Source organism: Hemitrygon akajei, chromosome 19 (assembly GCF_048418815.1).
Source record: "Hemitrygon akajei chromosome 19, sHemAka1.3, whole genome shotgun sequence".
NCBI classification, from domain to species: domain Eukaryota; kingdom Metazoa; phylum Chordata; class Chondrichthyes; order Myliobatiformes; family Dasyatidae; genus Hemitrygon; species Hemitrygon akajei.
Genome location: NC_133142.1, coordinates 40,883,985 through 42,028,471, shown reverse-complemented (window position 1 = coordinate 42,028,471; position 1,144,487 = coordinate 40,883,985). Strand labels below are relative to the sequence as shown.

General features: G+C 40.3%; 1 protein-coding gene and 1 pseudogene across 10 annotated transcripts; one reads left to right on the top strand and one right to left on the bottom strand.

Moving 5' to 3' along the window:
- The first annotated feature begins 185,949 nt into the window (after window positions 1-185,949).
- chl1b (cell adhesion molecule L1-like b) lies at window positions 185,950-1,106,748 on the top strand. 10 transcript variants are annotated; one of them, XM_073072423.1, is made up of 32 exons: window positions 185,951-186,171; window positions 187,007-187,096; window positions 198,324-198,392; window positions 402,377-402,428; window positions 550,289-550,485; window positions 552,340-552,357; window positions 561,305-561,410; window positions 572,899-573,092; window positions 587,273-587,395; window positions 590,134-590,304; window positions 607,435-607,488; window positions 614,943-615,054; window positions 615,453-615,637; window positions 639,869-640,000; window positions 646,405-646,548; window positions 654,794-654,905; window positions 655,812-655,978; window positions 706,600-706,765; window positions 708,907-709,031; window positions 753,433-753,534; window positions 754,592-754,783; window positions 780,125-780,195; window positions 854,786-855,008; window positions 872,942-873,057; window positions 936,857-937,061; window positions 950,166-950,288; window positions 1,025,078-1,025,257; window positions 1,063,263-1,063,376; window positions 1,063,758-1,063,919; window positions 1,065,523-1,065,654; window positions 1,071,037-1,071,109; window positions 1,103,887-1,106,748. In XM_073072423.1, exons 5-32 carry the CDS (start codon window positions 550,404-550,406, stop codon window positions 1,104,101-1,104,103), a joined length of 3,801 nt encoding a protein of 1,266 aa, XP_072928524.1. In that variant the 5' UTR covers window positions 185,951-186,171; window positions 187,007-187,096; window positions 198,324-198,392; window positions 402,377-402,428; window positions 550,289-550,403; the 3' UTR covers window positions 1,104,104-1,106,748. The 10 variants fall into 10 exon arrangements, with proteins under 10 accessions (XP_072928527.1, XP_072928528.1, XP_072928530.1 ...); XM_073072420.1 differs by lacking the exon at window positions 198,324-198,392; XM_073072422.1 differs by lacking the exons at window positions 185,951-186,171; window positions 198,324-198,392 and adding an exon at window positions 186,571-186,587.
- LOC140741891 (sin3 histone deacetylase corepressor complex component SDS3 pseudogene) lies at window positions 579,346-579,782 on the bottom strand (annotated as a pseudogene).
- Window positions 1,106,749-1,144,487: the final 37,739 nt, after the last annotated feature.

Sequence of the window (1,144,487 nt, the reverse complement as noted above, 5' to 3'; positions counted from 1 at the left end):
ACCTGCTCCTGCCCCATTGAGGATCATTGTAAATTGTCCTGAGAGTAGCCTAGTGTTAAATCAGGGGTTGCTGGTGGTGCAGCTCAAAGGGCCTACTCAGCGCTGTATCTCAATAAAATAGAAGAAAATCTGTGTTTTCATAACAGGATTACATTCTATCCTGCAAACATGAGGAAATCTGCAGATGCTGGAAATTCAAACAACACACACAAAATGCTGGTGGAACACAGCAGGCCAGGCAGCATCTATAAGGAGAAGCTGTCACGATGAAGGGTCTGAGCCCGAAATGTCGACAGTGCTTCTCCTTATAGATGCTGCCTGGCCTGCTGTGTTCCACCAGCATTTTGTGTGTGTTGTTTACATTCTATCCTCCTTGGTTCAGTCCCTTCCCACCTACATCTGCAGCCCCTTAACTCTGCCTGCTCCTACTCCAATGATCTTGCGTCCTCATATCTTGACTTCGTTCTATCCCCCTTGGTTCTCTCCCGCAGATCACCTATATTTGCGGATCTCTTTAGTAACTTTCAATTCCCTGGCCCTGACAGCCTCACCTTCACCATGGATGCACAGTCCCTATACACTTCTATTCCCCATCTGAAGGCCTTAAAGCTCTCCACTTCTTTCTTAATAAAAGAACCAACCAGTTCCCCTCCACCACCACCCTGCTCCATGGCAGAACTAGTCCTCATCCTCAATAATTTCTCCTTCGGCTCCTCCCACATTCTCCAGATTTGAGGCTCCAGCTATGCCTACCATTTGTTGGCTACATAGAACAGTCCATGTTCCCAGCCTTACCCAGTAATGCTCCCCAACTCTTTGTCCACTACATTGGTGAGACCTATCACAAACTGGGGGACCGCTTTGCTAAGCACCTCTGTGCCATCTGCCAAAGACAGAAGAAATTCCCAGTGACCAAACCTTTTAATTCCCATTCCCATTCCTGTTCTGACATGTCCGTCCATGGCCTCGTCTTGTGCCACAATGAAGCCACCCTCAGGGTGGAGGAGTAGCACCTTATATTCCATCTGGGTAGCTTCAAACCTGATAGCATGATTATCGATTTCTCCCTATGGTAAAAAAAAATTCCTCCCCCCACTCCCTCCCCACTTCTTCTATTCCCCACTCTGGCCCTTTACCTTTTCTCACCTGCCTACACCCCCCCCCCCACCACACCCGGTACCTCTCCTTCCCTTTCTCCTATAGTTTACTCTCCTCTCCTATCCAATTTCTTCTTCTCCAGCCCTTTACCTTTACCTTTCCTATCCACCCGGCTTATCCAATCACATTCTAGCTAACCACCTTCCCCTCTCCCCCATTTTTTATGCTGGCATCTTTCCCTTACATTTCTGTCATAAAGAAGGGTCTCGGCCCGAAATGTCGATTGTTTGTTCATTTCCATGAATGCTACCTGACCAGCTGAGTTCTTCGAGCTTTGGATTTACATCATCTGTAGGATCTCCCATGTAAAAACATTATCTGATCATAGTCACTTTTTATTTGCACCATACAAATGACAGTCAAGTACCATCACCACCAAGAGGGAGTATAACCAGAACTTAATGACAAGTAAAGATATTACCATTGCTGACTTCTCCATCATGATCATCCTTGGAGACACCATAGGTCAGAAGATTCAATCTGTCCAGCCAAAGAGGCTAAAAGGGCAGATTACAAGCTGAGTGTTATACACTTAGCAACTCACTCTCTGTTATCCCCAGAGCCTTTTTATTCATCCAGAAGACACAAGTCAGGAAGTGCGATGGATTTTTTGCGTGGGTGTATGCAGTTTGAGCCATACTTAGGAAGCGTAACACGATTCTGGACAACACACCCTAAACAATTTCTCCTCCTTCTCCCAATCATCTAGACTATTTCATCAACATATCCAAAAGTCATGGTACCTTGAATTATGAAGGACAGCTGGTGCACCTTGACTTAAAAATATTTTGCCATTTCTTCATTGTTGCATCTAAATTCTGGAATACTCTACCAAATAGTATTCTTTACAAAAAGGACCAATAATTCAAGATATGATTTACCATACCTCCTCAGTGTCAGTAATGGGCAATGAGCATTCATCTTGCAAGTGATGCCTGCATCCTGAAAGATGAATAAAGAAAATATTTTGCCAGTTAATTTTGAAAGGGTAAATATTAATTCCGATCTTATTATTGTTTCATTATTTAACAGATTTAAAGAAATATAATATGACATTTGTATTGCAGTTGGTTAGCAGTTGGGCTAAAACTAGCTGCAATACAATAGGGCTTTTGCATGAGAGTTGGTAACTGGAGTGATTACCAACATTAAAACCAAGCTGTAAAACTCTACATGAAAATTATAGCCATTATTGCACATTTGAATACAAAATCTTTCTGCGATCTCACAATGCAAAATATATATTTATGGCTGTCTTGCACAGTAAAATACAATTTGCATTTAACTGGTATTTTATTACATCTTCCTACTTTTCCAAAGCCTTTAATTACTAATGAATTACAGTACTGAACTTTTTTGGGAAAACCAGATTTTGACATTTAATTGTCAGATGTGCACTTGATGTTTGGCTACACTAATAAAAACAGAAGATGCTGACAGACCTCCTAAATTTTTGAGTTTTTGACCTGAAATTGAATCCCTGTTTCTCCTTCTCCTGCCTCCGATCCTGTCTGATGAATGTTTCCAGCATTTTCTATGTTAAATTTCAGATTTCCAGCATCTACAAATTTTTAAAATTTTAACTTTTCTTTACCTTGGGATCTGAATTTATATCGTACATACAGTACATTCCTGGAATAAGAATGTACTTTCTAGAACACAGGAGGAAAATAACAGCAATGTATTCAACGTGTCATGTGTCATGTTTAGCTCTTTAAGAGGGTCATTCAAATTCCTAGATTTTACCTAATGTTGTTAGGCATTCAGTTCAATACAGCAAAATATCAATAGTATAACACTTTGGATTGTGGGGGAAACCATGTAACCATTGTATATTGTACTGAGAATAGTCCTTTGTCCATTAACAAAAATAAAAATATTATTTTTAATTTTGAATATTGTACTATGGAAACATTGCTCCATTCAACGCATTCTGGCATTGTGATGATATTAAGTTTGGTGACTACGAAGTTCTAAACTCAAACGAAGCCCTGAAGCCCTATGAAATATAAATAGTAACATGTATACTTACTAAAGGGAGATTATACTGTAACTACCTAATCTCACAGACCAGTTTACTTTCTTGTTTATGGTCAGTTTAGCTTCCACTGTTCAAGAGGTGGGTCTCCTTTCCCTTCCAATGAGAAGATACTTCCAGCTAGCAAAGTAGTTTAAAACAGAGTTCATTTAAATTCAGTGGTACACATTTAAATCCAACCAACCTTCTTAAAACATATTTGAAACTTAGAAGATTTCTACCTTATAAAACATTTCCAAATTACAGACCATTTCTAAAACACAAAGAACCAAGTATTTCCAAAAACACGGATACAATTATGATAAACTAAAAAGACATACCAATGATGCAGATGAAGAAATCATCTGTTGCAGTAGTCAAAGCTAGAGGAATAGATTCCAGTTCACCCAATGTTTGTTTCGTGCTTCTTGATATTTCTTACCCCATTCCTAATAAACCTGAAAAGCTCTCTACATTTATACAGTTTCTCTCTTGGGCGACTTTACATGCAAATGGTATTTGCTCAGACACCATTTTTACACAAAAGGTCTAAAATCTTTTTAGAGACACAGATCTCAGCTACTTACACTTAGTGCTGTAAAGCTAACTTTTCTGAGTACATAAAATTTCAAACATTAATAGATCAGTTATTTGATAAGCTGAGTGATATTCATCATTTGGTATGCAATCTTTCTTGAACTAAGCAACTTAGTCAGTGTGTCTGTTTTCAAACAAGCCAGATCAAATTGTCTTATATTGCAATTCTTGAACAGTCAGCCTTGGTATGAACCAGCAACTCTGAGGCTCTATACTGAGTCTGTTTGCAAAGCTGTGTTTTAATTTCAAGCTGATTACTGCTTGCCACTTACATTTTAAAAACCAAAGACTGACTCCCATTTTACGACCAGAATCCAAACATCTGTTAATCTTGGCACGTGACAGCTGTTGTGTTTAGAAAATGTGCTTAGCAAAACATGAGACCCCCTTGCCCAGGAAGCAAATATCCATCACACACCCCTCTTCCAAAGATTTCTAACCCAGCTCCTTCATAGAGATATCAGCTTGAAGAACAACATTCCTGCCAACACTGCTCTTTGGAACAGACAGACTGTCACTCATCCAATTGTTCCAATGGGTTACCAATGCTAAAAAGGCTCTATTAGATCTGATGCTCAAAGAATTCATTGAGTACTTCCCAACGTAGGGGTTTCTGTGTGATTTTATCTAGAGTATTTACTTTCTCAATCTCAGCTGCACATACCTCTTAAACTTCTGTACAATGTCCTGTGTATGTTTCTCAAAATGGCTTCTTTGGTTTGTTAAGAGTAGGAATGCTTCTTTGTCTGATAAGTGTTTCTCTCGCAGTTGTTTAGCTTTAGACTTGCTGATATGGGGACTGTATTCATTTGTTAACCAATGGGGGAATGTTATTTTGTCTTGTGAGGCTGGGAGCTTGGGGGGGGCCGGTTTTCGCAGGTTTTCAGGAGAGTCGGGAAGAAGATGCTGAGGCAGGTGGACGTGCGCTGCACTGCTTGGTTGACCACTGGGGGTGGTCCCAGGTGCGAAGACGTGGAGGTGGGAGGAAAGTGACGAGGGGTCGAATGGTTCGATGGTTGAGCTCCAACGATGTGCACTAAACTGACTGAACTTTGATAAGTTGGCGCCTTTTGCTTTTTCTTTTCTTTCATATATATTGTATTGCCTAGTACTCTTTTAGTTTTAGTAAACTCTTTAAAGTGTATTCCATAACGGTATCTGGTGTAAGTTTGATATTGTGTGTGTACACACAGCATAAACTTGATTCCCACAGCACCTGCATGTACGTGAGGTGGGGTTGGTGAGTGGCTGGATCTCCTTTTCCCCTAGACATATACCAGCCTGTTGGGTAAGTGTTACATTTGTGGGGGCTCATCCGGGATTGGATTGTCAGGGGCTGTGGAATCACACAGGCAGCAGAGCAGAGATGGACAGAGATAAAATTGTTAACTGGTGCGAGTTGGAAGATGTACCAGTGCAGTATGCCTGTGTAGTGAGCAGAGTGGATTTTCGAGTTTTGGGAGATGCGTTAGTGCGGGGGTTAAATTTGGTAAAAGGTATTGGACAGGTAGAATTGGTAGCTAGATGGTGTGGTAAAGAGGTGGAGTCTAGCTGGGTGTTGGTTCGTACGAATGCTAACATCATGACATTGGAACTGCCAGCGACGGTCAGTGTTCCAGGGGAGGTGGGGCCGTGGGGGCTCCACACTCTCTCCAAGGATGAGGATGAGGAGACACCGGAGGAGGAGCTAGAGCTAGAGGTGCCCAGCACTAGTAAAGGAAGGTTGGAGGAGGGAGGCGTGACTAGGCCCCGCCCCCCAGGTAGGGGGGAAGCCTCGGAGCTGGCAGCTGCACTTAACTCCCTGGTGGGAGTGGCCGAGAGGCCACGGCTGAAGCTGGGGGTGTTCTCCGGAGCCAAGCTTACTCCGGACGGGGAGGTGGACTATGAGACCTGGATCGAGCATATGTCTTTGTTGTTAGAGGAGTGGCCAGGCTCGGAGGAGGAGAAGAGGCAGCGATTGGTGGGAAGTTTGAGGGGTTTGGCAGCAAAACAGTCCGGGAGTTGAAAGCTGAAAAGCCTGGGGCTTCAGTGGAGGAATGCATACAAGTTTTGGAGGGAGCGTTTGGGTTGTCAGAGGAACCCTGGCTGCTTTTAGCAGAGTTTCAACACCTGGAACAATGGAGAGGGGAAAAGCTCTCCGAGTACATATTTAGGATGGAGGGGATGCTCTCGGGGCTGCGGCGCCGGGGGGTAGTGAAGGCGCCTGACGTGGCTAGCGTGAGGATGAGTCAGATATTCAGTGGCTCTCTGGAGGAGGACAAGGTGGTGTGGACTATCCGGCAGGCTTATAGGAAAGGCCCCCCTCCATCGTTCGGGCAACTGATTAGAGAGGTGCGGGAGGAAGAGAGAACGTTGGGGCGGAAAAGGGGCTCGGGCCTACGGGAGCAATCGTCAGCGATACAGGAAGTGGTGGCTGGGTGGAGGACTGAAAACCCCCAGGAGAGTAGGGACTCCCCCTCTGGAGGGGAAGGACAGGGGAGGTACCCACTCCCGGGGGCGACCAGTGCAGTGGGTTGGGAGCGGGAGCTGTCCTGGGAGAGGAGGGGCGGCAGGCAGCATGTGTTTTAACTGTGAGAAAGAGGGGCATTTCAGGCGGGACTGTGGGCGGCCAAGGGTGTGCTATAGCTGTGGAGAGGAGGGACACTTTAGGTGGGATTGTGAGAGACAAAGAGTCCCGCGGAGGGCAAGCCCCCCTGCGACTAAGAAGGGAGAGGTGTCGGGAAACTTAGGAGAGGCTCAGTGAGGGAACGGACTGGAGCCTCTGGAGGAACACGTTCCCAGAGATCAGCCAGGGGACCACCGGGTGCCCACGCCTCTATTCCGGATGGGCTGGTAGGACCCCGTGCCAGTGTGTGTCTATGGATAGAGGGAGTTTACGCGAAAGCCGTTCTTGATACGGGATCGCAGGTGACCTTATTGTACCGGTCGTTCTACAACCAATATCTAAAGCATTTGCCCGTAACCCCATTTGACGCCCTGCAGATTTGGGGTGCGAGCGAGGGTGATTACCCGTACGATGGGTACCTATTGGTGAGATTGGAGTTCTCAGAGGGTGATGTTGGGAGTGTCTGAAGCTATTGAGACGTTGGTGTTGGTGTGTCCTGACCCGGTGGAAACCGGTGGTGCTGCCCTCCTGGTGGGGACTAACTCCCCCGTTGTGCGACGGCTCCTGGGAGCTTGTAAGGAGAAAGGGGGGGGAACACTTTCTGGCGACCCTCTCGGTGCATCCAGTGTTTCGAGCGGTGTTCGAAGAAGGGGGGTGCCCCCCAAGGGGTGGACCCGGAGTGTAAACGAGGGACGGTGTGGTGTACGCAGGCGAGGCCCAAGGTGATCCGACCAGGGGAGGTAGCACTCGTGATGAGGACCCCCAGATTCCCAGGAGTGCCAACGGGCGAAGCCCTGTTAGTAGACGCCCTGGACGATCTTGAAGGGGAGACACGATTTCTGGCGGGGGCGCTGGTGAGGCCTGAAGTGCAGAGACCAGGGGTGGTACATGCGAGGCGTATAGCTATAAGTGTCAGGAACACTACGGCAAGAGAAATCACCTTTAAGAGGGGAATGCCACTGGCACATCTGTTCCTGGTGACGATAATGTCTAGCGCACCAGTGAAGACCCCTAACGGGGAGGGGTTGGAGCATCGAAGGGAGCTGACCGCTGAAGCCTTTAACTTCGGGGATTCCCCTGTGTCGCCAGAGTGGAAACGCAGGCTAGTGGAGAAGATGCTGAAAATGGAAGCTGTTTTTTCTCGGAGCAAGTTTGATGTGGGCTGCTCCAAAAGCACTTGCCACACCATCCAGGTGACGGAGGACACCCCGTTCCGAGAGAGATCCCAGCGGCTGACCCCAGTAGATGTTTAGGATGTGCGGCAGCACTTGTACAAGTTGAAGGAAGCCGGAATCATAGCTGAGTCCCGAAGTCCCTATGCGTCCCCAATAGTGGTGGCACAGAAGAAGAATGATGCACCATCAATAACTCACTCTGAGACGTAAGAAGTGAGATATCGGCTTTTATTGACTGGAAGAATGAACAACACAACATCCTGGAGAATGAGGGCCGGCCTCAGGCCTCATTCGCCTTTATACAGGGGTTTGTGGGAGGAGCCACAGGAGCAGTCAGCAGGGGTCTGTTGGGAGCAAACCACTCTGGTATATGTAGTTCACCACATTCACCCCCCCTTTGTTGGAAAAGAGTCCCCAGGTGGCAAAGTTTCTTACAAGTATATTTACAGGTTAAGTCTATCAGGTGGTCAAATCTGTTGCTGCGATCTGCGTAGTTCCAGCTGTGATTGCACATGTGCTGGAGGTGGTGATTGCATAGATGCCGGAGGTGGTGATAGCTCAGGGGACGGAGGTTGTGCTGGTTCTGGCCTAACTGGAGGTGGCAGTGATCCCTCACGTGTGTGCGAGGCGTCCGGACTATACGCGTACGAGGTGTCTGGTACATGAGTGTCGTGAGGGGTCTGTGCTGGGCACGGTGTGCGCGGTGTCACCTCGGGTACAGGGTTCATAGTTACCGTGGAGTGTTCGGGGTAGTGGTCTGCTGCTCCTGCGGGCGCCAGGTCGCGGACAGAGACTGTGTCCTCCCGCCCATCAGGCAAGACCACGTAGGCATACTGGGGGTTAGCATGCAGAAGGTGAACCTTCTCTACCAGCGGGGAGTATTTATTACTCCTCACATGTTTTCGGAGCAGCACTGGCCCCGGGGACGTCAGCCAAACTGGTAGGGTGGTCCCAGTGACAGACTTCCTGGGAAAAGAGAATAGGCGTTCGTGAGGGGTGGCATTGGTGGACGTACATAACAGGGAGCGGATAGAGTGGAGTGCCTCAGGGAGGACCTCCTGCCATCGAGAGACCGGCAACCCTTTTGACTTAAGGGCTAAAAGTGTGGCCTTCCACACCGTGGCATTCTCCCTCTCCACCTGACCATTCCCCCGGGGATTGTAACTCGTGGTCCGACTAGTAGCAATGCCCCTAGCTAGCAGGTACCGGCGCAGCTCGTCACTCATAAAGGAGGACCCTCTATCACTGTGGATATAGCAGGGATATCCGAACAGAGTGAAGAGCTGGCGCAGGGCTTTTATGACGGACGCGGTAGAGGTGTCGGGGCAGGGAATGGCAAAGGGGAACCGCGAGTACTCGTCAATAATACTGAGAAAATAGACATTGCGGTCGGTGGAGGGAAGGGGGCCCTTAAAGTCAACACTCAGTCGCTCAAAAGGGCGGGTGGCCTTGACAAGTTGCGCCGTGTCAGGACGGTAGAAGTGCAGTTTGCACTCAGCGCAGATTTGGCAGTCCCTGGTCATCATCCTGATGTCCTCCAGGGAGTACGGCAGGTTCCGGGCTTTAACGAAATGGTAAAATCGGGTAACCCACGGATGGCAAAGATGTGCATGAAGGGCATACAGCTGGTTGAGCTGTGCGCTAGCACACGTTCCCCGGGATAGGGCATCAGGGGGCTCATTGAGTCTGCCAGGCCGGTACAGGATATCATAGTTGTAGGTGGAGAGTTCCATTCTCCACCGCAAAAGTTTATCAGTTTTGATTTTGCCCCGCTGTTGGTTGCTGAACAGGAACGCAACCGAGCGCTGTTCGGTCAGCAAGGTGAACCTGTTGCCGGCGAGATAGTGCCTCCAGTGCCTAATAGCTACCACTATGGCCTGGGCTTCTTTCTCCACCGCGGAGTGCCGAAGTTCAGAGCCTTGAAGGGTACGAGAAAAGAATGCTACTGGCCTGCTGTCCTGATTGAGGGTAGCGGCAAGTGCGAAATCGGAGGCGTCACACTCTATTTGGAAGGGAATGGTCTCGTCCATCGCATGCATCGTTGCTTTGATAATGTCCCCTTTAATGCAGCTGAAAGCCGCGCAGGCCTCGGCAGAGAGGGAAAAAGTGGTAGACTTGACCAGGGGGCGGGCCTTGTCTGCGTAATGGGGGACCCATTGGGCGTAATAGGAAAAAAAACCCAGGCACCGTCTGAGGGCTTTGAGAGTGGTGGGAAGAGGGAGTTCTAACAGGGGGCGCATATGGTCGGGATCAGGGCCAATGACCCCGTTCTCCACGACATACCCAAGGATAGCGAGTCGGGTGGTTCTGAACACACACTTGTCCCTGTTATAAGTAAGATTCAAAGCCACGGCCACCTGGAAAAATCGTTGGAGGTTAGCGTCGTGATCCGACCAGTCGCGACCACAGATGGTGATGTTATCCAGATAGGGAAATGTGGCCTTCAGTTTGTACTGGTCCACCAACCGGTCCATTTCCCTCTGGAAGACCGAGACACCATTGGTGACACCAAATGGGATGCTCAGGAAGTGATAGAGCCTGCTGCCCGCCTCGAAGGCGGTGTAGAGGCGGTCCTCTGGGCGGATGGGGAGCTGGTGATAAGCGGATTTCAGATCTATTGTCGAGTACACCTTGTACTGAGCGATCTGGTTGACCATATCCGCGATGCGGGGTAGAGGGTACGCGTCAAGCTGCGTGAACCTATTGATGGTTTGACTATAGTCCACAACCATCCTACTTTTCTGCCCAGTCCGAACAACAACCACCTGGGACTGCCAAGGGCTTGTGCTGGGCTCGATGATCCCCTCCCTGAGCAGCCGCTGCACCTCAGACTGAATGAAGGCCCTGTCCCCTGCGCTGTACCTCCTGCTTTTAGTTGCCACCGGTTTACAGTTGGGGGTCAGGTTGGCGAACAGCGATGGGGGAGGGATCTTGAGGGTGGAGAGGCTGCAAGTAGTGTCAGTAGCACAGCCATCGGCATGGTGCTGGGCGGGACGTGTGGTTCGGTGTGTATGCATGTGCGGTAATGGGGTATATGGCGAAGTCCCACCAAACTGAGGATTCCTGACAGTGAGCGGTGGGAGGGGCCCGTCATATGCCATAGTCACACTTTCAAGATGGCTCTGGAAGTCCAGCCCCAATAGCACAGGTGCTCACAGTCGAGGCATGACCAGTAGCGCAAAGTCCCGATATTCTGTGCCCTGCACCACCAATGTCACTACACAACCCACCCGGATGTCTGCGGAATGCGACCCAGAAGCCAAGGTGATCCTGTGACGTACCGGCCGTGTCACGAGTCCACAGCGTTGCACCGTGTCTGGGTGAATAAAACTGTCAGTGCTGCCCGTGTCAAACAGGCAGCTAGTCCTGTGGCCCTCCACCAGGATGTCCATCATTGACCTGGCAAGCTGGTGTGGGGCGCTTTGGTCGAGGGTTACGGTGGCCAGAGTTGAACTGCCGTCTTGGTGCCCGGTAAACACCGGTGAGTCAAGGGCGGGGCTCGGTGATGCCGGCAAAGATGGCCGCCCACTTCCGGGCATGCAAGATGGCGGCCCCCACGTCTCAAACGCAACGCAGCTCGACACGGCTTTCGATTTAGACTTACAGACTCTGGCGAAATGACCCTGTTTTCCGCAGCTGGAGCAGGTCGCTTCGCGGGCTGTGCAACGTTTTCGAGGATGTTTCTCCAGTCCACAAAAATAACAGAGCCCTGGCTTTTGCTTGGACGCCGCCGCGGACGGGTTCGGGGAGTTCGTGGAATCGTGACTGGCAGCGGCATTGGCGAATTCGCTCGCGGGAACCGGTGGCGACGGAGTCTGAGGCGTCCACGAATCCGATGGGGAATCGCGCGGCTGGACGGCGTCAGCATAGTGTAGAGCAGCCTCGAGTGTTTCGGCCATTTCGATCGCCGAGCGTAAGGTGAGGTTGGGATTTTCCAGCAAACGCTGCCGCACATACACTGACCTCAGTCCCGTCACAAAGGCGTCTCGTACCAAGAGTTCCGCATGCTGTTCCGCCGTGAGTGTTTGGCATTCACAAGTCCGCACGAGTGTCTGTAGGGCTCGGAGAAATTCAGCGCACGATTCCGCAGGCCGCTGCCGTCTGGTAGCCAAACGATGTCTTGCGTAGACGGTGTTCACCGGCCGCAGGTACTGTCGTTTGAGGGCGGCTAGAGCCCCGTCGTAGGTCGAGAGGTCCCTGATGAAGGAATAAACTTTTGGGGTGTCTCGCGAGAGGAGAATCCTGTGCCTAACAGCAGGGTCAGTTGCACTAACCTCCTCCAAGTATGATTGGAAGCATGCAAGCCAGTGTTCAAAGGCAAGAGCCGCTTCAGGGTCCTGGGGGTCCAGATCCAATCTTTCTGGACGTAAAACGGTTTCCATACTTAAATACTTCCAGTCAATAAAATTGATGCACCATCAATAACTCACTCTGAGACGTAAGAAGTGAGATATCGGCTTTTATTGACTGGAAGAATGAACAACACAACATCCTGAAGAATGAGGGCCGGCCTCAGGCCTCATTCGCCTTTATACAGGTGTTTCTGGGAGGAGCCACTGGAGCAGTCAGCAGGGGTCTGTTGGGAGCAAACCACTCTGGTATATGTAGTTCACCACAAAGAATGGGAGGGTGTGCATGTGGGTTAACTACAGGACTTTGAATCGGCGAACTGTCTCTGATCAATATACTGTCCCGAGGGTCGAGGACGCGTTTGCCTGCCTGAGTGGAGCGAAGTGGTTCAGTGTGCTGGACTTAAGAAGTGGGTATTACCAGATCCCGATGAGTGCAGGCGATAAAGAGAAGACAGCCTTTATCTGCCTGCTGGGGTTCTTTCAGTTTGAACGATGCCCCAAGGCATACTGAGGGCCCCAGCCACCTTCCAGAGGCTCATGGAGAGAACTGTGGGGGATATGAATCTGTTGGAGGTGCTGGTGTACCTGGACGATTTGATAGTGTTTGGATCAACTTTGGAGGAACATGAGGAGAGGCTGTTGAAGTTATTAAGCCGGCTTAAAGAGGAAGGGCTGAAGCTTTCCCTGGACAAATGCCAGTTCTGCAAGTCGTCGGTCAGCTACGTTGGCCATATCATTTCGCAAGAGGGAGTGGCTACTGATCCAACCAAATAGAGGCTGTGACCACCTGGCCGAGACCCCTGAAAGTGAGCACTCTGCGCTCATTTTTGGGGTTCTGTGGGTATTACCACCGATTCGTGAAAGGATACGCCAAAATGTGTCACCCGTTGACTCAGCTGTTGTGTGGCTATCCCCCGCTGGGAAAGAAAAGGAAGGGGGACCGGAGGCAAGACGTTGGAGGATACTGGAATCCGGCGGAACCTTTTGACTCGAGATGGGATGATCGATGTGAAGAGGCATTCCGATCTTTGAAAAGGGCGCTGACCCAGGCCCCGGTGTTGGCTTTTGCCGATCCCCAAAAGCCATATGTGCTGCACACGGATGCCAGCCGAGAGGGTCTAGGGGCTGTTCTGTACCAGGAGCATGGCAAAGCATTGAGACTGGTAGCATTTGTCAGCCAAAGCTTGTCGCCCTCTGAAAGAAACTATCCCACTCACAAGTTGGAGTTCCTGGCGCTGAAGTGGGCAGTGGTGGACAAGCTGAGCGATTACCTGTACGGAGCCAAGTTTGAGGTGAGAACGGATAACAATCCTCTCACTTATATTTTGACTTCAGCTAAGCTGGATGCCACAGGACATCGGTGGCTGGCGGCCTTGTCGGTATATGATTTCAGCCTGAGGTACCGCCCAGGAAGCAAGAATGTCGATGCGGATGCTTTGTCACGTCGGGAGCTGGGGGAACAGGAGAAGGACAAGAAGTGGGAGAGTGTCCCTGCCCCTGGAGTGAAGGCGATGTGTCAGTTTGCTATCACCGTGAAGGCCGAGGGAAGAGGAAGGCTGGAGCGAGCCATGGACCATCTGGGAGTTTTTGACGACGCCATACCCCTAGCTTACTGTAACCTGACCGCACTGCGAACTAAACAGTTGCTGGAACTGAGTCCGGGGGAAGTGGCAGCTGCTCAGCATGATGACCCGGGTCTTGGCACTGTGTGGAGAGCGGTAGAGAAAGGGGAGGTGGAGTTGTCTGATAAGGCGAAACACCCGTCCGTGCCTCTGTTATTGAAGGAGTGGTCTCGGTTAAAGTTAAAGAACCAAATCTTGTACCGGGTAACGGCGCCTCCGGACCAACCCCGCCATTGGCAAACGGTCCTGCCGGAGAAGTATCGGCAGACTGTACTCCAGGCCTTACATGATGGTTCTGGACACTTGGGTGTGGAAAAGACCTATGGATTACTCAAAGACCGGTTCTACTGGCCCCGGATGAGGGGGGAAGTCGAAGAATACTGTAGGGGATGCAGTCGTTCCATCCGGAGGAAGACCCTGCCAGCGTTGGCGGCTCCACTGTCGCACTTGCAGAGTGCGGGACCTCTGGACCTGGTATGTATGGATTTTCTGTCGATTGAGCCTGACACCAGCAACACCGCGAATGTCTTAGTCATCACCGATCATTAATCTCGCTATGCTCAGGCATTTCCCACTAAGGATCAGAAGGCGACGACAGTGGCGAAGGTGTTATGGGAGAAATATTTTGTTCATTACGGCCTTCCCAGGCGAATCCATAGTGATCAGGGGCGGGACTTTGAGAGCCGCCTTATCCATGAATTACTAATTATGCTTGGGGTTGAGAAATCCAGGACTACCCCTTATCATCCACAGGGAGATCCTCAGCCAGAGAGGTTCAACAGGACCCTGTTGGACAAGCTCGGGACACTGGAGATTGGGCAGAAAAGTAAGTGGAGTCGTCATATTGGACAATTGGTTCACTGTTACAATTGTACTCGCAATGATGCTACAGGGTACTCGCCCTATTATCTGATGTTCGGGCGGGAAGCGAGGTTGCCCATTGACGTGTTTTGGGGTTGAAGTGGGTGAATTACCCGGGAAGCCCTATCTAAAGTATGTGTCCGACATGAAGAGGGAGTTACAGAGGGCGTATGAGTTGGCCGAGGCGGCGGCTACCAAACAAAATCAGAGGAATAAGATGTGGTATGACCAAAAGGTGAAGTTTGTCCAATTATTGCCGGGCGACCGGGTCCTTTTACGGAATTTAGGACTCCCTGGTAAGCACAAGTTGGCAGATCGATGGGTGGCCAGCCCCTATGTAATAGAGAGCCAGATGCCGAATCTACTAGTTTACCGGGTGAAACCTGAGGATGGGAATGGGCCTATCAAGGTACTCCATCGGAATCACCTGCTGCCCCTGGGTCAAGCAGTGCAGGTGGACAAGGAGCCAGAGTGGGAGGTTGCGCCTAGTACAAGGACTCTGCGAGGGCACGGAGCGAGGGAAGAGGCCGCTGCTGAAGAGCAGGGACGGGTCCCTAACCCAGGAATGGATACCGATTCAGAAGATGACGACTCAGATGAGTGGCCCCTGTTCCCATTCGCTGGCGCTCCAGTACCAGAAGAGGCGGCTCCTGGCCCTTCCCCTACTGAGTTGGGTGAGAGGAGGGAAGGTATTGAGGGTCAGATGGAGAGGCAGCCAGCATTGGGGGGAGAGAGGGTGGAACCCGAGCGTGAGCCAGAGGGTTCTCAGGTGAGGGGGGAGCCCCGTGAGGGAGGGGGTGAGGGTCTGTCAGGTAGACCTGGGGTGTCCGAGGCAGTGGGTTTGCAGGTGAAGAGGGAGCCCAGTGATGCGGAAGGGTCGGCAGAAGGGGTACGGAGATCTCAGAGGAGTAGGCGCCCCCCGGAGCGGTTGACATATTTGGTGCCAGGAGAACCGAGTGTGATTTCTACTGCTCTGGGTAGTTATGTCGCTGCTTTCTGCACCTGGGTTGGGTTTTGTGTGTTGCAAGAAGCTTTGGGGAACTCTAGTAATGCCATGAGGGCATGACATTTGCTGGTGGGTGGAGAATGTACAATGTCCTGTGTATGTTTCTCAAACTGGCTTCTTTGGTTTGTTAAGAGTAGGAATGCTTCTTTGTCTGATAAGTGTTTCTCTCGCAGTTGTTTAGCTTTAGACTTGCTGATATGGGGATTGTATTCATTTGTTAACCAATGGGGAATGTTATTTTGTCTTGTGAGGCTGGGAGCTTGGGGGGGGGGGGGGTTTCGCGGGTTTTCAGGAGAGTCGGGAAGAAGACGCCGAGGCAGGAGGACGTGCACTGCACTGCTTGGTTGACCACTGGGGGTGGTCCCAGGTGCGAAGACGTGGAGGTCGGAGGAAAGTGACGAGGGGTCGAATGGTTCGATGGTTGAGCTCCAACGATGTGCACTAAACTGACTGAACTTTGATAAGTTGGCGCCTTTTGCTTTTTCTTTTCTTTCATATATATTGTATTGCCTAGTACTCTTTTAGTTTTAGTAAACTCTTTAAAGTGTATTCCGTAACGGTATCTGGTGTGAGTTTGATATTGTGTGTGTACGCGTGGCATAAACTTGATTCCCACAGCACCTGCGTGTACGGGAGGTGGGGTTGGTGAGTGGGTGGATCTCCTTTTCCCCTAGACATATACCAGCCTGTTGGGTAAGTGTTACACTTGGAAAATTATTATGGTGACAGTCTTTTGAAGTGTAACACTTACCCAACAGGCTGGTATATGTCTAGTGGAAAGGGAGATCCAGCCACACACCAACCCCACCTCCCGTACACGCAGGTGATGTGGGAATCAAGTTTATGCCGTGCGCACACACACAGTATCAAACACACACCAGATACCGTTACGAAATACACTTTAAAGATTTTACTAAAACTAAAAGAGTACTATGCAATACAATATATATGAAAGAAAAGAAAAAGTAAAAGGCACCAACTTATCAAAGTTCAGTCAGTTTAGTGCACATCGTTGAAGCTCAACCATCGAACCATTCGACCCCTCGTCACTTTCCTCCGACCTCCATGTCCTCGCACCTGGGACCACCCCCACTGGTCAACCAAGCAGTGCAGCGCACGTCCACCTTCCTCAGCATCTCCTTCCCGACTCCCCTGAAAAAACCGCGAAAACCCCCAAGCTCCCAACCTCACCAGTCAAAATAACATTCCCCATTGGTTAACAAATGAATACAATCCCCATATCAGCAAGTCTAAAGCTAAACAACTGCGAGAGGAACACTTATCAGACAAAGAAGCATTCCTACTCTTAACAAACCAAAGAAGCTATTTTGAGTAACATACACAGGACATTTTTTTTTCTGCCTGTTGATGATAACACCTTGTGACCGAATACACAGCAATAACTGAACGCTTATCTGTGTTTGTATTTGGGAAGTAATGTTATCTGTGTAACTGCAAAATTTAACATTATCATTTGGTTTCCAATAGTAACATTTGTCATTGGCTTGTTTCCCCATTTTTCTAAGTCTATCTGAAATAAAATGGAATTCATAAGGACATCAATAATTCTGAGCTAATTTTCATTGCAGGATATTATTCACGCCATAGCCCAAACTAGTCACAACTGATTGATTAAGGGTAAATAGGAAATTCGGTTTGATACAATAGACTATGGGACTATAATCTCTAAAATGTTTATTGCACTTATCAATTTCAGTTGACCAGGGATGAAAACATTTTTGTTTTATCATACAGTCTGCTTCAGTGCATCTTTGCATCTTCCCGTGCAAAAACTCAGATCAAGGTCTTCGCTAAACCTTTTAGAACATAACCCATAAATGTAGATAATAGTCATGTTGCTGTGACCTATAGCGATGTAGTGGAACAGTGGCCATAATTGGACACATGGAAAGGTCTAAATCCTTGTAGTAAGTACGTTCATATACTAGTTGGCCATAAAGGGAATGTCTAATGGAGAAGTCTTTATTAAAAAGGGTATTTTTACAATGTTCTAGTCTAACAGTTTCAATGTTATGCTCCCATGAGTGGGATAGTTCGATGACATAACAGTATCTATACTTTTCTTCAAGTGCAGCGGGATGCATGTCAGGGGATGATTCCTCTATTAGTTTACTTCCAATGTCCGGGCTGGAACCTTTCAGTTCTGTTCGTATTATTAATCATTTCTGCAGCTCATTCTTTACCTTCCCACGAATACATGCTCATTTCATCTGCATTGCAATCAGAGTGAATGTTTAAGTAGACAGGAACAATCGGTTTGCTAGAGGCAAGAATTAAGGGTTCCAGTGTATTAGTTCATATATGACAAAGAGGTAAAGGCCCTTTAGTGATATTTAAATTAGAATCATCATTGCTCTCAGTTCTCTTTAATCTAATATTCTCTGAATCACTAAGTTTCTATGAGATCTTCCTCAAGTGAACAGGAATATTTTTGTTGCTTTCCAGACTTAACTTGTGTTTTATCTTTTCAATATATTCATTCCCCTTCCTGTTAGGGTGTAATAGTTCCATGGTAGAACCATATTCCCTGTGAACTGTACTCCTTGATCTGAGTCCACCTGGACAGGGGGTTCCCATCTGGGAAGGATTTCCTGAACTAGAATCCATGCAGCCATACACGGTGCAGTCCCTTGTTGAGAAAGCCTCTACCCAGGTGAAGTGGTCCATAGTTACTAGACAGTAGCTTTTCCTCCTGCTTTTTGGCAGGAGCCCCGTGAAGTCCATCTGGATGTTTTCCCAGGGTCTCCTCATCATGGCTGGTTTGCCAGCTGTAGCTTTCTGCCCTTACCGTGGTTATGCTGGACACAAATGATGCAAAGATGGTAGAACATCCCCACCCATCCCTGGCCACCACCAGTCCTGCCAGAGGGTTGTGATCATGCTGTGCCTTCCCTGATGCATTACCCCATGATATAACTTCAGAAGCATCTTTCTCATACATGGTGGGACCACTGCAACTTCTTCCTCCCCATGGAGCCAGCTGCCAACTTGTCTCTCTGTTGCTCCCTTTCTCCTCCATTTCTCCTTCTCTTCTGTTTCCACTTCCTCATATAATTTTACTCAACCAGCTACGATCGTTTCTTCCTGCATACTTGCTATTTCAATTGTCTCTTGTTTCTCTGCTGCTGTCTTCACAGTGGTGTCTGCCCACTCATTTCCTCTCCCCTTACTGGTGAGCTTTTATTTTAATTACTGCTACCTCTGCTGGTAGACTCACTACTTCCAGCAGTTCTTGTATTAGGTGCCTGTGCTGAATACCTGCACCTACTGAGGATACAAATCCTTGTCATGTTCAGGCCATCAGGTAATCAATGCACCACCCCAAAAGCATACCAGCTTTCTGTATATATATTTTTGCTTGCCTGTCTTTACTGTAGCACAGTGCTTCTATCAGGGCCACCAGTTCCACTACCTGAGTGGAGCAACCCCCTGCCAGTGCTTCTGAAGCTAACTCTTCACCTGTTTCCTTCACCACGGCTCACCCAGTCCTTGGCTTCCTGTCTATGTATCTCCCAGACCCATCTATGAAAATTTCCTCTGCTTCCTCTTTCAGAGGTGCTTCCTTCACACCAATATTTTCTTCCTGCTCCATTTCCGTTTGGCAATTGTGTGCCTCCCCCTCTGTTAGGATGGTGTTCATGGGATTCATTCCAGTGTCCCTAACTATTGTTACTGTTTTGTGAACAACTGTCAGTGAGTCAGTTTTTATAGGATACTGCTTCTGGGGTTTATGCAGGCCCCACTCTATTTTAACTGGGTTTATCTTTACTCGACCACAATCTTGCTAGATGTGCTAAACCCAAAAATCCCTCTAACACTAGTTATGCTAGCTCTCCGTTCATTTGTTGGTAAGTTGTAATTATTTTTCAAAGCCTCAAACTCTGTATAATAATTGGTTTACCCCCTTGCAATGGTCTTACTGCAATATATGTATGGAATACCATAGTAAGACATCATTCTAAGGCAGTAAATTTCTGTTCTGTTGGGGTGAAATTATTTGGGGGATAGTGTATGGGGGCTTGTATTTCTTCTCCCTCATTATAACAGATATCTACAGCAGTCTTTTGTAGAAACACAAACTTACAGAACGAGATATTGATAGGTCTCCTGTCCAGAAGTTTATTGCTTGCTCCTCTCCAGGGTACCACCTTCTTGTGATGGTGAAGAGGCTTGTTTGATCCTGAGAACCTGAGATCGATGCCGTCTGGAGCTTAGCTCCGGGTAGAGTCACCTATGGCAGTAAGGTCAAGGGGGAGTTTATACTGTGGAAGATGCAACTGCTCCCTGTACATCAACATGTCTCTGCATTCTTCTTTTACTGGCTATAGTCAATCTTTTTAGTACTTCTAGTACATGTTCCCTGGCTTCTGTTCTCCAGACTTCACTACTGATGTGGGCGCTACCTCAAGTGAGCTTGGAAGGAATACACAATATCCCCATGCATTGGGATTAAAATACTGATCACCGGGTTCCATCACTTAAGCATGTGGCCAATTTGTTGTCTTCAGGCATGAATTATGGCTACATTGTTGGGACTTGGTCCAAGTTGTGATGGTTTGAGTCCAGCAGGTTGTACAGCAGGGTTTGGTCTGTCTAATCTGCATCCTACTCGATGTTCAATCCCTTCATCATTCCAGTCTCTGACGAAGAATAAAATATTCATCATATTCTACATAAGGAGGAGTCGGGGTATTAGCTCATATTTCTGATATGTTATTAACACATTCATAATATCAAATGGCTTTTGCCTGCACAACTGCTGGAAATCAGAAGGTCGACAATTTTGTAGCACTAGGTGGTGTACTGTAGCAGTTGTCGCGAGCTCTCTGAGTTGAACAACTGTTAAATAAGAATTATTTCAAAAATAATAATTTTGATATAATGTGACCACATTAGGCACCAACTGTGATGGTATTGGGTTTGCTGACCACGAAGTTCTAAACTCAAACAAAGACCCTAAACTCTACTCAATATAAATAGTCACGAATACTCTTACTAAAGAGTGATTACATAGAATCATAGAAATATACAGCAGATTACAGGCCCTTTGCCCCACAATGTTGAGCTGACCATGTAACTTACTCCATAAACTGCCTAGATTTACCCTACCGCATAGCCATCTATTTTTCTAAGCTCTATTCACCTATCTAAGAGTCTATTAAAATACCTTATTGTATCTGCCTGTCACTGTCACTGGCAGCCCATTCCACACACCCACAAATCTCTGTGTAAAAAAATATACCTCTGACATCTCCCTTGTACCTACTTCCAAGCAGCTTAAAACTATGCCCTGCATGTTAGCTATTTCAGCCCTGTGAAAAACCTTCTGTCTATCCACACGATCAATGCCTCTTGTCATCTTATACACCTCTATCAGGTCATTTCTCATCCTCTGTTGCTCCAAGGAGAAAAAGTCAAGTTTACTCAATCTGTTTTCATAAGGCATGCTCCCCAATCCATGCAACTGAAAATGTCCAATCTTCAAAGACTGGTTCACTTCCCTGTTTATTCTCCATGGTGAATTTGGCTGCTAATACCCACTAATCGAGTGGTGGGTCCCCTCTCCCTACCAACTAGAAGTCACTTACAGCAAACAAAGTAGTTTAAAACAGTTCATTTATTTTCAATGGTAAGCGTTTAATTAAAACATATTTAAAACTCAGGTTTTCCATTTTCTAAAGCATTTCCAAATTATAAACCACTTTTAAACTACAAAGCACAAAGGATTTCCAAAAACACAGGTACAGTTCCTATAAACTAAAAAGACTACCAACGATGCAGATGAACAAATCATTTGCCACAGAAATCAAAGCCAGTGGGGTGTATTCTAGTTCATCTCATCTTTCTTTCATGCTTCTTGATGCTTGTTACCCAAAAGGTTCAAAGTACATTATTATCAAAGCATGTATGCAGTATAAGACCCTGAGATTCATCTTCCCATAGACAGCTATGAAACAAAGAAAAGTGAAGGAAACCGTTCAACAAAAAACACTAACCCCACCCCAACAAGCAAAAATAAAAATTAACTCACAGAAACAGCAATAAACAAGTGCAAAACACAGAATATAAAACACCAACCCACAAAGATATCAAAAGAGGCCACATCGTAACATTAATCACAGAGTCTAATCTAGAAACGGCATCAATTAAACCTTGCTCAAGACTCAGGACTCCAGCACCATCTTCCAATGAGAGAACGATCAGTCGAATGCAGGGACCTTCCTTTCTTAACAAGCCAGAACTGTTCTCTACATTAATGTCATTTCTTTGCCACTTGGGTGACTTCACATGTATATGGTATTGCCTCAGATTCTCTTTTTAGAATCAGGTTTAATATCACTGGCATATGTCATAAAAATTGTTGTTATGTGGCAGCTGTACATTATAATAAAAACAATGTTACAGTAAGAAATATTTGTATATATTAAAAAAGATTAAATAAATAGTGTAAAAAGAGGGGAAAAAACAGTGAGATAATGTTCATGAGCTCCTTGTCCGTTCAGAAATTTGATGGCAGAGGGGAAGAAGTTATTCCTGAATTATTAAGTGTGTGCCTTCAGGCTCTTGTACCTCCTCCCTGATGGTAGCAATGAAAAGAGGGCAGGTCCTGGGTGATGGAGGTCCTTAGTGATGGCTGCTGCCTTTTTAAGGCATCATTCCTTTAAGATGTCTTGGATGCTGAGGAGACTAGTGTCCATGATGGAACTAACTGAGTTAACAACTTTCTGCAGCTTACTTTGGTCCCATACAGTGACCCCCTTACCAGATGGTGATGCAGCCAGTTAAAATGCTCTCCACAGTACATCTGTAGAAATTTTTGAGTGTCTTTGGTGAGATACCAAATCTCCTTAAACTCTTATGAAATATAGCCACTGTCGATAAGGTGCCATATGAAAGTCTTATCCATAAGATAAGGATTGGTTAACTAACAGAAAGCAGAGAGTTGGGATACATGGGTGTTACACTGGTTGGCAGTCAGTAGTGAGCAGTGTGCCGCAGGGATCGGTGCTGGGCCCACAACTGTTCACGATATACTTTAACGATCTGGAAGAGGGGACCGAGTGTAGTGTATCTAAGTTTGCTGATGATACTAAATTGAGTGGAGAAGCAAATTGTGCAGAAGGTGCAGAGAATCTGCAGAGAGATATAGATAGGTTAAGCGAATGGACAAGGGTCTGGCAGGTGGAGTACAATGTTGGTAAATGCGAGGTCATCCACTTTGGAAGGAAAAATGAAAAAGCACGTTATTGTTTAAATGGTAAAAAACTGCAGCATGCTGCTGTACAGAGGGACTTGGGAGTGCTTGTGCATGAATCACGGAAGATTGGTTTGCAGGTGCAGCAGGCTATCAAGAAGGCAAATGGAATGTTGGCCTTCATTGCTAGAGGGATTGAATTTAAGCAGGGAGGTTATGTTGCAACTGTACAGGGTACTGGTGAGGCCACACCTGGAGTACTGCATGCAGTTCTGGTCTCCTTACTTGAAGAAGGATATACTGGCTTTCAAGGCAGTGCAAAGGAGGCTCACCAGGGATGAGCCTCCAAAAATGAGGGGGTTAGACTATGAGGAGAGATTGAGTCACCTGGGACCGTACTCACTGGAATTCAGAAGAATGAGAGGAGATCTTGTAGAAACATATAAAATTATGAAAGGGATAGATAAGATAGAAGCAGGAAAGTTGTTTCTACTGGTAGGCGAGACTAGGTGTGTACTCTATATTTCCAGCATCTGTAGAATCTCCTGTGTGAAGGGAATGGCTTTTTTTTTGTGGATGAAATATTGGTTACCTGACTCTGAGAGCATACTTCCAAATAATTCCATGCCATTCTATTTGTGAATCAGATGTATTCTCAGTATAAAACAACTACATGCACATTACTGTACCAAAGCTCTATTTATGTGCTGAGAGCTGAAATCAACAGCTTCTGACTCAGAGGTTAATAGTACAGGTTAATATAACTGGGAATACTGACAGTTACTATTTCTAGGTTTTTTAATTCATCAAGACAATTAATATCATTGTTATTCCATTGCAGAGATAACAGATGAGCCATGAGTTGCCCAGCAAAAGAAAAATAACTTCCACAGTCCTAAAAAGTAGTAATTATTACTCTCTTCTTTTCAGCACCATTTTAAATACTGTTAACTCTTCTTTTGACTCTAATTAACCTATACAGTCATTTGTCTTACTCTCATCTTTGTTCGTGACATTAGAGTCATAGTGTCATGTAAAAGTACAGCACAGAAACAAGCCCTTTGTCCCATCTAGTCCATACAAACCCATTTAAACTGCCTAGTCCCATCGACCTGCACCTGGACTGTAGTCATCCATACCCTGACTATCCATGTACCTATCTAAACTTTTCTTAAACATTGAAAACAAGCTGGCATGCACCATTTGCACTGGCAGCTCATTCCACACTTGACTAAGTGAAGTTTTCCCCTCATGTTCCCCGTAAATTTTTCATCTTTCAGCCTTAACCCATCACCTCTGATTGTAGTCTCACCCACCCTTAGTGGAAAAAGCCTGTTTGCATTTACCCTATGTGCACCTCTATCAAACCTCCTCTCAATCTTATTTGTTCCAAGGAATAAAGTCCTAACCTATTCAATCTTTCTTTATAACTCAGGTCCTTCAGTCCTGGTAACATCCTTGTAAATTATCTGTACACTTTCACCTTATTTACATCTTTCCTATAGATATCTGACCTAAACTACATGCAGTACTCCAAATTAGCCCTCATCAACATCTTTTACAAATTCAACATAATATCACATCTCCCTTACTTTGATTTATGAAGGCCAATATGCCAAAAGTTTTCTTTTTGACCCTATCTACCTGTGCTGCCACTTTAAGAGAATTATGGGCCTGTATTCTCAGATCCCTTTGTTCTATCGCAATCCTTAGTACTGTACTGTTCACTGTATAAGATCTACCTTGGTTAGACCTACTGAAGTGCAACACCTCACACTTGTCTACATTAAATTCTATCTGACATTTTTCACCCCATTTTTCCAGCTGGTTCAGATCCCTATGCAAGCTCTGATAGTCTTACCTGCTGTCCATTAGACTCACAATCTTGGAGTCATCTGCAAATTTGCTTTTACAGTTAATCACATTATCATCCAGATCATTAATATAGATGACAAAGAACAATGGACCCAGCACCAATCCCTGTGGCAATCCGCTAGTCACAGGCCACCAGTCAGAGAGGCAACCATCTACTACCACTCTCTAGCTTCTCCATTAATCCAATTTGCAACCTCACCTGAATGGCCAGTGACTGAATCTTCTTGACCAACCTCCCATGCGAGACCTTGTCAGATGCCTTGCTAAAGTCCATGAAGACAAAATCCACTGCCTTGCCTTCATCAACTTTCCAGGTAACTTCCTCGAAAACTCCAAGATTGGTCAGACATGACCTATCATGCAGAAAGCTATGCTGTCTATCCCTAATCAGTCCCTATCTATCCAAACACTCATATCTGGTCCCTTAGAATACCCTCCAATAACCTTCCCACTACTGATGTCAGCTCACCTCTGTATAATTTGCTGGTTTATTTTTTAGAGCTTTTCTTAAACAGTGGAACAAGATTAGATTTCCTCCAATCCTCTGGTACCTGACCAGTCACTAAGGATGATTTAAGTATCTCTGCTGGGGCCCCTGAAATTTCTGCACTTGTCTCCCGCAGGGTATGAGGGAAAATCTTGTCAGGTCCTGGGGATTTATCCACCCCCAAGACAGCAAATACCTCCTCCTCTGTAATCTGTATCAGATATTTGACCACACTGCTGCTTTGCCTCACTTCTGTAGACTGTGTCCATCTCCCAAGTAAATACTGATGCAAAAAATCCATTTAAGATCTTCCCCATCTCTTTTGGCTCCACATATAGATTACCATTTTGATCTTCCAGAGGACCAATTTTGTCCCTTGCAATCCTGTTGTTCTTACATATCTGTAGAACCTCTTAGGATTCTCCTACGCTTTGTCTCCAAGGCAACCTCATACCTTCTTTTAGCCTTCCTGATTTCTTTCCTGTTCTTGCATTTCTTATATTCGTTAAGTACCTCATTTGTTCCTACCTGCCTATACCTGTTATGCACCTCCTTTTTTTAAAAACCAGGACCTCAATATTTATTGAAAACCAAGGTTCCCTAAACCTTTTATCCTTGCCTTTTATTCTGATAGGAGCATACAAACTCTACTCAAAATTTAACTTTGGAAGGGCTTCCACTTACCAAGTACACCTTTGCCAGAAAATAGCCTGTCCCAATCCACACTTTGCTAGATCCTTTCTGACACCATCAAAATTGGCCTTTCTCCAATTAAATTCTCAACCTGCAAACCAGACCTGTCCTTTTCCATATTTACTTTGAAATTAATGGCGTTATGATCACAAGATGGAACGTGTTCCCCTACACAATAGCAGATCAAGTATTACACACCCTCTCAATGGGACTTCTATGTACTAATTAAGGAAGCTTTCCCAAACACATTTGACAAGCTTTATCCCATCTAGTCCTTTTACAGTATGGGAGTCCCTACTACTATAACAACCTTATGTTTCTTGTAACAGTCTACAATCTCACTACAAATTTGTTCTTCTAAATCCTGTGGACTGCTGGGTTGTCTATAATTAAATAACTATAATTATTATAATTATAATTAATAATTATAATTGCCCAATTAACATGGTCATACCTTTCTTATTCCTCAGTTCCATCCATAGAACATCACTTCACGAGGTCTCCAGTCTGGCCTGACTGGGCACTGCTGTAACATTTTCCCTGATTAGTAACGCCATCCTACCCCTCTATAATCACTCCTGCTCTGTCACTTCTAAAACAATGGAACCCCATAATATTGATCAGCCAGTCCTGTCCCTCCTGCAACCAAGTCTCACTAATAGCTAAAGTACAATACCATAATTCCATGCATACCCTGAGCTCATCTGCCTTTCCTACAATACTTCTTACACTGAAATGTATACAACTCATAACATTAGTCGTGTCATGCTCAACCTTTTGATTCCTGACATCGTCTGATGTCATAACATTTACCTCTGCAACCTTTCCACTATCTGTTCTGGCACTCTGGTTCCCAGCCCCCTGCAATTCCAGTTAAATCTCTCCAGTGCAGCACTAATAAACCTTTCTGCTAGAATATTAGTCCTGCTCCAATTCAAGTGCAAACTGTCTCTTCTATACAGGAAATACGAGGAAATCTGCAGATGCTGCAAATTCAAGCAACACACACAAAATGCTGGTGGAACACAGCAGGCCAGGCAACATCTATAGGGACGTGCAAAAAAGCTGGATGAACTCAGCAGGTCGGGCAGCATCTGTTGAAAGAAGCGGTCAATGTTTCGGGTCGAGACCCTTCGTCAGGAGAAGCACTGTCGACATTTCGGGCCGAGACCCTTCGTCAGGACTAACTGAAAGGAAAGATAGTAAGAGATTTGAAAGTAGGAGGGGGAGGGGGAAATACAAAATGATAGGAGAAGACTGGAGGGGGTGGGGTGAAGCTGAGAGCCAGAAAGGTGATTGGCAAAAGGGATACAGAGCTGGAGAAGGGAAAGGATCATGGGACGGGAGGCCTAGGGAGAAAGAAAGGGGGAGGGGAGCACAAGAGGGAGATCGAGAACAGGCAGAGTGATGAGCAGAGAGAGAGAGAGAAAAAAAAGAGGAGGGGGAAGAAAACTAAATATATATGGGATGGGGTAAGAAGGGGAGGGGGGCATTAATGGAAGTTGGAGAAGTCAATGTTCATGCCAACAGGTTAAAGGCTACCCAGCCGGTATAAGGTGTTGTTCCTCCAACCTGAGTGTGGTTTCATCTTGATAGTAGAGGAGGCCATGGATAGACATATTAGAATGGGAATGGGACGTGGAATTAAAATGTGTGGTCACTGGTTCTTACACCATCCCTGATATATTTAGTTTTATTCCCCCTCCTCTTTTTTTCTTTCTCTCTCTGCCCATCACTCTGCCTGTTCTCCATCTCCCTCTGGTGCTCTCCTCCCCCTTTCTTTCTCCCTAGGCCTCCTGTCCCATGATCCTTTCCCTTCTCCAGCTCTGTATCCCTTTTGCCAATCACTTTTCTGGCTCTCAGATTTACCCCACCCCCTCTGGTCTTCTCCTATCATTTTGCATTTCCCCCTCCCCCTCCTAATTTCAAATTTCTTACTATCTTTCCTTTCAGTTAGTCCTGACAAAGGGTCTCGGCCCAAAACGTCGACAGTGCTTCTCCCTATAGATGCTGCCTGGTCTGCTGCGTTCCACCAGCATTTTGTGTGGTTTTTTCTTCTATACAGGTCCCACCTTCCCTGAAAGTGAGCCAATGAACCAAAAATCTGACACCCTCCCTCCTACACCAAATCCTAAGCCATGTATTAGCTGTAAATGATCTTCCTGTTTCTGTCTCACTAGCATGTGGCAATCGTGTTCTTTAAATTAGCACCCAACTCCCTGAGCTCATTTACAGAACCTCATCATTCTTCCTACCTATGTCCTTGGTACCTACATGGATAATGACCACTGGCTGCTCACCCTCCCACTTAAGAATGCTGAGGATTCGACCCTGGATGTCCCAGTGCCTGACAACCAGGAATCTCCTTCTCATCCACAGAACCTCCTTTCAATTTCCCTAACTAACAAATCCCATATCACCAAAGCTCACCTTTGTACTCCCCCTTCCCTCTGAGTCACAGAGACAGACTCGATGCCAGAGGTCTGACCACTGCGACTTTCCTCTGTTAGGTCACCTTCTCCCCCGCAATATCCAAAGTGGTATATCTGCTGTAGAGGGATATGGTCACAGGGCTACTCTGCACTGGTTGTCTAACCCCTTTCCCCTTCCTGACTGCCACTCAGTCTCCTGTGCCCTGCACCTTGGATGTAACTATCTCTGTATATGTCCTGTATATCACCCCCACAGCATCCTGATTGATTCGAAGTTCATCCACTTCCAGCTTCAACTCCTTAACAGAGTGCAAGAAGCTGCAGCTACATGCACTTTTCACAGGTGAAGTCTTCTGGTACCAGAGGATTGGAGGGAGGCAAATGTTGTCCCCTTGTTCAAAAAAGGTAGTAGAGATAGTCCGGGTAATTATAGACCAGTGAGCCTTACATCTGTGGTGGCAAAGCTGTTGGAAAACATTCTTAGAGATAGGATCTATGGGCATTTAAAGAATCATGGTCTGATCAGGGACAGTCAGCATGGCTTTGTGAAGGGCAGATCATGTCTAACAAGCCTGATAGAGTTCTTTGAGGAGGTGACCAGGCATATAGATGAGGATAGTCCAGTGGATGTGATCTACATGGATTTTAGTAAGGCATTTGACAAGGTTCCACACGGTAGGCTTATTCAGAAAGTCAGAAGGCCTGGGATCCAGGGAAGTTTGGCCAGGTGGATTCAGAATTGGCTTGCCTGTAGAAGGCAGAGGGTCGTAGTGGAGGGAATACATTCAGATTGGAGGGTTGTGACTAGTGGTGTCCTACAAGGATCTGTTCTGGGACCTCTACCTTTCATGATGTTTATTAATGACCTGGATGTGAAGGTAGAAGGGTAGGTTGGCAAGTTTGCAGATGACACAAAGGTTGGCGGTGTTGTAGATAGTGTAGAGGATTGTCAAAAATTGCAGAGAGACATTGATAGGATGCAGAAGTGGGCTGAGAAGTGGCAGATGGAGTTCAACCCCGAGAAGTGTGAGGTGGTACACTTTAGAAGGACAAACTCCAAGGCACAGTACAAAGTAAATGGCAGGATATTTGGTAGTGTGGAGGAGCAGAGGGATCTGGGGGTACATGTCCGCAGATCCCTGTAAGTTGCCTCAGGTAGATAGGGTAGTTAAGAAAGTTTATGGAGTGTTAGCTTTCATAAGTCGAGGGATAGAGCTTAAGAGACGCGATGTAATGATGCAGCTCTATAAAACTCTAGTTAGGCCACACTTGGAGTACTGTGTCCAGTTCTGGTCACCTCACTATAGGAAGGATGTGGAAGCATTGGAAAGGGTACAGAGGAGATTTACCAGGACGCTGCCTGGTTTAGAGAGTATGGATTATGATCAGAGATTAAGGGAGCTAGGACTTTACTCTTTGGAGAGAAGGAGGATGAGAGGAGACATGATAGAGGTGTACAAGATATTATGAGGAATAGATAGAATGGATAGCCAGCGCCTCTTCCCCAGGGCACCACTGCTCAGTACAAGAGGTTGTGGCTTTAAGGTAAGGGAAGGGAAGTTCAAGGGGGATATTAGAGGAAGGTGTTTTACTCAGAGAGTGGTTGGTGTATGGAATGCACTGCCTGAGTCAGTGGTGGAGGCAGATACACTAGTGAAGTTTAAGAGACTACTAGACAGGTATACGGAGGAATTTAAGGTGGGGGGTTATTTGGGAGGCAGGGTTTGAGGGTCGGCGCAACATTGTGGGCTGAAGGGCCTGTAATGTGCTGTACTATTCTATGTTCTCTATATTCTAATTGAGGTCTCCCTGCCTTCCCACATCCAGCAAGAGGAGCATTCGACCGTCTAGTCTGGCATCTCTACTGTTCTAACTGTGCAAATATAAAGAAAGGAAGCAAATAAACTGGGGGAAAAAATCTACCTACAACTTTTTTGCCTTCTTTCACTCAAGCCTCTCCGCACTGAAGTCTCAAAGAGCTAAACCCTCAAGTAACCACACTAACACTGTCCAGTCCAACAATGGTCGCTCTGCTTGCCCCTGCCTTATTTTTATTTGTTCTTGCCAATCAATCCTGATCACTGATTGGCCACTGTTCAAACACCAAATGGCTGTGAATCGATGCCTTATATATTCAGTTAGGTGACCCTGAGTGAGCTACGTCTTCTCATGCTTCCGATCATTGATTGGCCGCTGCTCAAACACCAACCTGCTGCAAATCTATACCTACGTATTGAATCGGTGAACCAGTGTGAACTTTGTCTTTTTGTGCTTGCATTGATTGATTGTCTGCTGCTCAAAAAGCACAGAGCTAAAACTTGTAATACTACTGATTTGTTATGGAACAACATGCTGCTGAGAGCATGCATAAACATTTGGGAATATTATGTATTTTAAAAAAATTGAATCATGGAGGTACAGCATGGAAGTTGTCCTGTTAGTCACATTTCCTTGAACATCAAACACCCACTTGCACTAATCCTGCATTAATACCATTTCATTCTCCCTACATTTCCTATGTTCTTCCCTTCATCTGCACTGTAGGAGCAAATTGTAACAGCCAATTAAGCCACTTGTTCTAAATGTTTATATGCATGCCTTTGTGGTGTGAGAAGAAATCAAGGCACTCAAAGGAGACACGAAGGGTTGCAAGGAGAATGTGCAAACTCCAGACAGCAACACTTGTCAGGGTTGAACCAGGCCACCGGAGGTGTGCAACAACAGTCTTCCTAGCTCAGCCACTCTGCTGTCCTAAAATTTACTTTTTTCATTGCCGTACATATCGCTTTGCCTTTCATACATAATAATAAGTTAGCAATTTTCAGAAAACAATAGTAAATACTGAGCAGATTAATCAATTTTTCTGCAGGAAAAGAAAATGATGGTATTTCTAGTAAATACTTTGCCTCAGTTCTGATCGCTGGTCCAGCCAGAAAATTTCATAGTCTGGCTTGGCTTTATGAATGTTTGTGTACTACTTCTTTTGTACAATCAGGTTTTATTTTGTATTTCTAAAATTTTTGTTTCTACTAATTTTTGTTTTATTTGAACATTTGCAGGCTAAATGTTTATATGCATAGATTTAACACCATTTAACAGTTCAGTACAGAAATTTTCAAATATTGCAAATGAATGCTTGGATATAATAAAAGTTAAATAGCCTGTAATAAATGGATATAACTACTGTAAATTAGTATGTGACTAGTCCAGTGGTTATGGTTATTGTACCTGCTGGTTATATTGTGGTTACACCACTGGATGAGTAATCCTGGTTCAGTAATTATACAGTCCACTTTATGGCATTTTGATAATCTAAATTTATTTAGTTAAACCTAGTATTAGTAATAATGACTTCTTTATGTGATACTGTTTTTCTCCTTTGAGAAGAAATTAATGGGCATTGCAGAGAAAGTACTCAAATAGCTGGAATCATATCTAACCAGGGTGTTAGAAGCCAGTCATTATTATCCCAGCACATGGAAGCTGGAATTCTCAGGAAAGTGCCCAAGAACCATTCATCTTTGGATGTTTTGTCTGTGACCAACCTGACATCAAAATGTTTGGGTGGCACGATAGTTTAGTGGTTTGAAGTACAGGTGACCTGGGTTCAGTTCCCATTGCTGCCTGTAGGGAGTTTGTACGTTCTCCCCATGACCGCATGGGTTTCCTCTGAGTGCTCCAATTTCCTCCCACAGGCCAAAGACGTACCTGTCAGTAAATTAATTGGCCAATGTAAATTGTCCCATGATTAGGCTCAGATAGCTGGGTGGCGTGGCTCAAAGGGCCCGAAGGGCCTATTCTGCGCCATACCTTAATGAACAATAAATAAAGAAATGAAATGGTGAAGGAGGTAATGTTGATGTTGGGTTCCCTTGTGACTGCTCAGATATTGTACATAAATGATACACGAACGGGGGGAAAAGCTGTGCAGGCTGATAGGAGGCTCAACACACAAGTAGCAGCCAATATACCTGTACAGTTTTTTGTGCAGGACTTTGTGATATGGTGCAACTCAAACTACCTGCGTCTCAATATCACCAAGACCAAGGAGATGGTGGTGGACTTTAGGAGATCTAGGCCTCATATGGAGCCAGTGATCATTAATGGAGAATGTGTGGAGCAGGTTAAGACCTACAAGTATCTGGGAGTACAGTTAGACGAGAAGCTAGACTGGACTGCCAACACAGATGCCTTGTGCAGGAAGGCACAGAGTCGACTGTACTTCCTTAGAAGGTTGGCGTCATTCAATGTCTGTAGTGAGATGCTGAAGATGTTCTATAGGTCAGTTGTGGAGAGTGCCCTCTTCTTTGTGGTGGCGTGTTGGGGAGGAATCATTAAGAAGAGGGACGCCTCACGTCTTAATAAGCTGGTAAGGAAGGCGGGCTCTGTCGTGGGCAAAGTACTGGAGAGTTTAACATTGGTAGCTGAGCGAAGGGCGCTGAGTAGGCTACGGTCAATTATGGAAAACTCTGAACATCCTCTACATAGCACCATCCAGAGACAGAGAAGCAGTTTCAGCGACAGGTTACTATCGATGCAATGCTCCTCAGACAGGATGAAGAGGTCAATACTCCCCAATGCCATTAGGCTTTACAATTCAACCGCCAGGACTTAAGAACTTTTTAAAAGCTATTATTAATGCTTTTTGAGATTTACATGCATATTTAGATGCATATCATATTTTTTTACTGAGTTAAGTATTGTATGTAATTAGTTTTGCTACAACAAGTGTATGGGACATTGGAAAAAAAGTTGAATTTCCCCATGGGGATGAATAAAGTATCTATCTATCTATCAGTTGCAGAGAAACTAATCATCTCCACTTGACATTCCCTTGCTAACCAATCCCTCACCAGATGCAATTTGTCGTCTCTATTGACCAGACACTTAATTGAATTTACTGCACAGCTACACACAGTACACACGGCTAGTTTATTAGGCACACCTGCTTGTTTATGCAAATATCTGATTAGCCGATCATCTGGCAGCAGTTCAATGCATAAAAGCATGCATACATGGCCAAGAGGTTAGGTGTTGCTCAGACCAAACATCAGAATGGGTAAGGAATATGATCAAAGTGACTTTGACTGTGAATGATAGTTGGTGCCAGACGACATGGTTTGAGTTCCTCAGAAATTGCTGATTTCCTGGCATTTTCACACACAACAGACTCTAGTGTGTACAGAGAATGGAGTGAAAATCAAAAAACATCCAGTGAGCAGCAGTTCTGTGGGCAAAATGCCTTGTTGATGTGGGAAGTCAGAGAATGGCCAGACCGTTTCAAGCTGGTGGGAAGGTGACAATACCTCATATAACCACGCATTATATCAGTAGTGTGCAAAAGATTATCTCTGAATGCTCAGCACGTCAGACCTTGAAGTGCATGGGCTACAGCAGCAGAAGAATACACTCTTTGGCCACTTTATTAGGTACAGCAGGAGCCAAATGAAGTGGCTACTGAGTGTATCTTGGCCTTTCTGTGGTGGATGACTTCACAATTGGCTTTCAACACACAAACCAAGACTAAGTTGTTTTTGTAAGGTACTTGCATGTGACTTTGTGGCTTCTAGCATGTGCACTACTGGCTGAGGTCAAATTCAACAGCATTCAGGAACCTCAGTACTTTCTAATATAAAGGAGCCAAAGCAATCGGCCCCATGTGTATCAGCTTCAGTCAATTAATTCCCACCTCTTCTGGTCAATAGAATATGTGCAGTCATTAAAATGAACTACAGCAACACACCAGAACTCCTGCAGTTCTACTTTCAGAATCTGCAGCTTTTACCATCTAGAAGGGAAAGTTATCTCATGCATAGATGCATTGCTTTTGCTCTCTTCTTCCTCTACAGCACCCCTCCTAGCCCATTGTGCACCACTTGAACCTGCAAGTACGTTATTCTTCTTTGGTAGCACACACAAAATGCTGGAGGAACTTGGCAGGTCATTCATCATCTACGGAGGGGAACAAACAGACGGCATTTCAGGCCAATCCTCTTCATCGGGATGGTTGATGCATCTTGATGAACCACCTTGGCCCCATCTTGACTGTTTATTGTCCTCCATAGATGCTGCCTGACTACTGAGTTCCTCCAGCGTTTTGTGTTTGTTGGTCAAGAATCTCTTATGCCTATTGTTCTTTGGTTCCTAGTTGTTGCTGCTACTTATTGTGCCATGGGACCATTTCTATCATACTGCTATGGTTTAAAAAGGCAGTGCTTTCTTCAATTTCATAAGGACAAGTGATGGACGATAATAATGACCTTGTCAGCAATGTTCACATTTGTGAATGTATTAAAAACAAATCAAGCATACTAGTAATTATTTGGTGATTTTCCAGCAAGCTGGATTAATAATGTACAAACACAATGTGCAGTTTTCTATTTGTAATTCCATTCCTGATGAGTTTTTGTCTGCAGCATGGTTTTATATAAATGTGAAAGATAAAATGTCACGGCTACACTAAGCAGCTTTCAGAATCTTTCAAAGTTAATATTAGGGCATCAAAGCAAAAAAGACCCAGCAGCAATTCAAGTCTGCGTCTTGAGTGAAAGGGAAAATTAAAAAGACTGTCAGATTATTTATTTTCTGCTTTTTTTTGGCAAAATGCCTCATGCCTTTAGTTATCTGAAGGAGTAACACAGCTGAAGGTGCGAAGTTAATCATTCCCATGTTATGGAAGGGTTCTGCTCCTGTGAACCGTCTGTAACCCAAACAGTTTACGAGCGGGAAATGTGGTAATGAATCTAATTCTAAATGGCAGAGGAAGCCTGCAGTCCTACAGTAACTGACAATCTATCCCTGCAGTTTTCCAAGGGCTTATTTGTAAATACAGTGTGTTTATATATCAGGTATTCATTCCTGGAGGTCCTATATTTTTGTCTTAAGTACCAGTTAATGTAATTTGTGCAACAACCACCTGAGGGCAGTGTAAAGACAGGAAAAGTTAGGCAAAAAAAACTGCTCTTGGAAATCAGTGGGTCAATACGCTTCTGTGGAGGCAAAAGGATAATCAGTGCTTCAGGTTGTGCCCTTTCATCAGAACTGAGAATGTAGAGTGAAGATGGCCAGTGTGCCAAAGTGAGGGGGATGGGTGAAACAGGTGAATACGTGATCAATGGAATCAGGTGAAGTGGGGAAGAGGGAGAAATTAGAGACCGAGGCCGTTAGGTGATAAGTCAAAACAGATAAAGAAAAAGAGGGACAATCTGCACACGCCCATCTGTTATATTCTGTAAGTCCAAAACATAAAACTAATTGAAGGATAAACATAGAGCCAGGGATAATATGTGTCTACTTTGTTTTCACATTTAGTAAGACATACGCTTATGATGTAGTGGCACAATGACGTGCGCCCTTCACATGTTTTCACATATGGGTTATTTAAACAAATAAGGAATGCTTAATCAAACAATATACTTAAAATATTACTCAAATATTACTGAGATACTAAAAACACAGCATTCTTCTCTGCTTAGCTATGAACTCCAATTCAATACAGAATGCATTTTAACTATATTTACAGTATACTATATAATACAACTTCCATACAGAGATCCACAGCATTGTAAATTTTAAAATGTCCCATTTAGGCGTAAAACTTAACCTCTGCAGAGGATTTCTTATTCTTGTGGGATAACATCTTTCCTGACAAGGAGGTTAACTCTGCTTGGCAAGTGAGACCTGTGGCTGGGAAACTATCTCAGGGTCTGGGGCCTCCTCCGTGGTGGCTGTTGGTGTTGACTCTGGGACTGCAGGAAGTTGTTCTGACAGCTCTGAACATCTTTATTGTAGACATACTGTATTGGCATTCTGAATAGTGCATGGCAAGCTGCTCGATCTGCTAAGGCCACTTGACAAAACTTCAAGCCAGTGCTTTCACTTTGACCATGCCTAGATGACCGGCATGTAACTCCTCCAACACTTTGGGCCTTAGCTTGGATGGTGCAAGAACTCTCAATCCTCACATATGGCAACCCCCATCAAGGGCAAGTTTATCTTGGCTCTGGTAAAAATGGGGAACTAGAGTTTCTGTTCCATATTCCAGCCAAGTTGGGTGGTCATGTAGACCTGAGACAGTGTGGGATTTGTTTTTGTTTCTCTTTGGATCATCTCTGTTGTAATAGGAGATGTTGCTTAAGGGAGAATATGTCAAGAGGAGTGTCCTCTTTTTGTAATTTTTTCAGCTACTTTCTTTTCCAAGGGTATACGGGACGATCTATCCACATTTCCATGATTAGTCATCCTGTTGATTTTGATCTTGTAATTATGTCATCCAAGAAGCAGAGCCCATCTCTGAATTCATGCTGATGCTGTTAGTGGAACATCTTTCACTTGAAAATGAACACCGATGGTTGATGATGAGTACCGAGAGTAAACTCTCTCCCATGCAAGTACTGGTTAAAATGTTTTACACCCCAAACCAGACTCAAGTCCTCACTGTCAATCTGTGTGTAATTTTTCTCCTCATCGGTAAGGGAATGTGATGCAAAGGCTATGGGGCATCCACTTCCATCACTCATAATATGTAACATGAATGCACTTATACTATAAGGCAAGGTGTCAAAGACAAGCTTCACTGAATGATGTGGATAGTAATGTGTCAGTACAGTGTCTGACGTCAACGTTTATCTTTTGGAAAGCCACCTATCACTGCTTTGCCCTTTGTCATTTCTTCCTGATCTGTAGTAATGAGTTCAAGGGATGGAGTACTGTAGTCACATTTGGCAAGAACCATTTATAGTAACTGACAAATCCTAAAAAGGACTGCAACTGTGACAAGTTCATTGGCCTTGGGCCAATGAACAGCGACAAAACATCAAACCCCCAACCTCCTCTTTCATATACAAAAACTGTCAAAATGCCCACACAGAAAAAACACCAAGAACATCAGACCCCACATCCATCTTCATTGGTACGTAGACCCCTGCTAAGTCTACTTTGCTGAAGTGCTTTCCACCAGAAAGTTTTGCAAAGATATCCTCTATCCTGGGCAGAAGGAATTGATCTACTTTCAGTATTGGGTTGATGGTGATTTTAAAATCACCATAGACCCTGGCAAACCCATTCTTCTTGGCTACTGGGACAACTGGTGTTGCCAATGAGACCATTCAACCTTGGAAAGAAATCCTTCAGTACTCATGCAATCTGCCATACATACAGACTATGTTTTCACAGCAAGTATAAGGAACTGGATGTGCTTTGTAAAATTTGGGTGCGGCATTTTCATTTAACGCTAATTTACTCTTGATGTGTTTGAGTTTTCCAATGCCATTCTTGAACACTGCTGTGACAACATCCAGTCCCTTTCTTAATTCCTGTTCAGTCAACTCTATTATAAGGATGTGGAATGCAAATGGTGGATGGATATCCAATCAAGTTTTTGTTAAATCAGAAAATCACAGCCCCAGAATGTTGGCCCTCCTGTTTTTACCACATACAAGTTTTACCAACATGTCTTGTTGATTGTCGTATCTCACTGTTATGAATATCTTTTGCATAGGAGTTATCTTTTCTCCAGTAAAAGTTCTTAGTTGGATATCTTTCTTTCTTCCTTCCTTTCTTCCCTTCTTTCATCCATCCATTCATTTATTGAGATACAGCACAGAATAGGACTTTCAAGCCATGCTGTCCAGCCGTCTTCTGATTTAATCCTGGCCTCACCGATGACTAAATAGTCTACCAATTAACCTTTGGACTGTGGGAGGAAAATGGAGCACCTGGAAGAAACCGATGTAGTCACAAGGAGAATGTACAAACTCTTTAAAGACAGTAGCAGGAATTGAATAAGGGTCACCTGTTCTATAAATTGTTGTGCTAACTGCTACACTACTGAGCCACCCTTATCTGCGGGCTTCAGTTCACTATCTTTGAAATGACATTCAAACTCATTTTGTTGAATGACTGAAACAGCCAAGCCAGTATCCAATTCCATTTTAATTAATTTGCTGTTCACTTCTGCTGTAAACCATATTGTCTTTTGTTAATTTTCACATTTTAAACTCAAGACTACCTAGTGCTGTATCACTTTCACCATTATCAGATTTTTCACCAACAGCATGCAGATTAGTGCTCTTTTTGAAACTGCAACCTGACTTTGTATCCTTTTTCTTCCATGTGTGGACCATTTTTTTTTTTGTCTTCCCGACATGCTCTTTATATTTGTCCAACTTTGTTGCATTTTCTGCAAGTTTTGCCTTTAAATCTGCATTAGTCTGGTGTATGTTAGCCCCTGCTGATGGAGTAAAGAGATAGGTAAATAGGGGTATAGATTAAAAGACAATGATTAGCTAATGATCAATTACCTTATAGGTACCTTATGTTGGTTGCTGTACAGCCTAAAAGGGAACCTTACCCAGCAACAAGTGAAGTACCAGACACTGTTCCCTAATAGTGTTAGACATAGGTCTAAATAAAGAATTGTCTGGTCGCACAAAGCATTTTGAGGTATAACATAACTAAATAGGGGAAGGACGGTGTAAGGGGGAGAGGAGGGTAGAACGTTTGAGAGTAGGGGCAGGTGTCAACATGAGGAACTGAGATTGTATCCAAGCTGGCCTTGGCAGAAATAATTATAACTAACCAATAATGATTTTACATTTAATTGTATCTTAACATGTGATCGAAACTATTCTCAAACTGTATTAACTCACATAATTATAATATTTCCTGTAATGATCAATGTTGTAAATTGTGTGGAATTGTATTCAGGGGGAGCGCAGTGTCCGGACTGTCTCTTTGGGAGATCAGTCCGTAACTTCCCTCATAGCATGCTATGAATAAAAAGTGAAGTTTGACAAAGTATCGCTTGTTTTATGGTTTTATTGAATTTGTGGTACCTTGCATTATTGCATCGGTTTGATCTGTCTTTGACACTGCCACAACAGTAGTAACAAGCTGGAGGAACTCAGCAGGTTGGGCAGCATCCGTTGAAACGAGCAGTCAATGTTTCTGGCCGAGACCCTTCGTCAGGACCATTATGCTTTGTAACTCCAAAACATAAAACAAATCAAAAGAAGAACACAGAGCTGGGGATAACGTATGTCTACTTTGTTTTTACATTTAGTGAGGTGCACATTTATGACATGGTGGTGTAATGAAGTATGTCATTCACGTACTTTTACATATAACCCACAGTGAATTATTTAAACAAAGAATGCTTAATCACACAAAGTATTTACAATATTACTCAAATATTACTGAAAAATTAAATCCACAACACTATCCATTTTGGTTTCTTCTCTAATGGCCTACTTCCAGTCAATGTCTCCATCTGTTTCCATCTGCCCATCATCCCAAACTAATGTGGTTCTACCTTCCCCTTCACCCTCCCCCCACTTGCTTCCATCTGCCCCTTTTCATTGACTCTCTCTCTCACCTCTTTACACTGGCTATCTTCCCTTTACATTTTTAGTCCAGATATAGGATCACAACCCAAAATGTCAACTATTGCTTTGTCTTCACAAATGCTTCTTGGTCCACTGAATTCCTGCAAAAGTTTTTTTTTAATTACTGATTCCAGCATTTGCTGCTTCTTCTGTCCTAAATTTTGAGGGTATTTGTAACCTAAGAGAGATTTGACTGTGAAATTCAATCATATTCATTACAAAACACTTAATGTTCAAAATTAGCCCTCTGTGTACTCAAAGATAAAAATGTAAAAAAACAGGTTTTCCAAAAGAAACCATTCTGCTACATTTTATATTATTGGTATAATCAATTGATGTGCCTGAAGGCTACTTTCTCCACAGAACATCTAATCTTGCCCCAAAAACACTACATTTAGGATAGTGCAAGTATGGCTAAGAATAGCATCAGAGTCCGGATTCTGAACCCCATATGTGGAGCACCTTGTGCTGCTGTGTAGACCTTTCTGTCTGCCTAGGGATTTCATGGCTGTTTATCATAGTTGTGTGTATTCCGCTGCAGGCTGATACTGACCTGGTTCTCAAGGAATTGTACGAGACCATCAGCACCCTAGTGACTGCACACCCAGAGGCTGCCTTCATCATCGCCAGTGACTTTAATAGAGTGTCGTTGTCTTAAGTCTCACTGAAGTTCTGTTAGCACATCCAGGGGAGTTCACAAAGAGATAGCATAGATGATCATTGCTACTCTCCCTTCCACAGTGCTTACAAAGTGCTCCTCCATCCACCATTTGGAAAGTCGAATCACTCTTCCATCTTGCTTCTGCCAACATACAAGCAGAAGCTGAAACAAGGGGTGACTGTAGTCAAAACTGTCCAACCAATAGGTCTCCATACCTCAGAACTGCGTCGACTGGATTGTCTTTCATGATGAGGATGTCTCCGAGTTCACGAGCTTCATCTGGAAGTGCGTCGGCCACGTTGTCCCCCAGAAATTGGTCAGGGTCTATCCAATGCAGTAACCCTGGATCAGCAGTTCCGTGCGAACAGCACTTAACATGTGAGACAGAGCTTACCTTGTCGCTAACCAAAAGGAACTCAAGAAACACAGCTATGATCTACGCAGTCATCAAGGCAGCGAAACGACAATACAGGGACAAGATCCAGACGCAGCTCTCCACCAGCAATACACACTGCTTCTGGCAAGGTCTGCAACCATCACAGACTTCAAAGCTAAGCGTATTGGTGCTTGTCAACATCGCTGCCTCTCTCCCAGATGAGCTAAGTCTTTCTACGGTCAGTGTGGTATCACCAACACTGAGCCCCTGAGGAGAGCTGCCGATGTGACCTGCAACTCAGTCATCTCTGAGGCTGAAGTACGCAGGTGCTTCCAACAAGTGGACAGTTGCAAGGCTGTGGGACCGGACAGCATCCCAGGGCTGGTACTCAGGATGTGCATGGCACAACGGGCAGGTATGTTGACAGAAATTTTTAATCTCTCCCTATCCCAGTGAGTGCCCTCCTGCTTCAAAACATTCACCATTGTTCCTTGAAAGACTAAGGTAACTTGTCTGAATGACTGGCATCCTGTCACACTCACCTCAATAATAAGCAAATGCTTGGAGAGGCTGGTCAAGGGCTATATATGCAGCATGGTACCACCCACACTGGACCCTCTACAAGTCATCTACTGACACAACTGATTGACAGATGATACAATAGCCAAGTCTCTACGCGCTGTCCTTACACATCTGGAGAAGAAGGATACTAATGTGAGAATGCTGTTCTTGGACTACAGTTTAGCATTCAACACCATAATTCCCTCCAGGCTTGTGTCAAGGAAACAACCTCTCCCTTAATATTGCAAAAACAAAGGAGCTGGTTGTGGACTACAGGAGGAATAGAGACAGGCTAACCCCTGTTGACATCAATGGACCTGAGGTTGAGAGGATGAACAGCTTTAAGTTCCTTGACCTGCACATCACTGAAGACCTCACTTGGTCTGTACATACTGGTTGTGTGGTGGAAAAAGCACAACAGCGCCTCTTTCACAATTGGGAGCAATTGAGAGTATCACTGCCTGGTATAGGAACTGTATTTCACCCAATCGTAGCACATTTGTAGATGTGACTTCCCACTATTCAGGGCATTTACAGAGATGGGTGAGTAAAAAGAGCCCAAAGGATCATTGGGGGCCCGAGTCACCCCCCTTACGAACTGTTCCAGCTGCTACCATCTGGGAAACGGTACGACAGCATAAAAGCCAGGACTAATAGGCTCCAGGACAGCTTCTTCCACTAGACCATCAGACCGATTAATTCACATGGATACAATTGTATTTCTATGCTATATTAACTGTGTACATTCTACTTATTACAAATTACTATAAATCGCACATTGCACATTTAGACGCAGACTTAATGTAAAGATTTTTACTCCTCAAGTTTGTGAAGGATGTAAGAAATAAAGTCAATTCTATTCAGAACCAGCCTAATATTATTGAATAGCTTTACGTGTTCACTCCTCAGGCCTGAGGATGAAAAGTGGACACTTTGGTGAGTTACCTATGGTTTGTCAATGGCAGTAGGGCTATATCCCAGCAATATTCAGCAAGCGAATGTGAGAGCAAGATAATTGTAGCAAGCTATTTTCAGTGTTGTTTTTCAAATCAAATTAAATGGGCACACATTTTTAAGTTCTTTTCCTCACAGGGGTTATCTTTGGATAAATGTAATTTTGTTTGTTCAGTTTAAAGATTGTGTTATGCCAGTGATGTAAGTGTCAAATTACAAAACATTGCAATATGTCAATTTGCAATATGTCAATTTTCATATGATAAAAAATCAGAACTTTTGAATGAGATGTATTTTCATCTCCTAATTTCATCTAATATCATCAATTTCTCATAATGGGATACAGATCAATGGCGGAAGATGCTTCATCTGATTGTGGAGGGGGAGGCATGTTTGAGTTTTCTGTACATTTTATGGTAGTTTCCCTCAAAAGAATCTCACAGTAGGATATCACTGACTTGTTGCTAAGTGATGCTGTCAGAGAAATGCTCTTTGTCTCAGTCCGAGTATGTTGTCATGGAAAAATGAATGTATGTCTTACTGTTTGCAAATAAATCTAATCTGAATCCAACATTTGTCAGGAAGCACTTAACAAAGGTTCCAGCTGTTTGGTCACTGGTGATCCTGTGACATACAATTCTCCTCTCATATAGGTTAAAAATTGTGACAAAGTGTCTATTAACTTCTATTCACTTTAAAGGTTACTTTAATATCTGAAAATATTTTGACTATATGTGTGCAAAATCCAGTTATTCAAAAAAAAAGTTGAAATCATCCTTTTGTTTTCCATTTTAAATCGTGCCATGGCTTTTCTTGTAAAAAACAGGTTCTTGAATTCATGCCCAGTGGGAACTTCAGGATGCTGGCTACACAATTCAAACAGTCTTTGCATACTAAGTGGAGGACTTGCTTCACAAAATGCATGATAAATGTGAGAGGGCAATAGTAGACATTTCAAAATTTTAACTTAACTGCTTATTTCTTGATGCAGAACCTTGCTCCCAAAGAACTGATTCTTTTTACATGCTTAAATCGCATTTGTTTGTCATGAGCAGTAAGGGATTCCATCCATATTACATACAAGTCACCAACATAGATTTTAAAGGAATGTAATGTGAATTTCTATCACTCATATCAGAAGTCATAAATTAGAACTACTGATGCAAGAATACAACAATCCATCTTGTTTATTGGCATGCAAGCACACTCTTGAAGAGACCTGAACTTAATGGTCACCTCATTAGGTATATCTGTACACCTGCTCGTTAATGCTCCTATCTAATCAACCAATCATGTGGCAGCAACTCAATGCATAAGAGCATGCAGGCATGGTCATGTGGTCTGGTTGTTGTTCAGTCCGAACATCAGAATGGGGAAGAAGCGTGATCTAAGTGACTTTGATCATGGAATGATTATTGGTGCCAGACAGATTGGTTAGAGTTTCTCAGAAACTACTGATCTCCTGGGATTTTCACACACATGTCTCTAGAAGTTACAAAGAATGACGCAGAAAACAAAAGAAAAATCTAGTAAGCAGCAGTTCTGTGGGTGAAAATATCGTGTTAATGAGAGAATGCAGAGGAGAACGGCCAGACTGCTTCAAGCTGACAGGAAGGTGCCAGTAACTTAAATAACTACAGTGATGTGCAGAATACTTTGAACCATAAAGTGGATGGGCTACAGAAGCAGAAGAACACGAACATACACTAAGTGGCCATTTTATAAGGTACATGAGGTACCTAATAAAGTGGCCACCGCGTGTATTTATGGCTATTACCAAAAAAGCTATCTGATGGATCTTCTTAAGCAGGGTGAACTCCAAATTCCACACAATTCAAGGAACCTAAAGTTACTAAATCAGCAGGTTTTCAGTCTAGTCTTGAATGCAGCCAGCAGCTTTGAAGTTTCTCTTCCACAGTGAAAAATATTACAGAGCCATAAATATATTCATTCGTTCATTGAAAATATGATAACCCCCAAACTAGTTGCTTCTTTCTAATCTGTGCACTTTTCTTGCTTAATGTTTCATTGAATGGAAAACTACAAATGTCCTGTAGTAATGCAATTGCCTGAAAGATCAAATTGGGGGATCAAATTAATTAATATATAATGTGAATTATTATATAATTCATACAATATTTTTTATGTTCAATTTATAAAGGACCTCTTTTTCCAGAAGTCTTAACAACTGTTGACATTCTGATTGAGAAACATGTCCCCCATGACTCTATTTATTTATGTAAATTGTAATTTGAAGAATTGTTATGAACCTAGTTGATTTTATTCCGAACAGGTGAAAATAAATTATTGGCTGTGAATATGTTCATATCTTCAGAGGGAAGTTGGGAGCATCAAACATAATCAAAGTAATAAATGAAGAGAGAAATTGCTGCTTATTTATTTCTTTGTGGTTGCAATGGTGTCTAGGTTCTGTCTCTTTACCCCCGAGGAGACTGCAGGACGGTGGGGGCAGGGGAGCTGCAATGGTGGCGTGCTTAATTGTGAATGTACTGGACCGAGCACACTGGCTTGATAGATCAGAAGGTCATTTCTGTCTTGAATTCTAAACTCTCTAATGGTAAGTATAGAGAGTAACACACTTAACTAAAATAAAATTGCAATGTCGATCTGGTTACTAAAATCAATTAAACAGGCACCCTGCAATGTAAACTTAAAAGAAATTGATTGGAAGAGATCCCTAGAATTTGAATTTTTGTACCATCACACATGAACAAAATGCACCATCGATTTTTTTTTTGTTTATGCAAACCTCGGCAGCTGTCACACTTATTTGGATGGGGTGTTTGTTGGAAGTCCAAATACATCTGAAATCAAAAAGCTTCTGGCATCTTCTTTGGAATGAGCCTTGACATTTCGCATTAAACATTCTGACCCACCAGCTGACACTGGAACATCAGCTCTTGAATTCATTTTCTAAAGCTATTTTCCAAATTAAACTGAGAAGGTACTGACTTCTGTTATCCAGCATAGAGTTTTGTTATTCAAATGCTTTTCCTTTAAATGTCAACGTACGAAAGGTGGGACATGCTTGTGTTCTGTCATGTTTTAGTGAAAGCAGATTGTACAAATCTAGTTTCTTTTATAATATTCCCTTGAACTCAACTTAAATTTATTTTGCATTCTGTATAAGAGGATGTCTTGTTGTTAAACCCTGAAAAAGACCATCCTTTGCAGCAGTATTGTGCTGTTTTATATTAAGCGCACAACAGCATCTGTGACTAATAAGTGATAATGCAGAATTCTGGTGCTGTTGAAATTAGGAAGCAGATAAAATTTCATTAATGTGGCATCAGAAGAGCTATCGATGGAACTGTGGCCTTTCAGAAACACAAATGGCACAGAAGAAATCTATTTTTCAGCTAGAGTGTAGTGAGGCACCATTATCTTGTTTCATTCATTAAATGATGTACAGATTATTGAAGAGACAGGAGGTTTCTGTTGTGAGCCTCTTTTACAGAATCATTGATTGCTTTCAGTGCAATAATAGTTGAGCCAGGCCTCCTTTTCTAAATACTAGCATTTCCAATTAGGCAATAAATTGGAAAGTACAAAATAATATCCCTTCTTTGTGCACATAGGCTTGCTATTTCATGTTCCAAAACACATTACATTACACTTATCTGAATTAAAATCCATCTGCCAGCCCATCTGCTTCATTGGCTTTCTATCCTTTAGAATGCTGTTCATCCCCCTTGCATCTACCTATTAACCATATAGTGTGTCTATTTTTAAGAATACTTTCATAGGACGTTATGAATACTGGGCAAGAAGCAATTTCCTCCTCTCTATTTTTCAGGACCAGTTCATGTGAAGCAGCTATTGTTTGGGTATTTTTGATGTTAAAAAAAAGGAAAGTGACATTTGGAGCAATAGTTTAGTACCTGACTTCTACTGAATGATTCCTCCATCAGTTCCAATCCATCCCCACAAACCAATGTATTACTACTCTTACCTATCAGCATCAATTATTCATCACCAGGATTAGCAACTTAGCAACTTTCTTAGCAGCACATCTCTAGCTGTCCCACCACATGTAATTTATGAAATATGGGTATATCTTATAACCTGCACCATTTTTCCCCTAATTTAATTTTCCATTATTTGGTGATGATAATAAGCAGCATTCTCCTTAGTGAATGTTGCATTGAGGACAACAATTTTTACTTGAATGATATAACAACTTTGCTGTAATTGACTTTGAGTTGATATATGGAATTCCAAGTGCAGTTTAAAGGCAAACATCTGAGCTCCATAACTAAAATCTTCAGATTAAATAGAGGCATTTACAATGATTTGAAGGTGGAGTTCTCTGGAGTAGATTGGATAAATTGTTTAAGAGGTCAGTGAATAAGCAATGATAAATAAATGGTTCACGAATTTCAGCAGTATTTCATTTGAATTTGAAAGAAATAGTAAATTAAATTAGGAATAATTATGTACTATCAAAAGAGGCCGAGGAAAATATTAGGCTAGAGCATATAAAGACCAAGGAGCTGATTATAGACTTTAGGAGAAGGAAACCAGAGGCCCATGAGCCAGTTCTCATTGAAGGATCAGAGGTGAAGAGGGATAGCAACTTTAAATTCCAAGGTGTTATTATTTTCGAAGGCCTGTCCTGGGCCCAGCATGTAAGTGCAATTACGAAAGAAGCTTGGCAGTGCCTTTACTTCTTTATGAGTTTGTGGGGATTCAGAATGACATCTAAAACTTTGACAAACTTCTCTTGATGTGTAGTGGAGAGTGGATTGACTGGTTGCATCATGGCCTGGTATGGAAACACCAATGCCTTTGAATGGAAAATACTCCAAAAAGTAGTGGATATGGCCCAGTCCATCACAGGTGGAGCCCTCCCAACCATTGCACACATCCACATGAAAAGCTGTCACAGGAAAGCAGCTTCAGGAACCCTCACCACCCAAAACATGCTCTCTTATCAGCGCTGCCATCAGGAAGAAGGTACAGGAGCCTCGGGACTCACCACCGGGTTCAGAAACAGTTACTACCCCTCACTCTTCAATAGGGACATTTAATGTCAGAGAAATGTATACAATATATATCCTGAAATTCTTTTTCTTTGCAAACATCCAGGAAAACAGGAGTCCTCCAAAGAATGAACAACAGTTAAATGTTAGAACCCAACTCCCCCCTTCCAAGCATAAGCAATAGCAAAACAATGACCTCCTCCTCCCCCACCAGCAAAAAGCATTGGCTCCCCCCACCGAGCACTCAAGTGTGCAGCAAAGCATCAATAAAGACACAGACTTGCAGTACCCCAAAGACTACTTGTTAACCCGATATTCAACATACCACTGTCTCTCTCTCTCTCTCCCCCCCACTCCCTCCCTCTCCCCCACCCCTCCCCCCCAATAAGGGACAAAGAGATGTCCCCTTTTCGCAGTGAGAGGGGAGACATAACAAAACAACTCACTGATTTATGGTATTAAAAATCTATTCAGTGGCTTTTTCCAAGCTCTGTGCCCAAGGAACTTGGGTCTCTGGGCACATAGCCAGCAGCCAGCTCACTGCTTTTGATCTTCTGTGTACTCCCACGACACATCAGTTGATGGCGGCAACACCAGTCTTGGATCAGCCCGTCTCCAGAACCTAGAAAGTCCGGCACCCTGAAAGCGTGCTGGTCTTCCAGTCTACGTCCTTGGTCTATCGAAAGCAGCAGGTTGTGAGTCCCTGAGAGCAGGTCCCATTTCCACAAAGAACTGAAGTCAGCATGTAACTCCAGGTAAGGGTCTTCAAAACAAAAACAAAGAAGATAACTTCACTCAAATTCAGCAGTTCTATCATTGCAATGTTTCCCCAACCAATGGGCTTACTTTCAAGGACTCTTCATCTCATGTTCCTGATATTGTTGCTTTCTTACTTATTAATATTATTTCTTCTTTTGTATTTGCATAGTTTGTTGTCTTCTCCACTCTGGTTGAATGCCCTAGTTGGGCAGTCTTTCATTGATTCTGTTACGCTTATTATTCTATAGAGTTATTGAGTAAGCCTGCAAGAAAATGAATCGCAGGGTTGTATATGGTGACATGTATGTACTTTGATAATAAAATTTACTTTGAACTTTGGAACTTTGAAAATGATAAAGGCGAACGATACATCACAGAACTGACAACTTTACAAAAATTGGTCGTGAGGAACTTAAAAAAATGAGGGAAAATGAATTTCGAGAGATGACAAGAAATGTTGAAACAGCAGTAATTTAGATATATACAAAAAAAGAAGGTAGTTAGTATAAGTGTGAGGCCTGAAAGAGCAAGACTTTTGGAATTAATAATGGGAAACAAGAAAATGGCAGGGAAGTTAAGTCAATATTTTGCATTACTCTTCATGGTAGAGGACACTGCAAACATCTCAAGGGTATCTGAAGGGATAACTTCAAATACTGTGCAAAAACTTGAAACAACTGCTGTCATGAGAGACAAGGCATTAGAAAAACTAATGGAACTAAAAGTAGACAAGTTGCCAGGTACCAATGGGATGCACCCAAAGGTTTTAAAGAAGGTGGCTGAAAAGACAGCGGAAAATTAATTGAGATTTATCAAAACTCACCAAATTCCAGGCAAGTACCAATGGATTGGAAAACAACAAAATGTGTCTCCATTGTTTATGAAAGAAAAAAGATAGAAAATGGTAACAATAGACCTGTTACATTAATACCTGGTGTCATCAAGATACTGACACCTATAATCAAGGAAGAAATGGCTGGCCATTTAGAATGTAATCAAACTGAGTCAACATGACTTTATGAAATATAAATCATGTTTGAAAAAATTGCCACAATCCTTCAAGGATGTAACAGGCAGAATTAATAGAGGAGAATCTGTAGATGTAGGGTGCTTGGATTTTTCTGAAGGCATTTGACATTAGTAATTGTACAGATGGCAGAGAAATTAAATAAATATATAATTTCCAGGCTGGAAGGATGTAACTATCCGAGTGTCTCAAGGCCTATAATTCTCAAGGCCTACAGTTTTTTTTATTGGCAGGAGCTTAATGTGTAAGATAAGCTAGTTTGCCCATGACACGGGAATATGTGGGAGGGTTGTGGCGGAGGGAGTATTTTGACTCCACAATGGGTTGTAGATATGCTGAGTGAGTGACAATGAGCAAATGAGTTATGTGGGAAAGTATGAGTTAATTCACTTTGACATGTGAAATCTAAATGCAGATAGTTATCTAGAAATTTGGTGTATAAGCAAAGAACAGAAGGATTTTGTGTATTATTCTGAATGCAACACATAATCTAGCAGAGAGAGAAAAAAATAATAAATAAAATAAAACATAATAAATAAACAAGAAAATCAATTGCGTATATTGAATAGATTATTTAAAAATGTGCAAAAACAGAAATACTGCGTTTTTTAAAAAGTGAGGTAGTGTCCAAAGCTTCAAAGTCCATTCAGGAATCGGATGGCAGAGGGGTAGAAGCTGTTCCTGAATCACTGAGTGTGTTCCTTCAGGCTTCTGTATCTCCTACCTGATGGTAACAGTGAGAAAAGGGCATGCCCTGGGTGCTGGAGGTCTTTAATAATGGATGCTGCCTTTCTGAGACATCTCTCCCTAAAGATGTCCTGGATACTTTGTAGGCCAGTGCCCAAGATGGAGCTGACTAGATTTACAACCTTCTGCAGCTTCTTTCGGTCCTATGCAGTAGCCCCTCCATGCCAGACAGTGATGCAGCCTGTCAGAATGCTCTCCATGGTACAACTATAGAAGTTTTTGAGTGTATTTGTTGACATGCCAAATTGCTTCAAATTCCTAGTAAAGTACAGCCGCTGTCTTGCCTTCTTTGTGACTACATCCATGTGTTGGGACCAGGTTAGATCCTTAGAGATCTTGACACCTAGGAAATTGAAGCTGCTCACTCTCTCCACTTCTGATCCCTCCATGAGGATTCGTACGTGTTCCTTCGTCTTACCCTTCCTGAAGTCCACAATCAGCTCTTTCGTCTTACTGATGTTGAGTGCCAGGTTGTTGCTGCAGCACCATTCCACTAGTTAGCATACCTCACTCCTGTATGCCCTCGTGTCACCACCTGAGATTCTACCAACAATGATTATATTGTCAGCAAATTTGTAGATGGTATTTGAGCTATGCCTAGTCACACAGTCATGAGTATACAGAGAGTAGAGCAGGGGCTAAGCACACACACCTGAAGTGCGCCAATGCTGATGGTCAGTGAAGAGGATATGTTATCACCAATCCGCACAGACTGTGGTCTTCTAGTTAGAAATTTGAGGATCCAACTACAGAGGGAGGTACAGAGGCCCACATTCTGCAACTTCTCAATCAGGATTGTGGGAATGATGGTGTTAAATGCTGAGCTATAGTTGATGAACAGCATCCTGATGTAGGTGTTTGTGTTGTCTAGGTGGTCTAAAGCCATGTGAAGAACCATGGAAATTGCATCTGCCATTGACCTATTGTGACAAAAGGCAAATTGCAGTGGGTCCAGGTCCTTGCTGAGGCAAGAGTTCAGTCTAGTTATCACCAACCTCTCAAAGCATTTCATCACTGTCGATGTGAGTTCTACCGGGCGATAGTCGTTAAGGCAGCCCACATTATTCTTCTTTGGCACTGGTATAATTGTTCCCTTTTTGAAGCAAGTGGGAACTTCTGCCTGAGGCAGTGAGAGGTTCAAAATGTCCTTGAATACTCCCGCTAGTTGGTTGGCACAGGTTTTCAGAGCCTTACCAGGTACTCCATCAGGACCTTTTGCCTTGTGAGGGTTCACTCTCTTTAAAGACAAACTGATATCAGCCTCTGAGACGGAGATAACAGGGTCATCAGGTGCAGCAGGGATCTTCACAGCTGTAGTTGTGTTCTCCCTTTCAAAGTTTCCATGGAAGGTGTTGAGTTCATCTGGTAGTGAAGCATCGCTGCCATTTATACTATTGGGTTTCTCTTTGTAGGAAGTAATGTATTACAGTCCCTGCCAGAGTTGCCGTGCATCTGATATTGCCTCCAACCTCATTCAAAATTGTCCCTTCGCCCTTGAAATAGATTTCTGCAAATCATACCTGGTTTTCGGGTACAGGCCTGGGTTGCCAGACTTGAATGCCACAGATCTAGCTTTCAGCAGACGACGTACCTCCTGGTTCATCCACAGCTTTTGGTTTGGGAATGTACAGTAAGTCTTTGTAGGCACACACTCATCCACACAGGTTTTAATGAAGTTGGTAACAACTGCAGCATACTCATCCAGATTCAAAAATGAATCCCTGAATACAGTCCAGTCCACCGATTCAAAGCAGTCCTGTAGGTGCTCCTGTACTTCCCTTGTCCAAAGCTTCTTGGTCCTCACAACTGATGCTGCAGTCTTCAGTCTCTGCCTATACTCAGGGAGTAGAAGTCCAGCTAGATGATCAGACTTCCCGAAGTGAGGGCACGGAATAGCACAGTAGGCATTCTTGATAGTGGCATAACAATGGTCCAGTGTGCTGTTTCCCCTGGTATTGCAAGTTAACTGTTGATGGTAAGTGCTTAGTGATTTTTTTCAGAATGGCCTTGTTAAAATCTCCCAAAACGATGGTGAAGGCTTTAGGGTGTGCTGTTTCGTGCATGTTGATCCCATTGCTCAGATCATCTAAAGCCTGCTTGACGTTGGCCTGAGCTGGAAAGTAAACTGCTACCAGAAGACCCCAAAGAACTCCTGTGGTAAGTAAAAAGGATAAAACCTTACTGCTAGATATTCCAGGTCTGGTGAGAAAATTGGGACAGCACTGGTATATTCGTGCACCAAGAAGAATTGATCATGAGGCACACTCCTCCACCTCTGCTTTTGAGAGACTCTATACATCTATTCTGATGGTGTATAGTAAACCTGTTGATCTGAATCGCTGCATCCGGTACAGAAGGGGTTACCCAATATTCCGTGAAACAAAGGGCACACGCGGTCCTAATGTCCCTCTGATTCAGCACCCTGGTTCTGAGAGCATCGATTTTATTCACCAGAGACTGCACGTTCGCCAGGAAGATAGTTTAGGGAGTTTAGGGAGTTTAGGGAGTTTAAAACCCCGTTTTCTTAAATGCACTTGTAATCCTAATCTTTGTTGTTTCCATCGGTTTTAAGAAGCAATAGTTCATTTAAACACATTAAGACAGCTTTGTTGACTGTACTGACCTTGGAAGCAGTTGTGCTTTTTATCTGTAATAGGCTGAAAGGGGAATATTTAATCGTATCCATTGAGAGTACTGCTGCTACTCGAGTCACACCTAGGTGCCCCAGAACTTGTGATACATAGTTATGATCTCTTTTTTTTTATCCCCACCCCCAATCATTCTGTGTTTCAAGGAGGAAGATAAAGTTGTGAAGAAAAAAGATTAGAAGCCAGGTGAGTTTTATGCCTCCAAGCATCACCCAGACTTGCAGATGTCCACCTCATAAAGTGTGCAACTGAGGACCACTAATCTTTTTCTCACAGGCCCTGTTTGTCCCTCATTTTGGCTTCTTTACCACCAGAAGGAATGCCTATTTTGTTGTAAAAAAACAGAGAACTTTTCCATGTTGAAGTAGCCTCTGGTGACCTTAGTCAAATCAGATGTCAACAGTTCATCATTCCTTGTTCCTGCAAATTTGGGCTTCCAACAGAGCACAGGAAGAACAATTATTTTCTTTTGAATTCATGATTCCCACAAGAGTCATTTTTACTGCTTCTGTGGCTTCAAAGGCCATGTCCGAAAGACATCTAATCTCTGAGGTGACATCAATCCACTAGAAAGAAACAAAAAATAAAAGGCTTTGTTTCCCTGTTATCAAATTGATATTAAAGAAGGGCTCAATGAAGGCATATCCAACTCAGCTGACCTAATGAAATCCAGCAGTGGGGGCTGTTGCTTAATCCAGACAAAGAGCATTAAGCTTACCTACAGAATCAAACTTAACCAAAGGTACAACTTGCTGGTATCTGAAACAAATAAAAAACCTCAGTGAATCAAACTGTGCAATGGTTGCCTCTCTGGAGCCAACAGGTTGATACTGAGAGGATAGATTGCCAGTGCACAGATGTACAAGGGAGGAAGGGGTGAGACAGAAGCAGTAGGTGATGGATAGAGCCAGGTTTTGGTAAGGCGTAATGATAGCCAGATAGTGCCAGTTGAGGGAAGAGATTGGTGACAAAGATGATGAACAAAGGCTGAAGAAATCTTAATGGAAACACATTTCCCATCACCTCCTTCTCACCACCATCTAAACACTAAACACCTAAACACCTAAACACCTAAACACTCCTTCCAGGAGAGACAGAGAATGACCTGCAGCTCTTCCATTCTGGCCTACTGCATTTGATGCTCACAGTGTGGCCTAAACTTTGGTGAGTCCAAGTGTAGACTACGCAATGGCCATCTGGAGCTTTGGGTTGCATATTATTTCAACACTTCATCCCACTCTAAACTGTTTGGTCTTGGTCTTTTCCTTTGCTATGGTGAGGCCGAATGCAAGTTAGAAAGATGACACCTTATATTTCACTTGCGTAATTTAATGGTACAAACACTAAATGTAGTGATTTCAGATAATCAACATCTCCTTTATTCTTCTCCCATGCACACTCATCCCTCCACCAAGTTCTCTTCTTCCTTTGAGGACCTTCTCCAACCTGGTCCCTTTTGCCCATCACTCCCTTACTTCCCTTGTCTGGTTTTACTAATCATCTACCTGCAATCTTTCCTTCTCCCTATCAGTCCCAATGTAGGACCTTGATCCAAACTGCAAGCAAACATCTTCAAAATGATTCTGAAGCACAACTTTGACTCCATGATGGTGCTTGGTGCTGTGTAATGTGTCAGGAGCTCATGGGACAGGTTGAGTTTGTGTATGCTGCACAGTGTATATCTGTTACATGGACACACTGTGATGAGAATTCTTAGCTATCTATCTGATCTTTGCTCAATGGCCCCCTGTCTTGAACATTTGGTTTCTGCAGGTCCCTTGACATTCATGCATGTCATCTGTGAAAACATTTGTGTGTTACTGAAAAAGGTGCCCTTTTATGGTCTAACACACAAAATCATTAACAAAATGATAATAGTAATTATAGAATATAGAATCTGATTATCCAAAGACTGCATCAAGCATTATCATTACAGCTTCATCTCATCAGTACGTCACAGTTCTGAAGGTTGATTTTATGGTGAATGATTAGGTTTCTGACTTTGAGCATGAGTTAGGACAATAAAATTACCTCAAGCTGAAGACATTTATTTTATGATTCATGGCAGTTCAAGTATCAAAATGATTCATTAATTTTATTAAAAATGATAATGATTATTCTAATTCCAGTGATGATATAAGGTTTGTATTGTATCCAGAAATGTGTAGATTGGCACCCCACCAGGGTTAAATTACTTTCTGTGAACAGTTAATTGTAATCTGCAGATTGTGTATTACTTATTTTTTAATTATTATGAGAGAAGCAGCATGGAACATGCCCGTCCAGCTCGAGGAGCTGTTCTGCCCAGCAACCCACCTATTTAACCCTAGCCTAATCACAGAATGTCCTGCTTGGTGGCACAATACTATCAGCACCGGACTCCGGAGCGAAGGTTCCTGAGTTCGAATCCAAGTCGGGTTGAGTGTCGAGCTAGCAACTCGGCCTCGTAAAAACAAGAATAGCTTGCTATGGAAACACCGTCATGCTGGTGCCCTGATAACTCCACTGCTGAGTTAAAGGCTTCTTCTGCTTCTTCTAAGAATGGTTTCACAGAATAGTTTCCAATGACCAATTAACCTACTAATGTCTTTGGAATATGGGAGGAAACTGGAGAATCCAGATGAAACCCACACATCCAAGGGGAGGAAATACAGACTCCTCACAGACAGTGCCTGAACTGCACCCTGAACTCCAAAGCCCTGAGCTGTAATAGCACCACGTGAATTGCTACACCACCATTCTGTGTTACCTTCTCTCTTAGATTTTGTACTTGCTTATTTAATCTGAAAATGGAGTTACCTAAAACCAAGAGAATACATGGGATTTTTGACTCTTGAAGTAAACTGGATCAAGCTGCAGAATATAGGAAATTAAGTTATTTAGTTGCTAAAATCAGGGAAAATAATATAAGAACACTGTAGTGAACAGTGCAGGCATTTACATCACAGTCCTTGACCTTTAAAGAACAGATTTTCATTTTAATGCAGGTGCATTGCGTTCACATCTGTCAAAGGTTATACAGGGTCACATGGCAAATGAAATCATTAAAATGTACCTCAATCCATCGGAAGGAACAGGAATAAAGGAAAGCCTATTTGTTTTGTAAATATCACGAAGTACCTCAAGATGAAAAAGATACCAGCTCTATTGTTTGCTGCTTCTTACTCTTTCTTTTTTTACATTATTTTAAGTCTGAAAATGAAAACACAAAAAGCTGCAATATCATAGCTGAAGGACTTGTTTTACGTATATAAATCTCATTCTGATTTGGAAGTTATGGCAATGTCCTTCTTCATTAATTCTACATCATTCCCAATAAAAGTAAAATTCTGAAGGTATATTTTGGATTATTTGGAAAATAAAGCACATTCTGAAATATCTGAGGCCAGTATTGCATCTCACATTGATCACTGCCTTTTACTAGAAGTGCAGAAAATGCTGTGGGATTGTATGAGGACGCCTGTGGAATATTATAAGCTTTCCATTTCCTCATATTTATTCTAACAACCTTGAGACAGGCAGTGATTGTTCATTAAATTGAACTTGCAGATACAAAGAACAGTTGAATGGTATTACCTTTATTTGGAAAACCTATTTAGGCAGAATATTTAAACAGTTAAAGGACTGGGAAATGAGAAATATATCTCTTGCCTTTGCCTTATAAATACAAAGCTGAAATGCATGCCAGCAACTTGCCTCTAAAGTTGAAGATATATTCAACAAAATGCTTAAAAATAGAAAAAACCCATGCAGTCATAAGATCCCAAAATAGGAACAGAGAATAAAATTAATTTAAATGAAAGGAAAATCTTAATGTACATAATTACTTCAAAAGCTCTGTGCTGTGCTTGTAGCTTTCATTGCACCTCATCAGCATTTTATTGGGGAGGACTGATGAAGGTCTGGAGTTTTAGCAATCAACGATTGATATGGAGTAGGCAGTATTTATCAAATTTGCTGTGACACTAGGATTCAATTTGCTGCACAGTTACTATTATTTGTCTCAGTGGAACAGTCATCTCACCAGTGATAAGTGGGACAGATCTTCCTTGAGTCGTTCCAATCAAACACTCTAACATAGTTCATCTTTCCCAAAAGTTCACACTGTATGTTGATTCATATATCATATGTGTGTGTATATATATATATATATATATATGAATCACAATGTTTTTATTTCAAAGAGGCATTCAGTGCAACACTATTCATGTAATTAAAACAACCACCCCATTCCAGTTTTTATGTTATTTAAAATTGGATTATAATTGGTCATTTACCTTCAGCCTTTGTTCAACATACTAGACCAAACTAGACCAAGGTAGGAGAAAATGTAGCCTGGATATACAGATGGTTTATGTTATATTTTGTAACTTCAAAACATAAGATTAATTGAAAGAAAAACACAGGGGATAGGAGATGCTTCTACTTTAGTAAGGCAGTCCAAAACGACATTGAGGTGTATTGACTTAAGCCAATCATATAGTTCTTACAAATAACCCATAATGAATTATGTAAACAAAGAATGCTTAAGTAATATATTTACAATATTACTCAAATACTAAATACACTACATTCCTCCCTGTAACTATAAACTCCAACTCAATATAGAATGTATCACAACTCAAATATGTAATGTATTGCTTTCTAGTCATATATATTGTCGCGTTCAGGCCTAAAGATTAAATTGTTGAAGATTTTTACTCTATTTTTACTCTTGTGAAATAATGACTTTCTTGTTGGGGGGGGGGTGACGCCGCTTGGCAGTCGAGACGTGGCTGTGAAACAATCTCTGGTTCTGGGGCCTCTCCATGGTAGTTGTAAGAATTGACTCTAGGATTGCAGGAAATGGTTTTGACAGCTCGGAACATCTTTCTTTCCTAACAATTGACTCTGCCAAGGCAATGCAAGCCATTCCTGGGGATGGAGAAGCATCTTCTGGACATGCTGGCATCCCAAACAGTGCATGGCCAGCTGCTCCAACTGCTGATCTATCCCTGGCCACCAGATAAAGCTGTGAGCCAACACTTTCATTTTAACCATGCCTAGATGACCAGCATGTAGTCCCTCCAACACTTTAGCTTTCAGCTTGGATGGTACAACTCTCAATCCCCATATAAGGCATTGCTCATCAAGGGCAAGTTCATCCCAGCGCTTGTAAAAAATGGGGGAGCCATTTTTTTTCACTTATTTCACTTATTTATTCACCAATATTCCAACCATATTGGATGCCATGTAGATCTGAGACAGTCTGGAGAATTTTCTGCTTTCCCTTTGGATCATCTTTGCCATAATAGACTTTTGATTTGCATTAGGGAGAAATTGTTAAGAGGGGTGTCTTCTGTTGTAAATTTTTCAAGTATTTCTTTTTCCAAAGGTCAACAGGGTAATCCATTGGCATTTCCATGATTGGTTTAATTCTTGAATTCAATCTTGTAATTATATCCTCCAAGAAACAGAGTCCATCCCTGCATTCATGTTGCTGCTGATAGTAGAACACCCTTTATTGGATTGCAAATGGACACGAGTGCTGAAGATCAGGAATGAGGGTAAACTCTCTCCCATAAAAGTACTGGGTGAAATGTTTTACATCCCAAACAAGACTCAAGGCCTCTCTGTCAATCTGTGTGTAATTATTCTCTGCACCGGTAAGAGAACATGATGCAAAAAACTATGGGGCATTCACTTCCATCAATCATAAGATATGACATGACTGCACCTATACCATAAAGTGAAGCATCACAGACAAGCTTCACAGGATGATGAGGATCATAATGCGGAGGTATAGTGCTTGATGTTACCATTTTCTTTTCCTTTTGGAAAGCCACCCTGTACTGCTTTTTCCATTTGCCATTTCTTCCTGATCTGTAGTGATAAATTCAAGGGGTGGAGCACAGTGGCCAGGTTTAGCTAGTACCTGTTATAGTCATTGACAAATCCAGAAAAAGACCGCAGCTGTGAAATGTCCATTAAACCTTGCGGCATCCTCCATTACTTGAATTTCTTAGCACACTTGGGAAATCCGTGTGCATCACTGGTGTGACCACAGAAAGTGATCTTGGTTTATGGAATTCACACTTGTTGTGTCATGCTCTGAGCCCATAATCTTAAAAACTATTCAACACTGTCTTGAGATTCTTGGGATGTTCTCAGTCATCATCACCGGTAACAATGATGTCATCCCGGTAGCACTGCGTGCCTGGGCAGCCTTGCAGCACCTGGTCCATAGCTTTCTGCCAGAGTGCAGGTGCAGATGCTACTCCAAAAATAAGCCTATTTACAATATTACTCAAATATTACTGAAAAATTGAATACACTACAGTTTATGCTTGGAAGAGGAACAATATTTCAGCAGTGCGTTGTCTCCTCCATTGACTTAATTATCAGTTGACCCTACAGCATTTGTTTAGTGTTCATGACCAAAGGTGAACTTCTGCTCCATTGAGGGCAACCATTTCATAAGAATGTTTTTGAACAATAACAAATACTGTGGTTATTTAGAACTAGTGACTTGATGACTTTTTACTTTCTGAGTATGTATCACTTCTGAGCGGGAAAACGCAAAAATGTTTAAAGTTTAGAGTGGGATCATGCAAGCTTTTCTGCTTTTACTTCAGATTTCCCATTTTGTAGCATTTTTTAAAAAATGTAATTACAGTCCAGATTTGTAATGTAGAGGCTGAGTAGAATCTCTCTATGATAACTGAACTAAAGGATGAAAGTAACATTTGAAGCTAAATATCCATTTCTGTTATTTTTAATTCTTTTTCTACAGGGAAGTAGTTTCAACAACTTCATTTTAGTGAGTATTGGTAATTGTTGTTGTATCCTGATTCTCACCAAAAATTCCTGAGCACAGCCTATCATCTCTTTTTATTCACTGGCCAATTAGAATTTGAAAGAGAAATAAATAGGTTTTTATACAATTATTGAATGGTTCCCTAGAACAATAGGATGGACTTTTAATCTCATAATCTATCTTATTATCACTTTGCACCTTATTGTCTACCTGTTCTGCACTTCCTCTGTAGTTATTGCACTTTATTCTCGAAGTTTAAAGTTCAAAATAATTTTATTATTAAAGTACATATATGTCACCATAAACCACCTTGAGATTAATTTTCTTGCAGGCATTCAGAGTAGAACAGAGAAGTGCAATTGAATCTGCATTCTGTTATTGCTTTAGCTTGTACTACCTCAGTGCGATGAATAGATCTGTATGAACAGTATGTAAGGCAAGCTTTTCACTGTACCTTGGTGCGTGTGACATTAATAAACCGATTTTAGTTTCAGTCATAGTTTGCATCCTTATCCCACCTCACCTTGAAATATTTATCCAGTCGGCATTATTACAGTGGGAAACTTCCCAGTAACAATTAGACTGTTCAATGTATGAAAGAGTTACTAGATTTTTGACTGATAAAATAATATCAGAATTCCTGCTATAGAAGTTCTGCATTAATAATTTATCACTTGAGCTTTCTTTTTGCATGAATTTTAAACTAATGTTTATTTTAATACACTGGTATCCTGCTTGCGCTACCCTACTGAGTGCTGTTTTATTATCAAGCTCTTGTTCCTCTGGTTTGAAGGTTCACAAGTATGTAGTCCCTATGGTTTATAAAAAGACTTGAGTGGCATGTTTTACTGTGCTGAGAACGTATTTAGCCTTCCCCACTGTAGTAGGTCACTGATTACTCATCCCACAGCAATGAACCACATGTGTTCTTAGCTGTAAAGATGATGAGTATTTCTACCCGGGGTGTGTGATGCTCTGTCAGGGTTGCAGAAGTTAAGAGCTGTCTGCGTGCCATCAAGACAATAAATATAGCAGTGTTGTACCTGTCGGTAAAATGCAGTACAACATTTTGTAAATACAATATCAGAATCAGAATCAGGTTTATGTTTATGCCAGCATGTGAAGTGAAATTTGTTAACTTAGCAGCAGCAGTTCAATGCAGTATATGGTCTTGTAGAGAAAAAACTAATAATAATAAATAAAATAAAAATAATAATAGTAAATAAATAAATCAATCAATTATGCATATTGTATTAGATTAAAAAATGTGAAAAATCAGAAATACCGTATATTAAAAAAAAGTGAGGTAGTGTCCAAGGATTCAATGTCCATTTAGGAATCGGATGGCAGACGGAAAGAAGCTGTTCCTGAATCGCTGAGTGTGTGCCTTCAGGCTTCTGTATCTCCTACCTGATGGTAACAGTGAGAAAAGGGCATGCCCTGGGTGTTGGAAGTCTTTAATAATGGATGGTACCTTTCTGAGACACTGCTCCCTAAAGATGTCCTGGATACTTTGCAGGCTTGTACCCAAGAAGGAGCTGTCTAGATTTATAACCTTCTGCAGCTTCTTTCGGTCCTGTGTAGTAGCCCGTCCATACCAGACAGTGATGCGGCCTTTCAGAATGCTCTCCATGGTACAGCTATAGAAGTTTTTGAATGCATTTGTTGACTTGCCAAATCTTTTCAAACTCCCAGTAAAATATAGCCACTGTCTTGCCTTCTTTATAACTACATCAATATGTTGGGACTAGATTAGATCCTCAGATCTATTTACACCCAGGAACTTGAAGCTGCTCACTCTCTCCACTTCTGATCCCTCTATGAGGATTGGTACATGTTCCTTCATCTTACCCTCGCCGAAGTCCACAATCAGCTGTTTCGTCTTACTGACATTGAGTGCCAGATTGTTGCTGTGGGACCATTCCACTAATTGGCATATCTCATTCCTGTACATCCTCTCATCACCACCTGAGATTCTGCCAACAATGGTTGTATCATCAGCAAATCTATGGATGGTATTTGAGCTATGCCTAGCCAATCTATATGCCTAGTCATGTGTATATAGAGAGTAGAGCAGTGGGCTAAACACACACCCCTTAGGTGTGCCAGTATTGATTGTCAGTGAGGAGGATATGTTATCACCAATCAGCACAGACTGTGGTCTTCCGGTTAGTCAGTTGAGGATCCAATTGTAGAGGGAGGTACAGAAGCCCAGGTTCTGCAACTTCTCAATCAGGATTGTATGAATATTGGTGTTAAATGCTGAGTTATAGTCAATGAACAGAATCCCGATGTAGCTGTTTGTGTTGTCCAGGTGGTCTAATACCGTGTGGAGAGCCATTGAGATCACATTTGCTGTTGACCTATTGTGGTGACGGGCAAATTGCAATGGGTCCAAGTCCATGCTGAGGCAAGAGTTCAGTCTAGTCATGACCAACCTCTCAAAGCATTTCATCACTGTCGATGTGAGTGCTACCAGGTGATAGTCATTAAGGCAGCCCACATTATTCAAAGACTAACTAGTAGAAACATTCAGAACCTGAAAAGAGTACCCCACCTATTAAATGTTACTTTAAAAATCTTTTGTAAGCAATGGAATAAATTCAGGTTACTAAAATTTCTAAAGATGCTCTCATATTTGTTCCTTGCAGCCATTTCTTCCAATTTGTTTGCAATTATCAGGAAAGTTGGGCTAGTTTTCACTTACTGCAGTTTTTTTAGGCCTTTGCGCTGTGTTTGTTTTTTTTACATAGTTCAGTCTAGTTTTTGTACTGTGTCATGTAACACCAATGTCCTGAGAAAACATTGTCTCATTTTTACTATTTACTGTACCAGCAGTTATGATCGAAATGACAATAAAAGTGACTTGACTTGACTTGCAATAGATGGGGAGGTGGTACACGGTGTTCATGAGTCTAGCAAGTGTCCAACACCTGTCAGCAACTCAAGTACTTTTCTGCTTTGCCTGTTCTGTAAAATTCCAGACACCCCATGTTTCCATATTTTCAGAAGCACATCAAGCAGACTCATGAACCAATTCTATTCCACTCTACTTTTCCCCAGGTAATTTGTTCACCACTTTCCATAGACAGCACTAGAGATCAGAATGAAATCCACATCACTGGAGTTCTAAGGCAGCAGCTCTGTAATTCCATTATGTCGCTTAAGAATTTCTCTCTATTCCACCTCAATTAGCACTACCTTGCACCACTCTGTTGTTTTTGCACTTGTCACTGTATTTCTTCTTGTAGTTATTAATACCACGCAACTGTTTACATTGTGAGCTTCATGTGAATAAGGAATTTCATTGCACCCTGGTGTACATGACAATAAACTAAATTGAATCTGCATCTGAATCATTCATTTCACAACAGTGTATCCCTTGTCTTTTGGCATTTGATGGTTTGGTACCAGTATTTAACTGGGAGATTTATCCAAAACAAGTTTACCTATTTTATTAAAAACACAAAATGTTATTTCCAGCATCTGCAGATTCACTCGTGTTACCTATTTTATTGATGTTATTACAGTGTACATAGTGGCACTGCATAACTAAAACATTGACTTGTTTTTTGCTGATGTTGTGATTGATATGATGGTAGAAACAGTATATATTACATATTAATTTGTTTGTATTGCTTATTTTCTATTGACCATTTGCTTGGATTATTGCAAAATTATTCAAAATTATGTTTCTAGTGGAAACATTGGATCACTTTCAAATCAAATATGGAATTAATTTACAAAAGAATTTAAGTTATTTTGCAGACCAATTACTTCATGGCACGTGCAAACGTATAAAGCCTTTGATTCTTTTTAAGAAATTTGGAAGTTAGTATAGAGTTTATCTTTTACTTTTAAATCCTCATATTGATGTAGGTCTGAAAATAATGCTTACAGCATTGTGTATTCATTATTACTGTGCTCTTTTTTTAGCAGAGGATAATTGGAATCCTATAGTTCTTGCAATCTACCTCGTTAATCCGTGAACACGTGATCAAATTATAAAAGACCAAAATGAAGTTTTCTTTTGATGAGTTCATCTAATTCCAAAGGATATTACATTGTCAAATAATGGCTTATTTAGAGCTAATTCAAGGCTTTTGCCAAGGTCATGTTATGGATTATGAAAGGGTATTTCCAAATAAACATTTTTGAAATTGCCAGTTTATTATATTCAGTTAAACAAATGAGAAAATTAGATTATTTGTATTACTGTTGTAATATCTAACCGAATGTAGCCCTATTATTCAAATATATATTTCTTGATACAGTTGACAGTAAAAGCAATTTAAGCACAAAAAAGAAAAGCAATCTTTGAGTGTGCATGGCTTGAATGTTGAGAGGAGCAAAGCAACAAAAGAATGGGAAGAAATGCATCTCGTATGACCTGTCTGATATATCAAAAATACCTGCATAGTTAATTCTACACATTGATACTTCCAACCATTATGGGCAGACTGGCAACAGAAATGCAAACTTACAGAAGTATTTCAACTGCTTTAAGTACAAGAGCTCATTTGACAAAGGCAAATAAAATTATTAAGATGTTTTGATTTTAACATTAAATTGATAATTATGACAAAAACATTCAAAGTTTTTTTTTGCTGTCACATTAAACTAGAAGTTTTTCTTTCCTGTTCCCTTCAAGTCTCTGATACTGCATGACTGCATGTGTTGATTAATATATTCCAACGTTGTGACAATGCCTCTCTCAGCTGTTGAAATATGGCATTTTTCTGTGCCTAGCGGGAAACACAGTAAGTATCCATCTCAGACTATAATAAACTGGGAACTCAGATCTGCTCCAAGACTTTCATATTAGTGATATGGATAAATAAATATATATCATAAATATGTCATAAAACTATCATAAATAAATATTTTATTTTATTGAGATAAAGCATGAAATAGGCCCTTCTGACCCTTTGAACCATGCTGCCCTGCAATCCCCCAATTTAATCCCAGCCTAATCACAAGACAATTTACAATGACCAATTAACCTACCAACTGGTACATCTTTGGACTGTAGAAGGAAACTGGAGCACCTAGAGGAAATCCATGCCATCACGAGGAGAATGTACAAACTCCTTATAGGCAGCAGTGGATATATGATTGTTCTGCCCTACAGATCAATTGAAGGCAAGACCACAGCAATTTTGTCAAAATATTTAAATTTAAAATGCAGCAATTAATTATATCTATAAGCTGCACCTGCTTTGACCATTGCATTTCAAAACACTATTTACCCATAATTTGAAGAATTGTGTGAAGATCTAGTCACCCATTTGCATGAAAGATATAAAGAAAATTGAAAAAGTACAGAAAAAATTTACAAGGATGCTGCTGGGATGTGACGATCAGAGTTATAGGGAAAGGTTGTACAGGGAAGGACTTTATCCTCTGGAACGTAGGAGAATGAGGTGAGATTTGATAGACGTATGCAAAATTATGAGGGGTATAAATAATGTAATGGTAGCAGGCTTTTCCCATTGAAGTTGGGTAAAACTACAACTAAACATCATAGGTTAAGGGTGAAAGGCTTAAGAGGAACCTGAAGGGGAAATTCTTCACTCAGAGGATGGTGCAACTGTGGAATGAGCTGCAATAAAAAGAGGTGGATATGGGTTTAATTGCAAGCTTTGAGAGAAGTTTGGGTAAGTACATGGATGGGAGGAGTGTGGGCTCGCTGCAAGTCTGACAGAACACCATTTTGGCATGGACTAGATGAACCAAAGACCTGTTCCTGTGCTGTAGTGCTCCATGGCTCTATGACAATGTATTAGTGTTGCAGGCTGCTAATGTCTTGGTCAAATGAAGTACCCATTTTTTGCTGACTCCTATTTAGAGTTATTTCAGGCACATAGAAGAACCAAAATAGGTGATGAAACAATTACATTGTTGGGATGAATACAATTCAAAAGGTTATGAGTAGTGGCTGCAGTTATAATGCAGCTACTTGGAAATTAATTCAGTGTGAATTTGTTCCCTTGATATGGTCTTATATGGCCGATACATGTAACTTTCTCTTTATCTCTATTTTCAATGAGTTACCATCAAGTAACATCAAAAATACTTTGCATCCAGGCAAAAGCACTTGTACTGAAGTTAAAGAGAATGTTTTTCTTCTCGTATATAGCTTTAGTGTAATGATTCTGTTGACTGATATTTTCTCCTTATTTCATATATCAGTGAGTATTACATTGGATATGATTGCAATTGATGGCAGTGCTAATCTGGAGTCAATGGCAGATGGGTTGAAGGAAATGAAAGCCTGATCATGTTATTCTTTGGCTGTTTGGAGACACAAGTGTGTAACCACTGTAGCATCTTCACACAAAGCCTGTGGACATTATCTCAGTGTTATGGTCCAGTCTGGAGCCCGCATTCCGGGTCTTGATCCGGTCCACGGTCTCTGGACTCTGGGTCTTGTAGCCCTCCCTCCTTTCACCCTTGAGACCAATTAGTCACACCTGTGAATCATCGTGGCTTGTTGGGGCTCAAGGAGGTGCACCAAGGCTGGTGGTGTATATAGGGGGCTCTGGGACTGTGGAGTTGGGGGGTTGTCCTGCTTATCCTGTTCCTCTGGTTGCCCTGGCTTGGAGTTCCCCTCGTTAAAGATGAGTTCTTTGAGTAATTCTGGCAGTCACCCTGGACCTAGTTCCCTTCCTATCCCTTGCCTCTGTTGGGCAAGCCTGGCCGGACTGCTGTTGCCTGGTGGGAGACTCGGCCCCTTTCCATCCCTTGCTGCTGATGGGTTGTGCCCCACGACCTGCTCAGGCCCCCGTGTTCCTGCCTGGGAGGTCCGGGCCCTGCCCAGGAGCTATGTGGCCTGCCCAGTGAACTCCAAGATCCTGCCTGGCCTGAACTCCAAGATCCTGCCTTGCCTGAACTCTAAGATGCTCCCGGAACCCCAGAATCACCTTGAATGTCACGTCCCTCACGCACACCATGGTCACCACATCTTGCCTATAGTTTAGTTGTTCCCATCCTGCCCCTAATACTTCAGTACCTGCTTCCTGCACTTGGGTCCAGCCTCTTGTCCCCTTATGACACTCAGAGGGATATCAGATCCTGGGCATTTTGCATATATTGTAGGAAGCTTGAGCAGTCCAGTTTTGGTACCAGTTGATTCCTCCTGTTATATTCAGTTTTGCAGTTGGAGCATTTCACAAACTATCTGACACCAATTTGAAAAAGAACCTGCCGGTTGCGTTTTAGATCTGTAGAAGTGTTGGTTTTTGAACTGCTGTAATAAATTATGTTTGAAATTCCATTTTTCAAAATATCATCCTTTTCGGTCATCTTTCCACTCTGATAAATTATTTTAAGTATTTCATTTGTAGTTGTGATTCTACAGTCAATATCAGTATGCTGTTGTAGTAATGTAAATATTTCATATATTTTGATATTAACTCTCATTTTTATTCAAGATTGTCATTCTAAAGCAACTCTCTATGCACTTTGTATACTGAATTCATTTTAACAGCTGTAAACGGGTTGAAGCTCAGTTAATTTTAGTACCAGCCATAATCAGATGCCATTCCTCCTTCTCCTCCAGGAAGGCTGTTACAATAGTGGTGATAACAGGTTATATCTGTGCTGGTGTTTGCATGTCTATAGCAGATTGAGTGAAGTGAGTTGTACTCTGTGAAACCTAATTACAATTGTTAATGCACAAAATACAGTTGAAGGACCAATATTATTATATTGTAATTAGAATTATGTTATCGCTAATGATGCTCATACAAAGAGGCTCCAGGAGTGCAATCAAAATATCAATAATGTTTGTCATTGTAGTTTTTAGCTGTCGATTTTAATGCAGTGCTCTATTAACTCTACAATTAACAGGATATTAAATTGGCAGTTTAAGGATCTAATGAGAGTTTTAAGAATTTTATATTAGATTAAATGTATCACCATGATAAAATATTTTTGATCTCCAACATTTAAATTTTTTAAGATAGATGTCCCATATCCCATAAAAGGTGGATGTGGTATTGTGGGCCCATCCTGAAACAATCATACTATTTCAAACCCTGTCATGGGGAACAAAATGCCAGCAGACAGAAGCAAACATTAAGGCTATGGGCAAAGCTTCCTTGAAGAATTGCAACATCCTTACTGATGCCTGGGAATTTCTGTCCATGAGGACTGCAAATGGAGATGGAGACTTAAGGATGGTAATAAGAATCTCAGGGCAAGGCACTGGAGTCCATAGTGGCCACAGTGGCAGAAAAAGTGACCCACTTCACAAACCATTCACCTTTACAGGCAGCAACCTTCAGTCTCATCTGTGGATGGCCCTGTGGTTCCCACATAGGCCTCATTAGTCAACTCAGAAGCACAAAGTCATCTTTGATTCCAAAAATCTTCTGGAGAAGAAAATGTTACCTGAAGCGGTGACTTGAAAAACAAACTAAAACCACTGAGAGACTGAGTAAGGGATTTGACGCTGTATGACACACTTCCAAACAACTGAGTTCCAAGGCGAAATAAGTACATTTGATCCTTTATTATGAAACCAGCAAAGCCGGATGATCTAATAACGACATCAGAATTAATGTCACTAGCAGAATTAATGAAATAAGCAAAGATCATAAATAAGCAAAGTTAGTGTAACCAAATTAGCGGTCAACAAAAAATATCCACGTCCCTTAATTGGGTTCTCTCTCTAACTAAAACTAATGGCGCAAAGCAAATGACTGTACTCAAATGACTGTACTCATTTTCTTCTACTATGCCCCAACTATGACAAATTACTGTAATAATAATAATAAAAGAAAATACAATACAAACAGACAAAAATAGATATATGGCTCCTACATTACCTTTGATATCCAGTACCATTCTGATGAAGTATAATATATACAATCATATTGACAGTTGATATATATCCAGGTTTTGACAATGCTTGGGTACACCTTGCCTACAGTCATCAAATTTTTTATTATCTTTGTATTAATAGTTTATCCTGCAGGCAAAGAAAATAATTTCTTTACTGAAGTTGTCTACTTACAAATCACAATATAGAGAAATGCTTGTAACTGTGGTCCATTAAAACTGAAAAGATTTGATGGACTATAGTTAGGTGCCTTAATACCAGTTCTCAGCAATGGCTTGAATTTTACTGACAAGGGCTCCGCACTCTTCAAATTTAGCTCAACCAGATCCTGAAGGCTAATCTCACTTGAATCTAAATGCCAAGGCTTTAGAGCATGCAGTGGAATGAACAGACCCTGTCCACAAAACTCCTCTGGCAGCCTTTATCAGCCTGTGAAAGATCGTTCAATTTTTCTGTTTGTCTCCAACATTCCAAAATGATTAAGCATAAAATATTTTTAAGATGGTTTTTAATCAATTCTTCTTTAGAAACTGCATCAATTAAAATTTTAAATAGAACATTAATCAAAATTGCACAACTTAAAAAATATATAACAACTTGTTTCCTTCCTTTTTGCCAACTGCATTCAAGTGACTCGTCTTGCTGAATCTGTGCCAGGTACAGCTGAGAGTAGACTTACCCACAATTGCACTGTTGTGCCTGTTTAGTGCAAGGCTGTTAGTAATTCCTAGAAAAATCCAAAACAATACTTATTATTTAATGAGATTGAGAATGACAAAGAAGAAATGAATAAAATACTCATTATCCTTTAAATAGCTGTAGTAATTTAGGATTAATTTGTTGTTCTGAGCAGGGCTAAAACTTTTTTAAGTATTTCTTTTTGGACCAGTTTTCCAAAACACTTCTGAATTTGTGTTTCCTAATGCTCAATAGCATTTTTTTCTAAATGAGAAATTTATTTGCCTTGGGAGAATCAAATTTAGAAAATAGTTTAGTAGTTGGAGCAACTTAGTTGAAATGTTGATGAAGATAAATTGACAGACTGCATTGGCCTGGCTCTATTTGATCAGAATCTTAGTCCCTTGGAAACGCTATGATCAATGTGAATCTTCCACGTGAAGGAAATGTGAAATATTCTGAAATTTAAATACATATGAGTTCTTAATATACTAAATTTTGTTTCAATGTGACATTGGAGCTTTTTAATTGCAAATATATCAGCTGTGGTTGATTAATTGTAAATGTAGAATGCTTGAATAAGTCCTAATTTTCAGCAAGCATGCAAGGACACCATAAATGTGGATAACAACTATGATAGCTTTGATTTAAAAGCTCAGCTATTTTCACAAGACCATTCTGTAAAGCATTTTGTAATCTATTGAAGAGTGACGTAAGTATTGCTTCAGAATCATATGGTTCCATTTTTGTTTTTTTTTCTAATCTCTGAGTAAACTTAATTTGTGTTTATACTCCTGCTTTTGTGATTATTCTCCCATAATCACATGTTCCAGTTAAGATGGCACTACTGAATATGTGTGATAGCTTTCTGGTAGTCAAAAAGATATGAAATCTGACTAAAAACATAACTAAACTATCTTTTCTGAGGTAAATTGTGTTTTATTATTGCTGCAAACAGAGAAGTGGTGAGTGATGGTGAGGTGAGTTCGAGGGATAAGCCGAGATAGTGAGTTACAGAGTCATTGTAGGTGGCATTCAGATGCCCATACATCTGACCCAAGAGCGAGGTTGGATCACTCTGGGCACCAAAAGTAGAAGTCAGAGCCCAGGCAGAGAGGTTCCAATGTTCATTCAACTGGCCTGCTTGTGAGATTGGATTGCTCTGGGTCCCAAGAGGAGTATTCGGGGCTCAGGCAGCGGAGGTTTGGTGCCCATACAACTGGCCCAGGTGTGTTGGATCACTCTGGGCGCTGAGCTGATTTGAAGAGCTTAAGAACAGCTTTGGGCTAGGTGATGGAATCTGGGCCAGGAGTAGATCGCTGGGCAATGTGGTCTAGACCTGAAGTCTTTCGCAGCAGCTGGGTCCTAATGTGAAATATGATAAGCAGTTTAGACAATTTAGAGGCCCAAGCTGGAGGTGAGAGCCAACTTTGCCTGCTCTCCACGATCTTCACTCCTCTCTCCAGGGCAGCAGAGCCTTCCACTGCTTCATTGTTGGGTCAATTTAAACACCAGCCCGGATAGACTGGAAAGACAGGGTGTCAGTTGGTACGAGAGCTGATTTTGCTCATTCTCCACTATGGTCTTTTCCATGGTGATGAGGCTGTGAAGACTGCCCTGGCTGCTGTGTTCCGTGCCTACTAATATGATAAACTGATAAGTGAGAATTTGGCCTGGGTAGCTGCAGGGTTCGGATCTGAGGGCTTAATTTTGGTTCAGAGTACTGTTGTTCGCTTCGATTGTTTGCATGATTTTTTAAAAAATTCTTTCTCTCACACATTGAGAGTTGGTCTTTTATGTTTAGTTTTTTTTATTATATTGGGTTCTTTCGGGTTTCTTCCTTTGTGGCTACCTGTGAGCAGGCAAATCTCAAGGTTGTATAATTTATACAATTTTTGGTAATGAATGTACTTGAATAATTTTCTTAAGCAGTTCTCCCAAGATGGAGGATAAACTTAGTTCTACTCCAGTTTGGTGGGTCTAGAGATAGCTGATGTGGAAACCATGGGCTCTTCCAAAAACAGGGAAGGAAGTGCCTAATAAAGCAGGTGGGTGAGTAGTTTGTGAAGTGCTGATATTCTTAACATATTTATTCAGGGCTTCTGTGTGCTCCATTTGCATGGTACTGAGGTTTGCAACACTGATCCAGATGCACTCTACACTGTGAGAGGTGATGGACTGGAAGTTCCTCTGAGTCACTGGGATGAGGCATTCTGGAAAAATTGGAACCTTACCAATGCCCAAGTGAGAGAAAAGCTACAATCTAATTATTGGTCCCTCAATCTGACTGTGAGAATTGCCTGAAAACCTACAATATAGAATTTGGATGTATTTGTATACTATAAAAAAGATGAGTATAATTAAATGTTTTGAGGAATCACACTGACATGGAGCTGTGAGAGGGAGAATGTCAACAGTTAAATATTGAACTAAGACCATTAGTTTTTGCAGACTCGGGACAGACTTTATTTCAGCCACTTGCATCAATTATTAGACACTGAGCACAGATATTAGTGATGTTGCTTTTGCACCATGTCATTCTGGCCTGGACCCTGTGATTTGTCATACTGTATCTTTCACCTACCTGTTGTGAACCAATATAATCTGACAAACTTGCACAATTGGCACTGAGAACATCAGGCAAGATGTTCAGAAATGGAGCAGGAGCCAAAGATTAATCCAGGCATTCACCATGGCCTGACCATATTGGTGAACTGTAGTTACATGGAAGGATAGCTAAAAAGCCTTTTCCAATAGGTACCTTCAAAGGCATTCAGATAATCTTCTCCAAACTGTCAGAAAACTTTAAATGCACCTATTACAAAAATATACTATATTTTAATAACCAAATTACTTAGTAAATTATTGCAGTTAAAAATAATCCTATTGTGACAGTACTGAACATGCTATTAGTTTTAATTCTAACCACAAATTTCTCATTTCCTCTTTCCTACGATCCCCTTGTGGTAATTTGGTACTGCTAATTCACTGATGATCAAATCACTATTTTATAATATCTTATTGAAATCCATGAGCTCACCAATCCTAATTAGTGCAGGAGATTCCTGTGAAACTGTTAGGATATTTCAACACGATTCATACCTCCTGCTGGAAGCCCCGACAGAACATACTGACAGATTTACCATTCAGAATCAGTCATCACATTTAGGCCTTTTGTAAGCAGATGTGTATGCGCTGAGGGCTAGGGTAAATGCCAGCAAATCTCCATGGAACTCCTGATATTTATCAGCAAAATCCTGTCCTTTGCTCTAAACAGTAAAGGTGTAATGGGCCAATTACAGTTAACCCAGCCTGCATCTCATGTTCCTCCATATGGAATTAGATGGTCAGCATCATCGGAGGTCTAACTGACCTTGACATGTCCCTGCCATGACAATCTTTTGAAGAATAATCCTGCAGCAGCAACTGGAAACCATGTCCCAGACTGCTCTGATGACCTTTTTAGAGTTCATGTTCTCAAACACTTTGCAATTAAGTCTTTGTTTCTGATAATCGAAGACATGTAAAATATCTGAAGTTAAGTAATTGTGAAACTAAGAATTACTACAGCAATTTCAAAAAATATTAAAAATAACTAATGTAAATTTATTGTGAAGCATTTTCTGTACCTTATGTATAATTTATGTTAATTTATATAGCTTATGTTTGTAATGTAGAGACAAAACAAAAATTTCATGGCATTTATATTCTGTGTAGGTAGGTCACTCGTGGCAATAAACTTGAATTTAATATTAAATTAAAAACAAATGTGTACTTAAGTTAAATAAAAACACAAAATGCTGGCAGAACTCAGCAGGCCAGACAGCATCTATGGGAGGAGGTAGTGACGACGTTTCGGGCCGAAACCCTTCGAAGGGTTTTGTGTTTTTATTTATTTCCAGCATCTTCAGATTCACTCGTGTACTTAAGTTACCTTTTCCATTCAGTTTGGGCTGATAAGATGTGACATCCTCAGCTCGTGGTGTTAGTGCTGTGCCCTGGATGCAGAGCCGAGCCCAGTGGGAGAGCAGGAGGACAGGTACACCAGCACCTAACCTTCAGCACTTTCTGTACTCCCTGTTGTAGGACTAGATGGGGAAGTCAAGAATGTGCTGAATGGTCAGCAGATGCTAAATATATTCTGGCCCAATTAACTGAAAGCATCAGGAAGGACTGCAATAAATTGATAAGATATTTCCCAGTTGCCTTTCCAGAAGAAAATGCATCTATTTCTTCTATTTCAGTTTGCAATTGTCTGCTTTTTGTCTGGTGCCATTATCTTGAATCAACCTGTATTATATCACCAGCACTATACGCGACAGTACTTTTTGATAAATGATGAAAGTTGAAGCAAATATAAACTAAAGCTTGGATATCGTTTCCGATATTGAACTGAGCTGATGGTCTCATTCACCCAGTTGGACTCAATGAAACTTAATTGATGGCATGCATGAGGAAGTTAGATAAAGAGATTTCAGTGAAAAGCTGATCTGAAAGATGGATATGACAACTCTGGCAAAAATCATATATTTTGTACAATAAGGCAGGTGCCCTATAGTTGTGACCTTTTCTCCATAAAACCATGCTAAAAGATGTGAGAAAATTGACTGCCATCCTAAGCCTCATTAGTTTTCTAGCATGACCAAATGTGGAGCTGTACCTTCTGTGGAAGCTGCAAAGAAATTTATCAAAGTACTCAGTTCTTAAAAGGATTCAGAAAATCTGCCCTCATTGCTTTGATAGGCAGAACAAATTAACAATGTTTTCTGTGGCTTTGGTATATTTAAATATGAATAATATAGCCCTGAGAATATTAACAGAATGCTCCTACATCATATGTTCAGAATAAATGCACCAAATTAATATTGATAGATATGTTATTCTAATTGCTAAACTTTATTAAATTATGGAATAATATAATTTACTTTGGCTTGTTCAAATTAAAATTGGTTAAGTTTATCACAAAGATCAAAATATTTTCTCTTGCAGTCTATGAATTTTCCACTGTGAGTCAGTAACAATTGTATTTTTTTAGCCAACTGTACCTCACCGTTTATGGATGCTTGTAATATTCTGTACAAATTACTTTTAAGCTATTTAATCCCAACTGCAAGGCAGGATTTTTATCATTTTGTTCCAAAGAGAAGTGTCAAGCATGACATACAATTTAAAGTATGACTTTGTAGATCCTCAGAAATTGTTATTTTGAAATAAGTGACATTGTTGAGTGATACATTTTCTTCATTCATGTCGCAGCTTTCTAACAAGATTTATTTCATCTTCACATTTCTTGTAAATTTGTTGTATGTAGCATAACATTTTAATTAGATTTGAACATTATTGTATCTGTTGAGGCAACTTACTTTTGGTTATTAAAGTATTTGTCATGCTGGGTTTCTACAAAGTGTAAGGCAAAACTCATCCATTTGGAATAATGTGTCATACTTCCAATGCGTCCATTGCCATTATCTTTTCATGCCATTTTGTTACTGCTGGATTTATCCTTAATCGGCAAGAATCCTGCAATCCTCTCTGATAGTCATGGAAGGCCAAACAACTTAATTCTTGGCTAGTCTATAACTGAATACCAAAAATCTTTCCTTTTTAACATGAGTAGTTAAGTGATCCCTTGCAAGCTAACTCTTAAACTCTCTGTCCTGCTCCTGCTTTTCTTTACCACCTTGAATATGTGAGTGCATACTAAATCTACACACATCCTTCCCGCATTTCTATATTTGAGACTTTCCAGTCTAGTTTATTATTCTACTCTTGTACCAGAGCTGCTATTCACAATGCCGTAAGGGATCCTCCTCTTCTTGGTCCACCTGGAGTCCTTTTATTGCTCGGCCACAATATCCTCCTATGACATCTTCCTTTCATTGTCCAGTTGACTGGATCTTTCCTCTCCAGGCTATTTTCCTAACTATAGATATAATTATGATCACTTCTTTTCCCACTCCAACAATAATCCTTTTGGAACCCTTGACCCCTACCTATTTATAAACTGCAGGATGCACATTATTAACATACCCGGGTGATTGATAAGTTTGTGGCCTAAGGTAGAAAGAGATGAGTTATACAGCTCTCGCTACATGCACGTGCAGTTCAAATCTGAGTGAAAATATAGAAAGTTTGAAGTTAATAACTCATCTGCTTCTACCTTAGGCCATGAACTTATCAATCACCCCATGCTGTGAACCACTTCTGGAGGTCCAAGACGCCGACTTCTACAAAGAAGGGATCCGTATGCTCCACGACCACTGGAAATGTAGGAAAAATAAATGTGCTAGGTTTTCTAAAATTGACTCCTTCTACCTTAGGCTACGAACTTATCATTCACCCCTCGTAATTGGAAAGCATATTTGTGTACAAGTGGAACGTGACAATACCTAGTCGAACCTCACTATCACTTTACTAGATTTCTCCTCTTTCACATATTATTCCAAGTTGTTTGCTTGAATGCCATCGGCTCCAGCTCCGATTTCTTTTGCTATCACAGTCTCAAGGCTGCATTAGACTGCAATAGATCTTCTTTAGATGATAGTCAAATTCTCATCCTTCAAGTAAGCCTTCTGATCGTTTGACTTTTGTTTTTGCTGAGGTCCAATTTGGTTTGATAACACTCATGAGATGCTCCTTGAGTTATTGTTCAGTATTAAAATTGCTATGAAAGTGCAAGTTACTGCTCCATATTGGCAACAATGGTGTTAAATGTTGGAATATGCTTTGATGAGTGATATTGCTGATAGTATTCAGTAAAATGAACTATCAATAAGGGATTCATTTGAAGCTGCAAAGTTTGTATGATAAATAGCGGTACAGTATTGTACCGCTTTACAATAGTCTATGTGCTAGGTTTTCTAAAATTTTAGTCTATTTTTAGACTATTTAATAGTCTAAAAATATTTTTGACTATTTAATCTATTTAGTCTATTCAATATATATATACTTACTGGAATTGATTTGCTTATATATTTATTTTTCACTTTCTATATTATCATGTATTGCATGGTGGTGGTGCTGCTGATAAGTTAACAAATTTTAGGACACATGCTGGTGATAATAAACCTGATTCTGATTCTGAAGAATGAGGAGTATAGCATAAAGTACCCATGTGAAATTGAAACCTGTAAGCATCAGAAAGAAAACGGAATTGGTATTCCCTCCGTCATCAGAGTTATTCATGACACAAAGGCTGATGGTTGTCATTGTTGGAAATCAATCATCCCAGCCTCAATACATCATTGCCAGAGTTCCCCAGTGTGGCATCTTAAACTCAACTATCTAAGCTGGTTTGTTAACCAGCTTTCTGTCATATGGTCAGGTTTGGAGATGCTTGCTGATAGTTGCACATTTAATTCCACTTGCAACTGAAAAGCAAATGAAGCATTTCCATAACTGTGTGAAACATAATCTCGATAACATTCCAACATAAAGTGATAAATGACAAGTGTCTTTTATACCAGACAATCAACATCTCCAGCAAGAGAGAAATTAATGACCTACCCTAGACCTTCAATGGGATTACTATCACCAAGTGCGAGTGGTCACCATTGACCAGTAGCTCATCCAGACCATCCATAGGATATACAGTTAGATGAAGTAAGAATCTGAGTATTCTGCAATGAGTAACTTACCTCTGGACAACTTCCCAGTATTTACAAATTGAAGGAGTATGAAAAAGTGTTCCAACAAATCCAGAGAGGCTCAACCCCTTCCAGAGAAAACAGTTCACTTGAATGTTATTCCCTCCACTTCAGAACACAATGGCTGTAGTGTGTGCCATATATAATATACACTGCAGTTTCTTACCTGTGCTACTCTAATGAAGCCTTGGATCTTGTGACTTCTGCCATGAAGGAAGTCAAAGGCTTCAGGTGCATGGGACATTTATTGTCATGGGAAATTTATCACCATTGTTGCTGCGATTCAATATAATAAAACAGAAGAGGTAGAAGAGAGAAGTAGACCATGGCACTGCTCCTACAGCTCAGTCTGCCAATAAGATTTTGGCTGATCTTTGATCTCAGCTGCCACTTTCCTGCACTAACTCCCTATTTCCCAATGTCCTAAATCTCGAAAAACTATATTGATTACTATATTGAATATAGTCAATAATGGAGTCTCCACAGTGCTTGGGTAGGGAGTTCGAAAGATTCACTATCATTTAGGTAAACACATTTCTTCTCATCTTTATGGTCAATTCCTTTTGAATTGGGAATCCTGATACTAGGAACTACAGACAAGAGAAATATCAATTTTGCATCAAAGGTGCTAAGTACTTTTGCCTTTACGTGAGATAACCTCTCCTTCTTCTGAACCATTCTTCAACACCTGAAATTCCCACCCATCTACCAACACTATTATAGGCGTTCCTCCACCAGATCTTCAAGAAGACAGCTCACCACCATCTTCACAAGACCAATAATAGAAGGGCAGTAAAAGATATACCAGGATCTGAATAAATAAATTATGGGTTTATTTGCACTTTGAATTATTTTAAAGCATTACAAATGACTGAAACACTTAGTAAGCAGGAGAGTGAAAGTGACTTTCCGTTGTTGCACTTTTTATCAATCTTTTAACATTATAAATTCTTAAGCACATGTGCTTTTTCTATGTAAATGTCAAAACTATTATAATCTCCTTTAAAATGGTGTGATGGCCTTTCAGTTTTGCATTCATCAGCAATTTTAACCGATACTACTTTGTATCTCATATGCGACACCCTATTCTTCTACTTCCTAAATTGCAGTTTGACTGTTTAATTGTAAAAATATATACCAAAGGTATTTTACATTATCTATATATTATTTTGAATCCACACTCTAGAATTCTGTAGATGACTTCTTGATTTATTTAATTGACTCAGCAATGGACAGATGTGTTTACACACGTTCATTGTTCTCTATATTTTCTTTACATTTTGGTTTTACATTTTAATAGATTTCTATTTGACCTCACCTTTTCAGCAGATGACTGTGATCAATTTTGTTTTATTTCATTTTAATACTTGTTAATGAAGTAGTATGATATACATCTTTGTCTTCAGTGCTGTGGAATTGCTGTGGGAATGAAGTTAAAGAAATTGCCCCCTTCACAGTGAAGAAAAGGTCTCAGTTGTTAGGTTGGTAATCATGCATATAAATTCGTGATCTGAATGTGACCCCATGACAGTTACCTCAGAGATGATTGTTGTGAACTTGCAAAGTTAGGAAAAGTTTCAGTCCTTCTCTCCATTAATCCTCTTGTCAGTCAAGTGAATACTCCTTGAATTTGAACATATTCCATCAGAATTTTATGTGTACTGACTTTCCAGTCCTTCTTTCCCCTTCTTTCTCAGCCACGTGCACATTAGCAACCTTTCAGTCACACTACCTGCATATTTTTGATTCCCATTTGACCCTATCACCTCCTCCCTTGCTCAATGTCACCTTCCCATTGGAGCTTGACTCCCCCAAATCAAAACAAATGGGCCTGACTTTTAATGCCAGAGACACGTAGAGTCAATTTTTTATTCGAGGTCATTTTGTGGTGAATCAGCTCTTTAGAAACAGATCCATTACTTGATCAATTTTTAAACATTAATCCTTGATTTTAGAATTGGAACTTGTCACATGTACCAAGGTACAGTGAAGAGCTATCTTTCATACCGTTCATACAGATCAATTTGTTAAACAGAGCATTGTGATAGAACAAGGTAAAACAATAACAGAATGCAGAATAAAGGGTAATAGCTACAGAGAAAGTGTAGAGCAAGTAGACAATAAGGTGCAAAGTGGTAACGAGATGGACTGTGAGGTCAAGTGTCCATCTGATCATACTGAAGAACTATTCAGTAGTCTTAGAACAGCAGGGCAGAAGCTGTCCTTGACATAAAGCATCTTCTGCCTGTTGGAAGAGAAGAGAGAAGTCCGGGATGGATGGAGTTTTTGATTATGCTGGTGCTTTATTGAGGCAGTGAGCAGAATAGACAGAGTACATTGTGGGGGGCGGTGGGAGAAAACTGGTTTCTATGATGTGCTAAACTCTGTCCACAATTCCCTTCATTTTAATGCGGTCACGGGCAGAGCAGTTACCATACCAAGCTGCGATGCACCCAGGCAGGATGCTTCCTATGGTGCATCCATAAAAATTGTTAAAAAGACAACGGGGACATGCCCATTTTCTTTAGCATCCTGAAGAAGTAGAAATATCGATGAGTTTTCTTGGCTGTCCTGCCTGCATGGTTGGACCAGGACAGGCTCCTGGTCATGCTCATTCCTGGGAACCTGAACCTCTCAATACTCTTCACGTCTGCACCACTGATGTACACAGGAGCACGTGCAGAGCAACCCCCCCCCCCCCCACCACCACTTTCTGAAGTTAATAATCAGCTCTTCATTCTCCTGACATTGGTGACATTGAGGGAAAAATATTGACATTGAGGATTTAAAAATCTTATTTTTCACTCTAGTCATTGACATCACTATATTTCACCTCATTATTTCTATCTTTGTGCTTTGTGTGATTGTCCCGCATTCTTCGAATTTCTCTGTTTATTCCATAAGAGATCTCTCCTTAAATTATATAACTGTATCTTCATTATTTTCATCACTTATGAGTAGCTGGCTTACAGAGAAAGAAATGTTAATGGGATGGCAAAACTTTAAACAATGTAAGTGGTTGTTGAGAGAAATAATGAAGGGAGGGGAAAGATGCTGCTGGAGCTAAATATTTCCTACTGAAATGATTTACTTTCCCAACCTCAGGAAATCCATTCTTTTCATTACCGATCACTATCTACATGAAATAAAGGAACAGAAACAATAAAATAGGAGAGAAAAAGATATGTTTGGAGACAGAAGCAGCAAAAGACGACAATGAAATGCTTCAGTGTTCGGTGTAATGGAAGATTGATGTGTAAGTGTGTGCATACACCAACATCTAGAAATTTTGTGCAACCCAACTACATGAGAAGTTATTACGTTGCAATTACAATGACATTTTATGTTAAATATAATATCTAAGCTACATTTTAGAAAGAATCTTCTGTTCCTTAAGGTCAAGCTGGAAATATTGAAAGAGTTCACATCAGTTTTTTTTTTATCAGTGTAGGCACAAATAAAGATAAATGAGTGTGGTTTAAATCAGAATGGTACTTTTTCCCACAGAAGATACTCTTATTTAGCATCAATTTAGTACCAATTAGTTCCAAATAATTGAATGTTTGTTTTACAGATGAATACCCATTAAGAACCGTTTTGAGACTGCGCAAATTAATTACATTTTGTATGCTTTCAGTCAGCAGGGAGAGGATCTTTCATCACATTATTTCAGGCTGGATTTAAGCCAAGTACCAGGCATCAAAAGTTAGAACTTTGACCTGATTTGCTATGTAGGTCATTGGTTATTTATTTTCCTCTTTGCAATTCCAAGGCTTTTCAGTGAAAATGGCGATATTGTTTTGAGAATGAACCCATCCCTGGTCCATTTTATGAAGCAGCATATGTATTCTGTTGTTAAGGCTGAACAGCAAATGGAAACAAGCAGACTTTTGTCAGAAAAGTCATAGTTTACTCAAGTGCATCTTCCCCTTTAACTTTGTTGAATTATTATCAGAAGCAGGATATTTATCCAATGGTTAATGTTAGTTGTGGTAATCATACTGCAAAGTACTTTAAGACAGCTGTGTACATTACACAGAAAGCGTTTTGAGCAACTGAAGAAAAGCTCACTCCAAGTTTAACATCTCTTGTATCCCTTGCATCTTTGTTAATAACATAATGCCATTCAAGCAATTTGCAGTTTATAAATTTGTAATATATTTGCAAAACTTTGACGTCTGTTCTGTGTGAGAACAGCATAGGTCAATCATCTCTGCCTGAAATGCCACAGATGATCTGATGCCATTAATTTTACAAAGAGTGAAACTTTCCAGTTTTCTGTGTTTTGTCCCAGCAGTAGAAATGGACTTTGACTGGAATGCTAATGTTGTTTTAATTTATAAGGAGTTAGAAAGTTAAGTTACATCTGTTTATATAACCAAGACAGTGTAATTTGCCTAATGATCTCTGATTAGGATTTTCAGAAAAACTCTGCCAAAAAGTACAATGGATCACCAGCAAGACTTAAATGTTGATGAAATTGAGCAACACACAAAATGCTGGAGGAGCCCTACAGGTCAGACAGCAGCTATGGAGGGGAATAAATAGTCAATGTTTCAGGCCAAGATCCACGACCAAAGGAGGGCGAAGAAGGCAGAATTAGAAGGTGGGGGCGGGAATAAAGTGCAAGCTGGTAGGTGATAGGCAAAACCAAGTGAGGGGGAAGATGGGTATGTGGCAGAGAAGGATAAAATGCAAGGCTGGGAGATAGTAAGTGGAGAAAGTAAAGAGCTGAAGAAGAAGAAATATGATTTGGAGGGGAGAGTGGACCATAGGACAAAGGGAAGGAGGAGAGGCACCAGAGAGAGGTAATGGCAGGTGAGAAGAGAAGGGGAGCCAGGGTTGAGAATGGAAAAAGAGAGAAAGGGGAGTGGAGGAGAAATCACCAAATGTTAGAGCAATAGATGTTCATGCCATCAGGTTGGAGGCTACCCAGTCTGAGATGTAACTGAGATGTTTCTAAAAGAGGATTTGGCAGCTTTTGCTTTTCAAGTGTCAAGCAGGTGAACCTTTTATATCCATAGAAAATTTGGAAAACCAAGATTTTTTGTTTCATTTTTTTCATTTAGGAGATGTTGATATCTGTCATGATGTGCGCTGGCAATGTTGGAACCCAAGTGTGGAAGAAAGACAGACTCAAATGTAGAGACAGTGAACAGAGTTTATTCATAAGAATATCAACAAACATCGATGGCTTGGCTGAACAACACCACAAGGCATAACATCCTTAAACCTAGGCCTGTGATTAGTGCTAATCAGACGTCCACTTAAATATTGCAAGTCACACAGAATCCCAAAGTTTATCAAAATAAACTTAACAAGTTTAAGCAGAAAGCACCAGAAGACTGCTTTACAAAGAAGGAATTGCTTGAGAAAAGGCACAAGGAACCCTAAACGATTAACAAATTTCATTAAACAACAATTAACCAATTCGGGTGTTCTGAAACCTCGAGCCCAATGCTTTCTAGCACCCTGCACCAGCTCAAAGAGATCATTACAATGTCACTGGCAATGCTTGGCTATATTGTCGTTCCTCTTTGCCCTTCAACTGAAGAGGTAGTTATGATCAACTACATTTGCAGGTTGATCAGACCAAATGGATGAACCAAATTACTTTTCACAACAGTTTGGTAGTTTTGATCATTTTTGACGCCAAAGTTATTTAATGACATATGTTTGTATTCCTAGCTGCTTTAGTGCAATTCATGTCTTCATATCATAGATCAAAAACTCAAGCTGCCAAACCGTTAAGTTATTCATCATGTAACCACATCCTCAATTTTTCGAGAGCTTTCCAATGTTGCAGAAAGGAAAAAGAGGATATTGTTTGTGTTTATAATCATTAATCACAAATGGAAAAAGGAACAGATAAAAGCTGTTTTTTTAAAAAATATATTCCTGGAAACATGTAATGGCCCAGTATTTGAATGGCTGTCACAAAGAAGCAGTTAACGATTTTATACTTGGCAGAAAATATTATTTTAATTTGAAAACTTGCCTGAAGAAGTATAAAAGAGACTAAGTACATAATTCAACTCCAAAATCAATGACAACATAAGCAGGAATATGTAATTCAGTCTTCTGTTGTACACACCATTTAGTAAGTTTAATGCTGATCTTTGTCCTCAACTCTGCCACGCTATGTACTGTATATTTAAATGTTTGCAGTAGCATTTTGTTTCCTCACTGAAGTTATTAATATAGAATATATTTAGCTGAGGCCCAATACCTTCTGTTCATTAATGAAACCAGCTTTATTTAAGAAGCCATTATCTTAATCCTGTTTACTTCTCTCTCCAAGGTGCTGAGGCTGTGAGCTTGCTCTGGCTGTTATGCACTTCATGTCTGCGAGCTTTGCGGAAAATTCCACCGCAAGATGATGAACTGAGACCAAGACTTTAGGCCTACTCTGGCTGCTCAAGGGATTCGGGTTTGTGGACTCAATATGGATCGAAAAGCTGTTGCTTGCTTCTACTGTTTGCACGATTTGTGTTTTTCTCTCTCTGCACATTGGGTGTTGGTCTTTCCTTTTTAAATTGGGTTCTTTTGAGTTTCTTGCTTTGTGGCTGCCTGTAACCAGACAGATCTCAAGGCTGTATAATTTATACATACTTTGATAATAAATGTGTTTTGAACCCTTTGAATCCTCTGAATTTAATTATGTCTGAGACAACTGCTTCTAAATAGGTGCTTTGTTAACACAAAAGGCAGGATGTCCCGGCAGGTGCCCATTTCAATTTGACTTCCCATTCCCATTCTGATATCTCAGTTCATGCCCTCCTCTACTACCATGATGAGGCCACACTCAAGCTGGAGGAACAAACCCTCGTACTCTCAAATCTGATTTCCTAATTTCTGGTAGTTAGTCCGCACACCTCCCTTCCCTCCTTTTCCAGTCCTCTTTCTAGTTACCCTCTCACTCCTTCTCACCTGCCCATCACCACCTTCTGGTTCTCCTCCTCCTTCCATTTATTTCACAATCCACTAATTCCTGTTTCTTTATTAATTTATCTCTTCCACGTATCACCTCCTAGCTTCGCACGCGATTCCCCCACCCAACACATCTACCTTCTTCCCCCTCACCCAGTTTCAACCATCACCTGCTAGCTTCTACTCCTTCATCTTTTCTGATGAAGGGTCTTGGCCCAAAACGTTGGCTACTCTTTTCTCATGGATGCTGCCTGACCTGCTGAGTTCTTCCAGCGTTGTGTACGTATTCTTTGATCCACAGCATCTGCAGTTGTATTTTTGAGCTTCTACTCTTCTCCCAGTCCCACCTTCTTACTCTGGCTTTTGCCCCTTCCTTTCCAGTCCTGATGAAGGATCTTGGCCTGAAATGTTGACTGTTTATTCCTCTTTATCATTGCTGGACCTGCTGACTTCCTCATTTTGTGTGTGTTGCTTCTAAATGCAATGAATTCTGGTTAATTGAGACACATTGGAACCAGTACAAAGTGATCCAATTATGTGGCTGCCTCAATTAACCAAAGTTTCATGGAAATAATTAAAAAGGTATTAAAAAATGAACTACCATTTAACTGAGTAACAAATAATGTATTTAAATGAAATACAGAACAAATTAGAACACTGCCAATATTACTATATACTATAAAACTGTGTGTTTGTTCCTAATAGTCATCAATGGAGGAATTCATCCAGTGTATGCTGCTGTGTTCTTTTAGTTAAATGTAAATGAACAAAATCAGCGCAGACACCTAGTGCAGATAACTGACTGCCTTCATACAATGTTTTTGATGATTGCATCCTCCAAATCTTCATTTTCATGGTAACATTCATGATGATTGTCGATACCTTCAATTTCTTCATATTATCTAACTTGTGGAAATAATGAAATAGTTTAATTTTTCACTCCTGGCCATTTCTGGCATTTCCAAGCCAGAATGCTTGAAACTACGGTGAGCGAAATAGTTTTGAATTGTCTTACTGCTTATTTCTCACCAACTATCAATGACAAAATTCACTACTTTTGAACACAAATGTGCAACTGATGCTATTTAAAAACTGTTCACTCTGAGCATAGTGTAGTGTCTAACAGCCACACAAGTGCACATGAGTGATGCTAGTTAGAAACTGTCCAGCAACAGTCTCATGTTCCAACTAAGTGGTATTGTGTCCTAAATAAACAAAGAGAATCTCAGCTATTTTTATGATATTCATGTACAATTTTGTATTATTGTTATGACTCATGATGTGTAAATTATTTTGTGTAAACGCCAGTTGGGATGAAGTTTGGTATGAACATGTAGATTTAATAAGTGTGCCCACTTCTTAGAGGGTATAGTTATAAACCACGTAAGAAAACTAAACAAAAATGTTCCTTCCTTCAATGGTGTGCTGTGATTGTGTGATAACGCAAGGCTTCAAGTCATCTGATGTCCTAGAATGTTGAAGTCAGCTCAATATTTTGTACATGCTGCCAACTTTAAGGTAATTTAAATATTTAAGCAATGACAGGCTTTGTTGCCATTTACACAATCACTATTAATTCACAACCATTTCTAGCAGCCTTGTATAGCAGAATATATCGGTGTAGTACAGCTCGGTATTGCTGAGAGGACATACACCAATATTTTCAATGCAAATTAGCCATTACATTATAGTCATCGAGGCAGAATTATCGATCAGATTCATACGAGATATCTGAAGATCAAATTAACCTGTAAATCTATTGGTTCCACGGACTGGGTCTAGACCAGTTTATCTGTTGCCTTGACTACACTAGAGAATAGTTATTGATTCAAAAGGTACAAGGTTTCTATACGAGTAGGTTCTTCACTTTATTTTCCACCTCAGTGGACTTCCCCTCAGAAGAAAGTGTTCTATGTGATGTGGGCAGTGTCTAGAAATATCTTTGTCGGTAACTTAAGCCAAACAACAATAAAGTTGTTAATTGGATTGAATTTGCATGATGATGAAGATGATTATTGTGCCTGTTCAATCCAATTAATAATTCATCATATTACACAAAATGTGAGTTCAGTCCCATTACACAAAATAATATTTGGTTGTTTCTGCAGCTGAGTTGCAGAGTCACTGGAATTAGAAAGGAGAATGCGAAAGAGTTAAGGCTGCTCTTAGATGTTGTGATTGTTCAATTAAAATATCATGAGAGTTAATAAAAATTGACAAAGACAATATATTAGCTGCAACTAGGGCAAAGGAACCTCACAGAAGGTCCAAGAATGTACAATTGTAACCTGCTATAGAAGTAGGACAACTGTCTCATTCTTTTGAATTAAATGTTTCAAGGTGTTCAGAGTAGCAACTTGAATTAACCCCGCTGTGGCTATATCCTTAGATCTACTGGAGCATTTTATTGAAACTCCTTCCAGGTACCCCCATTCTTCTCTACCTGGACATCTCATTAAATCCTGATCTCTGAGGCCACACTGATGATCATCCTCTGCCCTATGAAGCCTCATGCCTCACCCACTCACCAAGAAAACAAGCTCCTCATCCATCCAACTTGTTTTCCTCCTTAAAGAGAGCACCAAATTCCAGCAGAAGGCAGCTCACAGGGGGAGGTGTGGAATGGGTGACATCTGAAGATGCCCACAACGATCCACCAATGATGTAGCATGTAATACTCATGTAAATGAAAGCAAGAGAGCGAAGAATATGCAAGTGCAGAATGACAACCCTCACTATTCTCACTCTGACAGCTCTAATTCATGCCTTTAATCTCCATTGGACCCTAATGTATCCCACAGAAGGGCAATGGCAATGACTTCTAGAAGAATCTTTGTACCTTAAGGGTGCACTTTCACAGGTCTGATGTCTAGTATACACCAGTTGAGGTGCTTCTACTTTGGTCAATTATGAAAAATACCGAACTTCACAAATAAGAGCAGGTGACAGAGTCAGGGAAAGCAGTGAAAAGTTTAAGGAGTGTGGAGTCCCATATGTAGTGCATTCAATATTTCAGTAATATTGGACAGCAGTACTGGGGCCCCACAGACACTGTATTAGCTCCCTTCCTATTTACCCTGTATACCTTGGACTTTTGATACAACACTGAGTCATGTCATCTGCAAAAATTCTCTGATGACTCAGCATTCAGTATTTCTGTCTCCATCTCTGGAGATGGCTTATCTACTGATATCTACAATAAGCCTACAGACTCTCACAGCTACCTGGACTATTCCTCTTCCCACCCTGTCTCTTGCAAAAATGCTATCCCCTTCTCACAATTCCTCCGTCTCCGCTGCATCTGCTCTCAGGATGAGGCTTTTCATTCCAGGATGAAGGAGATGTCTTCCTTTTTTTAAACAAAGGGGCTTCCCTTCTTCCACCATCATCTCTGTTCTCAAAAGCATCCCTCCCACTTCCCGCACATCTGCCCTCACCCCAGCTGCCCACCACCCCACTTGGGATAGGGTTCCCCTTGTCCTCACCTACCACCCCACCAGCCTCCAGGTCCAACGTATAATTCTCCGTAACTTCCACCACCTCCAACGGGATCCCTCTACCAAGCACATCTTCCCCCCCACCTTCTGCTTTCCGCAGGGATCTACATGACTCCCTTGTCCATTCGTACCCCCCCCCCCCCCATCCCTTCCCACCGATCTCCCTCCTGGCACTTATCCTTGTAAGCGGAACAAGTGCTACACCTACCCTTGCAGTTCCTCCCTCACCAACATTCAGAGCCCCAGACAGTCCTTCCAGGTGAGGCAACACTTCACCTGTGAGTCCGCTGGTGTGGTATACTGCATCCAGTGCTCCTGGTGTGGACTTTTATATTATTGGTGAGACCCAACGCAGACTGGGAGACCGTTTCGCTGAACACCTACACTCTGCCTGCCAGAGAAAGCAGGATCTCCCAATGGCCACACATTTTAATTCCACGTCCCATTCCCATTCTAATATAGATAGATAGATAGATAGATAGATAGATAGATAGATAGATAGATAGATAGATAGATAGATAGATACTTTATTCATCCCCATGGGGAAATTCAACTTTTTTTCCAATGTCCCATACACTTGTTGTAGCAAAACTAATAACATACAATACTTAACTCAGTAAAAAAATATGATATGCATCTAAATCACTATCTCAAAAAGCATTAATAATAGCTTTTAAAAAGTTCTTAAGTCCTGGCGGTTGAATTGTAAAGCCTAATGGCATTGGGGAGTATTGACCTCTTCATCCTGTCTGAGGAGCATTGCATCGATAGTAACCTGTCGCTGAAACTGCTTCTCTGTCTCTGGATGGTGCTATGTAGAGGATGTTCAGAGTTTTCCATAATTGACCGTAGCCTACTCAGCGCCCTTCGCTCAGCTACCGATGTTAAACTCTCCAGTACTTTGCCCACGACAGAGCCCGCCTTCCTTACCAGCTTATTATCCATGGCCTCCTCTACTGTCAAGATGAATCCACACTCAGGTTGGAGGAACAACACCTTATATACTGGCTGGGTAGCTTCCAACCTGATGGCATGAACATTGACTTCTGTAACTTCCATTAATGCCCCTCTTCCCCTTCTTACCCCATCCCTGATATATTTAGTTTTTTCCCCCTCCTCTTTTTTTTCTTTCTCTCTCTGCCCATCACTCTGCCTGTTCTCCATCTCTCTCTGGTGCTCCCCTCCCCCTTTCTTTCTCCCTAGGCCTCCCGTCCCATGATCCTTTCCCTTCTCCAGCTCTGTATCCCTTTTGGCAATCACCTTTCCGGCTCTCAGCTTCACCCCACCCCCTCCAGTCTTCTATCATTTCGCATTTCCCCCTCCCCCTCTGTGGTGAACTACATATACCTGTCCGGACACGACCCCTGCTGCCTGCTCCTGTGGCTCCTCCCACAGACCCCTGTATAAAGGCGATTGAGGTCTGAGCCCGGCCTCTCTGTCTCCAGGATGTAGTATGGTGGTCAACCACTGCTTGTTCCTTCTTCCAGTCAATAAAAGCCGATATCTCGCCTTTACGTCTCAGAGAGAGTTATTGATGGTGTATCACCCTCCTACTTTCAAATCTCTTACTATCTTTCCTTTCAGTTAGTCCTGACGAAGGGTCTTGGCCCGAAACATCGACAGTGCTTCTCCTTATAGATGCTGCCTGGCCTGCTGCGTTCCACCAGCATTTTGTGTGTGTTGTTTGAATTTCCAGCATCTGCAGATTTCCTCGTGTTTGCTCAGTGTAGATGATCTTCCCTTTAGGTGTGTAAAGGGAGGATGGAAGGAGGAATTCAGGGTCCTGGTGGTGGACTTTGTCAAATGGTGCAAGTTGAATCATCTGCAGCTCAAAATCAGTAAAACAAAGCAGATGGAGAACACCAACACTGAAGCTGTGTACAAGGAAGTCCAGAGTCACCTCTTCTTCTTGAGGAGACTGAGGTCCTTTGGAGTATGCAGGCCTCTCCTTCACGTTCTACCAGTCCATTGTTGCCAGTACAATCTTCTATGAGGTTGTGTGCTGGGGCAATGGCATCAACAAGGGTGATGCCAACAGGACAGGCTGGCTCTGTTACAGGAGTCAAACTGGACACACTGTAGGCTGAGGTAGAACAACTGACCCTTCAGAAAAACCTGGCAATTCTGGAAAATGTTTCTCACCCTCTGCATGCCACCTTGGCTGAACAGAGGAGTCCCTTTAGTAATAGACTAAAACTGCACTGCTCCAAAGAGCTATATGAGGTTATTCTTACTCTTGGCCATTAGGCTCTATAATGAGTTAACCTACGAATGAGGAAGTGATAACTGTTAGACTAAGAGAACTTTTTTTTTTCTTTCTGACTTACTTTCTAATATTTGTATATCTGTGCACTTGTAATGCTACTGTGACACTGTAATTTCTTTTGGGATCAATAAAGTATCCATCTATCTTTCTAAATATATTGTTTGATTAAGCATTCTTTGTTAATATAGTTCATTATGGGATACATGTAAGAATACATGAATGCCATACACCATTACACCATCACATCATATAGAAGTGTTTCACTAAAAAACAAACTAGGTAGATAAAACATCCCAGCTCCTGTGTTTTTTTTTTCATATTGTTTCTGGAGTTACAGAACATAACAGTGGTGATGTTTTAAACAGTTTTAAAACGAATTCCTAACTGCAGAAGCACAGCATATTTTTCTTATGAAGGATAGAGAGACGTTTAAATTTTACAAAAGCAGAGAAAGGATGAAATTAACAAGCAACACGTACAGCCATGGGTTCATAAACAGAGAGTACTGGGTGATAATGCTAATAATTTTTTTTGAAAAACCAGAAATGGTAGGCTACGTTAACAAGATAGCACAACAGATAACTGATTAATGTTCTATTGCCAACATATAACTGGATGATGCATACTGAATGAATTGAGCAGTATTTTGAAGCAAATGAAATAGCCGATGAAAAATGAGTGCTCGGCTTGCTGAGTGCAAAAGGTGGAAAAGCGTACAGCTTGCTTTGAAGTTTAACTGCTCCAATCATACCAGCTGGAATTAGCTTTGCTGATGTTGTAAACTTAATGCAAAAACAATTAGAACCATAACCTTGTTGATTGCAGAGCACTTTAGGTTTCATGAATGGAATCAAAAGGAAAAGGAGTCCATTTTAGCTGAAGGGGCTGAATTGAAGACATAGTCTGAGTATTGTCAGTTCCGTGATGGGCTTAATGATGCATTGAGAGATTCTTTAGTTTGTGGAATCTTACAAGAGAGCATTCAAAAACAGTTCTTAACTGAGGCACAACTTGCATTTAAAAGAGCAGTGGAAATTGCTGAATTGATGGGAACAGCAGACAGAGACGCAATGGAGTTGCAGTCAGGAATGAAAGAGAGTGTGAACAAAATTGCAACATCTCCTGCCTGGCTGAACAAATTGTGTTATCACTGTGGCAGGGGCTCACACGCACCAGAGCAACGCAGATTAAAGGCAAAACTTGTAGAAAATGCCACAAATTTGGACACCTACAAGGAGCATGTCAGGCAGATAAAAATAGATGAACTGCAGAGGGAAAAGAAAAAGATAAAGAGTCAAGTTGCAGTTTCAAAAAGAGGACTAATCTGCATGTTGTTGATGAAAAATCTAATAATGATGAGAATGGCACAGCATTGGGTAGACTTGGGATATGCAAAGTGAAAACTAACAAAATATAAGCAATGCGACTCATACCAGAAGTGAACCGCAAATTAAAGAAAATGGAATTTGACTCTGGCTTGTCTGTTTCAGTCATTCCACAAAATGAGTTTGAAAGGCATTTCAAAGATACTGAACTCTGAAGCCAACAGGTATCCAAATACGAACTTAAACTGGTGAAAAGGAAAGTGCAATGGAAATGAAAACTGTAACAGTGTGGTAAAAATAGGAGGGCCAGCATTGTGAGGCTGTGATTGGCTGAGACAATTACAACTTGATTGGAGATCCATCTCCAACTTGCATGCCACATTCTCTGCAATAGAGTCAACTGGATGTGGATTAAGAGAAGTATTGGATGATGACACAGTAATGTTCAAAGATGGCATTGTAAAACTCAAATATATCAAGGGTAAGAGAGTGTTAATTGAAAGTACCACACCCAAGTTTTACAAAGCCCATCCAGTTCCTTATCCCATCTGTGATAAAGTACCCAGTGAGCTAGATCGCGCGGAAACTGAAGGAACTCTTTCCAAGGTTGAGAACTGTTTCCAAGGAGAATGGGTTTGCCAGGATCTGTGGTGATTTTAAGATCACCATCAACCCAGTACTAAAGTAAATTAATACCCTCATTACAGATCAATACCTAAAATAGAAGATATCTTTGCAAACCTTTCTGGAGGAAAACACTTCTGCAAAGTGGTCTTAGCTGAGGCCAACATATAGAAGGAGATGGAAGAAAAGTCCAAAGTGTTTCTCACCACAAACACTCACAAAGAGCTTTATCAGCATAATAGGCTTATTTCTGGAGTAGCGTCTGCAGCTGCGCACTGGCAGTAAGTTATGGACCATATGCTGCAAGGCTGCCAGGCACTTAGTGTTACCTGGATGTCAAAATGGTTACAGGTGAGGATGACAAGGAACACTTCCAAAATCTCAAGACTGTGTTGAAAAGAGAAGAAGATAAGACGAGAGAGAATAGGACCAATTAAATGTGACAGTGTATGGAACCGGAGGAGATAACAGAGGTACTTAATGAATACTTTGCTTCAGTATTCACTCCGGAAAAGGATCTTCATGATTGTAGGGATGACTTGGGGCAGACTGAAAAGCTTGAGCATGTAGATAGTAAGAAAGAGGATGAGCTGGATCTTTTGGAAAGCATCAAGTTGGATAAGTCACCGGGACCAGACGAGATGTACCCCAGGCTACTGTGGAAGGCGGGGGAGGAGATTGCTGTGTCTCTGGAAATGATCTTTGCATCATCAATGGGGACGGGAGAGGTTCCAGAGGATTGGAGGGTTGCAGATGTTGTTCTCCTATTCAAGGAAGGAAGTAGAGATACCCAGGAAATTATAGACCACTGAGTCTTACTTTATGAATATTTGGAGAGGTATAATATGATTAGAAATAGTCAGCATAGCTTTGTCAAAGGCAGGTCATGTCTTACAAACCTGATTGAATTTTTTGAGGTTGTACCTAAACACATTGATGAAGGTCGAGCAGCAGATGTAGTGTATATGGATTTCAGCAAGGCACTTGATAAGTCAAGTCAAGTCAAGTCAAGTCAACTTTTATTGTTATTTCGACCATAATTGCTGGTACAGTGCATAGTAAAAGTGAGACAACGTTTTTTCTGGACCATGGTGTTACATGACACAGTACAAAAAACTAAACCGAACTACGTAATAAAAAAACGCAAAACAGAGAAAGCTAGACTAGATTACAGACCTACACTGGACTGCATAAAGTGCACAAAAACAGTGCAGGCATTACAATAAATAATAAACAGGACAGTAGGGTAAGGTGTCAGTCCAGGCTTCGGGTATTGAGGAGTCTGATAGCTTGGGGGAAGAAACTGTTACATAGTCTGGTCGTGAGAGCCCCAATGCTTCGGAGCCTTTTCCCAGACGGCAGGAGGGAGAAGAGATTGTATCAGGGGTGCATGGGGTCCTTCATAATGCTGTTTCCTTTGCGGATGCAGCGTGTAGTGTAAATGTCCGTGATGGCAGGAAGAGAGACCCCAATGATCTTCTCAGCTGACCTCACTATCCGCTGCAGGGTCTTGCGATCCGAGATGGTGCAATTTCCGAAGCAGGCAGTGATGCAGCTGCTCAGGATGCTCTCAATACAACCCCTGTAGAATGTGATGAGAATGGGGGGTGGGAGATGGACTTTCCTCAGCCTTCACAAAAAGTAGAGACGCTGCTGGGCTTTCTTTGCTATGGAGCTGGTGTTGAGGAACCAGGTGAGATTCTCTGTCAGGTGAAAACCAAGAAATTTGGTACTCTTTACGATCTCTACCAAGGAGCCGTCGATGTTCAGCGGGGAGTGATCGCTCCATGCCCTCCTGAAGTCAACAACCACCTCTTTTGTTTTGTTCACATTCAGAGACAGGTTGTTGGCTCTGCACCAGTCTGTTAGCCGCTGCACCTCCTCTCTGTAAGCTGACTCGTCATTCTTGCTGATGAGACCCACCACGGTCGTGTCATCGGCAAACGATGATGTGGTTCGAGCTGTGTGTTGCAGCACAGTCATGGGTCAGCAGAGTGAACAGCAGTGGACTGAGCACACAACACTGGGGAGCCCCCGTGCTCAGTGTGATGGTGTTGGAGATGCTGCTCCCAATCCGGACTGACTGAGGTCTCCCATGGAGGATGCCTATGTAGCTCGTTCTCTGAAATGGCAAGTGCAAAACAATTTTTATCAGGACAGATATTTGAGTTCCCCGGTATATATACTGCAGCAATTTGGGTACATATTGCAAATTCTCAGTACGTGCACCAATACTTGTATCTATACATTGACACAGAGGAAATTCAGAAAAGAGCTGAAGAATGGAATGAAGTATGCGTTTACATTAAATGGACATCTGTGTAGATAATGTCTACCCACAATTGCAATTCAGCAGAGTTTTCAAATAAAACAGTTTTTAAATTATTAGGTTTGGCAAATTAGTCCCCCAGGGTACCCCATGCCACACTTATTGAGAAAGTAAGGAGGCATGGGATCCAAGGGGACATTGCTTTGTGGATCCAGAACTGGCTTGCCCACGGAAGGCAAAGACAGGTTATATTCTGCATGGAAGTTGGTGACCAGTGGTGTGCCTCAGAGATCTGTTCTGGGACTCCTTCTCTTCGTGAATTTTATAAATGACATGGATGAGGAAGTGGAGGGATGGGTTAGTAAGTTTGCTGATGACACAAAAGTTGGAGGTGTTGTGGATAGTGTGGAGGGCTGTCAGAGGTTACAGCAGGACATGCAAAACTGGGCTGAGAAGTGGCACTCGGTGTTCAAACCAGATAAGTGTGAGATGGTTCATTTTGGTAGGTCAAATCTGGTGGCAGAATATAGTATTAATGGTAAGTCTCTTGGCAGTGTGGAGGATCGGAGGAATCTTGGGGTCCGAATCCATTGGACACTCAAAGCTCCTGCACAGATTGACAGTGTGGTTAAGAAGGCATTCGGTGCATTTGCCTTCATCAACCGTGGGATTGAGTTTAGGAGCCGAGAGGTAATGTTGCAGCTATACAGGACCCTGGTCAGACCCCACTTGGAGTACTGTGCTCAATTCTGGTCGCCTCACTACAGGTAGAATATGGAAACTGTAGACAGGGGGCAGAGGAGATTTACAAGGATGTTGCCTGGATTGGGGAGCATGCCTTATGAGAATAGGTTGAGTGAACTCGGCCTTTTCTCCTTGGACCGGTGGAAGACAAGAGGTGACCTGATAGAGGTGTATAAGATGATGAGAGACATTGATCATGTGGATAGTCAGAGGCTTTTTCCTGGGGCTAAAATGGGGTAACACGAGAGGGCACAGATTTAAGGCGCTTGAAAGTAGGTATAGAGGAGATGTCAGGGTTATGCAGAGAATTCTCATTCTCACCATGCAGAGAATGGTGAGTGCGTGGAATGAGCTGTTGGCGACCGTGGTGGAGGCAGATATATTATGGGCTTTTAAGAGGACTCCTGGAGAGGTACATGGAGCTTAGAAAATTAGAGGGCTGTGGGTAATCCTAGGTAATTTCTTTTCACAACCACTGAATCGGCAGCGCAGCAGATACGGCAATTGCGCTTGTGAATGGCACGTGTCAGCTATGTGGGATAATTTGTAGTGGAAAAGGCTGTCAACAAGGTGTCCTATAGACTGCATCTACCAGCATCACTGAAGATCCACCCAGTATCCCATGAATCCCAGCTCAAGCCGGTTACTACCTCTCCCCTGGCCCCAGTCACCCCACCTCCTCCTCCTCCCTGCTTGGTAGATGATTCCCTTGTCTATACTGTGCGGCGCCTCCTGGCATCTTGCAGGGTATGTGTTAAGGTCCAGCACCTTGTGGACTGGGAAGTGTATGGCCCAGAAGAACGTACTTGGATCCCAGCAAAGGACATCTTGCACTATTTGCTGATCCGGGACTTCCAGCAGACACAGGTCTGTGGTGCCTCAGGGACTGCGCCTAGAGAGGGGGCCCTGTCACATCCACGGATTCGGCAGCGCAGTAGATATGGCAATTGCGTGTGTGAATTTGCACGTGTCAGCTAATTATTATTTATTCATGATAGTATTTAACTCCATACTTGGCGTCGTAGTGCTTGTCGAGACTTGGACAGAGCACAACAACGCTTCGCTACCTGTTTGCATTTGGCCTTCCCTGAGAAATTGGATTTTCAAGTCAACTGGCTGAAGGCTATCAGTATTTATTTAATATTTAGATGTTCTTTTCAGCCACAGTGTAGGCTTCGTTTTCCATTTGAGAGTTTTAGTTAACAGCCCTGTTTAGCCTAGCATTTATTGTTTTATTTTCCCTTTAACACTGTTCGCATTAAAGTCTGTGAACTATCGACCTGCTTCAGTGTCTCTCTCTTTATACTTGGGCCATATCCGAACCTGGTACTATTTCTAAAGTAAGCACATGTTCAGCTCAGCATTGTCAGCCAAAGGGCCTGTATTGTGCTGCAGGTTTTCTACATTTCTATGCTTCTAAGTAAGATTATGGGCTCAGAGCACCACAGAACAAAACTGAATAAACCAAGGATCACTTACTGTGGTCACTCTACTAATGCACAAGATTTACACAAGTTTCCTGAGAAAATTCAAACAGTGGTTGATGTCCCAAGGCGAAAGGAAGTGCCACAGTTATGGTCCTTTTTAGGATTTGTCAATTACTATAACAGGTTCTTGCCAAACCTGGCTACTGTGCTCTACCTCTTGAATTCAGGATCGGGAAGAAATGGTAACGGACAAAGCAGTGTGAGGTGGCTTTCCGAAAGGTAAACAAAGTGGTGATGTCAGACACTGTACTCACACATGATCCACTGTATCTCAATAAAATAAAATCAAAAATCAAAATAAATTAATCTCCGTATTGTATATGATGATGTATTTTCACATTGACAAAAAATTTAATTTGTACTTCGTAATCCAGGTTATTCATAAACTGCAACCATAAGTAATGAGTCAGCAAATGTTTTGAGTAATATTTCTCAGCCACTTCTGTCCAGCAGGCTGCAAATAGTTGTAAATACCATCCTGTGATTAAAGAAAAGAGAAATCCAAGGAATCTCAGAGCTGTCTATGGTGATATATATGTATTTTGGTAATAAATTTACTTTGAACTTTGATGTTTTTTGAGCCTTCAATAGATTTACAAATTTGAAAAGCTGGTTAGATAAACTGAGTTGATTTGCTAAGGTGCTACGTAAACAACAGCCAAGCACCATTATTAGCTTTGCAGGCAGCTTTTATAACTGTTCTGATATTTAGTATTCTTTCACAATGCAATTATTCCACCTTACATAAAAAAACAACTACCTGTTTAAAGAACAGTGGCCAGAAATGAAATTGTTCATTTCCGGCAGCATTCAAATTCCCTTTCTTTCTACAGACTTTTCAGAGAACCAACATATTACATATATTAGATAAGAGCTCAAAAACTAACATATTAGCATGATTTAATAAGTGCAGCAAGAAGTGATAAATTTACTAATTTATAAACATTAATCTGATATTTGCCATGGCAATCTTCTACAGATGGAAGAATGTAATTGAATGAAATGCCGAGAGTATTTATTCTGATAGCAAAATAAGTTACTTGTTTTACTGTGAACACCCCACACCACCAATGATAAGCCCAAATATGATCTCTTTGAAAAATGATTAAGTTCATCTGAACAAACTGAGAGATTTAGAATGCTGGACGTACATAAGATTAATATTGATGGTCTTCAATTTGGAGTCAAGTGATTTTGCTGTTTCATTTGCTAACCTAATACAGTTATCCATCTATATTTCATATCGAAATATGTCACACACAAATGCTCACTGATACAGAATCAGGCAAAAGTCATCAAATGGAAAGGTTGCCTCAAACCAAACAACGGTAATAGTTCCTCGTGAATAACAACATTAAAATCCTTAGGGCACCAGGGGTGTTCTGTTGTCTCTTGCTATCAACTGAAAGTGCTGAGCGACATAAAACTGACCAAGCAGTCATATGTTTTATGTCGAGTTCTCAGAGCAAAACTGAATGGGCAATATAAACCTTCTTTATGAAATATGTGGGAACAAATAAAATCCTCCTGTCATTTTAGTAGGAGCATTTTAGGTGAATTCTACCTCATGTTTATTTCATATTATTATTTGACAAAATGACAAATCATCAATAGCAAACAGATTCACATGAACCTATTTATATAGTGTGTCTTGCCTCCATGTACCCTCGACAGTCAGGAAGTAAAGCAGAAACTAATGTAACCGAAATATTCGCTTTTCTTCAGGTAAGCAAATGTCAAAGTATAAAATTAATTAATCCTTTAGTTAAACTGCTAAATACAATGGGAAAGAAATCAGGTAGCATCTGTGAAGAAAAAACCAAAATTAATGTTTCAAGTTGATGATCTTTCATCAGAAATTTCATGAAAACTCAGATGTGGAAAAGGGACATTTTTCAAAGAATATAATCATACACCACATGTACAAGATGCCAGAATGCTTTAAGAGCATAAATTTTAGTTCATCTACTTAAAAAGAGAATTTACCTATCTCACTTTATCATTTGAAAAGTTAAAGTTCCAATTAAAGCTTACCAGGCTTAGCAAAAAATCTTGCTGTCCCAGTAAAGTGGACAGCACAATCAGAGAGCCCACCATCCTGGACATTCTCTCTTCTCCCCTCTCCTGTCAGGCAGAAGATACGAAAGCCTGAAAGGAGAGTTTCTGTTGAATGGTTCCCTCACAGTCTACCTCATTAGGGTCTTGCATCTTATTGTCTATCTGGGCTGCACTTTCTCTGCATTCTGTTATTGTGTACTACCTCAGTACACGGTGTAATGACTTGATCAATATAAACAGCAAGCAAGGCGAGCTTTCGCTATAGATTGATACACGATACAGTAATAAAATAGTTCCAATATGCAGCTTTAGTTAGACCTATTCTCAGATTGCACTGTTTCCAATATAACATGGACCACTAATTCCAATGTAACATGGATGCATCTGTTCCTTTTTAAATTAAATGCATTTTTGCATTAAAAGTTTATGAAGTATTAGCAACAATCTAAAGGTGAACTTTTTCTGTTCAATCAGTCAATTTAGTCCAGTATATTTAGATTAGTTGTACAATATACATTAATAACTTGGAAGAAAGCGCCAAGTCTAATTAGAAAATTTGTTAATGTCACAAAAGTTGCAAGAGAAGAGGGCATTAAGAGACTATCAAACTATAGACAAGTTAAGTGAGTGGCAGAGACCTGATAAATGAAGTGTAATGTGGAAAAATGGGAAACTGTCAACTTTGGCAGGATGTTATCTGAATGATGAGAGATTCCACAAAGTATAAGGTACAAAGTAAGCTTATTACTGAAGCACATATACTGTATGTCACCATATACGGTACAAACCTGACATTTGTTTCCTTGCGGGCATCCACAGTAAATCCAAGAAACACAATAGAATCAATGAAAGACCTTACCTGACAGGATGGACAAACAACCAAAGTGCAAAGGACAACAAATTGGGCAAATACAAAATAGAATAAAATAATAAATAAATAAACAATAAATATTGAGAACATGAGATGAAGAGTCATTGAAAGTGAGTCCATAGCTTGTGGGAATGGTTCAGTGGTGGGGCAAATGAATTTGAGTTGAGCTTGGTTCAAGAGCCTGATGGTTGAGTGGAAATAACTGTTCCTGAACCTGGTGGTGTTAGTCCTGAGGCTCCTGTACCTTCTTCCTGCCAGGAGTAGCGAGAAGAGAGCATGGCCTGGGTGCTGGGGGGTCTTGATGATGGATGCTGCTTTCTTGTGACAATGCTCTGTGCAGATGTGCACAATGGTGGGGAGATCTTTACCTGAGATAGACTGGGCCATATCTTCCACCTTTTGTAGGATTTTCCATTCAAAGGCATTGGTACTTCAATACTAGGCCGTGATACAATCTAGTCAATATATTCTCCATCACACATTTATAGAAGTTTATCAAAGTTTTAGATGTCATGCCGAATCTTCGCAAACTTCTAAGGAAGTAGGGGGCACTGCTGTGCTTCTTAATGGCACTTATGTGCTGAGCCTAGGGCAGATCCTCTGAAAAGATAACACCAAGGAATTTAAAGCTGCTGACCGTCTCCACCTCTGATCCTCTGAAAAGGACTGGGTCATGGACCTCTGGTGTCCTCCTCCTGAAATCAATAATCAGCTCCTTGGTCTTGCTGACATTGAGTAAGAGGTTGTTGTAGAACCACTCAGCCAGATTTTCAATCTCCCTTCAATATACTGATTTGTCACCACCTTTGTTTTAACCAATAACAACAGTGTCATCAGAAGTCTTAAATATGGCATTGGAGCTATGCTTAACCATACAGACCTAAGTACAAAGTGAGTAGAGCAAGGGCCTAATCACGCAGCTTTGTGGTATACCTGTGCTGATGGAGATTATGGAGGAGATATTGTCGCCAGCCAACCTAGTGGGGTCTGCAAGTGAGGAAATCAAGGGTCCAATTGCACATGGAGGTTCTGAGGCCTCGATCTTGAAGCTTATTGATTAGTTTTGAGGGGATGATGTGTTTCCTCTCTAATAAGGATTAGAAGAACCTTTTATTTGTGTAAAAATTTTGTAATCATTAACACATTGTTCCTGTTAGTAAAGACAAAACTAATTATGTAGGGAATATGTGTTTGTTTGTTTGTTCTTTGCACCGTTCCAGAGATTCCTCACAAGATCTACATCTCTCTTTGTTGTGACACCAAAAGGAAAAATAGAGATAGTTTTTTTTTAATATTGTAACATCTTTCATCTGTTGCAACAAACAACAGACTAAAAATTATTGACTCATTCATTATCAATACCATTTTATAATCCCCTTTGTACAGTTCTCTCTTGGCTATTTATGTGCACAACATGCCATTCTTTTTCATGTAGTCATTAAACACCAGAATGTTGCTAGTTCTTCAATATTAGAGTTACATTCCCCAAAATGTTTCCTGGATCCAGCATTTCATTTGAAGAGAGAACAAAAAGCTTGGGTTTGGTTTTCTTCAAGTAGAGAAGGCTAAATGGGAACTTGATAAAAGTATATGGTATAAAATGATGAAACGTTTCGATTGAGTATATGGTTGGCAACTTTTCCTTGGGCCCACCATGTCATCAATACCAGATTCCATAACAGTCTCATTTATCTGAACTGGGCTTTTTTATGCTCTGGCAATTCGTGTGCTTACTTAGTTTTCTTTCTCAGTTCCTCTTTAGGAACCTACTACGTCTTGCACTAAAGCTATGCCTTCTAGATTTATGTATCTTTGCCATGAGGAGAAATTCCTCACTCTCTACCATACCTATGCCCCTCATCATGTTATATACCTCACTCAGGTCTCCCTCAGGTTCCTCAGCACCAAGGGAAATAAACGTACCTAACCAGAATCTCCTCATATCTTAAATGCTTCATCCCAAGCAATATCTTGGTGAACATAACTAAAACACTCCATCCAAGGTAACATCTGTATGAACCAATTCTGCACACCTTCTCCAATCTAATCACATCCTATTTGTATTTTGGCCATTAGAACTGTACACAGTACTCTAGCTTGGACTAACCAATGTTCTATCACCTCCTAAATTTATATACCGGTTTGACTTATAAAGGCATGTCTTATCCAACCGTAATGCTACCTTCAGTGGCCCTTCTACGTCAAGATTTCCCTGTTCTACAGTACTCACTCGGCTCATACCACCCACTGCATATGTTCTACCTGAAGTTCTGTTCTTCAAGCTTATCAGGATTAAATTTTATTTGTCACTTATCTGCCCTTATTGTCAACTGATTATTATCATGTTAGCAAAGAATAGCCCCTTTCACTATCAATAACACATTTAATGTTTCTATCATCTTCAGAGTTACTAATCATAGCTCTACATTCAGACACGATGTCAGAAGGACACACATAAAATGCTGGAGGAACTCAGCAGGCCAGGCAGCATCTATTGAAAAGAGCACAGTTGACGTTTAGGGCTGCGATCTTTCAGCAGGACTGGAGAGAAAAAGATGAGGAGGCAGAGTTAGAGGGTACGGGGAGGGGAGTGAGAAACACAGGCGATAGGTGAAACCAGGAGGGGTGGGGTTGGGGTGAAGTAAAGAGTTGAGAAGTTGATTGATGAAAGAGATACAGGGCTGGAGAAGGAGGAATCTATTAGGAGAGGACAGAAGGCCGTGGAAGAAAGAAAAGGTGTGTGTGGGGGGGGGGGGGTTGTGGAACACCAGAGGGAGGCAATGGGTGGGCAAGGAGATAAGGCGAGAGAGGGAAGGGGGAATGGAGAATGCTGAAGAAGGAGGGAGGGCATTACTGGAAGTTCGTAAAATCAATGTTCATGTCAACAGGTTGGAGGCTACCCAGACAGAATATAAGACGTTGCTTCTCCAACTTGAGTGTGGCCTTATCACAACAGTAGATGAGGCCATGGACTGATATGTTGGAATGGGAATAGGATGTGGAATTAAAATGGGTAGCCACTGGGAGATCCTGCTTTTGCTTCTCCCTCTCCTCCCGACACACTCTAACTCTGACTCCTCATCTTTTTTTCTCCACTCCTGCTGAAGGGTCTCGGCCAAAAACATCGACTGTACTCTTTTCCATTGATGCTGCCTGGCCTGCTGAGTTCCTCTAGCTTTTTGTGTGTGTGACTTGGATTTCCAGCATTTGCAGATTTTCTCTTGTTTGTGATGGGATGTCAGAGGGAGGTTTTTTTTAACACAGAGAGTGGTGGTTGCAATGAATGCATTGCCTGGGGTGTCAGTAGATGCAGATACATTAGAGACGTTTAAGACACTCTTAGATGGGCCTATAGATGAAAGAAAAATACAAGGCTATGTGGGAGGGCAGGGTACGGTACAGTGGCATAGTGGCGAACACAACACTTTACAGTACCACGTGGCCTGAGTTCAATTCTCACTGCTGTCTATAAGGAGTACATTCTCCCTGAGATGACGTGGGTTTCCTTCGGGTGCTCCGGTTTCCTCCCACAGTCCAAAGATCTACTGGTTGGTAGGTTAGGTTCAGAAAGGGAAGAATAAAGACTTGGCAGCAAATAGAGAAAGCTATCCAAAAAACAGACACAAATGTTTTGAAAAAAGTAGGGAGCTAAATGTCTTTGCCAAGGCAACTTTCATGCAAAATGAGCCAGCAAGCTCAAGGGTACTTTATGCAATGGATCTCTGGTAAGAGAATTCAATTTCCTGGGGGATTTCTTTTTAATATTACAGAAGCAATAAAAATACTGAATACTGCTTCTGGGAACACTTACAGACTCATGTCCGTGTCATTCAAATGATAACCGAAGCCCTGAAGAAAGGAGATGTAAGATAAAATGTTTGTTATTTAATGGTAGGAAGTTGATGAGTAGAAAGAGTTCACATAAGTTAAGTTTAACTTTCAAATGGGACTTGCAGTGTAAAAAGAAGTTGACTTTTAATTGAGGTTTGTATGGACTGATATATGAACATGTATGGAGAATCTTAGAAACAGAATGTGAATTGCCAAACAAAAGACTTCCTAAAAGATAAATAGTTTGTATTGGTTTGGAAGTTGCCATGAGGAACCAGAGGAGTGTTGGAGATAATGATTAAGAGGAAGTTATGCGGCCATGAAATAAATTCATGGTCATTGATAAAAGTAAGTATGGACAAAAGGTGAAGAGGACCTAGAAATCAGGAAAAGAACATGATAAAGAGTGACAAGATTTGGATTGTACCAAATGTAACAGAAATTTGAAAGGTCGTTGTTAACATTTTCAAGAAACTAGGCAACAAAGTAAAATACTAAGATACCAAAAGATTCCAGGGAATGGGAGATAATGAAAGCTGACATTAAGGCAGATATTCTCAATGATTAACTTGCGTTGGTACTAACAAACACAGTTGGGGACTATCTTCCTGCTTCAAGATTTGAATTTAAAGACAAGGAGAAGAAACATCGATATATTAATTGTCAACAAAGAAGTTAAGAGCAATCAAAGGACTGTAAGAGACTACAAATCTTTGAGCTTTTATGATTTTCCAAACAGACTACTAAAGGAGGTAATGGATATATCCAGATAGAAGTAATAGAAGATAGGAATTGTATAAAGGGACCAAGGACAGAAATAAATATGCTAATTCATAAAAAGAGATGGCAGTAAAACTGAGGCAACAACTGACTCATGAACTTGATGTTGATAGTCAAAGTAAAGAAAAGTTCTTAAAAGGCACCAGTGAAATGAGAATAATAAATCGTAGCCAAAACAGATATATACGCAGAACATACTTGATTGATCACTGATTCCTTAAGGATACAAATAAATTTTAAAAATGATTTTTATCAGTTTGTTACAGTGTTAACAGAGTACTGAGGAAATTATTTCAGATTATGTAAAATATGAAGGAAGCTCTTGGAGTGAAATCAGAGAATGAAAAGGCCCTAGGGGAACAGGATTTGCATGGAACAGTGAGTTAGCAAATATTGCAGAGATATAGCCCACGGTTAAATGGAACAAATATTAATGATTTGGAAGATGGAATGGTATCAACTCTCTGACCTTGCAGCTGCTGTCAAAACGGGATGGAGCAATATAATAAAGCAGCCTTTATTGAAATCAGACTGGTGAGTAATTGACTGGTCTAAGGATTACATGATTCATTAGGGAACAAAGAAACTGAGCTCAAGTATACACAGGTAGGTTGAACATGGAGGTTCACCTCCATTTTCGTTATTCAAAATCATTCTCCCAATATAACACAGACACTCAGACACTACAGATAACCTGTACATCTGTTTCTTAATGCAAATATCTAATCAGGCAATCATGCGGCAACAACTCATGGTCAGGAGGTTCAGTTGTCGTTCAGACCAAACATCAGAATGGAGGAAAATGTGCTCCAAGTGACTTTGACCATGGAATGATTGTTGGTGCCAGATGTGATGTTTTGAGTACCTCAAAAACTGCAGATCTCCTGGGATTTTTTTCACACAACAGTCTCTGGAGTTTACAGAGAATGGTGCAAAAAACAAAAAAAAAAATCATCCAATTCTGTGGGCGAAAATGCCTTGTTAATGAGAGAGGTGACAGGAGAATGGCCAGACTGGTTCAGGCTGACAGGAAGGTGACAGTAACTCGAGTAACCATGCCTTGAAACAGTGGTGTGAAGAAGGGCATCTGTGAATGCACAACATGTCGATCCTTGAAGTGGATGGGCCACAGCAGCAGAAGGTCATGGACATCCACTCAGTGGCTTCTTTATTAGGTACAGGAGGTATACAGAATAATAATTAATAATTGATGATGAAACATTGTTACCTATGCAGGTTGCAAATCATTCTTTGGCATGCCTTGCAGGTGACCCTGGATATAAGTGAATGTGAATTTTTCTTGCAAAATCAAAGAGTAGTAGATTTATCAACTTAAATGTTAACAAATTTGAGGATCCCAATAGGTGAAACCTATCAATATTCCATTACATTTGTGTGTGGACAGTAGAATGACAAAGGTGAATTAGATACATGGAAAGATCTCAAGAACTTTCACTTTCTGTTTCATTTCTCTTTCCCCCTACATTGAGGTATTGGTTGAATAGCACTAGTGTGAGATGAAGAGAGATGATGCAACTGGAATAAAATATACTTATTGGAATAAAATGCTGGGATCCCAATACAGATCAGATCGAGTCTGTTGAAAGAAAACCAGAGTTAATGTTTCAGTCATCAGAAAGGACTTTTCAAACTCCCCCATCCCCCATCCCCATCCAAAGTTGCTCAGTTAACAACAAGTATTTCCAATGCTATCTGTTCTTATCACATTAGGGTCTTTTAAGATCCTCTTAGCTAGGTACATGGAGCCTTTAAAAATAGAGTGCTATGCGCTGGGGTAATTCTAGGCAGTTTCTAGAGTAGGTTCCATGGTTGGCACAGCATTGCGGGCTGAAGGGCCTGTAATGTGCTGTAGATTTCTATGTTCTATCACAATTTCTCAACATCTGCACTTTCTGATATTTGTGTACTCATTGCACTCTATTGAACGAGAGTTAACCCTATTGAAACATATGGGACTCTGAGGCAGTTTGACTGGCTTAATGCTGAGAGATGTTTCTCTTGTTTGCAAATCTAGAATAAGGGTACAAATTTTCAGAATAAGGTATCACCTATTTCAGGTGGAGTGAAGAAATGTCTTTTTAGAGAGTTGTGAAGCACCACCCCATACAGGTGGTGTTGCTGAAATATCAAAGGCAGAAATTGAGACGCTATCACAAGACTCCCTGTTAATTTGGGTTGAATTTTTATTTTTGTCATCCAGTAGCTAGAGAGCAAATGTGAAGGTCAAGAGTTTAATTCTTTGCTACTGCACAGCACATACTCAAAGACAGTTTGAGTACATGTGTATTAAGCAGTTCTGCACACTTGATTACAACACTCAGTTTGTTCCTTGAGGGTACATGTTGCTGGCCAGATCTCAAATTTGCTCAAAATACATCTTGGGATATGAAACAGAAAACCAAAGCAGTGATCATTACCAGTAATTCAGCAACATCCTTGTGGATATAAGGCTGTTAACCTTAACCAGCTGAACTGAAGGAATTGCCTCACGGATTATTTTTGTATTGATTTTAAACACATTGTTCACTTCATGGGATATGTTGGGGAAAAAATACCTTTTTATGAAAACATAGTTCAATTAGTTATCTGGTTTTGAAAATCAATAGATACCGTTTCAGAGATTTTAGATATTAACTTTTTGCTAATTACATTGACACACTTAAATGTAAGAACATTATGCATTACTGGTCTGTTGTTCTGACCATTTACTTGCTTATGTAATTTTGAAATTGTGGTCTGAACTTCTGGCAAATGTTTCAAATGAAAGGAATCTCTTTTCTCAGCTGCCTTTTTAACTTTTAATAGGAGAGGTCAAAAGAAGGCAACTTCTTGTTTGCACAGTTTGCTGAAAGCATTTCTTCATGGCAATGAATGAAAGTATTTATATCCATGAGAAAGCAAGCCATTAAGTCCCTTAGCTAAAATATCTTGCCAGTGCTTTCCACAATTCAGCTGTTTTTCCACTGCTGTTGTGGTCGTAACACATTGCTGTGACATAGAGTTGGCCCTCACTGTATGATTTCCATCATGAGATACTGAGCTTATGGACAGTCGGTCAGAGGAAATGCTTTCAGGCTGCTTCCTATCGGTTTAACAAAGGACTTTTTGTGAAAGTGTTGTTGCTGCCATTTCACCAAAGGACTTGTCTCACTGACATTTAGTAAATGTCGCTGTGGACAGAAAAATGGCTGCTGTTCACTAGGAAAGAACTTGGACCAATGGCATAGACAATAGCCTCAAATTGGATGTAATTAATATTTTTATGTGATAGAAAATCAATCTAATTCACAAGCCACTTCACTAACTGCAATTCCATGTGACAGTGCAAGAGGAATCTAATGGTCTAACAACCAATCAACTACTCCTTTGATTTAGAATGCAGGACAATAATAAAAATTTTAAAAGCAATTCTGTATTCCACTTCCTGAGGACAAATTAATGTATCACTTTTCTGGAAGTAACTATCAAATTAACTTTATAATCTGAAATTAATATTCATTTGTTCTTCTAGTTTATAACCCAGGTCATGCTTCTTATTCGATATTTGTCATGGTCCGGTCCATGAAATCTGCATTCCAGTTCACGGTCCAGTCCATGTTCCCTATTCCTGGTTTTCCGGGTTTCCCCAGTTTCTGTTGAGGCAGCTGATTCTCATTTGGGCTGGTTTCATAAATAGCTTCAGGATTCAGCCGCTTGCTGCTGGATTGTTCCTGTCCAAACCCCCTGTCTGTATTCCTGCCCTTCAGCTTCCTCCTGGAGCCTTGCCTCACCTGGAGCTGAGCCTTGCCTCACCTGGAGCCTCGCCTTGCCTCGCCTTGGCTCACCTGGAGCCTTGCCTTCACTGCTGTCAAGTTCAACCACCGGAGCAAGATAAGGAACTGTCTGTCATTGTTTTGAACTGTCTCCGTGTCAATGCCTTCGCTAGGTAGGTCTGGCTGTTTGCTGCTACCTAGTGTTGGGAACTGTCTGTGTCCACCCCTTCGTTAGGTAGATCCAGCTGTCTGCTGCTACCTTGTGTTGGGAACTGTCTCGTTGTGTTCTACATGCTCTGTAATGAGTCCTGGCCCCACGTGTTGTACCCAAGGAGGGGTCCTGGCTCTGTGTTCTATGTAATGAGTCCCAGCCCCACATCCTGTACCCAAGAAAGGGTCCTGGCTCTGTGTTCCATGTTCCTGGCTCTCCCTCAACCAAGGCTCTGCGTTCCTGTCTCTTGACCTAGTCAAGGCTTCGGGGTCTCGTCTAGTCCCAGCCTCATCCAAGAACCTTGTCCTGTCTAATCCATGGCTTTGTGTTTTCATCTTGTCCATGTGCCTCGCCCAGCCCGGTACTGGGGTTCCCTTGTCCTGTCCAGGAGTCTCAAGTTCAGTCCTGTTGCCTCTCCTCATCCTGTAGCCACGTCGTGTCCTCGCCTAGTTCTGGAGTCCGAGCCCGAGTCAAAACCCTGGTTCTGGGTCCTTGTCCAGTCTCTGGCTTGGAGTCCAAGCCCAGGCTCCTAGTTCCCAGTTCCATGTCCTGGTTCTGCTATCCTAGTCAAGTCCTAGCCCAGGCCCAGAATCCTTGTCTCGTCCAGGGTCTGTGTCATGTCCAGCGTCCTTTCTTCTCCACTTTCCTTGTTTCCTTGATACACCTAGTACTCTTCCTAGTTCTTCAGTGTCTGTGTCTTGCATTTGGGTCCATTCCCAACACCCCTCCCACTGTCTATGACAATATTAGTTTAAAGCTGTATGGCACTTAGATGTTGTTTCTGACATATTAATGCTTTTTAAATTGTTTCCAGTCATTATCCCTGCCTATTAATCAAAATCAATCTTATTGACTTAATACAAGTTATGAGGTTTTTTTTCATTATTTTGTTGACAGCCATTTGGAAGTTATTTGCTTTTGAGCACCATAGTGAAAATAGGATGACCTTTTTATTGTCAAATTTCCATACAAGCAGCACCTCCGGAAAGAGATATATTGAATGATAAGGATTTTGTTAACTTGATCTGTTAAAATCTTTGAATGGCCAGAAGTATAATTTGTTTCCATTTGTGTGCAGTGATTAAGCGGATATTGGCAGGAGACACTGGATTAGAACATAGAACATAAAACAGAACAATACAGGAACAGACATTTCAGCCCACAATGTTGTGCCAAATTAATTAAATTAGTAATTAAAATCCTACTAAACTAGTCTCTTCTGCCTACATGTCCATATCCCTACATGATCTGCATATTCATATGCCTAACTAAGAGGCTCTTAAATTCCTCTATCATATTTTCCTGCACAACCACCTCTGGCAGTAAATTCCAGGCACCCACAACTCTATCTAAATGACTTCCCCCACACATCTCCTTTGAACAAACCGCCTCACCTTAAATACAAAGCTTTTAGTATTAATATTAGTCTTTTGAACCCTGGGAAAAAGATACTGTTTACTCCATTTATGCTCCATATAATCTTGTAAACCTCTATCAGGTCTCCTCTCAGCCTCCTTCATACCAGAGAAAACAATCCAAGTCAGGATCAGAATCAGATTTAATATCATCGGCATATGCCATAGAATTTATTAGCTTTGCAGCAGCAGTACTATGCAATAAATAATAAAAGAAAAAACTGAATTACAGCAAGTGTGTATGTATTATATATAATATATATAAAATAGTCAAATTAAATTAGTACAAAAAATAGAAAGAATAATGTAGTGAGGTAGTGTTCATGGGGTCAATGTCCATTCAGAAATTGGATGGCAGAGTAGAAGAAGTTAATTCTGAATCATTTACTGTTTGCCTTCAGACTTCTGTACCTCCTTCCTGATGGTAGCAATGAGAAGAGAGCATGTCCTGGGTGATGGAGTCCTTAATGATGGATGCCACCTTTTTGAGGCACTGCTCCTTGAAGATTACCTGGATAGTATGGAGGCTAGCACCTATGATGGAGCTGACAGTTTTTACAACTCTCTATAGCTTACTATGAACCAGTGTAGTAGTCCTCCCACCCTCCCATACCAGATAGTGATGCAGCCAGTTAGAAAGGTCTTCATGGTACATCTGTAGACGTTTTTAAGTGTTTTTTGTGACTTATTTAAGTGTTTCTTCAAACTCCTAATGAAATATAGCAGTTATATATTTGCTTATAGCTGCATCGATATGTGGGGTTCAGTTTAGGTCCTCCGGGAACTTGAAATTATGCACTCTTTGCACTTCTGATCCCTCTATGAATATGTTCCCTCATCTTACTGTTTCTGAAGTCCACAATTTTTGGTCTTACTGACATTGAGTACAAGGTTGTTGCTGCAGCTCCACTCAACTAGCTGGTATAGCCCCATCCAGTATGCCCCCTTGTCACCATCTGAGACTCTACAAACAATGAGTGTATTGTCAGCAAATTTACAGATGACATTTGAGCTATGCCCAGCCACACAGCCATGGGTGTAGAGGGAGTACAGCAGTAGGCTAAGCACACATCTCTCCTCATAGTATAGGCTCTCTAATCCAGGCGGCCTCATGATAAACCTCTTCGGCACCCTCTTCAGGAGCCTCCAAATCCTTCCTGTAAAGGGGAGACCAGAAATGGATGCTATACTCCTGATGCAGCCTAATCAGAGTTCATAAAGTTGCAACATAACTTCCTGATTCCTGAACTCAGTGCTTCGACTAATAAAAGCAATCATGCTTTAGGCCTTCTTCACTAAAACCAAAGTCAAAATTGAGTTTATTGTTACATGCACAAGTGTAGGTATGTATAGCTGCAATGAGAAACTTATTTGAGGCAGCAGCTCAGACACAGAGCATCATATGAGCTGCATTCCCAAGAAAACAATAAATTAAACATAATTTTTACAAGAAAGAATGTAAGTAGAACAAAAAAGGTCAATTTTAGTGCAATATGATCTAAGTGGTCAAAGGGTTGTTGAACTCTGTGATTAGGGTTGTAGAGGTGGTTTCAAGACCCAATAGTTGAAGGGAAGTAGTGATTTTTGAACCTCAAGGTATGGGACTTCAGGTTTCTTTACCTTCTGCCTGATAGTAGCTGAGAGAAGGTGGCATGGCTGGTTAGAGGGGGTCTTTAATGATGGATTGTTTAAACAACTTGTGCTGCCATTCCAGTGACAGGCAGCTCAATGTTCTGTGACTCCATTGTTTTAGACATGATGACGGGGAGGGTTGGCATTACTTGTTAGGGAAAATGTCACAGCACTATTCAACCAGGATGGGCTGGAGAGCTCGCCTATTGATGTTCTCTGGGTGGAACTGAAGAATAAGAAAGGGATGACCACATAAATGGGGCTATTTTGTAGACCACCTAATAGTCAGTGGGTTTTAGAGATTTAGCAGCTTGTGATAGTATGTGATTTTAACTATCTATATTGACTGGGAACCCCATACTATAAAAGGACTGGGTGGGATAGAGTTGTCAAATCTGTTCAGGAAATTTTCCTTAATCAATATATAGAGGTCCCAAGTAGAGTGTGTAATACTATACCTCCTGTTAGGGAATGAGACAAGTCAGGTGACAGAAGTGTGTATAGTGGAACACTTTGGATCTAGTAACCATAATGCTAAAAGTTTCAAGATAATTATGGAGAAGTATAGGGCTGCTGTTCAGGTTGAGATTCTAAATAGGGGAAAAAAAGACCAATTTTGATAGCATCAGAAAGTGTGTGGAAGGTATAGATTGGGATAGGTTGTTTCAGTTAAAACGGTGCCTGGTAAGTGGGTGAAACTTAAGAGTACAGAGGTGAAGTTTTGAGAGTACAGAGTTTGTGTGTTCCTGTTATAATAAAAAGAAAGGCTGACAGGTTTAGGGAACCTTGGGTTTTGAGGGATATTGAAGCCCCGGTTAAGGAGGCGCCAGAGGTGCCCAGCAGGTATAGGTAGCAAGGAACAAATGAGGTGGTGGAGGAGTATAAGACATGTAAGAAAGCACTTAAGATGGAAGGTATGATCTTGCTCTGGCAGACAAAGTCAATGAGAATCTGAAGGGGTTCTGCAGTTATGTTAAGAGCAAAATGTTAGCAAGGGACAAAGTTGATACACTTGAAGATCAGTGCGGTCAGCTATGCATAGATCCAAAAGAGATGGGGTGATCTTGTTTTTGCCTCTGTATTTACTCAAGGGACAGACTGGGAGACTCCACAGGAGTGAGGTTGAACAAGAATGAGGTCATGGACCATGTACAGATTACACAAGAGTAGGTGTTTGCTGTCTTGATGCGAATTAAGGTGTTTGCTCAGACCTTGTGGGAGGCTAATGCAGAAATTGCAGGGGCCCTGGCAAAGGTAATTAAAATGTCCGTAGCCATGGGCGCGGTGCCAGAGATCTGGAGGATAGCTAATGTTGTTCTGTTAATCAAGAAAGGCTCTAGGAAATTATAGGTTGGTGAGCCTGATAACAGTAGTGGGTAAATTATTGTAAGGTATTCTAAGGGACTAGATATATAAGTATTTGGATAGATAGGGCCTGATTAGGGATTGCCAACATAGCTTTGTGTATGGTATATTGGTCGCATATCCATATAGAGTCTTATAGAGTTTTTTAAGGAGGCTACCAGGAAAGTTGATGAAGAAAAGGAAGTGGATGTTGTCTACGTAGACTATAACGAGGCCTTGGACGAAATCCCACATGGGACACTGTATCCAGAGATACCAGCCATGTGACAGATGCACTGCCACCTGGCTGGTCGGAGGACACACCACATGCCAATCAACATTTGGTCCCTCCCAACTAATCAATGCACACCTAAATTATTGGTCACCTTAATTGGATTATCTCGCCCAGCCCCATGCTATAAAAGGCTCGCTCTCTCTTACAGACCACCTCATTGAAGGTAAGTGCATTGATTTATGTTTGGGAAGGTTTATTGTTTGTCCTGGTAAGGGAGCCGCAGCTATCCAAGGTCAAGGGGGATAGCTGTTGTAGTGCTTTTCCCTTGTTCTTTGTATGTGTAACTGTACCCTGTCCCCACACCGCTTCCTGTGTATTGTACAGCCGACCCGACCTTCCCCACACGTGTTAACCCTAAACGTTTTTTTGTTAGAATATTGTAGTTGCTTGTGTTGACCCGACTTCCCCTTGTAAATAAATTCCTTATTATTAAAACTGTGTGTGCCCAGGCCTCTACTGTTCAGACTCAAAGAACCAGTTATTTTCCATCACAACAGACACTGACCCAAAAGGTTCAGTCACTTGGCATTCAGGATCCAAATGAATTTGACCGCCTTGGTGGGAGAAGCCAGAGAGTGGTAATAGTGGTTGCCTCTCTGACCGGGGGACCTGTGATTAGTGGTGTGCAGACAGGTTTGGGGTTTTGCACTTTGGGAGGACCCACCAGGGTAGACCTTACATGATCACACACTGAAGTGTGTAATAGAACAAAGGAATCTGAGAATACGGATCCATAATTCCTTGAAATTGGTGATACAGATAGATAGGGCCATAAAGAGAGGTTTTAGCATACTGGCTTTCAAAATAAGAGCACTGAACATTACACTGAAGTTGTATAGGAAGATAAATTTGAAGTAGTCTGTGCCATTCGAGTCACAGACTTTCAGGAAAGTTATCAATAAGATTGAAAAAGTGCGAACATTTGTGTGGATGCTGTCTGGAATTGAGAGCCTGAGTTTTGGGGAAGGGTTGAATAGGTAAGGAGTTTATTATCTAGAGCATCGGAAAATTTAGTGAGATTTGATAGAGACATACAAAATTATGAGGGGTACATTCAAGCAAGCTATTTCCACTGAAGTTGATTGACATCAAAATCAGAATCAGGTTTAATATCACCGACGGCAAACGATAGCATAGGACAAAGTCAGTATGGTTTCCTTAAGGGAAATTGTGCCTAATGAACCTATTGGAATTCTTTGAGGTTATTACAAGTAGGATAGATAAAGGGGATGTAGTGAATGTTGTATATTTGGACTTTCAGAAGACCTTTGACAAGGTGCCACACATGAGACTGCTTATCAAGTTAAGAGCCCATGGTGTTACAGGAAAGCTACTAACATGGTTAGAGCATTGCCTGATCAGTAGGAGGCAGTGAGTCTGTTTGGCTGCCAGTGACTAGTGGCATTTTGCAGGGGTTGGTGTTAGGATAGCTTCTTTTTAAGCTGTATATCAATGATTTAGATGATGGAATAGATGGCTGTGTTGCCAAGTTTGCAGATGGTAACGAAGACTGGTGGAGGGGCAGGGAGTGTTGAGGAAACAGGTAGGATGCAGAAGGACTTAAACAGATTAGGAAAATTGGCAAGAAAATGGCAAATGAAATACAATGTTGGAAAATGCACGGTCATGCACTTTGGTAATAGAAATAAATATGCGGCCTATTTTCTAAAAGGGGAGAAAATCCAAATTTCTGAGATGGAAAGGGACTTGGGAGTACTTGTGCAGAGCACCCTAAAGGTTAGCTTACAGGTTGAGGAAGGCAAATTCAGTGTTAGCATTCATTTCAAGAGGTCTAGAATACAGGAGCAGGGTTGTGATGCCAAGGCCTCACCTTGAGTATTGTGAACAGCTTTGGGCTCCTCATTTAAGAAAAGATGTACTGGCATTGGAGAGGGTCCAGAGGCAGATCACAAGGATGTTTCTGCAAATGAAAGGGTTATCTTAAGAGGAATATTAGATGGCTCTGGGTGTGCACTCGCTGGAATTTAGAATGGATGAGGGGGGATCTCATTGAAACCTTTTGAATATTAAAAGGCATAGACAGCATAGATGTGGAAAAGATGTTTCCCATGGTGGGGGTGTTTAGGACAAGAGGGCATAGCCTCAGGATAAAGGGGCATCCATTTAAAACAAAGATGAGGAGAAACTTCTTTAGCCAGTGGGTGGTGAATTTGTGGAATTTGTTGCCACATGCAGCTGTGGTGGCCAGGTGTTGGGTGTATTTAAGCCAGAGATTGATAGCTTCTTGATTGGACATGGCATCAAAGGTTACGGGGAGAGGGCTGGGGAATGGGGTTGAGGAGGGGTGAAAATGGATCAGCCATGATTGAATGGCAGAACAGACTCGAAGGACCAAAAGGCCTAATTCTGCTCCTTTGTCTTATGATCTGACATATGTTGTAAAATTTGTTGTTTTGTGGCAGCAGTACAGTGCAATACAAAAAAAATTATTATAACTTACAATAAGAAATATATATGAATAGATAAAAATTAAGTTAAATAAGTAGTGCAAAATAAAGCTAAAATAGTGAGGTAGTGCACATGAGTTGGACCTTTCTCTGTTCAGATATCTGACGGTGGAGGGGAATAAGCTATTTCTAAAACATTGAGAATGTGTCTTCAGGATCCCATACTTCCTCTCTGATGGTAGTACTATGAAGAAAGTATGTCCTGGATGATGAGGGTCCTTAATAATGGATGCTGCATTTCTGAGGCATTGCCTTTCAAAGATATCCTTAATGCTGGAGAGGATATTGCCCACGATGGACCTGGCTCAATTTGTAACCCTCTGCAGCTCCCGCCCCTCCCCATACCAGATGGCGTTGTGACCAGTTAGAATGCTCTCCATGATACATCTGCAGAAAGTTGCCAGAGTCTTTGGTGGCATGCCAAATCTCCTCAATCTCCCAATGAAATATTGCTGCTGATGCATCACCTTTGTGATTGCATCAATATGTTGGGCCCAGGATAGATCATCATAGGTGTTGACAACCAGGGACCTGAAACCTTCCACTGCAGACCCCTCAATGAGGGCTGGTGTGTGTTCCTTTGCCTTCCCCTTCCTGACGTCCACTATCAATGCCTTGGTCTCACTGAGGTTGAGTGCAAAGTTTTTGTGGCAACACCACTCAACCAGCAGGGGTGATGGTCTTAAGAAGAACAAGTATTGCTTGGAACTTCCTCGTACATGAAGCTTTGATGGAGGCTAGGTTTCTTCAGTGCATTCAAGAGGGTTTCTTGAACTGTATGTGGAGAGTCTAACATGAGGAGAGAATATATTTGATTTAGTTTTGGGAAATAAGCTGAACCAGATGACAGATCTCATAGTGGATGACTCTGATGGCAGAGAGGAAGAAGCTGTTTCTAAAACATTAAGTGTGTGTCTTCAGGTAGTAATAAGAAGAAAGCATGTCTGAGGTGATGGGGGTTCTTAATGATGGATAAGGGCTTTTTGAGGCATCGTCTTTTGAAGATGTCCTCAATGGTAGGGTGGGCTGTGCCCCTGATGGACCTAGCGATGTCTGCAACCATCTTCAGGCGCTTTTAATCCTTTGCCTTTAAGGCTGCACATCAGGCTATGATGCAACCAATCAGAATGCTGTCCACAATTCTCCTGCAGAAACTTGCAAGTCTTTGGTGACATATCAAATCTTCTCAAAATTCAAATGAACTAAAGCCACTGATGGGCGTTTTTTTTTTTTGTGATTGAATCAATGTGTTGGGTCCAGGATAGATCCAATGAGATGTTAACACCCAGAATCAAAGTTCAGGATTGGCGTATTCCAATGAGGAGTAACAAAACATAGTAAGGTAAGAAACCTTGGATAAACCAAAAGGTTCTAAATTTAGTCAGATGCGTAAAGGAAGATAAAATCTGTCCATGCCCTTGTGGAATATAAAGTTAGCAGAAAAGTGTTCAAGCAGTGATTAGGCAGGCCAGAAGAAACTATGACATGTATTTAGCAAGCAGGTTTGAGGAGAATTCCAAGGCATTTGCTTGCATTAATCAAATGAGAATAATTAAGGAAGAGGGTAGGTCTTCTCAAGGATAAAGGAAGGAATTTGTGTTTGAATACTCTGTCACATTTACGGAGCAGAAGTTTTTACACAATAGTGAAAACAAAGTAGGGCATGCTAATATTCTGAGTCATTTTGAGATTAAGGAGAAGGTATTGCTGGGTCTTCTGAAAAGCATCGAAGTTCAATAGGTCCTCAAGGTCTGATGAAAAAGAACAAATGAGGAGATTTCTAACAAAGATCTTTGAGTCCTCACTAGCATAAGCTAAGTCTCAGAGGACTAGAGAGTAGCAATTGCTGTGCCTTTGATTAGGAAGGGAAAAATGAACTACCCAAGTAGTATTAAGCCAGTAAGCCTCAATTCAGTGATAGGAAAGCTACCGGAGAGGATCATGAGGGGTAGGATTTATGCACATTTAAAAAGGCATGACCTAGAGTCAACAACACACACAAAATGCTGGTGGAACACAGCAGGCCAGGCAGCATCTATAAGGAGAAGCACTGTCAACGTTTCGGGCCGAGACCCTTCGTCAGGACCTAGAGTCAGCAGGCTTTCTGTAAGGCAGTCATATATTACAAACCTGACTGAATTTTTTTGAAGAGGTGATAAAGGAATTTGATGAGGGTAAGGCATGGACTTTAATAACGCATTTGATGACACGGTATGGTAGGTAGCAGTTAGTATAATGCTCCAGTGATCTGGATTCAACTCCCACCTCTGTTCTGTAAGGAGTTTTTACGTTCTCCCCATGAAGTGTATGTTTCCTCCAGGTATAATTATCCAATGTATAATTCTCCGTAACTTCCGTCACCTCCAACAGGATCCCACTACCAAGTACATCTTTCCCTCCACCCCCCCTTTCTGCTTTCCGCAGGGATCGCTCCCTACACGACTCCCTTGTCCATTCATCCCCCCAATCCCTTCCCACCGATCTCCCTCCTGGCACTTATCCTTGTAAGCGGAACAAGTGCTACACCTGCCCTTACACTTCATCCCTCACCACCATTCAGGGCCCCAGACAGTCCTTCCAGGTGAGGCGACACTTCACCTGTGAGTCGGCTGGTGTGGTATACTGCGTCCGGTGCTCCCGGTGTGGCCTTTTATATATTGGTGAGACCTGACACAGACTGGGAGACTGTTTCGCTGAACACTTATGCTCGGTCCACCAGAGAAAGCAGGATCTCCCAGTGGCCACACATTTTAATTCCACGTCCCATTCCCATTCTGATATGTCTATCCATGGCCTCCTCTACTGTCAAGATGAAGCCACACTCAGATTGGAGGAACAACACCTTGTATACCGGGTAGCCTCCAACCTGATGGCATGAACATTGACTTCTCTAACTTCCATTAATGCCCCTCCTCCCCTTCTTACCCCATCCCTGATATAGTTAACACGAGTGAATCTGCAGATGCTGGAAATAAATAAAAAAACACGAAATGCTGGCAGAACTCAGCAGGCCAGACAGCATCTATGGGAGGAGGTAATAACGACGTTTCAGGCCAAAACCCTTCATCAGGAGTGAAGTAACATGGGATGGCCGAGGGGGGATAAGAAGTGGGGGGAGGGATAAAGTAGAGAGCTGGGAAGTGATAGGCTGGAGGGAAATGGGCTAGGGGGAAGGTGGAGAATTATGGGAAATAAAAGAGAAAGAAAGGTAGGGCTGGGGGGAGAGATTATCGTGAGGGGGGAAAAAGAGAGAGAAAGAGAACCAGACTAAAATAATAGATAGGGATGGGGGTAAGGGGTGGGGGGCAGGGGTATCAACGGAGGTCAGTGAGTTGGATGTTCATGCTGGCAGGAAGGAGGCTACCTAGGTGGGAGATAAGGTATTGCTCCATCAACCTGTGTGTGGCCTCATCTTGACGGTAGAGGAGGCCATGGACAGACATATCGGAGTGGGAGTGGTCTGTGGAATTGAAGTGTGTGGCCACAGGGCGATCCCGCCATTGCTGGAGGATTGAGCGCCGGTGTTTGGCGAAATGGTCTCCCAGTCTGCGGCGGGTCTCCCCAATGTATAAATGGCTACATCGGGAGCACTGGATACAGTATATCACCCCAGTTGACTCGCAGGTGAAGTGGTGCCTCACCTGAAAGGACTGTCTGGGGCCTGGGATGGTGGTGAGGGAAGAAGTGTGGGGGCAGGTGATATAGTTTCCCTGATATAGTTAGTTTTTTTTCCCCTCCTTTTTTTTCTTTCTCTCTCTGCCCATCACTCTGCCTGTTCTCCATCTCCCTCTGGTGCTCCCCTCCCCCTTTCTTTCTCCCTAGGCCTCCCGTCCCATGATCCTTTCCCTTCTCCAGCTCTGTATACGTTTTGCCAATCACCTTTCTGGCTCTCTGCTTCACCCCACCCCCTCCGGTCTTCTTCTATCATTTTGCATTTTCCCCTCCCCCTCCTACTTTCAAATCTCTTACTATCTTTCCTTTCAGTTAGTCCTGACGAAGGGTCTCGGCCCGAAACGTCGACAGCGCTTCTCCCTATAGATGCTGCCTGGCCTGCTGTGCTCCACCAGCATTTTGTGTGTGTTGCTTAAATTTCCAGCATCTGCAGATTTCCTCGTCTTTCCTCCAGGTGCTCAGTTTCTTCCTACATCCCAAATACGTACAGGTTAGTAGGTTAATTGGTGACATGGGTGTATTTGGGCTGTGCAGGCTCATTGAACCAGAAGGAGCCTGTTACCATGTTGCATCTCAAAATTGAAAAAAATAAACAAGGTCCCTCATGGTAGAATGATTCAGAAAATCCAGTGTGAATGGCAAGTTTGGATTCAGAAATGGATTGCTCATAGAAGATAGAGGGTCATGGTAGCAGCTGTTTTTTTGGTTGCAGGTCCATGACCAGTAGTTCTCTGGAAGGATCACTGCTGGGACCTCCATTGCTTGCAATATATATCAATGATTTAGATGAAAATGTAGATGGGTAAATTAGCAAGTACCCAATGCATATGACACCAAGATTGGTGAAGTTGTGCACAGTGCAAAGGACTATCAAAGAATACCACTGAAGTCGATGAGATGCAGATATGGGCAGAGAAGTGGTGGATAGAGTTTATTCTGGACAAGAGAGAGATGTTGCACTGCGGGAGCTCAAATAAAAAGAGAAAGTATACAGTTAATGGTATGCTTGTTAATAGCACGAACAGACAGTGGAATCAAAGTATTCAATACAGGAGATGGAATGTTCTGCTGAAGTTGTGTAAGACATTGGGGAGGCCTAATTTGGAGTATTGTGTGCAGTTTTAGTCACCTCCCTACTGGAAAAATGTAAATAAGGTGGAAACAGAGAAAATTTACAAGGATGTTGCCAGGTCTGGAGGACCTGAGTTATAAGAAAAGACTGAATAGGTTAGAGCTTTACTCCCTTGAAAGCAGAAGATTGATAGAGGTGTACAAAATTGAGGGTATAGAGAGGGTAAATGCAAGCAGGCATTTTCCACTGAGATTGAGTGGGATTACAACCAGAGGCAATGGGTTAAGAGTGAAAGGTGAGAAATTTAAAGGGAACATGAGGGGAAACTTCTTCACTCAGAGCATTGTGGAAGTGTGGAACAAGCTGCCAGCATAAGTGATGCATGTGAGTTCAATTTCAATGTATAAGAGAAGTTTGATTAGGTACATGGATGATTGGAGTATGGAGGGCTATGGTCCTGATGCAGGTTGATGGATGTAGGCAGTTTAAATAGCTCAGCACAGACTAGATGGGTTGAAGGGCCTGTTTCTGTGTTGTACTTCTCTATGGCTCTGACCTTAGAAAACAAGCCCACAGTTCAGTGAAAGTATAGTGCATGAATAAGAGGCTTGTTTGGATTGTTAAGTGTGCTGAGGCTAAGAATAAAGGATTTATGCTGCAGCTATATAGAACTTTAATCAGACAGCATTTGGAGTATCATGTACAGTTCTGGTTGCTACGTTATAGGAAGCACGTGGAGACTGCAGAAACGTGCAGAAGAGGTTTACTGCAATGCTGCCTGGATTAGCAGGTAAGAGCTATGAGGAATGTTTGGATAAACTTGTGTAGTTATTTCTAGAGCATTGTAGGCTGAGGGGAGAACTCGCAGAAATTGTTTTATTAAAATTATAATTGGCATAGACAGACAGAATCTTTCCCCAGGGTAGAAATCATGTTTTTTTATGCAGAGAATGGTAGGTGCGTGGAATAGGTCAGGAAGTGGTGGGATTTAAGATGTTTTTAAATTGACACATGTAAATGAAGGGAATGAAGAAATATGGATAATACGCAGTAAGAGGACATTTAGTATAAATTGACATAATGTCATGAGCTAACTGACCTGTGCAGTGCTGCACACTTCTACTGTATATTCTATGCTAGACATTTAATTTAATATTGACAACAGGATGCTGTGTTCCCAATGGCTGTGATGGATGAATTTATTGAGACTGCAACGATCTCGTCAGAATGAGTTCACCAACTAAAAATAAAGTTCAAGTTTATTGTCATCTGACTGTACATATAAATGTGTGTATCTATCTATCTATCTATCTATCTACATAAATACAATTAAATGGCACACAGCACATAAACCAAAATATTATACTATATGTAAGTTAATAAAGTATAATTCAACATGCATGTAGTAAAGTGCAGAACAGGAAAACAATAAACAGTCAACCGCTGGCTGTCCTAATGATGAGACCCTGATGGTGGCAGGGTATTCATTAGTCTTACAGCCTGACGGAAGAAGCTGTTACCCAGATTGGCAATGCTAGATCTGATGCCTCTGTCCCTACTTTCTGATGGTAGTGGGTCAAAGAGATTGTGGGTTGGTTGGGATCCTTAACAATGCTTTGGGCCCTTTGTCTACAACACCTCTGGTAAATGTCACCAATGGGGGGGGGGGGGGGGGGAAGGGAGATCCCATTGATCTTCTCTGCAGTTTACATTCTCTTCTGTAGGGTCTTGTGGTCTGATGTCTTGCAGCTTCCATACCACACAACAATGCAAAGAGCCAGGACACTTTCGACGGTGCTCTTGTGTAAAGTTGTATGCCTCAATCTCCTCAAAGTGTAGACGCAGCAGTACCTACTTCACCAAGGAACCTTCTGCTCTTCACTCTCTCTATGGCAGCATTATTGATGTGAAATGGAGAGTGGTCAAACCCTGCCTTCCTGAATTCCACAATCATCTCATTAGTCCTGTCCATGTTGAGATGCAGGTTGTTGTTATCACAACATTTGACAATCCTCTCTATCACCTTTCCATATGCCAACTCATCATTGCTGCTGCTGAGGCCAACCACTGTAGACTTGAGGCAACATCAGCAAACGTGATTGTGCATCTTGAGCTGAGCATGTAGTGCAGTCGCAAGTCAGCAATGTAAGCAGTAACAGAGTGAGCACACAATCCTGTGGGCACCAGTGGAAGGGTATACTGGCTTTGGAGGCAGTGCAGAGGAGGTTAACTAGGTTGATTCAAGAGGTGAGGGGTTAGACAATGAGGAGAGATTGAGTGCTCAGTGTGGTGGAGCTTAACATGCAGCTATCAGCTCAGATTGACTGGGGTCTTCCAGTCAAGAAGTCAGCGATCCAGTTGGACAGAGGGGTGCAGAGTCCAACATGGACAGTTTACCCACAGCCTCTGAGGAATGATTGTGTTAAATTCTGAGCTGGTCGATGAACAATATCCTGGCATACAAAGCATAATTTTCGAGGTGAAACAATATGCAGTGAAGGGCTGAGGCTATGGCATCATCAATGGATTGGTTTGAGTAGTAGGCACACTGGAAAAGGTCCAATGTAATTGGAAGGTGGAATTTTATACAATCCATTACCAGATACTCAAAGCACTTCATGATTCTTCAAGTCAGTGCCATTAGGCAGTCATCTTTCAGGCCAGTTACCTTTACTCTCTTGGGCTTTGGAATGATGGTGGCTTCCTTGAAGCCTGCAAGGATAGCAAACTGTTTCAGAGAGATATTAAAGATATTAGAAGAAAACCTAAATCTGTTATTTCGTTGCTTTAAGATACAGGAGGAGTAAATTTAGGACGGAGATGAGGAGGAACTGCTTTTCCCAAAGAGTGGTGAATCTATGGAATTCTCTGCAGTTTGCTTTTCTGCTCATTTTATTGTCATCAGCAAACTTAGATACACTACACTTGGTCCCTCTTCCAGGTCGTTAATGTATATCATGAACAGTTGCAGGCCCAGCACCGAACCCTGCGGTACAGTGCCAACCACAGAAACACCCATGTATCCCAACTCTCTGCTTTCTTTTGGTTAACCAATCCTCTATCTATGCCAATACATCATCCCCTATTCTATGCATCCTTATCTTATTGATTAGTCTTTTATATGGCATCTTATTGAATGCCTTCTGGAAATCCAAGCAAATAACATCCTTCTGTTCCCCTCTATCCACTGCGCTCATAATATCCTCAAGGAACTCCTGTAAGTTTGTCAAACAGGACCTGCCTTTGCTGAATCCATGCTGCATCTGCATGATGGATCCATTTTTTTTCTAGATGTCTTGCTATTTCTTTTTTAATGATAGCTTCAAATATTTTGCCACTACAAATGTTAAACTGGCCTATAGTTACCTGCCTTTTGCCCTCATTCTGTTTTGAACAGTGGCATGACATTCACCTTCTTCCAATCCGCTGGGACCTGCCCAGAGTCCAGAGAGTTTTGATAAATTATCCCCAAAGCTTCTACTGTAACTTCTCTCATTTTTTTCAATACCCTGGGATGCATTCCATCGGGACCAGGGGACTTGTCTATCTTTAGGTCCACAAGTTTACTCAGCACTATATCTTTCGTCATAGCTATTGTATCGAGGTCCTCACCTCCTATCACATTCATATCATCTCTCTTCAGCATGTTTGATGTGTCCTCCACCGTGAACATTACTATTCAAAAAGCCTTGAATAAGGACAGATGTTGCAATCTATCTGATCTTTAGCATGATGGCTTAGCAACAGGCAGATTTCAAAAATTTCAGCCTAATAGGCATGCCCATTGCCCAAGCCAAAAAATCAATGGAATTGAATTTACCAAGCTTTTCTGTTTTAGATGTAATTCTTCAAAGTAATTGGTCAATAAAATGCAGAATGCTTGATAATACAGTTACCTCCAGTAAAATAAGTTTCTAATCATCGCAAATTCCAGTGTAAAGACCGAAGGAACTGGCAATTCTAAGTGTAACAAATGACTGAGATTATTCATTTGCGGTTTACCACATGACCAGACCTTGCTACGTACTAGCACTTGAGTGAAGCTGCATTTAATTGCTTGTCAGCAGGGTTTTGTCATGAATTCAGAAAGTTCACAATATGTTTCACGAGATTGTTCATTAGAAATAAACTGAAATTCATCTTTGGAAACTTTAAATACCTTGTCAGTGAACCAAATATGTTTTGCTTAATTGTATGACCTGATTCTCCAAATAATGGATTTTACTTTTCTTTTGTAAGTTTCATTTTATGTTAATCATTTTTCTCTTTCCCTTAATTATCCAAACCAGCCAGGCAATCATTGGACTACGGATAATTTATTGCAAATATCTGTTCAGCAGCCTCCCCACACATGACAATTTAGCAGATGTCATGTCAATAACTAAGTCACTGTGAGTTAGAGTGTGTCATCACATGAACGGAGCTCAAACAGAGCTGATGAATAATTTTTGTTTTAAAGTAGGCATTAACCATGAATTTTAGATAACAAAACCAAATGTGCAATTGTTTCTCTGGAGATAAATATTTTCTTTCCACTCTCGAAGGAATCCTGGATTTCTGAGCCTTTGAACTAGCATTAAGGTAGACAAAAGCTACAGATGCAGCAATTCAGAAACAGAAACAAACGTAAAAAAAAAGCAGTCAGGCAGCATCTATGGAAGGAGAAGCACATTAATGCTTCAGATCTGATACCATTTTAAAAAGTGAGACAGAGAGAAAACGGGTTAGTTTCAGATATAATGAAGATTGATATGCCAGCTTTCATTGAGTTATAGAGTCATGGAACACTGCAGCACAGAAACAGACCTTTTGGCCCATCTAGTCTGTGCCAAACTATTACTCTGTCTCGTCCCATCGACCAGCATGCAGACCATAATTCACTCCTATTAATGTTGTTATGACCTCAGCCCCCTCCTTTGTGAGAATCGCAAGAGAGAGCCTTACGGTTTGGAAAGTGGGCTGGTCGCTCAACAAGACAAAAGCCTTGGACATAGCCATTGTCTTGGGAGACACCTTTGTGGAATAAGGAACTGGCCTACGTGCAGACCCTCAGGGCAATGTGAGATGGGTGATGGGGGAAAGATTGCCTCGCCCCCCCCCCCCCACCCTGATGGACATCTACAACCCTGCCAGTCCAGATAAAAGGTGGGCTGCCGAGGCAGGGCCGGAGACGCACCAAAGCAACGCACTAGACAGAGACCATCGCTCATTCCTCTCGTAATAATGGGAAGCTGCTCGGAAGCCACGTGTGATTCGGATCCCCTAGCTAGGGAATCGAGTGGCTAATAACCCCGAAAAGGATTTCGGACTGACAACGAGGAACTCCCGTTCTCGATCTCACGCTTTGAGTCCAGAAGGCTGGCAAGTTTATTTTCTCTCTCCAACCCATGAAAACACAGCAGTCCCTCAAGCGGCAAAAAGCCTCCATGAACTGGCGAGACTTTTATATTTCAATTGGACAAATTGTTTAACCCCTAGACAACGATAGAGCTAATTTTTGATTGATTATTACTACACCTGTGCTTTAGATTGAGTTTTGATGAAGTATATGATTTGAATGTTTTGTAGTAACCATACGTTTGTGCCCCTTTATAAATAAAAACGTTTGAAAATAGTAGCACCAGGCTTCAGCGGACCTCTCTATCTTTGCTGGTAAGTCACCCGGTTACTGGGGAACGTAACAATGTGCTTATCCAAATTTCTCTTAAATGCTGAATTTAAACCTTCATACAGCTCTTCTACTAGCAGCTCATTCTACACTCTCACCAGTCTTTGACTGACGAGGTTCCTCATAATGTTCCCCACAAAACATTTCACTTTTCACCCTTAACCCATGACCTCTCATTCTATTCTCACCCAACTTCAGTCGAAATAGCTGCTTTCATTTACCCTATCAACACTCCTCATAATTTTCATACTTCTATCAAATCTCCCCTCAATCTCCCATGCTCCTCGGAAAAAAACCCTTCACCTGTTCAACCTTTCTCTGTAAGTTAGGTACTCAAATTCTGGCAACATCCTTGTAAACTTACTCTGCACTCTTTCTATCTTATTGATATCTTTCCTGTAGGTAGGTGAACAGAAATGTAAACACTACTCCAAATTAGGACTCGCCAATGGTCTTACGCAACTTCAACGTAACATCCCAACCCCTGTATTCAGTACTTTGATTTTTGAAGGCCAATGTGCCAGAAGCTCTTTTTAAGACCTCATCTACCTGTGACACCACTTTCAAGGAATTACAGATAGGTATTCCCAATTATTTTTTATTTACATGAGTTATTCATGCTAGGTATCACCAACTTGTATAGCTTTTATAGAAGATAGCTGTTCATAGTCTGAGTAATAAGACTGAAGTTAAAACTGAGGCCAGGGCACTATCCAAAGAGTAGCTATCCAAATGTATGTGTCCATGCCTCTGGTTCTCCTGAGCCTTTTTGGAAAATGTATGTGTACTGCTATCAAATGAAGTGTTGAGGTCACCTTTGGTCCTTTCCAAGGTTGAATAAACCTTATAAGCAGTCATTGGAAGATTAGTAAATGATTGTGTGGTGAGGAACCAAATAACATCTGGTCTTGTGCACTCAAAAGTTAATGCCTTCATTAGAGGTCAAACATAAGGAATAACAATCGGCATTGGAATTGCGATTTAAACATTAAGGAAATTCATGTTAATTGTTCTAAATCCAGTGTGATGCACAAGGATCATGCTTGCATCACTATTCATTCCATTACAGGAGACAATTACTCAAAAAAAATCTACACCTGAAGTATAGATTTTTCAGTAGGTTATACTGAATGGGATGGTTATAACCTTCGCAGGTTAATTTGGGATTTAGTACTGAAGTGGGAAGGTTTTAGTCTGATGAATTTTTTTTGTTCTTTTCACAATTGCAAGTGACTTTATTTTTATTATTGCCTCACTTGAGTTAAGCAGAAGCTTTTGAAATGAAATTGAACCAGTATAAAAAGCACGCTGGTAATGAGGAACATGTGATTTGCTGAAGTGCTTTTAGTACTTGTGTATGGCCATGAGCTGTAATGAGCTGAGTCAGTAATTCACAGGCCTGGACCGATAAACTGATCCATGAGTTCAAAAGACATTTTTGCAACTGGACAGTTTAAAATCCAGTTAATTAATTGCATAACATCAAATTAAACTGAATGTCTAGTTTCAGTGATAATATTCATTAAAGTACTATATTGCCGTTGAAAGCACCTGGTTTATGACTATCCTTCATATGCCTGTGACATTAGACCTACAACGTTGCATTTGACACTAAATTCCTTCTGAAATGACTCCATGGTAAGTTTTATCAAACTGTTATATTTAAATAAAATAAAAATAAAAGCAATTAGACCACCTGGCATGGACTTGATGACTAGATTTCATTTCTGCCAACCATGTAAAGTCTTTATGAACAATTGGGAAATGGTATCTAAACTGGGCGGGCTGGCCTGGTCGAGACAAACAGTAAATAACTCATTTGCTATCCTTTAGGCTATTTCATACTGCAGCAAGTTTATGAACCTTACTGCATCCTGTCATAGAAGAGGGCAGATTACCTCGAATTAGCTGTCAGCGGAGGTAGTGCGAGCAGATAGAATTACAATTCTGGAACTATGTTTAGACAGGTACTTAGTCGGGAATAGAGTCAAGTGATATGGACAAATTGGACAGGAACAGACTGGCATCACCTCGGGTGAGGTGAGCTGGAAGAGCCCTTTTCTGTACCGTACAGTGGCCTTTCGCAACATTTGTGCCCTGGAGGAACTCTTGAAATAATATGTAGGTCTCAGGGAACCCCTGCATACAAATTATTATATCTAGAGCTCATGGTACATTAGCGCGGTCAGGAACTTGTAGATGTAATAGTCCAAAAAAAATTGTCAATGCTCTTCTGAGCAAAAGAATGAATTTTTAGCCAACCCTTCTTAAAAAAAAAAGATAGTTAAGCTTTCTGGAAATTATTCTTTCTTATTCATAAATTTAATAAGCTCATAAGGCAAACATAATAAATTTCTCAATTCTGGGTCAAACTTGAGATAAGCACACACAGTTTGCACCTTCAAATGAAATGAGATAATTTCTACTCTTTCTGTTGATGCTTGTTGAACAAGAAAAAGACTGCTCACAAACGTAAGGAGTTGGACATCGCACAAAATGTTCATTGCTTTCCTATGGATGGCAGGATACTCTTCAGTAACAGCTTTAAGTTCCTTGACATAACATCACCGAGGATCTCACGTGATCTATACATACCAGCTGTGTGATGAAAAAGACATAGCAACGCCTGTTTCAGCTCTGATGGTTAAAGAAGTTTAGTATGCCCCCCACCCACCTCCAAATCCTAAAAACTTTCTATAGAGGCATGACTGACAGCATCCTGACTGGCTGCATCACTGTCTGGTATGGGAACTGTACTTCCTTCAATCGTAGGTCTCTGCAGAGAGTGGTGCGGACAGCCCAGCGCATTTCCCACTATTCAGGACATTTACAAAGACAGGTGTGAAAAAGGGACTGAAGGATCATTGGAGACCCAAGTCACCCTGACCACGAACTGTTCCAGCTGCTACCATCTGGAAAATGGTACCACAGCATAAAAGCCAGGACCAACAGACTCCAGGACAGCTTCTTCCACCAGGTCATCAGGCTGCTTAATTCATGCTAACACAACTGTATTTCTATGTTATATTGACTATCCTGTTGTACATAATAGTTATTATAAATTACTATAATTGCACATTTCACATTTGAACAGAGATGTAACGTGAAGATTTTTACTGCTCATGTATTTGAAGGATGCAAGTAAAAAAGTCAATTCAATTCAATCCTTTCACAGAAATCCAGAACTTGTCCAGGTGCAAGTCAGTAAATCCCATCATAAGTGCATGATCAGAGTGCAGCTCATAAAGTTCTTCCTCTTCTCTCAAAGTCAAGTTCTTAAGTTGTGCAGAAGATTCAGAGAAAGGGTCTCTCACCTTGCCATACACTTGTGATGAAAAGGAAGAAAGTACTGTTCAATTTTGTTCTGAAGTTCTTCTTCGTAGTTTTCAATAAGACTTGAGACTTTCTGATAGCCTTCCTCACTCTCAAGCCCAAGCAGCGGTGGAAAGATTTCAAGATTTTCTTTTGCAGCGTGACTTTCCAAGAGTTCATTTCCCTTTTAAATCCAAGAATCTAGTCACTTGAAGGCAAAACAATTTTCCAGGAATTTGCAGAGGCTTGTTCAACTGGTTCATATTGTTACGCCTGTGCCCCAACTCTGAGGGGCCGAAGGGTACAAAGTAGCCCCCTCCTTTTTGAGAATCACAAGATCGCTATTAATTCAGGTCAGGAGACGGAGGAAATGAGAGAGAGACATGCAGAATCCACAAGGGGTTTGGAATGTCCTGGCCACTCAGCGATACAAAGCCACGGGAAATGGCCATTGTCTCTTGGAGACGGAATTGTGTATTGAGTACTGTACTATTTATTTGAAGCCCTCAGGGAATGACCAAACTGGGCTGGGTTGAGGGATGGCACCATCCCAACCTGATTGACATCTGAGACCCCGTGAGTAAGGATAAAAGAGGGTCTGGGGAACAACCCCTTTAGACGCACCAGGAGAAACGCTAGAAATCCCGTGACAGCGTAATAGCGACAGCCGGTGGAGAGCCCACGTGCGTCCTTTTCCATTTGCCTCGGAATTGGTGGGCCTCACCACGGAAGAACGGCTTTAGCTAAAAGGAGAAACCAGCCCCAATGACATTTCGAAGGATCGACATCATAAAAAGGAAAAGCTGGCAAGTTCTAAAAATCCGTCTCTCTCTCTCCAACCAAAAGCTGCAGCCTGAATGAACTTGAGTGACTTTTATATTTCCATCGGACAATACATTATCCCCTAGACAACGATAGAGCTATTTCTTGTTGATTATTATTATACCCGCGCTTTTAGATTTAGTATTGATGACGTATATTATCTGTATGTTTGCATTGATATTATTTTTGTGTATTTTTATCAATAAATACTGTTAAAAATAGTACCATCAGACTTCAACGGACCTCTCTGTCTTTGCTGGTAAGTGACCCAGTTACGGGGTACGTAACAACTTGGGGTTCTCGTCTCGAGATTTGATACCAAATTGGGAGGCCAATGAATCGGGCTTGTAAGTCCAAACTTGGATTTGGTTACGTGGGTAGCCAGACGGGAAACCAGAAAAGATGGACGTGGATGAATTTATAGAAAACCCGACTCTGGAGGCGCTAGAGGCGGCCACCAAATCGGACTTGATAAATATTGCGAAGGGACTAAACCTCGCAGAGGTGAGGTTGTCAATGAAAAAACGGGAGGTGCGGAGGGCCATAACTCAGTATTATATTGTGAAGGATGTGTTTTCAGCTGAGATATTGGAAAATATCCCTGAAAAGGTACCAGCTAGTGGGACGGCTCAGTTAGAGTTGGAGAAATTAAGGTTGGAACATGAAATTAAATTAAAGCAGCTAGAAGCAGCTGAAAAGGAAAAGGAAAGAGCTGAGAAAGAGAAAGAAAGGGCCGAGAGAGAAAAAGAAAGGGCCAACAAGCAAAGGGAGCATGCGCTCCAGCTAAAGGAGTTGGAGGTGAAAAGGGAGCATGAGCTCCAGCTAAAGGAGTTGGAGGTGAAAAGGGAGCAGGAAAGAGCTGAAAAAGAGCAGGACAGGGCTGAGAAACAAAGAGAGCATGAAATTCAGTTAAAACGGCTGGAAGCAGCTGAAAAAGAGAGGGAAAGAGCCCAGAGGGAGGCAGAGAAACAGAGGCAACATGACTTGGATATGGAGAAGTTAAGGCAAGAGCGAAGAGCTCAAGGGTCAGACCAAGAGGAGCAGTTTAATGTTAGTCGGGAGTTGAGGTTAGTACCTCCGTTTGAGGAGACGGATGTTGATAGTTATTTCTTGCTTTTTGAAAAGGTGGCAGTGAATCAGAAGTGGCCCAAAGAGCAGTGGGTGGCGCTGTTACAAAGTGTGTTAAAAGGGAAGGCACAACGGGCATATGCGGCATTGTCCATGGAGGAGGAAGAGGCGGAGAATTATGCCAAAGTAAAGGAGGCCATTCTCCGGACTTACGAATTGGTTCCTGAAGCGTATAGACAAAAGTTCAGAAATTTAAAGAAAGGGTGGAATCAGACGTATACCCAGTTTGCCTATGAGAAGGGTGTGCTCTTGGATCGCTGGTGTACAGCAGAAACAGTGGAAGAGGATTTTTTGCATCTCAGGGAGTTAATTCTGATTGAGGAATTTAAAGGTTGTGTTTCGGAGGATATCCGGATGTATTTGAAGGAGAAGCCGAATAAGTCCATCTCTGAATTTGCTAGGTTCGCAGATGAATATGCCCTAACCCACAAGACAAAGTTTTCCTCGAATAAAAGTTACCAGAGAGACCGTGGGAATGGTAGAGAAAGCCTGCCAGCTGAGGCAGAGGTCCAGCCGGGAGCTAGTGGTAAGATTGAGGAGGAGAGGCAAGACGGCAGGAGATTTCCTGGCTTGACCTGTTTTAATTGTGGAAAGGGGGGACAGATTGCATCTAGGTGCTTTGCTCCGAGGAAGGAGACAGGAAAATGGAAAGCAGCAGTCCCTATAGAATGTGCTGTGGTGATCAGTAAATCGACAAGAGAGCCCCGGGTAGACAGAGTACGCGAAGGGTCTGAGACTTGTATGTCAAACGGAACCGTGTCTGTGAGAGAGGGAGACCCACCAGTTCCCGTGCGGATCTGGAGAGACACGGGAGCTGAACTGTCATTGATTAGCAGTAAGGTACTGGATTTTGGTCACAAGACGGGAATGGTAGCTGTGAAAGGAATAGGAAAAGGGACAGAAACGGTGCCCTTGCATAGGATCATTATGAATCGTGAGCTGGTATCTGGACCAGTTGAAATGGGGGTGCGATCAGAATTCCCGAGAACTGACGCGGACATCCTTCTGGGTAATGATTTAGCCGGTGGTAAGGTTTGGTCAGCAATCAAGCTGACGAGACAGCCGGTGGAGGTCCCACCCCTAGATTCCAAGATCTATCCCGCATGTGCGATCACTTGCAGCATGTCGAGAAAGGCAGCTGAGAACGAGAGCAGTTTAAATCCGGCCAGTATCGATTTGGCCGAGATGTTTTTACCGACCCTGTACCACGAGGGTTTAGAGGGTGGTAAAACGAAGAGTAGTAAAGTGAAAGAGAGTAAGGGAGAGGAGGTAGACCTGTCAATAGCGAGGAGAAAATTTATAGAGGCACGAAATAAAGATGAGAAACAGATAAAGCTGTTAAAAGGTCCAGGGTTGGACATGGATGATCTGTCTGGTTTGGCAGAACTGTTTGAAGAAGTTGAAAATTCTAAAGGTGTTCCCGATAATGAAATGAGGGCAGTCCTAGATGAAAAGGGTGCCATTACCTTGAAGAAGTCTGCTGGGTTGGCAGATGAGGTTGTTTCAGCCCGCGGGGTTGAGTTTACTCCAGAAGGAAGTTGCCCAGAGAGTAGTTGGAAGGATCAGGGGAATTTAGAATTTGAACAGGGTACAGGTATTGAAAGCCTGGAAGAGACAAATGTCCCATTTGAGTGTGTCCAAGATGTGGATGCACGTGGTACTGAACCTAGTAATGGAGCTCAGAAAAAGTCTGAGGTATTTGATTCAGTTGAAAAGGAATGCAGTCCTTGTGGGTTAGATGGACTTGGTTCAGTGAAGAAAGGGTTAACCTTGGTAATAGTGGGAAGTGAGAGTTCCCAGGTGTTTGTGCTCGAAGGTGTGTTAAAAGTTAGTGAGGAGATAACAGGTGGTGAGGTGAATATTATTATTGAAGGAAAAGGGAAAAGTGTAGTTTCCAAATCGAATGAAGAAAATTTAAAGTCTGGATTGATGTCAGACGCAGCAACCAGGCTACCAAGACAATGGCTTGGTAACACGGTGCCTGTGAATCAATTACAGATTGAGTTGGAAGGTAAAGGGGCCCCACACGCTATTGTTATTCCAGAGTGTGGTGTGAAACCGCAGAATTCGAAATGCTGTTTGAACAAAGAGGGATCGCTTGCATTGAGAACTAATTGCCCGAAGGGTCCTGAAGAGAAAACTAGCAACTTGCGTAAAATTAAAGAATTGTGTGGAAATTCGGAAAATGGTCTAAGTTTGGAACACATTGTTGATACAATAACTCCTATGAAAGGAGCGGGCGAAAGCCTATTTCGCCAGGGTGCACAAGTTCACCACGTGGGAATTAACCGGAAAAGAGGCGAGGGTTAATGGGACACCATTTTTAAATAGCAGAAGCCGGTTTTAAGGGATTTCGACAAAGCATGTGAATAATAAAGACAACCCCCATGGAAGCTTGACTGTTAAGTTTGAAAGTAACATAAAGATTAGTATTTGCATGAACTTTTGTAGTATACACGTAAGCTAAGATCACAACTCTTTAGTTTTTGTTTGCTGAAGGAAAGAAAATTTTTAAAAAAGGTGGTTATTAAATTGGAGTCTGATGCTACAAGACTTTAGTAAGGTACAAGATGTTAAGATATTAAAGGAAGTGACAATGTAATCGGTAACTGTTTAGATGCTGAATTGAATGTATAACTGTATTACTCTGTAGAAAAAAAAAACTTTTGTATTGTGTTAGATTCTAAAATCCTGTAAGACTCTGTATTGCTTCGTTTTTACCGATGGTAAAAACGCGTTGAAGAAAGGGGGTGTTACGCCTGTGCCCCAACTCTGAGGGGCTGAAGGGTACAAAGTAGCCCCCTCCTTTTTGAGAATCGCAAGATCACTATTAATTCAGGTCAGGAGACCCAGGAAATGAGAGAGAGACACGCAGAATCCACAAGGGGTTTGGAATGTCCTGGCCCCTCAGCGATACAAAGCCACGGGAAACGGCCATTGTCTCTTGGAGACGGAATTGTGTATTGAGTACTGTACTATTTATTTGAAGCCCTCGGGGAATGACCAAACTGGGCTGGGTTGAGGGATGGCACCATCCCAACCTGATTGACATCTGAGACCCCGTGAGTAAGGATAAAAGAGGGTCTGGGGAACAACCCCTTTAAACGCACCAGGAGAAACACTAGAAATCCCATGGCAGTGTAATAGCGACAGCCGGTGGAGAGCCCACGTGCGTCCTTTTCCATTTGCCTCGGAATTGGTGGGCCTCACCACGGAAGAACGGCTTTAGCTAAAAGGAGAAACCAGCCCCAACGACATTTCGAAGGATCGACATCATAAAAAGGAAAAACTGGCAAGTTCTAAAAATCCGTCTCTCTCTCCAACCAAAAGCTGCAGCCTGAATGAACTTGAGTGACTTTTATAGTTCCATCAGACAATACATTATCCCCTAGACAACGATAGAGCTATTTCTTATTGATTATTATTATACCCGCACTTTTAGATTTAGTATTGACAACGTATATTATCTGTATGTTTGCATTGATATTATTTTTGTGTATTTTTATCAATAAGTACTGTTAAAAATAGTACCATCAGACTTCAACGGACCTCTCTATCTTTGCTGGTAAGTGACCCAGTTACGGGGTACGTAACAATATGATTTTTTTTTAAATCTGTTAAGTAAGCTAGTTTCTGCAGCCATTCTTCATCTTCAAAGCCTTCATCAAAATCTGATCTACTATTTTTTTTTAAAGTACTCCTGGAATTCACCTTTCAGCTCAAACACACTGTTGAGAACTTTTGCTCTACTAAGTCTCTGAGTTTTTGTATGCAACGGGAGATTGGTGTGCTCTTTGTCCAGATTTTCAGTTTTTTAAACATTCTCAGGTGAAATGGTCTTACAGCTACTAATTAACTTGCTTCCTGAATCTTTTTACTGACTGTGACTTTATTTTCAAAAGCTTTAAACTGTTTGTATTGAGATTCCAATAGTAATTTAAAATAAACAGCACTTCTACATGTCATATGGCTGTGATTTGTAGTTAAATTTATTTTCAATTTTGCTACATTTGTAAGTTGTCTGCCACAGACTAGGCACAATGGAATAGAGCAACGTGGATCACCAGTTCATTTAAAACCCATTGATTAGTAGTTTTTATTGTAAAGATATGGTACCGGCTGATTACTTCAGTCCCGCCCACTGGTTTTGCCTCCAGGACCCAGAAGAGGCAGGTGGATTTCTTCTAGGGCAACAGGAGGCATTGGGTCTCTGTTGCGGTCCTGAATCTTCTGATCACAGAGGGCAGTCAGTCATTGTTGTGTGTGCGCACCCAGCTGGCAACACTCTGCCTCAGGATTCTGGAGAGATACCAGTATGGTGACCATCCTCCAAGATATCATGCATTGGCGACACACTTTCTCCACCGCGGACAGTGCCTGCAGGAGGGCCCACGGCTTCCAGCTGCCAGCATCAGCCACGCTGCTTTGATGGAACTGCCTCGCTTTAACCAAGAGCTGTTGAAGGTATGGGTCCTAGTTTCACTCAGACAGGGGAAGTGAAGGGGTTCCAGCTGAACCACCACCTGATCGGCCGGAATTGCCTGTCGGACCCAGGCCTTGGGATATCACGTGGGACAGGATCCCACACAGCATGAGCTGTCTCACAGGGATTCCCACCATATCCTTCCTGACGCTCCAAAGCATTTCTTGTTTGGGCTGCTCTCGCACACCTTTGACTTCCTCGCCTTTGTCTGCTGACCAGATTCACCTTGGCGATTTGATTTACCATCTGCCAGCGGAGGAGGTCCCCAGTGGAAACCTCTTTATGCAGGGCTTTTTCCCCTGTACGCTGGGGACCTGGGGTGGAAGGTGTTGCATAGGGCAGTACCGTGCCACAGGTTCACTAAAACCCTATCCACCTGTCCATTCATTCTGTCGCCAGGAGGAGTCAGTGTACCACGCTGACTTGGAGCCCCTGTTTGAGTATCTGAGGGGGCTGCAGCTCAGGTTCTGGTTGCACTTGAGCCCCGTGCTCCTTGTATACGGGCGGCGGGTCACAAGTTGTGAGCTTGCTCCTAGACCTGGCCAAGATGTCTATTCACGGCTCCAGGCGGCAGAAAGTTGGGGGCTCTGTCAGGGCCAACTGCCTGCCCTTCTTCCATGGATACATAGCCTCAAGATTTGGCGGAGTAAATTGAGGACAGAGATGAGGAGGAATTGCTTTTCCTAGAGTGATGAATCTGTGGAATTCTCTGCCCAAAGAAGCAGTGGAATCTACTTCAGTAAATATATTTAAACAAGGTTGGATAGATTTTTGCATAGTAGGGGAATTAGGGGTTATGGGAAAAAGCAGGTAGGTGGAGATGAGTCCACGGCCAGATGAACCATGATCTTATTAAATGGCAGAGCAGGCTTAATGGGCCAGATGGCCTACTCCTGCTCCTATTTCTTATGTTCTTAGGCTATGTCCACACTAGATCGGATAAACCTGTAACCAAAGCTTTTTCTCTTCGTTTTGACCCTCCGTCCACACTGAAGTGATGTTTTCCTCCCCCAGAAATGGAGCTTTTCAAAAATGCTCGCCAGAGTGTGTAAATCTGAAAATGCCAATTGACCGATGTGTGTACAGGATAACCTAAGCTTTTTAAAAATGCTGTCATGATATGCTGGAAGAGATGGTAGCGGCAGCATGGCATTTCATTGTTTTCTTGAATGCAGCCTCCAACAGAGTAACAATAATGGCGGACAGCTTCAGGAGACTGTCCCTGAGCAGAACGTTACGGCAGCTTTGCAGTATGACAGAGAACTTCAACCCCCCACAACCTAACAATTTCAGAACAGACGGCAATGAGACTGAAGCCAGAAGAGTTAGAAATGTACTCTCCAAATACTTGGACCCATAAATTACGGAATAAGTAAGTATACTCACTTTGACCTGTTTTCTGTCCTTGCTTGTATGAAGGTGGTTGACCTATTTATGCAAGTACTTCTCTGACAATAGATATGTAGCAGCCTAATGTAACATTATATGGAGATAACACTGATGCAGACATGTTTTATACATTTAACAAGGTGCTTTATTACTGTTTTGCTTGTGCAAACATTCAGTAGTTGCAATTGTCACTACTTCCAAAATATCATTTTTAAGTAGTAGCTTAAGTTTGGCATAGACGTGAAAATGTTATGGCCAATAAAGGAAAATTGTAAGTTTCACTTTTACTCAGGTAAAAATAAAATCACTTTTGCCCAGTAACTCGATTTATTGCACATGTTAAATACAGCAAAATAATACAGAAAGCCATGGCAAAAGTAAAGGCAAACAAATGAGGTAACATCAAATTTCACTTTGGCCCAGTAACAAGCCTTATTGCACTTAGTTGTAGCTGTCATCCCTTTCATCAGTGAAGAGACTATGGCTGTAGGAAATGTTTCCAGGGTTAGTTAGATTTTCAATGTTTGTCGTCAGCAGGGTCATACTGTATTATTAAGGCGGCAAAAGCACAAGACAATGCTGGTGAATTGTCTCTTGTCAATGTTTATAGGCCAGGCTGAGTGATCGACAGCATGAGAAATGAAATAAAAGTAGAACTGCTTTTCATCATTGCATTTACGTCTCAGGTTAACATTGCAAGTGACTGATTAGATTGATACGATAATGAGAGTATCCAAGGTACTTAGTGATGTTGAAATATATATTATAGTTATTGTGAAATTCACATTTCAAACCTGAAACTGTATTTGAGAATCAGTCTTTATTAATACACTTAGAAAATCAGTACCTGCAATACAAAACCTTTGAGCAAACAAAACTGTGTCTGCTTGCAAAATACAGCCATAAAGGACCACTGCAATGTATAGAACAAGATGTCAGAACTCTGATGTGAAAACAAGAAGATAATGCACAGCTGCAAACAACATCTGAAAAACATATTGAAATTTTGTCATGAAATAGAAATGCTGTAAGATCACAAATGGAAGCAGGACAGTGAGTTGATTAAAATGTACATATATACACACACATCAGCTATTTTAATCCAAGCAACACATAACGCACAGAAAATGCTGGATGAACTCAGCAGGCTATGTAGCATCTATGAAAAAGAGTCAAAATTTTGGGCCAAGACCCTTCTTTTGTTGTTTGTGATTGGAGCTATTTTGACCCCTTTGTTCTTCTTATTCATAAATGCAGAATCACGTGGTTTAATGAGCACATAGCTATATTTTATAAATTGAGTGCAATCATCTTTGAAAATAATTCCATAAAGAAGCATTAGGACAATAATGCTGGTAGTTTCTTTTCTTTCAAAATTAGTTATTAAAATTTGCAGTAATATTAAGTGCATTCATAAACTGCTCAACAATTTCTTAGAATAAATTTACTTCTTACCAAAATCTTAGATTTTTATAGATCTGTTTACAAATATCATTTCCATTGGTATCACATATAATGTGCAGTATTGTACTTAATTCTTTGATAGTAATATAACTGTTTTAACTTCAGTATTTTATATTCTTACAAAGGTCACCCCATGTTACAGGGATGTACTTGACAAGTACACTACACATGCAAAATGACCCTGAAATTCAATAACACGTTTTATTAAAATGCATTTAAAAATCAAGCCTCAGATGTGATATGATCTTTTATCCACATGGTTTGTCCGAGCCATCAAGGAGAGGTGTTCATTGAAGCTGAATTATTTCCCCAGAGAGCAGGCAAAAATGGGTGGTTGGGCTGACCTGTGCTGGTCTTGCATCATTTACTCAATGATACTGGTAAGGATGTGGGAAAAGTTGACTGCCTGCCAATTGTGCCCTTAACTGGGAACCAAAAAGTAACTGTCTGATAGAGATGGAATTAAACATAAATTACCAATTAATTGCAGCCTCTGCATAGCTGATCATGCCTGAAATTAGCCAGTTTGTCATACACAGTAATCACTCTAATTAGTCACTTGTCATGCTAACCTGGGACAGAAGTGAAGTGATGAAAAGCAGTTCCATTTTTATTTCATTTCTCATGGTACCAATCACACTGTTTGGCCTATAAACACTGAATGACACAAAACGTCTAGTGGTACTGCCCAATATTCCGTTTATAACAAGACCTATTTCAGGGAAACTTCATATCATCCATCAAACATTGATGGATCTGGTTTTAAACACAAGAGATCCTGCAGATGCTGGAAATCTGGAGCAACGCACACAAAATGCAGGAGGAACTCAACAAGTCTGACAGCATCTGTGGAGGGAAACAAACAGATTTGTGCTGAGGCCCTTCAGCAGACTTGAAAATCAAGTCATGAGTGTGATATGATTTTTTTATCCACATGTTCCATATTCATAACTTGATGAAGGATTACAGCTTGAAACACTATTTATTTCTCTCCACAGATGTTGCCTGACTTGTACCAGTAGTTTGTGTGGATTTGATTTTGGCTATTGTGCCCAGTAATTTTTGGTTCCAGTGGCTATCGGGTCAGATTGACCTCTTGGGTGTTTGATTAAAAATTCTTTCAAATGTTTATTCTTTGTCTGTTTTTCTACAGTTAAATTAGATATAAATGTACAACACTGTAAAACTGAGGAACAAAAATACCATTGATGAAATGTTTGCATATCTAAATTGGATGTTCTAATCCTTTAATAATTAGACTATGAAATACGTTGTTTTCACAATGAGACACTAAGCAATTGAGCCAGTGGCTGTAAATATGTAAAGCCAGGGTATTAAGAGGCTTTATTGTCCCAAATTTTTAAAGAACAGAATCAGGTTTATTATCACTGACATATTGTATATTGTGAAATTTGTTTCTTTACAACAGCATTACGGTACAATACATAACAAATACTATAAATTGCACCGAAACATATGGAAGGGAAAAAATAAATAAGTAGTGCAAAACAGTAAAAATAGTGAGGGGTTGTTGGCTTATTGTCCATTCAGAAATCTGATGGCAGAGGTGTAAAAGTCTCCGTGCCTTGCTAAGCCTGGAAGGTTATGCTTTAAAATGCTATTTAAAATTACATTTGTCAGTCATACTATAATAACATCAGCTTTCTCCTTGTTTCAACTACGCTTTTAGAGGTCGTCAAAGTTCCATATCCCACATAATTTACAAATCTTGAAACCAAGCCTATATGTTTTAATTTAATAGGTTACTCAAATAAGTATCAGGCAGCCTGTGACTAAATTCATGTTTGATGGTTGGTGAGGCTCAGTGTTTGCCATAAAATTTACTTTGCAAATGCAGTTTTTCACAGACTTATACAAATAAAACAATCACGTTCAAGAACATCAATGTTAATTCTGTTTGTCGCCTGTGTGCAGAATACATGTGCAGAATAAACAACCGGAGGACACATTTCTTGCAGCTGGAAGCTGCAGAAACAAATAATTGCTTACCAATGGGATCACAGCTTTATCTACATCTAATGATAAACTAGGTATGGGTATGCTGCTATCTTTACTGAACTGGCTGATGATTGTGTGATCACACCCCACCTCCCATGTGCCAGAAACTGTGAAATAATACTCAAAGGGATTAACATCATTGTTATGGCTCTGGTATCAAGATGATTCAACAGATGTTTGAAGTCCAGGGACTCCACCAGATGGCATGAACAGCAATTCTCTAACTTGCTGTGATTGCTGTCCTTCCTCTTCCTCTCCTTTTCTATTTCCCATTCTGACTCCTTTTTTTTAGCTTTCTCTTCTCCTCACCTGCCCATCATCCCACTCTTGTGTTCCTCCTCCTAGTAGTCAGGGGAATAGACACAATTCACTGTCACTAGCATCGAGCGTACCAAGGCTCTGTTGTCTGCCTGGTGTCAGGGTTTGGGATATCTCATCTGACTTACAGAGGAATATGAAGTGGGAAGTGCAAGATCCAGCTGTCATGGTTCATATGGGTATGAACTACTTAGGAAGAACAAGGAAAGCAATTCTACTAAGGGAATTTGAGCAGCTAGGAACTGAATAAAAACTCAGAAATAAAAAAGCTATAATCTCCAGGTTGTTTACTTGAGCCATGTGCAAATTGTGATAATTTGTACAGATTTAATTAGATTAGAGAGCTAAAAATGTGGCTCAAAGATTGGTGTGGGAAAAGTGGATATGAATTTATGGGACATTGGCAACAGTTTTGGGGAAGAAGGAAGCTGTTCAGATGGGATAGGTTCAAACTGAATCATACTGCGACCAGGGTATTGATGAATTGCATAATATGAACAAAACTTTAAACTAAATAGTTTAAAGTGGGGGGAGGAAGGCTCTACAGCCTGGAAAAGTAAGGATAAAGTAAAAGGGAAGGAGAGTGTTGGAAATGGTATGGAAGTTTCCAGAATACCAATAAACACAAAGTATTGAGAAAGAGATAGTTGATAATTGATAATCAGAAGCAGTTGATCATCAGCTCTTTGGTTTTGCTGACACTGAGTGAGAGGATGTTGTGGCACCATTTAATGAGAATTTCAATCTCTTTCCAATATGTTGATTTGTTGCCACCTTTGATTCAGCATATATATTTGTCAAAGGGGCTTTCAACATGCAGGTAGATTGGGGAAAACAGATGGTGCTGGGTCCCAAGAGAACAAATTTTGAGTTGCCTTTTTAGAGCAGTATGTGGCAGAGCCTACCAGCAAAAAGGCAATTCTGAATTGGGTGTTCTGCAATGAATCAGATTTGATTGGGGAGTTTAAGGTAAATGAACCCAGTGATTCAGTAAATGAACCCAGAAAGCAGTGATTCATTATACGACAGAATTCACCCTGCAGTTTGAAGGGGAGAAGCTAAAATTAGAATCATTAGTATTTCAGTGTTATAGTGGAATAAAGGGAACTATAGGGCCATGAGAGACAAACTGGACAAAGATGATTGGAAAGGGACACTGGCAGGGATGATGGCAGAGCAGCAATGGCTGGAGTTCCTGGGAGTAATTCAGAAGGTGCAGGATTAATTCATCCCAAAGTAGAAGAAGCATTCTAAATGGAGGATAAGGCAACCTTGGCTTACAAGAGAAATCAAAGGCAACATAAAAGCAAAGAAAAAGGGGGTATGAAATATAACTAAAGATAGTAAGAAGCTAGAAGTTTGGGAAGCTTTTAAACACCTCCCCCCCCCCACCAGAAAGCAAATAAGCAAATCAATAAGGAGAGAAAAGATAATATAAAGATAATATATGAAGGAAACAAATTTCATGTCACATGGTGGAGATAATAAACCTGATTGTGATTTTGAAAGCTAGCCAATAATATAGAAGAGGATAGGAAATATTTTTTTTCAGATATATAAAGAGTAAAAGAGAGGCAAGAGTGGATACCCGACTGCTGGAAAAGGACGCTGGAGAAGTAGTAATGGGGAAAAAAGAAATGGCAGATGAACTCAACAGGTATTTTGCATTAGTTTTTACTGTGGAAGACACCAACAGTATGCCAGAAATTCATGAGTGGAAGAGAATGCAGTCACTATTACTAAGGAGAAGTTGCTTGAGAAGCTGAATAGTCTGAAGGTAGATAAGTGGACTACATTCCAGCGTTCTGAAAGAATTAGCTTAAGAAATTGTGGAGGCATTAGTCGTGATCTTTTGAGAACCACTGGGTTCTGGAAAGGTTCTGGAGGACTAGAAAACTGAAAATGTCACTCCACTCTTTAAGAAGGAAGGGAGTTAGAAGACAGGAAATTAAGGGCCAGTAATTAGTAAGATGTTGGAGTCTATTAATAGGATGAGATTTCAGGATACTTGACATAATACAATAGGCCAAAGTCAGCATTGTTTTCTTGAGGGAAAATCTTGCCTGACAAATCTGTTGGAGTTCTTTGAGGAAATGACAGACAAAGGAGAGTAATTGGATGTTGTTTACTTCGGTTTTCAGAAGGCATTTGACAAGATGCCACACATGAGGCTGCTAAGCAAGGTAAGACTAATGGCTTTACAGGAAAGATCGTACAGTAGCATGGACAGACGATTGCCAGGAAGCAAGGAGGTGTTTTTTCCTGGTTGGCTGCCAGTGACAAGTAGTGTTCTACAGAGGTCGGAGTTGGGATCGTTAGTTTTCACGTCATGTGTTGATGAACTGGATGATGAATTTGATGGCTTTATGACCAAGTTTGCAAATGATACGAAGAAGGTGCAATATGGAGGAAGTAGGGGATCTGCAGAAGGACGTAGCCAGATATGACGATTGAACAAAAAGTGGCTAATGGAATGCAGTGCCAGAAATTGTAGGGTTATGCACATTGGTAGAAGAAATTAAAGTGTAAACTCTTCTGTAAATGGAGAGTGAATTCAAAACTCAGAGGTCCAAAAGGACTTGGGAGTCCTCACAAAGGATTCCTTAAAGATTATCTTGCAGGTTGAACTGGTGGTAAGGAAGGCAAATGCAATGTTAACATTCATTTTGAGAGGACTAGAATATAAATGCAAGGATAAAATGCTGAGACTTTTTAAGACATTTGTGTGACAACACTTGGAGTATTCTGAGCAATTTTGGGCCCCTTATTTAAGAAAAGACATGTTGGCATTAGAGAGGGTCCAGAGTAGATTCATGAAAATTATCCCAGAAACAAATGGGTTAATGTATGAGGAACATTTGATGGCACTGAACCCGTACTCAATAGGATTTTGAAGAACGAGGGGGGAATCTTATTGAAACCTACCTAAAATTGAAAGGCTAAGGTAGATGGGCGTGGAGAGGATGATTCCAATAGTGGGACAGTCTAGGACCAGGAGATATAGCCTCAGAATAGAAGGAAGTCCCTTTAGAACAGAGATGAGAAAAAAGTTCTTTGGCCAGATGGTGGTGAATCTGTGGAATTCATTGCCACAAGTGGCTGTGGAGGTCAAGACACTGGGTACAGTCGACTCTCCTTATCCGCGGGTTCTGCATGCATGGATTCAACCAACCATGGATCGGAAAAACCCAGAAGTTCTCTCTCCAGCACTTGTTGTTCAAGCATGTACCGACATTTTTTTTCTTGTCATTATTCCCTAAACAATGCAGTGTAACAACTATTTACATAGCATTTACATTGTATTAGGTACTGTAAGTAATCTAGAGGTGATTTAAAGTATATGGGAGGATGTGCATAGGTTACCGTGGATCAGGATTGAAAAAAAAATGGAAGTTCTCTTACTAAGTAAGTCGGAGCAGGTACATCCAGTATTATTTAGCGTCAGTTAGTCAAACATTTGTCTTAGTATATAGTATATATTTTACCTTTCTATGCATATAAAACACTTAAGAAACATGTATTTCAATAACTAAACCACTGCATTGCTTAGTAATAATTGTAGCTTTCATCGGGGCAGGGCCTTTCTCACTTTATCCTTTAAAATTGTTCTGATCATTCACTGACTGTAGCCTAATGCTTTTCCAATGACCAATGGTGTTTCACCTCTTTCCGATCGTTTTATTATTTTCACTTTATTTTCAATCGTGATCGTGATTATTTTTGTGAACAGAAACACTGCGGATTCGGAGCTCCACCGGGTCCTAAAGTCCACCGCACCGATAAAAATAAAGTCCAGTGGAGCAGATATGATGGGCTAATAGATTTTATTCTGCCACTATGTCTTATAGGCTTATGCTCAATAAAATTCAAAGCCGATGTATCATTTGGACCATTGAAGGATACCGTGGGATAGATTTAATTTGATTTTCTGGTAGAATTTCCCAGTTGCAAGTTATTTCAATTCCTTTCCCCATTGCCTTTCCAACATGTTGGTCCATGGCCTCTTTTTCTGCTAAGATGAGCCTACTCTCAGGTTGGAGAACCAACCCCCAATATTCCGTCTAGGTAGCCTTTAACCTAATGGCATAAGCATTGATTTCTCCAACTTACAGAACTCCCCCCCTTCCTCTTCTTTCTGCTTTATTTCCCTGCCCTGGCCTCTTACCTGTTCTTTTCTCCTCATCCACCTATCACCTTCTCCTGGTGCCTCTCCTCCTTCCCTTTCTCCCACGATCCAGTCTACTCTACTATTAAATTCCTTCTTTTCCAGCCCACTGACTTTTTCACCTATCATCTCCCAGCTTCTTACTTCATTACCCCTCCCCCACCCACCTGACTTCACCTATCACCTTCCAGCTTGCTCTCTTCCCCAAATCCCAACCTTCTTATTCTGGCATCTTCCCTCTTCCTTTCCAGTTCTGATGAAGGGTCTCAGCCTGAAATATTGACTGTTTATTCATTTCCATGGACACTGCCTGATGTGCTGAGCTCTGCCAGCATTCTGGGTGTGTGCTCTCTGGTTATTATCAAGATGATAAATAAATATTTGCAGTAGCATGTAGATGGTGCTTATATTCTAGGCAAAGGTGCTCATGCCTGACTATGATTAACATTGAAATAAATAAAGAAACACAAAACTCTTCATGCTCTAGTTGTTAAATAATAGTCACCCCGATAGTTAAACAGGAGTCTGTTGTCCTTTAGTTCTTTTTAATAGGAAGACACGGAGCTTTTAAGCATAGAAGAATCTCTGGGCTGGAGAGAGCCATAGAGCCAAATCCAACTCTAAACGATGTTAAGGGTCAGAGGATTTTGACAGAACCAACTGCAAGTCATGTCAAGGAAATGCCATTCTTTATCAGAAAAGTTAAAAGGAAAACTCCATTGCAAGCAACTGCTGCCAGTGGTTCACACTCACCACGCCAGCCCGGATACAGCCATAATCCCCACACAGGAGTGGTAGCTCTACCAGTAGCTCACACCTGCCCTCACAGTCTCTCCACACTAATCTATGGGGGAACTCATTGTAGGGGAGTGAGATTGCATGCCAGTTTCTCAGCACTGTCAGTAATATGTTAGTTAAAGTCTGATTCTTCAGGTTGTCATAGCTAGGGGAGGTAGTGGGGATAAGCTTCCACTACCTATTAAATGCTCCCAATGGCGAGTGTCTCAACTAAGTCCAGCTCCTGACCTTTGTGTGTGGCTTAGCTACTAAACCCAGTGGAACTCTTTCTACTGACAGGATAAGAGGCAAAGGCAGATTACTGGCACCTTAAAACCAGTCACATTGGGCATATGGAGGTTGTCAGCTCATCTAGGAGAAGGAAAACTCAGATCTCAAACATGTGTGGCTATACCCATTCATGGAGGAGGCTTCGGGAGTAAACCCCGAGGAAAGATCCGAAGCTGGTGCCCCTAAGGTAGAGTCCTATGTTGAGTTCAATGTTAATTGGCAACTTCCGTGATGCCATTGATGCCAAACTGTATTGGTCTCTGCTGTTCTTTTGGACTCATCAGCTGCTTGGAGAGGGGGAGCCTGGTGCATGAGCAACAGCTTGCTCTCCATATCGTACTGCTCTGGCTTGCAGACTGTCTTACATATTACGTAGACAATATCCATGGACGCAATATCCATGGTTGAACCTGACCAGCAGAAGGCCCCAATCTGCTGTAAAGCCCTTCAGCATATTTTCCATCAGCTCTCGCACTGCAGAGCACTCACTCTATGTAGTAAATAAGGCACTAGTTTACTATACATTTCCAGACCTTACTGAAATCCTGGTCTAAACCTGGACGATGAACCTGAATACCAGAATCTCTTGGACTGGATCTCATCACCCGATGTGGACGTGAAATAATTATCCAGAGCTTTTGTTTCATTATCTTAGACTTGCCTTTTATCCTTAGTTTGCCTTTTGCAGGTGGCTATATGGTTGCATGAGTGAGTCTGAGGTGTGGCAAAAATGCATGTGTAGGTGCAAGTATATATTTCTTAATATTAATTTAGAGATTTTCTTAGGTGTACGCAATGTTAGTAACAATGAGCTGCCTTTGCAAGGTTCAAAGCTCATTTAGGGCAACTATCCATGGGATCGCCATGAGTTGATGGCGACGAAGAGATGGCATTTACCAACAACAACAGATGCCATCCACTATATTTTCTGACTAGTCTGGTCAATCTGTCATCAGGTGAGTCACTGATCTCTGGTTTGGAATGGCTTATTTCACTTTGTACTGGATTATAGTTTGCTGGTGAGTTGACCTGCTTCTGATATATCTCAATTCCTCTACTAGCTACCTGCCATTAATCTCTGGTACTGATAAATGTGAGGTCTATAAATTATGGCCAAATTAATTGTGGAATGATACCAGACCCTCTGAGTTCCTCCAGCATTTTCTGTTTCTCTGGATTTTCTGCATCTCTAGTGTTCATTAATTCTGGAAAACATTTAGTCAAGAAAAAGCACTGGAGGCGAAAAAGCAAGCTATTAAGTCAAATGTTTGCGCATCAGTGCTCTGCTAATGAATTTTCTGATGATACAAAAAATTCAGTAGTTGAAGTGGGTGATTCAGGAGTCATAGTAACTGAGTAATCTCATTAAAAAACGTTCTTTGGTCTTAAGTAGCAGCCGATAATTAATTATTTAAAGTTACTGTTAGATACTTAAAATCAGTGTACAAACCCAATCCTTTTTAAATTAGCATTGTTGATCATTATAATCTTTGGCAGGAGCCAGTTACTAATTTCAAACATGTTTTACAACCTGGACATGGCATTGTCATTAATTCTGATCACAGAATTGGGTGCAAGTTATGTCAAGGAAATGAACCATGTCGTTCCTTATCAGGGCAATTAAAAGTTGGAAGCTCATTTCCAAAGTGATCTCTGACTCACATCCTATCTCTGTGTTTCTGGAGAATCATAATCAGGGGAGGAAATATAAGGTGAGTTCCATTGCTAATATTTTTAATTATAATTACTTCTACATCCCTTAACATCTGCTGTTATATGATTTCATAAGGCATAATGGTTTAAGTATTAAATATAGGTGAATATTAATGTATAAATATTCATACAAAAATGCCTTCCACATTAACATGGTTGCTGATACAATGTTTGAATTCCATCTGAATGTTTTAAAACATTGTATACTAATGTTGTATTACTTTGTTCTAACTCATTACCTTGTGATACAAAAGCAAGCCATGTCCATCTTGCTTTTCTTTAGCATAAAAATAAAGATTGATGCTGATCCACAATGACGTCTGACAGAATGTTTTAGTTGCTTATTCTTGCACACCTTAAAAAAATACTTTATTTATTAAACATGATAGTTTACAATTGCTGTTATGTGGAACAAAGTATCAGCAACTTGTAAGAAAAAATGCATATTGTTCACAAATTATATAAAAATGAATGACCTGTACATTTATTTTGGAGTAATTTAGTGTTCAAGTATTCCAGCTATAAAAATTTAGTGTACATGATGTTTAATCCTAATGCCAAGCAATATTACCATGAATAAAAAGTCACTTCTACAATTTTTAAATAACAGTGTAGTCAAATATTAGGCTAAGTATTTTTTATATCTCCCATAATTGTTCAGACATGCTCTGCATAATCATTAACAAAGATCCATAGTTTTCTTTTTCCAAAAACGATACAAGTTGGTTTAAAAATAGAAAGGGACAAGTTAAATTTTTAGGCTCCTTTCCAAATATAAAATCTCCTTTCCTATTTTTCATTTCTTACTATTCCAGTTTTTAAAGTTGAAAACTAAGATGAATTTTCAAACCATTGTACAAAAAAAACCAGTCAGGTGATAGTTTTCTGATGAAGTTGGAAGTAAAGTTACATGTTCTTGTTCCTATTCAAAAATTTAAAATGCGTATTTCGCCAGATTTTTGACCAGGGTGTAGTGAATCGGTGGAATTCATTGCCACAGGCAGCTGCAGAGGCCGAGCCTTTATGTATATTCAAGGCACAGGAGTTGATAGATTCTGGATTGGTCAGGGCATGAAGGAGTATGGGGGAAAGGCAGGAGATTGGGGCTGAGAGAAAAAATGAGTCAGCCATGATGAAATGGCGGAGCAGATTCGATGAACCAAATGGCCTGATTCTGCTCCTATGGTCTTATATAATCTTGTGAGAGTTGGGAGTAAAGTCTTATTGATCATAAGTCCTGCAGAAGAGAATACCTTTTGTGCCGCAACTATTGAACTGAGAACATATATGTGGATACTGCTTTGCATGCTTCTTGCAATGACTTTTGTTTGTTTTCCACCAAACAAATAGATCCCGAGTAAGAGAAACATGTGGCTCCAAGAAGTTGTATTCCTTTTCCGAGATATGTGTTGTGTATTGGCCTCTGTCGCTCAAGTTGACCGTGGATGTTGTGTCCTAGCTGTCTAGATATGCAAGCTTGGGTGGTACGATATGGAGAGCAAACTGTTGTCCATTCAGCAAGCTCCCTCTCTCCATGCATGTGATAAACCCAAAGGAACGGCAGCAACCAATACAATTTGGTACTAGAAGCATCACAGGTGTTGCCAGTCAGCATTAAACTCAATGTAGGACTGCCTTAGGGACTCCAGTTCCAGATATTTCCCTCGGGGTTTGCTCCTGAATCCTTCCCCATGAGTGTGTATAGCCGCTAGGCCTGTGGAGGTTTGAGATCAGAGTTTTCCTTCTCCTAGATGAGCTGCCAACCAGGGCTGAGGAGTACCATCTGCCCGAAGTGACTGGTTTTAAGGCACTAGTAACCCACCTTTGCCCCTTCTCCTGTCTGTAGAAATGGTTCTGCCGGGCATAGTAGTTAAGCCACATGTGAAAGCCAGGAGCTGGACTTGGTTGTCAGAGGCTATTTATGGCACACACCATTGGGATCATCTAATAGATAGCGGGAGCTTGTCCCCATTACCACCCCTCTGGCTATAACAACCTTAAAGAATCTGATATGTAATAATAATAATAATAATAATAATAATAGCTGTCTATTGTGCTGTTATCAACTTGTGCAAAGTTTTCTCTTCATGTCAATTTATGTTGGTAGCTACCATTTTATAATCATAAAACTCATAGTATATTTGTTCTAAAGCAGTCAGGTAGATTTTCAAAGTATTTTTAGTCACTCACTTTCTAATCAAGGGAAAAAGAAGATTGATAAACACAAGAAATTCTGCAGATGCTGGAAGTCCAAAGCAACACACAAAATGCTGGAGGAACCCAACAGATCAGGTAGCATCCATGGAAAAGAACAGCTAGCCGATATTGCAGGCCAAGGTCATTCTTCAGGGCAGAGAAGGAAAAGGGAAGATGCCAGAATAAAAAGTTGTGGGGTGGAAAAAGGGGCTAGCTGGAAGGTGATAGGTGGAAAAGGTCAAGGGCTGGAGAGGAAGGAATCTGATAGGAGACATGAGTGGACCATAAGAGAAAGGGAAGGAGGGAACCCAGGGGGAAGTAATAGTTAGGTGAGAGGAAGCAAAAGGTCAGAGTGGGGAATGGGGGGGGGGGGGGAGAGATTTGTTTACTGGAAGGAGAAACAGATGTTTATGTAATCAGGTTGGAGGGTACCCAGACAGAATATAAGGTGTTGCTCCTCCGCCCTGAAAGAAGAGTCAGACATTTGCAGTGCTTGAATTCCAAGCTGACAATTTAACTACTACTCTTACAGCTCAGAAAGAGTCAGATTAAGGTTTATTATCACTGATACATGACCATAAGACCATAGGACATTAAGACACAGGAGTAGTATTAGGTCATTTGGCCTACCGAGTCTGCTCCACCATTCAATCATGGCTGATCCTTTTTCTCTCTCCTCAGTCCCACTCTACGGCTTTCCCCCCCTAACCTTTGATGCCATGTCCAACCAAGAACCTAGCAAACTCTGCCTTAAATACACACAACAACCTGGCCTCCACAGCAGCCTGTGGTAATAAATTCCACAAATTCAACACCATCTGGCTGAAGAAATTTCTCTGCATCTCTGTTTTAAATGGCCACCCCTCTATCCTGAGGCTGTGTTGTGAAATTCGTTGTTTTACGGCAGCTGTGCAGTGCGATAGGTAAAATATACTACAGTATAAATTACAATAAGAAATGTATATACAGTTCAGTAAGAGAGCAAAAACAGAAAGGTAGTGTCTTTGGGTTCCTTGACCATTCAGAAATCTGAAGGTGGAGGGGAAATAGCTGTTCCTAAAACATTGAGTGTGCTACCTTTATGGTGACAGGGGCATTCCAACTTCATAAAGATTCTGTGACCATTGATTGAATTCTGTCACTTCGCTGGACTATTTGTTTCTTTAATATGTTTGCTGAGTACAGTGGCAAATGTTTATGCAAGTAATGCTAGGTGTAACACTTTTTGTACTATAATGCAGGTGTTAATCCTTCAACTACTTTCTAGGTCTAACCTTATATCAATCAGTTTATTATTATTCCTGTCAGATAATGTAGTTGTTAAAAACCATTTCTGTTCTTGCAAGCACTCAAATATTTCATGCAGATACTTCCAATATATGAAGCACTGATGCTCACATGATGCTCTGGTGAATGTTGTTTTTGTTTTAATATTTCATGAAATCTGTAGCCAGTGCAGTGTGAAAATGTGACAGCCATCCACAAACAGCAGTAACCAGGTGATTCACACTGACAACTATCGAGCCATCAACCACAGCTAGTTGAACAGGACAAGTGAGACAATGATTCTTACTCCCAGTGGAGTAATCATGCTTTGTCTTGGACAACATTGCCTGCTTTGTCATATCTGCATTGTCATCCATGTGGACCATAAATCAAGAATTCAAGATGCAAGGTTAGGCAGTTGCATGTAAAGTATCTGTTACTTTTTTGGCAGTGTATCTCTTCCAAACTCCACAAATACAAAATGACATGGCATTTTTCGTTACTTGGCATAAAAGCAGATGATGGTCATATACGATTTTCTGTTGAGTGCTATCCACAAGTCCCACAAACAAATTGTTCAATGCTAAAGTGTTTAATCCAGATCTTGGTAGCAGAACTTTCCTGAAGATTTTCCAACCTTGCTGTTATTACTTAACAGTAATATTTTAAGCTCAATAAATTTAATGACTTGTCCACGACCCACCTCCAATGGGGGCATAACTTTGCAATCTTCTTTCCTATTAAATCTGCAGTGTTTAATAAAAGGTATCACACTGATAATACCAAATAATAAATGTTGTACTCCATGTTTGACATTTAGTATCTGTTCTCTCTTGTTTTGTGACCCCTTGTAGCTTTTTATTTTGCAGCTTACTCATAAAGTACTGTTTACTGCTAAATCATCTCCGGTGCTCCGCTTTTGGATCAACCCTTCTCTACATTTCCTAACAGGATGCATATACTGTTAATTGCCCAACAGAAATTGGTTGCCTAAAGGAAGTTATCCATTGACATGAGCACACAATCCAAAAGCAGCAAGAAACCATGAACCCACTCTCGCCACTCTCTTCCAACTCCTGGTCTCAATACAACAACCCTGCAACAGTCAACCTTTTCACTCCAAGCCTCAGATTCCAGTGCCTGAATGCGTCAACAGATCCCCAACATGATGCCACAACTTCCTATCCTAGTGCATCTTCCAATTCAAGCTTCAGTCATCTCTGTAAACTACAAACCAGCCAGCTCCAACCAGTTGCTCCTAACCTTTGGTTACCTTGTTACTTGTGAGCTTAGTATCCGTTCTCTCTTGTTTCATAGTCTCTTGTGGCTTGTTATTTTGCAGTCTCTTAATAAAGATACTGTTCATGGCTGAGTTGTCTCCAGCTCTCTGCCTTTGGGTCAAGCCTCCTCTACCTTTCTTAACAACTTCACCATGTACTACAGGAAACATGGATCAAAAGATACTTGAGAATAAAACAGAGCTTAACGCAAATCTTTTAGATTCAAGTATTGTTTAATAATTGCTCATAGCTTGATAACATGATCTGTGAAGCCACAGTGATGCCATAATTGTTAGGGATTGATTTGTAGATGTGAAAATTCTAGATAATTAACAGTACTGTCTCTAATTCAGTACTTTGGTACTTAAAAATTACACATTTTATTATTTTGATCAATAAAAGTTCAACATACTGTAGCTTTAAATTCTTCCTTTAACATGATTACAATTTTGACGTATATATATGTTACCTTGAAGACAATGAAGTTTCTGGTTGCTAAGCAATTTCTCAGGGGAGGTGGATGTATTTTGTTCCCATGCATCACGTGGTTTGAGTCGATGGTGATGGCGATGTAGACTGCATGGTCTGGCATTTGATACCGACTAAACTTGGGAAGGGAAAGCTTGGCTAAGTGAGATCATTATCGATGAAACTGAGTCCTTAGTGACTTAGGGACGTTGGGGAAAAAGCAAACATGGAGCACAATATTTATTATTTGTTATTATCAGTGAGATACTTTTCAAACTTTGCAGATGAGTAGCACAGAAGATTACAAATGTTATGCTTCCATTAGAGGTGGGGCATGGAGAAGTCATTAAATTGTTGAGCTTAAAACTTTACTGTTAAACTCTGAATAGCAGCAGGAATCCAAGTTTTGGTGCTCCAATTCCCTGGAGCATGATTAGCTGCTGCTGACTAGTTAAGACCCAGACTGCCAATTATTGCCTGCCACATTCCTTCATGGAAAGTGTGTACTTAAAGGCCTCATGCTGAGCACTCAGTACTCAATCATAAGAGTTCCATTTCTAGTACAACTGTTTGTGATTTTGCCTTTGGACTTCTTTTTTTGTCATCTTGTTTATTTTGAGTCTGAGTTTGAGTTAATTCTAGACCTTACTCTGCACTTTGCCACCATCCATAGCTCTCTCGTTACACTAAACACAACAAGCAACAAGATAGCTGAAGACTAGGGGAAACTAACTGAGGCTGGCTGGTTTGTATGAGTGAACAAAGACTGTGGGTGTGACCTGGGTTTAAATAGGCTGTTGGTGACAAACTGGAAACAAATTGCAGGTGATTCCTGTTAGCTGTGTGGAGACAGGGAGGTGCCTGCCTGTGCAGGCCTGACAGAAGTTTAGACTCCAATGACTTTGTAAATTTCATTTCTTTTGTCCCTTACTAAACACATTTTTGAGAATCACTTTCTTGAATATGTTTTGCTAGAACTAAGTGTCATAAACTGTGATACAGAAATGCTAGTGTATTTGTTTCTGTCAATGACTTTTAGCCTTGCCATAGTCATGGATGTCAGAGCTAGAAAATTAGATATACTTCCAGTTCAATTTGCCATGTCAACCTCAAGCAAGTCTATTGGTAAATATAACCTGACCATAGAAATCATGGAACTGGATCTTTGCCTCAGCAATACATTTTCGTTCCAATTCCATTCACCATCTTGAAGATTATTTTAACTGACTGAGGATTTAAAGAACTTTTTGCTGATTTCAAAACTTCTGCACAAGCGTTTCTCCCCAGCATGAGGAAATTTATACATATTTCCCTTTAAAAAAAAACAGAAAAGCTGCTAAAGGAAGAGAGATGAGGTGGTGGGGGTGTTGTGGAACTGCTCTCAGTAAGAAGGTATTATCTGCTAAAGTGCCCAGGAACCAATTCTCTAATCTGAATTTCAATGAGGAATAGAAATTGAGCAGAATTCACACACCCTCAGTTCAAAGACTGATTCTGTAACCATTAAAGTGACTATATAATTCTCCTTTGGTTGGCTTCAACTATGATGAAGCCTTTAGAATTTAAACTTTTAAAACTTGAAACAAATAGAGAAAACATCAAGTATCACTGAAGTTGTAGCAAGAGCCTGAAGAATTTAGTTTACAAGTATTTGATGTTCCTTCCACGAGCAATAGCAGCGGCCTCTTCCTACTGTTGAACACATGTTGAACTGCACAAAGCTGTGAGCTGATGTCATCTAGTAAACCTTCAATCACTTGCTCAATATATATTTACTGATGCCCTCACAAATAGGGGATGGTTCACTGTGCGTTTGTGTGTCTGCTAAGAGTGTAATTTAGAACTCTGAGAATGTTTATGCTTATTATGCCAAATTCAAACTTAATGGTCTGAATTTTTCACGAGCAAATGTTAAATTTCCACAGTTAAAACATATTACACTTTGAATTGAATTTAAAAAAGCTTGCTCTCTAGATAATTAATAGCTAGTGGGAACCCTAAACTGATCATTTCAATTTTAGTTCTTCATGTCATTCCAATTTGACAGAATAATGGCCACATAAAAAGACCATTTACTATCAAGTTTGCATCAATGTGTTTCCCACCAAATCCTTTTATTTAAACTACCTTTTTGCATCTGTCATTCGATAATATTGTCATTTATTCACCATATCCAGCCTCAACAATAATTTGTGACAGTCTCTCTCTCTCTCTCTCTCTCTCTCTCTCTCTCTCTCCTCTCTCTCTCTCTCTCTCCTCTCCTCTCTCTCTCTTCTCTCTCTCTTCTCTCCTCCCCCCCTCCCTCCCTCCCTCTCCCTCTCCCTTTAGGCAACTGTAATTTTAATGAAGTAAAGCAGTTTCATAACTTTAAATTGTGCTTTAAAATTAATTTTAAAATAATTGAACTTTGGGAGGATCAATCAGGGTAGACCTTACATGGTGCGCAGTAGGGCACAGAGGAGTGCAGTGAAACAGAGGGATCTGGGAATACAGATCCATAATTCCTTGACAGTGGCACCACAGGTCAATAGGGTTGTAAAGAAAGTTTTTGGCATATTGGCCTTTATAAATCAATGCATTCGGTTCGTGAGTTGGGATGTTATGTTGAAATTGTGTAAAATGTTGGTGAGGTCTAATTTGGAGTATTAGATGCAGTTTTGGTCACCTGCCTATAGGAAAGATGTAAATAAGATTGAAAGAGTGCAAGAAACAACAAGGATGTTGTTGGGACTTGAAGACCCAACTCATAAGGAAAGAGTGAATAGGTTTCGAATGTAGAAGATAGAGAGGAGATTTGATAGAGGTATAAAATATCATGAGGGATATATGTAGGATAAATTCAAGTATGCTTCTTCCACTGAGGTTGGGGGGACTATGACTAGAGGTTATGGGTTAAGAATGAAAGATGAAACGTTTAAGGGGAACATGATTGGAAACTTCTTTATGGTGGCAAAAGTGTGGAATGAGCTGCCAGTGGAAGTGATGCATGCAGATTCGACTTCAACATTTAAGATAAATTTGGATAGGTACAGTACACGGATAGGAAGGTTTTGGAGGCAGTGGTCTTCGTGTAGGTTGATGGGACCAGACAGATTATTGGCTCAGCACTGACTAGATTGGCTGAAGGGTCTGCTTTGGTAGTGTTCTGACTGTAATCCAAATAACCTAACAGAATTAGTGCTGTCGCTGAATGTGACACCTTTCATACATATGTGCAAACGTATTCACACATGCACATACAGCACAGGCTCAGGTCTAACATGTGACTTTCATAATTGTACAGTTTGTGATTGTGTCGTAATGCTTTGCAAGTGTTTGTATTATCTTCAGAATTAACTCTGGAGGAGCAATAATGCAGGCTTGTTGTGTCACCCAGATCCTAAATGGAAACGGGAACCAGGTTATGACTACAATGTTTCATTAACTTGTGCCAGCTCAAAACACAGCAGAGAAAATGAGATTTGCAGATTATATTTACATAATTTATTAGTGATGATTAGAAGTTCTTGCTTCAGCTGTCATAATTACAAATTGCAATATCATTTTCCATCATTTAACCAAATTATAAATTCATAAATGTCATGAAAGTAGTTTAGCAGTATTCCAGCCATTGAGATCAATTGTTTCAAATATAAAATCATTCACATAAACCTGCAATAATAATGCCAACAGTTTGAAAAGTGTATTTTTTTCAATCCATGAAATAGTATTGCTGATTTTCATTTGCAGATTTGAAAAGATTAAATGGGACATTATGAGGCATGCAAGACAGGACTGAAACTTAATTGAAATGAAAGAAAAATGAATCTTCCTGCTTCTCACTGATGAGAATGCTATTGTATGCAAGTTCAAGTTATGACACCCACTCAATTATTGTATGCTTCTACTTCACAGTGCAGTCCTATCTCATAAATAGATTTGTTTCTGCTGATGTGGGAAGTGCCTGAAATAAAAGTTTCCTGCTGAATTATTAGAATTATAGAAGAAAGGAAATGCAAACACAAAACTTTTTAACTTTTCTCTGTACCTAATGTTGTGGTGCAACTCTGAAGTAATTTAAATTGTGGTTAAAAGGCCTGAAAATTTGAATATTGACCATTGTAAATTAGGCTAGGACATGGTTGCCTCTACCATGATTAAATAGGTTCTGGATGTTTCAATAAGATTGACTTACTCATCTAGCCTCTATAGAATATAAACCCAGCTTTTTTAAACCTTCCCTCATCAATCAAACCCTTTTATCCTACAAATCAATCCAAGGAACCTTCTCTATGCTGCACCCAAGAAGAATATATCCTCCCTGAATTAAGAGGGAAATTATACGTAGGACTCAACTGTAATCTGGCCTTTGGCCTACATATTTGAAGCAACATTACCCTACTTTTGTACTCCATCCCTCTTGCAAATAAAAGAACTTTGGCTCTCAAATTACAATGTTAGAAGGGCCAGTAGTGGGTCTTTTCAGGAGGAGGATGACAAAGATCTGATCAAGGTGAGGGAACCAAACACCAAGATAACCAATGTGAGGAGGCAGGAAAGAAATCCATACGACCTGTCACTCTGTGAGATTATGATCTCAGTAGCAGTAGATAGTTCATGGCAAGTTTAGCAAGAAAAGACTTTTTGGAAAAGGAAAAAACCAGATGTTCAGGTCAGAGAGTCAAAGGATGCATTAGTTTTGTAAGCAAGAGGAATTCTGCAAGGTATTGGAGAAAAACATCAATGAAATGTCTAAGTCCAAGAGATTCATGAAATCCTATCATACTGACAATTATGTAGAGGAATAAAGGAGGCAGTTGATATTGGGAAAAAAAGCTAATCTGATCATTGCTTTCCAAGGTAACCATGAAGTATTACCTAAATTTGACAAAGGAAAAAAAAAGACCAGTCCTTGATGTGGCGAAGTCAGATCTAATTAAATATCATTAAACCAGTAATACATTAAATCAGTTCAAACTTTCACCTCTTTCACTTAAGGGAATGAAAGAGGCAGTCATTTCAAATAAAACAACACAGATGAAAGACGGAAAAATGTGTTAGTGGAAACAAATGTATTAATTATGAGATTAATATCTGTAAATTGAGGGCAAGAAGCTGAATACTAAAATTTTTGAAAATGCATTTGTAAGTAATCTGATGAGAGGAAATGGTCTCAGAAGGAAATACAATTGGCAGAGGAATGTGAGCATTATGGAGCATGAGGAATATGAGGAAAGGACAAAATAATCTGTTTAAGACCATAAAAAATTGGAGCAGAATTAGGCCATTCACCCCATCAAGTCTGCTCTGTTATTCCATTAAGGCAGATTTATTATCTCCTCAATCCCAGTCTCCTGCCTTCTCCCTGCAACCTTTGACACCCTGTTTAATCAAGAAGCTATCAACCATTGCCTTAAATATACCCAATGACTTGGCCTGTACATTTGTCTGTGCTAATCAATTCCACAGATTCACTACCCACTGGCTAAAGAACTCGACACCCTCAATTCTGAGACTGAGCCCTCTGGACAGAGACTCCACCACTATAGGAAACATCTTCTCCACATCCATTCTATCTAGGCCTTTCAATATTCGATAGGTACAAAGTACATTCAAAGTACATTTATTATCAAAGTATGTATGCAGTATACAGCCTTGAAATACATCTTCCACCCCCCCAGACAGTTACAAAACAAAGTAGTATCATGGAGCCAACCCGTTCAAAGAAAAAACATCAAACATTATACCCCCATCACCATGCACAAAGAGCAACAAAAAAAATGAGAGAAAACACAATATCAAAAGGCGTATTTCAGCACATTTCAGCTCAATATTAATTATCTGCTGACTGCCCTAGTTCAAAAATTGCTGAAAAGTAACAAAGAAAAGCGACCATAACCAGACCTAGAAACTAGAACACATTATGAATCTGAGTTAGTCCAAATCTACAATCTGCATCGATTAAACCTTACTCCAGCACTATCCACCAACCGCACCAAGAGAGAGATCACTTGAAAGCAAGGACCTTCCCTCAGGAGCAGCAGCAGGCGAGAGGCCACCACTTGCAGGCACCTTTTCCAGCAGCAGAGATCGAGAGGCTGGTAGACGGCGCTGAACACTCACTTGCCCTCCGCACCCACCTCAATGATTTCAATCTTCCTTGGCTCTTTAATCAGCACAAATGGTGAGGGATGGAGTTGATCACGGGCTTGCACCCTGTCTCCTGGCTTCCTGGCATCCATGCCATGTGCTTTGGCCATAGCCTCATGCAACTTCGTCGCAGCAAACAACCAGATCACCAGATCAGCTCAAACCCACACGGCCAAAATGTAGATTACAGGCTCTCACAGTAGCAGAACAATATCTGAAATAAAAAGAAGATGTAAAAGAAGTGAAAGGAATTGCTTCATGAACCATCTTGAGGATGTCATCTTTGGTGGCATTGTTCATTGGCGCCATTATCTTCTGGCAAAGTCTTGCCCTTACTCCAGCAAATTGGCAGATTTGCGGCAATGAGATCTCCCTCTCATTTCTCTAAACTCAAATGAGTGTAGGCACAGAACCATCAAAATTTCCTCATATGCTAATCTTTTCATTGCCGTTTTCTTTCTTGTAAACTTCCTTTGGGCCCTCTTCAACGCTAATAAGAGAGCACCTGCGAACAGCGCGACTGATGGCAACGGTCAGCTGACAGGTCACAAATCTGCAGTTTTTACTTCTTCTTTCAAATATGGTTCTACTATTAAGCTGCTTGTGACCTGAACCCACGATTTATATTTTGATGGTGTGTTTTGGAGCTGACTGTGCGATCTGGTGTTTTGCAGTTTCTGAGGGAGTTCTATAAGGTTTGGAGTGGAGTGTGGAGCCTGGAGGCCATGGTCAACTCCATTGCTTCTCTCCCATTGAGGGGCTGAGGGCACAAGCCCGTGGTTGACTCCATTGGTACTCTCTGATTAAGCAAGGTTGAAGTTGACAAGCATGAAAGCAGAGGACAGGCGGATGTTCAGTGCAGTCTGCCTGCATTTGACTGGTCTTTCTTTCTATCTTGTTTGCAGCTGTCAGAGCAAAGTGCTGGAGTATTGGGATCCACATTGTCGGGATTGATCAGTGAGGCTGCGGACTCATTTTGGGGGACCTTAAGGTTCCCGTTGCATGTGGTCCTGGATTCTATTTACTCTTTTCTTTTCTGGTTTTGAGTGGTTTGATCAGGGCTGTCAATCTGGACTAGGAAGCTTCAGTGAAGAATGCCCCTGGGGCCTGCCTTGGCTAGCAGAGTGGTGCTAAACTGAATTAATCTGAATACTCCTGGTTTGATGTTTGATATTCTATATGTTGTTCACTCATTTCTTTGCAGTTTGTGCAATTTGTTCTTTTTTTCTTGCATTGAGAGTTTGATGTTTTCTTGAATGGGCTCCATAATGTTTCTTTGTTTCCTGGCTACCTGTGGGAGAACAAATTTCAGTTGTATTCTGCATACCTGCTTAGGTAATAAATGTACTTCTGAATCTTTGAAACTTTTTCTTGGATAAGCGACCCAAAACTGCTCACAATACTCCAAGAATGGTCTAACCATTTTGTTATAGAGTATCTGCAATACATCATTTGTTTTGTATTCTAGGCATCTCAAAATGAATGCTAACATTGCATTTACTTTCCCTACCTCTGACTCAACCTGCAAGTTAACCTTTACAGAATCCTGTACAAGGGCTAGCAAGTACCCTCACACCTGTGATTTTTGAATTTTCTCCCTGTTTAGAAATTTGTACATACCTTTATTCCTTCTGTTAAATTGTATGACTATGCAGTTCCCTACCTTATATTCCATCTGCCACATTTTTGCAGATTCCTCCAATCTGTCTAAGTCCTGCAGACTCTGTGATTCCTTAACACTACCCCTCCCCACATATCTTTGTATCATCTGTAAACTAGGCCACAAAGCCATCAATTCCTTCATCCAAGTCATTGACATATAATGTGAAAAGAAGTGGTCCCAACAGACCCCTGCAGCACATCACTAGTCTCTGGCAGCCAACTAGAAAAGATCTCCTTTATTCCAACTCTTTTCCACCTGCTAGTCTTCCAATTTTCTATCCATGCTAGTACCGTTCCCGTAATATAATGGGTTCTTACCTTGTTAAGCACTCCTTAATTGCCACGTGATCTGCATTTAGCCAACTTTAACTTTTGATTATATGCAATCTATTGGTGGTATAATCCAAAACCCAGCTAGTTGGGAAAAATTTGACTTTGGACCAGCATTCTGAATTGCAAGCTATAGTTAATCAATATAGTGACTTCAATGAAGTAAAACTTGAGGCAGAAAGAACATACAAATGTTATTATATTATTCAGCATTGTTGCTAACTCAAGGACTAATTTCTATCTGATCATCTCCCACATTTGTGTTGGTACTATTTGGCTGTATCTCTCTCAATCATCCATACTTCGGTATATATTTAGGACAAAGTAGTTTAAGCAAGGAAAAGTCTTTCTGCACCATTAATTGGCCTATTGAACCTATATGAGCTTGCTGCCCATTGTCAGGAAAGGTAAAGGAGGTTTGGCTCAAAAGCAGAGCAGCAGAGATGACTTAGCAGTAGACTAACAAAATGAAAAATAACAAGCCATGAGGAGGCCACAAAACAAGGGAGAACAGATACTTAACTCTGCTAGGCATCAAGGGAACTGAAAGCTTGTGGCATCTGGTTGAGGTTGACTGGTTCAAAGAGTGGACAAGAATTGACAATGAGAGCTAGGTTTAAATAGGCTGCAGGTGATGTTAGAAATGAGTGGCAGGTGACCCTTGTTAGATGGCTGGAGATTGCAGGCCAGATACAATACTCTAAGAAAGAAGATGAGTATTACAGTCTTGGTGTAGAGTCTTTTAACTCCCCATGCCATTTTAATTTTCAGACTGTGAAAATTGCAGTTGATCCTTCCTGAAGCCTGGAATGCTCTAGAAGCATTAAAAGTGATCGGCGATTGTGACTGGTTGCAACTATTGCGCTAGCCACCAAATTTCCTGCCCCTTGGCAACATTTTCATCAGCATCCTTTTAGTGAAGGGAAGCGTGTCTCTTGTAATTTAAAACTCTGCATAGAAATTTCTTTTCATTGAGGAAAATTAATCTCTGGAAATCTCCACCCTGGAGAGGTGTGGAGGGCAAATTATTAGAAGTACTTAAAGAAGTAGATCAACTTTTGAAAGATTGGTGAATTGAGGATTATGGAAATCTGCGACAGAAGAAGAGATGAGTTCAGTGATGATTAGCTATGATCTCACTCAATAACAGGGCAGGCTTGAGGGGTCTGATGGCCTACTTTACATCTGTTTTCTTGTCTTGTGTAGGTTTGTTTCAGTCTTAGGAGATGTATTTCTGAGAAGCTTCTTCCTCATTGATTAATGTAATCAGTTACATCACTACCATTCTGTTTTCAGATGTCTTGTAGCCTTTATCGTGTTTTAGCTACTTAGCACACAAAGAAAACTGTGCATAATTGTGCAGGAAAAGCTATAACTGGCAACACTCCAGTGAAACCCATCTTATTGTGTGTGGATAACACTTTTCTGTCATAAATAGAATGTATGAATTTCTGATGGATTTAGGTTATTTTTATTTAAATTTGTAGAAAGAGGTTTCATACTCGTGCTTTATTTTATTTCAAAATTTCACAGCTTGCATCATAAATACCATAGTCAGAATGATGCACGATAAATCCATGCAAGCTATTGTTTGTATTATTATATTTTGGAATCAAACTGTACAAATGCCCTGTTTTATTCTACTGTCCTAAGAGGCATGAAAAATTCAATTCCATTGTGTAGCCCAATAAAATGATATGACAGTTGTGTGAAAACTATTCATTTTATAACAGTTAAGTCCTATAGAGGTAGAGAGGTGAATTGACTTGAAAGTTGGGTAAATGATTGGGACTGGGATAGTAACATTCAAAGCTCAAGGCATGATTACACACTGGAGAATATTTCTATAATTTGATGGACAGTGGTTGCTCAGTGACAGCTGAAAATTGTAGCCACGGGTGTAGTCTGCGAGTGTGAGTATTGTACCCCTGAGATCGAATGGAAATATTTTTGACCATTTTACATAGGCTTGCTCAATTATTATTAAAACATCTATTAGTAAAAATTCTCTATTTGGAGATAAATTTATCTTTTCTATCAATCAGATTTATCATTTACTTTAAAAGGGTATGTCACTTTAGAAAGGAAGTACATACAGAAATCTCTCAGGCAATGAATTTCAAGTGAGTAATGCTAATAGCTAATTCCATTTTCACCGAGGATGCAGAAAGGCAGATACAGTAAGAGAGTAACATGATCCATCATCCACTGCTTTCCTGAGGTATTCAGGCAATGTTATCCATGTCAGAGAGCTGAAAATCTCTTTAGGATTTTACCTTCAGTGTCTTTCATCCAATTATTCCAATGCTCAACTGACTAGTTTGTCTGATTGTAAGGTAATACTCAGCAGTTCTGTTCTAATGTCCAGTGAATCAAAAATCATCCTGGTGTTTGACCTGATTTAACACCATGGTCATTTAATAATTTTATTGCTGTAAAGTAGCAATAAAACTGACAACTTTTTCACCAAAATAACAAATCATAAATGATGAGCTTTACTACATGTGCAGAAAACAACACATGATATTGTTTATATTTAATTTGTTCATTTCAATTTGACAGATAACCAGAAAGTATCCAGTATATGTATTTTAAGCAAGAGTTCATCCTGTTACGTTATCATAATGCATCTAGTTAATTGACAGAATGAATGTTAATTTATTGACTTAAATGTTAACATTTGACAGGTTCTTAATAGAGTGTGCAACAAATTCAAAAGGATGGATGAAATCTATTACAGAAATCAAAGGAAGCATTTTGCTACCTTTTTTCTAACAATGGCTAACACTTATTCTGTGATCACTCAGTGCACTTCAAGACCAGCAAATGTGGAGGGAATCTTCTACTTTAAACATTAGATCAAAACATTAAAGTACTGCATATTTTGCTTTATATTAGTTCAGCTCAATAAGCTGTAGACTCCTCCTTGAAGGCAGAAGGCTGCCTCATATGGCTCCACGAGTCAGCAAGCTTTGAGGTATTTGCCAGAAGAAGAAGTTATGTTAATCATTCTAATTGTTACAATAATTGGCAAATTAATACAATAATTTTAAGATCAGCCATAACAATTATCTAAATTATTGAGTAAATAGGAGCCAACATGAATTGAAAAGAAAATGCTAATTAGGATTTGGATGTAGGATTAATGGCCTTCTATTGCTTCTAGCACGTCAGCTTTGCACTGGCTGCTAATCCACATGACCGCTGTGCAATGGCAGCACCACTGTACTATCCTCTATGTTTTCGCCTCAGTGGAGATCCCAGTATTGTAAGTGGCTGTTACCACTCAAAGCTAGCCCACTCTAATTAAAATCACCTTGCTTCTATTAAAAGAAATGTGTGTTATGAGCCAAGCAGTTGCAGGCAAGCATTGTGAAATCAAAGCTGAACTGGGAGACATTAATCAAAGACACATCATGAGCAAAATCAGGTTCCCTTATTTTGAAAGTTGCACAGAGATCCAGAACACTCCACAGAAATATACCACAGCAACGGAGAGAAAAAATCGTGCTAGGGTGATAGCAATCTCTTCCTGGGAACTTGTTGCAGTGCTACACGAGATTTAAAGGACATAAAGGAACAGGGAATGCATCATCAAAAGTCATCTCCCACTAGCTTTACATCCAAATTTAAACAGTTTGATACATCACCGAGGCCTGACATGGTCATTCTGTCATAAACCTCGAAGCAGGTGGTCATGGTGGAACTGACAGTGCCTTAGGAAGTCCGGACTGACATGGCGTTTGAATGTAAGAAAGTTAAATATCAGGATCTGTTAGAGCCACAAAAAGGGGTGGAGTACATGATGTGAGCCTATAGAAGTGGGATGTAGAGGTTTTGCTGGCTGATCACTCTGCGGAACCTACTCACTACTTTGTGTTAAAAAATCTGCAAAGAGAGGAGTCATCAGGACCGTCACAGAGGCTGCTCAGCGAGTCTGCAGACCGTGTAACCGTGGGCCAGTGCTGCTAGAACACAAGCCAGGGCCTGATCAACCCTGAATGGATCGCCTGGGTGAGGGTGTCTGATGTTGAAAGACCCGAAACATCCAATGACCCCAGGTTACACCATTGACCTGTGCACCCTAGGAGTATCTCAGCATCATCCCCACATATCAGGCACCTGGAATCTCTGGCAACAGAGCTAAATTTCATATGCTACATCACCACTTCACCAATCTGCATCACTATTCTAAGCTGCACACCACATCTCACAGTCTGCCACCTATTCAAATAGGACAGGGAAATCACCCAGACAATTTGCATGGCACTCTGGTCGAAGTACATAGCATATGACCATCATGAGCAGCAGTAAACCAGCAGAGTCCAAAACTTCCCTCCATCCTCCACCCCTCCTCACCACTCTCCATTTTAACCCAGAAGTGAAGTGGGGGCAGGTTGGACATCAGTCAGCCTGCCAAAGGTCCAGGTTTTATGTGCCCATTAGCACGAGAATCAGAGGTAGGCTTTGATGGAACAACTCAGAGAAGAAGGAAAAAAAAAGTAATTGAGTTGAACCTTCTAGCCCAAGCAGATTCCATCACATCAGACAACACACACAAAATGCTGGTGGAACACAGCAGGCCAGGCAGCATCTATAAGGAGAAGCACTGTGGACGTTTCGGGCCGAGACCCTTCGTCAGGACTAACTGAAAGGAAAGATAGTAAGAGATTTGAAAGTAGTGGGGGGAGGGGGAAATGTGAAATGATAGGAGAAGACCGGAGGGGGTGGGATGAAGCTAAGAGCTGGAAAGGTGATTGGTGAAAGTGATACAGAGCTGGAGAAGGGAAAGGATCATGGGACGGGAGGCCACGGGAGAAAGTGGGGGGGGGGGAGCACCAGAGGGAGATGGAGAACAGGCAGAGTGATGGGCAGAGAGAGAGAAAAAAGAACAACTAAATATGTCAGGGATGGAGTAAGAAGGGGAGGAGGGGCATTAACGGAAATTAGAGAAGTCAATTTGATCCTGAATGTCAACTCTGCTTTTCTATAATTCCCTTAGTGTCTATGATGTTCTCAACTGAACATATTCTGTGAGTGAGCGTCTGCAGACTTCTCCATTGGGTAAATGAAAGGATTAACACCCCACTGAGATCAAAATAATTCTCCATATATCAATCCTAAATAGTAATTAGTCCACAACTTTCAGCCACCAGCTTTATATACAGCCTTTCCCCTCTGTTTACTCTCTGAGGACACTGCCTTGCACCCTTAATCTGAAGCACTATCTCAGAATATTATCTGTCTGAAAGAGACCAATTCCTATTTTTCTTGTCTTGAGTGAGGGCATACCAATCTTACTCAATTTTTTTTCTGACAGGACAAACCCTCCCCTCAAGATTCAATCCAATGAGACTTGCCAGAGAGCCAACATTGACAAGGAGCCGGGAAAGGATCAGAATTAGCCATGCAGGTGGCTCTGCGGAGGTGAAAATCATCATACTGGCATGGGAGTTATGGCCTATCAATCTTACAACACTGGAGGATCAAATCCTCATGCAGCTCCTACTTGCCCATATCTTTCTGTGCTAAATAACTCCATGAATTTATCATAATTTCCTTTGTATTACAAACAGAAGCCACCTGGATTCTGGGTGCTGCTCTGGAGCTCAACCTTCTGAAAATCGAGTCCAGTTACCCTCTGTGAACTGCTGCCAGATCAGTGTAGATGCCAGTACTCAAAGGGGTTTGCAGAGCATAATGGAAGTATTTGAGGCGCTGTACTGAGATGGTAACATCAATATAAAATAAGATTAGATTTATTTGTCACAGGTACATCGAAATGTACAGTGAAATCAAGTGAGTGTGAATTGTACAGGGCAGCCCACAAGTGCCATTTCATTTCTGGCACCAACATAGCATGCCCACAACTCGTTAACTCTAACTGTACATCTTTGGAATGTGGGAGGGAACTCACACGATAATGGGGAGAACGTACAAACTCCTGGCAGTTAGTAGTGGAAATCAAGCCCCCATTTACAAGTGGCGCTGTAAAACAGTTGCATTAACTGCTACACTACTGTGCCATGCTGTCCTTCATAACTATAGAGAATGAATCTAATTTCTTTCATGTCAGCCACCTGGACAGCTCCACTAAACTCTAAACCCATTCGCCAAAACTGTTGTTTTGCCTTTTATTCTAAAAGCAAATTACAAATCTGACTGTTTTGTTAACTTTTTTCAATAAGAAACCTCCTGTTTGAAATGTCCTCCTTCTGGAAACATGGCCTCCTATGGTTGGTGGAGCCCCTCATACGGACTCATATTTTTCTCTTTATTGGACTAGAGGAGAGCCGATACTGGATCTGGTATGAGGCAATGAATTTGGTTTAGTGACAGATCTCTGAATAGGTGAGCATTTTGGAGACGGTGACCACACTTTCCTGACCTTTACCATAGCCTTGGACAGGAATCATAGCAGATAATATGGGAAAGTATTAAATTGAAGGAGAGCAAAACTTGACGTCATTAGGCAGGAACTTGCGAGTGTAAACTGGGAACATATGTACTCAGGGAAATGCACTGCCGAAATGTGGAGGTCGTTTAGTGAGCACTAGCATAGGGTTTTAGATAGCCATGCCTCACTGAGGTGGGAAAAGGATGGTACAGTGAAGGAACCATAGTTGACAAGAGTATTGGAGTGTTTAGTCAGTAGGAAGAAAGAAGCTTACTTAAAATTTAGGAAACAAGTGTCAGGCAGGGATCTAGAAAATTCCAGGCAGACAGGAAGGAGCTTAAGAATAGGATTAGGAGAGCTAGAGGGGAATACAAATAGACCTTGCTGAGTTGGATTAAGGAAAACCTCAAATAGTTCTACATGAATATTAAGAATAGGAGGAAGACTAGGGTGAGGATAGGATCAATCAGAGAAAAAAGAGGAAACATGTGCCTGGAGTCAGAGGAGGTAGGGGAGGTTCTTAATGATTATTTTACTTCAGCATTCACTAGTGAGAGGGTCCTTGACAAAAGTGAGGACAATGTAAAACAGGCTTATACACTGGGATATGTTGATGTAAAGAAAGAGGATGTGCTGAAAATTTTGGAAAATATTAGTATAAATAAGTCCGCAGGGCCAAATGGGAATATCTCAGTTACTACAGGAAGCAAGGGAAGTGATAGCTGCCCCTTTGGTGATGATCTTTGCATCCCCACTGACCACAGGAGTAGTATGAGTTGGTTGGAGTTGGTGAATATTATTCCTTTGTTTAAGAAAGGTAATGTGAGTAACCCTGGGAATTATTGACCAGTAAGTGTTACATCAATGGTGGGCAAACTAGTGCAGAGGATTCTTAGGGATAGGATTTACAAGAATTAGAAGAATTATAGTCTGATTAGGAATAATTAGCATGGCTTTGTGATTGACATGTAGCTTATATGTCTGATTGAATTTGCTGAGGAAGTTACAAAACGAATTGATGAGGGTACAGCAGTGGATACGGTGTATGGATTTTAGTAAGGAATTTGACAAGATTTCCTTTGGTAAGCTCATTCAGAAAGTAGGGAGGCATGGGATCCAGGGAAACTTAGCTGTATGCTTTCAGAACTGGCTTGCCTGCAGTAGGAAGAAAATAATAGTACCTGTAGATGAAGCATATTCTGCTTGGAGGTTGGTGACCAGTGATGTTCTGTAGCAATCTGCTCTTGGTAATCTTTACAAATTACTTGGATAAGGAAGTGGAATTAAGGGTTAGTAAGTGTGCAGCTGGCATGAAGTTTGGTAGAGTTGCGGATAGTGTAGACGATGGGACGCAGATTGGGTGTAGAACTGAGATGAGAAGTGGCACATGGAGTTTAACCCGGAAAAAATGAGAAGTGATATACTTTGGAAGGTCAAATTAAAAGGCAGAATACAGGGTTAACAACTGGATTCTTAGCACTGTGGAGGAACAAAGAAATCTTGGGATCCACATCGATAGATCCCTCAAAATAAAAACACAAAATGATTGGGTGGATCAAAAGGCATATGAGCATTGGCTTTGATTAACTGGAGGATTTGAGTTCAAGAGATGCAAGGTAATGTTGCAGCTCTATAAAACTCTGGTTAGACCACACTAGGAGTATTGTGTTCAATTCTGGTTGCCTCATTATAGGAAGCATGTGGAAGCTTTAAAGAAGGTGCAGAGCAGATTTACCAGGATGCTGAGTTGAATAGAGGGTATGCTTATGAAGATAGCTTGAGCAAGCTTTACTTCTTTACTCTTTGAAGTGTGTTACGTTCCCCAGTAACCGGGTGACTTACCAGCAAAGATAGAGAGGTCCGCTGAAGCCTGGTGCTACTATTTTCAAACGTTTTATTTATAAAGGGGCACAAACGTATGGTTAATACAAAACATTCAGATCATATACATCGTCAAAACTCAATCTAAAGCACAGGTGTAGTAATAATCAATCAAAAATGAGCTCTATCGTTGTCTAGGGGATACTGAGTCCAATTGGATATAAGAGTCACTCAAAGTCTGCAGGCTTCCCCGTTTCGGGAACCGCTGGCATTTCACGTGTTGGAGAGAGAGAAAAGGAACACTTGCCCGTCGTCCTTGCGAAGCAAATCCCTGCTGTTAGTTAAAGCGGTTTTTCCTTTTGGGTCCAGCCACAGACTCCCGATCCGGAATCTAACGCATGTGGCTTCCCGCTCCGACGGGAAGCACTATCGTGTCTTCTTCGTGTGTCTCCTTGGTGCGTCTGAGGCCCCGGCTCGGCAGCCCACCTTTTATCTGGACTGGCAGGGTTGTAGATGTCAATCAGGGTGGGGGCGAGGCAATCTTTCCCCCATCACCCATCTCACATTGCCCTGAGGGTTTGCACGTAGGCCAGTTCCTTATTCCTCAAAGGTGTCTCCCAAGACAATGGCTATGTCCAAGGCTTTTGTCTTGCTGAGCGACCAGCCCACATTCCAAACCGTAAGGCTCTCTCTCTCTCTCTTGCGATTCTCACAAAGGAGGGGGCTGAGGTCATGACAAGTGAAAGACAATCAAACATGACTTGTTAGAGATATACAATATGTTAAAAAGCATAGATAGAGTGGCAGCCAGACTTTCGTAAGGTGACAATACGAGGGGGATAATTTTAAAATGATGGGAGGAAATTATAGGCGGTTAGAGGCAAGCTTTTTCCCCAGACAGAGTGGGTGGGTTGTACATGGAATGCATTGCTAAGGGTGGTGGTAGAGACAGATACATTAGGGACATTTAAGAGCCTCGTGTGTAGGTATATGGATGGAAGAAAATGAAGATCTATGTGAGAGTGAAGGATTAGATTGATCTTAGAATAAGTTAAAAGGTTGGCATAACATCATGGGCCACAGGACCTATAATCTGCTGTGCTCTGCCATGTTCTATGTTCTATGAGATAACACAATTGCTATCTATACCAGTCATACACCTTCAATCTCTACTTCATTTGGAGTTTGAGATGATGTTGTATGTCACCAGAGATTTACAAATTTCTATAGTCATATTCTGACTGGTTACATCACACTCTGATAAATACACCAATCCACAGGACGGCAAAGTGATGCAGATGTGGCAGGCATCATTAAGAACTGAAACAATCAGAATCAGAATCAGGTTTGTTATCACCGACATGTGTCATGAAATTTGTTAACAGGGCAGCAGCAGTACAATGCAATACATGATAATGTAGAAAGAGAAAAATAAAATAAGTAAGTCAATTACAGTAAGTATATTAATATATATTTTAAATTTTTAGATTAAAAATAGTGCAAAACAGAAATAATATGTTTTTAAAAATGAGGTTGTGTTCATGGGTTCAATGACTATTTAAGAATCATATGGCAGAGGGGAAGAAGCTATTCCTGAATCGCTGAGTGTGTGCTTTCAGGTGTCTGTACCTCCTTCCTTCCTGCCAGTAACGATGAGAGGGTGTCCTGGGTGATGGAGGTCCTTTATAGTGGACACACTTATCTCTTTACTACCTTCAGGAAGGACGGACAAGAAACTTCAGCTCCCAACTCAACCATTGAGGAAAAGCTTCTAGATCTCTGCCATTAGATTTCCTAAAGATATCCCAGGTGTGATAATTCACTAATTCATGTGTTGGAGAATTATCAGATATGGGATATCCTTTAGAAATTACAGAATAGGGGAAGCAGGCATTCATACAGACAAGAATCAACTAAAGAAAAGTAAATGTAAAGTAAGAGCAGTAATGAGTTTTGATGTTAAAAGCTGTCCACAGGGCACAGGCCACTGGTCAGCTGAAGGAGTGTGGCTGCTCACATGACGTTAGAACTAACATGACCATGAAACATTCTCGCCTGCATAAGCTAAACATTTATGTAAATTGGCCTACATCAAGCAAGGCAGTGCAACCTACAGGAAGGATGTCAGACCAGACTAAATTTTGTCACTTAGCAGATCAATCCCGACTGTAGGCATGCTGGTTATATCAATAATGGGGGTATTTGTGTCTTGTCGGAGTTAGCCCTCACAACAGAAATTTTGGGTGTCTCGCTCTCTGTCCTCAGAACCTTTTTGACCACCCTTTTGAATTAGTTTGTCCCAACAAAGGTGTTTAAACTTTCAGAGGTTTCTTGTCATTGCAATATGCCTCTGCTGTAATGATGGACTTCAATAGAACCATTTGTCAGACACTAAATGTGAAGTAAACAATGTCATTGGTGTTGGGGTGGACATATGTCTCTACCAAAGTAGGTGTAAGCTTCTCCTTCCCTCCACTAGCGTGCAGGTCACCCATGGGCAAGGTGTAGCACCTGCTTAGCCCCCCCCCCAGTCCTAGTCACATGAAGCCATGGGGGCAGGTGGTGGATGGTTGTATGAGTATGGGCATGTCACATGTCCTGGTTATGTGAACACTGATGCCAGGCAGACAATCTCAGAAGAGTATTGATAATGACTGGGGTCACCTGCCTTGTAAAAACACTGCACAGAAGAAGGCAATGGCAAACCACTTCTGTAGAAAAAATTGCTAAGGGTAATCATAGTCATGAGACCATGAACCCTACATCATACGACACAGCGCATATTGAAGTTGATGAATATCATTGTAGTTACTGAAATTGCATTTGATCAGCTATCATCATCATTGTCATAAAGAGTATTTACTTGATTGATGTTGAGTTTGGGAGGTTTTACTGAAGGGGTCTCCAAGAGAACATCTGTTGGTCATGATGAATAGACTTTCATCTCTCTAGTTTTCCCTGTGTTTTAGTCAGGGTCACAATACCATGACCACTGCCTCATCATTCCTTTTCCTGCCCTACTTATTTCATTCATAACATTGATATTTATGTCTTTGCACTATATTGCTGCTGAAAAACAACTAATTGCACATCATCTGTCAGTGATGATAATTCTGATTCCGATGATCCGCTGCATATGGACACGCTGTGTCTTCCATTGTGAGATTAGAATCCTCTGCACTCGCAGTGCAACTCGGAGCTGACATGCTGTGCTTGTGAAGTGATGTGTATGCAGTAAATAGTATTCAGTGCAATGGAGAAGTTTGAAACCATATGTTTACTCTGTCTGCTGCTCTCTAAACGAGGGAATTAAGGATGGAAACACAAGAGATAAGTAGATTTGGTATGATATTAGGTATACTTTATTTTTTGAATACTGAGTGCCAACAACTTCCATTTGCAGCAATGGGTGGCAAATTGACATATGTTGCAAATGTCTTTAGCTCCTGACTGGGAAAATCTCAATGCATTAAAAAATAATGTCCATAGTCCCTTTGAAAACATGTGGCAAAATGGTCCTTACCATGTTTTGAAATTAGCTTGATCAGGCCAGGTGACAAATTTCATTGAGAATGACATTAGTGAAATAGAGATAATTTGCATGTTGTTCCTTACTGAGGGTGAGTCGGGGAATTTGCACCTGAATACACTGGGGAGATGTGGTCCTATGCTGAGCACATCCCTACTCCCCCTCTGCCTCCTCCTTCAGCTTCTCTACAGATTTACCTACATCTGTGATCAAATGGTTTAAGTGGAAGCCTGTGAATCAGGATAGATTTCTTCATCCCATGACACAGCAGTTCTTAAAGACCTTGGCAATGAAAGTACCGGTAAATCTACAGAAAGTGTTAAGTCATGGTAGAATGGAGGCAGAAGCAAGTAGAATCTAATTATTGTGTACTTGTTGGTTCTCTTAAATCGTATTGATGGAAACTCATCTCTGCAGCTTATCACTTGTTCAGCTGGGCTAAGTGACGATTTGAGGTCCGGTTTGGCAGTACTGAGAACAGCATCAGAATCAGGTTTATTATCACTGATGTACAGAATGATAGTTTTTTGTTTTGTGGCAGCAGTAAAATGCAGTACATAAAATATATGATAAAATTAAGTAAGAATTGCAAAAGAAGATTAAAAGTAGTGGGGTAGTGCCGTGGGTTCATGGACCTCTCAGAAATCTGTTGGCAGAGGAGAAGAAGTTGTTCCTAAAACATTACTGTGTGTCTTCAGACTCCTGTACCTCTTCTCTGATGGCAGTAATGAGAAGAGCACATGCCCTAGGAGGTGAGGATCCTTAATAATAGATGCCGCCTTTTTGAGGAATGTCCTGTTGAAGATATCCTCGATGGTGGGGAAGCTCGTTCCATGATGGAGCTGGCAAAGTTTCTAATACGCTGTGGTTTTTTTCCGATCCTGTGTAGCAGCCCCACCATGTCAGATGGTATGCAACCAATTAAGATGTTCTCCAATGGTACATGTGTAGATTTGTACAACTGTACAAATCTCTTACAACTTCCTTAGATATTGACGTTTGATTAATGTGCTGCCTACGGTGACTTGTGCTATTAATGTGTAAGAATGCGTTGATCACTAAACTGGAGTCTCTGAATTTTATGAGGGCATACCAACTCATTGCTGTGGATTCCTTGATTATCCAAACATTTCAATGAGATTCCAAAATGCTGCCATTGACACTGAAAATGCAAAAAAAAACGATAATTTTAGTGAAAGGAATATAAAAGTTGCTTGAAGATTTATGACAGAGTGTCAGAAGGAGATAATTATACCACCCTCAGATTTGGTGTTGAAAAAGACCAAATGACTTGGACTTGGAACCCAATGCAAATTAGGTGCATTTGTAATTATTAAACCATGTTCTACAAAGTTATAGGAACTAGACAGCATCCTAAAAATCTGAATAAAGCATTCAGAATAAAGTAATGTTAAAAAACATTAAATATAGGTATAAGTGTAGGAAAATAACATCAAACACATTAATAAGTAGATGACATTAATCACATTCTTTTCTTTTTCTGGGTAGTTTTTTTTTAAGAATGGCTTCCTCTTATGCATTCACCTTGCAATACTTGATTGCAACATACCTACCAAAACCCTTGCTATTACTTGGTTTTTAATGAAGATTTGATCAGGTTCAGACACCAGAAATAAGACCAGCACACAGTCATGCAAATCTGGCTAGCAGGTATTATGAAAACAAAAACTGAATTGCAATAATAATTGTAAGATTTTTTGCATATGCACATGTAAGGTCTCACTTCAGTGCTGGTGCTTTGCAATTAACATCTATGTAATGTTTGGAAATAAATTTTAAAGAATTCAGTCTCAAGAAGTGTGAATTACTGGTATTTTCTTTTTGCACAAAATGAGGTTGGTCACAAAGAAGTTAAAATTCCCCTCTGAGGATACCTATGACGTATACAGGAATCCAGAATGTTTCTGAGAATAAACATTCTGCTGAGTTTCAGATGATTGTAGAACCAATTCAGCAACAAATGCCATGCAAAAACACAAATTGTCAAGTAATATTTAGACATAAAGAGTTGGAGATTGCAATGTAAAGTTTCTGTATTCAAAACATTGATTTTATGATCTTCATTTCACAGTTAAGAAAGGATAAAATATTATCACGGTGGGGGGGAGGGTCTACATTGCTGCACATATGCAAAAATGTTGTTGTTCTGTTGTTAGGTAAGTTGACACATTGTGCAACAAAATACAATCAAGAAGAATGCCATCAATCTAAATCGGTTTGGCATTGAATTCTCATCTGCCATTTGAACAACTGAGCTTTAAATGTCCACATGTGATCAATAGCAATAAATGATGGCTCGAGTTAACTCAACTTTAAATTATTCCCTCTTCCTTGGGGAGGCCTTTACATTTATTTATCTCCATTTCCTCCTGAAGTAAGTCAGAAATTTGAAACAAATTACAAATAGAACACGCTCTCTGGCATGATGCATTCACGGATTTTTAAAGTATCCAATTTGAACCAAGGACTATGTTGATTTGAAAATGAAGAAATTAATTGTTTTCTAAGGCAATGGATCAAGAGCTTGGAAGTGGGATTAGACTGGAGAGTTGTTTCTCGTCTGGCATGCCCCAGATGAGTTTACTGACCTCCTTCTGCCGCATAAATTTATAATTCTGTTCTATGATATGATGTTTTCGACTTTACTTCAATCAAACAAGTTCATTTTGACATGTTAACACAAGGAACGAGTTGGTTATTAAAGAGCTTTAATGCAATGTCTTTCTCTTTGTTCTCGTTTTGAAGCCTCATGATATTATGATAATTTCATGTAAAGGACAACACTAATGTTACTCTGTTTCTGTTCTCAATGCTATTAAGAAGCACAAAGATAAGCCTGTATATGATGGGCAGAATAGTCTTCACTGTACTGTAAATATCATTGATTATATGACATGTGTGACATCTTAAATAAACATCAACACTTAAGAACACCAATTGAAAATGACCTTCATTCACCTCAGCAGTGAGAACTGAAGAATAATTATATCCAAGAAGAGGTAAGTGCAGTACTATTAACATGACCATAAATATGTAACATCAGGTGACAGTAGCTTTAATCTACTCTACCTCTGATAAAGCTGTTCTGTATTCTGAATAAATGAGGCAGATGGATCTAACCCTGTCACATATAGTCTGTGAATGACTCAGGGTTAAATAGTTCTGAGATGTAACAGAGAAAACAAATAACATATCTAAAACAGCAATGTCTATTTTTCCATTATGATAATTTATCATTAATTAAAAAAAAGTACATTGCTACCAGATATACAATGCAACTTACTGGATAGATGATTGTTCATAACTGCAAAAATCCTGCAGTGCTTTAGATTGGATTTATGATTTCAGAAACAATTACAATATGTTGCAAAAAAGCAATTTTATTTAATTGAAGGTTAGATGAGAAACTACAATCCACTCTCTATGCTTGCTGGTGATAAATCATTTTACATTTTTCCTTCCTCCTTGTAAACAAATATGTACTATTTTTTTCAGTTCTTGCACCAAATATAAATAAAATGTTAAACAGACTCTGATACAGATCATAATTGTGCAGGTAAAACTTCTTACATTGCACAACTGTTCACCTTCCCTGGTAAATATAGTTATTTCCACATTCCGCATCATTAATCCTATCTTGTCATTATGTTTTCTAGCGCATGCATTAAGAATTAATAGCATAGCGACAAGTTAGAGTTGCAGCTTGCAAATTCATACTTCAGTATATCTACAGAAAATGCTGGAATTGCACATATGCACCTTGAAAGCCTAAAAATGTCATCTGCATGAAAGCATGTATTAAAGCATAATGGGGACCTGTGCAGGTATATCTGATGACAGGGTACAGAATTTTTGTGGGGTTTTTTGCACAATGTATTTATTTTATTATTTATAGTAATTATTACGTCTTGTTCAGTACTTCTGCAAACCAACGAATTTCATGGCATTTGGCAGTGATATTAAACCTGTAACAATCAGGCTCCTGAACCAGCGTGAATAACTTCATTGGCCTCAACGCTGAACTGACTTCACAACCTATAGACTAACTTTCAAGGACTCTGCAACTCATGTTCTCAGTATTATTTATTTTTTCTGATTTTTAATTATTTGCTCAATTTGTGTTCTTTTGCACTTTTTGTTTGTCAGTCTTTGTTTAAGCATAGTATCTTATAAATTCTACTGTATTTCTTTATTTTCCTGTAAAATGCCTGAAAGAAACTGATCTCAAGGTAGTTACGGTAACATTGTTGCGGCAAATGTCAATATTACCTGTACATTGAAAGCTGCTTCCCATGCTAGCTAGAGATTAGTTCATTTAAGGTGCATTGCAGACCTACCATTGGCTGCCGTTTGGTGCCATATGGTAGCTAATGAAATCATGGCGCCAGTCGAATATAAATCTAGCGCACTGAACACACACAGTTTTCTTTTGCTCTCTGAGTCACCGACGGACTGTGTTGTGACTGGTGCCGTGGGAACAGTGGAAGTGTGAGAGGGCCTCGAGTCCACACTTTAGACAAGCATTTGTAACTGGGTGGAATTTAAAGGGCTTACTAAATGCTTAGTGTCTGTCTTGTCCAGTAAATATACTTAACGGTATTGAATGTCTTCCCTCCCCACTCACCAAATTGGCAAACCCAATTTCACACAACAATTGGTGCAGCAAGCAGGGTCTGGTGATTGAACAGTAGATTAATATGTTTAAAGGCAAAAATAAGAGAGACAAACCATGTGTGAGGAGGGCCAAGTCCCGGGGGGACCGACAATAGTGCGGGATTTGGGAGTCTTGCCGCCCTACTGGCAGACAATGGTATGACAAGCTGGACTCCCACGGGGTGAAAACGAGACACCACATCATGTCTTCACATAATGAAGTAGGGTTCCCCGAGAGGAAGGGCAGCCAAAGGGCTGCTTTCTGTCTGCTGGCAGTCATGGTAAAGCAGCAGAATGAGACAATCTCACCGAAGAGGGAAGAAATAGATAGCTTGTGATATCCAGTTGGAGCTGCCTGCAGGCCTAATTGGCGACTGGACCCATTTGAGGTCCAAGTCTTGATGATGCAGGGAAGTGGCCTGATACATGGATGGGGGATGGCGGCATCGAGGTAGATATTGAGAGTGAGAAAGAGAGGTTAGAAGAGAGCCTCAGGGATCCCCCTCTAAATGAGCACCCTTCCCCTATGCAGCCACATCCATACAGAGCAGACTGGTGGCCAGATGGTCCCAGACCCAGCAAAGAGGGTTGACGGCCCAGAGGCCTTCCAGCCTCCCTGAAACAGGGTGAGGAAGAGCAATAGGCTAGGGAGAGAGACCTGGGAAGGATAACACAGTGTTTCTCACTAAGATGTCTACCATCAGAGAGTCCTCCACTAAGGAAATGGTGGAGCTGGGAAACAATATAGGCAGAAGGCAGATGAGCCCTTGCTCATGTGGTTGCTGAGGATCTGGAATGTGAGGGTGCTGGCGTGTTTATCCAAAAGAGAGATGGAGGTCCTGGGGACTGGCATGCCATCACATACTTAATGCCCTGGGAGTGCTATCCACTTCCATGGGAGTGATGAATCGCTACTGGGCAGAGTGATTACATTGGTTAAGATCAGGCATTGCTCACTCTTTGAGTAAGATTTGAAGCCCAGGAGGGAGTGGAGTGCAGTAGAGGAAGGTACTAGAGTTTCTGCCAGTAGGGTCAGGTCATAGGATCTATCATGGCGGTGATAACCCATTATAGAGTTATAGTTTAACCTTGACCATGGTGGTGTATTTAGTTAAAGCAGCAGTTCCCCATTTAAAGAGGTACTGTTGCCCTTATTAGGACCAGTAATAGGGGGTACAGTAGACACTGTCATCAGATTATTGGAGGGATTAGAGAACATGGAGGAAGGTCCCTGTAGTTGGGTTAGCAAGGTTGATAAACAGGATGGGTGTGAAGGGCCCTACATGACATGTAAGGAAATGTTTTCGGCATTGCTCAGAGCCGGGGTCCTGAGGGAGCAGCTAGATAGCCTTTCCACTCCCACCCTCTGAGCCATGTACAGGGAGCACTGCCCAGGGAAGAGAGGTCAGGAGGCCGTTTAAGCCCCCGATAAGGGCTTCTTCTTTCCTCACCACAATTTCTCCACATTCTGCTCGGGATTCCCTGCATCTGTCACTGGAGGACCTGCAAAAGGCAGTAGTGGATCTTCGGGGGCAACAGCAATCACCCTCCCGCATAGGGATGGGGTGAAGGCTCCTGGCGGTATACTTAGCTGCCCTTTCCGAGTTGGGTGACCCAAGGCCTTACATTACCATTGCAGTACATTAGGGGACAGGGAATGTGCAGCGATGGATGGCACTGGTAGTCACCGGTGCGAGCACGTCATCATTCCAGGTAACCCTGATAGGTGGTGGGCGCCCAGGGCTACCATAGAGGGGTTAGGGGGTTCACTTCACCATGCATGGGAGGTTAACTGCAGATGGCCATTGGACCAGGACAGGCAGGTCCAATGACTGTGGTGGTTACCCTGAGTGCATTCTGGGCATGAATATGCTGAGGGGCAAATCCCAGCAAAAAAGTTTCTAAAGTTCAAAGTCAATAAATTACCAAAGTACATACAGTTCATATCACCATTGCGATGAGCAAACCAAGCTGAGATGGGGTCCAGGGTTGACCCCCCTGTGAACTATGCTGCTAATGACAGGGAGAGAAGAAGAGGGGGGGAGGCATCCTGCTGCAGATGAGAGAGAGAGAGACATGATTTAATATTATTGCTTTGGCTGATTGTTTACCTTTGCTCCAAGGACACTTTCTTTGCCTGCTTGTGAGGATTCTTGCTGAGACAGCAAGGCGGGACCAGGTGATGGACGGCCTGATGGATGGCCGGTGCCCCGCAAGGGGAGATAAAAAGCAGGTCTGCGAAGACACAAACAGACACACCACAGGTCACTGAAAGAGCGTTGTGCACCCACGTGAAGGTGGGGGTTTGGAGGATCGATTCGGGGAATCGATCAGAGGCTCACAGTGTGTGAAGGTGTGACCGGTGGGGGCTTGTTTGTGTGTCTACCATTGCCTGGGTGACAGGCCTACCACTGAAGAACAGTTGTGCCTGGTATGGTCACAGTCGGTGACTGCAACAGGAAGACAACGGGAAGATCGACGGCAAGGGCAGCACCTCTCGCTCGCTCTCTCTCTCTCTCTCTCTCTCTCTCTCTCTCCAACGTTACACCAGAACTACCTTGACCTAAACTGAATTGAACTCTTCACCATCGTAAGACTATCCATTTACCCTCAGACTTTGAAAGTGTTTGGTTTTGATTCCTATCTCCACACTTCTGTATATGTCATTGCTAACCTGTTTTATATATATATTCGCATTTTTATAGTACTGTATTACTTAGTTTACTAATAAACACTATTAGTTACAGTAATACCAGACTCCAACATGTACTCCATTTCTGCTGGTTCGGTAACCCGGTCACGGGGTACGTGACACCATCTAAATTCTCAGATTCAGTTTTCTTGCAAGCATATACAGTAAATCCAAGAAACACAATAGAATTAATGAAAAACTGCACCCAACAGGATGGACAAAGAACCAATGGAAAAAGACAGTGAACTGTGTAAATACCAAAAAGAGAAAAAAGCAATAAATATTGAGAACATGAGATGAAGAGTCCTTGAAAGTGAGTCCATCAGAACAATTCATTGATGGGGCAAGTGGAGTTGAGTGAAGTTATCTTCTCTGGTTCAAGAGCCTGATAGGTGAGTAGTAAAAACTGTTCCTGAACTGGTGGTGTAGGTCCTGAGGCTCCTGTACCTTCTTGCTGATGGCAGTAGTGAGAAGAGAAAATGGCCTGGTGGAGGGGCAGGGGAAGGTGGTCCTTGATCGTGGATGCTGCTTTCCTGCGACAGTGCTCTGTGTAGATGTGCTCAATGGAGCGGTAGGCTTTACCAGTGATGGACTAGGCTGTATTCAATACTTTTTGTAGGATTTTCTATTCAAGGGCACTGGTGTTTCCACACCAAGCCATGATGCAACCAGTCTATATTCTCTCCACTGCACACCTATAGAAGTTTGTCAGAGTTTTAGATGTCATGTGGGATCACCACAAACTTCTAGAGTGATAGAGGTGTTGCTGTGCTTTCTTCATAATGGCACTTAAGTGCAGGACCCAGGACAGATCCTTTGAAATAATGACATGGAAGAATTTAAAGTTGATGACCCTCTCCACCTCTGATCATTGATGCGACTGACTCATGGACTTCCAGTTTCCTCCTCCTGAAGTTAATAATCAGCTCCTTGGTCTTGCTGACATTGAATGAGAGGTTTGTATTGTGGCACCGTACAGCCAGAATTTCAATCTAGTGATATTCCAGCGACAGTAGTGTCATCAGCAAACTTAAATATGGCATTGGCATTTGATTCTGACTGGAGGATGTTTTCAAAATTCTAAGATTCATGTGTTTTTTGCACTGCTCTCCTTTAGTTTCTGTGTTTTCTTTCTTGCTTCTGATTGGCGGGTTAGTGTTCTGGGTGGGTGATATGATAGTTTTTGTGAGATGGAGAGGTTGGGGGTTTGAGAGCTGATGAGGGCGATTTGTTAGTTTTTGTGTATGAGAGAGGGGGTCGGGGGTTTTGATGCAATCGTTGCTGTCCTTTTCTGTGAGGGCAGGGATTGGGGGTTTGATATTATTGTCACTTATTTTTGTGAGGGGGAGGTTGATATTTGATGTTGTTAGACTATAAAACCATAGGATCTAGGTGCAGGTTAGCCCACCCGAGGAAATCTGCAGATGCTGGAAATTCATACAACACACACAAAATGCTGGTGGAACACAGCAGGCCAGGCAGCATCTATAGGGAGAAGCGCTGTCAATGTTTCCAGCCGAGACCCTTCGTCAGGACTAACCAAAAGGAAAGATAGTAAGAGATTTGAAAGTAGTGGGGGAAGGGGGAAATGCGAAATGATAGGAGAAGACCGGAGGGGGTGGGATGAAGCTAAGAGCTGGAAAGGTGAATGGCGACAGTGATACAGAGCTGGAGAAGGGAAAGGATCATGGGACGGGAGGCCTCAGGAGAAAGAAAGTGGGGGGGGGGGGAACACCAGAGGGAGATGGAGAACAGGCAAACAACTAAATATGTCAGGGATGGGGTAAGAAGGGGAGGAGGGGCTTTAACGGAAGTTAGAGAAGTCAATGTTCATGCCATCAGGTTGGAGGCTACCCAGCTGGTATATAAGGTGTTGTTCCTCCAACCTGAGTTTGGATTCATTTTGACAATAGAGGAGGCCATGGATAGACATATCAGAATGGGAATGGGATGTGGAATTAAAATGTGTGGCCACTGGGAGATCCTGCTTTTTCTGGCAGATCGAGCGTAGGTGTTCAGCGAAACGGTCTCCCAGTCTGCGTCGGGTCTCACCAATATAAAAAAGGCCACACCGGGAGCACCGGATGCAGTATACCACACCAGCCGACTCATAGATGAAGTGTCGCCTCACCTGGAATGACTGTCTGGGGCTCTGAATGGTGGTGAGGGAGGAAGTGTAAGGGCAGGTGTAGCACTTGTTCCGTTTACAAGGGTAAGTGCCAGGAGGGGGATTGCTGGGAAGGGATGGGGGGGGATGAGTGGACAAGGGAGTCGCGTAGAAAGCGATCAATTCCATCATCCAAATCTTTGACATGTAATGTAATAAGAAGTGCTCCCAACACAGACCCCTGTAGAACACCACTAGTCACCGGCAGCCAGCTGAAAAGACTCCCTTTATTCCCATTCTTTGCCTCCTGCCAATGAGCCACTGATTTATCAATGCTAGAATCTTTCTTATAATACCATGGACTCACAGCTTGTTAAGCAGTCTCATGTGTGGCATCTTGTCAAAGGCATCCTGAAATTCCAAGTAAACAATTCCTTTGTCTATCCTGCTTGTTATTTCTTCAAAGAATTCCAACAGATTTTCCCTTGAGGAACCCATACTGACTATAGCCTATTTTTATCATATGCCTCCAAGTACCCTGAGAACTCATCCTTAATAATCAACTTCAATAGCTTCCCAACCACTGAGGTCAGATTAAATGGCCTATTGTTTCCTTTCTTCTGCCTCTCTCCCTTCCTGAAGAAAGGAATGACATTTGCAATTGTCCAGTCTTCCAGAATCAGTTATTGTTGGTGGGTTTTTTGTGCGGGAGGGGTTTGGGGTTTGATGTTTGGTGTTCTAGCTGCTGTTTTCCATGTGGGTGATCCGTTAGCTTTTGTATGAGGGAGGGTTTGAGAGTTTGGTGTCATTTTCATTTTTGTGTGGGGAGGGGTTTGATGTATTTTCTTTCAACAGCGCCCATGTTGTTTTTCTGTATTCCATGGCTATCTGGGGAAGATGAATATCAGAATTTCATTGTAAATTCATACTTTGACAATAACATGAACCTTTGAACCCTCAGCTGTGCTCAGCCTCATAGTCATAAAGTGAGTTTTACCTTTGGGGTGACATGGGCAAAGATACGATGTGATTGTCTAAGTGGAGCCTTTGTTGATTTCACCCCCCCCCCACCAATAAGGTGTACTAGGATCCCAGACAGCACAAATTTGGGGCAACTGTTGAGGTGTTGTTGTGATGGGGGGGAGGACAGGGTCATCCACCCTGCAACCTCTCTCTACTATAGCCTGGTGCGGCCAGAGTGGAAATGGGGTGGCACGTGGCACATGACCATCAACTATAGATAGTCAAATATGTAAGTATGCACTACTCTTCATAGTGGCTGTCCTGGATGTCATGATCCTTATTGACAACATAGCGTGTAGGGAGGAGAAGCATTAGTACGTGGTAGCAGACCTGGCCAACACCTTCTTCTCTATGCCACTGAGTTTGGAGTCACAGGACTAGTTCACTTTTACCTGGGAGAATGGACAGTACACCTGAAGACACCTTTTGCTGCCTTCCACAGTCCCACCTTGTGCCACAGCATAATTGCACATGTTGAACCCCACCTTTGCTGTATCCTTCTACATGGTCAAAGTGCTGCTACACAAGCATTCGCAGGAGACAGTGAGGTAGACCTTGGATAAGGCTGTCGCCTCTCTGCAGGAAGGGGGATGGTCCATCAACCCAGATATGATACAGGGCCCCAGCTAAAACATAATTTCCCTGGGCATACAATGGCATTCTGGGCAGTAGGAGATACCAGACTGGATAAAATGCAAGATCTTGGGTGCTGAGGTGCTTTGTGGGGTTCCTGGGGTAATGGTGTGTGTACATCCCCCATCTGATGATAATGCTGCTCCCCATGTACTTGGCCTCCTGGAGAAAGATCACCTTCCAATGGGATCCCAAGGGATAGGTGGGCTTTGAAACCGCCAAGCAGGCTGTAGAGCAAGCCCTCCTCTTGGGCCCGAGACAGAGTGGAGTGCAGTTTAAGTTGCAGGTTTCAGCCACCTGCTGGGTAGCTGACTGGAGCCTGCGGCAGGTGATAGAGGAGCACTATGTTTCCTTGGGGCTTTGGACAAAATCCTTACCAAGCTGGAGACCTGATACCAACCACCCCCCCCCCCCCCCATATCAAGATGCAGCCTTTGACCTGCTATTGGACTCTCTTGACTATAGAACATTTAGTCCGCCTCAGAGCCAGACATGCTGTGATCAGAACTTCCTATCATGCAGTTGGTAAATTCTGATAATTTAGCCCACAGAGAGGGCCAAGACCATCAGAAAATGGTATCCTCATCTTGTTTCCCAATAACTACATTGGATTGAGATATGATTCTGGTTTTAGCCTTAATTGGATGAAGTACTTGCAGAGGAGGGATAATTAACTTCTTGGAAGGAACTTTATCAATAGCATTTTGAGAGCACAACTTGAGATTCATTAAGTAAAGAATGCTAGCAGTGAAGAGGAGAAGATTAGGTGAGATTAACTGAAAACTGAAGATAAGAAGTGAGTTTTGTTGAACATCCAAGAGCCACCAAAACACAGCTTTTGATGATCTGAAAAATATTTCTGAATACCAAAAAGTGTATATGCAAAAAAGATGTAAAACATATTTGGAAAGATATGGACTAGCTTATATGGGCATCTTGGCTGGCGAGCACCAACTGGGCTGAAGGCTTGTTTCTGTGTTCGATATTCATTGTGCTGAGTCTGTGTGCACTGAAGGTCGGAGTATGGCATGGGGTGATCAGTAAAACTAAGTGGAAATATAATAACGACTGATAGAGTTCAGTGATCTGGAAATGCAGGTGAAGATGAACAGGAACTGGAATGATGGAGGAAGTATGGGAGAGAAAGAAGATATATCAACTACAGCAAGGGACATATAAGTGAAATGTGTTGCCATCCATTTGCAGATATGAGACCATTTCAGAATGATTAATCTCACCAGCTGGAGATATACAATAAAATAAAAATTTAATAGCTTTTATTTTACTGTGGGGAAATTAGATTCAGCAACTCTCAGATTATTGAGAAACTATCTGTATTTCCTTTTTAGAGATCCAGGATGAAAACGGGACATTCTGGCCAACAAACCCATGCTACCCAATTACAACCATCTGACCTACTAACCTATACATCTTTGGAATGTGGGAGGAAACCCACGTGGTCATGGTGAGAACATGCAAACTCCTTTTGGACATGATGGAAAATGAATCTGGATTTCTGGTGCTGTAGTAGCATTGGGATAGCTGCTGTGCTACCATGCCACCCTGTTTTTGTTGATATATAAACTTATAAACTACAATCCCCTTACAAACAGGATATGTGTGTGTGTTTTGTGTATTTGAGTGTCAGAATGGTGGGATGCTGGGGGGGGGGGGGATGTGTGTGTGTGTGTGTGTGTGTGTGTGTGTGTGTGTGTGTGTGTGTGTGTGTGTGTGTGTGTGTGTGTGTGTGTGTGTGTGTGTGTGTGTGTGTGTGTGTGTGTGTGTGTGTGTGAGAGAGAGAGAGAGAGAGAGAAAGTACGTATACGTGTATGTTTGTGCATATCAGTCAATGTAGATTGAATGTTGTGTTATTGTAGAGGTTCTCTGCATATGCTGGGGATTCCTGTTTGTGAATGCGCTCTTACCAGCAGGAGATGATGTCTACATTTGTGTGTGCAGAGGGAATATACAAGGATGTGTACTGAGGACTTGTGTGCTTGTTAGACAGGTGGAGTCTTCGTGTTTTGGGGAAAGCCACTACCTGCACTTGTTTTTGTAAGTGGGAGTGATCTCTATGTTAGGGTTGAACTTGTGTATGAGGGGGTGTGTCAGTGTACTCTCTCATTTTAATGAAGTATGTTGGAAAGAGGATCTCCGTTTTAGTGTGCATGAGTGCACCAGTTTGTGTGTGGAAGTGAGGGTGTGGACTGGGGGCTTCTATCTATGTGACATTGTGTTGGGAGTGTCTCTATGTGCTGGCATTGTCTGTGTGACAACACATTATGGGGGATCTGTATGTGTGAGTATCAGAGGGGTCTATCTGTGCATAATCTGTATGTGTCCATCTTGTATGTGCATGGTTGAAGGGTCTGCATTGATGTGACTTGTGGGGGTCTATGTTTTGGTGTGAAGTGTGAGTTCAACGTGTGTCTGTCTGTCCAAGGGTGTTGGGTATCTCTCAATAGGCCACTGCCTGAGGATGTTAGAGGAGGGGTTCCTCTGTAAGGAAGTGTGTTGGGGTTACGTCTGTGGGATAGTATAAGGAGGGAGCGTCATCTATATGAGGCCTCATTTTGAGGAGTGATCCCTCTTATGAGAGTAGTTTCGGTTGATGCATTGGTGCTTGTTGAAGCTTCTCTGTATGCTTGCTGGGATGGTCTTGCTTGCTTGTGTCCATGTGAAGCTGCATGCGTGGTCATTCCATTTAAGGATTGGGTTGGTTGGGTGGTGGTTTCCATCTATGGGGAGATTTTGGGTGGGAGCTGGATGGTTTCTTTCTTACGGTGTTTGTTGCTTGGGGTCTGGATTCTATTTCTTGGGGTGTTTTGGGTAGAGGAGAGTTCTGGTTTTGATGCACAAGGATGTGATGGAAGGGGGCTTAGTTTCTGTCTAGAGAGAAGCGTTGGGTAGGGAGGGATTGGTTTCTTTCAATAGGATGCCTTGAGCAAGAGGGGATTATTTCTCTAGGTAGAGGGTGGCTCCACCAATAGTGTGTGTTGGATGGGAGGATGTTAATGCCTGTGGGAGTATTTTGAATGAGGAGGGTTGTTTTCTGTCGCTAGGATTGTTGAATAGGTAGGGATAGTTTCTAGCTCTGGGGATGGATGGGGAGAAGTGAGATCCATCTGTGTGGGTATGTTGAATCTGAAGGGGTATGTTGAGTGTATAGGGTGTGCTAACTGTCTCTGGGGCTGTGTTGGATAGGAAGGAGTGGTGTCTATGAGGCATGTAGGAAGAATAGGGATGTTTTCTATCTATGCAGTGCTCTGGATGGGGAGGGTTGGTTTATTTCTGTGGAGTGTTGGGTGGGAAGGGCGTGGTGCTTATGGGGTGCTGGATGGAGAGGTTCGGTTTATATCTATGTGGTGAGGTAGGTGAATAGGGGTGGTGTCTATCAATGGGGTGTGTTGGATAGCGAGGTGTGATTTCTCTCTATGGTGTGTGTGTTAGGCAGGGAGGGTAGAGTCTATCAATGGGGTAGCGTTCACTTTTCGGATGTGTTAGGCGGAGAAGTGTCTCTCCCTCTGCTCAGCCCCCGAACGGGTTGTCGCGCCTGCCGCCCGAGCGATGCCTATCCCTGACTGACACCTCGATGACGTAACCCGCCTTTGGTGCACAGAGCGGAATTTGACGGTGTGAGGATGGGTGTCTGCGCTGAACTGGCTCACAGGTTGGTGGAAAAAAATAACTGGATATACTTTAAAAATGCTTGCTGTGAACAGCCTTTGTAGACTTGAAATTTCGTAAAACGGGAACGAACAGTTATTTTACCTGATAAATGCAAAACGAAGCAAGGCATTCTTTCTTAAAATATTATAATTGTTCAGTTTTAGTAATATCCGAACGTGCAGTGATTTCTTTGCATTCTCCGAGGAGATATTTACGGCAGTGACTACCAAAATAAAAGCCCTATTCTGTTTTGCGAACATTGTTAAACTATGAAGATTTATTAGTTGTAAGTGGCTGCTAGGAGTGAAATAATTAAATCCGGATCCATGGGGGATTGAACAGATATGGAAGAAGAACTGGAAGCTCAGCGTTTGCTTTTGTTGGACTGTTTTAAAGAGGCACTGTAAAGCAAAGCTGGTTTGTAAGATAAAAACAGTCCAAAGGCACATTTTGGGAGCACTGTGTGCGGGGGGCATTTAAATGCGATCGTTCCATTTGGTTTTGATCCCCGGTCGCAGTTGTTCGGGGTTCTTTCTTTCACCCGGTACATTGCGTAAAATCTCCACCACGCGTTCGTTGAGACGCTCCTGAAGCATTTCTTCGGGATTCTTGCCCTAATTCTTTATTTGGCACGTTGTCATGGATTCCTCCAAACCGCTGGCAGTGGCCAGCCATGCGAGTCACGGTGAGGTCGCCCCTCTTTGTCCAACCCGGAGAAACACACCAGTCTTTGGCCGGCTGGCAGCAACTGAAGCTATTCAGATCATATTCCTCCTGGCCCCTTGTGGCACTTCTCCCAGTGTATTTATTTATTTATATGTTTGTTTTCTTAACAGATTGTCGGAGGAGGAACATACCCTGTGTTGCGAGTGAGCTTTGTCCGTGGTATTTAGTGGGTGTGTGCGCCTGGATGGACTCTATCGAAGGTAGGATTTTTGATTAAAAGAAACACAAGAGGCGTGCCCATTTTTTCACTTGCTCTGGGAACGGGTTTGATTGACCTGTATTGTCAGCTGAGATTCATTAGAGCAGGTGGTCACGTCCAGAAGCCCCCCAATGTGTTGGGGATGAGGAAGGCGAATCACTCTCCTGATGGAGCGGAGGCAGTGCCAGGGATTGGATCCCGTCAGATGGGAAACTTTGCATGTTCCCTTTCGTGCTGAAGGGTGCAACGGGTGGCGGGCGCTGCTGAAAGGTGCAGCGGGTGGCGGGCGCTGCTGAAAGGTGCAGCGGGTGGTGGAGTGTGCCGAGGGGTGCAGCGGGTGGTTGGGACTGCTGAGGAGTGCAGAGGGTGGCGGGTGCTGCCGAGGGGTACAGCGGGTATGGGGCTGCTGGTGGGGTTGGGGGGGGGGGGTGGGGTTGGTGTCGCGGCTGGCAAGGGCTGCTGAGGGACGTGACGGGTGGCGGGGCTGCTGTGGCCTGCGTCAGCCACCAGTGACAGATACCTCCGAGAGAGGCAGGCTCTGCTCATTGTGTCTTGAATAAAACAATCAAACCGAAGATGCAGGGTGGCAGCGCAATTCACGCCGGAGAAGTAAGCCTTTGCACGGATTCGCACGTGATCTGAAATACTGTTTAGTAAAATAGATTATTTTTGCAAGACTTTGGGTCTGCTGAAGAAGCTGTGGCTTTGAAGTTTAAATATATAACCCGGCGTTATTTCGCGCTGTTGGAATAAATCCCTGGAGTTTGAGAGTAGATGCCACCTGGGCTTCGTGACAGCGCCGAGAATGCCTGCAGGTACCGGCGTGGGCTGGGAGCCTTGGCGATGCTGGTAGTGTGCTTAGGGGGAAAAGTTGGAAGAAAATCAAGAGTGCACAGGAGCATGTTGAAAGGCTCGATCTGATTTGTGCAGAACTGCAAGCGGGCAGCTCGTTGCTTAGCAACCCAGCATTTAACTCTTCCTGGTTTACTTTTTACATGGATGTGAATTTCTCAGATTAGTTTTTTATTATCCGAAATGGCAAAAAAAATTAAAATTCATAATTTGAAGTAATTAATGGTTGACACATTTAACTTCAATCAGAATGAATCTTCAAACGCTCAATATATAAAACTGACAGCAAAAAATGATACCGAAGGAGCCGGGGTGAGCGTGGCCGGGGTACATGCTGCAGTTGTTAACAAACGGAAATGGTTTTGTTACCCACATCTTGATGCATGTTGTCAACTCAGATCGAAGCTTTGAAAATAATTGAATATTCCAAATAAAAGAGGATCATAGATTCTTAGTTAAAATCTATGAATGCAGAAGAGTTGTCACCATCTGCAAAGAGACTGTTGATGCTGGAATCGATGTGAGTGCCAATGAAGCGACATGGATGGAAATATAATATGTCTTTCCACTTTAAACATATTATTTGGTTTGTTGTATTTCCGTTGTTAACAGTCTTTATTAAACATTTCCATCATCTGTAGACTGGAAGTTAAATTTCACGTTTTTATATGATCGGAGTTGCGATAACCACAGGAACATCCATTCTTCGTGCACCAGGCATGCCCTCTTGATGATGCAGCGGATGCCGGTTAATTGGGCCATTGGTTAATCAGATCACCTGGTTGTTTGCTTGCACTTCACAAATGTCCCTTTATTTGGGACAGTAGGCCGCATAATTGGGACAGGAGCCAGCTGTCGAATCGTTTCTAACTAGCGTCCATTGCATGCTCTTGCGTGGCCGTTAGACACTAAACCATGCTTGGAGTGAACAGTTTTGAAACAGCACCATTTGCGTGTGTGTTCAAAAAGCAGTAATTTCTGTCACTGATAGTTGGTGAGAGATAAGCAGTAAGACAATTCAGAACTGTTTTGTTCACTGCGTTGCCAAGCATTGAGGCTTCAGATGCTAGAGACGGCTGGGAGTGAAAATGAAATGATTTCCCTACTTCAGCAAGTTGGAAACAACGAAGAATTTGAAGGTATCAACAAATATCTTGAATGTGACAATGAAAATTAAACTTCAGAGGATGTATTTGTCACAGGGATTGTATGAAAGCAGTCCATTATCTACTTTCACTGATCTTGTTCCAGTTGCAGTCAATCGAAAGACCAGGGCAGTACTCTGGATAATTCCTCTGTTGATAACTATAAGGAACTAGTACACAGATTTTTAGTACTGTAGCAGCATTGATAGTGTTATAATTTGTTCTGCTTTTCATAATTTGTCTCTCAGCAAAACAGAAGATTGTCTTTTTATACCTTTTTTAACTGTTTCCAAGAAACTTCGGTTAATTGAGGCAGCCGCTTAATAGGGCCAAAATGTATTCGTCCTGATGCGTCCTGGAATCCACTGTATTTCAGCTTTCCACTGACTTGAACCACTATCATCAGCATTTCAATATTACATTATAAGAGTCAGCATAAGCATCCACACTATTATCTCTAACATGAATGTCGGAGCCTTACCGTTTAAACATTCACCTACCTTTCTTTTACCTTTAGTCTCTTCCTCTCCGCAAATATTCCATTATTTTGTGCCTTTTCTTTATTACTCCATCAAATTTATGAATTTTCTGCTTTCATTCTCCACCCCAGAGCAGGTTTTCTATCTCTGCTTCACTGGCTCTGCTGGTTGAATGCTTTAGAATTTAAAATAATGACTTACTGCCCACCTGCCGACCCTCTTCAAATGACTCTGCGCTTCCTTCCTCTCAGATATCTGTTTTCTAGGTGAGTTGTTTTTATATACTCATCACAGTTTTGATGTAATATTAAAATATGTGTAAATATGTAAAGGCAACATTTCCCATGGTAATGAATTCTGAAATTTTTCTTCCCCTCATCTTCAGCATTGTGAGGAACTGTCACTTTTCCATATTGACTAGCCACTTCCCTTCTCAAAGCATCTTCACAATAAACTACAGAACTGCAACATCTGCCCTTGCCATGAACCAATGTCCCAGCCTATCCTTACAAATCAAACACTGATGCACTTGAACTTCTAGTTGACAGTTGACATTTACTGGTCACTATGCAGCTTCTTCTATGTGAGAGAAACCAAACACAGATTGGATGATGACTCCATATTTTCCCCCGTATCTTCAGATGTTTCTTTCTTTCAATATTCCAATACTCATAGTATTCTGTGTAATTGACATTAATTTTAGTTATTTATGGATATAAACTCAAGAGACGCTGTAGATGCTGGAAATCCAGAGTAACACACAGGAAGTGCTGCAGGAACTCAAGCAGGACAGGCAGTATCTATGGAGAGGAATAAAAAGCCTATGTTTTGGGACAAGGCCTTTCATTGGGACTGGAAATGAAGAGGGAAGAAGCGTGAAGCTGGCTTGTAGCCCTGCCAGCTTGTAACTACTCTCCCCCACCCCCCCCCCGAATCACTTATTCTGGAGTCTGCCTCCTTTCTTTCTAGTCCCGATGAAGGGTTTCAGCCCAAAATGTTGGCTCGCTATTCCTCTCCATAGATGCTGCCTGACCTGCTGAGTTCTGCCAGCATTTTGAGTGTTATTTATGGATATTGAGGAATTGGAGAAACTAACTTTTCATCTGGTAGAGTTTTTTTGCATAAATTATAATAAAATCACATTTATTGTACTTATGGTAATGAGGAGGAGGAAAAGACCATGTGGTTTCTCACCATGTCACTTTTTGAAAGCTTCACATGCAAATAAGACATTGCACTTTTCTTGATTAATCCCACCCTTCAGTTTCAGGATGTGCTGCTTAACATGTTGATTGTTTACTTTACATATTTTGTTTACCAACATGAAAAATTGAAAAGTTGCTATTGAAAAGAGCAAAGTTTCCTAGCAAAAGACTGAGTTTGTTTCAAAATGCCTACAGTCACTTGGATATCTTTTCCTGTTTTCATTTATACAATATTGGTTCTACTCTCAGTTTGCATTGTGTAATTTGATAGTTCTCAACATGTTTGAATGGAGCAGCCACTTTTTCAGCTCTCTTTATAAACATTTGATGATGTCCTGAGCTGCTGCTTTAAAGTGATATAGCTGTTCCAGGAATTGTCAGGAGCTAGAACTCCCAGCATTCTGATTTTAATTTTTATTCCTTATTAACATAATTTGTGAACTTTCTATTGAATTACCTCTCATATCAAAGTCTCATGGTGCTCAGGTTAAGTACTATGCTGTAATTTACAGATATTTAAGTCCAGAGTGGCTTGATGCAATTACTTTGGGAAAGAATATCGTGCATTTACTGAACCACTAATTAATAATCTCAGGTTGAATCATTTGGAAACTTGGTCAGTATATTTAAGGTAGTACACGGTGTGTGGTTCATAATAGGTAAGAGTACATATTTATTCTAAACGGTATTTTTTTCTACTGAACAAGACCCATCACTCACAGATGTTAAATGGTGCATTAGACTTGCTGGAATACTGACTGTGGGTCACTTCTAAATGCTAGTGACCAGTGTCAACATTTTTCCCCAGGAAAACTTGCATCAATATCCTGATTGGCTGCTGTAATTTCCTCTACTAAGCTGTTTACAGGTTGTCTTGGGGACTTTGCTAATCTTCAACTGAATTTATGGGAGCTATTTGGGAGAATCCCTGAGGAAATTCACAGTATTCTTATGAGGATTTGTAAGGGCACCCTTTATCAATGCTCTGCAGCTGACAGCTTGCTGCATGTTCTTTTTTTAGATTTTAATTTTGTTCTCATTCTGTTTGCCATGATTTGATCTACTGTGAAGGATCAGAATTTTCCTTGCAAACAAGACTACCACAGTTATGTTTAGAAGAGTTTAGTTATACACTAATATCCTCAATATCCCCTACAAAGGAAAACATAAAACCAGGAAAGGCAACACAGACACGTTTGCAAAATCCCTGCTTATATTGGGAAGTTAAGGAAAACAGTAGAGAAGGAGGAGTATTTTGGAAAGTACATAAATGGTGAGAGCACTATCATGAAAGGTGTGTAGGAATGGAGAATTTATGAGTAGAAATTAGAAACAAAAAAAATTAAGACTGTGGTGAAAGTGCTATAAGTCTCCTGATTGCAGCAGTGCAGTGGTACTGTGTATAGAATCAGCAATTCAGCAAGCATGTGGTAAAGAGAAATTTTCATCTGGAATTTCAACTCATATGAGTTGGAATAAGTGTGAGCTCAAACCCAAAGAAAGGGAATTTCTGACGTAGTGTATGTTTGGAATAGTTTTCTATACAATATATATAGGAACTAAAAAGGAGATATGTCAGAGTTATTAATGCACAATGACACAGATTTAGTTAAATGTGCATGAATGTTTATCTAATAATGACTCCAAAGTGAGAAACTTTAAGCCACCACTAAGATCACAGATGGGGATGGTGGCAATTTTTCATGCATTGAGGGAGAAGCTGTCTGTGGAAAATTGGGTATATCCATGACAACACTGCAGGTTTCCTATGGGTAGTTTCCAGAAAGTAATTTAACATGATGTGAGAACAGTTTATACAGTGCCTTGTAAAACCCATAAATGAGTTTTGCAACCTTGGATTTTGATCAATTTAATTGAGATTTTTTATTTGTGAATCACATCTCCTTTTTTTCACAGCAGAGCCCCCCCCAAAAAAAAATTGTCAAGCATGAACAACTGAAAATTCAAAAACTAGAATGCCAGCCACCAGTTCAAAAATATTCATCCCCCTTTGCTGAGTATTTAGATTAACCATCTCTTGCAACTATTACAGCCAGCAATCTTTTTGGATAAGGCTTTATTAGATTTGCGCAATGTGAAGGAACAAGATTGGCACATTCCTCCTTGCAAAATTGCTTAAGCGGTGCCAAATAAGTTGGGAAGCAGAGGTAAACAGCAATCTTGTGGTCTTGTCAGAGATGTTCGATTAGGTTAAGGTCAGGACTCTGACTGGGCCACTCAAGGACATCAATTTTCATCATTTGAAACTTCTCCGTGGTTGCTTTGGCAGTGTGCTTTGGGTGGTTGTCCTTTTAAAAGCAAAAACTTCCTTCACAGTTTAAGCTTTCAAACATATTTTTATCCAGTATCTCTCTGTATTTGGCAGTATTCTTCTTCCCAACAATCCTGACCAAATTTCTAGTTCCCTGCTGCTGAAAAAACATCCCTATATCATGAAGCTACCTCCACCATAATTTACTGTAAGGATGGTGTCACCTGGCTGACGTACAGCATTAGATTTACACCATAGGCACCACTTAGTGTTGAGGCCAGAAAATTCCACTTTGATCTCATCCGACCACACAACCTTCTTCCACACCTTTACAGTATCTGCTAAGTGACGCTTTGCAGGGTCTTTAAGGCCAAGTATTTTTTTTAGCCAAGGCTTCTATCTTACCATGAATATGCTTTTGCATGAATACTCTTCCATGAATACGCTTTTTGAGCAAGGCCTTACAGCAGGGGTTCCTAAGCTGGGGTTCACAGACCCCTTGCTTAATGGTAGTAAGACATAAGAGTAGAATTAGGCCATTTAGCCCATCAAGTCTACTCCGCCATTTCATCTTGGCTGATCCAACTTTCCTCTCAGCCTCAATCTCCTGCCTTCTCCCTGTAGCCCTTCATGCCCTGACCAACCAAGAATCTATCAATCTCTGCCTTAAATATATATAAAGACTTGGCCTCCACAGCTGCCTGTGGCAATGAATTCCACAGATTCACCACTCTCTGGCTAAAGAATTGGCCCATGATATAAAAAAGGTTGGGAACCACTGCCTTAGAGATTGTGGAGCCATGAAATTAATCCCCAATTGACTTTTGCAGCTCACTCAGAGTGACTGTTGTCATCATAATAGCCTTTTGTACAAGTGCCATTCTTCTCTGGTGACTGAGTTTAGAGGGGCAGCCTGATCTAGGCCATGTGGCTGTGGTTTCGTATTTTTTCCACTTTTTCAAATGGACAACACTGAGCTCTGAGGTATGTTCAGTGCCCTTGAGAAGATTTTGTACCCTTCCCCAGATTTGTGGTTCTCTATTATCATTTCCCTGACTTGTCTTGAATGCTCTTTTGTCTTCAGTTATGTTGGGTCTGTTGAAAATCTATCATACTGTGTGACTAGAGAGAGCGGATATTTACTTGTGTGATCCTTCAATTCTCCATAGCAATATAGGTAATATACAGTAATGTACCTGAGGAAAGTTAGCATAGCAATTACAAATGGGATGAATACTTTTTCAGCCTCATAATTTTTTATTTTAAATTTCAATATATTGTTGACAGGTTGTGGAAATTTTCTTTTGATTTGACATGATGCACAGTGCTTTCTGGATTAGCCCGAAAAATCCTAATTCAATATATTTTAAATTCAGAAAATGAGATGGTAACATCTAAAAACTGTTGTGAGGGCTGAATACTTTTTCAAGGCACTGTACCCTTAAGGGGCAAAATCCTTTCTTGTCAAAAGACATAACTTTTGATTTGTAGAGGTATGTGACACTTAAGGTTAAAAGCAAAATTTAAACTAAATGCAAAAAAAAAAATGCAGATTCTGATATTTGAGAGATAGAAAGAACACACAGGTAGGAAGATCTACAAAATGGAATATACAAGTAATATCAACATTAATAAACAATTCATAAAATCAAACTCAATGTTTATGGTTATATAATAATGTTATATGATAATATATCATGGTAGCATAGTGGTTAGCATAACGCTTTATAGCACTTGGGACAAAGTTTTAATTCTTGCAGCTGTCCGTAAGGAGTATGTACGTTTTCCCTTTGACCATCTGGATTTTCTTTGGGTTTTCTGCTTTCCTCCCACATTTCAAATATGTTCACCTGAGGATTAGTCCATTGTTGGCATGCTATGTTGGCACTGGAAGCATGGCAACACCTGAGTGCTGCCCCAGCAAATCCTCGGACTGTATTGGTCGTTGATGAATGCAATGAATTTCACTATATGTTTCAATGCTTCAATGTGACAAGCAAAGCCAATTTTTATTAAGAATAAAAAAGCTTAGGAACAATATAGATTAATAAAAACAGGTAATGGTAATATTGTGAATATAAGGGGCTATAGTTATTTTGAAAGATCACTTTCTAACAGTTTACCTCAGGGAAAGAAGGAATTAAATAATGTATCAGGAGCAGGGCTCACAACAACTAACAATGTTTTTCTAAAAAAAAGTATTAAAAAACTGGCAGATCCTTAGGGTCAAGTCTTTATGTCACACAATGTTTATGACCCTGGATATGCAGTATCTGGGAATTTTGTCATCCCTTGGTTTGGAGAGATTTCTGTTAAATGAGAACATTGGATACAACACAATGTTATTTCAGAAAATAGAGGGAAATAGGGGAGTGAAAGATCGGTTAGGTGAGCATATGTTGCCAGGGAATTAAAAGAGTCTATAATAGCATCTGTAATTAAGGGCAGAGTAACAAGCACAATGCACATTCTCACTTAATCGGGGTAAGAACCAATAGGGATTATTATAGGACTGGTATAGATGTTATTTATAAGGACTTAAAAGGGTACTTAGTAATATTTCTTCGAAGATTCTGTTAACTAAAGCTGAAGCTCAAGGAGTTAAACAAAAACAGTGATCCATCTAAGAAATTTATTGATCAATTACAGAAATGGGCTGAATGCCAGAAGACAGAAACCAGGGATAATTGACAGGTATACAAATTACCAGGAAAAAGTGTACTGTAAATCTGAATTCCTGGAAAAATAAAATATCCTGCAACCATTTGCAGGTCAAGCCCCACCTGGAAAGAGAAACCGATTTGCTAGCATTCTCCTGTCTAATGTGATGTTCTCAGTGGTCGCACAGTGGCCTCCCTTACACTAGAGAAACCAAGTACAGACATAGTGACTGCACTGTGGGGCACAGGCATTCAGTCCATAATGATAAGCTTCCTGTTGCTTATCACAGTAATTCTCCATTGCACTCCCACACTGACCCATCTGACTGAGTCCTCCTTACAATGTAAAAACATGGTACAATGCATTATCGAGGAATTACAACCTTTTAAACTCAATTCTACATCCTCTACTAATTTGCTTTCTCTCTGTATAAGAAAACTAGCCAGTTCTGCTCTAAACCATCCGTCTGTGATATCAGCTCAGATTTTCCCAAGTCATTAGCACACTAGGCATGTCTTTCAGTCCTGCATTTTATATTTTATGCTCTTTTATTTTTCTGGCTGTAACTGTTAACTCATTGATGAATACATCTCTGCGGCAGCTCTAGCCTCACACTTTCACAGGTATTCTCTTTGTTCCATCTCTTCCCCAGTCTTCTCTGCAAACTATAATTATCCATTTCTTCTCTTTCCCATGGAGATCTTTGACATGGATTGCTAACTCTGTTTCTCTTTCTATAGATGCTGCTTGACCCGTTGTGTGTTTGCAGCATTTTCTGTTTTGAAATCAAATTGGCAGGGTGCATTTGTTGATGTTCGCACCACAACTGCTTTTTCAAGATAATAAATGATTAGGTCATATACATCCAGATTTGAGGATAACGTAATTCTAAGTAGTATTGTAATCATTGTGTAAAAATATGAAGATTTGAGATATTAATTGATCAAGTCTTTGTGATTTAGAAGATTAAGAGTTGAATTAGCAGATGTTTTTGAGTTCCTAAGAAGTGTAATGGTCTGGGAACTACTGCTGCTGTATGCACACTCCAGTGAATGGAACAGTCTCAATGTAAAAGGAAGACCGGTCAGGACTGAAGCATTGTAGATCTACTTGCATGACAAGTTGGAGGTGTGGAGCCCTTCTCTGCAAATAGTAATACATTATAGATAAACCCCATGGAAACTGCAGAATGACTATCACAATATTGCAACTGAGTTATGGAAAAACTTTGTTAAATTCCCATGATTAGGAGTAAATTACAGAATAAGTAGAGAAGGAGACCAGAGATTTCAGGAATGGCCAGAGATGCCTGTAGTGGTCAGGAGGAGGTCAGAGACCCAGGAATTACTGAGGTAAAATTCAAAGGTGAAGAATACTGCTGACCTTCTGAGGTGCATGTGGTCAGGAGCAGACAGTCCAGCCTATTTTAGCTGAGGCCAGATATGGTGGGATCCATAATTACAGCACAATTACACTTTAGGTAGAGCACTGGTGTTAGGTTAATTATCAATTAGACATCTGAACTTAACAGGGTTTTATGACCAAGGATGTTGAACACTGTGGGGAAAGGCTGAGGATATGCAATGAGATCAAATCAGCCGTCCTCTCAAACAAATGCCACAACATCCTCCAGGGGATGTTAAACACTCCATTTCTGTCTAAATGTTTGTACAAATGCCAGGATTAGTGTAACATTAAGCATGTTGTAATATTGTGGCTTTCAAACTATTTTTGTGTTGGGTATCACTAATCAAAGTCTTAGAAATTGATTTGCTCAAGTGCAGACGAAGTTTTGTGCAGCTGGAATTTGAATAACCTTAGGGCACAACAATTTGAGGAATGTTTGTTGGTGTTTTTGCGCCATTCAAGTTGGATAGAGTTTTTGTTTATCCCAGCCCTTTCTTTTCAGAAACATACAAACATAGAAAACCTACAGCACAATACAGGCCTTTTGGCCCACAAAGCTGTGCCAAGCATGTCCTTACCTTAGAAATTATGTAGGATTACCCATAGCCCTCTATTTTTCTGAGCTCCATGTATCTGTCCAGGAGTCTCTTAAAAGACCCTTGGGTATCTGCCTTCACCACCGTCACCAGCAGGCCTTTCCACGCACTCACCACTCTGCGTACAAAAAACTTACCCCTGGCATCTCCTCTGTATCTACTTCTAAGCACCTTAAAACTGTTCCCTCTCGTGCTAGCCATTTCAACTCTGGGAAAAAGCCTCTGACTATCCACAGGATCAATGCCTCTCACCATCTTATACACCTATTTTTGCAGTTTAAAATTTGACCCAGATGATGTCACCCGTGGTACAACTTGCAAAATTTACCTGCAGTGGGATTTCAGCCATTTTGCTCTGAAATATGAGAGTTCTTGAACAACCAGGTTTTATCAACCCCCTTTCCCCTGAAGCTGTGCTATTTAAAGCACCAGTTCTCAATCTGCATCCTTCCTCTCATCTGTGGTCTCTTGAACCCTCAATACCATCTCACATGTGTCTGGGATACTTTGTTTGTGGAAGTCATTCTCAGCTTCCTAATGTCGAGAGCATTCCAGGCTGTTCCTGCTAACCTTTGTCATATTTCCTAATTTGTTGCTCATGTTTACATTAGGGAACTGACCTCAGCTCCATAGCCAAGAAGAGAAGAAAGAAGTCTTGATGAAGGGTCTCGGCCCAAAAGGTAGACTGTTTATTCATTTCCATAAATGCTGCCTGAACTTCTGAGTTCCTCCAGCACTTTGTGTATGTTGCTCTGGGTTTCCAGCATCTGCAGAATCTCTTGTGTTTAAGAGAAGAACAAAATCTGTTTTATTTTCCCCTTTGGGAGTAGGCAGAGTGGGTCCATGCATTTTGCTATATTGCAAGCTGCCAAAAGGCATTGTTCACAGATCTCCTTGGCATTATCATACAGTTACACCTGATTATAGACCAGGAGGGTCTCTGTAATCTCCTGGCACAAAATCATGCCTGCTGCAGGGTCTATTCTTTATCAGCTTATACAGTTTTCATTGACTCTGTTAGCACTTTCCTGGTCCCATCTCATTATTTCAGTATCCAATTTTAGAGTAGCATAAGTCCTTTTTAGAAGAAAGTTAGTTCCTTGTATTTCCTGGACATATTTCTTTAAGATCAGGCTGTAGACCTGCTGGGTTAAATGCCATAACATGCAAGAACTTGCAGCTCATCAACAGAAAATGCTACTTTGAACTGCAAGTTTCAAAGAGGCATTGACAGCACCATTTTGAGAACATTGTAATTTAAATTCTCAATCCTTATGCACCTTTCACAAGCAATTGGGCTGTTAACATATATATTTTAATGGGTAACTATGCTAAGGGGAAATGCAAAGTTTCTCCAAAAAAATCATAGAACAGTAACTGAAGAATAGGTCGGGCAGCATCTGTTGAAATGAGCAGTCAATGTTGAGTACTGATTAAGGGTCTCGGCCCAAAACGTTGACTGCTCATTTCAATGGATGCTGCTGGACCTGCTGAGTTCATCCAGCTTTTGTACGTGTTGATTTGACCACAGCATCTGCAGTGTACTTTGTGTTTACTATTAGTAGCTGAAAAAGATGTGAAGTACTTTTACAAGAAGAAGGAAAACCTATGTGGAAAACAACTTACTTGAAATAAATTGTTGGTGATGTTTGGATCTTCATGTGCTGGTTCACAAAAACTAATATCTAAGTACAGAGAGCAGTTATGAAGACAATAGAATCTTAGCCTTTATGGCAGCAGGGGTTTGTAACGCAATAGAGCATGACTTTTGAGGCTGCTTCTGGAATACTGTCAGGAAAGATCAATTTTCTTTGGATGCAGTTGAATGTAAATGTGTATTATTGATTCCTTGGACGAGATTCTTCTACACTGTAGAGATAAAGTACTATTAGCCAGGGTTTAGAAGAATGAGATGTGATCTGATCATATAGGTACAATTTTTAAAGGGGTTTGTGAAGTATTAGAGTGGAAAATCTTTCTTAAGGTGGAAATGCAGCTATTTTGGAATAACAAGTTGGTCATCAACTGAAATAAGGAGAAAGCCATAAGTTTTATTTATGTTTCCAGAGGGCTGAGCTTGTTCAGTTATTGTGTACATTCAAAATTAAAATTACTAGGTTTTTCAACAGAATGGAATGAAGTGACATTGATCAGCAGGAAAAGTGGACCAAATAAAATGATATACTGAATGATGGAGAAAGTTTGAAGAGTTTTACAACCTATTCCTTTATATTCTAGTGTTTTTTTAAATTTTAGTGGTGATGAAAATTAATTTGGTATTATTTAAAGATCTTCTTCACAAATTAATGGCTGAATTTTTGATGTAAATGTATTTATTCTATGAAAACCCATTCTCAGCAAAATTAACAAACTAGACAAGGTTAAAATGGTGGACATGCCAATGAATAGACTTTTTATTGCAATCTTTCTAAAGGAAAATTACATTCTAAATGGTATAATTTTACTTTCAACAGGACATGTTTTCAATTAGGTTTGAGAGGAATGTTGTGCAAAGGAAAAACGCTTCGGAATATAATTGTGCTTTTGCTCTAATCCAAACACTGCTTGCAAGGACAAAACTGAATAACAATAGCATTAGCTCATCCTTTATAAATTTGATAAATATATTTGTTTTGACTGTTATTATATTGGGCAAACCAGTTAATGTGGCATATCTGGACTTTCTGAAGGCTTTTATGTGCTATCAAAATGAGATTGATGGACAGAATTCAATCAGTAGGATAGGACTAATATACTGGTCTACATTGTGGATTGGTGCTTCCCTACCAGACATTGATACAATCAGTTGGAAGGCTTTCGATTTTACATCTGTAGAAATTTGCTAGAATCTTTGGTGACATTCAAATCTCCTCAAACTCATAATGAAATATAGCTGCTGGTGTGCCTTGCTCATAATTGCAGCAATATGTTGGGCCCAGGATAGATCCTCAGAAATGTTGGCATCCAGGATTTGAATCTGCTTACTCTATCCACCCCTCAATGAGAACTGGTGTGTGTTCTCCCAACTTCTACTTCCTGAAATCCACAATGAATTATTGATCTTACTGACATTAAGTGCAAGGTTATTGTTGCGACACTACTTAACCAGCTGATCTATCTCACACCTCCTCATCTCATCCGAGTTCTGCCAACAACAGATGCATCGTCAGTGAATTTGAGCTGTGCCTAGCCACACAATCGTGAGTGTAAAGAGAGTGGAACAGCAGGTTCAGCAAGCATCCTTAAGGTGCACCAATGTTGATTGTTAGCAAGGAGGCATATTATATCCAATCCATGATAATTATTGTCTCCGGATAAGGAAATCAAGGATTCCGTTGTGGGGGGGGGGGGGGGGTACAGAGGCCCAGGTTTAGAAGCTCATTGATTAGCACTGAGTAGGAAGTTACAAGATTGGGAAGCTTTTAAAATCCAAGAGGGCAACTTAAAAGAAAAAGGAGAGAAAAGATAAAATATGAAGGTAAACTAACCGATAGTATAAAAGAGGATTCCAAAAGTTTTCTCAGATATATAGAATAAAAAAGAGGTGAGATTGGATATCACATTGCTGGAAAATAACACTGGAGAGGTAGTAATGCAGGCAAAGATGTGGTAGATGAACTAAGTATTTTGTGCCCACCTTCACAGTGGAAGATGCCAGCAGAATGTGGGAGATTCAATAGTGTCAGGAGTTAAAATTGAGAGTAGTTGCTATTACCAAGGAGAATGTACTTAGGCAGCTCTAAGGTCTGAAGGTAGATAGGTTACCTGGACTAAATGGTCTACACCCCAGGGTTCTGAAAAGGATAGCTGAAAAGATTGTGGAACATTACTAATGATCCTTCAAGATTCACTCGATTCTGGAATATTTTCAGAGGACTGAAAAATAGCAAATGTCACTCCACTCTTTGAGACGGGAGGGAGGCAAATTATAGGCCAGTTAACCTGATTTCCGTTGTTGGTAAGATGTTGCAGTCCATTATTAAGTATTCAGTTTCTGGATAATTGGAGGCATATGATAAATTGTCTGAAGTCAGCATGGGGAAATCTTACCTGACTAATCTGTTGTAATTCTTTGAGGAAATAATAGGCAGGAAAATAAAGAAGAATCAGTGGACGTTGTTTATTTGGATTTTCATAAGGCCTTTGACTAGGTGCCACACATGAATCTGCTAAACAAGATAAAAGCCCATGGTTTTATTGGAAATATACTGGCATGGTTAAAAGATATGATAACTGGCAGGAGGCAAAGAATGTGAATAAAGAAGACTTTTTTGGATTGGATGCTGGTTTTGGGACTGTTTCTTTTCACATTATATGTCAACAATTTGGATGATGGAATGGATGGCTTTGTGACCAAGTTTACAGACAATACTAAGATGGAGGAACAGGAAGTGCTGGGGAAGCAAGGAGTCTGCAGAGTTATTAGACAGGTTAGGAAAGTGGACAAAGAAGTGGCAGATGGAATATAGTGTAGGGAAATGTATGGTCATGCACTTTGGTAGAAGGAATAAAGGTGTGGACTATTTTCTAAATGGGGAGAAATTTCAAAAGTCAGAGATGCAAAGGGAGTTGGGAATACTCCTGCAGGATTACCTAAAGATTAAATTGCAGGTTGAGTTGGTGGTAAAAAAGTCAAATACAACGTTAGCATTCATTTCAATAGGACTAGCATATAAAAGGAAGGATGTAATGCTGAGGCTTTATAAGACATTGGTCAGACCGCACTTGGAGTATTGTGAGCAGTTTTAGACCCCATATCTAAGAATGGATGCACTGGAATTGGAGAGGATTCAGAAGGAGTTCACAAACTTGATCCTGGAAATGAAAGAGTTAGTGTTTCAGGAGCATTTGATGGCTCTAGGCCTGTACTCACTGTAAGTTAGAAGAATGGTGGGGGAGAATCTCATTGAAACCTATCGAATATTGAAATGCCTAGATGGAGTGGATGTGGAGAGGGTGTTTCCCATAGTGGAGGAGTCTAGGACCAGAATCAAGGGACATCCCTTTAGAACAGAGATGATAAGGAATTTCCTCAGCCAGGCAGTGATGAGTCTGTGGAACTTATTGCCACAGATGTCTGTGGTGACTATGCCATTGGGTATATCTAAAGTGGAGGTTGATAGGTTCCTGATTAGTGACGGCACCAAAGATTGCGGAGAGAAGGCGGAGAATGCGTTGAGAGGGATATTAAATCAACCATGATGGAATGGCAGAGCAGACTTGATGACAAATTCTGCTCTCATGTTTTATGGCCTTATGGGATGATTACTGAGCTGTGATCAGTGAACAGCAGCCTGATGTAGGTACTTCTGTTGTTCAGGTAGTCCAAAGCTAGGTGGCGAGCAAGTGAGGTTGGACCCGTTGTAGACTGATTGTGACAATAGGTGAATTGCAGTGGGACCAGGTCCTTGCTTCGAAAGGAATAAATTCTAGCCGTGATCAGCCTCTCAATGCTCATTATTGAATTCTTTGCACAACATGATTTTGGAAACTCTGTTAGAGTATATTAAATTGTACGTATTTTTAGATATTAGGCAAGTCAAAAGATTGGTGTATAGAAATCAGCCCTACGAATGGCAGAGCTCCTCCGTGAGGCTGGGTAACACATTCTTGCTCCTATATTTTATTTCTAAAATTCTGTAAAATATGCAATAATTGGGTATAATGTATTTCCCACTAAAATCAGACTTGAATGGAAAATCGTGACCTTGTAAGAAAAGAAATCGTGGAAGTGACAGGTGCTTGCTTTATTTTTCTCAGAAATGTATAAACCTTCTTTGATAAACATGAAGGGGTAAATAAATGGAACACATTGAGACACATTGAGTTTTTGTTTCACTGATGAAAACATTTTTGTTAGACGCAATCTTATTTCAGTTACCAGCAATGCATAAATTACAAATAGGAGATGTATAAAAATGTAAATTTCAGAAATTTCAAAGGTATAAATTATTAGAAAGTTTCCTGATTATTATTGGAGGCAATTGCAATTTTCTTTGTACAAAATTATATCACATTAAAGCTGAAATTAAAAAAAATACCAGTTGCAATCTCTGTTGCCTATTGTTTTACAGAATTGATCAATTGGCTTCTCACAGCTCAAATCTTGTATGATGAGGATGTACAGTATACTAAATGGCATGAATGATATATAGTTGGGGCTTTTCATTATTGTTAAGGGAGATTGATGATGTGGTCATCAATCTCCCTTAACAATACTTTAGAGGTGGGATAAACCAACCTATGTCAGCTGCTTTTTTCACCATTTGACCTAAGTGATGTGAATAAACAGAGTTTAAAGAGTACACTTCACCTCATTACATCCAGTTAAGAATTTATTGAAATGTTTCAATGGTTAGGGATAGATGCTGCCTGACCTATTGAGTTCCTCCAGTATTTTGGGTGTGTTGCTCTGGATTTTCAGCATCTGCAGAATCTTTTGTATTTATGATTTGCTCTTCCACTGTGATGATTCTTCAAAGGATGCCTTCCCCGAAGAAGTTTAACTCTTCTCTTCGACGGGAGTCCTCTGAGATCCTCTTTCATTGCTCCTCCTCTGTGCTCTCTGCTGCCCAGCAACTCTTCGACCATGTACTCATCCAGCTTTTTTCCCAGCCACCTGGATTAACCTATCACCTTCTAGTTAGTTTTCCTTCCCATCCCCCACTTTTACATTCTGACATCTTCCCCCTTCCTCTCCAGTCCTGAAGAAGGCTCTTGTTCTAAAAAGTCGACTGTTTATTCATTTCCATAGATGCTGCCCAACATGCTGAGGTCTGTGTGTGTGTTGCTCTGGATTTCTAGCAACTGCTAAGTCTCTTGTTTTGAGGAAGGAAGCATAACGGCTAATATATACTCAGCAAAGTTCATGTAAAACATATCATAATTATCACTGGATAATTTTGCTTTTTCTCATGTTGATTAGAAGGTAAATATGGGTCCTTTGTTCTGAAAACATTTCAAAGGGAGTAATTTACACCCTTTTGATATATTGTCTAAGGCCTTAATTAACGTCTCACCTGATAGAAGGCCTCACTCCCTCAGTCCTGCACTATGGTGATAGTCCAGATCCTGGGACAATATCAATACACTATTTTTGACTCAAAAGTTGTAGTACCCTTCTATGACTTGATCATTCAAGTGCTTGTCTGGAAGTATAGAAAATCTTGCAATGCTACAAATGATTGCATAGTTAAATAAACAAGTGATTCATTCGAATTTTTGCATGGTCTCACTCATGGATTAGTTGTACTCTAACATAGGAAGATAGAAAATTGGAACTTGTGACTTTCTTATAAGCTCAAGGTGAGGTTTGAGCTATTTTTGCCTGGTTCATGGATGAGTTTAATGCAGGTTTATTAAATGTTACTCTTTATTATTCATTCAGTGGCTGCTTTTCTAGGTACGTCAGTATACCTGCTCCTTAATGCAAATATATAATCAGCCAATCATGTGGAACTTGATGCATAAAAGCATGCAGATATGGTAGTTGTACCTGAGGTAGTTGTTGTCTAAACCAAACATATTGGGAAAGAAATGTGACCTAAGTTACTTTGACTGTGGAATGACTGTTGGTGGCCAGACTGTGGTTTGAGTATCTCAGAAACTGCTGATCTCCTAGGAATTCAACGGGTAACATTCTCTAGAGGTTAACGAGAATGGTGTGAAAAGAGAAAATGAGCAGCAGTTCTCTGGGCGAAAACACCCTCTTAATAAGGGTCAGAGGAGAATGGCCGGACTGTGTCAGCTGATAAGAAGGCAATAGTAACTCAAATAACAACATGTTATAACATTGGTGCTCAGGAAAGCATCTTTGAATGCGCAACACATCGACCCTTGAAAAGATAGGCTTCAGTAGCATATGACCACTAACATACACTCAGTCACCACTTTATTAGGTTTCTCCTGTACCGAATAACCTGGCCTCTGAGTGTAAATATGAGATTCTGCACCTGCTGCAAATCCAGAGCAAAACACACAAAATACTGGAGGAATTCAGCAGTTCAGGTAGCATCCATGGAGAGGAATAATCACTGAATATTTCGTGCCAAGACTCTTCATGAGGACTGGAAAATAAGGGGGAGGAAACCATAACATGAAGGTGGTGGGAAGGGAAGGAATACAAGCTGGCAGGAGATAGGGAGAAAGGGAAGGAGGAAGGGCAGCAGATGGAGGTAATAGTCAGGGGAGAAAAAGAAAAGAGGGGATCCTGAATGGGGAATGGAAAACAAGAGGGGGGGGGGCGTGAAATCAGCGCTGTCTGCAGATATCATGGTTCATATGGTCAGGTTGCAGGCTATCCAGACGGAATATGATGTGTTGCTCCTCCAACCTGAGAGTAGACTCATCGTGGCACTAGAGGAGGCTACAGACTGACAAGTTGGAATGGAAATGGGAAGTGGAATTAAAATGGCTGGCCACCAGGAGATCCTGCCTGTTGCGGATGGGGAGATGCGGTCCCAAATCTGATGTACAGGAGGGAGCACTGGATATAATAGATGACCACAACAGACTCACAGGTGAGATGTTGCATCACCTGGAAGGACTGTTTGGCACCCTGAATTGTGATGAGGGAGGAAGTGAATGGGCAGTTATAGCTCTTTCCCTACCTAAATGGATAAATTCCTGGTGGCTAACCATTTTAATTCCACTAGCCATTTTTATTCCAACATGTCAGTCCATGACCTCCTCTGCTACCACAATGAGGCCACTCTGAAATTGGAGGAGCAACACCTCATATACCGTCTAGGTAGCCTCCAATCTTGACTGCATAGACATTGATTTTTTCAACTATTGGTAAATCCCCCCTCCTCCCCCCCCCCCCCCCCGCTTTCCATTCCCCATTCTGGCTCCACTCTTACCCCTTCTGTTCTCTTTATCTGCCTATCACCTCCCTCTGGTGCCCCTCCTTCTTCCCTTTATCCCATAGTTCGTTATCTTCTCCTATCTTTTACTTCTTCAGCCCTTTACCTTTTCCACCTCACCCCTCCCAGCTTCTTTCTTCATCCCCCACTGAACTGGTCAGTATTCTGCAGCAGCATCCTATCTCTGCATGAGTCAAATGCATTTATGGTTTGTGGAAGTTGAATGAAGAGGAATACTAGACTATGTTTCACACACAAAATGCTCGAGGAACTCAGCAGACCAGGCAGCATCTATAGAAAAAAGTACAGTTGACGTTTCAGTCTGAGACCCTTCGGTGGGATGGTCCTGCTGAAGAGTCTTGGCCCGAAACATTGACTGTACTTTTTTCCATAGATGCTGACTGGCCTGCTGAGTTCTTCTAGCATTTTGTGTGTGATGCTTGGATTTCCATCATCTGCAGATTTTCTCTTGTTTGTAACTAGGTTATGTATCGGATGGTCTCCCTCATTTCTTGAATGTGTTGAAATTCTATTCTGAATCATGCCTCAAGTTTTATTTGTGACTGTTAAATATTAGTTTGTATGTTATGCCAATTTATTGGATGGGAAACAGCAGCTGATGCAAGAATATTGAAGTTGTCAAGCAAACAGAGTCACAGCTGTTTTACTTCTCTGGGTGATGAGAATTGCCTGCTTCTGTGTGGAGTTGAAATATATTTCTAAAGTGAAGGAGGTCAAATCCTTGATAGATAAACAGAACTGAGATGATGTACTTCACAGGGTAACCTCCAACCAGAAACTGGAAGTTGTACCTCAGATATATGTAGTTAAATGTTACTGATATTTTTTGAGTAAGAATGATTTGTTGCAGTATATGATGTGCTCTTGCTTCTATTATGGACTGAATTGAAATTCAAAAAGATGATTTCATTTCAAAGCTACTTTAAGTATCAGATGGAGTAACTTTTGTTTTATTGACCTTGGCAATGGCATTACAGCAATAAGCCTGGGATATTGATTTTTCCTGACATGTTAATCTAAGGGCTTGACCCTTTGTTTTGATGCTCCCTTTATTATTTGCACTTGGTACAAATTCCCCAGGGAAATATGTGATTCCACAAAAAGTAGAGGATCTTGTGTCATGACCAGCTTTAGTCTTATGCGAAATATAATTTGGAAAATAAAATTTCAAGCGCTGTGCATCTTATTTCTCAAATCAATAATTCATGGAATAATGAACCACCTACCTGAAATTTTAAACCATCTTTAAAAATGCAAGGTTAATTCAAATTCAAGAGTTTGAATTTATACAGTATTAATACAAGAGATTCTGTAGATACTAAAAATCCCCTCTCCCAATTTGGAGAAGCCACATTTTATATTCTGTTTGAGTAGTCATCAATCTGGCTGCATGAACATTGATTTCTCTACTTTGCAGTAATTTCTTATCCATCCTCCCCTCTCTCTTTTTCCATTCTCTGTTCTGGCTTCCCTCCTGTCGCTTCCCTGCTCCTCACCTGCCAATCAGCGCCCTCTGGTAGTCCTCCTCCTTTCCTTTCTCCCATGGTTCACTCTCTTATAACCAATTCCTTCTTCTTTGGCACTTTATCTTCACCCCCATCACCTCCCAGCTTCTCACTTCATTCCCCATGCACCGACCGACCTTTCCCCTCAACTGGCTTCAGGATTTATTATGTGTAAGCTTTGTCGATGTCAAAAGGGTGTTAAATTTCTTCCAGTATACTAGAAATAATTTACCATCTTTGGAAGGCTATAATGTCTTTTATTAATGCCTAATCCCCAACAGTTCACTAACGGCAGTATTATATTCCTTTGATACTTCACAGAAGTATCAACAATATGTAGAAGACTATGTAGAACTTAAATTTAATATCGCATCTTCAATATAGACTGATACTTTTTCAGTAAAACTGTAAATTTGAATTAGATGGGGGAGATTACATTTATGAAGAGATAGAATGTAAGCTGCTTTAATGCCAGAAAATGCACAGCAATAATCAAATATTAACTTCCTGGTAATGTAGCAATTCATTAGAGAGGTGTTTTATTCTAATATACATCTTTGTATTTTCAAATTAACAATCCTATTTTCACATTTTGCATTGCTATAGTTTGAAAGCATTGAAATTCATTATTTTTTTTCCAAATGGGTTCATTTTGTTTCCACACTTATGGAAAATTTCCTCTAAAATTGGACAGCTGTTTGGAACTTGATTTGGAACCTGATGGCATGAATGTCGATTTCTCCTTCCAGTAAAAAGCTCACCCTCCTCTCTTCTTGTATTCCCCACTCTAGCTTCTTACCTCTTCTCACTTGTCTATCACCTCCTCTTGGATCCCCTCCTCCTTCCCTTTCTCCTATGGACCACACTGTTCTCCTATCAGATTCCTCCTTTCTCCTGTCATTTGACTTTCCTACCCATCTGGCTTCACCTATAATCTTCTAGCTATCCTCTTTCCCCTCCCCCCCACCTTTTTATTCAGGTGCTCTCCTGTCCTGAAAAAGGGTCGCGGCCCAAAATGTCAACTGTTAATGCATTTCTGTAGATGCTGCCTGACCTGCTGAGTTCCTCCAGCATTTTGATTTAGCCCAGAAAACAAAGTGTTATAGTTTATTTCCTTAATGCCTAAAGTTAGACTCCCTTTTCAAGAGTGTGTTTTTTTTTAGAAATATCTTCACAGTAAGAAAATTACTCCATGTGGTATCATGGTAAATTTGCTTGAAATGTTCGATAATTATACGTATGTTTGCTCTGCAGCAGTCTGAGTCAGCATTCAGAAAATGAACATAGAAAATTCAATCACTGATTTTTATTTAATTTTATCATTCTTTAATCCTTAAGACCTAATTGGGGAAAATGGGATTTAACAACATTTCTTTGTGGGTCAAACAGCCTGGGGAGTTAATACATTCGATATGCTCTTGGGTTAATATGTGGCTGGTGGGGACAGTTTACACTTTACTGGGAAAAGAAATGGCACATTTAGCAGTCACTGTAATGCATTTAAAATAAGAATCATAAATTATAGCTGTAGCTCTCATTCCATTTGTGGTTAAATTGCCATGCATTCATTGAAGGTGTTTTTGTTATTCAAATTAATCTTGCTTTGTGTAGTGACAGAAAGCAAATGTTCTCCTTTTCAGTACTGCATATCAAGAAAAGTTATTAACTCTTATGTTAAATTCAGAACTTGATTAAGTTACAGCCTAATTTTGACCCTGTGTGGCTTAATTTGAATTATGCTAACTAAAATTTACATAGTTAAGGAAAAAGTCCTGTTTGGCTTGAACTAAATTTAACTTTTAGCTTTAAATTCAAAATTTTGAGATCAAAAACAGTTGTGTTAGCTGGAGAAGAGTACAGTTAAAATCGCTCTGAAGCATTATTTTGAATCTCCTGAATGTCATTTAAAGCTATGGGTTAAATTTAAATATAGAAATGCTGGTAACTCCAGACCTATTAGATTTAAGAAAATTAGTTGGTAAACTTGGAAAGATACTTCTGAATTTTTTTTCTGGACTGTATCCAAAGACATATGTCATAATGAAGAAGAACACAATAGTTTTATTACTACCTTCCTAACCATTCTCATATCATCTTTAGTGCTTTTTGTAAATTGTCTGGAGATATTCTTAATCCTGCATATCTCTGGAAGACTTGTGAGACAATAAGCTGAGAAACAAAATCCGTTTGTGCGTGTCTGTGAGATCACTTTCTTCATGGGTTAAATTGTGTTAGCCCTGCAATTCTCATTATTACAGCTGATATTTACCAGTAATCAGTTGAGTAGTTAATGAAATGGGAATTTCTGTGATAACCAAACCATATTGGTGAATTAAGGTGCAATCTGTGATCTGTTTATTAGAAGGCAAAATGCAAGGAGCCAATTCTATAGGAAAAAGTATATGTATTGAGAAATCTTTGAAGTCACATTGATCTTTGACTCTGTCATATTCATTTGTCATTGATCTGTATATATATACAAAAGCATCATGTTGTGGGGCTCTGTCTGACCCTCTGATGTTGACCAGACTGATGAGTTTAAACTTTGCAGTGATGTGGAATATTGGTTTGCATTGGGAGGAGCCATCTCACTGAAGAAGGCGGCTTCCTCATATCCTGTCGCAAACCTTCCTTCCATGGCTAACTTTCTTCGGACTGCCATGGAGCAAGATCTTTCTAGTCTAACCATAGTCTAACCAAGATCTTTATAGTGGGTGTTACAGCAAATGAGCGTGCTGCAGACGGCTTCTGATAGAAGCTTCACAGCTCCTGTGTTTTACATGAATTGGTATACAGTAATCAGTGTGCACGACATCTAAGTTACCTTGGCCCAATTTACAATTTTTTTGTGAGATCTAAATGAGTAATAACACTTACACACAGCTTGTGTTTAGTGCATGAACAAAGGAGGCTCCAGTTTCTAAATAATTATGTTTATTAGTCTGAAATTGGACAAGCAATCTTATAATCAATGAAAATACCCTCAGAGGTCAGACATCGTACTAGAAAGCCATTTCTGTTCCCTAAGTGATGTATCACATGAATTGGTGAAAAATTGAAACATGGGTTCTGCGTCCTGATGACAATTTTGTCTTAAATTTTGAATTATTGCATGCTTTAAGTGGAAAATTCAATTTATCACGAAAATAAAGGCAGACATTAACCTGTCTGTAGCTGCTTGTCCACACAGTTAATCTAGTATAAGTCTTCACAGTTGTAAAGCTGACATCATGCTGCTCTTCCACTATTAATCTAAGTGCTCATTTGAATTCCTTTCTAGGGAGAATTTGAAGGTCTTTGCTCAGGCCGCTATTAGCATTTAATATTGAATTTGTGGGGGGGGGGGGGAGGGGAAGTATGTTCGATAACATTAGGATCCCATTTTTTGGTTTACGTTAGTACTTGAAAGTCATAGTTCAGCTGACTGTTCATCAGTTTGTAGCCAAAGCTATGGGAAACAAAATACAATTGTTGTATAAAAAAAGAGGAATATTAGTTTCATTGATTTTCCATAGAAGATTGAGAATCTCATTTGAACTTAAAATCCGTATACAGCTTGACAGGTGGATGAAGGAGTATGTTGTCTCTGGCTGATGAGGCACAGTCTCAGAGTAAGGGGGTGAGCTACTTAACTCTGAGATGGTGGATTTATTTATATAGAGGGTGCTGAGTCTCTACCTTGGAGGAATTGATCACTAAGTTCATCGTTAACTGAGTTTGATAGATTTCTGCATAACAAAGAAATTAAGGGTTATAGGATGGTGCTGCCTAATGGTATTGAGGTGAAAGGTCTTGATCAGTGGTGGGATAAATTAGAATATTCCTGCTCCTATTTCTTCTGTTTTTATTACTTAAGAATGCCTCATAGGCCTGATTTTATTCTCACAAATCAATGAATATGTTGTAAAAAAAAGATCACTCCCTACTTGTACATAAGTTTTTTCCTTTTGCTTGTTTTCTGTTTCTGCTCTTTTCTATAAGTGTATACCTCAGATAAATACTTTGTGGAGATTTGTGATATATATGATATATATATATACAATGTCTGAAATACATCTTATGGAAATGTTTGATGATGAACTTCAATAAAAAAATAAATTACAAAAAAAGAAAATGCATTAATGTGTTAACGTGTTCTTCTTGCGTCGGTTTATTTTGTGATTTCCTCACCCTGTTGTAATTTATACAATCATCTGCTTACCTGTAGAACTTGCTGCTACCAATTATGCGATTAGCATAAATCTTGAACTGCTTGTTTTACAGATTTCGTGCCATGCCCACAAGGAGACAAATCTCACAGAGAATAAATTTATTTTGAACTGTGAACTTTGAAATAAGCTGTTAAATTGCAATATCGAGACCATAAGGCATAGGAGCAGAATTAGGCCATTTGGTCCATCGATTCTGCTCCACCTGTTCTTCATGGTTGATCCTCTCAGACCCTGTCTTCTACCTTCTCCCTGTATCCCTTCTTGCTCTGACCAATCAAGAATCTATCTACTTCTGCCTTAAATATACATAAAGACTGGGCCTCCACAGCTGCCTATGGCAAAGAATTCCACCACTCTCTGACTGAAGATTTTCCTATTCACCTCCGTTCTAAAAAGAAGCCCCTCAATTCTGAGGCAGCGTGCTTTGGTCTTAGACTCTGCCCCCCATAGGATAGATCCTCTCCACATCCACTCTATCGAGGCTTTTTTTCACCATTCAATAGGTTTCAATGACATCACAGCTCATTCTTCTGAATTCTAGTGAATACAGGCCAAGAGCCATCAAATGCTCTTCATATAACAAGCCATTCAATCCTGGAATTAAATTTGTGAACCTCCATTGAACCCTCTGCAGTTGCAGCACATCCTTTCTAAGATAAGGAGCTCACAATACTCCAAGTGAGGCCTTACCACTGCTTTATACAGGTTTACCATTAGATCCTTGCTTTTATATTCTAGTCCTCTTGAAATGAATGCTGACATTGCATTTACCTTCCTCTCTACAGACTCAACCCACACTAAACCTTTAGGGAATCCTGCACAAGGCTTACCAAGTCCCTTTGCACCTTTTTTTTTTTGCATTTTCTCTCCACTTAGTAAATGATCTACACTTACATTTCTTCTACCCAAGTGCATGGCCATACCCTTCCTGACACTGTATTCCATTTGTCATTTCTTTGTCCATTCTCCAAATCTGTCTTAAGTCCTTCTGTAGTCTCTGTACATTCTCAAAACCACCTGCTCCTTCACCTATCTTCATATCATTTACAAAATTTGCAACAAAGCCATTAATTCCATCATCTAAATCATTAACATCTGATGCACCATCAATAACTCACTCTGAGACGTAAGAAGCGAGATATCGGCTTTTATTGACTGGAAGAATGAACAACACTACATCCTGGAGAATGAGGCCTGGCATCAGGCCTCAATCGCCTTTATACAGGGGTCTGTGGGAGGAGCCACAGGAGCAGTCCAGACAGGTATATGTAGTTCACCACAACATCTAACGTAAAAAGAATCGGTCCCAACACAGACTCCTGTGGAACACCACTAGTCACTGGCAGTCAGCCAGAAAAGGCTCCCTTTATTCCCACTCTTTGCCTCCTGCCAATCAGCCACTACTTTATCCATGCTAGAATCTTTCTTGTAATGCCAGGGGCTCGGTGCTTGTTAAGCAGTCTCATGTGTGGTACCTTGTCAAAGGCTTCTGAGAATCCAAGTACACAACATCAGTCGATTCTCCTCTGTCTATCCTGCTTGTTATTTCTTCAAAGAGTTCCACCAGATTTGTCAGACAAGATTTTCTCTTGAGGAAACTATGCTGACTACAGCCTATTTTATCATGTGCCTCCAAGTACTGTTACGAACCCCGTAACTGGGTCACTTACCAGCAAAGATAGAGAGGTCCGTTGAAGTCTGATGGTACTATTTTTAAAAGTTTTTATTTATAAAGGGGCACAAAAGTAAGGTTAATACAAACATTCAGATAATATACGTCGTCAATACTCAATCTAAAGCGCGGGTATAGTAATAATCATCAATAAGAAGTAGCTCTATCGTTTTGTCTAAGGGTAAAAATATTGTCCGATGGAAATATAAAAGTCTCGCAAGTTCATGCAGGCTTTAGCCTTTTGGGGACCACTGGGTTTCACTTGTTGGAGAGAGAGAGAGAGAGAGAGGTTTTGTGAGAAAAGAAACTTGCCCAGTCTTTTAGGATGCAAAACCGTTGAATCGGGAACGTTGGTTCCCCGTTGTTAGTTCGAAGTCCTTTTCGGTGTTATCAGCCACCTGCTCCCCAGGCCAGGGGAAACGGAACGCACGTGGCTTCCAAATAGCTTCCCGTTATCATGGGAGCGATGAGCGATGGTGTCTCCTTCTGGTGCGTCGCTAGGGGACTGCCCCCTGCAGCCCCTCTTTTATCTTGACTTGCAGGGTTGTAGATGTCAATCAGGGTGGGGTGATGCAATCTCCAGCCCACATTGCCCGAGGGTGTGCACGTAGCCCAGTCCCCAATCCACAAAGGTGTCTCCAAGAAACAATGGCCAATGTCGCGTTATTTTGCATCTCCGGGGGGAACGAGGCATCCAGCACGTCGTTCTCCCATTTCCTGGGTCTACTGACCCCCCCCTCCACTAGGGCTCTTGTGATTCTCACAAAGGAGGGGGCTGCGGTCATAACAGTACCCCGAGACCCCATCCTTAATAATCGACTCCAACATCTTCCCAATTACTGACATCAGGCTAACAGGCCTATTGTTTCCTTTCTTATGCCTCTCTCAAATAGAATGACATTTGCAATTTTCCAGTCTTCTGGAAAGATCATTACTAATGCCTCCATGACCTCTTCAGTCACTTCTTTCAGAACTGAGGTGTACATCATCTGGACTAGGTGACTTTTCTACCTTCAGATCATCCAGTTTCCCAAGAACCTTCTCTCTAGTTATAGTAACTTCACATACTTCAATACCCCGGACACCTGGAATTTCTACCATACTGCTTGTTTCTTCCACAATGAAGACTGATGCAAAGTACTTATTTAGTTCATTTGCCGTTTCATTTTCCTCCATTAGTACTTCTCCAGCATCATTTTCCAGCAGTCCAACATCCACTCTTGCCTCTCTTTACACTTTATGTATCTGAAGAACCTATTGGTATCTTCTTTAATATTATTGATTAACTTATTTTTGTATTCCATCTTTAGGTTCTTAATAACTTTTTTTTGTTGCCCTCTGTTGGTTTTTAAAATCTTCACAATCCACTAATTTCCCACTAATTTTTGCTCTATTATATACCCTCTCTTTGGCTTTTACATTGGCTTTGATTTCTCTTGATCTGTCTTCTTTCCTTTAGAATACTTCTTCCTCTTTGGGATGTATACGTCCTTTGTCTTCCAAATTGCTTCCATAAATTCCAGCCATTGCTGCTTTGCTGACATCCCTACCTGTGTTCTTTTCCAATCAGTTCTGGCCAGCTCCTCTCTCATGCCTCTGTAATTCCATTTAATCCACAGTAATATTGATACATCTGACTGTAGCTTCTCCTTCTCAAATTCCAGGGTGAATTTGATCATATTATGAACACTTGTCCCAAAGGGTTAAGTTTGTCTTTAAGCTCCCTAATCAATTCTGGTTCATTGCGCAACTCCCAATCCAGATTGGGCTCTAGTGGGCTCAACCACAAACTGCTCTAAAAAGCCATCTCGTAGGAAATCTAGAAATCCCCCTGTAATCCGGCACCAACCTGATTTTCCCAATCTACCTATGTATTGAAGTCCCCCATGACTATGATAACATTGCCCCTTTGGCATGCATTTTCTATCTCCCATTGTAATTTGTAAGCCCCATCCTTAGTTCTATTTGGGGGTCTGTGTACAACTTGTATCAGGGTCTTTTTACCCTTGCAGTCCTTTAGCTCTATCCACAACCCTATATCTCTTTCTAATGATTTGATTATATTTTTCACCCACAGAGCAATGTGCCCCATCAGCCTTTCTGCCTATCCTTTTGATACAATGTGTCTTGGATTTTAAGCTCCCAGCTATAATCTTTCAGCCTTGAGTCAGTGATGCCTACAGCATCAGACCTGCCTATCTACAACCTATCATCATTCGTCATACAGACTGCCTATCTAAATACAACACCTTCAGACCTGCATTCACCTTTTCCGATTTTTTTCAACTATAACATTGCAACTTATTCTGTTGACTGCAATATCAACAGCCTCTCCTCACTACACATTCCCTCTATTTGTAAACCAGCTACCTCATCTTCAGCACTATCCTATTGTAGTGTTCTCGCTCAGGTGTAAGAGAACGCTGAACTAAACACCGAGGTAAACCGTCGTCAATGAAAACAGGATCGCAGTAAGATTAACCGTTTACTGTTCACTCTTCCACATTAACGTATGGTGAAAACTGTTGATAAAACAATATAAGATTTGTACAGTATTTGTTTCCTTCTTGATATCACATTTACATCGTGAATACTTGCAAAAGTAAAACTACAACAACTACATTACATTAAAGTGCAGCATACAGTCAGAATCTACTTACGCCATTGACTGCTTTAAATACACTTCAACACAAACTATCCGCAACTCTTTAACTAACGAAAACACAAACCTTATCGACCGTCGTTACTTTTAACAGAATCAGTGTTAGCATTTTAATTCAACATATCGATTATCTCATGAACTTACGGCGTTGCTTCACTATGTTTCTAATGCGTAGAAGACAACTTTTCTTGCGCTGATCTCGCACATGTGAGCCCCCTCCTTCCCGTTTCTCCAAACCGGTATTTTCCCACAAGACGCGGCGAAACCGGATGTGACGTCATCGCATGCCGCGATATATCACAGACAACGAATTTACTTTAAACAATCCAAACTTTAACTAAAAAATGCTAACAAATGAATTACTAAAGCGAAAATATTATAAACTAAACAAATGCCATAAAGGCAACACACCTATGATACCTCTTTCATTGAAATACAGGCAGCTCAGGACACTAGTCAAACCATAGTCAACCTTTTGATTCCTAACTTGTCTGAAGTCTTACCAACATATGCCAACACAACTTTTCCACTAACTGTTTTGGCACTCTGGTTCCTACCCCCTCCAACTCTAGTTTAAACCCCATCCTGCAACATTAACAAACCCTCCCACTAGGATATTAGTTCCTCTCCAGTTCAGGTGCAAACTGTCCTTTCTGTACGGGTCCCACCTTCCCTGGAAGAGACCCAATGATCCAAAAGTCTTATGCCCTCCCTCCTACACCAACTCCCTAGCCGTGTATTTAACTGCATAACCTTCCTGGTTTTGGCCTCACTAGCACATAGCACAGGTAGCAATTTGAGATCAGAACCCTGGAGGTCCTGCCCTTTAACTCAGCACCTAACTCCCTGAACTCCCCATCACTCGACCTACCCCTGTCATTGGTACCTACATAGACCCACGACTTCGGGCTGTTCACCCTCCCACTTAAGAATGCTGAGGACTCGATCCAGGACTTTGGCATGCAGGAGGCAAGTTACCATTCGTAAAACTTGCTCTTGCCCACAAAACCTCGTGACTGTTCCCTGAAATAACAAAATGCTTATCACCACAGCATGCCTCTACTGACCCCCTTCCAAGTCACAGAGGCAGTCCCAGTGCCAGAGACCCGACCACTGTCACAACGCTCAATTAGGTCATCTCTCCTGACAATATCCAAAATGATATTCCTGTTGTTGAGGAGGGTGACCACAGGGGTACTCTGCACGAGCTCCTTAACCCCTTTTCCCTTCCTGTCATGTGGTTTCCTGTGTCCTGCACCTTGGGTGTAACTGACTCTCTATATGCCCTATCTATCACCCCCTCAGCCCTCCGAATGACCTGGAGCTCATCCAACTCCTTAACGCTGTTTGTTAGAAGCTGCAGCTGGTTGCACTTCTTACAGTTGTAACCGTAGTCATCAGTGACACTGGAGGTCACCTTGCCTTGCCGCAAGAGGAGCATTAAACTAACCTTCCTGGCAATTATTCTGTCCTAGTTGAGCAGATATAAAGAACAGAAGGGAAAAAGACTTGAACTTCTCTTTGCTTTCTCTGACTGAAGTCTCTCTTTGATGAAGTCTTGAAGAGCTAAAGCCTCAAGATCACCACCCTGTGTTCAATCATTAAACACAATAACCACAGACAATTAAATAATAATTACTTATGGCATCAGTGTGAGTTAGTTCTAATTGTTAATGAACTTCAAGCTTCCAGTGTGAACCTGGAATAAGATGTGGCTGCGACTCGGTGAGGAGAGATATCATACTATTTTGGACTGACTTTGTGTAAAGTATTACATAAAAGCAGATTCTAGTATTCCTCTTTTTGGCCATCAAAGTGTTGAAGAGTCATTCATCTGAAAATTTGGCAAAGGAATTTTTCCATTTATGCTGTCTAAACATTTAATTTTCTTTTTGAAGGTAATCCTGCCGATGTCATTCCAGATTTTCACAGCACTCTCCTCAGAGCCGGGTCATTGATGTTGTAGCCAGATAGAAGTTGAGCAGTAATAACATGATACTTGGCTGCAACTCAGTGCAGCCAATAACCTTGGATTGCTTGTTGCAGAGTAAAACCATGTGCATGGTGTACCCTGACTCTAGAGCCATTGTTTTCCAGTTCAACAATCATTTTCAGCGAAACCTTACCACTTCAATTACTTTTATGTGCTTTTCCTTTAAATTGATCTTCATTCCTATTACATACAATATTTATTCTCATAGATTAGGTAAATACATTTTGGTGCTTTAAGTGACATGGCATTAATTTTAGAGGCTTCTGATAGTTCAAAGTCAACATGTGCATTGGAAGATTACCCAAAGGTTCAATTATTTGAACTCAAATTGATAGGAAATGAAGTTGTTCTATGTTGATGTCACATTCTAACAATTTGACAAAATGATTTTGGTTTTCACTGGTGCCTTCACTATGATCGGATCGCAATAAGATAAGCTGGTGTTTTTGAAGAATCAACTTGCAATAATATTGTCTAGCTGTGACTGTTCCTGTCCTTTGCTATTGACAGTGATTGTTCTAATATTTTCATTTACCTCATTATCAGGTTATTCTAGTTGGTGCATGACCCTTTCAAGTTGTTGAATCATTCTAACTATCAAACTGCAAAGAGAAAACTGAAGCTTCTACATTCCAAAAGAATTTTTACTACAGATTGCATTTGATTAATGAAGACCCTCACCTTTCTGTCCTGATGATTTTGAACAGCCCTTTGGTAAATTACATAGTGAAATGCTTTGAAAGCTTTCCAGATAATTCAGAAATTTAGATACACTAACAATGATTTTAAGAGGCGTGTGTTATGACATGCAGCTCTATTTTCACCTTTTAAGGTGTCACTGTCACAAAGGTTTGCAGTATTTAAAGGGTGTGTGTCACAATGCATTTAGTTAATGAATTGCATCGTAAGGTAATTGCAGCGGAAATAGTTTAATGAGAAGAATGATGAAGGTATCACAATTCAACATTAGTACGTGTTAATAGGTGTTAAAATCTCATTTGTCATCTGTCAGTGTTTGCATAGGACAATTAGACATTGAATTTTTAAATTTCCGTGTCCAAATCCTTTGCCCATTTGAATTGTATTACTCTTCTATCTGCCTGTTAATACTGGCATACGCAATGCTTGACATTCAGGGTTGTGAATGCACACATAGTTCCAATTTAAAAAAAAATATTGATTGCATGTGAGTGTATTTTAATGTTATGATGAATTTCACTTATTACCAAGCAAACTCACTCCATTAAAATTTACTTCAGCATATGTTGAGTCTCAACCCCTTAGATGTATTTTTGGTGGATGTTTTGAAGTTTTTTTTTCTTTCTGTCTGTCTCCCATCTTCTGGAATTCTTATTTAGCTTTGTGGATATCATTTGGCACTAAATGAATTCTCTTCTATAACCTTCACTTTCTAGTTTCAGTTTCACTCTTTTCTTCACTGGGATGGGTTAAGGAGATTCTTAGCTAATGCTGTGGTCACCTAGTTCCACATCTCATAGATACCACCTGCTTCAACAGGTTGCTATGTAAAAGCATACAGGAGTTCTATGAGGAAGTGTAAGCCCCATGAACAGTAAACATCATGCAAGTGTTGCTGACCGCAGAACTCCTGACCATTAACTTTAATAATGAGTAGAAAACCATATCCATAGAAACATAGAAAACCTACAGCACAATACAGGCTCTTTGGCCCACAAAGTTGTGCGGAACATGTTCCTACCTTAGAAATTACTAGGCTTACCTATAGCCCTCTATTTTACTAAGCCCCATGTACCTATCCAAAAGTCACTTAAAAGACCCTATCGTATCCGCCTCCACCACTGTTGCCGGCAGCCCATTCCACGCACTCACCACTCTCTGAGTAAAATACTTACCCCTGATATCTCCTCTGTACCTACTCCCCAGCACCTTAAACCTGTGTCCTCTCGTGGCAACCGTTTCAGCCTTGGGAAAAAGCCTCTGACTATCCACATGATCAATGCCTCTCATCATCTTATACACCTCTATCAGGACACTTCTCACCCACTGTTGCTCCGAGTTCACTCAACCTATTCTCATAAGACACACTCCGCAATCCAGGCAACATCCTTGTAAGTCTCCCCTGCACCCTTTCTACGGCTTCCACATCCTTCCTGTAGTGAGGCGACCAGAACTGAGCACAGTACTCCAAGTGGGGTCTGACCAGGGTCTTATATAGCTGCAACATTACTTCTCGGCTCCTAAATTCAATTCTACGATTGATGAGGCCAATGCACTGTACACCTTCTTAACCACAGAGCTGTCTTGAGCGTCCTATGGACTAGGACTGCAAGATCCCTCTGATCCTCCATACTGCCAAGAGTCTTGCCATTAATACTATATTCTGCCATTATATTTGACCTACCAAAATGAACCACCTCACACTAATCTGGGTTGAACTCCATCTGCCACTTCTCAGCCCAGTTTTGCATCCTATCAGTGTCCCGCTGTAACCTCTGACAGCCCTCCACACTATCCACAACACCTCCAACCTTTGTGTCATCAGCAAACTTACTAACCCATCCCTCCACTTCCTCATCCAGGTCATTTATAAAAATCACGAAGAGTAAGGATTCCAGAACAGATCCCTGAGGCACTCCACTGGTGACCGACCTCCATGCAGAATATGACTCGTCTACAACCACTCTTTGCCTTCTGTGGGCGAGCCAGTTCTGGATCTCCTTGGATCCCATGCCTCCTTACTTTCTCAATAAGCCTTGCATGGGGTACCTTATCAAATGCCTTGATATAAATGCAATGATAAAACAACTACACATGCTACTTGCAAAGAAAAAAACATATCTGGCAACTTTCTATATGTGACTTGTGTTGCATCAACATTAGGGCAAGCTTTTAGTTGCTGCATCCTCAGGGACTGATTTCCTACAAACAGAATCTTTGTACCCTGCTCGCCAAACCTGGAACATGCACATCTGGTGTGTACCTGTGCATGCACACAGCTGCAATCTGAAGAATTAGGTATGAAAAGAGAGTTTATCCTTGTTCTTGTGCTTTTTGCCTCCCAATTAGTTGTGCATTACACTGTGTTTATGAAATGCTGACTTCAGTGGCTTGAAGATGAAAGAAAACTGAATTTGTCAGGTCACAAACTGCAGTGACCAGCTCAGATAATCTTGGTTATTGCATCTCCAACACAGTGGATTTATCACAGGTGAGTACTGTACAGAGCTTGGATACTTTTGTGGGAGGTGTCAAATTATGACTGCTTGTGCAGTAAAAACAATAGTCATAGTGTGTTGAAGTGTGGTAGAATCCAGTCTAAAGGTATTGCTTAAAATGAGCCAGATTCTACAACTGGGGCTGTTAATTAAATGTTTAGTGAACCAAATTTGCTCTGTGCATTGATAATGCAGACATTAGCAAGTATAAATATGTAAAAGTAAAAGCAAATGTTTTTGCTTCATTCTTTTACTAAATGTAACTGTCACTGGAACTACTTCCTTTTCTCTGCTATCCCGTATTCCAGTTGAGAAGGTCATGGTAAGATGACTCCTCGAATGGCTACACACCAGCCGACTCCTAAATTGTTGGTTATGGAATTTTAGGATTTACATCTGGCAGAGATCTGACAGAAATATCCAAGCCAAATGGTATTTATAAATACTGCACATTGCTACCACTGTTCTACAAGTTGGCAAGTATGCTGGTTGGAGTGTGTATTGCTCTGTACAATCTAAGTATATTTGGAAGTTACTTTTCCTTCTTTATCAATCTTTTTATTAATTAAAAAAGGTATATATATATATATATATATATATAAACAATAGGAGAATTATCTGAGCTATCTATATCGATAACAATTCATATAAAAAGTAAAATAAACATTATCAAGATCTTACATAGTATTAATCTAATAGTATATAATAAAAATAAGATAATCAATTCTCCTCTTATCATTCCATGAGAAGAAGAAAAAAGATAAAGAAACTTTTATAATTTTTATATACATAAAAAAAACCACTAAATGAAAAAAGAACACACAAAAAGGGGGGGGGGAAGGGGACTGGGCAGCCCATACTGAGAGTAAAAGCAAGAAAAAAGAGAAACTTTCTGATCGAATCCAAAGTTACTTTTAAAGTTACTTTTATGCATGTACCTTTTACAAGAGCTACAGAATATAGAAGAGAACTTTTTTTAAAGTATCCTGTTCTGTGGCTATGTCCGTAGTCAATTCACCAGTTCTTGATTTACTCCTGCAAGTAAATGTCTGGGGAACAAAATAGATCTGATGTTATGTGAATGTGATGTGAAAATAAGGATCTTGAAGTTATTAGTGTTGAATTGCAGTAAAAAGCAAGTTTTGAAGTAATTTTCCTGTGGAGTAAATTTAACATGGTGGGGAATATTTTCTGTATGTGTGTGTGTGTGTGTGTGTGTGTGTGTGTGTGTGTGTGTGTGTGTGTGTGTGTGTGTGTGTGTGTGTGTGTGTGTGTGTGTGATGAGCTGCCAATGGAAGTGGTAGATATGGGTTAGATTTCAATATTTAAGAGAAATTTGGATAGGAGGGGTATGGAGGACTATAGTCCAGATGCAGGTCAATAGGACTAGGCAGAGTAATAGTTTGGTATTGACTAGATGGGCTGAAGGGCCTACTTCTATGCTGTAGTGTTCCATGACTATGACTCCATAACATGTTATAGGCACTGAGCTTTGAGGAGTTGTTGGTTAATTACAGAACTAGTTGGTTTCATGGAGAAAATGTGTTTCCAAAATAAACAGGGATTTGTGTTGCAGTAGAATTAAGTGACATTTATGTCATCAACCTCAAGCAATTGGAGTGTTACAATTGTGGCCAGAGTATTAAACAGAAGTTGAGATTTTATTGACTCCAGTACAGAAGCAAAAAGTTTAATAAAGCTTGTCTTAAGCAGATGTTACCTTAGGTAGTCATGTTTGACAAAAGTAATTTTGGAGTTAATAATCAGAACTGTTTACATGAAGAGATTAGCTTCAAAGGATTTTGAAATAGAAATATCATGAGAATTTAATTACAGCGTGTAGTGTGTAATCTGGGGAAATTTGACATTTAACTGAGCATGGCTGTCAATTGTTCTTCAGAGAGCTCAAAAGATACAGAAGGCAAAAAAGCTACTCACTTTGTATAGTTGGGCTGATCATTGTTCTTTTTTATATCAAGATGTAAGTCTGTGCTACAGTATAAAAATTCTGCACTTGCTCAGGACTTTAAAATGAATGAAGTTGGAAGATGACTTGAAGTAGAAATGGAAATTTTGAATTCTCTCAGCAATCCTTCATTTCATTTTCCATTTCTTTCAGGGTAGTGTAAAATATGAGATTGATTTATCTTCGGCTGCATCTACACAACACCTCACATTGGAGCTAGAATAGTTGCTTTATCTCCTTGTGGTGTAAAATTGAATATGAAATTCAGGACTATGAATAGTTAAAAAGAAATGCAATTTGAAGGACTTTACGTTGCTACACTGAAAGGATTTGCTAAAACATTTGGGAAATTGTGAATTTTATAACTGTTCCCTCATTGAATTGTACAGCAATATTTGAAAATTGCAGGTTGTGACTGAAGATTAGTTCTCAAAGATGAAACTTTCTCAACTGACTAGAAAATCCATTTGATTTTATGTTGTGCCACAACAAGGTTTCTGCAATACTGTGAGACGCTCTGTGTCAGTGATCTCGTTGCATTGAAGATTTTTTTAGTGGCAACAAAATTGATGTGATGTCGATGATGCTATCTGAAATGTCAGTCAGATAAATGTATTTGTTCTCTTTGATTCAAAACAGGATCTTTTTTTGGTCTCCTAGATAGATAGATAGATGGATAGATAGATACTTTATTCATCCCCATGGGGAAATTCAACTTTTTTTCCAATGTCCCATACACTTATTGTAGCAAAACTAATTACATACAATACTTAACTCATTAAAAATATTATATGCATCTAAAATCGCTCTCTCAAAAAGCATTAATAATAGCTTTTAAAAAGTTCTTAAGTAGTTTACTTAAATACATTGAGTCCTAACCCCGGCACTTTAACATATCTTTTAGTCCTAACCCCGGCACTTTAACATATCTTACTCCTGGCGGTTGAATTGTAAAGCCGAATGGCATTGGGGAGTATTGATCTCTTCATCCTGTCTGAGGAGCATTGCATCGATAGCAACCTGTTGCTGAAACTGCTTCTCTGTCTCTGGATGGTGCTATGTAGAGGATGTTCAGGGTTTTCCATAATTGACCGTAGCCTACTCAGCGCCCTTCGCTCTGCTACCGATGTTATACTCTCCAGTACTTTGCCCACGACAGAGCCCGCCTTCCTTACCAGCTTATTAAGACGTGAGGCATCCCTCTTCTTAATGCTGCCTCCCCAACATGCCACCACAAAGAAGAGGGCGCTCTCCACAACTGACCTATAGAACATCTTCAGCATCTCACTACAAACATTGAATGACGCCAACCTTCTAAGGAAGTACAGTCGACTCTGTGCCTTCCTGCACAAGGCATCTGTGTTGGCAGTCCAGTCTAGCTTCTCGTCTAACTGTACTCCCAGATGCTTGTAGGTCTTAACCTGCTCCACACATTCTCCATTAATGATCACTGGCTCCATATGAGGCCTAGATCTCCTAAAGTCCACCACCATCTCCTTGGTATTGGTGATATTGAGACACAGGTAGTTTGAGTTGCACCATATCACAAAGTCCTGTATCAGTTTCCTATACTCTTCCTCCTGTCCATTCCTGACACACCCCACTATGGCCGTGTCATCAGCGAACTTCTGCACATGGCAGGACTCCGAGTTATATTGGAAGTCTGATGTGTACAGGGTGAACAGGACCGGAGAGAGCACGGTCCCCTGCGGCGCTCCTGTGCTGCTGACCACCGTGACCACCTGAAACGCACATGAAGATCTATATGGTAGTAGATGGCATTATCCATGTTAATGTTGTTCGATACAGGTCTACAGGTGTTATAATATTCAAGTTTGAACTAAAGTATACCTTTACTTCTCAACTCCAACCCTCAATGTAACAGTTACGTCATTTGATAAGTACATTGTTCTTTGGCCTTTGATTAAGTATTAATTTGAGATTACTGCCAGTTTCTGGAGAGGAAATGAGACCAACAAGGTTAGTTGACAATTTGAACACCTCTTTGCTGCTCAGTTCTCTCCTTTATACCGGATGCAGCTCCATTTCACACAATAATGCTTTTGATTTGGTATCTTGTCAGATACTTGTTAGTGTTAATGGTATAAGTTTTAAAGCATCTTTGACATTTTGATTTTTTAATGTCTTTTAGTTAAACCTATAACTCACTTCTTTTGCTACTCTTTGCAGAATTGTGTACCTGTAGTCAACAGCATTAATGACCTATGGCTACAAAGCAGCAAATTTCACATCATAGGTCAGTGATGATAAATCTGATTCAGATTCTGAGGTGAAGGATATTTGGTTGCATTCTTAACGTGTAGGTAAAGGAAGGGTTTGGGAGACAACAGATGAGCCTCTTCTGTGGAACGCTCTGTCTTTAATCCAGTTTGGTAGCCATGGTATTTGTTTGTCTGATCCAACGATGTGTCTGGTCACTCTCAGGATCATGATAGTTGTGGATTCAGTGAGAGTAATCCTGTTGTTGTTTGAAATGGTCATTGCTTACTTCATGAGAGCTATAAATTTTAGTTGCCACATCATTTCAGGTCTGAGTGTTACCTAGGAGCAATGAGTGAAATTGGCTGATGATTTGGCACTTGTGGTTGAATATTTCATTTGCTTCAATCTTGCTCCAACCTCATTCAGTTGTTTGAAATCCAAGGGCTGGGCCAGACTATGTTGAGTGTCTTTCTGTTCCTTATTGCTGAAGTTAGGTAGTTTTCAAATTATATGTGAGAAGCTGCAGCTATGAAGCAACCACAGAAAAAAAAATCTGCCTGCTCATGCCTGAGGCCTGCATATTTGAATGATGTGGTGCTTGTGAAGCATATCCAGGGGACTGGTGGCAAGTAGAAAAAAAGATAGAAATGATTTAAGAAAAAAATCATTTTGATGGCGGGTAAGTGCACAAATTAATATACTATATAATTCAGGATCATTTTATTTCAGTAAAGATAGGAATTTAGTAAAGTGACATCTTTGTGTAAAAAAACGGGTCTCTCCTATTCTCAGATCTGAAGCAATTCTTGGTTCCTTGAAAATATTGAGTAATTATCCAGAACACAATGAGAGTGGTTTACACCTACAAACCAGCGCTAAAGTGAGACTTCCTTAGTAAGAAAACAACAGTTTTCTGTGCTCCAATCTGAATGAGGAGTCAGCTTTAAAGGTGTGCCCTCCTTGGCAGCAGCATACACTAAAGCTGCCATGGGGGAAGTGAAATGCTGCTCGAATGAAGGAGAAATCCCCTCAGTTTAGTGAACAAAGATGTAGGGAAGCTCATAAATGAGTTAACTGCCAAGATGAGGGTCCTGTGTGAGATGAATGTCATGACAAGAAATGTTTTACATCTTCTTGTTATCTCTGCCTGATTATTTTTGGTAATCGATGGAGTATGGAGAGCATCTCTAAGTTCGCTTAGGGATAAAGGTTTTGCAGACTAAATCATTTCTTTCCTGTGCAGCCTCATATCCTTGGCTTACTCAATAGATAAGGCAGTGGATGCTGAATTAGAACATTCTCCTAGCAAGCTGTTTCTTCCATGGCTTGTGTAGCTGCCTCTGCACTTTTGTCTTGTCTTGCCTTTCTTCCTGATTCCAGTTGTTCTACTGAGTCTTCCATTGAAAAAATACTTAAGTAGCTAAAGGCTGGAGAAAGTACTAATAGTTGTAGCACACTCGGTCTGAGCAGACTGCAGTTGGTTCTGAAGTTAACCAGTCATAGCCTGATCTCATCAGCAACACCCACAAAATGCTGGAGGAACTCAGCAGGCCAGGCAGCAACTATAGAAAAGAGTAAACAGTTGATGTTTTGGGCTGAGGGATTGTCCCGGCTCGAAACACTGACTATATTACTTTCCATAGATGCTGCCTGGTCTGCTGAGTTCCTCCAGCATTTTGTGTGTGTTGCTTGGATTTCCAGCATCTGCAGATTTTCTTTTGCTTCTGATCTCATCAGTGTGTCTTTGAAAAGTAATGAGGCTGCAGATTGTGCTCCTAGTTTGACTGAAGCTGTTCTGCAGTGATCCTAGGCTGGGCCTTTGAACACCACTTTATGGTGGGTAGGGCAGAAATGGGCATTGCATGACTGGGCCATTTTGGATGTGCCAGGAAAAGTTAGATGTATGAGTGTTATTTAGCTCCTGGATCATCCAGTCCAAACCCCTGAGGGACGCATATCACTCAGAAACAATCATTGTGCAATTTACTATGAGTTAAAGTATTACGTTACACATTTAGGAAATGGATAACCTACTGCTATACATCTACTAAATATACTCCCAGTTGGTTACTTCCAGTGCTAGCTCCAATATAATAAGATATATAAAACAGGTGCTGCAATTGATTAAACAATTGTAACTGAAGGGGTTGAAAGAGCATTTCATCATAATGTGCTTTCTACTGCTTTTGCAATATTCTCAGTGTGAGAATTTGTGAAGTATGGCCTAAAACTGAAATCATTTGTTCTGAAGGGTTTTTAAATTGCAGGTTAGCATGAACTGTTTGTGCAAGGAAATGTTAAAATAGCAACATAGAATTTGACTTACAGCTTGTGATTTCTGTTTCTGTGAATACGTTTTCTATCCGTAAATGAATGGTATTCTGGTGTGCTTGTTATTGATCCTACTTTTTTTAAATTATTATGAGAATTTAACATTACACCTATAGGTAGAAAAAAGCTTGAAGCTCAAGAGTTGAGAGCAAAGATGAAATCTTCACAATTGATATACAGCTGAAACAGGCAATGGCAGATGCTTGAGATGTACTGATTCTAATTTGGATTTATATATTTACTTTGTCTGTATGTATACCTAACAATGTGCATTAAGTTCCAGTTTTGTTGTTGAAATTGATTTGTCATGTCCTGTAGGAGCAAGTCATGTGTACCATCAAGTACGTATGTTCCACTGTGCAAGAAAATTACACCTGATCTGACCTTGGCTTTAACTCTATATTCCTCCCTATTCCCCATTATCCCTCATCTCCCAGAGTTCAAAAGCCTGTCTACTTAATGGCATAATAATCTTGGTGATTTAGGAATTTGTGACAGTTTATCAGTGCAAGTTCTCAAGACGAGAATTTTATTCAAACTGGAGCAATAAAATGCAGATACTGGAAATATGAAAGAAAACAAAGGAATACTGGAAACACCTAGCAGGTTAAGGTGCATCAAAACAGCAGATTTAAGTTACATGTCCGTGATAATAATTCTGAGCATGGTTCTTACAGTCATCATACGATATTCAATTGCATGTCCAAACTCCCTAGCTACAATTAAGGATCATTGTTTAGTAACGGGAAGACACCCGATAAACACGTGACAAACCTTTCCTTGATTAAATTTAGCTGAGCATCATTTGGCATGGCATGACTTGGAGCTGAATTGAAGAGGCGGATCTGAGGCAAGGCAAGCTGAACTGAGGCAGAGTCGAGGTGGCAGGTCCTGTGCCTGAGAGCAAGGAGCAAGCTGATATTTGACTGATTTGAGCGCCAAGCAAGATTGGAAGGGTTAGGTACAGGCCTAATCAATGCGACAGGGTCCAGGCCCGAGAGCGTATTGAAGCAGCAGGGTTCAAGTCCAAGAGTGAGGAACGAGCTGAGGGTTGAGCAATTTAAGCGCTGCACCAGATTGAAAAGGTCAGGGTTTTGGGGCCGGAGGTGAGGGACAGGCTGGTGTTCAGCTTGCTGCTTGACGAAGTTTACTCGACTGTGCGCTGGACTGAGGCTATGGCCTGAAATTAACATGCTGTTGGATAGGCTATGCCTGACTTTGCGGCTGTGAACTCACATCCACAAACTTTAGGTCTGAATGTTATTTGCTTTCTTTTTATTGTTTGCATGATTTGTTCCTTTTTTTGTCCATTTTGACAAAATGTTTGACAGTCTTTAATGGGTTCTAATGGGTTCCTTTGTTTAGAGGTTGCCTGTAAGGAATGGATCACAAGATTGTATATAATATACATAGTTTGATAATAAATGTACTTTGAACTTTGAACCCTGCAGAACTGTTAACTGCATTTCCCTGTTTACCCTTGTGAATGTTGTGTGATGAGTCAGCCTCCACATCTGCTGCAGTGTTGCTGGTGATAACACTTCCTTTGAACAGTTTCCCAGCAACAGTGACGGCATGCCCCTGTCAGGATGGTGTGTGAGTTAGACAGGGATTTGTTGATAGTTGTGTTCCATTCACCTCCTGCACTACTACTTCCAGATGGGAGTTAGATTTTAGGAGTTTTGTAGTTTGTTCACTGTGCTGGCAGTGGGGAGAAGGAATAACTAATGTACGGATGTGATTTCAGACAAGTTGGCATTGTTTTTGAGTATTCCTAGAGCTTTGTTTGTTTAGGCAGCAAAGAGTATTGCATCCCACTTGATATGTGATAGAAAGGCCAGGAGATGAGTCACTCATCACAGGAGAACCAGCCTCGGGACATGTTTTATCTGCTGTATTTATGTAATTAGTCCACTTAGATTTCTGATCAATGGTGATATTTAGAAGGTGATTTGGTAATGGCAATACCAGTTATTGTTAATAATACTTAGTTAAACTTGTTCCTGTTGGATTTGGTCAATGCTTTGTGCTCGTGTGACACTGACCAATTCATGCCTGGATGTTCCCCAGATCTTCATATCTGCAGGCAAGAGGTATTGTATCTTCTGAGGTGAGAATGGAACTGAAGATTATGCTTCTGAATTTATAATTGAAGAGGAGTTTTGATGAAATAGCCAAAGATTGTTGGATCAGGCACACAGCTCTGAGGAGCTCCTTCAGCAGTATCCTTAGACTGAAATGATCGACCTACAATTACAAATATTTTCATTTCTCCAAAATGCTTTACTTACAGGCTGAGGAAGAAAATTATTTATTCATAATTTTGACGTCCAGCTCTAGAGTTTTGCTTTTTTCTTTTGTGCCTCTAAGATTAGAATATTTGTCTTGTTTCTTGCCAACTGGGACTTGACCCAGTATTGAGAGTACAGTCTGCTTAATACACCACACTCTGATGAAGACTCTGACATTTACTCTATTGTTTTGACTTTTATTTCAATAACTAATAGCTTTATTGATTGCAGCTCTGCATTGGTTATACAAGTTCTTCAAGTTTACAAGACTCCTGGATCTTTTTCAAATTTGCTCTGAGCTATTTCAATACTTCATATATAGTCTGCACATTATTTTTTCTTCCTTTGAGAATATGTAATACTTAATGTATTCTGAATTAAATTTAATCTGTTATTAGATGCATCATTTATTTAGCTAATTTACATCTTTTGTTTTGCTTGTTCTGTGATTTCTGAGCTGTTCGTTCAACTCCGCCAACTCTGTGTGAGGCATCATTTGGCAGTAAATAACAGATTTACACAGTGTTTCAGATTCCGAATCAGGAATGAAAAACAGAGAACCGAGGTTATTCTGTTTACTGGTGATATAGTAGGAGGTTCTTTAGCCCACCAAGATCACAAAGCAATTACACCATTTTTCTTTCCCCCTATTTCTCTTGTATATACCCATTAAAGTATGGGTTAGTGGATGAATTGGTCACATGGGTGGAATTGGGCAGTATGGGTTTGTTGGCCAAAAGGGCTTATTTCCATGCTGTAAATAAAATAATGACACACGTTGTCCTCTCTGCTGTTGATTCTCTCAGCTGGAGATAGTTAATTTAACAATCAGTTCATTTTTGGAATGTGGGTGTAAACCAGAGTAGCTGGGAGTAATCTACACAGTTAACTGAGTGAATGTGTAAACTCCCCACAGATTTCACTCAGGGTTAGCGTCAACCTCGATGCCACAGTTGTGAGGCAGCAGAACTAGATGCAGTGCCACTGTATTGCCCAAAGTTTCCCACTGCTACTTCAATCATCATGCTCACCCTGATTTTAATCTTTTGTTTCCTGATGTTAATTTCTTATCCAGAGCCAGCTGAAATCCTGCAGTTCTGAGCTTTGTTCATTGTCTTTTTCTTAGAATTTCATTCTGTCCTATGGATGTCTAAATCCACAAAGGCAAGGAGGTTTCCCACTATTAATTAAATTGCCACTTTCTCAAGGATTGCCCAAACAGGAGGATTTCTGCCAAAAAAATGTACAGAGTGTTTTCTTTTGTAATCTTTAAGTTGGCATTGTGCATCTCCCTAAAGCTGATTTAAAAGCTTGACACAGATCTTGTCATTCCACAGAGCATTTAAATAAAATGGCATTGCCAGGGTCCCTGGTACAATGCCATACTGATTCAGAACCAGTGGGTATTACCAAGAAGTTCATCTTCTTGCAGAACTGGCACTAAGCCACATAACAAAAATCTCATCAGCCAGTCCTTAATGGCCCACACAACAGCACTACCAGTAGTCTTCCACCTGCATTCATTACATAGCATTCACCCATTCTCAATGGGTGAAGTGCCAGAAGAATGGAGGGTAGTGAATGTTGTGTCTTTCTTTAAGAGGACTGCAAAGAAAAACCCGAGAACTGTAAAACGATAAACCTAATTTCTATGAAGGTATATTACTGGAGAAGGTTCTGAGGGGTATGATGTACGTGCATTTGCAAAGATAGATTGATTAGGGATATTGAACATGGCTTTATGATGGGAGATCATGTCTCAGGAATTTGATTGAGTTTTTGGAAGAAGGAACCAAGAAGGTCACTGAAGGTGGGGTGATAAACATAGGGCTTCAGTATGGTAGGTTGCTGGGGGAAATTAGATTGCATGGGATGAAGGGAGAGCTAACTACTTAGATGCACCATTGGTTTGATAATAGGAAAAAGAGTGATGGTGAAACATTGCTTTTTGACCTGGAGACCTGTGACTGGTGATATTTCCCAGAGGTTAAGGCTAGGCTCACTGAAGTCTGTACATCAATGATTTGGATGTGAAGGTGTAAGACCTAGTTAGGAAGTTTGCAGATGACACTAAAATAGATGCTGTCAGGCAGTTATGGTGGTTCTCAGGGGTTACACAGGGATTGTGATCAGCTGAGTCGAGAAATGACAAATGGAATTTAATTTGAGTATGTGTGCAGTGTTGTATTTTGGGAAAATAAATGAGGGCAGGACATTTACAGTGAATGGTCAGGCTCTGGAGAGTGTAGTAGAACAGAGTATAAAAGTACATCGTTCACTGAAAGTGACATTGCAGGAAGGGTGATAGAGAAGACTTTTGGCATGCTGACCTTCTTCAGTCAAGACACTGAGTATAGAAGTTGGGATGTTATGTTGAAGTCATACAAGTGTTTGGTGAGACCACATGTAGAATATTGTGCTCAGTTTTGATTGTCTCATCCTGCAATAGGGAAAATGCCATTAAACTAGAAGAAGTGCAGAAAATATTTACAAGAATATTGCTAGGATTTGAGAGACTGTGTTATGGAGAGAGGCTGAGCAGTTTAGGCGTCTATTCTTTGGAGCCGGGGTGGTCCTCAGGAGGTGCATAAAATCATAATGGGCATAGACAGAATACATACAGTCTTTTTCCAAGCATTTGCGAATCAAAAACTAGAGGGCATAAGCTTGAAAGGAACTTAAGAGGCATTTTTTTCACCCAGAATTGTTTAGTATATGGAATTATCTGTTGGAGAAAGTTGTTGACGTGGGTACATTAACAATATTTAAGAGGTACATGGACAGTAAAGGAAAGCTTCAGAGTGCCAAGCATAGTGAAAGGGGAGTATCATAGGTGGGGGTCTTGGTTTTCATAGATCAGTTGGGCTAAAGGGGTTTGTTTTCATCAACTGTGAGTCTGTGACCCAAGACTGAGAGCTGCTGATTGCGTTTGGAAGACTGCGCCAGTTCTAGAGGGTCGGGAGCATGCTCTCAGAGTGAGAGGTTGGTGCGGCTGCTTCTTTGTCTTGCACTCATCCTATTCAGACCGGCACATATATTGATCACGAGAGTGGTAACCCGTGAGTTGCCACAACAGGCAGTGGAGGCCAAGTTATTGGGTGCATTTGATGCAGAGATTGAAAGGTTCTTGACTCATAAGGAGGTGGAGGGTTACTGGGAGAAGGCTGAAAACGGGGTTGAGAAAATGCCCCTTTTCCCTATCCATCCATCTCCCCCCCTCACCCGGTCTCGCTTATTACCTGCCATCTTGTACTCCTTCCCCCCCCCCCCACCCCCCCATTTTCTTATTCTGGCTTCTGCCCCTTTCCTTTCCAGTCTTGATGAAGCGTCTTGGTCAAAAAGTTTCTTTCCCTCTATGGTTGCAGTTTGATTTGCTGAGTTCTTCCAGCACTGTGTGTGTTGTTTGAAAAGAATGAGCCATGATTGAGTGGCAATCAGCATTGATGGGCTGAGTGGCCCAATTATACTCCTTTATCTAATCGTTTTTGGTTCCTAAGGTTATCATAGCTGGTTTGGGGATAAGCTCCCGCAACCGCTTAAATGTCCCTGATAGCATGTGTCTGAAATAGCCTCTGTCTGTAGCCATCCATCTCCTTGCCTTAGTGTGACTTAGATATTAAGCTGAGCCAACTGTTTCTATTGACAGGAAAAGGGGCAAAGGCAGGTTACTGCTGCTTCAAAACCAGTGGCTTTGGCAATGGTTAGCAGCTGATCTAGGAGAATTAAAACTGATCTCAGACCTCTGCTCCTTGTGACTATATCCACTCATGGGGAAGGCTTTGGGAATAAAGCCAGAGTAAATATCCATAGCCGGTGTTCTAAGGCAGTTCTATGTTGAGTTCAGTGCTGACTGGCAACTCCTGCAATGCCATTGGTGCCAAACTGTATCGGTCTGTGCTATTCCTTTGGATTCTTCAGCTCATGGAGAGGTTGAGCCTGGTTCATGGGCAACAGCTTGCTCTCCATATCATTCTGCCCTGGCTGGCCAACTTTGATGCAGACAGCTAGGACACAACATCCTTTGTCAATCCTGACCAATGGAGGACCTTATCTTATGGTCTTATTTTTTCATTGCAGACTCAGCACTCAATTCTCTGTCTCTCTTTACCCTCTTCTCTCTCTCCCCTCCCATACTAAATCCTCATTCTCACACCTATTTCTGTTTCATAAAAATTGTCCAAGAAGTTCTCAGGTGTAGAGCATTCATAATAAGCTTTTGCAATCCTTTTGACCGTAAGCAATGTTTATTAGGAGCAGCAGCCCCTGTATGGGCCTACTTTGGGAGACTAGCTTGATGTCTTTGTTTGGGAGAAGGTGAATTCCAGGGTCCAGGCCTGTGCATGGACATTACCACAGAACCACCTGTTAAAGGATTTTCACACTTTCACACAGGGGAAGGGAAGAATGAATGACAACTTCCTGGCCCGGGGAGCTGAAGGAAATTTTACAGAGCAGATGTCAGGAACTGTAGAGGAGGTTTGACCCAGATGCAGAGCAGCAGAGAAGATTTACTGGGAGTGATAACTTTAATAATAAACTGCAATCTAACAAGCCATGAGGGACCACAGAAAACCAGCTTCCATTTTACTGGGAAGGCAGTGGCTAAGTCATGGTATTCCTGTGGCTGTTTGGTGAAGTCAAGGATTATTTATGTCTCCACAGATTTCCTGGGAAAAGTCAATTAAGGTTGCAGGTAGCTGGTCCAGTAGGTGGTTCTCCAACTCGGCAGTGAAGCAATTGACCAGGTGAAATGAGGGTCGTGTGTGGAGAGCTAGAGGATAACCCAAGATAAGTGGAATGTTAGGTGAGTCGATAATAAGGAATTGGATGGACTTGTGGTGTGCTCCGATGCTGATGTGTGCACTCTGACCATCCCAGACCCCAAGGTTATCTGTTAGTGATCGTTATATGGAAGGGGTGAGAGATAGGCTAGTTGGGGAGTCTGGTCCAGACAGTTGCCTGCTGCACTGAAATTCACCAAAGCTTCCAGTGTGCATAGAACTAGCAGGGTGTGGAGGAGGACAGACAGAGTGAGTCAGGGCCGTGGTGCTAGAATAAGGGTTACCGGATAGAAGGCCACTTGTTTCTATATTGGGTGCCATGAATCTGACACATGAATGATTGGCTAATCCACAGTAAGCGCCCAAGTTGTTTCTCCATCGATGCTCGTGCTCTTGGGAGGTTAAGGGAGCTCCTCCTATCTGCACGGGTTCTGGAGGCATTGCTGATGAGGAACCTGCAGCCTGACATGGTTCTGGGAAAGGAACAATAGTTCCATAAGACACTTGTCAACATGGAGGGCAAAAGTGATGAGACTTTCCAGGTCGGTGAGCATCTCCCAGGTAGGCAGGTTATCTTTCAACCACCTTGAGAGGCTGCGATAGTAATGGGCTTACAGATCTTCCACATTCCAACTGCACTCTGCTACGAGGGCCCTGAATTCTGTGGTATAAACCATCAGTGAGCTGAGTCTTGGAGCAGGTGAAGTATCCAGTCCGCTGCCTCCCTTTCACTTCTTGGATTGTTGAAAACCCAGCATATCGCAAAGGTGAGTTTCTCATATTTATTGCAAATGCTGGTTTTATTGTCCCAGTTAGTGGCGGTCCAGGTCAAAACTCACCCAGTCAAGAGAGAGATGATGAAGGCAATTTTGGCTTGATCCGTAGAATACAGAGATGGCCGGAGTTCGGAGTGTAACTGGACAGAAAGTTGCTGCATTATGTTGGGGATTTGTCAAACCATCTGGGCACTGGAATCTGGGGCTCCGGGAGGTTGACTGGTGTGGATTTGCTGTAACAAGATGCACAATTGGTTGAGAGTGGCAAGCAGAGGATCAGTGGTTTCCTGCTGCTTCTGAATCATGTACTTGTGTCAGCAGATAACTTCCTTTAGGTGAGCAAACTGCTGGTTCACCCATCCTCAGGATCTGTTGAGGAGACTTGACCCACATGCATATCAGCAGAGACGATTTAGTGGTGAGCAATAACTTAATAATAAACTGCAAAATAACATGCCAGGTGTGGCTACAAAACAAAAGGGAACAGTTACTCAACTCAACAAGGCAACAGGATAACTGAAGGCGAGGAGCAACTGGTTGGTTGATGAGTAAATAAGAATAGTGGATAAGAGCTGGGTTTAAATAGGCTGCAGGTGATGAATTGGAAATGAGTGGCAGGTGACTCCCTGTTAGCTGGGTGGAGACTGGGAGGTGCCTGCCTCTGCTGGCCTGACAGCAGGAGAAAATAAGGAAATACTCAATAGAAGAGCTTTCTTTCACATCATGCCAATATGCCTGTTGCTGCAGAGAACTAACTCAGATCTGGACATGGAGAGGAAAGGGAATAGATTATAGATAACAACCCGAGACTGCTGGAGGGGAAAGGGAAATGCTGCCTCATCTTGCAGAAGTGACGAGCTTCATGAATGAGTGACTTTTCGTTGTGCCCTCAGAAACATTTGGAGCTGAGTGTAGCCAGTTGAGTGGCTTTGTGAGAAGACTCCATATTCACCATGGAGCAGAGTTGGGAGAATCTCAGTTTGGAAGAGATCTGTCCTCTGTGCCAGGCAGAAGGAATATTGAGAAGTGAGCTTTTGCTTCAGTTGAAGTACAGTTCCCTTCTTAAGGATAAACAGCAAACTGATTCACAGGGATTGCAGAGTTTTGTTTGCTGACATCAGTGTAGCTGTCAAGAAGCAGTCAGCCACGTTCCAGGATCTGTATTCTAGCCTTTCAGGCTTTTGAAGGCAGTGATGACAAATCATGAAATGTTGCAACATGAGATGGCACCTTGCAGCCTAAAACTACCCATCATGGGCATCCTGAGAAGACATCAGGATCTATAGGATACCTGCCTTCTAGCACCTGTTTACCATATTTAACTGACAGTAAAAGGCACTCTTACTTTACATCCTTCACTTCCTTAATCAAGATTAAATAATTTCTCCTTCTGGTAATAGAAATCCCTCTCCCTCCACTCTTCTTCTCTTCCCCAGTTTGACCTTTTACTCTTTTCAAAATGCCTGTCACCTCCCTCTGGTTCCCCTCCTCGTTCCCTTTCTCTTATAGTCCACTGTTCTCTCCTATCAAATTCATTCTTCTCAAGCCTTTTATCTTTCCAATCCACCTGGCTTTATCTATCAGCTAGCTATCCTGTTTCCCTTTTTCCTACCTTTTTATTCTGACACCTTCCCACTTCCTTTTCAGTCATAAAGAAGGCTCTCAACCCGAAATGTCGACTGTTTATTCCTTTCCATAGATGCTGCCTGACCTGCTGAGTTCCTCCAGCATTTTGTGTGTGTTGCTCTAGATAAATTATATATCTGCATTGGCCATGACACTCTGTATTACATCTGTGCCATCCCTGTGCGATCATTGAATCTGTATATCCTGACTTCCCCAATATGTATGTCAGTGCAAAGCACAAGAATCTCATTGCAATTTTTTTGATGGTAAAGACCTTTGAAAGATAGTAAGGAAACAAGATATGAAGCAGGGACTGTCTTCTTGTATCACAAACATAAAAATGACATCATCCTAATACTTCCAAAGACATGTTAACTCACCAGTTAATAGCTTCGCCTCTGGTATGTGAATCACCATAGCATGATTTTCTACTGCGACCAAAAATAGTGGATATATCTTGCATCCTGTTGCCACATATGTTCTGCAAGCATGTGAAGTTGCTTCTTCGTTCCTTGGACAATTATAGGGTCATCCAGAAGACCTTTATTCTTAGAATAGGAATTTATTCCTAGATCAAATGAAATGATGAATACTTGCATTTGAAGTATTTCATTGAATCAGCTGGAGATTAGTAAGTGATCTCATTGAATAGTCAAGTTCATTTGTATTGTCTTGATCCTAAGTGTTCAGTTTGTAAGCAGAGGAAGATTTTTAAATGGGCAATTATTTGTCATGATGGTATTTGTCCTTAAATTGATTAGTCATGATACAGCAAGCATAATGTGTAAAAACATAGGGAGATTTCTAGATAATAAGGAATAATTATTGATGTTTGTATCAATCAAAAATGGTAATAATAATTTCTTAAATAATCAGTCTTTTCTGAAAGTTATTTTTTTGCTTTGTATTGGTAAATGAGAACTGTCAAAGGACATGCACAATCCAGTTCTCCACTCTGTGCTCAAAGGCGAATGATGTGGGCATCACTGCTCCACTCTGCACTGGAAGCTCAGCGACACAGACATTTGTGCATTTCGTGTTGTTGCGGGTCTGTGGATTGGATGTCTGTGTGAATAGGAGGCACAAGGAGCCCAAGGGCTATCAAGTCGGTACAGCTGAAGTTTGGGCCTTTTCACCTGCTGGTCCAGGAAGATCGAAAGTGCTGAATTCGAAGTCCAATGGCCAAAGACTTGAAGCTGGAGGCCCATCCTGGAGTTGGAGGACTGTCCATGTTTGTGGGAGCGATGGGGAGGGGAAAAGAAAGGGGCTTGTTTTGCTGCTGTTGTTTTGTTCTGTTTTGTTCCAGTAAGATGGTGGCACATTCAATCGCAATGGCTTCTACAGGGTCAACCAAAAGTTTATTGTCCTTTTTAAACATATTTTTTATTATCTCAAGACCTTGGTGGACATTAAGATCTTAAAGTACCTCAGGTCTACCCCGTCAACGAGTTGCTCATTGATGGAGAAACTGAAGGAGTTGGACGGTGCAGATCGTGATGCTGCCTGCATCAGAGAGGTGTTGGAGGAGTCTGCGCACAAAGGCAGTGTGCAGTCTAACAGCAAGTCATTGTCTTAGTTGCTTTTCTTATGATCACAGAACCCTGTTGGACATTGCTAATGTGAAATGCTGCAAGTCCAATTCACTGATTTATTGGCGGATGGCAGGGGAGCTGCATGGCCTGGGATGTAGCAAGGACTAGGCATCAAGCGATGATGACGCCTGTTTACAGCCATCCAGGAAAGAGGCCTCCACTGGAGGTGTACAAGCTGGAGTTGGTGCTGCCTCCCAGTGTTCATTCGGCCGAACACAAACTGTGTTATATTTGACTGCAGACTGCTGCAACAGTCATGGACTCAGGGTCCTGGATTGTATTTTTTTTTGCGTGACTGTATTTTACTGATATTTTATATGTGCTGTATGTACCTTGGGCTGTGTGTGACTTTTGGTACTGTGTTTTGCACCATTGCCCTGGAGTAATGCTGTTTCATTTGGTATCCACATATGGTTGAGTGCCAATTCAACCTGAACATATGTTCTGTGCTGTTCTGCTGAGCACTGTGAGCATACTGTGTTGGCGCCTGGATGTGTGGCCACACTAGTGGGGCTGCCCCCAATATATCCTCAGGAGTGTTGGTTGTTGATGCAAATGATGCATGTTACTGTCTTAACTTGTACATGTAATAAATAAATCTGAATTTGAACTGTGAAATTCAACATGTTGTTTATAGGAGAGAAAGTTCTGCAAAGTGCTGAATATGCTGGATTGGTGGCTGGCTAGATAGGAAAATTCATTGACATTCCACGAAAAGCACTAAACTGCCAGGGCAAATCAGAAGCTATAGCTGCCCTCAGATTAGAGGATATGGCGATTAAGTCAGCAAGAGCCATGCTCTTACACGCCATCGGGAAGGCAAAGCGAGACTACTCACAGGAAATTCACATCTTTCTAACACCAGGGACGTGTGGTGCATGTGGCAGCAGGGTATACAAACCACAACAGATTGCAAATCCACCCTGCACATCATTGGCAGTGACACCTCCCATAAGCTGAGTGCCTTCTACGCATGGTTTGACACAATGAATAATGTGACATCGAGGAAAGCCTCCTCCCCCCGAGGCACCCTGTCTGCCTGCAGTTGAGGTGAGGAGGGTCCTAGCCAGGATATACCCAGACAAAGTTACGCGTCTGGACAACATATCTGGTAGGGTGCTGAGGGATTGCACAGCCCAGCAAACAGATCTTAATAGACATCTTTAATATAACTTGGAAATTCTCCACTGTCACGGCAGGCTACAAGGCATCGTCACACCCCAGAGAGTGACAGTAACTGGCTGAAATGATTACCACTCAGTAGCACTTACTTCAGCAATTGTGAAGTACTGAGTTTAATGAATTGTATGAAATCCCACCATCGAGCTACATTGGACCCTTTCCAGTTCACCTACCACTCACACCTTGGCCCTGCACTCCATCCTGACCCACCTGGAAAATGATGCCTCATATGCCAGGATGTTGTTCATTGACCTCAGCTTGGTGCTTAATACAATCATCCCTCAGAGGCTGGTGGGTAAACTCCTCGTTGGCACTCACCACCCCTTGTTGTAACTAGATCTTGGACTTATTGACAAAAAAACCCAGTCAGTCTGAGTTGGCAGCAACATCTCAAGTTCCATCACACTGAGCACTGGTGACCCCCAGGGCTTTATACTCAGTCTGCTGCTATTCGTTCTGCTGACTCATGACTGCATTGCCAGATCTATCCCAAATGGCATCATCAAGTTCACGGATGATACAGCTGTGGTGGGCCTCATCAGCAACAATGATGATTCATCATACAGAGATGAGGTAGTTAGGTTTGTCAAATGGTGTGAGAAGAATAACTTGAGTCTCAACATGGACAAGGCCAAAAGGATGATTGTAGACTTCAGGAAGGTGCAGGTTGATCTCTGCCACATCAATAGCTCTGCCACGGAGAGAGTGAAGAGCACAAAGTTCTTTGGTGTGCATCTAATGGATGATCTAACCTGGACCCAGTACACCTCTTCATTAGTCAAGAAGGCACAGCAGCGTCTTGTTGAGATTGAGGCATACGAGTTTCTCAGCCCCATACTAACAACTTTCTATAGGAGCACCATCGAGAATGTCCTGTCTGGCTGCGTCATTGTGGGGTACAGAAGCTACAAAGCATCAGACTTCAAGACTCTACAGAGGACGGTAAGAACCACCGCAAGGATCACCGGGGTCTTCCTCCCCCTATCTGTGACATTTACCAGGAGCATTATATACAAAGGGCCCGAAGCATGGTTGTGGATATCTACCGGCCATCCCACAATCTCTTTGACCCACTACCATTAGGAAGGAGGTACAGGAACATACTGACTAGGACAACCATACTGGGTAACAGCTTTTTTCTTTAGGTTTTCAGACTAATGAATACCCTGCTACCATGGAGGTCTAGTCACTAGGACGGAGAGCTGTTACTGTTTGCTGTTTATTGTTTACCTGTGCTGTATCTAACTAGTGGTAACATTTTGTTTTATGTACTGCATGTGATACGTATTTTGTGGGTGCACTGTAGTCAGGAAGAATGGTGTTCCGTATATTTGTATATATGTATAGTCAGATGACAATACAGTTGACCTTGACCTTGAACTTGAAAGGAACTTCAATAAAATATTAATTCCGATATGGTATTCAAGGGAATACCTAGTATGGAAGAGAAGTGATTGACTGAACTTGTTCAATGAAGTCTATTATTAAGTATTGTGTTGTTTCAAATGAACTTGTATGAGTGCTTTAAGAATGAGTGGAAAGTTGTAGGAAGCTTTGGGTAGCTTTTTTTTCCTTCTGAATCAAATGCTGCCTTACAAGATGTCAGATCTTCTCAAGTAAGTCTGATGTGGGGCTGCTAATACGCTTCAGCATCATCTTCCTTCTCCTCCACCAAGTCATTATTATCCCAGTATGTTTCTTCACCCCTATGGCTTTGTTATCTTGGTCCTTCCTTTGCTCCATGGCAACAGGCCATGGCTGAACTCAGCTAATACCTGAATTATGAAGAGCACAAGAGACCACAACACAGTAGAAAGACCCTAGTTGCTGAATATTGAGATAACCACTGCATAATGCAAGCAGCATAAGCTCATGTTAAATGGCCCTTTTGTGGTAGTAGAATGTTTTCAATATCAAAAGGAGTTTGCTTGGTCACATGGGCGCAGCCTATTGCCTGCAGTTAGCATTGCCCTCCAGTGGTAGGGAATTATTGTTCTTGATCTGCCTGCTTAAAAAGGAGGTGGAGTCTTTGAGAGTAGAGTATTATTGATTTTCATAATACAATGGTGAGCAGAAAATGATGATAAATGATATATTAGCAGCTAAGGCAGGAGTGATGTTGTACTTAGTAAGATGGGAGTGATGGTGATCTTGATGTCCACTGTGAATCGAGTACCGTTATCTGAATGAGCTTGTACCTGAGGTCGCAGATACTTGAGAATGACTTCTGGAAACATTGTAAGACTTTGCTCCCCTACGGATGTTAGATCAGAACATTGCTCCTTGTGAAGTCTGCATGAATAAACTCTTGGGTGATGAGTTTTACCATGTTTCCTGCAATATTGTTCATACAAATTCTAAGGTTGCTCGGGGAAACTTTGTTGCATAGCCATCCTGTTCATCAAGAGAAGAAGGTTAGACAAAGCTGTGAACATCAGTTGGTTTTGTTTGCAGGCAAGCGTTCGCAAGGAAGACTCATCAACAGTGTGAATTATGTGCATATTAATTTGTGGGACTGCATTATCGTGTGCAGCAGTTCGACGATGAACTTAGGTTTACAGTCTGAGACATTTGAAGTGACATTTGTGAGGAAGAAATTGAATAATTCAAGTGTTACTCAAGCCCCAGGTCTATTCCAAGCATCAAAAATGTATTATTTATCACCTGTGAAGAAAATACATGTGTGTTCCATAGGATAAAGAGAAACATCTGCTGTCACTCCTTTTTTCCAATTATCGAGTCAAAGAGAAATACAGCACAGAAGCAGGCCATTTTGTGCATTTAGTCTATAATGAAACCATTTAAACTGCCTCCTCCCAAGAACCTAGACCTGGACCATAGCCTTCCATACCTCTACCATCAATGTGCCTATCTAAACTTCACTAAAACATTGAAATCGAGCTCACATGCATCACTTGTGCTGGCAGCTTTTTCCACACTCTTATGACCCTCTGAGAGAAGTTTCACCTCATGTCGCCCTTAAAATTCTCATCTTTCCCCCTTAACCCATGACCTCTGGTTTAGTCCCACCCAACCTCAGTGGAAAAAGCCTGTTTGCATTTACCCTCTCTATACCCCTCATAATTTTGTATACCTCTATCAAATCTCCTCTCTTTCTTCTATGTTCTAAAGAATAGAAACAATCTATTCAATCTTTCCTTATAACTCAGGTCCTCCAGTCCCAACAACATCCTTGTAAATCTTATCTGTACTCTTTCAACTTTGTTTACATCTTTCTTGTAGGTGGGTGACCAGAACTGTGCTACAATACTCTAAATTAGGACTCACTAACATTTTGTACAACTTCAGCATAACATCCCATCTCCTATACTCAATACATTGATTTATGAAGGCCAATGTGCCAAAAGCTTTATTTACAACCCTATCTACCTGTGATGCCACTTTCAATGAATTAAGGACCTGTATTCCCAGATCTCTTTGTTCTACCACACTCTTCAAAGCCCTTCCATTCACTGTGTAAGACCTACCCTGGTTAGTCCTACCGAAGTGCAAAACCTCAAACTTGTCTGCATTAACTTCCATCTATTTTTCAGCCCATTTTTCCAGCTGATGCAGATTCTGCTGCAAGCCATGTTAGCTTTCCTCACTGTCTGCTACACCACCAATCCTGGTGTCATCCGCAAATTTGCTGATTCAGTTAATCACATTTTCATACAGATCGTTGATATAGATGACAAAAAAACAGAGAACCCAGCACTGATCCCTGCGACACACCATTTGTTCCAGGCCTCCAGTCAGAGAGGCAACCCTCTACTACCACTCTGTGGCTTCTCCCACAAAGCCAATGTCTAATCCAATTTACTACCTCACCTCGAATGCTGAGCAACTGAACTTGACCAGCCTTCCATGTGGGACTTATCAAATGCCTTATTAAAGTCTAAGTAGATAACATCTACTCCCCTGCCTTTATCCACTGTCCTGTTTCCTTTCTTCAAAAGTTCTATAAGATTGGTCAGACGTGACCTCCCAAACACAAAGCCATCCTGACTATTCTTAATCATTCCATACCTATCCAAATAATTATATATATTGTCCCTTAGAACACCATCCAATAACCTTCCCACAACTAAGTTCAGACTCACCAGCCTAAAATTCCCTGATCACAAACAAGAGGAAATCTACAGATGCTGGAAATCCAAGGAACAAACACAAAATGCTGGAGGAACTCAGCAGGCTAGGCAGCATCTATGAAAAAAAGGTATAGTTGACGTTTTGGGCTGAAACCCTTTGGCAGGACTGGAGAATAAAAGCTGAAGAGCAGATTTGATAGGTGAGGGGAAGGGAGACAGAAATGTCAGGCAATAGGTGAAACTTGGAGGGGGAGGGATGAAGCAGAGAGCTAGGAAGTTGATTGGTGAAAGAAATGGAAGGCCATGGAAGAAAGAAGAAAGCGAGGGGGGAGGAACACCAGAGGGAGTGATGGGCGGGTAAGGACATAACCTAAGAAGGGGACAAGGAGTTGGGAAATTGGAAGGGGGAGGCATTACTGGAAGTTTGAGAAATTGATGTTCATGTCATCAGGTTGGAGGCTACCCAAATGGAATATAAGATGTTGTTTCTCTAACTTAAGTGTGACATTATCCCAATAGTGGAGGAGGCCATAGATGGACATATTGGAATGGGAATGGGAAGTGGAATTAAAATGGGTAGCCACTGGGAGATCCCGCTTGTTCTGACAAATGGAACGTAGATGCTCGACGAAGCACCTTATATTCTGTTTGAGTAGCCTCCAACCTGATGGAATGAACATCAATTTCTCAAACTTCCAGTAATGCCTCCTCCCCACCAAATTCAACATTTCCCATCCCCTTGTCCCTCTCTCATATTATCTCCTTGCCCATCCATCACCTCCCTCTGGTGCTCCCACCCTTTTTTCTTTCTTCCTTGGTGTTCTGTATCTTTCACCAATCAACTTCCTAGCTCTTTGCTTCATCCACCCCAACTCCAAGTTTCACCTATTGCCTGGCATTTCTCCCTCCCCTCCCCTTAGCTTTCTGATCCACTCCTCAGCTTTTTTTCTCCAGTCCTCCAGAAGGGTTTTGGCCTGAAGCGTGGACTGTACTTTTTTCCATAGATGCTGCCTGGCCTGCTGAGTTCTCCAGCATTTTGTGTGTGTTACTACACTTCCTTGGTTTCTGTTTAAAGCCTTTTTTAAACTGTGGAACAACATTGGCTGTCCTCCAATCATCTGGTACCTCTTCTGTCATTAAGGATGTTTTAAGCATCTCTGCTAGGGCCCTGGAGTTCATCACCTGTTAGTTATAGACCAATAGTAGTTGATTGTATACTCAAACAAGTATTTAAAATGGAATAAGGGAAGTTTAACCCTCTTATGGACAGTTGCTAGGCAGCTCTGGGTTATCCCATGATACCTTCTGGGCACTGAGTTCTCTGTCTCTGAGCCAGAACAATAGTCCTGTTGTTCAGTGACCTTATATTATACATCCAGGATGGAGTCACTTAGTATTAATGTAAAGAGATTCAACTAGCTAGTTCTGCCTGTGAGACCACAGAAACGGTTTATGATCAAATTCCATAATACCCAGTCCGTTTTCCATTTTGTAAGATAATACATGACAATACTCCAGCTAGTAATAGGCCCACTTGTGCATTTCTGTGTAGGTACTTCTGAGATGTTGTTCTTCCGACAATTGTTTTTGTGCATGATCCCCTGAGTGAAAACTATTGGTCGGTTGTCAGACCGTTCTGGTTGAAAATATGGCTGTGACAAATGTTACGTATTGCACTGCTTTAGAAGTGTTATGGGCAGGTTCTACACTGGAAAAGATGCTTAGGGAACATGAAAAATTTAACGATAGAGAGGTAACACAAATACATCAACAATATGTGCAAAATGTCTCTATGTTCAACTATTAGAATAAATTCCTAGCTCTTTGTTGTTCATAGATTGTTGGATAAATAATCCTCAACATGATCCTCCAAGCAAAAAAAAACTATAGGTACTGGAAATGTGAAATAAAGAAAATCAAGTATTGGAGATACTCAGTAGATTCAGCAGAATTCTGAAGATAGAAGCACATATTATATTTTAGTTTCAGGTTAAGACAAGATGACAGATTGATCACCTTTCACGAGGTTATCAATCTGTCATCTGGTCTAAAGCTGAAACTTAAACTCTTATTTCTTTCCCTTGATCTGTTTGCTAAATGTCTCGATCATTTTCTAACTCAAGGTTATCCTGATGACTAAAATTCATTATCAAATGTGTGCAAGTGCCTCTGTCTCTTATCACATATTAAAAGTGGGTTCCACATTTGGCTATTTCTAATTCTCCTGTGCATCCATGTTAACAATGAGTGTTTGTGCCACATTTACCTTGTTTATGTTACTCAAAAATATATTTTCCCCTCTAAATTGGCATGCGATTTCAATGTCATTTATATCAATGTTCTGTATTTTACCTGAGGGATGATCTGTTGTTTGTGTTCCTACTCAGTGAATATTTGGAGTACTCATTTAGAATATTTCAAAGTTCTGTTTATTTTGGTTTTCTTTGATGTAGTAGCACAAACTGAATTTCACTTGAGGTGATAAGATGTGGAAACAGGCCCTTCATCCCAGCTTATCCATGGTCAGCTCATTTTATTTTACTATGTTTTCCTCATTCTTCGAAGCCATTCCTATTCACATCCAAGGTCTTTTAAATATTGTAATTTTACCACTTCCACTGGTGGCTCACCCCGCATACCCACCACACTTTGTGTGAAAAAGATGCCCCTCAGGTCCCCTTTAAGTCTTCCTGCTCTCACCTTAAACCTATTCCACATGCTTTAGATTCCCCTATTTTGGGGAAAGACCTTATCTGTGCTCATTGTGATTTTATATGCCACTGTAAGATGATTGCTCAGCCTCCAATCCCAATAACACCCTTGTGAATCGTTCCTGCACACTTTCCAAGTAAATTTCACCCTAGAAGTGCATGCAGTCCACCAAGTTTGGTCTCACTAGCATCCTGCACAGTGTAACATGATGTCCCAACACTTGTACTTAATGCTCTAACTGATGAAGCCAAGTGTGCCAGCTGTTCCCTTCACTACCCTGTCTACCTGTGTTTCTTCTTTCAGGGAATTATGTATGTGCCCTTTGGTACCTCAGTTCTACAACACTCTCCAGGGCCCTTCCATTTACTGTACAAGTCCTGTCCTGGTTTATCTTAGCAAAATGCAGCACTTCACATTTATCCAAGTTGAATTCCATCTGCCATTCCTTGGCCCACTTTCCTACTTGTTCTAGAGTCTAGATTCTAGATCCTGTTAAAATCTTGGATAACCTTCTTCATTGTCCACTATAGCACTGATCTTGATGTCATCTGTTTACATTCTCATCCAAATGTTTAATATAATGTTGAACAACAGAGGACATACATTGATCCCTATGGTAAACCGTTGGTCACAGGCCTCCAATCTGAATAATGACCTTCATCTACCACTGTCTTTCTCCTACCACCAAGTGAATTTAGTATCTCAATGGCTAGCCTGCTCTGGACCTGATGTTGTCTAACTTCTGGATCAGCCCACCATGCAGCACCTTGTAAAACGCTTTGCTATAGTCCATGTCGACAACATAAATACCTGATGCTCATTTATCCTCTTGGTCACTTCTTCATATGTCATATGTGCTACAATACTGAAACCTATTGTATTTGATTTCAACATGATGCTATTTTTATGTTAAGTAGGACTGATGTGCATAAGGAAAATAATCATAGATTTTCTAAACTATTTAGATTGAAGGGTATTAATTGTGAGTCACAAACAAGTGTAGTTAATTCAGTGTCAAATCATGCAGAAATAAGAGACAAAGGTTAAAAAAATCTAATTACAATCATGTATTTTATATGTCTCCAGCAACACTGGGAAGGACTAGGACTGCATACTTAAAGAAGTTGTTTTTGGTACATTGATAGATGGTTAGCAGCATTTTATGCTTACCACATTGTTAAAACTTCACACAATGGGCAATCCTTAGTATTTTCAGATGAGTTTAGAGCCAGGTGATGCTAAGCCAGTACCTTGCCAGGAGCAATTTAAAGTTAATAATTTGGGAAAAAAAGAACATTTTAGAACAAAACTTGTTAACTAAAGTGCATGAACCACTTAGACATCATTACAAACATTTAGGTAAACTAAAATATTTTTAAAAACATCTTATTTCTTCTTGTAAATCTGTGCCTTATGGACACCACTGAAATACAAATTAAAACTTTCTGTGCATACCATATACAAGGTCCAAATTGTGTTTTTTGCCAGAGTAATCTTGGAGAATCCCAGGGAACCTGGTCCTCAATACCATACCACACTAGGCCCAGAAATTAAGTGAACCAATAGATTAGTTTCTCTGGAACTGCCAGTAATTTGTGCTTTTCATGGTACGTGCTTGGGAGTCTAGGTTTTGATGGGGATACTGATTACAATTGTTGGCCAGCACCATTGTGGATAGGGTGGCACTGTAGTGTGGCAGGTAGTACTGCACCTCACAGCTCCAGTAACCCAGGTTCAATCCTGCTCTTTATATTGACTTATTCATCATCCCTCTGACTGTGAGGGTGTCTCCATGTGTTTCTCCTATGTCATAATGATATGCTAGTCCATAGGTTAATTGGTGCAGTAAATTAGCCCCAATGCTGAAGGGAGTGCCGGTAGGATTGCTCTAAGACATGGCTTGGGTCGAATAGGTGAAAAAATCGTTCCTCTTTATTATAGAAATTTGAGATAAATATAAACAACTCTGTGACCTCTAAAAGCGGTCAAATTTAAATTGAGCATGCTCCTGGTTTTATTGTGATACCTTAGACTTCTTTCTGAGCTTGTCTTCAGTTTAGAAACAAATGGCATTCATACTAGTCTCAGCTTTTCTCTGAATCGTGCTATGATAGTCTTTCAACAAGGCAAGGTGATGATAAATTTATGTTGCTGCATTAACCTTTTTTTTAATGGATCACAGATACCTTTTCCTTTCATTACCTCAAACAATTGTAGAGGTTATTTTCTTTCCTTAATCCATTGTTAATTTGTTAATTCATTTGCACTATTGATTCACTAGATTCTAGGACTTAACCAGGTCTGATAATGAAACTATTGAACCAAGTAGCCACTTACAGATTAAGGGTTAATTTCTATTTGCCAAGTCTGGTAATTCAATTCAGTGTTAACTGAAATCATGGGTTAGATATTGGTTTTAGAATTACTGCAAGCTCAGCTATTTATGCTTTGAAGACAAAGCAACTTCAAGTGAGTAGCATATGCATAATTAAATATGAAAGACAGTAGGAAATGCCAATGACTGACAAAACGTGTATCTGGAAATGTTGTAATGTGATCGATGTGAAGGGGTGCAGGCCGTGAGCTCAAAGTGCAGCACACCAAATTGGAAACAGTCTCTGATTCACCCGGAATGAGTGTTTAGTACCTTATATGATGAGGAAGAGCAAGTGTTACCTTTCCAGTGGTTGTTTGAGGTGTGTTGTGTGAAGATTGAAAGGTAATAATGGAGACAGAGTGCCCCAGAAGGAACAGTAAATTTAGAATGCTGAAAGGAGAGGAGAGAGGTGATGTGTCTGTTGGCATCACGTCAATGGAAACTTTTTATAGCAATGCCTCTTATCACTTTCAAGCTATCTCCCACTGTAAGAATGAGATCTGATTAATCATAGCTGCTTGCTGAGTTACAGAAATGGGTTGACAAAGTATCACAAACCCAAGAAATTCTGCAAATGCTGAAAATCCAGAGCAACACACACAAAATGCTGGAGTATCTCAGCAGGTCAGGCAACATCCATGGAAATGAATAAGCAGCTTATGTTTCCACCCAAGAGCCTTCATCAGGACTGAAAAGGAAGGGGAAAGATGTTAGAATAAAAAAAATAGGGGGAGGGGAAGGAGGACAATCAAGAAGGTGATAGGTGAAGTCAGGTGGTGGGGAGAGAGGATGAAGTAAGCTAGCAGGCCCTGATGATGTACCTGGTAGGGCTCTAAAAACCTGTGCAGGAGTGTCAAGGAGATCTTCAATCTCTCACTGATGCAGTCAGAAGTTCCTACCTGCTTCAAAAAGGTGACAATCATACCAGTGCCCAAGAAAAGCAGGGTGACTTGCCTCAATGACTATCGCCCAGTGGCATTCACATCTACTGTGATGAAGTGATTCAAGATGCTGATCATGGCTAGAATTAACTCCTTCCTAAGCAAGGACCTGTATCCACTGCAATTTGCCTATCATCACAATAGGTCTACAGCAGATGCAATCTCACTGGCTCTCCAGTCAGCCTTGGATCACCTGGATATTAGTAATATTTATGTCAGGCTTCTCTTTATTGATACAGCTTGGCATTCAATGCAATTATATCTTCAGTTCTCATCAACAAGCTCCAAAACCTGGGCCTCTATAGCTTCCTTTGCATCTGGATCCTTGACTTCCTCACCAGGAGATCACAGTCTGTGCAGATTGGAAGTAACATCTCCTTCTTGCTGATAGTCATTGGCGCACCTCAAGGATGCATGCTTAACCCACTGCTGAACCCTCCACCATCACAACCTTGTTGCTAGGCACAACTCAAATGCCATTTATAAACTTGCTGATGACACAGCTATTATTGACATAATTTCAGATGGTGATGAAGAGGCATACAGAAGCGAGATAGATCAGCAGGTTTAGTGTCACAACAGCAACTCCGTGTCAGTAAGACCGAGGAATTGATTGTGGGCTTCAGGAAAGTGAAGTCAGGAGAACACACACCAGTCCTCATCGAGGGAGCAGCAGTGGAAGGGGTAATGCAGTTTCAAGTTTCTGGGTGTTAACATCTCTGAAGATCTACTTGGCCCAAAATATTGTTGCAATTACAAAGAAGGGGTAACAGTGACTAGATTTCATTTGTAGTTTGAGGAGACTTGGTCCGTCCCCAAAGACACTTGTAGATTTCTACAGATATACCATTCTAACTGGTTGTATTACCATCTGGTTTGGAGTCGCCACTGGAGAGGATTGGAAAAAGCTGTGGAAAGTTGGATACTCAGCCAGCTCCATCAAGAGCACCATCCTCCCCACCATTAAGTTCAAAGGGCATGCCTCAAAAAGGTTGCATCCATCAAGGATCACCATCACCATCGCCTTCTTCTCATTGCTACCATCAAGAAGGAAGTAATGCAGCCCAAAAAACACACACTCAATGTTTCAGGAACAGCTTCTTCCTCTCTGCCATCAGTTTTCTGAATGGACTATGAATCCATGAACTCTACCTCACTATTCTTCCCTCTCTTTTTGCACTATTTAATTAAATTGATTTTTATGCAGTATATGTATACTTCCTATTGTAATTAATGGTTTTTTTAGTTATGTATTGCAGTGTCACGGTGTACTGCTGTTGCAAGACAACAAATTTCACAACCTTTGCCAGTGATATTAAACTTGCTTCTGATTCTAATTCTGAAGGTGATGGGTGGGAAAGGTAAAGGGCTGGAGAAAAAGGATTCCGATAGGAGAGGCGAGTGAACCATGAAAGAAAGGGAAGGAGGAAAGGCACCAGGGGAGGTGATAGACAGGTGAGGAGAAGAGATGAGAGGCCAGAGTGGAGAACTGAAACATGGTGAAGGGTGAAGGGAGAAAAATTACCGGAAGTTGGAGAAACTGGTATTAGGTTGGAGGCTGACAGAGTAAGATTTCTGCAGTTCCACCTATCTCTGCAGCCCAAGACACTCTGCAGTGCTGTAAACAATTGTTGAAGCTAAAATTATTTTGTGCTCCTTGCTAGTGCCTTTGCCTCTGCAAACAGTTCCATTAATATCTGTCTTAAGAGTCTTCAAAATGTGACTCTGAAATATTTGTCATCAGACAGAAATTTGCTTATATTTTTGTGTAATGATTTGCAATCATATCGATGATCTTAATCAATCTTCCCTTTCAACATGGCACAATTATAATAAATTCATGCCATTTTTTCCTTTTTTCTTTATACTTAACCCTTCTGCCAATGCAGTTGTGTTAGAGCCCTTTGGAGCCCATCACATTTTGTCAGTGTTCACATACCACATGCTCCACTATTTTCACAAGCCTGTCATGACGCTGCTGCAGTTGAGTAGCTCTGCTGTCAATGTGAGACTATAATTATTCACATATAATGGATACAGAAACTACTCCATAATCAATTAAGGTAAAAGATTGCATATTATTATGAGGAACACTCGATAGATATTGTCAAACATTCATTTGCATTTTTTGCCAGCCTCCCTCAGATGGCAGAAATGAATGCTGAGCATATAGGGAAAGAGAAGACAGAGCCTTTGTAATTCATATCAGTGTCAAATCCCTTTTCAAAGCCAAAGTGTCTGAATATTACTGTAGTTTTCGAGTTAGTTTGGACTCCCTCCACTGATAAACTGCCTTTCATAGCCTTCATGTTGTCACAAAGCACTTGACAGTCAGTGGACGTTGCTGAACTGGAACCACTGTTGTAATATCGGAAACATGTTAGCCTGTTTTCACACAATTCCCTACGTACAGCAATAATGGACCAATATTGTGCAATTTTAACTCTGTTTATTGTGGGATAAACATTACAGCATGCAATGGACTTCTTTAGTCAAGAATTGGCACCCCATTCTTTAACTTTAATTTTCTATTGATTTGTCATCTCCTTCTGAACTTCTTTCTTCTCTGAACTATCACCCTCTCCCCACTGTTTTTGTGGCCATTTATGCTTCAGCACCATCAAGTCAGCCAAAAAAATATCCAAGGCAGTGAATGGCATAGAAATATAAATAGTAAATGTTGCATTTTCAGACTGCTGTAGTCTGACTTTTGTATTGATAACTGATACTTCTGAACATAGAACCAACATAGTTAATAGATCCTAAGTGACACATGAACCCAATTAGTTTCTCTATGAACTGGGCAAAAAAAGCCCTTTGAAAATTGTTGCACATGCAGAGGCATTACAAGCTAAAATTTAATCATATTGCTATATAACATGAAGACATGATCCCTTGAATTGTCAAGGACACAAATTTAAATTCACGTTCTTCAAAATTAAATTGGATCTGGAAATTGCATTTCAGTAATACTTGGGTGACATACCAGTGAGCAGACAAAAAAGGGGTTAGTTAGATGTAGTTTCTTAAGAACGTTACAAATGAAAAGTAAAGGCTCCATTTCTACCCATTGTGTTTGTTGAGAATACCAATATGGCTTCTTCAGTCTTGAAATTGGCAGGGTTAAGTCTTGACAGTGGCAAAAAAATTGACCACAATGGGACTGATTAACTTTGATTGACCTACACTTAATTCTTGCATATTAAAACTTTACTTAAGGCTGTATTGCATAAACATTGAATTTTAATTATTGTTTCTGTTAGAAAATTGACACAATAAACTGGAAGATAATTATTCCTATGCCCGAAGGGAGACATTGAGAGAGAAAAAAAATCTACATTGTAATTGCCAGAGATTTGATCTATGCACTTGACTTGCTAAATTCCTGAATGAGAATATTTGAGCCTAAGCTAATTACAGGGGCAGAGCAATTATTTTCCCATTGATCAACTCTATGTTTCAAACTTTGAATGCTTGGAGTTTAGAATTTTTATTTTGAAACATGCTTCAAGGACAGTTTCAAATCTGGGTGGATATCAAGTAAAATTAGGGAATAATACAACTCATCATGAGGCTGTTGATCCTGAAACAGCTCTTTGAAATAACTCACATATCCTCACATTTTTCCCTGTAACTTCTCTCCCAGTATGTATTCAGTTAGGTTTAAAATATTGTTTCTGAATCTGATCCCGTTTAAATGAATAGTTGAAGTATTTCAGATAATCACAGCTTGCTGTGTTGCAAAATAGGATTTTCCGGATCTCACCTCTGTTTTCAGAAATGTTCTTAAGTAGGTACCATGTGCCTCCCAAACAATGGCCGGTGGCAACAGTTTCCCCAGCATGAACAACTGGCATGATTTGAACATAAAGTGAAGGAAGACCACATATATGTTAAACACTCTTTTCAATGTCTTAACTTAAGAATCAAAAAAAAAGAAGAATCTGCAGATGCTAGTAATCTGAAATAAAACCAGAAAATGCTGGAAAAGCTCAGGTCATGCAGCATCAATTTTGAGAAAATGTTTTGGACCTGAAATATTATCTATTTCTGGTTCCTGATCTGCCATGTTTCCCCCCACATTTTTGTTGTCAAAGTCCTATTAGCTTTGAAATCATTTGCACTGAAAAACTTGTAATTTATTCCTGCAATTTTTAAAGCTATCATTTAGTTTAGAACATAGAAAATAGTACAGTATAGTGCAGGAATAGAACCTTCAGCCACACCCTGTGCCAAATTAATTAAAATAAGAATCAAATGTCCAACTAACCTAATATCTTCTCCCTATGCAATATCCATATCCTTCTATTTCTCACATATTCATGTGCTTATCTTGAATGCCCCTATCATATTTGCCTCCATAACCATCCCAAGCACCTACCAGTCTGTTTAAACAAAGTCCTTGCCCTGCATATTCTCTTTGAATTTAGCCCCTCACTTTAAATGCATGCCCTCAGGTATTAGATATCTCAACGCTGGGTGGAAGATACTTGCTGTCTACTCTACCTATACCTCTCATAATCTTATAAATTTCCTCATTCTAATACTAATGTCACCTGTCTCGTACCAAAACTTCACCTGTCTCTGTCTGAGCCATTGTATTACATAACCAGGGTTTCCAATTAGAATATTTGGTGTGTCAATCTTTTTATCCAAGACGTATACAACTTGTGCTTGTTTGGAAATGTCATGGTGGAAGTAAAAATTCGCAATATTGATGTGTGAATTTGGCAAAGACAATTAGCAATAATGTACCTTCTGGCTGCTTCACCAACATCCAAACTAGTTAAACTTTTCAGAAAAATGCCTGGTGTGATGTATGCTAGATGCTTTGGAAATGACTGAATTTGTAAAGTTGTCAACATTTGGATATGCAGTAGATTACGATTGTGATTTGTTCTCATGTGCTATCTCATGCTTTTGGATCACATGATTCGTCCAACTTCAATTAAGATGAACTGTAATCTATAATAAATCTGGTATTTGCTTTAGGATTGAGCTGAAATAGAGTAGTAAAATTACTGGAGTGAGAAAAGATTTAATTAAAAATTATTACTGATAGTTTGAAATAAAAGCTAGAAAGCAGTTCATTCAGCATCGACAAGAGTAGGAAACTCTAGTCTAATAACAAGTCATATCTAGAAGGTTAACTTTCCTTTCTCTATTAAATTCTGAATAATCTCCTTTGTACTTACAGTATTTTTCTGTTCCGGATGTTTTAATATCTGTGCAAGTCTTTTGCTTCAAATGTGAATATAATTATCTCCTTAGGGAACTGAGGTAGAGAAGTTGCTGAGTTCAGTTGTGTGTAAGATGTAAATTAACATAAGTGTAAATGCAGTGATTAATCTTCAGTATGTGGTTCAATAATCATATCACTTCAAATCTGTAAGTTAATTCAGCACTGTAATACCACCAAGCAGCAATTCTTCCAAGCCAATTTCTGGTGATGTAATTAGAATTGACTGCTTAGTTAAGAAATAGCCTTGACTTTCAGCTATCAACTGACTGGGGATAGATTTGAGCGCTTGTTGGTAAAGACCAAAAAAAAAGCTGCCAAAATATAAAATGGAAGGACATTTTGTTTTCTTTCCAAAACTCTATCTGAAAGATCATGTTTTATACTTCAAATATTTTTCAAAAATTATTTAATTTTATAATTAATTATGTAAGATTTTTGAAGTGTTTCCCAAAGTAACATGAGTCATACCAATTCTGATGAATTTTATTTAGTGCAATGCTTTTTTTTTAGCTTACATACATACACATCAAAAAAGCATTAGAAAATGCATGGAAATTCTATACTGGTAAATATTCTCTCTGTGCTGCCTGTGATGCAAGTCCCAGAGGTACTCATTAAGGTGTACAGTTTTCGATCTACTGCTGTTTTATCACGCGTGCAGTAATCTTGCAGAAATAGTTTACTGATGGGCTTGACTTCTCATGATTAATTATGTGCATTTTGCAGTAATTTGGATATTTCCATCATTAAATATTTTTGCTCAAATCCTTTTCAAAAGCAGTTGTTATTTTGCTCTGAATTATGCAATTTCACACTTTTAAATGTTTTGTTTAGAAAATATTGGCTCTGATTTTCAGTCAAAACAACTGCGATGGTAATGATGTTCCTTTCAATCTCGTGTATTGCTTTTTAATTACCATTTCAACAAAGCAGCAAATGTCCTACAGTGTATACAAAATCTACTGCGGCATCTCACTCTTCTATAGTATATCACAAACCTCTTCGCTGTAATGTCAGGTAGGGTAAGTCAGTAGGCACAGAGGAACTCCAGCATTTGGAGGTTCTCCTTCAGGTCACACCTCAGTCTAATTAAAAACTATATCACATTCTTTCATCCTTGCCTGGTCTAAATCATTAAGACCTGATTTGGTTGAGACATAGGAGCAGGATTAGGCCAGTGCCTTATAAAGCCTCAGTATTGCTTGCTTTTATATTCTAGTCCTCTCAAAATGAATGCTAACATTGCATTTGCCTTCCTCACCACCAACTTAATATATTAGTTAACCTTTAGGAAATCCTGCACAAGGACTCCCAAGTCCCTTTCCACCTCCAAATTCTGAATTTTCTCCCTGTTCAGAAAATAATCTACACCTTTATTCCTTCTGCCAAAGTGCATAACCATACACCTTCCTACACTATTTTTCATCCAAATCATTGACATATAACAGGAAAAAAAGCAGTCCCAACATCAACTCTTGCAGAACACCACTAGTCACTGGCAGCCAACCAGAAAAGATCTCCTTTATTCTGACTCTGCCTCCTGCCAGTCAGCCAGTCTTCTATCCATCCTAGTATTTTTCCTGTATTACCATGGGCCCTTATCTTGTTTAAGCACCCTCGTGTAAAATCCAGGTTAACAACATCCGCTCTCTCTCTCCTTTGTCTATCCTGCCTGTTATATCCTCAAAGAATTTCAACAGAATTGTCAGCTAAGATTTTCCTGAAAGGAAACCATGCTGATCTCAGACTATTTTTAACATATGCCTCCACGTACCTTGAAAGCCCATCTTTAATAATGCATTCTAACATCTTCCCAACCACAGAAGTCAGGTTAACTGGCCTATAATTTCCTGTCTTTTGCCTCCCTCCCTTTGAAAGAGTGGAGTGACATTTGCAATTTTCCATTACTCTGGAGCCATTCCAATATTTTGTGATTCTTGAAAGCTCAGTACTAATGCTTCTGTGTACTCACCACTACCCCCACAGTCTCTTCAGCTTCCTCTTTCACAACCCTGGGATGTTCTCTGTCTGGCCGTGGTGACTTATCTACCTGCAGACCGTTCAGCTTCATGTACCTTCTTTTTAGTGACAGCAACTACACTCACTTCTTCTGCCTTACAGTCCTGAATTTTTGGCATACTGCTGGTGTTTTCAACAGTGAAGACTGGCGCAAAATATTTATTGAGTCCATCTACCATTTCTTTGTCCCCTGTAACTACCTGTTCCTCCAGTGTCATTTTTCAGCAGAGCATTCTGATTTCCACTCTCACTTTTCTTTTACACTTTATGTATCTTAAAAAAAAAACTTTTGGTATTGTCTTGAATATTATTAGCTAACTTGCATTCATATTTCATCCTTTCTTACCTTATTGTCTTTGTAGTTGACTTCTGATGGTTTTTAAAAGCTTCCCAATCCTCCAGCTTCCCACGAAGTCTTTCTATATTGTATGCCCTTTTTACATTGTCTTTGACTTCCCTTGTCAGCCATGGTTGCATCATCTTCCCTTTAGAATACATCTTCATCTTTTGGATGCATCTATCCTGCACCTTTCAAATTGCTCCCAGAAACTCCAGTCATTGGTGTCCTGCCATCATTTCTGCTGTGTTTGTAATGTTTTGTAACTCTAATACATTAAACTAATTCAAATGAAACTCACGGGAGTCTGAAAATATAGGTGTATACTTTAAGCAAGGTATGCACATATCACACCATAGAGTGATGACCTATGCAATTATCTATTTATACATATACCCCAGAATTAATTATTTAAGCAAACAAGAATGCTTTATCAATCAATATATACGTACAAGATTGCTCAAATATAACTGAAATATTAAATACATAACACTCCTCCTTGCTTAGTTATAAACTCCAAATGAATATAGATTGTATCCCAACTATATATGCAATATATTATATAATATGACCACTACATCCACAGCATAGAAAATTTTAAATTGTCCCATTCAAGCCAAAAGATTGCATTGCTGTGGTGGCTTTCTTACTCTGGTGGGATAATATCGTTCCTGACAAGGGAGGTCCTTCTGCTTGGCAGGTGAGAGTAGTGGCTGTGAAAGAATCTCAGTTTCTGAGGCCTCCTCCATGAGGATTGTAGTAATTGACTCCGAGGCTGCAGAAAGTGATTTGGACAGTTCAGGACACCTTTATTCTTTATTTCCTCTTTCAGGATCATTTTCTCTATCTCTTTCCTCATTTCTCTTCTAGTTTGTGCATCTTGATCTTGGGAAGGTCCATTTAGTTCACTGACTACCTGTTGTAGAGCTTTTCTGACATGCCTAAACATAAGAATATAAGAAATAGGAGCAGGAGTAGGCCATCTCTCCTGTCAAGCCTGCTGCACCATTCTATAAGGTGATAGCTGAACTGGCCATGGACTCAACTCCACCTACCTGCCTTTTCCCCATAATCCTTAATTCCCCTTGCAAAAGTGCTCTTACTAATTCTTCTATTGCTCCCTTTTCAATCTGATATCTCCTCTTGGTTTCCGCATCCACAACATCCTCTGATGAATCCTCTGTTTTTGTATCTCCATTGACACCTTTGTTTTTTGTCTTCCAATCATCCAGCTGGGCTTTGATCTTTGCATCTGCTTTTACAAGCAATGTTTTGGCTGCCACTTGAAGTTCATGCAATAACGCACAAAAGCAGATTCTGGTTATTTATACTCAAAAAAGACGAATGCTTGCAATTTTCCTGAAGCTTGTTGAACTCTTCCAGGTTACCACCAAGCCACATTCCCTAGGTCCCCAGCGTAGGGTTGGGTTCAGGTAAGTTCGGCTCTCGAGGGGATTGTGTTGCCGATCCAAGGGGCATAGCCATCCCAGGTTATGCGGTTTGGTCAGTCGGGGTTCTTCGAAAGGACAAAGTAAGGAAAGCGGATACTGGTCAACCTGCTCACTGAACTTCCTCACATTCGTGGACAGTGCACGAAGGTTTTCTGTGACCTCTCTGAGCAGTTGGTCGTGGGCGCACAGTAGGTAGCCCTGGCTGGTGAGGGCCTGTTGCACGGAGTCCGTGTCCACTGGGTTCATTCTTGGCCAGTTTGTTCTGTTGCAAGGACAAGGCTGAGGACAAACCCAAATACAGGATGTAGGCGTGGAGGCAGAGTCGTGAGGTGTTAGCTTGGTTGCGAACGGGGAACTGGTATCCAGGAGAGTCATTACACAGAGACAAGGTTACATAGAGCAACCAGGAAATGATGTAGAGCTTAGAACTGAACTAAGGAATCAGAAAACGAGGTTTATTCACACTAGAGTCAACCAACGAACTGGCAAAGCATGGCTGTGATGCCTGAGTTTAATTCTATGTTCGCTGATGGGAACCAGGTGTGCTATAATTAGTGGAACTGGGAATGTTTGGAAATCAGGGGACATGTTTTCTGCTTTGGTGGTGCATGTGTGAATGTGGTTTGGAACTTGTTGAGGGAAAGAGAGTGGGGAAGGAGTGGGAATTTCTGGGAGGGGGTTGTCTGGGTCTGGTAATGGCAGACAAGGCGAGAGGAGGGGCTGAGGGAAAGAGAGTGGAGAAGGAGCGGGATAGGGATTTGGGATCAGAGGTAGGCAGCTGGGGAGAAATGGATTATTGTGAAGGGAGAAATAAAGGGAATAAGGAGATAGTGAGGGGATGGATGAATGAAAACCGAGACAAAGGGAATAAAAGAATAAGAAATGACAATGGAGAGAGTTCTGAAAGTGAGGAAGATGAACAAGTTCAGAGAGGAGGTGTTGTCATAATTAGGTTTAATGAGAAGGCGCAAGGACACATGAAGAAAATTAACCCGTTTGTGCTAACAACAACTCTGGCAAATAAGATAGGGGAAATAGTATTTGCAAAGTCCTAAATGATGGCAATCTATTGGTAAGATGTGCGAATGAGGAACAACTTGAGAAAGCACTCAAGCTAAAAGAGATAGGAAAATGTAAGGTGGAATATACAGGGAGGGTGGGAGCACGAAATGGTGGTTGTAAAGGAGTGATCACGGGTGTACCAATGAGTATAAACATGGAAGAGTTGAAGAGGAATATCAAAGGGAGGAAAGTAATTAATGTTCTAAGACTGAAAACAACAAAGGAGGGAATGAAAAAGGAAAGTGAAACAGTATTGATTGAATTTGAAGAAGAAAGAGTTCCAAGGAAAGTGTTCCTGGGTTTCATGAGTTACCCAGTAAGGGTATATGTGCCAAAGCCATTGAGGTGCTATAATTGTCAAAGGTTTGGACACATAGCTAAAAACTGTAAAAGGCAGAGGAGATGTGCTAGATGTGGGGATGATCATGAATATGGAAAGTGTGGAACAGGAGTGCAACCAAAATGCTGTAATTGTGGAGGAGCTCATAATGTGGCGTATAGTGGGTGTGAGGTTATGAGATGGGAGAATAAAATTCAAGAAATAAGAGTGAAAAGAAAGATCACTTATGCAGAAGCTGTAAGAATGTCAAGAGAACAGAATAATGCTCCTAATGACCAGAGAGCAATAGGGATGCAAGAGATGCAGCGAAGAGTAAATGACAGGATTTATGTGGAAAAAAAGCTCTAGTAACATTCATTGCAGGAGTCATTAATAGTACGGCAGAGATAAAAAGTGACAAAATTCAGCTGGTGGTCAAAGGGTCATTTAGGGTTATTAGGACTGACATGGGAAGAAGTGAGGGAGAACCTCACTAATCAGTCAAGCCAGGAAGTGTCATAGGTTGGTTAGTACTCATTATGGTGATTCTTTTGCAATGGAATGCAAGGAGCTTACTGGCCAATGGCCAGGAATTTAAGGACTTTATTAAGGAAATGGTTGTAAAACCGGATGTAGTGTGTATTCAGGAAACTTGGTTGAAACCAGCTTTAGACTTTGTGGTACATGGCTATACAATGATAAGGAAAGATAGAAATCTAGGGGGGGGGGGGGGAGGAGGTTGTGCTATGTTAATCAAGCAAAGTATACCGTATAGAGTACCGGAAAAAGGAGACGATCAGGAATACATAGTGGTGGAAATATGGGAGAGAGGAGAGGGAGTGGTTATAATTAACTACTACAATCCATGTAAGAGGTTGGATTTGGACAGCCTACTAAGGATACAAGGACAAAATAGACATAAAGTAGTGTAGTGTGCAGATTTCAATGCTCACAGCACAATATGGGGGGATCCGATTACAGATTCAAATGGAATGGTAATTGAAGATTTGATGGAAGAAAGGGATTAAGTGTGTATGAATGATGGTAGAGGAACAAGGATAAACATAACAACAGGAACTGAGTCGGTATTAGATATTACGTTAGTGTCTAATGTCTTGGCTGGCATTAGTAACTGGGGAGTTTGGACTGCTTCAACAGTAGGCAGTGATCACTACCCAGTTTTATGTTCAGTGGGTGAAAGAGTTGAAATAAGACCAGGTGGGGGAGTCCCAAAGTGGGTGTTTGGAAAAGCAGATTGGGGTAAGTTCCAGAAGTTAAGTGAAGAAGCATTGACAAAGATTGACATTTCTGGAGATATAGATGAATTAAACAGTCAGGTGACTTCAGCAATTATTATGGCAGCAGAAGGATCTATACCCAGGAGTAAAAATAGGATGAATAGAAAACTAGTGCCATGGTGGACAGAGGAATGTTGTCAGGCTGTAAAAAACAGAAATAGAGCATTCAGGCTAGTTAAAAGAACGCATAATATGCAGCATTTGATTCAATATAAGAAGGCGCAGGCAGTGGTGAGAAGAACTATACATCAAGCTAAAAGGGCAAGTTGGAGGAGTTTTTGCAACAAAATAGGAAGAACAACGCCTGTGGGAGAGGTATGGGGAATGATTAAGAGGATGGGGGGAGATAGAAGGGATTGGGAGTATCCAGTAATGATATCTGAGGAGGAAACAGCAGTCTCCAGCAGGGATAAGGCTGAGATCATGGCCAAGTCATTTGTAAAGATACATAGTTCAGAAAATTTGTCTGAAGAAAGGAGAAGGAGAAGGGAAAGAACAATGAGTCAATACCCAGGTGTGTTAAACAGGAGGAAAGAAACAGATGATATAATTGATGATCCATTTACTTTGGCAGAAATGGTGAAAGCAATAAAGAGATTGAGACCAACCTCCCCAGGGAAAGATCTAATATGCTATGTTATGTTAAAAAATCTAGGAGAAGGAGCTCTCTTGAAGTTACTGCATTTTTATAACAGAGTGTGGGAGGAGGGAAGATTACCAAGTGCATGGAGAGAAGCAGTAGTAATTCCAATAAGGAAACCTGGCAAGGATCCGTCAAAACCCACTAGCTACAGGCCAATAGCACTAACATCAAATATATGTAAGGTAATGGAAAGGATGATAACTGAAAGGTTATCATATGATCTTGAGAAGAGAGGAATGCTGGCAAGTTATCAGAGTGGTTTTAGGAAGGGAAGGAATTCCATGGACTCAGTGATAAGGTTAGAGACTGAAATAAGAAAGGCCCAGGCAAATAAAGAATCAGGAGCTGCAGTGTTTTTTGACATTGAAAAAGCCTATGATATGATGTGGAAGAAAGGATTATTCATTAAACTCCACAAGATGGAGGTTGGGGGGAGAGTTTTTAATTGGATTAAAGATTTTTTGTTTGGTAGAAAAATTCAGGTTCGGATTGGATCAGAATGATCAAAACAGTACATAGTGGGAAATGGCACACCTCAGGGTAGTGTGATTAGCCCGTTACTTTTCATCATTATGATCAATGATGTCTTCACAAAGGTACCAGTGGATATAGGTAGGTCACTGTTTGCGGATGATGGGGCCTTGTGGAAAAGAGGCAGGAACACGGAGCATATAATCAGGAAACTACAAGGAGCAATTGATGAAGTGGTAGAGTGGGGTTATGATTGGGGATGTAGATTTTCAGTGGAAAAAACTCAAACTGTATTTTTAACTAGGAAAAGAATTGAAGTAGGGAAGAAGTTAAGGATGTATGGGATTGAATTAGAAAGGGTTGGATCATTTAAATTTCTGGGAGTTATATTTGATTCACGATTAACATGGGCAGACCATATCAGGAAAGTTGAGGAGAAATGTAAAAAAGTAATAAACGTGATGAGATGTTTGACTGGTAGGGAATGGGGAGCAAGTTGTTCCGCATTAAAGAGAATGTATGTGGCTTTAGTAAGATCTGTGTTGGATTATGGAAGTGTAGCATATGGATCAGCAGCTAGGTCTCTTATAAGGAAACTGGATGTGATTCAGGCTCAGGTTTTGAGAGTGTGCAGTGGGGCTTTTAAAACATCACCAGTATCAGCCCTGCAGGTAGAAATGGGAATAATGCCTTTGGAATTAAGAAGGATGCAATTGATGGCAAACTACTGGGTTAATTTGCAGGGACACAATGATTCTCACCCTGCTAAAGGAGTGTTGCAGGAGTCCTGGGAAAATGGGAGGTTTCAGAGGGAAAACTTTAGTCAGGTAGGGAATGATATTGCTAGATCATGTGGAGTGTTTGATCTAAGGATAAGTCCTTCAGTAGTTTATCTGGTTGTAGCTCCATGGAAGCTGGTATGGCCTGACGTAGACTGGCATTTGTTAGAGGTAAAAAGGAAAGGAAAGTATAAAACTGATTTGGTAAGTGCATTTAACTGTTATGTGATGGAAAAGTATAGTGATTATACTCAGGTCTATACAGATGGTGCTAAGGAACCTGAGACAGGAGTGACAAGGTTTGGAGTGGCTATACCAGCAAAAGCAATTGCAATCAGCAGAAGAACATCTGATAAGTTAGAGGTGTATACAGTGGAGATGATGGCAGTGTTGGTTGCATTGCGTTGGGTGGAGAAAACTAAACTAGTCAAAGCGTTGATATGCTCAGATTCATCTTCAGTACTAGCAAGTTTAAGGTCTTCTCACTCAAACAGCCGGCAAGATGTACTTCATGAAGCCCTTCAGTCAGTCACAAGAGTTGCAAATCAGGGAGGTCAGGTTAAATTTCTATGGGTTCCAGCTCATGTAGGGGTGAAGGGCAATGAAAGGGTGGATGAGTTGGCAAAGAGGGCAATAAAGAAAGAAAATATAGAAATGCACATTAGTATCAGTAAAGCAGAGGTTAAGTGTGTAATATGGGAAAAAATTAACCAAATGTGGCAAGAAAGATGGGACAGGGAGAGGAAAGGGAGGCATTTATATCAAATACAAAGAAGTGTTGCAGGTACTAGGGTAGGAAGTAGATACAGAAGAGAGGAAATTGTGTGGACTAGGTTAAGGCTGGGGCACTGTGCACTAAACCAAACATTGAAATTGATAGGGAAACACCAGACAGGACTGTGTGAGGAATGTCAGGAAGAGGAGTCGGTAGAACATGTAGTTCTGAGTTGCAGGAAGTATGGGATACAGAGAGAGATAATGAGAATTAATCTAAGGGAATTGGGGGTGCAGGAATTCACATTAAAAGGGTTGCTGGGCATGGGTGAGAGAACACAGGTCAGGATATTTTTAGCTTTCTTAAGGGGTACAAGGTTTTTTTTTATAGGATATGATGGATAAACAGAAATAGGGTACTAGGATGGGGAGGATAAAGTGTAGGTTAGGGTATGTGTATGTGTGCGATTGGGTGAAGGGATTTAGAATGTGATTCTATCGCATACTCTGGAGCAGAAGGAGGCGGTAATGCACCATTAAGCTGGGTGCCAACTGCCGTAAAACAAGACGGAGAGAGAGAGAGAGAGTTTGGAAATCAGACAAGGGGATTAAGGCCCAGTTATTGAGGTTATAGTTAGATGGGGAATATTAGATGGGACCATGACATGGGCAGGTAATTTTGTGGAAGTAGAGAGGCTACAGAAGGACTTAGTTTAGGTGTATGGGCAAAGAAATGGCAGATGGAATACAATGTCAGGAAATGTATGGTCATGTTCTTTGGTAGAAGAAATTAAACTGGTGACTATTTTCTAAATGGGGACAAAATACAAAACACTGAGCTGCATAGGGGCTCAGTAGTCCCTGTGCAGGATTCACTAAAGGTTAATTTGCAGGTGGAGTCTGTGTTGAGGAAGGCAAACAGCATTCACTTGGAGAGGACTGGAATATAAAGGTAAGGATGTAATGTTGAAACTTTATAAAGCATCGGTGAGACCTCACTTGGAGTACTTTGGGCAGTTTTGAGCGCCTTATCATAGAAAGAATGTGCTGAAACTGGAGAGGGTTCAAATGAAGTTCAGGAAAATGAGTCTGGGAGTCAGTGGCTTGTCATATGAACAGCATTTGATGGCTCTGGACCTGTATCACTAAAATTCAGAAGAATGAAGGGTGACCTCATTGAAACCTATCGTATGGTGAAAGGCTTTGACACAGTGGATGTGGAGAGAATATTTCCTGTGGTGGGAGAGTCTAAGACCATGATACAGCCTCAGAATAGAGGGGCTTCCTTTTATAACGGAGATGAGGAGGAACTTCTTTAGCCAGAGAGTGGTGAATCTGTGGAATTCTTTGCCACAGGTAGCTGTGGAGGCCAGGTGTTTATGTATATTTAAGGCAGATGTTGATAGATTCTTGACTGGTCAGGGTATGAAGGGATATGGGGAGAAGGAAGGAGATTGGGGCTGAGAGGAAAATTGGATCAGCCATGATGAAATGGCAGAGAAGACCCAGTGGGCCAAATGGCCTAATTCTGCTTCTATATCTTTTGGTTTTATGGTCTATGGTCAACTACCTGTTGTGTAATCAAACTCCTCAAACTCGTATATCCAGCCACTTCGATTTATTTTTTTATATATGTTTAGTATCACCTGGTGCTCACAGCTTATGAACCCTGGATTTCTCCCTTTACTGTTTTAAAAAAAAAAGCTCGGTTGCATCTTCCCTTCCAAAGAACGTGTACTGCCTCCTTTCATCTTAAACTTCACCATCTTTCCATGTGCTGGGATGCCGTTTTTACTCACCGACGCTTCTGCCACGTGTTATTTTGTTTTGAATGTCTTGCTACATTTAACAGGTTGGTAGCTGTCTTGGGTTCATTTTAAAATATCTCATTTCCAATGTTGCATTTTGTAACTTAAAAAACAAACTAATTCAAAGGAAACACATGGGAGTCCAAAAGTTCAGGTGTATACTTCTAGTTTAAGCGAGGCATGCATGTATCATGTGGTATTGTGATGATATATGCAATTAATGTATTTATACAGATAACTCATAATTATTTAAAGAAACAAAAATGCCTAATCAACCAATATATATGCAACTTTACTCAAGTATGACTAAAATATTAAATACACACCAGGGTCCCCGACCAATCAACTTTGACCGGCTCCTCTCTCCTGCACCTGTTGTTCCATTTACTTCACTATAATAGATCTGATTTTAGTTTCTTTCTCTCAACTGCAGGGTGAATTCTATTATATTGTGATCACTGCCTCCTTAGGATTCCTTTACCTTAAGTTCCCTAATCAAGTCTGTTTCATTATAAAACACCCGATCCAGAATTGCCTTGTCTTCAGTGGGCTCAGCCACAAGCTGCTCTAAAAAGCCATCTTCCAATAGGATTTACATCCACTGTGATGAAGTGTTTTGAGAAGTTGCTGAGGAAACACATCATCTCTTGCCTGAGAAGCGACTTGGATCCACTCACAAAAGATGCTGTTATATCGGCTCTTCACTCAACCCTGGAGCATATGGATAGTGCAGGTACATTCTTCCAGATATTCTTTATTGTCTACAGCTAGGTATTCAATACTACCATCACCTCAAAACTAATCAATAAACTCCAAGACGTCGGCCTGAATACTTCCTTGAGTAACTTTGATCTCATAGGCATTCTCCAAATCCCTTCTCCTGGGATCCTGCACCATCTTTATTTTCCCAATCTGCCAGCATAATGATATCCAACCTACCTGGATATTGAAATCCTGTAGCTGTATAATCTCCCTGGCAATGAAAACTTAAACAATGGTTTTCATGTTGATGACTTTTTTAAAAAAATCATTCATAATTAAGAATCAATAAATACTCAGCATTTCTTTTCAACTTCTCTCTCTTTAGTGGGTTTCCCTTATCTTTGTTTTTGTATCTGATTTATCATGGAATTTTCTCTTACTAATATACTTGTCCTTTTTGCTTTGTTAATTTTAATTTTTATTGATTTGACGAGGATGAATTGCTTTCCCTGTTTGCTCAGATACTTATCTTACTTTACTACAATATTATCAGTGTACACTCTCAGTATATAACCACAGGACTATTAACTAAACAAAGAAAAATCTAACAGGTGACAGGTACACTGTCAACAACAATGCATTTCATTTGCCAATATCTTCATTATTACAAGAAAAAGATTCTGAGGAGAATTATGAAATGAATCAGTTGGGTAAACACATATCCTTTATGCAAAGAAACACAAATTGATCTTCAAGATATATATTTAAATTTCTTGTCTGCCCACATCAAGTTGAGATTGTCTGTATGCTTTTGACGGGCACATTAGCAAATTTATTTCCTCCGGGCTGAAATATAACTGTGTGAAGGTTTTTGCTTTATCCGGTCAGTAATTGCTTTGAGGTATCCAAGCCCTGATGTTTGTTTCACCAGCCCTCTGCTGCTACTTCCTGAACTCTCTTGTTTTTTGGAGGAGTATGATGTCAAGGAGAATGAATGTATTTGTGCTACACATAAATTATTATCCCTGACATAGGTCATCGGTCCTTTCTTGTCCATGCTGGTATCTGAATTCCGTGTCACTTTCCTTGCCTCTTGCATCCTCTACCTTATCACTCTCATGTTCACTGTAACTTATAGCCATATATCTTAAGTTATGAGTTGTAGCAATATCTGAGCTGCTGTCTGGAATTGTTAAATCTAAAGGTTCTCTGTGTTCTCATTGTTGTCTCCATTACTTGACAAGCTTATACCCCTGTCCCTGTGAGTGCAGGGAAGGGACATAAGAGAGGCACAGTTAGATAATGCAATTTGTTGATCAGAAGAGATGTAAGATAAGAGAGAGGGATTTAACATCAGAGACCGATTTGGGTATGTGGATACAGTCATCATGTGTGATCTCAGACTTGCTATTGACATGTGTTCCCTATTGGTTGCTGATTTGCTAATCGTATCTGTGGACTCACTTTTGTTCTGACTACTAATTGCTTACTTTTACTGTTTGCATGATGTGGTTAATTTTCTCTCTGCACGTTGGGGGTTTGATGGTCTTCTCTTTGTGCATGGGTTCTTTTGGTTGTTTGGGGGCAGCCTGTAAGAAGGCTAATTTTATAATGTATGCATACATTGATAATAAACGTACTTTGAAGTTTGATGCTGGGAATATCGCATATAGTAGAGCGATGCAGCATCTTGGTAGGCTATTGCTTCCTCTGTTTCTGCACCATCTTTATTGTGAGAGAGAAGTTGTTCATACTTAACAGAAGTGTGTATGCTTCTGATAAAATGGCGGCATATTGGAATGCAGTGGCCTTTCAATGCCAAACAAAGGTGCATGTTTCTTTGCAAAATATGTTTTTGTATGATTGTACTGGATTCCAAGAACTATGGGTGCAGCAGGTTTATGGCATCAGTGATTTGCTCATTGTTCAGAGCAGCTGCCAGGGGTTCGAAGGAGCCGGTGGGTGAGTTGGAGAAGGAGCGGCCAGCAGAGGGTCTGGAGAAGGAGAAGCCACTGGATGGGCCAGAGAAGGAGAAGCTGGTGGACGGGTTGCAGAGGGTTCTGAGGAGCTGGCCTGGGTATAGACCATGTTGCTGCCTGCTCCTCGAAGATATCAGAGTTTTTGCATGAAAGCAGCATGCAGTGTAACTGTGAGCAACTGTCTGGGATGTTTCCCTTGCGATTGCAAGATCCTGTTGGACATTAATAATGTAAGGTGCCGCAGGCCTGTTTCCCTTATTCAGTGGGAGGACAGGTGACAAGACAGCAGCGTGGCCTCGGTTATAGCAAAGACTAAGCCTCAAGCCCCAGGCTTACCTGCTGCTGCAATCCAGGTGAAGAGACACCAGAGCCAGTGTAGCATGGCGTCCATGCTTGGTTGGGAGCTGTCTGCAAATGTTCAACCAGTGGAATGACAGGCTGGATTGCCAGGAGCTGTACCATCAATTTACATGTCGCTCAGGGTCTCGGACTATACTTGTCTTTTTTTTTGCATAACCATGTTTTTTTTCTCTCTCGCTATTTTGAATGTATGTTATGCAACTTAGCCCCAGAGGAACACTGTCTCTTTCAGCTGTATCCATGTATAGTTTGAATGATAATTAAACTTGATTTGATTCGGTGTTGTGACTGTTCTGGCTGAATAAGGAATTGAAGGAGGAGTATGCCATTCATACCTTGAGCCATGTTCATCATTCAACAAGGCCATGTTTCTATCTCAACCCCATTTTCCTTTCTGTTCTGTAATTCCAGTAATATCCAGCAATCTGTCAGTCTTTTGTTTTAAATACAATCAAAGATTGACCTCCCAAAGCCCCCCATTTTGTGAAGAAAGACATTTCTCCTTCCTTCACTCCAAAAAATATGTCCTTATTCTGAGTTCTTAACTCATAGTTCCAGGATGCATCTCTCCCAATTAAGCCTCATAGAGCACAGCTGGGTAGGTGGGATATATGTTTAATTGACATAATCTGAAACAGAAAGCATTGTCTTTCTTACTCAATGAAATGATCAAGGTAAAAATGTGACCTTGTCCAATGGGAGAGTGAAGAATTTATTTTATGTCCTCAAATCTATCCATAACTGTATCCACACTTCCATGTCCCTTTATTGCTATCTAATCATTTCATCTTTCTTAATTTCCACATGTTTTGCTCTTCACTGTCCCATTCTCTCCTCTCTCAATCCTCTTTTTTTTCTCATTTTGTTTGGTTTATCTTTGCCTTTTACTAATTTTTATCATTTTCCCTGATTACGTGCCTCTTTGAATTTGATTGTCATCTGCTTTTCACATGTTGTCTTCCTTTCCATCCCCATTTTCTTTATCTGTAGCTTTCTCTTGTAATTTGCTGAATCTTGTCCCTTTTGTTCACTTGCTCTTTCCCACGTACTTTGTCTCTTAAACTTAATTGTCAGCCTTTAATACTGCAGAAACCAGTGATGCTTATAGATTGTGACAGCAACGTCAGTATCACGCCTGCTTTCCCCTGCTGAGCTCCAGAATGGTGTACCATCCCTTACCTTTTCACTCAGGTCACACATTTAGGAAAAGTTACATTATTCGTAAACAATACCAGAACAAAAGCATCAATCAAATTACTGGAAATACAAATTAACCTAATTTGGGAAGCTTTTGTTCCTAGAAGAACCTCAATAATTTCTACAAACAATCAAATTAGTTCATGTATAAATGATACATCGACTGTACTTCCTTAGAAGGTTGGCGTCATTCAATGTCTGTAGTGAGATGCTGAAGATGTTCTATAGGTCAGTTGTGGAGAGCGCCCTCTTCTTTGTGGTGGCGTGTTGGGGAGGAAGCATTAAGAAGAGGGACGCCTCACGTCTTAATAAGCTGGTAAGGAAGGCGGGCTCTGTCGTGGGCAAAGTACTGGAGAGTTTAACATCGGTAGCTGAGCGAAGGGCGCTGAGTAGGCTACGGTCAATTATGGAAAACTCTGAACATCCTCTACATAGCACCATCCAGAGACAGAGAAGCAGTTTCAGCGACAGGTTACTATCGATGCAATGCTCCTCAGACAGGATGAAGAGGTCAATACTCCCCAATGCCATTAGGCTTTACAATTCAACCGCCAGGACTTAAGAACTTTTTAAAAGCTATTATTAATGCTTTTTGAGATAGTGATTTAGATGCATATCATATTTTTTTTACTGAGTTAAGTATTGTATGTTATTAGTTTTGCTACAACAAGTGTATGGGACATTGGAAAAAAAGTTGAATTTCCCCATGGGGATGAATAAAGTATCTATCTATCTATCTATCTATCTATCTATCTATCTATCTATCTATCTATCTATCTATCTATATTTTAAAAATTCAATATCCCCACCATTATTATTGAACCTAGAAAAATGTTGGTGCTGGCTTGGGCCAAACAATGAATCCATCTAAAACTTTCCCAAATTGCAGTACAGGTTTCCCCTCCAACTCGAAGGTAGAGCGTTCCTATGAAACCGTTTGTAAACTGAAATGTCGTAAAGTGAAGAAGCAATTACCATTAATTTATATGGGAAAAATTCTGAGACCCAAAAAATAACCTACCAAATCAAACCAAATAACACATAAAACCTAAAATAACACTAACATATAGTAAAAGCAGGAATGATATGATAAATATACTCCCTATATAAAGTAGAAATATCGTACGTATGGTGCAGTTCACTTATCAAAATCGGGAAGACAGCGAGCCAAAATCGATTTGGAAGAAAAATATTGGCACGTACACGCATGCGCAAACAACTGCCCGCACAAGGTTTCACGGTCATTGTAGTCTTTCTCGGGGTAAACACACTTATAAAACGAGCGTCTTTTTTTCGTAAAAGCAAAAATCCTCTTTGGTTAGCGAAAACAGGTACTAATGTAGGTCTTTCGTAACAGCGAGTTGTCGTAAAGCGAACGTTTGAAAAACGGGGGACACCTGTATATGTTGGTGAGTTCTGAATTTCCACATCTATACACTGATCTCTTGGTCTCCCTCAATGCTTACCATTGTCCCCTGAAGGGACCGATACACTTCATATTCTGCTTCTCAGCTTTATATCACTAAAGCTGGTGCATCTATATGTTTAAAATATTTTTTTAAATCCTCTTTTCTTCTAGCTTCACTCCATTTCTCTATTTCATTTTCTTACTCTGTCTTTTGAATAGGGCTGCTGATCCAATAGAAGTAATACTTACGTTTTGTTTTATGTTGAACTTTAATATTAGTGTTTACAATAAGAAGAATCAACTTATAAATTTATTATTTTTTCTGATTTTTAAGCTTTTTTTTGGACATCAAAGATGTTTAGAAGTAATGTAGTCTTTTCACATGATGAAGAGCTGTCATCAGTCATGTACAGTGTTTGTGGGTGGAAGCCTTGGTTTCTGTGAGCTGTAGCTTCGTTGCCTCATGTGGAATGCCCTGTCTCCTGAAATGTTCCAGTAGAAGCTGGTAGAGTGCTTGGAGCTGCAGCATCATGAAAGATTAACTCAACCTCAGAGAACTTACAGTAGAATTGCTGCATTCAACTCATTGCTAGCTTGATCCAGCCCATCAACTTTTTGTCTATTCCTTTTACTTGTTTAGCCAATCTTACTGAAACTAGCAAAATACATTTCAGAACTTAATTGACATATTAAGCTCTTTGCAGTAGAGATTCATCCTGTGCATTGTAATTTCTTTATGAAGTTTGGACTTAATAAAGTGAAACTAACTGAGAAATTGAGAAATAGAGTTCAGCACATACTCTGATTTCATTTAGTATAATAGGGCTTGCAGCAGTCCTGTATTGTATGTGATTCTATGAATGATTTTGGTATGGAACACAACCAACCAAGAGTTTGGGGTTTGGGACTGCTAATTCCAGGATTCTCACTGGCTAACCTCTCAGAAGGTGGCACAGGGAAAAAAAGGTCATTCATCCAAGCAGTTCAGTGCTGCACTCAAACCTCCCTCTATCTTCTTCTTACAAATCTATCGCGATAACCCTCTGTTTTCTTTTCACATTTACACTTGACCAGCCTCTTCTTTAACCCAGCTGCACCACTTGAACCACTCCAAGTGGTAGAGAGTTACACACTGTCTTTACTGCTTGGCTAGTTTCCTCTGAATTCCCAATTGAAGTTCTTCTATTGATTAACTCTATTTGTGCTCTTCTCCTCATGAGGAAACAATTCAAAGTCAGATTCAGGTTTATTATCATTGACAAATGTGACAATTGTTGTTTCACATTGTCTCTATCAACATTGTGAAAAAGAGTTTTTGGTGATTGCTCTTCCTAGTTGGGGACCAGGATTACTTGCATGGAGAGGAGGGGAGAAGTGGCTGAAGACCTGTGGTTGAAGGAGTTGGGTTTCGTGTAATTAATATGGAGTCCTTGCTTGATGCACCTGACTTCTTGTCTCCCTTAGTGGATTTGGTCTGTTCAGAGTGATGGGACCATATATATCAAGGATATGTGTATTGGCAATCTCAACCCTTGGAAAAATTTATGTTGCCATATAATTAAAATAGTAATCCAAACGTTTATTTTGGTGGTAGGGAAGCAGATATAAACTTTTCTTCCTGTAAACATACAGAATGAAGACACTAGCTTTATTTTTCCTGAAAGTGTACTTTGTTTAGACATCCCTACTTCCTTTCAAACTATTGACCCAACTGGCAAAACCCTAATCACCTGAATTGAGCAACACGGTGACCACAGCGAAATGCTCTGCCCCAGAAGGCAGTGGAGGCCAAGTCTCTGGATGCATTCAAGAGAGAGTTAGATAGAGCTCTTATAGGTAGCGGGGTCAAGGGATATGGGGAGAGGGCAGGAATGGGGTACTGATCGTGTATTATCAGCCATGATCACAGTGAATGGTGGTGCTGGCTAGAAGGGCCGAATGGCCTACTCCTGCACCTATTGTCTATTGTCTATTGAAAAAAATGATTTTGATCACTTTGCTCTAATGTGGACTTCACTTTTTAAAATTCCAATTGTGTTTTTTCTAGTAAAACAAAAGTGTATGTTTTTCTTGTGAATGCTGCATATATGATGTTATGTTCCAGGAACTATGTTTTTCACTGTACCTGTGCGTATATGTGCAAATGACAATAAACTTGACTTTGATGTCCTGACCTTTGTGGAGTTCTGTTAATCTAGCTGATGAAATTGCACACCCAGCTGTGCATTGCTGTAAAGGAGTAATAATGTTGCAGGATACTGCTTTTAAATTGCACGTTGAACCCTTTTGATAGTTGGATTCTCTGAGGGATTCTGTAAATGTGTAAGCTATTTTCCCATTGGCAGATCTGTTGAGATACTAGAAGCTCTGACATGAACGTTTTCCAGAGAGTATTTGACCTTTACCAGCTGAGTTTTGTGACTTGCAGATATACAGGCCAGTGTACTGAACAATAATATCTGTTGATACTGCACTGTGCTGGACAAATTGACGGTCTGTGTTGTTAAATAAAAGAAAATATGTTTTATGATAGTGCTCCAAAAATTATTGGGTCTTTTTCTCCAATACTTTGCAGTGTTTTAGTTTCAAGATATTTATTTTTCTGTTTTGTTAAATCACGTGTTACTAGATTTTTGCTTGCCCTACTTTTGCTAGATGTTCTGTATGAATAAAGCAAGCTAGACACTAACATTTTTAACTTGTGTAGTCATGGTAACAAAGTCCCTTACTGTTAATAATACCAAATTTCTTTGAGCACAAACTTCTTTTTAATAAAACTGTCATCTATGATATAAAAATTCTCTGAACACTCAAAAAAGTAGATGACTTCCTTAGAGAACTTAGAAATATTAGAAGAAGTTTTTATCAGGTAATATGCATTCTGGAATCATTCTCTTTGGATCAATATTTTTTAATGTACTCTGTAGTGTACACTTTCTGCAATTTAGCTGCATTTTGATCTTGGCTGTTTTATTTTCTTCCAAGGAACAATTATTCCCTTTAGAGGTATTTCTTCATTAGTTGCTTTATGAACGTTCACTTGCTTTGAAACTGAATCTGCAATTAACCGATCTCCCGTTACCGAAAGTGAATAATACTGTGCAATTGTTCTGGTGAAACAACTGCTTTATAGTTGCACTATGCTGTTTTATATCTGAAAGGAAAATTTCAGAACACTGCATCAGCATTCAGCCACACCGCTGGTGTGCACTTTACTCTTATGATATTGTGCAAAGAGTATTAGAGAAGAGAAAATTATGTTATTGAATTACTTTGCGTTTCCAAAAGAGAAGTGAAGTCCCTGCACCATAGAGTGGAGGAAAATTCATCACAGAGAACAAGGACCACTTGGCAGCTTCCTGTACTCATTTTCCCCATCTTGTGCTACTTGGTATCTTACTGGGAAAGGATTTAGGATTTAATATGGTTATACTTACTTGCTTTTACTTTTTGATAGGTAATTTTGTTTGAAGGTTGAAGACTGCAAACTGATTTAACATCAATAACAAGGGGAAATGCCTCGATGTGGCTGCAATAAAATGCTTATGAAAGTGAGCACAATAATTTGCACATTTAACTGAAATTAATGGGGATTTAGTGCATGATTATCTTAGCAGCTTGATGGTACTTAGACAACTGTATAATAATGAAACCTGTTTTGTCTGTGTTTCAGTTTCTTTTCACTTAATCACGCACTATAGTTGTATTGTATTGCATAACTGGAACTGACAGCGAGTATCCAATTCAAAGAATTCAGTCTTTCAACAAAATCTCTCAAAGAACACTTAATCTTTTACAGATTATTTGTCCACTTCTGGCCAATGAGCTGAAAATGCCAATGCCAGGAATTTCTTTCAGTGCAGCACTGTTCCTTTCCAAGAAACATTCAAAATGAATAATTGGCATGAAATAATAAACCAACCATGAACTACTTAACCAAAAAGAAATTTCTTTCCTCAGATTATGCAAATATTTTCTTTCTGGACTTCATCCACTTCACATAGAAATTGCAACATGTTTGTGAATACTTTTTTCTGTTTGAGTGAATCCTCAAAATCCACAACACCAGGCAATATGGCAGTGTGTGTGCAACTTTATCCCATGCTCCTTCTCTTAAACTGAAGGAGATATCTATGACAGTAATGTGAGGAGGTGTGATTCCAATTTTACTGCAGCCATTTCATCTTTGTACCTCAGTGCATGTGATGTAAGAATAAATGTCTTCCTTTGATTGGAAAACCAAGAATTGGACATTGTATCAAGCAATAACTAGTTCAGATAAAGCAGAAATAGAAATTTAGAAATCCTGGGGATACCCAGCGAATAATACAGCGAAAAGATAGTGTCAATTTTTAATGCAATGAGCCTTCATCAGAACTAGAAAAGAGTGAAAATAAACATGTTTTAATTTGCAGAGTGTGGCATGGGTGGAGCGAACAAAGGGAACGCCTATGATAGGATGGAGACCAAGCTTGTCCATGTGACTAAAAGAAGGAAATTATTTCACCTTAACCACAATTGCTCTGTGTGGAAGAATTATAGAGAGAACCATGTTCCATGCTGGAACTGAGGGATACAGAATACAACCTCTATCATCTTTTTGGACTCTTACGCTGATCAAATTTCCCAATATAAACTCAAGAAACAGGACATTTTCTTTTTTTGGTAAGCCTTTGTTGCTTAATAAATTCAGCAATTTCAGGAAAACCGTCTTTACTGATTCTCTCAGAGCAATCTAGTTCTGTTGCAAGGTCAGTTCCTGTAACCTTCAGCAGCAAACAAGATACTCGAGGAACTCTGCTTTTCTTTCCGTGAATGTTGTCTAACCTGCTGAGTGTACCCAGCAATTTCTTTTTCTTTTTTTCAGCTTTTGAACAAGGAAAGCTTTTTTACTGTCTTTCAATATTTACAGTTTGAACCCTCACACGGTGATGGTGGTAAAATACAAAAAAAAAGCAGAATTAGGATTAGACCAATTGCCTTCTCAAACTTGCTGTGTTTATTGAATAAAGTTGCAATTGGTCCAGTTTTTGGCCGTAACACCACTTCACCCACTTTGCATATCCATTGATTCTCTTGAAGTTCAATTGCTTGTCGATCTTTGTTTTGAATATATTCAATCACTCTGCCTTTCTGACATAGAAAATTCCAACCCCCTGAAAGAAGAAATTAAGAAAGGAAACTCACTGTCACGGTCCCAACTGTTAATTCTTCTTATTATCCTAATTCCCTTTTCCCCGTGTTCTCCTGGTCTCCCTGATTGCGGCATCTGATTCTCTTCTAAACCTGCTGCATAAAAAACCCAGCTTTGCATCCACTTGTTGCCAGACCATTGCTTCAGCCAGTGCAGTAATTCACGTTTGCAGCCGCTTAGAATGGTGTATTATAAGTTACACTTCAGTACCGAGGTTTACCTGTGTAACTCTGTCTCTCCGTGGCAAGGTAAGTATTGCCTGCCGCTTGCCTTCTACACTCCGTGTCAAGGTAAGTGTTGCCAGCCACCTGTCTCCTGTTTGCCGTTCAGCTCCAGCAACACTGTGTCAAGAAAAGTTTTGCCTGCCTCCTGCTCCTCCGTTCATCCGCACTGTTTGCTGTGTTAACTCTGTCTCTCGGCCGCTTAGAATTGTGTATTCTAAGTTCTGTTTCCACGCTGTTTGTCGGTGTTAACTCTGTCTCTCCGTGTTAATACGAGCATTGCATGCCGCCTGTCTTCCTGTTCATCCTTCTGCCTGCTGTTCCCCTCAAGCCACGCTCGCACCCTGGTCTGCATCCCTGCTCTGCCTCGTTCTGCTGCCTGCCCACACTCTCCATTGGCTCGGTGTTTAAACGCCGCATTCCCACCGTAGCAACCTGGGCTCAATCCCCAGTCAAACCTTCCTCGCTCCTCGGCTTTCCTCTGCCTTATCCTCACTCCCCGGCCTTCCCTGTAACCGTTAATAAACACTTTTGATTACTCTACCTCCGTGTCTGTGTCCTGCGTTTGGGTTTGCCCTGTTCTCCATTGCAACACTCACTGTAGTACCAAATGCAGGAAAACTCCAGTATTTGCTTACCCATTATTTGAAAATCCTGATAGATTGGTATCTAGCTCACAGAGACCTGTTCTCACACTTCCTTTATACATATTGAGTCACATTGCTGCATTCTTTTTAAGCAGAGGGAAGCTTATTTCTCCACCCATTATCAGCATACTGCGGTCTTACTCCTGTGCTGTCTTTAAGCATCTGGACCCATCGCAGCACTCCCTTTCCCACTCTGTTCCCACATTCACTTTAAATACAGCAGGGTTCTCCATGTAAACACCACCTTTAAACTCAACTGATTCACTGGAAAATCTCTTATACAACATCTATCAGTTCAGCAGTGTCTATTAATGTAAGTAATTGTGCTCTACAATTTTTAGTAAGTCATGAATTTTTTTTTAGTGAAGAGTGAGGTAATTCACCCCAACTTAACAATGGCCGAAAAAATGGAAATCTGTCCACTCAGTCTGGGCTGTTGGTAATTTTACTCACCTTTTGCAAAAATTACCTCAACCTTTTTGGTTCAAAGGTAAATAACTTCAGGCTAGCCGCTTCATAATCTCTAGACCTAGTCACATTCTCTTAAATCTCTGCTGTGCCTTTTCTCATGTTCAAGCATTCTCCTTGCAATGCGATGAGCAGAAGTCTATGATGTGTTATTATAAGCTTATTGTAATACAACCTCCTGGCTCTTACATTCTCTGACATGAAGAACAAAGCATCCTATGTGTCTTAATTTCTTTATCTGTCCTGTTGAGTTCAGAGATCCATGGAAATATGCTTACAAGTCCTTCTGTTCCTCTGAATATCTCATCTCTCTGCCATTTATCAAGCTTTGTTTAGCCCTCCCCAGGGACATTACCTCACACTACACTGAACTGAATTCACTTTGTTATCTTCATGTCCATCTGGCATCCTCTGATATCATCCTGATTCATACAGCTTTTCTCCACAATCAGGCACAGTATTGACATTTGTATCATCTGCAAACCTATTAATTATGTTTAAATTATTGATGAATACAAAGCATTGGGCCCGATTTTAAGTTCTGTGGAACCCAACAAGAAGCTACCTTCAGCCTGCCTGCCAGTAGAACAGCTGTCAACCATTATCCTTCGCCTCCTGCTACTTATCACTTTCCCATGTCACTTTTTCTAGCCAGCTTGCCTTTTGCAACCTTGTCGATAATCTCGCTAAAATCTATTCTGGGCTGCATCAAATTTGCCACCTTCATTGATTCTCCCTTGTTTCTGGTTCTAAAAATTAGTCAGATGTGACCTTGCAGAACAAACCATGCAATCTGACCTTGATTTCATGCTCTTTGAAATGAAGATTAATGCTGCCCCTCAGAATGTTTTCCAAGGAGTTTCTCAGCCCTTCACTTCCTCAATAAAATATAAAATTATGACGTACAAAAAAACTGGATGAACTCAACAGGTTGGGCAGCATCCGTTGAAAGAAGCAGTCAACGTTTCGGGTTGAAAGCCTTCATCAGGACACAGCATCTGCAGTGTACTTTGTGTTTAATATAAAATTATGAACTGAAAGTGAAATAATTAGGAAAAAGTAACTTACTTTCTTATTTTCCCTCTAATTCTTTGTGCCGTTAGCTCTCTGGAAATTAAGGTCCTGGACTCTGCAGTATATAGGGGTGAATTGCCCCACCATGATGATGGCATTCCAGAACCCATTGTTGAATTTGTAGTGAAGTGAGCTGACTGATTTGACTTCAGACATTTGTTCATGAGTTGAGAGCTGTTGCATTTGACAGCATGTAGGTGAAATTCCGGGCATCACTGCCATTTTAGCAGTTGACTGCAGGTGTTTCTGTCTGGAACCGCTGCCAGTGGTCAGCAAGAATTAGACTAAGGGTTATATCAAGCTGGGTCTGACTTGCTGTTTGAGTCCCTACTCTTTGGCCCAACCCTTCTTTACTTATCAGGCCAGACGAAGAGCTGACTGTTTATCACCAGGAGGTAATGTCATGGTATTTGCTTGGACCCTGGCCCTCGATCATCTTAACTGCCTTTGACACGAGGGATGGATGAGGTGCCTTCTGTCAAAGCTGGGAAACTACTTCAGAAACTTTAAAACAATTATAATTGCTGCTCATATTTAAAAACATGATTATTTGAACAAAATATATCAAAAGACAGATTGAAACACTAGAATATAAAATAAAAATATAAACACTATAAATGATTAAACTTAATAAAGAATGGGGAAAAAAGCTCAGCATTTTCCTCCCAATCTTTCAGCCAGAAATCCACATTCAGGTAAATGAGGTGCAATTTATTCTGTAGATGCTGGAAATGTTGAGCAACACACAGAAAATGCTGGAGGAACTCTGGTGTCCCTTCATTTTCTCCAGTGGATTCTATGTAGAATTCTGTGGTGGACCAGTGCTTGGGTCCAGATTACAGCAGGATTGTGATGGTTCTAGATTTAGGGGAATGTAGGGAAGCAAGATGAATTCCAGTCATAGCATGATTCAGCTCTATAGTTAGGGTTGTACCTTGTAGGCAAGCTGGCATTTTTTACGCTCATTTGGCAGTACCTGACCTGCATGCTGAGTCACTTCAGAGGGCAGTTAAGACACAACTATACTGGTGAGTCTGGAGTCACATACATTACAGTCCAAATAAGGACAGTAGATATTCTTTCTGCAGAACATTAATGAATGAGATGTGTTGATACAAGTATGAAAAATGCTAAATGATCAAAAACAGTATGAGAAAATGTTTTACTTAATGGCAACTGTTATTTTTATTTCAAAGCTATCTTCAGCTTAAAATCTTAGCGTCCAGGTAAAATACAATATTTTGCAGATCATAAATTTTGAGGGTCAATGATTTGTTATATTAAATGAATGAATAAAAATGGTTGCTAAAGTTAGCTTGAAGAAATCAAAATTCACAGGATTACCTCAAGATTTTTACCATTTGACAATACAATTTTAGATAATTTGCTGTTACTAATGTATATTTCCTTGAATCAGGAACTGTTTGGTGAAAAGGCATTGGTCATCCAGAAGTATACTTGAGTTTGAAACCCCTCAAATAATTGGAATTTGCACTACACACATTTGAGATTCCAGCACAGTTCTACCAACATTACCTTTTGAGAAACAAGGTAAACTGATATAAGTGATGCTGAGAAGGACTGGGGACCGCTAGGGAGTGGGCATCCTATTAAAAATGAAAAGCCAACTGAAGTATTATTGTTGACTGTTGAGTATTCTATTGCATACCTCATTTGTGTTTCACAAATCATAAAGGGGTAGTTGGGGTAATGAATCGAGCCAGTTGTTGTCTCTTACTTGATCTTGCAATGATAAAACTGCTGGACTGTAGCTCTTGGTCAATATTGAAGATTCTGATGAAAAAGTAATCTTTGAGATGCTCAAAAGATAAGGAATCCAGGTTGGATCAGAAATGGAATAATGTGGGAGGTTAAATAACAAAAGCAATACTTGTGACAAAATGCAAAGAGAAGGTATAAATCTCCTTAACTATGTACTCTTGATCTTAGGTTGTCAAATGGGGGTGGGGGAGGGCGGGATGCGGCCCTTTTGGCTGATGGGCTTAGAAATGTTAGGGAGAGAGATTATTAAAGCAATTAAATATTTTTTTCAGGCTTTGAAGTTGGAGTAGGGGTGGTTGGGAGCAGTAACAAATGAGTCTCTATGAAGGTAAACATAAAATCAAATCACTGAATTTGTTTTCCGAATCTTTTCAAAGTTTTATTTGCAGTATTGAGGCATGTCATGATTGAAGATATTGGAGAGAGGTAATTTCCCTTCAGACAACTGAGATTTATCTGGAATTGAAGTTTGTATGGAAAGAATCCTCTGATAGGAAGGCTATGAAATTTACTGAGACCAACTAGGAAAACCCCTTAATTAAATATATTAAATCAGAAATGGTGAAGTCTGATTTTATCATCAGTAGAATAAAAGTAACCTTTTTTTTACTCCAATTGGAAATGCTGACCACATCCTTTTTCAAGTCTATGATAAATTAGATGAAATTACTGTTTTCTTGCCTGAATAGGAGACAGCCATTTACTTATTGAACATTTTGCTTTGAACTCATTGCATTTGAAAATGGGAAAGTACCTCGTTGGCTTTCTGTGGAAAAGATAAAATACAAACATTGTGAAGGAATCGTACTCAATGATGGTCGTACTTTAAATTCACATGAATAAAGCAAAATATTACAGTGCTGCTAAAATGCATTTCTTGAATATTGAAAATGTGAATTTTTTTAACCATGAAGACTCACAGAACCAGATAAAAATGTGGAAAATAGCAGACAGTGGAAATCTGAAATGTAAACAGAAAATACTAGACAAGCTCAGCAGACTCCCTGAGTTTCTGTGGAATTTTCTGGTTTTATTCCAGATAGAGAGATTTTTAGCTTCTATTTAAAATTCCCATGGCAGGTATAAATGTGTCCAATACTTGGTAACTAGGTGCAAGTCATCAATCACAACAACACAATTGTATTTTCACATGGACACACTCAGGCTTGTGTCCTCCATTTTGGTTTCTCTCTTTACTAACTCCATACCACTTCACCACATATTTTAGGCTGACAAGGCAGAGGATTAGATAAATTCAGATAATTTTGTTTGTCTTTCATTCTCCCTTAGTAATTGTAATTGATACCATTTCAGACATACACCCTGCAAAAACTCATTTCAGGGAGGTAGCACCATCAAGTTGCGGGAGACTGCTGGGAGAGGTGGGATGTCTGCAATAGAGTAGCTCCTTACCAGCTAGCCAGCAAGTTTAAATGACATTAGCTATGCTAATGAATGAATGACACCTGTTAAACTCACCTCAACATGTCTTTTACATTTTAACCCGCCATGGGCAATAGAAAAGTCACTGTTGCAAACAGTGCATCGAGCAACACTGTCATTATTTTTGACCCCTATTAGGCAGGGGTACACCTTAGTGTAGTCTGGGGTGAAGTATATTTTATATATTTTTTTGGGAACAGTCTGCCATGTCGCGTGTTCTCGCTCTCTCGCTTGCTCTCTGTCTCTCGCTTGTTTGCTCACGAAAAAATCGAATTCCGGGATATTGTATATATTTTTTTTTAAATTTTTTTATTAGTTTTTCAAAACATTTTACAAAATTAAAAACCCCAAATCCCAATGAGGAGCATTAATACAGTGCAAGATTAAGCATACAATAACAATATGCTACAAAGGAAGAGAATTTAACAAAAAAAGCACCTAAATTAAAGACAAGTGAGCTTAGCGTCCTCCCCAAGCCCCACAACACAAGAAAAAAACAACAATAACTCCAGACCAACCACCACACAGTATAAAGAGTATAAGTCCGGACAGTCAAACTCCCAGACTGTGAATACACTTAGCAACAGAGGATAATAATGCCTACTACCAGAAAAAAAAGGGAGCTGAAAGCAAGGGACCGAAAAGAAAAAAAAAAGAAAAAAAAACCCTAGTCAAGAGGAAGGTTATGAAAGTACTCGATAAAAGGTCCCCAGACCTTATGGAACTTTAGATCCGAATTAAAAACCGATTGAATAGCTAAGGCAGATTTAGTAGGTGATCTGGTAACAGAGGACGATCGGTCCAGTTTAGGATCCAACCAACAGTTGAAATCACCACCCAATATAAGAGAGTATGAGTTTAAGTCTGGTAGTGAGGAAAAAAACCGTTCAAAAAAGTTAACATCATCAAAGTTGGGGGCATACAGGTTTGCTAGTGCAACTTTAGTGTTATATAGTTTACCAGAAACAATAATAAAATGGCCATTTGTATCAGATATTTTATTATGGAGTTCAAAAGGAATATTTGAATTAATAAGAATGGAAACTCCCCTAGCTTTAGCGGCAAAGGATGAATGAAAATGCTGACCCGCCCACTTTGACAGAAGCCGGGAGTTATCAAAACAACGAATATGAGTTTCTTGAAGGAAAGCAATGTCAGCTTTGAGTTGTTTGATATGTGAGAATACCTTCCTCCTTTTAACAGGGTGGTTCAGTCCCTTTACATTCCAGCTCACGAATTTAAGTGCACTAGCCATTATCAATTACTAATGCATAAAAGGCAGCAGGCATATAAAAAGTCAAGCAGTACAATAGCAGTCTGGGAGCAGAGATGTAAACATAGATTCGTAAGGTCAAAATATAAAAACATGTCCTAAGCAATAAAGAGATGTTGGAACTGGAAAATCCACCCCACCCACACAACCCAAAACTAGACGGCTACCAAAACAAGTAGCTAGCTCTACCAAAAAAATTAACCCAAATACAACTTCCAGATCTGTGTCATTAACAACATTTCTGTATAAATATTATAGCAAATAATAACTAGTTTATGCACTAGAAAACATAACTACAGATTAGAATACCTTCTGCAGAAATATACAACTTAATACAGAGAAAATCGGAAGAAAACCAAAACTAACCTACCCGCGAAACATTATAGAAGAATAAAGTAAGAGAAAGGGTAAAAAAAAGTTAAGAAGGAAAAAGAAAAAAAAGAAGAGGAAGGGGAAAGTTATAAATTCAAGACGAGTGTTTATCAACCATTTACAGAGAAGGGAGAAAAAAATTCAGAGATTAGAAAAAAGGGGTGAAGAAAAGAAAAAGATAAAATAAATAAATATTTAAAACAAAGGAAAAATAAATCAGCAGTTGAACTGTGAACCGACAAACAGGGAGGCCTTCACTAAAGACTTCGAACCTCCAAAACAAGTTAGAATTAGTTGCAGAACTCTGTAGGTAAAGTTATACAAGAATAAACATAGATTACACACACACCAAATCCCGGGAGAGATTGTCAACGGCCCTTAAAGTTTCAATGAATAATGTCCGAGTGATTCAAGTGAATTCCGAGTCCAGAGAAAGTAATTTTACTACGAGGAGTACTTATCCACCATTTTATGAGGTCCTATCAGATAGATAGATAGATAGATACTTTATTCATCCCCATGGGGAAATTCAACTTTTTTTCCAATGTCCCATACACTTGTTGTAGCAAAACTAATTACATAGAATACTTAACTCAGTAAAAAATATGATATGCATCTAAATCACTATCTCAAAAAGCATTAATAATAGCTTTTAAAAAGTTCTTAAGTCCTGGCGGTTGAATTGTAAAGCCTAATGGCATTGGGGAGTATTGACCTCTTCATCCTGTCTGAGGAGCATTGCATCGATAGTAACCTGTCGCTGAAACTGCTTCTCTGTCTCTGGATGGTGCTATGTAGAGGATGTTCAGAGTTTTCCATAATTGACCGTAGCCTACTCAGCGCCCTTCGCTCAGCTACCGATGTTAAACTCTCCAGTACTTTGCCCACGACAGAGCCCGCCTTCCTTACCAGCTTATTAAGACGTGAGGCGACCCTCTTCTTAATGCTTCCTCCCCAACACGCCACCACGAAGAAGAGGGCGCTCTCCACAACTGACCTATAGAACATCTTCAGCATCTCCCTACAGACATTGAATGACGCCAACCTTCTAAGGAAGTACAGTCGACTCTGTGCCTTCCTGCACAAGGCATCTGTGTTGGCAGTCCAGTCTAGCTTCTCGTCTAACTGTACTCCCAGATACTTGTAGGTCTTAACCTGCTCCATTCATTCTCCATTAATGATCACTGGCTCCATATGAGGCCTAGATCTCCTAAAGTCCACCACCATCTCCTTGGTCTTGGTGATATTGAGACGCAGGTAGTTTGAGTTGCACCATATCACAAAGTCCTGTATCAGTTTCCTATACTCCTCCTCCTGTCCATTCCTGACACACCCCACTATGGCCGTGTCATCAGCGAACTTCTGCACATGGCAGGACTCCGAGTTATATTGGAAGTCCGATGTGTACAGGGTGAACAGGACCGGAGAGAGCACGGTCCCCTGCGGCGCTCCTGTGCTGCTGACCACCGTGTCAGACCTACAGTCTCCCAACCGCACATACTGAGGTCTATCTGTCAAGTAGTCCACTATCCAATCCACCATGTGAGAGTCTACTCCCATCTCTGTTAGTTTGTGCCTTAAGATCTTGGGCTGGATGGTGTTAAAGGCACTAGAGAAGTCCAGGAATGTAATCCTCACAGCACCACTGACCCCATCTAGGTGAGAGAGGGATTTGTGCAGCAAATACGTGATAGCATCCTCCACTCCCATCTTCTCCTTATATGCAAACTGAAGAGGATTCCGGGCGTGCCTGGTTTGTGGCCTCAGATTCTGTATTATCAGCCGCTCCATGGTCTTCATCACGTGCGACGTCAAGGCAACAGGTCTGAAGTCATTCAACTCCTTTGGTTGTGGTTTCTTCGGTACCGGGACAATACAGGAATTCCGAAGATGACTGGATAGCCGGAAGACTTGTCACAAACGCTTCAGCTTCCTTCGCTGATTTGAACCACTTATATTTCCCGGTATTAAGCTTGATTTGTAGATCAGCAGGGTTACGAAGGGAAGGTTTGAAACCACGATCAAAAAGCACTTTCATTGCGCCTTTAAACTCAGCGCGCATCTTTAAGGTCTGGGGTGCAAAATCTTCCACAAAGTGAATGGTTGTATCCTTGAAGGGAAGCGACCCCCTGCGACACGCCTCTACGATCAGACTGTGTTTTACCTGGTATTGATGGAAACACAAGATTACTGGTCGCGGGCGGGAGCCCAGAATTCCGGGGGGAACGTAAACTCTGTGTGCCCGTTCGAGCTCGGGCGGCTTCGGAAGCAAATCTTTCCCGAATAACTCACAGAGAAACTCGGCGAAAAACTTCACGGTTGATCCCTTTTCAGTCGCCTCTGGTAATCCCAGAATTCTGATGTTACAGCGTCTGCTGTGATTTTCGAGATCCACCATTTTGGAAAGAGGTTTGTTAGATTTTTCCTCTAAGCTGGAACAGAGAGTCTCCAAGTATCGAACACGACTTTCTAAAGCTTCAGAAGTCGAATCGATGCGAGATAAGTGTTCAGCATGTTTGTCCACTTTATCGTTGATTTGATCCAGTTTGTCTTCTAACTGTTTGAAAGCGGTTTTAAATTCCTTTAAGATTTCATCTCGGAGCTTTCCAAGCGCAACCAGCGTCTCGTCCGACGGGGTCATAGCTTCTTTTCCCCCGGGTTTAGAACTCTTGCGTAAGTCCCCAGCAGTTTTAAATTCCTTTAAGATTTCATCTCGGAGCTTTCCAAGCGCCACCATAGTCTCGTCCGACGGGGTCATAGCTTCTTTTCTCCCGGATTTAGAACTCTTGCTAGACATTGTAAGTTAGATATATTCACAGGCAAGTAAGAGATACCGAAATAATTCCTAACTAAGGTTTAAAAAATGGAGACATTTAGTGCAAAGGTAGCGACAGTAACGGAACAAAAGTTCGGAGCAGCTAAACAATCACCATCTTACCGGAAGTCCGATATTGTATATAATTTGTGGGCTTCAGGGAGCCGCTATCAATATGCGGGAGACTCCCGGAACTTCCGGGAGAGGTGGGATGTCTGCTGTTGTAATGTGTCTGGGTACATCCAGCAAAATTGGCTACATTGCACAAGCTTAGACTGTAAAATCAAAATTGAGCTCACAATGACCTATATATCAGATGGTATAGCATTGCTTATTTCAATGTTATATGCAAACTGCTCCATCAAAGTGACCAACCTGTGACTTTAACCACTGGGAAAACACTGTGCAGAAGTAATAGAGCAGGCAGAGGCACATTGAATTCAGTTATTGAGTACACACACAGGTTTACTTAATCCATGTTTGCTCCTGACATGATAAATGAAAATGCTTGGCATGTTGATTTGCTCGATTGTGACTTCCATGATTTATGCTGAAAGGGGTCACTGAAATGATCGGTTTGTCAGTCTGGAGATTTTTTTTTTATTGGTTTTCACATGACCAGTCAGTGTCACTGGGAAGTCAGTACTAACAACAGTGAGGAGCTGCCTTCTCAACATTCTGCAGTTGTTTGTGGTTGGGTAGCTTTGAACTATATTTCTCTGGGGACAGCTCAATATAGTGAATTAAGCAGGGGAGAAAACTGACATGAGGATGTTGTTTAATGTTCTCTGCCTTTCAGGAATGATGCAATTCAACTGGCAGCTGCCCTTGTGTCTCTAGAAGGGAAAATGGTGATTTGTTCCTTCAAATCGGGAGGAAGTTCTGACACCTGTCAACCATGCTCTTTGGAAGCAATGCATATAGAAGTCATTGTATTGAGCTAGTTGTTCTCTTCTGACTGAGGTAAAGATTCTTCGCTGCAGTTGGAGCTGCAATTATGGAGACAAAAGATGAGCATTCTTTACTTTGAACAGATGGATTGTTTTGTGAAGTCAGGAGTGGAGATACTTGCTACATCACAGGCAGCCACTAACTAGCATGCTCCTCACCTATTCCACTTGTTCCTCCTTATCCTTTCCCTGATACTACCGTACAGTGGAAAGTGCTGTGCTCTTATTGTGGAACCGTATGTACAATGCAATCCATTTGGAGTATTGTGAGCAGTTGTGGGCCCACATCTCAGAAAGGTTGTACTCACATTGGAGAAGGTCCAGAGGATGTTCACAACAATGATCCCAGGACTACAAGGGTTAATGTATGAGGAGTGGATGATGGCACTGGGTCTGTACTCACTGGAGTTCAGAAGAATGGGTGGGGGGAGTGGGATTTCAGTGACTTGACCCAGATATTGAAAGGCCTATATAGTGCAAATGTGGAGAGGATGCTTCCAATAGTGGGAGAGTTTTGGACCACAGGGCATGGCCTCCAAATTGAGAGCTCTTCTTTCAGAAGAGAGATGAGGAGGAATTTCTTTAGCCAGATGTGGTGTATCTGTGTAATTCATTGCCACAGATGGCTGTGGAGGCTAAGTCATTGTGTGTGTGTTTAATAAGGAGGTCAGTATGTTTTTGATTCGTAAAGGTTATGGGGAGAAGGCAGAAGAATGGAGTTAAGAAGGAAAATAAATCAGTTATGATTGAATGGCAGAACAGGCTTCATAGGTCAAATGGCCTAATTTTGCTCCTATGTCTTAGAGTCTTAAGAACATCAGACCTTGATGGTGTACCTGACAGGGCACTGAAAATCTGTGCAAACCAACTGGCTTGAGTGTTTAAGGAAATCTTCAACCTATCAGTGCTGCAGTTGAAGGTTCCTACCTGCTACAAAGTGGCATCAATCACACCAGTCCCCAAGAAAAGCAGGGTGCACTTCATTCAGTAGCACTTACATTACTGTGATGAAGTGCTTTGAGAGTTTGGACATGGCTAGAATCAACTCCTGCCTGAACAAGGACCTGGACGCACTGCGATTTGCTACCACCACAACAGTTGACAGTGGGAGCAATTTCACTGGCTCGCTACTTGCCCTTGGACCAGCTGGACAAAAGAAATGCCTTTGTTAGGCGGCTGTTCAAAGCTCAGTATTCAACCACATCACATCCTCAATAAAATGCTTCAAAACCTGGGCCTCTTCATCTCTCTCAGCAACTGGGTCCTTGATTTCCTCATCAGGACATCACAGTCGATACAGATTGGCAATAACATTTCCATCTCACTGACAATCCATACAGGTGCACCCCACTGCTCAACTCTCTCTACACATAACTTTGTGGATAGGCACAGCTCAAGCACCAGCTACAAATTCACTGATGCTGGCTGGCAGAAGCTTAGTTGGTGACAAGGAGGCATGCAAGACAGGGATTGATTGGCTAGTTGAGTAGTGTAGAAACAATAACTTTGCACTGAACGTTAGTAAGACCAAGGAATTGATTGTGGGCTTTAGGAGAACCCACACTCGTTCCCTTGAGGGGGTTAACAGTGGGAAGAGTAGGCAGTCTCAAGTTCCTGGGCATCAACATTTCAAGGATCAATCCTGGACCCAATAGTTTAATCAACCCTAATGCTAGCGGCTATACTTCATTAGGAGTTTGAGGAGAGTTGGTATGTCACCAGTGGTTCCAGCAAGTTTTTACACACAGCCTTCAATGGAAAGCATTTTGACTGGTTGCATCTCTGCCTGCTTTGGTGGCTCCAATGCACAGAATCGAAAGGGCTGCAGAGTGTTGTAAACTCTGCCAGTTCCTCATGGGCACAAGCCTCCTTACTATCAAGGACATCTTCACCTCAAGAAGATGGCATTCATCATTAAGGACTTTCACCATCTTGGACATGCCTTCTTCTCATTACTACCACTGGGGAGGAGGTACCGTAGCCTGAAGACCCACACTTAATGTTTTATGTGTGGGTCTTATGTGTGGGCATATTCCCATCTGCCATCAGATTTCTGAATGGTCCATGAACACTACCTCATTGTTCAACTGAAGCACTTTTTATTTATTTTATTTTTTATTGCAGATATTGTAAGTTATAGAAACACACAACATCATGAGGCACCTAACAGGCCAGGCAGCATCTATGGAAAAGAGTAAACAGTTGACAATTCAGGCCGAGACGCTTCATCAGGACTGGAAAGGAAGCAGAGAAGTCAGATGAAGAATGTGGGAGAGGGGAGGAAGAAGTACAAGGTGGTAAGTGTTAGGTGAAATCAGGAGAGGAGGAGTGGTGAAGTAAAGAACTGGGAAGTTGATTGGTGAAAGAGTTAAAGGGCTGGAGAAGGGAGAATCTGACAGGAGAGGACTGAGACCATGGAAGAAAGGGAAGGGAGAGGAGCAGTGCCAGAGGGAGGTGATGGGCAGGTAAGCTGAGAAGGTGTGAGAGGGAAACAGGAATGGGGAATGGTGAAGGGGGGGCAATTATCGGAAGTTCAAAAAATTGATGTTCATGCTATCGGGTTGGTGACTACCTAAACAGAATATAATGTGTTGCTCCTCCAACCTTAGTGTGGCCTCATCATGGCAGTCGAGGAAGCTATGGATTGACATGTTGGAATGGGAGATAGAATTGAAACAGGTGGTCACCGGGAGGTCCCGCTTTTCATGGCAGATGGAGTGAAAGTGCTCGATGAAGTGGTTTCCCAATGTATGTCAGATCTCACCGATATACAGGAGGCCAGATTGGGAGCACCAGATACAATAGTTGAACCCAACAGACTGCAGACAACAAACTAAGTTATAATAATTTTTTGATGTCTTGCACTGTATTGCTACCACTAAACAATAAATTTTATGACATATATCAAGGCTAATAAACCTGATCGTGATTCTGAAGTGCCATGAGGATCATGATAGCTCTTTTAGTTGTGGTCTGTGTGGCCTTGTGGTCTTCCAGGCGAAGCTCAGAAAGAAAGGAAGAACAACAGATGGAGGTGTGAGCATTTTTCTGGCTTGGTTGCTGAAGTACAACAGACACGACAGATTCCTTCTAGCTGAAAGAGCTGTGCTGCAAGGAAGAGACAGAAAGATTTATTGTCAGTGGTCACAGAGTTTGTGCCTTGTACAAGCTGTGACAGAATTTGTGACTGATGAAACACTTGGTGCTGAAAAGAGAAGCTGGCGCTGCATTTTGGGTTGTTGCTGTTTTACCACTCTCCATACTCTCCATATGTGTGGAAGTCCCATGACCTGGTCAGTTTAAATGATGAGATAAATTGCACTTGCTTCGAGTCGAGATGATTGTGTGTGTGTGTGTGTGTGTGTGTGTGTGTGTGTGTGTGTGTGTGTGTGTGTGTGTGTGTGTGTGTGTGTGTGTGTGTGTGTGTGTGTGTGTGTGTGTGTGTGTGTGTGTGTGTGTGTGTTCATTCCACTTCCAGAGATTTGGTTACTCCCCCCGACCTGTCATGAATAGATCTCACCTGCAGGAGATGCTACATCTATTGACATATATGCCTGTGGATAGCTTGATCTCTTACAAGTGGAGATACTTCACTTATTGAGGTTCAGACCATGCTGAGTAGAGCTCTTCTTCATCTAATCATCTTCCTCCATCGTTCCTGCTCTGAATGCGACCAAAGTTTGGCTCCTATCCTCCTCCTCCTGGTGGCCCAACAGGGCAACTACTATTTCATTATTTCACCCTTAACAAATGGAAGTCTTCAGCTCAGAAATAATTTCAGCCTGCTGCAGCTCAAACCCCTGCTCTGCTGATTCTAACTGTTCTCAGCAAATATTAAATGAAGGAATGAACCTCTTAAACAACACAGGTGCTGGGCTTCTTCCTGCTTCTGATTTCCTCTCCTCCACAATGAATATTGTTTGCAAATGCTGTGCCTGAAACATTTCCAGAGGAGATGTGTCAAATGTCATTGGATGACATGATGTCGCACCCTCCAATTCTGGTTTAGGCAAGAGTTGATGATCTGTAGGTAAAATCTAAGTAAGTGAAACTCTGTGAGGAGGACTACGTGGGAATACACTGGACAGAATGACACTGAACAGGCAATGGCTTGCATTTGAAGAAATAATACATAATTTACTACAGATATATTTTGTAGCCTGGTGAAAAATACATATGCAGGACAACAAATGCTTTTTTTGGGTCTTAAATTCCTTTATCTGTTTTAGATGTTTTATTGCCGAAAGAGGGTATCAAAATAAAAATGACAAAGTAAATTTTTTTAAAACCGTTACAATCTCAGTTTAACTTTAGACCACACCCTTGTTATGTATGCAGAATGAAAATAACTAAAACAAAATATACAAAACCAATACAATAGTGGCAATTCTAAAAAAAATACAATGTTGGAATTCCACCAACCCTGTACCTTATACACAACATCGAAAACATGAATAAATGCATCTCGTCTCAACTAAGAGATGTACTCACATTTGGCACACACGGGCTTAACTTCCAAACACATACAGGCTAGACCTTGAAATGAATTCTCCTCGCTCACACTACGTGAACAGAGATTAACACATTCACGTTACTCTGTTACATTCATATTTGGTCATGAAACAATAAAGAAAGCCAAATAAACTTTTACAATATATTGCCTTGTAGTTGAATTACTAAAAAGACTAACCCAGTAGGCCTATTTAGGAACTTCTTAATCAGGCTACCCAGCGCTAATCAATTTACTCACGAAAATCTGATGCATCCATATGTAAAACATGTCAAATTACTGATATTCTTGATTTACAAACAAGTATAAATGACTATACATGGATATTATCAAATATTATTCACCTTTCCTCACCAAACCTGGGAAAGGCATTCAAACGCTGTCCTTTCTAGAACATGGCAACTCTTCATAATACTCCACCCATGCAAAATGACATCACTGTTTTCTCTTCAAGGCACAGACAGCTATTAAAGCATTACCAAAGTGAAAACATAAGTGCACTTTAACAATAAAAATGATATTCAATGGTCTTCTGGTTACATATATATTCTCTTAAAATACAGTCCGATGCCTTGCTGTGTGTATACCACACAATGATGCAGCTAGGCAGGACACTCTTGATGATGCTCCTGTAGAAAGTTGTTGGAATGGAGGCAAGGAGCCTTGCAGGCTTCAGTCTCCTCAGAAAGTGTAGACACTACTGTGCCTTCTTGACTAGTGAGGAAGTATTGTGGGTCCAGTTAGATAGTCCATGATGTGCACATGAAGGAATTTTGTGCTCTTCACTTTCTCCACAGCAGAGCAATTGATATGCAATGGAGAGAGGTCGACCTGTATCTTCCTGAAGTTGTCAGTCATCTCTTTTGCTCTGTCTACATTGAGACTCAGGTTGTTGTTCTTGCAGCATTTGACAAGCTTCTCTACCCCCTCACTGTATGCCGACTCCTCGGTGTTGATGATTAGGCCATCCACTATAGTATCATCAGTGAACTTGATGATGTAGTTTGAGATTAATCTAGCAGTGCAATCATGAATAAGCAGCATGAACAACTTCATCCTTTATAACATGTGTATTATCAGAACATTTAGAAAATAATAGCATGAATGAGCGGAGTCAACACTGACTTAGGTTTGACTAATCTATTTGAATTCTTAACGAATTCTAGTTGAGCAGAACGGAAGGAAGCAGGTGAATGTGATGCATTTGGATCTTCAGAAGCCTTTTAATAAGGTATCGCAATAGAAACTACAGAACATGATTGAAGCTCACAAAATTGGAGATGATATACTAATATGAACTGAGAATTAATCAATAAGTTAGAAACAACAAATGGGAATAAATAGGTCCTTATTGGCTTGGCATGCAGTGGTTTAAGGGATTTTTCTGAGGGTGGTGCTTGAGTTCTAACTATCCACAATTTTTAGCAATGATTTAATGAAAAAGTCCCAAAGCACCATTTTTAATTTTTAAGTTAATTTTACTTATTTAGACATACTGTACTGTGCAGAACAGGCCTTTCTGGCCCAAGGAGTTGCATTGACCAGCAACCCAACTGTTTAATCACAGGTAAGTTTACAATGACCAATTAACCCACTAACTGGTACTTCTTTGGACTGTGGGAGGAAACCAGAGCACCCAGAGGAAACCCAGCTGGTTCACGGGGAGAATGTACAAGCTCCTTAGAGATGACACTAGAATTAAACTCCAAACACGGAACGCCCCAAGCTAACTGCTACATTACCATGGTGCCCACAATTTGCTAGTGGTACAAAGGTAAATGTGAATGATGATTGGAAATGGGAATTCAAAGAGACAACAAGAGTATAAGGGCAAGCTAACTGAGTGGACTACAAGGCAGATGAAATTAGATATAGAGAAAGGTGACATTAGCCACTTGTCATGAGCCCTGCGGCTTGCTGTAGAGCATTGATCTTCTAGGGTTTTTGAGCGGCTGTATTTACTAATTAATATCTTGACTAGTGTTGTTAACCCCATGTGATTTCAGTTAAATATTGTTAAGTTAATTGTAGCTGGCACATGTTGCCCACATTCTATGATTATTTAAAGAGGACTCTCAGTCAGTGCCTTGGTGGGGTCATTGCATTGGAGAGAAGAAATTGGCTTGTGATATTGCTCAGTCATTCCTCTGAGGCTCTGTGGGTGTTTTGGTGTCCAGTGTCTTTCTGACATTCCTGCCATTTCTCCACACCTGGGTCCAGTCCTTTGTGAGAACATCATGAGACCACCATTGTAGAAATATCAAAATGTCTGTGTATCTTTTTAAATGACAGGAAATTGGGATTTGCTGATGTTCAAAGTAACTTGGATGTGTTTGTTCACATCACTGAAAGTTAACATGTGGGCACTGCAGACAAATTAGTAAGTTAAATAATGACTTTTTCTTGGTCTTTATTGCAAGTGAATTTGAAGACCAGAATGATGATGTCCTTGCACAATTATAAGGGAACTTGACAAGACCACTCTGAAATTTTAGTCTCCTTAAAAACAAGGTACTTACTAAAGAGGGAGAAGAGTGAAGATTGCTCGGACTGGTTCCTTTGATGGTATGTCTGTGAAATGATAACAGTTTGCATAGGCTAGGCCACTCTTCACTAGAAATAAGGAGAATGGAAATTACATCATTGAGATAGGAAAACTTCTTTTGTGGTTAAACAGGCTTGGTGCAGGGATGATGCCTCCAATGTCTTAAAAACTCTAGAACTGGAGGCCACAGTCTCTAAATAAGGAAAGGGCTATTTAGGACCTATGTTTCTTCACTAAGAGAATTATAATATTTTTTAGAAATGTCTGTCCTGCAAGGTGATTGATTTCCAGGTGTTTGATTGCATTCAAACAGAGATTGGTAGGATTGCTTGAGATATGGCATAAGGCAATGTTGTTTTGTATCGATCAGGCATAGCCTTATAGAATAAGGATCAACTTAAGGGTCTGGGGGCGTGTGTGTGTGTGTGTGTGTGTGTGTGTGTGTGTGTGTGTGTGTGTGTGTGTGTGTGTGTGTGTGTGTGTGTGTGTGTGTGTGTGTGTGTGTGTGTGTGTGTGTGTGTGTGTGTGTGTGTGTGTGTGTGTGTGTGTGTGGTCACACATTTGACGATTAATTTGGTGTTACACTTCAGCCTGGAGGACATTTTTTAAAAAACATGCACAATTTGATTCAATTTCTAGATCCAGGCTTTTGTCATGTTTCTCCATATCCCTCTGTGCATTTGCCAGGTTAGGGTTATTCTGTCTATTGATTACATCATAACTTATGAACAACTCATCCCACTACACCTCCATATTAAGCATTTTAAGTCATTTTCAAGGTATAATTTGCAAGAACTGTCCACAATTATGTTGAATGATAAAGAAGAATCAAATACAGGGGCACCCTAGGTTATGAATGATCTGACATGTGCAAATTGTGTGTATTTTCAAGCATTTGTCAGCTAGTAATAGGAAAATGTTTCAAGGCATTCGTTGATTAGAAACTGTATATTTTCTGTTAGTTTAATTTTTTAGGGGATAGATGAAGTGGGGCAGAGATGTCGTCTAAATGGACTGTGCAAGTCCTTTGAGGTCCACATGGCAGGGATTCAGAGAGAGCTGGTGCGTCTGAGTCTGGTGGTCCTGTTGTGGATAGTATATAGATTCTTCCCTGATGGGAGTGGGTCAAACAGTCCATAACCAAGGTGGGTGGTATCCTTCATGCTGTTGCTGGCCTTTTTTCATTGCCTTTCTGTATATACATCTTTGGAGTGGGTTGATCCATTAGGCATTTTAACTACCTGTTATAGAGCCCTTCTGTCCACCATAGAGCAGATTTCATACCACAGTAATGCAGCATAATAGGATGCTCTCAACTGTGCTTCTCTAGATGTCTGCACTAAATTCCAACTGACAACTTTCAGCTCATTTTTCCAGCTGAACCGGATCCTGCTGCAAGCCACGAGAGCCTTCCTCACTGTACTCTACAAACCCAATCTTGGTACCATCTGCAAATTTGCTGATCCAGTTAACCATATTGTCATCTAGATCATTGATATAGATGATGACGTGGATCAAGGCATCTTTTTGTTGTCCTGGGCCATATTGCCAGCCAGCTTGAATATCTCAGTCATTTTTGAACTCGAGCACATCAGCCAGATAAACCAGGACTCCGGCCCCCACATAGTTGTCCTTTCTCAGGAGCCTGTGAACACAGTCCACCAGGAATTGCAGTGTGGCCAAGGACGAGTGAGATTTGGGCTTGCTTTTGGCTCTTAGCCTCCTCATAAACAAGAGTAAGAAAGATTCAGAAACATTGGCAATTGAAAACTAATGCAGAGAGGACCTACAGCCTCAACTTAAATTTTAGGAATTGGCAAAGCTGTGATTAAAATGTTGAGGGACAAGAAGGGTTAATGCCCTGTTATATATTTCAGACAGGCTTGACCCTTGACTACAGAAAGCTGAACTAGGTTGTGCTCTTAACTAGGTAATATAAATTCAAGTTCCAAAGTACTGGTTAACATTCTCAGCCAGCCCCTTCATACAGAATGGATTTCCTCAATCTGGAATTGGTTGTATAAAGCTAGGTTTGCTCATTCCAATTTGTATAAATGTTCTGTTCTAGTTTGGGCTGCACAGTTTAATAAATACACTCAGAATATTAAATGCAAGGTATTAGCTCCCTGTATTTACACTGATGGAATAGGCTGCCTAAATCAGTTGATTGGACAGTGCTCTTTAACAGGTCTGTTTTCCATTTGTGTTTAAGAGGACAGCAACTAGAAGGAAAAATACTGTTGAAAATTGGATAGCTTTGTAAAATACATTATACCCAAGTCAATTTATAGATGAGGGGAAGACAACATGAGATGCAACAAGGAAAATGGAGATGAGAAAAACAATGAGGCAAATTATTAGATTTCCTTCCTGCTGTAATATCAACATGCTGAGTTAACTCTTTTTTAGCTGTGCACAGAGGAAGTCAGTGGTGGGTGAGGCACAGTACTGAGTTAAAAAAAATCATGCTGTCTTATTTTATGGCACATTGAATAATACCATGGATAGTTGGTGTAACCAAATAATGTATTTACTATCCATGGAGTCAAAGACTTCAGTAAGATTGAGAAAGATCATATGTGGTAATTGGTTCTACTCCCATCTATTTCTGTTGGAGTTGTTGTATAGTGAGGAATATATCCACTGTGCCATTTGACGAATTGATTATGCATTGCTGGGGAGTAGCTGTTTGGCTGTTGAGAAGAGATGCTGAAGATGCAGAAAAATGGCAGAGTACTTCCTCTAAATTTTTCTGGCAACAGAATGATGTCTTCATCTCTCAACTGTTTCAAGGTGGCATGCAAACCATAATCCTAATGAATGCAACTGCAGCAGAGCCAATCTCTATTAGGTGCCTGTCAAACTGGGCCCTGTCACTGTCCCAAGATTTTTATCAATCCTCCTTCATACTTGCTCACAGAATTTCTTCAGGAATGAAGCTCATCTTAGAACTAATGGGAAGCTTTTCACTCTACAGAAGATATACTCCAGAATCAAGATCGTCTTAATGTTGTTTATTAAGTTGCAGTATGAAGATGACATAGTGCTTGCACATACACAGAGGTCAAATTCTGGGTCGACTTGTTCACTGAAGCATACTTGAAGATGGGCCTTACAGTTTAATGTCTAGGGGGCAAATGTCATCTATCTGCCCCTTTCACAACAACACCTTCCACCAATAAGGGCAAGGCTCTTGAAAATGTTCAGGTGTCTCTCAAAAAAGGAAGCCATCAAAGAAAGATTCACTGTCATCTTCAGTGCACCAATAACTATTAGGTAACGAAGGACAATGTTTGAAGATTCAAGATCTCAGTCCTGCGACAGAACTTATTATTATATGCACTTTCTTGCCTAGTGGTTAAGAATCCCTAATTAATGTACATGTGATCTCCCATAGTGTTATTAAATTTTAAAAATCCAATGTACGTTGCCACACATGGCAGAACTAATGCTCTCTCTCTCTCTCTACTCTAATTGTTCCTATCAGTCTCCTGCCTTTCATTATGATACGATGACGGTACAGTTACCTGACTGTTGATTGGAAGGGATCTATGGAGATACAATTACCAGATCGATCAGGGTTGATTGGAAGGGGGCACTGCAAGCAGAGCAGCAGTGGCTGGAGTTCCTGGGAGCAGTTCGGAAGGCGCAAGACAGATCCATTCCAAAGAAGAAGTATTCTAAAGGCAGTATGATGCAACCATGGTTGACAAGAGAAATAAAGCCAACATTAAAGCAAAAGAGGGGGCAGAAAATAGAACAAAAATTAGTAGAACGGTAGAGGATTTGGAATCTTTTAAAAACCAATGGAAGACAGTGAAAAAGAGTCAATGATTGAAGTTGAAATATGAAGGTAAGTTGGCCAATAATATCAAAGTTTTTTCAGATATATAAAGAGTAAAAGAGAGGTGAGAGTAGATATTGGACAGCTGGGAAACAATGCTGGAGAGGTGTTAGTGAGGGGATGAAAAAATGAAATAGTAGTTAGCATCACGGTGAAAGACACTAGCAGTATTGTGGAAGTTCCAGGTGTAAAGGGGCATAATTGAATGCATTTGCTATTACCAGGGATATGGTGCTTGGGAAACTGAAAGTTCTGAAGGTAGGTAAGTTACCTGGACCAGATGAACTACACTCCAGGGTACTGAAAGAGGTGACTGAAGAGACTATGGAAGCAGTAGTAATGACCTTTCAAGAATCAATGGATTCTGGCAAGGTTCCGGAGGACTGGAAAATTGCAATTCAAAATTCCGCTCTTCAAGAAGGGAGAGAGGCAGAAGAAAGGAAAGATACTAGCATAGTTAGAGCATTGGCATTGTTGCATTGTTGGAAGGGGGCAAAAAGTGGGAATAAAGGGAACCTATTCTGATTGGTTTCAGGTAACTATTGCTATTTCACAGGGGTCAGTGCTGGGACCACTTCTTTTTGTATTGTATATCAATGATTTGGATGATGTAATTGATGGCTTTGTGGCAAATTTGTGGATGATACAAAGATAGGTGGAGGGGCAGGTAGTGTTGAGGAAGCAGGGTGGCTGCAGAAGGACGTAGACAGGTTAAGAGGGTACGCAAGTGAGTGGCATTTGAAATACAATGTTGGGACGTGGATGGTCATGCACTTTGGTAAAAAGGAATCAAAACGTAGATTATTTCCTAAATGTGGAGAAAATTCAAAATCACGACTTGCAATGTGACATGGGACTCGTGCAAGAGTCCCTGAAGGTATAGTTCAGCTTGAATTGGTGGTGAGGAACGGAAATGTAATGTTAGCGTTCATTTCGAGAGGACTAGAATATGAATACAAGGATGTAATGCTGAGGCTTTTTGTGGCACTAGTCAGGCCTCTCTTGGAGTATTATAAGCAGTTTTGGGTCCTTTATTTAAGGAAGGATGCACTGACATTGAAAAGGGTTTAGCAGAGGTACACAAGAATACTTGGAAATGAAAGCCTTATCGTATGAAGAACAACTGATGGCTCTGGGCTTATAATAGGTAGAATTTAGAAGAATGAGGTGGGGGGTGTCTCATTGAAACCTTCCGAGTGTTGAAAGGCCTAGATAGAGTGGATGTGAAAAGAATGGTTCCTTTTGTGGGAGAGTGTAGGATCAGATGGCACAGCGTCAGACTAGAGAGACATCCATTTAGAACAGAGATGAGGAGGAATTTCTTTAGACGGAGAATGGTGAATCTATGGGATTCATTGCCACAGTCAGCTCTGGAGACCAGGTCATTGGGTGTATTTAATACAGAGATTGATAGGTTCTTGATCAGAAAGTGAAAGGTTGTGGAGAGAAGGCCGATGAATAGGATTGAGAGGGAAATGGATCAGTCATGTTGAAATGGCAGAGCAGACTCAATGAGCTGAATGACATAACTCTGCTCCTATGGCTTATGGAATGATGTAATGTGTATCATATGATATGGACCAATTTGGCTCATGGATATCAGTAGAAAACAGAACCTGTTCTTGATCTGCGGATGTTCTGTATGCTTCTATGACCTGGACTTGCTACAGCGGGCATGAGAAAAGTACTATCAATGCTCTCTGCAGAATCTAAGGGAACAAGCTCAGGACAGAAGACTCAGCGTCAAGGCCATGATAATACTCCGCTCTTTTGGTCGGACAGCTGGTCTGCATGCCTGATGCTAGACTCCTGAAACAGGTAACGCACACAAAATGCTGGTGGAATGCAACAGGCCAGGCAGTATCTATAGGAAGAAGCACAGTTGACGTTTCGGGTCTTGAATTTCCAGCATCTGCAGACTTTCTTGTGTTTGCATCCTGAAAAAGGTACTTCTTTCTGACCTCTGCCATGAAAGACATAACCAGATAAAGAAAACATTTAAATATGTGTTCATACTTAAATAAATTGCAACATCCACTGGCATTTGGGGAATCTTTGGTCCATGACATTTCAAAGTAGAGGAGTATTTAGGATGATATTGAGAACCTTGAGTACATTCATCACCACACAAATACCCTGCATATACAGTAGCAGTGCACCAACTCACAAATCACCTCTTACCCACTGCTCAGGCATCTCCTTCCATCGCTAGAAGAATCTGCAGTTCCAAGGTTGCCCCTTTCATTCAAGAAAGCATATAGCATGCTTGCCTTCATCGGTCAGTATTCAGAATCCAAATCAAGTTTAATATCACTGGCAAACGTCATGAAATATGTTGTTTTGCAGCAGCAAATATATAGAATTATATGAAGTTAAATTACTTAAGTTGTATAAAAGGAGAGGAAAAAAGGATAAAAGGAAGAGTAGTGAGCAGGGTACATGTGTTCATCGTCCATTCAGTAATTTGATGGAGCTGAGGAAGAAGCTGTTCCTAAAACATTGAAAATCAGGCTCCTGTACCACCTCCTTGATGGCAGCAATGAGAAGCAGGCATGTCCTGGGTGATGGGGGTCCTTAAAGACAGATGCTGGCTTTTTGAGGAATCACCTTTTGATGATGCTGTTGATGTTGGGGAGGCCAGAGCCAACGCTGGAGCTGGCTGGGTTTGCAACCCCCTGCTTTTCCGATCCTGCATGGTGACAGTTAGAATGCTTGTCGTGGTACTTCTGTAGAAATTTGTGTGAGTCTTTGGCGAGTTTTTTAAGCAGAGAATGGTGAGTATATGGAATGGGCTGCTGGCGATGGTGGTGGAGATGGTTATGATAGGGTCTTCTAAGAGACTCCTGGACAGGTACGTGGAGCTTAGAAATATAGAGGACTGTGGGTAACCCTAGGTAATCTCTAAGGTAAGGATATGTTCAGCACAGCATTGTGGGCCGAAGGGCCTGTACTGTGCTGTAGATTTTCTATGTTTCCATGACACACTGTCTCCTTAAATTCCAAATGAAATATATCCTCTGTCGTGCCTTCTTTGCATTTGTGTCAATTGAGTATAAAACTGGCAAGTTCCAGATGCAGAAAGCTTCACTTAGGCTACATTTGGAGTACTGTGTACTTTTCTGGTCACTGCACTATAGGAAAGATTAGGAGATCTGGAGAGGGTGAAGAAGAGCCTGGTCTAGGATGTCACCTGGATTAGAATGTATTGACTTCAAGGAGAGGTTGGACAAACATGGATAGTTTCTCTGGAGCATAGTCTGCCTTTTATCTCAAGGTGGAAATGGTAAATATTAAATGGCACAGATCTAAGTTGAGGGGGGTGGGTAAAAGGAAATTTGTGAGGTTAAGCTTTGGTTTTATTCAGATTGTGGTAGGTGCCTGAAATGCACTGCCAGGAAAGGTGGTATATTAAGAAAGACAGGAATAAACATGGAAGAGAGGGCTATAGAATATGTGTAGGCAGATGGAATTAGTTTAGATTGATATCATGGTCTGTGCAGTCCTGGTTGGCTGAAGAACCGGCTCCTGTACTAAAATGTTCCTGCAGTTCTTATGTATTACTATAATCTTAGCACAATATTTGTGGTTGCACATTTTTATTGTAAGTAGATGAATGAACAAATGAAATCATTTCATATGCTTCTTATCTAGGCAATTGACTGCAATGAAGACTTTTGTAGAAACAAGTTGAAAAGTGGTGCAATGTAATAGAACATTATGAACATTTTCACAGTTGGTTTCCTCAGCATACCATCAGATTTGCTCAGTCAGTCACTAGTCTCTACCCATCGTATGTCCAATCTTATTCCACTTTGGATATATCTGACATAATAAACATAATCTTCCAACATTATTCTCTTTTTTATTTACTTTCTTCCAGCTAAGAACTCAAATATTAAATTCTTTATTGCTCACAAGAATTTTCTTTACATGCATCTCCAGGATGTATGAGATAATAAAGTCTCTTAGTATGGCAACTACCACCCTTTAAAGGGCTGCAAACAACTTGCAAGTCGTGCCATTCCCTGTACTTTGTATACTCTTGATAGGCCTCCTCCTTTCTCTTTGTTTTGTTTATAATCTTTATCCAATCCTCTATCTCTTGACACCCAGGGTTACCTATAATTGTTCCAGTTGGCTTTCACCCTTACAGGAGCATGATGATCCTGAAATGTTATTTTCCATTAGAATGCATTCCACTGAGCAAATGTCGTTATCTTTAAGTAATTCCAATCTGTGTTTGCTGTTACTTATTTTTCCTATTACGTCCTTTGTCAGTTCACCTAAAAAATGTGAAATTCTGGGACTGTCTCTTGCGTATCTCCTAGCTGAATTTATATTGTATGCTTGAGTTTAGAATTGCGGTTCAAAGAGTAACTTCTTTATATTGCTGTCATATGTCTTTGTGCACCTAAATATATTAAAGGAAATGTTCCTGTGGTAAGCTGAAAACCTCAAATGAATAAAGCTTTCAAGCTGTCTTTATTTATCCTTGTATCAATCCATTTAACCACCTTGGTCTTTCAACACATTTTGCGATTAGAATTGATTCCAAGTGCAGGTTTTCTCATTGTTTCAATGATTCTTGAAATGTGGTTATCATGTCCTCTTGTAAATATAAATCAGGCTGTACTTTATTACCAAATTAGATCTGTGACATAAATGAGCCAAATGTTATACACTTTAAGATTTTTCATTTTCTCTTTTTTCCTGATTTGTATTCTCTTCTGATGATTCCAAGGAATGTTTTTTAAGTAGATTTTATTGATTGCTAGACTTGGCTTGCCCCATGTGGATTCCTGATATTCATGCATTCAGTTTAGTAAGTCCTAATGCTTCTTAAACATGAGAATGAGAAGTTATTTGGTTTATTTGAAAAACATCTTGTTTTTTGTTTTACTGCTACATTACTGATAAGCCATACAATTAATAGTTTATTTCCTCAGAAAATGCTGATTGAAGTAAAGAAATACATTATATACTCAGTTCTATTTGTCTCCATCTTTTTCTCAGTAAATGAAGTTCAAAAAACTTCATATGCTGGAATTCAGAAATAAAGACAGAAAATAATGCAAACTCTCAGCAGGTTAGGGAGCATAAGTGGAAAGATTACGTACTCAGATTGCTGGCTCTTTGTCAAAACTAACAAAGGGACTTGGAGCTCAAACATTAATGCTGTTTATTCATGTATGCTGCCTGAATTGCTAGGTTTTTGTAGAACTTTCTGTCTTTATTTCTGCCTTTTTTGTTCACTTTTCTGACAATTATTTTCATTTTTCTAATTACCTTTCTCTTATTTTATTGTTTTACTTCCTAGTTTCTTTAATTCTTTTCCTTCTAATTTGCACTAGTTTAGACAGAAATATCATAAACTTCAGAATCAACTTCATTGGCATGTGACGTGAAATTTGTTAACTTAGCAGCAGCAGTTCAATGCAATACATAATCTAGCAGAGAGAAAAAATAATAATAAATAAGTAAATCAATTATGTATACTGTATTGAATAGATTTTTCAAAATGTGCAAAAAACAGAAATACTGTAGATTTTTAAAAAAGTGAGGTAGTGTTCAAAGCTTCAATGTCCATTTAGGAATCGGATGGCAGAGTGGAAGGAGCTGTTCCTGAATCGCTGAGTGTGTGCCTTCAGGCTTCTGTTCCTCCCACCTGATGGTAACAGTGAGAAAAGGGCATGCCCTGGGTGCTGGGGTTCCTTAATAATTAACGCTGCCTTTCTGAGACACCGCTCCCTGAAGATGTCCTGGGTACTTTGTAGGCTAGTACCCAAGATGGAGCTGACTAGATTTACAAGCTTCTACAGCTTCTTTCGGTCCTGTGCAGTAGCCCCTCCATACCAGACAGTGATGTAGCCTGTCAGAATGCTCTCCATGGTACAACTATGGAAGTTTTTGAGTGTGTATTTCTTGACATGCCAAATGTCTTCAAACTCCTAATATAGTCGCTGTCTTGTCTTCTTTATAACTGCATTGAGATGTTAGGACCAGGTTAGGTTCTCAGAGATCTTGACACCCAGGAACTTGAAGCTGCTCACTCTCACCACTTCTGATCCCTCTATGAGGATTGGTATGTGTTCCTTCATCTTACCCTTCCTGAAGTCCACAATCAGCTCTTTCGTCTTACTGATGTTGAGTGGCTGGTTATTGCTGCAGCACCATTCCACTAGTTGCCATATCACACTCCTGTACGCCCTCTCATCACCATCTGAGATTCTGCTAACAATGGTTGTATTGTCAGCAAATTTATAGATGGTATTTGAACTATGCTTAGTCACACAGTCATGATTATATAGAGAGTAGAGCAGTGGGCTAAGCACACACCCCTGAGGTGTGCCAGTGTTGATCGTCAGCAAGGAGGATATGTTATCACCAATCCACACCAACTTGTAGTTGGTTCTGGATATTGTTAAAATATTGTGGATATTGTTAAAATATTCTGATCAAGATTAGGTATTTTTTTGAATACCTGGAACTCTGCCTTGGATGCCAAGATGCCTTGGAACATCTGGACAGCAAAGAAGCATACATCAGGATGCTTTTTATTGACTACAGCTTGGCATTCGGTTCTACCATCCCCTCAGGACTAGTCCTCAATATGTCCTTGTGCAATTGGATTCTTGATGTTCTCACTTGTAGACTCCAGCCAGTTTGGATTGGGAGCACCATCTCATCCTCAATCTCCATCAGCACTGGTGCACCACAAGGCTGTATGTTTTCCCTATGCTCTACTCACTTTATAATTATGACTGCAAGGCAAAGCACAGCTGCAATGCCATATTTAAGTTTGCTGAAGGCTCCACTGTTGTTGACTGAATCAAAGGTGGTGATGAACCAACATGTAAGAGGGAGATTGGAGATTTGGCTGAGCGGTGCCACAACAACAACAACCTCTCACTCAGTGTCTGAATAGAAAATCCTACAAAACTAGTGGATGCAGTCCACTGAGTAAAGCCCTCCCCACCATTGAGCACATCTACATGGAGCGCTGTTGCAGGAAATCAGCATCCATCATCACGACTCCTTCCACTCAGGCAATGTCATCTTCTCGCTGTTGCCATCAGGAAAAGGTACAGGAGCCTCAGAACCCACACACCAGGTTCCGGAACAGTTATTACCTTTCATCTATCAGCCTCATGAACCAGAGAGTTTAAATTCATTCGCCCCATCCCTGAACTGTTCCCATAATCAATGGGCTCACTTTCAGGGACTCTTCATCTCATGTTCTTGAGATTTATTGCTTATTATTTATTATTGTCATTTTTTTTCTTTCGTATTTACAATTTGTTGCCTTTTGCACATTAGTTGTTTGTTGGGTGTGGTTTTTAATTGATTATACATATGTCAAGGGTTATGCTTGGTGCTGGTTACACAGTGAAATTCCTCGTGACAGAGTGTAGCTGGAATATGAAAGTGCTGCTAGATTATTACTATTGCCGCCTCTTGGAGCTTTTGAAAGATGAGCTGTCTCCTTGGGAGATGCCAACAGACCTCAAAAGCCTCATCTCTCTGGGCCTCTGTGTTGACAAGCAACTTTTGGGACAACTTTCCAGATCACCAACCAGAACCCCATTTTCATTCCCAGAACCATTTGAGGTTGCATTATCTGAAGGAATGCCTCAAGAACCCATGCATTTAGCTCCTTTAATACCCCCAAGAGTGTGAGCATCAGGGGAGAAACAACTTAGGTGCTTACTGGGGAGCAACCGATCAGCCACCCATCGGATGCCTATTTCATCTGGGAAAATGCCACCACCCGACAGAGATGAGCAGCCTTCTCTCTGGTAAGCTCGCTCCAGACTCTTGTTCCTTAGCATAGCCCGTTGAAAACTTCTCTCTGGTAAGCTCGCTCCAGACTCTTGTTCCTTAGCATAGCCCGTTGAAAGCTTCTCTCTGGTAAGCTCGCTCCAGACTCTTGTTCCTTAGCATAGCCCGTTTCACTCTCTCTGTCCTCCTCCACACCTCGATGGCTTTGTGCACACAGGAGGCAAGCAGCTTTTTGGACAGGACTCACTACTGAGCCTATCTCTCCCCTCTTCAGCATCATGGCCATTTACAGACGCTCCTTAGCATCTGGGGCAGCCTGTGCACATGAGGAATGCAGTCCACCCAGTTTCTCCTGATGGAATCATCCAAAACTCACCTCATCTTGGGTTCCTTCTGGCACTCCATTCACAACCTTCACTTCACCTGGTCCTCCTGTTCACTGTTGACTTGGGGTCGCACCTGCCTGCAACCTCAGTTGACCTCACCTTTTGAAGATACAGGGTCTAGGCTTGTGTACGCATTTCTGTTGGAACCCTGCCCATGTTTGGATTGAAGGAAATGAGGTGGCAGGCATTCTAGTCAAGCAATGACTTCAAATTAAGGATATCAATGTTGCCTCCAACCTGATGGCATGAACATCGATTTCTCAAACTTCCAGTAATGCCCCCCTCTTCACCATTTCCCATCCCCTTGTTCCCCTCTCATGTTATCTCCTTGCCCATCTGTTGCCTCCCTCTGGTGCTCCCCCCCCCCCTTCCATGGCCTTGTGACTCTTTCACCAATCAGCTTGTTAGCTCTTTGCTTCATCCTTCCCTCTGCAAGTTCACCTCTCGCCTGGGATTTCTCTTTCCCCTCCCCACACCTTTCAAATCTACTCCTCAGCATTTTTTCTCCAGTCCTGCCAAGGGGTTTCAGCCCGAAATGTCAACTGTACTTTTTTTTCCATAGATGCTGCCTGGCCTGCTGAATTCCTCCAGCATTTTGAGTGCATTGCTCAGATTTCCAGCATCTGCAAATTTTCTCCTCTTTGTGATATAAATGTAGTGGTGCCTTTGCTTTAGGGGAGGTGAAAACCATAATTAAAAAGTCTATTAAATCACCATGGCAAAAAAGTTGGGTTAAGGAATTGAAGGGCGACATCTATATAAATGTTGGAAGATGTTAGGAACTCAACTACGGGATGGGTATAAAAGGAGGGAAGAAGATTTTCTTACATGTTTACAAATTGAATGTACTGGATTGAATAATTCCTTGTTCAGAATTAATTTGCATGATACCAGCATTTGTAGGGAATCTATTTGTCAAGAAATGGTGCAGCATATATTGTATGAATATATTCTATGTGGTGCAAAGGAAACATCTAATTGCTAAATTGAGACCTTTGGTCAGATACAGTTTAACATAGAAAGTTTGTTTGGGCATCACTGCCATCAGAATCAGAATCAGAATCAGACTTTAATTGCCAAGTACCTATGCACATACAAGGAATTTACTTCCAGCAGATGTTGTCTCTCTGCTCATAACAATAATAATGATAAATATAAATGAAAATATAGATTATACATACAGGTAGTGCAATCCAAGTAATAGTTAGCTGACAGTTAACCGGCAGTTAACTGTTCAGCAAAGTGACCGCAGTAGGGAAAAAACTTCTCCAGTGCCTATTAGTCTTAGTCTGGAGGGATCTGAAGCGCCTACCAGACGGAAGCAGATCAAACAGTCCGTGCGCAGGATGGGAGGAGTCCTTTATGATGTTCCCCGCCCTCTTCTTCAACCTGGAAGAGTACAGGTCCACAATAGAGGACAGGGAGGCTCCAGTGATGCGCTCGGCAGTCCTCACTGTGCGCTGTAGTCTGGTTCTATCCTGCTTGGTGGTGGCTCCAAACCACACAATGATGGAGGTGCACAGGACAGACTCAATGACTGCAGTGTAGAACTGCAGCAGCAATTCCTGAGGCAGACCGTATTTCCTCAAGAGCCGCAGGAAATACATCTGCTGCTGGGCCTTCTTCAGGATGGAGCTGACGTTCTGCTCCCACTTCAGATCATAATGTATATAAGTGCACATTTGACCTTCTAGGAAGTTTAGACTTTTTGATATGATTTGAAGTATTTTTGGTGGGGGATATTTTTTAGCGGGTATGCATCCTGTCTCTTTGCTCCACACTCTAGCTCAGTAGGTGGCGGTAATGCACCTTATGTTAGTCTACCTCTGGCCTTAAACTTCACAAGAAGAAGAATTCTTGTTGACTCATATGTATCAGTCAGCCTCAGCCAGTTTCTACTAGCCTTCAGTTACCTTTTTGCCTTGTCATCTAAAGAATCTGTTTGCTTGTGCTTTGTGGCTCTTAGTGGCGTGTTATTTTGCAGTTTATTATTTATGTGACCACTCACTGCTGAATTCTCTCCACTGCTCCGCCTTTGGGTCAATCCTCCTGTACATTTCCTGGCATGAGGCTTCTGGAAAGGTTTTGCTTACCTGTTGCCCACTTAAGGACATGTTAACTTGGTCTGCTGGGGTAGTGGAAAGGTGTGGTGTGTGAGGAGAAGATCCAATCACTATGTTTCATGTCATGACTAACAATACAGCTAAAAGTAGATGATGGTTCTTGTTTCGGGCTTCCTGTTATGTGCTAGGAAAAAAAAAGAAACAGGACCTCGATGTTTATAACTCTTGAATTATAACTGCTGGCCCTTTGCAAATTGCCGTAAGGATAAGCAAATAAGAGTGTTGGATATTTGGGGAATTCAATTTTCTGGAGTACTGTCATTGGAAGTGGAGTAAAAGGGAATTGTCTGGAAATTCTAAATCAGAGATCAACCAGAGGTACCACCCATTTCATTTTGTGCTACCTACGAGGGATGACTTTCTCTGAACTTTTTTAAAAACTCTATTAGAAACAGGCTAGTTTAGGATCAGAGAGAAACAAATGTAAGGTCTTACACTGGTTAAAAAAACATGTTAAGTTCAGTGACGGAGCAGTATTAAAAAATATTCTATAACAACAGAGGAGATCAAAAATTAATTGTAAGGAAGTCATTGCAGATAAGGAAAACAAAATATGTAAAACATTAGAATAGAAAGTCAGGTAAAAGTGCTTGGTCCATTTAAACAGGTTTTGTACATACTTGGTGCAGAGGATCAGCCATTCCTGAGCCAGGGCTGCAAGACCATCAGAATTTACAACTAGACCAGGTAATCTAGACTACAGAAAAGGAAAGAAGCGGATAGTGTGGAACCAATGATTTTGGTGATGAAAAAAACATTATTTGGATAAGTAGCATATATATGTTAAAGGGGGGGGGGTTAGTAGATAGCAGAATTCATGGATAAAATTCTATTAAAAAGGTTTTAAGACTTAAAGGGGAGTTAAATAAAGGCCCTTTGAGAGCAGACAATAAATGCAGAAATTCAGACAAGAATGTGGTTAAAGGCAAATGATTTGAAGGTGACATTTTTAACTTTAAGATGGGATAACATACTAACTCATATCTGAAAGACTGTGAATTACTGAAGTGTATTCATGTCTTGTTTCAATAAAATGTGCGCAACATGTTTAATTTGCACACTTACCGTGAGTCAGATTTAGTTAACAGCGTAACAAGGCATGAGGCTGTTCATGGGTAACATGGCAGAAGATAGGCCGGGGGGGCGGGGGGGGGGGGAGAGTTGTCAGAAACAAATTTATGGCAAAGTAAGTTTATATCCTAAAAGAGTAAGAGTTCTACTTGCAAAAAAAAACAAATATGATTATAGAGCTGAGCCACAAAAAATAGTAAAATAAAGGTCCAAAAGGGCAAAAACAATTAGCAGATCTAGGGACTGGCAGATATCCAAAGATAACAAAACATGACAAAGCAGATGGTGAGAGTCTTAAAAATGGATTATCAAAAGAAATTTTCAAAGAAAAATCTTGGCATGCAAAATTGGTGAATCCCTAAGGCAAAACATCTCTATCCCAGGGTTTCAAAGGAAGCTGGTAAAAGCTCTAGATTTGTACTACCAATTCTATTGCAAGGTTCTCTTGATACAATTTTCAGAATTATGCATGTTATTGTACCTTTTTAAGAAAAGTGGATGAGGGAAACTGGGAATTACCGACCAGGTAGCTTAACATCTGTTGTTGGGAAATCTCAAGATGCATTTTGAGTTAATATGAGCCAGAAAGCATTTGAGAAGTGTTGACAAATCAGATTGAACATTTTCAGAGAGGTCTATGGTTGACAGAGGAATGTCCGTGCACTTTATATTTGTAGAGCCCAGGGGGCATCTGATAATTATCCTTCATCAGAGACAACCAAAGTTAATGGAGCTGCAGTCAAGTTATTGGCTTGATGAGAAAGTTGGTGGCATTGTAATAACTGTAAGAATGACAGGTATGTGGACTGATAGCATTCTGTGTGGATTAGAATTTAGCTTGTTGTATCACTGTATTGTTAAATTGTTATCACTATGAATGAAAGAATAGAAAAAGATATTAAAAATCTATTTGCTGATGTTGCAAAGGGAATGTTTTAAACAGATAGCAGCAGTAAATTAACAATTGAGCCAAATGGCATGAGAAATTACAGAAAATAAAGACAGTGCAATTCTGCATTTTGCTTCTAGAGAACTTCTTTTAGGGTGTCAGAGTTAAACTAGAGATGTTAAAAGTCTTGACTGGACTATTGTTTGAGCATGTGGTGAACCCACACATGCAGTAGCATATTGAACTTGGTGCATGCATAGTATTGATTTACAAGAATAATACTTTTAACTCCAGCAGCAAAATTATGAGAAAAAAATTAGAAGCTTGAGGTGTAATCTGAAGAAAACCTTAAAGTTATTTCAAAGAAAAGATAGGGTAGAAGAGAAGCTACTCCTGCTTAAGGAAGATCTTTTAAAATAACTTAGAAACATTTCAACACACGGAGAGATAGAAGTCTCCTGCAAATTGCATTTGCTTCTGAATTAGTCGTTAATGTTCTATCTGCTATTGATTGATTTATGTTTGCTAATTCAAGATTCAGGTTTATTTGTCATATGTACAGTGAAATTCACAGTTTGCATTGACAGCCGACCCACCCGAGGTTGTGCTGCGGACAGCCCACAAATCTCGCCAAAACACTTCACTATCAACATAGCTCATCCATAATGCTCAGCAGAATAGCATAGAACCCAATAAGCAATAAAACAGCAGCAGAAAAACTAGCCCTATTCCTCTCTCCCACCCATGCACATACATACTCTTTCACCCCAAAGACAGGCCTGCCATTCCATTAGCCTTCATTAGACATGGAATCAGGCCTGCAGACATTGAGCTTCTGATGCACCATCAATAACTCTCAGAGACGGGAGGTGAACAATAGACTTTTATTAGCAGCAAAAGGAGCACGGCATCTCGGAGACTGAGGGAGGAGCAGTGCCTCCAATCGCCTTTATACAGGGGTCTTTGGGAGGAGCCACAGGAGCAGTCAGCAAAGGGGCGTGTCCAAACAGGTATACATAGTTTACCACAGCTTCGATCTGCCCAGTGGACTGCATCACTGAGTATGAACAGTAGAAATAGCACACAGTAGGCCAGGCAGTTTCCCGAGCCTGCTCTGCCATTTACTACATTCATTCGCCGACCAAGAACATTCTCCCAGCTTTCCACCCTTTCAGTCCCCTTAATATTATGTTTCAATAAGGTCACCTCTCAGTCTTCTAAATTCCAATGCCATTAGAATTTACGTGTTCAACCTCTCATTAGACGTCAAATTCTTCATCCCTGAAATCAATACAGTAAGCCTCTGCAATTCAAGTGTTAACATACAAGGAGTGTTTGATGGCTCTGAGCTTGTACACGCTGGTGTTTAGAAGAATGAGGGGGTTATCTCATTGAAACCTGTCGAATGTTGAAAGGACTAGACAGAGTGGATGTGGAATGAATGTTTCCTATGGTGAATCTCTTTTGTACCCAGTCCAATACCAGCACATATTTTCTTAGTTAAAGGGCAGAAAACAGGTCAGACTGCACTTGGAATATTGTGAGCAATGCTTTATAAAGCTTCCGAATTACATCCTTGCTCTTACATAATAGTTCTTTTGAAATGAGTGATGATATTGCATTTGCCTTCCTTACAATGGACTCAACCTGCAAATTAGCTTGTGAGGAATCCTGCACAAGCACTCCCAAGTCCCTTTGTAACTCTGATTTCTGAATTTTCTCCCCACTTAGAAAATAGCCTGCTCTTTTATTCTTTTTACCAATGTGCATGACCATACACTTCCCAGCACTATATTCCATCTGCCACTTCTCCCAATTTGTCTGAGTCCTTCTGCAGACTCCCTGCTTTCTCAGCACTACTTGCCCCTGCACCAGTGTTTGTATCATCTACAAAATTGGCCACAGTCATCAATTCTGTCATCCCAATCAATGATTGATAATGTGAAAAGAAACACCCAACACCGATCCCTGGAGAACACTTCTAGTCACCGGCTGCCGACCAGAAAAAGCCCACTTTATTTCCACTCTTTGCCTCCTGCCAGTCAGCACCTTGTTAAAGGCCTTCTGAAATTCTAAGTATACAACATCATCCTTTGTCTATGCTACTTGTTATTTCCTCAAAAATTTCCAACAAATTTGGCAGGCAAGATTTCCCCTTCAGGAAACCACGCTGAATTTGGCCTAATGTATCATGTGTCTCCAAGTAGCCTGAAATTTCATCCTTAATAATGGACTCCAACATCCTACCAATCACTGAAGTTCGGCTAACCATCCTATAATTTCCTTCCTCCTTTCCTGAAAAGTGGTATGATATTTGCAATTTTCCAGTCCTCTATCAGTCTAATGTTTCTTCAAAGATCTTTACTAATTCCTCTACAATCTCTTTGGCTACCTCCTTCAGAACCCTGGGGTAAAGTCAATCTGGTCCAGTTAACGTAAATACTTACAGACCTTTCAGTTTTGTAAGCACCTTCTCCTTTGTAATAGCAATTACACTTACTTATGCTCCCTGACATTCTCAAATTTTTGGCATGCTGTTATCCTCCCACGGTGAAGACTGACGCACAATACATTAACTTTGTTTGCCATTTCTTTAAGCACATTACTATCTCTCTAGCATCATTTCCCAGTGGCCCAATATCCACTCTCGTCTCTCTTTTACCCTTTACATTTCTGGGAAAAAAAACTTTTGCTTCCTCTTTATACTATTGGCTGGCTTACTTTCATATTTTATCTTTTCTCTCCTTATGGTTTTTTTTCCAGTTGCCTTCTGTTGGTTTTTAAAAGCTTCCTAATCCCCTTAAGTTCCCACTAAATTTTGCTCTCTTATGTGCTCCCTCTTTGGCTTCTATGCTGTCTTTAACTTCCCTTAGCCACAGTTACATCATCCCACCTTTTCATCTTTGAGATATATCTATCCTGCGCTTTCAACATTGCTCCCAGAAACACCAGTGATTACTGTTCTGCCATCATCCCTATTTCTGTCACCTTCCAATTTACTTTGGCCAACTCTTCTCTCATGCTTTTGTAATTCCCTTTACTCTACTGTAATACTGATGTGTCTGAGTTTAGCTTCTCACTCTCAAATTGTAGGGTGCATCCTTATCACATTATAATCACTGCTTCCTAGAGGGTCTTTTATCTTAAACTTCCTAATCAAATCTGTTTCATTACACAATGTCCAATCCTGAATTGCCTTTCCTCTAATGGGCTCAACCACAAACTGCTCTAAAAGCCAACTTGTCGGCATTCTACAAACTACCTCTCTTGGGATCCAGCACAAGCCTGTTTTTTTCCAATCTCCTTGCATATTGAAATCCCCATGACAATTGTAACATTGCCCGTTTTACATGCCTTTTCTATCTCCCATTTTAATTTGTAACCCATGTCCAGGCTACTGTTTGGAGTCCTGTATATAACTGCCATCAGGGTCTTTTTACCCTTACAGTTTCTTAACTCTGCCCACAAGGATTCCACATCTTCTAATTCTGCACCACCTCTTTCTAAGGATTTGATTTCATTTTTTACCAAATAAGCTACCCTACTCCCTCTGCCTGCCTACGTGTCCTTTAAATACAATGTTTATCCTTGGATGTTAAACTCCCAACTGTGATCTTCTTTCAGCCATGTCTCAGAGAAGACCACAATGTCATTCCTGTCAATCTCTAACTGTGCTTCCAGATCATCTACCTTATTCCATGTACTACGTGCATTCAAATATAGCACATTCAGTTCTGTATTAGAAACATAAGAAACCTACAGCACAATACAGGCCTCTCGGCCCACAAAGCTGTGCTGAACATGTCCTTAGCACTACCTGGGCTCACCCACAGCCCTCTGTTTTTCTAAGCTTCATGTATCCATCCAGGAGTCTCTTTAAAAGACCCTATCGTTTCCGCCTCAACCACCACTGCTGGCAGCCCATTCCATGCACTCACCACTGACCAGGGTCCTATATAGCTGCAGCATTACCTCTCGGCTCTTAAACTCAATCCTGCGACTGATGAAGCCAATGCACCATCTGCCTTCTTAATTCATCACCTTTTTTACATTTTGTCCCATTGTTACACTTCACCTCATCCCACTAGTTGCTATATTGCCCTGTCGTCTGCCAGTCCTTCCTCACAGTCTCACTACACACTGCCTCTACTTATATACCAACTTCACCACCCTCAGCCCTATTACACCAGTTCCCACCCCACTGCCAAATTGGTATAAACCCTCTCCAAAAGTTTTCACAAAACTGCCTGCAAGGATATTGGTTTCCCTTGGGTCCAGGTGTAACCTGTCCTTTATGTACAGATCATACCTTCTCCAGAACAGATCCTAGTGATCCAGAAATGTGAAACGCTACCCACTGCACCAATTCCTGAGCCAAACATTCATCCGGAAAATCATCATATTCTGCTCCTTTCTGGTGCATGGCACAGACTGCAATACAGATGACTACCTTGGAGGTCCTACTTTCCAGCTTTCTGCCAAACACCCTATATTCACTCTTCAGCTCCTCCCTTTTCTTATATTGTTTGTAGCAGGATATACCACTACTTCGGGCTGCCAACTCTCCCCAATTGAAATGCTGTGGACCCAGTCCAAGATATCCCTGGCCCCGGCATCTGGGAGCAACATACACAGAATCTCCTATCTGCTCCTCTAACTATGGAATCCCATATCACTACTGCTCTCCTCTTCTCCCCCCTCCCCTTCTGTGCCACAGAACCAGACCTACTACCAGAGACCTGAGCACTGTAGCTTTCCTCTGTGAGCTTATTCCACCTCCCCCCAACATTATCCAAAGCGGTTTACATGTTGTTGAGGGGAATGGCCATAGGGGAAATCTGCACTGGCTGCCTATCCCCCTTTCCCCCTCCCGATGGTCACCTGTGTCCTGTGTTCTGAGCGTAACTGCCTACCTGTATATTCTGACACGTTACGTAACCTCCCAAATGATCTGGAGTTCATCCAGCTCCAGCTTTAGTTCCTTATCTCGGTCTGTTAGAAGCTGCAGCTAGATGCACTTCTTGCAGGGCTAGTCATCAGGGACACTGGAGGTCTCCCTGCTTCTCCATATCCTGCAAAAGGAGCATCCCCACAGCTCTATCTGTGCAAGAAGAAAGAAATACTAAATGGAAAAAAATCAACCTCTGGCCTCTGTCTCTGCTCGCCAAAGCTTCTGAGACAGAACCTGAGTTTCCCACACCACCGCTGGCCCAGTCCCACAATGGCCATTTCACTTAAACCTCACTTCTTTTTAGTGGTCCTTGCCAACTGTCTAATTATGCACAATCCAATGTCACATTGTGAACTGTGCCATGCAAAATGTCCTGACTGCCCCACTCACTTCTTTTGAACTTTTCCGGAAAGTAGGAAGGGATGAAAAATGTGAGGAGCTGTGAGGTGAGCAAGGCAGGATTAGGAGCAGCCACTAGGACAATTGGAAGGAAGGACAGAATATTTGCACTGCCAAAGTGGCAGTCGCTGAACATCAACAAAAGAGAGCTAACTGACAGTTGATAGCATTGTCACTGCCAAGTGTCCCTGCTGATTTCATTCATTGTTAAATCAGATTACTAATATGTGTTAGGCATGAATTGACTGATAGAAGGGATGATAGTGCTGGTAACAAAAGCATAGCAGGTGTCCAAATGCAGAACAACAAGTTTAAATTAGCAAACAGATTTTGTACGGAGATTTTTCAGTTTTCCTTTGTTTGCCATCATCCAAAAACATTGCTTTGTGCTGATAACCTTTTTCTTATGAATATTGTGTCTCTGAAGTCATGTGCCTGTGATGCTGCTGCAAGAATGTTTTCATTACACCTTTCCATAACATGTCTTTCTCCATATGTCAATAAACAACTTTTGATATGCTAAAGAATCTAAGTTTCTTTAGTTTAGACTTGATTTATTAAAATTCTGCCATGATTGTGGCAAGTTTAAATTTCACCTGGGAGAGTTTTATTCTTTCTATATGAATGAATAATATGTATTTACATATTATAATGCTACAAAACACTCACTGAAGTAAATTTTGAAGTGGGGAATTGTTGCAATTTTTAAAAAAGCTTATTTGTCAACTTTTGCAGAGTGAGCTTTCATAAAACATATTGTGCAAATGGTCCAGATTCCATTGTTGTGACATTGGTAAAACCTTTCACTTTTTGCTGTTTTTACTCTCTGAAATATCCCATTATTACTTTGAATATAATGCTGCTTGGTATATGAGATTTAAATGAGTTCTTAATGGAAAGATAATCTATAGTTGATGCTCAGAAATCAAACTTTTATTTACTGTAATTTATTGATAAATCCTTCAAATGCTACAAAATAAAACCAGCTTTGAAATTTTAAATTTAATGATTGTTCATTGTACTTTAACTTCTACTTGAGTCTTGTTGGTATGTTCCAATCTATGAATTGGAAGTTGGAAAATTGTTTTTATTCACATCTGGTTTGCTGTGTGTGATTTGTTTTTAGTCATCTTGGTAATATTGCCATTGCTGTATGCTAGGGTTCCTCCTGAAATTATGCAAGCAACCTAGGAATTAGATAAGGGATAAGTATGTGACAGAGATAGAGCAATCTTGGCATCCTTCCTCTCTGTTCAGCTGCCAGCATCATTACTTTGCTCGTAATCATAAAGTGCAAGCCAGAGACTAGATAACCAGTTTGAATGACGTTGTTTGGTCATGTGAAGGTTGGCATCCACATCCAGATATTTTATAAGTGTGGACTCTGTTTAAGGCAAGGACCATTAAGCTTCTCAGATACACAGATGTTTATTTTAACAAAAGAACATAAGAAATAGGAGCAGGAGTAGGCCATCTGGCCCATCGAGCCTGCTCCGTCATTCAATAAGGTCATGGTCGATCTGGCCATGGACTCATCTCTACCTGCCTGCCTTTTTCCCATAACCCTTAATTCCCCTACTATGCAAAAATCTATCCACACTTGTCTTAAATTTACTGAGATAGCGGAGAATTCCACAGATTCACCAGTCTCTGGGAAAAGCAGTTCCTCCTCATCTTCGTCCTAAATCTACTCCCCTGAATCCCCTGAGGCTATGTCTCCTGGCTCTAGTCTCACCTACCAGTGGAAACAATTTTCCTGCCTCTATCTTATCTATCCCATTCATAATTGTATATGTTTCTACAAAATCTCTCTCCTCTCATTCTTCTGAATTCTAGTGAGTACAGTCCCAGGCAACTCAATTTCTCCTCATAGTCTAACCCTCTCATCTTTGGAATCAACCTGGTGAACCTCCTGTGCACCGCCTTCAAAGCCAGTATATCCTTCCTCAAGTAAAGAGACCAGAATTGCACAGAGTACTCCAGGTGCAGCCTCACCAGTACCCTGTACAATTGCAGCATAACCTCCTTGCTCTTAAATTCAATCCCCTCTAACAATGAAGGCCAACATTCTATTTACCTTCTTGATAGCCTGCTGCACCTGCAAACCAACCTTTTGTAATTCATGCACGAGCACTCCTAAGTCCCTCTGCATAGCAGCATACTGCAACTTTTTACTATTTAAATAATAAACTGTTCTTTCACTTTTCCTTCCAAAGTAGATGATCTCACTTTTACCAACATTGTGTACCATCAGCCAGAAGCTTGCCCACTTACTTAACCACTCACTTAACCTATCCATATCTCTCTGGTGACTCAATTTGCTTTTTCCACTCAATTTGGTATAATCTAGTATTTTAGTATTTTAAAACATTAATTAGCCTATAAACATATTAGTCAACAGATGACAGGTATCTGAGGAGTAGACATGATGGTCCAACTTGACCTATATCTGCTCTTGTGTCTTATGGTATCAAATAAAAGGTAAGAAACTGTCTTCAAGTGCAAACTTGAATGCATGGTTTATGTTCAGGGGGAGAAAAAGATTGGGTCCTAGTGGAATCAGAAAAAGATTACTGTATTTCACAGACCAAAGCAATCGTGAGCTCTTTCTTGTTGTTCTCTAAGAGGAGACTGTGGGCTAAGTTCCAAGTATGTGAGTGAGGTCTGCATCCTAGAAATGGACGACTCATTAGCTAAGTGAGACCCACTTCATATGTAGGTGGTCCGCACAGAACAGAGCAGAGCTGAGTATTTTAACTTTTTCATTTGTATGAGGTTCATTTGGGAATTGATGAACTATGGTGTATTCATTTAGCTTTCTATTCTCATGTAGGATAATCACATTTGCTTTGCAGTCATGTCTTTCTAGCATGAATAATTTCTCAGCTGTCCTACTAAACCTGGGAGAAGTATGTGGATTACCCAGAATACAGATCAAGGCCATGTCAATTACTGCATATGAGTAATACATTAACTTAGGGGACTTGAGGTCTATTTCTATAAGTCAGTGAAAGCAGCAGGAAGGTGTTACCTATCAAAATAATTCAAACTGCCTTTTGAGCTTAGTTTTTTAAAACTATGTTGTGAAATGTATTATTAATTTCAATGATATTGACTTGTGATGACAATGGTTAATAAAAATTGATATAAGTATTTGTTGAGAAGGACCTAACTTTTAACTAGTTAAACAGTTACATGATGGTTGTGGTACCCTTCCAACAGCAAAGTTTGCCAAACCAAGTGAGTGACTAGAAATATGCTCTGCTGTAGAAAATAAACACCATTGAATCTACAATCAGTAAGTCTTGAGAAGGGTAAGGGGGAAACCTCATTCAATCCAATATGTGAACTGAAAATTCGGTTGGAAAACCTGGTTGGGGGTCAACTCCCATTGTGAAAGCCACTGCCATAATAAAAATAAATAGGAGAGAAGTTGAGCTATATATATAGGTTGGTTATGTGATTTCATTTGAAAGGAAAGATAAGCATTTTCAGGAAGAAGTGTCATTCCTGATTAACTGGATTCTGAAAACTCACACTCGTTCCTCAATCATACTTTAATTGTTTTGGGTACAAGTAGACCAGCGTGACTCATGTTACCACACTGTTCTAAATTCGGAAGGGAGAAATTCCATTTTTATACAGTATTGCCTAGTAGTTACGGATATTGAATGTTTGGTAAACTATGTTTTAATTCCTTAGCTGGAAGATCAATCACTAAGTCAATAGAAACTACAAGCTAACAGCTGAGGCAAAACACACAAAATGCTGGAGGAACTCAGCAGATCAGGAAGTATTTATGGAAATAAGTAGATAGTCGATGTTTTGGGCCAAGCCTTTTACTCAGGACTGAGAAGGAAGGGGAAGATGCCCAAACAAAAAGATGCGGGGTAGGGGAAGGAAGCTGGTTGGAAGGCAGGTGTGTGGGAAAGGCCAGAGGTTGGAGAAGAAGGAATCTAATCGGAGAGGAGAGTGAACCATGGGAGAAAAGGAAGGAGGAGGGAACCCAAGGGGAAGTAATAAGCAGGTGAGAAGAGGCAAAAGGTCATATAGGGGAAGAGAGTCGTGGGGGGGATTTGTTAACCAAACGGAGAAATTGATATTCAGGCCAACAGTTTGGAGGCTACCCAGATAGGATATAAGGTGCTGCTCCTACATTGACCTGTATTGATACTTTGAAATTAGAAATTTATTGATCCATAGTTAGTATGTGTTCCTTGAATCACGGATCTCATCTCTGTAAGCAAAATGGCTCTGCCCTTCCTCACCCCTGGTGTGCAAAGGGAAGCTATGCTCTTCAAACACCTTTCTTCCATTGGCTGCCTGGACATTATGTTAACCCTTGCCTTGCCAGTTTGCAAAGGAAGGAAGGTAAATTGTTTGGCTTGGAAAATCTTGATTATCTCAATGCACTAACTTCGGTCATCTGATGACATGATGAGACAAGAATGCAGTGATCTGCTGGTATGTAGACCACTGCACTCTTTTTTCCATCTCCAAATCACAAGTGACCTGATTGGTAGGGCCTGCATGACAGGTGTCTCGTTTCTGCTCTTTTCATCTGCCCCTCTTAAGTCAGCTGTCTATATTCTTAAGCTAGGACTCTGCTCATGACGAAGATGAGAGAGAATCTAGATTAAGGGTAGAGGGTCCATGTCACTGCTTTTATTTATATAATTTTCTTTTTATTCACCTTTGGGATCTGGGCATCACTGGCAAGACTAGTATTTATTGCTGATGTCTAATTGCTATTGAGAAGTGGTGGTGAGTTGCCTCCTTGAACTGCTGCAGTCCTTCTGGTGAAGGTACTTCCACTGTTCTGTTGGGGAGGGAGTTACAGAATTTGGATTGAGCAACAAAGAAAGTGAAATGCAGTTGATTCCGGGACACATCGGGACCAGTACATTTTAGCCCAATTAAGCGGCTGCCACAGTTAGCTAAAGTTTCATGGAACTAGTTAACTACTGCTTTAGTGAATAAAAAAAATTTAAATGAAATACAGAACAAATTAGAACACTACCGATAAAGTACCATATTATTATTACTACGTATTAGTTCCTAATAGTTTTTGATAGAGGAATTCATCTCAATTACATAGCTGTGTTCTTCTATTGATTGTAAATGAACAAAATCAGTGTGGAAATCTTGTGTAGATAATGTACTGTTTTCATAGAATGATTTCAACAATGACATCTGACAAACCTTCATTTTCATTGTAACATTCAAGATGATTGTCAATATCTTCAAATTCATTGTAGTTCTTGTTGGAGTTGTGAAGTTGTTTCATTTTCACTCCCAACCGTTTCCGATATCTTCAAGCCAGAATGTTTGAAATTGCAGTGAGCGAAACAGCTATGAATTGTCTCACTGCTTATTTCACACCAAATATCAGTGACGATAATCACGGATTTTTGAACACAAACACACACAACTGAACCTATTTAAAACCTGTTCTCTCTAAGCATGATGTAGTGTCTAAGGGCCACACAAGTGAACGTGACTGACACTTGTTAGAAACTGCTTGGCAATAGTCACTGTACCAATTAAATGGCATAGTGTCACAAATATGTAGGGAGTCCTGGCTATTTTCTCGATTTTGTTTTTGCTCTTTAAGAATTGTTCCAAATAAGCATCTGTCCTAATTAACCAACGGCCCAGTTAACTGGAATCCACTGTACACCCAGCTGGTGTAGCCCAGATAACTAACTGCGATGTATTTTGTAACTAATCTCTCCATAACACTACACTGTGCAATGGTGTTAGTGGGAATGAATGTTAGGTTGGTTTATGTGACATTAGTTAAGCGGGCTGATCTGACTAGGATAATGCCAACAATTCTGGAAGCCTGGACAAGTGGTGATATATTCGCAACCCTGTGGGATGTTGATGGAAATAACTGGGGATGTTTCTGTTAGTCAAGTCAAGCGGAGAGTATTCCTTAGAAGTGCATCATTGACAGTAGAATATGGAAAGGCCTTGTTGTGTCAGGAAGTGATTTACATGCCATAGTGTATCCAGCACATGATCTATTATTTATGTAGTTGATCAAGTTGGGTTTATGGTTAGTGGTATATCCCAAGATAATGCTGAGGGACCTAGTGACAGAAATGACAATGAATGCCAAAACTAGTGGGTAGATTATCTCCTGTTGGAAATGCACAGTTGCACAAATGTTACTTGTTATTAATGAACTCTGCCTAAATGTTGCCAGGTCGTGTTGCATGCAAGCATGGGCTGTTTCATTAGCAATGGATTGTGAATGGAATTAAACCTTGTGCAATCATCGGTGAATATCTGATGATAATGGAAAACGTTTCATTGATGAAGCACTGCCCTGAGAAACACATGTAGTGATATTCCATGGCCTATGTTGTACAATCACAATCAAGGTATGTCTTTAACCTGGGAAATGTTATCCATTTGCAGCTGTGTGACATTTCCTACTGCTGTATGAAAGAGACAACTTCAAGGGGCATTGTCCTGCTCATTCAGAAAACCTGTTTTGTAATGTAGGATCATTCTATTCATGAACAATATCTGCTGGTGTGCAACATCCATAAGCTTGTGAAGAACTGATTATGGGTTGAGTTCACGTGTGCATTGAGAACTGGTTATACGTGGTATCTTGCTGTTCATTGTGGAAATCAAACTTCTCCCACATGAAAGACATCAAACTTCCAACTGGATGAGGATAAAACTGCATAGAATCTGGGAGATTTTGCATGGCCTTTGTCTGTGCTTCCAATGCAGTCATGACCTGGAGGTGCAAGCACTGTGTGAGGGCATGCTGTTGATTCACTAAAGTGAAGGGAACATCACATCGTGTTTGGTGGGTGTAATGCTGGCACTGCACAACTTCCTCTCAATGCTTGCAGATAGACTCATCTGCTTTCAACCAGGAAGACCTGCCATCCCATTGCACCTTTGTATCAATCTGGTCATCAAGGCATCCCCAATGTATTACTGGTCAGAGTCCTCGGTGGCAGCACAGTTTTGTGTATCAACCGTCCAGCGTGCGATTGTGTCAGATTCAAAACTCTTGGTGTCAAACTGCAGTCCATTAGAATATTAGAATATTTCTCTTTGTGATATATGATCTTCTGATCTAAATTGCTCATCTTTCATGATACTAACCCAAGGTGGTGGTGTGGTGGAAGCATTATCATTCTCTTCCGCCATTCTTGCCTCTTACTTTGAATAGTCATTCTGTTAGGAGAGAAAATGTGTTTCTTGCCACGTTGCAAAGACTAGGAAGAAAGTAGCTGCACTTGAAGGCATGGTGAGCACAGAGTACAGTAATACTATTGCACAAATACAATGATGGCATAGAATGTAGATGAAATCAATGAAAATATAATTATCACAATGAAATCATTAATGAACTTTTCTGGCAGATTCCTTCTACCCTCTACTTGAAAGGCAGATTGGACCTCATTGGACCTCACTGTCCATTGAAGCAAAACGGTTCTCTCCAAACTGATGGGATGTTGAACTTGTGAAAATCATCTGCTCCTTCCTGGCAGTCTTCCCAGCAATGAACTTCTATGTTCTCCAGCCAAAGATCTATTTTTACAGTTAAAAGTTGTCTAGAAAGGAATCCAAAATCTAAAACATTTGGTAGAGTGTGAAAAAAGACAGGAAAATTGTCATGTTTTTTGGAGAAAGGAAGTAGGTGTCATTTCAGCTATTCACTTTCTTTGTGTCAAACAAGGCAGCTTGGTAAACAAGCTGTCCAACCTGATGGCATGAACATTGACTTCTCTAACTTCCGTTTATGCCCCTCCTCCCCTTCCTACCTCATTCCTGATATATTTAGTTTTTTTTGTTGTTTTTCTCCCCCTCCCCTTTTTTTCTTTCTCTCTCTGCCCATCACTCTGCCTGTTCTCCATCTCCCTCTGGTGCTCCCCTCCCCCTTCCTTTCTCCCCAGGCCTCCCGTCCTAAGATCCTTTCCCTTCTCTAGCTCTGTATCCCTTTTGCCAATCAGCTTTCCGGCTCTCAGTTTCACCCCACCCCCTCCGGTCTTCTCCTATCATTTCGCATTTTCCTCTCCCCCCTCCTACTTTCAAATCTCTCACTACCTTTCCTTTCAGTTAGTCCTGACGAAGGGTCTCGGCCCGAAATGCCGACAGTGTTTCTCCCTATAGATGCTGCCTGACCTGCTGTGTTCCACCAGCATTTTGTGTGTGTTGCTTGAATTTCCAGCATCTGCAGATTTCCTCGGGCTTGGTAATCTGTGGACATTACTCACTGAAGTAGTTCTTCATTTAGCCTTGTATAAAAAAAATAGGAGGCACAGATAGCATTGAAATTGCTAGGAAATAATGATGTGAAGTGCCTCAGTTGCACTATATTATTAGGAATTTTCCCATGCATGTACTCTGGAACATAAAAATACTATGATAGCTCATGGGCCTGACTAAATTTGATGCATGCTTTTATTCTCTAGTTCAGTGGTTCCCAACTTTTTGTATGCCATGGATTCCTACCATTAACCAAGGGGCCCATGGACCCCAGTTTGAGAATCCCTGATCTAGGTAAATGCCTGCTTTGGCAATTGTACTGTTTGATTTTGTGCACTGTATTTTTCCTTCAATGATTTTTTGTTCAATACCTTCCTATATTATTTTTGATTGTGGTTGACATATAAATAGTACCAGAGTCATTGATGAGAGATTGGGAATTGCTTTGCTGGTATTGTGTGGTGCTACATGAAGCTGCTTTGATAAGAGAGCATTAAGCAAAGTTTCTGCAGTATTTCAGGTGTTCATCCTGTATCCATCACTGCATTAATTTACAGATGCTCCCCCACATACGTGACATGCCATTTGTCCTTCATGCCTCCACCCCATGTGTTGCTCCATCTGCTGCCAGGCGACCTAGAGACGACATCTGGAGCAAGAATGACTTTCATGCTTAATTGGAAATAACCACAATGTGAAAGTTGACTGGATCTGTCTGCTAGGAGCAGTTTATCTTGACAAACTTACTTTTGTTCCTGACTCCTTTTTGTCCTTAAACAGCTGTCTTAGCAGAATCCTCAGTCAGGCAAGTAATATTTGCAATGTGCCAACAATTCTCTTCTAAGGAAGGTATGACCTGTACAAAAGGGATGGGTTACACTTGAACTCAGGTGGGACCAGTATCTTTGTGGGCCTGTTCCCTAGACCTGCTGGAGACGGTTTAAACTAGTTTGACTGGGGAATGGGAACCAGAGTGATAGGGCAGAGGATGGTGCAGCTGATGTAAAGTTAGATGCAGCATGTAGAGAGACTATGAGGAAGGATATGCAGTGGACAGGGCATAATTGTTGACAGCTGTTTGGGTTGAACTCTGACTTTTTTATTCGAGGGGTATCAGGAGAAAAGGTGATAAACGTAAGAGATGGATCAGTACATGGAACTACAGCAGTGTGGTCATTACAGAGATTTGGCTGTCACTAGGGAATGAATGGCTGCCAGATGTTCTGGGAATGAATTGTTTCTAAAGGGACAGGAAAGGAGGTAAAAAGGTAGAGAAGGAACATTGCTAATCAGGAATAGTATCACAGCTGCAGAAAGGGAGGATATTGTGGAGGGATCATCTACTGAGTCAGTGTCGGTGAAAGAGAGAAACAGGAAGGGACCAATAACTCTATTCAGAGTATTCTCTCGACCCCAACACCCAAATAGCAATAGAGACACTGAGGGGCAGATTGGGAGGCAGATTTTGAAAAGGGGCAAAAATAACAGGGTTGTTGTTAAGGGTAAATTCAAATTCTCTAATATTAATTGACACCTCCTTAGTGCAAGAGATTTAGATAAGCTGAACTTTGTGAGGTGAGAGCGGGAAGGTTTCCTGACACAGTTTGTAGACAGGCAAACTCAAGGAGTACTGGATCTGGCAATGAACCTAGTCAAGTGACAGAGCACTTCAATGACATTAACCACAACTCCATGACCTTTACCTTAGCCTTGGACAGGGGTAGGAAACAACTTTATAGGAAAGTATTTAATTGCGGGGAGAGCAAAATAAGATGCTATTAGGCTGGGAGTTGGGAGTTGGGAGTTTAGTTGGGAATAGATGTATTCACGGATATACATTAGAAATGTGGAGGTTGTTTAGAAAACACTTGTGTTGTATACTGAATATGTTTGTCCTTTTGAGGCATGGAAAGTATAGTAGGGTGAGCGAACCATGGTTGACAAGAAATGTGGAACATCCAATCAAGAGGAAGAAAGAAGCATACCTAAGGTATAGGAAGCAAAGGTAAGACATGGCTCCAGAAAGTTACAAGGCAACCAGAAAGAAGCTTAAGAATAAATTTAGGAGAAGTAGAAGGATCATGAAGAGGCTTTGGCGACTAGAATTAAGGAAAACCCCGAAGTATTCTGCACATATATGAAGAACAGAATGACTAGACTGAAGTCCGGACCAGTCAATTTTTTCTTTAAAAAAAAGGAAACATTTGCCTCAAGTTGGAGAAGATAGAGCAGATCCTTAATGAATAATTTACTTCAGTGTTCTCTAGGGAGAGCGAGCTTGATAAATGTGAGGACAGTATAGAATAGTTGATGTTAAGAAAGAGGATGTGCTGAACCTTCTGAGAAACATGATGTAGATAAGTCCTGGGGCTGGATGGGAAATACACCAGGGTATACAGAAAGTAAGATTGCTGCACCTTTGGTGATGATCTTTGCATCCTCACTAGCCACTGCAGTAATACCGGAAGATTGGAGGGTAGCAAATGTAATCTTTTTGTTCAAGAAAGGTAATGGAGATAACTCTGGGAATTATAGCCCAATCAATCTTATGTCAATGATGGGCAAAGTATTGGAGGGGATTCTTAGAGACAGGAATAACAGGGATTTAGAGAAGCATTGTCCGATTAGGAATAGTCAGTGAGAATTTGTGAATGGCAGGCCATGCCTTGCAAGTCTGATTGAATTATTTGAGGAAGTGACAAAACAAGTTGATGGAGGTAGAGCAGTAGATGTAGTGTATATGTATTTTAGTAAGGCAGTTGACAAGGTTCCCTATGGTAGTCTCACTCAGTCAGAGGGCATGACAGGGAAACTTGGCTACATGGTTTCAGAGCTCCATGCCCACAGAGGCTGAGTGTGTTAGTAGATAGAGCATATTCTTCCTGGAGACTGGTGAACAGTGGTGTTCTGCAGAGACTGTTCTGGGAACCCTGCACTTTGTGATTTTTGTAAATGACATGAATAAGGAACAGATCTGCATATGCCATAAAGGTTGTCAGAGTTGTAGATGGTGTAGGTTTTTATAGGCTACAAAGGGATATTGAAAGTACACAGAGCAAAGCCGAGAAGTGGCCGACAGAATTCAATCTGTGAGAAGTGTGAAGTGATACTCTTTGCAAGATTAAACCTGAATGCAGAGTGAAAGATTAATGGCGGGATTCTCAGGAGTGTAAAGGAACAGAGGAATCTTGGGGTCCATGTATGTAGATTGATGAAAATTGCCCCCCAAGTTGATAAAGTGGTTAAGAAGTCATCCAATGTGTTAGCCTTAATTGGGGGATGTAGTTCAAAAGTGGCAAGGTAATTTTGCAGTTCTCTAAAACTCATGCAAGCCCACATTTGGAGTATTTTGTTCAATTCTGCTCATCTCATTATAGGAAGGATATAGGAACTTTAGAGAGGGTGCAAAGGAGTTTTACCAGATTGCTGCCTGGATTAGAAGGCATGACTTATGAGGAAAAGTTACGCAATAATATGATTACAAGAGGCATATAAGATGGTAAGAGATATAGTTGGAGTGAACAGCCAACACCTTTTTCCTAGGGTGGAAAGGCTGATACTAGGGGCATAACTTTAATTTGATTGGAGGAATGTATATGGAAATGTGAGGTTGTTACTTTACAGACTGGTTGGGGCATAGAACACATTGCAGGGGTGATAGTAGAGGCAGACACATTAAGGACATTTAAGAGACCCTTCGATAGGTATAGAAATGAAAGGAAAATGATGGTTATATAGGGGGGAAAGATTAGATTGATCTTAGAGTAGGTTGAAAGGCCTGTACAACAGTATGGGTCAAAGGGCCTGTACTGTGCTGTACTGCTCTATGTTCTTAGTAATAAATCAGTTCACATCTACAAGAATGCATTGAACTTGGTCAAAAAAGTTACTGTAGTTGTATCGATCTGTTCACTGATCATCTTTTTTCTTGCTTCGCAATACACCTGCTGGCATTTAGGGCAACAATGAAAGTCTTCCATCTCTGTCTGCCCTTGGATACAGGGTACCTTTCATCATGCCAATAGCTTCCTCTCAGTTTTCACTACTGTGAGCCATGCAAGTCCTGGGCAGGGACTCAGGAATACCGTTGCACCAAGACATAGAAGTATTCTTCATTGCTGTTTTTGTAGCAGCTTTGTTTGACCGGTCAGAGTTGTTAGCCCTGAGCTGAACCTCTGAATGTGGAACACTGGTGGACCACCCTTAGTCTGGCCTCTACCCTTTGACTTGCCTGGCATGCTGACCATACCAAGAGTCAAAGTCTAAGGCCCCGATTCCAGCCAGTCTAGCTCTCTGGGTCATTAAGGCATACAAGCGTCCAAACCACAACAAGGTTGCGGACCTCTTGAAGGATCTTTATTATTTTCTTGGTATAATAAGGGGAGCACTTGACATGAGACCCACTCTCTGGAGTATAAGGGTGATGAAATTTAGATTAAACTGGTTTGAAGATGATGGAGGAGTTATGAAGTAAGGGCTTTTAGCTCAAGGTAATAAAAGATTCCTATCACGTAGGTGTTGGAAGATGGATGGAGTTAATCAAGCTGCAACTATACTCAGCAACTGTAAGGTGAGGTTCTCAGACTCGATACAATATTTGCGACAAACAAACTTTCTTGAGACTGACCTTGAATGAAACACTAAAAATAAATGTTATTTCTGTTTTTCTTGTTGGGTGAATAACCGGATAACGTGTCTATAATCTGCTGGGTTCACAATCTTACACTTTTTCCTCTCTGTGCAAACTGTGAAGGAAAATGAATGCTGTTTTTCAGGCTCTGGACGCTCACAATGATCATTTTAACAAACTCGAGTCGTTCTAGTGTGATGAGAGTTGGCTTCTTGTGTAGCTGTTTTGCAGTTTTCCTAACTAATCCGGTGAATATTGTTTTTTTCCATTGCTGATAGAATCTATTACCTACCTGGAAGAATTCTAATGCCTTATTCAACACTCCTTGCTAAAGATCTGTGCTTGCCTGCACAATGTAGAGAGCGAATTGTCTGTTTGATTATTTCCAGCTCCAGAACTAGTCCGTATGGTAAAGGGTAGTATTGTTTATATCTGTGTTTTTCAGGATGTACCTTGAGATCTTATCTGCCTTCACATTGTGTGTGTCAGCATTGAGTTTTATTTCGTTTGGTAAAATTTATACTTAAGTACTACATTGGGATCTTTAATTTCAAATGTAATTTTAAACTCTGATGAATATTTTGTTCCATCACCAAGTCTGTGGTTTATAACTGAAACAAATAGCAAGGACAACAGCTTCATTGTCAATAAGCATGGAAAACAGGGAACAGCTGATAGTGTTTCAAACTGTAAATGGCTGTGAGGCGTACAGATCCACTGACATAGATGGCACACGAAATGTCATTAGGTTCCTTGCATTTGGCATTGAGTTCATGAATGGGAAGATTTTTTCACTCATGGTTTTAGTAGTATTTATGCATGGGAACATCATTATGCATTTGAAAAACATAATCTAAAGTGCAGCCAATATTCATTTATTTACTAGCAATCTACTGTGCTTTGACATTTGAGGGAAAATTGAGGCAGGCTATTAGGAGACGGGGCTAATACTTGTATGCCTGTTTTTCCAGCTGAGCAGTCCTTCCAATTTCCATGGATTGTTTTGAACAGGAAACAAAAACGTTTATTTGCTATTAATCTACCAAACCCCTCTGCAGCAGCAACTTGCATTTATGAAGGACTTGTACAAAATACACCACCTCAAAGTGTGTCTAAAGGACAACTATCAATTAACATTTGGCACCTGTTCACAAAAGAAACTAATAAAGGAGCAGCTCAAAGACCGAGGTTTTAGCAAGAAAAATGGTCGAGAATCAGAGAGGGATTCTGTGATGTTCAGAGGATGCATGCTGATTCAGAGGAATTAGTGTGGATCGTTTACCAATTGCAGTCACCTGCAGTGTTGTTTGTGACTTTAAAAGGAGCCATCTGACAGTAATGCAGATAACTTGTATTGATTTTGAACATGTTTGTAGTATCCCATTTATATTTAGTGCCCAAAACATTGTCTCTTTGTTTCCACAGAATTCACTTCGAGGCTAGCTTATGAAATAATTTTTAGAGTAAGTCTCAAATATAGTTTCAAATTATTGAATATGAACAATTGTAGTTTACCAAGTGGATTGATTTCTCTTATGTTGGTATCACACATTTTCAGAAATGTGAATCTCTTAATCTCTTTATAGAAGAGATCCTCACAAAGACTGCACAAAGGGATCCAGTATGTAAATATCTTGTGCATATTATATTGTTTGGGCAAGAGATTGGTAGTTGTGTGCCAGAGAATGTGTGTCTTTCTAATCCTTCAGAGAGAATGTATAAGAACTACTCACTTCTTTTTCAAAACTGTGAAACTGCTTAGACATATTACGTTATTACTGATCTTAGAAATGTGCACATTTCTGGATCGGGAATTGTGAGTTTAGCTGTTGGTTTCAGGATTCTCAATGCCACCCAAAACTGAAACCCCTCTTGCTTTGTTGGTGCAGTTTTAAACTTCCTGATTTGTACACATCAATACTTGAGAGCGCATATGCTGACATGTGCATAATTATATACAAGACCTTGAAAAATTCCTGTCTTTGGGCATCTGCTGATATTAACAATGTGATGAAAGAAAGGTTGCAGGGATTATTTTTCCTGGTTAATAAATAGCAAAGTGTTTATCATTTTCAAGATGGGCAGAAGAAGCAGTGATATTTATATAATATGATCATTGATTGCTCATGCATGTAATATCTGATAGTTTTGTAATATACACCAAATGTGGGAGAGATTTGCCTAACTGTTTTTCATAAAGACAGTAATTACCCACTAATTTCCACATTGTTGAACACACTTATTTACTGTCATTAGAGTGGAGTATAGTGGCTCTGAAACTCAAGTTGATGGATGAATTTCAGAGGTCAAATCAGGATAATGATGCTTCCTTTTGCTGCTTTTGTCCAATTTTAGCCTACAATGTCGTGCCAACCATTTTAGCTACTCCAAGATCAACCTAACCCTTTCCTCCCACATAAATCTCCATTTTACCTTCATCCATGTATCTATTTAAGAGTTCCTTAAATAGCCCTACCATCACACCTGGCAGTGTGCTCCATGCTCTTACCATTCTATGTGTTTATTTTAAAAAAAACCCTCTAACCTTCTGCCTATATAGAGGGCTATGGGTAACCCTAGGTAATTTCTAAACTAAGTACATGTTCGGCACATCATGGTGGGCTGAAGGGCCTGTGTTGTGCTGTAGGATTTTTCTGTTTTTTTGTATACTTCAATTACGTTAAAGTTACGTCCTTTCATATTAGCCTTTGCTGCCGTGGGAAAACGGCACTGTCTGTCCACTATATTTCTATCACCTGTATTTTATACACCTTTTATCATCTACACACCTCTGTCAAGTCTCCTGTCATCCTCTTTCACTCCAAGGAGAATAGACCGAGCACATTCAGCCTATCCTCATAAGACATGAATTCTATCTAAATCTCTGCACCCTCTCCAAAGTTTCCACATCGTTCCTATAATGTAGCAACCAGAAATGAAAACAATACCCCAAGTGTAATTTACCTAGAGTTTTGTAGAGCTGCAAAAACACTTTGTTGCTCTTGAACTCAATCCTTCAGCTAATGAAGACTATTACAGCATACAGCTTCATGTGCACCCTATGAACTAGACTACATTGAGCAATCTGTGGATATTCCTCCCACTTATCAGAATCCTGCCATTAACCTTATATTCTGCCTTCAAGTTTTATCTTCCAAAGAGTATCTCTTCACGTTCCATATTGAACACCACCTGCCACTTCTCTCCCTTGCTCTGCACACTGTCAATGTCCCGTTGTAATGTATGAAAACCTTCTACAGTATCTCCAACTGCACAAAATTCTTGGTGTCTGCAAACTTCCTTCCACTTCGCTTATTGAATTGACTTTATTACTTATATCCTTCACACGCATGAGGAGTAAAAATCTTCACGTTACATCTACATGTGCAGTGTGCAATTTATAGTAATTTGCAATAAATGGTATGTACAACAGGACTGTCAATATAACATAGAAATACAATTGTATCAGCGTGAATTAATCAGTCTGATAGCCTGGTGGAAGAAGCTGTCCCAGAGCCTGTTGGTCCTGGCTTTTATGCTGCGGTACCCTTTCCCAGATGGCAGCAACTAGAACAGTTTATGGTTGGGGTAACTCGGGTCCCCAGTGATCCTTCGGACCCTTTTTACACACCTGTCTTTGTAAATGTCCTGAATAGTGAGAAGTTCACAACTACAGATGCGCAGGGCTGCCAATCATATATAAAAATCTCAAAGAGCAGGGCCCTGTGGAACATCACTGGTCATCAATCTCCAGCTAGAATATGATCCACCAACAACCACCCTCTACCTTCCATGGGCAAGCCATTTCAGAGTCCACACAGCCAAGTTTTCCCGGATCCCCTGTCTCCTGACTTTCTGAATGAGTGTACTATGTGCAAACTTGTCAAATGCCTGACTAGAACATATATTACAGCACAGTACAGGTCATTCATCCCACAATGTTGTGCTGACATTTGATCCAACTCTAAGGTCAATCCAAATCTTCCCTCACTCCAAATTCCTTTCTTCCATTATCCATGTATAGGAGTCTCTTAAATATCTCTAATATATCTATTAGACAACCATTGGAGACATTTAGAGGGCGGGGGAATGCCAGTTTTTTTTTTGCACAGAGAGCGGTGGCTCTGGCAACATCCCCTCACAAAAGTGTATTGATTAAAATCAGTATACGCCACCTTCTCTGCTGTACCTTCATTAGTTTTTTAGTCACTTCCTTGAAAAGATCGATCAGACTCATTAGGCACAACGTGCCCCTCACAAACCATAACTGGACTATTCTTCTCCAAATGCTTGTAAACCCTGTCACTATGAACCCTCTCCAATTGTATGCCCATCACTGATGCAAGGCTCACTGGTCAAAAATTCCCATAGTTATCTCTATTACCTTTCTTGAACAAAGGAATTGTATTTGCCTCCCTCCAATCTTCTGTTACTACACTTTAGCCAGTGAGGACACAAAAATCATCACTAAAGGTTCAGCAGTCAATTCTCTTGTTTTCTGGAGTAACCTGGTTATATCACATCTGTCCCCAGGGCTCATCTATCCTATTGTATTTCTAGCCCATTGTCTTTCTTATCATTGACACATTCCAATATATTAGCTTGTTTTACGCTGTCCTCATATTCATCAAGGACCCTCTCACTGTTGAAAACTGAAGCAAAGTGTTGAATAAGAGCTTCCCCTGCCTCCTCTTACTCCAGGCACATGTTTTCTCTTTCATCTCTGATCAGCATGACCCTCACTCTAGTCATCCTCCTGTTCTTCATATACTTGTAGAATGCCTGGTGTGTTTTTTTTAATTCGACTTGCAAGGCCTTCTTATGTCCCCTTCTGGCTATGGTAGGTCCCTTCATGAGTTGCTTCCTGACTGCTTGTAACTTTCAAGAGCCCTGCTTGAACTCTACTTCCTAAACCTTAAGTATGCTTCCTTCTTTCTCATGACAAAATGTTTGCATTTCTCTTACCAACCATGGTTCCTTCACTGTACCATCCTTCCTTGCCTTAGTGGAACAACCCTCTCCAGAACCCCGTGCAAGTGCACCCTAACCAACCTCCACATATCCGATGCATTTCTCAGAGAACATTTGTTTCCAGTTAATGCTCCCAAGTCCCCGTCTCTTAGCATCATAATTAGTCCTGCCCTAAATAAATATTTTCCCATACCGTCTGCTCCTATCCTTGTCCAAAGCTATGCTAAAGGTCAGGGAGTTGTGGTCACCATCCCTGAAATGCTCACTCAACCTGAAATGCTCACTCACCAAGAGATCTTTCACCTGACCAGGTTCATTGCCAAGTGCTAGACGTACTATGGCCTTTCATCTCATTGGACTGTCCATATATTGTGTCACGAATCCTTTCTGGACATAACTAACAAAATCTGTCCTATCTAAACCTCTGACAGTAAGAAAATGCCAGTCAATATTTGGGAAATTGAGGTCGCACATAGTAACAACCCTGCTATTTTTGCACTTCTAAAATTTGCCAACCATTCTGCTCGTCATTGTCCCTGTTGCTATTGAGGAGGAGGGGCTAATAGCATACTCTCCCAATAAATTGACTGCTCCGTTTGACATAAAACTAATTGGAATGCAGTGGCCATGGAAGCAGATGCAGCGGTCATTTTACAGGAAAAAACATTCCTTTTAGAACAATATAGTCCCTAGATTGTATACCTGAATTGCTGAAAAACAAATCGTTTAGATTTCTAGATTATAGATAGATGACTACTTATGTCATTGCGCCTAGGCAGGCCCTTTGAACGGCCTATCCAATTTATCCCACTCCTCTGTCCTTTTGCCATGGCCAGGCTGCTTTCCTGTCAAAGCCTTCATCCAATTCCCTCTTGTTAGCTGTTATTGCTTTTGCTTCATTAGATTTTGGTGCCTGATGCTGATCTTGCTGAAAAAAGCTTGGGGCATTTTCTGTAACAGAACAGCGTCTATTGCTGCCATGAAGCAATTATTGTGTACGTGCGGTGTGTCGATTTTTACAGAACTTCTCCACATTCACACAACCTCCTGTAACACAGTTGGCTGCAATTTAAAGGAAGACCAGCAATGCAGGAGTGTTGCTTCTGCACAGGATTTCATTGTGCTGAAGGGACAGAATATCATTGTGCGTTGGAAAGTTGATTGATCACACCATTTTTCCAATTTAGGAATGAAGTTCAAATCAACTTTGTGTTTGATTTTACAATGAATTATCTTAATTAACATGCTATTCATGTTTCCTTAACATTTTACATTTCTCACCCTGGGAATCCTTTGAATTTCTGATTAATTAGTGTCACATTACTGTTTGCATGTCTGAGTCCCTGCGCTCTGGGCGTTCAATTTGAATTGATGCAACTCAGTTCAAAGAAGATTCTTGGAAGCACCAAAGGATGACCCCACTGCTCTGTCCTTGTATAGAAAGCTAAAATATGCTTTCAACCAGAGTTATGTGAGTGACTTTCCCTTGCATGCATTTTGAATTGATAAGACGACATTGTATTTTTCTCTGAATAACTCATGTACTGAGCTTTATTTTACCGTAACTACTGAAAGGCAGTCAACTTAATTTTATAACTGGGCAATTGGTATTGTCTCTTGGCATATTAACTATAATCATCATTATCTAGTACTCTTGAGACTTAATAATGTGGGTGCTGATAATTACATACTTTTTGAAAAATACCAGATAAAGGTAACCCAAAAAGCTGATTAAATTTTTCAGCCAAGATGAGCTGTCACATAATAAAAGTGAACAATTACAACTAGCTTAAAATCTAGTTCATGACTGGTTAATCTTTGAAAAAAAAAGATTGACATGACTGAGAGTCCAAAATTGCCTAACCATCAGTATTGGTTTGTTTTGTATAAATTTATGAAGAGATTCAGATACACTGTGGAGATCATATCTTCTTTTCCCCATGGATCGTGATTCAAAATTGTTGAACTTTTGTCTGAGAGTAGGGATGCTATTACTGAATGAATAAACTTCTGATGTGCTTATCTTTTAGTGCCTATTTTTAAATCTCCCCCAGCATCTAAAATACGGATTTTTTCATTAGGTAGAGATGTGATACTTCTGAATAATGATAATAGTGGATTCTGGTTTATTGGGCCATTGGTTAATGGAGGCAGCTGCTTATTTGGGCCCGTTCTTAAAGAACCAAAACTAATTGAAAAATTATTCAGGATTCCCTTTGTTTATTTGGGACACTATGCCACTTAATTGGTGCAGGAGCAGACAAGTTAGGAAAACGTTTAATTGGAGTAAGGGGAAATATGAAGCTATCAGGCAGGAGCTTAGACGCATAAACTGGAGCAGATGTTCTCGGGGAATTATATGGCAGAAATGCTGCAAATGTTCAGGGGATATTTGCGTAGCCTTCTACATGGGTACATTCCAATGAGACAGGGAAAGGATGGTAGGGTATGGTGTACAAAGGCTGTTGAAAATCTAGTCAAGAAGAAATGAAAAGCTTTCGAAAGGTTCAAAAAACTAGGTAATGCTAAGAGATCTAGAAAATTATAAGTCTAGCAGGAAGGAGTTTAAGAATGAAATTAGGAGAGCCAGAAAGGGCCATGAAAAGGCCTTGGTGAGCAGGATTAAGGAAACCCCTGAAGCATTCCACAAGTATGTGAAGAGCAAGAAGATAAGACGTGAGAGAATAGGACCAATCAAGTGTGACAGTGGAAACGTGTGTATGGAACCGGAGGAGGTAGTGGAAGTACTTAATGAATATTTTGCTTCAGTACTCACTATGGAAAAGGACCTTGGCAATTGTAGGGATGACTTACAGTGGACTGAAAAATTTGAGCATATAGACATTAAAAAAAAAGAGGATGCACTGGAGCTTTTAGAAAGCATCAAGTTGGATAAGTCACCAGGACCGGACAAGATATAACCCAGGCTACTATGGGAGGCGAAGGGGAAGATTGCTGAGCCTCTGGCAATGATCTTTGCATTATCTATGGGGACAGGAGAGGTTCCAGAGGATTGAAGGGTTGCAAATGTTGTTCCCTTATTCAAGAAAGGGAGTAGAGATAGCCCAGAAAATTATAGACCTGTGAGTCTTACTTCAGTGGTTGGTAAGTTGATGGAGAAGATCCTGAGTGACAGGATTTATGAATATTTGGAGAGGCATAATATGATTAGGAATAGTCAATATGGCTTTGTCAAAGGCAAGTCATGCCTTATGAGACTGATAGAATTTTTGAGGATGTGACTAAACGCATTAATGAAGGTAGAGCAGTAGATGTAGTGTATATGGATTTAAGTAAGGCATTTGATAAGGTACCCCACGCAAAGCTTATTGAGAAAGTAAGTAGACATGGGATCTAAGAGGATGTTGCTTTGTGGATCCAGAACTGGCTTGCCCACAGAAGGAAAAGAGTGGTTGTAGATTGGTTACATTCTGCATGGTGGTCGGTGACCATGGTATGCCTCAGGGGTCTGTTCTGGGACCCCTTCTCTTTGTGATTTTTATAAATGACCTGGATGAGGAAGTGGAGGGATGGATTAATAAATTTGTTGATGACACAAAGTTTGGGGGTGTTGTGGATAGTGTGGAGGGCTGTCAGAGGTTACAGCAGGACATCAATAGGATACAAAACTGGGCTGAGAAGTGACAGATGGAGTTCAACCCAGATAAGTGTGCGGTATTTCATTTTGATAGGTCAAATATGATGGAAGAATATGGTAAGACTCTTGGCAGTGTGGAAGATCAGAGGGATCTTGGGGTCCGAGTCCATAGGACACTCAAAGCTGCTATGCGGGTTGACCATGTGGTTAAGAAGGCATATGTACTTCATCAGCTGTGGAACTGAGTTCAAGGGCTGAGAGGTAATGTTGCAGCTATATAGGACCCTGGTCAGACCCTAGTTGGAGTACTGTGCTCAGTTCTGGTCACCTCACTACAGGAAGGACGTGGAAGCTATAGAAAGTGTGCAGAGGAGATTTACAAGGATGTTGCCTGGATTGGGGTGCATGCCTTGTCAGAATAGTTTGAGTGAACTTGGCCTTTTTTCCTTGGAGTGGCAGAGGATGAGAGGTGACCTGATAGAGGTGTATAAGATGATAACAGGCATTGATCATGTGGATAGTCAGAGGCTTTTTCCCTGGGCTGAAACGGCTAACATGAAAAGGCACAGTTTTAAGGTGCTTGGTAGTAGGTACAGAGGAGATGTCAGGGGTAAGTTTTTTTTTTACACAGAGAGTGGTGAGTGCATGGAATGGCCTGCTGGCGACAGTGGTAGAGGGGGATACAGTAGGGTCTTTTAAGAGACTCTTGGATAGGTACATGGAACTCAGAAAAATAGAGGGCTATGGGTAATCCTAGGTAATTTCTAAAGTAGGTACATGTTCAGCACAGCATTGTGGGCTGAAGCGCCTGCATTGTGCTGTAGGTTTTCTTTGTTCTATGTTCTATGTCTTTGAACAGAGGGGGGAAGCTGGAGGATGTGGTGATAACCCACACATTTCCTGGGAGGACATACAGAATGGTGCCAGAATCCAGTTCCAGCCTCTGGAGTGCCCCGAGCTGTAATAGCATCATGCTAAGATATTTACCTCTGATGCAGAACATCTTTACTTTCCAAAACTGTAAATAACAAAGGACGCAAGAATTACAAGGAAATTAGTAGTGGATGTATTACCAATATTAGTGCATGAGAGACTTCACAAATGTCTTTCTCAAGCTGAGCTTCAGATGCATTTGTGAAGCCCTTCACACACCATTTATTTGACTTGTTAATAGAAAATTAATTGTTCATTAGAAGTAAATAAAACCAGTTTACTCTATTTGGGTAATTTACGGATCAATCTGTAGGAGTGTGGCAGTAAATTCAGTATACGTGGTGCAGTATAACAGCTGAATCTGATCGCCTCCATTCACATCCTTGGATTTTGATGCTGGTATTTATTATTTTTAACTGTTTCTCCCAAAAGAAAACACTGTAGCATGCTCAGTGCAAACTTAATTGGGCCAAAATGTACTTGGTAATATTCTGCTATTGGCCAGCAGCATTTGAGGATTGTTATGTCATGCAATGATAAAGTTTGTTCCACCTTTTGCACAAAAAATGTATCAGTTCAAATGTAGACAGCTGAAAGTTTCAGAACATAAACTGACTTACTGAATTTTGCTCACTTTGCATATTATTCTTGTAAAAGTTAATTATCAGATATTTGCTGCTTTGAATATTTTCATAGAATTGCCAAATTTCTCATTCTCAAAACCCATAGAGCTATGCCGCAAGTTAGGAACTGGTCTCTCTCATTCAATAAGCTCATCATTATACAGAATAAATGATTGCACCCATCCGCTACTTAAAACTCACCAATTTCTTCCACAAGTACACAAAAGCTGCAGGGTGTGATATAGCACAAAAATACCCTGTGTGATTTTGCATGGACTTCTGTCACAATCCAGTCATCATCTTTTAGGGTATGGGTGAAAGCCAAAAAGAAACATCGCCAAATCCGAGCTGCTCTCCAACTCATACACCATCTTGCTTTGGAAGTACACTAATGCTAGAAAATTTGTGAATCCTGTAGAATTTTCTGTATTTTTGCATAAATATGACCAAGAATGTGATCAGATCTTCATGTAAGTATAAAACTAGATGAAAAGAACCCAATGAAATAAACAACACAATATCAATATACTTGTTCATTTATTTATTGAGAAAAATGATCCAATGTTACATGTATTTGTTGGAAAAATATGTGAACCTCTGGTGTATTGCCTTCTACAAAAGCTATTTCAAGTCAGGTGTTCCAATCAATGAGAGGAGATGGGAGGTGTGGACTGTAGAGGTCCTCTGCCCTATAAAAAAAGATGCACGAAGCCAGGTTACTGACAGAGCCTGATCTTCTCAAGAAAGATATGATTATGTGCATCATGCCTCAATCAAAACAACTTTCAGAGGACCTTAGAAGAAGAATTGTAGAATTGCATGAAGCTAGAAAAGGCTACAAAAGCACTTCTAAAGGCACGAGTGTACATCAGTCCACGGTAAGAGAAATTGTCTTCAAATGGAGGTAACTCAGTACTGTTGCTGCTCTCCCTAGCAGTGTGGGCACCCTGCAAAGTTCACATCAAAAGTACAATGTGCAATGCTGAAGGATGTGAAAAAGCAACCAAGGGTAAAAGCAAAACACCTGCAGAAATCGCTAGAACTTGCTAAAGTTCATGTGTCCACTATAAGAAAAAAACACTGAACAAGAATGGTGTGCGTGGGAAGACATTATGAAGGAAATTGCTGCTCTCCAAGAAGAACATTGCTGCGAATCTTTTGTTTGCAAAAGGCCACCTGGATGTTCTGCAACACTTCTGGGACAATGTTCTGTGGACAGATGAGACAAAATTTGAACTTTTTGGCAGAAATACACATGGTTATATTTGGAGGAAAAAGGGCCCTCTCACACCAACACCAAAATCTTATCCTAACTGTGAAGCATCATGGAAGGAGCATTATGGTTTTGGACTGCTTTGCTGCCTCAGAGCCTGAACAGTTTGCAATCATTGAGGGAACAATGAATTCAAAATTTTATCAATACATATTCCAGGAGACTAACAGGGTAGCAGTCTGTCACCTGAAGGTCAATAGAAGTTGGATAATACAACACGACAATGATCCAAAAGTCAAGAGTAAATCAATAACAGAATAGTTTAAAAAGAAGAAAAATTGTGTTTTGGAATGCCCTAGTCGAAGTCCTGACCTTAATCCTATAGAAATGTTGTGGGAGTACCTGAACCTAGCAGTTCAAGGAAGCCCACCTACATCCCAAAGTTGAAGCAGTTTTGTAAGGGGGAATGGCCTAAAATTCTCCAAGCCAATGAGCAAAACAGTTACTGGAAACATCTGGTTGAAGCTATTGCTGTACAAGGGGGTCACACCAGTTACTGAAAGCAAAGATTCACATACTTTTTCACATAATGGATAATGTTTCTCAATAAATAAATGAACAGATATAATGTTTTCATGTTATTTATTTAATTGGGTTCTCTTTATTTAGTTTTAGGACTTGTGTGAAGACCTGATCACATTTTAGGTCATAATTACGCAGAAATAGAGAAAATTCTACAAGGTTCAAAACTTTCTGGCACTACTGTATATATTTTGCTTCATTACTGGTGGCCAAGATGCTGGACGTTCCTTCTTAATATGTTAGGACCATCTTTCTGGTGAAGCCAATCTCATGTTTATTGAATAAAAACAGTAGCTTCCCTGTCTTGTTCTGAGAATACGATATGATTTTATTAAAGTTCTTTTCCTGCAGTCTGTTTATAGTTTGATTGAATTAGGAGCTTTCAGTGTTCTGAAGAATACATGCCCGATGAATTAAGATATATGAACAAATAGGGAGATTATCAATGGCATTAACTCATAGTGTTGCTGAATTTAGAGATGTTATGATTAGTCTTGGATAATTTGAGAAAACTGTGTATATTTTTCCTGAATTAGGGATGTTGTTAATTAGAGCTTTCAATTGGCATCAATCACCTTGAAATCTCGGATTGGCAGTGGTGAACACTTTATGTAGAAGCAGCATGTGAAGCTGCTGGTGGCCACTTATAATTTTAAGAAAATAATGAATATGCATGGAATAATTAACAGGTTGAGTCAGTGATGAGGAAGGCAAAGGCAACGTAAGCATTCATTTCGAGAGAATCAGAATATAAAAGCAAATATGTAATACTGAGGCTTTATAGGGCACTGGTGATGCCTCACTTGGAGCACTGTGAGCAGTTTCGGGTCACTTTTTAAAAAAGGATGTGCTGACATTTGACAGGGTGTGGAAGTGGTTCATGAGGATTATCCCAGGAATGAGAAGTGATTGATGGCTCTGGGCCTGCACTCACTGGAATTTAGAAGAATGGCGGGGGGGGGGGGGGGGGTGTGGAAGAGAAACTCATTGAAACCTATTGAATGTTGAAAGGCCAGGATAGAGTGCATGTGGAGAGGATGTTTCCTATGGTGGGAGTGTCTAGGACCAGAGGGTATGGCCTCAGAGTAGAGGGGCATCCATTTAGAACAGAGAAGAGGAGGAATTTCCTTCACCAGAGGGTGGAGAATCTGTGGAATTTGTTGCCAAAGGCAACTGTGGTGACTAGGTCATCGGGTGTATTTAAGGCGAAGGTTGACAGATTCTTGATTAGTAAGGACGTGAAAGGTTATGAGGAGAAGGCAGGGGAATGGGGTTGAGAGGGAAATGGATCAGCCATAATAAAATGTCAGAGCAGACTCAATGGGCTGAATGGCCTAATTCTACTCCTATGTCATATGGACATGTAGTCTTATGGAATACAGGGTAAATTACCTGAAATGGCTGCATTCAGTACGGAGTCTTGAAGATTGGAACATGCACAATATTATTAGAAGTCGATATGCTATTCCTCAAGCTCATTCTAGGCCTTTTTAAAAATAATACAGGAAGAAACAGACAGGAGGTCAACTTGGAAATAACAGATAGCTGGAAGCTCTGGTTGATCCTATGGACTGAATAGCAAGCGTCTCTTTGGAAATGCTGAAAAGGAAGGTTTTTGGTGGTGGAACCTCAGTGAAAGTGGCAGAAATTGTGAAGAATTTGCTATTGGATACAGAGGCTGATGGGACGGGGAGTGTGTCCTGGGGAACAATATCCTTACTCTGGCTGAGAGGAGATGAAGTGAGAGCAGAGGTGTGAAAGATACTGTAGATGAAACATGGTAAAGTTTGGTAGATGGAAAGCCATGGTTAAGGGGAAAGAGGAAAACTTCAGAGTCACTGGTGTGGAAAGTCTCAGTAGTGGAGTAGATACAAAGGAGATAGAGTAATTGGGAGAAGCTGCTGGGGAATTGTGCTGCTATATCCTGGTGCAACACATAGAATGTTGGAGGAGCTCAACAAGAAAGGCAGCCCTATGGAGGGAAATAGTCATTTTAAATCAAGATCCTTCATCTACACTGAAGGATAGAGGGAAGAAAAGGTGGAGAGAAAGGGTGGAGTAAGAATGACACTGGGAGCTGGGAGGAGATAGATGGAAGTGACAAAGTGCTGCGGATATTCAACCTGATAGGAAGGGAGGGGGATGTATGGAATACCAGGAGGGAGGTATGGAGGGCAGAGGAGAGAAATGGGGAGGGGAAACAGTAGGAAGAATATATGGGTGATGTGCAGTTGCTCAGGTGGTTGTGGGCAAAGAGACGTGGTGAAGGGGGCCAGATGGATCAGAGATAGTAGAGGAGCAGTTACTGGAAGTTGAAGAAATCAGTGTTAATGCCACCAGGTTGTAGTCTACCCTGGCGGAATATGAGATGCCACTTCTCTAGTTAGCATTTAGCCTCAACCTGGCAGTGACAAAGGCCAAAGGCAGACATGCCAGTGTGGGAATTAAAATGGCAGGCAAATGGGAGATCCAGACAATGGACCGAGTGAAAGTGCATGGCAGAGCGGTTGTCCAGTTTGCATTTTGTTTCACTTATGTAGAGGAGGCACAAGAGGAACACTGGATGCAATAAATCCTTCCGTGGGTTTCCAGGAGAAAGGCCGCCTCAGTTGGAAGAGCTGTTAAGAGCCTTGCTTGGTGATGAGAGAGGAGGTCTGGGAATGGGAGTTACATCTCTGGCAGTTACAGGGAAGAGTGCAGATGGACGGAGGCCACGAGGTGGGGATTGTGAAACAGACCAGGGAGTCAATGAGAGAGTGATCCCTGAAAAAAGTGGAAAAGAGGTGGGGGGGGGGAATGTGCTCGCTAGTGGGGTCTCATCGTAGCTGGTAGAAATCACAAAGAATGATGTGCTGGATGTGAAGGCTTTGTCCTGTGTGCTGCCAATCATCTTAAAAGCTACTGCAGCAATATCTATCTAGGAAAAAATAGAGAACAGCACAGATCTTATTGCTTAAAAGAGAGATTTATCTAATGAAAAGGAATCTGGAATGTCAGGTGGTCGTCCACACCAGATGGAATACCCAGATCCTGAAGCACCATAATTGGTTTGGTATCACATCCAATTATTTGAGTATGCTCAGCAGAGACCCTTCAGAGTCCTAGATTTGTGACCATGCTGCTTCTTGACATTCGGTCCCTGCACAGTTAGAGGCCCCAGTGTAAGAGGCACAAAGTCCAGTTCACAGCATCCATCACAAAGTTTTCAGAGGTCCTGTAATTTTCGTATATTACCGGGGAATACACGGAACCAAAACTGAATAGTTGTATAACATAAAACATAGAAACATAGAAAACCTACAGCACAATACAGGCCCTTTGGCCCACAAAACTGTGCCGAACATGTCCTTACGTTAGAAATTACCTTGGGTTACCCATAGCCCTCTATTTTTCTGAGCTCCATGTACCTGTCCAGAAGTCTCTTAAAAAACCCTATTGTGTCTGCCTCCAGCACCATCACCGGCAGCCTATTCCATGTACACACCACTCTCTGCGTGTAAAAAAAACAACAACTTACCCCTGACATCTCCTCTGTACCTACTTCCAGTATCTCCTATATCTTCTCTGTATATTTGTTACACTTGAAGTTGGTCAGTAGTTGCCTCCTGAATAATGGCCAAAAGACCAAGTAAAAATAATGCCCTTAAATGTTACAATGAGCATGTTAGAAACTTTCACTGAGTTGGTCATTACCTGCCATTGCGACTGATCAGCCCTGATCTTATTGCTTACAGGCATAGAAAGCTTCATTATCAGAGGAATTGAAAATGGATGATAATATTGTGCTTACATTACTGAACAGCCCTGTTTCTGACCTTTTGATTGAAGGAATGCTGCTGCTGAACTGAGGATAGCTAACGACAAAATTGAGAAGGCAGCCTGTTTTTATTTCTGGAATTCCAATCCATAAAAGAGCTAGTCAAAATTTAGAAGTAATAAGGATGGGATGCTCTTGTCCATTTTATGCTGACTCTTATTTAAGGTCGATCAAGTTTTGTTTTGCTGTCATTTCTCCTGCTAAACTTTACCTCCTATAGATACCCAAACAGTGAAATCCAAATTATATGCTCAGGGTTGTTTTTAGTTTTTTTTCAGCAAATCTTTTTTTTAATTATTCTACACTTCTTCCACCTTCTGTGAGCAAAAGATTTGTTGCCATGACACTGTGTGCTTCACAAGACATTTCAGATGTGGGATATAATGATGGTTTCAAACACCTAGTGCCAAAATCATGTGTTTTGACTGGAAGATTGCTATTGTTTTATGATCTAATTTGAATAATTTATTCATCTATGGGGATTGAGTCTACTTTGTTATTACAATTCCAATCCCTATAATTATCTCATCTACTGTCAGATAACATAAAATCCTAGAGCAGATTTTGATGAAATCCAGGAACTTGACCATAATATTGTTGCTAAAAATAGATATACATAACAACAAATTGGGAGATTATCTTAATTTTATGCAGCTACAATCGTTACTTTTTCACTTGTACTCTAAAACTAATCACAATTGTCTCTTTATTTATTATTTACACAGTTTGTCTTTCACACATTGTTTGTCGGTCTTTGTTTTATATCTAGATTTTACTAAATTCTATTGTACTCTATTTCTTTTCTTTCCTGTAAATACCTTCAAGAAAATGAATCTCAAGGTAATTTCTGGCAACATATTGTACTTTGTGAATGAATGTATGTTATCTTTGACTTTGAAGAATTCAGTGTTGGATCACAGAACGGTAAAAGATGCAGGGGAGAGAAGAGACCCTTTGTATAGTAATATATAAAATACTAATAGGAAAGTTGTAAATTTTGCAGCTTTTCATCACCAGTTGATTTTGTCTTTCCTTGAAGGGGCTGGCTCCTTGGTAAATCTGGGAAAGCTCAGTCAGCAGTAACATACATGCCATTACTAAAATATAGCTTGAGGGCAGGATGGGATTAAACATAGTGGATGCTAAAATGTATGGGAAAGATATATAAAAAAATGAAGGAAGTGGAAGAGCAGCTTTGAATGATAAGAGAAAATTTAAAAATGGTTAAAAAAAAAAGCAGGCAAAGGGAACTAAATGAGTGGAATTAAGAATTAGGAAAGGATTTGAGATGATAGTGGGATTTGTCTAAAGGTCTCTTGATAGCTGCCATAAAGAGATAATGTATAAATGCCAAAAGTAGGCTAATATGTGGAAAAGCCAGATTGATTTTAATGGAGAAGTTTGATTTGCATATAGATTGCCTTTCTGACAATGAGCTAGATTGTCTATGGCAATGAATTTTTTGAATGTATCCAGGATAGTTATTTTTCATCAAAATGACTATGAACCAAAAATGCAGGCAGACTATATTCAATATTATAATGAAGTTGATTGAGTTAAAAGGGTAACAAATGGGGCGTGGTTACACAGCAGTTAGCTCACAGCAGCAGGGACACAAGTTCAATTCTGACCTTGGGTGCTGTCCATTTGAAGTTGACACATTTTCCCAGTAACCACGTAGAAATCCACTTTGCACAATCCTTTCCCCTCACATTCCATTGCTGTGATTAGTATCTCAATTAGCTACTATAAGTTGCTCCTAACATCGGTGGGAATGGGAGATTCAGTGAGTATTGATGGGCATGTGAAAGAAAAGATGGCTGGAAAATAAATGAGAAATGTAATTGATAGGAACATCTGGAGTTGGCATATACTCAATGGGTCAAATGGCCTCCCAAGATGTGAGAAATATGGAAAAATATGTAATAAGGGATCAAGTTCAGTGCTGTGTTTTAGAGGAAGAGGCAGGAACCAAATCTTGTTTTATGTAAGGTTGGGTTCAGCAGGATGTAAAATGAGACCATGCATGAACAATGTAATTTTGCTTATGTAATTTTAAATATTTCTGTGATAATATTGACATCCCTTGCAACTCACTTTTCATACTCCAGCTTTTCTATTCTAATATTAAGTTTGATGCCACTGCATCTCTCTCCATCACAAGGATCTGACCTGCAGTAGTGTCTTGGCTGCACCCTATTCTCTATTAATGTTGAGTTACTCTTTTTTTTAGTTGTACCTGGCTATCATTAGGTGGGTAGAGCTCACAAGTTTTGGGAATGTAACCTGAATCTCAATCACATAAAGCATTTTTTTTTTAGCACATTTCTTTGTTTGACTGCCCATTTACCCATGAACAGATCTGAGTGTTCACTGTGGATCAACGTCCCTGGGGTCACACTTACCTAAATCTAGTTTTGTAAGATCTGGTCTCATTTATCCTTTTCAAATAAGATTGAAGTCATTAATGTCAGAAGGCATCAATTCTGCAAATGGGATTAGAGTTGTCTGCATATTTGCAAGCAAGTCATGTTTCTGCTTTGCAACTTCTGCACACACCTCTACTAATGCATTTTTATGATGCCTGATGATATCATTCATGTGTGATTAATTCAGTGTTGGATCACAGAACGGTAAAAGATGCAGCACGTTTCCTTACCAGGGCAGCAGAATGAACGGTGGACAGACCTGCCTCTGTATCTGTGCTGGGTCATGCCATGCAGTGCTGGTTTGACTTGTATATTGATCAGGTTGAGATGATTTGTTTATCTGTTAAATGTACTGTGTCTGAGATAATTATGGAAAGAGCTGGTGAGGTTCAGTTCAGATGTATCAAGTTGGATGCAAGTCAGGGTTTTACTTAATAGCCTAATAGACTTCTGTTTTTTGGGTGTAACAAAATGGTGGTTAGGAGTGGAACACTGACAATCTTTTCTCTCACTCCTCTATGGACATTGCTCTCTGCATAACTTAAAATACCCTGTTCAGAGTTGCAGCTGGGATCTGCTTGGTCTGTAAAACACACCTACACAATGGATCAGATCAAATCAAATCGAGTTTAGTTGTCACTCAAACCAAATGAGACAGTGTTCCTCTGGGACCAAGGTGCAAAGAAAAAAAAAAATCATGGGCATTCAAAATAACGAGAAAAGGAAAAAAAATGAACGATCATGTAAGAAAACACATTTTTAGACCAAGTCCCTGAGCGATAAGTCCTGCAAATTGATGGCTCTCAGCGGTTCAGGCTGATCCAACACTGGAGGGCAGCACCGAAAGGAGAGGCCACCCCCAACCAAGCTTGGCCTGCGCGCTACAATGCAAGACTGAGGATTGAGGCCTGGTCCACATTACAGTTGAGGTGACACTGCTGCCTCGCCACCTGTCTCGCTACCAAACGAGGGAAGCAGCAATCAAAGTTCAACAGCAAAAAAACCATCTGAGACAGTCACTTGTGGTTTCACTGCATGCCACCTTCGCACCAGTTTGAAGACACCAACTCCAGTGTCTCCAAGTAGCACACAGCAGCATGGCCTGCACAGAGTTCAGCTCTTCTGATCCCAATTCAGCACTTCCTGTGGCCCAATGGCCCGACGCAATATCCCCAAGCTCGATGGCCCGACTCGACATCCCCAGGACTGATGGCCCAACTTGCCTTCTCTGAACTGTTGGCTGGCTCTTACAACACCTCGGCTAGCTACTTTGAACAATGAGCAGCTCACTGATGAATGGACCTGCTGTGATGATGATGGCATCCGTTAGTCTCGTGAGACCATGGATCTGCGCCTGGAAATTCTTACTTCAGTCTGTGTTGGTAGAGCGGCGTCTGTCATGGCTGTAGAAGCCCACACAGGAGTGACAGTCTCGTCTGCAGCAACTGCACTTGAAGGCGCTGTCCTCTGGTGTTGTCTTGGTGCTGTTTTCTCGGTGAGTCCAATTTTCTTCAGCAGCAAGCCTCAGCTTCTCCTCTCCTCTTTTTAGACCTCTGCGTAGTTCCAGCCTCCAACGAGGGCAATCGCTTGCAATGTCCTCCCACCTCTCGACGTTCATGTTCGGTGACTTCATGTCTCTCTTGCAGACATCTTTGAAATGGAGATGGGGCCACCCTTGTGCTCTCTTGCTGGAAGCCAGTTCCCCGTACAGCAGGTCTTTTGGGATCCTCCAATCTGACATGCGGTATACGTGGCCCAGCCAGCAGAGATGGTGTTGTTGGAGCAGGGTGAAGAGGCTGGGTATCTGGGCGCGGGCCAGGACCTCATCATTGATGACTCATGGTTATTGGACTCAAGAATAGTCTTATCATGTATAAAAACACACTTAACAGGGAAAAAACATCTCTGGTGGGCTCTCGAGAAGCAACTGCAAGTATACATGTTGCCATCTTACCGGCAGAAAATCTTGTTACCACACAGCTGGTCATAAAGCTTTTTGATGTCAAATATTGTGTTTGAGACTTATTTTTAAAATATGCAAATCATTTCTAAATATTTGCAGTTCGACTGAATCTACAAGCTGAGCAAAGAAAGCAGTACAACTTCACAGACCATTGCTATGAAACAACAGGCCATTTTTCATTAATTATCTGTAGGTTCATGCAATAACATTTATTTGAAACCTTGAATTGACGAAAGCTTAAAGTATATTGAATTGTGTCAAACCATATCATGATGGTATAAAGAGATATCTACTTCCACTCTCTCTTTTGCTCTTTGTATATCAGACCACTGGAAAACTATGCTGAAGCGGTAGTAATGGGGGACAAGGAAATGGAGGATTAATTTAAGTATTTTGCATCTGCTTATACACCAGCAGTATGCCAAAAATGTGAGTGCCCGGGGGCAGAAGTAAATGTAATTGCTGTTACCAAAGAGAAGGTGCTATGGAAGCTGAAAGACCTGAAGGTAGATAAAGTCACCTGAACCATATGGACTGCACGTCATGGTTTAGAAAGAGCTAGCTGAAGAGATTGTGGAGACATGCGTAGCGATCTTTGAATTATCACTAGGTTCCAGAATGGTTCTGGAGGATTGAAAATTGTAAATATTACTCCAGTCTTTAAGAAGGCAAACACAAGAAAATCTGCCGATGCTGGAAATCCAAGCAACACGCACAAAATGCTGGAGTAACTCAGCAGACCAGGCAGCATCTATGGAAAACAGAAAAACAGACTGTTTACTGAGTTCCTGCATCATTTTCTATGTGTGATGCTTGGATGATGGCTTTGTGGTCAGGTTAAAAGATGATACAAGGAAAGATGGAGGAGCAGATAGTGTTGAGGAAGCAGGGTTTCTGCAGCATAACTTTGACAGATTGTAAGAATGGGTAAAGAAGTCACAAATGGAATGTAGTGTTGGAAAGAATGTGGTCATTCACTTTGGTAGAGGGAATAAAGGTGTAGACTATTTTCTGAACTGAGAAAATTCAAAACTTAAAGGGGAAAAGGGATTTGGGAGTCATTGTGCTGGATTTCCTAATGATTAACTTGTAGGATGAATTAGTAAGAAGGAAGGCAAATGGAATGTCAGCATTCATATCAAGAGCATTAGAATATATGAGCAAGGATGTAATGCTGAGGTTTTTAAAGCATTGATCAGACCATACTTGCAGTTTTAAGAAAAGATGTGTTGGCACTGGAGAGGGTCCAGAGGAGGTTCACAAGAATGATTTTGGGAATGAATCTGTTGTCCCCAGTTTGGGGTCCCTGGGAATAGAGGGACATCCATCTAGAACAAAGATGAGCAGGAATTTTTTTAGCTGGAGGGTAGTGACTTTGTGGAATTCACTGCCACATATGGCCGAGGAAGCCATGTTATTGAGTATATTGGATGGTTGATGGGTTCTTGATTAGTCTTTAATTCTGAAGACTACTGGTGATCAATAATTATTGTCAGTGTATTCAAGACAGAATGAAGGATGAAGTTGAGACTATTATGAGAATCAAGGGCCTAAATGATAGCAGAGCAAGTGGAATAGCAGGACAGATGCAAAGGACTGTTTGACTAACTGGAACAATCAAAATAATAGAAGCAAGAATAGCCCATATTTTTCACACCTTCTGCACCATTCATGACATTGTAGCTGCTGTGATTTCAGCCAGGCTTCATTTTCTCCTTATCTCTAAAGAATTTGATTCTGTTATCAACCAAAAAGAATTGTCTGGACCTCCACAGCTTTCTATGGTAGAGAAACCACAAAATCTCTGACCATTTGAAAGAAGTATCATCCTCTTATTTTTACGCCAATTTTCAACAGCTCAAAGGAGGAACATACGCTCAGCATCTAATCTATCTAATGTGTTCAGAATGTTTTGTTTTTTTTAAGGTTGCTTCTCATTCTAAGTTCAAATAAGAATGGAAAAAACCTGGCCTTAACTCACAACCTCTTCAGTTCTGAAATCATCCTGGTGAACCTTCCCTGAAAAGTATTCAGTGCAAGTTAATTCCCTTTTAAATAAGGGGAGGCAAGCGGTACACAATGTTCTGGTCTTGTCTCCGCAGAATTGGAAAGATTTTGGAACATTTCCTACTTTTATATTATATCATTCATGATAATGACTTCCACTTATCTTCTTAATTACTTTGCTGTACCAGATTATACTGTTGGTATTCCAGACAGGCAGATGCCTTGGTACAACATTCTGTTTTTCTTATATTCCTATGAAAATAGAGCATACCATATTTCCTCACTTTATGTTCAGCTGTTACTTACCTCTATATATTTGCAGTTTCATTGCATCTCCCTCACCATTTGGTTTTCCACCTATCTTTGTAACATGATTAAATTTGGCAAATAGGTTTTCCATCTCTTGAAGTCTAATAATCCTGAAGCATTTGTGGACATAGCTTCCACGTAAACGTCAATTTGCTTCTTGACCCTGTCTGCAATTTAGAGATTTATGGATTTTGAGATTCAGGACAGTAACAAGCCCTTTTGGTCCAATGAGTCTGTGCTGCCCAATTACACCCATGTCTCCAAATAACTTGCTAACCATTTGGAATGTGGTAGGAAACTGGAGCACCTGGAGGAAATGAATGTGATTATGGAGAGAAAGTACAAACTCATTATAGATAGCAACAGATCGAATCTGGATAGCTGGCAATGTAATAGTGTATGCGAAATGCTACAGTACCGGACAGCCGCTTATTTGGGACAACTCCTAAAGGACAAAAAATAATTGAGAAATAGCTGGGATTCTGTTTGTTTATTTGGGACATTATGCTGCTTAAGTGGAACAGGAGATGGTTGCTGAACAGTCTCTAACTAGCGTCAGGTGTTGCACTTGTGTGGCCATTAGACACTACACCATGCATAGAACAAACAGTTTTTAAATAGCATCAGTTTTGTATGCTTTGTTCAAAAAGCAGTCATTTTTGTCACTGATAATCGGCAAGATGTAAGCATTAAGACAATTCGGAATTGTTTTGCTCACAGCGGTTTCAAGCATTTGGGCTTAAAGATGCTAGAAATGGCTGGGAGTGAAAATGAACTTCAAGTTCTGAACTATGAAGAGTTTGGAGGTATCAACAATCATCTTGAATGTTACAGTGAAAATGAAGATTTGGAGGATGCAATCATTGAAAGCATTGTATGAAGGCCGTTTATTACCTGCACTAAGTAGCTGCACTGGTTTTGTTCTTTTACAGATGTGACAGAACAGGTTGGCAATAATAACTCTCCTGCTAGCCTTGCCCCTTTGCCAGGTTAGTCACTCCTCCTCGTTCTGTCCCTGGTCTAGTTTCCCAAGTAATTCACACGCTTTGCCCTCCCATTCTGCAGTTCTTGGAAATTCACCATTTACACACCCCAACAGTAAAATAATCATTAGCTTGGCAAATCAAAACAAACCCTTCATGCTCTACTGGTTTATAACTCATAAAAATAAGGATTCTAGACACAGGCATTCCCAACAGTTTCTTTTATTTCCACTCTTACTGTTATCTCAGTTTGTAGACAACAGAATGGCCCCAAAAGACCCGAGGGACAGTTTGGGGCATCTTAAAATAATGCTTAGGTCAGTGGGAGCAGATGCACTACATTCTATGTAGACAACACCACTAATAGAGAGGCATTATTCTTTTATATTTACCTGAGTATGTGGATACTGACTTATGGGTCTAACTAATGGAAATAAAACTGTAGGATGTTAGAATTCCTGTTAAAAATGTTCCAGTTCTGCATCTGAAATAATTATTATGGTCTGGTCATGTGATTATTCCCCCTCCTCCCCTCAGACCAGCAGTAGAATTTCTTAGTCCTTCGAGGCCAGAAGGAGGCAGATTTAAGCCCTCATTTTGGCTTTGCTAGGGAGGTGTGGAGGTTGGATTTGAATATATCTGAAAGTTAAAGACCAAGGTTGTCATGGAGAACGCCTCTGTATATTTGTAAATTTTTGTACGTACGTGTTTGTTTTCATTTGTCTATTTGTAAACACTTCTTTTCTTCACAACTTTTGGGCAGCTTATGCACTTCTTTCACCTGGCACTAAATAAAACCCCTTGCACTAATGTGCAGTTGTGTTTATCATCTGGTATTTTTTCCAAATAGTGATCCTCGTCGGGCACGCTTACCCACACTTGATAGTGACGTGAGACACAGTAGATCAAAAGCATGGCAGCCTACTCTGAAATAATTTTTCCATTGATAACTATTAGGAACTAATACAGTTTTCTAGTATTCTCATATATTACTGATATAGTATTGGTAGTGTTGTAATTTGTTCTGTACATAATTTGTTAAGTACTTAATTTGTTAGTCAGTTAAATGATAGTTGGTCTTTTTTATACCTTTTAAACTACTTCCATGAAACTTTGACTAATTCAGCTAAAATGTACTGGTCCTGATGTGGCGCAATTAACCAGAATCCAGTGTATTACTAAGTTTGGGATAGATTTCGGGAGTATGGAAGTTTTGAGGTTTATAGGGATAGGATTACAAAGAGGAAATGAGGCCAAGATCAGATTAGTCATGATCTTATTGGATTTTAGAATAGGATCCATTAGCTATTTGGTTGTTTCAGCTTCTGCTATTATAAAGCTTTTAAGTGAAATGGCACCAAAATAGCTCTTTTAGCCTGTTAAGTTGCACTAATCAGCTGGCACTCACTTACACCAATCCTACACAAATTCTATTTCATTTTCCGCACATTCTGCTTCTTATGCATGGAAAATTTACTTTACCTTCAAAAGTGAATTCCAAGTAGTTTGATACAATGGCAATGGTGGTGGGGGGGATGGTGGGAGCATGGGTGGTGGGAGCTAGGATGATCTGAAATAGACTCTCCAAATCTCAAAGTTCAGGTACTTCTAATGTCGTGTAGTTGGTCTAAATGCAATTTATATACTCAGCTCTGTTGCTTTTTACATTTTGCAATGAGTAATCTCTCTCTTCTTCGATGGTGCTGGAGCAAGGTCTAATCAACGCTGTTTGTGGATTGTAGACTCTTATTCACATTTATGATGTGTTCTAGTTTCTGGCCACTCCTTTTGTTCTGGTGCTTTTTGAATCAGGGCAGACTACCAAATGCCGAGCTGAACCAAAATACGTCTTCTGATTTTGTGTTTTTATTCTTTGTTTTTGCTTGGTTTTTTTTGTTGCCACTTGTGCAATTTCTTTGTTTTTGCCCAGGGAGGGTATGATGTTTTTATTCTTTGAACGGGTTCCACGGTGCTTCTTTGTCTGTGGGGAAGACAAATCTCAGGGTTGTATACTGCATACATACTTTGATAATAAGTCTACTTTGTATCCTTTAATTTAGCTGCACAACCATAGTAATTGTCAAGAAAACATTTATGATCAGAACTCCATAGTCATAAATAATTAAAATTATATTTCTATCATCTCATTCGATTGTGTCCTCCTGCATCTTTCTACTAGTACTAATAATTTTCAGCAGTGGTGCCCTGAGAACTATTTTAATGACCCAAGATCTGCTGTAAAATGAATGGTCTCCACTTAGATTTTATTGTTATTCCAGCGACTGAATAATTGTGTGCATGAGTGACAAAAAAGTGATGTGAAAGCATTTGTCATTTAGAAGACTGTCTGGATTTCTGCCACAATGCAAATTTGGTTAGGCAGCGCTAATATCCATATCAGCACACATTCTAAGAAACCATGCTATTGATGCTAATGAACAGAACTGAAACCATCCCATACTTATCTCTAGCTGATCCCAGCTTAATTCTGATAGAATGTTATAGTTTATCTTTGGCATTGATGGCAGAAAAAGCAGATGGATTGAACAGTTTATTTTTAGCATATTTTTCTAGGTGCTGTTGAAAGCCTTTAATTTTGATTTGGTTGTTATGGCTAATCTCTCTACTAAATGTCTTCTATCTTTGAGCAAGGATTCTGCCACTCTTTATCAGTCAAGGCACACTGTCTGTCCCACAGGAGATTCTACTGTATCTTCTGTCTCCTTTTCTTCCTAGAGCCAATGAGATGGGATCAGATTTCAGAGGCTTAACGAATTAAAACATTATTAGTCCCAAATGGATTACCTAGCATTAAGCCATGAGAGCATGGATTTGTAAATACACTTGCAAATGTTCTTTTTACCAAATAAGGAGAAGTGTGGAAAGAAACAAGTGTTTTAGACAGATTATGATGTTCTTAAATTATGAAATCTGGAATATCTCTTTTTTTCTGAATTTATATGAAGAACATTGCACTGGATTTGAGCTGAACATAGAATAGTGCAGCACATTACAGGCCCTTCGGCCCACAATGTTGTGCCAACCCTCAAACCCAGCCTCCCATATAAACCCCCACCTTAAATTCCTCCATATACCTGTCTAGTAGTCTCTTAAACTTCACTAGTGTATCTGCCTCCACCACTGACTCAGGCAATGCATTCCACACACCAACCACTCTCTGAGTAAAACTTCCTCTAATATCCCCCTTGAACTTCCCTCCCCTTATCTTAAAGCCATGTCCTCTTGTACTGAGCAGTGGTGCCCTGGGGAAGAGGCGCTGGCTATCCACTCTATTATTCTTAATATCTTGTATACCTCTATCATGTCTCCTCTCATCCTCCTCCTCTCCAAAGAGTAAAGCCCTAGCTGCCTTAATCTCTGATCACGATCCATACTCTCTAAACCAGGCAGCATCCTGGTAAATCTCCTCTGTACCCTTTCCAATGCTTCCACGTCCTTCTTATAGTGAGGCGACCAGAACTGGACACAGTACTCCAAGTGTGGCCTAACCAGAGTTTTATAGAGCTGCATCATTACATCGCAACTCTTAAACCCCATCCCTCGACTTATGAAAGCTAACACCCCATAAGCTTTCTTAACTAACCTATTTACCTGTGAGGCAACTTTCAGGGATCTGTTGACATGTACCCCCAGATCTCTCTGCTGCTCCACACTACCAAGTATCCAGCCATTTACTTTGTACTCTGCCTTGGAGTTTGTCCTTCCAAAGTGTACCACCTCACACTTCTCTGGGTTGAACTCCATCTGCCACTTCTCAGCCCACTTCTGCATCCTATCGACGTCTCTCTGCAATCTTCGACAATCCTCTACACTATCTACAACACCACCAACCTTTGTGTCATCTTCAAACTTGCCTACCCACCCTTCTACCCCCACATGCAGGTCGATAATAAAAGTCACGAAAAGTAGAGGTCTCAGAACAGACCCTTGTGGGACACCACTAGTCACAACCAACCAACCTGAATGTACTGTCTCCACCACGACCCTCTGCCTTCTGCAGGCAAGCCAATTCTGAATCCACCTGGCCAAACTTCCCTGGATCCCATGCCTTCTGACTTTGTGAATAAGCCTACCATGTGGAACCTTGTCAAATGCCTTACTAAAATCCATGTAGATCACATCCACTGCACTACCTTCATCTATATGCCTGGTCACCTCCTCAAAGAACTCTATCAGGCTTGTTAGACAGGATCTGCCCTTCACAAAGCCATGCTGACTGTCCCTGATCAGACCATGATTCTCTAAATGCCCATAGATCCTATCTCTAAGAATCTTTTCCAACAGCTTTCCCACCACAGACGTAAGACTCACTGGTCTATAACTACCCAGACTATCCCTACTACCTTTTTTGAACAAGGGGACAACATTTGCCTCCCTCCAATCCTCTGGTACCATTCCCATGGACAACAAGGACATAAAGATCCTAGCCAGAGGCTCAGCAATCTCTTCTCTTGCCTTGTGGAACAGCCTGGGGAATATTTCGTCAGGCCCCGGGGACTTATCCATCCTAATGTATTTTAACAACTCCAACACCTCCTCTCCCTTAATATCAACATGCTCCAGAACATTAACCTCACTCATATTGTCCTCACCGTCATCAAGTTCCCTCTCAGTGGTGAATACCGAAGAGAAGTATTCATTGAGGACCTTGCTCACTTCCACAGCCTCCAGGCACATCTTCCCACTTTTATCTCTAATTGGTCCTACCTTCACTCCTGTCATCCTTTTGTTCTTCACATAATTGAAGAATGCCTTGGGGTTTTCCTTTACCCTACTCGCCAAGGCCTTCTCATGCCCCCTTCTTGCTCTTCTCAGCCCCTTCTTAAGCTCCTTTCTTGCTACCCTATATTCCTCAAAAGACCCATCTGATCCTTGCTTCCTAAACCTCATGTATGCTGCCTTCTTGCACCTGACTAGATTTTCCACTTCACTTGTCACCCATGGTTCCTTCACCCTACCATTCTTTATCTTCCTCACCGGGACAAATTTATCCCAAGCATCCTGCAAGAGATCCTTAAACATCGACTACATGTCCATAGTACATTTCCCTGCAAAATCATCATCTCAATTCACACCGGCAAGTTCTAGCCTTATAGCCCCATAATTTGCCCTTTCCCAATTAAAAATTTTCCTGTCCTCTCTGGTTCTATGCTTTTCCATGATAATGCTAAAGACCAGGGAGCGGTGATCAGTGTCCCCCATATGCTCACCCACTGACAGATCTGTGACCTGACCCGGTTCGTTACCTAATACTAGATCTAGTATGGAATTCCCTCTAGTCGGCCTGTCAACATACTGTGACAGGAATCTGTCCTGGACACACTTAACAAACTCTGCCCCATCCAAACCCTTGGAACTAATCAGGTGCTAATCAATATTAGGGAAGTTAAAGTCACCCATGATAACAACCCTTTTAGTAAAAAGGTGGGCTGCTGAGGCGGCCCCTCAGACACACCAAGGAGACATACTAAGAAGACACGATAGCGTTTCCCGTCGGAGCGGGAAGCCATTTTGAAGGAAGCCACGTGCGATAGATTCCGGATCGGGAGTCTGTGGCTGAAACCAAAGGAAAATCCATTTTTAACTAACAACAGGGATTTGCTTCGCAAAGACAACGGGCAAGTGTTCCTTTCTCTCACAAATCCTCTCTCTCCAACACGTGAAATGCCAACGGTTCCCAAATGGAAAAGCCCTGCAGATTTCTGAGTGACTTTTATATTCCATTGGACTCAGTATTATCCCCTAGACAACGATAGAGCTTATTTCTGATTGATTATTACTATACCTGTTCTTTAGATTGAGTATTGACGACACATATGATCTGAATGTTTTGTATTAACCATACGTTTGTGCCCCTTTATAAATAAAAAACGTTTGAAAATAGTACCATCAGACTTCAGCGGACCTCTCTATCTTTGCTGGTAAGTCAACCGGTTACGGGGAACGTAACAATACAAACTAGCAAGTTTCTGAATATCTAGTTGCATCTTTTCAAAAGATCAAGAAGGTTACAAGCTTCTGCGAGCAGGTGAAGAGCGTGACTAAAACCACATTCTACTAGATAAAAGGTGGGAAATCCAATGAAAAACAACTTTGCTTTCTCCCAGAGCTGTGGAAACTTATTTTGAATATCACTAGTTATCCAGAAATTTTTGCTTGCTGCAGTTGAATTTAGCTTGAGCTGTTATATTACTCTGCACTTCAATAAGACATTTTTGCAATGTGGTGTCAGCATCATTTATATTTGCCCCAATCGAACCCACCTCCCAATGTGGAATAGGTCTCTGATCTGAAGTTCGATATCAGTGTGCAGTTGTTTCAAATTATTAAGACATACAATCATGTCATCACCTTGGAATTCTATTTTAAGAGTGGCCGGTAAAGGAAATTGCATACATTCGCAATGTCAAATATTGCTGCTGAAAATTTTGAGTTTTCCAAGGAAAGCAGTAAAAACCTCTTTGCATGATATGAGATTGTAGTTTCATCTTTATAACTGTTTGTTTAATATATTCAGTTTTTAAAATATATCTGACAGGTAAAATATGTCAGACTTAGCAACCACAATTTGTTCTCCAAGCTGCTTATCACTTAGAAACGCTATAATAATATGCCAGAGTGCAGCAAAACAACAAAGACAATCACCTTTTGAAAACCATCAAATGCATTAGTAGCCATTCATAATCTTTCTCGTTTTCCTCACAAGCTGGCAAAAATGATGATTTTAAATTACATTTGTTTTGATGAAATTGACAGCCACTATTACAGCAGCCACGGTGTCATGCAAACATGCTCCTAATTTTTTTTTGTAACCTAATGCTGACGGTGGATGATATATGGTATGCAAGAAATATCAGGCACAGCATTTTTTAATGAGCAAGAATCCTCCGTATCTTCTTACCATCAAAACTGTATCATTATACTTTCCAGCAGCACAAGCCATTATATTTGCCTGTGGAATATTGTTTTCCAAGAAACATTCTTGACTTCTTCAAAAATACTTTTACCTTTTGTATCTGTTTTAAGCTTTCGGGCAAAAAACATTTCTTTACTGGCCTGATCATCATTCAAAAACCCAACATATGTCATCAGAAGGGCTTCATTATTATGTAATGTGCTTTCATCGATTTGCAGGGCAAACTTCTTAACTTGTGCAATTAATGGTTTATCTACATCATCTGACATTTCATCAATATGCCTTGAAACTGATGAGTTGCTCAGGGAGATAGCTTGAATAGTTTCATAACAGTAGAAATTATAACAGATCAATGCTTCACCTATGTTATCTGGCTTGCCAGCTTTTGCAATGAAGTTTGAAATCTCATTGGATGCAAGTAAACTTTGACCATCTTTGCTGCTTTTTCACTAAACATTTTCTTTACTGTCGGCCTTGATTGAAAATTATCACATAGTTTTTGAAGTAATGCCGTCTTGACTTTCTTGCCCTTATGCGCTGTCTCTAAGTGTTTCTTCTGCTTATGTGGCCACATGCTTTCATTTGTAAGTGTAGTAGGACAAACTGGATACAGTGGCATCCTTCTGTTCTGTGGGGATGGAATAAAACCATGGACAAGGTACTCAATGCAAGATCGCTGACATTTTTTCTTTACTGCGGTAGCTGATATGTTAAAAAAAAGATGTCTTTATTTATGTATATGAACAATAATGACAATATAATTGTGTGAGTAGGTTCTATAAAAAATTAGTAAATGTCAAAAAAATTATACTAAGTAAAATCTCATGTGGAAAAAGTATCAATATTGAATATACATACAAAAATAAAACTAGCCTTTAGGCAAATCTTAGATATGTGTCAGAAATAATATTTTCAAAATGCTGTTTATATGTGCAAATTCTATGTGGCCATAAAGAGCGTGTATTCATCAAGAAAAATGAATTGATCTTAAAATATGGTAACTATAAGGAAATTAACAGAAGTTGTAGTGGTGGATAATAGTGCATTCTTGCCTCTCTGTCGTTTAGCCAGAGCTGGTAGATGACCCCACTGCAGTAACTGTAGCCTTTGTATAACATTTTATAAGTATTATAACACGTGATTTGTGCGTGGTCCAGCAGGAGCAGAGATAACAATTGACGTGCTGCTCCATCCATACAGACAGGCTAAGCTGTTTTGCTGCCTCATTTGCATCATGTACCATATTTTCCCATTTACTTCATTCAGGGTGCCAATTACATATTCATTTCACTTTTATTTATATATATTAGTAATATTTCATTAAACTGTAAACTTAACATGGCTCATTCAGAAACTCCTGTGGCACCAGTTTCTTGCTTTTTTTAACTTGTGGCCCTTGCAAAATCTGGCATGACCCCTGGGGAGCAATATGACCACGTTGAGAACCACTGCTCTAGCAGACAGGGTGAAGGAGAATCCCAAGGTCTTCGACAGGTATACTAAGAGCAAAAGGATAGTAAGGAATAAAGTTGGCCCTTTGGATGATCAGAGTAGTCATCAATGCATGGTGCTGAAAGAGATAGGAGAGATCTTAAATGGACTTTTTTTTTACTTTGTTGATGGGCACAGAGTCTGTAGAAGTAAGGCAAATCAGCAGTGAGGTCCCAGGTTACAGAGGAGGAGGTGTTTGCTGCTTTGAAGAAAGTTAGAGTGCATAAATCCCCCAGGGCTTGACAAGGTGTTCCTTCAGACCTGGTGTGAGGCTAGTGCAGAAATTGTAGGTGCCTTAGCAGAAATATTTTAAAATATCCTTAGCCACAGTGAGGTGGCAACAGATCAGATGATAGCTAATGATGTTCAATTAGACCACTAGACATAGGAGCAGAATTAGGCCATTTGGCACATCAATTGTTTAAGAAAGAGTTAGGTCTGACAAGGAGAATTTCTTAAAGCTGTAGGAACCCCAATCAAGAATGGCCAATTAAGCCAAGTACTTATGGATGTCATACAACTGCTGTCAGAAGTTTCTGTATTAAAATGTCAAAGCCACTCCAAAATGACTACAATGGAATGTATTCATAGATGAAATTGTTCAAAGGCCTGCACCCTATACAGATTACAGAGGAGCAGACGTTTGCTGTCTTGAGGGAAATTAGGGTGGATATATCTCCAGGATGTTGACTTCTCTTAAACCCTGTGGGAGGCTACTGCAAAATTGCAGGGGCCCTAACAGAGATATTTAAAATATCTTTAGCCATGGGTGAGTTGCCAGAGGATTGGAGGATTGCTAATTGTGTTCTGTTGTTTAAGAAAGAGTTTAAGAATAAGCCAGAAAATTATAGGCCAGTGAAAGACGTGGGAAAGATATTGGAAGGTATTCTAAAGGACCAGATGTTTAAGTATTTATATAGGCAGGAATTGATTAGGTCTTGTCAACATGTCTTTCTGTGTGGTAGATATTGTTTAACTAATCTTAAAGAGTTTTTCAAAGAAGTTACCAAGAAGGTTGCTGAAGGCAAAGCAGTTGATGTCAACAGGTCCTGCATTGGAGGTTGGTCAAGTTCAATCGCTTGGCATTCAAGATGAGCTAGTAAATTGCAATAGACTTTCAATTTGCAGGAGAAACCAGAGAGTGCTAGTAGATGGTTGCTTCTCTGACTAGAGGCCTGTGACTAGTGGTGTGCCACCGAGATCAGTGCTGGGTCCGTTGTTGTTTGTCATCTATATCAGTGATCTGGATCATAATGTGGTTAACTGAATCAGCAAATTTGCAAATGACATCAGGATTGATTAATGTAGTAGAGAGTGTGGAAGACTATCAGAGCTTGCTGTGGGGACTCAACCAGCTGGAAAAATGGACTGAAAACTGGCATATGGAATATAATGTAGACACGTGGGGGTTGGTGTACTTTGGGAGGACCTACTTTGTGAGCGGTAGGACACTGAGGAATATGGTTGAACAGAAGAACCTGGGAAAACATATCCATAATTCCTAGAGAGTGGTATCACAGGTAGATAGGTTTGTAAAGAAAGCTTTTGGCATATTGGTTTTCATAAATCAAAGTATTGAGTACAAGAGTGAGGATGTTATGTTGAAATTGCATAAGATGTGGTGAGGCCTAATTTAGGGTGTTGTGTGCATTTTTGGTCACCTACCTATAGAAAAGATGTCAATAGTATTGAAAGAACTGTAGAGAAAATTTACAAGGATGTTGCCAGGACTTGAGGACCTGAGTTACAGGCAAAGCTTCAATAGATTAGAACTTTATTCCCGTGAACACGGTTCCCAGTCTGGGATCCACCAACCCCTCCATTAATGGTAAAGCTCCATGGCATAAAACAGTTTGGAAACCTCTGCCTTCAAGCATAGAAGAATGATGAGAGGTTTGTTAGAGGTATACAAATTTATGAGGGAGTATAGATAGGGTAAATGCAAGCAGGCTTTTTCATCTGAGGCAGCATACACAAAGTGCTGCTGAATTCCTCCAGTATTTTGCGTGTGTTGCTTTGGATTTCCAGCAGCTGCAGATTTTCTCATGTTTGTGTTTTCATTCTGAAGTTGGGAGATACTAGAAAAAAAGGTCATTGGTTAAGAGTGAAAGATGAAATGTTCTAGGGGGACGTGAGTGAGATTTCTTCATTCAGACGGTGCTCAGTGTGTGGAATGAGTTGCCAGCGGAAGTGGTGGATGTGGGTTCGATTTCAACATTTAAAAGAAATTTAAATAGATACCTGGATAGGAGGGGTATGAAGAGCTGGTCCTTGTGCAGTTCAATGGGACAAGGCAGTTTAATAGATCAGCACAGACTAGATGGGCCAAAGGGTCTGCCTCTGTGTTGTAGTGTTCTATGACTCTATTTCTTACTACTTGTAAGTCTTCCACACAGTCCAGATGCAACTAACAAGCCTTCCCCACCTTTTCTCAGCTGGTACCACTATCATTTAACTTGTCTTGGTCTCCATCTCATCATTGATATTTTCTACATCACTGCCACTTCTCTGCAAATGTAAATATAAGATTTATAACACTTCCAGTTCTGATGAAATGTTATCTAAGTTTCTGTTTCCACAAATGTTGCCTGTGATATTGCATATTTCCTCTATTTCTCTTTTCATCAGATTTTTTCCATCAAGATTGTTACTTTAATTTTCATTAATCATTTTGCTGTTGTCACAAAAAATAATAGGACTTTTTGTAACACTGGTTGCAGCTTTTACTTTCAAAAGCTAATTTATATGCAATTGAAATTGCTCCTCAGAGCTGAGTATTTTACAGAAAGGAATATAATGACAGGTAGGAGTTCAGATTATTCAGGAGATGCTATTGCACCAGATTTATAGAAGGAGGTCAGTGGCCAAAAGCTGGATGGTGTTTGTGCATGACACTGCTCAAAAATACGATTCTATCTCAATTAATTGCTTGTGGTTCATTAACTTGGAAGCTTTCCATTCTACAGTGAGGAAGTTGTTAATGATTTTTTTTGTATGATGAATTTTTGTGTTCATGAATTGAAAGAGATCAATGTTTGAAATGGAGAGGAGACCATCTGACTGCAGGAATAGAAGTATTGTTCTTGTACCAACCCTAATGGTCACAGCATGCTTATGTTTGAAAGTTGTCACCAGATACAAGACATCAAGAAATAACTCCTTGCATGAATGAATGAAATTCATTGTACACCCAGGGATACATTGAAGAATAGAGACTAATATAACATTATTAATATTACATCTTTCTCAAAAGTAATGAATGTTGCTCAGAATCTGTATGCCAACAATTATTAGAGCATAAAGTGAAGCTCTCATTAGACCAAAGACAGACTAGTGGAGTCAGTTTTGATTGATCAGAATACAAAAAAAATGCTCCAAGAATTAACTTAGGAGGAGAGAGCTTGTATTTCTGTAACTTATAAGGGTCAGGTAAGATTGGATGATGATTTGAAGACATTAAGGGAGTATGATATGATGGATAAAGAGAAGCAGTTTACACTGATGAATCCATACCAGGAAACTCGGACTTGAAATTTTAAGCAAAGTCTTTTATTGGGCTTGATAGTCCATTAATTGTCATCAGAATTTTCTTGATGTGTGAATTTTCTTGATGTTGGCATTTCTTCTTCAAATGTGTTCAAAGCAATGGTTGACTACATGATGCATAAGCAGTATTTCACATTCACTCTCTGTGTTTAGTTTTCTGAAGAAGATGGCCCTCCTACATTGTTTATTTTTAATTCAGTGCAACCCATAATCTTCTGTACAGTTTGAATCCAGGCAGATCCTATATAGAGTCTTCAGTTGAATGCTTAATTGTGATTGCGGCCAATTAGATCAACAGAAGTGTTTTCACCTGATTCCAGTTTGCAGCATCTCAACATGGAAATAAGTACTTGTTAATGCTATTTAAGAATAACCAGAGTTTTATGGTGTTTTGATAGAACAGTACAGCACAGGAACAGGCTATTCAGCCCACAGTGTTGTGCAGAACCAGCTAAAAAGCAAATCAAAAACATCCAAACAACTGATCCGTCCTATCTTTATTATGTCAATTTCTCTCCATCTTCCTTACATCCATGTGCCTATCCAAACATCTCTTGAAAGCCTCTTGTATATTTGCCTCTACCACCTGACCAGGCAGGGCATTCCAGGCATCCATGACTCTCTGAGTAAAAAACTTACCCTGCACATCCCCCTTGAACCTACCCCCCTCTCACCTTTCAATACCCTCTGGTATTAGACATTTTAACCCTGGGAAACAGATGGTCTCTGTCCACTCTATCTATGCCTTTAGTAAACTTATCAGATCGCCCTCAGCCTCCAGCAGTACAGAGAAAACAAGCCAATTTTTAATTTTATTTTTAATGCATTTTCTACAACACTACAAATAAAAAAACCCCAAAACAAAGTAGAAAATTAGTACAGTGCAAGATAAACATACAATAGTAATATACAAAATAAGATAATTGAGAAAGCACCCAAATTGAAATCATGTAAAGTTAGTATCCTCCCCAAGCCCCACGACAAAAAAACTCCAGACCAACCAAGACAAAATGTAGAAAATATAAATCAGAACATTCAAACCCCGAAAACACTTGAAAACAGAAGATGATAAGGCCTACTACCAAAAAAAAGAGCTGAAAGCAAGGGACTGAAAAAAAACTTAATTAAGAGGAAAATTATGAAAATATTCAATAAAAGGTCCCCAGACTTTATGAAATTTTATATCCGAATTAAGAATTGAATAATGGATTTTTTCAAGGTCTAAACAGGACATGATATCGTTAAGCCATTGAGCATGCGTGGGCGGGGCAACATTTCTCCATCTAAGGAGGATTAGACGTCTAGCCAGGAGAGAAGCAAAAGATAATATTCGACATTTAGTCGAACTCAAGCGTATATCTGTCTCACCCAAGAAACCAAACAGAGCAATTAAAGGGTTAGGTTCTAAGTGGTGATTCAGAATACAGGATAAAGTTATAAAAACACCTTTCCAAAATTTCTCTAAGCTAGGACAGGTCCAGTACATATGAATAAGAGAAGCCTCGCCACTTTTGCATTTATTACAAAGAGGACTAATATTAGGGTAAAATCGAGATAATTTAGATTTGGACATATGAGCCAATTTTATCCAGCCCCTCTAAACCAGGCAGCATCCTGGTAAACCTCTTCTGCACCCTCTGCAAAATCTCAACGTCCTTTCTATAGCATTCTTGAATACAGCTCTGTCGTGCCAGTTATCTGTTAGTAAGATCATGGAGAAAGAAGTGATGGTGGATTTGAGTGTTTTACTGATCAAACAGCCAAGAAGAGCAGGGTGAGCTGCCTCAAAGACTGTCACACCCAGTGGCTCTCACATGCACTCAGATAAAGTGCTTTGAGAAGGTGGTCATAGCTAGAATCAACTCGTGCCTAAGCAAGGACTAGGTTCGTTACAAGTGGCCTATTGCCACCGTGGGTCGATAGCAGATGCAATCTCATTGGCTGTCCACTCAGCCTTGGATCACCTCGACAACAGTATTATCTATGTCAGACTGCAGATTATTGAACAATAGTGCAGACTGTTATCTAAATGGGGAGAAAATTCAAAGATCAGAGGTGTAAAGGGACTTGGGTGTTCTCATGCGAGACTCCTAGAAGGTCAATTCGCAGGTTGAGTCTGTGGTAAAGAAGGCAAATGCAATGTTGCCATTTATTTCAAAGGAAATAGAATATAAAAACAAGGAGGTAATAAAGCTTATTATCCTGATGAAGGGTCTCGGCCCGAAACATCGACAGTGCTTCTCCTTATAGATGCTGCCTGGCCTGCTGTGTTCCACCAGCATTTTGTGTGTGTTGCAGATAATAAAGCTTTATAAGACACTAGTCAAGTCACACACTAACAGTTTTGGGCCCCTTATCTCAGAAAAGATGTATTGTCATTGGAGAGAGTCCAGAGGAGGTTCGTGAGGATGATTCTGGGAATGAAGGAGTTATCATATGAGGAGCATTTGACGGCTTTGGGCCTGCACTCACTGGAATATAGAAGAGTGTGTAGGGATCTCACTGAAACCTACTAAATGTTGGAAGGACTAGATAACGTGACTGTGGAGAGGAGTTTTCCTCAGGTGGGTGTATCCAGAACTTGAGGGCACAGCCTCAAAATTGAGGGGTGTCTTTTTTGAACAGAAGTAAGGAGGATTTTTTTTTTAGCCAAAGCGTGGTGAATCTGTGGAATGCTCTGCCACAGACTGTGGTTGAGGCCAAGTCCATGGGTATATTTAAGGCAGGTTGACAAATTCCTGATTAGTTGGGACATCAAGGGATATGGTGAGAGGGCAGGTGTACGGGGTTGAACGGAATCTGGGATCAGCCATATTGAAATGGCGGAGTGGGCTCGATGGGCTGAATGGCTTAATTCTGCTCCTGTGTCTTAAGGTGTTATTGATTGCAGCACAGTGGTCAACACAATCATGCCCTCAGTTCTAATCAAAAAGATCCAAAGCTTGGCCCTCTGTAATTCCCTCTGCAAATGGATCTTTGACTTCCTTACCAGGAGACAACAGTCTGTGTGGATCAGAAAAAAACATCTCCTCACTAACAATTAACAATTGTGCACCTCAAGGATGTGCACTGTTCTACACTCTCGAGATCCACAATTGGGGCTGGGCACAGCTCGAATGCCATGTATAAATTTTCCAATGGTACAGCTATTGATGGCAGATTTTCAGGTGCTGACAATGAGGCATACAGAGGTGAGATAGATCAGCTGATTGAGTGGTATTGCAGTGACAACCTTGCACTCAATGGCAGTAAGGCCAGGAAAATGATTGTGGACTTCAGGATGGAGAAGTCAAGGGAATGCACCCCAGCCCTCTTCGAGGGAACAAAGTGAAAAAGGTTATCGGTTTCAAGTTCCTGGGTGTCAACATCTCTCAGGACCTATCCTGGGATCAACCTATTGATGCAACTATAGAGATGGCATAACATTGCCTTGAGTTCATTAGAAGATAGAGGAGATCTGGTAAGTCACCAAAGACACTTGCATATTTCTACAGATGTACCTTGAAGAGTATTCTAACTGGTTGTATCATTGTCTGATATGGAAGGGCCACTGCACAGGATTGGAAAAAGCTGCAGAAAGTTGTCAATTTGGCCAGCTCTATCATGGGCATGAGCCTCCCTAGCATCCAGGCAATGCCTCAAAAAGGCAGAATCCATCATTGAGGACCCCCATCACCCAGGACGTACCCTCTTCTTATTGCTACCTTCAGAGTTCAAAGTAAATTTATTAACAAAGTACATATTTGTCACACTATACTACCCTGAGAATAATTTTCTTACAGGCATACAGTACTCAATAAATCCAAGAACCACAACAGAATCAATGAAAGACTACGTCCAACTGGGTGGACAAGCAAGCAATTGACAACAAAATTATGGAAACAGAATAAAAAAGAAATAATAATAATAAAAACAAAGAATATTGAGAACATGAGATGAAGAGTACTTGAAAGTGAGTTCACGGGTTGTGGGAACATCTCAGTTATGGGGCTAGTGAAGTTATCACCATTGGTTCTAGAGCTTAATGGTTGAGATGTAATAACTGTTCCTGAACCTAGTGGTGTGAGTCCTGAGGCTTCTGTACATCCTTCCTGATGGCAGCAGTGAGAAGAGAGCATGGCCTGGATGGTGGAGGCTACTAATGATGGATGCTGCTTTCCTGTGACAGTGTTCTATGTAGATGTGCTCAATGGTGGGAATGAGTTTACTCATGATGCATTGGGCTGTATCCACCACTCTTTGTAGGACTTTCCATTCAAGGGCATTGGTGTTTCTGTACCAGGCTGTGGTACAACTAGTCAATGTACTCTCCACTGCACATCTTTAGAGGTTTGTCAACGTTTTAGCTGTCATGCTGAATTTTCACAAACTTCAAAGGAAGTTTTTTTGTATGCTTTTTTTTGTAATTGTACTTGTGTGCTGGGCCAAGGATAGGTCCTCTGAAATGAAGACACCAAGGAACTTAAATTTGCTGATCCTCCTCACCTTTGACCTCCCAATGAGGACAGTTTCATGCCCCTCTGGTTTCCTCCTCCTGAAGTCAACAATCAGCTCCTTGGTCTTGCTGATAATTGAGCAGGAGGTTGTTGTTGTGGCACACTCAGCCAGATTTTCAATCTCCCTTCTACCTGCTGAGTCATCACCCCCTTTGATTCAGCCAATGACAGTGGTGTCATCAGCAAACTTAAATATGGCATTGGAGCTGTGTTTAACTATGCAGTCATAAGTGTAAAGCAAGTAAAGCAGAAGGCTAAGCACTCAGCCTTGGGGTGCTCCTGTGCTGATAGAAATTGTGGAGGAGATGTTGTTGCCAATGCAAATTGACTGGGATCAGCAGGTGAGGAAATCGAGGATCCAATTGCACAAGGAGTTATTGAGGCCAAGGTCTTGAAGCTTATTGATTAGTTTTGAGGAGGACGTACATCAGCCTGAAGACTCGCACTCAATATTCCAGGAACAGCTTCTTCCCCTCCACCATTAGATTTCTGTATGGACAATGAACCCATGAACTCTTCCTCACTATTTTTTCAAAGGTCAAATTTAATGTCAGAGAAATGTATACAATATACATCCTGAAAGGATTTTTCTTTGCAAACAGCCACAAAAACAGAGAAGTGCCCAGAAGAATGAATGGCAGTTAAATGTGAGAACCCTGAAGTTCCCCCCACAGCTCCCCCCTCCTGCGCGTAAGCATCGGTGAGAAACAATCCCCCCTCCCCCACCGGCAAAACAAAAAGCACACCCACTACTAAGCACAAGCGTGAGCCAAGCGATAGCAAAGACACAGACCAAATTTACCCCAAAGGCTTCGCATTTCATTCAACATTTGACAAACCACAGCTTCTCTCTCTCCCATTTTCATAGCGAGCGGGAGACATAACAACAGCCCACTGGTTTACGATGTTAAAGGTCTGGTTTGTCGCTTTTGTTGAGCTCTGGGCCCGAAGATTACAAAGACCTCGGGTCTTCAAGCCCACAGTGAAAGATTTTCCGGCTTCCCTGACGACACACGAGTCTCCTGCCGTGACACCGACCCTCGATCCGCCCGTCTCCAGAGCCTCGAGATCTTAGGCTTCCAAACACGATCGAGACTCTCAGGCCAAACCCTTAGTGTGTCGAATAACACCCAGTCCTGGAACCCAAAGAATGGGTCCCATTCCCGTAAAGATCCAAAACCTGCGTGTAACTCCAAGTCAGGGTCTTCAAAAGAACTCTGAAAGGGGAAAAATAAAGATATTAAGGACGGAAATAGAGCAGTTTCCAAAGGTGGAAGCAAAGGAGTCGCTGTTAGGTGCCATTATCCCTCCTAATCTCCTTTTTTTTTGCGCTACTTAGTTAATTTATTTTTTTTATATACAGTAACCTTATTAGAACCATAGAACCATAGAACATTACAGCACAGAAACAGGACTTTTGGCCGTTCTTGGCTGTGCCGAACCATTTTTTTGCCTAGTCCCACTGACCTGCACCTGGACCATATCCCTCCATACACCTCTCATCCATGTACCTGTCCAACTTTTTCATTAATGTTAGAAGTGAGTCCGCATTTACAACTTCATCTGGCAGCTCATTCCATACCACTCTCGGTATGAAGAAGTCCCTGTTAATGTTCCCTTTAAACTTTTCCCCCTTCACCCTTAACCCATGTCCTCTGATTTTTTTTTCTCCCCTAGCCTCAGTGGAAAAAGCCTGCTTGCATTCACTCTATCTATACCCATCATAATTTTATATACCTCTATCAAATCTCCCCTCATTCTTCTATGCTCCAGGGAATAAAGTCCTAACCTATTCAACCTTTCTCTGTAACTCAGTTTCTCAAGTCCTGGTAACATCCTTGTAAACCTTCTCTGCACTCTTTCAACCTTATTAATATCCTTCCTGTAATTAGGTGACCAAAACTGTACACAATACTCCAAATTTGGTCTCACCAATGCCTTATACAACCTCACCATAACATTCCAACTCTTATACTCAATACTTTGATTTATAAAGGCCAATGTACCAAAAGCTCTCTTTACTACCCTATCTACCTGTTATGCCACTTTTAGGGAATTTTGTATCTGTATTCCCAGATCCCTCTGTTGTACTGCACTCCTCAGTGCCCTACCATTTACCTTGTATGTTCTACCTTGGTTTGTCCTTCCAAAGTGCAATACCTCACACTTGTCTGCATTAAATTCCATCTGCTATTTTTCAGCACATTTTTCCAACTGGTCCAGATCCCTCTGCAAGCTTTGAAAACCTTCCTCACTGTCCCCTACACCTCCAATCTTTGTAGCATCAGCGAATTTGCTAATCCAATTTACCACATTATCATCCAGATCATTGATATAGATCACAAATAACAATAGACCCAGCACTGATCCCTGTGGCACACCACTAGTCACAGGCCTCCACTCAGAGAAGCAATCCTCCACTACCACTGTCTGGCTTCTCCCATTGAGCCAATGTCAAATCCAGTTTACTACCTCTCCATGTATACCTAGCGACTGAATCTCCCTAACTAACCTCCCATGCAGGACCTTGTCAAAGGCCTTACTGAAGTCCATGTATACAACATCCACTGCCTTCTCTTCCTTCACTTTCCTTGTAACCTCCTTGAAAAACTCTAATAGATTTGTTAAACATGACCTACCACGTACAAAGCCATGTTGACTCTCCCTAAGTCGCTGTCTATCGAAATACTTGTAGATCCTATTTCTTAGTACTCCTTCCAATAACTTACATACTACTGATGTCAAACTTACCAGCCTATAATTTCCTGGATTACTTTTGGAGCCATTTTTAAACAACGGAACAACATGAGCTATCCTCCAATCCTCTGGCACCTCACCCATAGATACCGACATTTTAAATATTATCTGCCAGGGCCCCTGCAATTTCAACACTAGTCTCCTTCAGTGTCCGAGGGAATACCTTGTCAGGTCCTGGGGATTTATCTACTCTGATTTGCCTCAAGATAGCAAGCACCTCCTCCTCTTAATCTGTATAGGTTCCATTACCTCACTACTTGTTTGCCTTATTTCCATTGACTCCAAGCCAGTTTCCTCAGTAAATACAGACGCAAAAATCCCACTTAAGATCTTCCCCATTTCTGTTGGTTCCATACATAGCCGACCACTCTGATCTTCAAGAGGACCAATTTTATTCCTTACTACCCTTTTGCTCTTAATATACCTGTAGAAGCATTTTGGATTATCCTTCACCTTGACTGCCAAAGCTACCTCATGTCTTCTTTTAGCCCTCCTGATTTCTTTCTTAAGTTTTTTTTGCATTTTTTATACTCAAGCACCTTATTTGCTCCCTGTTTCCTATACATGTCATACATCTCTCTTCTTCTTTATCAGAGTTCCAATATCCCCAGAGAACCAAGGTTCCTTATTCTTATTCACTTTGCCTTTAATCCTGACAGGAACATATAAACTCTGCACTCTCAAAATTTTCTCCTTTGAAGGCTTTCCACTTACCAACGACATCCTTGCCAGAGAACATCCTGTCCCAATCCACGCTTTTTAGATCCTTTCTCATTTTTTCAAATTTGGCCTTTTTCCAGTTTAGAATCTCAATCTGAGAACCAGAACTATCTTTATACATGATCAAGTTGAAACTAATGGTATTATGATCACTGGAAAAAAAGTGTTCCCCTACACACACTTCTGTCACCTGTCCCAACTCATTTCCTAATAGGAGATCTAATATTGCATCCTCTCTTGTCGGTACCTCTATCTATTGATTTAGTAAACTTTCCTGAACACATTTTACAAACTCTAACCTGTCTAGACCTTTAACAGTATGTGAGTCCCAATCAATATGTGGAAAATTAAAATCCCCTACTATCACAACTTTATGTTTCCTGCAGTTGTCTGCTATCTCTGTGATTTATTGAAATGCACTGTTGTTGCAAAGCAACAGATTTCATGACATATGCCAGTGATATTAAACCTAATTCTGATTCCTTTCTTATGGTAGCTTTGGTTTTTCCCTATCACTGAGGTTTGCCTCTGAACCAGAATGTATAATTGCAGTGATGCCAGGACAGCGCATGTGTCATCACCCAAAAAGTTTGCGGACTGTCAGGAGGAACATGACAAAACTCATTCTACGGGATTTAGTGATCTCAGAATCAGGGTGGAAGGTAGAGATCATAGTCTTGGTTTCATGGATTCACACGCCATTTTGAGGAGTGTGAGACATACAACCTTGAAATTGTGTGGTCTAGTCTCAGGAATATCACTTGTGTAAAGATTAATAAGGATTAGTACCAGAGCAGAACTCTGTAATGGTTTGTTATTCACATGGCTGGTTTTTTCTGCTAGGTAGAATGTTAAAATTTCTGGTTGACATGTTGTAATTGGATTGCTGAGGGCTTGAGAGTCAAAGGCCTGGATAGCTTTAGTATCATTTTCTGCCTCACAGAGGAAAGATTAAACCATGTTCAACAAGCTTTAAAATTACATTGATATTCAGCTTTTGTTGACTTACCAGTACCAACAAATATTAATTTATTAAGTTGGCACGCTCTTTTGAGATGACAGGTCTAATCCTTACTTGGAGGTTATGCACCATGACCTTGTAACCGAACTAAAGAGCACAGTATTCTTGACTGGAGTATTGAGCCACCAGACTCGTTCCAGGTTTGAAGAAGACCTTGGACTTCTGCTCTGCGGATAAAATATCAGTAAGGATTGTTGCAATTTATAAGCAAAAGTTTATCATGTTTCTGGATTCTGTTGGAAGTTTTGGAAATCTCCATCGTAATTTGCTATAGAACATAGAACAGAAAGCAGTTCCTCACAGGAACAAGCCCTTCAGCCCTTGATATTGTGCAATGTGTTTTGTCTTCCCAGCTTTGATAGCCATCAGCTTTGACCTGAGAATGGCAGTGGGAGGATGAGAGCTAACACTTGGCTCTTCATGTGTCACTTGTTACTCTTTTTCCCACTTGAGAAATTGGAGTTCCTGAGTGTGTGGAGATAAAGTCAGCACATTATTTTGTTGCTTTGATGGTAAATGGGAACAATTGGGCAGTTCTTCAGCGTGGTGAGGTTTTGGAACATTTGTCTATACAATAAATGCAATTGTTGCAAGTGAGTTGTTAATAATTTTAAATATGAAACTGATCAGTTTTTGTTTGGTACTAAAGGAAGTGAGGAAGGCAGGCTGGATAAAGATGAGCCATAATCTCATGTATGGCAGTGAAGGCTCAAGGGATTTTTTTGCCTTAGTTTGTCATATTAGTATATTAAAGACTTAATTTGAGAATGATTGTGAACTTGTGAGAGGATTTTCTTGATCAAAAAAAATGGTTCACATGTGATAAATAGTGCACATAACCCCAGTAAATGATCTATTTGAATTTCACCTTGTCATGCTATACATGGGAGTTAGTTATCATGGGCATAGATTTCAAGCAGACAGCCATGTTTCATAACTATCATGTATAAATCATTAAGTAATGAGTAATTAATGAGTTATGTTTCATATTCATCATTATTATTATTCAATTCAAAAATTATTATTTGAAATGTCATGACCTCAAGTTAGAAGTATTAAAAATATGCAGATATGAATTAATTGGAACCAGCCTCATAAATTAGTAAGAAAATTACACTGTAGCAAAATGTACCTGTTCAGTCGGTTTAAATAAAATGACACTTAACAAAGCCTTCAAATTGTCCTTGAAGCTTATTTCAAGAGTAATTACTGTTAATAGGTTCACAAATCCTTCCCATATTTCAAACAGTTCTCCAAAGAAAGGATATGCAAAAGGGACCAAGATATAGTAGTTTTCAGTTGATTAGTGTGAGCATGAGAATGTCGTGCACTAACATTTGGACTCTGAGAATTTGAATTAGTTATTTATGACTGCTTAAAATTGTAGCAAATTTACATCACTATTTATAGGATGGAAGAATGAAGTCAGTTCCAGGAGTAAATTTAGCAGCACAGATCAACATCATCACTTTTGAATCATTGGATATGCTGCACAGTGTATAATATATTATCAAGGCACCTTACAGTGATTGCAAAAATCAAACAGCACCTACTATTGAAGTGATGGATATATCCACATTCAATCCTGTAATTATGTTGGTGGTTGTGTCAAAATCATAAATCAGTATGTTTGATTGTCATGCTATTAAGGATTTGTTTAATCTCTTTTATTAGCCTCCAAGGCAGGGAAGGAAATGGTGGGAACCGTGTTGATAGGTTGTTGGAACCACATTGAATGGGAGGTGGCTGATTCTGGGGTTTGTGAGCAGAGTTTGATAGCTATGGGAGCCTGAGCTGGCATGTGAAATCTGGGAGGCAGAAGAAATGTTGCACTATCTTTGATAGTTTAGAGCATGTCAGCTCCCTGATGGAAAAATGGGAAGGATGTTAAGAAATAGCAAGATCAGAGGAAGAAGTCCTGCCCTGTGGGAGCAGTTTCTGAGTGTGCCAGAGATGGGGATATTTGGAAAGTGCAAGCATGTGCTGGTGGTGGTCCTGCGTAAAAGCGTTAAGGAAGGTGATTATAGATTTTAGAAGCACCGAGGAAGGTTCTATGGAACAACACGCTCAGATGTATGCTGTTAGCGATGGTCTTATGAGCAGTGTGAAGAACAGCATGAAAGCCAGGTTTTGGGAGAAGGGGAAAAATATTCAGCATTCTACCTGAAGGTTGTTGTGAAAGGCTCTTGAAGAATTTCAGGCCTGGTGCCAGGAGCAGTTGAAAACACAACTTGAGTCAATGCAGGTGCTATGTTTCAAACTCCCAGTTAACAGTTGTGAGAGCAATTAACAAACTTCAAGTCATTAATCCCCTTATTGTTAAGTGTTCTTGACTTTTATTACAAGGTCAAAAGTTAGACAGAAGTGCTGGATAGATTTGGGCCTTGTTATTGATACCTTTCTGTACAAGATATGAGGATGTGAATTTCAACTTATCTTGTCAGCTGGAGCTGGTGTGTGATTTGGAAAGCTGGAGGACCGAGAGAAAAACAGATAATGTACTGGGAACGGGTGAGACAGTGTTTAAAATACAGGTTGGAAAGCTGGAGACTTGGATTAGCAATCTGCACAGCTGGATTCAACTTCCACCACGGCAGTGATGACATTTAAATATGTAATTTAGTAAAACTCTGATAATTTATGATCTATTTGAAATCCCATTTGTTCACTGGTGATGTTTGTGCCACTCCCTTCCCACTCCATTGGGCCACAGTTCCAGTTCTCCCTCCCTACTTACTCCGTCTCAAGTTCTGTACTTCTTCTGACACACTGAGGTCCTGGTTGCTGCACTCTCTTCTGACTCACTGGGACCCCAGATCCCATGCTGCTTTCAAACTCACTTAGTTCCATTTCCCAAGCTCCCTTAAAACTTTCCGTGTTCTCATTTCTCATTTGTACTGTGCAACATCTGAAAAATGAACAGAAAAATGTATTGGATCCATTTGCCATGCAACAGTCCTGAAAATCTGATTGTATGATACCACCAAACTCTTGTGAGTGCCAGATTAAAATAATTTTACTGTAGCAACATAAAAATTATAACATTGGTAGTTTGTAGTTGCAACCTCAAAATGACTTGATGTTGTGAAAACCCATCTTGTTCATTAATTTTCTTCACAGGAAGAAATCCCTTAATCTTATGCAGTTTGGTCAAAATATGATTCCAAATCTACTAATGTAGCTGACTCTTACATGCTTCTTTACAATTGCAGCAAGCCATCTGTTAAACAGAAACAGGAGATATCAAATATATGATTGGAATGCTCAAACCCTGAATGCCGAAGAAAGAAAATAATTACTGGAATATTTAGTTAAGTCTACCCACATAATTAAGAATTGTAATATTCTTAATTGCAACAATGGCACTCAATGTCAGTCAGACTGAAGAGCTGATTGTGGACTTCAGGAAGGGTAAGACGAAGGAACACATACCGATCTTCATAGAGGGATCAGAAGTGGAAAGAGTGAGCAGTTTGAAGTTCCTGGGTGTCAAGATCTCTGAGGATCTAACCTGATCCCAACATACCAATGTAGTTATAAAGAAGGCAAGTCAGCGGCTATACTTCATTAAGAATTTGAAGAGATTTGGTATGTCAACAAATACACTCAAAACTTCTATAGATGTACTGTGGAGAGCATTCTGACAGGCTGCATCACTGTCTGGTATGGGGGGTGGGGGGTGGTACTGCACAGGATCAAAAGAAGCTGCAGAGGGTTGTAAATTTAGTCAGCTCCATCTTGGGTACTGGCCTACAAAGTACCCAGGACATCTTCAGAGAGTGGTGTCTCAGAAAGGCAGCATCCATTATTAAGGACCTCCAGCACCCAGGGCATGCCCTTTTCTCATTGTTACCATCAGGTAAGATACAGAAGCCTGAAGGCACACACTCAGTGATTCAGGAACAGCTTCTTTCCTTCTGCTATTCAATTCCTAAATGGACATTGAACCCATGGACACTACCTCACTTTTTTTTTAATATACAGTGTTTTAACAAATTTCAATCACATGACAGTGATAATAAGCCTAATTCTGAAAACTGTACCATCCTGAACTGTAATGCTAATAACAAGATGCACCAATAAATTCACGAGCTTGGGAAGTTTTTGCTTAAAGTTACTGATTAGAAACCAACAACTATCCAAGTAATCTCGGGGAGAAGGCTGAGAACTGGGGCTGAGAAGGAGATTATAAAATAGGGATCAGCCATGATTGAATGGCGGAGCAGACTCGATGGGCCAGATGGCCTAATTCTGCTCCTATGTCTTATGGTCTTATGATCTAATTAAATGTGACGCACATAAAACGCTGGAGGAACTTTGCAGGTCAGTTGAATCTAGCAGTTGACGTGTTAGCCAAGACCTTCATCAAGACTGCAAAGGAAGGGTGAGGAAGCCCAAATCAGAAGGTAGGGGATAGGAAGAGTACAAGTTGGCAGGTGATAGTTGAAGGTAGGTGAGGGGAATATTGAGTGGGTGGGGAGGGCGAATGAATTGAGAAGTTGGGAGGTGATAGGTGGAAAAGGGTAAGGACTAAAGAAAAAGGATTCTGATAGGAGAGGAGAGCGGTCCTTGGGAGAAAGGGAAGTAGGAGGTGTGCCAGTGGGAGGTGTTAGGCAGGTGAGGGGAAGAGAAGGGGTAAGAGGAGCAAGAGAGAAGAATGGAAAAAGAGAGAAAAGGGAGTGGAGATATGTGATCTATTTGCTTATTTTTTTTCAATTACCACAATGTTTTGTCAGTGAGTAAGATAAAGCCAAATCTCATGGAGCCAAATTATACAATTTATAATGGTTAAAATGCTTAACCTATTAAGGGTATTACTTTCAAATCAAATGTAACACAGACTTCACTTTAAATGTTTTTTTTCTTTTGGCTTAGCCGCTTGTTCTCATGACAATTTAAGTTTAGCTTTTCTCATGTATGCCTTGTCCCTCTCTTCCCTTTGTTTTCTCTGTATTTCCCAAGTATCTTCATGAAAAAGCAGTTTAAATGCCTGGAGCCTTTACATTTGGGAAGGCAATGTAATTTGTGACTTGGATGTAATGTTTCTGATACCAGTATACAGGAAAACTAATCCAAGGTAATTCAAATATATGAAAAGCGGAATGACGTTGAAAGGTTCACACAAGTGCATTAGTTTGTAAGATAAATATGGCTGCTAGATTTTTACTTATTCCACTGCTATCATTCCTAATTTTATCATTGACACCTATGTTGTGTGACAGTTCTCACACAGCTCAAATCACATAATAGGAGCTTGAGGGTCACTGTGATGGCAATATTATAATGGTGGCCAAGCCAATTTACCTTGGGTGGTGCATGCAAGCATGCTTGGATGTTTAAGAGCCAAAGGGTGAGTTTTATCCAGTGTGTTTTTGTTGTTATAATTCCATTTTATAAGATTTATAAAAAAAACTAGGCTTAGACTTGCAGCATTGTGTCTTTTCACTGATAGAATTTCAGGCCTTGTGCATCTCCATCCTGGATGCAAGTCATTTGAAATCTTGAATATGATCATCAGTGACTGAGTTTTTAAAAAAATAATAATATTGTGGAGATAGAGGATGGTAACTGGCCCTTCTGGCCCAGTAAGCCCGTGTCACCCAATTATACACATGAGCAATTAACTATACCCGTCCATCTTAGGAATGTGATCACAGAGAGTACACACTCCTCACACACAATGGTGGTAATTGAACCATGGTCACTGGTGCCGTAATGCGATGTGCTAACGGTTACACTACCGTACTGCCCAACTGAGTGTTTGTGCTACTTGGATCTACAATTGCAGCCACCTCTGCAGGATTCTTTTGAATAGACTCTCCTTCATGATTTGGACAAGTAGTGCAAACAACATTTCACAAGCTTCCATACTGATATACAATTGATTACCGTGGAGAGCAATCTAACTGGTTATCACCATCTGATATGGAAGAGCCACTGCACAGGATCAGAAAAAGCTGCTGAACGTTGCAACCTCAGCCAACTCCATCATGGTCAGTAGTCCACCCAGCATCAAAGACATCTTCAAATGGCAATACCTCAGAGAGGCAGCATTTGTCACTAAGGACCTCTATCACCTAGAACAGTGGTCCCCAACCTCCGGGCCGTGGACCGATACCACCCGGCACCTAATTAATTAGTTTGTTTATTTCAGCTTTTTTCTTAAAGATGTGCTGGGTGCGTTCCAGCTACCACTGCACCGCTGCATGCTTCGCGGCCCGGTATCGGTCCGTGGCCCAGAGGTTGGGGACCACTGACATAGGACATGCCCCCTTCTCATTGCTACCATCAAGGAGGAGGTACAGGAGCTTCAAGGCACAATTTCTAAGATTTAGGAACAGCTTCTTCCCCACTGCCATCAGATTTCTGAATGGACAATGAACCCATGAACACAACCATTTTGCACTACTAATTTAATTTATATATAGTGATTCAGATTAATTGGGACACATCAGGACCAGTACATTTTGGCCCAATTAACTGGCTGCCCAATCAGCTGACATTTCATGGAAATATTTTAAAAAAGACAATCTAAATAACAAATTATATACTTGAATTAAATACAGCACAAATGAGAGCAATACTAATAATATTACAGTACTATAAAACTGTGTAATAGTTCCTAATAGTTTTCAATGGAGGAATTCCTCCAGTGTACACTGCCGTGTTCTTTTCATTGACTATAAATGAGCAAAATCAGCATAGACACTAGTGCAGATGATAGGCTACCTTCATACAAAGCTTTCAATGATTGCATCCTCCAAATCATCATTTTCATTGTAACACTTAAGTTGATTGTTGATTCCTTCAAATTTATTGTAGTTCCTAACTTGTTGAAGTTATGAAATCATTTCATTTTCACTCCATTCCATTTCTGGCATCTCTAAGCCTGAATGCCTGCAGGCACAGTCTGCAAAACAGATCTGAATTGTCTTATTGCTTATTTATCACCAACTATTAGTGACAAAAATCACTACTTTTTGAACGGAAACACTCTCAACCTTTCCACTACCTCACAACACTACCACACTACTTTCTTATTTCTGTTTCTTACACTAGCTATTTTAACTTAACAATTTCATAGACATATACTGTATATATTTAATGTAACTTAGTATTTTTCTCTATACAGGACCTCAGTCCCTTATCCGAAATCCTTAGGGCCATTTGCATTTCGGAATTCAGAATTTTTTGGATTGCAGAGTCCCTCCTTATTGGTTCTGGGACCTCCCGCAGATACCAAAAACCACGTATGCTCAAGTTCCTTATTTAACCTGTCTCGGTGCGGGTGGACTTTAGGACCCAGCAGAGCTCTGGACCTACGCACATCCTCCTGTATACTTTAAATTAATGGTCGCCAACCAGTTGATCGCGATTGATCGGTCGATCTTTGAGACTTTCCCAGTAGATCCCGAAAAAAAAAGAAAAATAAATACACAAATTCTGTTGTAATGTGAGCATTATAAAAATAAGTAATACTAATTAGGATAATGGTAATATAGCAATACTCCTGCTGTGGAAAACTGTTTGTAAGGAGAGGTTGTTTCTGGGGTTGCGGGGTTTTACTTCCATTCTTTCTGCCCGGCGCACATGTGTGTCTTGCCCCTCTGCCACACATCGCAGTTCAGTGAAAACTTCTGTATGTTAAATATTGGATTTGCCATCCCAGATAAAGTTGTTCCTTTGGGCATGAAGTTGTTGAGTGGCCCTTTTTCAAAGAAGTTACTACAAATGCATTATGCCTGATAAACCTTTTGATGCAAAAGCAAATTTTACCCTTAGCGCGCATATGTGAGTTGTTTTTAACCCACACTTAGTTGCTTTCCCTGGTTACTGTGTTTCTCTGTTTCCGCTGCCCAGCCTCGTGCGTCACATGTGCGCTGTCATCATGTGACTGTTGTATTTTTTTCAGCGTAGCTTGAGCTGCATCAAAGTGACCAATTAGATTAGATAAGAGTACAGACTGTCGCAAACATAAATATACAGCACTTGCTGTTGATATCCTGCAAGGTAGCTAGCTGGCATGGCGGAGGCTCCACGAAAGAACGCGAAAACGTACAAATTCCATCCAGAATGGGAAGAGGAATTTCTATTTACTTTGGTGAAAGACAAGTGTGTATGTATGTATGTTGTGCCACCAAACACAAGCACTGACTGAAAGAGGGAATCTGGAGCGGCACCACAACACCCACCACCAGAAATTTAAAGACACGCACCCCCAAAGAGTGCAATCCGTGCCAGGAAAGTTAAGGAGCTGAAATTGGTTTGAGGGCCCAGCAATCATTTTTCACAAAACATGCTGCTCAAAATATTGAAGCATCATTTCATGTAAGTCACCTTTTAGCTAAACACAAGAAGCCTTTTACAGATGGCGATTTATTCAAGGAAGCAATGGCCGTTTCTGCAGAGACTGTTTTTAATGACTTTAAAAATAAAAATGACATCAAAACCCCAATACGTAATATACTGCTTGGCCCTTCAACAGTGACAAGGAGGGTAGAGTCACTGTCAGAGGACATGGATCGACAAGTGTTAAAGGACTTGACTCCATGACTCCATGACTCATGAATTTTTTTCACTACAGTTGGATGAATCCCTGGATGTAATGCAAACAGCTCAGCTTGTTTTATTTGTCAGAATGGTTTTCCAGGATTTTACAACAAAGGAGGACTTCCTCACTCTTTTGCACTTAAAGGAGAGAACGAGAGGTGAGGATATTTACAATGAGTTTAAAAAATATGTCTGTGAAAATGACATACCCATTCATAAACTGGTGGCAATTACTACTGACGGGGCCCCAGCAATGCGCAGTGTGCGTGTTGGTTTTATAGCACTGTGCCATAATGACCCTGATTTTCCCGACTTCCTGGATTTTCACTGTGTGATTCATCAGCAGGCCTTGGCTGGGAAGCTCATGGATTTTTCTCATGTAATGACACTAATGGTCAAACTAATGAACTTGATTCGAGCAAAAGCATTTCAGCACCGGTTGTTCAAGGCATTATTGGATGAGCTCAATGCTGCTTACGGATACATACTTCTTCATGCTGATGTTCGGTGGTTGAGTCGCGACAAACTGCCACAACGATTTGTTGACCTGCTGCTTGATATAAAGACTTTTCTGTCGACAAGAAACGAGGAGCACGAGGAACTGTCAGATGATGCTTGGCTACTGGATTTAGGGTTTCTGACAGACCTAACGGCTAAATTAAATGCACTTAACAACGAGCTCAGGGGAAAAGACCCACACCTGCCCCACATGATAAGCGCAGTAAATGCGTTTAAGGCCAAGCTCGGTGTTTGGATTTCAATTTTAAAGAACGGGAGGCTGACACACTTTCCCAACTTGGAGAAAATGTTACAGGCCATCAAGGAAAAAAATGCTTTTCGCCCTGAGCGGTACTGTGCTTACCTAGACAAACTGGCAATAGAGTTCGATCAGCGTTTTGGGGAGTTAAACGTCATGAAAGATATTGCTGTATTTATTTCAAACCCATTTCTGCTGATTGATATAGAACAGATAGCAGCCAAATTCCAGCAAGTATTTAGTGTGACAAGTGATATTGAAATGGAAATAATTGATTTGCAAAATGACATTGAGCTTAAAGCAAGATCAAGGGACGGTGACTTTTGGGGGCTTGTCAGCAGGGAGAAGTTAGTGCCTACTTCGGGTCAACTTATCTGTGTGAAATTGCATTTTCAGAGATGAAAATTATTAAATCTAAGTACAGGAGCCGTCTTACTGACAGACTCCTCACAGACTGTCTCAGACTGGCTATCTGTAGTTAGGAGCCAAATTTCAGAGAACTAGCAGAAAGCAATCAGCCACAGTCATCACACTGACTGCAACAGTCAATTTTTATTCATTTATTTTTCGTGTTGAAATAAAAGTAAATAATGAAACTTAGAATTAAAGGTATGAAGTATTGTAATATTCTTAAAGAAATACAGCTATGGCCTCATTGATATGCTAGTTACAGTGTTTTCTTGGTTGAATTAATTTGAAAGTTTGACAAAAGCATTTTATGTAATTCAAATACAATTAGCTCAAATAAAAGGCCTCAAGTTGGAAGTACAATCTGAGCTGTTTTTTCTCTAAACGATTTAGTAGGTCGATCTTGCCTTTCACTAAGGCTGAGGTAGGTGATCTTGGGCTTAAAAAGGTTGGTGACCACTACTTTAAATCATCTCTAGTTTACTTATAATACCTAATACAATTTAAATGCTATGTACATAATTGTTATACTGTATTGTTTATGGAATAATGACAAGAAAAATATTTTATTTCCAACAAAAACATTCAATAAAACATAAAATTGTGCAGCTTCAAACAGACCAAAACAAACACATGGTAAATGACTTGTTGGAATAAATGTAGAGTGTCACTGTCACTATAAAGCTTAAGTAACTTGTCTTTCTGTTTCTCTAAATCATATACAGTGGTAGTTCCGACACCATATTCTTCAGTAAGATGCTGCACAGACACAGTACGTTCAGCTTCTGCAATAACTCCACTTTCTGGGTTATAGATAATGATAGATGCTTCCTTCTCTTTTTCTCATTATTACCCATAGGGGTATCTGCAGCTCTTTTTGACATTTTCACAGTGAAATTAAACACAAAGTCAACAATGAACACAAAATATCAGCAAACAGCAAATGTACGTGTAATCAGTACGAGCGCTGAGACACAACTGACGTCTGGCGGCCTCTGCTAGCGCTGCCACGTCACACCTGAGTGACGTCAGCTGTTGGCGAAAAATACTTTGGGTTTTGGAGCTTTTTGGATTTCAGAACTTCGGATAAGGGATTGTTGACCTGTATTTATTTGTCATGTATTTCATTGTACTGCTGCTGTAAAGTTAACAAGTTTCACAACATATGCTGGTGATGTTAAATCTGATTCTGATAATGTCACTGCCATCCTTGAAGGTAAAGTTAGGGTTACCAATACCTAAATCTGAGGAGTTCTGATCACAGAGAATCATACACTTTCCATATACAGTAGTCTATGGCAATAGTCACACCTCACTATGAATGTTTTATGTCCAGTGTGGTGAACTACATATACCTGTCTGGACACGCCCCCTGCTGACATCTCCTGTGACTCCTCCCACAGACCCCGGTATAAAGGTGATGGAGGTCTGACCCTGGCCTCTCAGTCTCCAGGATGTAGTATGGTGGTCACTCACTGCTTGTTCCTTCTTCCAGTCAATAAGCATACGTCTCAGAGTGAGTTATTGATGGTGCATCATCCAGTGAAGTTGAAAGGCAGTATAGGATGGTTATAGTAGCATCACACCCCAATTCAGATACTTGTTGGAGAAAATCAAAGGACATTGGAGGTCATTTCCTTCCTGACAGGCACCACTGAAATTCGCAGGGTCCATGCAGTCAATGTTATAGACCCTGGACAGGTGTCTGCTGAACTTGCAAAGTCAGAATACTGACACCCCTCCCCCCCCAAATGTTGACCATGCTTCCAACAGTCTCCAGACTCATAATTGAAAGTCTGGTGACATAAAATGAAAAATTCATTCTGCTGAAATTGAGAATGTTAAAATCATTTCCATTCACAACTCCACAGAAAATTAAAAAAAAGCTGTCTATGTGTAGGACGAGTAAGGGTGACCACAATTCAACCGTTACCTCCAAGTGCTGTCTACGTGGAGTTGTAATGTAGTTTTTATGTCTGTTTGGGTTTCCTCTGGGTGCACTGAGTTCATTGTACCGGCTAAAGATGTGTGACTTGGCAGTTCATTGTCCACTATCAATTACTCTTGTGTAAGAGAACATAGGGAGAAGGGGTTTATGGGACACTTAGTGGAGAAATGGGATTACTATATGAGTTGGCATAGAATCAATGTGCTCAAATACCTCCTATGTTGTAAGGAATACGGAAATAATTTGCATTGAACAGTCATGCTGGAAGAAGTGCCAGGCAATCTCTGTCAAGAGGGAGTGTAAGTACCTTCCCTTGGCAATCAGAAGCATTTTCATAGCCAAGTCCTACATCATCAACATTGGTGCAGTATTGACTAGTTTGAAAAATCACAAGTTTACAGGAGCTCATTTTGTGCCAAGTGATTGGCTCCCAAGTCTTCGCACTACATAAATGGTATTCTGTGGAGTATCTTGCACATTGCACTGATGAGGCCAGTCCCAATAATGCTCAAGATGGACAGCACACTGGTGCAGATGGTGGAGCTGCTACCTCTGAGTGCGAGAGATCCATGTTCAATCCTGACCTCTTGTATTCTATTTGTGTGGAGGCTTTACATTCTCCCCATGGCTGTATGGGCTTCCTCTGAGTTTCCTCCCACATGCCAAAGTTGTGCAAATTAGTAGGTTAATTGATCACCTTAAGTTGCCTCTTGTGCATGGTACGATATGGGAGGATCATAAAGGATGTGGGAAAGAATAAAAGAAAGGAATTAATGTAGGACTAATATAAACAGGGTTCGGATGTCTAGTGTAGGCTTGTTAGGCCAAAGAACCTGTTTCTCTGCTATATTTCTCTTGGCCTCTTGACTCCATGCTCTTCATTCTCTTGGTCAAAGAAACACTCTTGATTGGCATTCATCTGTCAGCTTGCATGTTTATTCCCTCGCCACTGGAAAAGTGGGCCACATTGGCAAAATATATGGCAGTCACACAAAAGTACTCTACAACAGCACGTCTCAAATCCACAATCCCGATCAAGAAGCACTACAGCTACAGGACTAAGGGAACACTGCCCACAGTACATCAATCAACATTTGACATTCCTCAGCATGCCCTGTCATCATGGAACTTCCTTATTTTTCAACACTGAATGCTTTTACCTGAAGGAATGCCATAACTGAAAAGGGTCACCTTCACAAAGGCTAATTAGTGATGAGCAATAGGTGTTGGCTTTGCCAGCAATTCCCACATCTTGAAATAGCAATTGAAAAAAAGTGCTCTTAATAGTAAATTGATAGAACTTTAAGCTCTCCTCTGATAGGAAAAGGAACATATGGAAGAGCCAAGATCATTAAATATTCCAAGCCATTAATTGATTTGTTTGGGTGAAGCTTGATTAATCAGATCTCACAGAAACCAACTTGCCAAATGATTTGGCTCCATTCCCACAGCATTTAACACCTTAGCAAAATTACTCTCCTTAAGCTTGGGGAGTGAATTTGTAACGCTCTTTATGAAGTAGTCTTCCTGTGATTATACATCTAAAATTTTTCAATAGAACACTGTTCATTCAAACTTTACTAAGAAATCATGACTTTTGTCCATGTTCCCCAATGGGCCCAGTTGGACTGACAATTAAGGGCAGCTGTTAATGGGTGGTGTTGCAGTGTGGGGCATTGCAGAGAGCTCTGCTGTAGGTGTTGCTTTATTCCAAGTGGATTATATAACATAATTATCCAGAGTAGCTATCCATGATAATTAGTTGATGATCAATGATATCAATGCACTATATGCCAAAAGAACATACTGGAATACCTCAGGGCAATGCATTGTAGGGCTCTTGTATAACCTGTCTCAGTTATCTGCCTGTTAATTTTCACAATGTTATCTGTTGTCTGTATCATAACATCTTAAATCCTTTCATTCAACTCTCTGTCTGCTTGACCTAAATTGCCGTCAGTTAAGCAATAGTGCAGTGTTTATATTTTTTTTGTATTAACTGTGCAATCACTCAATGGCCTTGCTCCTCTCTAACTTTCATATGGTTCTACAATCTTCATAACCCTATCCTGGCCTCTTGATCTCTACACCAATAAGAAAGGAAGCTATGAAACTTTAGCAATCTCTCCATCCTCAGCTTTTTTTTTAAATGACTTTCTTCAAAATTACCATTTTGACCCTGCTTTTGACCCACCTTTAATATTTCTTGAAGTCTCAATTTTTTTATGTAACACCTGGTGGGATATCTTGCAGGATTTTGCTGTGTTAAAATTGCTATGCATGATGAAGTTGTTGTAGTTAAAGATGTTATACTGTTGGAAATAAGATCATAGTTGCCCAGAATCTGTTTTTCGCTCTCCGAAGGTGTATAAAATGCAGTGATGTTATCTGTCAAGACAATGGCAAAATTGGACAAAATTTTACCCATAAGAATGCTGTTGGGACTTCTTTATAGAACTTGAAATTCCATATCAACATCCTGCTCTTCACTGGAGAGGTAAGCTATCAAACCTCAAAGACCTACCATGGCTGCAATGATGCAAGAAAACATGTGAGTTGAGACAACAGAGTAATCTCTTGTCTATGCATTTCCTGAGAGTATTTGTTCCCAATTTATTCTCCTAAATTCCTGCCTAAAATGATCATACTTAGCTCTCCCCCAGTCAAATGCTTTTCCATACTGTCTGCTCCAATCCCTGTCCTAGGCCATTGTAAGGGTCAGGGAGATGTGGTAGCTGTCTCTGAAATGCTTACTCTCTGAGCTAGCTGTCTTCTGACCAGGTTCATTGCCTTGTACTAGATCCACTATGGCCTCTCATCTTGTTGGCCTTTCTACATATTGTGTCAGAAATCCTTCCTGGACACATCTAAGAAATTCTGCCCCAAAATCTAAACCCCTTGTGCTAAAAAAAACTCCAATCAATATTTGGGGAGTTGAAGTCACTCATGACAACAACCCTGTTATTTTTTAACTTTTCCAACATCTGCCAACTAATCAGTTCCTCAGTGCCCCTGTTGCTAAGGAGGGGGGTAGATTTGCATAGAGCATTCCTGTTACGAACCCCGTAACTGGGTCACTTACCAGCAAAGATAGAGAGGTCCGTTGAAGTCTGATGGTACTATTTTTAAAAGTTTTTATTTATAAAGGGGCACAAAAGTAAGGTTAATACAAACATTCAGATAATATACGTCGTCAATACTCAATCTAAAGCGCGGGTATAGTAATAATCATCAATAAGAAGTAGCTCTATCGTTTTGTCTAGGGGTAAAAATATTGTCCGATGGAAATATAAAAGTCTCTCAAGTTCATGCAGGCTTTAGCCTTTTGGGGACCGCTGGGTTTCACTTGTTGGAGAGAGAGAGAGAGATTTTGTGAGGAAAGAAACTTGCCCAGTCTTTTAGGACGCAAACCGTCGAATCGGGAACGTTGGTTCCCCGTTGTTAGTTCGAAGTCCTTTTCGGTGTTATCAGCCACCCGTTCCCCAGGCCAGGGGAAACGGAACGCACGTGGCTTCCGAATAGCTTCCCGTTATCACGGGAGCGATGAGCGATGGTGTCTCCTTCTGGTGCGTCGCTAGGGGACTGCCCCCTGCAGCCCCTCTTTTATCTTGACTTGCAGGGTTGTAGATGTCAATCAGGGTGGGGTGATGCAATCCCCAGCCCACATTGCCCAGTCCACGTTGCCCTGAGAGCTGGCACGTAGTATAGGATCGCAATCCACAAAGGTGTCTCCAAGAAACAATGGCCAAATCCGTTGCTTTGTTTTGCTGAGGATTCTCTCTCATTTCCTGGGTCCAAGACCTGAATTAATAGCGATCTTGCGATTCTCAAGAAGGAGGGGGCTGGGATCATAACAATTCCCAATGGAGTGATTTCCTAATGAGTGATGATGTCCTGCATTCAGATGGATTTTGTTTGGGAATACCAGGGTGATATTTATCTTGGAATGATCTCTGACGCAATCTGACCCAGAAATTTTTTTTTCTTAAGCCTCATTTGCACAATAAAACTGTAAAAGTTTTGTAATATTTCAAGGCAAATTAGTAATATACAACATGCTATGGGGTGAAGAGAAAAGGATCAAATGAAAAATTGACATTTACTTTTTATAGCTGAAACCAATGTAAAAGAAATTACCGGCAGCCTTCACATTTAATTATATTTATATTGTTTTCATTCTATATGCTTATGATTCTATGCTAGGTACATACTTCTAAGAGAAAAGTGATTCAGTAATGAATCTGATTTTATGAACGTGCTTTTAGCTTCTCCTGTCTTCAATTGCACCGGAATATTTTTCCATCTCTGCTCTTAAGCTCTGCAAGAGGCTACAATGGACTATAGATGCAACTAGCAAACACCATAACAGGCACAACCTTTCTCACCATTGAGGACATCTTCAAGAGGCAGTGCCTCAAGAAGGTGACACCCATCATTAAAAACGCTCACATTCTGGGACATGCCTTCTTGCTACTTCATTACGGAGGAGGTACATGTGCCTGAAGACATATACTCACTGATTTAGAAAGAGCTTCCTCCCTTCTGCCATCAGATTTTTGAATGGTCCATAATCCCATGAATTTCACCTCATTATTCCTTTTTTATGCTGTTGGTTTTGTAATTTATAGTAATTTTCTGTCTTTGCACTGTACTGCTTCCACAAAACAATGTATTTCATGTCACGTAAGGGAGTGATAATAAATTTGATTCTGATTAATCAACTTGTCATTCACAATTGAGTTGGATTGCTTATTTATTGACATCCAAATCGCTGCTGTCGCAATATTTTGATCATCGCTTTGTATTTATACTTCTTTGTCAACGTTACCAGGGTATGTTCTCCCAAAATTATCATTCATGTTTTAACATGCCTATTGTCACAAGATATTTCATGTTTTGATTACCAGATTACTTAGAAAAGCAAGTTTCCCCAATCTAAAAATCTCTCACGATTCTGTTGCCAACTGGCAAATAAAAGAAAGAGTTGTATCTTTGAAAGGACTGTGGCCAGTGCTGCAGGCGATTTATTATGTTGTGCATCAAAGATACAGTAGACAAAAAACGGATTATGGTGCATGGAGATATTTACATAGCACGTAGGAGCAGGACTTTTAGCCTCTTTAGCTATTCAACAGGATTGTGGCTGATATATAATCTCAGTCCTTTGCCATCTTCCCCCTAAAATCTTTGGTTAATGAAAATGATAATAAATTTTTATCATTTTTATCAATTAATTATTTATCAACTTCAGCAATTTTTCAATCCTTTCATAGGTTCTTTTCAGACAGTATTTCAGTTCTACATCAAATAAATAAGCCAGAACTGCAAAAAAGAATAGCTGCATGATTCACATTGTAATGTTTTAGTGCTTAAATGGTGTGCCTTTTAACCTTTCTTTCTTTAGCTGTTTGTACAGGAGAAAGCGCAGTTTCTATTGTGTTTCGCCTGTTTATTATTTCATTTCTGAAGGGCCTGGCTTTTAAGTCTATGTCTTGTAATCCCTAACTCCACAAACTGTAGAAATAGGTTTTTTCTCTCTCTCTCTCTATTGATATTCCTAGCTATCCTTTAAAAATACTTGATCCAATCACCTCTCAACTTTAATAGCAGGGTATGCAGTCTTAGTTTGCTTAACGCTGCCTTGGTTTACACAGATCTTGTTCCGCTGGAAGATAATCTCTTTGTTACTGGTATGATTCAGGTGTATCTATACTAAACATACATAGGATGTACTTTAGTTTGGAATATGCAAACTGGGTGACCGCTTCTAAATTATATATATGGGGTCCAATAAGGTAAATGTTTTTCTTTACTAAATTCATCAATAATAGTTAGGCTATTACGATTCAGTCATTGTGAATTAAGAGTTACAGTCCAGGGATTAGGGACTTGGTTAGTTAGAATTGCTATTCACAGTTTTGGGATTAGATTTTCATCAATTTGGACCGAGGTTCAGTAAGAATTTGGTCATTTAGAATAGAAAATTACAATGTGGCGATAAGCAGTTTGTTGGTAAGAAGTTGGTAGAGTCAAAGGATTGGCAGTCAGTTGGAAAGTCTTGTTTGGAGAATAAACAGTCAATCAATTAGCACTGGGTTTAAAGTTTTGGGATTTTGAATTGGTCTGTCAGATTAGGCGTGCATCTCAAAACAAGAGTCTTTCAATTAGAGCAGCATGTCCCACTCTGTGGATAAGGTGCCCAATCGATTACAACAGTGCTTGAACATATGATTGCTGTACACAAGGTAAATTATTTAGATAATAAAGAATTAGATTGTCCATACCTGAGAGCAAGAGTCCACTGAATAATCTAGAGTGGGCCACTCACTATATTTATAACATTTATTAAAGGATTAAGGTAAGAATATTCCCCAAAGGAGGATGATCTGAACTGTCGAGTTATTACCGTACTTGGACTGTGGAAATGGTGGTCTGTTTTGGTGTGTTTATATAAGAACGGTCTTGGTGATGTTCATATCTACTAACAGAATGACTTGAATTCACTATTCACATATATGTATTTTGTTTTGTATTAGCTGTTGTTGCAATGTGTGATTTTGTTGTCTGAAAGAGCAGACTTGTGTTTTATCATGCACAAGCCAGCAGGGTTTTTCCTGAAAGAATATCTGTCAATACATGGATTTGTATACTTCTGAAGCCATGAAGTCATGTTAGTTGAACGTGCCTGTGCATTCAAACAGAATAACTTGATCTGAGATGGAACATGTCTGAATGCAAATCAGTTTAATTGATTACTTTCAGACACCATTATCAGTTCTGCACCAGAAATATTGGATTTCCAATATATATGCCAAGCTATCCAATTCACTTCATTGCATTGTACTCTTCAGATGTATAAAAGGAATGCTCTTATCTTCCATTGCAAATAGATTTGTGCAGCTATCGTTCAGCGCTGCTCTGCACCTAAACAGAAAGGAAGAACCTGTTTCTCCTTGAGCAGAGAGCCTCTTAACTTCATGTGTAGCACTCCGTAAATAGGATGATGTGGCTTGTTTCTTCAACACTGGACTAGAATCAATTTGGTATAAGGATTGATACCAAATCCTTACTTATTTATATCCCACGTGTATTTTCAACACCCATGCTACGGTGCTACTAGAATTTCTGGATTAGTGTAGGTCAAGTTAAAAATATGCACTTCCCTTTTTGTTTACCTGCAGCACCAAAAAGAAGTTTAATAGACAATAGGTTCTTTCAGAACTCAATTCGCTGATGCTGAGAATGGATTACAGATGCCGAACCATTCATTATAGAGGCTAAACATTAATCAGCATGGACCTTTGCATTGACTTAGACAGCTTAAATGATGTTAAACAATCTAGGTGAAGCACAATCTTGACCAGAGATGTTTTAGGCAACACATCAGTAAAACAAAATTTGATACCATGACAATACACATAAAGTGCTGGAGGAATTCAGCAGGCCAGGCAGCATCTAAGGAAAAGAGTAAACAGTTGACGTTTCAGCTGAGGCCCTTCAGCAGGACTGGAAAAAAAGGATGAGGGGTTGGAGTTAAAAGGGGACGGACACTGAGGCATTTCTGTATGTCCCTTGCATTTTAGAGTAAAAGTGATATTTGTACAACCTAATATAAAGTACAAATTTAAAACGTGACAATGTTTACGTTTTACTTTGCAGATACAGCAGTTCTTTTATAAAATTTATGCATAAGGCAATTAATGGTTTTGGATCTTGAATGAGTAATTGGTGTATCATTGTGCAAATACAGAAAACAAGGGTTTATTGTGAACTTCATTCAGTAAACTGTAATGTTAAAAATTCTATCCGGTGCTGCATTCAAAACATTCAGAGATAGAAGCTTATGTGTATGGTTGTTTAGATATTATTACATATTATTTATGCATGCTGGTTTTAAATAACCTGTTCATCAAATGAGGATTGCCTCAGCAAAATACAATTTGACATGGTTAAAAAGTGCAACAGGAAGAGAACAAAAGAGCAAATTTTTTATCAATCATAGCATTGTAGCTTTGAATTAATGACGCATGAAGATTAAGCAATCTTAATCATTTCACATTTCTGGTGGGTCTCAGGAAAATAGGTCAGTATGCCGGATTAGCATCACTTCACAACTTTCAGGGGAGGCACAGCAACTTTGAAGCGGACGGAACTGAATGAAGAACTGGGAATGGTTGAAGTAACAAAAGGTTGAATTGAGCTTTGTCATTGTATGTCCATCCTTGTAGCTATCAAATATAGTTGTCCTAATATATTTCATATTCATAGAGTGCCTAATGTTTAATAAATATGCATGAGTAGTAGAACAGAATCCAGTTACAGTTACTCAATTAAGGGATTAATTAGTAGATAATTAACTGGTCATGCAAGAGCATTAATTGGATTCCCTTCCCTGTACTGTAATAATGTACCAAAACCAAAGCAGTCTTGGAACATCTTAAGTACTCGTGTATTATTCAGATACATAATGTTTACATTTGTCAAAAATATAAAAAAATGGGCCAGGGATATTGTCTTCAACTGTATAGGGTAACGACAACCCTCTGATGCTGTTTCTTTTTGTTCATTTATTCCCATTGTGCCAACTTCGTTGAAGATCTTGTTCAGTGAGGTGATCAATTTTATTTATGCTTCTGTAGCTAGGTTACGTGACTTGACCCAAGTGTTGCAATTTTGCACTGACTTGGCACTGCGTGAGTAAGTACAGCAGCTCCATTATAGTTGTTTACTTTTGGGGAGGGCGAATGTAAGTATTTGCTGTCCTGAAGGGTTCTTGTGCTTTTGAGATTGGATTTTGCAAACTTGCAACAAAGGAAGGTTTGCAACAAAGGAAATGTTACATCAATTTTCCATACTGCTCTTAGGATCTCTGCGTGTTCCTGTTTGGTTTACAAACTCCTTTAATTTAGTAATAAAAGTACCAAAGTTCCAAGTATATAGCAAGCATCAGCTGTTGAGCTTTGAAGTCAGTGTTTGTGGTGACTACATTTAATTGTTTTAAATTTTGTGGTGCAAGTAATCATCCCCACAATTTCTATACACGCTTATCAACCCATCTTGCCTGCTCCATAATGTTTAGACTCAGAACTCTACCTGCTGTTTTAACATTCATTTTGATTGAAAAAATCAAATAAAAACACAAATATGCTATAACCTGCATTACAGCTGATTTCTTATTTCTCAACAACAGACTTCTCCCTGTGTTGTGATTAAAAATGAACCAAGCAAAAAAAGTATGTGATAGCTACTTGTTCACCAATTAGAAATTTGCAATGTATGTCCGTGTATATATTTAAAATGTGTTTTGTGGAGGAGTAAGGAAGTAATAAATAAGAAATTTTTTTGTTTGAAATTTTAGAATTGCACAGTATGCGTTGGTCTCAATGATCAATCTTTTAAAACTGGAAAATTGTTTTCCTTCTGAATAACTTGCTCTCCTTATGGTCTGTCTACTTTGAATTTAGAATTATAAAATAACTTTGAATTGCATGCCTCAAACCTCCCCAGTTTTGAATCATATGGTTCTTTCTCATGCTTTTATCTCATTATCTTCCTCCCTCTTGTTTTGAAGATGCCGGCTTATGCTGGCAATAATTCTTAAGCAGCAAGCATTCCTGGTGCTCAATAGCAAATAGTACTTCTTGTGTGTGTGGAGTGATTATTGACAAGATGTCTGATGTGGATGAGGACATGATCTTTTGAGCCTTCTTAGGAGTCCTTCCATCCAGGAGTCATTGGTGAGAAACTGTTCTTTAGAGTCTCTTAAAGCTATTCACCCAAGATTATTGTGATTTGACAGGTGCCACGGCTAAGAAAAAAATCACTTAATGCGGATTTATTTAAATCTATTCAATTTGTAATGCACATATTTCAGTACTGTATTATGCAGCAATTTTACCATGTAAAGCCATGCTTTATTTAAAAATCGTGTTATGTTAAAGTCTGCCAATTTGACATAAGCTCAACAGCACAGATTATATCTATGGGAGCCAAGTCAGGCATCAAAACACACTACAGATTCTCAGACTTGCCTTGGGTTGGATTGAGCCCATCCACCTTGTGTAAACGCTGTACATACATGGAAGCTTGCTACAGAAATGGGGTTGTGCTAAGGCTGACCATCTTCATGCATCCTGGAGGGCGTATGGATCACAAGGAGCCCATCCTATGTTTCAATGTAAGACTTCACTGAAACATTTCCAATTGAACAAGAGCCCAATGGGACCCAGTTGTGTGCATTGATTCAGGTTGCAGTCAAAATGTCATAGAATCATAGAACACCATAGAACAGAAATGTGCCCTTTGGCCCGTCTAGTCCATGCTGAACTATTAGATAGATAGATAGATAGATAGATACTTTATTCATCCCCATGGGGAAATTCAACATTTTTTCCAATGTCCCATACACTTATTGTAGCAAAACTAATTACATACAATACTTAACTCATCTAAAATCACCCTCTCAAAAAGCATTAATAATAGCTTTTAAGAAGTTCTTAAGTAGTTTACTTAAATACATTGAGTCCTAACCCCGGCACTTTAACATATCTTACTCCTGGCGGTTGAATTGTAAAGCCGAATGGCATTGGGGAGTATTGATCTCTTCATCCTGTCTGAGGAGCATTGCATCGATAGCAACCTGTCGCTGAAACTGCTTCTCTGTCTCTGGATGGTGCTATGTAGAGGATGTTCAGGGTTTTCCATAATTGACCGAAGCCTACTCAGCGCCCTTCGCTCTGCTACCGATGTTATACTCTCCAGTACTTTGCCCACGACAGAGCCCGCCTTCCTTACCAGCTTATTAAGACGTGAGGCGTCCCTCTTCTTCATGCTGCCTCCCCAACACGCCACCACAAAGAAGAGGGCACTCTCCACAACTGACCTATAGAACATCTTCAGCATCTCACTACAAACATTGAATGACGCCAACCTTCTAAGGAAGTACAGTGGACTCTGTGCCTTCCTGCACAAGGCATCTGTGTTGGCAGTCCAGTCTAGCTTCTCGTCTAACTGTACTCCCAGATACTTGTAGGTCTTAACCTGCTCCACACATTCTCCATTAATGATCACTGGCTCCATATGAGGCCTAGATCTCCTAAAGTCCACCACCATCTCCTTGGTCTTGGTGATATTGAGACACAGGTAGTTTGAGTTGCACCATATCACAAAGTCCTGTATTAGTTTCCTATACTCTTCCTCCTGTCCATTCCTGACACACCCCACTATGGCCGTCTAGTCTCATCGACCTTCACCTGGATCATAGCCCTCCAGACCCCTCCCATCTGTGTACCTACCCAAATTTCTCTTAAATGTTGGAATTAACCCCACATCCATCAATTCCACTGTTGCAGCTTATCTCACATTCTGGCCACCCTCTGAGTGAAGAAAATCCCATTCATGTTTCCCTTACATATTTCATCCTTCACCCTTAACCTATGACCTCTTTGTTATAGTCTCAGTAGAAAAACTTGCTTGCATTTATGCTATCTATACCCCTCAAAATTTCGAGTACCTCCATCAAAGCTCCTCTCATTCTACTAAGCTCTTGGAAATAAAATCCTAACCTATTCAATCTTAACCAGTAACTCAGGTTCTAACTCCTGGCATATTCCTTGCAAATTTTCTCTGCACTTGAGTGTCCTTAAGTGCAGGAAGGGTTTAGAGTGACTGTGGGGTCATGTTGAGTTTTACTTTAGACCTTTAATAATGTAACAAATACACACTCCTGAGACTCTTCAGGCTATAGCCTCCTCCTGATGCTACGTTTCTCTTTACACGGCATCTTAAAAGACCCAAAGTTTGATTATCAGGATACACAATACCTCACCAATAGGACCCTGAGAGGACTCACCATAATGGGCTCTGAAGTCAACACAGAAATAAATTATCCATCCATCTGTCAACATGCCCTTCTGGCCCAACAAGCCATACTGCCCAACAACTCATTGATTTAACTCTAACCTAACCACACATTTCAATGACCAATTAACCTACTAGCATAGTCTTTGGACTGTGAGAGGAACCCTGGAGGAAACCTACACGATCACGCAGAGAACGTACAAAACTCCTTACAGATGGCACTGTGATTGAACTCCAAACTCCAATGCACCAGGGTGTATTAGCGTAGCACTAACTGCCACGTTACTGATTCTAGAAAGTTCTATGCTGTGCCGGTACGTAGGCATCAAGCCCAAATACCTGAGAAGCTTTCTAATCGTGTGTTTTATGGGAAATTTTGATTTTAAATCGTGTCATTAGTCATCTTCGGCAAGTATCTGTACCAACTTGTTTCTCAATTAACTGAATACACTACTCCACTGAACTCAATAGCTTCAGGTAGTCCAGTCATCTAAATGTTGATACACCCTTGACATTTCCTGTGATTTCATCCATATGCCTAAGTCAAAAACTGAGAACTTCAAAAATACAAACTAGTTCTGTAGTTAAGCTGTTTTGTATGAGGTATGGTACAAGGGGAAAAAAAATCATTTTCTCTACATTGCCCAACTTTTGATCCATTGCGAGAGTGTTCAGATTTAATTTAAAATCCTATTTTGGTTGTTTTCCTTCCCGTTGAGGCATGGCTTAAACACACACTCAAGACTTTATAAAATACAATTCAATTTGCATTTCTTTTTTTTCCCCCAGTAGTAGTCTCTCAAGGTCAAAGGTGACTTGTTTCCACTCCCTTATCAGTGAGTCACAGGCTGGTTAGAAATCTTTGTTAATAGAAAATGAGTATGTGGTTGTGGGAAATAAAGCCTTTCTTTAGAAATCCAGAAGTTAATGTTTGCTCTTTAGTCAAAAATGGGGCCTGAACTTTATGTGGTTTATTATAAATTCTGACTAATTTCTCCTAACAAATATCTCAGTAAGATTCCGTCAACTTATGAATAAGGAAAAATCATGGTTTCATAATGGGCAAATAAATTCAGAGAGGCTACATCATTTGGTTCCACATGTTCAATGTGAGAGATTTCATGTTGTTTTACAATATGAACCTCATAAATTCAAATGGGAATAAAGAGATTTCAGTATGAGAAAATACTTACTCTGTAAAAACTTCTAGAGTTTGCTCTTACATTTATACCCACTTAAGCTGTTTCCTCTGGATGGCAAATCATTCAAGAGTATCACGTTCTCCAAAAATACACATTAATTGCAAAGACCATTTCCAGAATATTGAATGGTGCCTAAATAGTGTTAAATTATAATGTATGGGAGGCCAAACACATTATGATTGAAAGCTCACCAGCACAAAATCTAAAGTTAACTTGTCTTAGATATTTTCATCATGCTCTTTCCCAAACTGGACATGCAAAGGAAATCAGGAAAGTTTAGGAATTATTGGATAAAGAAGGGAATAGTTATCTGTTGTTTTATTTGCTGAAAAAGAAGAGTATGATCCAAGAAGAGAGACAATAGAGGAATTTTTTACAGAATTAACTTCTAAGGAGACCCATGATGGGAAATCTTTATGATAAATATAATAGGACCAAAAAGTAATATTCCTTATATTGGCAGCCCAATAGTGAAACCTAAAATTCGGTAGGGCTAATCTACCTATCTCTTTATTTCTTTGTAGGTAAACTTTAATTAAATGAGCTTGTTTATTACTCCAAATATAAGATGTTAAAATGGAATCTAAAGAATCAAAGTAGGTCTTAGGAATAAAAATAGGTAAAGCCTGAAAAAGATATAAAAATTTAGGAAGAATCTTCATTTTAATCAAATTAATTCAGCCAATTAGGGATAAAGAAAAAGGAGACCATTTAGAAAGTGTCTTTTTCACATAATTCAATAAGGGGTTTAAGTTTTCTTTAAATAAATTCTTTAAGTTTTTAGTAATTGGCGGGAAGTATTCCATACCTTCTCACAACTTTTTAGGGTCCAATTTGACCCAAATCCCCTTACTGCCTTGTTTGGTATTATTGCAAATGAAGATATAATTTTAAATACTCCTAACCTACAGGTTTTAGTTTTTACCTCTCTCTTAGCAAGGAGAGCAATCTTGCTTAAATGGTCTATTTCTCCTACACATCTTCAATGGCTACGTGATATTATGTCTTATTTAAATTTAGAGAAGATCTGCTGCTCAGTCTTATATTCAAAACAATCTTTTTATGATATCTGGGGACCTTTCCTAAATTACTTTTCCAATTTATAAAGTTTAACAGTGCACAGACTTTTACGTATATTTTTATCTTCTCTTCTTAAGCGAATATTTTTTTTTCTAATTACCCATTATCATCCATCAGCTTTTTTCTTTGGTAGTTGGTAGGGGGTTGACTTTTTTTTAATATAAGAAATTTATTTTATGATGTATGACCTATCTTTAAATTTTTGATTACAGACTGGTATACCTTTATTGTGATATGCTATAATATTTTGATCAATTTTATTACAATATATGAATGTACACAATTTATGTTGAGATGTATCTATGTGTTGCACTCTGTAAATCTTGTTTTTTCTTTTGAATAAAAATACTGTAAAAAGAAAAAAGAAGGGAATAGTAATTGGAGAGATGGTGGTGGTCGTGGGGAAGGGGTTGTTATAAATGAGTGAAGAATGCACTGTAGTGATAAATGTTTTGGTAATCAATGGGACACTTTTAGATATTTCTTTGGGGATGAGGGGCAAGTGGCTGATGGACTGATAGGTGGGATGGAAGGAGGATTAAGCAACAGATGGACTAGTTGATGAGAAGGCTTGCATATCAGTAGGCAGTAGAAAAGAGTCCACATTCTGGATTCTGGAAAATTGCCATGTCAGAGTAAGTACTTAAGTAGGTTTTAAGGTGTGTTGACAGTGCTCAGAATCTATATCTGCCACCTGCTCAGCAAACCCACGTGAAGTAATGGTGAGGAATCCCAGGTGTGTGTATTTGCTGCATTATTAGTTTTGTGAGGACCTGCTTCAACACTGCAGACAGGGCAGAAAAATGATAGAAGGACCATCTGTTTCATTTAATTTCAAATTTATTTAGAGATCCAGTGTGAAATAGGCCCTTACTGCTTTTCAAGCTGTACTGTCCAGCAGTGCCCCCCCCCACCAACAACCCCAGTTTAACCCTAATCTAACCACGAGACAATTTACAATGACCAGTTAACTTACTCAGTAGGTCATTGGACTGTGGGAGGAAATCAGATGACCCAGCGAAAGCACACGCATTCCACAGGGAGGATGTACAAACTCCTTACAGAGGATGCCTGGATTGTACTCCAAACCCTGATGTCCCAAGCTATAATGGAGTTGCACTAACTGGTGTGCTACCATGGTGCCCTATCCCAAGAACATATGTTGAACTCATTTCCAGGTGCTTTCACGTGTTCATCAAAACCCAAAATATAAGTTCCTTGCTTATCATTACAGTAGATCTCTCACTGAAAATAAATTGCATATTACACAGCAGTGCACAATCCTATTTCTGGGCTCTTACCTCTGAACTTTGACCCATATCTAAGTTCAATAACAGGTGTAAATTCTAGTCAGCAGATTTGGAGAGAATGTGTTCCTACCAACCCAGCAAAATTTGAGTGTGTTCAAAAATGCCATTGTGGAAGCAATATTATTGTTGTTGAAGAAGCTGGTAACCTTCTTCATTAGCTGCCCTGCAAGTTAGAAAAGATATTTATTTTCTGTTACACCAGTTTATCTGAACACAATGGTGAAATTGCTTCCACATTTGCAAAATTTTTCTGTGAACTCTTGTATAACTGGAGAATTTAACAACTCTGACATTGAAACCCGTGAATCTCAGCTTGAAACATTTATGCTTGCTGAACTAATATCCATTATCAAAACTATGGTTATGATATGAAGGTGTCTGAATTTTACTCTGCTCTCATGATATTTTCATATAAATAAATCAGCTTTAGAGATTAAAAGCTGAAAATTTGAAGAGTTGAATATTGTTAAATAATTTATGCTAACACTAAAACATTTAATTTGACACTATTTCAAATGCCCAAGTATTTTGCCAGGAACTTAGTGGAGAATGCAGACTTAATGCAGACAAATGTTTATTTGAAATATTTTGCTAACTTCAACAAATGCATAAGGAAAAACTTTGACTAATTACATACATATCTGAAACTGATATTCAAGTCATTGTTTTTGTAACCCTGATGTTTTTTTCCTTTTACACATATCTCCTTCTGTTAAGTGTTTAACCTTTCTTTATATCTTGCAGTATTTCAGTGAAATGATTGAAGATTGAGTCAGTTTATCCAGATGATATTAGGGTAAGTTATTTTATCTCAAGTAATTTGACATGGTGTTTTGGCAGAATTGTTATTTAACATCCAGTGCTTTAGAACAATGATTTATCATTTTTGTAAGTTTTGACCTCCTATACTTCTTTATTAGTATGCTTTCAAATTAATTCTTAGTGTATCAGCAAAATAAATACCACATTCTGTGGCTCAGATGGTAAATCAAATTTTATCTTCTAATTAAGCACATCTGAAAATCAAAATTATTGAATGTTTCATATGTTCACCTATTAATTTAATGCTAGTCGCATTTGTTATCTGTTACCCTGTCTTGTATGTGGTATGAGCCTGCTGGGGTCAGTAAATGGAGGAGGAGATGGGGTGTTGCAAAGCATAAATATACAGTTATTATTGGCAAGTATTTCACTCATAAACTGCAGCTGGGATAAATATGAGATTATATTTTAAGAAAAATAATAACTTTGTATACAGTAATAAGTAAGAAGGACAAAGGAAGCAATAGAAATTTGCTGTACAAAATACAAGAAAGTAATCTTAGCATTCAAATCCAAAGAGTGGTACAGTAGTGTCGCTGATAGCATATCACCATTACAGCAAGAGTAAGCTAGATTCAGTTCTACTGTTTTTTATAAAGGGTTTGTACATTCTCCCCATGATCGCATGGTTTTCCTCCAGGTGTTTCTATTTCCTCCCACACTCCAAAGACATTTGTCCTGACGAAGGGTCTCGGCCCGAAACGTCAACAGTGCCTCTCCCTATAGATGCTGCCTGGGCCGCTGCGTTCCACCAGCGTTTTGTGTGTGTGTCTTTGTAGGTTAATTGGTCACATAGGTGAAATCAGGCAGCATAGATCCATTGGGCTGGAAGGGCCTGTGTTGTATCTCTAAATAAAATCAATAATCACATAAAATAGAACCACAATTTTAAATATTTCAAAGCAAACCAAATGACAGAGTTTGCTGCTTAAAAGAAAAATAAAATGAGAAACATTGGTAAAGTTTACCATATTATTGAAGGGTGCTTCTGAAGCTCTGGGGAAAAAAGTACAAGGACATGTTAACCCTATAGGTTTATCCATTGGGAAATTAATTGTGTCTGTTTTCTCATATGAAGCGCTAGGACATGATCTAAGAGAGGCCTTCTAATTAATTTTTGAAATCCCTTGTTTCTGATAGCCCATATGAAGATGGCTTTCAGTTTTACAAGAGGAGAAAAACCAGACACTAGTGAAATTAAAGCAACTACCGTAGATGTCGGATTATAAGCCGCTACTTTTTTCCCACATTTTGAACAGCTTTGAACTCTGCGGCCTTTAATACGGTACGGCTAATGCATGGTTTTTTTTCATGCCGCCAAAAACATTTTGCCTCGTAACAGTAGACCAATAAAATTGATGAGTAGTTCACAGAGGTCCAATGGAATTGTACGATAAATCAAGCGCACTTTCACAATTAAATTATTGTAAATCAGTCATTTGTACTCACCCTCATCAACATGGAAAACACTCGAAGAAAAGCATTGTGCTGCCTTTATGGCAGTTATTTAGTTTATAATATTTTCGCTTAGTAATTCATTTTCTAGTTAAAGTTAGAAGTGTTTTAACTATATTTGTTTTCTGTACTACATCGCGGGATGCTATGACGTCACACCCGGTTTTGCCGCGTCTTGTGGGAAAAATGCCAGTTTGCGATAAACGGGAAGGCGGGGGGGAGCGGCGGAGCGGCATTGGATCTGAGCGAACGCTGCTTTTAAGTTAAAGGCAATCAATAACTTTTCCTGGTAGGCTGCAGTATATATATTTTTTACCAGTCGTTAGGAGATATTGGAATGTTGTTCAGTAAAAAAGTATATGCAACGTATATTTAAAAGTAGCCGCGTTACAGGCACGGTTCGAAAAAAAGCATTTGCAATATGTATTTGTTTATGTTACCATATGGATTTAATTAAAAGTTAAAAAATCCTCACAAGTAATATCTTTCTGTGTAAATATCTCATATTACAACGTGGGACACCTGCGGCCGAAAATCCGGTGCGGCCGAAAATCCGGTGTGGCCTAAAATCCGGTGTGGCCTAAAATCCGGTGCGGCCTGTACAAGTAAAAAATTGATTTTCTTTCTAAAATTAGAGCCAGCGGTTTTTAATCAGGTGCGCTCTGTAGTCCGGAATCTACGGTAATAAGATAAAATATCTTTTACCAAGAGTAGAGAGGGAATCTGAAACTTTTATAAAAGAGTGTGACTGAAGGGAATAAATTGAATCAAGTTTGGAAAGCACATGTGGAACAGAAGTGCCACATGAAAGGGTTGGACCAGGCAACCACTTTCTTAACTGCATGGTCAAAATAACTTTTGAAAGGCCTTTGATATATTATCTTCATTTGTAAAAGTCAGAACATGTATAATCAACATTCCATGATAAGATGATAAGATGTTATGATGAGTGTGATAAGATGTTGACTAAACAGAAACTGTTATCGGTAGCAACAAACTGATATAGGTGGGACATGGGAGCTTGTATGCATTGGGGCTGTGACAACTGTTGTTCACATTTTGGCTTTGAAATATGAGGAATACTTTCAAAATTGGTGAGCAACATCAGTTTGAGGGTGTTATAAACACAAAGGAATGAGTTCAATAGTTGCTTATTAGAATAATAAACATTAGATAAAGATCAATCTCTACACACCAGAATACAGCAGGCCATTGATGTTCTAACACACATAAATTGGGAATATTAGATATCATTGGGTTACCTGTTTCGATAACCATCAACTGTTGTATTATCACAGTAAATGGTTAGTTATCCTTGCCCACACTAAATTTATATTCAGTAAATTATGGATGTTGTAAGAGGATAGATATTCATTTTCTGGAAATAGTGAAATAAATATTTCTATGTTGTGGTTTCATTTTGGTTGATATGATTTCTGACTTAATTTCAATATTATTTTAAAAGCTGGGTATTGTCATCAATATGCTTGCTTCAGTTTTCTTGTCCCCTGTCGAATCCATCTGGTTGTAGATTGATTATTGCTAATGTTTCAGAAGAAAATTAATGACATGCTTTTTGTGCTAATCACACATTGCAATCTGGCACATATTTCTCAGTAAATAGATTTGTAACTATTATTCATGAGAACATTTTGACAGTTTACAAACTCCAGCACATTTTGTTCATTTAGGTGTTACTAACTTCATTTTATTCCTCCAAGGAAAATGTTTTTCCTCTGGGTCTGAATGGAGTTGATTTTAAAATAAAATGATGATATCATTACTGGTGTAAATCAGTCTGTTGGTTATTGTGATATTGTTTTATATAGCCTTAATGTGTGCACATTAAGAATCCATCACTGTGAATGGAACTTTATTATTTGGCATGTAAAATATTATGTACAAAAGAAATTACATGTTAGGTATTGTAATGTTGTCACTTTGTGTTAAATTTTCTTTGTCAGTTGCTTTAATCCATTCACATCAAGTCAATCAATACCTCTGACAACGTGTTAGACTTCACTATGATATTGCACATGATATTATTAGTGAATGCACCTGGACAAAGAAAAAGTTGATCTCAGTTACGAGTTCTAATGTGATCTTCCTTTTTGAAAGGAATTAAACATTTTGGCAATAAAGATGGATCAATGATGCACAACAATTTTGTGGAGAGAGCCAAAATGTACAATCCAAAGCACTTCCAGGACAACTCACAAAAACATCTTTCATTTGATCCAATGTAGATACAGACTGATATATTGACCTGTGCTCAAACGTCCACCAATATCATGCTCAGGTGCCATACAATGGCATACTTGTTCCCCCAGAACTTGATCTCAGTGTTATACAGTGACAGACCTAAGCCCACCAGTAATGTACATCAGTGTCACACAGTTTCACTACTGTGTCAGATAATTTGCAAAGCCATATCAGTGTCCAATAACGTTATACAGTGTGAGATGTGTACCCACCAGTACCATGATGTTTGTGTCATATAGTATACACCAGGATCTACATGTTTTGTTGCAGCAGACACGTGCCCACCAGTTCAATAAACCTAGGTGCAGAGCTGGATTGAAAGCTGGAATTAGGTGTAGACTAGATTGGCCCTGACAAGATCATGGTCCTGGATCTAGTTGGGTCCCTGGTACAGGGTGAACCTGAGGTTAGGCGAGTATTCCAAGGTCTGGCTTCAGCAGAGATGAAGAGATGTCTTGATTCTGAGTGTTGGATGGGTGGACTCATACCACTTATTGGTTATGGCACATAGTGTTGTTCTTCTGGCTGGAAGTTCACTTTCTATAATTTCATTCATAAAGCATTATGACAAGATAGGCCAAAGCCAGCATGGTTTCCTGAAAGGAAGATCCAGCCTGGCAAAACTTCTACAATTCTTTGAGGAAATTACAAGCGGGGTCGACAAAGGAGATGCAGTAGATGTGGTGTACTTGGATTTTCAGAAAGCCCTTGACAAGGTGCCACACATGAGGCTGCTTAGCAAGATAAGAGCCCATGGAATTGCAGTGAAGTTACGAGCATTGGCTGGTCGGCAGAAAACAGAATGGGAATAAAGGGATCCTATTCTGGCTGGCTGCCAGTACTAGTGGAGTTCCACAGGGGTCGATGTTGGGACCGTTACTTTTTATGATGTATGTCAATGATTTGGACTATGGTATTAAGGGATTTGTGGCTAAATTTGCCGATGATACAAAGATAAGTGGAGGAGCAGGTAGTGTTGAGAAAACAGAGAGCCTGCGGAGAGACTTAGATAGTTTATGGGAATGGACAAAGAAGTGGCAAAAGAAATATAATGTTGAAAAGTGTACGGTCATGCACTTTGGTGGAAGAAATAAACAGGCAGACTATTATTTAGATGGAAACAGAATTCAAAATGCAAAGATACAAAGGGACTTGGGAGTCCTTGTGCAAGATACCCTAAAGGTTAACCTGCAGGTTGAGTTGGTTGTGAAGAAGGCGAATGCAATGTTGGCATTCATTTCTAGATGTATAGAATTTAAGATCAGGGATGTGATTTTGAGGCTCTATAACTCACTCATGAGACCGCACTTGAAGTATTGTGTGCAGTTTTGGGCTCCTTATTTTAGAAAAGATTGGAGAGGGTTCAGAGAAGATTCATGAGAATGATTCCGGGAATGAGAGGGTTACTGTATGAGGAATGTCTTGCAGCTTTTGGTCTGTAGCCCCTGGAGTTCAGGAGAATAAGGGGGGATTTTATAGAAACATTCCAAATGTTAAAAGGCCTGAACAGGTTAGATATGGCAAAGTTATTTCTCATGGTAGAGGATTCTGGGACAAGAGGGCACAACTTCAGGATTGAAGGACAATCTTTTAGAACTGAGATGTGAAGAATTTACTTTAGTCAGAGGGTGGTAAATCTGTGGAATTTGTTGCCATGAGCGGCTGTGGAGGCCAAGTCATTGGGTGTATTTAAGGCAGAGATAGATAGGTTCTTATTAGCCAAGGCATCAAAGGGTATGGGAAGAAGACAGGAGAGTGGTGATGATTGGAGGAATTGGATCAGTGCATGATTGAATGGCGGAGCAGACTCGATGGGCCGAATGGCCTAATTCTGCTCCTAAATCTTATGGTCTTATTATTTTAATATTTTGATTCTTTTGTTGCCTTTTTATTAATGACATGACAATAATTATAGTAGACATTTAACAATAGGTTGCTCTATATTTATACTTGGTGTTCTCCATGAGGGCTGTGGTCACATTTTGAATGTGGATAGTAGGATTTGCCATTGCAAAATGTTTAAGGAGAAAGTCGCACAGAAGTTTTAAGTAACTATGTCAGAGCTTGATTGCTTTTTAAACGTAATTTTCCAACATGCTGTAATTGTATTCCATATTATCTACTTTAAGTCAATTTAAAACAACTTTTTCTGAACAGTATTGTACAGTATGTCTGGCAAAAGTTTCATAGTAAGTGATACTGTTTTGTAGCAATTACTTTGTGTCAAGAGAAACTTTAGTTGGCCTGACTTTTTGTTGTACCTTGCGAATCAGAAAGTGTATTTGGAAGTCATATGAATGATAAAGGAAGAATTAATCCAGTAAATCAAGGGTTACCAGTCTCATTATCACTGAATGTAAATGTTAATTCAATTTTCCTCCTTTTTTTACACTGTTCGCAAAGTGTGATAAAATCATTGTTTTAATTAAACAACTTGCTACAAGGAGCGGGGGACAAAAGCAAACCCAAGTGCAGGACACAGGCGGGTAGAATAAATAAAGGTATTTATTGATGGAAGGACAAACTTCAAGGCAGAGTACAAAGTAAATGGCAGGATACTTTGGTAGTGTGGAGGAACAGAGTGATCTGGGGGTACATGTCCACGGATCCCTGAAAGTTGCCTCACAGGTAGATAGGGTAGTTAAGAAAGCTTATGGGGTGTTAGCTTTCATAAGTCGAGGGATAGAGTTTAAGAGACATGAAATGATGCAGCTCTATAAAACTCTGGTTAGGCCACACTTGGAGTACTGTGTCCAGTTCTGGTCGCCTCACTATAGGAAGGATGTGGAAGCATTGGAAAGGGTACAGAGGAGATTTACCAGGATGCTGCCTGGTTTAGACAATATGGATTATGATCAGAGATTAAGGGAGCTAGGGCTTTATTCTTTGGAGAGAAGGAGGATGAGAGGAGACATGATAGAGGTGTACAAGATATTAAGAGGAATAGACAGAGTGGACAGCCAGCATCTCTTCCCCAGGGCACCACTGCTCAGTACAAGAGGACATGGCTTTAAGGAAAGGGGAGGGAAGTTCAAGGGGGATATTAGAGGAAGGTTTTTCACTCAGAGAGTGGTTGGTGCGTGGAATGCACTGCCTGAGTCAGTGGTGGAGGCAGATACACTAGTGAAGTTTAAGAGACTGTTAGACTGGTATATGGAGGAATTTAAGGTGGGGGAGTTATATGGGAGGCAGGGTTTGAGGGGCGGCACAAATTTGTGGGCCGAAGGGCCTGTAATGTGTTGTACTATTGTATGCTCTATGTTCTATAGCTGCTAAGAAGGCCAGGGAGCAAGGATAAAAAGCCAACCTGGACATGGATGTTGGATAACAAACCAGTAAAACCTGGACTAGGACTTTGGCTTAGACACAATGCCTGGACTTGGACTTGGCCGTGGACTGGGAACCTGGACTTGAACTTGGGCTCCAACACAGAGCCAGGACTTGGGCTTGAACTTGGACTAGAACTCGGACACGAAGCCGGGACTCGGACATGACAAAACAAATGGCCTGCCTATTGAGCTGGATATGGGATGACAAAACAACGACAGTTCATTCGAGTAGCAGCAAACTGCCTGCCTACTCAGCTGGCCATGGAAATGGCAGAATCCATACCTTTGGCTCGGAGTGGCGGCAAACGGCCGGCAACTCCGCTGGGCACGAGAACGACCAAATTCACAAAGCAACCCTGGGCACCGGAGCCACTTGGAGTCCCCAATGAACGGGAACCCAAACTGGGCACAACTGCACTTGCTCAGGTGATGCTTCAGCAGCCGAGTAACTGTAAGCCAGAGCTTTTCTGCTCCCGGTTCAGATGGGAGTCAGCTGCCTTAATCAAGGCACCCGATGGACAACGGGGGAAGGAAATAAGTGGAATGAGGAGTCAATGGACCGGACCGTGAAATAGTGAATGGACTGGACCATGACACTACTGTGCACTACAGCTCAGAACCAGGCCCTTCAGCCCATCCAGAAGTGACAAACTGATATTCTGCCTAGTTCCATTGATCCGCACCTGGACCATAGCCCTCCATGCCCTCCCATCCATGTATTTATCCAGACTTCTCTTAACTGTTAAACTGAATCTGTATCTACCACTTCTGCTGGTAGCTCGTTCCATGCTCATACCACCCTCTGAGTAAAGGAGATCCTCTTCAGTTTTCACCTCAAGTATTTCACCTTTCACCTTTAACATATGACCTCTAGTTTCAGTCTCGCCCAACCTCACTGGGAAAAGCCTGCTTGCATTTAACCTGTCTGTAGCCCTCATAATTTTGTACTCATCTATCAAATCTCCCCTCATTCTCCTACGCTCCAAGGGAAAAAAGAACTAATTTATTCAACCTTGGGTTTGAGGATTACTTGCAGCCTTTCTAGATCTGCTGGTTCTGAGGTGGCTGATGAAGCAAATGCTTGGGCAATGCATGAGACGATGTATTTCTGATATATTCCAGGGTTCTGCTGCTTTCCCAGTGCATGGCTTCTAGGTTCTCAGTAAAATTGCTCAGCTCTCGTAAAGCAGTTTCTTGAAGTACCTTTCATTTACTCGACAAGTAGTGCCATTTAAATTTGGCAACAGGCTAAGTATACTTCTGGTAGTGTAGCTGAAAGAATTCCTGTTTGGATATCCTTTCACAATCAGTATTCAGTATGACCTGAACAGATGATTTGAGATGACCTAATTGGAAGTTAGTTCATTCATCTTTGAAGATTAGCAGCTCAGAAGTACTCCAGTTTCCCCATAACCAAGCCTTTAAATTTTGTTTGCATCATTAATTTTGCTTTATAGTTCAGAACTGATTAACAAATTAAACTTTAGAACAGTGTGATTGAAAAAGAAATGAACTGTGGTGTATATCCAGACTAGTATGGAGGCAAGAGGTACATGGGAAATGAGTTATGAAATATTGAGATAAAGCGTGATTACACTGAACTACTAGAAATGTGTGGGAGGAATGCCATAAGGTAATAATAATGCTTTCCTTGAGCTATTTCTCCATCTTTTAATTTTCTAACACAGCCAACTGGTTCCTATCTCCTAACAATCATAGTGTAATGATAATTTACAGCACAGTAAAGACCTTTAAGCCCCATTGCGCCATCACTAGCCACAAATGATCTTTAGGGTAATTCCACTCCTTCCTTATATCCATATTGATAGGAACTTAGAAGGCTGACTGAAATTTGTAAAATCCTGAAGTGTCTGGTCAGGGTGGATGTAGAGTGTGAAATTGAAAAGAAAACAATAATTAGCAGTTGCTAGAATTCTGAATAAAAAAGCAGAAAATACTGGATAGTCGCAGTAAAGATTTCAGTTTGTAAACCCTTCATCTGATGACTCTGCCCTGCTGATTATTTCCACCATTTCCACTGGATTTGTGGAGGATGTGAGAGAAAACAGAATAGGAGTCAGTTTAAAACAGAGTAAGCGGATACCCATTTAAACTGGAGGTAATATCAGTGTTTCCTTCTCTTAGGAGGTCATGAATCTTTGGAAGTCTCTTGCTCAGAGGGAGGTTTGATCTGAGTCTTTGAATGTTTTTAAGGCAGAAAAGGTTCTTTGTGAGCAAGTAAGTGAAAAGTTACTATGTGTAGATCAGAATATAGGATTGAGGTTACAATTAGTTTAGTTATAATTTAGTTGACGTTCTGTTTCTTAGGTGGAGTGCATTTAAAGCAGAAACCATGCTATTAAATGTTTCTGGTGTGTTGTGCTTTATTAAATATCATTTCTTCCACTACATACTGAAGTTCATTGCCTCAGGCCAGGAGTACAATTGGACTCATTTTCAGCATCTGCTACTGAAGCAGATAAACCTGGGTCTGGAGCAAGGTGTGCCAACAGCTGAGATGGTGATCAGAAATCTCAGGAGCAGTTGAGAGAGAAGCCAGAGATTCAGACGCAGATGTGGGTCAAATGATCTGGACCATTGTGGCACAGAGATAATATTTTAGGATTCACAATTCATACATTGTGGTAACATCTATGCTACTTACCCAGGACATCTTTAGAGAGCGATGTTTCAGAAAAGCAGTGTCCATTATTAAGGACCTCCAGCAACCCAGGGCATGCCCTTTTCTCACTGTTACCATCAGGTAGGAGGTACAGAAGCCTGAAGGCACACACGCAACGATTCAGGAACAGCTTCTTACTCTCTGCCATCCGATTCCTAAATGGACATTGAATCTTTGGACACCACCTCACTTTTTTTTCAATGTATAGAATTTATGTTTTTGCACATTTTTTAATCTATTCAATATAAATAATTGATTTATGTGTTTATTATTTATTTATATATTCTCTGCTAGATTATGTATTGCATTGAACTGCTGCTGCTAAGTTAACAAATTTCACGTCACATGCCGGTGATAATAAACCAGATGACAAATAAACTTCCAGCAATCCAATCCTATCTGTCCCGTTGCTCTCACACTATTTCCCTGAAGCCTTGCAAACAATTTTCCCTCATACACCCATCACTTACCCTTGGGTTCTTTTGCCATATACCCACACTCAGAGTTACTTTACTGTTGACAGTCAATCTAGCAGTGCACTTTGGAAGGAACCAGAGTACGTGATGGAAATGCATTCAGTTACAGGAATGACATACAAACTCCACACCAACAGCACTGGAGGTCAGGATCAAACCTGTTTCACTAACTTCTTCACCACCATACCGCCAGTTCAATAAAAAAAAGTCACTATTTAGACACATTGGCTACTCTGACAGCAAGTCGAATTCCTGCCTTAAACTTTGCATTTTAATACCCCAAACATATTTTTTGTCAAACGTAATATATTGTGGGACTCTTTTGATTTGGTATTTTATGCTTTAATTAAAAACTAGCTGCCCTGAGGAGAATATCTGAATGAATAGTGAGTAGAGATCAAAACTGTTATAATGAACAGAGCTGTGTTTCTTGCTTTCTATTATTTGATTAAAGAATTTGATTGGTAAATATACAACTAAATTTCATCAATGGAAAGGAATTTATCATTAGAAAGTAGACCTTGAGTAGGTTTTGGACATAGGTATAATCAAACAATGATAATTCATTTTCTCTTCCAGTTCTGATCTTCTCTTTTTAGCAGTAATTCTCAGTCTAATTTTAAGAAAATCCCAGTTTACAAATTTCCAGTGAGGTCAGATTTGGGGATTTCAGTGTTAACAATGGTGCCAAGCTAGTTTCCCTTTCTCGTACAGCATAAAATTGAGGCCCAATTATGTTTGCCCTGCGCTGTTCTTAACATTCACATGAGAGCGATGTTTATGTAGTCCTGGGAGACATAACCATTTGGACAAAAAACAAGACCCGATTACAGAGTGGGAGCTGAAAAACAGAAAGTAAACCCAATGAGCATTTGAATTTGCACCTTGCTAACACTTAAGATTTACAAACAGAGAATTCAACATTTAATTATAAATGTGAAGAAAGGAAAATGCCACCAGTGGAAGTTTATATGGTAGGTTTTATTGTTTGAGAGATCATTGCTCAGCATTTTTTCCTGATCATTTTCTACATTTTGGCATCTTTGCCAAAGCTGGCACATGCTGATCATCCTTAGTTGCCCTAGAAAATGTGCTAGTGGCCTTTCTTCTTGAACTCTTGCATGTGGGCCAAATGGTCCCGTGGTGTAATGTCGGATGTGCCAGGATTTTGATCAAGCCGCAGCGAGGACATCGCCATATGTTTCCAATCAGCAGGGTGAATGACTTGGGAGACCTGCCAATGATAGTGTTCCAGTGCATCTGCCGCTCTCTTCCTTCTAAATGGTGGAGATCGCAAGTTGAGACTGTGTTGTTGGAGAAGCCTTGGCAAGTAGTTACAGTGCATCTTGTAGCTAGTGTATCTGCAGTCACGGTGTGCTGAAATCACAGGTGAGCCATTTGCTGCAGTGTCCAGCTCTGCTCTTCAGCACGCTTGCAATATACATGGTTGTTTCAGTCCAGTTTGTAATCAGAGTCTCCCCCCCCCCCCAGATATTGTGGGACATTTGTCAAAGTCTCTGTCCATATCATGCCAATGTTCTTGTTACAGTGCCAGTTTGACATAGCACTTTCAGGTGTTAGCGTGAGGTTTCAGTTTATTCCACTTCAACAGCAAAATTCCACTCAAACACAATTTTTTGATCTCATGTTTTGTACTCCTGAATCTTTTTGTCCTGCTTCACATGAAGGAATTGCCAAAAGCCACAAGTATCTGAAACATTCAGAATAAGCTTGGTCACAATAAGGACTTGCAATGGCCATTCCTACTTGCACTCTAAAGAGCAGATGTATCTATGATAGGCAAAGGATTTATTTCCTCATGCTGGTCCTACCACCATCTCTTGTAAAGCTCATTTGGCATCAAAGTATGTTGGGATTTGGTAGTGCTAGTCAGTGGTTGGACTACTGAATAATAACCTTATCTAACACTTGATGATCACTACTGAACTTCCGGTACCTAAAACAGAGCCAGCTCCTTCCTTATTCTAGGTTTCCTGCTAACGATGATCAGTGTGGAGGAATAACACTTCACCTAAGTGATAAATAAGAACTCCCATTGCCATTTCTCTATGTTATTGTTGTTTGAGATCCTGCTCATTCTGGTGGTGTCACCTACATAATTACAAATAGAGTTGAAGCAAGATTTAACCACACAGTCATGAGTGCATAGGGAGCATTGCAGAGGGACGAGGATGCAGCCTTGCAGAGTACTGGTGTTGAGGGTATTTGTTGTCATCTATCATTATTGATTGTGGTTTGTTGGTCAGAAGACAAGAATCCAGTTGCAGAGGGGATTCTGAGCCCTAGGTCTGCGAGTTTGGAGAAGAGTTTGTTCAGAATTTTGCTATTAAAGGCATTGGAGGACTCTGAGGTAGGTGTATTTTTTTTTACTCAGATGTTCCTGTGGTGATTGCAAGGCCAATGAGATGGCATCTATCTGTTAAGGCAGTAGGTGAATTGCAGTGGATCGAGATTTTCTGGGAAGCTGGAATTGATGTATGCCATGACCAATGAAGGTGGATGCTACCCGGGCAGAAGCCTCCAATGCATGCTATTACCTTATTTGTCTTCAGCACTGGAGTGTTACTCAAAGAAAGAGGGAATGCCAGATTTGTGTAGGGAGAGTCGAAAGCAAATACTCCAACCAGTAGATCCATGCAAGAGCTGAGGACGTGGCTGGGGACTCCATCCAGACCAGATGTTTTCCACAGTTTCACCCAGGAAGGCCGATCTAATGCCTGTGATGGTAATTGTTGGTACAGATGCTTTGAAGTCTGTTGGGATGGGTGGTGTCATTTCACTAAGCCTCTGCTCGAAATGTGCAAAGAAGATATTGAGCTCAGTCATGAGGGACACCTTATTGCTAGTGATACTGCCTAACTTTGCTCTAAAGCCTGTTATAGCATGCAGGACATCGTAACTGATCATGATAACTCTGGTCCGAATTTGTATTTTATTATAATTTTCTGCATTAATCTGATATGAATTTAACAAGTGATAATTTATAATCTGTGCCCTGTTCATGTGTAGCATATTTTAGAAGTATACTTTGATATCTAACCAGCAAAATACAAATATTATTTGAAAATGGTTTGTTCACATGATACTGGCATACTTGTTGAAATGGAAGCCCAGGGCTCCTTGCCTATAACATTAAGATTCTTGCGTAATAAGATGGAATGTTGAGGATGTGTGAAAGTAATACAAATGATCATAATTACAAATTTTGTTATTTTGTGGAACGTTATCACACATTACTGAACAAAATCAATATAAACCAATTCCTTTCTCGTGTTGTACCCAAAAAAGTATATGAAGTGAATGACCTATGCCTGGAAAGAATGAAAATTATGTGTTTTGTTCAGTTAAGAAAACACACATTTGATCTAAAGAGGCACCACTTGCCTGCAGGTCCGCAGCAAGAATATTCGTGAAAATAACAAACACACATCAGGATTAAATATTTACATTATTGGTTGAAAAACATAAATAAAGAAGAGAAATGCTATTGAAGGTAGAGAACAATTTTCCTTCCCAACAACAGGAAATACTTTATAACTGATACTGAGCAGCACATTACAAAATATACAACAAAAACTACATCCGACAATCTGAAAAATCTACTATTTCTCACAGATGGTAAATGCTCACAGAGTTTAACACAGTTGGACTTCATCAGCATAATAATACATCCTAAATTATTTTCTGTTGTGCTGCTCTTGTTATAAAAAAAACATTTGGTAATTTGCCATGGCTGCACGATGTTCTGGCCAATGATATTCAAGATGTGCCTTTATCTCATAATAGCATTTCAAAAGTTAGCTGATCAATGTTGCAGTCATGAACTCTGTCGTGACTTGTAGTGTTTCTTTAATGTTTAAATGCAATTTAAAGTCAAGAATATTTAATTTTATTCTTGGTAATTATTTCAGATTTTTAAAACCAGAGAGATTTTTGTGGCTCTGTGTCACAAATGGCTGAGTTTATTACCTGCATCTAAAGAGTGTCAATGATTGCTTCCCTTTATTGTTTATTGATGATGCACACTATCAAATTGTCTGTGGTTGTTCTCAAATTTTGCCTACTTCAAATGCAACACATGGTAAGCAGAAATGAAGCCAAAGGTTTCTGTTCAATCTGCAAAGTGAAATTGGCTTTTAACATAATTGCTTTTTTTCAACAGATTACATTAGATTCGGCTGAAGAGGCCTAAATATTGCTTTTCCTCGTGCTCTTTGTTTGCTGTTCAGATCCAAATTCTAGCTTTCAGCTATGTCATAATTTCAGTAGTTAAAATTTTAATGTTGTTTTGCAGCCAGAAGCATAATGTTGCATCATGAGATTTCTGATTGTTTGTGTTGTCAAAAGAGTACCAATATGTAGAGAATGTACTTAACTCCAGCTTTAGAGCCGATCGTGATGCACTGTAATTCACTTTCACCAAAACACATCTATAGCAGACTCCATTTCCCTGCCCCTACACTGGTCTCTGGAGCATCAAAACAGTAGAGGCACCTAATGTATGTTAGACTATTGCTTGTTGATGACAGAAAACTGACTTCTAAACTCCTAAACGTGATAATCAACACCTCCCTTTACAACTGGATCCTTGACTTCCTCAATTACAGACCAGAGTCAAACATTCAAAGCACATTTATTGTTTAAGAATGTATAAACCAGACACCTTGAACTTTGCTTAAAGGCAGCCACAAAGCAAAAAACCCAGATAAATCAACTTTTAAAAAAAAGACCGAAAACCAGTGCACAGAGAAAGAGAAAGAAAATAAAATGCACATCATGCAAACAATAGAAGCGACCCAACAGCAACCCGAGCCAGACTGAATCCCAGATCTGCAGCTGGAGTATGCCCCAGTTTGTCACAGCAGCTGGATCAGTTCATAGCCTCAGTGCTGCAAAGAAAGGTATAAACATTTGCAGGAAAGCAAGCAAAATTAGCCCGACCCTCACCTCCGTACCCAACACTCGGGCTTTGAGACTAGTAAGGATGGGCAGCAACGGCTCTTCCATGAGTATTTGTTCATTTAAGTTTATTGCTATCTGACTGAACATATATACAGTACAACCAAATGAAACAACTCCAGACCACAGTGCACTCACAAAACCTATATCACACACAGCAGAGAAGTCAAAATATTACCAAAACTAAGTTAATAAAATATAATTCAAAATGCATGTAGTGTGCAGCCTTGGTATACAGAAAATGATAATCAGCTCGCTATCCTAGTGACAAGACCTCAATGGTGGCAGGGTATTTATTAGTCTCCAAACCGAGGGAAGAAGCCGTTACCCAGATTGGCAAAGCTAGTTCCGATGCTTCTGAATTTCTTCCTGATGCTCGTGGGCTAAAGGGATTGTGGGATGGTTGGAAGGGATCCTCAACAATGCTTTGTGCTCTTTGTATACAACACTCCTAATAGATGTCACAAATGCAGTGGGGGAAGGGTGATCATCCTCTCGGCAGATTTTACTGTCCTCTGTAGGGTCTTGTGGTCCAACGCCTTTTAGCTTCTGTACCACACAGTATTCTTAATACTGGTGCCCCACAAAGCTATGTCCTCAGCTCCCTACTCTACTTGCTCCCATGCACAGATAACTACATGGCCAGATTCTATCAAACCCCAGTGTTTCTACTTCCTCAGCTGCTACTTGAGTCTGCATTCTATTGTATCCTACTGTTGTTCAAGTTTCAAAGTAGATTTTATTATAGAAATACATATATTGTATGTCATCATACACAACCCCGAGATTTATTTTCTCGTGGGCATACTCAAACAATCTATAGAATAGTAACTGTAACAGAATCAACAAACTGTGCAAATGCAAAAAGAAGAAAATATAATAGAAATAAATAACCAAGAAATATTGAGAACGTGAGATGAAGAGTCCTTGAAAGTGAGTCCATTGGTTGTGTGAGCATTTCAATGTTGGGACAAGTGAAGTTGAGTTAAGTTATCCTTTTTGTTCAAGAATCTGATGCTTGAAGGGTAGTAGCTGTTCCTGAAACTTGTGGTGTAAGTCTTAAGACTCTTGTACAATTGTCTTTCCTTGTATTATTTTAATGCACTGTTGTAATGAATTGAGCTGTATGGATGATGTTATAACCTCGGCCCCCTCCTTTGTGAGAATCGCAAGAGCCCTAGTCAAGGGGGGGTTCAACTGACCCAGGAAAGAGAGAGACGTGCTGAATAGACACAGGAAATGGGAGAGAGAGAGAGAGACGTGCGGAAGACCACGTTCTCCCGAGAAGCAGAATAAAGGCGATATTGACTATTGTCTCATGGAGACCACGTGAAAAGCCCTCGGGCAAAGTGGGCTGGTTGAGAGAGAGATCGCATCACCTGCAACCTGATTGACACCTGCGATCCCGTGAAGAAGTATAAAGGAGGGTCTGAGGGGGGGAAACCCTCAGACGCACCAAGGAGACACCAAGGAAGCACGATACCGATTCCCGTGGGAGCGGGAAGCCATTTTGAAGGAAGCCACGTGCGTTAGATTCCAAATTTTGAATCTGTGGCTAGAACCAACGGAAGACTGCTTTTAACTAACAACGGGAAAGCCTGCTCCCCTGATTCCAAGGATTTGCTCTGTAAAGACAACGGGCAAGTGTTTATCCTTTCTCAACCATCTCTCTCTCTCCACAACGTGAAACCCCAGCGGTTCCCAAAAGGGAAAATCCTGCAAACTTCTGAGTGACTCTTTATATTTCAATTGGACTCAGTATTACCCCTAGACAACTATAGAGCTTATTTCTGATTGATTATTATTACACCGGTGTTTTAGATTGAGTTTTGATGATGTATATGATCTGAATGTTTTGTATTAACCATACATTTGTGCCCCTTTTTGAATAAAACGTTTGAAAATAGTAGCATCCGACTCAGCTGATCCCGCTATCTTTGCTGGTAAGTTACCTGGTTACGAGGTTACGTAACAATGATATGCAAGTCAAGTCTTTTATTGTACTGTGATGTACATGATAATAATAAACTAATTTACCAAGTGATCATTATCTTTTTCAATTATTTAGATTGTGTAGCAATTCATAAAATATCATTTAAAATATTAGTTCTGTAATTCTTACACTGATTAAGTTTAACTTGCATTAAAAATTGAATGGTTATAAGCTCATGAAATATTCTATGCAATATGTTTATGGAAACATATAGTTGTGGGCTCTCTCTACATGCACAGAAATACTCACTAGGATCCGATAAATATGGTTTGATTGGAGGATTCTTAGGGTTAAGCTTCAAATAGAAAATGCAGCTCTCATCTCATGGAAGCATCTAAGGTCATATCTATATCAATGATGAGTACAAAATCCACAAAGTGCAAATACTCTACTTGTGTCTGAAGTCTTGAATAATTCCCTTAACATTGCAAAGAAGAATTAAACTGAGCAGTTAAACTACTTTTATCTTGATAATGCACACAGGAGCCCATAAGCTTTTCTTTATTGAAAACAGGATCTTTTGGTCAATGGTGTTGGCTGGGACAAATCAGCATGAAGATGACTCATTTGGCTATCTCTTGGAATGTGTGAGATTTCAGTTGTTTTTTTGAGAGGTTTACATTTACATGTTCAAAAATAAGACATAGGAGCAGAATTATGCCATCTGGCCCTCGAGTCTGCTCCGCCATTCAATCATGTCTGATCCTTTTTTTTGTCTCCTCGTTAATCCCAGCCTTCTCCCCGTAACCTTTGATGCCATGTCCAATCAAGAATCTATCAATCTGTACCTTAAATGTACCCAACGACCTGGCCTCCACAGCTGCATGTGGCAACAAATTTCACAAATTCACCACATTTTGGCTAAAAAAAACTTCTCTGCATCTCCGTTTTGAAAGGGCATCCCTCTATCCTGAGGCTGTGCCCTCTTGTCCTAGACTCTCCCTCCATGGGAAACATCATTTCCACATCTACACTGTCTAGGCCTTTCAACATACAAAAGGTTTCAATGAGATCTCCCCTCATCCTTCTGAATTCCAGCGAGTACAGAGCCAGAGCCATCAAACGTTCTTTTCGTTCCTGGAATCATCCTTGTGAATCTCCTCTGGACCTTCTCCAATGGCAGCATGTCTTTTCTAAGATGAGGGGTCCAAAGCTGTTCATAGTACTCAAGGTGAGGCTTCACCAGTGCCTTATAAAGTGTCAGCATCACATCCTTGCTCTTGTATTATAGACTCCTTGAAATAAATACCATCATGGCATTTGCCTTTCTCACCGCCAACTCAACCTCCAAGCGAACCTTTGGGGTATTCTGCACAAGGACTCCCAAGTCCCCCTCCATCTCAGATTCCTGGATTTTCTCCCCATTTAGAAAATAGTCTGCACATTTATTTCTACTACCAAAATGCATGGGCAAGCATTTTCCAATGTTGTATTTCGTTTGCGACCTTCTTGCCCATTATCCTAATCTGTCCATGTCCTTCTGCATCTTACCTGTTTCTTCAACACTACCTGCCTCTCCACTAATCTTCATATCATCTGCAAACTTGCAAACAAGGCCATCTATTCCATCATCTAAATCAGTTATATACAGCATAAAAAGAAGTGGTCCCAATACCAACCCCTGTGGAACAGCACTAGTCACTGGCAGCTAACCAGAAAAGGTTTCTTTTATTCCCACTTGCTGCCTCCTACCAATCAGCCAATGGTCTAACCATGTTATTAACTTTCTTGTAATACCATGAGCTCTTAATTTGAATGTGTAGCTTATAGACCATTTGTCAAGACTGGGAAAGATGAAACAAGTTTTGCTTTATGTTACAGAGAAAATCAAGGAGGGATTAACTGATGTCAAAGTTGCTATGGTGCTAGATTGTACTGTAGAGATCATCCGGTTAATTGGGCCAGTTGCTGACTGTCTGTGGTGTTCAGAATGTGGTCTTCTGTACAACAGAGAAACCAAACTCAGACAAGCTTATTTTGCAATTAGGAACTGGATTAATTATCAAACTGTTGCCCGCATCAGTCTGCAGTCTCCTGTACTGTTAGGACAAGGAACAATAGCTCATATTCTGACTGGCTAAGTTGCAGCCTTCTGTACTTGTGATTAAATTTTACAACCATCTGCAGAACTTTCTGCTATAATAATATTTTCTTAGCTTTTCTCTCTCCAGAGAGCGAAGTGCTGAGCATGTCCAACAGCCATGAATTTTGAAACTTCGTATGTTCCTTTGACTGTATTTTAGCTCTCCAATGGTTCCCATAGATCTATCAAGTGGATGATCTTTACAGCTTATCCTCATGGTGACACTGGCCATGTCCTGTCACAAACAATTCCTTTGTCCTTTTCATCCATCGTGCACCTTTGCAACTTAAAACTAACTTGTTTTCCGGCTCCCCTGTTCTGACAAAGGGTCCTTGAGCTGAAATTTAACTTTTTTTCTCTCTCCAGTGGTGCAGCCTGATGTGGTCGCTGTTTCCTGCATTTTCTGTTTTTGTCAGGTGTTTTGTGTCTATGCTGCAAATTATTTCTTTGGTTATTCATAATGCAAGTAGTTTGAAAATAAGGCTTACATACTGTTTAGCACAGAGAAAGAAAATTGCTGTGTGGCTTTAATTTAATAAACTGATATTACATACACTCACAAGGAAATCTACAGATGATGGAAATTCAAGCAACACACAAAAAATGCTGGTGGAATGCAACAGGCCAGGCAGCATCTATAGGAAGAAGCACAGTCAACGTTTCAGCCGAGACCCTTCGTCATTAACTTCCGTTAATGCTCCTCCTCCCCTTCTTACCCCAGCCCTCCTCTCCTCTACTGTTAAGATGAAGCCACACTCAGGTTGGAGGAACAACACCTTATATTCTGTCTGGGTAGCCTCGAACCTGTTGGCATGTACATTGATTTCTCTAATGTCTGTTAATGCCCCTCTTCCCCTTCTTGCCCCATCCCTTATTTATCCCCCCCTTTTTATTCTCTCTCTGCCCCTCTCACAATCACTCCTTGCCTGTTTTCCATCTCCCTCTGGTGCTCCCCTCCCCCTTTCTTTCTCTCTAGGCCTCCCATCCCATGATTCTTTCCCTTCTCCTATCATTTCGGATTTTCCCCTCCCCCTCCTACTTTCAAATCTCTTACTATCTTTTCTTTCAGTTAGTCCTGATAAAAGGTCTTGGCCCAAAACGTCGACTGTACTTCTTCCTATAGATGCTGCCTGGCCTGCTGCGTTCCACCAGCATTTTGTGTGTGTTGCTTATATGCACTCAGTGACTAATTTATTAGATACCTAATAAAGTGGTCACTGAGAATATGTTTGTGGTCTTCTGCTGCTGTTTCCAATCCCCATGAATGTTTGAAAAGTTGTGAATTCAGAGATGCTCTTCCACACATCACTGTTGTAATGTGTGGTTATTGGAATTACTGTTGCCTTCTTGTCAGTTTGTACCAGTCTGGTCATTGTCCTCTGACCTCTCTCATTAACAAGCATTTTTGGCCACAGAACTGCTGGTCACTGGATTTTTAAAAAAATTTCTCACACTTACTTTCTGTGAACTCTGGAGACTGCTATGTGTGAAAATCGCAGATCATCAATTTCTGAGGTAGTCAAACCACCCCATCTGGCACCAACAATAATTCCATTGTAAAAGTCACTTAATCACATATCTTCCCCATTCTGATATATGATCTGAATAACAATTGACCCCTTGATCACGTCTGCATGCTTTTATGCATTGAGTTGCTGCTGCATACTTAAATATTAGCATTAATGAGTAGGTGTGCAGGCAGAAATGGGTAGATTAACAATAAAGCATATGCAAATAACTGTGTAAAGTCAGAATGAAAAACACATAAGCTATGGAATTACTTTTTTTATTCACAACTCTTAAAGAACAAAAAAAATTGAGGAAACGGCCAGGATTTAATTCACTTATTTAGGACACTATGTCGCTTAATTGGGCAGAAGAGTATTGCCGAACAGTTTCTTACTAGTGTCAGTCATATACATTTGTGCAGTCATTAGGGACTGCATCTTGCTTAGGGTGAACAGTTTTTAAATAGTGTCAGTTATATGTGTTTCTGGTAAAAAGCAATAATTTTTGTCACTGATATTTGACGAGAAATAAGCTGCAAGAAAATTTAGTTTTATATTTCTGCAGTAGTATTGGCAGCATTCTAATTTGTTCTGTATTTTATTTACATACGTAATTTGATATTCAGTTAAGCAGCAGTTTGTCTTCTTTATACATTTTTAACCATTACCTTGTAACTTTGGCTAATTGGGGCAGTAGCTTAATTGGACCAAAATGTACTGTCCCCGATGTGTCCCAATTCACCAAAATTGACTATTTTCAATTTTAAACTTGGCTGTCTATGTGATTGTTCCTGGTGGCAAAAAGGGGCTAAAATTGCAGATTTTCCTCCTCTCTGCAGTGTGTCAATTATAGATGCAATGTTGTGAACCCCACCCCATCCATACTTGTAAACTTAAGATTTTCAATATAGTGAATGATATATCAGACTGATTGAAGTTTCCTATCTTCTTCTGGCTAAGTGGATTTCAGCGATCTTCCTTGAAGTCAATTTAACTGCAACAAATTCACAGCATTGAATGAGGTTTCTGGGCCAACTAGTTCCTGTCAGCATGTATTAAGGGAAAGCAAACAGTTCTAATTTATTTACCCATCCTGTTTCCATATCTCCTCAACCATTTTATTTCATGTATCCAAATCCAAGCTAATCTTGACAATGAATGTATTTCGTGCCTCAAACTATAATTGTGGTAGCTAGTCAAAAAGACTCTTACAATACCGGTACTTAATGTAACAAGAGTTTCTGAATTGTAAATTTTAAGCTACCACTCAGCTTGAAAGGCAAACAAGATGGCATGGTAAACCGCAGCTTACAAAAGTTGTAAATATACTTCTTCTGAACTGTTGTCATCGCAATCTGCAACCTGTAATCTCCCTTTAAGTAAGAAACTTTTGAGCCATCTTAATGACCTGTCCATTTTGCAATCTTCTGAAGGACTCAGTGTCCTTAAATCTCGAAATGCAGGTATGACACCTATAAGCTGACAAAGGTACGTTGCCATTGCCGAAGGAGAGGGAGGAAGGGAGGATTCCAAGCCAGACTGAAATGCTGGGATATGAAATTCCTCTATCCAGCATCTTGTTATCAAATGTACAGACAGTGGAAAACAAGACTGAGGACTTAAGGGCAAGTTTGCTTTATTGGAAGGAAATGAGAATACTCTGCATTATCTGTTTCATGGAGACATGGCTCACTATGAACATGCCAGGTACATTGTTAAGAGCCAAGGGCTTCTGATCAGATGGCTGACTTAGAGAAGGCAAAAGATGTGGGTCTGTGTTTAATGATTCACTAGAAGTAGGGGACATAGTCTCAAGATTTGGGGGGAGTAGATTTATGATGGAGATAAGGAAGAACTACTTTTTCCAGAGGGAGGTGCATCTGTGGAATTCTCTGCCCAGTGAAGCAGTGGACATTACCTCAGTAAATATATTTAAGACACGGTTGGATAGATTTTTGCTTAGTAGGGGAATTAAGGGTTATGGGAAAAAAGGCAAGTAAGTGGAGATGAGCTCATGGCCAGATCAGCCATGTTCTTATTGAATGGCAGAGCAGGCTTGATGGCCAGGTGGCCTACTCCTGCTCCTGGTTCTTATGTTTTTATGTTAAGCTGTTTGTGGTGGTCAGATATGACAGTCTTGTTGCACTCTTGTTCCTGTGACCTGGAAAGTCTAATGATTAAGTGCCAACCATTCTACTTACCAAGAGAGTTCTCTGTGATAAACTGATTATAGCAATTCCAGACCAAACTTGAATCACTGAAGGATGGATGAAGGCTGTGGCAGGGCTTGAATGCAATCACCTCCTAAAAAGTGGATCCAAGCAATATAGGTGACACCGGGCTTCGCTGCCAGATAACCTCAATGCTTTTTACGCTCACTTCGACCATCAAAACATGGAGGAACTTTCACAAACTCCCACAGTAACCGATAACTCTGTGATCTCTGAGGCTGATGTAAGAGCATCCTTCAGGAGGGTGAATCTACAGAAAGCATTTGGCTTATACGGTGTAGCTGATTGAGTACTAAAGACCTATTCTCTGCTAACAAAAAATCCTGAGCTTCCCAAGTCCTTGTTGCTGCTTAAGGTAGACAAGACCATAAGATATAGGAGCAGAATTAGGCCATTTGGCTCATTAAGTCTGCTCTGCCATTTCATCATGGCTAATTCAATTTTCCTCTCAGCCCCAATCTCCTGCCTTCTGTCCATATCCCTTTATGCTCTGAACAATCAAGAATCCATCAACCTCTGCCTTAAATATATGTAAAGACTTGGCGTCCTCAGCTGCCTGTGGCAAAGAATTCCACAGATACATGACTCTCTGGCTAAAGTAATTCCTTCTCTTCTTCATTCTAAAAGGACAACCCTCTCTTCTGAGGTTATGGTCTCAGACTCTACAACCATAGGAAACAACCACTCCTCATTCACTTTATCAAGGCCTTTCACCATTCTTCTGAATTTTGGTGAATACAGACCCAGAGTTATCAAATGCTGGGGGAACTCAGCAGGCCAGACAGCATCTATGGAAAATAGTAAACAGTCAACATTTTAGACCAAGACCTTTCATCAAGACCGGCAGTGGTGGTGAGGTACTGTTGATAGCTACATTGTCAATTCAGAAATCTCATTGTGGTGCAGAAGAAATGGTTCCTAAAATGTTGAGTTTGTGTCTTCTGACCCCTGTATCTCCTCCTTGATGGTATCAATGAGAAGAGAGCACGCACTGAATGAAGGGAGTCCTTAATAATGGATGCTGCCTTTTTGAGGCTTAGACTTATAAAGATATCCTTAACGCTGGGGAGGCTAGCAACAACGATGGAGCTGGCTGAGTTTCCGCAGCTTCTTCCAATCCTCTGCAGTGCCCCCTCCTTACCAAATGGTGATGCAACCAGTGAGAATATTTTTCACAATACATTTATCGAAATAAGAGAAAATTGGAGGCATACTAAATATCCTCAAACTACTAATGAAATACAGCCACTGCTATTCCTCCTTTGTAGTTCCATCAATATGTTGGGCTCCATCCGGATAGTTCCTCAGAGATGCTGACATCCAGAATCTTGAAACTGCTCACCCTTTCCAATGCTGATTCCTTGATGAGGACTGGTGTGTGTTCCTTTGTCTTCCTCTTCTCGAAGCCCACCATCAGTTCCTTGGTCTTACTGATGTTGTTGTGACAGCACTCAACCAAATGATCTAGCTCATTTCTATATGCCTCCTAGTCACCATCCAAATTTCTGCCAACAATACAGACAGACAGACATACTTTATTGATCCCGAGGGAAATTGGGTTTTGTTACAGCCACACCAACCAAGAATAGTGAAGAAATATAGCAATATAAAACTATAAATAATTAAATAATAATAAGTTAATCATGCCAATTGGAAATAAGTCCAGGACCGGCCTATTGGCTCAGGGTGTCTGACACACCGAGGGAGGAGTTGTAAAGTTTGATGGCCACAGGTAGGAATGACTTCCTATGACGCTTAGTGTGACATCTCGGTGGAATGAGTCTCTGGCTGAATGTATTCCTGTGCCTAACCAGTACATTATGGAGTGGATGGGAGTCATTGTCCAAGATGGCATCCAACTTGGACAGCATTCTCTTTTCAGACACCACCATCAGAGTCCAGTTCCACCCCCACAACATCACTGAATGAGTTTGTTCATTCTGTTGGTGTCTGCTACCCTCAGTTATGTCATCGGCAAATTTACAGATGCTGTTTGAGCTGTGCCTAGCCATACAGTCATGGCCGTATAGAGTCAATCAGTGGGTTAAACGTGTATCCTTGAGATGCACCAGTGTTGATTGTCAGTGAGTAGGAAATGTTATTTTCAATCAGTGCTAACTGTGGTCTCCTGATGAGGAAGTAAAAAATCCAGATGCAGAGGGAGGTCAGAGGACCAGGTTTTGGAATTTGTTAATTAGTACTGAGGGTGCAATGTTGTTGAACGCTGAGCTGTAATCAATAAGCAGCAGGCTGAAGTAGGTGTTGCCGTTGTCCAGATGATCCAAGGCCAAGTGAAGAGCCAGTGAGTTTGCATTCGCTGCAGACCTATTGTGGTCTTTGCTTAGGCAGGAGTTGGTTCTTGCCATGACCAACCTCTCAAAGCACATCATGACAGTAAGTTTGAGTGATGGGCAATAGTCATTGAGGCTGCTAACCTTGCCTTTTCTTAGTCACCGGTATTTATTGTTGGCCTTTGAAACAGGTTGGAACCTTGGACTTTAGCAGTGTAAGATTGAAGATGTCCTTGAACATTTCTGCTGGCACAGGTTTTTAGTGCTGTACCAGATACACTGTCAGGGCATGATGCATTACAAGGGTGCATCCGCATGGAAGATATTCTGACATCAGCCACCAAGGCAGAGATTACACCAGGGGTTCCCAATCTGGGGTCCACGGACCCCTCAGTTAATGGTATGGGTCCATGACAAAAAGGTTCAGAATCCTGGATTACAGGGTCACCAGATGCTGTAGTGGTTCGCACAGGTGTAGTTTAATTCTTCCTTTCGAAGTGTGCATAGAATATATTTAGTTCATCTGGGAGTGTACAATCACAATTATTCATGATATGTTAGGTTTCACTTTGTAGGAATTTCAAACCCTTCCAGAAATGATGTGATTCTGAATCTGTCTCTAACTTCAATCGGAATTGCTTTTTCACTCTTAAGGTACCCTTCTGTAGGTCATACCTGGACTTCTTGTAGAGCTCTGGATCACTGGTCTTGAATGTCTCAGATCTAGCCCACAGCAGACTACGAATCTCCTGGTTCATCCATGGTGTTTGTTTTCACTATGACCAGTATGTTCACAAAGGCTAACACTCATCAACAGAGATCTTGATGAAGTTGTTGACAACTGTGGCATATTCTTTCAGATTCAAAGATGAATCACTGAATATTGTCCAGTCCACCGACTCAAGGCAGTCCTGTTAGTGTTCCTCTACCTCCCTTGATCATGCCTTCTTGGTATGTGGTCATTATTCTGGTGCTGCAGTCTTTAGTCATTGCCTATATGTTGGGAGTAGAAGAACAACCAAGTGATCAGAATTTTCAAAGTGAGGTGTGGGATGTCCTGTAAGCTGTCTTGATGGTAGTATAACAATGTTCAAGTGTGTTGGCTCCTCTAGTTCCACACACTTGTAATAAGTTGGTGGTAGTTGTTCAGAGACTTCTCCAAGTTGGCCTGGTTGAAATCCCTTGCAATGGTAGGGAAGGCATCAGGGTGGATTATTTTGTGAGTGCTGATCACGATGCTCAGCTCCTCCAGTGCCTGATGGTGGCTTGAGGTGGAATGTACACTACTACCATGATGATGATGAAGAACTCTTTCGGCAGATGAAATGGACAACACTTGACTGTTTGATGTCCCAGGTCAGGTGAGCACGACTGTGAACTGCACACCATGGTGAGTTAATCACCAAGCATACTCCACGTATGCTGCCATTAAAAGACTCTACTGACCTATCTTTACGGTGAATGGTGAAGCCATTGGACTGCAGTGCTGCATTCAAAATGGTTTGAAGCGAAGTTCACAACCAACTCTGATGTCCACCTGGCTGCTCTGAGGGCTTCAATTTTATTTTCCAGAGACTGCACATTTGACATCAGGAAATTTGGAAGAGAGGATCTAAGGTATCTGCATTTCAATTGAACCTGTAGTCCAGCATGCCTTCCCCACTTCCAATTTCTTAAGAGTCACCACTTGTCAGCGCCATCATCTAGTTTCTGCTCTCTCAATTCCTTACTTGAGGCTGCCAGCACATTACGAGGGGTGATTGATAAGTTCATGGCCTAAGGTAGAAGGAGATGAGTTGTACAGCTCTCGTTACATGCACATGCAGGCCAGCTCTTTGAGTGATTATGCAGAAATTAACTCACCTCCTACCTCAGGCCACAAACTTAGCAATCACCCCTGCTGTGGACACTTTCTGGAGGTCCAAAATCCATACGCTGCATGACCACTGAAAGTGTGCTAGGTTTTGTAAAATGAACTCATTCTACCTTAGGCCACAAACTTATCAATCACCCCTCGTATAGTAACTGACTATTAGGTGAACTGCTCTCCAGTTTCCATTTAGTCTCCTCTGGAATAGCACATAAATAAATCAATGAACAATCTTTTTTTTTGATTTTTTTCCTTATAAGTAGCATATCTGAGATGAGTAGTTTGCTAAGTGCATACCAAAGGGGGGAATCTATGTATTGTGCAATGTTGTGCTGAATCCATGCTCATGCATATGGATTATTGTTTCATTTGGACAACTATGTCCTGTGCAATCTCTTTCTTCTCCATTGGTTTATCTGAAGTAACACTTCGTGTACAAAGAGCAATGTTGGTGACATTCCATAGATGTCAGCTTAATTCTTTCTCAAGAAGCACAGTGGTAATATGATTGATTGTTCTCAACCCAAGACTTGTGATGAGGGACCATTGATAAGTGATCTTATTATTGCCAATTTTATAATGTTGTCTTATGAAGCTGTCTGTGCTACCTCTACACACTTAAGTTGATTCTTCACACATTGCAGCACCATTGTGGTACCAAATGTGGGTAGCCATCCTGGTGTGCATTGCAAGTGTGCATACCCTCATGTATTGGTTGCACTGTGCAACAAATTTTACATCCACTTAATCTAAATAGCTGCTGGATATTGTGGTCATGATAAGTTACCTTGCATTCCATTGAACTGACGGTATTCATCTGTAAATATCCAAGGAAGGTAGAACATACAAGGTAAATGGTAGGGCACTGAGGAGTGCAGTAGAACAGAGGGATCTAGGAATACAGGTACAAAATTCCCTAGAAGTGGTGTCACAGGTGGATAGGGTAGTAAAGAGATCTTTTGGTACATTGGCCTTTATAAATCAAAGTATTGAGTATAAGAGTTGGAATGTTACGGTGAGGTTGTATAAGGCATTGGTGAGGCCGAATTTGGAGTATTGTGTGCAGTTGTGGTCATCAAATTACAGGAAGGATATTAATAAGGTTGAAAGAGTGCAGAGAAGGTTTACAAGGATGTTGCCGGGACTTGAGAAACTGAGTTACAGAGAAAGGTTGAATAGGTTAGGAATTTATTCCCTGGAGCGTAGAAGAATGAGGGGAGATTTGATAGAGTTATATAAAATTATGATGGGTACAGATAGAGTGAATGCAAGCAGGCTTTTTCCACTGAGGCTAGGGGAGAAAAAAAAACAGAGGCTATGGGTTAAGGGTGAAGGGGGAAAAGTTTAAAGGGAACATGGGGGGGGCTTCTTCACACAGAGAGTGGTGGGAGTGTGGAATGAGCTGCCAGATGAAATTGTAAATGCGGGCTCACTTCTAACATTAATGAAAAAGTTGGACAGGTACATGGATGAGAGGTGTATGGAAGGATATGGTCCAGGTGCAGGTCAGTGGAACTAGGCAGAAAAATGGTTTGACACAGCCAAGAAGGGCCAAAAGGCCTGTTTCTGTGCTGTAATTTTCTATGGTTCTGTGATTTCCACTTTGAAATAAAGAATGAAACAAATGAAGGAACAAAGAAACTAACTTTCCAATGGAGACGTCTTTTTGTCTCGCAGCCTGCATGCACTTTATGCACTTCACTCATTCAGTATTTTGTTTAATAACCACATGATGATCTTTTAATGCTATTTCTAGTTTATTTTTTGAGTATGTTGTTACAGTAAGCCTAACTTCAGAAACCTCAAATAATTGAAGGACATGCTAATTTACATTCCACTTGTTTGCTTGTTCTGGATGATTAAGCATGTATTTAACATTCTATTTTCTGAAAATACAGTGCCTATAAAAAGTATTATTTTGCAGGTTTTCTCCTTGGAAGTTTTCATGTTTTATTGTTTTACAAAATTGAATCACAATGGATTTAATTTGGCCTTTTTGGCCCTGATCAACAGAAAAAGTCTCTTCCGTGTCAAAGTGAGAAAAGTTCTCTACAAAATGATCTAAATTATTTACAAAGATAAAACACAAAATAATTGATTGCATAAGTATTGACCCTCTTATAGTATGACACACCAAATCATCACTGGTGCAGCCAATTCATTTTAGAAGTCATGTAATTAGTTAAATGAAGATCTATTTTTGGAGACCTGTGTGCAGTCAAGGTGTTTCAATTGATTGTAGTAAAGAAATGGAATGTACATGGCACAACTGTAGATCTGCCTAGAACAGACCAACCTCAAAAACTCGGTGGCCATGCAAGAAGAGGACTAGTGAGGGAGGCCACCAAGAGACCTATGACAACTCTCGAGGACCTATAAGCTTCAGTGGGGAGAGACGGGAGAGACTATGCAGACAACAACTCTTGCCCAGGAGCTTCATCAGCTGCAGCTTTATGGGAGAGTGGCAATGAGAAAGCCAGAGTTGAAAGAAAACCCACATGAAATCTCAGCTAGAGTTTGCCAGAGGGCATGTGGGAGGCTCTGAAGTCAGTTGGAAAAAGGTTCTGTGCTTTAATGAAACCAAAATTGAGCCTTTTAGCTATCAGATTAAATCTTATGTTTAGCATAAGCCAAACACTGCACATTATCAAAGCATAGCATCCTTACCGTGAAGCATGGTAGAGGCTGCATCATGCTGTAGGGTTGTTTCACTGCAGCTGGCCGTGAAAGGCTTGTGAAGATAAAATTTATGCAGCCAAATACAGGAATATCCTGGAGAAAAACCTGATATAGTCTGCAACAGAACTGCGACTTAGGAGAAGATTTGTTTTTTAGCAAGACAATGACCATAAGGCCGAAGCTATAGGAATGGCTTAAAAACACCAAAGTTAATGTCCTGGAGTGGCTAAGTCAAGAGTCTAACCTCAATCCAATTGAGAATTTATGGCTGGACTTGAAAAGAGCAGTTCACTCACGATCCCCATGCAATCTGACAGAGCTTGAGCAATTTTGTAAAGAAAAATAGGGAAAATTTACAGTGTCCAGATGTGTAAAGTTGATAGAGACTTATCCACAAAGACTCAAGGCTGTAATTGTTGCCAAAGGTGCATCTATTAAATATTGACCCGAAGGGGTGAATACTTAAGCGATCAATTATTTTGTGTTCTGTGTTTGTAACTAATGCAAGATCCAACTTGTCTGCACCAGATTCCTTTTATGCAAATTTCTAAGTTAGCAGTATTTTATTAGAAAGAGTCGAGTAGCTTAATTATAAGTAATATATTTTATTTATATTCATCTAAAGTCATTTTTTTAAATTTGCACCAACAATTCTGTTCCACTTAAGTTTGTAGATAAATTGAAAGAACCCTTCCTATATCTGAAGAAAACAATATTTAATTTTAAAATCTAAAAATCAGGTCCAGGCACCCACATCATGCAGGCCAAAGCTCTCACACTGAGACATAATTTTTTTAAGGAAATCTTAGTGTTGAATTAATTGTTTGGCATTTGCCCATACTTTCAAAGTTACTGTTGTGCCTGGCTATAAGCGTATTTCATAAAATAAACATAGAATAGTGGTGCAACTAATAGAGCTAGTAGAGTATTGAAGAATCCTTAATATCAACAATGCAAAGGAGATGGTTATTGACTTCAGGAGAACTTGAACCACTCATATCTGCCTTTACATCAGTGGCACAGTTGTGGAAACTACAAGCAGTTTCAAGCTCCTCGGAGTGCATATCATACATAATCTCTCGTGGTCCAAGAACTCATTCTACATGATCAAGAAAGCTCATCAATGCTTCTGCTTCCGGAGAAGGCTGCAGAGAACTGGACTTTGTACATCCATACTCACATCATTCTACATCAGTGGAGAGCACCCTGACAAACTGCATCACTGCTTGGAATGGAAACTGCACTATGGCAGACTCAAAACTACCCAATACATCAGCAGCATCAGCCTACCTGCCATCAAACACATATATAGAAATGTGCCAGAAAAGGGCCAGTAACTTCATGAAGAGGATCCCACACACCCTGGTCATGGACTGTTTGTCCCACTCTTTTCAGGGCGGAAGCTATGTAGCATCCATAGTTATAAAAAAGTTATAGAAGATCTGAAAGGAACTCTTTTCATCCAGAGTGTTGTTGCATTGTGATGGAGGCAGATACTTACACAAAAGTTAGTCAGTATTTGCATGAGCAATTTGATCGCCAAGTCATAGAAGCTTGAATCGATGAGCACTCGAAAGTTGGTTCTGTGATCCTAAAATGAAAACCAGCAACCTGCTAATGCTATATCTGTGAAATTACAAACAGAAAATTCAGGAAAATCATCCTCCACCTTATTTTCAACTTCAACTTGATATATTTTCTCTCTTTCCCAGTTCCAAGGAAGGGTCCTCGATCTGAAATGATAGCTCTATTTCTATTTCCACAGATGCTGCCTGACCAGCTCATTGCTTGTAGCATTTACTGTTTTTGTTTCAGAGTGTTACAAAAATCCTACTTCAATTTATCTGCTACATAAACTGATTAAACTACATCTCATGTACCTCTGTTGTGAATGAAGTTAGACCCCCTCCTTTTCTGGGTGGGCCTAACCCATAGACCATTTGATCACTCCTTATTTTGATAACCAATCTTATTTTATGTTCTCTCTTTGCCTTCTTTTGAATCTGGTACAATATGCATAGTTTTTACTTGTGCTTATCATTTTCTTTGTTCCTGTTTTCATTCTATCTATAGTTGATCAAATTCATATTTATGCGTCTGTCACCACTAGACTGTTGAATGATATGCCACTTTCTTGACTAATTAATCTGGATTCTGTCCATGGCCATGTCACTTAAGTTAGCTAATTGGTAGTCCGAAGACAGTTAACTTCATTTATTTTCAATGCAGACCTAATTAGCTTATGCCCATTATTACTGAGCAGTTCTTGCTTCCAATAATTTACATGTGCTGCTTCATTATTCAGAACAAGATCAGACAAAGCAGCCTTTCCAATTGAAAATGCAATCTGTTGATTAAGAAAGTTGAAGCATCCATACTATGACTTCATCACTAAAATTATGTATAAGACAATGCTGTTCTTCTGCTTCCCAGTCATTCTTAGTCTTTGTATTCACTCTTTACACTATTCCCTTTTGTCCACCATTTAATATAGCTCTTAAAATTTTACAGGCTGGAATATCTTACAAGACAATAACAATTTAGATTTAGTTTTGTGTGTTTGACATAATAAAATGTCTTCTGTGCTTCGTAGGCCATTGTAAAACAAAAGTTGACATCAAGCCGTGCAGGAGGATATTTAGGGAGAGTAGCTTTGGGCTCACATAGTACAAAATATCATCAACAGTGGTGGCATGATTATAAAATAAACCTAGTGTCATATACGACACTGAGATGTAATTCAGATTTCAAATCTGTGTCATCACTAGAATAACCTAAAGTTCTGTAATATTGCTGAAACTCCTCAACTCAGAGTATCTGTTTCAAAAGTCCCCTTGAATACTTTTGTTTCCTTGAGACTTCTCCAATGATCCCTTGGTTAGTCTGTTTCATTAAATGTTCCCCATATCCCATTCCCCTTTTGTGCTCATTTACTTTGCTACAATAGGTAAAGTCATAATTTTAATATTTTGAAGCTTTATTGAAATTCCTCCATGGCCTGGTAAGTCTCTTTCTCTGAATCTCCTCATCCATCTAACTCCCTGAGATTTCTGCATTCCTCCATTACTTGTCCTTTGAACATTAATTGATACAGTAATGGTAAACTTGCTATGACTACCAGGCTCTAAACTTTGGAATTCCTTCCCTAAACTACTCCATTTCATTTAATTCTTTTTTTCAGTTTTTAAGATGTTCCCTAAGAGCTATCTCTTGAGCCAAACTTTTAATTGTCTGCCTCAATGTCTGCATGTGGGTTTTATTAATGTATTGTCTGATTATAATATTTTTGTAAAGAGTATTGGGACATCATGTTGCATTAAAGCTGATGTACAAATATAGCAATAGTGAGAAACCATCAACCTGAAATACTAACTCCATATCTCCAACCACAGTTATTATCTGACTTGCTGAGTGTTTCCAGCAATTTCCATTTTTTGTGCAAATACTTGTTGTGTTTGTAGATAAATGAAATAATTTATGTAAAATTACATGAGAAATAATGCCTTCAACTTATTGATATAATAGAACAAACAATGAACATCTAGGGTATATTTTGATAAAAAATATCCTCAATCGTTTAACAAATGGACTTGCATACTAAAATGTTCAGTATGCCAATTCCGCAAGACTGTCTCATTTTATAATCTCTGTCATGAAGGAATGGATTTTGAAACAATGGATATATCATGAGATTTAACATGTTTCTTCACAACAATCTGAGAATTTGGAATTAAAAAACATCAGTAAAAGATCAATATTAAAATTGCCATGTATAATTAGTAAAGTTTCAATGAAAAATAAATCAAGACTATTGACTTAAAACTTTTGAAAAGCTTTCTCCTTTGGTTATTTGTGTAAGAAAAGCAACTTGCGTTATAGATCCTGCTGAGTGCTATAAGACTGTGATAGTATGTTAAAGGACTTGTCATTGTTGGAAAAGTTGGGCAATGATCATAAATAAGTATAAAAGAGAAGACTTAAAAATGATATCAAGGAAATGAAGATGCTTTGCCTTGGAGATCCGTGCAGCTGAATTTCAGAACAACACACAATATACTGACACTAATTCATCGTGCATTTAGCACAATCACCTGAGGATGAATCTTTAGGCCTGCTCAATGAACAATGCATTCCATTCAACCAATAATCTTAGTTAAGAAGACTCTGCTGCATGTATAATTGTTTAATTGTGGTTATCCTTCTCTTCACTTTACAATTGTTTCTATTTTCTTTGCATCTCTGTAGTTTTATTTGTGTTTCTTCTTATTCTCTTGGTCTGCTCTAGTCCACAGTGTACAATGTTGTTTGATGCTTTTCAGCTTTGGCATTTTTTTCCGTCTGATGAAAAGAAACACTTGCAGGTTTAAACATGTTGATGGTTCTGGGGAAGCCAGGAGTCTGGCCAAGGTGCAGTACAGCATTCATGAAAGCAATGGGAATGCAGTTGCTTCATAACTATCTTGATTTACTGTCTTGTCCTCCAGTGAACTCCTCCTTATTCTGCACATCATTCATGTGGTCCCCAAATTCTTTTGTTCGGTATACTGGTACTGCGTTGTGTTGTACCTTCACTATCTAATCACTTACTCTACAGTAGTCTTTGTAATCTTTCTGATTTTAAAATACCAGTGCTCTTCTCAGTGCTTTCAAACCGCCGCTGTTTATCTAACTGTATTAGATGCTAGAGGATATCACACGTTCCCTGATCCTGTGACATTCCAATACTATCTGAAATTTTAAAATACCTCATCAGAATGTGTAAACTAAATCAGTGCACAGGTGCCCACGTAATCCAATGATAAGAACATGATCATATTCACAATTTTACTCTGAAGAAGGCCAATGCATATACTACATAGTCAGAGCTTTCTGATGTTAACTTTCATCTGCATTTTCAAAAGGGCTCGAGTCAAAGTCAAAGTTACTGAAGTTTCTTTGAATAAGGGCAGTGTTTGGAAGGCTTTTGTACATCATGCATTCCTTTGAAGATTATTTGGCCAGCACGTGAAATCATCTAGTTTCACTTTTCGCCATTTCTGTAGCCGACCACACAATTGTGCTAATAAACAATCAGGTTACTGACAGTAAAACTCCAAAGTAGCTAGAGGAATAGTTACTGTATTCACTGTGAGGTTGTAGCTGATGTATAGGCCCCATCTTTTATTAACATCAAAAAGTCCTATTATTCTTTGTTTTTCAATTGCTTATGAATGGAATTGTCAAAGATTAATTTAAGGCATGAAATAACATAAGTACTGTGAATGACAGCTGCAAATATTTAAATGTATTATCATTATATCAATAACTTTTCAATTAATTTCAAGCAATAATGTTTACCCCTTAGCCTTGAGAATGAAGGTAGTGGGGATCCAATTCAAGTACTGCTGTGTTCCGAGTGAGCGCGTTTCAGTACTTAGATCCAATACTAGTGAAGGAATGGTGATGTGTTTCTAGCACATGATCATTTGCACCATGGAGACGAATCTGTTGATGGTGGTGTTCATTCCACTTATTGCCCTCTAGTGATAATAGTTGCTGGTTTTGGAGATGGTTTGATTTCTTTGGAAATAGCCTAGTTTGGTGTTTATGCAGATGGTATATAAAGATACACACTGCGTTTATAGAGACACAGATATGGCAGATGCTAAAATACATTACAAACAAGCTAGATGAACTCTGCAGGTCAGGCAGCATCCGTTGAAACGAGCAGTCAACGTTTCGGGCTGAGACCCTTCATCAGGACACAGCATCTGCAGTGTACTTTCTGTTTGCTAAAATACATTGCCTTTAACATAGCAGCATTTCTCACTGTTTCCAAGAACTATAAATAAATGTCGATGTTTGAAATTCTTTTATTGTTTTCATTTTAATTCATAAATCAATTAACAATACAAAGCCACAAATGCATACAAACCTGTACTGCTTGTCCAAACTTAATACTTAAGATACCTTAACCTTGAAAAATAATTAGCAAAGAACAGGTACAGTGGATTCCAGTTAATCGGGGCAGCCACTTAATTGAGACAACCCTTAAAGAACAAAAACTAATTGAGAAAATAGCTGGAATTCCCTTCATTTATTTTGGATACTATGTCACTTAATTGGGACAGGAGACTGTTGCTTAAAAAATTCTAACTAGAGCAAATATTTTTTAAATAGCGTCAGCTGCGTGCATTTCTCTTGAAAGAACAGTGATTTTTGTCACTGATAGTTGGTGAGAAATAAGCAGTAAGACAATTCAGAACTATTTTGCTCGCTGTGGTTTCAAACATTCAGGCTGGGAGATGTCAGAAACAATTGTTAGTCATTACGGAGCAAACAGTTTTTTATATAGTTTTGGTTGTAGGTACTTGTGTTATGTTATCCATTTGAGCTGACAGACATCAATACAAAAAGCAATGATGTTTGATAATTTTTTTATTATTTTAACTTTATGCACAAAGGCACAGAAGGTAGTCCATTAACTGCACTAGGTGTCTTAGTGTATTTTGTTTATTTGCAGTCAATTCAAAGAGCAGAGCAGCAATGAATTCTTCTGTCAATACCTATTAGGAACTAATACACCCCTCACCCCTCCTTTATTTCCCACTCCTGAATTGTTATGCAGCTCTAATGAAGAACAATGAGTTAGGTTATCAACAATCGGGTGGACCTCACTGGTTGCCAGCCCTGTTGGGTTCAGTCTTTTATGGATTCTTTTATGGTTATGAGTATGCCTGCAAGAAAATGAATTCAGGGTTGTATACGGTGACAGATATGTACTTTGATAATAAATTTACTTTGAACTTTGTATATGTCACCATATACTACCTTGAAATTCATTTTTGCAGACTCTCCCTGTACAGCAACAAAATACGATAGAATCAGTATAAAGTTACACACAAAGACTGACAATCAATGTGCAAAAGAAGACAAACCGTAATTACAAAAAATATGTCAATATTAAATAGATAAATAAATGATACTATGAACATGAGTTGTAAACATTGTGGAAAAGAATCCATGGGCTGTGAAATCAGTTTAGTATTATAGTGTAACCATGCAAGATCCATGACAGGTATTGCAGGGAGGCCAATAAGACCTGGAAAGGAAGTGCCAAGTTGTCCCAATTAGAGTGAGTGTTGATTGACAGGACTACTTAAGGTTTTTGTCCGTGATACAGAGAATTAGTCTTTTTCCCAGTTTTCATTTGAACATGCACAGCCCATTTCTTTGTCAAATAAAAGTACATTCAATTTTCTTGCCTCAAGTCAAGCTTTGGCTGGTTACTTAAAGGTTAATCATCTTCACTACACCCATCTACACATCTGCCCAATTGCAGATTCTTAGTATTGCCAACACCCGTTTCCTAACATAATGACTTCATTCATGCGGAAATGTTTTCTAATGTAGAAGCATGAATCTGATTTGCAAAGTGTATCGCAGGCTTCAGATGGATTTTCTTTCCGTGGAGATTTAAAATTCAACGTAGTAGGAAGAGCAGAGTTGGGAGCAGTAAAGCAGTTTGGCCTTTCAATCTTCTGGTCTTTTTTTTCTTATGCATCAGGACAAAAGAAAATTGATTTTACTGCTCTGCTAAGGTAACTTTTGCTTAATATACTTTACTCTGTTTAACCATGTTAATAGCAGTCTCATCTATCTTAAATCCAGGTGTGACCATTGATCTTGGTGTATTATTTAAGGTTGTCACAGACAGCTTTTACTACTTGGAAGTTTTTAGCAGTGATTAGAAAGTCCTTGTGGAGTCTCTGCAGGCCAGCTGTATGTTGCTCTGTTTCTTTATCCCCAAATATCACTATTCTTCACTGCTCTATTGTGTACAATGTTATTAATATGTGTTGATCTTAAAATTCTCCCTCTAAAAAGTCCTCTCATCATCTTAACCTATTTTCTTTCATAGAAAGCTGATCAGGGCTTTTCATAATGGTTTGATTGAGAATTGTGATTCAGAAAAATACAGTATAATCACACCTGTAACACCTGTATTTTACATTTGTTACTAGTAGAGGAAATGAGATTTTTTCTAGTAAAGAAATTGCATATTTTGTCTGTTGAAGAGTTGATTATTTGTAAATTTCTGTAATATATGACTTCAACATTATATTAGTTGTTTTAAGATATACATATTTTATCAGTTTCCATAAATATATTGATTTGTTAAAGCAATTTGTTGAACCTTTGCATGGCCAACATCTACTATTTTAATGTTTTTAAAATGGGGAAAAATAGTTTAGGTCCTACAACTTGTCTCTTCAATATTGCAAAATGGTTCTGTCTGTTTTACTTTGTTTTGGGAGGATTGTTTCATAAAATATGTCAAAGATTTCATGATTTATCAAATGAGAGAAGCAGATGCCAGAATACATGTTGTGTAAAAGGCCAATATTCGGAATAATTGTGTGGTTCCTGTGAAAACCTCCGTCTCTCTGGAACTGAGTAATGAAAATGAATGCTTTGGGATGTTCTACAGCTGGATTAAATACACTTGGCAACATAAGCAACTGCATACTATGTCTTCGACTTGTGCTAAGGCTGCCTTTATCTGTCCTCTTTCATTCCCACGAGTGCAGTTCCAGTACAGGAGTTTGACTGTTATAATCTTTTCCACAACAGCTTATTCTGAATACGGTTAAATTCAACTTTTTTTCTGTCTCATGTTCAGCTGACATGGCAAATGCTTTTTATGTAGCTGAAGTCTGCAGGAACAAGGAAACTTTGTGATAGCAATTCCAAGAAGATGAAACCTTTTTAGGTAGTGCAGACTGTTACGCAAAAAGAATTTAAAATGGCATGCCAACAAAAGCTTTTCTCAAAACTGTAATTAATGTTATAGTTAAAGGCTATGTCATATGTTCTATTTAATTTCTTTGCAGCAAAGGTGGAGATAAGTACTGTTTATACAAAATCCATGTATTGTTATTTCCTTTATTAACATTTCTCAGATGCTGGGTGATTGATGCTGGTAGACCTGGTTGAACAGGTTTTACTATAATTTTATAATTGAAAAGGTTTAAAAAAGATTTTCAATCAATCTCACTCATGCATGTACTGTACTGACTGCCTGGAACAAAAAAACACAGAAGTTCACTGTAAATGAGATTGAAAAGGAACTCAATTTTGTTTTAACCAGCACACTTTCAATTTATTTCTTTTTCTAAGTCGAAGTAAATGTATTATCAAAGTACATATATGCCACCACATACTAACCAGAGATTCATTTTCTTGCAAGCATTTACAGGAAAATAAAAAAAATATATAATAGAATTAATAAAATCTTTCTTTAAACCAAGACAGGCAAACAAACAATGTGCAAAAGAAGACAAATCATGCAAAAAAAAATATTAAAAATTAAATAAATAAAACTGAAATATGATTTGTAGAGTCCTTACTATAGAAAATGAGGTTATAGTTTGTGGAGTCATTTCAGTATTGAGGTGAGAAGTTATCCATGTTGGTTTGGGATCCTGATGGTTGTAGCATAACAACTGTTCCTGAACCTGGTGGTGTGGGACTTAAGGTTCCTGTGCCTCTTGCCTATTGCTAATAAGACCCTAAGATATAGGAGCAGAAAAAGGCCATTCAGCCCATCAAGTCTGCTCCGCCATTCAATCATGGGCTGATCCAGTTCTTCCAGTCATCACCACTCCCTTTCTTTCACTCCATACCCTCTGGTGCCCTGGCTAATCAAGAACCTAGCTATCTCTGCCTTAAATGCACCCAATGACTTGGCCTCCATAGACCAGACACTCATGGCAACAAATTCCACAGATTTACCACCCTCTGACTAAAGTAATTTTTCTGCATCTCAGTTCTAAAAGGATGTGTTCAATCCTGAAGTCATGCCCTCTTGTCCTAGAATCCCCTACCATGGGGAATATCTAATCTGTTCAGGCATTTTAACATTTGGAATGTTTCTATGAGAGCCCCCCTTATTCTCCTGAACTCCAGGGAATACAGCCCAAAATCTGCCAGACGTTCCTCATGCGGTAACCCTTTCATTCCTGGAATCATTCTCGTGAATGTTCTCTGAACCCTCTTCAATGTCAGTATATCCTTTCTAAAATAAGGAGCCCAAAACTGCACACAATACTCCAAGTGTGGTCTCACGAGTGCCTTATAGAGCCTCAACATCACATCCCTGCTCTTATATTCTATACCTCTATAAATGAATGCTAACATTGCATTCGCCTTCTTCACAACTGACTCAACCTACAGGTTAACCTTTAGGGTATCTTGCACAAGGACTTCCAAGTTCCTTTGTATCTCTGCATTTTGAATTCTCTCCCCATCTAAATAATAGTCTACCTGTTTATTTCTTCCACCAAAGTGCATGATGATATACTTTCTAACATTGCATTTCATTTGCCACTTCTTTGCACATTCCCCTATACTATCTAAGTCTCTCTGCAGGCTGTCTGTTTTCTCAACACTACCCGCTCCTCCACCTATCTTTGTATCACCAGCAAATTTAAATCCAAGATGGCGGTGCGACGCAGCTTGCAGCGGCCACTCCAGAGCTGATTATCTGTTATTTGTGAAACGGGATGCCGTGTGCAATCATAATCGGATGAAAAATGGACATGGGAGCACGGAGGAACATCTGAAAATCTCCAGGAAGACCTTCTTCATTGCTGCTGCTTCTGCTGTGAGGTCCAGGTCTCTGCAGGGAAGAACAGGCCCCCAGTCCTTGGGGTCGCGTTGCCGATGGCTGTTAGTGGGGTCGTCATAATACGCTCGGCAGAGGATGGTGCTCGGAGAAGCTGTGTCGGAGGGGATGGTCGGAGGCTCGGAGGTTTGACGGACTTGGAGTCCACTGCGGTCAGGTCACTGTCAGTGTGTGTTGCGTCTGTGAGGCTGAGTCGGGCGGCGCCGTGGAAGTCCATAGCGAGGGTATTCTCTTCTGTCGCCGGCGGGAGATGACGAGTCAATTGGGGACCCTGAGGACTTGTGGAAACTGTGTGGTGGTTTCTTTCAAACTTAGTCTTTTAACATCTTTGGACTATTTTTACTGTGCCCATGGTCTGTTTTTTTAAAAATCAATTATGCTATTGTTTGCACTGTTGTAACTATATGTTGTAAGTACCTGGTTTTGTGCAGGTCTTGTAGCTTTAGTTTTTGGTCTTGTTTGTCTGGTGGGATTGGAGCTCCTTTCTGGGGAATGCGCTAAGATGGTTGTGCGATATTAATACGCAGCAGCCTCTCCGGACTCTGGATTGGGGATTGCCAAACGTTATGTGGATTTTCTGGTGTAGTCTATTTTGTCATGTGTTTTTGTGATAACATTCTGGAGGAAAGTTGTCTCATTTTTTAACTGCATTGCATTTGTGGTTTTTAAATGACAATAAACTGAACCTGAAATTTAACCACAAATTCCTTAATACCGTAGTCCAAATCATTATCATATATCATAAAAAGTAACGGTCCCAACACCGACCCCTGTGGAACTCCACTGGTAACTGGCAGCCAGCCAGAATAGGATCCTTTTATTCTTACTCTCTGTTTTCTGTCAACCAGCCAATGCTAGTAACTTCATTGTAATTCCATGGGCTCTTATCTTGCTAAGCAGCCTCATGTGTGGCACCTTGTCAAAGGCCTTCTGGAAATCCAAGTACACCACGTTTACTGCATCTCCTTTGTCGACCCTGCTTGTAATTTCCTCAAAGAATTGCAGTAGGTTTGTCAGGCAGGATCTTCCTTTCAGGAAACCATGCTGGCTTTGTCCTATCTTGTCATGTGCCTCCAGGTACTCCGTAATCTCATCCCTAACAATCGATTCCAATAACTTCCCAAACACTGATGTCAGGCTAACAGGTCTATAGTTTCCTTTCTACTGCCTCCTACCCTTCTTAAATAGCAGAATAACATTTACAATTTTCCAGTCATCCGTTACAATGCCAGAATCTATCAATTCTTGAAAGATCAATATCAATGCCTCTGCAATCCCTCCAGCTACTTTATTCAGAACCCGAGGGTGCATTCCATCAGGTCCAGGAGATTTATCCACCCTCAGACCATTAGGCTTCCTGAGCACCTTCTCAGTCATAATTTTCACTGCACAAACTTCACTTCCCTGACACTGTTGAATGTCTGGTATACTACAGACATCTTCCACTGTGAAGACTGATGCAAAATATGCATTCAGTTCCGCTGCCATCTCTGCATCTCTCATTACAATATCTCCAGCGTCATTCTGTATTTGTCCTATATCTACCCTTGACTTTCTTTTACCCTTTATATACGTATTGTTAATAGCAAGGAGAGAACATGGCCTGAAAGCTGGGGTCCTTGCTACTTTTTTGTGGCATCACTCCTTGCAAATGTGCTCAATTGTAAGAAGTGTTGTCCGTGATGGACTGGGCTGTACTCACCACATTTTGTAGACATTTTCTGGGCATTGATGTTTTCATACCAGGCAGTGATGCTACCAATTAGGATACACTCCACAGTGTATCTATTGAAGTCTGTCAGAGTTTTAGATGCCATGCCAAATCTAAGCAAACTTCTATGAAAGTAGAAGTGCTGTCATGCCTTCTTTGAGATGGCACTTATGATTCATGATACTCTGCAATCGTTTGAATATTCCCTGTGTTTTCTGAGTGTTGGCTTTACATTTCCAACATCCACAACATTTTATTCTTTATTTTAGATAATTAGTACAGTCTACATAAACTAGTCACCCTTTGCTTGTGATCACTACTGATTAGATTGCACATGTGTTAGATGTAAAACACAGACAGCTTAATACATACAATCAAATACAGATTAAAAGCATTAATGTGGATTAGGTCATAATGTTAAAATATAAGTATAGCAGAAGTAGATTCTGTGATTTCCCAGAGCTGCCAAGCCTAACTACTTGCAGCTGATTTCCACGGCATGCAGCAGGGAATTTGAGTTAGGGTTCCACAACTGGCTAGGAAGCATGTGTGTCATCATTTCACATCCCTTTTCTCAGCTATTGAAATTTACATGTAGACCATGAGTCTAGCCTGTAGAGTCTGTGAGAGGCAGAGAACCAGGTGCGCTAGGGTAGAAACAATCATTTTGCTCTTAAGTATGTTGTTCTGGTCATTTTTTTTCAGCAGGCTTTTCTTAATACTTTTGTTGTTTTCTTGGTTTTCTGACTTCATTATTCTTGGCTGCAGATGACTCTGATGTTACGCTTTGCATAATAAGGTAATAAGGATAGTGATTTTTTTAAAACTTTGAACTGAGGGAACATTGTGTAATAGTTGAAGAGATACAGGTACGACATACTTCTTGGTATGCTGGTCATACACAAGCCTTGGAACTTGACATATCAAAAAAATTCTCCACCTAAAGAGCCAGGTTATTGGAACCATAAGTTCCTGTAGATAGTTATGTGCTTGTAATATATTTTATGATAAGGAACTAATGGAATCATAGAATTAGCTAATGCAGCCTGTCATCTGTGTTAGTTTGTGGTAAGGTCTTTCTAACGGCTTTGTGGCTTACAAAAAAAAAAGAGGAAGATTTCAAGTTGCTGGATTCTTATAGACTATTGAGGAAGCAATATGCTTGTCAGATAGTCCTCAGCATTTTAAAAGGAATCAGTCCTGGCTTACCTGCAAGAACTAATCCTTTACATTGGTTTGTAGGGAACAGAAAAAAATCATACAGTTCTAAATATTATTTGCAATGCTCAGATTCCTATTAGTGATTTTTGTTCACTCTTTGTTATTCAGTTCAAAATTTTCACATGATTCTCTTTTTTTAAAAAAAAGTGTTGCCAAAAGCAGCAACTGTACTTTATTAAGTGGCATTCTATGGTGTAAAGATTCTTTGAAAAAGTTGAGGAGAATACGCCATTGCTGTACTCCAGAGGTAAAGGCTATGAAAAACTTGTGGCAATTTGAAACTTTTGTATAAAGAGATTAAATCTATCTTGCCTTACTAATTCATTCTGCTGGTGTGACATTGTTATCATTATGATGATTGAAGATGATAACAATCTTCTTTTTAAGCATAAGCAAATAGTCCACAAGATATATATAATTTAAGAGATAATTTTAACTCTCTAGTAGTTTGTTGGGCATTTAATTATAGTGGTTAAAACATTTTAATTAGGATGGGGATCTCATTTAAATATTTAATTATGGTTATATACCTCAGATTTTTTTGAAACTATTCCTTTCCCCAAATACTGAACCCGTTTGTACTTTGACGATGACAATTGCCCCACATCTCAGCCCCACACTCACCTGTATTATTCACCCTAGCTGGTCTCCCACTGCTGTCCTTTCTGTCTGCAAATCCCACTTTCTAATATTCTCCAAACATCCACATCTCTCTGTCCTTTCCTCTGTCTGGTGCATACTTTCTGCATAGCAGCCGGTCAGGCTGACTGGATACTGGGATGAAAATTGTCTTAAGTAGGTGTTGGGCTCGGATGAGGGAAGTTGAACGATTCCTTTGTTATACCATAACTCTATTACCTCTCATTGATCAAATGGTGCTAAATAGTCAAAGATTAAACACATCAAAGAACATTGAGTTCATGTCTAATCTTAATCCTGATGTTATGCCTAAGAAAATAAGTTGTAGAAACCTTCCTGGCACAGACCAGAAATCAGATAACTTGCTTTTGCTAAGGTAATTATTATGAATTTAATGTAATTAAGTACATGATGTCCATTGGCAAGAGTAAGAGTACAAAGGTGTGCTCACTGATCTATTGAGGATTTAATTTATCTGCCTTTCTCAAAATCTAAACTTATTTTCTGAACTTCAATAATACTGCTAGGATAAAAGTAATGTCTGTGAGTCAATCACTTCTCTAAAGACATGGCAAGGAGAAAAATACAATCGCTGAGTATTTGAGAATGTGATAACTAGGCTAAATTAATAGGTGGTTGTGGGTGTAGTGGATTTTATTTCTTGAATACTCAAGGTATAAAGCTATGTAAAAATTACTGCACAAGATGAGGTTTGTTTAATAGTGTGAGTAGAAGATTGCTTAATAGAGAGAAGCAAAGAATGGGAATAAATGAATGATCTCTAAGTTGGCAAGCTGTAATTAGTAGAAAGCCTCGGAGATCTTTGCCGCGGGTGTACCTATGTACAATATGAACCTTAAGACTTAGACAGTTGGGAGTATTTGCCAGTCAGATATTGTGGAAAGTAAGCTGCGAAACAAAGCATCTTAAATATGCTGGATGGGCAAAATGGCAGATGGAATTTAACCTGGGAAGGTATAGGTAATTCCAGTCTGATAGGAATATTAAACAAAAACAAGGTACTGGTGAATTTGTGAGAGTTTATTGTATGTTGGCATTCAGAAAGCTGTGGGTTTTTGTTTCAGAAGCAATATCTTAACATGTAGGGAGGGACAGCAAGTAAAAAGTTAATGGAACATTGACCTTAATTACAAAGGGACTAAAGACAAGAATGAAAGACTTGCTGTCATTATATTGGACTTGAGATGAGAGCAAGCCTGGTATCGCACTGAGTCTGTTCTCACCCACTTTACAAGCACATACTTGTCTCTTTCTTGTGTCATCAGCACCATGCTTGCGAGCATTTACATAATCGCCTATGTGGCGTTACTTACATCAAATGGCAGGTGGTAGACTTAAAATTGACGTAAACAGCTTATTTTTATATTTTCCCATGTCCTTTATGGTATTCACGTGCTTTACAAAATGAGCATGTCATCACAACCGTTGTTGGGTGAATCACAGATGGCAATGATTCAGCATAGCGGAGAAAGTAGGACACCTGGTTGAATGGTACCACAGTAACAACCTCTTGCTCAGTTGCAGCAAACCTAAAGAGCTGATTGCTGACTTCAGGGAGGGAAAAGAGAGTTAGCATATGCCAATATACATTGGGGGATTGGCAGTGTTAACATATTGGATGACTTGTGCTAGGTTCAGCACATAGATGCAATCAAAGAGAACTTTACCTCCCTAGGATGTTAATGAGGTTTGGCTTCTTCTGGAGCACTCAAACAAGCCTCGACAGATGTACTGTTGAAATTACCCTGACTGTTTGATTAATGGTCCGGTATGGAAATTCAAATGTGCTGGAATGTAAGAAGCTGTAGAGAGTAGTGGACTCTGCCCAATATATCATGAGCACGTTGCTCCCAAACATTGGTAGTATCTACAGGAGGCATTGTGAGAGAGAGCAACATATACTATCAAAGATCCCCACCATCCAACCCATACCATCTTCTCATGGATACCATTGAGCAGGATGTATAGAAGCCTGAAATCCCACACCACCAGGTTCAAGAACAGCATCTTCAACCAATCGGCAAAGCTCTAGTCACCACTATAGTTTAGAAATAACATGACCTCACTGATCACTTGGCACTTTAATAGTCTTAGTTTTTCTTAGTTCTAATTCTGTTTTGTTCTTGTAAAACTTGGGTATAATCCATGTTTCATTGTTGTTTTCCTTACGAATGCTGCTGAAGTGATACTATATGCCTGTGATGCTGCTGCAAGTAAATTTCTCATTGCACCCCTGCATGCATCAACTTGTGCACAAGGCACTAAACCCAACTTTCATCATTTTGTGATTAGTGCAGTTTAAAACAAATGGCTAGTTAATTGATGATTCTTTCCAAGATGGCGGCACGAAACCCAAGCGGTCATGGGGAGAATGTGCAAACTCCTTACAGACAGTGGCAGGAATTTAATCTGTAATAGCAGTATGCTAACCTTTATGCTACTGTGCCACCCCCTAAATTTATTTCTGAGTCTAAACCTTGGTCGCTCCTGTCCAGCAGATTTATGGGATTAACTTCACCAGAAGGGCTTCAGTACTTCAAGAAGGTGGATCGGCATCACCTACCCAATAACAATTAGTGATGAGACTGAATGTTGGCAATGTCCATACCTTGAAAAATAAATAAATAAAATGTATTGTTTTTGTGTACCTGTCATATTCTTAATTAACTGCCTCATTGTATAAGGCATTTCAGTAAATGCTATTAGAAAAGAAAATTAGGTTTATCGGTTTTTAGCTGAACTTAAAATTATCCATATCAGGGCAATTTTGAAATTCATGAATAAATTCAAAAGGGTCAAGTTCAAACCACTTTGGATTTCCATTTACAATTTATGCTCCTTCAGTGGCTGCCTATATTATCATAACTACTTCTAAGAAATGAATTTTCATGGTATTTTGAATCAAGCAAACCTGTCTAATGACATTAGACCTTCTGGCCAGTACTTGATGAAAATGTACTTGCGGACTGTGAAGGAAAAAAAAACATTTAATATAAGAAACCATTTTACGTGTTAGTAACATATCGTGCTATGAATTCTGCAGTTTTACAACATGATTTTGTAAACATTTATTCATTGAGACAATGGCCCCTTAAGTTGCAATGATGAAAATAATCACAGGAAAGAAAATAATCATATCAATGAGGTTCCTTTGTGCTTAGGTCTCTGGAAGGGATGAAAAGTATAAACTAGATTTTTGGGATATAGTACAAAGAGGCGGGCATGTTCTTCTTTCCGTGGTCATTTTATTCTGCCTTTGTACCTCTTTGTATCTGCTGCTTTTTCTTCCTCTCCAGCCCCTCTCTCCAGCATTGTAAACTCCACTAACCCGTGTTCTTTCTCTCAAAATTCTGATGCTTCAGTACAGATTGGTTTTCAGCCTAGCAGAAAGAAGATTGCAATGTTTGATGAGCAGAAGTCTGAGAAAGTTACATTTATGGCAATTTCTGGGTTTAATCATGTTAGTCAGGTAATGCAACTAAGCACTTTTGGTCTCAAGCTACGCTTATAATCATTAGATGATTTCTACTCCAGTGCTGCATAAAATGGTGATGTTCATTATGTGGCTCCAATCTGGAGCATTCCAAAGGAACTTCCACACGTTGTTCTGGATGTGCCCATCATATAACATTCCCAGGACAGTGTGGTGCCACCAGGAACAATTGGCCTAACAATAAACCACTGCTCCTGCCTCCCACATTCCCCCATCTACTTCCCTCTCTTAGTTGCTCCTGCCACACACCCATCATTATCCCACCTCCCCACCAAATATCCATCACTGATCTGATGCTGCCATCTCCTACTTCACTTGGGCATGAGCCTGGCCTCCCTGATTTCTCTATCTCATGATTGTTCTCAATATCATCTCTCCTTCTCATTCTCAAGCAATGCTGGGATCTCATGCTTGTATTCCCACCATCCTGGGCCTGGATTGACCTAACTAACATAGCCCCAAGAGAAGAGAGTGCCATTGATCCATCATGTCATTCCCCAGTCCAGAAACCTTTCATGGACGCAAAGACTCAGGAAACTCAGCAAATTCCTGACAGACATAACATGATCAGATTCTTCAGAGCTGTTAAGGCCACATACAAGCTAAATGCCCAAGGATCCTTTCCACCGAGAATAGAACTGAAATGCACCATCATCTTTAACATGATTGAGGAAAAGATTCTTGAGGTTCTAAACTCCAAACCTTGTAAAAATCCACTGGATCTGTAGGGTATCAGTAATCCGCACCCACCTACTGTACATATATTGTTCTGAGAACCAAGGTAACTACAGCAGACATCTCGAGACACTGGAAAGGTGTTACTTATGTCCTCTTTGCAAAATACTTCATGTTTGCTGGAGGAATAAGTGAACCAGTGTTAGGGTTAACTGCCAGGCCAATATTATGAGCATTAAGTCCCTGGTTATATTTATTCATCTCTTTTGAAGAGGCCAAGTCATTCAGACAACCTGAATCAAGATCCAAAAATAGATACTATATTTCAAGATGTATCTCAAGAAGGATTAATCGGTAGGCAGAGGAAAAGGTTCCAGACTATGTCCAGAGTTTCCTTGCAACATTTCCATTGACTTCTGGGAATTGCTAGCCACCAGTCATTGAAAATGGAAGGGCATTTGGGATAGAAACATAGAAAATAGGTGCAGGAATAGGCCATTCGGCCCTTCAAGCCTGCATCACCATTCAGTATGATCATGGCTGATCATCCAACTCAGAACCCTGTACCTGCCTTCTCTCCATACCCCCGATGCCTTTAGCCACAAGGGTCATATCTAACTCCCTCTTAAATATAGCAAATGAACTGGCCTCAACTGTTTCCTGTGGCAGAGAATTCCACAGATTCACCACTCTCTGTGTGAAGAAGTTTCTCCTCATCTCGGTCCTAAAAGACTTCCCCTTTATCCTTAAATTGGGGCGATGTTAGTTAGGTCAATCCAGGCCCAGGATGGTAGGAATACACGATGGCATTGAGAAGCTTGAGTTTGTGCATCAGGTCCTGAGTAAGTGGCAGAAAGTATGTATGCTTGTCATATGAAGAACGTTTGATGGGTCTGGGCCTGTATTCACTACAATTCCGAAGAATGAGGGATGATCTCATTGAAACCTATCAAATGTTGAAAGGCTTTGAGTGAGTGGATGTGGAGAGGTCTAAGACCAGATGACAGCCTCAGAATAGAGGGGCATCTGCTTAGAAAAGAGATGAATTTCTTTAGCCAGAGGGTGGTGAATGTATGAAATCTTTGCCATGGACAGCTGTGGAGGTCAAGTCTATGTATATTTAAGGCAGAGGTTGATAGATTTTTGATTGGTCAGGGCATGAAGGGATATGGGAAGAAAACAGGATGTTGGGGCTGAGAGGGAAATTGGATTAGTCATAATGAAATGGTGGAGTAGACTCTATGGGCCAAATTGTCTAATTCTGCTCCAATATGTTATGGTCTTATAAACTCCCCAATCCAACACCTCCTTCCCACACATGGAGAAGTCTGCAGTTCCCTCATTTGCTACAATTGTCATGTCAGAAGCCACAAAACTGCTAATCACCCTTGATCCTGAGGTACTACCTCTGAAAAAGACTGGAATTTCCTTTTATAGTAGAGCAGAGTCACATGACAGGAAATGGAATTGTGTAGAATCATGGAGTAACTTGAAACTACTACGTGCGTTGCAAGTAGTTATTTTCAACAAGCGTTGTAATTCAATTGTTCTTTAAGTGGTCCTTATCTGAAGTGTTGCATTTATTCTAAATCGAAAAATAAAACAGAGTGAACTTGCCTTGGAAGTGTTTCCATGATGTGTAGACAGGTCACTACATAACAAAGGTAATCACTGTAAGGTTACTTCAGAATGATAAAAATTTTGATTGCAATTCAATTAACCAGTCCATTCAGAGCCATCAAATAAAGTGGTGATAAAGAGCAAATTGTAGAGTCTACGAACACTGGCGTAAGTTAAAATCTGTCAGTTAAAAATCTGCCGTGAAATGTTAGTAAGCATTCAAATATTAAATGACTAAAAATAAGGATTAAAATTATTTTAGATTATCAATGAATCATGTTAGATATGTTAATACATACACAAAATGCTGGAGGAACTCAGCAGGACAGGCAGCATTTATGGAGAGGAATAAACAGTTGGTGTGTCAGGCTGAGACCTTTACTGATAACGCATTTGTCTCTGGATTTCCAGCATCGACAGAATCTCTTCTGTTTAAGATGCATTAACATTTCTCATTTGTAGGAAATTCACTCTGATACATTGTTGAGTTTATATTAAAATGTTAGTGAGGATAACTGTGATGATCACTACAAGTGTTCCAAGATTTAAACCTGAAAATAAGAAATCAAGACTTTTTCCCAGACATTTTGTTGAAGCTTTAATCACTCTTGAGTTGGGTTTTGAAAGTGACTAATGGGTTTAAAGATTGATGGGGTGTTGGAATCCTGATTTGTACCTGCTGATTTCCAGATTAAAACTCAAGCACATAAAGTTGCCATTAGAAAGACCCCACAGGAGAAGCGAGTTGTCAACTTAACTATGTTAACACCACTCTGGATAATTAATCAGGAGTGCTTCTGAATTTAACTCTGAGTGCATGGATTTCCCAAGCTCACCGGATCTCACCATGGAGAGAGCGCGGCAACACTGAATGGGACCAAGGCAGTTGGCAATTAAGTCTGCCTATAAATACTGCTGTGCCACTCTGTGAAAGAGTGTTATTTCCACAGTCATTGTTTTGATTTCCTAGGGCAGTTACAAAAAAAGATTCTAAAGATTTGCATTGATTTTTTTCTGCATTATAGTTTAGTTTTTGAGCTTTTTGTACCTGTCGATGTGGGTCATTGCACGTTGGTGCTCTCTGCAGCCTGTTTCAATGGCCAGAGGTTATGTGATTATACAGTGGGATGCAGCAGGCAATCACAGTGGGCAGCTATGGGAGATACAGGAACAACAGCAAGCTCCTATTTTTTCCTCACAGTTTCACACAAGAAAAGGGTTCAAGAGGGGCAGCTCAAAGAGGCCAAAGCCCCGAAAGTACTTTGGATGAAGTTGACACATCTGGATATTAATGAAGGTTATTGCCTGTAGAGCCTCGGGTGGCAGCATCCTTACAAATTCAAATAAGGCCTGTTAGACCCAGTGGACATGATTTACAAGTGATTGTAAGGATGTCTACTTTTATGCCTCAGAGTCCTTCCAGGGTTCTGCTGGAGTTACATGTGGGGGATCTTGCAAACAGCTATTCATGAATGAGCCATGCAACTGCTGATGTTTTGTTTACAAGAGCTCATGATGAAATCAATTGTCTTCAATTAATGAAGTTAGTCAGAGTGAATGTAGCCTTTTGTGTTTTTAGTTCTGACTGGTTAACCTCAAGTGCAGGGAATTATTGACTGCATAGAAGTGTCTGTCATGCCAATACTAATCACCCAGTATGGTTGTAGAGTGAAATGTTTAGTGATAAATACATAGAAAGAACTTTTCCCTGTTGTGCACTGAAGTCCCAAGCAGCTACCTGGGTGTATTCAAACATCTAGATCTGCCAGATCTTTCATCTCATGTTTTTGATTTTGTTGTTTATTATCATTCTTTATTTCTTTTGTACATTCACAGTTTATTCTCTTTTGCACACTGGTTGAACACCCAATTTGCTGTGATCTTTCAATGATTCTTTTATGGTTATTATTCAGTCTTACTGGGATTTGGTGTTTTTCCTCCTGATTCAAGATTGGACATATTTCATGCTTGAGTTGCATTCTATCCCGACATGATTGATCTCCCATAAAGACTCATTGATCAGTACTTTTGATTTTGGAACTGCCAACGTCTTGATTCCGGAAACTTCTGTGGTAGTTTCTTCTTTGCTTTTGTGTGAACTTGTCTTGACACGTGAGCTAAGAACCCAAACATACTTGTTTAGCTTGAAGCTACATTCCTTTTCACTTGTGTCATGAGGCTGAACAAACCTGAAGGTTTTGAAAAGATTCACTAAGTATCCGTGAACTCCATGAAAAGATTTAATAGGCGATAGGCCTTAAGCAAGGCTGAAGACGCAGCTTTACTGGCTTGTTTTGACAGGTTTGATTCAAAGTCTTTGTCCAAGCAAGATCAATGAACAAAGCTGTTGCTCTTTCTTTCAACCTGACAATTCCTATGCATTTAGTATGGAGTTCAATTAAAATATTTTCTACCAAATTAGTAGTTCCTACTTACTGGATAATCCAACTTGCTCAATCTGAAAACTGTGGAACAACTTTATTTTTCAGTTGAACATGCATCAGGTTCTGACAATGCATTGTGTGATCATTAACCATTTTCAACACTACACATTTCTGGGTCTTGCCTTTTTGACACAGTCACTGGAAATTCCTCATCCACCACATTTCACGCATTTATCATTTCCAACATGCATAACTATACTCTTCCCACTCTGTCACCTGTAAAAGTGCTATTTCCTTTTCTCAGTATCTTCTCTTCCACTGCATCTGTTCCCAACATGTAGCTTTCCATTCCAGGACATCAGTGATGTCCTCCTCCTTTAAAGAACAGGATTTCCCTCTCACCACTATTGACGCTGCCCTCTCCCGCGTCTCCTCCATTTCCCAAGCATCCATCCTCACCCCATCTTCCTGCCACCTTAACAGTGATAGAGTTCCTTGCCTAACACCTCATCAGCCTCTGCATCTAACACATTATCTTCCACAACTCCTGCCATCTCCAAAGGGATCTTACCACTAAACATATGTTTACCTTCCCCCAATCCACCTCTCCGCTTTCCACTGGAATCGCTCCCTCTGCAATTCCCTTATTCATTCATTATTCCCCGCTGATCTTCTTCCCGGCACTTATCCCCACAAGTGGCCTAAGTGTTACACCTGCCAAATACACCTCCTCACTCACCTCCATTCAGGGCCCCAGGCAGTCCTACCGGGTGAGGTAACACTTCACCTGTGGATCTACTGGGGTTGAAGATTGTGTCTGGTACTCTTAGTCAGCCTCGTCTACACTGGTGAAGCCCATCGTATGTTGGGGGGCAGCTTTGTTGCGCACCTCCGCTCTATGTGCCACATGCGGGACTTCACAGTGGCCAAATATTTCACTTCCCATTCCCCTTCCTGTCCATGGCCTCCTCAGGGTGGAGGAATACCACCTTATATTCCATCTGGACAGCTTCCAACCCGATGGCATGAACATCAACTTCTCCTTACGGTAAACAAATTCCATCACACATTTCCTATTCCCCACTCTGACCTTTTACTTCTCGTCACCTGCCTATTACTTCCCTCACGGTTCCCTTTCTCCAATGATCCACTGTCCTGTCCCATCAGATCCTTTCTCCTCCAGCTCTTGACCTTTCTTTCCATCTGGTTTCACAATCACCTTTCAGCAAGCCCCTTCCCCTCCCCCTGCCTCTTTATTCTAGCATCTTCCCCCTTCATTCTCAGTCCTGAAGAAGGGTCTCAGCTCTCTATTCATTTTCCATAGATGCTGCCTGACCTGCTGGGCTCCTCCAGCAACTTGTGGGTGTGTGTGTGTGTTGCTGAGGTAGGAGTTCTTGTTTTCACTTTGAAGCCACAGAATTGCATATTTGGGACTTGACAGTGATACGTGTTTGCAATAGACTAGCTTTGACTCTGATCAAACAGGATTTGCATTTGTGCTCTGTTATGCCAGTGGAATGCCATATGTTTCCAACACTGTATGAGGATGTGGACTTAGAAGTGTCAGGTTGAATTTCCTCAATCTATTCCCATAGAAACTGGACTGTTTTCATACTTAGTATGGTGTTGGGCATAACTGTTTCTTTACAGTGAGTATCCATTTACCCTAATATAAAATATGAGAGTGTTAGAGTTCGTTTTGTAGGTGTTGTCACCAAGAGCAATTGTCTTGATGCATTATGAAATGGTCTGCAGCTTGAATGCATGTTTTCATGTTAATGTAACGGCATTTTGTGGCCAGTTAAAGCTGTAGACCTGGGTTCAATCCTGAACTCTGATTCTGTCATTTGCAGAGTTTGAATTTTTTTCCTTGTGACCGTTTAGGTTTTCTTTCACATTCCAAAGGAATGCCCTTAGGTTAATTGGTCACAGTAAATTGCACATAGAATAGTGGGTGGCAGGAGAGTGGAGTTTGTGAGCATATAAGAGAGAGCAGTTGCACGGAGGAACGAGGTTGATGAGAATATTTTGAGAACTGCTGAGACCAGGCATCCTCCTTGGTCATGAGAGACTATTGAGATCGATCCTGCCATTCTAGAAGCATTTGGTGATGCTCTCTGGAACCTTGCATGTTGTTGGTGCTGCTTCAGAAATATGATTAGCCTTGAGGTTAATCAGGATAGAACCAGACTACAGCGCACAATGAGGACTGCCGAGCGCATTATTGGAGCCTCCCTGCCCTCTATTGTGGACCTGTACTCTTCCAGGTTGAAGAAGAGGGCGGGGAACATCATAAAGGATTCCTCCCATCCTGCGCACGGACTGTTTGATCTGCTTCCGTCTGGTAGGCGCTTCAGATCCCTCCAGACTAAGACTAGTAGGCACTGGAGAAGTTTTTTCCTACTGCGGTCACTTTGCTGAACAGTTAACTGCCGGTTAACTGTCAGCTAACTATTACTTGGATTGCACTACCTGTATGTATAATTTATATTTTCATTTATATTTATCATTATTATTGTTATGAGCAGAGAGACAACATCTGCCGGAAGTAAATTCCTTGTATGTGCATAGGTACTTGGCGATTAAAGTCTGATTCTGATTCTGATTCTGATTCTGAGGTGCAGTACCTGGTTCTGGTCAGTCAGAATTTGATGTACTGCCTGGGTATTTTTATTTCTGTCCTTTCCATTACTATTTGTTTTGGTTTTCACAAAGGATCCTGAAGTGAAGCATTTTGTATTTCTAGTATCTGCAATTTATTTGACTTTCATGCTTTTGCATAGTCGTCTTTTGCAAGTCACCAGCTCGACCTGATTATCTCACTGAGAATCACTCCAAGTGTGAAATCTGGAGACACAAAAGACTGCAGTTGCTGGTATCTGGAGCAACTCACAACAAACTGGAGGAGCTCAAATGTTCAGGCAGCATCTGTGGAGGGAAATGGACAGTTTCAGGTCAACCCCCTTCACCTGGACTGTAAGGATGAAGGGAGATAGCCAGTATAAAAAGATAGAGTAAAGGGCCACCAGGTAATAGGTGCATTCAGGTGAGGAGGGGTGATAGGCATATGGTGGTGGGGGGGGGGGAGTAAAGATTGTGCAAAAAGCTGGGAGGTGATAGGTGGATGTAATAAACAACTGGGATCTGATAAGAGAAGAGGGTGGAGTGTGGAATGAAGGGAGGCAGGAAGTGAGAAGGGTTAGTGGAAGTATTAGGGAGGGAAACCATTGGGAGGAATGTTTGAGTGTTGGGCAGATGGAGGGTAAGGAAGCAGGATGACACCGAAACATCTAAGCTAGTGTCTGGTAGACATCTAATGTGTACCTAAAGAAAAAGCAACTTCCTTTGAGATAGAATCACCAGTCTACGTATCCTGTGGTATGCTGGAATAAATTAGATCTGTCAAGGTAAGTCCCCAGCCCTACCTTTCTTTCTCTTTTATTTCCCATAATTCTCCACCTTCCCCCTAGCCAATTTCCCTCCAGCCTATCACTTCCTAGCTCTCTACTTTATCCCTCCCCCCACTTCTTATCCCCCCTTGACCATCCCATGTTACTTCACTCCTGATGAAGGGTTTCGGCCCGAAACGTTGTCACTACCTCCTCCCATAGATGCTGTCTGGCCTGCTGAGTTCTGCCAGCATTTTGTGTTTTTATTTATTTCCAGCATCTGCAGATTCACTTGTGTTACCGTGGAAAATATATACCTGTTTTTAGTGTCAGGTGAGGTTGCCTTCAATTTGTAACCAAACTTATTTGCATGTTAATCACAGGAAAAGAACTTTGAAAGCAAAGAAATAAACTGTTTCATGAACGTTTTGGGGGCTTCACTCACAAGTTGCTATTATGCAAAAAAAAGACCATGTTCCCTCCCCAATTCTTCACAATCCAAAAGACCCTGGACAACATGTTCTTTATTTAGTGGTGCATCTATCAGAGCTGCTGCTTCACAACTCTGATAATCCAGAGTCAATGCTGACCTCCAGTGCTCTCTGTTTATATATTCTGTCTGTGACAGGATGATTTCCTAAATATGTTAAGGTTATGACAATTAGTTGGGAGTTTAATTGGCCACTATAAATTGCTTCTCATATACAGGTGAGTGGTAAAATCTGTGAATTTGGGGAAGGTAAAAGGGAATTGGTGTAAATGGTTGCTTGATGGTCAACATGGACGATAGGTTGAGGGACCTATCTCCATACCCTATTAATATTTCCATAGTCCTTAATAGGAGCTCTTTTAGCATCATGGTATAATTGAAATCAAGTTTTATTTTCGGATATGGAGTTGCAGAAAAGATGGTCACATGGAAGGGATTGTGCTATCTTTAAGATTTTTACAGTAAAATGGAGGTTTGGTCGTTGTATTGTGGTGCAGGGTGGATGTATCCCCAACAGAGCAGTGATAGCTATAGAACAGATGAGAGAAAGGGGTCATTGATAAACTCTGATGATTCAGCACCCTCAGTATTTTGGTCTATCAGCAGATTTTATGGACAATTTTATTCCTTTTAAAACCTCAGCATACCTTGAATCCATTTTTAAAGATGGCATAGTAGTAAAATACATTTTCCACTGAACTTGTGTAATTTAAAGGGAGACCAGGTAATTGGACCTCGGTGATCTTAAAGGGAAAAGGTGGGTGACAAGTTCAAGAGAGCGTGAGGAGCAGGACCCAGTGAGCCAGATGGTGAATCACCAGGTGAGATTTATGGAGAAAAAAATTGCTTATGCGGACAGGACAAAGTGGGTGATGTCCTTAGGAGAAAGGGTTGAGAAAATGAGGAAAAATGCAAGCTTGAGGGTGTGACTATAAGGGAATTGTTTCAGACTGACTCTCTGCACTAAGGAAGAAGGAATTAGTAGATATGTTTGAGTGGAAGATCTCATTCTAAGTCAGTAGCTTGCATTTGCTGCTGATAGTAGAGTAAAGGGTAGAAACTTATAGGAAGATGAAGGAAGAATAGGGAAGATGTCAGAGGTAGTGTTTTTGCATGGAGTGTTGGATGCTGGGTGTGATGGTAGAAGGCAATGAAATAGGGACATTGAGAGACTGTTAGGGAGGCATGAGGATGGAAAAAATGGAGGGCTTTGGGCTGTGTAAGAGGGAAGTGTTCGATTGACAGTGGATTAGGATTACATAAATCAGCACAACAATGTGGTCCAAAGGACTCTTACTGCGCTCTATCGTTCCGTGTTCTAAGATGGTTTGAGAAGTACAAAAGAAGTCAGAGGGTTATTGTTCCAGGATCATTCTGGGATAATGATCAAAACTGACAGACTCTCAATCATACCTAGTTTCAGCAAACCAGAGAGAAATTCAAGTATGCAATTAAAGTTATCAAAAATAGAATGTCAGAAGATTGCCAGCATTTCATAATTCAACAAAAGAGGCCAAAATATTTAGGAAGAAATGAAAGATGGATTTTTGGAATGTTGAGATATGACAAAGTTTACAAAAATATTGCCAGAATTCAAGGGGCTAAGCTAAAAGGATAGGCTGTTAATGCTAGTACTTCATTCCTTGGTGTAGGACACTGAGGGATTGTTTATGGGGGTACATGAATTAATGAAAGAGATTTATGCAGTATTTTTGCAGGATCAAAAGCAAGAGGATTTAGGCTTAAAGTGTTAGGATAGAGACTTAATATTAATATGTGGGGCAGATTCCTAAAACAGAATATGATATGTATATGGAACAGGTAACCAGAGGAAATAGTTGAGCCAGGTACAATAACAACATTTAAAAGACATTTGGACAGGTACATGAATAGGAAAGAGTCTGAGAAATATGGTCAGATGAGGCAATTAGGACTAGTCTAGATGGGCATGGGTGAGGTGGTTCAAAGAGCCTGTTTCTGCGCTGTATAAAACTGGAGAAGCTATTATTGGTCTGTATAAAGGTAAGGAATAGCTAGGCATGTGTTGCCGTTTAACAGTCAGACACAAGAGAATTTCTAGTGATGAATAAGGAAATGGGAGAGTAATTAACACTTAAAATGTGTCAAATCTGCCAGATACTGTATGTATTTTGCTCCATTACAAAGCAAATAGAGTGAGTTTGCAGAGTGGTGGGAGAAAAGGAAGTTGGAAGTGATGACAGTGGAGCACTGCGAGAGGTGTTTGGGACGGGTGGCAGTGAAGGCACGTCGGGTTGGGAGTGTGGGTGCAGACACACCCAGTGCTGTGACAACAGGCAAGGTCATTTGATTCCAAACAACTGGTTTATTGATCATTATAGAATGTCTTTCTGAAGCTTCACTCTCCTTTTCGCTTTGCCCAACCAAGATTCCCCTCTCCCTGCACCCTTCCCACTCGCGGTCTGCATTAGAGATCCATAACAAAATCATCACCCCCATATGTCATGAAATTTGGCAGCAGTACAGTGCAGTACATAAAATTACCACAGTATTTTGCAAAAGTCTTAGGTACCCTAGCTATCTATATGTGTCTAAGACTCTTGCACATACATAGTTCAGGTTCATTGGGACACATCAGGACCAGTACATTGGCCCAATTAAGCAGCTGCGCCAATTAACCGTAGTTTCATGGAAATAGTTAAAAGGCATAAAAAAAGACAAACTACCATTTAACTAACAAATTAAATACATAACAAATTAGAACACTAGAAATACTTCATTATTATGTAACTGTGTATTAGTTCCTAATAGTTATCAATGGAGGAATTCATATGCCATGCTCTTTTGATTGACTGCAAATGAGCAAAACCTAGTGCAGATAATGGACTGTTTTCATACAATGCTTTCGATAATTGCATCCCCCAAATTTTTATTTTCATTATAACATTCACTTTTTTCATTATTCCTAACTTGCTGAAGTAGTGAAATAATTCATTTTCACTCCTGGCCATTCCTAGCATTTCCAAGCCTGAATACTTGAACCTACGATGAGCAAAACAGTTCCAAATTGTCTTACTGCTTATTTTTCACCAGCTATCAGTGACAAAAATACTCCTTTTTGAATACAGACACACACATTGATGCTATTTAAAAACAGATTGCTCTAAGCATGGAATAGTGGCTAACAGCCACACAAGTGCATATCTACACTCATTAGAAACTGTTCGGCAACAGCTTACCACCTCAGTAAAGTGGCATTGTGTCCCAAATAAATGAAAGGAATCATAACTATTTTCTTGATTTAGTTTTTGTTCTTTAAGAGATGTCCCAATTAACCAGAGTCCACTGTACAGTATATAAAATAAAATAAGTAGTGTTAAAAAGAAAACTAAAATAATGAAGGTTCTATAATGTTCATGGGTTGGTTCATTACTCATTCAGAAATCTGATGGCAGAGGGAAGAAGCTGTTTCTAAGATGTTGAGTGTGTGTCTTCAAGCATATATATTTCCATTCTGATAGTAGTATTAAGAAGAGAGCATGTCCTGGGTGATGAGCGACTATAATAATAGATGCTGCCTTTTCAAGGCATTGCCTTTTGAAAATGTTCTTGATGCTGGTGCCCATGATGGAGCTGATCAGTTTGAAATTCTCTGTAGCTTTTTCTGATCCTATCTTCCATATCAGATAGTCATGCAACCAGAAAGTATGTTCTTCGCTGTACATCTGTAGAAATTTATTAAAGTCTTTGGAGGCATAACATGTCTCCTCAAATTGCTAATAAAATATAGCCATTGTCATACATTCTTTGTAATTGCATTAATATTTTGGATCCAGGAGAGATCTTCAGACAAATTGACACCCTAGAACTTGAAATTACTCACCCTTTCCACTGCTGAGCCCTCAATGAGGACGGGTGTGTGTTCCCCTGACTTTCCCTTCCTGAAGTCCACAATCAATTCCTTGGTCTTGTTCCACTGATGTTTAATGCAAGGTTATTGTCGTGATGCCACTCAACCAGCTGATTTATCTCAAAACTCTTTGTCACCATCTATTTAGAAGGAAAGCAGAGAGTAAAAGGTAACAACTGAACTGTTAAGCTAATGTAAGTGGCAGAGAAAATGCTGGAATCTGCAATGAGGTTGTAATTAGAGAAAATCTTGAAAATAGGATTAACCAGAACCTATATGGATTTTATGAGAGGAAAATTAAGTTTGACTAGCCTGTTGGAGTTGTATGCAGATGTGATTGAAATAACAGATCAGGAGGATCCAGTGCATTTAGTGTGTTTGGATTTCTGGAAGACATTTGTAAGGTCCTGCAACCGGATATTGATCTACAAGGTTAGAGCATGTTGAACTGAGAAATTATACTGACATTAATTAAGTATAAGTTACTGGACACATGGGCAAGACACAAGACTTGGGATAGATTAATCATTCTTAGCTTAGAAAGCTGTATTTGGTGGGGTAGAGCAGGGATTGGTTTTACTTACATGCGGTTGTTTCTAAACTAGATAGGATTGAGAGTAAACAGGAAGCTGTAAAGAGGTTTTAAGGGAAACGGGACAATCTGAGTGAATAGGCAAGAACATTGCAAATGGAATATAATGTGGAAAAATAATAAGTTAGTCACTTTGGAGAAAAAATGGTTAATGTAACACTAATACAGCATCAGTGACCTGGGTTTATTTCCATTACTGCATGTAAAGACTTCCTATGTTCTCCCCATGATCAATGTGGGTTTCCTTAGTCTGCGCTGGTTTCCTCTCACATTATGAAGATGTACAGGTTAGTATGTTAATTGGTCATATTGCTGTAATTGGGCCAGAATGTCCTGTTACTGTATCTCTAATTAAAAGTAAAAGAAAGAAAAGCACAAGTATTTATTAACTGGATTTTCAAGGAGTTTTAATGATTTAATGAGAGTCACAAACAAACCACAGGGAAAAAGAAAAGGTGGTGTTGTGGGATCAGTACTGGACTTTGGCTTTGAATCCAGCCGGCTCCCTTGCATGCTTTCCATCTGTGCTGGTTTGAGCGTCGAGCTAGCAACTTGACCTCGTAAAAAAAAAAATAGCCTGCTACAGAAACATCAACAGCAAAAAAGTTGATTGCCATTACTCTCTTGTGAGTTGAAGGGCAATTTCCTTCCTTTCTTTTTTTCAAGGAGATCTAATGATTTAATGAGAGTCACAAACGAACTAGAGGGCTTCTAGAATAAATTACTGGGTGACTCAAACCATGAGCAAACCAGAGCAGTTGACAGTCACAATGTGAATGATTCTTCAAATATATAATTATATATTCTCCTTCGTCATAATTATGCTGTTTGGAGAATTTAAGTTTTCCATAGACTGAATGATGTTTTGGATAACACTTAATTATCTGAGGTTGACCTTTCTTGTGCTTGATGGGAAATGTATGAAAATTATTAACTGACTGTCCAATGCATTCAAAAGATGTTTAATGTAAGCTGTGTCCTTGATTTCCTTTTCTGTTCAGTGCAAGAGGTAATTTCTGGGTCAGTATTTCTCCCTTCCTTGTGCTTGTGTACAGAGACCCCAAACTTTCCTATAAATTCTGTGGTGTCTGTCTGATTGGTGCTTGCTGTAGTGAAAAATGGAGATCCTGTGACGTCATGAATGCTGCTGTCTTACCCACTCGTCCCTGATCTGTTGTCCTCCAGTACCTCGAATTTCTCTCCTGCCCTTTGATATTTTGTCCTGTTTACCTTGCTGCAACCCTGTCCAATTAATCTACACTTTCTTTTCATTCTCTACTCTTCTGCTTCTTTCCCTCTCTTACACATTCATCCTTTTTTTTATCTCTGCTTAGAATTCCTTTCAGCTCTGGAGTTCCTTTCCATGCCCTGGTTCCCTACAAACTATGAGTCCCCAATTTCCTTTGTTTTCTCCATGTCCTTTACTACCAATCTTCTCTCCTGGCCCATTCCTTTCCCATCATGATCTGGTTTCTTCCCACACTCCATTCTCACCATCTCACCTACCACTCTGATTTTGCAAATGACTGTTCAGTTTTTCCTAACTGTGCTTTGCTTTCTCAGATGATGTGTTGTGAATACTACCAACAGGGCTGTGGGGTGAAGGTGTAAGGCGCTCCTTACCTCAGCTAGCCTGCAGGTCACCCTTGAACAAGGTGTTTCACCTGCTTAGCACTACCCCCACCCAATCAAGGTCATGGGAGGAGGTATGACCTCCCAAGGTCATGGGAGATGGTCATATGAGCACCTGGTGCATATCACAGTCCTGGTATTGTGACCACTCTTGCCAGGCAGACAGCCTCCGAAGAGTATTGATAATGGCTGGGATCACCTGTCTTGCAAAGACACTGCCCAGAAGAAGGCAATGGCAAACTACTTCTGTTGAAGCATTTGTAAAGAACAATCATGGTCATGGAAAGACTGCAGTTGGTCACATCATACAACATGGCACATAATGAATGGACCCACAGATATAGGATTGAGTGATGAAAATCCAAGGTATGAAAGTTGTATCATTCAAGCATGCATTTCATTTCAGAGGTTTAGGCAAAATTGTTGCAGCAATGCGAATCAGGTATCAATCAGCTCTTTTCAATCAACCAGCCTGCTTTGTTTGACATAAAAGGAATCATTGTTAAGGATTGAGATAAACATATTATAAATATAAATTTATTAAGACATATCTGCAATGTGTGTTAGTGTGAAGAGGTTGGTATGAAACAAGTGCCTTTTTTTATCAAGTTCGACTTATCCCTGTGAAGTATGAACAATATATGTGGTATCACGAGCCACATATGTGAATTACAAGGCATATGATTTTAACAAACTCATATCCTTAATCTGTATTGAGATGGTTCTATGATAAGATTGATTTGCTGCTGTACACAAAATCTGGTATTGTGTATTTATCTATTAGCTGGAATTAGTACACATTTTGTCTTTAATATTTGATAGAGTCAAAACATATGTGGTCTTATTGGGAAACAATGCTTACTAACAGGGAAAAAGTATTTCCTCCAAAGTTCACCCTTCCTCTTTCACCTTCATGCTCCCATATTCTTACTGTGTACCTCCACTGGTTGGTGCCGGAACGCGTGGCGACACTTGTGGGCTGTATTTCACTGTATGTCTTAATGTACCTGTGACAAATAAATATGAAGCTGAATCTAAGTGATCACTTCGATTACTTACATGAATTTCTACCTATTGACACTACTTATTGCTCAAACCTACATATCAAATTAAGTTTGACTTGGGCTTAATGATCATACATGTTTCCTTGCAAAGTCTGAGTAATCAGTTCCTTCTATTATTCAATTTTATGAAGGTTTAGGTTCATAATTTCATGTCATGTTCTATGAATCATTTTAATCAAAGAACTTACCTTGTTTAAGATTTTAATAAAACTTGAAATGATTTCTTATGGATTCCCCAGCCACCAGCTGCAGCAGTAATAGACTTATTTTCAACAGGGATTGGTGTCATCTTCACTTTCTGCTTCTATCTTCTTACAGTTGTGAATAGTGCTTCCTTGTGGAAATGGATTTGTCAGCAGCATTTTTTTGCAGTTGCTGTTTCATCCTGAGATAAACCATTCTAATAAAATGAATTAAGTTTAACCACAATCAGAGACATTGGTATTCAGTCTGTCATTTCAGTTATTGATTTGAACTCAAGTTTGAACGCTATAACACTATTGAGTTAAGACATCAGCAAATGTAAATGGAGAAGAAAATTTTGCTAGCTGGATGTCCGAGAGCTTGTTGCCATTTTTCGATAGGATTCTAGGGTAACTCGTCAGCTCAATGTATGCAAATTATAGAAACCCCTCCTTATATTAGATGGGAAATCATTGAGTGAACTTCTGCAGTGTGTTTAACTTGATCTCAAAAGGATTTCTAAAAGTTATTTACAGGCAGCATTTTTCCATTTAATTAGTGACTGAAATTAATGGGAAATCTCTTCACTTCAATTGTGAGTGCTTTTTTTCCTCTCAATCTTGGAAAATCACAAACATCTCTGTGACACATTTGTAATTTTAGAGGGTTTCAAGACATATGCAGGCCACAGATATGTGGAGCAAAGTGTGTCTTAAAACTTTAGAGTTTTAAGATGTAAACAAATACATTCTTTGAAGAATTGAATCAATTTGTATTTTTTCATCTGAATATTGTTCAGCACAAGAGTATGAAAAAATTAGTTTACATCTTTTGGACTACTGGTTTTTATTCTGTGCATAATCAGGTCACTTTCAGATTTATGAACTTTTAGTTCAGTAGGAAATTAATTTTTACTCAGTTTCATTAATGTCTATCATAGAAGTTGCATAATTTCTGAACAGTGTTTGAAGAGGTTGTTAAATGCTGAATTTGCATATACATACAAATACACTATTCTTCATGTGCTTAACAATCATTGGGAAGCCACCTTGGCCCAACAGGAATAATCCCTGTCCACCCCCATCCACACCCTCATATGTTCCCACAGAGAAAACCCTTCAAAGTTTGCATCATACCAAACCTCAAAATGGATTGAAGCGAGCTCAAAGTTGGACACTGAATGTGCTATTGTTAACCTCATCTGGCAATGGTGACTAATGCACCTCAAATAATAGTTAGTAATCAAACTCACTGAAGGAAAATTACAAATTTTCTAGCATTTTCTTCAAATTCATTACGTATTTTGAGGATGCATTTCTTGACCGGAAGATTGAGACTGCAGGGCGTTCAGTGGGATCTTCAGCTAATTGGTTATATTCCAAAATCTGAGAGGAATGTTCTGAAGGTACCATGGGATAAACTGTATATATGGTCATTGATGCTCGTGAGTGGTGAATGGCCTGAAAATACAGAATCTATGAATTGTAGCATATTGGCATCAACAGCATCCTGGCATATATTTTTGAAAGTAGCATTAATCTGAGGCAGTGGAATGGCTTAGGCAAACATGACTTTGCCTCAAAATGTGTAACTATATTTATTTTAAAGGAGTCGGGTGTTATGTTGGTCAGACTGAACTTGAAGTATTGTGTGGAATCCTGGTCACCTACCTACAGGAAAGATATCAATAAGTTTCAAAGAGTGCAGAGAGAATTTACACAGATGTTGCCTGGACTTGAGTACCTGAGTTATTACAGGGATAAGTTGAATAGTTTAGGACTGTATTCCCTGGAGAGCAGGGAATAAGGGGCAATCTTGTAGAGATATATAAAATTATGAGGGGTATAGATGGGGTGAATGCAGGCATGCCTTTTTCCCCTCAGGTTGGTTGAGATTAGAACATGAGGTCATAGGTGTAGTGTGAAAAGTGAAATATTTAAGGAGAATCTGAATGGAAATTGTTTCACTCGAGGGTGGAGAGCGTGAAGAGAGTGGAGACCGAGCTGCCAGCTAAGTGGTAGGTGCAGGTTCAGTTGTAATATTTAAGAGAAATTTGGATTGATACATGGATGAGAGAACTATGGGGTTGGTCCAGGTGCAGATAAATGGAACCAGGTAGAAAACCAGACTAGCACAGACAAAGTGGGCCAAATGGCCCTTTACTGAGCTTTATGACTCCATCTAAGGATTTCCACAGCCTCAAATCAATAAAAAATGATGCTGCAAATTGTGGAGCAAAACATTCTTACCATTATCATTTCACACATCACTGTTTGTGATATAAAAATAAACCATTTAAGATGATATTGAAATTATCATAAGTTGAGACCATGCTCATTTTTCTTTGCAATTATTGAAGACCTGTTTGTTTTCTTAGCAATGATCACAAAGGGATACTGAATGGTATTTTACTGTCAGGCATGCAATAGTTTGTATTATATTGTCAGTTAGTAAAGAATGAATTTATATTTATTGTCCTTTTTTTTTACTGTTCACCTTATGTTGTCAATTTGTCTAACAAGACTGTTTATGCATAATTGCACTTGTGACAGAAATCATTAAAATATGGCAATAAAATGCAGTGCAGAATATACATGATGAGAAGCTCAGACAAGCATCTCCACAGTAACACTTGTGTGAATTATTAAAATGAGGTGCTCCTTTTTCAGGGATGGTCCAGCAATAATGGCACAGAGTGATGGATGTCATGACATGAAGACAGGCTCATTCCTTATTGCTAAATTAGCTGATCTCAATTGCTGCAGGAATGGAGAAGGCGGGGAAGTCACCCAATAAATTCAGCCAGTGACTGATAAAACCAAGAGCTATTAGTCTTATTTATCAAGTGGCCAGCCCAAGTTGAACACAGTGACCACCTAAAGCTGGTTCAAGAGTGTCAGACAGCCTTAAGTGAGGCCTCTAAGTGACCAGCTGAAGCTGGATACAGAGTCATTGGGTGTTTTTGAAATCCTAAACACTAATTGTGATTAGATTAATTCAGCATTATGGTTGGTGCAGACATGCCGTGCTGAAGAACTCGTTCCTGTTCTGCTCTGCTCTGCTCTCTTCAATATTATGTGTCCCACTAATGCACACTATTAAAATTACACTTCGCAATTCTGAAATGTATCCTCGGGCACATTACCTATTCTATTGAGAGGCAGAAGGATGTTAAGCCAGGAATGGTTATGCACTGTATTTTGACAAGGAGACCCGACAGGGTAGTTAGGCTATAATTCACTTCAGCAGTTCTCTCAATTCTTACTGCATTGCTTATTTCTCAGCCACAAATAAAATGTGCTTTTGCCTTTGATTTACACTGAATCTTTACTTTGAAATGCAAAAAAAAAGATATTTTAGCTGCAGAACTGTAGGTTTGGCCTGATCACATCTATCAATAGTTTTACTTCCATTCATTCTGCAAAGTTGCGCCTGGGAATTCAGTTGCACCGTGCTTGGTGGCAAGGGAGAAGGTATATGAGAGGGTTAAAGCTCTCGTTAAAGCTATGCAACAAAAGTTTGGAAAAGGAGTCCCACATTGAAATGGTTATTGGCTCCCGACTGCAATATTTATTCAGTTTATTTAAATGCACCAGAATTTTTTTTTGTGCCTTCTACCTGTGAAACTTTTTTTATCTGCAGCTTCCTGAGGGGGAACGTTCCTCAACTGTGTTGGCATTTTAACCTAGTTTTCTTATAAGATTATTTTCCTCCAGCATTCCACTTCAGAAGAACCTACCTTAATTATGCATTCCGACTGTAACAATATGCTGTGGTTGTCTGGGATTTGGTCCTAATTCACCTATCTGGTGAATATTGCAGAAAGATAGAAGTTACAAGTGAGAACTTGAAGAAGCTCACTACAGCAAGAAGGGGCTTGGCCTAGCATAATTTAAACTATATACATTGAACATATTGAGCAGTATCAGATGAAACTTTAAAGAGATATAATTACATTGACATGTTTAGTGAACATGATTAGGTTAATTTTGAAGGACTTTTCTTTGATGTTCGTTAGCAGCCTCTGAGCATTTAATCTACATCTGTTGTCTGGTCTGCAAGGAGCTTGGCTAACTCCTGGGACAATGTGTGAAGATTTGTAATTTTATAAAAGGGTCACTGCCTGCAATAGCTAAATGATCAGATGTATCCTACTGGGAAGTCAACATCTGAAGATTAACAACTAGGTTTTGTTAGGTTTGAATTTGGTAAAGAGTTTATGAAATAATCATTCACTTCACAGCTGATGGAAATAAATGTAACTGCTTGTAGGTCAAAGAGATATATTGCTACTTCAATTTGCCTAAGATTGATATAAGGTGCTAAAAGCTCTCTGAATTGGACATCATTGGAGGCCAATCACAAATTCTCACACCTGAGACAGAGCAGGTAGGATCATATATTAACCTTGTTAATCTGGACAGAATCCATAACACTGCAGTGAAAATGAGTTGTCCTCAATACTTGGGGATTCTTCCTGAGATATCTCCCATAAATGAGATCCCTTGCTTTTGGGAATTGGGAGGAAGGATGGATAGTGCAATTTTACTTGTTCATGATTTACTAATTTAACTTTTTTTTAAATGGTTTATTTAATTGATGCTTTCAATTACATTTTAAGAACATTTTTGAAGCAGTTTTTAAGAACTTGAAAATCTGAGCTATGTTAAAGCTGTTATTGGAGGTCCTGCATCTTAACTTCTGTTTAAGATTGTAGGGCATTCAAGAGGCAGGGCACCATGACCTTGAAGGCATTAGCTCATTCAGCTCAGTCAAGCTTGGGTGTATTGGAAGTCTAGGAATGAAATGTGCTGGATTAATTAACTGTCCCTAAAATGATTATGACTGTTTGATGTACATCATGCAGCCATCTAGAAAATATTTCCTTCATGTTGCTCAGTAACTATTGCAAGCATTCACATTTTTGCCTCCATATCTGTTTTTTTAAAGCACCCTGTTGTTTCTCTTTGCTCTCTTACGCGAGTGATCCTTATCGAATCCCTTTCGCTTTCTTCATGTTTACATGTTCTTGCAATCAGTCTAGGTGACTACTTTGCTGATTTTCACCATGACCTGTTGCCCCTCCTCTTTCAATCTTGGTTTGAAGGTGGATCCAGTTTGGTTACAGATGTCCAACAAAACCGTTATACTTAAATCGTCGATCTCTGACCATGATAATAAGCTAGAAAAATAGAACAAATTTAACTTTCTTAAAAAATTAGTCTTTATGGGGTGAAGAATGCCTAGCAGTTGACTGGTAATCAGAAGTATTGCAGTTTGTGAGAGTGTTAAGCCCTGACTTGTCTTTTCAACCATTTAATGGAATGGTTTTGACTGACTTGTTGTTTATTACTGTCAATGCATACGGTGATCATTGAATATAGGAAATCTTTTATGCTTTCATTATCTGACAATCACAATTATTACTGACCATCTTTTTCACTGTGATAGCAGAGGTGTAATTAATTTGAGGTTCACTGAATTACTGTGTTTTACTCAAATCAGTCATATTAAAAATAGTTCTATGATCATTATGCATTTTGAAAGTTGTTCACCTATCAATTGTAATTAAAGTTATTTATTTTAATGTGTGCATTGTATGGTGTAGAATGGGGAAATTAGTTAATATTTGTCTATTCTGCTTCCTATCAATTTAGCATGAATGCTTTTTAAAATGAAATCTGAAATGGACCAGATGCAAATTATATAGGGAAAATTCCAGCTTTTAAATTAATGGAGTTAGTTGAAAATTGTTGGAGAGCTGCAGCTTCAAGGAAATAGCAAAAGGCTCTTAACCCAGCTGTTGCTGTTAGAAGATCTGCACTGATACAGCTTGTTATCAGTTGATGCTGAGATACATCCTAGGACACATCATCAGTGATGTAACCTGGTGTTTTGGGTCTTTCAACATCAGATTACTTTCGCCTCATGCAGGCACCCAGCCAGTGTTGGACAGGTCCTGGCTTGTGTCCCAGCAGCATTGGTCTACAGGTCACACTTCTTGATCCATAGCCATCTGGAGTTAAATTGGCTTTCAAAAATTCATTGGATGCACGTGTGAATGTTTGCCAAACAAAGCTCAAGCTCAATGGAAACCAGCAATGTCAAATGTCTGTTCTAACAGCATATTCTCTGTCAGTGCAGCAGCTGGACTTGTCTCACATCTGCTTTTGGTCATAGATTTCCCTTTCCTGAACAAAATTTCTAAAACTATAAATCATTGGTTGACGTTGTTCCATACTTTACATACAGCATTTGCTTTAAGGCATCTCGTAACGGAAGGAACATTGAAGGATTCAACGAGGGGTGGTGTAAATTGTTTCCTTGTCGTGAAGGTCCAGAAGATGTGATCCAGTTGATGCAGACTGAAAAAGCACATTACTAGCAAGCCAGAGGAGAAACTCTTAATTCAAGTACACATCAGGAATAATGCCATGCTTAGGTTAGAATGAGGTCAAAGCAAAGGGAAATTAGAACTTGGATTCTGTACAAAAAGATATCAGAGGAAGCTAGAAAAGAGTGAAATTGTTCCAAAGTAAATACATGAGAGCAGAACTCTGTTTAGAATGTTTATTCATGAATGGTGATGAATATTTAGTAATAATAAAAGTCCTCAGCACTTGCATTCAAGAAAAGGTATGAAATCTTTTCATTTTACCCAAGCTGTGAGATAAATATGTTAACTGCTCTATATGCTGTCTGCTGCATTTAAATCAACAAGGTTATTTTCACAAAAAGGTTTCTTCCCTAGTAGTTGTATTACTGTGAAAAAGCATTTGGCATGTCATGGGATCTCAATCACTTCCAGACTGACGACAGATCTACACATTAGTTCCTTACTTCCATCTTGTGTAAACTGCTCTGGTTCCAGAATACTTTAAGCTAATGGAAATGGTTTGGATAATTGGATAGGGGTTATTAAAAGAACTTGATGATATCTGTAACTGGACAAATCAATGACAAATAACTGTAATGAGAAGGGTTGTAGATAAAATAACATCAGATTTATGCTGGTGAGATGCATTATTAGCTGAAGATGAGATGGAAACTCATCTGTGACATGGTGGTAATTTTTACGTTTAGCACAAAGTCTAATGTGACTCTGTGCTAATGAATTTTTACATTCAGCACAGAGTGAAGCAGAATTAAGCAAAGAAACTAGTATTAAACCAAAAAAAAATAGGAACAGAATGTATTGTTGTCAATGTAAAATAAAATGGCTAATGTCATGGAAAAATTAGAAAGCTAATCTAAGATTCATGCTGACTGAAAGTAACTTGCTCAGCATTTTTAACCAGCCCAAAGTAGGTAAGTGAAGTAATCTTTGTGGTGAAAGAAGATTTATGAAGTTGCTCTCCAATCCCTAAAGAAGTGAATGATTAGACTTATTGGCTGCAAAAGGAAGTGATTTATGAATGAATATAAATAAATTATAACTGAGAACACTACTATAAGGTACACCATGAAAATAGAAGAAGGAGTACAGGGTAAAGACATTGGGGGAGAAAATGTAAGATACATTAAGAACTGACTACCCTCATTCAAAATGGATAACACAGTCTCTACTGTTGCGGTATACAAGAGCAGCTATGCCTCGAAGGCATTATTGCCACACTAACTTGTTTTAGCATTTTCTCTTTGTTGCTGGATCAAGATTTATGAATTCTCGATCTTAAATTGGTAGCGATGTCCTGGTGATATAAGAGTTGAAGTGGTCATAAGGACTGCAGTAGTTCAAGGAGTATATGACACATCTCTGGAAATATTGCAGTTATTATGGTCACTCCAGAAATCCATTATCCTGAGCATGGAATTATTAATGTTGAATCATTAGTAATAAAATTGAGCAACAGTAAGTGAATGTGAGATGAGGAGGGCAACTGGTGACGATAGAAATCAGAATCAGGTTTAATATCACCGGCATATAGTATGAAATTAATGTAGCAGCAGCAATACGATGGAATACATGATAATATAGAAAAAAAGTAAATCAATTACAGTAAGCATATATATGTATATTAAATAGTTAAATTTAAAATAGTGCAATAAAATAATAAAAACATGAGGTAATGTTCATGGGTTCAATATCCATTTAGGAATTGGATGGCAGAGGGGAAGAAGCTGTTTCTGAATCAATGAGAGTGTGCAAATGACTGCAGTCCCCGAAATATGGAAATACATATAGCTGAACTGTATTCCATTGACCTAAAAAATTGGCAAATGAAACTGGTTTAAGTATCAAATAATATTGGAAAAGGAAGTGATGAAACTTACTTTAATCATCTGTGGATAGTATTAGCTATTTCTGGTGCACACCTTAAGAAGTTAGGAGAAATTGAATCAGAATCATGTTTATTATCACTGGCCTATGTCATGAAATTTATTATTTTGCAGCAACAGTAGATTATAATGCATAAAAATTATTCTAAGTTGCAATAAGAAATATATAAAAATAAATGAGTGGGGCAAAAAGAGAACAAAATAGTCCTCTTACTATCTTTCCGTTCGGTTAGTCCTGATGAAGGGTCTCGGCCCGAAATGTCGACAGTGCTTCTCCTATAGATGCTGCCTGGCCTGCTGCGTTCCACCAGCCTTTTGTGTGTTGTTGTTTGAATTTCCAGCATCTGCAGATTTCCTCGTGTTTGCTCACAAAATAGTGAGGTAGTGTTCATAGCTTCATGGATCATTCAGAATCTGATGGTAGAGGGGAAGAAATTGTTTCTAAAACATGGACTGAGAGTCTTCAGGCTCCCTTGCCTCATCATTGATAGTAGAAATGAAAAGAGGGCACTTCCTGGTTGGTGAGGGTCCTGCATGTTGGATGCCGCATTTTTGAGGCATCACCTTTTGAAGGTGCCCTCAATGGTGGGGAGGCTAGTGTCTATGATTGCAGCCTCATTTGATCCTGTGCATTACTGCCTCCACATCAAGTAGTGATGAAACCAGTCAAAATGCTCTCCATGGTGCATCTGTTTTTAAAAAAAATAATATTTTTTTTTAATTGCTAGAGCTTTTGGTGATATACCAAATCTCCTCAAACTCCTGATGAAATATTGCTGCTGGTGCGCCTTCTTTGTAATAGCAGGTTGGGCCTGGAATAGATCTTCATAGGTGTTGACACCTATGCACATGTGGTTGCTCTCCTTTCCCACTGCTGACTCCTCAATGAGGACTGGTGTGTGTTCTTCTGATATCCCTTCCTGATCTCCACAGGTCTTAATAGCATTGACTGAAAAGTTATTCTTGAAATGCCACTAGTAATCTATCTCACTTCTGTATGCCTCCTCATCACCGTTCTGAGAAAAATAAAAGAATGCGTTATCAAAAAGACTTATTTGAAATTGAAAGTAATTTACTTATTTCGAGAGCACTGTAATGAGCAAAATGGCCTTGTGCTGTTATTACTGTTGATGTTTGTATGCAAGAAATGTCAACAATGAATAACATTATGAAAATCCTGAAAATGAACTTAAAGTATTAAATTAAGAATTGGCCAATAATTTTCTTAAATCAATTGTTTAGAGTCAAATGTGTTGAGTCATTGCTTGCCATCCTCCCCACAATCATTCTGTAAGTATTTCAGATTAGTACATACTTGGGAAGCATTTAATGCACTTCTGTTTTTAGCCTTTGTCAGGGTCACTAACCTTAATAAAATCACTTAAGATCATAAGACATAGGAGCAGAATTAGGCTTTTGGCCCATCGAGTCTGTTCCACAATTCGGTCATGGCTGATTTATTTTCTCTCTCATCTCCATTCTCCCTCCTTCTCTCTATGATCTTTGACGCCCTTACTAATCAAGAACCTATCAATCTCCACTTTAAGTATACCCAATAACTTGGGCTCTGCAGCCATTTGCAGTCACTAATTCCACAGATTCACCACCCGCAGGATAAAGAAATTCCTCCTTATTAATTCATAAAGCAGTATGATGAAGTTAATTCAGCTAAAGGGATTTATGTTCCTTGAGTTTTCCCCACTGTACTTAGCATTGATTAAGTATCAACATTAATTTCAGTTGCAGAAATACCACAAAGTAATATATGTGGTTTCTATAATGGAGTAGTTGGTGTGACAGAAGCAAAATGGAAAAGAAAAATGTATATTATAAACATCATAATTCCAGAAGTACATGGAAATTTACCTGAGAATAAATTTTATAGCTGCATTGATGTAGATAACGAATCCAGAGAATAAATTTTAAAGTAACATTAATGTCGATATATCATTTAAACAGAGACCTTGTTACCCTCACAAGAAAACATTTGGCTTAATTGTCCTTGGACATAATTATTTTTGCTGACTGATTTTGAAGTGTAAATTAGAAAGTACTCATTCAGTTGTTAATTATTCTACATTTACATTAAGAACAAGAGGATAGAACTTCTCATGGATAAAGGAGGGAATATGTGCTTAGAAGCAGAGGATTTGGGTGAGGTCCAAAATGAGGAGGAAGTAGAGATCGCTGTGGAGCACGTGGGGTGTGTTCATATGATAGGGTGTTTTGAGATTACGGAGGAGGCAGTGTTAAATGTCTTGAAAAATATTTAATTCCTGAGGATGTTCAGTAGTTTAAGAAGGGATATTGTGATAATCCCTGTAGTTATACACAGGTGAGTGTCACATCAATGGTAGGGAAACTACAGAAGAGGATTCTAAACATCTTGAGAGCCATGGCCTAATTAGGGACTGTCAGCGTGACTTTGTACAAGGGTAAGTCATGTCTTACTAATTTCATTTAGTTCATTGAGAAGGGTCAAAGGTGATTGTGATGAAGGTAGAGATAAATGGCTTGGATGAAAATGTAAAAGGATGGGTTGATACATTTCAGAGTTCAAAAATAAAATTCAAAGTAAATTTATTCACGAAGTGTATTTATGTCACCAAATACAATTCTGAGATTCGTTTACTTGCGGGCATACTCAGTAAATTCAATAACCATAATAGAGTTAGTGAAAGACTGTATCCAACAGGGTGAACAATCTGTGTGCAAAAGACAACAAACTGTTCCATTACAAAAAAATAATAGTAATAAATAAATAAGCAATAATAAGATGAAGAGTCCTCAAAAGTGAATCCGTATGTTGTGGGAACACTTCAGTAATCGGGAAAATGAAGTTGAGTGAAGTTAACCCCATTGGTTCACAAGCCTGATAGTTGAGGGATAATAATTGTTCCTGAACCTGGTGGGGTGAGTGCTGAGGCTCCTGTACCTTCTTCCTGATGGCAGCAGTGAGAGGACAGCATGGTGTGGATGGTGGAGGTCCCTGATGATGGATGCTGATTTCCTGTGACAACGCTCCATGTAGACATCCTCAATAGTGGAGAAGGCTTTACCCATGATGGACTGGGCTGTATCTGCTATTTTCTTTAGGGTTTTCCATTCAAAGGAAATGGTGCTTCAATGTCAGGCTGTGCTGCAGCCAGCCAATATATTCTCCACCACACATCTATAGGTTTGTCAAAGTTTAAGATGTCACGCTGAACTTTTGCAAAATTCTACAGAAGTAGAGGCACTGCCGTACTTTCATCATACTTGTACTTACATGCTGGGTCAAAGTCAGATCCTCTGAAATGATAACACCAAGGAATTCAAAGTTGCTGACTGTCTCCATCTCTTATTCCCTCAGTGAGGAACGGCTCATGGGTTTCAGGTTTCCTCCTCCTCTTCAAGTTAATAATCTGCTCCTGGTTTTGCTGAAATTGAGTGAGAGGTTGTTGTTGTGGTATCATTCAGCTAGATTTTCAGTCTCCCTTCTATATATTGATTCATCACCACTGTTGAGTCAGCCAATGACAGTGATGTCATCATCAAACTTAAATTTGGCTTTGGAGCTGTGCGTAGCCACACAATTGTAGAGTAACGCAAGTAGATCAGGGGTAAGTACACAGCCTTGTGGTGCTTGTATGGTGATGGAGATTGTGGAGGAGATGTTGCCAATCCAAACTGACTGGGGTTTGCAAGTGAAGAAACTGAGGAGCCAGTTGCACAAGAGGTATTGAGCACAAGGTCTTGAAGCTTATTGATTAGTTTTGAGGGAATGATGGTATTGATTGTTGAGCCGTAGTTGATAGAGTCTCCTGATGTATGCACCTTTGCTGTCCAAATGTCCAAAATTGAAGAGGCAATGAAATGACCCTGTTGTGCCAGATTTAACAAAGATTGTGCAGAAATTTGCTAAAGGATAGACCAGAATATAGATGAATTACAGATATGGGAGAGAAATATCAGATGGAGTTCAATTTAAACAACTGTGAAGTGTTGCTCTTTTGGTGATCAAATGCAAAGGGATAGTACACAGTTAATGACAAGACCTGTAACAGTGCTGCTGTGCGAGGGATCTTGGGTTCCAAGTCCATAGTTCCCTGAAATAGGCTACACAGGTTGATAGGATGATTAAGAATACATATGGCATGCTTACCTTTATTAGTTGAGGCATTTGAAAGTTCATGAGTCAGGATGTCATGTTGCAACTTTGTTAAACCACGGTTAGGCCACATCTGGAGTATTGCATTCAATTCTACTTGCCTCCTTATAGGATGGTTATGAAGGATTAGGAGTGGGTGCAGAGGTTTACCAGGTTGCTGCCTAGATTAGACAGGTGCTATGAGGAGAGGCTGAACAAATCATGTCGTTCGTCTGGAGCTGATAACTATTGGAAGTTTAAAAGATTAAGAGGGGCATAGATAGAGAAAACACTCTATCTTTTCCCGAGGGTCAAAACATCTATGACTAGAAGGCATGCCTTTAAGGCGAGAGGGGTGATTTCAAAGGAGATATATGAGGCGAGTCTTTTACCTGGAGAATGATGGGTGTCTGGAATGCATTGCCTGGGGTGAAAGTAGAGGTAAATATGATAGAGGTATTTAGGAGACTCCTGGTAGGCACCTGAATGTTCAGGAAGTGGAAAGTTGTGGATATTTTGTTGGCAAAAGGAATTAACACAGAGCTTATAATTATTAGTTTAATTAATTCAGCACAATGTTGTGGGCCAAAGGGCCTGTGCATGTACTCTACTTTTCAATGATTTATCACATGAAAAAAACTGCATTAATTTGGTTAATTGCTTCATTTTTTTTTACTAAAGACTTAACTCAAAAGGATGTTAAAATGCACAATGTACATGGTAAAACCCAGTTCAGTTTGTCACAGGGACTATTGGGCTATTACGGTAATTCCATTAGTAAGTGGTGGAAATTGTACCTGGTAATATAATGATATATTGAGGTCTGCTATGGATATCAAGCTATCTTGACAGACCATCTGTGTGAGGCAGGCTTACAACATTAAATGGATCCAGATAATAATCAAATGAGCTGAAGAATGGGAGATAACTATGGTAACATGGTATAGAAAATATGATAATGGGACTTGTTTTCAGTAATCTACCTATCTTAAGTATTAGAAACTGTCAGATAGAATTATGTACCTGGACTTGCAGGTACATGTAATCAGCTTTGAGTCAATGTACCTGTGGTACAGTGCGATATAAAGACTTGCAGCAGTAGTAATGTTCATCGAGTGTGCATCCTTCTGGCAGTTGTTCAACATACTAGGAAGACCTCCAGTCCCAATAGAGCACCTGCTCATTCTCATTTGAAGGTGACATCACCCTGTGGCTTTGTTGCCTTCCTTTCTCAAATTGTCGGAGCTCAGGGGTTGGCTGCAAATTCTTATTTATAATTTGTATGTCTGCTTCAAACTGCACTCTGTCCCAATGCAAGGGGAAGAGGAAACAGAACCCTTTATTATTAATTTCACCTCTTGTTTCTTCATTTGCATAATGTTCCAAGATGCAATGCAACCAGAGGCATTCTTCAGTGCAAGGGCACCTGAAAGGAGTTGGCAGCTTGCAGCACAGAAACCCTGCTTTTTTCCTTCTGTTTAGTATTCAGCAAATGTGTGTCTCACAGTATGAAGTGAAGGAAAATCAGCTCCAGTCAATGGACCTCCAATGTCAAGGCTCAAGAAAGATGTGATTGTGATTATTACTATTAACTCATAATTTTCAATGAATAGGTGGCTCTATCAACAAGACTATTTCAGTATGCACCTCCATTTGCAGAGTATATTATGATAAGTAATATGTTTGTGTGGTCATATTTAGAATTTAGTCAGCTATGCTTTTCAGTGTCTGCTCACCATGGTAAAATTCAGAGAAGTTTGTAAAGGACTGATTAAAGGTATAGACAATTATATGGATTAGCACATGGAATAACATTGTTGATGCCATTACAGAAACCTGGTCCTGTGAGGAACAAGACTGCAGCTCAACATGCTGTGTTTTGTTGTTTTAGACATGATAGGGTAGGGATAAAGGAGGTAGAGGAGTTGTACTACTGATACAGGAGAATGTCACAGTGGCATTCAGCGATATCACATTAGAGGACTCATTCACAGAGACAATTTGGGTGGAGCTTAGAAATAAAGTTTAATTTTGCTAATGGCTTATCCTATAGCCTCCCACAGGCAGTAAGGGGTGGAGGAACAGATATGTAATAGTGCAGTAACAGCAAGGTTGTCATTGTGGGGGACAGCAACTTCCCCAATATCGATTAGCATTCTTTAATACAAGAGGCATAGATGGGGTGGGATTTCTTCAAAGCATTCAAGAGAGGTTCTTGAAACAGTCCGTGGAGAGTCCAAGGAGAGGAGAAAACATACTTGACCTAGTTTGGGAAATAAACCAAGCCGAATGACAGGTATGATAGAGGGAGAATATTTTAGGAATAATAACCACAACTCATTATGTTTTAAGAAAGTTATGGGTACAGAACAAGTCGGATCTTGCAGGAAGATATGGATGGGCAAATTACAACAAGAGCCAAGGGGTATTGATTGGGAGCTGCTGTCAAACATGTGCATGTCTGACATGTGGGAATTGTTTAAAGACCAGATGATCAGAGTTTAGAGCTGACATTTTCTGATAAGGAGTAAGGACAAGGATAAAGTAAGAGAATCTTGGAATACACAAGAGGTTCTAAATTTAGTCAGTAAGAAAAGGGAAACAAATATCAGGTTTAAGAAGCTAAAATGAGACTGGGGCATTGTGGAATATAAAGAAGCAGGAAAGTATGAGAACAGGTGATTAGGAAGGCCAAAAGAAGCCATAAAATATCCATGGTAAGCAGGTTCAAAGGGAATCTCAAGGCATTTCATACTTTAATTCAGAAAAAGAGGATATCGAAGGAGGATATCTTCACTCAAGGCTACAGGAGTGAAGTTGTGATGGAGTCTGAGCAAGTGGCTGAGGTACTAAGTAAATATTTTGCATCAGCATTTACTGAGGAGAATTAATTTGTGAATTCTGAAAACAAAGTAGGGTGTGCTATCGTGCTGGGGAGTTCTAAGATGAAGGAGGAGGTAGTACCATGTCTTCCAAAAAGTGTTAAAGTGAATAAGTCTTCAAGGCTTGATGGCCTATATCTCAGGATATTGAAAGAAGCATGTGAGGAGATTTCACATCTTGATGTGTCCTCCGTTACATCAAGTGAAGATCCAGAGGACTGGAGAGTATCAAATGTCTCCTTGTTTATGAATGAAAATAGGGATATTGCAGGTAATTATAAAGCAGTGAGCCTCATGTCAGTAGTCAGGAAGCTTTTGGAGAGGATATTGAGGGATAGGATTTATGCACATTTGGAAAGGCATGGCCTTTTTGGGGACAGTCAGCATGGCTTTGTGTGGGACAGGTCATGCCTTATACACTTGATTACATTTTTTGAGGAAATGACAAAGGAGCTTGATGAGGATAAGGGAATGGTTGTTATCAGTATGAACTTTTGTAAGGCATTTGATGAAGAACCTCATAGTAAGTTAGTTCAGAAGATAAAGTTGCATGATATCCAAGGTGAAATACAAGTTTATATTCAGAATTAGCTTGTCAATAGAAGGCACAAAGAATGGATGGAAGGCTGTTAGTCTGGCTATAAGTCTATGACCACTGGTGTTCTGTGAGGATCGGTGCTAGGACCTCTGTAATATATCAAAGAATGAAAATGTAAATGAGTAGATTAGAAAGTTTGCAGACACGAAGATTGGTGGATTTGTGGACAGTGTAAAGACGTCAAAGCGAGATATGGGTTAATTACAGATATAGGCTGAGAGCTGGCAGGTACAGTTTAATCTGGACAAGTGTGAGATGTTGCACGTTGGGAAGTCAAATGAAAGGAAAAATTGGATAATATGGTTGACCCCCTTAAGAGCACTGAGGTACAGAGGGATCATTAGGTCTATGTGTATACATAGAAGAGCGCCCTCTTCTTTGTGGTGGCGTGTTGGGGAGGAAGCATTAAGAAGAGGGACGCCTCACGTCTTAATAAGCTGGTAAGGAAGGCGGGCTCTGTCATGGGCAAAGTACTGGAGAGTTTAACATCGGTAGCTGAGCGAAGGGCGCTGAGTAAGCTACGGTCAATTATGGATAACTCTGAACATCCTCTACATAGCACCATCCAGAGACAGAGAAGCAGTTTCAGCGACAGGTTACTATCGATGCAATGCTCCTCAGACAGGATGAAGAGGTCAATACTCCCCAATGCCATTAGGCTTTACAATTCTACCACCAGGACTTAAGAACTTTTTAAAAGCTATTATTAATGCTTTTTGAGATAGTGATTTAGATGCATATCATATTCTTTACTGAGTTAAGTATTGTATGTAATTAGTTTTGCTACAACAAGTGTATGGGACATTGGAAAAAAGTTGAATTTCCCCATGGGGATGAATAAAGTATCTATCTATCTATCTATCTATAGTTTACTGAAAGTGGCTACGTATGGATGAGGTAATAAAGAAGACATATCACATGCTTGCCTTCATTGGGAAAAGGTGTTAAGTGTAAGATTAAGGAAATAATGTTGCTGCTATATAAAACTTTAGGCAGACTGCACTTGTCGTATTGTGTGCAGTACTGGTTGCCACATTATAAGAAGGATGTGACGAGGGTGCAGAAGAGGCTTACCAGGATTCTGCCTGGATTAGAGAGTAAGAACTATGAGGAAAGTTTGGACAAACTTGGGTTGTTCCAGCTGGAGTGTTGAAGGCTAAAGGAAGACCTGATAGAGGATTATGGCAGGCAATGAAGGTGTAGACAGTCAGAATCATTTCCCCAAGGTGGTAATGTCAAATACAAGATGACATAAAGGTTAGAGGGGGGAGTGTAAATGAAATGTGATGGCTAAGTTTTAATGTAGAGTAGTAGGTGCCTAGAATAGATTACCTGGGATAGTAGTGGAAGTAGATAGCATGTTGGAGTTTAACAGGCTTTTAGCCAGACACATGAATATGAAGGAAGTGGAGAAATATAGATGATACAAATAGGACATTTAGTATAAATTGGCATCAAGATCAGCTGAATAGCCTGTCCAATGTCATGTTTAATGTTCATTTTTGTGAGACATCTACGTTTGAGGTGTGAATTTAAGTTTTTCATTTTAAAACACATAGATTTTTAGCTAATATCTCTTTATGCAAAAATTTGATTATGTAATGTGAACAAGAATGATAAATATTAGCATCAGCGCTGTATCCATAGCACTAACTTACAATACTGGTGAAATACATTTAATTTTAGATTCTAATTTGACTAGTTTAGAGTTAAGTGATGATCAAGCATATGAAAATGGAAAGTGCAATTTCACTGCACTTTTCTTGAAAGGTTGGTTAGAGTGCTTGGAGAAGATGGTAGTTAATGTGGAGATTGGAAAATAAATGGGATATCATAACTCAGCAATAGCTCAGATCAGAGGTTCCCAACCTTTGTTACGCCATGGATCAATACCATTAAGCAAGGGGTCCAAGGAGCCTGGTTTAGATGGATTTTGATGTATCAAAGGCATTCAGGTCTTGTTGAAAAATACAAGACATAAACAGTCAATGTAAAAGGGAATAACATATTGCTGCTGTTTTAGAGTGTTGCACAACATACAACATGACAAGTTACACAGTGACAAGTAATTTGGGCCACAATGTCTATGTCAAAAAAAAGACATCAAATTAAACTATTTCCTTCTGCTTGCACATGATCTATATCCCTTCACTCCTCGCATATTTAGTTGCCTATCTAAGAAACTATTATCATTTCTGCTTTCACCAGCACCCCAGTACCATATTTCAGGTACCTACCCTCTCGGAGTAAAACAAAAAGTTGGCCAGATATCTCCTTTAATAATTCCATCCTTCACCTCAAAACTCTGCCTGCTAGTATCTGATATTTCTACCCTGGGCAAAAAGGAGTCTCCTTTAGATTTTGACATCTTTTGACAATTAAGAAAAATACAGTTTTCTTGATCTCATAAGTATTTTCCTTTACAGTTGTTGATATAACTGCACATCACAATGTGATTGACAGCTGGGAAAAGAAAGGAAAATTATTCCCTGAACTATTTCCAGAATCCAGACACATATAAAAAGAATTAATATATTTCCTCTCTGCATTTTTATATTCTGTAAATATGATGGAAACACTTGGAATGTAAAGAATTTTCTATGCAGACGATATTTTAGGTTGATGACCTGATCAGAACTGCAGTCTGTTAGGGAAGGACTGATTTTATACAGAACTGGAGAAAAGGGAATGGTTGGGAAAATGTGGGCAAGAATATGAAAAGTGGTGGAGGTAAGAGGAATTAAGGTTAAGAGAATGGAACAGATATAAGAAAAAGTATCCAGGTTGTAAATGTTTCCATGGAATATTCGATGGCTGGAAAAGCAGAGGAAAGTTTGTGCTTTGTGATTTTAGAATTGTGGTATATCAATAACATACTTGCAGAAAGGAAGCATAATTAGCAGTATCACAGGTAATACAAAACTTGACCTTGTATCTTCTACAAGGTGAAGAGAAATTGTAAATTAATTATTAAAAAAAAGCTATGTTTTGATATATACTTAAGAAATAAAGTTAATCTTTATAACTTTATTTATAATATATTATTGTTCTAGAGCAATGCTTTCAATGCCTGGGTCACTCTAAAGGAGTCTTGTCGTAATTGACATAGCAGATGTCAACCTCTTAAGGGCACTGCTGTCTCCACGTTCATTTAGTATAGTTGAGGAACAGGAGAAAGGTTTGGAGAAAAAAAGTGAGAATCATGAAAAGCAGTTTCTGTGCCAATGAACATAGTTTTTAGAAACCACAGTCTCAATTCCCCAATCGTCCACAGTCTATACTTGCCCTTGTTTGTTGATCTGCTAAGCTACAGAATTAAACCAGAATAAAAGAGGAAACCAAAGGAAACTTGTGAATCAAAGCATGTCGTATCCAAAACACGCAAACTTGTAAATAAACCATTTGCATATCTTTCTGTATTGGCCTTCTTGTGTGCCCCCTATTCATTGTTCTAATAGGGATTGTAGCATATCTGTGGAAGGACGCTAACTTAACATGGAGAAGACTGGAGATGGCTTTGGAGGGTGGAGTACCTGGAGCAGCTTTCAGCTTCAAATATCTAGAAGAAAAAGCACCATTTCTCTAAAAGATGTCAGTAGTCTGGACTGCAAGGAAACTCAACGGAAGAAGTGTAGTGCAATAAGGGGTGGAGGAGGAGGCGATACAAGTTTGCCCACTGAAATATTGCTACACCATTATGGGGAGAGATTTCTGCACTGTTTTAATACATTGTAAGCCTTATTTTATACTCTTTTCCCACAACCACAGGGTCAGCATTGGGTGCCATTGTTTGGGCTGTATTACAGGAGGCAGTCACATTCTGTATCATGGATGGGTGCATAGGTTAGATGGATAATCCATTCAACAAACTTCGTGACAACTGGTGCCAGCTTGATCTGATACTCATCCATACCCTTTGAATACTGAATGCAAAATTGCCCCATAACCATCATTTTGTTGTACATTCTCATCCATCTTTAGGCACAACCTTAGCTTCTGACAATTAGCACCTATGGTAAACTTTCCCTTCGTCCTGGCTGCAAGTCATTCCAGCTCTAAATATTTACAACTCCATCTCTTCCCACTTCCACCTGCTAAAGTATCCAGTCAGCGAACAAGATGGCAAACATGAGCTGGTAGCCATTGTCACCTGGATGTAGATGGCACCAATTCTTTGTTAACTTCACTATTTCTTCACTGAGATTTCACTCATTCTTTCGTACATGTAGTATGAGGATTATTGTGCACCCCTACCCCTATACTTTGGTTGGCGACATGACAACAACTATTCCTTCAATGTTAGCAAAACAAAAGAGCTGGTCAATGACTTCAAGAAGAGGCAGTGCACATGCTCCTCTTTTCATCAATGGTCTGAGGTTGAGTGGGTATTAGGATTCAAGTTCTGAGGTTTGACTATCACTAGTAGCCTGTCCTGGTTCAACCACATGAATGCCATGTCTAAGAAGGCTCACCAACTCCTTTACTTTCTTCGGGAGACTAGAGAAATTTGCCATGTCTGCATCAACCACTACCTATTTTATTGATGCACCATAGAAAGCAGTCCACTTGGATGCACCATCACTTAGTATGACAATTGCTCTTCCCATAACGGCAAGAAACTGTAGGTACAGCTCAGCACATCATGGAAGCTGCCACCTCTCCATGGACTCCATCAATGCTTCTTACTACTTCAGAAAAGCTGCCTAGACAAGATCAAAAACTCCACCCTACCTATTTATTCTCTTTTCTCGCCTCTTCCACTGGGGAGAAAATAGAAAAACATGAAAGCATGATCCATCAGGCTCAAGGACAACTTCTACTCCACTGTTATCAGACTATTGAATGGTTCATAGTACAATAGATGGACTATTGCTGGACTACCTCGCATTCTACATTGTTATAATCTTGCTTCATATTGTCTACCTGTACTGCATTTTATCTTGTTTTGCTTCAACGCACTGTGTAATGATTTTTTTTCCTGTGGTGAACAGTATGACAAGCTGTTCATCATACCTTCAAAGTTCAAAGTAAATATATCAGGATATACAATCCTGAGATTTTCTTTTTTTTGCGGACATACACTGTAAATCCAAGAAACACAACAGGATCAGTGGAAGACTGCACCCAACAGATATACAAACAACCAATGTGCAAAAGACAATAAACTGCAAATAAAAAAAAGAAAAATAAATAAATAAATAAGCAATAAATAGAACATAGAACATTGAATAGTACAGCATATTACAGGCCCTTTGGCCCACAATGTTGTGCCAACCCTCAAACCCTACCTCCCATATAACTCTCCCACCTTAAATTCCTCCATATACCTGTCTAGTAGTCTCTTAAACTTCACTAGTGTATCTGCCTCCACCACTGACTCAAGCAGTGCATTCCACGCACCAACCACTCTCTGAGTGAAAAACCTTCCTCTAATATCCCCCTTGAACTTCCCTCCCCTTATCTTAAAGCCATGTCCTCTTGTACTGAGCAGTGGTGCCCTGGGGAAGAGGCGCTGGCTGTCCACTCTGTCTATTCCTCTTAATATCTTGTACACCTCTATCATGTCTCCTCTCATCCTCCTTCTCTCCAAAGGGTAAAGCCCTAGCTCCCTTAATCTCTGATCATAATGCATACTCTCTAAACCAGGCAGCATTCTGGTAAATCTCCTCTGTACTCTTTCCAATGCTTCCACATCCTTCCTATAGTGAGGCGACCAGAACTGGACACAGTACTCCAAGTGTGGCCTAACCAGAGTTTTATAGAGTTGCATCATTACATCGCGTCTCTTAAACCCTATCCCTCGACTTGTGAAAGCTAACACCCCATAAGCTTTCTTAACCACCCTATCTACCTGTGAGGCAACTTTCAGGGATCTGTAGACATGTACCCCCAGATCCATCTGCTCCTCCACACTACCAAGTATCCTGCCATTTACTTTGTACTCTGCCTTGGAGTTTGTCCTTCCAAAGTGTACCACCTCACACTTCTCTGGGTTGAACTCCATCTGCCACTTCTCAGCCCACTTCTGCATCCTATCAATGTCTCTCTGCAATCTTTGACAATCCTCTACACTATCTACAACACCACCAACCTTTGTGTCGTCTGCAAACTTGCCAACCCACCCTTCTACCCCCACATCCAGATCGTTACTGAAAATCACGAAAAGTAGAGGTCCCAGAACAGATCCTTGTGGGACACCACTGATCACAACCCTCCAATTTGAATGTACTCCCTCCACCACGACCCTCTGCCTTGTGCAGGCAAGCCAATTCTGAATCCACCTGGCCAAACTTCCCTGGATCCCATGCCTTCTGACTTTCTGAATAAGCCTACCGTGTGGAACCTTCTCAAATGCCTTACTAAAATCCATGTAGATCACATCCACTGCACTACCCTCATCTATATGCCTGGTCACATCCTCAAAGAACTCCATCAGGCTTGTTAGGCACGATCTTCCCTTCACAAAGCCATGCTGACTGTCCCTGATCAGACCATGATTCTTTAAATGCCCATAGATCCTATCTCTAAGAATCTTTTCCAACAGCTTTCCCACCACAGACGTAAGGCTCACTGATCTATAATTACCTGGACTATCAGTACTACCTATTTTGAACAAGGGGACAACATTCGCCTACCTCAAATCCACCAGTATCATTCTTGTGGACAACGAGGACATAAAGATCCTAGCCAGAGGCTCAGCAATCTCTTCCCTCACCTCATGGAGCGGTCTGGGGAATATTCCATCAGGCCCCAGGGACTTATCCGTCCTAATGTATTTTAACAACTCCAACACCTCCTCTCCCTTAATATCAACATGCTCTAGAACATCAACCTCACTCATATTGTCCCCACCGTCATCAAGTTCCCTCTCATTGGTGAATACCGAAGAGAAGTATTCATTGAGGACCTCGCTCACTTTCACAGCCTCCAGGCACATCTTTCCACTTTTATCTCTAATCGGTCCTACCTTCACTTCTGTCATCCTTTTGTTCTTCACATAATTGAAGAATGCCTTGTTGTTTTCCTTTACCCTACTTGCCAAGGCCTTCTCATGCCCCCTTCTTGCTCTTCTCTGCCCCTTCTTGCTCTTCTCTGCCCCTTCTTAAGCTCCTTTCTTGCTACCCTATATTCCTCAATAGACCCATCTGATCCTTGCTTCTTAAACCTCTTGTATGCTGCCTTCTTCCACCTGACTAGATTTTCCACTTCACTTGTCACCCATGGTTCCTTCAACCTACCATTCTTTATCTTCCTCACCGGGACAAATTTATCCCAAACATCCTGCAAAAGGTCCTTAAACATTGACCAAATGTCCATAGTACATTTCCCTGCAAAAACATCATCCCAATTCACACCCGCATGTTCTAGCCTTATAGCCTCATAATCTGCCCTTCCCCATTAAAAAATTTTCCTGTCCTCTCTGATTCTATCCTTTTCCATGATAATGCTAAAGACCAGGGAGCGGTGATCACTGTCCCCCAGATGCTCATCCACTGACAGATCTGTGACCTGACCCGGTTTGTTACCTAATACTAGATCTAGTATGGCATTCCCCCTAGTCGGCCTGTCAACATCCTGTGACAGGAATGCATCCTGGACACACTTAACAAACTCTGCCCCATCTAAACACTTGGAACTAATCAAGTGCCAATCAATATTAGGGAAGTTAAAATCACCCATGATAACAATCCTGTTATTTTTGCACCTTTCCAAAATCTGCCTCCCAATCTGCTCCTCGGTATCTCTGCTGCTACCAGGGGGCCCATAGAATACCCCCAGTCGAGTAACTGCTCCCTTCCTGTTCCTGACTTCCACCCATACTGACTCAAAAGAGGATCCTGTTACATTATCCACCCTTTCTGCAGCTGTAATAGTATCCCTGACCAGTAATGCCACCCCTCCTCCTCTTCCCCCCCCCCCCCCCCCATCCCTTTTAAAGCAGTGAAATCCAGGAATATTGAGAATCCATTCCTGCCCTGGTGCCAGCCAAGTCTCCATAATGGCCACTACATCATAATTCCATGTATGTACCCAAGCTCTCAGTTCATCACCTTTGTTCCTGATGCTTCTTGCATTGAAGTTCACGCACTTTAGCCCTTCCACCTTACTATCTTTACACCCTTTATTCTGCTTCTCTTTCCTCAAAGCCTCTCTATATGTTACATCTGGCTTTACTCCATGCACTTCTTTCACTGCTCTATCGCTCTGGGTCCCATCCCCCTTGCAGATTAGTTTAAACCCTCCTGAACCATGCTAGCAAACCTACCTGCAAGGATATTGCTCCCCCTCAAGTTCAGGTGCAACCCATTCAATCTGTACAGTTCCCACCTTCCCCAAAAGAGATCCCAATGATCCAAAAATCTAAAACCCTGCCCCCTGCACCAACTCCTCAGCCACGCATTCAACTGCTATCTCCTCCAATTCTTACCATCACTATCATGCAGCACTGGCAGCAATCCTGAGAACGCCACCCTTGAGGTCCTCTTCTTCAGCCTTCTGCCTAGTTCCCGAAACTCACACTTCAGGACCTCATCCCTCTTCCTGCCTATGTCATTGGTCCCAACATGTATCACAGCTTCTGGTTGCTTTCCCTCTCGTACCAGGATGTCATGCACCCGGTCAGAGACATCCCGGACCCTGGCACCCGGGAGGCAACAAACCATGTGGGTTTCCTTCTCACATCCACAAAATCTCCTGTCTGCTCCCCTGACTATAGAGTCTCCAATGACGACAGCTCTCCTCTTCTCCATCCCATCCTTCTGCACCACCAGGTCAGACTCAGTGCCAGAGGCCCTGCCAGCGTGGCTCACACCTGGTCGGTCGTCCTCGCCAATGGCATCCAGGACGGTAAACTTATTATTCAGAGGAATGGCTACAGAGGTGCTCTGCACTACCTGTCTACTCTCCTTTGGTTTCCCCCCTCAGACTGTCACCCAATGACCTGCTTCTGACAGCCTAGGTGTGACTGCCTCATTCTCCCTTATGAGTCGAAGGTCATCTAACTGCTGCTCCAGATTCCTCACACGGTCTTCCAGATCGCCCAGCCGCAAGCACTTCTGGCAGATGTGACTCTGCGGGAGAGGGGAGTTCTCCCAAGACTGCCACATCTCACAGGAGAGGCACATCACTGTCTCAGGAGGCATTGCAAAGACTAACTGGGAACAAACTCGTCCTCCGCCTCTTCTCGTCGAAGCCTCTCGAGTCAAAGCCTCAAATCTCCACTCCTTCACTGGCTGCTTACCAGAACATGTAAACAAATATCCAACAAACTTCCAAACAAATATCAAGAACATCAGATGAAGAGTAATTGAAAGTGAATCCATAGGATGTGGGTACAGTTCAGTGATGGGGTGAGTGGAGTGAAGTTATCCCCAATGGTTCAAGAGCTGAAAAATGGAGAAGAGTTAACTGTCACTGAACCTGGTGGAATGGCTCCTAAGGCTCCTGTACCTTCCCCCTGAAGGCATCTGTGAGAAAGGATCATGTCCTGGGTGGTTGGAGTTCTTGATAATGGATGCTGATTTCCTGTAACAGTGCTCCTTGGAGAAGTGCTTAGTGGTGGGAAGGGCTTTACCCATGATGGACTGGGCCATATTCACTACATTTTGTAGGGTTTTCCATTCAAAGGCATTGGTGTTTCCATACCCAGTCAATATACTGTCCACCACACATCTATAGAAGTTTGTCAAAGTTTTATATGTCATGCTGAGTCTTAGCAAACTCCTAAGGAAGTAGAGGTGCTGCCATGCTTGCTTTGTAATTGCACTTAAGTGCTGGGCCCAGGACAGATCCTCAAAAATAATAACACCGAGGAATTTAAAGTTGCTGACCCTCTCCACCTCTGATCCCCCAAGGAGGACTGGTTCATGTACTTCTGGTTCCTTCTTCTTGAAGTCAATAATCAGCTCCTTGGTCTTGCTGACATTGAGCAAGAGGTTGTTGTTGTGGCACCACTCAACCAGAATTTTAATCTCCCTCCGACACGCTGATTCACCCGCACCTCTAATTTTGTCTCCTCTAGTCATGTCATCACCAAATTAAAATACGTCATTGGAGCTGTGCTTAGCCTCACAGTCAGAAGTATAAAGCAAGTAGGGCAAGCGGCTAAACGCACAGCTTTGTGGTGTATCTGTGCTGATGGAAATTGTGGAGGAGATGTTGTTGCCAATCTGTACTGACTGGAGACTGCAAGGGAGGAAATCAAGGATCCAGTTGCACACGGAGGTATTGAGGTTTATTGATCAATTTTGAGGGGATGATGGTATTGAATGCTGAGGTGTAGTTGACGAAGAGCATCCTGCCAAATTTATCTTTACTGCGCAGCTGTTCCAGGTTGAGTGAAAAGGCAATGAAATGGCATCTGCTGTGGATCTGTTATGCTGGTAGGCAAGTTGGAGCAGATGCAAGTGGCTTCTCAGACAGGAATTGAAATGTTTCATCATCAGCTTCTCAAAGCACTCCATCAGAAAGGATGTAAGTGCCATTGGGTGATGGTCAGTGAGGCAGGTTACCACATTCTTCTTAGGCACTGATATAATTGAAGCAGGTGGGTCCCTCAGACTGCCAAAGCGAGTGGTTAAAGATATGGGTGAACACTCAAACCAGTTAATTAGTACAGGTCTTTAGTATTTGGCCAGGTACCCCGTCTGGTCCAGATGCTTTCTGTGAGCTCACCCTCCTGAAAGATGCTGTCATGTTGGCCTCGGACACTGAAGGTCCTCTGGTACATACACCATGTGACAATAATAAATCAATTCAAATTCCAATTTACAGGGCCATCACGTTGAGCTTTATTCAGCCATACAGAATGGAAGTTAAGATCACCAATTCCTTGCTGACATCTAAATAAACAAATAAAACATCTTTTTTAGACCTTGGGTATACAGTTAGTATTCAATTACTCAGTTACTACAGATCAGAAACATGTAGCACTGAATTGTGGAAATGAAAGTGATTGCTCAGTTTAGACTGGAATTATTTCTTCTTGTAACCTTGAATAAAACTGTTGCATGTGATTAACTGTTATGATTTGTAGTTACAAATGAATCATTTTGTTAAAATTTACAGTAAACGCTTGTTATCCCAGTATGGTATATCCCTGCCTGATGATGTTTTCAAGAGTAATTATTTAAAGAGTTAAATGCTTTTCTTTGCATTTTTCTGAACCAAAGGATTCTAATCTTGATTAGCTCCATCTGCCGGTGTGTTATTTGACCATCACTAGGTCTGTAAGTCTCAAAATTAATTTGATGATTCTTAATAGAGCAGCTATCTTGTTAAAAGAATTCATGGAAATGTTATGTTTAAATTTTAATCTGAAGAATCTTCGCTAAGGTATTATTATAATACCACTTTTGATTTAAGAAAGGAAAGAAATATTGCATTTATATAAGGTCTCTTTTCACTCATCTTAAAATGTATTCTGGTGGCCACTTAGATAGGTACACCCTTAACACCTGATTGTTAATGCAAATATCTAATCAACACAATACATAAAAGCATGGTCAAGAGGTTCAGTTGTTTTTCAGACCAAACACCAGAATGGCAAAATAATGAAATCTAAGTGACTTTGACCGTGGAATGATTGTTGGTGCCATAATGGGTGGTTTGAGTAACTCAAAAAATGCTCATCTCCTTGGATTTTCATGCACAACAGTCTCTAGAGTTTACTGAAAACAGTGCAGGAAACAAAATATAACATCCAGAGATTGGCAGTTCTGTGGGTGAAAATGCCTTGTAAATGAGAGGGGTCAGAAGAGAATGGCCAAACTGACAGGAAGGAGACAGTAACTCAAATAGCCATGCATTATGACAGTGATGTACAGAAGAACATCTCTGAACACACAACACATCGGACCATGAAGTGGATGGGCTACTGCAGCAGAAGACCATGAACATTCAGTATGTGGCCACTTTATTGCTACAGAAGGTACCAAATAAAGTGGCCACTAAGTGTATGTCTAGTTTATGACTCCCCTATATGAGGGAAAAGACTGTGACCATACAATTGATGAGTTTATTCTATGCTTCTTAAGATTTTATATACCTCTATAAGGCTTCTATGCTCCAGCCTATCCATTCTTTAACTCAAGCCTTTCATTGCTGGTAATGTCACCATGAATCTTTTCTGCGCTGTTCCAGCTGAAGTATTTTATAATACTTTTCATAATTCCTTAAGGATGACCCAAAGTGTTTTGGAGCTCATATCAAACTCTTGAATTGTACACAAAATGCAAGAAACATGGCAGCCAATTTGCTGTCACCTACTGACTATAATATGATGGTTACCAGATAATCTATTTTGATAAAGTTAATCTCCTCTGCTCTTTGAAAGAATTTTAACAGCTTCCAGAGTGAAGAAGCCCATCAATTATTGTAGTAACGTGCAAATGGCAGAAATGCTGTGGGTGGGTAGGAATGTAAGAGAACAGTACAGAAAGCATTGACTGAATGTGAGAATGAAAATGTTTATGCGCAGTTTGTTCTTGTAAGTATTTTTTAAATTATGAATAAAACTTACTTAGATGTTTTAAAAAAAATCCTGAGAGAATACATAGAGAATACTGAAAGAATTGCTGAAGATCATTCAGTAAATGAGGCTTAATTTTACCATCTAATCTGATAAATATGTGATGATAAATTATTTTGGTAGCTACCATGTGTAATAGCAGTTATGACAATATAGAAATGTTCCTTGTTTCTTGGTCTTAGGCTCAGGATTATTACCTTATCAGGGCCACCCATTCCAGTTTGAATGATGGAGACACAGTCTGTGGGTTAAAGAAATAAGTTATTGCAAGATTTTTTTGGAGAAGGTATCTTGTAGTTAAGTGTTAAATTTAAGGGCAGTCAATCCCTCTGATGCTGAGGTAGGCACCTACTTCCAATTGCTGTTGGTAGTGTATTGGCATTGTTGGGTGTTACAGCAAAGTTCAGGGGTGCCCCTGGATTTCTCTGCCTTGACTGCCCCGTATCTTTTCATAGTCTGAGTGTACCATCATATCACACGGCTTCAGAACCAGACGGTTATGGTCTAATTCTCATTAAAAAGAATATGAGCTTATCAACAAATGTGTCAGGACATGTAAAGACATTTGTAGTGAAATTTAAAGTCTGCTGCAAAGCTAACAGATGTGAGTTAATAGGAGCTGGAATGTGTTTGTTAGTTTTCTGGAAAGGCACATCTGCTGTCCAGGTGTTGGGAAAGATAAGAGAACCAAAAATCATTATCCCCGAAAATACCGAAAAAGGAGTGGAATTTAAGGGGCAGGACTTTGATTTCAGTAGACTAATGTTCAATGAGCCTAACTAATAGGAGAGGATCTCCTCGTAAACCAAGCTTAATCGCATTTGATGGATTATCCTTCATAATTTCTGTCACATCCAATGGTGACCCAGTCCATCGTATCCAATGGAATTTCACCAATAGATACATCTTCCCTTACACTCCACTGTCACCATTTTAGACAAAGTATTTTCTCGACGACAGCACAGTCCACTCTTTCATCTTAACCACCCACTCCCCATCTCACAACATTGTTGGTTATAACCTCAAGAGATGCAACATCTCTTCCATTCCCACCAGGAAGCCAAACAACACCTATAAATGAAGCAGCAACTACTTGCACTTTGAATTTAGTGAGGTGCTCATGATGTGATTCTTGTCTATCTGGAGAAGCTGAATGCAGATTGCAAGATGGCTTGGCAAAATGCCTCCATTCACTCTGCTAGAATGGCCTCACACTTCTGTTTGCACTTCTTTATTCCAGTCTCAATCTGACCTCTCCATCTTTGCTCCAGTGAGACCTAGTGTAAGTTCAGGTAACACTGTGGAATATTTTGTAAAGCCAATATCTAATTTAACAATTGCAAATAATCCTTTTTTTCCTTCAGTCTTCACAGATGTGGATTAATCACTCTGTTTCAAGTTGTTTGGTCTTTCTTTCCAGCCTCTCCTACTGCCAGTTCAATCAAATATTATTTTCACAATTTGGGCCTGCATCTTTTCACAGACATTTCCGCTGTTCACTACACCTTCTCCTACTCTATGACATAAAACATTCTGATCTCCTCACTTTCCCTGTTTTGACGAAGGGTACTTGATCCAAAATTTAGATTCTGGATCTTCCCCCCACTGAGAGCTCCATTTTTTTTTTAGGGAATGTCCTCATCTGCAGTCTTTGCTATAATTAATGATATTATTTTAAGAACTAGTAGACAGGACTTGTGTAAATGAGCATTAATTAGGAAACTACAGAAGTGAAATAATAGTCTTTCTCTTTTACTGCAGTTTCCAGTTGCAAATTGAGAAAGCGTCAGTGTATTTATTTTGCTGGGATATTTACTGCAAGTGCAGTTCACATTACTGTAAGACAATAAGATTATAGGAACAGAATTAGGCCATTCAGACCATCATGGCTGATCCCAGATCCCACTCAACCCCATACACCTGCCTTCTTGCCATATCCTTTGATGCCCTGACTAATCAGGAAACTATCAGTTTTCACTTTAAATAAACGCATGGTCTTGTCCTCCACAGATGTCTGTGGCAAAGCATTCCGCAGATTCACTACTCTCTGACTAAAAAAAATTCCTTGTCGCTGATCTAAAATGTCACCCCTAAATTTTGAGGCTGTGCCATCTAGTTCTGGACACCCCACCACAGGAAATATCCTCTCCACATCCACCTTATCTAGTCCTTTCAACATTTGGTAGGTTTTAATGAAATCCCCCCACATTCTTCTAAATTCCGGTGAGTACAGTCCCAAAGTTGTAAATGCCCCTCATGTGTTAACCCCTTTATTCCCAGAATTATCCTCGTGAACCTCCTCTGGACTCTCTCCAATGACAACACATCCTTTCTGAGATATGGGTCCCAAAACTATTGTCAATACTCAAGTGTGGCATGACTGGTGTCCTATAAAGCCTCAGCATTATCACCTTGTTTTCTATTCCCCTTGAAATGAATGCCAACACTGCATTTGCCTTCTTTACCACATACTCAACTTGTAAATTAACCTTCTGGGAGTCTTGCACAAAGACTCCTCAGTCCCACTGCTCCTCTGATGTTTGAAAGTTCTTCCCATTTAGATTTCAGTCCACACTTTTGTTCCAAAATGCATTATCATACATTTCCCAACACTGTATTCCATCTGCCTCTATTTTGCCCATTCTTTCAATTTGTCTAAGTCCTTCTGTAATCACATTGCTTCCTCAGCACTACCTACACTTCCTCCGATCTTTGCATCATCTGCAAACTTTGCCAGAAAGCTGTGAATATCAGGCTACAATATTAGCCATTCTACTCTACAATATGTGTATTTTTAAATATTTATTATTTACCTGTAATTATGAAAATGAAGTTAATTCAAAGATTGTAGCAATGGTAGAAAATGCTATTATGTAATACTACTGAATAGAAAAACAAGAACAATAGGTATCATAAACAGGAGAAAGTCTGCAGATGCTGGAAATCCAAAGCAACACGTGTAAAATTCTGGAGGACCTTAGCAGGTCAGGCAGTATCTACGGAGGGGAATAAAGAGTCAACATATCAGGGTGAGACCTTTCTTCAGGACTGGAAAAGAAGAGAAGAGACATGACGATAAAAAGTGACGAAGGATAGCTAGAAGGTGATAGGTGAAGCCAGGTGCGTAGGAAAGGTAAAGGGGAGAAGGGAAGGAATCTGATAGGAGAGGAGAGTGGACCATAGGAGGAGGGAACCCAGGGGAGGTGATAGGCAGGCAGGAAGAGGTAAGAGGTCAGTGGGAAATAGAGGGATGAGGGAGGGAAACTGTTTTTTACCGGAAGGAGAAATCAATATTCATACCATCAGTTTGGAGGCTACCCAGACAGAATATAAGGTGTTGTTCCTCCACCTTGAGGGTGGCCTCATCATGGCACAAGAGGAAGCCATGGACCAACATATTGGAGCAGGAATAGGAATTAATATGTTTGGCCATGGGAAGTTCCACTTTTGGCGGATGGAGCAGAGGTGCACAACAAAACAGTTCCCCAATTTACAATGGGTCTCACAAACATAGAGGAGACTGCATCGGGAGCACTGGGCACAATAGGCTACCCCAATGGATTTCAGCAAGAAGGAATATTAACCTGCAATGGTATTTATAGCAATTGTGAAGTATTACAGCTTGCTTGTGCAAGCATCACATGAAGGACCCTGAGTCAGATGCATTTGAACTAGTCTCTTAGCAAATATGTCAGGGCCAGCATGAATTTGAGAAAACAAATCCCAAATCTGCATTGACGCCAACAGATGTGAGTTAATATGCACTGGATACTTCTTGTCTATTCCTTGGTGCTGAGCATCTGTAGAAAAATGCAAGCTTGGGAATTGTCAGGCTTTTTTTTCCATTTTATTTGATGTCAGACTCAAAATAGCAATAAGCATGTTTTTTTTAATATGTGCAATAGAGAGTAGAAAGCCTTGAGGCATATACCAATGTTACAATTCCCTGCCCAAGGGAAATTCAATATTTTGCAGGTAATTTGCAATTTTACTACTTTGATGGGAAAAAAAGTAGGCACAGTCTGTGTGCATGCACATCACCCACTGAACTTCTTCAAAAACAGAGCTTGGACTGCTGTTAAATATCAAGCATATTTCACATTAGCATATCCACCTGGAAACTAATTAAGAGAATTTTTTTGTAAAATAAAGAATACTATATATGCATGCAATGCAATTTTTCATATTAATATGCATGTAACACATTTCATTAATCAACAGGCATTAAGGTAAAATAAAATTATGTTACTTCATAATTGTCAGCTACAATATTTAAATAGCATGACACAGCCATATACAAATATAGATGTCCTCAATGGCAGGTGTTCCCAGTCTGGGGTTCATGAATCCCTTAGTTAATGATAGGGCCCATAGCATAAAAAACCTGCCTAATGGTAAAGTAGTCCTCAGTTTTGTTTATGTAATGTCCTGGTTAAGAATTTTTCTGCTAATGCTATAGAGTATTTCATTTAGTAGCTTTCTGTAGAATCAGTGTGTTCTGCTGTTAGTGTTTGGGCTTCACATACAGGTAAGTGACTGTAATGTTTAACTGTGAATGCTGGGTCAGCCAATCAGGATGATGGAATTGGGAGAAGGTTCTAGAGAAAGCTGGGCGGAGAGGGTTTTGTGACGTACACTGGTGGGGTTTGAGGTCCTTTGCCGGGAGGTGGAGAGAGAAGATGATTGGGAGAGATCACTATACCATTTGATTCAACTGGAATGTGCGATCACTGGAGTCTGAGATGGGAAGTTCTACCAGTGGCTGGTGATAAGGAATCAATGCTATAAGAAAGGGACATATGCAGCTATTGGAAAATATGAACTTCAAAACTGTGCACATTTAGACTTGTTTAATTATAAACCTTTTATTTTCTTTTCTTTTTCTTCTTTTAATAATTGTCCGATTGAGCTGACATTAATAAATATGCCTTCTTTCTAATTGTATGCAGTGTTCGATCTGTTATTTCTTGCTGACAGATAATTGTAAGTGGGCAGTGTTTACACTGTATTCGCTCAGATTGGGGCTTGGGTAGCTGAAACATCCTGGTTTCTTGGTTTGGTGGGACCCAATCATACCAACCTGAGATGTACGGAGTTCAAGAAAGTTGGCTTTCTCACCGCTGTCCGTTAGCTTGTTAGCAGAATGACTAATGAGCCGTGTTTCTATCTGAAGGGCTGGGGGGTTCATTTGTTTGTTCAATTTGTTGGTACATTGTGCAGTTTTGGCATGATTGACAAGATGATGTGAGGAATAAAACCACCAGCTGTAAATTTAGTGACCTTTCCACTTTGATGTCTGTAACCTGTTTGCTTCTGTGAATGCTGCTGATGTTAACAAAGTCATGGACTACTTAGCAGTTATTGATGCTTATTGGAGGGGTGTGCTACTAGCCATTTCATTTTTGTATCTGCAAAGTTCAGAGTGAATCTTTGTTTAAAAAAACACTGTATTCTTTCAGTTTTTGAGATGAAGTCTGTGATCGGAGTTGTTGTGGGCTGACAACTTTGGTGAAGGATTAGGCTCTGAAGTGTTGTTGGTGAGCACGATAGGCATTGGAGAGGAGTGGAGCAGGGTTGTGTGTGGAGCTGATGTTTGATGGCAGTTTGATAGAAGGACTGGAGCTATGAAGGTCAGATGTCTGGAAGCGGAGTTTGAGAAAGTGTCTGAGAAGCAGAATGGTGTGGGTCAATGCCAGAGAGTGGGTTGCCTTTGGTACTAAAAAAAATGGGTTGATGGGTTAATTAGGTCCATACAGAATTAACTTACTTTTAGAAAGTTAATCCACAAATCCTGCAAAAATCAGTTTGTCTCAGGCTATAGAATGTGGCAGTGATCATTTCTTTGTGAAATGCTGCCCTTTCATGCACTATTAATGTATATTTGTCTTGTGTTTTCTATTTCTGGAAACAAATGCTTACCTAATGATATTTATAAATTCATGATACCCATTCCTGTCATCACCGACATAGAATGTAGCTTAAAGGTGCAACTCATTCTGGAACAGTGTCAGCACAAATCATTGTTTCTCTGCTGTTACCTGGAGACTGAACTGGGCATCAGGCTAATGAAAACTTCCAGCTGCACTGGATGGCCACATTAACAGGAAGTCCTTGCCCCAGCACCGACCTCAGGAGTTGAATGTCTGAAGTTGCATGCAGTGTCTCCATGGACACCATGTGGGTTTCCTTTCACATTCTAAAAATCTATCAGCTAATAGGTGATTTGCCCCTGGTTTGTTGGTGAGTGGTGGAATATGGGAGATATTGATGGGAATGTGAAGAGAATAGGTCTAGGTTAAGGTTAAGGTAAGATCAGTGTAAAAATAGTTACTTGGTTAGTATGGATTTGATGAGCCAAAAGGCCAATTTCTGTGCTCCATCTCAATGACTATGATGCTATATAACACAAATTAGTCCACAAATGGAGCATCGTTTCTAGTTCTGGTTTCCAAACTACAGAATGCACATGATACCACTAAAGAAGGGGAAATGTTGTCAGAACTGAACTATGTCATTATAATAAGAAACCTTAGTTACTTTCTATAGACCAAAGGATGTTGTGTGAGATTGTATTGTGAGAAACCTACAATAAGACAAAAGGAAAGGCTCATTTCCTTTAGCACAGAGTAAGTGGACCACATATTTAATTGATACAAGCATTATAGGGGATTCAGGGATTTTTTTTTAAATCTAAGTAGCTGTGGGCTTCTGAAGCATGTGAGCTGAAAGGACGGTGGTGGTAAAAATCACTTGAAAATGTACCTCCATGAACACCTTAGCAGCAATTGTCTGCAAAGCTGGAATGTTGGATTAACCTGTGTAGCTACGTTTTGCACTGCAGCGTTTGGATGGAGAATGGCTCCTGCTGTAAATTACTATGATTCTACAGTGTAACTAGTTAAATTAAAATGAAGGTACAGTCATGTTTTTATTTGTAATATGCTGCTGGTACATATTAAAAGATAGAAAGAACACTAACAGATTGTGCTGGATAACAGTTGAACAATTACCCTTTCTTCAGGCATTCTCTTGTACAGAACCTATTCTTAATCACGTTAGCAAATTTAGTATGTGAGGTAACCCTGCTTTTTATGTGCCTCTCCTAATTCTCCCTCATAACCCACATGGCTACGATGGATAGATATGAATTGTTGAGTGGCAAGCATTCTCGGTGTGGCAGCCCAGTGAGTCTTCCAGTTAGTGTTCCTCTATGGAGAAGTTCAATAACGTGTGAAGTTTAAGTTGTTGGGTGCTATTTATACATGTTGGAGCTCACAAAAAAAAAGGTAATATCTGCTGCACCTGAATCTGGGAGATTGCCAGAAAAAAAAGGGCCAGTATCTCCATTTGCTTAGGATGGGGGGAGTGCGCAAAAGAGTCAGGACCTGGGTTGGATTGAGACAAGACAGATTTCAACAAAATGGCACGTGTTTGGTGTGACAGGAAAACACAGTTGCTCGGGAGTAATTTTCATGGGAGGAAGAGAAGGCTTATAACCATGGGGCAAGGCAGATAGAGGGTGTTGCTGAGAGTTTGTAGAGATAGTGACATAAATATCCTGAGTAATGCTTGTGGAACCAACTTTGTTGTTTTGCTGAAAAGAAAACAATGCTGTGAGTATCTAGTTGTATAAAGTATGTTGAGCAAAGGGTTAACACAGTTGTATTTTCTCATTGACACAGTAAAGGCACCTTGGAGGGATAACAAAGTCTTTGAGAGTTCTCAATATAAATCACAATTGCAGCCATAACTCATGACCAAAAGTTCTTGCTTGAATTTTAGAGAGTAACACTCAGGAGTAAGCCATTTGGCCCTGCTCATCTAGTTCACCATTCAGTGAAAAAAAATATTTGTCTCAATGCCTGTTCTCTCCTGATACCCCTTGAGGCCTTTTCTATCAACTAATTTATCTATTTCATTCAATGTGATTCTTAGTGAGCTACAGTTAAAAGTGTACCCAAATATATTTGATAAGCACATTGATGTGAGAGAGAAGGCATGGAAATATCCTGTTCTTCAGTTCTGTCGTCTGTCACTATGTCTGCACCAGAGCGAACAAGACAACGTTACAGGAATTATGCAGTGTCTCCTTCAAAAGTCTTAGGGCAATAAAATCCAAAGATGAAAATTATTCAGTGCCACTGCTAAAGTTGAATAGTGAACAAGAAAGCATTATAATCATGTTCCAGATTATCTTTCACATAATGGCTGTAAAAATAGCACCACATGTCTGAATTTCCAAGGTATAAATACAACTGTAAGACCAGAGGTACCTTTCAGAGAGAATTGATTTGTTCTGAGCATTTAAATGATTTTTTTATTGTCCATCTGACTTGCTAATTGTAATTTAACAATACATCCTAATGTTGTTAAACAGGAAATGCAGAGCCTACAGTTCCCAAATTTAAAGAAAGATAAATTATTTATGTATACATGTGTGTGTTTGTGTTAATGAGGCTGGAAGACAGAGTGATAAGAATCTTGCATTCTTTTATCTCAAACAAGTTACATTTCCAAAGACTTTTGTGGCAAACCTTCATTCTTTTATTTCAAGTCACAATCCAGAGTTTGCAAGAAAAACCTCCTTCATAATGGGGGAAATATTCTATACTCTGTCACATTGTCAACGATTAATGATTTGTACACTCTCGTGTGAATGATTTTGCTAAGGTGGTTCATTTTAAATAGCACTTAAGTAACATTCAATGCCAGGCAATTAGTCAATCCAATTTATAACAGTGCATATATCTGGAGTATTTTAACCATCTGATGTTTTCATTCGTTGTTAAAATATGTTGGCTTCTTGGAATAGAAACTCTATGAAGCATGTTGGTCTATCACTAGAAAGTATCTTTAGAGTTGTACTGTAGTCTGTGAGCAGATTTTTAAATGTTGCTGTTGACCTTTATTTAAAGTTGATCCCAGTCAAGGGAAAGGTTAGCAATGACAAATTTTCTAATTCCCATCTAAAACTGAATGGATTAGAAACCGCAATGTGTGAACTGTCCAAAATGAGTCAATTGTCCTTGGGGAAATGTAGGTTAAAGATGAGGAAAAACTGAAATGTCATATGATATTCCTGGAGTGCATTTCTAATATCTGATCTGTGATTGATAAAACTATAATCTTTACAGGCTGGCAGGAGAGAGCATAGAAACATCCTGTTCTTCCGCTTTGTCATCTCCCACTATGTCTGCACCAAAGCAGTATCAGTGGAATTATGCAGCGTCTGCTTTAATGTCTGAAGGCAATAAGATGTGGAGGTGAAGATCATTCAGTGCTTGTCACTGCTGAAGTTGAATATTCTATGATGCTACCAATATTATTTGACAAAACTGTGAGAAATGGGCTGGCCCAATAGATTCAGTTTAGCTTTTTATATTAACTGGTTTTTCTACACACCACATGTTTTACTACTTGGTAAATACAAACGTTGTAAGATGGCAAAACAAATATTAACATAATGAATGTACAGCATTTATTTAGAACTTTCTTCACTCCTCGTATCATAATTATTATTCTTATCCTTCATGATTGTGATTAAAAAAATTAGATCTTCTAACCCAGGGACAGCTGAAAAGCTTCCAACAGACCATATTTTGATCATGTTGCTGTGAAACATGCTCAGAATTTGTGAGGGACCATCACACTGTCGTGCGTATTAATTTCCCTTGAGTGATCCATCTGAGACTGGCAAAACCAAAACCCCTCCTTCAATAGAAGTTTAAATGATTTTCACACCCCCCCCACATTTAAATTTCAGTAATTTGTTATTATAATTTTATCAAAATTATTTTAGTTTTAACCATGCTGCAATGATTGTGACGTCCTTAGTTAAAGATAGCAATTTAATTTGCTGAAAAGAGTGACAAAAACAACTAAAAAAAAATCAGATTTCTACAATATGCTGTGAACACCTGTAAATGTGAGGTTATTCACACCAGATAACTGATGCCAGATGCAAGAGAAAAGTTAAGCATCCTAACCAAAAAGTCTGCTTAAAAAGGCAGATTTGATGAGACCTGCGAAGGCAAGAGAGAAATCATATGGTGATGAGGTTCACCGAGAGAGCTCCAGACACTACTGGGGGATTAAGTGAAGTTGATGCTGCCAATGATCCAATGAATAAGAACGTGCTCAGGAAATAGAAATAAATCAATAAGAAGCCTTAAACTTGGAATGTTAAGGAAGCAAACACAAAGAAAATGGATTAGTTCATTTATATTATGCCTATCACATATTAGAGAGATTGCAAAGTGTTTGCAGGGCATTTATTTCATTAGTTGCTTTTGTTTTGCACAACAAGAGTTTTATAAACAATGCTGACAGTTTGAGGTCAATACCTTGGCACTCAAAAGCAAATATAAATCTAAAATGTGTGACCTGAGTTAGACATGAGAGTGTCGCCTAAAACCTGGGACCAACATATTGTACAACAAGATGATGCCGCACAAAGAAGTGTAGAACAGAATTGAGGATTTAGATGTTGACAGAGACTGGAAGCCAGTAAGGTCCATGAATACGTCCTTTTGAGCTTTGAATGATAAAGGTCCGAGATGATGGGGATGACAAGAACAGTGAGAGAAGGTAGTGTGGAGACAAAAAATGAAAAGCACAATTGCTGCCTGACAATAGGGGTGTGATGAACTCTGAAAACTAATGATAAATGTAATAGTCTCAACTGAAGATCAAATAGGATTGTGTTTATTCTTGAATGAGGCAGAGCCATGTTCTGAGGTACAGTATTTTCATATTCCAGTTTAAACTAGTCTGTTGAACTTCATCAGGTTTTTTTTTATAAAGAAATTACATTTTGATTTGATATATTCAAAATTTATCCTTGGATTTTTCTGTGTGTGAGGAAGAATGCTCCCAAGAATTCCGGAAGTGGTTCAAGATTGATAGGAACACAGTGTAGAAGTCTTAAAATAGTAGGTGCTATTTCAAATAATCCCACTCTATATTTAATGGGAGTCTGAGGGAAAGTATGCCAGAATCAAAGCTTCCATTGAATGTATTCACAATAGGCATGAAGAGAAAGTGAAACTATTTATGTTTATTATTTAAAAAGGTATTCAATGATTACAAGCTGGTTGCCATCTTTAGAAAGCAAAGAGGTTATTTTTTGTTAATAAATGGGGCTGCCACTGTAGCACAAAGAGCAGTCTCAGTTTGGTCATGCTCATTACTGAGGTGTCATACATTCAATGTTTTCCTTTCCCTCTCTTTTAATTAAAGATACAAAAATCTGAATTTTTCTTGTAAGGTTATCAAAGATAATTAATGAAGAAAAGCTGCCAAGTCTTATTTCAATGCCAGGTTGCAATTGTTTCTATGACAACAATTTTTAATTGACAGTGTGTCCTTTACACATCTGACATGTGTCAATGTTATATTATGCATGTGCTGTTATGACATCACCCTAATTGTTGATGCCTGGTCACCTTAATGGAGATGGCTAAAATGCATCATTAGATTCTTATCATCATAACACATTTTAGATTGCTATTATAAACAGCAGCATTTCTTTCAGCCACATTTGAATGACCGCAAAAGCAAAAAATATTTTTGAATCAAAGAACAAATAGATTGTACTGTAGATTTAGACACTAGCCTTTATCTTTAAATCCGAGGAAGCATTGCTTTGCATTTTTATCTGATTTTGGAATACAGGATGTTGATTCTGATCTAATTGATACAGCCATGTGCAAAAATTGGAATGAAAATTAGAATTACCCAAGCAAATTAAAATGAAGCTTTTATATGTGAATTAAATATCAAAAACAGAGTGATATTTCTCAGCAACTGTCAGATGTATGTGCAACCCATCAGATTAATTTTGCAGAGGACACTAATTATTTTCATGTAAAATAAGTGCTCAGTCAATAATATTTATAAAGGTGAAGGAGGAAGACAGAGATTAGAGGTCATGAAGATTAGTGTTCAGAACTTGGCTGTAATTATGGGTAATTGTAATCTTCCAGGCATGGGCTGGGGTTTTTAATGGCAGCAATCAGTAAGCACCAGGGAATTTTTTGAAGTACTTAATGGAAATTGCTTCTTAACCTGATGATGTGGGTACCCCTAAAAAAGATCAAAGTTACTTTTAATAGTTGAAGTGGGAGTGATGAGCCAACTTGAAATAAGTTGACTTTTGGGATCTGACCATTATTGTTTTAATTTTAAGGTCAATATAAATACATACTAGGTAATAAAGAAGTTATATTTAAAAAAAAGTAGATGGGAAGAAGTTAAAACATTATTATGAAATAAATTAATGAACTAAATAAAGATGGATCCAGCAGGAATAGTTTTGACAATGCCATGGCATTTCAGCTTTGAATTTTATTCAGGCTTGGAATGACTGCATGTTGGGCTGCAAAAATTTTGGACTTCATGACTGATAAGCTATAGATGTTTCAGATAGGACAGGGAGGAGGTCTAAACAGCTGGAGGCAAAAGATGTGGGGGCATGGCACTGTTGATCAGAGATAGTGTCACAGCTGCTGAAATGGAAGAAGTCATGGAGAGATTGTCCACTGAGTCTCTGTGGATGGAAGTTAGGAACAGGAAGGGGTCACTAACTCTACTGGGTGTCTTTTATAGACCATCCAATAGTAACAGGGACATCGAGGAGCAGATAGGGAGACAGATTCTGAAACGGTGCAATAATAACAGGGTGGTTGTGATGGGAGATTTTAATTTCCTCAATATTGATTGCCATCTCCCTAGAGCAAGGGGTTTAGATAGGGTGGAGTTTGTTAGGTGTATTCAAGAAGGTATCCTGCACAATATGTAGATAAGCCTACAAGAGGAGAGGCTGTACTTGATCTGGTATTGGGAAATGAACCTGGTCAGGTGTCAGATCTCTCAGTGGGAGAGCATTTTGGAGATAGTGATAACAATTCTATCTCCTTTACCATAGCATTGGACAAGGATAGGAGCAGACAAGTTAGGAAAATGTTTAGTTGGAGTAAGGGAATATGAAGCTATCAAGCAGGAACTTGGAACCATAAATTGAGAGCAGATGTTCTCAGGGTAATGTACGGCAGAAATGTGGCAAACATTTAGGGGATATTTGCATGGCAATCTGCATAGGTACATTCCAATGAGACAGGGAAAGGGTGGTAGGGTATAGGAACCGTGGTGTACAAAGGCTGTTGAAAATCTAGTCACGAGGAAATGAAAAGCTTATGGAAGGTTCAAAAAACTAGGTAATAATAGAGATCTAGAAAATTATAAGGCTAGCTGGTAGGAGTTTAAGAATGAAATTAGGCGAACCAGAAGGGGCCATGAGAAGGCCTTGGCAAGCAGGATTAAGGAATACACCAAGGCATTCTACAAGTATGTGAAGAGCAAGAGGATAATTTGTGAGAAAATAGGACCAATCAAGTGTGACAGTGGAAAAGTATGTATGGAACTGGAGGAGATAGCTGAGGTACTTAATGAATACTTTGCTTCAGTATTCATTACAGAAAAAGATCTTGGCGATTGTAGGAATATCTTACAGCAGATTGAAAAGCTTGAGCATATAGATATTAATAAAGAGGATGTGCTGGAGCTTTTGGAAAGCATCAAGTTGGATAAGTCTTTGGGACCAGATGAGATGTACTCCAGGCTACTGTGGGAGGCAAGGGAGGAGATTGCTGAGCCTCTGGCAATGACCTTTGAATCGTCAATGGGGTTGGGAGATGTTCCGGAGGATTTGAGGGTTACAGATGTTGTTCCTTTATTCAAGAATGGGAGTAGAGATATCCCTGGAAATTATAGACCAGCGAGTCTTACTTCAGTAGTTGGTAAGTTGATGGAGAAGATCCTGAGAGGCAGGATTTATGAATATTAAGAGAGGTATAATATGATTAAGAATACTCGGCATGACTTTGTCAAAGGCAGGTTGTACTTACGAGCCTGATTGAATTATTTCAGGATGCAACTAAACACGTTGATGAAGGTAGAGCAATCGATGTAGTGTGTATGGATTTCAGAAAGGCATTTGATAAGGTGCCGCATGCAAGGCTTATTGAAAAAGTAAGAAGGCATGGGATTAAGGGGAACTTGATTTGTGGATCCAGAATTGGCTTGCCCACAGAAGACAAAGAGTGGTTGTTGACTGGTCATATTCTGCATAGAGATCAGTGACCAGTGGTGTGCCTTAAGAATCTATTCTTGGACTCCTTCTCTTTGTGCTTTTTATAAATGATCTGTATGAGGAATTTGAGGGATGGGTTAATAAATTTGCTGATGACACAAAGGTTGGGGGTGTGGTGGATAGTGCAGAGGGCTGTCAGATGTTACAGCGGGACATTGATAGGATGCAAAACTGGGCTGAGAAGTGGCAGCTGGAGTTCAACCCAGATAACTGTGAGGTAGTTCATTTTGGTAGGTCAAGTATGATGGCAGAATATAGTATTAATGGTAAAACTCTTGGCAGTGTGGAGGATCAGAGGGATTTTGGGGTCACACTCCAAGCTGCTGCACAGGTTGACTTAAGAAGGCATACGGTGTGTTGGCCTTCATCAACCGTGGGATTGAGTTCAAGAGCTGAGAGGTAATGTTGCAGCTTTTTAGGACCCTGGTCAGACTCCACTTGGAGTACTGTGCTCAGTTCTGGTCACGTCACTACAGGAAGGATGTGAAAACTATAGAAAGGGTGCAGATGAGATTTACAGGGATGTTGCCTGGATTGGGGAACAGGCCTTTGAGAATAGGTTCAGTGAACTTGGCCTTTTTCCCTTGGAGCGGCGGAGGTTGAGAGGTGACCTGATAGAGGTGTATAAGATGATGAGAGGCATTGATCGTGTGATCAATTGAACAGTCAGAGGTGTTTTCCCAGGGCTGAAATGGCTAACATGAGAGGGCACAGTTTTAAGGTGCTTGGAAGGAGGTACAGAGGAGATGTCAGGGGTAAGTTTTTTTTTAATGCAGAGAGTGGTGAGTGCATGAAATGGGCTGCCAGCGACGGTAGTGGAGGCAAAAGCGATAGGGTCTTTTAAGAGACTCTTGGATAGGTACATGGAGCTTAGAAGAATAGAGAGCTATGGGTAACCCTAGGTAATTTCTAAAATAAGTACATGTTCAGCACAGCTTTGTGGGCTGAAGGGCCTTTATTGTGCTGTGGGTTTTCTGTTTTTCTAAGTGAGTGAACAGTCAGGAAGTGCAAGTTGGGTAACTCTACATTGCTCAATGGGTTTTTGGGCTGGGCACAGTGAGGAGAGAATGTGAATGCGACTAGACAACCTGGCACTTCAAACTTATCTGTCATTAGCTAAGAATCATATCTGTACTTCAATCTCAGCACCTATTTTCATCACTACTCCTTAATCCATAGAATTCAAGTGATTATATTCTGAATGAATAACCAAAGTGCCATACTTCTCTGTGGTAGCATATTATATAAAGGAGCAGTTTGGAGCTCAATCTAAACAGTGGAGATTGTTGACCAGTCTAGTAGTCTGTCTGCAAGTAAACTCGTTCATCCTAAAAAAATGTCCCTGTTCTCAAATCTGTCAAAGCTACAAATAAAATTCTTAAATTCATTGTGCTGAAAGGCCTGTATCCATACATCACTATATGATTAGCTGAGGGTTCTCAACTTCCTTACAAGATGTTATGGAAGGATTTTTTTCATTGAAAACTTGTTTGGATCAGGTTAAAAAACTTTAATATCCATTTCTGTAAAAGTTGCAATTAAAATTTATAATTATTTCTATGAGCAGCAAACAAACTGAACAATGATGAAAATTCAATAAAGTGAGAAGTTAGAGAAACTTGTAACAAGAATAGAATTCTTCCCAAATTTCAAGTGGAGGCTAGGAGAAGAGATTCCAAGTGGCATGAAAGAGAAAGTGGAAAATATTATAGACACGGTGATAAAGGGGTTTCCAATCAAATATATCATGACTCACAACATACGACCACCAACCAGTTGGTACTGCAAACTAGTTTATAAAGTGAACAGAACTGAGGTGAAATGAATTTTTGTTTATTAACTATTGAAAGGAAAGGGGTGTTGCTTAAGTTGGTAAGACATAGAGAAGATAGGCTTTCTTTTAAACCAGGAAAAATCGTTAGAGAGTAGAAACCTCATGATGTGCCCGTGAAGCTGCTGCAAAAAGTCTTTCATGGTACTATATTTGTATATACTTTCAGGTGTAATCATGCCGTAGGAGATTTGCATCTGTGAATTTATGGCATAGAATTGTGGCAAATGACTCAGATTTGCAATTGTGTTGAATCAGTTGGCCCCTTTATTTAATTTGAATGACCATAATTTACCAATCCTGATTGGAACTAGCAAGCTCAGGATAAAAGACCAAAATGCCTGTTTTCTTAAGAGTAGCTGCAAAAAGAATTGGGAAGTTTTGTATTCTGAATTCAAAGGTAAAAAAATAGGTCAAAATAGATGTTTAATTGTAAGGGGGAAAAACTTTTGTAATAGTTATTATTTCTATTATAGTTATTATTTGAAACTTTAACTATGAATTGGCAGAAATCATTGAAAGGTTAAGCAGAACTTGGATGATAATTGTTTTTTTAACTAATCATACTATACAATTCTAATGTATTGTTTCATTCATGGTGTACATTCTCTGCAAGATGAGTTACAAGAATGCTGTGCAGTCTATAGATACTTTCTCTTAATGGTTCAAAGAATAAGTTGTAGCTTCATTTTCCTAGTGATTCTGAGCTGGAATTTCCAGGGCTTGATCTTGGTCTCGGATAGTGATAGATGCTGTCTTGGTTGAGGAAGCTGTAAATTAATCTGTTTCCCTGTTGTTAATGGTTGGACAGCAACCCCTGCTGAGGTTGCATAATGAGGATAACGTTGTGGCATTGTCTGATGCCACCTGTGATTGGGAAACCTGCTGACAATCACTAGCATGGCTCGTTCCTGAAGAACAGCTACATGAAGAGTTGCATCATCTACTGTGGATAGCAAAGGTCAGGTGCCTTTGAAGGAGAAATCAAGAATATCAACAAAGAAAGGTGGGAAGAAATGTTAAGCAGTTTTGCTTTTGAATGTAGGCTTTGCCCAAATAAGGATAAACTGAATAAAACAATAATTTCAGTAGAAGTGTGCTGGATAAACAATGGAAGTTAGAATCTAAAATCCACAAAGACAAATTTGATTTCTATTAAGGACAGTTTATTTAAAACCCTTTGCCATTCACGCAGTCTGTACTATTTCCAATTAATATTTTCAGTAGAGGTTTGATGAAAGACTGAGCAAAGTTTATATGTGCTACAACCTTAGCCTTCTCTCTGAAGTACTTCTGTGTGATGTTCAGTCAAAGAGCATAAGTGGTCTCCATGGCAAATCTTGCAGTGCAATAAATATTTAACATTGGTGTCCATGGGAGACATGAAGATCGTTTAGGTAAGCTGAATGAACAATTTTCTAAAAAATACTCAGATCCTATGACCCAATACTTGACGTATATTCCAGGCGCAGCTATTTTTATATTTTGTGGCTTTTTGAGATTTTCTTTCAGAACTCTACTTGTATGACCTCTGTGTTAATACACAGAGTTAACGCTTTGATTAGACTAGGTGGTAATAGACTTGGCATAATCACTAACGATGAAACCAGCAATATAGCAGTACCAGACAGGTGCAACTTATTGGTCGTTTGTTGTACTGTGAATCCAGTGCATCCAGTTGTGTTTGCTGGATCGCTGGTCCATATCCCTCAATTCACAGAAAGGTTGTACTGTTAAAGAGTGAGTATGATATAAATACACCTGACTGCTGCTATTTATAGAATCTCAAAATAGTTCTGGATGGTTACTAATATATCACAGGAGTGGGAATTAAATGTGGTTTACCAATATAGGTTAACCTCACTGGGGATAATTTTAACATTGGGTGATAATAGAAATATCAAGTTGAAAGCCTACTTAAAGACTCTGCTTGATTTTCAGCCATTGCTTTCAATTGAAGGGAAAATCATTTGTATGAAATATTAAGACTGATTTTACACAATGCACAAAATTATAGTTACTCTAACTGAGCCATAACATTAAAACATATTTCCCATGTTGCTCCTTCTTTCAGAAGAGGAATTCTCATTCTCAGTGGATCTGAACAGACAATACAATTCTCACAGTAAAATTGCCACAGGAAAGTACCAAAGAAATCTCAAGAGAAATTAGATTGCGTTGGGGGGAAAAAAACTGAACCATGAACTCATCATTCTGGTGTTTGGGTGTCAGTGTAAATCACTCACATCTTACATCACATCAGTGTGCTTTTCATAATACTTGAGCGCATTGTAGTAACATATTCCCAGTCATTACTTTCTTCTTGCAGCACTGCTATTTTTCTTGAAGTATGTGTATTGCAACGTGATTCCACTGCAAGTACACACATTACATTCAAATGGAAGGGCATTCCGTCCAATGTGTCAATGTAGATGGTTGATTTCTTTCAGAAAGTGAATCACTTGAATAGCTGTCTGATGTTTCTTCCTTGCTCTGATTGTCAGGGGTATAACTTGCTTTCATTAGGCAGGCGGCTTGCAGGGAACATCTGTTACCTGATTGAATTCCATCCCTATTGACTTGTCATGTGGCGTTGCTCACTTGAAACCTGGGTTTTTGACCAATTTTGGCTGCTACAACTGAATATTTTATGGCAATAGAATTACAATTGAAAATCAAAGGGAATTTTACATTAATATTTAGTGACTGATTGAAAGTTGACGATAGGTGTTGTAACATCAAGTATTGGTAAGGTTACTTGCCTACTGTTTGAGGGTAATCTAAGTGTTTTGTAAATGCTACAAACATGATATTCCACCCAAGGACAATGCAGATTAGCAATCAAACTCAATTACTGCCACTCAGCTACTTGTTAGATGAATATGGTAACTTAAAACTGTTCCTCCAGACCAGGTAGATATAATCTTGAAATGCTACAGAAACCTTTGATTGAAGGTTGGTTAAGACATGGACAATTATGAAATGTATAATCTGGTTTTAAATTCTAATGAATTTCCCTATTTGTTGAGAAACATTGAACATAGAACAATACAGCACTGGAGCCGACCCTCTGGCCCACAATGTAGTGCTGAGCCAATTATATTAGTAGTCAAATGGGCAAATTCCCTCTGCCTACACAATGTGCATGTCCTTCCATTTTCCTTATATTAATGTGCCCATTTCAGCATCTCTTAAAAGTCTCAAATACAGAACCTATTCTATAGAATAGAGGAAACTGTCCACTAGCATTTTGTCTGTCAGAAAGGATAGAAATCAGGATATGGAAGTGAAGTTAAAGCTTCAAGATTAGCAAAGTGTACACGATGATCTCATAAGGATACAGCAAAATCATACACGTGTGATTGATGTGTGGCTAGAAAAAACATCATCAAAAATTAAAGCACTGGTAAAAAGAAGGGGTGAAAATCCAGGATCTCTAAAGTCTTAAACTAGAAGTATTAGTGCACCTATAATTCGTAGAAGTAGGAAGTTAATAGAAAATTGGTGAAAGGAATACAACTCAAGTACATTATATTGTTATAGATTATTCAGAAATGCTAGCTGCAAGTATATTGCTGGAAGATTTCTTTTTACAAAAAGTAAAAGCATGACATTGTTTTAAAAGCAGGAAGTTAAAGGAGTATTGGACAAACCAAATCTTGTTGGATTTCTATTTGGATACAGTACTATAACCACTTTTTTTTAACCATATAGGCTGATTTGGAATTGCTTTCACTTGTGTCGTGTCTAGTGCCCAAAGAAGCAAATAGACAGATATGTTCAGATTTTCAATATGATTTTCAGCAATGCTCCTGGGAAGGAAATATAATTATTTATTTTGTAGTCCATGCCCTTAGATATTTTGCACTTTGGATCATGATGTGAATGTTTGACAATGGAAGCGGTTTGTTGCATTCTGGATCCTAGATTAGTTTATTGTCATATATAGCAGTGTGTAATGGAATTCTTTGCTTGTTTGGAAGCACACAGTATAAACGGATTTCATTGCAAAATAACAAAATACAATAACTACGGCAACAAGAACAAAAAAAAATGGAATTGATGCAGATGGGAGCGCAGAAAGAAATGTCAGAGTGGTAATAATTTAATAACTGAGAGAGGTAGAATTAAGTGTCTGAGATTGTGGAAGGGAAAATGAAGGAGGTGATTGGTTTAAAACACTGAGAGTAGAGGGGAAAAGGCTGTTCTTGAGTCTGGTTGTTTGGGCTTTCAAACTTCAGTTTCTTCTCCCAGAAGGTAGAAGTGTAAAAAGGGAAAGGCCCAGGGTGGTAGGTTTCAGGACAAAAAAAAAGCAGCATCTGGTGACCCAATCACAGTAATTCCACTCCTAAACATTCTATGAGTGTGAAGCATCGACTGCAACAGAAATATTGCAAGTAAGGTCAGAGCAAATGACATAGGAACAGAATTAGGCCGTTCTGCCCATCACCTCTGCTCCATCATTCTATCATGTCTGATATATTATCGCTCTCAACCACATTCTTCTGCCTTCTCCCCATAACCTTTGACAACTTGGCTAATCAAGAACCTATCAATCTCCACTTTAAATATGCCCTCTGACTTAGCCTCCACAGCTGTCTGTGGCAATGAATTCCACATATTCACCACCCTCTGTCTACAGAAATTCCTCCTCACCTCTACCTAAAGGAATGTCTCTCTATTTAGAGGCTGTGTCCTCTGATCCTAGACTCACCCACTATAGAGAACATCCTCTCCACATCCACTCTACCTAGGCCTTTCAGGATTCAAAAGGTTTCATTCTTCTAAACTCCATTTTTACAGGCTTAGAGCCATCAAATAGTCCTCATACCTTAACCCTTTTATTCACAGGATCATTCTCATGAACCTCTTCTGGACCCTTTCCAATGTTATCACATCTTAGATAAGGGGCTGAAAAATGCTCTCAATACTCCAATTGCAGCCTTATAAAGCTTCAGCATTACATCCGTACATTTATATTCTAGTCCTCTTGGAATGAATACTAACATTGCATTTGCCTTCCTTACCACTGATTCAACCTGCAAGTTAACCTTTATGGAATCCTACATGAGGACTTTCAAGTCCATTTGCAACTCTGATTATTGAATTTTTTCCCCCATTTAGAAAATAGTCTACGCCTCTCATCCTTCTGCAGACTATATGACCATACAGTATACTTCATATGCCACTTCCTTGCCCATTCTCCCAATTTGTCTAGGCTCCTTGCTTCCATGGCACTGCCTGCCTCTCCACCTATCTTTGCATGGTTCGCAAACTTGGCCACAGAGCCACCAATTCTATCATCCAAATCATTGACATTCAACGTGAAAGGAAGTGGTCCCAAAACTGAACCTGCTGAAAACCACTTGTCGTCAGCAGCCATCCAGAATTGACCCACTTTATTCCCACTCTTTGCCTTCTGCCAGTCAGCCTTTCTTCTATCTATGCTAGTATCTTTCCTGTAATAGCATGGGCTGTTATCTTGTAAAGCAACCTCATGTGAAGTACCTTGTCAAAGGCCTTCTGAAAATTCAAGTGTGTGCCATCCACTGACTCTCCTTTATCTATCCTGTCTGTTATATCCTCAAAGGATTGCATCAGATTTGCCAGGCAAGAATTCTCCTTAAGGAAACGATGCTAACTTTGGTATATTTTATCATGTGCCTCCAAGTGCCCCAAAACCACCTCCTTAATAATGGACTCCAACACCTTCCCAACCTCCAAAGTCAGGCTAACTGACCTGTAATTTCCTTTCTTCTGTCTCCCTCCCTTATTAAAGAGTAGAGGGACATTTGAAATTTTCCAGTCCTCTGAACTATTCCAGAAGCTAACGATTCTTGAAGGGTCATTACTAATGCCTCCACTGGTCCATCTGATCCAGGTGACTTAGCCACCTTCACACCTTTCAGCTTCCTAAGTACCTTTTGTTTAGTAATGGTGACTACACTCACTTTTACCCTCTGACACTCTCAAATTCTGGCATACTGATAGTGTCTTCCACAGTGAAGTCTAGCACAAAACACTTATTAATTTCATCTGCTGTTTCATTATTCCCCTTTATTACCTTTCCAAATTTGCTTTCCAGTTGTCTGTTGCCCACTCTAGCCCTTCTCTAAAGCTTTATATTTCTGAACAAGCTTTTTGTATCCTTATTTATATTATTGACTAGCTTATCTTCAATTCAACTTTTTTCTCCTTATGTTTTTTTTTCCAGTTTCCTTCTGTGGTTTTTAAAATCTTCCCAATCCTTTAATTTCCCACAAACTTTTGCTATATTGTATGCTCTCTCTTTTGCTTTTATTCCACCTTCTGAACTGCTCCCAGAAACTCAGGCCATTGCTGTTTTGCTGACAGTGTTCCCTTCCAATCAGCTTTGGATAGTGCCTTTCTCATGCCTTCGTAATTCCCTTTGCTCCACTTTAATGCTGATTCAAACTACAGGGTGAATTCTATCATATTATGATCACTCCCTCCTATGGGTTCCTTTACCTTAAGTCCCTAATCAAATCTGGTTCATTGCTGTTTTGTGAAATCAGGTTTGATGAACAGGGACAGAAAACGTTCACTACCATTAAGAAGGTTATTTATTTACAGGACAAGACAGACACAAAGCATTCAGTGAAACCTTCAAGTTGCACTCTGCTACAATTACTCATCTAAGCTGAGTGAAAAGAAGCCATATGGTTTCCGCCTGCTAGATTTAGACTCTGCTGGCATCGTGCGCTAAATGGCAGGTAGAGTTAGGGGTTGCATTATTTGCCATACATGGGCCAATCCCCACCTCCCACAGGGGAGAGTCTTTTGATGAGCAGGTAAGCTTGACATTCACTGCAACATTCCACCCCTCAAAAGACACAACACGGTGACTCTTGGCCGGCAGGCTAGTAAAACCCTTGTGGAAGCCCTACTGTGCTACACACAAAACATAAATAATATACATAGAATTATCAGCCCATCAATTACTAACCAGTATACTGCTGTAGTCCACCAGGCTCCCAATTCCCCAAAAGAGTGCCGGCTTCTCACAGAGTATAGTAGCTATGGAGCTGGCCCCCTATTTTTCTGATCTTATTTACTGACTGCTGGATCTGATCAGCCAGGTGAGTAATGTTCCCAGACTCGTCTTGAATGTAGGTGCGGCGCTCCTGACCAATCACATTACAGGTGCCACCTTTCTCTGTGAGCAGGTACACTAAGGCCATCTGATATAGCAAGGCCGCCATCCGAATAGCCATCATCCCAGCTAACACCCTGTATACTTGAAAGTCATCTTCTGGGCCAGTGCCTCCATCACGCATGCCATGTGTATCAGTCCCTGGGTCAGCCTGGCCTCTGTGATAGGCTCTTACTGTGTCGACTGTCATGGGCAAGGTGCTCATCCAGTCTATTAAGGCAGTGGATGTATGGTACCATGCACTCCAGATAGCAGGAGCCGTAGCATCCCACAGGAAGCCATGGGTAATGTTGGGTGCCCCATATCCAGTATGTACTGTTTAGCATCCAGGGAGTGCCACCTTCACACCACACAGTCATCCCAGCCTACTGCTCCTGCTCACAGTCACCGTGCCCCAGTGACTGGTTGGATCAGCCCGTAAAGCACTGAGACTCAAGTTCTTTTAGGCCATTCCCATACTGTGGGGTGAGGTTGCATGGAATGGCCTCCCAGCATTCCCCAAAACAAAATGCCAAAGCCTGAGAAGCTGGACAAGAGAGATGCAACCCCTCCCTGGACACACCATTTTCATGAAATGTAGGGAAACACAAACTCACTCCCCTCCTGGTTAGTCACTGGGTATTTAGACAGACTGTTCCTCGTTCCCCTGGTAATACCATCCATCGCATATTCCCTAATCCATGCACCACAGTCAGTCATTCAGAAGCACAAAATACTCCGCGGATGCTGGGGTCAAAGCAACACGCACAACACGCTGGAGGAGCTCAGCAGGTCGGGCAGCATCCGTGGAAACGAACAGTCAACGTTTCAGGCCGAGACACTTCCAGTGATGGTTGAAGTCTGAAATCAAATCAGCAAATACTGAAAATACTCAGGTAGAGTCCACGAAGAGAAGAAGGGGGATAACTTTCAGGTCAATGACTTGCTGAGTTTTCCAGCATTTTCTGCTTTTAGATTTGGAGGAGAAAAATTGAAATTGAAGCAGTATAAAGCTTGTAATTCGCAAAGGCAAAGATAAGGTTTGCAGTTAGAGCCATGTTAACAACATTGAAAGAGACAGTGCTTGTGATGTTGGATGCTGTTTGCAGGTTCAAATGTGATGTGAAAGCTGCAAACAATCTGGATCTCTTTCAGGTAGAAAAGCAAGCAGTGTAATTGATGCCAGGGAAAGGGAATTAGTGAGAGAACAGCCATAGCTTAGATATTCTCAATATTTAGTTGACAGATGCTTTAATCATTCACTTACTGTTCAATATTTGATAACTTTTAGATGCTGAAAAAGTCAAGAGAAGTCTTTATAAAATTTTTTTATTGAATTTTCAAATGGTTACAGAAGAAAAAAGTCTTATCCAGACATGTTTTGATAAGTACACCTGTGAGTGTTGTTACGTTCCCCAGTAACCGGGTAATTTTCCAGCAAAGATAGATGGATCCACCGAAGCCTGATGCTACTATTTTCAAACGTTTTTATTCATAAAGGGGCACAAACGTATGGTTAATACAAAACATTCAGATCATATACGTCGTCACAACTCAATCTAAAGCACAGGTATAGTAATAATCAATCAGAAATAAGCTCTATCGTTGTCTAGGGGTAATGTAGATATATATCGTTTGCTGGATATCTAAAAGTCTTTTAGATCACTGCAGTTCCACCAGCCGCCGTTGGTTGTGGTGTCGCGTTGGTGCACTTTTGTTAGAAAGAGAGAGAGAGAATGAAACATTTACCCAACAGGTTTTCCAACCTGTAGGAGGTAGTCGGAAGTCTCGTTGGGGAATGGACTCTCATCTGTGGCTTCCCCTGTAGCTAGGCTGTTCTTCCGTGGTGAGGTCGCCAATCCCAGGCAAGGAAAGGACGCACATGAACCCCACCACCGGCTGTCGCTCTCAAAACGCGGTCGCAGGAATTCTCGCGTATCTTCTGGTGCATCTGGCGCCCCGCCTCGGCAGCCCACCTTTTATCTGGACTGGCAGGGTTGTAGATGTCCATCAGGGTGGGGGGGGGCGAGGCAATCCTTCCCCCATCACCCACCTCACATTGCCCTGAGATTTTGCATGTAGGCCAGTTCCTTATCCCACAAAGGTGTCTCCCAAGACAATGGCTATGTCCGAGGTTTTTGTCTTGTTGAGTGACCAGCCCACTTTGCCCAAGGGCTTTACACGTGGTCTTCATGAGACAATAGTCAAAGAGTCGCTTTATTCTGCTTCCCGGGGGAACGTGGTCTTCAGCACGTCTCCCTCTCTCTCTTGGGTCATTTGACCCCCCCTTGACTAGGGCTCTTGCGAATCTCACAAAGGAGGGGGCTGGGGTCATAACAGTGTGTATGTGTATATATATCAAAATTGACAGTGTTTTCAAATGATGTTGCTACTGACTAGCAGATTGGGGAATCCTTGAGGAATATCTGAGGTAACAGTGTAAGGGCCAGGAGAAACGATTACATGTGATTCTTCGGTCATGACTAACCAGTAGTCAAGTATGGCCCTTCATTACCCAACGCACATCCCATACATTTTGCCTGCTGACATGGATAGATTGCAGAGACAAATAGTGTATTCAACTGTGCCAAAAGCTATAGATGTGTTGAGAGCAATGAAGACAGATTATTAGTTTTATTACAATAGCATTGAATATAACCAACGACTCTGCAGAGCTGTTTCAGCACTATGCATGTATGGAAACATGATTTAAAGTTTGGAACATTTCAATATAGGTTTGGAAGTCCTCATTTAAGGACTCGAGAGGAAAAGGATGTTGATTTTCAAGAAGGTTGAAAGGAAAGGTAGGTTCAAGGGATTTTTGTTTAAGGAGATGTTTGTAGGAGATTTGTAGAGGGGTGGCAGAGTAACTGAGGAGAGAGTAGAGTTGGCATTATCAGCTGTCATGGAGCAAGGTTTGTGGTAATAGGGAGCAGCGAGTGTGTGACGAGAACGTGTGAGCTCAAAGAGGGTGCACTAGGGAGTAAAGAGAGAAGCTAAAGTAAAAATTGAGTTTATTGTCATGTGGGTAAGTATAAACTTAACCTGCAACAGCATCACACACATAGCATCATATATTCAGCATTCACATGTAGAATTGTATACCATTTTTACAGGAAAGTACAATTGGAACAAAAAAAAACATTCATCTCAGTGCAAAGTGGTGGAAGTAGTCATGAGGTGTCTAAACTGTCGTAATTAAGGTGTTGATGGTTCAAGAACTAAATGGTTGAAGGTAAGTAGCTGTTCTTGAACCTGATGTGACTTAAGGCTTCTGTGCCTCCTGTCCAGTGGTGATTGTGAAAAGATAGCACCGCCTAGATGGCAGGGATCTTTGATGATAGATGTTGCCTTCTTGAGGCAGTGTCTTTTGTAGCTATTGCCAATGATGGGAGGCATGTAATTCTGATATATTGGGCAGAATGCACTACTCTCTCACAAGGAAATCTGCAGATGCTGGAAATTCAAACAACACACACAAAATGCTGGTGAAACACAGCAGGCCAGGCAGCATCTATAAGGAGAAGCACTGTCGACGTTTCGGGCTGAGACCCTTCGCCAGGACAGCTTCTCCTTATAGATGCTGCCTGGCCTGCTGTGTTCCACCAGCATTTTGTGTGTGTTGTTTATACTACTCTCTGTCGCTTCTTATGTTCCTGTGGATTTGAATTGTCATTATGAGGTTATAACCATATAACAATTACAGCATGGAAACAGGCCATCTTGGCCCTTCTAGTCAGTGCCAAACGCTTACTCTCACCTAGTCCCACCGACCTGCACTCAGCCCATAACCCTCCATTCCTTTCCTGTCCATATACCTGTCCAATTTTTTTTTTAAATGACAATGTCGAACCTGCCTCTACCACTTCTACTGGAAGCTCGTTCCACACAGCTACCACTCTCTGAGTAAAGAAGTTCCCCCTCTTGTTACCCCTAAACTTTTCCCCCTTAACTCTCAACTTATATCCTCTTGTTTGAATCTCCCCACCAGTCAGGATACACTCAACAGTACATCTGTAGAAGTTTGTTAGAGTGCTCCATGACAAGCCAAGCTTCCTTAACTTGCTAAGAAAATCAGACGCTGCCACACTTTCTTTATGATTGCACCTATGTGCTGGGCCCGGGACAGGTAATCTGATATGTTAATGACCTGGAATTTCAAGGAGACAAACTGTGTCCATTGCCATTCCCCAGTGTAGACTGGCACATGCTTGCTCACCTTTCCTTCCCTGAAGTTAACAACCAGCTCTTTAGTTTTGCTAACAAGATGTTGTTGTTGCACCACTCAAACAGATGTCCTACGTTGCTCCAGTAAAATGACTCAATGCCACCAGCGATTCATCCATCAACAGCAGTGACATCAGTGAATTTGAAGATGACATTGGGGCTGTGCTTGGCCATGCAGGTAGCTAAGTGCATAGCCTTGAGGTGTACCTGAGTCAATGATCAGTGAGGATGTTGTTGTCAATCCTCACTGACTGAGGTCTGCAAACGGGCAAGATGAATAACTAGTTGCAGAGGAGGTACAGATGCCCAGGTCTTGAAGCTTCTGAAGAATGCAAGCTCCAAAATGGGGCTATAGAATACTGCAGAGGTTTGATATAACACTGAATAACAATATGATAATTTGTTGAGGTGTTGAACTGCACAGTATATTGCAAAAAGTGCTGACGATTTAAAATATATGGCATGCTGATATTTCAACCAGAAACATCGACAATTCCTCCCACAGATGTTGCTCGACCAGCACAACAATTTTAAGATGATGGGTTTTAATCATATTCACAACTTCTAGAGCTATGAATTATTTAATACTACAATTAGCTAACTTAAGTATTCGGTTAAAATCCACAGACATGATCTTGACTGTTTATTTACTCTCCTGTCAGGCTCAACTTCCATGGACTTTCTTCGTACTTCTCTTTCTGTGGTCCTGTTAGTTTGTTCAATATGATGGACTACCAGAGCATGGATGAATTAAATCTGCTAATAATTTGGTCAGATTCAGGATTGAATGCAGATCCATCATATTCTTGTTGTCATATCTTAAAAGTTTGAAAAGTAACAAATTTTTCACCTTACAATTGCTTTATTTTCTCCTCTGCCCCAACACAATGGTAATAGAGATAAAATGACCATTGTACCTTTTATTCTTCTGAGTGATATGTCTGCAACAAGTAATCAAATTGCCATAGATGAAGGTCCTAAAGGTTGAATACAGATCAGCATGTTTCTGCACGAGATACAATCATCCTTTAGAAAGTGTTCTTCCTTTGGCTATGTGTGATTTACATGAATGTAATAATGGTCTAAGAATGGTATTATCCAAGACACTAGAACAGGTTTTCTGCTAAAGCCCCAGGTTAATCAAGATGCAGACCCTGGCATCAGAGTCTTCACTGGGGAGGAAAATGTTTGATCTGCCTGCCTGAAATGTCTCTGCTAAATGACTGAAGCATTCACATCTAACAATGGTTTGGCAAACAAAGGAAAAACAATCGTGTGCAGGCAAAAATATTCTGAGTAATGGTTGACTTCAATATATGGGAGTCTTGTTTAAAAAAAAAAGTGCCCTTCAATAAGAATGGATTAAAGCTGATCAGAATGTTGATATTTGAAATAGAAAAAGTTACGGTTTGGGGAAGTTATATTCACTGGATAGATAGAAATGAAGATGATCATACTGCATTCAATTCTGAGTGTGGTGCAAACAGTCAGGGATAACATTCACCTTTGTGTACTCTTTGTCACAGGATTGCATTGACATTTCAATCATTCCATATATTCACACTCCTGAGGTAACAGGAAGTGTATGCTTTTATTTTGATAACTTCTGTACTCTTTTTATTTTCTGGTTAGATAATGCAGCATGATGTAATTTTAATGTGCACAATGTTCTAAAAATCATTAGAAGGTAATTCAATTCAAATTAAAAAGGCTTTACCAGTAAATTTTCATAACTCATTTCTGTCACGTTACTAATGAATGTTGCTGCTCCTCACTACAATCTCTCCAGAGTTGACAAGTCTTATGATTTGATCAGAATTGCAAAAAAAATCAAAATGTCATCATTTTAGATCATTATTAAGCTTAAAATTAAACTTCTCAGCCTTCTATTTTGATGCTTCAACTGTGTGGTTGATGCACCATCAATAACTCTCTGAGACGGGAGGCGAGATATCGGCTTTTATTGACTGGAAGAAAGAACAAGCAGTAATTGACCACCATACTACATCCTGGAGACTGAGGGCAGGGCTCAGGCCTCAATCGCCTTTATACCGGGGTCTGTGGGAGGAGCCACAGGAGCAGTCAGCAGGGGGCGTGTCCAGTCAGGTATATGTAGTTCACCACAGTGGTATAATTGATTAGCTGTCTTCTGCAATCGGAGTTTCACTCAACACACACAAAATGCTGGAGGATCTCAGCAGGCCAGGCAGCATCTGTGGTACAGTCACGTTTCAGGCCGAGACCCTTGGGCAGGACTCTAAGTAAAGTACTTCTTTCCATAGATGCTGCCTGGCGGGCTGAGTCCCTTCAATTTCAAGTTGGAGAGGGTGCAGAAGAGATTTGCGGCTGCTGCTGGACTAGAGTTATAACGAGAGGTTGGTTGCACTGGATGTTTGTTCCTTCGAGCATTGGGGAGTGAGAAATGATCTCATAAAAGCTTAGATGGATTGTGGATAAGGTAACCGCTTTAGTTTTGTCCCCCCAGGGTTGGAGAATCCAAAACAAGCAGGCACAGATATAATACAAGAGGAGAGATTTGAAATAAACCTGAGAGCTAACTATTTTACACAGAGGGAAGTGAGTATCTGGAATGAGCTGCCACAGAAAGTGGTCAAGGAGGGTAAAATTCCAAAATTTAAAAGCCATTTGGATAGTTACATGGAAGAGAAGGTAAGAAATCGGAGGACAACAAGGACGAGGAGGAAGATAGCTGTGGATAGCATGGATCATTTGAGTCAAAGTGCCTATTTCCATGTGCTATCAATTGTCCACCATTGAGAACATCTACCATAAACGCTGCAACACACATGCTGCCTGGCCTGCTGCGTTCCACCAACATTTTGTGTGTGTTGCTTGAATTTCCAGCATCTGCAGATTTCCTCGTGTTTACCATAAACGCTACTTGGGCAGGGCAAAAAGCATTATCAAGGATGCATCTCACCCTAACCATGGACTTTTTACTCCCCTCCCATCCGGTAGGCGCTACAGGAGTCTCCGCTCCCACACCAACAGGCTCAGGAAGAGCTTCTTCCCTGAGGCTGTAACCCTGCTGAACCTCACATCACAGCGTTAAGCTGTATTGCACCCATATTGTACTGTTGCAGTACTTTTATATTTGTGTGCTGTAGCACTTACTTTTTATTCGCAGTTATTTTGAAAATAATACTATTCTTTGCATTTCTGGTTAGATGCTAACTGCATTTCATTTGGCTTTGTATCTGTACTCGGCACAATGACAAAGTTGAATCTAATCTAGTTTATTGTGATGTGTTTTGACACTATTTTTAGTATGTGAACTTTACATATCTTCTCCAAGTTTATATCAACCATGGCATGTATAAATTTGTATCTTCCTGCTTAATTGAATCATTTTCTTTCAATGTTAACAAGCTCAAACTGATTTAGCATTCTGCTACTCTCGCTTAGTTTTGTAGTTCCCTTCCCTAATGTCTCAGTGATTTGAATGTTCTCTGCCTTCACAAAGAGAATTGGATGGAAAACCCGCAGATATTTTCCAGTAAAACTGCTTTACACTTGACAAATGATCTCGTGCTTCAGTATTTTTGTTTATTCTTTTTTAGGTTGTATATTGATTACAGTTGTTCAGTGAGTGAACATGGTTTCATATCGTTTTACAATATTTGTTTGGATTTAGTTGTGACATAGGGATCGTTTGATGCACTGACTAACGCCTGCACTCAGAAATCTCATCACAACTTAAATTGTAATAATAACACTTTTTGATCTGCTATGATGTAGAAATTTAGATTTAAATTTATAAATTTATAATTCCAAATTTATGCAATTGCTGCCAGGATAATCAAGGACACGACCCACCCAGCCAACACACTTTTTGTCCCTCTTCCCTCTGGGAGAAGGTTCAGGAGCTTGAAGATTCATATGGCCAGATTTGGAAACAGCTTCTTTCCAACTGTGATAAGACTGCTGAACGGATCCTGACCCGGATCTGGGCCGTATCTTCCAAATGTCCAGACCTGACTTGCACTACCTTACTTTCCCTTTTCTATTTTCTAATTATGTTTTATAATTTAAATTTTTATTATATTTACTTCGATTTGTACTGCAGGGAGCACGAAGCGCAGAATCAAATATTGCTGTGATGATTGTACACTCTAGTGTCAATTCTTTGGTGACAATAAAGTAAAGTAAATAGGACAATTTGGCCCATGGAGAAACCACCATTCTTCAATGAGGATTTAACAGCAGTGTCTGAAAAGTAGGCTTGATAAGAATGCATAAGTTGCTCCCCAGGCTCTGCAGTGACTTTCAGCAGTGGCGGTAGGCAGTGACCATCTCTTCTCTCAAGAGTTGAAGGTACAACTTTGAACAGCTAATGTACATGGGTCTTCTGCTGGACCCTTCTATTTTCTACTGAAACGGAGAATTTCAAATCGTTAAATGCAAGGAGTTCATGTGCGAGATGCAATGGAATAGACTGCCCTGTATGTGGCTAAGTTAGTGGATACTTTTTACAGATCTGTCAATCTTGTTTGCAATTTAATGTTTGCAGGAATTAAATATTGCTGGTAAGGTAAGAGATTAAAGAGCTTATATTGTGGAAGGAGAAATGAACTTAATTAAAATGAAACATATATATTAGAAAGTAGAAAGATATCATCTATGTTGTGAAAAATATTTTTGTAGCCTCCAAAGTAAATAAATGTAATGCACAGAAGTTCTGATAGTTTCACGAGGACTATGGTAGAGCAATACCCTTTCATGCACAGCGTAATTCCACATGGACATAAAGGCATTATCTTTCAAAGTGATAGCTTTGACAAGTGACACCTTTCATGCGATCTTCTGCATCATTTGCTGGGATGCATTTGAGGCAGACTGCTTTGAGTTGTATGTAGAGGTGAAAGTGGATGTTCTGACTGGAATGTGTCTGGGGATGCAGTATGCTAGCAATATGATTATACCAGTAAGAAATTTAAACATACCAGAAAGAAACCTAATTTAATGTTCCACTGGTTACAGTTCAGAAATGGGATAGGTCTTCATTTGTCTCTGATGGATAAATGAGGCATGTTCCTATTGGGAAAGGGGGTTGAGAGCAAGTACCAGAATGGTTACATTCTCCCCCACCAAAAAGAAATTGTGTTGCATGCAATATTAGGACACGGAAATTGTCCTAATTGACATGGAAATTGATGTCTTTGATATGCTTCCAAAGGTGACTCATACAAGGATAATTCATTTAACCAACAGTCAAGCAGGCTTCCTTCCTAGAAACGATTGTTACTACTGCACTTAAGACCTACATAGAACATGAGGACACACTCAACTGCTGCAGCACCACAACAGGAAACATTTTACATGTTGATTGACTCGATTCCACACATAGTGGTTGTTCGGCATGTAAGGGAATGCAATGTACAGCAAACTGCCTTCCAATTAGTTGCACATGCACGCAGATGCAGGAAAGGCTGACTGCATTTTATAATTAACCTTGAATTTCAACTCAGCTGTGTGACGTATGAAATGCATTCTGTTCACCAGTGTCCTCATCCATATATGGATTATGATTGAAGATGTAATGAACCAGTACAGAGTATAGCTGAAAGTCCAAGGTGTAATATAATGTGATACATCTTTCCATATCATTATTTTAAAGTGATCAGCAGCTCTTTACTAATTCAATAGAGGTAATATTTAGCTGACGATTTTAACTTGTCAGTCAGCTACTGACTGACAGAAGATGTTGGTCTTTTAAATCATTGCAGCCTGCTGATCCATTAAGAGTGTGTTCCAATGATTCTCATGAAATATTAATAGTGCTGTGATTGATTTGCTTTAATATTTTAACTTGGGGAGTTGTGTAAACGAATACTGAACAGCTGTGATGGTGCATTCAGTAAAGAAAGGTTAATAATACCATTGTCAGTTTGATGCTTGAATGTTTCTGCAATGTGCACACATTGTTTGGACAAATTATAGGGTTACTTATTATTTGTAGTGATTTTTCTTTTACTTGAATGATATTTATCTGCTAGTGATGTTTAATGCATCATTTCCTTAATTGTCAACCCCTGCAGATCTGCAGTTCCTCTTATGAATTTCTCTTAGCTAATAGTGAGGCAACATACAGTATTCAGATCACTACCAAAATCGGATAAGGCTAACCACTGTGAGGCACTAGGAAGTAATTTACTGCTAATTCCCTTATTTCTCCTCCTTGGGAAAAAGTTGTCCTCTCCTTGGTCCATTGCCATGTGTTGTTGATATTGAAAACTGCATTCCAATGCCTTTCAGTAAACATGTTACAACTAAATAACCCGATACATGCTTATTACATAGATATTTGTGTGAAATATAAATTTGACACATTGATGCACATTTTATCTTAAGATTGCATCTAGCATTCTCATTAATAAAAGCTGGGACTATTAATTTTCTTTTAGCGAAGCATGCAAAACAGGCACAGGCTTTTACCTGTTCTGATGCAGGTTTTGACCTGAAACGTTGACAGTTGCTTTTCTGCCACAAGTACTGCTCGACCTGCTGAGATCGTCCAGTAGATTAGTCGTTATGTTGACCTACTTTTGCAGGAGTTTCCAAAATGAAAGCATTTGTAGATTGCACTTGAACCCTTATAGAGACCACCCACACTGGCATTTATGAAAATACAACTGATTTAAGATGGCATCCAGATAGTGCCAGCGCACAATGCTCTCTCGGTTGACATCTTCCAGATAGCAAATGATATAGCTTTTTTGCTGCTTTTGCGTCTGCTTTTTACCTTAAGTGTGTTCTTGGAACTGTTAGAACCTGTGATTTACAGCTTAGACTCTGTTGGAAATATCCCCCGCTTTGCTGTCTCCAAGAAGATTATGGGAAGCAAGCTTGTACTTGGATGGCCTCGATGCAAAGAAAATTTGAGACCGAGCATGAGCTGATGTTTGACTTTGTTTTGCCATTTAAAGCACCCGTTACTCACCAATTAAAAATGTAGAGGAAGACTGAGGCATTGAGGGGAATGCAGAGGGCGAGTGAGAGTCTCAGCGCTGCTGAAGGAGTTTGTGAGTGGCCTATCACTGTGTGGCTCGCCATGGCAGGCAGGTCGGCCTCTCTGCTTCATGTGGTGTCCCTCTCTTTCGGTGAATGTCGGTGATATCGACATGGTTCTGCATTTATGGATTACACTATTCCGTTTATGGAATGTGGACTCTTTCAGAATTATGGTTTTGATATTCTGTGTTTTTCTACAGCCACTCCTTTTCTGTTTTGTTTTGTGGGGGTGGGGGGGGGGTTGATGATCTGTTGGAATCTGATAGTTTTTTTGTGCAGGGAAGGGATTGTTTCTGGGGGTCAATATTCTATTTCCATTTTGTTCGGGGGTGGGGGGTTTTGGTGGGTTGATGATCAGGCCGCCATTCTTCTCTGTAGTGGAGGGTGGGTTTTGATGTTTCTCTCTGAATGACTTTCATGTTCTTACTTTGTTTCGTGGCTATCTGGAGAAGACAAACTTCAAAGTTATATATGAAGACATATTTTGATAATAAATGAATTATGAAGCTTTAAGGTCAAGCCTATCCTTTCAAATCCCCTTCATATTAAGGAATTAGCAGGCGTCCTATCAGCTGTCTAACATTGGTCAAAAATTTCTTTTATCCTTCACCTGAATAATTTTCAATTAAAGACCAAGCACAAGAAAGTAATCATTGAGTGTCCAGAATTGATAGAGACACATGATTTGTATCCCACAAATGATAGTTGGGGAAATTAAATAAGAGAAGTAAAGCAAATCTCAAATATGATAAGCACAAAATTCTGTTTTATCCTTTTAAAAGGGGAGAAGAGTCATTATGCCCTGCTTTGGCTTTTATGTGATTCTAAACCTGCAAATGAAGTTCATTTTTGTCTCCTCAGTTCAACTGTGGGCAACAGGTATGACGTCCATGCCCCATGCTGGTATAATTAAACCTAAGGAAATTCTCCAGACTAGATACTTTGGAAGACCTTGAATTCAATAGTAAAAGTTCTTTAAAATAGTCCAATACTGTTATTCTGTGAGAAGTTATCATCACCAAGGTTCTTTCTTGGCCTTGATCAGCATCCTAAGTTTGCAAACAGCAGCAAATAAACTTTAACATTGTTATCCATGAGAATTTAGTGGACTACGGACTATGAATTCCAATTGTGATGACCATGAGGTTGACACCATTTGCTGAGGAGCAGAAATTGAAGTTAGATTGTGACTGAAGGCGGCACAGAAGTTTAAAGCTTCTTTGAATCAAAACAATGATTCTGACTGTACTGAAGCAGTTTGGGCATTCTCAGTATAATTTGCTCCCAATTCTCCATGCTGTCCTATTTGTAGTGCAATTCACAGCAGCTGTTCTGTTGGGAAGAGTGCCAGAAAACTTCTGCAGATGCACAGTGGAGAGTATTCTGACTGGTTGCATCCTGGACTGGTATGGAAACACCAATGCCAAAGAACAGAGAAGCTGAAAAGTGGGTGTAGTCCAATCCAAAGCATTCTCCACCATTGAAATATCTACAAGGAGTGCTGTCACAAGGGAGCAGTATCCACCATCAAGGACTCCAAACATCCAGGCCATGCTCTCTTCTCACTGCTGCCAGCAGGAAGGAGGTACAAGAGCCTTAGGTCCCACACCAACAGGTTCAGGAACAATTATTCCCCAGGAATCATCAGGCTCCAGAACCAGCATGGAAAACTTCACTCACCTCAACACTGAACTGATTCCACAACCTGTGAGCTCACTTTAAAGGACTTTACAGCTCATGTTCTCAGTGTTATTTATTTATTTTTTAGAAATTTGTTTGTACTTGCATAGTTTGTCTTTTGCACAGTCTTTATCATACTTTGCTTTGGTGTAGTTTTTCATTGATTTTATTCATTTCTTTGTTCTACTATTAATTCCTGCAGGGAAATGAATCTCAAAGTCATATATGGTGACACATATTTAATTCAATAATAAATTTACTATGAAATTTGAAGGCGTGCACCATTGCTGACTTTCTAATGGGACAGAGGTAAATAGTTTGTGCTCATGTGTGAACTCTAAATTCTATTGGAATGAAGATTGTTCATAAATTTTCCTCATGGCAAGGGCCAATAACATGTTTGGTTTAAGCAGCACAGTCACCATGAGAGTGGGCAGTGTTAGAGTGAGGAGTTCAGAGTTTGGCTCAAAGGTGGAGATGTTAGGTAGATATTTTCAATGTTTAGATTTTCTTTCTTTCTTTTTAAATGCACAGCTACAGCACTGGGGGTACCAGGCAGAATAGTGGAATGTTCTACTTACAGAATATAGGAAGGCAGGGAGATCTCCAGTGTCCCTGATGACTACACCAGCAAGAAGTGCATCCAGCTGCAGCTTCTTTCCAATCATGTTAAGGAATTAGAGCTGGAACTGGATAAACTCCAGATCATTTGGGAATTGGCAGGACATATAGGGAGGTAAATACACCCAAGGTGCAGGACACAGGTGACTGGGTGACTGTCAGGAGGGGAAAAGGTGCTAGGCAACCAACGCAGAGTACCCCTGTAGCTGTTCACTTCAGCTTTGGGTTCTGTTGAGGGAGAGGACCTAGCAGAGGAAAGCCACAGTGGTCAGGTCTCTGGCGCTGAGATCAGTTCTGTGGTTTAGCAAGGAAGGGAGAGAAGGGTTGTGGTGTAGTGATAGTGTTACGTACCCCGTAACTGAGTGTCTTACCAGCAAAGATAGAAGTGTCCATTGGAGTCTGTTGATACTATTTTCAACAATATTTATTAACAAGCATATACAAAATAATATCAATGCGAATATACAGAGAATATATGTTAGCAATACTAAACCTAAAAGTGCGGGTATAATGATAATCACTAATGAAACAAGCTCTATCGTTGTCTAGGGGATAATGAATTGTCAGATGGAAATATAAAGTTCAGTTCAGTTCATGCAGGCTGCGGTAGTTGTTTGTCGATGTGTTGCAATTGTTGGAGAGAGAGAGAGAGAGAAAACATGTGAACAGTAACAGCTATTATCTTGCCAACCTTCCTTTACGATTTTGATCCGTCGATGCGTTGTTGTTGTGGCCATTCAAGTATGACCGTTAGCTAGACCGTTCTTCCATGGTGGACTCGTCACCCAGGCAAGGGTGGACACACACACAAGCCTCCACCAGTCTCGCTACAAAACACAGAGTTAAAATTTACTGACCCTTCGTTCGGTCTCCGGTCTCTCACCATCTCGTGGGGGTTCTGATGCTCACTAGCATTTCTCCTGGTGCGTCTGAGGGGTGTTACCCCAGACCTCACTTTTATCCCCACTCACGGGGGTCTCAGGTGTCAATCAGGTTGGGATGATGTAACCCATCAACCAGATCTCTCTGGTTGCCCCCTGAGGGGTTTCAATGAATAGAACAGTACCAAGTAAACAATCCTTCTCCAAAAGACAATAGCAGTAATCAATGGTTCTGCTCCTCTTTTGTCAGTTGTGTCTCTCTCTCTCATTAATTTTCATGAGCAGTTAACAATAACAACTGCCCTGGCAGATTTCCTTTGTCTCTCTTACTTCCTTGATAACAGCATTGAAATAGTAGCGATTTGCGATTCTCCAAAAAGCGGGGGGGGCATGGGCGACTCTGCACCCTTCTGCCCATCAGAGTTGTTCATCCTTCGTAACAATAGGAAGTTCTGTGATTAGGGGAACAGAAAAGAGATTCTGTGGATGAGAACAATATTCCCAGATGGTATGTTGCATCCCGAGTGCCAGGGTCTGTGATATCTTGATCAAGTCTAGAGTTTTCGTAAGTTTTGCGAGGGGGAATGCTGAGCAGCCAGAGACTTGGATACGTATCTGTACCAATGACATGGGTAGGAAGGGTGAGGAGGTCCTGCAGAGTGAGTTCAGGGAGTTAGGTTCTATGTTAAAGAACAGGACCTCCAGGGTTGTGATCTCAGGACTGCTACCCATGTCACATGCTAGTGAGGCAGAGATAGGAAGATCATATGGTTTAACACTTGACTAAGGAGATGGTGCAGGACAGAGAGATTCAGATGTTTGGATTATTAGGCTTTCTTCCAGGAAAGGTGGGACCTATACAGAATGGATGGTTTGCACCCAAACTAAAGGGGGACTAATAACTTTTCGGAAGGGATTGCTGGAATTGTATGGGAGTGGGATGGTAATTTATAATGGAGTTAAAGGAGAATGGGATCTAGACTTCCAGAGCTGATAATGGTGTGGTTGTGGGGAGAGTTAAACCTACAAACAAAGTCAGGAATTGGAAAGTTGAGAATGGCGGGACTAATGTTCTGTGGATGATCTTGGGACTTGGAGCGGCACAGGGAATTATGACAAAGTAGCTGTTAATAAGACTTGTTAGCAGAAGGGACAGGATTGGCAGCTCAATGCTCCAAGATGCCACTGTCTTAGACGTGGTAGAGCTGGATGGATTACAGAGGGATGGAAGGCATTACTGGTGTTCACTGCTCAGACAGGACAGACAGGAGAACTCATTTAATGAGACAAAATGTGTGGCATTGAGGAATGAGAAAGGGATGAACACATTGTTGGAATTATATTATAGACCACTTAACAGTCCATGGGATCCAGAGGAGCAAATTTGTAATGATTGTAAGAAACATAAGCTTGTGATAGTAAGTGATTTTACCTTTCCACATATTGACTGAAAGTGCTGGATGGGATTGTCTGTCAAATGTGTTCAGGAATGTTTCCTGAATTAGTACTTTGAATTCCCAACTAGAAAGTGTGATACTAGATCTCCTGTTCAGGAATGAGACTGGGCAGTTGACAGAAGTTTGTGAAGGGGAGCACTAAGCATCCAGTGATCATCATCCCACTAGTTTCAAGATAATTATGGAAAAGGATAGTTCTGGTCCTTGGTTTGAGATTTGAAATTGGAGAAAGGACTATTTTGAGGATCTGGCAAGTGTGGACTGGGACAGGTTGTTTTCTGATGAAGACATACTTGGTAAGTGGGAGGCTGTCAAAGTGAAATTTTGAGAGTACAGAGTTTGAATGTTCCTGTCAGAATTAAAGGCAAGGATAACTGGTTGAGGAAACCTTGGTTTGAGAAATATTCTTTAGAAAAGGAGGTGCATAGCAGATAAAGATAAGTAGGAGCAAAAAAGGTAAGTTTAAAGAAGACAATATCACCTTTGCTTGGTCCCCTAGAAGCTGCTGTGTCTGAGTGCATTACAATCTTACCAGAAGTCCATATAAAGTATGTACGAATTAATATCGAATCAAAACAATGGCCAAAGCCATGATACCTGCTAAGAGCTCTTACCCGAATAAAGCATCTCTGTTTGATAAAATTAATTTAAAAAAAGGTCCAGACAAAAAATACCTACAATGTTAAGTTTATTAACATCCAGAAAATGCCTGAGGAAAACAAAAATCCTGGAATGGGTGCTACTGATTTAGAGATGACACCATGTGGTTGGTATGATTGAATGTGCAAGCAAATTAGAGTTGACAAGGTGAGTGAAGATATTTACTAATCAAAAGAAATGCAAAATATGCAATAAACCACAACAACACCATGACTGAGGCAGTAAAATGTCTTAAGAGCAAATCTGCATTAACCGAACAAGTGAAAAACATGATAAAATTGAAGTGCAGTATGCAGGTTTTGAAGTTTCAAAGCGAACTGAAAACGTTTGGAGAGACGATGCAGACGCAACTTCAAGTGGGTGGTCCTGCCAGTGACATTGTCAGTGAGGTGACTGGTGGAGTTCTGCGCTGGGAAACACCTCATATATCGAACCATCCCCAGAGTCAACAAAGCCATCCAAACTCTGAGGAATTACAGCCCTCATCGAGGCAGTGCCACCATCTGAACTCAAGGAACTACATAATGGACAAAAACTCAATCAAGACAGGATGTCATGCACACATTGCCATTGCTGACTATTCCTAATAAGTCCATGGGAAAGTGGAAATCTTATCCATCTAAAGGTCTGTGTCTTTAAGGGGAGATCTTATGGCACTTGAGTGGATTCAATGGTGACCCATACTTGAGGGAAGCCAGCGATGTTGCAGAATTCTGAGCTGCTACTTTCTTCTCACTGACTCAAACTCAATGAAACAATGATTGGATGACCTCATTGATTCTGTACTAAGCAGCAAATTGGAAGAAATGTGATTATGTAGTGATGATGTTCATGGTCAGAGTTATATTGACCTCCATAGAGAGAACATTCCAACACAAGAGCTTAACCAGTGTGCTCCCTGCACCATTTCACATATTTTAATGAAGAATATCTTGGGAAATTAGAGCATTTTTCATCAGCGAGATTCAAGTAGGTAAAACCATCGCTGAAGGCTTTGTGGGAATAAGTTCCTCACTGGTTGACATTTTGACTTTTGACCTGAGGTACCTGAACCATACTAAGTGACCATGGATATCCATTCTGATGTAACTCATTGTTGGAGTGCTTAAAGTGCTGCCATTACTGAGGTTGCCGTGAAATGATTATCTTGGCAGTTAAATGATGTAGAAATTACTTTCAACCATGAGCAATCTAATGAAATCTGAAGCTGCCCAATCTTGCCTGCTGATGTCAGAAGGCCTTGCCTTTCAAGAGTAAGGCAAACTATTCAATGTACTTTTAATCATTCTTTTTCTTACAGAAACATCTGCATGATGGTTTCAGTCTGGAACGTTGAGTTTCAAATCGATCTGAACAGAAATATGTGATGTGGAAATAGTGCTGTCATTATGACCAAGAAGATGCAAGACATGCTTGCATGGATTGTGATCTGGTCCAGTTTTGCAATTGCCATTATTTTTTTAGGGGGGGAGTTACTATTTTGAATACAATTTGAAAATCCTTGGCACACTTAATAAGCTGATCACGATATCCTTGTTGTTTTTGATAACTACCTTCACTGTCTAAAATACCACAATGTAGTGTATATAATATTTCTGTAATGTTTGAGTAATATTGTAAATATTTTGTTTGATAAAGCATTCTTTATTTAAATAATTGAGTTAAAGCATATGTAATTGTATGTGAATGCCATATGTCATCACTCTGCCACGTAATATGTGCCTGCCTCAATTAAAATAAACGCGAAGTTAGACTCACATTCCCAGCTCTCTGCTTTTAGTGTAATCTGCAAACTTGCTAACCGTGCCTTGTGTAGTCTCATACAAACCGTTTGTATGAATGACATACAACAATGAGCCCAGCACTGATCGCTGAGGCACACCAGTAGTCACAGGCCTCTAGTCCAAAAAAACAGCCTTCAGCCATCACCCTCCTTCCTACCATAAAGCCTGTTATGTTCAAAGTTCAAAGTAAATTTATCATCAAAGAAGTACATAAGTTGCTGAAGTCCCTAAGGGTTAATTTGCAGGTTGAAGGCAAATGCAATGTTAGCATTCAATTCGAGAGGGCTAGAATGTAAGTGCAAAGATATAATGCTAAGGCTATATAAGGCATTACTCAGACTGCACTTGAAATATTGAGGAAAACTGTGCTGATGTTGGAGAGGATTCAGTAGAGGTTCACGAGAATGATTCTTGGAAGTAAAGGGTTAAGGTATGAAGAGTATTTGAGGACTCTGAGCCTGTACTCACTGCAGTTCAGAAGAATGAGGGGGTGAAATCTCATTCAAGCATCAAATATTGAAAAGCCTGGATAGAGTGGTTGTGGAGGGGATCTATCCGCGAATGGGTGAGTCTAGGACCAGATGGCTAAGCCTCAGAATAGAGGGATGTCCATTTAGAACAGAGATGAGGAGTAATTTCTTTAGCCGGAGGGTAGCGAGTCTGTGGAATTCATTGCCGAAGATGGCTTTAGAGGCTAAATCATTGAGTACATTTAAAGCAGAGATTCATAGGTTCTTGATTAGTCAATGCATCAAAGGTTACGGGGAAAAGATGGAGAATGAGAGAGATTATTATCTCTTATTAGCTATCAGGGAATAGCAGAGCAGACTTCATGGGCTGAATAGCCTAATTGTACTCCTATGTCTTATGGTCTTATATCACCATGTACAACTCTGAGATTCATTTTCTTGTGGGCATTCACAATAGATGCAAATAACACAATAGAATCAGTGAAAAACCACACATGACAAACAAACAATATGCAAAAGGCAACAAACTGTGCAAATACAAAAAAAAAGCAAGCAATAAATATTGTCAACAGAAGTTGTAGAGTCCTTAAGAAGCCACCCTGCCAACACAGAGAGACTTGTCAGCTTCAGAGCTCAGTGCAGGCTGTTCAGATGCTCTGGGAAGTCCACTGGGTATGCTCAAACAAATAGTGTTAAGCTACTGGGATACTCAATCAATAGGTGTGTCAGTACAACCACTGGCACCATTCCACTGTTGTCACAATAAGAGTTGGCCATGCAGAGTAGGGAGAGGATCCTTGGGACAAGAGGCAAATATATGCCCAGTGTGATTCATCCACTTCCAAAGAGTCCTCTAAAGCACCACATGCTCTGTTCTTCCTGAGGTAGAAGGTATTTCCAAGCCCTGTATTTCCTAGGCACTGAGATGTGTACCACTTTGTTTAACTCTGAGGCATTCAACTTCTTCATTTCAGGAACTTAGCAAGTTCTACGTGGGGAAACAGGGAAGAGTAGTAGTTGGCCCTCATGACAAATAAGTGCAAGTAATTGAAAATGTTTGACACTTTAGTGGATGATGAGTGGTGTCATTTTGCTTTCTAGTCGTATGGTTTACAGCATCAGGAGATTTTAATGCCCACTCAGAAAGTTCAGGGAAGTTTTGGCAGCTGTGTTTAATTGAGTCTCATCCAGCCAGGAACTGTACAGAACCACACAAATGACATTTCAAGCATCTTATTGGCCAATTTCATGACTATTTGCTGGAGATCCAATTAGAAGATAACAAAAAAAAATATCACCATGATTTAGTGCAGAAAAATTTGATTTTGTGGCATTTATCATTATTGGATTAGATTTATTTATTCATCACACATACATTGAAATGTACAGTGAAATGTGGCTGTCATTGCGTTAGCAGCCAGCAAAATCTGAGGATGTGCTGAGGTGGCCCATATATGGTATTGTATATGGTTTGCTGAATGCATCAAAGTAATTTTAGTAATGTAGTTGGCAGCAAGGCACAGTTTACTCTTCTCATGTTAACATTTTTTAAAGTTGTAGAGTAATTTGACAAAGTTATTCGAACTGTATCTAAAAATGAATTGGAGACTAATTTCTTGATTGAAGATGAAATAATTGTCACTCATTGTATTTCCAGTAATTTTGGCATTGTCTTAAAAATATGGCTGTTTTACTCTTAAGTTCACTGGCTAGCTCAAAATGTTTGATGTCATTTAAAATGTATGACAATGAAAATTTGACTGAAATAGTGGGGGGTGGGGTGGGATTGGTGGTGGAAGTAGTGGAGTTAGCCGACACCTTCCCAAGTTACTGCAATTTGACGTTATTTTGTTCACTGGCTTTCGATGTATTCCACCCTGTGTAGAGTGGTACATGTGAAAAATAAATGTGTATAATAGACTTGGTCAGAAGCCCAGTGACAATGTGCACAAGCAAGAAAAGAGTGTAATCTGGTTTGCAAACCAATTGACCTTCTTTACTTCCTGCCCTAATTACTGCACTGGTAGTTTGAATGTCTCCTTCATTCTCCTAGTGCTGCATGCCATATTAAATCAGCCACTTCCTAACTCCTGAGCTTAATTTTGTTGGCCTTGGTGTTGTATCCATTCTCTGCAGCTTTAAAAGTTTCCCCCCCAGGGTGCAGGTTTATTTTGCTTATGGTAATAAGCATTATTCTAACTCCGTCATTTAACAATGATATCTAAGTAGAATACCAGCTTGGTGCCCCATGACGATTAGCTCTGCATCTTACCCACGAGTAAAAAATAGAGGAACTCTCTCAACCATCATTTTATTCTCCATTAAAAAAATTATTGTATTGTCTGGTGTTTTATTATTCATTTCATTTGCTCAAAATTTATGATTTGGTGTAGTCCTTACATCTAGTTTCTGCAAATTCTGTTGGAAGTAGTTGGTATCAATGGAATTTTCAAGGGTCCGTTTAAGTACAAGCTGAAAGAAAACAGGGAATAACTGATGTATTTGTTTTGGAGTGCTGCACCTCACATTTCTCAAAGTCCAAAAAGTCCCATCTCCTTGGTAAATGTTGAACCAAGTATTCATTAAGGACCTCCCTTAACTCCTCTGCTTCCAGGCAAACATTTCCACCTTTAACCCCAAGCAGGTTTTCCTTCATTCAAGTCATTTTCCTGTTCTCCAAAGTTGCAAATCTGCATGTTGTTAATTCCCAGAACCATAGAACATGGAACAGTACAGACATGTTCTCTAATCCAGGCAGCATCCTTCCTATATCCTTCCTATAATGAACTTTCCACATCCTTCCTATAATGAGCCGAACAGAACTGAACACAAGTGTGCTTTAACCAGACTTTTATGGAGACGCCCATTACCTTGTGACTGTTGAACTTATTCCCCCGTTTAATGAAGCCCAACACACCATATGCATTTTTAGCTATACTATTAATTTGTGCAGCAACTTTAAGGGATTTATTGTTTTGGACCCTAAGGCACCTCTGTCGTCATTCCTAACCCTGTACTCTGCCTTCATGTTTGAACTTCCCAAGTGAATCACTTCACATATTTCTGGATTGAACTCCATCTGCCACTCCTCTGCCCAACACTCATCCTTTGTATATCCTGTTGTAACCTATAACAACCTTCTGCACTATCCATAACACTTCCAACCTTTTTGCCATCTGTAAACTTAATAACCCACCTTACCACTTGTGGGCAAGCCAATTCTGAATCCACACAGCCAAGTTTCCATGGATCTCGTGTCTCATAACTTTCTCGAAGAACTTACCATGGGGAACCTTGCCAAGCATGTTATTAAAATCCGTGACATCATATCTACTGCTCTTCATCGATTTGCTTTGTCATCTTTTTGATAAACTCAATTAGGCTCAAGAGGCATAACTTGGCCCCTTACAAAACTTAATTATTTATCCTTATTAATACTATTCTTCTCCAAATGCTTGTAAACCTTCTCCATAAGAATTCTCTCCATTAGTTTTGCACATCACTGATGTAGGACTCTTTAGTCTATAATTTCTAGGATCATCCCTATATCCTGGAAATATTTGCCATCTTCTAATCATCTGTTTATACACAAAGATAATCATCAATGCCTCTGCAACCTCATCCCTTGCTTCCTATAGTAATATGGGGAATACCCTATTCAACTCTGGGAACTTAGCTCTTATAATGTTTTTCAGAAGCTCCAACTCTGCTTCTTTCTTAACCTCAACATGTTCCAGCACATTAGCTGTTCCATGCTGACCTTACGTTTGCCTGGGAAACATTGAAGCAATGTATCCATTAAAAATCTCCCCTACTTTTTCTGGCCTGAACTTTCAATGATTAACCTTTTCATTCTGGGATCATTTTCGTAACCCTCCTCTAGACCCTCTCCAATGTCAGTGCAGTCTTTCTTAGACATGGGGTCTAAAACTGATCACAATACTCCAAGGTCCCTAACAATTATATGAAGATTGTAGTGAACATATTTTGTTGCAGCCACATTAACAGTCTTTCTGCTGAAAAGCTGCTCAAAACAATTGAGAAGTGTATTGCAGAAATGAGAAGAGAGAGATGTACATCCTTCTTTAACATCACAAGCATATGCAAGTGAAAGAGTGTATTGCTGTGATAATTGTAAATAATTTCAGGATAAATCACCAGTTAAAAGATTGTCTCAAGAGCTTTTGCATCAAAGCTTAGTGAAGTCCACTTTTACACTTTATCATGGTTTACTCTCCTGAAACATGTTCATTTCCTTATTTTATATTGTAAGGGTACGACTTTATGTTACAGCTATTGATCTGCACTTTTGGCTTTCTGTGGCAATATCAGGCATTGTCTTGGACAGCTGCCTCTATGACTGGTTCAAATAACTGTTCTATATGATTAAATTTCACAAGTTTTGATGGCCTTTAAGGTCATAACCACGCCTGAGCTTAGCCAGGCAGAATAGCGTTATAGTAAAGATTTGGTTCTGGTTCAACTGCAACATCAACTGTTCTGTTTTGAATAAACAGAGCCACAGAGACTCCATTAGGAATTTAAATGTTCGGAAAGTGGGACTAATCTATTTCATTAAATTTTAAACTTGAGGCAAAACGAGCTTCAGAGTCCTGATACTGAGTGGTTTGTGAATTAATTTTGACACTGCACATATAGCTTGTCTTGTCTCCCACAGAGTCTCACAAAACACCGGAAACAAGTTGGGCTCTGAAGAAAACAGATTAATAAGCAGCTATTTTTGACCTTGAGCTGTGCTTATGTGTCTCAGATTCATGGAGAGAGAAAGATCACAGAAACAGGCCCTGTACCAACTGACCTGTACCAACCATCAAACACTCATTTACACTAAAGCTGCAGTAATCTCATTTTTTTCCTCTACACTCCCGTCAACTCTTTGTAGATTCTACCATTCATGTACAGTCTAGGAGCAATTTATAGTGGCCAATTAATATATAACCCAGCATTTCTTTGGGATGTGGAAGGGAACCAGAGCACCTCGAGGAAAAGAATGTTCAGTACCCAATAAGTACTATAAAGTATGATTCTACTTGGGCAGAATGTGAAAGAGAATTTGCTGTAATCTGAAAATTTGGTTTATCTATAACTAAAAGAAAACCAAAGTGTGAGAGAAGGTTCACTTAGTTGCCTTAGGTGTACCTATCCAGAAAGATCTGAAAAAAATTGGGCAACTTCTGTTTCTTGAAAGGAGAGAACTAAAGGGGTGATATATTTGAAATCTTTAAAATTTCAGAAGAGTAAACATGGAGAAAATGCTTTCGCTTGTGGGCTGGTTCAAAAATAGAATAGCCTCAATTAATCCAAGAGGGAGTTCAAAAATAGGATAGGCATAATAAATTAAATGGTGAGTTCAAAAATAGGGCAGCCATAGTGAATACAATAGGGAGTTCAGAATGTATACAGAATATTCTGACAGCGATACTTGAGATTACTAATGCATGCAGAGTTACAAGAAAGTTAAATCAGTACCTGAAGAAAAATGATGGTAGGATTAGATGAAGAGAGGTAGAAGAGAGTAATGTAGAACAGGAAAGCCCATTAAGACCAATTGGCAAGAAAACATTAATTGGAGCTCAGTCATTTACATAATTTTGCTTAGCATTAAAATTTATTCATGCAGCATTCTTACTTTGCCCCATTCTCTCCCACCATCTAATGGCAAAGTAATCATTTTGGAGAAAGCAGCAATTCACTTGTTTTTCCAGTTGTTGTTCATTCGTTTTAGTTGAGCCCGACTCCGTGTAGCCTCATGAACCATAGGATCCAGAGGCTTTTCATGGCAAGATACAGAAGTAGATTGCCAGGCCTTTCCTTTGTGCAGGTACTGCTAACGCCCAGGTGGGGGATGACTGGGTTTGAACTCAGGACCACTTGCCTTGAAGTCCAGTGCTGATGCCACTACACCACCAGCCAGCCCTCGTTCCAGTCTAGTGTTTGGCATTTGACACTTCTCATGCGGTTGCCTCCACACTGGAGATAACAAAAGGCAGATTGGGTAACTGAGTGGTGGAGCAGCTATATTTGGTCTCTAGGGCTGATCCTCTTTTATCAAATGCTTGTCATTTTAATTATTCACTCTCTTCCTGTTCTGATATATCTGTGGCTTCTGCATTATCCCAACAAAGGCAAGCATAATCTTGAGAAAGTGCACCTCATCTTCTATCTGAATATATTGCACTCTTTGGAATCAAAATCAAATCCAACAATTTCAAATAATTTGCATTCTCTAATTCCATCCGAACTGAGCATTTCTGCTAGAGGTTATAAAAATGTAGAGTTGTGCAGTACAAAAATGGACACTTCAGCCTAACATCTCCACCCTGAACATGATGCTGTGATGAGAGCCCTTGACAAGGATGGTTTGTGCCCAAATACTGGAGTATCCTGTACCCTTAAAATGGCCGTGCTAGCTACCCATACACCAGAGAGTTAAGAGTGTCTAAACCCTGGAAGCTGGCGCAATTGTGTGTGTCTTGTCCCCTACGGCCAATTCCTGATGGCCCTGTCTGCTCAGAGATTTGGTGATGGTAGTCATGGAGGAGAACTGGATCCTAGATGGCTATTTCAGGCACACAGCATCTTTCCACTGGTCCGAATCCCTCCCAGTCTATAAGGTATTGCTGGACACCCCAAAGAGTTTATGAATCCAATAATCTTCGCACTGTGAAGACCTGTACCCCATTGATAAACCTGGGCAGCAGTGGGGCTAAGGGGATGGGTCTGACAGATTTTAGTTTAGAGATGTGGAACGTAGAAATGATCTTTAGCGTTTTGGGGAGCTGCAAGGTGTAAGCCACTGGGATTATTTCCCTCGGGACTTTGAAGGCTCCAATGAACCTGGGCGCCAACTTTCTCAACTCAACCCGGAGAGGCAAGATGTGTTGCCAGGCTGCAAAGCGGGTCCCTGTCTTCTTCGGTATGCCTTGGTCTGCCTTCCAGGTAGGGGCCAGCAAAATCTCTCTTGCCTTAATCCATTTTTGCTTGCAGCATCAGATGAGTTCTTCAGCCGTAGGAGACAAGACGAACGCAATCGCGCCAGCTCCCAGGGTGAAATCAAGGAAGTTAAAGAACAAACACCACCTGGCCTGCCTGGAATTCAGTCTCTTGGCCTCCTGAAAACAAGTCAAGTTCTTGTGGTCAGTTCGAATGACAAAAGGGCTCTTGGCCTCCTCTAGCCCATAATGCCATTCCTCCAAGGCTAACTTAACCACAAGAAGCTCCCTAGTCTCGATCTCATGGTTTCTCTCTGCCAGGGATAGCTGTCTGGACAGGAATGCTCACAGGTGCAGTTTACCATCCAAAGTGGCCAATGAGAAAACATTGCACCCACTCCATTGTCTTAAGGCATCCACCTGCATGAAGAAGGGAAGGTCTGGGTTAGGAGGAGCCAAGATGGGAACTGATGTGAACTGCTGTTTGAGCTTGGCAAGAGCAGCCTGCACTTCAGAAATGCAGACAAAAGAGCTTGTGAATTTCCTAGTTGACACCGTCAGCAGAGCTACCACTGAGCTGAAGTTCCTGATGAACTTCTGGTTAAAGTTTGCAAACCCCACCCAGGAATCGTTCGACTTGATGGTTGTGCTCAGTCTCTTACATACTTCTGCAAAAATCACTCTTCAGCCTTCTACATTCCAATGAGGATAACCCCAACCTAACCAATCTCTCCTTATATATAAAGCCCTCCAGTATGGTCAACATCCTGGTGATTCTCTTCTGTACTTTTCCTACTGCTATTACATCCTTCCTGTGATAGTGGGAATGTGCACATTACTCCAAATACGATCTAACTGATGTTTCAGTTGCAATGTTATATCTCATCTCTTGTATGCAATGCCTGGGGCTATGAAGTAAAACAGACTAAATGCCATCTGCTCTGCCCATTCATATGTGTCACTGTTTTTAGGGAACTATGAGTATCCTAGGTCCTTCTGTACATCTATATTACTGAGGTCCCAGCTATTTTCTGCATATGCTAATACTTGACCCCACAAACTGCATTATCTCAGGCTGGTCTGGATTGAAATCTGCCTGCCACCGTTGGTCCCAATCCTCCAGCTGATCTGTGTCTTTCTGTATCCTTTCTCATCCTGCATGCTGTCAACTACTCCACTAATTGTTTAATGCTTGAGGATTTGCTCATCAGTCCATCTAATTCTCATCCAAGTAATTTATGTATTTTTATATATTCATTTAAGGGATGTGGGCTTCGGAGGCTGAAGTAGCATTTAATTGCCCACCCCTCTCGAAGGTGGTTGTGAGCTGTGGGTTTTAACCATTATATTCCATGAAGTTGTTAGAGAAGGAGGTTCGAGCATTTTGACCCAGTGGTGAAGAAAAGTCAATAAATTTCTGGATCAGGATGCCAATATCTAGGTGGTGTTGTTCCCATGTTGCCCTTATCCTTCTAATTGCTAAAGGTTTGAAAGGTGCTTTCTATTGAGTCTTGATGGGTTACTGGACTGCATCCTGCAGCTGGTGCGAACTTTATAGATGGAAGTATCAAGTTCTTTGATGCCGCTTTCAATCAAATGCTGCCTTGATGTCATTGAATAGAATTGTTTTTCTTCACTGGAAAATTGATGTAGATTCATTCAGCAGCACTAAGTGTTAAGTTCAGAATTTGCGGAGGTCAATATACTGATGAATTTCAAGGGAAACTTTACTAGAACTTTGGTGTTCTCATGTTTAAGCAGTAATTACATAAGCATTGCTTGCAGTACTACTCAAAGTACATTATGAAAAGTACATGCAGTAAATAGATTCCCAGATAAGGAACAGTGTAATGTTTTTGCTAGGACTTTTGAAATTCTAAGTTTTGTCTTTTTCTTCAGATTTTGTTCAATCTCCATTATTTCAGCAGTTATTAATGATAATTTTTAGATAAATCTGAATCTGATTATATTGATCCTCATTGAAAATAATCCTGAATTCAAATGAATTTTAGGTTTATTGTCAACTGATTAAAAGTGTTTCCAGAAGAGCAGCTGATGACAGAGTTCAGAAAGACAGCAGGTTCTAGCAGTTAGCTTTGCAAACTGACACTAGTCAGACAGGAGACTATTATCACAAAGAGATGAAAAAATAAGCACTGTGGAATAATAATATAGATTGTTGTGAAAATTAGTTTTTGATGAAGGTCTTTCTCATGAGATTTGAATTATCTTTGGATTTAATGTCTATATTCCTGACTTCTGAAATATGATACAGTTTGCAATATTAAAACAACAGACAATGTTTAATAATTTTATTATTCAATACCTAATAAAGGGCTGAGGGATATCCTGTGGCTCAGTAAGAGATGTATTTGGTTTTTGCTCCCCTACTGTTTTTGCCTCATTTACTACAAGCTCCTCTGGCTTAGAAAAAGAACAGTTTATAATTTGAGTATGGAGATATAAAATAATAGAAAAAGGTTAGAATAAAGCAAAGACAATGCTGGATCTCCCAGCTGGTCAGACACATTTGAGAATGGAAACGATTATGTTTCAGGAGTTGATTCTTTGTCACAACAGAAAAAATATACTGTAGGTATTAAATCTTGGACGTGAAGTAATAATGTGCCTTCAGAATAGATCTGAGCTCATAAATTTATTGCAATTGCTTTGATGGTTTATGACCCAGAATGAAGCCTGCCAGATAAATGAGCTCTCCCAGTCCTCCATCACCACAGAGTAGGGTGTCTTGAAATAGATGTTTGCATGTTCAGAAAGGGAGAAGTATGGAGAAATCTTCCAGTTATATTTTGCTGTGTGGGGAGCAAATTGACATGTAACACATACAAAATGCTAGAGGAACTTAGCAAGCCAGGCAGAATACATGGAAGCAAATAAACAGTCACCATTTTGGACCAAGATCCTTCATCAGGACTGCAAAGGAGGAGTGCAGAACTCAGAGTAAGATGATTGAGTGAGAGGGTGTATATACTAGCAAGTGACAGGTAAAATGAGGAAAGTGAGAGGGTAGGTTGTAAAGGGGTGAGCAGGGATGATATCAGAAGCTGCAAAGTGATTGGCAGAAGAAGTAAAGGGCTGAAGAAGAAGGAGGAAACCAGTAGGAGAGGGCAGTAGGAGGGGAATAAAGGGAAGTAGGAGGGGAACCAAAGGGATAACATGAGGGTAGCAGAGGAGAGGAGAATGCATGAGAGTGCAATCAGAATGGAGAATGGGAAAAGGTGTGAGGTGAAAACATTTGTATTCCCCCTCTTTCCTCTACTACCTTGCTGTGGCTGTACACCCTTCTTTTTCAGTTCTGATGAAGGGTCTTGGCCCGAAATGACAACGTTTATTCCCCTCCATAGATGTTGCCTGACTTGCTGAGTTCCTCAGCATGTTACTTGCGTAACTCAAGCTTTCCAGCATCTGCAGAATTCTTGCGTCTACAAATTGACATGTGACTATCTGATTGCTAGTGGGAATTCAAGTTTGATTGGAATCTTTTATGTTCAATCATTCTGAGTATTGTAAAGCCAATTTAGTCTCAAACAAAGACTAAAACTTTTACTTTAGTTACATGTGTTATTCTGTTAATAAGTTACCATTCTAATGAATTGAAGTCCTGAGCAGTTGTTCAAAATGAAATACTGGTGTAACAGTTATGTCTTTAAGAAGCAGCCTTGTAAAAATGATAGAGATATGTTATAGCAACTTTCTAAAATATTGCACAAAAAAGTTCTATCTTGCACCTGGATTTGATATTTAAGATAATTAGAACTGAACCAATGAATTTTAAGTCCCTTGAAGAAAGACAATTACAAGACAGAAGGTAGCAGAGTTTTTTTCCCAACCAGTTTGATCAATAGAACAGTTTAAGAACAAAAGCCATTGATCTGATGTTAATGAATAAGGCATATTGGCTAGAAGATCTGTTTTATTGAATGAAAGTGGTGAATCCTCCAACTACATCTCCATAGTTTTCCCAAACCATATCCTGTTTAAATTTAGAAAAAAATTAGAAATGGTACCTTTGATCTCTCGGTTTGAAGAAACTTGGAAGCCTTTTATCTAATACTTCAACAGAATGTAATTTGACCTTTTCTGATTCCTTTATATCTTTCATTAATTTGAGTAGAGGAGCAGAATTGACGACACTAATGATTATTTTTTGATGTAATAGAATAGCCCAGCTTTGTTTAGTTTAGTTTTAGTTTTGTTTAGTTTATTTTGTTTTTGATTTTTCAATTTGTTTTTTTTTCCATCTTTTTTTTGTATCTTGTCTGTATCAAGGGTTTGGGAGGTCTATTATATTGGTGTTACTTATAGTTTTTACTCATGTGTTAATTGCCAACAATGTAATCCCACTCCCTTTGTACTATTATGACCGTTATGTATCTGTTTTTGAAAAAATCAATAAAAAGATTGAAAAAGAAAGTAATATTAATCTCTCAGTATATGAATTATGTTACTATTCTTTGGATTTTGGCAGCAGCTGACTTTTTTATATATCAGTGGCAGAGCAAACATCTCGTCAGAAAGGTGACTCATGAAGTCTCTTTATCTTCAACTGCTTCACGTTATGTAAGGAAATTTGAGAGGATGCAAGTCTGCCAAAGATATAACTTCGATTTTCCAAGGAATGATTATTTTCTGCAGGCTGCAGTTCCCTTTCCTAGAAATATTTTGGCTTTAGAAGTGCTCTTCACTGCTTGATGCTAGACATCAAACAAGCAGAGGAATGACCTCCCATTGTATGTCGAACCATTGCAGTCTCCTCTCAGGAATGGATAAAGCATAACCTGAAGCATGACTTTACTTTCATCAAAAAACAAAATAGAGACCAAGTTTGAGAACGTGATGCATCATAATCTTTCATAGCAGCAGATTTTTATTAGTGTAATATGGCTTCAAGTACTATTTAGACATCCTTTTCTTTAGTTTAACAACTCTTTGTGATTTGTGCTGCAGGAGGGCAACAAAACAAAGAAGGATCCACTCAAAAAAAGACAGAATTGGTCTTGTTCTGCTTGCGGGTAAAATCAAGACTAGGAACCATAAATATAATATATTTACTAATTATTTCACCGGGGAATTCCTGTAAACATTTTGCCCTGAGAGTTTGCAGAATGTGGAATTAACTCTCACAGGAAACAGCTGTTGTGAGCAATTTAAATGCATTTCTAGGGACCTTGGTAACCACAAACAAGAAAGATATAGAAGCTTCAGGTGAAGTGGCTAGATGGGGATAATCACTAGCATGGAGCAATTGTCCTGAAAGACCTGATTCTGTGTTGCACCTTCTATATAATTCTGTGTGTAAGGTTTTGCTTTAAAATAAAGTGTTCTCAGTGAGCCAATCTCTTCTTATGTATTTAAAATATTTCAACAAAGGAACAACATCCACAATTAAAATATTTTCCCCCAGACAGCAGCAGTCAGTGGATTCCATGGTAATAGACAAGGATTGGGTGGGGTCAATGACAGCACTCCTCCTTTGACAGGTTTTAAACCAAGCAGGATCAGCAATGCATGGGAAGCTTGGTCACCGAGTGGACAAGGAAGAGAAAAACTGATGTTGCATTGTGAGGGGTGAGGATGTAACAACAAGACGTCCTGTATGTCCTTTATTTACCTCCACCATTCAGCCCAATTTTATCTTTTAATTTTTTGGTAAAATTTTGTCATTGATTTTGGCGCAATATTTGACACGTGACTTGTAATTTCCTGGGTATTCTGCATTTCAGTATGATTTGATTTGCAATGCTCTTGCTGATATGTGCACAAGCATGAATATTCCAAGCAAGCTTCGCGACCACCTTGCATATAGCCACATTCCATAATCTGACAGGTCTGACACCAGCTCATTATGATAGTCTCTCCAGAGCCCAAGCAAACCCTCCTGGACTTGTCCAGGAGCACCCGACTTGTCAGTCATTGGTATTAGGCCTAAGGCACTCTTTTGACCATGACTGACTGCAAATTTCACCCAACTGAAAATTGATTTAGAATCATTTTTTCTGTAATTGCTCTGTGTTGTGAATGAACCCACTGATCTTGTTTATCTCCCTAATGAGCTTCTTAGTTTGACAATGTGCTGTATCATAATCTACCTTAGCAGCAGCTTTTGAGAAGTGCAGAGGGGTTTCAAGTACTATTTAAATTCCTTTCCTTTAGTTCAGCAACTCTTTGTGACTGGTGCACAGAATACGTTATGTAGTAAGCATGTTTCTTTCACACCTGCCCATCCTTCCTGCAAGATTAAGCTGCAAATCATAAACCAATTGCATTACTGATTTTTATTTTACAGGCTACATAAAAATTTGTTACTAATTTCAACTTTTTTATTTTTTGCAACTGAGATGCAGTATTCATGCTTTTATAATCTATTAGCAAAAGCTATTGATTTTACAGAAAAAATGATTTTGCTTGCTATAATTATGATATGATATAATTATCCCGGAGAAGTGAAAATGCCATTTACCAAATTTAAGTTTTCTTGGTGATATTTTGCTGAAGTTAACTTAAGGTATCAAGATTCTAATGTATGGTACATATTTTCAAAGAAACTATTTTCAAAGGCTTTATTTTCATTCATGTCTAAATAATATTTTGAATCTTTTGTTCAGAATATTTGTAAAGTAGGATCCCCTCTAGCAGTAACAACAAATCCCAAAAGGAGCAGTGTGAATTACTTCCTTTACCCTATCACTGCTGTCACAGTAATCTGATTGCATAAAGTTCAATGTTCTGTTTGTCTGTGTGAAATCAGAACAAACTGAGAAAAGTAGACTTGCATTTACAAATCTCTTGTGGGAGAAAGTGGATATAAGCAAAAGGCATCTTATTTTAATGCAAAAAACTTGTATTCATAGAGAGGAAAAAAAGGACTGAATTGCATTGATGGTAAGATTGCACTATACCTTGCGACCTATTAGGGTTTACTTCAGTTTAAGTCCTGGACTGCATGTGGATTAATGCTGATTAATTTTCACCCTTTGTACCTCTCCAGATTCTGGTCAGTGTGATTCATGGCTATACGCTAGGCTGAACTGCAACTCAGTGGAATCACAGGAGAAATCTTCACATTTTCTTTTGGATCTTGTCTAATCCCCCAATTGCTGAAGATGATACTGAGCACAAGAAGTTTGCTATTATGTTTGCTGTGCTGGTCTAAGTGGAGTTCATCCATGGAGATTCCAGAAGAGGGTAAGACAAAATGAATTAAATATTTGCTTTCTATCTCCCTTTCATTGTTCTGGATATCTAGTCTTAAGTGTCTTTGTTGGTATTAGTTCTTTTCCCATCTTATCCCTATAAGCTACTGAATTTTAGGAAGTCCTCATTAATTAGAATGCTACAGTTGTTCCTCTGGTAGTGCGATTTTGAATAGTCCAGTTCGAAATAATATGTATAAATTTGCTATCAATGTCAGCAACATTCTTGTCTCCCATTTTGATGAAAAATGAAGCACTCTGGATATTTGGAAAAATCAGTCTTTCCAAAAAGTGAATTTAATATTCAGGAGTTGAAGTGGCAAAAAATAATCCTTTTTATTGCCAAGAAATCTGCAGCAGAATCCTATCAAGCTTTTGTAATTTTCTGATCCAGTTGCAACCAGCTACTGACGTGCAATAAATTATTGATGAGACTTGATCTATTATTCAGGCTTTTAATGTGGCTGCTGGGCATGGCAGCATAAATGTTCATTACCAGGATGTCTTATATGTGCAGTATAAAGAAGAACTAGCTACTTATAATAAGAAAGATAATTGAACAATTAATGAAGTAGCTATCATTGTGGTTTAATAAATGTAATGTTATAGCTATGTTATCCAGTGTTGTACACACTAATTGACAGATTTGTTGCTAATAATGTTTATGGTTTTCTTTTTAATTATTAAGTTATACAAGTATATAAATGAAAAAATATGATTCATAGGTGCTTATAAATATCAGAAGGTAGAGTATGTTTAAGACGATCAAAAATTTCCAATAACTTACTTTCTAAATTTTCATGAGAAATGTATGCCTGTAATGACTGGCAAATCTTTTAAGTATTTTAAGTTGATTAATTGTTGAACTGGTTGCAATTTTGGGTCTGATTAATCTAATATTTGTGTGGTTTTATTACAGTGTAATTAGAGGAAATTAAATTAACTGTTGGCTTTTAAATTTTCAGATGAGATTGAACTGGTAACCTATACTTCAGTAGATCCTGTTCTTGCTTCCTTCTATGATAGAAAGCAGGGATTTAGACTCCAATGCAATATGTTATCCAAGTAGAATTTAAAGGTAGAATTTTATCAAAAGCCAGACTGTTGGCACCAGGACAACCAATTCTGCCAGTAGCAATATATTTTTATGTTGCTGTCTGTTTTGTCTCAGTTGGGAAGTGCTAGCTTCCTCTATTTACTCTGTTAAAAACATTTAAATTAGCCTATCAGTGGAATTATGCACAAGAAGACAGATGAACAAGAGTCTAAACTTAACATTTCACCAGGCTGTTTCAAACCAATGAATGAAATAACTGAAAGAAACTTAACAATCAAGATCTGTTTAAAATTATGCACTTCAATATCTAAACAGTGCAAAACTTTACGTAAAAAATCTTAACCTAAACTTGGAAAAGTAAGCACCATTGGAGGGGATAAAAATGTCTGTCATTAGTTACAAATATATAATTTTAATTATGTATTTGCATTAATTTTAAGCTCATAGATGACCAAGCAAGTAAGCAATTGCTTCTTTGAATGTTCCACTCAGTTTTCATGCTCAGGTTATAAAAATACTAAAGAAAAGACTGGATAATATAGAGAGTGCGTGTGTGTGTGTGGGGGGGGGGGTGTTAGTTGTTGATGCTTTTAATGCTGCTTCTGCAAAGGATGGGATTTGGGACTTTGATGTTCCATCATTCATTCTATGAGGTCTCTTGTTTTGTGGGTGACTGTGAAGAGTACAAATTTCAGGTTGTTTATTGTATACAGTCTCTGATTAAAGGAACCTAAAAAGTTGTAATTATTATTGTTTTCATTTTTCATTTGCCTTTCCTCGGATCTAAAGCTTTCATTCAAGAAAGAAGTAAGTTTTCCTATTATAATTAAAGCCTGCTTATCTGCTGTTTATGTAGTACGTCACAAACAACCTGTTCATGGATTTCTTCATTTACTCCAACTCAGAATTGTTTCTGACAAAATTTCCACATGTGTGCTCACCTTCTATTGAAAACTAAATGAAAAATTCTGAATCCAGGAACAGATGAGATAAATAAGAGGAGTTAAGCTCAACCAAAGGCATGAAACCAAGACATTTAAATCAATGTACAGCTTATAGATTTTCAATTCAAATTGACTGACTATTGTGCTTGAACAATGCAATAAAATGCTTCTCTAACAATGATTCTTCCCTCACTCACCACTAATTTCTTACACCTTGCTGTCCTGCTCAGTTTTATTTTCTTCATCATCAGTAGATTGAAATCAAGGTCCATTGCAAATTTAACTTGTTCTTTCCAAAGAGCATTGTAATGGAGAACTTAAATTAGCCGCCATTTCCTCTCTAAAATTTTGAAACACAAATATGATTTTATATAATCACAACTCTAGGTCACAGCATTTTCAAACAGTTTTCAGCATTAGGACACCACAAATTTTACACTGCAGTCAATTCCTTCATTTTATAAAGGTGAACTAGCAATGAGGATTGTGGTGGATTACTAAACAGCAATTCCAGCACTCATTATACCCAACACAGATAAGCAACTGTTAAACAATCACTGAATGTTTAGCGATCAGAAGTAATAAATCTTTTTGAATAGTAAATAACTTAAAACAATAACTCTACTGATTTGAAAATTTGCCTTGTAAAGAATGCTCAGCAAAGATTTTCAGGTGGATAGAATTTTTCTGTCAGCATTGACTCTTGTAATCCCTGGAATAGGTCAGCAAGGTTACTAAAGAAGTAATGTGGTTGCTGGAAGAAACCAGGCTGAAGCAGGAATACCTGTCATATAAATTAGCTGCCAAAGGCAGTCATGTTCTTGCAGCTCCTTGTGATGTAAAATCTCTGAGGGTCCTGTATTCTCATTCATCAACATTGCAGAATTGTGTTTACCTCGATGAATGCCAAACATGGAGAATAAGTCACACTACTGAATGCAAATGCATGACCTTCATGCCGGATGATTGACAGCATGCATCTGTGTAATGCTGATCACAAAATACACAGTCAAAATTAATCAAAAAATTGAAAGATTTTTACTGTTTGGTGAAAGTAGCATACTTAATCCTGGAACAAAGATGTATTAACAAATTTGATAAGCTGTACAAAAAATTCAAAATTAATAATAAATTTTGCCCCAGCTAGGTTGTTGTTCATGTTCAGCGTCTACCCCGGACAATGTTCATGGAACCACCCAGCTATCTCCAGCTCTCTGGAGACAAAGGTGCAGAGATGCAGTCATAGTTACAAATTATATAGGATTACATAGGATGTGCATAACAAATAGAGTGCAAGTGACTGCAAGAGTCTGTGTGACTGTATGTGAGACAGAGAGAGTCAATACGTGAATGGACCTTTAGTCTTCATTAATAGCATGGTTATGGAGGCCCAGTTTGAGATCAGTGTAAAAATGTTTTTCCCAGGACAAGATAATTGTGTTTACATTTCCTCTAAGTGGCAATGTCTCACTATACAAACCCTTACTTTGAAGTTGCATCCCAGAAATGAATTATTTCTACTGAAACAACTACATTGAACTTTGTGAAAACATTCAGAATGAAGTGCTCAGTGTTGTCAGGCCACAGTCTCCTGGATAGTTTTAAGCAGGAGTATCTGTGAAAATTTCCAAAGTCTGCCAATTGTACAATGATGCCTTCCTCACTGTGTGGAACCTGTCAAGAAATTCTTCTCAGGATGGGGATGTGTGAGAAGATTTCTGGAGCATGACCATCTATTCAGCACCATTTCAATGTGATTATGAAATAAGAGATTACCTAATTTCCTTTAAATCTACATTGACATATATTTCTAACAAAATATGCTGAGCTTCATTTTTATGGTTGAATACTGCAATTATCGGTTACCTTCCCATCTAACCAAACAAAATGACAGACTTTTTCCAGTTAAACGGCTGCCTAATAGCACAAGTGGATTGCTGTTCTGAAGTATTTTTAGACTATAGAATTTTGGAAGGCTGGAATACCTCAATTTAACGAGTGTGCTATCTCTCCTCCAATCATTTATGTCTGTGCAGGCATGAAATTTCAGTGCAATTTTCTTCAGAATGTTTCAACTGAAATGATGTTAGGGTTATAGTTCACTTTATTTCATGAAGTCTGCAAGGCTAGCAGAAAAAAATAGCATTTCATCTGGAGCAGCAGCATTGAATGAAGTGTTGAGAAATTGTGAAGTTAATCTGAGCTGATGTTTTGTGACTGCTTAATCTGAATCTGCTGTTCCGTGTTTCTTACCCAGTTTGCAGTTGGCAGGTGGTGGTGTGAAATCCATGTTTTTGTGAAGTTGTTGGCACATCTTGGAGGTTCAGTCCTGGAGGGGTTATTGTGATTCACCTGTGCCTGGCCAGAGTTGGAGGGTCAATCTTGCTGACAATCTCAATGTGCTGTTGGGCGGTGATAGGACCTCAGGTGGCTTAGTAAAGTGATCTTCACCCTATAATACCCAGACAGATGATGAACTGTGAGTGCAAACATTGCCAGCTATAAAAGCTGAGTCTGATTTTAATATTTTTTGAACATCTTCCTCATTTAAACATAGCAACTTAAAAAAAACATAAACTGAGAGGTGTTTACACCTAAAAATGCAAACATCTGAATATAAAATAAAACTAGTAAAACTTTGTCTCCCTTTCTTTCTACAAATAATTTCCTTTGAAATCAATGGGATATCTGACCCAATACCAGATCTAACCTAGGGCAGGATCCAAGAGGTGATGTTATCATAATGCTGGTCATTCACAGTAAAACTGAGTTCAATCACTTGATACCATGTAGCGTACTATTGGCAGAGTGACTTTACTGATCCAGCTTTTGAAGTTCATAAGATATAGGAGCAGAATTAGGCCATTTGGCCCATCAAGTCTGCTCTGCCATTTCATCATGGTTGATCAATTTTCCCTCTCAGCCCCAATCTCCTGCCTTCTCCCCATATTCCTTAATGGCCTGACCTATCAAGAATCTATCAACCTCCGACTTAAATATACACAATGTCTTGGCCTCCAGAGACACCTGTGGCAACAAATTCCACAGATTCACTACTGTCTGGCTGAAGATATTCCTCTTCATCTCTGTTCTAAAAGGATGCCCCTCTATTTTGAGACGGGTCATCTTACATCAGAGCCCCTGACCATAAGAAATGTCTTCTCCACATCCACTCTATCGAAGCCTTTCAACATTCAATAGGTTTCAATGAGGTCACTCCTCATTCTTCATAATTCCAGTGAGTAGAGACCCGGTCATCAAATGCTACTCAGATGACAAGCCATTCAATCCTGGAATCATTTATGTGAACTTCCTTTGAACCCTCTCCATTGTCAGCACATCTTTTCTAAGATAAAAAAGTCCAACATTACTCACAATATTCCAAGTATGGCCTCCCCAATGCTGTATAAAGTTTCAACATCACATCCTTGCTTTTATATTCTAGTCCCCTTGAAATGAATGCTAACGTCATATTTCCTCACCACGGACTCAACCTGCAAATTAACCTTTATTGAATCCCGCAAAGGACTCCCAAGTCCCTTTGCACCTCAGAGTTTTGAATTTTCACTCCACTTAGAAAGTAGTCTTGCCTTTTATTTCTTCTACCAAAGTGCATGACCATACACTTCCCAACACTGTATTCCAACTGTCATCTCTTTGCCCATTCTCCTAATCTAAGTCCATCTGTAGCCTCTCTACTTTCTCAAAACTACCTGCCCCTCCACCCATCTTCATATCGTCCACAAACTTGGCCATCAATTCCAAGTCATTGACATATAAGGTAAAAAGAAGCGGTCCCAACAAAGACCTGTGTGGAATACTATTAGTCAACGGCATTCAGGCAGAGAAGGCTCAGTTTATTCCCATTCTTCACCTTCTGCCAATCAGCCAATGCTTTATCCATGTTAGTGTATTTTCTGTGATACTATGGGCTCTTAACTTGTTAAGCAGCCTCATGTGTGGTACTTTGTCAAAGACCCGCTACACCTGCTCCGCCATTCAATAAGGTCATGTATGACTTTTCCAATCTGTTGCTAATAACCCATAACTCTCATTGGTCTTCATCTGCTTAAGATTTTTTCTGAATTGTCTGAAGAGACTGCAGATGATGAAATCTAGAGCAGAAAACAAGCTACTGGAAGAGCTCAACAGGTCGAGCATCATTGTGGAGATAAAGGGATAGTTGACATTTCGGGTCAATGCCTTGCTTCAGGATTGAGAGTGTAAAGTGGATATAGCCAGTGTATAGACATGAAAGGGAGAGGCGAGACAGATGCTTGGAGATGATGTTGAATTAGATGAGTGTGTGTCGATGGGCAGATGGAGCCAAATAGGGCAAGAGATGGGAAAGGTAAACTAAGGGAAAAGAACTACAGGTATATGGTATATGGGTGATGGGCAAATGGAATAAAATGGAGGAGGGTGATGAGTTTAAGTAATGGAGGAGGGAGTCATGAAAAAGGTGAACAATGAAAGAGAGATCATGAATGGTCTGCTGATAATAGGAAAGGAACACAGGGAGTGTGATTTACCTAAAATTGGAAGACTTAATTTTCAGACTATTATGATTTAGGCTTCCTAGTGTCAGGGGTGCTGTCTTTTTAGTTTATGGTTGACCTTGTTGTGGCAATGGAGAGGCCAAGGACAGTGTTTGGTGGGAGTGGGAAGACCAGGTGAAATAACATACAACTGGAATCTCAAGGTGGCCATTGTGAACAGAGTGCAGGTACTCTGCATTATGGTTGCCTAGTCTATGCTTTGTCTCATGTGTCTAGAGGAGTCTCATCAAGAGCACTGAATAGAATAGACAGGCTGGAAGAAATGCTTGTAAATCTCTGCTTCACTTGGAAGGGCTGGTTTGGTCCCTGAATGACGATGAGATAGAACATACAGGGTCAAGTGTTGCATCTCCTACAGTAGGAAGGGATGAGTGGACCAGGGAGTTATGTGTAGAGTGGTCCCTGTGGAAAAGGTAATGGGTGGGTAGGGGGAGAGAGGGAAAGATGTGGTTTGTGGTGGGATCATGGAGTAACTGGAAGAAGTAGTGAACGGTGATGTTCTGGATGAAGGGCCTACTGAAGTGAAAGTTGAGGACCAAAGGAACTCTCTGTTCTGATTGGAGAGAGAGGGTATCAGATCAGGTATGTTGGAAATGGATATATCTGACAGAATTTGTGACTAGCTGTCTTGCAATATATTTTTCTCAAGCTCACAGAACGCTGTCACAAAGCCAGGTTAAATTTACTGTAAATAGACCAAATGATATACAGTGCAAATGCACAGTTCCAACTCATAATTATCATATTGAAATTGTTATTAGAGGTTACTAACAAACTTACAATTAGTAAAAATAGCAGTAGCTGAATATAACATTTGAAATAGTTCATTATCTGAGATAAACAATGACAAGACAACTGACAGTAATTGGCGGAAAAAAAAGATTAATTCCATATTATCGTGTTTATTTTAAGTCAGTGGAAAGAACTTTGGATGAAAACCCATTTAGTATTACTAACAGGCAAATTTCTTGGCCATGGCAGGTAAATTTACAAAAGTAAAAAAAAAGAAAATATTCATAGTGCTCATGTTAGAGTGTAAATAGAATAAAGTATCCTGACAGTCATTTGTTGATTGATCGAGGTGTGTACGAGCCGTGGGGAGTCCCATATCAGGAATACAAGTTGTGCTGAGAAATCGGAAAAAGTGGGCTTTTAAAACTGGAAGTTAACAAACCCTGGTGATTCTGTACAAGTGTGAACAAATTATTAAGGAATGGATGAAAATGAACTAAATGCTGACTTTACTTACCACTGATGTCTCATACTGGAATGAATAATGAAATGTTTGAAGTAGACCCAATAGTGCAGTTAGTATAGTCATTGGGAACTTCTTTTCATATAAAAATAGGTCAGCAGCTTTTAGGTCTGGAGACAAAAATCCCCAAAATGTGAAAGATAGCAACTTTTTGTTATCACCTCTGTATCAATGGCTTAGGGATTCACCAACTTCCCTCATAAAATTACAAACAAGAGAAAATCTGCAGATGTTGGCAATCCAAGCAACACACATAAAAAAAATGCTGGAGGAAATCAGCAGGCCAGGCAGTATCTATCATCTATGGAGAAGAGTAAACATAGAAACATAGAAAACCTACAGCACAATACAAGCCGTTCGGCTCACAAAGTTGTGCCGAACATGTCCCTACCTTAGAAATTACTAGGCTTACCTATAGCCCTCTATTTTACTAAGCTCCATGTACCTATCCAAAAGTCTCTTAAAAGACCCTATCGTATCCGCCTCCACCAGCATTGCCAGCAGCCCATTTCATGAACTCACCACTGTCTGAGTAAAAAACTTACCACTGACATCTCCTCTGAGCCTACTCCCCAGCACCTTAAACTTGTGTCCTCTTGTGGCAACCATTTCAGCCCTGGAAAAAAGTCTCTGACTATCCACATGATCAATGCCTCTCATCATCTTATACAACTCTATCAGGTCACCTCTTATCCTCCATTGCTTCAAGGAGAAAAGGCCGAGTTCACTCAACCTGTTTTCATAAGGCATGCTCCCCAATCCAGGCAACATCCTTGTAAAACTCCTCTGCACCCTTTCTATGTCTTCCACATCCTTCCTGTAGTGAGGCGACCAGAACTGAGCACAGTCTACGTTTTGGGGCCAGACTCTTCAGCAGGACTGAAGAAAGGAAAATGAGGAGTCAGAGTTAGAAAATGGGGGGGGGGGGGGGGGGGGGAGGGAAAAAGCAAAAGGTGATAGGTGTAATCAGGAGGGAGGTTTGATGTAAAGAGCTGTGGTTGATTGGTGAAAGAGATATGGGGCTAGAGAAGCAAGAATCTGACAGGAGAGGAAAGAAGGCTATGGAAGAAAGAAAATGGAGAGGAGCATCAGAGGGGAGGTGATGGACATGTAAGGAAAAAGGGAATGGGGAATGGTGAAGGGGGGGGTAATTGTTAGAAGTTTGAGAAATTGATGTTCATGTCCTCAGGTTGGAGGCTACCCAGATGGGATATAAGGTGTTGCTTCTCCAATCTGAGTATGGCCTCATCGGAACAGTAGTGGAGAGCATGGATTGACATGTTGGAAAAGGGAAGTGGAATTAAAATGGGTGGCCTCTGGGAGATTCCACTTTTTCTGGTGGACAGAGTGTAGGTGCTCACTGAAGTGGTCTCCCAATCTACATCCAGTCTCACTGATATACATGACATCACACAGGGAGCACTGGATATAGTTGACGACTCCAACAGACTCAAAGGTGAAATGTTGCCTCACCTGGAAGGACTATTTGGGGCTTTGAATGGTAATGAGGAAGGAGGTGTAGTGGCAGGTGCAGCACTTGTTCTACTTGTAAGGATCAGTGTCAAGAGCAGGGTCAGTGGGGAGGGACAATTGGACAAAGGAGTAGCATAGGGAACTTCTATCGTCTCCTGTCAGCTTCCCCTTAGCCAACTCTGTATTTCTTTCGCCAATCAACTTTCCAGCTCTTTACTTCACTCCTCCACCTCCCAGTTTCACCTTTCATCTTGTGTTTCTTCCTCTCCTCCCCAGTCTAACTCTGACTCCTCATGTTTTTTCTCCAGTACTGATGATGTGTCTCAGCCCAAAACATTGACTGTACTCTTTTCCATAGAAGCTGCCTGGCCTGCTGAGTTTCTGCAGCATTTTGTGTGTATTCCCTCATATAATTGCCTAGTGGACTAACCTTGACAGTACAAATTACAAATCTGTATGTTCATCAGACATCGTAATGAAGACATTGGAACTTGAAAGAAATTTGCCATATTAATTTTGTTGCAATAAATATTTACCTCTTGTTACAAAGCTGTTACCTGGGATGGGAAGCTGATGTATGGGGACTGTTTAGCTCAGTTGGGCCTATGTTCACTCAAGTTTAAAAGAAGATCAAGGAATCCCTGAGAAATGTACTGCATTCTAACAGGACTGGACAGAGTAGACACAGGAAGAAATTTCCTGGTGATGGTGGACGTAGAGTTACAGCTTAATGATAAGTGGCTAGCCAGTTAAGTCTGTGTTGTGAAATTTTTGTTCTTTCTGAGAAAGTTGTGAACCCCTGTGATATCTTCCATTACAGAAAGCATTTGAGGCCAGCTCATTAAATATATGTGAAAAAGTGTCGTGTATTTCTTGACAGGGGGAGAAAGAAGGAACTGGGCACTGAATTAGAATAACAAGCCCTATTGATATTTAATGGCAGAACAGGCTTGAATGGTGAAGTGGTCCACTCGTGCTCTGTATTTCATTTGAAAGAATGTACTGTTGTGTGATATTTCCTCTACACTTAGCAAATTCTGTCGAGTGTTTTTATTTATCTCACAGGGATGCAAGTATTTCTGGATAAGCAGGCATTGAAATTAAATGTTTCCATGAGTCTTCTCTACTATAATCCTGGATATTAAAAAAAACCCAAATGAATTGCGGCAATTTAAATTCTACATGCAGTGCAGTAAATGTTTCTGAGAATATACTGATCATAATATCACAAGCAGATTTTTCAAATTATTTTCATACAGCTAGAAGTGATAACTCTGGGAAATGGATTATTAAAAATATTCATTAAGACTTCATTACTGCGTTCAGTTATGAGAACTGCTTCGACAACTTGACCTCTAATGCTTCAGTATTTCATATGGTGTTTGAATTTAGCTCTCATAAGCCTTTAAAAGAAGAATTAGTTAATTGTGAGAGTGAGTGATTAATTGATTTGGAATTATATTTCACCCTTCCATTTCATTATTGCAATTTAATTAATGTTTTACTTGAAAATATTTTTCCAGTTCAGCAGCCTCCGACTATAACAGAGCAGTCGCACAAGAAGCATGTTGTATATCCAACCGACGATTTTGTTATCAAGTGTGAAGCCAGAGGAAACCCAGCACCACTGTAAGTATTTACATTTGTACCATATAACACAGATTCTATAAGAAGCATTGATTATCTACTGAACAAGTGATATCTTAATGATATCTGTAAAACATCTTTTTATCTGGTAACTTGCCTTTGTCCTCACTGTCATGGATGACCCAGCCTAACATCCTATACAGTAGACTGCATTACACTTAGGTTTAATTGAATAAGGTAAGCTTCCCTACCACACAAATCTGTGGCCATACTTAGGTTGTGATGTGGTATCTCTGCAGTTTTGAATAGAGATGTGTTTTACCAATGAAGCTTGAGTGTCATGTAGTCTTCAGTCTGACATTCCTGCTTGGCCAAGGAGATGAGGTCAAAAAGTACGAGACAAAAGATGATCTGACTCTAATCTCTGAACAGGAAAGCAGATGGTTGAAGAACCTTGTTGATGAATGAATGTAGTGCTGGCGGATTCTTATTTTATTGTTGTGGTATACCATTGCCATTGGACTTGTATTCATTTTGTACAAAGGATCAAGGATTGGTAGACGCTAAAATAAATCATGTGCCAAACCCTCCCATGCAGCAATAGACAAGGGGTGATTGGAACAGGTGAGTCTGTCACTGGGAGTCTCAGGGTCAGCCCTGCACGGGCATGTGCCTTCCAGTCTCGACCCAGCTAACAGGAGTCACCAGCCACTCGTTTTCAACTCATCACCTGTGGCCTATTTAAACCCAGCTCTCCTCCACAGTCCTTGTTCACCTATTGAACCAGCCATCCTCAATCAGTTGCTCCTAGCCTTCAGTTTCCTTGTTACCTTGTCATGTTAAGTATCCATTTCCTCTCTTGTTTTGTGGCCCCTCATGACTTGTTATTTAGCAGGTCAGGCAGCATCTATAGGGAGAAGCACTGTCGACGTTTCGGGCCGAGACTCTTCGTCGGGACTAACCGAAAGGAAAGATAGTAAGAGATTTCACTTCCAAATCTCTTACTATCTTTCCTATCGGTTAGTCCTGACGAAGGGTCTCGGCCTGAAACGTCGACAGTGCTTCTCCCTATAGATGCTGCCTAGCCTGCTGTGTTTTATCAGCATTTTGTGTGTGTTGTTCTTTGAATTTCCAGCATCTGCAGATTTCCTCGTGTTTGACTTGTTATTTTGCATTTTATTATTAATGTAGTCGCTCACTGCTAAATCATCTTGACTGCTCTGCATTTGGGTCAACCCTCCTCGACATTTCCTGACACCCAGGTTAAATCCACACCAGTAGATCTCTTGATAAGCACTGTGCATGAAAGTATGAGGCAGAGGAACAGTGACTGATAAGTCCTCAGGGTTCCCTGTAGTCACCCCATGTGACGATGGTGCCATAACAATTGATCTCACAGGCACAAACATCATCAGACAGGATCATTCCCAAATAGCTTGAAAGAGATCAGCTTTGCAACCTGCACTGTCATCAGGTGATGAGAAAATTCAATGCCCCTGGTCTAGATGGCATTCCAGCATAGACCGTCAATGCTGTAGTACAAGCTTTGACCAGTTATCTCACATTAAGATCTGGAATCTTGAAGAAATTTCTGCTGATCTATGGATATGATAGAATCAGCACTTTTTAGAAAAGGAGGAGAGGTTGAACAAGGAAAAGTGGCACCTTTTTTCCTTTTCATCGTGGAGAAGTTTATGCTTAAGTTACCATCGATTGATTCCCTCCCTTGTCTAAACAAGTCCTGCTGGATTCAGTGTGACTTTACATCAGCAAAATAAAACATCTTGGCCAGATAAATCTAAGATAATGTTAAGGAATGACTTTCATTCTTTTAGGTCTTTGACACTATTGACTATGAAACCTTGCACAATTCTTAATTTTGACTAATCTTGGAAGTCCATCAGTATCACAAATTTCTTGTTTATAATCATATGAACACCATTGTCCTATGTAGTGATTGAGAAATAGACTCCTTTGTCATTAGTGCCAAAGTCAGAGTTGAGCACGGCTGTATGTTACAGACAAACCCTTCTCTCCATTTTACTTGCAGTTATTCTGCTTCTCAGACTCCACCAGGAACAAATAAATGGTATACTTTTCAGTTCTACCTATCTGAATTCCAAGTCCAAAACCTCTGAGAGCTATGAATCATTAGACAGACGTACACTGATAATCCTGCACCCTGAAAAAAATGTCCAGATCATTCCAAACATCTTCCAAGTTCTGTGCAAATATCTGGGACTTGCCACCAATGCTGAGAAAGGAAAGGCATTACCACTGCCAGTCCCGGGACATCTACGTATTATCAACGTTGAATTAGAAGTTCTAGATAAAATGGAACACTTTACTTACCAAGGAAGCAAATAATGACATAGATGATCATCTTTGGATCTCAACCCAAACTCTGTCAACCCCACCCCTCTACGTACAATACTATAGTCATGCCAATCCTTATCACTGTAAGGCCATAGGGAATACTTCGTTCAGTACCATCAGCACAAACTCCAGTCAATCCTTAGAATCAAATGGGAAGAGCACTGCACAAATGCTGGTGTTCTTTCCACAGTCAGCATCCCAGGTATAGAAACCAGAGTTGTTAAAAAGCAGTTGTATGGGGTCATTCATGTTGTGTGCATAATGGATGAATGTTCACCATTCTCACACTCAGTACATTTGAGGCCAAAACATTTATAGAGGTCAAAAGAGGTGTTAGGAAGATGACCTGAAAACTTCCTGTCTGAAGAAATTTAGTATTGATACTGATATCTGGGAAGTTTTCAGGTAAGCTTTGTAGAAAGAATTCTCCCATTTCAAAGACATTTGCCTCTCTTAGATACTGTTTATTGAAAAAGAGAAAGTGAAGAAAAATAGAAAATCAACAAACAAGCCAAGCTTTGGACAACATGCATGACAAATGTTCCAGCATTTGAACTGCAAATGGTCCTAATTCTTGAAAGGGATTGCAAGGAAAGCAAAGGCATTATTCTCAAGTTTTGCCAAGATTAGAGTATTTATTGATTCAAAGATTTATTACTTGGAATATTGTCCTGTATTCCTGTCAAAAACTTTTGAAGCATAAGAATTTAATGTTATGATTTTATGAGTTAAAATTCCATGGCCATTAATTAATATTAATATCATTTATTCCAATTAACACTAAGCTTGTGCTCTGTTGATAATTCTGTATTTGCAATGAGACCTCTCTGCTGTCATTCCTTTCAATGTTGAAAGTTCTCTCTTTCTTTCATTATTGGCTCAAGAAAACCATAATTCCACTATGTTCAGTATTTATAAAAGTCAATAACTTTGTTTTCTGATCAGAAACATCGTAAAATGCCCTCTGGATAGCGTGGCTGTAACTCTATAGACATCATATTCAATTGGAGAATAAGAAATTTAGGCCTTAAATTTTAATAATTTCCATTAAAAAAATTTGAAGCTAAAATTGTCTAAAATAAAAAAAAATAGATAGATTAAGAAAAGATCTTGGAGCTGATCCATTCAGCACTTCCTCTGGCAGGTCCTCACAATCATTGGAAGACCATTGTAAAATTGCCAGTGTCCATAGCCAGCACTGCCAGTATTGACAAACATCCCTGATGAGGTGTCTTGGCCTGAAACATTGACTGTTTACTCTTTTCCATAGATGCTGCCTGGCTGCTGTGTTCCTCCAGCATTTTACGTGTGCTACTAATGTCGAGACCAAGGCTGTTAAATACCAATTTTATGCAGGAGGCTCACTAAGTTGATAAATTTACAAAGACATCCAGAGTTAGACAGCAGCTGTAAAGGGTTTCATGATAAGTAGTGGAAGGTATTTAAAGAGTCATTTCATGATTCTCACCAAATATCACATTCAGGCATTCAGGAATGAAGACTTTGGGAGAAGTTTGATCCAACCTAGCAAACTAAGGAAGTTGATAATGGTGGCAATTTCAAAGGAAAAGCATACAATATTGTGAAAATCGGTGGTGGATTCAAAAAGTTTAGAACCAGTAAAGGATGACATAAAAACTGAAACAGATTAATAATAAACTAGCCAGTAAAAAGTAAACAGGCAGCGATTCTACAAATATATATAAAATAAGCCCTTTAGAGGATAAGTTTACAGCTAACAAAACAGCAAAGACTTTGTTTCTGACTTGATTGTAGAAGCTCCTAAAACATTGCAACGAGAGTGGAATAAGATAAAAATGATGAAAAGATCTTTAAATACTTATTGGAGAAAAGATAGCATGTAAAGTTATGGGACTCAAGTCTGAATGTCCCTTGGATCTGTTGATGGCTTACTAAATTGTTGATTAAAAGCGACTGATGCTTGTGATCTTCAAAAATCCTGCACATTCTTCAAAAATCACAATAGATTTGAAAATTACAAATGCAACTGATCCATACAAGAAAGGAGACAGAAAGCAGAGATCTATAGGCCAATTGGCTTGACATGATCATTAAGGAAATCCTGGAAAAAATTGTTATTTCTAATATTATTTCAATAACTATAGCAGAACTTTTAAAAGTAAGAGAACCAAACAGCTTTGGCTAAGTTTTATGATAGTGAAGTATTGTTTAATTGATTTTATTGGTGGTCTTTGAGAATAGAGTGGACCAAAGGGAGTCATAAAGGCAGTATATTTAGGTTCCCAGAAAACATTTGGACAATAAACATACAGTAAGAGCTTATTCTGTTTTGGAATATATTAACATGGCAAGAGATGCACAACCTGCAGAAGATGTCACAAATGTTTCAACGAAATTTCACCAGGCTGACCCCTAAGATGAATAATGGCCAAAATAGGAAAGGTTGGGCAAGTTAGACCTTTCATCATGAAAGTCATGAGAATTTACTGAAACCTTTTAGATTCTGAGTGGTCCATTAAAGCTGAATGCTGAGAAGATGTTCCCTCCCATAGGCAAATCCAGGTCTGTAGATGTGGTTTCACAATTAGGGATAATCTTTTTATAACAGAAATGGAGAAAATGTCTTCTTGCAGACAGTCATGAATCTTTCTTCTTCTTGGGCACTTAGCACTCAGTGGAGCATAGGCCATTGATGACCTCCCATCTCCATTGCCCTTGGTTCTGAGCCAGTTTCTTGAGGGTAAACAAGGAGTAATATTCACTCTAAGGTGTGCACGTCTGCACATGCACACATCTTTTGCTACTCGTGCACAAAGAAATTTAAACTGCGCACAAAGGTTTCTCACCCTCTCCCTCATTGTCATGTTAAATATATTTCACGATAGTACACGATTATAGTTCTTTTTCCAGTTTCTGATGTGGGCTGTGTTGACCACATGGAGTTTGCGATGATTTGCAGATTTTAAAACTGGCTCATTTATACTGTTTCTATTGAAGAAATTATTGATTCAATATGTCTAATTTTAAAGAAACAAAGGGCGTGAAGTGCAAAAGAACTGCTAGTTCATTTAAAGTGAAATGGTTTATTGAAACAGTGGAAACTGCTACACTGAAAGCACATGAGGTCAGGAACGTGCAGCTACAAGTAATATTTATGCTCAATAGAGAAACTAGTATTATCTGTGTGTATTGTTGCGATGCAAAAGTTGCTGGAGAATTTGCAAGTAGGAAAAAGTGGAGTGATATTTGGAAATTTGACATCATTAAGCAAACAAATCACATGTGCACAGTGTGCAAAAGTTTGGGGTTAAAAATCCTTCATTGCCCGCAATGGGCCTGCTAGATACATTTTGTGAGAGTGCAGAAGAGTGAAAAAGATCAAACCCGAGGAGATCAAAGTTCTTATTGACTGTGTTTTGCTAACTATTAAAATGAATACCTCTATATATAAAATTCAGTGCACACATGTTGCACTGGGCAAAACAATAGCTCAGCACAAGGCTTTTGCATATACTGTTCATTACAGATTAGAGGGAACATTGGCGAGGAGTGTCCCCATTGTCTAATTTCTGCCTCGACGTCTCTCCTTCATGTGTTCTTTGGACATTGCTTTTACCTCTTTCCTTGGGGATTCCATTTTAATGCCTAATTCATGATGTTGGTAGGCTTTCTCAAGGTGTGGCCAATCCATCTTCATTTTCATTTGCATCTTTTTGTCACTTTGGATTCCTTGTTGCTGTTTTCCTACAGTGACTGGTTGGTTACTTTGTCAGTACATCTGATTTTTAGGATCCTTCTCAGGCACTGGTTGATGAAAACCTACAGTTTTTGTCATATCTTCTTTGTTGTTCTCCAAGTTTCTGAGCATTTGGAGCATTGTTTTAACATGCGAATTGAAAATTCTGATTTTGATTTTCCTTGCTATGACTAGATATCCACATTTTCTTCGAGATGTTGAAAAATACTCTGGCCTTGTTGATCTTGACTTTGACATTCTCATCTGTTCCACCATATATATTCACATTGCTTCCAAGACAGATAAAGAAAGTCACTTCTTCCAGGGGTTGTATCTTCCATCACTATTGGTCTATTGCTGGTGCAGTTTATCTTCATCACATTCATTTTATCTACTTTGGTCTTAGACCCAGCATGGTAGAGTTAACAGTCAAGAGTGTTGATTTCTCTTGCATCGATTGGTTAGAGCTAGACAATTGGGCGATGTCATCTGCAAACTCCAGATCATCAAGTTGCCACCACATAGTCTACAAGATTCCATTTCATCTTTCACTTGTTGTCTGGTTCATAAACCGGTCTATTGCCAACAGGAATAGAAAAAGAGTCGGCCAAAAATCCCTGCTTCACCCCATTGTTGGTATTGAAGCTTTTTGACCGTTTTCCTGCATGTATGACTTCGCATGACGTTGTTGTTAGGAGGTCCTGATGACATTGATAAATTCCTGTGATATTTCATAATGGTTCATAATTTTCCATAGGGTATTTTGCCTAAGCTATTGAAGACTTTCTCGTATTCAATGAAGTTGATGAGGAGAGAAGTACTGTATTCCTTTCAATTAATTGTTCTGTGATTATTCTTAAGGTAATTATCTGGTCTATTGAGGAACAATCTTTCCTAAAGCCTGCATGATGGTCCTTTAGTGTTGTGTCAATGGCTTGTTTGAAAGCATTGCAAAATAATTCTGATTAGCATCTTTCCAACGGCAAACATTAAGGGTATATCTCTGAAGTTTTTACAGTCTTGCAGATCACCATTCTTTGGAAGCTTGATTAAGTAAATTGGTTTTTTGGCATTCAAGTCTGTTGGTGCTTCTGGAATAAAAGGAGATTCCAGAGGAGGTGGTATGTTCAGAAGCTCATTGAAGTATTATGCCAATGTTGGAGCTGTTTGTCTTCCTTAGTTAGGACATGTTCATCTTTATCCTTTATTTGGGTGCTGGTCTGGTTGACTTTACCAGCTAGTTTCTTGGTAGTATCGTATAGTTCTTTCATATTCCCATTTCCTGAGACTTCTTCTGCTTGTGACACAAGGGTGTTGCTGTACTCTTTCGTGTCCTTATTAATATTTCCCTTATTTCCTTGTTCCCTCTGTTCCTCCACTTTCTTGTTCCTAGTTCTGCTTCAAATACATTTTTCTTTGAGTGTTCTTCTCCTGTTGATTGTTTCCATCACTCCTGATTTAATCCACTCCTTATACTCAAATATCCTTTTCCCTAGCACTTCATAACGTTTTCTTTATTGCCTCTTTTACAACAATCCATTTGTCTTCGATACCAAGGTCTTTAAGTGCCTGTGGGCAGATCTCTGAGCTGTTTCTTTGTCTTGCAGGTAGCTCACATTGTACTTCAGTCACCAAATGTGTGGTGCATAACTTTTTAGCTTCATCCATACCTTGCTGATCAGAAGATGGTGGTCTAATTTTGCATCTGCTCCATGTTTCACTTCTATCTCATGGAGTGATCTTTGAAACTTCTTTGAGATGCATACGTGATTGATTGGTTCTCTGTTACCTTGTTTGGTGACATCCATGTTGCCTTTGTGTACTTCCTGTGATAACTAGTTTGAAGTTAGCACAAGTTTCAGCAAATCCCTGTAGTTCAACCCAGATAAGTGTGAAGTGGTTCATTTTGGTATGATGGCAGAATATTAATGATAAGACTCTTGGCAGTGTGGAGGATCAGCGGGATCTTGGGGTCTGAGTCCATAGGACGCTCAAAGCAGCTGTGCAGGTTGACTCTGTGGTTAAGAAGGCGTACGGTGTATTGGCTTTCATCAATCATGGAATTAAATTTAGGAGCCGAGAAGTAATGTTGCAGCTATATAGGACCCTGGTCAGACCCCAATTGGAGTACTGTGCTCAGTTCTGGTCGCCTCACTACAGGAAGGATACGTATACCATAGAAAGGGTGCAGAGGAGATTTACAAGGATGTTGCCTGGATTGGGGAGTATGCCTTATGAGAATAGGTTGAGTGAACTCAGCCTTTTCTCCTCAGAGTGACGGAGGATGAGAGGTGATCTGATAGAGGAGTATAAGATAATGAGAGGCATTGATCGTGTGGATAGTCAGAGGTTTTTTCCCAGGGCTGAAATGGTTGCCACAAGAGGACACAGGTTTAAGGTGCTGGGGAGTAGGTACAGAGGAGATGTCAGGGGTAAGTTTTTTACTCAGAGAGTGTTGAGCGCATGGAATGGGCTGCCGGCAACAGTGGTGGAGGCGGATATGATTGGGTCTTTTAAGAGACTTTTATATAGGTACATGGAGCTTAATAAAATAGAGAGCTGTAGGTAAGCCCAGTAATTTCTAAGGTAGAGTCATGTTCGGCACAACTTTGTGGGCCAAAGAGCCTGTATTGTGCTGTAGGTTTTCTGTTTTCTACTCTATTTTCTAAATCGTTCCCCATTTTCATTCACTTATCCGAGACCCTGTTTTCCCTTCACCTGTTCATATCCTGCATTATCCCTGCTGCTCTTGGCATTAAAATCACCCATGACAATAGTCGGGTCTTTTCCCTTCCCTTTGCTGATGGCTCCACTGAGTGTGTTGTAGAACTGTTTTTTGTCTTCTTCATTTGTGTAGTTTGTTGGTGCATAGCATTGGATAACTCGAGCTGTTATCTTGTTGTGCTTGGTTTTAAAGTTAGCAATGATGATTCTGAAACTGATTTCCCAATCATCTGTCTTCCCACTCACCTTAGCTCTGTCATACTTTTTTTAAAATGCTATGCAATGTCTGACTTCCTTTGTCAACAACTGTGGCCCCTTTCCCCCCTTTAATTCCTTCCTTCTCCGGGGGATGAACTGATTTTGCACCTTGTGCATTATTCCCAAGAATACCTGCCATTGCTGTTCCACTGTCTTTTCTGCTAGGATATCTGTCCATTTAACTTTGGCCAGCTCCTCCCTCATGGCTCCATAGTCTCCTTTGTTCAACTGCAACACTGACACCTCCGATCTGCCCTTATCCTTCTCAAATTGCAGATAAAAACTTATCATATTTTGGTCACTACCTCCTAATGGCTCCTTTACTTCAAGATCGCTTATCAAATCCTGTTCATTACACAACACTAAATCCAGAATAGCCTTGTCCCTGGTCGGCTCTCGTACAAGCTGTTCCAAGAATGCATCCCTTAGGCACTCTACAAACTCCCTATCCTGGGGTCCAGCACCAACCTGATTCTCCCAGTTCACCTGCATGTTGAAATCCCCCATAACTACTGCGACATTACCTTTGCCACATGCCAATGTTAACTTCCTATTCAACTTGCACGCAATATCCATGCTACTTTTTGCAGGCTTGTAGACAACACCCATTAGGGTCTTTTTGCCCTTACTGTTCCTCTGTTCTATCCACACAGACTCTACTTCTCCTGATCCTATGTCCCCCCCTTGCAAAGGACTGAATCTCATTCCTCACCAACAGGGCCACCCCACCCCCTCTGCCCACATTTCTGTCCCTACAATAGCACGTATACCCTTGTACATTCATTTCCCAGGTCTGATCTCCCTGCAGCCATGTTTCCGTTATCCCAACAACATCATAGTTACCCATTTGCACCTGAGAATAAATGTCAAGTATAAATGTCTGTACTAGCAAGAAGGAGAGTGATGATAAAATGATTAAAGCTGCAGAGCAAGTTGGAGATAGCTCCAACAGTAATTGGAGATTTGGAAAGAATGATCATCATTACAGATGAAAGACAGATTGTTGCTCATCTCTGTGAAGCAGAACCATGCAAAATGCTGGCATCCACTAAGTTCGTGTCTCCAAGGAATCTGATTTTCCTCAGAAATGTAGCTAACTTTCGGCTTTGTTTCCTGCATCATGATCACACAGAAACTATGCCTAAGTCTTTGCCAGTTCCTGCAGTGATGAAAATGTGCACTGAAATTTAGTGATGGTGTTATTTGCCTATTTCAGAACATAAACTTGGCACTAACCAGGTGTTGCCAATTGGAATAACAGAATGTAGCTGCGAAGGGCTTTGCAGCTGCTTAGTCCTGGATGAAGAGTTGTTTCAAAAAACAAATGCATTGAGTTTAGTAAATGCGAATGTTCAGCAAAAAGACATAAAACATTATCAGAATAAAAGTGTTATAATATTGTAAGAATTTTATTTGAATAATTATTAGAAGAGTTCGTGTTGCTTCTGATTTATGATCACATTTCAACATCAATGTATTATTTCCTTAAGTCCAGGAGAATTGCATTGGTTTTCCACGACATTTGGATTCTAATGGAACGTATTGTAAAATAGTCAAAACCTAGGTTCTGGGCATACCTACACTTGACAACAGTGCAAATAATCACTGACTTTCAGAATTCAACTATTTTACTGTTAACTTGTATGACTGTCCTGGAGTATGTGTGGGGTAGCTTGACTGGAGTCTGAATGCACATAACTCTCAATGTACCTGAATTCTCCGAGAAAACTGCCGCTGAGAAAGTGCTCAAGTTCATTTATGTTCAGTTATCTCAGAGATCTAACTGTATTCACATTACTCCTTTAACTGTAGAACAAGAACAAATGTCCCAAGTTGGTAGGATTTTTTGACAATGAGCAGTAAAGAGAAATTATTGTTAAGGTGAATCCATTCAGTCCAGGATCAGCTGCCCAGATCTCCCTTTGGGTCAGCTACAGATAGTGTGTTGTACTGACAAGTGCTCATTTCAGTTGGAAATGAAACACTGCTATAGGTAAAGCAAAAATAAAGTATGTGGAACTTAAGTTTATTTTCAACCCACATTGTATTTCAAACTTTTTATATTAATGCTGCAAGAATAACACAATTTTTTTCAAAAATGCTTGATAAGCATAGTTTATTGATTGCTATCAACATGTGTCCCCTTTGCTCAATGAGGACTTAAAATTGTATACACATTTTTTGCTGAATTATTTATATCACACTTATCCTCAAATTATTTTTCTTCGCATGCTTGCTTTGGAAGTAAACAGAGCAATGGTGTTTGGGGTGGCTTTATTTACTTTTGGAACTACTATTTTTAACATTGTGATTCTTCACCATTTTCAGGTGGTCAGCCTTGTCCATTTTCTTTATGGCCAATCTGATCTGAATTTTAATAGAATGAATGTGTAATTTAAGTGCAGAGAGTATACATCAGAAAATATAGTAAATTAATCCTTGCTTATATTGTAGTTTTTGGTGGACCAAGGACGGCAAAGAATATGATCCATCACAGGATCACAGAGTGATTCCAGCTTCAAACTCAGGAACATTCATCATTAAAAACAACAACGGCAATTTGAAGACATTTCAGGGAAAATATCGTTGTTATGCGAGCAATGAACTGGGGACAGCAATGTCTGAGGAAATCGTTTTTACAACTGCATGTAAGTTCATCTTAGTTTCAATATTCAGTTTTGTTTAAAAGAAATCTCAGAATTGAATGCATTAATTTTGAACTTAGTATTAGCATAATTTAGATGACAGTTTTCAATATTAGTTGACAATCTATGAAGCATCATGTGAACAAAGCAGCTCCAAACCAGAACATCACGCAATAGAACCTTCAAAGTCGATGAATATTTTCTTGCAGTCACAGCGTTGCACAGCACATTACCCCAGGCTACTGTGGGAGGTGAGGGAAGAGATTGCTGAGCCTCTGGCGCTGATCTTTGCATCATCAATGGAGATGAGAGAGGTTCCCGAGGATTGGAAGGTTGCTGATGTTGTTCTCTTATTTAAGAAAGGAAGTAGAGATAGCCCAAAATTATAGACCAGTGAGTCTTACTTCAGTGGTTGGTAAGTTGATGGAGATCCTGAGAGGCAGGATTTATGAGCATTTGGAGAGGCATAAAATGCTTAGGAATACTCAGCATAGTTTTGTCTTAGGTAGGTCAAGCCTTTGAATTTTTTGAGGATGTAACTAAACACATTGATGAAGGTAGAGCAATAGATGTAGTGTATATGGATTTCTGAGGAAATAGGTGTGGCACACGGCCAAGTGGATAAGGTATCGGTCTGGTGATCTGAAGGTCACTAGTTCGAGCCTTAGCTGAGGCAGCTTGTTGTATCCTTGAGCAAGGCACTTAACCACACGTTGCTCTATGACATTGCTCTGGTGCCAAGTTGTATGGGTTCTAATGCCCTTCCCTTGGACAACATCGGTGGCATGGGCAACTGCAGGTCTTCCATACAACCTTGCCCAGGCCTCAGTCATCATCAAAAATTGATGGACAGCCGAAGAAGAGAAGAAGATGGATTTCAGCATGATTTTTATAAATGACCTGGATGAGGAAGTGGAGGGATGGGTTAGTAAGTTTGCTGATGACACAAAGGTTGGGGGTGTTGTGGATAGTGTGGAGGGCTGTCAGAGGTTACAGCGGGACATTGATAGGATGTAAAGCTGGACTGAGAAGTGGCAGATGGAGTTCAACCCAGATGAGTGTGAGGTGGTTCATTTTGGTAGGTCAAATATGAAGGCAGAATATAGTATTAATGGTAAGACTCTTGGCAGTGTGGAGGATCAGAGGAATCTTGGGGTCTGAGTCCATAGGACACTCAAAGCTGTTACGTAGGTTGACTCCGTGGTTAAAAAGGCATACGGTGCATTAGCCTTGCAACAATTGTGGGATTGAGTTTAGGAGCTGAGAGGTAATGTTGCAGCTATATAGGACCCTGGTCAGACCCCACTTGGAGTATTGTGCACAGTGTGCTCTACCATTCCATCATGTCTGATTTATTATTCCTGCTCACTGAAGTAGTTTCCAAGCTTTGGATTTGCTCATTCCTGATCAAGTTTTCTGGACTTGAGAATCAGAATTATCCCCATTGGATGAGAGTGTTCAGTTCAGAAAGAACCTCCATATAACATCTCTCCACTCAGGTGTGAACTACCCACTAATCAATGCAAGATAGATAACATGCATGTGAATTATCTTTTCAATATGAACATCTTGTCTGTGCTTTCTATTGCCATTGCACCCAAAATAAAAATAAAATTGTCTTTATAGAAATAGAAAAATGCTTAAAATGTACTTGCACTAAACTTATGAATGATTATCCCCATTTTTAAGCTGATAATGGCTAATAGAAATGTATGCCAATAGTTTCTGTGGCAGGGGTTCCCTATCTTTTTTATGCCAAGAACCAATACCATTAAACAAGGGGTCTGTGGACCCCAGGTTAGGAATCCCTGCCCTATGGAGTTGCTTTTCCCATACTGAAAAGTAAAGACTGTAATGAAATATGTAGAAACACTGTAGTGAGCTGTTGATTTATGCCATCCTTTTTGGAACCTCTCATCTTCCTCTACTTTTCATAATTAACTAGAACACAGATGAATAGATATTCAAACTGAAGATTCTTTGTGAGCATGCATGAGGGGAATGCAAATCCAATTGGTTCTGGATACACTGACATTGGATAGATGGTCCATTGAATCTGGGAAACATGCGTATGCTGATCTTTCATATATTGAGCCTGACATTGTAAATGAGTAGGAGAGGGTCTTGGTGTATGTTATCAATTACTCTGTAGAAGCAACTAATGCTATTTGCATGTACTAATGTATCCACATTAAACAGGCATCAATCAGATATGTAGAAATCTTCCTGTAAAAATTGTACGCCACTCTTGTGTATGAATATATTGAAAGTAGAAACATACTGATTCAAATGATCTGTTTAATCAAACTGCATGAGTTGTACTTTTTTTTTGCAATTCTAAAGAAGAATAGATTCAGCTTGAAATGTTGCATTGTGCATCCGATAGACCTTATATATCAATAGACACTCCAGTAAGCCATCTGGAAGTACTCAGGGCCAAACTTTGAGATGGATTTCTGTTGATGGCACCGTGATTGGTGCCAGCAGACAACCAGGCGTCTGTTGAAGCTACAACCTAACCAATAGTGGGGGAGGTTTGTGTGTTCATGTAAGCATGTGAATGCAGCTTGGCTGTTGTGTGGTGTTCTAGTTAGCATCATAGCCCTGGTCTGCCGCAGATTGTGTGAGCTGCTGTTCTTTATCATGAATGAATTCTAGCATTGTATGAAATAACATATTGACCTGATTCAATTGTTACACATGTCTATGATATCCAAAAATAATATCCAAAAACATTGATCCTTGATACACTTAGTCTTATTCACTTAAACTTTAAATTCTTTTTGAATTTAATGTGATGAACTGGTGCAAAGCAATGTTATTTTGCTTATAACTGATTTCATCACCACAGTGTGGAAAATAGATCCAAAATTATATTTCTGATTGATGTACAAAACTTAATGGATAGTTTTACCAAAGAGCAAGCATCAACATGGTGGACTGAATCACCTTCAGTGCAGTATTGTTGTCAGAAAAAGATTTTGATTGTAAGGTATATTACATGTTACTATATTTTACTCAGGCAACTATTTTTTAATGCGATCACATTAAAAAGCGGTTAACTGTAAGTTTAATATATATTTGTTTTTATCGTGAAGTTCTGCTTTGTGTACCCGTGATTCTCCCTATCGCTATCCAAAGAAACAGATGGCAACTCGATTTCCCCAGATCTCTGCTGATGGTGTAATTATCTGATAAATATACTAGTGTCCTAAAATGACTTTTCCTGTCAGTGAATGGAAAGTAGCTGATCTCCGATTGCTGGTAAAAGCGATTAGCAATTCACCAAGATGAATTTGCAAATGAGGGATTAAAGCACTAAACATTTTTAGATGAAAGTGTTCAATGACTGCCAGCACTTAGAACTAGATGCAGGAAAACATCATTTTCCTAGACTTGGTCACAGATTATTGCAAAAATAGAAAGAGATGACAAAAAAAGAACTGCCTTAATCAGACTGGGTTCTTAAGAGTTACAAGGTAGCCGGGAAGGAGCTTAACAATAGTCTTTCGAGAGCTAGAAGGAAACAATAGAAATGTTGGCAAGTGGGATTAAGGAAAAGCCCAAAGTGTTCTACACATACGTGAAGAACAGCAGGATTGCTAGAGTGAGTGTAGCACTGATTAGTTATAAAAGAGGAATGTACCTGGAGTTAGAGGAAATAGTGGAGGACCTTACTGAATACCGTAGATTCCGGACTACAGAGCGCACCTGATTAAAAGCCGCTGGCTCTAATTTTAGAAATAAAATCAATTTTTTAATTGTAAAGGCCGCACCGGATTTTAGGCCGCACCGGATTTTCGGCCGCAGGTGTCCCACGTTGTAATATGAGATATTTACACAGAAAGATATTACACGTGAGGATTTTTTAACTTTTAATTAAATCCATATGGTAACAAAAACAAATACATATTGCAAATGCTTTTTTTCGAACCGTGCCCGTAACGCGGCTACTTTTAAATATACGTTGCGTATACTTCTTTACTGAACAACATTCCAATATCTCCTAACGACTGGTAAAAAATATATATACTGCAGCCTACCAGGAAAAGTTATTGATCACCTTTAACTTAAAAGCAGCGTTCGCTCAGATCCAAAGCCGCTCGCGTAATGCGCTCCCTCCCTCCGTCCCGTTTCATTGCAAACCGGCATTTTCCCACAAGACACCGCGAAACCGGGTGTGACGTCATAGCATCCCGCGATGTAGTACAGAAAACAAATATAGTTAAAACTCTTCTAACTTTAACTAGAAAATGAATTACTAAGCAAAAATATTTTAAACTAAGTAACTGCCATAAGGCAGCACAATGCTTCGAGTGTTTTCCATGTTGATGAGGGTGAGTACAAATGACTGATTTACAATAATTTAATTGTGAAAGTGCGCTTGATTTATCGTACAATTTCATTGGACCTCTGTGAACTACTCATCAATTTTATTGGTCTACTGTTATGAGGCAAAATGTTTACGAGGCGGCATGAAAAAAATCATGTATTAGCCGCTCCGGATTAAAGGCCGCAAAGTTCAAAGCTGTTCAAAATGTGGGAAAAAAGTAGCGGCTTAAAATCCGGAATCTACGGTACTTTGGCTCAGTACTCACCAATGATATGTGTTGTGTATGTGGCCTGGTTACACAACAATGCTATTAATAAAAACACTGGAGACGGGAGCTAAGTTTCACAGTTCTTTACTCACAGAATCTGAACTCGGCACACACGTACAGATCAATACGTGCCTAATAGCGCATGCTCAATATGCGTCTAATAGTGCATTCAACAACATGTTACTAAAACATAAAGTAGTCCCTTATTATACTGTAAGCTATACGGTACATTCCTCCCCTTTTATTTTAATAGTGTATCAATTGTTTTTTTTTTACTGGGGCACAATGCTAAACAAATGTGTGGCCTCTGTCAGTCGTGGTCGACCATGGGTACTGCGCCTCTGGTTGCCCATGCAGTGGGACCCCCCCCCCCCCCTCTCCATAATGATGACAGGTCCAAAGGAACGACGAAAGTCGATACAGTTTGGTGCCAGCAGCATCGCAGGAGTTGCCGTGCCGGTGCTGGGTACAGCAGTCAGCCGCCTTCGGGACTCCAACTCCGGAATTTTCCTCAGGGTTTACTCCCAAAGCCTTTCCCATGAGTGGGTATAGCCTCAAGGCAGCGGAGGTTTAAAATTGGAGTTTTCCCTCTCCTAGGTGAGCTACCATCCATGGTAAACGAGCCGTATCTGCCCAGAGCAACTGGTTTTAAGGTGCCAGTGGTCCACCTTTGCCGCTTCTCCTGTCAGGTGAGAACAGCTCCACCGGGCACAAGAACTATGCCAAACGTGAAGGCCAGGAGTTGGACTTGGTTGTCAGAGGCTGTTTGAGATGCACACCATGAAGAGCATTTGTTTAGCAGTGGGAGCGCATCCCCACTACCATCCTTTAGCTATGACTACCTTAGGAGACAAATATGTTTACCCTTAACATACAAACACCTACCATTTGATTACTTAGTAACTTAATAATATCAAATTCTAACAAAGTAACATAGTAATATCAAATTATAACAATCCTTTTTTTTAACTTTTGGTCTAAGACCCATTTATAACTGAAGTCTCTGGGGGGGGGGGGGGGGTTCTTCTCTGCCTCTCCAGGTAACGTCTGTCAATAAACTTGCTTGTTTTAATACAGATTTCCATATAAAAGTCATGAAAAGTTGACCTCTGAGCATAGGGAGTTAAGAAGATGTGCACCTCCAACGTGCTAAGAGTTCTAGGCAGCAGATCGCCTCCATATAATGAAGACTCCTCTGTGCAGCTGTCCTAGATATATATGGCATCTTTATGCTATCACTTGTCTTCCTTACCCATATCTCATTTGTTCCAACTGAGCTAATTACTCGGCCAATCTTCATATTCTCCTTAGATTCCAAATAGATAGCCTGACCTTTATGATACCATCTCTTACCATAGTATAACTTCCCATCTTCTGTTCATGCTTCATATCTTTGTGCTGGTGATTCAACAGGAGTTCAGGGAAGATGCTTGGGAGAATATGGAGATGCTGGTCTTTTCAGAGATTTAAGCTTATTGAGAGTTCGCAGATCTTCTATTATCTCTTCATCTGTTAACAAGTAATTTAACTGCGCAGGTGCAGGTTTTTGTCTTTTGTCTGTAATTGGAACAGGGTCATTAGGTCTCCTCTTTAGTTTCCTAGTCATTATGGGCTTTACCTCCATAGAATCTCCTGTGAGTTCCATTGTTAGCCTCTCATTCTCAATCATCTTTTTCTCTTCTCACTCAATCTTTTTATCTTCAAATTCCTTCACTGCTGCTTTCTTCTCTTTAATATAATTCCTTTCCACTTGTTCTGTCTCCAGTTGCAGAAAAAACTCTGCATTTTGTATTCTTTCCTTGTATTGTTGATCTAGTTTCTTCATCCTTTTCTGATACTCCTGAAAAGTGTCTTCCTGTAACTGCTGCAGCTGTCTTTTGGGAGATGTCAATTTCTCCTGGTACATCTGCTCTTTTACTTCCAGGTAGTCTTCATCATCCTGCTTATTGGCAATATCTGTCTTCCTTGGATCCTCTGTATCTTCATCCAAGTCGTAGCCATGGATACTGTGCTCGTCCTCATCATCGACGCTGTCTAGCTCCTCCTCATTGTTGTAATAGTCGACAATGGGTGAGAGGAGAGCTGTGGACATCTTCCCCACCGAGCTGCCCTCCTTTGTTGACACATCTAGTGCCTTGATGGTATGCCAATCCAACTGGATTTTCCTGAACCATTCATGTCCCAGCAATGGCGGTCCTCCATTTTTCATTACATCAGTACATAGAGGTTGAGATGCTGTGTTTTGTCTCCGTAGGTCATTGTCACTTTAATTTTACCTTTGGGATGTACTTTCTGTCCTGTGTAAGTCTTTAGCAGTAGTTCAGTTTGTTTCAGAAGTATGTGAGAAAACAGTCATTTGTAGTCGTATACAGACATCACTGTTAAAGCGAGCCTGTGTCCAACTCCATTTTCAGTTTCACGCCTGCCACTTGTGGAGTGATCCTTATTACTCTTCGATCATCTGTCTCTTCCATGCTGTGAAGTTGCAGACTAGACAATTCACTTTCGTTGGAGTCGTTTTTCATCAGAACTGCCTTCTTTCATTTTGTGTACATTGTTGTGTTTTCCTTTCTGGGGTTTCTTGTTTCTCTGTATTTTGTCCTTTTTCTGCTGTTTACTAGATTTGCATACTCTGCCAGTTTGGCCCTGTTTGCCACAGTTTCTGCATTCTTTGTTTTTAAAACCAACAGTCCTCAGGGTCATGTGACATGTTCCCACAACAGTAACATTTCTTTCCTTCATTTCTAGTGACATTTTATTCGTAGCATATTCCAGAGATTTTTGTTGTATCTCTGAAGCACCCCTTGCTGCTGTTTCTGTTGATATTGTAATGTTCAGCGCCTTCTCTAATGTAAGGTCTTTTTCACCTAGGAGCAGCTTCTTGTGTGGTTTCACAGTGAATACCACACACTAACCTGTCCCTCAATGCATCCGATAGACCAGCTCCAAATTGACAATGTTCTGATAATTAGCGCAATTCAGCACAATATTCAGAAATGCTTTCATTTTTGCTCTGATTCTGTTTCTGAAATTTAAATCTTTCAGCAATGACCAGTGGTTTGGGGTTTAAATGATGTTGGAGAGTGTCTACTATTTGCTTGAACGTTTTGTCAGCTGGCTTTTCAGGGGATAACAAGCTCCGTAGCAGCCCATATGTTTTTTCTCCCATAATACTGAGTAAGGCACTGGCTTTCTTTTCATCATTAACACCGTTAGCATCACAATATAACTCTACTCTCTCAATGTAAGTTGCACAGTCTTCAATGCCACTATCAAATGCTGTAATGGTCCCTATCTTTGCCATCTTTGTTACGTTAATTTAGCCCCGTTCTCCCCTTGTTTTCTTTTTGACTCGCGTGTCATTTTTGCTAGCGGCATGAGCACACTCCATCTAGATATGTGTGTCACTCATTTTTATCTCCCTTCTGGGGCAGGCAGGCCCTCAGCCTCTGGGGGTCAGCGCCACCTGTGGTCTCGCCTGGACATGCTGCAGCTCCGACTGTGTCTCTTGGTCTCCGGACATTCCGAACCCCAGCTGTGCTCCCACTTCTTTTCAGACTCGCGGCCTCACTCTACCTCCTTCTCCTGCTCCTTGGCTCGTTCCTTGCGCTCTTCCTCCGAGTGTCATTACCAATTAAAACACAGTGTTCCGATAAGATGTAGGTTCATTAACCTTGTCGCCAATTTGTTGTGTATGTGGCCTGGTTACACAACAATGCTATGAATAAAAACACTGGAGACGGGAGCTAAGTTTCATGGTTCCTTACTCATAGAATCCGAACTCGGCACACATGTACAGATCAATACGCACCTAATAGCGCATTCAACGACGTGTTACTAAAACATAAAGTAGTCCCTTATTATACTGTAGGCTATATGGTACAATATGGTTCTTGAATGTGAGGACAGGGTAGAAAAGGTTGATATGCTGGAACTTATCAAGGTTAAGAAAGAGGGTTTGCTGGAACTTTTGAAAATAATTAGAGAAAGATAAGTCCTTGGCATGTACAGGATATACCCCAGGTAAATTGAAGAAGTGAGAGAGGAGCTTGTTGCACCTCTGGCAATGATCTTTGCATCGTCACTGGCCACAGGAGTAGGGCCAGAAAATTGGAGGGTGGCAAATGTTATTTTTTGGTTCAAGAAAGTTAACAGCGATAACCCTGGGAATTATAGATCAGTGAACCTTAATTCAGTGGTGGGAAGACTTTGGAGAGAATTCTTAGAAACAGGATTGTTGATCATTCAGAGAAGCATAGTCTGATTAAGGAGAGTCATTATTGATTTGTTAGGGGTAGGTCATTACACACAAGCCTGACTGAATTCTTTCAAGAAGTGACAAAGCATATAGATGAAGACAGAGCGGCAGATGTGGTGTATGTTGATTTTAGCAGGAAATTTGACAAGGTTCCCCAATTGTGGGTTTATTCAGAAAAATCAGGAGGTATGGGATCTAGGGAAACTTGGCTGTGTGGATTCAGAATTGGCTTATGCCTGTGTTGGTTGTAAGTTTCATTGAGAGGGTCTTCATTCATCTATCTCCTCATCCCACCCCAAAGCAAACAGAGACAATTCCTCACATGGGTAATGTGATCCATTTGCTCTTCAGGTCCCTTTCTCTAAACCTGGGACATTCATCTTCCCTCTGAGCTCACAGTACATAGAACTAATCAGCATTCTCTTCCAGCTGGAAGAATGTTGGTAATCTTATTTACTGCTCCCTTCAGTGACTGGCTAATGAGTTTTCATCTGCCTGTCTAAAGCACATAAACTGCAAGAAATGTAGTAATTATTTTTCAGTAATATCTGCTCTTTCTGATGTTATGTGGCATTAAGTATTATCACTGGATTGATTAAGAACAAGAAATACAGTTGTGATCAGTATATCAGCATAAAATGTATTTGTTCCTATCAAGTTTCAGACTAAAGAAAGCACACACTTTTCCATGGGAGCTAATATTTCAATATCGTGACACATTGAAATTTTCTGTAAGTTTCAGGACTTTATTTATAACTGGGATTCTGAGATGACAAATTTTGACTTTATAATATTGAATTAATCTTCATTTGTTTATTAAATTGAGGAACGATAGTGGACAATTAAGTGCTTTGGGGAGGAATAAACAGCCAACATTTCAGGCCATGGCACTTTATCAGGACTGGAAAGGAAGGGGGTTGAAGGTGGGAGGAGAGGAAGGAGTACAAGCTGGCAGGTGAAATGTGAAAGTAGGCGAAGGGGAAGGTGGGTGGGTGCGGAAGGGGATATGAAGTAAGACGCTGGGAGGTGACAGGTTGAAGGGCTGATGAAGAAGGAATCTGATAGGACAGAAGCAGTGGGAGGGGAACCAGAATGGGAAATGGAAAAAAAAGGAGGGAAGGGGGAGAGGAAGAGAAATGACCAGAAATCAATGTGCATGCAAATAGGTTGGAGGCTACCCAGACAGAGTATGAGCTGTTACTCCTCCACCCTCATTGTGGCAGTCGAAGAGGTCATGGACTGACCCAGCAGAATGGAAGGTGTAATTGAAATGGCTGGCCACTGGGAACTCCTATTATTCATGGCAGATGGAATGAAGGTGCTTGACGAAGTGGTTCCCAAATCTACAGCATGTTGGGTCTCACCAATGTAGAGGAACATCCGGGAACATCGGATATAGTAAATGACCCTGACTGACTTACAGCACTTTCTGTGTATAGATAGATAGATAGATAGATAGATAGATACTTTATTCATCCCCATGGGGAAATTCAACATTTTTTCCAATGTCCCATACACTTGTTGTAGCAAAAACTCATTACATACAATACTTAACTCAGTAATAATATGATATGCATCTAAATCACTAACTCAAAAAGCATTAATAATAGCTTTAAAAAAAGTTCTTAAGTCCTGGCAGTTGAATTGTAAAGCCTAATGGCATTGGGGAGTATTGACCTCTTCATCCTGTCTGAGGAGCATTGCATCGACAGTAACCTGTCGCTGAAACTGCTTCTCTGTCTCTGGATGGTGCTATGTAGAGGATGTTCAGGGTTTTCCATAATTGACCGTAGCCTACTCAGCGCCCTTCGCTCAGCTACCGATGTTAAACTCTCCAGTACTTTGCCCATGACAGAGCCCGCCTTCCTTATCAGCTTATTAAGACGTGAGGCGTCCTTCTTCTTAATGCTTCCTCCCCAACACGCCACCACAAAGAAGAGGGCGCTCTCAACAACTGACCTATAGAACATCTTCAGCATCTCACTGCAGACATTGAATGACGCCAACCTTCTAAGGAAGTACAGTCGACTCTGTGCCTTCCTGCACAAGGCATCTGTGTTGGCAGTCCAGTCTAGCTTCTCGTCCAACTGTACTCCCAGATACTTGTAGGTCTTAACCTGCTCCACACATTCTCCATTAATGATCACTGGCTCCATATGAGGCCTAGATCTCCTAAAGTGCTCAAGATTTCCAGCATCTGAAGAATCTCTTGTGTTTAAAATTAGATGCTTTTAAATTTCTGTTTGACAGTAACAACATTGAGTATTTTATGTTAGCAGGAGAAATTAATCTTTTTCCACCTCCCAAAGAGTTTTATTCTAACTTGACTTGCATGACACCAAGATAATTTTCTTCCATTTCCACATCATCTATCCTTGTGATTTCTAAGTGTGAATTAGGCAGAACTATGGCAGATTATGGCAAATCGTATCTAATTGTCTCATACCCACTGGGAAATGGATGAAAATTTCTATGAACAGTTTCTCGGAGAGCTCTGTAATAAAAAAAAACGTAACATGTTTGGCCAGGATTTAACAAGTAACAAAACTGACAGTGTTGAGTTTAATTGCACTGCTACTGAAATTCTAATTCTTTTAAGTAGTCCAATATTCCCTTGCAGTGCAAAACACAGGCTCAAAATTAGATGGATATATAGATAGATATATTATTGATCCCAAAGGAAATTACAGTGTCACAGTAGCGTTACAGGTGCACAGATATACAAATGTACAAATATTAGAAAAGATGTAAAAAAGAATAAAAAGTAAGTTACTTCAAACAGTCTAACCAGAGGGGTGGGGTGTCATCACTTCCCTGGCTATAGGTTGACTCATTATAGAGCCTAATGACCGAGGGTAAGAATGACCTCATATACCACTCTTTGGAGCAGCACAGTTGTCTTAGTCTATGACTAAAAGTGCTCCTTTGTTCAGCCAAGGTGGCATGTAGAGGGTGAGAAACATTGTCCGCAATTACCAGGATTTTCCATAGGGCCCTTTGTTCTGCTTCAGCCTTCAGTGTGTCCAGCTTGACTTCTGTAACAGAGACAGCCTTTTTAATCAGCACTTTGGAACTGGTGAAATTGGTATCCCTTTTGGCAACAATACTGTTGGAAAAATATAGTACAGAATGATGACTTGATTTTGTAGTAGCTTATATGCTCCAGAATGGACTGGCTCCCCTTCTCCCCTTACCCCGCAATACCCACAGTGCTGTCATGAAACTATGACACTACGGCATTTCGATAGTATGCTTTACGTATGAAGAGATTGGTTTCACTATGGCTTGGAATTTTGCAGGACATTGTCTATTTGTTAGCCAGGACAACTGTTGCCTTTCCTGTGATTGAATAATAATGGCAATGTCCATCAGAAAATACATTTGGGTTTTTATTCAATCTGAAATTTAAACCCACCAGTTATGAGGCTTAGAATCAGTTGGGTTGCTAAAATACAAAAAATCATTCCAAACTTCAACTTGCCCACCTGAGGGCCGAGCAGAGGTGGAACAAAGGGTGAGCAACTTGCCTATTCTCAGGTACTGTAATATTATGATAGGTTTTGCTTCCTTTACTGGGATACTTCTATAGATTGTAGGTTTTCCTAAGTCTATTTGTGGTCCACAGCTCAAGGACTCTAAATCAAAGAGCCAGTAAATAGCTTTACAGAATTATCTGCATTTCATGAGGAATTGCATTGTATTACTTTGGTGACTCAAGGTTGACAGCCTGCCTGTCTTCCCTTGAATCTGAGTCTACTAATAAGGACATCCCAAAATGGGATCTCCACCCCATGACCCATCTAAAGGGGTTCAGATACTTCTCCACATTTCTACCAGCAGCAGAAGGCTCCTTAGCTAAGGCTGCAGGTAACAATGGGATCTCTTCTGTTTGTCAAGAAGCCATTGCTGACAGCATAACATAGACCCTGCTTTTAAAATAAAATAGCGTACACCGCAGGGGTGTCAAACTCATTTTAGGTCACGGGCCGGATTGAGCAAAATGCAGCTTCATGCGGGCCGGATCAGTCGGACGTGTGCGAACGCAGCTTTCGTTGCCTCCGTTTTTTCAGCCTGCTCTCATGTGTCTCAGTCTCTGATATAACTACAAAGTGTTTCACTTTACAAATTCCGTTTCTTATGAAGAAGACTGCCGAGCAAGACTGCCAAATAAACACTAAAAACCCTGAAAACCTGGTACCTGAATAAACTCAGCATTAGCCATATCATACGCCATAGGCGCTTCGATTACTGGGACCAGCTTTAATAGTAATTAGATATTATCTCGCGGGCCAAAGATAATTCCACCGCGGGCCTTGAGTTTGACATATATGGCGTACAGCATTGAAACTCAGTGAATTCAGGAAAATCCAAACCTCCTTCCCTTCCTCATTTCCTCCTCCTCACCTCTTTCCTTTCCTCCTTACTTTCCTCTTTTACTGTTGTCAGGATCCTTAACAAGCAAGTTTTGGTGCAATATATCAGCTGAAGTAAAAAAAATGGCTGCCATCACAACAATGCTCTAAGTACTGATATAATCTACACTGTATGATTCAGGAGCACTATACAAATGCAAGTTGTTTGCTGTATTGTGGCAATTTGCATAAGAATAAATTCCCTTGTACTTCCCTGCTTTCTGCCTTTGTGGAGTTTGTAGGATTAAAAATAGATTGATTTTACCAGTAGTGAATAAAGAGACTACAAAAAAATCATGAAAGCTTTGTTTCAATGGATTTCATTAACATTGAACCTGCAGCTGTCATTTACTTTTTTTAAGATCCTGTGGTTTGAAGAGGATTTCTTCAAAAGAAGGTTACGCATAAAGCAATAGTCAATTTGAAAATCTAAGTTTAATTACTCCTTTTTTCTGCAAATTGTCCCAAACAGTTTTCTAATATACAATGTCGCTTTTAGGATGGTAAATTACTGAACATTTCAAAATGGGTAATTAGCCAAGATGTTCTGTGCTTTTCATTTTTAGCTTTTTAATTATGGTGCACAGTAATTACAAAGAACAAGAAACTGTTGGGCATCAGTCATTTCCATTGTGACGTCAAACTCTGCTTGAAATAAAAAATATGTTTGGAGGCAGTTAGCTATAACTTTCATGAGTAGAAGGGCGAATGAAAAATTTGGAACAGTTAGCTATTGAAATGCATTCAGCTGCATGTCTTGTTTTTTTCTCATTACTTCTATTTTGTAGCTTCCTGCTGAGTTTCTTGTCTGGTTTCTGCTCTTACCCCTTATTTCATATTTGATGTTTGCATTTTTCATTACTGATTGAAATAGTATTGAATAACAACAGAATCATAATTTTGTTTTTTCAGCTATCCCCAGATTCCCAAAGGAGAGTATGAAACCTATTGAGGTAGAGGAAGGGGAGCCAGTGGTGTTACCATGTAACCCTCCCAGTGGGCCGCCTCCATTAAGTATTTATTGGATGACCAGCAGTAAGTACTATCTTTCAATCCTATAACATATTCTAGCCAGTCCTTCAACTAAATTGTTAAATTTCACTTGCATACCATCTTGCAATTGCATTTCTTTAGATTGTTGGCCTAATGGATATTTTCCACATTGTGAAATTTTCACAACTGTCAGGAATAAAATAAAATTGTAACATATAGAAAGGAAAGGTCAGAAGTCTAATTGGTTTTCATTTCACAATCATTCTGCAATAAATGAAATAAAATGTGTCATTATACAATTACATACACTTATGAAGCGGATAAAATATTCCAATGTAGGCATAGGGTAAAGTCAGGTTATTAATTTGAAATAAATCATGAGGACACAATGGAAGTTAATGTGATTTGAAGGTAAAATGAAGGAGTCATGAATATATGGCAATACTTATCCAGCAGTTCTCACCGTAACATCTTATGCTTCATGTGGGTAGCTGCCTCACTCAGTAAAATGTGAAGCTGGTGGGAATGAACTGCTGTTATTTTTTTACCATGAATGTTGACAAGCTCAGGTTGAATGCTCGCAAAGCTCCTGAAATTGTAGCTGAGATTTTATCTGCAGTACACCAACTTTGGATAAGGATAAACATGTTAACTGTCACTTCTATATAATGCCAATTAAATATTTTTAAGCAACTCCACAAAATGCTGGAGGAACTTAGCAAGCCAGGCAGCATCTATGAAAAGAGTACAGTCGACATTTCAGGCCTGCTGAGTTCCTGCAGGGTTTTGTGCACGTTGCTTGCATTTCCAGTATCTTCAGATTTCTTATTTGTTAATATTCTTAATCTTTGAAAGTATTCTTATTCAATGTTAATTTCATTTAATTATTTATGCTTTCCTTTCCAATATCCTTCAATGATTTTGAGTATCTGTGAATGTCAGGAGCAGTCTCAGTTTGATAGCTTGACGATTAGCTTTCGTTCCTCTTAGCCCCCACAAGACAACATTACACAGCACAAAATCCTGCTGTGGTGAGAGTCCTTGCCATGTCGGGTGGGGAGTGAATTCACAGCAGGTCACACTGAGAGATGTCAACAGCAAGTGTGTGCAGCCTGTCAGAACATTAAGTCCCAAGATGCACACAAACATTTTGAAGGCTTAAAAGTAATTACGTCCACAATTTAAAAGCTTCTACTGATTTCAAGCAAAGATAGCTCTTCAAACAGCATCAGTTATATGCTTGCACTTTGTAATATAGTATGGTCGCTACCTTAGTGATGAGATTCTCAAACCAACTGACTGCAATTAGGAAAGGGATTTCCTCAATGTTATTTCCTTCTTCAAAAAAATTGATTATTTACTGTTTCGGTGTTCCTGCCCACTGCAAATATAAAACAAATGATTTTAATATCAAAATTCCTATTGGAACTGTACTGACAAAATCCATTTGATTGTCTTGTGTGGTTATCTGCATTGATGAGGTAGTAAGTATGCCAAAAGATTGAGGAAATTTGAATATTTTGCCTTATTGCTTCCTTTCTTGAAATTTCTAAATAAACAATCTATTAAATTGACTTTGCTAGATTGATGAGAATAAAGGCATTAAGAAAGATAAAAGATAGACGTTATGAATCACTAAGTTCAAAAGTTCAAAGAACATTTATTATCCAAGTATATATAAAATATACAACCTTAAGATTCATCTGCTTACAGGAAGCCACAACGCAAGAAACCCAAAAAAAAACAATTTTTAAAAAAAGGACCAATACCCAATGTGCAGAGAGAGAGAGGAAAAAAAAAATCATGCAAGCAATAAAAGCAAACAACAGCATTCATAACCTAATTGAGTCTGTAAACCCGGAGCCCGGAGCAGCCAGAGTGGCCCCAAGATCTTAGTCTCAGTTCATCACACATTAGGGCAAATCACCACAAAGCTAACATATACCAACCAGAGCAGCCTTACAGCCTTAGTGCTGTGGGAAAAGGAATAAACGTTGCAGAAATGCGAGTGAAATCAGCCCGATCTTCGCCTCCAGTCCCGACAACCTGCCTTATTGGTCTCTCAGGGCTGGCGTTTAACTCATCTAAACACCGGATTGTCCTCTGCATTAGGACCCGTGCCCCACTGCAGTGATACGGTCTGGGTCTGTACTTTGAGGTCGTACTCAACCTTTCCAAATTGGCTCAATGCTTAGATCGATCCAACCTCACTCCCGGTTGAAGTGGACGGGTTCCGAAACTCCTCTGCACCTTCTCATCACTGATTCACTCACTCCATCTCAACCATGCCACAACCTCGCTCTGACCACTTCTCCTCGAATATGCCACGCTCCGACTTTGCATCGCACCTGCACAGCTCAACCCTAGAGTCAGCCTTAGCTTTCCTTGCTTCTTCATTGTTTGCAGCGATAGTTTGCTGCAATTTACCACAGAAAATGTCTTCTTCATAAAGTATTTAGTTGTATTTTTTGCCTTTTGAACCACCAGTAAGGTATCGCCCAACTTCAGTAGCGCCATTAATTAGAAGACCATTAATTGTATTGACATTATGGATGTTATTATTTATGCAATCAGTCATTTTAATCAATCTAAAATTATAAATCATGACAGATGTTGGGAATATGACATAAATACATGAAATTGTGGAAATATTTAGCAGATCAGGCAGCAGCTATGGAATGTGGAGCAGGGTTAATGTCCAGTAGTTGGTAAGGTTCAGTTAGTAAAACAATATATTCTATAAAAATTATGTTGTAATAAAAGCGTATTTTATTTTTCAGAGATTCGACGTATCCAGCAGGACAGCAGAGTTTCCCAAGGACTCCATGGAGACCTTTACTTTTCAAATGTGCAGTCAAGTGATAGTCGAGATGATTACATTTGTTTCGCCCATTTTTCCAGAACAAGAACAATTGCCCAGAAAGAGCCCATCAGCCTGATTGTTAAATCCTGTAAGTTCTAATTCTTGTAACTGGACAAAAATAAGTAAGATCTCAATGTACTACGTGTTATTATGACAAACTGAATAGCAACAAACAAGATTCAAGTGAATGTTGGTAGCTGGGTCAACTTGGTGGAATAAAGATGGAGGACGTTAATATACATTAACAGAAATTTGTCCTTATAGAATTCAGAAATCACTAAAATATCTGGCATATACAATAATGAATTGCTATTATAAATAAATAAATAAATAAATACCAGATAAAGAAGCTTTGCATTATGGAAAATAGAGATACGGAGATATGGACCATTTCCTTGGAACACAATTTCCACCCCCCACTCCCCCCATCCCATGGGGGTTGCCTGTTTGTAATTCCTATTAACTTGTGGGCTTCCCTCTTTGTTGCTGACATCTGGTTGAATGGTTAAAGTATCTTTCTTGAATGCATTACTTTTTTTCCATCTGGCCCCTTCGTCATGAATCAACAGTTATATTCAACCCCTTCCTTCCCACTGACCAGCATTATGAGAAAGATTTACTCTTAGTTGGTCACATTGGAATTTCTGGAATGCATTTTGTTTAATGAACATCATTTCTTTCAGCTGGAATGAACTTTTGCCAGGTAAAGATAAAATTTTAATAGAAATAATTTTTTAATTCAACCAGACTTTGACTCCAAATGCCTACTTCAGCAAATACTTCCAAACTGTATATTCCAAACATAAGAGAAGGAAAGAGAAGCCTATATCATGTGGAACATGTTCCTGACATTATAGCCCCAGTATCAATCTACATTATAATTAGAATCCAGAACATATTGAACAAAACCTTAGGCTTAACAACTTTAGTTATTTCTCTTCACATACTGAAGATCTTGTCCAATTGTGACTGAGTTCAGGGAATTAGTTGTTTTTGTTTAATTTCTTTTAGAATATGAAAGTTATCTCTTTCATCTAAGTAATGCCTCAGTAGGATACCTGTAAGTGAAGAATGGCTCATTATAGTGTTTCTCTTGGATTTTCTATGTTCTGTCAATTTTATTCCCCATTAAACCTTTTGATTTTGGGATAGATATGTGTAGTTTTAGCTTTATGTCATTAGCTCCTCTTGTAGCTGATTTCACATGTATAGAATCAATTGTGGCTAACCTGGCTACAATTCCATGACACGTCTTGATGAATCTGATAAAAATGTATTTTTTGAAGTTCATATGAATGCTCTGTTTTCTCTTGCCTTTTATGAAACAGTGGGTCATTCACCTAACAAAGTACTTCTAACCTTTATTACTTGAAGCTGTATTCTACAGACTCTCCCGGTTCATAGAGTCAAAGTGTCGTAGAATCATACAGCATAGGAACAGGCCCTCTGTGTTCTGATTGTGTTTCCCAGAAGCTAGTTCCATTTGCCCACACTGGGCCCCCAGCCCTCCAAGTATCCCCTGTCTACATATATGTCTATGTTACCACTGTGCCAGCTTCAACCTCTGTTTCTGGCAGTTCATTTTGAATATGCACTACCTTTAGCATGAAGATGCTACTCATAATGTCCTTTTTATTCCCTTGCCTCAGTCTCCTACATTAAAGTCTTAGATAATGCAATCTCTTTTTTTTAACTCAAGCACCCAAATCGAGAAAGCATCCTGGTAAATATTTTGTACTTCAGTATACTCCTACACTTCTTTGAGTCATCAAGAGATTTACTAGTTCTCAATTGCTTATGTGCCATGTATGTTGCCTTCATTTTTTAAAATAGAGCCAAAATATCTCTTGTCAACCAGGGTTCTTGAAACCCGCCAGCCTTGAACTTCACCCAGACACAGAAGTTCCTAGCCTTCTTTATGCCATGGACCAATACCATTAAACAAGGGGTCCGTGGACCCCAGTTTTGGAACTCCTGCCCTAACAGGAATATGCAGATGCTGAACTCTTAACATCACACTTTTTAAAGGCCTCCCACTTGGCAGGCACTTCCTTCACTGCAACAATCTCAACTAATCAACCACCGCAAGATCCCACCTGATAGCTCCAAAACTTGCTCTGCCCTGTTCTGCACCTGGCTATAGTTCCTCCATTACTATTTTCAAACTAATAGACTTCTTGTTACTGGACCCAAAGTAATCACCACTTTGCCACTTGTCCTACTTCATTTCTCAGAGGAGGTACAGTGTTTCATCCCCTCTAGTTGTTTACTCTATTTATTAATCAAGGAAACTTTCTTGAACCCATTTCACAATTTCCATGCCTATAACACTATGGTTGACTCAGTTAATATTACAGAAGTTAAAATCTCCTACTAATAATACCCTACTGTATTTGAAATGGGCTGCAATCTCTCCCCTGCTGACCATTGAGAGGTCTACAATATAATGCAATTCTATCTGAGTGACCATCCCCTTCTTGTCTCTAAGTTCCATCTATGTGGCCTCACTGAAATTTCCACAAGATTATCCTCTGTAAGGATATTATAAGTGTTTTCTTTCATCAAGGAGGCAACTCCCTCTCCTCTCTTACCTGCATCTCTAGCACACCTGTAGAATCTGTATCTTGGAACACAAAGCTGCTAGTCTCGCCCTTCCCTCATCCATCTTTCTGTTATTACTATATCCAGTCCTCATAACCAATCCCAGCTCTGAATTCACTAACCTTCCCTGTCAAGCCTCTTACAATTAAATAAATGCAGTTTAAACCAATGCTTTCCTCTCCATTCCCAGTTCCAGAGAAAACAATCCAATCATTATGATAAAACTTTCTCTACCGTCCTGCTTCAGCTTGGCCAATAATCTTTACATCCTATCCAGAATACAAGAGAGTTCTGCCAATTGTTAACAATGCCCAAGTGCATCCAAAAATGATTTGCACTTATACTTGAGCATGTTATGTCAACCAGAATGTTTTCCCATCACAATAATACATGTGGAATATTGCATCATTCAATATTAAAGTTGTGAGTTATTTTCTACTGGTATCAGCATCTGATGCACTTTGCTCTTTTATACTTCATTACTTCCCCAAGATGTCAAGATGGGAATATCCACCCAAGTTGTCTGTTAATCTTTTCCTGCATTTTTTCATGGAGATAAATGTAAAACAACAGAATCAGAATCAGATTTATCACATCACTGACAGAGATGACATGGAATTCATTGTATTGTGGTGGACTCCAATTCAGAGACATAAAATTACTGTAAATTGCAAAAACATTAATGCAAAAAGAAAGAAAAAATGAGGTAGATGGGTCCACCACTTCTGCTGGCAGGTCATTCTATTGAGTGAAGATGTTTGCTCTCATACTTCCCTTAAACATCTCACCTTTCACCCTTAACACATGACGTTTAGTTCTACTCTCACCCAATCTCAATGGAAAAAGCCTGCTTGCATTTAGCTCATCTATGCCCCTCATAATTTTGTATACCTGTATCAAATCATCCTGATTCTTCCAAACTCTAGGGAATAAAGTCCTAACCTATTCAAATTTTCCCTATGACTCTGGTATTCAAGATCTGGCAACACATTTTTAAATTTTCTCTTACACTCTTTCAATTTTATTGATACCTTTCCTGTAGGTAGGTGACCAACCAATACACCTAATTAGGTCTCACCAATGTCCTATACAACTCCAAGATAATATCCTAACCCCTGTACTCAATACTTGGATTTATGAAGGCCAATGTGCCAAAAACTTTCTCTATTACCCTAGGTTTACATGTGACACCACTGTCAAGGAATAATGGATCTGTATTCCCAGATTCCTCTGTTCTATCGCATTCCTCAATGCCCTACTGCTCACTGTGTAAATGCTACCCTAGTTTGTCCTCCCAAAGTGCAACACCTCACACTTGACTGTATTTACTTCCATCTACCATTTTCCCAGCTATCCCTTCACAAGCTTTGATTATTTATGTTACTGTGTACTAGATTCCTAATTTTGTTGTCATCCACAAATTTGCTGATCCATTTTGTTTTCTTATCACTCAGATCTTTTTTAAATAGACGACAAACAGCAATGGACCCAACACTGATCCCTGCAGCACTTCTCCATTCACAGGCCTCCAGTCAAAAATGTAACTATCTACTACCACTCTCTGGCTTCAAAGCCAATATCTAATCCAATTTTAATATCTCATCTTGAACACCAAGTGACTGAAACTTCTTGATGAACCTGCCACGCAGGACCTTGTCAAAGGCCTTTGCTGAAGTCCATGTTGACAATATCCACTGCCTTGACTTCATCAACTTTCCTGGTAACTTCCTTGAATAACTCTATACAATTGGTTAGACATGAATTACCATTCATAAAATCATGTTAACTATCTTTAATCAGTCGTATCAATCCAAATATTTATATATCTGATTCCCTAAAATACCTTCTAATAACTTAGCAACTACTGGTGTCAGGCTCACTGCCCTATAACTTTCTGTCTTATTCTTACAGCTGTCTTAAACAAAGGAACAACATTAGCTATCTTGCATCTCACTCATGGATAAGGATGTCTTAAATATCTCTACTAGAAGCCCCGTGCTTCCCGCACTAGCATCCCAAAGGGTCTGAGGGAACACCCTGTCAGCCTCTGGGGATTTACCTCATTGCCTCATGTCATTTACCTCAAAACAGCAAACACCTCCTCCCCAGTAATCTGTGTACGGTCCATGACATCACTGATTTTTAGCTTACTTCTATCAACTCCGTGTGCTTCTCTGACAAGTAAATACAGATGCAAAAATTTCATTTAAGAACCCCCTCTCCCATCTTTCTCGCTCCATGCATAGATGACCATTCTGATCTTTCAGAGGACAAATTTTGTCCCCTGTAATCCTTTTGCTCTTAATATATCTGTTGAAGCTCATGGGATTCTCCTTCACTTTGTCTGCTAGTGTAAATCCATGTATTATTTTAGGCCTCATGATTTCCTTCTTAAGTGTTCCCTTGAATTTCTTATACTCCTCAAGTACCTAATCTGCTCCTACCTGCCTATACCTACTTTGCACCTCCCTTTTCTTAACCAGGGCCTCAATATCTCTTGAAAAACGAGGTTTCCTAAATTTGTCTTTTATTCTGACAGGAACATACAAACCCTCAAAATTTCACTTTTGAAGGCCTCCCACTTACCAAGTACATCTTTTCCAGAAAACAACCTCTCCTAGTACACACTTTTCAGATTCTTTCTGATACCATCAAAATTGGCCTTTCTTCAATATAGAATCTCAACCCAAGGACCAGATCTATCCTTCTCCATAATTGTGATTAATACATGCAAAGTGCTCCCCTCCACAAACTTCTGTCACCTGCCCTGTCTCATTCTCCAACAGGAGGTCTAGTATTGCAGACTATCTGGTTAGAACCTCGATATACAGATTAAGGAAACTTTCCTAAGCACATTTGATAAACTCTGTTGCATCCAACCCTTTTAGTGAATGGGAGTCCCAGTCAATATTTGGAAAGTTAAAGTCACCTACTATCACTGTCTTATGTTTCTTGCAACAGTCTGTGATCTCTCTATAGATTTGCTCCTCTAAATCCCATGGACTGTTGGGCAGTCTCTAATGTGGTCATAGCTTTCTTCTTCATCAGTTCCACTCGTATATTCTCAGTAGCTGAGCTTCCCAATCTGTCCTGTTTGAGCAATGCCTCACTAATGGCTACAATGTCATAATTCCACATATTGATCCATTCTCTAAGCTCTTCTGCCTTCCCTACAAAGTTCCTTTCATAGAAATATACACACCTCGGAACATTAGAGCCACCATGCTGAACCTTTTGATTGCTGACTTTGTATGTAGGTTTAGCAACATCTTTCTCCACAAACCACTTGACTATCTGCTCTGGCATTTTGTTTCCCCCTGCAACTCTTGTTTATATAAGAACATAAGAGATAGGAGCAGGAGTAGGCCATCCGGCTCATCAAGCCTGCCCCGCCATTCAATAAGATCATGGCTGATCTGTCCGTAAACTCAGTTCCATCTACGTGCCTTTTCCCCATAACCCTTAATTCCCTTACTATGTAAAAACCTATCTAACTGTTTCTTAAATATATTTAGTGAGGAAGCCTCAACTGCTTCCCTGGGCAGAGAATTCCACAGATTCACCACTCTCTGGAAAAAACAGTTTCTCCTCATCTCCGTCCTAAATCTTCTCCCCTGAATCTTGAGGCAATGTCCCCTAGTTCTAGTCTCAGCTACCAATGGAAACAACTTTCCTACTTCTATCTTATCTATCCCTTTCAAAATGTTGTATGTTTCTGTAAGATCCCCTCTTGTTCTTCTGAACTCCAGAGAGTATAGTCCCAGGTGACTCAATCTCTCCTCATAGGTTAACCCCTTCATCCCTGGAATCAACCTGGTGAACCTCCTCTGCACTGCCTCCAAAGCCAGCATATCCTTCCTCAGGTATAGAGACCAGAACTGCACACGGTACTCCAGGTGCGGCCTCACCAGTACCCTGTATATTTGCAGCATGACCTCACTGCTCTTGAATTCAATCCCTCTAGCGATGAAGGCCAATATTCCGTTTGCCTTCTTAATAACCTGTTGTACCTGCATGCCAACATTTTGCTATTCATGCAGAAGCACTCCTAAGTCTCTCTGCACAACAGCATGCTGCAATATTTCACAATTTAAGTAATAATCTGCTCTTCTATTATTCTTCCTAAAGTGGATGATCTCTCATTTACCAATGTTGTATTCCATCTGCCAGACCTTGGTCCACTCACTTAGCCTATCTATATCCCTCTGCAGACTCTCCACATCCTCTGTACAATTTGCTTTTCCACTCAGTTTAGTGTTTACCCTCCTCCCCTCTACAGCACTAACAAACCATCCTGCGAGGATATTATTTCCTCTCCAGTACAGCTGCAAAGCATCCCTTCTGTACAGACCCCATCGTCCCTGGAAGAGAGCCCAATGATCCAAAAATCTGAAGCCCTCTCTCCTGCACCATCTCCTTAGCACACTAACACTGGCCCACACACACAATGGCCGCTCTGCTTAAACTTGACTTCTTTGTATTGGCCCTTTCCAAGTTTCTATCTAAGCACAATCCAATGTCGCCAAGGGAACGGTGGCACAGAATGTTCCAATTACCCCTGCTTACTTCTTTTGAAATCTCTCTCCCGCTGCGCAATCCAACATCTCCAAAGGGGCTGTGATGTGCAGAATTGAAGGCTATCTTCATGGCAGTAGCTATAAAATGACTGGATTGTTGTTAAAATCCTATTCAGTTCATTCATATTCTTCAAGGAAGGAAATTTGCCAGTCTTAACCAAACTGGCCAACATGGATTCCTCACCTACCAATATGGCTACCTACTTACTTCTGGAGTAGTTGAAGGTGCACAGTACATTGACATTGCCACAATCATCATCCTCCTGTGAACAAAAAATAAAAAGAACACATTACTTTTCACTCTGTCTTCAATATAGTACAGCAAATTTTCACTAAACAACAGCTTTGGCACAAATAACTCCAAGTTCAATCATTTTTGAATCTGCTTCAAGTATTTGGTTGAGCTTTCTCTTCTTAGATTCACCGTATCAGCTCACAATTGTACAATAGCTGATGGTGCAGAAAAGAGAGGTTGTAAGGTTAGTTGCTGCAGGGATTTGCAGAAGCATTGAGCCTGGGTTCTAACTTGGTGCCACCGTAATTGTGCGTGTGAGGGAGTTATGATGTGAGAGGAATATGGACGTTCAGTTGAGCTTTAGGGCAATCGATTTGGTAACATGGGATATTTAGAGCCACAGCATGGTAAAAGACTCTCTGGCCAAATGAGCCCATGCTGCCTAATTATACCCATGTGACCAATTAACAAATAAACCCATATATTTTTAGAATGTGAGAGGAAACCGGAGCACCTGGAACAACCCCACATGGTGACAAAGAGAGGATGCAAGCACCATAAAGACAGTGACAGAATTGAACCCGGGTCTTTGGTACTGTGATAGGTTTAGTGCAAGTGCTATGCTACCATGCTGCACTAAATCTCAGATTATCTGGAGAATCTGTTGGGCTTCAACCCAGCAACTGAATTATTATTAACCCATGGGCCGGAATATACATCAGTAATAGACTAAGAATGGCCTGTGTAAATGCAAGAAGTATTAAGAATAAAATAAATTAGATAAAATTATATTTAAGTGTGTATAAGTATGATATAATAGCAAAAAGTGAAACCTGACCGACAAAGGATGGTGATGAACACAGAATTAAAGGATATACTTTATTTAGGGAAGATAGGCAAGATTGTAAAGGTGGAGGAGTAGCCATATACATAAGAGAATTTAAATGTGAGGCTGCTTATGATAGGAGATTAATCAAAGCTTAGTGAAGATATCTGGGTGAGAATATTGGGTGTAACAGACTAATATTGGGTGTATGTTATGAAACTCCGTAATAAGGATAAAGGACTAATATTGGGTGTATGTTATAAACTCCCTAATGCTGACAGTGATTTTAATAAACAATCAAAATATTAAAAAATGAAGTTCTGAGGGTGATGTTAATGTTATGGGAGAATTTAATTTCCCAAATATTGAACCCAGTGACTGACGGATTACAGGGAATTGAATTCATTGAGTTATTGAATGATTGTTGTTTGACCCAGTATGTAAATGCACCAACAAGAGGGGAGGGCTGTCTAGATTTGATATTCTGTAAAAATCAGAATGGAATTTTGAGTACGGAAGTGGTTGAGCCTTTTGGAACAAGTGATCATTATATTGTTAGTCTCAAAGTTTTTTGGGAGAGTATTACCATAAAAAAACCAAAGCCATTAAATTGAATTTCAGAAAGTCAAAGTTTGTGCAGATGTGGTAAAGTCTTAAGAAGGTAAACTGGAAGGAACTTCTTGACAGTGAGTCAGTTGAGGAACAATGGGGTCAATTTAAAGAGGCAATACACACAGTGCAGGAAATGTTCAAACCCACGTTCAGGAGAAGCAATAACTATAATAGATCAACTACATGGATTAATAAAGATATATGTAAAAATTATTGAAGAAAGGACAGCTATATAAAGGATATACAAAAAAAAGTAATACTGCTAACCGCAAGCATGAGGAAATCTGCAGATGCTGGAAATCAAGCGACACACACAAAATGCTGGTGGAACACAGCAGGCCAGGCAGCATCTATAGGGAGAAGTACAGTCGACATTTCAGACCAAAACCCTTCGTCAGGTCTCGGCCCGAAACGTCGACAGTGCTTCTTCCCATAGATGCTGCCTGGCCTGCTGCGTTCCACCAGCATTTTGTGTGTGATGCAATATTGTTAACTGTTGGGCATATGAAAATATACTTCACACACTTCATGCCCCCGACACGTGGAACTTCCACTACATTGCTAATGTCTTCCACAGTGAAAGAGGTATACATGAGAGCTATCGTCAAGAGGCAAATTCAGATTGTAAAAAAGGCAGTTTGTGATTGCTGATAATGCTAAGATTAACTCCCAAGAGATTTAATACTTTAGTAGTAAAGGAAAAGTCAGGGAGGAATTTAAGTTTATTAGGAAAAATAATGGGATGATAAATTATGCAGAGAAAGACATAACAAATACTCTTAATTCATGTTTTATTAAAGTATTTACCTGTGAAGATGTTAGCAATATGCCAGGAAGTGTCGAGAAAAATAAGGTAGCTTTAAGTGATTTAGCGATCTTAGAAAATTAGTCCTGACGAAGGGTCTCGGCCCGAAACGTCGACAGTGCTTCTCTTTATAGATGCTGCCTGGCCTGCTGTGTTCCACCAGCATTTTGTGTGTGTTGTTTTAATTTCCAGCATCTGCAGATTTCCTCGTGTTTGCTCTTAGAAAATTAGGTCTTGTTTCAGCAGAAAAGGCTGGAAGTTAATAAATCTCCAAGGCCAGACAACATATATCCAATGGTACTTAAAGTGGTCAGTGATTATATATACAAACCCCTAATATGTATTTTTCAAAAGTCCGTGAAGACCAGTGAAATCCCTAAGGACTGGAAATGTTGTCCCAGTATTTTAGAAGGGTGACTGTACTGACCTTGGTAACTATAAATTAGTAAGCTTAACGTGTATCGTAGGTAAGATAATGGAAACATTAATAAAGAATTCGATGGAAAAGCAGCTGATAAGAACAGGCATGTTAGCAGAAAGCCAGCATGGGTTCAGAAAGCGGGGAATCATGCTCTAGTTCTATGAAGAGGCAAGTAAAATTTATGATAACAATAGAGCAGTTGATATCATTTACTTGGACTTTCAGAAGACTTTTGACAAAGTACTTCACGGGAGGTTAATAATCAAATTACAGGAGGTATAGATTCAGTGTAAGGTGTGTGAATGCATGCAGAATTGGCTCAAAAATAGAAAGTTATGGTGAGAGGATCATTTTCACACCTAGAAGATGTTAAAAGTGGACTTCTTCAGGGATAAGTTTTGGGGCTGCTGCTGTTTTTTACATTAATGATATGGATAATCACATAACAAATAAACTAGTAAAGTTTGCAGATAGGGGAATGGGTTGATAACATTCAGGCATTACAGTTAGATGTAAACAAAATCCAGATGTGGGCAGGTGAAATTTAATTAAGTAACTATTATATACAGGAAGTAGAAATATTTGATAGACAGTGGGGGATCTTGAGTTACTAAGTGCACTGCATGAGAAGGATTTGAGTGTCCTGATAGACTCATCACTATCAACATCTATATAATGCACAGAAACAATTAGGAAGGCTAATAGAATGTTGGGATGCATAATGCACTCAGTGGAATTCAAGTCTAGAGATGTTCTCCTTAAGCTGTATTATGTATTTGTGAGGCCACAACTTGAGTACTGTGGTCAATTTTGTTCTCCATATCTTGTGAGGGATGTGAAGGCACTGGAGAGAGTTAAGAGAAGGATGACTAAACTTACTCCAGGTCTACAGGGTATGAGCTATGAAGCAAGGTTGAAAGAATTAAATCTTTTTAGCCTAAGTAGACGTAGAATGAGTGGAGACATGAAAGAAATGTTCATAATCGTGAAGGGTATAAGGAAGGTGAATGCCAGCTGTTACTTGAAAGTTAATCTATCAAAGAGGACATGTGGCGAGTGGTTAGGGGAAATTTCAGACTAACATCAGGAAGCATTTCTTTACACAGCAAGTTGTGGACACATGAAACAAACTATCTAGTTGTATCGTTGAGAGTAGTACCTTAGAGCCTTTACAAATCTAAACTTGACAGTTATTTCAACACACTTGGTGAATAAGAATTTAGCAAGCTTTGTTAGGCTGAATAACCTGTTCTTGTCAAAAACTTTCCAATGTTCTAATATTATATCATTTCCAGCTTTCACTAAAACAAAGGTGCACCCTTGCAGTTCTCTCTTTCTATTCATTTCCTTCTGTTATTTCGCCAATCATAATCCATCAAACTGCACATTCAGATTCTCTCTACAAATTTTGGGGTGAAAATAATTTCTGAGACAATCCAGCTTGCTGATCATTTGTTCCCTTGGGCACTGGAAGCTTTCAGGGGCTGTAAGAGAGTATTTTCCCCAGCAACAAGAAACAGTAGACTGCCAGTGACATAAAGGAAGCACGTCCTCTGCAGGAGGGAGACCTTCCCATGTCAGGAGATTTAATGATGAAAGAGATTAATGACCCAACAGGATGTGAGTGACATGTTGACCTACATCATGGTAAGTATATCACTCTGACCACTTCATGATACCTTCTTATGCTTACTCTTACACATCATTCTTCACATTGACTTAACTTGAAGCACTGTCCCTTCTTTGTTAGCTGCAAGCTTCCTTCTTGCAGGAGAAGAAAGCAAAAGAGACACAGAGCTGGGGCTGGCTTTCTAGCCATCAGTTACTTTACGAATGGAGTGGGGAAGGCACTTAACCTCACTGGAATGTCATCATAGTTGGCCATTGAAGTTCACTTATAATGTCTCGATGTCATATTTTCAATGTCCTTCAATTGTCTCTGTGTTGTTCCTCATCTTAGCTGAAGAGCTCCAGGAATCTTGGCATATCAGTGGACTGATAAACTGCAAAGTCCTGGTTAATATTTCTGTAATTGGCCAATTACCAAAGGGCAATGTCAGCCCACCTCCCCTGATGTGCCAAAAAAACATCTCGATGGATTTGAACCACTTTCCTAATGACTGTGGATATCCGTGGTTTTAATCACTCACACTTCTGACTAAATATCTGCAGTTATTACTGAGCATGATTCTGCTGATGAAATCACAGCTGCTAACCAGCTTGATCAGTATCTTCTAGACACCCACAACTCGGCAGAAGGAAGTACGCAGTCTGCTGAGCTTGTCTGTCAGCTCAGTGCCAGGCATTGCTAGCATATTTAGTAGGGTTCTAGTCATTTCAATAGATTACTGAGCTTTTCTTAAAAAGGAAAATTTAGCAAACCTTTTTTTATTTTTAAATTTATATTTATACTTAATTTAAGACAGTATTTTAAATTAACAAATTAACGTAAATATAACATAGGAGTCTACATCACAATTCAGGCCCTTCGACCACAATGTTATACCGACCATGTAACCTACTCTAGAAAATGCCTAGAATTTCCCTAGCACATAGGCCTATATTTTTCTAAACTCCCTGTACCTATCTAAGAGGCTCTTAAAAGACCCTATTGTATCCACATATTATACTCTTGTTTATCAGTTATCTTTGTAAACTTAGGGACTGGTCTTGTGTGACAAAGTCTCTGAGGCTGTTAGTTGCTGCTAGAAACAGGATATCAGGATTCAGCACCCACTTGCTGTCTGATCCACTTGTGGGATCATTGCAAAATGAAAAACTCAAGATTTTTGGAATGAGAGTAAAAGTAATGGGTGTGACAGTAGGGCCAGCTTTAAGTGCAAGCCCAAGCTGTGTATTGGGTTCAGCATGATACTGCCAGCTTCCATCTTTTGTTTTAACATTGGATTGCTGTTTATCTCCCTGTTCAGGGGAGACTCAGTATGCACTGGGAGCTCACACATATCTTTGGGAATTAAAACAATGGAGAAATGCTATAGATTGAGGCACATGAAAGCTGACTGCCAGTCAAATCACAAAGGCATATTCGGACAGCTTCACATAACGATGTTTTTATCAGAAGAGTGGTGCAAAGCAACCTTGATTGCAGAGGGAAGCATCACCAATTTATATCACTTATCTAAAATCAGGAATTGTGTTGTTTAATTTGGACTGTGAATGCAAAATTTAAATAAACTACCTTGAAACTCATTGTAAAAAGGACTATTCAAGCAACATATGAAAATATTTTTGAATGAATAGCTGAATTTCTAACACAGAGTGTGGAAAACCAGTTATTAATGGTATTAATGAATTTGGCCAAAATTAAATAGGATCAAAGATTTATTAAAAGCAGAAATTATCCCATCGTCTATGAAGGATCCATTTCATGCATGGAAATGTCATCCTGAGAAAAAGTACTAGCTAATGCTGAACAATTATAGCACAGACCAATAGTTACATGGGTATGCCTGGTTTATAACAATTAACAGTATTTATATTAATGCTTTATATTGTAAGGAACCTCCAGGGTCGATCTGTACATCTTTTGATAGGTTTACAAATATGTACTTTGAAATTATTTGGCAATTAGCACTGTCCTGCAGAAAAGCACTGCAAGTAGGTGTCTGATTCTTCAGGATTTTCAGCAGGTTTTTAAATATGTACTCATTTTCATGTCCCTGTTGTTTGACATTGGTTAGTTTTGATTTACAGATGACATTTCTACATATTAAATGGATCATTATGAATGACCTGCTATTAGAGCTTCTATTATGTTGCACTTTATTGAAATTAATTTATTAATAGCGATGTAACTGGTTTTTCACACTCAGAGCTTCACATTTAATAGTCTGTCCAGAAATTATTGATTTCATTTTGTTTGAAGAGTTCTTTTTTATAAAATTCAGTTGCTGCGTCTTTCATCTAGTTTTGCATTTATGGTCTAAATTAAACAGCACAACCTCATTAACATCATTTGCCTCTCACTTTAACAGGGAGTTTTTCCTGAATTTCCCTTTGAATGAACTAAACAAAATCTCCTGTCAAAACGTATAGCCTTAATTTTTGAATATTTTATCCTATATTCGAGTTGTAAGCTGCAGAGTTGCTACCTCAATCTGAAAAATTAGTGCATTTCTGAACAGAATTGGGTTGCAGTGCTGCAAAGTGTATCATTTTCTGCCCAGCCAATTAAATAATTGTTATGAGAATCAAACACCGCTCTTGGCAATAATTCCTAATATTTCCCTTAGATGATTATAATGAAGCAACATATCTGTAAATTAATTATCTTCATTCTATCTGCATCCTGTGCTGTTCATCCCTTTTCTGCTCGACAACATATTAACTTAGACCCTTAAGGCATTCTCTCATGAGATGGAGTGAGAAAGAGAGAGAGAGAGAGAGCTTGCGACTCAGTGTGTTAATCTCCTCCCACAGTCTGAATAGAATTACCTCATAAATATGAAATATATTAGGCCAAGAGATAACATGGGCTTTTCCATTTAGTCAGTGTGTTTACAAATGTTTATCCTGGCAACATGAATGAGGGAAATTGATCAATCTCATGATCAGTCTGATCAGTAGAGAAAATATTCTGATTCAATCTATGAACCATTTGGCCAACCATGTTCAGAGATTTGACACTTTAATTAAATCAGTAGAATTTAAATCCCTGCTGGAACTTCGTCAAGTTTCGTCAGAGTGTGTTGCTATTCTAGCTCTGTCAGTGCCCCTAAGTAACATTGGCATATCGTTCCTCAACCCCTTTCCTTTGTTCCTTGAAACAGAGTACTGCCTGTGCTTCCAGTGCTCCTCAAAAGATGCGGTTACTCCACTCCTTAATGCAAGGAGTGGAAATGGAGAATTTGAGAGATCCAAAATACTAAGCATATTTTAAGGTCTGATACTTGCTTTCACACCTTGCAGAGAAATCTAACAAAGACATACAGGTTGGTAGGTTAATTGGAGAATGTAAATTGCTCCCAGTGTGTATGTATGCATATGATTCTATTACAATCTTCAGGGCTTCTACTGCTGCTTTTGTGTGACCAATCTCATTACCTCAGGAGCTTAAAGCCTCTGCCACTTGAAGCTCTTCATTAACACCAGTGGCTCTTTAATTTTCAGTATAGATAATCTGCACATTTTTAAAGCAGTTGAATATTGCTTAACAAATGACATGCAATTCCAGTCAACAATAATGAAACTAGGAATATCAGTGGAGAGACACATCATTGGTCTTCTCTCTTTACAGTACACTTGTACTACAATCTTAACACACTTTCATTTCTCATACTGCATCAGGTTTGCAACACAGAATTAAGAGTCTACCTTTGTTTCTCATTCACAACTAAGTGCAACTATGGTTGGGGAATTTGAGATGTGGCTGAATGCTTGCTGTCAATATCAGCCTCATGAATCTTTGACGAATTGCATGAATCAACATCATGAATCTGGATTTTTTCTGTGCTTGGAATAACCATGGCATTGCTCTATAGGTTAACTTTCATCTAAGAGAAAACTTGAAGAGGCTGAAAAGAGAGTTCTCTGCATCTGCTTCTTCAAGCAGAACCATTTATACTTTCCTTTTGTGGGATCCAGGCAAAACCATCAAAATTTTCTTGATGTGTGACAATGACATTTACTCTCCCTGCTTTAAGGGAATGGAAATCCTTCTGGAATTTCTTGTAGCTTCTCATCACAGAAGAATAAATTTGAATATTCTGCAAATTCTCTCGGGTGTTGCTCTGGAAAACTTCCTCTTATGTTGTCCGAGGCCTGACTGAGTGGAAGTATGCATATTGAGGTTCTGACAGCTCTCTATTAAGGTGAAATCTTCTCTAATTTACTATTAAAGGTTGATATTAAACCCCAGAACCATGTGAAATCTGGGGATCATTTTGGGGAGGCTTGGAAAAACCACAAGTAAGTTTGACACTTTGCTGGCACCCTCCTTTTCATCAAGAGAGCCCTGACACCGGAGTCCAAATGATGATCAGCCCTCCTTTGCTGCCGTTTCCAGTGTTTTCACTTTTATTTTCATTGTCTCTCGCTTTGCATGTCATACAACATCTGCCCTGTTTCTAAACTCTCTTCACCTACACTATCTCAGCTGCTTAATGTGAGAGTGATTGAAAGTGTGGGAAGGTTACTACTGGTTGCCCTATAATGGATCTCTGGTGTTGCCTCTTTTCCTCAACCTGCTTGTTCTTCGTCCCTTCAATCTTGTATATTTGAGGAGGTACACCTTCCTTTTGGGCACTAGCTTTTCAGCATTAAATGTAAAAAATTGAACAGAGCAATCAGTAAATATTGTTTATCATTTTGTAAAAAGCTTTGTTGTAAACAGGTTTGAAGTGTCAGTACTTTCAGACAGTCCAATTGTGAGTGAGTCACAGTTATTCTGTGCAGTTTTCATCAATGTCCCTGTGATGGAGGCAGAAGTGACTTCAGCATTAAAGTAATGAAGAAAATAAAAATAAGTTCAGAGTCCAACATCTGATTGATATTGATTGATTTAAAAAAGCTGAATATTAATCATCCAACAGAAACATAAATTTGCAATGATCAGGCCAGTTATATTGCTCTCACTGTACAGTCGCTGATAACTATGCATGGATGAAAGAAGGCTGCTTGAACAATAGGCCGAGGGTCTTTAATAAAAGTATATTCTACCTGGCTCCATAGGCAAAGCGAATTGTGAATCAGATCTATTATCATTGACTTGCATTTTGGTAATTTTTTAGTTTTGCAGCAGCAGTGCAAAGACAAAATAAGTTGTGAAAGAACAGAGTAAGAAAGTAGCATTCATTGAGTCATGGACCATTCAGAAATGTGATGGTAACAGTGAAAAAGCTGTTCCTAAATCATTGAATGTGTGCCTTCAGACTCCTATACCTCCTGCCCAATGTTGGTAATGCATTGAACAACCGCAAATATTATAATCGTTATTTTCTGAAGCTTGAATTATTTTACAGCAGGTTTGTGATAAAGTTTGTCCCCGGTTTTGCATACAATTAAATTATTTTGTTCATCAGAAAATCAGCAACCCCTAACAAATGCGCATTGTAATTTGTTTTTCCTGATGCCTCTCGTCTGTTTTCCCCCCATTTTTCTTGACTGCTTTTGTTTGTTCCAGTTGCACATCCCAATGACACAGAGTCACCTGTTATTGATATTGACCTGTCTGCTGGTGAGTCCAATCAAGTGCTGAGTAAGGCCACTCATTTAGAATTACTGCACACTAACAGCTGCTTATGCTTCCAGCGTACTGATGCAAATCTTAACATTTGGCATTAATCCAGCAGCTAATAATTTGTGACTTAAAACCTTTAATGCTTTCAGGGACATCACTTGTGTTTGGCTTTGAAACTTTGATTTAAAATGCCATGATTGCTAATACTTGCATATTTTTTTAAATGGACATGATGCTTGTATGAATTATAAATCTGAAGCATTTCAGGGGAGTTGCGTTTCAGGGGACTTATTTTGATCCTATTACTGATCTAATTGGAGTGCATGGAAATTAAAAAAAAACTGCAGGTTCTAGAAATCCAAGATAAAAACAGAAAATGCTGAGAATGCACAGCAGGACAGGCTGTGGTGATCATGGGGATAAACTGAAAGGAATGAATGGGAGCAGTTGGAGAGTGAGAACATTGACAAAAGAATGGGGGAGATTGGAAATGCAGAACAGTTAGACTGGGCATGGCCTTTATTCCCAGAGAATAAAAAGGAATAAAGAGAGAAAACTAAGAATTAATCACAACCTGATGAAGGTTCTTGGCCTGAAACATTGACAGTTTATTCCTCTCCATGGATGCTGTCTGACCTGCTCAGTTCCTCCAGCATTTTAGAGTGTTGTTCTGTATTTCCAGCAACTGCAGAATTTCTTGAGTTTATGTTTTTTAACTTATAAGTTTCTTCTGTCTCATTTTCAGTTATGTTGAAGTACGTCCAATCTAAAATGTTAACTCTATTTCTCCTTCCATAGATGCAGCTTGACCTGATTATTTCCAGCATTTTATATTTTTTGTAATTAGAGTGTGTTTCTGTCCATTCCTATTGCTCTATTTCTCCACCTTATAATAAAGATTAAAGTTGCGAGTGGATACCTCTTTCTAAATATCCTTATTCTCAATGGATATTTTCACATTTTGAGAAATTATTACAGCAATTTGTCTTTTTTTGTTATTACCAATTCCGGATGTGGAAATTCTCCCACAGGGAGAATTCAGTATGTTAGAAAATTTATGTTAGAGAGCCGATGGGATGATGGTGCACTGATTATGGAAAATGATGAAAATGCCAAAGATATTTTCTAACAGTCCAGAGATCTGAGTTCACCATGGTGGAATTTAAATTCATTGGATGATACAGAATTTTATAATCATGACACAGGATTTTCATAAAACCCAATTAGTTCCTCCAGGAAAGATGATGCTGCTCTTAATCTTTTGGATATCTCTGAGATGCCCTCTGAACTATTCTAGCAAGCCATTCAGCTCAAGAGCAATTGGCTGATCAATGGTTGCTAGCAGGCCAGCGACTTTTAGATTCTGGATGAATTAAAAGCAGTACACTATCCAAAATAAGATGTAGATCCTTTGTGCATGGGACTTGGAAATGCACAGTGGTGTAAACATTTTGTATTCAGAGACATGTTAGCACCACTCATTGTCAACGATGAGACATTTTTAGGCCTGAATTATTGATGCCATGAAGTTTATTGGTTCTTTTATATTAGTTACAAATGAAGTACACTTCAAAACTACTTTGCATTTAGTCAGCTTGCAACTAAGACTTTTAAATAGGAGAGTTAAGAGCACAATATTTTAGAGCTGTCTAAGGAGATCAACATAAAAATCATCAGTGTGTATATTTCTGTCCGTTGAGGAACACTTGGTCATGCTCATGAGTTCAACATTTCCTTGGGAATTAGCATTTAGCTTTTAGGTTTCTGCTTGGTGTAGGGGATATTTTGGGAAAAATAATGAAATATTTAAAAACTTAATGTATGTAAGTATGAATGTATACCAGGCTTTCCCTATCAACCAGCTTCTGACTTCATCACTCCCTCCCCGTCCCCCCCTTCATATTCTGGCATCTTCCACCTTCCTTTCCAAACCTGAAGAAGGATCTTGGCCCAAACGTTGACTGTTTATTCATTTCCACAGATGCTGCCTGACCTGCTGAGTTCCGTCAGCATTTTGTATATGTTGCTCTGGATTTTCAAAGTCTGCAAAGTTTATGAATAATGTGTTTTTTTTTCTGTTAACTCTATGAATCATGTTTGCATTTCCTTATTACAAGGTTTTGTACGAGGGACACTCCAAAAGAGATCCCAATCATATTTCTTTAATGCATTCTTTAAAATATGTGTTTGTTTATTATGTTGCTCTAGGTGCCTTGAACTTGTTTACAAATTGAAGCATGATAGCGATTATTAAATGCTGTAGTTCGTTTTTGGTGTAAACAAAAACATTGTAACAAAAGGATAAAAAGGTTTACCTAATTCTTGAAGTGAAGTAATTTAAATTACACTTAATTATACTTAATTTAAATTATACTGCCTTGTGTTGAAATTACTCTGGATATGGTGAAAGAAATCAAAATGATCATAATTCGGTAAAACCTTTGTGACAACCTCCATGCAATTATGTTTCTGCTCAGTTGTTCCGCTGTTCATATTTACCTTCTCCTCTTAGCTGAGCCAGCTCCTAAAATAATCAACTAAAAGGCAAGGCCAATTTACTGGTATTCTCTAACTTCAAGTAAATTGAGGTATTCATTAGTGATGGTCTGTTTCAAAAAATTAGAAATTACATCATCTTAAAAAAAGCATTCCACATAATAGAAAGAAGCCACAACTGAATTTCAAAGAAACCTCCTGACATGATTGTGCAAATATGACACTATAGCACACTATAAATATTAGTAGTGAACTACTGATTTGATATTAATACTGCTGTTGTATAGGACTTCCATTGTGAAAAATTCAAAAGTAAATGTTTTAACTGTTGTAGCATATTTTTAAATTTATGCATTCAAATGAGCAAAAAAACACAAACTACATGTTTCATTTATTTTCACTTAAAATCAAATACCTTATGACAATAGATGATTTTAAATGCAACAGTGTAGGAAAAGAGAATTATTGTGTGATTTATAACTGAAATAGGTTTTAGTTAGATTAAAACCTGGGAGGGATTGTTTACACATTAACTATCTAACATAGGAGTTCGTTGAATAACAACACTTCTGAAGTCTGAGCTAACCTTGCATTAGAGCATCTGGGTCAGATTCAAACTGACCTAAGATTATCCTGTTTTTTTACTTTGTTAGCAAATAAGTGATAGTTTGCCCGGGTACTGGAAGGGAAAAAAACTACAGTTTCTGATAAGCTCCACCTGAAGTGCAAATCAATTTTACCAAATCTATTTCACATTTGAAACATACAAGATCTTTATTTGCCTTTTTTAAAAGACATTCATTTCTTCGTGGTGTTATTGCGGAGTGTTTTTGAAATATTGTCACATCTAAAACTTACAGCTTCCCACCTCCATTGTTATCATTATTATTCAATAAAATATTCATTTACCCAACAAAATCATTTTGGTTATGACCCACATGTAAATCCAATGTTGTCTGTGGGCAAAGATCATTTATAGTGTGTTTTTCATGCCATAGGAGATCAGTAACAAAAAGTAACTGGATGTGATTGTTGTCCTTTCTTGTCCTTGTATTTTATGTTGAAAATTGAATGGTCTAGGGTTATCCATTTCTCTTTTTATGATCAGCTGATGGGTGCTGTAATGTAAAGGAACTGGCTTGGTCCTGGCAGGTTTTATGGTTATTCTTCCACCATGGGAAACACCCCATAAATATGGGCCAGGAATGAAACTCAGGGCACAGGGAGAATGTAATGGAAGAGTATTGACACAGTGTGGGAGAAGCCTTGCAACATTAAACAGATAGGCATTATGTGCTGCTTTAATGTCATGTATATGGCTTATTCTACAGGCTATTTGGTTTGAGAAGGTACCCTGGTTTATTTTTACCTGTATTATTTTAACCCTGCCCTCCTACCTCCTCAGTCATTAAGTGCATTAACAGCACATGCATATACAATGTACAAGTATGATATGCCTTTTTAAAATGCTTCCCTAAAAGTGGTCAGATTTAAATAGCTGTGCTTGGGTTTGTGTTCTTACATTTTATTGTTTAAGCTATCGACCCTTTCTTTCATCATCTGCTCAGTTTATTTTGTTTTCATTTCTTTACATGGATATGTAAAGCTTGTTTCTTCATAATCAGATGAATCACAATATGATCATGAGCTTTTCAGCATTTTGTTGTGAAATAACCTGCATAACTCTCAGAGGCGCTAAATTTGCAGGTTATAATACAAAATCATCATTGATACATTGCGTTTGCTGCAAGTGGTGGAAGAAGAACCCAACGATTTTCAGCAGCCCTGCTGGCAAAGACGTGTAGTCTGTTTGAACAGAGTGCCCTCTATTGTGAATCTGTGGCCAAGCAACTTCATCCAATCAGATTCAAGTAGCTACCCTGAGATCCAGGCTAATACTTTGATATTAGAACAGAGATTTTATTTCTCACTGCACACAGGACGAAGAATGTGCCTTGTCCATGCAATGAAGAGAGAGAAATAAGTGAGGGAAAAACACAAAAAATAAAATAGATATATAGATAGATAGATAGATACTTTATTGATCCCAAAGGAAATTATGGTGTCAAGGTAGCATTGCAAGTGCAGAGATATAAATATTAGAAGAGCAGTAGAAAGAATAAAATATTAAGTTACCACAAACATACAGGAGGGGGATCATCATTTCCCCAGCTATAGGATGACTAATTATAGAGCCTAATGGCCAAGGGTAAGAATGACTTCATCTAGCACTCTTTGGAGCAGTACAGTTGTCTTAGTCTATTAATAAAACTACTCCTCTGTTCAGCCAAGGTGGCATGCAGTGTGTGAGAAACATTCTCCAAAATTTCCATAGGGTCATTTGTTCTACCATTCTGTAGTGTGTCTAGTTAGCCTCCTATAACAGAGCCATCTTTCTAATTGGTTTATTGAGTCTGTTGGCATCACTTGGGTTGATGCCATTGCCCAAGCACACCACCGTACAGAAGATTGTACTGGCGACAACAAACTGGTAGAACATGTGAAGGAGAGGCCTGCAAAAGACTTCAAAGGACCTCAGCCTCCTCAGGAAGAAGAGACAGCTCTGGCCTTTCTTGTACACAGCCTCTGTGTTGGTGCTCCACTCAAGTCAGTCATCCCGGTGCAACCCTAGGTACCTGTTGGTCCTCACCACATCCACGTCTTACCATCAATAATAACGTAGGCTTAGTCTTCCCAAAGTCCATCACCATCTCCTCTGTCTTGCTAATGTTGATCTGCAGATGATTCAGCTTGCACCATTTGATAACGTCCTCCACCAGCACCCTGTATTCCTTCTCCCATTCTCTCTTTATACACCCAACTATTGTTGAGTCATTAGAGAATTTCTGAATAAAATGTTGCCCATGGATGAAATTTGAAGTAAAAATAACAGCAGCTCAGAAATACTCAGCAGGAAAGTCAGCATCTTTGGAGAAAATATTTAAATTATTGAAAATTGAAGTGGGATCCGAGTGAATTGTTCATAAATATTGAAATCATATTTAACACAATCTATTTCCTCTGCTGGGGGAATCGAGAACATTATCTGGAAATACTAACAACACACACAAAATGCTGGTGGAACGCAGCAGGCCAGGCAGCATCTATAAGGAGAAGCACTGTCGACGTTTCGGGCCGAGACCCTTTGTCGACAGTGCTTCTCCCTATAGATGCTGCCTGGCCTGCTGTGTTCCACCAGCATTTTGTGTGTGTTGTTTGAATTTCCAGCATCTGCAGATTTCCTCGTGTTTGCTCTGGAAATACTGTTCTGTTTTATTATCTCAAATTTTAGTGCTTCTGAAAATTCATCAAGTAAATGGATTCACAACAGAATGCTGATCGGATCATTACAATGTCACCATTATGAGGAAGAAACAAGCTTTACATATCAAAATTAAAATGAAAACAAAAAAATTGAACAATTAATAGAAGAAACGGTTGGTAGTTTAAACAATAGATGTTACAAGACAAAGCCAGGTACAGCTATTTAAATCTGATCACTTTTTGAATAACAAAGTTGGAAGGTATATTCTTTCTTTCAAGGGAAGATGTAAGACATAATTTCAGCCTCTCTTGAGGGACAGTGATAACTGAAATTTTTAGGTTGAAAATTGGCATATTTAGGAGAGGATAACAGGATGTAGAACAACAAAAGGAACACAGGCAGTAGTCAACCATAATGGGAGAACTTGTTAGAGAGACTGAGTGGGCTCACGTGTATACTATGTGCTGAACATACGGCTTCAAACTATGACCTTGCCCATTGTTTCCAAGAGTACAGATTAACAATGAAGATATCCTGGCATATAGAGTCGTTATGATTTCTTGGTCTTAAAATGTGGCATTTTAATAAAATAATTGAAAATTTGCAGCTGGTTATACATTTAATATCCTTCCTCTTCTTTCGATGCAACTTGCACAATGAATTATTTACTGAGGAGAGCTTGTGAAAGTTTCATGATTCTTTTCATACATCTACAAGTTAATTGATATGTACACACATTTGCTTTAGACTCTGCAAAACTTCAGAGCTAACCGAATATAAAAATTATTGCTTATTGATTAATGTATTTGAATGCATAGTGGTAGATTTGGTTATTATTTTATCATGTATTATTATATTGGGGTATTCCAGGAAAAGTTCACATCAGTGTAACAACTCACTGAAATCTATGGTAATTTTACTTCAAGGTAGCTTATGTTTATGCATTAACTAATGGCCCAGTTATTTAGTTTTATTTAGAGATACAGAGGGCAATAGGCCTTTCTGGCCCTTCGAGCTGCACCCCCAGCAACCCCTGACAATCCCTATTTAAGATGAACCTAGTCACAGGTCAATGTATAATGACCAATTAACCTACCAAGTATGTCCTTGGACTGTGGGAAGAAACCGGAGGAAACCCAAGCATTCCATGGCAAAGAGGCACTGAAACTCCTCACAGAGGATGTCGGGATCGAACTCAGAATTCCAACGCCCTGTGCTGTAATTACAGCCACTGACCACTAGGTGACTGTGACACCCAAGTAATAAGTTGTTACTTGTGTGGAGTCTGTAACCTTGATTCAAGCAACCCCTCAGCGCTCAAGTTTGTTGTGATAATGACGTCTTACTTAAGACACTGGGCAACTGCAAAATTCCTACTGTGAACATTTAGATTTTATATTACAGAGGTTTTCTACCAGTATATTCATTAAATCATGACTCTTGGGAAATATTGGTGTTTCTGGCTTTTATAGTCTCTGGTGCATATTTTTTGTTTTACTTCTGTCTGGCAGTTTGAAATCTTTAGCTGAACACTAACCAATTTTTCATAAGTAGCTTGAATCTTAATTTCGCTTTCTTTAACTGCTGTGCCACTAACCAAGCTCGTTAACAATATTTAAACTGCCAGTCCTGAAGAATGATCATTTGTTCACCTGAGGTCACATTAAAATTGAATTTCTTTAACTTGCAGCAAATTCAATAAAAGATCGATCCCCGAGTTTTCTGACACCTTCTGGCAGCAGCTCACAGATAACTGCACTGCGAGGAGAAACACTTCAACTGGAGTGTATTGCTGAAGGGCTGTAAGTAAAATGAAAGTGACCCTTGAAACAATTAATCACCATTTTGTCTGTATGAAGAAGCAGTGTAAGTTTGCCCTCCAAATAATTTAATCTTGGTCCAAAAATGATGGTGTACTCACAGATATTCATCTTTCTTTAGCAATTTTTCCTCATTAAGTTGTGACTTTTGTCAACGTACATAGTGTCGTTCATTTCCAGAATTACCTACTGTGCCACAGGTTTGCATACGTAGCATTAAATTACCGTTTGTATATTTTGAACAATGGTGCTGTAACTAAAATTAGCTGTGTAATTATTTTGTAGATAATTTGTTAACTTTGCCCTTTTTATAATTTATACTGTGATTTCTAATTGATAAGATCAGATTTTTTCCCAACCATCATTTGTTTCTTTTATAGTCCCACACCTCAAATCTCATGGTCCAAGGTCGATGGTGATATGCCCAAACATCGAGCAACAGAAGAGAATTTCAATAAAACATTGAAGATAGTTAATGTAACAGACCTTGATAATGGAAAATATCAGTGCAAGGCCGAAAATGCTTTTGGTGTTGTGAAGCATTCTTTCTCTGTAATAGTGGAAGGTAATGTCCTTGCTTTTTCAGACCTGTTTTAACATTTTCTCTGCAGCAGTGGAAGACAATTTTAACATGAAGAGCAAAACAGAAATATTTTCAATCTTTGATGAATAAACCAGAGAAACTGATTATAATGTCAATTAAGTTAAATCCAGTTATTTAGATTCAGTTCCAGGGAACATAGAGCATAGAACAGTACCAGCCCTATGGCTCATGATTAAGTGCTAACCTATAAAATCTACTCTATGATCACGCTAACCCTTCCCTCCTTTGCAGCCCACAAATTCTCCATTTTTCTTATTTCCCTGTACCTATCTAGAAGTCTGTTAAATATCCCTACTGTATCAGCCACTTCCACCAGTGACCTAACCAGAGTTTTATAGAGTTGTAACATTACATCATGGCTCTTTAACTCAAATACCTCAATTAATAAGACCAGTTCATCATACAACTTCTTAACAACCCTATCAACTTGTGCAACAATTTGGAGACATCTATGGACTTGCACTTTAAGATCCCTCTGTTCTTCTATACTGCTAAGAATCCTGTCATTAATATTGTACTCTGTCCACATGTTTGACCTTCCAGTGCTTCACTTCACATTTTTGGTGACTGAACTCCATCTCTGCCCAGTTTTGCATCCTTTTATAATGTAATACAAACATCTATACTACCCTCAACATCACCAATCTTTGTGTCATCTGCAAACCTACCCTTCTACTTGCTCAACCAAGTCATTTATAAAATCACAAAGATTTGGGGTTCCAGAACAAGCCCTCCAGAACATAACTAGTCACCAACCTCCAGGTAGGATATTTTCCATCTGTGAGCAAGGCAATTCAAAATCCAGACAGACAAGTTCCCTGCCTCCTGACATTCTCAATGAGCTTATCATGGGGGATCCTGTCAAACATCTGACTGAATTCCATATACACCTGTTGGATTCTAATATTTTTAATCCAAGGTTCTTTCAGAAGTCAGGAAAGAACCACAGCACTTGTGGCTTCATGATCATCTTATTAAGCGTTAATTGAACAAAGAATCCTGAAAACAGACAGTACAGGAGCAGATGCTAGTAACAGAAGAGAGAGAAGAAGCAAAAGAAGGAAAAGAAGATGGAGTTGCCATGCGGTTAGCTCTTTTTATATCCATAGATAAGATAAGATAGATAGATACTTCATTGATTGCAAAGGTGTCACAGTAGCATTGCCCCCCGAAATAAGAAACATAGCATTCAAATTTACAGATAAGAGTCAGCTAATCAGATGGAGTCATAGAGAAGTACAGCACAGAAACAGGCTTTTTGGCTCATCTAGTCCATATCAAAACCATTCATACTGCCTAGTCCCATCAACCTGCACTGGGACCATAGTCCTCCATATCCCTACTATCCATGTACCTATCTAAACTTCTCTCAAATGTTGAAGTTGAGCTTGCATACACCACTTGTGCTGGCAACTCATTGCACACCCTCACAACCCTCTGAGTGAAGAAATCTCCCCCATGCTCCCCTTAAACTTGTCACCTTTCACCCTTAACCCATAACCTCTGGTTGTAGTCCCACCCATTCTCAGTTGGACCCTATTCAAAGAACGCAGCACCAAAGAAGCTTCGAGAGCTTTCCAGATTCACATAATTGTAACCACTAGGGGACACACTGAACAACTGTATAAACATACTGTGACTACTAAACAACATGCTAAACAGTGACATGTATATAAGTAGTTATAAATATACTAAAGGTGATTAAATGACATACTGCAAAGAAAATAACAATTAAACCATTTAATTCAATGTCCCCCTTTCATTTTATTAATCATTAGCCTTATATAAGTAAAATAGATGTAAACTCTGATAAGGCATTTTAGTACTCATTGTAAGTAGGAATAATTGGCAGAAATATAGCATCAGCTAATATTAGAATAAAGTCCAGTAGTTGTCGACTTTGTTCAAAGTCTTCGGGATGGTCAGTGATTTGTTCATGGTAGCCAGGCAGTGTAGGTGTACGTCAGAGGTTACTAACATATTGACCGCAGCGCTGGCAGTCCTTGTTGGATACCATATTAGCGCATCTCCAGTGCCTGCTATGTATCCACTTACTTTTGTCTTCAATCTTCACTGCTGAGTTAGTAATTGACAACACTTGTTAAGTGTTCCCACTTCCCACTGAGCTCCCGGTGGATCATTATGCAGTTTCTTAATCAGGATCCACTCACCAGGAATCAGTGTGTATCTCTCTTCTGTTGCATCATCCCAAACAGCAGAAACCTCTTAAGAAACAGACTGGACAGCTTGAATTAATTTCACATAATAATTAACTAAACTGTTCGTCATAATGTGTATATCAACCTCTCTGACATCACGGGATTGCCGCAGGGACTTAGCATACCCAGTTACCACCTTGGAAGGACTTCATTTAGTTTCCTTGTTTGGGGTTGTTCTGATGCTACACAAAATCATAGGAAGAGCTGCAGGCCATGATAGTCTTCTTCATTGTTTGATGATTCCATTCATTCACTTGACTTGTCTTGATGACTCTGTGTGTTGGGGACAATGAAAAGACCATTCAATGTTCATCAGGCAACATAATTCTAAACAAACACTCTAGTTGATGTGACGTGGCAATCCCATCCCGGAATACAGTCCATGATCAAAGTATTACTGAGTGTGTGGCAGACGCCCTACTTGCTGGAACAGCATCTCGAAATATTCATCTTGTCCACTCTTGCCCAGACATCTAAGTATCCTTGACTCTTTTGCAAAATAATGTAGTCCCCTCAAAATTGTAAAAAGGGAGCAGATAGGGAAGCTTTTGTGATAGCTTTTCCACTGCTCCAGGATTCGCTTTCTGCCTGTCCTGCATCTTTCAAGCACTTGTTGAACTTGTCTGTTAAACTTTGGATTCCATCACCATTGGGAGAATCTGGCGATCATCTTTTCCACATTCATGTGTCTTAGAAAGTTATGTATTGTGACAGATAAGGAAGCATTGTAGTTGGAGCTACCAGTGTGTGATTATTGTCTTATCTCCATAATCCATCACTGCTTAACTTCACAACATTCTCCATCCAGAACCACTTTTCCCAGTCTGGGCATTGAGCTTGAGCTCTTGAATATCCTGTATGTTCATCTCTAATAAAGAGTTTAACTTTGTTTCCATAATTCCATTTGTCAGGTTCACTGGATACGTTCTCGATATTTCTTCCAATTCGACCATAAGACCATAAGATAGAGAAGCAGGATTAGACCATTTGACCCATTAAGTCTGGTCCGCCATTTGTCATGGTTGATCCAATTTTCCTCTCAGCCCCAATCTCCTCCCTTCCTATGGTATCCCTTCATATCCAGACCTATCAAGAATCTATCAACCTCTGTCTTAAATATACATAAAGACTTAGCCTTCACAGATGCCTGTGACAAAGAATTCCACAGATTCATCACTCTCTGGCTGCAGTTTTGCCTTATCAACTGCTTCTGCTCACCACACATTGTCTCTGTTTGTCTACCATTTACCTCATCTTCAGCTCTATTATCTGTCTTTTCTATGATGCTTCTTGCATTGAAATATAGGCAGCTCAGGACTCCGGTTGCACCATGCTCAACCTTTTGATTCCTAACTTTGTCTGAAGTCTTACCAACATCTGCATCCACAACCTCTCCACTAACTCCTTAGCCACATATTAAACTGTAAAATCTTCCTAGTTCTGGCCTCACTAGCACATGGCATGGGTAGCAATCCTGAGATCACAACCCTGAATGCCCTAGCATTTATTTTAGTATCTAACTCCCTATGCAGAACCTTGTCACTCATCCTACCCATGTCATTGGTACCTACATGGACCATGACTTGTGGCTCTCTACCCTTCCACTTAAGAATGCTGAGGACTCAATCCAAGATATCCTGGACCCTGGTGCCCAGGAGGCAATGTACCATCTGGGAATCTCGTTCTCACCCACAGGCCCCCTGTCCATTCCCTTGACAAATCCCCTATTACCACAGTGTGCCTTTTCTCCACCTTTCCCTTTTCAGTCACAGAGGCAGTGCCAGAGACCCGACCACTAAGACTTTCCTTTGTTAGATCATGCCCCCTTTCTAAAAGTATCCAAAGTGATACACCTGTTGTCAAGGGGAATGGCCAAGGGTTACTCTGCACTGGCCCCTTAACCCCTTTCCTCTTCCTGACTATCACCCAGTCTCCTGTGTCCTGCACCTTGGCTGTAACTACCTCTCTGTCACCCCCTTCAGCCTCCCGAATGATCTGGAGTTCATCCAGTTCCAGCTCCAACTCCTTAATGCAGTTTGTTAGGAACTGCAATGAGATGCACTTCTCGCATTTGTAATCATCAGGGAGGTCTCCCTGCCTTCCCACATCCCGCAAGAGGAGCATTTCACACTTCTACCTGTTATTTCTACTGTCCTAGCTGAGCAGATATAAAGAAGAGGAGAGAAAAATGAGCTTTTCTTTCCTTTGCTTTATCTAAGTGAAGCTACTCCTCGCAGAAGCTTTAAGCTCACCACTCTGACTATGTCCACTCTGATGACGGCCACTGTGCTTGCCCTGGCATCTTTTAATTCTCACTTTCTAATTAATCCCAGATGCCGATTGGTTGCTGGTCAACGCTCTATTATGCTGCCATGCCCCGCTGCTATCTTTTATCCTCAGGCAGTGGACCTGATTGAAGTCCCCTCTTCTCCAAACGTACAATGTCCGGATTGGCCACTGGTCAAGGCTCTATTATAGTGTTGTGTCCTGCTCCTGCTTTTTATCCCCAGACAGTGGACCCGATTGAAGATCCCTTCTCTCCAAATTTCCAGTGTCCAGATTGGCCACTGGTAAAAACTCTGTTCTGTTACTTCGTTTACTCCTTCATGTGCTGCTCTTTTTGCAATTTCATCTGTGAATACATTTCCACGGCTTGCCACTGTAGTCATTTTGGAGTGGCATTTATATTTTAATACAGCAACTTCTGACAGCAGTTGTATGACATCCATAAGTGCTTGTCCTTAATGGCCATTCTTGATTTGGGTTCCTACTGCTGTAGGAAATGCTATTGGTTTCCATATGTTTCCAAAATCATGAACAACTCCAAAAACATATTGAGAATCAGTGGAGATACTAACTGATCTTTTTACCAATCTATAGGCTTCTGTCAGAGCTTTTCATTCTGCCTGTTGCATAGAGGTACCAGTAACCATGCTTCCCGATGACAGCATTTCAATTCCAGAAAAAGCATTCAAATTCTCCTCTCAGTCATTGAGTAGCCATCTGTCTACACATCTTTGACAGAGCAATGACCAACAGGGTTCTGGTGGTCTCCACGTCACTGGGTTATCTAACCACTTGCCGACTTTCCGTAAGTTGTTGAATGGTTGAGCAATAGTTGATGGAGCTACCACTAGAGGGGTTATCTTGTCAATTCATTGTTTATCAGTGGTTTCATCTTCAGTCCTGCATGTCTTCTCTCCCTTGGTCTTTAGTGGAGCAAGATGTGACATAGCTGTCAATCTCACTGTCTCATCACTGCCATCCCCACTTGAGTCACTGAGGGCCGTTGCAGAGTCCATGTCATGTCCATCCTGTAACTCTTCGGAGTTCAGATGGTATCGCGGTCTCCAGAGACTGTCCGACGTTGGAGGTGGGGGGGAAGAGACGGTGAGTGTTCCCCAGAGATAGCGCTAGAAGTAGCATCACTTGGCAGTGTCACCAGAAGCATTACCTGCAGTGTGACTGGAGGTGTTACTGGCAGGACCGCTCACTTGAAGTCCCAGATGCAGTTTCTCTCAATGACTCAGTCTACCTTGAAGTTCCGTCTACCTTAAATCAAGTTGAATACACTTATCATGTTTTTTTGCTCGTTCTCGGTAATACAGAGAAATGCTCACTAGACTTTTTACTGTCTATATCAGACTGTTTTGTAGTCTATCACAAGTTTCATTTATCTTTCTTAATCATATAACCATATAACATATAACAATCACAGCATGGAAACAGGCCATTCCGGCCCTCCTAGTCCGTGCCGAACTCTTAATCTCACCTAATCCCACCTACCCGCACTCAGCCCATAACCTTCCACTCCTTTCCTGTCCATATACCTATCCAATTTTATCTTAAATGACTCAACTGAACTGGCCTCTACTACTTCTACAGGAAGCTCATTCCACACAGCTATCACTCTCTGAGTAAAGAAATACCCCCTCCTGTTTCCCTTAAACTTTTGCCCCCTAACTCTCAAATCATGTCCTCTCGTTTGAATCTCCCCTACTCTCAATGGAAACAGCCTATTCACGTCAACTCTATCTATCCCTCTCAAAATGTTAAATACCTCGATCAAATCCCCCCTCAACCTTCTACACTCCAATGAATAGAGACCTAACTTGTTCAACCTTTCTCTGTAACTTAAGTGCTGAAACCCAGGTAACATCCTAGTAAATCGTCTCTGCACTCTCTCTAATTTATTGATATCTTTCCTATAATTCGGTGACCAGAACTGTACACAACATTCCAAATTTGGCCTTACCAATGCCTTGTACAATTTTAACATTACATCCCAACTTCTGTACTCAATGCTCTGATTTATAAAGGCCAGCGTTCCAAAAGCCTTCTTCACCACCCTATCTACATGAGACTCCACCTTCAGGGAACTATGCACTGTTATTCCTAGATCTCTCTGTTCCACTGCATTCCTCAATGCCCTACCATTTACCATGTATGTTCTATTTGGATTATTCCTGCCAAAATGTAGAACCTCACACTTCTCAGCATTAAACTCCATCTGCCAACGTTCAGCCCATTCTTCTAACCGGCATAAATCTCCCTGCAAGCTTTGAAAACCCACCTCATTATCCACAACACCTCCTACCTTAGTATCATCAGCATACTTACTAATCCAATTTACCACCCCATCATCCAGATCATTTATGTATATTACAAACAACAATGGGCCCAAAACAGATCCCTGAGGCACCCCGCTAGTCACCGGCCTCCATCCCGATAAACAATTATCCACCACTACTCTTTGGCATCTCCCATCTAGCCACTGTTGAATTAATCGATTAATCGATTAATAAAAGTTTTTAACTCACCTTGTTAACTTTTTCAATCATTTACACATTTGATCAAACCATCCACGTGGTCTTATCTATAACACACACATTCCAGGTTTTCCCTCATCCCTCGGACATTGTCTGGATCTAATCTTATGCCTTCTTATACTTTATAAACTTACCACTGATGGTGTTTTTCATCCAGATTTTTTCATTTATTTTATCAAGCAATGATGTGTTATTCAGGTAAGAGCTCACAGTAGCTCATGACTTTGGCCATTGTTTTGATCTGATCTTAATTTGTACGTATTTTTTATTACTTTGACCCCAGTGTCAAAATATTAATAGATTGCATCTGATGTTTAAATAGATTGTCCAGCAACCAAGTAAACAGAATGCAACCAATAGATTTTGCAATCAAAATTTCACTAGATTATCCTGCAACCGAAATATTCTCCCATGCCCTCCCAGTTTGTACAGCTGAGTCTGATATTAATTTCAGTGCTCACCCTTGATTTTTACAGATCTGATTTTTTGTAAGTAGCAGTGCTTCTCACTCCTATTCTCAATCTGATGATGTATTGAAGCCAAAACTAGTTTTTCTCTCAGACAAATTGGAATCAGAGGAAGATCTTATCCCTTTCCACTTTGCCTGCGATTCTTCCAAATCCTTAAATCTTCACAATAATCTTGTCTGACTGCGCCAAATTGATGGATTCTGATGTTTTTAATACAAGGTTCTTTTGGAAGTCAGGTAAAAGGCACAAAACTTGTTGCTTCACAATCACAATCATTTTATAAAGCGAAGAGAATTGAAAACAGACAGGAACAGCAGGGCAGATGCTAGAAGCAGGAGAGAAAGAAGAAACAAAAGAAGAAAAGAGAAGATGGTGTTGCCATGTGGTCAGCTCTTCTTATACCCATAGATAAGAAACATTCCATTCAAATTTTCAGATGAGGATCAGCCAGTCAGATACCTCCTATTCAAATAATGCAGCAGCAGAGAAGCTTCCAGACTCACACAAATGTAACCACCAGGGCGCACACTAAACAATTATGTATATATACTGTGGCACTAGGAAACATATTAAACAGTCACTACTTATAAAAATACTAGCAGATAATTAGTTGCAATACTGGAAAGAAAATACCAATTAGCAGTCTAATCTAACACACCACTTCCACAGCTTTATCTTCATCAATTTGTTCCATCACCTCCTCAAAAATAGGACAGGGACTTCCCCTTCCTCCTCCAGCTCCAGGCACATGTACCCCCCTTTATAATAGAGAGGTCCCACCCTCACTGTAGTCATCTTCCTCTACTTCATGTGTGTTTCGAATGCCTTGGAGGTTTTCCTTACTCAATCTCTTATTAAACTCTTTCCTGGCTAACTTATAATCATCCTCCTAATTTTCCCTGACTGATTCTTGCTTCCTAAGCCTTAAGTATGCGTCTTTGTTCCCTTTGACTAAATTCTAGGCAGTTTCTAGAATAGGATACATGGTCAGCACAACATTATGGGTCAAAGGGCCTGTAATGTGCTGTAGTTCTATGTTCTAAATGTTCTACCTGTCTTGTCAATTATGGTTCTTTTACCCTACCATCCTATCCTGATCTCAGTGGGATAAACCTATCCTGAACCCCATTCAAGTTGTTCCTGAACAACCTCCACATTTTTGCTGTGCATTTCCCTGAGAACATCTATCCCCAATTTATGCTCCCAATTTCCTGCCTAAAACCATCCTAATCAGTCTTCCCCAATTAAATACTTACCCATATCGTCTTCTACTACTATTATCTATGGCTGTACTAAAGGTCAGGTGGTTGAGATCACCGTCTCCACAATATCTGCACACCAAAAAGTCTCACCTGACCAGGTTTAGCATCTTTCTAAAATTATAACTATATCCACTCTTCAGTGTCCCTGTTGGTGCACCATTGCCCCCCCCCCCCCCTCCCCCTGGGTCTACATAATATTCCCAGTAAAGAGATTGCTCCTTCCAGTTTCTGACTTCCTCCCACGCTGACTGGGGTCACATAGCCTTCACAATATCCTCCCTTTCTGCAGTTGTGTTGCTATCACTGATAAGCAATGCCACTTACTCCATCCCGACCTTTAGCCTTCCCTATCCCTTTTTAAATATCTGAGTTCTAAATCGACAAGCAGCTTATCCTCCCCCTTTGATAGGCAAGTCTCTGTAATGGACACAGCATCGTAATTCCTTGCAATGATCCATGCCCCAAGTTCATCAACAATATTCTTAATACTTCTAACATTGAGGTAATTGAAAACTCAAAATAATTGAGACTCTGACAAGTAAATACGAAATGAAACATCAAATCATTGAATTGTATTCAATTGTATTCAATTTTAACACAGACATTCTAACTTTTGACCTAAGTGTTTTTCATTAAAATTATGTGGGTTGGAATTCAGAAGAGAGTGGATGTATTGCATATGAAAATGTAAAAGTATTATTTATTTATTTAGAGGTAAAGCACAGAACTGCTCAAATATAATGCAACAGTGCAATTATATTCATACGTGAGTTAAAATGAATCAGTTATTCCATAGTTTCCATGTAAATTACACTGTTTCTTATTATTTAGATCATGATTAGATTGTTTAGTCACAGATCTTTTGATGTAAAGGTGATGCTTCAGAAGCTTAAGATGACAATAGTCAAGGGTATGAGTGTTTTGAAAGTCTGAACAAAAAAAATGAAGGAAATTTCTTGTATTTCTTGCATCAATGGTACAGCAGAAAATAAGGATGAAGTCCTGCAGAGTGAATATAAGGAGTTAGTCAGAGGTTAAAAAGAACATCAAAGTTTCTGGACCCACGTATTTGTGTCACTCCAAAGAGGAGGAAATAGGAGGCAAATGAATTCCTGGCTGAGGATGGGGAACATGAGGGAAAGATTCAGGCTCTTGGACCAGTGGAGCAGACGTGACCTGTGCAGGAAGGGTGAATTGCACCTGACATAGAGCGGGACCAATATCCTGAGTTGGGGATTTGCTAGATCTACACAGGAGTGTTTGAACTAGATTGGCAGTGCTGGTATCCAAAGTAGTAGTGAGACTGATGAGCTCAGGGTATGAATAGGCACACAGACTGAACATCAATTTCTCCAACTTCCAGTAATTTTTCTGCCTCTCCCGCTCCCCTATTCTTCAATTCCCCATTCTGGCTCTCCTCTTGCCTCTTCTCTTCTCACGTGCCTATCACCTCCCACTGGTGCCCCTCCTCGTTCCTTTCCTCCCATGGTCCACTCTCCTCTCCTGTCAAATCCTTCTCTCAAGCTCTTTTTTCATCCTATCACTTCTTAGCTTCTTACATCAGTCCCCATCCCCCACACACCTGGCTTCACCTATCACCTTCTACATTGAACTCCTTCCCCTCCCCTACCTTCTTACTCTGGCTTCTTCCCCTTCCTCCCCAGTCTTGATGAAGGGATCAGCCCAAAACATCAACTGTTTATTCATTTCCATTAATGCTGCCTGACCTACTGAGTTCCTCTAGCATACTGTGTGTGTTGCTCTGGATTTCCAGCATCTGCAGAATACCTTGTGTTTGGGGTGGGATGTTATAGCTATTACAGAAAAGTGGTTTAGGGATAGGCAAGATTGGCAGTTGAATATTCAAGAGAAGAGAAGCTACAGGTCTGATAGATGTGGAGATTAGAGAGGAAGGTGAGTTTCATTTTTACTTAGAGGTAACATCAGAACAGTTATGAAAGAGGATATCCTGGGTTGGGGAGGAGGCGGTGGGAATGTCCAATGAGGCTATATGGGGAACCTAGAAATGGGAAAGGGTGATCACTTTGAGACTGTATTATAGGTCCAGTGCAAACTGGTGGAGCAAATATACAGGGAGATGCCAGATAACTGCAGAAAGAATTAGGCTATTGTAGCAGATAATTTTAATCCTAATATTGAATGGGACTGACACAGTGCCAAGGAATTAGATGGCAGAAATTATTAAGCGTGTCTAAGAAAGTTTTCTCAAGGAATGTGTAGGTGGCCCTACCAGAGAGGGGGCAACAGTTGCTCTCCAATTAGGAAATGAGACTGGTGGCATGTGGCTAAAGTATCAACAGGAAAAAAACTTCAGAACCAGTAATCATTATGCTCTGAGTTGGAATTAGAATGGTTTATTACTGTCACAAGGACAAGGTGCAGTGATAAACATATCTTGCATACTGTCCACACAAATCACATTATTACGTAGTGCATTGAGATAGGACAAGATAAAACAATAATGGAGTATAGAATAATGTGTAACAACTCCAGAGAAAGTGCAGTGGAAGTAGACAATAAGATACATTAACATAACAAGGTAGATTATGAAGTCAAGAGCCCATCTTATTTTATGAGGGATTCATGCAATAGTCTTACAGTAGCAGGATAGTCTTTGAACCTGATGATCCGTGCTCTTTGGAATTTGTATCTTCTCCCTGATGAGAATGATTTACAGTGAAGCCTCAGTGGTGACTTGGTGCTGTACATCTGAGGCTTCACCCCACAGAATATCCTGACAGGTGGCAAGGCAGGAGGAGCAGCCTCGACATTGAAACTGTAAAGTATTTAAGTGTTTTTGAGACAGTCACAGAATCACACAGACCTTACAGCAGGCACTTCTCAGCCCTTACAATTTATCATTGCACCAGCTATAAACCACCCATCGTGCACTAATCCCATTCTTTGCACGTTCCCATCAACAATCCCCAGATTCTGTCATTCATCTATACACCAAGGGCAATAGTCAAGTCAAGTCACTTTTTATTGTCATTTCGACCATAACTGCTGGTACAGTACGTAGTAAAAATGAGACGACGTTTTTCAGGACCATGGTGTTACACGACACAGTACAAAAACTAGACTGAACTACGTAAAAAACAACACAGAAAAAAACTACACTAGACTACAGACCTACCCAGGACTGCATAAAGTGCACAAAACAGTGCAGGCATTACAATAAATAATAAACAAGACAATAGGGCAGTAAGTTGTCAGTCCAGGCTCTGGGTATTGAGGAGTCTGATAGCTTGGGGGAAAAAACTGTTACATAGTCTGGTCGTGAGAGCCCAAATGCTTTGGTGCCTTTTCCCAGGCGGCAGGAGGGAGAAGAGTTTGTATGAGAGGTGTGTGGGGTCCTTCATAATGCTGTTTGCTTTGCAGATGCAGTGTGTATTGTAAATGTATGTAATGGTGGGAAGAGAGACCCCAATGATCTTCTCAGCTGACCTCACTATCCACTGCAGGGTCTTGCGATCTGAGATGGGTTTTCCGAACCAGGCAGTGATGTAGCTGCTCAGGATACTCTCAATACAGCCCCTGTAGAATGTGATGAGGATGGAGGGGGGGGGGAGGGGGGTAGGAGATGGACTTCCCTCAGCCTTTGCAGAAAGTAGAGACGCTGCTGGGCTTTCTTTGCTATGGAGCTGGTGTTGAGGGACCAGGTGAGATTCTCCACCAGGTGAACACCAAGAAATTTGGTGCTCTTAACGATCTCTACCAAGGAGTCGGCGATGTTCAGCGGGGAGTGGTCGCTCCATGCCCTCCTGAAGTCAACAACCATCTCTCTTGTTTTGTTCACATTCAGAGACATATTGTTGGCTCTGCACCAGTCCGTTAGCCGCTGCACCTCCTCTCTGTAAGCTGACTCGTCATTCTTGCTGATGAGACCCACCATGGTCGTGTCATCGGTGAACTTGATCATGTGATTGGAGCTGTGTGTTGCAGCACAGTCGTGGGTCAGCAGAGTGAACAGCATTGGACTGAGCACACAGCCCTGGGGGGCCCCCGTGCTCAGTGTGGTGGTGTTGGAGATGCTGCTCCCAATCCAGACTGACTGAGGTCTCCCAGTCAGGAAGTCTAGGATCCAGTTGCAAAGGGAGGTGTTCAGGTCCAGTAGACTCAGCTTTCCAATCAGTTTCTGAGGGATGATTGTGTTGAATGCTGAACTGAAGTCTATGAACAGCATTCAAACATATGTGTCTTTTTTGTCCAGGTGGGTTAGGGCCAGGTGTAGGGTGATGGCAATGGCGTCATCTGTTGAGCGGTTGGGATGGTACACAAACTGCAGGGGGCCCAGTGAGGGAGGCAGCAAGGTCTTGATATGCCTCATGACGAGCCTCTCGAAACACTTCATGATGATGGATGTGAGTACAATGGGATGGTAGTCATTTAGGCAGGAAACTGAAGAGTTCTTCGGCACGGGAACAAGGGTGGCGACCTTGAAGCGCACTGGAATGGTGGCGCTGCTCAGGGACATATTGAAGATGTCAGTGAGAACATGTGCTAGCTGGTCTGCACATCCTCTGAGCACTCTACCAGGAACGTTGTCTGGTCCAGCAGCCTTCCGTGGGTTGACCCTGCACAGGGTTCTTCTCACGTCAGCCACAGTGAGACACAGCACCTGGTCATTTGTAGGAGGGGTGGATTTCTTCAAGCATCAAGCAATCTACCAATCAAAATATCTTTGAGATGTGGGAAGAACTCTGAACACCCATGGAATCACCAATGGCCACAGGGAGAATGTGTCAACTCCAAGCCAACAGCAATGGGTACCAATATTCATTTGTGCTCACTGACCCTGTTAGGCAGCCACTATGCACACTATCCAAACAACTGAAATTACCTGAAGTAATTTATACTTTAATAAATAGGGTTGAAAAAATGGAAATGTAAAGTCTTGGAACTGGTGGGGGAGGGTGGAGTTAAACGAAACAAAATAGCCAGATGGTCTGGCTGGTGTTGGATCACTGATGGGTCCCTAATGTACTGGTGGGAATTCCCTGAATACTCTGGACCCAGCCAGTGGATTCCATGTCCCAAAATTTAGCATTTCCCAGAGTAAAAGTAAGGCAGTCTACTGTAAGTGCAGCATTACTTAACAGAGAGCAGCTGAATCCAGTGGTGTCTTCAGAAGACATTAGCCACACTCGGCTCCTTTGAGCCTTATAGTTCAAGTGCTTGGGTCACATGAGGAATTTCATAAGAAGTTTTCTCATTCACTTACTCAATTACTTATCAAAAGACTTGATATACCCAAGCTTGAGAAATTGGCTAAAAGTATTTCAATGCATGTATAACTGTACCTATAGGTAACTCTACCTATGGCTGTACCTATACATTTGTAACTTTACTTCCTGCATGGAAGATAGTGAGGAGTAGTACAAGCTTAACCTCATTAGCATTCTCAGCCATTCGATGACTTGATGGAAACAGTGACTTGATCCCATTCTATAGCTGAGTAACCTTTGGTGCACCAGATTGATTCTTGGACCACAGGATTGTCCAATGAGAGATTCATCAAGCATACACAATTCTGAATGAACTTGACAGGGCAAATGCAGAATTGACATTTTCCTGATTGGGGTGTCCAGAACCAGTTTCAGCCATGAAAAAAGAGGTTAGACTTTCAGAACTGGGATAAGAAGTTATTTCTTCACCTAAGCGATAGTGAATTTTTAGAAATCTGTTTCCAAGGGAACTGAGAGAATTAGTTGTTAAAGTATCTCTGAGAAAAAGTTTTGGATATTAGAGGATAACTTAGTTTAGGAATGTGTCACAGAGATAAAAAATAAATCTGAAATTATTTTGTTATGTGAACAAGGAGGGGTGAGGAGGCTGATGGTCTTTTTTTTTGTCCTAGTTCTTGTGTTCTTACCGGGTTGAGTTGTTGTTAGAGTTGGGGAAATAGACTTGATCAATCTGCTTTTAACCTGAGCAAGCTGATTTGAGCAGTGACTAATACTGTTTAGCACATAGGCTGGAGAGTGAAGCTATCTACATTAACCTGTTATGATGGTCTGAAAATACGCAGGGAAACTGTAGAGGCTTGTTAAAAAGGAAAATGACTAAAGAGAAAAGGAAACCTATTTGAAATGAATATCTGGCTTCAAGGGTTTCCTATACTGCCTTTCCTTGATTTACAAAATGTCCTGGAAAAGATTTTGTGAATTTGATAACTGTTTTGAAATGTGACACATTTCAAGTATTGCAATTAGGGGATGAAATGAAGCCTGAGGAGACATTTCAGTACTTTTTAGAGCTATTGGTTAGAAATACACAACATACAATGTGGCACGTTATTTGAATAGTGACCGAGAGTTCTCAAATTGCTTCCTCTCCTTTTTAAGCTAGTGTGCTCCACCTAGTGGAGATCTTTTATAATCAATCAGTCAAGTTTAACTGAGATAAGAAAACATTAATTTTTTAAACATCAATCCAATTACCTTTTTTTGCATATTTACTTTTATATTAAACAATTATTACAGTGGTATTAAAAACTGATGATAGCAACACACACAAAATGCTGGAGGAACTTAGCAGGCCAAACAAAATCTATGGAAAAGAATACTGTCAACGTTAGCAAGAATACTGGCCTGCCGAGTTTCTCCAACATTTTGTGTGGTGCTTGGATTTCCAGCATCTGCACATTTTCTCTTGTTTGTGATTGGGTTACTTGATGATAGTTCAGAGGAAATAATTCAGTGTTATGGGAATATCTTGACTACTTGAATACAGTGTTTCATGAGGAAGAAAACTACTTAGGAGGAACAATTAGTTTTGGCTTAATCGGCAATGCATAAACCCCAGGAAAGATTATATGCAAACAAAGAAGCCAATTTAACCAATTTAAATTGCTTGAACCTTAATCACAATCTTGACAATTTTCTGGAATCAAATTCCATTAGATCAGCACAGTTCTTTAGTGCAAAGTAGCTTCTCAATGGGAGAAACACGTTTCTTTGTTATTATTTCTTTGCATAAGGTTATTTTTCTACTTGGTATTCATTATTAACAAAAAATCCAGTACCTTCCTGTTCTTGGATCAACAAATTGGATTGTGTTCTTGATTTTACATTGATGTTGGGGTTGTAGGATATTCTCATTGTGTTCATAAGACCATAATGTATAGGAGCAGAATTAAGGAATTTAGCCCATCGAGCATGCTCAGCTATTTCATCATGGTTGATCCATTTTCCTCTCAGCTCCAATCTCCAGCCTTCTCTCCGTATCCCTTCATATCCTGACCAATCAAGAATCTATCAACCTCTGCCTTAAATATACATAACACTTGGCCTGCACTGCTGCCTGTGGCAAAGAATTCCATAGATTCACCACAGTCTGACTGAAGAAATTTCTCCTCATCTCCATTCTAAATGAACATTCCTCAATTCTGAGGCTGTGTCCTCTGGTCCTAGACTCTCCCTCTAGAGGAAACATGCTCTCCAAATCTACTCAATCAAGGCCTTTCATCATTTGATAGGTTTCAATTAGGCCATCCATCATTCTTCTGAATTTTAGTGAATACAGGACCAAAGCCATCAAATGCTCTTCATATGACAAGCTGTTAAATCCTGGAGTTATTTTCGTGAATTTCCTTAGAAACCTCTCCACTGTCTGCACATGCTTTCTAAGATAAGGGACCCAAAATTGTTCATATTGTTCCAAGTGAAGCCTCAACATTATATCCTTGCTTTTATATTCTAGTCTACTTGAGATAAATACTAACATCGCATTTGCCTTCCTCACCAGGCATAACCTGCAAATTAACATCTAGAAAATCCTGCAAAAGAACTCCTAAGTCCCTTTGCACCTCAGATTTTTGGATTTTCTCTCCATTTAGAAAACAGTCTACAGCTTTATTCCTTCTACTGAAGTACATGACCATATACTTCCTGACACTATATTCCATCTTCTTTGTGTGTTGTCCTAATCCAAGTCCTTCTTCAGTCTCCTTGCTTCCTCAACACCACTTTCTCCTCCACTTATTTTCATATCATCCACAAACTTGGCCAGAAGAATACACCTGTCGCTGGGTGTATTCCATCTGCCACTTTGTCCATTCTCCTTATCTGTCTAAGTCCTCCTATAGCCTCTCTACTTCCTCAGAACTACCTACCTCTCCACCTATCTGCATATCTTGTGCAAAATTTGCAATATAGCCAGCAATTCCATTATCCAATTCACTGACATGTAACGTAAAAAAAGTGGTCCCAAAGCAGACCCCTGTGGAACACCACTAATCACCAGCATCTAACCTGAAAAAGCTCCCCTTATTCCCTTTCTTTGCCTCTGCCAATCAGCCACTGTTTTATTTATGCTAGCATCTCTCCTGTAATACCATGTGCTCTTGACTTGATAAGCAGCCTCATGTGTGGCACTTTATCAAAAAGCCTTCTGAAAATCCAAGTATACAACATCAACAGATTTTCCTTTGTTTCTTCTGCATGTTATTTCTTCAATGAATTTCAACAGATTTGTTAGGCAAGATTTTCCCTTGAGAAAACAATGCCGACTGCAGCCTATTTTATCATGTGCCTCCAAATACCTCAAAACCACATCCTTAACAATCGACTTCAAACATCTTCCCAACCACTAAGGTCAGACTAACTGCCCTATAATTTCCTTTCTTCTGCTTCTCTCTCTTTTTAAGGAGTCAAGTGACATTTGCAATTTTCCAGTCTTCTGGAGACATTCCAGAATCTAGTGATTATTGAAAGATCATTACTAATGCTTGCACAGTCTCTTCAGCAACCTGTTTCAAAACCCTAGGGAGTACACCAGTACACCATCTGGTCCAGTTGACCTATCTACCTTCAGACCTTTCAGTTTCCCAAGAACCTTTTCCCCAATAATGGCAGCTGAAGACATTTCTGTCCACTGACACTCTGGAACTTCTACCATACTACTCGTGTCTTCCACAGTGAAAACTGATGCAAAAGGCTTATTCAGTTTGTCTGCCATTTCCTTGTCCCCCATTACTACTTCTCCAGCATCATTTTCCAGTGGTCCAATATCTACTCTCGCCTCTCTTTTACACTTTATGTAACTGAAGAAACATCTGGTATCCTCTTTAAATTTATTGGCTAGCTTACTTCCATATTCCATCTTTTCCTTCTTTTTAAGTTGACTTCTGTTGCTTTTTAAAACTTTCCTAATCCTCTAACTTCCCCCTAATCTTTGCACTATTATATTACACTCTTTGGCTTTTGTGTTGTCTTTGACTTCTCTTGTTATTTATGGTTGGGTCATATTGCATTTCAAATACTTCTTCCTCTTTGGAATGTATATATCCTGTGCCTGCCGAACTGTTTCCAGAAATTCTAGCCATTGTTGTGCTGTCATCATCCTTGCCAGGGATCTTTGCCAGTCAGTTTTGGCCAACTCCTCTCTCATGCCTCTGTAATTCCCTTTACCCCACTGTAATACTGACACATCTGTCTTTAGCTTCTCCTTCTCAAACTGCAGGGCAAATTTGATCATACTATGATTCACTATCCCTTAAGGGTTCTTTTACCTTAAGCTCTCTAATCAATTTTGGCTCATTACACAACACCAGATCCAGAATACTTGAACCCCTCCCCCAGTCGGCTCAATCACGAGCTGTTCTAAAAAGCAATCTCGTAGGCTTTCTAGAAATTCCCCCTCTTAGGATCCAGCACCAACCTGATTTCCCAATCTACCTGCATATTGAAATCCCCCAGTGACGATTGTACCATTGACCTAAGAATTGAGTTTCTTTTTATTAATTTACAAAGATTTTATTGGTATTATTGGTTTAATAAGCATGAAGCAAATCATTCCTGACACTGATGCTCAGTTCTATATTGCTCCAGGGATACAGTGATATTGAAATCGATAGGTTTTTAGCATGGTCAACTTTTAATGGGTTTGCAAGATGCTTTAAGTTTCTAATGCATTCACTAAAGCAAGACTGGAGGTCTGTCCCACTTTTAAGGAGTAGAGCCTTAACAAAATATCACATTTTTACAATTTATCATTGGACTTCCCTTCTGGAGTGTCTGGTGTCATACTGAGGAAATTAAGTTTAGCTGGAGCCAGAATCTAGATCCACAGAAGTTCAGTTAATCCTTTTGATTCTGGCAATGTTGTCACAGCATCATGGGAATACAGTGCAGAGACTGGTCGTCAGGAATCAAAATTCTAATTTCTCGTTGTGGATGAGAGCTGGTCTTGAAGACCCATGCATGTTGACAACATATCTATTTATATCAAAGGAATAGCAGCAACAGGAACAACAGTAACAGTGTGGCAGAAGGCAGAGCCACTATCTTGCAGCTCTGGTGACACGGGTTCAATGCTGACCACCGGTGCTGTCTGTGTGGAGTTTACACATACTCTGGTGCTCTGCTTTCTTCCCACGTCTCTGAGATTTGGGTTGGTGTAACCACTTTGAATTACCTTTAGTGTGCAGATGTGAGTGGTAGAATCTAAGGCGATTTTTAAATTTTATATTATTTAGATACATCACAGTAATAGGCCCTTCCCACGGGGACTAATATTCTTGCAAACTGGCCTGCCAGAGCTTTGGGGAGGGTCTAAATTCACTTGACAGGGGGTTGGGAACAGGACTGATAGGGTGGAAGATGAGGCAGTTGGTATTGTTACGAACCCCGTAACTGGGTCACTTACCAGCAAAGATAGAGAGGTCCGTGGAAGTCTGAGGGTACTATTTTTAAACGTTTTTATTTATAAAGGGGCACAAAAGTAAGGTTAATACAAACATTCAGATAATATACGTCGTCAATACTCAATCTAAAGCACGTGTATAGTAATAATCATCAATAAGAAGTAGCTCTATCGCTTTGTCTAGGGGTAAAATATTGTCCGATGGAAATATAAAAGTCTCTCGAGCTCATGCAGGCTTTAGCCGTTTGGGGACCGCTGGGTTTCACTTGTTGGAGAGAGAGAGAGATTTTTGGTGAGAAAAGAAACTTGCCAGTCCTTTTGGACGCAAACCGTTGAATCGGGAACGTGGGTTCCCCGTTGTTAGTTCGAAGTCCTTTTCGGTGTTATCAGCCACCCGTTCCCCAGGCCAGGGGAAACGGACCACACGTGGCTTCCGAATAGCTTCCCGTTATCACGGGAGCGATGAGCGATGGTGTCTCCTTCTGGTGCGTCGCTAGGGGACTGCCCCCTGCAGCGCCTCTTTTATCTTGACTTGCAGGGTTGTAGATGTCAATCAAGGTGGGGTGATACAATCCCCACCCCACATTGCCCGAGGGTGTACACGTAGCCCTGATAGCTGGCACGTAGCATAGGGTCGCAATCCACAAAGGTGTCTCCAAGAAACAATGGTCAAATCCGTTGCGTTGTCTTTCTGAGGATTCTCTCTCATTTCCTGGGTCCATGACCCGAATTAATAGTGATCTTGCGATTCTCAGGAAGGAGGGGGCTGGGATCATAACAGTATATAAGTCGAGGCATGTGTAGTGAGGCTGTGAGGTATGACAAGCATGTAATAGGGCAAAATTGCAGTCAGTGGGATGAGGTAAAGTGTAACATGGGGCAGAACTGAAAAGGGTGATGAATACAGCACTGAAGATGTTGTATTTGAATACATGCATTATACAGAATAAGGTAGATGATCTTGTAGCGCATTTAGAGATTGGCATGTATGATGTGTACATGACGGAGTTATGGCTGAACGAAGATCATAGTTGGTAGATTAACATCCAAGGATGCACATTATATTGAAAGGAGGACTGGCAGGTAGGTAGAGGGGGTGGGATGGCTCTGCTGGTTAGAAATGAAGTCAGAACCTTAGAAAAAGGAGACTTAGGATTGGAAGATGTAGAATCCTCGTGGGTAGGGTTAAGAAACAGCAAGGGTAAAAAGGCCCTGTTGGGAGTTATATGCATGTCTCTGAACAGTAGCCTGGATGTAGGATATAAATTACAATGGGAGATAGAAAAGGCAGGTAAAATGGGCAAAGCTACGATAATCATGGGCCATTTCAATATGCAGATAGATTGGGAAAACTCAGGTTGGTTCTGGATCTCAAGAGAAGGAATTTGTAGAATGCCCATGAAATGACTTTATAGAGCAACTTGCGGTCAAGCCACAAGGGAAGAGATCTTTCGGGATTGGGTGTTGTGTAATGAACCCAGATTTGATTACAAAGTTTAAGGTAAAGGAACTCTTTGGAGGTAGTGATCATAATATAATAGAATTTGCCCCAAAATTTGAGAGAGAGAAGCTAAAATCAGATGTATCGGTACTACGGTGGAGTAAAAGGAATTACAGAGGCATGAGAGAGGAGCTGGCCAAAGCTGTCTGGAAGGGGACATTATCAGGGATGACAGCAGAACAACAATGGCTGAAGTTTCTGAGGGCAATTCGGAAGGATAGGTACATCCCAAAGATCAAGTATTCTAAGGGAGGATATAAAAGAGGATATCACATTTTTTTCAGACATATAAAGAGTAAGAGAACAGTGATAGAGGATATTGGACTGCTGGAAAAAATGATGCTGGAGAAGCAGTAATGGGGGGAAAAGAAATGGCAGAGGAACTCAATAAGTATTTTGCATCAGTCTTCACTGTGGAAGACACTTGCAGTGTGTCATAAATGTCAGAGTTTCAGGGGACAGTAGTGATTTTAGTTGATATTACTAAGGAGAAGGTGAGTGGGAAGCTGAAAGATCTGAAGGTAGATGTCATCTGGGCCAGATGCACTACACCCCAGGGGTTCTGAAAAAGAGGTAGCTGAAGAGATTGTGGAGGTATTTGTAGTGATTATTCAAGAATCACTGGATTTTGAAATGGTTCCTTGGGAACAGAAAATTGTAAGTGTAAGTCCACTCTTTAAGAAGGGAAGGAGAAGATAGAAAATTATAGGCCAGTTAGCCTGACTTCAGTAGTTGGGAAGATGTTGGAATCCATTATTATGGATGAGGTTTTGAAGTGTTTGGATGCACATGATAAAGTAGGCCAGAGTCAAAATGTTTTCTTTGAGGGGATACCTTGCCTGTCAAATCTGTTGCAATTCTCTGAAGAAATAACAGGCAAGATAGTCAAGGGAGAGTGAGTGGATGCTGTTTACTTGAATTTTCAGAAGGCCTTTCACAAGGTGCTGTACATGATGCTGCTATGAAAGATAAGTAATATAGGAAAGATACTGGCATGAATAGAAGTCTAATTGACTGGCAGAAGGCAAACAGTGAGAATAAAGGGTGCTATTCTGGTTGGCTGCCATCGAGGGGTAGTGTTGTTCTCCAGGTTTGCTATTGGGACCTCTTCTTTTCACATTATTTGTCAACAATATGGATGATAGTTCTGATAGCTTTCTGGCCAAGTTTGTGGGTGATATGAAAATAAGTGGAGGAGAAAGTGGTGTTGAGGAAGCAAGGAGACTGAAGAAGGACTTGGATTAGGACAACGCACAAAGAAGATGGAATATAGTGTCAGGAAGTATATGGTCGTGCACTTCAGTAGAAGGAGTAAAGCTGTAGACTACTGTCTAAATGGAGAGAAAATTCAAAAATCGGAGTTGCAAATGAACTTGTCAGTCATCGTGCAGGATTCCCTAAGAGTTAACTTGCAGGTTGAGCCAGTGGTAAGAAAGGCAAATGCAATGTTAGCATGCATTTCAGGAGGACTAGAATATAAGAGCGAGGATGTAATGTGGAGAATTTATAAGACTGCACTTGCAGTATTGTGAGCTGTTTTGTGGCCCTTATCTAGGAAGGGATGTCCTGGCATTGAAGAGGGCCGAGAGGAGCTTAACGAGAATGTTTCTGTGAATGAAAGGTCTAACATATGAAGAGTGTTTGATGGCTCAGCAGCTATACTTGTTGGAGTTCAGAAGAATGAGGGGGGGATCTCACTAAAACCTATTGAAGTTTGAAAAGAACACACACAAAATGCTGGTGGAACACAGCAGGCCAGGCAGCATCTATAAGGAGAAGCACTGTCGACGTTTCAGGCTGAGACCCTTCGTCAGGACTAACTGAAAGGAGAGATACTAAGAGATTTGAAAGTAGTGAGGGGAGGGGGAAATGCGAAATGATAGGAGAAGACCAGAGAGGGTGGGATGAAGCTAAGAGCTGGAAAGGTGATTGGCGAAAGTGATACAGAGCTGGAGAAGGGAAAGGATCATGGGACGGGAGGCCACGGGAGAAAGAATGGGGAGGGGGGAGCACCAGAGGGAGATGGAGAACAGGCAGGGTGATGAGCAGAGACAGAGAAAAAAGAACAAACAACTAAATATGTCAGGGATGGAGTAAGAAGGGGAGGAGAAGCATTAACTGAAACCAATTACTTTTTATTTGTTTGTTTAATAGGAACATGAATTCAGAGCAGCCCCTGAAATGTCATTTAATGACATCATGATTGATCCAACATAGCTTTGACTCTATGTTCCCAACTATTCTTAGTAACCATCATCACCTTGATTGTCAAGTATTTATCTCCTTTTAAAAATATTTGAAGACTCTGCTAAATATCCCAAGACAAGTTCCCCAATCCAGTGGAATGTCATTGAGTTGTAAAGTTCTGTACTTATTGTCCATCCTGGATTGGTGTAAGGAAATGTAGAGGAGGCTTGGCTCTAAAGCAGAGAAACAAAGAGAATTCAGTGAGGAACGATAACTGTAATAATAAACTGCAAAATAACAAGCCGTGAGGTGGTCACAAAACAACAGAGAATAGATACTAAGCACCACAGGCAATAAGGTAACTGAAGGCTAGGAGTGACTGATTGAGGCTGCTGATTCAAAGGTAAGCAAGGACTGTGGGTTTAAATAGGGTGCAGGTGATGAGTTGGAAACGAGTGGCAGGTGACTCCTGTTAGCTGGGTGGATATTAGGAGGTGCCTGTCTGTGTAAGTCTGATAATTAGTCAATGGACAGGATGAAGTTCTTTCTATCACTGTGGCAGTTCTGCAGTGTGTTTGGCAAGGGATTCTAGGAGCTGGATCAGGATTCAGTAATGGCAAAGGATAGCTGATGCATTTCTAGGATGATGTATGACTTAAGGGTGAACCTGGATATTGTGATGTTTTTGTGTGCCTGTGGCCCTTTCCTATGATTTGTGAGGTGCTTTTGATGTAATCTACACATCTTGGAGATGGCACTGTACACAAAAGAGAACTATCTGTCTGGGGCAGAAAGAGTGAATGTTTAGGGTAGTGCATAGCTTGCCGTGGATGATGTGATGTTTCTTGAACAGTTGTAGTATTTCTGTGGAAGTTGAATTAAAAGAAAGCCCTTCAATAAGAGAGGACATTACAGTAAATTAGAATCATTGTGGTAAATATTGTAATGTGCATGAGATACTCTTATCTGTGATTATGGTGCAAGTTACATTTTATACATCAGTAATGTAAATGACAATTGTATTTCTTTAATGTTTTCAATATGATCTTTTTACAGCTGCTCCTTACTGGATCAAAAAACCCCAAAGTAAGGTATATTTTTCTGAAGAAAATGCTGAATTGGAATGTGAGGTAGATGGTAACCCACAACCTGCAGTTGAATGGAAAGTGAATGGGAAGCCTTTGAATGGTAAGGAAAATTCGTGGACAAAGAAAAATTAGATCTGGTGAAGAGAGGGTAGTGGAAGCCAGTGATCTATTTTGGTTGTTCAAAAACAATCCAACTAAATGATGAGAGATTAAAGGAAATATTTTCTTGGTCTGTGTAGGATTGTTGTATTGATTTGAATCATACCTGCAGCCAACTTTTTATCAAAAGGTTGGAATATTCTCACTGAATTCTGATCCTGATTGCTTGGTATGTGTCACTGGATCTTCTCAGAACTTTATCTGAATCCTGGCACTTGCTAGCATTATTCCTCTCAGTATAAGTGTTTAATCAGAATTAGAATCATGTTTATTTTCACTGACATTTGTTGTGAAATTAGTTTTGTTGCAGTAGTACAGTCCAAGACAAAAATTACTATAAATTATGATAAAAATAGTGTAAAAGATGAATAGAGGAAGTGTTCATGGAGCATTCAGAAATCTGATTGTGAATGGGAAGAAGCTATTCCTAAAACGTTGAGTGTGGGACTTCAGGCTCCTGTACTACTTCCCTGATGGGTGTAATGAGAAGATGGTGTGTCCAGAATGTTGATGTCCACTGCATTCTTGAGGCAATGCCTTTTGAAGATGTCTTTAGTGCAGCGGGTTGTGCCTGTGATGGAGCTGGCTAAGACTACAATCCTTTTCAGCTTCTTTCAATCTTGTGCATTGGGGCCTTCATACCAGGCTGTGATGCAACCATTCAGAATTCTCTTAAGGGGAGTAAAACATTCAGATTTTTGTCCAGTTCACATTAGCCACCTTTTGTGCTTCTATTATTGTAATTGTGGCATACTAGTACAAAATGACTTTTCTTAGAAATCAGCACCTAAGACCATATGAATAGCAACAGAACTGTGATTATATTGGATTTGCTGACTGTGACGTTCTAAACTTAAATGGAGTCCTTAAGCTCTATCCGATATTGATAGTCATGAGAGCACTCACTAAAGGGAGGCTATATTGTAACTACCCAATCTTCGAAGAATAGTTTACTTTTCTGTTTATCCTGCGTAGTAAGACTAGCTGTCAATACCTACTATTTGAGTGGTGGGTCACCCCCTCTCTGCAGTTCATTAGTTTTTGATGATATGCATTTAAATCCAAACAACATTCTTAAAACACATTTAAAACTTACAAAAGATTTCTATCTTATAAAAGACTACCAAGGTACAAACAATTTCTAAAACATGAAGGATTTCTAAACCACAGTACAATTCCTATGAGGTAAATAGATATACCCAATAGTTCACCAACATGAACAAACATTAACACTGCAGTTCTGTTTGTAAATCTGGAAGTGTAAGAGTTGGCAACAGCAGTTGGTCTTTTTGCAGGGAGCTGCAAGCTGGTGGTAGAATTAAGCATGTGGGTGGGATGTTGGTGATATTTCCTGTCACGCTGAATTCGGAACCTTTCCAGGTTGGAAGTGATGTAAACATTACTTCTGCATGATTCAATTGAAGAGGGAAACCTTCTTTATTTATTTGGATTTCCCCTGGTGCTTTGATGGCTTTGAGAATATTTAATTTTATAAGTGTTTTACTTTTCTGGCTTTGGGTGATTTTGACACTTTCAGATCAGACAAGGAGCACAGTTTAGCTGCCTCTTGAGGCTTTTAGCACCTTTTTCACAGACACGATTTGCTTTGGCTGCTCCAGGATATACTCTTTTGTCACTGCTAATTTTTCAGGCTCAACAGGAGGACATTGACCATCCTTCCCACCCAATCCCTCACCAAAAGTTCCCAGTTGATTTAACTAATTGTCTTCAATTACACCTCAATGGATCTGATACTTCAGGACCTGAAGGAGAAAGCAAGTTTTAAGTGCTTTTACAAGACATGAAAAAAGGTGCTAAATGATGTATGGAAGTGATTTATATTTTGAATCTCCTAGTCTTCCCTTTCTGCTCTCTTCACATCTTCCTCTCCTCTTTCCCTTTCTCTCTTCCTCTTTATTTCAATCGTCCAAAAATTTAGTGTATTAGTGTGTTCTCTTTCCTACAAATTACTAGGATTTATTTTGTACAACGTCGAATTGTGTAGTGACTTGCATTTTTCCCCTGTTTAGTAACATAGAGCAGGACAATGGGTTACCTCCAAATTGTTGCTGTTACAGCCTATTATTAATGACCATTACTGTGATTGAGATTGATGCTGTCTCCATAATCGAATAAAAGAGAGGCTGGGTAGGCTAACATTATTTGTTCTGCAAGCTTCCACAGCCTTATCTTTAAAGAAAGATTCCAATAGAAATGAGGTCAAACAGAGGTTAATATGATTTATTTTCGGTGTTCTTGTACTATTATAAAGAATCAGGTTACCGTGCTGAATTCTAGCCATGAACAGAGGATGTTTCAGTCTGTACTGAAAACCTATAATACTGGAAGTATCCAGCAGGTCAGACAGAGTTAACATTTCCAATCCGAGACTTTATTGGAACGGGGAAAGAGAGATAAAGAAAGGTAATTTTAAATTGCAGAGAAGAAGGTAGAGTAATGGACAAAACAAAGGGAAAAATCTGTGATCAGATGAGGTCGGGTTAAATGGGTAATTGGAGCACCTGGTGGTGATTTTTGCTGCTTTGACTGTGTTACATGTTGCTAATAGCAGCACTGAGGGCATAGCCAACAGGATAGGCTGTACTGGTTGAGAAAGAAAAAATGAACTCCAATCAGAACACAAAATATTCTTCTTCAGCACCACACTCCTCTGTTTGGTGGAACTAGTCCTCGCACTCAACAATTTCTCTTTCATTTCCTCTCACTTTACCCAGACTCAAGGTGTAGCCGTGGGCTGCCACATGGGCCCCAGCTATGCCTGTCTTTACATTGGTTATGTGGAACAGTCCATGTTCCAAACCTCCCAGGTAACGCTCCACAATTCTTGCTGCGCTACATTGACGACTGCAGCAGTGCTGATTCATGCATCAAACTTGCCTCCAACTTTCACCCTGCCCTTAAATTCACGTTTCTGACACTTTCTGATAGTCTTCACACTTCTGACCTCTGACACTTTCTGACATCTCTGACGCTTCTCTCCCCTTTGTCGATCTCTCTGCTTCAATCTCTGCAGACAAACTGTCTAATGATGTCTGTTATAAACCTAATGGCTCCCACTGCTATTTCGACTACAACTCTTCCCACCCTGTCTCCTGCAAAAATGCCATTCTATTTTCTCAGTTCCTTCATATCCACTGCACCTTTTCCGAGGAAAAGGCTTTCCTTCCCTTCCTCCACCATTGATGTGGCCCTCACCTGTATCTCCTCCATTTAAGGGACATTCATCCTCACCTCTTCTGCCTGCTGTCTTAATAGGGATAGAGTTTCTCCTACCCTCACGTACCGCTCCATGAGCCTCTGTATCCAGCTCATCATTTTCCACAACTTCTGCCATCTTCAAGTGTCCTACAACCAAAAGCATCTTTACCACCCCTTGCCAGTCTCTGCTTTCCATAGGGATCGCACCCTTTGTGATTCCCTTGTCAATTTACCCTTCCCCACCAATCTTCCTCCTGGCACTTATCCCTGCAAGTGGAAGAAGTGCTAAACCTGCCCATTCACCTCCTCCCTCGCCTCTATTCAGGGGCCCAAACTGTCATTCCAGGTGAGGCTACACTTCATCTGTAAATCTGTGGGGATCGTCTCTTGTATGCGGTACCCCTGCTGTGACATCATCTACATTGGTGAAAACCGACATAGCTTCGGGGACTCCTTGTCAAGCACCTTTGCTCCATTGCATAAAGCAGGATTTCCTAGTGACCAACCCTTTTATTTCCAATCCCCATTCCTATTCCCACCTGCTGGTCCATGGCCTCACCTACTGCCACAATGAGGCCATTCTCAGGTTTGAGGAGCAACACCTCGTATTCAGAATGGATAATCTTCAAACTGATGGCATGAACACTGATTTCTCTAACTTATTGTAATTTTCCCTCCTACCACATCCCCCACCTTCCTATTCTGGCTTTTTCCCCCTTCCTTTCCAGTAATAACAAGGTAAGATAAATATTTATTTACCTCAGAGGAAATCATTGTTGCAAAGTTGCTCAGTCAGAAATATATACTTTAAAATACAAAATGAAAGCATTGAGGTAGGAAAAAGAATATAAAATGTGCATTAAAAAGGAATAGTGCAAAATACAGATGAACAATGAAACCATATACGAGGGATGATTGATAAGTTCATGGCCTAATGTAGAAGGAGTCAATTTTAGAAAACCTAGCACATTTATTTTTCCTACAGTTACACACTTAGTCCAGTGGTCGTGGAGCATACGGATCCTTCTTTGTAGAAATCAGCATCTTGGACCTCCAGAAGTGGTCCACAGCATGGGGTGATTGATAAGTTTGTGTCCTAAGGTAGAAGGAGATGAGTTATAACTTCAAACTTTCTGCATTTTCACCCAAAGAGCTGAACTGCACATGCATGTAACGAGAGCTGTATAACTCATCTCCTTCCACCTTCGGCCACAAATTTATCAATCACCCCTACTCATTACATGCACGTGCAGCTCAACTCTTTGAGTGGTAATGCAGAAAGTTTGAAGTTAATAACTCATCTGCTTCTACCTTGGGCCACAAACTTATCAATCACCCCTGCTGTGGACCACTTCCACAAAGAAGGGATCTGTATGCTCCACGTTCGCTGGACTAAGTGTGTACATGTAGGAGGGGACTATGTTGAAAAATAAATGTGCTAGGTTTTCTAAAATTGACTTCTTCGACCTTAGGCCACAAACTTATCAATCACCCCTCGTACTTATATACTTAAGGAGGAGGAGTTGTATAGCCACAGGGAGAAAGGATCTCCTGTGGCATTCAGTGGTGCGCCTCAGTGGAATCAGCCCCTTAGTAAAGGTGATCCTCTGTTGATCCAATATGTCATGGAGTGGATGAGAGGGATTGTCCATAATGCTCCATAGTTTTTGCAGCATCCTCCTCTCAGAGACAACCACCAGGGAATCCAGTCCCAACCCCAAAACAGAACCAGCCTTCCCGACGAGTTTATCACTCTTGGTGTCAGCTGTTCTCATCCTGCCGCCCCAGCAGACTGCAGCGTAGAATAGAATGCTGGCCATCACTGAGCCGTAGAACATTTGCAGCATAGTACAGCAGATGTTTAATGACTGGCGCCTCCTGAGGAAGTACAGTCGCTTTGTCCCTTCTTGTACTGAGTAGTAAAGGGTCTCGGCCTGAAATGTCGACTGTTTCTTCATTCCCATTGATGCTGCCTGGCCTGCTGAGTTCCTACAGTGTGTATGCTGCTGTGGATTTCCAGTGTCTGCAGAATCTTTTGTATTTCAAATCAGAGAGGGCTGCTTGGAGCAAAGGCAACCAGTTCTGATGCAAACCCAATTTCAGAACTGGCATTTTTCTGCACCTTCCTTGCAGCTTAAAATTACACTTTTCCTAAATACAAATATCTGATCTTTCTTTCCAGTCCTGATGATTTGTCTTGGCCCAAAACATCTACTCTATTCTTTTCCATAAATGTTGTCTGACCTTTAGAGTTCCTCTAGCATTGTGTGTGTGTGTGTGTGTGTGTGTGTGTGTGTGTGTGTCTCTCTCTCTCTGGATTTCAGTCATTTGCAGAACTTCATCAGGACTAGACTGTTTATTCATCTTCATTGATGCTGCTTGAACTGCTAAGAATCTCCAGCATTTTCTGTGTGTTACACTTTTTCTTCTTTCTTTTCCAGTTCTGACAAGGAATTTTTGACCTGAAATGTTAATGCTGTTTCTTTTTCCCAGTTCTGACAAAGAATTTTTGACCTGAAATGTTAATGCTGTTTCTCTTTCCATGATGCTGCTGATTCTATTGAATGTTTTTCTTTTTTTTAATTTTGGTTTCCATTGCCTGCAGGTGATTTTTAATTTTTTTTTCATATTTTTAGATTTTAGTCCATTCCTTAGGTGAAGATGAGAGGAAAGAGACTGTGGATTAGTTCAAGGTTGTGAGAAGGTTAGAGATGATGCAAAGACAGCGTAAAGCCAAAATGTAAACTGTAGTTGATACATGCAGATTTTTTTGTTTCTGAGTTATTTGATTTCAAGAATGATCTGTTTCCAGTGAATTGTCAGTGCTGAATTTCCATCACAAAGCACAGAGGAAATTCTTTGAAACTTTGAAGAAAAGTTGTGGAACAAGTAAACGACTATAATAATAAAAAAGATGCAGTGTTGGCTTTAGTAGATTCAAATTGATGGACCAAGAAGGAGTTATCACATTTCAGTTGTAACATCTCCTTGAATTAATTGAAGCAGCTGCATTGAGTGTTTCCTCACCATTATTTGTCACCACAAATCAATAGTAGTATGAAATGAAAATTGCTCTGCAACAGAATTGATGGCCCTTAATCAGAAATAAATTTTTATGTATTACAGAAACACAGCCTGCAATAAATCGCAAGATTACTCAAAATGTTATCACTCTCACAAATCTACAACTGAACGACAGTGCAGTCTATCAGTGTGAAGCTTCTAATAAGCATGGATCCATTCTTGCCAATGCAGTTGTCAATGTCCTGAGTAAGTACTAATGTTGATTTTTTTTATTGTGCACTGTACCCCACCGAGAGAGGATTTGACAAGCTACTTACTCAATTTGTACTTGCAAGTTCAGTTCATAACTGTAAAAGCAAACCATTAGAAAAATACTCCACTTAAGGTTTGCATATTTATTCAATACATTGGCAGTTTATTTTACCAAAAGTATTTCTGAAGTGTACAGTGGCATTCTTGAGTTTCAAACCCTCATAGTTCATTTACTGGAAGACGACAGAAAACTACAACCTAACTAAAATTGAAAATAATATTTAATTATGTTTACATAAGTTCATATAATTTCATCTTTGTGTAAAAAAAAAAACAAACAAACTATACTCTGCAATGAGATGATAATTGGACAGATGACAGTACTATTACTGCAGCAAAGGAAGACTACAATGATTGCAGACAATCAGAATAACATTTTTCTTACTACTTCATTTGCTCTTCAATGATTTAGGAATAGTTTTCTTGTGCTGTTGCTTTCAAATGGTGTCAAGTTTTGGTTTCCATTGAGGGTGTGTCTCAGCTTTAGTTGTTTTCCTTTTAAGTTCATTGAGATGGTGACGGAGAGGGCAGTTAGGGGTCACGTTAGAGTTTAGATCTTTGGCTCCGCATTTGAAGGGCAGCAACGTGAATGTCAATGCACTTCTTTATGTAGCCAATCACAGATCTTGCATATTATTGAGGCTAATGTGATGGTTGTACCTAGCTGCCTCTCCGAACATGTCTAGACTGTGTTTTCAGAACAGTCCTGTAATACTGAGTTTGCTCCTTCTGGCCAGGTCTTTATCACTCTTTGAACTGGTGTGACATATTATATCAGTGGTCCCTATGGAGGAATTAGCATAACAGAGAAGTGGTCAGAGACTCCAATGTGAGGACAAAGAACAATTCTGTATGCAGCAGGGATGTTGGTATAAACCAGGTCTAATGTTTCTCATATCTGGCTGCAAAGGCAACATGTTGATAGAACTTAGGCAGCATTGTTTTTAAGTTAGCATGGTAGAAGTCACCAGCAGCAATAGTGTGGTATGTGATTTGCAAGTCACTGATGGCACCATAGAGCTCAGGGTGTGTTTCCCCAGCATTTTCACAGTGGAGGGGTATATATATATAGCCACAATCACAATGGCAGTGAACTCCCTCGGTGAATAGAGGGCCTGTACTTCACCATTAAGATCTCTACCATGGGCGAACAGTGGGTCGCCACTACTGAAACGTTCACACACCAGTTCTTATTAACGTTGATACGTACGCCTCCACTGCAGGTGTTGCCAGAGATCGCAAGGATTCTGTTGGAATGATAGAAACCTCTAGCATCTAACTGAATGGCTGCTACATGGTACCTTCAGCCACATTTCCATCAGGATGAGCACGCAGCTGTCCTTCATCTCATGCTGATTCAGTCTCCGTCTCGGGTAGTTCAGTGTATTTTCTGATGATTGAACACTTGAAGGCAGAATCAACTGGAGAACTAGCCTGAAGGGCTTTGCCTTTAGTTTCACATGAACACCAGCACACTTGCCTTGCTTTTGCAACACTTGTGTTGGTGTTTTCCCTGGATGGCTGTAGCAGGCGGCAACGCAGTGTGCATAAGCCCACACTCCGGAGCTCCTCGGCCATCGAACAACTTCCAGCTGAGCTAGACTTGCAGAGCTTCATGTCCTCAATGTCCATCAGTGTCCTGCGATCATAAGAAAGGCGTAAAGGATGAACAATTACACCACTAGTTGGAGCCTGAGTAGCCACTGCATCTGGACATACCGCCATCTTAAGAAAAGAAGTTTCATTGATTAAAACTAAAAATAATAATTTGAAAGAGCACAATTAATTCACAGAATTTAATTGAAGCAAAACCAAAGAATAACAAGATCTGTTACATTTTTATTAATGAGCAGCACACACAAAATGCTGGAGGAACTCAGCAAGTCAGGCAGTATGTTTGAAGAGGAATAAATAGTTGGTGCTCTGGGCCCAGAACAAATGTTGACTGTTTATTCCCCTCCATTGATGCTTCCTGACATGCTGAGTTCCTCCAGGATTTTGTGTGGGTTGCTCAACATTTTAGGCACTGAGGAATCTCTTGTGTTTGCATCGTAATTAATGATCAGTAGCTTTGTTCATGAGACTGGGACCATGCTGAATGCATTAACCATTTCTGGCAAAATACTGAAGAGATAATTATAAACTATATCCTGCTTCTTGGAACACTCACAGGAACAGAATGGGAATGGGAAGGGGGTGTCAAATGCAGGTATCTGCTGACCTTCAGAGTGCTGTTTCCATTTTTACACATTCATATTCTCAAGCTTTTTTATTTTTCTACATCAGAGTCTATGCCAGCTCTCAAAACATTCTGATCAGTCCCACATGATTCCCAGTAACTTGTTCTCAACTTGCCACCGTCCTCTCTTCCTGATTCTCCGACTACCTACCCTCTCTAACCCTTCGGTTTTCAGACCAGAATGTCATTGGGATGTGGGAGGTAACAAAAGCTCCCCAGGGGAATTTTATATGGTTCACTTGCAGAATGTGCAAGTTCCTGGCCAACAGCATCAGGATTGAGTCTGGGCTGCTGGAGCTGTGGGTTAACAGCACTACCTACAGTGTCACTGCGCAGTACTCACATACAGAAGTTCCGCGACATGCAGCTGTGTACACTGCAGCTAACAGGCAGTTGTCTATTGACCCACCAGCCAACCATCAGCACAATCAGCCCTTTTATTTGAAGGATATTGATCTATTCCTTTCTGAATGAGCTCTAATCCCAATGAACTTTTCTCCATTCTCATCCCACAAGGCTGCATTCATTTGTCTAAAGGTTTATCAAAATGGATGAAACATTTAGAATTGACAGATTACCCAGAGAGCTTGTTTTAGTTATAACCTACAAAATCAATATGAGAGGCCATGAAATTTTTGTTCTTTTATATTTAACAGCATTAAAAGGTGGATATATGCAATTTTAAATTTTTCAGTAATATGTTTACCTTCTGTGTTAGCTAATGTTTGATAAATGTCTAAATCAGATTCTGTTTCATGGTCTTAATTTGCATACATGCATACATTTTCAGCAATAATTCAATTCTTCAAATGTTGCTGATGCTAATAATTTGAGTGAATACGTCTGTCTAAAGGTTATCTCTCATGTGAATTGCGTTTTATTCCGTCAATTGCTAAGTAAGAACTGTGGCTTCAACATGCAATACAACTTAAATAGCATTTGATTTAAAATGATATATCTTGAAGGATATTTTCAACCAATTAAAAGTGTATTAAATAATTTAGAACTCTAAATTCAGTGAGTTTAAGCAAGCCAATTGAAAATTGACAGAAAGTAGAAATCAGAATTGTACAATATTATGAGAGTAAGATGGGGTTAATATTTCAACTCAAACCACTTAAACAGCTAAGGTAAAGCAGTTTGTGCATCTGCTCCATTTATCATGAATGCATATGAAATGACTGAGGTATAAATCACAGTATAGTTGTCAGGAGACTGAATTGTTACTTCAGTAACATTTATTTCAGTGACTAAGCTTCCTGAATTCACTGGCTGAAAAGGAAAAGCAATGAGCAGATTGATGGAGAGGAACTCAGTAGCTGTTGGCAGCAATGCATCATATTGTATTCTCTAAGGGTATGAACATTGCAGGAAAGGTAGCAGAGATAATCCCAAGTTATCCTTGATAAAATGTCATGGTTCTTGTGGTGAAGGTGTACTGTACTAATTTCAATTATGGTAAGTAATGGCGAGATTTTGTTCCAGCAACTATAAAGAAGCATGCTGATAGCACTTAATCTGACCGTAAGCTGTTAAATTCTCCACCACCTTTCGTAACAGAGCACTGCAGGACTGCAAAGCTATTTGCTGGAGCAACAGCAATCTGCACATTTCATGCCCAGCAAATTCTAATGGGTGTTCATTGTTGAGCTGACAATTTTGAACCTGGAGGCAAGAAAATGACCTAACAGGGGAAAGCCACAGCAACCAGTTCTCTGACTCCAATTCTGACTCTGTAGCGCAGAAGGGAAGCAGAGAGAAGAGGAAAGCAATAGTGTTAGGAGATCCAGTAGTTAGGAGAGCAGACAGGAGATTCTGTGCATGTGAAAGATAACCAGATGGTATTTTACCTCCAGATGCCAGGGTCAAGGACATCTCATTTTAAGTCCGCAGCAATCTAAAGAGGGAGTGTGAGCAGCCAAAGGTTGTGGTGCATATTGGTACCAACAGCATACTTAGGAAAAGGTCCTGATGAGTGAATATAGGGAGCTAGGATGGAAACTAAAAAGCAGAACTTCAAGGGTAGTAATCTCCGGATTGCTGCCTGTGCCATGTGCCAGTGAGGGTAAGAATAGGATGATATGGCAGATGAATGTGTGGTTGAGGAATTAGATCAGTGGGCAGTGCTTGAGATTTATGAATCATTGGGATCTCTTCTGGGAAGGTATGATCTGTACAAAAAGAATGGGTTATACCCAAACAGGAAAGGGATCAATACTCCTGTGGGTAGGTTTGCTAGAATTAGTAGGAAGGATTCAAAATAGGTTGTCAAAGTGCTAGATCAGAGGATGAGGCAGTTGGTGTAAAGGCAGATGCATTATGTAGTGAGACTGTGAGGAAGGTTAGGCATTGGAACAGGCTTAATTGCAGTCAGTTGGATGGCTTGGAATTCGTCTTTTTCAATGAAGAAACTATCAGGGACAAGGCTGATGAACTGAGAGCATGGAGCTACAATGTTGTGGTAATTACAGATACTTGGTTGTAACAAGAGTAGAAATGACTGCTGGATGTTCTAGGGTTTAGATATTATGGTATGGACAGGGAGGGAGGTAAAACAGGTGGGATAGTCCTAACTGGGGATAGCCTCACATCTGCAGAAAGGGAGGACATTGTGTAGGGATTGTCTACAGAGTCGGTGTGGTTGCAAGTCAGAAATGTAAGGAAGAAATCATTCTATTTGGGTGTATTCTATAAAATTGACAATAACAACAGAGACACTGAGGAACAGATTGGGAGGCAGATTATAAAAAGGTGCATAAATAACAGGGTTGTTATTGGGGTGTGTCAGGCCTGAACAAGCAGGCACCTCCCAATTTCCACACAGCTAACAGGAGTTACGTGCCACTTGCTTCCAACCCATCACCTGCAGCCTATTTAACCCCACCACTTATCAACAATCCTTGTTCACTCAATGAACCAGCTTCTCTCAACTAGTTGTTTCTAGCCTTCAGTTACCTTGTTGCCTGAGTGTTTATTATCTCTCTTGTTTTCTGGCCTCCTGTGACTTGTTGTATTTTTTTGCAATTGGTTATTAAAATCAGGAGGCATGGGATTCAGCGAGACTTGGCTGCGTGGATTCAGAGTTGACATGCCCACAGAAGGAGAGGGTGGTAGTAGATGGAGTATATTCTGATGGGAATATTCCTAGAGGTTGGTGTCCAGTGGTGTTCAGCAGGAATCAGTTTCTGGACCCTTGCTCTGTGATTTTTATAAATAACTTCGATGTGGAGGTGGTAGGTGTATTAGTAAGTTTGCAGACGGCACAAAGTTTGATGTTGTGGATAGTGCATAAGGTTCTCGTACAGGACATTGATAGGATACAGAGCTGGCCTGAGGAATGGCAAATGGCGTTTCAATCCGGTAAAGTGTAAAGACAATGCAGGGTTAATGGCAAGATTCTGGACACTGTAGAAGAACAGAAGGATCTTGGGTTCGAGTCCATAGATCCCTTATGATTGCCATGGAAGTTGATAGGGTGGTTAGAAGACATGTGGTGTGTTGCTGTTCTTTAGTCAAGACATTCAGCCTGAGATAATGTTGAAGCTCAATAAAGCTCTGATTACAATTTACTTGGAAGTATTGCCTTTTCTCTTTGGAGCAAAGGAGGATGAGAGGTAACCTGATAGAGGTGCATGAGATGATAAAAGGTATAGATAGAGTTGTCAGCTGTTGCCTTTTTCCCAGGGTGGCAGTAGCTAATACGAGAGGACGTAATTTATGGTCATTGAAGGAAAATATAGAGGTGGTGTCATAGATAGGTTTTCTGCATTGAATGCTGTATGCATGGAACATGCTGCCTACCAGTGGTGATAGGAGAGGTAGATACATCAGAGAAATCTAACTCTTAGTCAAGAATATGAACAAAAGGAAAATGGAGAAAGGGAATGGTTAGATTGATCTTGGAGTAGGTTAAAAGTTTGTCTCGGCGTTGCGGCCAAAAGGTCTGTACTGTCCTACGATTTATCCTTTTCTGCATAATGGGATCTACTTGGTACCATGACACTCTGATTACAAGGACCATGCTTCAGTTACGGCATCCAATAGTATACAAAGCAGATGCAACTGTGACAGCTCATTTCACAAGTATCAGGCAGGAATCTTCCTCTGCATATTTCTTACACCAACAGCAGCTGACCTAACTTAACAGCCATGCTTTTCAAGATTTGGTGAATCTGGTCATTGGTAGGGCTACCAACTCAATCCTGGGACTAAGATTCTCTCTCCAACAGAGAGCAGAGTCTGTCTTTGAATTGTCCTCAATTAATGTTTTCTCAAATCCTTCAGTTGAGATATAGTGCCATTTCCTTGGTATTGCTGTACTTAACAAATGAACTTGGGAATATAGATCATAATTCCTTGAAAAATAGCATCACAGATAGATAAGGTAGTATATTAAAAGAGAGCTTTTAGCATATTGGCCTTCATAATTCAGCATAACATACAACAGGAGTTGGATGTTATATTGAAGATGTACAAGACATAGTGAGGGCTAATTTAGAATATTATGTACAGTTCTGGTCACCTATCTGCAGGAAATGTATCATGAAGCTTGAAGGAATGCAAAGAAAAATTACAAGGATGTTGCTGGAACTTAAGGACCTGATTTACAGGGAAAGGTTGAATAGGTTAGGTCTTAGTTCCTAGGAGCACAGGAGAATAAGGTATATAAAATTATGAGGGGCATAGATACAGTCTCTGCATGTAGGCTTTTCTTCCCCTCAGGTTGACTGAAACTAGAACTAGAAGTCATAGGTTTAGTGTGAAAAGTGAAATATTCAGGCGGAATCTGAGCGGGAGCTTCTTCACTCAGAGGTGGGTGTGAGTGTGGCACTGCTGGCAGAAGTGGTAGATTTAGGTTTAATTGTAACACCTCATCAGAGTTCAGATAGGTACATGAATGGGAGGGGTATGGAGGGATATGTTCTGGGTGCACGTAGATGGAACAAGGCAAAATATCAGACCAGCATGGACTGGATGGGCCCAAGGGTCTCTTTCAATGCTGCAGTACTTTATTCTGAATGTCTTAATGAAAGGTGTGATTTTGTAAATATGACTGATTAGATTGTTTGACAAGTTGCTGGGATAGCTCTCATTGTTTAGACAATGCCACCGCATTTTCCTAAGGACCTTGGCATATTGATGGGACTGGGTGTGTTCTTCAGCAATACTGTATGATCTATCAGGTTTTATTCTGACTACTTTCTTGTAAAAACTAAGAATGACTGATTAAGCTATTGGGGCATTTCAGAAGACAGTTAAGAATTATTACTGCTGCACTGTAGTAACACAAAAACATAATTGGATTATGAACAGAGTTTTCCATCCATGATTGGTGAATTGAATAATTTTTATACTATCCTGGAGTTCCACACATTATTATTGATTCTGTGTTATTCTTTGTTGTTCAGTTAATTGGATTTAAATTACTCACGTGGAATGGTGGGATTTGAACTCACATTTTTAGTTTGTTAGACTAACACAGTATTTAAAAACTGTTATCCCTGATCTCAAATTATTTATATTGATATCAGAACCTTCAACTGATTCAGGTTTCATAAGCTGCTGATAGTAAAATCAGATTAATGCATTCATCATTGTGCACAACTATGAACCTCACATTGCTACTTTTACAAACACTGTCCTCTTTGTTGATCATTAGCTAGTTCAGATGTTTCAACTGCATTGCTTGCAGGCTTCTAAGCTACCGTTGGCAGAAATAAAACAACTTCTAGTCTCAGTAGATTTCTTCTTGTATATAATTTGTCAGTTGAATTGGGTGTGTCGACATGCATCAATCTGGGCTAGCTGAGTTCCAACAAACTCTAGAATGGTAACTAGTAAATAGCATATGCTTAAAACATCATGTATCTTCAAAGAATTGTGTTGTTCTGCAGGAAATAGGCCTTTGTATTGATTTTTTTTTCTTACTATTACCAACAGATCTTGCACCAATGATGCTTACTCCTGATGACCAGAGATATATTGCAATCGAAGGAAAAACAGCTTACCTTTACTGTAAAGTCTTTGGCTCTCCTTCTCCTACTATACGTTGGTAAGATTTTTTTTTGTTTTATCCATCTTGTACAATTCTGCTATCAATGGAAGCAGGGAATCCAGCCGGGTGATTCCCTGACCATGCAAAATGCTTCATCATCAGTGTTTTCCAATGAGCACCAATATTAGCGTGGTTGAGAAAGGCTTTGTCCATCTGCCCTTTCGGGTATGATCAGCAAATTTACCATATCACATGCTGATGTCATGATGGCTGCACTGCAAAGGAGACAATTATTCACCTCTTCAGTGACTGAGACTTTGACAGGAAGGGGTGGGATAGTATGCAATGTAAGTCTTTGTTGAGGTTTTGTTCCAAGCAGCTGGATAACAGAAGTTTCTGTGTAATAGAGTCAGTTGCTATGGAAGCACATCTGACTAATGTCATCTGCTGCTGGAATGCCTTCAGACATAGTGAAAGACATCGTCTAATCTGCCCAAAACTCACTGACCTTCCAGATCATGTTCATGATCAAGTGCTGTGAATTGGCTTGGTCTAAGGTCCAGTAGCCATGTCACATCAGGCTTAGGACTGTCCTGCCAGTGTTAGAATCCCATTAGATATTGCTTTAAGTTTGTAATAAGGATTAGTTTCGATCAAAAAATAACTCCACTTTAAAATATAGCCCCAGAATATTTTAGTCAGCACCAGACTTCGAGGTGAGTGGTCCTGGGTTCCAATCCAGTTGATTCCTTGCACGTTTTCCATCTGTTCTGGGCTGAGCACTGAGCTAGAAACATGGCCTCGTAAAGAAAAAGAACATAGACAAAATCCTAAAGAAACGGCAAGGTTGCTTCCGATGTACCACAAGGCGTGGAGAGGAAAAACAGCAAAATATTATCTTTCGTTATGGTTATACTGTTCGTTCATTTTAAATTAATATGGCTTTCCCACTGTTTTTGCTAGGTTGAAAGAAGACATGGAAACAGAAATTGAGGGCCCAAATTATTTTAAGCATACAAATGGTACTTTAGAAATAAAGGATGTTCAGAGGGAAGATGCTGGATTCTACACTTGTTGGGCAAGTAATGTATTAGGAAATGACACCACTACCTGCATGTTAGAAGTCCGGGGTAAGTTAATTAAGTCTATTTAGCTGTGGTTATTTTAAATATCTGATTTATAAAATTGCAAATTTATACCTAAAGTACTTCAAAATATAGTGGAATAATTTTAATTAATCTTCTCTCTATGAATATTAACAGAATAATAGGATGTTGCATAGGGATTAATTCTAATTCAGTGATAATAATAAATAATTTTTCACCTCAATTTAAGAATGTTCTCTTGTGACCTGTCACTACACTGCAATCAACTCTACTCTCAATTTACAAGCCTTTTTTAACTATGACAAATGATGCTTAGTGTTAGCAATAAATGGCAATTTAAGTCCCAGCTTGTTATGTGAGTTGAAAATCCTTGAGAGTGAAAATGAAGTGGAGAGTGGTTGTGGGAAAGCGATGGTGAGAGATAGGATGGAGAGGGATAGGAGGGAAGGCAAAACCCATAGTAGAATTGATATGAAACAAATGATGGTTTGTATATACAGTATGTATATATCACTTGCTCGGTCAGTACCCTGAAAAGGTACATTACATTTTTTATTATCCCATTTTAAAGTTTTGTTGTTAATAAAATGTTTCAGTTATTTGCATTAGTGGTTTATAAGTGTTCAGATATTTTTGACTGAAATTAATGAGCTCTGAGTCTCAAACAGAATTTTCAGATCAATGGTAATGGGGCTAAAACTGTTTTAATTTGCAGCTTTTGGTTTAATTATTTTAAATATTTATTGGAATGTAACCACTTCATGAATTGGATGTTTTAATAAGCAATGTATAAGATTATCAACAATAGTAGTCATTGATACATTTAAAAAAACAACCTATAACTTCCAAATTCAGTGTTTGGTACGTATAAAATTCTAAAGGGATTGGACAGGCTAGATGCAGGAAGATTGTTTCCGATGTTGGGGAAGTCCAGAACGAGGGGTCACAGTTTAAGGATAAAGCGGAAGTTTTTTGGGACCGAGATGAGGAAAAACTTCTTCACACAGAGAGTGGTGAATCTGTGGAATTCTCTGCCACAGGAAACAGTTGAGGCTGGTTTATTGGCTGTATTTAAGAGGAAGTTAGATATGGCCCTTGTAGCTAAAGGAATCAGGGGGTATGGAGAGAAAGCAGGTACAGGGTTCTGAGTTGGATGATCAGCCATGATCATACTGAATGGTGGTGCAGGCTCGAAGGGCCGAATGGCCTACTCCTGCACCTATTTTCTATGTTTCTATATTTACATTTGTAATCCAACTTTGCAGTGTTCTGCAAGTACATTCATTATGTGGCTGGGTATTGGTAAAACTTTCGAAGGTGGATCAGAAAAGAGATGCAATTGCGTTTTTTGTCAGGCTCAGCAACAATGATATTCTGCAAATTGCAATTGTGATGACAAAATTATTTGCACATATTGTCCATACTGTGTGAAGCCAACAGCATATCTGTATGTATACAGTTAATGATGGAAATCTGCTAATTGGTGTTAGTGACATTGTGTTCACTGAAGGGTGCACTTCCGTAGCATTCAAAGATATTACTGATACAGAATGAGTTATTTAATAAAAATCTAATCTAAATGTTCACATTGAAAGAGATTGAAATGTTACATCTTGTTGAATGACTATAATTTCATAATAATATATCAAGCAACATCATCTCCAAAAAAAAAATTCTGTGCAGAATGTCAACTGCTCAATTCCTAGATTAAAAAATCCATTCATTTTTAAGACAGTTATTTGTTCATGTATATTCATTATTCTTTGACCTCTAAATCCCACATAAATGGTTCAATCCTTATTTTGTTCTCTGAGAAGTGGCAGTAGTACTTTATAACCATGTGATTATCTGGTTGTAAGAATTGTTCAGACTGATTGGATTGCAGTCTGCTCTATGACTTGATAGTTTGACTCATAATCCATGTGATCTTGCACTTTATTGTTTATCTGCTCTGCAGTTTCTCTAACTGTTATATTTTATTCTACATTGTTATTGTCCTATTTTGTTCTATCTCAATGCATTATGTAATGATCTGATCTGTATGAACAGTATGCAAGACTAGCTTTTCACTGTACCTTGGTACATGTGATAATAACAAACCAGTCCCCTTTTGAATTCCAATATATCTCAATATCACAGTCCCCAACAGAATGTGCCAGATTGTAGCTCACGTCAGAAATGGCCTATCATTTCAAAAGTGAGCAAGAGAAAATCTGCAGATGCTCAAAATCCAAGCAACATGCACAAAATGCTGGAGGAACTCAGCAGGCCAGGCAGCATCTATGGAAAAGAGTACAGTTGACGTTTTGGGCCTGGTCTCGGCTCAAAATGTTGACCGTTCTCTTTTCCATAGATGCTGCCTGGACCTGCAGAGTTCCTCCAGCATTTTGTGTGTGTGTGTGTGTTGCTATCATTTCAAAAGATTCTGCAAACATTTTGTTCCTTTGATTGGAACATCCATCTGAAAATCCAGGCTAAGTGATACATATTGAATACGAGTCGTTTAAAGTTGTTTTTTTGTGAGAAAAGCACACTGAAGCACAATGTTTAATGCTGTTAATCTCATCTGTTCATAGTTGACACACTAACTCTGTTAAGCATTCTGTTCCTTAGCCTTTCGGTATTTCAATATATTGGAAATTTTCCTTATTACATCTGTTTGCCTTAGTGACTTTCCATTGGCAAAGAGTTCCACATTCAAACCATTTGAAAGATGCTTCTTTTGATTTCCCCTTCCTCGCTGCCTTTGTAAGGTGTATTTATCCTTTATTTTTGGTGCTTGGTTATATTCAAGGTTACCTTGTAAAACCCATTCATGAGTTTAGAAGGACTTGAATCAGTCATTTCCAAGGATTCTCTCTCATGAAGAATAGAGAGCAGACTTATTCAGCTTTTCCTGTTAGCTGTAATCTCTCTAGCCTTTTTGTGCATTCTCCACTGCTTCACAATGTAGAATGGAGACCAGGTAGTGTTCAGTTCATTAACTGTGGCTTCACTACTGCTTTATACATTCATCCTCCTTCCTTTTGATTCTATACCCCTTGACCTATACCTGATACATTGCTACTTAAACTACTAATAATGCATGGCTTTCTACTTGAATTGAAATTTTTTTTTGCTTTGCTTCCTCAGTCAGTTTTTATTTCACTTTCTTCCTTATCACAATACCCTTGTTTGAGTATTAATTTACAATTTACCTGCCCTTTCTGTGAGTTTTCTAATATCTCCTTGGGTAATGCTCCATTCTCTCCCACTAATTTGGGAATAAATATTTTTTTAATATTCAGTTACTTGCTAGTATATCCAAATCATAATCCACATTAAGAATTAAAGTGATTCTGGTATCAGTCTCCATGGAATACTTACCATCTCTTTGAGTAACTACTTGAATATTACTTGCTGCTTATTATTCTTGGGTCAACTTGCTTTCTATTTAGCTGTACCCTGACCGACAATGCCCCAAACCAGGGGCCTTCAGGTAAGCTTGTATGCTACCTTTTAACTGGAATTAATTCAAAGTTTTGATCTTGATGAGTCTTAAAGCAGGGATTCCCAACCTTTTTAATGCCATGGACCTCTACCATTAAGTAAGGGTCAGTGGACCTCAGGTTGGGGACCCCTGCTCTGGATCCAAGTGACGATTTGGCATCAGGTGGTGCAGTGAATTGTCTGTGCCCCTTGATGGGAGGCAAGGTTGTGGGTACAGCTTGGCAGGCTGAAAAGTTTTAAAGGAAGTCTCTGAGGGTTTTGTATATGGCATCCTTGCCCTAATCAGCAAAGGTTTTAAGCTATGGATTGGGTTAAGTGGCGGTTCTGTGTTATGATCAGGTTAACTTGAAGCTTTGCTGCTAGGGAACAGAGGTGACTTCAGCACAAGGTTGTAGCTGCAACCCCAGTAGATTTAGTAGAGGTAAAAGTGATAAGCTGGTTTATTATTGCTGGTCACTGGCCATGGGAGATGGTAGAGTGCTGCTGATGACAAAGGTTGTCAGGTGTTTAGACCTTGTCATAGAAATTCAATGGCAGAGGGTGCTTGTGTGGATGATAAGAGAGATGGGGATGGTGTTGTGGGGAGGGGTTTATGCTGGTGGTCCAGCAATCAGATGAGTATGAGGATTGGTTTGAACTTGCATGCTTAATTTTATTGGGTCTGTTCCTCTGCACTTGGTTAGTTCAGATTTAAGGTCATTGGCAAAAGAACAGTAAGTGAGAGCACATACTTATTTTGGCACAGCATACCATGATATTCCAGACTTTAAAGTGAAGCAGGTTCAGTAATGCCTTTCAAAAAGGAATTGTATAAACACTTGAAAAAGAGAAAGTTTTCAGGGTTATAGTGTCAGAGTAGTTGAATAGACTATTCAGGTAGTTCTTTCACAGTGAACAACCACACTCAAAATCAGCTGACTGGCCTTTTGTGCTCTTTAATTTTATATCTCCAGAAAATTTAATCCCAATTCATTACCTGCATTTTTCTCTGTATTTAAATTGCCATGTGCAATGTTAATGATCCATAAGAGTTTACCTCAGCACTCAAAAGCAAATTGGAAGAGAAATTTTTAGTTTGAGAATTAATGTTTTGAATATGCAGACGCTGCACTTTATAGCTAATTTTTCTGCATTAACCCCTATTAAACTCTAGTCTGCACTTCAGTACACGACACACTGTAATTAGGTAGTAGTACTATGGGACTGGATCTCAGATTATAACCACATGCAATTGTTGTATAATATTTCAGTGTAAATGTACCTTTTCTTGGATGTAATTTCAGATTATGGAAGTGGCATTTCTAGTCATAGCTATCTTTTTCAGAAGAAAGCTGTCTGCTCTTCCAGCTTTTGTGTTTTAATATTTGATGACACATTACGATTTGACCTTTAAAGCCATTTAAAATCATATACTGGCAGTAATAGGACAGTAATTAACAATGTCCCTGTGTTTAGAATATAGATTAATAAATTCTAGTTAGATTAAAAATTATGCAAATTTTACTTCCCCTAAGGATTTGTCAGAAATATGTGACGAATCAGGAATTGTATTATATTGTTTCTATTTTTTAAAGAATTTTAGCAATAAATTACATCATTGCTTTTGACCTCGATCTAGATGTGGTTAGAAATAGCACAAATAATTTGCTACAATATTGCATGCTGCAGAAAATCCTGAGAAGTTCTACAGCTATTTTCCATATGTTTCCCTACAACAGTACAAAGATTTTTTTCTGAGGCAGCAGTGAGGAATGGGAGGAGGTGGAGAATGAGATTCAAAGTTAGATTTTCCAGGAGGTGCATCAGAATCTCAGTGTTCTCTTGGCATGATGTTGGCAAGGGAAATGTATTTCTGTCGTTCACGAGATAAAATGCTGAATCTTTAATACAAGCCTGCAGGTGGTGCTGTCGTATTAAATAGATCAGATAAACTCAGAAGCACGATCAGCAGGAAGTTAGTGGTCAAAAGCAGGAGTGAAAGTAAGTAGTCCAGGAGAGGGCCTCACTTTCCCGCAGAGATGCACACTAATTGACAGGATGCTGGATTGTACAGGAACTCCACACAAAGGTCTGGGTGTTGGTGAAGGGTGTCTAGATCAACCCGTGGGGTGCAGATTTTCCTGATGAATCGGCACATGGGCAAATAAATGTCAGTATCCTCTCCTGAGCCATCATCACATCTCTGAGCAATTTCTTCCAGTCCTTCAAGACTAACTTCAGGACCAGCTGTCTATATTGATCTCTGTTGCCACAAGAGATTTGCTTGGTTGAAAATATTTTTCTCAATGTCTGCATGAGAAAGTATTATATCCTCACTAACTAGCCAGTGAGTGCCCAAAATGAAGAGAGAGTATCCAGCCTGTCGAGTCTTTGTGATGGGAGCAAGAAGCTGTGGAGCATACGATATCCCAGACAACTCAAGTGCCACCTGCACCACCAGTCACGGAATTTATGGGTCCCACATATGATGACACTACTAAAGCAAGTCACCCTCGCTTCAGAGTGTCTTCCTAAGAAGAAGTAGCTTTATTGTCCTGAGAAGCTTTAGTTGCTGAAGTCCTTTGTCAGAATTGGAGGTCGTGGAAATGGAAAATGCACATATACTCAAATTCTGCCTTGCCCCACTTTGCCTCCATTTTAGAGACAAGTACATGTTCTCACCATGAGAAAGATAAATATTATTTTAATTTCCTATGATATTAGCACCAGGCTATTGCAAATATGTACTGATGTGGGGTACAATAGTATAGTCAAATTTTCTCTCCAACAATGCTCCAGTGAATTTGCTTCTCCCCTCTTATGTGAGCTGGGTGCGTGACTACCCCATAGATAGACTTCAATAAAGGTTTGCAGCCCCCAAGATTAGATGAGAAAAGGTAAGCTCATTTGTTTGCCTTCTCAATTCTTTGCAAAACAGCATAAATACTCATTGCCATTGCAGACTACATTTAAGGATAACAAGGATTGTAATGTGGATGAGAAGACCACCTTCTCTGGGTTTCCCATCAAGCTGCATGCCATCAAAACTTGAAAATATTTCTGCGTCTCCTCTCCAGGCCAAATAAATACTGGTCTTGCCAGCAATGCTTAGATCTTGAAAAATGATAGAACAAAAATGACTGGCAAGAATAAGAGTTCAGGCAACACAAGGGGGGAAAAAAACCCACTTTCAATGAACAATTAGTCATCACCTGAAATTCAGTGTCTGACAAGATAGTATGGGGAAAACCAGTCGTTCCTTTCATAAAAGAACTCGTTAGATATTTCAAAGTTGAATAAATGCAGGACTGCACAGAAAGACAGGAAAAATGGCATATGATTGATGAAAATGACTTTGCAGAGAGCTTGCATAAGTTGAACAGGCTGAATAGCCTCTGTGCTACAACAATTCTATGGTTCCCTAATTGCACCAAGGATGATGATAGAAAAAAATTAGTAATGCTTTGGGTGACAAATATCCTTCTTTATTAGCAAATGCAAAATTTATTGATGATTGACCTCCGAAGTTAAATTAGGTAACCAAGAAAGATCAAAGCAGACAGTGTTAAGAGGCCTTTTAAGTTCTTGTACAGGATTTGTAGGCCAGTGATTAAATTGCTTTGCCAACATTTGGTTCATTTTTGTTTGCATTGACTGGAAGTCTGTCCAAAATTGGAATTCAAAGGCTAATACTCTCACCATAGTGAACATCACAAAGAATCATATTTGTTTTCCCAAACAATTAACACTTGAGGAGAATTACGGACTGGATAATTCAATACAATTATATTCAAGGATCCAGTTATTTTATAGTTAAATTTTTGTTGCTGAAGTCCTTCAGTTTGACAACAGTGGCATTCTTTAGCCAGGGATGTAACTTTGCAAGCCCATTCTTTTAGAATCGCAAAAGATGAAAGTCAGATTTAACCCATCTTGCCAGTCACTAAGATTGATTTCCCAGTCTTATGCTTTGTTTCATTTTCCAGTGCACAATACCATAATGAAGCTTAATTTGTGTCAGACCATTGCAATGACCAAAATTATTTCTATTTGCAACTTCTTGTTGTGCTGCCTACTTAAATTGAGAAAGAAACTCTGAATATATATTTCACATTTCTGACAAAAGAAAAAGTTTTCAGCCATTTTCATGTAGTTGGCTCTAGGGAGTATAATTATACCAGAACAGTTGGGCTCATTAAAAATAGATGATACATTAAAGCAGAATTCTGCTTATCATGAAAGAGAACTTTAGTGTTGGATAACATGGGGAGATTGATTGCAGTTATATTCACATCATTTTTGTTCAATTATATGGTTTCCATTCACATGGGACACCCTGTGCATTTATTATAATGTAGAGTGGGCTACTAGGATGGATTGTGATAGGTGGAGTCTGTTTTTGTTCAACTCCTCTGGGTTTTCTCTTCCATCACCCACACTGACTATTCCAGAGTGTGAAGCATTTAAGCACAATGCTAATTGAGCTGGTAGAAATCAGCAGATTTTAATACAAGTGGATCTTTCAGCACTGGAGATTGTTCTTACTGCTACAGTAATTTAAACTAAATGAAACCTTAACAATAACCATTTTGCTGAATTGAGTAAAATTTTATGTCGAGGGTAGAATAATAAAAGAAGCAAGCAATCTCAAAGGGGTACGCCAGTAGCTCTACTTCATTAGGAGTTGGAGGAGATTTGGTATGTCACCAAAGACACTTGTAAATCTCTACAGATGCACAGTGAAAAACATTCTCACTAGTTGCAATTGGAATTGATTATCACTGTCTGGATTATCACTGATATATTGTGAAGTCTGTTGCTTAGTGGCAGCAGTACAGTGCAAGGCTTAAAAATCACTAAGTTACAAAAAAAATAAAAAGCACAAAAGAGAATCAGCAAGATGGTGATCATGGTCTGTTCAGAAATCTGATGGGAGAAATGAAAGGCTGTTCCTGGAACATTAAATATGGTTCGGCAGGCTCTGGTAGCTCCACACCAATGGTACTAATCAGAAAAGGACATGTTCTAGATAGTGAGGGTCCTTACTGATGAATGCCACCTTTTTTTGAGGCACTGACATTTGAATATGCCCTCGATAATGGGGAGTGTTGCATTGGCTGAGTCTGCATCCCTCTGGAATCTCTTTCAATCCTGTGTATTAGAGGCTCTGTACCATTCAGTGATGCAACCAGTCAGAATGGTGTCTACCATATACCTGTAGAAACTTGCTGGAGCCTTTGTTGAAATACCAAATCTCCTCAAACTCCTAATGAAGTAAGCCTTCCTGATTGCATCAATATGTTGATGCCCAGGAAATTGAAGCTGCTTCCCCTTTCCACACCTGACCCCTCAATGAGGACTCGTACGTGTTGTTCTAACTTCCTCTTCCTGAACCCAACAAGCAATTTCTCTGTGCGTTTTACAATCCACTCCTTTATCTTGGTGTCATTAAGATACCACTCAGCCAGCCAATCCTGTATGCCTCCTCATCACTATTTGAGATTCTACCAAGAACAGTGGTACCATTGGTGAATTTATAAATGGCTAATTATAGATGGCTGTGCTTTTTTTTGTTTGGACAGTCAAGAGTGAGAAGAACTCTAGGCTTAGCATGCATCTTTGAGGTGTGATTGTGTTGATTGTCAGTGAGGTGGAGATATTATTACTGATTAGGAGTTCAAGGAGATTTGGTATGTCACCAAAAAGACACTTGTAAATCTCTACAGATGCACAGTGAAGAGCTTTCTGACTGGTTGCATTGGAATTGTCTTGATTATCACTGATATGTTGTGAAATGTGCGGTTTTGTGGCAGCAGTACCTATAGAGGGCTATGGGTAACTCTAGGTAATTTCTAAAGTAAGTACATGTTTGGCATAGCATTGTGGGCCGAAGGGTCTGTATTGTGCTGTCGGTTTTCTATGTTCAATGATCCATACTGACTGTGGTCTCCCGATGAGAAAGTCAGGGATCCAGTGCAGAGGGAGGTAAAAAGGACAAGGTTTTGAAACTTGTTGATTAGTAGTGAGGGGTTGTTAGTGTTGAATGCTACAATGTAATTGATTACCAGTAGGCTGTGTGCATTGCTGTTGTTCAGGTCTTCCGAGGCCAAGTGGAGAACCATTGAGATCATGTCTGCTGCAGACCTGGTGTGTTGGTAGGCAAATTATAATGGTTCCAGTTTCATGCTGAGGCTGGAGCTAATTCTAGCCTTGACCAGCCTCTCAAAGCACTTCATCACAGGTTTTTAGTAGCCTGTCAAGTACATAAGTGGGGCCTGATGTCTTGTGTGTGTTCACCCTCTTGAAGAACATTTTGATGTCAGTCTCCAAGACAGAGATCACGGGGTCACCAGATGCTATGGGGATTTACACAGGTGCAGTTTATTTTTTCTTTCTTTCAAAGTGTGCATAAAAGGTTTTGAGTTCATCTGCGGAGTGAAGCATCACTGCCATTTATGCAGTTAAGTTTCACCTTGTAGGAAGTAATAGCCTGCACAACGTATCACATCTGTTGTGCATCAATTTCTAAATTCACACGCAATTGCCTTTTTGCTCTCATAATAACCTTCTGTACCTGATTCTGGATCGCCAGACTTAAACACCACAGATCTATCCCTCAGTTGACTTTGAAACTTCAAGTCTATACAGAGCTTCTGGGTTGGGTATGTTCAGTATTTTCTTAAGAGCACATATTCATTCACATAGGTCTTGATGAAGTAAGTAATGACTGTGGCATATTCATACAAATCTGAAGATGAATGCAATCCACTGATTCAGACCCATCCACTGCCTTCCTTGACCATATCCTCATCCTTAACACGGGTGCTGGAGTCTTCAATCTCAGACTGTTTCCCAGAAGTAGAAGTCCAGCCAAGTGACTGGACTTGCCAAAGTGCGAGCATGGGATGGCATGGCAAGCATTGCTGATAGTGACAGTGTGTGCTGGCTCCTCGAGTTCACAGATCATTTGTTGGTTGTAGTTTGTCATCAGGTTGGTGAGGTTGGTTGGGAAGGCCTCAGGGTGTGTTGTTGTTCTGTGATTATTGAGCATGGGTGCTCTGCTCCACCAGTGCCAGCTTGACATTTGCCAATAGTGGAATGTATACTGCAACTGTGTTAATGACAGAAGAACTCCCTTGGCACATAGAATGGATGGCACTTAAGCACCAGATGTTCCAGGTCCGGGTAACAGGACTAAGGCAGGATCCCAATGCACAGCATTGCAGAAGATTGTGGAGGGTTGTTGTCTCAGCCAGCTTCATCACGGTCAAAACTCTCTCCACCATTAAGGATATCTTCATGAAGCAGTGCTTCAAGAAGGCTGCATCCATCATTAAGGACCCTCACCATCTGGGACATGCTGTCTTCACAATACTACCATCAGGGAAAAAGTAGACGCACGCTCAATGTTTTAGGAACTCCCTCACCATCAGATTTCTGAAGAGTCCAAAAACACTACCCCATTAGTCCTTTCTGTATTATTTATGTATTTTGTAGTTTAGAGTAGTATTATGTCCTTGCTTTGTACTGCTGCCACAAAACAAAAACAAAAAATCACGTCATTTGAGACAGAGACAATAATCTGATTCTGATTCAGTATACTGAGAGGACTCGGCAATCATTTCATTCCTTCACCTTGTTTGCATATCACTCAGCCTTATTGACTGCATTGAAAGGGAATCAACCATAATCGATCCACTGCATGAATGATGCAGTAACTCATTTCCTTTGCCAAATATTCAGCAGCACTGACTATTTCTTCACCAGCAGATCCTCACATATTGCTCCAAGCACTGGCTGTGGTGAGTACACCCATCCTGGATATGTGCGATATAGCATGTGAACCTAAGTGCCCAGGATGGAGAGCTGCTACTCTGGACTCGATTAACCTTTCCTTTCTCGCTGACTGGTGATACCCATTGGAGTCTTTTGGCTGCTAGGTTGTGTGTGACCTCTCAGGATTGAATCCTTGCTTATTGTCTGGATCTCTTTGAAGGCTGGTGATAAAAGATATTATTCATCTCATCCCAGCCCCATTTTGCTTGACATTGAATAAAAATCTCAATTAGTCAATGATAACTGCTTGATGTATGATTTTAAAGATTTAGAAATAATTTTAAATCAATTATTGATGTTAATTGAAAAGCGATGCATAAACTCTGTACATTTTACAATTACCTGCCTTGCTACCCATACCCGCTATGCTAGCAGGGAGAAAATAATTCTTAGAAAGCATAAATCACAAGAGACCGCATGAACATGAAACAAATTGTGCACAAATAAATTGGCAGTTTGTGTAAAGAGGTTAAAAGATAATCTGGTGAGTGGCTTGGTGATCAAGTCTTTGTGGAAGGTTAGGCATAAGAGGACATCTTGAAAGAGGTCATTGTGCAGTAATGGCAGGCAGTATACCTGTTGGAGCATTACTGAGAAATAACAAATCAGTCGGATGAAAAGAGCCGAGGAAACAAACATTTAATTTCCAGAAAACATTTAAAACATGCACATGATTAGGCCACACATTAAGATCAAACAGAGATAGGGTGTTCTTGAGCAGTGTTTTGTAGGCTGTTTTACAATAAAGTACTTAGATCTTTAATGCAACTCAACGTAATGTGTATCTGGTGGAAATACTGTGTAGAAACTATTTCAGGAGAGTTTGCCGAGGAAGGAGAAAGTAAACAAACCCAGGAAATAAAAGAAGGAACACTTAGTTTGGGGTAAAGAGATTTGATTGAAGGAAGGAAAAACACACAAGAAATGCAGAGCAGGTCAGGCAGTGTCTGTGCAGTGAGGAACAGAACTAATCTTTCAGCCTTTCAAGTTAAAGGTAAAGTATGGAAAAAGATTCAAGATTGTTTAATGTTATTTCCTGTACACAAGTGTAAGGAGAACAAAATAACTGTTACTCCAGATCTGATGCAGCGCAGAAAAAAACACAAAAGATAAAGAACACAATATTAATACTAAAAAAACACACAATAAATATAAATACACAAGAAAGCATATACATTGATTGTATGTCAAGGAAGTGATACTGGATTCTACATAAGGTGACTGATAGGAAATAATAATGGTGGAGTTAGTAGGTGGAGGTGTTGATAAGTCTTACTGATTGGGGAACGTAACTGTTTTTGAGTCTGGTGTTCCTGGTGTGGATTCTACGTAACCTCCACCCTGAAGGAAGTGGAACAGATAGTCCATGAACAGGGCGAGTAAAATCCTTCATGATGTTATTGGTCCTTTTCTGGCACCTTTCTGTATATATGTACTTGATGGAGAGTAGGCTGATGCTGGTGATGCACTGATCAGTTTTGACTACCCATTGTAAAGCTTTCCTGTCTGCCGCAGTACAGATTCTGTAGCAAACGGTGATGCAGCTTATTAGGATCCCCTCTACTGTGCTTCTGTAGAATAACGTATATGGAAGTGCAAAGTCCAGCTCTCTTCAGCTTCCTCAGCAAGGAGAGATATTGGTGAGCTTTTCTGACTATGTAGCATGTGTTCAGGGACCATGAGAGGTTGTGTGATGTGCACTCCCAGGAGTCTGAAACTGCTTGCAATTTCCATTGCCATTATTCTAAGCATTTGACGATGATTGGCATTAGTGCACTGGGTGATGGTCATTTAGTTCTGAAGGTGTAGAGTTCTTGGTACAGCGATGATGGAGGCTGATTTGAAACGTGTGGACAGCAGTCTGGATGAGTGAAGAGGTGAAGATGTCCATGAAGACATATCTTCACAGATAACTTCAACACTTCACTCATCCAGGTACAGATGAGGGTAAAGAATTAAAGGAGTGTGTAACAAGAAGGAGATGCAAAATGAATAAATGGATTACAGTGCACTACACAATGGCCTGGGAGTCAAGATGTATAGAAATAAATCATGAGTTTCTGATTCAGATCATGAGTTTGCATTAGTAGGGATTTATAGACGATGTTGGCAAAAGGGATTAGTGTAAGTTGGCAAACAAGTGGTGGCTGAAGGACCTGTTTCTGCTGTGTATGACATGTTGGTCCTAACTGGCTAACAATTATTTAAACACCGGCCCCTACTAAGGCTGAGAAACTGCCCCTGCTGCTGTGCTTTGTGTCTGAGAACTTTGTGGCGATTTGCCTTGCTAATACGATGAACTGAATACTGAGGCTTGGGCCTACTCTGGGCTGCTTTGTGGATTTAGATCTCAGGAACCAAGTTGGTTTGGGATGCTGTTGTTGCTTGCCTCTATTTTTTGCATGATTTGTGTGTGTGTTTTTTTTCCCCCTCTTTCTGTTGGTGCTTCGTGGGTTGTTTTTTAAAAAAAAAAAATTGGTTTCTTTTAGTTTTCTTGCTTTGCGGTTGCCTGTAAGCAGACAAATCTCAAAGTTGTATAATTTATACATTCTTTGATAATAAATATATCTTGAATCTTGAATTATTTGAGCATTTTTGTGATCTTTAATGGAAGTGAATTGGGTTAAGGAAAATAACTTCTGAAACCAAAGTTTGGGTGGTTCATATCTCTACCCATAGTGTTGAACAGAATGCGAGACAAGATACAGATGCTGAATTTTGAAGAAGATTAAGGGAAGATGAGATGCCGAAGAAAGAGGTTGTTAGACGAATTAATGAGGGATTGACAGAAATTACAGTGAGAAAGGTGATATTTCAGCAGTGAAAGTAAACTGTCTTACTGCTTGTGATGGATTGGATTGGTGTTTAAATGTTCAGATTGGGGTTGAACAGGATGCCAAAATTTCAAATGATCCAGTTTAGCTTAAAAAAGTGGGTGGTCAAAGAAAGTGATGAATTCTGACACGTGAGAAGAATCTATGAAAAGAATTGGAAACAAATAGCTTTGCTCCCCCTGACGTTCACACTGTGGAGACTTTGCTCCTTGTGACTGCAAGTCAGACAGCACAAAGGAAGGAAATGATTAAAAGATTTTGCCAGGATATGAAAGGACACCGAACCAATGCCTGAGTTATTTCACAAAGGACCAGAAGCAGCTGAATAGAAATGTGAAAGGCCGGAATTAAGATGACTGTGAAAGACTGGAGTTAGGTATATGGTGGCTGTGGCTGGGGAGGTGAGGTGGGAAGTTATTTGAAAGAATAATGTGATTAGAGAGATTCATGCCTCCTTGATCTTTTCAGCTTACATTTGATATTGTGGACTGTCAACAACCTCATCATTTAATCATTATTCAGTTCCACAGACCATATTCCAGTGGTGATTCTTACTTATCTTAATTAACCAAGCCAATGATGTGCTTGTGTTTAAGATACTGATGAATGGAAATGCAATATACACAGAGTAAATGTTAATTTATATAACTTGTGGATGTCTTGAATTATGAAAAATAACAGAGGCCAATAAGACATGCTGAAGATCCTGAGCCACACAGAGAAAATGCTGGGGGAGTTCAGCAAGTCTATGGAAGCGAATAAACAGTTAACATTTTGGGTCTAGACATTTCATCAAGACTAGAAAGGAAGGTGGAAGGGGAGAGGGAGGATTACAAGGGGGCAGATGATATGTGTAATCAGTTGAGGGGGAGATGGGTGGGACTGGTATGGGAATGAAGGAAGAAGCTAAAATGGTGATAGGTGGAAGAGATGAAGGGCTAAAGAAGGAGTAATTTGACAGCTGAGGAGAGCGGACCATGGAAGAATGGGAAGGAGGAAGGATACCACTAGGAGGTGATGGGCAGATGAAGAGAAAGCAAGAAGAAGAAGGGGGAAATAATTACTGGAAGTTCAAAAATTTGTTATACAGGCTATTAGGTTTGAGGCTACCCAGAAAGAGTATGCGAGTTGTTGCTCCTCCAACCTGAGAGAGGTCTCATTCTGACGGTAGAGGAGGCCACCATGGACTGACATGTGGGAATGGAATGTGAAGTCAAATTTAAATACCGGTAGGTTGCCACTGGGAAAGCCCACCTTCTATGGTCGATGAAGTGAAGGTGTTCAAAAAAAGTGGTCTCCCCATCTACGACGGGTCTCATCTGATGAAGAGGAGGCTGCACCCAGAGCACCGGATACTATTTGGGGGAAGGGAAAGATGTGCGTAGTGGTAGGATTCTGTTGCAGCTGGCAAAATTAGTGGACAGCTCGGTAGAAATAAGGACTTGGTTTATAAAGAGAGACATGACCTTTAAGAAGTTTTAACAAAGTACAATGTGTTTTTGAATGGAAAAATCTCATTGGAGTGTTAGTGTTAATTAAAAGCTTAATTGAAAAGATTGGTGAGGCAAAGATTCTTAAAAAGGGAAATAGACAATTAAGAGAAAAAGTCATTAGAGTGTGAGGACACCAGTCATTGATGGAAAGAAGGGGTTGAGGAGAGAAGCATTTCCAGAAGTGGATTACAGCAAAGTTCTGGAGACAGTGAAAGATTAAATCATGCAGTTTTAAATAACTGCATTGTGATGGCCAGATGGCACTGTAGGAGGTGGCAAAATGAACCAAGTAAAAGGCTGTAATAAAGTAAATACATTTTAGACTTTTTGAATTTATGTGGAGAGAGAAATGAACAAAGAGGGGAGTAATTGGAAAAGACAATGTCCACAATTAAAGTGCTAGAAGTGGCAAGTTACTTATTATAAGAACATAAGAAATAGGAGCAGGAGTAGGCCATCCAGTCCATCGAGACTGCCCCGCCATTCAATAAGATCAGATGCTGATCTGTCCATAAACTCAGCTCCATTGACCTGCTTTTTCCCCATAAACCCTTTAATTCTCTTACTATGTAAAAACTTATCTAACTGTTTCTTAAATATATTTAGTGAGGAAGCCTCAACTGCTTCCCTGGGCAGAGAGTTCCATAGACTAACCACTCTCTGCGGGGGAAAAACAGTTTCTCCTCATCTCCCATCTAAATCTTCTCCCCTGAACCTTGAGGCAATGTCCCTTAGTTCTAGTCTCACCTACCAATGGAAACAACTTTCCTACTTCTATCTTATCTATCCCTTTCAAAATTTTGTATATTTCTATAAGATCCCCTCTCATTCTTCTGAACTCCAGAGAGTATAGTCCCAGGTGACTCAATCACTCCTCATAGGTTAACCCCTTCATCCCTGGAATCAACCTGGTGAACCTCCTCTGCACTGCCTCCAAAGCCAGTATATACTTCCTCAATTACAGAGACCAGAACTGCACACAGTACTCCAGGTGCAGCCTCACCAGTACCCTGTATAGTTGTAGCATGACCTCCCTGCTCTTGAATTCAGTCCCTCTAACAATGAAGGCCAACATTCTGTTTGCCTTCTTAATAACCTGTTGTACCTGCAAGCCAACTTGTTGTGATTCATGCACAAGCACTCCCAAGTCCCTCTGCACAATAGCATGCTGCATTCTTTCACCATTTAAATAATAATCTGCTCTTCTATTACTCCTTCCAAAGTGCATGATCTTGCATTTACCAACGTTGTATTCCATCTGCCAGACCTAGCCCACTCACTTAACCTATCTATATCCTTCTGCAGACTCTCCATATCCTCTGTACAATTTGCTTTTCCACTCAGTTTAGTGTCATCAGCAAATTTTGCTACACTACACTCAGTCCCCTCTTCCAAATCATCTATGTAAATGGTAAACAGCTGTAGGCCCAGCACCGACCCCTGCGGCACCCCATTCACCACTGACTGCCAACCGGAGAAACACCCATTTATACCAACTCTCTGCCTTCTGTTGGTTAACCAATTCACTATCCATGCCAATACACTTCCTCTGACTCCATGCATCCGTATCTTATTTATACGTCTTTTGTGCGGCACTTTATCAAATGCCTTCTGGAAATCCAAGTACACAACATCCACCTGTTCCCCTCTATCCACTGCACTCATTATGTCCTCAAAGAAATCCAGTGTTTGTCAAACAGGACCTGCCCTTTCTGAATCTATGGATTATACAGCTAGGACATAGAACTGAAAACAGTTAAATTATAGAAAATTAATTTGAGATTTGATTTCAAGATTACAAGGGTGAAATAATTTGACTACGTGGTTGTCTTTATGGTGGTCCTAATTGGCTACTGGTCTTTCACCTCTCTAGTTTCTTCTAATATTAGCTTTACTTGTCACATGTACGTCAAACCATGCAGCAAATATATTGTTTTGCATCAAATCAAAATGAGAAAATTGTACTGGTTAACCTACAAGTGCTGCCACACTTATGCACCAACACAGCATGGTCAAAATCACTAACCCGAACCATACATCTTTGAAATGAGGGGGGAGGAGAAATACTCACAGGGACACAGGGAGAACATACAAGCTCCTTACAGACAGCAGCAAGAATTGAACCCCAAATTTATAGCTCACACTATAATAACATTATGCTAATTCAGTGATTCATAATTGGAGTTGTTACATGCCCTATGTGGGCGTTGGGGGAAATGGGGAAATAGAAGTCATTGGGGAGTGTTCATGATTCTTGGACGGTTGATAAGAGGCACCCTAACTTTAGGCATGAGGCCTGACCGACTGTCAGTAGAGCAGACACTTGCAAAAAAAATGGATGAGGAACTGGAACACAGGAAGAACCATAGCTCTGCAGGCGGTGAGCCTTCATCATCACAACACATCTGGAATTTGACGATCTCATCTGACCTGACCAACCAAACAGACATTATTGGGGATGCATAAATTAGCAACTAGGGTGCCCAACAATCCCCCGTGACATGGAGCATGGAACGAGTTCATGCAATTTAACAGCTGGTAAGTCAAGTACAGCCTCACAACTTGCTCTACAGATCTACAAAAAAAACATTTCATGCAACAATACAGTGCTAATTGGAACCAAACTGTGAAATACAGCCAATTAGTGAACCTGCTTACCCCAAGGATTCCTCTTGAGGAGTTCAAAGTGACTTCAGCTTCATAGGTGCATCAAGAATAATCTTTGGGTATTATATGAGACCTTATGTGATTGGTCAGTCGTGCTAAGTCAAGTACCGTAGTATAAAGGTGGCTTGCTGAACACCAACTATATCCCAACTAACATTCAGATTTTAATCTACATCATTGTCAACATGATTTTTGCTGTTGTGATCACCTTCATCTTCGCCTTGCCATTTCTTTGCATGCTGCTACTGTCATTCTATCCATGTCAACACGTTCCATATTCAACATCCAATAGGCATTCCCAGTTTGTGTTAATTATTTATTTTAATTTAGCCCAGTTAATGATGGATAAATACACACATGCAGAACTCTGAGTCTAAAGGCAGTGAAGCCTTGATTTCTAATCCCGCTAAGAAACAGAACCTGCAGAAAGTGCATCAATACAATATAACATACCAGACCATGTGTCTTATTTATAACACTGTACTGTCTAATGACATCGTGAAACCATCAAGATTGCGGGCACGCTTCAGTAAAAGACACTCTGAAAAGGTGACTTAAAGTATTACTCAGTTCCAGAAGATGAAAGAAGCATTTGAAAAGCGTTGCACATTTGAGTCATTTGCCAAGAAAGCTAAAAATGATAGTGGTCTCATTGCTTATTTTCACTTTTCCAACATGATGTCAAAGTGTGGAAATTCTCATACAATTGGTGAAAGATTAATAATGCCTGCCATATCAGAAGTGCTCTCCACTGATCTCAAAATGGATGCTAGTGTTTTAAAATCATTTCCTCTGAGTAATAACGTAGTAGCTTGTTGTATTGATGAAATGAGTGAAGACATTGAATATCAACTATGCACAGGGCTACAAAAAACAGAATTTGGGATACAACTGGGTGAATCGAGTTTGTGAGACAATGAGGCATTGCTAATGGCGTATGTATGGTTTATTAAAAGTGGAAAAATTTATGAAGAGATTCTCCTTTGTAAGAAGTTAAAAACAAATATCAATGGAGAATCAATCTGTGACAGATAAAAGTATTCCAATTAGGAACATGATTTCTTGTGCAACAGATGGTGCACCATATATGACAGGTCACCATACTAGTTTAGTGGCATTTATGAGAAAAGAAATTCCAAGTCTGCTTACAATCCATTGTGTAGTTCATTGTCTAATTCATTGTCAGCATCCTCACTCAGTGGCTTTTTTCCAAGCATGACTCTTGTAATATCTGTTATCAACAAAATTAAAGGTCATCCATTATATAACAGAATATATCATCAGTTATGCTGAGATAACAATGAAGAGTTTGAATGCTTGCTGTTTCACATTGAAATGCATTGGCTGTCAAAAGGCTGCTGCTTAAAAAATTTCTTTGTTTTTTTGACACTGGTTGAATGATTGCTCAAAGTCAACAAGAGCTTGGGAAATAAGATTGAAATTCTGTGTGGAGATGTGGCATGCCTAGTTGATCTGTATGTAAAATGAACATTCTAAATATGAAACTGCATGGGGAGAAATTCAATTCAATCCAGGCAAAAAGTGCAGTGTCAACTTTTACTGGAAAATTTGGAAATATATAAACAAAACATTGGGAGAAGAATGTTCTCACAGTTTCCCTGCATGGAAATTATGGCACTATTTTTCACAGATGTTGATTTGCAAGAGTACTGCTTTCAACTGCAGTCACTGAAGAAGGATTTTCAGAATCAATTCAAGGACTTGAATGATCTGGAAATTCTGGATGGAGTAATTAACCCATTTCTTTGGAAGGTGGAAGAACAGATGAGAGCTTGCAAGAATAAATTATCAAATTTCAGAATGATGAAGAAGCAAAGATGCTTTTCAAAAATGTTGACTTTTGTGGTATGTGGCTGCACTGTCATACGAACTGCCCTTTGTTGCATTTCCATCTTCCTACCTTGTTGAAAGAGGCTTCAGTACAGTGAGCCACATACTCACAGAAAACACTTGGACTTTGTTGTGTCTGGGGACTTAAGGCTTTTGCTGTTGTAACTTGAACCAGATATTTCAACACTTGCTAAATACTATCAAGCTTAAGGATCACACTGATATTGAAGCTGCTGTACAGCACACAGGTACTGTGTAGGCTAGGTTTAAGACCATAAGATGTAGGAGCAGAAGTAGGCCATTTAGCCCATCGGGGCTGCTCTGCCATTCAATTATGGGCTGATCCAATTCTTTCAGTCATCTCTACTCCCCTGCTTTCACCCCATACCTTTTGATGCCCTAGCTAATCAAGAAACTATCTATCTCTGCCTTAAATACACCCAATGACTTGGCCTCCACAGCCACTCATGGCCACAAATTCCACAGATTTACCACTCTCTGACTCAAGTGATTTCTCCGCATCTCAGTTCTAAAAGGATGTCCTTCAATCCTGAAGTCATGCCCTCTTGCCCTAGAATCTCCTACCATGGGAAATAACTTTGCCATATCTAATCTGTTCAGGCCTCTTAACATTCAGAATGTTTCTGTGAGATCCTCCCCCCACCCCTCCCACCCCATCTCCTGAATGCCAGGGAATACAGCCCAAGAGCTGCCAGATGTTCCAAATACGGTAACCCTTTTATTCCTGGAATCATTCTCGTGAATCTTCTCTGAACCCTCTCCAATGTCAGTATATCCTTTCTAAAATAAGGAGCTCAAAACTGCACACAACACTACAAGTGTGGTCTCACGAGTGCCTTATAGAGCCTAAACATCACATCCCTGTTCTTATATTCTGTACCTCTAGAAATGAATGCCAACATTGCATTCGCCTTCTTCACAACTGACTCAACTTGGAGGTTAACTATTAGGATAACTTGCACAAGGACTCCCCAGTTCCTTTGCATCTCTGCATTTGAATTCTCTCCCTATCTAAATAATAGTCTGCCCATTTATTTCTTCCACCAAAGTGCATGACCATACACTTTTCAACATTATATTTCATTTGCCTCTTCTTTACCCATTCCCCTAAACTATCTAAGTTTCTCTGCAGGCTCTCTGTTTCCTCAACACTTCCCACTCCTCCACCTACCTTTGTATCATCAGCAAATTTAGCCACAAGTCCATTAATACCGTAGTCCAAATCATTGACATACATTGTACAAAGCAGTGGTCCAAGACTGACCTCTGTGGAAGTCCACTGGTAACCAGCAGCCAGCCAGAATAAGATCCCTTTATTCCCACTCTCTGTTTTCTGCTGACCAGCCAATGCTCCACCCATGCTAGTAACTTCCTTGTAATTCCATGGGCTCTTATCATGTTTAGCAGCCTCATGTGCAGCACCTTGTCAAAGGCCTTCTGAAAACCGAAGTACACCACGTCTACTACATCTCCTTTGTCGACCCTGCTTGTAATTTCCTCAAAGAATTGCAGTAGGTTAGTCAGGCAGGATTTTCCTTTCAGAAAACCATGCTGACTTTGGCCTACCTTGTCATGTGCCTCCAGGCATTCCATAATCTCATCCCTAACAATCAATTCGAACAACTTCCCAACCACTGATGTCAGGCTAACAGGTCTATAGTTTCTTTTCTGCTGCCTGTCACCCTTCTTAAATAGCGGAGTAACATTTGCAATTTTCCAGTCATCTGGTACAATGCCAGAATCTATTGAATCTTGAAAGATCATCATTAATGCCTCTGCAATCTCTCCAGCTACTTACTTCAGAATCCGAGGGTGCATTTCATCAGGTCCAGGAGATTTATCCACCCTCAGACCATTAAGCTTCCTGAGCACCTTCTCAGTTGTAATTTTCACAGCACATACTTCACTTCCCTGATACTCTTGAATGTCCGGTATACTGCAGATGTCTTCCACTGTGAAGACTGATGCAAAATACGCATTCAGTTCCTCTACCATCTCTGCATCTCTCATTACAATATCTCCAACATCATTTTGTATTGGTCCTATATCTACCCTTGATTCTCTTTTATTCTTTATATACGTTTGTACTTAAAAAGATATTTCAGTATCTACTTTGATATTAGTCGCCAGCTTCCTCTCATAATTCATTTTTTACTTCCAAATGACCTTCTTCATTTCCTTCTGCAAATTTTTAAAAGTTCCCCAATCCTCTATCTTCCCAGTAGCTCTGGCTTCCTTGTATGCCCTCTCTTTTGCTTTTCTTTGGCTCTGACTTCACTTGTCTGCCATGTTAGTGTCCTTCTTCCATTTCAAAATTTCTTCTTATTTGGAATATATCTGTCTTGCACTTCCCTCATTTTTCACAGAAACTCCAGCCATTGCTGCTCTGCTGTCTTTCCTGTTAGTGTCCCTTTCCAGTCAACTTTGGCCAGTTCTCCTCTCATGCCATTGTAATTTCTTTTATTCTACTGAAATACTGACACATTGAATTTTACTTTTTTCCTCTCAAGTTTCAAAGTGAACTTGATCATATTGTGATCACTGATCCCTAAGGGCTCCTTAACCTGAAGCTCCCTTATCACCTCCGGATCATTGCACAACACCCAATCCAGCACAGCTGATCCCATAGTGGGCTCAACAACAACAATCTGTTCTAAAAAGCCAACCCTTAGACATTCTACAAATTCTCTCTCGGGGTCAAGTATGAACCTAGTTTTCCCAATCCATTTCATGTTAAAATCTCTAACGATTATTATGACATTGCCTTTCTGACATGCCTTTTCTATCTCCTGCTGTAATTTGTAATCCACATCCCAGCTGATGTTTGGAGGCCCGTATACAGCTGCCATTAGGGTCCTTTTAACCTTGCCAGTTCTTAACTCAACCCATAGAGACTCGACACCTTCCAATCCTATGTCAACTCATTCCAATGATTTAATATTATTTCTTATACACGGAGCCACACCACCCCCTCTGCCTACTAACCTATCTTTCTGATATACCATATATCCTTGGACATTCAGCTCCCAATGGCAGCCATCCTTTAGCCAAGTTTCAGAGATGGCCACAACTTGCCAATCTGTACAACAGTCTCAGTCCAGTATTTGTTGCTTTCTGATTTAACTGCACCACTCCTCTCTTACCCTGTAAATCATGCCACTGGCTTTGATTAAGCAGCACCTCCTGCCTGTTTTTTTCTATAATCTCTGTTGCACACTATCTTTGATTTATTCTGTTTTCCCCTTCCTCAGCCCAATCACTCCGGTTCCCATCCCCCTGCCAAATTAGTTTAAACCCTCCCTAACAGCTCTATTAAATGTACCCTCTAGGATATTGGACCCCTTTGGATACAGGTGTAACCCGTCCTTTTAGTACAGGTCGTACCTCCCCCAGAAGAGGCCCCAATGATCCAGGCATCTGAATCCCTGCCCCCTACACCAGTCTCTCAGCCACACATTAATACGCCTGATCTTGCTATTCTTGCACTCACTAGCAAGTGCCACAGGCAGCAATCCTGAGATTACCATCCTAGAGGTTCTGCCTTTCAGCTTCCTACCCAACTCCCTGAATTCTCTCTTCAGGACTTCCTCCCTTTTTCTACCTATGTCATTGGTACCAAAGTGCACCAAGACTTTTGGCTGTTCACCATCGCTTTTCAGAATACTCTGCACCCAATCCGAGACATCCTGTACCGTAGCACCTGGGAGACAACACACCATGCGGGTATCTTTATCAGGCTGACAGAACCTCCTGACTGCTCCCCTCACTATAGAATCCCCTATGACTACCGAATTCCTCGTCTTCCTCTTTCCCTTCTGCACCACGGAACCAGGCTCAGTGCCAGAGACCCGATCATTGTGGCCATTCTCTGTCAGGTCATCCCCCTCAACTGCATCCAAAACGAGATGACGATTACTGAGGGAGATGGTCACAGGGGTGCTCTCTACCATCTGATCTCTTTCCCTCGCTGCCCTAACCGTCACCCACTTATCTAACTTCTGCAGCCTCGGGCTCCTGTCGCTCCTCTCCATCTCCTGTTCACTCTCCCAATAAGCTATAGGTCATCGAGCCGCAGCTCCAGATCCCTAACACGGACTCTCAGGAGCTGCATCTCAGTGCCCTTGGCGCAGATGTGGCCATCTGGTAGACTGGAAGCTTCCCAGGATTCCCACATCCGACAACCAGAGCAAAATACTAACCCTACCGACATGCTTGCTATTCCTCAAAGAAAAATTTAAAATTTAAAGGGGAATAATTTTTTTCATGTTAGCATATGGTAGACATGTTTTTACACTGGGGGCTCTGGAAAGCATATTGTATCTAAGAGGGGTATTGGCAAATATGTAGATGCTTTAAGGGGGCATTGGCAAGTATGAAAGTGCTTTAGGGGGACATTGGGTGAAAAACTGTCAGAAACACTACAATATCTGCTACGCTTCTGTGCTGTTGTAGCTACCTTTAGAACTTGATGAGAATCAATATGAACCAATTTTATTCATTTAATTTAACCTGCACCTATTTCTCAATTAATTACTTTATGGATTGGATAGATTCTATTCACTAGATTATATTAAGAACCCCAAATTATATCTTCATTCTTAGATTTTGTTTCTCTTGTGAAATAGCCTCAAATATATACCTCTGCTAGGAGTTATGTGCAGTTTCATATGGTGTTCCTAGTTTTAAATTGTGATGCTGTAGAGTTTCCACAGGGCTCACTAATTTACTTCCGTTCCTTCAGTAATTCTTCAGCAGACCTCCATGTCCCTCACTACTTTACAACATCAGCAGTTATTCCTGTCTAGTACACAGATGCCTAGTGTCTCCCTGATCTGCAGGATGCAGTATTCCTTGATGAAATCTATTTTCCCACACTGACTCAACCCATTGACTATAATTTGCTCACTTTTTTTTACCAGTTGCAAATTTGATGGTTATTTCATAAATGCTTTTACCTAAACAGTTACTGCAGGTGAGGTACATTGATAGTTCCTCTATAGATCCATACTGCTCCTGTCTCTATCAAATCAGCTCTCACTGATAATGCCACTTGCCTGTATTAATATTGTTTAAATGATACTGCATTGAAGGCTGTTGTTGAACTGGTGTAAGTAATTTATACCAAATAACTCAGTCAGGTCAGTGAGGCAGAACCTGTTCTGGAAAGCTATATTGGGAAAAGCTAGTAATTGACAAAGTCTTGAAAGAATACTCCTTACAATATTTTCTAATCTGCAAGAGCTGCCGGACCTCCTGGGGTGTGATTAGGATGATTGGATTTTTACTCCTGTTTCAATTTTCAGATCAAATAAGCTTCCCACCAGTCAGATTTCAAAGAGCAATTAAATATGTGAAGTAATGACACAGAAAATAATTCCTTCATTTCTTTGGGCTAAGTGCCGCTATGCTCAATAGCTGAATCAGCTCAACTATCAGATTCCTAACTGTGATCAACTTATTTATTTAGATATCAAAAATTGGTAATAATAGTGCCTCAGTGTGATAAAGGAGTTCCTGTAGACATCATCAACAGTGAAAACAGATGAAAAATATCCACTTAGCAATTCAGTTATTTCATTGTCTCCAAAATAACCCCAGTCTGTAAATATTCTATGAACTCTGAAATCATTTATTAAACTTCCCATATGACTCGAAGAGATTCTTTGCTATTGCTGTTGCATAATAAATTTAATAACCTTAAACTGTTTCTTACACATATCCCTTCCCATTGACAATTACTTCTTTCATAAAACATGGATTTTACTGAGTCTTCCTTGCACATCTAATATTGCTGGATTCAGTTCAAGAAAGCAACGATTTTAATGTTTTATTTATTTTCTTCAAGGCTAGTCAGAATAAGGTTTTTCCACTGAAGGGAAGAAGGTCTCTGTGGTGCTTTGGAAGAGGAGGATTTAGTTTCAGAAAAGAAGCCAAATTTTATTTTAGGCTGCAGCGCATACAGGAAGAATACTTCAAAGAGTTAACATTAATGAATAAAGCTGGCTGTCTCAGCACACCTTGATACACTCAGTAACTAAGAGGAACTGCATAGCTCTTCCCCATTTCCCACAGCTAGAAATCAAACTGGTGAATGCGACAGAGGAATAACCTTGGTTACACATTTCTAAACTCAGTGGAGATGCCAGCAGACGAGCGCTCACCAGAACCACTTGTGCTAATAATTCCACCTGGCTGGGAGTGTGACTTGTGCTCAGCATCTCAACAAATACTCTGTTCCTAAGCCTGCAATTCTCTGTTCACCCTAGACTGAGACAGACAGTTAGGAATAGTTCCTGTTCAATAATTTAAAGTTTTGTTTGAATGGAGCAATTGGAAGTCAAGGAAGGAAGGATGAAAGATATGGACCAGAAATTCAATTACATTGCACATTTTGTTTTTTAGAAAACAGAAAAAGCTGGAACTACTCAGCTAGTCAGAAAGTATTTGTAGAAAGAAACAGAATTAATATTTTAGGTCCAATACCCTTCATATCTCTTGATCAAGTGTCATACAACACAAAAGCAGTTCCTTCAATGCAGAGTCTACAATGACGGTGAACCCATCCATTTAAACTGACCCTATATTAACTCCATTCATTTTGTCTCTTTACCTGTTTTGCATCCCAAATACTATTCACAAGTGATAGTTATTCTTAAGTGGCATCAATGTCATATTTCAAAAGACAAGACAAGTAAGTGTGGGGCCTTAAGATTCCACAAGTAGAAGGGCCCTTGGGGCCAATCTCCTCTTGCTGTGGGCAATGTTTGAAGTATATAAACTAAGTGAAGAAAGCAAATAACACAGGAATATTAGTATTCTGTTCTTGATATCGGATCATTAAACTTGGAAAGCAGAACTCCAGGGCATTCAGAGAAATAGCAAAAAAAAATTGAGATTTCTTTTTAAACTAAAAGCCAATAGTTCATAGATCTGGTTCTGGAGGCATAGAGTTTCTATGCCCCAAGTTATGAACAGATGTTACGTTCTGAAATAACATTGTCTGTCAATGTTTGGTATCCAGTGACCTGGCAGAGCGTGGCTGGGGTGGGTAAGATGGAGAGGTGGTGGGGGACTAAAGCTTCACACATTTCCAGTCATCAGTACAAGCTTCGTATTGACATCAACAACCACTCCTTGTAAGCAGTTAGGACTAACCAGGGATTACCTTCCATTATCCTACAGTACAGTACTAATACAAGACTCTTTATATCCAAACCTCATGTTAAGTTCATTTTGATGGTTCCATACAAGTTCTAGGCAGAGAGCAGAAGCACAGATCATGCAATGATGATGCAGAGTGCTTTGCCATTCATATCTGATATCTGCCCTGTCGAATTGTTTCATATGTCTACAATTAGCACACACAAAAAATGGTGTGTCCACAACAGAAAGTCATCCCTTACTTTTGGCTATACATGTGTGACTTGGTAACTAATTGTGTATTCCAAAACTATATTTTCACTTCAAGGATTCTCGATGACCAAAGTCAAAAAGTCCCATGATAGCCATTTTGGCATAATTTTGTTCTCTCTCTCAGATGTGTCTTCAAAGACTCACCTGACTCTCTGAAGAGCATTTATTTGTAGTTTCTACCCTGAGGTGAAAATCAGTGTGTTGTATAGTTTAGGTCTAAAAGCCATAATTTGCATTATGATGACTGTATTGGCAGCAGCTTAAAGATAAGTCCACAGAAAATGCATTATGCATGCTAAGCATGTTCAGCTATCACTATGTGAGGGGTCAATAAATTTAACCTTGGAAGGACTGCAGCTGGAGATTTCAATACTGCATGAGGCCCAAGGCATCTTGTATGATGTTGAACAAACTTAATACTAGGGCCCCTTCCATTTTGGGGAGAGAGCTTTTGCAGGAAGGGTTGGGAATTGAGAGACCATAAAACATTGGAGCAGAATTAGGCCATTTGGCCCATCAAGTCCATTCCACAATCCCATCATGGTTGATTTATTATCCTGCTTAATCCCATTCTCCTGCTTTCTTGTAACCTTTGATGCCCATGCTAATCATGGACACATCAACCTCCACTTTAAATATACCCAATGACTTGGCCTCCACAGTTATCTGCGGCAATGAATCCTGCAGATTCACCAGGTGGCCAAAAGAAATTCCTCCTCATCTCTGTTATATGGGGTGCCCTTCTAATCTGAGGTTGTGCCCTCTGGTACCAGATTCCTCTACTGTAGGAAACATCCTGCCCACAGCCATTCTGTCTAGGCCTTTCAATATTTGACAGGTTTCAATGAGATTTCCCCTCATTGTTCCAAACACCAGCGAGTACATGCCTAGAGCAATCAAATGTTTCTCAAATGTGAACCCCTTCATAGAAACATAGAAAATCTACAGCACAATACAGGCCCTTCAGCCCACAAAGCTGTGTGGAACATATCCTTACCTGAGAAATTAACTAGGGTTACTCAAAGCCCTCTATTTTTCTAAGCTCCATATACCTGTCCAGGAGTCTTTTAAAAGACCCTGTTGTATCCGCCTCTACCACTGTCGCCGGCAGCCCATTCCACTCACTCACTATTCTCTGTGTAAAAAAACTTATCCCTGATATCTCTTCTGTACCTCCTTCCAAGCACCTTAAAACTGTGCCCTCTTGTACTAGCCATTTCAGCCCTGGGAAAACGCCTCTGACTATCCACACGATCAATGCCTCTCATTATCTTTACACCTCTATCAAGTCACCTCTCATCCTCCATTGCTCCAAGGAAAAAAAGCCAAGTTCACTCAACCTATTCTCATAAGGCATGCTCCCCAATCCAGACAACATCCTTGTAAATCTCCTCTGCACCCTTTCTACGGCTTCCATATCCTTCCAATAGTGACGCAACCAGAAGTGAGCACAGTACTCCAAGTGGGGTCTGACTAGGGTCCTATACAGCTGCAACATTGCCTCTCAGCTCGTAAACTCAATCCCACAATTGATGAAGGCCAATGTCCTGTATGCTTTCTTAACTACAGAATCGACCTGCACAGCAGCCTTGAATGTCAAATGGACTTGGAACCCAAGATCCCTGTGATCCTCTACACTGCCAAGAGTCTTAACATTAATATTATATTCTGTCATCATATTTACTCTAGCAAAATAAACCACCTCACACTTATCTGGGTTGAACTGCATCTGCCACTTCTCAGCCCAGTTTTGGATACTATCAATGTCCTGCTGTAACCTCTGACAGCCCTCCACACTATCCACAACACCTTCAACCTTTGTGTCATCAGCAAATTTACTAACTCATCCCTCCACTTCTTCATCCAAGTCATTTATAAAAATCACGAAGAGAAGGGGTCCCAGAACAGATCCCTGAGGCACACCACTGGTCACTGACCTCCATGCAGAATATGACCCGTCTACAACCACTCATTGCCTTCTGTGGGGAAGCCAATTCTGGTTTCACAAAGCAATTCCCACTTGGATCCCATGCCTCCTTACTTTCTCAATAAGCTTTGCATGGGGTACCTTGTCAAGTGCCTTGTTGAAATCAATATACACTACATCTACTACTCTACCATCATCAATGTTTAGTCACATTTTCAAAAAATTCAAGCAGGTTCGTAAGGCATGACCAGCCTTTCACAAAGCTTTACAGACTATCCATAATCATATTATGCCTCTCTGGATGTTCAGAAACCCTGCCTCTCAGGATCTTCTCCATCAACTTACCAACCATTGAAGTAAGACTCACTGGTCTATAATTTACTGGGCTATCTCTACTACCTTTCTTGAATAATGGAACAACATCCGCAATCCTCCAATCCTCTGGAACCTCTCCTGTCCCCAATGATGATGCAAAGATCATCGCCAGAAGCTCAGCAATCTCCTCCCTTGCCTCCCCCAGTAGCCTGGGGTACATCTTCTAGGAGGAAGAACCCACACCAATGTTTTTATATAGGAGACAAGCCAAGATATTTGTAGGAGTCTTGGGCCAGGATTCCGGTGGAAGGACCACATTTTTAGTAGGTCATGGGGCAGGATCTGGTCGGGGTTTTAGTAGAGGGGTAGAGATGGAGGTTGTTATGTTATTGTGGGTGATAGAGGGGAAGATCAGTTGCTGAATGTCAGAGGATGAGGTAGTGAGATGTGGGGGCCAGGGTACAGTGGAAGTGTTAGTGGTTAGTTGTCAGATCAAGGATGGAAGTTAATGGTGAGAGGTTTTACTTGAATTAGGTTTGTGAGCTATGGTTACATGTAGAGATTGAGAATGAAGTGTTGACATTTTCTCTCTTCACACACATTGGATGATCTAATGTGCAGATTTACTTCATGACTAGTCCATATCAGCTGCAGGCTAGCTAAGCTGAGCACTTCAGGTTAATGTAGGACCAGAGGAAAAATCACAGACTTGGTGGTCCCTGATTATACTGTCTTAAGCTTATTTAAATTGAGTGCTCAAAAAATGTAATGGTATGTGATCCAGCTTCTTGGTACATCTTCAAGTAAGGATACAGCGTATTGTGAGCATGCAAGCAGCTTTGGAGGAAAGGTAAATTGAAACCCATAATTTAGAAAAAAAAGTTTAAATCAGATCTTCTCCCAGAACATTGTGTAAAACATATGGCATCTGTTTTCCTGCAGAATTTCCATAAAGTGATTCACCCTATGCATTGATCACTTGTGAACCTGACACACCAGTTGAGCAGGGTGGTGTCACAGCTGTGGTTTGAATAGTGGCCAGTGTGAGAGATGTGCTGTAGCAACCCGTTTTTAGTTATACACACCGTGGACGAATATGTTTCAGACCAACTAAATACTGATTATTTCTGTCATATTGTTATGTATAAAATGCATCATCTAAGTTCTCCTATTATCTGCAAAGTAATCTCTTCAAAGCAACCTGTGGGGAAACAGTACTTAACAAGAAATGTAAGAGCATACCATATGTCTAAGCAACATAACCATCCAGGGGTGGAGAGTTATAAAATTTCAGAAATCTTCTGAGTGAAGAAGTTATTCCACAAACATGCCAACCCCTCAGCTGAAAATTTGACCCCTGCCTCTACGTGTTACACACTCTGAAGCAGCCTTTCAGAATTCATCCTATCAAGTCCACTAAGAATTTTATGTTTCAATAGAATCACCTCTCATTCACCTGAACTCCAAGGAATCTTTCATTTCCCACTGCAGAATCTTTATTGTACATGTCATTCAAGATTTATGAACTTTTCAGCTCTCTCAATTTCTTAGCAACAGTAAAATTATTTCACTGCACAGTTTAGTGATGTGTTGCCATTATAGGTTAGGATTATTGCAACATTCTGCCTGCTTCTAACAAACCTTAATGACTGTGACATTTTTAGCATGGCATTCCAGACTGCACTTTGCCGAAAAGAAAATGGAGAGTAATCTATTTCAGTGTCACATTCCTGTCAGGATCAATGGCACAAGGAACTGATGGCCATAGACATCATAAAGTCATTGTACAAGAATATCACTGTTTAACGCTGACACATGTAAAGAGCAATTCAACAGAGTTTAGCATAAGCTTAGATAATGAAAGACAACTCTCTCTCTTTGGTGTCATCCACCATGATTTCTGGCAATAAGATTAGGAACTTATCTTCAAGCTTTTTATATCGTTTGAAGCTACCTAGTCTGCAGGTTTCCATCTTTTCCCTTGTCCACTGGTAAAACTTCCTGTTGACCCTAGCTCCAAACTCATTTCTCTTTTCTGTTTCCGTTACCTTCGCTAATGCTCGTCTCAAACATCCAGTCCATGAGATCCACTACTTGTTCAGTCAGTCCTCTTTCCTCTAAATGTCTGATCATCTAACTTCCCTCATCACACATGTCAACTGATACTAATCATGCTTTTTCTTTCTGAAGCATAGTCCGCCTCACCTGGAAATCTGCTAACATTAACAATTTCAAAATTATCTTTGACTATTCTGTCCTTGTGAAGTATAATTTAATCTAATTTTTTTACTCCTAGTCTTTTAATTTAGTGTTCCCTCATAAATTTATGTTCCCTAGAATGGAATTTTGGCGCCCTTCAGTCAAGTTTGCAGTGTTGTTAATATACTACAGCTTCTCTTACCAAGCTTGCCAATGACATCTCCTTTCCTTCCTCCTCCTGCTTATCCTTTTTTCTGCTCAGTTCTCTTAGTCACATTCTTAAACATCCAACCATAGTCAAAAAAACACCTGAAAAAGCTCTTTGTCCCAAACAAACTCCTTAAACTCTGATGTCCCCAAGGATCTACCTTTGGCCTTGCATATTTTTCATTTCTTCAACAGCATAGTGTGTTCTCCATCCAGAATGATGACAGTGCTTCTCTTCCCCCTCCCCTGCCAACTCTGCCTTCCTTGACACTTCCCTTGTCTCTAAAGCACCTGGGTATTGTTGTCAGCACACAAAATACTGGAGATACTCAACAGGTCAGACAGCATGCATGGAGAGAAATGAACTGTCAATGTTTTGGATCAAGACCCCTCATTAGCACTAGAAGGATAAGGTGGAAACCTGAATGCAAGGTTAGGTGTAGGGAAAGAGCATGCAATGGCTGCTGATAGGTAAATACAGGTGAGAGACAGCAGGTAGGAAATTGGAAGACAGGAGGGAGGGAAGGATGTCATAACAAGCTGTGAGGTAATAGATGAAAGAGGCAAGTGGTTGAAGAAGAAGGAATCAGAAAGGAAAGGATAGTAGATCATGGAATACAGGGAGGAGATGGAGAACCAGAAGGAGGAAGATGTAGGTGATATGCATGTCAAAATGGTGAGGGAGGGCAAAAGAAGGGGTAAAGGTGCCAGAGAGATAAGGGAAAACATGAAGGGGATTAGTGGACAGAGCGGAGTGGTCACTGAAAGTTAGAGTAATCAATGTTGATGCTTTCAGGTTGCAGTTGAACAAGGTCGGAATCGAGGTGTTGCTGCTCATATACACTTAACGTCTGATCTCTCACTTCGTCATCTAAACCTCTACTGCTTATATCCCAAGTCAAAGCAAGTCTCATCTTGTCATCACCTATGTTTGTTGTCTACTTTGGCTTCTGGTGAGGCAGTGCCTCAATTTTTAAATTCTCATTGGTGTCTTCTAATCAGTCATGGCATCTCTCTGCCCTATCACTCTAGACTCTGCCACTTCTGTGCCACTTCTCAAACCTATATTTAGTTACCACATCATTGACCATCACTTTCAGAATTCCTTCCCATCATTCTTCCTAAGTGTCTCTCTTTAGAACCACTCCTTTGACTAAACTTTTAATCATTTGTATTAACATCTTGGAGTCATTGGAGCAGAGCCAGGTTTTGTATGGTTCTTTCTAAAATGTCTTGGGATGTGTAACTATATTACAGGTGCTATATAGATACAACTTCATTTTTGGAAATGATTCAATCCATTTGATTTCATCTTTTATAATACCCTAATGTGTCACAATGAGTTAAGATTAAATTGGATATTGGTGATTGTAATATGGCTAGAAAAAAAATTAAGTGCTTGCTTAACTGAAACACAGAAAGTCAAATTAGATGGCAAGATATCTGGGCTGCTGTTAATTGTTTGCCATTTCTTGTCTATAAAACATGAATCTTAACTGAGAGAGCAATTCTTCAAAGGAGTAGGCTGCTCAGTAGAATCTAGTGCTTATTTTAAGACATCAACCCTCATTATACTGCTTTCAGCTAATGTGATAGATAAATGTTACTTTCCATTTAACATTGGGGGAAAAGAACAGCTCTACAATCATGTAGGAATTCACAGTCCATTTCTCTACTGAAGAACTAGCATTCAAACATTCACAATTTATTTTGGGCCAGAATAAATACCAAATATGAATTATATTTGTATTCCCTTTTGCTCCGGATTCATGACTATAAAGTAAACAATATCCCTTCACAAAAGATTAAGAATAGTGTAGCGGTTAGCACAATCAATGCCTTTACAGTTCCAGCCGTTCCGGTATTCAGGATTCAGGATTCAGTTCCAGTGCCATCTGTAAAGAGTTTGTACATTCTCTCTGTGGATTTCCTCTGGGTGCTTCATTTTCCTCCTGCAGTCCAAAGACATACTATCTAGGAGGTTAACTGTTCATTGTAAATTGTCCTGTGATAAGATGTGCTGCTAGGCAGTGCAGTTTATTGGGCCAGAAGGACCTACTTCACACTGTATCTCAAAATAAATAAATAAAGATAAACTACTGATTAACTTAAGCTAATTTTGGTCTGTGTGTATGCACCAAATTCTACATGATAGTCACCCGTAGCACTTGTGAATTCTGCACCAACATTGCCAACAGAATACCCTTATTTCAGCCAACAAATATTTGGTCTACACTAGCACCACCCCATTACACTGCTTGTCCTTGTAATCACTGTTTTTTCATCTTTATGTCTAGCTAACAGGAAAGACCTTCTCACGAGATATTGTTTGCCCTCACTTGATAGCATCTGTCATCCTCCCATTGAATGTAAACCACTTTCAGAAGTTATCTCATTGTTTTCATGAGGCAGCTAACTCTGACACAATTTAGTCATGGCCTGTCGATCCTGTACCAGCTCTTTAAGTTTAGAAAATAGCTTCTAATTCACTTTGTGGTTCTTGTAGCATACAACCAACCTGTTGCTAAGATCTTCGATTTTCTTATCAGTCTCATCCTCCTTTCATGCTTGACTTGTGCTGGAAGAATTCCAGAGAAAACAATTGCACCTCCTCTGTTTTCCAACACACAATCAAATACCACATTGTGGGAGAGGGCTTCATTTGGACAGGGTCCTGCCCACTTGTTCAAGATCAGCCATCTGTCATTAATAATCGCAGATCTTCAGGCAGGTTTGCATTGAACATAATTTGAGTTTCATGTCCTATTGCAGTGACTTTAAAAAATACATACAGAATCTGAGCTCTGCCATGACATCAAATCTGTCAGTACTTAATAGTCTTTTTGGACACCTTTATGGATGTTTCTAAACTTGGATTTTATTTGCTGCAAGAACATTATTAGGGAATTTATAAAAGATTCTAAATATCAAATATGTTGAAAATATGTTTTTGTAAACCTTTAAAATATTTTTTTTTACATTTTCATTCTGCTCACTGGTAGTCATGAAATATTTAGACCATAAAACCACAATACATAGGAGTAGAATTGGGCCATTCGGCCCATTGAGTCTGCTCTGCCATTCCATCATGGCTGATTTATTAACCCTCTCAACCTCATTCTCCTGCCTTCTCCCCATAACCTTTGACACTCTGATTAAAAAAAAACCATCAACCTCCACTTTAAATAGACCCAAAGACTTGGCCTCCATGGCCTCTGTGTCAATAAATTACACAGATCCACTCCCCCCTGACTGAAGAAATTCCTCCTGATCTCTGTTCTAAATGGACTCCCCTCTATTCTGATGCTAGACTCCTGCACTGTAGGGAGTGTCCTCTTCATGTCCACTCTTATTTTGGCCTTTCAATATCCAGTAGCTTTAAATGAGCTTTACCCCTCATTCTTCTGAACTGCAGTAACTATAAGTCCGGATCCATCAACATTCCTCATTCATTCACCCTTTCATTCCTGGAATCATTCTCACTAACTTTCTCTGGGCCTTCTTAATGCCGGCCTATCTTTTCTTAGATAGGAGGCCCAAAGCTGCTGACAAGACACAAAGATGGTCTGCTGAATGCCCTATAAAACCTTAGCATTACATTTGCTTGTATATTCTAGTCCTCAAATTAATGTGAACATTGCATTCACCTTCTTTACCACCAACTTAACCTACAAGTTTAGTTTAGGAAGTCCTACATAAGGATTCTCAAGTCCCTTTGCACCTCTGATTTTTGAATATTCTCCCAATTTAGAGAATAGCCTATGCCTTTATTCCTTCTACCATACTCTTCCCTACACTATATTCCATCTGCCTTTATTTTGCCCATTCAGAAGGCACAGAGTCGACTGTACTTCCTAAGAAGGTTGGCGTCATTCAATGTCTGTAGTGAGATGCTGCAGATGTTCTATAGGTCAGTTGTGGAGAGCGCCCTCTTCTTTGTGGTGGCGTGTTGGGGAGGAAGCATTAAGAAGAGGGACGCCTCACGTCTTAATAAGCTGGTAAGGAAGGCGGGCTCTGTCGTGGGCAAAGTACTGGAGAGTTTAACATTGGTAGCTGAGCGAAGGGCGCTGAGTAGGCTACGGTCAATTATGGATAACTCTGAACATCCTCTACATAGCACCATCCAGAGACAGAGAAGCAGTTTCAGCGACAGGTTACTATCGATACAATGCTCCTCAGACAGGATGAAGAGGTCAATACTCCCCAATGCCATTAGGCTTTACAATTCTACCGCCAGGACTTAAGAACTTTTTAAAAGCTATTATTAATGCTTTTTGAGATAGTGATTTAGATGCATATCATATTTTTTACTGAGTTAAGTATTGTATGTAATTAGTTTTGCTACAACAAGTGTATGGGACATTGGAAAAAAAGTTGAATTTCCCCGTGGGGATGAATAAAGTATCTATCTATCTATCTATCTATCTATCTATCTATATAATTCCATCTGCAGACTCCCTGCTTCCTCAACAGCACCTTTCCCTTCACCTATCTTCATATCATCTACAAACATCCCCACAGAGCCATCAATTCCATCATTAAAAATCATTGATATACCGTATAATGTGAAAAGTAACAGTCCCAGCACCAAGCCCTACGGATCCCTACTAGTCACCAATAGCCAATCAGAATAGGCCCCCTTTATTCCCACTTCTTACCTCCTGCCAGTCAGCAATCTTCTATCCATGCTAGTCTCTTTCCTATAATACCATGGGATCCTAACTTGTTAAACAACCTCAGGTGCATCACCTTGTCAAAGGCCTTCTCAAAATCCAAGTACACAACGTTGACTGTCCTGCCTGTTATTTCTTAAATGAATTCCAATAGATTTGTCAGGTAAGAGTTCCCCATAAGGACACCATGCTGACTTTGGTATATTTCATCATGTGCCTCCAAGTATCCCAAAACTTCATCATTAATAATGGACAGGCTAACTTTCTTCTACTTCTCTCCCTTCTTAAAGAGTAAAATGACATTTACAATTTTCCCATCCTCAGGAACTATTCCAAAATCTAGTGATTCATGAAAGATCATTACTGATGCCTCCACAATCTCTTCAGCTAACTCTTTCAAAGCCCTGGGGTGCAGTGCATCTGGTCTGATAGACTTATCTACCTCCAGACCTTTCAGCTTCCCAAGCACCTTCTCCTTAGAATTAGCAACTCCATTTGCACTCACGCCTGCCCCCTGATACCCCTGACTTTCTGGCATGCTCTTAGTCTCTTCCAAGGTGAAGACTGATGCAAAATCCTTATTAGGTTCATCATCCATTTCTTTGTCTCTGTTTTCTACCTCTCTTACTGACATTTTCCAGCAGTCCGATATCCACTCTTGCCTCTCATTTATTCTTTATATATCTGAAAAAACTTGGTATCCTTTTTATATTATTATTTTTTATTATTTATCTTTTATATTACATTATTTGTTCAAGATAAAATGATTTTATCTGCTTTATCAAAATCGAAAAGGTAGACGGAACGGTTACAATGTAAAATATTATTCAAAATTGTGAGATGTATTTGAGGAGAAGTGTGTTTAGTAAAATGAGTTTTGAATATTCTAAAATCTTAAGTGCAATTATTCTGAAGAGCAGCTTTCTCGTTTTGCAGCAAAACATCATCTCTCCCACTGACCATTTATTTCTCCTTGTCCCATTTGCAATCTTATGTGACAGTCAGAGTCATAGAAATTTTCTGTATAGAAAGAGGCCTATTATTTCCATGTCAATTAATCCTGTGTTTTCAACAATTACTAACCCAGCTACCAGTGGGCTTTTGAACTTTCAACTCATTGCCCAGTATAACAGAAATCTACTCTTGGTTGCCATTAAGTTGGCATCGTAGTTCCCTGCCCGAAACATCATTCCCCTCCATAGATACTGCCTTGTCTGCAGGCTTCCTTCAGCATTTTGTGTGTGGTTTTGAATTTATGCTACTGATATAGTCCAGTGTTAAATATATTATATTTTTGCCTTTTACAATTTGGGCCATTAAATTTCATCAACAAATCTCAGCAATTTAATGAATCCCCAGATTTAATTTGTGATATTTATTTTTGAATCTTGTCGCATCCTTTGTAATATACATTTAAGGAAAGTTGGCACTAAGCCAGCCAACACTTTAACTTTCATTACTGAATGTGGGTAACAAGGTGAATGAATGGAGAATGTGGTGTGAGAAAGACTTGCCTGGTGGGCACAACTGTAATTTTAGTAAAGAGTTTTCATAATGTCCCTTGATTAACTGTCCACATTTCTAGCCTCCAAATGAGCCTGCTCCATCTCCTTCAGCGTTTAATTTAATTTCTGAAAATTAAACAGATGCAAATATTGATGACTTTGAATAAGGACCGCATGGTAAAGAAGCCCAGGGCCCGCAATGGTGCTTTCATCCCTTTTCCAAACCAGCTCTTTGTCTAAATGCCCAATTGAAACTGCACTTGTTGCATTATTCTGCCAAAATAAACTGTTTGAAATTTGAAAACAATAAAGAAAACTGTGATTCAGCTGTGTGGCCACCAGTGAGCACTGTTGTCCAAACTATCTTGAATGTCTTGTTCAAATTTGAGTTTTAGGATTTAAAAATATACATTTGTCCACTGTATTAATTAAATGTGTATTTTATGTAATTTTCAAATGGAACTAAAAATCGTACCCATCTTGTGGCCAGGGTGGCATGGTAGAGTAATGCTATTACAACGCCAAAGACCCTGCATTCAATTCAGCCATTGTCTGGAAGGAGTTTGTATGCTCTCTCCATGACCACGAGCGTTTCCTCCAGGTGTTTTGTTTTCCTTCCGCAGTTCAAAGATGTGCAGCTTAGTAGGTTACTTGGTTAATGGGTGTAATTGAGCAGTGAAGGTTCATTGGGCTGGATGGCCTGATATTGTGCTGTGTCTGTAAGAAAATGATGAATAGTCTTGGATCACTATGCTTGACCTTTCGCTCAGCAAAGCTAAATAGATATTCACACTTTAATGGAAATGAATTTGCAACACACTTTGAAATGACACAGAGCCAATAAAAAAAGGAATATTTTTACAGTACCCATATGACCTGCCCTGCAGTATTTAAATGACCATCCTCAGAATGTTTATGTCCGTCAGTCCTAGTATTGGACTTTTATGGTAACTTGCATGATGTAAATGCTAGTGTTGCTCTAATATTGGTAATTTATATTAATATGAATGGCAGTATTCCATTATTGTGTGACAAGTTATTTTGGCAAAGTATGGCTTGTCAGTGCCTCTTATAAATACATACTGCAAAGCTCCTTGACAGCTTCTATCCTGCTGTTATAAGACTATTGAATGGTCTTCTTGTAAAATGGACTCTACCTCATAATCTACCTCTTCATGGCTTCCTTGCACCTTGCTATCTATCTGCACTGCAGTTTCTCTCTATCTGTAACATAACACCTGCATTCTGATGCTGCTTTTCCTTTGTTCGACCTCAGTGTACTGATGTAATGAAATGATCTGCATGGATGGCATGCAAAACAAGGTTTTACACTGCACCTCAGCACCTATGATGATAATAAACCAGTTTACCAGAATAGGCTGTTTGATTGGGAGATCTAAAACTGGCCCTTGCCATTTACTCTATTTACCCGCCAAGCCTGACTTCAGTAGGCAGGCTTGTTTACATCATTGTTTTTTAACCGCACACTTGCAGGTGCTTGTACTAGGAAAGAATTATTTAAACCTGTGTTTAAAACCAGGACATTTCTTGCTGTCAGCTAGCACTAACACTTTCAAGGACTTGCTGAATTCTGTTGCTATGCATCCCCTTGGTCCCTCAACCCAAGAGGGATCCCTGAGAGCAGGGTTGCGTACCAGCTTCTCTGGGCTGTCACTGTAAGCAAGAGGAGAGCGAGGTTAGAGAGCCCGAAAGATCAGCTCATTGTTATGGCAGTTGTTGGCGGCGCAAATCTAGAGCCACTGGTCCATAGAGAAGCTTAAAATCGCACAATTACAAGTTTGTGGTATCGTGGCATTGTATTTCATATCTGCCTTTGCTGTAACTTTTAGGTTAATGGTTTGATTACACTAATTCTTAATATGCTATTTTTGGACTGCAGTTTCTGACATTAAAATAGTTTCTTAACACTGTTCTTTATAAATTTTAAATGATTTTATTTATTGTTTTATTTTGCATAATCATTTTGAAAGTATACGTAAATGCTAATTACAATAACTATGGTGTTATTTTAAAAGAAAAATGCATTTTCTAGCATTTTTAACAATATTGATTAATTTTACTCAATAATCATGCTCTGTTAAGCAGATGTATTTAGTAATGTGCGGGAAGCATCAAAATTGTATTAACACTATATACTCTTTGAGAAACAAGATATAATCCCTCCTTAAAAAAAAGCCCTCTGATCAGATCTCATTGAAGTATTAAATTGTTAATGAGCTTGACAGGAGAGTTAAGTTGTTGATGTTTCCACTGGCTTGGGGGACCCAAACCATCTCACCCTCAAAATAACCATTCAGAGCAGAGATAAGAGGGCATTTCACCAAGGATGAGGTGAATGTTTGGAACTCTCTACTAAAATAGGCTATGGTGAATCAGTCACTGAGTATGTTTGAGACATTGATAGAATTTTAGCTATTAAAAGAATCAAGCTGTATTAGGTTAAGAAAGTGAGACTGATGCAAAAGAAAATATAGCTATGAACTTCAAGGTTGAGAAGGAGCAAGGAATCAAATGGCTTTCTACTGCTTTGACTGCTCATGTTCAAATACTTCATCAGATTGTAAAGTAATTAAGCATATTCTATTCTGTGCAATGTAGCAATGAACTTCAAGTTGGGCATTGAAGTCCATTTACATGTTGAATGTATGTTCCACCTCTACCATCCTCTCACACAAACACTCCAACCTCCCCTCTCCCATCAACACTCTTTAACATCTTTTAATAACTCAGGAGGGAACATGGTACAGTCAGGGTTCTGGGGTTGTGGATAGAGTTCAGAATCCACCATAATATGGAGCAATATGGAAAATAAAACAAGAGAAGTTCTAAGTAAATTTATTATTGATGTACATATATGTCACCAGGTACTACCCTGAGATTCATTTTCTAGTGGTTATTCATGCTCTGTTAAGCAGTAAATACAAAAAAAACATAATCGAATCAATGAAAAATTGCACACAAACAAGACGGGCGAACAACAATGTGCAAAAGACAACAAACTGTGCAATACAAAAAGAAACAAAATTAAAAATAATAATAATTAGTAAATAAACAATAAACATTGAACGCATGAGATGAAGAGTGCTTGAATGTAAGCCCATACATTGTGGGAACAGTATTATGTTGGCTTGAGTGAAGCGGTATGAAGTTATCCCCTCTGGTTCAAGAGCTTGATGTTTGAGGGGTAATAATTGTTCTTGAACCTAGTGTTATGGATCCTGAGGCTCCTGTATCTTCCTGATGGCAGCAGTGAGAAGAGAACATGGCCTAGATGGTGGGGGAGCCTAAATGATGGATGCTGCTTTCCTGCGATAGTGCTACTTGTAGAGGTGCTCAAAGGTGGAGTGGCTTTTCTGTGATGGACTGGGCTGTATGTAATACTTTTTATAGGATTTCCTATTCAAGGGCATTGGGCTTTCCATACCAGACTGTGATGCAACCTGTCAACTTGTCAATATAATCTCCACCACACATCTATACAAATTTGTCAGCTTTCAATGACAAGTCAATCTTTGCAAACTTGTAAGAAAATAGAGGCACTTTTGTCTCTTTGACGTAATGGCACTTACATGCTGGACCCAGGATAGATCCTCTGATATGATAACACCAAGGACATCAGAGTTGCTGACCCTCTTCACCTCCGATCCCCGATAAGGTCTGGCTCATGAACTTCCAGTTTCTTTGTCCTGTAGTCAATTATCAGCACTTTGGAAAAATTTGTCACTTAGTTCACCGAGGTTGCAAGGGCTTTTAGGTAAACAGTCAGTCTGAAGAAAATAATGATCCTCCATCAGAAGCCCCCTTGTGGTGTTTCCAACCCACCTCAGATCACCATTGACTAACACCCTCTCAGTACATTTGAGCAGTTCATTTATCTGGGCAGTGTCATCTCCAGTGATGCTGCGGTAGTAAGGGACATTGACAATCAACTCAGAGCCAGCAGTATCTTTGGGTGCCTCAATAAATGTCTGTGGAAGAAACACCAGCTGTGTCTGTCCACAAAAATCCAGGTGTACAGGGCTGCCGTCGTCACAACACTGCTGTACGGCTCCGAAGCCTGGGTCTAGTAGCGCAGGCCTGAGCACTTCCATCGGCGCTGCCTCCACTTCAGCATACGTATCAGCTGGCAGCATTGTGTCTCCAAAATGAGGTCCTGGAGAAGACTTAACTTCCAAGCATTGAAGCAGCTCTGCTGGTCAGACCACATGTCACATGGACAACTCCAGGTTACCAAAATCAGTACTCTACAGAGAACTCTCTCAGGGCAAGGGAGATCCTGGTGCCCTGTGCAAAAGGTACAAGACCAACTTAGGCAAATATCAAGGTCAGTAATTGCAGCTGCTGGCTTGTGGCAGTCGCTCCTGATGACTCTTCTTCCTTCCTGATTTCACAAGTGAAGAACTAGCCATCATCATCAGAAGAATCAGAAAAACATGAACTCATTATGAAGCACTCTCATGTAGATAGATAGATAGATACTTTATTCATCCCCATGGGGAAATTCAACTTTTTTCCAATGTCCCATACACTTGTTGTAGCAAAACTAATTACATACAATACTTAACTCAGTAAGAAAATATGATATGCATCTAAATCACTATCTCAAAAAGCATTAATAATAGCTTTTAAAAAGTTCTTAAGTCCTGGCGGTAGAATTGTAAAGCCTAATGGCATTGGTATTGACCTCTTCATCCTGTCTGAGGAGCATTGCATCGATAGTAACCTGTCGCTGAAACTGCTTCTCTGTCTCTGGATGGTGCTATGTAGAGGATGTTCAGAGTTTTCCATAATTGACCGTAGCCTACTCAGCGCCCTTCGCTCAGCTACCGATGTTAAACTCTCCAGTACTTTGCCCACGACAAAGCCCGCCTTCCTTACCAGCTTATTAAGACGTGAGGCGTCCCTCTTCTTAATGCTTCCTCCCCAACACGCCACCACAAAGGAGAGGGCGCTCTCCACAACTGACCTATAGAACATCTTCAGCATCTCACTACAGACATTGAATGACGCCAACCTTCTAAGGAAGTACAGTCGACTCTGTGCCTTCCTGCACAAGGCATCTGTGTTGGCAGTCCAGACTGGAGGTTGAAAAAAGACTTGTCGTAGTTGTCACATGATTATGTGACACTTCATCTCAAAATGTTTCAGAATATGCAAAATGATCTCCTTTTCAATAAAGTGACTTGTAAATTTCTTGAACAACCATTCTTTGCCAGCCGATTCAAGGCTAATTGTGACTAGTTCACTAGTTCCATTCTAATATCAGTGAATGTATACAACATATACCCTGAAATTCTTGTGCTTCGTAGACATCCATGAAAGCAGAAGAATGCCCCAAAGAATGAGTGACAGTAAAAATGTTAGAACCACAAAGCCCCCCTACTCACCCACCCACAGAGAAGCAGTAGCAGAACAATGGGACCCATCCTTTCCCCCTCGTTTAACTCAGCAAAAATCATCAGCACCCTCCACCCGCCAAGCATGCAGAAGCAAAATCCCCAAGAAAGACCATGATTAGCAGGATAGCAAAATCTAATCATTCACCCGACAATTTGACATACCACAGGCTCTCTCTCACTCTCTCCCCCCCAATAAAGGGACAGAGAGGTGTCACACAGTGAGAAGGGAGACTAACAAGAGAAACAAAAACACTTGTTGATTTACAATTTTAAAGTCTGTCGTACCACTTATTTTTCCGAGTTCTCCAACTCGAGAAGTGGCAACAAACTTTTCCCCACCAATGAGAGAGAGAGAGAGAGAGAGAGTGAGAGGGTGGTTCACTGAGTACAGAGCCCTCCGACAGCTGATCCACTGCTCCCGATATTCTGTTTTCTCTTGCAATGCTTCAGTTCTTGGCACAGGCATAGAATTGGCTCATCTCCAAGGCCGCAAAGCCTCAGAATCCCAAAGGTGCACTCGTTTCGGAGGCTGTGTCCTTGAGATATTGAAAAATGAATGGCCAATGAGCCCCAGGAGCGGTTCCCATTGCCTCAAAGAACTGAAATCTGAGTGTAGCTCTAGGTCGGGGTCTTTGACAGAATCCCATCCAACTTGAAAAGAAAAAAAAGACATTAAATGTAGAAACTACAAACAAGAGAAAATCTGCAAATGCTGGAAATCCAAACAATGCACACAAAATGCTGGAGGAACTCAGCAGGCCAGGCAGCTTCTATGGAAAAGAGTACAGTCGACATTTTGGCGTGAGACCTTTTAGCAGGACTGGAGACAAAAAGATGAGGAGTTGATTTAAAAGGTGGGGGAGGGAAGAGAGAAGGACAAGGTGATAGGTGGGTGGGAACGATGAAATAAATAGCTGGGAAGTTGATTGGTGAAAGAGCTACAGGGCTAGAGAAGGGGAAGTCTGATACATGAGGACAGAAGGCCATGGAAGAAAGAAAATGGGGGAGGAGCACCAGAGAGAGACAATGGGTAGGCAAGGAGATAGAGGGAGGGGAATTACCATAAGTTTGAGAAATCAATGCTCGTTCCATCACGTTGGAGCCTACCCAGACAGCACATAAGGAGTTGGTCCTCCAACCTGAGTGTGGCTTCATCACGACAGTAGAGGAGAACATGTATTGAGATATCAGAATGAGATTGGGAATTGGAATTAAAATGGGTGGAAACTGGGAGATCCCGCTTCTTCTGGTGAATGGAGCGTAGGTGCTCGGTGAAACGGTCTTCCAATCTACGTCAGGTCTCACCAATATACAGGATGCCACACCGGGAGAATCGGGCACAGTATATCACCCCAACAGAGTCACAGGTGAAATGTTGCCTGTCCTGGAAGGACTGTTTGGGACCCTGATCGGTGGTGAGGGAGGAGGTGTAGGGGTAGGTGTAGTACCTGTTCCACTTGCAAGTATAAGTGCCAGGAGGGAAATCAGTGGAGAGGGATGAATGGACAAGGGAGTCATGTAGGGAGCAATCCCTGTGGTAGCAGAAATTGGGGGGAGTGAAAGATGTACTTGGTGGTGGGATCCCATTGGAGATGGTGGTAATTCCGGAGAATTATGTGCTGGATGCGGAGGCTGGTGGGGTGGTAGGTGATGATGAGGAACCCTATCCATGGTTGGCAGGAGGATGGGTAAGAGCAGATGTGAGTGAAAAGGAAGAGATGTGGTTGGGGGCAGTGTTAATGGTAGAGGAAGGGAAGCCCCTTTCTTTGAAAAAGGAGGACATCTTCTTCATTTTAGATTGAAAAGCTTCATCCTGAGAGCAGATGCAGGAATTGAGAGAAGGGGATGGTGTTTTTAGAAATTAAGCTGTTTCTTGCAGATGAGCTCAAAGAAGTCGCTGTCTAATGCCTTTGTAGCTCATATGCCTGTGCTAATTTATAATGGAAAGGCAAAAGTGCCTGTACTTTACATTAGCCACAGGGCAAGAAAGAGTGAAACTGGTTTCGTTGTGCGAGGGAAGCTACATATAGTTCAGGTGCCCTAATGTGATAAATGCAACTAATCTCTTTTGAGGGGATGCAGAAGCAAGCTCAAGAGGTCTTTGTAGATTTGTGGAAACATCAAGGACTTTTGGATTGCTATCTCTCCGTGGTTTTCAAGATTATTACAGTGATTAAGGCACTTTCAGGTTGGGAACAAGCATTAGGAGCAAGTTCAAAAGCATTATCAGGAACACAAGGCTGAACATTACCTTCGTAAGGCAATACATCTGGGGAACAGGATGCTAGAGTTGGCACTGAAATAGTTCTCAGAGAACAATGGGAGGAAAGATCACAGAGAGGGGCTGGGACTGATCTATCCATAATTTGGACAAATTGGGTTTATCCTGCCGGTAAGCAATAATTGATATGCTTCAGTTATTTGGTTCCTTCTTGCCGGTTTTCTTGCCTCATGTGTTGCCTTTGAATTGCTGATTACTTGCTGTGGTACAATGCTACAGGAGCTGTCTGATAATGAGATGATTAGCATGCTTGCATGCATGCATTTTTTGAACAAGTTCTTACAATGAACAGATGTTACATTGTGTTACAATACAATTACATTGAGAAAGGTCGTAAAAAAATTATTCTTTTGACCCACCAGCACAGCTTGCTGCTGCACTGCATTTTTTTCCCATTCTAAAACTTATTTTTGTGTATAAATGAGTAATTTAAAATTATGTTTCCTTCACACACGGAGGTACAGATAGGATACAGAGCTGACTTACATACTGGAGATAGCATTAGCTGGGTATGTTTGTTTTAAAAGTGGCTTTTCTCAAGAGGTCAATTTCAAAAGCACCTGGTTTTGCCTGTCTGCTTCTGACCTGTATTCTTTGTATTGGTTTCTACCTCCTTGATTGGCAGGGACCCCAGGCGAAAAAACAGAATCCAGCAGCTCTGAAACTCATGCCCATTCATAATGGATGGCACTGGGGATGCATTTTTTTAGCAACTGGGCTTCATCAGTGCTTACAAACATAAAAATATATATATATTTTTGTCAGAACTGTAAGGAACTAGATGTCTTACCATCTCCGATAAAGCTCATTCCTAATGTTTATATTCTGTGTATAAAATAGCATTCAATTAGATGAATCCATTGCAGTATATCAGCAGTACAGTTCTTGAAGAATTTAAGTGGAGTTGGAGAGCAGTGTTGTGGGCAGGATGGTATTTATAGATAGACATCATTGGCCTGGTGGAGGTACCTACCAACATTCCCCCTAATGATAAATTCTTCTGTAGCACTGTGTGGAAGCATGTGCAGTACTGTATGCAAAAGCCTTTTATATATATATAGATAGATAGATAGCCAGGGTGTCTAAGCCTTTTGCACAGAACTGTATTTGTCAATATGGAGCTGAGAGTGAGTTTGTAAATCTGGTGGAAGCAAAGGATGTTGGGAATGGTGAGGGTGGAGCACTGCAGGAGTTGTTTCAGATGGGTGGCAGAGAAGGAGTGCCAAGGGCAGGGGTGCAGACACACCCAGCCCTGAGACACCGGGCAAGGTCATTAGATTCCAAAAAATTGGTCTGTTGATCATTATAGGATGTCTCTCCGGTACTTTTTGCTCTCTGCCCTCTCTTTGCCTTTTCCCCATCCATGATTCTCTTCTCTCTGCCCCCTTCCCACTCTCACTCCACAAAAGAGACCCATATCAGAATCAGGTTTATCATCACTCATATACATGATGAAATTTGTTGTTTTTTTGTGGTAGCAGTACAGTACAATACATAAAATTACTGCAGTATTGTGCAAAATTCTTAGGCACCCTTGCTACATAGATCTGTGTACCTAGGACTTTTGCACAGTACTGTATTTCATGAAAGTATACAAACATTTGAGAGAGAGTATGTCTGTGTGTGTGCAAACACAACCTGTGAGCTAACTGATTCATTGGGTATATTGCTTTCCCATTTCAGTGCATTTCATTTGGACATATCTCTGTTGAATCAATCAATATTTAGTGCTGTGGGCAGTGGCAGTTTTATATTCAGTAAATAATAAATCATTATTCTTTGTATTTCAAACATCTCCCTAATACGTCCATTTCAAAAATAGCATACCACTTCTTTCAAGAGAATGCATCACAGATCACCAGGTAGAACAATGAAACAACAGGCTTTCTCTGTGAGTGGGTTTTGCCACTCAGCCAGAAAAATTGATCAACTGGACGTGTGTTTCTTTGATGTTCTCCCGAATATTGCAGTGAATTCTCTTGACAAACTAGGGGCAAATAACCAGCAAATGAATTTTGCGCTTTAGGGTATTAGTGGGGTGAGACTTGCATTGGTCATTTTTCATTTGCTTTTATTTCAATTACTAGATCAACTAAAACTACATGTTGTGGACTTCCAGTTCAAAATAGAGACTTCATTAAGTTGGTTAAAGACACTTCCCAACAATCTGCTCTAAACAAACTACCTAGATCACTGTGTCACACAATATAGTTAGTGAAAGTAAGTTTTGCCATATGTGTGTATTAATGCAACCTATGAGTTAACAACAATTCATTGATCTGTTGCGTTTTCAACTAATTACATTTCATTTGGTCAAGTCTTTGTTAAACCAGTCAATATTTAGTGCTATTGACAGCTGAACGTTTTGCATTCAGCATATAATACATCATTATTTTTATATAATGTTTCATTATATTTACTATTGGTCTTTCTAATTTAGATCCTGCTGAGATCCAGCTTCCCTCTTTATGCCAATATTCATTGATATTGTTAACCATTTTCTTTATTTAGAACCTCTACTCCTTTTTCACAACTACTGTTGTTGCTTGCCTCCTCAATTCATTGTCCTCGCAAACTACCACTCTATCTCCAAACCCCTCATAGTCCTTGAACTTGCAAATGCTGAAATAGCTGGCTCCCCTGTCATAAGGGAATGTGGAAATAAGTTGCACCACCTGAAATACGGCATAAGCAGCTGCTCAGTACCCTCCACCCCACCGGCCTTGACCTCTCCTCTGTCTATAAACCGTCCAATTGCTTGCTGACAGTGAGCACTGAATGAACAGAAATGTTGTCATAAATGGGAGTGACCAGAGCTATTGCTTACAGTTCCAACTCAAAACTGTTTCTGAGATGTCAGCTGATTCTCTGTCCCAGGCAACAGTTTGAAACAGAACCATATAGTTTTAAAACTTTCTGTTAAATTTGATCGCAAAGTGATTATGTTATGTCATCACTAAACATTCCACTTCCACCTCAGCTCGTTCACAGCAGGAAACCTCAACAGCTTTGTCAACCTCTCAGTTTACTATTCTGTTCTCTCCAGATCAGCTTCCCTTAGTTTACTGTTGACGACCTCAAAATCAAACAAATCTTTCCTGCCCATGTCACAGTCTCAGTCCTATTCACCTAATGCCTGGGATTCTCTGACCTACACTGGGTACTATTAAGAAAACCAATTATTTTATATTTCTGATTGTTGTTTTGAGATTCTACCATGGCATAATCAATTCAAGTCTCCAATCTTTTCCAAGCTGATAATCATTCAAAATCAGAATCAGAATCAGGTTTATTATCACCAGCATGTGATGTGAAATTTGTTAACTTAGCAGCAGCAGTTCAATGCAATACATAATCTAGCAGAGAAAATAATAATAATAAAAAAATGATAATAAATAAGCAAGTAAATAAATTATGTATATTGAAAAGATTATTTTTAAATGCAAAAACAGAAATACTGTATATTAAAAGAAAGTGAGGTAGTGTCCACAGATTCAATGTCCATTTTGGAATTGGATGGCGGAGGGGAAGAAGCTGTTCCTGAATCATAGAGTGTGTGCCTTCAAGGTTCTGTACCTACTACCTGATGGTAACAGTGAGAAAAGGGCATGTCCTGGGTGCCGGAGGTCCTTAATAATGGACGCTGCCTTTCTGAGACACCGGTCCCTAAAGTTGTCCTGGGTAATTTGTAGGCCAGTGCCCAAGATGGAGCTGACTAGATTTACAACCTTCTGCTGCTTCTTTCGGTCTTAGCTGCACTCTTTCAAAATCAGCCTCTGGACTTTTCCAAAATTTAGTTTTTCTGTTGTTGGGGAATGTGCCAGCAGTTTTCAGGACTTTAAACACTGTAATTCCCATTCGAAGCATCTCCAGCTCACTAACTCTCTCTCCATCTTTAAGATACTTTATAGTCTGCTTCACCATCAAAGCTTTTGGTCATTAAGTTTTCACTCTGACAGAGTGTACTGGGACATTATTGTGAGTGAAAGACTGTCATGCTTCAGATCCTTAACACAGATCAAGAACTAATGCTGAGTTACATTTTGGCACAATGTTCTGTCATGAAGATGATTGTAAGGGTCTAAGTATGTTTCTGCCTTAAATGTTGCAACATTTGGCATTAAGAAAAGCACATTAGTCAAACTACAGGTGCCTTCTCATTTAATAACTAAATAACTTTTCTTGGCTACATTGTGAACCTTTTTACATATGCTACTGAATTGCAGTGTGCAGCCTATCCTGCTTTTTGTTTTAATATTCTTTTGTGAATGTCATAACCATACTAAGTTCTTTGTTTACTGTTTTGTAACTTCAAACAGTTAAAAAATTTGTTAAGAAATATTTAGGAAGCTGCTTCCTCAGGCACAGAATTCATGGAACAACCGATGACATTAGTCGTAGCCATGCATTAATCAAAATGTCCAGATGCTTTCACGTACAATGTTAATACATTTAAAATGATTCTGCTCAGTTTTACATATCACTATTATGAAAACTGCGCTCACTGCATTTCTGGTCTTCTATCTTTCTTTCAGTTGCAACAGAAATAGTGGATCCCCCAAAGGATTTAATGATAGAGAAGGATGCAACTGCAGAGTTTAAATGTCATGCTGAATTTGATTCGGCTTTCGAAAATGACTTTGAGTTATCATGGCGAAAGGACGGATTTGAAATCTACAGTGACCAAACTGAGAATGACAGGTAATATTTTGTAGAATGGGCAAGTACACTTCCATTTCGGACACCATTATAGCCAATATCAATTTATTACCAACAGCATCAGATAAAGTGAATGGTGCCAAATCAGTAGCTACTTCTTCATTAGGTCAGTTGGCTGTAGACATACTGATTGTGTTTCATGATCTAATATGAGGGATGGATACTAAGATTTTGTTTTGTGTGCTAACATTTCCTCTGTGTTTGATATATGCATACAATTTAATTACTGAAAATACTTTTAACATATTCCAGAAAATTTTCTTTGTCTAATTTTAGAAAAAAATAATTTAGAAATAATTTTTATTTAATAAAAGCAGTGGTTCACGACCCAAGTTCTTTTGTGAATACTTTCAGTATTAGCTTTAATAATTGACCTATGAACAATTTAATTCTGATTTGTATAGTACCTTTTCCCTGAAGGTGTGTCTGGACATTTTTAAATGCTCACTTTTCCTACTTATACTTGGCCAGCAGTACAGCACACAGGCTATTGGTTGAATCAGAATCAGGTTTTCTATCACTAATGTATATCATGAATTTTGTTGTTTATGTGGCAACAGTACAGTACAAAACGTAAGTAACATAATAATTTACAATATAAAAAATAAATAGTGGAGAAGAGGATTAGTGATGTCATGTTTATGGATTCATGGATGGATTGGAAATAATGATAATGGAGGGAAAGAGACTATTCATAAAACACTGAGTGTACATCTTTAAGCTAGTTAGTATTGTTGTAATGAGAAAAGGGCAAGCCCCTGCTGGGGAGGGTCCTTAATGATGGATGTTACCTTCTTGAGGCACCACCTTTTGAAGTTAACTTGACGGTGGGGAGGGTTGTAATCGTGATGAAGTGGCTGAGTCTACAAACCTCTTTCATCTTGCACACCATTCAGCCAGTTAGAATGCTCTCCACAGTACATCTGAAGAAATTTGCTCGAGCCTTTGATGACATACTGTACATATCTCCTCAAACACTTAATGAAGTACAACCACTGGCATGCTTCATTAATGATACCATCAATATGTTGGGCGCATGATAGATCCTCTAAGACGCTGATGCCCAGGAACTTGAAGTTGCTCACACTTTCCACTGCTAACCCTCGATAAGGACTGGTGTGTGTGTTCTTCTGACTTCCCCTTTCTGAAGTCCACAATCAGACATTTGGTCTTGCTGATGTTGACTCCAAAGTTGCTTCCAAACCACTCAACCAGCTGGACTTTCTTGTTCCTGTATACCTTTTTGTTACCATCTGAGATTCTACCAACAACAGTGGTGTTGTTGGATTGTCGTTTGATCTGTGCCATGCCACACAGTCATGAATGTAAAGAGAGTAGAGCAGTGGGCTAAGCATGTTTCCTTGAGGTGCAGCTGCATTGATTTTGGAAACATGCTGGAAAGTCTTAACAAAACAGTGCGGAGAGAAACAGAGAATGTCTTGGGTTAGGGGCACTTCATTAGAACTGGAAAAGTGACGAGTAGAAAGAGGGAGACGTGGAGAAAACAGAGAGCATGTCTGTGGTAAACTGCAGCCCAATGTTGTCAAAGCAGCTATTACTTTAACATTAAGCATTTGGAGCAAAATGATATGCAAATAAATTGAAACATAACAAATTGATGAAAAAATAGATCCATGACTGGCAGGAAGAAAAGAAAGGTGGAGAAAAAATAGAGAAGGTGATACCTACAATTGTTAAAGTCAATATTAAGTATACAAGAGGCCTGTAACTATGAAGATGAGATACAGTCCTTTGAGATTACATGGGGTATTGTTGAGGGATGTAGGAGACCAAGACTAGAGAGGTGTTGATTAAAATTAGCTGTGGAGATTGCTCCACAGCAATTCAATGATAGCTCTTGGTATCCTGGTCTGTATCTTGCCAGAATACTTTTTTTTTATCTGGAACTTTGCTGTAACTAAAATAAACCTGATGCTCCCTACAGTTCAAATGTCAGGATCTTATGATTTGGTATCAGTGGACTGAGAATAATTCATACATTGTAAATTATGCCATTAAACATGCATCCATGTAGCCATTGGTAGAATATTTTCTAATATATAAAAGCATGAAAATAAACTTTACCATTAACAATAGAAGATTTGTAATTTGTTCCCTTCTAGAATACTAATAGATGGTGATATTCTTCAAATTAATGATGTAAATGAAGACGATGAGGGGACTTACACTTGCGTTGCAAGAACATCCCTGGATGTTGATATGGCAGATGCAAAGCTTTTCATCCTTGGTGAGTATCACTGAAGAAACAGCTTTGGCTGGATTCAATGCATCTGTTAGCTGCACTGATAATGAATTATCTGTTAGCTAGGTCTGATTGTCCTCGATATTGAATAGTGCAATCTTCCATGCATGTTGGTTTGTCAGTTCTGATTATTCTGAAATCATTTGAATTGCTGTGTATCGATAGTAATTTCACATCAGCAAGTCCAGTGATGCTTTACAAGGAGCGTTCTTATACCAACTGAATCATGTTTATTTCTCAAAGTTGTAAAGGTAACATCACTGATCTGCAGCCATTTAACCTGTTGCTTATGCTAACACCCTTCCACTGTTTCATAATACTTGCTCCCCTGTAAAAACAGCCAACATTTGCTTCTTTCTTTTGACAATGATATTATCACATTGGTATCTTTACAACATAATGTTTCTTCGGCATGGTAGTGAGATGTTGAAGTGCCTTCAAAAGGAAGTTCAGTTCAGCCTAAATCTTAACAAATCTCTTCAATAATACTGGTCTGCAGGAGCAGGATTTATACTCTGTCACCTGCTAGTAGTTGGTTATCTACTGCTGACAGAGATGAGGAGCAGACCAAAAACCATCCACTGTTTGAGGAATCTGGTACTGGAAACAAATTAAAGCAGCTGGTTGCGAGGTCGTGTGAGAATGAGAACATGGTTTACGCTAGGAATTTCATAACAGGGAATATGAACGGACTAGTGCAGGGTTAATTGTGCTCAGCAGGAATAATCTGTACTTTTGAAAGACCTGAGAAAAAATGGAAAATACTGTGGATGCCAGAAATCTGAAATAAAAACAGAAAACTCTGGAAATGCTCAGTAGCTCAGGTAGAATCTGTGAAGCAGGAGGCAGAGTTAACCTTGCAGAAAAATTTAACCTTTAGGCACCACGGTAGCATAGTGATTAACTTGATGCTGTTACAGCTTGGACTGCCAAGTTCAGAGTTTAATTCCAGCATCATCTGTAAGGAGTCTGTACATCCTCTCCGTGGAATGTATGGGCTTTCTCCAGGCACTCCAGTTTCCTCCTCCAGTCCAAAGACATTCCAGATAGGTTAAAAGCTCATTGTAACTGGTCCCGTGTTTAGGTTAGGGTTAAAGCAGGGTTGTTAAGGGTTGCTGGAGCGGCGTGACTCAAAGGGCTGGGAAGGCCTATTCCATGTACCACTAAATGATTAAATAAAAAGTGGATCAATACTTTATTGATCCCAAGGGAAATTACAGTGTCACAGTAGCATTATAAATGCACAGTTATACAAGTATTAGAAGAGGAGTAAGAAAGAATAAAAACATAAGTTACCTTAACAATAAGATGTACAAGATTTACAAGACTTCCAAATTCACTCTGATAAGGTGCTAGTGCAAGGTTTACTGTAATATTATACAGTAATGGGTGCACATTCACACCATCCAGATAAGAAGTGATGGTAGTATTGCACAGAGTGTCTGCGATACCAGGGTGTGGTAAACAGATCTAAACAGAGCTTAAGCAGAACTCTGATTAACGGAGGTTAGTAGTAGTCTAATAGGAAGGGGTCATCTCTTCCCTGCCTACAGGTTGACTCATTATAGAGCCTTATGTCCGAGGGTAAGAATGACTTCATATAGTGCTCGTTGGAGCAGCACTGTTACCTCAGTCTATTCACTGCTCCTCTGTTCAGTCAAGGTGGCATGGAGAGGGTGAGAAACGTTGTCCAGAATTTCCAGGATTTTCCGTAGGGTCCCTTGTTCTACCACGGCCTCCAGTATCTCTAGTTTGACTCGTATAACAGAGCCAGTCTCTAATCAGTTTATTGAGCCTGTTGGCATCACCCGTGTTGATGCCATTGCCCCAGCAGACCACCACAGAGAAGACTGTACTGGTGACAACAGACTGGCAGAACATGTGAAGCAGAGCCCTGCATACTCCAAATGACCTCAGTCTCCTCAGGATGTAGAGGCAACACTGGCCCATCTTGTACACAGCCTCTGTGCTGGTGGGGCTATTTCTTCATCTCTTAGATCTTGCACGTGTTGATTTTCTGCTGCTCCCCAGCCAGGCTGTCAAGTAGTCTCTCCTCCAAGCAGGACAACACACGCAACCATCCCCAGTCCTAAAGAGAGAGTGCAGTTTGGGACTGACTTTCTGTGATGTATTTGAGTGATCCACCTGACATAGTTGATTTGCAAGTTGCAGTAATGGTGATGATTGAAGGATGAGTGAGCCTGTGAGTGTTGGGGGTGAGGTTGATTGATAGACACCATTACTAGATATCGAATGCATAGAGAAGTGACTGGAAATCATCATATGGAAACTTCAGTGTGAAGGTGCATTCACTAATTATGACATCCCCTGTATGTTCATTGAACATGTTATGGTATTACATCCAGATCCTTAACCCTTATGTGCTGGCCTTGACTGCATGCAACTATCTGTCCCACTGACTTTGTCCGGAGGCCATTCCAACCACCTGTAAATAAAACACAGCTCTCCTCGACCAGTGCGGGTCACAAAATCACGAGCTTGTTGTCTCACCTGTTGATTGTTGTTTTTCAGGCCAAAATGCCTCCTGCAACAGCTAGTACTGCAGCCACAGTACAATCTCCATTTCAGAGGTGCAACCTAACTTTGAATGGTACTTGCCATTCATAACATCGTTGTCCAGCTGCTCAACTGTATTACTACTGCAGGCTGAGTGCAGCTGTCTTTTAAATTAGCTTGGTAGCACAGTGTCAGAAGCTGTGAACATCGGTAAAATCCACATAAAAATCCCCATGCATGTTTCAAAGGCAATATGGTATCAACCCCAGTGAGCTGAATATACCTGCGAGCTCTGTCTTGTTTCTCTCAATATCCTGTTTGCTTCAGATATTCACTGGCTGTTAAAACATACTTACTACCATGCTAGCATAAACTCTGTTATATCTACAGTAATTCTATATCTTTTCATTCTCTATAATTAATGATAATTTTCTACCCCACTTGCATCAGCTAGATGTTATTGTCACATACATTCTGACTCAACTTGCTTGCAAACACACTTAAAATATGAATAAGACAGCCTTGTAGAACTTAACAGTGCTAAGCAGCAACTACAAGAATTAGTGGTGAAGACCGCAAAGAGCACATATTAACTTCTTTCATTGCCAGCAGGAATGAAGCAGATGAGTTTTTTAAAAGTTTTTTTGCCTTAAGGTATACAAAATGTCTTTTTTTAACATCAGTAATTTGCTTGAATAAATTAAACTTGAATGATGTGTAACATTGCAACTTAAGTGTATCAAGCACTTAACCGAGGTCACATAAGTATCTATGCAAATCTCATGCTCAGCCTATCCTTGATCATCTGAATTAAGGTTGTGAGATGTTGAAGGTTTTGGGGACAAGTTAGAAAAGAGAGCTTAAGAGGAAAGAGAGATAGAAATAGGAGGAAAGAGAAAAACAGGGAAGCTGAAGGAGGATGGAGTAGAAGCTGAAGAATTGTAGGTTGGTGGGATTATTTGTTGAAATGGTTATTGGTAGAGGAACCAAGCAGTAAACGAACCGAGCAGTGGGAAAGGAAGGGTAAGTAGTCTGTCAGAGCAGAGGTTGTGGTTTGAATGCAGCAACAGTTATTAAGTTCAGTTGTCTAATATATGTAGCATAACATCTGCAAGATGTCTCGAAGCACTTTTCATGCAATTAATTATTTTGTGAAGTGCTGTCACTGTTGCTCTGTCCACAGATGTATACAGCAGGGAGGAAAGCATATCGTAATTCAAAGGCAAAAATGTTTCACATTGAGCGAAATTGACACAATGAAGCGCAGACTGGGGAATCAGTCCTGGAATCTGCCTGGCCTACATGATTAACTTATTCACTGAATAAATATGCTGAGCCTTCAGGGGACTTAACACTGGTGTAATTTTTCCTGTGTTTTATATTGGTTCTCAATGTGGTGTAGATTTTTTTTTGGCTCTCAAGAAAATGCCTTGGAACTATTAGCATATTGTCCTAGTTTAATTTTTTTCACTATTTAAAGGGCTCCAGTATTGACTGCAGGTTACACCATCCTCCAAAGACCATGCCTATATAAAAGAAAAACTGGACAACATATAGTCATAGAGCAAAGAACAAACTGCTGGAGGAAGTGCAGGAACTTAACAGGTCAAACAGCATCTGTGGAGGCAAACTCCCAAAATAGGTAGAGCCTCTTTATGTGAATGAGCGTATCAGAGATGGGCAGGTTGGATCAGCCAGCTGTGGCAGAGCTACAGGCTCTTCTATCATGTGGGATCTGGGTTTGCAGCCACATTTTTGACTTGCAAACTCTCTGGGTTACAAGCAGTTCAGAGGAACAGAACCCTGTAATACCTGAGGATGATTGTAGATGAGTTTACAGCTTGAGACCTTGCATAGAGACTATCCTTTTGCCTTCAAAGATGCTGCTCGGTCTGTTGAGATGCTCCAAGCAGTTTGCTTTTGATCCACTTTGCTGTATCTGAAGTTTGATGGTTAGTATCAATGTTGTGCAGCAATAATCAGATGGGCCTACCCAAATGGCACACAAAAATGTCATCTATTTTGCTTCACAGCGTGTAAAACCTGAATGAATGAATCCTTGTTCCAGTTGTGTAACTGGCTTGCTACACATTTATCGTTCCTCCAGATTGATACCTAATTTAAAGAATTCAATCCTCACATTAAGTATATTGCTCTATGAGGATCTGCACTCTGAAGATGTAAACAGTGGTATACAGATCACGCTGATATTTCTTGTGACGATCTGACATTTCTTTCTGTATTGCTGCAAGAAACAGGAATTGTCAATGCCAGGGGATAGAGCATGCCATCTTTTGCCAAGCTCTTCTAAGAGTGGGCCTGACAAGTCAGCCTCAATACATACCCTCCCTCCTGGTTGACATCTTATTAAAGCGTGTTTACATGTCCCTCTGGGTGTACCTGAGGAACGTCCAACATCACCACCTCCCCACCACAACCTCTGACTCCTCCATGGTCGCCAATTTGGTGTGTTGCTATGAATAGCTGCCATGGTGAGTAGGGCTGATGCCTTTCCCTGCTTGAAGCAGGAGATGAGTCAGACTAAATGAGGTCTCATTGGAACTCACAAGACTTATATTTGACAGCTTCATTCTGGGTGAACCAAGGAAAGATACTAGCATGGATAGAACATAGGCTGATTGGTAGAAGGCTAATGGTGACTAGTGGTGTTCCAGTGGGGTCACTGTTGGGACCGCTTCTTTATATGTTGTATGTTAAAGATTTGGATGATGGAATTGTTGGCTCTGGAGCCAGAATTGTGGATGATACAAAGATAGGTAGAAGAACAGGTAGTGTTGAGGAAGCAGAGAGGCTGCAGAAGGTCTTAAACAAATTAAAATGGATAATGAACTTTTACATAATTGGTTTCAAAAGGGGATTAAATATATAGGTGATTGTTTTGAAGGAGGTATATTGATGTCGTTTGATCAATTAAAAAATAAATATAAAATATCAAATAACACTCTTTTCTATTATTTTCAATTAAAAGCCTATTTATGAGAAAAGCTGGGACATACAATGTTGATGCCAAAACCTAGTGAAATAGAAATATTAATCCAGAAAGGAAAAATTAAAAAATTTACATCTTGTATGTATAATTTGATTCAAAAGCAGACAATTAAATTAGGAATTCATAAATCAAGACAAAAATGGGAATCTGATCTGAATGTTAAAATTGATGGAAAAAATTGGTCAAGATTATGTTCTGATAGTATGAGAAATACAATCAATGTTTGACTTAGATTAATACAATATAATTTTTTACATCAATTATATATAACACCACAGAAAATAAATAGATTAAATTCAAATATGTCTGACCAATGTTTTCGATGTAAACAAGAAATTGGTACTTTTTTACATTCTACTTGGTCTTATTTTAAAATTCAACCATTTTGGATTAATTTAAGACTTTTACTGGAACAAATTATTGGAGTACAACTCCCACATAGTCCATTATTATTTTTATTAGGAGACATTGAAGGGACAATAACCAAATTTAAATTGAATAAGTATCAGAAAAAAATTTATAAAAATTGCATTGGCAGTAGCCAAAAAAGTTATTGCAGTTACTTGGAAATCTGATTTAAATTTAACTATGGATCGTTGGAATAATGAAATACATAGTTGTATTCCACTTGAAAAAATTACGTATAATCTAAGAAATGAATATGATATATTTTTGAAAATTTGGTCCCCATACTTACAAAAGATAGGATTAGATACATAGGTCCTTTGAAGATAAAATTATAGTAAATTGGGGAAAGTGAAAATAAATATCAAAATTATTTTGAACTCCATGGAGCATGTGGGGATCCTCCGATATCCAGGCAATCTTTCTTTTCTTTCTTTTTTTTCTTTCTTTAGATAAGGGTTAAGGGGGGGAGGGTTAATATCATTTTTCTTACTATTTTATCACCACATTTATTCTTTGTAATCTCTAAAATTTAATAAATAAATAATATTAAAAAAGCAAATTAAGAGAATGGGCAAAGAAGTGGCAGGTGGAATACAGTGTCAGGAAGTGAATGGTAATGCACTATAGTAGAGGGAATAAAAGCATAGACTATTTTCCAAACAGGGAGAAAATTCAAAAATCCAAGGTGCTAATGGATTTGGGAGTTCTTGTGCAGGATTCCCTGAAGGTTAATTTGCAAGTTGAGTCGATGGTGAGGAAGGCAAATGCAATGTTAGCATTGATTTCAAGAGGACTAGAATATATTTAACCCTTGTGGCTAAAGGGATCAGGGGGTATGGAGAGAAAGCAGGTACAGGGTTCTGAGTTGGATGATCAGCCATTATCATACTGAATGGCGGTGCAGGCTCGAAGGGCCGAATGACCTACTCCTGCACCTATTTTCTATGTTTCTATGTTAAAAGCAAGGACGTAATGCTTTATAATGCACTGGAGAGGTCTTGGAGTATTGTGAACAGTTTTGGGCCCCTTATTTTAGAAAAGATGTGCTGTCATTGGAAAGGGTTCACAAGAATGATTCTGGGAATGAAAGGCTTATCGTATGAGGAGTGATTGATGGCTCTGGACTTGTACTTGCAGGAATATAGAAAAGTGAGGGGGGATCTCACTGAAACATTGAATATTGAAAGGCCTAAATAGAGTGGACATGCAGAGGATGTTTACTATGACGGGAGTCTAGAACCAGAGAGCACCATCTCAGAATAGAGGGATGTCCATTTTGAGGATGAATTTCTTTACCCAGAGGGTGGTGAACCTGTGGAATACATTGCTATAGGTAGCTACGGAGGCTAGGTCATTGGGTGTACTTAAGGAGGAGGTTGATAGATTCTTATTAGTCAGGACATGCAAGGTTATGGGGAGAAGGCAGGAGAATGGGGTTGAGAGGGAAATGGATCAGCCATAATAAAATGGTGTTAGGACTTGATGGGCCAAATGGCCTAATTCTGCTACTGGTATAAATGAAAAACAATCAACTGCTTTTTGAAATATCTTGGTGACCAGTTCCTTGATATTTGCAATGGGTTAGAGTTAGCATCGCCGCCAAATGCCACAGTATTTAGCACAGATTTTGAAATGTGCCTCACCACCATAGAGCACACCTATATGGAGCACTGTCATAGAAAAGCAGCATCCAGCATCAGGGATCCTCACCACCCAGCTCCTGCTCTCTTCTCACTGTTCTTATCAGGAAAAAGGAACAGGAGCCTCAGGACTCATACAACCACGTTCAGGAGCAGTTATTACCCCTCGACCATCACTGCTCTTGAACCAGTGGGGATGACTTCACTCAAATTCACTTGCCCCATTACTGAACTGTCCCCACAAACTATGGACTAAATTTCAAGGGCTCTTCATCTCTTCTCAATATTTATTGCTTTTTTATTTATTACTTTTTTTCTCTTTTCTTTTGTATTTGCACTATTTGTAGTTGTTTGCATATTGATAATTTGTCCATTCTGTTGGGTGCAGTCTCTTATTGATTCTATTATGGTTCTTGGATTTACGGAGTATGCCCACAAGAAAGTGAACCTCAGGGTCTCACGTCTTAATAAGCTGGTAAGGAAGGCGGGCTCTGTCGTGGGCAAAGTACTGGAGAGTATAACATCGGTAGCTGAGCGAAGGGCGCTGAGTAGGCTACGGTCAATTATGGAAAACCCTGAACATCCTCTACATAGCACCATCCAGAGACAGAGAAGCAGTTTCAGCGACAGGTTGCTATCGATGCAATGCTCCTCAGACAGGATGAAGAGGTCAATACTCCCCAATGCCATTAGGCTTTACAATTCAACCGCCAGGAGTAAGATATGTTAAAGTGCCGGGGTTGATTGTATTTAATGTATCTAAGTAAACTACTTAAGAACTTTTTAAAAGCTATTATTAATGCTTTTTGAGAGAGTGATTTAGTTGCATATCATATTTTTACTGAGTAATTTATGTAATTAGTTTTGCTAAAACAAGTGTATGGGACATCGGAAAAAATGTTGAATTTCCCCATGGGGATGAATAAAGTATCTATCTATCTATCTATCTATCTATCTATCTATATGGCGACATATATGTACCTGAATAATAGATTTACTTTGAATTTTGAACCTTAAGATCAGTTAACACTTGAATTCCCTGCTATGTTGTAGTTCAAACTCACTCCACAATCATTCATGCTGTATAAACTAGAGCAATCTAATAAACTTGCAGATTCAGATTATGGATGATAAGGTGGATTTTCAATGACTTACCAATGTGATATGAAGTCCCAGTGAAGACTATCCTGTTGATCCCCTCCATCCTCTGAAATGCCGCACTTCAAAGTTTTACTTTGCTTTTATTAAAATCTTGGGTTGTTGATGCCTGTGGTAATGAGCAGTGACGACAAAGCTGTATTCACAACCAATAATTTAAACCATGGTCCTCCTGCACCACATGGATTTAACATTTAGTCCATTTTAACATGTAACTGAGAAATAGATCACAAAGTTAATTTGCGGTAGTTATTTCTTTCCAGGCATTGTGCTTCTTGAGTTGTTGGATGCTGTGAAAAATGCTGTACTCTATTGCATTCAAGATAATTACAGCTGAAAAAGACAGCTTGACACTTTAATTCATACATCCAGAAAGATCAGAACGTAACCCATTTTAAACATCCAGTTGTTACTTCAAAGATCTGGGATGTTTACTTTCACTTCTAGACAACTATCACACTCTTTCAGTGCTTTATGTGTTGTTTTTAGAGACTGTGGGCTATTGGCACCAAGGTAAGGCTCACATATAGTGGTCCTCAAACTAATTACTAAACCCATCAGGAAGGGGTAGAAAATACTTATTAGCTTGCAATGTGTACAAACCAGACTGGGAAAAGATGGCAGATTTCGTTATCTGAAGAACATGAGTGAACTAGATAGAGATTTATAACCATCCAATTATTTCATAAATGAAAATGCTTGCTCTCTAATTCTGAATCAACTTTTTTATGATGATGATGTCATGCAGAGAGAAGGCAACAGATATGTGCCCCAACAACTTACTGTCTCTCCCTTAGGGTAACAACCCAGCAGACCTGTCATATGTTGTTGGGCAGATTGATAAATTGCTGAGATGGGGTCTTTAAAATCTCATGAAGTCTCATCCCAAAAGCCATGATGACAGACATTAGTACAGAGCTTCGCATTACAGCACTTACACTGAATGGTTTCCATCTGTACTGAGACAATGGCCGTGAGATGCCATAAAATAGTTGAGCTATGTATGTTAAAGTAGAGTTGGTCACTTCTTCCATGCTCTGAGCAAATCCATGTGGAAAGCTGAGCCTGGCTTCTGACTCCCTTCTCATCTTTCAGGTATGGTTATAAGTCTAGGTATGTACATATTTAGTATTGTGCGTATCATTAATCAATACAAAGGGAGAAAACATTCTTTTCCCTGTGAGAAATCTGTAACTATCTTCCTTTAAGAAGTTTGCATATATATATATTTTAAAAATTCAGAATCAAGTAGGTTTTTGATAAGGGCAGCTAAACATTTCCTGGTTGTAGACAATAATATGATAAGATTAAAATCAGATCAGCCTTCATTTTACTGAATGCTGGTACAGGTTCCAACTCCTTCTCCTGATTTCTCAGTATATTAGACATCTTCCCAAAAATGTTTATCCTGGCCCTATTGACAGCTCCGTGCTCCAGCAGGATGGTGTATCACACGCCGTGAAGGATTAGCTCATAGATGAGCTGGATTTGCAGCAGAGCTTATTTCTTGCCTCTAGCTGTTCTGACTGTTGGGTTATTCTCACCTTTAGTCCACTCAATTCTTACCTTTGGCTTGTGTTGGCTGTTGGGGTATTCTTGTCTTCAGGTTTAGTTTTCACCTGTAAACTGACCTCCAACCCTAGAGTCAACTTCCAATTTGGTGCTGAATTGATAGATCTGTTCACAAGGTGGCACTTCCAGCAGTTTTGTGCTGTTTGGACACTGTTAGCTGCCTGAGGGATGAAGGCAGTTTGGAGTTGTTGTGGTGTTGGAGCCGTGGAAGAAGCTTTTCCCTTCTCCTCCTATTCACATCTGGCAATCAAATGTGATTACAGGATAGGTTGGGAGAAAAAGGATTAAGGACAAATATCTTCAACCAGCTCTGGGGTTGAAATGCTTGCAATAATATTAAGAATTGTGATATAATGATGTTTAAGGATATTTGGCTCTGGCTGTGATCTGTAGAATTTATTGGTAGGTAAGTGATAGAACACATTGTATGGAGCAGCTTACGAAGTTGGTGGAGTATTTGATCGGTGGTGGAAAATGAATCCGATGATATGTGCAAGACTATTAGACTTTTTGCAACATAGTATTTATGCCTTTGGGGCTTTGCCTGAGGTATTCCATTTACTGCGTCTAAATTCTTTTTAGAAGATTGATTGGCCCCTCTGAATAAGGACTTCTCTCCACCAAGACCATCACATCATTCGAGGGTTTAAAACCACCAATGTTTGTGTAAGCCATCCTGTAAGCTGTAAACATTCAGAAAAATGGCTTCCACTGTGGGCTTACACACAGGAAGCACCTCTCCCTTCAGAGATTCAAGTTGCATTTAAGTATTGCTGGCTGATTTGAATTGATGTTAACCCAAGCATGGTTGAAGTAGGTCAGTCACTGGAATCATGGGAATGAGCTTATCAAAGTAAAATGTGCACCTTGCAGTCTATTAAATTGGAGTTGATTAGTTACAGTATATATCACAATTCCAATGTCAGTTTTTCAGAATGATCGCATTTTCTACCATAACTTTTTTTCAGGGTAGCAGTTCCTTATTAGTTTGTCCTGTGACATCTTTGTTCTTGATTACCTCTGGAGAAACAGGCTATGACCACAAGATGAGCTGATAGAAGAAGGATATAAAATGAAGTTTAAGAAGCATTAACTCAGACACATAAATGACAGTGAATAGAGCGATATAGACGTTGTACAGATGGGATAAGCTCAGATTGGCATCTTGGTCACCACAGACTTAGTGGGCCAAGAGCCCTCTTCCTGTACTGTACTATGCTCTGGTATATGCTCACATTCTGAAGACATGGACTGAAGAGAACATTATGAAGTCTGATCATTATCAGCAGGTCTGGATATGTGGTTCAATCTCTTTGGCTTTACAGTCTGCTGCTTTGCATTGGCGGGTACATTAAAGCCTCGTCTAACCCTGTACATAGCATTCATAGAACTTGCATGTGATCCAGGTTTGCTTTCTGTTTATAATACATTAGTCTTTGATGCAAACACGTTCAACCATTGTTGTTACAAGATGCAGAGTTCTTCCAAAGCATCCTGTACTTTCTGTGGTTTCCCTTCAATTGGAAATATCTACATGTTGCATTAAGCCTTTGTATCTGCGAGTTGGATAAATTCAGAACAGGTGTTTTTAACTGGCAGTCTGGAAGTTTCTGCACAGAAATAATTTCTCTTATGATTGTTCGCTGTTTTCCTTTGAGCCAGATTGTTGTCTGATCAAAGAGATTCTATTTATTCAACAGTGATTGTGCTCTGAAAAGGATAAAGGGTCAGAAAGCAAGCTATGACTGGGAGCCAAAATGTATAAATGAAAGACCAGGAATGCAAGAAGCGTTTTAAGAGATAATACCAGAAAGGGCATAGCAATTACATTGCATGAGAACACACATAAAACATTGAGCATAAAGGGATGTCCTTTTAGAAGTGAGATGAGGAGGTATTTCTTAAGTGAATCAGTGGTGGATCTGTGGAGATGGTTATCAGAGAAGTCTTTGGAGGCCAAATCATTGGGTGTATTTAAGCCAGAGAATGATTGGCTCTTAATTGATATGGGGGCAAAGGGTTACAGGGAAAAGGGAGGAGAATGGGTTAGAGAAAAAAATTATCAGCCATGATTGAATGGCGGTGCAGACTTGATGGGCTGAATAGCCTAATTCCTTTCTTATGCTTTTTGCTCTGATGGAAATAAAATCAGATATCATGGTTGCTAACCCAGTATTTGAGCAGGACTCAGCTACTGTAAAATTAAAAAACAGTACCCTCCATTGTTCCCAAGCCTTTCCTTGATTTCCCAAGCTTCAGAGGCCCAATCTGTGACTCCCTGACCTTACTGCCTGAGACCAATGTCAGTTTCCATTTATTATATTGTCTCAGACTACCAATTCAGTAAGCCCTCAAAGTTCCCAGTGGAGTTAATAATATCCCTGTATCTGTAAGTGAGCATGCATTGCCAAACAAAATTCTTTTGGGCAGCAGAAAGCTGGTGCCTCTGAATGAAATGCATGGATTGCATTTCATTACGGCATCTATGTTATGGCTGCATTTCAGTGCATTTCTGTAAATGGAATATTATTTCTGATCCAAGTGAGGAAGGATGCACCTTCCTCTACATCAGTGAGACCTGACGTAGATTGGGGAGCTGCTTCATCAATCACCTTAGCTCTGTCCACCATAAAAGGCAAGTGGCCACCCATTTCAATTCAGCTTCTCGTTCCCATTCTAACATTTTGGTGCATGACCTCTAATGCCATGATGAGGCCATACACAGGTTTGAGAAGCAACACTGTCTAGGTAGCCTCCAATCTAATAACATGGACATTGATTACTGCTAATTTCTCATCCCCCTTCTCACCTTTTTCTAATCCCCATTATGGTTACCCTCTCAGCTGCCCATCACCTCCCTCTGGTTCCCCTCCTCCTTCCATTTTCCCATGATCCACTGTCCAGTCCTATTAGATTCCAGTATCTGCAGAACCTCATGTGTTTGCCCTTGTGATTCTGCCTTGCTTCCCATTTACTTGATTGGACCCCTGACCCAGGGGTCCTCACTCAGCTCCTAGAGAGCACTCCAGTCTAGCCCTCAATTTTTCTTGAAGGCTATCCATGAATCTTAACAATTCATATCAGTATCTTCCCCTCCATCATCAGTTTTCTGAAAGATCAGAACCCATGAACTACCTCGCTATTCTTTTTGTTGCACTTTGTATTTATTTTGTAATTTATAGCAATTTTACTGTATGCCTTTGTACAGTACTGAAGCTGCTAAACAATAAGTGTCTTGTCATCCATATCAGTGATAACAAACATGATTCTGATTCTCCAACATAGAACAGTACAAAGCAGGACCAGGTCCTTTTGGCCACTATGTTGTGCCAAACTAATTAAATTTGTAATCATATACCAACTAAATTAATCCCTTCTGTGTATACAATATCCATATCCTCCCATTTCCTATACATTCATATGCCTGCTAAGAGCCTCTTGAGTGACCTTTCACTTTTGCCTTCACTCCTGGTAATGCATTTCCTCTCCCTCGAAGCACACATTCTCTTCTCTATCCCTGAATCCTTGAATGGTCCTATGCACTCCCTAGTTGTCCTCTTGCTCTTCATTCCCAGGTGGCACATACTCCATTGCAGAGAGGTACAATGCGCTTTCAATTGTATTCCCAAAATTTACAGTGGAGGGCAGAAATCAAAATTTTCGGCATTTGTTACAACATTCACACATCCCGCCCATTCACATTCACTGAATTTCCTACCTTAACAATGCTTTAAGTTAATGGATTAATTTAATGTAATTGAATTCCCAGTATTCAATGAATTCATTTTTGGCTACGAAACTAATATGGCAAGTATGTTTTATAAAATGCAATTTCATGAAGTATGTGTACCTTAAATATCATCCTCTCTCTGTAGTGTTTTATAAAGCAGAAAATGATTGTTATGATCAATGAAATGTGCCAATGCTTTCTTCAAAATTAACAGTAACCTTCATTTCTTCCTCTGTCAAAGAGTCCAAGTTAGTTCACTTGTAAGGTTCCTGGAACATGTGAAAAAGAGTAATATTCAAAAATGTGAGGATAATACTTTGAAGAACCTTTGCGGTTTATTTGAAGTGGATCAACCTATTGGAAGTCATAGATACCAACCAGAACATAGAAAAGATTTGAGTTTACCCTGCAGCAAAATGCAACCTTTTATTATAAAATAAATGTTTGTTTATCAGATGGATTCTAGCAAATTTGATGGGAGTATTTTAGTAAAATTAAAGCTCCAGAATAATATATGTTAAAATTCAGACCTTATTCTGTTAGTTTGTTGTTCTGGGCTATCTTTGGAGATATAGTAACAGGAAAATCAATAGAAAAGACAGGCAGTGATCCTGATGAGGCACATTCCAGCAGCTTTATTATTGTTAAAACAGAATCATCACTCCATAACTAGCTCATCGCGAACTATATCAGTTAAAAGTGGATTGTCACTTTTCTTTTCTTTTGTAATTTATTTTTTTAATTGAAGTTCATCATCAAACAAACATTTCCATAAGATGTATTTCAGACATTGTACATATATATCATATAATCATATATGTCACAAATCTCCACATAGTATTTATCTGAGGTATACACTTATAGAAAAGAGTGGAAAGAAAAAAAAACAAGCAAAAGGAAAAAAAACTATGTACAAGTAGGGAGTGATCTTTTTTTTTACAACAGATTCATTGATCTGTGAGAATAAAATCAGGCCTATGAGGCATTATGTAGTTAAACCATTTTTCCTAGTATGAATCAAATTGTTCCAGCTTTCCAGATTATAATTGTTCCAGATTAACAGATGCTGTTATCTTCTCCACTTTGCAAATGTCCATTGTATTCTGTCACTTTTCAGTCTGTTTTGCTATTTATGAGTCAGAATCGATATCCAGGAGTTATGAGCTGGAAGGTAACTGGCATGCAGAAGCTCATGAATGGAAATCAAAAGTATTTTTTCTGAGGAAAGAGCAACATAAGATCAGGAACCATAACCTCTGTCATACCGCAGATATAACTGAGAACTGAAGCCACAGAATGGCAGCTTTTGTAAAATGATATCTTTCCACAGTCAGACTGCAAGTAACATTCCACATCCAGAGTTGTATGGAAATACAGTCACAAAATTTATACCTCATTGTCCTGTAATCCCTTGCTCTGCATTCAAGCTGCAGCTTTCCATGAAAATGCTGTTTGCCAAAGCATGCTCATTTACATATATAAATATGTTGAGACACCCATCATAATTCTGCTCCAGTAGTTAGCCTGCTATTGGTTGAAGATGATTGTATCCACTCATAATTTTTTATACATCCTTACGTCACCCATCAGCTTCCTCCTATCCAAAGAAAATAACCTCAGCCCATCCAATCACTCTTTGTAATTGAAATATTCCAATCCAGGCAACATCCTGGTGTAAATCCCCTGCACTCTTTCCAGTGCGGTCATATATTTCCCACATTGTGGTGACCAGAAAAATACATAGTACTCCAGATGTGGTGTGACTTATGTTTAATAAAGTTGTAACAATTTTTGTAATATATAATTATAAAATGAAAAGTCAGAACAATTAAAATGATAAGAACCATTGTAGCTGGGATAGGCAGCTCGAATCTTTTGCTTCATGTAGAAATCTCAAATATGAGAAGGCACCACTTAAGGCGAGAGAGGAACATTTAAAGTTCAAAGTAAAATTATTATCAAAGTACATATATGTCACCAGATACTACCCTGAGATGCATTTTCTTGTGAGCATTCACAATACATACATAGAAACTCAGTAGAAACAATGAAGAACTGCACACAAAGACAGACAAATAACCAATGTGCAAATAATACTGAGAACAGGAGTTGTCAAGTCCTTGAAAGTGAGTCCATGGTTGTGAAATCAGCTAAGACCTCAGGTTTACGGTGAGTGAAGTTATTCACTCTGGCTCAGGAGCCTGATGGTTGAAGGGTAATAACTGTTCCTGAACCTGATGGTGTGAGATCTAAGGCTCCTGCACCTCCTTCCTGATGGCAGCAGTGAGAAGAGAGCATGACCTGGATGCTGGGTGTCCTCGATGATGGATGCTCCTTTCCTGCTTCAGCACTCCTTATAGATATGTTCAACAGTGGAGAGAGTTTTACCTGTGATGGTCTGGGCTGCATCCACTACCTTTTGTAGTCTTTTCCACACAAGGGCATTGGTGTTTCCACGCCAGGCTGTGATGCAACCAGTCAATATACTCTCCACAGTCCATCTATAGAAGTTGTCACAGTTTTAGATGACCTACCGAACCTTTTCAAGCTTTTAAGTGCTGCCATGCCTTCTTTGTAATGACACTTACATGTTGTACCCAGGACAGATGCTTTGAAATGGCCAAGGAATTTAAAGTTACTGACTCTCTCTGCTTCTGATCCATTGATGAGGACTAGCTCATGCATTTTCCTATCCCATCCTAATAATACCATACACGGCCTGGGAACAGATTTTTTGGCACATTTTTGTAAAGCACATTGAAATAAAAGATAGTTGTTATTTCTTGGAGCTTCTTCCAAATTCATTTGGTGTGAAATAAAATGATAAAATAGCCCAAAACTGCCAAACCATACCCCAGATATTCATCTGATTCTCCAGGAGAGCTTTTATCCACCAGGAACAGATCAACAAGAGTCCAGAATTCACCTGTGGGTCAGATGTTGTGAAGGGGAAAAGGAATGTGAGGTTAAGTGATCACATATGATAAATGTTTGTTGGGGAAGTTCATTTGAAGGGAGTGTTAGACTTCAGAAGGGATTATTTATTCTCAGGCAATGAATCAGAGATCATTGGACAGATCATAGGGAAAATCAGATAGCTCAAGGAAGATGGTGTACAAGTTAGCTGTTATGATGAACTAAATTGTTCCTGTGTGTCAACATCTCTGAAGGATAAATCTCTGAATATCTGTCCTGAGCCCAACATATTTATGAAATTTCGAAGAAAGCATTCCAGTAACTATATTTCGTTAGGAGTTTGAGGACATTTGATATGTCATCATAGACTCTTGCAAATGTTTACAGATGTACCATAGACAGCATTCTAACTGGTAGCACCACCACCTGGTATGGAGGAGCCACTGCGCAAGATAGGAAAAAAACTGCAGAGCGTTATAAATTTACCAGCTCCATCATGGGATTAGCCACCCCAGCACTAAGGGCATCTTCAAAAGGCAGTGCATCTAGAAGGAAACGTCCACGTTTATTTCACCAACAATTATTCCATGGTCAACCCACTTTGATCACATTTCTTCCCCATTCTGATGTTAGATCCGAACAACAACTGAACCTCTTGACCATGTCTGTATGCTTTCATGCATTGAGCTGCTGCCGTGTAATTGGCTGACTGGATATTTGCATTAACAAACCGATATAAAGGTATTAATGGGAAAATATTGCAAAATTATTGCAAAGATTTTATGTATGTGTGTGTATATATACATACATATACACACACATATATCTTTTTGTAATTTATCAGATTTTTTATGTATTGCATTGTATTTCTGTAGAAAACAACAGATTTCATGACATATGTCAATGATAATAACCCTGATTCAGATTTTTGATTTGGAGCACCAAACACATTTTCTTTCTCTGGCATTCAAACATTGCAGTAAAGCTGCTGCTGAGAAAATGTGGCTCTTCTTGGATCATTCTGCTGCCAGTTTTCCAAGCCCATGCGGGTGTTAAATATGAGGTAAATTCATTTAACATCTTAGGGAATCAGCAATTCTCACCCACCTGCACACTGTAGCCATAACCTAAGCATGTAAGCTACTCGGAGATATCAAAAAATATCACATTTAACTTGGAGGTGATCAGATGCATTTAAAAATGTGCTTGCTTTAAACATCCATCAATATAAAATACCAAATCCTACAGATTTAAAAATGTATTGAGACATAATGGAGATTCAGGTAGAACTCTGGTATTATTATCTGAGGAATTCAATTTGTTATTCTGAGATTCAAAAGGAAAGGTAGGAAATTTTAGCATACTCTTTATGCTGGAGGGTGACGGTAAGAAATTATGTACAATTGCAGACCCATTGTGCCTCACTGTTGGAAAACCAGTGGTAGGGCTACCCCAGGATGATTGGAGAAGTCCTGCCAAAGGTTGCTAACAAAATGCAGAACTAAAACAGCAGCATCACATCAATGAATTTTCTTGTGGTTTTTGAGGTAATTTTAGAGTTTTGGTTTGTTACTCTTTCATACACTCATGTTAATATATTTGCTCTGGATCCTGCCAGCTCTCCCTTTCCCGCTTGATAATCTGCTTCTACAACTCGAGGGACCTCTTGCCTTGGTTGGCTGGAGGCCAGTGACTGCTTTTGTTGCTGCTGCTGCAGCAATATAGCCTTTGGAGACCAAGATAAATAAGAGAAAGGACTTCATTCCCCAGAGTGGATTCATTACATGCAGAGGAAGGTTAATGAAAATTTGAAAGAAAGGGTATTTGAGGACCCTGTCAGTGTGGGGCGGTGGATGGAGAGTGTGTGTATCACTCTTCCGATTATTGGATTGATGGCTCAATATATGGGGAGACGCAAATCTCCAAGAGAATTTATTAGTTAACTACACAAGTTACTTTTTATCCCCCTGTATCAATTTGTTAATGCATGACAATTGAACTTAGAAAGTACAAGCATTTATATTTTTTGTTGCTTTGCTCCTTCACTGTTTTGTTCTGTGGTGGCTTGGAGTAAACATGAGCAATTGGATTTTCTTTTTAAATCTATTAACCACTTGCATTGTCTGCCTCTTCTTTTTTTATTGGGTAGCTCCTCTCCATGTGGAGAGTTATCAGCTAGAGATGTAGGTTAAAATGGGTGTAGGAAGTGGCAGGCATGAATCCATTATCAGAATTATGAGCCGATATCAAGACCTTCCAGACAAACAGACCCTTCACTAATGCTCTGATCATGCTTAGCTGGCTTTGATGTGTGAACCTCCAAAACACCAGCTCTCTCCCAAGCACTATCATGTTAAGAGTTTGTTAGTATGTTCTCAAAACTTTCTTGGAAAAAATGTAATTATCATTCCAGCTCAAGGGAATTCAGTGGAATTGCCCACTGAAAATGGTGGGGAAAGATATGGGAAGGTAATGTTTCTTCAAAGATTCATTTGTTATCAAAGTACATATCCATACAACTCCGAAATTTGTCTTCTTCAGATAGCCACAAAACAAAAAAAGAACATGAAAGTTATTCAGAGAGAAACATCAAACCCAACACCCCACCCCCCGACACACACACAAAAAAGAACTGATCCTGATCATTTTGGTACCCCACCAAAACCCTCCCTCCCCTGCACAGAACAGAATAAGAACATCGATCCTCAAACAACCCCTCTCCCGCACAATAAACAGAACATAACTTAACACCAAACGCTAAGCACCCTTCACTTGCTCAACAAAGCAGAAAAGGAATGGGCAATAAAAAACACAGAATATAAAAAACTTAAGTCTGAAGATGTCCACGGTCCAAAAACGCAAGACCACGACACCGTCCTACGATATCACCAATATTCATCAAAAGAGAGGGACACCACCCGAGGCAGAGAGGCCTACCTGCCTGCCACAGCGAGCCACACAGCAACAGGCCTCTCACAGACTCCTTCTCTGGCTGTAATCAAAAGGAAAGCAGTCGATACTGAACTCTTGCTTGCTTCCATATTCACCTTGATCCTTCATCTTCTTCACTGGAAAGCTGCAGAATTTGGCAGAGGAGCACATAATATCTAAGATGCCTCACTCACCCATCTAGTCAAGGACCTTCTGCCTCACCTGTGGCAGAGTCTGTGATTTCCACATAGGCCTTATCAACCACACCAGAACCCCTGGAGCTGGAGTGGGACCATATCCTGTATATAGGACAGCCTAGGAAAAAGATGATGATGAGATAGACGACAGAGAGGGTTATCTCAAGTAGTCTTTCTCTGAGGTGTGGGGATTAAATAACTAGAGGTTTAAGGTGAGAGGGGAGTTACTTAAGGGTTAACTTGCCCACCCATGAATTGGTCAGTATATGGAATGAGCTTCCAGAGGAAGTGGTTGAGGCAGATCCATTACAACATTTAAAATGGACTTAGGTAAGTACATTGATAGAAAAGATATAGAAGGATATGAGTCAAACGCTAGCAAATAAGACCATAAGACATTGGAGAAAAATTAGGCCATTCAGCCCATCAAGTCTGCTCCACCAGCCTCTCATTGCTGATAATTTATTATTTTCAATCCCATTCTCCTGACCTCTCCCCGTAACCTTTGACACTCTGTCCAATCAAGAACCTTTCAACCTCTGCTTCAAGTATAATCAATGACATGGACTCCCCAGTCATCGATTTCACTACCCATGGCTAAAGAAATTTCCGTACTCCCTGTTCTATATGGACATCCCATTATTCTGAGGCTGTGCCTTCTGGTCCTAGACTCACATACTATAGAAAACATCCTCTCCACCTCCACTATATCCAGGATTTCAATATTCAATAGGTTTCAATGAGATCCCTCTTTGAATAAACTCTTCTAAGGCTTCCAGCTGGGTACAAGTTTTGATTAGTCAGCCCTCCTTATCCACAAGGGATTGGTTCCGGGACCCCTCGCGGTTACCAAAAAAACGCGGATGCTCAAGTCCCTTATTCAACCTGTCTCAATGTGGTGGACCTTAAGACCCAGCAGAACTCCAGACCTTATTTAACCTATCTCTGTGCGATGGACACTAGGACCCAGCGACGGAGCTCTGAATCCGCAGTGTTTCTGTTCATGAAAATAATCACGATCACGATTGAAAATAAAGTGGAAATAATAAAGCGATCAGAAAGAGGTGAAATGCCATCGGCCATTGGAAAAGCGTTAGGCTACAGTTGGTCAACGATCGGATAAAGTGAGAAAGGCCCTGCCCTGATGAAAGCTACAATTGTTACCTAGCAAGCCAGTGGTTTAATTATTGGGTTTTGGGATTTTGGGTTTATGATCCCCCACATCAAACAGGTACAGATGGAGAGCGCGCTTGGGAGCGATCTGTCACTGGATCGAACTCGGGAACTTCCGTTCCTGAGCCCGGTGCTGAAACATACGTTCTTAAGTGTTTTATATGCATAGAAAGGTAAAATATATACTATGACAAACGTTTGACTAACTGACGCTAAATAATATCGGATGTACCTGTTCCGACTTACTTAGTAAGAGAACTTACGATTTTTTTCAATCTCAATCCACGATAACCTATGCACAACATCCCGTATACTTTAAATCATCTCTATACTGTAACACCTAATACAATGTAAATGCTATGTAAAATAGTTGTTATACTGCATTGTTTAGGGAATAATGACAAGAAAAAAAAATCTGTACATGCTCGAACAGCAAGTACTGAAAGAGCACTTATGGGTTTTCTCGATTCGCGGTTGGTTGAATTTGTGCATGCGGAACTCGCGAATAAGGAGGGCCAACTGTATAACCTATGTTCGATGACAAACACCACCATCAATGAAGATGACGGAGTTTTTCATCAAAACGTCAGTTATAATCAATGCCTGTACCCAGCTGGAAGCCCGAGAAGAGTTTATTTGTCATATACACTGAGAAAGCAATAGATCCTTTTTCAAGATCCCCCTTCATTCTTCTAATCTCCAGTGAGTACAGGCCCAGTGCCATCAAATGCAACTCATATGTCAATCCTTTCATTCTTGTGAACCTCCTCTGGATCTTCCCTAATTCCAGCAGATCTTTTCTTAGATAAGAGGCACAAAACTAGTTACAATACTCCAAATGTGGTCTGACTGAAGCTCAATAAAGCCTCAACATTACATCCTTACACCTATATTCTAGTCCTATCAAAATAAATAATGACATTGTATTTGCCTTCCTTACCACTGACTCAACCTGCAAGTTAATCATGAGGGAATCCTGCACAGGGTCTCCCAAGTTCCTTTACACCTCTGATATTTTTGAATTACTTCTCTGTATCGAAAATAGACCTCACCTTTTCTCCTTCTACCAAAGTGCATGACCATACGCTTCCCTGCATTATACTCCATCTGCTACTTACTTGCCCATTCTCCCAATCTGTCTAAGTCCTTCTGCAGACTCTCTGCTTCCTCAACACTAACTGTCCTTCCACTTATCTTTGGATCATTTGCAATCTTGACCACAAAACCATCAAAAAACAGTCCCAATACTGACCCCTGTAGAATACCACTAGTCACAAGTAGACATACCCATGGACTGTCCTTTGTCTGTCTTGGTTGTTACTTCCTCAAAGAATTCTAACAGATTTTTCTGTCAAGAATCCAGAATCTAGTAATTTTTGAAAGATCATTACTAATGCCTCCACAGTCTCTTCAGCCACCTCTTTCAGAATCCTGAGGTGTAGTCCATCTGATCCAGTTGACTTATCTACTTCAGACTTCTTAGATTCCAAAGCACTTTCTTCCTAATAAAACTTCTGCCCCGTGTCACTCTTAAATTTCTGGCATACTGCTAATATCTTCCATGGTGAACACAAAATACTTACTAAGTTCATCAACCATTTCTTTATTCCCCCATTATTATCTCTCGAGCATCATTTTCCAGTGGCCTGATACTCACTCTCATCTCACTTTTATGCTTTATGTATCTGAAAATTATTTTATTGACTAGCTGACTTTCATATTTCATCTTTTCTCTCCTTACGGCTTGTTAAGTTGTCTTCTGTTCATTTTTAAAAGCTTCCCAATCCTCTACTTTTGCACTAATTTTTCTATATTATACGCCCTCTTTTTTAATGCTGTCTTTTACTTCCCTTGTCACTCACGGTTGCTTCATCATCCATTTAGATTGCTGCTTCATCTTTAGGATGTATCTCCCCCTGCGCCTTCCAAATTGACCCGGGAAACTCCAGCCCTTGTTGTTCTGCCATCTGATAGTGTCTCTTTCCAATCAACTTTCAGCAGCTCCTCTCTCATGCTACTGTAATTCCCTTTCCTCCGTTGTAATACTGAAGCATTTGACTTTATCTTTTCCCTCTCAAGCTGCAGGTTGAATTCTATAATAATACAATCACTGCCTCCTGAGGACTCATTTATCTTAAGCTCCCTAAAAAAAATCTGATTTATGAAACAACACACATTGTCTTTCCCCTTGTGGGCTCAACCACAAGCTGCTGTAAAAAGCCATCTCATAGGCATTCTACAATTTCCCTCTCTTGGGTTCCAGCACCAACCTGATTTTCACAATCTACCTGCACATTGAAATATCCTATAACTATTGTAATATTGCACATTTTATATGCCTTTTGTATCTCCCATTGTAATTTGTATCTCACAATTATAATTGTAATTTTGAGCTACTATTTGAAGGCCTATATATAACTCCCATCAGGGTATATTTATCATATAACCATATAACAATTACAGCACGGAAACAGGCCATCTCGGCCCTTCTAGTCTGTGCCAAACGCTTACTCTCACCTAGTCTCACCGACCTGCACTCAGCCCATATCCCTCCATTCCTTTCCTGTCCATATACCTATCCAATTTTTTTTTAAATGACAAAATTGAACCTGCCTCTACCACTTCTACTGGAAGCTCGTTCCACACAGCCACCATTCTCTGAGTAAAGAAGTTCCCCCTCATGTTACCCCTAAACTTTTGCCCCTTAACTCTCAACTCATGTTCTCTTGTTTGAATCTCCCCTACTGTCAATGGAAAAAGCCTATCCACGTCAACTCTATCTATCTCCCTCATAATTTTAAATACCTCTATCAAGTCCCCCCTCAACCTTCTACGCTCCAAAGAATAAAGACCTAACTTGTTGAACCTTTCTCTGTAACTTAAGTGCTGAAACCCAGGTAACATTCTAGTAAATCTTTTCTGTACTCTCCCTATTTTGTTGACATCTTTCCTATAATTCGGTGACCAGAACTGTACACAATACTCCAAATTTGGCCTCACCAATGCCTTGTACAATTTTAACATTACATCCCAACTGCTATACTCAATGCTCTGATTTATAAAGGCCAGCATACCAAAAGCTTTCTTCACCACCCTATCCACATGAGATTCCACCTTTAGGGAACTATGCACCATTATTCCTAGATCACTCTGTTATAGTGCATTCCTCAATGCCCTACCATTTACCATGAGTGGCCTATTTTGACTAGTCCTACCAAAATGTAGCACCTCACGCTTACCAGCATTAAACTCCATCTGCCATCTTTCAGCCCACTCTTCTAACTGGCCTAAATCTCTCTGCAAGCTTTGAAAACTTACTTCATTATCCACAACACCACCAATCTTAGTATCATCTACAGTTTCTTAATTTCACCCACATGGATTCTACATTTTCCAATTTTATGTCACCTCTTTCTGAGGATTTGGTTTCATGTTTTACCAACAGAGCCACCCAACCCACTCTGCCTACCTGCCTGTCCTTTTGATACAACATATATCCTTGTATGATCTTCTTTTAGTCACAACTCAGTGGTGCCTATAATGTCATACCTGCCAATATCTAACTGTGCTAGAAGATCAGCTCCCTTAATCTCTATACTGTGTGTATTCAAATATAACATCCTCAGTCCTGTATTCATCACCCTTTTCAATTTTTCCCCCTATGTAACACTGCAACTCATCCCACTGACTTAGATTTTGCCCTATCATCTGCCTGTTCTTCCTCACAGTCTCATTGCCCACTGCATCTACTTGTATACCAATTGCCCCATCTTCAGCTCTAATATTCCCATTCCTATTCCCTTGCCAGATTAGTTGCGCCTTCCCCAACAGCTCTAGCAATCCTGCCTGCAGGAATATTGGTCCCCTTCGGGTTCAGGTATAACCCATCATTTTTGCTAGGGTCATACCTTCCCCAGAGAGATCCCAATGATCTAGAAATCTAAAACCCTATCCCCTGTACCATTTCTTCAGCTACACATTCATCTGCCAAATCATCCTCTTCTTACCCTTACTGGCACATGGCATAGGCAGCAGTCCAGAGATCATTACTTTGGAGGTCCTGGTTTACAGCTTTCTACCTAACTCCCTATACTCTATTTTCTGGACCTCCTCCCTTTTCCTACCTACGTGTTTGGTACAAAAATGTACTTCAACATCCAGCTTCTCAACCCTTCCCTTTAGAATGCTGTCGACCTGATCTGAGACACCTCTGGCCCTGGCCTCTGGGAGGTGAAATACTACCCAGGTTTCTTTTTCTCATCTACAGAATCTCCTGTCTGCTCCTCAAACTACAGAATCCCCCATCACTACTGCACTCCTCTTCTTCCCACTTCCCTTCTGAGCCGTAGGGCCAGATTCAGTGCCAGAAACCTGCTCACTGCAGATTCTCCCTGGTAGGTTATACCCCCACTCAACAGTATCTGAAGTGGTATAGCTATTATTGAGGGGACCTTCCAAAGGGGTACTCTACACTGGTTGCCTCTTCCCTTTCCCGCTTGTAAATGTCACCCAGGTACCTGTCTTCTGTACCTTTGATGTGACTACCTCCCTGTAACTCCTGTCTATCATCTCCTCATTCTCCTGTATGAGCCCTTAATACAGTCTCTAAGAGCTGCAGCCTGATGCACTTCATGCAGCTGTAGTTATCAGGCAGATTAAAGGTGTCCAGGAGTTCCCACATTGCACACAAAGAACATACCACTGACTCTGGTCCCATTCTCAGTGCACTAGCTGTGTACTAAGAGAGGAAGAAAGATGGTGCCAGTGACCAATGGTGACTTGTTGCAGACAGCTCACAAAACTACAAGGCACTCTTCATCTTCAGATATACTTCTTCTGAACTGTGATTGCTGCAGTGTGCAGCCTGTAATTTTCCTATGCCAAATTTCCTATTTTCCCTATTTCAGTGTTTTTTTTTGTGTTTCTTTGTTAGTGACCACCTGCAGGAAGACAAATCTCAAAGTTGTAAACAGTATATGCACTTTGATAATGAATATACTTCTGAACTTCGAAATAAAGGAAAAAAAACTTACTAGAAAATTACTTGGAACCTCTGCCTCTGCTTGCCCAAGACTGCCCTGCTGAGCCAAAACCTCCCATTCTGACAGTAGCCCACTCCAACAATATCCTCTTGCTCACAACACCCTTCTTTTTATTGACTCAAATAAAACTCACTCCCAATCTGTTCGTTCTTTTCAAATGGGTTCAGTCCTGCAATGATGTCTTTCTCTCACTTGGTACTTCAAATTATGACTCACTCCCAGTGAGGGATATTCACTCCCGAATGGGGTAGCTTAGATAGGAATCTTTTATAAACCAGTTGAGTCAAGCAGTGTGTTTCCATGCTGGTATGACTGTATAACTCTAAGAGGAGAAAGAAGAAAGTCAGTAGGAGGCTGACAGTGAGCATGTAAGCTGGATTCCAAAGAAAGTAGGTTCAACTGAATGAACAGTGTCAGGTTAAATAAAAGAACAGGGGAGACTGAAAGAGAAAATGAGTCTATATCAAAAAGTGGAGAAATAGATGGGCTACAGAATTTTCCATTGTGATTTGGTTGGGTGAATAGAATGAAAGTCAAATGATGGACTTGATCCAAAAAAACTTTTTTTTTTCTGAATTGGCATGCTGTATGTTCCTCTTTGAAGTTAAAAATCTATTAATAGCATTTTGTAGATGTGCCTATATTAGTCAAGGTGTATTTTAAGTGTAGAAATCTAAAATGTTTTAGGAGTGCTTATTTCCATGTATACTAATGTGAAAGACGATCATGTCTGTATTTCCCATTGCAGACCTTTCATCCAATGGTGTGCACCTATGATTTACATAATGATCTATATGGAGCCAGTTGCTTTCATACTCTACAGGTTTCTGAGCATATCCATTGCCCTGCCAGCATTTGTGAACTGATGCTTAGCTTCTGCTAGCTTTTTTTATCGCTGTATGCAGTTATACTTGCTGATTTGCCTGCATTTCAAAATGATGACGCACCAATAAACAAATGATACTAAATTGAATGAATTGAATTGACTTTATTTCTTAAATCCTTCACATACATGAGTAAAAATCTTTACGTTACGTCTCCATCTATGAGGGTGATTGATAAGTTTGTGGCCTAAGGTAGAAGGAGATGAGTTATTAACTTCAAACTTTCTGCATTTTCACTCAAAGAGTTAAACTGCACATGCATGTAACGAGAGCTGTATAACTCATCTTCTGCCACCTTAGGCCACAAACTTATCAGTCACTCCTGCTGTGGATCACTTCTACAAAGAAGGGATCCGTATGCTCCACAACCACTGGGCTAAGTGTGTACATGTAGGAGGGGACTATGTTGAAAAATAAGTGTTCTAGGTTTTCTAAAATTAACTCCTTCTACCTTAGGTCTTGAGCTTATCAATCACCCCTTGTAAATGTACAATGTGCAATCATAGTAATTTATAATTTATAATGAATAGAACAGTCATGTAACATAGAGTACACCCAAATTAGCATAAGCTAATCAGTCTGATGGCCTGGTGAAGGAAGCTCACCCGGAGCTTGTTGGTCTGGGCTTTTATGCTGCGGTACCGTTTCCTCGACGGTAGCAGTTGGAATGGATTGTAATTGTGGTGACCTACAAGCCCTTTTTACACACCTGGCTTTGTAAATATCCTGAATCATGGGAAGTTCACAATTACAGATGCGCTGGGCTGTCCGCAACACTCTCTGTAGAGTCCTATGATTAAGGGAGGTAGAGTTCCCATACCAGGCAGTGATGCAGCCAGTCAAGATGTTCTCAACTGTGCCCCTGTAGAAAGTTCTTAGGACTTGGGAGCCCATACCAAACTTCCTCAACTGTCTGAGGTGAAAGAGGCGCTTTTGTGCCTTTTTCACCACACAGCTGGTGTGTACAGACCACGTGAGATCCTCGGTGATGTGGATGTCGAGGAACTTAAAGCTGTTTTCCCTCACAATCCCAGATCCATTGATGTCAGTTAACCTGTCTCCATTCCTCCTGTAATCCACAACCAGCTCCTTTGTTTTTGTGACATTGAGGGAGTGGGTGTTTTCTTGACGCCACTGCATCAGAGAAATAACTTCTTCCCTGTAAGCCATCTCGTTATTGTTTGAGATAAGGCCAATCAATGTAGTGTTGTCTGCAAATTTAATTAGTAGATTGGAGCTGTGGGTGGCGACACAGTCATGGGTATACAGTGAGTAAAGGAGAAAACTTAGTACACAGCCCTGAGAGGCTGCTGTATTGAGGATCAGAGAGGTAGAGGTGAGGGGGCACACTATTATCACCTGTCGGCGATCTGACCACAGGAAATTACATTCATTCTAGTATTGGTGTGTAAAACCAACACTTTGAGAAAAACTCCCAATAAGAAACCACCTAATATTCCTTTCCTTGGGTTGAAAGTTTGTTCGAGTGGCAAACTAAAAACCCCACCCCTGGTTCTTGATGTCAGTGAGGAAGAGCTGACATGGAAAGTTTGCTGACAGTGCAGTATTTTTTTTTCAGAAAAGATAGTTCCTGATGTTTCTTAGATTTCAATTATGATTGTCAGTTTTAGAAAATGGAGGTAATAGAAGTGTCACACTGATGCTGCAGGAGAAGTGCTGACAGGGGATTGAGTTTTGGGAAAAAGACAACCTTTGGCATTGACCTTGTTTACAATTTTTACTGAAAGTCTTTTGGGAAATGTTCCTTCCTCTAGCAGCCATTTCTTCATTTAACAAGAAAAATTGAAACAAAACAAAAATCTCTCAGTGTTTTCAGCAGGCTTGAGAGTCGCATATATTGATTAATGTTACCAAACACATTTTTACCTCCCCTACCCTCACCTCCACTCACAGCTTTCCACAGAGATTGCTCCTTCTGAGATTCTCTTGTCCATTCACCCCTCCCCACTAATTTCCCTCCAGGCACTTATCACAGCGAACAACAGAAACGCTATACCTACCTCCTCCCTTACTTCCGTTCAGGGCCCTAAAACGTTCTTCCTTATGGGGCCACTCCTCACCTGTGAATCTGTTAGGGTCATCTACTGTATCCTGATGAAACCTCATCTGTATTGTTGAAACCTGACATAAAATGGGGGACTGCTCTGTTGGGCACCTTCGCTACATCTGCAAAAAGCAGAATTTCCCGGTGACCAACTATATTAATTCCTATCCCCATTCCTGTTCCGATATGTTGGTTTATGGCCCCCTCTTCTGCCGGGGCGAGGCCGCTTTCAACTTGGAGGAGCAACATCTCATATTTTGCAAGTACTCTTCAAACTGTTTATTCATTTGCTTAGTTCCTGCCTGATCTGTTGAGTTTCCCCAACATTTTGTTTGTGTCACTCTGGATTTCTAGCATCTGCAGAACCTCTTGTGTTCTTGATTAATGGTTACTCACTTTTTTCCAGAATGAAAAATACATATGACGTTAATTGCTAAAAATTTTGTATATGTGGCTCGATAAACAGTGTTTTAATTAGATGGTCTCCATCAAGTGTTGTCACTTCTCAAACTTGATATTTTTAATCCATCAGCTGAAGTAATCTAAACATATTACAAATCAACATTAATTTAGTATGCTTTTATTGCCAGCTGTTATTACAACACCCTTTGTCCTATCTTATTTCCCAGATGTGCTGTTTACCTTATTAGTTTCAGGAGTATTTCTACAAACATCTGTTGTGTTGTTTCACCAGTTCTTTGGGAACAACTTTCCCTGAAGTAAAAGTCAAATGTGACTAAAATTGAGCTATAAATGAATATTATTCTTGGGCACACCTACTGTATTGCACTGTGAACAAATATTGAATGTTTATTGCCTGTATTTTGCAAATTATTTTCTCTATTATTGCTCTGTACTAACTTGGGCAATGTGGATTTCCCCCGAGTTCTCAAAAGCAACAGCTGGTCTTCTATTGAAAATGTCACAAGCCACATCCAATTGTAATTTTATTCAAACCTGCTTGGTTCTTAGTTTAACACTTATTCTGGTTAAAATGAAGTCGCTAATTGCTCATTGTTAATGCTATGACACATCGCAAAACTTTTCCTTGAACTGGAAACTAGGAGAGTGTGAGTAGTATCATACTGGCATAAGGCTGAGGTTCACAATGCTGCTAAGGTCATAGTTAAAGGAAGGAGAGGAGTTGAGATAGAAAGGCATACTTCAAGATTTATGTTCTGCTATCTTGGCAGATGTTTACTCAGCACTGAAACCCAGGATCAGGCCAATTTTCACTCATATGTGCTGAATTCAATTGGAACCCCGAGACAGAGTTGAAGAGGAAAATAATGGAAGTTCATTCATAATGAAAAAATAATTTGTACCAGGTTTGCAAACTTGGAAATCTCATACAAGAGTAACAACTACTGGTATTAAGCACCACCTTTGCAAAAAGGTCGCTGGTTGAACAAATGATCAGCTAGGCTGGGTGTGAGGGGCAAGGGTTAGAATTTGTGCGAGACCCAAAATGAACACAATGAGTACATGTTCAATGACTATATGTGCAATGAAGTCTCCATGCCCTCTTTGGGCTACCTGTTAATTGTCATGATCACGACTAAGCCAGCAAGTCAATATTAATTTGTTCATTGGCTGAACACTTAAGCAGGCTCCCATGTAATAAATGTGTAGCATCAATTAATTCTTGTTTCCACTGCTTAAAGCATTGTTACACCTCAAGAGAGTGTTGCATTGTGACTGGAACATGTTATCTCTATCAGAACATCATTCAAATTGACCTGCCAATTAATGTTTTCTAGCAAAAACATGGAGAAGGTTGAATTGCAAGATTTTACCCTGCAGGCCTTTGTAGAAGAAATGAAAAGGAGCAGGTATGTCCCAAATGCACAGGAGTCCAGGAAGCCCTTGAGATATATGCTGACTAGTTGCTACAAGAAGATAGCCTTGCAGATAAATAGCTGTCTGTGGTCAAGCCTGATCAGAATCAAAATTAGGTTTTTATCACTGTCTTATATGATGTGAAATTTATTGGTTTGTGGCAACAGTACAATGCAAAGACATCAATTAATTACACTACAAGATAAATAAACAGAGCAAATAAGGAATGAAAGGGCACCTTTAATTGTGTAGCATCTATCAATTCTTTCTTCCACTGTTTGAAGTATTGTTGCACTCAAGAGAGTGGTGTGTTATGCCTGGAGCATGTTATCACCAGTTTCATCTGTTTGTGGGCCATTCAGAAATACGATACTGGAGGGGATGAAGCTGTTTCAGAATCATTGGGTGTGGATCTTCAGGCTCCCGTACCTCCTCCATGATGGAGTTGGCTGAGTCTATGTCCATCTGCAGCTTCTTGTGATCCTTTGCATTGTCGCTCAACACCAAGCTGTGATGCAGGCAGTCAGAATACTCTCCACTGTACATCTATGGAAATTTGCAAGAGTCTTTGGTGACTCCCCAAGCTCCTAACAAAGCATAACCACCGGCATGCCTCCTACATGACTATATCAATGTGTGGTGCCCAGGACAGGTCCTCTGTGATGTTGATATCATCAACACTGAACTTAAAACTGCTCACCATCTCCACTGCTGACCTACCAATGAGGACTAATATGTCCTCTCCCAACTTCCCCTTTCTGAATTCCAATATCAAGTCCTTGATCTTGCTGATGCTACCATGATGCTGTTGTGAAACCACTCAACCAGCCAATCTATCTCACTCCTGTGCACCTCCTCGTTGCCATCTGAGATTTTGATACAACAGTGGAGTCATTTGCAAACTTATAGATGGTGTTTGAGATCTGCTTAGCCAGACGGTTATGAGTGTAGAGAGAGTAGAGCAATGGGCTAGGCATGCATCGTTGAGTTGTACCTGTGTGGACTGTCAGTGAGGAGGAGATGTTATCACTGATCTGTATAGACTGCGGTCTCCTGATGAGGAAGTCAGGAATCCATTTGCAGTGAGTGGGAAGTACAGAAGCCCAGCTTTAGAAGCTTAGTGATTAGAACACCAAGCAATAAATGACAAACAGCAGTCTGCCGTATGCTTTGCTGTTGTCTAGGTATTCCAAAGCCGAGTGGAGAGCCAGTGAGACTGGATACACTGTAGACCTGTTGAAGTGGTAGGTGAATTGCAGTGGATCCAGCTCCTTGCTGTGGCAGGAGTTAATTCTACCTATAACTAACCCCTCCAAGCACTTCATTATAATAGAAGTGAATCCTACCAGTCAGAAGTCATTGAGGCAACTCATCCTTGCTGAGCATCTATATGACTGTTGCCCTTTTGAAGCAGGTGAGAACCTCAGACCGCCGCAGTGGGAGATGAAGATGTCCTTGAACACTCTAGCCACTTAACTACCTGGCCAGGTACACCGTACCTGGTAAAGCTGTGTTGCAAGAAGTTCAGTGACTTGTATAATTGATCCTCCTAGCTGAGTCTTACCTTCATGGAACCTCCTTCTCTCATTAGCTTTTTAATTGTCCTCTATTATTGGAAGTGTTTATGGCAGGCCTTCAGAAATTTGGTTGGTTGTGGGATCACTGAACTTTGATTATACTGTGATGCTGCTGTTCTTTTGAAATCATCCTAGACTGCAGCTTCACCCAGTCCACACCCATGAACTTGTAAACAGCTCAGTGAAACAGGGTTGATAACCTAATTTGATGGTGGTGATAAAATAAGGGATCCATTGCGCCGTGAGGTCATAATCTTGTTGAAGCGTTCTACTTCTGCTGCTTTGCTTCACACTATTTTATTGAAAAACTGCCTTGCACAGTTTATTTCCTTTCATTCTTTCTCTTCTCTTTATGATCGTTCACATTTTTATTTTCAAATCTTATCCTTTCATTCATCTTGTTCTTCCTTGCAGTTTTATTGCATCAGCACACAATATACAACTGAACTTATAATAGCTGTACTTTCTCCTTGCTGTTCTCTGCCAGAACAGGAGCTGATGCAGGTTACAGTCCTCAGCAGAGTTTGTTCTGCAAAGGCTGAGTCTTCTGTTCTTCTTCACTTCTGGTACTTATTCTCAATCAATGTTTGTAATTAAAATAAAAAACATTGGAAATACGGTGGAGGTTTGGCAGCCTTTATAGACTTCTAATGGGTGTTTGTAAAGCTAGCCTCCAACATCTACCTTGACTGTGCTTCCTCCCACCCTGCCTCCTGTCAGAACTGGATTCCATTCTCCCAGTTCCTCAATCTCTGAGACATTTGGTTCAATGGTGATACTTAAAGCAGAGTTGAAAATATATAATGGACCAATACAAACCATCATTTTGTACCTGCTCTGTTAACCATTTGACTTAGCCTCACCTTATCACTGATATTCTCTTTGACCTATCCATCCCTACTGCCACATTCATTGTCAATTAAGATCACTTTTGTTTTTCATTATTTTTTTCATAATGTTGATGAAGAGCATCTGTGCAAAGCATAACCTCCATTTCTCTTTCCCTGGATGCTGCCTACTGAGTGTTTCCAGCATTCTCCATTTCACTTTCAGATTTTCAGTATCAACAGTCTATACACATTTACCCACCCTGTCATAAGCTTTACAAATGAGGATTGACATAAATATTTGAGGCATCTTTAGTGCTGAAGCATGTAAAGCAGGAAACCAACCCCTTTCTGTCTTGATTCTCATTGCTGCAGAGAAAGATAGTCTGTGAAAATTGGGGAGCAACATGGATACTGTTCTCATCTGTTGAGCACAACTGCAGGTGGAATTGAGTATGAAAGGAAGACCAGCATCTGAGCATTGACGAATAGCAAATGATACACAAAACACCATTGTCTGTTGTCTCAAGTTTACATTCATCTCACGTGGTAAACCACTGTTGCATTGTGATCCTCTATATAACACTTGATCACAACAATCCCCTCCTAGGATGGTCTTTCTATTAAATCCATCAGGAAGCACTCAAATGTTAAGCTGTGGAATGAATGCAGTAATATCCTGCCACAATCCTCAACCAAAATTGTGCAGACAGGCATTTTAGACAGATGTTTCTGAAAAAAAACATAAAACAGAGAACAATACAGCTCAGGAACAGCACCTTCAGCTCACGATGCTGTGCCAAGGTAATTAAACAAGCATTTAAATTCTTAAAAGGGGCATATTTTAAGGCAGTAAAGTTTATACCAGCAAGTGATCCAGAGTACATTGTCCCAATGAAAGATAGCTTTGCTTATCTTTATGAATTCTGTTTGCAACTGCACCATTCACTTCAGCGAATAGTTCACATTGGGTAACAGCATTATTTGTACCTGTAAATCCTTTGAGACAGAATCAGACGTGTTAGTGATAGACTGGCGTTACGATAATTTCCTGAGGTCCAAAATTCAATTCTGGGGTTGCTGAACTGGGGATATTAGGTTCAGAAACAATGAAGAAATGGCAGATTCTTTCCAGCTAGAGATAGTATAACTTCAGGAGGAATATTTATTTAGTTATTTATAGATACAGTATGGAACAGGCACTACTGGTCCAGCAAGCCATGCTGCCCAGCATCCCACCTATTTAACCCTAGTCTAATGACAGGACAATTTATAATATCCAATTAACCTACTGTCTGGTATGGCTTTGGACAGTGGGAGGAAACTGGAGCACCTGGAGGGAACCTATGTGCTCATGGGAAGAACTTACAGAATTTCATACAGAGAATGCTGGAATTGAACTCTGAATTCTGATGCCCCAAGCTGTAAAAGCATTGAGCTAACTGCTGCGCTACTGTGATACCCCATGTTGATGTTAGTGTTTCTGTGCTCTTGTTCATTTTATCCTTTCTTGACCCTTGTCTGATTTCTGTGTCCAATTGATGCCAGGTGCTCTACTTTTGCTGTTAATTTCGCTGTTTTTGATACTATTCATTGATTCGCCAGAGCTTGTACTTCTGTAGTCAAATATAAGCGAGAGTAGATAATGATGATGGGTATTTCCTTGAAGGGTATCAGTGAACTAGTTGTGTTTTGTAACTGTTGGTTTTGTGCTCCCTGTTTCTGAGCACACACCAGCATCCGCTGGTCATCTGATGTAAAATTACTGTGATAACTTCAAGTTGTCAATTCAACAGGGCCCTGGTCTTAGAACAAGGAATGACCTGATGTTTGGAAGATTTAGACGCTGGGCCAGATGGATTGGAAAGGCAGAGGTTTTTGACCAGAGGCAATGGTCACTGCTCAGCAATGTTTTCCCTCCACTCTGCGCTGTACTGTGGCTGAGCCTATGGTCTGGTCCAGCTGCTCTGGGCTTCGTGTCTGAGGACTCACTTTTGTTCTAAGTGCTATTTGCTTCCCTTTATTGTTTACATGACTTTTTTTTCTTTCTGCGCATTGCTTTTTTGACAATCTTCTTTTATGGGTTCTTCTGGGATGGTTGGTTTTGTGGCTGACTGTAAGGAGTTGAATCTCAAGGTTGTATAATGTACACATACTTAGATAATAAATATAGTTTGAACTTTTAATTTTGATATCTACAATAGAGAATTATTAACCTGTTTCGTTCCTCAATGTTTTAAGATTCTAAGTAAATTATCTAAAAAGATAAATTGTGCTGATAATATGTGTGCTTAAGATATTTATTTTATTTGGAGCATGGACATTTTAGTAATCAGGACTAGCTTCCAGTGCATATTTTATTAATCAGCATTAAAGATTATTGCAACTGAAATTATCAGTATCAAAGTTAGTTTTAAAATCCGCAGCCATTTCCAGTAGTTTTCAGCTGTTATCTCTCACTCTCCCTGATCCTTCACTTCTTAGCTCCTTTTCTGCTCTCTCCTGTCAGCAAGTCATTTAAAGATAGTTGCATTGGAACAAAAAGCAAACTCATGGAAAATCTGGACCTTATATTTAACACTTGTCAATGTGCAGACAATGACTGCAGCAAAGAGCTGTACTTTCAATGGGAGAAGTCATCAATCCCTCTAGAATTGCAACCTTGTGAGCATCCTGTCAAATCAACTTCCACATTGTGTGAATGTAGAAGACAAGACAGTATAACTTAGATATGTTAGTTTTATTGTTTATATCAATTACCCTAGTCTGTTTAATTCCTGCCAGTACTTATTTTAATGGTGCGTCAACAGGAAAGTAATGCTGATATTTAGTGTTGCTCTTACAGTGAAAGATGCACATAAAAAGGCAACTCTGTATCAGCTGGATTGTCTGATGCCACTTCTGTCATAGTACTGGATAAGTCATGAGGGATCAGTTGCAAATAATATATAACAAACACAGATTAATCTTCAGTTCAAGTATTTTAAAACAATAGAATGCACTGTGCATTATATAAGCTGTAAATCAGCAATATTGGTATAATGGTTTTTGACCCACTGCTTTCTCAACCATTCATTTAATTACTGTACTGAATTCTGAAGTACTTCCAAACTAACTGGTATTGAGAACAAAAAGATCTGTCACCATTTGAGTTTAATTATGTAAACCCTGAGAACTGCCCATAGTCATGACAGAATCCTGTGATATAACCACTTTCCTGGCTGGGTGCTGAATAGATAACAAAGCCAATTAACTTTGTTACTGCCGGTAATTAAAGACAATAGAAATTAGAAAAGGGTATTTGAGGCCATACTTCAAAGATAAATCCTGAGAATTGTGTCGTTCTGTGTTGCTGAAGTATTTTGCAGAACTCACTGTGCATTATGGCAGGCAAATGGGAAAGGTAGCACAGAAACAGCTTGCAGGGGGCCTGGCCTGATTTACCCAGAGCCAACTACCCAGAAAGTATAAAGTGTGGTGCTTACAGTTCACACTGTACCAAGGGGTGATGTGGCACCTGAAAACGTGTAAAATTTCCTCATCAACAGACAATAGGATGGATGGGATGGCAACTTGCATATTCAGAAATAGCTGGGGCTGACTTGGTGTCTCTCGGACACCGGCCTCTTTGGGAAAAACATGTTGCATATGCCACGTAGATCTGTCAGCCTGGGGTACAAGCAGGAGAAAACTCGACTGGTCATTGAGCTGAGAGAATCCATCGACCTGGATGAAGAACGCCAATGCCGCAATCCATACCTGTCGTAAACGGCGAGCTCAGGCTGAAGTAAACCAGGCCATCAGCAGGCTGCAGCACCAGGAGGTTGTTGATAGAGTATAGGCTGGACATGCAGAACTTGGCTGGGGACGGCAGCACATTTCTGGTCCATGGTGAGGAATGAAGAGAGGAACGGCATGGTATTTAAGGACAGAGTCCTTAAATACAATGCAAGGACAGAGCTGGAGCGATACAGGGTGATGGCAGTGGCACAGGGCCGCCAGGATGGATGGACAACATGGGAGGGCACCATCAATAGGTCATTCAGCTGGTCTGACCTATGGAAGGGCCGACAAGCCAGACTCAGCTTCCTCACCGGGGCAACTTACGATACTTTGACCTGTCCCAAAAATCTTCACCAGTGGTTCGACAGCGAAGATAGGTGCCCCCTATGTGATACCACCAATAACAACCTCCAACACATCCTGGCAGGATGCAAGACTGTGCTGTCTCAAAGGCATTACAGATGGTGGCTGACCAGGTCCTAAAGAAGCTGGCAGAGATCCTAGAGACCTGCAGGCAGGATGCGAAAAACTGTCTTTCCCCAGCGGGATGACAACTCATCCCAATTGTTAATGCTGGTAAAAGCACTGAATGTAACTGCCCAAGAGCTCCTTCTGGTCTCCTCTCCACAGATAAGGAGTGGAACATGAGGGCAGATCTTGGCATACAGCTACAGTTCCCCACAGACATCACCACCAAATCTCGTCGCCCGGACATAGTACTGTGGTCCTTGGCTGCCAACACAGTCCTCTTCATTGGGTTAACCATCCTATGCGAGGAAGGAATGGAGGCTGCCCATGAGCAGAAGAGGCTGAAGTACTCAGACCTGACAGCTGAGTGTAAGGAAGATAGCTGGAGGACCATCATCTATCCTTTGAAGGTAGGATGCTGGGGCTTCATCAGCAATTCTACGACAAGGTTCCTCTGTGATATGGCCGTGACTGGAGTGAGGCTCAGGAGGGCCAAAATAGAGGCAGAAAAGGGCAGGTTTTGGCTGTGGCTGAGGAGGAAAGACATAAATTGGGGGACTGACTAACCCCATTGAGAGCTGAGTGGTGGCAGGGAGACGTCCCTGTCACTGCTCCACCACCAGGAGGTGTACCAGGGTTAAGGGAGCAAAACATCAGTGAATGGTGGCCCCTGGCTGATGACGCTGTAGTTGACTTAATGGCACTGTTGGAGGTGTGCAGACAGTAATGCCAAGCAGGAAACATCTTCCTGTAAATCACATTGCAAACCAGAAAAGTAGTTGCAAGATATTATCATTTATTGGCAATACTGGTAGGAGGCCATATTAGGAATAGGAAATTTTAATCTTAAAACAGTGAAGGGAGCCAGTTTAAAAAATAAATAGAATTGACTCTTTCTGAGTGTGCACGCAAGGCAGTTCTGTATATTTTAGGATATGTGATGATTGATGTGTGTATCTTTTATGAATTCAGAGCAGAGTATTTTTTTTAAAAATCATTAAAATACCTTTCAGATTTAAAAAGGATTATTTTTCTTTTGAAAGAGTTAAACCAGATGGTATTTGGCACAAGAGAACAAACTGGGCCAGGGTTGAGTAGTCAAATCAGCTCATATATCCATGGTTTGAAACGGGTTCTTGAATCATCACTATCAAAGTGGAAGAGAAATATAGAGGGGTCTATAAATTGAAAAATATTCATTGATGCCAAGGCATTAAGAGGGAGCTGGTAATTATCACAACAGCCTTCAATCAAATAGCCTGATCGGATGCCTTCAACCGAATGCCTTGATTACCAATACATCCCCTTGTCCTTCCTCCATGAACCCTGGATATCAATAGTTTAAACTTGCCAAAGTGTATCAAGTTCTTTTCCAAACTAAAGCACTGCATCAATACACATTCAGTTCCAACACATACCTTTTATAAAATTAGCCCCCTTTGACAAAGCTTTTATTTATCTGTGATAAAATTCTCTCCACTGGAAAGAAGTGAAATGTCACACAGTAATTCTGCGTTCCCAACATTGGTATCCATGCAGTACTAGCCGTGTCACCATGGGTTGCTGCAGCCCATCGTCTGTGCAGGCAGCTGAATCCTGAGACGGTCTGCCAGCTGAGCTCTCAGCATCCCTATTTCCAGTAGGTCAAGATTCATCCACATTGCTCCACACTCAGGGGCGGTATTGTAAACTATTGATTGACAGAGCAACAGACACCAAGTTGTTATATATAATGCCGCTGTTAATTGATCCGAGCTCTCTGCTCTACACTATAAATCCTTACTCCCCCAAACCTTTGATGACCTATGAATAACCAACTTTGAAATGTTTGTTTTATCTCATTTATCAAATTATTTCTCACTAGGTAAAAATAACACAGCTATTGACTAATAAATAATATAACTTGACTGATTGAATACAAACGTTTGTAGTATAAAACAAACATTTCATGGGTTGCTAAGGTGGACACCTTTTTCCAGATCAGTGCCTGCTACAATGAGCCTCTTCAGTCCTGCCATGTGTGTGGTGTGAACTAGCATACGTTGTGAGAACGACCCTCTCAGCAAAATGTAAGCATCACTGTATCATTCAAAGAGGATCAATTGTAGAAGATGAATCCTCATTTAAAGTCTGCAGCATGGCAGCTTTGGATGCTGAATGGAATCGCTTGCAACTACCAGCTGAAGCATTAGTCATACATTAGCTAGATCCGTGCTTTTACATGCAGCCTTGGATGAAGCAGTCTATAAGCAAGTCCAACAGAATCACTAATGTTTATGATTTATAGTCACACACTTAAAAAAATGCCCAAGTCTTATTTAAATGTTTATTGACTGCGAGCTAAACTTGGGACTAGATTATCTTATACGTAAGATTAAGATTGTTGAATTTTCAATCGGTTTTATTTTAAAATTTATTGACCAACAAATCCAATTGCAGAGTTGTGTTTTTTTATCAGAACTGTGCATATGGAAATTGTTTTTCTTTCCCTTGAGTGGAGTGTAATAATGCTAATCTCCAGCTGGAATCAGGTCACTCAGAATCTTTGATTGGACATTTCCCCTTGTAAATCGCATTTGTGAGGATCAGCCATTTTCTGCATCAGAGACAACAGTAATGATGCATTCCTGAATGCCAGGAGAAATTAGTTCACTTTATTCTGAAGCACGCTGTTCTCTCTTGTCAACCGGCTCCTCATAATTGGAAACAATTTATGAAGCACTGGCTTGGTAAGAAGACCCATCTAATTTATTTACTTACATATCCTTGTTTGACATTTCTCAGACAAATCAGCAAGACCTATATACAAAGTCCCTGTGCCCACAATTTATCCATTCCATCTCCCTGTCACAAAACACTATGTTCAAGTACCTTACCATCTGATTTGGAATCAATCATTCTTCATTATTGTATGCCATCGTGGGTATTCCTTCACCAGGAAGACTGAAGTGTTCAAAATTTTTAAAGCTGAAGACTTTGGAGAGAAGATTTTCAGGAGTGGCTTTGGAGAAAAGATTTTCAGAAGCAGAGAGGAAATTCTGGTGATGGTGGTGGTTGTGGATATGTAGAAGAAAATGCATAGCATTTAGTTGGCACATGGATGCTATATAGTTGTCAATCAACCTTCATTAAGTAGATGCTTGTGCTCAAAGGTAACTCCACAGACTTTGCAGGTAAAGGACTTGCTGCAAAGTCCAGAAATGGATTGATAAGCAAAAGTGAGCATAGGTGACTCTTGTCAAACAAATGAACATATCCAGGGCAAGAAATAAGTTAGAAAAGAGTTTCAATTTGATTGATGGATACTGAAGATGAGTCAGCTATATAAGATTGGAAGAAGAGCTAGGTCCTCTTGGCTGAGGCAAATGTATCAAAAAGTGAGCTCAACAAGATAAAAATTCTTTAAGAAGACAAAATTAAGAAACTGAAGGCTGTGCTGAGAAACAATCAGTTAGAGTCAAATAGGGGAAATTTATAGTAACATTGGAGGGAGTACAAAGGAGATTCACTAGACTAAATCCTGGAAGGAAAGGGCTGTCCTACAAAGAGAAGCTTAATTATTTGGGCCTGTATTCCTTTCAGTTTAGAAGAATGATGAGTAGATTTATTTTAACATGGAAGACCCTACGGGGCCTGGCGGGTTAGATATTGGGATGTTTTCAATAGTGGAACAGTATTGACGAAGGAGACATTGCTAAAAGACAAGGGGCTGGCAGAGTATGGTGAATCTCTGGAATTCTCTGCTATAGTAGGTGATGGAAGAGGAAGTGATTGAGAAGGGTAAATGAACAACATTTGAAAGGCACTTGGACAGGTACATAGATAGAAAAGGTTCAAAGGGATTAGTCCAAATGAGGGCAAATGGGACAAGCCTAGATGGGCAAATTGTTAGGCATGGACTGTTTGGGCTGATGTGTCTGCTGCCGTGCTGCATAACTGGCAGAAGTATTTGTAGTGGAGGTGGATAAATATTCATTATATTGTGGAATAGAGGATATGGAGAAAGAGTACTAAGGAGAAACCATGATCACATTAAATAGCACAGAACAACCGTGATCATATTTAACAGTGGGGCAGGCCTGAATGGCCTGATGGCCTACTCCCATCCTTGTTTTCTTGTGTTCTTGCAGTGTTCATGGTAAATATGACCAACTTATTCAGCTCCCAGAGATATCAGCTCTACAAATGAAGCTCTTTCAACCAAAGTTCAGACATCCCAATTACAGCAGAGAACACTTGCAAGCAGTTTGGGAGTTCTGGCCAAATTTTAAATGCATTTCCAAGGGATCTTAAAGACAGATATTCATAATGTCTTAATAAGTTAGATCAGTGAATTCAGCAGTGGTGCTTTTATACCTTTTCTTGAAAATATTGTGGAATTTTTCAGGAGTGGAAATATTGAAAACTTGCATATTTTTCAGAACATTGTAAATAACAATGCATATCTTGAGGAATAAATAACTCTTCATTTTTTGTACTGTGTGCTCATTACTTGTATTCTGTATGTAATGTATTAAACATATGTAGCACGTAATGTAAATACAGGGAGTTATATATGCTTTATTAAGAAAGTTAAACAGCTCATCGGAAGTCTACATGGATTTTGTTAAATGAGGGTCTGAGTTTGTAAAATATCTGACACCAGTGTTTTAGCAAATTACTCAGCTCCATTACTTTGATGTTAATCACATAGAAATTCTACTTTTAAGAAGCCAAGGTTTAGTGTAATGAAAGAATATAACTTCTGTGTGCATAGAAAAATTGAAAACAAGTTTTGGAATTCCTACCAATCTTTGTAAGTCAGATTTCTTTTTCTTAGTTATTGACATGTTTGTGTGTTATGGGAATGCAATATATGGCTTGCTAGACCATTTTAGGGAATGGCTGAGAGCCTATCACATTAGTTGATCTGAAGCTGGTTACAACCTAGACTCAGTAAAAATGGCCGATTAACTTCTGTGAGGAATGTTGGTGAACTTGATGGTCGTTTATTGATCCAGTACCATTACTGATGTTGACCTATCATTCCAGATTTATTTACTCAAAATTAAATTCCCCAGCTACCAAGAATCTGAATTGATATTTCTAGATCATTAAGCTCCTGGATGCATTTCTAAGGACATAGCCACATTGACCCACACTCACCAAATAATTGTCAATACTTCTGTGAAAGGTCAATATCTTGAAACACCAACCTAATTTTAATCCACATATACTATTTGACTTGTTTATAACTCAATCACTTTTTGAGTTTCGCAGCTACTATTTATGTTGATTCATTCTAAATCCGTGCATTCAGTAAATACTGAGATTAATTCATTGTAGCTGCCATTAAATACAGAACTTACTGTTTTTTTAAGATTCTTCAATGATTTTCAACACGTTTGGCCATATCATGCATCTCAACTGTCCTAGCATTACTCAGGCCTCACTAGTTGTATGTGACTTAACTTCTTTTTGTTCCAATAAAATCAATAGATATCTTTCATTAGTTTTACTTTGCAAGTGGTCATTTAAATGTTGTTCTTTTATCTTGGAAACTTCTAATCTTCTCAAAGATGCCAGTTTATTTAGTATTTGGTTGATCCTTACACCACCTATCTGCTACAATGTTGTGTGATGATTGCCTTTTGTCCAGCTAAGACCAAGCATGAAACATCTCCAACAATGGCAAAAGCAAGTCTTGTCCATGCAAGGTAGAAATTACAGATCCTAACTCTGGATTCACTTACCCCTCTAGATGGACCATATCAACCATCTAATATAGAGCCTATTTGTGCTCTCTTCCTGTGTTGATTTCAATGGCAGAGAAGCAAGTGCTGCTGCCCCACTGCTCCAGTGAATAATGACCTTAGATGCTGTTTCTCTGGGGCTTGTGCTTCTCCTTGTAACAGTGCGTGTTTACTTCAGGTGATCTGGTTTCTTCCTATCTTAAAGACATATGAGTAGTTTAATAGGCTGCTGTAAACTGCCTAAGCAGAAAGTTTGATGGATATATGTATATGTAAGAGGATTTTAACAATATAAAATATGCAAAATTAATGTTATATATTTGGTGATGTGGCCATGCCATATCTCTAAATAAATATGAAAGTCATAAATAGTATATTTTTTGAACAGGCAAATTATTAGCTGTCAGTTTTGTTTTCTATTTAGCAGTTTTATTGAGAAATCTATAGTAGTTCATCATTGTAAAACTGTTCATAGCATCTGGTACTTGAATGTAACAAATTGTTCTGTTATTTACAAGCAAGACAATTTTTCCTGATTTCTTTTCCTCAGATTTTTTTTCATTCCCTGCTGGTAGCTTATGACACCACAAATAAATCCATTTCAACTCAAGGCAAGGTATTGATTTTTGTTAATCTCAGGAAGTTGGTAACAACATGACATAGTTAGTGCCACAGGTACAACTACATGAAGCAAACAGAAGATGTATAAGGATTGATTTTTTTCATTATTATGGGCATTTTTGTTTCATTATTTATAGATTATCTGGAAGGCTTTATCATTATCTCGAGGCAAAAACTGTTTAGGTAAATTTATCCTCGAGCAAAACTCATAGAACATTTAATAATTTGGATTTCAATATTAAGTATGAACTGCTTTTGCAAGTATTATTAGCATTTAAAAACACTATTTCTGATAGATGTTCCAGAGGAACCAGAAGGTTTGAAGTTGTCTATTCTGCAAAACAGGACTATACGATTAACATGGGAGCCTGGTTATAGCCACAATACTCCTATAACAGGTAGGTAAAGCTTTATATTTGATATACATTTTTTCTTTATTTAAGTGATGCTCACAGAAAGATCATGGTAAATAACAGGAAGCTCAGATTTGGATCTGATGCTCAGTAAATGGATATGAATTCTTCTAGTTTAGATAACATTGGGTTTGCAGATGAAAAATGAAAGAATGGAGCAAAATGCACTACATAGGACTATTTTGGTTATACACCAATTTCCTAGCTTTGTATAAAGTAGCAAAAGCTAAGCCTAAAGTGGATAGAATTAAACAAGAGCAAAGGATCCCCTTTGGAGTAAGGTTATTTGGTAAATGCACTGGATTTTTATAAATTTTCAACAGTAAGAAAAAAGTCTTTGTTGATGTTACTACCTGCAAAAGAAGGAAATAGTTACCTTTCACCATTGACAATACCACCAGAGATGTATGGAAAAAGTCATTTGTAATAAGTTTCATCTACACAAAATTTGGTTGTTAACATATTTTCTGCTGTAGGAATACACTGTGGCAAATATCACATGCCAGTCAGAATTATTTAACTTTTACATATATTTTTGATGGAAAACATATTTCTATTGTGTTTAACATATGATTGAATTTCATTACAATATGCGAACAGATTAAACTGTAATATGCATAATTTTGTAACTTAAGTTTTCATTCAACAGTAAGCAAATATGACAGCTTCAAATTAAGAATCACAGATCTCCATTATATGAAATGATAGTCCAGCAAGCTTCTGAGAAAACTGCTTTTATCATGAATTGCTGTCTCAGAGTAAATTCTTCACCTGTGACCCAAAATAGACTAGTTACCAAGGTGTATACAAACTCAGACAAACTATCATTGATTTATTTCTCATAATAATTGAATTACAATGAAAGCTCATCAAATTGTAATGTTATCTTTGTTTCTTTCTCCAGGAGGTGTCTCATTAGCTGAGTATTTATAGCAGTGTTTTTTTATTTTAGATTTTCAACAGCTGCACCATTTTACCTTTATATTGTTGACTTGCATGTTACTTAATGGGTTTATTCACCTGTGAAACATTATTTTTATAGAATTTATTGTGGAGGAAAATACATTTGAACCTGGAAGATGGCATGAAAAGACTAGAGTTAATGGAAATCAAACTTCAGTAGTGCTGCAACTCTCCCCTTATGTAACCTACCAGTTCCGTGTATTATCTGTAAATATAGTGGGCAAAAGTCGACCGAGTGTGCCTTCCAAAAACCACACAACAGAGTCTGCAGGTATGTAAAGACAAATGGTTGCTTAATTCTCTTTCATTAAAATAAAACTTGAAAAATACAATACGTAACATCCATAAAAACTAAGAGTAGCGATATAAAATATTTATTCTCTCAGCTAAAATTTTGGAATATTTTCAGATTGTACATTGAGAAAATTTAATCATTGTTTATGAGGGTATTCCAAATTCCAACTTTCTTGAAAAGACCAGATATGCTTGTGCTCAATTAGTTTTCTCTGATTTATATTTATTAACCTAGCTGAACTACATGAGCAGCTTTGTATCTTATTCTGTTGTTGATTTTTCACTCTCATTCTGTTTTTACTTTTTGTCTTTCTCCTGGCCTTTGTTAAGATATGCACCTCTCTACATTTCTTCATCTCCCCTCCTCCATATGCAGTCTGGATTTTTACAGATTGTTTAGTGCTTACCATACAGAGTTTTAGCTTTCTAAAGGTTGCCTATAAAGAATGAAAATCTTCTTAATCCAGGACCAAACTGAAATTTCACTACATTTAATTATTTAATGACCAATATAAAGACATATTATTCTTTATATTGGAGTAGCAATTTAAGATCAAATAACTGGGTTACCTAATATGAGAAGAGTTAAAATAGAGAACAATACATTTTCTGGCAGAATCTGTCTATGAAATCTCATTATGTTGAAATGGACTCTAAATATGGGACAACTTATTATCTAAAAATATAAACTCAGTTCCTTTAAAAATGAAGATGTTCTCACTTTTACAATTATTCAAAATAACTTAAATGAAGTTGTGTGTTCACTAATGGTATGAGACATTGCAAGGCTAATAACTATTTTGCAGAGTAGGCAGTTCATTTGTCACATTCATTTTCTTCCCAAAAATATAGAATTCACTGGAATTAAATGAGACTCATTGGTCTTTGTCAGGATTTACACATGAATAGTACTTACTTGGAGTAAGTGTGAATCATTCCAATGAGGTTTCAGAAGTGGAAATGTTATCACAAAACAGATTAAGATAATTGACAAGGAAGAAAGTCCAAGATTAATTATCAGTTGATTGATCATTTAACTGATCAATAAACTCATTACTGATTTGTTATTCTTGTTGTCTTTGTGAGAATGCTTAATCCACTTACTTTGTGCCCAGAGTCAAAAATGTCACCTTTCATTATCTTGACGAATACAGAATTGTATAAATAAGGATGTCAAGAGGAATGGAACTGTTTATATTACTGCTTCAGGACTGATACAGTTCAAAGTTCAAAGAGAATCTATTATCAAAGTACACATACTACATACCACATACTATTCTGAGATTCATGTTCTTGTGGGTATTCACTGTAGATATAAAGAAATATAATGGAGTCAACTGAGAACAACACACAAAGATTGCCTAACAACCAATGGGCAAGAGAAGGCAAACTGCAATACAAAAAAAACACAAAGAATAACAATAAATAAATAAGGAATAAATAATATTAAGAACATGAATTGTAGAGTCATTGAAAGTGAGAGCACAGGTTGTGGAATCAGTTCAGTATTGAATTGAGTGAAGTTGTTTGCGCTGGTTCAAGAATCTGATGGTTGTAGTGTAATAAATGTTTCTGAACCTGGTGGTGTGTGACCCAGTGGTCCTGGACTGGCTTCTTAATAGCAGCAGCAAGAACAGAGCATGGCTTGAATGGTAAGGGGGGGGGGGGGGGTCATTGATGATGGATGCTTTGTTCTTGTGATTTCACTCCTTGTAGATGTGCTCCATATTGAGGAGGGTTTTTCTTGTGATGGAGTGGCCTGTGTCTACTACATTTTGCAGGCTTTTCTATTCATTGGCATTGGTGTTTCCATGCCATACCATAATGCAACCAGACTGGATACTTCCACTGTGCATCCATTGCCATTTGTCAAAGTTTTAGATGACATGATGATCTGTGCAAACTTCTAAGGAAGTAGAGACACTGCTATGCCTTCTTTGTAATGGCACCTATGTGCTGGTCCCAGGACAGATCCTCAGAAATCATAATGCCAAGGAATTTAAAGTTACTGACACTCTTTACCTCTGATCCCATGATGAGGACTGGCTCATGGATCTCCAGTTTCCTCCTCCTGTAGTCAATAATCAGCTCTTCAGTTTCCCTAATGTTGAGTGAGAAGATATTGTGGCACTTATCAACTGATTTTCAGTTTCCTTCCTATATGCCAATTCATCACCACCTTTGGTGACATTAGTAAACTTGAATGTGACATTGGAGCTGTGCTTAGCCTCACAGTCATAAGTATAAAGTGAGCAGAGCAACGTGTTAAGCTTACGGCCTTGTAGTGCACCTGTGCTGATGGTGATTGTGGAGGAGATATTATTGACATTCTGAACTAACAAGGGTCTGCAAGTGAGGAAAATGAGGATCCAGTTGCACAAGGAGGTATTGAGGGCTAGGTCTTGGAGCTACTTGATTAGTTTTGAGAAGATGATAGTGTTGAATGCAGAGTTGTAGTTAATGAAGTTCATCTAGATATATGTGTCTTCCCCGCTCAGGTGTTCTAGAGCTAAATGAAAGCCAAGGAAATGGCATCTGCTGTTGACCTGTTGACCTAGGCAAAATGGAATGGATCCAAGTTAAACTTCTAAGGCAGGAGTTGATATATTTCATCAACAATCTCTCAAAGCACTTCATCACAGTGAATGTAAATGCTACTGGGCAATAGTCTTTCAGACAGGTTACCATGTTCCTCTGGGGCACTGGTATGATCGAAGCCTAATTGAACCAGGTGGGTATCACAGACTGCCAAAAGCCAGAGAATTAAGATATCAGTAAATACTCCCACCACTTTATTAGTACAGGTCTTCAATACATAGCCTGATACAACAACTAGACCAATGTTTTCTGTAGGTTCACCCTCTTAAAGGATTCTCTCATGTCGGCCTTGGAGACGGAACTCACCGTGTCACCAGGGGCTGTGGGACCTTATGAAGGTGTTCTGTCAGTAAAGCAAACATAAAAGACTTTGAGTTCATCTCAGAGTGAAACCTTGTCACATACTGTACTTCACTTGGTTGCTACAGAATCTCAACCCAAATCCACTTAACTGCACAGACACTATTTGACCTACAAACACAAGAAAATCTGCAGATGCTGGAAATCCAAAGCAATGCACACAAAATGCTGGAAGAACTCAGCTGGCTAGGCAGCATCTAAGAAAAAGAGTAAACAATCGATCTTTTGGGGCAGGACCCTACATCTGGACTGGAGTAAACGATGTGAAAACAAAATAAGAACATGGGGGGGGGGGGGGAGGAAGAAGTACAGTCGGCCCTCCTTATCCGCGGATTCCGTATGTGCGGATTCAACCAACCGTGGATTGGGAAAACCCGGGAGTTCTCTCTCTAGCACTTGTTGCTTGAGCATGTACAGACTAATCTTTCTTGTCATTATTCCCTAAACAATACAGTATAACAACTATTTACATAGCATTTACATTGTATTAGCTATTATAAGTAATCTAGAAATGACTTAAAAGTACAGGCAGTCCCCGGGTTTTGAATGAGTTCCATTCCTGAGTCTGTCTTTAAGTCGGATTTGAAGTCAGAACAGGTACATCCGGTATTATTTAGCGTCAGTTAGTCAAACGTTTTTCTTAGTATATAGTACATATTTTACCTTTCTATGCATATAAAACACTTAAGAAACATATGTATTTCAATAATTTAACCACTGTGTTGCTCAGTAATAATTGTAGCTTTCATCAGGGCAGGGCCTTTCATATGCTCCATTAAAATTGTTTCGATCTTTGACCGATTGTAGTCTAACGCTTTTCCAATGACCAGTGGTGTTTCACCTCTTTCCGATCACTGTATTACTTCCACCTTATTTTAAATCGCGATTGTGATTATTTTCATGAACAGAAACACTGCGGGTTCGGAGCTGCACCGCCAGGTCCTAATGTTCACTGCATGGAGACACGTTAAATAAAGTCCGGGGTTCCACTGGGTCCTAAAGACCACCACACTATACATGTTAAATAAGGGACTTGAGCATGCGCAAGTTTTGGTATCTGCGGGGGGGTCCCAGAACTAATCCCCCGCGGATAAGGAGGGCAGACTGTACTGTTACGTACCCACCACGGTTTAAATGAACCAGCAGCAATAGACCATGCCTGGAGTTTGGATTTTATGTTAAAACCATTATCTTTAAAAGTATCTACTTAATATAGCAACATTTTTGGGCAGTGGGTGAATCAGCCCTCTTGAGCTTTTTGATCTCGTCACTTGAGATTCAGTTTCACGCAAACCTGCCACTTTGATCTGGCCCATGCCTTCATTAACCAGGTCCAACACTTGCCTTTCTTGGATCTCGCCCCTCCTGACACAGGTCATCGGGTTTGTTGAGGTCTGGTCAGGGTTAATTGGGGTATGACTAGGGTTTGTAGGGGTGTGTGCCCCTTTGGACCTTAGGATTAGGTGTGAGTGTTGGGCTGGTGGATATATATGTGTGTCTGCGAGCAGTAAGGCTGCGGAGTTTTGAGTGGTGAGGTATGAGGTGCTATGGTGGATAGGCTCGTGTGGTGAAGCCAGGTTAATGTGGCCCATGCCTTTCATTATCATGGTCCGACGCCGGTTCATTTAATGAACCGGGTGTGCACTGGGACACGTCATCAGTAATGCATCCTCGGACCACTGGGTGTTTCGGATCTTTAATCATTAGAAATCCTCCCCGAGGTGACCCAGCCAGGGATGATCAGGCCCAGCTTGTGTTTTTTCCCATGAAGCAGGATAATGAGAGCCATGTAATTCAGAGAGTAATGATTCTGTGCAGGAAGGCACAGAGTCGACTATACTTCCTTAGAAGGTTGGCGTCATTCAATGTCTGTAGTGAGATGCTGAAGATGTTCTATAGGTCAGTTGTGGAGAGCGCCCTCTTCTTTGTGGTGGCGTGTTGGGGAGGAAGCATTAAGAAGAGGGACGCCTCACGTCTTAATAAGCTGGTAAGGAAGGCGGGCTCTGTCTTGGGCAAAGTACTGGAGAGTTTAACATCGGTAGCTGAGCGAAGGGCGCTGAGTAGGCTACAGTCAATTATGGATAACTCTGAACATCCTCTACATAGCACCATCCAGAGACAGAGAAGCAGTTTCAGCGACAGGTTACTATCGATGCAATGCTCCTCAGACAGGATGAAGAGGTCAATACTCCCCAATGCCATTCGGCTTTACAATTCAACCACCAGGAGTAAGATATGTTAAAGTGCCGGGGTTAGGACTCAATGTATTTAAGTAAACTACTTAAGAACTTTTTAAAAGCTATTATTAATGCTTTTTGAGAGGGTGATTTTAGATGCATATCATATTTTTACTGAGATAAGTATTGTATGTAATTAGTTTTGCTACAATAAGTGTATGGGACATTGGAAAAAATGTTGAATTTCCCCATGGGGATGAATAAAGTATCTATCTATCTATCTATCTATCTATATTTAAACATCATTACCTGGCATTTGTGTGCCTGGGATTGCATGGGTTAAATTGACAGAATAATCAAAAGTAAACAGTGTTATGAGTATACATATGTGTAAATATAACTCCCAAACCATTGAGCTTGGGGGGGGGGGGGGGGGCACCAGGCTTAAAATCTTGAGATGGTAAGGTATGAAAGTTCAGTTCATCCACAGATTAAATGATGTGAGAGAGATATTTGTAATCCAAGCTGAATGTCAAGAGAAGGCATTTATGTCATATTCCACAGGTTCCACAGTGGTAACACAGGATAACAATGGCCATAGTATTTATCACATAGGTAGATTCCACAAGGTTGTCCTAATCACACAACGTGATAACTACTTATCGATGTGATGGTTTGATGCCCAACCCACCCTTGTGGGCACTCGAAAGTTCCAACCAGTGAACCCTTAGTCACCGGCTTCCTTCCATTGTCCGACTCCAACTGTGACTGACCGTGTGTGGGTGAGTGTCCTTGCTTAAATCAAAACAAGCTGCAGAGTTAAATAGTTCTGCCCCTCTCTCTCTCTCTCTCTCTAAGAATCAAACAGAAGCCAAGAAAGCTGGTGGCTGACATCACCCAGGCTCTCTGTCTTAAATTGACAGTCCACGGCAAGATAACTCTAGGGGTTCATCATACTTCCCCAGAAAAGTGAAAATTTTGATCAAAGAGCAAAATTTTAACTGCAAACTATAGAATGTAAAACAATATATATGTGATTATCATTTAACACATTGCAGAAGCATATACAAACACCAGTTTTTTTTTCCACTCTTGAACTTAGCATCTGGACAGACAATCTGCAGTGATATTGTCTGCGCCTTTCACATGCTTTATTACCATATCATATCCCTGCAAAATCAGACTTTGTGGTTGAACTGGAGTCCGATTAACCATTTTCTTTAATCATATATATGCAAACATCCACCCTGGGGATGGGATAAGCATCCGTCTTTGTTACTGCAGTTAACCTTCCTATAATCAGTACAAAATCTAACGCTACCATCAGGTTTGAGCACAATAACACAGGATGAGACCCAATCTGATGTTGACGGTCTGATAATACCATTTTTCAGCATATATTCAATCTCCTGCTCAGCCAATTCAGTCTTTTCTATGTTCATGCGATAGGGGTGCTGCTTAATTGGGTCAGCTTGACCAACATCTACGTCATGCACAGCGACCGAAGTTTTTTTGGGTACATTAGGAAACAAGTCTTAAAACTTTAGAATTAATTCTTTCAGTTGTTGTCGTTGCATTGGCTACAAATGGACCAATTTGTTATCAATGTTTTCCAAAATAACAGAGTTCATGAGCCTCACTGAGACTACGTTTGGCTTGTTAAAATTCACAGACGAATCAGTTATCCCATTCTCAGGCCCTCCAGTTTCACATGTTCCCACAACAACACTCACAGATGGCATCTCCAGGTCAAAATAATGATTTATCATATTTACATGTACCACCTGTATGGGTTTTCTTTGATCGGGTGTTTTAATAACAAAATTCAAAGAATCAATTTTAGAGATTATTTTGCTAAACTTTGCTTGGAGTGGATTTGTCAACATTGGAAATAATTGCCCGGTTATCATACCAATGTTTCATGTTGTTTTGAGAATTCTGTAAGTTTTGTCTTGCAAGGCTACAGACTTGGTGTAATTTATTTTTGAACTCCAAAACATAGTTTAACAAGCTAACATACACTTTTTCATCAGTCCACTGTTCCCTCAGCAAGGGCAAAGGTCCCCTCAGTCTGTGACCAAATGCAAGTACAAATCGACTAAAACTCAGCGATTTTTGCACCAATTCTCTTACAGCAAATAGGAGCAAATATACCCCCTCATCCCAGTCTTTTCCATTCTCAACACAGTATGTCTTAATCATTGTTTTGAGGGTAGAATGAAATCTTTCTAAAGCTCCTTGTAATTCTGGATGGTATGCAAACGATGTAATTTGTTTGGCTCCCAGTTCACAAACTACCTACTGGAATAATCCTGATGTAAAATTACTGCCTTGATCTGATTGCATTTCTTTAGGCAAACTGAACAAAGTAAAAAACTTGGTGAGAGCCTTCACCACAGTTATAGCTTTAATATTTCTGAGCGGGATCACCTCTGGGAATCTGGATGCAGTACACATAATGGTTAACAGATACTGATGGCCAGCTGTTGTCTATGGCAATGGGCCAACACAATCCACTATAACTTTGGAAAAAGGTTCACCGAATGCAAGTATAGGCTGAAGTGGGGCCACTGGGATGACCTGATTATGTTTACCCACAACTTGACAAGTGTAACAGGTTCTGCAAAAGGTCACAACATCTTTCCTCAGATTAGGCCAGTAAAATTCTTCCCTAATCCTGTTTACAGTTTTATTCACCCCAAAAATGCCTAAAGGCATACTGTGAGCCAAAGTCAAAAGTTTAGTCCTATAGACTTTAGGAACTGCAACTTGCTGAACAATTGCCCATTCCTCATTCACAGGTACAGTAGGTGGTCTTCACTTCCTCTTCAATACCCCATCGTTGAGATAGTACCCTACTGGCACTTTTTTAATCTCATCATCTGAGAGAGCTGTTTCTTTCAAAGCTTCAGTCTCAGGATCTGGATTTTGTTTCACTACAAACTCCTTCCTAGACAAAGATAAATCTTTCTCATCAGACTTACTCCCTGAATCCTGTTGAAACAATGAAGGCAGAAAAGTCCCTGACAAATCATCATCACCTAACTCCAGATTTTGGCTATCCTGGGCATCGGAATTATGCTGCACAGAACTGTCTACGTTGGCAGCCTTTTTAGTAATGCTTCATGTTACTGCGCAAGCAGGATAAATATTAACAGCCATCTGTAGGTCATCAGTGGCAGGCTTATTTGTCAGCTGCACTGCTGGATAAACTTCACCACCTGCTATGTCATTTCCTAACAACAAAGGAACACCCCCTCACTGGTAACTTGGGATGGATCCCTATCTTGAGAGGTCCCAAAAACAAACCAGACTTCAAAATTATCTAATGCAGAGGTACAGAAACAACACCTTTCCAAATACCTTTTTATAAGATTTACCTCATCAGTTTTAGTCTCATCACCAAACTTTAGAACTCTGTCTAATATAAGTGGCTGAGAAGCCCCAGTGTCTTGAAGACTTTTCACTAGTACTGAGGTTGACCACTTATTCATGACACCAACCCATCTCATATAAAAGGATCAAATCTCTTCTTAACTCGGTCAGCTTTCTCAGTCCTTAACTGAGCCTCAACAGAATGTTCAGAACCCGGTGGGTCTTTAGGTGCTTCAACCTGCTGAATACAAGCATTTGGGACTGCCTCCTTTTCCTTTTTCTTCTTCAGGATGGAACAATTAGCCATCATGTGACCATCTTCCTTACAATAGTAACAAGTAAGACCAGACTACTTCTCCTTTGACTACCTCCCTTCATCCTTACTTTTGTCACTAGTTCCCAATTTAATTTCTGGTTTACCCTGCGGGTTATCCCTGCTACTCTTTTGGAAGCTCTTATGCGGGGTAAACTTAGCCTTGTGGGTTAAAGCAAACTCATCTGCTAATCTAGCAGACTCCCGTAAAGTGGCAGCATTCTGTTTATCTAAATATGTCTTTATATCATCAAGGACACACCTTTTGAATGCTTCAATCAAAGCCAACTCTTTCAAACTGTTAAAATCATCATTTACATTCTTAGATGTGCACCAACTATCAAAATATACAAGCTTCTCATAATCAAATTCCACATAAGTCTGGGTCATAGACTTCTTCAAATTTCTAAACCTTTATCTATAAGCTTCTAGAACCATCTCATAAGCTTTAAGCACTGCCTGTTTCACAATATAATAATTAGCTGCATCTTCAAGAGATAGGGCTTGTTGGGCTTTACCCTTAAATACAGTTTGTAACAAAACAGGCCAACTGCTTTTCAGCCAATTTTGACTCTGAGCCACTTTTTCAAAACGCAAGTATTTATCACTTTCTGCTTCGTCAAATGGAGGTACCAATTTAACCTCCCGACTGGCACTAAACCCATCGCCAGGGTCTAGCACTAGACCTCCTTGCTGCAATCTCTCTATCTTTTCCAGCTCAAACTGCCTCTGTTTTTTTGCTTCCTCAGCCTCAAAATGCCTTCATCTATCCTCAAACAGCCTTTGTCTTTCCTCAGCCTCTAAATTAAGTTGTTCTAACTGAAACTACTGCTCAAGGTTAAATGATTTACTTTCAGGAAACACCTCCAACTCCTCCACTTTAAACACATCCGTAGGTACATAATGCTCAGCTGTTATCCTCTGAATCTGTGCGCTCATTGTCAATTTCACCTTAGTAAGTTTTAACTTTTTAGCAATACTCAATAACTCAAACCTTCTGGCGTCCTCTAATGCCTCAGAGGTTGGCACTTTCAGAAATTTATCAACATCCATTGCTGCTGATTTTCCCTCACACAAGTAAATCAAAAGGGATTTCCCCAATCAAATCGGTACTTGATTAATCAATAAGCCCGCAAATTTGTTCATATCCCGGACGCAAACCCCAATTTTGTTATGTACCTGTAACGGTTTAAATAAACCAGCAGCAACAGACTATGCCTGGAGTCTGGTTTTGATGTTAAAACCGCTATCTTTAATACTATCTACTTAATATAGCAACTTAATCAAGAATAATCAAAAGTTAACAGTGTTATGAGTATACATATGTGTCAATATAACTCCCAAACCATTGAGCTTTGGGGGGGGGGGGGGCACCAGGCCTAAAATAATGAGATGCTAAGGTATGAAAGTTCAGTTCATCCACAGACTAAATGATGTGAGAGAGATATTTGTAATCCAAGGTGAATGTCGAGAGAAGGCACTTATGTCATATTCCACAGGTTCCATTGTGGTAACACAGAATAACAATCACTGTAGGTTTTATCCGTCGTCGTTCCAAATCCACTTATGAATTATAACCAATAGTAGCTTATCACAGGGGTACTGTCTTCAAAGGGAACTACCACCCAGGCAAGGGTTAACACATGGGTAGATTCCACAAGGTTGCCCCAATCATACAACGTGATAGCCACTTATCGAAGTGCTGGGTCGATGCTCAACCCACTCTTGTGGGCACTCAAAAGACCCAACCAGTGACCCTTTAGTCACTTGCTTCCTTCCAATGTCTGACTCCAACTGCAACTGACTGTGTGTGAGTGAGTGTCCTTACTTAAATCAAAACAAACTGCAGAGTTAAATAGTTCTGCCCTTCTCTCTGTCTTAGTAAGAATCAAATAGGAGCCAAGAAAGCCGGCAGCTGGCTTCACTCAAGCACTCTCTGTCAAATTGACAGCCCACTGCAAGATAAACCTAGGGGTTCATTACAGTATAAGCTGGTAGGTGATAGGTGAAACCGGGAGGGAGGAGTGTATGACCCCAACAAACTCACATGTGAAGTGCCGCCTCACTGGGAAGGATTGTTTGGGGGGTCTTAGTGGTAGTGAGGGAGGAGGTATAGGGGCAGGTGAGGCAGGTGTCCCACTTGCAAGGGTAAGTACCAGGAAGGAGATCAGTGGGGTGGGACGAGTGGACAAGAAAGCAATCCCTGCAGAAAGCGGAAAGTGAGGGTGGGGGAGGAGGGAAAAAGGTGCTTGGTGGTGTGATCTTATTGTAGATGGCGGAAGTTATGGAGAAATATGTGCTGGATGTGGAGACTAGCGAGGTGGTAGGTAAAGACAACAGGAACCATATCCCGAGTGTGGCGGCAGGAGGATGGGATGAGGGCAAACATTCACAAAATGGAAGAGATGCGAGTGAGGGCAGTGTTGACAGTGGAGGAAGGGAAGCACCTTTCTTTGAAGGAGGAGGACATCTGATTACTTCTGGAATGAGAACCTGTGAGTCATTTGGGGCCATCAACTGAATCTGATACTCGCGTTGGAGGAACGACATCTTATATTCTGTCTGGGAAGCCTCCATCCTGATGGCATGGAGATTGATTTCTCAAATTTCCCAATTCCTGTTTCCCTCTTCCACCTAATCACTTTACCTGCCCATCACCTCCCTCTGGTGCTCCTCATCATTCCCTTTCTCCCATGGTCATCTACCCCCTCTTATCAGATTCCCCCTCATCCAGTCCTGTATCTCTTTCACCAATCAATTTCCCAGCTCTTTACTTCGCCCCCTCCCACCTCCTGATTTTACCTATCATTACCACCTTGTACTTCTTGCTCCACTCCCCCAACCTTCCTACACTGACTTCTCATCTTCTTTCTCAGGTCCTGATGAAGAGTCAGCCTGTAATGCCGACAATTTACTCTTTTTGATAGATGTTGCCTGGCCTGCTGAGTTCCTCTAGCACTTTGTGTGTACTACTTGACAAAATCAGTTTTTTCCAGCAGTTTTCCCTTTGCTCCAGATTCCAGCATCTACTGCTTCTTTCGTTTCTGTTTATATCACTTATTTGTTTATTTTGCAGATGGAAGTGTGGCTACATTGTAAATTTCATTGGTTGCCAAAAACACCCCTGTGATTTAGCACTAGATTAAAAAAAAAGGTTTTAGTCTTCAACTTAATGCCAGTAATGTTATTTGTTAATTTTCATAACCTCCAAGAATGTCTTGGATTTTGGCTAACTGGCTGGAGGGATAGAGGGATAAAGGTGACCCTTTCTAGTTGACTGCCAGTGACTAGTGATGTTCTGCAGATATCAGTGTTGGGATTGGTTTTTTTCATGTCATATGTCAGTGATATCATATATCCTGATATCATATATCAGGATGACGGATGATGGATGATATATGGCCAACTTTGTAGGCAATAAAAAAAATAGGTGGTGGGGCAGGTAGTACTAGGGAATGGGGGATTCTGCAGAAGGATTCAGACAGATTAGGAGAATTAGCATAGAAGTAACAGATGGAATACAGAGTAGGGAATTGTATTGTCATGCACTTTTATAGAAGGAATAGGGACATAGACTATTTTCAAAGTGGGGAGAAATTTCAGAAAATAGAGAGGTGCAAAGAGATTTTGGAGTTCTCTTGCAGGATTCCCAACCGGTTAATTTGCAGTTTGGGTCGATAGTAATGAAGGCAAATGCAACGGTAGCATTCATTTTGTAAGAACAAGAATATAAAAGCAAGGATGTAATAATAAGGCTTTATAAGGTGTTGATCAGACCACACTTGGAGTATTGTGAGCAATTATGGGCCCCTTATCTACAAAAGGATGTGCTGGCATTGAGAGGGTCCAGAGAAGGTTCATGATAATGATCCCAGAAATGCAAGGGTTAATATGTGAGCAGCATTTTATAGCTTTTGATTTGTTCTTACTAGAGTTTAGAAGAATGAATAGGCATTTCATTGAAACTGGAATACCTAGACAGAGTGGACATGGAAAGGATGTTTATAATAGTGGGGGAGACTACACTCAGTAGGCACAGCCTCAGAAGAGAAGGACATCATTTTAGCACTGGGGTTCCCAACCTGGCATCTGCAGGCTCTTCGATTAATGGTTTTGGTCCATGACATAAAATAGGTTGGGAACACTTGCTTTGGAACAAAGATGTGGAGGGATTTCTTAGTCAGTGGATGTTAAATCTGTACAATCTATTGCCACCGATGACAGTGGGGGCTAATTTTAGAGAAGATTGATGGTTCTTAATTACTAAGAGCATCAAAGCTTACAGAGAGTAGGCAGAAGAGCAGATTGAGAGGGATTTTACATCAGTCATGATGGAATGGTGAATAAAACTTGATAGGCCGGATGGCCTAATTCTCCTATATCTTATGGACTAATATCATTTTGTCAAAGGTAAACCATCCTGTAACCTACCATTCCATATGGAAGATTTAAAAAAAACACACTAAGTAATTCAAAAAGCATTGTTTATTCGAAATATAGAAACAAGAATGTCATTCACCTAATGGGAATTGGCTTGTCAGTTTTAATATATATACATATAAAATCTTCTGTTTCTCCCTTTTTCATTTAATTGCCAAGTAAATATTGCCCTTCCTTTAAGAATATGTTAATTGGTTTGTAGTCTCAATCTTTTGTGTGGTTGTTTATGTGTGTGGAGGGAGGAAGGTGGAGAATTTCATTGCTTAATAATGGAAGGAAATCATTCCTACCTTCCTGTCAGTTAATTTCTAAAAATAATTCTTGATACCTGCCAATTTAAAATCTAAAATCCGATTGAAAATTCCGCCCAGATTTAAATTGGTCATTCTTGTAAATAATGTCAGACAGAAAAGAATGAGTATTTTTCCTGTAAATATCTTTCTAAATAAAAGGACCAAGGAGGAAAGGAGAATTCTTGCAGTTGTATTTATATTATCAGAATGTATCACATGCTGGCAAATGTTTTTCCTCATTTCTGACAGGTAGATTAAATAAATAGATTTAAACCAACAATTTGCTTTACACTGAATTGGTAAGTGCGTATTGCTTCAAAAATAGTGCAGGATTCCTTATAAATTTAGCTTGCTTTCATAATATGTAGGACCAATAATGACGTGTTACTTGAGCTGTATTTCAGCATGACTGGATCTCAGAAAATAATTGTTCATTGCATGCAAGGCAGAACACTGTCAGTAATCAAACTGTTCCATTCTTTATGCTCACTGTGAGTCCTAGATTCGCCAACTGTGCCTGGGTAATTGCAAATAATCTCTGATGGAGGAAGTCTGACCACCTAGCAGACTATGAAGGACCTGTGATCAGTCAGTAACTCTGCACATTTTTACAGATCTCAGTATAGCAATCAATCAAGACCTCTGTACTTCAATATTTGATGCTTTCACACAATTTCACCAAGCTGATTTAAGACGCTGCAAAGAGCTGTCAGAAGAAAGTATATATTTTTTCAGGAACGGTATATAAAGTGAAAAGGAGAGTCGAAAGTAGATATTGTATTGCTGGAAAATTATGCTGGAGAGGTAGTAATGGGGAAGAAGGAAATGGCAAATTAATTGAATCAGTAGTTTGCATCAGTATTCGCTATGGGAGATGCTAGTAGGATGCTAGAAATTCAAGATCATCCGTTGGCAAAAGTGACTGCACTTGCATTACAAAGCAAAAGGCACATGGGAAGCAGAAAAGGTCTGAAGGTAAATAAATCAACTGAATGAGATGGACTACACTCCAAGAGGTAGCTGAAGAAACCGTGCAGGCCTCAGTAATGATTTTACAAGAGTCAATAGATTCTGGCATAGTTCTGGAGGACTGGAAAATTGCAAATGCAATTTCAGTCCTCAAGAAGGGGAGGGGGGGGGGGGAGTCAAAAGAAAGGAAATTATTGACCAGTTAGCCTGACCTCAGTGTTTGGGAAGACGTTGGTGTCAATTGCTAAGGATGAGGTTTTGGGGTACTTGGAGGCACATGCTAAAATAAGCCAAAGTCAGCATGGTTTCCTTAAGGCAAAATCCTGACATATCTGTTGAAATTCTATGAGGAAATAATTAGCAAGATAGACAAAGGACAATTGGTGGGTGTTGCATACTTGAATTTTCAGAAGGCCTTTAACGAGGTGCTGCACATGAGGCAGCTTAGCAAGGTAAGAGCCCATGGTATTACAGGAAAGATATTAGAATGGATAGAACACTGGTTGATTGGAAGTAGGCAAGGTTTGGGAATAGAGGGAGCCTTTTCTGGTTAGTTGCCAGTGACTAGTGGTGTTCCAAGGGATCTGTGATGGGACCGCTTCTTTTTATGTTATATTTCAATGATTTGGATGATAGAATTGATGACATTGTGACCAAGATTGTGACTGATATGAGGGGCGGGTAATGTTGAGGAAGCTGGGAAGGATTTAGATAGATTAGGAGAATGTGCAAAGAAACGACAATGAAAAACAGTGTCGGAAAGATCTTGGTCATGCACTTTGGTAGAAGGAATAACTGCCAGAACTATTGTCTAAACAGGAAGAAAATTTTTAAAAATCTGAGTTGCAAAGGGTCTTGGGTGTACTTGTGCAGGATTCCCTAAGGTTAACTTGTTTATCTTTTAAGAGACTCCTGGACAGGTATATTGACAGGTATAAGGTTAACTTGCAAGTCGAGTCAATGGTGAGGAAGGCAAATACAAGGTAAGCATTTATTTTGAGAAGACTATAATATAAAAATAAAGATGTAATGCTAAGGCATTATAAGGCACTGACAAGACCTCGCTTCGAATATTGTGAGCAGTTTTGGACCCCTTTTCTAAGAAAGTATAGAAACATAGAAAACCTATAGCACAATACAGGCCCTTCGGCCCACAAAGCTGTGCCAAACATGACCTTACTTGAGAAATTACCTATGGTTACCCATAGCCCTCTACTTTTCTGAGCTCCATATACCTGTCCAGGAGTCTCTTAAAAGACCCTATCATATCCACCTCCACCACCATCGCCCACAGCTCATTCCACACACTCACCACTCTCTGCATAAAAAAGTTACCCCTGATATCTCTTCTGTACCTACTTCCAAGCACCTTAAGACTGTGCCCTCTTGTGCTAGCCATTTCAGCCCTGGGAAAAAGCCTCTGACTATCCACATGACCAATGCCTCTCATCATCTTATACACCTCTAGCAGGACATCTCACATCTTACACACGCTCCCCAATCCAGGCAGCATCCTTGTAAATCTCCTCTGCACCATTTCTATGGTTTCCATATCCTTCCTATAGTGAGGCGACCAGAACTGAGCACAATACTCCAAGTGGGGTCTGACCAAGGTCCTATATAGCTGCAACATTACCTCTCAGCTCTTAAACTCAAACCCATCCCATGATTAATGAAGGACAATGCACCATATGCCTTCTTAACCACAGATTCAACCTGTGAAGCAGCTTTGAGTGTCCTATGGACTCAGACTCCAAGATCCCTCTGCTCCTCCACATTGCCAAGAGTCTTACCATTAATACTACTGTATATTCTGTCATCATATTTGACCTACCAAAATGAACCACCTCAAACTTATCTGGATTGAATGCCATCTGCCACTTCTCAGCCCAGTTTTGTATCCTATCAATGTCCCGTTGTAACCTCTGACAGCTCTCCACACTATCCTCAACACACCCAACCTTTGTGTCATCAGCAAACTTACTAACCCATCCCTCCACTTCCTCATACAGGTTATTTATAAAAATCATGAAGAGTAGGGGTACCTGAACAGATCCCTGAGGCACTCCACTGGTGATCAACCTCCATGCAGAATATGACCCATCTACAACTACTCTTTGCCTTCTGTGGGTAACCAGTTCTGGACCCACAAAGCAATATACCCTTGGATCCCACACATCCTTACTTTCTCAATAAGCCTTGCATGAGGTACCTTGTCAAATACCTTGCTGAAATCCATATACACTACATTTACTGCTCTTCATTCATCAATATGTTTAGTCACATCCTCAAAAGGTTCATTCAGGCTCGTAATGCATGACCTGTCTTTCACAAAGCCATGCTGACTATTCCTGATCATATTATGCCTCTCCAAATATTCATAAATTTTGCCACTCAGGATCTTCTCCATCAGCTTACCAACCACTGAAGTAAGACTCACTGGTCCATAATTTCCTGGGCTACCTCTATTTCCTTTCCTGAATAATGGAACAACATCCGCAACCCTCCAATCCTCTAGAACCTCTCCCGTCTCCATTGATGATGCGAAGATCATCGTCAGAGGCTCAGCAATCTCCTCCCTCACCTCCCACGATAGCCTGGGGTAAATCTCATCTGGTCCCAGTGACTTATCTAACTTGATGCTTTCCAAAAGCTCCAGCACATCCTCTTTCTTAATGTCTACATGCTCAAGCTTTTCAGTCCTCTGTAGGTCATCCCTATAATCGCCAAGATCTTTTTCTGTAGTGAATACTGAAGCAAAGTACTCTTTAAGTACCTTTGCTATCTCTTTCGGTTCCATACACACTTTTCCACTGTCACACTTGATTGGTCCTATTCCCTCACCTCTTATCCTCTTGCTCTTCACATACTTGTAGAATACCTTGGGGTTTTCCTTAATCCTGTCCACCGAGGCCTTCTCATGCTTCCCCTTCTGGCTCTCCTAATTTCTTCCTTGAGCTTCTTCCTGTTAGCCTTATAATCATCCAGATCTCTATCATTACCTAGCTTTTTGAATCTTTTGCAGGTTTTCTTTTCTTCTTGACTAGATTTACAACAGCCTTTGTACACCACAGTTCCTGTATCCTACCATCCTTTCCCTGTCCTATTGGAACGTACCTATGCAGAACTTCACACAAACATCCCCTGAACATTTGCCACATTTCTTCCGTATATTTCCCTGAGAACACCTGTTTCCAATTTATGTTTCCTAGTTCCTGCCTGATAGCCTTATATTTCCCCTTACTCCAATTAAACACTTTCCTTACTTTCCTGTTCCTATCCCTCTTCAAAGCTATGGTAAAGGATGTGTTGACATTGGAGAGGGTTCAAAGGAGGTTCATGAAAATTATTCCAGGAATGAAAGGGTTATCATACGAGGAGCATTTGATGGTTCTGTGCCTGTACTCACTGGAATTTAGAAGCCTGAGGATTGGCCTAATTGAAACCTTCTGAATGTTGAAAGTCCTAGATAGAGTGGATGTTTCTAATATTGAGGAGGGGGAGGTCTAGGACTAGAGGACACAACCTCAGAATACATGGGTGTCCATTTAGAACAGAAATAAGGAGGAATTTCTTTAGCCAGAAGGCAGTGAATTTGTGTACTTCTTTGCTATAGTTAGTTATGGAGGCCAGGTCATTGGGTCAGGAAGTGAAAGGTTACAGGAAAAAGACAGAAGAATGGGGTTGAATGGGAAATGGATCATGCAGGATGAAATGTCGGAGCAAACTTGATGGGCTGAATGGCCTAATTATGCTTCTTTGTCTCATGGTCTTATATGAACTAACTGAAATGCTTCCAGTCGGATAAATTGGTTACTGTATTCAAGCACAGCAACCAAGCCTGGAACATAAGTAGTTTGGTGGTTTTGAAATAAGAGGCTTCGCCAATTAGATAGTTAACATAACTAAGCAATAAGAATCATAATTCAGACAAAAGTACTTGTCTTTCACCTTCCCCACTTAAAACATATTCTTGTGCCTTACAGAATTAATTAGCAGGAATTACTCTGAGCCTGTCCTATAGCTAATAATGCATAAACTAGGCATAAGCTCAAAAGAACAAGTATGCTTCATTTTGGCTCATATCCCTTATGCACAACATTAGCTGGGGAAAAAAATCAAGTTTCTTCATTCTTAGCTAGTTATGTTCCTTAATTCTGGTGAGTCATCATAAAGCTTTTTCTATCTCTAGCCAATAATCCCTGAGATGAGGTTGCATTTGACTGATTTATATAAAGAAAACAAGTTTTTGATTTTTTTTTGCACTTATGAGAGTGTTTTGGATGAATGGTGCTTGAGTTCCAAATTCTACCTAATTGGTCTACACCTGTGACTTAACTCCCATCTGATATTTATTGTAATTAAATTTAATTGCCTTTGTCTACCAAACACTTAAACATAACTTGCCATTGTACTGAAAATAAAAAAAACGTTTTATCTCTCGATCAAATTGTTCCAAGTGAATTTTGTTTCTCATGATTGCCAGTCGACTCCACCCACCAATCTCAAGCATAGAACTTTGTCAAATGTGTTTTGAAATTCTAATTGGTTGACTGAAAAGGAGTCTTTTTGACTGGAATGTATAATGGAATTTTATTCTTTCTGTCATAGTGTAACAAAATGCTGCTGTTCATTGCATTCACTTGCCACATCTCAGCAGTCAGAGAATACACTGTTGACCTCGACTCTCTATTTAGTCCACCTCACTGCCAATTATCAACCATGTCACAAATACTTTGTGTGCTTTCATTATCAAAAGCCCTAAAGAAGTCTATATATGTAATACATAGATACCTCCTCATGCAGACTAGTGAACACTGCAGAAGGTTCAGCGACTAGTCGGGTATGACTCAGTCTGCAAGTGCTGGCTTCATTAGCTCGCATTGTCAACGTTCCCAGTCTTTGTCTCTGATGATGAATTTCAGTAACTTTCAACAACTGATATTAGTCAGAAGGGTCTACTGCTTCCAGCCTCCTTTCTCTTTCGCTTCTTAAGTAAGAAAATTATATTTCTAATTCTGCAAGGCTAATTGTTTTGGAGAAGCAAGAGCAAATTTGCATAAAATTATAAACAATTTTGATGACTATCTGTGGTAAAAATAAACACCAACATTTGAAATCCTTGCAGGAATTTAATCTACAAATGAGTTAAGTTCATAAGAAAAGAGAAGGATCAGGAACACTATTGACTGTCTGAACAGACTCAAGACATCAACTGTCTGATTCTTCTTGTGTCTTAAGCTTTTAATAACCGCAGAACAGGAACTAGAGTCAGAGAAGAAATGCATTAATACAACAAATAAGACTTCTTCAATAGCAGCTGCCAAATGCAGAGCCTTTGCTACATAGGTCAAGGATAGCACTTACAGATTCAACACTGAGTTGCTCAACATACTGACTAGGCCATGTCTCAATGTCCCTCCATTTTTTGGGTTACATCTCATAATGTTTCTTTCCTTTGCTGATATTCTTTACATTCAGCTTGTCACAGTTCTTCAAAATGAGACCAAGCCATATCAAATTCTAAACCATATAGGCATCCAAAACTAGTTACTTTATACATACAGTACTGATGGTATCTGTCTTGCAAAAGCCTTTTCTTGTCTTGCTACTCCCAATCAGTATTATTCAGAGGCTCCAACATAACTGATGAACGGCTGGAGGCTACAGATAACCTTGAAGGGTAGCTCTCTGCCAAAGCCTGGCTCCAGACTGCATTATTATTCCCAGTCTTTTCAAAGCAGACTGGGTTGGCTGGCTGCAACTGCAGAGGTGGGGAGACAGTGCTGGATTTACAATTGCTGTTCTCATGAGTGGCAGTATCAAAATGCTAGAAGAACTCAGCAGGTCCAGCAGCTTCTTGGAGAGGAATAAACAGCTGACATTGCAGGTTGAGACCCTTCATCAGCGCATCAAGCCATTTCCAGACCCTTGAGGCAGTAACAGTAGGTCCCGTTGAAGTAAACATATGGAATGCTGAACACATCAGGTTGTGCAGCATCTGTATAATAAGGAATAAACTTCATTATTATGAGTTTTTATTTCTGATTCCTAGCTTCAGGAGTCTGGTTTTCAATCCTATTGAAGAATGGGTTGCTCAGCAACCATCTCAAACTAAGCAACCCTATCAACAATGGGATCCAGAGCTGTGATGGTGGCATCTTGACATTACATGCCAGAGCTTCTGTAGGAGCAGTCAGCCTTTGGGTGGCACTCTGCCCCTACTGCCATGCAGACTGTGACATCACATAAGATTAAAATTAGTTTTATACATTGAAGTACTAAAATGTACAGTCATTTGCATCAATGATCAGCACGCTCCAAGGATGGGGGCAGCCGGCAAGTGTTGCTGTGCTTCTGGAACCAACATAGCATGTCCACAACTTACTAACCCTAACCTTTGGAATTTTGAGGAAACCAGAGCACTCAGAGAAAACCCAAGTTGTCATGGGGAGATTGTGCAAACTCCTTACAGACAGCAGTGGGAATTGAACCTGGATCACTGGCATCGAAGAACGTTACACTAATCACTACACTACCATGCCACCCATTAAAGGGTGGAAGGTGATTGTTCCAGTGTGTTATGGAATGGCCTCCAATTCCCTTGCCCGAAGGAATGAGATCTAGCACAGGAGTGGGCAAGGTTGGAATTGAATTTGCCCATGACTTTTGACCTTTCAAGCAAACCTGCCCATGTACCAAGTATTACATTATACCTGCCCAATGTCTTGTATTTGTAAGTGCCTCACTGTAATTCTCTATTAAATAATTGAAAGGAAGTTGAATAGGATCATAAAAATTGAATTAGCTAAAGACGGTCTTTAAAATTTGTTTACAACATATTTCTTGTATTAGAGAAGCGTATTTGATGTATTACTCCAGCAATGAGTGCACAAAATGCAGTCTGACAGTCAGAAGGGAAATTAAACTTTAATCCTTCTAACAAGTGGAGGGAGAAGATCCCATGGTACTTTATCTTTTCTCCTTTTGCAGTCCCTTTCAATCAAGGAAAACTTGCTTTCCATCTGTTTTGAGACTGGGGGTTCTGATATGACTGATCAGGCCATTGTAAGAAGTGCAGTCTCTTCCAAAAGCAGGGCAGGATGGTGGGTAGTTTGTGAGGTCGTATTCTGCTTATTCAGCGATTCTGTGTGCTCCTGATGGTGAGTTCGCAACACCATCCCTGATGCTTCTCCTTTGAGCAGTCACATCCCAGACGTTCTCAGGAGCCGGTATTGCATTTTTCAAGGTTTTGACTATGTCCTTGAAGCATTTCCTCTGTCCCATAACACATTTCAAAAAAAAAAATTAGAAATCTGGTGTTGTGGCATGTAAGAAATATAGCTTCCTAAAGTAGCTAACCAAGTGTTCCAGGAACCTCAGTGTTGTGAACGTTGTTCCATTAGCAGAGAATGGTATTGGCTTGCTTATCTGTCCAGTGAATTTTAAGAGTTTGAGCAGCTCCGTTGATACTTTGCCAGTACATTGAAATGCCTATCATCTATAGTGCAAGTGTCAGAAGCATAGGGAAGGTTAGCATCACTGACCAGTAGACCATGAGGAGTATGGCATTCTGACGACTTAATCTTCAAACACCATTTGCCCTATTAATGAAAGACTCTCCAGTGCATAGAAGGCAGTAGTGAATTTCATCATTAATGCCTGCCTTCACCATGAGATGCATATCAGGATAAGAGCATAAAACCATAAGATATAGGAGCAGAAGTAGGCCATTTGGACCATCAAATCTACTCTGCCATTCAATCATGTGCTGATCCAATTCTTCCAGTCATCCCTACTCCCCTGTTTTCACCCCATACACTTTGATGCCCTAGCTAGTCAAGAATCTATCTATCTCTGCCTTAAATACACCCAATGACTTGGCCTCCACAGCAGCTTGTGGCAACAGACTCCACAGATTTACCACCCTCTGACTAAGGTAATTTCTCTGCACCTCAGTTCTAAAAGGATGACCTTCTATCTTGAAGTCATCACCTCTTGTCCTAGAATCTCCTACCATGGGAAATAACTTTGCCATATCTAATTTGAACAGGTTATTTAACATTCTGAATGTTTCTATGATATCCCCCTTCATTCTCCTGAACACCAGGGAATACAGCCCAAGAGTTGCCAGATGTTCCTCATACAGTAACCCTTTTATTCCTTTTGTGAAAAGATAAGAAAAGTTCTTTTGTATTTTCTGAAAAACCGTTACCTGCCCCAAGCAGTAAGGCTGATTCACATCTCTACCCATAATTCCTGCCCCCCCCCCCCCCAATCACCACTATTTTATCAGTTCCTGACAGAGTCACCTTGTGTACATGCACTCCTGTATGTAGCGGCACTTAATTGACATACAATCAATTTGCGTATATAAACTATCTTATGGATTTATATTAATTGTGTTATTTATTATTATTTACTTTATCTTATTGTGCTATTTTTGTGCTCCATCAGATCCAGAGTAATAATTATTTTGTTCTCCTTTACACTTGTACACTCGAAATTACATTAAACAATCTTGAATCTTGAATTTTTTCTCTGTCTCTCCATGACAATGTTAGCATCATGGGTAATAGAGGCACATTTGCAGTGGGCCTTTTGTAAACGTTAAGTGTAAAGGACCATCCTCTTGTGGAACAAAAACTTGCTCAGACTACCATTCTCAGGTCAAGCAATAGTACATTCATTTATATTGATCTTATACCTACAGCCTGTTCACCTAACCCACTACAGAACACATAGAGCATGGTATTTTTAGACTTAATTAGATGGAGTACATCATCCTAACTTTCAAATATACTCAACACTCAACACTGATCCAAATAAGTATGAGTTTGTAAACATCCCCAGCTCTAGAGGGCAACCCTATGCTCTGTTCTTCCTGCCTACACCAGGGTCTGAAGTTCTTGTATAGAAAGGATGGAATGTTCTGTTTTGCCACAGTAAGTTATTTTCCAACAGGTTGTCCATCTCTGCCCTGGTGGTCTTAGCTACACCCCCTTCCATCACTCACTGTCAAGGGACTAAATCTGACCATTCTCATATCTCTGATGTGTTCTGTTGGTAGTCAGCTAATTTCTGGATTGAAGCCTCTCAGGGGTCAGCCGAAGGTTGAACTGTGTTCCCTGTCTCTAACAAGTTCCAACAAGCTTCCAAACTTGAGCTTCTGTACTTTCCTCTGCAACTGAATCCTTGACTACCTCAGCAGGAGCCCACAGCCAATGAGGATCAAAAATAGCATTTCTCCTCACTGACAACCAACACAGGCACATCTTGAGGATGCATGCTTTGCCCAGTGCTCTACTCTCCACAAAACAACAAACTTCACAACCTAAACACAAGGAAATCTGCAGACACCTATGCTCTGTCTGCCAGAGAAGGCAGGATCTCCCAGTGGCCACACATTTTACTTCCATATCCCATTCCCATTCTGATATGTCCATCAATGGCCACCTCTACTGTCAAGATGAAGCCACACTCAGGTTGGAGGAACAACACCTTATATTCCGTCTGGGTAGCCTCCAACCTGATGGCATGAACATTGATTTCTCTAACTTCCGTTATTGCCCCTCCTCCCCTTCTTACCCCATCCCTGATTTATTTATTTCCCCCCTCCTTTTTTTCTTTCTCTCTGCCGATCACTCTTTGCCTGCTCTCCATCTCCCTCTGGTGCTCTCCTCCCCCTTTCTTTCTCCCTAGGCCTCCTGTCCCATGATCCTTTCCCTTCTCTAGCTCTGTATCCCTTTTGCCAATCACCTTTTCAGCTCTTAGCTTCACCCCTCCCCCCCACCCGTCTTCTCGTATCATTTCGGATTTTCCCCTCCCCCTCCTACTTTCAAATCTCTTACTATCTTTTCTTTCAGTTAATCCTGACGAAGGGTCTCAGCTCGAAACGTCGACTGTACTTCTTCCTATAGATGCTGCCTGGCCTGCTGAAATTCACAACCTATGTCACCAGATTCTGATTCTGGTTCTGATTTTTCCTTGTAACTTCTGACAGCAGAGATTCAAGGTTTAATTTGATTACCTACAGGTAGCAACCATGCATCATTGCTGTTCTGCATTTGTAGAAAGAGAAATAGAGAGAGGGAAAGAAGCATTCAGTTATTAAAAGGTGAAAATAAACATAAAGGGAAAGTAAGGAAATATGTTGAAATTCAGGATTATTTAATTTGCAAACAGAATTATGATAATAATACTAAACTATGTCTGAAGGTTCACTTGGCTTTACGTGAACAGCCAATATGTTGTTAAAAGGATATTTACACCCTTAATCACCAATTTTAAGTAGGTAGTCTATCTAATCTGTGATTGAGGTGTAACTCTCACAAGTTCTGAAAATTAACATGGAGGTTATGGGTGAGATGCCATTTATGCAAAGCAAATGGTGGAACATAAACTGGCAACTTTCATTTGAGAGATTAATAACTCATGATATATCTCTTATTCCCTGAATGTGCTTTTGAGTTAGTAACGGCATACATCATTAACATACCATTATTTTTTCAGCAGGATCCAAACTATTATTGCATTAAGCAATCCATCATATTGGAGTAGATCTTTAAGCACTACAGTAATGCTTCCAACTTTTATTCCATTTAATATAGATGAAAGCAACAATGGATTCCTTTTTTAAAAAAAACAGAACAATTATATTTATCAATAGTCAAAGTTAAGTTTTTAAATGTTTGAAATTTGTCCAAATATTAAATAAACCTACATATAATAGAAACATTTTTCCATTTTGTGGAGATTGAATTTCTTCATTTAATTGATTACATTTTATTTAGCTCCTGAGAAGAATCCAAAAAATGTCAAAGGAGAAGGAACAAATATCAACAATATGAAGATTTCATGGGAGGTAAGAAAATGTTCTTGTTATAATGCATTTATTACTTACATTGAAATTCTTCAATACCACCTTCAAGTACAGATATCAGAATATAAAATATATTGGAGTTTCTTTATCATCTCTGCACAGTATTGTGAAATATGTGGTATCTTCCAATTGAATTTCTGCAAAACCAATAAAGAAAATCAGCAGACATTTATATAAATATAACAATATGTATGCAGTTCATTGATCACTATCCAAAATTGCAAATGATTACTTTAAAGTTAGATTTTCTACAAACTGTTTCAAATCATAATTTCTATTCATGGAAAAAAATAACAGGATAAAATATTTTGAATTAACTGTGGTGATCGATGCACCCACTTCGAAGTTCCATGTTTGATTTGAATAAGGTTCCACACTGAAGGTGAGTCTCGTCATATATGCGTGTGAAGTTATATGAATAACAGAAGTAGTGATATACAAACGGATACACTTACAGACTGTAAAAGGATAGGGAAAAGTAAAAGATAAATTTAATGATTACTATTAAATTGTTACATACGTTTAAAATAAAATTTTCCATGTTGTTATCTATTTTCTTTTATTTCATGAATCTCACTCCCTGTCAGTGGCAAATGCAGAAATTAGAGAGCACCTAGAGGCAGTTTTTTGCCAAAACTATTCTTTAAAAATATTCCTTGGTATAAATATTGGTTAGCTACCTTTACTCTGTCTCTCATGAATTATATTCACTGTCAATCAGTGAGTTCACCCAAGTAAAGCAGTGAGATTAGAATCTCATCAGTGGAAATCATAGACAAAATGCTGCTGTATCAGGAACTCACCATGTGAATGATTGAGTGGTCTAGTATTTTGAAGAGACTGCCGTGGATTAGCTCACTATACATTCCTTTAATCTTTATGTTACCGGAGGTTAGAAATGTTTCTTTTTACAAGCATGGGGCACAATGTCTTTTGATGAAGGCTATTCTTGCGAGGTCAATTAACAAATTGCAATGTTCAATGTATTTCTTTATTCTTTTGAGATCCTTGACCTTTTACCTCTCTCTTCATATGCAACTTAAGTAATGCCTCCATTGCTAAACTTTCTCGAAAATAGGTTAGTTGATTTCTCAGAAGTTCATCAGTTTCAATTACTGAACAATTCCTATCACTCTAATGCCGGCAATCTGAATATTGCTCTCAATCTTGCCTCTATTCTCAATGTGCTGTAGTTAACCGGATTGTGTTATTTCCTTGTGAAATCCTCGGTGATCTTTCATTTACAGGTAAAATAAGAGAATATCTAAGAATTCTAGGCCTTTAGAGTGCTTTCTGCTTCATTATTTGTCTCAGATTTCTTTATTGTTTTCACTTTTTCCTACTTTCTGTGGTTTGACCAATCACATTAATAGCTGTATGTGGAAGGGAATTGCACTATGGTGAAAGATCAGGCATGAGGGGCCAAATGCCCTCTGCTATGTTTACTAATGGTGGTGTTACAAGAATCACCCCTTGAAATAATTATCTGTATTTACTGACAAGTAACTTCTAATGTCTCAACTAAAAAGCACGTTGGTTCACAAACTAACTATCTGTGTGCATCCCACTAGAATCTCTGATCCTCTTTGAACAGTTAATGAAGAGAAAAGACATTATGCAGGAAAGGAGTCTACACTAGCCAGTTTTTCCTTGTGGTTCTAATATGTCCACATGTCTGTGGGTTCCTCCTTTTCTACAATGGTTGATCTCGGGTTGCTGGAGAGATATCATCCCTACATATTTGGAGCTCCTGACATTTATAGTGTTCATTATCAGTTGAACTAGTGGACCTCCATCCTATTGGCTTAAGGTCACCTGACCTACCTGAGTCACCTTCTTACTGGTTCTAGTCCAGGGCTACAACCAACATTGCTTCATGGTTCTGCCCACCCCAGCCATGTTTATTTGTGTCTTTCAAGTCTGACTGGTCCAAACCAATAAGATGAGGCAACCCAGACAGAATTTAATGAGATTACAGATTGCTTCTTTGGTAGGTCTGTTGTTTTACATAATAAACATCTGAGAATGGTCTCAGGTTTAGCAGATTATTACCTGAAGTTCCTTGTGTCCACAATCAATTGATCTGATTAGTTTCTGCCAGAGCAAAAATCAGTTCAGAGTCCACAAAATGGCAGTGGGGGGGGGAGGGATCAACGACAATGGGTTTGTCTGCTTTCCCTGTCCTTGATTCATGAAATCCTCTAATCGTAGACTGTAGTTTCATCTGGCTAACACTGGTTTATTCAGTCCATTAAAATAATTGATAATGCTCATGTTGAGGAATTTTAAGTCTCAGCAAAATGTACAAATTAAAAATGCCCTTAGCTGGAATTAGAGTGATTAAATTCTCAAAAAGAATATAGTGCCAAAATATGAACTAAAAATTGTATAAATTCAAGAACATCTATTGATAAGCAATTTGTTCTAAGGGAGAATATTTTTATTAAATTTTAGGGATTATTGACAAAGCAATTATTTATTGTCCATCCTTAAATTACCTTCAGGAAGTCATGGTGGACCATTTTCCTGAAGAGTCACTGTAATACTTGGGATTGAATTCCAGGATTTAGACCTAGCAGTAATGAAGCAGCATTGATTTTTTAAAGTATTTTCAAGTTAGAATAGTGAGTGATTGGAGGATATCATTATGGTGATGTTCCTTGTTATCAAGCATTTTTTTGTCCTCTTACTGATAAAAGCCCACAGGTTTGGGAGCTGCTGACAGAGCAGTCTGGCTACATAATTTTTTTTCATTTTGTAAATGGTAAATACTGCAGCTACTGTGTGCTGGTGCTGGGGGAAAGACTGCTTCAGGTCATGGATGGGCAACCAATAACACAGGCTGCTTTGTACTCCATGGTGTCAAGCTTCTTGAGTACTACATAGAATATATGTAGAATTGTACGATGCTATGTGGGCCCTTCAGTCCATTATACTGTGCCAATCTACAGAAAATACTCCACAATCAATCTAACCCTTCCTTCCTATGCAACCTATTCTTTAAAATCAATGTGCTTATCTAAGAGTCTCTTAAATGTCCCAATAGTGTCCATCTTGTTTGAGCTGCAGTTGTTCAGGAAAGTGGAGAGTGTTCTATCACTCTCCTGATGTAGTTTGTACATGGTCAAAGTGTTTTGGAGTGTTAGTAATGAGTCACTTATCAGAGGATACCCTCTTTCTAACTTGCTCTTGTAGCTGCAATATTTAAGTGTCTGCTGCAGGTGAGTCTGTAATGGTAATGGTGGGAACCTTGGTGACAGTGATGCCATTGACTGCCAGCAGTAGATGATTACACTCTCTCGTGTTAGAGCCATTGCCTCTCACATTTGTGCATGAAGATTGCTTCCATTTATTACTGGGTTCCTGGATTGCTGTTTGCGTCTTGCTGCATCCGAACATCAATTTAATCTGATGAAGAGTTGCAAATTGAATTGGCATTGTGAACACCAGTAAGCATCTCCAATCCTGACCTGGCATATGCACGAGAATAATTGGTCATATGTTGATTTGGCTAGCCATCTAGCAAGATTGCTCACAGTTAGACATTTTTCTTTCACACTTTACATCACAATACTTCCATAGGGAATGCAAGAAGGTGATGGTACAATGAGGAAGCATTGTGAGATCTGAGAAAACAAGGAAGTGAGTAGAAAATTTCCTTAACCTAAGACATTTAGGGATTGAGAAATAAATGCAAAAGGCATTGAATTGAAAAATGAATAATAAAAAGTTAAATTCACTATAGACACAAGAGGTGGCAAATGCTGGAATCCGGAGCAACAGGCAATATGCTGGAGGAAATAAACACGTCGGGTAGCATCTATGGGTGCTGGGGAAGAGGAGTGAATTGTTAATGTTTTGGTCAAAATTCTGTACCATGACTGAGGGACATAAAAACAGTTTAAAGAGAGGGCTGTGGTGAGTGAGGTGATTGATGGACTGAGGAGGGGTGAGGGATGACAGGCAGATTGAGCCAAGTTAAGGAAGAGGAGGGGCAGAGATGGGAAACAGATGGTATAAAAAGGAAGAGGGAAAGAAAGATTAGAAGGATGAAAAGACAGAAAGGCAAAGTAAATAAAAAGAAAATCAATGTTCACTACTTTTAAAGTCTTCAAAATGTTCAAAGCTTAAAGGAACAAGACTTTACACATGTGTTAGAAAGGTTGATTGACATTCCTTTGCATTCATCATTTGAACCTGTGATAACTCAGAACTAGATCAATCAAACTGCATCTTTCTGTCACTCTAATTTGGTCTGAATCTGCCCCTAGGCAGCTATCTGTTGCTCAAACTGTCATCCTAAATATGTCAGAGTGCTTTGCACCATTTCTCTTCTAAAATGTTGCCATTATGTTCTAACTTTAAAGTATCATCTTGGTGCAAAGTGGGCTCACCTATTATCTCCTTGGCTGACCAATCCCTCAAATACAACCAATTTCAAAATTCCTTCCTACCCTCACTTACCTCCCATAATTTCCTCCAGACTTACTACCCTCCAAAATATCCACCCTTTACCAATTCTGGATTCATTCTTGAATATTATTACCCTAACAAAGCTCTTGGCCCTGATCTCTCAAAGTCATTCCCTAATGCTTTCCATATGACTGCCTCATTTAACACTAATATATATTTATTTTGTCTAACATTCTTAACTCCTTTAATAATAAGTACATGAGATTAATGCATGAAAATATTTCTGAGGTAGAAGATTGATCGTGATCCTAATGAACTGCAAGGGGTTGAATATCCTGAACCTGGTTCTATTTCTTACACAAGATTGCTAGTTATTCCTAGAGTAAGTGTGATACTGAGGTTGTATACCCTGAAGAAGGAATTGCAGTGTCACAGCTTGTTAACATTTACATGCAATGCTTTGGGTGTTTCCCAAAGTGGTGCTCAGTGATCAATTAATGACTGTAAGTGTCTCAGAGGGGCAAACAATTAGTGGGAAGATGATGGGCGTGTGAGAGAGAACAGATTATGGGGTGGTGGGAAAGGAACAGATTTGGATTTGATTGGCTGAATGGCCTTCTTTTACTTCATGCAAAATATGAAAATTAAGAAACCAGGCCAAGTGTCAGGATGTTGGATTAGTTCATAATTTTTCCCTAACAAGGGCATTATGGTTCAAGTGATCTTTTGCATCTTATATTTAGACCATAAGACACAGGAGCAGAACTAGGCCAGTCTGCTCCACAATTCAATCGTGGCTGATTTACTTTACTTCTCAACTCCATTCTCCTCGTTTTTCTCCATAATCTTTGATGTCCTTACTAAATCTCAGCGGCTGCATTTTCTTCAGTTGGTCCTCTATTCACAGCCAGGTTCCACAAAATACAAGTTATCGTCAGTGTCACACTTTTTTGACTATTTGAAATGCCTGAAGTTGCAACCCACCAAGTGTTTCTATTTTTAACATCTTGTTTGACTTGCAAACTAATTGCTCATTAAAACCAGTCACAGGAAAATTAGTCCTGTTATTAACCTTGTTAACAGTGTGATAATTGGTTATAACTGCCAATCAACTTCTCTGGTTTGAACATTAAGTTGAACTGCAGAGTCTTATTTGTTCAGATACTGAATCAGGGATAAAGGTTTTGCCTTTCCGTATATGATGTGAAATTGATTTATTCACTCTGATTCCCAGTTATTCCTCAGTTTATTTGTTGGGCTTTATATTTCATTGGTTGAAGATTTTGACCCCAGTACTCAGGAAGGTGACATATGATCGCAGTTTCGGGTGGAAATCCACATGATCAGTCGAAGAACATGTAAACCCTGAGGGCATCACCGAAGATCAGGGCTGCATCAGTAGCACTAGCTATGCTACCTAGTTATGCTACTGACACTCTGTTGTTTAACAAATTACTTTTGAAATATGCTTTTGTATCTTCCTCCCTCCTTTCAGGCTGTGAGTTCCAGAACCCCTCCACTCCTGGACAAGAAACAAATTCTCAGTTTCCCACCAATCCTGCAACCAGTCGGCTTAAATTTGTATCAGCAAGTTAGCTAAGCAAAAGGAAATTGTTTTTCCACTGCTCATAATGTTGTATGATTCCATTAAACATCTCCTTGGCTATTTTAGTGTTGAATAAAACACCTGCTCTCTGAACTTTTATCATGACAAATATTCTCTAGCTTTGGCAACAAGCTCGTGAATTTCTCCGGAATACAGTATATACCAATCAATAAACTTTGCTGGTTTCTTACCTACTCTTGGGACTTGCTCACGGTTGCTCTTCTGTGAGATTACCTTATATATTATTGAGATTTCTTCAACACTGTAAGTTTTGGACATGAAATGCAATTGTGCAGTGCATGTTTTCTTTGAACTACAGGTCCATAGTAGAGGACAATTTTGATCATGATTCACAATCATAACATTAATATGTTACTTTGACATTAAATTATGATTTTTGTTTATTTATACATGGTCTATATACACGGTTATGAAATCAGTCTCTTTGTAAAGGTCACTTGTCATTAGTGCTGCTAATCTGGAAAGCACACATTTAATATACAGTATGACAATCCAGAAGAAACCAGATTTGAAAGAAATTCCATTTAATTGGACCTTAATTATTTATAAATTTGTATTGATAATGGGTGGGTGTAGGGTGCAGGTCATTGTATTTTGTGAATGTACTTTAGCTATGTCACGATCAAAAATATTTTGTTACTTATGAGAATTTGACTGTTATATTCAATATGGATGCCACAACAGAAAACCTACCAGGTTTCAAGAAAATCTAAGAGAAGGAAGACAGAGTCCAAAGGCAAAATCTTTTTGCCAAAAGAGGTGATACTGTCACAGAAGAACTTCTTTTGAGCAATGCTTCAGTCACCCATTACAAGAGAACAATTTATCTGGACGCTGTTTTTGCAAGCCATCATCAAGATCTGTCACATACAGAGATTGAACATGTGTGATTCCAAGTTACATGCCACCCTAGTCTGGAAATTCTTTCCCTATATGCTCTCAACATTTAGACCTTTTGATTCCTCCAAGATTCTGTAGAAGTAATTTTCAATTTGTGACAAACGGATATGAAGTTATTGATTGGTAACTTCTTTGCAAGGGTCACCAATTTTGCTAGCCTCCAGTGACAACATTGAGAATGAGATTTGCTACTCTGACTGACTTCTGTAGGTGCAGAGTTCATGATTTTTCCTTTTTACTTCATTTCTATTTCACAAGATGTGTTTGTCTTCTGCATAATCAGTGTGTGGTCATTGAAAGGGGAAGGAGAATGAAATCTACCATTCTTATGGCCAAAATACCTTCTACCAACGTTTGATCAACATGGATGAGACTGAGGGAGAATGATAGGTGATCATCAGACCTGGTCTTGCTCATGCTTGACCTGATGCCATAGGATTTCATAGGGTTTCAAGTCAATGTTGAAGCAACAGGTTTTTTTGTTTCTCTTAGAAAGTCATGAGTCTTTAGAATTCATTTCTTCAAAGCAGATGGTGCAGGATGCAGAAGAAGAATATGAATATGTTTAAGGCATATGTTTATGGAGCCTTGATACGCAAGGGGTGCAATTTTATTGAAGATTAGTGGGAAAGAGCTGTTGATGTTGATCTTGGATCAGCCATGATCTTCAATAATGAAGCAGGCTTGACAGTTGACTGATTTGTGCTCTGAATCCAAATATTGACAAAGTGCTTAAAGAACACAAATAAACATACTCACATAACTATATCCCTTAGTAGTCTAATTATGTTTTCTTAACAATTTACTTTCATTAGCAAAATAAGCTATTATTTGGTGCCCTAATTAAAGTGCTTAAAAAGCCCTGTATGTAGTTGAACCCTGACACCAGTCCCTGGGACACACCACTCATTATATGCAAGTATTGACATGTGTAAGTTTCTTGTTACTACCATCCTGTAGCAACCCACCTTTATAGATCTCCTTGCATCTAAATATTACCAGCTAGTAACCTAGAGGTGAAGAATATTTCCTTACATTTTTTACCAATAAGCCTCAGGCTTGTCACTTCAAGATAAACTGAAGATACAGTTCTGGAGATCATCTTCATAAGTGCCAGCCAGGGTCTCCAAATTAGCTTGGGGTCCACTGGCCTCTGCATCACTCTACCTTTCTTCATTATCTTCTTCCTTTGCCTCTTTCATTTCTCCAAAGTGTTTTTTTTCTGTGCAGATTACTCTTCTTGACAGTCTATATTGTTACATTGCCCAGTGTTCATGTTGACTGGAGAAATGTGAGTGAAAGTCCAATGAACTCCTATTTTGCTATCAAGTTGTGGCTACCTAAAGTAGTGTTTTATCTGAGTTCTGTATACCATGTGTTTTCCTGCCAGATGCTGGTTAGCTTGCAAGAAACATCCCCCTGTTCCCAATGGCCAAACATAATGAGACTTCTGCCTATCTCCTAATTACCCAATTCTTAAGAAATTAATTGAAAATTACAATAGAGTCACTCTTATTCTCTCTCCAATGTTTTTATGCAGAAGAAAAAGTAAAGAAAGTGTGAGAGTAAGGGCCTGTGTTTAAAATAATGTAAGGAGAACATAAATAATAGCCAAAGTTGAACACTTGTCACCTCAAACCTGCTGTACTGCTCAATATCATGATTGATTCTGTACTTCAGCCAGTTTACCACCAAATCCCATATCCACTATACTTTGAGCATTAAAAAACATGTGGATCTCCGCTTGAATATACACAGCTGAGCATCCACAACTGCTTGAAACTGGGAGTTCCTAACATCTCCAAGTCACTACTTCCAGAAATTTATATAGCCAACCCTTTGTCCTGAACTTTGTCCCTTGTTCTGAACTCTCCCACTGGAAGAAACAACCACTCAACGTCAACTCATTTAATCCTTGTCAGAATCATGTATTTCTCCATGAGATCACCTCATATCCTTTGTAAATCCACTGACTGTAGACAACGTCCAAGAAATGCTCTCTGAATGATAATGAGAACGTTACAGCAGAGAATAGAACCTTAAGCCCACTATGTCGTGCTGACCTTTTAGCCTCTTCTACGATCAATTTATCACTTCCCTCCTACATAGCTCTCCATTTTTCTATCATCCATGTGCCTGTCTAAGAGTTACTCAGATGTCCTAATGTAGCTGGCTCTACCAGCACCCCTAGCAGGGTGTTCCATGCACCCAACATTGTGTAAAAAATTGCCTCTGACATGCCACATAAACTTTTCTCCAATCACCTTAAAATTATGCCCCATCTTATTAGCCATTTCTGTCCTGGAAAAAGTTTCTGTCAACCAACTTGTCATCAGGGATGACATTGCATTAAGAAGTGGGTGCGTATCAATTACATTGGGTACCTGTATTCAACACAGAATCTTGCTTTATTTTTCCTTAGGAAACCACTGAAGCCCTTTGTTTTCAGATCCTCTCGAGCAACTGATATTATTGAAGTACGTGCTCAGTCAGTTTCCATGGTATGCTTCAGTCATGATCTTGGGGTCAATTCATAAAATGAAATAATCAACACACTCCGCATAGAATGATTTCAAACATCAGAACCACTTATTATTTTACACTGCAATACAAAATGAACGAACTTCCAGAATACCAAGAGACTTCTACAAACATTCTCAATATGAGAATAAGTAGCTTTGAATATATATGAAAATCATCATGAAAATTGTTGATCTATTGCTCATATGAAAAGAGCTTTGCCTTCAAGTTGTCCTAGTATGCATATCACAACATTGAGCTCAGTGATTACATCATTGTTAGACATCATCTATACTGCCTCACTTGCATATACTATATAGCCTTTGTCTTTTGGAATAGTTTTAAAATGAATTTGCCTTGTCCAGTTCCTGACATCTCGAATGTTTTCTTTGTCAAACATGCTCTGAAATTTGAATCTTTGTTATCATCCAGTTATTGATAGTTTGAGGGATGGGAGCATTTATAATTGTTAACATTTTCAAGATATTAAAGAACAGTTATGGTATTTGTTGTGGGAAAGAGAATGAAGGTAATGTTTCATCTTTACATTGTATCATTAATTTTGGCCTGGATTTCGTACTGAATTGACAGCAAAACCATCGATGTTTGCCATCATTGCACCATTAAGCTGACAGCAACTTTGAGATGTTTGTGCATGCACAATTTAACACAGAATACCTGATGCTGCTGTCAGTGAACCAGTTTCTCTCCAGAATCTATGCTGCTCTCTCAGATTCAAGCAAGAACTTAATTTGATGTATTTCAAGTTCCACTGTAAGAACCTTAAGGTATACAAAGCCATAATTACTATTGATCAAAATCCCTGGCTCTTGCATTGATTTTAATGAATATGAGTTGTGATTCCTTCACATAAATAATGCAAAATATAATGGATTTTGATATAAATATTTATATTTTTGCCTAGTTTGATAATTTTCTCTGGTTCCACTGTAAATTATTCCCAATTATTCAGTGTTCGGGAAAAGACTTCTAAAAGTTAACAAAAAATTGTATTTTATTGCCTTCTGGTTTGGTGTCTGTGACAGTTGGACTGCAGAATTATATTTATATATTTGATCATTTGGCTGACATGATATCATAACTGTTGAACTCCAAGCAGCAATTGGAATCTGGAAAGGGAAACTACATAGTCATGCATGAGTTAGAATTTTAGAAGTACAGAGATCTCAAAAGTCAATAGTGCTGGAGGATGTGAATGATTTAAAGCTTTTAGGAAGACTCAACAACAAGGACGTACATTTTTAAATTGTTTTGTTGTCAGACTTAGAGCAGGGAGTGTTTATAAACAACAGAGGTAATGGATGAACACAAGTTATGATATGGGCAGAAAAGATATGCATTACAAATTTAGATCTATTGGAAAATGGAAGATTAGTCAGGGAACATTGGGTCGAAAGATCAAGGTAACATTTTGATGTTGTTTACCCTCTCCATGCCTTGTGGCACATCGAGCAGCAATCTTGCCATTTCTTTATCATTTGTCTGTTTTTACAAGGCTGAATTGCTAACTCTGTGGTCAGCCCAAAACAGATGGAAAGCATGCAAGGAGCTGACTAGATTTGAACACAAAGCTACTCACCTCAAACTCCTGCATGGATGCCACTACACCACTGACCGGCAAACAATTTGATGGTTGAGGGTTTTTAACATTTGACAAGCTGAAGAGTAGGGAGTGTAGAGTGCTGGTGCAAGGATGATGTTTATCTCGGTGATGCAGTGGTCTATGATGAAATCTCATTGTTGGGTGAAGGCTGTAATCTCTCTTTCTCATTACCAAGTTGGAAATAGTTGCCATAAGTGGAGATTTTCTCAGTGGCTTAGGTGTTTCCACTGCTTAGTCAGGAAATGTCTGCCCATTTAATATTGCATTGTCAAGCAGCTCAATGACACATCAGAGAGAATGTGTTGAAAAGGAAGTTGATGCTGAGTTGCTCCTGAATGTTATTGCCATTTGAGTGGAATTCGATCAGTTTTTGGCTGATGCCATTCATGAGTAAATAAATGAAACATTGAAAAACATCTTGCAAAGCCTCGAAAGGTAATGATGCCAGTGTGGAAAGAACAGACATTGTGGATGGCCTTCTATGGATAAAACTCCTCTGAACAAGAACAATTCCTGCCAGGCAGACAAAAGATAGTTACTCAGAAGCTGATGATGGTAACTAACTGGGCTGAACTGCAGCCATATTGTTTAGGATAAGGAGGATTAGTTTACTGCATTCACTGACACTAGAATATTTCTTGTGACTTTAGCAGGACCTGGAACAGTAGGTCTAAAGAACTGAAAGGAGGTATTTAAACATGGACGCACAAGAGACTTTGCAGATGCTCGAAAACTTGAGCAACACGTGCAAAATGCTGGAGGAACCCAGCAGGTCATCAGTACTGATGAAGCATCATGGCCATGGTCAACTGTCCATTTTTCTGCCTGATCATCTGAGTTTCTCCAGCATTTTACGCGATTTAAATATGAAATTGTGGAGAAATTGGACATAGTCATGGGAATCACAGCAAAACAGAAGTGTAACAGGGAAGTTCAGGTCTTATCCAGGAATTGGCGAATAATTTACGTTTGAAGTGAGCAAAGTGGACAGTACTTGTAGCTGAACTTTAGATTTCACTGGTCTCCTTCCACATCCCAAAGACATGCAGGTTGGTTGGTTTCTTGGCCCTTATAAATTTCCTGAGTGTTAGTGGGTGGTAGAGTTGATGGGCATATGGCGAGAATGGGATACAGGGCACATTTGTCAGGGGATAGGTTTGTTCTGTGTGTTAACAGCCTTAACAGACCAACTGGCCTCCTGTTGTGGGGAAATATTGAAATAAGATGAGGCTGAAGATGAGTGGTTTCGTTAACACTAGTTCCATTGGAATAAGAACAGAAATCAGGTCTGATAGACAAAGTGCTGTGAGAGAGCATAAGTTGGGGATGAAGCAAGTTCCTGAGGAAAGTGTGATTTGTGGGATAGGACTTAACACCATGAACTGAATTCATTATTAAACCATACTCTGTACTTAAGAATGCTGCCAACACTTTGACCTGAGGTGCAGCCCATTTAAATATTGTGGCACAAAAATGGGGGTTTGGCTATGCAGTCAGGCCAAGTAAACGGAATGCTGACTTTTGAAGTCAGCCAAATGTTAACTTTTGAAATCCGTTTGTTAATTAAGATAAACACTGAGGAAAGAAATGTCATTTTGCTTCTGTTTCATTCACTTGTCAGAGGGCCTCTGTCAGCACAGGTTGCTCCTCAAATATCTAAGGACTAACTGAGTACTATTCAGCGACCCACAGTTTTGAAGTCCCATCCATCATATATACACAGGATTCATCAGCTGTTGCAGGGTAAGAAGACTGCAATATCTGGAGCAATTATTTATACTTCCAAGCGTGGTTCATTTAGAAGCAGTACTAATGAAGTCCAGATATCTTCTCTCAATAGGAAAGATGGATGCCACTGCATTTCCTCATTCACAGTCACCACCTGTTTCTGGCCATCTGTTCCCTATATGTCACTGGTGTATTATTCTTCAGCTCATTAAATAAACACCCTTGTGGATATACCTGAGCTAGTGATTGCATTTATCAGCCTGTGTAATAGGGTGCTGTCACAGTGATGTTCCACTGGACTCGCATATTAGTCCCTGCAAAATGAAGCAATAGATGGATAAGTACTTTTATAATATCACTTTTATAGTGCTTTTTCCGCAGTTCCATTGTTTATTTCAGCCACAAATAAAAAAAGCATTTAAGTTAGGAGGGAACACAAATTCTAAGAAAATCAGTGAAAATCAAGCATTCTTATTTTTATTTGAAACATCTCTGTAAGAAAAAAAACCAACACTGCAAGTTGTCGAGAAGAGAAGTAATGTGAGCTTAATGGTATTGCTATAATGAAGAAGAAGTACTGAAGCTTGAAGGCTCTGAGCCTGTACTCACTGGAGTTTAGAAGAATGAGGAGGGCTTTCACTGAGACCTTTCAAATATTGAAAGGCCTAGATAGAGTGGACATGGAGAGAATGTTTCCTATAGTGAGAGGGTCTTGGACCAGAGGGCCCAGACTCAGAATAGAAGGGCATGGCTTTAGAACAGAGATGAGGAGGAATGTCCTTAGCTAGAGTGTGGTGAATCTGTAGAATTTATTGCCACAGGCGGCTGTGGAGGTTAAGTCATTGCGTATATTTAATGCTGAGGGTGGTAAGTTCTTGATTAGTAAGGGCATCAAAGGTTATGGGGAGAAGGCAGGAGAATGGAGTTGAGAGGGAAATAGATCAGCCTTGGTCAAATAGCGGAACAGACTCGATAGGTCGAATGACCTATTTCTGCTGTTTTGTCTTCTGGTCTTGTCTGCATGTAGGTCTTTGAAGGTGGCTCGACAAGCTGAGAAAATTGTTACCAAACTTTATTAACGGGAATAAAACACAAAAGCAATGAAATTGTGCTAATCCATTATAAAGCCTTGGTTAGTTCTCACCTGGCATAATTGTTCAGTTCATTATTTCTAAAATGTGCAATAAGGTCATCATGCCTTAGGAACAATGCTAAGAATAATGTGCAGCCTCCTCTACATTGGTGAGACCTGACATAGATTGGGGGATTGCCTTGTCGAGCACCTCCACTCCACCCCCATCCCCCTTCTGATATGTTGGTCCATGGCTTTCTTTTTTTCCATTATGAGGCTACTCTCAGGATGGAGAAGCAAAACATTATATTCCATCTAGGTAGCCTCCACCTGATGACATGAACATTGATTTCTCCTTCTGGTAACTTTTTCATCCCCGCTTCTCTTCCTCTTCTATTCCCCACCTCAGCCTCTTACTTCTTCTCCTCACCCACCTATCATCTTCTTCCTTTTCTCCCATGGTCCACTCTCCTCTCCTATCAGATTCCTTCTTCTCCAGCCTTTTACATTTACCACCCGCCTGGCTTCACCTATCATCTTCTAGCTTGTCCTACTTCACCACCTACCCCCAAACCTTTTTATTCTAGCATCTTCTCCTTTACTTTCCAGTCCTGAAGAGGGTTCAAGGCCTGAAACTTGCCTGTTTATTCAATTCTTAGATGCTGGCTGACCTGCTGAGCTCCTTCAACATTTTGTGTATGTTGCTCTGGAAACATATATTTTTTAAAAATGTCATGAGTTACCCAATCACTGCTTGGTAAAATGTCACTACCCGAAAACTTTGGTGAATCAGCTTCAAGTTACAATGTACGTTTCAACTTCATAGGGCCCTCCAAGTACCTTTCAGTGATTTATCTGACCCATATCCTGATAGCTTTTGGATCCTTTCCACCTTCTACAGTTCAGCTATCTCTTGATAATCATTTTCGTCAGCCATTTGGTCATCTGGATGTGAGTGAATCTAGACTGTTACAGTGGGCAAAACCTAGCCCTTGTAACGTCCACTTGGTGTTTTACATTCTCCACCAGCTTTCTCATAGAAATGAAAATTGTACCTGATAGCTCATTTCCTGATGCTGGTGCTGATGCTGGTTTGTTGCTGGTAAAAAGCTTAAGTTATAGGCTTAGTGGGGAATACGTGGTAAAAACATTACTAATGTATCATTTTCTGTGACTGAATGCCTCCTTTTCTTTGTGAAGCCCCATTTTGTATTTTTTCTATTTATTTTCATTGAGTGGTTTGTTTTCTCCTTGTTTCTATATATTGGAATCAATTTTCTTGTTGCCTGAAGCCTGATGCTATTAGTTCGTTATATTGATTATCTTTCTGTTGTAGGAATGCTATACAAATCAACTAATAGATTGTCTCAGTTCAAACTCATGCATCTAATGTTATCAGTGCAGGTGACACTTGGAGTAAAGAAAGAGGAAAATCAGATTTATTGTTTACCATTTTCCAAAGCAGCATTTGTTTTCCACTCTTCTAATCTGTAGACATTACATCTCAAATTAGATGAAGATGCTTTTAGAGTAAGTTATTTCTCTGCTGGACACGAACAGCTAGGTAAATGATCCAGACACAGGCTCCCTTTACTCCCACAATGAAAAATAGCTCAAATTACAATGGCATATCATACCAGTAAAAGATTCAGCTATGCTTTGTAATAAACACAAGAAATTCTGCAGATGCTGGAAATGGAGAGTAACAAACAATAACTGCTGGAGGAGCTCAGCAGGTTCAACAGTATTAATGGAGAGGAACAAACAGTCAATGTGTCATGCCAAGACCCTTCATCAGGACTAAAAAGGAAGGGGGAAGAAGCCAGATTAAGAAGGTGGAGAGAGGTCAAGGAATACAAGTTGTAGAGGATAGGGAGATCTGTGCTGAATGTATTGATACACTAGGGCATTTCGACATATAGAAGGTAATGTTGGGTTCCTTAAAGTGCATTAAGGTGTATAAGTCCCCAGCGCCTGATGGGATATACCCCACGTTATTGATGAGGCAAGAGAAGAGATTGCTGAGGCATTGACCAATATCTTCACGCTCTCTCTAGCCACAGGTGAGGTCCAGAGGAATGGTGAGTAGCTAATATTGTTCCATTATTCAAGAAGGGAGCCAGCGATAATCCTGGAAACTACGGATTAGTGAGTCTCATGGCAGTGGTAAAGAAGTAACTGGAGAGAATTCTTAGGGATAGGATTTATGAGCATTTGGAAAACCATGGCCTAATTAGGGAGAGCCAGCATGGCTTTGTGCTTTATTAACTTGATTGAATTCTTTTATGAGGTGACAAGGGTGAGTGATGAAGGTAGAGGTGTGGGTGTTGTCTATATGGATTTTAGTAAGGTGTTTGACAAAGTTCCTCATGGGAGGCTCATCTAGAAGATTAAGATGCATGGTGAATTGGCAAATTGCATTAAGAATCAGATTTCCAATAGAAGGCAAAGGGTAATGGTTGAAGGGATTTACTCTTGCTGGAGGTCTGTGATTAGCAGTGTTCCACAGGGATCTAAACTGAGATCTCTGTTGCTTCTGATATATATAAATGACCTAAAATGAAAATGGAGATGGGTGGGTTAGTGTGTTTGCAGATGATATGAAAATTGGTGGTGGCGTGCTTAGGGTAGAAGACTGGCAAAGAACATATCAGGATATACAGTGGATCAGCTGCAAAAATGGCAGATGGGATTTACCCTGGCCAAGTGTGAAATTACACTTTGGTAGGTCAAAAGTAAATAGTACATGATTAATGGCAAAACCCTTAACATTGTTGATGGGTAGAGAGATCTTGGGGTTCCACTTAATAGCTCCCTGAAAATGGCTACACAGGTTGATAGAATGATTAAGAAGGCATATAGTATGCTTGCCTTTATTAGCCAAGGCACTGAGTTCTAAAGTCAGGAAGTTACGTAGTACCATTATTTATAAATTTCTCGTTAGGTTGAATCTGGAGTATTGCATATAGTTCAGGTTGCCCCATTATAGGAAGAATGATGAAGGGTGCAGAAGAGGTTTACCAGAATGATGGTTGGATTAGAGGGCATGTGCTATAACAAGAAGTTGGCATGATTTCTCTGGAACAGCAGAAGCTGAGAGGAGATCTGATTCAGGGTTATAAGATTATAAGAGGCATAAATAGGGCAGACAGACAATATGTTTTTACAAGGGGTGAAATGTCTAATACCAGAAGGCATGCTTTTAAAGTGAAAGGGGTTAAATTCAAGGTAGATGTGAGGGGCAAGCTTATTACACAGAGAGTAGTGGATGCCTGGAACACCTTGCCTGGGGTGATGGTAGAGGAAGAAATATTAGGGACATTTAAGATAGGCACATGAATGTGAAGAAAATGTAAGGATATGGAGATTGTGTAGGGAGAAGTGATTAGCTTCATTAGCCATTTGATAAGTAATTTAATTGATTTGGCAAAACATTTTGGGTCAAAGAGCCCGTTCCTATGCTGTACTGTTTTATTTCTGTGTTCTAAGGTTTAAGGTAATAGCTGAAGCCAGGTGAGGGGGAAGATACTGTAGGTGTCTGGGGGAGGGGGGGGGGGAATGAAGTTAGAAGTTGAAGGATGATAGATCAAAGGACTGAAAGAGGAATCTAATAGGAGAGAAGAGTGGATTCTGTTTTCCCATTATCAGAGAAAAGATGTGCAACTTGTGAGTAATTCAAGCGGGTGTATTGTGAAATGCATTTCTTAATACACGATGCAAGTCATGTTCTTGTTCAATGCTTTTTAATGTGGCTTGATTCCTGCTGGATATAATTATATCGTATGGTCTTCAGCTACTGCTCACTTTTTTTGATTGAGGATTTGGTTCCATTCTTACAGATGCCTTTCTATCTATTGTAGAATTTCATTCCCTTTGGCCAGATGGTGCTGACTGTCCTTTTTCATGCAAAAGCAGTCCCGAAAGGCTTAAGCTGCATGGTTGTTCTTGTGGAAGGAATAGTGTGACCTTAAAATAATTGCTTCTTTGGAAATTCAGTTGGGCTGGCTTTGTAGGTTCTGAAGAATAAAAATAGAATTTATTATTCAGCAACTCAAATGCATCTGCCATCCTTCCCAGCATGACAATGGTATGTGGGAAATAGCAAACATTCAAGAAAAATCAGTTAACACTTCAGCCAACTGAGTGATATTTGTGGGTTTAAGAACATGTAAGCTTTTTGAAAAATAACTTTATTAAATTTGCCTTGTGGAAATACTTCAGATTTCAAAGATAAATGCAACTGCAATAGATTCTGCAGATGCTGGAAATCCAGAGTAGCGTACAAAATGCTGGAGGAACTCAGTAGGTCAGGCAGTGACAACGGAGGGGAATAAACAGTCAACATTTCAGATGAAACCTTTCGTTAGGTCCTGATGAGGGTCTCAGTCCAAAACTATTCCCTTCTAAAGACATGTGTAAAATGACCTGTGCCAATTGCAAGGTGATAGCAGAGTGGAGTGACTGAAATAACATCCTTGACTTTTGAGGACTTTGTTCTTTGAGGACTGATATTTTAAATGAAACCCACTTCCCTTCTCTCCCACATAGTTAAAACTAATTTTTTTTTGCTATTGCCAAAAGGCTTCAAGGTATCTCAAAGTGTTTTACAGCCAGTGCAATACTTTTGGAAGTTTGAGAGATACTCTTCACATGGCAAGCTGCTTCAAACATCAGTGGGTAAGGGTCCTGGGGATAGACATTGGAGTTGGAATTGATTTATTATTGTCACATGAAAAGCATTATACAGTGAAAAGTCCGTCTTGCATACTGCTCATATAGATTAATTCATTACATAGTGGATTGAGGTAGCATAGGATAGTAAAACAGTAACAGAATGCAGTAGAAATGTAACAGCAACAGAGAAACTACAGTGCATGCAGACAATGCAGTGCAAATCATGATGAGGTAGATTGTAAGGTCATGAGTCAGTACCGGGGACCGTTTAGAAGTGTTATAACAGCAAGGTAGAAGCTGCCCTTACGCTGCCTGATGGTACTAGCTTTCAGGCGTTTGTATCTTCTGACTGTAGGGAAATGTCTGAGGTGTCTTGGATATTTCATTATGCTGGCTGCTTTACTCAGGCAGTGAAAAATAGAGACACATTTCACGGAGGGGAGGCTTGTTTCTGTGATGTGCTCATCTGTAAGCTGAGCAGGGCCGGCATGTTAGCGTAGCTATTAGCATAATGCCTTACAGCACTAGCGACCCAGGTTCATTTCCCACCGCTGTCTGTCAAGAGTTTTGTACTTTCTCGCTCTCACCGCTTGGGTTTCCTCCCACATTCCCAAAGCATACTTTTCCAGTTAGTGGGTTGTGGGCATGCTATGCTGGCACTGGTACATCCTGGGACTATGTTGCACGTTGCTGCAAATGATGCATTTCACTGTACATGCAATTACAGACAGAACAGTTGCCACGTGAGACCATGATGCATCAAAATAGGATGCTTTCTATGATGCATTGATAAAAATTGATAAGGGTTGATGGGGACATACCCCATCCTTATCCTTAGCCACCTGGGGAAATAGATACATTGGTGAGTTTTCTTGGTGTCTACATTGTTGGACAAGAACATGCAATTGGTAATGTTCACTCCTAGGAACTTGAAGCTGTCAACCCTCTTCACCTCAGTACTTTGAGGAAGATAGGAGCATGTTCACTGCACTCCCTTCCTAAAATCAATAACCATCTCGTTTGTTACTTTGACATTGAAGGAAAAGTTGTTGTCCTCCCTTTACTCTGACATCATTATTGGAAATACGGCTCACTAAGGTGCTATCACCTACGAAGTTGTAGATAGAGCAGATTCTGAACACACAGTCACAAGTGTATGAGTGTACAGGGAGTAGAATAGGGGGTTGAGCAACAGAGTTGAGAATAATTTTGGCAAAGGTGTAGCTGCCTGTCTTCACTGATTGCAGTCTGTTGTTCTGCAAGTGAAGGATCTATTTACAGCAGATGATGTGGACTCCCGGGTTTTAGAGTTTGGTGATGAGTTTGCTTGGAATTACAGTTTGAAGGAGGTGCTGTAGTCAATAAATAATAGACTAATTGAGGTGTATTTACTGCCCAAACTAGTGTAGATCTGTTTCAATGGTAGACAGACTTTTTCTGGAAGGCTGGAGTTAATCCATGCCATGACCAGCCTCTTGAGGTACTTCATGATGGAGCTACTAGGTGGTGGTCATTAAGACAGTTTACCTAATTTTTTTTTAGGTACTGAAATGATGGTGGTCTTCCAAAAGCAGGTGGGAACCGCATATTGAAGTAGGCGGAGGTTAAAAAAGCCTGTAAATATCCCTGCCAGCTAATCAGCATAGGATTTAAGGATATGGCCAGTGACATGAGCTGGGCTAGATATTTTCCATGAGTTCACTCTCTGGAAGACTAATCAGCAATGCTAACTGTTGGTTCAGATGCTTTGGAGGTTGTTGGGGTGGTTGGTGACACATCAGTCCCCTTCTGTTTAAAACAAGCATAGATGTCACAACCACAGATTGGGCAGGACAGTAGATACGGCAATTGCGCTTGTGAATTTTGCACGTGTCAGGTAATTATTATTTAATTGTGATAGTATACAACTCCATTCTTGTCGTAGTGCTTGTCGAGACTTGGATAGAACATAGCAACACTTCGCTGCTGTTTTGCATTTGACCTTCACTAAGATATTGGACTTTCAAATCAATGACTAGCAGTATTCGTTTAATGTTTAGATGTTCTTTTCAGCTGCAGTGTAGGCTTTGTTTTCCTTTTGAGAGTTTTAGTTAACGGCCCTGTTTGGCCTAGCATTTATTGTTTTATTTTCCCACTAGCACTGTTCGCACTAAAGTCTGTGAACTATCAACCTGCTTCAGTGTCTCTCACTCTGCACTTGGGCCATATCCATACACGGTAACAGCAAGTCTCGATCAACAAAGATGTACCCAGCATCAAGAGAGCAGCTGAGCTTGGCCTCGAGTTCACTGGTCAGGTAGGAATCTGTTCTCAGTGAAGTTACGGAGGCAATGAGGCAGATAACCTCGTGCCGATAAGCCCAGTCTCATTTGGAGGAACAGCTATCATCCCTAACCACAGCTATTCAACAGCTCAACACAGACAATTGGACTCAGGTGTCTGCGATTTCCACTTTTATGGCCGCTGTTCCCGAACTTACTGTGAACAGCCGGCATCAGCTGACAACCATTAACGCTCTCGTGAGCTCAATTCAGCAGCTTCAGGCCGCCTCAGTCCCACTCCCAGCATCTCGCAGGTCCTCCTTTTCTGCTGCCCCATCAATCTCTGCTGCTAATGCTCCCGCTCCCATTCCCTGGACCAGAGCCGACTCCCACTCAGCCTGTTCAGTGCTTTACAGGAGCAAGGCTTTTGATCTTCCAGTATGGGGTTAGGAGGCTGCCCACTGACTCTTGGACCTGCTCCCACACCAGCCATACGACTGTGCCATAGACCTCCTACCTGACACTAGTCCTCCCCGGAGCTGGCTCCTTTCCCTCTCTCATCCTGAAATGGTGCCCATGGAGGAATTCATCAAGGAGCATTGAGCATGGGGTTTATCCATCCATCAACCTCGCCGGCAGGAGCAGGCTTCTTTTTTGTGAACAAGGAAGATGACAAGCTCTGTCCCTGCATCGATTATCAGCCCCTGAACAACATCACTGTGAAGAACCGCTACCCTCTTCCCTTGCTGGTGTCTGCATTTGAACATCTCCAGGGAGCAATAATGTTTTCCAAAATTTATCTGCTCAATCCTTACAATCTGATTGGCATAAGAGAAGGGGATGAGTGGAAAATGGCTCTCAGCACCTCTAATGGCCACTATGAATACTCGGTGATGCCTTTCGGTCTGGCCAATGCCCCCGCTGTATTCCAGGCCTTGGTTAACAATGTGCTCAGGGACATGTTGAACCAGTTTGTGTTTGTGTGTTTAGATGACATCCTTGTCTATTCCCGCCCTCATCAGGAGCACGTCCTGCATGTCCGGAGAGAACTCAGACGCCTTCTTGAAAATAACCTGTACGCCAAGTCTGAAAAATGTGAATTCCATAAAGACCAGCTGTTGTTTTTGGGCTCTATACTTACCCCATCCAGTGTTCAAACGGACCCTACTAAAGTTCAGGCAGTTGCAGAGTGGCCAAAACCGTCTACAGTCAAACAGGTACAGCGCTTCATGGGGTTTGCGACTTTTATCGCCGCTTCATCTGGAATTTCGGCTCTATCGTGGCTCCAATTAATACACTCACCAAGATGACCCTGGCAGGATTCCATTGAACCGACGATGCTGACCGAGCATTCTCAGAGCTAAGGCAACGTTTCACCACTGCCCCGCTGTTGCAACACCCAGACCCATCTCAGCCATTCATTGTCGAGGTGGATGCATCCGATGTAGGGATTGGAGCTGCCCTCTCTCAGCACTCGTCTGCAGATAGCCGGCTGCACCCTTGTGCCTTTCTTTCCCATCACTTGACTCTGGCTGAGAGGAATTACATCTTTGGGAACTGGGAGCTTCTGGCTGTCAAGGAGGCCCTGGAGGAATGGCTACGCTGGTTGGAGGGGGCAGAGCATCCATTCTTGGTCTGGACAGATCACAAGATCACAAGAACCTCTCCTATATTCAGGATGCTAAGAGACTCAGCTCTCATCAAGCCCGGTGGGTTCTCTTCTTCACATGGTTGAATTTTATTCTCACTTATCATCCTAGCAGCAAGAATACAAAGGCCGACACTCTCTCCCGGCAGTTCGACGGATCTGAGGACAAAGCCAATCCAGAGCCCATTCTTCCACGCTCATATATTGCTGCTCCAGTGATCTAAAGATTAGAGGCAGAGGTGAGGGCCGCCCAACAATCAGATCCAGGCCCGGATAGGGTTCCTCCCAACCTGCTGTTTGTCTGTGCTGGGGGAGTGTTGGAATGGGGGTCACTTCTCCCATCTGGCTGGACATCAGGGAATTCAATGGACTCAAGGGTTTATAAAGAGACAATTTTGGTGGCCATCTATGTCCCAGGTTGTCCATGACTTTGTATCTACCTGTTCCACCTGCGCTCAGAACAAGACATCACACCAGCATCCTGCAGGTCTGTTTTGTCCACTGCCTATGCCCCACTGACCCTGGTCCCACCTCTCAGTAGATTTCATCGCTGGTCTGCCCCCGTCTAATGAAAACACCACCAATTTGGTCGTTGTAGATCGATTTTCCAAGGCTGCCCCACTTCATTGTCCTCCCCAAGCTCCCATCGGCTTGTGAGACTGCCACACTCATGGTTCAACATGTGTTCAGGCTCTATGGCTTTCCTCAAGACATAGTGTCTGATCGTGGACCACAGTTCACTTCTCACTTTTGGAAGGCTTTCTGCTCCCTTGTAGGAGCCACGGCCAGTCTCTTGTCTGGCTTCCACCCCCAATCTAATGGCCAGACTGAGAGAGTGAACCAGGAGTTGGAGACAACCCTGCACTCTCTTGCCTCTTCCAACCCCATGTCCCGGAGATCCCAATTGGTTTGGGCAGAGATTGCCCACAATAACCTCCAGTCGTCCTCCACCGGTGTGTCTCCCTTTCTATGCCAGAAGGGATTTCAGCCCCTGCTCTTCCCTGATCAGGAGATCGATGTAGGAGTTCCTGCAGCTGAACAGCTGATCCAGTGCTACAAGTGCACCTGGAGACGAGCCAGGGCTTCTCTGCTGCGCGTCCAGTAACAGCGTTCCCGGCAGGCTGATCGGCTCCGTCGACGGGTAAGGCCATTCAAGCCAGGGGAGGAGGTCTGGATGGCATCAAGAGATCTTCCCTTGAAAGTCAAAAACTGGAACTTGGCACCATGCTACGTGGGACTGTTTGTAATGGAAAAGGCTGTCAACAAGGTGTCCTATAGATTGTGTCTGCCAGCATCACTGAAGATCCACCCAGTGTTCCATGTTTCCCAGCTCAAGCCAGTTAATACCTCTTCCCCAAGCCCCAGTCACCCCACCTCCCCATCCTCCCCACCTGGTAGATGGTTTCCTTGTCTATACTGGGCGGTGCCTCCTGGCATTTCATCTGATACATGATAAGATCCAGTACCTTGTGGATTGGGAAGGGTATGGCCCAGAAGAACATACTTGGATCCCAGTGAAGGACATCTTGCACTATTTGCTGATCCGGGACTTCCAGCAGACACAGGTCTGTGGCACCTCAGGGGCGCCTAGAGAGGGGGCCCTGCCACAACCACAGATTCAGCAGCACGGTAGATTGGGCAATTGCACTTGTGAATTTGCAAATGTCCGGTAATTATTATTTAATCGTGGTAGTATATAACTCCATTCTTGTCGTCGTAGTGCCTGTCAAGACTTGGACAGACCATAGCAACGCATCGCTGCTGTTTTGCATTCAGCCTTCCCTGAGATATTGGACTTTCAAATCAACTGACTCTGTAGACCAGGGGTATACGTTTAATGTTTAGATGTTCTTTTCAGCCGCAGTATAGGCTTCATTTTCCTTTCGAGAGTTTTAGTTAACGGCCCTGTTTGGCCTAGCATTTATTGTTTTATTTTCCCTTTAACACTGTTCGTATTAAAGTCTGTGAACTATCGACCTGCTTCAGTGTCTCTCACTCCACACTTTGGCTATATTTGATCAAGGATGTGCTCAGCTTTATGGAGGTCGTATCTAGATTTCTTGTAAAGGTCAGGGTCACCTAATTTGAATGCTGCAGATCCAGTGGGAACACCTGGATTGTCCTCAACACTCTTGCTGATAAAGACCATGATGGTGATGACATACTCATCTAGATTGATCATTGGGTCTTTACAAAGTACATTTATTATCAGAGCATGTATACAACCTTGAGATTTGTCTTCTTACAGGCAGCCACAAGACTGAGAAACCCAGTACAACCAATTAAAAAAGAAGACTATCAAACACCCAATGAGCAGAAAAAAAACAAATTGTGCAAACAATAAAAGTAAGCAGCTAACATTCAGAACTGAAGGTCACGAAAGTGAGTCCACAGCCACAAAGACAGTTGTTGTTGTGTTCTTTGTACGTACTGTGAGTTACTAAGAACAAACCATATTCTGGAAGAATTAAAACTAGAACTTTTATTTAACAGCAAACAGCAACCACGTTTAACACTGCCACAAATCTCGATCATTCTGTCAGTTCTGCGCATGCTCATAGCTCCGTCCAATCACATTCTTTCATGTGACATGTGATATCACCACATCTTCCTTTCCTTAAAAAGAAAAACAATCAGCAACATTAATCAAAACAAATGCATAATTTAACATGTCTATCAGTCTCTCTGGGGGTTTACTAAGTCGTTAACACAGTTCTTGTGTTTCGTTGTGATTTTCTTGTTTCATCTAGTCTGCATCAGTTAATGGTAGCTCTTAAATTGGCTCTTTCTTGAGGTCTTTTCGATTTCTTCTTAACACTGCTCCTTCTTCAGTTTGGACCATGCATGATCTGGGTTGTACTTCTTCAAGTACTGTTGCTTTCTGTATCCATGTGTTCACTTTGTCTTGTATCCTCACTTCATCTCCTTGGTGCAATTCAGGTAATGGATGAGAACATCTGTCAAAGTATGCTTTCTGCTTTGCTTTGTGTTCATCTTTCCATCTTTTCACTTGTTCACCTCCCTCTGTTCTCAGAAGGCTCTCATTTATTGGCAGATTGGATCTCAAACAGTGTCCCATCAAGAACTGAGCAGGTGAAAATCCACATTCAAATGGAGTACTACAGTAGGCTAACAAAGCTTTATAAAAATCACCTCCACTATCTTTTGCTTTGTGTATCAGTTTCTTGATAATTCCTACCGACTTCTTAACTAATCCATTGGACAGAGGAAAATGGACTAGATGTTGTATGAACAAAGCCCCATTTGTGAGCAAAATGTCTCATGCATTCATCATTGAATTGTGGACCATTGTCTGTGAAAACTTCAAAAGGTACACCATGTCTGGAAAAAACTGATTTCATGCATGTATTTACATTCTCTGCTGTTGTTCTGCCCAAACCACACACTTCAGGATACAAGGAGTAGTAATCTGTTGTTAATCGATAATCTTTGTTGTCAGTTACAAACAGATCAACCTACCTTCTTATTAGTAGGCTTATTAGAAGCCTACCTTCTGATAAGGTCCCTGAGGACTAGGATGTGGATGCAGTGGCTCCTTAGGGTTGCTAGATTGGTATTTAAAGCACATTCGACAAGAAGACACCAATTCTGCAATTTCTTTCATCTAGTTTAAGTTGCCAGAATCCAGAGGATGCATCTAATTTACTAAGGTACTTTGCATTAGCAAACTGTGACATAATTTCTTCACATGTAGGCATTTTGAAATGCTCTCCTTTAATGACTCAATTCAGGGCTCTTGGATCTAAGCAAATCCTCAGTTTTCCATTTATCTTATCTACAATAACAAGTTAATTGACCCATTCAGTCGGTTCATCAATTTTTTGTATGACTCCTAATCTTTCCATTCTGTCAAGCTCTGTTTTCAATTGATCACGTAATGCAAAGAGTACTTTTCTACATGGATGTACTATGGGTGGTACTGTGTTGTCAATTTTAATCATGTGCTCTCCTGGAAGACAACCAAGCCCTTTGAACAAGTCCTCATACTCTTTCATCAACACTGTATTCTGACTCTGTGTCACTGTCCAGGACTAAGTCTCTTTTCACCAAATTCAGTCTCTCACAGGCAGATAAACCCAATATTGATGTACATTCTTAGGCACGACCACAAATGAAAGCATGTGCATCATATTTTTGTGTGATACTTTTGCCACACATGTTCCTTTAACTGGAATGTATGCACCTGAATACCCAGTCACTTTTATAGTTGTCTGATGTAACTTTGGTCTCGGCTTTAATGCATTGAACTCAGATTCTGCAAGAACATTTACTTGTGCTCCAGTATCCAATTTAAACAGAATATTGTTTTGGTTCACTTGCAATGGCATAGTCCAGTTATTCTTACTTTATTTTCACAAAGCACATGTATGTAAAACTCCTCACGTTCATTTTCAAGCACGGCATTTACATGTTTTATTTCCTTTCTACTTCTGTAACAGCATGAAAAATGATTACTCTTACCACAGTTGTTGTACACTTTCCAATACGCTGGACAACATTTTAGGTTGGTGCTCCTGCCCACAGCGATCACAAAGATTTTTTCTTTCAGATGATGTCTTGCTCTCTGTTGGTTTTGTTGCCTTTTTAAATTTTTTCTTAATATGTTCGAGGTTATTCACAGCATGTACGCTGCAGTTCTCTTAATAAGAAGCTCTTTAGCCTGTGAAGTCACGGTTTCCGAAGCTTTGCAGAGAATCAAAGTTTCTTCCAAATTTACATCTGGTTCTCTTAAGAGTCTTTCTCTCAGAGCATTATGCAGAATGCTGCAACAATTCTGTTTTTAATGAGAGAGTCTGTCAGCTCTGCAAACTCACAAGTTTTTCTGCAGTTTCTCAACTCGGTAACAAATTGAACAATCATTTGACCAGCTTTCTGCTTACATGTGAAAAATTTGTATCTTTCATACGTCACATTGCGCTTCTATATGCAAGATGTGTCGAATTTGTCCATGGTCGCTTTTAGATTCAAATTGTCTCCATTCTCAAAAATAAAGTGTTTCTATACTTCAATTGCATCATTCCCTATTACGTGGACTAGGATCGCCGCTTTTGTTTTTTCCATTTTATTATCAGCTCCGATCGCCGATAAATTTCAAAACGCCGTTTGAATCTTTTCCAGTTTTTGGCTGCATTTCCAGTCAGCTGAAGCGTCGATGTGGGTTGCAAAACTTCTGTTCTTTAAACTGTTAGCAAACAATGAAAAAGTTTGCACTTTTTTTCCCGATTATCTTCGCTTCTTCCGTGTTAGCGAAACGAATTATTCTTCTAGACTGACTTCTGTCACCACGTTGTGTTCTTTGTATGTACTGTGAGTTACTAAGAACAAACCATATTCTGGAAGAATTAAAACAGGAACTTTTACTTAACAACAAACAGCAACCATGTTTAACACTGCCACACTTCTAGATCATTCTGTCAATTCTGCGCATGATCATAGCTCCATCCAATCACGTTCTTACACGTGACATGTGATATCACCACAATCATCACTCCAGATGGTCCAGGAGCCCATTAGTCATAGGCCACACCCTCAGTTCAATACAGAGATGAGTAAACCTTGCAGGGCAGCGAGCTGAACCACCCTGTCCCACAGCTCCCGCCCCAACACGTGAACCTTTTCAATCAGGCCCAGCACTTAAATCATCCAAACCTTGGGCTGTTCCTCACTCTTGGACCTGGACTCAGCCACTTAGATATGCCCTCAGTCTTAGGCTCCACTGCCTCGATTTGGCCTGTAACTGACCTCTCCAATTCAGCCCAGTCCTTAAATCAATCATCCCTTGCTCTTGGGCCCTGGCCCAGGCCCCATCACCTTGACTGTGCTTCTCCTCTGCTCATGTTGACTCTGTTCTGCCACATCAAATCACCTCTAAGTCCACTCCAGAAAAAGCCAAACATTGGCTTATTCCCCACTCTTAGGCCCCGGCCCAGCCGCTTCGATTCAGTCCATGCACGCCATGTCACAACCGCCCTGCACCTTCTAGACTTCAGTTCACACCAAAATAATGCCAGGCTATACAGGGGTTTCAAAAACTCAGCTCTGAAAGAGAAGTTACAGGTTATTGATGGGAGTGACCATTTACCAGGAAAAATGTGATTAATAAAGAAGTTGGTATATTTGTTTTGTTTGCTACCAGCAAGTCGTTGCTGTGCTTCACCGACACCATCTTAAACTGAACAGGCCTTTGAACATGGACCATTCTGCTGACATAATGCAGTCCACATAGAAGCCCCACGGTTTTTAACTTCATATTCTGGATTCTCTCATTTTAGCTTTTGTTTGCATGAAGAAAAGAGGAGCATAGACTGGTATTTTGATTTACCAAAGTCTGGACAGGAGGGAGTTGGCTCAGGGTTCACAGAATTTCCCAAAACACACTGTTTTACAGTTGAAAATTGCTTTACACCATAGGTAGCTTCTCCTGTGAATTCCACCTGTTGTGAAAGTTCATTGGAATCTGACTGCATGCCACAAAGTAACAAACACAAACATGACATAAGATGTCAGATGAAATTACTGAAGGTGTGAAGTAAAATATTTCTACTAGAATTACTGTATTCCGTCCCTTTTAATCTTTAACTACAGCTCTTGGCATCTCTCCCTCTTTACCCATTTGTAGCTGACTTGCAAATTATCATATTAACTCTGAACATTCCTTAATCTTTAACTCAAGGTGGTTTCAGGCAGACTTATTTTGTTAACCACTCTTGTTCTACCCATGACTTCTTGTAATCTGTCCTTTCTCTGTAAACCCTTTTTTTCATCCAGAGTTACACCCATGGTAATTCCATGGATTCAGCCTTTCCTTTTGATTGTTCTGTCTTCATTCTGTTTGTCTGATATATTAATGTTTGATGGCTAACTATTTGTACAACAATGTTTTAATGGAAAAAGGTTTGAGTTCATCACCAGTCTAAAATCGGGGAGTATTTTCCCTGATGTTCGCACCTACAAAGCCAGACACATCAAGGTCTCCTTGTTATTTTTGTGATAACTTGGTAATTTAATGCTATTGTAATATACAGAGGTGTAGAAGAAAAGCTTGTGTTGCATATACAACTATATCTGGATTTCTCTTTTAGAGTATATTCTGCTCAAAATGTTCAGCTCTGACCTAATACCTTTGGATATGAAATGCAGTCAATGTTTTGATGAATTTTTGTCTCAGCAACTTTTTTTCTGAGGCTTCTGACTGCAACTCGAGGTGAAGCAATTCTGCACACATTTCTGGGTTTTCTAGCTTCCATTGTGAAACTTAACTCTTGACATGTTTGTAAGATTTTCTTTCCCTGAGCTGTTATTGCATTCCAATTTCAAATGTCACTCAATCATATGTTTTACAATACATGAATTCATGTGAATACATATGAATTCATCTGCAGATGAGAGGTTCGACCCAGCTGATCTGAAAAGCAGCAATTCTGATTTGCTCACAGCATAATTTGGTTTTATCCATGCCATTTTCTTTGAAACTGTGCTGCTTGAAGATCCAACTTCATTCTCGAACCTCCCATGACATGTTCCTGGAATGTGCTGTCTGTCATAACCTCCCTCAGCTTCCCAGCTTTAGCATCGTTCAAGCATTCAAAGGAAGTTTTATTATATTCGTATCATATCATATATGTCACCATATAAAACCCTGAGATTTATTTTCCTTAGGGCAGCAAATCTATGGAATAGTTACTCTAACAGGAAATTCAATGAAAGATCAACCAGAGTGCCTAAGACAACAAACTGTGGAAATGCAAATATAAATAAATAGCAATAAATAACAAGAACCTGAGATAAAGAGTTTTTAAAGTAAGAGCATTAGTTTCAAGAACATTTCAATGATCAGACTGCTGCTGCTCTTCTCACTTTGGTGTTCTTTATTGTAATAAGGAGGTCACCCAAAGTCTGAAGTAGATGGATCAGAGCAGCACAGTTCACCCCATCATGCCCTCCCTGACCATTGTATCCCACCCTCACTTCCCCTTCAGCTCATTGGATTGGCTCAGGCTTTCGCTCGCATTGCAAGTTTCCTCAAAACAGTGAATGTTCAGAGAGCGCACACGTGTTCTTACAGAAGCTTCCTTAGCAGGGACATCTGGCTGCAGATTGGAAGCTCTCCTGCTGCACCTGTTCAAGCAAAATACCTTGTCCAGACCCCCCAACCCCTTAGGCACATTCTCTGATACCAACTCCCGTCATTCTGATGAAGCATGCATGTAGCAGCTTGGTAACTCACTTGTCCCATTAAGTGCTGCTTCCAAGATCAAACCAACGGAGCTAAATGCTGACAGCTGTGAGATCAAGTGACATGTCAATAGAGCAATTCTGACACTGTTGTTTTCAACACAGCCTTTCACAGTATGACAGTGAGATCCCATGAACTTTAAAAGTGAAGTTCTCATGGAATTTTCATAAATTGGCATGAGGCACGACACCTTTTTAAGAGTGTCATAATATTAATAATTCCACCCAAGTTTTGACAGCATAGACAAGATTGAGGCTTGGTCCAATGCCACATTTGAAAGATGGCACCTCTTATGGTCAGGCACTTTACTTAAGTAGTGTCAGACCAGATGTAGTCATATCTCTAGATCCCAACATCTATAATTCTGTACTTCCAATTGAGCCTGAACTGACATTTTTGTTGCTGCGTGAGAAAATCACTGGTAGATACAAAGCAGCTTCTTTATTCGACAAAACAAGGTACAGCAGACATCATATGGAGATGCTTTCGATGGAAAGGTCCGCTGGCACAACGTGGGGCTCAATATTTTATGTGCCAAACATCAAAGGACAGCTCCATATTTGCAATGTATGGACAATGGTCTCTTTGAAACTACATACAGCCTTCATACCTCCTGATTCACATCGACACCACAGACATCCCAATGAATTTTTATCAGCATTGTTTGGACTGGGATTCACAGCTTTTAGGAGCCCATTTTTCAGAACTGCACTCCAATTAAATGCACAATACATATTCAGATGTGAAGACTGGTAGCCAAAGTCAATTATGTCCTGAACCCAAAAATCACTCTATTAAGTGAATTGATAATAGAAAAAAAACAAGTCTGTTACTTTCACAAACAGGAGAAGATCTGCAGCTACTGGAAATCCAAGGTAACACACACAAAACGCTAGAGGAACTCAACATGCCAGAGAGCAGCGATGGAAAGGAACAAACAGGCGATTTTCGAACTGAGGCTCCAGACAAAATTCTGGAGAAATGCCGTAGACTAGGCAGTATCTATGGAAAGGAGTAAACAGTCAACATTTCAGGCTGAGACCCTTCATCCTGATGAAGAGTCTCGGTCCAAAACATTGATTGTTTATTCCTTTCCATAGATGTTGCCTGGCCTGCTGAGTTCCTCCAGCATTTTGTGTCATGTTACTTTGATACCTGCTGTTATTTTAGCATTCAGAAAGACACTGTAAAGAAAAACAGAGAGAAATATAAGCCTGGGGTTGTTGCACTGTTATACTGTTTCAGTAAGTCATATAAAATGCCAGAACAAGCAAAGAGAGAAGATGTACATTTAACAAATCTTTGAAGTTAATCAGAAAATATTCCCTCTCTGGAAAGATAAATACTCGAGGTGAGAGAGGTACAAGCTAAGAGTTAGAATCAGAATGCTGTAATTTAAGCTCAGTTAGTGTCTTGGTTATTGTTCATCTGTGCGTAAGGACCCAGCTGCCTTGGGTGTATAAGCTTAACTTGTTTTGAACATTATCTTCTCGTCCGCATGTCTAATTGACTACTGTGCGTGCTTTGGCTTATTACACCACTACATTAGTGTTCTGAAGCACGAACGATTGCTGCATTATGTAAATCAATGCCCGGGGTTTAAAATTGAAACTTTAGAAGTCTTGTCAAATGATACATTATGATACAGGAACAAGTAATGAAAAAAGTAGAACAAAGTGGAGATCATGAACAGTGAGTCAAAAATTGCTGTCAAAATAACAGCAAAGCTAATGGTGCTCACCTTTATGTGCAAATGTCAGTGCAATTTCACTCAGAGGCTCACGTGTGGGAGAGGTTGAGTGGATATAGACAAGAATACACAGAGATATAGGAACAGGAGAATGTTACACAGCCCTTTAAGCCTGCTATGTTACTTAATATGATCATGTTTGATCTACCTCAGACCTCAGCTCCTCTTCTGTATCAATTTCCCATCGACCTCAAACCTTGTTCATTTAAAAATGTATATACCTCCATTTTAAAGGCTCAGATTGTACAATTCTTTCTTGGAGGTCGAGAATTGCAGAGTTGCCAACCCCTGTGAGAAGAAATTTCTGAAAGGGGTGGTAGAAGAGATTGTGCAGGCATTAGTAATGATCTTTCAAGAATCAATTGACTCTGGCATGGTTGCGGAGGAATGGAAAAATTACGAATGTCACTCCATTTTTCAAGAAAGGAGAGAGGCTTGTTTGACTTTACAAACCACATCAGCTTGCACTTACCTATATTGAAATCCATTTGCCACTCCTTGGCCCACTTTCCAAACTGATTAAGATCTCCCTGCAATCTAAGATAACTTTCTTCACTATCAACAGCACCTAATTCTCTATTGTCCACAGACTTACTGATCAAGCCTTGTGCATTGTGCACATAAGAAATCCTAATCAATTACACAGACAATAAGAAGGGTCCAAGCACAGACCTCCCCCCCCCCCCCCCCCAGCACACCACTAGTCTCCAGTCTCTAATCCAGGGAAAAAAACATCTTCAACCACCAATTTCAGATTCCTACATCCAAACCAAATTTGAATCCACCTCGCTAGCTCTCCCTGGATTCTATTGGACCTATCCTTCTCGAGCAGCCTACCTTGTGGGACCTTGCTGAAGCATTGCCAGAGTTCAAATCAACAACATTCACTCCTAATGCCATCTACAATTTTGGTTACTTTTCAAAAAGTTTTAAAGGTTAATCAACCACAGCTTTCCATGCACAAAGCCATGCTAATCAGACTCTGTCTGTCGCTGGTAGATCTTGTGTCTCAGAATTTCTTCCAGTAACTTCCCCATTACTGTTGTTAGGCTGATTGGCCTGTAGTTCACAGGCTTGGCCTTGCTACATTTCTTGAACAATGAAACAACATCAGCCAACTTTCCTTCTTTAGGAACTTCACCAGCGGCTAACAAAGAAGCTAATATTTCCACAACGAGTTTCACAATTTCTTCACTAGCCTCACTTAAAATCCAAGGCTGCTCATGCTCAGGACCAGAGAATTTGCCCATCACAAATGTGCTGTAAGGGTACAAATACTTCCTCCTAGGTCATGGGAATTTTGTCACTACAGCGCCATGGGTTTCCTTAATTGCCTGAGCAAACATGATTTTCTCCTCAGCACAATACAAAGACGAAAACTATTCTTGAAAAACTTATCTATCTCCTACAACTTGAAACATTGGTGTGCCTGGTGATCTCTAATGGGACCTACTCTCTCTCTCTCTGGCCATCCTTTTACTCTTCATATGCCTGTAGAACCCATTGGGATTTTCAAAAATCTTACCTATCAACTCTATCTCACACCATTTCTTTATCCTGCTGATTTCCATCTTAACAGTATTCTTAATCTTTTTGTATTTATCAGTCACTTCTGACCTCATCCTTTGTTTCCTTCACCAGAACCTCAATATCCCTCATTAGCCAAGGTTCCCTAAACATTCAAGGTTTACCTTTCACCAAAACAAGAAAATGCTGCCCTTGGACGTTTGATAGCAAAGCCTTAAAAGTCTACCATTTCTCTTCATTGCTTTCCCTTCAAATAGGCTCACCCAAGCAACCTCTGTAAGATCCTGCCTAATTCGCTTAAAATTAACACTGCTTCAGTTTTGGACCCTAATATGGGGACCCATCCTGTCCTTATCATCACTGTTTTAAAACTAATAGAATTTGGGTCATGAGAATCAAAGTCCTGCCTGATTGCCACTTCTCTTACTTGCACCATCTTGTTCCCTAAGAGGAGGTCCAGTATTGTACCCTCTAGAGTAGGGTTTTCTATATATAGACTCTGGAAACATTGCTGGACACATTTTACAAATTCTCCCTAATTGCTGGATGTATGTATAAGACATTGTTGCAGGAATATAAGAACAGGAGGAATGGAACTAATGGGTTTATTCCTCTGTGAGCTGTGGGAGATAATTTGAATACGTTATCAGATGAAATTCCTCTACACACATGATAAATAAACACAGGGAAGAAAACACGAGTGAATCTGCAGATGCTGGATATAAATAAAAACAAAAACACAAAATGCTGGCAGAACTCAGCAGGCCGGACAGCATCTATAGGAGGAGGTAGTGACGACGTTTCGGGCCGAAACCCTTCATCGGGAGTGAAGTAACATGGGATGGTCAAGGGGGGATAAGAAGTCGGGGGAGGGATAAAGTAGAGAGCTAGGAAGTGATAGGTTGGAGGGAAATGGGCTAGGGGGAAAGTGGAGAATTATGGGAAATAAAAGAGAAAGAAAGGTAGTGCTGGGGGGGGGGGGGGAGATTATAGTGAGGGGGAAAAAAGAGAGAGAAAGAGAACCAGACTGAAATAATAGATAGGGATGGGGGTAAGGGGGGTGGGCAGGGGTATCAACGGAGGTCTGTGAGTTGGATGTTCATGCCGGCAGGTAGGAGGCTACCCAGGCGGGAGATAAGGTATTGCTCCATCGACCTGCGCGTGGCCACACACTTCAGTTCCACAGAAGATCCAACGTATAATCTTCCATAACTTCCGCCACCTTCTACGTGATCCCACCACCAGCCACATCTTCCCCTCCCCCCACTCTCGGCTTTCCACAGGGATCGCTCCCTATGCGACTCCCTTGTCCATTCATCCCCACCGATCTCCCTCCAGGCACTCATCCCTGCAAACGGAAGAAGTGCTACACCAGCCCCCACACTTCTTCCCTCACCACCATCTCAGGCCCCCGACAGTCCTTTCAAGTGAGGCACCACTTCACCTGCGAGTCATCTGGGGTGGTACACTGTATCCGGTGCTCCCGATGTGGCCATTTATACATTGGGGAGACCCGCCGCAGACTGGGAGACCGTTTCGCCGAACATCGGCGCTCAGTCCTCCAGCAGTGGCGGGATCTCCCTGTGGCCATACACTTCAGTTCCACAGACCACTCCCACTCTGACATGTCTGTCCATGGCCTCCTCTACCGTCAAGATGAGGCCGCGCGCAGGTCGATGGAGCAATACCTTATCTCCTGCCTGGGTAGCCTCCTACCTGCCAGCATGAACATCCAACTCACAGACCTCCGTTGATACCCCTGCCCACCCCCCTTACCCCCATCCCTATCTATTATTTCAGTCTGGTTCTCTTTCTCTCTCTTTTTTCCCCCCTCACTATAATCTCCCCCCAGCCCTACCTTTCTTTCTCTTTTATTTCCCATAATTCTCCATCTTCCCTCTAGCCCATTTCCCTCCAACCTATCACTTCCTAGCTCTCTACTTTATCCCTCCCTCCACTTCTTATCCCCCCTCGACCATCCCATGTTACTTCACTCCTGATGAAGGGTTTCGGCCCGAAACGTTGTCACTACCTTCTCCCATAGATGCTGTCTGGCCTGCTGAGTTCTGCCAGCATTTTGTGTTTTTGTTTTTACAGGGAAGAAAGTTGGTTTGCATACCAGTTTTACAACACTAGTTACTGTTAGGCACACTTTGGTTTTAGAATCTAATGCTTGAAGGTATGGAGTCTCATTCCTCAGTTTTTAAATTGTTGGAAATATTCTGTTCTATTTTTTCTCTTCAATCAATTTTTCTTGCTCTGCCTTTTTTTTCTTAAATTGCCTTTGAATTCATCAATAAAATTTGCATCACTTTCAAACATCAGTGTCGCTAATTCCATGATCCTTCCATCGGTGTGGTTAAGAAGTAACATAGTTGTTTGGATCCTCAGTACTTCACAGATGCTGTATAAAAAATACAATCCATGGACTGGAAGCAACAATCCTTTCTACTTTCTTCACAATTCCATAAAATTGTGGCTGATCTTGTACCTTTTGTGCTTCTTTCTTGCATTAACCCTTTATTTTCTTTGATTCCCTTACTATCTGAAACCATTCAATATCCAAGAAAATTGAAACTTCACAGCCCTCTTGAAGAAGAAAATTCCAAATAGGTTTGATGAGCAACAACATCCCCTGTAATCTCTGTCCTGAGTAGCCTGCTATTTTGAGACTATGATTCTTTCTAGTTACCCCACCATAGGAAATATAATCTCTACATCTTCCTTGCCAAGCCCTGTGTGAATCTTATTTATTTTGAGGAGGTAATTAATCATTCTTCTATACAGGAGAATATAGGCCCAGTTTTCTTAATCTCTTCATGGGGTAACATTTTGCCTCCATCTCAGCTATCAACCTGTCAAACATTTACTTTTATTGAAAATAGAGCCTATTTCTTGGATTGTCAAGCACAACTGGTGTTTTGACTCATTGTATATGATCTCTACTTTGTTCCACTTTTTCATAAGTTGTTCCTGTATCATTTGACAAAGCTACAAAAGTTTCAATTTTGAACACTGGGTAGTCATTTCCATAACACAACAGACATCCGTGCTTCAGAACACTAATGCAAAAGGGTAACCAGCACACAGTATTACTGGCATATTCTTACATAATTGCAATATTTACTCTTGTACTCAGTCTTCTTTTTAACATAAAAAAGCTTATTCTTTGTCTTCCTAATTGTTTACTCACTGTTTCATGCACAGCGATGTCGAGGTCCTTCTGAACACCAAAATCATTCATTCTCTCACCATTAATAGAAGTGCTCCATTTTTCTTATTTAGCTATCTCACATTATATTCTATCTGCTGTGTCATTTTTCATCCATGTAGCACACCAATCCTTCTTTCACTACCTTGTTCCATTTTCACAATCCATAGTGCCATCCAGCTTTGATACTTCAATCTTATTCTTATGAATTGAATGGGTCCCAGCACCAATTTCTGTGGTAACCTACTAGTCATAATGTCCCAACCTGAAGAGGACCATTATTACTACTCTTATTTCTGTCCATTACCCTATCCATATTAATTGATAACACCATATAGCCCCAATCCTACATGCTACAATTTTCCTTAGTAATCTCTTATCTAGCATCTTATTGAAGACCTTATGAAAGTCCAAAAGACTACCTTAATGAGTGCAACTTCACACAATCTGGGCAAAGCAGCCCTCTAGCAACACACACAAAATGCTGGTGGAACACAGCAGGCCAGGCAGCATCTATAGGAATAAGCACTGTCGACGTTTTGGGCTGAGACCCTTCGTCAGGACTAACTGAAAGGAAAGATAGTAAGAGATTTGAAAGTAGGAGGGGGAGGGGGAAATGCAAAATGATAGGAGAAAACCGGAAGGGGTGGGGTGAAGCTGAGAGCCGGAAAGGTGATTGGCAAAAGGGGTTCAGAGCTGGAGTAGGGAAAGGATCATGGGACGGGAGGCCTAGGGAGAAAGAAAGGGGGAACACCAGAGGGAGATGGAGAACAGGCAGAGTGATGGGCAGAGAGAGAGAAAAAAAAGATGAGGGGGGAAAAAACTAAATATATCAGGGATGGGATAAGAAGAGGAGGAGGGGCATTAATAGAAGTTAGAGAAGTCAATGTTCATGCCATCAGGTTGGAGGATACCCAGCTGGTATATAAGGTGTTGTTCCTCCAACCTGAGTGTGGCTTCATCTTGACAGTAGAGGCCATGGATAGACATATCAGAATGGGAATGGGACGTGGAATTAAAATGTGTGGCCACTGGGAGTTCCTGCTTTCTCTGGCGGACAGAGCATAGGTATTCAGTGGAACGGTCTTCCAGTCTGCGTTGGGTCTCACCAATATATAAAAGGCCACATTGGGAGCACCGGACGCAGTATACCACACCAGCCAACTCACAGGTGAAGTGTCACCTCACCTGGAAGGACTGTCTGGGGCCCTGAATGGTGGTGAGGTCCGGTGCTCCCGGTGTGGCCTTTTATTTGGGTGGCACGGTAGCATAGTGGTTAGTACAACACTTTACAGTACAGACGACCCAGGTTCAATTCCCGCCACTGCCTGTAAGGAGTTTGTATATTCTCTCCGTGATTGCGTGTGTTTCCCCTGGGTTATCCGGCTTGCTTCCACTGTCCAAAGACGTTCTGATGGTAGGTTAATTGGTCATTGTAAGTTGTCCCATGTCTACGCTCAGATTAAATTGGGGGATTACTGGGTGCCGTGGCTTGAAGACCCTGAAGGACCTATTCAATGCTGTATCTCAATAAACAAATTTAAAAAACACAATTTTAGTTGTTACTAAGCATGGTTTACCTCAATATTTTGGGGGATGGATGTGTGAATGATTAGTCTGGCCATTATGTATTTACAATGAAAGCATAGCTTACGTGCCAAGATTTTGAATATTCAAACATTTATTTTTAAAACTAGGTAATGTTGGGAAAGTCCTTCGAATGCCCCAAATTTGTTGGCACTCTACCACGTGCCAGGTTATTTGTTCAATGTGCCCACCCTGGTGCCCTCTTCCACTAGGAGCCCTTTGGTGTGGCTGAATATAGCACAGAGTCTCCCACAGAAAAGTCACTCACAAAATAGCTTTGCCAGTTGGTGACACTCTTTCCCAACACTGGTTGCCAAATTGGGAGCATGATCAGAACTAATAAATATTTGTGAAGTGCTGTGACATCCACAAACATCTATCAGAATCAGAATCAGGTTTATTATCACTGGCGTATGTCGTGAAATTTGTAAACTTAGTAGCAGCAGTTCTAAACAATACATGATAATGTGGCGACCCACTTCCCGGCGCACTCGAACCGGCTCACAAAGTGGCGCGTGCCGGCACTGAGGCCGGTCCCAAAGAGGGCGCCAAGTCTGCTTCACCAGCAAGGGGAAAAGCCTGCGCACGGGATGGGACTGTGAATACGCGCCCCCTATGGTATTCCCGCCCGGGGAGGGCGGGATCAGTAAGGCTTTAAAACGAGGCCGCAAAGTTTGAATAAACCTCTTTGCAACTGCAGCTCACCAACTACGTGTCGTTATTTCAGCGCTGTGCTTAGCACACCGCTACAATTGGTGACCCCGATGGCCCAAACGATATTTGGACTGGAGATGAAAGACGCCGCATCTGTTCATGCAGTTTCGTTAAAACTGCCAAGCTTCTGGACGCTGCGACCTCAACTATGGTTCCAGCAAGTAGAAGCCCAATTCCACATTTAGCAGGTAACCTCGGATGCCACACGTTACTACTACGTGGTGAATTCCCTCGGCCAGGAAACAGCGGCCCAGGTTGAGGAGTTCATACAGTCACCCTCAGCGGACGGCAAATACACAGAATTCAAAGCCTTGCTCATAAGGACTTTCGGACTCTCACGACGTGAGCGAGCTGCCCGCTTACTGCACCTGGATGGTTTGGGGGACAAGCCACCATCGGCTTTGATGAACGAGATGCTGTCCCTGGCCAGAGGTCACAAGCCCTGCCTCATGTTTGAGCAGGTGTTCCTGGAGCAGCTGCCGGAGAACATACGCCTACTGCTGTCTGACGTGGATTTCAGCTATCCCCGGAAGGTGGCGGCCCGGGCGGATGTGCTGTGGAAAGCCAAGAAGGAGAGTGGGGCATCCGTCGCACAGATCACCAGGCCACGCTCCCAGCAGCAAACCAGACCAGGCCTGGCCGCAGAGCCCACTAACCCCAGAGGCAGGGGTGAGGAGATCAACGAACAATGGTGCTTCTATCACTAGTGGTGGGGCGCAGAAGCCCGCCGCTGTAGCCCGCCCTGCAAGTTCCCAAGAAACACCAGGGCCAGCCACCGCTGATGGCTATGGCGGCTGGCCATCGGGATAGCCTCCTGTATGTCTGGGACAAGCAGTCAGGACACCGCTTTTTGGTCGACACCGGAGCGAAGATCAGCGTCTTACCTCCGATGAGTTACGACACCCGCAACAGAGAACCGGGTCCCACCCTGAGGGCCACGAACGGCAGCACAGTAAGGACCTACGGCACCTGTACGGTGCGGCTACAGTTCGGCCACGCTACAGTTCACGTGGGACTTCACACTGGCCGCCGTAGCCCAACCGCTCCTGGGAGCGGATTTTTTGCGAGCTCACAACCTACTGGTCGACCTGCCAAGGAAGAGACTGGTCCATGCCGAGACCTTTCAAACGTTCTCCCTGGGTGAAGCCCAGTTGCCGGCCCCACACCTAGACTCCATCACGCTGTCTGACAACGACTTCACCAGAGTTCTGGTGGATTTCCCATCGGTTCTGGTGCCGCAGTTCACAGCAGCCATGCCCAGACACGGCGTACAGCACCACATCCCGACACAAGGACCACCCCTCCACGCCCGTGCTCGAAGGCTTCCCCTGGACAAACTCCGACTGGCGAAGGAGGAGTTCAAGAGGATGGAGAAATTGGGGATCATACGGCGGTCCGACAGCCCATGGGCCTCTCCCCTGCACATGGTGCCCAAAGCAACAGGGGGCTGGAGACCATGCGGTGACTACCGCAGGCTGAACGAGGCTACAACACCGGACCGCTACCCTGTGCCGCACATTCAGGACTTTGCAGCAAACCTGCATGGCGCACGGATCTTCTCCAAGGTAGACCTCGTCCGGGGATACCATCAAATCCCGATGCATCCGGACGATAGATAGATAGATAGATAGATAGATAGATAGATAGATAGATAGATAGATAGATAGATAGATAGATACTTTATTCATCCCCATGGGGAAATTCAACATTTTTTCCAATGTCCCATACACTTGTTGTAGCAAAACTAATTACATACAATACTTAACTCAGTAAAAATATGATATGCCTCTAAATCACTCTCTCAAAAAGCATTAATAATAGCTTTTAAAAAGTTCTTAAGTAGTTTACTTAAATACATTAAATACAATCAACCCCGGCACTTTAACATATCTTACTCCTGGCGGTTGAATTGTAAAGCCTAATGGCATTGGGGAGTATTGACCTCTTCATCCTCTCTGAGGAGCATTGCATCGATAGCAACCTGTTGCTGAAACTGCTTCTCTGTCTCTGGATGGTGCTATGTAGAGGATGTTCAGGGTTTTCCATAATTGACCATAATTTCCATAAATGATGTCCCCAAAACGGCACTCATCACCCCGTTCGACCTTTTCGAGTTCCTCCACATGCCGTTCGGCCTAAAGAATGCTGCCCAGATGTTTCAGCGGTTAATGGACGCGGTGGGACACAACCTGGACTTCGCTTTCATCTATTTGGACGATATCTTCATAGCCAGCAGCAGTCGTCAGGAGCATCTGTCCCACCTCCGTCAACTCTACGCCCAACTGAGTGAATACGGCCTGACAATCAACCCGGCCAAATGCCAGTTCGGACTCCACACCATCGACTTCCTGGGCCACAGGATTACTAAAGACGGGGAAACCCCTCTGCCCGCCAAGGTAGATGCAGTCCGCCATTTCCCCCGACCCAACACAATCAAAGGCCTTCAGGAATTCGTGGGTATGGTGAATTTCTACCACCGCTTCCTCCCCTCAGCAGCCCGAATCATGCGCCCCCTGTTCACCCTGATGTCGGGTAAGGGCAAGGACATTACCTGGGACGAGGAGTCCGTCGCCGCTTTTGTGAAAACACCACCTCCGAATCTTGCGCCCGGGCACTGATTGCCACCTGGGTTTCTCGCTTTGGTGTACCGGCCCACATTACCTCCGACAGAGGCGCCCAGTTCACCTCCAGCCTGTGGTCAGCTATGGCCAGCCTTTTGAGGACACAGCTGCACCACACAACTGCCTACCACCCACAATCGAACGGACTAGTGGAGCGTTTCCACCGTCACCTGAAGTCGGCTCTCATGGCCCGCCTCAAAGGGCCTAACTGGGTGGACGAGCTCCCCTGGGTCCTGCTCGGAATCCGCACGGCGCCCAAAGAGGATCTGCACACCTGGTTGGCTGAGTTGGTATACGGCGCACCCCTGGTCGTCCCAGGAGAGTTCATACAAGCCCCAAGAGGGCAAGAGGAAGAACCCGCAGCAGTCCTGGGCAGACTACGCGAGAGGCTCGGTAACCTGGCCCCCATACCCACTTCGCAGCATGGACAGAGCCTGACCTGCGTACCCAAAGACCTGCAAAACTGTAAGTTCATTTTTGTACGGCGGGGCGGACATCAGGCACCGCTACAACAGCCCTACGAGGGGCCGTTTACGGTGATCAGAAACAACGGGTCCACATTAGTGCTGGACATTGGGGGGAAAGAGGAGGTTTTCACAGTGGACTGACTCAAACCAGCCCATGTGGACTTGGCGCAGCCGGTCGAGATTCCAGCACCGCAGCGCAGAGGCAGACCTCCCAAACAGAGTCCGACCCAGACTGAAGACATTGGGGGGTGTATCGCTAGTTCTGGGGGGGTGGTTATGTGGCGACCCACTTCCCAGCACACTCGAACCGGCTCACAAAATGGCGCGCACCGGCATTGAGGCCGGTCCCAAAGAGGGCGACAAGCCTTCTTCACCAGCAAGGGGAAAAGCCCGCGCGCGGGACGGGACTGTGAGTATGCACCCCCTACGGCATTCCCGCCTGGGGAGGATGGGAACAGGAAGGCTTTAAAGCGAGGCCGCAAAGTTTGAATAAACCTCTTTGCAACTGCAGCTCACCGACTACGTGTCGTTATTTCAGCGCTGTGTGTAGCACACCGCTACAATAATATAGAAAGAAGGAAACAAAAAATAAATTACAGTAAGTATATATTGAACAGTTTAAAAAATAGTGCAAAACAGAAATAATTATATATTGAAAAAGTGAGGTAGTGTTCACCGGTTCAATGTCCATTTGGGAATCAGATGGCAGAGGGAAGAAGCTGTTCCTGAATCGCTGAGTGTGTGCTTTCAGGTTTCTGTACCTTCTTCCTGATGGTAACAATGAAAAGTGGGCATTAACTGCATGATGGATTTTGCCTTTCTGAGGCCCCACTACTCGAAGATATTTTGTTACTACGGAGTCTAGTAGCCAAGATGGACTAATTTTACAATTTTCTGTCGCTTCTTTCAGTCCTATGCAGAAGCTATCCCACCACCCACCCACTCTCATACTGGTTGCCTCACTACAGAAAGGACGTGGAAACCATAGAAAGGGTGCAGAGGAGATTTACAAGGATGTTGCCTGGTGGATTGGGGAGCATGCCTATGAGAATAGTTTGAGTGAACTCGGCCTTTTCTCCTTGGAGCGACAGAGGATGAGAGGTGACCTGATAGAGGTGTATAAGGTGATGAGAGGCATTGATCGTGTGGATAGTCAGAGACTTTTCCTCAGGGCTGAAATGGTTGCCACAAGAGGACACACGTTTAAGGTGCTGGGGAGTAGGTACAGAGGTGATGTCAGGGGTAAGTTTTTTACACAGAGTGGTGAGTGCATGGAATGGGCTGCTGGCAACGGTGGTGGAGGTGAATACGATAGGGTCTTTTAGAGGCTTTTAGATAAGTACATGGAGCTTAGTAAAATAGAGGTCTATAGGTAAGCCTAGTAATTTCTAAGGTAGGGATGTGTTTGACACAATTTTGTGGGCCAAAGGGCCTGTATTGTGCTGTAGCTTTCTATGTTTCTATATCAGACAGTGATGCAGCCTGTCAGAATGTTCTCCACAGTACATCTGTAGTTTTTAGTTTAGTTTACAAACCAAATCTCCTCAAATTCCTGATATACTTTAGCCGCTGTCTTGCCTTCCTTTTAGCTGCATTGATATATTGGGTCTAGGTTAGATTCTCAAGGATCTTGACATCCAAGAACTGAAAATTGTTCACTTTTTCCGCTTCTGAGCCCTTTATGAGAATTGGTTCATGTTCCCCCATCTTACTCTTCCTGAAGTCCACAATCAGCTCTTTAGTCTTACTGACATTGAGTGCAAGGTTTTTGCTGTGCCACCACTCAACTGGCTGGTATATCTTGTTCCTGTATGCCTTTCAGCTCCATCTGAGATTCTACCAACAATGGTTGTTTCATCAGCAAATTTATAGATGGTATTTGAGCTAAACCTAGCCACACAGTCATGGGTATAGAGAGAGTAGAGCAGTGGGCTAAGCACACACTCCTGTAGAAGTTGAGGGTCCAATTGCAGAGAGAGGTACAGAAGCCCAGGTTCTGTAACTTATCGAGCAGAATTGGGGGAATGGTGGTGTTAAATGCTGAGCTGCAGTCAACGAACAACATCCTGACAAAGGAGTTTGTACAGTCCAGGTGATCTAAGGCCATGTGAAGAGACATTGAGATTGCATCTGCTGTAAACCTATTATGGCAATAGGCAAACTGCCGTGGTCCAGGTTTTTAACAAATGGTTCTGTTTATTATCAGAGAATGTATACATTATTCAACCTGAAATACTTAGTTTCACAGACATCCATGAGAAACGGAAGAGCCTCAAAAGAAAAACATTAGAACCATAAAGCTCCCTCACCTGCTTTCCTCATGCAAGCAGTAGTAAAGCATCTCAATGCATCAACCTCCCCCCTCACCACCCATTTCAGCAGAAGTGTCAGTGCCCACCACCCACCAAGCAATAGCAAAGAACCCCAAGAGATGCATTGATCTGCAGTCAACAACAACTATTGCTACCCAACAGTTTGACATGCCGCAGGCTCCCTCGCTAGCAAGGGACAGAGAGACGTCACCCATTTCTCAGTGAAAGGGGAGACTAACAGTTGCTGTTACTGTGTTACAGTCGGCCCACCGCTTTTTATTCTGAGTTTCTCCAACTTGAGAATTGGCAGCAAACTCTCAGCTTCATCGAGAGAAAGAGAGAGAGAGAGTGCAATCACTCAACCACGGAGACCTCCATCCATATATCTGCCGCAGCAAAATCTTGGTGCTCCCTCTCAAATGACGCCCCGGTTTGTAACACCAGCCTGGAATTGTGTTGTCCACAGGGCCGTTTGGGCCACACCGCGGAGGTGACTTCTTCCAAGCCACGCCTGAAGAATGTTGAAAAACGCCCGGCCAGCAAGCTCCAGGAGTGGGAACTCATCCGCCATTAAAAAAAATGCATTTTTAGTGCCCTTGCAGATCAGGACCTTGATAACACCTCAACCGCCTTGAAAAAGGGGGAAAAAAAGACATTAAAGATAGGAACTTAAGCTGTTTCCGCAGATGATCTCAAAGTGACAGCAACTTGGCACCGTCTTAACTCCACTCGAGTTGTTGCCCAAACGCAACAAATAATTAAAACTAAAGAAAAGCTTCTTTAGATGTTCAAAATCTGTGAAGCACAATCATGACACACACAAATCAATTAATGTAATAATTAAACAAAATACCTTTGTAGCAAGAGCCTGCATTTATCATTCCGTTGAATGAGGATTGGTATGCGTGGTTTATTTGGCTTGCAGGGAGATGTTAACACATAGACGAAGAAAAGGGGAATGAAGCTCAAGCTTTAAGATCAATGGGATCTTTGTTCTGTAATCCTTTGAGGCTCAGACAGCATTTAACTTCCAGATAAATGTTAAATGATTACAATGTCATTTACAAGTAAATCAGGAAGTAAAAATAATTGTTTTTTATGGACCTTTTGCAGTACACAAAGCCTTTTATGAGAGTAATCGTAAACTGTAATGGCCTTTTGTTTCTTTCCCTGTTCTCTACATTTTTTGAACAAAGATGCTCAGTAACTAGGTACTAGTTACAAAAGTACTGAGGTCAGACATAAGGGGTCACATTACACTGAACTCGCCATTATGCACAGACTCACTGCCCTTGTCTCTCCACCTGCCAAGACCTGGCTTGAATACAGAAGCTCAAGTAAAATGCACAGGATATTTTGTATGGCAAGGTGTGACCATGTTAGAAAGCATCCTACCCCACCCCATTATCACCCCCTCCTATTTTTATTGCTGTAAAAGCAGAAATTGACTTTCAAAGCATTTTATTTATCCATGACTGTGACATTTAAAATCTATTGAAATTTGAATAAGTAAAAAAGATGGTATGAATGTTAAAAATATTAAACAATTGTAAACATTAGACAGATGTTTGTATTCTAATCCAAATTACTTCAGCCTCCACCCAATCAACAGGATCTTGGATGCAGTGCCATGATTAACCCAGTGTAATGCAGGGGAACCTCAGCAAGACCAGGATCTCCCATTGGTATCCTATTAGACTTCAGGAATGGAGGAAGCTGACATATTCAGTGTGTCAAATCCATGAGCAAATCTGGAAAGTCTGCATTTCATAGCTCGCACAAAATCAATTCAAAACCATTGCAACTAAGCTGCAACATCCAGCCAATGAAGGTCCCAAAAAATTCAGGAATTATTCTGGTTTATTGTCTCAGCTGCTGTTTAAGACCCAGCGAAAATAGCAACTGACACAACGGCCAAGATTGAAACCTAACCAGCCAGTTTTTTAAACAACAACACACACAAAATGCTGATGGAACACAGCAGGCCAGGCAGCATCTATAGGGAGAAGCGCTGACGACCAGCCAGTTTTTTAATGCAGAATAATTGGCACATCACATCTACAAGTGTCCCAGATCAATAAATGTTTTAAGAAGCTTGATTGTATCTGAATCTGCATTGGAAATAAATACTTGGCTTCTCATACTGTCTCTGCTTCTGCAACAGCCTCCTTAGCCCCTCCATTACCCCATTATTCCTGAGTCAACTCAGTTGGAGGACCCCTGTCTCCAGTCCACCTGCATCTGGCAGACTACTAATCCCAACAATCTGATCCATTTGATATGATTATTCTCATACCCAATTTCATTTTCTCATATTTTAATCCAATGGAGAAGGAAGGCATTCAGCTCCACAATCCATGCCGGCTAACATAACAACACCAGCAATCCCACTTCTCCTCTAGTTTTCCCTGCAACCTCTCTCAAGTCCCATCAAACCCACCCTGAATTGCTAACCACCCATCCGTACCAGAGGTAACTTACAGAACTAGTCAACTGACCTGTCAGCATACCTTTGGAAGAGAGGTGGAGCACCTGGGAGAACAGGTATACACCACAGCGACAGCACCCAAAGTTAGGAACCAACCTATGAAGCAGGAAAAGCTCAGTAAGACCGTGTAACTTGCTGTCTTCCTCCCTAACAATTGTTCTGATTCCCTCTCTGAGCTATCTGTTCTATTATTCTCTTTATGGTCCCTTTCTCATTCTGAGTCTGTTCCGCTCAGTAAATAAACCATTTCTCTTCTTTAAGGAGTGCAGTGACTGAATACTGTTCATTTACATGGTGACAGGTAACACATTTTTATCACCCTGCCTTTGCTATATTTGATCTAGTGAATGGTCATACTCCATCAATCCATCCAATTTTTATCTCCACTAAGCATACATGAATTTGGGTAAACTATCTTGTTGGCACAGGATCCTCCCTTTATGACTTCCCTCTCTTTGATGTATCTAGTCAGATACCTGTTGTAAAGTTGTGTTTGAAGTGTTCAGTCAATTCAGTGTAAAAGAGTAAAACTTCTCTCTGGTTGCTCTGTCAGATGCTGTGTAGGCCCAGGAGGTTAATTCCTTTTATGAAAGAAAATTTAATGTCCAACGTAGAGCCAGTATGAAAGAAATCATCACTTTCTCTGGGATGTGATTGGGTGATAAAAGTTAGAGAAAATAATTTGTCAAGGGTCAAGTGAGGTTTATTGTCATTTAAATACATACATGTACATAATGTACATAACTATATAATGTACATAGAAACAAGGCAAATTTCTTCAAACTAGGGTGTAAAGCCAGTAGTACACATAACACATGATAACTTTTGAAGGTAAGGCTAATATCTGCAGATGAATCACACATAAATAACAAACTAAAGTGCATTAATATTAAATATAGTAAGGTACAGAACAGATTTACAAGTGCCACCTCGAATGCGATGCAGCTGGGAGTTCAGAAGCCTAATGGTTTGGGGGAAGAAACTGTTTCTCATCCTGACTGTTCTTGTTTTTATGCATCGTAGTGTCCTGTCTGATGGTAGAATGTCCAAAGGATGCTAGACAGCTCGGTGGAATCCTTAATAATACTAAGGGTCCTGAGTATGCAGAACTCCTGATAAATCTCCCCAGTGCATGGGGTGAGACCTCTATGATCCTCTCAGCTATTCTCACAGTTCTTTGTAGGGGCTTCTGGTCTGATGCTTGACTGCTGCCATACCAGATGAAGATGAAACTTGTCAGGATGCTCTCAATGGTGCTCCTGAAAGTGCAGTTAAGATGGGGTGGGGGGAGTCCAACTTACCTCAATCTTCTTAGGAAATAGGTGCAGGAGTAGGCCATTCAGCCCTTCGAGCCTGCACCGCCATTCAGTATGATCGTGGCTGATCATCCAACTTAGAACCCTGTACCTGCTTTCTCTCCATACCCCCTGATGCCTTTAGCCACAAGGGCCATATCTAACTTCCTCTTAAATATAGCCAATGGACCGACCTCAACTGTTTCCTGTAGCAGAGAATTCCACAGATTCACCACTCTCTGAGTGAAGAAGTATTTCCTCATCTCGGTCCTAAAAGGCTTTCCCTTTATCCTTAAACTGTGACCCCTCGTTCTGGACTTCCCCAACATCGGAAACAATCTTCCTGCATCTAGCCTGTCCGATCCCTTTAGAATTTTATACGTTTCAATAAGATCCCCCCTCAATCTTCTAAATTTCAGTGAGTATAAGCCTAGTCGATCCAGTCTTTCTTCATATGAAAGTCCTGCCATCCCAGGAATCAATCTGGTGAACCTTCTCTGTACTCCCTCGATGGCAAGAATGTCTTTCCTCAGATTAGGGGACCAAAACTGCACACAATATTCTAGGTGCGGTCTCACCAAGGCCTTGTACAACTGCAGTAGAACCTCCCTGCTCCTGTACTCAAATCCTTTTGCTATGAATGTCAACATATCATTTGCCTTTTTCACCGCCTGCTGTACCTGCATGCTCACCTTCAATGACTGGTGTACAATGACACCCAGGTCTCATTGCATCTCCCCTTTTCCTAATCGGCCACCATTCAGATAATAATCTGTTTTCCTGTTCTTGCAACCAAAGTGGATAACCTCACATTTATCCACATTAAATTGCATCTGCCATGAATTTGCCAACTCACCTAACCTATCCAAGTCACCCTGCATCCTCTTAGCATCCTCCTCACAGCTAACACCGCCGCCCAGCTTCGTGTCATCCACAAACTTGGAGATGCTGCATTTAATTCCCTCGTCTAAATCATTAATATATATTGTAAACAGCTGGGGTCCCAGCACTGAGCCTTGTGGTACCCCAGTAGTCACTGCCTGCCATTCTGAAAAGGTCCCGTTTACTCCCACTCTTTGCTTCCTTCCTGTCTGCCAACCAATTCTCTATCCACATCAATACCATACCCCCAATACCATGTGCTTTAAGTTTGCACACTAATCTCCTGTGTGGGACCTTGTCAAAAGCCTTTTGAAAATCTAAATATACCACATCCACTGGCTCTGCCCTATCCACTCTACTAGTTACATCTTCAAAAAATTCTATAAGATTCATCGGACATGATTTTCCTTTCACAAATCCATGCTGACTTTGTCCGATGATTTCACCTCTTTCCAAATGTGCTGTTATCACATCTTTGATAACCGACTCTAGCATTTTCCCCACCACCGATGTCAGACTACCTGGTCTATAATTCCCCGGTTTCTCTCTCCCTCCTTTTTTAAAAAGTGAGGTTACATTAGCCACCCTCCAATCCTCAAGAACTAATCCAGAATCTAAGGAGTTTTGAAAAATTATCACGAATGCATCCACTATTTCTTGGGCTATTTCCTTAAGCACTCTGGGATGCAGACCATCTGGCCCTGGGGATTTATCTGCCTTTAATCCCTTCAATTTACCTAACCCCACTTCCCTACTAACATGTATTTCCCTCAGTTCCTCCATCTCACTAGACCCTCGGTCCCTTACTATTTCCGGAAGATTATTTATGTCCTCCTTAGTGAAGACAGAACCAAAGTAGTTATTCAATTGGTCTGCCATGTCTTTGTTCCCTATGATCAATTCACCTGCTTCTGACTGTAAAGGACCTACATTTGTCTTGACCAATCTTTTTCTTTTCACGTATCTATAAAAGCTTTTACAGTCAGTTTTTATGTTCCCTGCTAGCTTTCTCTCATAATCTTTTTTCCCTTTCCTAATTAAGCCCTTTGTCCTCCACTGCTGGTTTCTGAATTTCTCCCAGTCCTCAGGTGTGCTGCTTTTTTTTGCTAATTTATATGTTTCTTCTTTGGACTTGATACTATCCCTAATTTCCCTTGTCAGCCACGGGTGTACTACCTTCCCTGGTTTATTCTTTTGCCAAACTGGGATGAACAATTGTTGTAGTTCATCCATACGATCTTTAAATGTTTGCCATTGCATATCCACCGTCAACCCTTTAAGTATCATTTACCAGTCTATCTTAGCTAATTCACGTCTCATACCTTCAAAGTTACCCTTCTTTAAGTTCAGAACCTTTGTTTCTGAATTAACTATGTCACTCTCCATCTTAATGAAGAATTCCACCATATTATGGTCACTCTTACCCAAGGGGCCTCGCACGACAAGATTGCTAACTAACCCTTCCTCATTGCTCAATACCCAATCTAGAATGGCCTGCTCTCTAGTTGGTTCCTCGACATGTTGGTTCAGAAAACCATCCCGCATACATTCCAAGAAATCCTCTTCCTCAGGACCCTTACCAATTTGGTTCACCCAATTTATATGTAGATTGAAGTCACCCATTATAACTACTGTTCCTTTATTGCATGCATTTCTAATTTCCTGTTTAATGCTATCTCCAACCTCACTACTATTGTTAGGTGGCCTGTACACAACTCCCACCAGCGTTTTCTGCTCCTTAGGGTTATGCAGCTCTACCCATATCGATTCCACATCCTCCAGGCTAATGTCCTTCCTTTCTATTGCGTTAATCTCCTCTCTAACCAGCAACGCTACCCCACCTCCTTTTCTTTCCTGTCTATCCCTCCTGAATATTGAATATCCCTGGATGTTGAACTACCATCCTTGGCCACCCTGGAGCCATGTCTCTGTGATCCCAACTATATCACATTCATTAATAACTATCTGCACATCTTGTCCAGGGAGGTGATATTAAAGGATCAGTTGAGGTCAGCCATGGTGTGAACTCCCAGGAACTTGGTACACTTAACTCTCTCTATGGGGGAGACATGTACTTGCAGATGGTTTGTCTGCACTTCCCTGAAGTTCACAATGATTTTGTCCTCTCCACGTCCAGGCTTAGGCTGTTCTTCTCAACCCATCCACTATTCGCTCCTCTTCCTCTTTATAATCCATCTCGTCATCTTTCTTGATAAGGCCAACCACAGTTGTGTTACCCACAAACTTGATGGCACAGTTTGATCTGGATCCTGTGACAGTCATGTGTCAGCAGTCTGAACAGCAGCGGGCACAGCACACAGCCTTGGGGATCCCCAGTGCTCAGTGTAATGGGACGAGAAACATTGCTGCCCACAGGGACTGATTGTGGCATTACTGTTAGTAAGTCCAGTATCCATTTGCACAGGGAGGTGTTGAGACCGAGCGAGGACAGTTTCTGGGACATGATAGTGTTGAACACTGAACTGAAGTCTATAAACATCAATCTGGCATATGAGACCCCATTTTCCAGGTGGGACAGGACAGAGTGGAGGGCAGAGGTTATGGCATCAACAGTGGATCAATTTGAGCAATAAGTGAACTGGAAAGAGACTAGTGTAGTCAGGAGAAAGGTTTTAATATGCTCCATGACTGGCCGCTCAAAGCATTTCACAGTGGATTATCTTAATGCCACTGGACAATAGTCATTTAGGCCGGTTCTTCTTCTGCCTTGAAAACAGAGGGGACAATGGATCGTTCCAGAGAGATGACAAATATATCCATCAGCACCTCCATCAGATGGACTGCGCAGTCTTTCAGAACCTGACCTGGTATATTTTCGTGCCCTGCATCTTTGCATGGGTTGACTCTGGCCAGGGTCTTCCTCACATCAGCTTCAGCCAGTCGGAGTGTCTGCTCCCCTGGGGGAGGGTTGCTTTCCTCGCCAGCTCTTTGTTCTTCACATCAAACTGGACATAGAAAACATTCAGCCTCCCAGGGAGTGAAGTATCCTGGTCACGGACAGGCTGGGTAGAGTTGTAGTCTGTAATCCTCTGAATTGCCTGCCACATTCACCTCGTGTCTCTGGTATCACAGAAGTGATGGTAAATTCTCTGAGAATGCTCCTACTTTGCCTTCCTGAATGGAATGCAAAAGCACAGCTCTTGCTTCTCCTGATCTAAAAGCAGCATCATAATCCCTCATCCTGGCATGGCCCTCTGCAGTAGGCCATGGCTTCAGATTTCCCCTCACCCATGTGTGTTTTCTGATGGTAACATCTTCAGTACAATTCTCTATGTAACTAGTTGCAGAACCCACATATCCCTTGATGTTAGCATGGTTGCCATAGGTTGCAGCCTTTTGAACATTCTCCAGTTTGTATTACCAAAGCGATCCTGCAGTGCAGAGACTGCACCCTCAGGCCAGGTTTTCACCACTTTAGAACTGGTTTGACCCATTTGATCACTGCTTTGTATGCTGAAATCAACATTACAGATGAGTGATCTGAGAGTCCAATATGGGGTCAACGGACTCCTTTATAGGCATTGTATGTTAGTGTAAAACATGTCCTGTGTATTTTCACCTCCGGAAGTACAGCATCTCAGACACGAGAGGTTCCACGATGCTGGAGATATTGAACCACATGCACAAAATGCTGCAGGAACTCAGCAAGTCAGACAGCATCTATGGAGAGGGATAATCAGTTGGCATGTTGTGATGAAGAGTTTCAGCCCAAAACATTGACTGTTTAATCCCCTCCATAGATGCTGCCAGACTTACTGAGTTTCTCCAGCATTTTGTGCGTATTGGATTTGGAAATATCTGCTTTTATTTCCTTTCTTTTGTAAAATAATACATTTAATGTTATTTTTCTGTGATAGTTAAGTTCCCTGCCATTCAACCTCCCCATTCTACCCTTGTCACCCTGAATGGTTCTAACCTGACCCAGAAATCCTGCCCCTTCTTGTGCTCTCAATCAGTTTGAGGCTTGTACCTCTCAGTAATCCAGTACACCAAAGTATTTTAGAAAACCCTTGATTGGTATGACTGGAGGACTCGTCCATTAGCATTCACAGTTGACTCAAACCTACATGTCTTGAAGGGCTGGCAAAGCTAATTTCTCAATCTCTGATGCAGTGTCATCTCCCTTAATCAATTAAAAGAGATGGCACTGCATGCGAGTATCAAATAATGCAACAATTTCAAAAAATATTGAAAAATATTTTATACATTATTTACCAATAATTGAACTCATTGCTGGCTGCCAAATGATGTGATTTAGCAGAAGAGTACTTGTTAAGTGGTAATTTGTTTGCACTGATTGAGCATATTAGGTAAATTTGTGATGCAATTACACAGAAAAATTGTCATAAAAATCTGTTCCATGTGTAAGAAAAGAACAGAAAGCTTTCCCGTTGATTTTAACAAAGGGGGAAATCTCAAGTAGTTTCTGTAAATATAATAGTTTCTTTTTAGTTGTTAAGCTCTTTGAGAGATTATTTTTTTAAATATTGTGGTTATATTCTTTCAATGCTTTTATTTTTCAGAGAATGATTGTTTTAATCGAGTTAATAATTTCTGAATATATTTGAATGTCAGAAACATTCAGAGCTGTGACCAAGTCAGGGGCATGCTCCAATGGCTATCAAAGATTTTTTTCCAGCTTTTTAGTCAGTGAGGCTTATTCTTTCTATCTTCTCCTTCCTCATCTACGGAGATTCCAATTCACAAGAGAAAACCTTTACGCTCTGCAAGTACTTACCACAAGGTAGTGCGTTGCCATCTTCCACAGGTTACTGGATGATGACCATAAAATTCTAGAGCAATGAAGCAAGGAAGATAAGTTGCATTAAAAGGACTTAAAGCAAAACGTAAGATGATAGAGCTTAATGGGAGGAGATGGTGCGCATGGTCTGGTGCTCCCTAGTCTCGGCTGCACCTGAGGGGAAAATTACAATACCCAATTAACCTCTTTAAGATGTGGGAAGAAACCAGATCACCGGGAAGAAAAAATGCAATTGCGGGGTGAAGGTGCAAACTCCACACAGATGGGCCTCTATCTGCAGATTCTCCAAGACTTCAGATTTACAGATATCAAAACAGGAGGCAGGGAGAAGTGGAAATTTATTCATACAAATTCAAAGGAATTTAAAATGATCAGCAAAAGTGCTGATCACACTCTACGTGCCAGACAGAATCTGTGGGGAGAGAAACAATGTTAACATTTTAGTCAATAATCTTGAATTGGAGATGAATATCTCTTGCTTATTATAAATGATGAAAAGTTGATTAAATCCAGCTTTGTTCCCCTCTCCTCTTATGCTGCCTGGCCTGCTGAACATTTTCAGCATTTCCCCTTTAAGTCAGATTTCAAGCACCTACAACTTTTTGCTTTCCAGAAGGATTTAAAATGTTTAATTAACTTAGTTAACAGTATTGATCTGTCTTAAATAAGACATTTTCTGTTGAATAGAACAACATTATTATGTTAATAGAGAGGACAGAGAAGTAAGGATGAAGTTTTACCCAGGTACCAAAAAATTAAAGAATGACAAATAATTAAAAGGTCATAAACTTAGCCAAATAAAGTTGAAACTTCAAGGCAGAATGGATCTCATTGGGACACACTGGTGGCTGTGAACAGAACCACTGGCATCTAGCTGTTCAAGTGACAATGCTTGAAATTTCCAGGCGTGCTGTACCAACTTCAATCTCAGTTATATAATTCATGGTGCATCTGTCAACGTCCCCTGGCACTGGGTCGCCTCTTCATTCCAGGAAAGGAGCTGAAGCTGACTGATATAATGCCCCAGGTAAATTGCCATTATTGAACCCATCTCTGGCCCGGACAAAGAATCTAATAGGAAACTTTTATTCCAGAAGAAGCATTTCATAGATGAAGATTAATTATTCCTTTAGTTTAAATATGTTGAGTAGTTTTGAAAAGTTCTTCACATTTAGGAAAGTTAGAAGCTTTTGATTTATTTGATGGAGAACAATAATGGGTGAATAATCATACTGCTATCTCAACTCACCACCATAAGCGGCCTTCTACCGGCATCAGCCTGATGCAGGTACGGAGGACTGGCAAGCAGACTCCCTTACCTTAGATTGTGACAGGGAAGTGGAGAGGACACTGAATGGTGACTAGTCTCAGGGGGCAAATCCCAAGACTCTGCTCCTGGAAGACCATGATAAATGTTTGACTACTCATTGCTGTCAAATGCCTTTGAAGTATTTTAAATTTAATTTAAATAAATGTTACATAATATTAAACAATGCAGCCATTAAAGTAGAAGTTCAGCTGAGCTTACACAATTAGGAAAATTATTCAGGGAAAACTAATTTTAATTGGAAATGCCCTAAAGTCTGGGAAGGTATTTAAAAGCAAAATAACCACTGCCCTTTTTCATTTATAACTGGTGAATGAGTCACAGGGAAGGTCACTGAAGAAAATTTGAACTTTAGTTTACCAAGAGGACTGATAGAGATATGGCGAGAGATGACTAACCAATTAAAGCAGCAACATCCCAGCATCAAAATAACAGACTGCTCACCGTTTCTCAGAGTTTTCCAAAGTGATTTCAAAGGCATGCAGCAGGCTGCAAATCCAATTAGCTTTTTTTGTTTATAATAACTCTAGGAACCTTTTTTTGTTGAAAAGATTTTTAGAAGACATAATATGATGATTTATCTTTCAGAAGCTTTCTAAGATTCAAAGGTTCCCAATACATTTTAGAGAGTGTGCAACTAGAATAGTTTGGAAGACCAAAAGAACTAACATAGCTCTCTGTATTTTTGATGTTTGTTTTGATTAATAAAGTGCTTGAACATACACTTTAACAATGGCTTTTTCAAATGAGTAACTGAAATACCAAGGTGTGCATTGAACTTTTAGTTCACTGGAATTGCTGACACAATAAGAATATTTCCTTTTCAAATAGCTTTTTCCTTTTTACAATTGAAGCATACACAGACCATCCAAAAACATCACCTGCATCACCCAACCACTCTCACTAACCCTGAAACCTACTGTTTCTCATATGTCCATTATTCTCCTTGATTCTCCTATCAACTGCCTTCATCTCTTCATCTGGGCAATATACAATGGATAATTAGCAGCCCAGCCAAAAAAAATAAAGGATAGTGGAAAAATCTGGAACTCTGGGGGGTGGGGGAGAAACATACATTATTATAGGGAGGTGAGGACCTTAATAAAATTGTTGGCAGAGATAAGGAAACTAATGGGCTGAAATGTGGACAAGTCCCCTGCTCCTGATAGGGAACATCCTATGGCAGGGGTGTCAAACTCATTTTAGGTCACGGGCCGGATTGAGCAAAATGCAGCTTCATGCGGGCCGGATCAGTCGGACGCGTGCGAACGCAGCTTTCGTTGCCTCCGTTTTTTCAGCCTGCTCTCATGTGTCTCAGTCTCTGCTATAACTACAAAGTGTTTCACTTTACAAATTCCGTTTCTTATGAAGAAGACTGCCGAGCAAGACTGCCGAATAAACACTAAAAACCCTGAAAACCTGGTACCTGAATAAACTCAGCATTAGCCATATCATACGCCATAGGCACTTCGATTACTGGGGCCAGCTTTAATAGTAATTAAATATTATCTCGCGGGCCAAAGATAATTCCACTGCGGGCCGGATTTGGCCCACGGGCCTTGAGTTTGACATATATGTCCTATGGTATTGAAAGACATTGTGGAAGTTATAGTAGACACACTTGTGATAACTTACCAAATTTCTCTGGACTCTGAGCAGGTCCTAGCAGTAAGGAAGATGGTGAATATCATGCCACTGTTTAATAAATGGTGTAAGCAAAAGACAGTTAACTATTGGTCAGTTTGCTTAACATCTGTAGTCCATAAAATACTTGAAGCTATCATTAAGGAAGAAATATTGAGTCATCTGGATGGAAGTGGCTCCATTTGGCAGATACAGCATAGATTCACAAAGGACAGGTCCTGTTAAACAAACTTATTGGAGATCTTTAAGGATATAATTAGCATTGTGGACAGAGTGGTAACAGGTAGATATTGGATTTCCAGAAGGATAAAGTGCCACAAAAAGATTTATCCATAAGATAAGGATGTATGGAGTTGGGGATAATGTATTGGCATGGATAGAGAAATGGGTAACCAATAGAAAGCTGAGTGTTTAGAGAAATGAGTGTTACTCTGGTTGGCAGCCTGTGGTGAGTGGACTGCTGCAGGGGTCGGTGCTGAGCAATATTAAAAATTTGGAAGAGGGGATCAAGTGTAGCCTATCTAAATTTGCTGATCACATTAATTTGAGAAGAAAAACAAATTCCACAGAGGATGCAAAGAATCTGCGAAGTGATATAGATAGGTTAAGTGAGTGGGCAGGAATCTGGCAGGTGCAGTACAGTGGTGGTAAGTCTGAGTTTGTTCACTTTGGAAAGAATAACAGAAGGTCAGATTTATATTTAACAGGTGAAAATTGCAACATGCTGTTGTGCAGAGGCATTTGGGAGTACTTGTGCCTGAATCAAAAAATAATTGGCTTACAGGTGCAACAGATTATCAAAAAGGCAAATGGAATTTTGACCTTAATTGCTAGAGGGATTAAATTTAAAAGGAAGGAGGCTATACTGTAGTAGTACAGAGTATTGCTGAGGCGGTGCCTGGAATTTGGTGTGCAGTTCTGATCTACTTATTTGAGGGAAGATGTACTGGCTTTGGAGGTGGCTCACAAGGTTGATTCCTGAGATGAGAGGTTTGCTTATGAGGAGAGACTGAGTCACTTGGGGACTATACTCAGAGAAAATAGAGGCAGGAAAATAGTTTCCACTGATAAGTGAAACTAGAACTAGGGTCATAGCCTCAAGGTTCACTGGAATAGATGAAGGACAATGAGGAGAAATTGCTTCTCCAAGTGTAGTAAATCTGTGGAACTGCCTGTGCAGGGAATCAGAAGAGGCTATCTTATTAAATAAACACAAGAAATTCTGTTGATGCTGGAAAACCAGAGCAACACACAGAAAATGCTGGAGGAACTTCGGTCAGGCAGCATCAGTGGAAATGGATAAATAATCAGTGTTTTGTACAGGGACTCTTCATCAGGACTAAGAAGGAAGGGAAAAGTTAGCAGAATATGGTAAAATCAGGGGAAGGAGGGCAAGCTAAATGTGATAGGTGAAGACAGGTGGGTGGGGGAGGGGAAATGACAAGAAGCTGGGAGGTGATGGGTGGAAATGGCAAAGGGCTGGAGGAAAAGGAATCTGATTGGAGAGGAGAGTTGTCTGTGGGAGAAAGGGAAAGAGCAGGGACACCAAGGGATAGTAATCAAAAAGTGAGGAGAAGCAGTAAAAGGCTAGAGTGGGGAATAGAATAAGTGGGGAGTGGGAGGAAAAATGGAAGTTGGAGAAATTAATGTTTGTGCCATCAGCTTAGCTACCTAGATGGAATGAGATATTGCTCCTCCAATTTGAGAGTGGCCTCTTTGCAACAAACAAGAAGGCAGTGGACTGACATATTGGAATGGGGGTGAGGATAGGAATTAAAATGGTTGGCCACTGGGAAATTCTGCTTTTTGCGGATAGAGCTGAGGTGCTTGGCAAAGTGGTTCTCCAATATGCATCAGGTCTCACTACCATAGAGGAGGCCATATCGGGAGCACCCAATACCGAAGACGACCCCGACGGATTTGCAGATGAAGTGCTGCCTCACCTGCAAGGACTGTTTGAGGCCCTGAATGGAAGTGAGGGAAGAGGTGAATGGGGAGGTGTAACACTTCTGCTGCTTGCGGGGATAAGAGCCAAAAGGGAGGTCAGTGGGAAGGAGCAAATTGGACAAGGGAATCACGGAGGAAGCGATCCCTGCAGAAAGCAGAGAATTGTGGGAGAATTAAAGATGTGTTTGGTGGTGATGCCAGAAGTTGCAGAGAATGATGAGTTGGATGAGAAGGGTCTTGGAGTGGTAGGTGAGAACAAGAGGAACACTATCCCTGTTAAGGTGGCAGGAAGATGGGGTGAACGCGGATGTCTGGGAAATGGAAGGTACGCAGGTGAGGATAGCATCAATGGTGTAGGAAGGGAAACCCCATTCTTTGAAGAAGGAGCATGTCTTTGATGCTGTCAAATGTAAAGCTTCATCCTGGGAACAGATGTGATGGTGATGAAGGAACTGAAAAGCAATTTTACAGAAGACAGGATAAAAAGGGGTATAGTCAAGATAACCATACAATCAGTGGGTTTAAAAAAGATATTATTAGACAATCTGTCTCCAGTGATGGAGACAGAGATTCAGGAAGAGGAGTGAGGAGCCAGGAATTGACCAAGTGAACAAGGGTAGAGTGGAAGTTGGAGGCAAAGATGATGAAATTGATGAGCTCAGCATGGGTGCATGAAGCAGCACCAATGCAGTCATCAGTGTTACACAGAAAGAGTTGGAATGTATTACAAGGGAAGACTTGGAACATGAACTGTCCTACGTAGCCAATAGAAAGACAGGAAAATGTGGGTGCCCATTGCTGCAGTGTGAGTTTGGAGAAAGTGGGAGGAGCCAAAAGACAAATGTTGAGGGGGAGGATAAGATGAGGGAGGGTAGTGGTGGAGTGGAGTTGGTTGAGTCTTGTCAAAATAGAAGTGGGAAGTTTTAAGGCCTTCTTCATGGGGTGGGGTTAGAAGTGTTCACCTGATTAAATAAATTTAATAATGTGCTTACATTATTAAATATATTTGAGAAACTGCTAAATGGACTTTTGCATAGCAGTGGAATTCAAAGCACAAAACCATAAGATAAAGGAGCAAAATTAGGCCATTCAGCTCATTGAGTGTGCTCTAGTACTCCATGCCAGCTGATTTATTACTGCTCTCAACCCCATTCTTTTGACTTCTCCCTGTAATCTTTGACACTCTTATTAATCAAGAATCTATCAACCTCCACTCTAAATATGCCTACTGACTTGCCCTACACAGTAGTCTGTGACAATAAATTCCACAGATTCACCACCCTCTCAGAAAAGAAATTCATCCTCATCTCTGTTCTAATTAGATGTCCCTGTATTCTGAGGCTGTGCCATTCTGATCCTAGACTTCCCCACAATAGGAAACACCCCCTCCCATTCTGTCTAGGCTTTTCAATATTCAATAGGTTTTAATGGGATTCACCACCCACCCCCATTCTTCTAACTTCAGTGATTATAGGCCTAGAGCCATCAAATGCTCCTTGTATATTAACCCTTTCAAGGCTGGGATCATTCTCATGATCCTCCTCCATACCCTCTCCAATGCCAGCACATCCTTTTTAAGATAAGGGGTCTACAATTGTTCACAATACTCCATGTGTGGTCTAACCAAAGTCTTATGAAGCCTCAGAATTACATCCGTGCTTTTATATTCTAGTCCCCTCGAAATGAGTGCAAACATTGCATTTGCCTTCCTTACTGCTGACTCAACATGCAAGTGAACCTTTAGGGAATCATGCACAAGAACACCCAAGTCCCTTTGCACCTCTAATTTCAGAATTTTCTCACTGTTTAGAAAATAGTCTGCACTTTTATTCCTTCTTACAAAGTGCAGACTACATAATTCCCTACAGTCCCAATTCTCCTAATCTGTCTAAGCCCTTCTGCAGACACTCTGCTTTCTCAACACTACCTGGCCCTCCATCAATCTTTGTATCATCTGCAAACTTTGCCCCAATGCCATGAAATCATATTGTCATCCGAATCATTGACATATAACATGAAAAGAAGTCCCAACACAGGCCCCTGCAGAACACCATTAGCTTAATCTCACCTTTATCCATCCTGGCTGTTATTTCCTCAATGAATTCCAACAGATTTGTCAGGCAAGATTTCCCCTTAAGGGAACCATGCTGACTTCATACTATTTTATTACATGCCTCCAAGTAAGCTGAAATATCATCCTTAATAATGAATTCAACCATTTTCTTAATCACTGAAGTCAGGCTAACTGGCCTATAATTTTCTCTTTTGCCTCCCTCCCTATTAAAGACTGAAGTGACAGTTACAACTTTCCATTCCTCCAGAACCATTCCAGAATCTAATTATTTCCTGAAAGATCATCACTATTGCCTCACCAATCACTTCAACTGCCTCTTACAGAACACTTAGTAATAGGAACTACATTCCCTTCTGCCCCAACACTCTCAAGTTTTTGGTGTACTGCCGTTGTCTTCTACAGTGAAGACTGACACATTCTACCTTTCGCTTGACTGCATTTCTTTGTTCTCCTTTATTATCTCTTTAGCGCGATTTTCCTGTTGTCCAATGTTTACTCTTGTCTCTCTTTATATCTTTGAAAAAGCTTTTCGTACCCTTCTTTATATTGTTGGCTATATTACCTTCATATTTCATCTTTCATCTCCTTATTGCTTTTGTAGCTGCTTTTTGTTGTTTTTAAAAAGTTTCCCAATCTTCTAGCTTCCCACTAATTTTTGCCATATTGTATTTCTTTTGTTTTTGTTTTCTTTTGTTCATTTGTTTTGTATCTCTTTTGTTTTTATACTTCCTTTAAATTTGCTTGACATCTTTGGTTCCCTCATCCTCTCTTTAGAATACATCTTCTTTGGGATGTATTTATATTTTGCCTTCCAAATTGCTCCCAGAAACACCAGCCATTGCTGTTTTGCCATCATCTCTGCTAGTGTCCCTTTCCAATCAACTTTAGCCAGCTCCTCTCTCATGTCCCTGTAATTCCCTTTACTCCACTGTAGTACTGGTGCATCAGATTTTATCATTTTCCTCTCAAGCTGCAGGGTGAATTCTCTCAACACTGCCTCTGAAGGATTCCTTTACCATAAGCTCCCTAATCAAATCTGGTTCATTACACAACACCCAATCCAGAATTGCCATTTCCTTAGTGGGCTCAACTACAAGCTGTTCAAAAAGCCATCTCGTGGGTATTCTATATATTCCCTCTCTTGGGATGCAGCACTAATCTGATTTTCAAATCTATCGTCATAATGAAATCCCCCATCACTATCACAATATTGCCCATTTGATATGCCTTTTCTATCTCCTGTTGTAAATTACATCCCACACCTTGGCAATTGTGTGGAGGCCTGTATATAACTCCCATCAGGGTCTTTTTACCCTTACGGTTTCTTAACTCTACCCACAAGGATTCTCCTAACTTTGTTACCTCTTTCTAAGAATTTGATTTCATTTTTCACCAACATAGCCATCCCATCCCCTCTGCCTATCTGCCTGTCCTGTCGATACAATTTGTATCCTCAGAACAATAATATTCCAAAGATATTCTTCTTTCAGCCACGACTTACTGTTGCTCATTACGCCATGCCTGCCAATTTCTAACTGTGCACAAGATCATTTGCTTTATTCCGTATACTGCATGCATTCAAATGTAACATCTTCAGTCCTATATTCATCAGTCTATTCAATTTTGCCCCTGGAAGTTAATGGAAGTTAAGTTCTTATCCTTTTCTAAACTTTCTGTCTTTTTATTTATTCTGGAGAATCTGGTAACCTTCTGCGCTCACCTTCACTTTTACTTTATTGGCTTATGAGTTAAGGGTTTTAAAGAAAAGGCAGGTAGATAGCGTTGAGTCCATGGCCAGATTAGCCATAATTTTATTGAATAACGGAGCAGGCTTGACAGGCCAAATGGCCTTCTCCTGCTGATATTCCTTATGTTTTTATGTTTGTAGTTGCTCAAAAAACTGCAGGGCCAGACACCATGTTCGGCCCACTTCCAAACCTTGGTGGATCAGCATTCTGTCACTGAAGAGTTCAGTGATGCAGTTGCTGAAATGATCTGCATGGAGCAGATCTGCAGGAAAGCTGGCAAGCGGTAACTATGATATACCCAGGAATAACTGATGAAAAGGTGATGTAATATGAAGTGGTTTGAGTTTCCCTTGAAAACTCAATCTGCCAGGTGCAACTTGAATGAGAGAAACTGTATATTGAAACTACTGATGTCAAACATGTAATAATAAATAAAATAAAACCTCTGTCTGATCAGCCGTATATTCCAAAGTTAGGTAAATAAAGTTAGGTTTGCTTGATCTGTTTGATGTAAGATCTGTATCAATTAGCTCTCTGCCCTGAAAATGAGGGCATTGACAGATGGAACGGAAAAAGGTAAGGTAGAAAATGTACCCTCTATTAGTTCAACATAAAAGACAAATCCTTGAGGAAAATATTGCACAGGCATTTCATGAATGGAAATATTGGATCTGTGCTTTGTAGTTTGTCATATTCATCTATTAACTCTAAACTAAAATTGACTTTGCAAAAAATATGTTGATTGTACTAATATGGAACAATAGCAAAGAAAATATGAGGATGCTTTAAAGAGCCGTCTTTTCTTTGCAATACTGGAATAGATGACGTTTCTTGTTGAAATGTTATCAATAATATAGCATTTGTAGCGCAAACTGATAATAATTTCATGATGTTAATAATCTGATAATATCACTGTAAAAGAAGTAGTCTGGATAATTGAATATAAGCTGTAGCTTAATGCATTAAGTGACAAATAAGTAAGTGCTGAGCCAGGTTAAAAAGATGTCAAGGCCGAGGACGGGGACAAGGACGGGGACAAGGACGGGGACGGGTACAGCTCTCTACTCCATGTCAGCCAGGATATCCCACCTGAGCCTTTCCTGTCAGCGCTGAACTGACTCTTTCTCAGTGGCCATAACCTGCAGCCATGGGCTGTACTTGCCTCAATGCTGGACTGGCTGTATGGGCGTGGACTCATTTTCAGTTCATATTCTGTTTATTAATTGTTTAATTTTCCCCTTGTTTGTACGATTTGTTCCTTTTATCATCCAGTGCATGTTTGACAGTCTTTGTTGTGTGGTGTTTTTCATGGATTTTATTGTGTTTCTGTCTTCAGTGAATGTATGCAAAAAGATGAATCTCAAGGTTTAAAATGGTATATATACTTGGATAATAAATGTACTTAGATACGTACATACTGTGAAAGATTCTTTGTGTAACATTCCATAAATGTTTCATTTGTTACCCATTCAATTGTACATAATAAATTAAGATCTGTAAGATAATTCTGAGCACCAACTTTGCAAAATGGTATTAAAATGTGTTTTTTGAAAGAATTAGCTAGGTAATAAAATCTAGTTGATCATAATATAAGTTAAGGTTTTTCACAAGAAATAAAAACAGCTTTGCCAAGTTATATAAATTTTAAAATCACGTCATTTCAAAGCAAAAGTTTTTTTTCAAATAGCTTTCAGGTGTATTAACAGTAGATTAACCTTGATTTCTCCTTATTTTGTTAAATACGTAATGAGATATGTCTTGACATTTTGCAAATTATGCTCTCCAACAAGTGCTTGCCATTATATGGTGTTTTCCATACTGAGAGGACCAAGAATGCTTAACAGGAGAATTATCAAACAGAAATTATACACTGAGCCATTTAAAGAAAAAAGTCACCAGAACAGATTACCAAAAACCTGGTTAATGAGGCAGAATTTAATGAGCTTCTTGAAAGATGAGATGAAAAGACAAAGAGCTTTGTGTAGGTGATCTCAGAACTTGGGATCAAGGCAGCACAAATTAGGGTGACTGGACAATCTAAATTCCAGTGTACGCACCTTTCTTCAGCTGTCCATCGATTTTCAATGATGACTGAGGCCTGGGCAAGGCGCCACACATGAACACTTGGATCAAGCTCAACCTGCCTGTTATTCAGCCATAGCATATATTAGATTCCCAGAATAACACCCTGATGTTACTGTTTTTACTGCCAACGTGTAAGGTAGTTCATTTATGGCTTTCTGTAGAAGCAGTGCGTTCTGCAGGTAGTGTTTGGGATACCGTTAAAGATAAGGGATTGTGATGTTCAGCTTAGGAATGTCAAGTCAGCAGATTAGAATGGTGGAATTGAGAGAAGGTTCTACAGCCAGCTGGGCAAAGGGGTTTTGTGACAGACACTGGGACAGGACGACGTCTTTTCGGTGGGAGATGGAGGGAGAAGAGGCTCAAGAGAACCGGCCAGAAGATTCGATGCAGCTGGAATGTGCGATTCGATGGAGTCCCAAGATGGAAAATTCTACCAGTGACCGGTGAATAGGAGTTGGCGCCCTGAGTGAAACGGACACATCCAGCTTTTGGGAGATCTGATCTCCAACCTTGTGCACATTTGACTGTTTTCTTTCGTTTTCTTTCTTTTTTAACAGCAAGTTGATTAAGTCGACATTCATAAATCCACCTTCCTTATAATTGTATGCTGTGTATGATCTGTTATTTCTTGGTGACGGATAATTGCAAGTGGGCAGTATTTACACAGTTTTCACTCAGACCGGGGTGCGAGTGGTCGAAACATCCCAACTTCCTGATTTTGGTGGGACCCATATCATTCTGACCATAGGTGCATGGAGTACAAAAAAGGTGGTTTTCTCAACACTGACTCCAGTGGCTGTTAGCGAGGTTTCCGTAGATGCCAGTAAAAAGAGGTTTCATAGACAATCCACAGCTGGCACATCATCGAAACCACTGGCTGGATAAATGTACCTGGACAAGCATGAACACTTGGACCAAGCTCAACCAGTCTGTTATTCCGCAATGTCATCTGTTAGACTTCTAGAATTATCACTCCACCATGAGCTCCATCACAGCAAGCCATTTCCTGGTGGGCAGTGCAATAATTCAAGAATGTTCTTCAAGACTCCTTGAAGAAATTCTCACTGACCAATGGGAAATTCGGGCCTAATATTCTTTGAGGTGCTGGAAGAGTAAAATGGAAGGTACCGAATACTTGAAGTCTGTCTGACAGAAACACCTGTAGGCTAAGCACAGTCAGTGAAAGGAGAATGCCATACAGAATCAGAATCAGGTTTATTATCACTGGCATGTGATGTGAAATTTGTTAACTTAGCAGCAGCAGTTCAATGCAATACATAATCTATCAGAGAGAAAAATAATACTAACTAAAATAAAAAAATAATAAATAAACAAGTATATCAATTACATATATTGAATAGATTTGAAAAAAAGTGCAAAAACAGAAATACTGTATATTAAAAAAAGAGGTAGTGTCCAAAGTTTCAAAGTCCATTCAGGAATCGGATGGCACAGGTGAAGAAACTGTTCTTGAATTGCTGAGTGTGTGCCTCAGGCTTCTGTACCTCCTACCTGATGGTAACAGTGAGAAAAGGGCATGTCCTGTGTGCTGGATGTCCTTAATAATGGACGTTGCCTTTCTGAGACACCCTGAAGATGCCCTGGGTACTTTGTAGGCTAGTACCCAAGATGGAGCTGACTAGATTATCATTCTTCTGCAGCTTCTTTCAGCCCTGTGCAGTAGCCCCTCCAAACCCGATAGTGACTCACCCTGTCATAATGTTCTCCACAGTATAACTATAGAAGATTTTCAGTGTATTTGTTGACAAGCCAAATCTCTTCAAACTCCTAATAGAGTATAGCCACTGTCTTGCCTTCTTTATAACTACATCGATATGTTGGGACCAGGTTAGATTTTGGCACCCAAGAACTTGAAGCTACTCACTCTCTCCACTTCTGATCCTGCTATGTGGATTGGTATGTGTTCCTTTGTCTTACCCTTCCTGAAGTCCACAATCAGCTCTTTTGTCCAACTGATGTTGAGTGCCAGGTTGTTGCTATAGCACTACTCCACTAGTTGGCATATCTCACTCCTGTTCACCCCTTTGTCACAACCTGAGATTCTACCAACAATGGTTGTATCGTCAGCAAATTTATAGATGGTGTTTGAGCTATGCCTAGCCACAGAGACATGTATATGTAGAGTAGAGCAGTGGGATAGGCACATACCCCTGAGGTACGCCAGTGTTGATCATCAGCAAGGAGGATATGTTATCACCAACCAAGCTCTTTGATCCCTTTCTGCCCAATACATGTTGGTCTGCAGGTCCCACGTTGATCTCATCAACCACCTTCAAATTGAATTGGGAACATGTATCCTTTTCCCTAAGGGAGTACCTCAGAGGGAGAAGAAGGATTTAAAATCAGGATTATGTCAGTCATTAGAACTTAGGGAGCACAGAGATCTATAACGTTTGTGTACCTGGAAAACATTGCACTGATGTTATTCAGAGTTATAAATCAAAACATTTAGGCCTTCAGCAAGGAAAAACTTTAAAATTGATATGTCATGAGACCAGAAGGCAGCATCAACAAGCAAAAGTATGAGGAATGAAGATGCTTTAGTGACTGAAAATAAAGGTGGCAGATTTTTGGATAAGTGCAGTTTATGCAGTGTAGATGCTGGGAGATGGACTAACATGTAGTTATGTGCCGAATGTAGGTTTCAGAGGGAGATCAGCTGAGACAGGACAATGGACAAGTAATGTCACAGAGATGAAAATAGTGATGGACTGGATTTGGGAACAAGAAAATCAGATATAGAATATAAGAGCAAGAAAGTGATGCTGAGGCTTAATAAGGCATTGATCAGACTGCATTTGTAGTATTGTAACCAAGTTCCAAATGTCAACGTTCAAAGTAAATTTATTATTAGAGTACATATGTCACCATTTACAATCCTGAGATTTGTTTTCTTGTGGGCATACTCAGTAAATACAAGAAACATAATAAAATAAATGAAAGGCCACATCCTATAGAATGTACAAACAATTAATGCATGCAATACAACAGAATGTAAGTACAAGGGGAAAAAAGAAACAATGATAATAAATAAATAAATAATACATATAGAGAAGATGAGATGAAGAGTCCTTGATGTGAGTCCACAGGTTGTGGAAAGAGTGATGGAGCAAGTGAAGTTGAGTGAAGTTAACCCCACTGGCTAAAAAGGCTGATGGTTGAGGGGTTAATAACTATTTCTGAATCTGATGCCATGGGTCTTAAGGCTCCTGTACCTTCTTTCTTTTGGCAGCAGCGAGAAGAGATCCTGGCCTGAATGGAGGGGTCCTTGATGGTGCATGCTGCTTTCCTGTGACAGCGCCCTTTGTAGATGTGTTCAATGGTGGGGAGGTTTCTACCCATGATGGACTGGGCCATATCCATGACTTTCTGTGGGGTTTTCTGTTCAAGGGAGTTGGTGTATCTATTCTAGGCCATGATGCAACCAGTCAATATACTCTCCACCACACAGCTATAAAAGTTTGTTAAAGTTTTAGATGTGATGTTGAAGCTTCACAAACTTCAAAGGGAACAACACTCCCATGCTTTCTTCATAATTACACTTACATGCTGGGCCTTGGACAGATCCTCTTATCTAAGAAAAGATGTGTTGGCATTGGAGAGGGCCCAGAGGAGGTTCACAACAATAATTCTGGAAATGAAAGGGTTAATGTACGAGGAATGTTTGATGGCTCTAAGTTTGTACTTGCTGGAGTTTAGAAGAATGAGGGAGGATCTCATTGAAACCTATCGAATATTGAAAGACCTAGATAGAGTGGATATGGAGAGGATGTTTCTTGTCATGGAGGAGTCAAGGGCCTAAGGGTACAGCCTCAGAATAATGTGACATCCATTTAGATCAGAGATGAGAAGGAATTTCTTTAGCCAGAGGGTAGTGAATCTGTGGAATTCATTGCCATAAATGGCTGTGGAGGCTAAGTCATTGAGTATATTTAAAGTGGAGGTTGATAGGTTCTTGGTAAGACAGGGCATGAAAGATTACAGGGAGAAGGCAGGAGAATGGGTTTGAGAGGGATAATAAATCAGCCATGATGGAATTGTGGAGCTGGTTTGATGAGCAATGTGGTTCAATTCTGCTCCTTTGTGTTATGGTCATATGATTTGAACACAGCATTAAATTTGCAAACTGTATTACTCCAGTTCTATTAACTTCCAGAGGCAGTAATTGCATGAATAGGTTTCATTGTCTAAAGCTTCATACGCTGTAGGAAATTTGTGTTCATCTAGTAGTGTATGTCAGGTAAATGCTGTGGCAATTGTTAGTCAGTCATGTGGCCCATGGTGTGCTGGTGAGTTACAGCTGAGTGTTTACATTTGATGTACCTTCAAAATACGTGACACACAATACTGAACATGCGGTTGAGGAAAAATGGGTCCAAAGACAAATCCCCAGGAGATTTCTGCAAGTAGGAGTTGGAAAAAGCAATTCAAAATCTGAATACAATTTGATTAAAAGAGACTGGAACATAACAGATACAATTCCACCATTCTGGGTATCAGAGGAGAAATGCTGGAAATTGGAACAGTTAATTGTTTTTGTTTTTGAAATATGCAGATGGATCAAAGTTTATAAAGAGCGAGACAATGCCCCAAAGGTGGCAATCCTGTAGGCGGCAACTTTGTTGAAGATTGTTTTAATGGAGTGGTCAACAGCTTTGATGGGATTAGATCAAACAGGAATTGGCTTATATGGAGGGTGGATGGGCTTGGAAACATTAAGAAAACAAATAGGCTTAGATCTGCAGAAAAAGAAATTTCAGAAAAAGAGCAACAGGGAAATTCAGGAATTTTAGCTGTGTTCGAGGGAAAGGAAGGAGGAGAAATGCTAAAGCAGCTGAATGGTAATCTTAATCTTTGTGATATATATGTATAAAAAATTACCCACACCTGTGCAGTGTCTGCATTTATGTTGCTACACGGGCAATTAGACAGATGTAGCTATGAACAGAACATCTTTTACTAAAGGCATCAGCTATCAATTAAGCAGCAGCAGGAACAAAGAATGAAGGTCAGATCACAGAGTACATCCCAGTTCTTAAATGCAAGCTTCTGTATACTACACTGCTTCTATGTTGATAAAAGAAGTAAAACTGTCAGACTCATCAACTATTTACACAAATGAAGTTATATACTGTAATAGTGTAAATAAATAAATATGCACAACTATGTTTCTGCAATAATAATTCAGTTGTCACTGAGATCTCCTACCCTTGTCATCCCTGAATTATCTTGTCAAGATGTCTACAGTTCTGGTTGTCAGCTTGTGGTTTAAATTCCCATGTGGCCCAGGCTTCCTTCAGTGTTTCTTCCAAGTGTTATTTAACTTGGAAGAGCACTGGTCTATCGGCTAAGGAAGGACAGAGTGATAATTCAGAAGAAGTTTGCCTGCAATGTTGATTCAGTTGACTTCATAAGCTCTAGGCTGATAAGTACTCAAAGGGTTACTCATCCCAGTCTTTATATCACACCTTCGACACTCTGACTCATCTTTCCAGCCAGTGAGGCAGTATCTAAACAGGGACTGTGACGAAGGTGTCTGGTACTCATGTCAATTGTTTACTCCTCTGAGTTCAGCAATGTCAGGCTATTGTTTGACCTGTCTGCAGGGCAACCTGCTAATTTAAACTGCAGTTCCGAGATATTTGTGAAGGATGACTTCACAAGGCCAAGTGGGATGGGAATGACTTCGGTGCATCAAAAATCTGTGCCTGAATTGATGACAGTTAGTCCATCTGTTCTTTTTCCCCTTTCTTTATTTCAAGGTATCAATTCTGTTATGACTGGCCATTTTGGAGGTCATTAAGAGTCAACCATATTGGGGAGTCTGGCTTGTATTTAGATCTGACAAAGTATGGAGGAGGATTTTCCTCTCTGAAAGATATGGGTGAACCATGAAAATCTAGTAGTTTTGTGGGCATAAAGACTAATAGCTTGTATTTTTACCAAGTCCTTCATCTGCAAGTGGCCCTTGATATGAATCACAGGTGGTGATAATATTGTTTGGTTGAAACGGTGGAAGGCCATTGTCTCAATCAAACCATAAGAAAGGAGTGAGCTCTGTTTGGTTAGGCTCTGGTAACAGGGAGGTTTTTTATGGTTAGATCTTAGGAATTAAGAAATTTTTTGCATGTTCTTTGGCTTTCAGAAATATGAGGGGAAATCTTAGTGAAGCAAATAAATTCCTGATGTGATATGGTAAGTTAGAGATGTGGAAACATTTCCTTGAATGGGGAAATCTCAAATGATGGGTCATTATTACAGGATGATTGGACTGTTTTAAAATGGAGGTCTTCCTCTTACTTTTACACTTTGAAGTGAAGAATCTCTAGAATCCTTTATTCCAAAGTGTCATTCCGGCCAGATCATTGAAGGTATTAAAAGGGAAATTACAAACATTTCTGGGAGTTCAGGGAGTTGAGGGCTATGGGGAACTGGCCCAGAAGAGATGAGATCTGAAGCAGATTAACCCTGATCGTATTGAATACAGGGTCAGGCGTGAAGGACTGCCTGGCCTACTCCTGCTCCTATCTTCTTATGTACCAGTGGGCTTCACAGTTCATTTTCTTACATTGGATTTAGAGAAACAAAGAATTTTATCAATGAAAAAGCATTATCTTTAGATATCTTAGAGGTTGGCTCCATCTAGCAATGCAAGGAAATAATGGACTAGATTCTCTTTCATATTCCCAATGAAATAAAAAAACTGACTTTCCATCAAATTTACAACTGGTGTGCTGCACTGATGGCCTGATATTGCACATCATTTTCGGATTCCCCAACATATTGCCGAATACACCCTGTATGGCTGAAGGCTAAAATTTTGGGAGGCTTAGGTGTCAAGAACTGTCCATTCACTGATGACATCATTGCAGCTTCCACAGATGGATAACAATAATGGATTTAATGAGTCTATCCTGCTGTAAACAATATTACGGTGCAGATAATAAGTGTCCTGCAGTTTCTCACTTGCTGGCTAGTTGAGTTCACGCCAACACTTTAGTAAAACTCCAGCTGCAGGTCCAGATAGATTTCATGTTGTGTTCCAGATAGGAACTATTGCTGCTTCTGGAATGTGAAGAAGGTGGTGGGAAGGGATCAGAAGTGATCAGGATATTATGGGAGGGAGGAGGAAATGAAGCAGACAACACGATTTTCAGAGCAAAATGTACTGAAATTCAAGGTTTACTTCCCCTCCAAACATCCTGAAAATTTTAGACTCAGCCACTTCCATCCAGTTGGACTGCATTGCCCTTCTGGAGGCTTCCTGTTCTCTGCAGCCATGAAAGGATGAAACGATTTTTCTGCTTTCTGGCAAGGGCACTGTACTGATACATCTGAGCATGCTGCTGCCCGTGTTGCTGGGGCACGTGCAAGGCCACTCTTCTCTGACAGTTGTAAATAGCCCGCAGTTGTAAATGTAAGGTGTCTTTTGTAATTGGTTGCTTTCTTCTCTTCCAAATTCAGTGGAGGAGAGTTTACTGATCTTCAGAGATAACAGGAGCAGGCTGGCATTTGAAATTGAAAGTAACTGCAAACCCTTCAAAAGCAAGGATATTCAGTTTTCCTAGAAACCCCAGCAGCAAAATAGGAGCTTTCAAAATATCATACAGATCTTCCAAAACCTTGCTCCTCTTTCAACGGTTAATTTACGTACATGAGAAAAAGTTGAACTCTCATCTATCCCTACCAAAAAATATTTATAGTTTGCCTGGATTTTGGGCAATTGCATAAAAACATCCATCCCCAAATCATATAAAAACATCCATCCCCCACCCTCTTTGTAACCTGACTCAAGCTTATTTTCTACCTTCCCAGTTCTGACAAAGGGTCTTTGATCTGGAATGTGAACTCTGTTTCGGTTTCCACATGCTGAGTGATGCCAGCATTTTCTGTGTATATTTCAGATTTCCAGTAGCTTCAGATTTTGATTTCCACAGGAAACCTGTGCAAGTTATACTAATAGTTGCCTAAGCCAAATCAATCATCATGGTGTCACCCTGTACAAGACAGAGTGAATTGTAATTAACTCCCGCTTGCCAGAATCACCGAAGATGAAGTGAGACCAGAGATACATTATCAGAAACTGCTTGGTGTTAACAACATCTATGTTGTTAACACCATTAAAGATTGAGCAATGAGGTTTACTGCAAGTAATGGGATATGTATAATTAATTTGGCAGAACCTGGAACAGCATAAACATTACTCCAGTTTCCAAATATTGCAATTTCTCTGCACCAGCTGGGATCTGTTTAATAACAACATCACAGTTATTTCAGCATCTAGGATTATAGTTTGATTTAATTTACAGTTTACAGTATATTCTGAGTCTTTGATACATTTCCAGAATCAGACCAGTCTTCTTATACCCGAAAAAGATGTATGATCTCATTCAATATTGTCGCACTAGGCAATTAATCTGTCATTTGCAACATTGAAGCCTTGGCTGCAAAAAAAAGTATTAACATTAATAATAATCTATTAGAATGTCTCAAAACCACAGGATGTGCCCACCAGTCCATGATTAACTTAACTGAGTGGCTAAAGGCCAGCAGTTCCAATCAGAGTCACCCAGCACATTTAGGCCTCATAGACTGGAGTTGAAATTGCTCACAGAATTTATGTACCACACAATTCTATTATATCAATTATGCACATTACAAGAAAATTGGTAATTTATCAAATAAATTGCATGATGAGGAACTGCTATGTGCTTGCTCTTGTAGAAACATGGTTCCAGGGCAACATCCCATACACCTTCAATCTACAGGCCATGCCACTCAGGGACTTGTGCAATGCTATTAACATCTTTTTGACTGTATGTTTTTTCTAGCTATTATATGTGTTGTGTGTTGTGTGAGTGTTGGTATTGGGTTTTGCACCTTAGCACACGGTGGAACACTGTTTCTGTACACAGGTGTTTGGCTGAATGGCCATTAAATGAACTTGAAATCTAGAAGAGATTTTCTTACAATAATTTCATCAGTGTTTGGTATTAGAACTTCAATCAATTATGTAGATTTCATTCTCAAGCAGACTCTCATCGAAGCTGGTGCTTGAGTACAATGAAATTATTTCAGTCTGTATATATTTGAACCAAGCATGTATTTATTCTAGCTATGCAACATGTTTACAATATTTTCAAAAGGCTGTTATTCTTGATAAGTACAAAATACTGTTTTCTTTATTTCCCATGTGCATTTCTTATATTGCTAATAAAATCCTTCCTTCCACTTATGCTTTTTTCCTTTAAGCTTTGATATTGAAACAAGCTTTGCTTGGAAGTGAACCTTTGTTTTTAAATAGGTGAGAGTCTTCCATAGTTTACTCATAGGCCACTAACACCTTCTCTGTGCCTGTTTTGCAGCCACTGAAACGCGTTGATTGGAATGGACCCGGACTGAAATACAATGTTAGTTGGAGGCGACAAGGTGTTGAAGTAACTTGGCATGAATATGTAAGCAGTAAACATCACCACCTTGTTGAGAATACCCCGACATTTGTACCTTATGACATCAAGGTACAAGCCTTGAATGATATTGGACCAGGTCCTAATCCAAAGATTGTAACAGGATATTCAGGAGAGGATTGTAAGTATTCTTTTTACTTCATTCATACTTTGAAGCATCTCTGTATTTGAAAAGTACTGGAAAATTCCAATCAGTTTTGTAAATGTGTTCCTATTTAATACATATATACATTAATTTGCAAGATTTTTAAATTAGAAATGCTTTCTAATTGTGTAAAATAAGAGCTATTTTAGAACCATTTGTACATAAACATGTAGAGTAACACACACAAAATAATGGAGCAACTCAGCAGGTCAGGCAGCATCTACAGAAAGGAATAAAGAGTCGATGTTTTGGGCTGAGACCTTTCATCAGGACTGGAAAGGAAGTGGAAAGAAGCCAGAATAAGAAGGTGGGGGGGGGGGGGGGGGGAGGAGTACAAGCAGAAAGCTGATAGATGATGACAAGTGAAGAGGAAAGTAGGAAAGTAGGTGTGGGGGGGGGTGAAATGAGTAGCAGGGAGGTGATACATAGAAAAGGTAAAGGTTTGCAGAAGAAGTAATCTGATAGGAGAAGAGAGTGGACCATGGGAGAAAGGGAAGGAGGTGGGACACAGAGAGAGGTAATTGACTGTTTATTCCTTTCCATAGATGTTGCCTACACTGCTAAGTTCATCCAGCATTTTGTGTGTATGTCAGGACGCTGGACCAGGGATCCAATCACAGACCCAGTACTGTGCATACAGCGATATTAATTGAGTAACAAATCCCGAGGTGCAAACAAAGTTGGCGTCAAAGTTCAGGCAGAGATCAAAACATCCAGAGAAATCCAAAAACCAGAATCGGGAAACAGGCAGAGTCGATATTCAGAAGGTCAGAGTACAGATACGAGTCAATAGGTGGAGCACAATGAGACAGAAGTGGCAGCAAAACAGGTAATGATGAGAAACAGGTGACAGGGGGAGTACTCAGTAATACGGGGGCCGGAGTAGAGCAGGAGCAGGGACAGGAACACATGGGGCATGAAAACAAACAAGTGCACATGGCAATACAAACCACAGAATGACGGCTAGGGGGAAAACACACAAAAAGACAAAGTTCAACTGGAAGTACTGACAGTGTATTATTCTGGATTTCCAGCATATGCAGAATCTCTCTGTTTCCATGAACATCGGATTACAGTGTTCTGCTGATATTTGAGCAGGATACCAGAAGTGATTTTGAGGCATGTTATGCAACTAAATTCAATAACCTGGCCATTACTAGGCTGGCACAATGACTAATCTGACCGTGAATAGGCTCAACATTACTAAAGTTCCAACTAGTTTATTATGGAAGAAGACAGCCACCCATATGCAACTCCAGTTAAATATAATGTCCTTGACTCTTAATTGTCCTCTTGGGAACAAGGGACAGGTCATATACATAGGCTTCATCCACAGTCCAACAATAAATAACATTTGGTACTGTTTTCAGTATTAAGTTCACCATCAAGAATCAAGTGTGCTCTATAATGTAGAAACATGGACACCCAAGAACATCAAACATTGTTTTGTCTGTTTTTAAAATTTCTTCTGGGACTGGTGGTAACTACCAGGTGGGAGAAGAATGTGGGAGGCAACATAAGAGAATGAAAAATATATAAGAAAAAGGTCATTGTCCTAAAATGTTGACTGGTTTCTCTTTCCACAGATACTAGTTGACTAGTTGAGTTCTTTCTGCGTTTCATTCAGGTCCTGACAAATTAACATGTAGTCATTGTTTCAGTATTTTTTTTCCCAACTACAGCTGTGATCTGGCTGAACTTTGGTCACAAAGACATCCAGAGATGAGCCAAGAAGGACACTAAGTGTGGGAAGGTAGTGGCACAATGGGGAAGAATCCTGTCAAGTATGAGCTGCAGAAATACATATCACTCATATCCAAGCCCTTCTCCGCCCATCCCCAAACAGCGTCCAACTCCAGATTAGAAGTTGGACTCTGACAGTGTAGGTTAGCATTTCAACAGGTCGTGATTGTTTGGTTCCATTGGAGAGATGGGTAGTCCAAGAGTGACTGCCTGCAGAGTTGAGTGTGACAAGCTGAGAAGGTTGGCAGTGTGAGATTGCTAATGGACAATAAAGGGTTCATGCAGTGCCCATGCACTGGTGTAATGCTCTGTTGAATTCAGCCAACAGAGCATTACACCAGTACATTAAAAGATAAATTATATTTAGGAATGCAGCTTAAAACCCATCACCCCTGAGGCAAATTGATCACTTGCTTCCAGCTATTAAAACCAGAAGGGACCAGGTTGGTTTATATTTATGTTTGTTACCATCTTCCTGTGAACATTTGTATGTTGACATTACAGTAAGAAAAATCAAGAATCATTGCTGAAAATGTTAGTCCTTACACTGATCCGTGGAATTTGAATGTGATTTGTTGATATATTGGAACAATTTCTTCAGAACTATTTTTGTCCATTTAAATCAGATACAAATTTACAGAGTGATACCTTGTCACTCACCTTGAATAGCAACAACGACTTTGTCTGAGTAAAAATTACATGTGATTGCAAGGTCAGTTTTACAATGTTTATGATACTCATTTAACATACAACAAAAAGAAAGCTGAAGAGAAATTACAGAAATATAACTCAGAAATGTAACTGCTATAATCATTCAAAGTAAAAGTTGCTGCTCCTGCATAAGAGCATAATATACTTACAACAACATTGGTGAATCCATAGGGAAACTTGTGCTGGCAACAAGTACAAAGTGCTGGAGGAACTGTCAATGGAAAAAAGTAAACAGTCGACATTTCGGGCCGAGATCCTTCATCAGGACTGGGAAAAAAGATGGGAAGTTATAGCAAGAAGTTGGAGAGAGGGGAGGAAGAAGTAGGTGATAGGTGGTAGGTGATAGGTGAAACTGGGAAAGGGGGAAGGGTGAAGTAAAGACTTCAGATGATAACTGAAAGAGATAAAGGGGTGGAGAAGGAGGAATCTGATAGGAGAGGGTAGAAGACCATAGAAGAAAGGAAAAGGGGAGGAGCACCGGAGGGAAGTGATGAGCAGGTAAGCAGTTAAAATGAGAGAAGGAATCAGGAATGGGAATAATGAAGGTGGGGGTGGGGGAGCAACTACCGGAAGTTTGAGAAATCGATGTATATGCCGTCAGGTTAGAGGCTACTCAGTCTGAATATAAAGTGTTGCTCTTCCAACCTGAGTGTGGCCTCATCACAGCAGTAGAGAAGACCATGGACTGACATGTCAGAATGTGAGTGGGAAGTAGAATTGCAATGGTTGGCCAACGGGAGATCCCACTTTTTCTGGCAGGTGGAGCATAGTTGCTCTGTGAAGCGAGTCAGGTCTCACTGATATACAGGAGGCCACACTGTGAGCACCAGATACAGTAGATGACCCCAACAGACTCATAGGTGAAGTGTTGCCTCACCTGGAAGCACCGCTTGTGGCCCTGAATGTTAGTGAGGGAAGAGGTGTAGGGGCAGGTATGGCACTTGTTCCACTTGCGAAGATGACCTCATTTGTAGTCAACAGCTTCACGTTCATTCTGCCCAGAAAATAAATCAGAAATGTTGGCAATTTGTAGTTTTATTTACAAAGGCCAAACTGCAAAGTAATACACCTAGGGAAATCAAATAGGAGTATGATATGTCTAATACAATAAATAATTTTGAGAGAGAGAGAGAGAGAGAGAGAGAGAGAGAGAGAGAGAGAGAGAGAGAGAGAATAAAATAGAACAGTTAAGTCATGATGCTGCCATTTTACCAAACACTAGCAAGGCCACATGAGAGTATTGTGTCTAATTCTGTTCACCACGATAGGAAGGATGGGATTGTGCTGAAGAAAGTGCACTGGAGATTGGCTGTGATGTTGCCTGAATGAGAGGACTTCAGTTAAAGAAAGAGAGAGGAAAGGCTGGTCTTACTTTCTCTGGAGCAAAAAAGATTGGGGAGTGACCTGACATAAACGTACAAGTTTACAATACACATAGAGAGGTTAGATAGTCAGAACGTTTTCCCCGGTAGGGGTATCAGAAACAAGAGGATTTTAAGAAGGATCTCAGTAGTAATTTTTTTTTAACAGATATAGTATGGTTGTTGGTATCAGAAATTGCTTGGCAAGGGAGGTGGGGGATTCAGATACAAGTTATGTATTTAAAAGATTTTTGGACCAGAACGTAAATAAACAAGACATAGAAGGATATCACCCTCATGCTGGCAAGTGAGATGTGCAGATAGGCAAATACACATGCTGGAGGGGGGTGTTGTGTAGGGTCGATTTTGTGTTATGCAACTCTAGGACTTGATGTATCTATTTTCTAGAGAAATCTTACATATAATATTTCCGTGCTTGTCAACTATTGCAGAGAATGAACAAGTGGGCACCTTACTGAGCACGCTCCCTAGATAGAAACTATTAGTTCTTAAAAGTAACATTTTAGGAATGAGCATGAGAGTCAATTGAAATAATGTATAAAAAAAGGAGTAACTAAGGGGAACAAGGGAATTTTGGTCTTTTAGTTCCCAATAATGTTATGCCATATTCTTTCTTGGTTTATGAGGAGTAATTAATAGGATCTAATCGCTAAGACTAATCATCAGCCTATCAAATGAGGATGGTGGAAAGTAAATGGACTACAGAGCAAATTCCTATGTTGGAGCACCTGTTGGATAAGTGACTACCATTACATGCAGTGTTATTGAGTGCTGTTGGATACTGTACAAAGTGTTTAGTGTATACAGGACAAGTCTGGCAAATCTCGAATGCTTCACCATGCACGTTCATTGTGTATTCTTTAGGCTTCTTTCACTTACATGCAAGTGAAATATCATCTCTACAATGTTATGTCACTCTTTCTCACTTCTCACAACTGCCTTTGACAACCTCATTCAGTCCAGTTCATTTGTATTCCTAAAATAAATGTTCATTTAACAGTTCCATTAAGTTACTTCAATCTGACTCACTGATTTTGATGATTTTATAATTCATTAATAAAGGTAAAGATTAGTGAAGACAAATGTGAGTTCCTTACAGTTAGAAACTACAAAATTTATAGTGGGGAATAAAGAAATGACAGAGCAATTAATCAAATACTTTTGTTCTATGTTCATGGAAGGGGACATAAATAACTTCTCAGAAATGCTGGTGGGATCAAGGCTCCAATGAAAAGGAAATATAAAGGGAAATTTTGAAGAATAAGCTAATAGTACTGGAATAACTAATGGTACCAAAAGTTAATAAATCTGCATCGCAGAGTAATGGACAAGCTAATCTGCAGAAATAATGGATGTAGTGGTAGTCATCTTCCAAACTTCTGTAGATTAAGGGATAGTTCTAGCATATTTGCAGGTAGAAAACATATCCCCACTATTTAAAAATGTAGGGAAAGGGAAGGCATGGAACTACAGACTGGTTAAGATGACATGAGTAATAGGGAAAACAACAGAGTCCATAATAAAGCTTGTTAAAGCAGACTTTGAAAAAACATCAAGGGGTGAAAAAATGTCAGCATAGATTTATGAAATGTAAATCTTATTTGAAAAATCTTCTGGACCTTTTTGAGGACATAGCTAGTAGAATAAATAAAGGAGAACCAGTGGATGTAGTGGCTCTGGATTTTCAGAAGGCCTTATGTCATAAAACACAGCACCCAATTAGTTCAAAAATGCATGAAGTAAAGTTTCTTGATAATATTAATCATTGAATTCATATACATAATCCTGCAGGCATTTCCTAGTGCTCCTAACCTTTTAAGTGCACATCTACTCAAAAATTAATCACTTGCCTTGAAAAATAATCAGTTGTTGTAATGAATCATTTTAGATGAAGTTCCAGGTTCTAACACCAATTATATTAATGTGTATTTCCTATTCTCACTCTTAAATCGTCACACTATAATTTTAACATTGGCCCAGTCTCCACCACTAGTGTATATCTTATCACTTGAGAAGCAAATTGGATCCACTCCAACTTGCCTACTCGGATAACAGGTCCACAGCAGATGCCATTTCATTGCCTCTTTACTCAACCCTTGCACGTCTGGACAGCAAAGATATATACATCAGGATGCTTTTTATAGACTGGAGCTCAGCATTCAATACCATCATCTCCTCAAAATTAATCAATAGATTCAAGACCTTGGCCTCTATACCAGTTTGTACAATTGGATTCTTGATTTTCTCACTTGTACACTCCAGTAAGTTTGGACTGGCAACAACATCGCTCCCGCCATCTCCATGAGCACGGGTGTACCAGAAGGCAGTGTGCTTAGCCCTCTGCTTTACTCACTTTATACTTAAGACTGTGAGGTGAAGCACAGCTCCAAAACAATATTTAAGATTGCTGCCGATGGCCGAATCAAAGGTGGTGACGAATGTTTCTATGTTTCTAAATTACAGGAGCCTCAGTTTCCACACTACCCCAACCATCAGACTCTTGAACCAGCTGGCATAACTTGTCTCAAATTCACTTGCCCCATCGCAGAACTGTTTCCACAACCTGTGGACTCAGTTTGAAGGACACCTTATCTCATGTTCTTGAGGTTTATTATTTATTTGATTATTATTATTGTTGTTGTTGTTGTTTCTTTTTATCTTTTGTGTTTGCACAATTCATTGTTTTTATTTGCACGTTGGTTATTTGTCCTCTTGGGTATGGTCTTTCTTTGATTCTGTTATGTTTCTTGAATTACCGTGTATGCCTGGAATAAAACGAATCTCAGGTTTGTGTATAAATGTACTTTGATATTAAATATTATTTTGAACTTTGAACTTTGATATGGTTTTGGTGTGTCTAATCAGATGAACTTCAAAGATTCAAAGCTATGAAGATTCAAGATTCAAAGTACTTTTATTATCAAAGTATTCATACAGAATACAACTCTGAGGTTCATCCTCCCACAGGCAGCCATGAAACAAACAAACAAAGAAACACCATGGAACCAGTTCAAGAAAACAACAAACACCAACACAACAAAAAAAGAACAAATTATGTAAACAACAAAAAGGAAGTGAACAACATATAGAATATCGAACACCAAACCAAGAGTCCAGTGGTATTCAGTTTAGTTCAGTTCAGCGTGAGCCTCGACCCAACTGCAGGCCGCAGAGCCGTTCTTCACTGATGTACCCCAGTCTGCAACAGTCACCCTAATCAAACCGCTGATGAACAACAAAAAAAAACAGAATCCAGAAGCTCACGCAATATGAACCTTAAAGTCCCCTAAAGTGAATCCATAGCCTTGCCACTCAATTCTTGTAACACAGAACCCAAGTTTCCAGCACTTTCCTTCGACAGTAGCTGGCAAGAGGGAGAGGAAGACAGATCGAATGCAGGCAGAAGGTGCCGAACACCCGCACGCATGCCGCTTTCATCTTTGTTGACTTCAGCTTTGCTTGATGTCTCAATAGGAGGGAAGCAATGGGTTTCTGCCTCATGTCCAGGCTTACAGGCCAATAGTCCGCACACTTTACTCCTGACTGTTCTGAAAAAAGGATTTTGGTGAAAACAGAGAGAGAGAGAGAGCGAGAGAGAGCATTAAAAACAAAGAGAAGGATAGTTATAATGTTGGCAATTATTTTATGTTTATGTAAGTAGCATAAATTACGTGCTCTGGGTAAAGTGAACCGAATCGCTCAATTTCAGTGATAGTAATTTCAATGTGGTTCTGTGGACAAGAATTACATTTGTAGCTTTTCTTTTTTTTTCAAGGGGGGAGATGTTGTAGTTGTTAATAACTTATTTCATTGCCACTCAGTTAGCCACTCCCACAAGCAGTATTATCAATAAAATTTGTTGAATATCCTGCAAGGCTGGCAGGCATCCTCGTGTGTCCTGCACTCTCCCTCCATATCGAACACAACATCAACTTTACTGAACTTTCTCAGAGACAGCAAAGCACCAGATCACTCAATCAGCCCAAAAACACACCATCGCAAAGTAAATCACAGTTTCCAATCACACGCAGCTTAGCTGTAGAATCATATTTGAAAGACGAGGAAGTAAAAGAAGTAGTTTTGTGAACTGTCAGCAGGAAACTACAGACATCTGGCACCATCTTGAAACACATCTTCACAAACTTCTTGCAATGTTGAATACTCCATTCTCAGGGAATATTAATGTTTACTTGATTTGTGCATAATGAACATACTTCAAATTATGTGGAAATGGAAACGAAGTGAAACAATTATAGGCTGAGATAACTGATGGCAAAGGACAGAAAACATAGTTTTAAGAAGGTCTCAGATTCTCCCTTAAGTGGATACAGTAAAGCAGGAAGGTGAAATAATTGTGAAGTAAGCAAAGCTTGTGAAAAAGGTGTCCATTAAGGGATATTAATGAAAATATGGCAGAAATTTATGTGCCATTCAAGAGAGAAAGATGCGTCAAAAATTTGAGTCTTCAAATAAAGTCAATTACAAATACAGAATTGGTTAAAATGTTTTAGGAAGTAATATTGAATGGTTTTCCATAGATTAACAATGGCAAGCATTTAAAGAAATGTATATTAACAATTTTTTAACAAATACCCATCCTAGTGGGAAATAGAAATAAAACAGCTGTGCAAGGTATGGTCGATTAAGAAGCTTTAACTTTAAAGAGGTTTATAATTTTGTCAAAATGTGTCAATCATCAGGAGAATTTAGAAAAGCAGCCAGGCATCATCATATTGCATACAAAAAGGGACGAGGTGATGAAAAGTGGGTGAGGAGAAGAACAGGACACTCAATTTAAACTATAACAAAGTCTTACAGATGTCAGTCTAGTAGAGGCATCTTGGTGTATGGTTCATGAGAAAGCAAGCAGGTGGGAAGGCAAATGGTTGCTTGTGCTGAGCTTGTATGCATGAGGCCTTATGTGGAGCAGCTTGTATCTCTGTACTTAGGGAGAATGTACTTGGAGTAAGTGTGGCATAGATTTGGCCAAATTACCATCTAAGTTAGTGGGTTGTTCTGTGAGAAGAGAATATGCAGGATTAACAACTATCCAATGGAGTTTAGAAAAATGAGAGATGACCTCATTGAGACACATGAGAATCTGAGGGATAGATCAAGTGAGGCTGTTCACACCAACTGGACTCTTAAGCCTGAGGATAAAGTCTCAAATCACATCACATCACCCTGACAACTTTGATAGGTGGTAGGTTTCTACCTTTTGCCTTGTCTCCTGTCAGCGTATTTCAGAGCAGAATCTTGGGTGTAGAGTGGCTAAAGTCTACTGAACACAGAGACATTACTTTAACCGAGTTCAGAAGCAAGAGGCCCAATGCAATTGAACCCAGTAATCCTTCCAGTGTTATTAGGGCTGCGGCCAAATTAGACACAGAGCAGCTCAATGCATCTTCTCTTGGGACAGAATTTTGAAGGTGTGCATTTTCTGTTCTCACTTTGAAATAACAGCATCATTGGTTTTTGCTTAGGATATCCTTAGCAATGGACAAATCAGCAACTCAAAACAATTAAAAATAGCTACATACAAAATGCTTCTTCAGTCTATTCAAACTTTCAGAGCCCCTGAACAAATGAAAGTTTAGAGAAAATGAAATGTAAAAGCTAATTTCAGGATGACTATGAAAATAATTAGTTTATACCTTGAGACTTACTGGTAATGTTACCAGACATGATATAGATCTCGAGCAAGAGTTCAGTATCAATGAATTGCATCTACTTGAGTGGATTACTTTATTTTTCTGTTTTAAATTACATGTTAAGATATAATTACAAGTCCAGTTGTTCAGATGAAAACAGAAATGAAATCCATCCAGACAAAAAAAAATATTGATAATGAAAACAGATTTTCCAATATATGCTACTTATTAAATTTAGCACTGATCCACCATTAAAGTTCAAAGTTCAAATTAAATTTATTATCAGGGTAACTATATGTCACCATATACAAACCCGAGATTCAGTTCCTTGCGGTCTGCTCAAAAATCCATAATAGAATAATATCCATAACTGAATCAATGAAAGACCACACGAACTTGGGCATTCAACGAGTATGGAAAAGAAAACGCACAGTGCAAATACAAAAAGAAGGAAATAATACTAATAAGTAAGCAGTAAATATCAAGAACATGAGATGAAGAGTCCTTGAAAGTGAGTCAATAGGTTGTGAGAACATTCCAATGAAGGGGCTAGTTAAGATGAGTGAAATTATCCCATTTGATAAAAGAGCCTGATGGTCGAAGGATAATAATTGTTTCTGAACCTGGTGGTGTGAGTCATGAAGCTCCTGTACCTTCTTCCTGATGGCAACAGTGACAGGAGAGCCAAGTCCTGGATGGTGGTAGGGGGTCCCTGATGATGGATGCTGCTTTCCTGTAACAGTGTTTTGTGTAAATGTGCTCAATGGTGGGGAGGGCTTTACCTGTGATGGACTGGCCATATCCACATTTTTTGTAGGATTTTCTATTCAAGGGCATTGGTGCTTCAATACCAGGCTGTGATACAGCCAGTTATTATGCACTGCACTATACATTTATAGCTTATCAAAGTTTTGCTATGCCAAATCTTTGCCAACTTCTAAGGAAGTAGAGATGCTGCTGTGCTTTTCATATGCTGGGCCCAGGACATGTCCTCTGAAATAATAACACCAAAGAACTTAAAGTTGTTGACGCTCTCCATCTCTGATCCTCTGATGAGTATTGGCTCATGGACTCTGAATTTCTTCTCCTGAAGTCAATAATCAACTCCTTGGTCTTACTGACATTGAGCGAGAGGTTGTTGTGACACCACTAGGCTTGATTTTCAATCTCCCTCCTATGTACTGATTCATCACCACCTTTGATTCAACCCTCAACAGCAAACTTGAATATGGTAATACAGCTCTGCTTAGCCACAGAGTCATAAGTGTAAAGCAAGTAGAACAGGGGGCTAAGCACACAGCCTTGCCGTGCAATTGTGCTGATGGAGATCATGGAGGAGATGCTGTTACCAATCCAAACTGACTTGGGTCTGCAAGTGTAGTAATCAAGGATCCAATTGCACAAGGTCTTGGAGCTTATTGATTAGTTTTGAGGGGCTGACGGTATTGAATGCTGAGCCGTAGTCAATAAAAAGAATCCTGATGTTTTTATTTTATTTTATTGAGCTACAGCACAGAGAGGCCCTTTAGCCCTTTGAGGCTGGCTGACCAGCAATCTGCTAATTTAATCCTAGTCTAATCACAGGACAATTTACAAGGACCAATTAGTCAACCAACCAGTATGTTTTTAGACTGTGTGAGGAAACTGGAGCACCCGGAGGAAATCCACACGGTCATGGGGAGAATGAATGAACAAACTCCTTACAGGCAATGGTGGGAATTGAACCAGGGTCACCTGTGCTGTATAGTATTGTGCCAACCACTATGCTACCATGCATCTTTGCTGTCCAGATGTTCAAGGGTTGAGTGAAGAGCCAATGAGATAGCATCTGCTATGGACCTGTTGCTCTCGTAGGCAAATTGGAATGGATCCATGTTGCTTCTCAGGCAGGAGTTGATATGTTTCATCACCAGCCTCTCAAAATACTTCATCATTCTGGTTTCAAGTGCCACTGGACAATAGTCATTGAGGCAGGTTACCCTGTTATTCTGAGGCAGCGATATAATTGACGCCTGCTTGAAGCAGGAGGGTACCTCAGACTGCCGAAGTGAGAGTTTAAAGATCTCATTGAACACTCCAGCCAGTTGTTCAGCGCAGGTGAGGACAATCTTGACCTCATCCCTTTGCATTGTAGCCTTGCTTAGAGTCCCACTTCCTCCCTGCTTCCAGCCATGGCAATGAATGTTTTTTCATTTAAAGGTGCCGTACCTGCTGGTCCACTCTGTACTGCAGAAGATCATGACACCTATAGATCATTAAGTTGATTTAAAAGTACATTGCTTAAAGGGAAATTACATGCTGTAAAGGAATATTTAGAAGTGTTATCTGTAACCCACAAAACATTACCGTAGTTCACCGGTGCCATCTTGCAGAACCTTTAATGTTCATCTTACCATTACCTTTAATGTTTATCTCAATGGGAGACTAGTTACTTACCTAGTTTATTTGAAGAATAATCCATGGTTTTCTTGTGATACTCTTGAAGCCATTGCTGATGAAAATCTTTACCATTGTACAGATGTACGTTTCGAAAGCTTGCAATTCTAAGCTGCCCAAGGGTGTGCTGATTGATGCACTCCTCATAAAATGTGTTTTTTTATAACATTGTGGGTTCCTATTGCACTACTAGTGAGTGTCCTAATGTGGCCAAAAATCACAAAGGAATATATCTCTTGAAGAATCTTTTACTGTTTTCACCTGTGATCAAGGCACCAGATAAAGTGCATGCTCTACAAAAGGCTCATCAAGGGAATAACAATTAATTAATCTTCTAATGTGCTGTTCTTCTTGGCAAGGAAATCTGTCTTTTTATTCTTCCCTGGTCTTGAATGTCTCCAGACCTGTGATCAATGTTTAATGCCTTAGCAAGCTCGACTTAAGCAAAGCAGGAATGAAGCCACAGTAGCCACCTGTCATAGGCAACAGGAATGGGATACAGCAAATCATTTCCAACTCCGTAATCCTTTCAAAGTTCTCTGTGAGCCTGTGAGGGAACTGTAAGAGTTGCTCCACAGATAGATCAAGGAACATTCTGATGTTTGTATTCACAGTATTGCATCTTCAAATAGCATCCCAGAATCCTTTATTACAGATATAAGAGGCCTCACAGGGCCTTGATGAGATACCATCTGGAGTTTTGAATGCAGTTTTTGTCTCTGTATCTGATGAAGTCTGAAAGTCTTAAAAAACTGAGGTGCTCAGAGAGTTTGGGTCATTTAAACCCATTTCCGCTGGTAGGATGGAGGAATAAAGTGGGATGTAATGTAAGCCTATAAAGTTCTCCTTAGCCTAGAGAGGAAGGATGTTCTGAATGACTGGCAAGTCCAGAATTAGGAGTCATGGCTTCATAATATGGGCCATGCCATTTAAAGCTGAGATCAGGACAACTTTCTTGACCCAGCACATAGTGATTCTGTGAGATTCTCCAACACGGAGGTTGTGGATGCCAAGTTATTAAATATATTGAAGAAGCAAGTAGGTACATTCCTTAATTCTATGGGGATTTAAGGACATGGCAACAATTGGGGAGAGGATACTGAATGGATAATAGCCATGATTGCGTCACTATGTTCGAATATGGCCCATGTGCGGAGCGAGAGACTCTGAAGCAGGTTGATAGTTCACAGACTTTAATGCAAACAGAGTTAGAGGGAAAAGAAAACAGTAAATGCTCGACCAAATAGGGCCGTTAACTAAAACTCTCAAATGGAAAATGGAGCCAACACTGTGGCTGAAAGGAATAACGAAATATAAAACGAATTCTACTAATCTTTCAGAGTCAGTTGACTCGAAAGTCCAATTTCTCTAGCAAGGCTGAATGCAAGCAGGCAGCAAAATGTTGCTGTGCTTTGCTCAAGTCTCGACAGGTGCTACAACGAAAAGAATGGACTTAAATGCGATCACAATGAAATAATAATTAGCGGACTCTTGCATATCCACGAGCTCAATTGCCATATCTGCTGCACGGCCGACAGATTGAGCTGAATGGTGAAGCTGACCCAAAGGGCTGATTCGCCCACTCTTGATCCTATTATTGGTGTTTCTACAACAATCCTTAGATACACACAAGGCAGACTTGCCAAAGCTGGTAGCATGGTGATGATCAGTAAGGAATGAGCATGATTACCAAAATATTGATTCCAGGAGGTTCAACTTGGACAAAGCCAATCCCTGTTAATTCTCATTTCATGCCCTCCATTATATGAGTGCTACAGCGTAATTAAAGATACAACAAGAGTCGCAAAGGAATCGTACATACACCAGACGAGATCTTTGATGCCCTTCATCAAAAATGATTAACTAGTACCACTATTAGCTGACTGTCAGAGAACACAAGAGTCAAGAGTGGATGGAGAAAGGGGCAAATCTATTTAAACTCATTCTCATCTGCTACAAATAAAACCATACCTGATGTACCAAGAGGCAAAACCACCACCAGACCTCCTGGAAAAAAAGTGCATCTTAGCATTGAGGATGCCCTTCGTTGTCTGGTCTGTTCTGGCAGAGGAAAACTAGGCAAAAGTGTGTGGTAGACACATCATCAAAAGTGAAGTTGGTTTTCACCGGATATATGTAATTGGAAATGAAAATCAAATCAATTTCTCGTGGAGAATAGGAGGGAAAGATGGGAATTCTGTAATTAGCAACACAGTGGGACCGCTGTAGTTTATGTCACCTTTGTAGTGAAAATTAGGAATGGCCTTATCAGCAATAATTGTATAATGTATAATGTTATTCACTTCACTAATCTCTGTAATTGTAGTTCTCAGAGATCAAAGTCCAAACATGTAACAATCAGTTAATTTATGAATGCCCAAATTAAATTTTGGCCTATCTTGGCTAATAAGTAAATCCCCTATTATTTTCCTGGTGGATCTCTATCATTGTCCTGGGAATATTAACATAGATAACACTTCCTGGAGATATCGGAGTTAAATTGGAATGACTTGGATCAGTATGATCTAAGCAATCCATAATTAGGATTGCACTTAAAGCACTTAATTGACTTTCTCAGCATTTAAGGAAACATTCCCCTCCTCTTTATCAGTTTCTGATTTCTAACAATTTAATTTCACATGTGTTGCAAGAAAGAAATGCAAGTTTTTGAATTGTACTAGTTTAAATAACCATTCAGTTTATTAACTTCGTTTTTGGTTTATAACTGTTGAGTTTCTGATATTACCACAGCAATTACAAAAATACTTCTTTGACTGAAATGTGCTGTTAAATGCCCTCAGGTATTTATGTACTAAATAAAGTCTTTCTTATCTAAATATTGGGATTACCATAATAAAAAGGATCGACTTTTTTATCTGTTTGCAGGAAGACCAGCAAACAATAATTTGTTTCACCTGTTTTTTTTCTTTCAGTTATGCTTTCCTAAACAAATTAAGAAAACCTTTCTTGACCCTTTACCTCAGAAATGCCTCTTAGTTCAATTAGGTGATTTGTAGACTTTACCTGAGGTTTGTGAATCATCTCAAAAGTCATTTTCTTTCTGTTCTCCTGTCAGTGGTTTATTGTGAGTTGTTTCTCTCATGATGTGTACTGATAAAGAGTTACACAATTGCAACACATTTTTTGTCTCATGGGCATGACTTTTTGGAAGCAGAATTTCTGGCTTATAGCTTTATTTTTGCAGGAATCAGTATTTATAGGCAACCGTAGGAAAGCGTCTGTATTTTCAAGGAGTTTTAAAGGTGATTAGATTGAACAGCTGTGCTGCAAGTATTACCTCTATGCTGTAGGATGGTGAGATTAGATGAAATAGAACTTATAGAACAGATCAATGCAGCCCTTTTGGATCACCATGTTGTGCTGACATTTTAACCTACTCTAAGATCAATGCAACTCTTCCTCCCAACATAGCTCTCCATTTTTCTATCATTTATGTGCCTATCTAACACTCTCTCTCAGCACTTTCTGTTATCAGGTTACAGTATATTGTTGGATATATTTTGCTGGGGGAACTTTTCTTTTGGACTTGCTGAGTGAAAATTAATGAAGATGTTTTCTGTTCACAGGAAAATCAAACACCAGAAATTGAAAATAAACTATTCTGATTGCAATAATATCTGCAAATCATTTGATCTGTGTAACTTGAAATCAATATGTGGTTCTCTGATGATTCACAATTTTCATGACAAAAAATAACTAACCTTTGGTGTAGTTAAGTATGTTCATTCTTCAGTAAGGTTGCAGGATCTGGAATGTTGAACTGTACATTTCTCTGTACAAGAGGGAAGCATATATTTATAACTTCCTTTCAAGGTGGATTGCACTACAGATGTGATGATACAATGATGTATGAAAATTCCTGATGCAGAAGGTCACTTGCCACTCCTACCTATGAATGAAGATAGATAATTTAATAGCTCACTCGAGAAGGGAGGAGGGAACTTCAAATACATACCTCTCTTGAAAAATCACAATGCCCAACCTCTCATGAAAAGGCTGATATTTACATATATGTTCAGTCAGAGTAAATGATCCAGCTTGGCTTTTTCCTGTGAGGAAGTAATGAAGGAGCTAGTCCTTAGCCCATGGGAGCACTTGAGGTTGCAAAAAAAAATGCAAGACAGGAAGATATCTCTCCTGAACACCTGCACCCAGAAGCAACTACATTTCTAGTACAGCTTCTATCCCTTAGAACATTTACACCTTGGAGCCAGTCAGAGCCTAACGAGTCAACAAGTTGATAAGCATGTTTGACAAAGAGAGTGAGAAAGAATAAGTTGTTGGTCTGCAGCAATATAAGGTGAAATGGGTCTAATATGGACAGGCATAGACCTGATGAGATGAATAGCCTTCTATATTTTAATGGGTAAGTAATAGATTATTTCAGGCTCAAAATGTAGGACCAATAGACATAGAGCAGAATTATTTCATTCAGCCCATTGAGTCTGCTCTGCCATTCGACCACGTCTGTTTTATTTTCTCTTCTTAAACCCGTTCTCCTGCCTTCTCTCCATAACCTGTGACAACTTTACTAAACATAAACTATCAGTCTCCACTTTAAATATACCCAATAACTTAGCCTCCACAGCTGTCTGTGACAATGAATACCATAGATTCACCACACTCTGGCTGAAGAAATTACTCCTTATCTCTGTTCTAAAGGGACATCCCTCTATTCTGAGGCTATCTAGACTTGTCCTATTGCAAATCTCCTCAGCAGGTCCTCTCCATTCAGACCATTCAAATTTTGGTAGGTTTCAACAAGATTCCCCCTCACTATAATAAACTGGAATGAGTACGGGCTCAGAGATATAGAGCCCAAAATTGCTCACAATATTTTAAATGCAGTCTGATCAATGCTTTATGAAGCCTCATAATCACATCCTTGTTTTTTATATGCTAGACCCCTTGAAATGAATGCTAACATTCCATTTGCTTTCCTTGTTACTGCTTTCAAGTTTACTTTTAGGAAATCCTGCACTAGGACTCTCAAGTCCCTTTGCATCTCCAATTCATGAATTTGTTCTCAATTTAGAAAATAATCTGTGTCTTTATTCCTTCTACCAAAGTACATGACAATATTCTTCCCTACACTGTATTCCATCTGTCATTTCTTTGCCTGAATTCCTGATCTGTTCAAGTCATTTAAGACTCACTCCTTCCTCAACACTTTCTGCCCCTTAAAACTTGAAAATATTCTCCCTCTGAAAAATGAGGCATTTTTCAGAGATGACTTTTTTTCTGACAGTGTGACAATCCAACTAAAATTTTAGGTCATGCCATGAATGCATCTCCTGAAGAAGAATCTGTTGGTCACAAACAACTTTTCCTACAAATATACCCTACTTTAAATATACCCTACTCAGAGCATGAGTAGGAAGTAACGTTAATCTGATGAAAAGCTGCTCTTAACCCCTCAGTAGCTCTTCAATTGCTAGTTTCTGTACTAATTTCTCCCAGGAGGCAAGTAATTGTAGAAAATGAATAAAACTTCAGTTTAAAATGGTCAGATACATTTTAAAATATAACACTTGCTATCTTCTAACATGACTCATTACGACTGGCAACAAATTTGCATTTACTTCAGTTCGTTCTGAGCTTCTGATCAATGGGCAAAGTTTCATTCCTTTCCATAAATGCAGTTAAGAAATTTTAAGCAATAATTTATATCAATCATATTACTTGACCAAATACAAGTTATGTTTGCCTTTTGCATATTCTCAACTATCATTGTAATGTATTTTCAAGAATGTCTACTTCAAAATACAGTGGATTTCTGTAAAATATCATGCAACAATAACATTTTACTTGAAAATTCTATTCTTAAGGAATCTATTATAAGGCTGTACTGATTATTACAATTTGTACTAAAAACACAGAAATGATAGTATAACATAGATATAGAATATCATGTTATTTCACAGAGACCCAAAATAATCTTGAGACTCTGCCTTTGTTTCAACAGTCCCTGAAGCAGCTCCTTTGAATGTTGCTGTTGAAATCATGAACAGTACTTTAATCAAAGTCACTTGGTCCGAAGTTCCAAAGGAAACAATTCATGGTCACCTGGGAGGTTATAAGGTAAATTCTCTACTTCATCATTTTTAATTGTTAATATGTTTCTGCATTATTATGGAGGTGTTGCAGATAAAAATGTTTATTCATTATCTTTAATAAATTGCTTCTTGAATTTAGGCGGCAATATACTTGCATAATCCACAGAGTTTACAGTACGAAATCTCTACTTATTAATGTTAAATAAGTTGTAAGCACAATCTCGGTAATATATCATTTTCAACATCACAGGACATAATGTGTGACCAAGGCCCATTTAATCACAAATGAAAAATAAGGTAGTCATTGAAAGAGTAATTCTCTTCTTATTAAAAGAGCCTTGCTTTCATTTCTTTTGATGAAATAGCAGAGAAACTTCATAAACAGACCAGCAAAATTTAGTTTTGCTTTTCAGCATTCAATAACCCACAAACAAATTGCCATTGGTACCTCTGAAAAATGGCTTTGTTTTGTCTGCCCAGGAAGGAGCTATATGTGCAAGTTGTTATGTTTAGAGAGTATTTTCTAGTATGGTAAATGAGGTAGAATAATAAACAAATGGGGCATGTTTAAAGCCAGATTTGAATTATGCCTCTAAATATCAGCACAAGTGCCAGGTAATAGGCTTGGCCTATCATCTTCTAGCTTGTACTTCTTCCTCACCCCACCTGCTTATTCTGGCTTCTTCTCCCTTCCTTTCTAGTCTTCAAGAAGGGTTCCAGCCTGAATTGTCAACTGTTCATAGATTTCCATAGATTCTGCATGATCTGCTGAGTTCCTCCATCATTTTGTGTGTATAGCACCAGTGCCAATGTGTTACTGTTTTGTGGGATAATGGATAACACTATCTCCAAATGAATGACAAACACTTGGGGAATGTCCAATGGAAAGGGGATTAGCATTTGACGTGCCTCCGACCAGTAAAAGGAGAATGTGAGCATGGCTGCTGGGGATACATCATGGAAATAGAAACATAGAAAACCTACAGCACAATACAGGCCCTTCTGCCCACAGTTGTGCCAAACACGTCCCTACCTTAGAAATTACTAAGCTTACCTATAGCCCTCTATTTTACTAAGCTCCATGTACCTGTCCAGGAGTCTCTTAAAAGACCCTATCGTATCCACCTCCACCACCGTTGCCGGCAGCCTATTCCACGCACTCACCACTCTTTGAGTAAAAAACTTACCACTGACATCTTCTTGTACCTGCTCCCCAGCCCCTTAAACCTGTGTCCTCTTGTGGCAACCGTTTCAGCCCTGGGAAAAAGCCTCTGACTATCCACATGATCAATGCCTCTCATCATCTTGTACACCTCTATCAGGTCACCTCTCATCTTCTGTCACTCCAAGGAGAAAAGGCCAAGTTTACTCAACCTATTTTCATAAGGCATGCTCCCCAATCCAGGCAACATCCTTGTAAATCTCCTGCACACCCTTTCTATAGTTTCTACATCCTTCCTGTAGTGAGGCGACCAGAACTGAGCACAGTACGCCAAGTGGGGTCTGAACAGGGCCCTATATAGCTGCAACATTATCTGTCGGTTCCTAAATTCAATTCCATTTTAGATATTGGAGATATTTCCATAGCAACCGGTCCCATCCTCCCCAACCTTCAGTTACCATATCCAGCATGAGGTTCTACAGCACAGAAGAAATAAATTACAACATACCTTTGCAGTTGCTAGTGTTACGAACCCCGTAACTGGGTCACTTACTAGCAAAGACAGAGAGGTCCGTTGAAGTCTGATGGTACTATTTTTAACAGTATTTATTAGTAAAAATACGCAAAAATAATATCAATGCAAACATACAGATAATATACGTCATCAATACTAAATCTAAAAGTGCGGGTATAATACTAATCAATAAGAAATAGCTCTATCGTTGTCTAGGGGATAATGTATTGTCCGATGGAAATATAAAAGTCACTCAGTTCATTCAGGCTGCAGCCTTTGGGTGGAGTCGAGAGAGAGATTTTTAGAAACTTCCCAGCTTTTCCTTTTTATGATTTTGATCCTTCGAGAGTTCCGTTGATGTGGCCTCTCCTTTAGCTAAAGCCGTTCTTCTGTGGCGAGCCCGCCAATTCCCAGGCAAGGGAAAAGGATGCACACGAGCCCCACCGGCTGTCGCTATTAAATGCTGTCACGGGATTTCTAGCGTTTCTCCTGGTGCGTCTGAAGGGGTTGTTCCCCAGACCCTCTTTTATCCTTACTCACGGGGTCTCAGATGTTAATCAGGTTGGGATGATGCAATCCCTCAACCAGCCCACTCTGGTCATCCCCTGAGGGGCTTCAATGAATAGTACAGTACTCAATACACAATTCCGTCTCCAAGAGACAATAGCCATTATCAATGGTTCCGTCTTGCTGAGGCCAGGACACATTCCAAACCTTGTGGAATCTGGATGTCTCTCTCTCATTTCCTGGGTCCCAGACCCGAATTACTAGCGATCTTGTGATTCTCAAAAAGGAAGGGGCTACTTTGTACCCTTCGGCCCCTCAGAGTTGTGGCACATTCGTAACACTAGAAATAACTTGCTTGGTTGAGAAGAAAATTGGGCTGAATCAAATGGTTGTGGCAGGGAAATGGAATTGCCAGTACTCAACTGCTACACAGTTGCATCTATGCAGGTCTACTGTGAGTGCAGGCTGAGCTATGTCACTCCATCTGCTACCATACTCTCTTGGTAGATTCTAGGTGGTGTCCAGATTAACCTAATTGAAGTAGATTTCTCATCTTTGCACTGGGGAATTAACCTCTGAAATTCTATGTCAGCCTGTGCTGGGCTGAGAGCTCCCAATCATTTGAATGAAGATTTATCAATGTGGAGTTTCAGAGCGGATCGTAGGTTTAGATTATCATTATCCTATTTTGTTATTTTAATCTGTGGATTAGGAGTTTTAATTTTTCCAATAAATTCAACATCATTTTAAAATTAGTTTTTTAAAAAATTTTTTGTGGTGATTTTAATGTTTTTAAAAAGTCTTTCAATATCAACAATGATACAGTGACATATCATTAAAAACTCAGACCAATTCCTATAGAATTTAACTGGAGATGAGCTTATCTCATTGTATATGAATCCACTAAAGGCTGAACAGTTGCCACACACCATTGACCAGAATTCAATCCTGACCTCCTATGTTGGCAGTATGGGGTTTGCATGTTTTCCCTGCAACATGTACTTGGTATTCTCCCACATCTCAAATAAACACTGGTTGATAAATGTATTGGTAAGTGTAAACTCCCCCTGTGTAGATGAGTAACAGACGAATCACAAGGGAGCTGATAGACATGTAATACAGAATTTGTTACAAGGGGAGGAATATGAGGGGATCAGGGCAGGTAATCTCTGACAGCTGGCATAGATTGAATAAGCTAAGTAGCCTCCTGGTGTGTTGTAAATAAACAATTGAAATAAATGAACAATTAAACTGCAGGAGGTTAGTATGGATGAAAAGCGAGTGAGTCCAGGCACCAAGCATGTTCGGTTGATCAACTGTTAAAAATATTATTGCTATACCTTAATCACAAAAGCAAACATATTGATATCTATAAATGTGAATTATTCACTTTTTGTATTGTCATAATTTCTGCACTGATTTATATTTATTATGAAAATGGTGATGCATTTGTTTCAAAGAGGAGTAAATGTAAAGTTATGTGTAGAGATATAGTTCTGCAGACTGAACTCTTTCCTCCTGCCAAGACAAATCTATGCAGCTTCAGCAATTTAGTTTTAATAACACCACAAAGAATGTATTAATATTTATTAGTTCAGTTTAGCAAGCTTTCATAATGGGATCAATAGGCAGTACAAATATATCACAATAAATTACTTTATCTTCTTTACAGACTGACCAAATGCTCCATAAACAGTCCATTTATCACACAATGACATATATATCTTAATCAAGGTTATATAGGAGAGAAAATAATCTTAGCTCTCTACTCTTTAAAGCACTTGTTATATTCTCATTTGCACTTCTAGTTCCTTGTCTTCAGTGGATTCAAATGTATACAACATGTGGAAATGAGCAGATTGCTGGTGTTAGTGACCCAAGGCAAATCTGTGTTCATTGTTTGAACCTCATTCCTAGTTGTGCAAAATGAAATATGAATTTCAGTACTTTGTGTCTAATGCAGGGTATAAGACTCTTCTGTTCTTGGTAATATGGGGTGAAAGGCTTGGTTCACCAGCAAAATCTGGCCCTGCATTCAGTGCTACACTGTGCTCCCTGAACTGATAATAGTCCTGAACCGGATACAGCATAGCAGAATTTCAGTGGAGTAAAGGAAATTACAGTGGTATGAAAGAGGAGTTGCGATGCTACCAAGCGGACCAATCACAGTTGTTGCGGTCTGCGTCGCTGCAACGCATGAGTTACTTTTCTGGGGAGTTGAACGTCACCCTACGGCATAGATACAGTGTAGGGTACGTTGTAGATGCAACACACAAGTCGGCCTTAAACGGGGAGAAAATCCAAAAATCTGAGGTGCAAAGGGATGTGGGAGTCCTTGTGTAGAACACCCGAAAGGTTAACTTGCAGGTAGAGTCGTTGGTGAAAAAGGTAAATGTAATGTTAGCATTCATTTCAGGAGGTCCAGAATACAAAAGCAGGGATGTGATGCTGAAGCTTTGTAAGGCACCAGTGAGCCCTCAGCTTGAATATTGTGACCAATTTTGGGCACCTCATCTAAGAAAAGATGTGCTGCCATTGGAGAGGGTTCACCAGAGGTTCACAAGGATAATTTTGGGAATGAAAGGGTTATCATATGAGGAATGTTTGATAACTCTGGGTCTGTACTTGCTGGAATTTAGAAATAAGACGAGGAATATCATTAAAACCTTTCAGATGTTGAAAGGCCTAGACAGAGTAGATGTGGAAAGTATGTTTCCCATGTTGGGGGAGTCTAGGACAAGAGGGCACAAACTCAGGATAGTGGGGCATTGATTTAAAACAGAGAAGCAGAGAAATTTATTTAGCCAGAGGGTGGTGAATTTGTCCAATTTATTACCACAGGCAGTGGTGGAGGCTAGGTCGTTGGGTGCATTTAAGGCGGAGATTGATAGGTTCTTGGACACAGCATCAAAGGTTAATAAAAGTTAATCAATATCAAGTTGATTATGCGATCTGAATATGATTGCACTTTAAAAAAAATGTTGATATCAAAATAACTCTGGATTCAAGACCATAAGACCATAAGTCATAAGAACAGAATTCGGTCATTTTGCTCATCGACTCTTCTCCACCATTCAATCGTGGCTGAGTAGGGGAAATCAGCCATGATTGAATGGTGGAGAAGACTCGATGAGCCAAATGGCCTAATTCTGTTCTTATGTCTTATGGTCTTATGGTGTTGAATCCAGAGTTATTTTGATATCAAAATATTTTAAAGTGCAATCATATTCAGATTGCATAATCAACTTGATATTGGGCCATAAAGATTTTGCAGGGTGATTGTCAAAACTTAATCTGTAAAATAGTGTAGAAACTCAATTTTCAATCTCATACTATGCATAAATTTGTACTGCCAAACCTATATCCAGTGGTACTATTGGTTTTTTTTTAAATGACCTTCGACTACTTGGAGGTTATTTGCCAGTTGCTTTCCAATGAATGTGGCTAAGTTTTAAATTCTGTTGTTGCTTCCAGCTCACTTTAAATGCTAAAATCTCAATGATACCTCCAAAAACTAGTTGCATCTGGATATGAATGTTTTCAAAGCCTTTACCCTTAGAGTGGAATATTAAAGGAAAAATAACCAAAAGTCAGATAAAGCTGGACAACCTGCTTGGAGAGGGAGAAGGTGAGAGAATTTTTTTTCACGTCCATCAAGGACAGACAAAGTCCTTCTCCAGCAAAACTAGTCCAAAGAACAATGATTGAAGATATCCTCACTATTACATACCACAATATTCCAGTCACAATTCCAACCATTGTTCCATATGCAGATTTTGTTGCCTTTAGGTGCTAAGGTCATGATGAGAGTGAAATTTGGATCTTTTCAAGGCTGAACTTGCTGATATCTGAGCAATTACTTTGCATAAGAAACATCATTGATACTGTATTTCAACAGAGATGAATACATATCATTCTTGCTCAATAGAGAGCAGCCGGTGCATCAAGTAAGAGTGTTCCCCATGGTGCAGATTACCAATGACTGCATGCACATTGTGTTGCTGATACAATCTGTCTTATTTTCAGATATACCTCAGCCAGGAGAAATTACACTCTCTCACTGTTTAGCTGATAAGTTGCGAAGCACAGCACATAATGCACAGTACCTTGTCATCAGTCCTAGTGATTCATTCTTTGACTGACTGCTCTGACCTCTGGGTGTAAAGGACTATCAGTGAGCAATAAGAATCTTGACACCAGAGTGAAACAAATGTGCACACCCTTCTATCTTACCCACTCTGTTCAGTTAATCATTCTGCTGCTTGGCCGACACTCAAAGTGCCTTGTGCCACATGAATATTCATGGTCTGCTTAATGCTAGGAAGCTTTACGATCAGAGAGAGCAACCCTGAGGAAGGAGGAGGAGAAATAAAGAAGGAAAGAAACACCATGAGCAATTTCTCTTTGGCTGGGATATTGTAACCAACATAATCAGACAATGTTTGCAGTAAACAGAAACCCAATTCCTCATTCAGTAATCAGTCCCATCGCAACCTTCCACTGTTGACAAACACCCTTGTCTCTTCTTTACAACAACGTCAAAGGAAAAGCCAACAAAATACACCCTTCCAAACCATCCCAAATACCGTATAACCGTCACCTGATCACCTTGATGTATACCTTTAGTAACTGCCTTCTGCTTGCTATTACCTGAGCTAGTCTGTTAGATCTTTAATGAAGTTGCAGATAGCTGCTCTGGCAGGCATCCCAGTGATCCAGACATCTTATTGTGGATGCACGTCAGCCTTTACTTCTGGCCTGCTTGATCAGAATCCTAATCTGTGTCCTTTGCTGCAGAGCAATCGAATAAAATAGCAGCTGCATATATGTTTTGGGGAATTTGGCCGTGAATCACTCATGGCTGGTGACTCACCATATGGACAGTAAATCCTGCCTGTAAAATAGTCAATCAGCTATGCAGTGCTAGTATCTGCATTGCTGGTTCTGAATGCCGATCTGAGTGAATGTGTGTGTCTACTTCTACACTGTTCTATAGCTCTTTCCATACCATACCGATTAGGTTACATTCACTATTGAAAAAGAGAGTGACAAAAGAAAAATACTGGTAAGGGGTTGTAGAAAGTAATTCATTGCACAGTTAGGCTATCTTCAGCTTGTAAATCAGAAGATTTTATGAAAGGGTGGTGGAACTGGGATAATAGTATTACAACTAGGATTGAGGATAGTGTCAACTTCCAATACCATTATTGACCTCAGAAAATTGAGATGACCAGAAAGGCTATCAAGGCAAATAATTCACCTGAACCAATTTAAAATTACTGCTTTTTTAAAGAAATTTGTTTTCATCTTTAGTGGCATGGTTTTCAATATGTTACTATTGACGTCATTATCTTTGGGTTGGTAGCAAAATGTTGCAGATATAAAGTAGATCTGCTGAGAGCCAGATCAGGGGCATTCAAGTCTGGAGACCAAGAAAGCTACAAGAGGTACAGGAAAGCCTTCTCACAGGTGAAATGGAAATTCCCGACTAAACTTGAATCAATGAGGGACGCTCGACAGCCGTGGCAGGGCTTGAATGCTATCACCTCCTGCAAAGCTAGGTCAAGCAACATGGGAGGCAGCAGGGCTTCGTTTCCAGGTGAGCTCAATGCCTTTGATGCTCCTTTTGACCATCAGAATATGGAGAAACCGTCGCAAAGCCCCACCTCTTCCAATGATTTCAATCTCCGTGCAGGCCACCTTCAAGAGGATGAATCCCCAGAAAGCATCTGGCCTAGATGGGGTACCTGGCAATGTACCAATGACCTACAGATCAACTGGCTGCTGTGTTCACTGAGGACTTTAACTTCTCGCTTCAGCTGCTTGTGGTACCGATTTGCTTCAAACAAGCTTCAATGATACCGGTGACCAAGAGGAGCATAGTGACCTGCCTCAGTGACTAACAACCAGTTTCACTTACATCCACGGTGCTGAAGTGCTTTGATAGTTTGGTGATGAAACATATCAACTCCTGCATGAGAAATAACTTGGATCCCCTCCAATTTGCCTACCAGACCAACAGGTACATAGCAGGTGCCATCTCATTGGCTTTTCACTCGATCCTGGAACATCTGGACAGCAAAGATGCATACATCAGGAAGCTCTTTATTGACTACAGCTCAACAATCAATACCATCATCCCCTCAGAACTAATCAATAAGCTTCGAGACCTTGTTCTCAATGCCTCCTTATGCAATTGGATCCTAGATTTCCTTACTTGTAGATCCCAGACAGTTTGGATTGGCAACTACATCTCCTTGATGATATCCATTAACTTAGGTGCACCACAGGGCTGTGTGCATAACCCCCTGTTCTCTCACTTTACACCTATGACTCTGTGGCCAAGCACAGCTTCAGTGCCATATTCAAGTTTGCTGCTGTGGGGCAAATCAAAGGTGGTGATGAATCAGCACACAGGACGGAGACTGAAAATTTGGCTGACTGGTATTCAGTGTCAGTAATACCAAAGAGCTGAGTATAGATTTCAGGAGAGTGAAACCAGAGGTCAATGAGCCGGTCCTCATTGGAGGATCAGAGGTGGAGAGGGTTAGCAACTTTAAATTCATGGGTGTTACTATCTCAGAGGACCTGTCTTGGACTCAGCACGTAAGTGCAATTGCAAAGAAAGCATGGCAGCACCTCTAATTCTTTGAGTATACAGAGATTCGGCATGACAGCTACAACTTTGACAAACTTCTATAGATGTGCAGTAGCGAGCTTATTGACTGTTTGTTTCATGGCCTGGCATGGCTCTGAATGGAATATCCTACAAAAGATAGGAGATTCAGCTCAGTACATTATGGGTAAAGCCCTTAATGACCACTGAGCATATCTGCATGAAATGTTGTCATAGGAAAGCAGCATCCATCATCAGAGATCCCCACAACCCAAGTCATGCACTCTTCTTGTTGCTGTCATCAACTAGAAGGGGCAAGAGCCTCAGGACTCACATCACCAGGTTCAAGAACAGCTATTAGCCCTCAACGATCCTGCTCTTGAATAAAAGGGTGATAACTACATTCACTTGCCCCATCATTGAAATATTCCTACAACCAATTATCTCACCTTATGGACCCTTTATTTCATTATGCCATGTTCTCAATATTTCTTGCTGTTTATCTATATTTGTATTTGCACAGTTTGTTATTTTCTGCACTCTGGTTGATCTTTCATTGATTCTGTTATAATTACTATTCTATAGATTTGTTAAATATGCTCACAAGAAAATGAATCTCAAGGTAGTATATGGTGACATATATGTACTTTGATAATAAAATTTACTATAACTTTGAACTTTGATTTGTTTTAGGTGGGGAAGATAAGAGATTAAAGGGGAAAAATATTAAGTAATCATGATTACACTTTGGTACTAATGTATTTGGTTTAAAATTAAATATATACAATTCCAGAAATAATAGTCCATTCTTTTATCATTTCCATGCAATTTCCTGCTTAAATGTAATACAAAAATGTTACAATAATGCATTTGAGAGTGGAAGAAGATTGATAAGTCACAAGGTTTGATGATTGCAAACCATGCTTTGCTGAGCAAGAATTACACAATATATACCCCAAAGAATTTTTAAGCCCTGCTGTAGTATTATTTATATCACATGCTTGTGTGATAAGTAATGCAAAAGATGTTGTATTTCCTCCAGCTGACACAGGACAAATCAATGCAAGCTTTTATTTATTGAGGTATAAAGATGGGCCTACTTAGAATTTATAATTATAAATACTTAATCAGGCTGAGTGCCCCTGGTTATTTACTGACGCCTGAAACTCTGAAGCCTTTCTACCATAAACAAGTCACAATTGTTATAGAATGCTAGTGCAGCTCCAACATTCAACTCATTTCAGAAGAAAGCAGCTCAGTTGATTGGCACCTAAGCTCCCTCCATGACCAGTGTACTGTGGTTTCAGCCTGTCTATGTACAAAATGCATTGCATGTAGATCACCAGAACTTCGTCCACAGTAACCAGTAAACACATGGAAATGCCTGCAAGCAGTTTCCTTTCCGAGTTGCACGTCAGAATCAGATTCAGGATTATTTTCACTGGCATGTGACATGAAATTTATTAACTTAGCAGCAGCAGTTCAATGCAATACATAATCCAGCAGAGAAAAAAAAATAATAATAATAAAATAAATTATGTATATTGAATAGATTTTTTTAAATGTGCAAAACAGAAATACTGTTTATTTTTAAAAAATGAGGTAGTGTCCAAAGAATCAATGTCAATGAATCGGATGGCGGAGGGGAAGAAGTTCTCCCTGAATCGCTGAGTGTGTGCCTTCAGGCTTCTGTACTTCCTATCTGATAGTAACAGTGAGAAAAGGGCATGCCCTGGATGCTGGAGGTCCTTAATAATGGATGCTGCCTTTTTGAGACACCACTCCCTAAATTTCCCGGGTATTTTGTAGGCTAGTACCCAAGATGGAGCTGACTAGATTTACAACCTTCTGCAGCTTCTTTCGATCCTGTGCAGTAGCCCCTACATACTAGACAGTGATGTAGCCTGTCAGAATGCTCTCCATGGTACAACTATAGAAGTTCATCTCCAATTCAAACACCATTCTGTCCTGAAAATGTATCACTATCTTTCATTTCCTTGGGTCAAAGACATGGGCCTCCCAAATCAACAACACTGTGGGTACAATTGGGTCGGGTCTTATGGACTGCAGTATTTCATCATCACTTTTGGAGATGCAATAAGGATATGTAATAAATGCTGATTGGCTCAAGGCTATCTGCATCAAATGGGTAAATAGAAATATTGCATATCCTTTAATGAAATACTAAATGTAAGATGTTATGCCAAACTAAAGAATTGTAATATAGGGAAATATTAATTTAATCATCATACTGAGAGAATTTACGGTTAATACCAGTAAAAAGGAAACTCGACAGGGCCAGAAGGTAGATTTGATATATCATAATTTTGGTCATGGTAGAATATGTAAATTGTGGAAGTGTAAAAAAAATTCTATCTTTTGTTGACTCTTGGATAAGCCATCATACAACCACATAACTCACCAAATTGAAGAAAAAGATTACATTTTCACAAGAAGGATTTTGTCCCTTCTCATTCCTCCAAATCTCATCTTGGGTTATTATCATGTATTTATTAATACTGGGACAGGATTCATTACTGTTTTCTATTAATGCAAATTACCTCTTTGCAACATTTCTCAATTTCACAAGAAGAATATTTTCAATAGCTTGCAAATGTAATTCCAAACATATACATAAAATCCATTCAGTTGCTTGCAGATCTCATATCAGATGCATATATATTCCAAAGGCATCTATTCTTCACAGTCTCAGTTCTTAAGCAGAGCCTTTGCTAAAAGAAAGCTCCAGCATACCAAACTAATTTCAAATGAATCATTCTCTGCAGAACAAAATAAAATCAAAAAAGTGCAGAGCAGGAAAACTGGGGAAGAAAAAAAGATTGCTTGAAACACTCAGCAGGTCAGGTGGTGTCTGAATGCTAAGGCATGTAGCAGAAGTTGGTTTCAATCCATTGACCTCCAGGCTAAAAGTCCAGCATACTTATACTGTGCCACCCTGCTCTGTTTATAAACAAATGCTATAAATTATTTTTTGTTAACTGTTTGTGTTCTTTAGCAAGTTTACTGAACTTCTTTTGAAAATAGGAAATATTTTAAATAGTACACCAACTGTTGATTTTGCATTAAGTAGCTGTACAAATTGATAATGTGAAAAATTGGAATCTGAATTGCTTTATTATTGTCCTATGCACTGAGGTCTTCTTCTCTGCCCATATTGCATTGAGGTAGTACAAGATTAAACAATTTCAGAATGACCAATAAAGTGTAACTGCTAATGAGAAAGTGCATTGTAGGTCTTCAATAAGGTGTAAGATCATAAAAAGGTAGATTGTGAAGTCAGAAGTCCATCTTATAATACTAGGGAACAATTATCTTAAAGCAGCAGGTAAGAACCTGGTGGAATGTGCCTTCAGTTACATTTATCTGTTGAGGCCAAATTATTGGGTATACCTAAAGTGGAAGTTGATAGGTTCTTGATTAGTAAGGGTGTCAGAAGTTATATGGAGGAGGCAGGAGAGTGGGGTTGAGAGGGAAAACAAATCAGCTGTGATTGAATGGTGGAGCAGACTTGACAGGCCCAGTGGACTAATTCCACTCCAGTCCTTTATGGTCTTATGCTTTTTGTATCTTTTACCCAATGGGAGAGTGGAGAGGAGAGAATATTCAGGTTGGGTAGGGACTTTGATTATACTGGCTAATTACTGAGACAGTGAGAAATAAAGACAGTCTACAGAGGGAATCTTGTTTCTGTGATGAGCTGAGTTATGTCCATTATCTCTCAGAGGTTTCTCACAGTCACAGGCAGAGCAGTTACCATACCAAGCATGTGTTCTATAGTGGTTGAGCAAAATTTGGCAAGGGTTGAGAGGATTCGTGCCATCTTTTTGTAGCCTTCTGAGGAAGTGGAGACATTAGTGAGCTTTCTTGGTCATAGAATATACATAGTTTGACGAGGGCAGGCTGTTGGTGATGTTCACTCCTAGAAAGTAAGAGCTCTCAAACTTCTCAGCCTTAGCATTATTGATGAAGACAGGAACATTTGAACTGCACCCCTTCCTGAAGTTAATGAACAGCTCTTTTGTTTTGGTGACATTGATGGAAAGGTTGTTAACAGGACACCATGTTACTAAACTCTCCTTTCCTGTATTCCAACTCATCATTATCCAAGGTATGGCTCACAAGAGTGGTATCACCTGCAAACTTATAGATGTAGTTAGGGCGGAATCTGACCATCATGATGTCATGAGTATACAGGAAATAGATGAGGGGTCTAAGGACACAACATTGTTGAGCACCAGTGTTGAGAATAATTGTGATGGATGTGTGGTTGCCTTATTAATTGTCTATTGGCGAGGAAGTTGAGGATCCAATTATAGAAGGTTTCGACTCTCAGGTCTCAGAGTTTTGGGATGAGTTGGCTTGAAAAAGTAGTTTTGAAGATGGAGCTGTAGTCACTAAACTATAATTTAATGTAGTTGTCTATGCTGTCCGTATGCTTCAGAGATGAGTGTAGGGCCAGGGAGATCATGTCCATTTTAGATCTTTTTCAGTGGTAGATGAAGTGCAGTGGGTCAATGTTGCCTGGGAGGCTGGAGTTAATATGTAGTATAACCAGCTTTTAAAAACACTTCATGACAGTAGATGTGAGAGCCATTGGACAGTAGGCTGCAGTAAGCCTGCCAGCTAATCTACACAGCATCTGAGACATGACCAGGTACAACATCCCGGCCAGATGCTTTCCACAGATTAACTCTCTGAAGCTCAGAGTGCCAATTTGGAGCTCAATTCCAGCATCCTCTGTAAGAAAATTTGTACGTTTCTCATGTGTTCAAGTTCAGGTTTTCCAGTTTCCTCTCACAGTCCAAAGAAGTACTGGTTAGTTGATTTATTGGTCATTGTAAATTGTCCTATAATTCGGTTTGGGTTAAATCAGTAGATTACTGGGCAGCACGGCTCAGTGGGCTGGAAGGGTTGTTCCGTGGTGTATCTCTAAATAAATAAATAAAAGGGGTTGGTGATGGCTATAATTACTTCCTGTCTCAACAAGGACTTGGACCCATTGCAATTTGCCTATCGCCACATTAGGTCTCTGGCAGATGCGACCTCATTGGCTCTTCACGTGGATTTGGATCACCTGGAAAATACAAATACCTACTGTATGTCAGGATGCTGTTATTGACTACTGCTCATCGTTTAACACAATCATTCCTACGATTCTGAGCTCCAGAACATGGGTCTCTTACCTCCCTCTACAACTAGATCCTCGACTTCCTCATCAGAAGACTACAATCTCTGCAGATCAGAAATAACTTCTCCACCTCACTGACCATCAACACTGGCACACTTCAGGGACGTGTGCTTATTCCACTGCTCTACTCTCTTTACACCCATGGCTATATGGCTAGGCACAGCTCAAATGCCAAATATAAATTTGCTGACGATACAACTATTGGTAGCAGAATTTCAGGTGGTGACGAGAGGTCGTATAGGAGTGAGATTATATTAGCTAGCTGAGTCATGTCACAGTAACAATGTTACACTCAGTGTCAGTAAGACCAAAAAACTGACTGTGGACTTCAGAAAGGGTAAGACGAGGGAGCATACACCAGTCCTCATAGAGAGATCAGAAGTGAAAAGAGTGAGCAATTTCAAGTTCCTGAATGCCAATATCTCTGAGGATCTATCCTGGGTCAAACATATCGTGGCAGCTACAGAGAAGGATTGACAGCGGCTATACCTCATTTGGAATTTGAGGAGATTTGGTATGTCACCAAAGATACTCACAATTTTCTACAGTTGTATCATGGAACGCATTCTAACTGGCTGCATCAATGCCTAGTATGGAGGGTGGGGATGGCTACTACACAGGATCAAAAGAAGCTGCAGAAAATTGTGAACATGGTCAGGTCTATCATGGGAACGAACCTCCATAGTATCCAGCACATCTTCAAGGAGCAATGCCTCAAAAAGTTATCATTAAGGACCTTCACTCAGGACATGCCCTCTTCTCATTGCTACCATCAGGGAGGAGGTACAGGAGCGTGAAGGCACATATCCAACAATTTAAGAACAGCTTCTTCCCCTTTGCCATGATTTCTGAATGGACATTGAACCCAAGAACACTACTTCACTACTTTTTATTTTTATTTTCTCACTACCTATTCAACTTACCTATTCACTGAGATTTAATGAATGAATGAATGAATGAAATTAATTTATTTCGGTCAGTACAAACATAACAAAAAGCATGTTTTACAATGATGATTTCATGACGATGATTTCAGAGGACAAAATTACAACAAAAAACATAGATATTCATTAAAACAGACCGTAAGGGTGTAGGCTGAAGCTACAGCTTATTACGCCAACCCCACTTACTTATACAACAACATATTTGGCGTCAATCATCACATCAAAAACAAAAAAATTCATAATCTTTTAACACAAAATCCAATTCCAAATAGCATTTATTTACATTACTACCATTCATTTTAAATCATGTATTTTATATTTGTTCATTAAATAACTTTTAAATAATTTTTAAAACATGTTAAGTGTAGTGCATGTTTTTAAATTCTTACTACAACTGTTCCATAGATTCACCCCTCTGACTGAAATACAATGATTTTTTACATTTGTTCTTTTCCTTTGTTTTTGAAATATACATGTTCCTCTCAAATCATGTTGACTTTCTCTTATTTCAAACAACCTTTGGATACTTTGTGGTAGCTGTCCATTTTTTACTTTATACTTAATTTACAGGAAGATATTTCCTGCTTGACATATACTTTCCACAATTCATGTCTTTCCTCTCTCTATTATTATGTGTTACATTGTGCTGCTGCTGCAAAGACAACAAATTTCACCACACATGCTGGTGATATTAAACCTAATTCTGATTTTATGTCTGCAATGGTGATTGTGGGCCCAGCTGCATTAGAGGATGATGGGGTGGGTTGTGATACACCAGTCTCCATCTGTTCAAAACATGCATAGAATGCATTGTTCATCAGGAAGGGATGAGTTGTAGTTGGTGATGCTGCCCATCCTTGCTTTGATTTATGCAGTACGACTCAGTTGATAAAATAACAAGTGTGATTCAGACTCGTAGTGTTTCAAAATGTATTTGCTGCATCATGCATTATCCTTAGTGACCTGCATTCATCCAATAAAAAGGGGTTAAATGTATCCAGAGAGAATTTGTCACTGGTACCTGGGGAAAACTCAGTGGAGATGCATAGCTGCAGATGTTAATTCTATTCCTGCCATCCATTTCAATAATACTCTCTTGTTGGTAGAACAATTTCTATTTTCTATGGAAAACCTATATTGCCACTGTGATGGACAGAAAAGAAGTATACTGGAATTACAGAATAACTGTTAACTTTCAACATCTTTTGTAATTATGGCTGGACTGATGCTGAATAACATATGCAGTTTCTTAATAAATTGTATGCAATTTCTGTCAGAAGCAATGGAATTTGCAACTTGTGAACAATAAATGAACTCCAGATTCATGTTTTATTGAGAAGTTTTATATAAACTTGTCTTATTAGCCCTTGGCTATCTTTCTTTCCTTGAGCCACTCCAGAGCAATATAAAGTAGTAAAGTTATCAGTTAGGTGTTTCTATTGTGCCATCTTTCCAGAGCCATTACAGCTGACTTTGAATATTTTCCTCTGTCAGGGGATTTGTGAGACTTTGGCCTGCATTGATTGATGATTTCCATTTCATGATTTAGAGTTTGCCATGTGGTGGTGTTATGGTGTATAAATTAGGCATCTGACATTCTAAAATCTAGCAGACCTAATTCTGTGGATTGGAATTTTCAAATGTAGTTTCCATCATGGAATGGAAACTTAATTCTGAAGACATTTCAAACTATTTTTCAAATGTTATTCTTAGCTCGTTGTCATGGTACTTCAGTTTCTTTATTCCCTTCCATCCAAAATATTATGTGTCTGGAATATGTGGGATGTGGTTTGCTAGTTATCATAAATCATGCTCTCTGGTTCACAGACAATGTCAAATGTACCTAGTGGATTGGGAAGCTGGTTAATTTTTCTCCCGTTTTGCTCTGATCACAGTACTGATTAAAGATTCTGGCATGTGATCAATGACGGCATGTTTAATTTGGAGCTTGTTAAAAGTAGAAGGTTTGACACTTCAATCAGAACGGTGATGATGCAAAGCAAAGAGCTGTCAGCTTGGTGAACACTGGTTACAAGAATTATCCTTCTTTTCTAAGACTGAAACTGAAATGTGTCTGGGAAAAAATGCAAAAACTTTCAACTAATCTGAATGTAAAATTAAACAGTTTACAGTTTATCAACAGATGATCAAAAAGTTTCAGAATTTTTATCAAGACTATTAGGTTAACCAGCCAAATTTGAATGTATTTCAAATTTGTAAATTTGAAATTCTGTGTGGTTTTTCATCTTTATAAAACTTAAAAGAGAAGGATAAATTGTGCAGAGACAGTTGATGGGTCTGAATGAATAGAAGATGAAAACAGCAAAGAGTGACTGAAAAATTAATGATTAAAATGTCAGTACAAGATAAATCTGGAAAATAAATGTAAAACCAGATTGTAAGTTTTCAGATCTTAAGAAGTGAGATAACAAATCAGAAGTTTTTATAGATATTTTGAAAAGGAAATACTGGTAATTAACAAAGTGAATGTTGGACCTGTTAAAAGTGGATCTAGAAAATTGAGTATAAACACAAGGAAATGATTAAAAAAACAAGTATTTTGCATCACCCATCTCTTTATCATCACAGAAATAGCTGTACTCTATGAATTAGAAGGGAGAAAATAAACTCAGAAAGTTACTAACTTCAAGGCATGGTAAATTTTGATAGTTATGGTTGGTGAAATATTTCATGTACCAGTTTTAAGTTTCCAAAGTTCCCAAAATTTTGAGAAGGTTCCAATAGATTGGAAATAAAAGATGTAACTGATTCAATAATGTAGAGAGAAAGTAAGATCTCTGTATGTTAACACCTGATAGTGGGAAAATGTTAAAGTTATTATCAAAAAACCATAGAGAAACATTTTGAAAATAAACAGCGCAATCATGCAAAGTCAATGTAGTTTCATGAGAGAGAAATCATGTTTGACGAATTTATCGCAGGAATAATTTTTGATGGATAACCTAGAAATGGTTGATGGACTAAGATTTCTGGAAGGCATTTAATGCACATGCCACAACAAATGTTATTGTGGAAGATAAAACCTTGTGAAAGAGGTAACAAGTTGGATTGGAATGAAGACTGATGGACTCACAATAAAAAGAGAAAAGGCAATTTTTGTATTCTGATAAGCATATTATGTTCTATGAGATCAATGTTGGGGCCTCAACATTTTACAATTTATATAAATGATTTTGCTGATTGCAAAATCTGTCAATATGCCAATGGTAGATTGGAAATAAATTGTAAGAAGTGCATGGGAGGCTCTGATGGGATATAGAAAATTTAAGTGAGTGGACAAAGACCTGGCAGATGGAGTATTATTTTGGAAAGTGTAAAATTATCTACAGTAGCATGAAAAAGCATAATATGTCAATGGCGAGAGATTACAGGGTCTGAGATGCAGAGGAACCTGGGTATTATTGAGTAAGATTGACAACAAAGTCCAGCTCTTGGCTTACATGTGTGGCTTAGCTATGAAGCCTGGTAGAACCATTTCTACTGAAAGGAGAAGGGGAAAAGGCAGGTTACTGGCACCTTAAAACCAGTTGCTTTAGGCAGATGAGCTTGTCAGGTATGGTTGGCAATTCATCTAGGAGGAAGAAAACTGTGATCTCAAACCTCCACTGTCTTGCCACTATACCTACTCATGGGGAAGGATTCAGGAATGAATCCTGAGGGGAAAATCCAGAGCTGGAGTCCCAAAGGCATTCCTGTATTGAGTTGAACTTTGACTGGCAACACCTTTAATGCCGCTGGCGCCGAACTGTATCCATCTCTGATATTCCTTTGGATTCATCAGCTGCATGGAGTGGGAGATCCTGCTGCAGGAGCGACAGCTTTCCCTCCATATCATACTGCCTTAGCTTGCATACTGGTGGCACTGCACCAACCACAGTGAACAGCTGGGGCGCTACATCCATGATCGACCCCAATAGAGGCCGCGTAAAGCAAGATTTTCAACAGGCCAACGTGCAGTTACAAAAAATAATTAGGAATGCTAACTGACTAGCATCTGTTATTATGAAGGGCACTGAGGACAAAAGTAGAGCATTCTGCTTCAGTATTATATGGCATTGGTGAAAGCTCACCTGACATGCTGATCACAATATTGGTCATCCCATCTACGAAAAGATGTAAATCTTTTAGAAACAATGGAGAGGTTTCCTTGACTGATAAGAATGGTTAAGTCACCTCACAAGGAGAGATAGGATTAATGAGATTTATTGAAGTACATGAAATGAGAGGGTTAAAGACAGATCTTTTTACTTGGAATGGAGTTGTCCATTCAGAGTACCCATAATGTGCAAACCTGTTAGTTCGAAAAATAGACAAAGCATGAGATCCATGAGAACTTGAAGAGTGCAGATGTAAGCCATTAAGGCTTACTTTCTTGTTTGCTCCTTCAAAGATGAGCAAAACCATTTTGGTTGGCAAAGTAAAGTCATGACTAATAAGATTTTCAAAAACAAGCAAGATTAGTTTTGTGGAAAGGCAAAATCCTCCCTGTAAACTTATCATTAAGAAATAATTACTTTTAGAATTGTAGCTGACTGACATGAGTAGATTAGAAAATCAGTGTGGGTTTTCTTGGTGATATCAGTGTGAAGGACTTGATTGAATCATAAGGGTGTTAGGAGGATGGGTGGGCATAGGATGTTTCCTGTTGGTAGATAGTTTTGAAGTGGAGGTGGGGAGGGGATATATCTGTTTAAAATAAAGGGTCTCTTATTTACAGTACGACTAATATGAAGCTATTTTTCACTCAGGAAATGTTAAGTTCCTTGGAAATCTGTTCTTTAAAGGGTGAGAAAAATGAGTTTTTGTATATCGTTAAGGTAGATGTAGACAAACTCTTTATAAACAAGGATTAGAATTAGAATTTATTTAAATCTTACATCCATCCCACAACATGAGGGAGTAAAAATCGTTGCATTATGACTCTATTATAATGTACAGTTAATTGAATTTAAAAGTGAAAGGTGAGTGTAGGCAGGTGAGGCTGCAAGTATAAAATCATAATCAAATTTGCCATGATCTTATGAAATGCTGAGGACCAAGTGTTCTACTCCCAGTTCATATATTTGTGCATATCCCTTGAATTTTAGACCTTTGTCACTGATGGCAGTCTCACCGTTTGTGGCATGATTAAATTTGGGGATGAGTAAGAGGCCAGATTTTGAAGAGCACAGATTTGAAAACAAGGTTGTGAGTTTTAAAATTGACACGTTGACCACTGAAGGTCCGAAAGCACACGTGGCACTGATGAATAGCATTTATTCTCAAATAGGATATGAACAACTGTATTTTGAATGACTTCAAGTTTATTGAGAGCAGAATAAGATAGGGGTGCTTTCATTGGTATACCAAATGAAAATGTAACAGACATTTATATGAGAGTTTTGGAAACAGGCAGACAATATTATAGAAGTAAGAATAGATGGTGTCCAACATTAGAAGTGTAAAAATTACTTCCAGTGTAAATATCTGCATTGAATTTTCTAACATATTTTACACACATTTTGTCAGTATTACTATACTTAAACTTATTTTAATGAACAGGCAGTTTATAAATTCAAATATAAGTTATATCTTCTGCAATGACAAATTACTCCTTTGCTGTGCAGTGAGTAATTAGTAAAAGGATAAAATTCTTCATAGGCAAATCTTTAATCATAATTCACAGCAGCAGACATACACAGTGATATGTGAAAATTCCATTCATGCTTATATATATTCTACATCAGTTAATGATATCAACTGAAATAGCACTGAAACAATATAACTGACTCTGATGTCCCTGATGAAGAATTTTCATATTATCTGAGCAAGGTGACCTCCTTATTTAGCAACCTGTTAGAAGCCACATTGTCAGTTTGTCTGATATGCTGTTGCCATTTTCAGTTACTGCAATATAGAGGTAATAATTTTGCTTGGATGAGAAAATACTTTTTGGGAGCATTGGCAGAAACAACATGGCATGTCTTTTGGATTTACGCCTGCAATCAGTGGGTTATGCTGACCTACACAAACCTATATGCTGTTTTGATAACAAACTGCCAGACTGTCATTGCCAGCCGATGACAGTGTGTTCCATACAAAGAATTCAGTAATTCCTGGCTATTTTACAGTTATGAATTACCGTCTGTCACCATAGACAGAGAGGGAAATAATGCACTGAGCAGGTCTATAATTTTATTTTTCAGCTGAGAAACACCAAACAAAATTCAAAAAAATATATAGGACAATTGCAAATGTGCATAAAAGTAAATTAGCATTTGATGTGATAATTGGCATTTCAAATCAAATTAACTGACATTTTTACATAAATGTGCTTTATATCTGTGTTTAATAGCTGGCTGCAGCCACAGCAATATCCCTTCTTTATTGCCTTTTCATTCATTGAGTCAAACTAATTGGAGAACTGAAATGAAAGTGTTTCTCAATAGAGTACTGTTTATTTGAGAGTAAAAGAAAACAAAGCAATGTTGTTTCCTCTTGTCATGTGGAAAAAAACCATGTATTATCAGAACAGATTTTGTCTCCACTTAATTGCTGTAATGGTTTGGCTTTGTGATAAGTATCATAAAAATTTACAGTGATAAGATCTGCAAGCTGCCTACTTTCTAGACTCTCTTTGGATGTTGTTGAAACATTAAGGAAATTTGTTTTGGCTTGCATATACTTACAAGCATTTCCACTGCCTTTAATTATCTTGGCAATGATGATTTTAATCCTGGTTTTGTTTTTATGGAGGTATTGGCGTAATTGGAGATCCACTTTGAGAAACTAAAGAGCAAATTATTATTCTACAAAAGTCAATTCCTTGGGCAATGGACATTTTATGGAATATTGATTGTTAACTGATGATACTGGGTGAGAGCTACACAAAAATTTGGCTGAATCTCGAAAACCCTGTACTCAGTCTAGCCCATGCTGAATTAATATAGGTATGTAGAGCCACAGTGAGGTTCGGTTGTCTTCACCCTTTCATTCCTGGAGTCAGGCAATAAGGAGCAGTGATGCTTTGCTGGCAAACTGGGCCCCAGGCAGTGTACCACTAAAGCCCTGCCTCTGCAATAGCACCCAGCCCTGAGAAGGAGTCTCATCTGCTGTCAAAGTATTTAACAGGAGTATTAAAATGTCATTGATAATCAGAGACATTGATCCAGAAGAATTTAAACACGATTAAAGGTGATTTAAATCTTTGAAAAAAAAACAAATGAAAATCAAATTATCTTGAAACATTGACTCACCTTCCTCTCAAGGGCAGCTGGTGATGAACAATAAATTCTGGTCTTGCCAGTGATGCCCCTATTTGAAACAGGGAATAAAGCTATAATCAAAACTTTCCTTTCAATTTCACTCTTCCAGAATTGAAAGTATTCCACTTTGCAATCAGAAAACTAAATAGGGTGTAGCATCTGGTTTGCAAAAGTCAGAGCAAAGAGAAAACAAAACTGATTTTAATTATTTTTGTCATCATACTTGCTTCATTTGCATCTCTCTTCCTAGTGTAGGTAAATAAGATTATCTTTTTACATTAAAATGCTAATGTGTTCTCAACATAATAAACCCAATGCATATCATCGTCTGTGGTTAACTCCACTCTCTCCCCATTGCAAAACCCAGTTCGAATCCATCTTGCCTTGGGTGGATGCCCTCGACAGTGAAAAAAACTCTATCGCAGATATTCCCAAGATTTTAAAAATTCTTTTCACTGAGCAACTCCTGCTGTAGCATACCAATTTTGTGACCACTCATCCTATCAACAGAGAAAATAATACAATGAAAATTAAAAAAACACAGGTGCTAAAAATATTCCCAGAACACTGTAAACTCCGGACTTGACAGTACTCTACAGTTGCTTGCCAACATAATCTCATTGGCAGTTGTGAAAAGTCCTCTGCCAAAGATCCATAATTAATTCTATTTTCCAGTGAATGGTTATGATTACATCATGAACTTGAGCTTCAGAAATAAAGGGATGCATTTCCATTTGGTGCCTTTTTGGAACAACAACGGTGCTATCAATTGCAGTATTTCAGAATGTATGTAGAGGGAGAACAGTTCCAAGAATTGCAAGGCAACTGTAAAAGGTGGAGAGAAATATAAGAGAATCAGTCTTTAAAGTTGGAGGCAGATATACAAGGGAATAATCTGTGCTAAATCTGCTCACTAGTTCTGGGCATTTCTGGGTATATATTTTTTTGATGCTTGGTAAGGATTCTATGACATTGTAAGGGTGCTGTTAAACATTTTATGGGATCTAGAATTTCCATTATGTGTGATCAAACAGCAGAGATAACAGATGAATTACTAAGAGTGAGATTCACCTGTGAATAACTATATTGGGGAATTTCTGCATAAAATATTAAATGGTCAAGAACAAAAGAAGCAACAAATGTAAGCATTGGTAAGAGATTGGTTGTTTCATAATGGTTGGGATTAAGGAAAGGGAAGGAAAAACACAGGGAAGAAAAGGTAGGAGGACATATCTAGTCCTATTTTGAATAAGCAATTCTGTGTATTTAAGGGAGGAACAATCTGCAAAGAAGCTGCATGTTGTTTAAAGTGTCATCACTGAAATTTGGCATGTACTCCAGAGATTTGCCATGACTTTAAATTGCAATCATCAAGCTCCTCCAGTCTACAGCTGAAGGTATTTTTGATGTCTTACAATTTGCCATTCATAACAGGTCCTCGACTATAGCACCCTGATGCATATAAATGAGCTCTCATAAACTTTATTAAATTCAAACGAGATGCAGACTTGGGAAAAAAACTATTTGCATATAACCTCCCCGTAGTAATCAAACATCATTGTCTTTTTAGAACACATACTTCTGAAGAATATGTGTTCTAAAGCCTCTTAAGAGAGTTGCTTTGGAAACTGACAAGTGATCGCCTCTGCCGATACTTGAGCAACAGTACTCTTATTAAATAATCTAACATGCACTGATACTTCAAAACACATTGGAACCAGTCACTGAGCATGGGAAAATCCTGGTTCTGTGACATTATTACAAGGTCAGGAAAGACAATAAATACATGCTCGTGGTAATTGGCCGTCATCAACACAAATCGTTACAATATTGTGGAGATGTGGTTACCATATTTTCTGACTTATAGACAAACTTGTCTTCTGGACATCTGTAAAAACACAAACCATTTGTAGCCCAGGACAGTCCGTATTCTCCATATCTCAATGACCCTTACTACTTTAACACAGGTTACAAAGTTTCATTTTCTATTTCCAACAGAGCAGCAATGGACTGAGCTTCCAGCATTAGCAGAACTGCACACTTCTGCATGTTAAGTCTTCATCACCTCATGAGCAGTGTGGTCAGAGGGGGTTCCGTTTCCTCATTGCTTAACTCTCTCTTTCAAAACAAATAGCAGTTGTTGGGTGATATGGCTCGGCATTTGGTGTTAAGGCTATTGACTCTGGGGTGTAACCCTTAGAGATGAGTAGAAATGGCATATGGTGAACAGTGGACTACAACAAGAAACATGAGATCAGACCAATTATTCTGCTGCCCGAATTACACTGGAAGGGACCTGCGGTACTGGGCAGAGAAGGTTTGAAGACCCATGGATGTCTGCTGCTCTAGCTGACCATTACAAGCGTACAGAGCTTGGCACCTACTGCACTGTAGCAGTGGTGGAGGAGGAAAAGAAGGGGAAAAGAAAGGCTAGAGGCAACCCCAATAATCTGCGGTCTGTTTGAGCATGTGTTGAGGATATTCCTTTGCTGAGTTGTTTGTTAATAATAGGCCATCAAGTTGCATTGGTCATTAATGCCAGTGCATGATCAATACAGATGTCATGACTTAATTAAAAGATTGGGTAAATATAGCTTGCACTATACTGGTCGAGAAGCAATTGCAGTAAAAAGCATTTCAGTTGTCAGATAAAGAACTTAGGTAAGAAGAAATACTTGTCTGTTGACAGAATCCATAGACGTGAAACATGAGGCTTCTAAGCAGTGAGGCACAAGATTCCAGCCTGGATTATTTGCCGTTTGCCCAAACAAGCCAAGCTGATAAATGTTGGCACTTACCAGTTTGTCTTGTTCAGGCAAAGGAAATTGGTGCAGTTTAATGGCTCATGTTGATCTGGGCTCTGTGCTTGGATGCTGAATTCTCCACAGATTTGGCACACCAGGGCTGCTGAACGAAGGAGGTAAGATGATGGTTAAGCACAAATAATGCCAAACTTGTCTGAGGCCTTATTCATTGTCTCGCCTGTACCACGTCCTTCAGTCTCTCATTATCTGCCCTGGACCATTATTACAATTTTTTTATTACTATTTAGGGTTTCTCCTGGATCGTGTGTCTGAGACATTGTGAAACAGCATCAATGTTTCAAATTATAGGTCCTTTCTCTGAGCTCAGTAAACTTATTGTACACCCAGGCAGCAACATAATAGCACAGGTTAGTTTGATAGTCCACAGGTTCATGATTAAAAGATGTGGAGCCAGATTGATCAAAGTGGTCCAAAATTTTATCTTTAAGGAACATAAATATTTCAGTAAGTCTCTGGTTACTTCTTAGCTTTGGGGGATACTCAGTGTGCTGAGGTGAGCTAGAAGAATCAGCTCTGTAGAGAGGAGATTGCAGCGATACACAGCTGTCGGCTGCGTTGTCTGATGTGCTCTGGTAATGTTATGCATGCCATGGATCATGTGTCTGGCTTGTTGAACAGACTTGTTCTGCAGATCTCATAATAAATGAATCATGTTGGTTTGCACTGTAAGTAATTTAAAAATCTAACAGTAACCATAAGTTGCCTCATTGAAATCCTCCTGCCAGTGCAGCACAACAAAACTTGTGCATGACCTTGTTCTGCAGCCAGCTGGCACCTGTGCCATCCTTGCTGCCCACCCTGGCTCCAGGCCACTCCTGCCTGGTAAGTTGCCAGCTGCAGATTCCATCACTACCTATGTGAGTTTTTTTTCCACTTGCAGTGTCAGTACCCAAGTGGGTAGCTGGGGGTGTTTAATTAAGCACAGCATGTCTTCATTTTTATCGTTCTGCTGTTAATGCCCAGCCAGGTTACTCTCCTTGGTTGTCGAGAAGAATATAGGGCAGAGTGCTAATGAGAGGAAGGAGGGAAAGAAGAAGTGCGGCACGATAGTGTAATGGTTAGCACAGTGCTTTATGGTATCGGGGACCCAGGTTCAATTCCCGCCACTGCCTGTAAGTAGTTTGTACATTCTCCTGGTGAATACATGGATTTCCTCTGGTTTCCTCACACCAGGTGCACCAGTTGGTAGGTTAATTGGTCATTGTAAATGATGCACCATCAATAACTCACTCTGAGACGTAAGAAGCGAGATATCGGCTTTTATTGACTGGAAGAATGAACGACACTACATCCTGGAGAATGAGGCCGGGCTCAGGCCTCAATCACCTTTATACAGGGGTCTGTGGGAGGAGCCACAGGAGCAGTCCACCACAGTAAATTGTCCTGTGATTAAGCCAATATTAAATTGGGGATTGCTGCGCGTCATCACTTGACGGCCCGGAAGGGCCTATTCCGCGGTGTATATCAATAAATGAACAAAGAAATAAAGAGGTGGAGCCACATACTCTATAAATTAAAGGAGGTTGTGTAATAGAAGAGAGCAGAAACTAGGATATGAAAGGACAAGGAAAACTCTCACCTTGTGCAGTTTCTACCTTGCCATGATGACATTCTTGGTAATAGCCTCAGTGAGAGCAAATGATCTCCTTCCTGTGGAGCTATGTTGATGTCGTTATATCCTCCTGTCATTTAGCTTCTATTGGCTCTGTATGCACGCCAGTCATCCTGATTTCCATGACAAAGAACGGTAGGTGCTAGAAATCTAAAATAAAATGTATAAATTGCTGGAAATACTCATCAAGTCAGGCAGCATCGTTACAGTGAGGAACAGAGCTCAGTGACCTGAAACATGAAATCTTCCTCTCTCCATATATAAACCGCCTCACCTGCAGAGTATCACAAGCATTTTTTTTTCTTGTTTTAGTCCAAATTACAATGCCTTCCAAAAGTCAGAATGTTTGATTTTTTTTCTGTTAATTCAGCATTCTTTCTGGTATGAAAATTTCTTCTGGTACCAATGTAAAACATACAAGATGCTGCAGGAACTCAGCAGGTCAGGTAGCATTTATGGAGAGAAATAAAGAGTCGACATTTTGGGCTGAGACCCTTCATCGGGACTGGAAAGGAAGAGGGAAATAGCCAGAATTAGAAGGTGGGTGTAGAGGGAGGAGTGCAATCTAGAAAGTGATAGGTGAAGCCAGGTGAGGGGGAAGGTAGGTGGGTGGGGGAGGCGATGAAGTAAGAAGCTGGGTGATGACAGGTGGAAAACACAAAGGATTGATGAAGAAGGAATCTGATAGGAGAGAAGAGTATACCAATAGAGAAATGGAAGGAGGAAAGGCACCAGAGAGGGTTTACAGGCAGGTGAGGAGAAGAGAACGGGTAAAAGGGGAGCCAGAATGCGAAATGAAAATGGAGGGAAGGGGGAGAAATTGGTGTTCATGCTATGAGGTTGGAGGCTACCCAAACGGAATATAAGGTGTTGCTCCTCCAATCTGAGAGTGGTCTCATCATGGCAGTAAAGGCAGCCGTAGACCAACATGTCGGAATGTGAATGGGGAGAGGAAATAAAATGGCTTATTCTGTTTACTCTGAATATTCAGCGTCTGCAGAATCTCTTGTGTTTATCAATTATGTACCAAAATCCTGCACAAGCACTTCTCAACATAAGGATTATTTTGCTCCTGCAATTAGCTGACCAGAATTTGTCAAAGGAACATTTTTCACATGGTGCCATGCTTAAATCACAGGGACCTGACAGGCACACAAGAATTTTTATAAATTGACCTAGGTACAATTACTTTGATAAGCAATCTTTTCTTTGCTCTCTGTACCTCACCTGGGAGAGATACATCTTCCGTAGCAGAGACTTCAAATGACATTCAGCAGAGAGACCAACTTGTCCGTTGAGGTTAAAATCTCCACTACATTGAATTTTCATGCTGCAGGCTGATTGCAAACCATTGCTGGTAACATATGTCAGATAAGGTAGTCATCTCTCCACTGATGTTGTCATCAGGTGCCTGGAGTTTAGTTTGACAGGAACAGCTGTAATGTTTTACTTTCAGTGGATTGAACCCGTGACTTATGTCAGGTGCTGTGTTTCCCAAAAGTGCAAGACCTCGCTTTGACACCTAAATTGCCATCAAGTTAGTGTATTTGAATTGAAAAGTAATTTATTTCAAAAACTGACAGATGGTGCCAGAACACTCTACACAAATATTTTGGATGTCCATAAGGCACCAACTACAATGATGCCACTTTTTTTTTCTGTCAATAATATCATATGAAGGAGAAAACTAAATGGGCAACCAGTTGCCTGAGATGCCAAAGCATCTCATCCTTGGAATGGCCACCTTGACATTGACTGAAAGTAAAGTTAGATGCTTGACTCTACTTGAATATTGAAACTGCTTCACTTCACAGAGCTGCACAGATTCTCAAATTCTAACTAACTGAATGCCTGAGACAGTTATTGAAATAGAGAATATAATGAGACTTTGCTGGAGATACTCTGCCGGCCGGGCAGAATCTGTGGAGAGAGAAGATGTGTTTTAGGTCGGTGTCCTTCCTCAAAGCTGGTAACCCTGCTTCCTTCTTCAGTCGTGATGTATTTCTAGAAGTTTCTGTCTTGCTTTCAGTTGTACATCATCTGCAGTGTTTGCTGTTGCTGCAGTGCTACCATTGTAGCTGTTTTCCTCAGAATGCTCAGAACAGTATCCATACTTAAAGCATTTACTTATTATTTAAAGGTATTGCAGAATGAAGCCTCAAAAAGCTTCCATTTCAAGCCAAGCTTCATTGTTTTGCTGAACTCTTACTTCTTTCTGCTGTTGCTTATTTACTAGCAATTTCTATTTCTCTTACTTCCTATTGGCAAACCACAATAAACTCCCCCTGTGTTATGCATTATGAGTAGTTCTTCAGTGGATGCATTGATGCAAATGTTAGACCTTTGAAGACTCATGTACAGCAAAGAATGAAGTGGTTCTTTGCAGTGGGTAGGAAGCCAACAATTCTCCCTGGGGTATGTTTAAATTATTTGTTGATTAGCTACTTTGTGATATTACAGGTTGGGAGTGAAGACACAAGGTCTACAAACAGGTTCACTTAGCGGTCCACTAGTATGCTGCATTATGGAGTTTTAATAAAAAGTGAATCACAAGGAAATTGTGATTTCCTTTTTATTAAAGCAAAATAATACAGTATACAAGTGGACCTTCAAATGATCCAGCTTGTAGCCCTGGTGTCTTCATAGTGCCCAACAAACAAATAATAACATGTGCAGTGGCATCCACTGGTCTACAATGCACACTTAGATTCCATTTCTCAGCATTGTATCACACAAGCGTGACTCACTGTTTTCCTCAAGTGGAAGGTGACCCACTTCATTTTCTTAACAGAGACCTTCTCTTGGAATCTGTCCTTGTTATCCCGACCCTTTTCTACCTTGGACTCCAACCTTATCATCTACTCTACTACAGAGCAGTACTCGTGCCATCCTACATCGGTGGCTTCTCACTGACCTCACCAATCAATTCTTCAGCCTATACTCCCCATTGCTCTGTCAGCCAAACCATAATCAACTTTATGTCAAATGATCTGATGGCTGATTCCAGCACCTTCCCCCACTTCAGTTCTTTTTCTGTTGGTACGTCACTCTTTCAACACTACCTAACCTCTGCTAATGTGTTGGCTGAACTCAGTCAGTTGGTTTCCATGCCAGTCAACTTTTTCCCCAAACTACCCACCCTGCAGTCCACACCTGGATCGACCATTAATATAGATCCTCATATGCTGTAGAGTTTTTCAGTGGAGGACTCACAAAAGCATTTTCCAGTTGCCATAGGCTGTCCAGTGCTGAGAATTTTATTTCCATAAGCTCAGATGACTTGGCGATATTGACCTTAAAAAAGATTGGCAAAAGAGTTCTATGCAATAATGCTTGATGTTCCTAAAATAATATTAAAATATGTTGTTGGTCTTCTTTGATATTGAGCTAAGGCAGAGATAGCTGACTGGATACATAATTGGCTTGATAGTAGAAAACAGCAAGTAATAGCTGCATGTTTCTCCAACTGCAGGCCTATGACTAATGGTGTGCCACAGGGAGTGGTGATGAAACCTTTGTTGTTTATTCTTTATTTAAATGAATTGGATGCGAATGTTCAAAGCATGGATGGTAAATTTGTGTGATAAAATAGGTGACATCGTAGATAGTGGAAGATTACAGGGGGGATCATGATCAGGTAGGCAAGAGAGGCTGAAGTCTGGCAAATGGCTTTCAGTTCATATAAGTGTGAAGTGCATTTTGGGAAGTTAAGCCAGGGGTGATGTTATACAGTGCATGATTGGGCCCTGGGAGAGTCGTAGGACAGAAGGACCAAAGATGAAAGTATACAGTTCACTGAAAGCGTCATCACTGGTGGTCTGGATTGTGAAGAAGGCATTTGACATGCTGGCGTTCATCTGAAAGGGCAATGTGTACTGCAGTTGGGACGTCATCGTGCACTTGCTCAAGGCATTGGTGAAACCACAATTCGTCTACTGTGTACTGATTTGGGCATCCTGCTATTGGGTAAAAGCATTGAAAAGAAATGTGGGTCAGTACATCGATAGCATGGGATTAGAGGAATATGGGTCAAATGTGGCAGATGGAACTTGCTTGGTAGACAGCATGGTCAGCAAAGACAAGCTGGACTGAAGTCCTGTTTCCATGCTGTATCACCCAATGACTCTAAGTCAAGCTCTCCATTAGAACAAATGTAGAGCACTACACGGTAAATATATAGAAAGGTCCAAAGAATGTTGGAATAACAAGCTATTTGACCCTTGCACTTTTAAATGATCATGGTTGATCACAAACCTAATTTCATACTTTTCTCTCTATCAGCAGTACAGCCATTGATTAACAAAAAACTCATTCAATTTCATACTTAAAAATAACAGTAATTCAGCATCAGTTTGCCTTTGCAGAAAAGACTTTAACATTTCCACCATTTTGAAAACAGATCTAATCTTAACTTTACTCCAAAGAATCCCAGCTCTTATTTTGCCCCTTGCCTAGGATTGTCCAAACAGTGGAAATATTTTCTCACTGTCAGCTCTATGTAATTTCTTGGAATATTCAATCAAAACAATATTTATCCATTTGAATGTCAAGGAATACAATCCTAATTTGTGTACTCTCACCTCAAACTTAAGCACTGGGAGCTCAATTATGTTTGGCACATTACACAACAATCCATCCAAGGCCAATCAGTGGTTCAGCAAAGCAGAAGGTTGTGTTTTGCTCACTTCAATGTTTTCAGGGCATTTATGGCAAAGGGTTCCTCAACATGCTTCACATTGGATGTCTTGGGTTAACAAGATTGCAGCAAGGTTGTGTAGACTAATATGGACTGTGGCATTTCCAGGCAAAATCTGACCTATTTACCCACCCCAGACATAGTATCTGTGGTACCTGGAACATAACCTCATCAATAACCAAGATAACTCCATGGATGGAGATTGAAAGCCATGAACTTTAACATCAGTAGCATGAATGGCAGCGATTCTTCACTTCCAGATGAACTCAATGTCTTCTATGCATGCTTTGAAAGGGAGGACACAACTACAGCTGTGAAGATCCCTGCTGCACCTGATGACCCTATTACCTCCATCTCAGAGGCCAATGTTGGGCTGTCTTTAAAGAGAGTAAACCCTCACAAGGTGGAAGGTCCCGATGGAGTACCTGCAAAGGCTCTGAAAACCTGTGCCAGCCAACAAGCGGAAGTACTCAAGAACATTTTCAACCTTTTACTGCTATGGACAGAAGTTCCAACTTGCTTCAAAAAGGTAACAATTATACCAGTGCCTAGGAAGAATAATGTGGGCTGCCTTAATGACTATTGCCCGGTATCACTCACATTGACAGTGATGAAATACTTTGAGAGGTTGGTCATGATTAGACTGAGTCCTCCTGCCTCAGCAAGGACCTGGACCCATTTGAATTTGCCTATCACCACAATAGGTCAATGGCAGACACAATCTCAATGGCTCTCCACATGACTTTAGACCACCTGGATGACTCAAACACCTACGTCAGGATGCTGTTCATCAACTATAGCTCAACATTTAATACCATCATTCCCACAATCCTGATTGAGAAGTTGCAGAACCTGGGCCTCTGTACCTCCCTCTGCAATTGGATCCTCGACTTCCTAACCAGAAGACCACAGTCTGTGCGGATTGGTGATAACATATCCTCCTCGCTGACAATCAACACTGGCGCACCTCAGGGGTGTGTGTTTAGCCCACTGCTCTACTCTCTATATACACATGGCTACATGGCTAGGAATAGCTCAAATACCATCTATAAATTTGCTGATGATACAACAATTATTGGTGGAATCTCAGGTGGTGACGAGATGGCGTACAGGAGTGAGATATGCCAACTAGTGGAATGGTGCTGCAGCAACAACCTGGCACTCACTGTCAGTAAGATGAAAGAGCTGATTGTGGACTTCAGGAAGGGTAAGATGAAGGAACACATACCAATCCTCATAGAGGGATCAGAAGTGGAGAGAGTGAGCAGCTTCAAGATCCTGGGTGTCAAGATCTCTGAGGATCTAACCTGGTCCAAACATATCAATGTAGTAATAAAGAAGGCAAGACAGTAACTATACTTTATTAGGAGTTTGTCATGTCAACAAATACACTCAAAAACTTCTATAGTTGTACTGTGGAGAGTATTCTGACAGGCTGCATCACTGTCTGGTATGGAGGGGCTACTGCACAGGACTGAAAGAAGCTGTAGGAGGTTGTAAATCTAGTCAGTTCCATCTTGGGCACTAGCCTACAAAGTACCCAGGATATCTTCAGGGAGCGGTGTCTCAGAAAAGCAGCTTCCATTATTAAGGAACTCCAGTACCCAGGGCATGCCCTTTTCTCACTGTTACCATCAGGTAGAGATACAGAAGCCTGAAGGAACACACTCAGTGACTCAAGAACAGCTTCTTCCCCTCTGCCATTCGATTCTGAAATGGACTTTGAATCTTTGAACACTACCTCACTTTTTTAATATACAGTATATCTGTTTTTGCATGTTTTTTAATCTATTCAATATACATTCACTGTAATTGATTTACTTATTTATTATTATTTTTTATTTTATTTGTTATTATCTTTTTCTCTGCTAGATTATGTATTGCATTAAACTGCTGCTGCTAAGTTAACAAATTTCACATCACATGCCGGTGATAATAAACCTGATTCTGATTCTGATTCTGAGTAAAATTCATTCTAATTCTCAATATATCTCCAGTGGGGTTTAATTTTTTTTTTAAGGTTTTTGCATTTTTGAAAGCTGTGCTTTCAAGATACATTTATGTACCAGATGTTTATCAACAAAAAAAAATTGCTAAACTAGTAGCATAGTGGTTGGCACAATGCTTTACAGTACACGAGACACAGGTTCAGTTCCTGCTTCTGCCTGTAAGGAGTTTGTACGATTTCCCCCTGACCACATGGGTTTCATCCAAGTGTTCCGGTTTTCTGCCAAAGTCCAAAGACATAAGGATTGAGTCGTTAATCAGTCATTGTAAATTGTCCCATGAGTTGGCTCAGATTAGATCGGGAGTCTGTTGGGCAGTGTGGCTCAAAGGGCCGAAGGGGTCTATTCTGCACTGTATCGCAATAAAATAAAATGTAAATAAGTCAAGGCATAAACAATTGTGTAAAGAAGTACATGGATGAAAAAATGTTTTGTTGCAGAACAGTATAAACGCAAAAGGAAGAAATTTTTTGACCTAGTGCAACAAAATGAACACCAAAGTTAAAAATTAACTAGACTCTGAATTTAAGAATTATCTCCCCATTGAATACTGTCAGAAAGAGAGTTCATATTGTATTATTTAGCTCTTTCCAACGGAGCACATTAAATATCTGGGAAACGGAATAATCGGAAATGATGGGCTCAGTGATGCTGGAGCAGAAGGGAGGAGAAAGCATTATCTGCTGAGCCAACTAACCAAGCCTGAATGAGAAACTGCTGAATCTGCCTTGATTAGTTTGGACATTGTTAGGCGCATCTACTTCAAAAGCTGCAGAATATGTAAAATCAGGAAATTCAGTGAACATTAACAAGGATGGCAATTGGCTTCAAGAGAGGCTGGTGGAAGGGACAGGCACATAAGAGTTGAATTTCAATACAGAAAGTATATTTTAGTACAAACTATGAGGAGAGACTGTACAAAACATGCTTCAAAATAGAGATATATGGGATGATTGTGCACTAATGTTTGAAGATAACATAGATAATAAAAAACATAATAAAGTATAAATGAACCTATCAACCGCTGCTTTAAATATACTTGATGACTTATCCTCCACAGCCGTCTGGAATTCCACAGATTTCCCACCATCTAACTAATGAAATTCCTTCTCATCTCTCTTCTAAATGGACATTACTCTATTCTGAAACTGTGCCCTATGGTCCTAGATTCACCCATAATAAGAAACATCCTCCCCATATCCACTCTGTATGTGGCCTTTCAATAAGTACCCACCCCCGCCACCACATTCTCCTAATCTCCAGCAAGTACAGTCTCAGATCCATCAGAGGTTCCTCATACATTAACACATTCATTCACAGAATCATTCTCGCAAAAATCCTCTACACCCTTGCCAATGCCAGCACATCATTTCTTAGATGAGGGGGCCCAAAAGTGCATACCATACTCCAAGTGTTGCCTGAACAATGTCTTATAAAGCCTCAGTTTCACATCCTTGCTTTTACACTTGAAATGAAAGCTGACATTGCAGTTGCCTTCCTTACCACCAACTCAACTGAAAGTTAACCTTAGGGAAACCGACACAAGGACTCACAAGTCCCATTGCACCGCTGATATTTGAACTCTCTCCCCATTTAGAAAATAGTCTATGCTCTAATTCCTTCTACCTATGTGCATGACTATACACTTCCCTTCATTATATTCCATCTGCCATTTCCTGGACCGTTCTCCCAGTCTGTACATGTCCTTCTGCAGACCCTTTGCTTCCTCATCACTACTTGGCTTTCCACCTACCTTTGTATTGTCTGCACACATGGCCACAAAGCTATCAATTCTGTCATCCAAATCATTGACATATAACATGAAAAGAAGCAGTCACAATACCTACCACTTTATTCTGACTCTGCCTCCTTACAATCAGCCAATCTTCTATCCAGGCTAGTATCCTTCATGTAATACCATGGGCTCTTACCTTATTAAGCAGCCTCATGTGCAGAACCTTGTCAAATGCCTTCTGAAAATCCAAGTAGTAACATCCACTTACTGACTCTCCTTTGTCCTCAACATATTCCAACAGATGTGTTAGGCAAGATTTCCCGTTCAAGAAATCCTGCTGATTTTGGCCTACTTTATCATAGCATCCATGTACCCCAACACCTCATCCTTAATAATGGACTCCTATATCTTTCCAAACACTCAAGTCAGGCTACTGACCTATAATCTCCTTTCTTCTGTCTCCCTCCCTTCTTAAAGAATGGAGTAACATTTACAATTTTCCGGTCCTCCAGAACCACTTAAGAATCTAGTGATTCTTGAAAGATCATTATTAATGTCTCCACAATCTCTTCTGCTACATCTTTCAGAACCCTGTGTATAGACCATGTGGTCCAGGTGACTTATTTACTTTCAGATCTTTCAGCTCCCCAACCACCTTCTCCTTAGTAATAGCAACTACACTCAACTCTGCCCCTGACACTCTCAAATTTCTGGAATACTCTAGTGTCTTCAACAGGAAAGACTGATGCAAAATTCTTATGAAGTTCATCTGCAATTTTTTCGGCCCCATTTTTAACTCTCCAGCATAACTTTCCAACGATCCAGTATCTACTCTCACCTCTCTTTTACTCGTTATAAATCAGGAAAAAAATTTGGTGTCCCTTTGATATTATTGGCTAGCTTAATTCATATTTCATCACTTCTTTTTTTTTAAGTTGCCTTCCGTTAGTTTTTTTTTAAAGCTTTCAAATCCTCTACCTTCCCACTAATTTTTCCTATTTTATATACTCCCTCTTTTGCCTTTATGCTGTCTTTAATTTCCCTTGACACACAGTTTCCTCATCCTCCACTTATAATACTTCTTCATCTTTGGGATGTATCTATTCCGAATTGCTCCCAAAATCTCCAGTTCACATCTCATGCCTCTGTAGTCATTCCCTTTACTCCACTGTCGTACTGATACATCTGATTTTGTTTTCTCCCTACTTTGATCACTACTTTCAAAAGTTTCCTTTACCATAAGCTCCCTAATAAAATCTGGTTCACAACACAACAGCCAATCTGAAATTGCCTTTCCCCTAGTGAGCTGAAACAAGCTCCTCAAACAAGCCATCTCATAGGCATTTTACAGATTTCTTCCATTGGGATCCAGCACCAACCTAATTTTCCCAATTTACCTGCATATTGAAATCCTCATCACTAACATAACATTGTGCTTTTCACATGCCATTTCTATTTCCCCTTTAAATTTATATCCCACATCCTGGCTACTGTTTGGGCCTGTATATAACTACCATCAGGGTCTTTTTACCCTTCCTTGCAGGTTTTTTTAAACTTTTACCCACAAGGTTTCTAAATCTTCCAATCCTATGTCACCTCCTTCTAAGTATTTGATTCCATCTTTTACCAACTGAGCTACCCAACCCCTTTGCCTACCTGCCTGTCATTTTGAAACAATGTGTATCCTTGGATGTTTAGCTCCCAACTATGATCTTCTTACAGCCACATCTCAGTGATGCCCACAATGTCATTCCTGGCAATCTCTAACCACCCTCCAAGATCATCTACCTTATTCCATATACTGCATGCATTCAAATATAAACCTTCATCACCTTTTTCAATTTTGCCCCCATGTTACACTTCACCTCATCCCACTGACTGCAATTTTGCCTTATCATCTGCCTCTTCATTCTCACAGTCCCACTACGCACTACATTGACTTGTGTACCAACCACTCCATCCTCAGCCCAATCGCTGTTGTTCCCATTGCCCCGAAAACGCAGCTTAACTCCTCCCCAACAGCTTTAGCAAACCGGCCCACAAGGATATAGGTCCGCTCAATTTCAGATGTAACTTCTTGCTTTTGTTCAGATCAAACCTTCTCCAGAAGCAAACCCAAACATCAAAAAATCTGAACCCCTGCCCCCAGAACCACTTAGTCAGCCACTCTGTCTTCTGTAGCATTATCCTGTTCCTGTCCTTACTAACACGTGACACTGGGGGTAATCCAGAGATTACTACCTTTGGATGTCCTGTTCTTTAGTTTTTTCCACTACTCCCTATACTCACTGTTCAGGACCACTTCCCCTTTCTATGGCTCTGTGTTACTATCGAGTCTGCTATCATAAGACCATAAGACATAGGAGCAGAATAAGGCCATCTGGCCCATCAAGTCTGTTCCGCCATTCAATCTCCTCCTCAACCCCAGTTACTGGCCTTTTCCCTGTAACCTTTGATGCCATGCCCAATCAAGAACCTATCAATTTCTGCCTTAAATACGCCCAATGACCTGGCCTCCACAGCTGCATGTGGCAACAAAGTCCACAAATTCACCACCTTTTGGCTAAAGGTGGTTTTGAAAGGGTGCACCTCTATCCTGAGGCTATGCCCTGTTGTCCTAGACTCTCCCACCATGGGAAACATCCTTACCACATCTACTCTGTCTGGGCCCTTCAACATTCAAAACGTTTCAATGAGATCCCCCTCATCCCTCTAAATTCCAGTGAGTACAGACCCAGAGCCATCAGATGTTCCTCGTATGATAACCCTTTCCTTCCTGGAATCGTCCTTGTGATCCTCCTCTGGACCCTCTCCAATGCCAGTACATCTCTTCTAAGATGAGGATTCCAAAACTGTACACAATACTCAAGGTGAGGCCTCCCATTTATTCCTACTACCAAAGTGCATAACCATGAATTTTCCAACATTGAATTTCATTTGCCACTTTCTTGCCCATTCTCCTAATCTGTCTAAGTCCTTCTGCATCCTACATATTTCCTCAACACTACCTGCCCCTCCACCAATTTTCATATCATTTACAAACCTGGCAACAAAGCCATCTATTCCATCATCTAAATCATGTATATACAGCACAAAAGGAAGTGGTCCCAACACTGACCCCTGCAGAGCACCGCTAAATCACTGGCAGCCAACCAGAAAAGGATCTTTTTATTCCCATTCGCTGCGTCCTACCAATCAGCCAATGCTCTAACCATGTTAGTAACTTTCCTGTACTACCATGGGTTCTTAACTCAGTAACCACCATTGCCACTTTGCCTGAATTTACCCTTCCCTGCTGTGCCTCAGAGCCAGCTTTAATGCCGCTGGCCTAGCAGCTGCTACTTTGCCCTGATAGGCCATCCCCTTGCCCTCCAGTAGTTTCCAAGGGGTATACTTGTTACTGAGAGAAATGGCCACTGGGGAAACCTGCAGTGACTGCCTACTCAGTTTATTTGTTTGGTTTTAGTTTCCAAAGCCTCGGAGAGTCAGGGAAATCTTATGTACGCCTTTACTTCAAGAGTGAAGATAGGTGGAGGAGAGTCCACAAAAAAATTAGTTTAACTGTGGATCATCATTGCTTAATTAGTGCATGGAATTGGATACTTATTTTGTTGCCTATGTAAGAAGCACATCACCAAGGGTTTTTGGTGGATATCTTTTTTAATAGAAAATTACTTGATACTAGTATTTAAGAAGACATAATAGCATTAAATAAATGTTTTCCCTATGGATATTAATAATCTGTGAAAATGACAATTCAAATTGTTATTAACCACAGGAAATAATAGTTTAATTTTCTTGGTTAACACAATTTTATAAACACTGCATAATAAATATTTCCTGAATTTTTATTTCTGTTTACAAGCCATGTTAGCAAATCGAATGGCTTTCAAATTCATTATTCTGTCTTAAACGGCATTAAAAGACATTTGAATTAGATGACTGTTGAGGGATATAGGACATCATGGGCAAATGGGACTGACTTGGACAAGTTTGGCCAAAGGGCCTGTTTCCATGCTATATTACTCTGACTCTATGACTCTATTTGAATATACAATGTTGGCTTGGAGCAAATCATATTAGAATTTCTGTTGCAAGACTATCTACAGACAAGCAAGAAAACCTAAAGATCAAAACACTATTCTGCATGATTCTTTCAAATTATGTTGAATTATGCAAATATGCAAACTTTAGTAAGTGTTTCTCCTCATCGCTCAGCTCTCCAAAAGCATTGTCTGTCATTCCATTTATTAATGACTTTGACCTAATGTTTCCTAGCTTATTAATATTCAACTTTTATATTGAAATGTTAGTAAGTGGTTATTTTGTATAATTAAGATATTTTTATAAAAAGGAAGCCGGGTGTAAGTGCAAAGATAAGCAAAGACGATCAGCAAGTTTTAAACAGCAATTTTGCAAATTCAGAATGTGCCCTTGGCTGTGGTGATTGCTATCCATAGAACGACATGCTTAAGTCTTTGACTTCAGAGGGGAAAGGCATGGAAGCCTTCCTTAAAGCAGGAATCACAAAATGTATGTGTACTGTCAATTCCTTGCCTTCACATCCAGAAGGTTTTACAGTCTCCCATTTTTTAAGCAATCTTCACTGATTTTTAGAAATTTCTCTGTGCGGCCCTACCTGATGAAGGGTCTCGGCCCTAAGTGTCAATTGTTTATTCCTCTCCATAGATGCTGCTGACATGCTGAGTTCCTCTAGCATTTTGTATATGTTACTTGGGGAATATTTCTTGGCTGGCATTTTTGTTTCAGCTCTGCAGGATGGCCTCAAGGACCTGATGTGAGTAAGAGATATCTCAGTGGAAGCTATTTTTGCCCTTGTCATGTACCAGTCTAACCTCACCTTGACTGACCTTAACCTGGAACAGTTTAGTCTGGCTTTCCTACAGTTAGAATAAAAGATTCAACCAGAGGGGCATGAGGGTTTTCAGGAAATTGTGTGCATGTTTATTTGCAGTTCATGTCAAGGGGAAATCAAAGGAAAAATTATTTAGTTGCTTGCCCAGAATGTCTGTGAGGAGGTTACATGGATTCTCACACATTCAGTTTCATTTCCTTAAATAGAGCCAAAGAAGCAAGAGGTGAGTGCAGCATGTGGCTGATAGACTTGAATCAGAATCAGAATAGGGTTCCTATTTCATATAAACCATATAACCATATAACAATTACAGCACGAAAACAGGCCGTCTCGGCCGTTTTAGTCCGTGCCGAACGCTTATTCTCACCTAGTCCCACCTACATGCACTCAGCCCATAACCCTCCATTCCTTTCCTGTCCATATACCTATCCAATTTTTTTTTTAAATGACAAAAATCGAACCTGCCTCTACCACTTCTACTGGAAGCTCGTTCCACACAGCTACCACTCTCTGAGTAAAGAAGTTCCCCCTCGTGTTACCCCTAAACTTCTGCCCCTTAACTCTCAACTCATGTCCTCTTGTTTGAATCTCCCCTACTCTCAATGGAAAAAGCCTATCCACGTCAACTCTATCTATTCCCCTCATAATTTTAAATACATCTGTCAAGTCCCCCCTCAACCTTCTACGCTCCAAAGAATAAAGACCTAACTTGTTCAACCTTTCTCTGTAACTTAGGTGCTGAAATCCAGGTTCATTGACATATGTTAGGCAATTAATTGTTCTGTGGAAGCAGCACAGATGAAGATATAAAGAATTAGTGTAAGTTAAAATGAGATATCTATATAGACAGATAGATAGCAAAAGAGGAATAGCAATGCACTAATCATCGACCATTCAGACATCTGATGGCAGAGGGGAAGAAGCTGTTCCTAAAACATTGAGTTTGGATCTTCAGGCTCCTCTACCTCCCCACTGATTGTAGTAATGAGAAGAGGACTTGTGTGCAATTAGCTCCACTGACCGACAAAGAATTTTAATCATCCTTATCATTACTTGTTGGTTCATAGATCAAACATCTGCATCTTCTGGGCATCTCACCATTCTGAATTTGTGACAAATTTAATTTTATTAATTTAAATATATCTTTCTGATTAATGTGTGAAGTGAGCGTGTTTTCAGTTTGTTGCACACAAGTGTGTCCAGCTGCTTCTCCACAGACATTTTTGATGTATTGCTGTTCCCTTCCTGGTAAAATGATTTTTTTTTTGAACTTTGCTAAATTCGTCAGTCATCACAAGCTGTTACTTGAACTTTCACTGATGAAAATTCACCCCAAGTGGTACAAAAACATACTTAGTTAAAACAGATTTTAAATAGCCCTTTTCAGGAACATGCCAAAATATTCCACAAAGTATAATAGTAATGATTTTTACCTGAACTGGATTTTAAATTGTGTGATATTTTCACAAACTTACAATCAACATTTTATCTCAATATGAAGCCAGCTGAAATAAAACCAGGCTAGTTGCTATGGTAATTCAAAACTTTAACTAGTAAACCAAGAATCACAGTAGACCATTCACAATTATCAACTTTTCCAATATGATGATGATGATGATGATGATGATGATGGCATCCGTCAGTCTCGCGAGACTACGGATCTGTGCCTGGAAAGTCTTGCTTCAGTCTCTCCAGGGCGCAGGCCTGGGCAAGGTTTTATGGAGGACCGGCAGTTGCTCAAGCAGTATGTCTCCCCTCTCCACGCCACCGATGTTGTCCAAGGGAAGGGCAAGGGCCGATACAGCTTGGCACCAGTGATGTCGCAGGGGTTGCCAGAGTGAGATTGGAGGAAACATTGGACTGCCTTAGGGGCTCCAGCTCCAGATTTGTCCTCAGGGTTTACTCCCGAAGCCTCTCCCTTGAGTGGGTGTGGCTGCAAGGCAGCGGAGGTTTGAAATCAGAGTTTTTCCTCTCCAAGATGGACTGCCTTCGCAGGCCGACGAGCTCCATCTACCCGAAGCACTGGATTTAAGGCACCAGGACCCACCTTCGCCCCTTCTCCTGTCAGTAGAAATAGTTCCGCCAGGCTTAGAGACTAAGCCACACGAGAAGGCCAGGAGCTGGACTTGGTTGTCGGAGGCTATTTGAGGAACATGCCATGAGGAGCACTTTTAGGTAGTGGGAGCTTGTCCCCACTACCACTCCTTGGCTTGACAACCTTGGAACCTTTACCAATATATATGAAGATAAATTAGCAACCAGCCCCAAGCTTTTTATAAATTCCCTATCATGCTCCTCTTAAACATTTCACCATTCACTCTTAACCTATGTTCTCTAGTTCTAGTCTCACTTAACCTCAGCGGAAAAGGCTTGCTTGTATTTACTCTACGTGTATACCTCATAATTTTGTATACCTCTATCAAATCAGAAACTAGTATCTTTTCTGCAATACCATAGGCTCTTAAGCAGCCTCATATGTGGCATCTTGTCAAAGGACTTGAGAAAATCCAAGTAAACAACATCCACTGGCTCTCCTTTGTCTATTCTGCCTGTTAGAAACATAGAGGATAGAAAACCTACAGCACAATACAGGCCCTTCAGACCACAAAGCTGTGCCAAACATATCCTTACCTGAGAAATTACCTAGTGTTACCTATAGCCCTCTATTTTTCTGAGCACCATATACTTGTCGAGGAGTCTCTTAAAAGACCATATTGTATCCGCCTCCAACACTGTCGCCGACAGCCCATTCCACGCATTCACCACTCTCTGTGTAAGAAACTTATCCCTGATATCTCCTTTGGACCTACTCCCCAACACACTTAAAACTGTGCCCTCTCGTATTAGCCATTTCAGCCCTGGGAAAAAGCCTCTGACTATCCACATGATCAATGCCTTCTTCATCTTATACACCTCTATCAGGTCACCTCTCATCCTCTGTTGCTCCAAGGAAACAAGGCCAAGTTCATTCAATCTTTTTTTCATAAGGCATGCTCCCCAATCTAGGCAACAACCTTGTAAATCTCATCTGTACCCTTACTCTGGTTTCCACATCCTTCCTGTAGTGAGGCGACCAGAACTGAGCACAGTACACCAAGCGGGGTCTGGCCAGGGTCCTATATAGCTGCTACATTATCTCTCAGCTCCTAAACTCAATCCCACGATTGATGAAGGTCAATGCACTGTATGCTTTCTTAACCGTACAGCTTTGAGTGGACTCAGACCCCGAGATCCTTCTGATCCTGTACACTGCCAAGAGTCTTACCATTAATACTATATTCTGCCATCATACTTGACATACCAAAATGAACCACCTCGCACTTATCTGGATTGAGCTCCATCTGCCACTTCCCAGCCCAGTTTTGCATCCTATCAATGTCCCACTGTGATCTCCACACTATCCACCACACCTCCAACCTTTGTGTCATCAGCAAATTTACTAACCCATCCCTCCACTTCTACATCCAGGCCGTTTGTAAAAATCACAAAGAGTAGGGGTCCCAGAACACTGGTGACCGACCTCCATACAGAATATGACCCGCTACAACCATTCTTTGTCTTCTGTGAACAAGCCAGTTCTGGATCCACAAAGCAATGTCCCCTTGGATCCCATGCCTCCTACTTTCTTAATAAGCTTTGCATCAGGTACATTGTCAAATGCCTTGCTGAAATTCATATACACTACATTTATTGCTCTACCATCATCAATGTGTTTAGTCACATCCTCAAAAAATTCAATCAGGCTTGTAAGGTATGACCTGCCTTTCAGAAAGCCATGCTGGCTCTTCCTAATCATATTATACCACTCCAGATGTTCATAAATTCTGCCTCGCAGGATCTTCTCTGTCAACCTACCAACCACTGAAGTAAGACTCACTGGTCTATAATTTCCTGGCCCATCTCTACTCCCTTTCTTGAATAATGGAACAACGTCCGCAATGCTCCAATCCTCTGGAACCTCTCCTGTCCCCACTGATGATGCAAAGATCATTGCTAAAGGTTCCTCAGTCTCCTCCCTCGCCTCCCACAGTAGACTGGGGTACATCACGTCCAGTCTCAGTAACTTATCCAATTTGATGCTTTCCAAAATCTCCTACAAATCCTCTTTCTTAATATCTACAAGCTCAAGCTTTTCAGTCCACTGTAAGTCAACCCTACAGTCACCAAGTTCCTTTTCCGCAGTGAATACTGGAGCAAAGTACTCATTAAGTACCTCTACTATCTCCTCCAGTTCCTTACACACTTTTCCAGTGTCACACTTGATTGGTCCTATTCACTAACGTCTTATCCTTTTGCTCTTCACATACTTGTAGAATGCTTTGGGGTTTTCCTTAATCCTGTCTGCCAAAGCCTTCTCATGGCACCTTCTGGTTCTCCTAATTACTTTGTTGACTTCCTTCCTGCTAGCCTTATAATCTTCTAGCTCTCTATCATTACCTAGCTTTTTGAACCTTTTGTAACCTCCGCTGTTCTTCTTGACTAGGTTTTCAGCAGCCTTTGTACACCACGGTTCCTGTACCCTACCATCCTTTCCCTGTTTCATTGGAACTTACCTATGCAGAACTCCACGCATGTATCCCCTGAACATTTGCCGCATTTCTTCCGTACATTTCGCTGAGAACATGTTTCCAATTTATTCTTTCAAGTTCCTGCCTGATAGCCTCATATTTCCATTTACTTCAATTAAACACTTTCCTAACTTGTCTGTTCCTATCCCTCTCGAATGCTATGGTAAAGGAGATGGAATTGTGATCACTATCTCCAAAATGCTCTCCCACTGAAAGATCTGACACCTGACCCGATTCCTTTCCCAATATCAGATCAAGTACAGCCTCTCCTCTTGTATGTTTATCTACATATTATGTCAAGAAACCTTCTTGAACACACCTAACAAACTCCACCCCATCTAAACCCCTTGCTCTAGAAAGATGCCAATCAATTTTTGGGAAATTAAAATCTCCCACCACGAGAACCCATTTATTATTACACCTTTCCAGAATCTGTCTTCCTATCTGCTCCTCAATATCCCTGTTACTATTGGATGGTCTATAAAAAAACACCCAGCAGAGTTACTGACCCCTTCTTGTTCCTAATCTCCATGCACAGGGACTCTGTAGACAATCCCTCCATGTCTCCTGCTTTTCTGCAGCCATGACACCATCTCTGATCAACAGTGCCATGCCCCCACCTCTTTTGCTTCCCTCCCTGTCCTTTCTGAAACATCTAAAGCCTGGTACTGGAAGTAACCATTCCTGCCCCTGAGCCATCCAAGTCTCTGTAATGGCCACAACATCATAGCTCCAAGTGCTGATCCACACTCTAAGCTCGTCCTCGTTGTTCATAATACTCCTTGCATTAAAATAGACACATCTCAAACCATCGGTCTGAGTGTGTCCCTTCTCTATCACCTGCCCATCCTCCCTCTCACACTGTCTCCAAGCTTTCTCTATTTGTGAGCTAACTGCCTCTTCCTCCGTCTCTTCAGTTTGATTCCCACCCTCCAGCTATCCTACTTTAAACTCTCCCCAATAGCCTTGGGAAACCTCCCTGCCAGGATATTGGTCCCCCTGGGATTCAAGCGCAGCCTGTCCTTTTTGTGCAGATCACTCCTGCCCCACAAGTGGTTCCAATTATCCAGAAATATGAATCCCTGCCCCCTGCTCTAATCCCTCAGCCACGCATTTATCCTCCACATCACTCTATTCCCATACTCACTAATGCGTGGCACAGGCAGTAATCCTGAGGTGAGTTCCTTTGTGGTCCTGCTTCTCAACTTCCTTCCTAACTCCCTGTAGTCTGTTTTCAGGACCTCCTCCCTTTTCCTGCCTATTTTGTTGCTATCACTATGTAGCACGACCTCTGGCTGTTCTCCTTCCCACTTCAGGATATCTTGGACATGATCAGAAACGTCCCAGACCCTGGCACCTACCATCCGTGCTTCTTTCCTGCGTCCACAGAATCACCTGTCCAACCCCCTAATTATAGAGTCCCCATTCACTGCTGCCATCCTCTTCCTTTCCCTACCCTTCTGAGCCACAGGGCCAGACTCTGTGCCAGAGACACAGCCACTGTTCCTACCCCCAGGTAGGCTGTCCCCCCAACAGTACTCAAACAGGAGTACTTATTGTCAAGGGGTACAGCTGTAGGGGTACTCTCTAGTATCTGACTCTTGCCCTTCCCTCTTCTAACTGTTACCCACTTATCTGTCTCCCCAGGCTCCAGTGTTACTACCTGCCTATAGTCCCTTTCTATCACCTCCTCACTCTCCCAGACCAGACGAAGGTCATCGAGCTACATCTCCAGTTCCCTAACACTGTCCCTCAGGAGCTGCAGCTTGACATACCTGGCGCAAACGTGGCCAACCGGGAGGCTGGGAGTCTCCTGAACCTTCCACATCTTACACTGAGCATAGAAAACCAGCCTCGCACACATACTTCCTGTCTGTATTCTACTCAAGCAACCAACCTCACCTCTACCCGTAAACGCCTAAGCCCCGTTAAGCCAAAGCCTTCCCACTCTGTCTCCCTCTACTCCATCGCCTGCTCCTCTGGCACCCATTCTATAAGATGTCTCCTTTTAAACTCTTCTCGCTCTTCTCACTGGCTGATGTCCACACACTTGCGCAGTCGTGCCCCGATCAAACTGCTGAAGAAATAACCGTCTCCCTTTAAACCCTTCTCACTTTTAAACTGTTCTCGCTCTTCTCACTGGCTGACATCCACACACTTGCGCAGTCGTGCCCCGATCATACCGCAGAAGAAATAATTTCTTCAAAGAATTCCAACAGATTTGTCAGGCAAGATTTCCATTTAAAGAAACCATGCTGACTTTGACCTGCATCAGCATGTACCTCCAAGTACAGTATACTGAAACCTCAGGCTTAACAATGCATACAGTATCTTCCCACTCACTGAAGTCAGGCTAACCAACTTATATTTTCCTTTCTTCTGCCTCCCTCCTTTCTTAAAGACTAGAGTGATGCTTGCAATTTTCTAGTCCTCCTGACCTATTCCATAATCTCAGAATTTTTGAAAGATCATTACTAATGCCTCCAAGTTCTCTTCAGCTGCCTTTTTTATGAACTCTGGAATGTAGTCCTCTGTCAGGTCACCTCTCATCCTCCATTGCTCCAAAGAGAAAAGGCCGAGTTCACTCAACCCATTCTCATAAGACATGCTCCCCAATCCAGGCAACATCCTTGTAAATCTCCTATACACCCTTTCTACGGCTTCCACATCCTTCCTGAAGTGAGGCAACCAGAACTGAGCACAGTACTCCGGGTGGGATCTGACCAGGGTCCTATATAGCTGTAACATTACCTCTCGTCTCCTAAATTCAATTCCATGATTAATGAAGGCCAATACATCATACACCTTCTTAACCACAGAGTCAACCTGCGCAGCAGCATTGAGTGTCCTATGGACTCAGACCCCAAGATCCCTCTGATCCTTCACACTGCCAAGAGTCTTACCATTAATACTATATTCTGCCATCATATTTAACCTACCAAAATGAACCACCTCACACTTATCTGGGTTGAACTCCATCTGCCACTTCTCAGCCCAGTTTTGCATCCTATCAATGTCCCGCTGTAACCTCTGACAGCCCTCCACACTATCCATAACACCCCAAACCTTTGCGTCATCAGCAAATTTACTAACCCATCCCTCCACTTCCTCATCCAGGTCATTTATAAAAATCACAAAGAGTACGGGCCCCAGAACAGATCCCTGAGGCACACCACTGGTGACCGACATCCATACAGAATATGACCCATCTACAACCACTCCTTGCCTTCCGTGGGCAAGCCAGTTCTGGATCCACAAAGCAATGTCCCCTTGGATCCCATGCCTCCTTACTTTCTCAATAAGCCTTGCATGGGGTATCTTATCAAAAGCCTTGCTGAAATCCATATACACTACACCTACTGCTCTTCCTTCATCAATGTGTTTAGTCACATCCTCAAAAAATTCAATCAGGCTCATAAGGCACAACTTTGACAAAGCCATGCTGACTATTCCTAATCATATTATGCCTAAAACTGTCTTTTTTTTGTAATTTATTTTTTTATTGAAGTTCATTAAAGACATTTAACAAACACTATGCCATTCAGTCTTTTACAGTATGGGAGTCCCAGTCAATGTGTGGAAAGTTAAAAATCACCTGTTATCACAACTATATGTTTCTTGCAACAGTCTGCAAACCCTCTGCAAATTTGCTCCTCTAAATCCTGCTGACTATTGGGTGTTCTATAATATAATCCTATTAATGTGGTCATCTTTGTGTTATTCCTCATTTCCACCCATATAGACGAGCTCTCCAATCTGTTCTGTCTGTGCACTGCCTTGACATGTTCCTTGACCAGCCACGCCACTCCTCCTCCTTTAAACCCTCCCACTCTATCATGTCTAAAGCAATTGAACTCCAGAACACTGCGCTGCCAGTGCTGTTCCTCCTGAAAGCAAGTCTTACTAACGACTATTCTGTCACAATTCCACATGCTGATCCATACTCTAACTCGTCCATCTTTCCTACAATACTCCTTGCAGCTCAGAACATTATTCCCACCATGTCTTTGATGACGGCAGAAAACCAGCACTGTTGAATGAAACCCCTGTAGTCGCAATGAAAATGTGCAAATGCCATTCAGGCAGTGCCAGAGGTCAGGATTGAACCGATGTTGCTGGAGCTATGAGGAGCAGCTTCTATTTGTAGATTTGATGTGCGCACAGTACCACAGGATTGGAGTTTTGCTGTGTGCTGTGGACATTCAGAAACGATTGATTTTGAACATACATTGGATCACATAAAAATAGACATTGCATTTTTAAATTTCCTGGCAGCTGTACTGCCATGCATCGTCTGCTCAAGCACAAGAGTTAGGAGGGAGTCCGTTCCTCTGAATCCTCTAACTCAAGAAGTATACAACTCTATGTGCTCTTTCCAGTGACCCAGCAGCATTGAGTTTACTGCAAGTTATCTCTCAGTATCCGCCTTTTAAAAGCTTGCCTCACAGCTCCCACAAAGATTTACTAAAAGATTACTGACACAAATATTTGAAATTATCCTGCCAGTCTACCCCTCCCTTTGATCAGTTATAGTTGTCAGTATGCTAATGTTTAATGAAATTAACATGTAAAATAGTTCATCAAATTGCTGAAGGTAAAACTGAAGAAAAACAAAATCATTCATATTCCAGTTGATTTGTGCTATGTAGTGATTGATGATCTATTTCTTAAGGAGAGAAAACTTTGATAATAATGGTTGACAACTGTAGAAAAGGAATCAATAAATAGGACTAAGTTCATGTTTCTGCCTGATTCTTCCTCTGACCTTGAATGGACAGAAGAACACTTAATTCTCATACAATGATATAATTAATCCTGTGGGGATCGATCCAGCTGCAAATTTTCATAGTAGCTCAGTAGGCACTGCAATCAAATTCCACTTTGAAGAGACAGTTGTGACATAAAAGTCACTTCTCTTTGCAGATCATTGATGTTCAACACTTTGTAGATTATGTACTGCTCAATTTTATTTCATGAATAACTAGTGAATATGAGTAAATAATGAGATTTCCTGTAAACAACTTGAAAACATTCTCTAAATGACTCAAGCAATATAATTGTGATGTTTTTTCACACATCAGTTGGTCTTTTAGGAGAATTGTGGAAGACATTATTTTTCCGGTTCCTGGAGTGCATTCAATTACATTCAGTGTCTATAAGAGAGAATTTAATGTCACAAATTCTGCAATTACAGTGTAAAGGGAGTATAAATCAATCCAGAATTAGGACTTTCTAGATTAGATTGTATCCTGCTGCTTCTCTTTTGAAATTTATTGAGACTTGAATTAGTTATTGTGTGTCATATGGATAAAGCAAGAGTCACGTTCTGAGCAGTGAGAGACATTCCACAAGATGTTCTGACTGTCTGTTATTCTAATGCAGAAGACAATGGAGAGAGCTGCTAGGAGCTCAACCATTAGATCTGTCAAACAACACACACAAAATGCTGGTGGAACACAGCAGGCCAGGCAGCATCTATAGGGAGAAGCACTGTCGACGCTTCGTCAGGACATTGTCATTAGATCTGTCATCTTATTTTTACTGAAACACAGCTGAATACTATCTCCTTGGTCTCTGCATCTGATTTTCGGGCAGCATCTTTACCACAGCAGTGAGGACAGGTTGGTGTGGGAATGGGAAGGGGTTTTAAAGTGACATGTAACCAGGAACCTGGGATGGCCACTGTGGACAGATTGCAGGTTCTCTGCACATTGGGTGCTTAGAACCCTCACTCTATCTGCAGTGGCTATCCTGAGTTCCTGCCTGCATGCTCTTTCAACTCCACTTCCTATTCCTATAATTGCCAGAATGAGGCCCAACACAAGCTAGAGGAGCAACACGTTTCCTGGGCAGTCTACAATCCAATGGTATGAGCACAGATTTCACTAATTTCAGTTGACACTTAAATCCTGTTTCCTGCCCTCCCAGACCCATGTTTGTCCTTCCAATCTACCTTTCAATCCTTCAATGTCCCTCCCCAACCCCTCCCAGTAAAATAGCCCTCTGTTAGCAATTTTTCTCCCCTTACTCTCCTGATTTCATCTGCCCAGAAGCAAAATATTTCATCCACTGTATACCCTTCCACAATTGGTTCCATTTGTTCTTCTCCTCTCCCACAATGGCTTACATTATCACCTTCTGTAAATTCCAGCATTGATAACCTTTGTGTTTTCTCTTCTAACCCTCTGATGTTCACCTTCCCCTTCCACCACCTGGCTCCATCTGTCTTTGTTTGCTTGTCTGCTTCCAGCAATCTTCTTCTTCTGACTTTTAATGGTGGTTGGCAGTCCAACGTAAGGTGCATTACCGCCACCAACTGGACTGGAGTGTAGAGAGTTGGGAAATAAAACCCCTACAAGTTCTTGATCTACTGAAAACTAAATTACCCCAAAAAGCCCTATAGATTTTAAATGATGAAAGACAATATTGTGAATTAAATTAAAGTCACTATCATAACTTAATAAAGTTTTTAAAATAAAAACTGTCAACCCCCAAAGTGTGTAGTGCAGCCTGTATTTGCTTTCTTTCAACCTTGTATACTTCACATTGTAAAATAATGTGTTTAAACTGTTTCATAATGATGACAACACCTAAACACCCCAGAGTGATGTTTTCCAAAAGGATATAAGAAATAAATAAGCATTGAATGCTCAATTCTAAATCGAGTCAATATAATTCCTTTCATTCTCATCTTAACTCCTTCTCCCACCAATCCAACAGTTTTATGTATTCTGTAAAGGTGTCTCCCCTTATGCCCATTAATTCCACCAATCTCTGTCTCCCAACTTTATTAATCCATAACACCCACCTTTTTCCAACTGTCCATCATGCTGCAGCCCTCCTCAGTTTACCAATCACCTACTGGCCCCTGTTTCAACCCTCACCCTCCTCTTTATAATTCATTATGATCCCTCTCCACTTTCAATCCTGATAACCAGTTTTGACTCAAAATATTGACTATTCCTTTTCTTGTGCAGATACTTCTTAATCCACAATTCTCCAGCAGAGTGTTGCTTTAGATTCTAGTATTTGCAGTCATTTGTGTCTCCACTGTGTTGGCTTTCATTTAGTAGCCTGGAGTTAGCTTCCAGATAAGGGCAAGCAGCCAGCAAGCCAGGACTGTTCAATAATCTGTAACAAGTAGCACATTAGGTCAGGTTCTCCTTGATTTGGCCAATTGCCCAAACTCATTGACACCTGCCCACTCAACTGTACAAATCTCATCTGGAAACGTCCTGTTCACCAACTGACCCTTCGCAAACACTGTATGGCTGGCTTCAGCAAGAAGGGGCCAGGTGATGGACTGGCCTAAAGAAGAGATCTCCCATTCTCAAATGCTTTTGATACTGTTTAAAATGCCTAACATTGGAGATATTTCAGAACACTTTCAATGCATTTAAGTAAAATTTTAAATAATGACACATAAGCTCAATTTAAACATCTTAAAATATTAGCAAGTCATTAGAAATATTGGAATGAGACAAAATAATATAAAGCTGTCTAACAACTGATATTCATTCACCTTCTTTGTGAAGGTGAAATCTCCATTCTCAAAAATAGTACTGTGATTCTTACTCTAGCCAGACTTGCTCTCAGGCTGAGGAGCCAGATGTAACACCCCATCCCTAACCTCAACTGCTCAGTTTACGGGACTCAAAAGGGAAAATACCTTCATTCAGTGCATGATTAATTTTTGGAATTCTCTTCACTGGACAGCATGCAAGTTCAGTGCATTCAAACAGGAGATTACTAGATTATTGGATATCAGTGGAACCAATGATATGGTTGGGAGGGAGTAGATAAGCCATGCCTTTAATGAATGGTGGAACAGACTGGAAAATCCAGATGGTCTGCTCTTGCTCATACTTACTATGTTACTAATTGCAATCCATCAGTAGAGAATGATGTCAAATGTACTGGACCCGAGTTTCAATTCTCATCCAGTTAGCTCTCTTCAGACTGCTGGTTAAAGGCGACCTTCATCCAGCCTGTTGTTTCAAAGGTTAAAATTTGTACTGAAACACAACATGTCACTTTGACCCAACATATTTTGGGTAGCAGAAGTTTACCTGAATAACTTATGCTCTTGATATTATCTAAATTGGTAGATTAGGATGTGAAATATTATATCTCACACATTTTTACATTTTCAAAATTCCCCAATACTCAGCTTTTTTTTTATATGTGAGAAAAAACTTTTATTTCATGTTTCTGGGAAAATGTTTGGGAAACTTTTCTAAAACGTTTGAAAAATTTATGATTGCATTGATTTCTATTCTAATCTATCATGTTGTAGAACAATAGAATAAATTACAAGAGTACACTCAGGTTGAACAGTGAAGTATTTTGTTATCTGCTGCAGCAGAGACCAACTGATCTCAAGGGTGGAGAATAACAAAAATCTTTCCAGTTGTGCAACATGTATTTTATGCCTATTTAGAGATCTATTTACATTATGCTACTTATATAACTATTTAGAATATCTCCAGCAGTGTATAGATGTTTGGTTATCACTTCTTGCCCTTTTAAGAGGCAAATGCATGAGAAGTCACCTTTGGCGTCTCTGTCCCTGCATTATCACTTGGGCCCAGTGGTTTCATGTCTAAAACTCCTGTTTGTTCAGATAAGGTCTTGGTTACATTATCTCCAGTGGTCACTTTCTTCCAGAGGTCTTCTGGTACATCCTGTCTCATGCTGTACTAACAACTACCCTCATTGTCAGTATTTGCATAAGATAACAAGTATCCATCATTGCTTCCAAAATGGGTTGGTTCTACATGCATCCTTAAAGGTGTCAGTGTCAGGGCATTCAGTCCTAACTCAAAGCCCTATTTACCAGAGATATCTTTGGAGGCTATTCTGAAGTTATCCCTGTCATCAAAGAGGACATCTCTGGAACAAGCTCCTTCATCCCTAAAAATACTGGCACAAAGGCAGCCTGATCTTGTAGTTTCCAGTGTTAAGAGGGTTCTACTGAATCTACAAGGCAGCTGCATGAACTGTGTCTGACTTATATGATGAGAGAGAAATGTACTTTTGTCTTGCATGATGCTATTATAGAATGGCATGTAGATTAACTTGTCCTTTGTACTATTATCCCCAAGACCACAACTCAGTACAAGGTCAGTTATTGTTTCTAGTAAATGAAATATAACACTGCAAAGACGGTCAATTGCAACCACAACAACTCTTTGCTCGGTCTAATATTAAACAGATGAAGAGTTCAGATGAGATTTCTCAGCCCAAAACGTCAATTGTTTATTCCTCTCCATAGATGCTGCCGTTCCCCCGCAGTCTGTTTGTGTTACTCTGGACTTACAGCATCTGCAGAATCTCCTGTGTGGATAATATTGAACTTAGTCTGATTTTGTCATCTTTTTATCCACTCTGGTTCATCCTCTATTCCAAATAAAATAAATTCATATTTTCCCTCAGAGAAAAAACAAATCCAACTTCCTCGGATCTATTCTATGACTACTATTTGAATGAGATATTTCTTTCTTTCTTTTGTAGTCACATATTTTAAATTATCATTGATTCAAAACTGCATATGATGCATTTGTGTGTCTCCTCTTTATTTTACTACAGCATTATGTAACAAGTGGGAAAAAAAAGTTGTAATTGTCCCTTTCTTTTAATCCTATTTCAGGACTAATTCTCCAACTAATTCTCCAGTGGAGCATTGAGCAAATCTAGTCTGTTCTGTGCTGAATTGAAATGAGATATGCAGCCAAGGCTCTGTCTTCGGTTGCCAGAAGATGTGTTGAGAAAGTGCTTTGGAATTTTCACAGTGACCTGGTCACTGACATCACTAAATCTTTTGCTTGCCTCATTATGCGAATTACATTCTAAAGATTGCACTAAGTAAATAGCTGAACTTCCTTTACAAAGTTTTGTTTTGTTAAATTGCTGAATGTAACTGCATAAATTATCAACCCTGCATTTTAAATAGAATAATTCCCCTTCAACTTCCCCTTATAGAGACATTTTATACCTCCAGACATCCTTTCAACTGCATCACAATTACCTGAAAACAGAAATTTGAACTAAGTCATTTGGGAATATTGTGAATAGTAAAGAATACTTTGAACAGTAGATCAATTGTTTCATGAAATATATTCATTTAGTTAAGCCTGAGGACTGATCAGTTATGTTTAAGCTAATTAACAATGCAATGGACAATCCTATGATAGAGCCAATAATTTTACTTGGTAAATGATTTCTCCAACTCTTTCTTGATTTAAAATTTAAGCTAAAATAGCTACTTAAGAGAAACAAAACAATTGATTTTCTTTTTTTTTTCTGGAGAAGCAACCTCAGATCTTTTTTGTCCAAATAAACAATTGAAATAAAGCAGCAGTAAAAGTATTAAGGCAGGGAATATGAGTTACTGAGCCTCAGACAATGAAGATCCCAGACACTGCAAAAGAAGAAACCTTCAGGGAAAGATGGAGCAATTAATCAATGATGATGCAGAATGTTATTACAGAAGGTACTGAATTCATGGAGAGCATCAAACTTTTTTGGTGAGACAGAGACCAGACTGTTTTGAGGATAGTACCATTTATGCACAACAACATTATCCACATATAATGCAATATGCTGCAAAATTTTACCTCACTGTCCTCCTCCAATGCCTGCTCTCTACCAGATAGTTGGGTGGGATTGACTCTCTTAGCCCCATTATTTTCTAAGTAGTCATAGCCAGAGAATCACTCCAAAGCAACATCTTCCAGGTCTTGATCTGTTCTCTTTCATGCTCTGCAGGGAATTCTCCTTGGCCTCCTGAAAATATCTCATCTACACTCTAGCCTGACATATGTAAATACGTTAGCCTTCACAAGTATATGGAGGACACCAAGTGCTTAGTTTGCATGACTTCTAGCAGCCTCTCAACATTATCTGATCTGTCACACTGCTTGTCTGGCATCCAGTGCTGAATGATCTAAATCTCTTCTTAGTTAGTACTGGGACATTGATGCTACGCACATCAAACTCTGTCCTGTAGTCTCCATCTCCTTGACAATTATATCAGATGAACCAGACTACACACAAACATGAAGCTGCATTTGGCATCAATTTGTGTTTATATTTTATTATAGAATTGAAAAAATTCAGTATAGAAACAGGTCCTTTGGCCAATCCAATATCACTGAGAAAACACTGCTCTTTTCCAATAATCTTACATTAAATCCCAGTTTGTTTTATTTTCCTACATTCTCATCAATTCCCCCAGCCCCCAAATACTACCACACACCTACTACGGTCAGTTAACCTCCTAACATACGTGTATATGGACTGTGAGAGGAAACCAGAACACCAAGAGGAAAGCCACACAGACACAGAGGAATGTAGAAAGAAAATCTGTGGTCAGTTTTGAATCTGGTTTCCTGTGTTGTGAGAGGTAGCTCCAGTGGCTACACCACTATGCCATTCATAACTCTTTTCACTCTGAAAACATTGTCCAACAGTAACTTGTCCCAGCAGATTTCTGTTGCATTGTTCATTCATTTTTTGTTACATCCAGAGTTGAGTATTCCAATGCATTTTCATAAATAGAAGTCAACAAAATTACAGCAGTCTACAACCTGGCTCATCCAAATCATGTCCTGTGATTAGGGTCTTCACTGGCTTCCAGTCCAGATATACCTCCATTTTAAAATTCACTTTTAATACTTTATCTCTGTGGTTAATTCCTCCTCTACAAGTATTTTGTAGCCTGGGGAAAAATACACACGCAGGACAACCAATACTTTTTCGGGTCTTAAATTCCTTTATCTGTTTTAGATGTTTTATTGCAGAAGGACGGTATCAAAATAAAAAATGACAAAATAAGTATTTACAAAAACGGTTCCCATTATGACAATCTCAACTCAACTTTGGACCACATCCTTGTAATGTATGCAGTATGAAAATAACTGAAACAAAATATACAAAACCAATATTCTAGTGGCAATTGTGTGGCATACACATGCTTAACTTCCAAACACATATAGGTTAAAACTTGAAATGAGTTCTCCTTGCTCACCCTAGTAGGTTGATTTAGGAACTTCGCAATTACACAATCCAGCACTGATCAATTTACTTGTGAAAATCTTTCCTCACCAAACCTGGGAAAAGTATTCAAACATCGTCCTTTCTACAATATGGCAACTCTTCGTCCTTCTCCACCCATGCAAAATGACATCACCATTCTCTCTTAAAGGCACAGACAGCTATTTAGCATTACTAAGGTGAATACATAAGTGCACTTTAACAATAAAAAATTATATTCAATGATCATCTGGTTACAAGTATTTGACAATTTTTTGTTCCTCCAGCTTTGGCTGTTTATCCATTCTGGTTGTCATTATTCCACCAGTGGTGTCTCTGTCCCAGAAATTCTTTCTCATTTGGCCAGGAAAAGAGTGCTGTGCTGTTGAAAAGAGGTTTGACAGAGGACAGCATCAGTGGTTCCCTATCTGGGCTTCTTGAGAGCTAGTTCCAGATTCAACCCCTGTCTTTCCAGTGGAATATTCAATAACATGAATAACTGGTGTAAAAATTTCCCCAAAGACATCACCAAAACTATGGCACCCAATATTAACCCACAGCATGATGTTTAACCTTCTCTGATGGACCTGCTGTACTCACAGGTAACTAGATTTAACGTATCATGTTTTCTATTAAACTGTACTATTTAGTCACTGGACCTGCAGCTTCATGGACCACTCTACACATTGCTTATGCTTAGCACTGAATCTTCCTGAATCTTCAATTATCCTTCTTTGCTCAAAACTTAATTCTGAAGGGGATATATCAACTTGTAACATTTGTTTGGCAAGATGATAAGGCAATGGACCGTTAAAGACATGACCAGCAGTCAAAAGGAGTTTCTGGGCGAGACAAATAAAGGCATCAGCCCCATCTGTGGAAGACCAGGTTGAGCTGATCTCTGATTCCACACTTTCAACAAAGAAGTCCGTCTAAAGATGCATTGATCATATGCATAACTAAATAAAGTTTCTATTCATTTATCTGACTGATCAGATTAATGCAGCAAGTGTTTTATAGGTGGTAGAATTTAATAGGTCAGGCAGCATCTGTGAAGGCAGGGGAATTGTTGGTATTTTGGGTCTTGATGTTGGGAATTAGCTGAAAACATCAACCATCCCTTTGTCTCTACATATGCTGCTGACATGCTGAGTTCTTCCAGCAATTTATTGTTTTTTGCTGTAGGTTCTAGCATTGCAGAATCTTCTGTCTTACTATTTTAACAATAATCTATAATGCTTACATTAAATATTAAAAGTCTCTCACATACAGTATAAGTACATTTACTATTCTCTAATGCTTCTTACAACTGCTTCAGTTACTTGATGGGGAGAAAAAACGAGAAAAAAAAACAACAGTTAGTATAAGGACTATTGCTTCAAATTATCTATTGACAGCAAAGAGATTCATTAATCAAAGAAACAACTATTATGTTAACCAGTATAATTTTGGTTATTTTCTGAATCAATCCATTTTAATGGGATAACCACTGATAATGGTCCTGCAATGAAGGGATGGTGCACACAATACAACTCACTGCCAGCTGCTTAGAAAGTTCATGTGGCCTTCAGGGTATGTTTCCAAGGATGCTGTTTGGCATACAATGTGCTTGGTCTGTCTGTGTTTCAGAATTGCACCATTTGTGATTTACTCATGTTCATGTACTTTCGTGAATGCAGCATGGGAGAATATAAAGGCAGAACTAAATATTGGCTAAAATGCAGCAAGGGTTAATGACCCAGAAATTAGCTTTCAGTGATTTAGGAGCAGCTTCCACTGTTCATTATGTTTATAGCTGTCACAGAAACTTTTCTAGCATTTGAGGTGATACTAATGGAATTCAGAGATGTTGTTTAGTACCGCATTATTTACCCTTCACTATCAGAATAAGTGATACCACAGCACTTCAGCCAGATCGCAAAATCCATATTGAGCTGCCTTGAGTCTAGAGAGGAAGTATGGGTTAGGATATTAAATTCTGCAGAATGTCATAGGCAACAAACAAAAACATAGAATTTAGAGAATGAAGGGACAGGGGATGTTAGGTATTGAGGTGAAACAAACAATCTATTGAATGGAATTACATTTTCAAAATCATTATTCAATGCCACAGAATATATCAATGCATATTTACTTTGTGAGATTTACTTAAGCAGGCATATCTGTACAGCAAATCACCAAAGACAAAAACCTGAAAGGTGTAATATTCACAAACCATCCATGTTTGCTCTGTGTAAGGTTATCAATAGCTTTGTACTTAGCCTTAAAGCCATTAGCAACTGAGAATCACAAACAAGAGGAAATCTGCAAATGCTGGATGTCCTGCCGAAGGGCCTCAGTCCGAAACATTGACTGGACTCTTTTCAATAGATCCTGGCCGACCTGCTGAATTCCCCCAGCATTTTGTGTGAGCCTGGTTTAGAGCTGCAGGAACAACACAATGAGTAAAAGGGAATTCATCGCACCGGACTGATTTGGATTTTTAAAATCCTTTCAATTAAATCATTTTATTTAACTTTTAAAGTAGGAAAATAATTGCAGGATTACTTAAGTTATAGATATAGATGAAATTCAACCCATGCAATCAAGATGGCTGCAGGCCTGTGCTCTTAGGAATTTAACAAAGTGGGTGGGGTGGGGAGGTTACCGGGTCTAATTGACACCAATTGAATATTGAAAGATCTAGGCAGAGTGGACATGAAGAGGATGTTTCATTTAGTGAGGGAGTAAAGGAACAGAGGACACGGCCGCAGAATACAATAACGTCCTGTTAGAATATAGATGCGGTGGAACTACTTCACCTAGACAACGGTGAATCTGTGGATTTCATTGCTACAGAATGCTGTGGAGGCCAAGTTATTGGATATATTTAAAGCAGATTGATAGTTTATTGATTAGTAAGGGCATCTAAGGTTATGGTGAAAAGATAGGGGAATGATGGTTAATAAATCAGCCATGATGGAATGGTGGAGCAGACTCAATGGGCTGAATGATCTAATTCTACTCTTAGGTCGTTTGATGTTATGATATAATTTGAAGGAATGCAGCTTTGCATTTGTGAAATAAGAAGTTTAATTGCACTGTTATATATACTTGTATTAAATGCTTCATATATTTCTCATATCTTCAATGGATAATACATGGGTCAAGTTCAGAATTTTATGCCCTTCATTTACCGGTATTTTATTGTTGAATCCATCTTTGACACCCTGGTGATGCCAGGTGGAGCCTCTGAGAACAGGTCAATTTGTGAACTATATAAGCCTCACCCTTCTTACTGCAACCTCCAAGCTGGTTTAAGAGTGGTAGAATTCATACCCTGGAGGATTATGTGCACAGGAGGAAGAAACATTCAGTTCCAGAGGTTTATGTGAAACTAATTTCATCCCATGGAACTGTGTCCGGCAAATTACTGGCACAGGAGAAGAAATAAAATAATTTGCTGGTGACAGAGCAAAGGCAGGAATCCTTATTTCATTTCAGTCTGTGCTTCTTTTCAGATGTCAGTGTAGATGTGAGTTTCTCCAACATATACATTAAAAATATAAGATTGTGAATATCTGTATACATCACCATGATCAGAATCCCCAGGGCTAGAGACAAATAATTTTTTGGGGGGTTTTCTTTACAAATGCTTTCAGCATCAATACACTGTGAAAATCATGGTACAGATTATATAATTAATTTGCATCTCTTGAAAATGATCTTTTTTTTTCACAAATAAGGGGAAAATCTCCAGTAGTATCAAGTAGTTCCTCCAATCAACAGTCCATGGGGAGAAATTTGGAGCTGAGATCACTATGAATAAAAAAAGATGTTGGAAGTGTTCTCCAGCTTAGGCAGCATTGTTAGAGAGAGGAACAAAATCACCATGGTAGCTTCATATATATTGCTAAGCTTGCTGAGTGTTTTCAAATTAATTTCAAAATTATAACATCTGCACGATTTTGTTTTTGATTTATGTTTTTGGATGTGATCTGGAATTTCTGCTTGCGCTGTTTAAGCCATGCAAAGCATCAAGGAATTTCAGGTAGAAACTAGGCTCAGCACACATCAGCAGTTCATTAACATTCATTATTAGTTATAAATCACGGTGCCAGAAGCCACACAGATTTCAAGAACTGGTTATGCTTCAATGTGATTTGATGAGCATTCTACTAATCTGTACTACGCGTGAGCCTTTGAGGAGGCTCCACCACGGTGCAGGCTGACAAGTGACTAAACCCAGGTGTGAAGGAAAGACAGCCTCCCATGTTGAGACAGAAACAAGACTTTATTGATTGGAATTCCAACTGAACGTCAGTGGTTCGACTGGGTGACACTGCAAGACAAATCATTCTCAAACCACAAGGATCTCGCGATCTGTAGTAATTGGGACTTCACTTTAAATAAGCACGGTATGCTGAAAACCTGTGCGAGTCAAAATAAACTTAACGAGATTAAACAGAAAGCATAAGGGCATAAAAACTCCAGATAAGACAACAATTAATAAATACAGGTGCACAGGCCTGCAAAGCACATGACTGCACCTCTCTCCCGAAGGCCAGCAACTAACAGCCCAAGAGGTCTTGGGGAACATGAGACTGGGCTGGTAAATTTCAATAGGTTTCAATAGGTACATTTAATGTCAGAGAAATGTACAGTCGGCTCTCCTTATCTGTGGATTCAACCAACCGCGGATCACGAAAACCCGGAAGTTCTCTCTCCAGCACTTGTTGCTTAAGCACGTACAGACTATTTTTTCGTGTCATTATTCCCTAAACAATACAGTATAACAACTATTTACTTAGCATTTACATTGTATTAGGTATTATAAGTAATCTAGAAATGACTTAAAAGTAGAGGAGATCCCCGGGTTATGAATGAGTTCTGTTCCTGAGTCCGTCTTTAAGTCAGATTTGAAGTCGGAACAGGTACATCCCGTATTATGTAGCATCAGTTAGTCAAACGTTTTTCTTAGTATACAGTACATATTTTACCTTTCTATGCATATAAAATACTTAAGAAACATACGTATTTCAATAATTAAACCATTGCGTTGCTTAGTAATAATTGTAGCTTTCATCGGGGCAGGGCCTTTCACATGCTCCATTAAAATTGTTCCAATCGTTGACTGACATAGCCTAACGCTTTTCCAATGACCGATGGCGTTTCACCTCTTTCCGATCGCTTTATTACTTCCATCTTATTTTCAATCGTGATCGTGATTATTTTCATGAACAGAAACACTGCGGATTCAGAGCTGCGCTGGGTCCTAATGTCCACCGCACTGAAACATGTTAAATAAAGTCCAGGGTTCCACTGGGTCCTGAAGACCACTGCACTGAGACAAGTTAAATAAGGGACTTGAGCATCTGTGTTTTTTGGTATCCGTGGGGTGTCTCGGAACCAATCCCCCGCGGCTAAGGAGGGCCGACTGTATACAATATGCACCCTGAAATTCTTTTTCTTGACAAACATCCACGAGAACAGGAGTGCCCCAAAAAAAATGACAGTTAATCATTAGAACTCTAAACCCCCTACAGTTCCCCCCTCCAATGCACAAGCAGCAGCAAGCAATGACACCCCCCACCACCACAACAAAAAAGCACAGCACCCCCCCCCCCCCCTTCACCGAGCACTCAAGCGTGCTGTAAAGCATGAATAAAGACACAGACTTACGGTACCTTAAAGACTACTCGTTCACCCAGTAATCCAACATACCAACGACTCGCTTTCTCCCTAATAAGGGAAAAGGTGGTGTCCCTGTTTCAGAGCGAGAGGGGAGGCATAACAAACGACTCACGGATTTGTGATGTTAGAAGTCTTTTGCTTCACTCTTTCCGAGGACTGGGGCCAGAGAGCTCAGCTCTCTGGACACACAGCTCACCACAGCAAACCCGCTGCTCCCGATGCTCCGTGTTCTCCCATGATGCCTCAGTCAGGGGCACTGGCCTTGGATCAACCCATCTCCGGAGCCACGAAAATCTAGCAACCTGAAGGCATACAAGTCTTCCAGGCTGGGTCCTTGGGATATCAAAAAGCAGCCAGTCGTGAGGCTCTGAGAGCAGGTCTCATTCCCACAAAGAACTGAAGTCAGAGTGTAACTCCAGGTCAGACTCTTCAAAAGAACCTTGAAAACATTGCACATACATCTGGAACACGTGATAGTCCTCGGAAACATGGAATTGCCCTTGCAAACGTGGGATAGAAAAATCCTCAAAAGCATGCATAATCCTCAGAAGTCTGGAGGGCTATGGAAGACTCTGAAGACCTTGACCACCTTGAACATAGACTAGAGAAGCACTGAGCATAACTTTAGGACAAGTATGGAGATAGAAGGCACCTCTGCCTACAGCCGACTTTTGTCCAAGCTACTGTTGAACCTCTCCTGGGTCCACTTGTGGTGTGGGTCCTTCTGTCATGGTGTGCTCTGACAGATGACTGAAACCAGGTGCGGTGGAGGAATGACAGACTCCCACATTGAGACAGAAACAAGAATTCATTCATAGGAATTCTAACAGAACATCAGTGGTTCAACCAAGTGATGCTACAAGACAAATTGTTCTCAAAACACACAATGACTGCACTATCTGAGTAATTGGGGGTCTGATTTAAGTAAGCACAGTCCCCAAAAACCCGTGCTCATCAAAATAAACTTGACAACTTTAAACAGTAGGCACAAGGACTTGACAACTCCAGATAAGATAACAATTAACAAATACAGGCGCACAGGACCACAGGGCACTTGACAGGCTTTTAAAATCAAGCGCCTTTAGGAGGAAAAAGGTGCAAGTGCTTTAAATTAAAGGAGTTGCATAAATCAATGTGATCAATAAATGTCTTAAAACAATTTGTTAAAGGTAATTTGGTTATTTAATAGTTGGTTTTCTTTGGATTAAGAGTAAAATTATAAGTTTTTCATGTAATAAATGCAATTCCAGACTATTAAGAGAACAATAATTAAATATATGAAAATTCAGTTGATTGAAAATATATGCAATCAAATGTTTGATGTTAATTGTATGACATTTATGATAGTTATCTCGTGCGTGCTATTGGTTTTCTTATCACTTACTCATATAATAATATGAATAGTGACAGAGGGTATGAAAATAAGTTGCAGATATAAACTATAAATGTGTCGAAATATTGTATTTTGCTGAAATGTACTCTAGGTGCTTAAATCATTTCTGCATGATATATTGTTAACTTCACATATTGTGCCATCTTTTGATAGAATTTACAGGTAATAGGTTTTTTTTAATCTTTGACAGATTGTATATTGGAAAATAAGAAGCCTGTTGGAGAGAAGAAAGCGGCACGCTGAAAAGCACATCCTTACTTTCAGTGGACCGCGCAGCCACGGGATGGTTCCAGGTCTAGAGCCCTACAGTGAATACAGTCTGATCGTGATGGTTTTTAACAGGAAGGGTGATGGGCCACAAAGTGGATCTATCCATTTCAAGACTCCAGAAGGAGGTAAATTATCTTTTTCATCATTTGCCAATTGTTGCTTCGCCAAACTTAAATATATTGTGAGTTCTTGTAAATCACATGTAATTCAAAAATCTGGATGCAGTTGAATCTCTATTGTCATAATTAAACACAAGTTAACTGCATAAACAGATTCATTCCCCTTATATATTTTTCCTTAAGAATTTAACTGCAAATTGCATGTATTGCGTGCAATGGAGAAAAATATATTGGATAAGATTGAGGACATTGCTGAATAAATAATGTCCCCTGAGGGTGCTTGTTAAACATTCTACTTTCAATTGTAATGTAAAGTAGGAGATAACGAAGGGTCTTGGAATATACTCCTAAAATGAGTTCCGAAACAGAATAACAACACTTTCTGTATAACCTGCAGACTGAAACTGAAAATTGATTCCAGTTGATTTCTGTATATGAGTATATTCATGATACACCAAATAAAGTTGGTTTGTTGGTTCCCCTTCTCTAAAGTATTTTTAAGTTTGAGTTTATAGAGTTATAGAGAGATACAGCTTTGAAATTAACCCTTGGCCCAACAGTGCATGCTAATCATCAAGCACTCTACCCTTACCATTTTATTCTTCCCACGATCCCATCAACTCCCCCTCCCCAGATTTTACCACTCAACACACTGGGGTAATTTCCTGAGGCTAGCTGATCAAACAACCTGCACATATTTAGGATGTGGGAGGAAACCAGACACACTGAGGAACTCCACAGTGTTACATGGAATGTGTGCAAACTCCACCTAGGCAACAGCCTGAAGGTCAGGTTTGAACACAGGTTACGGCAGCTGCAAATAAAAATATTGTTCCGTCTGGGTTTAGTCTGCTGCCTGGACATACTATCCATGGTTTCTATTCACCCATAATTACCTAAGCTGAATGTGAAAGGCTCACCTTGACCCATTAGACATATCTGGCAAGGTTGCAGTAGGAAATAGATCTCAAGCAGTGTACTGCAGGGGGCCAGTTCTGGGAATCCTCAGACCGGATGCAGAGGTGGATACAGAAACTCCATACCAGGCAAAATTTTAGACAAGTTTATAATTTTCCTGATGTTGACAGAGATTTTACAAATAATGAGATTGCTTTTGATAATAAAAAATAAAAGTAAATAAAATTTTTAAAATAGGAATCATATAATATAAAGTAAAATAACTTTATTACTTCCGTGAATTTAGTTCCATTTTTTCATCTGATGCACAGAGCCTGGAGTCCCATCACTCTGCTTCCATTTGAATATAGTGGTGAAGCACACAGATGTGCCAGCAGCTGTCTCTCAGTTTATTACAGATTTACTACAAGTCTGAATAAGTCTGGGACTCACCTGGGGGATGTTAAATGCAAGGGTTTCCTTTGGGACTATTGGCCATGACCATCTTGAATTGACTCTATGCTGTGACTGAATCAAGTGAAGATAAGGAAACTAATGATGCAAATATCATTGTTCAGGAACAATTTGGCTGTGCTTGCAACTACTATATCAGCAGCTGAGATAAAGGAATTGCAAAGTCAAAATTAGATTGTTTTGTAACTGCAAACAGAAAACTTCTTTAATTATTTTCTAGATCGAGGATGTACCAAATAAATGATGCTTGTTAAAACCCAAATATTATTGAAATAGCAAGAAGCACACCAATTGTTAAATTAACAGCAGGATAGCAAGAAGTGTGACAATGCACCATGCTGTTCATTGGGTGCAGCAGCTGGATATAACTGTAGGATAGACATTAAAGGCAATTTAAAAACATTTGTCAAGGTAGAATCTGATTTGTTTTATTGTTAGACTTTGTTATGCAGTGTTGTCTATATAGAGTTATGGAGCACTGCAGCTTCTCCCATGACTTCTGTCTTTGGCTTCTATCTACAACTTTTTCTGTGATTTTAACTGATAATACATCCATTCCTCATCTTGTAAAGGAATATACTCTGAGAAACGATTTCATAAGTTAAACCGGCTGGTCCAAATGTATTGTAGGTGTTTTGTATTCAAATAGTCAGATAACACTATGAAAGTCTTCATTGTAAAAGATGCTCAATGGCATCCTGTGAAAATTCATAAAATGAATACTATATGTAAATTGAGGATTATTTGAAACTGAAAAGTCTCCTGAAGACTTGTAAAAAAGTTGTTTTTACACTAATAATACTTTAACCATTTTTTACAATACTATCAACTATTCACTTTCCTTAAAATAACCAGCATTCAAATTGTGGATATTGTGGCCATTTGTCTTCCTGTGTGAATACAATACACTAGTCATTGTCTTTCTTTGCGAACTCATAGGTGGTCAATGAATAGTAAAACACAGGTGGCAATGATTATGATTTTGAATATGTTGATTTTCTTGTTTAACTTTCAATGTGGATGCTACTTTTACTGAAACCTAACATTGATACACTTGTTTTAATGAAAATATTTGAACAATAAAAATGACCAAATAAATACCACTGAACTGAATCAAAATTAAAATTTGAAAAAAAATCAAGCATATTTATATCTTTCAGTTTGTTTTGTTGTCTTTTGCAAAGTAAATATTTTTGATTTCATTGTCAATAAAACCAATAGACTAATTGGCACCAATATGAAACTTTAATTCCTACTGTGAAGAAAAGTAGCAAATTTGGGGGCTACCCAGTCTTCACTTTGATTTCCAAAAATAAAATGTGGTTTCTTCCGAAACAGAACAAAACAGTTAAAGTTCTTCAAATAATGATTTTCAGTACTCACGCCACATGCATAGGGTTCCCATATTACAGAAGAGAATGAGATTATTTCTAGTCTCTGCATCTTCCCTTTATGGCTTTTATTATAATTGAAATTGATTGCCTCAACTGGAAATGTCAGCACACTGTCTGTGCAGTCATCCAGATATACTTCAAAAACCAATTTTAACTTCTTCCTCATGGAAGATGGGCATCAACATGAAAAAAAACTATGTGGCTTTTCAGAATATTGTGATTCCCAAAGGTGCAGGAATTAATGGGATGTAGTCAGCTGAACTTCTGAGATTCCTTTGCATAATGACTGCACTGCATAAATCTGAACAAATTCCACTTTATGAGCATTCAGCTTCTTTGTAACCAACTCTTGCTGGCTGATGCAAATTAGTGTGTGGATCAAAGGCACCTGTTATGAAAACCTTTTTTAAAGCAATCCACAATATTTTTTGATTCCTCATTGTTATGTTGCCTATAAAGGCACTTAACTTTGGGGATTTGGAAACTACCTGCTGTGGCTCTCAACCCTGATATTGAAGAAACACCAAAGCAAATTATTTAAAAATTGATATAATGAGATGTCTTCCTTCACCAGAATAGACGAATAAGGCATGTATAGCCCAGGGAATGCCATGCACCAAGCCCAGCTAAAATCAATGCAGATTTTAGGATTTTACTTAACCCAGCCATGATGAATGGATTTGGCCTGAAACATTGGCTCTTTGTTCCTCTGCATTGATGCTGTCTGACCTGCTGAGTTCATCCAGCATTTTGTTTGTCTTAGCTGTATTTCCAGCATCTGCAGAATCTCTTGTGTTTAGGATATTAACTGGAGGCAAAATAAGGAGCCTCGAGTGGGGTAGGTTTCCATACACTGCAGGTGGCTATTTAAAATAACAGGAGAAACTTCAGGAGATTGTTAAAAGAAATTTGTTGCTTATTATGTAAATCAACTCCCAGCTTGGGAATGTGCCTGTTACATTTGGTCTCGCCTTCCCCTTCAACAAATACAGTTGAAACATTAACTGTTCAAACATATATTAAAGTTTATCCACTTCAGTTTGGAAAGCTATGTCAGGAGGGGGTGTTGTATGCAAAGGAGTTCTGTAACATTTGGTTCTTGGCTCAAACTATGGAATAAATAAATAACTAGTAGGAGTCACAATTAAGAAGTTTCCAGATGTCACCAAAATTGTCTGCTTTTGGCCAGGATGAACGTGATGTACCATATGGTTTCCTTCTATAAATCTGTAATAAATGAAAACAACTTTTTAGTAGCTGCCTGTGTTCAATATACTACAGTGCCAATTACCTCTGTTAGCCATGACTGGCATGCTGTCTAAATGCTATCTTAGACATACTGTGAGTAAAATACCTGCAGTTTTGCCAGAGAGAGTTTGACTTTGCCTTTGCCTTTGCTTCTAACTTTCTATGTGTAATAGAATTGGCCTAACTTGCTAAGTGTAATTTGCCGCCCAGATGACACAAATACAGCTTCAGCCTTTTTCATTTAAGCCATTGTTCCATGCAACTCCTACACCTTGCCTAGTAACTGATATTGCAGGCATAAAAGAGAATATTAAGTCCCTTGTAAAGCACTTCTTTTGACATTCCCTTTCCCATTCAAAACAAAAAGAGAAGTGTTGCCTACCAGGACCCTCAGCATTTATTTAAAAAGGAGCAGATTGTCTTTGACCATCTGGAATTGTGACCAGGATCAGCGAGTTGCTCCTGTCTTGAGTCCGGTGTTGATAATCTGCTAGAGCAGTATCATAGCTCCTACTATCAATGGCAGCTATTTACAGTGTTACGAACTCCGTAACTGGGTCACTTACCAGCAAAGATAGAGAGGTCCGTTGAAGTCTGATGGTACTATTTTTAACAGTATTTATTAGTAAAAATGCACAAAAATAATATCAATGCGAACATACAGATAATATACGTCGTCAATACTAAATCTAAAAGTGCGGGTATAATAATAATCAATAAGAAATAGCTCTATCGTTGTCTAGGGGATAATGTATTGTCCAATGGAAATATAAAAGTCACTCAGTTCATTCAGGCTTCAGCTTTTTGTTTGGAGAGAGAGACAGATTTTTGAAACTTGCCGGCTTTCCTTTATCCGATCTTGATCTGTATTCGTCCTTTAGCGAGGCCGTTTCGTGGAAGACTTGTCATCCGGGCAAGGATAGACACATACACACGAGTCCCCATTGGTCTCATACGCTTCTCCTGGTGCGTCTGAAGGGGTTGTTCCCCAGACCCTCTTTTATCCTGACTCACGGGGTCTCAGATGTCAATCAGGTTGGGATGATGCAATCCCTCAACCAGCCCACTCTGGTCATTCCCTGAGGGCTTCAATGAATAGTACAGTACTCAATACACAATTCCGTCTCCAAGAGACAATGGCCGTTATCCATGGCTTTGTCTTGCTGAGGGGCCAGAACACATTCCAAAAACCTTGAGGATTCTCTCTCATTTCCTGGGTCCCAGACCCGAATTAATAGCGATCTTGCGATTCTCAAAAAGGAGGGGGGCGACTTTGTACCCTTCGGCCCCTCAGAGTTGTGGCACATTTGTAACACCCCCTTCCTTCAAAGCGTTTTTACCATCGGTAAAAACGAAGCAATACAGAGTCTTACAGGATTTTAGAATCTAACACAATACAAAAGTTTTTTTCACTACAGAGAAATACAGTTATACATTCAATTCAGCATCTAAACAGTTAATGATTATATTGTCACTTCCTTTAATATCTTAACATCTTGTACCTTACTAAAGTCTTGTAGCATCAGACTTCAATTTAATAACCACCTATTTTTATTCCTTTCCTTCAGCAAACAAAAACTAAAGAGTTGTGATCTTAGCTTACGTGTATACTACAAAAGTTCATGCAAATACTAATCTTTATTGTTACTTTCAAACTTAGCAGTCAGTCTTCCATGGGGGTTGTCTTTATTATTCACACGCTTTGTCGAAATCCCTTAAAACCGGATCCTGCTATTAAAAATGGCAGCCCGTCAACCCTCGCCCCTTTTCCAGTTAACTCCCACGTGGTGAGCTTGTGCACCATGGCGAAATAGGCTTTTGCCTGCTCCTTTCATAGGAGTTATTTTATCAACAATGTGTTCCAAATTTAGACCATTTTCCGAATTTCCACACAATTCTTTAAGTTAAAGCAAGTTGCTAGTTTTCTCTTCAGGACCCTTCACGCTATTAGTTCTCAATTTAAGATCTGAAAGTGATCCCCCTTTGTTCAAACAGCATTTCGAATTCTGCCTTTTCACACCAGACTCTTGAATAACAATAGCGTGTGGGGCACCTTTACATTCCAACTCAACCTGTAATTGATTCGCAGGCACCACATTACCAAGCCCTTGTCTCTGTAGCCTGGTTGCCGCTTTTGACATCAATCCAGACTTTAAAATTTCTTCATTCAACTTAGGAACAACACTTTTCCCTTTTCCTTCAATAATAATATTCACCTCACCACCTGTTATCTCCTCACTAACTTTTAACACACCTTCGAGCACAAACAACTGGGAATTCTCACTTCCCACTATTACCAAGGTTAACCCTTTCTTCACTGGACCAAGTCCATCTGACCCGCAAGGACTGCATTCCTTTTCAACTGAATCAAATACCTCAGACTTTTTCTGAGCTCCATTACTAGGTTCAGTACCACGTGCATCCACATCTTGAACACACTCAAATGGGACATTTGCCTCTTCCAGGCTTTCAGTACCCGTACCCTTTTCAAATTCTAAATTCCCCTGATCCTCCCAGCTACTCTCTGGGCAACTCCCTTCCGGAGTAAACTCAACCCCGAAGGCTGAAACAACCTCATCTGCCAACCCAGCAGACTTTTTCAAGGTAATGGCATCCTTTTCATCTAGGACTGCCCTCATTTCATTATCGGGAACACCTTTAGAATTTTCAACTTCTTCAAACAGTTCTGCCAAACCAGAGAGATCATCCATGTCCAACCCTGGACCTTTTAACAGCTTTATCTGTTTCTCATCTTTACTTCGTGCCTCTATAAATTTTTTCCTCACTAAGGGCAGGTCTACCTCCTCTCCCTTACTCTCTTTCACTTTACTATTCTCCGTTTTACCACCCTCTAAACCCTCGTGGTACAGGGTCGGTAAAAACGTCTCGGCCAAATCGATACTGGCCTGATTTAAACTGGTCTCTTTCTCAGCTGCTTTTCTCAACATGCTGCGAGTGATCGCACATGCGGGATAGATCTTGGAATCTAGGGGCGGGACCTCAGCACTCACAGGCTGGCTCGTCAGCTTCATTGCTGACCAAACCTTACCACCGACTAAATCATTACCAAGAAGGACGTCCGCATCAGTTCTCAGGAATTCTGATCGCACCCCTATTTCAACTGGTCCAGATACCAGATCACAATTTATAATGATCCTATGCAAGGGCACTGTTTCCGTCCCTTTTCCTATTCCTCTCAAAGCTACCATTCCTGTCTTGTGACCAAAATCCAGTACCTTACTGCTAATCAATGTCAGTTCAGCTCCCGTGTCTCTCCAGATCCGCATTGGAACTGGTGTGTTTCCCTCTCTCACTCACAGACACGGTTCCTTTTGAAATACATTGCTCAGACCCTTCTCGTACTCTGTCTACCTGGGGCTCTCTTGTCGATTTACTGATTACCACAGCACATCCTATAGGGACTGCTGCTTTCCATTTTCCTGTCTCCTTCCTTGGAGCAAGGCACCTAGATACAATATGTCCCCCCTTTCCACAATTAAAACAGGTCAAGCCAGGAAATCTCCTGCCGTCTTGCCTCTCCTCCTCAATCTTACCACTAGCTCCCGGCGGGACATCTGCCTCAGCCGGTGGGCTTTCTCTACCATTCCCACGGTCTCTCTGGTAACTTTTATTCGAGGAAAACTTTGTCATGTGGGTTAGGGCATATTCATCTGCGAACCTAGCAAATTCGGAGATGGACTTATTCGGCTTCTCGTTCAAATACATCCGGATATCATCCGAAACACAACCTTTAAATTCCTCAATCAGAATTAACTCCCTGAGACGCCAAAAATCTTCTTCCACTACTTCTGCTGCACACCAGCGATCCAAGAGCACACCCTTCTCATAGGCAAACTCGGTATATGTCTGATTCCACCCTTTCTTTAAATTTCTGAACTTTTGTCTATAGGCTTCAGGTACCAATTCGTAGGTCCGAAGAATGGCCTCCTTTACTTTTTCATAATTCTCAGACTCATCCTCCTCCATGGACAACGCTGCATATGCCCGTTGTGCCTTCCCTTTTAACACACTTTGTAACAGCGCCACCCACTGCTCTTTGGGCCACTTCTGATTCACTGCCACCTTTTCAAAAAGCAAGAAATAACTATCAACATCCATCTCCTCAAACGGAGGTACTACCCTCAACTCCCGACTAACATTAAACCGCTCCTCTCGGTCTGGCCCTTGAACTCTTCGCTCTTGCCTTAACTTCTCCATATCCAAGTCATGTTGCCTCTGTTTCTCCGCCTCCCTCTCCTTCTTGGCTCTTTCCTTTTCTTTCTCAGCTCTCTCCCTCTCTTTTTCAGCTACTTCCAGCTGTTTTAACTGAATTTCATGCTCCCTTTGTTTCTCAGCTCTGTCCTGCTCTAACTCCTTTAGCTGGAGCTCATGCTCCCATTGCTTTTCGGCTCTTTGCTGCTCTTTTTCTTTTTCGGCTCTCTCCTTTTCTCTCTCGACCCTTTCTTTCTCTTTCGCGGCTCTTTCCTTTTCCTTTTCAGCTGCTTCCAGCTGTTTTAACTTTATTTCATGTTCCAACCTTAATTTCTCCAACTCTAACTGAGCCGTCCCACTAGCTGGTACCTTTTCAGGAATATTTTCCAATACCTCAGCTGAAAACACATTCTTCACAATATAATCCTGAGTTATGGCCCTCCGCACCTCCCGCTTTTTCATTGACAACCTCACCTCTGCGAGGTTTAGTCCTTTCGCAATATTTATCAAGTCCGACTTTGTGGCCGCTAGCGCCTCCAGAGTTGGGTTTTCTATAAATTCATCCACGTCCATCTTTGCTGGTTTCCCATCTGGCTACCCGCGCAACCAGATCCAAGTTTGGACTTAAAAGCCCGATTCACTGGCCCTCCAATTTGGTATCAAATCCCGAGCAGAGAACCCCAAGTTGTTACGAACCCCGTAACTGGGTCACTTACCAGCAAAGATAGAGAGGTCTGTTAAAGTCTGATGGTACTATTTTTAACAGTATTTATTAGTAAAAATACACAAAAATAATATCAATGCAAACATACAGATAATATACGTCGTCAATACTAAATCTAAAAGTGTGGGTATAATAATAATCAATAAGAAATAGCTCTATCGTTGTCCAGGGGATAATGTATTGTCCGATGGAAATATAAAAGTCACTCAGTTCATTCAGGCTTCAGCTTTTTGTTTGGAGAGAGAGACAGATTTTTGAAACTTGCCGGCTTTCCTTTAGATAGATAGATAGATGATAGATAGATACTTTATTCATCCCCATGGGGAAATTCAACTTTTTTTCCAATGTCCCATACACTTGTTGTTGCAAAACTAATTACATACAATACTTAACTCAGTAAAAAATATGATATGCATCTAAATCACTATCTCAAAAAGCATTAATAATAGCTTTTAAAAAGTTCTTGTCCTGTTCTTAAGTCCTGGCGGTTGAATTGTAAAGCCTAATGGCATTGGGGAGTATTGACCTCTTCATCCTGTCTGAGGAGCATTGCATCGATAGTAACCTGTCGCTGAAACTGCTTCTCTGTCTCTGGATGGTGCTATGTAGAGGATGTTCAGAGTTTTCCATAATTGACCGTAGCCTACTCAGCGCCCTTCTTACAATCTTGATCTGTATTCATCCTTTAGCGAGGCCGTTCTGTGGAAGGTGCCATCCGGGCAAGGATGGACACATACACAAGCCTCCACTGGTCTCATACGTTTCTCCTGGTGCGTCTAAAGGGGTTGTTCCCCAGACCCTCTTTTATCCTTACCCATGGGGTCTCAGATGTCAATCAGGTTGGGATGATGCAATCCCTCAACCAGCCCACTCTGGTCATTCCCTGAGGGCTTCAATGAATAGTACAGTACTCAATACACAATTCCGTCTCCAAGAGACAATGGCCGTTATCCATGGCTTTGTCTTGCTGAGGGGCCAGGACACATTCCAAAAACCTTGAGGATTTTCTCTCATTTCCTGGGTCCCAGACCCGAATTAATAGCGATCTTGCGATTCTCAAAAAGGAGGGGGCTACTTTGTACCCTTCGGCCCCTCAGAGTTGTGGCACATTCGTAACAACAGTGTTAGGACTTCTCCCACTAAAGAGTAAGATTTCCACAACAGCTTGCAGTTCAGAGGTCCTGTGTGGGGAATGTGGGACTCGCAAAACTGAAAGTTATAAACCATGACTCAGTTAATTGACACCATCAAGTCCAGTGCGCTGACACATTAGACTCCTTATGGAATCCAGTGATGATGCGTGAATGTCTGTTGCTTTCCTGCAATTAAGCATGAAATGTTGCACATTGAGCCTGCCTGCCCGGTTAAGAACTTGGCTCCTGGCTGCATATTACAATTTTTTCAAGAGAGAAAGGTAGGTGCCATATAATATGCATTTTTGACCTAATTAAATTTATTTCAACAAATGTAATAAATTTTAGAATCTACCATTAGGATAATTATTTTAGTTTTTAAGGAAAGAACTTTAATTTTTGATAGGCTTTGAATATTATTGTTGTGGGCATTTTCAAGCATTCACGTTGTTTAATGGTGGGTTTGGTCTGGGAGTGTAACATCAGCAACAATCTGCTGTAGGACTATTACATGGTTCCCCAGTACAACAAGATGGACTCGTGACCATTCAGTCTACCTTATTATGATCTTGCACTGTTCCATCTGTATTGTATTTTCTATGTAGCTGTTATGCTTTTATCCTGCATTGCCACTATTTTACCTTGGCCTACCTCACTGCACTTTATGCCAAACAAGCTTTTTCACATGTGGCAACAATGCGCCAATTCCAATTCCTACTACTGTAGATTTCGCACTACAGAGCGCACCTGATTAAAAGCCGCTGGCTCTAATTTTAGAAATAAAATCAATTTTGTACTTGTACAGGCCGCACCAGATTTTAGGCCGCACCGGATTTTCGGCCGCACCGGATTTTCGGCCGCAGGTGTCCCACGTTGTAATATGAGATATTTACACAGAAAGATATTACACGTGAGGATTTTTTAACTTTTAATTAAATCCATATGGTAACATAAACAAATACATATTGCAAATGCTTTTTTTCGAACCGTGCCTGTAACGCGGCTACTTTTAAATATACGTTGCGTATACTTTTTTACTGAACAACATTCCAATATCTCCTAACGACTGGTAAAAATATATATATACTGCAGCCTACCAGGAAAAGTTATTGATCGCCTTTAACTTAAAAGCAGCGTTCGCTCAGATCTAATGCCGCTCGCGTAATGCGCTCCCCCCTCCTTCCCGTTTATCGCAAACGGCATTTTTCCCACAAGACACGGCGAAACCGGGTGTGACGTCATAGCATCCCTCGATGTACAGAAAACAAATATAGTTAAAACACTTCTAACTTAGAAAATACTAACAAATGAATTACTAAGCGAAAATATTATGAACTAAATAACTGCCATAAAGGCAGCACAATGCTTTTCTTCGAGTGTTTTCCATGTTGATGAGGGTGAGTACAAATGACTGATTTACAATAATTTAATCGTGAAAGTGCACTTGATTTATCGTACAATTTCATTGGACCTCTGTGAACTACTCATCAATTTTATTGGTCTACTGTTACGAGGCAAAATGTTTTTGGCGGCATGAAAAAAAATCATGTATTAGCCGCACCGTATTAAAGGCCGCGAGTTCAAAGCTGTTCAAAATGTGGGAAAAAAGTAGCGGCTTATAATCCGACATCTACGGTACATAATTAAGATCTCAAATTATGCAATACACTCTTAGTGGCTACTTTATTAGGTACACCGGTACACCTGCTGGTTAATGCACATATCTAATCAGCCAATGATATGGCAGCAGCTCAATGCATAAACGCATGCAGACACGGTCAAGCAGTTCATTTGTTGTTTATACTAAACATCAGAAAGGGGAAGAAATGTGATCTACATGACTTTGATTGCAGAATGATTGTTGGTGCCAGATAGAGTGGTTTTAGTATCTCGGAAACTGCTGATCAGCTGGGGTCTTCATGCACACCAGTCTCTGGAGTTTGCAGAGAATGGGGCGAACAACAAGTAACATCCAGTGAGTGACAGTTCGCTGGATATAGCGCCTTGTTAATTAGATAGGTCGGGGAGAATGGCCAGACCGGTTCAAGCTAACAGGAAGGCAACAGTAACTCAAACATCCTTGCGTTATAACAACGGCATACAGAAGTGCATCTCTGAATGCACAACACATCAAACATTGAAGTGAATGGGCTACAGCAGCAGAAGACCAGAAACGTACAGTCAGTGGCCACTTTATTGGGTCAGGTGGAATCTAACAAAGTGGCCACAGAGTGAAAGTTTTTTTCTCTGCTGAATATTTCAAAGCACATTAATAAAACAATCCAGTTTGGTCAGAGTTGTTTCTCTCCAGCCATGAAAACTGCACTTTTCAGATCCCCTCTCCATTTCAATGAGGTTTCAAACCAGAGCATGATGTGTGAGCATCCGCTGATGTAAATAATTGATGAATTAATATCTAATCATGTTGGCCAACGTGAAAGCCATGTTTATTAAATATATATCAGCTCAGGAGGAGTTGGAAAAGACATGGCAAATTAATGAGGTACATCTTTATTATTGCATTAATGCATCCACTTTATTGGCATAAAATTCTGAACAATTTGTGTTGAAGGCAACTTATGAGTTCCAAAATTGCATCGATTGGTGGGTGACCTGCATTGCTGTCAGTAAACTCACCAAAAAAGAAATCACTATCTTGTTACAACCATTTCTATTGTGGCCCATGAAACTAATACATTTGCTTCATTAATGGCAAGTTATCCAGTGGCATCAAAGTAGCACTGATAATTCATGCCTTATGGACCGTATTAATGACATGATTTATGGAGCAGTGAAGGTGTGTCTGTTTTCACATCAGAAATGATCTCTGTTTAATTAAAAATTAATAATTGGAATTTTATGTAATGTGTTGATATGCCTTATAATACCTAATATTAGGAAAAATGGTAAAAATTACTTTGTATGCTATTTGTGGGTTCTGAAAATATTTCTCTTTAATTTTCTTTTTTCTTAATAGAGACTGAAACCTAGAAGTATAATTGAAAATGATTTTGCTTTGCCTTGACAGTCCCTGCACAGCCGGCTTTTCTGAGAATTGGGAACTTTGCCAAAAACTCAGTGACTCTGATGTGGGGACCTCCAGCAAAACCAAATGGCGTTCTGACTGGTTATTTGCTCCAGTACCAACTGAGTAAGTAGAAAATGTGGTTAAATGGACTATTTTACAAATTAACTCCATCTGCTTTATTTTATTGTATTGTACAAAATAGATATTGATGTTAATATATCTTCATTTAAAAACTTACATTTATATATCACCTTTCTCAATTTCAAGATATCCAAAATACTTCACAGCCATTTTTCCCCCACTGGGAGCCAGTTAGTTTGTGTGCTTAATATAAATTCTAGAGCTTTTCTTCGAAATAATGTAATTTGATCTTAATATTGCAGCTAATGGAACAAATGGTCGAATGTCAACATCCCAATAGCTTCTCAGTACTGTGGTGGTCTCTCACCATTGACTGTAGGTGGTAGCATCTGAACTTATTTGTTAAACTTAGAGACAAGAATGTTTCCCACATTGCAATAGCTCGTAACAATTAGTTGTTAATATTAGGGTAGTCTGTTAGAACGGTACAGAACAGGAACAGGCCATTCAGCCCACAGTGCTGTGCTGAACCAGCTAAGAAGCAAATCAAAAACACCCAAACATTAATTGCTCCTATCTACACCATGTCAATTTCCCTCCTTCTTCCTTACATCCATGTACCTATCCTAACATCTCTTCAAAGCCTGTAAATGTATTTGCCTCCACCACAATACTAGGCAGCACATTTCAGGCACCCACAACTCACTGAATAAAAATCTTACCCCTCATTTCCCCTTGAACCTACCCCCTCCCACCTTCAGTGCATGTCCTCTGGTATTAAAGAGATACTCTTGCCTTAACATTTCAGTATTCAGTCAGCTTTTCCTGTTTTGTTTTGAATATCAAAATACAGAAAATATAATTATAGAAAATACTTGGCAGGCCTTTAATAAGTTTACACACACTCGGGGCCATGGTATCACGTACAGGCAACTCCCACGTTACAGCCATTTAGGTTAAGGAAATTTTTCCTTATGGAATTCAAACTTCCTTTTCCTTTGCCATGTGAGGAACTACAGTAGCTATGGACAGATCCTTAATGTAATCCCTCAGACTTTACTACACTTCAATTACCAAGTCACTGCAGTTTAATCCATGATCCTTTGAACTCCTTCTACACCACCTTTCTCCCAAGAACTCCAGTTAATTCCATCCTTTTTTTAATATCCCTACTTACTAAACAACTCCCTAATCTACAAGCCTCGCCCGTAAGAGAAAATGCCTTGCGGATTGTCATCACTGATAATAAAATATAGTAGCTAAATAACTGGTTCCAGAACACAAGCAGTCATAAAAGTCAAGGATATTTTACTTATTCATAAGGAGAACAACATCACCCTTGTCACCCACACTGTTCTGAAGTCTGAACAGAAAACTGTTATCTTTATACAGATTTGGATTATCAGTTATGGATATTGACCACTTGGTAATGTGTGTGTGTTTGAAATGCTTACTTGCAAGATTATTCACCATTCACAGTAGTGTGTTAAATGTTAACCGAAACTTCAAGCTGATAACCGATGATATTTTGAAGTTAGTAAAGAAACTGTCCCTTAGTTTTTGGGTGTACTTCATATCCTTCTGTTATTTCTATCTTGTCTGTTTCTGGCACCGTCTAAAGGTGTTCTTCTAGGTTGATTTTGCACTGCCATTGTCAATTTCACCTGTCTGTCTGAAACACACAAAATTGGCTCTGGGGGACTTACTTCAAAGGTCTCCCTTGTCTGTTGTTGACTACACATTGCTGCCGTCATCCTTGGCTGGGTGTTGTCTTTAACCCTTGCCAACCACAACTTCCACAAGATGTGGAGTACAGCATTGCACTCTGAGGCATCTGTTCATATGTCATCAGACTGAAAAGCATGTAGCAAAGGAAAGACTCACCTGTGACTGACAAACCAGTGGACACAGTGATGTCATTTCCAAATATTATTGCCTCACAGCATTGAGTGAGTAAAAATGAAAATTGACAGAATGTGTTTTAATTTTTATATCAGTATTGTTCATCCCTCAAGTCTATTGTTAGCCTCAGCTGTTAAATAACAGTGTTGATGCCTTTGTCATCACAGAGAAAATCTATTAATATAAGCAAGAAACATCCCTGTGATATAGACAGCTTTCTAGGAACACAATCATTCCATAATGCAGGGATCACCTTTGTAATGAGAATTTGCAACCTGAAAAACCTGTTCTTTGGTTGTTTTACTACAGCTGAGTCAACAAATGGAGGGTCAGGCTATGTTAGGGGTGGCGAGATTGATTGCTGTGGAGAGTGGCCATGGGCAATGGGAAAGGGATTCAAAATATGGTTATAAGTTTGTGCGATTGGCAGAGGTTATGTCATGAGACGGTAGAGATCAGTCCAGGAAAATGGTAAGGGCACCGTATATTCAGAATGCCATTAAAGGTTGTGTCAACTAATTAATTGATGAGGTGGGACAAGGTATTGCTCTTGGATGTTAGTTAGAAAGGGGGATGGGGTTCACCATCAGAAGAGGAGAGGTTGGGTGCACAAATCATTGGTTGGAGAGATTGACAAGGATCACAGGCTGTTAGGATTACTTTCTGTGTGGGTGGGCAATAGTAGATGAAGGGTGAGATATGTAAGTGCATTACTTAAAGGGGACAACCCACCTGAGGCAGGTTTTCAGCAGTACACTTGGCTTGAGGGTCACTTTGTGCAATAGTATCTTGTGAATGTTGCTTGACGCATGGAATGCGATGGAATATCATGCAAGATAACGGATTGTGTAATATGAGAATGAGAGAGAGGAGGTATGTTTCTTTGTTGTAGGGCAGATGCTGTTTGAAAGGAACAAGTCTTGTCAGAAATGAATTTTTATTTAAATCAATAAAATCAAGGGAATTGTCTGCGGAGTGACCATTGTAGGAGTGGACTAGTGTTAAAGTGTGAGGCTTGGGCTCAACAGGCTGCTTTCTCTATTAATACATAGCTACTGTGCTTAATAATGGCTGCAGAGTTAGTAGTACAGTATGTTCTTTGCCAGTGGCAGGTGGCAGGTACCTGGGTGAGTGCCAGCAGAGGGAAAGGGAAAATTTTGGCAGCCAGTGCAGAGTACCCCTGTGGTTGTTCCCTGAATAATATCTATGCCACCTTGGGTACAGTTGAGGGGGATGATCTACTGAGAGAAGCCGCAGCGACTGTGTCTCTGGCACTGAGCCTTGGTCTGTGGCTCAGAGGAGTTCGAGGAGCAGACAGGAGGATCTGTGGATGTGAAAGAGACACTTGGATGATATCTTGCCTCCTAGGTGCCAGGATTAGGGATGTCTCGGATCAGTTCGACAGCATTCTGAAGGGGGAGGGTGAGCAATCAGAAGTTCTGGTAACAACGACATAGATAAGAAAAAGGTGGACGTTCTGAAAAGAGAGTATAGGGAGTTAGATAGGAAGCCGAAAAGCCAGACCTCTAGGGTAGTAATCTCTTGATTGCTGCCTGTTCCATGCATGAGTGAGTGTAAGAATAGGCTGACTAGGCAGATTATTGTGTAACTGAGGAATTGGTGTAGGGAGCATTATTTCAGATTTCTGGATTATTAGGATCTCTTCTGGGGAAGGTATGACCTGTGCCAAAGGACAGGTTGCTCCTGAACCAAGAGGGACCAACATCATTGTGGGCAGCTTTGTTGGAACTGTTGGGGAGAGCTTAAACTAGTTTGGCATGGGAATGGGAAACAGAGTGATGGACTCAGGATGGGGCAATTGGTATAAAATAGATGCAGTGTGTAGTGAGACTGTGAGGAAAGACAGGCAAATGATAGGGCAAAATTGTAGTCAGTGGGATGAGTTGAATTGTACCATGGGGACAAAATCAAAAAGGGTGATAAATACAGGACAGAAGGTATTATATTTAAATAAGATAGGTGATTTTGCAGCACAGTTAGAGATTGGCAGGTATGACATTGTGGGCATCAGAGATTTGTGGCTGAAAGAAGATCATAGTTGGAAGCTGAACATTCAAGAATACATGTTGTGTTGAAAGGACAGGCAGGTAGGCAAAGGGGAAGGGTTGACTGTTGGAATAAATGAAATCAAATCCTTACAAAGAGGTGACATATGATCAGAAGATGGAAAATCTTAGTTAAGAAACTGCAAACAGGATGTGGCATATAAATTTCAAGGGGAGATAGAAAAGGCATATAAAAAGGGCAAAATTGCAATAGTCATTGAGGAGTTCAATATACATGTAGGAAGGGAAAATCAGGTTGATGCTTGTTTCCAAAAAAGAGAATTTATAAAGTGCCTACAAGGTGGCAGCTTCTGATTTAGACTACTAGGGGTAAGGCAATTCAGGATTATGTCTTGGGTAATGAACCAGATTTGATTAGGATCTTAAGATAAAGGAACCCTTATGAGGCAGTGATCATTGGAGTAAAGGGAGTTACAGAGACTTGACAGAGGAGTTAGCCAAAGTAGGTTGGAAGGGGAAGCTATCAGAGTTGCCAACAGAACAGCAATGGCTGGGGATTCTGGGACAATTTGGAATGCACAGGATAGATGCATTCCATAGATGATAAAGTATTCTAAAGGGAGAATAAGGCAACCATATCTGACAAAGAAAGTCAATGACAGCATAAAAGGAAAAGAGAGGGCATATAATAATGCAAAAATTAATGGGAAGTCATAGAACTGGGAAGCTTTTAAAATCCAACAGAAGGTATCTAAAAGGAGAGAAAAGATGAAATATGATGGTAAGATAGCCAGTAATATAAAAGAGGATACCAAAGTTTATTTTTACATATGCAGGTATAAAGTGGACAAGTGATGTGAGAATTGATCTTGGACTGCTGGAAAATGATGCTGGAGAGGTAGTTATGGGGGACAATGTAAAGGCAGATGAACAATACGTATCTTACATCAGTCTTCACTGTGGAAGACACTAGCAATATGTCAAAAATGAGGGAGTGCCAGGGGGCCGAAGTGAGTGTCACTATTATTGCTTAGGAGAAGGTGCTTGGGAAGCTGAAAGGTCTGAAGGTAGATAAGTCATCTGGACCAAATGCACTACACCCCAGGGTTCTGAAAGAAATCTTCAAGTTTAAGATAGCGCTGGTGACGCAGAATAATGATTTGCTGGTACAATCGAAACAAACAAAGCTGTAAATTTCTGTATTAATCACACATTTTCTCAGATATGATCATGGCTATCAATAGCTTGTAACTTCCCTTTCGGAGTTGAGCTTTTGAACTGCCTGTATGACTTGGTATTTTTGGGGTGCGAACTGAATTCTCAAAGGTACAGTACATTTGTGGCATGATGTGCATGGGCTGAATCAAGTTGGCAGACCAGGGGCCTGAGAGCAAGGAATAAGCCAATGCTTGGCCATTGCTGGAGTGGGCTTGGAGGTGATTTGATGCAGCAGAACTGTGGCAAGGCAAATGGAGGCAAGGCAGAGTCAAGGTGGTAGACCTCAGGCTTGGGCCTGAGAGTGAGGAAAGACCCATGGTTTGACCAATTTAAGAGCCATGCCAAATTGGAAAAGTTGGGAATGCGCCAAATCAAGGTAGTGGGGACCTGGCCCGAAAGCATATCAAAGTGACAGGCCCAAATCAGTGAGCAGGTTGCAACCCAAGGGTGGATGATTTAAGTACTGGGACAGATTAAAAAGGTCAGGGTGTTGGGGCTGGAGGCGAGGAGTGGGTCAGTTCAGCTCACTGCTCCACGAGTTTTACTAATCTCTGAGCTTAACTGAGGCTGTAGCCTGCAACTCATGGGCTCCTGTATAGACTACACTGATGACTGGCTTTACGGCTGTGGACTCACTTTATGAACTTTGGTTATGAATGTTTGTTGCTTATTTTTATTGTTTGCATGATTTGTTTTTTTCTGCACAACAGTTTTTTTTTGTTTTAATGGGTTCTATTGGGTTTCTTTGTTTTGTCACTGCTTCTGAGGAGACACCTCCTCCCTCACTACCATTCAGGGCCCCAAATAGTCTTTCCAGATGAGGCAACACTTCATCTGAGAGCCTGTTGGGGTCATCTATGGTACCTGGTGCTCCCGACGTAGATTGGGAGATTGCTTCGTCAAGCAACTTTGCTCCATCTGCCATTAAATAGAGGGATTTCCCAGTGGCCCCCCATTTCAATTCTACTTCCCATTACCATTCCAACATGTCAGTCCATGGTCTCCTGTACTGCCACAATGAGGCCACACTCACATTGGGACGACATGGTGGTGTAGTGGTCTACATAACGCTTTGCAGTACAGGCAACTGGGGTTCAATTCCCAACATTCTTGTAAGGACGTTCTCCCCACCATTGTGAGAATTTCCTCTGAGTGCTCCTGTTGGCTCCCACTGTCCAAAGACATACCAACTGGTAGGTTAATTGGTTGTTGTAAACTGTTCCATTCCTTTGCTAGCGTTAAATCGGTGGTTTGCTGTGTGGCATGGGTTGAAGGGCTGGAAGGGCCTACTCCAAGCTGTATCTCAATTTAAAAAACACCTTATATTCTGTCTGGGTAGCCTCCAACCTGATGGCAGAACATCGATTACTCAAACTTCCGATAATTGCCCCGCCTCCTTTTCTTCACCATTCCCCATTCTTGTTTCCCTCTCACACCTTCACTTATTACCTGCCCATCACCATCCTCTGGTGCTTCTTCCCCTTCCCTTCCTTCCATGTGTTTTCTATCCTCTTCTATAAGCTTCCCTGTTCTCCAGCCCTTTATCGCTTTCTCCAATCAAACACCCAGCTCTTTACTTTCCCTCTCCCCCTCTCCCAGGTTCCCCTATTGCCTGCCACCTTGTGCTCCTTCCTTCGCTCCTCCCACCTTGTTGTGACTTCTCCCCTTCCCTTTCAGTCCTGACTATGGGTCTGGGCCTGTAACTTCAACTGTTTACTTATTTCCATAAATGATGACTTCCCTGCTGAGTTCCTCCAGCATTTTGTATGTGTTGCCTGGGAATGAAAGAATGAAGGTTCAGTATCAGAAGCACTTGATGGCTCTGTGCCCGTATTTGCCGGAGTTTAGAAGAATGAGGTGGGTTCTCATTGAAACATATCAACTATAGAGTGGCTGTGGAGAGGGTGGCTGACCAATAATGGGTGGGTCTACAACCAAAAGGCACAGCCTTAGGATAGAGGGTCAGCCATTTAGAAAGAGATGAGGAGAAGTTTTATCGACAGAGTGTAGTGAGTCTGTGGAATTCATTACCACAGATGGCTGTGTGGGCCAAGTAATTGAGTATATTTAAACAGTGATTGTTAGGTTCTTGCTGTCAAAGGTTACGAGGAGAGGAAGGAAAATGGGATTTCGAGGAATAATAAATCGACCATAATGGAATGGCAAAACAAACTTGATTGGCTGAATGACCTAATTTGCTCTCGTGTCTTATAGTCTTATGGTCTAATTATGTCTAGTAGTTGGGTTTCCAGGCACCTTTGTGTATTTGTGTGCCAGATGAAGCAGGCAATGGAAAAATTGCAGGCATTGTGCAACCCACAGTAAGTTCCAACATTTGATTTAGTTTTCAATTTACTGGGCAAAAACTTGATTCAATATTCAAGCAAATGTCATTGAATACTTGGGAGACAGGAGAGATTACGTGACAAAGTTGTTGATTGCTGCGATTGAAAAGGGAAGGGAAACAGGATGAAGGTGGATCTTAGGGAAGAGTCATTGAAAAGTAGCAGAATTGTTACAAAAGACTCTTGTCCAATAAAAATAATGGTCAATTAAAACCATGTAAAATTGCTGAACTCCAAGTTGAGTCCATAAAGTGCTGCAATGAAAAATGATGTGCTTTGTTTTGAGCTTAAATTGTGCTTTGCTGGAACAGGGTGATGCAAAGGTCAGAACAGGTGTGGAATGTGCAATTAAAATGGCATGTTCTCTGAAACTCTGGGTCTTGCCTGCAAACTGACTCTAGTGTCCTGGCATGTGGTTACTTTATTTCCATCACATCTTTTTGCATTAAAAAGCAGTAATTATAATACACTTGAAAGATGAGCAGGAACATTCTTACTTCATTTGAAAGGTGTTTTTGGAGATCTAGGTGAGAGAAATGTTAAATTGCAGATTTCACACCTACGGTGGTAGCAAGGGTTGCTGCTATCAGAGGAAGCAGATTGTTGGGATTGATTGAGGAGTAAGCTATTGTGCAGTAGAAGGAAAGGATCCTTTGAAATGCTGAAAGCAGAGGGAATGTTAATGTGTGCTTGGTAATGGCATCATATTCCATATGATGGGCATGGCAGTGAATGAACTCTTGGATGTGGTTACTGGTGGGGATGGATGGTGATGAGAAGGACAGACTCCCTGTGGTTCAGAGAGGAAGAAGATGGGAGAGTAGATCATATTCAGTGGAATTGACACAGGGACTAATAACTCCCCTGAATTATCCAAACCATCAAAGCCCAGACGCCAAGTGATGACCAGAGTAAACACGAGGAAATCTGTAGATGCTGGAAATTCAAACAACACACACAAAATGCTGGTGGAACACAGCAGGCCAGGCAGCATCTATAAGGAGAAGCACTGTCGACGTTTCGGGCCGAGACCCTTCGTCAGGACTAACTGAAAGGAGAGATACTAAGAGATTTGAAAGTAGTGGGGGGAGGGGGAAATGTGAAATGATAGGAGAAGACTGGAGAGGGTGGGTTGAAGCTGAGAGCTGGAAAGGTGATTGGCGAAAGTGATACAAAGCTGGAGAAGGGAAAGGATCATGGGACAGGTGGCCTCGGGAGAAAGAAAGTTCATACTGAGTTCTTACTGAGCCTGTTATCAGTTGCTGAAGATACATTTCATATCTGGAGATTCTCACTAATGCCCACCCATTGGTAACTCCAGAAGGTCGATAGAAAGATACATTCTATTTAGTTTTGATCATTAGCACAGGTTGGGTGTGCAAAGAACACCAATGCTTTGTCTTCATAAGACCATATATCATAAGAGAGAAGCATAATTAAGCCATTTGGCCCATCAAGTCTGCTCCGCCATTTCATCTTGGCTGATCCCATTTTCCTCTCAGCCTCAATCTCTTGCCTTCTCCACATATCCCTTCATGCCCATACAAATCAAAAATCCACCAATCTCTGCATTAAATATATATAAAGACATGGCCTCCACAGCAGCCTGTGGCAATGAATTCCACAGGTTCACCACTCTGACTAAAGAAATTCATCCTTATGTCCGTTCTAAAAGGACACCCCTCTGTTCTGAGACTGTATCTTCTGATCTTAGATTCTACCATAGAAAACATCCTCTCCAAATCAACTCTATCAAGGCCTTTTACTATTCAATAGGTCTCAATGAGGTAACTCTTCGTTCTTCTGAATTCTAATGAGTACAGGCCCAGAGCAGTCAAATGCTGTTCATATGACAAGCCATTCAATCTTGGAATCATTTTCGTGAACGTCCTTTGAACCCTCTCTGGTTTCAGCACATTCTTTCTAAGATAAGCGGCCCAAACCTACAATATTCCAAGAGAGGCCTCACCAGTTCTCTATAAAGTTTCAGCATTACATTCTTGCTTTTATATGGTAATCCTCTTGAAATTAATGCTAACATTGCAATTACTGTCCTCAGTACAGACTCAACCTGCAAATTAACCTTTAGGGAAATCCTGCAAAAGGTCTCCTGCGTCTGTTTGCACCTCATTTTTCATTCTTTATCAATCTTTTTTATTAAGTTTCAAATAGATAAACATAACAATGATAGTGATACAAAGAGATCGGGATTACATTAATGACGGTTAACGTATACATAAACAGACTCCGAGTAACGTGTAATCTAAGCCTCCCAATCTCTTAGTAACTAAACATGAAAAAGATTCAAAGATTCCACTACTGTAATATACCCCTCTCTTCTATCCCATGTCTCAAATAATTAGAGCTGCAAATATGCTTTGCCACCTGAACGGTTCATAGTCTACGCATTTGTTCTTCCTCACTCGTTAACATAGAAACATAGAAAACCTACAGCACAATACAGACCCTTTAGCCCACAAATTTGTGCCAAACATGTCCCTACCTTAGAAATTACTAGGCTTACCTATAGCCCTCTATTTTTCTAAGCTCCATGTACCTATCCATAAGTCTCTTAAAAGACCCTATCGTATCCATCTTCACCACCGTTGCCAGCAGCCCATTTCACGCACTCACCATTCTTTGAGTAAAAAACTTACCCCTGACATCTCCTCTGCACCTACTCCCCAGCACCTTAAAACTCTGTCCTCTTGTGGCAACCATTTCAGCCCTGGGAAGAAGCCTCTGGCTCTCCACACCATCAATACCTCTCATCATCTTATACACCTCTATCAGGTCATCTCTCATCCTCTGTCGCTCCAAGGAGAGAAGGCCGAGTTCAGTCTACCTATTCTCATAAGGCATGCTCCCCAATCCAGGCAACATCCTTGTAAATCTCCTCTGCATCCAGTGATTATAGGCCCAGAGCCATAAAATACTGCCTAGCTATTAATAGTTTCATTCCTGTGATCATTCCTCTGAACATCCTGTGGACCTTCTCCAATGTCAGCACATCCTTTCTTATGTATGGGACCCAAAAGTGCTCACAATACTTCAAATGTGGTCTGAACAATGCCTCATAAAGCCTCAACATTGCATCTTTTATATTTTAGTCCTCTTGAAATATTTATTAAGAAATTCAAGGTCTTTAACACTGACCCCTGTAGGACCCCACTGCATATGACCATCTAATCACTGAAATTCTCCTCAATCATTAATCTTTGCATCCTAACGTGGATTAAATTTAAGTTCTCCTTGTCACTGCTCCTTAGAACTTATGTGTTTTACTTTTTTGATTGTCCTGCCTTGTAGGGGTAGATTCATAGAGTTAATCTGCAAAGAGACAGGCCCTTCAGCCCAACTCATCCATGCCAAACAAGTTATCAACCTGAACTGGTCCTATTTACCTACATTTACCCATATTCCTCCTAATATTTCTTCTTCATGTAACTGCCTGAAAGTCTATTAACCATTGCAATAAAAAAGGCAGCATCTATCATCAAAGATCCCCATCATTCAGGCGATGCCATCTTCTCACAGAAGGTTCAGAAGCTTGAAGCTCTATATCACAGAGTTCGAGAACGGCTGCTTTCCCTTAACCATTTGGTACTTCAACCAACCTTCATGCTAATCACTGCCTCAGTATGGCAACAAAATCACCTCTTTGCATTAAAATTAACTTTTTTGTTCTAATTGTGCTCCTACTTCTAAACACTGTGCATAATTTATGTTAAGAGATGTTTTTTTCCTGTGAATGCTGCTTATCTAATGCTTTGTGCACATGATGCTGTTACAAGTAAATTTTCAGTGCACCTGTGCATACATGTGCTTGTATGCTCAACTTTGACTTTGACTTAATTTTACCTGCCTTTATCATTTCTTCTGACAGCTTGTACCATATATTCACTGCTCTCTGTGTGAAATATATATTCCCTCAAGTCTCCTTTAAATTTTTCACACTGACCTCAAACCTATACTTTCTATCCCTTACACTGGGCAAAAAACTGACCTTTCACCTTACAACACACACAAAATGCAGATTTCCTCGTGTTTGCCCTTTCACCTTATCTCAGTTCCTCATGATTTTATAAAAACCTATAAGGTCACCCCTCCTTTGGAACTCAAACCTCAGCACCTGGCGATAACTTTGTGAATCATTTCTGCACCCTCTTCATTTCACTGACATCCTACCAATAGCTAGGTGACTAGAACCCCACCAGTAACTGCTACAAATTAATTGATAAAAGCCATTCTGTGGTGTGTTGAATGACATTCCAAGGGGTTGTGGATCCTATTTAAGATGGCCTTCAGAGTGCGTATTTCCTCAGTAAAGCTTTTTATCTGATTGCTTTTTTAATGAACAGCACAATTATCCGATCTTTACCTCAACAGCACTAGCATATATGCCATCAGAAATATTTTATGCAGTGCACGCTTTAGCAGGCACTTATCTTACTTGAGACAAACTGATTCCGTCTTCTTGCAAGTATCACCCAGTATGGGCTCTGATAACCGCCAGGGCACCATATATTCTCTGCTTATGTTTCTGTTTGCTGATGGCTGTCAAGGTGCAATAACTGATCCAACTGGGCCGAAAGCTTTCTATGCTCACCGATCTGAACCTTCCACTGCCACTCAAATGCTCACCATCTGTTCCTTCATCACCAGGTAAAAATTTGTGAGGGCAATGTTTTGGAAAGCATTAGCAGACAGTTGAAGGGCTAGAGTATTGCACTAGATATAAGTGTTTATGTCACAATGCACAGCTTTTCAGATATAATGATATTTTTAAGTTGCTTGCAGCACTGAATCCATATGCTTTTCGTGGCTCTTTTGTGACAGCCTCCATTCACCTATATTTTGTTATCTGGAGCACGCTTCTTCCTTCCATTGGCATGTAGAGCTTTCAAGCTTCATTTTGATTTTGAGTAAAGGGGCCACTGAACCTTGGGTGAGCCTTAGTGCATCTGTAGTGCATTTTGAGTTCTTTTTCTCCATGTAGTTAACTACAGAATCTATCAAAACGGATGCTTGTAATGTGTCTTCAACTAGCAAAGCAGAAATTTTGCTGTGCATTCCTTCATTTGTCCATACTGTGTTTAATTGGGGAACGGACCCGGGAAGAATGCTTAATGTTGTGACTGGGTCAAAGAGACTCTGGCAAAAACACTGCTGAAAATTGTCTTCATGCAACTACCCACTCTCCAACACCATAAGTGTGCACTTTATTGGCTACAGCTGTACACTTCGTTAATACAAATATCTAATTAGCCAATCATGTGGCAGCCACTCAGTGTATAAAAGAATGCAAACATGGTTAAGAGGTTCAGTTGTTGTTCTGACCAAACATCAGAACAGCGTCTGTGTCATGATTGTTGGTGCCAGATAGAATGGTTTGTGTATCTCAGAAACTGCTGATCTCCTGGGATTTTCACTCACAGCAGTCTCCAGACTTTACAGAGAACAGAGTGAAAATTTTTTTTAAAAGCATCCATTGAGCAGCAGTTCTGTGGGCAAAGTGCTTTGCTAATGAGAGAGGTCAGAGGAGAATGGCCAGGCTGGTTTAAGGTGACATTAACTCATATAACTATATGTTACAACAGTGGTGTGCAGAAGAGCAACTCAGAACACTAAACTCATCAAACCTTGAAATGGATGGGTTATAGCAGCAGAAGATAACAATCATGCAGTCAGTGGCCACTTTATTAGATATAGGAGGTACCTAATAAAGTTGTCACTAATCATACATTTCTTATTATCTCCCTGACTCACTTTATAAATGCAGTACAATGTTTGGAATGGACCTTGAATCAGATGACAGGAATTATCTGAGACAAAGCTAAATGTTCAGAGAGGTGGGATTGCAATTACTTTCTTGGTGGGCCAAGTATCCACCCTTATTTATGTCTTCTTTGTGGTAATCTAGAATTAAAGGCTTAGTAATTTCTCACAGCATTTTTAAACTGAATATCTGTGGAAATGAAAATTTAAAAAGCATAAGCATTTTGAATTGATCACTATACTAATATTATTGCATTGACTTTAAATGTGATATCTACTAGTATAATGGCTGATGACAGTATTTGTCATGAAACAGGGAATCATTTCAAATGTAAAGACTGAGCTGTTATAATTTTCCAAATTGGCAATTATTCTTAAATAACTTCACCTTTAAACTTGTAATCACTATGAGAAATGAATCTTGCAGAGTCCAAGATTTTGAAATTAAAAGGACAATTCTAAAAAGCAGGTAATGTGTCTTGTTATTTTTTAAAAAAGGTCCTATTGTAAGAAATCAACACAATGAAATAAATTATAATCAAATCCATTCATAAGTCTTCACTTCGAAGTTTTCTACAACTGCTCCCCAAGGCTTTAAATGCCAAATTGTGCTGCATAGCTGTTTCTGCATTTTCTCTTGTCTGTCATTTGAAATCAAGGTCAGAATTCCCATGAATATCTGCAAGTACAGCACCATTTCCTAAACCACTAATCAGAAAAACTCTAATGATTTAATGAGCAACCAATTGTCAAGGATTGCAAGTTGGAGGCTTTGATCATGGCAGGAGTAGTGACATGTGACAATAAGTGTCAAAGACAGAGAAACCAGTAAGATAGATACTCCATCTCCTTCTGTACTTATGACAGTAGAGGAATATTGCAACAGAAAGCAAAGCCCTGCTGCATCTGTTTTTCCACTGCAATCCAAGAAGCTCATTATATGAATTCCCACTACTTCCTGAACGATTCTGGGATTGCCATCCAACTTACCACATAATGGGCTCAGTGCAACCTGAAGCGCTGCGGATCAGACCAGGATTTGTCGTTCTTTTCAAGAACTCCGAAAGATACAGAGGACAGAGGTGATCAAATGCAGATGCTTACTCACTTGAGATGGCATCCTGCCACTCTCCATCTATACTAGCACAGTGGTGTCTGAAACATTATTGTATTGTCAGGGATGTAAAGCATCTTCTCCAGATGCTGAGACTGATCCATCATCAGCATTCAAATGTGGTTATGGGCAGGTAGAACACCCACCCTTTCTTCCTTCTGTCTTCCGGACAGTCTTAGGAACTTTGCTGTTATACTCCCTACAAGTTCCTCTGACTCGATTATTGTCCCTGCCAGAGTCAGTGGCTGTCACAGATAGAAATCTAGATACCTGAACCAACAATCTAGAACTCATAGACTATTGTTGCAATAATAAATTTAAATTAAATTGTCAAATTGTAATTAAAATCAGAAATATCAATGCCTCAAACTACCAAATACATAGTCATATAAATCCAGCTGATTCACTAATATCCTTCAGGGATGTTTAAGATAATTTTTATAACTTTCAGTTTTACAGACCATAGTTAATTAACACCCCATAATGACAGTGTCTCTGTTCATGGAATTGCATAGGCCTATGATCTTGATGTACATGGAGCACAAGTCTGGACTTGCAACCACCAGTTGATTGTAGAGCAAACAACAGTGAATTATGCAAGAAGCATCTTATTAAATATCACGGAAATTGGAACTTATAAAGAAACATTGCAACTGTTCTCAATAAATGCGGGATCATTTTGCTAAAACAACGAAGTGAGTGGAGCACAGTCATAAACATTCTGTTTTCAATTCAGCATTAATCATTGTCAACAATACAATTACCTAACCTGATTGACAATGGCATTTGCTAATCTTTTCCACACTAGTTTGGAGTAAGTAGCCTATTATTTAATGGTTTTAGCAACTTGAAATTGAGAATGTTCTAAATGACCTATTACCAGAATTGTAAAAATTATTTTCAGAAATTAAATAATATATTGCCATAGTTACATCAGTTATTCCTTTCCAAATTCTCATGATAGGTTATTGTGGAAATTGACACTATGTTGAGCTGTTCACAGAAATTCATAATGCTTCTCATAATTGGATTTGATTTTAGATTGCATACAGATGTTTGCTAAATTAAAGCAGAATGGCTGCAGGGCTAAAACAAATTGCAAGCAAATAGTCTAATTCTCCAGCTGTCACTTGAATACCAAACATTATCTTCAAGTCATGTTATTAAACCAGACAGAAACTTGGGTCGATTTATAGCATCCATATGAAAAGCTATCAGTCTGTATTTCTCAATGTTATCTTGCACAGCTTGGCAAATTGGGTCAGGCTTTGTCACACATTTCCAACAGATGCTTGTCAGCAAAACATTACAAAGGTTGCATTGAAGTCTAAGAACAGCTGAATGCGTAGCAAATGAAATGGTAGGAGCTAAGTTAGGTGAAAGTACGAGCACACACATAATTTTCACCTGCCGATAATGCTTAAGGTTGCCTTTTGCAAATGTACAGCTCTTACAATTTAGATCAACGAGATGTAATATGGAAAGTTGCAATGTACTTAAAAGGCAGGTCCATTCCTCTTTGGATTTCCACAGTTTCAAGGATGTAGGAGTCATGTTTCTGATTATTTACATTGCCTCTTTCTTTTTTGAGTTCTTCTACGTTTAAAAGAAAATCCTGGGTAAATTTTAGATCATTGAGATCTTTTAATTATATTGACTATCAGACTTCCCCTTTCCAAGTTTTTTGATCAGTGTCTAATTTGATTGATTTTTGCTCAGGGGCTGGAACGACAGCATCAACCATCTTTAATAACTTTTCTTTATGAAGTCATCTATCAGTATTATAAGAAGTTTCATTTACTTTGCTTGCCAAGGTGTTCAAGCAACATTATATATGGGGCAGATAATTTCACTTGCAAGTCTTCTGTCTATTAAATCCTCTTTTCTTTGATGTAGTATATTGATCTGCATTGATGAGTGGTAACATAGAAAAGATGGAATTATCCAAACTAATAGAAGCCTTACCAAAGTGGAACAAATATAAAATCATGTTGTATGGTCATGTATATTTTTAGCTATGGTACTGCTTTTCTTCTGAGTATTTATGAATCTTTTGATCTGTAATGACACTGGCATTTCTTTCTCCTTCTGTAGCATTTTTACAAAAGGTTATTTACTGTAGAAAGGCAATATAACTTGTTTGTAAAAGATCATTACCAAAAGTTGAATGCAAGAGCTATTTAGAGATCAGAGTTGTCAATGGCTGAATTACTATGGCATTTCCAAAGTAGCTGAATGTCTGCAAAGTGCTTTTCAGTTTACATTTGTATCAGACAAATCCATATGACACTTAGTTACACATACCTTTGAATTCAAAATCTTTATTTCTTTCAGAAAAGTCTCTGAAACCAGATTCCCACTAGAGACAGTAGTGTGTTATCTGAATATATTAGTATACCTTTACATAATTCAACTATAATGAGCTCTTTGGATTCAGAATAGCAGAATGTTTTCTACGGTGAATAGTGGATTGGCCTGCATGCATTGGAAAAGGATTTAATGGATTTGTTCTTTAAGACTTTTTCTGTTTAAATTAATCAAAATTAATCATTTCCAGGATGTCCATTAAACGAATCCAAGATTATTTAAATTTGCGAGTCATCCAATTTTTAACAGTGATGTACTTTTTTTTGTGCCTGTTCTTACAGAGAAGAATAAAATCCAGATTTCAACGTTTAGTTTGTCAACAGTTGCTAAGGAAAATATGCTGTCTGCATGCATAATACATTAATGCTTTCTATTTATATGGAAAGGAGTGTGTGTGCGCATGTGTGCGTGTGCCTGTGTGTGTCCAGGGGGGTGTCATTCAGGGGGATAGTTGGAAATGCACTTCAGTTCTGAATTTTTTAGTTGATTATTTTGATATATCTACAGTCTGACTTCTCGCATGGAATAACATTCAAAATTGTGACTGGTAGAATTTATTTTGTACTTCAGAACTGATCTCTCCTCCCTGTTCCCCACTGCACAGTCTGAGGCTTTTTTGGTTAAGATGTCAAACCACATTTCCACATGGCTTTTGGATAGATAAAAGGTACCAGAACACTATTCTAGTGAAGAACAGATGAATTTCCAGTATCTTAGTCAATATTCATTGCTCAGTCCATGTCACTGAAATAGATTATTAGATCATTGCTATTTTACAGTTTGTGCCATTTTCTATATTGTAAGAGTGACTGCTGGCCAGCTGGTGACGTAGTGGCATCAGCGCCGGACTTCGGAGCGAAGGCTCCAGAGTTCGAATCCAGCCGGCTCCCTTGCAGGCTTTCCATTCGTGCTGGGTTGAGCGTCCAGCTAGCAACTTGGCCTTGTAAAAATAAGAAACCCTGCTAAAAAAAACGTCGACACGACGGTGTCATGATGACTCCACTCGGGGTTAAGGGTTTTCTTCTTCTTGTTCAAGAGTGACTGCACAAAATTACATCATTGGCTGTCATTCTATTTGATATGTCCTGAGGGCATTAAGGGACTTGGAAGTATCAAGGCATTTCTATCATAATCTGTCTATCTTTTTTTCAAAAAGCAATACAGAAGTAGGTCAACTTGGACTCTTTTGTGCAAGTTCACACAAATCACTCTAATTGTATTAAAGGATTGAATTTTCGGAAGATTTGATGTGATGTTCCACTATTAAAACTAAATATCCACAGAAACTCTTTAGAAAGAAATATATGTGTTTCTGGAGTGTTGGTTGGCCCAGGGAAACTAACTAATAGAATTTCATGAGATACGCCAGTGATATTAAACTTGATTTTGATTCTGATTCCCTTCTGCCCGCAAAGTTGCACCAACCTTTTAACCTACTCTAAGATCAATTTAACCTTTCCCTCCTATATAGCCCTCCATTTTTCTATCATCCATGTACCTATCTAATTGTATCTGCATCTACCACCGCCATAGCAGATGGATATTGATCAGTAGACAAGAAAACATAATTTAAAATGATTGATGAAAGAACAAGTCTCACACCCTTCTGTTAGTCGGAGACTCGAATTTACTACTGCTCTGGAGAATCTCAGAAGTCCTTGGTACTGATTGTAATTCTGATTGGAGGAGAAAGCTAGTGATTTTGTTCACTTAAGCCTGTGCTTCTTTTCTAATCTACACATTCCAGTCAGCTACAAATCTAAAACTATTTTAGATTTTAGATTTAAAATATTTCTTACTGTATTTTACATTGTCAGCTGATCCAGTCTCACTGGTTTCCAAGAAAGAAGCAGGTGATCTTGTCATTTCATATTCCTTAATGTCTTGTGGCTGTATGATTCAAGGCCTCGTGAAGCTTAAGAATCAAGACTTTTTGATTCGCTTATCTTCCAGATTTATATACCTCTTTATTGTGTCGACAGTAGATTGACTACTCGATTTTGGAGGAAATACTTTTACTCTTAACCCTCTCATTACAATATGAGCATACTATTTTTTTTTCTAACTCCTTCAAAATTTTGAACGATGCCAGTCCAACACATACACTCCGTGAAGTGAGTGCTGATGTCACTCTCTTTCACAGAAGACTCATGCAGAAGATATTCATGGTTATGCTGAGAATTGCCAGCCTGAATAAGATCCTCATCATACTACCTAGTGGAAGTTAGCACTTGAACTATGTGCCTTGTCAGGAAAATGACTGAGTATTCCTTTATATATTGCAATTTTTGCTCTTCCATCATTATTACTCTTCATCTAATTCCAGAAAGAAGAACGGGAGCACAGTAAGCGTTTACAAGCAAAGGGTATCCTGAGCTGATATCATTGTCACATGTTGGAGAGATTAACTAAAGTTAGGCTGTTGTCATTGCAACAAGGATGACTGAGTGGAGACCTACCGTAATTGAGGTGATTCTAATGTATCAGGCAAGATCCGTGGATCCTGTTTCCTTTGGCAATGAGGTCATAACCAGTTGGAAGGCAATTTGCCGGGGAAAGGAGGAAGAAACATTTTGGCCCAAAATGTGGTGAAAGTTTGGAAGGCTGGCAGAGGTGGAAACAGTTATTCTGATTTAAGCAGTACTTAGGAAACTGGGACAAGGAATACCAGAATGAATTTAACTTGAAAAAATATGAATTGTTGATAAGTTAAACCAGGGCACAACTTACAAATAAATATCAGGGCTCTGGAGTGTGTTGTAGAACAGAGGAACCTAGGATACAAGTCCTGAAGACGGTCCTTTCCCAAAACATCAACTATTTATTCATTTCCATAGATGCTGCCTGACCTGCTGAGCCCCTGCAACACATTGTGTGTGTTGCTTTGGAGTTCCAGCATCCGCAGAATTTTTCATGTTTATACAAGTACAGAGTTGCCCAAAAATGGTTACACAATGGACAAGATTGTGGAGAAGCCATTTGGCATGTTTGTCTTCATCTGTTAGGGCACTGAGTACAGAGCTAGAACATCATGTTATAAGTGTTCTAGTCTTCGGTGAGATTACACTTTTAGTTACCTAACTATTAGAAAGATGTCATTGAACTGCTAAGGGTGCAGAAAAGATTCATAAGGATGTTAATGTGACTCAAGGGAGGTTAAAACTAGAGGACATAAATTTATGGTGGGGGGAATTGTGGTAAACTATGTGTATACCTGTCTGGACACGCCCCTCTGCTGACTGCTCCTGTGGCTCCTCCCACAGACCCCTGTATAAAGGCGATTGGAGGCACTGCTCCTCCCTCAGTCTCCAAGATGTTGTGGTCATTTTTGCTGCTAATAAAAGCCTATCGTTTGCCTCCCGTCTCCGAGAGTTATTGATGGTGCATCAATTTTATTAGCAGCAATTTTAAAACATGGAGAGCATTTTATGACCCGCCAGATTGGATATTGACCCTCAATCTCCGGAAGCTGACATCCCTTTTGAACTCTGGCTTGCATGCTTCGAATCGTACCTGGAGGAGATTCGTGTGACCGAGCCTGCCATGATGCACAGAGTTCTCCTCTCCAGGGTCAGTCCACAGGTCTACTCCATGATCAGGGACCAAATGGACTACCAGGGTGTGATGGATGCCCTCAAAAGTCAATACCGGCGGCCGGTGAACACCGTCTACGCAAGACATCGCTTAGCGACACAGTGGCAGTGGGCTGGAGAGTCGAGCGCTGAGTTTGTCCGGGCCTTACAGACACTCGTGCGGGCCTGCGACTGCAGGGGACTGACGGCGGAACAGCATGCGGAGCTGCTAGTGAGAGACGCCTTCGTTACGGGGATCAAGTCAGTGTACGTGCGCCAGTGGCTGCTGGAACACACCGATCTTAACTTACAGTCGGCGATCAAGCTGGTCGACACGCTGGAGGCCACTCTGCACGATGCTGATGTTGTCCAGGCACGCAATCTCCCGCTGGCCCCATGGACGCTGCAAACCCCGCAACCCGCCGGCGAATCGACCACGGCTGCTGCCATTCGCGAGTCCGAGAAGTCCCCGCAACCCGCCGGCGAGTCGACAACGGCTGCTGCCAGTCGCAAGTCCATGAAGTCCCCGCAACCCGTCGGCGAGTCGACCACGGCTGCTGCCAGTCGTGAGTCCGTGAAGTCCCCGCAACCTGCCGGCGAATCAAGCTCAGCTGCTGCCAGTCGTGAGTCCGTGAAGTCCCCGCAACCCGCCGGCGAATCGAGCTCAGCTGCTGCCAGTCGTGAGTCCGTGAAGTCCCCGCAACCCGCCGGCGAATCGACCTCGGCTGCTGCCAGTCGCAAGTCTGCGCAGTGTTACTTCTCCGGACTCGAAAAGCACCCCTGAAAACGCTGCCTGGCCCGAGAAGCTACCTGCTCCAGCTGCAGAAAGAAGGGCCACTTCGCCAAGGCCTGTGAGTCCAAACCACGAGTGGGGTCGAGCAGCACCTCATGTGAGGCATGTGGGCGGCCATCTTGGTCGCTGCCATCTTGCCTGCCCGCCGTGTGCGAGGCATGGGGGCGGCCATCTTTATCGGTGCCACATCGCCCCACCTCCGACCCACGGGTGCTTACCGGGCACCAAGACGGCGATTCAACTCTGGCCTCCGTGACCCTCGACCAAAGCGCCCCACACCAGCTTGCAAGGTCAATGATGGACATCCTGGGGGAGGGGCACAGGACTAGCTGCCTGTTTGACACAGGCATCACTGAGAGTTTTATTCACCCGGACACAGTGCAATGCTGCAGACTAGTGACACAGCCGGTAAGCCAGAAGGTCACCATAGCTTCTGGATCACATTCCACAGACATCCGGGGGGGGGGGGGGGTGGGAGGGGTTGTCTAGCGACATTGGTGGTGCAGGGCACAGAGTATTGGGACTTTACGTTACTGGTCATGCCTCAACTGTGTGCCCCTGTGCTATTGGGGCTCGACTTCCAGAGCCACCTGAAAACTGTGACAATGGAGTATGACGGGCCCCTCCCAACAATCACTGTCAGAAATCCTCAGTTTTGTGGGACTTCGTCATATACCCCGCTGCTGACCACACACACACACCGACCCACACATCCCACCCAGCACCATGCCAACAGCCGCGCTACTGACACCACTTGCAGCCTCTCCACCCTCAAGATCCCTCCCCCACCGCTGTTCGCCAACCTGACCCCCGACTGTAAACCTGTGGCCACTAAAAGCAGGAGGTACAATGCAAAGGACAGGGCCTTCATTAAGTCGGAGGTGCAGTGGCTGCTCAGGGAGGGGATCATTGAGCCAAGCACAAGTCCTTGCGGGCCCAGGTGGTTGTTGTTCGGACCGGGCAGAAAAATAGGATGGTCGTGGACTATAGCCAGACCATCAATAGGTTCACGCAGCTTGACGCGTACCCCCTACCCTGCATCGCGGATATGGTCAATCAGATAGCTCAGTACAAGGTGTACTCGACCATAGACCTGAAATCCGCTTACCATCAGCTCCCCATCCGCCCGGAGGACCGCCCCTACACTGCCTTCGAGGCAGGCGGCAGGCTCTATCACTTCCTGCGCGTCCCCTTCAGTGTCATGAATGGTGTCTCTGTCTTCCAGAGAGAAATGGACTGGATGGTGGACCAGTGCCAACTGAAGGCCACGTTCCCATATCTGGATAACATCACCATCTGCGGTCACGACAGGCAGGATCACGACACCAACCTCCAACGATTTTTCCAAGCGGCCAAAGCCCTTAACCTTACCTATAACAGGGACAAGTGTGTGTTTGGAACCACCCGACTTGCTATCCTTGGGTATGTCGTGGAGAACGGGATCATTGGCCCTGACCCCGACTGTTGGAACTCCCTCTTCCCACCACCCTCAGAGCCCTCAAACGGTGCCTGGGCTTCTTTTCCTATTATGCCCAATGGGTCCCTCACTACGCAGACAAGGCCCGACCCTGGTCAAGTCCACCACATTTCCCTTCTCAGCCGAGGCCTGCGCGGCCTTCAGCCGCATTAAAGGGGACATTGCCAAAGCAACGATGCATGCGGTGGACGAGACCATTCCCTTCCAAGTAGAGAGTGACGCCTCCGACTTCGCGCTGGCTGCTACTCTCAATCAGGCAGGAAGGCTGGTATCATTCTTCTCTCGTACCCTTCAAGGCCCTGAAATTCGGCACTCTGCGGTGGAGAAAGAAGCCCAGGCCATAGTGGAAGCTATTAGGCACTGGAGGCACTATCTCGCCGGCAAAAGGTTCACCTTGCTGACCGACCAGTGCTCAGTTGCGTTCATGTTCAGCAACCAACAGCGGGGCAAAATCAAAAATGATAAAATTTTGAGGTGGAGAGTCGAACTCTCCACCTGCAATTATGACATCCTGTACCAGCCTGGAAGGCTCAATGAGCCCCCTGATGCCCTATCACGGGGAGCGTGTGCCAGCACACAGCTCGACCAGCTATACGCCCTCCATGCAGATCTTTGCCACCCGAGGGTCACCCGACGTTACCATTTCGTGAAAGCCTGGAACCTGCCGTACTCCCTTGAGGACATCAGGACAATGACCAGGGACTGTCAAGTCTGTGCTGAGTGCAAACCACACTTCTACCGTCCTGAAAAGGCACAACTTATCAAGGCCACCCGCCCCTTTGAGCGACTGAGTGTCGACTTTGAGGGCTCCCTTCCCTCCACCGACCGCAATGTCTACTTTCTCAACATAATCGACAAGTACTTGCGGTTCCCCTTTGCCATCTCCTGCCCCGATACCACTGCCACATCCGCCATAAAAGCCCTGCGCCAGCTCTTCAGTCTGTTTGGATATCCCTGCTATATCCACAGTGATAGAGGGTCCTTGTTTATGAGTGACGAGCTGTGCCAGTGCCTGCTGGCTAGGGGTATTGCTACTAGTAGGACCACGAGCTATAATCCCCGGGGGAATGGACAGATGGAGAGGGAGAATGGCACTGAGTGGAAGGCCACACTCTTAGCCCTTAGGTCAAAGGGGTTGCCGGTCTCTCGATCGCAGGAGGACCTCCCCAAGGCGCTCCACTCCATCTGCTCCCTGTTATGCATGTCCACCAATGCCACCCCTCATGAGCGACTCTTTTCTTTTCCCAGGATGTCTGCCACTGGGACCACCCTACCGGCTTGGCTGACATCCCCAGGGCCAGTGCTGCTCCGGAAACATGTGAGGAGCAATAAATACTCCCCGATGGTCAAGAGGGTTCACCTACTTCATGCAAACCCCTAGTATGCCTACGTGGTCTTACCTGATGGGTGGGAGGACACGGTCTCCGTCCACGACCTGGCGCCCGCAGGAGCACCAGACCCCTACCCCGAACACTCCACGGTAACTATGAACCCCGTACCCACCGATGTATATACCCCGCGACACCGCGCACACCAAGCCCTACACAGACTCCTCATGACACTCCCATACCGGGCACCACGCACACGCATGAGGGATTACTGACGCCTAACGGGCTGGCACCTCAAGTCAGGCTGGAGCCAGCACAACCACCGTCACCGGTGCAATCACAGCCGGTGCTACGTAGATCGCAGCAACAGACTCGACCGCCTGATAGACTTAACCTGTAAATATACTTGTAAGAAACTTTGCCCTGTGGGAACTCTCTTTTAAAACAAAGGGGGGGGGGGTGAATGTGGTAAACTATGTATACCTGTCTGGACACGCCCCTCTGCTGACTGCTTCTGTGGCTCCTCCCACGGACCCCTGTATAAAGGCGATTGGAGGCACCGCTCCTCCCTCAGTCTCCAAGATGTTGTGGTCACACTTGCTGCTAATAAAAGCCTATCGTTCGCCTCCCGTCTCCAAGAGTTATTGATGGTGCATCAGGAGGGAATTTAAAGGAGACCTGAGGGGCAGCCTTTTCACACAGGCTGGGTGGATATGTGAAATGAGGAAATGGCATATACATTAGAAAATTTTAAGAACTATCAGGTACATGAATAGGAAAATTTTAGTGGGTTATGGCCCAAAAACAGGCAAATATGACTAATTCAGGTAGGCAACTTGGTCAGTATGGATGAGTGGGCTGAATGAGGCTATTTGAGGTACATTAATTTACAAGACTGTGGATTGCTGAAAGTGGGATCAGCCTATGGGGCTTACTTAACTGGCTAACAGGACTTATTCAGTTCATTAACTTCCTGCCTCTGACAATCCTCCATCTTTCTTGAACATTTTGAACTACAAGGATTGGACGCACTGTATGAATTGTTGAATATGTTAAATGAAAATAAAATAACAGGGCCATAAAATTCAACTAAATCTTGGTATTTGCACAAGAGAAACACTGAGATTTTTCAGTTGAATATTGTTAAGAAGAACGAAAGGTAATTTCTATTTGATGCTCTGGGAAATTCACATAATCGATTGCATGGTGACTAACTGTATAACTGAAGGAACTCTTTGTCACTGACACGAGAGGTTGTAGATTTATCTGCACATGGACTGTACCTGGAAACTGCTATTCTGCTATTGCAAGGTGTGTGAAACTCCTTCTGAAAGTACAGGTAGACTACTGAAATTGTACAGATGAGTGACCGAAAGAGTTTGTATATTTTTTTGAGTGGGTAGGCCATGTTGATGCTAGAATGTGGGCTAGCCCAGCACACCCTTGTTGGTTGTTGATGTAGGAATACATTACACTGTATAGTCCCATATACACACAACAAATAAAATAAAAACTGGCTGGAAGGGATACAGCTCAATTAAAACAAAATTTTGGACCTTCTTATGAACTGAACTTCATCTCTCTGAATGCATGCAGTAGAAGAGAGATTTACAGCAGGTTCCTTTTGTTCATTTCTGGGATGTTGGTAGTGCTGCCTGTCCTAATTGCACTGGTGAGCTTGCTTCACGAACTGCTGAAATAAAGGTTCAAAAAATAAATTTGGTGAAAACATTCCTAACAGAGTTACTCCTGGAAAGAGAACTCCAGAATTTTGTTCTAGCATCAGTGAAGGAACATCAATGTGTTTGTAACTCAAGCTGATGTGATTTGGAGGGGAATATGTCAGTGGTGGTGCTCCTAAACACCTGCTGCCCTTTTGTGACCAGATTGCAGTTTACATAAAGCCGTACAAGAAGATTAGTAAAACAGATTTAAACACCAGAAACTTTTCCTGAGTCTCAGATGAGTAGATTGCACTGATGCCACTCTCTCCCGTTTGTTTCCCGTGCTTCACCAGCTGTAAACCAAATGTAAAATGGTCAGGTACAGCTGAGAGGAAAAGCTTCCAGCAACTGATCTCGACAAACTGTAATTTTACACTTGGTGTAAAAGCATTTTTTGTGAAACAAAGCATGTATCCCACACAATGTAAACATCCAGAAGTCAAGGAAAGACTTGCATTTGGTTATATCACACCTTTCCCAATCTCAGATCATCCAAAAATGTTTTACAGCCAATAAAGTACAGTACATTTGAAATGTAATCACCTGTGTAATGTAAAGAGAAGGCTGTTGAATTGCAGACCGTGTGCAACAATGAAGCAACTCTCTGCTTTAATGTATTTCTCAGTTGAAACCCAGCATTCCTGTAAATACAGTTCTGGAGCCGTCATCCCAGGTTTTGTAATGGGACTTGAACTTACAGCTTATTAACTTAGAGCAGAGGGTTCCCAACTTTTTTATGCCATGGACATATACCATGAAGCAAGCTGTCTGTAGACCCTAGGCTGGGAAATCTTGATGCAGAGAGATAAGTGTTTTGACTGAGCCAATAGCAACTTTGTGAAAAACTTCACAGTGGAGGCAACTTCCTGTGAATTATTTCAATGTGTTACGCCATCAACTCTGAAATCTGAAGGGATTGAGATTGTACAAGAAAACTGGAGGAATCGATTTGTGGAAAAATGCTCCTCACACACCACATCAATCTGAGACACTGGAAATTCATTTGGATAGTGAATTTCCAAAACAGGGAATAATTCAAAAGGGAATGATTTAATTGGGAAGTCTGCAGTCCAAGCCCAAAGTTAAGGAGCTGGGAAAGAATCACAGGTCAAACTTCTGGTTCCAAGCTTCAATGCAAAATCAAGAACATGGAGGAACAACTGATTTATGAAACAAACCTTCGCAGGCAGACAAAGTGAAGAGAAGTCACTTAACATAGAACTTGTTAGAATCAGAGCTGAATCCCCAGACATCTTTGAAAATATGCATACTTTTGGGAAAAAGTATCACCTTGTTACTTGCAATGTTACAAATTCCATGGAACTGCAGAAATTTACAATTTGACCTGTCCCCTCCTTGTCTGCTGAAAGTGTGAAATACAAGTTAATTCCACTTCTGTGAGATATAAATTTTTGCCATTGCAACCTTTGCATGGTGAGCTAAAATATTTATTACTATCTGGATTGAAAAATAATCAATTCACTTACTTCTAATTCTTCAATCTATGATTTTAAAATCCATCACATTTATTTCTTCTGTTCATGGGCATCCTCTAGAATTACAGTAGAACATAGAACATAATACAGCACAGTACAGGCTCTTGAACTCAGTCTTCCAACTAGTGAAGGCCAACATGCCATTCACCATCTTAACCACAGATCAGCTTGTGCTGAAACTTTGAGAGATCAATGGTTGTAAACCCAAGATCCCGCTGTTCCTCTGCAATGTTAATAACCCTGCATCCTGCCTTTAAGTTCAACCTTCTGAAGTGTCATTACTTCACATTTTTCCAGATTGAACTCCATCTGCCTCTTCTCAAGCTCTGCATTTTATTAACACCCCTTTGTAACCTATATCAACCTTTTACACTTCCCAAAACACCATCATCTTTTATGTTATCTGCAAACATATTATCCCACTTTTCCACTTTCTTATCCACATCATTGATAAAAAATAACAATGAGCACAGGTCTTAGAATATCCCTGTGGAAAACCACTGCTCACCAGGCAGGATATGCTCTATCTGAGCAACACACACAAAATGCTGGAGGAACTCAGCAGGCCAGGTAGCATCTGTGCAAAAGAGGGTAGTCGATGCTTCGGAGCAAGCCCCTTCATCAGGACTCCATCTAATACCACTCTCTGCTTTCTGCAAGCAAGCTAATTCTGAACCTACTTGTGCTTTGTATCAGAGTTCTACTGTTTCTGGTCTCAGTGAAAGTAAAGTGAGATAGACACATTTTGATCCACTCATAGTTTGTAACCAATCAATTGAATGTTATTTGATCCTCACTCATTAAAGCTGATCTGTAGAGGCAGTTGGGAGATTATTCAATGCAATTAGAAGAAGTTTTCATCTTACAACCCTCACACCATTCTATTATATGCTGAAATGCTGAGTAGGAAAGATAAACTGACCATAATGATGCAGCAAGACCTGAGCAAAGAGAATATCTGGTGAATGCCTGTAATTTGTCATTACTGATTGGTGGAAAACAAAACATACAAGGCTACTTAAGTCAGGAAACAAAAAAAAACCCTCAATATTTAGCTGAAGTAAGGAAATACTAAAACTGAACAGCAAGCTGGTGGATATCAATAAATGGTTGGAACACTTTGCTCATCCTTTGTTTTAATGCTGATAACTGATCTTTCAATTTTACAGCATTTTCTACTTTTTAATTAAACTTATCTTTTGTTTGTTTTCTTTATTAATAAATTAAATGATTAGTCCATTAATCATTAGTAGTAAAATAATATAACAATTGAAACATTTACGCATTATTTTTAATGTCAAAATAAATGTATCTTACATCTAGTTGGATGTTAATGTATTAAAAAATACTCCCCTTTAATGCTGATCACTGTAGCTTGTTTGTTTGCTTTCAAATGTAGGTCAGATCATTTTAGTGCTATTTTAAGAAGCTGAAGGATGCAGAATTTTATGTATTTTTTTCTAATTCGAGTGCACATGAAATACTAAGCCTAGTCTGAAACATGAAAAGGATGTTCTGAATTTAAATTGGTAGAAAGGATAATTGACATATTCAGAAATTCTTGGTGCAAGTGTTGAAGCAAGAAGGTTACATGGTCTTGTAAACTTGAGATTAAGCTTTTTATTGCCAACGGGATGTCAAGTTAATGTCTGTATAATTTACTGAAAAAAGACCACCCGTTGGCTGCAGCCTGTGATGTAGCCTCTTTCTGTGTGTTAGCTTTAGGGGGAGATTGTGCATTGTGCTGGAGACGATGTAAATAAAATATGACAATATGTTGCAGCTTGGTGATTGTTGACGGTCATCATAATACATACTTGTACGGCAATTGTTAGCTCCGATTTTAATCCCTTCTATCCTAAAAGCCCAAGTGTAGTCATTGTGGTTGATAAATGTGTAACTCCATGGGAATATTGATGCCAAGGCTCTGGATGAATATTTAGTAGTGCAGTAACTAAGTATTTTGCAATTGTACAAACCAAACTAAAATGCAATGTGTATACTTGCTATTGGATAAACAGGATAATTTCCTCTTGTCATATTCATCAATGAGAAAGTCAGGCACAGAGCCTGTATTGGACAGCCTGTGATAGTATCTTCAATACCATTACTGTGATATCTGGGACCATTACTGCCTGTATTATAGCCTTATATAGTAATACCAATGCCCCAAAACAGAAAAACCTATAATAAGTGTTGGATACCACCCAGTCCATCACAGGAAAAAACCTTCCTGTGATTGTGCACACCTACAAGAAGTGCTACCACGTGAAAGCAGCTTCCATCATTAAGGACCCCCACCATAAGGGCCATACTCTCCTCTCACTGCTGCCATTAGGCAGGGTATTCAGGAGCTTTGTGTCCCACACAGCAAGGTTCAGCACAAACTCTCCTCCATACAGCTAAGGCTCTGCAGGGACCAAGTGTGCCAAGTCTTCTATCAATGAACATTGGACAATCTATTCAGGCAATTTGTCTCTTGTGATTGAATAGCCAGCAGCCTGAGATGCCTGGGAGGTCAGAATGGAGCATAGAATTGGGAGCTTGAGTTCTACTAGGCAGTGGTGGTTACCTTACCCCTCCCCCTAACCCCACACATGCACTCCCTCCCTTGCTGAATGCTTCTGTGACATGACAACCTATGGCAGTATCACAAATTACAGGAGAGGTGCGATTAGTACCATCTCTGCGAAATACTCCATATCCATGGATTTGTGAATCAACATTATTGCTTTCCCCCATGCCAAAACTTCAAGCACCAAACCTCTAATTAGACTGAGATAAATAGTCAACCATATAGTTTACAAGCTTCCAATAAGTTGGCAGAGCATTTGATCACAGCAGTTTCTATGAGGTCAACCAAAGGAGTCATTGTCTTTTTTAAATGTAGTTTTGTACTATCACAAGACCCGGCTGGATATTAAGAATGTAAAGAACTGCAGGTCTACCTCATCAGTGGAGGTTGTTGGTGGAGAAACTGAAGGAGTTGGACTTGGTGCTGATCGTGCTGCTGTCTGTGTCAATGAGCTGTCGGAAGAGTTGGAATGCAGTCTAACACGGAGTGGTCATCTTAGTCACTCTCCTTGTGGTCACAAGACCACATTGGACATTGTTAATGGGGAATGCTGCAAGTCCGATTCACTGATTTATTGGCCAATGCCACAGCAGACAGCAAGGGATCTGTGTGGCCTTAGTTGTAGTGAGGACTGTACCTCAGGCTGAGGTGTCGCCTGTTTACCGCCAACCAGGAGAGGGTATCGGGGTCAGTACGCTCTACAGAAGCAGTGCAATGCAGCATCCAAGCTGGAGTTGGTGCTGCCCACAGTGTTCGCTCAGCAGAAGATAAGCTGTATTGTGGTCATCTGCAGATCTTTTTTTTTGTGTGACTGTATTTTAATGATATGTTATATGTGCTATATGTGCCTTGTGCTGAGTGTGACTGTTTATGCTGTTTTGCACCTTGACCCTAGGGTATTGCTGTTTCATTTGACTGTATTCATGGGCATTCAATGAAAATTAAACTTGAACTTGGACATGCAACCCTGAGACTAGATTCACAAATCAAGCACCTTCAGAATAAAGATAACCAGGACAGAAAATATAGTTCAAGAATGATCTCAATGCTTGCTTGAAAAAGTGTACCATCTTCACTGACTCATGGGAACACTTGGGCATAAATGCTCAAATGAAGAAAGAGCACATGAAGGAGGACTGTAACCCTGAAACTCTTCATCAGGAGAATTCAGAAGTCCAAAGTTCAAGACAGAAAGAGCACAACACCTGCAATATTATCTGCCATCACACCCCATTAATTAAACCTTGCCCCAACGTCTGTAGGTCCCATATTGACTTCATCATCCACCTCTGTACTCACAGATCTGATATGGAAGTCACCCTGAAAACCAAGGCTCTGCCTTCGAAGCAGATGAGAAATGGAAGGTATATGTGAATTGTGACTGATGTACATTATTGTAAGAATAGTAGTAAGAAAGTGGTAAGAAATTGGTGCTAATCATGTAACAAGTGGAATATGGTATTTGGGGGTGCAGCCACATGAGCCAAGTTTGTAATATCTCTTAGAGTTTTGCAGTGATCTCTCCAGCTCCTTAGCCTCCATGATTACCAGTATCCTCTCCTTCTGAGCAGTTATACACAATCTGAAAGCTTCTTTCCATTTTACACACATTATGCCATGTTTTACCATTTTCCTGATCAGATTGGCTTCCTGTACGATGATCAGGATTTACTTCAGCATAATGCATCTCCCATTCAATAGAGTATTCTTAATTGAATCGATGCAACCAAGCTTCAACTGAAGCTATCAAGTTTAGTGCTGCTTGAAATCATAGCAGTGAATGAGACTGTTATACAGTCAATAGTGCAGATTAAGCATGTATGGTGATCACTGTGTCTCTTTTTGGAGCCTGTTTCATTTTGCCCATATTACCTTTCTATGTAAGAACTGCACTTCTGAAAGTTTCCAGAAGTTTTCAAGTAATCCAGGAGGCACCAAAAATATGACACTTGCGATCTACCCTAACACAAGCTTTGCTGATTTGATTTGATGAAAACAATGCATTTTACTATATGTTTCAATGTACATGTGACAAATAAAGATTTTTTAAAAATCTTAATCTTTTTATGTCAAGTGCCTGAAAGGATACTGGAAGTAGATTTAAAGTTTCCTGAAAGGAATTGAATATATACTTCAAAGTGGGAAAAAGTGATAGGAAAAAACAAGGAAGTGGGAATATTTGAATAGCTCTTTAAAAGAACAACACATAAATACAGACCCATAATTCAAAGGTTGATAGGGTTGTAAAGAGAGATTCTAGCACATTGACCTTCATAGATCAGAGTATTGGGTACAGGAGTTGGGATGTTATGTTAAAGTTGTATAAGACATTGGTGAGGCTAAATTTGGAGTATTGTGTGCAGTTTTGGTTACCTACCTACAGGAAAGATATCAATAAGATTGAAAGAATACAGAAGAAATATACAGGGATGTGGCTGGGACTTAAAGACCTGAGTTATAAGGAAAGATTGAATAGGTTAGGACCTTATTCTCTGGAGTGCACAAGAACGAGGGGAGATTTGTTGGAAGTATACAAAATTATGAGTGAGATAGATAGGGTAAATGCAAGCAGATTTTTTTCTCACTGATGTTGGATGAGATTAAAACTAGAAATCATAATTAAGGGTGAAAAGTGAATTATTTAAAGGGATCCTGAGAGGGAACTTCTTTACTCAGAGGGTGGTGTATGTGTGGAATGAGCTGTCAGTAGAAATGCTTGAATGAGACATTTAAGAGAAGTTTGGATAAGTACATGGCTGGGAGGGTGCGTGGAGTGCTTTGGTCTAGGGTGCATCTATGGAACAAGGGAGAATAACAGAATGATAGTTTGATATAGACTAGATGGGCTGAAGGGCCTATTTGTGGGCTCTAGTGCTCTATGATGCTATGACTCTATAACTCCCTTCCCAAGGCATTAAAATATGACCCAGCAATTTATTTATATAACCAATCAAGATGATCCATTTTGACACAAAGATTCACATTTTGGTGCCATTTTCTTAAACAGAGAGGCAAGATCCTAACATGGGCAGATTTCATGTTGTTACTGAAAGTCAAATAATTTGGGAAATACTTAGCATACATTCCATTTCTCAGCCTTACAGCGTACTGCAAGATAGAAACATCAAGTGAAAATATCCTTCCTTGAGAAAATGCCAGATAACAGCTCCTTACCTCGTGGCCTTTAATAGCATTTATCAGCAATATGAATCAGTTGCCACTTACATTGACCTTTCGTTTATCTCACGGCAAGAGGGTTTTCTAGAGTTTCTCAGGATTGTGATATTTGCTGAATTCAATAGGGTGATTTAAAAAGCCATTTTGTCAGCCATTTATCTGCCCATTCACAATAAAGAAGGGCTTTTTGCATGTTCTCTGGCTATCTGTTTGCTACTTTTCTCTATGTGGAGCCATTCTTAGATAATCTTTTGACTGTGACAATCAGTATTGTTGAGGACATTGCAACTGTGTTCAATGCACACATACCCTCTTCTCAAAGTGTCAGCAGTGTTCCTCCTTGCTAGTTTTTGCCTTCTTAATCCAGACTGTATTAGCCAAAAAAATTCCTGCTGATGTTGCTTTTATTAATTTAGTTATTCAGCTACAGGAAGACAAGTGTGCTGAGTCAGTTCCCAGTATATGCTTAACTAAATCTGGCTCCCTTATCCAAATCCTTTATGATTTGGCCTTAGAAACATTGGGAGCCATGTGATTGAGAATGCAAATTATGACAGCTAATATAAAAACAGTCTTGCTTTCCTGTTTATTTATAGAATCATAGAGTAATGAGTACAAAAAGAGGCTATTTGTCAAATACGCCTGCAGTGGCTCTTTTAAAGAGCTATTCAATTATTTCCACTCCCTTGTCCTTTCTCTATGGCATTTTCCTGCTTTCAAGTACATTTTCAATTCCCCTCAGAAATCTTTGAATCTGCTTCCACTATTCTTACAGGCATTTGACACAAAATCATAATTACTCCTATAATCTCAATCAATTTTAGTTTCTAATCTCCTCCTTTCCCACCTGAAAAGTTCATTAATCTGAACAGAAACATGACACTCAATAATACCATTATGAGCAGACCAGAATAACCTATGCTTATTACAACGGAATGAGAGAAATTTTTCAACTCAAAGCTCATTTGGTGCAATCTACCTATGCCAGTTGAAAAGGAGCTATCCAACCAAATCACATTTGGTCTATACCCAAAGTCACTGCACTTTGATGACACATCCAAGTATAGTTTTGATGCGATCCAGGTCACTGAATGAAAGAATTATAGCTCAACTCTCAAGTTCAAGTTCAAATTTAATTGTCATTCCACAATATATGTGTACACAGCCAAATGAAACAACATTCCTCCGGGGCTAAGGTGCAAAGCACAGTACCAACAGACATACAGTACACAGCACATATCACATATAGTGTTGGGCAGGGGTGTCAAACTCATTTTAGGTCACGGGCCGGATTGAGCAAAATGCAGCTTCATGCGGTCCGGATCAGTCGGACGCGTGCGAACGCAGCTTTCGTTGCCTCCGTTTTTTCAGCCTGCTGTCATGTGTCTCAGTCTCTGCTATAACTACAAAGTGTTTCACTTTACAAATTCCGTTTCTTATGAAGAAGACTGCCGAGCAAGACTGCCGAATAAACACTAAAAACCCTGAAAACCTGGTAACTGAATAAACTCAGCATTAGCCATATCATATGCCATAGGTGCTTCGATTACTGGGGCCAGCTTTAATAGTAATTAGATATTATCTCGCGGACCAAAGATAATTCCACCGTGGGCCGGATTTGGCCCGCGGGCCTTGACTTTGACATATATGGTGTAGGGTAATGTAATTGGGAGGAATATACATAATTTATAACCACCGACATTGAGTTGGGGTTTTACTTTAAGAGGCTACTCTGATGTGATGACATTATTACATAAAGGATTTTTAGCATGTTTTGTGTTTAGGTTTTGGAGTTCAATATAATGTGTTATGCGTATCATTAAGCATAGAATGTCTCACAGTGACCCCAGTGCTCCAGGACAATTCTGGAGTTACTGAACATATCAACCAACACAGTCATTTGGAAACTCACGGAGTTTTGGGAGCAAAATGCCTTCACTTGGCTTGTAGAGGCTGAGGCCCAGGTTGCTCGCGAGAAATCAGCGTCAAAGACATCAAATTCTACTACGTGGTAGTATTGCTCAGCAGTTTTATGGCTGAGGGAGTGGTTAGTCTACTTGAGCACCTGCCTATATGCATGATTAATACCGATCACTGAAAGCTCACCTTTCACAGACTTTCAGACTATTGGAGTCTGAGCGAGCCAAACAATTGCGATGTTAGGCCTTCAGAGCTAATGGACCATATGCTGTCCCTCCTGTGAAATCACTATTCTTGTTTTATTTTTAAAGAATTCCTCGTGCAGCATATGCATGATCGAGTTTGCATAGCCCTCGCTAATGCACTTGTGAAGGATTATAGAGAGCTTGCTAAAACGACTGATAGTCTACACTCAACTAGGCAGCGGTGCAACATTCCTTCTCCTTTTCCTACCTCAATAACACTGATCAGCAAGGCCACCAACATAAGGACATGGCTGCAAAACAGACAACACTGAATGTGTGCTTTTACCACACTCGGTTTGGTATGAATGCTAGAAAATACTGACTGCCTTGTAGCTTTGGCGGTGCTAGGACATCAGAGGTCTGTGAACACCACAGGTTCCAGCTGCCAGGGTCATTTGCTATTCATTACAGACACCCTTTCAGGGTGGCGCTTTTCCTGTGTGACACTGGTGCTCAACTGAGTGTGCTGAACGCATCACCTATTGATGAAAAGGCAAAGAGCCACATAAACTCACTGGAGGTGCTAACGGTAGCAGGATCCAGACTTATGGGACATGACAGGTGATGTTTCAGTGGGTGACGTTACGCATGGGACTTCATCCTGGCTAAAGCAGCGAGACTTCTGCTCCGGGCTGATGTCCTGTGTGCCCAAGGGCTGTTAGTCGATCTTAAGAACTGCCAGCTTGTAGATGTCAAGGATTTTGATCATTACCCTGCTCCCCCAGTAAGTTCCCCACAACAACTCTGTCAAGAGCACACATCACTGAATGTGAGTTTACTCGACTGCTGGGTGAATTCCCAAACATTATCGAGCCCATATTCTCTTCTACAGTCACAAAACATGGGGTTGAGCATTACATTACATTTCCACAACTGGCCCACCAGTCCATGCCCGCGTCAATAGACTGGACCCAGATAAACTGGCAACCATAAAGGCTGTGTTTGCCAATATGGAAAGTCTTGGCATTTTACGCCAGTTGAATAGTCCCTGGGTTTCACCCCTCCATATGGTCCCTAAGTCTGATGGTGATCGCCAACACCTGATTGAGGACACCACCCCCAATTGTTACCCAGTCCCACACATCCAAGACTTTAAGCCATACAGTCTTTTTTTTTCTAAAGTTGATCTAGTTAGGAGCTACCATCACACTTTTGCCAAACAAAGTGCAACCAGCTTCTGTAGGGCATTCGGGTCGCATGCGAGAGGCCATGTATGGAGTTGAAAACTGTCCGTCTCCAATTTGCAGGCACAATGGGGTGGGTTGAATTGTCGTACATGAGAGAAACCCCAGCTTACCTGAACTTAATGTCAGCCAACTGCAGGCCCGTGACTGCCGTTCAGTAAGTCTAGAGCTCTGCTTGGAAACTTCACACTTTTGCAATATATGTTACTTCAGCTCTACTTTCCTGCAATAATCCCACATCATTTGTTACCTTTAATATCCAAAAATAGGTCTTGGCCTTGAATATACTAAGTTGGGTTCCATGGCCTCTGGGATAGAAAATTCCAAAAGAACACCACCATCTGTGTGAACATTTCTTCTCTTGTCCTGAATAGTCATTCCCTTATTCTGAGACTGTGACATTTCAAGGTCAAAGTATGTATATAGCACTATATACTATTCTGCAATTCATTTTCTTGCAGGCATTTCAGAACCAGAATCAGAAACATTTACAGGAAAATAAAGAAATGCAATTGGATTTATTAAAACTATTACACCATTAAACACTGATCAACAGTCAACGTGAAAAATAAGACAAATTGTGCAAATAAATATATATGTCCATAATAAAAGATACTGAGAACATGAGTTGTAGAGTCCTTGAAGGTGAGTCTGAAGGTTGTGAAAACAGCTCAGAGTTGAGGTATCCACACCAGTGCATGATGGGGTGGGGTGGATGCTTTTCCTGTGATGGACTGTGCTGTATACCCAGCTAGGAGGAATATTGACTCTGAATCTATCCTGTCAAAGCCCGAAAGAATGTTGTAAATTTCAATAAGGTGATTTGCTTTCTTCTAAGCTCTTGGCTCTGTCTGCTTAATCTCTGCTGAACACATAATCCTTTCCATTCCAGAAATGGAATGAACCTTTGTTGCCCTCTCTCTAGTGCAGGTATATCCTTTTTAGGGTAGAGATCAGATCTGTAACAATATTCACCAGGGTCCAGTAAAACATTGTACAAAGTTATCAGTCTTCTAGTCCCCTGCAACTCATGCAACCAGGCACGATTGAAAGACGACAGTCAGAAATTCTGTTTTTTCTTGGTTTCCTTTTCCGATACATTTCATCCAGGTCTTTAGTGAATTATTTGGGAAGAAATCTCATTTTTGTTCAAAGTTCAAAGATCAAAGTAAATTTATTATCAAAGTACATATATATCACCATATATAATCCTGAGACTCATTTTCTTGTGGGCATACTCAATAAATCCAATTACCATAATAGAATCAATGAAAGCCCGCACCAACAGGACAGATAACCACTGTGTGAGCCAAAGAAATACAAACTGTGAAAATAGAAAAAGAAAGTGAAAAAAGAAACAATAATAATAATAATAATAAATAAATGAATGAATGAACAATAGATATCAAGAACTTGAGATGAAGAGTCCTTAAAGTGAGTCCATCGGTTTTTGGAATAGTTCAGTTATGGGGCAAGTGAAGTTGAGTGAAGTGAAGTTATCCCATCTGGTTCAAGAGCCTGATAGTTGAGAGTAATAACTGGTCCTGAACCTGGTGGTGTGAGTCTTGAGGCTCCTGTATCTTCTAGATGGCAGCAGTGAGAAGAGAGCATGTGCTGGGTGATAGGGTCCCAGATGATGTATTTGCTTTCCTGCGACAGTGCTCCATATAGATGTATATGATGGAGTGACTGGGTCATATTCATTACTTTTTGTAGGAGTTAAAGTTGCAGACCCTCTCCACCTTTGATCTCCCGATGAGTTCATGGACCTCCAATTTTCTCCTCCTGAAGTCAATTTTGTTTCAAATCTTGCTATCCCATCTTTATCCCATCTGCTATTTCACACTCATTTTCCTTGGTGATAACCCTTATCTCCTGAAGATACCTGGAAATATTCATAGTTAGATTCAAAAAGATTTTTAAAGTTATATAGTACAAAAAAGGCCCTTTGGCCCAACTCATCTCTGCTGATTAAGACACACAGACCGGCTAATCCCATTTGCCTGTGTTTGGTCCGTATCCTTCCTAACCTTTTCTATCTTTCCTATAATTATGCTTGCCTTTATAACTGGCAACTTATTTCATATATTCACCATTCTCTATGTGAAAATTTTTTCCTATTAATAACCTTTAATTTTTTTTCTCCCTTAAATCAATATCCTCTAGTTTTAGTTCCCCTACCCTGGGAAAAACATTATAACTATCTGATCTATGCTACTCATAATTTTATAAATCTCTCTTAAGTCATGCCTCAACTTCCTTCACTCCGGAGAAAACAGTGCTAGCATTTCCAGTCTCTCCTTATAGCTCACGCCTCCCAGTCCAGGCAACATTTGTGTATATCTTTTCTGCACCATCTCCAGCTTAATCACATTCTTCCCATAGTGCCGAGACTAGAGGTGCACACAGTACTCCAAGTGAGTCACTATAAATAATTTCTGCAGCTGTAACATGTTGTCCCAACTGTTATTCTCAGAACCTCAACAGCTACAGTCAAGCAAACCATACACCTTCTTTTCCACTCTGTCTACCTGCAGTGCCACTTTCAGGGAATTATGTAGTTGCTCAGCAAAACTCACACCATTACTCATTTCTTGTCTGTCATTTGTAAAGGTAGTAATTGATTTTGAACCTCCCACCCTGTTCCTATTTCCCCAGATTCCATGGATTCTGAAAGTAGATCAGTCTCACTGTAGATTATGTTCACTTTACAACCAGTTATGGGAAGAAATTTCTCTTGACTGCACTCCTGGCACCATCTCAGCATTCATCCTATGAGGCCCCTTAAGAATTTTATAAATTTCAATTAGATTGCTTCTTGCTGTTCTAACCTCCAGAGAATAAGACTCATTCCTCTCAAATTGTCCTAATGGGACTATTCCAGCATCTCAGGAATTAATCTAATGATCTCAATTGCTTTGACTCCCAAGAAAGTATATCCTTCATGTAGTCAGAAGACCACATCTACACACAACACTATAGATTATCACCAGGATCTCTGTCTGGTAATACAAATGTTACCTTCCAAACCCTTATCTTGAGCAACCCTATCTGATTCCTTAACAAGTGAGTTTCGAAAGTAACATATTCCCATTTATATGTCCCTTTAAATATTCTAATAAATTGCCAAGCACAACTTCCTTTATATAAAAACACGATGACTCCAGCTAAACATGAAATTAAGTCCTTTTCACTGTTATGTTATTTTATTTAAGTATTACTGGATTCCACTTGAGGTTGGAAGATTTCAATTGTGCACTTCACTCTGTGGAAAAGCAGTAGCACGCGTCAAGGCAGGTCACACACATGATGTGACGTATATTGCCTGTTGAAACTAGGTCACATTTTTCTGCCTTTCACCCTCAGTACCTACACACCCAGAGCCATATCACAGCACTGTTTGACTTAAAAACTAACAGATCTGCACAGAATTGGTCACAACACAAACCTTGTCGAATCAAGTGAAAACTTGACACTTGTTACACTACTGCCAGGTACGAGCAGCTTCACCGTGGCACTGATAACAGCTTCCATCTCCTGCAACTTATGTTTTATGGATCGGGGACACCTCCCAGAAGCTGGCAAAGAGAATAGTGCTGCATTTCTCAACCTTTTTATGCAGGGTCCCCTGTGAGGACGGTAGTGAATGGCATGGGTGACACCCTCGTCATGCTCACTACTTGCTTCCAGGTATTCATTAGTGATCAGCAGATACATTCCCACAGGGGTTGAAACATATGTTCTTTAATATAGCAATACCAATCTGACAAATAAACCATGTACATTTACACTACAATTGTGATGGAATTCTGGGTTCCATTCATTTGAAAAAAAACACTGGTTAAGTGATATTTAGGATTGACTGAATATTAGGACTTTTCAACTGCTATCATTTTATAAGTGCCCTCCTAACATTTCTTTACAATAGCTTCCATGTTTTGCTGACAGCTGAAGTCAGGTGAACTGTTCAGCAGATCCGTATTTTAAATGGTTTTATTAAATAGTGGTGTTACATTGCAGCCTTCCAGTGAACCTGGACTGGTCAAATGTCACTAATGCATTCAGCATCTCTGCAACCAACTCTTGTAGAGTGCAGGATATCTATTTGAGGAGAGTTTGTGGCTTTTAATCCCCCCAATATTCTTTTTACTCATGTTAATTACTCATGTTTGTTTGTATTTATGGTTCATTTATTGTATTTTCTTTACTATTACGACCATTGTTACATTTCCCTGTATAATTTCTCCTATCTGTTCCGGAGGGAAACAAATGCATTATGCTATTCTGTTCCTTTACACATTGCTGCAGAAACTCTTACATTCTTTTATATTTCTTGCTCATATTCAGATTCAGTTTATTGTCATTTAGAAACCACAAATGCAATGCTGTTAAAAAATGAGACAACGTTCCCCCAGAATGATATCACAAAAGCATATGACAAAACAGACTACACCAGAAAACCCACGTAGCGTTTGGCAATCCCCAATCCAGAGTCCGGAGAGGCTGCTGCGTATTAATATTGCGTATTAATATACTTTCATACTCACAGTTTTTTATCAATTATCCTATCATTTTTTTCTAAAATTTACCCAATACTCATATTTACATGGAATATTTTTGATAACATAAATCTTCACTATTTTTATAACCTCCTTAACTCTATGGTTGAATCACATTTTTAAAAAAAATTTGCTGCTCATTCTTGAAAACTATGGAACATTTTCGTAAATGCTGTTCATCTGAAGACAAACCTTTCAATTCAATTTTCCACTCTACATAATCCAATTTGGCCTTTGTACACATGAAATTAGTTTTACTTAGAGACGATCTTTTGACTGAATTGCATCCATCCTGAATTGAATATGAAAGTCTCATAGATTCTGATTGCTGTTTTTTCTCCATAATACTGAGTGACCACAATGAATATGGGTTTCATATTCTGCTTTGAGAGAAACTTCAGCAGGAAGTCTCAAAAATTGCAACGCCTGCAAAGTGAACTTTTAAAACTTCAAAATGAAGCTGAACTGCTCCGAAGCAACCTACTGATACACCATCAATATTTTATGTTGGGAAATGTCAGCTCCATCTGCTCTTCAGGAACGTGAAAAATGTAGCCAGCTGGCAAAGACTGGTTAGCAGAGTTCTAATGTGTATTTAAGGACACATTCACTCTCCAATTGAAGAAGGCTTATGTATTGGGTCATATGGCTGCTGAGCAATAGCTGCAATAAAATAGTACTATCAATCAAATTTTAATGGGTAAATTCATTGTCCACAATCCTAATGGATTAGCACATTATAAATCAAACCTACCTTTATTTTATTTAAGCATTACAATTTGACATTTTTCAAATGTAAGCACTTTATCACAATTTTCTTTTCCTCTCTTAACCAAAGTTTCATACATTATGTTGCGTTTTTGTTACAATCATATCCATGTAAGCACATTATATTAGGCCATTTTAATGTGAATTCATTTCCCCTGCAATTACCCATTTGCAGACCTCTTAACAATTAAGTGTTTGAGGAAGTTTTTTTTTCCCAATCAATTTTCTTATTTCCGCCATGATTCAGAATGATGATTTGATTTTGTGCTAATCTTGATTAAACAACATAGCGGATATATAGTTGAAATTGAGGAAAGGCGCAGTGATGCAACTGGTGGAGCTACTGCCTCACAGCTTGATTCTGTCCTGGGCTGTTGTCTTTGTGGAGTTTGCGTGCTCTTCCTGAGTCCACTCGTCTTCTTTGAGTGCTCTGGTATCCTCCCGCATCGTATGTAGGATTCCCCCCCGTATGTAGGAAGGCTGAGGGGAACTGGTAGAATCTGTGGATGGGTGCTGAAAGGGATATGGTGAAAATAAGACAAGCTGGGGTTGGATTAGTTTAAAAATTGGTGGGTAGCATGGATTCAGCAGGTCAAAAGGACCACTTGTTTTCTGTATCTCCCCGTGATTCCACAGCTCATATAAATATTCAGGAGTAAAACGACTGTGAGTGAGAAAGATGTAATTGGCAAAAGGAGATCAGAATAATCACCTTTAGTATTAGGAAAGAATAGAAATCTAGTCTGTCAATTGTACTCTGACAGGAACAAAAATTTTCCTTACAAAGTAATTGGTGAACTTTCCTTCTGACCAATTAAACAAGGTCTTGTTGGAATTTTTAATACGTTAAACCATCATATGATGTGCTGTGAAACAAAATAAGTTATTCAGTCTCATTTAACTTCAGTTGAATTATAAGTAGATGTTCCTTCATGCTTTGACAAAATATCAAACATGTGCAGCGTTAAAATTGTAACTAATGCCTCTGTGAATGGACTTCAATTTTTTTTTAAACATCTTGGTTACTCACATTTGGAAACAACAATAAAGGAAGCTTTCCAGATCCACCCTCACTGCCATCCAACTGAGTAATATGCGTAATATTGCAAATGAGATTAATCCCTTGGCCAGTTGATAACTATTTGTTTTTCTCATTTTAGATTATGCATATTTGAATTCTGGCTTTTTTATGAATGATGACAGCTACTTCTTTCCATCCTAACACAAATTAAAAATGAAATCCCTGAACATGATTTCTTTTGTAATTTTAAGGCCCTTTCTGATAAAACTTGTTCAGAAATTCCAAGAGATTTTTCAATTCAAGCTGTCTTGAATTATTGATGACGTTCTGCTCCTACATCATCGTTTAGAAATATGCACCACTTCTGACCTCCTTGGAGACAGAATCCTATTCTTCTTAGTCGATTTTGCTGCAGGCGGCCTATGTGGACCTGTTTTTATTTGCTCATTCAGTCTGTCACTTTGCCTTTTGCCCAGAGTTATGAGAATTCTGAACTTACGACACAAGTTCATATTTGTATAGTTGTTTGCTTTATTCTCTTCCATCAAGGAAAATGCATTTACACATCATCCTGTTTTCAATCTTATTCTCACAGAGAGTGCTGAATCTCTGAAATTCGACATCCCAGAATCTGAAGGCTAGAAGATTAGAAATAATTATAGATGTGATAGAGAAATTCTTGAAAGATGAGCGGGTGGAGGCCTTTGGAGAACTGATGGGGGGGGGGGGGGCGCGGTTGAGGCTTGGGTCAGCCATGATCATATTGAATGGAGATGCAGGCTTGAAGGTTGAGTGGCCTACTCGTGTTCCTATCCCCCCTCCCCCCCATGGTAACCCCATTCTGAATGTAAACAGTAAAATTTGTGTACACAATGGATACTGTGGGGGAGATCTTCCTTTGCCTCCTTTTATGCTATAAAAGAAACCTGACTCCCAGCACTGATCTAGTTACATAACACTGGAGCCATCTCAGTGTAGCTTGCCTGCTGTGTATGCAGAATGGCCCTGACAACCAGTGGATATTTTTATACACTGCAGACTCATGGGCTGGCAATGTGATAGAGGCAATGGAATTATTGTGAATGTCTTTGATAGGTACAGTCATTAACACTTTGAGAATGTTGTTTTAAAAATTAAAATGCTGATGTTTTTATTTTCTCATGTTGAAAAGGATGTTTTTACAGTAAAAGTCAATACAAATCACATAAACTAACTTAAATACACAGTATAAAAAATGCCTTGCTCCTAGCAGCCAAGCTTTCCCAACTTATTGAAGAAGGCCAATTCAAACCAGTGATGAGATTACCTCATTTACAGCTTATTACAATTGCAATACTGGTCTCACCTTTTCGCTGATATTTCCTTTGTCCTGTCCATCCCTGAAAATTACTGTTTCTGCTTCCATTGTGCTGTCTGACTTACTGAGGATCTGAGGAAACAGTAATAGAGTTAATGCTTCAACCCTTTGTCAGAACAGGGAAAGAGAGAAAGCCAGTTGGAAGGTCGGTGGAATGATGGATAGGACCAAAAGAATATCTGTGATAGGGTCAGGCCAGGGTTTCATAGGCCTATATTGTAGTTGAGTTTCTGATTTTCATTTCTTGAAATGTGACTCAGATACAGAAAGTTTACCAGTGTGCATATTAAATTGAAAACTAGTTGGTGATTGCCCAACTTCAACAGATTTCTATTGAATGAAAAATAAAGCTCCTTCCTCAAATGTACACATGGTCAAACACATATTGGTGTGCCAACAACCAATGCCGTCATCTAAAATTCCACTTCTTGTCAAAAAGATTCACCGCAGGTTTAGTCACCGAATTAAGAATGAAAATAGTTTCTATGTTAACTTAAAGAGCTTATTCAGCATGCAGCTCAGCTGTTAACATTAGGAAATGTGAAGATTCAAAACCCAGACTGTGTTTCATTAAATTATTTCAGCGAGCAGCAGACAAAGGGCAATTTATTATTTCTGCTAATTTGTGCGCAAAGAAAAGGTGTGGAGAAAATTTTCCATACTTCTGTGCTCTCCAGTGTTCTGCAGCATTTCCTTAGGTAATTGTTAAATCAAAGTTTGGTTTAAACTTCACATTTATTAGAAAAAGCAGAAAATATGTTTTACCTGTACGGCAACACTTTTTTCACCTATAACTAACTTAGCTAAGCTTCTCATCATGCCTTATCATTAAACTTTTAGAATTATTAACAAATAAAAGATAAACTTGAGAGAAAATCAGAAAAAATGCATTAAAAAATCTGAAATAAATGCCAGAAATACTCAGCAGGTCAGGCAGCATCTGTGGAAAGGAAAACATTTCATGCTTCAGTTCAGAGACCCTTCAACAGAACTGGAAAAGTTAGAGAAGGAATGGAATGCTAACTTGCAGAGACAATGGCAGGATGAATGGATAGGACTTTGTTTCTGTTTCTCTTTCCACGGATGCTGCCTGACCTGTTGACTGTTCCCAGCAATTTCTTATTTTCTTAAACTCAGTATTAAAAGAGGTGTTTGTTTAATACTACAAACTATACATAGTTAAGGAGTTAACAAATCCAGGAGACAAAGACAACAGAAAACAGTAAAATTAATGAAAAAAGAAGGGGAATGAAAAATCTTCCCTGAGATCTTCCAGCATTTTGCTCATTGTTTTCCTTATTTCCCTATTTCTGTCAGAGTTGTCTAAGTTTTGCACTGTTTTGGACTTGATCAAGGCTATCTGAGGACAATTCTGAATTTTTTTCACCTGGAAGATTCAAGAGTTGATGAATGAACAATTTTATTCAGAACTTATTTACTTGCATATGTTCAGAAAAATGCTACTTAGTAAGACAGTGGGAAGTACAGTGCAAGCTTTACTATCCAGCGTTCATGGTGTATAGCTGTCAGTCAGTCATATATGTTGGTTAATCAGAAGGTAGGTTTCCGCATAATAACACTCTAAGTAATAGAATCAAATAATTTAAATACTGTATTCAACAGCACTTACCAATGGGTTGACAATCTAAATTACCAATGGGCAAGATAGAAGAAATGAGCATTGTACAAAGGCAGTGTGTGTCCAGTGCTGGCCCAGACACCATCTCAGTACTACCCAATATCAGCCTGTGTGCACCCTCATGCTACTTCATCAACAGCCTTGGTGATCCCTCAATATGACCGATGTTGGCTGCTGTAGTGTTTGTTCCTGCCTCAGTATTTGAACACCTCTGTTAAGTCTTCCTTAACCTTACCCGGTTTAAAAAAATCCAGTCACAGCATTTTTTAGTCTCTATACCATACTTCCTAACATAAATCCCAGTGAATTTCATCTGCTACCTCTTCAAAGGCTACATTCTTAAGAGATGGTGCATGGAATTAAAGTACATTAGTTTGTAATTAAATGGTACAGTGCCAGAAAAAGGACAGCTAATGTCAAGCTAATGAAGGAGATGAAATCCCAAAATCCTTTGGAGGTGTACTGAAGAATTCATAAGGGAGAATAAGAGTGGTGTGTGGTGAAAGCTAGTTTAGTTTATACCTTTTGCAGACAATATGTGATGGCGAGTGGGATGGTGATTTGATTACTCTCAATCGAAGCTTACCCCAATTAGATCCAGTCAACTCACCAGGGTCTTTGTCATTGTTTTTGCTGGTCTGCATGCAAAGTGTTGATTAGGCTGACTCTGCACCTGAGGTGCACCTGATGAGGAATTCTATGGCCACAATGGTGAGCCTCAGCTCCTGTCAGTGCTGGGGGTGACATATCAGCTCCTGTCAGTATTGGGAGTGGAGCCTCAGCTCCTGTCAATGGTGGGTGTAGAGCTTCACATCCTGTCAGTACTGGGGTTGGAATCTCATCCCTCAATTCTGGCGGAGTAGATTCATTTGCTGTCAATGCTGGGGCTGTGGAGCGTCACATCCTGTCAATGCTGTGGGTGAAGCCTAATCTCCTGCCAATTCTGGAAAGGGGATGGGTGGAGCCTCGTCTCCTGTCAATGCTGGGGTGGAGCCTCGTCTCCTGTCAATGCAGGGGTGGATGGTGGAGCTTCAGTCCCTGTTAATACTGAAGACAGAGCACTGCCTCTTGGTAAAATTGAAAACTAAAAATACATTTAAAATCTTTTACTGTGAATGTGAGTGAATTAAAACACATTAAAATAAAATGGTCAAAGAATTTGAAAATATGGAATAATATTTCTAAGGAAAAAAAGTACAAGAAGTGTAAGTTCACCTGCCTCTTCTAATCTCCAAATCTGACTTGTGTGGTAACTGAAAGGGAAATCTTAGCTCCACTGTCGGATTCCCCACGTGGAGTTCAGGAACAAAGAAATGATAAAGACACTGGCATCTATCATGCAGCATGTTGTAATTTTACACAACTCCACATCAACACAGCTTGTAGCTAAATGCGAAAGGTTAGTTGAGACCACTCTCTGCTGCTGGTATAATTTTTTTTCAATGCTTAAATAATATTAGTTATGTTTTATTCTTGTTTTACTTCTAAAGTGGCAGTAATTAGTGATAAACCCTTTCTCAAGACGACAATATTTATACAGGCATGACCACTTGAAAAACTTGTGCCATTACACACAGCAGCCACTTTATAAAGCATTTATCTCCTGTACCTAATAAAGTGGCAACTGAGCGTATGTTTGTGGCCTTCTACTGTAGCCCATCTGGTTCAAGGTTCAACACGTTGTGTGTTCAGAGGTGCTGTTCTGCACACCACTGTTGCAAAGCATGGTTACTTGAATTACCATCGCCTTTCTGTCAGCTTGAAACAGTTGGCTATACTCCTCTGACCTCTCTCATTAACCCAGTGTTTACAGCCACAGAAATACTGCTCACTGGATGTTTTTTTTTCATTTCTCACACCATTCTCTGTAAGCTCTAGAGATTGTTGTGAGCAAAAGTCCCAGAAATCAGTACTTTCTGAGATACTCAAACCACCCGGTCTGGCACCATCAAATATTCCATGGTCAAAATTACTTCGGACACATTTCTTCCTTATTCTAATATTTGGGCTGAACAACAACTGGACCTCTTGATCACATCTGCATGCTTTTATGCCTTAAGTTGCTGCCACATAATTGGTTGATTAGATATTTGCAATAATGAGCAGGTGTACCTAATAAAGTTGTCACTGGGAGTGTTTATGCCCATTTAACTCTTGGCAAAAATTAATCAATATCAAGGTGGTAAAGCATACTGGAATAATTACAATCTAAAACAAAAACTGCAAAATAATTTGCTGAAGAGTACTTATAAGAAAAGAAAATCAAGAATATGTGTAATGAAACAGGAGAAAATTGAGACTGCTAGTGAGAGAAGGATCTAACTCTCTCAGATAATAATCTGCTCCGGTATTTGCAAGACCGAAGGAAAATGTTGCAGGACCAGTGCTACTGACAGGCTTGAGCTTTAGAGCTGAGTTGTGTAAAGAAAAAATACATGACTTATAAATAATTGGTTAACGGGATTCATCAAGTATTCCAAAGAACTGACCAACAGAGTGCATCAAATGTGCTGTTGAATAAGAAAGCAATATTGTAACATTTCTTGAAACTAACTAACTTTGAGCTATTTTACAATCATTAATTCATGACTGTTCAGGCTATACTGTCACATTAACATCTTGACATAGCTGAAAGCACCAGAGATGATAATCGTGACTAAACACTGGGAGAAAATAGGAGGTACTGCATGATAATCATGACTACAAGAAAATTGGAGTCACTGCCAAAGGCAGGAGCTTCCATTTAGCCATTTTAATTTGGCTGCCGAAACTCAAACCAGAAGGCTTTTTATTTGAATGAATGTGTGTGTTCTTTGTGTTGTGGGATGTCAAAGCCAGTGCACAGAAGACACTTTCGTCACTCAGAACCTGCCAGAAGCTTGCCCTTATCAGATAGAACTCAGACAAGGTAGAAAGATTTTTTTTCTTTCATTGTTCTTGAACCCAAGCCTCAGAAGAAAAGTCCTGCTGCAGTATGAATTTTCTCTACCACACTTCAATCAGCTCAGTGGCCTCCCTGAGTGAAAGTTCCAATTAGTGCTGAATTATGGATGGTTAGTGCTGTGAATACAAGTTCACTTGGAAATGGATTGAAATAGCACAAAGTCATTTCTTCTGCCATCTCCAGAGGGAGACTTTCAATCCATCAAGCTGGGTACATTTCAGATTTGGACTGCAGAAGGGAAAGAAATATATCACACTTTACCCAGTCATTCAGCTTCACTGGTCAAAGGTTCTTTATGCAATTACTTATGTGGTTTCATAAAGCGTTCTTCAATATCACAACATGCAATTAAAAATATGAGAAAAATCTGCAGATGCTGGAAATCTAAAGCAACACCGAGAAATTGCTGGAGGAACTCAACAGGTCAGACTGCATCTATGGAAATGAATGAATAGTCGATGTTTCAGGACAAGACCCTTCTTCAGGACTGAGAAGGAAGGGGCAAGCTGCCAGAATAAAAAAAATAGGGGGAGGGGAAAGAGGCTAGCTGGAAGTTGATAGGTGAAGCCAGGAGGGTGAGAAAGGCTGGATGAGAAAGAATTTGATAGGAGAGGAGAGTGGGCCATTGGAAAAAGGGAAGGAGGAGGGGATCCAGGGGGAGGTAATAGGCAGGTGAGAAGAAGTACAAGGTCTGAGTGAGGAACAGAAGGGGGAGGAGAAATTTTGTTTATCAGAAGGAGAAATTGACATTCATGCCATCAGTTTGGAGGGTACAGAGATGGAATATAAGGTGTTGCTCAGCCACCCTGAGGGTGGCCTCATCTTGTGCCTCCTCTTGGAATGGGAATGTGAATTAAAATGTTTGGTCACAAGAAAGTCCCGTTAGTAGTGGATGATGTGGAGGTGCTCAATGAAGTGACCCCCCAATTTACTCAGGTTGTATCAGAGGCACCAGGCAGCAGACACAATTGACAACCCAGCAGGTAAAGTCAACTGGACTGACGAAGGGTCTCGGCCCGAAACGTCGACTGTACTTCTTCCTGTAGATGCTGCCTTGCCTGCTGCGTTCCACCAGCATCTTGTGTGTGTCGCGGGTAAAGTGTTGCCTCTCACCTGGAGGGACTGTTTGGAGCACTGAATGGAGATGAGGGGGAGGTGTATGTGTGTTTTATGTGAAAAGTGGGATAAAAGACTTCTTTAGAGTTTGGCTCTGAAGTGCTTATTTTTAAAAAGTTCGGTGTACTCTTTTGGTTCTAATCTCGTTTCCAATGCACATACAATACATGACAAGATTTCTCTCTGGTAAGGAGTTGGATTTGGTTTAACAGCTGTTAGCTATTTCAAAGGGATTGTGATATCACTTTGCATATACTGTAATATTAATTTAACACCAACTCATGAATGTCCTCCCTTAAACTTGCAGAGGAGAATATCACCTTTCAGTTCTCTCAACTCCCACCATATTGTTTAAAGGGATTAACAACAATTTCAATGCTGTGCATGTTAATTTTTATTTTCTGTTGCAATGACTTGGTTGTTTAATGAGTTATTTAAGCTTAATGAAGACTTTGCAGAGTTGTGTACGGATGATGAAAGACTTTGTTTTGACTTTGAGGTTTCTTGATAAGCCAAAATCTCCAAGCATAAATGCAGTGGTAGACAGTTTACGCCTCTTAGCAATCTCAAACCCATGATTACTGAAAAGAAGCCAGGTAGTTTATGAGGTGGTCTGTTGGATTCACCACTTATAGAGTGCCTTTGTGAACTCCGAATGCATGGCCTTGAGGTTCTCAGTACCATCCTGAAGGCTAATTCTCTAATAGTGGAGAAGATGCATGCGGGTGGTCATACAGCACAGAAACAGGCCATTTGGCCCATAGTTCCATGCTGACCTTTTCATCCATCTACATTAATCCCATTTACAGTACTTGTACTAGGACCATAGTATTCAGAAACTCAAAGCCATGTATCAGGAACTCACTGGCATATTATCGAAAAGGCATTAACAACAATTTTAAGTTGATGCATGTTTGTTTTATTAGCTGCTAAGATATTTTGGTAGTCTCCGGAAATGTTTAAGGTTACTAAAGTATTATAGGGCAGATGCTGAAGGATGTCTGGAATTGAGGTTCCAGGCCAGTGCCTCCGACAAAAATTCATCAGAAGGAAATCTGACAGGTGGACATGGTGACCGACAAAAAAGAGGAGAGTGCCCATAGAATAGAACAAGTTGATGCAAGGCAGGATAAATGGCCAAAGGGGCAAAAGCTTCTTCTGGGTGTAATTCTCCTCCATGAATGGAGGACAAAGACCTGCAGTCTGAGTTCTATAAGGATGCCATCACTGAAAACCCCTGAAGTACTTGGCAGATTGGGCTTCAGGATTGATGAAAAATATCTTCAATGTAGGGGAATAGCTCTTGCCTCCAACTACCAGACAAGCAACTGCCACACGGGAGGAGACAGCCAATTTTGTGCGATATTGGCCCTGAAATCTATCCAGCCAGACAGACAACAAGCCAATTTATTATTCCCTGATAGTGACCATACTTTCTTCCATCTTGCACTGCATTACTACATTTGCCTGGCCTCAGGAGAAATGAGAACACAAACATTTCAACAATGTGGGGAAGTTTATAGAGAGAGAAGATCAGACAGGTAGGTATGGGTTACTCAGTGCAGGTGAATGAATCAGATAAACTGAACAGGTACTTAGCTCCTAGATTTGGTAACATCACCTGCTAATACTTAAAAGGTTTACTGAGGCCCAGCATAAAGTAAAAAAACTTGAAACAACTCCAGAAATTTCAGCAAGTCAGAGAGCATCTACAGAGTTTGTTAATGTTTCAATCCAAGATAAAACTGCTATTAAAAAAATAATCATTAAAATTAATTACAAATTAAAGTGCTCAACAGTTCTAAGACAAAGTATTATGATATTCCATGTCCAACCATCTCTTTGGCACTGCCCCATCTATTAAATTAGATATGAGCAGATTTATTACACTTTTGAATTACATTAAACAAATTTCTGAGTTTACTATTCACATATCTCTGCAGGCTAAAAGTTCAAATATCATTAGATTACTTGTCATAAAAATAGAGACATAGAGCATTGCAGCACAGAAGAAAAGCCTTTTGGCCCACCTAGTCTGTGCAAACTATTATTCCATAAGATATAGGAGCAGAATTAGGCCATTAGACTCCCCCACTATAGGAAACATCCTCACCACATCCACTCTATCAAGGCCTTTCAGCATTTGATAGGTTTCACTGAGGCCATTCTTCTGAATTCCAGTGAGAAGAGGCCGAGAACCATCAAACGCAATTCATATAACAAGCCTTTCAATCCTGGAATCATTTGTGTGAACCTCCTTTGAAACATCTCCAATGTCAGCGCATCCTTTCTTAGGTAAGGGGGTCAAAACTGCTCACAATACTCACCAGGGCTTTTTAAAGCCCCCTTGCTGTTATATTCTAGTCCTCTTGAAATAAATGCTGACCTTGTATCTGCCTTGCTCACCACTGCAAATTGACCTTTAGAGAGTCCTGCACAAGGACTTCCAAGCCCCTTTGCACCTCAGATTTTTAAATTTTCTCTCCATTAGAAAATAGTCAGCCCTTTCATTTCTTCTACCAAAGTGCATGACCATACACTTCCTGACAATGTATTCCATCTGCCACTTCTTTGTCCATTCTCCCAGTCTGTCTAAGTCCTTCTGTAGCCTCTCTACTTCCTGAAAACTACCTACCCCTCCACCTATCTTTGTATCATCTTCAAACTTTGTCACAAGGCCATCAATTCTGTTATCGAAGTCATTGACATATAACTTACAAAGATGCTGTCCCAACATAGACCCCTGTGGAACCCCACTAGTCACTGGCATTCAACTGGAAAAGGCCACTCTTTGCCTCCTGCCAACCAGCCACTTTTATCAATGCTAGTATCTTTCCGATAATACTATAGGCTCTTAATTTATTAAGCAGCCTCATGTGAGACACCTTGTCAAAGGCCTTCTGAAAATCCAAGTAAACAACATTCGCCAATTCTTCTTTGTCTATCCTGGTTTCCTCTTTAATATTATTGGCTAGTATCGGCCAGTATTATTCTCCCTAGTCCCACTGACCTGCACCTGGACCATGGCCTTCCATTCCCCTTCCATCTATGTACATGTCTAAACTTCTCTTAAATGTTGAAATCAAACCTGCATCCACCACTTCCACTACAAGTGGATGTACAGAGGATGTGGAGAGTCTGCAGAGGGATATAGATAGGTTAAGTTAGTGGGCCAAGGTCTGGCAGATGGAATACAATGTTGGTAAATGCGAGATCATGCACTTTGGAAGGAAAAATAGAAGAGCAGATTATTATTTAAATAGTGAAAGATTGCAGCATGCTGTTGTGCAGAAGGACTTGGGAGTGCTTGTTCATGAATCGCAAAAAATTGGCTTGCAGGTACAACAGATTGTTAAGAAGGCAAATGGAATGTTGGCCATTGCTAGAGGGATTGAATTCAAGAGCAGGGAGGTCATGCTGCAACTATACAGGGTACTGGTGAGGCCACACCTGGAGTACTGTGTGCAGTTCTGGTCTCCATACTTGAGGAAGGATATACTGGCTTTGGAGGCAGTGCAGAGGAAGTTCACCAGGTTGATTCCAGGGATGAAGGGTTTAACATATGAGGAGAGACTGAGTCACCTGGGACTATACTCTCTGGAGTTCAGAAGAATGAGAGGGGATCTTATAGAAACATGCAAAATTTTGAAAGGGATAGTAGTAGGAAAGTTGTTTCCATTTGTAAGTAAGACTAGAACTAGGGGACATTGCCTCAAGATTCAGGGGAGAAGATTTAGGATGGAGATGAGGAGAAACTGTTTCTCCCAGAGAGTGGTGAATCTGTGGAATTCTTTGGCCCAGGGAAGCAGTTGAGGCTTCACTAAGTATATTTAAGAAACAGTTAGAAAGGTTTTTTACATAGTAAGGGAATTAAGGGTTATTGGGAAAAGGCAGGTAGATGGAACTGAGTTTACGGACAGATCAGTCATGATCAATGGGCTGGATGGCCTACTCCTGCTCCTATTTCTTATGTACAAGCTCATTCCATACTCTCACCACCTTCTGAATGAAGAAATTCCCTCTTAAGTTCACATTAAATATTACACCTTTCATCCTTAGCCCATATCGCCTAGTTCTACTCTCACCGAATCTCGGTGAGAAAAGTCTGCTTACATTTACTCATAATTTTTTATACCTCTGTTGAATCTCCCGTCAGTCGACTGTGCTCCAGGAAATAAAGATCTAACTTATTCATCTTTCCCCTGTAACTTATTGATATTTATATTAATATTTCAAATTAACATTTGAAAGACATGCAGTTGAAATTGTTGCTACAATATGTGATATTCATACTTGATAAAGGAGTAATATCTCAGTAAGTGTCATGCAAAGTGTCAAAGGTGGAGCTGTGACAAAGGTGGAGCTGTGTCACAAATGTGAGAAAACCTGCAGATGCTGGAAATCCAAAGCTACACACACAAATTGTATACTGGCAGAACTCAGCAGGCCAGGCAGCATTTATAGAAATGAGTAAACAGTCGACTTTCAGGCTGAGACCCTTTGTTTTCAGCTTTAATGCATGGCTGTCATTTGCATTGTTCCTATTCCAGCAAAAAACAACTGTTGTACAAACTAATTCTTATATGTTACTGTTAAGCTATGGTCTCATTAGGAATAAAGTAGAACTGTTATATTTATATTGCATCTTCCATCACCCGCAGGGTATCCCAAAGTGCAATACAACCTTTGAAGCACCCCTGAAGTGTTGTCACTTCATAGCTGATTAGTCAGAATCAAATTCTGTGCTGTAATTGTAACTCTGGCATGCTATAAATGACAACAATGTCTATTTTATATTATTAGCTGTAAATAGAAATTGAAACCATTTAACAATATAATAAAGATTATTTTCCATGAGAAGTATTTATGTTAGTAGCAATTCTCTTGTCAGCTTTGCTAATAGGGAAAAAACACAAATTAAATTTCATCTTAGTAAAATGCTTTTTTTTAACCCTGCTGGGCATTGCACAATGAAACTCTCCCATTCTAATTAATTACCCAACATTCTTTGAGTGCTAGAGGCAAACCATCCAGACAGCAGCAAACATATTTCAATTCATACAAACCATCTACTGTATATATTTCTTTATTTATTTTCAGAAAACATTTAATTTCAGCACTGAAGATGTATTGTTGTGATCATGGATTAAATTACAAATGATTTGCCGCTGGAGTGATTTTCTAAGGTATTCAGTCAAAAAGCCAAAATCTTTACATAGTTTCAGAGTGATTCATCATCTAATTAGACTACTGTAAAAGAGGGAATAAATTGGGTTTATGATTGGTAAAACTATCCTGGTTAAACAGCAAATAAATTCAAATTCATTTGCACTTTGAGTGTCTGGTTTACTCAGGAATGGATATTTGTTTTTCCATTCCAGAAATTGCACTTTTATAATTATTTAATCTGTAGATTAGAGCACAATTATGTAAAAATAGGATTTGTATATTGTCAGTTACTGTATGTGAAATATTGCTGTAGTATTCACTTGTGTGAGAATGACAGAATCAATTGACATAATCAGTTTTATCACTTGGCTTTGCATTATTGTCAGTCATGGGTGAAATCTCAGCTGTAGCCTGTGGTGTCCTGTAATTCTTTCACAATTATACTATATACAGAATTTGTATAATTGGATATTTTGTATATGCAAGAATGTCAAGCTCCCTCTGACTGTTTAAGATGATGGTGCATTTAGGAGAGAATAATTTGGAGCTGAGCACATTGAAACTCATGCGTTGCCTTTGGGTAGTCTTGTCCTTGTAATTAACATTGTCATGCACTTTCGCCATTGCAATGCATTTGCCTTCAAGCCACTCGAATTAATTGTTTAACCGCTGAAGTAAATTGTATGGCAAACACCCCATTATGAGAAATTAGTCATTTTGACTCCATGTGGCTAGTACAGCATATTAAACTCTCTGAGATGAAAATGGATCTATCCTCTACAGCTAATAACAAAAATATATGACAAAGCCAGTAAAATATTGGAAAAGTGCAGCAGGTCAAATAGTGTCTGTGGAAAATAAGACATGTCTCATCAGAGCTGGTAGTAGTTAGAAATCTAACAAGTATAGAGCAGTCTTCTTGTTTGAGACCCAGTGTTTTTACTTAGTTCATTGCTGGTGCACTGTGGCCAAGAAGTCTGCCAGCAACAACTCACTGAGGATTTTTCACCAGCATCTCCCAAACCGGCAGTCTTTTCATCTAAGAAGGGCAAGAGCAGGCCAGGAACACCATCCTTTCAGGTTCATCAGCAAGTTGTATGTTCTGCATTCTTTGATTTGGAGAACGTAGAACATTACAGAACAGTACAGATTCTTTGGCTCACAATGTTGTGACAGCAATATACAAACTTTCATTATCACTGAGTCTACATATGGGCATTCTCCCTATTGTATTGTGGAAATGAATTTGTTATAACCATGGGAACAATCCAGACAGGTGGCTCACAACCAACTTTTGTAATGGATATTAAATACTAGCCATGTATGTGAAACTCAGGTCTTGGAGAGTTTAAAATATGGCGGAAGATGAAGCTTTTGGATTTCCAGTATCTGTTCAACTCTTATTGTTATTGTGATGAAAATTTGTAATGTTTTCGCATGTCTGACAGTGAATTCTTAAATTTGTAAAGTGTGATCATAAAATATGATATGTGCATAAAACTAATTAACTATTTAGGAGAAAATAAGACATATAATGTTATAGTTTCTATGTACTTAAGGTATAAAAAGCAATTATCAAATATTTTTAAACAATTCATGACCACTCAATTCTGCTTCAGTGTTGCACAAGTCTGTGTGATTTTGAGAGAGCACTTCCCATCCACGTAGTATTTTCTACTAACTGTAAGCTTCCTAGGGATTTATTCATTATATCTGCAAATTGATGAAAATATACTTCCTGCCAAGGACTGTCTGTGTGTCACAGAAACCTGCCAATTATGTCTAAGGATTAAGAGTGACATAATGCTAAAGAGAAACATTTGCCATGTATTTTAGATTCAGCATCATCCCCAGCAACAGGGATAGGAACATAAGTTCCTAGATCAGTATTCTAACAACATTGCTAGTATTACTTTTGAAGATGAAATTCATTTAAAGTAATTGAAATAATTTGTCAGTGGCATTTTTCTGGTTGGAAACAATGTTAGCAATCTCCCTAATGTTATTTCTAGAAGCCCATAAAATACTGTATGTCAGTTCCTGTTCCGTAACGACAATTTCTTTAATGTAATGTCACTCTTTTTCAGGGCAGCAAGTGTTAGGGGTTGCACTTCCTGGATTTGCAGCACTTTTCATCACAATTTTGATCTCTGCAAGTAGTCTGTAAAGAGTCATTCCTTAATACAACCATCACTCATTAGCCAGTGAAGGTGTTGGCAAGGACTGACTAAATGCTTCTTTGATGGGGAAGTCCAGCGAAGGGTCTTCATTCTTAATCATTAACTTCCACATCTGTCACATATGCTGCTTGTTCTGATTAGCATTTCCAGCATTTCATTTTTTAATCCAGATTTGCAGCATCTGTAGTTTTTTTGGATTTTCATTTCAGGGGTGTGAGGGGCTGATAGCGTCCACTGAAAAGTCAAGAGTACGAGCAGAGGCAAATAGTTAAGAGCATCATAGACAGCGAAGGCATTCAGAAGCATTTCAGCAGGCATGTTAAGGACATGCTCTCTAGATCTAGCTATACTTCCAACTAGGTTGGTCAAGAACAGTTTAAAAATTAAAATCTACCCGTGTGGAAAGTTGCCCAAATGTGCCCTATTAGAAAAGTCAAAATGCACCTAGCTTTAGTTATTATTTTAGTCTTGATGGAAGCACGGACAGAAGAACTGACAGCAAAAGATGAGATGGTATTACTGTCCTTGAGAGGAAGGCACATATCAAAGACATTCTTATTAATAGAGACATAAATAACATGAAGATTGTTAGTGATGCACCATCAATAACTCACGCCGAGACTTAGGTAGTGAGATATCGGCTTTTATTGACTGAAGAACAACACTACATCCTGGGGAAATGAGGGAGAGCAGCAGGCCACAGTCGCCTTTATACAGGGGTCTGTGGGAGGAGCCACAGGGGTAGTCAGCAGGGTCTTGGGAGGAGCCACAGGAGCAGTCAGACAGGTATATCTAGTTCACCACATTCACCCCTCCTTTGTTTAAAAAAAATTCCCAAGTATATTTACAGGTTAAGTCGATCAGGTGGTCGAATCGTTCGCTGCGATCTACGGAGCTCCGGCTGCAATTGCACAGGAGCCGGAGGTGATGACGGCACAGGTGCCGGAAGTGGTGTGTGCTCCGAAGGCGGAGAGTGGGTTAATTCTGTCCCAACAGGAGGTGTCAGGGATCCCTCGCGTGTGAGCGAGGGCCCTGGAACAGACGCATACGGAGTCTGTGTGGGGCACGGTGCGCGCGGAGTCACTTCGGGTACAGGGTGCAAAGTTACCGTGGAGTGCTCGGGGTAGTGGTCTGCTGCTCCGGCGGGCGCCAGGTCGCGGACAGAGACCGTGTCCTCCCGCCCATCAGGCAAGACCACGTAGGCATACTGGGGATTAGCATGCAGGAGGTGAACCTTCTCGACCAGTGGTGAGTACTTATTACTCCTCGCATGTTTACGCAGCAGCACTGGCCCCGGGGACGTCAGCCAAACTGGCAGGGTGGTCCCAGTGACAGACTTCCTGGGAAAAGAGAATAAGCGTTCGTGAGGGGTGACATTAGTGGACGTACACAACAGGGAGCGGATAGAGTGGAGTGCCTCCTCGTAGGTGGATATGTCCCTGATGAACGAATAAACTTTTGGGGCGACCCTCGAGAAGAGAAGTTTGAGCCGAACAGCCGAGTCGGTGGCACGAACCTCCTCTAAGTACGATTGGAAGCACACCAGCCAGTGGTCAAAGGCAAGAGCTGCTCCAGGGTCTCGGGGGTCCAAGTCTAGGCGTTCTGGGCGTAAAGCGGTTTCCATGTTGTAACTTTCAGTCAATAAAATTGATGCACCATCAATAACTCACGCCGAGACTTAGGTAGTGAGATATCGGCTTTTATTGACTGAAGAACAACACTACATCCTGGGGAAATGAGGGAGAGCAGCAGGCCACAGTCGCCTTTATACAGGGGTCTGTGGGAGGAGCCACAGGGGTAGTCAGCAGGGTCTTGGGAGGAGCCACAGGAGCAGTCAGACAGGTATATCTAGTTCACCACAGTTAGAAACCAGTCATCCCAGCCCCGAGTGCTCCACAGGAAAATAGCCAAGGTCCAATTATCTCCTGCTTTAGCAAGGACCTCCTTTAAGACGTTTGTGCTCAGTTCAATTTATAACCCCTCCGATAATAAAGCAGCTCATTCCTCGATTCACAGGCTGTGGGCAGCATTAAAGCATGGATTAATGTGTGGTAGGTGAAGTAATATTCCATTCACACAAGTACCTGACAGTAAAAATCTCCCATTAGAATTTTACCACTTGAACTACTTGGAGATGATGTGTGTACCTTCATGCTTTTTCCCTTGTCATTCAGACATGATTTTTATTTGTGCAATATTCTTAACAGGGTTAGCTCTCTAAATGACAATACCAACATGAAAACAAGAGGTTTATGATCCTAAGCAATTGTTCTTCCAGAGTCATTATCACATTGAATAGTAAGGCTATTTTCAGATTTAGCAACTGCAGCTACTTGAGTTTTCAATCATAAAACAATGGATGCGAAAAGGAAAGGATCACGTTGTAACAATTTATTTTACTTATTCATTCACAAGATGTGTGTGTTTCAAGCTAGATCAGTATTTGTTGTTTGTTATTGGTGAACTGAATAGTTATTCACCCATTTCAGAGAACCAATATGAGTTAAATCAGGTTCCCATAGATATGCATCAGATTTGCATCCATTAAGTGGAGGTTGTTAGGTTCTTGATTAGTAAGGGCAGCAAAGGTTATGGGGAGGAGGCAGAAGAATGGGGTTGAGAGGGACTATAAATCCCTTTGTCATTAAGGGTCCTCCACCCAGCACATGCCTGCTTCTCACTGCTTTTGTCAGAAAGGAGGTACATAAGATTGAAGGCACACATTCAATGATTCAGGAACAGTTTATTCCCTTGTCATCCTAGTTCTGAATGGACATTAAACCCATGAACACTACCCCACTATTTTTTAAATTTCTGTTTTTGCACTATTTAAATACATATACGGTACTTACTGTAATTTAGTTTTTTCCCCTTCATTATCATGTATTGCATTGCACTGCTGCCACAAATTGAACAAATTTCATAACATATGCTAATAATATTAAATCTCATTCCGATTCTGATTTTGAAATCAGCCATGATGGAATGGAGCAGCAGACCTAATTGGTCCTACAGCCTAATTCTGCTCCTATCTCTTATGGTCTCAGAGCTATATGAACTTGATACATTTTTTTGTGTCCCTCTAGCAAGATTTTTATGCCAGATTAACTTAAGTGCATTAATTTACATCTCTTTGCTGCCAAAATGGGAACAGAAGATGTATTCATTTTGGGAGTATTTCAGAGTAGTGGATTAGAGTGATGTAGGCATACCATGCCAGGATGAAGAATACTGATTCGACTAAAGCAATAAAGTCAGGCATGTCATTTATAAGTAACCATTTCTTGGTTGAGAAAAATTAGAAGGCAAATACTATCCAGTCCTGGATAAATGGAAGCATCTGGAAATACCAGGAGAATCCCCAGAATCTCGAAAATCTGCTTCATAAAGTTAACACATGAGGAATCTGAAGTGCACTGGCAAATTGGAACCAAAATTAGTTGAGTGATAGAAGGCATAGGTGGATGAATGTTTTCTGACAGGTATCGGTACTGGGTCCATTTTTCAAGATGGCGCTGAGCTTTGGTCTCAATCAAGATCATGGCTCAGGCTTACATGATTTTTTTATGTTTGAAAGGATGGTTTGAGGACAAAGAGGTGAGTTAGAAGTCAGGTTAGGGTTTAGGGTCATAGATGTGTGGAAATTAGTGGTCAGATTAGGGTTTAGGGGCAGGAATGTGGAGGAGTTTGAGGACAGGCCGCCTTGCGCTTGAAGGCCAGTGACATAGATAGGTGATGGAGGACATCTGCGGATGTCAGGCTGTCCTAGGATTATATGGGCCCAGGCGAGCAGGAGCCACAGGAGTTGGTCAGTCAGGCAACTGGAGTTTGAGTCTGGAGTTCAGGGTCCCATCATTGGCTTGTCCAGGGCTCGACTAAAGATCGGAGCCCAAAGGTCAATCGGAAGTCCAGAAGTCACAGCCTGATGGCTGAATCCTGGAGACTGGAGAGTCCTGCAGTTGGAGGACTGTCCCTGTATGGGTGGGAGGGAGGAAGTGGGCCAATTCGGGTAGAGTTGCCATCAAAACATATGGCCCAGAACAATTTTATGTTATCCTGTTTGACAATTAATAGATAAGATCATTTTAACCAAATATATTCCATTCCATATTTTGGACTTCAACAAGTGAAGATGTCAATTTAACTAGAGAAGGCAACACTGAAGATTTGCTTTACATCAAACTAAAACTAATTCCTGAAATTTTGTGATTCTTAAAAAAACTCATTGGTTGCAGTTTACTGCTAAGAACTATTTTTATTATTAGAGTGGTTTCCATTTGTGAGTCAGTTTTTGTTATATGTAAGTCAGCCTGCTTTGTATCAAGTGCTTTCATATAAATCATAAGTTTCTTGTGAAAGACTTCATTAAATACCTTCCAAAAGGAGATACAACTTATTATCACTGTGTTATCATCCTTTGTAAACTGTATTATATCCTCCAACTGGTTATTCATGATATGATTTCAATAAATGTTGGCATTAGTTGGTACATTTTTATTCTTGTAGAATACTATAAAATCAATAAACCTAGAAGCTAATATGTTTTTTAATTTAATTTAATTTAATTTTCAATCTGTTCTTTTGTTTATTTTCTCTTTTGTCTTCAACTGCTGAAAAATAGTGGTTACCTTAATGACTTTGGTCTGCATCCTGTCAAATCAAGAACCTGGACCTGTTGCAATTTGCCTCTTGCCACAGTAGGTCTACAACAGATGCAATCTTATTGGCTCTCTATTCAGCCTTGGATTCAGCAACAGTTACATCAGACTCCTGTTTATTGATTACAGCTCAGCCTTCAACAAAATCACACCCTCAATTCTAATCAACAATTCCAAATCTTGGGCTTCCGTACCTCCCATTGCAACTGGATCTTTGACATCCTCACCAGAGACCACAGTCAGTGAGGATCAGAAATAACATCTCCTCACTGGCAATCAACACTGGTGCACCTCAAGGATGTGTGCTTCGCCCACTGCTTGCTTTACTCTCTCTACACCTACAACAGTATGGCTAGGGACATCTCAAACACCATTTATAAACTTGATGATGAGATAACTATTTTTGACAGAATTTCAGATGGAGACGAGGAAGTATACAGGAGTGAGATAAATCAGTTGGTTGATTGGTGTTGCAGCAACAACCTTGCGCTCAATGTCAGTAAGACCAAGGAATTGATTATGGACTTCAAGAAGGCAAGTCGAAGGAACACATACCAGTCCTTATCGAGGGATCAGCAATGGAAATGGTAGTCAGCTGCAAGTTCAACATCTCTGAAGATCTATCCTGGGCGCAACATGTTAATGCAATTACAAAGAAGGAATGACAGTGGCTATATTTCATTAAGAGTTTGAGGAAACTTAGTTTGTCATCAAAAACACCCACAAATTGTTACAGACGTACTATGGAAAGCATTCTAACTGGTCACATCAACGTCTGGTATGGAGGGGGCCACTGCACAGGATCAGAAAAAGCTTTAGAAAGTTGTAAACTCTGCAAGTTTCATCATGGGCACTAGTCCTCCCAGCATCGAGGACAAAAGGCAATACCTTAGGAAGGTTGCATCAATCGTTAAGGACCCCATCACCCAGGACATGCCCTCTTCTCATTGCTGCCATCAAGAAGGAGGTAGAGAAGCCTGAAGACACACACTCAGCATTCCAGGACCAGCTTCTTCCCCGCCACCATCAGATTTCTGAATGAACAATGGACCCTAAACATTACCTCACTACTTTTTGCTCTATTTTTGCATTACTGACGTGATTATATATACTCTGACACTTAAAGAGAGTCTTCTAATTCTGACCTAGGCACTCTGACCTTGATGGGAAACACCAACTCTGTTTCTTTCCACAGATGCTACTTGATGTGTTCAGTTCAACCTTTATATGTTTTGATTTCAGAATTGCAGTGTGTGATTTTTTTTGCTCCAACTAAAGGTCCATCTGATTCACTCATCTCCTTCACCTTTGGAAACTGTCATTTTTGCAGGTCTTAGCTACCTATGAGTCGAAGCCAACTAAAGCGGTTAAACTTTAACAGCTATCTTAAGTCAAGACCGCATAAAGATGGCCAATAACTGTTGATATTCTCACAATCTCTACGAATGAAATAAAAATCTTACATCTTAAGTCTGATTTGAATTATATTTATCTACATCTTTTAAGTTTAATTTTTAAAGACTGGCATCTGCAAATTATTTACCTGCACTCTGGAAATAGGCTAACACTGAGATTAATTTACAGAACTATGGGAATCTGAAGAGCAGTAAGTATATGGAATTTGGTGTCACAGGGAATGATTGAAATAATGTATTTGAGAGGAGCCTATGCAAACATGAGGGAGGGGGCCACATGAATGGATTTAAGTGAGCAGAGATGGGATGAGACTAGAGTGGTGCATAAATGATGGAAATGACAGGATGGCCTGAATGTTTCTGTGCTGCTTAAATTTAGTTTTCTTTATGCATCCCAGGTTGCCCTGAAACACTCAAATATTCTAATAATAATTTAGTAGAGTTGAGGCAAGATCAGCCACAATCAAATTAAATAGTGAAATATGCTCACGGGACTGAAGAGTCTGCTCCTCTCTAATTAGAGGGCTGGTACTTTTTTCACCAAATCTAATCTGTTTTCAAGGCATTTTTTTTCTTACAGTGAAGATGAGAGTGCTATAACGATTCAACAATATGTTTATCTCATTCAATATCTCACTCATTTGATCATTAAGTAGCCCCATGAGTATTTCATGCTTCTTTATTCATTGTATGGCAATATATCCCCATATTTTGATTTTCACTAATGGATCTGTTAGGAATGTCTTAATATATAAGTTTATGTTGTTCCACAACTAGCTCTAGTTAAATTTAATGTTTCAATAATAGAACTTTCATTCTTCTTTCAGCTGCTTGTTAATCTCATTGTTTAACCACTTAGATCCAGGTTTTGATGTGAAAATTCTATATTTGGAAGCATTTAATTTCTGTTCAGTTGCATTCTCCCTTCAATACTGGTTATCGATTTATCTTTCAACAGTTTTTTAAAGTAATTGCATCATAATTGGATTTCTGATTCAATTGACATCTCAGGTCTCAAATAAATTTCTTGCATGGATTTAACATCATGCCTTCAGATTAATTGAGCTTAATGTGATGAATTAGGCATACAAAATCCTTCTAATATTTGTGGATTTGTTAAAACTGCACAATGGCATTTTCTGCCTGGCATGATTAGTGTCTCAAGGACAGAAATTGACCTTTATCAAACCAGTTTAGAAATCACCAGAGTATAAGATATGGCATGTGTTTGGGGTATTTTGAATTGACACAAGATTCCTTTTAAAGTATGCTTATAAAATCTACTATTCTGAAGAACATCCCAGACTTCCGTTCATAACTGAACTTCAAAAATCAAATCTATGTCCTTTGAGTCAATTACTGCCGGGCTAATAGATGCTATTTGTCAGATTATTATCGCTGTTGGGATTGACTAATTTAAAATGTTAAAACTTCACCACTGATATTTTAATAGTACTTACAGAATATCAAAAAGAATCTGATCTTGAAAGTGACTTCCTTGCTTGCCACTGTACACGTTGAAAATTGTCGTGTTAAGAGTGCTAGAATCAATTATCAGCATGAAGACCTTAGATCCTCAAATAGTTTAAAAAGTCAGCACAACTTTGTGGGCTGAAAGGCCTGGATACTCCTGTAATGTTCTATGTAAGTCTGAGGTAGGCCCTGCTTTTAAATCAATTGGTGTTCAAAGTACAATAGAAAGCTTATGTACATTTTAATGTCCCATGTTGTCATTAATTAGCCACTGATTTGGATTATTTTATTCACAAATCTGGTGCTCTGACGGGATGAGTGGTTAGTTGCACTCAAAAAGTGGACATGGAACAGCACAGTGAGACAGCTAATACAGCTGCTGCTCACAGCTCCATTGATTTGGGATTAGTTCTCTCCCCCAGTCCTGTCTGTATGGAGTTTGCTTGTTCTCTTTATGAAGCAATGGGTGTTTTGATGTCCTCCCTCAGCCCAAAGATGTGCAGGTTGACCCTTACCAATATGTATCGATGCACCATCGAAAGCATCCGATCCTGATGGATCGTGGCTTGCTCTAAAGTCATGGGCACTGATCAGCACATCAGGGAATCCAAACTCCCCTCCATGGACTCTGTCTGCACTTCTCACTGCCTCGGTAAAGCAGCTACTTAATCAAAGACTCCATCCACCCCAACATTCTCTCTTCACCCTTCTCTCACTGAGCAGAAGATACAAAAGCCTGAAAGCACATCCCACCGGGCTCAATGATAGCTTCTATTGCACTGTTATCACTCTTGAATGGTTCCCTAGTATGACAAGATAGACCCTTGGCCTCATGTTGTGGATTACAGGAGGAACAGAGACAGGCTCACCCTTATTGACATCAATGGATCTGGGGCTGTGAGCATGAATATCTTTAAGTTCCTCGGTATATCACTGAGGACCTCACGTGGTCTCTACATACCGGCTGTGTGACGAGAAAAGCACAACAGCGCCACTTGCACTTCAGACGGTTGAAGAAGTTTGGAATGAGTCCCCAAATCCTAAGGATTTTCTACAGGGACACAATTGAGAGTATCATGACTGGCTGCATCACTGCCTTGTATGGGAACTGTACTTCCCTCAATCGCAGGGCTCAGCAGAGAGTGGTGCGGACAGCCCAGCACATCTGTAGATGTGAACTTCTCACCATTCAGGACATTTACAGAGACAAGTATGTAAAAAGGGCCCAAAGGATCATTGGGGACCCAAGTCACCCCAACCACAAACTGTTCCAGCTGCTACCATCTGGGAAATGGTACCGTAGCATTAAAGCCAGGATCAACAGGCTCATCAATGCTATATTGACTATTCTGTTGTACATACTATTTATTACAAATTACTATAAATTGCACGTTGCACATTCAGATGGAGTCGTAGTGTAAAGATTTTTATTCCTCATGTATGTGAAGGATGTAAGAAATAAAGTAAATTTAATTCAATTCAATCTGCCTTGCTATAACCATACACCTTATGTCTGCCTGCACTGTATTTTCTCTGTAACTAGAACACGTTATTCTGCATTGAGTTATTATTTTGCATTGTACTATCATCTGTGCAATGCACTGTTGTAATAAATTGATCTGTATGGGTGGTATGCAAGATGTTTTTCACTGTACCTAGGTACATGTGACAATAATAGACCAATTTGCCTCTATAATTGCCCATTGTAATTTGACTCTCGCAAATGACAGAAGAGAGAGAGAGAGAGTGTGTTGGGGGGTGTACAGGTGGTGAGGTGCAGTCCTATGGAAATGCAAGGAGAATAAAATGTATAAGATTAATATAAATGGTTGCTTGATAACTGGTAAGCCAAGGACTTGTTTCTATGGGGTATGACTATTCAATAGAAAGATATTTATTTCTTGTGGGGAGTGAAATTAGCTCTTAAAATCCATTCTGAATTCAGCTTAATAACAAAGCTGGAACACTGGCTAGCAATCAGAGGGATATCAATGGCAAGAAGAGATGGTAGGGAAATGATCCTCAAGGATAAAGTATCTGCAGCAGCCTTCTTTTCTTGCACTGGAGAAATGGCCTTTATATTTTCATAATTTTGGTGCAATGGAATGAAATGAAATGGCTTCAAATTCTACAGAGTCTAACTTTACCTAGAGTAGTACAGCACAGAGAGAGGTCATTCGGCCAACAATGTCTGTGCCAACTATGAAGAGAATCTAAAGTAATCCCATTTGCCTGTAAAATGGTCTGTATCCCTCTCTATCTCCTCTCTTCCAGGGTCTGTCCAAATGTTTCTTAGACACTGCTATAGTAGCTGTTTCTACTATCTCCCCAGTTGACTATTGTAGACCACTTTTAAATATATTGTTCATCCAAAGCTTCATCCCTTTTAAATGTTTAAGATCATGTTGTGCATTTAATACTACTAATTTTGAGTAGTTATTGTAAATGTATTGTTTGATTAAGCATTCTTTTTCATTTAAATAATTCATTACGGGTTATACGTAAAAGTATGTGAATGGCATATGTCATCACGCCACATCATACATGCACACCTCCCTTAAAGTAAAAACAAATCTAAGACACGGTTTTTCAGCTCCATGTTTCCTTTGAATTAATTTTATAGTTTGAAGTTACAGAACCTACTGCACCATAACAAAAAAAAATCAGAGAGCTCTCTCAGGCATATATTTATCCTGTTGTCAACATCAATAAAACAGAAAATTCGGCCAATTATTATCATTACTGCTAGCAAGTTTTCATTTGACATGTAGGAAGCTGTATTTCCTATATCAGAATCGTAACTGCCATTAAGAAAGTGCCTATAAAGCAGTTGGACATTCTGAGAATGCAAAAGAGCATAATTTCTCACTTATTAGTAATTTATGTGAAGAAATCAGATTATATTCAGTCAAAAATATTCTACGGGAACGCTCAACTGTCACAAATATTAACTTAGGTTGAGTTGTTATCTGACTTTGGCAATTTACTTGCAAACATTTTGTCACCATATGAGGAGACATCATCAGTGCGCTGTTAATAGTGGTGTGTCCTCAAAATGCTTGGCCTGTATATACATATCAATCAGCTGATTGATCGCCATTTTGAAATTCATTTATGATAAGGGAAAGAAATTTCCTCACTGATTGGTTGGGTGGTGAACTTAGTTCATTGTGGTCTGGAATTCTGCCCACATTAGCTCATAAATAGGATCGAGGTCTACATGCTTGTTTACAGAATTGTTTGCAGAAAAGCACACTTCTGGGAGTTCTCTTTCATACTGCATGTTTGCTTGTACCGTGGTGTTCACTGATACCCAATCAAATTGGTGCCTCTCTTGATCTTCATGGGTAGAGACATTATTATGCATTAGGAATTCTATCCTCTTGGTAATTGGAAGATTGAGTTCTCTGAAAATGAGAATGTTAGGGAAAATGTTTAAATCAGCTTAAAATACAGATTTTTGCTTTCATGTTCTGTACTTTATTCATTTGCCTAGATAGGGTGCTTTGGCCAACTCATAATTTATTAGCCGACCCTTAAACACTGAGAAGGTGGTGTGGAGCTGTTTTCTTAAACTGCAGCGGTTCTCTTGGTAAATGTAGTCCCAAAGTACCTTGCAGTGGGATGTTCCAGGATTTAAACACAGTGATGTTGAAGGCATAGTGATGTATTTCCATAGTGTGTAACCTGATGGTAAGGGATGGTGGAGACCTGCAAGTTGTTTCTAAACATTTGTCCATTTTGGTGGTCAACTTTCTGTGTTTGGTAGATGTAGCTGGAGCTGGGACAAGTAGCTGCAGTATATTTTGTAGATGATCTACACTGTAGCAACTGTGTGGGTGGTGGAGGAAGTGATTTAGATTCAGGAAATCTGATGAAGTCTTCTGCACAACTTTGACCTTTCATTGCTTCCAATTCCCAGTTTTGTTATTAATCTAGCAGAGTGTTTAACTCTGCCTAGGATGTTTAAAATATAGTCCTGTTAATTTAGCAGCTCAGGCAAATGTTGCACAGTTAAACTGGTATTTTATTGCACCTGAAAAATTGTGCTGCACATACTGATTTTCTTACGTTATTGACCCACATCAATCAATTTTAAGCCAGTATTTGATGGAATATTGAAAAGTTTTATCCATGCATTCAATATTGAAAGTGCAATTTCATCTGACTCCAGAAACAAACAACAAATTTGTTTCTGTTTCTGCTAATTTCATGCAGAATAACAGAGAGAGCACTAAAGTTTCAAATAAATAAATTACAAATTGTTCCTACAATGTCTATGTAAACTTTCATCATCTCTGCCATCATCTCAGATTACCTACATAGTTTGATAAGCATGCAGTTTAGCTGTTAGATGAGGCCAAGAAAATTCTGCCCTAATTCTGGAATAATTACAACCCTTTCGAAGAATAGCATGTTGTGGCAAGGTACGAGACAAAAGGAAGCATTTGAGATTTTTGGAATTTATGTATACTATACACACACACACATATATGTATATTTACATACACATATATATGTGTGTGTATGTGTGTGTATTTGTAATGGTGTGTGTGGCTGTCACATGCAAGCATGTTTTGACATTTCCATTGCCTTTGAGAGATCTTCCAGAAAAGAGTAACACAGTTGATTGGTGATTGGGCAAGAATTTATCACAGTGATAATGAAGGGAAGATAATAATTGTTCAATATAGGATGATGTGAGATTTGAACAGGAATTTGGTGGGGAGTGATGTCGCCCAGTGCCTGCTGCCCACGAGGTGTGAAATGTTACATTTTTAGGAAGCCTTTGTGGATTATATCTGCAATTTTAAATTGGGGGCCACAATAATTAGATGGGTTGTGTGATATTAATAATTGGATCACAGTATCTCTGCTCCTTTAATTAAAAATTGGTCCTTTGAGGAGATAACTTGCTAATAAAATCGAGTGAAACTGAGAAAAAGTTTGAAAGCCACCAGTGTATCCCATAGGAGGTACCCACCAAAGTCACAGTGATTGAGGCAGCCAAGTGGGTGGGTAAGGCTTCAATGAAGCAGGCTGCTTGATACAGAATGGCACTGAGTTTTTTTGGTGTTGTTGGAGTCACTCCCATGCAGAATGATCTTGTGTGTCCTAAGCCATTCCAATCCAGGCAATTGAAAGACTTTCAACAGTCGGAAAATGATCCGTGATCTTCTGAATATCAACTGGGAGCTTGATTGTTCATATGGTTATTCTTGTTCAGTTTCTGGTCAGTATTTAATACTGATTGAGGGGAATTTGAGGGCATTAACACTGATCAATGTCACAGGGATCTGGTTACCCCTTCTCTTAATGTGGATGATGTTTGCCTAGGACTTGTGTGATCTGCTTGGCTCCTGTTACTTTGTAGCCCAGCTTTGAATGTATTCCCAACTTGCAGTTTATGTTCTCAAACTACTTCATTATATAAGGTGTCACCAATAGATCTGAAAATAAATATTGCCACTTCTGACAGAGTCACTGGTGAAGCTATAAAATTATAGCCCTAAAACATCATAAGCTCTGTAGCACTGTATTGAGGATGATATAATTCACCTTCATCCACCCAACCTTCTTCCAAGGCTCCAAGTATAAATCAAATGAATGGAGGATTTTCTCCAGACTTTCATTGACACCAGTTTTACCAGAATACCTTGATGTCAAACCTGCTCAAATTCTGCCGTCATGTGGAAAGCAGATGGACCAACCTAACCTGTAGAGCCCAGTCCTTTAGTCCCTGGTTGGACCAGTGCTATAAGTGACATCTACTGAGTGATTCTGACAGAAACTGACTGAGTGTTGGTGCATTTTATTGGCAGGTGAGTGGTCCTAGCATAGACTGCCTACAAGGCCATATCTCACCTTTCAGATTAGGATGAAGGGGATTATCATTGGCCGGTTTTGATTTCACCTTTTTGTCATCATGACAACATCCCGCATTGTCACACTCATGACAGGTATTTTAGCTATCTTGGAACAATGTAGACTGGAGTGGCTAATTCTCAGAAGTGAGCCACAGAGATATTTTTTGGCATCATGACTTTTGCTAAACTCCTTATTGCAGTAATTTGTTGATATCATGAAAGTGAATGATGAGTCTTCTGTGATAGAGCATAGAACAGTGAGGGCCTCCATAGAACAGCGTAGCTCAGGAACAGGCCCTTAAGCCATGATGTTGGGCCAAACTAATTAAACTTGTAATTAAACACTAACTAAAATTAATCCCTTCTGCCTATTCAATGTTCATATCTCCCCATTCTCTATATTTTCAAGATTTAGGATTCATGTTTATTAGACACATGTACACAAAAAACATAGTGTAAAATGTGTCAATTGTTTGCATTAACAACTAACGCACACTGAGATGTCACCACATATTCCAGTGCCAACAAGACATGCCCACAGTGCTCGACAGAACAACACAGACCACAATAAGCAACAAAACAAACCTCGTTTCTCTTTCCCATCCACAAGGAGACAGAGTTCTCTGACCAAGGTTAGCCCTGCAGGCTCCAGGCTCCAGCCTCCAGCAGGCTTGGGCTTGCAGGCACTGGGGTTCGACCTCCCCAGCAGAGTCGCAGAGATTCATAGACTTGCTTCGGGCCGTTGGGCCTCAACATCTAGATTTCTGATTTGACCCTCAGGGTTTGATCCTGGACACTCCAATCAGTGAACACTAGCCGTCAAACTCCGCACTCTTCAGTAACAGGAACCTGAACACTATTCCTTGAATTCCAGTCTCATCGATTTGTGAACCCAAGGGGTCATCCAAACTCATTCCTCCTGCCCGCACAGTACAATGACTCCAGAACTCACCGATAACTCACTGACCTGGTGGGCTCTCGTCCACTCTGTGCTGGTCCAACATTTGACATCCAATCACAGATGCCCCATGTCAATGTTGCTGGTCTTCAGAAACGGAACAGAGACTTAAACTCTAGCCCAACCTCTAATTCCCCCACATCCCTATCCCTAAACCCTAACCTGACCCTACAACGCCCCATTTGCAAAACCATCCTTACAAATCTAATTAAACAATTAAAACTGTGCCTAAGAGATTCTTAAATGCCTCTACCATATTCTCCTCTGATGCCACCCATGGTAGCACACTCCAGGCACACCCCCCCCCTCAGTAAAAACAAAAATTGCCCTAAACATCTCCTTAAAACTTATCCCCTCTCACTTCAAATGCATACCCTTGAGTATTTGATATTTTGACAAGTATAAACGATCTACACTATCTATGTCTCTCATATCTTATAAACTTTTCTATCAAGTTGTATGACAATGGGTACCTCAGGAAAAGGTTAAGATAGCTGCTGCTCTGATTAGTTATTAATAATTCTCCACAACTCGTTGCTGTACGTATGCAATTGGGGAGCTTTGAGCTGAAGCTTATGCTCTGGTTTGCAGATTTCATAGTTTTGCGTGTGTGTTGCAACTTTTTAATTAATCACTCAGTGCTGCCAGCAAGTGAGGCAATCTGCTAGAAGTTCAAAGTCAGATATGGATCTTTTTAACGCTGCTTTGTCTCTCGGGAATGCCCTTGCAGTTTGAGAGGGCATTCCTGTGGTATAATGTCCACTATCTACTCCAGCAACCTTAATTTCAGAAGGAAGTATGGCACTTCAGTGCTTTATAAATAGGGCCTTAGGATACAAGTTTAAGGAAGTAGTGGTACATTTGCACTAATCAATAGTTAAACCATATTCTGTGTACTTTGTGCATTCTTGCATGCCCCATCAGAGAAATTACATTAACTCCATAAAGTGCATGAATTCTCCAAGATACCAGATACCTGTAGATGCGGAGAGAAATTTGAGATAGTGGCATTGCTTCCACAGGGGCAAAGTACATAAGTGATATACTGAATATTTGTAAATCAATGCTGGACTTGGATAGGGTTAGTAAGAAAAGAATAGTTTGCTGGGTTAGGGAGTCAATTGATAAGATATTATGAATCCAATTTTGCTGATGAATCTATGCAGAATGATCTTTTTTGTAGTTTTGTTAGAACCTTTTGCTGTAGGACTTGTTGAGGAAGACACTTGCCTATTGTAAGAAAATAGTGGATAAAGATTAGAGGCAGAGTCCAAACTCAAGGAAAAGAAGCTGGAATTAAACTTTAGAGACATGATGAGCAGCTTGAAAAATTCTAAAGTTCTGTAGATATAAGCAAGAATGGTATCTGAACCCCTTGCTGAAAGATTAGATGTGGTATTTACAAACCTTTATATTAATTATTGGAAAATCATTCATCAAAATTTCAAACATCCATTCTGCAGGAGGTGTGAAGCCTTTACTTAAGAATAAGTGGTTCGGTATTTTCTCTTTTTCTGGAGCTTCACAGTTACCTATGATGTGGTGAATGGAGACCACGAACCTAAGACCATAAGATATGGGAGCAGAATTAAACCACGTGGCCCATCGATTCTGCTCTGCAATTTAATCCTAGCTGATATATTACCCCCTCAACCCTATTCTCCTACCTTTTTCCCCACTTCTGGTTTCACAATGTGAGGCTGTAACTTAAAAATTGAATAATTTTCAAGATGCAAGCAGTACGTCCATCTTCTAGCCGTATGAAATTCAAAGATACTGTAGAAGCTAGAAATCCAAAATAAAACACAAAGGCTGAAAGTACTCAGCAGGTATGAGCACATTGAAGGGAGGAGAAGCAGAGTTAATGGTTTGGGTTGAATATCCTTCATCAGAACCAAAAGGTTCAAACTATACAGGTCTCCAACCTGAAACCTTTACCCTGTTTTTCTTCTCACAGATGCAGCCCAACATGCTGAGAAATTCCGCTGACTCTCTTCTTGTTTGTCTATGTGTTTCTACTTGAAGACAATTTTCCCTTTGCAAAATTAAAGCAAAGTACAGCCTTGTGCAGAACTGTGTCAAAAAGACAAAGTTCCAGCCTTAATCTCCAATATGTAGTGTGTTGGTTGGACTGAGCCAAGACAATCTAAAATGTATTCATTTGGCCTCAGGATCCTTGGCTAGACAGGACTACACCATCTACTGCATATTAGTAGTGATTGGGAATAATCAGACTCATGTTTGGTTGCAATACTTTGCTCTCCCTGTTGTTGTGAAAGCACATGAACTTTTCAAAATATATTTGGAAAAAGATAACCATTTGGAGGTGGTAGGATGCTTGAAATGTGAGGAACTGTGGTTTAACATGTTTTCGGTGATAAAGATTAATAATTTGGAATAATGTTATATCCATATTATGAAGTAAATTCTGATTTACCTGGTTTAATTTCTCACTAAACAACCCATATTTTGATGAAACTAATGGCAGAGCACATCAGCAGGTATCATAATTCGTGGGGTATCTCTTTCTCAAATTAAGCTCTGGGGCAATGTCCATATTAAATACATTTTGAGTGCATTATTATCTTCTGTGTCTTTCAAGATGGTAGTTAGTCCTCCCCCTCACTTCAAACCACTGTTGGTGCATCCAGTGATATTTAATAATTCTGGACTTCTGTTTTACATGCTTGTATTTATGTTTGAAAGTAAATCTGACATCAAAGTTGGGAAGGAAAGAGCACATTGATGTGCTGTAATTGCTCACTTTATTGCAAACTGAAATAAAGCTTTCAGTACTTTCCAAAAAGAGCTTTCTTCAGCGGTGATCACTTTGGCCACCACCACTCTGCATTTTGAGCATTATGGGCAGTGATCATGATCTCTTCACAAATAAGCTCTTCATTACACGCTAATTATAAAGCTGAAAACACCAGCTACGTTGTTCAGTGCATGCTTCACCAGCTTTTCAAGTGATTATATCAGAGAAGTTGTTTGGAAACATTTGCTGAATTATAACTATGAATAATTCAAGGTGTCATTTTATTTAAATTAATTTGCATCCTAAAAAGATGATTTGGTAACATTGGATAAAGGCACTTGAATTGCAGCTCACCACAATTTGATCTGCTTTTGAACTAGATTATAGTCAGTGTTCTTTAAGGTAAGAAAGGGACAGAGGAGATGCTCTTCGGCAACTAGGTTAATCAGTGCTTCGCTACTTTAGTGAAAGGTGTGCATTAACCAACCTTCTAGGGGAGGGAAAGCATGGGTAATCCAACCATTATGCAAGCTGAATGAGAAAATGAAACAGGATAACAAAGGCACTGTCTTCCTGAACCCATTTATTTACGCCAATTAGTTTGGGAATTAACACATGAAATCCTTTTCTTTGCACTTTCCAGATACAAACTGAACTGCTGAACTACGTGGTAGCTGAGGCTGATCATGAAATGGTTTATTTTACAGTTAATGACACAGAAGAAATTGGTACTTTGAAGACGATTAATATCACAGACGCTAACACGACCAAGATAGTAGTGTCTGACCTAGACACAAGCAGCAAATATAAGTTCTACCTGAGTGCTTACACAAGAGCTGGACCTGGAAAACTTATCACAGAAGAAGGAACAACAGTGACGGAAGGAGGTAGGAAGAGTTTGCAAGTTAGAATTTTACCGCAATGTTTGTATTTTAACCATCTTATTAAAAACTTTAAACATTTCTGAGTAACTAAGTATTACTCTTTATGTATAATTTTGAGCAGATGATTATAAAAATGTCTACTTTGTTCCCTGAATAGTAAATCTTTTTCTTTCATTCATTTTACTTGGTCTATAATTTCATAAAAATGGCAAATGAAATTGGATAAATTATAGACATAACAATTAACTATTCACATGACCATGTGAAAAACAGGCATACAAAATTTTAAATTCAAAACTTCAATTATGAGGTTCTATCTCCCATTTCCTTTTCTTTCATCTGTGCATGTGTAACAGACTCATAATCTTAATAACAAGATGCAATTAGATTATGGAATGCTGAGTATTTTGTTCCCTTTTTCATAATAGCGGAAAAGCACAAAATGAAAGTAGTCACTGAACCTAAGTTATTCATGGGGAGTATTTTCATGCATTTAATATTTAAAGGCATGGTAATGATAAAAATAATAGAATTCAACAGAGATAAATTGTCCAGGGTAAGGTTTCCTAGGAGCTTAAAAGAAATATATGAAGAAATTGCATGTATTAGAATTTTCTAGGGTTCTTGAAAATGGTGCCTTTGGATTAGAAAATTGCAAAGGTTATTTGATTATTTCACAAGGGAATCAGAACCACAGACTGAGACTATTTAATACCAACTATGGGAAAGTTACTGACACCTATGATCAGAGATGGAGTGACTGAGCATTTGATCAGTGAGTCAGCATTGATCTGTGAAGGATAGATCATGTCTGACTAGCTGTTTTTGAGACAGTAGTAAATGGAGTGAATGTCTGATAAATGAAGAAGTGAGTACTGATGCGTCCAATATCTATTTTAGATGGCTCTTTACAAGGTATTGCACAAGAGATTATCAAACATTAGAGCAAAGGGAACTTCATGTGGCATTTACACATGGATTAGTAATTGTTTAGTAGGTAGGAGCCACAGAGGAAGGATAAGGATTTGCTCTCTAATTGTCAGGTTGTGTTTTGCCCTGGAATTTTGCTGTCAGATCTGATATTTTAATAATAAATTGTGTGAAAATAAAGACAGTCAAATATTCAGCTGAATTTAGCAATATGATTTACATATTGAATAAATAGGAATATGATGGTAATATCTTAAAACTGAGCCAGGAAGATATTTATAAACATACTCCCGAATCTCACATCTGTAATGAATACAGGAGGTCACATGAAATTTTATCTAAAACATTAAATAATTGAATGGACTTGAGGAGCCAAATTGCCTCCTAACTGCATTAGAATGAAATGTCTTTCAAAGAAAGCAAAATATTACTAATCTATTACTGAAACAAAATGTTAATTGCAAAACTGCTGACATTCAGGAAGGGAAAGTATCAAATGATGAAGAGCACATTATTTTAAATGTCCCAGGCACAGTTTTAAACTGTGTTATTTGGGACTTGAAAAGTACTTTAAGTGAATTTTCTGTGAAACCATCATTAAATTATAGCAGGTTCATCAAAGAGAATGAGCTGGGCCTTTCTGAGAAATGCCAGTAGTTCTGTGAACAACTCACACATGAATGCCAACAAATTTGGGATCCCAAACTTAAATACCCAAGTCCTAAAGTTGTCTGCAGTTTCTTGTGTGTGGTTCTCTAACTGTAGCCAGTGGTGGTTCTAAACTTGTGGCAATTTCCCAGCATTTACCCTAGGGAATTGCCTCACTGATTCCATTCATATGCAAGAAGAGCTAATGCATGGGAGCGAGGTATTTATTAGGGAATTGACAGTTTTCTTGATTTTTAAAATAACTAAGCTTGAACTTTTGAATAATCAAATGTTTTTAATTAATTGTTTTTATGTATCTGGAATTTTTTTTGCTTTGTAATTGTATTGATGTCTCTTAATTGATTATTTTAATGCTTTCCAGTACTTCTAAATTTCAGATCCATGCAGAAGCATTTGACATTTTTGACAATCTCAACAGTCAGCTAAGTCAGGGGCCATGACTTAATCATTTGGCAATTTTGCTGCTGTTTCATGTGTGTGACCTGTTCAGGTGTTCCCCTTCCCTTCTCCTATAGAGATAAATGATCGTGCACACACAAATGCACACACATGATTGCATTACGTTACACAATGTCCTGCTGTTTGCATGGTCTCCCCATTGATTGGCAGATTTGTTTCAGAGCTCAAGTTAACATCATTGAATCTCCAAAAGATAAGTTCAGCAGCAAGCATGAGCAGCTCACCATTACCTCGAAATCATGTGCCTACTTAATGCTGAAGCTTCAATGTCTTACATATGTATGGGAGACGGTGTTTTGCAATGTGATAATTTCCCCTTAAGGAAAGCTACCGTACAATATATGATCCTTTAAGGCATTCATTGCCTTATCCGATATAAACAAAATGGCCAAAGCTCGCATGGATAAGTCTACATCTCAACTCTAATAAAGTGACAAAAATAAACAATATTATTTAAAATTTCCACAAAACTATTTCATGAATTTAAATACAATTAAATCAGCAATCTTAAGAAGAATGAAAACAAAAGTAGCTGGAAACAAAGTCAATTCTTCATGCTAAAACCTTTAAAAAAAATAGTTAGAAAACCACTCTATAGGTTATTTGAGCCATGAATACAGGCCCTTCAGCTCCATGGGGATCTTCGTACCTATCTACACTAATCTCATGTATTAAACAGAGAGTTATGTGAGTTTCTGTCATTCCTTATTAGTTTGATAATGTCAATTGTGTAATTGTAACCTATAGCAATGATTTGAATGAAACATTGCTGCTTACTGTACAAATTTTCACAACATTTTGCAACATGGTTAAGCAGCTTAAGGGATTCAAGCCGATTCCAGGTACAACACTTGATATGCTAGTTTTTTTTTGAGTGCCTTGTTCAGCATTAGTGCAAAATCAAATCAAGTGGGAAAGTTACATTATTGGTTGTTAGAATATTAACAGAGGTTATTTGATTATATGCTGTTTTCCCCAGTGCAAGTACAAATACCATGTGTTCAAGTATATAAAATGCTCATATATCTAATTCTATAAGGTGATCTATGATAATGTTTCCATGCCACTGCTTCAGTTTATGTTAATGGGAGTTGGATGCTGTGTTTCATGTTGAACGTTTGCAGTGAATAGGCCATGATTTCTCGGTTCATTTAGAACTGAACATAAAACATTTAATCCACTTTTATCATCTTTATTATAGTTACGTAAATTCTAATGACTGTTTCATTTGCCTTTGGCACCATGAACTACTGCTACGCGGTGGACTAAATGACACAGAACATTTCAGATGAGATTTTGAAGATTAAACCATTGTTCCAGTTAAATAAATATGAAACTCAAGGCATAGGCATTATTTGAAATAGTAGATCATGTTAAAAGTAATAAATAGCTGTTATGCAAATATATTCACAGCACATTGTACAGTTGTAGGGAACAGAGCTGGATAGAACAATAGTTAAAACAACCTTGGTTCATCATCCTCTTTAGATATGAAACATGGAAAAATACATCAGAATTAATGGAATCAAGCCAAACTAATAAAAATATTATTTTTCAGTTTGGTTAATGAAAAAAAGGAGCTATACAAGTTTAGAGAGACTTCCTCAGTTCCTAATTACCAACAAGATTAATCAAAGAAGATTGTGTCACAAATGTCTATGCTTTAGTAATATTGCTGGCAGTCTGGCTGATTTGATTTTATGCTAATAAATAAAGAGCAATCTCCCATTATACCAGTTCTACTTGTTGGACCAACCTTGTACATTAAAGTACACCTGGTGCTCAATTAGCTACTTTTTTAAAAACGTAAGATCTCTGTGGCTGCCCCCCTTCCAGGTAGTGAGTTATAGACATACAACAGTTTGGATCAATCTAAGCTTTTCTCAACTCCCTCGCAAATCCTAAATCAATGACCTTAAATCACAACATCAAAGTTACTAATGAAATTTGTTTTTGGCCTCGTCTTTCCAAACTGAAAATAATTACAACTTCTTCAATCATTCATAATAACTAAAGTTCTCCTGGTTTGGCCATATCCATAGAAATCTCTTCTGTATCATTACTGGTGCTCTGTGATGTATCCAGGGCATAATTTATAGATATATTTTTGGTTTATTTTGAAGGGAAACATTCAAAACGAACAAATTTATATTTTTGCTGACAATAACAAAAGAAAATCTTTCTAATAAGTAACTATTCAGTAGTCACAGTCTCAAAATTCTTAACTAAAAGGAGAAAGGAATTTATATCTCAAGTTTTATTTGGAATTTGTGTTGAAACTGGACAGGGTTCAAAGGAGATTCATGAAAATGATATCAAGATTAAATGGCTTGTCATATGAGGAGCATTTGATGTCTCTGGGTCTGTATTCATTGCAATTCGGAAGAATGAAGGGTGACCTCATTGATACCCATTGAATGGTGAAAGGCCTTGATAGAGAGGATGTTTCCTATGGAGGGAGAATCTAAGACCGGAGGACAAAGCCTCAGAATAGAGGGGCATCCTTTTAGAATGGAGATGAGGAGGAATTTCTTTAACCAGAGAGTGATGAATCTGTGGAATTCTTTGCCACAAGCAGCTGTGGAGATCAAGTCCTTATGTATATTTAAGGTAGATGTTGATAGATTCTTGATTGGTCAGGGCATGAAGGGATATGAGGAGAAGGCCTGAGACTGGGGCTGAGGAAAATTGGATCAGTCACGATGAAATGGTGGAGCAGACTTGATGGGTGAAATGGCCTAAATCTGCTCCTATATCTTAGAGAACATAGAACATAGAATAGTACAGCACATTACAGGCCTTTCGGCCCACAATGGTGTGCCGACCCTCAAACCCTGCCTCACATATAACCCGCCCGCCTTAAATTCCTCCATATACCTGTCTAGTAGTCTCTTAAACTTCACTAGTGTATCTGCCTCCACCACTGACTCAGGCAGTGCATTCCACGCACCAACCACTCTCTGAGTGAAAAACCTTCCTCTAATATCCCCCTTGAACTTCCCTCCCCTTTCCTTAAAGCTATGTCCTCTTATACTGAGCAGTGGTGCCCTGGGGAAGAGGCACTGGCTGTCCACTCTGTCTATTCCTCTTAAAATCTTGTACACTTCTATCATGTCTCTTCTCATCCTCCTTCTCTCCAAAGAGTAAAGCCCTAGCTCCCTTGATCTCTGATCATAATCCATACTCTCTAAACCAGGCAGCATCCTGGTAAATCTCCTCTGTATCCTTTCCAATGCTTCCACATCCTTCCTATAGTGAGGCGACCAGAACTGGACACAGTACTCCAAGTGTGGCCTAACTAGAGTTTTATAGAGCTGCATCATTACATTGTGTCTCTTAAACTCTATCCCTCGACTTATGACAGCTAACACCCCATAAGCTTTCTTAATTACCCTATCTACCTGTGAGGCAACTTTCAGGGATCCGTGGACATGTACCCCAGATCCCTCTGCTCTTCCACACTACCAAGTATCCTGCCATTTACCTTGTACTCTGCCTTGGAGTTTGTCCTTCCAAAGTGTACCACCTCACACTTCTCCAGGTTGAACTCCATCTGCCACTTCTCAGCCCACTTCTGCATCCTATCAATGTCTGTCTGCAATCTTCGACAATCCTCTACATTATCTACAACACCACCAACCTTTGTGTCATCTGCAAACTTGCCAACCCACCCTTCTACCTCCACATCCAGATCGTTAATAAAATCACGAAAAATAGAGGTCCCAGAACAGACCCTTGTGGGACACTAGTCACAACCCTCCAATCTGAATGTACTCCCTCCACCATGACCCTCTGCCTTTTGCAGGCAAGCCAATTCTGAATCCACCTGGCCAAACATCCCAGGATCCCATGCCTTCTGACTTTCTGAATAAGCCTACCATGTGGAACCTTGTCAAATGCCTTACTAAAATCCATGTAGATCACATCCACTGCACTACCCTCATCTATATGCCTGGTCACCTCCTCAAAGAACTCTATCAGGCTTGTTAGACAGGATCTGCCCTTCACAAAGCCATGCTGACTGTCCCTGATCAGACCATGATTCTCTAAATGCCCATAGATCCTATCTCTAAGAATCTTTTCCAACAGCTTTCCCACCACAGACGTAAGGCTCACTGGTCTATAGTTACCCAGACTATCCCTACTACCTTTTTTGAACAAGGGGACAACATTCGCCTCCTTCCAATCCTCTGGTACCATTCCCGTGGACAACAAGGACATAAAGATCCTAGCCAGAGGCTCAGCAATCTCTTCCCTTGTCTCTTGGAGCAGCCTGGGGAATATTCCATCAGGCCCCGGGGACTTATCCATCCTAATGTGTTTTAACACATCCAACACCTCCTCTCCCTTAAGATCACCATGCTCCAGAACATCAACCTCACTCATATTGTCCTCACTATCATCAAGTTCCCTCTCATTGGTGAATACCGAAGAAAAATATTCATTGAGGACCTCACTCAATTCCACAGCATCCAGGCACATCTTCCCACTTTCATCTCTAATCGGTCCTACCTTCACTCCTGTCATCCTTTTGTTCTTCACATAATTGAAGAATGCCTTGGGGTTTTCCTTTACCCTACTCGCCAAGGCCTTCTCATCCCCCCTTCTTGCTCTTCTCAGCCCTTTCTTAAGCTCCTTTCTTGCTGCCCTATATTCCTCAATAGACCCATCTGATCCTTGCTTCCTAAACCTCGTGTATACTGCCCTCTTCCAGTTGACTATATTTTCCACCTCACTTGTCACCCATGGTTCCTTCACCCTACCGTTCTTTATCTTCCTCACCGGGACAAATTTATCCCTAACATCCTGCAAGAGATCCTTAAACATCGACCACATGTCCATAGTACATTTCCCTGAAAAAAAATCCCAATTTACACCCGCAAGTTCTAGCCTTATAGCCTTATAATTTGCCCTTTCACAATTAAAAATTTTCCTGTCCTCTCTGATTCTATCCTTTTCCATGATAATGCTAAAGGCCAGGGAGAGGTGATCACTGTCCCCCAGATGCTCACCCACTGACAGATCTGTGACCTGACCCGGTTCGTTACCTAATACTAGATCTAGTATGGCATTCCCCCTAGTCGGCCTGTCAACATACTGTGACAGGAATCCATCCTGGACACACTTAACGAACTCTGCCCCATCTAAACCCTTGGAACTAATCAAGTGCTAATCAAAATTAGGGAAGTTAAAGTCACCTATGATAACAACCATGTTATTTTTGCACCTTTCCAAAATCTGCCTCCCAACCTGCTCCTCGGTATCTCTGCTGCTACCAGGGGGCCTATAGAATACCCCCAGTAGAGTAACTGCTTCCTTCTTGTCCTGACTTCCACCCATACTGACTCAAAAGAGGATCCTGCTACATTACCCACCCTTTCTGCAGCAGTAATAGTATCCCTGACCAGTAATGCCACCCCTCCTCCTCTTTTGCCCCCTCTCTGTCCCTTTTAAAGCACTGAAATCCAGGAATATTGAGAATCCATTCCTGCCCTGGTGCCAGCCAAGTCTCTGTAATGGCCACTACATCATAATTCCATGTATGTATCCAAGCTCTCAGTTCATCACTTTTGTTCCTGATGCTTCTTGCATTGAAGTTCACACACTTTAGCCCTTCGACCTTACTACCTTTATACCTTTTATTCTGCTGCTCTTTCCTCAAAGCCTCTCTATATGTTAGATCTGGCTTTACTCCATGCACTTCTTTCACTGCTCTATCACTCCGGGTGCCATCCCCCTTGCAAATTAGTTTAAACACTCCCGAACCATGCTAGCAAACCTACCAGCAAGGATATTGCTCCCCCTCGAGTTCAGGTGCAACCCATCCAATCGGTACAGGTCCCACCTTCCCCAGGAGAGATCCCAATGATCCAAAAATCTAAAACCCTGCCCCCTGCACCAACTCCTCAGCCACGCATTCAACTGCTATCTCCTCCAATTCTTACCATCACTATCATGCAGCACTGGCAGCAATCCTGAGAACGGTACCCTTGAGGTCCTCTTCTTCAGCCTTCTGCCAAGTTCCCGAAACTCACACTTCAGGACCTCATCCCTCTTCCTGCCTATGTCATTGGTACCAACATGTATCACAACTTCTGGTTGCTTTTCCTCTCGTACCAGGATGTCATGCACCTCGTCAGAGACATCCCGGACCCTGGCACCCGTGAGGCAACAAACCATGCGGGTTTCCTTCTCACGTCCATAAAATCTCCTGTCTGCTCCCCTGACTATAGAGTCTCCAATGACGCCAGCTCTCCTCTTCTCCATCCCATCCTTCTGCACCACAGGGTCAGACTCAGTGCCAGAGGCCCTGCCACTGTGGCTCACACCTGGTCGATCGTCCTCACCAACAGTATCCAGGACTAGTGTTATGGTCTTAACTGCTAACTTACAAATCTAACTTCACTTTTAACTGAAGCTACAAATCCAAATGAACTCAACTAAAGGAGTAAAACTCAGATGTCGTTATTTGGTACTGCACAAATAACTCAAGCTCAAGGTTGCATGCAATACATAGTAATATTTATTAGCAATCAACAATAAGTTATTCTGAATTTATCTGCTGTGAGGTGTCAATATTTTGACAAGACATGAAGGATTATCAAGGTCACCACGTACCAGTTATAATCCAGCCCAGAAAGAAGCTACAAAAATCCCACGAAAAGACTTTTCTTTTGTATGGTTCAGTGTCTCCCTTACCTTCCCTACAAGTGAATAACAACTCCATATAAGGCAAAGCACCAATATCTGAGTTACTGGAAATTACCTCATAATTTCCAGTAAATCATCTCAGACAGGGCTACATGTGTAATCAGAGCCTAAAACGAAACACAAGTCAGCCACCTTGATAATATAGTCAACCGTTCTGTAGCTTTGCAACAGGGTAATCATCAATTCTGCTCTATCTGTTCCTCCCAGGAGAAACTCCGCATCTAACCTGTGAAGTCCCTCAAAAATTCTATATTTTTCAATGAGATCATCGCTATTTCATCTAAATTCTAGTGCATTTATGTGAAGCTGCTTACTTATTCCCTGTTCAAGTGAAGAATGGTTTCCTGCAGAATGGTTGGGTGATCTATAATGGTGAACAGCTTTGCTGATTATTGGCTGCTCAGAGGAGTGTTTTATCAATCAGGAAGTGCAGGTTCCAAAACTGTTGTGGTCTGCTTGCTCTGAATTATTGCCAACCAATAATTGAGACAAACAAAAAAACAAGATACAGTGGAAGTAATGAGCTGTGAAAAGCAGAGACCATTGAAGAGTACACGTGTAGTTTTTATCTTCACTGCTTGGTTTCTAAATTGCAGATCAGTGATCTTAGCTACTTTTCCAGTGGGAAGCACTTTATAAAAACTGCTACAAGTGAGTGCTATATTAAATACTAGCTGAACACATTGCTTGCTAGTCATTAATAATGTAATTTTACAATTACTCATTTCACTAAAAAAAGATCTGTTTGCAAAATAAAATAAAAAGACTCATCTTTTTATAAGACAGACAGAAACATTGCATCAACCACACAGTCTATCACACAGACACCTCCAAAAGGTTTTCTCTATTCCCAGCCATCCTTTTGATCCATAAACCTATCTGTACCTGCAGCACTTTCTTGTGAGTTCCTTCCGCTCTCAAACGCTTTCCATCCAGACGTTATACCACTGATGTCTTTGGGTATGTCTGTCCATGTCACTGGCTATACTGCAGTCTCTGATTCCTGGCTACACGTAATAATGGCCCACACTACAATCTGTCTGTACAATTAGCTCCATCTCCACCACGTTCTGTGTGTATACGCAGCCATTCCCACCTCACTCCATCTGTACGCTCAGCCCTATTCCCACCTCACTCCATCTGTACGCTCAGCCCTATTCCCACCTCACTCCATCCGTACACTCAGCCCTATTCCCACCTCACTCCATCCGTACACTGATCCCCATTCCCACCTCACTCCATCTGTACGCTCAGCCCTATTCCCACCTCACTCCATCCGTACACTCAGTCCTATTCCCACCTCACTCCATCCGTACACTCAGCCATATTCCCACCTCACTCCATCCGTACACTCAGCCCTATTCCCACCTCACTCCATCTGTACGCTCAGCCCTATTCCCACCTCACTCCATCCGTACGCTCAGCCCTATTCCCACCTCACTCCATCCGTACACTCAGCCCTATTCCCACCTCACTCCATCCATACACTGATCCCCATTCCCACCTCACTCCATCTGTACGCTCAGCCCTATTCCCACCTCACTCCATCCGTACACTCAGTCCTATTCCCACCTCACTCCATCCGTACACTCAGCCATATTCCCACCTCACTCCATCCGTACACTCAGCCCTATTCCCACCTCACTCCATCTGTACGCTCAGCCCTATTCCCACCTCACTCCATCTGTACGCTCAGCCCTATTCCCACCTCACTCCATCCGTACACTGATCCCCATTCCCACCTCACTCCATCTGTACGCTCAGCCCTATTCCCACCTCACTCCATCCGTACACTCAGTCCTATTCCCACCTCACTCCATCCGTACACTCAGCCCTATTCCCACCTCACTCCATCCGTACACTCAGCCCTATTCCCACCTCACTCCATCCGTACACTCAGCCCTATTCCCACCTCACTCCATCCGTACACTCAGCCCTATTCCCACCTCACTCCATCCGTACACTCAGCCATATTCCCACCTCACTCCATCCGTACACTCAGCCCTATTCCCACCTCACTCCATCTGTACGCTCAGCCCTATTCCCACCTCACTCCATCCGTATGCTCAGCCCTATTCCCACCTCACTCCATTGGTACACTCAGCCCTATTCCCACCTCACTCCATCCGTACACTCAGCCCTATTCCCACCTCACTCCATCTGTACGCTCAGCCCTATTCCCACCTCACTCCATCCGTACGCTCAGCCCTATTCCCACCTCACTCCATCCGTACACTCAGCCCTATTCCCACCTCACTCCATCCGTACACTGATCCCCATTCCCACCTCACTCCATCCGTACGCTCAGCCCTATTCCCACCTCACTCCATCCGTACACTCAGGCCTATTCCCACCTCACTCCATCCGTACACTCAGCCCTATTCCCACCTCACTCCATCCGTACACTCAGCCCTATTCCCACCTCACTCCATCCGTACACTCAGCCATATTCCCACCTCACTCCATCTGTATGCTCAGCCCTATTCCCACCTCACTCCATCTGTACGCTCAGCCCTATTCCCACCTCACTCCATCCGTACACTCAGCCCTATTCCCACCTCACTCCATCCGTACACTGATCCCCATTCCCACCTCACTCCATCTGTACGCTCAGCCCTATTCCCACCTCACTCCATCCGTACACTCAGTCCTATTCCCACCTCACTCCATCCGTACACTCAGCCCTATTCCCACCTCACTCCATCCGTACACTCAGCCCTATTCCCACCTCACTCCATCCGTACACTCAGCCATATTCCCACCTCACTCCATCCGTACACTCAGCCCTATTCCCACCTCACTCCATCTGTACGCTCAGCCCTATTCCCACCTCACTCCATCCGTACGCTCAGCCCTATTCCCACCTCACTCCATCCGTACACTCAGCCCTATTCCCACCTCACTCCATCCGTACACTCAGCCCTATTCCCACCTCACTCCATCCGTACACTCAGCCCTATTCCCACCTCACTCCATCCGTACTCACTGTTCTGTTCCCACTACACTCCATCTATACACTCAATCTCTTTCCCTTCAGTTAGTTGCTTCCTTCAATGCTGTTTGTTCAGTGTTTTCACATTCTCCTGTGACACTGCCGTTTCTCTCCAGGAACTCTGTTTCTTCCCAACGCCCACATTTTTAAGAGCCACTTCCTTTTCCTAAACCATAGTTTGAATGGCCGCTATAAATACCTTTGCAGTGATAAATCACAATAGAATAGAGGCCATGTTTAATTTTCAAAAATTGTCCTTACTTTTGTAATTGAACTCCCTTAGAATTAATGTCAACCTGCCATATGCTTTCAAAATTGCTTGTTAGATCTGTTTGTTTACTTTCTGCTTCTCATAAACTGAAGCATCAGGATCCTTCTGCAAACACATATCTTTTTTTTCAGACCGGTTTTTCATTTTAAAATGTGCAATCTGCCTCTTCCTCATTTTCTTTCAGTTAATTTATCCACCATCCTTTGAATACTTCATGCCCGCTCATGATTTAGTTTTTCCAAACAGTTTGGTATCATCAACAAATCTGGGAATAACACATGTTGCCTTTTATCAGTTATTAATGTCGTTATAATATTGAGGGTCTGATCTGAAGAACATAGCTGTCTGTCAAGCTGAAAAAGACCAACTTATTCTTTCTCCTTGTCGAACCAAATCACCAGCTCTACTTTTATCCCCAAATCCATGAATTCTTATTTGAAGTAACAACTGTTTTCACAGGAACATGCCAGGTGCATTTTCAATGTTGAGATACAACAGACTCCATCCGATTTTGCTCTTTTATTTATCTTGCTCGGTATATGCACATAAACACTCACATTTGTCAAATTTCCCTTTCAAAACTCATACTGTCTCTGGCTAATCATATTATGATTTCTAAGTGCTCAGTTACAGCATTCTTAATAATGGATTCAGGCATTTTGCTGACAATTGATGCTGACTAACAGTTTCATCATTCGTCAATTTCCTCCTCTTTCTTGAATTACGGTTCAATTTGCTGCCTTCCAAACAGTTGAGATGGTTTCAAAATCCATGGAAGTGTGCAATGCCTTTCAGTATCTCTGAAATGCTCAAAAACATATACATTTTTATGCTACACACAAAATGCTGGTGGAACACAGCAGGCCCGGCAGCATCTATAAGGAGAAGCATTGTCAACGTCTCGGTCCGAAACGTAAAGACAAATGTTATTGTAAAGACAAATGTTGTTAGGACCTTAGACAAAGTCAGGAATCAAAAGGTTGAGCATGGTGGGGCTAATGTCCTGAGTTGTGTATATTTTAATGAACAAAATATTGTAGGAAAGGCAGATGAACTGTGGGCACGGATCAACACATGGAATTATAATGGTAGGAGGAGCAGGACTCTTTTGTTTTAGATGTGATAGAGCAAGAGCAATTAAAGGCTGGCATTACTAGCAATGGGAAATGCCATGGCAGTGCTCAGTCAGAACAGACTGGAGAACCATCCAGTAAGGCTTTATGGGTGGAACACAGGAATAAGTAAGGTGTGACCATAATTATGGGGTTATATTATAGACCACCCAGTGCATGGGATTTAGAGGAGCAAGTTTGTAGAGACATTGCTTGACATTCAAGATGAGGTAGTAAATTGGATTAGAAATTGGTTTTGTTGGAGAAGCCAGAGAGTGGTAGGTCTCTCTGACTGGAGGCCTGCGACTACTGGAGTGCCACAAGGACAGGTGCTGGGCCCATTGCTTTTTGTCATCAATATCAGTGATCTGGAGAATAATGTGGTTAATTGGATCAGCAAATTTGCAGATGACTCCAAGATTGGGGATGTAGTGGACACCAAGAAAGACTGTCGTGGCTTACAGTGGGATCTGGAATAATCACTGAAAAATGGCAGATGAAATTTAATGCAGAGAAATGTGAGGTGATGTTTCACTTTGGGAAGAGCAGCCTGGATAGGTCTAACACAGTAAACAGCAGAGGTGTGGTAGAACAAAGGGAACTGGGTATATATGTCCATAATTCAATGAAAGTGGCTTCTCAGGTAGATAGGGTTGTAAAGAAAGCTTTGATAGATCAAAGTATTGAATACAGGAGGTGGGAGGTTATACTTAAGTTGTATAAGAATTTGGTGAGGCCTAATTTGGAATATTGTGTGTAGTTTTGGTCACTTACCTACAGGAAAGATGTAAATAAAACTGAAAAAAGTACAGAGAAAATTACAAGGATATTTCCAGAGTTGTAAGGAAAGATTGAGATTCTGCTCGTGCATGCAGAAGATTGTGGGGAGATTTGACAGACATATACAAAATTATGAGAGGTATAGATAAGGTAAATTCAAGCAGGCATTTTCCACTGAGAATGGTGAGACTACAAATCAAAGTTTTGGGTTAGTTTCCAGTTCATGGTTCAAGTTTAATTGTCATTCAACCATACATGAATACCCATGAATACAGCCATACGGAACAGTGTTACTCTGGGGCCACGGTGCAAAACACAGTACCAACAGTCAGACACAGCACAAGGCTTATATAAGATAGCAGATTCCTACAAGATAACAGTCAGATACAGTCACATTTTAAAAAAACATGTGGTCTAAGACCCTGAGTCCATGACAGTTGCAGAAACCTGCAGTCGAACACAGCGTGGCTTGCCTTCAGCTGAGCAAACACTAGGGGGCAGCACTGACTACACTTGGACACCACCTTCAGTGGGTGTACTGACTCTGAAATCTCTCTCCTGGGCGGTTGTAAACAGGTGACACTGTGGCTTGAGGCGTAATCCTTGCTATGACCGCGGCCATGTGCCTCACCCGGCAACCTCCCCGCCATCCGCCAATAAATCAGTGAATAGGGCTTGCAGCATTCCACATTAACAATGCCCAACATGGTCTTGTGATCACAAGAAATGCAACAAAGGTAATCACTCACAGTTAGTCTCCTTTGTGCATGAGCCCCTCTCTGACACAGGCAGCAGCATGATCTGCACCGTCCAGCTCATTCAGTTTGTCCACCAACGAGCACCTCATTGATGGGGTAGGCCTGCAGGACTTTAAGTTGTTAATGTCCAGCAGGGTCTTGTGATCATTAAAAAAAGCTTCAAAAAAAAAAGGACCACCATAGAAGCCGCTGCGATCAAAAGTGCAGCCATCTTGAAAAGAGAAATGTGTTAGGAGAACATGAGGGGAATTTTCTTCACTCAGAGGGTGGTGAGTGTACAGAACGAGCTGCCAGTTCAAGTATTTGATGTGATTTCAATCTCAACACTTAAAAGATATTTGGATAGGTACATGGATGGAAGAGGTATGGATGGCTATGGTGCTGGTGCAGGTTGCTGGGATTTGGTAGTTTAAATGGTTCAGCATGTGCTAAAGGGTCTGTTTCTCTGCTGTAGTTTTCTATGACTCTATGGTAGTAGTGCATCTGGCATTTTTTGCATTTCACAGACATACATTTAACATCATCTTGACATGTACAACAGCAATTTCCACCCTAAGTTGCATAAAAAAGAGCTTTTCTGGGCAATTTAAAAATTAAAGAACAGTCTCAACAAATCTAACAGTTTACCTTGTTACATTTATGCTTTTTTGGATCATAAGGAGAGTTCACAGGAAAATGAATGACGGCTTAAGTACCTTCAAAGAACACAGAAATGCTGCAGCTAATTGCGAGAGGTTTTTCCAGCATTTATCTGGAGCCTCTGAAGAGATTTTGCTGAATGAAATCCATTGATGGAGAGGGATGATTGCGGCACTGGCTTGTTTCGGGTCAGTAGCCTCAGGCGGAGAGCAAATTTAAATCCACCATTGAAGAGCTTACTCCCAATGTCTTTTGAGGCAGAACATTTATTCCTGGACCTTTCCAATAAATAGTGTAGGGTTTCGATGCCTGTCATCACTGAGAAGTGTGACCTCCACAGTGGGGCAGCCGGTAGAGTTGAAGCCTCACACCTCCAGATACCTGGTTTCATCCTGAACTCCAACATCGCCTCTGTGGTATTTGCACTTTCTCTCTATGCCTCATGGATTTCCTATAGGTGCTCTGGTTTCCTCCTACATCCAAAGGGTTAAATGGCCATTCTAACTTGTCCCTATGTGTAAATGATTGTTAGGATCGAGGAAGCTGATGGAAATTTGGGGAGAATAGTATATATGGGTGCTTGGTGGTCAGTGTAGACTGTGTGGTCTGAAAGATCTGTTTCCAAGCTGAATGAGCTTTTGTCTTCAGCCACACACTATTTCAGATCTTTTCATGAAGTCAAAGCTATTTTAACTCTCAGTTTCTTCACAATTAGCCTTTCGCATGGCAACATCAGATCTCTGGCATGTCCTGATTCACAACTCACCACATCATCAGTGGGCTTACCTGGGCAATATTTCTGTGAATAGATTATACAATTGAAGCAACTGGAATCCCAGCAGCCAAAATAGCACCCAATTATAACCCTTCCTTTCCTCAATAAAAAGAGTTTCCACTCCCTGTATGAGGATCAATAATAGATTTTCCTTCATGGTGATTGACGTATTCAGGAGCAGCACATCAGTTATTTCTCCTCAGAGACTAAAATGCTGGACATTTTCAGCACCTAACATAGCCCAGGGAGCTGAAAGCTGAGTGTTAGGATGCCATCTACTTCTCTGAGACCTGAGAGAAATTCCCAAGTTCACTGCAGTTGCTTGCATGACTGGAGTGAGCATTTATTTGAATGCTACAATCAAAAGTCAGCACTCAGTTAAATCCTGTAGACTTTCTGAGACAAACTTAAAGTTGACAGGAAAGCCCCAAAGACTTTTATTGAGAACATTACAGCACAGAACAGGATCTATAGCCCACAATGTTGTGCCGACTTCTTAACCTACTTTAAGATCAATCTTACCCATCCTTCCTACATAATGTTCCATTCTTTTATCATCCATGCACTTATCTAAAAACAATATGAACAATGTGCTGGAGGAACTCACCAGGTCAGGCAGCATCTACAGATGGGAATAACCAGTCGACCTAACCCCCGATGAAGGGTCTCAGCCCGAAACATTGACTGTTTATTTCCATCCATGGATGCTGCCTGACCTGCTAAGCTCCTCCAACACATTCTGTGTTAATTTCCAACATCTGCAGTTATCGCTTATGTCTATGGTCTATCAAGAGCTTCTTAAATGTCCCTAAAGTATCTGCTTCTACCACCACCCCTGGCAAGCATTCCATTCACCCACCATTCTCAGTGTAAAATAATTACCTCTGACATCCCACAATACGTTACTTCAATCGCCTTGAAATTATGGCCCCAGCATTAGCCGTTTCTGCCCTGGGAATAAGTCACTGGTTATCCACTCGATTTATGCCTCATATCATCTTGTACAACTCTGTCAAGTCACTTCTCATCCTTGTTTGCTTTGTCCTGATAAGATATGCTCTCTAGCCCTGGCAGTGTCCTGGTTAATCTTCCCTGCACCCTCTCTAAAGCTTCCACATCCTCCCTATGATGAGGTGACCGGAACGGAACACAATATTCTCAATGTGGTCTAACCAGGGTTTTAGAGAGCTGCAACATTATATTGTGGCTTTTGAACTCAATCTCCTGACTAACAAAAACCAACACATCACATGCCTTCTTAATAACCTTATAAACTTATGCAGCAACTTTGAGAGCTCTATGGATGGAAACCTATTTTGCTAAAACTAAATAATGATCAAGAGATTTTTCTTACACCTGCTTTCACATTTTCTTCTCAAGAGGAACAGTGCATGCCACTCCCCTACGTATGAGAGATGAGCGCATTTCTTCCTTGTCCACTTTCAATTACACCTGTACTTGGCAATGTCATCATTTTCATAGCAAGAAATCACAGAAAGAAAGTCAGGGCAGCAATGGTGGTTCAACATTTCTGGCATTCCATTGTCTTTAGAAGAAATATTTTAAACAGAATGAGTGGCAGGAGAGAAACCTATCCCCACCATTTGAGAACCTCTGTGCTCTGCCAACACAGATGCCTTGTGCAGGAAGGCACAGAGTCGACTGTACTTCCTAAGAAGGTTGGCGTCATTCAATGTCTGTAGTGAGATGCTGAAGATGTTCTATAGGTCAGTTGTGGAGAGCGCCCTCTTCTTTGTGGTGGCGTGTTGGGGAGGAAGCATTAAGAAGAGGGACGCCTCACGTCTTAATAAGCTGGTAAGGAAGGCGGGCTCTGTCGTGGGCAAAGTACTGGAGAGTTTAACATTGGTAGCTGAGCGAAGGGCGCTGAGTAGGCTACGGTCAATTATGGATAACTCTGAACATCCTCTACATAGCACCATCCAGAGACAGAGAAGCAGTTTCAGCGACAGGTTACTATCGATACAATGCTCCTCAGACAGGATGAAGAGGTCAATACTCCCCAATGCCATTAGGCTTTACAATTCTACCGCCAGGACTTAAGAACTTTTTAAAAGCTATTATTAATGCTTTTTGAGATAGTGATTTAGATGCATATCATATTTTTTACTGAGTTAAGTATTGTATGTAATTAGTTTTGCTACAACAAGTGTATGGGACATTGGAAAAAAAAGTTGAATTTCCCCATGGGGATGAATAAAGTATCTATCTATCTATCTATCATCTGCTCTGCATCCGATTTATTTAGTGACACACCACACTGGTGCCCAATGACATCACACTCCAGTGCTGTACAGTGACAGTTCTGTACCATCTGAATTCTCCTCCGGCATTCAGCTAGACCTGGACTAGGTCTACCAAGGCCCATGAGCCTTGGGATACCCAATCCCAATCCCTGGTCTCACGATCATTCAGGTCCCTGGTCCCAGATCTCACGCCTCCCTGGTGAATTAGAGCCAGTAAGATCCCTGATCCCATGGCCAGCAGTGGCTGGGTCCTTGGACTTGGGTGAACAGCAGAGGAAAAGAGATTGATTCTTGTCTTCACATTGCTCCTGCCACTTTCCAGCTGATTCTACCTGATGAAGTCTTTGAATGGGTTGAATCTGCCCTGGTGATTTGTGAGAACTACTGGTAATTGTACAGCAGGGGTAGGTGGCATGGTGAGGGGGCATCCAGGACTGTGGGGACTGCAACTGTTGCATTGGAAATTCCACATTCATCGTTAAAGTTTGTCAGGACTGTCCAGTCACCCCAGCACCCAGGAGATCCTCCTGACTTTTCTAATGTCAAAAACTGGGTCTGTTTCACAATGGATTGTCTTTCTCTCCCCTGCAGCCACTGTTTCCTTATGGAAGCTGTCACATGTTTTCCTGTGATCTGCCTTCCATGGGGGAGTACACACTTAGGGAGTGGGTTCTTCTTAAAACGATGCACAGTGACATGCCAAAAGATGCTTTGAACAAAACAGTCCCACAAGCCACACTGTCACTACTTCTAATATCTTCTTAGCCAATTCCATAAACTGATTGGGCATCGGCATCAAACGTAGTAATTGTTTACTACATCAAAAAAAGAATGAGATCCAATTTCTTAGTGTTATGTATCCCGTAACTGGATCACTTACCAGCAAAGATAGAGAGGTCCGCTGAAGTCTGATGGTACCATTTTCAAACGTTTTTATTTATAAAGGGGCACAAAAGTAAGGTTAATACAAACATTCAGATACCATAAGTCGTCAATACTCAATCTAAAGCGCAGGTATAATAATAACCAATAAGAAATAAGCTCTATCGTTGTCTAGGGGTAATGTATATATTGTCCGCTGTATATCTGAAAGTCTCTTGCGTTCACTGCAGTTCCACCAGCTGCCGTCTTTTGTGGTGTCGCGTTGGTGCACTTTGTTAAAGAGAGAGAGATAGAGATTAAATGAAACAGTTACCCGGCGGGGTTTTCCAACCTTTAGGAGTTCGATTCGTCGGAGACTCGTTGGGGAATGGACGCTCACTTGTGGCCTCCCCTGTAGCTAAGCCGTTCTTTTGTGGTGAGGTCGCCAATCCCAGGCAAGGAAAAGATGCACACGAACCCCACCACCGGCTGTCGCTATCAAACGCTGTCGCAGGATTTCTAGCGTGTCTTCTGGTGCGTCTGGGGGGGCCGTCTTTACAACCCCTCTTTTATCTGAACTCACGAGGTCTCAGATGTCAATGAGGTTGGGATGATGCAATCTCTCTCCATCTCTCCACCCACGTTGCCCTGAGGGTATACACGTAGTACAGTTCCCAATTCACAAAGGTGTCTCCACGAGACAATGACCACAGTCGCCAGATTTGCCTCGCCGTGAAACAAGAGACACCACACGTATCTCTCTCTTCTCTTGGGTCACTGACCCCCCCTTCACTAGGGCTCTGGCGATTCTCAGAAAGGAGGGGGCTGGGATCAGAACATTAGTAAACAAATAAAGATGAAGATTAGCTTCATTTGTCACATGTACATCGAAATGCACGGAGAACTGTGTCTTTTTGTATCAGTGACCAACAGAGTGCAAACATGTACTGGGGGCATTAAGCAAGTGTTGACATGTTTCTGGCACTAGCACTGCATACCCACAACGTACTAACCCTAAATCATACATCTTTGGAATGTGAGAGGAAACTGGAGCACCCAGAGTTACCATGGTTACAGGGAGAACAAACAAACTCCTTTCAGACACCAGCAGGAATTGAACCCTGTTCATCTGATCCGTGACGTTATAAAGCATTGTGCTAACCTATATGCTACTGTACCTCCCCCTACACTACCATGCCTTCATGGTAAATTCTTGGAAAATGTTTCGGGTTATTACTGAAATATTAATACATCATTAGCGCTGTTGTAATTATTTTGAGTAAAATAAAACTTGCATGCACATTTGGGAAGCTCACTCTTTCAGGTCATGATGTACAGTCAGGCATAATTTTCCAAATGTACAATTTGGTATTGATCCTGAATTGTAAGATTAACTTGGGAATTTAAGAAGTTGTTAACAGCAACTTCTGTACCTGCTTAAAATGCTGTCTTAATGCAGCAAGTGCTCTAAAAACCATTGCAACATTTTGAATATCTCTATCAAGTTACCATTTTCAGTGACATTCATGCCGCAGTTTGAGACAGTAGATGGAAAGTTACAAGTGAATTGGAGCACATTGTTGAACCCAAGCTAATTACTATACATTCAACAATGCACTCTGCCTTCACCAGCAGGGTATACTGTAATGAGCTGTTCTTCAACAATGTGCTGTTCGCCCTTTGGCCTGTGGATGCAAAATTTAAAAGGCGCATGAAATGAATTTATTTAAAACATATATCCAAATGCTCCAGCCTTTTATGGCCACTTATTAAATATTTAATATCAGTGTAAAGTGCACTACTCAAAGCTACCAGCTGCTTAATTTCAGTCACTTAAAACCAATAAACACACAGCTGAACATTCACATCCTACTTATATAATTGAAGCACTGCATCTGCTGTGAGTCAGACATGTCCTCACAGTATGGTTGTGTCTGAAATGATCATTGGCTGTGAAATTTACTTATTAGCTCAAAATTTTCATTTGCTAAAAAAGCAACTAGTCAGATAAAATATCCAAATGCAAATATACGTGCAGTTCGCAAACATTTTCTTTGATATTTCTGGTCAGCAAAATCAATCAATAACAGCAATAAATTCAGAAACAGGTATTACCCCTTAACCATCAGGCTCTTGAACCAGAGGAGATAACTTTATTCAACTTCACTCTCCCCATCACTGAACTGATTCTTTCAAGGATTCTTTATCTCATGTTCTCATTATTTGTTGTTTTTTTTTATTATTGCTATTCAATTTTTCCTTTTGTATTTGCATACTTAGTTGTCTTTTGCACATTGGTTGTTTATCCGTCTTTTGGGTGTGGTCTTTCATTGATTCTGTTGTGTTTCCTGGAAATACTGTGAATGCCCACAAGAAAATGTGGTTGTATATGGTGACATATGGGCACTTTGATAATAAATTTATTTTGAACTTCCAGTTTTGAAAATAATTTTAAAAAATAGTTTCACACCATCAGCTTATTTCTTTTAATTTTGTTCTTCATCTTGCAATACAAATAATGATTTATTAACCTAACCCATCCATTATTTTAATGTAAGTCTTTAATCTTCTCTAGCCTTTTCCTCTTGCCAAATTCTGTCTTGTATTTTTGATTTATTCACAGAGTTTTCATTACTGAATTTGGCACTCTGATGCTTGGGATATTTGTACACATTCAAACCTTCCATACTGTATGCAGATATATATTTACAAATCCACAGAGCCCTTCAGTGTTAATTTTTACTCCTCCTTAGTATGATTGATACATCTGTGTTTGTGTGTGGCATACTAAAATTTAGAAAACCGTGAAGTGGAAATCTATTTAATAAGCTGCTGAGCTCAAATGGCAATAATATAGACTGAGTGGAATTGTTAAAGTAAGTTTGATATTCAGGAGTTGAGGTGAAAAGACCAAAAGTTATAAGAAACAATACATATCAAGAATGCAGAGCTTAGTAATAGGAAAGTTAGAAACAAGTGTGTTATGGATCATGAAATTGCAAGTATGGAGGGCCGTTGGAGGGGAATGGGACAGGGAGGGGAAGGGAGTAGGATTGCTGGCAGTGCAGACACACCCACCCTGAGACACCAAGCTAGGTCATTTGATTCCAAATAATTGGTTTATTAATCTTTATAGAATATCTCTCTGATGCTGTAATGTTCAATTAGGTTTGCGGGTCTAGCGAGTGAGACAGAAAACACTACCTGAGAATAAGTATTTTAATTACTTACAAACAATAAAAATTCAGCCAACATTCATGTTCCCCAACTTACAGAAACTACAAAACTGAATATTCAACAGACATGCATTCAACAGGCACACTTAGCTAAAAGCATGCACAGAGCATACCTTCTCAATGGATTTGTGTACCACTTGCCTTAAACAAAAGAAGAGAAAGCAAGACTCTTCTACATGCTATTTTATACCTCGGATGTTTGAAACTGGATACCAGGGAAAAGCAGTTGCGGTTTATGAACTAACCAATCACGATAGAGCAAATTTCGACAGGCAGAATAAGCCATGCCCCACACAACAGGTGCTTCCCATTCCCTCCCCTCTCCCTTCCCCTTCTACTAACCATGCTACCCCTCTCCCTACCTCCTTCCCAGTCTCAGTCCACAATAGAGATCTACATCAGAATCAGGTTTATCATCACTCACATATGTCATGATACAGTTGTTTTGCATCAGCTATACAGTGCAATACATAAAATTACTACAATTCTGTGCAAAGGTCTCAGGCACCTTAGCTATAAACATCCAAGCATTGTTGCAATTTACATTGATGTGGAGAAATTAAGGATGCTTGTTGTTGATTGACTCAATTGCACCCTAATTTGCACTTTCTCCTTTGCACTTCTGCTATATTGTTTTACTCACCTGTTGAGTTACCAACAACGACTGCAATGTTGCCACTTTTAATTTGCGGCCCCTCACAGTGAAACCTTGGGGTGGAATACAAGTCGTGATCTTGGAGTGCATCTGTGGTAAATGTCAGAAGCTGCATGATGCTTGTTCCATTGACTGACCTCTCCTTTTTTCATGAACCATTACGTATTTGTTTCTGACTTTACTATTGTTAGATTCTGCACTCTTGACTTGTATTTGTCTGGTTTGTTTCTGTCATCTTTTGTTTGTTTTATCTCAACTTTTGAATATTAAACTCAAATTATTCCACTCAGTTATAAGCAACGTTACATGACATCAAACCACATTTTTGGAACAATTTGTCTTGGATAGTGACCATAAAGAAGGGAGGGCAGAGTTGGGTTGTCAGCAGCCCCACATTTGATGGCAAGTCCAGTACATACTGTAAATGGAAAACCAGTAGGAGACATTTTCCCCAAAGAATTCCTAATCTGGATATGGAACTAATTTTGGGCCAAGCCTGAGCTGAAAGGTTCTGGTATCATACAAATCAGAGAAATAGAAGAATATTGTCCTCAGTGACCAAAATCATAAGCAGTCTGTAGCTTCCAAAACAAATTGATATTTACCTGAAGCAATCTTTCCTGTGGAAATTACCAGGAAACATTGGAAGAAATTTTTCCTCCAAGGCAAAACCAACCCCAACAGCAAAAAACTCTAATGAGAATACATCCTGCTCACACGCTGTCCCTTCTTCATGATGTTTTCAGCCCTGTCTGAATATTCCCCATCTTTTCTTTGTACTTTCAGATTTCCACTGGTTATAACTTTGCTTTGCTTTACACGAACTGAAAGGGTTGTTTTCTGGACAGATGGTGATGGAGCCTGTCTCCATTCATAGATCAAGCATGTTGACTTAATTGCAAGATTTCATAAGCACATTCTGCAGAAAGACTGCAGTGCTTAGAAGCTATACTAAGTACTTAGTGCTTAGGTTGGTTTGGGCTAATTTATTTTATTCATCTGTTAATTTTGTTAAATGATGGTTTTCATCACCCTCATTATCCAGCCCTTGCTTGGCTTTTATATTCTTATCATTTGATTGATCACTGTTACAGAAACGTTAATTGTGACGTAGGGAGGGGGTCTTCAATCCCGTATATAAGCCAATGCGGGCAAAATTCCAGATAACACACAGAGTTTGCCACGCAACCAATCAGTGATGAGATCTCCTCCCTACATTACAATTGAGTTTCCATAATGACAGTCACTCAACTGACTAATAAGTATATAAAACTCTAGCATTTGGAGGGCACACCACAAGTGAACAGGGCACTGATGATGTCTCCTTGTATGGACGTTTACAAATGCCAAGGTCCTAGAACAACTCAACCCAACCATTAACCACCTGAGCTACATATTTTCTCAGTTATTTCCAACACCAGCAGCATGACAGAAATTCAAGAGTGGCAGAGACCGACGTGATTGTAGTCACTGTTACTAAGGAGAAAGTGCTTGGAAAGCTGAAAGATTGGGAAGCAAACATAACATCATGAATGGCTCCGATGCTTCACTCCCTGATGAGCTAAATGCCTTTTATGCACACTTTGAAACAGAGAATAAAAATATATTTATGTGCATCCCTGCAGCATCTGGTGATCCTGTGATCTTTGTTTCAGAAGCTATTGTCAGAACTTCTTTCATGAGGATGAACCCTTGCAATGCTTCAGGCCCTGAAAGTGTTCCTGGTAGGGCACTGAAAACCTGTGTCAACTAACTGACAGGAGTGTTCAAAGACATCTTCAATCTCTCACTACTGCAGTCGGAGGTTCTCCCCACCTCAAAAGGGTGACAATCAAACCAGTGTGCAAAAAGAGCAGGGTGAGCTGCCTCAACAACTATTACCCAGTTACACTCACATCTACACCCAATTGGGATCACAGTCCGTGTGGATCGGAAATAACATCTCCTCTTCACTAATAATCACCATTGGCGTACTTCAAAATTGTGTGCTTAGCCCACTGCTGTACACTTTCTACACCCATGAATGTGTGGCTAGGCTCTGCTCAAACACCATCTACATATAAATTTGCAGATCACACAACTATTTTTGGCTGAATTTCAGATGGTGACGAGGTGTACAAGCATACAGCTGGTTAAGTGGTGTCACAGCCACAACCTTGCACTTAATGTCAGTAAAACCAAGGAGTTGATTGTACAGTTCAGAAAGGGAAACTCAAGGGAACACACACCAGTCCTCATCGAGGGATCAGCAGTGGAAATGGTGAGTAGTTTCAAGTTCCTGTGTGTCAGTATCTCCGAAGATCTATGCTGGGCTCAACCTACTGATGCAGTTACGAAGAAGATATGACAGTGGCTATATTTCATTGGTAGACTTGGTATGCCATCAAAGACTCGCAAATTTCTACAGAGCATTCCAATCCAATTGCATCACCATCTGAATTGGAGGAGTCAATGCACAGGATTAGAACAAGTTGCAGGAAGTTCCAAACTCTGCCAGCTCTATTATGGGCACTAGCTTACTCAGCATTGAGGACATCTTCAAAAAGTGATACCTCATTTGGAACCCCTCTCCCCCCATCACCCAGCAGATGCCCTCTTCCCATTGCTACAATTCAGGAGGAGCTACAGGAGCCTGAAGACACACACTCAACATTTTAGAAATAGTTTATTCGCCTCTGCCATCAGATTTCTAAATGGACAATGATCCCATGTATGCTACCTCTTTTTTCCTTTTCTTTGCTCCCTTTCTACATTAAGTATTTAATTTTGTATATATACAGTTCTTATTGTAGTTTACAGTTTTTTAAATTATGTTTTGCAATGTACTGTTGCCACAAACCAACAAGTTTCACAACATATGCCAATGATTTTAATCCTGATTCTGATTCTGAAATCTGAAGGTAGATAAGTCACATGAACCAGATGAACTACATCCCAGGGTTTGGAAAGAGGCAACTGAAGAGATTGTGGAGGCATTGCTAGTGATCATTCAAGAGTTACAAATTCTGGAATGGTTTTGGAGGACTGGTAAATCGCAAATGACACGTAACTCTTTAAGAAGGGAGGAGGCAAAAGGTGGGAATTTATTGGGTTGTTAGCCTGACTTTAGTGGTTGGTAAGATGTAAGAGTCCATTATTAAGGATGTGATTTTGGGGAATTTGGAGTTTCATCATAAAATAGAGTGAGGTCAGCATTATTTCCCTCAGGGAAAATCTTACCTGACAAATCTGTTGGAATTCTTTAAGGAAATAACAGACAGGATAGACAAAGGAGCATCAGTGGATGTTATTTACTTGGATTTTCAGAAGGCTTTTGACAAGTGGCTGCTGAACAAGATAAGAGCCCATGGTATTACAGGAAAGATATTAGCATGGATAGAAGATTGGCTGACTGGCAGGAGACAAAGAGTAGGAATAAAGAAGTTCTTTTCTGGCTTGTGGTGTTTCACAAGGGTTAGTGTTCAGTCCACTAGTTTTCATGTTATAAGTTGAATTATCTGGATGACAGATTTGATCACTTAGCATCTAAATTTTAGAAGATACAAGGATAGGTGGAGAGGCAGGTATTGTTAAGAAAGCAGAGAGAGTGTGGAGAAGGATTTGGAGAGATTATGAGAATGGGAAAAGAAGTGGCAGGTGAAATACTGTGCAGGGCAGTGAATGGTCAGTCATCTTGTTGAAGGAAAAAAGGCATTGGCTATTTTCTAAACAGGGAGCAAAATCAGAAATTGGAGGTGCAAAGGAACTTGGGAGTCCTTGTACAGGATTCATTAAAGCAGGGGTACCTAACCTTTGTTATGCCATGGATGCCTACCATTAACCATGGGATCTGTGGGCTCCAGGTTGGGAACTCCTGCACTAAAGGGTAATTTGCTGGCTGAATCGGTAGTAAGGAAGGCAAATACAATGTTAGCATTTATTTTGAGTGGGCTGGAATATAAAAGCTACAGTGTAATGCTGAAGCTTTACAAAGCATTGATCAGACCACACTTAGAGAAGAGTGAACAGTTTTGGGCTGTCATTGGAGTGTCCAGAGAATGAAAGGTTTAACATCTGAGGAGCATTTGATGGCTCTAGGTCTGTACTCACTGGAGGTTTGAAGAATTAGGGTGGGGTAAGGGGGGGTGGATTTCAAACACACTCAGCATTAAAAGGCCTAGATACAGCGGACATGATGAAGATGTTTCCAATAGTGGGAGAGCCTAGACCAGAGGACACAGCTTCAGAATAGAAGGAAGCCTCTTATGAGTTTAGTTAGCCAGAGGGTTGTGAATCTGTGGAGGCTGTCTTTGGGTATAATTAAAGCAAAGGCAGATAGGTTCTTGATTAGTCAGGGAATTAAAGGTTACGGGGGAAAGGCAGGACAATGGGGTTGAACGGTAAAATAAATCAACCATGATCATATAGGCTGATTTATTTCACTCAGTGGGTAAAATAGCCTTATTCTGCTCCTGGGTCTTCCAGAGATTTTGCTAGTGGGAGGATATCAAATTTGGGGAAATTTGGGAAATTGAAAACAGATATACAAAAATTTCTTCTCAGAGAAGATGGTGACACTCTGAAAATCTCTGCCACAGAGAGTTGAGGAGGCTGAATCAAAGTGGAGGTACAGTAGGTAATTTTTGAAAGATTGTGAGATTGAGGGCAATGGAGATGTGGCATCGTGGAGGAGTTGATCCTAGCAGTAGATCACCCATGATCATATTAAATGATGAGGCAGGCTTCAGGGACCTGATGACCTACTCCTCTTCCTATTTTCTGGTGTATCCCACCAGACTGAAGGAGATAATCCTCCTCCATTTGGGCTAAGGCTTAGAGAGGTAGAAACAACCTCCCAGGCAGTGGCTACATAAACTCTGACAGGTACGCACACTACCAATGTTTTAATGTGATCTGAGTGGGCGCTCTGTGCTACTGTGTCATGGGACATCTCCTCTGTCCTCCTGCCCACAATTCAGAGAATGTGAAGACAGCAAAAGCAAGGAGAATATAGGATGGGGACAGGAGTGGATGATAATGTTGATCACCAAAGTATGTCTTTCTATCTACCCGAAGGACGAGTGGAATTGGTTGGAGGGAGGGTTTTTTTTGAATGAGCCACAAGACATTCATTGCCGCCAGTTAGGAGCTGGCATGGCAGAGGTCTAAGGCTTTCCAGATTCCCAGAAGGAGACCACAACTGGGAGCTTTACATGCTGAGGCTGCTGCACATTACACTGAGGTACTGAGCACATTGTCAGACTCACCTAGACAATGACAGGGGCTATAAAGGAATCTATTTTGGTATTCTACAGAAGGTTGTGCAGGGCTGGGTGCTGTTATATTTTCTGTCATGCCTCAGTCAGAAGGTGGCTGATGTCATGTGTATCGAATCACTATGCTTGATTGCAATGGGATGTTGAGAGATACTTCCCCTCAACAATTACAGCCACATGACTGCAAGATAATTAGGACTCATGCCGTGGCTGTCATGTCTTCCTGCCAATGATTGCGTATGATCGACAATGCGTAGTTGTTTACTGTCTCGTGACTCTTCCCCGTGGTTTTGTTAACCTCTTGCAGCTCCATGGGACCAAATGAATGCAAGACCTTGCTGCCACAGCTAACCATTATTCAGAGCTGTTCCAGAGTAGTGTGCAGACGTCAGGCAGAGGACCCCGAGGTCCCACAGCGGGGCTCAGCAGCTGACTGCCAAAAGGCTTTTCAACTCCTTCTGATAATCAGAAGCATTTAAAAAAACTGTTGGATTAAATAAAAAAATCATTTACAGAGGAAGCCAAATGTGAAAAATAGGGCCCAGCTCATACAACTGAGCTTTGCATTGGACTCAATGCTGAGTCTGTGATATAGGTGTCATCGCACAGGCATGATATTCAGGGATGTGTTGTTCCATTTGCTGATATTTTTGCCTGGAACCATTTGACAAAAAGGAGCACAATCTGAGCTATCGTGGACACATCTGGCTGAAAGCTCATGAGGCAGAGATAGGGGTCACAGCAAGAGATGAAACACCTGTGTTGCATTGACCCTGTCCTGAAGCTCCGTTCTGTCCTTTATGGGAAAGCATTGGATTGTGTGGGAGAATGTTGTTGCAATGAGCAACTGAAGTGAGCCCAAGTGCAGGGCATAGGCACAAGGATTGAGTTTGGATGTTTTACATAGGGGTAAACACCTAACAGCAAGCAGGAGGGATCTTGACTCAGAGAAACAGAGTCTCATAGGTAACCCTTGAAACTGGAGCTAAACTTAGCACAAACAGTTCTAAGTGGTCAGAAACCATAATTTACTCACAAGAAAAAAGACCAACAAACTGGTGACTAGTGGTTGTGATGCAGAGGTTCTTATACTGAGTCTTTGATGGCAACCAGGTGTGCCATCATTAAAGAGAATTGGAAGCAATTAGGGAAATTAACGATTGGGACCATGCATAATCAAAGAAAATTAGGAGCAAGATAGGGAATTAACGATTGGGACCATGACAAATGTTTGTGAAGAATGGTACACAATCATTGAATTTAGTTAATCAAAGTTAATTCAGACAATGTTAGAGTGCTGACAGGCCACCATTGATGTCAAGCAACAATCCAGAGTATGGAAGATCTCAATGAATGTTCAGAACTGCTGAGTGTTTATATAAATTTTTTACATCATTATTAACTCTAATACCTAAATATTTTATCCCATTTATTGACCATCGAAATTGAGTTGCTATTCGACATTGATTATAATTTCCTCTGGTAAGGGGTAAAATTTTACTTTTATCCCAATTTACTTTATAACCCGATACTTTCCCATATTCTTCCAATCTAAAAGATAATCTTTGCAAAGATTGCAATGGGTTTGTTAAGTAAATCAAAACATCATCAGCAAATAAGTTAATCTTATATTCTTCTTGATTAACTCTAAAGCCCCCAATATCTGAATCTGTTCTAATTAATTCAGCTAATGGTTCTATTGCCAATACAAATAAAGCAGGTGATAATGGGCAGCCTTGTGTAGTTGACCTCGTTAAACAAAATGGTGTTGAAATCTGACCATTTGTAACTACTGTAAAAATTATGTATAATCTAAGAAATGAATATGATATATTTTTGAAAATTTGGTCCCCATACTTACAAAAGATAGGATTAGATACATAGGTCCTTTGAAGATAAAATTATAGTAATTGGGGAAAGTGAAAATAAATATCAAAATTATTTTGAACTCCATGGAGCATGTGGGGATCCTCCGATATCCAGGCAATCTTTCTTTTTTTTCTTTCTTTAGATAAGGGTTAAGGGGGGGAGGGTTAAGGGGAGGGGGGAGGGTTAATATCATTTTTCTTACTATTTTATTACTACATTTATTCTTTGTAATCTCTAAAATTTAATAAATAAATAATATTAAAAAAAAGAACTGCTGAGTGTACAGTGGCATGTATGCCCTGGTCAAAAAGCTTTGTGCATCCTGATCAAAATTTCTGTTACTGTGAATAGCTAAGCGAGTAAAAGATGACTTGATTTCCAAAAGGCATAAAGTTAAAGATGACTGATTTCTTTAATATTTTAAGCAAGCCTACTTTTTTTATTTCCATATTTTACAGTCTCAAAATAACAAAAGGGGAAAAGGGCCTGAAGCAAAAGTTTGGGCACCCTGTATGGTCAGTACTTAGTAACACCCCCTTTGGCAAGTATCACAGCTTGTAAATGCTTTCTGTAGCCAGCTAAGAGTCTTTCAATTCTTGTCTGGGGGATTTTCTCCCATTCATCCTTGCAAAAGGCTTCTAGTTCTGAGAGATTCTTGGGCCATCTTGCATGCACTGCTCTTTTGAGGTCTATCCACAGATTTTCAATGATGTTTAGGTCGGGGCACTGTGAGGGCCATGGCAAAACCTTCAGCTTGCACCTCTTGAGGTAGTCCGTTGTGGATTTTGATGTGTGTTTAGGAATATTATCCTGTTGTAGAAGCCATCCTCTTTTCACCTTCAGCTTTTTTAGACAGTGTGATGTTTGCTTCCAGAATTTGCTGGTATTTAATGGAATTCATTCTTCCCTCTACCAGTGAAATGTCCCTGTGCCACTGGCTGCAACACAAGCCCAAAGCATGATCAATTTCCCCTCGTGCTTAACACTTGGAGAGGTGTTCTTTTCATGAAATTCTGCTCCCTTTTTACTCCAAACGTATCTTTGCTCATTGTGGCCAAAAAGTTCTATTTTAACTTCATCAGTCCACAAGACTTGTTTCCAAAGTGGAGGAGCTCAGCAAGTTGAGCAGCATCTATGGAGGAAAATAAATAGTAGACATTTCAGCCCAAGGGTCTTCATCAGAATTGGAAAGGAAGGGGAAAAGAGCCAGAAGGTGGAGCAAAAGGGAGGAGTACAAGCTAGCAGATGACAGGTGAAACCCGGTGAGGGACAGGGTGGGTGGGTGATGGAGGGAGGTTGAAGAGTGAAGCTGGGAGGTGATAGGCTGTACAGGAAATGGGCTGAAGAAGAAGGAGACTGATCGGAAAGGGAAGGAGGAGAGGCACAATAGGGAAGTGATGGATAGGTTGGGAGAAGAGAAGGGTTGATAGCAGGACCAAAATGCGGAATGGATACTATATTCTATCTGCCATTCTTTGCCCATTCTCCTAATTTGTCTGAATTCTTCTGCAGCCTCCCTGCTTCCCAAACACTACTTGCCCCCCCACCTGTCCTCATATCATCCACAAACATGGCTACAAAGCTATCAATTCCTTCATCCAAATCATTGACATAAAATGTAAAAAGAAGTGACCTGAACACTGACCCCTAATTACTGGCAGCCAATTAGAAAAAGGCTCCATTTACTCCCACTCTTTGCCATCTGCTAATCAGCCAATAATCTATCCTTGCTAGAATGTTTCCTGTAATATCATGGGTTCTTGCTGTGCAGCTTCATGTGTGGTGCCTTATCAAAGGCCTTCTGAAAGTCCAAGTACAAAACATCCCCCAATTCTTCTTTGTTTATCCTGCTTGTTATTTCTTCAAAGACTTCCAGCAGATTTGTTAGGCAAGATTTTCCCTTACAGGAACTATACTGACTTTTGCCCATCTTATCATGTGCCTCCAAATACCCTGAAACTTGATCTTTAGCAATTGACTCCAACATCTTCCCAACCACTGAGATCAGGCCAACTGGTTATAATTTCCTTTCTTCTGCCTCCCTCCTTTCCTGGAAAGTGAGGTGACATTTGCAATTTTCAATCCTCCAGAACCATGCCAGAATCTAGTGATTCTTAAAGGATCATTACCAATACCTCCATAATCTATTCAGCTACGTCTTTCAGAACCCTTAGGTGTAGTCCATCTGGTCCAGATGACTTATCTACCTTCAGATCTTCCTGCTTCCCAAGTATATTCTAGCTAGCAATAGCAACTGCACTCACTTCTGCCCACTGACACTCTTGAACTTCCGCATACTGCTAGTGTCTTTCATGGTAAACACTAATGCAAAATACTTATTCAGCTCATCTGTAATTTCTTTGTCCCACATTACTACCTCTCCAGCATTACTTTCCAGCAGTCCAATCTCCTTTCTCACTTCTCTTTTACTCTTTATACACTTGAAAAATCTTTTGATATCCTCTTTGATATTATTGACTAGCTTACCTTCATATTTCATCTTTTTGCTCCTTATGGCTTTTTTAGTTGACTTCTATGAGTTTTTCAAAGCTTCCCAATCTTCTAACTCTGCACTAATTTTTGCTGTATTATATGCCCTTTCATTTGCTTTTATACTGGCTTTAAGAGTTCCCTTGTCAGCCATGGTTGTGCATCCTGCCTTTAGAAAACTTATTCTCTTTTGGGATGCATCTATCCTGTATCTTCCAAAAATTTCCCAGAGACTCCAGCTATTGCTGCTTCACCACCATCCCTGCTAGTGTTCCCTTCCAATCAATTTTAGCCAGCTCCTTTTTCATGCCACTGTAATTCCTGTTACTCCACTGTAATACTGATACACCTGGCTTTATCTTCCTCGTAAACTGCAGGGTGAATTCTATCATATATTGATCACCAACTCCTAAGGGTTTCTTACCTTAAGCTCCATAATAAAATCCAGTTCATTACTCAACACCCAATCCAAAATAATTGATCTTTCAGTGTGCTGAACTATAAGCTCCTCTAAAAACTCATCTTGTAGGCATTCTACAAATTCTGTCCCTTCAGATCCAAAATCTGCATCAACCTGATTTTCCCAGTCTACCTGCATGTTGAAATGCCCCATGCCTATCATAAAATTGTCTTGTTGACATGCTTTAATATCTTAAACTCTTTCTTCAATGTTCTGCAAATGTTTGTACAATTTATATTTCAGATGCCATTGTCAGAACAGAGTAAATCCAGCTGGGTTTTATTGACGTTAAACTCTGGTTGTTGATTTTCCTCACAGATTAATGATCATTGCAATAAATTATTCTCAACTAACTCTAGCTCAGAATCTGTACTGTTATATTTTACTGCATTTTCTTTTCCATGCCAGTTAATTAAGATATCAGGCCTACAAGTTCTACAGTTCTGCAATTAATATCAGAATTTAAACAAATCTAAATTAAATGAGCTTGCTCAAAAAAATTGGTTTATTTTCCAGTTAGCTTTCATCTTTGGGCTATATATATATATATAATCTCCAGCTTCAGGACTTAAATATAAGTTGCATTTTATCTGAAATATTCAACAAAAAAAGTTTCGATGTAACTATTTAGCATTCTTAGATTGTTTCTTTGTGTTTAAGATTTTTAAGGACAATTTTTTGAAGTATTTGAATTAATCATTCCTTTTACATTGGTTTGTAAGAACAATCAGAGATTGCATCCAGTTCTATAGAATTTAACAGTATTGTGCAACATTTACTAATACTGAAGTTATCAAAGTTCAAAATACACTATCAATGTATTCGTCTCCTAACACGCAGCCAGAAAACAAAGAAACACAAAAGATCCCATTTTAAAAAAGACTGCCATACACATATTGTGCAGAGAAAAAAATAATACAAATCATGCAAGGAATAAATGCAAGCCAATAGTGTTCTGAATTGACTACAACAAAGAAAGTTTGCTCATAGATCCTTCCTGCCATTACAGACATTTACACTACACACTGCATCCGCAAGGCAAACAGCATTATGAAGGACCCCACACACCCCTCAGAAACAAACTCTTCCCCCTCCTGCCATCTGGGAAAAGGCACCGAAGCATTCAGGCTCTCACAACCAGACTATGTAACAGTTTCTTCCCCAAGCCATCAGACTCCTCAATACCCAGAGTCTGGACTGACCCCAACTTACTGCCCTCTACTGTGCCTATTGTCTTGTTTATTATTTATTGTAATGCCTGCACTGTTTTGTGCACTTTATGCAGTCCTGGGTAGGTCTGTAGTCTAGTGAAGTTTTTTTTCTGTGTTGTTTTTACATAGTTCAGTGTAGTCTTTGTATTGTTTCATGTAGTACCATGGTCCTGAAAAACATTGTCTCGATTTTACTGTGTACTGTACCAGCAGTTATGGTTGAATTAACAATAACAAGTGACTTGACTTGACTTAGTTCAGTGCAGAGCCGAGTAAACTTCACTGAGTGGCAAGCTGAACTGTCCCATGTCTTGACACCCTATCCTTTTCAATCTGGCCTGGTGCCTAAATCTTCTTTCAAACATTCGGTTCAGTCACTTCCACTTTGGGGCTTGAGCTCCACTGCCTCAATTTGGCCTGCACCCGACCTTTCTGATTCAGCCAGGTGCTTAAATTGTCATCCAGACTTCAGGTCCTTTAGCTTCAGTACGCTCTTTGGCCTGAACCCCGCCACCTCAATTTTGTCTGTACCCAACCTTTCTGATTCAGCCCTGCACTTATATCATCATCAGTTTCAGTCACTTCGGTATGCATTGGGGCCTGCATCCCACCTACAAGTGCAGTTTTAAAAAGCCTAATCACCAATTACTGACCTTTGATGGAATTAGAAATGATTTGCTTCAGGTAGCAATAAATAATCAACAAATGAAAGAAAACGACATTTTTTTCATTCAGTATTAAAAGATATAAGGACATTGTTGGCTGGTCATATCATCATGGTGAAACATTAACGTCACTTTAATACAAAAAAGAAATGTATGGCTCAAATAATGTGCAATGTTAATGATGTGTAAGAGTCCAATTAAAATTGTTCACAACAAAGCCATTTATTGCAGTAATTTCTGCTTCCCTTAACATGATTAAATATGTTGACCTTCTCTGAAAGCTGTTTGAAAAGGTAACTTGTACATTAATGGCAACATTTAGTCTTTATCAAAACTGGTATCCACACTGTTCCTGGGTTTACCCCCATGCAGATTTTTAAAGTATTGCTTGAATCTCATTCAGTGCAAAATTAAGCATGACCTTGATGGTTTAGGAAGAGGTGAGGAGACTGTGCTTAGTTGAATCTTCCAGTGCAAAGCACAGCCAAAAGTATACCTGTTTCTCCTCTCCAAAAATTTTCCAGCGCTTATACATGGAGAATTGCAAAATTGGCCATGAGCTGGTGTAGTTGGGCAACCTTGTAGAAATTAATTTAACAAAGGAAGATAATATTGAAATTTTGGTTGGGCTAAAAATTGATTTAAAAAAAGGTCTGGAAAAGTTTGATGCACAAATAGTTCTGCGTGTGTCATCCATTCTGAAAGCAGAGGATGGAAATTATTGGGGCCGAAGCCATAATCTTCTAAAAATCTACAAATTCACGAGTGGTGCCTGTGAGTAGGAAAGTTTCAAATATTATTCCTTTGTTCAAAACTAGTTGTGAGGATAGACCTAGTAAATACAGAAGAGTTAGTGTAACCACGGCATTGGGTTACATTAGCAGTGGATTAGCAATCACTTGCAGAAGTGTGAAATGATCAGAGAAAACCAACAAACTGAATGTAAGCAACCTTATAGTTTTATGATGATTGAACTGAGATAATGAATACAAGGATTACAGTTGATGTGATATAAGTGCAGCAAAAGATTTTTCAAGTAGTTTTTGTTGGCTTCGAAACCTTCCAATTTACTTGTAACTGCTCATTTTGTTAGCCACAGTGATTGGAACCTGATGTTTCTGTCAAGAAAGTTCACAAATAATGTATTTATATGTCATATTTCACCTTAAGATTACAGTTTCTAAATAGGATAGGTTCACAGAACTGGTATTAAATAGTTGTTTACTATGTAGTAGTAATCTGTAAAACAAAATGCACTAAATGTCATAATTGACACAAGTCACAACATAGAAGCTTGAAAACTTATAAATATTCGCATTTTATATATTTGAACACTGGAAACCCCCTGGAAAAACTATTACTTATTTTGTTCTGAATTGCTTACATGCATTTGAAAATATATACATGGTAAATTAATAGTGGCATGTATGTTATTCAAGTGGTGTCATTGATCTCTCTACATTCTTTTCCATTACCACTCTGCCCGCCATCCCAATTGCCCATGATTCTCTGTTTACTGTAGGTATTTCATATTAAGTTGCATAATAGCTTGCATTTCAGCAGCACCAAATTTTGTGCCACAACACAGGAAATGATCTCAAGCATTGTGATTTTGTTTTCAGTGTACAAAGAAGTTTCATGTAGAGATCTGTAATTTGTTCCTGCTGTGTCAATCTTTTTTCCACAGATGAAATTTACTACAGGGACCATAATAATGAAGCTACTTGCAAGAACTAGATCCCTTTCAAACTAGGACTTACAAAACACTCTATCTAATGATATATAATTGGATATGGCCTAAACCACTGCCCAAAGTTATTCATAACTTAGAATGTAACTCCAGACAACCAATACCTCGCAGATTATTTACATGTTTGTGAATACAATGTGACTCATTCACACTTCTAAAATGTATGAGTGGGGGTCTTTCACACCTTAGAAGGATAAAGTATTCCTAAGAATATGATAGTTTATTTCTTTCAATATATTACATGAAGGGTATACTGTTGAAACATTAATGGACATTGACTTTATGTTTAACAGCATTATTTTAACATAACTTTGAATTATATTGAAGGCTGAGATACCAGAGAACAACATGTTTCTTTTATGTTATTGAAGAAACATGGCCTAGATTAAACTACTGCTTAAATTGCACTTCTATCACCAATCATTTCCTTGTGCTCAATAAAATTCTTACTCTGAGCAGCCTTCAGTGGCAGTTCTGCAAAGCCCTCAGTGACAAGTTTGGTAATATCAAACATTGTTCTGTTAAAATGGTTGTAATAGTGGCGTATAAAACATTGTATTATTCTATGATTTTGGCGATGCAGAGTCCGCCTTTTATTCAGTTACTATCTCATCAGTTATACCAATTTGTTTGAATCTGTACCCTTGGGCTTAGCAAAACCTTTTCAATTGATCAACTAATAAGATCAAAGTGACATGTTTTCTTTTTATGGAGCTTGCTGTATGTTGACACCTTACTGCAGAATGGAACATTGTGGTGTTGGATGTTCTGGAGCTTCTAAATTTCAAATGAAAATATTTGAATTGGATGTTGTATCAATTAACTCTAATTCAGCCTGCATTGTCATTCTTCTGAACAGTCAATTTGTCAGGCAGCAATGGAAACTAATTTGTAAAAATTAAATGTTTATTGTTTTTGATTCATAGTTATTGCTTTGTTTCATCCTGCAGTATGTCAAGGTTTAAAATTAATTTAAATGCCATGACAAACAAGCACTTACTGTTGATTTTCAGGCCAGAATCTAATCAGCTTCCAACAGCTCCCCGGCACTGCTTTATCTGATCTTTAATTACAAACCCTGAAGTGTGCATGCTATTGACAAAGTTGTAATCTAACTCTCCTCTTCACTTTCCTCTATCTGCAAATAACAATGCTGCATTAATGGAATATTGCTTGTCTTGTTACTTATTCAATAGTTCCTGTCTTGCTGAACATCAGTTCTTCTGTAAGTGCAACATATGCAAACATCAGCTGGATTCCAGGAATGGGACATGCAGCTTCTGAATTTTATGTTGCATACATGAATAACCGTAAGCTGTTCTCCATTTCTAATTCTGCAGAAATTGTAGAGAGATCCCTCTGGACCTATTAATGTAGCTTTCCTACTAGCCCTGCTAACTATGATTAATGAAGCAGATCAACACAGTTAACTTCTTTATAACTTGCTCTCAAATTAGCAGCAGCTACAGGCTATGTTTTATGATAACTAAAAGAATGTATTTTTCCTATTTAATATGTATTGTTATAGTTACCAATAACATATGCCCATGATGGCATTTTAAGAAGTATTAGAATGCACTGTTAAGTGTGGCATTAAATTTTATAATTTAACTTGACTATTCTTGAGTTGTTTTGGGATTAAAATCCCGACCATTGTGTTGGAGTTAATTTTCTTAATGCAATTTCCATAGGTAAAGGTAAATGGAAGATTTCAGACGCAGTAAATGTTTCACAAAATTTCCACATCTTAGGAGGGCTAGAACCTGGAACTGAATATACAATCCGACTTATGGCTAAGAACTGGTTTGATAACACTAGCATTTTTGAAGATGTTATAGAAACCAGGGGAAAAGGTGAGGCACTGGTCCCATTTAAAATTTAGTCAGCTATCTTTTCAGACGCTAAAACAAAACAGAATGAAGAAACAGTGGCGGAGCTCATTGTGGGATTGGAAACAGTGGTGGTGGGTGGGAGCTGGAGGCCTTGGGCCAAAATGATTGAAGTGTAAGACTCCCTCACAATAATTTCCCCATCATCATCCCTCCCAATTTCTTTGTTTGAATGACCTACAAAACCCGATTTTGCATTCCAGATTCAGCCAGCAGATGTAAGCATTTCCTGGCCTGATCTTCAGTCAATAAACACGAGCAGTTGCCAATTATGCCATCTCCTTGAAAAATCAACATCTCTTATATGGTATCCAACAGATCATTACCAGCAGCAAACAATTATCCCTCCAATATTTTCTCCTCCCAAACCCATTTCAGCCCAATACAATTGGCCAAGTTTTGCTCCGCCACTGAGGGAAATCTAAACTTGTATTTTAAAGAATTGTTGTTGCTATGGAAACAAATATTTATGTTTAAGATTACGAAAATAACCATGTCAGCACAAGATACAGGAAATCACATATTTGCATGAATTATATTGGGACTAAGGTCCAGGTGCACATTATGTTTAGTTCTTTGCCTTTCTTTATGCTTTGCTGCTCTCCTGTTAGATTAACTTGCTTTTTGTTAACTTATGAGCATTGTTGTGCATGAACTGCTGAGCCTTCCCCTCCCCTGACTGGTTCTTACTGCCATGCTTTATAATTCATTCATGACTGGTATTTCAAGCCAAATTCATACATGATGAGATAACAGTGAATGAATCAACCTAATCAATATCCAAGCACACAGTGTAATTCAGGATTCCTTTTGAATTTCAAACCTATTCTCAATTCCCTGAATAATTTTATGTATTTGTAAAGCAGATGTCAAGAACAGTTTGCTTAAATTCTTATCTAATAGGGAAGAAATGGTTATTACACACAATGTTACCCATAATTGTATTTTCAGGATGTAACTGTGACAGCTTGCTTTCCTCAGTTCATATGTAGCTTCATGGACATCTAGAATGGAGTTAGAAAGGAAGCAAAGGCTGGTTGTCCACTGCCTAAAGGTCATTGCAGTAATGATATCAATGGCTAAGATTAAAATAAAAATCATTCTCTGTAGTCAGGTTATATTTGGAATATAGATGTGTTATGTTATCTTTTAAGTAAATTCGAAGTTGTGCTTGCCTCCTTTTTTTTCTCATTTAATCTTTAATGTGGGCATTGTGCCAAATGACGTCAATGATTGTGTTTGTTCCAATAAAACATATTTCAAGGGTATAATTGCCCATTGAAGCATGTGAAATTTTATTCTTGTGGTGCATTGCCAGGTTAGACATATTTTGCATGGATATATGAAATAAGTAATCAGTTTCTAATACGCAAGTTTAAATCTCCAAAATGTAACAATTCCTGACATTTAGATTAGGCGGATGAGTAAAAATGATAGATGATATAACAATTGCATAAAGTTGTAACAATTTGTCTTGCATTTTATCTTTTTTTCTGATGGTTAAAACAATCATTTAATTCTACTAATTGCTTCTTTTCTTAATGATTAATTATATGGCCCACCACAGCTTATGCAGGAATACACAGAGGAATATCTACACAAGGATGGTTTATTGGCCTAATGTGTGCCGTAGCTCTCCTTACCTTGATTTTACTAATTGCTTGCTTCATAAAGAGAAACAAAGGAGGAAAATATTCAGGTATGCACTAAATTTTATTATTATGCTTGCATGACTGTAAAAAAAACACTGACTACAAATATAAAGGAGGTATAGTGCTTCTAACTGAGGGAATGTAAGGCCCAAGAGGAAAGAAAAGGTCATCAGAACAGGTTTAAACATTAGTCTGGATAGCTAGGCATGAAAATAGAACATTTTAAAATTTGATTTAACCCTTAAATAGCAAAACAAGTCCACAATTAAATATCATCTAATTATAATCAATTAATGGCTACTTCATTGTATCACTTTTGCATAGATAAAGAAATTAGAATATGTGCAACAGCTCTGCAGCGTCTTTCATAAAATAAATTACTGTGTTCAACTTAGGAATGGAAACTCCCATGTTCCTCAGCTGGTACATCAGAGATACTCCTCTTTCACCACCATCACAGGCCTTGCTTCCAAAATCACCATTTTATTTCCAAATTTATTTTGACAAATTAATTGACAACATGATACCATTAACCTCATCCTCTAATCTCCTTTAATCAACAGATTATCCTTAATCAAGATACTGATATGTAAAATCATTGGAGATCAACTTCTGAAAAGCCTTGAGCATGCCAGTTCCCTTCAATATCAGCAGGCATTTATATAGAAGTCTACTGCTGAAGGTGTTTTCATAAACATTTAGAATGAAAACCATCACATTCATGGTTCCCTTAATGGCCTAATTACAAACACTGTCCAGTATGTGATGTTGTGAATTTTCTGAAATATCTCCAAATTCACTACAAAAACTTATGGCCATCAATTATTCATACACTTTGTTAATTGGTTATTAAAATGCAATACAAAAAAGTGATTAACCAAGGGAGACAAGACGTTACTTGAATTTATAACTAACTGGAATACAGGCAAAGTTCATTTCAAACTGAAGCAGTATGGTGATGTTCCTTTTAACCTACATTTTTGTTTAGTCAGTATAGTAGTTACTCAAGTCTTCTACTTGAGTAATTGATTGGAGAAAAATGAAGAAATTAATAGAAACAATAGTTATATAACAATGTTAACTAGTAAATGGATATCAGAAATAAGATGCTGGTTTCATAGTTTTCTGTTCATGTTTCAAGTTCATGGATTTATTCTGATTTTAAGAACATAACACCATTAGACATTGGAACAACATTGGCAATTAGGCCCATCAAGTTTGATTGATTTTTTTCCTCTCTGTACCATTCTCCTGTCTTTTCTCTGTAACCTTTGACACCCTGACCAATCAAGAACCTTGGTCTTTCCTTGGTTATGGTGCCCCAAACTACTCATAGTACTTCAGATGTGGTTTAAACAAAGCCATATTAAGCCTCAATATTATGTCCTTGATTTTATATTCCAGTGCTCTCAAAACGAATGCAAATGTTGCATTTGCATTCCTTACTGCTGACTTAACTTGCAAGTTAACCTTGAGGAAATCCTGCACTAGAATTCCTGAGTCCCACTGCACCTCCAATTTCTGATAAGAGTCTACGCCAAAGAGGTTGATCATACACTTCCCTATGCTGTATTCCTCTGCCACTTCTTTCTCATTTCCCTTAACCTTGTACAGACTCTCTTCTTCCTGAATAATCCCGGCCCCTCCACCTATCTTTGCATCATCTGCAGGTATACTTCTTTAGGAGTTTGAGGAGATTTGGTGTGACACCAAAAATGCTCGCAAATTTCTACAGATGTACTGTGCAGAGCACTCATCATCTGGTACAGGGTTGGGTGGGCACTACTGCACAGGACTGAAGTAAGCTGAGCGGAGTTTGGCCACCAAAGCCATCAATTCCATCGTGCAGAACATTAACATACTGTGTAATGTTGAAGTAGCAGATCCAACTCCAGCCACTGTGGAACGCCATGTATTCTCATCACCAGCAACCAAACATAAAAATCATTCTTTAGAATCCGAATCAGGTTTAACATCCCCAGCATATGTCGTGAAATTTGTTAACTTTGCGGCAGCAGTACAATGCAATACATAATAATAAATAAAACTGAATTACAGTAACTCTATATTAAATTGATAAATTAAATGAGTAGTGCAAAAATAGCAATAAAACAGAAGGAGTGAGGTAGAGTTCATGGTTCAATGCCCTCTGTCAAAGGCCTTCTGAAAATTATTGCATGGCGGAGGGGAAGAAGCTGTTCCTGAATGATTGACAGTGTGCCTTCAGGCTTCTGCACCTCCTTCCTGATGGTAGCAATGAGAAGTGGGCATGTCCTGGGTGGTGGGGGTCCTTAATGACCCCCTCTTTGTGGCACCAGTCCTTAAGGATGTCTTGGATACTATGGAGGCTAGTGCGCATGCTGGAGCTGACTGATTTTACAACTCCATGCAGCTTACTTTGGTCCTGTGCAGTAGCGCCCCCCCCCCCCCCCCCCCGCCGCCCCGTATCAGATAGTGATGCAGTCAGTTAGAGTGCTCTCAACAGTACATCTGTAGAAATTTGCGAGTATTTTTGGTGACATACCAAATCTCCTCAAACTCCTAAAGAAATATAGCTGTTCTCTTGCCTTCTTTATAGCTACATCAATATACTGGATCCAAGTTAGGTTCTCAGAGATATTGACATCCAGGAACTTGAAGTTGCTCACTGACATCACTTCTGATCCCTCTGCAAGGACAGTTGTGTGTTCCCTCATCATACACTTTCTGAAGTCCACAATCAGTTCTTTGGTCTTATTGAAGTTGAGTGCAGGTTTATTCCTTGATTTATGCTCTTTGCCTTCTGCAATTCAGCCAATCCTCTATCTGGGCTAGTACCTTTTCTGTTATACCATGGGCTCCTATCTTGTATATTGTATATTGTGACCCTCTATCAAAAGCCGTCTGAAAATCCAAGTAATTAACATCCACTCTCATGCGTTTCTCACCTTAACCTTTGACAGCCTGAATAATGAACAACTGATCAACCTCCTCCTTAAATATATCCAATGACTTGGCCCACACAGTCATCTGTGGCAAAAAATTCTAGAGATTCAGCATGCTCTGGCTAAAAAATTATTTCCACACCTCTACTGTAAATGGATGTCCCTCAATTCTGAGGCTGTGTCCTTTGGTCCTAGATTCCCCCGCTGTTGGAAATATCCTCTCCACATCCTCTCTATCCAGATCTTTTAATATTAGATATGTTCCAATGAGTTATTCCTCATTCTTCTAAACTCCAGTGAATACAGGCCCAGAACCATCAAATGCTGCTCACATGTTAACCCTTTCATTCCTAGGATGATTCTCATGAACCTTGAGATGATGCTGTCCAAGTTGCATGCCATCTTGGACAATGACTCCCATCCACTCCATAATGTACTGGTTAGACACAGGAGTACATTCAGCCAGAGACTCATTCCACCGAGATGTAACACTGAGCGTCATAGGAAGTCATTCCTGCCTGTGGCCATCAAACTTTACAACTCCTCGCTCGGAGTGTCAGACACCCTGAGCCAATAGGCTGGTCTTGGACTTATTTCCACTTGGCATGATTAACTTATTATTATTTAATTATTTATGGTTTTATATTGCTATATTTCTACACTATTCTTGGTTGGCGCGACTGTAACGAAACCCAATTTCCCTCTGGATCAATAAAGTACGTCTGTCTGTCTTCTCTGGCCTCTCTTCAATGTCATCTCATCCTTTCTTAGATAAAGGGCCCAAAACTGTTCACAATACTCCAAGTGTGATCTGACCAATGCCTTATAAAGCATCAGCAGTACATCCTTGATTTTGTATTCTAGTCCTCACAAAAAGAATGCTAACATCCTATTTGCCTTTCTTACCAGCAACTCAATCTGGAAATTAATCTTTAGTGAATCCTGTACGAGGACTCCTGAGTCGGTCTTCACTTCTGTTTCTTGAATTTTCTCCCTGTTTAGAAATTAGTCCACACCTTTGTTCCATCTGCCAAAATACATGACCATGCACTTTGGCACATTATATTCCATCTGCCACTTCTTTGCCCATTCCCTCAATCTGTCTATTGTCCTTCTGAAGGTACCCTGCTTCATTAACACTACCTGCCCTTCGACTTGTTTTCGACTCGTCCGCAAATTTGGCCACTATGCCATCAATTCCTTCATCCAAATCATTGACATACAATGTGTAAAGAAGCAGTCCCAACACCAACCGCTGTGGCACAACACTAGTCACTTGCAGCCAACGAGAAAAGGCCCATTTGCTCCCACACTTTGCCACCTGCCGGTCAGCAAATCTTCTAACCATTCTAGTACCTTTCCTGTAATACCATCAGCTCTTATTCTGCTAAACAGCTTCACTTGTGGCACCTTGTCAAAGGCCTTCTGAAAATCCAAATAAGCAGCATCCATTGACTCTCCTTTGACTATCTTCCATGTTACTTCCTCATAGAATTCCAACAGATTTGTCAGGCAAGGTTTTCTCTTAAGGCAATCATGTTCACTTTGGCCTACTTTATCACGTGCTTCCAAATACCTCGAAACCTCATCCATAATAACAAACTTCAACATCTTACTAACCACTGGATCAGGCTGATTGGCCTATAATTTATTATCTTCTCCCTCTCTTCTTAAAGAGTGGACTTACATTTGCAATTTTCCAGCCCTAAGGAACCATTCCAGTATCTAGGATCATTACTAATGCCTCCACAATCTCTTCAGCTACCTCTTTCAATACCCTGGGATATATTCCATCTGATTCACCTTCAGACCTTTCGGCTTCCCACACACCTTCTCCTTAGTAATAGCAACTACATTCATCTCTGTCTTCTGATAATCTCCAATCTATGGCATACTGCAAGTGTCTTCCACGGTGAAGTCTGATGTAAAACTTATTGTGTTCCTCCACCATTTCTTTTTCCCCCATTACTAGTGTCATTTTCCACAGGTTCAATATCCCCATTCATCTCTCTTTTACATCTTACATATCTAAAAAAATATTGTATCCTCTTTTATACTGTTGGATAGCTTACCTTCATATTTCATCTTCTCTCTTTATGGCATTTTAGTTGCCTTCTATTGGTTTTTAAAAGTTTCCAACCCTCTTCCTTCCCACAAATTTTTGCACTATTACATACCCTCTCTTTTGCTTTTACACTGTCTTTGACTTCCTTTGTCCATTGTGGGTTACCTCATCCTCCCTTTAGAATACTTCTTCATCTTTGGGGTGCATCTTTCTTCTGCCTTCTGAGTTTCCACCAGAAACACCAGCTATTGCTTTTCTGCCGTCATCCTTGTTAGTGTCCCAGTCTGAGACATCAACTTAATTTTCACCTATAAGTGCTGCCGAATGCACTAAGTTTCTTCAGCGCTTTGCGTGTGTTGATCCAGATTTCTAGCATCTCTGTATCTCTTGTGTCAAAGTTTGATATACGATATCTTTTGTATTTTTATTTACTTCTCCAGTTAAAGATAAGGAAGATGCCCGGGCAGATCCAGAAGCACGGCCAATGAAAGAACAGACTTTTGGAGAATATGGGTAAACATTTTTAGAGAACTTGAATGAAATACCTTTATCATTTATGTTCTATCAATTTTGACTAATTAAACCTTGCTTTGTTACTTAAATTCCAAGCATATTTAAATGCCATGCAAGTATTGTTGCAGCCCCTTCTCATAAAGAATTTCAGCTGAATCCATGCACTTTAACTATATTTATTTTTAAACTGCCTGTCAAATCAAATTAATTCAGAAACCACTCAGATGTCATAAATGACCATTTTCAGCTCGGTTACATAGTAACAGTAACCCATCATCCACAGTCTGACTGATACAATATTTAGGATTCCTACAGCTGTTTCGCTGAGACTTTTTATTTCAGAAATGAATGTGATGATAGGATAGTACCTGAGCTTTGTGAATCTGCATAGCAAAGAGGTGTGCTGAATCTGTAAACACGAACTTATGAGAGTGACAAATAGAGGTAAGTGGTATAGTTAATTTTCCACATTCGGGTGAACCAAAACTATCATACTCCTTGCTGATGTTAGTTTTCATTTAAATCTACAATACTGGTGATCTTCTGAGGAAATGATATCCTATACTTGTAAAATTAATTTTCCAGGTTGTTTATTTGACAGTTTTAAAAAAAGCATCAACTCTCCAATGCATCATCCCTAAGCATTTCTGCAAACTATAGCAAAGAATAACTGGATAAGTACCTCTGCTTTACATTGTCACGTTGATGTCAGTGCCACATATATCAGTGAAAAGTATACCAGTGCACCTGTGAAGCAATAGGGAACCTCTTGCATCGATTTCTGGGCTTTTTTGTTTATTTGCACAGAAGTAGATACCAGAACTTGCAGTGCAATTGACTGCATTCTAACACTGAGCAACATTATCATCATTGTCAACATTATTGTAAGGTGCAGTCAGCTGAGCTGGAGTTGAACATAGCTCATTAATGTAAAACTCAAAATATAAGTCAGTGATAATTAACAATTGTCAGTAAACATGGCCAGGAATTAATAGTTGTGGCTTGCTATTGATGGGACTGATTGAGTTTTAATTAGACTGTTATAAGCAGAAGGATATTTGCCAATTATACAGACCTGGGAAAAACAATTATGTTTCATTGAATAACAATTGAATTAAGGATCCACAAAGTTCAAGGAAAAGCAGTAAACGGAGGAACCACCTAGGGCTTTGGGGAGGTGTGCAGAGGGTTGCTCAGTACTTGGGCAGAGGTAGACTGGCTCAGTGGACTCAGCTGTTGATTAGGGTTGGAGCAAAGGACTAAGCTTGATGATGGGAGATTTTCCTCAGGCAGGATAGGGGATAGAAATGCAGGAAGCAACGGAGGAGACAAAGGTAGCAAACAGGAAGTGGTTTTGGGTGATAGGAGCTGTATGGGGGAAGGCAAATGGCAGGTTTCTGGGAAATGGGAAAATAAGCAGCCAATTGAGGATTGTAGTGGGTTTTTTTGTCCACTGATGAAGGCAATAGACAGGATTTAAACAAAAGAAGGAAGGAAGAGTTTAAGCTATTGTTGAGTTTTGAATGTGGATCTGTTTCTGATATCAATCTGATTAAGTTAACTAAGGATCTGAAAAAAAGCATTCAGAGATATTTTGGTGGCAAAACTTTTAAGAGATGGGGCACTCTTAGTATTTTGTAAAGATAGGAGCAGTGTGAGAAAGCTTTGCAGTTAAAAGCTGTGAGAGGATGGAAAGTAATACAGAGGAATTGTATTGAGTGACAGTGACTGTGGGGAGTAATCTCTGGAGTGCTTGTAAATCAGTGGTTCCCAACCTGGGGTCCATTGACCCCTCAGTTACTGGTAGGGGTCCATGGCGTAAAGAAGGTTGGGAATAGCTGCTCTATCCATGGAACAAGTTGAAAATAATTCAGTCAGTGGAAATGTAGTGGATGCTAAATGTTTAAAAGGGTTTTGTGGTGGAGTAAGAACAGGCAGCTTTTTTGGTTTTGATGGAAAACTAAAGTTGCTAGATAGTGTTATGTTAGGTTATATGAGCTACATGGTTTGAGTCTATGTGCTGCCTCCTCTGAGATGTTTTCAATGCCAGAAGTCTGGTCATGTAGCAGCTGTGTGAAAGGGTAAAAAATTGTATGGTAGATGTGATGGAGAACATGATTATGACAATTGTGCAAAGCAAAAATGTAGCAACTGTGGAGAAGAGCATAGCTCTGCTTATTTGTCCTCTATATAAGTAAGCTTGGAAATGCAGCATGTCACTTTTATGGCAGATGTGAGAAATTGTACAGCACAAACTAAAAATAGGACAGAAGAAATTAAAATTATATTAAAAACTGTAGAAAAGCATCTGGAGATAAAAGTCTTAACTGTAAAGGTTATCAATGATGCATTACAAGGAGAAGTAAATAAAGTTCAGACTTCCAAGAACGTTGTTAATTGTTCTTCTAATTTTACAATGAAATGCTAGAAGCCAATTAGTTAATGGTCAAGAGTTTAAGAACTTTATTGAAGATATACAAAATAAACTTAATGCTATATGTGTACAGGAAATCCTAGTTGTAATCTTATCTAAATTTTAAGATACTGTACAAGGTTCTGTTGATATAAGATGCAATCAGAAAATAGGTAATGAAAGAAGAGTGGCTATCTTGTAAAAAATGGGATAGCACATTGAGTTATGGTAATTGGGGTTGTTTCTGAATCAATGATGGTTAAAATATGAGGAAAGAATAGTAAAGTACAAATAATAATTTTTATAACCCTTCTGAAAATAACAGCAAGTATGTTGGAAAGCATGGGTGGAAATGAGGGAAAATAAGGTTATATGGTGAGGGGATTTTAATGCTCACCGTGCTGTGTGGGGTTGTATTGACACAAATGTGAATGGGTAAGTTGTGGAAACTCTCTTTGTGTGCTTGAATGATGGTACAAATACAAGGATAAATTTATTTAGTAATACTGTTTCTGCTATAGACCTTACGCTGGTGTCTGAGGATGTAGTGAGTGTGTATAACTAGGGATTGTATAATGATACAACAGTGGGGAGTGATCATTTCCCATTATCTGTACAATGGGAATAGATGTGTATCAGAAGAAAGTATCTCAAATCCCCAGATGGAATTTTAATAGGGTAAATTGGGATGTATTTTATGATTTATGTGAAGTAGATTTCCTGATTATTTGGTTTTGGAGGATATCAAGTTGAGTAATAATATCTTGTGCTCTGTACTCAACTCAATAGCTAAAGAATCAATTCCCAGATCGTTGGGAGATAATAAAAGGAAAGCTGTTCTTTGGTGAATGGATGAATGCAAAAGAGCTGTGAAGGAGCTTTTAGGAAAATGAGACAATGTTACTCCTATTCATCTTTCATACAATATAAAAGCGCTCAAGCTATAGTTAGAATATTGAGAAGGTCCAGGAAAATGTATTGGAGAATGTACTGTGACAGTATTGGGAAAGAGATGGGGCAGGATTGTGGTATGATACAGAAAATGGCTGGAGATAGAAAACTTGATACATTACTGGTTTTGTATGGTGGGGAGAAGGTTGCAGCTGCTGACTCTGAAAAGACAGAATTATTAGCAAAAACAGTGTTGGCGCATGGCCAAGTGGTTAAATCTAATGATCCGAAGGTCGCTAGTTCAAGCCTTAGCTAAGTCAGCGTGTTGTGTCCTTGAGCAAGGCACTTAACCACACATTGCTCTGTGACAACACTGGTCTCAAGCTGTATCGGCCCTTGGCCTTCCCTTGGACAGCATCGATGGTGTGGAGAGGGGAGACTAGCAGCATGGGCAACTGCCAGTCTCCCATGCAATCCTGCTCAGGCCTGCGCCCTGGAAACTTTCCAAGGTGCAAATCCATGGTCTTTAGAGACTAACAGATGCCTATTAATTAGCAAAAACAAATATATGTATACATAGTTCAGCCAATTTAAGTAAAATTATAGGTCTTCTAGGGAAACAGTTTTGGTAAGCAATCCTCAGATTACCAAGAAAAAAGAATGTTCCAGTTCCTGCTTGGATATTGAAATTACATTGTTCAAACTTAAAAGGACTATTAATGGTGCTGGTCAGACATCACCTGGAAAAGATGATATTTGTTATAATATGTTTACACAATTATTGGATTTAAAATTAGGTTGGTTTTGTGCAAACATATCTTTAATACAATATGGGTTGAAGGATGACTTCCTGCTTCTTGAAAATTAGTGGTTGTTATCCCTAAATTGAAAATTGAAAGGTATAGACGTATTTTGCTAACCACATCTGTGTAAAATAATGGAACAAATGGTTGTATAAAAGCTTTCTTATTTTGTGGGAAGTAGTGGAGGAATGGCTACATATCAATCTGGATTTTGTAAAATGAGATTGACCATTGAAGTTTGGAATACAATATTTGTAAGGCTCAAGTTAATAAAGAATCAGTGGTAGCAGTTTACTTTGATGTGGAGAAAGCTTCTGATATGTTATGGATACAAAGATTGCTACTTAAACTGGGGAAGATGGGAATAGGTCGTAGAATGTTCAATTGGATTCACAGTTTTTTAGTGATGGGAAGATACAACATTCTCTAAGGAGTCTGAGATAGATAATGGGTCTCCACAGGGGAATGTGTGTAGTCCACTCCTTTTTAATATTACAATTAATGATATTTCCTTGTATGTTGGCTCAGACATTTCCAAATTGTAATTGCTGATGATGGTGCAGTGTGGAAGAAAGGCAGGAATATAAGTTAAGACCATGAGAGCAGAAGTAGGACATTTGGCTCATCGAGCCGGCTCCACCACTCAATCATGGGCTGATCCAATTCTTCCAGTCATCCACACTTCCCTGCCTTCTCCTCATACCCTTTGATGCCCTGGCTAATCAAGAACCTATCTATCTCTGCCTTAAATGCACCCAATGACTTGGCCTCCACAGCCACTCGTGGTAACAAATTCCACAGATTTACCACCCTCTGACTAAAGAAATTTCTCCGCAGCTCTGTTCTAAATGGACGGCCTTCAATCCTGAAGTTGTGCCCTCCTGTCCTAGACTCCCCTACCATGGGAAATAACTTTGCCATATCTAACCTGTTCAGGCCTTTTAACATTCAGAATGTTTCTATGAGATCCCCCCTCATTCTCCTGGAATACAGCCCAAGAGCTGCCAGACGTTCCTCATATGGTAACCCTTTCAATCTTGGAATTATTCTCATGAACCTTCTCTGAATCCTCTCCAATGTCAGTATATCCTTTCTAAAATAAGGGCCCAAAACTGCACACAATACTCCACTTGGTGAGGCAACACTTCACTTGTGAGTCTGTTGGGGTAATCTATTGCATCCAGTGCTCCTGGTGCGGCCGGTGCGACCTCCTCTACATTGGCGAGACCCGACGCAGATTGGGGAACCGCTTCGTCAAGCACCTCTGCTCTGTCCGCCACAACTGACAGGATCTCCCGGTTGCCACCCACTTCAACTCTGCTTCACATTGCCATTTGAATATGTCCATACATGACCTCCTCTACTGCCATGATGAGGCCAAACTCAGGTTGGAGGAGCAACACCTCATATACTGTCTGGGTAGTCTCCAGCCTCTTGGTATGAACATCGAATTCTCCAAATCCCGGTAATTCCCTCCCTCTCCCTTGCCCCATACCACTTTCACTGTGCCTCCTCTTCTAACTGCCTATCACCTTTCTCATGATTCTGCCTTCTTCTACTAACCATAGTGCTTTCCCCTTACACTCCTTCTTCACCTCTCCTGCTTATCCCCTCCCTGCTTTCGCTCCCCCACCCCTTGATCTTTCCTCTGATTGGTTTTTCACCTGACACCTTCCACCCTCCCCCCACCTTCTTTATAGGGCCCCTGCCACCTCCTTCTTCAGTCCTGACGAAGGGTCTTAGCCTGAAACGTTGACTGCTCATTTCAACAGATGCTGCCCGACCTGCTGAGTTCATCCAGCTAGTTTGTACGTACACAATACTCCAAGTGTGTTCTCACGAGTGTCTTATAGATCCTCGACATCACATACCTGCTCTTATATAGTTAGGATAATGCTGTCAGCTACTAATGAAGTGGAGGAATGAGGACTCAGTGGGGGTTTCATTTTCAGTTTTTCTGCTGCAAAAATTCAAGTTATTTGTTTTTCTAAAAGGAACATTACACCTTCAATTGATCTCAAGTTATATGGTATAACTCTTGAAAATTGAGTCAGTGGTCGAGTTTCCAGGTATGTTGATGGACACAAGGCTAACGTGGAAGGTGCATGTGGATAAAATTCTAGAGAAGTGTAAAAGAAGGTCCTTAATGTGCTCAGGTGCTTAGTTGGGTGTGACTGGTGTGTGAGTAGGAGGTCACTCAGGCAAAGGTATATTGCTTTGATCAGATGTGTCTTTAATTATGGATGTGTTGCTTATGTGTCAGTAAATAAAGTTCAAACTCAAGCATTGTTATCGTGTTATTAAATCATCCCCAATTTCATCATTACTGGTAGAAATGGGTGCAGTACCTTTTAATCTATGCAGGTTAAAGTTAGCAATGGTTTATCGGGTTAACATAAGAGGACATAAAGTTGGTCCTCCACTATCATCAACATTAGTAGAGTGTTGGGAGCACTGTATTCATAAGGTCTTCAGTTTTAGTTGGATGGGAAATGGTTGCTTAATGTGGATTATTGTCCCAGTGCACCTCTTTCTGTCACTACACCATGGTTTTTCCCTTTGCCTGTGGTTCATTTGGGCCTTCAAGAAAAGATCAAGATGAAGAATACATATCTGTACAGATGGCTCAAGTGCTCCATGACACCTCATTCAGATGTTTCTGTTTGTGTTCCAAAGTTCAGGTGATTATTAAGAAAAGATAATCACGCAAAGTATCAGTACTCATGTCTGAGATGGTTGCTATCACTTTAGCCTTGGAATGGGTCGAATAAGTATGCCCTGATTATATACTTCTGTGCTCTGGTTCATTCTCGGCCGTAACCTCTGTTGAAATACCTCTGTTGAAAGAGGTATTTCAAATTGATCACATTTGATGGGGAAAAGTTGCTGGATTGGATTAATTTAGGTTATATGAGTTATATGTTCAAGTCTATGTGCCGCCATCTCTGAGATGTTTTCAATGCCAGAAGTTTGGTCATGTAGCAGCGGTGTGAAAGGGTAAAAAGTGGTGATGTAGATGTGGTGGAGAACATGATTATGTCAATTGTGCAGAAGGCATTTGGCTAAAGTGTATCAGCTGTGGGGGGGAACATAGCTCTGCTAATGCAGGATATCCTGTATCTAATAAAGCTGTGGAAGTGCAGTGTGCTCAGGTGAAAATGGGCACATCATATGCATAGCGCATTGGGGAAAGTACAGACGACGATGTCAATGGGACCTATTAATGTTCAGTTTAAAGACAGTGTGTAAAGTGCATGATTGTAAAACAAAGGATTCACTGATTGTTTGTCACTTTCATGGCAGATGTGATAAATTATACAGCACAACCTAAACGTAGGACAGAAAAAGATTAGTTTGAAAGACTTGACTTCAGAAGTTTTTGCAAGTTTTTTAATCTATTCAATATACATACTTGATTTACTTGTTTATTTATAATGTTTATAATTAATTTTAATTAATTATGATTAATTGATTTATTATTAATTTTATTTTTTATTATTATTGTTTGTTTTTTCTTATTATTATGTATTGCATTGAACTGCTGCTGCTAAGTTAACAAATTTCACGTCACATGCTGGTGATAATAAACCTGATTCTGATATTAATGATTAAGGGGTAAATGACATTCAGAATTCAAAGAAAGGTTGATAATGTTTTTTTCTTTTTTATCTTTTTTCTGTTTTTTAATCTTACAACAGAATGCTAGAAGATTGTTAGCTAATGGATTTGGGATTTTAATGCTCATAGATCTATGTGGAGTTGTAGTAACAGGGATGGTGGGGTTGGGGAAGACTTTCGAGAAGAAAGGTATTTGGTGTGCTTGAATGATTCTCAGTAGGTGGCGGTAATGCACCTTACATTGGTCTGCCAACCGCCAGTAAACATTACTAGAAGAAGAAGAAGCTGGAACCGACTAAATTGGAATGAAATTTTTCCCAACATTGTAGTAGAGCTAAGTCTAATGCCTGCTCTCCCTGTGCTAAACAGGAAGTCAAGTAAACTCACATATTCTAGATGTAGAATATGGCAACTCAAACTTAGGGATTTTATACTTGAGGAGTATCTGAAATCCATGTAGGGCATACATTGAGCCAGGTCAGGAGGAACCAGAGTCTAGAAGCTTCACACTATATTTTGGTTCTGAAAATAATGGTAAAGAACATCATCTTGTAGGAATCCGGTTTTGAGCATATCTTTGGCTTTATAAAAATGTACCATAATTCTGTAGACAAAACAACTCATGGGCATTTGTGTCCATTCTCACACTAATCTCACCTGATGTGAACTCTGCTGTAAGTATGCAGGAAGGAGAACAGGAATAGCCAGGTCATGGTCCACTTTGGAATCAATGAATTTGCCACAGGACCTGAAATGTAGCAGTCTCCGAATTGGTCTCAGGGAAATGCATTGGTAAATGCATTTTAAAAAGCTTACATATTTTCAGTATTTTTCTGGAGAAGTGAAGTCAAAGTGTATTAAATGCGACCAAGTAACGGGAAGGAAAATAAGCAATAACTTTCAAATGAATTACCAAAACATGCATGAACTGCACTATAGTGATAGTTAAAGTCTTTAATGATCCTAAAATAGGCTGGCTTAATAAAAATGTTTATGATAGAAGTGGGAGTGATTCTTGAATTGTGTACTTTCAGCACAACAAGAAAGCAAGCAATGTTCAGTCTAGTTTTGGGCAATGATCTGGAGAATGTTTCAGTCGGAGAGCATTTCAGGAACAGAGTTGAAAATATTTTTTTTGATAACAGCTTTTTGAGGTAGTCCTTTGATTGCATTAATTGTCTCCTCCATTGAAAGTGAGCGGTGTTCAACTAACAGAAGGTAAAGCATGATATTGGAGAACTAGTTAGGGAAGCTATATAAATGGTATTGAGAAATTGATGTTTTGTAGATTTAAAAAAACCCATCTAGAATAGCTTTTAGCACTGTGGATGGTCAGTGACACTGGGATTCTTGATGTCTGGGGAACTAGGGATTCAGCTGATGTTTTGCATGGTCAAAGTTCTTTCATGGGCAGCCTAGACAAACACTTTCCCTCTCCTGTCTATCTCCATCTCATTGAACACCACCTCATGCTTCTGCTCCTGAGCAACGTTCTGAAGAGTTGGCAGCAAAGGCTGCTCACTCATGATGATGAGGGTGTGGAATATGCACCAGGCCACCTCAGATAAAGCCCTGCCGTGTGACAGGTCCATCCAGGCACGGAGCAGTTTTCAAACATGCTTATGGGCTTCTCTGTTCAATTCTGTGTAATGTCAGGTTTATTATTATATGCATATTACTCCCATTAGCAGTGCCACATTTTGTGAATTGCTCAGATGGGCGCAAGCTGTGGAATGAAGGAGTGAAGATTTGAATGGGAATAAGTCATCAGAGCCTCCGGATTGTCCCTGATAATTGGTGCCGGGCTGCATATTATAATTTGCCATCTCCTTTAGCAATCCACAAAGACTTCTGGAATGACCGCTGGTTGCGGGCACAAGAAGCCTCTGCTTTAAGAGGTGAAGGCTGCCGTTAATAAGCACAAATTGCCTTGCACTGCTACCAACCGTCTGATATCCATCCCCTTGTTTTTACACAGTGCACTTCGCGGTGCTGGATGCTAAAATTATAAAAAATGGTCAGACAGCACTAAGTTGTGCCTTGCTTTCACAAATTTGAATAGGCGAGGTTTTAATCTGCCACACAGTTTCCATGCCAATTCAATTTTGGCCCCTCATTTTGTTTGCACTTAATTTTCCTTCACCATTTTTTAAACTATCTGCTGGGGCAGAGTATTCAATCAAATAAAGCTAACTTTTCATCTCTCAATGATCAATGATAATCATGATCATCTTTGCTATTTATCAATATTCTCCTGCTTCCATGACAGCCTGGATCTATGACTGCAGAAATAAATGACGTTTCTCACTAAATGCTACATCTTTAACATGTGTAGATCTTGATTTTGTTGTTATCTTCATGACTGCGTCTTAGTTACAGTGTAGCAAAAAAGGGAAAAATCAATTCAACACATACAGTTTTATTGATTCAAAGCATTAAACTATCTCTGCAGTGGTGACTTGATTAATACAGAAAAGAATGGAGTGTTATTATTTAGACAAAGGTACCTAGCATAAGGAACTTAAGAGAAAATAAATGTAATATGTGCCCTGCTTGATTCCCACAGCCTAGATCAGGACTGAGGAACTATTTTCAGACACCAGTATCTTCTTTGAAATCTAGTCAAGTCCAGATGCCTAATTAGAACTTGTGTTATGTGTAAATTAGAATTTAGAACTGTTTCAATACAGCAGTACAATAGGAAACAAAAGCAGAACATGCGGATGGGGTACTTCACCCAGTTTTGTGTTAAGGATGTGTTACTAATTTTTTCCTACCATAATCATAACCCTTCAAATGAACCACGAATGCTGAATGTATGTTTTTAATAAATTTCTTGTTTAGCCTATGGTTCCACTCCTTCCACTTCATCCCAACTAAGTCACCATGCCTCGGGAAGTATCTGAGCGCTCCCAGCATTTCAGCCCCATCCAAACAGTGCATCAGTTAAATGGACATTTGCCAAAAGGAAGGACATTTTTCGTACTATTTTGAGTTATCCCTGTCACACCAATATGAACTACCATTACATGAAACAACTGGCAATTTATTTCATTTTACAGCTTGTGAAGATCTTTTTATTTTTGTCCCAGATCTGAAAACTGATAGCTAATTTAAATTTGACTTATGCCTGCAGTATTGTTTCCAATATTACCAGACAAGCCCTGCACCTGACAGTCCAGCTCACATGACAAAAAATGTGCAGTTTAAAATTTCTATTTTCCCATTTTAGTAGATACTTGTACGCCTGCAGCAAATTAAAGAATTAATGTAATATTAAAGAAGTTTAAGGAGAAAGTTGTGTTTTATCTTGGTAATAATATTACAATCCATTGGGTATTTAATAGCAGATTAACTAGTCTGAGTTTTGACTTGGTGTGCAAGAAATGCATATTTAGCTTTGGGAGTTACTTCAGTGAAATGGAACAATGTCTTTGAGCATCTAAAAAATATTGCAACATCAAACCACATTTCACATTTAATAGCTGAAGCACAAACATGCACTTAAGTTGACCAATGATTAAATTGCTTACATAAAAAGCCTAGGTTGTAAAGCTTCTTTTTCTCAGTGTCATTGAAACGTTTATTTTTACTCTTTATCTAAATGAAAAATAAAAATATTGATCACCTGGTGCATTAATTTTCAATTGAAAGGTTGTCATGGTTATTTCCTGAGTTGTGTCTTAATCAACTATGGTTATTTCCAGTTAAATTGTGTCAGATAGTGACTATTCCTGACCTGCAGCAATTGTTAATTATGCATTCAATCTTATCAGGAGAATTGAGCAGGAAGATTGACAGAAATATATTTGGTTTGAAATGTCTCTTACAATTGATCATCGTGCCACATCAGAGTAGTTATCCATCTGATCTGATATTAAATCGCTTTCTGCCTTTTTCTTTCATTCACATGGAAACCAAGGTGTTGAAGTGGAATTCAAAAGAATCATATGTTGCTCTTTGTTTCATATCTCATGTTACTTCCTTGGCCAATGTGACCAAATAATTAATTTACCATTCAACCTCAATACTATCTGTAGAATGTTGCTATGTGCACAATTAATTTGTGTGTTGTGAAATATTTTGAAATCTTTGCAAGAGCATTCATAAGGAATTGTGCAACCACAATGTTTATCCAAACTGAAATTCTGGCTAATTTGCATTTAGGTAACACTCTGAAGGTTAAAAATAAAATCTAGAAAATTGCCCAAAGATTTCTGACTAATAAAATTTATGTTATACTTGCATTCATGAGAAAAAATTTATTTGGCAATAGAAAGCCAATTCTCTTAAAAAATCCCTTTCTTTATGGCAAATGGATGAGCAATCCTTCCCTCATTGCTAGGATAAGTAACAAGGAAAACATCCTGTATTATTACATAAAGATAAATTATCATACTTTGCAATATTATCTTTTCATTTTATTTCATTTGATGGAACTTGTCATAGTTTGTCACTGAACAATTTTCTTTGCATAGAAAAGATTTTAAGTTTAATGCAGTACGTACTTTTGTTTTATGCTAACTGTATTGGATACAGATCTTTAGAAAGGTAAGTAACAGTATTTACTTGTTGCTGATATGACTTTTAAAATGTTATTCTTGTTGATCTAAGTTTTTCCTTCATCAAATGTGCTGATACTTGGGTATTGAAGGCTCTGCAATAATGATGTAAAAATTTAATTTAATTCATTTGCTGAGGGATTATTTAAAATATCATCAACACATTTTAATCTTTCAATGGTCATAATCTATTCTTTTTATTTCCACAATAAGGCTAGTAATTCCTGATATTTTTTTCCAACTTACTTCAGAAATTTCCTCCAGCTTAAAACAAATTTTTAACTGCATTAATTATTATTCAGATAGAAGTTTGGCCAGACCACATTACAATTATTCTGTGCAGTTCTGATCATTGCTTTACACGATGGATTGGAGGCTTTGAAGAGGGTGCAGAAGAGGTTCACCAGGATGCTGCCTGGATTACAAAGTATGAGCTGTAAGGAAAGGTTGAATAGCTTGGTTTGTGTTCCCAGGTTGGAGCTTTGGAGGTTCAGATGTGAGCTGATAGACATATATAACATTATATAAGGCATAGATAGGGTAGATACCCGGCCTTTTTCCAGTGGTGGAAATATCAAATGCTAGCAGGAATATTTAGATTAGAGGAGGAAACTTTAAGGGAGATTCACCAGGCAAGTTTTTTTACTAGAGTGGAAAGTATCTGGAAGGTGCTATTAAGGGAGGTGATGCAAGCATACAATATTGAAATTAGGGAAGCACATAAACGGGCAGAGATTGGAGGGATATAGACTATGAGCAGGCAGATAGGATTAGTTTAATGTGATATCGTGGTTGGCACACACATCGTGGGCTGAAGAGTCTGTTCTTGTTCTGTTCTCTTCTCAGTTCTATGTCAATATCTGAATTGTATGTCAGACTTATCAAGACTTGGCAATACTATAAACATACAGGACACAAGGTTTATCCTGTGTAATGGACGGCAAATTTGGGATTTCTGTCCCTTTGGACGTGAGCACGGAAATCCCTAAATACCCGTCAGACAGAGCTGAAATTCAGTGAAATGCTAACAATTTGTGGTGATTCACCACAAGTTCCAGGAGTTAATTTAATGAAAGGTTCTCCACATGTTGAGAAGTTGAAGTGCAGAAAGTGTACCCCTAGTTCACCTTTATTATTTTGAAAGAAAAAATAGTTTAAAGGGACAAATTTTGTTAATTTAGATTTATTGAAGTAGTTTTGTATGTGTTAATACATTTGTTTGTTTACAATTATAAGTGTACTATTATTTAGTTTTACATACTTAAAAGAAAATTGATATTTTTAGATATTTTAATTCTTGTTTTTGTATGCTTTTCACTCTACAGAATTCAGAATCTCTCATTTTTTGGCAGGTCATACCAAGTCATGAAACTGTACTAAACTGGCTATGAAGTTTTTATCTTAATTTTGTGCAAATCTAGCTTTGGACTGTGCATGTAATAGGTTTTTATGGCCTTGGATCCCACTTATTGCAGGTCCTATAGCGGGCGAGTTTCTGCTGAAGAAATTCCATTAATTAAATGTATTTTACATCAATGTCAGTGACAAGCTAACTATACTCATCATTAAACTGGAAGTGTTACCCCATTGTGTTTCCATTAGCCTAGGTTTCAGTCCAAATGATGATAGAATGGTACACGCCTTTAAATGAAATTTTACACAGCTCAGGTATTGATATTTGTCCTGAAACATACTATAAATTAGAATCAAAACAGCAGAGTAGCCTTGAAGAGAGTTATGTACATTTGTGTACAGGATAACTCACACTTACTGATACATATTTAAGAAAATCATTATTAGATGTAGGCCCCTCAAACCTGCATTGTCATTCAACAAGATTATGGGGTTGTGCCATTTTCTGACACTCTCTACATCTCCTTTGATTCCTCTAGTAGCCAGAAATCTATGGATCTCTGGTTGGAATTCAGGAAATGACTAAGGTTTCACAGCCCTTGGGTGAGAGAATGCTGAAGGCTTACATCCCTCTGTGAAGAAATCTTTCCTCAGTTCAGTTCTAAATGTCCTACACCTTAATTCAATAATGTGACTTCCAATCCTAAATTCTTCAGCTATCTGAATCAGCCTCCCCATTTCTATCCCATTAAATCCTCTAATAATTTTCAATATTTCAATATGTTCACCTATTCTTATAAATTCAAAAGGATAAGATCTAAACCTCCTGAATTTCTTTGCATAGGGATGGACTATACATCACAAATTCAGATTCATTCAATGTTCACATGTACATTGAAAAATACAGTGAAATGTGTTGTTTGCTTTAACGACAACACAAGGATGTGGTGGGAGCAGCCGAAAAGTGTCGCCACAGATTCTGGCACTAACATAGCATGTCCACAATGCTCAGCAGAACAAAACAGAATACAACAAAACAATGCACAACAAGCAGCAAAACAACAACAGGAGAACCAAGCCCCTTTCCTACCTACCACTCACATGCACAGACAGTCCTCAAACCCCAAGACTGGCCAAGAGACTCCAGTAGACTTCTGGCGTTGTAGACAACAGGCCTTCAACTTCCCCAGTGGAATTCAAACTGTCACGGTGTACGTTGATAGACCGAGCCCAGGTGCGGAGGAACTGCCCCAGTGGAATTCAAACTGTCACGGTGTACGCTGATAGACCGGACCCAGGTGCGGAGGAACGTCCCCAGTGGAATTCAAACTGTCACGGTGTACGCTGATAGACCGAGCCCAGGTGCGGAGGAACTACCCCAGTGGAATTCAAACTGTCACGGTGTACGCTGATAGACCGGACCCAGGTGCCGAGGAACATCCCCAGTGGAATTCAAACTGTCACGGTGTACGTTGATAGACCGGACCCAGGTGCGGAGGAACTGCCCCAGTGGAATTCAAACTGTCACGGTGTACGCTGATAGACCGAGCCCAGGTGCGGAGGAACTACCCCAGTGGAATTCAAACTGTCACGGTGTACGCTGATAGACCGGACCCAGGTGCCGAGGAACATCCCCAGTGGAATTCAAACTGTCACGGTGTACGTTGATAGACCGGACCCAGGTGCGGAGGAACTGCCCCAGTGGAATTCAGACTGTCACGGTGTACACTGATAGACCGGACCCAGGTGCAGAGGAACTTCCCCAGTGGAATTCAACCTGTCACGGTGTACGCTGATAGACCAGACCCAGGTACGGAGGAAATTCCCCAGTGGAATTCAAATTGTCACGGTGTTCGCTGATAGACCGGACCCAGGTGCGGAGGAACGGCCCCAGTGGAATTCAAACTGTCATGGTGTACGCTGATAGACCGGACCCAGGTGCGGAGGAACGTCCCCAGTGGAATTCAAACTGTCACGGTGTACGCTGATAGACCGGACCCAGGTACGGAGGAACTTCCCCAGTGGAATTCAGACTGTCACGGTATATGCTGATAGACCAGACCCAGGTACGGAGGAACTTCCCCAGTGGAATTCAAACTGTCACGGTGTACGCTGATAGACCGGACCCAGGTACGGAGGAACTTCCCCAGTGGAATTCAGACTGTCACGGTGTACGCTGACAGACCGGACCCAGGTGCGGAGGAACGTCCCCAGTGGAATTCAAACTGTCACGGTGTACTCTGATAGACCGGACCCAGGTGCGGAGGAATGGCCCCAGTGGAATTCAAACTGTCACGGTGTACGCTGACAGACCGGACCCAGGTGCGGAGGAACGTCCCCAGTGGAATTCAGACTGTCACGGTGTACACTGATAGACCGGACCCAGGTGCGGAGGAGCGTCCCCAGTGGAATTCAAACTGTCACGGTGTACTCTGATAGACCGGACCCAGGTGCGGAGGAACTACCCCAGTGGAATTCAAACTGTCACGGTGTACGCTGATAGACCGGACCCAGGTGCGGAGGAACGTCCCCAGTGGAATTCAAACTGTCACGGTGTACGCTGATAGACCGGACCCAGGTGCGGAGGAACGTCCCCAGTGGAATTCAAACTGTCACAGTGTACGTTGATAGACCGGACCCAGGTGCGGAGGAACGTCCCCAGTGGAATTCAAACTGTCACGGTGTACGCTGATAGACCGGACCCAGGTGCCGAGGAACATCCCCAGTGGAATTCAAACTGTCACGGTGTACGTTGATAGACCGAGCCCAGGTGCGGAGGAACTGCCCCAGTGGAATTCAGACTGTCACGGTGTACACTGATAGACCGGACCCAGGTGCAGAGGAACTTCCCCAGTGGAATTCAACCTGTCACGGTGTACGCTGATAGACCAGACCCAGGTACGGAGGAAATTCCCCAGTGGAATTCAAATTGTCACGGTGTTCGCTGATAGACCGGACCCAGGTGCGGAGGAACGGCCCCAGTGGAATTCAAACTGTCATGGTGTACGCTGATAGACCGGACCCAGGTGCGGAGGAACGTCCCCAGTGGAATTCAAACTGTCACGGTGTACGCTGATAGACCGGACCCAGGTACGGAGGAACTTCCCCAGTGGAATTCAGACTGTCACGGTATATGCTGATAGACCAGACCCAGGTACGGAGGAACTTCCCCAGTGGAATTCAAACTGTCACGGTGTACGCTGATAGACCGGACCCAGGTACGGAGGAACTTCCCCAGTGGAATTCAGACTGTCACGGTGTACGCTGACAGACCGGACCCAGGTGCGGAGGAACGTCCCCAGTGGAATTCAAACTGTCACGGTGTACTCTGATAGACCGGACCCAGGTGCGGAGGAATGGCCCCAGTGGAATTCAAACTGTCACGGTGTACGCTGACAGACCGGACCCAGGTGCGGAGGAACGTCCCCAGTGGAATTCAGACTGTCACGGTGTACACTGATAGACCGGACCCAGGTGCGGAGGAGCGTCCCCAGTGGAATTCAAACTGTCACGGTGTACTCTGATAGACCGGACCCAGGTGCGGAGGAACTACCCCAGTGGAATTCAAACTGTCACGGTGTACGCTGATAGACCGGACCCAGGTGCGGAGGAACGTCCCCAGTGGAATTCAAACTGTCACGGTGTACGCTGATAGACCGGACCCAGGTGCGGAGGAACGTCCCCAGTGGAATTCAAACTGTCACAGTGTACGTTGATAGACCGGACCCAGGTGCGGAGGAACGTCCCCAGTGGAATTCAAACTGTTACGGGGTACGTTGATAGACCGGACCCAGGTGCGGAGGAACGTCCCCAGTGGAATTCAAACTGTCACGGTGTACGTTGATAGACCGGACCCAGGTGCGGAGGAACGTCCCCAGTGGAATTCAAACTGTTACGGTGTACGCTGATAGACCGGACCCAGGTGCGGAGGAACGTCCCAGTGGAATTCAAACTGTCACGGTGTACGCTGATAGACCGGACCCAGGTGCGGAGTAACATCCCCAGTGGAATTCAAACTGTCACGGTGGACGCTGATAGACCGGACCCAGGTGCGGAGGAACTGCCCCAGTGGAATTCAAACTGTCACGGTGTACTCTGATAGACCGGACCCAGGTGCGGAGGAACGGCCCCAGTGGAATTCAAACTGTCACGGTGTACGCTGATAGACCGGACCCAGGTGCGGAGGAACGTCCCCAGTGGAATTCAAACTGTCACGGTGTTCGCTGATAGACCGTAGCCAGGTGCGGAGGAACTACCCCAGTGGAATTCAAACTGTCACGGTGTACGCTGACAGACCGGACCCAGGTGCGGAGGAACTTCCCCAGTGGAATTCAAACTGTCACGGTGTACGCTGATAGACCGGACCCAGGTGCGGAGGAACTACCCCAGTGGAATTCAAACTGTCACGGTGTACGCTGACAGACCGGACCCAGGTGCGGAGGAACTGCCCCAGTGGAATTCAAACTGTCACGGTGTACGCTGATAGACCGGACCCAGGTGCAGAGGAACGTCCCCAGTGGAATTCAAACCGTCACGGTGTACGCTGATAGACCGGACCCAGGTACGGAGGAACGTCCCCAGTGGAATTCAAACCGTCACGGTGTACGCTGATAGACCGGACCCAGGTACGGAGGAACGGCCCCAGTGGAATTCAAACTGTCACGGTGTACGCTGACAGACCGGACCCAGGTGCGGAGGAACGGCCCCAGTGGAATTCAAACTGTCACGGTGTACGCTGACAGACTGGACCCAGGTGCGGAGGAACTGCCCCAGTGGAATTCAAACTGTCACGGTGTACGCTTATAGACCGGACCCAGGTGCGGAGGAACGTCCCCAGTGGAATTCAAACTGTCACGGTGTACGCTGACAGACCGGACCCAGGTGCGGAGGAACTTCCCCAGTGGAATTCAAACTGTCACGGTGTACGCTGACAGACCGGACCCAGGTGCCGAGGAACTGCGGACTCCCACCTAGAGACAGGAACTAGAGCTTATTCATAGAAATTTTAACAGCATATTGGTGGCTTGATTGAGCAACACCATAAAACGAATCATTCTCGAAACACAAGTACCCTGTGATAAGCGCTAAATGGGAGTCTGCCTTAAATAATCACAGTACATGGAAAACCCGTGCCAGTCAAAATGAACTTGACAAGTTTAGACAGGAAGCACAAGGCCTTAACGGCCTTTGATAAGACATCAATTAACAAATATGAGTGCACTGGCCCACAGGACTCATGACACAGACTCATAGAACCAGGCTGAGTCTGATGTATCTTTACTGCACTCTCTCAATAACAGAACATATCACATTTTGGGTAAGGATACTGTTATGCCGTTGGCCCCCTCCTTTGTGAAAATCGCAAGAACTCTAGTTAAGGGGGGTCAACTGACCCAAGAGAGAGAGACGTGCGAAAGACCACGTTCTCCCAAGAAGCAGAATAAAAGTGACTTTGACTATTGTCTCATGGAGACCACGTGAAAAGCCCTCGGGCAAAGTGGGCTGGTTGAGAGAGAGATCGCATTACCTGCAACTTGATTGACACCTGCGATCCCGTGAAGAAGTATAAAGGCGGGTCTGAGGGGAGGACCCTCAGATGCACCAAGGAAACACACGAAGGAGAAACGCTAGAAATCCTTCGACAGCGTTTTAATAGCTACAGCCGGTGGTGGGGTTCGTGTGCCTCCTTCCCTTGCCTGGGATTGGCGACTTCACCACGGAAGACGGCCTAGCTACAGGGGAAGCCACAGATGAGAGTCCATTCCCCCAACGAGACTTCCGACTACCTCCTACAGGTTGGAAAACCTGTCGGGTAAATGCTTCATGTTCTCTGTCTTTCTAACTAAAAGTGCACCAACGCGACACTTCCGCCGGCAACTAAGTGAAACTGCCGTGATCTAAAAGACTTTTAGATATCCAGTGAACGATATAAAATCTACATTACCCCTAGACGACAATCGAGCTTGTGTTTTGAATGATTATTATTACACCGGTGTTTTAGATTGAGTTTTGATGATCTGAATGTTTTGTATTAACCATACGTTTGTGCCCTTGTTGAATAAAACGGTTGAAAATAGTAGCATCCGACTCAGCTGATCCATCTATCTTTGCTGGTAAGTTACCTGGTTACAGGGTTTTCGTAACAAGTGGGGTTCTCGTCCCGGATTTGAAACCAAACGGGAGAGTCAGTGAATCGGGCTGTAAGTCCAAACTTAAATCTGGTTACGCAGGTAGCCAGACGGGAAACCAGCAAAGATGGATGTGTCGGAATTTAGGAGAAACCCGACGGTAGAGGCGCTAGGGAAAGCTACAAAATCAGACTTGGTAAATTTGGCGCAGGCATTAGACCTCACAGCGGTGAAGCCAACAATGAAAAAGCAGGAAGTGCGAAGGGTCATACAACAGCATTACATTGGGAAGAAGGTGTTTGCAGCTGAGGATTTGGAAAATATTCCCGAAAGGAGATTAGTGAGTGGGACAAATCAGGCAGAGTTGGAGAAAGCAAGGCTGGAACATGAGTTTAAAATAAAGCAGCTAGAAGTAGAAGCAGCTGAGAAGGCTGCAGAGAGAGAGAGAGAGAGCCGAGAGAGCTGAGAGGGAAAAAGAAGCCGAGAGAGCCGCAAAGGAAAGGGCTGTGGAAAGAGAGCATGTGTTCAAACTAAAGCAGCTAGAAGCAGAAGCAGAAGAGAAAGAGAAACAAAGGGGCCATGAATTGGAGCTGGACAGGCGAAAGCAAGAGCGAAGAACTCGAGGGGACGAGAGAGAGGAGGGGTTTGATATTAGTCGGGCGTTGAGGTTGGTCCCCCCGTTCGAGGAGACGGATGTTGATAGTTATTTCTTGCTTTTTGAAAAGGTGGCAGGGAATCAGCAGTGGCCCAGAGAGCAATGGGTGGCGTTGTTACAAAGTGTGTTACGAGGAAAAGCACAGCGGGTATATAGCTGCCCACAGAAAGGGACGGGAATTATGATCAAGTAAAGGAGGCCATTCTCCGAGGTTACGAGTTAGTACCTGAGGCGTATAGACAAAGGTTCCGAAATTTAAAAAGAGGGTGGAATCAAACGTATACCGAGCTAGCCCATGAGAAGGGTGTGCTCTTGGACCGTTGGTGCACAGCTGAAAAGGTGGCCGAGAACTATGGGCGTCTCAGGGAGTTAGTTTTGATTGAGGAATTTAAAGGTTGCGTTCCGGAAGAGATCCGAATGTATTTAAATGAGAGGACGAATCAGTCCATCTCAGAGATGGCTAGGCTCGCAGATGAATATGCCCTAACCCACAAGACAAAGTTTTCCTCCCCAAAAAGTTACCCGAGAGACCGTCGCAATGGTAGGGAAAGTCCGCCGGCTAAGGGAGAAACTCCGCTGGGAGCTAGCACAAAAAGTGAGGATAATAGACAGGAAACCTGGAGATCTCCTGGTTTAAACTGTTTTAATTGTGGAAAGGTGGGACATATTGCATCAAAATGCTTTGCTCCGAGAAAGGAGCCAGAGAGGGAGAGAGCAGCGACCCCTATCGGGCGTGCAGTGGTAATCAGGAAGTTGACAAGAGGGCCCCAGGTAGATGGAGTACCGGAGGGGCGGGAGACATTTAGTTCCGAAGGAACCGTGTCTTTGAGGGAAGGGGACCCCCCCATCCCCGTACGAATTTGGAGAGACACGGGGGCGGAACTATCGCTAATTAGCCGTAATGTGTTAAATTTCGGCCCTCGGACGGGGGAGATTGCCCTGAGAGGAATCGGGAACCAGACCGCGGTCGTGCCTTTGCATAGGGTCTTTCTCGATTGCGAGTTGGTGTCGGGACCTGTGGAGCTAGGAGTCCTGCCGGAGTTACCGGGGGAGGGCGTGGACCTCCTGTTGGGTAATGACCTCGCGGGTGGGAAGATGGGAACCGCCCTGAAAGTTGAGGCCCCGCCCATGGAGTCCCCGAGCTATCGCGCATGCGCGGTCACTCGCAGCCTGTCGAGAGCGGCGGCTGGGACAGCGCGCAGTTTGAAATTGGCCCAGACGTTTTTACCGACCCTACACCACGAGGGTTCAGAGGGTGGTAAAACGGAAGGTAGTAAAGTAAAAGGGGGTAAGGGCGAGGAGATAGCTCCCCCCTTAGTGAAGAGAAAGGTCCTAGAGGTAGGAAATAAAGATGAGAAACGGATAAAGCTGTTAAAACGTCCAGAGTTGGACGTGGTTGATCTGTCTGGTTTGGCAGAATTGTTTGGAGAAGTTGAGAGTTCTAAAGATGTTCTCGATGGTCCCGAGAGTGAAATGAGGGCAGTCTTAGAGGAGAAGGGTATCCTTGCTGTGGAGAAGTCAGCTGACATGGCCGAGGAGGTTGTTTCAGCTCGCAGGGTTGCGCCTTCCCCAACAGGGGGCTGCCTGGAGAGTTACTGGAAGGAGGGGGGGACGTTAGAATTTGAAAAAGGTACGGGTGTTGAAAACCTGGAAGAGGCCAATGTCCCGTTTGAGTGTGTCCAAGATGGGGATACACATGGTGCTGAACCTAGTCACGGAACTCAAGGGAAAGGGGGATGTGTAGTTCCCAAATTGAATGAAGAAAATTTAAAGGCTGGACTGATATCAAAAGCAGCAACCAGGCTACAGAGACAATGGCTTGGTACCACAAAGCCTGTGAATCAATTACAGGTTGAGTTGGAAGGTAAAGGGGCCCCACACGCTATTGTTATTCCAGAGTGTGGTGTGAAAAGGCAGAATTTGAAATGCTGTCTGAACAAAGCGAGATCGCTTGCGGATCTTAAATTGGAAACTAATAGCATGACGGGTCCTGAAGAGAAAAACGACAAATTGCCTAAAATTAAGGAATTGGGTGGTCTAAGTTTGGAACACGCTGATAAAATAACTCCTATGAAAGGAGCGGGCGAAAGCCTATTTCGCCAGGGTGCCCAAGATCGCCACGAGGGAATTAACCGGAAAAAAGGCGAGGGTTAATGGGGACGCGATTTTTAAAATAGCAGAAGCCGGTTTTAAGGGATTTTGACAAAGTATGTGAATAATAAAGACAACACCCATGGAAGCTTGACTGTTAAGTTTGAAAGTAGCATAAAAATTTGTCTTTTGCATGAACCTTTGTAGATGTATGTAAGCTAAGATCACACCTCCTTAGTTATGTTGCTGAAGAAAGCAAATAAATAAGGTGGTTATTGAGCTGAAGTTTGATGCTACCAGGCGTTAGTATGGCACATGAGGTTAAGGTATTAAAGAAAAGGGGCACTGTACTTGTTACCTGTTTAGATACTGACTTGAATGTATAACAGTAGTACTCTGTGAAGAGAAAAGCTTGTGTAGTATGTAGATTCAAAAAAAAATAAAAAAAATTCCTGTGTCAGCCTGTTTTTAACCGCTGGTTAAAAACCCATTATGGGGGGAGGTGTTATGCCGTTGGCCCCCTCCTTTGTGAAAATCGCAAGAACTCTAGTTAAAGGGGGTCAACTGACCCAAGAGAGAGAGACGTGCGAAAGACCACGTTCTCCCAAGAAGCAGAATAAAAGTGACTTTGACTATTGTCTCATGGAGACCACCTGAAAAGCCCTCGGGCAAAGTGGGCTGGTTGAGAGAGAGATCGCATTACCTGCAACTTGATTGACACCTGCGATCCCGTGAAGAAGTATAAAGGCGGGTCTGAGGGGAGGACCCTCAGATGCACCAAGGAAACACACGAAGGAGAAACGCTAGAAATCCTGCGACAGCGTTTTAATAGCTACAGCCGGTGGTGGGGTTCGTGTGCGTCCTTCCCTTGCCTGGGATTGGCGACTTCACCACGGAAGACGGCCTAGCTACAGGGGAAGCCACAGATGAGAGTCCATTCCCCCAACGAGACTTCCGACTACCTCCTACAGGTTGGAAAACCTGTCGGGTAAATGCTTCATGTTCTCTGTCTTTCTAACTAAAAGTGCACCAACGCAACACTTCCGCCGACAACTAAGTGAAACTGCCGTGATCTAAAAGACTTTTAGCTATCCCGTGAACGATATAAAATCTACATTACCCCTAGACGACGATCGAGCTTGTGTTTTGAATGATTATTATTACACCGGTGTTTTAGATTGAGTTTTGATGATCTGAATGTTTTGTATTAACCATACGTTTGTGCCCTTGTTGAATAAAACGGTTGAAAATAGTAGCATCCGACTCAGCTGATCCATCTATCTTTGCTGGTAAGTTACCTGGTTACGGGGTTTTCGTAACAATACTAAAATTGTAAATGGTACTTCGGTCCCAGTCTCAGCAAATGGCAGTATAATTGCACCAAGACATCCTTAAACCTGTAACCAGATCTCCTCACAGTAAAGGTTAACATACCATTTACTGTTCTTCCTGCCAGCTGTACCTGCATATGAACTTTCAGAAATTTACGTACACAAAGCAAAGTCTCTTTTAACATTGACAGTATTAATTTCTCACCATTTGAAAATATTCAGTATTTATGTTTTTTCAAACACAGTGAATCCCCCCATATTTTTCCACATTATACTATATCTGCCAAGCTGATGTTTATTTGCTGTGCTTGTCCATATCTCCTTGATGTCTTTTTTACATCCTGATCATTTCTTACATTCCCATTGAGCTATGTGTTACTGACAGAAATGTGATATTTAGCCCCCTTAGCTAAAGTATTCATATAGATTGTGGATAATTAGAATCTAATCACAAAGCCCTATCATATCTGGCTAGGCAGAACCTCCTCTCCTCTCAATTCCTGTATGTTCTGTCTATTAGCCAACAGTCAGTATGTGCTGGTTTACATGGACCTTTAGCACAGGGCTTTATTGAGAGCTACTAAAAGTTCAAATGCCACCCCCTTAAAATTACCCTCAGCATCTCCACTAAAATACATTCTCACAATAGATTAGTCAAATATGGTTTCCATTTTCTCCATATAAATTTTGACTCTGCTCAATCATTTTATTTTGTATGGTCAAATTGTGGACATTAATGATGAATTACTGGATGCATGCACCAGTCCCTGTGGTACTTGACTAGGCAGAGCATGACAAAAAGATCCATCTATTCTCATTGTCTGCATTCCGGTTGATAACACTCTCTATCTAAGTTATAATGCCACTTGCTCAACCACACACTCCCAATGCATGCCATATGCTTTCACCTTGTTAACCAACATCCTTTGTCAGAGTTGATTTCAAACCTTCCAAAAATCAAAATACTCCATCCATTGATTCCCATTTATCTGCTCTACTAATCACATACTCAAAGGACTCCAACAGATAAGTGAAACATGATTTAACTTTCAGAAATCCATGTTAACTCTGTTTAACCCTTTGATTCCTTTCAAGGCTTTCTTCTGTTACATCTTTCATTTTTTCCAGTTCCAGAATCATCACACTAAAGTCAGGCTAACTGACCATTAATTTCCCTATTTTCTCATCTTTTAAGATCACACTTTCTACCCTTCATTTCCAGAACCACTAAAACTTGGAAGATGACAAACAAAGCATTCACAATCTATAAAGCTGCTTCATTCAAAACTCTAATATATACAGTAGACAACCAAGGCTTGATGGACTGTTGGATATTGAACCAAATCATACTTCCAGATATCTTTATATACCTTTAATTTAGATGGTACACAGTAAAGTAGGAATCTGTATGTCCCAACGATCCATAAAGTTTCAAGCGAGCAGTGTAAACAGAACCAGGCAAGTTTCAAAAGAGTGCAAGAACCAGGACCCGATTGAATTTAAAGGGAGTGCATGTATCTGGGCCCTAGTCTGTTACTGAGAGCACAGGAATCTGCCCACAATATGTGGTGGAGAGTGTTTGAGCAGAAACTCTGGAGTGTGAGAAGGAGCATGGGAACCAGTGCCCCAGTGTGTTAGAGGGACCTATTTAGCCAGATGCCAAATCACTGGGATTTCCTAACAAATGGATAGCCAACTACCACAATTTTACTATGTAAAAGAACTGGACAGAGAGGATGTCAGAGGGGTTAAACGCATAATCTGGTTGGGTAGAGCTAAAACCAGTACCCTGGATGTCACCAGTGAGTGGCAGAGATGTACAGAGAAATTACAACAAAGTGCAAAAGCTGAAAATAATTATAATAGAGGACACTCAGCAGGCCAGACAGCATTTCTGGAAATGAGCATAGCTGGCATTTTGGGCCTAGACCCTTCATCAGGACTGGAAAAAAATGAGGAGTCAGAGTTAGAAGGTGAGGGGAGGGGAGAAAGAAACATAAGGTGATATGTGATAGGGGGAGGAGCACTCCTTCCCCTTTTCTCCCATGACCTTCTGTCCTCTCCTATCAGATTCCCCTTCTCCAGCCCTGTATCTCTCTCACCAATCAACTCCCCAGTTTCACTTATCACCTTGTGTTTCTTCCTCCCATCCCCCCACCTTCTAATTCAGACTCCTCATCTTTTCTCTGGTCCTGATGAAGGGCCTCAGTCCAAACCATTGACTGTACTCTTTTCTATAGATGCTGCCTGGGCTGCTGAGTTCCTCCAGCATTTTGTGTGTGTTGCTTGGATTTCCAGGATCTGCAGATTTTCGCTTGTTTATAATAGAGGACTACAGTTTTTGCATTTTCCATGATTTTCCTGCACATTAAGTTCAGAGAACATGAAGAGCTTCTGTAATGCTTGCAAAATAATTTTCAAGAGAAGTATGTTCCTGTTCCAATTGCTAGATTTGTACGTGGGGATGTGATAGGTCAACATTTATGAAATAGTGATCATAATGTCATAGGATTTACTAGTGTTGAGCCAGGGTAAATTGTAACCAAAGTTTGACATACAAAACTGTTAGAGAACAATGAGCTGCCTTTAAGAAGGAGGTGTTTTAGCATCAATTAAGGTACATAACTGAAAAACAGAGGGATAGGAAGATAAAGCAAAGTGGGGGTATGGCTGCACAGGCCATTAAGCGTAGTGGTTTACCAGTCAGGTAATTTAGTGAAAGCACTATTATTATACTATCTTACAGTCTTAACACAGAGCTGATAATGGCTTCTTTGCTGTAGCTGCCAATTTGGCCAATTTTAACTTGCAGGTTTTCAGTTGAAATGAGTGCGCGGTCTCTGAGCTCCAGCTGATGGTTAAGAAACCAGATTGTGGGGAATAGGGTGAAATGTATTTCATAAAGTTGGGTGGTGTTCCTCACCCTTTGGTCTGACCTTTGGTTCCCTGCTTATCATTGATTCACTTCCTACATTGGCCTAATATCATTACACCATGCTCAACAGATATCAATAGGCACCTGTGTTTCCTCCCCACACTAACACAGCTCTCAGTGTCACATCCAGAGGTGTTCAGCTAATGGGGAGTACTATCTTTGCCCTTTGCAATTCCATTGGAATATTATTTTGGAAAATCACAACTGCATCAAATCTCTTGCTTGGGACAGGTCTTTAAATACTTTTCAAAAATTTAGTTGGGAAATATGGAATTAAAATAAAGTAGAGGCTGAGTTACACTGCATCAGTTTAAGGGCTTTCTATATATCAGCATTTGCAATGAAGCCTACCTCTTGAACCACACCTCTCTGACCCAACACTCCTAGCAAAAAAATAAGCAAAAGAGATACCCATTGTATCTCACTAGATTATTATCTGTGCTGTTCAAGAAGAAAAAATAAGAATACCAGTGAAAGACACAAACTCATCATCAATGGAACAAATGATCATGAAATGCAAACACACAGAGCACTAAAAATAGCATTACAGTATATGTTTATTATGGCCATATTAAAGTAAACCATCATTTCTAGAGGCTTAAAAATGAATTGTGGAGAAGCTTGCATTATATCCTGGTTACGGTACACTTGGCATATTGAGCACAATTCTGATCATTTCATAAAGGCTGTAAAGGCAATAAAGAGGATGGAAAACAAAAGATTTTCCAGAAATACAAGGTAAAGCTTACGAAGAAAGGATGATCATCAGTCTGAGTTTTATTACTCTAGAAAAGGGAAGCCTGAGGAGTGATGAAAATAGTGGATTTCAAAATTAAGAAACATTTTATTCCCCACCAGCACAGAATGTTTTCACTTGTGGGAAAAATCAAAATCAAAGGCCAACAATATAAAACAGTCACCAAGAAATTAAGTGGAGAATTCAAAGGGAATCTCTACCTAGAGAGTGAAGTGAATATTGAATTCCACAAAGGAAATTATATATTCTACGATCTACAGACTCAATTTCAAGGACTCTTTACAACTCAGTATTATTTATATATACACTCTTGATCTTCTTTTGCACATTGGCATTTTTCAGTCTTTATCTGTTTATATAGAGATTTTTATAAAATTCTAGTGCATTTCTATTTTCCCTGTATTTGCTTTCAAGAAAATAAATCTCAAGGTGGTTTATGGTAATGTACGTGTACTTTGAAATTAGATTTACTTTTAACTTTCAGGTGCATTTAATATGCAATCAAATGAATACAGGGCTGTGATTCTAGAGTTAGTTGAGGAAAATCTGGAGGAGCCTCAAGTTGGATATAAATGCAACAATGGGTTGAATGTCCTGTGTCAAGGCTATATATTCTATGTGGTGCACGCTTAGCACCCTATCTTCACTACCAGCTGGATGCATTGCAGCAGAAAAGCACAGTGGATGGCATCTCTGATTAATGAGACAATGTTTACAGAACAAGAATTGTTTTCATTGGGGAAAAGGTGATAGAAGAGGTTAATTTCTCTACTTTTGGGATTATTGTTAGGAATGTTGATAACGTAAAGAATGAGCTGTTGCCAGTGTATGAGCCAAGACCTATACTATGTGATACTTTTACACCCAATCCTTAATTTTTAAACTAACCAACCTGTATAGTTGCAAGGCACTAATTAAACCTGGGCCTGTCTCAGAATGCAATCCTTGCAACAAATGTAAAACCACCGGCCAAAAGAATGCCTAACAATGGACAGAGAAATTTTTGATTTCTTACTACTGGTAGAATCATACTTGTCCAATGCTAATGTTAAGAATTAAACTCTGCTCTATACAAATGGTTTTATTCATAGTGACTTATTCATAGGATTTTCTGTCTTGTGATGACAAAATTAAAGCTATGATGTGCTGTAAAGCTGATAATGTGAAACATATACTGTTGGCATGTATGTGCTATTTTTCACAGTGTATATACAGTATCAGTCAATATTCTATTTTCTGTATCAATATGTATTGTTTGGATTAATAGAAATGGACGCTAACAATACTGATGTTCTCTTCATCCACTACCTATTTATTTTATTTCAAGTTAAGGGACAAGAAAGATATTTGTGTGGGAAATGGTTGCTGCAGTGGGAACAGTGATGCTGCAATCTTTTATTCACCTTTTATAGATTCAATGGAAGAGATTCCCTGCCAAAAATTTGTCTCCAAGAGTTGGTGACAGTGGGAGCATTAGATGCATTTTAAGTCAAGCTCAGTTGTCTTGGCTATCAGTTTAACAGAAAAATAAGCTAAAAAATAACACAGATGTTCAGTTATAAGAGGAAATAGGAGTACATGTATAAAATGAGTATTTAACATGGATTTTAACAGCAATGGAGAGGACATATGATCCAAGGAGTAGAATGTCAATAGCTAGCAAAACCTGTTGACACTATCAAATTCCACTTCAAAAAAGAACTCGATAAGTAGCTGGCTAGGAACATTGCTAAAGGTTATTAAGATAAATGGAGAACAGGGTACTCATTTTGGCTTTTGCCTTTTCAGAGTCAATTATCGATATAGTATTTTGACATTGGACATTACATTGGCTGTGACAATCCTGCGTGCAGACTAGATTGTCCTCATGATCTATTGTCTGTGCTTTTTCATGTTGCAGTTTAACAAGCTCCATTAGTCTCCTCTCAATTCATATTAGCACCTCTCCCTACTTTCCACTCTGCCTCCGTACTTCGGGCTGCTCAGCTTCTGCTGCTGTTCCGAGAAATTAAATGTCATTGCAGGCTGTGCACAGGGATTCTTGTTCTGAAGAAATTGCTTGGCCGCAGTGTGATGCAGAGCTCAATTCCCTTTAAGTGACAATAGGGGTAGAAACCAGAAGCATTGTGTATTATTGGCAGACAAGCAGATTATGTCCCAGAAATGCTGATAATGTGAAATATATGCTATTGGCATGTATTATGCTATTTTCCACAGTGTATTGCATATTCTACCTACAGAGCCAACAGAGAGGCACAAATGATCATTAGAGGAGATGATTTATTGTACCAGATGATTTGTTATTACTCAGATCTGCACAGAAACAGCATTTACATTACCTTTGGGATGTTTTGTATAAGATTATATTACTCAGAACAAAAATGTGCAAAACAGATGATGTAAAAATTTGTGACATGTTTAATATAAGAAATCACATCCCTGATGATAACCTGAATTGCTCTTTAAATATAATATTCCACCAGTGACCAAACTGAAAGCAATTTTTAAAAATACAACAATACAGCACCAGTGGGCGGGCAGGAAAATGATAGATGGTAACGGTGAAAACTCAGAAATTTCCTAATTCCATGCAAGTAAAAATTTATCTCAAAAGCAGATGGGAGCTTGCCAGCCATTTAGAGTCAGCGTTGATTTGTTTTATGAGGTGTCTACAAATACAGATGGAAAGGGTAATCAGCTATAGAAATAAACTTACCTAGCTGCCAATACCAACCTCTATCAGTTAATGTCAACATCCAGTAGATGTTAAGAAAGTAGTATGCGGAAAATATATAAAATGAGTTAAAGTTAACAGAAATATAATCATGGTCAACTATGTGCCTTTGGTCCAGAGAATAATTAGAAGCAGTGAAGCAGCTGGAGTTTTTTCTATTTGTACAGGCTTTGTTTTGACACAGCATGCTTGTTCAAAGAAGTTAGAAGCATTGTTCGATCTCATAATGGGAAATGAACCAGAGCAGAAAAGACAAGTAATTGCCAGAGAGTGATAGAAACGTAAATGCTTAGTTAATGATTGATAGTGATGCTTATTATAAGTATTAAAATAAGAGTTTGGAATAAAAGCCAATTATGAGGATGGTGCTGGTAGGTATAAGCAGCAGAGAAGTATTGACTAAATAATTGTGTTCGTTGTGCGGTACTTGGCTAGTCTCCACTGGGCACAAAGCTGCACTGCATGCAGAAACCATCTACAAGAGTGTCACTAATGAATACAATTATGCAAGCAAGTTTTCAAATTGAGAAACCATAGAGCAAGATCATAGAAAAGCGTAAGTATAAGGGAGCCACTAACAGGTCAAAGGAAAGATTTAAAAATGATTCCCTAAAAGGGAATGCTCAACACATAAAACTTGTGAAATGTTGGTAGTAGATCCCATTGATGCATCTTGCAGCTCTGATGCATAAAATGGAAAATGATAATTAGAGGACTTGCAACATGCACGGTAGTGTACAAACATGGTAGTAATGAGCGAGAATAGGGGGACCAGTGTGTGGAGTAGTATAGGTAAGTTTAGAACAGTTGGGACTGAAGGTACTACCAAGAAAGCATCTACTGGTTCATCTACAGTTTCCTGTGGTTATGGGCAATATTCTAATATTCATTTATTTACTTAGTGTAATAGCACAGAAGAGGCCCTTCCAGCCCAACAATTCATGCTGTCCAGCAACCCACTTGTATTTTGTAACACTTGCCTAAACACTGGACAACTTACAATGACCAATTAGCCTACGAGCAGTATGTCTTTAGACTGAGGGAGGAAGCTGAAACACCTGGAGGAAACCCACGTGTTTTAGAGGGAGAACATATAAAGTCCTTACAAAAGCCACCAGAATTGAAGTCCACAAAAAGCTGTAATAGCTTTGTACTAACTGCTATGATACTATTCCATCCTAATATAATATTGGTAAACTAATATTGCAGTGGGGATTGAAACTATGCAAAGAATGTAGACCAACAGTGATTCTTTTTACTTAATGAATTCTATCTTTTGATAAGGTTATCAACAATGAAAATGTTAAAATGTCCAGCTGCTCTGGACTGCTGCAATTTCCAAATCAATATTCAGTAATCAATACTAATGCTATACACTTAACCTTTGAAAGAAATTATCATGGATTTGAAATGCCTAACATGGAAGGCAAATTACAAATGCTTCTGATGCCAGGTGATTAGTATTCTCTGATGAAGTGTTGAAGGATTATCATAAATGATTATTAATTTCTCAAACAACGAGTGAAAGATGATAAACACAGGAGTTCCTTCAGTTGTTGAAAATCCAGTGCAGTAAGCACAAAATACTGGAGGAACTGATCAGTTCAGGCAGCATCTATGAAAATGAATAAACAGTCAACCTTCGGGCTGAGACCCTTTACCAGGACTGGATAGGAGGGGGAAGATGCCAAAATAAGAAGATGGGGGGGGGGTAGGGAAGGAGGACAAGCTAGAAGGTGATAGGTAAAGCCAGGTGGGTGGGAAAAGTAAAGGGCTGGAGAAGAAAGAATCTGATAGGAGAGGAGAGTGGACTATGGGAGAAATGGAAAAAGGAGGGGCACTAAGAGGAAGTCATAGGCAGGCGAGGAGAAGCAGTAAGAGGCCAGAATGGGGTATAGACAAAGAGGGAAGAGGAATGGGAAAAGACTACCAGAAGGAGAAATCAATTTTCATGCCATCAGGTTAGAGGCTACCTAGGTGGAATTTGCAGTGTTGCTCCTCCACGCAGAGAGCGGCACTGTCATGGCAGAATAGGAGGCCATGGACCGACATATTGGAAAGGGAATGGCGATAAGAATTAAAATAGTCAGCCATCAGGAAATTCCATTTTTGGTGATGGAGCGGAAGTGCTCGACAAAACAGTTCCCCAACTTACTTTGGGTCTTACCAATCTAGAGAAAGCCACTTCAGGAGCATTGGATACAATAGATGACCCCAACAGATTTGCAGATGAAGTGTTGCCTTGCCTGGAAGAACTGCTTGGGGCCCTGAATGAAGGAGAGGGACAAGGTGAATGGGCAGGTGTAGCATTTCTGTTCCTCGTAGGGCTATGTGCCAGGAGGGACAAATAGACGAGGGAATCATGGAAGGAGCAATCCCTGCAGAAAGTGGAGAGATTGTTAAACAGTTCGTTTGAAAGGGGCCATGCATCTCAAGAGAATTTATAGCTCACTGTCATCAATATGTTTTGCACTGGTTTTCTGACAGCAGCTTTTTTTTCCCCCAGTGACAACGAAGATAAACCTTTGAAAGAAAGTCAACAGTCGCTTAATGATGGAGTGAAGCCTACAGGAAGTGATGACAGTTTGGCAGAATATGGAGATGGTGGGTCAGAAGGGCAATTTAATGAAGACGGTTCATTCATTGGACAGTATAGTGGAAATAAAGAGAAAGATGTCGATGGAAACGGAAGTTCAATAGCCACTTCTCCAGTTAAAGCATGAGTAACATGTTCATGAACCTCACTTGCCTTCTTAATATATTTGTGATACAACTGAATATTTGGTACATTTGAATTAACTCAGATCGCCAAATGCTTAAGATAAGAGAATAAAATGATCATGGCCCATAAAGAATGCTTAACAGATGTACAATATTTGATAAAATTTGAGATGCAGAAAACATTGGTTGCAGAGGGATATATTGTGCAAATTTCTTTATTCAGAGAAATATATTGTGCAGAGTCCATGTAAAATATAAATCTGTAGGTTCATAACAGAAATAGTTCACAGTTGCTGACAGAAACCCTTGTTGCAATTATCAGATTTAAGTCCTTATAGTTGTGGTTAGTTTGTGAAGTGTGATCCTATATACTCAGAAATTAAGAACCTGCAGAACTATAATTACTTTAAGAGACCAACACCAGTTTTGTTGACATCTCTTACTGCAAGGACGTGGCAGCTGAAGGGACAAGGAATTGTATTCCAGATTTTTTTAAAACTGAGCAGTACACTTTTCGATGTAATATAGTTGCACTTTTTCAACTGTCTGAAAATTTCATGTCAATTTGAAGTGACAATTATTTGTAGGAGTCTGATTTGGAAATCCAAATAATTGTTGCAGGCAAGCTTGGAACAATGAAGTTCTACTGTTCAAGTAATCAGCTGATACCAATGGTGCAGTTGAGGTGTCAGGACCATACGTCATTGGACATGTTAAGCCACCATTAAATTGGCACAAGACCCTTGTGTATTTCATCACATGTTCTTCTCCCAATGTTCTGCATTTAATGACTGTATTCATTTTATGGTATGATTATCAAATCAGAAGACCACAATGTACATTTTGTAATTAGGGACTCATTTAGAATTTCAGAAGGGACTGCTGAAAGATATTTCTCAACAAATTATCAGTGTTTTAAGAAGAATATTCCTTCTACATGTTTTGAATGAAAACCTTGAAGCATTACTTTTTGTTAACAAACTAGATGTATTTAAGAAGTAGCCACATGTGTGAATTTATATTGTGTATAAAATATGTAAAACATAGATTTGTGATGTTGAACTAAATAAACTACATGTCACCACCCAGAAAATTGGTATACTTTGAAAAGCTGTAGGTTCAGTTTTTTTTATCAGTGAACAATTGTGAAGTAATTGTACTTGTGTTAAAGTTTTTATTATGATAGCTCCTATATGTCTCATTATTGATTCTTGCTTAACAGTGCTGGCAAAGTTTTAATTTGAAAGATATAATTTGCAACATTTTTGTAAAAAGGGAAGATATTTATATCAATTGGAAAGTTTTTTTGATATCTGCAACTATTGAAGTAAACATTTAAGTACTACTTGCAATAAATGATAATCAAAATCTGAATAAAAGTACATCGTATGTTTTAAATTCATATTCTACAGTAGTTTGATTTCTAGAGAAAATGGAATCCAGTCTTGTTGGGAACAAACCTATTTTCATTTGTCTTTTGCAAGTTGTGCAGATAGAAAATTCACAACTTTTTAAAATATGACAACATTTTGAGCTTTGGTTTATACACAGCTATACATAATTCTATCTTTATCAAGATGATCAATGATAATTAATCAGTTAATTTATATAGCCACCATCATGACTGCAAATGACCATTTAGCATTTGAAAAAGGCTAACCTTAACCATGCTAAGCTTTATAAGAAGCCCTGCCCTAATGACTATCTGATTCAATAAAACTACTCCAATGCACAGTCACTTATTGTATTTTCTGTAGTAAGGGAGTAGCCTTTTAATTTGGCCAACTTTTATTTTTGAAATGTTAATGGACCAAAGTATAATGGCTATTATGCACACACCAAAATTATACACACCAAAACCTGATTGCTAACCTTAGTTCTGTACGGCATATTTCATTTTATGATATCTTTGGACTGAAATGCTGCAAGATTAGCAGAAAAGCCAGTATATATATGAACAATTTCTATTGCCAATAATATTGAAGCAAAAAGCATGAGAACAGGTTTGTTGCTTTTGAAATAAAATTGAGGACAAGAGTGTAATGAATTAAAAACTGACTGCAGTTTTCAGGTTATTTATAAGCTAAATTCTGCAAGTTACAATATAGCTGCAGTCTCTGGTTAAAACTATCCTTTTCTGTAGACCCGGCTTAGTTACTACCATATAGACCTAATCACAATCAGTGTTTGCATCATTTCATGTCTTCTCAAAAGAAAATTTGAAAACTTGTATCAAGTTTAACAGAGAATTTTTCCTAATTTTTATGCTTACTTGGATAGTGCAAATTGCCCTTGGAACAGCTGTTAAACTATTTCACTTTGTAGTGGTGTGATGTTATCATGAAATATGCGTGCATATATGGTGCTTGCAATCACTGGTATTAGTTAGAAACAGTTTGTCATACTATTTGATAACAAATTAACTATCATCAATAAAAGAATGCAGATATATCCTTCAGGTGATTAAAACATGTCTTTTCATTGAAAGAACCATGTAAGGTTTGCAAACTCGTTTTCTACCTGTGTAACACTCTTGTATTATCTAAAGTCATTTTGGAATGTTTCTGCTACTAATATGTGTTGTGTAAATGACCTTGTGATCTTTCAGAACATGGATGTTTGTCTTATTAAAAATGGAATAACAATGCTTCATGTCTCCTCCTGGTATTTGCACAAACAATCATATTTACATACATTATGGCAGGACCATTTTATTCAACATGGTTGTTTAGTGGGGGGCCTTACAAAAGGATTGACACTCTCCCAAATGTTTTCTGCAAGTGCTAAAGCTCTCCTGGGACCTCTGAAAGACAATATAGCTGACTGAAAATAAATAAGCCTCTGACGCAGGATTTCTATTTGTTTCACCAGCGAACTCATGCCAATAAAAATTCATAAGATGCAAGTTTACCCATCACACCACATCTCAAGCCCACTTCAGCAGTGTGGTTTTGTAGACGGATATCCCATCCTAAATAAATAGAAAATTCTTCACTTAGATGTTGGGAATACAACCCAAAAGGTGCTGGGGGCTAAATTAAGCTCTGCAGTATGCTATTTCCAGAATCAGAATCAGGTTTATTATCACTGGCATGTGTCATGAAATTTGTTAACTTAGCAGCAGCAGTTCAATGCAATACATAATATAGAAGAAAAAAAAATTATTATTCTATGCTTCAGACTGTGTTCTATGTAATCCATAATGAATGTCTACTTCCAATGGGACACATACAGGATGCTATTTACAAATTTAATTACCACTAACCACATGCAAAGAAGTAGGGCATATTATCAATTAGCCTATAGCTAATGTCAGTGCTTCAACTTTGGAACTTCAGGTTCCAACCTAAGCCATCTCTTTATCTTGCACAGTGGGACTTGATATTAGACAACACAAAGGATTCTCCAGAAGTGCCATTTATAGAAAGCATGATTGAAAAATGTTTGAAAAGTGGTTGATGCAATATTCTGCATGCATATGACTGAAGTTTTGAGTGCCTTTCTATATTCCTTGGAAGCTTTACCACAACATCAGAAGTTGCAGATGCTGGAATCTGGAGCAACACACAAAGTGCTGAAAGAACTCACAGCCAACATTGTAGGTTGACACCCTTCATCGGGACAAGTTCAGCTGATGAAGGATCACAGTCTGAAGCATCAACTGTCTATTTCCCTCCACAGATGCTGCCTGACCCACTGAGTTCCTGCAGCACTTTGTGTGTTACTTTAAAGTTTTATTTGATTACAGGGAATAAACCAACTGGTACAGAAGTGCTTGGTTTTTGTGGCTATCTTGTTGCGTTGTAGAACAGGAAGGAGGGCTGAATTTCTCTTCCTGCCTTTAATGTTAATATCTTCGTATCATTGCCTTCCTTTGTCCCTGCCTCCGATCTTATGTTGTAGAACTTATGTTATCCATATCTTTGTCACCCACTGGGTATTCATATCTTGAATAATACCTTCAGCTTTAAGATGGTCTTGGATTAGATTTCCTTGGGAGACAATGGAACATCAGAAGTTGGCTCCAGGTACTGCACATACTTTTCATTGTTCAGAACCCCACTGTGCCAAAGAAGTTCAAAGATTTTTCCTCTAATTTTAGAGATATTATCAGAGCTTTAATGGGCCCTCATTGGCACACTCAATTAAGGATAATACCTTAACTTAGGCTTAAGCAAGCATTCACCCTTTATTAGAATGCATTCTTCTAATGCCCAGGTAACTTTTGAAATATTTTTGTGTGCTTAGATGCTGTAGTACTAACATCAAGAATGCATTGCATATCAGATGACATCATTGCTGTGTGCCTGGTGGCCGTTGTACATAATGCATGCATGGTGCACCACAGTAAAAATTCTCATTACATGCATAGAAGCTTCGATTGCTTCAAAAATCACATAATGCTTAGTGATATATTTTCTAATGGTTTGTTTTTAGACATGCACATTGTTTGAGAATATATTCTTCTGAGTGATTAAACTGACAGATCATCTTTATTTGATAAAAATCTGAAAGACTTAACTAACTACAGATGAATTATTTTGATTTAGAAGAGTCCATATGTCATAAGCCATTGAGATTGTAAATAAAAATGATCAAGTATATGTAAAATCAAACCATTTTATTTCATATATTTTACATTAAACTATTATTATTTCCAGTTCAAGACCTCGCCCAGATCTGTAAATGTTCAGAACATTTGGTCATGAAGCTGAAGTGTGGACTAAATTGAACAACCAATAAGTCACGTTCTGATAACAAATGGCATTTAACTGAACATTATTGTTGACTCTAGGAGGAACTGGATAGATCATATTGAAGTGAGTGCCAGGCCTGAGCAGAATTAAAGGGTAATCATTTCACTGATTGTTTTGCAGTTGGCACTTTGCCAGCCTCTTAAAACAGCAATAAAATTAAATGAACTAATAGCAAGGTGATGAACTAATAGATTATTTTAATGTCATTTGCAAGAAGCTGATGTCCCTGACAAAAGTAGCATTATTACCTATCCCTAACTGACCTTGAGAAGGTAGCTTTGTATTGTCTTCCTGAGCTGTTGCAGTTCTGTGTGAGGAAATCCCATAATGCTGTAAACTTGGGACCTCCACTATTTAGACCCAGTGACTATAAAGTAAAGCACTATATTTCCAAGTCAGTGTGGAGTGTGTTCTGAAGGCACCTCTTACCCCCTCCTTGCAGGTAAGAGTTTCTTTGTTCAGGTTGTTTATTAAAGAAGTCAGAATTAAGCAACTTTAATGATCATTCAGAAGTCTTCACAGGACATGATAAATACAAAGAGCATCTAGCCCTTGAATGCATTTCATAACTAAGCACATGGCTAAGATATAGCTTTATCATCAAAAACTAGCTCCTAATTATAGTCCATGCCCCCACAGTTAAACGAATGGAACTGGTTTCTATTCACACTATCAGCTGTCATTCATCACATTGAGAATACACACATTCACCCATCCACTAGCTTTCTTAACCTTTTATTCACCTTTCTACACCCCCTCCCCATTCCCACATCCCCTTCACCACCACCTGGCTCCATCTACTCATCATTCTTCTCCCCATCCATTTCCACCTATCACCCATCAGGCTGGGTCCCATCACTCTCTCATACTGCTATATATTGAGAGTCTTTCTCTTTGCTTCCTCTCCTGATTCACAATCTAGACTTGGAATGTAGGCATGCACCTTTACTTCCACAGCAGCTGTTTCACCCATTTAATTTTTTCCAGTCTTCTTTTATTTCGTTCTTGATTCCTTTTTTTTTATAAATCTTGTCATCGATATACTTTTACTTGAGGTAAAAGTGAATGTTTGGAGAAGTGGATCAGTTATCAGTCATGTGAGGTAATTTCCCCTGAGATGGCAATGAACTTTATGAATGTTGCAGCAGCTCCGTCTGACATGCTTATTAATGGTGCAAGTAATTCACTTGAAACTGGATACTCAGGCTCTGATTTTCACTTTTAGCCACAGCATTATGTGTGTGTTTTATTTAAGTTTCTGGACATTGGTAAACTCTCAAAAGACAATGGTATTGCCCCACTAAATAGCAACCAGGTATGCTTGAACTCTCTCACGTTGAAGATACTTTCCGTTACCAAGGATTTGCATGGCAGAAAAGTTCTGCCCGTCCAGGTTCTGATACATACAAACATTGTATCTCAAGTAATAAAGTTATCAATGAATATGACTGAATTCTGCATACCCATCAGCAAAAGTTGACATTACTATTAAAGGAGTTAATGAAGCTACTGAAAATAGTGGACAGCCTTGTGGCACCCCCTTGCATTTTTTGTGCTAGGAAATGTCTTCAACAGCCCTTTCCCCCGGTTTCCTGGACCCCCACCATCTAGGCCACGGTCTTTTATTACTACTAACATCAGGCAGGAGGTACAGGAGCCTTAGGTCCCACACAACCATATACAGGAACAGTTATTGCCCTACAACCATTAGGCTACTGAACCTGTGTTGTTGCTGATAATAAAAAATTAATTGGGCCCAGAACACTCACAGTCTTATGACTCAGGCATTCTTTTTATTTCACTTGCCCACTAGGAGAACAGCATGGACCCAGCCACCTACCCAGTTCTGAAGGCAGGACAGAAAACTGCTACTTGTTTATACAGAATTAGCTTATCAGTTACAGGTAACAACCATTAGGTAAATTGTATATGTTTGAATTCCTATTTCGCAAGTTCAATTTCCATTCACAATCGAGGTGTTAAAAGTCAGTTGTCAGCTTGAAGTTTCGATTGAAGATATTTGATGTTAGTAAAGCAATTGCCCCTTTATTTGTTGGGACTGTTTCACATCCTTCCATTATTCCTATCTTGTCTGTCTTTGGCACCCCTGTTGTATAAAGGGATTCTATGTTTTAGGGAGACCTTTGTGAAAAAGTCTCACTACAGAGGTCTCACTCGTCTGGCTTGAGTAGACACTGCTGCAGTCACCCCAGCCTATCTTGCTTGTAGTGAGCAGAAATGTCTCCAGCAGTCTCACTTCACTACAACTGCCCAAGATTATCCGTGCTTGGATGTTGTTTTTAACCCTTGCTTTACCACTATTTCCACACTCCCACCACATTGTCCTTTAGAGGAGAACATAAACCTTACTGAATTCCAATAGCGTAGTGTCTCTGAAACTCCGTGACAGGTAGCTGTTGATATCAGGGATGTATGTGCAACACTCCTGGCTGATGATGACACAAGTGCCACCTCCCAGACAACAGAGAACTGCAGTGCGAGTTGATTTCGGGGGCCACAGTGTGGATTGCCAGCATTTCAGCGGTAGTGTCACTGATGGCCTGGCTCGTATCATGTAGCATTAAGGCAGTGTTGGCAGCCAATTTCCACAGCAATGCTGAGATCATTATAATGCTTTCACAAACCAGTCTGGCAGGTTCCCAGAACAGGAACACTACAATCCGGAAACAATCAGTCTCCACAGTCCTCCAATGGCAGCCCCACAGGTAGGATGTAGAGAGAGAGTGAGCAGGTGGTGCATCTATAGTATTACATAGGCCAGGGAACACAACCCCACCATGGCTTTGGTTCAGGCCAGCGATCCCATTTTACCCCTGACAGCCAGTGATAGGCCAATCAGGCACATATCCAGTAAGTACCATTAACAGGATTTGGAGTGTCACCAGTTGTTTGGACGTTGCACGTCCTGTTATCCTTGTCTAGTCCTATCCCTTGATAGTTACAGTGACATAGTTTACCCTATCCCCATGGAGCAACTTTGGAGTTGGAGGGTTGGGGGAGGTGTGATCCAATTGTTTTAAGTAGGTTCTTACTCTCTCTCAAAACAGTTGCATTGGCAAGAGTCATTCCTATGGGCCGTTCAGACCTGTTCTTCCTTACCATTGTAGTTTTGTTTTTCAAAGTAAGACACAGAATCAAAATTAACAATTATTCAGGAGTATTAACATATTGGCAAGCCATGTTCTGAATATATAGATGCTCTCTGGATCACACCCAACAACCAGACTGGTTAATATGTGGTGCATATTCATATTTAAGGCAATGAAAAGTGTCAGGAGCTAAATTAGTGTGGTAAGATACTTACGCATTTAGGCAGAAAATAGATGTTCGGATCACACAAAACATGTAATGCATAGAGGTTACTTAAGGTGGCACATAGCAAAGATCAAGAGTTCAGTCCATCAGTCCCTATCATCAACGTTCTTCTAGCCATCTGTTCCCTGGTGTAGTGGCACCACTGGATTAATGTGGAGGTCTGCATCCAAATCAGCTTTCATTGGACCCTTAAAACAGTGTATGTGGTCAGCAACACTCGGAATGGACCTTCCCAGCAGGGTTCAAGATAGTTCTCTGGTCATCAGGCTCTCACCAATACCCAATCTGAAAGCTGGTAGGACTGATACTCTGCAGCCAGCACTAACTTCTGGGCTTCAGGTACCTGTAGATGGGAACCTTTAAGATTATTGTTACGTGCTTTCACTCATGATATGGATGTTCATCTGTTTAATTAAAAATAGAGGGGCGTCCCAAAACTATCTCACGCGGAGATAGATCTGTTAAGCATTTCGGCGCACACGAGGGCTGGTAGAAGCACTTCTGGTCTCTTTAATTCAGTCTCGATCCGCATTTCAACTGCCCCGTAAAACTGAGGGTGGGAAGGGCAGGTGAGATGCTGCTTACCCTACAAGGCTTTCGTCAACCCATCTAACTTTACCGTAAAGTTCTTACGAGATTTTTCTCAGGGATCCCAAACCTAGGAATAATTTCTCATAATAAGATATTTTCAAAAGTCACGGCAGCATTTCTCTTAGTTTGATCAGCTTTTACCATGAAGGTAACAAAATAACGAGAGTATAATCGCAACCCATACATTTAGGTAACTGCATGAAGTCCATTTTCAGATGCACAAATATCCTCCAAGTGGCGGCAAATACTGACAGTGTCTTTCAGGATTATTTATGTCTCTAGCAAATCGTAGGTTACTGTTAGTTTGTTTGTTATGGACGAGAACATTTTTGATTATACCCATCATCATTTATAGTCTTGCCCATTGTGTGCTTTAGTCCAGAAAGTCTCTTCAGCCACTGACACACTGCAATTGTACTAGTTTATTAAAATAATTTGTAAAGTATAGGCAGACTGATCACACTGGGCTGCCATGTGGCCATAAAGAACTGCTGTTGTTACCTTAGCATTTGTTTCTTCGTTTGTTCCCTTTGTTATTTCATCCTTCTAGTCAGCATGAGCTCATAGATTATAACAGCAATTGCAGTAAGTATTTTAAAAGCTGGAAAAGGTTCATTGTTCACCGCGTTAGAGGTGAGAAACCAATTGTCCATTAATTGTTCCTTAAATGTCCATTGTCATATGTTATTCCTAAAGCATAACGCAATTTAGCGTCGGTACAGACAGCACCACTGCAAGAACATAGGCTTTTGTTAAAACAAAAAAAACCACAAGAGAGAAGGTAGCTGTTTTGCCTCAGCTGTTATATGATGTGCACAAACCGCCTATCCACTAAAATTTCCCACTATTTTTTTCCCAGTATCAGATCCAGAGGCAAAGCTGTCAAAGACAAAAAAATCCATGCCGGTTTACATCACGTGGCATGTTACAACGAGCAGAATTGAAATCATACAAGTTCTTGAGTACTGTTCGGGGACGGATTATTTATAGACCACATAGTCTATAGTGCTGGTCCTGGAGGGCATCTTCAAACCCAGTAGCCAAGCTGTCCACAAAAATGTCCTCGCGGACATCCCGATGTTTAACCTTTACCATGTCCATCGTCCCATTTCCATGTTTGTTGGATCAAAGAACTGTAAAACCCATTTAGAATTTATTTCAGATTTAGTATGGTATTGCCTGAACATCTCCGCTGTTCAAAACAACAATTACCAGCCACAAGTGGGTCACATGAGCCATATGCGTATAACGCAGGTAATGTTAAACCAAAGTTTACAGTAAGTTTTTAAGCATTAGTTATTGGTATTGAGTAGCCAAAAATTGGTCACATACAAAGCAAAGCTGTAAGTTGAAATACCATTCGAATTGTATCGGGCAGCCATCGCAATACTTTTAAAATAATGTACAGTATTGCTCAGGGGCTATAATGGAGCAGCCCGGAAAGACTCACACACGTTTTGTCCCTATTCCCCTTAACAGCTTGAATGTTGTAATTGCTTTTGACAATATTGTAAAACATTTGGAATTTTACTTACCTCTCTCACAAGTAACAATGTATTTTCCCCTTAACCTAAGTTGCAACTTATTTACATTAACATTAATTAAGATGGGAATTAATCTTGATAATTTTTTAAACATTTGGACACATGTTCCACAGATTCATTGACATCATTGTCTTCTGGCTGACATGTTTTTTATGCCAATCTACAGTACAAGGGAAGCATTTTCTTAGGGCTTCTACTAGATCAGTTCAAGGCACAACTAAATGAACATTTCACCCATTCCCTTTGCTCATTTCTGCTTCCTGACTCTATTGGAAACCTCGGCCTATGGTGAGGTACTGGCTGATGTCACCAGCTTCACAGACTTCTCAAGAGACATCACTTGGCGTAGGCCTAGATGCCTGGGGAAGCAACCAGTTCATCCTCAAACTGTGGTGTTAATTGTCTATTTTCAAACGTTGAGGTAGTTTTTATAATTTATCTGTTCTTTCTATGTATTTTAATTCTTTAAATTTGGCTCACTTTCTCTGCTTTTTACAGGATTCATCTAACCGTTTTTGAATTTCATACCTACTTTAAATAAACACGGACCACCCTACCGTAATCTCACATTTTCCTTCCTCTAACAACATGTCTGCAGACACTCACTTACTCCATTCCACTGACTTCAACACTTCCTGGTGCAAACATTCGTGCTACCAGAGTCCTTTAGAGGTCCGGAACAGGGAACTTCCACGCACATACAATCAGGGTGCAAGCACGCACGCAGACTCTCACATTTTGGAAACTTGGAGCATGACAGCCCTTTTTAAATGCTGCAGCTTTCCTATACCAGCAACTAAGATGTTTGTGTACCTTTACTACTCCACACAGAAGGAAATTTGCATTCTAGCAGCAGACATAGTCCCTTGCTGAAATATGAGCAGTCTAGGGTTTAGGACTGATTGACTAGCAGGGCTAAAGTCCTTTCTCCCATTCAATTAAGTTAAGGCTTAGCCATCTCGGTTTGATCTCCAAGTAACAGTGGTCACCAGTAATAAAATAACTTAAATAATTGGACACACTCTTACGACTCAAACATCCCTTTTATTTTACTTGTGCATAAGGAGATCAGTATGGCCCCTGTCACCCACACTGTTCTGAAGCCAGGACAAAAAACTACTATTCTTATACAGAATTGGCTTATCAGTTACAGATATTGACCATTTGGTAAGTTGTATAAGTTTGAATTCCTTACTTGTAAGATCAGATTCACAATAGAGGTACTGAAAGTCAACCTAAACTTCAAGCTGACAACTGAAGATATTTTGATGTTACTAAAGCAATTGTCCCTTAGTAGTTGGATGTATTTACATTCATCCCTTATTCCTGTGTCATCTTGTTTCAGGCACCACTACTGTGTAAAGTGACACTATGTTTTAGGAAGGCCTTTCTGGAAAAATCTCACTACAGAGGCCTCATTCATCTGGCGTGAGTCCACTCTGCTGTAGTCACCCCAGCCTAGCTTGTCTGTAGTAAGCAGAGGTGTCTCCAGTGGTCTCATTTCAAAGGTGCAAAGTTCAAAGTAAATTTATTATCAAAGTACATATACGTCATCATATACAACCCTCAGATGCATGCTCAGTGGAAGACTGCACCAACCGGGCATTCAACCTGTTTGCAAAGGACAACAAGCTATGCAAGTACAAAAAGAAAGAAGTAATAATAATAAATAAATAAACAATAAATATCAAGAACATGAGGTCTCACCTGACTACAAGTGCCTCAGGCAATGCTTGCCTGTTTGTGATCTTTAACCCTTGTCTTACCACAACTTCCACACTGACATGGATAACTTCAGCTCTGAACTAATTCCATAATCAACAGAATCACTTTCCAGTCTTCCCAGTCCCAGTCTTATTTATTTTATATTTTCACCATTTGTTTTCCTTTGCACACTGTTTATTTGCCAGTCTTTGCTTATCTATGTTTTTTCATAAATTCTATTGTATTTATTTATATTCCTCTAAAGCCCTTGCAAGAAAATGAATCTCAAGGTGGTATATAGTGACATATATACATTTTAAATAATGAATCTGTTTGTTTATTCATTTATTGAGATACAGCACAGAATATATCCTTCCGGCCCTTCGAGCCATGTGGCCCTGCAATCCACCAATTTAATCCTAGCCTAATCACAGGACATTTTACAATGACCAACTAACCTACCAACTGGTACATCTTTAGATTGTGGTTGGAAATCCATGTGGTCATGGGAAGAATGTACAAATTCCTTACAAGCAGTGGTGGGAATTGAACCCGCCTGTACTGTAAAGCCTCATGTAACAACTATGCGATTGTGCTGTCCCACAGTAAATTTAATTTTCCTTTGACTCATTGACTGCAAATGTCTTTAGTGCCATATTTGGTCAACTGCCTCTTTGTTACTAAGAATGTTCACTGTCAATACATGTTGGTAATTTGGACTAAAGCTACAGGGTCATTTTCCCTCTTTGTCTTACATGCCTTGCATTGGTTATCAACAGGAGCAAACGAGGACCAGCAGCAAACTGATGTTCAACTGCTTCTGTTAGTTGAAGTTTGTGGTATGAATACATAAAAGTTATCTTTTTTCTTCTTCCCGAATCTCATCAAACCTGCCCTCCCACCTTTAGATATGCATTGTGTGTTAGAGCTTCCTTGAAACACATTGTGCATAGTTAGCAATCTGATTAGGTCAGGAGGGCTCCTTGCAAATTAGTTTTGAATTTCATTTCTGTCACTGAAGCCATGTACCAGCTCCTCAAGTTCATAATCTCTTTGGCAGAGTGACAAGTTTAAGGTTTAGCTTTAAACTTGAAGAGCAGAGATAGTTTCTTCTGATATCAGTTGATGGTATTGTCAGGAGGATCTAGGTTTTTACTACAACTGACTTGAAATGTGAATTTTCCTCATTTCATTAAATAACATGAATAACACAGTCAGAAGTTTACTGATAATTACACTATTGTAGAAAAGCAAGAATACAATCTACTTTATTAAGTATTCACCAAAGTGCCAAAAATGTGGAAGAAAACTCAACAGCTAGTCTTGCATCATTTACTTTATTTATGGATCTATGTTGCTTTGTTATAATGAAATCCCAATGGATTTTATTAGGTATTCAAGGCAGTGCACCATTTACTTAATAGGCTTGTTTATACAAGCTTGAGTTACACAAATGTTGCTCCTGGTTAGAAGCACATTAGTTGGTATAAACAAACAGCTGGAATGATTTCCATACATGTTTACCAGCAAATCTGCAATATTTAAAGGGGTAACTTGACTTGCTTTGTATTGCAAATTATTGTGTGACAATCCATAGAATTCAATCAAAACTCTTCTATGGACAAGATGAGACTCAGACATATTTGTGCATATTTCAAAGGTCTTTGAGTAGCATGTCCTATGGAGTGAACATCTTTCATCTTCATAACTGGAAAGGGTATTGGAACTCAACAAATGCATTCCAGTTCTTTTAGTGCTATCTTCAAATCTCTGATCATATTGCACACAATAATTTTCTCATTTTGGACAAAAGTTGTCCATGGTGTTTGTGCATCCAGACGGATGCCGTGAATTACAAGTTGGCTGGATCTTGATGACTCATGCCAGCTCTCCATTTTGGAACAACCAAATATTTAAAATATTTTCCCACATTATTATCAGGTCCATTATTCATGCTAGAGAAGTAAAAGGATATGAAACTATAGTCCTCTCTGCTTATAGAGTTATTGAGTCATAGAACACTGAAGCACAGAAACAAGCCCTTTAGCTAATCTAGTCCATTGCCAAACAAAATTGTGAGGGTATAGATATAACAAATCTACCTACCTAGAATCTGCCTAGTTCCATCGACCTGCACCTGGACCATAACCCTCCATACCCCTCTCATTCATGTATCTATCCAAATTTATCTTAATTGCTGAAATCAAACCCATATCCACCACTTCTACTGGCAGCTCATTCCACACTCTCAACACTCTCTGAGTGAAGAAATTCCTTCTTGTTCCCCTTAAACTTAATACCTGTCAACCTTAACCCATGACTTCTACTTCTAGTCTCACCCAACCTAACTGCAAAAAGTCTGTTTGCATTTACTCTATCTATACCCATTATAATTTTGTATATCTGTATCAAATCTCCCCCATTCCTCCACAATCTTGGGAATAAAGTCCTAATATATTCAATCTTTTCCTACAATTCAGGTCCTCAATTCTGGCAACATCATTGTTGACATCTTTCCTGCAGGGAGGTGACCAAAACCACACATTATACTCCAAATCCCAACCCCTGTAGCCAATACTTAGATTTATAAAGGCCAATTTGCCAAAAGCCTTCTTTATGACCCTGGCTACCTATGGTGCCACTTTCAAGGAATTCTGGATCTGTGTTCCCAGATCCCTCTGTTCTACTACTCTCATCAATGCCCTGTTACTCACCGTGTAAGACTTACCCTGGTTTGTCTCCCAAACTGCAACATCTCACGCTTGTCTGTATTAAACTCTATCTGCCATTTTTCAGCTTATTTTATGGGAGGGCCATAAGAAAGCTGCTGCAATAGTCTTAGATGGTTTAAATCATTAAATTGGCAAAGGTTATTTTGAGAATGTGTTCACAAAGAGTATTCAAAATAATTTCTTAAAGGCTATTTTTCCTTCTTCTCCCTCTACCTTCTTATTCCAGCTTCTGCCCCATTCCTTTCCAGTGCCAATGAAGGTCTTGGACTGAAACTCAACTGTTTATCCCCCTCCACAGTTTGCCTGACTTGCTGAGTTTCTCTAGCATGTCGTGCATGGTGCTCAAGATCTCCAGCATCTGTAAAATTGCTCGTGTTTATAGCGGGCTGTCTTAGATCTGATATTGTGTAATGAGACAGGATTAATTAATAATCTCACAATAAGCGATGGTTTAGGAAAGGGAGATCATCATGTGGTGGAATTTCAAATTCAGTCTGAGGGAAAATTTGGCTCTGAACCTAGTAAGCTAGATTTAAATACAGGCAATTACAACTGTACGAGGACAGAGCTGGCTGACATTGACAAGGGAAACTGATAAAAGGGTAAAATGGTGCATCATCATCAGCAGGCATTTAAGAAAACATTTCATAAATCTCAGTAAAGGTGTATTCTCGTGAAAGAGGCTTCAGGAGAAATGTGCACCATCTGTGGCTAAAGGATGATATCAAAGTCTTCAACACTGTTGCAAAGTTAAGTAATAGGATGGAAGATTAGATATATTTTATAAACTGGCAAAGGTTGATTAAAACATTGTAAGGAACAAGATGATATGAGAGTAAACAGACAAATACTTAAAAAATGTATGAAGTCCTGAAGATATATAAAATGGAAACAATTAGTCTCTATTGCAAGGTACATAGAGTAGAAGTGTAGGGAATTTTTTTTTTAAGGGTTATGTGGTTGTGGTAAGAATGCAGACAGAGTATGACATAGCATTGGTATTCATATTGAAGGAAGAGGATGTAGTGCATAAAAGACACCCTAAATTATTCCTGGGCTGAAGGGGTAAATGAATAAAGAGAGTTGAACAAACTGGGTCTAACACATATTACACTTCAAAAGAACCATGCAATGATGTGATGACACTGGAGAGTGCAGAATTGGTTCACCAAGTTGCTTCCTGAATTGGAGTACTTGAATTATGGGAAAAAGATTGAATAGGCCAGGCTTATTTTCCCCACCTCAAAAGTGGCCAAGCTTCAATCTGATGGAAGTTTATAAGATGAGGAGAGACACAGTGTAGATAGTCAGAATGCTTTCCCCATGGTAGGGTATCATAAACTAGAGGACATAGCTAAAAGTGAGGGAGGAGGGGGCAGAGATTTAAAGGTGATAAAAGAAGCAGGTTTTGCACTCAAAGAATAGCAGGTATTGGGAATGTGCTGCCAGAGAAGACAGAACATACTGTTCACCACATACAGGCCTTACAACCCACAATGTTGTGCCAACCCTTTAATCTACTCCAAATCAATCTAGCCCTTCCGTCCCACATAGTCCTCTATATATTCCTTCATCCATGTGCCTATCTAATAGTATCTTAAGTTCCCCTAATGTACCTGTCACTACAACCAGTCCTGGAAGCATGTTCCTAAATCTGTGTAAAAAGATGGTGCAATCAGATATAAACACTACATTTAAGAGGCATTTAGACAAATAGACATTAGACTTAAATAAACAAGGTATTGAAGGATACAGCCCTAATGTGGGCAAATGGGATTAGCACAGATGGGGAAAGCATTCAACACAACAGTGGTAGACTGAATGGCCAGCTTCTGTCATGTACAACTCTATAACAAGAAGTGACCTTGCTGCAACAAAGCAAATCTTTAGTGTGATTGACATGATAGAGGTATATTTCACACTGCAGGGGTAGTAATAATCAAGGAAGATAGTTTCAGAATAAGGGGTCACCTATTTGAAACATCAAGGAAGACAAATATTTTTCAAAACCAGAATCCGATATATTGTTACTTACATATGTTGTGAAATTTGTTGTGTAGTGGCAGCAGTACAGTGCGACATATATATAAACATCATATGGAAGTGAATCTCTGGAATTCTCTCCCCAGAAAGCTACATACGGAGAGACATTGGATTTGCTATGACCTTACTAAATGGCACAGCAGGCTCATGGGGCAGATCAGCCTACTCCTGCTCATGTTTCTCAAATTTTTGCACAACATGAACACCTCAGACCAGAGGTCATCGTACTACTCAGACTTCTATTTTATTGCCTCGAAAGATGTAATTATTGCTTTAAATTAGATCAATCGGTAACCATTATTGTTTTCAACTGGCATTAACTCAAGCAATTACTACAAGAAAATCTTCTGATCTACCTCATTACAACTATTCTATAACACCTGTTTGCAGTGACAGACATTGGCTGATGAAGGTTCCTGCAGAGTTAATTAGGGAGCTAAATTGATTGAGAAAGTAAAGATTCCTTGATGGCAGTAGTTTATTCCTCTGAGATAAAGCTCCTTTCTGGTGGAGGGACTAATACTGACAGCTGCTGTGTCATATTAAAAATTATTTCATTGAAATATGCTCAGCCAAACCACTTCCATCATGGAACAGTTTTGAAAGCTATGCCTAATGTTGTGATTTTTCACTTCTGAAGCATTGCTTTGGCTTTGAGAATAAAATATATGACAGAAGTCTTCCCACTAGTCATGTGCAGTCAAGTGGGATGGCTTGAACCTTGCCCTTCCAGTTATAAGGCAGTAATTCACTTCCATAATTGTGTGTGATCTAATATAATTGAAGGGTGTATTGACCATACCATAACATTCTATTCACTTTATAGAAGAAAATTTGCTGTAGCCTAACCATAGCTGCACCATTTTGGGCTGTGAAAAAGTGGTGAGGTAATATTGAGAATATCAGGGCTATTAAATCATTTTACTTATTGGTTTATTTATTGACATACAGTGGGAAGTAGGCCCTTTCAATTGTGCTGCACAGCAATCCCCCAATTTAATCCTAGCCTAATCATGGGACAATTTACAATGACCAATTAACCTAGCAACTGAAATTTCTTTGGACAGTGTGAGGAAACGAGAATTCCCAGAGGATATTTGTGACTGCATCTTCCAAAAAAAAGGCTTTCTTCTAGTCATTTTGTAATCTGTGGAGATTAGAATTTGTTGTGCCTAATGTTCACCTAATGCTTATCTCTCCTTGGGCTTGTCTTCATCTTCTCTAGTTTGGCTGATTTTTCCCAGGCAAGGAGAAGAGCAAGTGTTTGAGAAATTGAGATGTGAATACATGCCCCTTTTGTCTGTATGGGGATAGGATGTTCAAACATGGCTGTGTCTCCTATCTCCTCTATGCTTTCTTCTCTTGCTTGTGATACCTATGTTGTCAGAATTGAGGGATTAATATTACTGTAGAAAATACCAGATGCATGTTATAGTAGTCAGGTTTACAAATTAGTGTGATGCATGAAGCACTTTAAACCACTTTTTATAATGCTGTCCACATTCTAAGTACATGCTGGTATTAATGCATTTATGCACATTTATACCATATCTGTACTTTAACATCTAACTTTATTCTTTTACATAAGTACTTTTTTATAATTGTTGAACAGTGTTGTTTTTTTGTTTTATGTCACGCTATGACCAACTCACCACAGCAAATTCCTAATATGTACAAATTTCTAAGTTAAATATAGTTATTCCTTGGAAAAATTTCTTACTATTATAAATAATGGGCAACGCTTATTGTTGCAGCTGGCATCTCTGTCTCTGAAGGATATATCAGCAAGTATTTGTACATCAGTAACCTGATGCTGAATAATAGAAAAGAGAGTTAAGTTGAGTCATTGAGTACCCTTCACCTCTGCCTTTGTGGAGACAAACGTAACTTATTCTGCTATGGTAGTACAGGCATGCTCTTAAACTCTGGCACAAAAATATGTTCTCCCACTGCCCCCTTGCATTACCTGGCAACTAGGTTTGGGTTGTTTTTTGCTCTGATGAAGATCAGGACTGCACTTTATTGTAGTATTGTAAGAGATTGGGGACCGATTCCACTGTGATCCAGGCATCTGTATGTTATGTCAATGAAATGCTGTCGTAGGAAAGCAGAATCCATCATTGGAAATCCCAACACCCAGGTCATGCTGTCTTCTTGCTGTTGCCATCAGGTAGAAGATACAAGAGCCTCAGGACTCACACCACCAGGTTCAAGAACAGTTACTACGCCTGAACCTTCAGGCTCATGAATAAAAGAAGGATAAATTCACTCAACTTCACTTGCCCCCTCGTTGAAATGTTCTCACAACCAATGATCTCACTTTCAAAGACTCTTTATCTTATTATCTCATGTTTTCATTATTTATTGCTATATATATTTGCATTTGCACAGTTTGTTGCCTTCTGTACTCTGTTGATCTTACATTGATCCTGATATAGTTCCTGTTCTACAGAATTGCTGAGTATACCCATAAGAAGATGGATCTCAGGATTGTAAATGGTGATGTATATGTACTTTGATAATAAAATTTACTTTGAACTTTGCATAACAGCCTCCGCAGAAGCCTTCTCAGGTCTCCCTTATTGTCATTCTCATCTAAACCTTTGAGGTCAGCATGAAAGATATTGAATTTGATTCATTTTGTACACAATCATTCAGCGTCTTTAGATAAGCATGAAAACACTGAATTGATATCACTGCATTTAGGAAATGTTCATCTTATTCCTGGGAATTACATCTTAAAAAATAAGTCCTGAATCTTGATCACGAGGAACCTTGAAATGGTTGTGTGGGAAAACTATTAGACCTACCCAAATTGGAATTTTCAAAGCAATTTGCTACCTTATTAAAAAGTGGCCCAGAGATTTAATATGTTAGTTTAATGAATAAGATGTTTTAATGCATACAAATCAGATGTAATTATCTTATAACAGTTGGATGTATTATTTGAAAACACTTGGAATCAAGTGTCATGAAGCATGTAAATTGGTGATGGGATGTACTTTTCATCAAAATTTTTGTTTACTTCTGTGAATTAATATGTTGTCAGACATTCCCGTTGGTATTTATGCTTGTGTATTATCCTCATTGCATTGTCAAATTAGCCCAATATCAGTTGTGATGTCTTTTTGAATACTGCAGCAACTGGCAACAGTGCCCCCCCCCCCCATAGAAGGTTGTAATTGATATCCTGCAGACATAACTAAACTTCCCCTCAATGAAAAATATTTGCTTGCTTTAATCACCAGATGCATGTACTAACCAAACACGAATTATCTGATTTCTGGCTCTGATTTTTAAGAGGTTAATAATCAAACTATCATGTATATCAGATGCCTACTTATCCAGGGTGAGGAATTTCAGATTACAAATTTCATTGAGTATATTTATGTAAAAGGAGGGCTAACACAAGAATGCAGCATCCATCATCAATGACCCTACATTATTAAAGCCATGCTCTTTTCTGACTGCTGCTTTTGGGAGGGAGGAACAGGAGCTCTAGGTCCAACAACACCAAGTTCAGGAACAATTATTACTCTTCAACCATCAAGCTCTGGATCCAGCATGGATAATTTCACCCACCTCAACACTGAACTAATTGCACAACCTATGGACTCACTTTCAAGGCTCGTGTTATTTGTAATTGACTTATTTGTTATTATTGTTTTCTTTTCTTTGTATTTACACAGTTTGTCAGCATATTGGTTGTTTGTCAGTCTTTGTGTGTAGTTTTTCAATGATTCTATTATATTTCTTTGTTGTACTGAGAATGCCTGAAAGAAAATTAATCTCAGAGTAGTGTTTGGTGACATGTACATATCTTGGTAATAAATTTACTTTGATCTTTACGTTTTTGAACTTTGTCTGTACTAATAAACTTTAGGAAGCATCCATAAAAATACTGATGCAATTTCCTGAAAAATTAGCCCTTGAAAATGAAAAGAAAAGGGATGCACCAAGTGTAGCTCATAACCAATGAACTATATTTCAAGTACAGTCATTTCAATGCAAATTCATGAAATCAAACAGTCATATAGCATAGAAACAGGTCCTCCAGCCCAACGTTGTTCAAAACAATTCCACTTACCAGCACTTAGCTTTGGCAATTGAAATGCTCACCCAGATACTTAATGTTGTGAGAATATCTGCTTCTACCACTTTACTGGGGTAATACATTGCGGATTCCAATTCCCCTTTGAATGAAAATATTCTTCATCTAAACCTTGCTTACAAACTATAGTATCTGGTTTTAGACAATTCCAAGCTGAAGATGAGCTCCTTGTTATCTACATGATCTAGGCCCCTCTTTTATTTTAATTACTCAGTTAGACCTTCTCCCTTAATCTAAGGAAAGCAAATGCAAAAGATTCTGTCTCCCCCGATTGAGATGCTTCATCCCAGGGAAAATTTCTGGTGAATCTCCATGTAATTGCTTTCATATTGTAAGAATGGAAATTATATTATTTAAAGAAAGCATGAGGAATATAAAAGATAAGGTATAATGACAGAACAATCCACATACATACTCCTGCAAGGAGTTTGTACATTCTCCCCGTCAACCACATAGGTTTCCTTCCAATACTCCGGTTTCCTTCCACAGTCCAACCACGTATCTGTTTGTAGGTTAATTGGTCATTGTGAAATTTCCCGTGACTAGGTTGGGGTTAAATCAGGGGTGTGTGGGTTGCTGGATGGGGCGGCTCAAAGGGCTGGAAGAGCCTACTACATACTATAACTCAAATAAATAAACAATAATTGGGTTGTGGTCTAACCAATGATTTATATAATTGTATCGTTACCTCTTGTACCCTAGACCTGGGCTAATGAAGGAAAGTCATTCTAGGGGAGTCTACGTCAAGAGGGCACAACTTCAGGATTGAAGGACATCCATTTAGAATAGAGATGTGGAGAAATTACGTTAGTCAGAGGGTTGTAAATCTATTGCCACGAGCTGCTTTGGAGGCCAGGTCATTGTGTGTATTTAAGGCAGAGATAGATAGGTTCCTGATTAACACATACACAATGCTGGTGGAACACAGCAGGCCGGGCAGCATCTATAGGAAGAAGTACAGTCGACGTTTTGGGCCAAGACCCTTCATCAGGATTAACTGAAAGAAGAGATAGTAAGAGATTTGCAAGTGGGAGGGGGAGGGGGAGATCCAAAATGATAGGAAAAGACAGGAGGGGGAGGGATGAAGCTAAGAGCTGGAAAGTTGATTAGCAAAAAGGATACAGAGCTGGAAAAGGGAGAGGATCATGGGACGGGAGGCCTAGGGAGAAATAAAGGGGAGGGGAGCACCAGGGGAAGATGGAGAGCAGGCAAGGAGTGATGGTGAGAGGGACACAGAGAGAGAAATAAAGGGAAAAACAATAAACAAACAAACAAATAAATAAATAAGGGATGGGGTAAGAAGGGGAGGAGGGGCATTAGCAGAAGTTAGAGAAATCAATGTTCATGCCATCAGATTGGAGGCTACCCAGATGGAATATAAGGTGTTGTTCCACCAACATGAGTGTGGCTTCATCTTGTCAGTAGAGGAGGCCATGGATTGACATATCAGAATGGGAAAGGAACATGGAATTAAAGTGTGTGGCCACTGGGAGATTCTGCTTTCTCCGGCAGACAGAGCGTAGGTGTTCATCGAAACAGTCTCCCAGACTGCATTGGGTCTCACCAATATATAGAAGGCCGCACCAGAAGCACCAGACACAGTATATCACACCAGCAGACTCACAGGTGAAGTGTCGCCTCACCTAGAAGGACACATTTTAATTCCACGTCCCATTCCCAGGTCCCCCAACAGTGGCTGGGAGGTGGATCACAGGTTACAACAGGAAATAGAAAAGGCGAGTCAAAAGGGCAATGTTATGGTAGTCATGGGAGATTTCAACATGTAAGCCAATAGGGAAAATCATGAGTAAAAATGCATTATATTAGATGTAGTCATATAAATTATATCAATGGAATTCAGTTTTTTTGCATGTGATCTTGGTAATTCCTTGACCAATCATTGGTGAGAGTAGGAGATGAAAACTTCCCTTCAATTATTAATGATTATAAGCATGCTGATCAGGCAACAACTGGCTCAAAAGATTTTGCCTTGCTCTTTGCAGACCTATCAATAGATGCCAATATTATAGATGCAGGAACTGCTTGGCTAGTAGGACTCAAATGAGTATGAAACTTCAGTATTACACTCAAGAAGTTTTCAGGATCCATTACCTTTGCTCATCTCTTGGAATGACTGGAATAGGCTGGTTTTCACTGCAAAGGATGCCACTTCGGATCTTCCACACTCCATAGACGCCTGTAACCACGTCAGCTTGGTGCAACCATAGACTGGACTCACTGATCTTAAAGAACTGAGTTGTTCATAAAAAACTCCTCTTCATGTTGTTAATTACCTTTCAAGAGGCATGCCAGGGCTGCATAACTCAGAGCTGATCTTCTAGCTGTGGGTTGAAACAATTGTTCACTCATGCTGCTTTTATTGTATAACATGCACGTGGTCTATAATGTAGCTCTCCTTTGATAAGAGGTGGCCCCCCCAAGACTATAGCAACACATACAAAAAGCTGGAGGAACTCAGCAAGTCAGACAGCACCTACGAATGGGAATAAACAGGCATTTTTCAGGCCGACACATCCTGATGAAAAGTCTCTGCCCAAAACATTATCTCTTTATTACCTTCCATGGATGCTGCCTGACCTACTGAGCACTTTTTGTGTAATGTTCAAGATTGTCTAGTATCTGCCGAATCTTGTGCCCCAAGAGTAGAGAATTGTTCTGTGCTTACCAAGGTCTTGCTATGTATTCTTTTGTAAGGGGAAAGCTGTACCTTGGCAACTGTATACTGATTGACCTATGTTTATAGATGTTGAGCACAAGGCCAGTGAACATGTTGATGATGAGCTGAACCTTGGCCATTAAGGACATGTAAATGCAAAACTTGTCTGCATATTGCAGCTTGATGACTGATCATGGTTCAAGAATGTAGGCACCACAGCTGAATAGTTTCCCATTAGTTTTGAAGATTAGCTCTACTCCCAGAAGACTTTTGTAACAGGTGAAGTACAGCATTACAATGAGAAAGATTGCACAAGGGTTCATGGAGATTATGCAGCCTTGTTTGACACCTAGATTTTAAATTAAATTGGGTCCGTTGTTAACCTATTGGTTAGGACTATGACTCTTGCGTTATCATAAAGGAAACAAGACGGTCAAGTCAAGTTTATTTATATAGCACATTTAAAAACAACCCAAGTTGACCAAAGTGCTGTACAGATCAGAGCATTTTTGACAGCTAAAATCACAAATACAAGAAACACAGACATAACCAACAAGGCAAACAGCTTATAGGCGCAATAGAAACAACACAAGGGCCTAGGCACAAGCCAAATATCAGCCACATCAGGAGGATTCAAACGCTAGTGATGAATTTCTGTATGCAGTGAATTGAAGGAGAGTGCTGTATCCTATACAACAAGCTATCGGTGCACACACCACATGTAGGCCCTTTATGCAATGACAGTACCAGTATCAAGGAATGACCAATAGCCAGCTTTCCTAATAATGTCAAGACATATTTGCAAATAATAGTTTGATAAGGTCTAAAATCAAATAGACTGAGCTAGTAAGGAGGCTGCCATTTCTACTGGCAGCTCCTTCCATATTTGCAACACTCACTGAGTGAAGAAGTTCCTCATCATGATATCCTTAAACATTTCACCCTTCACTCTTAACCCATGACCTCTGTTTCTAGTCACACCCAACCTCAGTGGAAAAATCTTCTTAGCATTTACCCTATAGATACCCTTCAATTTTGTATACCTCTAACAAATTTTCCCCTCATTCTCCAATGCTCCAGGGAATAAGCCCTAACCTTTTGAAACTTTCCCTATCACTTAGGTCCTCAAGTCCCAGAATTTCACCCAAATGTTACGGTGACAAATGTCACTGTCACAGAACGCTCAAGATTCTGACCACGATACAGTGGAGGACACATCCATTCACCCAGGTCCTTCAAGTTCAAGGTCTCCTTGTTGATAACCACAGCTGGAAGTCACAAGCCAACTACATATGCCTGAAATTGTAGTGTCTGAAGGAAGAGAAGTGGGTGCAGGACAAGAGGGCACAGCCTCAGGATAGAAGGGTGCCCTTTCAAAACAGAGATGCGGTGAAGTTCCTTCAGCCAAAGGGTGGTTAATTTATGGAATTTGTTGCCACATGCAGCTGTGGAGGCCAGGTTGTTGGGTGTGTTTAAGGCAGAGATTGATAGGTCCTTGATTCGACATTGCATCAGCGGTTACAGGGAGAAGGCCGGGAACTGGGGTTGAGGAGGAGAAGAAATAAGGATCAGCCATGATTGAATGGTGGAGCAGACTCGATGGGCCAAATGGCCTGATTCTGCTCCTACATCTTATGGTCTAAAAAGAGGAGTATGCCATTCAATTGGTCTGCTGTTCAATACAATTATGGCTGATCGTTCCCATCAATGCCATTTTCCCTTGCTGACCACATTATGCCTTATATGCTTCACATATAAAGTGCATTGATTTCTATCTTGAATATACTCAGCACCTGTGCCTCTACAGCCTTCTACGCAGAGATGGCCAAAGACTTATCACATTCCGAGTGAAGAAACCTCTTGTCTCACTCATCAAAAAGCAAAAAAAAAGTAGGTGTGGGAAATCTGAAAATGAAATCTAAACATACAATTATGCAGAATTTGAAGAAGGGAAACAGTATGTGTGAGTATTTTCAGCCTTTTCATTTGTGCTCATCCTTTTCCTGTGAAGCCTAGCTCTGGATTATTGCGGTTGTTGGAGTCAAATTATTCCAGCCCCAGGATATCATGACAAAAGTTCCTTGGGTCAGTGATGAGTCCTCACTCTACATAATTCCTTCTTCAATGACCTTTTCGGTGTATAAACTCTGTGGGGATGTTTGCTGGTTATTGCACAATTTATGATTATATTTACATTTCCCATAATGATAGTCTAGGCTTTCATGCAGGCCTGAGCTCAGTGGCAAACAGCATGATGAGAATTGTCATCTACCCTCTAACTCTGTCTATCTTGCTTTTGAGCATCTCTGCAAATTCTTCTCAACCTTCTTGCTCCAAGAAGAACAACTCCAGCTTCTCCAATTTAGCCTTGCAGTTGAACACCCTCCTTGCTGGAACTGGCATAGAAACCACAGGCTTGTGACTGAGAAAGAAGGTGCGTGTTAAACTGGATATCATATTTTGATGCAACTTACTAAATGCTGGAGAAGCTCAGCAGGTCAGGCAGTGCCTACAATTACATATTGTGTTGTCCATCACAATGAGATGTGAATTTACCTATTGTAACTGTCATTGTGAGAGAAAATGGCAGATGGGAGAATGTGAAAATATATGGGTATGCTAGGTCAGCCTTTTAGCAAAGTGATAGAACATGCTAATGAAAGCACTATAAGGCTTGAACAATATATCTTGATGCATATGAAAAGAATACTGACTCTCCTTTAACTTGAGGAGAATTGTATATTTGTTACACAGTTATTGTGATCATGGTTCCTTCCATTATTGGGGAACATATCTTTCTAAAGGTCTTCTTCACACTAGAAACAGTGAGAGAGACTGCATTAATGTTGGGCCACACACACAAAATGCTGGTGGTACACAGCAGGCCAGGCAGCATCTATAGGGAGAAGAGCTGTCGACGTTTCGGGCCGAGACCCTTCATCAGGACTAGTTTGTTAGACCCTTTGTTTGCTTATAGATCCTACAGACTCTGACAGCTACCTGGACTATTCCTCTTCCCACCCTGTCTCTTGCAAAAATGCTATCCCCTTCTCACAATTCCTCCGTCTCCGCTGCATCTGCTCTCAGGTTGAGGCTTTTCATTCCAGGACGAAGGAGATGTCTTCCTTTTTTAAACAGAGGGGCTTCCCTTCTTCCACCATCAACTCTGCTCTCAAACGCATCTCTCCCATTTCCCGCACATCTGCCCTCAACCCATCCACCCACCACCCCACTCGGGATAGGGTTCCCCTTGTCCTCACCTACCATCCCACCAGCCTCCGGGTCCAACGTATAATTCTCCGTAATTTCCACCACCTCCAACAGGATCCCACTACCAAGCACATCTTTACCTCCCCCCCCTTCTGCTTTCTGCAGGGATCGCTCCCTACGAGACTTCCTTGTCCATTTGACCCCCCCATCCCTTCCCACTGATCTCCCTCCTGGCACTTAGCCTTGTAAGCAGAACAAGTGCTACACCTGCCCTTACACTTCCTCCCTCACCACCATTCAGGGCCCCAGACAGTCCTTCCAGGTGAGGTGACACTTCACCTGTGAGTCGGCCAGTGTGGTATACTGCGTCTGGTGCTCCCGGTGTGGCCTTTTATATATTGGTGAGACCCGACGCAGACTGGGAGACCATTTCGCTGAACACCTATGCTCTGTTCGCCAGAAAAAGCAGGATCTCCCAGTGGCCACACATTTTAATTCCACGTCCCATTCCCATTCTGATATGTCTATCCATGGCCTCCTCTACTGTCAAGATGAAACCACACTCAGGTTGGAGGAACAACACCTTATATACCGGCTGGGTAGCCTCCAACCTGATGGCATGAACATTGACTTCTCTAATTTCCATTAATGCCCCTCCTCCCCTCCTTACCCCATCCCTGATATATTTAGTTTTTTTATCCCCCCTCCTTTTTTTTCTCTCTTTCTGCCCATCACTCTGTCTGTTCTCCATCTCCCTCTGGTTCTCCCCTCCCCATTTCTTTCTCCCTAGGCCTCCCGTCCCATGATCATTTCCCTTCTCCAGCTCTGAACCCCTTTTGCCAATCACCTTTCCGGCTCTCAGCTCCACCCCACCCCGTCCGATCTTCTCCTATCATTTCGCATTTCCCCCTCCCCTCCTACTTTCAAATCTCTTACTATCTTTCCTTTCAGTTAGTCCTGACGAAGGGTCTTGGCCCGAAACATTGACAGCTCTTTTCCCTATAGATGCCGCCTGGCCTGCTGCGTTCCACCAGCATTTTGTGTGCATTGCATTAATGTTGGGCCTACTCCTTGAGTAGCCTGTTTCCATACTATCTCCATTGCTACCATTTCCTACTATTACCATCGCTGAACAAGCCCTTTGATCACTGGAGCTGTGATCGTTTCCTTCAGGTCCACCTCATGCCTAATTACATGGATCTGTCAAAAGCAAAATAGTAAAAACCTTGGAAAAAGATATTACCAGGACCTTTTGAATCTCTAGATTTCCTGTAGTAATATCAGACCCCAATTTCTCCCCACCCCCATCCCTTCCAGCACATTCAAGTTAATTTAGGGTAATAACATGCTCCAAGAATAAACCTCATTCAACCGGATTTGTCTATCCATGCATGCTCTGCCGTGAGATGCATACATCATATCTTCAGAATGCATAACTTAAAATGAAATACATGAACCATCCAATGACAATATTCATTGTGATTTATTCAGCTGAAGATGAATAGTGAAAGTTAGGAAATTTGAATATTATTGAGCAATTTTCTGAAAACCTATTGCAGTTCGGCGTGGGCAGCATTGAAATGCTAACTAATAGGGATGTTTAACCAGTAACAGCACATAGAACTCATCATTTAACTACAACATGAAATCATGAACTGAAGATTTAATAACTTCAGATACTGTGATACTGACATAATACATGTTTCTGCAGACTTTGAATTATAAATGTTCAGTAATATCACTTGCTTTTGGATTTGTCAGTATGCATGAACACTTGTGAATATCTTAGAATTTGGAATGATCTTTATCTCTTTCCATTGATCTGGAGGGGTGGTACCTTAAAACCTTGGAATGCTTTAAGAAGGGGGAAAAGCTTTTTACCTGCCCCCCCCCCTTCTCCATTCCTTATTGAATTGAATTTGAATCGAATTGAATTTCAGTTTATTGTCATTTAGAAACTACAACTGCAATGCAGTTAAAAAATGAAACAATTTTCCTCCAGAATGATATCACAAAAGCGCACGATAAAACAGACTACACCAGAAAATCCACATAACGTTTGGCAATCCCCAAATCCAGAGTCCGGACAGGCTGCTGCGTATTAATATTGCACTATGCGGAAAGGAGCTCCAAATCCACCAGGCAAAACAAGACTAACCAGACACAGCAAGTCAGGAGCCAACTCTACCGCCCAGCAAACCAAAAACTAAAGCTACAAGACCTACACAAAACCACATAGTTACAACATATAGTTACAACAGTGCAAACAATACCAGAACTGATAAAAAACAGACCATGGGCACACTAAAAATAGTCCAAAGATGTTAAAAGACTATAAGTTCGAAAGAAACCATTCCTTACTGAAAACCCTGGAGATGCTAAAATCCACACCTGTATTTTGTAAACTAAAAGCTACACTTATTATTGTAAGCACTTTCTGAAAGTCCAATTCAAGGACACTGAAATTATTATATTATTTTATGGGATTCATATGCCCTCCCAATATAAAAATGGGATGCAGCTTAGCATGAAAAGTTTAGATGTGAACACTGTTCCTTGATTCCACCTCATCAATATAATTTTAGATTCATAATTACTTCCAAACTGATCGCTGACTTCATACCATGTGACTCTTGACTTCATGGATTCATCTGCCCTCATGTAAAGTTCTAGTTAGTGCTGTGTTCAATTGGAAAAATAATTGGTTTTAGTGATTTAAAGAAGTAAACTTGAATTTCTTCTGTCTGAGCAATTTCTATGTTTCTATGTTTCAATTCTCCTTAACTGTTGAAGAAAGTTATGATGTTGTAGCACTTACAAATCACTCACTTAATAAGCTCCATGTGCAAACATGAGCCCTGTCAAAATGAAGATGGACTATTAAAAGGCTGTAATACCACCCCAGAGATATTCATTAGCACTTAAAATGCAGGTTAACTCAATGTTTCACAATTAAAAGAGAATTTTAAAAGGTTGCAGTATATATGCCTGAGGGAAGGTGGAATATTTTGCAAACAAAATCATTCATAACATGTTGGAATATTAAAAGGTTTGAATTGTGTCCATTTAAGACCTCTGTGGAGTAACAAAGGTGCCCTTAAGGTAAGCAAAAAAAAAACATTTTTCTGCTGTATACAACTTGTTTTGTAAAATTTATGAACTTTCCTTTAGGTTGGTGAAACCAACGCAAGTGAAGTTGCATATTCTGAAATTGAATGTTCCAGCAAGTTTTATTTTTTTTTAAAAAGCTTATGGTACTTTTCCTGAATACAGTATGTCTCAAGGTACTTTACATTCAATGAAGTACTTTAAGTGTAGGTGCTGTTATAATGTAGAAAAATCAGCAGAAAACCTTTACTACTCGTGGGAGCAGACTATGCAATGCAATGACAACAATCTGTTTCCGTGATTAGTGTTTTAGTGAAACCTGATGGTCAAGATAATATGGTTAGTCATACCGCTCTTCAAAATAATTACAAAGTATTTTACCTTTAACTTGCGAGTGGAAGGGTTTTTGCTTTAACAATTCATCTGAAAGCAAGCAGATCAACAATGTAGTATTCTAATAGTGTTGCACTGGAGAGTCAACTGAAATATTTGGGCTTAAATCTTTGGAGTGAGATTTGAATCTCTGGGCTTATAACCTGAAGCCAAATTGCCATTGTGACAATTTCAAAGTTTAAGGTAAATTTGTTACCAAAGTATGTATATGCCACCATATACTACACAGATTCATTTTCTTGTAGGCAGTCACAGTAGAACAAAATATACAATGGAATCAATGGAAACACTGCACACAACCAATGGTCAAAAGAAAACAAGTTATGTAAATACAAAATAAAGGAAACAAATAATAATAAATAAGTCAATTACTGAGAATGTGTTGTAGAGTCCTTAAGACTGAGTTATATGTTGTGGAAATAGTTCAGTGTTGAGATGAGTGAAATTATCCACAGAGGTTCAGCAGCTTGATGCTCGAAGTGTAATTGATATTGCTTTTCAGTATTTGTACATTAATTCATGTAAAATGCAGCATTTGCTTATTCACTTCAGGAACTGTTACCTAACAGCATGGCTTTAAAGAAAGGGTTATACTTAATCCTATATTTAATGAATGTGATTTTCCCCCCAGTTATTCAAAACAATAATTAAAACCAAAGTCTCAAAATTTAAGCTTGATTAGTAGAACCATGTACACAACAAGCATATATACAGTCGGCCTTCTTTATCCGTAGGGGATTGGTTCTGGGACCCCTCACGTATACCAAAATTCGTGGATGCTCAAGTCCCTTATTCAACCTGTCTCAATGTGGTGGACCTTAGGACCCAGTGGAACCCCAGACCTTATTTAACCTGTCTCAGTGCGGCGGACATTAGGACCCGGCGAAAGAGATCTTAATCTGCAGTGTTTCTGTTCGTGAAAATAATCACGAACACAATTGAAAATAAAGTGGAAATAATAAACTGATCGGAAAGAAGTGAAACGCCATCAGTCATTGCAAAAGCGTTAGGCTGCGTCAGTCAACGATCAGAACAATTTTAAAGGATAAAGTGAGAAAGGCTCTGCCCCGATGAAAGCTACAACTATTACTAAGCAATGCAGTGGTTTAATTATTGGGTTTTGGGGTTTTGGGTTTTTGATCCTCCACATCAGCCCGGCATGGTGGAGAGCGCACTCGGGAGCGATCTGTCCCGAGTCCCGAGAACTTCTGTTCCCAAGCCCGGCACTGAAACTTACGTTCTTAAGTGTTTTATATGCATAGAAAAGTAAAATATATACTATATACTAAGACAAACGTTTGACTAACTGACACTAAATAATACCGGATGTACCTGTTCCGACTTACTTAGTAAGAGAACTTCTGATTTTTTTTATCCTGATCCACGATAACCCACACACATCCTCCCATATACTTTAAATCATCTCTAGATTACTTATAATACCTAATACAATGTAAATGCTATTTAAAATGGTTGTTATACTGCATTGTTTAGGGAATAATGACAAGAAAAAAAAGTCTGTACATGCTCGAACAACAAGTGCTGGAAGAGCACTTCCGGGTTTTCTCGATTCGCGGTTGGTTGAACTCGCGTATGCGGAATTCGCGGATAAGGAGGGCCGACTGTAGTTGCAAGTTGCAATGAACAAATGCAGAGTGTGAAGAGGATCACAGATGTCTCTTTTTTAATCAAAGTATACTTTATTCAAAAATAAAATAATGTACAATAAACCATTCAATGACTCTCAGTCCTTTACAAATGTTTCCATTACAGTCTTTACATTCCCACACTTTTGCCGCCCAGGTGGCACTGTATTACTTCATATTTACTTACACTTGTTCAGGGGTATACACCCCGCCTCCCTACCCCTCAGTTCCCATGGGAGAAGAACCCTAGACTGTGGTCCTTCCCCACCGGGCCCTTGCGGTGGCTGCCCCGAGTTTGAGTGCGTCCCTCAGCACGTACTCCTGCAGCCGAGAATGTGCCAGTCGGCATCAATCTTCCACAGACATCTCCATGTGCTGGAAGACCATTGGGTTTCGGGCCGACCAAAAAGCATCTTTCACCGAGTTAATGATCTGCCAGCAGCACCGGATGTTGTTCTCCGTGTGCGTCCCTGGGAACAGCCCGTAGATCAGAGAGTCCTCTGTTACGCAGCTGCTGGGGATGAACCTCGACACCGTCCCTTCCATCCTCTTCCACACCTTCTCCGCGAACCCACAGTGTGAAAAGAGGTGGGTCACCGACTCCTCCTCTCTGCAGTCCTCCCGTGGGCAGAGGGGGATCACAGACAAGTCTGTGACAGGGAAGTGATGGATAGACTGGCCACATGGACTCAGTGAGAAAGTCTGTTCAGTACTGCCAACTCCATTCAGCTCAACCACATCCCTATTGTTGTGGCTGGAGGGTGGGTGTGAATTCACAGTTCAAATGGAAATTTCCAATTCCACCCCGTGGAAGATGCTTGCAGAAAATGGCAAATCCATCCCCAGCCATGATTCTAGTATACCAACTGCTTATTCTTCTGTTTGCAGTGTCCATAATTCAGGCCTTTGTAACCTGGAGAGGACCTGCATACAGTGTGGCTGCATGGAGCACACTGCCTCTGAACTCCTTTTCTTTTAACAGCACACTACAATATGCTGTTGCAGACAGGGTGGTGTTTCAAAACCTGAAGGTTAATAGTGCAAGGTAAAGCAAGATTAAACAGAACTGCAGGGATGAGGTGATCTGTAAGGAGAAAATTGTTACCAAAAGATTTTTTTTCTTCAAAGAAGCTCGTGAAGGAAGTTGCACCATAAGAATTTCCGTACAAGACGGCGCCGCATACGACGGCTGTGTTGTGAGCTCTGCTCCAACGTTACAGTGTGCTATTAATTTCTGCGATTTCCTTCACATTTCTTGTTCAAGCAGCTGATAGTCACATCAGAAATGACATACTGACTCTGCTGAACATTGAGAAGATGGCACTTACCCACTAGGTGACACCTTTTCTACACTGGGAATGCCTGCTTGCACGATCCATGGGAGGCTCACCTATGACTCCGCCGCTACTTCAGAAGCGGCGTCGGAGGTGAGGGAGAAGGGCCGGCGTCCTGGTGAGGTTGAGATGGTGTGTTAATCAGCTGCCGCTCCCTAGCATACTCCTGGCTAACATTCAGTCCCTGGACAATAAACTGTGCAAACTGAGAGCCAGAATCTCTTACCAGTGGGAAACAAAGGAATGTAAAGTTTTGTGTTTCCAGGAGACCTGACTGATGGAGGAGATACTGGATCATGTCTTCGAGCCCTTTGGGTTCTCCCTGTAAAAATCTTTCTGGGAAGAGTAAAGGAGGTGGGGTATGCTTCATGGTCAATAATACCTGGTGTGACTCCCAGAACATTCATGCCCTCAAATCCTTTTGTTCCCCAGATCTAGAATACCTTGTGCTGCTGTGTAGATCTTTCTGGCTGCCTAGGGAGTTCATGGCTGTTCTTATCACAGCTGTGTATATTCCGCCACAGGCTGCTACTGACCTGGCTCGCAAGGAACCGTACGAGACCATCAGCACCCTGGAGGCTCTGCACCCAGAACCTGCCTTCATCGTCGCCAGTGACTTTAATAGAGCGTCACTGACTAAAGTCTCTCCGAAGTTTTGTGAACACAGGTGGAGATAGCACACTCGAACACTGCAACTCTCCCTTCTGCAACACTTAAAAAACGCTTCTTCGCTCCACCCCCCACTTGGAAAATCAGATCACTCCTCCACTTTGTTGCTGTTAAAGTACAGGCATAATCTGAAACAAGAGGCGGCCATAGTTAAAACCGTCCACTGTTGTTCTGACCAATTAGCCTCTGCTACAGGACTGCTTTGATGACGCCATGATGAGGATGTCTAGATGGGGTCACAAGTTTCATCTGGAAGTGCATCGAGGATGTTGTCCCCCAGAAATCGGACAGGGTCTATCCAAACCAGAAACCCTGGATCAATAGTTCCGTGCGAGCAGCACTTAGCATGCGACACAGAGCTTACGTGGCCGGTGAGCAGCAGGACCTCAAGAAATGCAGCTACGATCTACCTAAAGTCATTAAGGCAGCGAAACGACAACACAGGAACAAGAACCAGACACAACTTTCCACCAACGGCACTTGCAGCATGTGGCAAGATCTGCACACCATCTCAGACTTCAAAGCTAAATGCAGTGGAGATACCAACATCGCTGCCTCTCTCCTGGATGAACTAAATCTTTTTTATACTCGATTTGATGTTGCCAATACTGAGCCCCCGAGGAGACCTGCAGATGACGCGACTGGCAGCTTAGTCATCTCCGAGGCTGAAGTACGCAGGTGTTTCCAACAAGTGGACTGTTGCAAGGCTGCGGTGTCCCAGAGCGAGTACTTATGATGTGCGTGACACAACTGTCAGGTATCTTTATAGACATTTTAAATCTTTCCCCCTCCCAGTGTAGAGTGCCCTCCTGCTTCTAAATATCCACCATTGTTCCAGTACCAAAAAGACCAAGATGACATGTCTGAATGACTGGTGTCCTGTCGCACTCACCTCAATAATAAGCAAATGGTTTGAGAGGCTGGTCAAGGACTATACCTACATCTACCACCCACTCTAGACCTCCTATAGTTCATCTACTGACATGACTGATTGACAGATGACGCAATAGCCACAGCTCTACACACTGTACTTACACACCTGGAGAAGAGAGATGCTTAAGTGAAAATGCCATTCTTGGACTACAGTTCAGTATTCAACACCATAATTCCCTCCAGGCTTGACAAGAAGCTCAGTGACCTTTGGCCTTCAACCTGCCTTGTGTAGCTGGATCCTGGACTTCCTGTCAGATTGCCGGCAGGTGGTTAGAGTGGGCTCCCTCCCCCCTGCTCCTCTGACCCTCAACACATGTATCACTCAAGGCTGTGTACTGAACCTCCTCCTTTACTGCCTATATACCCATGACTGTGTCGCCAACCACAGCTTCAATCTGCTAATTAAATTTGCTGAGAACGTGACACTGATTGGCCTAATCTCAAATAATAATGAAGCAGCCTACAGAGAGATCTCATCACCCTGACACAGTGGTGTCAAGGAAACACCCTCTCCCTCAAGGGTGCAATAACAAAGGAGCTGGTTGTAGACTACAGGAGGAATGGAGACAGGATAGCCCCTATTGACATGAATGGATCTGGGGTTGAGAGGGTGAACAGCTTTAAGTACCTCAGCATAAACATCACCAAGGATCTCAAGACACAGTCTGTACATACTAGCTGTGTGGTGAAAAAGGCACAATGGCGCCACTTTCATCTCAGACGGTTGAAGAAGTTTGGTATGGGGTCCCAAATCCCAAGAACTTTCTACAGGGGCACAATTGAGAGCATCCTGTCTGGCTGCATCACTGCCTGGTATGGGAACTGTACTTCCCTCAATCGCAGGACTCTGCAGAGAGTGATGCGGACAGCCCAGCGCATCTGTAGATGTGAACTTCCCACAATTCAGGACATTTACAAAGACAGCTGTGTATAGAGGGCTGGAAGAATCATTGGGGAGCTGATTCATCCCAACCACAAACTGTTCCAGCTGCTCCATCCGGGAAACGGTACTGCAGCATAAAAGCCAGGAACAACAGGCTCCGGGACAGTTTCTTCCACCAGGCCATCAGACCGCATAACTCATGCTGACACAACTGTATTTCTATGTTATATTGATTCTCCTGTTGTACATCCTATTTATTATAAATTACTCTAAATTGCACATTGCACATTTAGACGGAGATGTAAAGATTTTTACTCCTCATGTATATGAAGGATGTAAGTAATAAAGTCAATTCAATTCATAATTTGTCTTCTTATTTTAAAAATATTACTTGACAATTCAAATAGTCAGGGAAAGGAAACTGGTAAAAGAACCAAAGAAACTGGGAAAAGACTGAGACTTTGAAGCTTATTAGCAAGCTATAATCCACAAAGATTCTTTTTTTGCTTGGATGCAAGTTTCTAGTGACAAACAGCCTAGAGGCTCTGTAGGGGTACAGGAGAAGCATCATAAGCCAGTTATCCAGAGGCCGAACTGATGCTTTGGAGCAGAATTTGATCCCCACAGTGGCAGCATGAGAAGCTGGCATCACGAGGAGTGGATATCAAGGAGATCCAATCAAGGCAACAGCTGGCATGGAAGAGGTCATAAACAAATACTCTGCATTGGTTATAACCATGGTTGATGCTGCTAATGCCAGAGTGCAATTGTTGATCTATATTGACATTGTAATCTATGATTAGAAAAAAGCTTTAGGGTTACTTGGGAAGAACCACTTGGAGTACTGTGCTCAGTTCTGGTCGCCTCACTACAGGAAGGATGTGGGTACTAAAGAGAGAGTCCAGAGGAGATTTACAAGGATGTTGCCTGGATTGGAGAGCATGTTCTATGAAAATAGGTTGAGTGAACTCAGCCTTTTCTCCTTGGAGTGGCAGAGGATGAGAGATGACCTGGTAGAGGTGTATAAGACGATGAGAGGTATTGATCGTGTGGATAGACAATAGACAATAGGTGCAGAAGTAGACCATTCGGCCCTTCGAGCCTGCACCGCCATTTTGAGATCATGGCTGAGTCAGAGGCTTTTCCCCAGGGCAGAAATGGTTAGCATGAGAGGGCACAGTTTTAAAGTGCTTGGAAGTAGGTACAGAGGAGATGTCAGGGATGAGTTTTTTATGCAGAGAGTAGTGAATGTGTGGAATGGGCTGCCAGCAATGGTGGTGGAGGCTGATACGATAGGGTCTTTTCAGAGACTCCTGGACAGGTACACGGAGCTCAGAAAAATAGAGAGCTATGGGTAACCCTTGGTAATTTCTAAGGTAAGGACATGTTCAGCAGAGCTTTGTGGGCTGAAGGGCCTGTATTATGCTGTAGGTTTTCTATGTTTCTATGTTTTTAATTTTAGGTTGCTGTTAAGGATGGAAGTTGCCCATAATCTTTTGATATCCATGGATAAAGGGGTATTCTCTTTCTTTAAATAGAACCCTAAAAATAGCAACGCATAATAAAGACGTGCCGACCTGTCTCACCTTGATGGTGTTGGCCTTTTGTAAACAAAGTCCTCCAAACGTTGCGCCTTGCATCATGCTGCTACTGTCACCGTGGTACAAGATACAGGTTACCAGTAAGAGTTCTGCTCCCAGTACATTGCTGAGATGTAGAGCCTCTCCCAGGGCAAATGGTCAGCAGCAGGTACGAATACCCTTTTCTAGCTTACCAGCTGTCAAACCTGCTTGAGTGACTTTAATGTTCACAAATAGCAGCGATTATTCAGGGCATAGGAGAAATTAAAATGTTGAAGATAAAATTATTTAAATAATATATACGTCTAAATTTTAATTAAAGTGCAGATTAAAACTAACTAAGGGTATCTGGGAAATCTGCAGAGGCTTGCACTGCCACATTGAATTCTACGAGGAGCCCACCGGCCAGAAGTCTCCTGCATGGCAGTCGGTGCTCCAGCCTCTAACCTAGAGTTGCCCTGTAATGGGCACGTCTGATGCAGATCTGGGTCAGTTCTGCTCCGATAGTCATTTTGATTAATGTGAATTCAGAGAAAAGCCACCCAGGATTAGCCGATAGCAATTCTACAATTAACTAAATTGATTGAGATTTGTGAAGTAATAATTGAGGGGAGCAATTATTTAATTCTGCATCAACTTGCAAAAGATCTTAAGTAAGATAAAAGAATATTGATACCTGTGGGAGAAAATAGCCACTTATGTTCCAGGTAATGAATTTGGTTAGACAAAGGAAACCAAATAATGGTGAATAATATTTTTTTAGATAGAGGAGGATTTAGTCTGGAGGAGCATTTCCCATGGGTTGAAGGCAGGATCAGAGCTTTCCTCAAAGTTAATAACTTAGACTTGGGTGTACACATTAAAATTTCATAAGTTGTATATACCTTGGTGGTAAGTAAAATGTGATAAATTTCGAAAGGACATTGAGAAGGTGATGAAATTGGTATTTGACAGTTGAAATTTAATGTAGGGAAGCGTTGGAAATTTGTTGGAAAGTTCAAGCTAAGGCAAGATAAACTAAGGTTACGATTTGAAAAGGGAAGTATTATGAAAATTCTTGAAGATGGCTGAAAATGTTGGGAATGTATTTTTTAAAAAGGGATGTAGCATCCTGTGTCTTATACATAGATGTAGAGCTTAAAAGCAAATAAATTATCTTAAAATTATTTGAAATAATATCTATTACACTCAATTATTGCAGAACTGCTTGGTTCCTTAGTGTAGGCTTGGATATTGATATATGTATTTGTACAATTAGCAGCTTTAATTTTCCAAGTACCTGGTCTCATTTACTTTAGGTGTAGTTAAATGCATTCCCGTCTCATAGACAGTAACTATTTAAGCAAGGTACTGCGGAACACCTGAAATATTTGGAAAGATATGGCAGAAAATTGTGAGAAATAAAATGGCAACTATCTTTCTTGATGAAACATGGCAGTACAGGGGAAAGTATTAACCCAGAACTTTGATGTTGGTCTGGTCATTGAGGTTTCCAGGCAGCCTATTGCTCTTTGCTCGTTATACCAATTCACTGTGCACAAAATGCTTGTGTGCAGAACTTGCAAATGATTCAATAAGTGGTTGAGAAGTGTCTTGTGGTGTCTAAAGCATCTAAAAGTATTTGTTTCATATCTGATGTAAAAACATGGTTAGGCTGTGGGCTCTCACCACTTACAGAATATTAGTTGACATTGCTTCTCATTTCTTCCATCTCTGAAATGAACCTTACATCTGCCTGTCACCTCTTGGGATATTTTGTTGTCTCCTTGATCTCATTGTGTGGAGAACCTCTGCCTTTGTGGCCTAGCAACATGATACTGAGATACCGTGTCACTGTGTGGAAAAAAAGAATAGTAAAATTAAGTTATTTCAGTAATTATTCTGGACGTTAACCTACAACATTAGGTACACAAGGTAATATTTTATCTCTAAAACGATCAGAGTTTGTCTATTTTTACGGTTCCCAAGTGGGATATTGAAAGGGATGCTGTCCTATTTACTGAGAAGAAATGAATCATTCTCCTCTCAGTACTGATTCAGACTCAACACCATATTCTCCCAAGTGACACTGGGAACAAAAGTCACAATATGCCTGGTCACACTGGCGTTCCCTAGATTCCAGATAAACAATTTAATGGAACAGCTCAAGAACATAAAATATCACCTACTCTCTGGAACAGAGAATAGATGGTGGCAGGTAATGTCACAGGTTTTAATTTTGTCTGTGTAAGTGCACAAATGTAGTTAAATTAAAAAATGAATTTCGATCAGTTCTGTTGAAAGGAATATCATCATAAATTCTGATATTACTCTGTAATCAAGAATATAACAACTGTTAAAATATATCAAACTAAGTAATGCTTCTAAACATCCAGAAATTTGTTGAATAACACAGTTTTATCCTACTATCCTACTATAAAATTGTTCAAGGCATTGGTGAGGTCAGATTTGGAGTATTGTGTACAGTTCTGGTCACCGAATTATAGGAAAGATGTGAACAAAATAGAGAGAGTACAGAGGAGGTTTACGAGAATGTTACCTGGGTTTCAACACCTAAGTTACAGAGGAAGGTTGAACAAGTTAGATCTTTATTCTTTGGAGCATAGAAGGTTGAGGGGGGACTTGATAGAGGTATTTAAAATTATGAGGGAGATAGATAGAGTTGACGTGGATAGGCTTTTTCCATTGAGAGTAGGGGAGATTCAAACAAGAGGACATGAGTTGAGAGTTAATGGGAAAAAGTTTAGGGGTAACATGAGGGGGAACTTCTTTACTCAGAGAGTGGTAGCTGTGTGGAACGAGCTTCCAGTAGAAGTGGTAGAGGCAGGTTCGATTTTGTCATTTAAAAAAAATTGGATAGGTATATAGACAGGAGAGGAATGGAGGGTTATGGGCTGAGTTCAGGTAGGTGGGACTAGGTGAGAGTAAGCGTTCGGCATGGACTAGAAGGGCCGAGATGGCCTGTTTCCGTGCTGTAATTGTTATATGGCTATATGGTTATATTCCAAGTAACCATCCTCTCCATGCTCAAAATCCTGGAAATCAACAGATCCCTTTACAAATGGATGCTTGACTTCCTGACCAGCAGACTGCAATCAATAAGGATAGGCCACAATACCTCTGCCATGATAATTC

What these genes read in the sequence shown, in the direction of transcription:
- chl1b (XM_073072426.1), top strand. Translation starts at nt 550,404, where the DNA reads ATGATACTGAGCACAAGAAGTTTGCTATTATGTTTGCTGTGCTGGTCT. An exon ending in TTTCAAGACTCCAGAAGGAG is followed by an intron (nt 937,062 to 950,165) that starts GTAAATTATCTT and finishes TTGCCTTGACAG; the next exon opens with TCCCTGCACAGCCGGCTTTT. An exon ending in TATAGAAACCAGGGGAAAAG is followed by an intron (nt 1,063,920 to 1,065,522) that starts GTGAGGCACTGG and finishes GGCCCACCACAG; the next exon opens with CTTATGCAGGAATACACAGA.